Consider the following 1,053,835-nt stretch of genomic DNA (forward strand, 5'->3'; position numbering starts at 1 on the left):
AAAGAGAGAATGAAGTGGGGGAAAATAAAAGTAAGGAAATAAGGGAAGGAATAAAAGGAGAGAGCGAATTCTCGGCTTCTCTAGGAAAGTAGGTACAGTACATGGCCCATAAATGTGACTCCTGTCACGTCAAATTTATCCTACAGGAATTTCCAAATACTGATAAACTGTGAATACGTGCATGCCAGAGAAAATCAGGAGAGATTATTTTTGTCTTTCAATACTAAATATCAATAAATTTTTCTTTTTTTCCCAAATAAGAATTGTGAAAAATATTTAAATGATACAGTCCTCACCTCAAGTCAGTCCATTATCACTTTATTGACTGTCTACTGCGGAAATGCATCTTGTATCCTCAGATTTCTCACCTATAAATTGAGATATTATGTTAAGCACTTTTTTGCACAGTGCCTAGCACAAAGTAAGTGCTCAATAAGTGTAGGCCAGTATTAGTAGATCTAATAGGCTTTTTTCTTTTAATGTTTATTTATTTTTGAAAGAGAGAGAGCACAAGCAGGGGTGGTACAGAGAGAGGGAGACACAGAATCTGAAACAGGCTCCAGGCTCTGAGCTGTCAGCACAGAGCCTGAGGCAGGGCTGGAACCCACAGACGACCTGATCTGAAGTCAGATACTTAATTGACTGAGCCACCCAGCCACCCCAAGACTAATAGTTTTCTAATGCCTACTGTGTTTCAGGCACCTAAGCTAAGCTAGTAAAGGCTTGGTTGTTTCATAGTACCATCTACCAAAACAGGTTCTTATAAAGAAATGTTCAGATATTTATATGGAACCTAAAGGTTCATACTGAGTAAATTATGTGATAGCAAATGCTAAATATATGGATTTTTTAAAGTTTATTTATTTATTAGAGGGGAGCAGAGGGAGAGGGAGAGGATCCAAAGCAGGCCCCATGCTGTCAGCACTCACAAATGGAATGCTGGGATCATGACCTGAGCCAAAATCGAGTCCCACGCTTAACCCACTGAACTACCCAGGTGGCCCTAAAACATATGTTAAGTAGAACACTACAATTGGTTGAAATAGTTAGTGTTCTTGGAATTTCCTGCTCTGTCTTCTAAGCTCTCCTTACTTCCCCAAATCCCACCACACCAAGAAGGCTCCATTGATTCTTTTGCTTTTCTATTCCACATTAATCTTTTCTGTACACCCCGAAGTATTCCAAAAATCACTCTAGAAAATGACCATCCAACCCAAACAATACAATGCTGCTCAGCCTTCCACTGTAAAAGCCAAAAACTTACTAAAGAAGTCTGAGCGAGGAGATCGGTTCATCCACTTCTCATTCCTGGAGGCCACCAATATTGTACCACTTCATTGCTCCCCCTAGTCATGGCAACTCTTTTTTTGTCTCCTTCATAATATCTTCTACTATCTCCCTGTGGGCTGAATCTCTTTGTTTATATCAACGAAATGCCACCTATTGGTTAGGGGTCCAGCAGGAAGGATATAGTTCATTCAAATAGCATAATTGAAAAGAGTTTAATAAAGAGACTATTTTTTAAAGTGTGGACAAAGTTAAAGGAAGCCAAGAAAAAATAATGGAGCAGCTCAGCTCTAGCAAGAATGGGTAGTTATGATTTTCCTGAAGTCTAAAGGGGAATTTAGGGAACAATTACAGAAGCCGGGCAAGAGCTGTAGTGGTAGAAGCATTCCCTCATAGGATTTATGGGCTTTGATGGGGAAAACCGAGGAGCTACTGCAAATTGGGAGGAGGGTGGGAGGTAGTGAACATGATGAATTTCTCCTTAGGATTTATAAAAGACCAATTATTTCCATCCCAATAAGAATGAGCCAGATATGTTACAAATTCACAGTTTAAAACAAAACAACAACAACAACAAAAACTGTCAGAGAATTGAAGACCTAAAGACATCTGAAAGAACGAAAATCCGGGAAGTAATAAGACAGTCTTAGGAAGAAAAGTTCACAGTTGCCATTATCTTCTGTGGGTTGGCTGTAGAAAGAAGACTGCATAGAGAGGGACAAAGAGAAATGAGGTGATCTTTTAACCATGTTTTATTGCCCATGTGTGAACTGGTGTGACAGTGTGTAATCCAGGGGGCTCCAGCTACAGAGTGAGTCTATGATTGCTTGCCAGATTTAACCCATGAACCTTCACTTAGTACAGGGGTTACAAGTTTCAAAGTCTGTGGTCAGAGAAGAGTACTCCTTCCCCAACTATCTCAAGGTTCACAGATCTTCCCCAAATACAAGAAAGTGGTTAACAGCTGGATCAGGATGGGCAAGACAAGAAAGACCCCTATGGAGCAATCTGACTCTTGACCTAATCCAAGGCATTGGCTACTCAAGGCTAAGGGGGTAGAAGAGAGAAATCCCCCTATGATATATTGTAAGAATCCTCCATGCCTGAAATAGAACAGCAGGATAAGGAGAGATCTTACAAAGACATGACTGAAAGCAGAGAACATGACTGGAGAACAAAGACCACTCCACAGCAAACAAAATGGCAGCAGCCAGGTTATAAAACAGAGAACTTCCAAGGTTCAGAAAGCTGGTGACTGAGCACAAAGTACAAAGCGTTCTCCATACAGACCTCCTTCCCGTAGAAAAAAGGTCTTGATCAAAATATTTGAAGCCAATGCTGACTGAATCTAATTAAACCTGTATTTTTTCTTCTATCGAGGTAGGCACCCAGCATAGCAGCCTGATAGAATAAGGCCTGTATCATTTAATACATTCTCAACAGTTCTTTTATATACACTCTGTGACACACAATCAAAAATTATGAAAGGTGTGGATAATCAAAAAAAATTGGCTTATGGTCAAAAGAAAAAATGATCCATAGAATCAGGCCCAGAGATGATCCTGATGTTCAAATTTTCATACAGGTCCTGAAAACTAAACATGATAAATGTGTTAAAGATTCAGTGGAAAACATGCAGGAACATATGGAGAATTTCAGCAGAAAGATCAAGATTATTGGAAGAAATGTAAATGAAATGAGAAATACAATCAGAAAAAAAATTTAATGTGATTTAAGAAAACTGGATAAAACAGAAGAAAAAATTCAGTTGAAAGAGAGATAAATAGAAATTACTCAGACTAAAACACAAAGATTAAAAAAAAAAGTGAAAAAAATGGTTCAGAGCCTCTGATACCTTTAGGACAAAATCGAATAGTGTGTGTGCAGTTCCAGAAGGAGAAAACAAAACAAAACAAAACAAAAAAATGGGACAAAAGACATATATAAAGAGAATAACGGTCAGGAATTTTCCAAAGTTAGTAAGAGATATCAACTCACAGATCCAGGAATGGTCACTTCTACCTACTGGTATGCCCACAGCAGTATGAGCCTACCCATATTAAGGTGAGGGAACACAGACCTATTATGGGAGGGTTGCAAGGTCACATTGCAGAGGAGCACATATATGGGAAATGCTGCAGTGTGTCTTTGGAAAATAAAATCTGCCATAGGTAATGTCCTTTTTCCATATAATGCCTCCATATTGCCCCTTTGTTAACAAACTGCCTTTTTTTTTTTTTAATGTGAAGAAAAGAATAGAACATTGGACTATAGTTCTCAGAGAGTTTCAATGGAGACTAAGCTAAGAGACTATTTTATTAAGTGGAAGAGGAAGTTTTGTATTTGTACAATAAAATTGTCTTTGGCCATAAAATCAATAAAATGGATAATTGAAACTTACTTTCTTTAAAAGTTGGGTCTTCTGGGGCACCTAGGTGGCTCAGTTGGTTAAACATCCGACTTCGGTTCAGCTCATGATCTCGTGGTCTGAGTTTGAGCCCCATGTCAGGCTCTGTGTTGACAGCTCAGAGCCTGGAGCCTGCTCTGAATTCTGTCTCCCTCTCTCTCTGCCCCTCCTCCACTTTCACTCTGTCTCTCTCTCTCTCTCTCAAAAATGAATAAGTATTTAAAATAATTAATTAGTTAATTAATTAATTAAAATTGGGTCTCCTAAGCATATTGTTTTTAATAGTTTTAGATGGAAATAACAAAGATAAACTAAATTAATTAGTTTTACATATAATTTCTTGGTCCTTGAATGTGAAATGAATTTTTAACAATTTAGGAGATTGCTATACTCCTCTCTCCTTTGTTTTAATTTTTTTTTTGCTTGCTTGCTTGCTTTCTTTCTCTCTTTTTTTTTTTTTTTTTTTTAGCCAGGGAAACAGCATTCTTTTTTTTTTTTTTTTTTTAATTTTTTTTTTCAACGTTTATTTATTTTTGGGACAGAGAGAGACAGAGCATGAACGGGGGAGGGGCAGAGAGAGAGGGAGACACAGAATCGGAAACAGGCTCCAGGCTCTGAGCCATCAGCCCAGAGCCTGACGCGGGGCTCGAACTCACGGACCGCGAGATCGTGACCTGGCTGAAGTCGGACGCTTAACCAACTGCGCCACCCAGGCGCCCCCAGGGAAACAGCATTCTTGTGCGTTAGTCCGGATCCTCTGAGAAACAGACACCAAGACTGTACTAGATATGCAAGAGATTTATTGGAAGACACATCTGTGAGGTTTCCCAGGTACTACAGAAGGCTGTGAGCACTAAAAGAATGCAACAGAGGTCTGACTTCTGTGAAAGTAAAGAGGGAAGGAAAGAAGGGAGAGAAGGAGGGAGAGAGGAAGGTGTTAGACTTCAGGGCAGTTTTAAGAAGATTTGGCAAGGCCAGCCAAGAGTCTTTGAGTCAGATGTGCAAAGAATCTAGCACACTCTCCTGCAATGCAGCTGCCTCAGTATCCTTGCCACACTCAGTCACTGGCTAGAAACATCAGCACAAATGCAGTGATGGACATTGGGACTGGCTTCAATTATGCTCTCCACAATAGATCTGAGAGGTCCATTTTCTTGAAAAATAAGTCTAACTACATTTTCCCCTAAAAATATTTCCCTAGTCACATTTCAAACCGTCTTTGAATTTTCCAGTCCTCATCATTTTATCAGAGAAGGAAATTCTCTAACTTCATCTGGGTAATCCACTTCAGGCTGTAACGAACATTTAAAAACTCTTCATGGGGGTGCCTGGCTGGCTCAGTTGGGAAAGCATGTGACTCTTGATCTTGGGGTTGTGAATTTGAGCCCCATGTTGAGTGTAGAGTTCACTTAAAAATAAAAAAGAGTCTATTTAAAAAATTTTAAACAGGGGCGTGCCTGGGTGGCTCAGTCGATTCAGTGTCGGACTTTGGCTCAGATCACGATCTCATGGTTCATGAGTTCGAGCGGCACATTAGGCTCTGTGCTGATAGCTTAGAGCCCGGAGCCTGCTTCTGATCGTGTGTCTCCCTCTCTCTCTGCCCCTTCCCTGCTCATGCTCTGTCTCTCTCTCTCTCTCTCTCAAAAAAACAAACATTTAAAAGACAGATTTAAAAAAAATTAACGAGAATAATTTGTTTTAAAAAATTTTTTTAATATTAAAAAATAAATTTAAATTCTTCATGGTTTAGATTTAGCTTGATATTATCTTAACTTTTTTATTTTAATCTTTTTTTTTTTTTTTTTTTTTAAAGAGAGAAAGAGAGAGAATGTGTGCACACAAGCAGGGCAGAGGGGCAGAGGAAGAGATCAACAGAGAATCTTAAGCAAGTTCCATGCTCAGCACAGAGGCTGACATGGGGCTCCATCCCATGATTCCAAAATCATTACCTGAGCCGAAATCAAGTCAGCCACTCAATTAACTGAGCCACCCAGGTGCCCCTTAATTTTTTATTATTTTTTGCCATTCAAGTTTAAGGTCAATATATATATATATATTTAATTTTTCTTTATTTTTTTTAAGTATTTATTTATTTTTGAGACAGAGAGAGACAGAGTGTGAGCAGGGAAGGGGCAGAGAGAGAGGGAGACACAGAATCGAAAGCAGGCTTCAGGCTCTGAGCTGTCAGCACAAGAGCCTGAGGCAGGGCTTGAACTCACAAACTGTGAGATCATGACCTGAGCTGAAGCCATACACCCAACAGACTGAGCCACCCAAGCGCACCTCCACATTTTCCTCTTAATAATTCAATACAAGGATTTCATTGTTTTCAATAAATCTTAAACAAAACAACTCCTAAGCTTTTGTACAACATTGTTAACTACTCCAGCAAAAAACTTTTTAGACTTCTCAGAAATATGAATATGAAATTGTTCATGCACATTTTATGGCCACATAAATAATATAGCAATTTTAAAACACTTCAACTACAGTACACCTTGTTATAGCTAAACCCCAGTATATTGCTTTAACCAATAAAATACTATTAAATAAATTAAATGCCAATTCCTAAAATGTCTGTCAATGGTTTTAACTAAAATTGATCCAGCTAAATGATTTCTAATGACAAATACATTTTTTATTCCACATTTTTTTTTGTCCATTATTCTCTGATATTCTTCTGTCTCCTGGACAAATAAAACAAAGGACTGTAGAATCTTCCATTTGAGATGATTTGTAATCTTTTGGATCCGGTGAAGCATAAGAAGGGAATTTCTTGGCCAAGAATAAGACAAAGCAGCTGATCAATTGTTACTTCTCTCCTTCCAAATCTCTCTCTTCCGCTATTTTCCCTGTTATCCTTTTTGATGTTTTGCCAGGTTTTAGCAATTGTATGTGACATATTCCTCCATCCTACAATAATATTGTCTCCCTTTTGCTATGCAGAATGTTTCAACATTAATGCCAAAGGACTTCAAATGATAATTCATTTTCAGAGAAAGTTTTTCTTCCAACCACAAATTAAACTTGAAGTTTTTCTTGCTTTTACCGACTTCTTATTTCCTTCTATGTAATGTCAATGGGACTAAAATATATGCATATATGTGACTATCTTGTCATATGCTATGGCATTAAAATCTCAATTCTAAATTTCTGTGACCATTTGTAGTAGCAAATTCAGGCTTTTACAGCATTGCAGAGAATTCCAGGGCCTAACAGGCAAATCCAGCTTGACAGCCAGACAAACCAACCAGACCACTGATCAGCTGCCTGTAATGAGGGGGGACAATCAGCTTTAAGCATGAGATAATCTGCTTACCCTTTACCTCGGTTTTCTCCACATCTTCCCTTCCATTTTTTTTTCATGTGCTATATTAATGATGTACCAATGAGAGTACAATTAGAAGTAAATTGATGATATTTTTAAGGTTCCATCACATGAAAGAAATTTCTGGAAATCTAAGGCTTTCCATTTTGAGTACTGTAGATCAGTATGTATTGCATTTATTTAGTCCAGTGGCTACTTCAGTAAATACATAATTTTTATATCTGAAAGCTAATAATAATACTGCCTTCGTTAAGACACATACATCAGAGAAAAATAGGTAAAAAATGAATAGGAAAAGGTACAATTATGGGGTCAACTGAATTTATTAAAATAAGCTGTCATTATGTTTGAGAAAATGAAAGGAAATCTGACATTTATAAGGGTGACCAAATGTACTTAATTTTTTTTTAAAGTATCTTTCTGACTCTTACCTATAAACAGTTTATGAGTTCTAAAATAAGATTGATATAGTATAATGCAGGTCCTGGCACACTGGAAATCATTCAAGCTGGAAACAACTCAGATATCCATCAGTACCGGAAATAGATAATGAAATCATGGTACACTCACATAATGGAAAAGTATCCCAAACTGAAACTGAACAAAATACAGCTACCTCCATAATATGCATGTGTCTTACAGACACTGGGTTAAAAGAAACCAGAAATACAAGAATGTATAGTGCATCCTTCCATTTATATAAAACTCAAAAACATCAATTCTAATGCAGTATTCAGAGATGAACGCTCAAGAGGCAAACTATAAATAAAAGCAAGGAGTGGGTAACCATAAACGTGAGGATAGTCATGCGTTTGGGGAGGTATGTGTGGAAACAGTGATTGGAAAAGGGTGAAGGGGGTCTCCTGGAGTGTCCTCATGTTCCTCGAGGATCCCTTTCTGATGATTACTCTGATGAAGAGTGGAGGAGGGGAAAAAAACTTACAGCCTTAAGTATGAGTAATCTGAGATTTTATATCATATAAACGATATTATTGTTATTCTAGAAAAAAATACAAAAAAAAATCATCAGTGTATTTTCAAACTTAGTTTCTTGCACAAATTTTTCTTTTGAACAGTAACTGTTTTTTTAGGGAATGTAGCTGATAAGGTGACCTTTGTCATTTCACATCAGGGGTTTTGTATATTAACTGTTGCTACCATAAAGTGCCAATTGTGTCTCCAAGATATTTTTGGTAAAGTCTAGCAGGTACAATTTAGGGCAAAGAGACCTAGTTTTTGGAAATAAATGTGTGCCAGAGTTAAGTCATATCCTATTTACACAAGTTTAAGTATACTGGCACATGTTTAAAACTTTCCTGAAATAGGAAGCATGGTAAATTTTTTGAGACCATACACTAGTCAGAAAATATTTTCATCCTGCTTTCTCATTTTATTAATGGCTCCTAATGTATTGAATTCTAGGTTGGAATTTGTTTCTCTTTATAAGTTTGAAGGTCTTTCTCTAATAAATTTTATCATGCAGTGCTTTTGAAAAATCCAGCCTTTCTGATTCCTGATACTTTGCTTATGACAATTTATATTTTTTGTTCTCTCTTTGGAAGCTTGTAAGACCTTCCCTTTGACTGCAGTGTTCTGAAAACTTGGAGGAGCTCTTTAAGAAAAAGGATACTAGAGTACAAAAAAAAAAAAAAAAAACAAAAAAAAAACTTAGGTGCAAAAAGTAATTGTCTAAAATGGAAAAAGAAAACACAGCAAATTATAAATTTTTAAAATGATAAATTCTACAAACCTCACAAAACTCATATTGTTTTTACTAACCACTTATCTAACTCTAGAATACATTTTCCCTACTCTTTCGTCTTCTTACTCTGATTTCTTCTTTACATGACAACCATTTTGTAGTATTTTCCACAAAAAGGATGGAAACATAATTCAGTGTTTCCTCTAGCATGGTTGATTGAAATCTATTTTTTATTATCAATAATTTAGTTTAACATTTTCTGCTTTACAACTTACAATCACAATGCATTATTGGTAATGCTATATAAATTTGGGGGAAACCCCTAATCATTATCTATTTCTACATAACACATTACCCCTAAATTTAATAGCTTAAAACAATAACCATTTTATTATATCTCACCATTTTATAGGTCAAGAATTTGAGCAGGGCTTGACTGGCCAATTCTTCTGTTCCGTACAGAATTGACAGGGTTGTTTGGTGATATTCAGGTAGCAGCCAAGTTGGTCTGGAGGGTCCATCCTCACGTCCTGGAGTTCACCTGAGACACCCCTTCTCCATGTCATCTCAAGGCCTCTTCATGTAGTGTCTGTGAATTGACTACGTACGTGGCTCAGTGCTCTAAAAGCAAGGAAGACAGTAATAATCTTCTCAAAGATGGGACTCAGAACTGGCACAGTATCACCTCCACAGAACTTGTTGGGCAAAGCCGTCACAGGCCAGGCCACATTCAAGGGGAAAGGAAAATAGACCCACCCTCTTGATGGGAGTGTGGCAAAGATTTTGTGGCTTTAATTATACCACAGTGATTCTATTTCAGTTACCTATCAGCTATAAAACAAACCACCCTCAAACACCAAAGCTTAAAACAATAACTTGTGGGGCACCTGGATGGCTCATTCCGTTAAGCATCCAACTTCGGCTCAGGTGATGATCTCACAGTTCATGAGTTTGAGCCCGGGTCAGGCTCTGTGCTGACAGCTCAGAGCCTGGAGCCTGCTTTGGATTCTGTGTCTCCCTTTCTCTCTGCCCCTCCCCAGCTCGCTCTCACTCTCTCTGTATCAAAAATAAATAAACATTAAAAAAAATTTTTTAAACAACAATTTGTCATCAACTGTTATGATTCTGTGTCTTTTGTGTATTCAGCTCGGCATTTCTCACTTCAGATTTCTCATTCTGTTGCTATCAGTTGGAGACTGTTAAAGTGATCGGAAGGCTCAAAATGGCCAGATATTCAAGATGGCTTCCTCACCACACGTCTGGAGCCTCAGCTGGGATGGCTGAAGCAGGTGGAGGATGCAGGCTTTTCGCATGAGTAGCATGAGCTTCCTCACATGGCAATTTCAGGGTAACTGGACTTCTTACACAATGTATTGCTGCTCCTGGAGTACGTGTTCCAAGAGATCCAGGCAGAAGCTGAAAGACTTCTTGGAACTTAGCTTCAGAACTCCCCTATACTACTTCTACCATATTTTATTTGTCAAAGCCTGATATGGCCAACCCAGATTTAAGGGGAGGAGACTATATACAAGGGCATAGCCGCCAGGAGGCATTTGGGGCTATCTTTGATGCTAGCTGCCACCACTTAACAAATTTCTTCCAATTCAAGGCATTTCATAATCCTAAATACTCTTGAATTGACAACACTCAGTAAGTTTGCATGGATGTCCATGTGCAGTGAAATATTATGAGTTTTATGTAATTCTATCTGCTATGAGAAAACTTCCATTTTGATGAGGTGTGATTGAAATGGAATCTTCCATTTACAATTTTACATATCTAATGATTGAAAAAAAAATTCTACAGACTTCTTTCTGGCCCTATAAATCACAAAACTTTCTTTTTCATATTCTTTTTGTGCTGGGTTCCATAGGATAAATCCATAACACATTATGACTTCTGGCACTGCACCTTGTTTCATAGGGTGAATTGACACAGTGTCAATATGAATTTTCCTGGAAGCCATTCCTACATGGGACTAGCTAAACTATACATGCAATATACATATGGAATAACTAACTACACATGGAAGTGGCTGCAGGCTACATAATTATATCACACTAAGCCCAAACTAAATGTGTTCCCAACTCAACTTCCCCTCACTGAACCCAAGTATGTTCACAGTCTCTACAAAGCCATTCAACAAGATGGAGAAGATTAACAGAGGGCAAGTTGGAGTAGAGAGAGTCACCTGATTAGCATTAAAATATCTTGTGTTTGCAAATTTTACAAAAACATTGAATTATTTGAACACATTGCTAGAATCCCTCCCAAAGCCTGTGAAAGATTTATTTATATTCTTCTCCACCCCACCCCCACCCTTCACCCCGGTCTCGTCATCAATTCAGGATACCTTTCCTGGGGCTTTCTTCGCTAGCCTCTATGAGCCTCCTTACCTCAGATTTTGGCCTACTTAAATCTATTCTCTATCCTGCAACAAGAGTAATCATTCTAAAACATAAATGTGACCTGATTGTCATGCTAGCTTAAACTTTTCTTTTTAGATGTTTATTTCTTTATTTTGAGGGGGAGAGGGGCAGAGAGAGAGAAGGAGAGCGAGCGAATGAATCCAAAGCAGGCTCCATGCTCAGCATGGAGCCCAACATGGGATTCAATCTCATGACTGTGAGCTCAAGACCTGAGCCTAAATCAAGAAATCAGGGCCGTCAAAATGACTCAGCCACCCAGGTGCCCCTAGCTTAAAATTTTCAGTGGTTCTTTGCCATTTGTCCAATTCCTTAACATGGCTTACAAGCCTTTTCAAAGCTTGGACCATAACTACCTTTCATCCTAGTACTTCTTACTGCCCTTCAAGCACTCTTTAATCCAATCACATTAAATTATTTTAATTCCCTGGTATTCTTTCACTCTGGGTCTTCTTCACTCCTAGGTCTGGGTTGGGTACCCTATCAGCCAACTAAGGTAGACTAAGCTGCAATAACAGTTTGACCATTAAATATCATAATCCTAGCATTACAGACATTTATTCCTCCCACATGAAGAAGTCGAAATCAGAAGGGCTGTTCTCCATGCAGTGACCCAAGAGCCTGGAGAACACAGACCTGCTATTAAAGCCTCCATGCACTTTCTGCTTGACTAGAATGTATCAAATTACTGTAGTAATTGGTGAACACCACTAACTTAGTCACATTATTCATCTAAGCTACCCCCATCATAGCTCCTCCCAGACCCATCACCATCTTTATCACAATGTTCCCAGGTCTTTTCACTTCTCTCTCTACCTTTTATTAGTATATAATACATTTTGTGAGAGAACAAATATGTTAGTATGGTTTAATATTTTTTTTCTCTCCTAGTCTCAGCAAATTCTAGGCATTCAATTTGTGTTTACTTAATGAATAAATAAATGCACAAAATATTGATGCTATCATGTATTTACAAGATGTCTAGCCCCTACTTTCCATAATCACCTGAATAAAGTATGTTATAAAACTTACTTACGTCTATTCCTTTACTTGGCTTTTATTATACTCCAGTGAGAGCATTATGATTTTTTATGTTATTTACTCCATTTTAGAGATCACAAAGTTGAGTTTTAGGGATCACAAAGGATTCATTATTGGTCATATGGCAGACTTCCTTTGTTCTAATTTCAAGTCCCATTCTATATCTAGGGAAAAAAAACGTTCACTATTTTGTGCAGGCCTGCATTGCTCAAATCCTGAGCATTCCAAAGAAAAGCCAGTCTTTAGGACTGCCCTGGACCAGTTCCTGAGAGAAGGCCAGAGCCCTTGGAATAGCTTACCTAAGTGTGTTTGTATGCCCAAGGCCTTGGGGTATGCTGTTTTTATAGTGAATGTCTGTTTTGTTCCAGCAGGGGATGGGAGCAGGGGAAGGACAGGAGTCTGAGTTGTGGTCAGTCACTGGGCTGCACACCTACATGACAGACCCCCAACAAAAACCCTGGACATCAAGGCTTAAGTGAGCTTCCATAGTTCACGACACTTTGTATGTGTTGCCATGCATCATTGCTGGGAGAATAAGCGTGTCCCCTTGAGACCCCACTTGGAGGGAATGCCTGAAAACTTGAACCTGATGACTCCTGGGCCTCTCCCCATGCACCTTTTTCCTTTGCTGATTTTAATCTGTATCCTCTCACTGGGTAAATAATAAACTCCAACATGCATATAACAGCCTTTCTGACTCTTTCTAGTGGCTAGGATCCCAGTTGGAAAATAAGTGCTTTTTATAATTAACTCTTGTATAATAAAACGTGCCAATGCTAATTTTCAGAGATACATAGTTTTACACTTGGAGCTTACTTACTAAATAGCGTTAAATAAGAGAATTTTCAATCATTGTTGTGTTAGTTGGCAAGCATAAAGTAAACTTCCAGTTCTAACCAATTAGCTTAAGGCAAAATGCAGTAAATTAGTTTATACTGCTAAAAGTAAGACTAATTATTGCCTCATCTTTTTAGAAAATCATAGGAAATATGACTATTACATTTATTTAGAGAAGCGGTTTTGACATGTGGCATGATATAAATACCACTGATTTGAGAGTCTATAAATCTTGTTTTAGCCATGGATTAGACTTTGGTTAGATCTGACCTTCAGTGTACTCATCTGTAACCTGTAATTATACTCTTCTTGTAATACCTCATTGAATCACAGTGAAGAGAAAAAGAGAGAAACCATACTTAAAAAAATGTTTGAAAACATGAAAGCATTATAATGTAAAACATTATTGTATATTCTCGACTTAGTGGCAACAAAGCAGCATTTTCAATGTAGCTCAATTGTGCTCTTAAGTGGACTCTTGTATAGTAGTTACTTGAATCCTTAACCATGAAATTCATACTTCAAAGCTTAAAATTTTTACTCCTAAAAGTAACATACTTTTGTTGTTAAACTATAGGTTCAATGAGAAGGCTGGGTAAGGAAAACATGTTTTATATACTAATTTATAGCCCTAAAAGAGACAAAGATGGACCATAAGGAGAAAATGTTCCAATAAGCCCATAGTCAACACCTGCTAATATAAATATTACCTTATAAATATGAGATAAAAACATTTGAAAGTTATAATAATGCTCAGATAACCCCATATATGATATAATAATGACATAATATCTAATCAAGATAGACTAGGTTATGTTGTGGTCATATGACCTAGAAATCTCATGGATTAACAGAAGTAAGGTTTATTTCTGGCCTATCCTGTCTCATCAGAGATAGCAGAGTCTTTGGCTCTATATTATCACCCAGTTTGGGTTAATGGAGGCTCTATCACCTAGTGATGTGAATATCTCAACATGAGGCTTCTAAGTTTGTCATAGCGCAGGAAGAGGGAGCATGGCAGGCTTAAACTGGCATAAGGAACTTATGGCCCAGATACTCCGTATAGCTCATTTTCTAAAATAACTACTGCAAAAGACTATGGTGTTGTTCAGAAAGCCAAATGTAGTCAGCACTGTTCATCTTACCCACAGGCATGTCACATGGTAATGACTTATTGCTAGTATGATATTACTTGCATGAAAAGATACACAAAGCAGATACACCCTGAGTCTCCTAGTAAAACAAACTCATATGTTCCTTGGTAGATGGTACATTGTACAATTCGATGTAACAGACACGTGTTGGCCTATACAATACATGATGTGTTGGGTATCTCCCCAGTGTCCATTTATTCCAACTACCTTCTTCCTTGATGAAAGTACACACTAATTTCCCAAGCAGTACATGTAACAGAGGAAGGTAATTTCACTCTATCTAAAGGATGGATCTTACATGGTTTGATGAATGGCCTTCCCTTGTCCAGAAGCTCTCATCCAGATGTAGAGATGTCAATTAAGTGGTCTGATTAAGGAGAATCTCAGTAGTCTTGCTTGAAATAGTTGGTCAACAGTTTCCTTACATGGTAGGCAGATGTAAAGCATGGAACATACCATGATAAAGTCTGAGGATCATGCTAACGCAAAATCACAACTAGTAGAATAAAAAAGAAATGGAGTCTGAAGCCCTGGATTTACTCAATGATGAAGTCCTGCCCTTCCTCTAAACTTGCACTCAGAGGAGTTAGCGTAAATCTTCAAAGGCCATTGAGTCAGGTATTCTCTGTGCAGCCAAAGATATTATAACAGATTTAACACCTAAATTCTGAAAATATCTGCAGGTCTACAATATTTACAATAAGTCCAAATACATGCAGTGAGCTGACCAATAAACTAAGTTTACATGACAGCGCATGTGTTTGGGATCCTAATTGAGTTAAAAATTGATAACTCTACAGGAACACTGTAATGAGTCTCATTGTATTTGTCACAGTTGTCCAGAAATAAACAGAACCAATAGGAGAGAGAGAGGGAGAGAGAAGGAGATTTATTTATAGGAACTGGCTTATCCAATTGTGGAGGCCAAGGAGTCCCATGATTTACTGTCTAAAGGCTGGAAAAGCAGAAAAAGCACTTGTGTAATTCAGTTTCAGTCTGAAGGCCTGAGAACCAAGGGAGCCAACGGTGTAAGTCTGAGTACTAAGGCCCCAATACCGGAAAGGGGACAATGGTATAAGTCTAGGTCTGAGTCTGAAAAATGGAGAATCCAAAGTGCTGCTGTTCAAGGCCCAGAGAAGCTGGATGTCTGACCTCAAGCAAAAGGAGTAAATCTGAGCTTCCTCTGTCTTTTTGTTCTATTCAGGCCCTCAAACAATTGGATGACACCCACTGGCATGGGCGAGGGTAGATCTTCTTTACTTCATCTACTGATCCAAATGCTAATCTCTTCTGAAAACCCCCTCAGGGACACACCAGGAAATGGGGTTTTACCAGATCTCTGGGCATCCCATAGCTCAGTCAAGTTGACACATATAATTAACCCTCACACTCATTGAATAAAATAATCTCTCAGACTAGCTCAGCCCTGATCCTTTTCTCTCTTCTCTTTACCTTTTGTGACAGACTTTAGAAAATTTCCTGATCTTTTCTCTCATTTTACTCAAAAATCATCCCTTTCTCACTGTCCCAGCAGTCTCTGACTTATGCAGCAATATTTAAGAGGTACACATATTACTTTTACAAGTGGTACCTGCCAACTGCCCATACTTTATGCAAGGAGTTAATTTAACATTAACTGATATTTATCATTAATTAGCAAGCAAAAGTTTTGGTAGGAAGGAATTAAAATTAGCTGAACACGATCTTTAAAATGTGGCTACTATACCATGGTATAAATTGTTGGGGAAGTAAAATTAAAAACAAAATCTTCTTCCAACCCAGAAATCCTCTCCACAAAGGTAGTTGAGAAACACTTAAAAAAACTTTTTTTAATGTTTATTTATTTCTGAGAGAGACAGAGTACGAACGGGCAGGTGCAGAGACAGAGGGAGACACAGAGCCTGAAGCAGGCTCCAGGCTCTGAGCTCCAAATTGTCAGCACAGAGCCTGAGGCAGGGCTCCAACCCAAGGACGGGAAGATCATGACCTGAGTCAAAGTCGTACGCCCAACCAACTGAGCCACCCAGGCTCCCCTAGAAAAAAATTTTTTTTAACCAATTAAGCATTAAACCAAGATGTCATACGCATCACAGGCAACACTCTAAGTGACTGCAAAAACAGAAAGGACTCACACCCCTTTAGATAGCCCAGAAGGTACAACCCGTAATATACATGCTTGCAAGATAAATGATAACTACTCCTCAAGTAAGAAGATGTGACAACACCATTTGTCACACATAGTTCATCCTAACTTTACCTGGCAATTGGTTGACCACCTATGTTAGCTAATTGGCTTTATCATGATGAAAAACAAACTTCTCATATCTTTATAACAGAAAGTAATTTTGCAACTTGGAGCAAGGTGCCCACCAAATTAGGCCGCCATTATGTCCCCCTCCCTCGCCCCAGAAACTGGGAAACAAGGGTCCTATCTCCCTTACATTCAAAGAGATGGTTCAAAGAGACGGTTATCAGGTCCTTGAGAAGCACATTCTCTGTCCTATCACTGACCAACTGCCAATCTAGTCCTCAAAAGGATTTATATACATTTCAAAGGGAGGAGAAAGTACTTCCAATTACAACTTTTCTGAAAAAAGGGAGGAAAATCTTTTATTTTTAACAGAGAGATCAAGTCTCTCTTATTTTTAATTTATATTTATCCTTGCATTATGCATGTATTTTTATTTTATTTTAGTGTCCCAGACAATAACATGGATGCAATGCAAATTGAACACATATTTCTAAGGACACCTACTGTGGGCAGGCGTGTGCTAGACAAGTCCAAAATCTTCATCCTTATTCTAAAATCTAAAAGGCTCTGAAAATTATAAAGTTTTTATAAGTTTGGTGCAGAGATTCTTTTTTTGTTTGTTTTTTTTAGCAAAACTTGACCTAAAATGACATGAGACTAAGCACAGTCTTTTATTTATTCCACTTGATGTGAATAATTTTAACACATTTTACTGAGAATTACTAATGTGCTTGAATACCAGATAATATCCCAGACTCCGCTCAGTTAGCTTTAGTGACTGTTTTACTTTAATTTTTGAAGGAAAAAAGCATTAAAACATGGCACAATGAAAAGAAGGGGGATTAGATTCAATATGCATAAATTGCATTTCTAAAAAACTTAATTCCACGTTATAGCCAGTTAATGGAGATGTAAGACGTTAAATAACAGAATTTCAACTGAGTAAATTTTAAATATCTAACTGGCTTTATTAATTGATTCATGAATCAGGCAGGCAGCGTCCCACTTAGTAAGCAGAGGGGAGCTCCAAAGGACTACAGAAAAGGAAAGGTTTCTACAGGTAGAGAGGGAGTGAAAAAAAGGAAATCATTAGCAAAGAATCCATTGTTTTAGGCAAGGTCACCCTTCTGAGGAAAAAAGAAGGGGACTATCGGTAAATTTCCTAGTGCTGACCAGGAAATTCCCATGTCCTCCGGTTAAAGGTTCTATTTCTAGGGGGTTGAAACTGCAGTTAGGTTAGGTATTAAGTCTTGGTTTACTGATTTTGGGGCCTTTAACCTAAATGATGCCATTTGGGGTCTGTGGTTTTCTTCTTAACAAAGTAGAAAGAAAAAGAACGAAGTAGACAAACTGAAGGAAAAGGAAAAGGCAAAGGAAATTTGCATATGTGGGCAAGGATCATATTTGTTTTATTTTTTGTTAACTATCCAGAATTTAGCACAGAGCATAAAACTAACTGAAAACTCAGTAAGTATTTGTGTAATGAAAGATACAGGCGGAAGAAGAGCTGGACAAGCACAGGAAATAGAAAAAGACATTCATAGAAAAACCACAAAGGGAAAAGGAGTGACCAGCACATTCCTGAAACTGGAGGGGGGTGCCACACTCTAGGCCACAGAAGGGCTATAAAGAGACAGGAAGGAAGGAGACAGGAGTGTCTAAACTATTAGCCTAGTGACAGCTCTATAGAGCAGGCAGAGACTTCAAGGTCTATTATCTTTGATCTTTGAAATGCTAATTCACTGATTAAAGACTTTCTGACACTTGTTATTTATACTTAAATTTTCAAGCCACAGCAGCTCACCAGGCAGGAAATTATTCTTTTAGTTGCACTGACAGTGACTGAAGAGCTGAGCTGATGGGGTGAAGTCCTGCCGAGGTCTGAGGGTATCCACCTTTTCTTTAGAAGGAGTAAAAGATACCCCAGCCTCTGAGATGTTTGCATTTGAAAAGAGATGTTACACAGCTTGGCAAGAGCATTGTTGTTTGCCTCTGGATTCTTTGTGTGTGGCAATGTTATCCACAGGCATTCACTCTCTAAGGAGACCTCCAAATATTAATTATTCAGAAGATCCTTAAACCTTCAAATTGTCCCATGGATGATGTCCCCGCTTTTGATTTTGTCCACTGTAAAATTGTGTTGTTCTTGTTAGACCCAGGAGATTTAATCCAGGCAACAGGGAAGAGCAAGAACCCAGGTCCAGGGTGATAGTAGACGCAAAAGAAATGGTGTGTGAGCAAATGAGGTTATCATCAGTTAGGTGATGTTAGCCCTAAGATGCACAAGAATATACGAAAATTTGAACATGAGGTGAGAAGCAACTTAATGTTAGCTTTTCCCTCATCTTAGCCAGTAATTCTTCATTTTGGTGACCTACAAGAATTGCCCGAGGAAGCTTTTAAACATACTGGTTTCTTGGCTTCAGTTCCACGTATTTTGATCCAATTCCTTCAGACTGGGTCTTGGACATCCATACTAAACACACACACACACACACACACACACACACACACACACACACCCCTCCAGGTGATCTTAATGAAAATCCAGAATTGAGTACCTCTGCCCTAGGTGATCTGCTAGCCTCCTGCTATAAGGACTACTATCCATGGGACCACAGTTACACTTGTAACTACACGTGTTGTTTCACTCCAAACTTAACTCTTGATTTTTATACACCTCTCCCCAAAATTCAACTTCATTCTTCTTGTGTCTGCCCTCTCCTCCCAGGTATCTTTATCACTTCAAACAAGCATCATCACCCCTGACTGGTGGGAAAAACTGCCTGTCATCTTGCTGTACCTCACACCCCCCACATTCAGTCATCAAGTCCTGCTGACTTTACTTTTGGAAAATCTACCTATTTCCCCGTGTGTCTCCTGTGTTCAGAGGGCTCCAGTCCCCACTCACATGCACCTGGGTTACTAGGATCGTCTTTGAACCAGCTTCTCTTCTACTCTTGTTTTCCTACAATTCATCCTCCACATACATTTGGTTATGACTCACTCTTGCTGAAGATCATTCAAGATCTTTCTCAGACTGATGGTTACCAGGGTCGAGATTGAGGAAGTAGGGAGGTATTGGTCTAAGGGTACAAATTTGCAGTTATAACATTAGCAAGTTCTGGGGCTCTTTGTGCAGCATTGTGATTATAGCTAACATTACTGTATTATATATTTAAAGTTGCTAAGAGAGTAGAATTTAAATGTCCTCGCCACAAAAACAAAATGGCAATTATGTGATAGGACGGAGGTGTTGACTAATGCTACAGTGGTAATCCTCTTGCGATATATAAATGCGTCATGTCAATAGGTTATACATTGTAAACCTACACAACATTATATGTCAATTATATCTCAATAAACCCAGAATAAAAAAAAGATATTTCTTTTGCTCTAAGAATAAAATTCAACTTGTTTAATTTGACCTACTTGGCCCAGTCCACTTTTACAGGCTAATTTCTCAACCCCCACCCCTAACTCACCCTGTTTCTATGTCTTCACCGACTTTTTTTTCTTTTTTTTATTTCTAGGCCGCATCAAATCTGGTCTCCTGTGCGGCCTTCATACGGGATCATTGTTCATTTTGCCTGAAGCACCCGTCCTCACATCTTTTCTCCCCAGTCCCACATACCTATTCCCCATACCACTTCCCTGTCATGCTGGCCTGACCAAATTCTGGGCACCTTGGGTTTCTCAAGTTAAATGTTACCCTCATTCTAAATCAGGTCCACTTAATAAATGCACTAACACCTTGTATTCTTCCTTCAAAGCATTTCCAATAATCACAATTAAGCATTTATTTTTGTGTTTTTATATTTTCCTTTCCCAGGAAAACTTGTGTTCCACGAAGTCATAGACTAGTTCTGTCTCATTGGTGCTAAGTACCCACGAAGGATCACCGTACGGGTCTCCTAGTCCTCAAACACTAAATATTTGTTAAATGATTAAAATTGGAGCTCCCTCTTTTCGTGGTATCAATATCCATGGGATTCTCTTGACTGGAAGATTGAGAAGTATTCATTATTCCTAGGTTGGCTCTCACAGAGAGGAGCTGAAGATGAGGAAATCAAGATTGTAAGAGACTTTACGATCCTAACTGGGTAGGTATAACACTGAAGCTTCCTCGTAATCTGTGCTCTTTAAAGCCAGTCTATGGTTTGAAAGATCATCTTCCTGGATAAAACCATGTGCCTGTTTGCCCAAAGGGTCTGGTGGATTACTGTTGAGTATTATTTTAAAGCAGAGATCTGTCAGGCAAGATGTGATGTAGCTCATAAAACATGAGCTGTGGGGGAGGTGTGACAGCTAGGAATACCACTCGAATCACCCAGGGACACCAGGGGAACAAGAAATTTCCAACCATTAACATACTTTAGTGATTCCATCCCCTGCTCCAGCGACATTATTAATGTATCTCTTCTTGAGGAGCTATACAGTCTAGAATCATCCTTAACCTTTTACCACATGGACATTTCTAAAGTTCCTCCACTATTATATCAGCTATGTAACTAGAGTTTCTATTCAATAAGATTGGTTGAATCATTTCTATTTCAGAAGCTACTCACAGAAATATAAAATGCTTATGCAAATTTTGTTCTGGCCCAACGGCATTAAAACAATCGAAGAGTAATCTATTCTTTTTTGTCAGTCATCTAATAATTTAATCACCAATGGAAAAACAATCTACTTTTTTACAGAAAATAATAAGTGTAAAAAATAAGTGAGATTGTAGTATCTAGAACTCTGTAAGATATAATTACTTATACATCTGGCAAATAGTAGGTGTAAAGAAAGAAAGACTCTAGTACCTAGAACTATGTAAGAAGATAGCACAGGCATAATTACCTATACATCTGGCTTCAGCTAGTTGACAATGACAGAGTTAACCAGGTTCTGGGACTAAGAAATTGCTGGAACTCCTGAAAGTATTACCCAGCAGAAGAATGCATCGTGCGTAACCTTCATCCTTCCAGATATCTGATATCATGAGCTCAGTCATCTGCATGAGGAGCTACAAATTTCAATATATTGAGCACCTCCTGACAGCAAATAATGGGAAGCAATCTCAGGGCAGTCAACTAATAGAGTCATCCACGGCTTGGAGACCTGTTTTCTGGTCTCAGGGCAGCCCTGGAGAATGAATGAGACAAGTCATAAAACACCTGTAGAGACCAAGTACAACAGCAGTCCAGGCCCCCATGAGCAATCTGGGTCTCTTTGTTCAACTTTCTGGGTCATCCCTACAGATAAACAGGTAAAAGTACAAAGGTGTACAGGTATAAAGAAAAGACAAAAAATTACATAGTTTTAAGTTTATTGAGCATAGGCAAAAGATTTATTTCCCTTTTTCACCATTCTTTTATTATCAGTGTATATGTATACATATAATATAATAATGACCCATTATTGTAACATAAATCTCTTTATCCATTATTAAAAGAATTTTGTTGCTATTAACAGGTGATATGTAGTCAGTGCTTACTGGGGGCCTGACAATGCGCTAAGCATATTATATATATTATTTCACCTAATTGTGACTACAATTAGAGGCTAACTTGAATAACTTTATATATGAGATATATACTCTTTATATATGAGATATTGTGCTGTGAAATAACTTTCATCTCATTCAGCTGTGACCCTATGAGGAGTTAATAAACTTTTTAATAGGGACTATAATAACATTAATAAAGGGAGGCTTGGAGGAACATGTGTGGGAAGGCAAAACTAAGTCAAAGAAAGTAAAATCAGATTTCCATGACTTGTTTTCTGTAAAAATTTGGATGAGTAACTTCGCTTTGCTAAGCTGGTTCATCAACTGTACAGTCAGATTAATACTAGCTTTATCCTACAGTGCTGCTTTGAAGATTAAAAGATAATATAATTATTTGGCCTTAGGAAATGAAGTATAATTACTGAAATGAACATTTTATTTGCCTTAGTCACATTTATGGAAACCGTGTTTGGTTACCATATGTTTTAATTTAGCAAATGTTTAAATTAGCTCTGGGTGATAAAATTCCCAATGTTGAAGACTTTTAGAAAATGGTATTATACTGCATATTTAATGATATTTGTTATATTCATCTGTTTCTAAAAGCAATTTCTGATCGATGTTAGGATGCTTAAAAATGTGGCTTTTGATCATAATTACATGTAATACTTTAGAAGAAATTTTATGTCAGCTTGATTTGAGACAGCCAGCAGACCTACTGGTGCTGCATCTCAGAGTTCTGCACACATCACCTCGTGTGTTAGTTGGTGTCTTGGTCGGCTTCGGCTGCTTGCTCTAACAAACCACCATAGACCGGGTGGCTGACATGACACACATTTATTTTTCACAGTTCTGAGGCTGGGAAGTTCAAGATCAGGATGCCATGGTAGCATGCTTGGATTCTGGTGAGAGCTCTCTTCTTGGCTTGCAGATGGCCACCTTTTCACTGTGTCTTCACAGGGCAGAGAGATACACAGTGCAAGCTCTCCGATGTCTCTTTTTATAAGAACACTAATACAATTATGGAGAACCTACCAGCATGATCTCATCTAAACCTCATTTAACCCCTAAAAACCCTACTTTTAAGTACCATCACATGGGGAGTTAGGATTTCACCGTATGAATTTTGAAGGATGAAAACACTCAGTCCATAACATTTCTAGGGCTGTCATGACAAAGTACGACAAACTGGGTGGTATAAACAGTAGAAACTTATTGTCTTCCAGGTGTGGAGGCTGAGAGTCTAAAATCAATGTCAGTAGGGCTCGTTCCTGCTCAGAGCTATGCAGGAGAACCTCTTCCATGCCACTTTCTTGGCCGCTGCTAGTTTGCTGGCAAGCTCTGGCATTCCTTGGCTTCTGCTGCATCAATCTGATCTCTGCCCTCATCTTCACACAATGTTCTCCCTGAGTGTCTCTGTGTCCAATTCTCCCCAGGTCATAAGGACACCAGTCATTGGGTTAGGAGCCGACCCTGCTCCAGAATAACCTCATCTTAACTAAATACATCTGCGGTGGTCCTACTTCTGGATAGATTCACATTGTAAGGTATTAGGGGCTAGGACACCAACATACGAATGGGGGCCACAATTCAATCCATAACACCTAGTTACCTCTAAAAGTATAAAACTTAGACAAGGATAGGAAACCTTATTTAGTTCCCACGTATTCATAGGCCATATTAGTTTTTCACATTAAGATAAAATATTATTTTATTATGTGGTCTCTGTTTTCTCATTTGATATCTTCTCTTCTTTGAGAAGTATAGGCAATTGAAATAAAATTCTGAGCTTTGTGAATGAAAGGAAACGCTCATTTACAAAAAGAAATTGAATCCTAAGTGTCATCTGAGAACACTTTGCCAAATGAAATTAGTAATTTGCTGAGTTTCCTTGTATGGTACTTCCAGTGTTTAAATGTGATTTCTAAATTAGCTATTAAAAAGCATTTAATTTTGCATAAAGCAGCTTTCACTACAGAGCCTTAATTAAAAGTCACTATTCAATTATTTATGTACCACTCTGGGTTTTCAAATGATTCAGAAGGAACTAGCAAGTCACATTTTACAGATTTGGGCCCAGTGGCACACAATAACCCACAGTAAACTTAAAATACTATTATGACTTTCCTTCTATGTGTTTGTATTTGTTAGCCTTTAGACACAGCCACTACCCAATGCAGTCTCTAACAGAGCCAAAAAGATGCTGCAAGTATTCTGAATACTCAATAGTCTAGAGCAAGTTGGTGCTCAAAAGTGTTCACCAGCTTGCAGAACAATAATACTGATAATACAAACAAATTTTTTAAAGTAGGCTCCACGCCCAAGGTGGGGCTCTAACTCACGATCCCAAGACCAAGAGTTGTGTGCTCTACCAACTGAGTCAGGTGCCCCGATAAAAACAAACAAATTGTTAAGAGTTAAGTAAGAATAACACCAACAGAAAGAAGACTGCTATCTAATGCAACAGGGCATCTGCAGCTCTTTGGTGACCAGGCAGGCTCTGGGGCTGTGGGAGGTCCCAGTCTGCTGACCTCTAGCCCCAGTCAGTTACCTCAGGGCCTCTTGAAGTGAGAGGAGTTTAAGGGCATGTCATGGTCTCCAAAACAATAAGCAAAATGAATGACAGAGGTACTCACCGCTCCTCTGATACCTTGGTGATGCCCAAGAGGTGTTCTGTCATCTGGCTACGGGTGACACTGCCCATCATCGACACAGCCCAGGGAGGAGCCGTAGGTATTATATTCCACATGGAAGAAGGCAAGTAGTCCCAGGTGTGGCTGCTTGGGGGCTCAAAGCCCAGAGGCTCTGTGTGAGCTCTCACCAGGTACAGCTTCAAAATTCTAAAAGTTGAGGGGCACCTGGGTGGCTGAATCAGTTGGATATCCGACTCTTGATTTTGGCTCAGGTCATGATCCTGGGATCGTGGAATCGAGTTCCATGTCAGGCTCCCCACTGAGCCTGCTAAGGATTCTCTCTCTCTCTTTCTCATTCCCTCTCTCTCTCTTTCTCATTCCCTCTCTCTCTCTCTCTCTTTTAACGTTTATTTATTTATTCTAAGAGAGAGAGACAGAGAGAGAGAGTGCACGTATGTGTGCACAAGCAGGGAACGGGCAGAGAGAGGGGAACTCTAAACAGGCTCTTCATTCTTAGCGAGGGGCTCAGTCTTCAAAACTGTGAGATCATGACCTGAGCAGAAATCAAGGCTCAGACACTTAACCAACTCAGCCACCCAGGTGTCCCGAGGATTCTCTCTCTCCCTCTGCTCTTCTCCCCTGCTCACACTCTCCCACTCTAAATAATAATAATAATAATAATAATAATAAAATAAATAAAAGTTTAGGTGTATATTTTAGAATAGGTGTAAAAATTTTTTTTTTTCACTTTGAAATACGAAAAGTTTCAAATGTATAAGGAAGAGAGCTGCTGGGACGCTTGGATATCCACATTTAAGATTCAATTGCATGCTATTGAAGGACTTGTTGGGTCAGAAGACTCATAAAATTACAGTGTCACTGATTTTAAAAAGTTACATTTTTAAAAAAATATTTATATATTTATTTTGAGAGAGAGAGAGAGCAAGCAGGGGAGAGGCAGAGAGAACAAAGAATGGAGAGAATCCCAAGCAGGCTCCTCCCTGACAGGACAGAGCCCGATGAGGGGCTCAATTTCATGAACCGTGAGATCATAACCTGATCCAAAGTCAGACACTTAACCAACTGAGCCACTCAAGTGCCCCTAAAAACAACTGTTTTTAAAATCAACAAAGTATTTATTTACAAAATCAAGTTTTACAAATAAGAAGGCTATGGGACACTCTCCTCATTTAAATGCCTAAACTTTTATTTTCCTATTGGCTGAGTTGCTTCTAACAGGATCAATTAAGTCACAGAAATTATTAGGGCTGGTGAGTCAATTCAACCTCCTAAGACAAACATTGTTTACAACTTTAAGTGAACAAACAATTCTCCAGAACAAGTATTTTCACAAACACTGCTTCCCGTTAAAAAGTAGTTCTAAGGTCAAAGTAGTTCTAAGGTCAAGAGTGCTTAGAGAATACTTAATAAAAACGTATTAAATATCAATACAAAAAAAAACAAATAAAAAATTGAAATGTTAGGGGAAATTTCACTTCTTTTAGTAAACAGGCTAAGGTATTCACTTTAGGATGATAAGGAACAGAATACATGGCAAATAAAGGCCAAATATTCTTTGTTCTTCATAATTTTTCCTTATCTCTCTAAACATATAGTAATGGCTGACCTGGCACTTTGAATCCTTGGAGTTAATTGTTTCAGTACTGTTTTATTTTTCCTTTCAGGTTACATTTTAGGAATCTTTACCTACATTGGCTCTTTTCCTTTAGCTTAATCAAGGTGGAGTTAAAGTATCCTGGGCTAATCGTTTCTTTTTCCTCTTATAATAGTTCATTGTGAATGAGCATTAGGACCAAGTTTCTTTATATCCTGTTGGCATTTTGACAATTGTTGCAGATTATATAATGTGACCCACTCCCTACCAAAGAGACCCATGTCCTAATCTCCAGAACCTGTGAGTATGTTTCTTTATAGGGCAAGAGGACTTTGCAGATAAGGTTAAATTAAGGATTTTTGAGATGGGGAGATTGTCGTGTATTATCCAAGTGTGATGGAATTACCATAGAATCACAAGAGTCCTGTAAGAGGAAGATGCACATAGCCAGAGGCTATGCTGCTGGCTGTGAAGCTGGAGGAAGGGGCCACTAGTGGAGGAAGACAGACAGCTGCTAGAAGCTGACGAAGACCAGGACTCTTCTCTGGAGCCTACACAAGGAACACAGTTCTGATGACCCCTTTTAGACTTCTGACCTCCAGAACAGGAAGATAATAAATTTGTGTGTTTGTAGGCCATTGCATTTGTGGTGATTTGCTACAGGGCTGGGAGGAAATTAGGACAATGGTCTGCAAGCAGCTTTTACTCATCCCTTTATGGGATCTGAATATGTTGCTTGTGGTGTTGCTTTTAGGTGTGTTTATGAGGTCAGTAATGCTCTAAGGAGCACCTCCAGTTAGTGGCCTAAAAAGTGGTTGAAACCCAAGGTGAATGGGGCTGCCTAAACTGCCTTATACTAAATAGCTGGGTTTCTCTTCCGTGTCCCTACCCAAGATACAGATTAGAAAGCTATTCACTATAATAAAAACACTAACAAATTAATTTTAAATAAGATAGACAACTTAGAGGACCATTCAAGGAAATGGCAATACCTGAACCCAATTAGTGACTCTAATCAGTAAGTTTCAACTGCTCTTCATCACTGCTTAATCTGATTTGAGTTTCCTGTAAATTTGAGTAGAATATATTCATCTTGAACCTTTATTGTTCTGAGATAAGTCTGGAACAATCAGACCACACTGATACGAAAAATGTTTCCCAACTGCAATACTTTTATTCTCTTTAATTAAATATCGATCTTTGAGGTTTCCTCTGATTATCTTCTTTCCTATTTGGTTCAGAGCCCAGATTGTCTACGGCTTACTTCTGCTTCCACGTAAAATTAAGAGTGTGAGCCTGTCTCCTTTTATTCTTCTCGGTTTTTATTCTTGCTTTTTCATCTCCTCCCTCATTTACCCTCTGAGATAATAACCTCAGAGATAGCGTGTATGTGAGTGTCTGAGTGTGTGTCTCTGTGTGTGTACGTGTGTGCCCACGTCCGCCAGTTTTGTTGGCTGAAATTCTGCTGAAAGATGGTCTCTAAGAGAAAAGATTTTTAACAAGGCATGGCATGAAGTTATATTTAGTTTACTCTGGGTTTTACTACTCTAGAGGCTAGTACTACCTCTAAACATCCCAATCAAGTTTCAAAAATTAGATCTTTAACACTAGGTCTTTTAATTTAATTTTTTTCCCAGTATTTATAAGGATAAGAGAAACTAAACCAAACAAAACCTAATTTATCCCAAACAGGCACTAGTATGAAGAGTGGTGGTAGACCGGTGAGCACAGCTGCCTTCCAAAATGAACACTCATGGGCCCTACTCCTTAGGTCAGTATTGTTTTGAACAATTCAAGTTTATTACCTGAGTTTTTAAAGTCAGAAATGTACAGCGAGTTGCCTAAACTACTCCATATTTCTTAGAAAATGAGCTAGGACTTTTTCGGAAACAGTACCTTAAAGGGTTCTAGAGCCAACTCCTGAGATGGACAAAAAGAAGTAAGTGAGTCACTACAGCAAGCGCTTCATTACATCAGCCCTAACTTTGCCCCTTCATATCTCTATACCCTGAGATCCCTTTCCAATTCCTTTTTCCCTTTTTTTTTTATTGTTTATTTATTTTTGAGAGAGTGCATTTGGGGGAGGGTAGGGAGGGGAAGAGAGGACCCCAAACGGGCCTGGGCTGACAGGCTGACAGCAGCGATCCTGAGGTGGGCCTTGAACTCACGAGATCATGCCCTGAGCCGAAGTCAGATGCTCAACCGACCGAGCCATCCAGGCGCCCCTGCTCTTCATTTTTCCATTGTGATCATATGTCAGAAGGAAGAAAGAACAGCACCCGGGACAAAAATGTGAAGCTAGCATGGGAGTTGACAATGGCACATACATTTCATGTGGGAGTCAGGCTGTCCAGCTATAACTGCCAGTAGCTAACTTGATACCACTATTTGATAAGCCCTTGCCAGCTGGCTGCTAATTTTTTTTTTTTAAATCCTCATATTCGTGTATGAGTTCTAGGCACTTTTCCTGAATGCACACATCTCTAACATATTTTGCAAGCCCATCTTCAAAGACATCTACTGTATTCATTTAATTATTTACAAATCTTTCGCTATTAGAATTTTTATTTTTTTAATTTTCCGCATGATTTGAAGAACCAACATAGTTTCCCCACATGTGCAAATCATAAAAAGCTCTGGGGAATTAATTTGTTTACTTGAAACTTTGTTGGTCATCGTATATGGAAAATATTTTCTTTATAAATACAAAGGGAAAAGACAAGCAAATCTTTGGACTCCATCTAAAACCACGTTAGGAATTAACATTTGACTTGAATATTTTTAACCACAGGATAGTGGAGGAACTGATCAGTGTTTTTTTATTAATTTTGTTAGCATTTTTAAAAATTGTGATTGTGGTATTAACAAATCCTTAAATCTTTTTATTACAACATTCTTTTATGGTGTCCTGAGAGCACAGATGTAGCGTTCAAAGAGGTCAGAAAGCAGTTTTGGAGTATCTCCAAGTCTCAGGGCCTATGTATGCATGGAATTATGCCATCACACACGTGTAGAAAGATATATGCTGTTAGAGGCCATCATGTCTAATCATCGGAGTTTGCAGGAGAAGTAACTCAAGAGAAGATAAGAATGAAGAACAGAGAGCACATGGCCTCTTTTTTTTAAATAAAAAAAAAAATTGGGGAGGGAGAGACCATAGTCTCTTGAATCCCATATGATGCACTTGTCCCCAAAACCACATTACTCCAGCCTTTGAACATAAACAAACATGATCCTCCAAAGCTATTATAAAAATAAACGAATGATAGACATCTATCTATCTATCTATCTATCTATCTATCTATCTATCTCCTACTGGTTTTATTCTTCTGGTAGAACTCTGACCAATACAGATTTTGGTATTCTTATATCTGGATATCATATTACACTAAAAACACTGAATCATTGAATAAGTTCTGTAACATAATGAAACCCACAGTCTATTTTTAAAGTTGTCATCATTGTCTTTAAGTGCTTTGAATAGGCTGCCAGGAGAGGTGATATTAAAACTACGAGGATCGGGGCGCCTGGGTGGCGCAGTCGGTTAAGCGTCCGACTTCAGCCAGGTCACGATCTCGTGGTCCGGGAGTTCGAGCCCCGCGTCGGGCTCTGGGCTGATGGCTCGGAGCCTGGAGCCTGTTTCCGATTCTGTGTCTCCCTCTCTCTCTGCCCCTCCCCCGTTCATGCTCTGTCTCTCTCTGTCCCAAAAATAAATAAACGTTGAAAAAAAAAAAAAAAAACTACAAGGATACACAGCATTATTTACAATTTTGTGTTTTTCCTATCAACTAGAAAATAACAAGGAATAATAGCTTTTAAAGGTGCCCATCAGAATACAAAAAAATCCTGCCCTTACTCCCACGTGTGATATTGATGCTCATTCACCGAGTTATAATAATTTCGTTACATAAATCATGACCTAAAGGAACTCTCTCTTCTCCACATAAATTCCCAGTCCTTGATCTTTTTAAAAAATGTATTATTATGATTATCATTATTATTATTTTGATAGTGGTGAACATAACTGTCTTCGTGGTTAAGTTTTAATAGAGATTTTTGTCTTATGGAACTTAAGATGATTCCTGCAGAACATCTGCTTTTCTTGCTTCGGCCAGGTAACTAATGGCTGATGGGGATGATATCTAAGGTAAAAGGAGATTTCTAGAACCAGAGCTTTCTCCTTGGAACTGTGAGCAATCGATTTGAACATAAGTTAACCGACTCTCATACCTATCCCCGAGTAGGATCTAGGCGTGGTATAGAATGTGAATTTTGTTTGAGGGTCGTAGAGTCAGATGCTAGTATGAAGAATGCCGGTAGAGTGGTAAGCACAGCTGCCTTCCAAAATGAACAGTCATGGGCCCTACTCCTTAGTTCACTGTTGTTTTGAGCAATTCAAGTCTATTACCTGAGTTTTTAAAGTCACAACTCTATAGTGAGTTCCTGACATAGGCTCTTCTTTGTTATCTCTTCGGTCTCTCTTGACTTTTGGGGTAAGCTGAATCCCACTCTAGGCCATTAACAATAATATGATAAATTGCTTCTAGTGTTAGTTCTCCAGATGTGGAACCCCCAGGTTTTTTTTTTATCCCCCCCAGGTTTTTAAATGAGACAAATGTAACAGAGTTGAAAAAAGCTTACATGTAATAAATGTATACCTGAACAAGGAGAGGTGTGGGCATTGTATGTATATAGCTATAAGCTGGAATGTTGGGCTCGTCCATAAGATTCCTAAAAGAATTCATTGCTCAAGTTTCTGCTTCTGCTAATGACTAAGTAGTGTCTATGAGATCAAACTCTCCATAGGTAACAACTATGAACTCCAAACAAAGTAAGAGAAACAATTATGTGAAGGCACTGGAGAATGACAAGAAATCAGGCAGATGCTACTTGGGGGGCAAACAATGGGAGGAGTTGACACTTAGAAGAAGAGAAGAGCACTGGGTGGGGTATGTCTCCTCCATACTTTTAAAAAAGTGTGTGCGTGTGTAAAAGCTTTGTACGTGGGGGCAGTTCTGGAATACTGATTCGAATCTTCTCCCTGCCAACCTCTCATCCAAAAGAGTGGAGGCCAAAATGCAGTGAAACAGGCTTTTTTAAGCACTGAAAGATAAAAATCATAATACCAGGGGCACCTGGGTGGCTTAGTTGGTAAAGCATCCAATTCTGGTTCAGGTCATAGTCTCATGGTTCGTGGGTTCAAATCCTGTGTCGGGCTCTGTGCTGACAGCTCAGAGCCTGGAGCCTGCTTCAGATTCTGTGTCTACCTCTCTCTCTGCAACCCCCTTTGCACTCTCTCTCTGTGTCTCCTCTCTCTCAAAAATAAACATTAAAAAATAATTACTATTTCAGAACATTATATCCAGTAAAAATATTATTTAATAATAAAAGCAAAATAAAGACATTTTCAAGTAAAAGTAAACTAAGATAATTTGTCAGCAGATCTATACCTTTAGAAATTCTAAAAATGGGGCTTTTTGGTTTTGATTTTATCATTAAGAAATATGATATAAGGTGAAAACTCGGACCGCAGAAAAGAAGCCCCGGAAATGGTACATAAATGGATAGGCATAAAACAAGTTTGTCTTAAATTAAAAAAAAAACACATGGACCTGTTAAAACAAGAGGTTATTGTTTTCTGGAGGGTTTAATTTTTATAGATGCAGTATGTACAACAAGTTTTATAAGAAAGAATGGGGAGAGGGTAAAGAGATCTGTACTGTTACAATATACTTATATTTTATGTAAAGTGTTACAGCATTAACTCTAACTAGACTGAAACTTTTTCATTATAATTTTGAACAATAACATTTGTTCATTATAATCCCTAGGGCAACCACTAAAAGATAACATAAAGTAGTATAGTTAGAAGGCAACAGATTGAAACGGAATTGTAACAAACATTCAATTAATTATAAAAGTAGGCAGGAAACAAAAGACAAAGGAGTAAAAACCAGAGGGGAGAAGTAGGAAAAAAATTGTAAAATTGTGCATTTAAATTTAATGATATCAATAATGGACCAAACACTCCATTTAAAAAGGCAACGATCATCAGGTTGGATTTTTTTTTTTTTTTTTTAAAGCAAGACTCAGTTACCTGCAGTGTACAAGAGTCTACCTTTAAATACAAAGGCACAGATAGCACGGATAAAAAAAAGATATGCTATACAAATGGAAGCCTAAAAAGGGTGGAGGGACTATACTATCAGATAAAGTGGACTTCACAAGACAAAGATTGTCATTGGAGGTAAAGAGGAACATTTCTTAAGGAAAAATTGGCCAATTCATGAGAAAGCCATAGCAATCATAAATGTGTATGCATCTAATAACAGAACTTCTAGGTACATGAAGCAATAATTGATCAAATTAAATAGACAGATAATTTACAATCGAGGTTGATTTTAATACCCCTGTTTCAGCAATTAATATAACTACCAGACAAATAAATCATTGAAGACAGAATCTCTGAACAATTCCATCAACCACCATGATCTTACATATATTCATAGAATATTCCCTCCAACAACTGCAGATTGCACATTATTCTCAAATGCACATGATACATTCACCAAGATAGACCATGTGCTGGGCTGTAAAACAAGTCTCAATAAACATAAAAACTCCGAAATCATATAGAATATGTATCTTTTCTGACCATAATGAAATTACAGTAGAAACCAGTAATGCTAGAAAAACAAATATCTGGAAATTTTATTTATTTATTTATTTATTTATTTAAGAGGTTTTTTTTTTTTTAAGATTTTTTTTTTTTTTTTTTTTTTTTTTTTTAATGAAAGAGAGAGAGATAGGGCCTCCAGTGTGAACAGAGGATGGGCAGAGGAAGAGGGAGAGAGAATCTCAAGCAAGTTCCAGGTTCAACGTGGGCTCGACGTGAGTTCAGTCCCACAACTCATGGGATCTTGACCTGAGTTGAAATCAAGAGTCTGATGTTTAACCAACTGAGCCATCAAGGTGTCCTTTAAGATTTTATTTTTAAGTAATCTCCAGCCAGGCGCCCCAAAATCTGGAAATTTTAAAATGCACTTGTAAACAGTCCATGGGCCATTGCCATTGTTCATAATATTTCAGAAGCCATTGGGTATTCACATTCTATGATGTGAAATGTGTTTTGATATGAACAAATGAGTAGAGACTTTTATGGACAAAGTAAACAGCTTTTCTAAGATCCCTGGAAAACTTTAAGGTTTGGCCAAAAGAAGATAAATGATCACATATTTCATCTGTTATTTTATCCCCAGCATTAATGCAGCATCAGAACTTAACAATCTCTTGTTACAAGCTGAGTTCATAGCTGCCAGCTACTTCCATAGTTTGATCTATGTCATATAGCTACAGGGCGTTGACATCGTCTATCCTCTTATATCACTAAAGTATGCCTGGTCACCTTGTCTCGAGAGATATTTTTCAGTCTCTGATCAACCTTCAAAAAAAGCGTATCTATCACTTCACTAACCTCTGATCTTGTGCGAAATCCTGGTCCAGCTTCTATTGTAACTGTCTTCCTACTCTTATGTCTTTAGGGATGTTTTCCAAGGTGGTCACTTAAAGTTTACATCTGGCCAGTGGCTCTTATAACTAAGCATGCATCAGGATCACTCAGAGTGCTTGTTAAAATAGATTGCAGGGTCTACTCCCTAGAATTTCTGATTTAGCGTATCTGGAGGGGATTCTGACAATATCCATTTCTAGCCTCCAGGTGATGCTGATGCTGTTGGTCTAGGACTTTCCTGTTTAAAGGGAAAGAGGAATGCTAAGAAAGTATTTACTCAACAGATTTTTTTTTTTTCTCTTGTGAGACATCAAGACTGAATTGTGATGCTTCAAATCCTTTCACACGTCTTGAGAATACTTTAGAATTTCAGACGAGACAGGAGTTTGAGAGAGCTAGGGAAGAAATTATAGAACTTCAAAAGCTTTCAAGCTAGTCTAACTCAAGGTTCCAGTTTATGGAATTGGGTTGCTTCCGCATCCCAGTGACTGAGGGATTAGAAACCATCTGGCCCAATGGTTCTCAGTGTGTGGTCACTGGACCAGCAGCAGCAGCATGAGCAAGACCTGGGAACTTGTTAAGAAATGCAAATCCTCAGGCCCCACCTCAGGTGTATGAGTCAGAAACTCTGGGGGGAGGGGGGGGTTATAGTTCAGCAACCTTAATTAACAAGCCCTCCCGGTGATTCAAATGCACTAATGCATTAGTCTGAGAGCTAGGGATCTAGTCCAGGGATATTTTACCTTTCTTAGATCCGTTCTAGGAATGGGGGGGGGGGGGCGTGGGCTGAGGGGCTCACAGTTGTTCAGCACTGTGTTGTCAACACCCACAATGCACACTTACAGAATATGGCTAGACAATACTCAGGAAAGTATTTTTGCTTCTTTCGGAAACAGATAAGGGGAAGTGTCAGGATCATTTTGTAAGTTATGGGCCCACATTTTATTGGCTCTGTTTTAGAGAAGGCACAATCAATAATGATGCATTTCTGTATAGTGCAATAATCCAAACTCTTACTAAGTAGCAGTTAGGCTGTGGTCCTAATGCTGAACTTTTAAAAGAAGGTATAGGGAAACATTAGACTGAATTGATGATCAACCCTTTAAAAGGGAATTAAGAGACTCTTAAAAACTAAGAACAAACTGAGGGTTGAAGGGGGGTGGGAGGGAAGGGAGGGTGGGTGATGGGTATTGAGGAGGGCACCTTTTGGGATGAGCACTGGGTGTTGTATGGAAACCAATTTGACAATAAACTTCATATATTGAAAAAAAAAAAAAAGGAATTCTTAAGGCACATTCGCTCATTTATTCATTCATTCAAACATTCACTGAACAACAACTTCTTGCCAAGCCATGCATTGTGCTGAATGGCAATCAAAGATACACAGTTGAGCAAAATACAACCCACCTCCTTTGTTGGAGACATAATAGACTGCAGAAATCCATACTGGAACAGGCCCTACTAACCATCTGGCCCGGTGTCTGTACGGTCCTGACACCAGGAAGATCAGTGATCACCCAAAACTTGTCCGTAGACCTTGCCCCAGTTGCCCCAGATGACCTACTGAGTCAGAAACTCCCGGGGCAGGGGTAGGGGAGGTGCTGCCAGAAATTGAGGTTAAGCCTTTTGGGTGATCTTGATGCATGCTGAGGTTTGAGAACCATCAACCTAGCCTAACTATATTTGACCTTTCCTAGGTCACAGACCACTCGGATAATCTGCAGAAAACAGAGTCTCGCATAAAACTTTGGGTGGTGTGAACTGTGAAGTCCCAGTTTAAGGGATAATTTTGAACAGACCCTTATTTTACAATTAAACACAGTAAATACTAAGAGTTACGTGACTTGCTAATTGGTTAAACAGCTAATTAACGGCAGGATGCTGCCTCCAAGCTTAAGCCAAACAATTCCAAATGAATTTCTATCCTCCAGTAGCAGGAGCAGCAAGAGCACAGTATGGGAGGCAGTACGTGTCATTGAAGCCACAGTAATCTATGATTTGAGTCTTTAAAAATCGATCTGCCCACATAAAATGGGAATCCTCCTTCAGAGAAGGGAGGGATCATTTTCTTTTTGTAATGGCTACAGGAGGAAATGCACGTGTTCCAAAACTATCTCTGAAAAACAGATACGTGCCTAGGAATTATTCTCTGTGCCAAAATAAAATAGCACAACATTTTGGCTCATGAAAAAATAACGTTCCCACGTTACGCGTGTCCTTGCTGAAAGAGCTGGGTATTACTGTTGGTAGAAGCCTGTGTTCACTTAATTACATACGAGAAAGGAACTAAACGCAAAGGACAACCACAAAAGAGGTAAAGCAAAGTTGAACAAAAGGAGGCATAAACGCAATATCACCGTCCGCATCCACTTTAAAGACAGACAAAGTGAATCTATGCTGTCAGAACACAGGACAATGATTACCTCGAGGAGGACGTGAAGGTGGAGTTTGGGAGAGGCATACGGGACTCTGCTCACGTTCACTGTCTCATCTGACGGCTGATTACACAGGTATGCTGTTTCTGTTTAAGCCATAGATTATGCATTTTTTATTTATTTATCGATATATAATTGAAACACACAAAACCAAGGTATAGAGATTTTAAATGTGTAAAGAATAGCTCTAAAAATGTCTTTTTCATGAAAGAAATGTCTTACTCAAATCTAGTCTCCAAGAAGAGGGCCATGGCAGTGTAGAAGCATCTATCCAGAGGGACCTTGAATCCTACTGTCTTTCAAAAGTGGAAAGGAGTAATTGCCATTAGCTCAGAGAAGGTGATGTCAGAGATGCTGAATCAGCTGAGCTGAGGACACCACATTGGCTCAAATCCGATGATTCTATAGCCAGGCAACACCTGAGGTCTTTCCAGACTACTGGTTTTCTTGTCTTGAAAATGAAATATTTTACTTTCCCATATTCCTATGATTTTACAAATTCAATCTGCTGAATTTCAGAAGTTTAAACTTTCATATTTTTAGAGACAAATAGAAAGTTGTAAATGACATATCTGACAAAGGGCTAGTATCCAAAATCTATAAAGAGCTCACCAAACTCCACACCCGAAAAACAAATAATCCAGGGAAGAAATGGGCAGAAAACATGAATAGACACTTCTCTAAAGAAGACATCCGGATGGCCAACAGGCACATGAAAAGATGCTCAACGTCGCTCCTTATCGGGGAAATACAAATCAAAACTACACTCAGATATCACCTCACGCCAGTCAGAGTGGCCAAAATGAACAAATCAGGAGACTATAGACGCTGGAGAGGATGTGGAGAAACGAGAACCCTCTTGCACTGTTGGTGGGAATGCAAATTGGTGCAGCCACTCTGGAAAAGTGTGGAGATTCCTCAAAAAATTAAAAATAGACCTACCCTAGACCCAGCAATAGCACTGCTAGGAATTTACCCAAGGGATACAGGAGTACTGATGCATAGGGGCACTTGTACCCCAATGTTTATAGCAGCACTTTCAACAATAGCCAAATTATGGAAAGAGCCTAACTGTCCATCAACTGATGAATGGATAAAGAAGATATGGTTTATATACACAATGGAGTACTACATGGCAATGAGAAAGAATGAAATGTGGCCCTTTGTAGCAACGTGGATGGAACTGGAGAGTGTGATGCTAAGTGAAATAAGCCATACAGAGAAAGACAGATACCATATGTTTTCACTCTTACGTGGATCCTGAGAAACTTAACAGGAACCCATGGGGGAGGGGAAGGAAAAAAAAAAAAAAAAGAGAGAGGTTAGAGTGGAGAGCGCCAAAGCATAAGAGACTCTTAAAAATAGTTTTTGAGAACAAACTGAGGGTTGATGGGGGGTGGGAGGGAGGGGAGGGGGGTGATGGGTATTGAAGCGGGCATCTTTTGGGATGAGCACTGGGTGTTGTATGGAAACCAATTTGACAATAAATTTCATATATTTAAAAAAAAAAAAGAAAGTTGTAAAATTTGTGACTAAAATGATACTGCCTTGAACTACTCCCAAAATGGGAGTAAAACGTATTCAAATGTATAAATGCAAATTAAGAAATAAGATCACATTGTGTTAAAAATATTCAAATTCTTTAACCCAAAATCCATTTCTATTTTTCTAAATAACAATGGATAAACAAAGATTTATATAAAAATATTTTAAATGGTTATTTTTAAAGGCAAAATTATAAAATGCTTTGTATTGAACATAGAGTGATAAATATGCTCCTTCCATAGCGAGAACAATTATATATATTTGAAAATCATGGTTTTGAAGAGGAGTTATTGATATGGTAAAATGTTGTAGAATAATATTTAACAGAGAGCAAGGCATAAAATTGTTACACAATGGACTTATTGTTTAATAATTAGGGAAAACCATATTTTTAAAAATATAAAAATATTGGAAGGGCTCATCTCTGTGGCAGAAAACTATGCGGTAGTTTCTTCCAAAAGCTTTTTTACATTTTCCAAAATAAACACGCATTTACCTTTTAAATCATAAAGATAGTGCATGTTTCTGCTGGTGGAAATGCAAACTGGTGCAGCCACTGTGGAAAACGGTATGGAGGTTCCTCAAAAAAGTAAAAATAGAACTACCCTACGACCCAGCAATTGTATTACTAGGTATTTATCCAAAGGATATTAGAGGGCTGTTTCAAAGAGGCACATGCACCCCATGTTTATACAGCACTATCAATAGTAACCAAAGTATGAAAAGAGCCCAAATATCCATCAATGGATGAATGGATAAAGAAGATGTGGTCCATATATACAATGGAGTATTACTTGGCAATCAAAAAGAATGAACTCTTGCCATTTGCAACTACGGGGATGGACCTGGAGGGTATTATGCTAAGTGAAATTAGTCCATCAGAGAAAGACAAGTATCATATGGCTTCACTTATATAAGGAATTTAAGATACAAAACAGATGAACATAAGGGAAGTGAAGCAAAAATAATATAAAAATGGGGAGGGGACAAAGCATGAGACTCTTAAATACAGAGAACAAACAGGTTGCTGGAGGGATATGGAGTGGGGGGATGGGCTAAATGGTCAAGGGACATTGAGGAGGGTACTTGTTGGGATGAGCGGGGTGTTAGATGTAGGGGATGAATCACTGGATTCTACTCCTTAAATCATTATTGTGCTATATGCTAACTAATGTAGTTGTAAATTAATTTTTTTAATTTAAAAAAAGTTAAAAAAAGATAGTGCATGTTCTTTCTAAAGAAATTCAAGTACACAGAGTAAAAAGAGAAAAATTCTCCTTTCCCTTCTCTCCTCCCAGCTCTGCCCAAGACTTACACAGGAATAGCAAATATTAGAAAATATTATTCCCTTTCTATGTACTTATAAAGGTATATTATAGAAACACAGCTTTCCTTAGTGGGAAAAATATTGTTTTTAACTTGCATTTTCCTTTAATGATATATTTTGAACAACTTTTTGAGTCTACCTCATTCTCTGATAAGAATTTCTATTAATTTATTCTGCGAGTCCTCTTCTCAGACATTTTGGACACTGACATTTTAAGAATGTCTCAGTTCGTTCCCGTTTCATTACTAACAGAATGATCACTACATGTAAATCTGGGGGTACACCTATGGAGTGAATTATAGAATGAAAGTGCTGAGTCAAAGAATATGAGTTAATATTTATTTTTAAGTGTTAATATTTATTTCCAAATTATAGCTCTAATGGCTGTGCAAAAGCAAAGAACCCATTTTTCCCATACACACGACCATTTAGTATTGGTTTTAGGAATTTTTTCCAACACCGTGAGTAAATTATTTTATCTTATTATTTTACACATACTGATTAACAATAGGATTGAACATCTTTCCATGTTGCTCATTTTAATTGACTTTTCATACTCATTTTACATTTTCTCAATTTCTTATTGATTTATAGATGCTTTTTATGTCGTATTGTTGTTAATTCATTTGTATCAAAAATTTCTTCTTCTAATCTGTTGAAACTCTACTGATACCTTATACATTTTTAATCACATATGTTTAAATATGGAAAAAAGTATTGACATTTCATAATCAGATTTTTTTTGGCTTTTGTGTTAATGTTTTTTCCATGCCTCAGTTATAAAGGTATTTCCTACACTTTTTTAGTACTTTTATGGTTTTAACATTAAATGAAGAATTTAAATCTATCCAGAAACATTTTAAAACTGCTTTAAATTTTTAAACTTTTTAAACTTAAAATTTTTTTAATATGAATTGACTTTTTATTTTATTTCATTTTTTTAAATTTTTTTGTTTATTTTTGATAGAGCGTGCACGAGAGCATGAGTGAGGGAGTGGCAGAGAGAGAGAGACAGAGAGACAGAATCCTAAACAGCCTTGGCACCGTAAGCACAGAGCCCATTGTGGTGCTGGAGCTCACAAACTGAACCATAAAATCATGACCTGAGCCAAAATCAAGAGTTGAACGCTTAACTGACTGAGACACCTAGGCACTCTAAAACTTTGGAAGAATTCTTCGGATGTTTTTCTTCCTTTTTTTTTTTTTTTTTTTTTTGAGTAGTTGACACACAATATTACATCAGTTTCAGGTGTACAACATAGTGATTCAACTCAATTTGTTATGTTATGCTCACCACAAGTGTGGTTACCATCTACCACCATACATCGCTAGTACAATACCTTTCACTGTATTCCCTATGTTGTACCTTTTATTCCCATGACTTACTCATTCCATAACTGGAAGCCTGTGACTCCTGCTCCCCTTCACCATTTTGCCCATCACCCACCCCCTCTTGCCAACCATGTTTGTTCTTTGTATTTATTGGTCTGTTTTTGCTTTTTGTTCTTTTCTTAGATATTACATATTAGTGAAATCGTATGATATTTGTCTTCTCTGACTTACTTCACTTAGCATAATACTCTCTAGGTCCATCCATGTTGTCACAAATGTCAAGGGTGTATATATATATATATATATATATATATATATATACACACACACACAATATCTTCTCTTTATCCATTTTTCTATTGATGCAGAAACTATTTTAGTATGTGGATATGTACTACTGCGGTAGCCAGCCACCAAGATGGCCTTCAATTAACCCCATTAACTGGTATTCATACCTCATGCAGCAGCATTCTACATTGTACTATGGTCGTCTGTGTGACCAATAGAATGTGGCAGAAGAGATGCTATGTCATTTCCAATATTAGGTTGTTAAAGATGGCTTCCTGGGGCACCTGGATGGCTCAGTTGGTTAAGCACCCAACTCTTGATTTTGGCTCAGGTCATGATCTCACAGCTCTTGAGTTTGAGCCCCGTGTCAGGCTCGGTGGTGACAGTTCAGAGCCTGGAGTGGGCTTCAGATTCTGTGTCTCCGTCATTCTCTGCCCCTCCCCAGCTCATGCTCTCTCTCTCTCTCTCTTTCAAAAAATAATAAACATTAAAAAAAAATGGCTTCCTTCTAGCGCTCCCTTTCTCTCAGATTACTCATTTTGAACAGGGCCAGGGGGCAGCTGTCATGTCATGAAGATTCAGGCAGACTAAGCAGAGACTCAGGCAGACTAAGCAGAGGACCTTGTGGTGAGGAACTAGTCTCTGGCTAATAGGAAAGAACTGAGACCCACCAAGCCCCACTGTCAACTTGGAAGTAGATCCTATAACCTTCAGATGACTGTAGTTCCAGCCAACAGCTTGCCTACAACTTGTGAGAGACCCTGAGTTATGGCCACCTAGCTAAGCTGCTCCTGGGTCCTGATTCACAGAAACCATGATGTAATTGTTATTTAAAGCTGAAAATTTTGGGGACAATCTGTTATGCAGCAATAGATAATTAAAGCAACTACTTTTATAATTAGGACAGGTTTTATTTTTCTAAGAAAAGAGACACCTGTCCTTCAGAAAAAGAAAGGACTTTGGTTTGAGAATTTATTAAATAAGTCCTTGCTATTTGAGCATTTCCCCCCTCCATGCTTGCTTTCTTTAGAGTCACTATCTCAAATTCTGTTTGGGAAAAACATCTGTGCTAGAAAACATGGACTATTTAGTATTCTATAATTGTTACATTTTACAGTTTAGAAAAGTGATTTTCTGGATATCTCCAGATGTTTATTCATTGAAAGTGGTAGTTTAGGGGCAGGCCCCTTGGTGGCTCAGTCGGTTAAGCGTCTAGCTCTTGTTTTCAGCTCAAGTTACCATCTCAGGGTCATGAGACTGAGCTTCCCATGGGGCTTCAGGCTGAGTGAGGAGCCTGCTTAAGATTCTCTCTCCCTCGGTCTTTCCCCTGTCCATGAGTACTCTCTAATAAAAAAAGTGCTTCTTAAAAACAAAAACAAAAACATTTGTTTGAACTGCAGAGACATAAGTCATTATAAATAATTTGCCTGAAGAACGTAGGGGAGAAAAAGTGTAAGTGTGGGACTCAGAAGATGGGACTTCTAGTTCCATCTTGGTCACTAACTCTAAGGCCCTGAATAGCTCTGTGCTTCTGTAGATCCCAGTGTGGCTACCTTTGATATAGTGGGAGAGAAGTCAAATATCCTCTAACACACTTTTTATGTGTGATCCCCTAAAATGAAGGGAAAAGCCTCTTACACATTGACATATAAAATGCAACATGACATATATAGAATAAAAGATAAACATTGACATGAATTTTTTTATTACCAACTGCATCTAATTCTCAAAGTTCTACCTTTCATAGATCTTTTTGTCAAAATATCAGATGCAGATTTAACTTACTCTACTTGTGAAATATGCCATGTATCCCAACTGGCAGTCAGCACTTATCAAATGAGATGGCCAAATTTATTTTCCCATTAAAATTTTTCACTTCTTTTTCAATTCACATAAACACTTTTAGTATGTACTCTAGGATATAACTATCACTTCATAATTCTAATTTTTAGATGGATCTAGGGTAGATAATGGAGACTTGTGATGAATCAATGGCCCAGAAGGTATCAGACACCTCTCATGTCAGGTTCCTTCCTGCTTTTCTCTCAAAGGATTGTCCTATAAGACAATGCATTCTAGAATTGTCCCTTTGTTTATTTCCAGGTGGTTTTCATCTTCAAAGCAGTGTACCATAATGGGATGGATGAGTTCATACTTTCTTCTATAAAATAGAAGGGCAGACTGGGAAACAGGGGCATTTCTCAGCAGAATTTTAAGAAAGAATACATATACATACATTGGGGGTATTCTAATCACTTCAAGGTGCTGTAAGGCTCTTTATTCTGACTTCCATCATTCCTGTCATTATTTCTCATGTTATGAAAATGACATTCTCACATATAGATGATTTTTCAAAAAGATCTATTCAAATCGATATTTCTCTGTTGGGACAGTGAACCTGAGAGTGCTCTATGGGAAGACAGAAAGTTATGAAAGGCTGATTACTTAAAAGACAGGCGGAATCCATCACGTTACAGATTTACGTGTGTGGTCTAGTCCTAGGGAAAAGATTACCTTTTCTTCCTGAGGACAAACAGGAAACTAGAAAACTATCTTTTGATACAGGATGGTGATACGGTAGTGATAAAGCTCTTCATATACTTAACCTGGTGACTGTTGTTTCCAATGGATCCTCTCCATTTCAACTCTTACTTAAAATGTTTGTCTTGAAGATTACCATTACCCTAACAGCAACAGGTGCAGCCCTTAAGTTTTCCAAGAGTTAGGAAAGAACTGTGTCATAAAACAAAGAGCTTGACCCAACAGTAAGATGCCTCCCACTGCTACTACTCAGAACAAGATATTTTAAAGACTAAAATCCCCTAGTTATAAATATAAACAAAGATCTATTTACATATGTACACTAGCTCTCCTCCAAACAGGGAGGAAATTGCGCTGAGGGTAAACACAAGAAGTGTGGAACAATGTATTTACATACCTAAAAACTGTTAATACGATCACTTCCTGGTGTTTGTGCTAACGTGCATGTATTTTGGGTCAATTTCCATTTCAGTATGAAGACAACTGAGATGTGGTACTTATCATGGCAAAAGGAACAGAGTTGTTTTTATAGATGACAAGAGAGGAACCTTTCAAAATTCCGGACGGAGAAAAAAAGCCTAACGCTGAAATGTCGTCTGTGGAAGAAGCCGTGTGCTCTGAAGAAATAAAAGCTCTGAGAATATAAGCCCAGATTTTTAAAAAGCCATTTATTTTAAAAAACTGGTTTGTCAAATCACATACACGAGCAGATACACAACTACCAAAGTGGCCCTGTAATAGACACCAGTGGGGCGTTCACCACACAGTACCTGAAAAATACAGCTAAAAAAGAGGAGTCTGTTGAGTATTGAATTTCAGATACCTACTGGACTCCTTGTTGAATGGCTTTAAGTTAGCATATAGTGAGTGAGAGGTAGAGTCCCAAGTATAATAGCTGATGCCTCAGGGCTCCATTTAAAAACAAAACGAAAACAAAAACCATTTCCCCCTTCGCACAAGGGCAGCCTATCCTAATTTTTTTTTTCCTTTGTGAAAACGGAAGCCAAGTTTTCTCTTCTCAAATGGTTCAGCATTCCCAGTAAAAGTGTTGTGTGGTGGCCTATTGTGCTTCTTGAGCCATCTAATTTTCTTCACCTTCTGACTCAGATTCTAGGAGAGATGAGAGAGAAAAGTCAGGTTTTTTATTCAGAGATTCCTTTTGTAAAATGTCTATTAAGTAAACTTTATGCCCAACATGGGGCTCAAACTTTCAACCCTGAGATGGAGAGTTGAAGACTCTCTCAACTGAGCCAGCCAGGGGCCCCCAAAGACTCCTTTAGAGTCATGAAAGAGTTTCTAATATGCTACCTACCCCAACCCCCAAAAGGCATTGTTTTTTGCCCTGGTCATGCACTGACTAGGAAAAACAGTCAAACATTCATTCCTTTTTTGCTTTTAAATGAACTTTGCCTTTCCATTTTTTAATTTTTATTTTATTTGTTTATTTTTTAAACCATTTTATTGACCTATGACTGATATACAAAAAGCTATATATATTTAACATGTACAACTTGGTGAGTTTAAGATGTGGATTTTTTTTTTTTTTTTTTTTAATTTACATCCAAGTTAGTTAGCCTATAGTGCAATAATTATTTCAGGAGTAGATTCCTTAAGCTCCTTACCCATTTAGCCTATCCCCCCTCCCACAACCCCTCCAGTAACCCTCAGTTTGTTCTCCATATTTATGAGTCTCTTCTGTTTTGTCCCCCTCCCTGTTTTTATATTATTTTTGTTTCCCTTCCTTTATGTTCATCTGTTTTGTCTCTTAAAGTCCTCATGAGTGAATTCATATGATATTTGTCTTTCTCTGACTGACTAATTTCACTTAGCATAATACCCTCCAGTTCCATCCACGTAGTTGCAAATGGGAAGAGTTCATTCTTTTTGATTGCCGATAATAATCCATTGTATATATTTACCACTTCTTTATCCATTCATCCATCAATGGACATTTTGGCTTTTTCCATACTTTGGCTATTGTTGATAATGCTGCTGTAAACATTGGGGTGCGTGTGCCCCTTCGAAACAGCACACCTGTATCTCCTGGATAAATACCTAGTAGTTGAACTTTGCCTTTCTAATAATGCAGCATGCTCATAAATATTATTGAAGACTGTAATTACTTTTATCCTTCTGGGTCATCTAAAATAAACTTCTCAGGCTTAGTGGGACTCACTCTCATCCATTATTATTCTCCCACCTTGTGTTCCCATTTTCAGCACCAGTCAACTGGTTAATAATAATCCCATAATGTGTAATTGAGCCAAATACTTTTTTTCCTCCTTTCACAACTGCTGATGATTTCTTCCCCCTTGTCTCCTATAGGGTGGATAATTGAAAAGGCTGTCTTTTGTTTTTTAACACATAGCACTTTTCATTGCTTTGATTTCAGAAAGGAAGGCTAAGATTATAGGCAAGATGCTTGATATGGAAGACACCCTAAGACCTTCAGTTTTAGAGAAGCAACTACAACAACAAAAATCTGTGCAAGAGGTAGATACCTTAAATTATAATGAGAAAGTATTTGCTAAATGACCACCAAAGTCGTTAAATGGAATCATACCTTCTTCTGCGTTTTGTAGCCACTCAACGAATTTCTTCATCTGGTCAAGAAAAACACTTTTGCCTTTGGCAACATGTGCTTCTTTGTACCATTTCAATATTGCTTCTTCACTCAGTACATCAGCTGCAATTTCAAAGCAAAGATTTCCAAGTTACTACATAAATATGATGTTTTTGTAAAAAAAAGCAACTTTATGTCTCATAATTTAATAGAAAGCAATGACTTTAAATATTAAAAGTGCTGTTATAAAAGAACTCCATATCTGACACTTATCAAGAAACAGGAACCAAGCTCATTTCCAATATAGCACAGTGCTGTATTTTGGGAGTTAGCTTGGCAAATACTTTAGTGATGACGACGATATACATCTCATCAGGTATGATATATTGCAAGCTTATCTGTGAGTCACTACTGGGACTTGGAAGTCTTTCTCAGTGCTAATTTGCTGGTAGGAAACTGGGTTATTTTGTAATTTTGCAAATGAATCAGCAATTCCAGCGATTCAGAACACTATGTGTCCTGCCAACTCCAAACACGTCTTGATTAAATAGCAACCTCAAATGACTGGTCTTTTAAGGCGATTTACTCTTTTAGGAGGAAAAAAATAAAAATGGCAAATAAAAACACATAACTAGAATGTAATAACGCTATTTACAATTAAATATGAAGATCAGCTTTCTGGGTGTATCACAGGACCAATACAGTCAAAATCCTATTTTACTCTCTTTTTTTTTTAAGTTTATATTAAGAGTGTGAGTGGGGGAAGGGGCACAGAGAGAGAGAGAGAGAGAGAGAGAGAGAGAGAGAGAATCTCAAGCTGGCTCCATGCTGTCAGTGCAGAGGTCTTTGTGGAGCTGAATCTCACAAACCATGAGATCATGGACCTGAGCTGAAATCAAGTGTCAGATGCTTAGCTGACCAAGCCACCCAGGTGCCCCTATGATTATTCTACTGCTAAGTCATGAATCTCTTATAGCATAATATCTTAAGTCACAAGAGTAATGTTTTCCTTGTACTCCATTAAGAGAAAAAGAGACATTAGGTGGACTTCTTACAGGTTTCCAGCAAAATGAATTATCTACTAATACTCGTTACCTTAAATTCTAAACTCCAGAAATGTGCCTTGAAACCCTCAAGTTACCATTAATTTAGACCATTTAATGTTTAGGAAGGAAAATATGAAAATGATAGCCTACATATTTTGCCAATGTTCCAATGGGTTGTCTTTTCAGATTTCAGAGTAAGAAACGAGATGGGACGCAGATAAAAAGGGTATTATTGTCCTCAATGCCTGCGCAATCCACCAAAAATGCCGATAAATCATGCTAATGATGTTTGTGCAGTTGAAAGAGAATTTTAACTTACAAAAAATGAGAAAAATAGTGAGATTGTTTTCAATGAAAACACCACTATTGTTTTCATTGAAAACACCACTGATGTTTTCATAACCAAAACCTGAAGTTTTTTTTTTTTTTCTCAAAATTAATAACTGGCTTGGATTCAATGGAAGAGAATGAACTGACGAAAAATGCACAGGACTGGTTTTAGAAAATATCAAGTTTGTTTTGTTTGTTTTTATTAAGAAATACACTACAAAGTGTAAAGGGAGAAAAAAGTCTGGATTTACTCATCTATAAGAATTCGGTGTAAAAATCAGAATCAGTTGTCCTAGAGTATTGTTAGCTTTTAGCTTCCACCTCCAACTCACACCCTGCACTCACAACGATGAAAAACTGCCATCGAATCCCAGTGTTAGCTGAGGAGAGGAGCAAATGCTTCCCAGCCTGAGGAAGTGACTTGTTCTTGTGCAAGGCTGCTTTGCGCAGACTTTGAGAACACTTATTAGCTCTGACATGGATTTTATGTTATTTATTTACTTTAAAGTTTATTTATTTTTGAGAGAGAAAGAGACAGAGAGAGAGAGAGTATGTGTGTGTGGAGTGGGGGAAGAGCGGAGAAATGGGAGACACAGAATCTGAAGCAGGTTCCAGGTCCTGAGCTGTCAGCGCTGAGCCCATGTGGGGCTCGAACTCACAAACCGTGAGATCATGACCTGAGCCGAAGTTGGACTAGTAACTGACTGAGCCATCTAGGTGCCCCTCCAACATGGAGCTTAAAGGTCCTATTTAGGGCTCCTGGGTGGCTCAGTCAGTCAAGTGCCAGGCTTTGCCTCAGGTCACGATCTCATGGTTTGTGGGTTTGATCCCGGCATCGGGCTCTGTGCTGACAGTGTGGAGCCTGCTTGGGATTCTCTCTCCCTCTCTGCTCCTAACCCACTTTTGTGTGCTCTCTCTCTCTCTCTCTCTCTCAAAAATAAATAAACTTTAAATAAATAAATGTCCTTTTTAATATTTTGTCTTTGTAACATTTTTAAGATGTTTGTGATTTAGACAGCTTAAGTTCCAAATTTTTTGATCATGCTCCCCTAATGGGACAATTTTGAGCACATACAACCAACATATGTATGCTTTTCAGCTTATAAATTATATGCAAGTACTACAGAACTATTATTATTATAAAACAAATGGAATTTAAAATGTGACAAACACATAGGGAAATGCTATGTTAACTCCCCACTTTAATGAATTGTGGTGATACCATGCTCATGGTGGAAAGCTGATTGAGGCTGCACTTTAAGGTTATTATTTGTCTCAGGTTTTTCTTCTGAAGATGGAGAACTCATTCATGTGTTTTATTGCCCCACAGAGGCTGAAAGAGGGCATGCAGCTACTAAAATCTTGTCAACCACAGATATTAGATCATTAAGTAAAACTTATCAGATACACTGTTAGCAGAAAAGGAGACCAGGTGCAAAGCTGAGTTCTTAGAAAAGCCTAATTTTGTAATGAATTCTGCCTGCAAGACCGTACTCCTCGTAGAGGGGGGGAATAAATAATAACAAAGGGACAAAAGCAACCACCCAGGGCAACTTAGGGGGCAAAGCACAAACATCGAAAAGCTTAAAAAGACACTCAACTTTTGTTTAGTGAAAAGTCTAATCTAAAGAGGAAAGAACTTCTTGAGAAATAAAGACAGAACTTTTTTTCTCTCCACTAAGGGAAAGTGGGGAGAGTTCTCATTAATAGAGAGAAGCAGCAAAGTGTTTGCTGGGATCTCCCAGAGAAATCCTACTAGGAATACAGAATATCAGTGCAAGTCCCATAAGAAAAGCAGACATCCTACAATTGCATGTAGAACTCCCTCAGATTAAAAAATAATTTTCTCTATCCTGTCTGGCCAACTTCCTCATCACGTCTGGTGGAATGCTGTGTGCCCTTCCTCAGTATCACCCTCTGTGTGAGCCTCATTTTAGAAATGAAACGAGGACTGTAATCCTTGGTTTTCTTTTACACTCTGAAATCCAGGAACTCAGGAACTATTCTGTTCATTAACTCACTTCCAGCATTTAATGGAAGGCCTGCCATCTCCTATGCATTCAATAAATGTATAATGGACAGATTAATTAACTCGATGAGAACAACTACATATTTCTCAATTTGCAGAGTTAGAATTTAAATGTTAGGTTTTTGTGATGATCAAAGAGGAATTACTGTACGAGTGGTTTGAGAATGGCAAAGCTTTCGAGAACATTACTTACATATTTAAGTTAAAAACTATGACTTGGAACTTAGGAAATTCATTATTTTTTAATGAACTAAAAATTTCATTACGGGCATCACACAGGGACATTAAGTGAAAAATAATTTACCCTAAGAATATTGATAATGTATAGCGAGAAGGCCACTCACCTTTTTTTTTTTTTTTTTTTTTTTTTTAGAATGAGAACAGGAAGTTTCTTTCAGAAAAATATCCACAAGGGACAGAAATTAACCTAAGAAGTATCTGCAAACAATAAAACCCATGACACAGATAGTGCCAGTACCTGACAGGTTTATATTTCTCTCAGATGGACATGCTGAGAGTATGGTACTTGGCTTTAGAAAGGAAGAGAAAGAAATTATTTCAAAAATGAATAATGTGATGATTGAAGGTTAGCGATGGATTTATTTTTCCTATTGCACAGAAATACAAAAATCTAGATTTAAATCAGAAAGAGAATCTTTACTAAATGACAAATCACCACTTTTTTAGTTCATTAGTGAAAAGTATTATTATTTACAGTTTATTCACTTTTATTTCCCTGTTATTTATATGTTTAAAAAAAAATCTTTCAATAATGGCATTTGTTAAAAAAAAAATAGGTTTGTCAGAGACATGGGGAATCAAATTCCCAAGTTTCTGTCATCCTCAAGTTCCAGAAATACAGAGAAGATGTGTGCGTACATAATAGATTAAATGGGAAAGAAGAAATTATTTCTATTAAAAAAAAAACACAACCCTGCTATAAAGCAAAGTGTTCCTTATAGTAAATAAAAGGAATCCACATCATTACATAAAAGACACAAACAAGATACTATTTGATATTTGTTGAATGTGTATGTGTACGTGGAATTAATGAGAAGTATAATCTTGAAACATGTTACCATAGTTCACGGAATTTGTCATTTCTGGCATTTAATGACCCATCAGACAAGTGGTCCTGACCAACAGTCATAGCATCACCTGGAAATTTCTCAAAATGCAAATTTGTGGGCCCAACCCTGGACCCACCTTCAGAACCTGAATCCCCAAAGGTTGGCTCAGTCAGTTAAGTGTCTGACTTCGGCTCCGGTCATGATCTCCTGGTTCATGGGTTCGAGCCCTGTATCGGGCTACATGCTGCCAGCTCAGAGCCTGGAGCCTGCTTCAGATTCTGTGTCTCCCTCTCTCTCTGCCTCTCCCCAGCTCATGCTCTCTCTCTCTCTTAAAAATAAACATTAAAAAATTAAAAAGAACCCAAATCCCTGGGGAATCCGTGTTTTAACAATCTCTCCAGGTGATTCATATGTGTTATAGCGCTGGGAAAAGAGAGCTTTAATACATAACACTGTTTATCAAGCCTTTCCAGGTGTATTAAATACAGAACAAGGACATCCAAATCCTTGTAAAAACAAATAACATATGTCTCCTGGTGCCCAGATATTTGTTGGATAAAATTAGGTCAAATAAAAGACCACTATCCAAAAAAGGTAAGAAGGTAAACACCATAACTCTCTTAAAAAATGGGATGGAGGGGCGCCTGGGTGGCTCAGTCGGTTAAGCGGCCGACTTCGGCTCAGGTCACGATCTCGCGGTCCGTGAGTTTGAGCCCCGCGTCGGGCTCTGTGCTGACAGCTCAGAGCCTGGAACCTGTTTCAAATTCTGTGTCACCCTCTCTCTGACCCTCCCCTGTTCATGGTCTGTCTCTCTCTGTCTCAAAAATAAACAAACGTTAAAAAAAAAAAAAAAATTAAAAAAAAAAATGGGATGGAATAATCGCTCCTCGGGGATTCCATGTTTCCAAGAAAAAAAAATATATATATAATTACTTCTTTCAGAAAAAGACTAGATATACAATTTTGTGCGAAATTATGAAATTACCTAGAAAATAACATTTAGTTTTAACTTCTCAATGATTTATTTTCGGTATTCACTTTACAGTTTCCTGATTTCTTTTACAAAAAGAACTAGGCCAGAATAAAATTGACATTGACCCCTTCCTATGTTCCCATGGGTCTGTTCATACTTTCCACAGACCTTACTAACTTTTGGTTATTTAAAAAGTGACCACCTAGTTATCAATGGCCTAAGGAAGAGTTTATTCTTCTCCTTTTTTACTTTTTGGTACCCATTTCTTGGTTATTTTATCATTTCTGGTCACTGTTCCTTGGCATATGGGGCCGAACAAGAGGAGATAACTGAAAGCAACCGGTTTTGTCAGTAGTTTTTAAAAGGAGGTCAACGGGGAAGGATGTTGACACTGATAGTTAAAATGAGAAATTTGGAAAAGTGTTTTAATAGATGCCATTACTGACAAAAAAGTAGGGTTTTTTTGTTTGTTTTGGTGAATAAGTTCAATAATAAAATGAGGTGCTCCTACAGATAAAGTTCCAACACATATGTTTCAGTTACAAAAAGATTTGGTTAGAGACACTGGTTGGGTTAGCTATTAAATGACAAGAAAGCAAATTGTGGGCTTAGGCACTAGTTTATAAACAGTTCACTTTTCTGTAGTGGAAAATACTAGCCACTCACAAAGCAAATGGGAAACAAATTTCAGAGGTCTCTCTACCTGTTTACAGTGGAGTCTGCTAAGGTGCATGTGGACAGAATGGCCATAGGCTAGATGGGCATGGTTTCTCCTTGGCTGCTAAAGAAGGTGGGCTGGCAATATGATCTGCAGATTTGGTTCTGATGGGTAACCATGGAGACCATTTATGCCCTAGTTTTAGGATGTTGACTCTCATGACCATGTCCAAGAGGACCTAACTTGGATCTGGCCGGAGGAAAACCCAAATTACTTCAAATGAGACTTAGCAGTCAGTACTTTCTCCTACTGATATAACAAAGATTGTGCCGAATACCTTAATGCTGAGAAAGTAAATTATCACCCAAACACCTGGGGCAAGATATATATCCATCTGAAGAATCTTGATGGCCAGTTAAGGCTCTGTGAAGTGCCATTAACATCTATAAAGTAGTCATTAATAAATGATGTAAAATTTTTATACTAATTCGCCCAAATGATCATCCAAGATAGACAAATGTAAGAGGTGCCTCAGTGGCTCAGTGGTTGAGCACTGGACTTTGGTTCAGGTCATGATCTCACAGTTCATGAGGTTGAGCCCTGCTGACAGCAGAGAGCCTACTTTGGATCCTCTGCGTCCCTCTCTCTCTCCCGCCCTCCCCAATTTGCTTGTTCGCTCTCTCTCTCTCAAAATACACATTAAAAAAGTAGACAAATTTAAGAACACATCAAAAGGAAAAGAAAGATTTGGCTGATGTTAATTTGTACTTTACTTTTTCTTTCTATATTAAATTGCCATTTAAGATTGCCGTACCTTCTAACAAACATTTTATAATGTTCAAAATGTGTTATTTCCTAAGTGTTCTTCCCTCCTCCCCCATAAAACTACATGAACTCAGACCAAAGAATAGTCCAGGATTATTTTTTATATACTGTAGGTATAGACATGGAGATCAGTTAAAACCCTAATAGCATTCATTTATTGAAGGCAGTGCCAGTTGCCATGACAACCTAATCCTTACAAATATAATGAAAAGACAGTAAAGGGAAATCTAAAAATAGTCATTTCCTTGAAAAACAGGAGAATGGCTGGGCCAAATAATTAAAATACAAAGTAAAAAGCTAATTATTTCAATAATTTTAGTCAGCTTTATGGCATCTGAGAAGATCTCAATATACTATAGGCAGACTTTGGTAATTATAGTTATTAGAGCTAATTCTTACAATTCAAAAATAGACCTAATTACTTTCTGTTATTACAGTCTTTTTCACCAGCCCCCCACCCTCCCGCAAAATAATAACCGGTTTATCAGTAGTCTTCTGGCAATGGGCCCAGGGGCTTCATCAGGCTGGTTCTTGAGACCATGAATATGTGGCATATACACTTTCTCTCTTCTAACATAATACGGCTGTCTCACTAAAACTTACAAAGTTTAGCATGAATCCCATGTCTCCCTCTGCCTTAGCCCTTGCGCTGGCCCTCAAAGACCTTCAACAAAACAGGGAAACAGAGCGGTAGGGCAATATGGATAGATACCTTTATAAAAGAGAACCACGATCTTCTGAAAAGCTTTCATGAAATGGATGTTGTCATAACAGTATTCTTGAACCTTCTGGAGGAGGATCAGCTCTGACTGGCCTTGGGAGCTGAACACAGCCAGGAGTGGAGCGTATTGCTGAAATACAAGTGGGGAGTAAAACCAACCATTAACTTTCTTGGGAGGTACAGAGACAATACTTGAAACACAACAGAAATCTGGAGATTTCTTTAGGAAGCTTTCACTTTAAGGGTTATCTCATTAGAACATTGTGTCCAATCAAAATTAATTTTTTAGCCCAGCATCTTATCAGATTTCTCTCAATGTACCCACTAAAAGAAGAGACCAAATAAAATTCTGACACTATTAAAGGTAGCTTATGCTACTGTTTAAAGGGCACTATGAAAAGGAGGCAGAGTGAGGTCTTGGGGTGGCTACATTTAGTACTGGTGGAGTGTGGAGTTCTTTCCCTAGACATCCCAGACACCCTCACAGGTCATCTTTATGGCTTAATTCCTATTGTTCCCTTTGTCCTAATTGTCCTTGGCTTCTAGTCACTGATGTTGAACCAACGTTTTCTCATTTCAACACAAATCTCCTCCAAGGAGCTTTCCCTGATCAACTTAACCTGCAGATTTCACTCACTCCTCTGTTCTAAACACAGAGGATTATCTTTAATTTGTATGCTACCTAGTTTCCACTAGGCAGTCTTTTTATTTTACATTTATTTGTATCTTGAGAGAAGGAAAGAGTGTGTGCATGTGAGGAGGGGAGGGGCAAAGAGAGGGAGAGAGAGAATCCCAAGCAGACTCTGTGCTGTCAGTGCAGAGCCCAAGGTGGGGCTTGATCCCATGAACCGTGAGATCATGACCTGAGGTGAAATCAAGAGATGGATGCTCAACCGACTGAGCTAACCAGGTGCCCCTCTACTAGGTAGTCTTTAACTTCCCAATTCAAATGTAAACTCTGAAGGAAGATATGTCTTTCACTCATCTTAATATAGTTTTATAGGGAGAAGACAATTAATGAAAGCAAAAACATTTATCCTTGCTCAAAAACATGCTATTTACACAGTTGATCTCTTCCACCACTCAGATACTTTTCAAATGTTTTGGAATTTTTATTTAAATGCTGTTTAGTTAACATACAGTACAATACTGGTTTCAGGAGTAGATACTTTTCAAATTCTAATGCCAATTTGTAGTTTACTTAAACAAAAATATTACCAGGAATTTTTGTCATGTAAAAGGAAACCAATACAGTTAGACCATATTTCTCTTTAACTTTAATTATTCTGTGTGTTTTCTGACACTGTGTTTAGTAAGACTTTACTCTTAGACGGGAAATAATGCCTTTGGCCCAAACCTGGGTGAACGGCAGTTAGAACCCACGTATCATACAGTTAAGAGCTACAATTGGTCTGTGGCCAAGACTGTTTCCTGTTGATCCCGTACCTTCAGATGCTTAAGGGCCTGCTCTGCAACGAGTTCTTCCTTCTTGTTCCATTCAACAGCATTCATTATACAGGTCCACAGAAGTCCAATCACTGCTGTTTCCGGAAGATCATTCCTCTTCATTTCTTCCTTAACATAGAGCACCACCTACATTTCATGGAAAAAGGGGTCAGAGAGTTAACAGGCAGATGGCAGTTTCCCTGTCACCATGCCTGGTCAGTAAAAGGCTTTGGGTGGATAAATATTCTGCTCAGCCCCTCCCTTCCCAGTACATACTCTCAGATTACAAGAGGGAGGAAAAACACAATGATTTGTTCTCAAAGCAGATTTATTTTTAGTTCCAAAATTAATAGGCTTATCTCTGGCCAGGAGCTGCTGGATAATAGGAAGTGAGAGGGAATCTTTGTTTCTTAGAAGTTATTCTTTTACATGCAGCACCCCTTTGGGTCCAGCAGAACAGACGACTTGAGCTGGTTTGACTCTCTGGGTTTGAAATTAGCTCACAGAGCTGTGAATCTTTACCTCCAACTCACGACTTTAAACCTCTAGATGAATAACGTGTTGGGTTTGTACAAGTCGATTTACCAGAATTCATTCTTAATTATTATTTTAGACTCTCATGAGCCATGAAAATAAGCTGCCAAATATAAGTGCCAAAGCCATTTTTTATATGATACATATTAATGCAGCAACACGGGACAGGTTATTTTCCCCTTAAAATTATGTTTGATATGCAAATTTATCCTCAAATCTGACAGTATGGAATAAAAGGTCTGCCTAGCCTAATGTATTTTATATCACACTTGTCAGGAAAAAAACTTTTCCTTTTGAAATACAACCACAAATTGAGGTTACGTCCTCAAAAGTGATAAAACACCATAATCGATACCTCAAGTACACTACGACTTGGTGAATAGCACAACTACCACTCCCCTCATTGCCCCTTTTTAGTGAAAATACATTCTTTTCTTTCCTGTTGGCCTGGGTTGCAGAGGTATCAGGAATGGGTTAAGAAGCTCTGGTTAGGGGCGCCTGGGTGGCGCAGTCGGTTAAGCGTCCGACTTCAGCCAGGTCACGATCTCGCGGTCCGTGAGTTCGAGCCCCGCGTCAGGCTCTGGCTGATGGCTCGGAGCCTGGAGCCTGTTTCCAATTCTGAGTCTCCCTCTCTCTCTGCCCCTCCCCCGTTCATGCTCTGTCTCTCTCTGTCCCAAAAATAAATAAACGTTGAAAAAAAAAAAAAATTAAAAAAAAAAAAAAAGAAGCTCTGGTTAATTCCCAGAGACTGCGCTGGCCAGAGAAAGATGCAAAGACAGGCGACATCTCTGCATCTAGAAGCGTCACAGCATTTTTTGGGTTTGCTTTTGTTTTCCACCTCATGGAAAATCACAAGGTCTTGCTTGGAGAAATGTTACTGACTATAATGCTGACCTTACTGCCATGAGACTTAGAAATATTTTTTGTTCCAACACCTCCATCTGCTGGATGGCATCGGTCTAGAATTCTCTAGTCTTAAGCCATGTAAGGTCCCATGTGGGGCTTAGGGCACATACAGTGGTAAGGGTTTGGGACTCAGAAGTAAATGGCAAAAGGAAAGGACTTCATTTAATTTTTGGATCGTCACATAAAAGTTGTTAAAGTTCACATGGGAAGTTTTCTTCAGGCAGGAATTTTTTAAAAATTTAAAAAGATACAGCGATAGCTACATGAACTATTATTATAAAAAATGTAGTATTTATATTATAGGGATATGCAGTTATTGTGACTATGATCAAACAAGTCATTGGTTCAACTGGTCTTTTCCCATGCTACGAATTCAAAAACCATCAAAAATTTTTGTCTTAAAATTAAAAAAACAAAACAAAACCCTACATATTCATACCCAGTGATGCACGCAATACATAGTGTTGATTTCAAACACTAATCATATACTTAACCATATTATATTATCTGTGATTAAATGGAAAAACCACCATATAATGGTGCATAACTGACAGTAGATGGCAAATCTATTCGACAGATGAAAATATTTTGTTAATCACAGTAGTGTGATAAAATAAATCACTTGTGTGGAAATAACCATTAATTTCTGGAATATGCCAGAGGATTCTGAATCAACACTTTGCAACTGAGATGGTATGAACAGGTACATTAAGTTCCCAGCAGTAAACAAAGGTGGGTCTTCTTAAGGAAGGTCGAGCCTATGCTCTTCGATGTTAATCCTCTCATTCGTGTGTTCTGCAGTGATCTAATAAGTCCAGGTCCCCACCTCCTTGATTGGGCATTCCTGAGAAAGACGCTCCTGGAGCTCCTTCTGCAGTTCCTTCCTGGTGCCCAGGGACTGCTGGACTCGGAGGAAGTCGGAAAGCTCCTTCAGGCCTGCGTCAGTGAAGTATTTAGCAAAATGATCCACGCTCTGCCTGTTAACTGGAAAGAGTTCCTTGAAGACAAAAGGAAAAAGACCGTTACACAACAAACTATTCAAATGTCAGCAAGCAACAAAGGACAAACTTTTCATAGTAGAATGGCACTTAGAATATCTCACACACTGGGAAGAACAGAACAAAGAATGATTTTCAAATGAATGAATCCTGGGTATCTTTCTGGAGCATTTGCTAAGCACCTTCTAAATCGGACAGGTTTACAGAGAAAGAAAAAAATGCTAATCAACTTATATAAACTAGCTTCACCTATTTTGAAGCATTATTTACTTTTTCTTTCACTTTACTCAAAGTATAGCATATATGAATACAGAAGTGAACTTGCTAAATTAAATGCAAATAATGTAACTTACAAGTTAATGGACAAAAGTCAGGTTTTTCTGATATATATACTATACATACATACATATATATATGTAATATGTATGTATGTATAGTATATATACATTTGAGAGAGAGTGCAGGAGTTGGGGGGAGAGAGAGAGAGAAAGAGAGAGAGAGAGAGAGAGAGAGAGAGAGAGAGAGAGAGAGAATCTTAAGCAAACTCCACGTTCAGCGCAGAGCCTGATGCAGGACTGAATCTCATGACCCTAGGATCATGGCCTGAGCCACCCAGGTGCCCCAAAAGTCAGTTTTAATAATGCTGAGATGACGTGAGGTAATATTAGGAAACAGTACTGACTATTATCTCAAGAACTTCTATTCACAATCTGAGAAAATGCTGCTATTAGTCTAATACTAGCTTGGAGCTAAAGAGAATTTTTGTGATATCTGTTAATGATGGTGGCTCTAAATTAAGCAACAGCAAGATCTAATCTAAACCCACCCTCCCAACTCTTCAGTTCATTACATAATTCTGTTGGAAATTTTTAAAGAGCAATACACCATGGCTGCTTGCATATTTTTACCTCATTTCCATTTTACCTTACACAGCTTGGAAAAGTCCCAGTAACACTTAGTCATATTCTAATCCTGTGTGACTTCAACACCCAGCTAAGATATTAAGGCAATTTTCAAAGCTTTCACATTTTTCAGACTGCTGCAGTCTAAAAAGTAGATCCAAATTTTTATGGTGGTTCGATTTGCACATATATGGTCGATGGCTATATGCCTCTAGTAAAAATCTCAGTAGAAAAATCTCTAATAGTTTTGCTACCATGTAGAGGGACATAGCCAAAGGCTTCGATGACACGACTCAAATTTCAACAGTCTCTGTATCATAACTTCCCCTGTTGAGTTAGGAGTTTCAAAATGTCAGAAGAGTTGGTGGGAGCAGCTATTAAACGCATTCATGGTAAAACAAACATTTCACATCAGACTGAAATTTAGTCACTGACATTTGTTCTAGCATTCAAAAGGTCTAACAAATTTGGGATTTGGGGAATGAATTTAATTTTGATTTTCTTCTAGGAATCAAAATGTGGCTATTTTCCTGAAAATTACACAAAGTAAAAACTCTTATAGAGGATAAATTAAGTCTCAACAAGGCTAAACAGCTTGACCCAAATTATGTAGTCAGGTATATTTAAGGACATAGCAGACTATGCCCATAGCCGGTAATTATTCCGTTACTCCGTGCCAACATTGAGTATTCAATTTAGGAAGAATGTGACTGCAAAGTTTGATCTAAAGTTATGTTCAGAGGAATATATCAAACATATTCCTGGGGGTTTATTTATGAACTATATTCAAAGTCCTTATAAATGACACATTTAAGACAGTGAGGATTATTATTCAGATTAAGCTGAAGTAAAGTCAGTCTAAATCCTATCACGATATTTACTGGCTTGGAGCATGGTTTGCATTAGTCAGAAAAACCCTACCCAGGCACAAATCTCCATCACCTCATCCCTAGATTAAGGTCTCCCTGCTTCTGCTCTTGCTTCTGAGTCTATTCAAAGCAAAGCCAGAGTTTTCCAATTTCCACAAAGCTTTCCATTTTACTGAGAATAAAAGCCAAAGTTCCTAGATGATATGGGACCTGCTATGTCTCCAAGCTGATCTATACTTTTGTTCTTACCAAACACTCCCCACTGCTGTCTCCAACATGGCATGCCCCCAAAGTCTTTGCATTCTGTTCCCTTTGCCTGGAAAACTCTTCTGGAGATATCTATAAAGCTCACTCCTCAACTCCTTCAAGTCTTTACACAAATGTCACCTTGGGGCAGCTGGGTGGCTCAGTCAGTTAAGTGTCTGGCTTTGGCTCAGGCCATAATCTCATGGTTCATGAGTTCGAGCCCGCATTGGGGTTGCTGCTGTCAGGGCAGAGCCTGCTTCAGATCATCTGTCCCCCTCTTTCTCTGCCCCTCCCCAGCTTGTGCTCTCCAAAATAAATAAAACAGTTAAAAAAAAGTCACCTTATCAGAGAGATCTTCTTCTGCCACTGAAAACTGCCTCCTACTCTGATATTCCTTAGAGTTTTCCTACTTAATGGTTTCCTAATTAATGGTTGATTTAGTCTGTTGCCTCCCATCCCCTCTTTTCAGAGTTGCTGTTTTTCTTGCTTCTGTATTACAGAAATGGGTAACTGCAAACTTTGAGATATGCTTCTTTTCCCCTAAAATGTACTAGTACGGCCAGAGAGAATTTTGTTGTATGTGTTAAACAAATAAAAATTTCCTCCTTGATGGTGAAATTGACCCTCTAGCTTCTCGTTCATTCACTGAGTTAGCAAATATCAAGCAGGTAGGCTCCACAGAGGATTACCTTGTCCTCATGGAGCTTACAGTGTTTCTGCTAGAAATTTCTACCTGTGCTTCTCATACCCAAAACATATGCAGACATAGAAACCAAGTAGGAACAGTTAAATGATGTATTCCTCAAAAAGGAAAGACACTCTAAGAATAAATCTATGAGGTAATCTAATTAAGTTAACCAACCTCTGCCTACGGGCATCTTTGAGGAACGATGCCTTAAGAGATAATTGTGTCTCGGGCACCTGGGTTGCTTAGTTGGCTAAGTGTCTGACTTTGGCTCAGGTCGTGATCTCGCCGTTCGTGAGTTTGGGCTCTCTGCTATCAGCACGGAGCCTGCTTCAGATCCTCTCTGCCCCTCCCCTCCTTTTCCCTTTCTCTCTTTCAAAATAAACTTAAAAACAAACAAACAAATAAACCTGAGTCTTTTGTGGCAAACCATAACAGACTGTACCTTTATTACCAGTCATGTGCTCCCTCTCTTTAAATGAGTATTAAAGTCCCTCCTTGCTGTGTCTGGCTGCAAGGGTGGAACAGTAAGCTGTGACAGAATGAACTTTCCTACCCCAGTGCCAGGCTTCACTCTGACTTTTGGCCAGCAGAAGGTAAGCTTTGACTGCACTGGAGGGGTTTACTTCAATCTCCCGTGTTTCTGCCCTTTCCCATAAGGACAGAATGGCTTGCATGGGAAGTGTTCCTGCAGGTTAGGTCCCGGAATGAAAAGGTGTATAGATCACGGAGGGATCTAGCCCAGATAGAGTTAATCCACAGACTCAGGGATGAGAATATGTTGCCTTCATACGAACTTCCACCCTGCTTGGCAACCTATTCACTTATCTTTTATGATTCCTCTTTCTGTACACAAGGATGTGCCCTAAGTCCAGGAGAAAGTAAGTTGCTATGAGGGCAGGGAACTTTTCCTTCCTGTTCTCTCTTGGCTCCATAGCTTCTTGGAGAATGTCTGGCACAGAAACATAGGCTGAATGAAAACAATTATCGGCAGAAATCAACTAGATGATCATCTAGTTAATCGTTGGTCTTTATCATAGTCTAAAGACTTGAAATACCCAAAAGGCTATTTGAAGGTAAATTTCAAGAGACAAAGGAACTTGAAGAGATAGAGAATAAAAGCATTTACAGTTAAAATTATTCTCGGATTTTCTGAGGGGAGGAGCCCATTTTACAGTAATCCCTTGGACTGACAGACAGAATTGCACACTAAAACACAGTGGAAGTGAAAACCGAGGAGAGAAAAGGTGAAGAGAAGATGGCAAGGGTGTCTTTCTTTCTTTCTTTTTTTTTAAATTTTTTTAATGTTTATTTATTTTTGAGAGAGAGAGAAACCGAGTGCAAGACAGGGAGGGGCAGAGAGAGAGGGAGACACAGAATCGGAAGTGGGCTCCAGGTTCTGAGCTGTCAGCACAGGACCCAAAGCAGGGCTCAAACCCATAAACTGCGAGATCATGACCTGAGCCGAAGTCGGACGCTCAACCGACTGAGCCACCCAGGCAGGCGCCCCAAGGGGCGTCTTTCAATTTTAGACTTTGTCCTAGACTAGAAGAGCAATGTCACTTGGAGAAATCTCTGTCTTTTGCACATGTGTGACTTCTAGCAGAAAGAAATTGTAGGGAGTGGATAGAAATATTAAGAACAAAATATTTCTCCTCATTTGTTTTCGAAAACCACAAAGAAAGAGAAATAAAAAACATAATCAAGCAACTGTGATAGTGGGAGCTTCAAATCAACCATAACAAATTTGTTTGCTTTCTTAAATAGCTAAGTCATTTCCATGGTGTCTTGGTATAAACAAGGAATTCTGTTTAAACTCTTATTCTGTTAACACATTAATAAGTATGTGAGATTAGTATCACCCATCTCCAAACTAACACATGAGAAATGTTTAATTAGACTGATAGCACTTTATCATATTGCAACGTTAAATCTGCATACTTACTAGTTACAAAAAAAAAAAAGGTTAATTCTGATCAATGTTAACATAATCTCAACAAATATCCAGATCCGAAAATCACAACAGTCCCTTATGACTCTTTAATTTTCTGATTCCATTCATTTATATGATAAATGTTAAAATGGAATTAATTTCCCTCTGCCAGTAATACAGAAATAAAAGGGACCATGCTCTGATTTAACACAGACCCAAGCATTTCAGTCATGCATTGCCAAAGCCATGACAGAAACATCAACCCCTTATCCAGACAACACTTACAAGCAGCCTCTTATCTAAGTTGGCTTTTCTCAAAGAAGAGGTAACAGAGTTGGCATCTTTTTCTGCCATCCATGCTTTAAAAAGCTTGACCGCAAATGAGGCTGCAATGCCTGTTTAAAGAAACAGAAAAAGAAACAGTGAGAGTTGAATTCTTTTAATAAGCAAAAACACCGGTAATTGACAGACAGGGCCAAGCTGCTCACTAGGTTTCCCGAACGGAGTCTGCTGCTCAAAGACATGATTTGGTACAGAGGAAAAATGGATAGCTCTTTAGGCACAGTTCTGTTTCCATTACTCAAAAGAAAAGGAAAAACAGTTAAAACATTTTTCAAAGTGAGACTCCCTAATTCCAACCTGGAGTAACCGTGTCTTTATTTTTACCTTGGTTCAAAACAGATTGAAAACCCAATATTTTCTAGTTTTTTTGTTTGTTTTGTTTTTGCTTCTCTTTCACCTGTGCTTCACCAGTATTTCAGGTCTGTAACAGTGATCCTGAGGTATAACAACTAAATCTTGAGACATAAAAATGAAATGGCAGCACGTTAATTAACGTGCTGATAAATGATACTAGGCAAAATGCATTAATAGTGAAAGATATAAATAAAGCTATAGATGAACAGGCAATATTTACTTTGTAAGTTTATTTCTTGTAAAAAGCATTAAAAAAAAAAAAACTCATGATGGGGTGCCTGGGTAGCTCAGTCGGTTGGGCGTCCGACTTCGGCTCAGGTCATGATCTCACAGTCCGTGAGTTCAAGCCCCGCGTTGGGCTCTGGGCTGACAGCTCAGAGCCTGGAGCCTGCTTCTGATTCTGTGTCTTCCTCTCTCTCTGACCCTCCTCTGCTCATGCTCTGTCTCTCTCACTCTCAAAAATGAATAAATGTTAAAAAAAAAAAAAAAAATTAAAAAAAAAAAACCTCATGAGTCAAGCTATAAAAATACTGATGCTGTTTCAAACTGAAGTCTTTTCTGGATATTTTAAAAGAGATTACTAAAAGAGCTAATGTTAATCAGAAAACCACTCAATTACATATCCATATTGACATTAGGATTTATTTCCAAATATAAGTAATTAGATAGCTAGAAGACAGTTCCTCTGTGAACACTACAAATTTCCAAGTTAATGTTACATTTATTAAATTTCCAAGTTAAAATGCAGCTGAAATATTAAACTGATTTTTTCTGAAGTCTTCACTGTTGCAGCCTCAATCCCTCACACCCCCTTTTTTTCCTAAGAGAATTTCCATTTTGCATAGGCCAGGTGACTTCAAGTCTAAGTCCTGGTACCGTTTCCTTCTGCAATTATTAGTTGAGAGTCCTCGCTTTAAGCCCATCTGCCCAGGGCGCCTCCCTGGCAACTGCTACTGGGCCCAAACTAGTCATGTGGCCTATGGTGGCCAATCAGCTGAAGGCATGATAAATTATTCTATGTTGAGAAGTACTCTCCCACTGAATCTAAACAAGAAAGGATGTCCCATAACTGTACCAGCAGACATCGTATAATGACCAGGGAAACCATACTTGGAATAAAGTTGATAATGCTATGATTGGTAGTGAGAAATAACAGGAGAAAACATCCAAGACGTGAATATTATTGTTTTGGACATAAGAAATAAAGGTTCTTATATGGAACAAAATTTCTTATACAGCGATTTGAGTTCCATCTTCTAGTTAGTTGCAAGTAAGAGCATTCAATCAATATATCATTTATACAAACACAAACTTTGCCCAAATTTCTTCACTCGAATGAGCAGAGGAATGAGTAAAACAAAACAAAACAAAAAAAAAACCACACACACACACAAAACAAACACACACACACACACACCCCACACCCCCCACAAAAAAAAAAAAAACCCAAACCCACTATGGGTAGGACAATAAAACAGGTGTTTCGAACTGTAAACACCGTTAGTTACTTACACCCACTATCTAAATTTTATAACCATTAATATTTTATATTTGCTTCATCATTGTCCATCAAATTATTTGAGGAATTTGTAGAAATCACTTAGGATTTTAATACAACCAGAAAGAAAATTATTTTCTGTTATGAAGGCTAGGGAAATCTAACATAATTAACATTTACTGTTTACATTTTATCTTGTGTTTTTCTGAGGGTAGAATGGCTCACATCATAAATAAGATGTGGAGTATCAAATTCTCTTCAGGAAAACACTTTAAAATGTCACAATATGAACAACACACTAATGAAAATTACAGAATCTGAACTGTCATAAATCTGAGCTATATTAAGCCCAAAACTATAGAAAATCTCTAAGATCACTCGACTCTCAATTTACTGTTCTTTTCTCAGCTACAAGAAGACTACAATCCATTTCACTGCAGGCATGAACGAGGCTGGGACTTCAACATTTGTAGGAGAGAAACTAAGTTCTAAGAAGAAACAGATGTGTTCACAAAAGCTCTTTTATTTTTAAGGAAAAAATACCTCTTTGTTTTGTGTTGCATTATAACTCGAATATCATTATCCTCCTCCAAGAGCCCACTTTTGTTTTATTCCATAACCAAGTGATTGTATATACGCCTATCAAACTCTTACTGCCTTAAAATTAAAGCAAGACTTCGATGCCACCATCTGGACTTCTTTCTAAAACTGAGATAATGAATATCTTAAAAATGGGATCAAAATGAACATCGAACACAAGACTTTGAGAGGTAACGGTTTAGAAGAACGGTCCTAACCAGCGAAATAACAGTCTGGTGGGGGGGCATTTGGGAACATGAAGGGGCCTTTTTTCATTACACTAAATAGAGGTGGGTGCTAGAGCCTGGCAGTTTAAGTGCCCCACAAAGTACAATGAAGCATTCTCCCAACAAAATATGCCAGTGGCAACTACATTGAGAGAAACAGTTTGGACGACATCCACTTCAGGGTATTTGATCCAGGCATTAAGCCTTACACCCTGAAATTCAGTTCATTAATAGTTTTTGTCTTTGTACAAGTGTGCATATTTTTTCTTCCAGTTTCCTCCAGTAAACATGTACAATTCTTATTGTTTAAAGACATACACACATTCGCTCATACGGATGATGGGTGGGTAGGAGAGAACACTAAGAGGAGTTGCCGGGACTTTTCTAATCATCTGTGGCTTTACATGTCTTTTTACACATGACAGGTAAGAAAACGCAAGCGTCATTACCTTCTTTGACTAAGCTGTCGGTGAACAGACTGGTGAGGATGGTGGCGGGAAGGGTGCCGTTGCCCAGCAGGATCCCCGACAGCATTGCCAACTTTGTCTGCTCTGTTTCGGAAAAGGCTTTAAGGAAGAGGAGAAGCTGTGGGTCAAACAAAAGAAACCAGGTCTATAAAGCAAAGGACTAAGGTAGGAAAATAAAAGACAAGGTACATGCATGGCTGAATGGCAGACGAGTCGGTCGTACGCACAGCGTAAGTATTACCCATCAGAAACACATGCGCGTGCTCACTTATAAACTGGATGCTAAGGAAAGTGACTTTCTCAGGCACAGTTCCTTGCTTCCAAGTTCACTTATGCGTAGCTATAGATAACATCCACGGGAACAAAAAGAGACATATGGAGAATGGTGTGAATAGGTTACATAAAAAATTTACATTGGACTTTGTACAGAAGAAAGGGTAAGTTTTACATAATGAGCAGAACATTTACTGAAATATATTATTGTCCTTCATATTTTTCAGTGTTGGGGGTGCCCTTATCCCCATACTATAGCTACCCATTTTCTTGGGGTTTGTTACATCGTACCACACACAAAAAACAGGGACAGTCACTAAGCTTTGACATCAGCATATATTTTTCTGAGTTCAGAGCACATAATACTCTTTAAAACAAGACTGTTGCGTGAGAAAGGGGTTTTCTAAGTTTCTGCTGCTCTTTCTAAAATAACAAGATTCAAACTCGGTATTTCTTAGAGCATGCAGTCTTAGCAGCCCTGGTGATGAGGTAATGGAGGATATGACAAAGCCTCTTAAGAAAGAAAAGCCCTCTGATGTGAGTTGGAAAGAGCAATTTCAAAGGGGGCAATTGAGAAAGTAGCAACCTCAGGATGGTTAAAGGAGAACCAAAGCAAAGGTGATTATACCCTGTTTCCCATTTTTCATTCTATGAGTTCTCAGTCATGTGGAGTACCCTCCTCTTTCTTAAGGCTACCCCCCCCACCCCCCCACCCCCCCGCCGCATTGCTCTGACTCTATTCCAGGCTATTTTCTCTAGTTCATCAGTTCTTAGGCATGTTACTGAGATCCCCGGGGCTCAATATCACTACTGGGGCCTTGCTCACTTTCTCATTACTTTGCACCAATGAAATGCCATTAACTCTGTACAGTGGGTAGGGCAATATTAACTTACTATCCTTGACAGTTAAAGGATTATTACATTACAGAGAAGTTATGTGAGTCTAAATATTTGTATTATGAGTAATGAGTAAGTGGCAGAACTGGAATCAAACTAGTCCATTTCACTCCCAGGTTATGCCTATTAAAGTGTCAGTGAATTAAAAACAAAGCCACCTTCAAAGTTCATAAAAAAAACATGGAGGGAATGAGAGTATCAGTGTGTAAAGCTCCAGGGAATACCAGGAATGGGACACAGTAAAAGAACTGACAAAATCATAGACACTTTGTATCAATCTGGCCTTTCCCTCTGATTGAAAACATGATTCAGATTCAAGTGAATAATGAAAAATGGCTCCCAAAATAAAATATTAAACACTACTTTTTAAGCCCATCAGTATACTCTCATTCATTAAAATAGTGCAAAAGTTACATCTTTTTCTTAAATTCATATTCTCATTGATCACTTATATTAATCAACATTAAAATCAGATGCTGCCTGTACTTCAGAATATTCCTTTTAAAATGGATACACTATGAAAAATAAATCATTCTTGAAGCATACATATACATCACGTGAATAAAATAGTAAGGAAATTTTCAAGTTACAAATGAGCTAAGAAAAGCATAAGTGGTATTAGACAAAAGTGGTAAAATGTCATTTAAAGGCTTTGCATTCTCCCTCCCTGTTATATCCATTCCTCTGTTTAATCAGGTGCTTGTTATTTTCTAGACACCTAGCAATCTAATGGACATTTTTTTCCACTTAAATTTTTTTTCATATTTATAAAAGTAATACATGCTAGTAGAATAATATCTATCACTACAGAATATAAAAATGAGATTTCCTCTCTAATCCCGCTTCCTTAGAATTAATAACTGTTACTGTGTTCATCAATAACTATTTGATGTGTCCTTCCAGATTTTTAAATGTACTTATACACCTCTATATATTATATAAATAACTATATGTGTGAACATGTATTGTTTTTACTGAATTATTCATTGATGACAGCTGAAACTTGCCAAGGGTACCAGCTATTTTTCTGAATACTTTCTGTGTATTGAAATCTACACCAGCCTTGATCTTCACTTTACAGAAAAGTAAACTGAGGCAGATAGAAATGAAGTAATTTGCCTGAAGTTAAACTACCAAATGGCTGCTCCGCACCTTTTTCACGTAACAATTTATCATGGACATTTTCCCCAATCAATTCATGTGGTTATCCTCCATTGTTTACATGACTGTACAGTATTCCATGGTAGGGACAGACCAGAATTTAATTAATCAGTCTCCCATTAATGCACACTTAGCTTATTTCTCCAAACTGTGATAAACATCTTTATACATACAGTTTTATGTATCCATGCTGAACTATTCTTAAGAAACGGGAAAATGGAGTCACAGAGAATGCAAATTGTTTTAAAAAGGGATTTTACTGTCAAATGTTCACGATGTATGGATCTGCGTTGAACATGGGGAAGCGAATAAGTAAGGTAGATGCTATGGTTCCTTTATTCCCTTGGTTTATAATTTAGCAGATTGTCTAAAATTGGAAATAATGATCAAGCAACATGCAAATCTGTAACAAGTTAATGTAGTGAGTGCTACATACACACACACACACAAGAGTTACAAATTTCAAGAGGGAACATGTTGCAATGACAGAAAGGAGGTCTTCTTTAATGAGGTGCTACTATTTATTTTGCTACTTACTAGAGGCCACTTACTCTATTAAGTACCTTATATGTGATCTCATTGATTCCTACAGCAATCCTAAGGTATGGCATCTTACTGCAGCTTTTTACAGTGAGAAACACCACTGAGACTTACACCCACAGATTATCTCCAAAGATGTGCTTTTATCCTCTTTGCCAGACTGTATTTGTGAAAATTAAAGAGTTTTACTGGGTATTAGCTGTTGTGCCATATACTCCTTCACATGCTTTAATTGCTTAAATCACCACATCTAGATTTCCCCCTTGATATATTTATTTTTCTTGCATATTTGGAAACTCTAGTTTTTATTTTTAAGCTCTGCAAGGTCAAGGATCAGATGCTATAAAACCACTCCTATAGAGCAAAGTATGTGGTCTTACATAAAGATGAATGAACAAAATCTAGGCTAATCGTGTATTTTCCCCTATAGCAATTAGCTAATGACCTGTTGTACTCATTCACTCAACAAACATTTTTAAAAAACTTACTATGTCCCTGGCACTTCTGCACTATCGGTGTAAATGAACTATTTTCATCCCCCTCCCTTTCATTACTTTAAACAGTTATGGCATTACATTTGAATTTTTACCTTCTTCATTTCATCCTCAAATGCTTTTTCCAAATACTTATATCTCCTGATGAGTTTATTGAAGACCTAAACATAAAACAGAACCATTCAATATTATGTAAACAAGTTTAAAAGACAATAGGAGGTGTAGAAAGTCACCATAATCACAACATGGCCCTATAGTAAAAAGATAACTGTAAAAGAACTGTAAGCATTTCAAAGGAGTTATAACAAGGGGGGAAATGTGATCAATGTGTACATAACAAAAAAAGAAATTCAACCAAAAGTATAACATGTGAGAAACCAAAAATAACGCTGATAAAAACACAATAATGTTAAACCTGCGAGATGCAGAGAAAGGCAATAGGAAATGAAGGGGGTGACATATAATCACAGAGACCATGGATACGATGGAGAGAGAAGACCTCAGACACATTGTACTCTGGGAGGACACAAAGACGTCTTTAGAAGACAAGCAAAACTTGGTATAACTTCATAGTAATAAAGGATTACTGCCTCCCCCCCACCCCATCTAGTTAGAACCCACAAACAGGGTGGAATTCTGACAGGGTGTGTCAGTGGAATTCTGGGCTGTTTATTTAAGTGAAATGAATGTTTGTATTCCCACTAAATTCATATGTTGAAGACTTAACTTCCAATGTGACTATATGTGCAAGTAGAGACTTTAGGAGGTGGTTAAATGAGGTCATAAGGGTAGGGCCCTAACCTGATAGAACTGATGGCCTTATAAGAGCCATAAGAGAGACTATACCAGGAACCAAATTGGCTGGCACCTTAAATGTATACTTCCCAGCCTTCTGAACTGTGAATAATGAAATTCTATTGTTTTATAGAAATCCCAGTCTATGGTATTTTGTCAAGGTAGCCTGAATAGAATAATAAGTGTTCTTATTTAAATAGAGATTTTCATAAATATTGATTATTTTTATAATTGAAAACGATTTCTGAATCTAATTCCTTTCTCTCTTTTTTTTTTAATGTTTATTTATTGTTGAGAGGGAGAGTGTGTGAGTGGGGGAAGGACTGAGAGACAGGGAGACACAGAATTTGAAGCAGGCTCCAGGCTCTGAGCTGTTAGCACAGAGCCCAACGTGGGGGCTCGAACTCATGAAAGGCGAGATCATGACCTGAGCCAAAGTCAGATGCTTAATTGACTGAGCCACTTAGGTGCCCCTAATTCCTTTTTCTTCTATACACATAATGCACTGTCATCTAAAACTTTTAGTTTAGATTATCCCCTAATGTGATCAAGATGGGGTACAAGAGTAAAGATTACAGTGCTGCCCTTTATGAGGAAATAGTAGCCCAGGCAGGGAAGTAGTATGCAATAAGGAAAAAGAATAAATGGTATTGAGATCCAATAAATTTGATTTCCAGTTTACACCATCACTCGAGTCCTAGTACTTGCCCGTGTAGTCTAGCTGAGAGCAACTGGCTGTTAACACAGGTCCGTGATAGAACAGGAACCAGCTACTCATGATGCATGTACGTTCAGCTCTATAGTGTTAACGTTTACTAGGTTGCTCCATTCTACAGTCCTGCAACGTCCAGACCTTCATTAGGGCCTAAAGACTTCTAATTTTATTTTTTTACCGATCTAATAAATGCAAAACAATATCATGATTTTAGTTCCATTTCCCGAATTACTAGTAGGTTTGATTATGTCTTCATCTGATTTGGGGGAGCCTTGTGTTTCCTCTTCTTTGAAATGCCTACGTCTCTTCCTAATGGGCAGCTTGTCTTCTTCTCTAGTGACTTGCATTTTTTTTTTTATTTAATCCTGATATGAATCCCTCATAGATATTACAAATTACAAATATCTTCTTGTCTCTTTCTTGTTAATAGCTACATGATAGTCTAATATAGCTAATATAGCTATGAATAGCTACATTCATATCTAATATGAATTAGAAAATTTTAATGAGTACTCTACTGATAGACTTCTATGCTGTTTCCAACCTTTGATACTATTACAAGCATGACTGATAATTCCCATCGTATGTGTATGCGTCATTCTACACACATGCAAGCACATCTGAGAGTGAAGTCCTAGACGTGGAGTTGCTAGGTCAAAGGGAATGTGCAGTTTTAGTCTGGAAAGATAGTGCCAAAGTGCTCTCCCTGAAGTTTGGACCAATTTATACTCTCACCAGAATTTATGTGAGCCTCTGATAACTTGTGTTCTGTACAGATGAAGGCAAAAAAGAAAAAAAAAAAAAAAAAAAATATATATATATATATATATATAAATAAATCTACCTTAGCTAAGTTTTAATATCCACTGCTTACTAAGAATGCAACTGAGTATCTTTTCATATGTGCAAGAGTTTTCTAACATTTCTACCGAAAAAGTGGCCTGTAGAATTTCTGAACCTAAGGTTTCCCTAAATCCTGTTCAGATGTCTCCCTCCTCACACAACAATCTCTCAGTGATGGGCTTTACCTGAGCATAATTTCGGATGGTTTCATGATCTTCATTTGCTGAAAACACACAGTGGTTGGTCATCTTGGTCTTGTCTCCGTCATCTATGCGTGTTCCTCCAGGGGCTGAAAAGACAAAGGTAATTACAGTTAAGACAATACTGAAATGAGAGGAACATTTACAGAGCAGATGAATTCCTGCACCTCAAGGAAAACAGTAAAAGTGGGTAAAATCTAAAAATCACATAAAAATTGATAGGATGAGGTGTACATGTAGATACATATGTTGTTATGTTTATGTTTCTAATCTAATGCAAACTAGTTGTTCCATTTCACACTACTACCATAGTGTGTGAGATTATTGTTCTAGATCCTTGACTTCACCAGGCTCCTAACATTCTAAGTCTGGACTCATTATCTGGACTACATTCTCAATGTAGTTCCTGGTGTTTCTGACATCAGGACATGGTTCACTTTTTAGGTGTGATAATATTTTGCCAGACTCCACTTCACCAACACTGAGACCGGCCAGAACCTGGCTCTTGTAGACCTTGTTAGTTTCTTAACTTTTTTTTTAATGTCTGTTTATTTTTGAGAGAGAGAGAGAGAGAGAGAGAGGGAGAGAGAGAGCAAGTGCGGGAGAGACAGAGACACAGAATCCAAAGTGGGCTCCAGGCTCTGAGCTGTCAGCACAGGGCCCAACATGGGGCTCGAACCCATGAACCGCAAGATCATGACCTGAGCCGGAGTCGGATGCTTACCTGACTGAGCTACTCAGGCTTCCTTAGACCTTGTTGGTTTCTACTTGAGTAGGTATTAAAACTGTTCCCTCCTCCACTAGCCCAATTATCCATGCAGGGTTGAACAGTATACACTTTGACTGCTCGCTATTTGCATTTGGTCATCAGGCAGCTGTGTTGGCTAGGAAAGTGTATTTTATTCTCTATCGTCTTTTTCCCCCTTGGTCTATACAATATCATGGAATAAATGGACTAGCATAAAAGAATGCATTTTTTTCCTATGACTCAACTTTCTACATTCAAAGGCTCCTCCTGTAAGTTTCAATCATGGCCATTAGAAAACACTGGCTGATGAGAAGAACAGAATCCATACTAGGTATTTTTGCTTTCTGATTGTACTTCATTTTAATTAGGGTAGGATTCTAGAAGGTTTGAATAAGCCAAGTTAGACTAATGTCTTCCATATACTCAACACATATTTGGAGAATATACACTTGTACCAGCTACTTCCTTTATGCATTTATGTAACTGCCTTTATTTAACTCGTGATTTCAGATCTTTGGATGAAAAGTGCTACACCTAGCCAAACTTTTTCAGATTCCAGCATACCATTTCATAAGCAAATTACTTTTTAGAAAAGTGAGCTCCTTCAGGAATCTATTTTCATGCAATTAATTTATGCATAAGATTTAATTAGCCCTCTGTAATGAAAACAACCACCTGGAACAAAATTTTATTAAGGTGATAATCTTCTAAAAACTCCAGGCTAATGACTCCTATCTGACAGAAGTTAGTTATATAATTGAAATTAAATCTATAGTCTTTTCTTTTAGAGACAAGTTTTAAAAATTGTATTCTTATACAAAACATGTTATACATGAATAATATTGCTACAGCTTGCATTAAATTTTTTTCCCTCTGATATTGGGACAAAGAATTAATTGCCCTTTCTAAAATTTTGGTGAGCCTGCTATTTTCCTCAAAATGTAAGCTAAAAGAAAAGAAAAAGTATTTCTTGTATCTACTCTTCAAAAAACACAACTGAAAAACCAAGATGACTATTGTTTTAAGAACAATGGAAGAAGGTAAATTTTGGGGTAGGTGTTAAGAAGATTCCCATACTCAATAAGTAAACAAAATATTTATATAAAAAGAATGTGCCTGGCTGGGTTTATTCATTATATCAAAGGTCTGGCCTCGGTAGGTACCTGGGGGTTGTACCGGCTGTGCTCCTAAGTCTTACCATACCTTTGGCCTTACCTTCTTAGATGTATGGAGGTAGAGTGAAGGAATGAAATCTGAGCTACAGATATAAATTTGCTGATCATCCTTATATAGATGGTCAATGACGCTTTGAGATCATCAAAGCAAAGTATACAGATAATTTAACAGATATATGGGGGCAGTAATATGGAAACCCAAGAGTCAGGTAAGAGGCATTCAGAGAAACACATGGTCTCATGTAGGGGAAGAAAGTAAACATTTCAAGAATGACAGGAGGGTCAGCAGTACTGCCAGGAGGGCACGAAGAACTGCAAAAGGTCTATAGGATTGACTTATACAGTCACATGTGACTTTGGCAAGTACCAAAACTCACTGAAGACTTGCACAGAATTTAGCAGTGCACCAATGAAAGTATATCGTAATTCATGAAATACAAAAGCCAATCACCGCATCAGAAAATATTCAACTTCACTATTAATTTAAAAATTTTGAATGTAAATATCACTTACCTAATTGGCAAACACCTAAAAAACTGAAAAGCATAAGAGTACCTAATGTTGCTAAAGGTGTAGATAAACAGAACACCATTTTCGATACAATGTTAATTAGAATCTTCTTTTGGAGGGCTGGTGCCTCTCTGATAGACAGGTAGACAAAGATAGACATAGATATCTCTATTCTTCAATTCATTTATCCCTTGCTAAATATATAAAGACGTAATTAGATAAAGGTACAAAGCTATGTGTATAGAGATACTGATTATATATTGTGCTTATAATGAAACTAGGAACAAATTAAATATGATTCAAAATCAGTATGATTTTGGTTCTTTTCAAAATCATTCAAGGTAACACTCATAGGTATGAAAGACAACAACATATTGCAGAATAAATAAAAAACAGTCATACAGAGTATCTTACTTGTATAATATCATCCCATTCTCAAAAATTAGCATATGTAGGTAAAGAGATTTCTAGAATGGAATTAACCAAAATATTAATAACAGTTGTCTCTAGGTAATGGGATTTGAACACAATACAGAGTTCTTTAAAAAAATTTTGTTTTAACATTTATTTATTATTTTTGAGACAGAGAGAGACAGAGCATGAATGGGGGAGGGTCAGAGAGAGAGGGAGACACAGAATCTGAAACAGGCTCCAGGCTCTGAGCAGTCAGCACAGAGCCCGACGCGGGGCTCGAACCCACATACCACGAGATCGTGACCTGAGCCGAAGTCGGACGCTTAACCGACTGAGCCACCCAGGCGCCCCCAATACATATAGTTCTTATGCTTGGATTTGAATGATCCACAGTGATGATGTGAGATCTTTACAAATAGTAACAACAAAAAAATAAAGCAGCAATACAGATCAAAAGGGAGCCTGGTAGTAATTAGAGCCCGCGTACCAAAATGGAAAGATTTCTCAGAAGGAGGAATTAAAATGTGGCTATACCTCAAAATGGATGAAAGTACACACTTTGTCCTAAAGTAGGCTGGCTTACACAGTGTTTCTCAATGAAAGGCACTGATAGCGCACTGGGTAGGGCAAATTTTCATTGTACTGAGTTCCCCTTGCAAAGTAGGTGGCATGCATGCCTCCACTACCAAGTCTTTATAGCAACCCAAACACTTTCACACATTTGCAAATGTCCCCTCAGTAGTTGCATATCACTGGCCTAGAGGATTGGACCACTTCTAGCGATTTATGGTTACCACACAAACTGATTAGACAAACTAAGTTCTAAGAATAAACATGAGAGGAACAATGGGTCATTATGATACCTAATCAACATTTAGATCAATATGCCATGTCACTCAGAAAAGCCTTCTACCTTGACGACTCTGCTCTATTATTTTTATTTTGCTTTTAAACTAACTTTAACTTTTGTAGCAATGTGGATGGAACTGGAGAGTGTGATGCTAAGTGAAATAAGTCATAGAGAGAAAGACAGATACCATATGTTTTCACTCTTATGTGGATCCTGAGAAACTTAGCAGAAGTCCATGGTGGAGGGGAAGGAAAAAAAAAAAGAGGTTAGAGTGGGAGAGAGCCAAAGCATAAGAGACTCTTACAAACTGAGAACAAACTGAGGGTTGATGGGGGGTGGGAGGGCGGGGAGGGTGGGTGATGCGTACTGAGGAGGGCACCTTTTGGGATGAGCACTGGGTGTTGTATGGAAACCAATTTGACAATAAATTTCATATTAAAAAAAACAAGAAAAAAAAAGAAACTAACTTTAATAATTTTCAAACTTCTACCTTTAATCCTTTTAGCTATATACTCACAATTACATATTTTTAAAAACCAGATTTAAACTATATTTCTGACATTTTTTTGGATTAATCAGAATTTAAGGAAAAACGGAGGGTTACATTTCACTGCATGGAAAAAGGGTGGGCTTTAAGGGAAAGGTTGCTAGGGCATTTGGGGGTTAATTAAATATACTGGAAGAAACTAGTGACATACAAAAGCAGACTTTTTTCCAGAAACATTTTGAATTAGGGACACATGGGGAAGCTGTCCTTTAGCTATAAAGCAAAGTAGCTGTGTTGTAACATTAACAGAAACCATCATTTCTGTGCCTCTCTTAACAAATAACTGTTTCTACAGCCACATTACCATCCCAAATGGTAAACAAGGTAAAAATCATAGAGACTCCCATTTGCATTTTTTTTTTTACCAACTCTCATAAATGTAAATTTATAAAGATTTTATCTTGTAAGAAACTATTTCAATGGAATTTAAAGTACTAAAGAAGAAGCTATAATGCATGGCTTACCAAGCATACTGCCAGCCACCAGGATATCAAAGAGTGTGTCTGCATAGCGGCGATAATCTAATCTTGAGCCTGTGGAATCCAGAAACTTGGCTACAGCTTCAAGGTCATCACCAGCTTCATTAAGCCCCTGGACAAGTGTATCCCTGAAGACCGTGGGTTCGAATTTCTCTTTTTCATCTAAAATAAATGTTACAAATTATTTTATTTATTTATTTATTTTTAAACACATTCTATCCCAAAAGCAACTATGCATTTCTTTGGTTCATTGTTCTTTATTTGACAGTGTAATTATTTAAAAGTTTGAAGACAACTAAGTTCTTCTACTAGATTTCGATGTTCTAAACCCCTTGTTTAAACATTTATTAAATCAAGTAATTTACTTTCTATTTAGAGGTGCCAAAAAATACATTAATTCTATCTGATACATAATAGAATTAATAACTGATCATTTATGTCATTCAGAGAATAGGCCAATGTAATCTACTAATCCTAACCATCTGAAAAAAAATAAAGTAGAACAATCAAAACTTAAAATTTTGTTTCATCTGAGATAAAGAAAATGATCCAGGGACAACTGTCTAAGAATAAAGGAGAATATATAAATAAACAAAGGTTAGGAGGGAGGAAATAAAGAAGGACATATCTTTTTAAAATTATTTTTATTATTAACATATAACATTAGTTTCAATCATCAATATATCAATTCTATAATTGACATACTACTTTCAGATATACAACATAATGATTCAATTTTATATATTTTGCAAAATGATTACCACAATAAGTCTAGTTAATATCCACCACCATGCATCGCTAGATCTTTTTTTCTTACGATGAGAACTTGTAAGAAAGATCTACTCTCTTAACAACTTTCTCTTATACCATACTGTATCATTAACTACTGTACATTACATCCCTGGGACTTACTTATTTTATAACTGGAAGTCTGTTCCTTTTGACTACCTTCACTCATTGTGCCCACCCCTCCCTCTCTGCCTCCGGCAACCACCAATCTGTTTTCTACAAGTTTGGGGTTTTTTGTTTTGTTTTGAAAGACTCCACACCTAAGTAAGATCATATGGTATTTGTCTTTTTCTGACTTGTTTCATTTATCATAATGCCGTCAGGTCTATCCATGTTGTTTCCAATGGCAAGATTTCCCTCTCTTTATGGCTCAATAATATTCTATTACATATGTATACACCACATTGTTTAATCCATTCATCCATTAATAAACACTTAGGGTGCTTCCAGATCTTGACTATTGTAAATAATACTGCAATGAACATGGGGGCGCATATATCTTTTTGAATTACTGTTTTCATTTTCTTCAGATAAAATATTTTTAGTTCAGTTTTCTTCAGTTCTAAATTTTTTGAGGAACTCCCGACCTGTTTTCCATAGTGACTGTGCCACTTTATATTCCCACCAACATTTCATGAGGATTTCCTTTTCTCCACATCTACATTAACACTTGTTATTTCTTGGAGAGACGTCTCTTTTTACAAGGTAAGTTATTCCAGGGCACTTAAAATATTTAATATATATCATGAGCTAGATATGTATATTTATAGCTTCAGAGCAGATGCTCTCAGTCTTTTTGGTCTCATGACCTTTTGCCACCCTTTACAAAAGTACTGAGGATTCAGGGGCGCCTGGGTGGCTCAGTCGGTTAAGCATTCGACTTCGGCTCAGGTCATGATCTCTGTTCATAGGTTTGAGCCCCATGTTGGACTCTGTGCTGACAGCTCAGAGCCTGGAGCCTGCTTCAAATTCTGTGTCTCCTTCTCTCTCTGCCCCTTCCCTGTATCACACTCTGTTTGTCTCTGTCTTAAAAATAAACATTAAAAAAAAGCTACAAAATAAAATTACTAAAAAAAAAAAAGTACTGAGGATTCCAAAGAGCATTTTTGTGTAAGGAGGTTATATCTATGGATACTTACTTTATAGAAATTAAACCAGAAAATTAAAAAATATTTATCAAATAAAAAAAATTAGTATGAACCAGGCTTTCTTGAATCTCTTTAACACCTGGCTTAATAGCAGACAGATGGAGTCCCATATCCACCGTAATATCACACATCATGTAGCCTCTGGGAAACCACCATAAACCAGAGTAAACATGTAAAAGAGACAAATAATATCCTAGCATTATAATGACAATATTTTTGAATTTGTAGAAGCCCTGAAAGGGCTTCAGAGGATTTGGGAATAAAAATACATGTAGCTTTCTATCCTCAGCAGACTCTAGAGAGACTTCTTGTGGAAGGTCATTTGGAGTCAGATCTTTTTTTTTTTTTTTTTTTTAATTTTTATTTTTTAGTAATCTCTACACCCACTGCGGTACTCGAACTCATGACCTGCATATCCAGAGTTATCATGAGTTGCTTGAGCCAGTCAAGCACCCCTTAAACAAACCTGATCTTAAACAAAGCAAGGATCATACACTGTTGAAAAGAAGTGAAGATGATAAATTGGAGGAGGTCAGAAGAGGCAGAAAAAAAAAAAGCCAAATTAAAGGTAAAAGTAAGATTCAATTCAAAGGACTTCTTCACCTTTACCTTCCCTTTAGGGAGAATGAGTTGGGTGTGGAAAGGGAGGGGCAAAAGATGAAACAGATACTTCACAAAAATCTTACCATAAATACCTTTAGGGAGATACGTGGATACTGCAACTCTAAGAAGGGAAGAGGGAAAGGAGAGGAAGAAGAATATATTATATAAAGAAAAGAAACATTTCATGAATAAAAGAGTTCTTGGGAATGGAATGCATGATAAAATAAGTTAAAAACTCAATAGTAAGAGCTGAAAGACAAAGCTGAGAATATCTCTTAGAAAGTAGATTTAAAAAGTCAAGAAAAAAAGACTTAGAAAATAAGTGCAAAAAAATAAGAAAAAGAGCAGACAAGTCAAATGTTTAAATAATGCGCATAATGAGAATTTTTTTAAAGCAATCTCTACACCCAAGGCGGGGCTCAAACTCACAACCCCAAGATCAAGAGTTACCCGCTCCACCAAGCGAGCAGCTGGATGCCCTCAAAATTCTTTTTTCAAAAAGGAAAGAAATGATTTAAAAATTTCAAGAAAGTTTTACAGAGTTGAAGGACATGAGTTTCCCAATAAAGAACTGTCTAGACACCAGCACAAGGATTCCAAGTGGGCCCACAACAAGGCTCACACATTATCGAGAAATCTCAACACTGGGAATAAGGCAGCTATTGGAAGTTTCAGGGGTAAAAACCCAAATCACATACAAACTACCAAAAAACCAGAATGTCATTAAATTGCTCCACAGAAATATCAGAAACCAGATGAAATGTCTTCAAAATTCTGAGGGACAACGATTTTGAAACCACAATTCAGTGTTCAGCCAAACTGTTAACTCAGCACAAAACCTGGATAAATGTATTTTGAGACACCTGAGGCCTCAAAAATGATGTTTCTCATACAATCTTTTTTAAAAGAGCTACTGAAGCAGACACTCGGCCAAAAATGGGAGAATAACTCGTGATCTTAAGTCAGGAGATCCCAGGAAAAAGGAGGAGAAAAGAACATGAGCCAGGAAATAGGATTCTCCAGGACACCGGTGAAAAGACATTTCAAACATTTCATGTTGACAGCTGTACTGCAGGCCCAGGGAGCAAACTGACCAGGGGAGCTTTTCACTATAAGTCTAACATGATGAAGGATAAGAATTCCTAAAGTTTTTGTATTGGAAGATTTACATAACAAAGGGAAAGCTTAGTATTGACTAGTGTTAAGGCACAGAAAACTCATCAAAAAAGGGAAGATGAAACATTAACTCCAGAGATAAAATGATGTTCAGATAGATCAAACCAACCGCATAACAGTTGAGCTATGAATAGCAGGTATAAAGTCCCAATAATATAAACCCTAAATAGTGGCCAAGCTAAAACTGTGTCACAGAGAAAGAATTGAGAAGAGGTCTGCACGTGAAAGAGAGCTAAATCTTCATCTTCCAGAGTACAAACAGGAAAGTCAGGAAATAACCATGTAAGGATGGTATTTGGTTACATGAATGTAAAAATTAAAAGAAGCATGTGAAAAGCAGAAGGCATTTCTCTGGGGGATCAGATTTGCTGTCTCTATCATAGGTCTTGCAGAATTCTTTTGACTATTTAAAACGCGTGACTGTGATACAATTAAAAACTACTTGAAAACCAGACAGCACCTGCCTGGTTTGTATAGACTCACTGTTTATCCTGATCTAGTAAAAGGGATGAGTTGTAAGGGGTTAACACCACAGCACAAGAACCAGAGAAGAATGGCATTCCCAGTACCAGTCAGAGTCACACAGCATAAGATGCCATAAAGACAGACGTAAATTGAACACTATTTTTCATGAACAAGAGACAAGAGTCCTTTTGATGCCATAAGCAAAACATTAAGCAGCCCAGAACATGCAAATGTTGAATGCAAAAAAAAAAAAAAAAAAAAATATATATATATATATATATATATACATATATATATATATATATATATATATATATATATACATATACATAATTAAGGTCTTGTTTTGTAGAGGGGGAGGAAGAGAATGGGAACTCCACAGGAATAGATTATGAGAGGCTGTTAGAGGGGGCATCATGACTGCACACGAGGAACTCACTGGCAAGCAAGGGAAACTTCACCCCCCCACTCAGGGTCCAGATTTACCAAAAGGTAATTCTCCTTTCCACTTGGGAGAGAAAGTTTTCTTTCCTTGTAATATGAGAACATGAGAAGAAAAGACTCCACAAGTTGTTTACTGTCTTGTAACCAGCTTTCAAAATCAACTGACGCCATTCCTGCAGTGGCACTACGACACATTTGGATGTTGACTCAGGTGGCAGAACAGACTTTGATGATTTGAAAATTATTAATTTGAAGCAGTGGAAAATGAAAGCTGGTACACAGGTAAAAATCTAGACTATGCTAAGAATTCATGCAGAGGGCTTTGTTTTGAATCTAAGAGACAACTTAAAAACTTGTGTCTGCACAAAGCCCTTCATTTCGGTTTTATTTTCCTAAGAGATTTGCCAAGGAAGAGGAAAGTAAAAGGAGGGAGACAGCAGGTCACGGCCGAAGATACTTCAACAGTGAGCAATAACGCAGTAGGTCAAGATGATCCCTTGTAGCTCGGGAATCTAAAGAAATCGTGATGGCATGAAAGGATTAATCATTCTTTTGTAGGCTGAAAAGCAACTCCCATCTGCTGAGATAAAATGCCCACCCAGTGGAATACAAAATTCCCCAACAAGAAAATGGCCACAACCCTGACGAACGTTTGGGGAAACATGACATTTTACCCAAAGGTTCTTTTTTATCCGAAACAACATTGCGTGTAATTTGTACTTCACATGAGGAAAGTCTAGCAAAAAAACTAACAAAATCCTAATGAAAATATGCTATTACTCCTTGAGTTTCCATTTGACAGGTCAAACCTCCCTAGAAGCGGGAAGTATATAATTAGGGTCTCAAATTTATACTGTGTTGGTGAATCAGAAGTGTGACACTACAGAGTTAGTCATGCTGGCCCTTGTACTGACACCGAGAAACAGGTCTATTTCTGATGCTCAAATATGTCCGTAAGTTATCTAAACACAATGCTTTCACTGGAAACCATGGTAACTGGTTAATATAACACTTTTCCTACCTGTTAATTAAGTGATAAATAGTATAACTTACATCCCTTTTTGAGTGTCACTTAGTTATAATAAATGAGGAAGAACTATCATGGGTTTTCTACCTATGTGCATACACACACACACACAAACACACACACACACAGAGTTCAACATTTGAACATTTACCAGCTTAGTCGCTAACACTTACTGAAAATCTAAGAGTGTTTAAAACTGTCAACACAGATGAAATGGAGTATGTGGTCACTCTGGTTGCCTGTAGTTGGTTATTTTTTTTTCTCTCCTATTTTCAGTAATTTTAATCCAATTTCTCTACAAAATTTATAAAGAGGAGAGTTCAGTCATTAACTATTTCATTTAGCTAAGCATAACAATGGCTCAGGGGAGAAATTCCATCATTTCAAATTCCCACAAGTCATACTAGAAAACATAATCTCTTTGAAGAAAGTATCATAAACAAGATGTGCATATTTTATAAAGGAAAAGAGTCTGAATGGATTTCTAAATGATGTGTTGCATCATAATGTTTAATTTTGATCTTAGACAATAAAAATAGTTTTGTTTCCCTGACTTGGCATGGAAGAGCATTATTAGCTTTGTTAGAAAACAATTTCAAATTGAAGACAGACCTTCAGAAGACAGCCTAGCAAAATGACCTTGAGATAGCCTCACTAGATTTTTTTCCTTACCTCTACAAAACTGCCAGCCATTTATCTGAAGTCAGCCCTATCATAAGAGCAAAAGAAAAGCCAAAGCACGATAAATCATCAGGATGCAATTCACTATTATGAAGAGCAGAAATTGAGGTTGACTCCATTTTTTTTTTTTTTTTTAAAATTTCCAACCAGCAGGCACAAAATAGCTCAAGTGCTTAAATCCCCAATAGATCTGAGTTATATGAATCCACATCAATGGCAAATAATATACATTTCTGGGTAGCTCTGAGTATTCCAGCAGCGGTAAGACACAGGCACAATCTTGCCCACTAAATGAATCAGAGATAAACCAGCTCAGATTTAGAGAAAACCTTTCTGGCTTAAAACTGAAGACTGACTCTAAGGGCCAGTTGACTTGTTGAATCACGCCTGCTGTTGTGCAATACACCCTTGGGCCCTCTCTTGGCTTTTAAGCTCAGTTACCGTGAATCAGCGTCCCACGAATAAAGCTGGAGATCCAGGTCTGAGATTAACATGTTCCCCCAGTGGGCAGGCGATGGCAAACCTTTCTGCACCTCACAGTTGGACATATATTAGCTATTATCACATTACCAGGCCCAACAATACCTTAACTATAATTAGCTTTCTGAACTATATCGTTCCTTACTGATGAAATGCTTCTGAAATCATCCACATCATTTTCCCCTCATTGACTGCTTTAAACAATGAGAGAAGGAAGGCACATTGACTGTAACACCTTGTGTTAATATCAGGGTCCAGATTTCAATGGGGAAATATCATGGAGACACAATTTATATGACAAAGACGGGACTAAGCAGAAGGAGATGGCTGAGGTCATATGTGTATTAGTTTATAGGGATGAGCCAGGGATGGAAAAAAAAAAAAATAGAAAACGGGAAAGCACAAGACAAAAATTACTGTACAAAATAACCACCTTTTGCTTAGTTTACAGTTTCTTAGTTTCATTGTTTCAGTACGAATGTGAATTCCTTGCAAGCAGCATCTACAAAGAAATCCAGCCTCGCGGCTATCTAGCTACTCTCATGAACTCTTCCACTCCATTGATTGCATGGAGACTTCTTTTTCTTCTGCAAGGCTAGACTTGCTACTTATGCAGACACCATCCTTACGCAAGACAGCGGAAGGTTCAGGGGCCACCTCAACACTGGAAATGCCAAAGCCGTAACATATGGGTCATCAATTCAACAATGTAGCACATGATACCATTACATGCCATTATGTTTCATAATCAGTAGTGAGGCCTTCAGAGAGATATCCCACCATCATTTAGCTTTCTACATGATATTTCCTTAAATACGTTTCAGTTACTATCCTAGTGTTAGTCAACATAATAATCTTGTACCATGTTTCCTTTTAAACAGTTTCCTAATCAGGTTATGGCTCAGCTATTTTTTTTTTTTTTTTTTAAGTCCAAGAGGACTTCTGTATAAGAATGCCAAACTGATTAAACACTTAAAATTTAAAACCATTCTTTATGCAGAAAGGGTAGGGAGATGAACGTGACCTAAAAATAAGTCATTCACACAAACAGAAATTTTCCCAGTCATCAAACAGGTTCGACACTACCTTTCCACAATAAAAGACACTTGAAAATACTGAGTTTTCAAGATACTTAGGCAATAAATTTAATGTGACCTATTAAATTCTCAAGAGTAAAAACTCCTCAATATCTCCTTCCCTAGATTACCTCTCTCCTAAGTTTTACCATCTTTACTTTCAACATTTCCTTAAAAACAACAAAGAAAGCAAAACTCAAAAATAAATGCTGATGTCAAAAATAGTAAAGTTTATCTAGTGTCTTCATAGCCTCACAGGAGAGTGAGGAAACCTGAACAGACAGAATCATCCTCATTTTGTAGATAGACACAAAGTTTAGACAAGTTAAATGACTTGTCTGAGGTCAGACACCTAAGTAACCTTTCCGAGGCTTGGAGGCAGAAGAACTTCAGATTCTACATTCAGAGCCCAGGAGAGTAGAACTAGTGAGCTTAGGTGTGAACAAGGATAATTCTAATCCTTCCCCAAACTCCTGTCTTGCTGAGAACTTCACCTACTCTCTCAGCCCCCCAGTCCCACAAATATGCAGCACAACCTACCCCTTTTCCGAGTTTTGAACCGCTGGCCTGTTAGCACTGGCTTCTGATGCTTATTCATAAAATTTCTGAAAACAAAGAAAAAAAGATTATATATTTCAAATAAGCAGTTCATACAAAAATGTATGGCTAATAAGCATATGTTCAACCTCACCTATACTGAATACACTTTTAAAAAGCAAGGTGTAATTAAAAAAAATTTTTAGTGTTTATTTATTTATTTAAAAAAATTTTTTTTTCAACGTTTATTTATTTTTGGGACAGAGAGAGACACAGCATGAACGGGGGAGGGGCAGAGAGAGAGGGAGACACAGAATCGGAAACAGGCTCCAGGCTCTGAGCCATCAGCCAAGAGCCCGACGCGGGGCTCGAACTCACGGAGCGCGAGATCGTGACCTGGCTGAAGTCGGACGCTTAACCGACTGCGCCACCCAGGCGCCCCAAATGTTTATTTATTTTTGAGAGAGAGACAGAATGTGAGCAGGGGTGGGGCAGAGAGAGAGAGGGAGACACACAGAATCTGAAGCAGGCTCCAAGCTCTGAGCTGTCAGTACAGAGCCTGACATGGGGTTTAAACTAGGGAAGCATGAGATCACGACCTGAGCTGAAGTCATATGTTCAACCAACTGAACCACCCAGGCACCCCAAAGCAAGGTATAGTTTTAACTGTTGAACTGGCAAAAATTTTTAAAGTTTAATAATATCCAGTGTTGACAAAAGACATAGGGAAAACCACAGACATAAACTCTGGCATAGGGAATAAATTCCACACAATACTTTTGGGAAGCATTTGGTGAATATAAATATTTACATGTTATAACGTGTGGTCTAGCATTTCTTTTCCTAGAAATTTACCATTTTACCTGCACAAATATGCATATTGTGTGTGTGTGTGTGTGTGTGTGTGTGTGTGTGTGTGTGTGTGTAAAGGTTTAGCTGCAGCATTGTTGAATGCATAAAAACATGCAAAGTTAAATGCTCATAAACAGTCATCTGGTTATATAAGTTATCATAAGCCATTAAGTGGAATGTTATGAAGCTATATAGAAGAATGAGTTAAATCTAAATGTATTGCATTTCTTGCTCTGGCTACCTCTCTGATTATGTTTCCCACACCTGCATCTCTCCCCATCACTCACTGTGCTCCAGCCAGACTGCCCTCTTTCTTCTTCCAATGTGCCAGAGAAGGTTTCCTCTCCTCTGGGAAGATCTCTCCCCAGCCCTTGAGGTGGTTCCCTCACTGACACACTCAAGGGCCTCTTTTTCAGAGAGGCCTTACCTGTACATCCCCACTACTGGTGTCTGTTCTTTCTCCTTTTACCTAGCTTTACTTTGCTTCACAGCCTTTAGCAGCACCTGACATTCCACTGTTATCGGTTTGCCTGCGGTCTACTTCTCCCGTGAGGGTGCAACCTCTAGGTGAGTAGGGACTTTGTCCGTTCTACTAAAAGCAGTATCTTTAGCATCTAACACAATGGTAAGTAAAGAGTGAGCATTTAGTAAATACTTGTTAAATAAGCTGTTGCAGACATGGAAAGATGTTCAAGGCAAAGTGTTAATGGAAAAAAAGCAAGTTAAATAAAAGTGTGAAGCATAACTTTTTGGTTACAAAGAGAGTATATGCAATTTTTGCTTTTCTCTGCAAGGAAAATTTTAAACAGAATCAATTATCTTTTAAAAAAAGTAAAAAAAAAAAAACCCGCTCCATAAGATCTTTTACAACTTAAGAATAACCTTGCTGGCATTAATATTATAACCTGAAGATATATCCAGGTTGCCGAAATTATGAAGACCAAACAATTTAAGAGAATGTCAAGCAAATGATTTAATTACCTTTCAAGGGTCTTCTTTAAATTGTGATTTGAAAATGTTTAGATTTTTTCTGATTAAGTCACTATTAAACAATCAAGAAAATTTGCAGTATTTAAGCGAATTATTTATGTCTCAAAGTTTAAAAAAAATCTTCAATAACATGGAAAAATTATTCACTTTATACACCAAAACCTTCTTTCCACAAACAAAAGAAGAAAATCTCCTATCTTCATATAGAAAGCAATCTGCTTATCACTCAAAACTTTAATCATAATTTAAGTGGAATTGATTAAAAAATAAAGTAACAAACACAAAAATTTCTTCTATAGTTTCAGTACAGATAATTTTTATTAATACTATAGTGTGAACTTAATATATCATGCTTTGTGATATAAAGGTGACTAAGCCAGATTCTGTGCCCTCAAGGAGCACGCCTAGGGGAGATAAAATCCACAAACATTTACAACTCAACAGAAGTACAACCTAGAACAAGCTCAGAGAAAGTGATGGCTCTTGGTGTTTGGGGCAGCTGCTACATACTGAAATAATTACAAATGCAATAAACTCTATTTGATACAAGTCAGAAACAGAGCTTCTCATGCATTATTTACATTCACCACAAAACTCATTCAGAAAGTTCCTCGTTGGCATTTTCAGCAGATTCACTCTGGATTAGCAAACAGGTCACTGGGGGTACATGTGATAAATGGGCGCGCGCTTACATGTTTATAGTTTCTACCCCCCTCCCCAAACGTTACAAACATCACATAAAATGTTTTCTTGTGCCAGCAAAGAAAAACACCTGGTAAAGAGTTTAGGGCTCATACTGATATATAAGAAAAATAGACCCCAGGTAGCCAGAAGCTTTTCCAGCAGATGAACACGCAGGAACGAGTTACTCTTTGCCAAAGATGTCTCTATTTTGTAATCAATAAAAAAATACTTTTGAAGTGTGAGCCTTCACTAAGAGTTTTATTTTAAGGTCCAGAAGATAAACTCACAGAATTCTCTACCTCTACCTTTGCATTTTGTTGCTCTTTTTCTGCTAATGAGGAATCACCACAAAACCCAGCCTACCAACGACAGAGTTACTCTATTTTAAAAATCTTTAGCTCCATTTATATTTATACTTTCTTCAGTTCTAAACACAAAAGTTTGTTTCTTCGTGGTCTAGTTCCCTGGGCTTACCATTCACACTCTCCATATACTATATGTGGAAGATAACATAATAAACATGCAAACAAAAAAGCATACAAAGATCTTGACGAACACAACAGCAAATATTAAAACAAACACAAACAGAAACTCACCTACTGGTATTGAAAGACTAAATGAAGATATTCTGCGCAGCAAGTCTCTATCGCTTAGCTGTTACTATTTAGAGCAGAGGTCTGGCTTCTCTCTAAATTTAGCAATCCACGCTACATTATAATCTGCTCCAGTGAGGGTCAGGCTTTATAAGGCACTCACTGAAGCTGTGGCAAAACAGAAGCAAGGGCACTTTGAATAAGAAACTGTGCTAGTTTAAACCTGGGAAAGTAACAAAAAGTAACAAAGACAGCTCTATTAGGCCAACATCAAAAGCTTATTTTTATTGGGTTGCATTACAATTTACAACTTGACAACAACGAGAAATGCATACTTATGTGTGTATGTGTCTATGTGTAGGTATTTTAAAATCAGTTTTACAGAATCCTCAGAGACAAAACTTATGTGGGGTACAACCTATGCATGCATATATGTATGCATATAAAACTATAAGCCAAACACACAGACAAAATAAAAATAAGCTCATGCTGTCCCCCAAAATGGAAAAGCTCCAGGGTTTAAAATAGTATTATTCAAGAAAACTGTATGCAAAATGATAAAACAAAATGGATTTAAATATTTCACCTGCCATCTAAGAGACTAAATTTGTTGGATATTCCACAAGATAAAAAAGACAGTGAAGTATTAAAATGATTCAATCAACCAAAATTCAAAACTAAGCACCCTATTCATGAAATAAACAGTTTTTGAATACATTCCTATTTAAGTCTAAATGGAAAGAGTTTTAGGTTTAACATAATAGATGAATTTCACCCACCTCCCTCTATTAATATTCTAGCTGTCCTGGGTCCTTCGCAGATTCCATTCCTTGCTCCCAACAGGACTCAGGGCCCAAGTGTGATGATGGGCCAGCACTCAGATGGACTGGCCTCTTGCCAACAGTGCACTAATTCCGCCAGTTGTCCAGCACACCGTGAGTAGACTGCCCTGTTGTATGTGCTCTTGCTGGTGCTCTCCTTCTTTCATTCCCTTCATTTTGGAAAGAATGTGATCTGCCAGAGAAGGACTTCTTACTGTTCCTAAAAGGCGACGATTGTTCTTCTGGTCTGGATACTATTTGGAGTGTGATAATCTGCCTTATGTAATATGTTACACTGCTAATATGCACATATAACTATGCTATCCAAACAACCTCAACTTTAGGAATACGCATACACAGGGGGTGCCTCAGTGGCTCAGTTGGGTGAGCATCTGACTTCGGCTCAGGTCATGATCTCACGATTCGTGGGTTTGAGCCCCACAAGTGGCTCTGTGCTGACAGCTCAGAGCCTGGAACCTGCTTCGGATTCTGTGTCTCCCTCTCTCTCTCAAATATAAACAAATAAACATTAAAAAAAAAAAAAGTCGTTTGGGAAAACAACTTGACCTTTAAGAATCATGAGTATGCACACAGGACAGTGGGGTGGAAATCTTCTGCAAAGGCATAAAAGAAAATTGTTTCGGCTCTGTGAGCTACATGGTCTGTCTCAACTACTCAATTCTGCTGTTATAGCCTGAAAGCAGCCACAGACAATATGTAAACAGGCGGTCGTGACTGTATGGCAATAGAACTTTATTTACAGAAAACAAGTGGTAGATGAGGCTGGGCTCCCGGGTTGCAGTCTGCCATCCCCCATTCTAATGCAGTGCGTCCAACAGGAGTGTCTGCGATGGTGGAAATGTTCTAGATCTGTACTGTCTAATATGGCAACTACTAGACACATGTAGCTGTTGAGCCCTTGAAATGTGGCTGGTGTAACTGAGGAATTAAAATTTAATTTTCATGAATTACAATGAAAATAGCCAATGTGGCCAGTCGTTACGGTGGGCAACCCAGTTCTAAAGCATTCATTATAGCCTAACACACTTCAATTTAATAAAAAGGTGAAAATACATACAAAGAATATGAAGTTTTTAAATAAAGTGGCTTGGAGGAGCATTTTGCCCAAATTTCAAAACCTGGTGGCTATTGTGAGAAAAGAAGAACCCATCAAACTTCAAAGTGAAACTCTCTCTGGGTAGTAAATAACCCTGGAGACAGTATGAAGGAAAAAAAAAAAAAAAAGGCCTTTCCGTTCTAAGATAATAAAAGTTACCAGGCAGCAACATCATCTCCAAAGTATAAAGTGTTTGGGAACGGCACAGTAACACCAGCACACAAAACTGGCAATGTGATTGCCACTTCACAGCAACATTCCCATGAAGCACTTTGTGCTCAGGAGGAACGTTCAAGAACTACCTTTTATTCTATACCCCAAATGAGCGAAATAATGTACCATAAGAAGAATGAACTAAAAATTTCCCCAAAGTTATAAACTCTTCTCCTTTCCATTAAAGCTAAAACTCTAGGAACATACATCATAAAATCCTTCACTGAAAGTTGTGTCCAGGAGTCATTCGGGTTCATAAAAATGATCTCAGAAGAAGCAAAAATAATTAAGTTGCTCTCTAAAAGTGTAAATTACTAACATTCTAAAGCAATAGACCAGATAAATGCCTACAATAACACTACACTTTGTTGCCAAGAACAACATTATCTTTTTAAATGTCCTTATGATTTTGTACCAAACAGCCTCTATACTCAAAATCATCTCCAGCCTCTACAGAATTCTTCATTATATCTCCAGGCACATTCTATGTAAGCTTTAGTTTTTATAATAATTGGAAAAAAGAAAAAAAACGAAATTTCAAATAGTAGCCTATCTATAAAAAAAAAAGTTTCTAAATAAAATCAGATATTCCCTTCTTTAGTACAAAAATACTAGTCACTCAAATGCCACTCTACTTAATACTGGTTCAGGTTACATACATATAAACATGGTACTGAGTCTTCTTACACAGTGAATGGCAAAAACATTTTCCCTCTAAAATCTAAAATAGTACGTTAAAGAAATATAGGCCAAGGTCACCTGGGTGGCTCAGTTGGTTAAGCATCTGATATCGGCTCAGATCATGATCTCGTGGTCTGTGAGTTGGAGCCCATGTCAGGCTCTGTGCTGACAGCTCAGAGCCTGGAGCCTGTTTCATGTTTCAGATTCTGTATCTCCCTCTCTCTCTGCCCCTCCCCCACTCACACCTGTCTGTCTCTCAAAAATGAATAAACAGTAAAAAAAAAAAAATTTAAATATCACTATTATATTCATGTCCCATTTCCTCTTATCCTTAATGGTATGAAAGAACAAAAATAATCTTTCTTAAAGAGTACAAACTTAATAATAGTTCTCCCCTCAAAAACTTACAACCATCTCCAGAGGGACATTAATGGTGGAAATTTAAACTGTGCTAAGCAACCACCTTACAAGGAAAGAGTGACCAAAACCCAAAGGAATTGTGCTGTGGAAAAAAAACCACTAAGAGCTTACTACTCACCTAAATCTTTTTATGATATAGAGGCATCATGATAAAATTTTCATTATCATATTTCCAGAACAATTTCACGCCTTACACTTATTAGCATATCTACCTTGGTTCTGAATGGTGATACTTTGCTTTCCTTTTAGCAAAAATAGAAATATTCTAAAATTCACATTTTAAGTATCAATGTACAACTTCTTCAGAGAAATAAATTAAGACAATGTGTAATGTCTGGGAATGCAAGCTGGTGCAGCCACTCTGGAAAACAGTATGGAGGTTCCTCAAAAAACTAAAAACAGAACTACCCTATAACCCAGCAATTGCACTACTAGGCATTTATCCACAGGATACAGGTGTGCTGTTTCGAAGGGACACATGCACCCCCATATTTATAGCAGTGTCATCAATAACAGCCAAAGTATGGAAAGAGCTGAAATGTCCATCGAGGGATGAATGGGTAAAGAAGATGTGGTATATATACACAATGGAGTATTACTTGGCAATGAAAAAGAATGAAATCTTGCCATTTGCAACTACGTGGATGGAACTGGAGGGTATTATGCTAAGTGAAATGAGTCAGAGAAAGACAAATATTATATGACTTCACTCACATGAGGACTTTAAGAGACAAAACAAATGAACATAAGGGAAGGGAAATAAAAATAACATAAAAACAGGGAGGGGACAAAACAGAAGCGACTCATAAATATGGAGAACAAACTGAGGGTTGCCGGAGGGGTTGTGGGACAGGGGATGGGCTAAATGGGTAAGGGGCACTAAGGAATCTACTCCTGAAATCATTGGTGCACTATATGCTAACTAATTTGGATGTAAATTTAAAAAATTAAAAAAAAAAAAAGACAATGTGCAATGTCACTTATTTCCTCTTAAGTGAAGTTATTTTATAAAACTTTTAGGAAGTTGAATAAAACCCTAAAATGCTTTCACTCTATCAATTCATGTCCTCTGCTTAACGTAGATTGTAAGAAGTAGTTCAGGGCATGCATATTCCCTTCTCTGGGCCCTTCTCCTTTCCCCAGATGGATTCTCTCCCCCAGATCCTTCCCTTCTTCCCTTAACAACTAACCAGGCATATTCATTCAACATCACAGATAGTCTAATCTTACTGATGTGATTCTTAAAGTCTCTCAACACTTTGAAACACAAACACACACACACACACACACACACACACACACACACACACACACACACACACACACCAGACATTTGTAAGAGCACACTTTGGCTTTTAGAAAACCAGGTTCTCAAAAATAATGTTTCAAAGTATTTTAATAGCAAAATGCCCCAAAACCTCTGTTCTAGGTAAGTTAAAACACTTAGAACATTTGTCTACAAGCAAAAGTATTGTGATGACTGCATACCTACAATATTTCAAACCACAAATTCTAAGAATTTAGAGGAAATGGTGGCATAAAATAAGTAAATGCCCAAAGATTGGGCAGCTGTGGTTTAAATATATATTAATTTGTATTTTGGGGGTGCTTATTATGTGTTAAGCATTATTCTAGAGCAGTGATCTCATTCTGGTGTAATTATGTGCTCTGCAAGGGAACATGTGGCAATGTCTGTAGATGTTTTTTTGTCATGCTGGGGAAGTGCGGATGCTACTGAAATCTAGTAGGTAGAGGAAATAGGTGCTGCTAATAATGGACAATGCACAGGAGAGCCCCCCCCCCCCCAACAAAGGGTTATCTGGTCCAAAATTTTAATTGTGCCAAGGTTGGAAAATCCCACACTAAAAAGGAAAAAAAAATTGTGAGCAAAACCAGAGACAGCTTATGCTCTCCAGAGTTAAAAGCTGTGCACATACATCTAAACATACCACAGCAGTAACCAGGCAGATATTTCCTTGAGTGACTTATTTCTGTTTGCCAAACATTGATGTTAATTTTAGAGAAAACACATTTATCACTGAGTAGCTTGTCATAACTAAAATCAAAAGTGCAATCAGTATACAAAATAAATGCTTGCCACAGTCTTTAATACTAATTGCTGTCTTTCCACATGGATAATTGTGCATCCTCTGATGATCAGGCGGAAGACGGAGGGTAGGTAACAATGTGGGATTGAAGAGGGAGGCAGAAAATGAGGAGGGCGAGCGAACAAACTTTCTCTACTTACGGATATCATAGCACTGAGATAAAAAGACCACAAGGAAAAGATAAAAAGTATATGACTGAAAACTACAACTGTTTAATTTTTTGGACTTGGAGAAAACAATGATGTGTTAAGTAGAAACAGAAAAAAACCTAAACGCCCACCAAATTCTATATACATGATACAATCTAAGCCACACAAAACACACGTGGTCAAGAGAGTGCATAGAGTTCAGGGAGCATTTTATTCCTGTTCCGTTATTTGTCTGTATTTTCTATAATGTAAGAATGCATAACCTTTTTAATTAGAAAAATTGCATGTTTAAATGGAAACTCTTTAACCTCTTTTGAAGTTTAAAGCAATCCCCAAAGTGTGGCAATAATATTATCTGTGCATAAGGAGAAATATGACCCAGGCTCTAAATATCATTTCCTACTAAAGAACAAAGGTCTCTTGGATAAATGACTGATTCCAAGGTTAGAGCAGGGAAGATTCAATATGATACTCAGAAGTCATGTGTCAGAAAGTACTGAATGGCTTTTAACAAAGAAAGATAAAAATAGATCAAACTACATAAAAACTATCCTGAGGACAATCTACTGACATCACCTGAGACAATGTGGCCACAAAAATAATTAACAACAGCATGGAGAATAACTCAGTGAGTAAAATAAGAATCTGGAGGTCCAGACTCATTTATTTTAGCTAAAAGAAACAGATCAGTGCACAAGGGAAAGAGAAGTAATTAGACATAAATGTAAGTTTTCTTTTCAGTAGAATGCCAATGGATACATACAGAAGGAAACATGGAGTTAGAAAATCACTGTGCCAAAAACTGATTCTTGCAAGGATCATCAATGGATGCTAAAAGTGCCCTGACACACTGTGTGTGTGTGTGCATGCGCATATGTAGAGGTGCTTGATGATCAACAGGATATTCGAAAAGCCTCAAAGCATCTTCACATCAGTTACAAAAAGAAAATGCTAACTCTGCAGTGCAGCAACAAGATAACACCTTAACCCAGGGACAACAGACATCACATGACTCCAGACAGTTTACAGTTAGAACAGGATATTATCTGCGTGGCATTCCAAACAAAAACGCATGATCTGAATCTAATGATGAGGAAACAAAGGCACATCTAGGGACATTCTCCAAAACAACTGGCCTGTATTCTTCAAAAATGTTAATGTCTCAAAAACAAAAACAAAAACAAAATAAAAACAAAAATCAAAGAACTATAGCAAATTAAAGGAGAACCAAAAGGACATTACTAAATGCAGCATGTAATCCTTGAGTGCATGCTGTACTGTGAGGAATTATATACATAATATGTGTGTGTGTGTGTGTGTGTGTGTGTGTGTGTGTGTGTCTATACACACACACACGTAATGTATTTAGGATAGTACTGGGGTAATTGATGAAACTGGAGTGTAGACTATGGCGGTAAGTATGGTATCTATTATAAATTCATTGAATTTTACTATTGTACTGTGGTTCTTTAAGAGAAATATCTTGTAAAGAAATATGCTCTGATGAAAAAAGGGGCAAAGTGTATACAACCTCCTTTTACATGGATCAGAAATAAAGTGACTATGTAATTATAGAACCAAGGAGCAAAGGCAAACATTGGAAGACATACACGCTTTAGCGAATGAGGGTGGGCAACAAGAGTAATTCAGGGAGCTGAAAAAGCCCAAGAACCTAAAAAACACAGGGATTTTGTATTTTTGGGGACTGCTTAGAAATAAAGCTTGCCATAGAGAGAGTTACTCTAACTTCCCAGATCCTTCAGAATTTGGTCAGCTGTGATATAGGAAATTACCCTGCTGTATTGATTGCACACTCCAGTAAAAAAGCAAACAAACAAACAAAATAAAACCCAACTCTAGATTTGAAGATCCTTAGAATACATTACTCTGGTTAATGTATTTCTTTCTATTTGTCCCATGTACAGTATTACACCCAAACGGTTTTACTGTAACATCATAATGAGGGTTCTTTATACTGCTGCACATACAGACTACACAAAATCTTTGGCATAGCAAGCTATATGACCTGCTTAGCAATGCCCTGCACTACGTATGTTATTCCTGCCATGGAAGTAAATATTCTATATTACAGTCCTAATTGAGGAGATATTCAGAAGGATGATATGAAAGAAACTATTATTAAGGATTACCATCATAGAAAGAGTAAAGTCAGCATTAAAAAAATGTGTATGTATGCAAAATATGTGAGGGTTTTTTTTAAGTGTTTTGTTTAATTTTGAGACACAGAGAGAGACAGAGTGCAAGTGGGGGAGGGGCAAAGAGAGAGGGAGATACAGAATCTGAAGAAGGATCCAGGCTCTGAGTTGTCAGCACAAAGCCCGAGGCGGGGGTTTGAACCCACGAACCGTGAGATCATGACCTGAGCCGAAGTTGGGTGCCTAACCGACTGAGCCACCAGGGTGCCCCAGATGTGAGGTTCTTAAAGCTAAGAAGTTCTAGCTTTGAGTAATTCAAAACAAATACCTAAAGGCAAAATTATGGTTCCTAAACAGAAAAGGCTTCTAAAATTTTTAAATAAAACAGGCCATCATTTTTTCTATATATCGAGAAAATATTTATCTAAGCAAAAACCACCTAAGTACAAAATACTACATAATAACTGATTAAGGGGTGCCTGAGTGGCTCAGTTGGTTAACCATCTGACTCTTGATTTTGGCTCAGGTCATGATCTCACACTTCTTGGAATCCAGTCCCATGTCAGCCTCGTGTTGGAATCTGTGCCGACAGTGTGGAGCCTGCTTGGGATTCTCTCTCCCTCTGTCTCTGCTTCTCCCCTGCTTGTAGGTACATACACTCTATCAAAATAAACAAACATTAAAAAAAAAAAAAACTGATTAAAAAAAGATATATTCCAGAATTTTCCTATCAAATTACTTTTTTCCTTCAATACAGGCAATGAAAATATTTTTCAAAAAGCAATTTAAAACACATATTGAGGGGGTGCCTGGCTGGCTCATTTGGTAGAATGTGTGACTCTTCATATCAGGATTGTGAGTTCAAGTCCCACATTGTGTGTAGAGATTACTTAAATACAAATATTTAAATAAACTTAGAACAATTTATTGAGGGGCACCTGAGTGGCTCAGTTGGTTAAGCATCCAACTTGGGCTCAGGTCATGATCTCATGGTTTGTGAGTTCAAGTCCCGCTTCGGGATCTGTGCTGACCGCTCAGAGCCTGGAGCCTCCTTCAGATTCTGTGTCTCCCTCTCTCTTCCCACCCCCGCCCCCCCCCCCCCCCCACCAGGCTTGTGCTCTCTCTTTCAAAAATAAATATTTTTAAAAAACGTATCAATCAACTGAATTATCAACAGAATAAATATAAAATCTCACAAGTTGATGATTTGGAAGGGCTATATCTATCAAGATATGATTTTATGTTACCCTTTGTTTACCTTATTAACATATGGTCATACCATTTATATTATAATGCATACCACTCGATTACTTGAATAAGGTGTGAAAAAATACTTTTTATAGAGAAAATAATTCCTTAAAAATTGATAATAAGATCAGTTCATCATATACCCATGGTTGCACATTTAGAGAAAATAAGGAAAACAGATGGAGATAAAATATCTATAAATCTAACTTTAAGTAATGGCCACTGTATACATTTTAACATACTGCATAATTCTCTATTAGGTTGGTACCTACATACAGAAAATATTTAAATCCAATTCTATCACCTTTTCTAACGTTACAGCAAAGAATAACCTAAAAAATGTCCTTGCATTAGAACTTGCAGTTACAAGATTTGATTCAATGACATCCTCTAGGATCTTTATTTTATTTTGTTAATTTTTTTAAGTTTATTCACTCATTTTTGAGAGAGAGAGAGAGAGACAGAGAGCAAGCAGGGGAGGGACAGAGAGAGGGAGAGACAGAATTCCAAGCAGGCTCTGCACTTGAACCACCCAGACGCCCCACAGGATCTTTATTTTAAAACCTATGTGTTCTAAGGGGGCTCCGGGGGCTCAGACAGTTAACCATCCAGCTCTTGATTTTGGCTCAAGTCATGATCTTGCAGTTTGTGGGATCCAGCCCCTCATGGAGCTCTGCACTGACAGCGTGGAGCCTGCTTGGGATTCTCTCTCTCAATATAAATAAACTTAAAAAAATTAAAAGCTATGTGTTCCAATGCATCACTTTAGGAAAATCAGAATCATTTTATTTTATTGGACTCTGTTCAACTGTAAAGTACCACTAACACACTGATGGCATAAAAATTAACAGTATAAAAGGGCATAAAAGTGAAAAATAAAGACCACTTTCCAACTTTCACTCATAATCTTAAATCCATGGAGTAACATTCCACTCCATGTAAACAATAACAAATTTAAACCTTTAAGATTGTCTGACTTGTATCCTTTCAAAAAATGTCTATGCATATATGTCAACAAATTCACATACGTGTGTGTATAGAAAATGGGTTGAACATTTACGATGAGCACCCAAGATATGCCAGACCATGTGCTATCAAACGATCCATAAATTCATCAGTTGTACCATGTGTACTACTCCGAGGGGAGATGAGGACGATGGCAAAGGCTAGGTATGTGTGGAAATAGAAGGTATACCAGAAATCTCTGCACCTTCCCCTTAATCTAGTATAAACCCAAAACTGCTCTAAAAAAGTAGTCTTAAAAAAAAAAAAAAAAAAAAAAAGAATCAGCAGGGAGTAGTGCCAAATTCCAGAGAGCAAATCATTTTAATAAAGTTGATTTTGTGTCAGATGCAAAACTGGTAGGAGTCTATATGACTATTTGTTCAAGTGGGAAGTTAGAAGATAAAGTTACAGAAATGGGGATTGAAGTATATTCCATTCTTCTCTTAACCAAGGAAAGGAAAAGAGAATCTTCTAGAAAAAGGATTACACCCCTGACTAGTAACCAGTGGGAGAATTTTGCTTTGGAGCATTTGCTTAAAAAACATGATCATGGATTTTCAGGAAACTCAAAGGTGGTGGTGGGCAGGCATCCAAACATTTCCACATTTACAAGTTCTCTCAACCAAGCCTGCAACCATTCCCCCCACCCCCCTCACCCTGCCCAGAAGGGGACCTGCCCAGGCCTGTCTGGCAGATGAAGCCTTATTTGAAGGGTGGCACAAAAATCACTTACCATCCACACAAGTATTTCACAATTGCCAAAGCACGAACTGAATAGAAATGTCAAAGCCAAGCCCCGGACTTGGTGGTATACAGCACACTGATGATATGGGACTGTATTCCTTGGAATAATTTTATAGCAGTGGACTACATAAATTCAAATGTAAAAAGACAAAATCCCCAAACACTGAACAAAAAGTAGCATAGACCTATAAATTCTCAAGTACATTTTCTTTTTTTTTAAGGTTCAAACATAAAGAGAATAGCTTGTTTGTATTTATTTATCAAACATACGACTGGTATTAGTTGACAGGAATTCAACAGGGGTTCATCAGACAGGTTGCACAGTGCTAGTTTTCTACCAAGTGGAGGTTTAACCCAAGCACTGCACAAAAACCTGGGGAGTGCGAGTTAACAAGAATTAATAGTCTCCAGTATGTTAAAATAATCCCATGATGCATTTGAGCTGTGGTTGTTGTTTATTAATGTTTTAACAATTAAATATGTTTTACTTTTTTTTTTTTTTTTAAGTTTATGGATTTGAGAGAGACAGAGACATCATGAGTAGGAGAGGGGGCAGAGAGAGAGAGAGAGAGAGAGAGAGAGAGAGAGAGAGAAACCCTAAAGCTCCGCGGTGACAGCACAGAGCCCAAGACAGGGCTCAAACTCACAAAACCATGAGATCATGACCTGAGCTGAAACAAAGAGTCGGATGCTTAACCAACTGAGCCACCTAGGTGCCATGTTTTTTTTTTTTTTTTTTACTTTTTAACTTACAAGTGATAGCCATGAAGCATAGAACCCTTTGAAAACCAGGGACCAAAACCCAGATCTTCATCTAACAATCCGATAAAGCTCTAATGTGTCAAACCACTTGCTTGAGGTCATGCATTCCATTCTAACATTGGTGATAAAGCAGAGATAAAAAGCAAAAAATGCCTTCCCATCAGGGGCTTCCATAGTGGGACCAGTCAGGGCCAGAACCTGATCAACCCAGTTTCCATTCAGTGCACTTTCCAAAAAGCCAACCAAAGTTGTAGCATGGGCTAGGGCAATTATTTACATGATACTCGAAGGCAGTTTTTTCATTATTTGCCTCATAGACTTTACGGTTTAGAATTAGCTAGAGTAAAGCATAAATATTAATTTTCAAGGCTAGTTCAGCACTCGGATAAATTGAACTGGCACAGGCTACCTCCCAAATGCCAAGTGGTTTTCCACGGAGTTCCTTTACGGAAACATGTATCTTTAGTGACAGGATTTAACAAAAGTCCTGCTTCTGAGAGACATGTAAATAAGAAATCTATGGCACCATGGTTTCTAGTATCCCAGTAGCTGGTTATCACATTGTTTCCTGCAGAGGCTCACCTCTAACAAAAGCACAATCTTCACACTCCTCAATACCAAAGCCAGACACCTTTCCCCTAGGCAGCAGTTTCCTCTGTCCGTGCAACGTGGGGTTCTCCTTCCTGTTTATAATAACCTCATTCTATTACCTTGCGTACTGAGAAAAACACGTGCCATTTTTTTTTCTTAGAAACGATCACAAAAAAAAAAAAAAAAAAAAAAATCCAGGAAGCTGTCGAAGTTAGTTTGAAAAGAAGTAAGGTCCTCTGTGCAAATGAACAAGAACAGGAGGACAGTAGAATATTCTAAAACTGCTCACCCAACAGTGGCTTAGGATATATTCTCTGCAGTGTGTAACAGTTTGTATTCCTTCTGATTACTCACCTCTGCCTGGTGGTATTCTTGATATTTATTTAAAAGTCCTCAAAGATAATAGTACATCTAACCATTGTTTTTTGAAAGTCCTCATCTGACATAAAATTTGAAATATGAATAGACAAAATATAATTCTACATCTTTCAAACACTTTGCTCAACATAGGCCACATCATTCCACTTGGCATTTAACTGCCCCCAAAACACACTTGCTGAAGAGACCCATGGCATCAGCATCAACATTAGAGTGAGCTAAGAATGAAAAGTACTTTTGCGCATACTCTGCTCACATCAGTACATGTTATATTACAAAATCAGAAATTATTCTAAGTCATGTGTTTTATTCCCTAGTAGATGCAGAGGGAAGATACTGCAGAAACTCCTAATGACAACCACAATCCTGCATTAAAATGGTTCACATTAATCTGATTATTACATCCCTGTTTTATCTCTCAGGTGTAACTGTTTCAGCAACATCTCTAATCCACTGAATAAAAGTAGGAAAAAAATATATCAGAACAGTCCAACTGGAAAGAAGTCAAAGTGAGAGAATAAAAACTCCTAAAATTCCTTTAAGGTATAGATTTTAAGAATTCCATGGATCAGAGATTCAGAAATATTTAAAAACTAAACTTCAGAAAGAATTTCCTGCTTATTTTCTAGGTATTTATATTTTAGTTATTTTGGAAAATTTCAAAGCATATTGTAATCAAGGACAAAATATTCCAATAGGTGGCCTTTTCTCTTCCATTGTTTGTTTTCATGTCTATTATCAGCTTCCTGCTACCACCAATGCTGAAGATAGTGGTTTGTACTTTTGGATGTAGTCTTAAACATGTGATGTCACATTTTATAAACTACTCGAGAGCAAGAACATACGATCAAAGTGTGCTTTAAAATATAATCTACTACTTTCATGATCTTAAAAAGTAGACATATTGAGGAAAACATACCTTTGAATGAAATCATTGCTAGTTCCAGTATAGTTGGCTGAAAAACTGCAGCCAATATTTATTTTATAAATATTTATGATGTTATAATATTTTATGTAGTTGTTTTTCTTGGGGGTTGTCCTCCCTGGAATGCTGTCCATTTTCTGGTTTGCCAAATTCATCAGCCCTTCCAGACTTGGTTCAAAATCTCACTTTCTCCAGGAATTAGCCCTCCCACTGAGCTCCACCCATTCTCGAATTCACCTTTGTGTCTGCACTGCTCTGGTTGGGGACTGGAGAAGGCTGTGGGGAGGTGGAGTCATTTGAGCTGAGAAGGATTTGAGTAAAATCTCATATGCAGAAATGGGTGGAGGAAGGCATTCTAGGAGCAGGAAGCCGGTGGGTGGGTAGAGGAGTAACAACATTGTTCCAAGTAGAGCTGGAAGATTGGCAGGCACCACCAGAGAAGCCACTCGAACCCACAAAGGGCTCTCAAAGGTAAGAGCTGACATAAGCAGAACCTAAGCAAACCTATGAGCTGACATAAGCAGAACAGAGTTTTAGGATAATTTCATCATTCAGTCCCTATTGGTCCAGGGGCTGATCTATCTCCTGGAGGACAAGCCTCTTGAAGATAAAGATCATGTCTTATTCCTTACTTTTTTTTTTTTTTTAAGCTTATTTATTTACTGAGAGACAGAGAGAGAGAGAGAGAGAGAGAGAGAGAGAGAAACACACACACGCAGGGCTTGAACTCACAAACTGTGAGATCATGACCTGAGCTGACACCAAGAGTCCGACATTTGACCAACTGAGCCACCCAGTCACCCCTCATGTCTTAATCTCTATGACTCATTGGTCATACCAGATGCACACCAAGATCTTTCTTATTAATGAGATATAATTATTGGCATATTTTTTGAGTCTCTCTTTAAAAATAATTTTTATCTTCTCAAATCTAGGAAGATGAGCATATAGCAAAACTAATGCCAATACAATTTTACACTGAAATGTTTCTTCAACTAGGCCTGTAATTGTGTTCTTCTCAACTGTAAATAGACAGGATTGACCCTAAAAATAACATTGTTTTTTTATAACATTTTACAGTACAGGGCATCCTCAAAGTCACCCTGCAAGTTTGGTGTATATATATATATATATATATATGAAGAAACTGCAAGCAAGGAAGATTGCCTTGGAAAATACATCTCATCCCGGAAGCTGGAGCCATGGTTTTCTCCAATTCCCAGGGCTATGGTTGTGCTTGGCTGTCTCCCAGAGACCATCCATAATCATTTCCTACCAGATCAGAAGAGGCTACTTAATGGGCCTGCTTTACTCCACAATCAACAGACCAGGAAGAGATTCTTCTGCTCAGAGCGTGATCAATGTAATTTAAAGGGCTGCTTTGTCTTCTGGGTTTAACACAATCCCACAATAGACAAGTGACAAGAGACAAAACTGCCAATTTTCTTCCCTAAATGTATTAATTGGGAAAGTAAATACTAACTTTTTCCTTCTGAGGCTGAAATAGCTTTCTACTTTTCATTCGTGGAGCAGTTTTGTTATACTCTGATAAGAGGCACCGGCCGAGAAGTTTAAATTCCACAGTGATACAGTTCATATAAATATGTGTTGACGATATACTAATGTATGCTTCAACAATATCTGGCAGTGATACTGGATTGGCTACATTGCCCTTAGACAGTGTGAAGACTTGGCTTTGAAGCTTAATTAAAACTTCTTTAAAATCTTCAAAGTCTGGGAAGACGTTTTAAAAATGATACAACAAATTTCCTTGTTGACTTTGGGAACCATCAACATTTAAAAAGTCCATAACATAATAAAAGAAACATAAAGGTCAGGAAACACAAGTTATAAAGTTGCAAATATCCAGGGAAGTGTAAGTATGAAAATAAGCAAATGCTGAGTAGAAGTCTTGCGGGCACACGTTCTGAGTGTGGCCCTTAAAAGCTTACACGAGTACACTTCTCCGAACAATGCCACTCACGACAGTTTGACCCTTCTTTTTCGGAAACGGTTTAAGAGACATAGAAGAAATCAGTGTCTCCGCTTCATTCACAGCTTGCTTTTTTTGGTTAAATTAAATGTATCTGCACCCCTCGTTCAGACTTATCTGCAAATTACTTTGTCATTTTCCAAAAAAGATGAAAATTAGCTTTCGGTACGATATTCATAAGCCTGTGACACAAGCATTGAGTAATGCCACCTACCCTTGAGTTTTGTGGAGAAGTTAAAATGTGAGGTGAATAGTTTATGGAAATGCATTGTTTGCAAGATGGTCCTTTGCAAACTGAGGTGTAACTGTTTGAACATGGAAACGAGTAACTGCATAAGCTGAACTCCAAGTATAGAGAAAGAACATTTGCATTCATATTAGTCTTCTGTTTTGTTCAACAACGACAATTTTTAGAAACTATAATACTTCCAACTTCTCCTTTTAAAAAACTTCATTATGGAAAATTTCAAACATACCCCAAAGTAGACAGAACAGTATAATGAAGTCACTGCATACATCACCCGCTTCAATTGTTAACCAGTCAGTTTTCTCATTAATATTCTTACTCTCAGTCCCTGTCCCCCATGGTCACAGAATTACACTGAAGCAAGTTTCAGACGTCATAACATTCCCTCCTTAAATAATTCAGTACTTATCTCTAAAGATAAGGGATTTTTAAAAAAAATACAACCACAATAGTTCTTTTAATTGGAAAATCCAGGAATGGTATGCAAAATCTGTAACCACGTGCATATCAACATTTTTTTTTTTTTCTCGGTTGACAGCATTCATCAATCAGAATGTCAAGAAGCTCGACACCCAAACATTTAAAGCACTTCTGCCCTTGGTTGTAGCAGGTGTGTTCAGTGCCACATCACCTCATGATGCCAGGAGGGATTAGTCAAGTAGGTAAACATATCCACCTAAAATAACTTAGAGATGCAACTGAACTCAATTCAGCAAGCACTGAGCATATACTAGGTGCCAGACACTGGATTATGGATTTTGAGAAACAAGGGTGAATTAGTCCTCGTTAATTCAAAGTTGAGAAGGAGAAGGGGTCAAACAGATTAATAAGAACTATAATACAACGTCATGAAAAAGGTACCTGCTTCAGGTATTTTCATGGGGATCCAGATGAAGCGGCAATGATGGGGGGTGGGGGAGCACTAGGGCTCACAAGAAGATTGGTGAGAATTCGAGAATGCCAATAATGGTACCAGCAACTCCTGTGTAAAGATTTTACTCATTCCCCTAGCTGAGGGGCACGAAGAAATGTGTTTATTATCATCTCTGATGCCCTCAGTGGATGAGGTGATGACGAAAGCCAGAGAGAAGAATTTACATGTAAGTAGTATTTCGAAAGTTGAGAGGTCCAGCAGACATGAGGAGGAGACAAGAGACTTAGCGGTGAGGGAAGGGAGGGCATTCCAGGAAGAGAAAAGCAGGAACAAAGGGGTGGAAATTACTGGCATGTGAGGGAACCAGCAGTGTGGTGACCTCTGAGTGTGTGGGAGGGGCTGGCTGACTGGAAATGCCGGCTGGGACCAGAAGTTGGAACTAGCAAGCAAGAACTGGGCCTCTGTTCTACGGCCAGTGAAAAGCTATTGACACGTTTTAAGTGGACCAACTGCGTCTTTTACAGAGTATATGTTTCATCCTTGGGTGGATGATGGTGCTCAAGGTTTATTGAACTGGTGGTGCCTTGAACTACTAGCTGGATGGAGTGAGGCGAGAGAGAAGCAGGCTATGTAGCAATCCACTGTGGACAGGCCAGGAGAGGTCTAGGGTGGCACTAAAAGAAAAGAGAGGAGGAGACCCCAAAATATCAGACATTTTAGAAAACATTATTTTTAAAAAGGTGATGAAAGAAACAGAAGAGAGACCAAAGCATCACGCAAACTTTATTATGCAGTGTGGAACAGTGTATTGTATGCTCCAATTTCTGTCAAAAGTAGGAATATATATGTAAGTTACAAACATATAAAATATTTCAGTGAGGATATGAGAGAAACAGATACCAATGGTTATAGGTCATGAAGAAAGGACTAGGAAAAGAGGTAGGAAGGAGACTTCTACTTTGGTATACTGAACTACATGAATCTGTTATCTACTAGCTAGTTGAAAGAATGTATAATTTCCCCCTTCCCCTTACTGCCAGCCACATAGGCAGAAAATAGTAGGAAAAAAAGTTCTGGAGACAGATCTGGGTTCCAGTTCTGGCTCTGGCACTCCCTAACTGTGGGGCCGTGGGCAAATTAATTAAGTTCTTCTAGTTTCTGTCCTCTCATCTGCCGAATACAGATAATACTGGCTAATTCCTGGGTCACTGTAACAATAGTTAAGATAATCCTATACAAAGCATCTGCTAGAATATCTGAAACAAAGTAAATACTCCCTAAGTGGGTGGTCACTGTTTTATTATTAATGAAACTTGTTTGACATGAACACTTTCTTAGTACAAAAAAAGTTCCTAGATCTAGTTTAAGGTGTGCTCATTAGCTAATCTTATTCCTACATTAAATATTTATTCTGTACAAAATGATTAATGTAATCCATCCAATGAACGCTATTCATTACATTATCTGTTTCTAGGAACTTAAACAACATATTATTTATCTGTATTTCTTGGTAGATGTTAGTTTTTGTCTTTAAATGGCATTGACTCTAAATTTACTGAAGTCATGTATTCAGAGGCCTAAATACCAATCAGATGCCATAAAACACCAAGAAAATAGGTAATAAGTTGTTATCCTTGAGGAACTGACAACCTCAGGGAGACAAACAGGTGTGACCTTCAAGTAACCATGGCCCCAATTTGGCATAAGAGATGGAAATACTGGCAATGAAGTACCCAATTCTGGACACACATCCACTGTAAGATGTTGTCACCAGTTGGGGGAGGCTCCTCTGCAAGCATTTTCTTAGGTTTGTGGGTTTCTTCTGCATGATACTATGTTCTAAATAAATTGTAACTGTGGCAGTAACAGCATTTTAAGTGTTACAAAAGATTGGTCACTCTCAAAAGCCTTTCTACTTGTTGTTTGAACAGCCACATCATTATTAAAGCATCATCAAACAACAGTTTCTTTGTTATACACTGAGATGAATAATTTCAAAGTATTTTCATGTGAGATGTTAGGGCTCAGATCTGCCCCAGCATGCAAAGATGAAGCCTTAAAAAGAAAACAGCTGGAGTTTAGAAAAGATTTTGTTAAATGCAAGAAATAATGATGAACATATTCCAGGATTTCAGAAGTGTTAGTGAATGCTTCAAAATAAATAAAATAAAATAAAATAAAATAAAATAAAATAAAATAAAATAAAATAAAATAAAATATAAAAAAAGAAAAAGAAAAAGATCAAAGGCATATGGCCAGAGGAAAATGAATTTCATTTCATATATGGCACTGTGGGGAGAAAGCGCGGTGGTAGGGATGCTTAACAAAAAAGGTGTAGATAATTATTCAAATATTTCTCTTTGAAGCAGATGGGTCTAGGAAGAAACATCATTACTAGTCCGCAGAGAAACAACAGTGACACGTAAACACTAATTTCTAAAAGAAGCTTTCAATGATGCCATAAATATGTTACGGATGCGCGCCCTGGAGGAATGACTGACTTCGAATTAGCAAGCAAGTCTTGCTTCTGAGCCACAGGAGGTGGTACACACTTCTATTTACCCCCTAGCTACCTACGGTGGTAGCTCAAAGCTCGAGGCAACATATTACAGTTGAATGAAGGTTGGATTAAGAGGCTAATCTAAGGCTATATATAGGCAGCAACACCAATTTAATCTCCGCCCCCTTCCCCTCCCCTCCCTATTTCCATAAATCTCAAGATCAGAGTTACAAAGACTGGGAACTCTGGCAGAGCAGAGGCCCTTCCTTCCCCCCTTCCCCCAGGCCGTCTCTCATAAACGAAGTATTAGTTTAAGTGTAAATTGCTTCCAAACATCCTTAACAGGCACCACAGGGCGATCAGATCCGGTTTTCTTCCACAGCTTCCACAGAGGCCAGAGGAGATGACAAGTAGTGTGTGTGTTGGGGGGGGGGGGGGGTAAGGGGGGACGGTGTTAAGGCTTGCCAAAAGAGAACTATCTTCTTCAGACACTATTCTCACGATGCGTTCCCCTCGCGCGTCCTGGGGAGCTCTCCTCGCCATCCCGCCCCTAGCCCAAAGCCCCAGCGCCGGCCTCTGGGGAGCCGCATCTGGCCGTGCCACGCACGAGACCGTAAGCACCCGCCGCTTCTCACCGCGTGGCCCGCCCCCGCCAGCTCCCTGTCCCAGGGTCTCCTGGGGCGGCCAAATGGGGCGAGCGGCGAGTCTTCAGTCCCGGGTGCGGATATGCGATATATGCGATGGCAGTCGGGTGGAGGGCAGGCTTGCCCACCGGGGGGCAGGAAGCCGCCCCAGCAGGCACATGCTTCCTCCCCGCCAGCTCCGGCCCGGATGGAAGCCCCCCGGCGGGGCGGCGCCCGCGGTTCCCGCAGCCCTCCCGGCTTCCCGTGTCCCACCCGGGTTGCTTCTCACCTGTCCGAGGAGGTAGCGGCGACGCGCGAGACTGCAGGCTGCGGCGATCCCGGCAGCGGCGGTGGCACCCGCGGCAGTGGCGGCGGCAGACAATGGAGGAGTGAAGGACAGACACATTGACATCGACCCACGGAGCCCGGCGCAGCCCCGCCTCCCGCGCCGCCCCGCCTCCCAGCCCGCCCCCGGCCCGGGCTGCACCACTCCCGGGGAAATGGTGGGGGCTTACAGAGACAGACAGGGAGGTCTGTACGCCCCGAGCAGCCGCAGCCGGACAAAGATCATCTGGAAAGAGAATTTGAATGTTGCGTATGTCTAAATATGTGAACATAGTGGCAGTATGGGGATGGGAAACGTGGAAGAGGAGTTTCATCTTCCCCTCTGATTTTCTCCGTTGGGTTTTTCCTGGCCCGGCTGCTCCAATGGGAGCCTCTCGCTGCTGCCTCCTGTAGCTCCTCCTCCCGGCCCGGCCAATGACGCGCAGGGGGCGGTGACTGTCGCTGGGCTAGCGGCGACCGACCGCTCGGCTCGCCCGAGCTCGCCCGCTGCTCGCCCGCCGCTCGCCCGCCGGTGGGAGGGAGGAGAGAATTCGAACGCTTCCGTGGTTGGCTATTCGGGGTCCTGGGTTTCGAGCTGCCCCAGTGCGGCTGGCGTTCCTAACGCGCGCACACATATCGTTTCTTCTTAATACTTTCAAAGAAACAGAATCATCTTCAAGCTGGCGGGAGCAATGGTTCATATAACGAAAGGCGAGCTGACCCAGGAGGAAAAGGAGCTGCTGGAAGTCATCGGGAAAGGTATGGGTGCTGGGCTGCGACCGGGCGCTGCCTGCCTGGTCTGGGGGCGTGGCGGAGCCCTGGAGGCTCCCCTGGCCGGACTGACCCTCCGCTGCTTTTCAGCGACGTTGGCTGCCTCGCACCGGGAAATAGCGTTTCTCTCGATGGTCTCGGACCGGTTGCGTGGGCGGAGAGGAGCGGAGCGGGAAGCACTGCTGGGACTCGAGCTGAGGTTGCAGAGGTCCGTCTCCCAAATCAGCTTTTGGAAACATACACGTTTCCAGGCCCCAGCTCACATTGTAATGAGCGACCTCGGTGTGTGGGTCCCTGGATGCACATTCTTCAAAACTCTCAAGGTGATTTTGACCACCGTCAGTCCGGGCAACAGTGGCCTCAGGTTCTTAGAAGGGTGTCTAAAGGGCCGTTTCGACTTCCGGAGGCCGAAAGATCTGGATCCTTTAGCTGTCCCCGCCCCCGCCTGGGGGGTGGAGGGAGCTCCTAAGAAGGGTTCTTTATAAGGGCACAGAAGTAGGTCGGTAAATCGCTTCTTTGAGGGTTCTACATCCTGGCCTCCCCGGCTTCCTTCCAGAAGCTCCTGGCCCCCGCAGGAACCCGCAGGGAAGCGAAGAGGTTGCCTAGGCGTCCACGGCCGTCGGCGCACTTAGCACAGCATGGATCTTCTCAGCGAGTTCTTCTGTGCTTTCCCTTCCACTCCCCCAACGCCTGTCCCACTTCCGCCGCTCCGGGTGCTGGGGCGGGAGATGCAGGCCGCGGGGACGAGCCTGAAGCCCTCATTCCCCGAGTGGACGCCCCAGAGGAGCTCCCTGCTGAGTTCCGTTACCCGGCAGGTGACAAGAGTGTGACTACGTGGCTTCTCCTGCACGGTCACGGCTCCGGGATGGAGATGCATGGGACTGCGGACATAGTTAATGTGGTTGATTGAAGCTCAAGAGTGAGATAGCCACATCTGACCTGGAATGGCAGAGAGGCCACTTACCACAGCATAAAGGCTTCCCAGTGTCCAGTCTTGTTTCTGTTAAGCAGCCAGGGTCAAATCTGGATCCCCCAGAGACCATGGCAGATTTATTTTTCATGCTGACAAGGCAAGTCTAAATGTAAAAGAAAAATCGGATTTGAACCCAACAGGTGCTGATGAACGGATCCCACCTCATCTGATGTCAACAATTTCAAGTCAGTCACATCTACATTCCTCATGCCAAGAGTTCTTTGCCTAGAACTGTGGGTCGTGTAGTTGCTGCTTTTATTGTTTCTTCTGCATGGTACTGGCCGACCTTTTTGACACTGCACTCTTTCTGTTTTTCCTGAGGCTCTGGGATTCCAGTCAGCAAACATGTAAGCCCCAGCTGTGTGCCCGGTACTTTGGTAGGCAAAAGGAAACAGGATCCACTCAAAATCCACCAGGGATGCACATTCTGCTTTTAAACAGAGCTATCAGTTTTTCAAAAGTGTAAACAAATGAACAGTTTTGTAAGGTGGGTTTCTGGAAGGGGCGGGTGGGGGGGGTGGGGAGGGGGTGGAATCCTTGGAACATATTCCTAGGTGTACACCAGTTTTTATTTTAAAGGTGGTATGAAAGAGAACTAATTAAGTTTAGTCTGGTTAGTGCTGTGATGTTTCTGGGCCCAAATGGTGCGTCAAGTTGCATTGGTTCACAGACAATGTGGTTCACCAATTTCATTGGCCCGACCCATGAGAATAACTGAGATGGACTTAGTCTGTGACGCATTCTTATCAAGGGAAGGTCCATGGGACATCTCTGTACTCTCAAAGAAAAATAATGGGAGATATGAGAAAATACCAACTATAGTCAGCCTTTATTGAATGTTGGTATGAGCTAGCGTAATTCTTAGCACTTTACAAGTATCGATCCATTTAATCTTGATGAGCTAGGAACTGTTATTATTTTTGATTTATTTTTGAGACACACACACACACACACACACAGAGTGTGTGAGTTGGGGAGGGGCAGAGAGAGAGGCAGAGACACAGAATCCCAAGCAGGCTCCAGGCGCTGAGCTGTCAGCACAGAGCCAGATCTGGGGCTTGAACTCACAAACTGCGAGATCATGACCTGAGCCGAACGAAGTCCGACGCTTAACTGACTGATCCACCGAGGCATCATGAGCTAGGAATCCTACCACAATCATTTGCTGGTGATGTGGCCTTGGACACATTGCTTTTTCTGAGCTTCTGGTTCTACATGGTACCTACCCCACAACATTGCTAGAAGAATGCAACTAGTTAGCGTCTGTAAAGCATTTAAAATTCTATTTGTGTTGTCTGTTATTACGGTAAATGAATCGACAAGTTGGATAACTTGCCCAGTGTCACACAGGGAATAAGTGACAGAACAGAGAGATCATTTGGCCCGTAGTCCTAGAAATATGCTGGAGTTGAAAACAGACCAAACAAAAAATGATACCAATACCACAGCAGTCCTTACCATATTCACTTCTAGAGGCAATTTAATTTCAACAAAACATTATCATCTGTCAAATTAATTTTAGTTTTAAATGTTACTGATTCCATAGTTTTGTGTGCATTTAATTTGAGAAACAACTTTTGGTTTATAGTTGAATAGAGTTCATAAACAAAGTTTATGTTTGTACTCATAAGAATCATTTTTTTTTTAAGTGGGTTGGTAGCGTTCTTAATGTTTTTGCTTTTGTCTATGTTTTCCCTTTGATACATTTCTCAACCTGGAGAAGACTAGATTAGTCAGCACTAGTACTTGGAACTGACAACAAATTTTCAGCCAAGTGTGACCTGCCATGTTGGCCAATCTCAAATAAACTCAGCACATTTTTGAGTATCCCTTTTAGGCCTGTCACTGCCCTCTAGAAGTTAAGCAGACTGCAAGTGAGACTTAAAATCCAGAGAGTACTGCATGTTGCTTCTGGACACCTTTAGAACAATTTCTTCTTCAAGTGAATTCACTTGGTAGGTCATTTACAGGTTACCTATTTATTAGAACACCCAGAAGAAGTTCCAGATAAAACCGGGAAGCTGTTTGGTATATACCATTTATATATTTCAGTTAATGATGGCATCCATTTTACAACTTTGAAGAAGAGAAAATTGAAATCACAGAAGCACATTTAATGGGCTTATATTAGGTGTAGATTGACCCGTTTTTCTAAGTTCTGATATCTTTTTTGTTAAGCACTGAGGAAGCACTATTTCAAAATAAATAAAATCTTCCTTTAAGGGTATAAACCAGAAGATCTTCAATCACTTATCTTGTTTGGTACTTAACAAGAAAGGAATGTATTTACTACTTTTTTTTTTTTTTTTCCACTGTTTGCATAAAAGGGGTTATGTGATAGTCTTGGACAATAAGGTGTATTTCACCAACGATATTGAAGTATAATGAAAGAACAATCAATGGTGCATATTTAAAGTATATTCCACACCTTCTATATTTTCCTGCTGATGTTATTAAGTAAGGAAGATCAAATTAGAAATCATCACAAGGTTTTCCTCTTGGGGTATTTTGCTCATCTATTTTCCAAAATCTGGAAACCCAAACAGTTTGAAAAAATTTTTTCATCCCATTCCTTGCATTTCAGAAGGCTAACTGGTACTCAGTGATATGTGTGTGTATACCTCATCTTTTATTTACTTATTTTAAATTTCTCACTGACAGGGCAGATATAACTTAGATTGTTGGCCACTGGGCTAAGCATTTTATACAATTATTGACCTGTTCCCTCATGTGAGCCGTAATCCCCAGATTCCCCCTAACATGTAGCATGCTTTGACAGGCTCACAGTCCCTATGGTGCTCTCCATTTACTGAGCAAACATCTCCTGATCAGATGGAAAATAATTTCAGTTATTTTTCACTGGCTAATGGAAATCAATTGAAGCGTCTTTCTTAAGTGAAATTAGGGTGCCGGAGTTTTTGTTCTGGTTTAATTCCTTTCTAAAGATGTGACAGAAAGTCTCTGATGAGAGGCCCAGGTATGGCTAATGTCCCATGTAGAACTTGCTCACGTGCTTGAAGGCCTTCCTCACTCATTCTGTAGCCCCTCATCCAGTAGTACTAACTGTCCTCAGATGGAGTCCAGGGTGGGAAAAATGCACTGTTTATGAGGTAGCTGCTGTTGTAATCCAGAGACTTGTAGATCATTCGCCTGACACATTTCCCCAGCAGAGCTATTTCTCTGTCGATCTAAGAGACATTTCTCTGCCTGTCCCCTGTTGGTGTCAGACAACCAGATGACCTGCCTGCAGAGCAGGTCAGGGAGAAGGAAGCAGGCTGATCTTTATTCTGCATTCCACATTTAACTCTGGAAAACTAGCAGAATTTAGCATCTTCTTGAACTGTAATTTTCAGTTAAAAGACAGAAATAACTCCTCATTGTGGGATTCTCCTTTTATGTCCTTTCTGGAGGAGAGGCTTATCTCAACCTTTCTTCCTGAGAACATTCAATTTCATTTGTCTCGTCCCTGTCAAACCAGAAATTTTTTGGCAGAACGAGTGGCTGACTGTTATTAATGATGATAATAGCAACATTCTCTCTTGCAGCTACTTGCTTCTGTCAGTATGCCTTACAGAAGACTGGAAAAACCTGACAGTTGTGGCCCAATTATGGCTTATTTCCAAATGTACAAAGGACTAACCTTCAGGTTTAAGTTAGAGGACTTTCAGTATGAGAGCCTGATTATTAACCAAAAAGCACTTTTATATGGAACCAGGCTTTAAAGATATGTTTACTTAAGCATTTCTAAACCAAGAATTCTATTATAGGTAGGTTGCCATCAATTCACAGGGCCTAGTGATGACAGAGAATATAAATACTGACTGTATTTTGAACTCCAATTATTACATTGACTGGAATTTAAGCTTTAGATGGTGGGCTGGACTAGATGCCCTTTAAGATTTCAGTATTAAGAGTCTTATTTATGCTTTGTGGTTACTGTATCACTGCCAAAAAGAAAATATGGCCAATTTAATATACTCTAAGGTCAGTGGAAGTAAAAACAAGATGGGGCTATTTTAGTTACTATAACTCTGTTCTGGGTAATTACTTTGTGGGAAAAATACTATGTGTTGATGCTTTGTTTCTTAACAATCTAACCAGACTAGTTTTAGTTTTACATATAACCCTTTAAAATTTGTTTCCGTGGTGTTAGATTTTTTCTGTTATGATGATAAATAACTTTAGTTTACATTTTCTTCTTCAGTCTTTTCTTTTTTTCTTTTTTTAAAGGTACTGTTCAAGAAGCAGGAACACTGTTAGCCAGCAAGAATGTCCGTGTCAACTGTTTGGATGAGGTAAAATGTAAATTTTTTTTAATGTTTATTTATTTTTGAGAGAGAAACAAAGTACGAGTGGAGGAGGTGCAAAGAGAGAGGGAGACACAGAATCCAAAGCAGGCTCCAGGCTCTGAGCTGTCAGCACAGAGCCCGATGCCAGACTCGAACTCACAGACCTGGAGATCATGACTTGAACCAAAGTCAGACGCTTAACCAACTGAGCCACCCAGGCGCCCGAGGTTAGATAAAATTTAAAAAGCTGAATAAAGTGTTTTATTTTCTATGAGAATGGATAATATATAAAATGCAGTAGTAGGAGTTCTTATCTAGCATTTGTGATTAAGTTATACTGATCTCTAAACCAAGTGTAAGCAGGCAGTTTACAAAATACAAATAAGCATGTAAAAACATGTTTAATTTTATTAATAATCAAATAAGTCCAAATGAAACCAAATCATATTATTTCTTGTAAAGTGTGGGAAACATTGGACTTTTTACATACTAATGGATTAGGTATAAATTGGCATCACATTCTGGAGAACATTTTAGAATATGTGCCATTTTTAAATGTACATACTTTTGATACAGCAATTCTACTTCTAGGGAAAGTTAACTGAACCTAACCTCAACTTTCTAGTATAGTTGCTTTCCAAAATAACTTTCTGCAATGAAGGCGATGTCTGTTCTGAGCTGTCTGATACCAGCCATTAGCCATGGGTGGCTCGTGGCTACTTGATTATTCAGTGTGGTTCTAGTGCTGGAAAGTTTACATCACTTGCTCGTGCAGAAGGGGAAGGGGTTTTATTGATCCTTTCCCCAGACATAGGTAGCAAAATTAATGTCAGACGAATTAAAGTTTCAAGCAAAAAATTTTAAAAATTTTTAAAAAGATGAAGACTCTCATAGATTAAATTAGTAATCCACCAAGAACATACTAGCCTTAGGTGTTCACTTAAAAGCTTATGACTTTGAGATTCATAGAGAAAAAGATAGAATTCAAAGGAGCAATTTGTAAAACTGCCGAAACACTTTGACAAACCACTAGGTTAAGTAGGAAAAAAAGTAATACAGGGAACAGAAAATTTGGATAACTAATTGACAGTGTACTAAGATAGAAAAAACAATAGTACATTTTCTTTTACCTGGAACATTGATAAAAATTAGTCCGTGTTATACTATCTTACAAAGGAAATTTTAGCTAATTTCAAAGAAGTTTACCTAATGCAGTAGTAGACATTACAAATAAACAAAAATATGATCTCAATAATAAAGCAACTTGAAAAATTAATTTTAACTGTCAGTAGTTCTTGGTTAAAAGAAGAAATAGAAGTAGGAATTGTCTACTATTTAAAACTGAGAACATTTATCAAAAGCTACTATTTATCAAAAGCTGTGGTATGTGGCCAAAGTGATATTCAGGGAAAATTTGCATTTGTCACATTTATCATCATTGCTATTATTATTATTATTATTATTATTATTATTATTATTATTTTGCAGCATTTATTGTACTTTCAACTTGTGTGGTATTCTGAGCTTTCAACTAAAAATTGTTTTAAAAGATCAGGGTATGCTCAGAGAATAAAAGGAGTGAATGAATGAATTAAAATAGAAATAAACATTTAAAAAAGCCATCAGGCACAAGCAACAAAAGAAAAAAATTAAAATAAAAAGGTTTGTGCTTCAAGGTATACCATTAAACAGTGAGAAGATAATCCCACAGAATGGTTCTACAAATCCTATCTGATAAGGGAATTGTAACTAGAAGCTATTATGAACTCCTACAACTCAACAGTAAAAAAGACAAATAACACTATTAAAAACTGGACAAAGGATCTAAATAGATACTGTTCCAAAAGATACTCAAATGACCAATGTGCACATGAAAAAATGCTCAGTATGAGCTGCCAGGGAACTGCAAATCAAAACTGCAGTGAGATACCATGGGACACCTGCTGGGATGGCTATAATAAAAAAGATAAATAATAATAAGCATTGGTGAGGTTGTGAAGAAATGGGAATCCTCATTGATTGTTGGTGGGTAAATGGCACAGCCAGTCTAGAAAACAGGTTGACCATTCCTCCCTTGATTAAACATAGAGTTTTCATATGGCCCAGCAATCCTAGGTGTATTTTCCTAAGAAAAATAAAGCATATGTCAACACAAAAACTTGCTCATGAACGTTTATAGCAGCATTATTCTTAATAGCCAAAGTTAGAAACAACCCAAATGTCCATCAGCTGATGAGCAGATAAACAAAATGTAGTATATCCGTACAGTGGAAAAGTCCTTCATAAAAAGGAGTGAAGGACTGGTAAATGCTACAACATGGATGAACCTTGAAAACATTTGCCAAGTCAAAGAAGCCCGTCGCAGAATACTAAATATTATGATTCCATTTGTAGGAGCTGTCCAAAATAAGCAAATCCATAGGGACAGAAAGTAAATTAGTGGTTGCCTAGGGCTGGGTAGGAAGGTGGTGGGGCGGGTGGGGGGGGAGGGGGTCCCTGATAATGGATAGGTGGTTCCTTGTGGGGGAAATAAAAATATCCTAAAATTGATTGTGGTGATCCTTGTACAACCCTGCAAATATACTGAAAACTATTTGATTGTATGTATTAAATGGTGAATTTTGTGGTATGTGAATTATGTATCTCAATAAAGCTGTTTAAAAAGGATAGAAAAAAACAAAGTTCTCAGCATAAGACCAAAATATTAGACACAGTCTGGAAAGTATGAGCCAGAAAATGATGTATATAAGTACCAAGAAAGTAAGAGAGAGTATAACTGCAGTTATAAAGGAAATTTTCATAAGTTTTCATTGAAGCCAATATATATGAAAACCCATATAACAGTAACTTTATAGAAAAATAAAAATGAATATATTCATCTCATATAGAAGTAGAAAAACTAGAATAATTAAGGAAAATTTGTGTAAATATATTTAAATGCCAACCACTTCCTAAAGCTGCAAACCTGAGTATGCTTTACAAAATGTTCAAGGACTTCTCATTTTACACAGATTGCAGTTAGTTCATAAAAAGATGGGAAGATACCCAACTCATTTGATAAGACTAGCGTAACACTGATGCCAAAATAGGAAAAAAACCAAGAAAACCTTGGACCCAATTCAGTTTATAACTCAGATACAAAAACTCTAAGATACTAGCAAATTGATCCAGTAGTATGTCAAAATAGTAATTAAATAATAACCAAGTAAGGTTTCTCCAAAAGTGATGGGATGGTTCAATTTAAGAGAATCTTTCAATATTATCCATTATATTACAGAATAAAAGAATCACCTATGTTTATCTCAACGGATGCTATAATACCTTTGATAACATTTAGTGTCCATTGATGGTAAAAGCTCTTAACAGATTAGGATAGAATAGGTTTTTTTGGTAACTTGATAAAAGATTTGTGGAAACCTTCCCCAAACAGTAGCATCCTGCTTAATGTTAAAACATTAGACACACTTTCATATTTAATGGTAAAACCCTAGAAGCATGAGAATCAGGACAAGGAGATTCCTGAAGATTCTGTGAGCAAACTGCAGACAGATTAGGCCTCCTCGGTGTTCCTTGAAGGCAATACCCTTTGCTCTCAAAGTTTCCGACTTGCATTCCCTTTACCTGGAGCAGTCTTCCCCTAGTTATTTAAATTCTTTGTGTCTTCACTCCCTCAGGAAGGTTTTGTTCAAATGCCACCTCCTTAGAGGGACATTTCTTAACTGTCCTTTTATTTAAAAATAATAATCTCTTTCTCTCTGGCATTCTGTTTCCCTCTTACTCAATGTTCTTTCCCTGTAGCGTTTGTATTACCCCTGCCTTATCACCTCAACTAAAATTTAAATGTCAGGGACTTAGACTGGAGGAGCATGGTATTTGTTCATTGCTATCCACAGTGCATACATCTGTGTCTGACATATATTAAGCACTCAGTAAAGATAATACGTAGTAATCATTGCATTCAAAGTTTATAATTTTTTGTTCTAAGTTATTATAACCCTTAGTAAAAAGAAAGAAAAGCTTAGTATAAATTATCACGTAACATGTTTGGCTTCTCTTACCTAGGGTCATCCAGGCCACCACTGAAATTTGATACAGGAAAAGCATACGCTGTATTACAGACATGACAAGGATAACAGGTTCAGAGAATGCACAGCAAATGATATGTTTGGGTTTGCTCATTACCTCTTTGAAAAAAAGCTCTCATTGATTAGTTCTGAAAACCAATCCCTGTTACGAAGACCAATGATAAATAAGAAAGAGCAAAAATAAAGAAAAATTAAAAGGGAGAGAGAGAAAGAGAGAGAGAGTCAGCAGAAAAGGAGTATCAGGAAACAGGAAGGCAGTCAGGTAAATGGACTTCAGAAGTGATCAACAGAGAGGACAGTTAAAACACAAGCAGACATAAAAAAAAAGTGAAGACACTTTGCAATTGCAATGTAAGACTCAAAAACTTTGCACATCTCCTTTGTTCTGAAACATCTTTTCACACTGTGTGGAAAGCTGCTTTAGGGTTATGTATTTATTTATTTTAAATATATAGGACAGTTCTGCGGTGTCAGACTTATAACCTTTACTTATACAATGGGATTGCTGTGTGATAAATCGCCTACCTGCCTGTACTGTGTCCTTCTTTTCCCCCAGGCTGCACCTAGCTTCTTATGTCTAGGTTATAGCATCCTACGGGGCTACCACCCTAGTCTTGCTTTGAATGCATTTTTGTCTTATTCAAAAGGTAATAACCATATAATTCATCCCCACTTTCTTAGAGCTGCCTCTGTGTAGTGAGATCCTGATTACCCATGCCCACTCGAACCACTCCCAACCTTTAAATACCTCGTCCTTGTAGATACTCCCAACAAAGGGAGTCTTAACATTATAATCTTACCAGTTTTTTATTGTTCTCAAGAAACATTGGCTACTCCTACTAAGATGTCTCTTGTACAGCCCCTTGAAAGGTCTCAGCCTTCGTATAATTCTTATATCAGTTAACACTTCTAGAATATTGATGGCTTGTGTTCATAATCATAGTGTGGACTCATAAAGAACAATTCAAATTATGTTGACATTCTAAGATTTACTACAGTAACAGATTCTACTTTTAATGTTTATTTATTTTTGTGTGAGTGGGGGAGGGGCAGAGAGAGAGAAGGAGACACAGAAACTGAAACAGGCTCCAGACTCTGAGCTGTCAGCACAGAGCCCGATGCGGGGCTCAAACCCACGAACCGTGAGATCATGACCTGAGCCGAAGTCAGACACTTAACCGACTGAGCCACCCAGGTGCCCCCAGATTCTACATTTTAGAGAAGTCTTCATCCAAAACAACTTTGAAATTCCAGCACTTAAAGAGTCTTTCCTGGTTTGCTTTGAAAATCCACTTAGAGAACACCTTGCTCATTTATCTACCACGTAGCATCAGATACTCAGAACAAATAAGGTTGGATGTTTCACTGGATATGCACAAAACATGCAGACTAAACAATGTAGTGTGAATATGACCAATCATTTCTTGATATTTATATTGTATATATGATGAAATCATATATATAATCAAAATGTAAATGTGGTTTGGGGTATCATTTTAAAAATGATACTATTATAATATACATTTCCAGTATCTTGTTTTTCTCATTGGCAGTAATTCATGGAAATTTCTCCAATTCGTTAGATACAGATGCATTCAGTCAAGAGGTTCACGATTACTCTTTTCGTGGTTATGATTTACAAGTGGATACAACATGCTTTATTCAACTTTCTCATTGATAGGCATTCTGATTGTTTGAGATGTTTTTGTTTTCATGTTTATGCATTTGTATCCGTTAGTTTGTTTCTCCAGTAGCTAAGTATGTGTGGTAGAGATGCGAACCCTGATGATCTAGGTTCTTGTGCCTCCCTGGCCATTTTACTGGCTATGTGAGGTTGAGCAAATCTTCTTTGAAACTATTTGCTAATGAAAAATTATCAGATAACAAGACTTATTTTTCCTCAGTAGTTTATGAAAGATCCAAGTGAGAAAGTCAACATAAAAGTACTTTATGAGTTTATTAATTCATGTTTCTTTTATGTTTTTAGTTTAATTTCAGGAGTTGTTCATAGGAGAAAAGGTAAATAAATATAATTAATACTTTTTCCCTTTTTGTTACAGAATGGAATGACTCCTCTAATGCACGCTGCATATAAAGGAAAACTTGATATGTGCAGATTACTTCTGCGACACGGAGCTGATGTAAATTGTCATCAGCATGAACATGGATACACAGCCCTCATGTTTGCTGCACTTTCTGGTGACGTTTTAGAATTTATTCTAATGTATCAGTATCAGTCACCTATGCAAAATTTTTATAAGTACATAGATACTTTTAAATTACATGCTTTTTTATTATAGTAATTTTAAGGTCAATTCTTACAGGAAAGGTGGGAATTGGTTCTTGAAAGGTTGTAATGTATAAAGTATGTTATATAGTTAATTTGGTGATATGTTTCTTTGCTTATTTAAATCAGCTGATTGTATGGACAATATATTTTGTGTAGAGTTAAGGAGTTGGATCATTATTCTTTCAAGTGAGTTCCATTAACGTTCTGTATCTTTGTATGTTGAAGTAATATGAAAACTTCTTTGGTCTCTTGAAAAAATAGCTGCTATGTTAGAGCTGTCTGTTTGCTTCACTGACATTTATGTCCTAAATATGCTGATCCAGTTAGAAACTTACTCTGATTTGTGAATAAAGACAATTGGGAAATATTTACAATTAATTGGAGTCATCTGTATTTGTAGGTGTTTTTGTTTTGTTTTTTTTTTGTTTTGTTTTTTTGTTTTTTTTTTTAAGAAAAGGAAGATATAATACTCTCATACCTTAAAAACAGTAATCTATATTTTTATAATCCTGGAAGAGGAAAGCATTTCTGGTGAAGGGGTGGGGATAGCTTAAATAGATAATGGGGATTAAGGAATGCCCTTGATGTGATGAAGAGTGGGTGTTGTATGGAAGTGATGAATCACCAAATTCTATACCTGAAACTAATATTGCACTGTATGTTAACTAGCTTGAATTTAAATAAAAACTTGGAGGGGAAAAAAGGAGGAAAGCCTTTCTAAGTGTGATATATAAAATATACAATATAAAAAGGACAACATTGACCAACTTGGTTATATATAATCTTAACATTTCCAAATATAGAATATACCAATGTATAAAGTACAAATGAAAAACTGAGGAAAATATTCATTATATATCTTAAAGGGTCATATTATTATGTAGCAGGAGCTCTCATAAATCATACAGAAACAAGTACTGCAATAGAAAATTGGACAGAAAATTGAATAGAGAACAAAAGACATAGAGCTGGCCCATAAGGATATAAAATATTTTCACCAATTAGCAAAGAAATGCAGTTGGGAAAATAAATGATCATTTGTCACTCACTGTATTGGCAGAGGTTAAGGAAGAGTGATCATGTCCAGCGTCAGCATAGGGACTTCTCTGCACTGTTTTGGCATATGCACATCTGCCCAACCTGCTAGAAGTCAGCCTGGCAAAATGCCTTTAAAATAGGCATAACTTTGATTCTGCAGTGTTTTCCAGGAACTGTTCCATCCTGCAGAAATTAATGGAAAATGCTGGTCACTAAGTATAGTTCATAATAGCAAAATATCTGTAATGATTACATTAGCAATAGAATGCAAATAGAATAAAAGCAAATGATAGACCGTCACCTGTTGTATCATTATTCCAGGGCCTGTGGATGTGAGGATTGGGATGGATTAGTAGTAGATATTAAGGGGAGATTTTTCATTTTATCACTCTTTGTTGTTGATATTTTTTGTTTCTTTTCACTGTATACATTATCAGTAAAAAAATACATTTTGTTAAAAAAAAAAAGTGATACTCAGTTCCATACCGTCTTTGTATTGCCTGATGTTTTTCCCCCAAAATGAGGTTAATCTCTATATGGGTTTTTGTATTATTTTACTCTTTACTCTGGTTATGATTGACATTTCAGAGAAAATGAAAATATTCACAAGATAGAAACCTAAAACTAAATGAGGAAAAAGGGTACAGATCATTTGAAGGAGGTGTTTTCAGTTGGGCATTTCCTTAATATTAACAGATACGTTCCCTTCTAACGTCAGGTAACAAAGACATCACGTGGGTAATGTTGGAAGCTGGTGCTGAGACAGATGTTGTCAACTCTGTAGGAAGAACAGCAGCTCAGATGGCAGCCTTTGTGGGTGAGTTTTTATGGCATTTTTTAATTAGGTTGTATCCAAAATGTCCTCCGTGAAGAAATAGCACTTCGCTTCTCAGAGTACAAATAGTGTCATGTTCAGTTTTAAAAAAGCAAAATGTTTACACTTTGCTGGGTTTTGTCTAACTTAATGAAACGTCCAGTGACCCTTTGGAGAAAATGAGCAAGCTATCTTGAATTTCCACCTTGTGAGATACAAAGAATAGTGGGGCCATTTTAGTTGTAGTTAAATGCTTTGATGACTGTATCTTATTTCTCTAAGGAAGTAGTTTAACCTAAAGTCAAGAACATGAACTGTGAAGTCAATAGTCCTCAATTGAAATCCTGGCCGTGCCAGTCAGTAGCAGGTTACTTAATTATTCTGACCTTTACTTTATCCATTGCAACATGGTTCCTGGTTATTGAAAGGATTAAATGAGATGTTGACTTCCGGAGCTTTATGGGTAGCACTAAATAGGTGTCATCAGTTACTGTTGCTAATAAAAATTGCAACAATGCAGTTTTTTCATAGAAAGGAGCATTAATAATAGTGTAATATATAGCTGTTTCATTTTCATCCTCATCAAGCACAAACTTTTATTGTGTTGTGCCCAGTGTTTCTTGGTATATTAATCCTGCTACTGGACATAATATGAGGGGTTTGGAAGAGAGTGGCGTGAATATTTGGTCGTTGGTGTTTTAGTCCCACTGAGTTAGCAGTTAAGGAAAGTCCAAAAATAGACAAGCAAATATATAAACCTCTGATTTATTGGGGATGCAGCAAGTGACTTTTTAGGACTGATAAGTCATTAAACAAATAATTATTGTTTGCAACCTATATACCAAGCATCACTGTAGGTGCTTTGGATACAGTGGTGAATGAAACAGAGGCTCTTCATGTGTTCAGGCAGTTGGAGGCTAATAGCAATGACAACCATTGTGAAAATATACTTCAAGGCACAGCTTAAGGGTTTCATAGAAATACATCAAATAGAGGGATCTTGTATCCTCTTCCAAGGAAGTTTTGAGAGAAATTACATTTAAGCCATGGAAATTAGTCTCGTACAGGAGGGCAATAACTGTATGTTTTGTTAAATTTTGTTACTAAATTATCTCAAAACACTAATAGTAGCTACCAGTGATTAAGTCAGATAGTCACTGAGTCAGCTCTGTGAGAGCGAATATCCTTATTTTATCTCAATTTCAGGAGGATTTAAGTATGGTCTTGCAGTACAAACTTCAGAGAAATATTTATCTCCCACAGTTAGAGTCTCCCTGGTTGCCCCCAGCTTACCACTAGGCTCATTTTGAGGGTGTCAGTACAAAGGGGAAATAAGACTCATCCAGGAAGCTTGGTTCTCATATTGTAGTTCACGTCTGCTGCTAATTCATTACAAGATCGTGGGCACATCTCTTCTCTGCGGGACTCAGTTTTCTGATCTGTGCCCTGAGGACTAGCAGTTAGATGAAATGAGGTTCTACTGAACTCCCAGTTTTCATCATGTCCACGATGTAGCAAATGAGAGCGCAGACAGAGGTTCAGTAACTTTCCTCAGGTCACAGGGCTGGAAGTGGAGAGGCCTCTTTTTTCACACGTGAATACGATGCTCTTTTACTTTCCTTTCTCTTAACACCACTAGATCCATAGAAATCTAAGGTAGAAATTGTCCCCAGTCCCATCCTAAAATAAGAGAATTGTTTGCATTCCGTTTGAACCTCACAGACGAGAATTAAACCCTTTTGGTCTACACGATATTTTCCATTACAGGTAGTCTTTTTAAAAATTCATCCACCCCCTCTTACTGCCCTTAAGCGGAATGGTTTGTATCAATATATGCACGCATGTGAATGATTTTTATCTTTTAAAAAAGATTTTTATCTTCTAAAAAAGATTTATCTTACAAATATATTTCTTATAACTTGTTTCCTTCACTTACTAGTATGCCATGGAAGTCCCTCTCATCTCACTGGATATAAATTCAGTTATTTCCACTGAATTTATGTCATATTCCATATGATTCAGACGTACCACAGTGCATTTGGCTCTCCCCTACTGATAGTTTTTAAAAATCATTTCACTACAAATGATGTAATAATGATCCTCGGTCATATATTTTTACACGACAGTGCTATAATACCTATAACACATACTCTCAGAAGTAAAAGGGCTGAGACACAGGGTATGTATTTTTAATTTCAGTGTAAGTCTAGATTGTCTTTTAAAGAAGGGCATAACAGTTCACATTCTTATTTTTTTATTAAAAAACTAAAAAAAATTTAATTATTTTTTTAAAATTTACATTTATTAATTTTTGAGAGACATAGAGTGCATTTGGGGGAGGGGCAGAGAGAGAGAAGGAGACACAGAATCCAAAGTAGACTCCAGGCTCTGAGCAAGCTGTCAGCACAGAGTGGGGCTCGAACAAACTGTGAGATCATGACCTAAGCCAAAATCAAGACTTGTACGCTTAACTGACTGAGCCACCCAGGTGCCCCATGATTCACATTCTTTTTTTTTTTTTTTTCTTTAAAGTTTGTTTATTTTTCAGACAGAGACAGAGTGCGAGCATGGGTGGGGCAGAGAGAGGGAGACACAGAATCTGAAGCCGACTCCAGGCTCAGAGCTGTCAGCCCAGAGCCTGATGCAGGGCTCGAACTCATGAACTGCAAGATCATGACCTGAGCCACAGTTGGATGCTTAACCAACTGAGCCACCCAGATGCACCCGCCCCTCCACGCGCCACACACACACAATTCACATTCTTAGGAACATCATCAGAACTGGGTGCTTTCACTTTTTTGCCAATCTGGTAGTTGAAAAGATGGTATATTGTAAATTTACATTCCCCTCATTATTCACAAAATTAAGTTATTTTCTGCTGTTGGTCATTTCTATTTCTCTTTTTTGTGGACGCTCATACTCATTATTTAACCTTTGGGTTGTCTTTTTCTTACTGTTTTGAGGAGCTTTATGTGTATTATGGTTGCTAACCCTTTTTCTATCAAGTGTATTTCAAATAGTTATATTTCCTTCTTTTGACTTTATGGGAACTTTTGCCATAGAAAATTTATTTTTAAGTAATCATAGTTTTTCTTTTATAGTTTCCGTGGTTCTTGTCTTGTCAGAAGAGTTCTTAAATATGGGTTAGTTGAGGATTCTCCTAATTGCCCTTCAATTTTATTTTTTTTTTTTTGTACTTTCAAAAGTTAATTTTTTAGATTTTATTTCCCCCTGGATATGTAGTTAATTGTGATAGCACCACTTACTAAACCACCCAGCATTTTCCCACTAAATTGTAATACCACTTTTGTGGTAAGTTAATTTCTCTTATATACTGGTATCTATTTTTGGGCCCCATATTCTCTTCTACAGGCCTGCTTGTCACTCTCTGTATCAATACCCTATTGTTTGATCACATTGACTTTAAACCGCATGTTCCCTTCAGGTCTTCCCGTTTGAATACCTTCCTCTGTCCCCCCATTTTTTTTGGTTCTTGTTGGACTTTTATTAAATAGTTATATAATTATTTTCAGAGAATTGACCACTGTATGATAAGACATGCTATTCAATCGCATGGTATGCTGATATATTGATTTTTGTGTATGTGTGCGTGTTTTAGAACTTATTTTTGGTACCTTAATAATATTCATTATATTCCCTCAGATCAGTTCTTTCTTTTAAATGAAACTCCATTCTTTTAAAATTTACTTCTAGGTAATTTGTAGTTATTGCCCATATTGTAAGGAGAATTCCCACTACCACTGACTGCCACACTGTGTCATTTCTAGCTGGTTATGGGTAATAAGGAGAAAGCCATTGATTTCTGTATTTTTCTTGTTATTCTTATTAGAGTCTCCTGGGTTTTATAGCTTTTCAATTGCATTTATTTTCTGTTTGAATTTGCTTCAGGCTTCAAAGTAAGAAGCAACAATAGTAGTGAAAATCGACATGTCTAGGTTTTTTTTCCTGTTTTTAATGGTAATATTTTTAGCTCTTCCCTTTTTATGAAATTGCTAGTGGTTTTATTGGTACAGAATCTACTAATATACTTTTTCATAAATTATAATGATTCTTGATTCCTTTTTGGTTTTTTGCCTTTGTCAATAACCTCTTTGCTGATCTCTTTATTTTCCATCTTTATTATTTCATTTTAGTAGTGTAACTACTTCTATATCTGTATGTTTATAAACCCATTTAGGTGTGCTCTGTTTTCTAACCCAGAATGAGATATTCTTTCTTTTAACAGGTATTCAGCTTATGCATATTTGTGGTTATTGATAAACTTGACTACGTACCTCCTCTTTTACCACATTTTTACACTTTGTTTTACTTGGTGGTTTTGTGTGCATGTGTGTGTGTGTGTGTGTGTGTGTGTGTGTGTGTGTGTGTGCTTAATGTGACTGGCCTGGTCATGTTAGAGTACACTTATTTCTTCTTTTATTAACTCGAAAGATCAAGAATGCTTTCCCATTCCACTAATGCTTACTTTCCTATTCACGACATTCCCAGTCAAACCCATATTTGTTGGTTATTTAAAAACAAGAACATGGGAATGCAAGCTGGTGCAGCCACTCTGGAAAACAGTATGGAGGTTCCTCAAAAAACTAAAAATAGAACTACCCTACGACCCAGCAATTTCACTACTAGGCATTTATCCACAGGATACAGGTGTGCTGTTTCGAAGGGACACATGCACCCCCCATGTTTATAGCAGCACTATCAACAATAGCGAAAGTATGGAAAGAGCCCAAATGTCCATCGACGGATGAATGGATAAAGAAGATGTGGCATATATACACACACACACACACACACACACACACACACACACACACACACAATGGAGTATTACTTGGCAATCAAAAAGAATGAAATCTTGCCATTTGAAACTATGTGGATGGAACTGAAGGGTATTATGCTAAGTGAAATTAGTCAGTCAGAGAAAGACAAAAATCATATGACTTCACTCATATGAGGACTTTAAGAGACAAAACAGATGAACAAAAGGGAAGGGAAACAAAATAATATAAAAACAGGGAGGGGGACAAAATAGAAGAGACTCATAAATATGGAGAACAAACTGAGGGTTACTGGAGGGGTTGTGGGAGGGGAGATGGGCTACATGGATAAGGGGCATTAGGGAATCTACTCCAGAAATCATTGTTGCACTCTATGCTAACTAATTTGGATGCAAATTTTAAAAAAGAAAAAAATAGAATTAAAAGAAAAGAACCAGGCAAGGAACAAAAAACAAAAAAAACAAAAAACAAGAACAAAATTCTCCTCTATGTCCCACCCCCAAGGAACTGTATTTGCCCACTTAGCAATTCGAACATGAGAAAATACTTCTAAACTCATTGATTTCTCTACATTTCTCTGTTTTGCCTTATCAGGCCTGGGACTTTCCTTTCCTCCTCCACCACTGCCACCAGCTGTGGACTTTGCTGAGGGAGTTTAGTATTTTTAGTCCCGATATGTAATTAGAGTGTCATTCAAAGTGTGTTACTTCTCTTCCAGTAATCCTCATAGTCAACTCATGCTGCCTCCACCCACTATTCAGACTAGCCATCTCTGCTATCAGGCGTTCTCCACTCCTCTCCCCTCCCCCCTAGCTCCATCTGGAGCTCTCTGTGTTCTCATTTAGGTTTGGGCTACAGGACCTTCTGGGATGGTTTGTAGGTTGAACCTGGTTTGAAACATATCATAACAGAAATTCTCTTTCTCTCTGAAACGTGAGTCATCCCTGGGTAGTTTCATGGTTCTTGTATCACTGTGCTTTTCCCTCAGTCATTTGTAGAACTTCCTTCACACTTTCCTACGTACTTATAAATGAGAATTTATTTTCCTTAGTAAACTTTCCATATATCATTCTGGAAGTATGTTTTGAAATTTCAGCCTATCCTAGAAAATAAAACATTTTACTAAGATGTGTTTAGTTGTGTGTGTGTGTGTGTGTGTGTGTGTGTGTGTGTTCTCAGTAATCCTTCCTAAGACTGACTCAGTGACCCTATTCAATCAGGAAGACTTAAGTCTAGTGATAGCAATTCTGGCCCCAGATTATACACTGCCCCCCACCCCCCTCCGCCCGCCCCCAGCATATATTTTCTGCAGTGATAGTACTGTTTTATTTGTATTTACTCAGAATTCATAAATTAAATACCAGTAAAACTAAATATTTGTTTTGGTTATAAGTATATACATCAGTCTAATATAAATTATTAGCTGATTATTTAAAATAAAATATCAAAATAATGTAAGCACTACCTAAAATGTAAAAAAGATTAATGCTGAAAATATTATTTTGTCCTTCTTACAAAGATGGAATCTTAAGAAGCCTCTCTCTTCCTGTGACTGTGTCATTGATACATAGCTGTTATTTTTAATGTACCAATATTGCCACTGCTCACAGGGACTGTCCTGACTCTATTAGTTGAGAGGCTGATGAGAACACATAGTAACAAGCTAATTCTCTATTTACCCGACTGTTTTCTCTTCAACTTTTTCTCTGTCAATTTTAAGGTTTTAAGGAGGTAATTTTAGAACTTTTTTTTTGTTTTTTTAAGTAGCAATACCCATCTTTTTATTGAAGCTGGATATAGACTGCATTTTAAGGAAGGATTGTTGTTTGTCTTCATCTTGTCTGGTTTCTTTCTGCACAGTTGTAAATTCCCACATGCGGTGACCAGTGTTAATTTTGATGCCGACATGTTCATGTCCTGCTTGTACATTTGCTTGATTGACTGTTTCTGTCTTTCCCTCCGTGAATATTGTGGTTGTAGAGATGATCATTTGCTAAACAGAGCACCTCATGTTTCTAATATATCCTATTACTGTTTGACATCCCCTCAAGGTACATATATTGGAGCTTTCTGAATAAAAGAAAGAAAGAGGGAGAGAGAGAGAAAGAAACAAACACACAAACAAACAAACAAACCCTGGTGTTTGGGTACTTAAGAACAGCACTGAATACCAAAAAGGAGATTGTGGTCACTACTAAAATTTCCCTTCAAATCAGGGACATGTTCTTCTATCATTTGTTTAATCTTTAAGTCTCGATCCATTTCTCTTTTTCTTTCTGGGACTTGTGTTATTTTTCACTACTATGTTTCTCGATCTGCCCTTCAGCTCTCATCTCTTCCATAATGATTACCATTTCCTAATTTTTCTGTTTGGAGACATTTCATCTACTTCATCTTCTGCATTACCATTTTAGTCGTCACTACTATACTGGGTTACCTGTTTGAGTTTGCGTGTTAATTTTAATTTTTTTTTTTTTTCAACGTTTATTTATTTTTGGGACAGAGAGAGACAGAGCATGAACGGGGGAGGGGCAGAGAGAGAGGGAGACACAGAATCGGAAACAGGCTCCAGGCTCTGAGCCATCAGCCCAGAGCCCGACGCGGGGCTCGAACCCACGGACCGCGAGATCGTGACCTGGCTGAAGTCGGACGCTTAACCGACTGCGCCACCCAGGCGCCCCTGTGTGTTAATTTTAAAGTTTTGAATCTTTCTGCAATCCGCGAAACTTCACATTTTGTACTCGATCTACTTGATTTGAGTGTTCTCGTTTGGTGATTAGGGGTATGGTTTGGTGCTTGTTTGGGTCAGTGGTCGTGGTTGTAAGTGCACTTCCCACGAAAGATGCCATCTGGTGGAGGCAGCACGTAGTCTTCATGTTGCTGGATCCCTGCAGGAACTTTGCTCTGTATCTCCTAGGCAGCGAGGTAAAGCTGGAGGGTTGTGGAGCAGTGAAGAGAAGGGCCACTATCTCTATACCCGTGGGCCCAGGGTCAACAAACTGGAAGATATTTTGTCCTCACTCAAGCAGACACTGCCAGGACCATGCATAAGCTGGGCAGGGGCCACCCAGACCACTCTCCTGGAGCCCTGGTGCCCTGGGCCCACTTCCCAGGACTTTCTGCTGCTGGTCCCTCCCACCTCGGCAGGCAGAGAAGAGGAAGAAGTCTCTCCTCCAGAGATCCCGGAAGAGTCTGCACCTACAGCTGTGCCCTGCGAGGTTCTGGCTGCTTGCCCAGAGTGGCCTCTTCCCCGCCCCAGAGAGTTAGTGGTGAGGGAGCCTGGGAAGGAAAGGCAACAGGAACACACATTCAGGCTACCAACTTCTCCAGGGACAGTTTTGGTTTCACAGAACCAGTTTTACGTCTAGAGATGGCTTAGAGAAGTGGCATAGGGATCTATAAGGAGCTGTAAAGTGGATTCCAGGCTGCGCCGGCAAAAGCTTTTCCTCTAATTATATTCACAAAGAGGCCGAGCTTTTCTCAAATTCAAGGGAAGGGAAGATGACAACAACAACAACAACAACAACGACAACAATAATAATCTATATAGAGTGAATTTACATTCTGTGTGAAGAAAGCCAGATGTGATTAGGGAAGAATGACCATCATTTCTGTAGGGGTGGAAGAAGAGACATTTAAATAGAATAAAAAACAAACAACTTTCAATCTTTTTTTTTTAATGTTTTATTTATTTGTTTTTGAGAGAGAGAGAGCACAAGCAGGGGAGGGATAGAGAGAGAAAGGGAGACACAGAATCTGAACCAGGCTCCAGACTCTGAGTGGTCAGCTCAGAGCCAGATGCAGGGCTTGAACTCACGAATTGCGAGATCATGCAACACCCGGTTGCCCCCAAAACAACTTTTAAAAAATATTTAGGGTCAATTATAAATTGAACTCCCCCCCCCCTTTTTTTTGTAGTCTCCATAATCTTCCTATGTACTGTGCATTGTGTCTTTATAAGGAGATTATGTCTTGACCTCACAAAACATGCTTATAAATGTTGCTCAAAACATTTTACCTCTCCTTCTCCTCTTCTACTCTCTTTTCTTGAAAATGAAAGACGTTAATACATGGTTACTTCACAAGAACGCAGCAACATACTTAATAAAAAATTGGAAAATGTCCTATTTTGAATAATAAAATAACAGATTTCCTATTTTTCTGTTAAAAGGTCAACATGATTGTGTGACTATAATCAACAATTTCTTTCCCCGAGAGAGACTGGATTATTACACGAAACCCCAGGGACTGGATAAAGAGCCAAAACTGCCTCCGAAATTGGCAGGCCCACTGCACAAAATTATTACCACGACAAATCTTCATCCTGTCAAGGTAGCATAGTGTTTTTTTATCTTCGCTTTTCATTTAAATATTGCTTCGGAGTTGAAACTGCTCTTGGTTATGTAAGATCATCTTGGTTGGGCTTTGCCGGTGTAGAGCTTGAGAGGGAGCTCTGTTGTTCAGTTGGTACAGTGAAGGAGTGTTCTTGGTTTAAACCTGAGAGTGAGGGACACAGGCTAGGGCAGGAGGAGAAGCTAGGCAAAGAGGTGGGTTCAGCTGAAGCATACTTTCCACCTCATCTCACGGCAGCTCTGGACTGTTAATGGTTCCAGAGGGACAAGGGAGTCAGGCTTTTGTATCACTCAGTTGCCGGTGCCGGAAACTTGTTCCCAGAGGGAAAGGACAGCCTCCCAGCTACTGCCAAGGACAATGGCTTCCTATGGATGAAGGCAGTTCCCTGGAGAAGGAGGCAGCTCTGAGCCCATTGCAGCCAGCACTCCCAGGAACTGAGGCTTGGTACATAGGCTGCTAAGAAGACCTCAGTGGGGCACCAACAGCATCTATTACAGTAAAGATCCTTCCAGGAAATGTTCTGAAATATAATCATGAGCACATTTTTTAAAAAAATATTTTTATTTTATTTTTTTGAGAGAGAGACAGAGTGTGAGTTGGGGAGGGGCAGAGAGAGAGGGAGACACAGAATCCCAAGCAGGCTCCAGGCTCTGAGCTGTCAGCACAGAGCCTGACACAGGGCTCAAACTTATGGACTGTGAGATCATGACCTGAGCTGAAATCGGACGCTTAACCGACTGAGCCACCCAGGCGCCTCGGTCATGACCACATATTTTAATGCAAGTAGCTGTTTGATGCCTTTAAATAATATAGTTCTTCCAGAATTAGTCAAATCACGATAGATTTTCAGACTCTTTAGAACAACCCAGAAGTTCACATGGCTTACCTGAGAAACTTCAGGAGCCATTCTGAACTACTGTCTCTAATATTTTCTTCATAGTTTACATACAGACTTTTTTATTTGTTTAAAAAATGCATTTTTAAATTTAATTTATTTTTTCATAAATCAATCCACATGAGCATAATTTTCTCAGTGAATCATTATAGAAAACTCTGTGTGTGCCACAGTGATGCTGTCCTTTTTCAAATTTCATTGATCTGTAACTTCATTCATAGTGTATAGATTTGATAGTAATTCAGAACTGTTTGGTGAGCAAGACGACAAATTGGATAAAAAATTAATAACATTAGTACAAAATGTTATTATAAATGCAGTGAATTAGATGTCCTTTAAAGTCTATTTTGGTGAATCTGTGGAACATACTGAACACCATTAAAATAAGCGGGCAGTTTGCATAAAGTAACTCTTTTAAAGACTGACACTTACTTGAAGATATAAGTTCCAAATTATATGTAATATTATTACTTTATTGATGTTTCCCTTTGCATACAGACTTTGAAGCTCAAGAAACAAACTTACAAAACATACCTGCCATCTGCCTTTCCTCTTCAATTGTTGTACTTAATATTCTGAAAGAACCCCAGGAGGTAACACTTGTGATCCTAAGTGGGCAAAAACAGAAATTCAGCCACGAGTCATGTTTGTATTTAGGTGGAGATTAAGTGGAACTTAGAATTTAACTTTTAGAAAATGCGTAGCCCTTCTGTAACGATGGGTGTTTTCCCTCCCAGCATACGCAGGCAAAGAGATAAGTCCCATGTAGGAGCTCCTCCTCGCCCGTGGCACTCTTTTTCTTTGCGGTGGTGCAGGCTAGGGTAGGAAGACAGGATTTTTCCTAGGATATAGCATTTCTCCACATGGAGAATGTGTGCGGTTTTAAAAGGCCCTCCAGCCTGAGCATTATGGGATCTTCTGGTTTAGACTGATTTGAAGAAGTTCCCTGTATTTTTCTGATTCACTGTCTTTTATATCTGTTTCTACCCCTTGAGACTGCAATAATCTCAATAAATGGGAATAATTGAGTCTGTGGAGTAATTTTTTTTTAGTGTTTATTTATTTTTGAGAGAGAGAGAGAGAGACAGAGCATGAGTGGGGATGGGGCAGAGAGAGAGGGAGACACAGAATCTGAAGCAGGCTCCAGGCTCCGAGCTGTCAGCACAGAGCTTGATGCAGGGCTTGAACTCACAAACCGTGAGATCATGACCTGAGCCGAAGTCAGACGCTTAACCGACTGAGCCACCCAGGCGCCCCTGTGGAGTAATTTTTGATATTTATATGTAACCCAGTCTCTTCGGGTTAAATGTTTTAGTAATTACTGTTCTTTAATGATCTTTATTACTTTTTCTTTTTTTTAATTTTTACTTCTTCTTCTTCTTCTTTTTTTTTTTTTGAGAAAGAGAGTGCATGCCCGTGCACACGAGCACGGGAGAGGCAGAGAGAGGGGGAGAGAGAATCTTAAGCAGGCTCCACACTGACAACGTGTGCACTCTCTCTCAAAATAATTTTTTTAAAAACTAAATAAATATAAAAGCACATATTTGAGTAAATTAGAGTAAGGGTATATTTATACAGGCAATAAATTGTAAACATGAACTGCAATAGCCTACATTATATATTTTTTAGTACATTTGGTCTTAAAAGAGATTATTCTGTAATTATAGTACCTTCCTTCAAACCACACCTTGCTTTTTGTAGCTATAAATGATCTATTCACTTGGAAACCTCCCCACCCACTTTGGATAAAAGTTGTGCAGTTGCTATTGTGGTGGCTTATTTTCATTGCTTTCCCCTTTTCAAGTCAGCAGGGGTCTTCTTGAAGCGTATTATAAAAAGGTAACTAACAGCCATTGTACAGAGTCACAGACCTTTTAAAATCACAGAGAGCCTCCTTGATACACAATTCACCCTTTCACTGTGGTGCACTTAACATAGCTGCCTGTGCGTCAAGGTTAAGTGGCTCCGGTAGCGATATGGATGTTTGTTTTCAACAGGGACTTGGAGAATTGTGCTGATGCTCAGAATACAGAGGTATACAGGAGAAAAACAGAATCACAGGAAAAATGACAACAGAATTGAGCCGAGTCTCTAAGTGGTCAGGAGACAGATGTACATAACTTTTTGAGGCCAGAATTGTTGGTTTGGTAATTTTTTTAAAAGAAAAATAAAAAGAATTCAGAATGTCACTGTATAAACATATTCTTACATTCTTTGGGAGATGAGATATATCTGGCTTTTATGCTTAATGGAATATATTTATTCCTCCTCAATAATTAATAATGAGATTTTCTTTATAATGGATTACTTTATAATGCTCAAAAGATTAAAGGAAGGAAACTAGTTCAAATAATATTTTTTTGTGTTTATAAAATGTTTCAGTAAGCTCATAGAGCTATGGTTATATGTCTTTTTTTTTTTTTTTTGAGTACAGTGGTATATATTACAAAGTAAATAAAGCCTAATATTTTCATAAAAGGAAAAAATGAATCTGGGTTCTAAGAATTTTTAAACAAGGTTATATTTATAAGTTTAAGATCCTATGTTTTGATTATAAACGCTTCATGCAAAAATATACAACAGTTTCAAGTGATTGCACTTGACAGTAGAAATACATGTAATTAACAAGCCTTCTCTGCCAAAAGTTAATTTTTGATACATGTTATTATGTAAGTTGTCAGCAAATTTACCAACCGGACTTCTCCTTATACTTATTTCATGAACTTTCTTTTATTATTGAGTGCTATATTGTAAGTAAAATATTATATTATATACCAATCTAGTAGTGTCAAAAATAAGTTCAAATCATATTTTAATTTCACAAGAACACTTAATCTATGTTAAATTTCTAATTAGGCTAGGCATGGGATTTATGTAAGTTAACAAATTATCTTCATATCTGAAGAAAAGATCTAATACATGAAATCTGCTTTCTGTGATTACCTGATATTTATATTACCCAAGATAGGTATTTAGTTGTAACACAAAGGTTAGCAAATACTGACTTTTTGCTATGTGTGTACAATTGTGCCCATGTTACACATGTGTTTGCATTACTGTTATGTCCCCACGGTTGTTTACATCTGTCCTGTGCAGACCTACTTCAGGTAATCTAGCCTATAACAAAGCCAGTAAAAAAAAAAAATAAAAAAAAAAAAACTCCTCATTACACTGATTTTGGACTTAATCTATATACATATATGAGAAGTGTGGGACTCATAATGCATCAAATTTGATAACTCTCTAGTATTCCTCCTTTTAAAGCTATTATTGCTTTGACCTATTCTCATTACCATAGAAGATTAGAAGCATATCATAAAAATTTCCACAGAGAAATGTAGTTAATTGGAAAGTAATACACTTTTTATTTTTAGACTGCTTCTTGTGAAAATCTCATTTCTTTATAATTAATAAGAATTAATGAGAATTATAGTACTCCTAACCATGAAATTCTAAAGCTCAGTAATGTTAGCTAAAAGTAGTGATTACTTGGTGATTTGATTCTGTATATAAAGGATATGTGAATATGCCACTTTTATCTTTGGTAGAAGTGCTTTTAATCGAGAATCTAAAATCTGCGTGGCATACTAACACCCTGGTTTAGCTGGATGGCAGATCACGTGATAACTTAGATATAAAGAGTTCAAGAGATGTCACGATGCTACGGTCCTCTGTATTAGTTTCATAACTTTGATCATTGGCAGTCAGCATTCTAATTTGAATTAACGTAGTAAACATATGACCCTGAGAAAGACATTATTTGGTAATTTATTGAAATCAACCCAAACTGACTGCCTAATTTGTACATGGAAAAATCTCTCATGGAATTTCTTTTTTTTTTCTTTTTTTTCTCATGGAATTTCTAAGCTCACTGTAATTTCTTCTAGATCGTGATGCTTATAAATGAGAATCCTCTACTGGCAGAAGAAACAGCTCTGAATAAATGCTACAAGGTGATGGATTTGATTTGTGAGAAATGTATGAAGCAGAGAGACATGAATGAAGTGTTGGCTATGAAAATGCACTACATCAGCTGTATCTTTCAGAAATGCATTAACTTTTTAAAAGATGGAGAGAATAAACTGGACACTCTCATCAAAAGGTACTGGTTTTTGTTTTTTTTTTTTTTTTTTTTTTTTTACCATGTCATATGTAGAACATGCTCAAATGGATAACGAATTATTATGTGAAGCCTCATTATGGATTAAAACATTAAGCAATTTAGCAGCAGTTGTTACTATTGGGCTCACATTTAGTCTGTAAGAAACGAAAGACGATGTTACGTTTAGACTGAGTGGTTATTCAGTTCTGTACTTTCTACAGTGATGCTTTTGTTATCCCCAGTTTACAGGTGAGGAATCTGAAGTTCGGAGAAGTTAAGTAGTGTGTGTAAGATGTAGAAGGTAGTCCAAGTCCAGCTTTTACGATGGGTACACCGTGCCGTAGGTTCCTGGTCCGGGTTCGTCGTGGCCCTCAGTGTACCTCTGTTACTGAATCTGCGAGATCTGTGTGTTATCCTTGTTCTCTGAACCACCAGGGATCAAATTCCCTTACAGTCACACTGAGAAAAGTGAACTGTGTCAGAAGGGTGTAACTTAATGAGAATTCTCGCTCTTTGTGCAAATAACTGGCATGGTAATGAGTAACTAGCTAATCTGATCATGGCAGTTAGTGTGTTTTATGGCAGGGGTTGCTTTTATAAATACAGCTCGGGGCCCGTAAACCTGATAAGGCCTAGCTTAGCATGCAGCTAGAAGAGCAATTTGAATTAAGTCTGTCATCACGACTTGAAGAGACAATGAAAATCTGAAGTAGGAAAGAAGAAACTACTAAAAGTTCATGGGTTTGGCTGTGAGGAAATGCTTAGGGATCAAACTCCAGTTATTTTTTTTTTTAAATATCTTACAGCTTGCTAAAAGGCCGAGCTTCTGATGGCTTTCCGGTATATCAAGAAAAGATCATAAGAGAAAGTATCCGAAAATTTCCTTACTGTGAAGCGACACTCCTCCAGCAACTGGTGCGAAGTATTGCTCCTGTTGAAATTGTAAGGCTCCTCACGATCACTTAGTTAACTCTACCAGTAAGACCTAATTACTGTATTTTGAGCAATTAAAGGCAAGTTCTCTTTAGCATTAATTTATTTATTTAATAGATAAATAATTACTATGGACAGTTTTCAGGAACAGACATGGTGATCGATTTGCCTGTTAACCTTGTTTCTGTTCATATGCCTCCCCTTCTTGATCCTCTTCTGTCATTTTTATATAACTCGTCGTTTAGTAAATAGTATTCCCCTCTGTCGGAATTGAGACGGCTGTATGGAAACTTAACATTTTAAAGACCTCTGTGAAACCTGTAAAGGTGGGTTCACACCTGTTCTGTAATACAGATACACACATGTGCACTTGCAGCTTGTGAAAAACCAGTACAAAGTCCCACGCTAGATGAAAGGAGGAACTGATTGTCTAGGTTGATGGTTTCTGGTCGTGGGGGATGTGAAGGGATGGTCACGGGGAAGCTTGTTGTATGTCTTCATAAACAATCTCAAAGTGTGTCCCAGCTTCTGAGATTCTACCTTAATGCCTCTGATTATAAATTTTCCATACTTAACAAAATTCTGTTTTTACTTCCCAGCTGTAGGAAGTAAAATTTAACTTCATTGTCTGTTTTTTTATGTATTTATTTTTTAAAGTTTATTTACTTTGAGAGAGAGACAGAGAGAGAGAGAGAGCATGAGGAGGAGAGGGGTAGAGAAAGAGGGAGTGAGAGAGAATCCCAAGCAGGCTCCTCACTGTCAGTGCTGAGCCCGATGCAGGGCTCGATCTCATGAACCGTGAAATCATGACATGAGCTGAAATCAAGAAATGGACGCTCAACCAGTTGAGCCACCCAGATGCCCCACTATCTGTTCTTTAAATTATTTATTGCCCTTTTGTTATATATTTATTTACGTATTTCATAAGACACTCCCTGGCTTCCTTATTGTGAACAGATTTCTGTTCACCATATCTGACTAGTCATGCTTTTATATATTTCAATCAAAGCCTCATCAGCCTTTGTCTACTTTGTAAGAAATTGGTCCTGACACTGGTCACATCCATGGCTTCCTCCCTCCCTCTGGCAATGTTGGTTCTCCCCCGCCTTCTCTAGTCTGTCCCATCCCTCTCAATGTGAAAAATAAGGACAAGTCAAGGTGCTTATTTATAAGGGTACCAGGTGCTCCTTTATACATTAGGAATTCATGTATTCAGAACCATGAGATAGGAAAGATCTGAAGAGACCAGATGATTTCATGAAGTTCATGCATTGATTTATCCCTGATCTCCATGATTTCATGGAGAGAATTTTTACCCTTACTTTTTAATATATGTGGTTATTTGGTATTCAGACTTTTGGAAGATTAAAGTTAGCAAATTATGAGGGTGGTTCATCAATTATGAATGTGCTTTTCTTCACATATTAAACTCCACCTAACCATTTGATAGGGTTTATTTATAGACCTGATATATCACAGTGGCTCAAAAATGGATTCCCATTTTTCAACCCAATATCCTTTAATGTTTTTTAACCTTTATTTTAATTTTTTTGAGAGAGAGAGACAGAGCACAAGCCAGGAAGGGGCAGAGAGAGGGACACACAGAATCCAAAGTAGGCTCCAAGCTCTGAGCTGTCAGCACAGAGCCTGATGAGGGGCTCGAACCTACAAACTGTGAGGTCATGACCTGAGCTGAAGTCAGATGCTTCACCAACTGAGCCACCCAGGTGCCCCTCCACCCAATATTCTTTAGCCATAGAGATTATCGTACACATGCTTATGACCTCAGGGTTGCAAGGCATCAGTTGCTGTTCCGCCAAGCTCACGTTTTTATCCCATTAAGGCAGGAAGAGGAAAGGGGTCTGTAGCTAGAAAACAAGGTCTCCCAGAAACCCACTGCCTGTGCGATGTGACCACTCTTAGGTTCACAGGTTGTCTGGGGAAATGAGTGGTTTTAGCTGATCTAAACCCTGCTGTTCTGAACAAAATTTTGCTTCTCTTAGTGAAGAAGTTGGGGGAATGGATATCAGAGAACCTTCTAGCACTGCCTGCCATGTGGTGTTTTCAACATTAACAAGTGGTAGACGACATTACACGTTCAAAGGGGAAAACGGCCAAACTAACAGGAGCCGAGAGTACTTTAAAAAAAGTCAAAGCAGACCAACGTGGGGTTCAACAATTCATTGTAGTTCTGTATCGTGTAATAATGTTAGAGTTTATGCAGTACAGTTATTAATGTTTATCCTAGTGATCTGAGTTATTGAGAAAAGGTTTATTAATAAAGATAGTGGGGCACCTGGGTGGCTCAGTCGGTTAAGGATCCAACTCTTGACTTCAGCTCAGGTCATGATCTCATGGTTCATGAGTTGGAGCCCTGCGTCAGGCTCTCCACTGACAGCACAGAGCTTGCTTGGGGTTCCTTCTGTCCCTCTCTCTCTGCTCCTCCCCACCTCAAAATAAATAAACAGACTTAAAAAATAAAGATAAGATAGTATGAAATGCATTTTACACTTGATCTTAGCCAAAAGGCCAAGAAGCGATATATGAAATGCATTTTAAAACATTTTTCTCTTTAAAAATTTTTGTTCTTCCAGAATTATATATTCTCTCTGGGAAACTATATTTATCTGGAATGCTGGTAGTTGTGAATGTCCCGCATAGCCACTGTTTACTACCTAAGGGGTTTTGTTAAACTGGCAAGTTTACAAGCCTCTGAAGCAATGCTAATCTTTTCCTGTACAACGGTAACTCTCAGGGTTGCCAGCCACGTCACCTACGGCACTTTCTGCCCACGTGGGTGCCTGGGCCCTCCTGCAGAGGTTTTCATCCCCTCTGCCTCCTGTGGCTCTTGGCTTCTTCCTGTCACAAATCCCAGCAGGAAGTTTGAGGTTTAGCTACATTTAAGAAGTGTTGAGTCCGCATTGTAACAGAGTATACTTTTAAAGAAGTTTGGCTTTTGTAATGGACAAAATATATTTTAACTTCTGGAAGACTAGCTAATGTCTCAGTTCTTCAGGCTGTATTGAGTGTTTGTTTTTAAGTTGAATATCTTTCCATGAGATGAACTCTGGTACCTAAACAAATTTGTACTTAACAAAGTGGATGACAAGGTTGTGTATAACAAGAAAGTTCCTGTCCCCCCAGCAGTGACAAGAAAGGTTCCGTGACGTTGTCTAGCTGTACCATCAATTTTTTTCTCGAGCAATAATTCACGCTAATAGCCGTGCTCTTGTAACATAGGTAAAGTCTGTGTCACGTATAGCCTTATTGACTTTGTCTCTTGTGTGCCTGCTTCTGGACAACATTGTTTATGGAGTATCATCTCCGTAGTCTTCCCATGTTGATTTGATCTGATTTGATTTGATTTATTTAAAGTTGGCAAGGTGCAGCGAGAGAGGGAGAGAAAATCCAAACAGGCTCCACTCCGTCAGCACAGAGCCCAAGGTGGGGCTCGATATCATGAACCGTGAGGTCATGACCTGAGCTGAAACCAAGAGTCAGATGGGTAACCAGCCGAGCTTCCCAGGCACCCCTCCATGGTGATTTTAAAGTGTATTTTTCTCTTCTTCATGCCTACTCTAGGGTTCTGATCCCACTGCATTCTCTGTACTTACCCAAGCCATCACTGGTCAGGTGGGTTTTGTGGATGTTGAATTTTGCACAACCTGTGGAGAAAAGGGAGCAAGTAAAAGATGTTCTGTATGCAAGATGGTAAGAATGAAGTTCTTTGAAGTTCACTGATTTGGTTTAGGTTTCATATCCGAGTTGATAAACTGAGTTTTAATATTCTAAATACAATGATTGACATTAGTTTTCTAATAGACTCTAATATGGTATAAATTCTATGCATGTAATCCTTAAAAGTAGTTCTGGGAGAAAAGTATGGGAGAAACGTAGTTCTGTGCCTTATCTTCTCTCAGACTTCCATATTGCCACAGCTTCAGTGCTGACCACCTCCAAGAAAAAGAATGCAAGAGAGTGAATACAAAAGAGATAATCCATAAGGGATTGAGGCTGGTGCAGACCTGAGAACCTAAAGTAGGACAGTTCATAGATATGCAATCTCGACTCTTCTGATGGTGGCTTAACTGCAATCTCTCCATCATGTCTTCTATGTAAAAGTACAACTCCCTTCTTACTGCCACCGATCTTTAAGCTCTCTGGACTGCATTACCCACTTCTGTCAGAATGAACTTTGAAAGGGCATATCTAATTGGGTTCTTCTCCTCACAGATACTACCTGCAAGCATTCATCTGTGCATTCACTTTACCCTATCCATTAAATCAAGTTCCTATTGTTTTTAAGGTTGAAATTCGTCAGCGTATTAATAACATTCATCACACTTTGCTTTAACCTACTTCTGTGCTTCATCTCTTTTAATTACTTACTTCTTTGAACCTTGGTTTCTTTGTATGTGAAATGGGGTTAGCGTTGTAAGAATTAATTGAGACCATCTATATTGGTTAACTGTTGCTGCATATAAAACCCTCCAAAATTCAGTACTTAAAATGCAGTAATTTGCTAATTTCCCATGTTGGCGGTTGGCTGAGATGGGCTGAGAGGGGCTGGGGCACTTTTTCTCCACGTGTCTCTTATCCTCCTTAGACCAGCAGGCGGCCTGAGCCATCTCATAATGATGGCAGAAGTAAAAGTGGGCCGGTGAAAACACATGAGGTCTCCTGAAGTCTAGCCTTGAAATTGTCATGCTCTCTCTTTCCTTTGGCCAAAGCAAGTCACATGGCCAAATTGTAAACTCAGTTCTTCCCTTCAGTAAAAAGAACTTTGAAGTCTCATGGGAAAATGTAAGCATGCAGGGAAAAATTAAGAATTGGGACCAGTGGGGCGCCTGGGTGGCGCAGTCGGTTAAGCGTCCGACTTCAGCCAGGTCACGATCTCGCGGTCAGTGAGTTCGAGCCCCGCGTCGGGCTCTGGGCTGATGGCTCAGAGCCTGGAGCCTGTTTCCGATTCTGTGTCTCCCTCTCTCTCTGCCCCTCCCCCGTTCATGCTTTGTCTCTCTCTGTCCCAAAAATAAAAAAAAATAAAAAAAAAAGAATTGGGACCAGTGAAACAGTCTCCAGTATGTGTCATCTATTTATAAGGGCCTCGCACAGTGCTTGGCATAGAATCTTACAAAACTCTAAGGTCCATTTGCACAAACTTCTTGCTGTTCCTTGAGCATATAATTTGTTTCCCTTCCTCCATTTTTGTACAAGATAATCTCTGCCTGGAATACTTCTTTCCCATTCCTCTGTTGACTGACTTCCTTCATTTAGAGGGAGTCACTGCTCCCTCTGTGCTCCTGTTGCTATTACTACACTTACTAGGATATAAATCATGTTGTTGAGTGTCTGCCTTCCTCCACGCTGCCCCATCCAGCTCTTTCTCAACCTACCTTCTTCTGAGATCACTATATCTCCCTTGTCATAGTACTGTATCACTTCTGACACGTAGTAGGTTCTTTTTTATTTATTTTTTTTTTTAAATTTTTTTTTCAACGTTTATTTATTTTTGGGACAGAGAGAGACAGAGCATGAACAGGGGAGGGTCAGAGAGAGAGGGAGACACAGAATCGGAAACAGGCTCCAGGCTCTGAGCCATCAGCCCAGAGCCTGACGCGGGGCTCGAACTCACGGACCGCGAGATCGTGACCTGGCTGAAGTCGGCCGCTTAACCGACTGCGCCACCCAGGCGCCCCAGTAGGTTCTTTTTTAAAACAAATTTTTCATTTGTTTATTTATTTTTGAGAGAGAAAGAAGTAGAGAGCAAGCAGGGGAGGGGCAGAGAGAGAGGGAGACAGAGTCCCCAACAGGCTTGAACGCAGGGCTTGAACTCACAAACCGTGAGATCGTGACCTGAGCTGAAACCAGGAGTCGGACGCTTCACTGACTGAGCCACCCAGGTGTCCCCACATAGTAGGTTCTTAGTAAATCACTTGTTGGAGTCTTTGGTAGACTGTTCGTTGTATATCCATTATTGTTATAAAGCATGAGCTAAAAATCACAAATCTAAATTAGTGTACCTTATGGTTTTAAAAGAAAGCATACCAAACAGCATTTTTACAGCATAGTTGTTGGTTTAGTGTTATAGTTGGAATATCATGCAGTCACAGCTCTTGAAATGAAATAAACTTAACAATTGTTTTCAGGTAATATACTGCGATCAAACCTGTCAGAAAACACACTGGTTTGCACATAAGAAAATCTGTAAGAATCTAAAGGACATTTATGAAAAACAACAATTGGAAGCTGCCAAAGAAAAGAGTGAAGAGGAAAACAGTACGTATATAAAAAGCAAGCTCATGGAGAAGAGGAATGATATTATTAATATTAACACAGGGCACCAAGGGACGGAGTATTCTCTGGGGACTGAGGAAACTTGGAGTTGACCAGCATAAGAATCACACTTAAATTTGTCCCTACTTCGGGTTGCTGGGATAATGTCTAGAATATGGTTAGCCTAGAAGTCCCTGGAAAACAAAGAGGTATAGAATTTTAAGGAATAGGGTTTATTCCATATTCTACATTTGGACTCAGGAGAGTACCCTGCAACAACAGGACTTTAAGTGAGTATTCACTTATCCTCTACTCACAAAGGATTTTAAGGTCTTCAACTAAGAAAATAATTACATTTCCCCTAATGGCTACCCACAGATTTTAAGGTTGGGAACCTTTAATTTTTTAAATTAAATTACAAAGCTGTAGGTGAAATTACAGAGCAAATTTATAAATTACAGATTACATTGCAGACCTACTGTACAGATTAGGTTTCTATAAGTGTCTGGGCATAGAGTTCCCTATTATTTTTTCTCTCCCTCCCTCGTGAAGTATATGACTCATTTTCATCAGAAACAGTAAGTTGCTTCAGCAATAGTTCACAGACCGTAGTGGAAAACAATGTCCACTCTATGCCCCACCCCTGAAAATATATCATACGTTCTGGGGAGCGCATCTAGTTTGAAAAAGTGGCCCAGGTGACTCGGATACAAAACACTTCCCCCTCCACCCCTTTAAAAGCTGTACTGCCTTTACCACTTGCTTGAGAAACACTATTAGTAGGATTGAATGATGTGCACAAAATGAAATTTAATTTATATAAATAAATTGTTACGAGAACAGCCAGGCTTTCTGCCATGTCTTCTCGTGTCTTCTGGACCAAACGTCTGTATGCTCTGTGTGGAGGGCGGAGGATAGCAGCTGGTCTTGTACCAGACGAGCGAGAGAGTAAGACTGTCAGGAAGCATGGGAATTCCCAGTTGCGAAGCATCAGCAGGTGCCATATGCTTTTCTAAATGTCTCAGGCACCTCTACTTCCCACCAGGGTAGGATAGCCTTTATTATCCCCCACTTTACAGATGAGGAAACAACCTCGTACAGGCCATCACCTACCCAAAGACATCAAGGTAATTCACGGCAAAGCTGTATTTAAATGCAGATTTTATCAGATGCCAGACAACCATTTAGATTTCAAGGCCCAGCAGCTGTGGAGCCAGAGGCCCGCGTCCAAATTCTGGTTTGCTCCTTCACTCTGAGTGGCCAAACCCTTCTCTTCTCAGTTTCCCCATTTGTAAAAGTCATGATAATAATGATAATAGAGATAATTTACCTCACATGGCTATTGGGAGGATTAAATAATTTAATACACGGAAAGCACTTAGGAGAGTGACTGACATGTGGTAGGAACAACAAAATGACTTTTTTTTTTTTGTTTTGGTCAGATGGCAAACTTGATGTCAATTCTAATTGTGTTAATGAAGAGCAGCCAGAGGCCGAAACGGGAACTTCCCGAGAGGATTGTAACCCCAAAGAGTCTGTAGAAGGGGAGGAAGAACGTCCTCAGAGTGAAGCTGGGTTGGAAGGCTTACAGGATGCTCCTGCAGGTCCACAGGCATCTGAGGAGTAAAAGCCAGAGCCAGCACCAGTGTGGATGGTTCGTACCCTGGCAGGTAGCTGGAAAGCTCATGCGACCATATCCTCACTGCCTCGTGATACCTGCATGGCACCATGGCAGGATTCCATGTTTCCTAGAATAGACGCTTTCAAGCAAAGCTCTGTCTACCATGCCCTAATTTCCTCGTGCTCTCTGTACTGTCATTGGACAAATACCACAAGGGAAAAATTTTTATTTCAAACTATAGAAGAAACATTTTTATTCCCTTTCTGAGGCCAGCTTCTCTGCAATTGTTCTCAAAGCAAAATACATCCCTTAAAGAAGAACTAAAATATAGGCTGTGGGGAACAAAGGACCCGCAGAATAGGTGTAGGAGAGAGATTTTCAGGAAGGAAGGATTTTTCAGCCACTGAGAAGGGTAGTTAAATGAATCATAATTTATATGCGAGTAAGATGAATATAAATAGCATTTACAATAGTGAAGCCCTGCTTATTAAGATGCAATGAAATGAAGAAAAGTTGTATGTTACAGGATCTGTCCCAGTTCAGCCCATTGTAGTTTTATATAGAAATTATCCTGAGCAGTCTGAACTTTATATAGTTCCTGCGGTGACGTTGTATATACAGTATTTGTACCTTCAGAAATGTCAAATCTCCCAGAAGGAACGAAGGCATAGCCACAGTTATCTCAGCATGTGCTTTAAAAAGGATATTTCATGAAATGTTTGATTTAATAATGGCTAAACATAGTGTGTCTACAGTTATGAAACTAACTCACGTGCCATATTCCACTTGAAAGGCTTTTATCTTCCCGTAAGCTTTCATGTGGCTCTTCCTGTCCAGAAATTGATTTGTGACTGTCACTTTTAGAATGTCCCGGCACCAGTTTTTAGCTTACACAGTACCGAAGCAGGCTAAGGTGTGATAGCCAAAGACAGTGCCGTGTTTCAGAGTTTCTTGTGATGATTGTAAAATAAATTGTGCCTACTGTATAACCAACTCTACACCTTGTTTCCTGGTTTATTGCTGTCAAGGGGTGGCAAATATTAAAGAAATAATAGAGGACTTAATTTTAGGAATTTCAGCAAATACTAGAGAACAACGTAGTAAGTATTTTAACGTGCACAAATGCAACTCACAATGACTAAAATTCCCACCTCACTTCACTGATCACATTCTTCGATCTTGCTGGTTCTCCTCTTACACTGAACGACTTTTCTCCCAGTCCCAGTACTACACCTGCACTCCCGCTACCATGCTGTTCCCAGAGGACTTCTTGGGGGCAAATTCAGTGTGAAGGGTTAACTGGTTGGGAATCAGGTAGACTGCACCTAAACTTGTCAGTCATGACAAGCCTCCCTTCTCTTGTCAAGGCACCTCGTCTGCGCACTGAGAAACATTCCGCTTTGACTAGTGCGATAGTCCTCCTAGGCTCTGTTCTCCCACCAATCTGTTTTATACCTGTGTTATCTGATTGTTTTTTCGTGTGTGTTATCGCCATTTTGTGTTACCATTATGATGCCTGTCTTCGGATAACATGGAGGGTTATGAAAAAGCAGGAGGAAATAGGAAAATCGAGAGATGTGGCGTTGTAGAGGTACCTTTTCCCTTCATTGAAGTGAATGCTAACATGAATCAACTCTAACACCGCTACAACCCCCAGTGGACAAAGAAGACTTCAGGTATAAGCCATGTCAACATGAACATTTTCCATAGATGTGATTCAGGGAAGAGGTGGTCAGAAGATGGAGTTTAAGACACAATGGGGTTGGTTCTGATTATAATCCCTTCCTTTGTCGTACTTCAATCTCAGAGTGATGTTTCCATTAAGATAGGTGGTCATCCAGTTCATTTTTTTTAAACCATGTTGAATTACTTTTAATATGCTATCAAGAAACTTCTCAAACAAAAATATGACCTAAAGGATTAAGATAGTCTTATCATTCCAATATGTTTCATACCTAGAGCTGATGTAATAGAATATTGGTCAGTGGGTTTACTAGGAAATTGGATTTTGCTTTTTGATTCAGTAGGTGGTAACAGTAGTTAACACTGAAAGTTACTATATCCCTGAAGTTATCGTTTTTAATCTTTATAACAAGCCTGTAAATTAGACTTTATTTTAAGCCCCATAGCACAGACAAGGAAGAGGTCAATTAACTTATCCAGAACAACAGAGCTGGAACTCATCCAGGTCTCCAGTTCTGACCACTACATTATATACTTTTACTATGTTACCTTTACTGTAGTATCTCTGCAGATATAAGATAATAGAGCTCTGAAGGCAGGCCATTATTTTACAGGATTTAATGAATATTTTCCAGGATCTTTAAAAGATGACTGATTTTAGTCATCTATCGCATACATGGGTTTACTTGAATTTTAATATTACTGGGTACTGAACTTCATAGAAATTCTTCAAGTAGATATTCCTTTTTTTTTTTTTTTTTCTAAATAGGTATTCTTGCAGTGTTTTTATCTTCTCAGGATCCCATCTCACCTGCATCTGAAGCCAATGAGTGCCCTTCTTGAGTGGGAGCTTGTACATCTTCCAATCCAGGTGTTTTTATGGTTGCTACTGGTAGCCGTGACCTGCTTCCTTGACCACACCCAGGCCAACCAGAGCACTTCCTAGAGGTTTTACATTCCTGAAGCTGAAGAGGGGAGGCTTTTTTTTGTATTTTGTTTCTCTCTTACAACAGTGATTAAATACAGGGATTCAATTCCAGAGCTGTGCTGACATGTGGAGGCACCTGAGAGAATACAGCCATTGAACACACCCAAGCAGGCAAGGGATAGAGGGAGGGAATGCTGTTTGAGCTGTTGAATCCACTGAGTTCTGGCAGTCTACACTGGGCTTACATGGTTTGGTGACATGAGCAAATTTCCCATTTGGATATCTATAATTTAAAACCAAAGAATTCTTATTAATACATTTGTGACAAGTGGAAGACAAATGGGACCAAACTTTTAAAGTTAAGTGCATATAAATAGAGCTAAAAGGAAAATGAAGTCATATAACTTAAAATTTTGAAATTTGTATGCTCCTAGAAAGAACCTACAATAGCAGTTCAAGGTTTTTGTTTTTTGTTTTTTGTTTGTTTTCTTAGCAGTTCAAGTTTGGAATTAAATCATGGTTATCATTTTGATTGGAAAGGAAACCACCAATGCAAGGTGTTTTTATGAATGTTTTTTCTAGAAAAACTCATTTTCTTGAAATCGTATAGAAATTAGTGCATATTTATATAAATTGTGATAATACTAAAGCATTATTTACATAGATAAAAAGCAACATCTTAATTTAGTAAAAAGGAAATTTCTTCTTCTCATTTCTTCAGCAGATAAATAGGAGATTTCTTTTCCTCTAAAAGCTAATTCTGGCCTAGTTTATAGGGCTGTTTTTTGGAATCCTTTAAGGACTTTCATGAATACATGAAGGCATCTTTTGAATAAAAGCCAAATCATAATTTGTCTAGAATGAATCAGGTAGCTACATAACTGACCAATTCAAGGCAATGTATCTAGATAATTCATAAACTAATATGGAACCACTTAATTCCAGGATGATTTGACATGGGTAAGATTTAAATGTGAAAAAAATGATCATTCTCTGAAAAAAACCATGAGAAAATTCTTAATGACTTTGCCTGGAAGGAGGCCTTCGTAAATAGGATCCTAAACCCAGAAGCCATAAAAGGAAACAAATACAGCTACACTTAAAAAATAACCTGAACACTTCTGCTTCTGGAGAGGTAGAGTAGACATACTTTTCTCTATTCCTTCTGCTAAGTAAAACTAAAATCCCTAGATATGATACATCAAACATAAATAAGAAGACTTCTCCATAAGGTGGAGAAAGAAGGCAGACTGGCTAGGGACCTCAAGAGCCAGGCAGTGACATTCAGTTTGTTCTCTTGAGATTTTTTTTTTTTTTCTTTTTTTTGCCTCATATATCCCAGTTGTGGTGCTGAAGAAGCTGGCAACATGGAAATACCAACACTAAAAATAAAAAGTCCCTAAAAAGGCCTGCTGGCCTGCCTTGTAGATTTGTTACTCAAGACTGCAACATCAACTCATTCTTGAATTTCTAGTCTACCTAGGCCTGCCCTACAAATTTTGGATTTGTCATCTCCTAAAATGGCATGAACCAAGTCCTTGAATCTCTCTCTCTCTCTCCCCCCTTCTCTCTCTCTCTCTCTCTCTCTCTCTCTCTCTCTCTCTCTCACAATATATATATAGGATATAGATACATATAGGATATATATACATACAGTTTCTGTGGAAAGTTTCTTTGGAGAGCCCTAATGCACCAGGTGTCTTACTTTGGGCAGTTATATAACAAATTACGGTAAACTATGGCAGCTTAAACAATTAACATGTATTTCTCACAGTTCTGGAGGCCAGAAGAGATCAGAGTGCCAGCATGGTCAAGTTTTGGGTGAGTACCCTCTTCCTGGTCTACAGAGGGCCATCTTCTTACTCTGTCCTCACATGGTGGAAATAGGGTAGCCACCTCTCTGTCCTCTTAAAAGGGCACTAGTCCCCTTCATAAGGGCTCTACTCTCATGACCAAACTACCTCCCAAAGGCCCCGTCTCCAGATACCATCATGTTGAGGGGTAGGTTTCAATATACAAATGGGGGGGGGGGGGAAGGTGGGGACACAAACATTCACTCTGACATCAGATAGAGTTCATAAAGGACACAGCTGCTCTGGGGATAAGAATAACCGTTAGATTAAGCACTGACTTTGAGAAAGCTACTCTACCTAACACCTTACATCCATTTATGTAACTTAATCCTTGAGATTTAATGAGTTAACTATGATTACCATTTTAAATAAGAGGAAATGAAAGCTTACAGAAGTTAGCTAACTTGTCCAAATGACGACTAGTAAGTGGAAGAGCTAAACTGGGTCTGATTCCAGAGCTGCAGCTTTTAGCTGCTACCCTATCTACATCTATATAATATTTTCTCTTTCCTGGTCATGAGAGCTCCTGATGGATCCTAATATACTTTTGACCCACATCAGCTTGCATGTTCTCTTTTGCTTAAAACAAAGAATTTAATACCCTCTCAACTATGTGTTCCATTTTGGTAGAGTTTTAGGTTACCTCAGTAAGGATCATGTCTTTTATTTTGTGTTTCTGCCTAAATGGTATTTTATTACAGTCACATCCACTCAGTAGCCCTTCATTACTGAATAAAAAACATTGAGGAGTGCATTTTAAAGCAAATCTTTTTCTTCATACAAATGAGACATCTTTCCATTAGTTCCTTGAAAAGGAGATTAAGTAAAATTTGCTAGCCATATTTTTGTAATTGGAATAATTTTTTCATCCTTTTCAGTTGCTTGCGGGATTAAAAATAAAATATCAGGCTCCATATTTTTTTTTTTTTACAATTCTTTCAGTAGTCAACCTGGAGATTACAATATCTCATCTTAAAGTTACTGCAATCTATTCGAAATTAATACTGCTTATGCAATTTATGGGCCAGCTTAAATTGGATCCCAAATGTACCATTTTCATCATGAAATAGGTTGCTGTTCTGCCTGCTCAACATTATTGCTTAGTGGGTCTGATAGTGCTCCACTTCTGATGAGTAACGTTAGTCAGAGTTGCCTGATGTTCTTTGATCAGATTCTTAGTACTAGGATGGATGCAGTAGCATGCCTAAAACTGCTATTTGAACAATTACTAGCTCTCTGCTGAAGGTGGTATGGCCTTATTCAAGAACCTTTTGAGGCTGCACTGTGCCTTTCTTAGAGTTTGCCAGACTTCACAAATCATCCTTACCTACCATAAATACTTTTAGCACCATGGATTATACCAAGTTATTCTGTTATCTGTTGCTGTATCAAGGACGCTTAAATTACACTGAAATCGGTCAGCTGGAAGCATTAATAATCATTATCTCATATAGTTTCTGTAGGCCGGAAACCCAGGAGCAGCTTAACTGAGTGGTTCTGGCTTGGGGTTTCTCAGGAGGGTGTGGTGCAGCTCTTGGCCTGGGCTGCAGTCATCTGAAGGTTTAATTAGATCTGGAGAATCTGCTCTCATGATGGCTCTTTCTTATGGTTGTTGACAATAGGCCTCAGTCTCTCCCTGGCTTTTTGAAGTTGACCTCAGTTCCTCACCATTGAGCCTCTCCAGAGGATTGTGTAAGTGTCCTCATGACGTGGTAGCTGGCTTCTTGCAGAAGTGATCCAGGAGAGACAACAAGAGAACATTTCAGCTCTTACCGCAACCAAATCTTGTAAGCCATGCACTATAACTTTTGTCTTGCACCACTCGTCTACATCAATGCCCAAATCTCTGGTTTTTCTTTCCCCCAAGTATAATCCTCTGCCAAGGATCATGGCTGAATTTTCAGATTCTGGCTTTGTACAGAATCCTAAGTGCCCACAGGTGAAAGGAGGTTACAGATTCTCAAGGACGGTTCACTATTCCCTCTAGGGCTTTTGTCCCTTGCCTATTTTGATTTCAGCCCCACCTATAGTGCCCACACTGTGGTGGTGTCTCAGCACCACCAGATAGGAGGAAATGTCACTCTGCTCTTTGTAAGCTTTGATCTAGCTCTTTAGCTTAGCTGGGGAAAACCAGCAATGCATTTTGTCTCTCAGTACCAGGCAACTGCTAAAAGCTTTTCTGGTTCCTCTTTCCTCCAGCAGCAGGTTTCAGGATAGGCACAGCTCAGACCACTAGCCCACACGCAGAACTGGCAAATGCCTTCAAAGGTGAGATAAAACAACAATAGACTGGATAAAATAAATTGTGGTATGATCATACAATGGAATACCGTACAGCAATGAGAATGATAGGGCTATTGAGTAAAAGTAATTCAACTTTTGTGATTCCATTTATATGCCTTTCAAAGACACACAATTAATTTATGGTTTAGAAATCATAACAGTGGCTAGGTAATAGGTAATAAGAGTGGTAACAGGAGTGAGGAGGCACTTCACGTGCTGGTGATAGTCTATTTCTTGTTCTAGGACTGCTGTTACCCGCACATGTTCATTTTTTGAAAACTGTTGAGCTGAACATTTAATGATTTGTGTACATTTCCATATACGTGTATTACTTCAGCAAAAATTTAAAATGTGTAGGAATTGTATTATTGGTGTTTCTGTTTACATTTACATATTTCAAATAATATACTAAATATACAATATACTTAATCACAGAGAAGTTTAATGAAGAACTGGAAACCGCTAGGCTTTCTACAGATACCAGGGTTTATCTCAGTGTAATGGTGACCATTTGAGCAGATTCTGTGCCTTTCTCATCAAGGTGTTTTTCCTCTCGTGTTGGAACTGTGTCCCAGTTGAGGGAGGTAATAGCCATAGCTGATCTCTTCATGGACCTTACAAATACAGCATCTTCTGGGTCATCAAACACAGTTCTGCAAAAATGGCAGTCATGTCAGACAAAAAAGTCATTAAGCCAAAGTGAAATTTTGATTTAAACAAATAAATCTTGCCATTTGCAAGAACATGGATGGAACTAGAATGTATTACGCTAAGTGAAATGTTAGCTCAAGAAAGACAAATACAGAATTTCACTCATATGTGGAGTTTAAGAAACAAAACATGAACATAGGGGAAGAGAAGGAAAAATAAGATAAAAACTGACAGGGAGGCAAACCATAAGGGACTCTTAACTATAGAGAACAAACTGAGGGTCGTTGGAGAGAAGTCGGGTGGGGAGATGGGCTAAATGGGCATTAAGGAGGGCATTTGTTGGGATGAGCACTGGGTGTTATATGTAAATGATGAATCAGTAAATTCTACTCTGAAACCATTATTATACTATACGTTAACTAACTTGGATTTAAATTAAAAAATAAATAAGGAAACAACCCCCCCCCCATAAATGCCATATTTTTCTGTGTTATTGGTAGCATAGTACCACTAACAACTCTTCGCTTCTACTGATAAATGACTTTCAGACTAAGGAATGCTATTTTTATTGTTTATATTGTTTATTTTTAAAATACAGTTTTTAAATATATTTGGGATTGGCTATTCCACATTCATATGTTCATGATTTAAAACCAGTGTTAAATGAGATTATTAAACTATTTGTAGATGTCATATGCTTATTAGTATCTTAACTATATTTTATTAGAAAGTTGCTATTTCTCTACATTATGCTATATTTTATTATTTTTTAAATTTTTTGTTAAAAAAATTTTTTTTATTATTTTTGAGAGAGTGAGGGGGAAAGGTGTAGAGGGGAGGGGGGGAAGAAGAGGGTCCAAAGTGGGCTCTGTGCTGACAGCAGAGAGCCCAACATGGGGCTTGAACTCACGTACTGTGAGATCATGACCTGAACCGAAGCTGGATTCTTAACTGACTGAGCCACCCAGCTGCCCGTACATTATGCTATATTTTATAAGTGTTCTTGGCAATAATATTTTTCAATCCTGAATCCAAAGGAAAAAAAATACCTAAGTGTAAAATTTAAAAAGAATTAATGACTTTAAAATTCATCAATGTTCTTGAATTTGAAATGTTTTTCATAGTTTAATGAAGTATTTACTTTTGAAAATATAAATTCCCATGAATATAAAATGTTAATCTACATATCTGCTTTCACTGAACATATTTAGAGGAACATTAAACATTTGTAATTTGCTAATAATTCTTAGGTTTTATTTTTTATGCACCAAATCAGCTTTTCATTTATTTCTGGTTATAATAATAATATTAAAAACCTAAATATGTAAAATATGAATAAATAGCTTGAACTTATTTATCACAGAAAGACAGAAGTTTTTCTCATCTATTGAAGAGTTAGTCGTTTTTTAACTCATTAAAATCTATTTGGGAAATGAAGATAATTTAAAGTCAATACAATTATGAAATAATTTGATAATAAAAGTAAAGTTAAAAAAATCACTTACTTGTCCACATTATTCGCAAATGAAAAACCTATAAAAAAAATACATTTCTAAGTTAGTATTTTCCAAATAATTATTCAGCTTTTTAAAACAGTAAAACTGTGCTATAAAGGAAAAGTCTAGAGCACAACTCTCTGATTTTTGAATGACCATTTAGATAAATAATTCAATCCATCAAAAATGCCTTGACGCTTGAGCTCAAATTGAACTTTTCTTAGTTATAGTGCCTTAGGTTTGCCTTAGGTTTGAAGCAAGTTCTTTAATTCAATACAGTTCTCAAAACTCTGAGAACAGAATGCTTAATCAATTAAGTTACCAGTGGAATCCAAGTGAGGATTTTTGTAATTATGATATTGAGTCTCATGTGCAGAAAGTGATCCTTTTTCTCAGATAGACACATGAATCTATAAATGGACTACCAGACCAAATGAGGAGAACTATTTAGGGCAGTTTAAACCTTTTGAATTCTTGGCATTAACTTCAAAGAAATAGAATAAACAAATCCTAGATCACAAGAATCTCCATCTTCCCTAGCTTTGGAGCTCAAAGGCTAGTCCACAAAGCCGGGATTTCTTATGGTATCTTCCAGAGACTGTCATTGCTTTGTTCATTCCTCTCCAGAGGCCTGGTGCCAGGCCAGACGTGGAATGTACCAGCACCTGTTGGGCCACCAAAGCCCACAATACCACAAGCAGCAGGGAGCACATAGCCCCTGCCTTAGAGGAGTTCATGGAATTGTTCCCTTCACAAATGGCTGATCATTCCATTTCTGATTTCCCCAGTCTCTCTTGCTGCATTTTTTTTAAGAATTTACATTTTACTTACTCACTTATTTATTTATTTATTTATTTATTTATTTATTTATTTATTTATTTATTTATAAGTAATCTCTATACCCATCATGGGGCTCGAACTCACGACCCTGTGATCAAGAGTCCTGTGCTCTTCTGACTGAGCCAGCCAGGCACCCCTTCTATATGTTTTAATTATAAAATGCTCATTTTGCTGATAATGAATATAAACTAGAAAATAGTAGAAAGTGAAATCTTCCTTTGATCTTTCTCATTCCTCTTACCAGAGGGATCACTATTAAGAGTTTTGTATGTAGATTTCCAGCCTCCTATGTGCATACACATGTGTACTCACATATGTGAACTCAGTTCCAATTTTGTCATACTCTGCATTTTATTAGTCCATGATGCATTTTTCTTATACTCAATACCCCATGGAATAATTCTAAAGTGCAATGGTTCATGTTGTAGGAATGTTCCATCACTTAATATTCTTCTATGAAGGACCATTCGGTGTTTTCATTTTTTCTTTTACTTAGAATGTTTCATTGAGCAGCTTTATACATAAATCTTTGTTTTTATGTGCAAATACTTTTGCAAAAGAGGCTTCAAATTTAAATGCTGTTTTGAATGGTTTGCACATTTTATATTTGGTGGATGCTGCCATATGGCCAAGAAGGTTAAACTAATTTACACTCCCACCAATAATTTATAAGTTGTGCTTTTTTCTCCCTTAATCTTTACTAACCTTCTCAACGTTTGCATATCTGCAGGACGAAATTGATATCTCATTGTTTTATTTTCCATTTATTTGCTCACTAGTAAGGCTGATGATGAGACATCACATTTATTTCCTTCTCTAAATGTCTTGTTCATAGCTTTTTTCACTTTTTTTTTAAATTTGGAGTTTACAAATTGATTTATAGGAACCCTTTAATATAATAGGAATTAGCTTTTGCCTATTGTATATATTGCAAAGATTTTCTTTTAATTTTGTTCCTATATCATATAATGGTTGTCATTTTTATGTAGTTTAAATCTGTCAACTTTTCATTTTTATGGCCCTGAGTTTTGTGTAAAGCTTTGATTGTACTTCGTCTCCTTGGGATTATAAAAGTTTTTTTTTCCCCCCATGTAATTTTCAATTCATTTATATTTAGATATTTAATCTCTCTGGAATTTATTTTTCCTTATGATGTCTCCCGAAGAAAGTGGTTTTTGTTTATTTCTTTGGCGCAGGACTGCTCCGTGGCACAACTCCAGTGGCCCCCAGTCATGGCTTCCAAAACCTGCTCTGCTGACTGTTGATTTTTGCCTTCACAAATTCTTCTGACTCTGCAGTTTTCTCAATTGCCAACCAATCTCGAGTTCTCACATTGACCCTTGGTACCTCTCTGAGGCTTCATGCACAAATAGCACTTGGCATTTGCTTTCCTGGATGTGCCTCATGTCGTTGCTACTCAGAGTCAGAGATGTTTTTAAGGCCTGGATTCCCAAGGCTTCGATCGCCCAGCTCAAAAGTTTTAATTTTTACTTTTGTCTGGATTCTGGCCTCCCTGTCTTATATCTGGATTCACCCACTCTGGTGAACTATCCGTTTGCTAAATAGTCTACATGAATTTTGTTGTTGTTGTTGTTGTTTTCTTCTTCTCTCTTCCTGAGTAACACGCCTCAGCTGCTAGGCCTAGGCTCTGGGACATCCTCCTCAGCTTGGTCTTAGCCCTGCAGTTCCATCTTGTTTGGGGCAGAAGAGCAAATACAGAAATCCAGCAGTTTTACTTAGACCACTACTAGTCATTTAAAAATGTTATTGGTATTTTCATTTATTTTAATCTCCCTTAATGTCTGTCCCTATTTAGGTAGTTGGTGGGAAATCCCCCAATGTCTACTTCCTTAAAGCTGTATAAAAGCCCACAGCGTTTTGATTCTGAAGTTATTGGTGATCATGCAATAAGCATGATAGTTAATGGAAATCGGTGCATGTCTTTTACCCATTTTACAAGGATGGATAGGTGGCATTTGAAGAAACTACAAGTTGACTTTACTTCTCAAGCTGTTAGAATATAATTGGTTTCTTTCCCAGTATAAGGTTAAAGATAATGAAATCAAAACGTGGTGTTAAAATTACCTTATGAACAATTTTAAGTATGGTTTCTTCCCAGTTAAAGAATTCAGAGTCCTAAATGTGCATGTCACAGCAAGATGAGATTTATATCAAAACAAATACAGAAACTATAAAACTGTAAGACATATTTTAAAAAACTTACATAGTGGGTTTTATTAGTTTCATTGTACATGTTTAGTTATTAAGATAAGCTAAAGTAAGCCAGGCTAAAGTATTGGGCTAAAAATACTATTGAGTTGCTCTGATATATTGGCATTTTGTAGGAAATGAGTAGATTAGGGTCATCCTAAGTTTTAGGAGGGCTATAGGTAGCATAGCTATGAATTCAGAAGAACAACTCTCAGGTGCAGTGAAACACTCTCCGTATTCTTTCTTCCTCTGATTTCATTTTTGGAGGTTTAAAATGAAAAGTAATAAAGAGAACAAAAGGATAATAGTTTTTTTCTGCAATCTCGTTGCACTAAAGAAAGGTAAAGTGCTAAGGGTAGTGTTCAACCGTCTTCCTCATACTTGTAATAACAGTAGCGCTGAAAAACAGATGGAATGTCTTACATTGTTTTTAAGAGTGTGTTACCTATTTTTAAGAGTGGAGATTTTCTATCCAGAGATTCACTTCCTGCCATAGCATGGCTCACTTGCACTAATCTGATAACATTCAGTTTGGGTATCTTACATGAAGTGAAAGAAAAACCTAGGAGGAGACTAATAGAACAGTTCAGTTTTTATCACGTCCTTCATATGTGTCAGATCAGGTGGTGGCAGTGTGTGTATATAATGAGTGTGTGTATAAGAGTCGTGACAGCCAGAGGAAGATATTGTCTGTTTTAAAATATCTTTAAAATATCCCTAGTTTTAAAAATCAGAAAGCTGAAACAAATTAGGGTCAAGATTAATAAAACTTCTACTTACTAGCACAGCTGGTATTCAAACCTAGGGGGAATCTGATCCCAAAGCTTGTGTTCTTGCCTCTATGCTAGTTGTTCTCTAACTGGGGTGTGTATCAGAGTCACCTGAAAGGCTTGTTAAAACAGCTTTCTGGGTCCCATCTTTGAGTTTCTAATTTAGTCGATCTCTTTTGGGACAAGAATTTGTATTGGTCACAAGTTCTTATGCGATGTTGCTGTTACTGGTTTAGGAACCACACTTTGAGAACCACTGCTCTACACTCTACTGCATCTAGAACATGTCCTATGGACATTTCTTCCATTCTCTGGGACATGCAGTGGGTAAAGGGACAAGTTTAATGACATCTTGTGGAAACAGTCATACAAATTGATGCATTCTACAATTTAACTGGCCTGGTCCCTAAAAGAGTCATGGAAACAAATTGCAAAATTTTTAAATTTAAAAAGAGTAAAGGTCCATAACAACCACATGTTGTTAGGAAATTTAATTGGATTCTAGTTTGAAAGAGCAGCTATAGCAGCCATCTTGGAACAACTGGGAACATTTGAATATGTATTATTATGTATTAAATAGTATGAGTACACTCATAGTTAGTTTTTTAGGTATGATAATGTCATTGGGGCTATATAGAAGAATGCCCTTATTTTTAAACTTAGAGGCTAAATTATTTAGAAGTGAAGAGTTGTGATACCTGTTACTGAAACATCTAAATGGTTCAGTGGTATTTTGAGGCTTTCCAGTTAACATGGAGATTGGGGATGGCCAATCAGATGTAAGTAGAAGCTTCTGAGGAGGTCGTTCTTGAATAAAAAGGCAAAGCCTCATTTATGAAGGGTGGTGAATCTGACAGAATATTAACAATTATTGAATATGTAAGTGACATTCTTTCAACTTTTCCTATGTTTTGAAATTTTCAAGTGACATTCTTTCAACTTTTCCTATGTTTTGAAATTTTCACATTAAAAAGTTGATAGGAAAGTCTTAATTTTGCCATTCTTTTCCTCTTGCTCATTTAAAAAAATGTTTTATTTTTGATAGCATGTGCAAGCATGAGTGGGGGAGGGGGAGAGAGAGAGAGAGAGAGGGAGACAGAGGATCTGAGGCCAGCTCTGTGCTGACAGAAGAGAGATGGATGCAGGGGTCGAACCAGGGAACTGTGAGATCATGACCTGAGTTGAAGTTGGATGCTTAGCTGACTGAGCCATTCAGGTATCCCTCTTGCTCATTTTTGACTAGCTTAGCTAGTTGTAGAATTTTTGGTTGACAATTACTTTTCCTTAGCATTTTAAAAGCATTGGATCTGGGGTACCTGGGTGGCTCAGTCAGTTAAGCATGTGACTTCGGCTCAGGTCATGATCTCGTCGTCCATGAGTTCGAGCCCCGTGTCGGGCTCTGTGCTGACAGCTCAGAGCCTAGAGCCTGCTTGAGATTCTGACTCCCTCGCTCTCAGCCCCTCCCCCGCTCATGCTCTGTCACTCTCTGGCTCTCAAAAATAAATAAACATTAAAAAATTTTTTTCTTTTTTAAAGGCATTGGATCACTGTCTTCTGACTTCCATAATTGCAGTTGGGAAGTTTATTGTGAATCTATAACTTATTATGTTATAGGTAATCTACATTTTCATTCTATTTTTAGATCATTTTGCCTTTGGTGTGGATTTTTGACATTGTTGTATGTTATTTATGTCTTTGGATTAATTTTCTATGGTAAATCTAAAGGTTCATATCATTTGTCAAATTTGGAAAATCCTCAGTTGTTATCACCTCAAACATCAACTTATGCCCAATTTCTCTATTGTTTTCCTTCAGGATTACTAAACTGATGCTGGACCTTCTGTTTCTAATGTCTCCTTGTCTCAACAGCTAATTAATATTTTCTATCTCTTGCTTTCTCTATACTACATTCTGGGTAATTTCTTCAAAATCTTTTTCCATTTTAATATTTTTTTCCTTCATTTCTAGAAATTTTTTTTTCTTTTTTTTTGCTCGTGGTTTTGCAAATCTATGTCATCTCTTTGGCACAGTGTCATGAGTAAAAGGGTTTTGTCTTTGCATCTTTTTTGTACCTCCTTGTGAGGCCTGGCTGTATAGCAGTCACCTTGTAACCATAAATCACACTATGAATAGAACAAAAGATAGATGTATTCTTAAATACTGATGATATCATTGAACTTTGCACTAACCCTAAACACCCTCTCTTTGTACTATTTGCTGTGTGAGAAAAATCTCTATTTGCTTAAGTCAGTGAAGTTGGATTGCTGTTACATGTAAGAAATTAATTTCTAACGAAACATCACTGAAAATATTCAAATTCTACTTGTGTATAATGAGTGTGTGTATATGAATCCAACCTAAATAGTAACAGTGATTATTTCTGGGTGAAGGAATTGTAGATGATCTTTATTTCTTCTTAATATTTTTGCCATATTATCAACAACTTATAGCTTTAATTGGTGAAATTGTCCAGTGATAGTGGTAATAATAATAAACAAAGCTTATTTACTGAGCCTTTTATACTCACTAGATACTAAAGGAAGAATTTCAAGGTAATATCTCATTATTATCACATTACCTCATTTAATATACATAAACAGATAAAATTGCATATCACTTTAATTGGACTAATAAAATTGGAGAATATTTATTCACCATGTAGGGGCTTAGCTTATTGTCAATTGCAGCCATTATTATTATAATCAAAGTAACCAAAAGTCTGAGGAATTTTAATTTCATTTTTCTTCTGTTTTCAAAATACCTGGAGGTATTCTCTGAGCTGGTTTTTGCTTAAATGGTGATCTAGGATTCCAGGAGGCATCTACTTTTCCTCTGAATGCTATTGATTGAACAATATGAGCCTTTTTGTGATTAAAAATGGTGATCATTGATCTTCTTTCCTTCTCTGTAACTTCTGACAAATGCAAATAGTAATGTTACTTCGTAGCATTATAGAGAAGCAGAGAGATTCAGAAGATAATTGAACACTTGGAAAAATGTGTTTATCTGAACTATGTCATATGTGAACATCCTGTCAGAACTGCGAAGGGCTATCACAGTTATTTCCTTGGAGGTAAAAGAGGCCCCCTAAAGGGTAAAATGTAACATGGTGAGGTTATTTTTGTGGTTCATATAAATGGACATACTAGTTCATCTACAATGTCTAAAGGTGTATTCACAAAGAAATTATCATTGATTATATATGTCTTAATATATATATTTACAGGATTTCAAAGAAAACGATTGTTAGAACTTAAATAGGCCTTAAGAGATTTAGTCCATTTCTCTCATTTTTGAGAGAAAACACTAAAATGCTGGGGATAAATGATTTGGCATCCAACACATTTATGTCAAAATCAGGGCAAGGAGACCAATCCTTATGCTCAGTTAGATGGCCTTTTCAATACAGTGATCAAGAGAAATAATTCCTAAGCTAGGGAAAATTTCAGAGCAAGCATTTTGAAAATAAATAATTGAAAGTCCATTTATAAAGAAAATTATTTTCAAAGACTTTCAGCATTTTTAAGCTAGTGAACTAGAAGACTGCCTTTCACTTATTTCTCTGCAAGAGGTGTCCTTACGATTTCGATCAAGCAACTCTACTCCTGGAAGGTGGTAGATTATATATAAACGGTACAGGTTATATTGGCACAAAGGGTTTTGGTAGAGACCTGCAAAGAGAGAATCCAAGTTAAGATGTCAGATTTCAAAACAGGTTTCATGTATCACTTGCTAAAATATGGTAAATTGCAGAATTAATACGAAACATAAGAACATGTAAAACTCTGCTCCATGGACCAAACCAATGGCCCCACTAAAAACTCACTTTTCAGAGCGGCCCTTTTTTTCCCATTTGTTAAATACACTCATCCAACAAATATTTCCTGAGTGCTTACTGTATACTAAGAATGGTCCTAGGTGTTGGGGACATAGCGTCTACCCCATCTACCACAAATGATGAAAATTTTAACATGGCCATAAGTTAATTAGCAAAGAAACGACAAGATATCAGCTCTGCGGAGGCCTTAATGCTGTTGTCTGCTGAAGTATTTGTTCCCTCGGTTCTCTTCTAGTCTCAAAGGTCACAAAGGTAGCTGTGTGGAGACGGGCAGAGATGCAGTACACTGATCTAATATCGTGTTCTTCCTCCACTTTAAACCATTGCACGCAGTTCACATTACATAAATACCAGTGGCGGCTTCAGAGCTCACCAGGAGCAGAGCTGAACAGGTGCTGATCTTGCGTCTTGTTTACCTCTGGCCAGAAGCACGTGCTTCTGATTTCCTTTATGCAGGTGCTGCGATACCTAATGAATCATGCTATCTAGTACAGTGGCCGGAGGTGGGAGGCAAGCGCATGTGGAAGAGCTCCTGGCGTTTCTGACGTCACATACTTTAGACATCAGCGTGCAGGTGCATTTAAAAAATTTTTCAACTAAAGTGAGAGTTTTATTTTCGTGGAAAGAGTGAAGTATCTTCCCTCTTCTTCCCTAGGTGCGTGAAACAGGGTTACTTTAATACAATGTGAAAGAAAGCTTTCATGATTTCCACTTGAATATCTTTAGCTACTGGATTCTGCCAACGTGCAATTTCTAGAAAAACACTTCGGGAAGATACATGTGGTGAGGAGAACCACTAGGTGGCAGTAGTAGAAAGAGTTCCGGCCGTTGTGCGACTACATCGCTATCACAAAATGGTGCTCGTGTACCGTACATGTTAAATTTAGGAGTAGTGCTCTAGCATTGGACTGTAAAATACAGAGACGCTTGATAAAAGCATGAAAACCTTAAGCATCGTAAGCCCAGGAAAGAACAGTTGGCAAACATGAAGAAGGTGGGGGAGTGCTTCAAAGACAATGAACTATTTTGATAAAAACTGAAAAAGTTGATCATCTGGATGTTTTCCCTGTAGGTTATAAAACATTTTGATATTTATCATATAAACACAAACTTTTCTGGCTAATGAAACCATTACATGTAGCTATTCCCTGTGGAAAACTTGAGCTTTACAGGGACTTAAAGTAGGCAATGGAAGACACCTGGTACATAATAAACAGAAGCAATCAGAATGAGGAAGGCATAAAAGAAAATGTAGATCCAGGAGCAACAAAGAATTTAAAAGAAAGGAAATATGTATGCATTGGGGGAAATAAGAGGAAAAAATGAAACGGAAAATTTTCAAGATTTCTTGAGTGACAAAAATGGTTTAAATTGTTAACTTGAAAGGAATTTAAAGTGGTAACAAATAATTATTACTACTGAACAGGGAATAGGACAGATGTACATTAAACCAGTAATAAGGACAGGTTTTAAAAGATCCACAGAGATCATGCATTGGAGCCAGAAAGAGAAAAGAACATCCTTCAAGGATGTAAAAGCAAAACACAATTGTTTTTAATGAGAGTTTAGGAGGAAGAAAAAGTCACAGATGCTTCAGTGCGGAAGCCTATTCTTTGGTTACCGTGTTGGAGAATCACATCTGATGCTTCATAACCCTATCGTACATTAAAGGGGGGGGGGGGGGGGGAGATAGTCTGCCGTCGCCTGTGATGTAAATCGAAAATGTAGCTATAACGTTTCCTCTTGGTACACCTTTCCCATTCTCTTTTCCCTCTGAGAACATTCCTATTTCATTTCTTTTGGCTTTTTTTCCTAGACTTCAGTTAAGTAACTTCTTTATGTAAATTGAAAACCAAGCTTCAGCTCAACAAAACATACAATTTAGATTTACTGCTGTTAGATTACTTATAAAGAAGGTGTCTCAATACTGAAGACTTGATGCGTTCATTGTGGCTCACCATTTATCTCATTCTAAAGTAAAATCTAGGTGACAGCAAGTCAGAACGCTGGGCTCTTAGCCCAGCCTCTGCTTAAATTAACTTTAAAAAATAGAATTAAATCGTTTGAGAGGCATTTCATCTTTACGATTTTTCACTTTGTTTTTCCTTGCTGTTAAGTTTTAGAAAGAAGCAATCTTATTTCCAAACTCTTTTTCCCCCCCTCCATACTATTAAACACTCAACATTTTGGATTTATGAGTTTGGGATTGATGCTGTAAAATTACCATAAATTAAGTTTCTAAGATATGAAATCAGTTTCCTGTGTCTGAAAGTTCTGAAAGCCTTCCATGATGTATGGGTACATTCCTTTAGAAACTATGAAGCAAAATTGCTTACACTTTCACTTTCAATAGGTTAATACTATTTAATCCACTTTCCCTCTAGGCTACTTATAGAGTACACCTCGGTGGCGCCAGCAGTGTCTTGCTTATCTTAATTTGGGATTCTGAGTCTCAGCAATTTACATCTATCCAATAATATATCAAAATGTCTTTACTACCTTACTGCACAGCTTGAATTACATGAGTCACATGTACGAAGCTACTCCTTGAAACAGAAGAGAAAAAAGTTATCTAAATAATTGGCTTCAGTTAATTTTTTAAAACTTTTAAAGCTAAATTGAAAACCGTCATTTAAATGAACATTAAGGGTTTTAAGACCCCCTTTGAAGAAAGTTGATGTGATTAATAATGTACCAACATGTTCACTTAATAGATGGGGAAAATGATACAGGGAAGTTAAAAGCAGTTATGTTCTGTGTCTGTGCAGAACAGCCTGCAGAAGCGAGTTCAGCTGGCAATGGTCACACACTAAGATTCTGAGGTTCTGGCTCAAGGTTACCTAGCAAGGGCAGCATCTCCGTTGTTTACCACCATCTTTAACAAGATCTGTGGGCCACTGCACACCACATGCTCATATTGAATATGGAAATCATCCCTGATTATTAAAAGGCAAACCTGGACTAAAGTAGGGGATGAAGACAGTAGAGGGGTCAGAATATTCTCTTCTTCAAGACAAACAGCAAAGACCCAGTTGGCTCTTGTTATTGGGTGGATTGTTTTGTTTTGTTGTTTGGGAGGGGTGGTCCTGATGGGGTTTGGAGGGGTGGCAGGCGTTCGGAGCTGATGGCCAAGAAAGAATTTTTGAAGACATTTTTGGTGCAAAAAGGTGATTTTTATTAAAGCTCGGGAACAGGACCTGTGGGCAGAAAGAGCTGCACTGGGGTTGTGAAGAATGACTGTTTATAGACTGTGGAGTTGGGAGAGATGAAGTCAGGAGGAAGTTTCTTAAAGGGTTTCCATATGCTAAAGAAGGTTCATTTACTGGAGGCCTAGCTTTTGTCAAGCTGAGGTCGTTTTTTCCTCTAGCAAAGCTTAATCATTGAGACGGTAGGGAGTTCCTGGAGAAGGCTATCGATAAGATTGCTTTTTTTTTTTTTTTTTTAATTTACTAAGATATTTGTAAACTGATGGAGACTGTTAGTGTAACTGTTTGTTTTCTGCCCTTTCCTTTGTTCTTGGGCAGCTGGGAGTGCCTGGGGAATGTCACATCCCACCTGGGGGCCCAGGTGGTGTAGGTGGTGTCAGCTTGCCTTACACTCCCTCATCAATCCCACTTGAGCCATTTCAGATAGAGGCTCGAAGGCAGAGGCCATCAAAATCATAGCCCCACCCTGATCTCAGTGTCCCTCTTCAGCCCCTGTCTGTTTGCCATCTGCAGTGGACAGGGGCCAAGTGGAAAAGGATAGAAAACGTTGAAGATGGAGTCTGAAGAAAATGGAGACCATCTCTTGAAAGGGTCACTCTGTCTCTAATGGTGAATCCATAAAGGGCTTCTGGGAAGCAAATCTTAAAAATTATGCAATGCTGGGGCGCCTGGGTGGCTCAGACGGGTTAAGCGTCTGACTTCAGGTTCATGAGTTCGAGCCCCGCGTTGGGCTCTGTGCTGACAGTTCAGAGCCTGGAGTCTGCTTCTGATTCTGTCTCCCTCTCTCTGCCCTTCCCCTGCTCATGCTCTGTCTCTCTCTATCTCTGTCTCTCTCCCAAAAATAAATAAACATTAATAAAAAAGTATTTAGAAACTTACGCAATGCAGGTGTCTGAATGTACTTCCCAATAGTGGAGCTTAACGAAACAAAAAAATTGAGAGAAATGATGAGAGTGAAAGTTTAGGAACAGCAGAATGTAAGTATTTTGTGGCTGCTGCTGGTGGTGTTTTCTTGCTGTGTGCTGGGAGAGAGGCAGGGGGACTGAAGGTCAGGGAACATCATTAGCCAGAAAATGGGTCTTTGAAACACGTAGCTCCTGATTTAGAAAGAGTTCACAGAAGGGAGGGAAGAGGAACATGGAGCTGGAGAGGGAGGGTGTGGAAAGGTAGACCGCCTGGAGAGAAGAGGTGGGGCCCTCCTGACTCAGCCTGGAAGTCAGGAATTCCAGTTTCCAGGACCTCACACTCGGCAGCTGGGGTAGGCCTCCCTGAAGCTCCGGGCCCTGTGTCTCCTGGGCCATCTCTTGGCAATCCTCCTCTTAAACGCCAAAGGAGGGGAAAATGCCGAAAAGGATTAGAAGTTTCCCCTCCAGGCTATTTTCTCACCCTCTGAAGAACTTGTAACTGGAGTGGAATAATAACAACACTTTAGCATTTTATACGGTTTTACAACTTGAAAAGGCAAAAATGTTAACACTTGAAAATATATGGATCTCTCATTTTAATTAATGAGCTGAATCTAATCTGTGATTGCAAATGAGGCTCAGAGAAACTTAATCTGAGCACATTACTGCACAAATGCAATTAGTAGTCTAGTACGTGTGAGACTTTTTCCCATATAATATCTTCAACCAAAATGGGGCAAGTGTTCAAAGTGTGCATATTTGCTACCAAAGCTTTTCTACAAATGTTTTATTTTTGGGTAATTGGACATAGCATTCTCTCCCTTTCAAGAAATGATCCCACTACAAGATTCTCATTTGGAACAATTGTAGTCGTGTAACTTGAATTAGATGGCCATGACTGTAAGTAGAGGTCTCTTCAACTGTTGTGACAGGAAATGATAAGGACATTATACGACCAGGCTGGCCAACCTAAAGAACTAGAAAAGGCAACCCCACCTCAGGGCTGACACAACTCTATGCTCACATACTTGCTTAACAAGGGAGACGCAGGCTGGATTTCAGACTCCACTCACTTCTGCACCAAGCACTTTGTTCAGGGCATAATCCTGTTGACTCCGATAAGACAACCTTGATTGGTAACTTCCAAATCTTGTCTTGTAAAATAAATCTGCTTAAATTATTGAGTTCTTACATTTAGCAAATTGTCCATTTAGTTGCACATCAAGTTCCTTCCACTCTCTAAGAAATATTTAGGCTGAAAGTTATAAAACCATAAGCTCCAGACGGGGTCTTTTTTGTTTACTTTTGTGTTTCCGTGTAGCAGAGGGTCATATAGTGAATGCATGATAAATATTTATTGAATGAATGAATGAATAAATAAATGGTGTGAATGGATTTATTAAACAAGTGAATTTATTAAACAAGTGAATGGATTGATGCTAAACAAAGAAACAAGGCATGAATTTAAATGTTAACATTTCTTAGGAGTTTGGTTAAGTCTCTGAGACCTGTGTGCCCACCATTAAAGGGGAAATCATTCTAATCAGATCATAGGATTTCTGTGAAGATTTAAATGAGACTATGATAAGAAAGCATATTCTCAACAGGAAAGACATTCAAATATGTTGTGATTATAATGATTATTATTTAAAATGTCATTTTTTTAAAAAGTAGGCTTCCTGTCCAGCACAGAGCCTAAAGCAGGTCTTGAACTCAAGATCCTGAGATTAAGACCTGAGCTGAGATCAAGAAGTCGTGTGCTTAACTGACTGAGCCACCCAGGTGCCCCAAGTTGTTTTTCAAATCTATTTACAACTTAGCAGAATTTTCTAGACTGCATGCATCTCAATTCATTATGTAATTTACATAAACCACATTAATACCATTTTTGTTTTTATTGCTGCTTCAAAATAACATTAATGTCAAGAAATTCTTTTTCAAAACATGTCTGACAGAGTTAGCTTACTATTTCAGACAATCTTAAGGGCTAGCTATTAGCCCATTTTATGGAAAAATGAAGGTAAGTGAGAGTTCCAGATCAGTCGTTTAATCCCAGAAACATTTGTTCCTCACAAAAGGGCCAGATAATTCCAATATGCAGGCCAATCCTGACTATTTCACAGACCTTATCACATTTCATAAATAAGCCTGGAGTTATTTGCATGTTAAAAGATGTCTGAGGGGGCAAGACTGCCATGTTGCCAGCTCCAGGGGACAGCATTCAGTGTGTAGGCAATATCAATGCGCCCCTTGGACCTGTGCTGTGCAAGAGCTCTGAGAAGAACAAGACAGGAAGTAACCAAAGATGATGAAAACCTAAATAGAGGAAGCAGAAAAGAAAGGGTGGTGATAGATATGTACTAACTAGTGAGTGGGTGAGGATAATAAGGGAGGGCAAATGGTCTTGACCAACTGCCCAGTTTGTGGCCCGAGTTGGTGTGCTGAGGGGAGGGATGGGGTGTAGGAGTCAACTTATATTACTGTTTGTTTCCTAAACATCTGTCTTCAACTTCTTTCCAAAGGGAAAATCAACAAGATTTTAGATTAACAATGACAACAACAACAAAACATAGAGCTCACATGAACTTGGTGTCATTTTAACATTGGGGTTTGAACAACCTACCTATGAGCACCTAAGTCATTTTTCCCCAATACAGTAGGTGTAACTGATTAGCACTGAAAATATATGAAAACTTTAATTACTCTATGAATTGATCTGATCAGAATCTCCACCATCAACACCATTGTACACATACTCAAAACACTGTTTCAGGCAAGTCTGAGAAATAAATAGAAAATAAATAGGAAAAAAACACATCAACTTCACGACATTATGTAAACAAGTCTCCAAACTCTAAAGTTTGAAAGCCCACTCATTGGGCTGAGTGTCTTTTCCCTTGGTACACCCAAAATAATTTGTCTTCTGTTCTACCTGTGTACAGGTTATTTACCCTTCAAGAGTATAAGCTTATTAGGAATGCAAGCCGGTGCAGCCACTCTGAAAAACAGTATGGAGGTTCTTCAAAAAACTAAAAATAGAACTACCTACGATCCAGCAACTGCACTACTAGGTATTTATCCAAGGAACACAAGGATGCTGTTTTGAAGGGACACATGCACCCCCATGTTTATAGCAGCACTGTCCACAATAGCCAAAGTATGGAAAGAGCCCAAATGTCCATAGACAGATGAATGGATAAAGAAGATGTGGTATGTATACACACACACACACACACACACACACTGGAGTATTACTCGGCAATCAAAAAGAATGAAATATTGCCATTTCATGGATGGAACTGGAGGGTATTATGCTAAGTGAAATTAGTCAGAGAAAGACAAATATCATATGACTTCACTCATATGAGGACTTTAAGAGACAAAACAGATGAACATAAGGGAAGGGAAACAAAAATAATATATAAACAGGGAGGCGGACAAAACAGAAGAGACTCAAATATGGAGAACAAACTGAGGGTTACTGGAGGGGTTGTGGGAGGGGGTAGGGCTAAATGGATAAGGGGCATTAAGGAATCTACTCCCGAAATCATTGTTGCACTATATGCTAACTAATTTGGATGTAAAGTTAAAAAAATAAAATTAAAAAAAATAGTATGAGCTTATTGAGCAAGAACTATGTATTATTTATTTTTCCAACCCATTTCACACTGTCTTCCACTACGTAGGTCACCTCCTTCCGGGGGGTGATTCAGTATACATGAATGAAATTTTCTGTTCACCCACTGGAAAGCTTTAAAAATTTTTAATTTTTTTGGTGTCAGCTTTATTAATATAATTCGCATGCCACATACCACTCATTGTTAAGTATTCAATTCATGTTTTTTAGTATATTCAAAGAGTTGTGCAACCATCATCACAGTTGATTTTAAAACATTTCATCACACCCAAAAGAACCCCTAATTCTTTAGCTATCACTCCCCAGTCCCCCCTTTCCCTCCCAGCAGTGGACAAACAGAAATCTATTTAAAAATAGTGAAACTGGGGCGCCTGGGTGGCGCAGTCAGTTAAGCGTCAGACTTCAGCCAGGTTACGATCTCGCGGTCCCTGAGTTCGAGCCCCGCGTCGGGCTCTGGGCTGATGGCTCAGAGCCTGGAGCCTGTTTCCGATTCTGTGTCTCCCTCTCTCTCTGCCCCTCCCCCGTTCATGCTCTGTCTCTCTCTGTCCCAAAAATAAATAAACGTTGAAAAAAAAATTAAAAAAAAAATAGTGAAACTCTCAGTGTTGTTATCACAATAGATGTATGTATTCTGGACACATCATATAAATGGAATCACATAATATGTGCAAACATTTATATTTTAAATAAAACCAAACGTACAGGTGTAAACATGTAAATCTTTTGTCACTTTCATCATTTCCCTTTGACATGCCATCTCAATTCTCCAAAAAATGTTTTCCACCTGTTATTCTTTCAAAAACATATTTTTAAAACGAATAAGATTTAGTCTTCTTTTCAGGAATATTTAAGTATTTAGTTATACCACTGATCTAATTGAAACTTAAAAAATGCAACCTTTCCTGTGTTAGTACTATTTCAACTTATGGCCATATAAATATACAAATGAATACTTAGGCTCTTCAGATTGAGCATTCCCTTTAATTCCTTCACTGTTGCGTCAATGTCCGTTAGCTCATTGTGGTGTAGCAGGAGGATATGCAATGAAGGTAGAGAGTGCAGGCCTGAAAAACATTATTTTGTACAAAATTTTAAATGCTTTTAATGCTAATTAAACATGCTAATTAAACAAAAGCAAAGAATACATTTCAGCTGGTAAAAGGAGTCACTACTAATGATGTGAATTGTCATTGAGAATACAACAAAACATAAGAATTTGAATGATTGAGTGTGATGTGGGAATGTAGAGTCAATTTCTTCCCACTGTTATTGTTTTACCTTTTTTCCTGTAGCTATCATTTTTCTGTTTGATTTCAGAGAGGTTATTTTCTTTACTCTTCTTCTTATTGTTTTGTTTTGTCACTGTTACTTAGGTTTATAAGGCCAAACAAGGGAATAATTACTCATTTGAATTGGTACTTTCCCCGAAATTGCGCAGCTAAATATTTTCTTCACACAATAGGAAGAATATTCACATTACTTTTGTTGATTCTAAATTTCACATTTCCCCGCATTTTTAGCATAAATGAAAGTGGGTTGTGTCTTTACTATAGCCACATCATAGTTGAATTGGAAGATTTTCTTTCTTCACAGTACATGAAATCATGGTGGATCTTTTTTTTTTTTTTTAATGTTTATTTATTTATTCTGAGAGTGTCTGTGTGCAAGCAGGGGAGGGGCAGAGAGGGAGATCCCAAGCAGGCTCTGCACTGTCAGTGCAGAGACAGAAGCAGGGCTCCATCGTGCAAACTGTGAGATCATGACCTGAGCAGAAATCAAGAGTCGGATGCCTAATGGACTGAGCCACCCAGGTGCCCCGAACTCACGGTGGATCTTAAAATTTATGGTATTTTGATCCTATGATACATGATATTAAAAAAATGTTTTGTGCTGTACCTTTTGTATTTCATGATCATAGTACATCATGTACTTTTATATCTGACTTGAAACTGTCAGCTTAGATACGTAAAAAATTAATTCAGAGTGAAAGAGGAATTTGTCTGGCAAAAATTATAGCCACTAAAAACATTAAGAGTATTTATAAAATCTTCATAAAGTTTATAAAGTTTGAGTGGCAAAATTTCTATTTAAAAAAAATTTTTTAACGTTTATTTATTTTTGAGACAGGGAGAGACAGGGCATGAACAGGGGAGGGTCAGAGAGAGGGAGACACAGAATCTGAGGCAGGCTCCAGGCTCTGAGCTGTCAGCACAGAGCCCGACGCGGGGCTAGAACTCACGGACTGCGAGATCATGACCTGAGCCGAAGTCGGCCGCCCAACCGAGCCACCCAGGCGCCCCCAAAATTTCTATTTAAAACATTCTTTTACATTTTGAATAAGGTATATGACAATATTTCACTAAAACTGTAGTCTAAAGCACATTTCTTTCTTTTTTTTTTTTTTAACATTTATTTTTTGAGAGACAGAGTACGAGCAGGGGAGGGGCAGAGAGAGAGGGAGACACAGAATCCAAAGCAGGCTCCAGGCTTGTCAGCAAAGAGCCCGACCTGGGACTCAAACCCAGGAACTGTGAGATCATGAGCCAAACTCGGCACTTAATTAACTGAGCCACTCAGGAACCCCTAAAGCACATTTCTTAAAATGAAATGTATATGAGAGCATTTTATTTTTATGTATTTATTTTTTTAATGTTTATTCATTTTTAGAGAGAGAGAAAGAGAGCGCACGCGAGTGGGGAAGGGATGGAAAGAGAAGGAGACACAGAATCCAAAGCAGGCTCCAGGTTCTGACCTGTCAGCACAGAGCCCAATGTGGGTCTTGAACTCACAAACTGTGAGATCATGACTTGACTGGTAATCGGATGCTTAAATGACTGATCCACACGGGCATCCCCATAAGAGCATTAAAAAAAATAGATTTCACTACATATTACCAACAGAAATATTAAAACAGATTATTGCCTGCCATTAGCTATATGATAGTTACCAATTATTACTCAATTGAAAATCTATTCAAACAGCAGAAAAAATGTAAGACATACCTTCTATCTCGAATATGGCATTGTTGTTTAGATATAGTTCTGTCAGACAATAGTTTCTAGTTAGAAATGTTATTCCATTGAGCTGAAAATGAGAGATAATAATATATTTTCTATAGTAATTATATATATAAATGTGTATGTATATACATATATGTATAAAGTTATAATAAGATCATAGAAGTTTGATGTTTGCTGTTATTATTATTTGTCACCTATTGGTTTGGGCCATGCTTTCACATCTGGACTGTCTGAGGACTTTGTGATGAAAAGGATGTGTTCAGATCATTGAAGACAAACCTTTCATAATGTCTTGACCAAACTTCTTTGCATGGTTTTCGAGGCCCCTGTAATCTGGCCTAGCCCCTTTGCTCTATCTAACCTTGTTCCCTCCCAGTTCTGCCTCCTGCAGTCTCATTGGAGGTGGTCCCATGTACCCACTGATTCACCATCACACATTATTTAGTGACTAGTGTGTGCCGCGGGCTCTGTCCTCAACGGTGAAGCCATCTCTGCAGCTGTGTGTGAGTCACGCCTTCTCTTTAGCCTGCTTGACTTTTCTCTCTGGTACATTTCCCATAATTCTTAAGGATCAGCCATTGGCCGGCAGAGCGAATCAAACCATCCTTGAGTGGACCTCCATAGGAGGTGTCCCCTCCTCGGGGGATTTGCTGAACCACCCTTTGATCTCCTGGCATCTCACTACTGTCTTCTTCTCACCCTGTTTTGACCCACTTTTTGTTTCATGAAACTTGCACCTGCTCCAGCTCTTGGAGTCTATGAACCATCTCTGCTCCTCCAGCTCACTGTCCTTCTGTAAGCAGATCTCAGTTTAGCAGAGAATGGTGTAATCTGAATGCACACAGGAGGGCAGGCCCAGTGTTAACAGCCTGACCAGCCACAACTCTTAGGGCAGGAAAGGGCAAGGCACAACATCACCCTGTGGCTTAACAGCCCATCTTTTTAAACAAGGACTTTCTTGACAACCTCCACGCCCATGAACCTCCATTGTCTTGACCATTCCCATACTTCATTTGACTTCTACAATTAATCACTTGCTTGCTAGTTTTATGTCTTCATTAAGGAAAGGAAAACCATATTTCTTCGGTATCTTATTGCCTCCACCCCCTCCCCCATTTTCTTAACAATATGGTGAAGTCACATCTTATTTTTAAGATCAGTTTTGAAATTTAGTTATATGAACTGCAAAGAGTCAAAAGCACTCTTGAAATTCCTCAAATGAACCATTAAGTACTATACCCAGGAAATGGGGTATTCCACTCTAAACTGAATGCCAGAAGTGGCTCTGTTACTCTACCGAAACTCCATTAAAAAAAAAAAAAATTTGACTCTATAACTTGGTAAAATTTAACAATTTGTTTGAGTTGTGAGGACGGATGAGTCAGAGGCAGGGCGGTATCTTCTAAAAGCTGCAGGTAAGTGAAATATAAGGCTATCTGTCTACTTAGTACAGGATTTATCAGGGAGACTATTCCCATTAATAGTTATTGACCAAGTGCTTCGTATTTTATAAATACAAAAGTATATGCTCATGATTATACATTAGTTTTAAGTGTTTATTAAAGCTTATCATAGGAATTATTGTTATCAGTGAAATGTTTTTGGCCTTTGATGGATTGATTCAGATAGATGCCAACCGTGTGATGAAGTGAGGATTCATTGCGAATTTTAGTCACGCCCTCTCATAGCTCAGAAAAGCTATGTTAGATTTCTGTCCCAAGTTGCACAACTGATTTCTTTAATGAATTGTTTTTTTATTTTTCTGTTGTTGTTATATTTGCAACATTTGCAAATTACGAAGCTATAAAAGGCACATGTGCTGTTTATCTCATCATTTCACAGATTCATCTGCACCAAATTATGTCAGCGCCCGTGCAGGAGGACCACCAGTAATTTCACTACAGCTTTTGTTAGGTCATAAGAGGGGCTGTGTTCTTCCCAGGTAGGAGACCTAGCAACACAATGAGGGGCGGATCCCAGTTGGCTTCCTATCCCTTTCTACTCTTCCTTCTGGCCTCCTGACAGCAACTCACTGCCTTCCTTCCCCTTACCGCTCCCTGATCTAATGATAGCCACACCCGACATAAATATAGAAAACAAACCCCATTGGAAAGCATGACTTTGTCTTCTCTTCTTTTCCAGTTGCCTGCCCGACCACACATTGACAGAACATTTCTAATTAGTCAGGGCTTTAATTTCTCTTGCATTACTTATTAACACAGAAAGAAGACTAATAAACTCCATAATTTCATCTTGATTATAGCATCACAGTTTTCACAAGAGCATTAATGTCATTGTACCGTGATTACTGGGATTTTAAGACTGCACTGTTTGTTGGGGTGAGATGCATAGGAGAATGGGGTGGAAAGAGATAAAGCCAGATCATGAGGACCCTGGGAGCTATTACAAGATTTTGTGCACAGGAGTGTTACTGTTCAATTTTATTTTAGAAAGAAAATGGCAGAGAAGAAAATGGTTTAGAAAGGATAGTAAGTATAATGGGAGGAGTTGAAAAAAAAAAAGGGTGTTATGCTAATTCAGAAGAATATATGGTGGCCCAGAGTAAAGTAATGACAGGGAGAAGAGAGGTAGAGGGTACTGAGAGAGAGACAGCTCTAAGGTAGAATTCACAAGGCTGAATAGGCATTGCAATGTAGTAAGTTGTTGAAGGCAAGATCTAGGCATGAGAATTGGACACATGCTGATTGTTCTGACATTCATACTGACAGTGTTAAAGTAAAACGTTATTATAATTATCCATTTAGAAAAGTCTACACTATTAATTCTAAGGATCGCCTTAGGATTTATATTGGATGTGACATTTCACAAATCATTTATTTTAGCTCAAGACTTGGCACATAACAAATGCCCAATAAATCACAGCTATTATTATTTCACCATTATTATTATTATTATTTTTTTTTTTAGAGAGAGAGAGTTGAGAGTACTTAAAGCACTTACAGGTAACCACTGAAGTACTAGTGGAGAAAAAATTATGCCAGCATGAATTTAGAATTGAAGAGGCATTCATTTATTTATTTTTAAATGTTTATTTCTTTTGGGGGGGGGAGAGAGAGAGAGAGAGAGAGAGGAAGCACAAGCTGGGAGAAAGCAGAGAGAGAGGAAGAGAGAGAGAATCGCAAGCAGGCTCCACACTATCAGCACAGAACCAGATGTGGGGCATGATCCCACAAACTGAGATCACGACCTGAGCCAAAATCAAGAGTTGGACACTTAACCGAGTCACCCAGGAGCCCCATGGAGGCATTCTTTTAGAACAGGGCTTCTCCACCTCTACAACTACTGACATTTTGGGCCAGAATATTCTTTGTTGGGGTTGGGAGGGCTGTCCTGTGCATTGTAGTATGTTTAACAGCAAATCTAGTCTCTACCCACTAGATGCCAGTAGCACACACACACTCCACTTGTGACAGTCAAAAATGTCTCCAGAGAGTGCCACATGTCCCCTTGCAGGGAAAAGAATGGGGGTGGGGGGCTGTGTGCAGTCACTGCTGGTTGATAACTGCTGATTTAGAGTCAAGGGGAGAGGGAAGAGTCATATTTATTAAATGCTAACTATTAGTTGGCCCCTGAGCTAAATGTTTTCACAGACATTATCTAGTGTGATGCTTACAATAGCCCTTTGTTATTTGTTTTATCCCTTATTTATCTAGGAGGAAACTGAGGCTCCGTGAAGTTAACCAACTTTCTCAAGGTAACAACAGAGCAAGGATTAAAATCCAAGTCTGTCTGACTCTTGGATCAAAAACTGGCCTATAGTACACCATAATTTGGTTCCTTAAAAAAGAGGAACCTCTATATAAAGTAACCAGAAGACATTAATTTGAACATACATACTTTGAAGTAATAGAAAATATCAGTTTAAGTAATGGAAAATACTCTATAAATTATTTTTCTACTATATCAGCAATGTTTTTCACCAAAAATCATATTTAAAATATACCCCAAAATATTTGGTGTGAAACTGACAAAAAGAAGAGAATTAATCTCTAAACATATATGTCCAGTATATACTGAGCCAACTAAAATTCCATGATGTATATTGTAAAGCTACTTGAAAAAAAGGTAGTAATCCAAAGAATTCTTTACCAATATTTAAAATAGCACATTAAATATTATTATTTCATTTTTCAAATGCTCTAAGCCGTTTTTAGAACAAGGTATGTTTTACATAAATGAATAAATAAATATATTTATACCCAAACCTTATTGAAAGAACCAATTAAAGTTGTATATATTGGCTTATGGAATATTTTTCATCACTCAATCTAAAAGTTTCCATTACTCAAACTAAGAGTATTTTCTATTCAAAATATTTTCAAATTAATGTCTTCTGGGTGATACGTATATCAATTTATTTAATCTTCATGATAAACTCTTAAGGTAAGAGTACTATCATTACCTTATTTTAAGAAGTGAAACTGTTGGGGCGCCTGGGTGGCGCAGTCGGTTAAGCGTCCGACTTCAGCCAGGTCACGATCTCGCGGTCCGTGAGTTCGAGCCCCGCGTCAGGCTCTGGGCTGATGGCTCAGAGCCTGGAGCCTGTTTCCGATTCTGTGTCTCCCTCTCTCTCTGCCCCTCCCCCGTTCATGCTCTGTCTCTCCCTGTCCCAAAAATAAATAAACGTTGAAAAAAAAAAAATTAAAAAAAAAAAGAAGTGAAACTGAGGTACAGAACTGTTGAGTAATTTGTCCAAGATTACACAGCTAGCATATGGCAGAACTGAGGTTGACTCAGGCTCCAGCGTCCTTGCTGGGAACCACTGCACTTCATTACCATCCAGAGTAGGAAGCTGAGCTGTCAGTCAAGCTCATTTCCAGGCTCAGCTTGAGTCAGTGGCTTGACTTGCCCCATTCACTTGATCTAATGTTGATCTCTTGGGTAATATGGGTATCTCTCAAAAATTGCTTGCACCTGGCTGACCTACAACCTACCAAGTTTCAAAACCTAGGGGCAAATCACCGTAGGCCAGTGATTAAAAAACAGATGGGCAGCGGGGGGGCAGCGCCTGGGTGGCTCAGTTGGTTGAGTGTCCAACTTCCGTTCAGGTCACGATCCTGGCCTATGGGTTTGAGCCCCACATCGGGTTCTGTGCTGACAGACAGCTCAGAGCCTGGAGCCTGCTTTGGATTCTGTGTCTCCCTATCTCTCTGCCCCTCCCCTGCTCGTGTTCTGTCTCCCTCTGTCTCTCTCTCTCTGTCTCTCAAAAAATAAAGTGTTAAAAATTTTTAAAAAATGATGAAATTCTATAATTATGTGTTACTTAAAAGGGTATATTGTTGTATGTTTGATGACAGAAATCACAATATCTCCTAAATTTACATAAATGTCTAAGTATTAGTTGGGTAGAATTTTAATAATACATATTGAATTATGTAGGAGAAGAAAAGAAAAAAGTCAATATACTTCCAGGATTCCTAAGTTCATTTTTATGGTGCTATTGTAGAAGAAATGAAAACAATGCATTCATTTGTATCTTAGTTCAATGTACATAGTACTTAGTTCAATTGTACATAGTTTCACATATGTACAATATGTGAAAATAAAATCTATACGTTAAAAATATTCAGGAACAACTATATTTATCCAATACAAAGACTTTTATTCTCATGTTTTCCCCTCTGTATTCCATGTTATTGAAATTTTTGTATATGCCCTTTTACAAAATAGGTTACATTTTTTGGTTAAATCATTTTAAATCATAACTAGATACACAGTGTAGATATCTATGAATTTCATAACCATTCAGTGAAGCCTTATTTAGGTTATTTATGTTGATTTACTTTTTTGAAGAGGTTTTAAATATTTGGCAAAACATAATTCTCTCAACAAAGTTGACATAAAGGATAGAATTAATGTTGACCTGAGGCAACAGAAACATGTAAGAGCCCAAATTATATGGAATGCATGCTAGTTCATTTTATTCCTTAACAGTTTTTATGCTCTGCTATGGGATTTGTGCTGCTCTAAATTTGTTTTTCAGAACAAGGTATGTTATATATAAATGAATATATAAATATATATATCCAAACCTTATTGAAAGAACCAACTAAAATTCCATGATATATGTTGTAAAGCTACTTGAAAAAAAGTAGTAATTCAAGAACTCTTTACAAATATTCTAAACAGCACATTAAAGATAATTATTTCTTTTTTCAAATTGTGAATTGCTAATTTTGAGCATCAATGTCCCTTCCTAAAATAATCAAATTTGTGCTATTTACAAAATTCTCAATATGTGCTGAATGCTTGGGAGATAGGAAAGAGTAACATATCTTAATGGTGTTGAAGAATGAGTCCAGGATCTATCTTTCTTTCTTTTCTTTCTTCTTTCTTTCTTTCTTTCTTTCTTTCTTTCTTTCTTTCTTTCTTTCTTTCTTTCTTTCTTTCTTTTTTAGTGTTTATTTATTTTTGAGAGAGAGAGAGAAAGAGAGAGACAGAACATGAACAGGGGAGGGGCAGAGAGAGAGGGAGACACAGAATCAGAAGCAGGCTCCAGGCTCCACGCTGTCAGCACAGAGCCCATCGTGGGGCTTGAACTCACAAATCTTGATATCATGATCTGAGCCAAAGTTGGATGCGCAACCGAGTGAGCCCACCCAGGTGTCCCAGAGTCCAGCATCTTTCTCAAAGCAATTTTGCTTATTTTAATCTGACCTTTCTCTGGTTAGTTACTATGGAATATGTTATTATAAATAAGTATTTCAATTATTTTTTACATGATGAAGTTTATGAACAATACCTTAGCCAGAAGAGGTACTTTTATTTAGATTTAGTTTGTAAAATGTGTCACCTATTTGGTCTTTGCTACATGGCAGAAACTCAGATTCCATTTTGACAGTTGCTTGGTGAAGCAACATACGGGTTTTCATCAAGTGCTTCTTCTAATCTGAGACAAATGAAATATACCCAAGTACTGGCCATTCTTCCAGAAATAAAAGGATACTAGCATTGTGGCACCAATATTAAGAGTTCATTATTGGGGCACCTGGGTGGCTCAGTCGGTTGTGCGTCCGACTTCGGCTCAGGTCATGATCTCACAGTTCGTGGGTTCGAGCCCTGCATCAGGTTCTGTGCTGACCGCTTGCTCAGAGCCTGGAGCCTGCTTCAGATTCTGTGTCTCCTTCTCTCTCTGCCCCTCCCCCACTCATGCTTTGTCTCACTCTGTTCCTCAAAAATAAATAAATGTAAAAAAATTTTTTTAAAAAAGAGTTCATTATTGAATGAATTAAAAAACAATTTTTGAGGTGATGAGCCCAAACACAAAAAGATCAAAAGTATAGACCACTTGAAATTGTAGTATAAAATGCAAATCACTCAACTTCTCATGGAAGGTTGGAAAGGATTAGCTGTGGACCTAAAATTCCCTCGGTCAGGAATTCTAGAAGATGAGACAAAGAAGGGAGTATTTAAAAGGCCTCGGTTACTGTGCATGTAAGAGCAGTGACCTCCCACTAATTACATGAGGAGAGATGAGAAAAGGTGACCCAGAAATGGAGGTGCTGCAGAATTAGTGAATATCTATGCAGTATGAGGAAGAAATGGGCCCTCAGAGAGTGTAATAAAGGAACCAGAGTTGCCTGAGCAAACCTAGGAAAGCTGGGGAATTGGAAGCAACTTTTACCTATTGAATCTGCAAGTCCAGGGTCAGATTAGATGCTCCAGTTTTATCACCCACTAGAGAATGATGAGGAAACATACACCTGCTTCTAGCCATGTTAGGTTCCAAATACACCAAACTGCATTCATTGCCTCCCAAGAGTATAGCTTTCTCATATTCCATTCCAGGTAGTTTGCAAATGCCATGCCCTTACCATGAGTAGAGAGAGCCACTCCCTCTGCCCTTCTTAATTTTATCGTTAGAGCAGGTACCATCACATTTATTGTTACATTCTGTCAGTAGCCTAACCGTAAGTACAAAACGAGACACATCAGATAGGATGTTTTGGCTTCAGGTAACTTCTGAGCTAAACTCAAACTGGCACATAGATGAGAACATTTATTACCCCACATACCAAGAAGTCCAGAGGCTATGAGAGCCTCAGTCCTAGTATCACAATGAGTCCCTGGGCTGTACTTTTCTCTAAATGTTGCTTACATTCTCATGCTGAGAGGATGGTTCCTGGCTTCATATCTAGGCAAGAAATCATCGAGGAACCAAGGGACCTCTCTTCTCTCTCTTCTAGTGCTCCCTTTAAGACTGAGGAAACGTCTCACAGAAGCCTCCTAGCAGATGCCTCCTCTGTCTCTATTACCATAATTGGGTTATGTGCCCATTCATTGACTAGCCACTCACAAGGAGGATGGGATTATCCCGATTGGCTTAGACAGTATAGGATCCATTCCCTGCAACTGGTGATGGGGTCATCTACCTGATTAAAAAAGAGAAGTATGTACCAAAACCTAAATTCAGATTCTGCTGTTTAGGTAAAAAGAGAGAATGGATATTGGATGGACAACCAATAATATCCAATACACATTCCTCAACAAAATTCTTGAGTATAAAAGAGTAAACAACAAAGATGTGTTCATTTTACTTTACCACTTTGTGCCTTAGTTTTTCCTAAATAGAGGGTAGTTCAAGATACTCTCTAATGTAAGAACAATGCCAGTCACAGATTCTGGTCATTGTTAACAAAATGTTGCAATTCTAAATATTTACATTCCTGTGTCAGTGTTGATGTTTTTCACTGTATTTTTACACATCATTTCAATGCTGGTATATTAACTTCTTTGCGGTCATCCTATTGCTATCTAGATTTTAAAGAAAAGTAATAATCGTGGGGCTCCTGGGTGGCTCAGTCGGTTAAGGGTCTGACTTCGGCTCAGGTCATGATCTCATGGTTAGTGGGTTCGAGCCCGCAGCAGGCTTTATGCTGACAGCCCAGAACCTGGAGCCTGCTTCAGATTCTGTGTCTCCCCCTCTCTCTGCCCCTCCCCCGTTCATGCTCTGTCTCTCTCTCTCTCAGAAATAAATAAACATTAAAAAAATTAAAATTAAATAAAAAATAAAGAAAAGTAATAATCAAAATTTTACATATGGATTTTGTTGAAGTACTATCATAGCTAGTATGTTCATTGGAGTTTGGGATCCTGAATAAGACTTCATTTTTTTAAATTAATTAATTTTTGAGAGAGAGAGAGAGAGAGCACAGGAGTGAACAAGGGGCAGAGAGAGAGGCAATCCCATGAGGTGCAGAGGGAGATAAAGAGAGGGAGAGAGAGTGCAGAGCCCAGAGCAGGGCTTGAGCTCACCCAAAGTGGGGCCTCAACTCACTGTCCTAGAGATCATGACCTAAGCAGAAGCCAGATGTTTAACCAACTGAGTCACCCAGGTGCCCCCTAAATTAAGGCTTTAATTTTTCATGGACTATAAGTATTCAGCAGCTTAGCAGCCAGCCAATTATTGACCAATAGGAAAACTTACAGGAGCTCATTTACTTATCAAATGAACACCGGATTTTTGGATAAGATATATTTTCATTGTTATATGAACTAAGTAAGTCTATTTTTTAAAAGAACAAAGTTAAATGATGATGATTTTGGAAATAATATAGTGAGTTTGTTGAATGTAAATAACCAGGCACATGAAGAGAAATCAGCCTCCTCCATTCCTTCCCCACCCGCTGCCCTTCAGAAACAAAAGAAAGTAACATAGTTGAGCGGGTGTACCATCCTTTCCTATGTATATAATGTGTCTCAAGTCAATTGTGTGAAAATTCAATGACTGGAAATGGGATAGTGTCCACTAACACAAAGCTAAAAGATATTTAAGAATCCCTAATTATATCTTTCCCTGTAGACACATTGCTGATATTTGTACACGTTCTTTCCTTCAGAGCTGAACACCACAAGAGGCACATGTGAGAAACAAAGATTAGTCAGTCTGGCCATGCTTCTAATGATTTCCATCTTTTTCTAATCAGAGGGCGCACACTGTGACCCAGGATCATTTTTGGCAGAGTGTTTAAAAGAGTTTTAAACTTGTGTGCCCTTAAGTGGTGCGTACACTTTCCATTTCAATTGCTAGTCGCCTGGGCCTTGAAGGTGATTTGTTTGTTCTCTCAGAAATCATTTCAAGCTCATGAGACTTATACTTACACTTAATATGAGAAGCACTTTCATTTTCCATTTCCCACTTAGTTAGTTAAGAAAAAAAAAGAGAAGACTGAAAATGCCATGTAATATTGAAATGCTTGTATAAACATGGCTGCTTAGGGATTCTGTGCTTTGAGTCGGGACTACTGTTGACAAGCAGACTACTGCTGAAAACTGAAATTATTTCTTTTTAATCAGCTGGTATTTGAAAGTCGAAATTCAGAAAGTTAAGATTGGATCATCAGTTCATAATGAACAAAACACAAGCTGTTGGAAAGTCAAATTTTTGAAAGTTGAGAATAACCGACTAACTGATGATTGTCTAAGCTCGCATTTTAGTTCAGTTCTGCTCTTTGCCTTGGAAAGAACTTGGAGCCCCAGCCAGGCACCCACTATGGGGGAGGCAGTGGGAGGGCACTGCCTCCTAAACTCTAGCCTCCAAGAGAACCTTTAAGGGCCATACTCAGTGAACTTCCCTGCAGTTGGGGACATGGTGGCTTACTGTCTGCCACTTCCTGAGAAAGTAGATCGGCTTAGGTCACTGGGAGGTGACCACCTGCTTGGCTTCTGACAGGAGGACAAAGGTGTGTGAGTGCTGGGAAGTGCATGCCAGACCACTGAAGGAATATTGATCTGGGGTACTTTACAAGGGATCCTGCCCAAGGGAGTAGTTTGCCACAGCCCAGAAACTGTCAGTTTCAGGTACCACTGGGATAAAAGGGGAGGAGGAGTTGGGAGAGGCCAACAAAGAGGAATTAGACTTGAAAAAACCTACTTTGGAATAATCCATTAAAAGAAAAAAAGTTGACTTTACACACCTGTTAGTACCAGAGGGTACAGATCACGTAAGAATTTTGTTTCTTACTTAAACTAGGAGTATAGAATATTAATACTTTTAAAGATTAGCTTCAACAAAAACATGAAATTAAGATTGTGATTTAATTATAGAGCTATTTAAAGATAACATAGAACTACCTTATTGTGATGTAGCCATAAGTATTTTAATTTTTTAAACCTAGAGAGATCAATGACTTCTGTCAGTTCCCTGGAAAGGAAAGAAAAAAATTAACATTAGCAACAATTAATTTAATTTAATTTAATTTAATTTAATTTAATTTAACAATTAATTAGCAACAATTAATTTATTCATGGGTAAGGTGGGTTATATAGTAGGTCTTTGGAATAACTGTAAAGGCCTCTCTCTTTGTTCTTTCAAAGTTGTTGGCACACCTCTCTACTAATTTCCAAAATACCATCGTTACACTTCATTCATTTGAATTAAGATTTTGTCAGCCAGTTAAAGAAAATACTTAAGGAAAACATTTGATCACATTCCTAGAAATTTACATCTCATTGTGATTACATTTATTGGCACCACAATTAAAAAAGGAGATTTGGGGGCACCTGGGTGGCTCAGTTGGTTGAGTGTCCGACTTCAGTTCAGGTCACGATCTCACATTTTGTCAGTTCGAGCCCTGCTTTGGACTCTGTGCTGAGAGCTCAGAGCCTGGAAGCTGCTTCAGTATCTGTGTTTCCCTTCCTTTCTGTCCCTACCCCACTCACTCGTTTGCACTTTCTCTCTCTCTCTCTTTCAAAAATAAATATTCAAAAAAAAGGTTTTACTGGGTACAGGGCAGAGGGGGAAAAGTGAGTGTGGAAGACCTTGGACTTGCACATAAATGTGGAAAACACCATCAGCTCCTACTTCCACAGTGTCTTTGAGGTTCTTACTTTGGGTTGTCCAGATCTTGGCCACATTGTACTTAAGACATGGAAATGGCAGTATGTCAAAAGACAGAGACTAGGTAGTGTTTTATTCTTCCTTTGTTGTTTATTAAATATGGGATCAAAATATCACCATCCTTTTTGAATCATACAGGTGGTCCTGAGTCCTGTTGCTATGTGGCTCACTCAGCAAAGGGACAGGCCTGGGGTGGAGAGGGGGAATTATCAGTGAAGTGGGCAAAATCCTGAGAATAGTCAGCCCTTGACTGCTATGGGCTCAAATATTCAGATCTCTTTTATTTCTAATGGCAGAAACTGTGTGCCCAGGCTGGGTACGTACACATATATGTCTCTATCAAACATTGGCATAGAGCACACACTCTGTGGCAGGCACTTTTCTAAGCCATTAAAAATTGTTAATGTTAATTAATATTATATACATTAACTCATTTGTGGTAACATCCTTTCACAATTTTTTTTTTTTTGGCTTTGCGACACTGAGGGACTAGTATTTTCCTATTTTTTGTGAAAACGTATTTTCTAAATCATGCAAACAACATTTCTAAACAAAAGAAACTTTCTCACCGACTCTTCATATGGAGAGATTTCAAAATTCAGAAAAGTTGAAGGAATAGTACATTGAAAGCTTGGATAGCCCTCGCAATTTTTAATATTTTGCCACACCTCTGCTCGCTATCTCCAATCTATATAATATATGTCCTTATTGTTTGATAGTTTTCTTGGTGAACCATTTCAACATAAATTGCAGACTTACCATCGTAGGGCTCTCGCTCTTAAACACTTGAGCATGCGTATCCCTCAAATAGGGACATTCTCCTGCAGAGGTACAATACCATTATCACCCCTAAAAATTAAATTGAATTCAATAATATCGTCTACCATGCTTTTCATATTCAAGTCGTCCCTGTTGCTCCTGCACATCTTTGTTTCAATCCAGAATCCCATCAGTATTCATGCACTGCATTTTTAGTTGGTATAATACCTTAGTTTTGTTAAATTTAGAATAGTCACTCCGTCTCCTTTTATGACCTTCACACTGACTATGTGAAGAGCCCAGGACATTTTTCTGAGAGAATGTCTCACATTCCTGATTTGTCTGATGGCTTCCTCATGATTAAATTCAAGGAGGGCCATTTTTCAGTTACAAAGGTAATGATTGCCGCGTCACATTATGAAGCAAGTGATGCCACTTTGCCCCACTCTTGGTGAAGGAAGTTCAGTCATGGGGTTCAGGCTGCATCTGCCAAGTTTCTCCATTGTAAAAGTATATGAATGTTGTCATTGAGCAGTTATGTGTGGGGCAAAACTCTAACGACTGTGTGTATGTCTTGTCCCCCAATAACTTATTCAATGGATTTAGCTTCGGTTGATGATACTTAGTGAATCAGAAGATTTGGGATTATAAAATGCTGATTTTTCTGATGCTCTCATTCTTTTTACACTTATTAGCTGGTATTCTGTTAAGATGGGTATCAAGGAGGGCACTTGTGAGGAGCACCAGATGTTATATGTAAGTGACGAATCACTAAATTCTACACCTGAAACTAATATTACACTGCATGTTAACCAAGTGGAATTTCAGTAAAAACTTGGAAAGAACATCCACCCCTGCCCTTTCTTTCTTTCAGTCATTCTCTTCCACACCTTACTTGTATTTGAAGAGTTTTTTCTTAAACCTTTTCCGTTGTTGTTGTTTTGTTTTGTTTTGTTTTTTAATTCTCAGAGTATCCCAAACAAAAGACTTCAAGCAGAGTACATGTCCTTTAGACATGCACTCTTGGTTGTTGAACACTTCTCTGGTACCCAAAATATTCCAGACTCCTCAAATCAACTCCTAATAGGAGACATATACGCATAATGCATTCTCCTCCACTGTAGATATGCAGCCTATTTCTGGGAAGAAGAATTTGGATCCTGGTACACCTAAATTATTGCACTGGGCAATAATGATAATACATTAACTTCATCCGTTCCCATGAGAAATAAAACAATCATTATGTGGTAGGAGAGAAACTCAAGCCCCACTTAGAGGATTTCCCCAAGGATTTCCCAGAAAAGTTATTTTAATACATTAATACTTTGAAATATCAATTGTGTCAAATTAAGGTCATTAATTTTCTTGTACTAGTTGTATTATATAAGGTAATAAAGTTGATTCCCTTTTAAAAGGACTTTCATTAAGTCAGAAGGGTAAATTCTGCACATAAACCTGTTAGAAATCAATAAAGGGCTGTTGCCCTTTATTTCGGGGGTGATGCCAGTGGAAGACAAAGAGAAGAAATCCTACGACTAATGATGGCAACGACTTATGGCGACAATAACATGTTAGCTCTGTTGTCACAGTATGCATTCTCCATGATTACTCAAGGAAATAATTGATTTTGTTGTTGTTGTTTTATTTTGTTTTGTTTTCCTGTTTGGCAACAGAGACTCCAACAAATAGCCTAGTTTACCCAGTTTAATGGTATCCGGGCAGAGAAATACATATAGTTTTTGTACCCAGATGTATTAAATCATAATTTAGTATTCTTAGGATATAAAATGTATTGTCCTTTAGTTGAGAAGACCAGTAATTACTCACTGTCAGAGGATCAATATTTCTATTTTTTTCTAGTGTTTCAAAGCTTTTCTTATTGTTATCTGCATACCCTTGTACTACACAGATGTTAAAATCATGAAAGGCTTAGAGATGCGATCTTTGGCCACATAAAATATGTATTATTATTATAAAGCTAGTTGATCTCTAGAGAGATTCAAAGCATGACTTTAAGTGTGTCAGAATTATCTACTATATCTGTTCCATTCTAAAATACCCATTTTTAAAAATCTTAAATTGGCCAGCTCTTTTTTTTTGTTACTATCAAGAGATTTAGAAATGTTACCAAGATAAATATTTTTCTCTGCACTTATAATCTAAAAAAAAATACATCACAAAAGAAATATGTTTATTAATAAAGGATTTCCACAAATCACCAGCAATAAAGTGACTGACTTCAATGAGAGATAGAGTGGCACATTTGCTTTAAAAAGTAGCTGAGTTCCAAAGATAACATGAGTCAAAATATGTCTAGCCTATTTTATTTTATTTTTTTTTTTTAATTTTTTTTCAACATTTATTTATTTTTGGGACAGAGAGAGACAGAGCATGAACGGGGGAGGGGCAGAGAGAGAGGGAGACACAGAACTGGAAACAGGCTCCAGGCTCTGAGCCATCAGCCCAGAGCCCGACGCGGGGCTCGAACTCACGGACCGCGAGATCGTGACCTGGCTGAAGTCGGACGCTTAACCGACTGCACCACCCAGGCGCCCCATGTCTAGCCTATTTTAAAATAATACATAGAATTCATAGAGATTGAAAAGCATGAAAGGGGGAAAGGAGAGTAAGGAGTAGGGTCATTGTTACTAAATTCAAAGTATAGCCGCACAGATGTCACTTGTTGGCTAGTAAAAACTGTGGTCCAGTCCAACCCATAACTTCATCTTCCTCCTATACATGGGGTTCTATCTCAGGCATTGTGACTGCTCTGTAGAAGAGCCGACATTGCCTCTCCCACCTTGGGGAGTTGGAGGGGCATGAAAGGGGGTTGTTACAGGAAGAGGTTTTCTTACTCACCTGTAAAATTAGTATAGGGGTTGTTGGCTAGGGGTATAATATAATAGGATTATTATTATAGTACAGAGGTATAATGAGCCGCCATTCTGTAATAACAGTAATAATATTAACTGTATTAATGCTCACTGAGTGCTTACTGTCAACCAGGCCCTTTACTTTCTACTATCACACCTAATCTTCACCCAACAACCCTGTAAAGCAGATAGCATTGTTATACTCAGGCAGGAGCCATGGTAGGTAAAATAGGAGTCCCATTTACATGTGAATTTCAGAGAAACCCAAGGAAGTGTAAGACATACTTAATACTAAAGAAAAATTATATTCATCTGTTTCTCTGAAACTCACATATAACTGGACTTGCTCTATGTTTATTTGCTAAATCTGACAACCCTAAGTTTTATGACATGCCCAAGATTACACAGCTGGAAGAGACAGAGCTGGGATTCACACTCAGCCTGGCTCCATAATCTTTGTTTTTATCCATTTTAATTTTGCCTTTCTAATAGAGACGCCAGTGAATGGTAAAGTAATTAGAGGTTGGTACTTGCCTAGCCAGTCCTTGGGGAAAACAATGGAAAAGAACATGTGAATCTGTGAAACATTATAATATGATGCTCTTCTAATTCTTATATAAAGGACACTTACTTTTGAGAAAGGAACAGCTCAAAGACATCAGCATCCCTCTTGTGGCCACATATCTTTAGCTGATCTTCAACTGCCTGATAACATATAATTAATCTGTCAAGCCACATTCCACTGAGCAAAAATACAGAGACATTTGCAGTCAATAACAATAACATCTACAAGAAGATCAAAAGAAAGGTGAATAAGGAGGCAACCACTCTAAACTAATAAATTTCAACACTACAATTATATATTATTTAATCATTTTTGTGGTTGAATTTCATTATCCTTAATCCTGGGCACAGATGTGTAAATAATTTTTAATAAAAAAGAAAAAAGTTTGTATGTGTACATACTAACCAAAAGCAAGTTTTTTTTTAATTTTTTTATTTATTTTTGAGAGAGAGAGAGAGAGAGAGAATGTGAACAGGGGAGAGCCTGAGAGAGAGGGAGACAGAGAATCTGAAACAGGCTCCAGGCTCTGAGCTATCGGCACAGAGCCCGATGCAGGGCTCAAACCCATGAACCATGAGATCATGACCTGAGACTAAGTTGGACACTTAATCGACTGAGCCACCCACGTGCTCCCAAAAGCAAGTTTTTGATTTTCTATGAGGCAGAATGATTTGGCCTTTAAATATTCTTAAATGTTCTTTCAAACATGAAGAATTCATATTTGGTAGCTTTTTCATAAAGCTTACAGAAGATCCTTGGTATCACCATTGCAGGTAGAGTAGGATACAATACATATTATTGTACAGGTGTTTCACATTGTAATTTCTCAATAAACATCAGACCAATGAAAAAGTGAATAGATATTATTTCCCTTTCTTTGCAAAGGAACAGTATCTTCATTTTTCACGAGTTACTAACATACTTGCACCGTGGGAATTTTTGATGGGAAAGAAGTAATTTTTATTCCCATAGGCTTTGTTTTGAAAATACAAATCCAACAACAGCAATTTAAGTGCTTTGCTTTTTCTTTTTAAGAGCCTTTGCTAAATTACAAAATAACATTTACAAGCCACATGGCCTAAAATGATACGGAAAAATTAAAGCCCATCTATAATTTGCCATGAAGGAATAAAGCTAACAAGACACAACAAAAGTGGAAAGTATAATTGTTGCACTACTGGAATCTTATAAACATTGTAATTATCAGAGTCAAAACAATCACCAAATTTCAGCTGGGATTTGTCGTGGGTGGTGAGGTTGTGTTGTCAGCGATTTATGAAATTTTGACAATAGCTTTGTTATTTAGTAGAGGACGTTAAGAAGAGTTAGATTTAATGGAATGAACAAATATTGAAAGAAGAGAGGAAGATAGATATACCAGGGATTGAGAGTCATTGTTAATGTATTTCCCAAACTTCCTTTGTTACCTTGTTACACAAGGTGGATCTTGGGGCTTAGAGAACTCATTGGCTCAGGTGGAGGCATTTCCATCAGGGCGTTTTGTGACTCTATAAAGAGCAAGCTGAATTGGGGGCTTGGATAAACCCACTGGATCAGGCTTAGGCATCTGGATCTGGATATTTTAACTTAACCATCTAAACTATCAGCTTCTACTATAAACAGCCAATTGCAAGTGTGTTAAAGTGTTTGGGATGTTAAAATCCAGCCAAAGTAGAATTAACAATTTGCAGCTCTCCGTGAAAGTTTTAAACGGGCTTTTAACTCAATTCCACCATTCTACACCTAGCACTCAAAAATATACTAGTCTGCATATGTGTGTGTACCTGCACACACACACACACACACACACAATGTGAAGATGATTGTTCATCTCAGCATACATTTTCTATATTTGTGAAATATGCCCCCTTTATTGGAATATAGGTTACATTAACATGTAACTTCACAAGAATATAGTGTAGTAGCTTAAAAATATATAGAGACAGATATCTAAACATATAAAGATATCCAAAAGTAAAAATGCCATTGGCAGTATAACATGTGCTAATACCATTTTTGTTACCAATGACATGTGTACACATACATGTGTGCATTTGCACACACTCCAAGTCGGTAACAAAAGTTATCATTTGAGATCATGGGGGACTTTCATTTTCTAACCTGTACATTTGAAAATAATTTTTGGATATTTTAAGAAGTACATATTAATTCAGTAATTGGAAACTGACACAAACTTTGAAAATTTAGAATAAATATTGTAAGGATTTGAGTCAAATTTTGAAAATGAAGAGATGAAAAGGGAAATTGAAACAATCAGCATAATATGCAAATCGCTGGTGTAATTATTTACACAGCTTTTAATCATGGTATGTTTCTTTCCAACCAAAAATTTGGTATGAATCTAGTAACAAGTATTAATGTCGAAGTGCCAAAGAACACGAAAACGTGCCAAGAAGTTTCAAGTTTCAGAGCATCCGTGGTGGAGCAGTTCCAGGTCCCAATCAACACACAACTTCACGAGCAGCATATCCCTTTCATCTAAAGAAGCACAACAAGCATTCATTCCCTGAACTCTGTTTCTATTGTGGTAAAATATATATAACATGGAATTTACTATTTTAATGGTATAGTGCTGTGGCATTGAGTGCATTTACATGGTAGTGCAACCGTGGCCACCACCCATCTCCAGAAGTTTTTGTTCTTCCCCAGATGAAACTCTGTACCCGTTAAACACTAACTGCCCACTTTCCCCCTTCCTCCAGCCCTCCGGCAGCCATCCTTCAGTTCTCTCTCTCTATGGATTTGACTACTCCAGGTACCTCACCTAAGCGGAATCAGAGAATATCTGTCCTTTTATGCCTGGTTAATTTCACTTAGCATACTGTCTCCAGGGTCCACCCATGTCGTAGTGTGTGTCAGAATTTCCTTCTTTCTTACGGCTGAATAATATTTTTTCATAGGTATTTACTACATTTTGTTGTTCCATTTCTCAGTCTATGGACACTTGGGTTGCAGCCATCTTTTGGTTTTTGCCAATAACGCCGCTAAGAACGTGGGTGTACAAACATCAATTTGAGTCCCAGTTTTCACTTCCTTGGAGTGTAATATACTCAGAAGTGGGATTGCTGGATCATATGGTAATCCTATGTGCAATTTTTTGAGAAAACACCATACCATTTCCGTAGCAGCTGCAGAAAACAGCATTCTCTAAGATGGACCATTTTTAAAATAGTGGTTCCATCATTTGCTGAACCACAGACCCCCGAGTGCTTAGTTCAGGTGGTGACTAGTTTAGTTTATTAGACTAGCGAATAAATGTAGTGATGAATCAGGTAAGGTGTCCACTGTCTGTGAGCAAAGCTTTTACTCAGCACAGGACACACAGAGCTGTAAAGGAAGGTTACAGGTGTTAAGGGATATGGGACAATGAGGATATGCTCTGATGAATACAGAGGGAGAAGAAATTACTGTCAGCCTAGGAACTCCACGAACATTTCAGGGCATGAGTGACAGTTAGGCTGGACCTGAAAGGGTAATGAGAAATTAAAAACAGAATATTGATGAGCGTGCTTCTAATCAGAAGGGAGCAAATACACAATGGAGAAGAAGCAAGGAAAGAAAGTATGACACATGTATGGTTTGTGGTCTTTGAATGCAGTGAAAGGCCTGTGGAAGGTAATTGTGAGAAATATATACTAAGAAAGGTGGATTGGCGTCGTATTATCTGTGCTCCGAAGTGTGCACTTACTCACTGTGCAAACAAAACTTTTATAGGCCCGAAGAACTCAAACTTAAAATCACATGTTGTACGTAATCTGTAACTTAAAATCAATTTCATTTTATAACATATATATGAAATACATATTTTAGCAACATGATAAAGTCAGCGCAAGAGAGTCCAACAAAGTTCTCTTTTTTTCCCGTCATAACTACATCCATGCTTTTAAACACTCTCCAACATCAAGTTATTTGAAAGACATTTTTCTTCCATCTCTTTTGGTGCCCTTGCTGTGCTGGTACTCTAAAACAAGGGGCTTGAGAACTCTGGAGTGATTAATTCAGCACTAGACTCCATTCTGGGGCAATAGGAATTAAGGGATGTTTAAACTGCAGAAAAGTTGTGACAAAGCAAGGCCTCAGGAAGAAGACTCTAGCAGGCGGAACAGGTACGATCGGCTGAGGCGCAGAGACAACGGCAGGTGGGAGGCACGGCTGCCACTGGCAAATCAGGGCGAGGCCCCAGGAGAGTCGCAAGCGGGAATGAGTGCCAAACAGACAGGACAGAGGGTGTGCGGAGAGAACGGATGGCAACTGGCAAATAAGAAGGTTGAGAACGAGGGCGAGCAAAGTCACAGGTGGTGACGATCATGTGAGGACGTGAAGAGGAGGAGGTGTCTTGGAAGGGAAAGTGAATTCAGCTGGAAATGCTGAAACTGTGGCGCTGGTGGCTGGGACACAGGGTCGAGACATCCACCAGAAAGCTGCAGGTGGAAGTGTGGATCTCACCAGAGATGTCAGGGTGGGTATGCACATCGTGGTGAGTCAGGTCCCTACAGAGGAGGGAGCGGGACCCAAGTTAGATGGTCGGCAGGTGTCTCCATTTATAGAGAGGAGGGAATTGGGCTGGGAGAGCGGAAGGAAGGGGGTTTGGGAGAATGCTCACAAAGTTCGGAGAAACAAGAGCAGAGTGGGAGCCAAGAAAACAAATTTCAAGAAGGTAGAATTTGTTATTTTTTTAAATGTTTTTTAATTTAATTTAATTTAATTTAATTTAATTTAATTTAATTTAATTTTACTTTTGAGAGAGAGAGAGATAGAGAGCAATGGAGGAGTGGGGGGGGGGGGGGACAGAGGATATGAAGCAGGTTCTACACTGTTAGCAGAGAGCCTGATGCAGAGCTTGAACTCAGGAACCGGAAGATCATGACCTAAGTGGAAACCAAGAGTTGGATGCTTAACTGACTGAGCCACCCTGGTGCCCCTCAAGAAAACAGAATCTGAATCTGCAGTGTTATGTAAGGTAGTAGGTAGAGGGTATTACTCAGAAAAGGTGTTGAATCTGGACAACAATGTCAGTTGTCTGATGAGCGGGAACAGTCAGATTTCTAATTAACTGGTTAACCAACCAGGGAAATAAAAGCAATCCAACATGGAATTGCCAATCCAATCTGGCACAGGGAGGATAGCAGCAAGCTTCCTCCACTGCCCTGATGCCTTAGGATCTAGATAAAACAGAAAAAAAAAAAAAAGTTCGATAATTGTGGAACTGTTAAATCCCAGAAGAATGAAGTCTACATCAGAATCTATAGAAGAAAGATTCTCTTTGATGATTTATGTATTCTGATGATAGATAAACTCCTATAGCTACATGCAACTCACATGCACCATAGCTTAGTTAGGACTGTCAGGAGCTTCAGTTCCTTACAGAACCCCAGCCTTGATTTCCATGGTAGCCCCAAGCCTTTCCAGAGAAACCCAAGAACCCTTCAACACTTGACTAGCTCCTATGTCTAACACTTCTGACATTTTTTTCCCCATTCAAACATTCTTTAAGCCTTTATCTTAACTGCCCTCAACTCTGCTTGTACTGTCCATCAAAGAAGAAATGCCATTTCAGGGAATGGCGTTTCCGGGTTATATATATTTGTTGGAGAGCCAAGACTCCAAGATTATGCCTTTCTCGCCTACTCCCTAAACCGCCATTGTTATATATGCGGCAGATGGCAAGCCGGAAAAGGTTCACGTCGGTCCACTAGTGTGGACCAGAGGCACCCCCAAACCCTACCCCGGAGATTACGGACCCCGAGCCCCAGCGCAGGGCCTGGGGTTTGCCGTGGTTGCACCCCCTCCGGCCCGACCCCACCTGGCGGCCTCCAACTGACTGGGGCTTTGGCGCAGGGATCCAAGGGTTCGTGGCCTGGAGAAGAGAGCACCGCTCACCCTGAGGCTGATCTCCAGGGCAGTTCCCGGAACACTGACTACGCGCGTTGAGTGTCTGAAGGTGCGGGCCAGATGGTTAGCGGCCCAGGCCATCCGGGCACCCAGGAGGCCAGCAGCACCTCCTATCCAGCCAGCCCAGCCCGCAGCTCATTGTTCTGTTACCAACAGTTACCACAAACTCGTCAACTAAAAACCAATCCAAACTAGGGAAGATTTGAAGGCAGTCGCTGACTTCTGTGACGTGTGGCCCTGCAGCGTCCATCACGTTACACCCTGGACACACTCCTGTTTCCCCGGGATGCGGGGAAGCGTGCTGTGGATGCCAGAGAGCAGGTGATCAGCTATATATACCAGAGTGCGAGAGAACACCCCAAAGGCAGTCTCCCAGTAATAATAATGTCATTGATTTGAGCTCTAAGTATCAACGCAGCTCTCTGAAAATTAGATGTACCACTGACCACCACGAGGAGGCTGGGGATGAAGGTACACCCCGCAGAACCCTAGTGGAGCTTGTAGGAAAAAGGAAAAAATCAGTACCGCTAATCCTGCCTTTATTTAAAATTTTGACATTCCGCCTCTCATGAATGCTGCTGTATTAATTTTGAATTTCTAAGAAAAAATATTGCCTAAGACATTTATTTTGATTGCTGACTTTGAATACCTTACGTTTTTGAACTAAGGCCAATGTCTAACTTGCTTAATCCTAGACCTAGTCTTAGGATGGGCACGGAGGTGGCATTATGGAGGAGTCCCACGATTCCAGGTGCACAGAAAAATGGAACTCTTGGTGGATCTTATTGTGAAGAGCATGGTGGCTGAGTAGCTGAGAAGTCCTCCCTCTGACAGAAAATGGGTAAGTTGAGTCGCTGTTTTGCAAGTCTCTTCCAATCTCTAAGTCTTTTTTTTTTTTTTTGCTTGTTGGATCCCCTAGTTCCATTGGAACCTCTTGCATGGGCTGTCATGTGATCTTGTTCATGTGAGTTTTGTTTCCCTCTAGCTTGGGATGCTTGAGATCTGTCTGTGCCATCACTATTTTCTGCCAAGGCCGAGTACACTGCATTCAGTAAACGTTGGTTCAATTGTATGAGTTGGTTGCGTGGGTCCAAATTTGAACTTGAAATCTAAAAATTAAATGTAGCTTTTAGAAATAAGTCAGGCTACTTGCATTAAAAAAAAATGCTGGTGTTGGGTTAGAGCGTTCAAAACTGTCTCGGTAGAGAAATCAAACACACACTCTTTTAGTACTTCTTGAAAGTATTTGGGTCTGGTGGAGGTGGGTGGGTAAGCGTCTACCAAGTTATCACAGGAGTAATTATCTGAGAGTGTTTGTTGAAGTGGTTTTTATCCCAGAAGTAAAAATCAGTTGAGAGGAATGATCCACTGAGAAAATGCATAAAATAATTTATTGGTCCCTTTTTGCTGTTAATATGAGTTATATAATTTCAGATTATCATTCATGTAGATGCTACATGAAAAAATGGGAGTATATACTATTTGCTCGCTTTTGTACATCATACACATGCGAGTATTAGAATCATATGCAAAATACTTTTATGGAGCATCTTACATAAGTAAACTAAGCAGATAATTTCTACTAAGATTACATTGAAAAATTTTATCCTTATTTAAAAAATCTTTTTTACTTAATGTTGATTAAGAAGAAAAAAGAAATAAAAAAAAATCTATTTTAGTAAAGGAACTCAGGAACTCATTTATTATAGGGTCTTAATGTGTTCTCTCTTGGAGAAAAATTCACCATTTAACTGATCATGAGGACTAAAATAATGCAAATTTAATTATGGAATGTCAAAGATGGAGGTTAGTGAAGTACTTTTTTGGTAAAGGAACATCATAGAAATCCTCACATGGGTGGTATCACGTTTTTATAAAAAAAAGCATCCTTAACAGAGTGAGCAGAGAGATTTTTTAACCTCCATGAGATGGGAGTCTAGCCTGAGGAATTCAGCTTGAATTTTGAAAAATCCATGTAAAATGTACATTCTGCTTTACAATCAATCTTGTTTTAGTATAAAAATAAAGTTGCTCCCCCTAACTTCCCTCAAATCTTTGAGTAATATTTACATTGAGGCAAGACACCCTGTGTTTATCCTGTGGCTTTACCTCCCTGGCATGCTGTCATTGCCTGCAGGGGTATGCATACCCCAGTTTGAAAGCTCTATCGTATCATGTATGTGGCTTTGGATAAGAAGAAAGAGCCTGTGCTCCAAGTCAGGGCATGTGGGGTTTGGTCTCAGCTCTGACATTAACTAGTTGTTGGCCACTGTCAGGTCGCTTAATGTCTCTGCACATTAAGTGTTCCTTTAATAGTAAAATGAAGAAGTTGAAAGTTTAGCACAAAAATCTATTATTTAATTACATTCTTCTAGACAGGTAATGTGTGTTATTCTCAGAATGAAAGATTCTTGTTGAGTTGTTGACATATAATTGTTTTTTAAGAAACATTTTTCAGTGGAAAATATGTGAGAAAAAATATGCATGTGATGGTTATCTTTAAAGCTAAATAATTTTTTAAAATATTATCTTCCTAATTTTGCCCTGAGTAATTAGGGCAGTAATAAGTCTGGATGCTATTTTTCCAAGTGACTAAAAAATATTTATTATATAAAATCATCATTATCTGTCATTTTCTACTGTAAAGAATGTACAGAGAATGAGCAACATAATCACCCACAATCAAAGCATATTCTTATATGTATAAATATATCTTTTTATGATATTTGATAAGCAGAGTATCAACATTTTCATTGTTTTAAGTTTTGGTAAAATGATATATCATTTTAATTGACAGCTACAATTTTTTTGTTTGTTGACACAAAATGAGAATGAAATAGAATATTGAGAATTCATGGAATTCTCCGTGAGTCTTTCATGTTACTGCAAGTCTTACAGGAAGAGGCACTCAGTGCTTTTATTCAGGACTATATTTAAAATGTTTATAATGAATAGCCTTGGAAGATATAGTGTCTGCCTCCTGAGCAAAGAGTAGGTGTATTTTTGGTTTTTTACTAAGCAGCATAATAAATGTAATGTCTCCCTTATGATAAAGATGAGACCAGGCAGGCTTTTACTGCCTAGTATAAAATATTTGGGTTTTCTAAGTTCAGGGTTCCTCTCCTCCAACACAACCCATTATATGTGACCACATCATCTGGCCTGATTCTCAGGTCTCTGGAAATTGTGGCTGGAGGAATTGGTGCAAATACGCATACTCTGGTTGTGCTTGTTACTGTGAATACTAAACTGTCCCTAGTCTCTGACCCAGAACTCTCATATCATCTTCCAGCCTCTATGAAACTGTGGCTCACTCACTTGCTTCTGCCTATGTAGGTTTTTTCCTTTTAATGAAAAGTGTCCATATAATTTATTCAGCCTTCATATTTCTCTTTACCATCTCATGAACTTCCGTCTTTTAAACTCAACTACTGAATTGAATTTTTGTATTATATTCCATTGTAATTATTCTTATGGTTTATTTATTCATTACTATATTGATGGACAATTATGTTGGGCCATTTTTTTTTCTTTTTTGCTGTGATAATCAATGCTGTAGTAAATGCTTCTGGATGTTACATCAGGTGAAATTCCTTGATGGTATTAATGAGTCATATCTAGGAATGTTCCTATCTCTATAGGATGACATTTTATTGAATTTTGCCAAACTAATTGGAGAAAAATTTTATCTCAGTGCTTTAATTTGTTTAGTGAAGATGAGTAGCTTTGAAATGCCTATTAGTTATCTGTATTTTTTTTCTTTGATTTTTCTTTTTTCTTTTTCTTTTTCTTTTTTAATTTACATCCAAGTAAGTTAGAATATAGTGTAATAATGCTTTCAGGCCTAGAATCTGGTGATTCATCCCCTATGTATAACACCCAGTGCTCATCCCAACAAGTGCCTTCCTTAATGCCCATTGCCCATTTAGCCATCCCACCACCCACAACCCCTCCAGCAACCCTCAGTTTGTTCTCTGTATTTAAGAGTCTCTTATGTTTTGTTCTCCTCCCTGTTTTTATATTATTTTTGCTTCCCTTCCCTTATGTTCATCTGTTTTGTATCTTAAATTCCATCATATGAGAGAAGTCATATGATATTTGTCTTTCTCTAACTGGCTAATTTCACTTAGCATAATAGCCTCTAGTTCCATCCACGTTGTTACAAATGGGAAGATTTCTTTTTGTTTTGTTTTGTTTTTTGATTGCTGAGTAATACTCCATTGTATATATATATACCACATCTCCTTTATCCATTCGTATGTCCATGGACATCTAGGCTCTTTTCATACTTTGGCTATTGTCAACAGCATGGTTATAAACATTGGGGTGCATGTGATCCTTCAAAACAGCATACCTGTATCCTCTGGATAAATACTTAGTAGTACAATTGCTGGGTCATAGAGTAGTTCTATTTTTAGTTTTTTGAGTAACCTCCATACTGTTTTCCAGAGTAGCTGCACCAGTTTGCATTCCCACCAGCAGTGCAAAAGAGTTCCCCTTTCTCTACATCCTCGCCAGTATCTGTTGTTGCCTGAGTTGTTAATTTTAGGCTTTCTGACTGGTGTGAAGTGGTATCTCATGTGGTTTTGATTTGTATTTCACTGACGATGAGTGATGTTGAGCATTTTTTCATGTATCTGTTAGCCATCTGGTTGTCTTCTTTGGAAAAGTGTCTATTCATGTCTTTTGCCTATTTCTTCACTGGATTGTTTGTTTATTGCGTGTTGAGTTTGATAAGTTCTTTATAGATATTGAATACTAACCCTTTATCTGATATGTCATTTGCAAATAACTTCTCCCATTCCTTTGGTTTCCTTTTAGTTTTGCTGATTGTTTCCTTCACTGTGCAGAAGATTTTTATTTTGATGAGGTCCCAATAGTTCATTTTTGGTTTTGTTTCCCTTGCCTCTGCAGATGTGTTAAATAAGAAGTTTCTGTGGCCGAGGCCAAAGACGTTTTGCCCTGCTTTCATCTCTGGGATTTTGATGGCTTTCTTTCTCATGCTTAGGTCTTTCATTTCTGTGAATCTTCATTTCATGTTAGTTGTTTAACTTTTAACATGCAGATGGAAATGACTTAAGCCCTACAAGCTAGATCTATAGAGCTTCCCAGTTCTTTCTTTTTAAAAAAAATTTTTTTTAAACTTTATTTATTTTTAAGAGAGAGACAGAGTGTGAGCAGAGGAGGAGCAGAGAGAGAGGGAAACACAGAATCCGAAGCAGGCCCCAAGCCCTGAGCTGTCAGCACAGAGCCTGACGCGGGGCTCGAACCCACAAACCGCGAGATCATGACCTGAACCGAAGTCAGACACTCAACCGACTGAGCCACCCAGGCCCCTCCGCCCCCCTGCCCGACCCCAGTTATTTCTTAAAGTCACCCAGTGATTCAGGTCATCTTGTAGCATCCTGTACAACTGTTTTCCCTTGCTTTCCTCTTCCTGGCTAATGCCTGCTGCCTAGCAGACTGCTGAGATAAAAACTATTTCTCTGTCCTCAAAGTACCCCTTCACTGATCCCCAGAATCTATGCCCAAGATGCTATCACCTGATGTTCTAAGTGTTGCCATTGTTTAAATTTTCAGAGTGATTGTGGGTTCTGAGCAAATAGAGAAGCATCAGTCTCTTGCCAACCCTGTGACACATTTGTCATCGTGGTTCTCAAGGAACATTGCCCACATGTATTTTTCTTGAAGTCTCTCAGGAAAAGAGTCATTTCTAGTGCTTACTTACATAAACCCATTTTCTCCCAAAATTCACACACAATTCTCCAAATAGCTACTTTAATAGAAACAGGAGGTGGTTCAAGTTTGGAAACATTCCTAGACTACCTGGAGCAGCTAAAAAACCTCTAGACAGAACTCCAGCTTAACCAAATAATATAATTTTCAATTCTAAACCTGTGCTGGCTTCAGTGTGATTTTACATTTTCTCCCAAGATCAGTGGGCCCATGTCTACTCTCTATCTATGCCCTCACAAAGCCACCCTTTGACTATCCCTTGTGAATAGAGGAGAACATGCCCATCAGGGTTCTAGGTATAGAGTGTGGAAAAGATGAGGGGACAAGAACTCCTGGTGAGCTCATCCACTTGTCCCATGGGGTGGGCAGGATCAGGGCGTGGGGAGGCCAGAGGAAGGCCTGAGCAGGGGCTTTTATCTTTTAATTTAATTTAATTTAATTTAGTTGTTTAAGTAGGCCCATGCCTAGCATGAAGCCCAACATGGGGCTTGAACTCACGACCCTGAGATCAAGACCTGAGCTGAGATCAAAAGTAAATTGTTTAACCAACTGAGCCACCCAGGCATCCTGAGAGCAGGGGATTTTAAATCATGGAGCCTGGAACAGAAGACCTCCTACCTGAAATTAGCATGGTAACTGGGTAGAGAAGTCATATGGTTCTTTAAAATGAATTTCCATTATAGGATTTCATTGTGTGATGTCATTAAAATAACTAATCCTTCCCTTACTTTGTTCAGTTTAGACTTCATGAGTTATTGATACAGAGAAATTTATCCTAAATTGGCAGAGAAGTCTTATAAATGCTAGTCAGAATACTGTATTTTGTCACATATATGATTTAACAATCAGACATCTGAAGCATAAGTTCTCTCTCTATACATGTGTCGGAGTATGGACATGCATGCATGTATGTATATATACATATACATTCACACACATACGTGTGCGCGCGCACACACACACACACACACACACACACACACACACACCTTACTAGTAGACAACATTTCAATGCCCCCAACGATCTCTCTCTCCTGGTTTTCATATCCTTGTGTAATCCTCTCCCCTTGCACATGGGCTGGATTTATGGACTCCCTTCTAGTAAATAGAATGTGGCAGGAGGATGGGATATCACTTCTGAAATTAAGTTATAAAAGGACTGTAATTTCTGTCTTGAGCACCCTCTGTCTTGTTCTGTGGCCTGGTCTGAGGTAAACTTGCATGATGTTGTGAGCTGACCTATAGACCCACATGACAAGGTATTGTTGTCTCTGGCCAACAGCTGGAGAGAGGACCTGAAGTCTGCCAATAGCTGTGTGAGTCAGTTTGGGAGTAGATGCCCCTCTCCTGAAGCTTTGAGATAACTATAGCCCTGGCCTGGCTTGCTGCCTTCTGAGAGATTCTGACCCACAGGCACCCAGGTGAGCCACACTCAGAGTCCTGACACTCAAAATGGAAATAATAAATGTTTACTATTTGAAGCTGCTAAATTTTGAAGTAATTTGTTATGCAGCAATAGATAACTAATGCATTTATATGTGTATTATTGTATTATATGCATGTATGAATTTAAATTACAAGCACAAGGAAGGCCAAAAAGTCACATTTCTCTAGTCAATTCAGTTATTTTCAAGAGAACCCTTGTCCCTGTTACCATATGTAGTAAACATTTGACAAAATTTCTCATCCTGACAATTTTCAGATTAATATTTAAATCTGTAAAGATAAATTTACTCTTGGAATGTTAGCTACATGCAACCACATGTTTAGATGTAAAAATAAATTCGACTCTTTTATCATAATGTAATTTAATTGAAGGATAACTTCAAAAATTTTTTTTATTAAACTACAACTTAATCTAAATTGTGTTGTGTTGACTTTAAAAAAAAAATCATTACCCAAATAATACTATTGGCAAGTCAATAAACAATTTTTTAAAATCTTTTTATGAAAACTTTTTAAATGCAATATATATTTTTTAAAAATGGGACAGAATAGAGTACTATTGTTTTGTCAAATTTTGGGTATTATATTGGGGATGTTTTATGTCTCAATACATTGTTTTCTCTGAAACTCTTTTTTAAAGTTTTTTTTTTTTCCCTTTATTTAAGAGAGAAAGAGTTGGGGGAGAGGGGCAGAGGAAGAGAAAGACAGAGAGAGAGAGAGAGAGAGAGAGAGAGAGAGAGAGAATCCTAAGCAGGCTCCACACTCAGAGTGGAGCCCAATGCAGGGCTCAATCCCACGACCCTGGGATCATGACCTGAGAGAAAATCAAGAGTCGAACACTCAACTGAGTGAGGCACTCAGGTGCCCATCTCAGCGGCTCAGGGATCCGAAACTGCTAAGATTTTCTTCTCTATACTCCCATAGATTTTAAAGTAAATTTCAGAATGAAGACTCAGCTTGGAAGTCATTTTCCTTTATGGCTTGGATTAGTTTTGCATAATAAGATCATTGTTAGCAGTGGCATCCAGGATTCTTGGGGACAGATTATTTGTTGCTCTTATTTCCTTCCATACTAAAGTGACAGGGAGAGACTCCCAAACTAGCTCCAGGAAGCCTAGGTTACCATGTGTGGTCAGCTTGGGCCATCAAGCCACTTAAAGGAGTCTTCTTTCTGCATGAGATGACCCAACATCCTTCCTTTATGCACTCATTCATTCAGTCAGGCATTGAAATTGACTGAATCCCTACCATCAATCAGATACTCTGCCAAGGACTGGAGAATGTGAATAAGGCACTCTCCAAAGAAAAGGAGTTATGAAGCAAATAGTATTAGTACCCATAGCTCTAAACATACTTTAATTATGTTTGGTTCTGCTTGATATTGGCTGGTATTCAAATAGATTATTAAAGATGTTACTATTATTTTCTCAGAGCCTGAAGTGTTTCAATTACCCTTGTACATAATTCCAAACTGTCTTATTGACTGTAATAACTGTGTGCTCTTTATTGCCTTTATTCAGCTGTAAGGTTCTTATTAAAGATGCTTTCATTACCAACTTTTCACACAAAGCAAGTAGGAGACAAAGGTTCAATAATCATTTTAATTATAGACACTACATTTTGGAAAGTAGTTCAGAAGAAATCTTTTTCAGAAGAAGTACAAAGACACTGAGAGGTTTTTTGCATTTCAAGTTTAATGCTTCTAAAGTTTTAGAAAATAATTTTTGTTTCATGAATCCTTTTTAGGTTATAACGAAGAAAGAAAATGTGTTTCCACATTGGGGAATGGTTTCCAAGATGCTTGGCAATTTTCCTTATATTCGGATAGAAAAGATAGACAAACAGCTCATTTAGGCTCTGTCCAATTTAGCCTTTCCCTAGTGATCTGGACTATGCAGGAAGAAGCAGAAATCAAGCAAAAGGCCACCAGATCCCTACCATTTGTATAGGTGATGGCTTCATGTCACTTTTGCAGGCATAGATTATTAAAAACAGGTGGGGAAATATGGGAAGGAGAGTGAGCGAATGAAACAAAGGAGAGAGAACAAAAGGGGAGAAAAACATAAGGGAAAGGGAGTGAAGAGAAGAGAGGAGACAGAGTCAAGACAAGAAAAAAGAGAGCAGAAATATAGATAAACAGGAGAGAGAGAAAGGAAAGATGATCAGGAATTATACTGTCTCTTGATCACCCTCACCATTTGAAAAGAGAGGCATTACTTCATCCTGGATCTCATGGCCCAGGGAGGCTGGTAACTACAGCTCTCTAAACTCCTGGCATCAAGAATGGGCACATAATCCAAGATAGGCTAAGTAGAATAATCACTCCTAGATTTTTCAAGTTGTAACTAAGGGGAAAGGGTGGGGGGGGGGGTGTCTATTCTTGGTGGTGAAGCTATGTGGTGTAAGACCTAAAGTTAATATTACACGTACTGCCTTAATATCCAAACCTGGGAGGGCCTAGAATGACCTAAGTGCATGTCCCCCTCCTCACTCTCTTCCCACAGGCAGAGTGAGTGTCCTAGCCAAGCAACCCTCCTTATCCAACAGAATGAATACAATTGCTGCCTGTCCCTAAGTGGCAGGTTTCACTTCCTTGCCAGCCCAAACAATGATTCAAACAATCCAATCACATCCTTGTGTGGGAACGAAGGCATCTCACTCTCTTGTCACTACAGAGTCTGCCTCCCACAGGTCCTGGCTTTTCACTCTGTTCCAGAACACACCCCCTGTGTGGTCTTGCATGTTATGCAGCAGCGTCCTCCCCTGGGCTGTGAGAGTAGGGCACTAATAGACTGCTACCTGTCGTATCTCTCCAGAGTCAGGTGTCATGCATTTGGTCATCCCCATGAGCCTGGGGTGAAGATCCTGCCCTTACCAATAATTTGAAGAGAAGGCAATTAAAACAAGCTGTGATATAAACCGGGGGCTGCTGGGCATGTTTCCGGCCATGGATAGTAGCTGGGCTGAGAATGAAAAGGTAGCTCACGAAGAGTGGCAGACTGGGAGAAAATGGGAGGGGGACACTGGCTGATTTAGAATTCCTGGCTCTAGTCACCACTGAGGTCCTGCCTTTCCAGCAGTTTTCCACCTTTTTTTTTTTTTTTTTAACTTCTTATCGCTTGATGAGGGGTTCTTTCAATGGCGTCCAAGAGTTTAGATGGATGTAGGCAGCCAGGGGAAAGAGGGGAAAGAAGGAAAAGTAAAGAAAGAAAAGTTGTACATGGTGAGTCGGAATCGAGAACCGGCTACAGTCACCTCACTGTGAATCAGTGAAGTCAATATTTGGTTGCCTTCATTTGAATGGAAGTTAATGGCCTTTTATTTACCAAGTACCTAACTGTGTGACCTGTACAGTTCTTGTAGAATGAGAAGATATATAACAGGTGTAGAAGGCTGCTTATAGTCCAATATCATGAACAGGGAAAAATATCTCCAGACACATAAGGTATATTCTATAGTGGGATAAGGAAGATATCACCCCATGTGGAAAGTCAAGTATAAAGAAATTAGAATATTACTTTTCAGGATTTATATTTGAAAGCACTGAAGTTCTTTCTTGAAGGCCCACAGTTTTCTGTCTAGAAAATGAAGGAATCTTAAAGTTTATATGCTGATGAACATTAGAAAAATTTTTTTCTTACTGAGGTGAAAGTCACATAGAAAGCATTGTTTTGATTTTTTTTAAGTTTCTCTATTTAGAGAGTGAGAGAGAGAGAGAGAGAACACAAGCAGGGAAGGGCAGAGACAGAGTGAGAGAGAATCCCAAGCAGGTCCTGGGCTGTCCCTGTGGAGTCTGACACAGGGCTTGAACCCACAAACCACGAGATCATGTCCTGAGCCGAAACCGAGAGTGGGATGGTTGACCAACTGAGCCACCCAGACATCCCATAGAAAACATTTAAAAATCAACAATTCAGTGGCATTTAGTACAGTTACAATGCAACTATCACCTTTATCTGGTTCTAAAACACTTTCATCATGCTCAGAGGAGATCCCATCCCTATCCCCATTTCTCCCTCCACCCAAACCTCCCCCACCCCAACCCTGGCAACCACTTATCTACTCTCTATCTTTATGAACGGCCTTGTTCTGGATGTTCCATATGAATGGAATATATGTCTAGCTTCTTTCACTTAGCAGAATGTTTTGGAGGTTCATCCATGTTTCAGCATGCTTCAGCAATTCATTCTTTTTAAGGCTAAATAGTGAACCTTTGTATCAATGTACCACAGTTTGTTTATTCTTTCATCTGTTGATAGATACTTGGGTTGTTTCTGTCTTTTAGCTGTTGTGAATAGTGCTGCTAGGTAAATTTATTGGAACGCTTTGTTATTTGTTAGAACACTTGTCTTCAGTTTTTTAAGGTATATGCCTAAGAGTGGAATTACTGGGTAATATGCCAATTCTGGTTAACTGTTGGAGGTGCCATCAAATTATTCTCTAAATGTGGCAACCTAAATGTAACTGGATTTCACAACCCTAGCCACAACTATTGGTCAGTCACAGAAGCTAGTACAATCAGTTTTTGCCTAGAATCTTTCCATTGTCTTATCATTAAACTGTTAGTGTATGATCTTAGAAGCTGCTGTTAGCCATGTTTCTACCTAGAAGGTGGACTTAAAATAGAAGAAAATGAAAGTAACATACAGAGCAAGAGCAGGTCAAGTTTAATGGTGTTAGTTCTTCCTTCTAGCTAGTTCTACTCCTGCTTTACTTCACTGCAGTTTGGTTATGGAAGTTAATATAGTTTCCTTTTGGTTCAAGCCACTTGACATTAGATTTCTCTACTTTAAATCAAAAGTCTGACCAAGTTAGTTGATGTGGTAATATTATCTTGAGGTGACCTTCTTAATACCCTGGCATTTTCACATGCATGTGTCGTGTCTTGGGTCTATATCTGGCCCAAACTGACCCTAATTTCTAGTATAATGCTTGCCAGAACTTCTGTCTACTGATATCCCTGCCCCTCCCCTCCACCAAATTAAGAACTAATAAGAAAATGTGAAAATATTTCTGGTAGAATTGTATCTTTTTTCTTTCTCTTTAAAAATTTACATTACTGTAGTTGGATAGCTGCCAAGAGCTTGAAGTACAGCTGCATTTTTGAATTAATTAAATATCATAATCCTGTTTGCAGTTTCTATCAGTAACTAGAATGAATGTTATAGAAAGAGCATTTACTAAAAGGAATGTGTTGTATAATTTAATGTATGCTAAATGTAGGTGGTCTAAAGACTATTTTACTGCGTTCCTAATTTTACCCATAAACTTTAAAAATTCTGTCACTGAAGTGTGAATACCATTCAACAAAAGGAAGTCAACTAAGCCCTTTATATAACATTATTTTAAATAATCTTTTCTATATTTTCGAAGTCAGATTGTATAGTTAGTTAATCCATCTACCTATTGTAATATTAGGTGGTGAAAAATGTCCTGCATCCTGTCTCTATACATTCTTTTTCAATTCCCTTTTGTTGACTTTTCTTATATTTTGTATCATAGCTTTGGTAACTAGGATGTCATTGGGTGAAGAAAATCCCTTATTTCCGATCTTTGTCATTTACAAATTAGTGACTCAAAGTATTACATGTGCACTCCCATAATTGTTTATCTTGGTGTGGCCCATGCTGAAAATTATTTCTGCTATCAAAATTATTTTGTTCTTTGACTTGATCTCTTGGTATTTTTTGGTTATGTTTTCTCTAGAAGTCAGGAATTGCTTGTCGGAAATCCTTTGACAAGAAAATTTACTAAGAACGTTACTGGATTGGTAAACTTGACAGTTTCTTTGCTAACAAATTCTAGCTTCCATAGCTTAACTTCTTACCCTACAGCTATTTTTTCCTCTTGCATGATTTTCTTCATATACTATTGTGGTTTGGATAAACTTTTTTACTAACTTCGTTTTGTTACTTAGATATGGATCATACTTAAACTGTATAGCTATGATAACACTTTGTATTACTTAAGATAATTTAAGACACTTTCTGTAACTGGTAGAATGATCCTGAGGCTCTTGTCTGGAGCTCCATTGGAGGAGACCCATTGGAAAATCACACAGTCTGGCTACGGCTTTTTCCTACAGTGGCTCTTATAACCTGGATCATATTCCGTTTATCTATAAATGATCTCGGTTGTTGTTTCCAACAACCCTGAGTATAAGTCCCTGTGATTTATCATGTACAGAGTCACTAACTGATTCATTGTCAGTGATAGGTGCTAACTTTGGAGTAAAGGGGTTGTCCTAAATTATGGAATTTTCATTATAATATCGGGACACTAAGCTTTACTTGTTTACACAGTAAAGAACAGTAAAGAAGTATCTTGTGTCCATTAATAAGAAATCCAAAGGGCGGTCAGTTCTCAGGGTCAGAGCTCTAGATCTCTGCTAGTTTTATTTTTAATTTTTTTAAGTTTATTTATTTATTTTGAAAGAGAGAGTATGGGGGTGGGGGCAGAGAGAGAGGGGGAGAGAGAGAATCCCATCAAGGCTCTGCACTGTCAGCGCAGAGCCTGATGCAGTGCTCAAATTCATGAACCACGAGATCATGACCAGAGCTGAAATCGAGAATCAGATGCTTAGCCCACTGAGCCACCCAGTTTTCTCTAGATCTCTGCTAACTCTATTTTTTAATTTTTATTTATTTTTACTTGTTGATTTATCTTTTAATTTTTTTAGAGGGAAAGAGAGCACAAACAGGGGAGAGGAGCAGAGGGACAGAGAAAGAGAGGGAGAGACAGTGTATCCTAAGTAGGCTCTATGCTCAGTGCAGACCTGACGACCTGGGATCATGACCCGAGCTGAAATCAAGAGACTGAAGTCAAGAGACCGACTGAGTCACCCAGACACCCCTCTGCTAATTTTAAGTCCTATACTCCTCTAAGTTGATTTTCTTTTCAGGTTTTCAGTTAGCCTTTCCCATCCCAAAACAGTATTAGCAGTTCCAGGTTTTACTTCTGATATGCCACTATTGAGAAGAGTGCTTACTTTCTCTTATCACCTTATGGAAGGGGAAACATTTCCCTAAATGCTCCCCTTCCATGTACCCTTGGCCAGAATGGAGTTACATGCCCACCTAAAATCAGTCACTGGTGGGGTGCCTCGGTGCCTTGGTGGCTTGGTTGAGTGTCTGACTCTTGATTTTGGCTCAGGTCATGATCCCAGAGTCACGGGATTGAGCCCCCCATCAGGCTCTGTGCTAAGCATGGAGCCTGCTTAAGTTTCTCTCTCTCTCTCTCTCTCTCTCTCTCTCTCTCTCTCTCTCTCTCCCCCTTTCCCTGGCTCTCTCTTTCTCTCATTCTCTAAAAAAAATCAAATCAAATCACTGGCAAGGAGAGTGGTATTGCTATGATTGGTAGACAATCAAGATCCTCTCTGATGTGCTATCTGCCAGGGGAACTCACCCTTCACTGAACTGGGAAGATGATAGTTTGCACTCATCCGCCTGGACTCCCACATAGATGCCCTCCTCCACCTGCTAGAGTTCTACACCACCCAATGGAGTGTCCTCCTTCCCCAAGGACATGATCCTCATGTGGCTTGAACTCTGACACTATATCCACTTGTCTATCCATCTATGCTCCCCCTACTCTTGGGGAGCTGCTCTGCCAGTGTGCTGAGGCTGAGTTCCCTGTATGGACCCACTGTGTGCATGGACGCCTTCCTCATCTGCTTGGGCTGTGACGCCTGTGACCTCCTTCATACCAATGAGATTTGACTGCTTGCCCAGCTGTGTTCTGTTCCAGAAAGAGTTAAACTATGCTCAGATGCAATTTTTATAGAAGTCTATTTAAAGAATAACAAATATCTATCTATTTAAAGAATGGCAAATAGCTATGTACAAAGTAAAAATAAAAGAAAGCAATGAGATTTTTCCACTCACAGAAAAAAAAAAAAGGAGTTGTCAGAATAGAAAGCTGTGATAGTGCATGTATACTGTTGCTATAAGACATACAGCTAATACGTATGGTGTTCATAGAATAAGAAAAATATAACTATTCCCCCAACCCATCAGCAGTATCTCATGTTGCAGATGAGATACAGAGAATAGCAATTTAAAATGACATTTGAACTTTTCTTTATTGTTAAAATTTTTTTAAATGTTTATTTTCTTTTGGGGGGGGTGGCGGGGGGACAAGCAGAGTGTGAGTGGGGAAGGGGCAGGGAGATGGAGACACAGAATCCGAAGCAGGCTCCCGGCTCTCAGCTGTCAGCACAGAGCCAGACAGATGCAGGGCTCAAACCCATGAACCGTGAGAACATGACCCAAGCTGAAGTCGGATGCTCTACTGACTAAGCCACCCAGGTGCGCCTCAAATAACATTTTAATGTTTAAAACTGTGTGGTAACCCTTGACAGTTAGAAAAATAAGAATAAGAACCTGGCCCTATTTTTCCCAGAAATGAATTTAAAATAAAATAGTTGCTTTTTAAGAGTTGATGTCATGGTACTTAATAGTCCCCAGCACAGCTGCATTGCAAGAAGGCAACTTTGAGTGGCAATAAAATAAACCTTTTATGTTGCTATCTTAGCTGCAAGATTTCCACAGCATATTCATTTTACAGATGAGAAGCCCGAGGCATGGAGCGTTAAGTACGCAGTCCAGGGTCACACAGCAGGCAAGCGGAACAGGCAGGACCCACTCCCATGCAGCCTGGCTCCTGTGCCCTTCTCTATAGCGACTGCTGACCTGTGGGAAAAATACCCAACTGCGGTATTATCTTTAATAGGAGAAAGCTTGGAAGTAACTATAGAATAGAAAAGGTTAATGAATCATCTGTTCTGTGGAAATTAAACAGCTGTTAAAGAATGATGCAACCAAGTCACATTTATTGACAAGCAAAGGTGTTTAGGTTATCACCCAATGTTTGCTGTAAACACTGAGTAAGACCATCTATAGATTATAGGGAGAGTAGTTGTGTAAACCTATAAATGCCCAAAGCAGGATGGAAAGATTCCAGGCAAATTGTCCTCAGGGTCAGTTGGGAGAAGAGCAGGATCTGGGATGTGAGAAGAGGAATCTCAGGGGGTAGAGGTATATCAACATGATGCAGGAAGGAAAGGTCAAACACATCCCCTGAGGTAGAGGAATGCTCAAGAGGGTTACACTGTCCAGAGGTGGGGGTGGACCCCACAGGCTGGAGGCAAGGGCTTGTCCTCTCTCAGTTTCATGCAGGGACATCACCTGCCCAGACCAGCTCCAGGGTGATGTCAGGCATATGTAGGCCAGGAGTGCTCAACTAGATCCTTCATCTTTTCAGGGCTAACAGGCACCCTGTGCCTACCAGCGTCTCTCAGGTAAATGCTGCAAAGAGCTTGGGTTCATGGAGGGTCCCTCACGAGACAAAAAAAGCTCAGATGGGTCCAGGAGACTCAGGTGTCTCTTTTGGAGCCTCTGTTGGGGACTGAGCAGCCCTTACTCATGAATGGTCTACTCAGAATATCCTGACCTGGCTTCTGTTTAACTCCCTTCACGGGAAGTTCAGGAACCTCCATCATGTTCTGAACACGTGGCTGGTGCAGGGTAGGGGAGCTACACACAGGAATGAGACTCAGTTCTTGGCCTGGGGAGGTGAGTGGCCAGGGTTAATTTGCCAGTCTGTTGCCTGTGAATCTTGTGTCACTCCATTCGAGTGTTTTTTGTTTTTTTTTTTTTTTTTGACAGTGAGTAAGGACCCACTTCCAGAATGTCAGGCCAAATGGGTAAGGCCAGGAGACTTGGAGCCCTTCTGTCATAGTGGCTTCTTCTGTTTTCATACCTGTCACTGCATGATGTTACTTGTCAACATATGAGTAACATTGGGCTTCCCTGCTGGAGTTAAACTCCACAATGGCAGATCTTTCCATGCAGCCCAGATCCTGAACCCAGGATCAGAGAGGGAAGACTCAGCCTGGCGCCTCTGTCTGGCTCCCTCTAACTAGTCATAAGGTCCATTGGGTAATTAGGAGAGTCCTGGGGCCTCATAAAGGGGGAAGGTCCCCATGCTTGATGTCTCCATTGCTACACTCTGAAGGTGGCCCTAGGATGGGAGAGGATAGGGCTCCAAGGCTTCTCCCAAGATGGCATGGTGGTTATCCGCATATGGTTTCATTTCTTACAAATTCACTGCAAAGTTTCAGGGGTATTGGAGCTCTCTGTTTAGCAAATGTCAGAGACATTTTGGGTAACATATGGGGACCTGTGGAAGTTAGGAACTTGATGAAATTAAAATGGAAATAATTTTATGGAGAAAAAAGTCCAACTGGAGTTTCAACTGGGATTTCACTAAATTTATAGATTAATTTAGGGAAAATTCAGATCATTATAAATTATTAAGATTTCCAATACAGGTGCAGGAGCATGAAATCTTACTTGATTTGAGATTGGTATCTGAGAGGGCAAGATCATCTTTTTTTTGCTTTCTTTTCTGTTTTTTTTTTTTTTTTCTTTTTAAGGCTGACTTGGCTATTTCAAAAAAAAAATTTTTTAATGTTTATTTTTGTTTTGTTTTGTTTTTTTAATTTTTTTTTCAACATTTATTTATTTTTGGGACAGAGAGAGACAGAGCATGAACGGGCGAGGGGCAGAGAGAGAGGGAGACACAGAATCGGAAACAGGCTCCAGGCTCTGAGCCATCAGCCCAGAGCCCGACGCGGGGCTCGAACTCACAGACCGCGAGATCGTGACCTGGCTGAAGTCGGACGCTTAACCGACTGCGCCACCCAGGCGCCCCTTTAATGTTTATTTTTGAGACAGAGAGAGAGAGAGAGCACAAGTGGGGGAGGAGCAGAGAGAGGGGAAGACACAGAATCTGAAGCAGACTTCAGGCTCTGAGCTGTCAGCACAGAGCCTGATGTGGGGCTCGAACTCAGAGACCATGGGATTGTGATCTGAGCCGAAGTTGGATGCTTAACTGACTGAGCCACCTAGGTGCCCCCTAACTTGGCTATTTTTGGTTAAATATGTGATATTGGGCATGGTCTGTGACAGAATTTGTACATGATCTTGGAGTAAGCCTTCAGGAGCAGCATGAGGAAGTGGTGACAGCATTATTCCAGTATCTTCGGTGAATCGCTTGACTATGGAAGGTTCTTCCTTAGTGATTTTTGATATAATGAATAGCAAGTTAGCCATAGTGATTCTATTAAATATTTTTAACATTTTTAACATTTAATATTTCATATTTAACATTAAATATTCTTTTTTTTTTAATTTTTTTTTCAACGTTTTATTTATTTTTGGGACAGAGAGAGACAGAGCATGAACGGGGGAGGGGCAGAGAGAGAGAGGGAAACACAGAATCGGAAACAGGCTCCAGGCTCTGAGCCATCAGCCCAGAGCCTGACGCAGGGCTCGAACTCCCGGACCGCGAGATCGTAACCTGGCTGAAGTCGGATGCTTAACCGACTGCGCCACCCAGGCGCCCCTAACATTAAATATTCTAACATTACTATTAGCTCTCTTCTTTCTGTCTGTTCTTACTCCTCACAAGAGTTTTATTTACCCGAATGTATTTGCTTAAAGTCTCCTATTTTATAAGCACTGTTTTAAGCCCTAGGGACTTAACCAGGAAAAATTAAAAATCAAAATCTTTTGCCCTTATTAAGATTACGTTTTAGTGAGTACAACTCAGTTATACAACATGATGTATCTTTGGCCAGAGATGTGTCCATGAAAATAGGAAAAAGTTGACGCTCAATGAAGATGTATTTAATTTGAGCTATGTGTCATATTTCTGGCCTCTCCCACTTCCCAGCACATGGTTAAGTTGCCCTTCCTTGATCTCTTTTGATTGAGTGGGGCCAGATAACTAATTATTACTTATGAGTTGTAAATAAAGATAATTTGGGGCACTTCTGGGTGGGAGCATTGAAATGCCAGTGTAAGATAATCTGGGACACTTCTTTTGCTCTGATCTGAGGGTGGGCAACATAGGAGATGGTGGCTGCTTCATCAGCCTGGGCTCCTGAATGACTGAGACAGCTTGTGATATTGATCCTCTGAGATTTTGTGGGGGACACATTGTTTGTTCCTGCAGGATAGCTCAGCCTGTGCTCACTGATATAACACGTTTAAAGGAAAGCAAAATGAAACATGTTATATTAGGATTTGTGAGCAGTAAGGTGCCAAATTATACTTGTACAGCACAAGTAGGCAGATATAGATCAGGTTTTGTACGATATTCCTTCCACTAGAATCCATGGGAATCCTCTACTAACTGCCTCTCGTTGTCTTTTCCATTTTCCTGTTTCTGGTCACTGGCCCCACATTTCATGCTCGCAGCTCTGGTTCATTCCCTATTTAGTGCCTGGCACCTTCTCTTCATACACTCTCTGATGCTGTTGAATTGGAGCTGGCGTTGACCTTTTATTATGGATACCACATATTTCTGGTTTCAGTCATTCGATACTCTACATTGTGCCAAGTACAAACATGAACATCTTCTTTGCAGCCTAATAGGTCATCGGTCTGGCTGATATGGTAATTTATTTGAGAGGGCCAAGGTAATGATGCAGTGTTCCATTGCATGTTGATACACTTAGGCTGACTTTCTTATTTTCATCATTATTACTTTATTAGTAAATGACATTTTGGTTCTCTTATGTCCATTCCATTTTCCTCCCCAATTTAAATGAATGAGGATTGGTAATATTGGAGAACCACTTAGGCAACTAGAACTGTGGGATATGTTGCTAGGGCAGTATTGTTCAACATTGGTTCTCTGATAGAATTAAGAGCTCTAAAAGACTCCAGACCCAGGCAGCACTCCAGACCCATTGCAATGGAATGACTGTGCCGGGACTTTGGCATCAGTATTTTTTAACCCCCTCTCCCCTCCTGTTGATTCCAATATGCAGTTGAAGTTGAGAGTCACTCTTGTAGACATTAGTGCTGGGTCAGGTGAGGACAGGTAGCCAAGGAAACTAGCTGCAGAAGGACACAGAGGAGAATGAGGACTAGGAGATAAAGTCTTGCAGGGCCTCCCAGTGAATACTGACATGCTATACATCTTATTCCTGACGTGCATCAAAGTTGGGCTTAGACACACTTGATGTCTACCAGGATTCTGTATTTTGTGCCGGCCTTTCCTTCTCTCTTCTCCTCCAGCCAGAGATTGAAAAGCTACTCCTAGGGTAGCAAATATTTAAAAGGCAAATCTAGGCGAATAGAATCATATTGCAAAGTCCATTAAGAGAGAGGCAACGCCTAAAGGAGAAAAAAAAAAAATTGGGAAGACACCAGAATGGAGTTGGGACATTGAGCAAAGGTGAGAAGGAAGGGTGGATTTTTACACGCAATGGTACAATGAGGCTGGGAACCCTAGCTCCATTGTTGGGGCAGCCACCTTCAAAGAGCACGGTGAGCCTGGGCAGGGAAGAAAGAGCAGATGGCATGTGGCATATTTTGAAATAGAAGCCAATCCTTAGCAAGTAATAAAAACTGACTTTAGCAAAATTGTTTCTATATTTATTCTTCTTGAATAATAGAATAGGGCTATATTAACATTTTTTTAGGCAAAGAAAATCATTCATTTATGAGGAAAAACCTCCAGCAGTTGAATGTCTCATATAAATGACACATCTTAGACAGAAAGTAACCTGTGTTCACCTAGATCTTGTACCTCAATATAATTCTACTAGGGTGGGTTAGGGGTAAGTGTTTTACACTTTAAAGGTATAGAAAGATACTCTGTAGGCTGGGTTGGCACCCACTTCCTTGCTTACGTGCTTTTCCCTTCTCCTTCTAACATCCTTTTCCGACATTCTCTCTCTCTCTTTTTCTCATCTTTTTCTAGCCTTCTGCACTTAGGAGATCCCCTGCCTACCACAGTGACTCCACCCATCAGATCAACGCCCTGGGAGGTTCTTGTCCTCCCTTCTGTTCTGGTATTTCCTTTCATCAGTACCATCCTTTCTTGCCACTTGTGTCTGTTCTCGAATCTCAAATTCTTGTCTCTGTCAGGAGGCTTTTTCTAAACTGTGTGACTTCATTTCTCTGCTGCTTCCTTGAGCTCCCTGAGAAGCCTGAAGCTCAGGTAAATCTCTCCAGGACTATGTGCAGTAACATACCCAGTGAAGCTTTGTTTAGCATTCCCGAGAAATGAGTCACCTGAGCCCTCCATGTGTAGAGAAAGCTGAGGAGGCCTACCTGAGTGGCCGAATGCTCCCTGAACCTGAAGTCTGCAACCCTCAGTTGAGAGTGTCATTATGTCCTCTCCTTGATATTCTTGCTTTGGATCTAGTAGAACATCTCCTTGTTCTGTCTGTTCCAACCAAAGGAAGACTGCCAGAAGTCTGTCTGGGCATGATTTCCTGGATGCTTTGTTTCTATATTTTGTAGTGAGAAAAATGATGAGGTTTCGTGTAGAGGATGTTGGTCGTAGTTCCCACATTCATTCTGCCTCTGTGTCTTACTCTTTGATGCCTGGGACCACTTGCCTCTCTGCTCTACTATCTCCCTGACCTCTGCCATTAAATGGAATTTCTTCTTAATAGAGAGTGTATGCACGTACATGCACGCAAGCCAGGGAGGGGCAGAGGCTAACAGGGGGCTCGATCCCATGAACCATGAGATCATGACTTGAGCCAAAATCAAGAGTTGGGCAATTAACCAACTGAGCAACCCAGGCTCCCCTAAATGGAGATTTTTAACTTCATTAAAGGGGGAAAGTGGGGTAGGAGAGAAAAAGTACAGAACATCTCAGAATCTCTGGGGGCGGGAAATAATTTAAAAACTTTTCCACTATTATAAGATTATTGTATATTTTTATAAGAAACAAAAAGTCTTGCTTTTTTAAAAATTATGCTCCAGTGACTTTATATTGGTTAACTGCAAATATTTTTTTTTTTAATTTTTTTCAACGTTTTTATTTATTTTTGGGACAGAGAGAGAGAGAGCGCGCGCGCGCGCGCGCGCGCGCGCATGAACGGGGGAGGGGCAGAGAGAGAGGGAGACACAGAATCGGAAACAGGCTCCAGGCTCTGAGCCATCAGCCCAGAGCCCGACGCGGGGCTCGAACTCCCAGACCGCGAGATGGTGACCTGGCTGAAGTCGGACGCTTAACCGACTGCGCCACCCAGGCGCCCCAACTGCAAATATTTTTAAAGGAATCTTTTTTTTTTTTTTCTCATAATAGGGTCAATTTTTTTACTGCTCAGTGTAAAATTCCTTATTTGGTTCACATTTGTTACAAATTAGATCATTAAATTCTTAATGTCCTATTAAAGAACTTCCACATCTCACATATTCAATATGCCCTTAACATAATTTTCCAGCATATTCCTATGTACTGACTTAAATTTTTTAAAGTATAACATATATTTTTAAACTAATGAATCCTGGCTCTATTCTTTTTCCCTTATGGCATTCCTTTATCATCACTACTGGTGACATTTTTTTTTTCTGTTCTTTCTCAACTTCTTTAAATGTTTTTTTTTGTTTTTTTTTTGTTTGTTTTTTCTTGTGTGTGTGTGTGAGACAGAGAGCATGTGTGTGCATCCATGAGTGGGGAAGGGGCAAAGAGAGAATCTTAAGCAGGCTCAATGCTCAATGCAGAGTCTGATGCAGGGCTCTATCTCATGAACTGAGAGATCATGACCTGAGCTGAAATCAAGAGTCAGTTGCTCAACCAACTGAGCCTCCCCGACATCCCCCCAACTTCTTTTAACAAAACATTTCAAACATACCTGTAGAGAGAATATCTTGCCAATCTTGTTTTATCTATCTCTATATATTTTTAAAGAGTATTTGAAAACAAATCCCAAATATATCATTTTACCTTTGGTAAAATTTGGTAACTGTAAGAGGTAAGGACTTTTAAACGTGAAGTGAATATTAGATGACATTAAGCAAGAATTTAAATTATTTAGGTACAAATGTGGTTCAAACAACTAAATAATTTAAATTCTTGCTTAATGTCATCTAATATTCATGTCATCTTTGGATTTCCTCAGCTCTCTCAAAAACATCCTTTTATGATTGATTTGTTTCAATCAGGATCCAAGTAAAGTCCTCAGTTAGAATTTAGTTAATGTGTTTGTTCGGTCTCTTCAAGCTACCTTCACTTACCACCCTCCCCACTTTTTAATTTAATTTAATTAATTTAATTTAATTTAATTTAATTTAATTTACAATTTATTTATTTTGAGAGAGAAGGAGACAGTATGAATGGAAGAGGAATAGAGAGAGAGAGGAAGACAGAGAATCCCAAGCAGTCTCCATGCTGCCAGTACAGAGTCTGATGAGGGGTCTGAACTCACAAATGCGCAAGATCATGACCTGAACCGAAACCAAGTCAGATGCTTTACCGACTGAGCCCCCCCAGGTGTCCCCCCACTTTAATATTTTCTACTTGTTGGATAAGCTAACTCGCTGGTCCTGGGTAATAGCTCATCTTCTGCATTTGTTTGCTCCCTAAATGATAGTATTTATCTTATGCTTCTGTCAGCTGTTTTTTCCTATAAATAGGAGCTAGAGCTTTTCAGAGGATTGAGTAAATTTTGGTGCTTTTCTTTCTCTCTCTTTTTTTTTTTTTTTAGGGAGAAATACATTATAGATGGCATTTTGTATGTCTTGTTACAATATTGAAGGGACCCACAAGGTCTTCTGTCCTGTTTTTGGTGATACTAAGAGGGATCCACAGATTCAGGAGATACCAGCCAGGTTATCACATTGTAACATTCTTATCCACTTTTTATCTAAAGGTGTAGCAGCCTTTAATATTGTTGAATTCCTTTATTTCACTAGGGGTTGCAAAATGGTGACTTTTCTTGCAGTCTCTCTGTATTTATTAGCTGTCGATTCTCCATAAAGAACTTTCTCTTGTCAGCAATTTATTACCCAGAAATACAGTTTGTACAGGCACAACAGAACAAGTGCTTTATTTTTTTCAGTGTATTGATTCATTTTCAGAATGGTGGATTGGTATTAGAAATGTCCAAGGATGACCAATGAATTTTTGTTAAAGTTTTAATATGAATTCATGGATTTTCATGTGTTTCAATCCACCATAGTCATCATTATTTTTTTCATCTACTGTCATTGTAGTTCAAATAACAGAATATTAAGCTTTTCCAAATTTTCTTATCTGGTGGGCATAGACAGATGACAGAGCAGAAATTCTTAAGGTGACCTGTGTGTCAGACCCTGATGAGTAAGAATTGATAGTTGTTTTATGTTTATGAAAATTGGCGTGCGTATGGTAAAAGACCAATGATAAGGTTTTTTTTTTTTTTTTTTAACGTTTATTTATTTTTGAGACAGAGAGAGACAGAGCATGAACGGGGGAGGGGCAGAGAGAGGGAGACACAGAATCTGAAACAGGCTCCAGGCTCTGAGCTGTCAGCACAGAGCCCGACACGGGGCTCGAACTCACGGACCACGAGATCATGACCTGAGCCGAAGTTGGACGCCCAACTGACTGAGCCACCCAGGCGCCCCCCAATGATAAGGTTTTGATAAAAAGTTGTGGATATATGCGTATTCACCATAAAATTCTTTCAGCTTTGTTGTAAGTTTGAAATTTTTCACAGGTAAAAAAAAAATAAAGAACTTGGATATTAAGTTAAGACTCTCTGAAATAAACAAGTTGGGTAACATCAAGCTAAAAAGCTCTGCACAGGAAAGGAAACCATCAACAAATGAAAAGGCAACCTATAGAATGGGCAAAAATGTTTGCAACTCATATATCTGATAAGGGGTGAATATGAAAAGAATTTAAAGAACTCACACAACTCAATAGCAAGAAAGCCAAATAATCCAATTTAAAAATAGGCTGAGGAGCTGAATAGACACGTTTCCAAAGAAGACAAACAGATGGCCAACAGGTACATCAAAAGGTGCTCAACAGCACTAATCATCAGGGAAATGCAAATCCAAACCACAATGAGGATTCACCTCACACCTGTTAGAATGGCTGTCATCAAAAAGATAAGAGATATCAAGTGTGGGTGAGGATATGAGAAAAAGGTAACTCTTGTACACCGTTGGTGGGAATGTAAATTGGTGCAGCCACTACGGAAAAGCAGTATGGAGGTTCCTCAATAAATTAAAAATAGAACTACGATATGATCCAGCAGTCCCATTTCTGGGTATGTATCCAAAGGAAATAAAAACAGGATTTCGAAGGGATACCTGCACTCCCATGTTCATTGCAGCATTATTCACAATCACAAAGATATATAAACAACCTAAGGGTTTGTCAACGGATAAGTGGATAAAGAAAATGAGGAATATTATCCAGCCACAAGGAAAAAGGAAATGCTGGCATTTGTGACAACATGGATGGACCTTGAGGGCATTATGCTAAGTGAAATAAGCCACACAGAGAGAGACAAATACTTCATGGTATTGCTTATACATGGAATCTCATAGAAACGGAGAGTAGAAAAGTAGTTACCAGGGGCTGGGAGGTGAGGGAAATAGGGAGATGTTGGTAAAAGGTTACCACCTTTCAGCTGTAAGATGAGTAAGGTCTGAGAATCTAATGTATAACATGGTGACTATAGTTGATAATACTGTGTTGTATAACTGAAATTTGCTAAAAGAGTAGAATGCTTAGATTTTCTCTGCCCTTCCACCGCCACAAAATAGGTAAATATGTGAGGTGATGGCTTTGTTAATTAAGTTGATGGGGAGAATCCTTTCAAAATATATATGTATGTCAAATTGTTATGATGTGCACTTTAAATATTGTACAATTGTGTTTATCAACCATACCTCAATAAAGGTGAAAAAAGCATCCTTTAGTGAACACATTGAAAATTATAGCATAACACAAGAAAAAAACGAGTGAAAGCGTTTTTAGATTTTGAGTATAAAGGGAGATGTATGTGTTTCCATTAGTGTATTGAAATTTCGAACAGTGGCACTCAGACATCTACAATGTCTGTTGACCTCTGATATGTGAAATTTTTCTCAAATTAAATCAAGACTATTGAGCTGTGTAGGGATAAAAGAATCTTGATTTGTTTGAGAAACACATTTTGAAAAGTTATGATGAAGTTTAATGGGAAACATACTTGTATAGAAGCCTGGGCATAAGGTTGAAATTGATCATCACATTGTTTGTTTAGAAAAGAAAACATAACATTCAAAGAATATGTTGGAAGCATTGGATTTCTTCACATGAGAACACACACATTGAAAATGATGAGGCTTGGATAAAGCATAAATTACAGACTCTTTTTTTTCTTAGAAGTGTTGAGCTTTAAAAAATATGCATATATTATTGGGAATACTAAAAATCAGAATATTTTTGCATAGGGAATACTTTTGAGGAAAAAAAAAAAAAAGATACAAAATAATGGGAACATTTTGTTAACAATACCAATGACCAGACTCTGACAGTTATTCTACCAATGGAAGAATAAAATGACAGAGAATTTACAGCATGCCAAATACATAGATTTTGGGCAGTAGCCTATCATTGCTTGCCTGGGTGGTCTCCCATTTCCCAGAAGAGAGAATCACTGAGTTTCATGATAGTCATGATGTACTCTGCACCAAAAAGTCCTTTGTGTGGGGGGAAGGTGGAGGGGAAGGGGAATGACTTTTTAAAAAGTCATAGAAGGGGGTAAAAAAAAAAAAAACATAGAAAAAATTTTGTGAGTTATGTAAACCAACCCATTTACCCCTAAGAAAAACCACACCTAACTTCTCCCAGACAGATTAGAATCTTTCTTATTTCCAAAGACCTCCTGAGAAGGAGTTTCCATTTCCTTACTTTAGTATTTGACAGGCTTCACGCTGAAGAATACTGCTCTTTCGCCTGTGTTAAATCTTTCATGGTACTGCCAAGATTTTGTTCGTATAATTTCCTCTAAGGGAAGGCAGGCAGACGACTGTCTTCAGGAGATCTTTGTACCTCTGTTCCCCTTGGCCTCCTTTTTTCTACACTCACAATTTCCATCTTTTAAGGCAAAGATTGCAATGCCTTAGGGGTTAGGTGGATAATACATAACTTACCGGATTTGAGATTGTAGGGAGTGGTGGCAAAGTGGAGAGTCAGTGCTCCTCCGAAGGCATTTAATTGCATCTTCTTTATGTACTGGTGAGGCCAAGCCAATGAAGACTTTGGGGTGAATTCTGCTTATGAGCTGCCCACTGCCATCCTTGCTATAGGCCTTCCTACCAGGGTAGAACATGTTAATAAGGTTGTATTTGCCTGTGCATACAGTGGAATACCCAAGTCTTAGTTTAACTCTGGTGAAAGATGTTTGTCTAGATTTCATATCTTCTGCAGGAGATTTTAATGTATGCATTAGCCCCAAGATGGCCTTCCGTGCCCTTGTCTCCTGGTGTTCATACCCTTATGTGCTAGGCCTGTGTGAGTAGCAGGATACATTGGAGATGAGGATGCATACCTTCCAGTGCTAAGTCATATAAGTCATGAGCAGCTTTCCCTCTGTCTCTTAAATCACTCGCTCTGGAGGAAGCTGCAGCTGTGCAGTGAGGAACCTCAAACAGCCCTGTGCGAAAGACATGAGGCCCCCAACCAACAGCCCAAACTAACCTGCCACTCTGATGAGTGAGCCGTCTTGAAAATGTATCCTCCAGTTCCAACCAACCCTTCAAATGCCTATGGGACCAGCCAACAGCTGAGTAAAACTGAATGAGAGACTTCAGGTAAGCTCTGCCCACAAAAGACCTGAGGTCTTGACCAATGGAAACCTGATGTGTAATAAATGCTTAGTATTGTTTTAAACCACTGAGTTTTAGAGGAGATTCGCTGGGCAGCAATAGATAATTTGACAAGTAAAGCTGGTGGATTTAGAGCTGTAAATCCACAACTGCAGGCATCTATTACTTAAAAGGAGTAGAACAATCAATCCTGGTGACCCATTCCTCTCAGTTTCCCTTTTAAACAACATTTTCTGGAGTGCCAGGTGGCGCAGTCCGTTAAGTGCCTGACTCTTGACCTTGGCTCAGGTCATGATCTCGTGGTTTGTGAGTTCGAGCTCCACATTGGGCTCTGTGCCGACAGCGTGGCGCTTGCTTAGGCTTCGACCTCCTCTTTCTGCCCCTCCCCCACTTGTGCGCACACTTGCTCTCTCTTTCTCTCTCTCTCTCAAAAATAAATAAACTTGGAGCACCTGGGTGGTTCAGTTGGTTAAGCGTCCGAGTTAGGCTCAGGTCATGATCTCACTGTTCGTGGGTTTGAGCCCCAAGTCGGGCTCTGTGCTGACAGTTCAGAGCCTGGAGCCTGCTTCGGATTCTGTGTCTCCCTCTCTGCCCCTCCGCTGCTCGTGCTCTGTTTCTCAAAAATGAATAAAAATGTTAAAAAAAATTTTTAAATTAAAAACAAATTAATTAATTAATTAAAAAAGAGAAATTTCCCCAGCTTTAATGATATATAATTGATATAGTATTATGTAATATTAAGGTGTACAACATGATGATTTGATATATGTACATACTGTGAAACTATGGCCACAGTAAGAGTTAACACATCCATTGACTGATTTACCCTCCCAGTTTCTTTGGCAATGGGGATAAAGATGTTTTGTTCTTCCTCAGGAATGGAAGCTAGAGATCATGTAGAAAGCATGGTGATCTTACATGGATCCATGTCATATTTTTTCCCATGTCACACTGGCTTTTAATTATCATTCTTTAATAGCTAATATTAATTGAACTTTTACTGTGTGGCAGCATTATGCTAAGAGTTCTGCCTGAGTTATCGTCATATAATCCTCCTAATAGCCCTAAGAGGTAGCTATTATTCTTACTTTCCAGTTTACTGCAAGACAGCTCTAAGGAGCTGGTGAAGTAAGCTGATGTCTAAGTAGTTGTGAGTTTTTAAAAAAATGCTCTATGACTTTTCTGCCCCCAAATATCTGTACAAATCACACATCACAGTTACTTCTATTTCATAAATACGAGCCTTAGATGTTTTTCAAAATAATCTCTTAACAGGGTAGTTGGTCACTTCATGGATATATGTTTAGCAGATGTGTTTCGTATCCCTTCTTGGGAAAACGGGTGTGTGGCCCTTGCCCGGGAAAGCGAGGCATACAGGTCTGCGATTCCAGGGAGCCCAGCTGAACGAGGGTGCCAGCTGCTGTGCTCCTCCATCCATCCCTGTCTGCGCTGAATTCCTATTTCCCATGAGCCATTCCTGGCCAGTGATTGAGTTGGCAGGGTCAGCAATACATTCCTGTTCTGCGGGATGCAGGGCTCCTCTGAAGGCTGATGCCAGATGGTCCTGCCAAAATCTCTCACGACTACACTGCAGTCTCATACTCTCCTACCCATCCTGTCTCCTTGCCTCTCTCATTCACCTGAGGTTGGACATGCATAACGGTCTGAAAAGCACCCCTTTCCCCCTTCCGTCTCCTTAGGATTCTCACAGGTGTGGTTGCCTCAAATTTATCTCCTGCATATTTAGTTCTATCTTGGCATCTGCTCCTTAGAAGGCATGGACTGGCTCATAGTGGTAGCACATGAAGCATCTATGGTGACAATGTGCCGAGAAGATGTCATGAGCAAGCCTAAAAGGACTTGGGGAGGATTCAAAAGATAAGTAACACATTGTATAATTTTGGTTAAGCACAACTCATGCTGTGCTTGGAAACAAATCAAAGATTATTTATGGGGAAGTTAAGAGGAACCCTGTTAACAATAGAATTGTTGATCAAAAAAAATGAAGATACGTAAGGATGGGGGTACGTGGTCTGTCTGGTAAAGTTAGGTACATTTAGTCATCTAAAATAAAGAATACTCACATATAGCAGATGTTTTTGGTGCCCTGCTTTATCTTGCCTTCGGCCCATTTCTGATTTTAGCTGTGGCAGGTGTGGACAGTTCTGGACAGACTCAGACTTGTGACGACAGCATCCTACCTCGAGCACGTGCCAGGAGAAGAGTTACCAGATTTAGAAAATAAAGAAGAAGGAGAAGGAGAGGAAGAAGAGGAATACAGGACACTCAATTGAATTTGAATTTCAGATAAATAATGAATAATTTTTAGTGTAAATATGTCTCATGTAACATATGTATTGAAAAAATATTTACTATTTATCTGAAGTCCTAAGGTGCCTGGAATCTTGTATCTTACTGGCGCTCCTAGCCAGAAAGGTCTCCACTTTTCTGTCTTGGAGCTTTTTTTGAGGCCATGGGAGCTCTCTCACCCTGAACCGATGCAGCCTGACCGTGAAATGGATTTAATGTCCCAGGAGTAACCCTCAACTAATGGAGAACTGTAGCTGAGGGATCGATACTCAGCAACCTGTCCTTCCAAAGGAGAAGTGAGCGTTGTGTCTGTTTCTGATGTCCCTGCAATATCGAGTCTCTGTTTCCTACAGCAGCAATCTCAGTAACACAAGCCTATACTGGCATCTCCTTGCCTTCTTATTCCCCCTGCTTCACCTCTCCTGCTTCCTGTGATTGTCCTTCTGATAAATATAATTCCATGTCTTAGGATCTGCATTGGGAGGGATCTAAATTAAGACAACGTAATTATGCATTAGGCAAGTATATGCAATCCCTTTTCCCAAAAATAATTCCAAGCACTCATAAAGCTGAAAAATGAGTTTGCATAAATAGATGGTCACCTAATTATATGAAGATATAATTTTAGATTCTAGTAAATAAAAAATAAGGCAATTTGCCTTTCAGGAAGACCATTTTCCTTATTTGGCTGTAAATAAAATAAACCACACATTAATTTATGGTCAAAAAAAATTCTCATGAAAACAGTAACCCACAAGTATGTAAAAAGGGAGCAAGTGAAGTTAAGCAAATCCATTTTCTAATATATGCACTTTGAAGGCAATATGAGTTTTGTTTAAAGAAGTGATAAAAAACAGTTTGTATGGGTGTCTGTAGAGGGTTTGGGAAGTTTGCGATTATTAGCTCTCAAGTACTTCTGGTCATCAGTATAAATATTGTGTTACTATTGAAGAGTTACATTCATTTTTGGCACTGTTTTGCACTTCATCACAGTTTTCCAGTACTTTTAGACTGTGCGAGGTTGTGCATAAAACAATCAATCATCCCCTGTTGGCTGTTTGGCAGAGACAGCCAATGACTTGTTCTGTCATGAACTGAATTCATATATATTCATGAGGCCCAGAGAAACACTTCATTGTTTCAGATTGTTTTGTTATTTTAGAATAAATCATAAAGACACCATCCCACCCATAGCTGGTAAAGAAATATTTGTCCTATGATCCTCACTTTTGTGGTTTGTAGTGTTTTAACTTGCACAGGTTAGCCCACATTACATGTCTCTTTTTTTTTTTTAACAGTAAGTTACATACCTTTTTAAAAAACGCCATGCCTGTGTTCCCTTGTATCAGCAAAAATTAGAGACATCTAAAAACTGAAATGACTTGTGTCCTAAGGTAGGGTGATTTAATTTTCAGATTGGGGGGGGGGCCCATGGTAGAATGGTAAACTTCATACAGGCAGGTGTTGTGTAAGCTTCCAAATTCTAAACATTTCAACCTTTTTGTCCCTCATTTATTTGTGCAGAACCTTCCAAGAATCAGTTGTAATTGCATAATTTTATATTCTGCCAGGATGTCTGCATGAACCTCAATAAAAGCAAAAATATCACCATCAGCATGAAAACAACTTACTGAGAAAGCTATTTTAACACCTCTGATTAACAGAAGAGGTGAATAGTTCTATTTAAAGCCATCCAAATTCCTCACATTGTCTGTCTTTCCTAATCAGTAATCATATGCTCATAAAATCTTGTAAAATCTAGGGAAATAAAATCCAGAGACAGTGAATCCCAGAAACATAAAAGTCATAGAACATTCTTAATCACCACCAATGTGATTCTCAGAAAAGACAGTTTATTGGATCGTCCCTATGAATTATGAGTTCAGCAATAAGACTTGATTTAAACATTTACTGTCTTTGCTTCTAACAATGGCTATTTGTTTAGGTGGCACAGTGCCTATTTAAAACTTAGTCAACTTCTTGCCATAGGGATCAACAATATTTAAAAGGACAAATGGTAATATAAATGTGGCTCCATACAGGGTTGGGATCAGACTACTTGGGTTTAAATCCTGACCCTGGGTGTATTAGATGGTGAAATTCAGACAACTTACTTGATTTTTAACCCTCAATTTTCTCATCTGTATAATATGGATACTAGTGTTTATCTTATTATTATGCAAAAATATGCTGACCATAAAGAAGCTAGAAATTTTAGCTATTGTTTTCATTCTTATTAACTAGTGTGCTTAGCTGCAAAAAAAAAAAAAAAAAAAAAAAAAAAAAAAAGGAAGAAGAAGAACCCACCCCAGCTAGATTAAACAGAAGATGTATTTATATATTTATTTTTTAGGAAAAAAATGTATTAAAGGAGACCAAATGGCTCATACATTTTGGAAGTGGAAGGTACAGAGAATCTGACTTGGAAGTGATATGAAACGGGCAATGCCTAAGTCATTCTGACGAGGCTGCCAAGGGGCATATATACTGGAGCTCACACAGGAGTTACATAAATCGTGGAGCACAATGCAAAGTGAAAATATGAGGCCGCTTGTTCAAAAATAGGAAAATTTCCATTTAAAGACACTGAAATAGAGAGCTCTCTCCTTTTTCCTGCAGGCTCCCTCACCACCTGTCATGGTGTGGTTTTTTTTTTTTATTTTTTTATTTTTTTTATTTGCTATTTCACGTGGTTCAAAGCAAAGAAAAGTGAAATTAAAAAAAAATTTACTATGAGTTTTATTCATCTTCATGTTGTACCATGTCAATCTTAAATGCAGATACAGGAGCATTTAGCTTATATGCAGAATTACTGAAATCTCAATTCATCTATCATAATCTGTACCTGCATATGTATTTCATTCTTACCAGAGGAGTAGAAACATTGCCCCAAATTAACTTTTTATTTGACTTCTTGATATGTGGGCATTCTACCAAAACTCACTCTGTGAGGCATCCTGATAAACAGGAAGGACTGATAAGAAAAGGAGACTTGGGTTGCCCCATCTGTCCCTTTTCTTCTGTCACAGTTTTGTCAGTTGGCTACTGCAGAGGAATAACATGAGTGAGGAGACCTAGGAGAAGGTTCCTTGGTTGTTTGTGTTTCTTGGAACGACATTGTCTTTTTTCTGTTGCTTCTGGGAAGCAAGATCTGGTTCGAATGGGGAAGTGTGGCTTCTCAGGGCTGTCGGCGCTTCCCACCCCCACACCTGTCACTCTGTAGCAGACATGAACACATTTGTTTTGTCCTTGCTTTGAACCTTGCTGGGCTCCTACACATCGCAGGTCTATGGAATGCTTCTCTTACAGGTCACTAAATGCTATATGCAGATGGGCGGTAAGGAATTAGGTCAGACACAAATACTGTGCAAATTGTTACATTTAGCATAACCTGGTTGGGGTATTCCCTGAAGATTTTATTTTTAATTTAGGAAGGCATATACTTTACTGTCTGAATATTCTTTTCCAAGAAAGTAAATGCTACTTAAAGGAACGCACATCAGGCTACATGAGACTAAGCAGAGGAAATGTGTGTATAAATTCATCATTGTCCTGTTAGGTGCAGAGAACTTAATGACAAATGTCATCTGACAGAGTCAGATTTATGATCCAGAATTTAAAAAAAAACAAATCCCTATTGGAAAAATGTACAGTAGCTTAAGCTACCTGTGTTATCTCATAAAGTCGGTTTGGTACAGAGATATACTCTCACTCAGTTCCCAAGGATCTTCTCTTGTGACCTGTCATCAATATGTACCCTCAATATTGATGAGCTGAACTCAAATAAAAGGAATGCCTTCCCTCTAATAACTGGAGTTGAATGTGTAAAGTCATCATGGTAGGGTGTCCTGAATTCTTGAAATTCATTTTCAAACTCATTTTTCATTCTTTTTTAAACTTCTGTTATCCTTTCAATTAAAACTTGTTGGTTTTTTTTTTTTCATTTTAAGACACGTTAATTTTGATGTGTTGCATATTTCACTCCATCAGATGTATTACTCAGATTTTGTAAAGAATTTCTTGGCTATAAGATTGTTGGACTATTAAATCTTCCTTTTTGTTTTATTTTACTACTCTAAAGACCTTACATTCTGCGTGCTGTACCAAAATGTTAAATTAAGTCAGAAATACACAATTCTTTTTTTCTGTAGATAAACTGGCTTCCATTTCGTGACTAAAATTTATCAATTCTGATGATTTGGATGAAAATATATAATACAGATACACACACACACACGGCACACTGGGAGCCTACTTTGTTACTTTATTTTTGGCGTGTTTTTCAGAACTGACATAACTTATTGCTCAATAAATATTTGTTAGGACAGATGACTCTGTGAGTAACTTACGAGCATTCTCATGAAGATGTTATTTCACCTCAGAATGGATAATAGATTTAGGTGAAGAAACGTCACAAAATTAGGTTTCTCATTTTGCATTACTAGCATTTTCAATTACATTTAAAACAATTTTTTAAAAGGGGTTAGATCAAGAATTTAAAGAAAACAAGTAAGAAACTTTTCTGGCAAAGTGGTTGTGTGGGTGCTTTTCTAAATGGAATCATGAAGTTATTGAGCACAACATTGATACTCCACCAGCTCTACCTTAATCCTCAGTAAAAAAAAAAAAAAAAAAAATTTAGCTGAGCTCATGATGACCCATATTAAATTTCCCAGACACTCTTGATGCTAGATGTGGCCATGTGACTAGATTTTAAGACCAATGAGATATGAGCAGAAGTGACATATACAATTCAGATTGCACTGTTAAAGGTAGAAGATTAAAAATTAATCATAGAAAAGTGCCTGTGATTTGGGATTTATAGTACATACAGCCAGATTTTGGTTCTAAATAATGCAATGCCCAAGATAGAATGTTTTTGGGCAAAAATATGGTAAGAACTCATTAATTTTTCAGTGAACAAATTAATGTAAGATGGGAATCGTTGACCTATATATATACATGCATATGTGTATATGTATGTATATGCTAGTTATAATAATTAAATATTTATCTTCCAAATAATTTGCCACAATTCTCTTGATTTTGGAGCTCCAGTTTTCATCAAATACTTGCTTGGACCATCTCCATCTGGCCTTTCGAGGAGATTGAGTGCCAGTAAGGTGGTCCTGAAGAGCTAAAAAATAAAATAAAGTTGATTTCCTATACTTACATGGAAAGACTTAGAGACAATGTTAAGTGAGAACAGCAAGTTACAAAATAATGCATAAAGTATAAATCCAGTAGAATAACAAGTACAAAATAAATTTATGTATAGCTTGGCATGCATATATGCCAACTCATATGAGTGTATGTATGTGTGGGTGTGTGTATGCATATGAATGTATAAATTAATAGAAACTGTTTTTAACAGTATATGGAGAATTGTTAATAGTAGTTACCTCTGTGGAAGAGCAAGCATTGGGAAGGGAGTTAGGTGAAGGCGATACATAATTTTTTAGTCCCTGTGCTTCGTTTGTTTGCATTTAGAAATTACTCGGGGAGTTTCTATTTATATGTATGTGTATAGTGAAATAAAAATATGTATCATCAAAGTTAAATAAATATCATATTACTTATTAAATATTTATATATTTATATATGATAGAAGTAAAAGCAAACTCAAGAAGGTTTAGTTTAACTATATTGCCTGTGGAAAAAGATTTTAGATTTTTTTACTTCATAGTAAAATAATCCCTGGTTTGACTTCTCATTCAGTAATTTGCTGGAAACAGCTAATGGGTGAGTTAAATGCATTATTTGAAAAGCATAGGTTATAATGTAACCTTGCAGACTGGCTGTTAGTATTATAGGTAATATCACCAGATCATTCATGCACCATCGACTGGTACATTAGAGGCACTCGGTGGATGCTATTATTACTGAGATTATTCTTAAGTGTGAAAACCTGAAATTAAACCTTTTTGATACATCATAGTTATAATTTCATTAAGACAGGAAAAAAATTATGATGTAGGGAAAGACAGAGCTTGACAGGAAAAATGTAGGCAATGTTTTAAATAAGCATACTTTGTAAATGAATTCAGTAAAGTTACAATTAAAAATGTTTTATAACAGGGCACCTGGGTGGCTCAGTCAGTTAAGCATCTGACTTTGGCTGAGGTCATGATCTTGCAGTTTGTGAGTTCGAACCCCTCATTGGGCTCCTTGCTGACAGCTCAGAGCCTGGAGCCTGTTTCAGATTCTGTGTCTCCCTCTCTTTCTCTGCCCCTCTTCCACTCATACTTTCTCTCTCTCTCTCTCTCTCTCTCTCTCTCTGTCTCTCAAAAATAAGGAAACAAAAAATTTTTAAAAATGCTTTATAATATATATGATGCTATTTGTAAATTAATTTAGGGGACACCTGATTGGGTCAGTCAGTTAAGCATCTGACTTCAGCTCAGGTCATGATCTCACGGTTTGTGGGTTCAAGCCCTGCATCTGGCTCTGTGCTGACAGCTCAGAGCCTGGAGCCTGCTTCAGATTCTGTGTCTCCCTCTCTCTCTCTCTGCACCTCCCCCACTTGCACTCTGTTTCTCTCTGTCTCTCAAAAATGTATAAATGTTTAAAAAAATAAAATTAGTTTATAATTTTATGTATCACATAGAAGATAAAATGAAAAAGTTCTTTTCATAATAAAGAAATCAGTAATAGCAGCAAACACAAGGGAACCAAAAAGACTCTAAACCCTGTCAACCCTATCTAAGGAAGATCAAATAAAAAGTAATGTTTAATCATCTTAGATCATATGTATGGGTTAAAATTAATTATTATTAAAATTAATTAATCATTAAAGCTAACAACTAAATTAATTAACAAATAATTACGATTAATTATTAAAATAAATTAAACCAATAACTTAAATAATTTTAAGATTAATTTAAAATAATTAAAATATCACAAATTATATAAAATTCCTAAAAATCTGATGAGTTCTAGTATAACATTATAAGATATAATTTAAGACTATGTCATAAAAATATTTGTCAATTGCCTCATTTTTGTATGTGTGTATAAACTTTCAGCAGATCCCAAGCACAGCTATTTGCCTTTTGCCATTTACAGTTGTTTTACTCTGATGCTTTTGCAAAAGTGCTCCTGAAAAAATGCTTCATCTTCAAAGAGATTCATGGAAAAGACCCTGACATATACTCTAAAATACAGGTTTCTGATAACTTTAAGGTTATAACATTAAACTGAGTAAGAGTTTCTAAAACTCCAGTGGAAAACTGATTGATTCATAAAGCTATTAACCCAAGATGAAGCAAAACAAGAATATATACATAAGATGAATGAACTATAAAAATGATTATAATTTTTATGACTTCATTTATTTATTTTTATGTTTTTAGATATAATTTTTTGTCACATTGGTTTCCATACAACACCCAGTGCTCATCCCAACAAGTGCCCTCCTCATTGCCCATCACCCACTTTCCCCTCTCCCTCAGCCTCCATCAACCCTCAGTTTTTTCTCTAGATTCAAGGGTCTCTTATGGTTTGCCTCCCTCCCTCTCTGTTTGTAACTTTTTTTCCCCTTCCCCTCCCCTGTGGTCTTCTGTTAAGCTTCTCAAGATCCACATATGATTGAAAACATATGGTATCTGACTGACTTATCTCACTTAGCATAATACCCTCCAGTTCCATCCACGTTGCTTCACATGGCATGATTTAATTCTTTCTCATTGCCAAATAGTTTTCCATTGTATACATAAACCACATCTTCTTTATCCATTCATCAGTTGATGGACATTTATGCTCTTTCCATAATCTGGCTATTGTTGAAAGTGCTGATATAAACATTGGGGTACATGTGTCCCTATGCATCACCACCCCTCTATCCCTTGGGTAAATTCCTAGCAGTGCTATTGCTGGGTCCTAGGGTAGTTCTATTTTTAACTTTTTGAGGAACCTCCGCACTGTTTTCCAGAGCGGCTGCACCAGTTTGTATTCCCATCAACAGTGCAAGAGGGTTCCCATTTCTCCACATCCTTGCCAGCATCTATAGTTTCCTGATTTGTTTATTTTATCTACTCTGACCGGCGTGAGGTGGTATCTCAGTGTGGCTTTAATTTGTATTTCCCTGATGATGAGTGACGTTGAAACATTGTTTCATGAGTTTGTTGGCCACCTGGATGTCCTCTTTGGAAAAGTGTCTATTCATGTCTTCTGCCCATTTCTTCACTGGGTTATTTGTTTTTCGGGTGTGGAGTTTGGTGAGTTCTTTTTAGATTTTGGATACTAGCCCTTTATCCATTTGCAAATACCTTTTCCTGTTCTGTCAGTTGCCTTTTAGTTTTGTTGATTGTTTCCTTTGCAGTGCAGAAGCTTTTTATCTTCATGAGGTCCCAATAGTTCATTTTTGCGTTTTATTCCCTTGCCTTTGGAGATGTGTCGAGTAAAAAATTGCTGCGGCTGAGGTCAGAGAGGTTGTTGCCTGCTTTCTCCTTTAGGGTTTTGATGGATTCCTATCTCACATTTAGGTCTTTCATACATTTTGAGTTTATTTTTATGTATGGTGTAAGAAAGTGGTCTAGTTTCATTCTTCTGCATGTTGCGGTCCAGCTCTCCCAGAACCATTTGTTAGAAAGACTGTCTTTTTTCCATTGGATACTCTTTCCTGCTTTGTAGAAAATTAGTTGGCCATACATTTGTGGGTCCAATTCTGGGTTCTCTATTCTATTCCACTGGTCTGTGTGTCTGTTTTTGTTCCAAATACCATACTGTTTTGATGATTACAGCTTTGTAGTAGAGGCTAAAGTCTGGGATTGTGATGCCTCCTGCTTTGGTTTTCTTCTTCAATATTATTTTGGCTATTGGGATCTTTTGTGGTTCCATACAAATTTTAGGATTGTTTGTTCTACCTTTGAGAAGAATGTCGGTGCAATTTTGATTGGGATTGCACTGAAGGTGTAGATCGCTTTGGGTAGTATTGACATTCTAATAATATTTATTCTTCCAATCCATGAGCATGGGATGTTTTTGCCATAAAATAACTAGGAATAAACCTAACCAAAGATGTAAAAGATCTATATGCTGAAAACTATAGAAAGCTTATGAAGGAAATTGAAGAAGACACAAGGAAATATGACTTCATTTAAAACACTGCTGGTTCTTAATGTGTTGTTTTATAGATTTAGAGTACTGCTTTTTCTATTCTCTTTTAAGCTGTCTGCAACTTACTGTAGTTTGGTAAAGTATTTAAATACTTTAAAGCTAAAGTATTTAGGGGTGCCTGGGTGGCTCAGTCAGTTAAACGTCCGACTTCAGCACAGGTCATGATCTTGTGGTTAGTGAATTTGAGCCCCGTGTCAGGCTCTGTGCTGACAGCTCAGAGCTTGGAGCCTGTTTTGGATTCTGTGTCTCCTTTTCTCTCTGCCCCTCCCCTGCTTGTGCTCTCTCTCAAAAATAAAGAAACATAAAAAAAAAGAAAGTATTTATCTTTTTTCCCTACCTGATTCTTCCAGAATTCAGAAACTCTTATTAAATATTCTTATTTATCATGACAATGTATGTATGTTACATATGTTCAATAAGAATCTGTTTTTCTTGTATCAAGACACAATTGAACAAGTCCTTGGCTTGGCTTCCTAGCCTAAAGAGGCTTTTGAAAGTCCCATCTGAGATTCCTTATTAAAAGTTCCAGCAAGAAATATTTAAAAGAACCTATATGAGGGGTGCCTGGGTGGCTCAGTTGGTTAAGCTTCCAACTTCGGCTCAGGTCATGATCTCAGGGTTGGTGAGTTTGAGCCCTACACTGGGCTCTCTGCTGTCAGCACAGAGTCTGCTCCAGATCCTCTGTCCCCCTCTCTCTGCCCCTCCCTGTCCCCTTCTCATGCTCTGTCCTCCTCTCTACGCCCCTCCCAGGCTCCTGTGCGAGAACTCATGTGCATGCTTTCTCTCTCTCTGTCCATCTCTCTCTCTCCTTCCCTGTCTCTCTCAAAAAATGAATAAACATTGGGGTGCCTGTGTGGCTTAATCACTTAAGCGACTGACTCTTGATTTCAGTTCAGGTCATGATCTCACATTTTGTAAGATACAGCCCCCTGTAGGGTTCCTCACTGACAGTGTGGAGCCTACTTAATATTCTCTCTCTCTGTCTCTCTCTCTGTCTCTCTCTCTCTCTCTCTGCCCCTACCCTGTTTTGTTCTGTGTTTGTGCTCAGGCCAAGTGTATTGAAACTAGAAACTAGACTTGATTTGGAAACAAATTAGTTTTACTATGGTTATCTTTGATAGAAAGGAGATGATTACAAAGAGAAAAACATATGTTTTAGCAATACTCCCTTGTGGATACCAGATCTAGGGCTATTAGTTATCTTTGAGGTTTTGTTTTCCATCCATAAAATGGACCGAATCCTAATTCTTCTGATTTCCTCCAGTATCTGCCTAGAACTCTCCAAAATAGCATTTCCAAATTTCTCCTACTCTTTTGACTTGGAATCACTATAAGACTAAAACTGCCATTTCCCTGAATCCAGGCAAGGTAAAGCTAGACAGCTTGATATACACTTTAGGGAAATCACAACAGCTTATGTGTGGACAGTCTCCATGCCTTGTTGCTCTGTGACCACTTAGAAAGAGCACCAGAGACGATGACACCGCAAACTAGGGAAATCTGATTGTTACTGTCTGCCCTCACTCTATCTGAACATGCTTTGAACCGACATCTAGAAATTTTCTCAACTGATTGCTGTCCATACTCAGAAACTGAATGTATAGTTTGTTCAAACTATGAACACTTGTTTTCTTTTTGTTTCCGTAGGAAGGCATCTTATTAAAGTACTTGACTGCTCACATCACATAGAGGCCTAATCTATGCACTACCATCTCCCAAAATAAAATATCCTCTCATTCATTCTGTCCTAAATAATCATGGGGATATATGATTGCTAAAATATCATGTTATGCCAATGTAAAACAAAAACTTTTAAAAATTATAATTCATCTGAGTTGTTTGTTTAAATCTTGGCTCCTGGGAATCTCTACTCTGGGCAGTTTTTAATCCTTGGCTGTTGTTTTTATAGTCCTCATATTAACCTCTCTGGTGTGTTGTATACTCTCGAGGATTTTACATGCCTCTCGTCAGCTGCTCATGCACCAAATGGTGTCCATCAGGATTGAACAACTGGATGAAATCAACAATAACCACATAAATGATGAAGACGGTGACTACATGACCCTCCAGCCTGATGACTCAACTAATGGAAACAGCGAATGTGTGATTCTTCAGTCTGACTACATCAACGGTGCTAACCGAGAAGAACTACTAATGCTCTTCTGGTTGGTCATATTCTCAGCCTGCCAACAGGGGAGAATTGTTAAAATAAAAAACAGAGACTGACTTTGAAAATTCCCTGAGCAGACAAAACCGGTTTAGTCTTTCAAGCAAAGCTTAATTTAACATATTTTGCAAGACTGACTTGACCTGGGCTATTTCTTGCTTATGCCTCTGAAAATCAAAAGCAAAACTTAAACTGTTTCTCAAGGTTGATATGAGGTAACCCCTGACCAGTTCCCTATCATTTAAGAAAATTCTACTATTATGACCAATCACTGTGAAGAATAAAGTCACTGGTTTCTCATTATATAAGCTGCTTTATAACAAAATACCCCTGAGCCTCATTTGACATTTTGGTTTGAGTGCTTCTCACTTGCAAACTGTTTTTTTTGGTGTGTGCACAATAAAATTTCACTAATTACTACTTCGGTGCTTCATCGGTTTCACTGTGACTATTTCTGAACTTCTGACAACTAGTACTTCTCCCAGTTACTCAATGGAAGTGGCCAATGGAAGAGTTGCTGACATCCGGAAGGTGTCTATGCAGTCCCCACAGATGGGCAACAAGCCCTTCCTTGAAAGGGCATCAGGGTGGAGGGTTGCACCTCTGCATCTGCCACATTGTTAAGAGAATTTGACAAAGTAATTTTAAATCTCAACTGGAAGCATAAGGAAACCAGAAGACCCAACAAATTTTGGAAAAAGGAGAATAGTGAGAAAGGATTTGCTCTCTCAGGTATTAAAACATATTTTAAAAGCCTCAGTAATCCTTGTCATAGGAATAGACTGAAACCTCAGTGACACAGGTCTGAAGGCCAAAACAACCACCTGCACCAGAATATTTAGTGAGTGATTGTGGGACAGCAGTTCATTTTTTGTTTGTTTTATTTTTAGCTATATATTTTTTTTTGAGATACTCAGATTAAGGCAATGATGTATATCATGAATATCAGGGTACTGTCCATTTCTTACAGTCGACCTCCATGTTGTAGTGGCCTTGCTGATAATCAGGTTTCTTTAAAAAAAAAAAGAAAACCCCAATAATTTCATGTTCATAAAAATGTCCATAAATGGAGGCAATTAGGTTGTTGATGTAAGATCTTCTTAGTTGAGGATATAAACCCCAAATGTTTAAGACTTACAGAAAGCTGTAGGTCGGCTGTTTACTCTGCTGTGACAAGCGTCTGTGTGGTAGGTCACCAGCAGCTGTGAGTCCAGTGTGGAAACCAAGAAAAAGCACCAAGATATAGTACATCTGCTCCAGTTGTGTGGATCTTTGCATTTATGTATATTTGGCTAATTAAATCATAATTCTAGTATTATGAAGTAGAGTAGGCATGAGAGGCTTAGTTTCTTCTTGTTAATCTGTAACTCTCTGTAAGTCTGAAATGTTAATGGATAAAATCATTGGGAAAGGTTTAGATGTTCAGTAAGACTTTATTTAAAAATTTACTTAAAAATTTGGGGGGGGAAGCATAACAAATAAGCTCGCTACCTTGCACCCTATCAAATAAATGTTATATAATAAAGTCTGTGAATCACAAAGAAGTAAAATGCGCATATATGTATACCTGACCCTGGTGATAGGGAAAGCTTTTGTAAACATGAAGATATAATCAGAAAGTATAAAATAAATGAATTATATATGTCATCATATATACCCATGCCACGCGTAGACATAGACTAAGTCTTATATGTAAAAACCATATATGATTTAGCCTCTAAGCAGTCTAAGACAAAGATTCATGTGTGGGTTTTTTTTAGAAATGTGATCCCAGATGGCAGCAGTGAGTGACAGAAGCAGAAAAAGTCAATACAAGGATGCATTATTCAGTTTGCTCCTCTTCGTGTGTTAAATTACTCTGTACCTAGAGATGTTCTGAGAACACTACAAATATCCTTGTACTTGGAGGCTCAAGGAAGAAGTTCCACTGCCCGTAGACCTTCTTAGTCCACGGTGGCAGTAACCAGAGAGTATTGATTCTGCCATGTTTTCACGTTGCAAAACTGAGCACAAGTGAGTTCCTGGCAGAGCAAAGACAGCCCAGAGCAGGAAGCAAGAGGTTCAGGGACAAGGTCTTCAGGTGAGTGTTCTCAGGCTGCACCCAAAGGAAGCTGGGTGAAGCCAGCAGGGAAATGGACTTCACAACAGTGCTGGGAATAGGAGAGGAGGCTGGAGCCTGAGACGGTGCCCACGAAATGCTCAGTGCTACAAACAAGGAAGACCACCAGCATGATTAAGTTGAAAAAAACAAACAAACAAAACACTGTCTATTCATGATAAAGCATTTGTAATAGCTTCATAGGTAAAGACCTCTTACAAATACATGGAAAGAATAAAGTAATTACAAAGATGAAGAGGCAAGTTATAAAGGAAGAAAAAACCTGATGGCAGACATGAAAAATGGTCCCATTCATGAACAATTTTAGAGATGAAGTGAAATATTCAACATACACAATTTTCACCCATTAAATTGGCAATTCAATAAAAAATTATTCTCAGGTTTAGGGTGGATCGAAAGAAATGGGCCCTTTCACTTATGGCTGATGATTATCCAATAGAATATTTTTGAAGAGCAACTTGGCATTATTCACAAATAGGCTAAAGTGAGCACACAGAATAATCAAGGAATCATTTTTTTTACTATAGTTTTCAGAACTTTAACTACATAAAAATATGGATTAATTTTCAGAGTAGTTAAAATTGCCAATTAATAAATGAAAAAAGAACCAATGCAATAATGAGCAAAGAAATGAAAACTTATAGTGTTTATTACCTATTTAATTTAAAAATATTCTTTATCAATTAAATCACGAGAATATTAAAAATTGGCAATCCTAAATGCTTATAAAGATGGGACGTCTACAGTGTAGGTAAGTTTGTACATGAAGCGTTGGAAACAATTGGGTATCCGGAACCAAACATTATGGAGCCCATTTTAAGGAAATGATAAGAGATACAAATATTGATGCACAAAGATGTTTTCTTCAGTATATTTGAATTGTCAAAGAATTAGAGACAACTAAAAAGTGTCTGTTTGAAATACAGACACTTTGAAATATCTATCCACATGAAACCTAAGGATGAAATATTAGAATCTTTCCATGTTAAGTCAGGAACAATCTAAGATTGCCTACCCATCATCACTGCTTTAAATTAACATCGGTGGAAAGTTTTAACCAGAGGCATAAATAACAACATAGGATGAGAAAAAAAAGCACAAAATAGTGAAAAGACAGGAACAGAGTTATCATTATTGCCAGATGATGTGATTATCAGGAAATACTGAGATAGTTAACTAAAAATGTATTAAACAGCATTAGTACTGTGGTCAGTTACAAGATCAATTATCCAATTCTGTAGCTTTTCAATGAACATTTAGAAAATATGATGTAAGAGACTCTCATTTCAACAGCAGCCTAAAACATAAAATATGCTTCTGATTAAACTTAAAAAATGTATAGACAGATACAAATAAAACTACAAAACCTGAATAAAGGACAGAAATAAACAGAACACGTGGACAAAAACTTAAGAAAAAATAAAGGAAGTGGGAGGAAACCTTTGGAGGTGATTAGATAAGTTTATGGCCTTGATTGGGGTGATAGTTTCACAGTGTGCATCTATCTTCAAATCACCAAGTTGTGTACATTCTGTATGTAAAGCTTTTTATATGTCAATCGTACCTCAATAAAGTGTTTTTTCTAAAAGAAAATAATTTGTGTCTTTTTGAGGACATAGAACACCGTTGGAATATCCTGACTCTGCCCTCCCAGCCCCTTGTCTGTCGCCAGTAGGAGAGCTATGATTTATGCAGCCAGAGTTTGTTCCAAATCACCTCCACTTTCCCTCCCTCTTTTTCTTTTCTCCTCTCTCCAGTTCTTCAGTCCCCTCATTTTCCCTTCCCCCCCTGTCCTTTTCAGTTTTCCCTCTTTAGTTTTTCTTTCTTAATGATACTCCTGACCTACAGAGTTGATGGTTCACCCTCAGCTTTTAGCCCAGCCCTGTTTTCAGGCCTGGATTCTCTCCTCAGTCCTCCATTTGATTAGAGTTATGCTCACCCAATGCTAAATATTTCTGAAATTTAAATTTCTTCTACAACCCCTCAGAGTTATCTGTCCAAAACCCCAAACTACTCATGTCACTTCTTTGCTCAAAATTCTAGGAGTTCACGTTGATTTTAGAGTAAAATTCAAAGGGGGCCTGGGTGGCTCAGTCACTTAAGCATCTGACTTTGGCTCAGGTCATGATCTCACAGTTCGGAGCCCTGCTTCAGGTGAGCCCTGCTTCTCTCTCTCTCTCTCTCTCTCTCTCTCTCTCTTCCTCTGCCCCTTGTGGGATTCTCTCTTTCTCTCCCACTCTGTTTGCCCCTCACTCCCTTGCGCCCTGTCTCTCTGTCTCTCAAACAAAAAATAAACAAAATAAAGAATCAAATTAAAACTCCTTAGGCTGAGATAATGTTGTTCAAATTCTTCCAGTGCTTATTTCTCTGGCCTCTTCTAACTACTCCATGGGAGGCATTTCAAGGCAAGCAAGACGGGTAGTTTCTAAAATTTGCTGTGCTTTCTGTCACTGCCAGATCTTTGAGCACATCCTATTTCTTCTGTCTAGAATACTGCAACTTACTTGCTTTTTAATCTGCCTCCTTCTGTTTATCCTTAATACTGTGCTTGGAATTCACACCCCCTGGAAATCTTTCTGGTCCTCACCAGTGACTTTGAGCTCTAGATCAATTCTTTGATTCTCTCCTGCCCTGACTTCTAGCCCTATACTGTAATTATCTGTTTAACTGACTGTCTTAATCTTGCGCACTGAATTTAGGGGAGGTAGTTTATTCTATCACTGCAGGGCAAGCCACAATCTCTCGTACATACTAAGTACTCAGTATGTGTTAGCTGTAGTGGTAAATAAATGAAGGGCAACAAAGAAAGCATATTATAAATCCCACAGTGAAAAAAATGTATCCCTTTGGCATTGATAAGGAAAAATCAATTTTTAGGTCCAACGTGGAGAGGTTGAGCAATGAAGATGAGGATTTAAGATGTGAATTCTTGAAAGGCTGTAGGCCTTGTTTTGAATCATATGATGATTTCACTGGATCAAAGAGTGGTTTGGCAAGCAGTTGTTAAGGAACACTGAAACAGTGCCAACATTTCTGAGCTGATCTACTCCAGAGTGAATAAATTTTAAGGAACTGTAATTATCATGTGCATTAGCCACCTTTATAATTGGAAAGGGAAAATAGCGTTGAGATCGTGCCGTAAATGACAACATTTATGTGCTTAAGGGTTGTCTTTAAAGGCTCAATCTTATGAAGATTTCATCTGGAGGGACGCAAGCCTTTCAAGTGCTTCAGCCTCGGACTTGTATGGTATTTGGAGACAGTCACCCTAGGGCGTGGCTGTGCACAGTTGTATTTTGTTTTGCTCAACTTCTGAGACTAGCAAGATTCCCAGGACTACCAAGTATGGCAACAAAACCAGCAGAACATTTCGATGGTCACTAAACAGCTTGCAATGTCCTGGCAGGAGCGGACTTTCCCCAGTCTGTTTTAACTTCTTCTTTGGCTGTTTGGCAGAAGAGCCTTGTCTCCCCGACCACCGTCAGGCCAACAGCCCCAACTGCTATATAAACAGGCTGGAGAGTTAGGCCCGAAGGCAATCTAAACTGTTAGTTGACATAATAAAATTCTAAGCCATAAGACGTTTTAAGGATCCTCTCTGTCTTTCCTTGTTGAAAGCAATTTTAATCAATGCTTCTTAATCAGAGAATAATGGTTAAATTGTTTCCATGAGATTTTTAATTGACTTAATCTTTTGCCAACCTTAAACGAAGCTAAAGCCTTCAATAAAGATTGCAAAAGTACCAATTAAAGGTAAAAGCAATGGCAAACAAAAAAAAAAATTAATGATCATAATGCAGACATGGATTTTCCATAAAGAAATTATTTTTTTCTCTTCAAAATAAACTATTAAATCTTTTCTCTTCATATTATGTGTTCCAAGCCATGCTTGATGTCAGTATGAAATCAAAGTGATATAATAAATCCTTAAAGTAGCAAAGGCATGGTTTGTTTTTGTTGGAATTATATTTTAAGAGAGCAAATGGTTGTCAGAAAATTCCACATGTAACTATGTCGAGATAAAGGAACACTATTTTAAGTGGGAATTGTTTTGTTAATCAATGTAAAAGAACTATCTTATGGATAAAAAGTCTCGAAAATTGACCTGCAACTTTAAAATATCAAGATAGATAAAATAACTTGGTATTTTGGAAATTGCAAATGTTTATGAAGATGGTATGAATTCTGGTGTAGAAGCTTAGATATGAAAATACATATATTGTGATATATATGTATGTATATACATATGCATATGTATATAATGCATATATACATGTGCATTTCTTTATATTTTTAAATCAATTTAATTTAAAAACCTGGCCCTCATTTTCCATTCACTCCTTCCCTTGCCCCTCATCAAGGGCTTTGCAGAGTTTTCTCCATAAGGCTAAGGCACTGGGGAGGTTCCTCTAGGCACTGGTGGTCATCAGCAGTCATTCCCTACTGGATACCCATTTCTAGGCTACATGTTCCCTTCAGGTTCAGAGGCTATGGAATTACATTTTTGGGGGAGAAGATGGCGGCATAGGAGGATGCTGGGCTCACTGCGTCCTGCTGATCACTTAGATTCCACCCACATCTGCCTAAATAACCCAGAAAACTGCCAGAAGACTAGCCAAACAGACTCTCGGAGCCAAGCGTAGATGAGAGGCCCACAGAAGAGGGTAGGAAGGGCGGAGAGGCGGTGGGCGCTACAGGGACTGGTGGGAGGGAGCCAGGGTGGTGGAGGGGCAGCCCGCCCAGCAAGGCAGAGCCCCCGAGTCTGACTTGCAAAAGTGGAGAGGCCGGACTGCATGAGTTCTGACAGCCAGTGGGACTTAACATCTGGAATGTTATAAGCCAACAACTCTGCTCAGAGAGCGGGAGGGAGAGAGGACAATGGGAGGGAGAGGGGTTGAGCCCCGGAAGACAGAGCTCAGCTCGGTGGGGAACAAAGGCTCTGGGCAGTGCCATCTCCCTCTCCCATCCCCCAGCTGAAATCCCAAAGGGAACCAGTTCCCCACACGGAACTTGCTTGCACCGCTGAAACACCCAACGCTGTGCTTCTGTGGATCCATCCCTCCGACGGGTCTGACTGCCTCCCTCCTGGTGCTGCAGGACCCCTCCCACAGGGGACCACTGATGGCAAAGGGAGCTAAGCCTGCCCCTCCCGCCCCTGTGCACCTTGCGGATCCACCCCGGCTAATATGCCAGATCCCATCAAAGCAGCACCACAAGCCTGGAAGTGTGCAAGTAGCCCAGACAGAGGCCACACCACTCCACAGTGAGTCCTGCCCCTGGGAGAGGGGAAGATAAGGTACACACCAGTCTGACTGTGGCCCCAGCGGTGGGCTGAGGGCAGACATCAGATCTGACTGCGGCCCCGCCCATCAACACAAGTTACTCCAGACAGCACAGGGGAGTGTCCTACAGTTTGGAGCCACCACAGGGACTACCCAAAATGACAAAACGGAAGAATTCTCCTCAAAAGAAACTCCAGGAAGTAGAGACAGCTAACAAATTGATCAAAAATGTTTTAAGCAATATAACGGAACATGAATTTAGAATAATAGTCATAAAACGAATCACTGGACTTGAAAAAAGTATAGAGGACAGCTGAGAATCTATTGCTACAGAGATCAAGGGACTAAGAAATAGTCAGGAGGAGCTAAAAAATGCTATAAATGAGGTACAAAATAAAATGGAGGCAACCACAGCTTGGATTGAAGAGGCAGAGGAGAGAATAGGTGAATTAGAAGAAAAAATTATGGAAAAAGTGGAAGCTGAGAAAAAGAGAGATAAAAAAATCCAGGAGTTTGAGGGGAGGATTAGAGAACTAGGTGATGCAATGAAATGGAACAATATCCATATAATAGGAATTCCAGAAGAGGAAGAGAGAGAGAAAGGGGCTGAAGGTGTACTTGAACAAATCATAGCTGAGAACTTCCCTGATCTGGGGAAGGAAAAAGGCATTGAAATCCAAGAGGCACAGAGAACTCCCTTCAGACATAACTTGAATTGATCTTATGCATGATATATCATAGTGAAACTGGCAAAATACAAGGATAAAGAGAAAATTCTGAAAGCAGCTAGGGAAAAACATGCTCTAACATATAAAGGGAGACCAATAAGACTAGTGGCAGACCTATCTACTGAAACTTGGGAGGCCAGAAAGGAATGGCAGGAAATCTTCAATGTGATGAACAGAAAAAATATGCAGCTGAGAATCCTTTATCCAGCAAGTCTGTCATTCAGAATAGAAGAAGAGATAAAGGTCTTCCCAAACAAACATAAACTGAAGGAATTCATCACCACTAAACCAGCCCTACAAGAGATCCTAAGGGGGATTCTGTGAGTGAAATGTTGCAAGGACCACAAAGTACCAGAGACATCACTACAAGCATGAAACCTACAGACATCACAATGACTCTAAACCCATATCTTTCTATAATAACACTGAATGCAAATGGCCTAAATGCTCCAACCAAAAGGCATAGGGTATCAAAATGGATAAAAAACAAGACCCATACATTTGCTGTCTACAAGAGACTCATTTTAGACCTGAGAACACCTTCAGATTGAAAGTGAGGGGATGGAGAACTATCTATCATGCTACTGGAACTCACAAGAAAGCTGGAGTAGCCCTACTCATATCAGACAAACTAGACTTTAAATTAAAGGTTGTAGGGGCACCTGGGTGGCTCATTCAGTTGAGTGTCTGACTGCAGCTCAGGGCATGATCTCACACTCCGTGAGTTTGAGCCCCACGTCAGGCCCTGTGCTGACAGCTCAGAGCCTGGAGCCTGCTTCGGATTCTGTGTCTCCCTCTCTCTCTGACCCTCCCCTGTTCATGTTCTGTCTCTCTCTGTTTCAAAAATAAATAGACATTAAAAAAATTTTTTAAATAAATAAATAAATAAATAAGTAAATTAATTAATTAAAGGTTGTAACAAGAGATGAAGAAGGGCATTATATAATAATTACAGGATCTAGCCATCAGGAAGAGCTAACAATTATAAATGTCTATGTGCCAAATATGGGAGCCCCCAAATATATAAAACAATTAATCACAAACATAAGCAACATTATTGATAAGAATATGGTAATTGCAGGGGACTTTAACACTCCACTTACAACAATGGATAGATCATCTAGACACAGGATCAATAAAGAAACAAGGGCCCTGAATGAAACATTGGATCAGATGGAGTTGACAGATATATTTAGAACTCTGCATCCCAAAGCAACAGAATATACTTTCTTCTCGAGTGCACATGGAACTTTCTCCAAGATAGATCACATACTGGGTCACAAAGCAGCCCTTTATATAAGTATAAAAGAATTGAGATCATACCATGCATACTTTCAGACCACAATGCTATGAAGCTTGAAATCAACCACAGGAAAAAGTCTGGAAAACCTCCAAAAGCATGGAGGTTAAAGAACACCCTACTAAAGAATGAGTGGGTCAACCAGGCAATTAGAGAAGAAATTAAGAAATATATGGAAACAAATGAAAATGAAAATACAACAATCCAAACTCTTTGGGATGCAGCGAAGGCAGTCCTGAGAGGAAAATACATTGCAATCCAGGCCTATCTCAAGAAACAAGAAAAATCCCAAATACAAAATCTAACAGCACACCTAAAGGAAATAAACAAAACAGCAAAGACACCCCAAATCCAGCAGAAGAAGAGAAATAATAAAGATCAGAGCAGAAATAAACAATATAGAATCTAAAAAAAACTGTAGAGCAGATCAATGAAACCAAGAGTTGGCTTTTTGAAAAAAATAAACAAAATTGGTAAACCTCTAGCCAGGCTTTCTCAAAAAGAAAATGGAGATGACCCAAATAGATAAAATCATGAATGAAAATGGAATTATTACAACCAATCCCTCAGAAATACAAGCAATTATCAGGGAGTACTATGAAAAATGATATGCCAACAAACTGGACAACCTGGAAGAAATGGACAAATTCCTAAGCACCCACACACTTCTAAAACTGAAACAGGAGGAAATAAAAAACTTGAACAGACCCATAACCAGCAAAGAAATTGAATCAGTTATCAAAAATCTCCCAACAAATAAGAGTCCAGGACCAGATGGCTTCCCAGGGGAATTCTACCAGGCATTTAAAGCAGAGATAATACCTATCCTTCTCAAGCTGTTCCAAAAAATAGAAAGGGAAGGAAAACTTCCAGACTCATTCTATGAAGCCAGCATTACTTTGATTCCTAAACCAGACAGAGACCCAGCAAAAAAAGAGAACTACAGGCTATATCCCTGATGAATATGGATGCAAAAATTCTCACTAAGATACTAGCAAATCGAATTCAACAGCATATAAAAAGAATTATTCACCATGATCAAGTGGGATTCATTCCTGGGATGCAGGGCTGGTTCAACATTCGCAAATCAATCAATGTGATACATGATGTTAATAAAAGAAAAGAACAGAACTATATGATCCTGTCAATCGATGCAGAAAAAGCATTTCACAAAATTCAGCATCCTTTCTTAATAAAAACCCTCGAGAAAGTCGGGATAGAAGGAACATACTTAAACATCATAAAAGCCATTTATGAAAAGCCCACAGCTAACATCATCCTCAATGGGGAAAAACTGAGAGCTTTTTCCCTGAGATCAGGAACATGACAGGGATGTCCACTCTCACCCCTGTTGTTTAACATAGTGTTGGAAGTTCTAGCATCAGCAATCAGACAACAAAAGGAAATCAAAGGCATCAAAATTGGCAAACATGAAGTCAAGCTATCACTTTTTGCAGAAGACATGATATTATACATGGAAAACCCGATAGACTCCACCAAAAGTCTGCTAGAACTGATACATGAATTCAGCAGTCACAGGATACAAAATCAATGTCCAGAAATCAGTTGCATTCTTATACACTAATAATGAAGCAACAGAAAGACAAATAAAGAAACTGATCCCATTCACAATTGCACCAAGAAGCATAAAATACCTAGGATTAAACCTAACCAAAGATGTAAAAGATCTGTATGCTGAAAACTATAGAAAGCTTATGAAGGAAATTGAAGAAGTTATAAAGAAATGGAAAAACATTCCGTGCTCATGGATTGGAAGAATAAATATTGTTAAAATGTCAATACTACCCAAAGCTATCTACACATTCAATGCAATCCCAATCAAAATTGCACCAGCATTCTTCTCGAAGCTAGAACAAGCAATCCTAAAATTCGTATGGAACCACAAAAAGCGCCGAATAGCCAAAGTAATTTTGAAGAAGAAGACCAAAGCAGAAGGCATCACAATCCCAGATTTTAGCCTCTACCACAGAGGCTCTGGAATTACATATCCTACTGGAACTTTAATGAAGGTGGTTATCGTGCCTTTCTGAATATTAGCCACCTGTCTGGGACACTGTCAGGGAGTAGGGCTTGGCCTCTGGTCTTTCATGAAGCATATATACCCAACCCCAGTCCTTCCCTCACAATTCTACCTCCTCCTCAACTTCCTGGATGAAGGCAAAGGAAAAAAATGGACGCTAAGTGATTGTCTAGAACAAATATCCTGCCACATATATAAAGGAGATCATCTAAAAACAATCTAAATATTTTATCAGAAGAGAATTAATGGATAGTTTATATAAGATCCATGTAGCCCATCCAATGCTAAGGTTGAAAAGAATGAGGCAAACCTGTATGTTCTGATACAGGAAAATGTCCAAGATAGGTCATTAAATACTCAATATAATTTGAGAAATCCTATGTATAGCATGTTCCTGTCTTTATGACAAAAGTTAAAAATATATATGTGTATTTATATGCATATCATATTTAAATTAGCTTATAAATGCAGAAAATGTTGGAAAACATCACAAGGCACTCCTAACTGATTATTTCTGGGTAGTGGGGTTGGAGGAGAAATGGGAAGAGGTGACTTTATCCTACTTAATGAACTATTGACACAGTTTATAACATGCATGTATCCTTTTCATAATTTTATAATCCTATTTCTTAAAAAGGTAGAAATCTGATGATGCAACTCTTTTCCATAATACAATAAGCTTAAATATTATGAAGTAATCAGCTTAATTTTCTTGTTAATCGTATGAGAGCATTAAGAAGGACACTTGTTTAGAAAATTTAAAAATATAAAGCAGTATTCTCTTTCAAGGTCATAAATAAAATATTCTGTGCTGAAAATCTGCATATATCCTTTTCTCTATTTTAATAATTATATTTTAAATAATTTTACTGATCTTAAATACATTGTGCTGTGTATTAGGATTGGAAATGTAAATCACCTGATTTTACTGAGATTAAAATAAATGTCTTTGTCATATGAGGACTTTAAGATACAAAACAGATGAACATAAGGGAAAGGAAGCAAAAATAATATAAAAACAGGGAGGGGGACAAAAACATAAGAGACTCTTAAATATGGAGAAGAAACAGAGGGTTACTGGAGGGGTTGTGGGAGGGGGATGGGCTAAATGGGTAAGGGAAATGAGGAATCTACTCCTGAAATCATTGTTGCACTATATGCTAACTTGGATGTAAATTAAAAAAATAAATTAAATAAATATAAAAAAATAAAAAATAAATGTCTTTATATTATTCTAAATTGTAATACCTAATCCTCAGAGACACAGCTCCCAAATATTCTTCCTTTTCTCCCAATTGTCCTTTCCTTTGTATTTCACCATTTGTTAATTTAGTCTATATTTTCAATAAAGGCTTCCAAGAACAGAATTTTGAATAATGAAAAGAGCATTTGCAGGAATGAAAGGCATAAAGGCATTAAATTGAATGGTGAGCATGAAAAACTACTATAGAAACATAAATCTAAGGAATGGAAAGAAAGGAGGATAGCTGGCTCATGAAGATGTTTGTTCTGCAAGTAAAAGGATCTAACTGACTTTTTTTTCTAGGGAGAAAGAGAGAGAGAGAGAGAGAGAGAGAGCACGCAAGCAGGGGAGGGGCCCAGAGAGAGGGAGAGAGAGAATCCCAAGCAGGCTCTGTACTGTGTGCTGTGAGCATGGAGATGATGACCTGAGCTCACATCAAGAATCAGACGCTTAACCCATTGAGCCACCCAGGAGCGCCTCGACTAACATTTTTAAATGAGATGCTCTGATATCCATTTTTAAAAGATCCTGCTGTTGAGCACCTGGGTGGCTTAGTTGGTTAGGCGACCAATTTTGGCTTAGGTCATGGTCTCACAGTTCATGAGTTCAAGCCCCAGGTCAGGCTCTGTGCTGACAGCTCAGAGCCTTGAGCCTACTTCAGATTCTGTGTCTCCCCTCTCTCTACCCCTCCCATGCTCATGCTCTGTGTCTCTCTGTCTCTCAATAATAAATAAACATTAAAAAAATTTTTTAATAAATAAAAGATCCTGCTGTATCTTATTCTGGAGAGTGCATTTTAAGGTGATGAGCCTGTAAGATGAGAGATCAGTTAAGTAGTTAATGACAGTAGCCCAGGCAAATAATGATGAAAACTTGAACTAAGCCAGTTGCTATCTGGGTAATAAAAAAAGAAGGGATGTTGAGAGATGTTTATTATTTATGGTTTTGCAAAAAACACAGGGCATAAGTTTTATAAGCTTATAGTTTATACTACTTGAGAATTCCTGAAAGTAGGGAATTAGGTTTAAAAAATCTAGGGGCAGGATTACATGACAGTAGGTATGTAAATGAAAGTGTTTGTGTTACTTGACAAAAGATTTCTAAACCAAGTTCTAGGGTTGTACTCTAAGAAAGCATCCGAAAAAATTTGCTGCCCGTCGCTGGATAGATTTCTTGAGCTTTGATTCTAGCTGTCTCTTAGACAATTTCTCTTGGATTTCCACCAGCACCGTAACCACATCCTAATGCAGTCTAAACTCATTATTAAACTTTAAACTCTTCCAGCCTGGTTCCCCTGACCCCACCATTTCCCTAGTCACCCAGCTTTACAACTTTATTTTCACCTTTACCTTCATTTCCAATCAACTGCCAACCTATTCTCAGTGTCTCTGATCTTTGTCCTAGCCTTCCCTCTCTCTCAAGTTCAGGATTTTTTTTTTTTTCACCTGAGTTCTCGAAATAATGTGCCTCCTTCCTATGTTGCAGTGTAACTCTGCCTAACCCATATCACACATTGCATCTAGAATCAGTGTTCTGAAACTGTGTGCTCTTGACCTTCCCCTGCTTATAATCTGTCAGGGCGAGTGAATATTTCATTTAATGAGATTGCTTTGGAAAACTTTGTTATTATCTACTAAAGTTGAATATACAAATTCTCTATTTCATCCACTTACAACTAGATTTATATTTAACAAAAATATATTATCTATAGATGCATAAAAGACAGGCACTAGAATGTTTATAACAACTTTATTCATAATAGCCACAAGCTAGAACCAATCCAGTCTAGACTAGATAAATGAATTGTGGATGTCAATGCAATTCAATAGTATACAACAATGAAAAAAGTCATTCTTATATCAAATTCTAAAACAGGCAAAATTAATAACTGGTGTCAGAAATCAGAATAGTAATTTTATTTTAGGGAGGAAGAAGAAAGTGGTTACTAGGAAAGGGGACAGGAGAGAAACTTTGAGGTACTGGAAATTTTCTATCACTTTACCTGTATGTAAGTTACATGGTGTTTTTACTTTGTGAAAATAAAAAACAAACACATATATTCACATTCACATCCTTCAGTGACTCTTCACTGTTTACCAAATTATCTCCAAACTTTTAAACCTGCAAAGCAGGACTGTAGTTAATGATCTGCTCCAATCTGCCTTTCCAATCAATGTAGACACAATTGTTTTCCATGTTCCCTAGCACATATCCTTCATTCCAGCTACATAGTAGCTGTGGGACCCCTACACCACACCTCCCATCTACACAGAACTTGGAAGCAAATTACTTCATTAAAACATACCAGAATTGAAATTAGGAAGTTTCTGCAGCAACTTTATTTCCCAGAAAAGCTGTAGTGGTATTGGGCCAGATTCTCTGCTACATTCTTTTTGTCCTCCAGTTTTCTGACATACCAGGGAACTACAGATTGTTAGGCCTCTACTACTGGTGAGGTAAGGTCCTAATAGGTTTAGGCTTGGCCAGGAAACCCATTGGTACTTGAATAAGAGATTCCTCAGGAAAGAGTGAAACGAGACTGCATGCTGCTGGGGCTAGGAGCCTGACTTGGCTGTGGAATGCTCCTGAGGTTGGTGGACAACAATCAAAACCACAATGATGAAAGTATTTTGCCAAAATCTGGGTCAACATTGATAGCTGTGAGAATCAGATATGGCTGCCAAAATTTCTAGTGAGCAATGGTATCACCGTAGGTGGTAATTTTTGTGTCCCTCTCTGTGGAACAAAGCATTAATCAGTCATTGGAAGACACCAAGAATATCCAGGCCCTAGGGAGAAATAAATACAGGAAAAAGAAATGGGTTCAGGTTTTGGCCAACTGAGCTGAGCTTTAGGGCAGGGCTTCCATCTGACTGTACAAACTGGAAGAGTCTGGAGCAGAGTCCTAGTTAAACAGATGAGGTAACTGCGATGGAGACTATGGGGACAGGGCATGTGCGCAGCCTACTGTCGTGCATCTCACACCTTAGCGCGCAGAACAAGGACTGGGAGAGTTGTTAGAACACAGGTTCCTGGATTCTACCCCAGGGGGTTCTGATTCAAGGTCTGAGGACCTTTTTTAAAGCTTAATTATTTTTGAGAGAGAGAGAGAAAGAGAGAGAGCGTGAGTGGGGAGGGGCAGAGAGAGATGGAGACACAAAATCTGAAGCAGGCTCCAGGCTGAGCTGTCAGCACAGAGCCAGATGTGGGGCTCAAATCCATGGACTGCGAGATCACCACCTGAACCGAGGTCAGCCACTTAACCAACTGAGTTACCAGGTGCCCCTAAAATACGGTTTTAGAAGAACTATCAGGGTTGTGTGGAACAAAACGAATTCTAGCTCCCATTATTGGGGACAGGATATTTAATATGCTACCAACCATGCTTACACTGAGTTCAGGGACTTGTGTGAGCTGAATGTACGGTGAAGAGATCAGTTCTTACTGTGCAAGTTAGCAAACGCCAGTGAGAAGGACAACTTACTAGTCTCCCTAATTTTTACAACCATATGGAAGCCCTCTTCTTACTGTCTTGACATGTTCCCTAGAGCTTGCATATAAGGTTTTCCTTAATAGCAGCTTGCTGGCATTTTTAGGAAGTTTCCTGGAGAATTTGCCTAGGCTGGTGGTTTATAACCCAGGACTGTTTTGCACATCGGGGACATTTGACAATGTCTGAAGAAGATGTTTTTGTTGTTCACAGCTGGGTGAGGGAGGTACAAGTGGCATCTAGCGGAGAAAGCCCAGGGTTGCCACTAAACCCCCTACAATACACAGGACAGGTCCCATAACAATGATCTGGCCCAGAATGTCGCCAGTGCCAAGATTGAGAACTATATCTAGAGATGTATCCACCGGATTTTGAATTTCCACTTGGGTCTTGTGTCAGGCTACACAGCGCCTTATAAACAGCACTATGTAAATTAATATTATCTGTGTTGGGGATGCTTATAACAACAACAAAAACACTTTTATTCTACAAATAAAACCAAAAAACATTTAAACAAAATAAAAGTAAAGAGACAACTAATAACGGTGGTGAGGGAGGAAGAAAATCCTACAGAAGGATCAAGTTAAGGGGAATTCCTTTAGTGGAATTCTAAACAGGAGCTTTAGGGAAAAGGCAAGAGGGTAAGCACTGTGCCTCATTCAGCTTTGCAGACCCTGAACTGCAGCGTCTTTGACAAATACTGGACTCGACACATATTGACATGAAATGAATGAAAGATGTTAATCCATCCTCTTTTAAGGATTTTTATGCATGAAGATTCTATAGTAGTTTTCTTTCTCTTCTAAACTAACAGTGGTCAATGCCATAAGTTCTATTATTAATTGGAACACTCTGAACATAGTTTAAGTCCATAGAGAACGAGATATAGCTCATTATTGCACTCAGTAAACATATTTTGTTTATATTTATTCTGGTTCTTCCCCTGTCAGAGATAAAAAACAATTGGTCAGTCTAATTATTTTTAACGAAAGAACATTTACACATTCTTTAGTGTTTAATCAAACTAAACAATCTCTTTCCTTTTAACTTTTGTTCTCCATCTTAAATTGAATAATTGTGTTTGTTGGAGACTTCTCTAATCTTTGAAAAATCATTTTTAAATTCAAAGACTCTAATGAGAAACAGGACTTTTAAACTCATATTCAATGACTATTTTTTCCATTTCTTCTGGGCCTGGTTTTGTGCTAGACACTTCCATTTTTTTTTTTTTTTTTAATTTCTTATTGAGATAGGTAAGTTTGGTGATGTTTTACACATGAAGCAACTAACTTAGTTTCAGGAAATATAACCAGTTCATACAGATTACAAATGCCAGAAATAAGATTCAAATTCAGATTTTCTGATTCCAGTGCTAGGAGTCACATGATCAACAATACTATTAGAGCATTTAAATTCCAGCTTTTGCACATCAGAGTAATAGTGGTAATTCGATACCATTATTTGATTATTAATAATAGAACAACATCGATGACTCAACGGAGGACCAGAAAATAGATTTCAAAGCCTAAAAACAGAACTTGCCCAACCACCATATTGAATGGTGCCGCATCTAATGCTTTCAAGGTTCTAGCATTATTCACAAAATTAATAGCTTAATTACTGTATCTTCATTTTCAAACAGATAATATTGCCTTAATTATCTATGGATGCACAACAAATTACCCCAAACCTTAGTTAGAACAACATTTACTATCTCATAGCTGCTGAGATGGCTCTGGCTTAAAGTCTTTCATAAGGCCACAAGGTATAAGCTGGGGCTGCAGGCCTCACGTGAAAGATGGGCTGTGAGATTTGCTTTCAGACTTATCCATGTGGTTGTTGATAGAATTCAGGTCCTCATGGTTTGTTTAGTGGAAGGCTCCCCTTCCTTGTTGGCAAGAGACATCCATTCCTTGCCACTTGGGCCAACTCTCCATAGGAAAGCTTATAACATGGCAGCTGGTTTCTAGCAAAGCAAGTGGAGGGAGCTACAGCAGGTAAGGAAGACAGAAGTCACAGTCTTTTGGTATAACCTAAGCATGAAATTCACATCTCATCACGATATTATATTCATTGGAAGTTAGTCTCTAGGTCCAATGTACACTGAAGAGAAGCTGATTGCCTCAGGGGTGTCAATATCATGAGTTGAAGGTTATTAGGGGCCATCTTTCTGATTGCCTACCATAAATATTAACCAATTTTTGAATATGTGAAAGGACAGTTTTTCTGTATTTCTTAAGTAATTTACCCACTTGTTGAACATTATTCGTAAGATAAAAATCATTCTTGTATCACAAGGCTTTCAAAGCCATCAGACAATTGGCCACTCTGATACAATGGATGGGGTGCTGACTCCAGACTTGAGGAGGTAGAGGGCAAGGGACTTTCCTTACTCCTAGTTCTATCTAAAGTGAGTCTTGGAGGAAAGATATGTATTAGCCAATGAGGAAGGGAATGAGGAAAGTGATAGAGGGAGATTTTCCAAATAGAAGGAGAACCATGTGCATACGAAGTTTTGGAGATGAGAAAGAACACAGCTTGTTCAGGGGAATACTTTCTTAATCAATTATGTCAAACATTTATAGCCATAATCTTAGAGTTTGTGGTTATTCTTAATGAAGTACTGTTAAACTGCTCAGAAAAACTCTTAAATAGCCAATTTGTGATTATTTCTATTTTATCAAAGTAGTTTTCTAATTTGATCCTGTATGATGTATTGGATCTAAGAACTCTAAATTTTTCCTGTCCACATGCACCAACCATATTGCCCTCATCCTGGCAATTTTGCTTCTCCCTGAGGTAATATCCTAAGGCTGAGTCTGCAGAATACCAGGTGCAAAACAGAGTTAACAATTATAAATAAATTTGGTCAATCTGATTAATCCCCCGTAATAATTAAACTGCAAGGGGAGCCTGGGTGTCTCCGTTGGTTAAGCATCTGACTTCGGCTCAGGTCATGATCTCATGGTTTGTGAGTTTGAGCCCCGCGTCAGGCTCTGTGCTGACAGTGTGAGCCTCCTTTGTATTCTGTGTCTCCCTCTCTCTGTATCCCTCCCCCACTAGTGCTCTGTCTGTCTGTCTCTCTCTCTCTTTGTCTCAAAATGAATAAATAAACTTTAAAAAATCAGAAAAAAACGGGGCGCCTGGGTGGCGCAGTCGGTTAAGCATCCGACTTCAGCCAGGTCACGATCTCGCGGTCCGTGAGTTTGAGCCCCGCGTCGGGCTCTGGGCTGATGGCTCAGAGCCTGGAGCCTGTTTCCGATTCTGTGTCTCCCTCTCTCTCTGCCCCTCCCCCGTTCATGCTCTGTCTCTCTCTGTCCCAAAAATAAATAAATGTTAAAAAAAAAAATCAGAAAAAAGGAATTAAACTGCAAATTAAAATATCTTATTTTACTGTGACACACAGACACACAACAGAGTAATGGTGAAGAGATGAGATTCTTTTGACCCCCTTGCTTCATTTAGGCATTGGGTCTACTGGTAAATGGTTAATAGTAACATCCTTCATGTAATTAATATCAAGTACTCTGATAGGCAGGATAAAACTTCTTCAGTTAGTATTTTAAGAGGATGCCTAGTATATAATCTCCATGTGCATACAGTAAACTGATGTATTGTTTTTCAGGAAGGATGTTAGAATAAATGACTACATACGACCTTAGGATAGGGATCTGATTGTTATGAAGCAGACATACACATTAAATTGAATTTTTTTACTTTAGTTTTTATAATTTTGATTATGTAGAATTTTGAACATTTGAACCCTTAACCCATGACCAGTCTTGCCCCACCTACACCTCTAACTAACCTCCTCCCAAATTATTTTTGAAGTTTATTCCAGACATCCTATCATTTTGTCTAAGAATATTTCAGCATATACCTCTAACAGAGAAGTAGATGCTGATTCTAAACAAAACCATAATAATACTTTCCTTCTTGAAAAACTCAGTAATTTCTTAGTATTATTAAATAATTAGTCTTTATTCTTAATTTTACTTTCTTTTTATATTGAGAGAGATAGATGGATAGATGATTTTGGCCTGCAGGAGATATTTGGAAAAGTCTGGAGACATTTTTGGTTATAATGGAGGGGGTGGGGTTATAGTACTGGCATCTAGTGTGTAGAAGCCAGCCAGGTATGCTGCTAAATACACAGAACAGCCCTACATAATAAAGAATTATCTATTTCAAAGTGTCAATAGTGCCATTTGGAGAAACATAGATGGATAGATGGATAGATAGCTGAATAGATACGTAGGTAGGTGGGCAGGTAGGTAGGTAGATAGATAGGAATAGCAGCTGTAACAGACCCAAGTTTATAAAGGGGAGAGATACAAAATATCTGTGGTATCAGGTCATGTCAGTAACCGCACAGAAGGCAAAAATAGATCTAAAATTGAAAAGATGATTCAGAGTGTGTAATTATTCCAATCAAAATATCCCATAAACCAGAGGAAATTTTGTGACTTTTTTAAAAAGAATGGAGAATGCTAAGTAATATTAATGGAACATCTGTTGCAGGTGTGGATAAAGAAGGTCAGGAAAGTATGTTTCTTATGTGTGCAGCAGAATCAAAGGCAGCAATGAACAAAATGCTTAGTAAATACAGATAGAACATGTGTTGGGCAGCTAATGAAAAACCTAGAAAAAATTATTTTGAATTTGCTAAACAATGATCTGTCAGGAATGGCTTTTTTTTATGCTAAATGCTATGAATTTTCACAATTGTGACATATTTTTAAGATGAAAATTGATAGTATTTCTTTACTGCAGAAAGAGCTATGCTCATTATTCTCCTCACAGAACCCCTGGCAATAATTTACCTAGCAGAGCAGCAGTTCATGCAGATCAAAGCTGCATTATTTAAGTGTGTCCAGGGGGCAGATTTTAGCTCCATATGCCTTATACTTTAAAGGAAAAAAAATATATCGGTTTGCTTCTTGAGAAACAAAATATGTTTAATAGGTGCTTACTGCAAGTCTAGCAAAACTCACCCGAACAACTTCCTATTATCTGGGAAGAACACGCTCCCTACCCTAAATACTCTAAAATCTGGGGGGAGTGCGGAACAATTGTGGGAATGTAAATCTCTTCAAATGAACAGCAGTGTATTTTCATTTAAATTAAACCCGAATGTGAACTAGATTCAGGAAAGGAAATGGCAGAGAGGGAGATAGTCTGGAGTTGCTATAGAATGTGCCTGGCTGCTTTAGCTCCCAGACAACTGATGAAGCGCAACTCTGAAATTTCAGGCCATTTGTATACCAAGCTCCTCCTTTTCTGTAGTCTTCTCTTCTATTGGTAAAATTCTTTTGCAGGGTCATGTAGGGATCCCACCCCTTCTCTGTGTTTTCACTCTGAAGCTCTATACAACTTTACACCTGAATGAACGCCAAACCTCACTGGATATATAAAGGGAACCTTGAAGAGGAATTTCACAGTTACAGTGCAGAAGCAGAGGGAAAGGAATTAACCAGCTCTCCAGCCAAGCAAATCCTCTCCTCACCATGCTTCCTCCTGCCATTCATTTCTATCTCATTCCCTTTGCATGCATCCTAATGAAAAGCTGTTTGGCTTTTAAAAATGATGCCACAGAAATCCTTTATTCACATGTGGTTAAACCTGTTCCAGCACACCCCAGCAGCAACAGCACGATGAATCAAGCCAGAAATGGAGGCAGGCATTTCAGTAACACTGGACTGGATCGGAACAGTAAGTGTGTTTTACTTGCATGGATTTTGGTTTTTTTTTTTTCTCTTTTGGTAGCATTAGCTCACATTCCTATAGAATCGTTTCATTGCTAACTAACCTGAACCATGTATATTTTGCTAAACAATCTGGGAGTAATCTACTGCATGTGTAGATTGGCATTCTTCCCTACAAAGTTAATGTAACTAAAACAGTGATTTGATAATGCAGGCGAGGACTTAAGTTCTATCAAACATCCAAAAAAGAAAATGTTTCTAGGAATTAAACTGTTGCTTTTTTAAAAATCATGCAAAACGAGAGATTTTAAAAAAGTGTTCTTCTACGTAGTGTACATTCGGGTTGTTTTCTGTGTATTTCAGGACATGTACAATTGTGGTAAAGTGCATAAACGTGACTAACCAAAGTATGTATAGGAAATCACAAGCTTTCCGGGAAAAAAAAATGGCTCACAAGGATTTCTAAAATATGTCTAGTGAAATGGTTGAAAGTTTTGATGATGACCAATGTAAAAGAGAGATGTAACTAAAAATATTGGAGAATCCTATTTTTCCAACATAATTACTTATTAACCAGATCCAAATTGGGCTAATTGTATACTTCTGTGAAAGAGTGGGGAAACTTTTATAACTTTAGAGATTTAAAATAATAGCAGTACAATAATATTTTGTACAGGGAGTATTTGTTTTCTTTTCTGTTTGCTGAATTGACACACTAATCAAACATTACTTAGAGGGATTCAAATTTCTTCTCCTAACTTTTGCTTCACTCCTTTCAAGAAAAGTTCACATGCTAACAAACAGGTTTTCATAGAGACACAGAAAAACAGTGCACGGGAAATTTTACACAAATCTTTTGCTCCACCTCAATTCCATTCAACTGCTAGAAGTAATTTTGACCTTTGAGAAGTCCAAGCAAATAGGGCTACTAATATCTTTCTAAGAAAACCAAGGTGTTTTCACTTTCTTGAGGATAGTTGCTCTTATGTACAAAGGCGGTATCTGATTATTATTAGATTACTGAGCAATGTGGTGGGTATTCATGGTCAACGAACTGTCACTGCAAAAATGCCAAATCGGTATATACTTGGGGAACAAAAAGCTAGGCAAGTCAAATCCATCTCCGGCTCTTTCCAGGTGCATTCCTAAGGCAGATGCAGGAAGGGAAGCTGGAATCAGAATGAGACAGGCAGAGCACACTGACCAGTCAGCTAGTTTACCCTTTCACTTTAATCCCACGCTCTATACGGATGTATGTGTGTCTACATAAATTGTTTTACAGCTACTGCATCCCTTTAGGCTATGTCTCCCACCTCAGAGCTACTGAGGCCGAGAGACAAAGTCCAACTCCTCATTCAGGATCTACTTCAAATTAGCCTTCAGGATTCCACTTCAAGGCAAGACTACTTCACCGGTCCTTAGCATTTTTATTTTTTAAATTTCAGCAGTCTATCCTTATAAACATTTTTTTTTTCTGGTTAACAAACTTTGATTTCTTTTCGAGATTGTTACAGGCAATTTTCCTCAAGTTTGGGTAACAAAGCAATGGAAAGGAACACTCAAACATTTCAAGATTAATTTTTGCTTTAATTGCATAAGGCATGTAACAAGAAACAGCTGATTAGAGAACATACTTAACAGATTCAAATAACTAAACAAAAAGTTTGCCATGACCAGCCTTCAGGAAACGAACACCATGGTTCCTTTTGCAGTTGTAAATCAGACATGTTAGGCATTTTTCTGCCATAAAATTCATGGAAATGTAGCCAAGTTGTTATGGCAACCATACGTTCCTGATTTAGGGGCTTTTATATTCTTCAAATTTTGAGTTGTAGTGACATTTTGCCTTTCAAACATTTTAATATTTGTTTTTAAAAGATAGCTTGGGAATTTAGCTTTAAAACGTAGTTATTAAGGTTGATATGCAAAATGTCAGACTTTGTACACACATGTATGTATGATTCTCTGCAGCTGAATTTTATAATTGAAACAAAATATAGGGAGAGCATACACATTGTACACAATATTTAAATACTTTTCACATTTTCCCAGGAGATTTTTTTTTAAAACCTAATTAAAAGCACTTGCAGATATTAACTGATATGACCTGTGAGAAAAAGAACATTATAGTCTCTTAGCTCACTGAAGAAGGAATATTTACACAAGTGTAAGAACTGTTTAACCCTTACTGGGGAGTAAGACTAAAAAACAATGGGATTTTCAAACACTTCAGTAAGCAATTAATTAATGTTATCCATGAAAACAAAAATCAGGCCTAGTTCATTTTATTTCAAAAATGTACAGCCATGTGAACTGATCATTTTCACGGAAGTTATCTCTACACTCATCCAGGCAGATTTTTGCATTGTGAAAATGAAATAGATGTTCCCTTTCTATTTAACAATTTGCTATCATTTGGATACAGTTTTTGCCATTGCAGATGCCTTTGTTGTTGTTGTTTTTGAAGCGTTCATTTGCTTCTTCTCTTTAATGCACGCTCTTCCGTTTCCTGTAGGTCGAGTTCAAGTGGGTTGCCGGGAGCTGCGTTCCACCAAATACATCTCCGATGGCCAGTGCACCAGCATCAGCCCCCTGAAAGAGCTGGTGTGTGCTGGTGAGTGCTTGCCCCTGCCGGTGCTGCCCAACTGGATAGGGGGAGGCTATGGAACCAAGTACTGGAGCAGGAGGAGCTCCCAGGAATGGAGGTGTGTCAATGACAAAACACGTACCCAGAGAATCCAGCTTCAGTGCCAAGATGGCAGCACGCGCACCTACAAAATCACAGTGGTCACCGCCTGCAAGTGCAAGAGGTACACTCGGCAGCACAATGAGTCCAGTCATAACTTTGAGAGCATGTCGCCTGCCAAGCCAGCCCAGCATCACAGAGAGCGGAAAAGAGCCAGCAAATCCAGCAAGCACAGCCTGAGTTAGAACTCAGAATTTCGACACCAGACTGGCTAGTAACCATCTGCTTTACAGATCTGATTGCTTGGAAGACTCAAGCCTGCCATTGCTATTTTCTTACTTGAAAATAGATGCTTTGTGCTTTGATCAAACCCACCAAGCTGTCCTAAGTATCAGGACCTTCTCTGGGAATAGCTTTTCTTTTTCAAGTTTTTCAAGATGTATGCATATCCTTGAGTGCAATTTGCATTTAAATTCCATGCAACCTGTAGTTTTAATTCCCCATGGTTCTCGAAAGACTGGTGATACTATATACATCACTGAATCATTACTTTTTAAAGCAGAAAAGGGCTTCTTGGTTATCCTCCACTCCCCAGCCCATCCCCCACCCCACACCATCCCCAGCAAAACCCTTTCATAATTAAAGAGTTAAAAAAAAATAGTTGCCATGAATCTTCACAGTAACACTTCAGAAAGGTGCTTTTTTTTTTTTTTTTTGGTAATTTTCATGGGAAGTTTAGCAGCCATGAGTGATCTCCTTTGAAAGAGTGAAAGATATTGTGACATTTCACTTCAAAAATAAGCCCTGTAGCTTTTTACAGTCTCATAGTATGAAATTATACCCTGCATGCTGACCCTTGCTTACAATGGAATGCCAGAAATGCATGGCAGCAGCTAATAAGTAAAACTGATGAACTATTTATTTGTCAATGTTATTATTTAATGAGCTTTCACATGTGATTTTTTTTCAAACTGTTAATTTTTTATGTTTTGAAGCTTTTCCATGTACCTAAATATTTTCCTGTATGATTTGTGGTTGATCTAGAAATATGAGAATACATGTAGATATGTAAAATAAATATTTTAGTCTCCTTTTTACATATATGTTTTATCATGAACTTTATCAATAGTATGGATCCTTTTAAATCAATAAGATGCTTTGTAAAACTGAAATATGTAATACCTTTTTGTTTAATCTGTGCAATCCGAAGGTGATTTAACCTTCAATTCCATCAGTTTCTTTTAACGAAAATAAACACTGCTAAAAGTTGTTGTCCTTGCCTTTAACATGTATGAAAAAGGTGCACGTATACCAAAATTAGAATTTATGTATCAGAATAATTGATTTCTTTGATAAGGCACATTCAAGTTTTGAAAAAAAAAAGTTCTTCAGTAACAGAGGAGAGAAAGAAAGACAATCTTTTCAGTAAAGGGATGATTTAAAAAGTTGGGTGACAATCCAGTTGTAGTGAGTTGTAATAATATCATATGTATATACACCTGGGATGCCAAGTCTGCTGCCCATTATAATCACCTGGAGGAGATAATTTAAGACCCAATGTCCAGGCTGGCATCCAAATTACATCATACTTTCTGGGGGTAGAACTCAGATATCAGCAGATTTTAAGGTTTTCCAGGTGATTCCAGCATGCAGCTAAGTTTGAGAAAGGACTTGTGAAAAAACTATTATCATCTGTTAGGGGAATTTTGAATACTACTGTGTGCCCCTCCCCCACCCCCGAACAACAAATAAAACCAAATAAAAACAACAAAGGAAACAAAAACTAATTTTTCAGTATTTTCGAGTCTGACATGTTGAAACATTAAGCAACCTAGCCCCAGTCTTGAACCAGATTGTACGGTTATATAACTGATGTGCCAATTCAATCAAATGATTGAGCCCATCTCTCCACATGAAAACCAAAGGGGCTTGGTTATGGGCTAAGATCTTCTGGGTTTTCCCTTTTGGATTTTGAACACAAAGGAGTCTTTGGTCCTCTTCTGTAGCAGGTTGTGCTTTTGTAATTGTGAATTTAAACGTCACATGCATATCATACATGGCATTATAAATTAAATAAGGACATTTTGTCCCTTTCCTATGAGAGGTAGGAGAGTCTCAACGTATATGAAGACAGAAAACCTCTCTAGATTTTATAATAATGCTATTATACCATCAGATAATGTAACAATTCATAGTCCACTATTGATTTATCTTCCAGTCTTACTAACTAGATATTAAACTATGTCATATTATATCATATTTTAATACTTGAGACACTTACAATAATTGTATCACAGGTTGAATATACCAAAAATGTATTGTTTCATATGTCTATTTCAGTGGTTTAACATTGCTCAATATGGGATATTTCATATAACAGACATTTAAGACACTGTAGCCATTTCTTCTGTCTCAACAAGAAGGCACTTTTAATAGCCTTAATCTTAAAAATTAGTGTGTTCCAAGATCTGAGGCATAAAAAGGACTTGACCTGACAATGGCTTTTCATAATCAAGAAGATTCTGCTGTTGCCTTGAAAAAAAAAAAAAGTTTATTTATTTACTTTTGAGAGAGAGAGAGACAGAGGAGAGTCCGGAGCAGGTTCCCAGCTGTCAGCTCAGAGCCTGACACAGGACCACAGGGCTTGATCTCACAAACTGTGAGGTCATGACCTGAGCTGAAATCAAGAGTTGGTTGCTTCACCCACTGAGGCACCCAGATGCCCTTGTTGTTTACCTTTTAGTAAGAAAATGTTGAAACATAAGTTTGGGTGATAATAAAATGCTAAAATCATCACTGATTTGATTGCTAATGTGAATTAGTAAACAAATGTACTAGGAAAAATGAAATGGAGTAAAAAGATTATAAGACCTCTCTCGTCTCCGCTAAGTCAAGAATTAGATCGATTTCTCATGGTCACATTTAATTTACTGATCTGTTTCTGGCGGTGTTACATTGATGATACATCCATTGTGTGGTATTTGACATCAAATGAGAGGAAAAGGTCAGCAATCAATAAGAAAGGCCTAGGATACAATCAAGCTCCCAGAGAAGAGTGCAAATTAAAAGTCAACAGAAAGAGTAGCTTTATTTCAGGGTTGTTTTTTTTTTTTTTTTTTCTGATTAAACTATGCGTAATTGTCCTCTCACCTTAGTAGCTATCATTTCAAAATGGTGAATTGTGATAATTTCAGCAGATTCTGACCTCTAGTTCACATTCATAATATCTATCCATTAAGGATTTGTTTGTCAAATTTATTTTTGTTGTTGTGAACAAGGACTTTTTCAAGAGGCTTCGTAGATAGAATATAGATACTAATATTGATATTTATACATACATTAGATATATAGATAGATGTGTATATTAATAACAAAAATGAAAGAAAAGTTAATAGCACATATACAAATAAATAATACAGATAGTGTGCTATACCCTAGTTAAACATGCACATAGAACCTTTGGAAATACCTACTTACAAAAGAATTAACATTTTTCTACAAATTACTTATATTTATTCATTTACATTAATTACAAATAATTGCTAATTGGCAATATTCTATCAGCCATGTTTATTTTACTGTGTATTTTTTTGAAAAGCAATGAAAATTAAGTTGCTTTAAAAAATTTAATTTTGAGAGAGAGAGAGAGAGAGAGGGAGAGTGTGTGAAATTTTGAGAGAGAGAGAGAGAGAGAGAGAGAGGGAGAGTGTGTGAGCAGGAGAAGGACAGAGAGAGAGGGAGACACAGAATCTGAAGCAGGCTCCAGGCTCTGAGCTGTCAGCACAGAGCCCGATGTGGGTCTCGAACCCACAAATGGTGAGATCACGACCTAAGCCAAAGTCGGACTCTTAACTGACTGAGCCATCCAGGTGATCCGCTTTTTTTTTTTTAATATTAAAAAGAAACTTAATCTATTCCAGCTCAATATCAAATTAATAAGGTTTTACTAGAAGGTCTTGCTGTATCATTCTATCTGCTACTAGAATTATTATTTTTTAATTACATAACCTGATATATCTATTTAGCATGATATTTACTTGAATAGGTATTGAATAGAATGGTTAAACTAGGTAGTTATGGTGGAAAGAATAGCACTCTGTCAAAGCAAAACCAGGAAACTTCCTAACAGCTGAATAAAGTCTTTGAACATTTAAATTTGCCATGTGAAATACCCTTTTTTTTGCAATCACTATGAAATTTAGGTATCAAAATCAAATTCATTATAGTTGGATTTAAAACATCATTTGAATTTGATGTAACTCTTGAAAATGTTTTTTAGCACTAAAGTGGCAACTCATTGCATACCTTAAATTCGGCATTTATATACTTCCTGTAGTCATACAGTTCTAATGGAAAGTGAAATGCATGGAAAATCTTTGATGAAATCCTTGGAGACACTCAGAAGGAATTCAGAGGGAAAATGATTTAGGATCCTCAGTGCTAGAGTGCATTCTCTTGTTAGGATGTTTACTTCCCTTAAGTGTAGACCGGTGACTTCCATCTTGGTCCTATTGAAACCTATTAAAATACAGCTCTGTGTTGTGTTAAATGAGTCGAGACTTGTGAACTAAGTCGACATTTGGCCACTATTATTACATTCACAAAGGGAGACCTTCTAGAATAGATACTGCAAAAGGCATTCTCCTTGTCAGTATCATTTTCAATTCCATTGGTTTATCCATTATTCCTGACTCTTTATCTAACGTTGCATTTGGCGCCTTTACCTGCATAGTTTGTAAATTGTCTTGAAGAGCTACAGGATGGCAAGTACCGCAGAAATCCCAATGGAAGGATGTTTTAGCTTCCTGGTTCAAGAATTGTTTAAAATGAATGCCAAACTGACTGCATAATTATTTCCAGTGCAGATTAGACTGAGTGTTCATCCTCCACATTGGCATGCTTGCTTGCTGAAGGATTTGTTTTCTGTCACAAACAAAGAAGAATGAAACAGTTTGGGAGATTTATGAAGAAACCTTAATGTTTTCCTTTGAATTTTAGTAACTACACACTAAGGATTACCTTATATTAGTGATTTCATTTTTTTAGCAATTGGATTAGGCCCTTGAATCTGAGGCAGAGTGTCTAAATTGAATGATATCATCAGTGATGTAAATATATTCAACCCAAATTCATTGTTATTAAAACTGATCAAGGATTTGATAGGCTTAAAGATATTTATTTATTCACTGTTAAAACTATAACTATCACTTTTTTTTTCAGTAGGAATAAATGCCTTTTTTCGGGAATTTGTTATTAAATTCACACAAATTTAAAACTCTTTTACATTGCAATCTTGGTTAATTTTCACACAGTGATCATTTGAGTCCTCTTATTCATTGAGGTGTTGATCTAAATTTGGCACTGAGAGACAGACTAAAACACAGAACCCAGCAGTCTAGTAACCAGAATTTTTTGACAATCCATGCAATCTTTAATTTGCACTCTATGTCTATACCGTTGACCCTTGAACAACATGGGTTGGAAGGTGTCGGTCCAGTAACACATGGATTTGTTATGGTACAGTACTATAAATGTATTTTCTTTTACGATTTTCTTTTTTTGTTGTTGTTTTAATTTTTAATTTTGTAAAAAAATTACATCCAAATTAATTAGCATATAGTGCAACAATGATTTCACAAGTAGATTCCTTAGTGCCCTTTACCCATTTAGCCCATCCCCCACCCACACCCCCTCCAGTAGCCCTCTGTTTGTTCTCCATATTTATGAGTCTCTTCTGTTTTGTTCCCCTCCCTGTTTTTGTATTATTTTTGTTTCCTTTCCCTTATGTTCATCTGTTTTGTCTCTTAAAGTCCTCATATGAGTGAAGTCATAGGATACTTGTCTTTCTCTGACTGACTAATTTCACTTAGCATAATACCCTCCAGTTCCATCCACGTAGTTGCAAATGACAAGATTTCATTCTTTTTGATTGCCAAGTAATACTCCATTGTATATATGTATATATATACCACATCTTCTTATCCATTCATCCATCGATGGACATTTGTGCTCTTTCCATACTTTGGCTATTGTGGATAGTGCTGCTATAAACATTGGGGTGCATGTGTCCCTTTGAAACAGCACACCTGTATTCTGTGGATAAAGTGTACCTAGTAATGCAATTGCTGGGTCATAGGGTAGTTCTATTTTTAGTTTTTTGAGGAAAATCCATACTGTTTTCCAGAGTGGCTGCACCAGCTTGCTTTCCCACCAACAATGCAAAAGAGATCCAATTTCTCCAGATCCTTACCAACATTTGTTGTTGCCTGAGTTGCTCATGTTAGCCATTCTGACAGGTGTAAGGTGATATCTCATTGTGGTTTTGATTTGTATTTCCCTGATGATGAGTGAAGTTGAGCATTTTGTCATGTGTCGGTTGGCCATCTGGATGTCTTCTTTGGAGAAATGTCTATTCATGTCTTTTGCCCATTTCTTCACTGGATTCTTTGTTTTTTGGCTGTTAAGTTTGATAAGTTATTTATAGATTTTGGATACTAACCCTTTATCTGATATGTCATTTGCAAATATCTTCTCCCATTCTGTCAGTTGCCTTTCTCTTATGATTTTCTTAACATTTTTTTCTCTAGCTTACTTTATTTTAAAAATATAGCATATAATATATATAACATAAAAATGTGTGTTAACTATTTTTGTTATTGATAAGGCTTCTGGTCAACAGTAGGCTATCAGTAGTTAAATTTGGGGGGAGTCACAAGTTATACATGACTTTTTGACTGCAAGAGGTTGGTATCACTAGGGGCTCCTGGGTGGCTCAGTCATTTGAGCATCAAACTTCAGCTTAGGTCATAATCTGGCGTCCATGGGTTCAAGCCCCACATCAGGTTCTGTGCTGACAGCTCAGAGCCTCGAGCCTGCTTCGGATTCTGTGTCTCCCTCTCTCTCTGCCCCTCCCCCACTCACTCTCTCTGTCTCTCTCTCTCTCTCAAAAATAAATAATAAAAAAACATTAAAAAAAAAAAAGAGGTTGGTATTCCTAACCTCCATGTTGTTCAAGGGTCAGCTTTGACTGACAATCTTTACCAGCTGGAGCTTTCAATATATTTGTTTGCTTTGTTTCCTCTCTTACTTCTCATATGTAGCTTATATGTTATAAAATATTTCAAGTTTTTTTAATTCCTCAAGTTTAAAGTAAAAAAAAATAACCAACTCTTCCTTGCTACGGATTTCTTTATTGCAATCCAAAGATAAAACGTGCCAGATGCGTTTAATAATCAAATGAAGTTCCATTTTGCTTGTTTAATACTGTCTTTTCTAAGAATTGGTTAATTTTGACAAGTTTGTATACTGATTAAGAAGTGTTTTACATTTAATCTGTGACTTAGTTTGACCTTAATGTTTATTTTAGAGAGAGAGAGAGTGAGAGAGACAGAGCGTGAGTGGGGGAGGGGCCAAGAGAGAGAGGGAGACACAGAATCTGAAGCAGGCTCCAGGCTCCTAGCTGTCAGCACAGAGCCCGACGCAGGGCCCGAACCCACAAACTGTGAGATCATGACCTGAGCCGAAGTTGGACGCTTAACCAACTGAGCCACCCAGGTACCCCTTAATTTGACATTCTAAAAAAGTAATAAACAATGAAGTTTTCAATTTAACTTATTTGCAGCTTAAAAAAAAAAATTTTTTTTACATTTATTTATTTTGAGAGAGACAGAGATAGTGTTAAGGAGGGGCAGAGAGAGAGGGAAACAGAGAATCCCAAGCAGGCTCTGCACTGTCAGTGCGAAGTCTCATGCGGGGCTCGAACTCATGAAACTGTGAGATCATGACCTGAGAGGAAATCAAGAGTTGGACTTTTAACTGAGCCATGCAGGCCCCCCTGCAGCTTTTTTATGTAGTCTTTTTATACAAGTGACTTCAAGACATGCAAACTTGTTTTGTTTCTAAGTTTTTGTTCAAATTTCAGTTAGTTAACATACAGTGTAATATTAGTTTCAAGTGTACAATATAGTGATTCAATACTTCCATACAACACCCGGTGCTCATCACCAGGAGTGCCTACCTAAAACCCCTTCCCTATTTAACCCATTCGCCCCACCCACCTCTCCTCTGGTAAACATCAGTTTGTTCTCTGTAGTTAGGAGTCTGTTTCTTAGTTTACCTCTCTCTCTCTTTTTTTCCCTTTGCTCATATGTTTTGCTTCTTAAATTCTACATCTGAGTGAAATAATATGGTATTTGTAGTTCTCTGATTTATTTTGCTTAGCTTAATACTCTCTAGCTCCATCCATGTCATTGCAAATGGCAAGATTTCATTCTTTTAATGGCTACACACACACACACACACACACACACACACACACACCACACACCACACACCACACACACATATCACATCTTCTTTATTCATTCATTAGTTGGTGGACACGGGCTATTTCCATGATTCGGCTACTGTAAATAATGCTTCTATAAACATTGAGGTGTGTGAGTATTTGAATGGGTATTTTTGTATTCTTTGGGTAAATACCTAGTAGTGGATTGCTGGATCACAGAGTAGTTCTATTTTTAACTTTTTTGAAGAGCCTCCACACTGTTTTCCAGAGTGGCTGTACCATTTGTGTTCCCATCAACAGTGCAGGAGGGTTTCCCTTTCTTCACATCCTCGCCAACACCTCTTGTTTCTTGTGTTGTTGATTTCAGCCATTCTGACAAGTGTGAGGTGATATCTCATTATAATTTTTATTTGCATTTACCTGATGATCATGTCTCTTGGCCATCTATAGTCTTCTTTGGAAAAATGTCTATTGATGTCTTCTGCCCATTTTTAGTTGGATTATTTGTTTTTTGGGTGCTGAGTTTTACAAGTTTTTCTTTTTCTTTAAGTAGGCTTTATGTCCAATGTGGAGATCAATGCAGAGCCCAAAGCAGAGCCTGACATGGGGATTGAACTCATGACCCTGAGATCAAGACCTAAGCTGAGATCAAGAGTCAGATGTTTGTTTAACTAACTGAGTTACCCAGGCACCCATACATACTTAATATATTTGGATACTAGTCTTTTATGAGATATATCATTTGCAAATATTTTCTCTCATTCCATAGGTTGCCTTTTAGTTTTGTTGATTGTTTCCTTTGTTGTGCAGAAGCTTTTTATTTTGATGTAGTCCCAATAGTTTATTTTTGCTTTCGTTTCCCTTACCTCAACAGACATATGTAGAAAAATGTTGCTATGGTCGATGTCAAAGAGGTTAATGCCTATGTTCTCTTCTAGGATTTTTATAGTTGCAGGTTTCACATTTAGATCTTTCATCCATTTTGAATTTATTTTTATGTATCATTTAAGAAAGTGGTCCAGTTTCATTCTTTTGCATGTTGCTGTCCAGTTTTCTCAACACGATTTGCTGCAGATCCTGTCTTTTCCCCATTGGATATCCTTGCTTCCTTTGTCAGGGATTAATGAAGTTGGGAATTGTGATGTCTCCAGCTTTGCTCTTCTTTTTCAAGATTGCTTTGGCTATTTGGGTTCTTTTGTGGTTCCATATAAATTTACGTTTGTTTTTTCTAACTCTGTGAAAAATGCTGACGTGAACTTGTAAACAGAAGATCTGGGATATAGTTTAAACTCTGCTGCTGCTAGTCAGTGGGGTGAAATTATATTTGTGTCTTAATGTTCCTAAGGCTCAATTACTTTATAAAATAAGCGACGTGGACCAGATAATGTCTAATGTGCCTTCTAGCCTAAAATATTCACATTCTGTTATCCTCCAAAATTAGGCCATATTTTCAACCGCACTGACACCCACACAGGCAGAATTGACTAATGCTACTCTCTGGTTCTGATGATGTTTCCAGTTCATTCAATTGTGAAATTTCAGAGTAAGATTTTGGTCAGACTTGTTATGGAATTGACATACTTCATCATAATCAATACCTTGTTAAGGTAGGCAATATAAAACAAAATTGGAGACCCAGCTCCAGGAGGGCTGAAACTATAGCCTGTTACTGGACATCTCTCACATTTTGTCTAAACTTGAGCAAACACCAGGAACATGTTAAAGACCAGGGAAAGATGAGGCAACTTTGCACAAAACAGACTAGAAATTTTCTCTATAAAAAATAGTATTGCTACTCTATTGTCTACTCATTTCTAGAAAAATAATAAGAGAAAGCAGCTATAATCTAATACAGAGAAATGGGTTTTATTGGAAAATAATAACGTTATGTTCTGTTGACAGTTTTCATTTTGAAAACCTTAAATATAAATACATATTATTATGTAAGTGGTCAAAATATTTTGTCATATTTGGAATTCATTCATTAATCTATTCATTTGTTTAATATTTGTTGAAAATCTAGTGTGTGTCTACTAGGTTCTAAGAACATATTGGTAAACAAATGGTAATCCAATTAAGAAGATAAAAAAATGCCCTCCTGCAAAATGCAAAAGTAATTACATATAATCTCGTTTTTGAGCAAGATTCATAGGACATCATTGCTATGATCCATTATCTATATTGCACTATCTGGACTTAGAACAGAAAACAAAATATTTAAAAAGGGAACACTAACATTGTCATAAAAATTTGAGGTAGACTATAACAAACAATAAACGTATACTGGAAAAAAATTTGTTTTTTCCTTATGATTTTTAGGTCGGTCAAATTGAGCTGAAGCCTTTATTTTCAAGCAGACATAATCTTAGCACTAACTTCCTGAAAAGAACCTATCTTTTAGTACAAAGTTGTTATCAATTTTATACAGAATTTTCTCCTTGTTTAGATATCCTAATAAATTGTTTTCTAAAAGACCATCTTTTTCTGAACAATATAAAAATAAAAATTCCTGTTTCCTAATAGCTTCCATCTATTAAATGGAATCATTTTATTTTGCTGATGATAGCATGACTAAAGGCAATAGCTATAGACAAGTTCAGCAAAATATTTATTTATTTATTTATTTATTTATTTATTTATTTATTAAAAAAAATTCACTGTTTATTTTTGAGAGAGAGAGAGACAGAGTGCAAGTGGGGAAGGAGCAGAGAGAGGGGGACACAGAATCCGAAGCTGGCTCCAGGCTTCAGGCTGTCAGCACAGAGCCTGGACTCTGGGCTTGAACTCATGACCCATGAGATCATGACCTGAGCCAAAGTCAGACGCTTAACTGACTGAGCCTCCCAGGCATCTTAGCAAACAAAATATTTAGGTATTTGTTCATCTAGGGCACCAAATATTGCTTGTATCCAACATTTGCATAGATATTTTAAAATAATTGTACACTTTAGAAATAATGTCATGGCAATCAATTTGCTCGGGAGAGGAGTCATGGGGTGATCTGGCTGGCTGAGTAGGGTAAACTCCCAGCAAAGTAATTTCCCCAAATGTGGAGATGTTTATAGATTACAGCAGTAGGTCGCAGTGATACCATGCAAACCATACTGATATTGCATAACTTAAGTTGGTTCTCAGTCATTAACTTATGTTTGAGGGTACTACTTTTTTAAAGACGTGAATTGCATTTATGTAAATTTATATCATATCCCCATTCTTCAATCCATATAATGGGAAAGAAAAGCCAAGAGAATGCCTCTGGCAGATGTTGGAACTGGAAGAAGGCTCTTTTTTGATCATAGTGTTCCTTTGGAGTTAAGACATTTATGATTCAGTAATATTATTAAACTGAAACAGGTGTGCTTTCTGGACCTTCTGGGTTAAGGATTTTCTGTTTTGTTTTATTGTCTCTTTTATTACCAGTAGTCATGATAAGTATATTCAATGGGAGGATGACCACAGTACCAGAAGAGCTGTGTGTTAAGTTGAAATGAAGAGCTGGAAAATGCTGATGACAGGGGAAAAAGGCTTGTAAGGGCACACAATCAACACCATAACACAGCTTTGGAATGAGTTCCGAAAAGCCACAGTCTCTCAGGACTGCTGCCCAGAAGAGGAATTTTCAGATGCTGTTCAATTTCAAGGCCATGAGATGACCTGCTCCTCTCCTTCCCTGGTGAAAACAACAAACAAACAAAACAAATATAAACAAACAAAAATCCTCTCTCCAGCCCTTTTTTAACTACTGAGACCTAGTATCCTACACTAGGTCATTTCCATTTTTTAACATTTTTGATTCCTCTCAAATACAAACATGTCTGGAAGAGAAAGTACACGAAGGGAAGGTTTGCAAAGTCAGTGGCTACTAGCATCAGTAGCTTAGAATTAAGACAAGGGAAAATGATGAGGATGATAGAAAAAAAAACCCTGCATAACAGAGTTCTCTGCCATAGAGTAGCAAAAATTCCACCAAAAGTCCAAATACTTTGTATGAACTTTCCTAATTTTTAAATATTAGCAGTAGACTTAAAAACAACAACAACCGTCCTGTACCTACTGAACTCTGCATACCAATCTACTTATTGGGTTTAAGTTTTTAAAGCTGTTTAAAATTAGGCTAAACTGGTCTGTGGGCCACATGTGGCTACTTAAACGATTTCTCCCTCAGGAGTTAGGAGACCTTAATTCCAATCTCAAGTCTACTGTTTCTGAATGGCTTTAGAAAATTCAGCTAAAGTATAAACCTCTCGAGATCTGAGTTGACATCTCTGTATTAGTTAGCATCCCCAAAAGAAAACAGACAACACACTCAGAATAAGTTAAGGAGGATTTATTTACAGGGGGATTAATTATACAAGTCTGGGGTGGGGGTGGGCATGTCAGGAAAGCACAAGACAATGGTGGAGGAGCAGCAGAGGAGCACAGCAAAGCTGTCACAGCCTGAGACCATAAGAAAAGAGGGAAGGATGAGGTATGGGACTTTGGCAGGCAAGGGCACCCAGGAAGAGGAGCAGAGGGCTATGGTCGATTTGAGGAGTCATTTAGAAGAACCTGCAAATCAAGAGAACCTAGAGAATAATAGCCTCCTCACTTTCCTTTCTCCTTCCTCCTCTGATTGATCCCCTGGCCGGTCTCTCCGTTGGCAGTCCCCACCAGAGGCCGTGGGCTTGGGAGTGGTGGATGTAATCCATATAGATTAATCTTAGGGGAGGGTGAAGAGTAGAGGGTGGATATGGAGAGCAAAACCTAAGTTGTCTGGCACAATCTCCTCTAGCATACTTTTCTTTACAACGTCTGGAACAGTGAGTTACATTAAGTAGGCACTGAGTTGTTATAGAATCTTTCTTTGTTTTTAATTCCTAGAATGTAGATACAGTAAAACCTTGGATTGTGAGGAACTTGTTCTGCCAGTGTTCTGCAAGACGAGCAAACGTTTTAAAAAACTTGACTTGATAAACGAGCAACGTTTTGCCATACAAGTAGCACGTGATGCCGAATGTCACATGATCACAGCTGAGCCAATGGTTCTCTCTCACGTGCTACAGGATTGTGGGTGATCATCTCCCGTGCTCTGATGCTCCGCCTCAGGCCTCAGGCCGAGGTGACCACTGACAAACTGATGGATCTGCATCGGGAGCAACAACAAGAGGTTATGGAGGAAATCTCGTCTGCAGAGGAAGAAGAAAAAAAGGTGGAGGAATCACTCAGTTCAAACAAGATTAGGCAGATGCGTAAAATGTAGGAAACAATGCAAAATTCTGTAGAAAAGCACCACCCAAATAAGGCAGTAGCAGTGAAAGGGGCAAGTCTGTTTAATGACAATGCAATGTCCCATTTCCCCGAAATCCTCAAAAGAAGGCAAAAGTAAGTGTTATTGGGTAGGTTCCTTGTTAAAGTTGCACGAAAAGAAAAAGATTCCATTGAACCCATAGATAGCAGTGATTCTGTTAGTGATGGTGAAAGTCGTCCTACATAATAACCCCCCCTGTATCTCGTCTCCCTCAAACCAGCCACAAAGGGTTTTAAAGGTAAGTGCAGGTTAATTTGTTTATTTTTCTCTATATTTCATATTTTCTTTATTATTTTGTATTAGATTACAGTATTGTAGTCATTTTTATATGAATATTTTTGGATTGTGGAACAAATCATCTGACCTTCCATGATTTCTTATGGGGAAATTTGCTTTGATATACAAGTGATTTGGATTACAAACATGTTTCCGGAATGAATTATGCTCTCAAGCCAAGGTTTTACTGTACTAAGATGCTCTCCAAGTTCCCTTCCCTCATTAGTCTTCCCCACTTCATTATTTTATACTCGAGGCAAAAATCTGAAAGAGACATTTGGGAGAAATTCTGAGAGTTTTAGATGCCCTGCCTTAAGATTAGATATCATGTGATTCAAGAAACCGGCCAAAAAGACAAAATCTGAGATAATATTTTGAGCAATATCTCATGTAGCACTTGAAAAAGTGGGCCATGTACACTGTAGACTCCTATAGCCTCTGAGAAATTTTTATACACTTATATTCTATGTAGGAGGTAGTAGTTGGATGTTTATTTTTGCTATTATTGTTGTTACATATTTTAATAACAACCATGTCATTAGAACATGCAGTCACAGGTGAATGACTAACTACAAATCAATTTCTATTTGAAAGTTTATTTCATGAAGGCCATTCAAGCTCTGAAATAGTCTATTCATTGGAAGAAGAAGGAACCATCTGTTCCATAAATTCCCTGGAAATCAAATGAGAACAATTCACCACATATGATAATGCTCACTAAAAGGCATTATCTAGAATACACATATATACTATGTTAGGGTTGTTCCACAACCTTAGAAAATAAAGCATTTGAATCAGGCAGCATTTAAGCTTGGTAGCTGTCATGATCTATGGTGAGAAGGAAACTTAAGATCTAAAACCACAAGGTTGAAGGTCTCCAGATTAAAAGAAGGGTGGCTACATTACTCCTGCATGATTTCAAAACATGTAACCCTTACCCATTCATGCTATACTCTCCAGCACTCATCAGTGTAACCCACGACCTACACGAAGTTATAGATTATCATCATGGTTCCATATGCAGCTGGCTTCTTCATTTGGGACTGGGACGATCATATCACAGTTTCACAGAGTGGGACGGATCCAGGGAATGATGGCAGAGGAATGCCAAGACACTTTAAATACACATCAAAGCCAATTTTGAAAGTTGGCTTAGGTGTGGAATGATGGGAAATGAAGCACTCGGCTTTCAGAATTTCAAAGACTCACTTTAAGAGGAAGCACTACATAGATAAAAGACGAGGAGAAAGAATGAACAGCTGTGCCAGGCTTTGCTTAGTGGTTACACTGCTGAGCAGAGCCTTTAGATGTACAAAGGATAAGAAGTACTGCCAACTTTGCAATTTCTTCTTTACCTACATCTGAATGCATAGCAATAACATCTGTAAGTGGAATAGTTCCCTGTTCCTCTTCTTCCATTCCCTTATACTTGAAAGGCCATATGTTGGGCTTAATCCACTAATGATAATATTACTTGATCAAACAAAGGTTCTAAAATGTTAAGATCCTAGGAATGGGAAGACAAGGAAAAGATTAAATGTGGAATCTATTCAAACCACTTGTATTTTATGTGGCATACTGTTAGTATTGAACAGTAGTCAAGAGTACAAGTACTGGAGCTATAATACCTGGGTATGAATCCTGGCCTTGTGCTTAGGTACTGTTTGAACAACATGTACCTCAATTTCCTCATCTATAAAATGGGGTAATTATATGTGGCTTAAACGAGTTTCTGAATGTAAGCGCTGACAGTGTTAGTGGTTACTGCTATTGTTATTGTTATTATTGTGTTTCTTTGTTAAGACCAGCTAGCTGAGTGGGGGAGAATGTAGACTTGGGTAGGGATTTCTTCTCCAAGCTCTTGATCCAGAAAGTAGACTAGGAGGAAGAAGGGGAGAAGCACATTAAAGAAGGAAGAGTTAGCAAGATAGGAGAATGCAAGATGGAGGACAGAAATATTTTTGGAAGATATTCTGAACTGATTTTCTTTTATTTTCTTTTATTCTTTTCTTTTCTTTATTTTTTAATGTTTTTTGTTTTTTTTTTTTTTTGAGAGAGAGAGAGAGAGAGAGAGAGAGAGAGAGAGAGAATGAGAAAGAATGCAAATAGAGGAGTGGCAAAGAGAGAGGGAGACAGAGGATCTGGAGCAGGCTCTGTGCTGACAGCTCAAACACACAAACTGTGAGATCATGACCTGAGTCAAAGTCAGATGCTTAGCCAGCTGAGCCACCCAGGCACCCCTGGGCTGATCTTATTTAATTTAAAATAAAAATGAAAAGCTTTGGCATCTTTCAAGGAAGGAGATCTCCTCTCTTTCTCTCTCTCTCTCTCTCTCTCTCTCTCTCTCTCACACACACACACACACACACTGTTAATGCCTTTATCCATTGCCTTTTTGAATCATCCTAAGTTTGTTTTTCTTGGCTATGTTGTCATTTCCTATTTATTTCATGTATCTTGTGACACAAAAATTGAGGTAGGAAGTATTTTCATGCATTTATGCTCCTTTCACCCCTATACTTAATACTATTGTATTTGTTTACTTTACCAATAGGTCACCAAAGGCTCACACTTTATCATTCATTTCTTCAACAACAGAAATAGTAGTTTCTCGCTTCATTTCTGCTTTTTCATAATTCCAATGCAATGTATCAGTCTAATTTTAAATGTTCAGACTATTGCTTTAGTCTATTTTTTCTTTTTATAATCTGTGTTAACTGATGGCTAATAACCCTCTAAAGTCATTCTCTAAATTTTTTGAGCATATCCTCCACAAGAAAAAAAAGCAAACTATGATTACCTTTTTCCAATACACATTTATTTATTTACTTACAAATTATATAGCCATATTAATGTGTTATACACATTATGAAATAAATTTAAAAACAGGAATAGAATAAAATGAGTTAAAATGAATACAAATATTTTTCCTGCATTCCAATGGATCATTAAAGCTTAATAACATTAACAATAATTAATAATGCAAAATAAGATAGTAACACATGAACTTGAGTATATTCTCTGAAAATAGTAAACGTCATATAATTTTGGAAAACTTGTGCAAGATTTTATAGTTTATTTAAACTACACTTCTAAGTATTTCTTGCACATTTCTCAGTCTTCTATTATAACCTCCTTAAAATGCTCTATGCTATCAGTAGTTATGCCTTACAAATAAATTATAGTCTTCTTTGACACCCTGATTAATCTTTCCCTTATTTACTAATTTCTGTGTCATATATATTTTCTTTTATATTCCAAGATGATTTTATGAAGAGAAATCCAGAAGACAATGACATAAATAGAAGTAAAACATTTAACATCATTCTAAAAAGTAATGGCAAAATTCCAGGTTAATATGCCTGCTGTATCTGGAAGTATATCTTATCCTTGGCCTCACAAGAAGATATTTAGAAGGTATCAATAGAGGCTTTGTTACTAAAGATTCTTTCAACATAGTTTATTGGCATAAAGAAAGTGATGCAACTTTTTTATACCAGTATAACCTTAATATACTTGGCAAATTTGTTTTATATCTTTTAGAAACCTTACATTCCTAATTAATGCCTGCATTTAATATGGATATTAACTCTCTATTGGTGTCTTTTTTACATTAGAAGAGGAAGGAACACTAGGAACATTAGAATTTTCATTTCTATAGATGAAAAAACTTCATGTTTTAATTATTCTATACTAGAAATAGGGTATGACTTGGTAATTTTGAAATAGTAGTTGGCTATTAATCCCTTTTTTTTTCCCTCCTGTTTGGTATTTGCTTTCCATAGGGGAAACTAGAAATTACATACAAGGTATAGCAGCTGTGACTAGTAAGCTATTTCGATTACCCTATAACACCTAAACCTTGGAATAACAATCAAATTCTTTTGAAATGGAAACAGAAATAATATTATCAGATGTCTGTCTCATTTGTTGCAACCATGTAATCAACCACTTCCACGCACAGGTTTTGTGTACATCGTTTTTTTACCCTTCAATTAGACTGAAGTCTCTTAGAGAGGTAAGCGATGTTTTGTATCATTTGTGTAGCTCTTACGTAACAAGTTGGTAGCCTCCTGGGGAGGAACAATTTCCTTAGTTTTTCCCAAACCAGAGAATCCCTTAGTGGATGAGGGAGTTGGGACTGACTGTTGCTATGAGACAGGCAGAGGCTGTTGAGACCCTGTTGAGACAGCAAGATGCCCAGAGCTGCCACCTCATATTCTTCCCGCCATGGGAGATGAGGGCTGAGACTCCACCCTCCTGTTGATGGTAGGCCTTGCACAATCCCGGATTCCTGGCTGGTTGGGATCTCATTGAGCAGATGAATGCTACAGACAGCTGTAAATTAACGATAGAAAAAAAACAAAAAACAAAAAGTGCTGGTGAGGCTTGCTGGAAGAGGCGGTTCAATGCTAAGATTGGATCCAGCCTTTGTCAAGGATTGATGGAAAGTCTGTTTCATGTGGATGGTGTTTTCCCCAATGTTTCTTATTTTCTTCCAACTTTTCCCAGGCTTATTACTTCAACTTATTATTCCACACTCCCAGTTCCCTTCTATGTTTCTTGATTCTATAATTCTGTCCTTTTGGGAGGTGAAATCAGCATCTCAAGCAGATTTTTGAAGCCCAGACAGATGACTAATTACAGTGTATATGCACCGCCCTTAACACAAAGAATCATTGTCTAATAAAACAGAAAAATCTTAGCAATGCGGATGAAACAAAGTAGGTTTTTGTGCAAGTCTAACTGATGCATGTTCTCTTTGATATGGTTTTCTATATCAAAATAGGGTTAGTTGAATCAGTCAGTTGTATTTTAATTGTTTGGTTCCTTCTTTCTTAGTCCTAAGCTTCTTTTAGTATATGTGCTGCCGAAGCAAGCACAGTCCTAAGCTTCTTTTAAGGATGTTCATACAAAAATCTGTTTTCAAACCATATCAAATAAAGTGTCAGTACTGACATATTCTTTTAACTTGATGAAGCTTGGGATAGCTTAGACAGTCCTTCACTTTAGCCCTTGCTTTTTGCAATTTGTTATTTCTTGAAAAAGTTGTTTTTTTCTACTACAGTCAAGACCTGAGATTTAATAGGCCTTAGTAATGGCCTAAGGTGAGTCAGTAGTTTACTCTTACACAGCATCTAGTATGTTTCTGGAAAAACAAACATGGCACATAAAATGTGTTAGTAATAAGATTAGATGGGTGGAAAGGATTCAGAGCTATAAGACGTTATAAAAATCACTTTGGGGCTGGTGGTATGCCTCATGATCTCATTTCTCTGAAAGATCTAAGAAGAGTTGTTGATTTTTCAGTTTGTTTAGTGTTTTTACTTGTTGTTAGAACAGAATGTGACCTCTAAACTCTATATGCTGAACTGTAGTCCCGTTTTTAAGATTCTCTCTACTTACGTAAGCCTCTTACTGACAAGTTGCCTTGCTGTGGCACCCGTGCCTTTCACTGTCTTCTGGTAAACATGGTCATAATCAAGCTGTGCTTACCTAATGATACTGTGTCAGTTAACTGTCTTCAATGCCGCTCCTTTACAACAACCACAAAATTCCAATGGCATAAAATAATAAATACTTATTTAGATCATAGGTCTAAGGGTTTCCTGGGGGTCACTTGATCTAGATGGGTTTTGGATTAGCCTGGTTGCTATCAGGGTAATCATTTATAAATCTGGAGGACAGCTGGAGTTCAGGTGATATAGTTTAGGTTCAGCTGGGGCAGTTAAGCTCAGCCTCTTGCTTTCCTGCAAGAACTGGCCTGCTAGCTAGGGTATCTCATGGAGAGGTTTTTTGTTTGTTTGTTTTTTCTTCCCCCCCACCCTCCACCCTCACATGGAGAGGTTTATAGGAGAGGCTCATGAGAGCCTAGTAGCAGAGGTGCTTTTTTAAGAATTTGGTCACTCATGTCCCTTAACATTCCATTTTCTAAAGAAAGTCACATAACTGAATTTAAAGTCAAAGAGTGGGGAAGTATACTCTGTTTCTTTACTGGAAGAAACTGCAGGTAACATGCCAAAGGGTGTTGATACTCTAGAAGGGGTAAAGTTCGGATGCAATTAGTAGAATATACTACGTGTATCTTTATCCACATTCAGTCTTTGTCCCAGAACTTGAAACCCTTCAGACTCCACCCTCCTCAGTGTATTTATAGTTGTTGAGGAAGAGCACAGTAAATGTGGAACTGAGTTTCTCTCCATTTTCATTGCATGTACTATGAAGTGCCGATTCTTTAGATGAAAGACTTAAAACTTTATTATTCTTCACCATGATTTGATTTGTTAGATGCATTTGGCAAAAAGAAATGGACAAATAAAAAGTTCATCCAAAAAACCCCACTAATCCTTAAACTGATTTTGATCAGACCATGTGAAAAAGAGAGCAAACCTCATCCCAAAGGACAATCTAAGCAATTTTACAAAAATAATTTCTTCTATTTAAGTAATGAAAAGAAGAAAAGGGTCTCGGAGGGCAATCACAGTAAAAATATGAATCTTATACTAATGAAATAAAATCTCCAGTCTGTTCTTGGCCAAATACATTTTATACATGTCAAATAATCATTTAACCCAGAGTTTTAAAGAAACAAAACATATGTCCATTTATAAATCCCAAGAATGTTTTCTTAATCTTAGGGAACCTAATTTGGTTTATTTAGGCCTCTGTGTCTTCAACTATAAAGACAAGTTGGAAAAGTTGAGATTGACATGCCTTCTTGTGCTAACGTATCCACATTTTGTTGCATTGTCAGAGCGATATTGTATCAGCTAATTTTGCTGGAGAACAGCATTCAACGAAGAGATCTTTTTTTTCAGGGACAGATTACCTGTGGGTGGCTTTGGGCAAAAGTATAAAGTGGGCTAGTTTTGGCTTCTTACAAACCTTAAAAATGAATGAAAAGTTAATAGTCATTTAGCTACTTCTAATAACCATCAATTGAATTTATTCAGCCAAAACTGACCAGCACCATGACAGGTGTAGGAGATACATTGATAAATGAGCCAGTTACGATTCCTCATTCACATACTGCTGGTAAAGGTGGAAATTGGTGTAACCACTTTGGGAAAGTTGTCTGGCACATCCACTGAAATTGAACATATCTTGTCCAACAATTGCAGTGCTTGGTATAAGTACCACAGAGATATGTACATATGTTCACCAAAAGAACATAGCAGTATTATTTGGAATAGAAATTACCTAAATGCAAATCAGCAGAAGGGATAAATTGTGGTGTCTTCACACAAGTGATAACATACAGCAGTAAGGATGATTTACAACTACACAAAACAAAATGAATCTGATAAAAGTTATGTTGAACAAAAGAAGCCAGACACAAAATAGCACACACCATATAATTTTATTTATATCAAGTCCAAGAAGACGCAAAAGAAATCTTAGCTTTTAAGATGTCAGAAAATGTTTACCTTTGGAGTGTAACAAACTTAGAACATAGTACCCAGAGTTCTGGCATGTTGCTAATCTTCACTGTTTTAATTTGGTACTTGTCATACAATTGTGCTCGATGTGTGAAAATTTGTCCACCTCTACACTAAGGGTGTGTGTACTCTTATGCATGAATATTATAATTCGATAAGCAGATTTTTTCCCTTCCTACAAAAATTGATATGGGTAGTTTACAGTTCACGGTGGCAAATAGGAAATAAGAAAATAGATACTTATCTGTTTTCAGTAAGTGCAGTGAAGGCAGTGAAGAGTGTGTAGCAAATATTAATCAAGTATCTACAATGGGGAAAGCACGCAAAACAAAATAAAACAGAACAAAGCAACTGATCCCTTATTTTGTTGATGACCCGGTGTTTGACAATTGAAGTCAACATAAGCAGAACACTTGGCTGTTCAAAACTGCCATGTGCCTTGCAGGACTGAGAGTCCTCATTAAAAAGGAGGTGCCCTAACTCTGGTGGAGGATGTCATAGACTGGGCAGTTGACTGTTGTGCTTTTTCCGTAATGTGAAGTTATGCAACGCTCCTGGCACATTCTTGCTTAAGAACTCCATTTATTTTGTCCAATATGCTTCTGGCTGGACGTCCCCATTCCACTAGCATCTGTTCTCTTTTATGTCTCCCTTGTCCCAAAGGAGGTACAGTCAGCATTTGAGGACTTATAACGGGATGGGTGACATTAATAAACATCTGGGAAGCTGGTACTTTGCCTTCATTGTAGACAAACATAATTTAGACATATTCATTCATTCATTCATTCATTCATTCATACATTTCTGTTAGCTGAGATCTAGATAGTACATGAATTTTGCTTTCTTCTGTCTTCAAAAGCATTTTTTTTTTTCTTGGCTATATTTTTAGGCATCTGCAAAATCTATTGCATATATTTAATAATGAGAGTAGCATCTGTCACTTAAAAATTAGCTCCACAGTACTGTAATAAATGAATATTTATAGATTAAACTCTAAATTAAGTTCTCTTCCAGCCCAGTTTAATCATCCACCCAAAAGAAGTTCAATTATGCCAATCGGCCTGTGAAAATCCCTGGCATCCTAGGCTATGAACCCGGGTCAATAAGTAAGCCTTCATCATCATTTTTTTTTCGCATAGTTAATGTGTGAGCAGAAAAAATCTATTTTTTTATAATTATAACAATTTTAAAAAGCACAAAATCTGTTTAAAACATGCTGTTAATATGTAACAGGCTAAGCAACCTCTAAGAAATATAATCCTGATTAGAAAAAGATTCATTTCCATTTACCCTGTGCTAACAAATTTCTTGGCTTGGTCACCAGACCCCTACATGTTGCTTGCTGTCAGTTTATATTATCTGTGTGTGAATCAACTGATCTTGACAAATTGAATTCTCCAGACTGGTAAGGAGACAGCAATTTAAAGTCTTCTTTGAAAAGAGCTATTTTAAGTCCATTCTCGACTATACAGGATTTAATTTTCTAGTTCTCTTTATCCAGGACTTTGGCTCTCTTCTCACTCCTTGCTTTTTACCCAATCCACTCCTCATTAATTGATTGACCAAGAGGTGGGCAGGGTGAGAAAAGAGAAAGGAATTTAATTGGTCAGTTGAGTAACTATATACAGCTCTGAACCTTTCAGTAATCTTATTCTATAACACTTGTAGAGATAATGTTAAATGGTTCAGAAAACTGCTATTTAGCAAAGTGAGAAATACTGTATCTGAATTTTGAGTCTTAAAGAAAGCACATTTAAACAGTACTGAGAATTTTCAAGTTCATGATTCAGTTCCTGAAAGTAAAAAAGAATGATATCTTCAGTGGCTGAAACTTATTCATTCTATAACCTCTCTGGTTTGTATATAAAATAATTTCTTGTGTTATATATTTGGGGAAAGGTGTAATTGGTCCGAAGAAATGTATATCCTTGATAATGGATGTTTAAACATAGTGATATTTTTTTTTCTTTTCCTCAAACATAACATTATAGTCCTTAAAAAAACACAGAAGTTTAGATAGAACTGGGTTGTAATTGAAAGGATGCCCATAATTTATGGACATTTAAAACAAATATGCGTGCACATAAATGCAGGAGAGTAATTACAATGTAATTTGAATATGGGAGGGAGTTTAAAACACTGGAAAAAGAATTCAGTGCAAACTCTAGTTGTTGTTGTTTTTGCTCCTAATCTTTTCTGTAAAGACAGAAGTTGGGAGAAACTTTTACTGAATTAAAGCCAATTAATGGTTGGGTAAATACTTCATATTTTTAATTTGAGTACACATATTTCATTTCCATAAGTTGTTGAATTCATCATCCAAAAAGTATTTATTGAGGACCTGGATATTTCCGGCATTGTTCTGGAGATGATGTGGAGATATAGACAAATTCTCTTTCCACAGAGATTTCATTATGGGACAAAACAACAAAGAAGTACCATTATGGAACAGACTCAAAGGGTCATCAACAGAGAATAGAGCACAAAAATTGCCTTGCTGATAGACTGCCAAACTACCAACACTTCTGTGGGTGGCAGGTTGATTGCCTAGGCAGGTATAAATCAAGCATTCTCTTCAGTACATGCTTTGCCTTTTTACTGATAAAAAGTGCTTGGGGGGGGGGGACACAAGTTGGTACCGGTTGGAACCCCTCAAACACCACGGTCTTTTTGCTGAAAAGCACAGGCAGGTTTGAAAACAGAAGGCGACCATTCTTTAACCTCCCCCCACCCCCACCCCCTACTTTTTTTTTTTTTTTTTAAAGAACTCATTATGGGTAAAGCATTGTTAGACCCTAAAGTGAATGCAACAAAGACATAAGGTGGGAGGAACCTTCCCTTCCAGTCTAGTACAATTTAACGGGAAAAGATGATAGAACCACAAGAAATAATCACACGTTAGTATGGAGTTTTCTTTAGGGCTTATGACAAAATTTCGTTTATATGATTCACATAAATTTTGTTCTGAAAACTACCCTGTGAGGTAAGACGGGAAAATGGTATTATTATGGCTAGCTTATGATGGAAGAAACTGAGCTCAGCAAAATTGAATGACTTTTTCAAAAATCAAAGAGCCAGGGGTGGAGCAAGACTTAACTTGTTTGTTCTTTTTTTATGACCATTTATATTTTAAACGACATCTTACTCTTTCCCATAAGAATGTTAATGATACATAGACCCTCATTCATTCATTTGTTCATATATTTATTGAGCATATTCTATTTGCCGGCCACTGTAAAAAGTCTTGGGGATATAAAAATGAACTATTGTCCGCTCTCAAGGTGTTCACCCACATTTGAATAGCACTTTATCTCTTCCAAGACTCTTCATAAAAAGGATACAATCATCACCACATCCTCTGTAATATGTCATTATTTGTTTTATTTTGCACATAGAGGAATTTAGTAACTCACCTAAAGTCAAAAAGTTGGTAAGGGCCCAGGAACTTTCAGTCATTACTTGAGCACTAAAATAAGTACAGAGCTATAGAACATTGGCTCTAAATTTTGTTGGACCTGTATTTCCATCACTAAAAAATTTTGAGAGTATACTAGCAATAGACATTAAAAAAAAGCGTTTTAGTTAGTATACATTTGCTGTTACACTAATGTTAATACAAAATTCTTTTTTAAAAGATGAAAATTAAACAAATACAAATAGAAGCTTTAATATATACTTTCTGTACCCTAATGGATGATCTTGTACACCTTTAAGGGTCCACATACCTTTCTTTGGAGTACACTATTATAGATGATTATACACAAGTGGCAAAGGGGGCGGTCAATGTGGGTTCGTGGTCCAGTGAAAGTGGTATTGTATTGAGTTCTGGGTGTCTTTTAAGCTATGAGTGAATAATCCACATTCTAAAAAAATCTGATCTTCACACTCCCGTCATGAAGGTCTCTGTCAAACGGTAGAGAGTTGCAAGTTTTTCACATTCACTTTTCTTACTTTGTTTCTAGGTTGTGCTTTTCAGCTTTTGACAACGTGACAACAAAACAAGTTTGAGTGCTAATGATTATAAGCAAGGAAATTTTGGGGGCGCCTGGGTGGTCAGTCGGTCAAGTGTTGGAGTCTCGATTTCAGCTCAGGTCATGACTCAAGGATCATGGGATCAAGCCCCATACTGAGCATGGAGCCTGCTTAAGATTCTCTCTCTCTCTCCTTCTGCCCCTCACCCCTGGTCGCTCACTAAAATAAATAAACAGATAAAGAAATAAATTAAAAAAAATTTTGAACAAAGGGATGTCTTCCCCACAAGCACAAAAAGGAGAAATAGTTAGATTTTATTCCATTCATGTGACAATCACATAAAACTTATTTACAAGGGGAAACTTTGAAACAGTAACATTTTATTTCAATCCCCAAACAGCTATTAATATAATTTGTGCTGTTGCAATAACTATACCACTTTGTGAAAACATTTAGCTACTATTCATGAAGAGGAGATCACTTTCTCTCCCACAACAAACTCCTTAGTAGAGCTCCATTTTAATTACTTTTTAATAATTTGAGCAAATTCTTCCTTCACAGAAAGCAATTTTCCACTTCAAGCTTATGGTAAGACTAAAATTCAATTTTTTTAGATATTAGCTCAATGAATAGGTTTTACCAGGAAAAAAATAAGCAAATTTTAATTGATCCTTTGAGGGATCTAAAACATGCCAGTTAGGCATATAAAATCATTTTTGTAAAATCCCAAACCTAATATACACACACAAAAACCCTCACGGTCTTCTAAAATTAGTTAACAACAAGCGATGGAATAATAAATGAAAGTTTTTGTCTGTATCGTTGCATTACCCAAATTTAGGAGGCAAAGTTTGCAGTATATTTTCTGGCTTGGTGTCTCCTGGAGTTCAGTAACAGTGGCCTTGTTCCATTGGTATTATGCTGGGGCAAGTGATTAATCTAAGACAAGCCATATATATATATATATATATATATATATATATATATATATATATATGGGTATTTTTTTGTTTTTTGTTTTTGTTTTTTTGTTTTTTTTTTTTTTGCAAGGGGTAATGATGTCTTTGTGTTTATACCAGGGATCTCTGAAAAAACAAACATGTTTAATTTTTTTTTTTTACATTTATTTATTGTTGAAAGACAGAGAGAGACAGAGCATGAGCAGTGGAAGGGCAGAGAGAGAGGGACACAAAGAATCTGAAGCAGGCCCCAGGCTCTGAGCTGTCAGCACAGAGCCCAACATGGGGCTTGAACCCACGAAACGTGAGATCATGACCCGAGCTAAGTCGGACGCTTAACTGACTGTGCCACCGAGGTGCCCCCAAACATGTTAAACACTTTTAAAAAACTTGTTCAAATTTCGACAACAAAGACCGTTAAAAATGGAGTCCCGGTGAAATTTGGTGGAATAGTTCATCATATGAGGGAGCTCACTTTCAATTTGTTTATATTACACCTCTGTTCAAGGAGAGTTGTGGTGGCTTAGGTCAGAAAATGTTTGACATGAAAATTAAGAAATAATAGAGGGGCGCCTGGGTGGCGCAGTCGGTTAAGCGTCCGACTTCAGCCAGGTCACGATCTTGCAGTCCATGAGTTCGAGCCCCGCGTCGGGCTCTGGGCTGATGGCTCAGAGCCTGGAGCCTGTTTCCGATTCTGTGTCTCCCTCTCTCTGCCCCTCGCCCGTTCATGCTCTGTCTCTCTCTGTCCCAAAAATAAATAAACGTTGAAAAAAAAAATTTAAAAAAAAATAAAAAAAAAAAAAGAAATAATAGAAAATGTTGAAGTCTGGTATCAAAATGAGGAAGTGGTAATATTTGGGAAAAAAAAATGTAATTTGTGCTCTAGAATGACAATGTAAGAGCCATCATTCGTGACGAAAAGAAATCTTGATTTCTAAGGCATATTGTAGTTTTCAGTGCCTTCTTTGCTTAGCTCATCTCATTGTATCCAGGAGTGTTTGCTGTGGGAGATACTGCTCACCGTTCACTGAAGTGAATGTTTATCGTAGCCTTTTGTCAAGATTGGCAGTAAGGAACCGAACCACACTATGAAGAATACTGAACACAAATTGAAAACTTTGGCCTCTCCTTCAGAGGTCAGCAGAGTTTAGACAGACCTGGCCTTATAGCCCACCACTTCTTTTTTTTTATTTATTTTTTATTTTTTTATAGCCCACCACTTCTTTTGTCAAGTCACTAATTTTAGGTTCCGCATCAGTAAAAAGGCAGCACAGCAGTGATAACCTTTGTTTCATAAAAGCAGCTGTGAGGTCTGAAAGCATTATTGATATAAGCGCATAATACTGTGTCTTGCATGTAATCCATATACTTAACTATAATTATTCATCAAGTCTATAGAACCACAGAGGAAAGGTGCACCTATCCCTTGATTCAGTGCTCAATCCATTATGCAAACCAGGCCAGATTTTCGAAAAATTATATACAATTTTCGTTGTATATAGTCGAGTATAGCGACTGCCTACAGAGGGGCTCTTGAGAATAAGAACTTCCAAGCTCTCACCTCAGTATCTGATTCAGCATTTGCACCAGTAAAAACCCTACAGACGATTTTGATGGGTAGCCTGTCTGAGAGCTACTAATCTATATTATGTTCCAAGAAGGCCCTGGACCTGCTTTTAACCTTTCAAGTTTCCAGCTTATCAGCTGCCTTTGCCTTAGTTGCTGTTATTACTATGGGGGTCTCTGCTTCCACTTGCCGTGGGATCAGAAATTCAAATACATAGGCAGAAAAGTTACCTGCCTCTCCCACACCATCTGATTTCCCTATCTGTTGATACTTCCTTCCACTGTTTTCTGGCTGACACATTTACGTATAAACGTGTCACTTACTCTTTGCAAAATTTGGAACTGGAGAGAATACTCCCAAAACTGCTTAATCATGGCATACATGATTTCAAAAGAGAGGCCTGATTCAGACAAACAGGGTAGTTGAAACAGGATCCCATGTCCATATGAAAGAAATTAGGCAACTGCATTATTTTTCTCCAAGTGTTACCACCAAGGTGTTATTTATAAAAAAAAAGAAAATGGGAACCAGAATGTTTCATTCTGTTGAAACAAGTTTGTATCTCTGTAATGGATATTGGAGCTTTGGCTCCCTTTCCAAGATCGTGTACGTTTAGCATTCAGAAATCCCTGGTTGGCTGAGTGTATAACTTGTAGGTGAGGAAAATAAAAGCCCATATAATTTTTGTAGAAATGGCTCTTTTGTAGAATAAATGACCAGCACAAATTGTAACAGAGCTTACAATTTTCAATTTTGGAGTAAGAAAAGTCACTTTTCAAATCGTTTATAGACTTTCAAAGAATTGTGTTTTTCATTGCTGTTATTGCAATTACGTCCTCATGGTTTTAGTTTTATTGAATTCTGAATTAGGAACATCATTTGAAATAGTTTTAAATGATTCAAGTTGAATTTAACACTTGTGATTGAAATTCAAAAATTGAAAGAAAACATAAACAATGAAGAACTGGGACCACTACCATTTTTCCCTGTAATAAAATGCTAGCGCACACAGTGTAGTTCTGAGGAAACCTTCACTTATAAGAGAGACCCAAAGCTTGTCACATCTTGGAAATCAGTTTTTGGACGATCACTTGGTATGTGTAACAATAGGACCTTTCGTAGCAGAAACAATTTCTTAGACATATACACACTTTGCTAATATCAGCCCTAGTTTTGGCTTTTATGAGGGCAAAGAACAGGGTTGTGGACAGTTATTGATAGCTTATAGTATAATCTGTAGAAACAAATTCCAGAGAGAAGATAGGGCCATACACATCACTGTGCATTTCTTTGGCCACTTTCTCTTTTAGAAATTACTCTTTGAATCCTCTGCCCTGGTGTGGCCAGGAATCTATGGGGTCTGTAAATCTGAGTAGATGTTGCTCTAATCTAAAGACATGTGAATCCCTCAAATGGGTGATTGCTGCCTATAGAAGATTGTCTGCAAAGATGGTCATTACTAATTCCCCCATTCCCTGTGTGTGCTATTCTTTGCCTCAGGGTATAGAGCCATTTCCCCTCTTCTTGAATTTGGGCTGGTTTTGTGACTTCTTCTGACCAATAGAATGAGACAGAAGTAATGCTATGCCAGTCCTGGACATAGAGTCAAGAGGCCTAGTGGAGGGGCGCCTGGGTGGCTCAGTCAGTTAAGTGTTTGACTCTTGATTTTAGGTGGCTTAGTCAGTTAAGCGACTGACACTTTTTTTTTTTAATGTTTATTTTAGAGAGAGATAGAGAGTAAGAGAGAGAGACAGAGCATGAGTGGAGGAGGGACACAGAGAGAAAGACACAGGATCCGAAGCAGGCTTCAGGTTCCAAGCTGTCATCATAGAGCTGGATTCAGGGCTTGAACTCATGAATTACAAGATCAAGGCCTGAGCCCTGTGTTGCCTCTGTGCTTACAGCAAGGAGCCTGCTTTGGATACTCTCTCTCCCTTTCTCTTTGCCCCTCCCCTGCTCGCTCTCTCTCTCTCTCTCTCTCTCACACACACACATACACGCACACGTGCTCTCTCTTTCTCTCAAAATAAATAAATATTAAAAAAAAAAAAGAGGCCCAGTGGAATCTACTTTTGATTTTTTAGAACCCATCTGGTATATAAAGAAGGCCAGGGTATCTTGTTGGAGAAAGGTCACGCGAAGAGAAATGAGATGCCCAGCCAATAGCCAGCTCCAAGGCCCTAAACATATGAATGAGTTCATCTTGGATCCCTCTCCAGCCTCAGTTGAACTTCCCCAGTCAACCCTAAAGGAAAGAGAGATGAGCTGCTTTCATTCAGCCCAACCCAAATTCCTGGCTCACAGAATTGAGAGAAATAAAATGGTGTTATTTTAAGACACTAAGTTTTGGAATGGTTTGTTGTAAATCAGTAGACACCTAGAAAAAAAAGTTAAGAAAGTTATAAAACATAATTCTTGTTCTTCAGACTTTAATATGATTTAGCAATAACATAGCACACTTATGTTTGACCATCCATTCAAAATAAGGACTAGAAAGTGTACCTTTTTTTAAGATTAGACTCTCACTGGCTTCATGTGTATGGTTTATTTCTTGACTTGCTATTATTTCCAGGCCTTGGGAATTTCCAGAGATACAATATCATGTTTTTAGATTATGATTCTGATATTTACTGAAATGGAAATATCTCAGCTTTTATTAGTTGCTATTCCCCAGGATAAAAGAGTTGGTTGGATTTTCATCACTTTGAGATACAGGTTTAGTTGGGTAGAAGGGCCTTAGTGTCATAACTCATATAATCTCAGATGTTAGCAGCAGCCAGTGGAAATGGGAAATAAATTAAGGCCAGGTTACAGAATATTCCAGGGAGATCCAGGCATCAGAATTCACAGGCCTAGCACTGTGATTACATCTGTTTTTATGTGATTAATTTTTTCAGAGAAGTTATCCATCCATTAAATGGAGATCAGCCTTCTGGTTACTAAAGCTCTTCCAGTTAAACTGGGGTTCTCTTCCACCTTATGTCAAAGAGATGTGGAATTCTAAGCAGAGGTCAGTCCTAGGACCTAGGTCAATGGGTGTGGAGTTCAAGAAGAAGGTTTCCAGAAGGTAGGTACACCCTGTGAACACTAAGGCAGTTCTAGGCACTGAGACAAGTTCAAAAATGGAACCCACTAACACGATGGAGCTACTTGTTCTGCTCTGGACTAGTAGAGTTAACTCCACAGGTGAAAGCCACAGATGAACTATTGGTCAGCAGAGCTGGTAGTGAGACACCCAATTCAGGAGATGGGAGAAAAAGGGAAAAGAGTCAGGAAGGCAAGATGCCAGGAGGGCCAAAGACAAACAGAAATGTGAACATTTGCCCAGGACCAGTGCTGGTTAGTTTGTGCATATTTTTATTATTGTACCATAGCAGCTAATAATAATCATATATATTTTTGAAGTTAGGATAGAATAATTGCTAAAGAAAGATTTGACAAAAAGGGGAAGTGTTTTTCTTTTTAATCTTTTGTCAAAGTCCTGAGTTCTTTTAAGGAGCAGGATAGGAGAGGTAGAAGAAATATGAAGTTGAGGTGAGGAGGGTTAGTGCAAACTTAAAATTGAAACTTTTTCATTTGGGAGTAGTTTTAAGCATTCAGATGTTTCTGAAGACTAAGTGAAAATTGGTCTTCATGCATTTAAGTTTTTAGCCATTGGCACATTTAACCTTTTTTCATTTATCCATTCTTTCACTTACGTCTTAAACCAATTAGTGGTAGCCATGGTCACAAATGGAAATATTTAATTTTTCTATTTAAGTTATTTCTATTCACATACAGCATAAACAACAGTGACCTAATTTCCACCTCTTTGCGATCTGCCACAAGTTACTTCGACATGAAACATTGTCTTTCTGTTACCACTAAGCACTTCTTGTCCAAGCCTGTCTATTGTTCTCTTAACTAGAATTTCCAGCACTGTCCAAATTCTGTGTTCTTCTTGTCCTCGTCCTCTTTTCCCTCCTCCTCTTCATGTTTCCTTCTCCTCCTCCTTGTCTTTCCTCTTCCTTTTCTTCTTCCTTTTCTCCTTCTCCCCCTTCTTCTCTTCCTCCTCCTCCCTGTCCTGCTTCTTCGCTAGCCCAGTGAATACCCATGCTAGAGAGCAATGAAGCACTTTTTGATTTAATTTTATTTTTTATAAAAATTAGAAACTTTTTTATATCCTCACATCTGTTGGATGTCACTGAAGAGACTGTATTACCTCTCAGTCTTCTCTCTCTCTTCATGCCAGCTATCCCATTGGCCTCTCTGTACCTCTACCCCACCATAGTCCCTTTTGATCCACTAAGGTCAAGATTTGCTATCGTCATGGTTAAAGTATTATTAGGCAACGATGTCCCACATTCAGACTCTATTGGACAGCTCACTTGTATTGATTCTGTGCTTTGCATGGTGATGGTGGTTGTGGTCATAATGTCACATTCAAATATCCACATTCTTCCTTTCTTACTGTGCAGAAGACAGTAATGACTGCATTTTCTGGAAGCATTTCTTTTCTTCTTTAAATCTTGTTTTAGTACTGAGTTGTAGTTAAAATGTATAGGGATAGCTGCTGCCAATATCTGACCTTGCACAAAAGCAAATCTTCCTTTTCTAACTGTTCTTTGATGATTCTGATTATTCTTCCCTTCAACAGATTATGAAAACTAGCCACCACCAATTCTAGACTAGTCATTTGTTTTCTAAACAAACTTTCAAAGACATCACCCCTCCCACATTCCTTCTGCATAGAAGTCATTCCCCTCTTTTAGTTTCTGAAGTTGTGTGGCATCTGACAGTAGAACCGTGCCCTTTAGTTCTATGCACAGAAGCAGAATTCCAGGGAACAATTTCAATTCTGCTTAAGTTGTGGTCCAAGATATGGCTTTTGGGGGCTCTCAGAGGTGATTTGTTTTTAAATGACAGTTCTGTAGAAATACAAGGGGATGATTCATATCTCTATTTCTCTAAAACATCTCTTTTTCCCCGGTACTTAAATATTTTTTCCTTGTGTTTTCCTCCTTTTAAATTAGCAAGGAAATAAGACATAACTGTTTTAATGGATTTCTTATGCAATTTTTATGTGGCATGTTTAATATACTACATGCCTTTTGCTTTAGGTCTTGAAATTAAATGCACTGAATATAAAGTGAATTGGGTGTCATTCTTTTTTTAATTCAATGTTTATTTAAGTCTGCTTCACGCTTAACATTGGAATCATCTAAGGAAGCATATTAAAAAAGGCAGATTTCTGGACATACTGCAGGTCTACTGAATCTAATTTTCTGTCATAAGGTGCCAATAATATGTTTTCTAAGATTATTATATAATATATAATATGCAAATGACATTATATAAAATACATAAGAAACACTATATATGTTCAAAATTGTCCCCAACTGATTCTTATGACAAATTAAACTTTAGTAATATTAATGATGTCAACTTTATCATTCAGTCCTAAGGCTATTCATCATTGTTTCCTTTTTTAGCTGTAATAGGAAAAACAAAGTAGACAGTTGTGACAGTTGATAATTAGCTTTGTAAGATATATTGAGAAAATGAAAGATGATAATCTTGTTGTCATGTGGTGTTTAGTTTGAATTACCCACAGAAAGACCTCATTGTGGAGCATCATTTTTCTTACATATAAAAATGAGGTAAAGGTCAGGGGTTAATAGACTGTAGCATTTTCATAAGACACAATGGCAAAACAGAATTCATAGGCTGACAGAAATGTTGGGGCTGGCCCTTGGTAGAACAATTATATATTTTGTTTGGCTCCTATTCCAACAGAATTAAAGGGTAAACCATTAAGCTGTTCATTAGCATTTGTGAGCAACACCCCAAGTAACCTCTAGAATAGCTATTAAATAGTAAGTGTGTTTGGGGAGGAGGGGAATGACTGGCAGTGACAATTATACTTGAGTTAACAGTAAAAAAATAAACTTCAGCTTGATCTAAAATTCAGTAATAATAATAATATCCCCAAGATAATCTTCCAGGGTACACTGACATGTAGAAACAAACAACAAAAGGTAGTTTTGGGTCTTTCAGATATACAGATGAGAGCCACTTCCATTTAATGGGCACTTCTATAAGCATTAAAAAAAGACATGTCAAAGTGAGTTTATAAAATTGTGGCATACATTTAACAAAGCTATGCTTTGAACAGTCACAGTACAATGAAACACATTTCATTATTCACAGGATAAAGGGTATTTTAAAAATCATAGTGCACTGTGGGTGTAGTTATGGGACATAAGTGAAGTCAAATGAACAGCCTTTTCTTTCGTTAGTCACATGAATATATTTCTAATTATGTGTAACTTCATTTGGAAATTACGGTTAACATGTAAATTTGAAGGTTTTCCTGTGTATGAAATTGTTTTAGTTTCCTATGGTTGTTATAAGAAATCACAAATTTAGTGGCCTAAAACAATACAATTTATTAATTTTTTAAAGTTTGTCTATTTATTTTGAGAGAGAGAGAGAGATTGAGAGAGAGAAACATGCAGGGAAGGGGCAGAGAGGAGAGACAGAATCCCAAGCAGGCTTCGTCAAGCTGTCAGCACAGAGTCCTATGTGTCCTTGAACTCACAACTTGTGAGATCAAGACCAGAGTGGAGATCAAAAGTCGGACGCTTAACCGATTAAGCCACCTGGTGCCCAACGATACAAGTTTATTATCTTAGTGTTGTAGATGTGAGAAATTTCAAAATGGATTGGCTGGGCTATATTCTTCTGGAATCTCTAGTTGAAGACTTTGGTTCCTTCCTTTATCCAGTTTCTAGAAATTCCTGGAATCCTTGACTTATAGCTCTGTATTACTCTCACCTACAATTTCATCCTCGTACTTTTTAAATTCTGATCACTCTCTGATAAGGGCACTTGTGATTACATTGGGCACACCTGCATGATCCCGGCTCCGCTCCCCATCTCAAGATTTTTAAGTTAATCACAGCTGAAATGTTCCTTTTATATAAGGTCAGGTAACATATTCACAGGTTTCAGGGATTAGAACATGGGCAGCTTTGGGAAGCCAGTATTACGTACCACAGAAACCCAGATCAAAAACCACTCCAGAACTTTCCCCTTTGCATGCCCTGCTTTGTAATGCAGTTGGGATTTGTTTTTTCTAAACTTTTCAACTGATATCACAGACTGGTTATTCCCAACGAACGGGTCACAGAGTATCTTACTTTCCAAGGTATGCACTTTTAGCTACTCATTTCAGAGAAAGTATTTTCGTAATGTGGCTGTTACAACTTGGTATAAAATCATATGGAAACTATATCTTTTACCCAAAGTACGCACAATAAGAAACTAATTATACCTATATAAAAAGATACAGAAAAATGTTTCCCATACTGTGATAGACGAATGAACAGTCTGTCCTTTTCTTTCAATACAAGTCTTAAATATTGTTAACATAAAGTATAAAAGATCTAAGGATACATAGTAAACAGCAAAATTAATATATTTGCTCTAAAACAATCAAATCAATAAAACAAGATTATTGTTAAAATTTATTAAGATTTATGTATAATTATATAGCAATTAAGACTTATTACTACGCTTTTTTTGGCTGAAGATTAACAAAATGAAAACTAGCTTTAACTCCACTGTTAGATTAAAAAGGGAAGTTTAAGATCAATATTAATTGGAACAATTATTTGATTTGTTTTCCTGCCTCTGTATACATTCCTTTATTCATTTATCCATCCAGTCAACAGGTATTAATTGAATTCCTAGTACAGGCCAGACACAGGTGTGGTGGTGATGGTACAAAGTCAGGTGTATTATGGTGCTTATTTTTCAGCTAAGAGTCAATGATCTGACAAACTGAAACTGTAACGGAGTTAAACATTAATTATAATAACAGTAATTTTTTGTTACTTTTGTATTGAAAGTACTTCTGCATTGAAACTTGAGTATTGAAAATACAAGTACATTGAATATATTAAAAACATGCTCAATCACTGATAAAAACAGATGGGAAAATCATATTTTAATTATGTATGCTTTAATCTCAATTTGGAAAAATTAGTAAAAATACTGAGTTGGATGGGATATTATAAACTGATAATATTTTCAGCGCTTAAAAGATTCAATTTTTATGAATCTTGTATTAACTATTGTTGGTTGAAGATTGATAAATATGAATTAGAAAATATTTATTAGTATATACTTCAATTATCATTAACTTATGTATTGAATGAACTACTGATTGAATATTTTTTAAGCTTCTATTATATTCCAGGTGCTGGACATAGAACCTACACCAAAAAAGTAAAAACCCGACTCTCCTAGAGCTTACATTCCAGGGACCTAATACGATGGGCTCTGACATTCCAAATACTTAGATACATTTTTATGGTAAACATTGCCAGCAAGAATAGTACTAAGGGCAGTATACCTCCAGGCCTGGAATTCTTCAACTCTGGCTGTGCTTCTGTGCAAGGGCCTTACGGCAGTTCTGCCGTTAGAGGTGTAATTTTACACAGGTTACTTAAACATTACAACCTTTTTTCTTTCTCTGTGTCAAAACAAAAAACCAAAACCAACAAAACCCCAGTAATAGCTGGGTTCTCCTGTAGATTAAATGAGCTAATGTGTGTCGCTTGTTCAGCAATTATTAGTGTTACTGCTTTGGCTCTGTGGGTCCAAAACGTGCCTGCTCATTAGAATTACCTGGGGGTCTTTAAAAACATTCCCAAACTCGGGCCACACACCAGACTAATTAAATCCCAGTCTCTGAGCGTGGGACATAGGTGTCAGCAATTTCTGAGCTCCCCAGGTAGTTCCAATTTGCAGACAAATTTGGGATCCGTGGCAGTTTGGGTTAATATTTCATAATAACACTGCCCGGCCACCTGTCTTTTTCGAGGTGGAACCAGGAAATCTTACGAGCTTAATCAAAGTCAGAAATCGAGGTCTTTCTGTCCCCTCCTGTGACCTGAATCCAAATATCCTTAAGGGGAGAGGGACTGGGGGCGGGGGGGGGGGGGAAGTCCTGACCTCTACAGCCTACGCAAAAACTGTTAAGTTTAATGGGACCCGTAGGTTCCTACGGAGGGCTGACACTTCCACCCGAGGCGACCGCTGGGCCCGCCAGAGAAGCGAGGAGGCGCGAAAACGCAGCCCGGCCGGGGGCGCTGGGCTCGTCGCTGAGGCCGCGGACGCCAAAGGAGGAAGCTCGGCAGCTGGAGCGTCCCCTGGGGACACGCAGCGGCCCGGACTCCGCGGCTCCGGTGGGCGCCGTCAGGCCTCTTCTGCCCTCCCCCCCGATCTTCCCGGTGACCCCAGCCGAGCGCCCGAGCGCAGCGGGGCGCTGTGGCCCGGGGCGAACCAGGCCGGCCGGCCGGCCGCGCCGCCCGCCGCCATGGAGCCCAGGCCCGCCGCGCCGCGGCCTCGCTTGTGCGACTCCCTCGGCGCGGACCAGACACCCTCGGCCTCTACGCTGAACGCGGCCCGGGCCGAGGCTCGGCCAGCTGGGCGCCGCGCTCCCGCAGTGGCTGCGGTGTTGCCGGCGGGGGGTAGTGGGGAGCGCATGGGCGTCCCCACCCCGAAGCAGTTCTGCCCCGTCCTGGAGAGGCCGCTCATCAGCTACACGCTGCAGGCCCTGGAGAGGTAATGCGGCGCAAGGCGCACCCCCGGTCCCCGGCCCGGCCTTCCGCTCCTGGTGCGGCCCGCCTAGGGCGGCCCGCGGCACCTGCCCCTCGTGCTGCTTTCGCGCTGGCGCCTTCTCTCGGCGGACTGCGGGGCCGACTCCGCCCGCTCAATCCCTGGCTTGGGCTGCGTCCTCCCCTGCATTTCAGGGACCGGTGGTTCTGATCCTCTAACAGACCTGCACGCAAGAGGGGGCTGCCCCCCAGACCCCTTTCGGTGCCCGGGCCGTCGACGTGGTGGTGGAGAGCCCGGCTCCTGGAGCTGGACTAAGGAGAGCATGGGTTGGAACTAAAAGGCATTTAGTTTTGACAGTGGCCCCACTGGGGCCTAATGACAAGCTCTTTCAGGAGTCTTCCTGCCCGTCTGCCTCTTTCTCAATCTCTGTTAATGTTTTGTGCTCTCCGTGCATGCGTGGATTGGAGTTTTACTCACACATCTCACTTCACAGGCCTTTGTTCACTTTATCCATTCACGTACATTAACTGAATATCTCTTAAGATCCTATGTTAATTACGAAGTGCTGAAGGTGGACGGAGGGACAAAACTTAATCCGAGGCTTTCACCGGTGGATATAGATTTAAGGGTGCGAAATTGTTAAGGCCAATACGTGGGGAATTGGGGCGAGGACCAGAGGCGCAGTAGTGAGATAGAGAGGGGGTTTGTTAATTGTTTTAGCGCATAGTAGTATGATTGAGCGTGGGGTGAGTCTGGAGGGGTAGGAAGCAGGACAGTTGCACAGGTCCCTAGATGAGTTGCTATGGGTTGAAGCCAGTGTGGTGCTGTGATGGGATGTTAAACCTTGAAGTGAGTCCTTTGTGTCTCAAGAAGGATAACATTATTTTAGTATATCCTTTGCAGGTGGCTTTCATGAAGACCAAGCTAATGAGCTGCTGCTAATTCAAGGCTGTTAGCCTATTACCCAGCAAAGCTCTTCTTCCTGTCCCATCATGCTTGCACACACCACAGAAGCCAAAGGGTCCACGTTGTGTTGGATATGGTTATGGAAGCGTGAAGAGTCATAACCACCCTTGATTAGGGTAATCAGGCCAGTGGTCACATCTGAAACTCAAACAAACATGGAAACAGTTCAGGTGCTTTCCCTACTCTTGTAGCCCACCTTTTCTCTGTGTATGAATCATGTAACTACAGTACTACAGTATGTTAGACCCCGTGACAACATAACTCCTTTATGTAGGTTATATTAAAGGACACAATGGATTTTGGCCAGCAGAACCTAATTGCTTAATAACTGGGCATAAGGGAGTATAGTCTCTTATACGTTCAGTTTTCTTTCCTATGAAGCAAATTAACATCAGCAAGTTTGCATCTTCTGGGGTAGACTGAGATAGGTGGTTACTGAAAAAATCTTTTGAAGTAAAAATGTTCTGGGAATGCCTTTTTTAATGGAAGATGAGGAACATGTGTTTTGTATTGCTAACAGCAGTGATAAAATTCTAATAGTAACTAAAGAAACTTCCATTTTGAAATCCATCGGAGATCATTTTTGTCACTATTGAAATACCTGAAGAACTTAAGGGATGATGGCATTTGGGGTATGTTTCAGGAAATCCTTGGAAATCTTGCATTACAGGGGTTTAGGTATGGGTGCTTCTTAGCCATTTGCTAAAGGAAGGGCATTCTCTTGACTGCTAATAGACTTCCTAGAGCATGGTGTTAAAAAGCCTAGGTTATTTCATCCTCTTGAATTATGCAAGTTCAATTAAGGAAAGGAGATGGAAGCATAAAATGTATGAAATTCTTACGTTTTGCTCTTTGGCAAAATGATGCATGCTTACCACATATTAAAGGGGAAGCATCACTCTCAATGCGTCAGATCAGAAAAGATGTACTTGGGTGTCACCACTGTCAATCATCTAGATTATTTTAGGATAGTGTCAGCTCTCCTTGCCCTCTAATTTGATTTCAAAGTTCATTTGTCTCGCAGAAGTTAAGACTTTATTTTCTCAAGATTTTTCCATCTCACTAATAGAGAGGTTGTTGTGAATAATCTTTATTAGTTGATCTTGACTATGAAATTAAAGATACTCACTGACTGAAAAATGACCCTCATAGTTTGATCTGTCCTTTGGAATTTTGAACCGATAAAAAACTATGGCATACAAGAGACTTCACCTCTGAAGTTTGGTCCACAGCTCTTAAATTGGGATAGGGAAATGTAAAGAAATGTGGCTCGTCTTTGTTTTAGTTAAATACAGGTTTAAATGGCATTATTTTCACTGTTGTATTTATCCACCCAAAGAGACTAAAAACAGTATAGTCACACAAGGGAAAATGAATGTAAGAAGAGCTGGAGTAGATAAAAGATGACAACAAAACATTGGAAGAACAGGATGGTAATCAATCAAACTTAACAGTCCCCAAGAAAATGGGAACAGCTGTGGAGAAGCAAGTTGGTTGAAGTCCCCAGATCTTGGAATGTTTCAGGAATCAGAGGTACAGGATGCTTCGGAAGGTGGGGTAGACAGCTCAAAACAAATCGAAATAAAAACAACTGGTTGTAACCTTAAAAAGAAACAGTTAAACTCCTAGCTCACTATCAAAATACTTGAAGCTTATTCTCTGACTCCGCACAGCCAATGGCTGAGTGAAGGTTCCATGGCCATAGAGGAGTTGAGAGGAAGACTGCACTTTGTGGTGATGAGATCCTTAGCTTCTAAGGTCAACTCACGGGAGTTCCCCCCCCCCCATTTTTTTTTTTTTAATGTTTTAATTTTTATTTTTGAGAGAGCAAACAGGGGAGGGTCAGAGAGAGAGTGGGAGACACAGAATCCGAAGCAAGTTCCAGGCTCTGCGCTGTCAGCATGGAGCCTGACACCAGCTCAAACTCACTGAGTGGTGAGGTTATGAGCTGAGCTGCAGTCAGATGCTTAACTGACTGAGCCACCTAAGCACCCTGAGTTTTTTTTTTTTGTTTTTTTTTGTTTTTTTTTTGTTTTACTTTTTAAACAACATGGTACATATTAAAGCACCTGTTCTTAAATGACTGAAAAGTTAGAGGGGACCTTCAGAGAGTCTGTATTGTGAGTTGACTGAGACTCAGGATTGTTTTCAATTCAGGTGACATTGGGAAAATATTATTTTCTAGTTTAGTCAAGTTCTGGTAAGCCATTGAAATATCTTTGTGTGTGTGTGTGTGTGTGTGTGTGTGTGTGTGTGTGTGTTGGGAGGCGGAGAGTGCCAGCAGTGGAGGGGGAAGAGAGAACCTTAAGCAGGCACCATGCTCAGTGCAGAGCCTAGCACAGACCCCGGGATCATGACCTGAGCTAAAAACAGGAGTCAGATGCTCAACTGACTGGGCCACCCAGGCACCCTGACATTTCTTAATTATTAAATGACATTCAAAAGACTCTCTGAACCTTCCCAAATCTGGGAGACGTTGGCTATGGCTCTATTTGGACAAAGTCTATCAGTCAGTTGTATGTGCATATATTTCCATTAAACATTGCATGTGTATGTATAAACGTATGTATATACATGTTTATATGCCACCTCTATTAAGATGATACAGCTGGTGGTTTGGATCTGTGCATTTGGGTTTAAAACAATCAAAACTACTACTTGGTAGGTTGTATTAGGAACAAGAGTCTTTCAGAAGTTGATTAAAAATGTTTCTAGGATTTTGAAACTTTGCTTTTGGCCTTGTAGAGGGAATAGAAGTTTATTAAACCAAAGATTTATAATTTGAAGAGAGCTTTTTTTTTTGCCCCTCAGCATACTAACAAGGAACTGAGATCAAGGGTACTAGCGCCTTATGTAACTATTGATTTATGTATGACCAGAGTTTTTAAAAGAAATATTGCTCTAAGAAAACTTAGGTGGCCATGGTAGTGGTGGAGGCATAAAGCCCTGGCAGTTAAGTTGTAAAATACACTTTACAGATCAACTCTGCTCTTTTGCTGTCTAAAAAAATGTGTTCCCAGGTCTTATGTACGAAGTAAAAACTCCTGCCGTTAAGCTTACTTCGGGTTCCAAATATCTAAGGAAAGAAACTCATTAAGAATGGTTAATCTGGCTTAGCTGAATAACTAAAATGACAAATACAAGAAAAGTAAGACAAACACTGTCAAATACAAGGCGAACACTGGCCATGCTTCTTCAGATTCATGGTGATGGTGGGCTAGGAGTGGGAGTTCCTCTGCTGATACATTTGAACAAAGTCTGGCACAGCCTTCTGCATAGTTGGAGAAGTTTCTCAAGTTTTCTGCGGTAGAGGACACTGCCTAAAATGACTTGTTCCTCGATAGGGTTCACTGCCCATTGAAACTGTATTATAAACTGGCAGCCAGTATAAATCTCCTCTAGGAAGGAAATGGGTTGTCCCACTAATAAAAAGCATTGCAGAGTTTGGATACTAATATATATCCTTATTAATGTGTTGGCGTTCTAATTCAGGTTTCACTCTTAGTTTGGCTAATGTAAGTTAGTCAACATAAATGTGATAATGTCAGATGAATTTCAAAGAAAGCTGTTTTGTGGATTTGTATGTGTTGATCTTAAGGAGAGTAGATTTTTGTGGTTAAGTTGGGTTGCTTTCTTGCCACTTGGAAAATTAATGGAAGTCCAGTTTTAGAAACTGAGACTCCATGGTGTGTGTGTGTGTGTGTGTGTGTGTGTGTGTGTGTGTTGTCTGCTTTTTTTAAATTGAGGTATAATCGACATATTAGTTTCAGGTGTACAACGTAGTGATTCGGTATTTGTATATATGTTTTTGTGTTCTATTTACTTTTTAAATCCTTCTTTTTCATCATGATGAATCCCCTTCACCTATTTCAGCCATTCTTCCCTCCCAACTCCCCTCAGGTAATAATCAGTTGGTTTTGTAGAATTAAGAGTTGTTTTTTGGTTTGTCTTTTTTCCCTTGTTTTGTTAAATTCCACATATGACTAAAGTCATGTGGTGTTTGCCCTTCTCTGACTAACTTATTTATACTCTCTTGATTTATCCATGTTTTTGCAAATGGAAAGATTACATTCTTCTTTATGGCTAATATTCCACTGCATGTATGTACCACTTCTTTATCCATTTGTCAGTTGATGGACGCTTGGACTGCTTCCATAGTTTGGCTGCTGTAAATAATGCTGCAATAAACATAGGGGTCCGTGCATACCTTTGAATTAGTGTTTTTGTATTTTTAGGGTAGATACCCAGCTGTGTGATTACTGGATCATAGGGTGGTTCTTTTTTAAATTTGAGGAACTTCCATACTGTTTTCTAGAGTGACTGCACCAGTTTGCTTTTCTACCAACAGTGCATGAGGCTTCTTTTTTTCCTGCGTCCTTGTCAACACTTGATGTTTTTTGTGTTTTTGATTTTAGCCATTCTGACAAGTTTGAGGTGATACCTTATTGTAGTTTTGACTTACATTTCCCTGATGATAAGTGGTGTTGAGCATCTTTACATGTGTCTCTTGGCCATCTATGTTTTCCTTGGAGAAATGTGTGTTCATGTCTTGCCATTTTTAAATGCATTATTTATTTTTCGGTTGTTGAGTTTTCTAAGTTCTTTTTATATTTTGGATACTCTTTAACAGATGTCATTTGCAAACACTTTGTCCCATTCTATAGGTTGACTTGTAGTTTTGTTGATTGTTTCCTTCACTGTGCAGAAACTTTTTATTTGGATGTTGTCCAAGTAGTTTATTTTTTGCTCTTCCCTTGCCTCAGAAGATATATCTAGAAAACTGTTGTTATGGTCAGTGTCAGAGAGATTACTGCCTGCCCTCTCTTGAAGTGTTTTTTAGGGTTTCGGGACTCACATTTAGGTCTTTAAACATTTGAATTTACTTTTGTATATTGTGAAAGAAAGTGGTCCGTTTTCATTCTTTTGCATATACTCTGTCCAGTTTTCCCAATACCATTTATCGAAGAGACTGTCTTTTCCCCCTTGTATGTATATTCATTCCTCTTTTGTCAAAGATTAATTGGCCATGTAATTGTGCATTTAATTCTGGGTTTTCTGTTTTATTGATCTATGTGTATTTTTATTCCAGTACTATACTGTGTTATTTTATTTTTAAGATTTTATTTTTTAAAGTCATCTCTATACCCAATATGGGGCTTGAATTTAGAACCCTGTTATCAAGAGTCAGATGCTTTACTGACTGAGCCAGCCAGGTGCCCCTGCACTCTTAATTACTACCACTGTGTAATATAATTTGAACTCTGGAATTTTGATAACTCCAGTTTTGTTTTTCATTTTCAAGATTGCTTTGGCTATTGGAGGTTTTGTGTGTATGTGTGTGTGTATGTGGTTCTATACTATTTTTAGGATTGTTTATTCAAGTTCTGTGAAAAATGCTGTTGGTATGTTGATAGCAATTGAATTAAATTTGTAGATGGCATTGGTAATATAGATGTTTTAATGATTTTTCTTTTCTTGGAACCTGTGAGCAAGGAATGTCTTTGCCTTTTTCTGTGTTGTCTTGAATTTCTTTCATCAGTGTTTTATAGTTTTCCAAGTACAGGTTTTTCACATTGAAATTTATTCCTAGGTACCTTATTGTTATGGTATGATTGTGAATGGGATTTTTGTCTTAATCTCACCTTCTGCTTCGTTATTAGTGTATAGTAATGCAGTAGATTTCTATACATTGATTTTGTGTCCTTGGACTTTACTGAATTCATTGGCCAATTTTAGTAGATTTTTGGTGGGATATTTAGGGTTTTCTATGTGTAGTATGATGTCATCTGCAAATAGTTTTACTCCTTCCTTACCAATTTGAATGCCTCTTATTTCTTTTTGTCTAAAGGCTGTAGCTAGGACTTCTAGTACTACATTGAATAAAAGTGGTGAGTGTGGACATCCCTGTTGCTGATGTTAGGGGGAAGCTCTTAGTTTTGCCTCATTGAGTATGATGTTTGCTCATACAAGACCTTTATTATGTTGAGATGTGTTCCCTCTAGGCCTATTTTGCAGAGATTTTGTTTTTGTTTTTAAATCATGAAGGGATGCTATACTTTGTCAAATGCTTTTTCTATATCTATTGAAATGGTCATACAGTTTTTATACTTTGTCCTACAGATGTGCCATATCATTTTGATTATTTTGTGGATATTGAACCACTTTTGCATTCCAGGAATAAATCCCACTTGATCATGGTGTATGATCTTTTAAATATATTGTTGGATATGGTTTGCTAATATTATGAGGATTTTGCATCTATATTCATGAGAGATACTGGCCTATACTCTTTTTTTTGTGGCGTCTGTATCTGGCTTTGGTATCAGAGTGATAATGGCCTCACAGAATGGATTTGGATGTTTTCCTTCCTCTTGTATTTTTTGAAATAGCTTGAGAAGAATAGATATTAACTCCCCTTTAAATGTTTGGTAGAATTCACCTGTGAAGGCATCTGGTCCTGGAGTTTTATTTTTGGGAAGTTTTTTGATTACTGATTGAATTTCATTGCTGGTGATTGGTCTGTTCAAATTTTCTACTTGATATTAATATTTGATATTGATGAATATTTTCATAATATTCTATTAAAATTGTATTTCTGTGGTATTTCTCCTTTTCCATAAATTTTTGTTACTTGGGTCATCTGTTAATTTTTTAAAATTTTCTTATTTGAGTCTTGCTAGAGGTTTATCTATTTCGTTGAGTTTTTTCAAAGAATCAGCTCCTGGTTTCATTGATCTGTTCTATTGCTTTTTTAGTTTTTATATTATTTATTTAAAACAATTTTTAAACATTTATTTATTTTTGAGACAGAGACCGAGCATGAACGGGGGAGGGTCAGAGGGAGGGAGACACAGAATCCGAAACAGGCTCCAGGCTCTGAGCTGTCAGCACAGAGCCCTATGTGGGGCTCGAACTCACGGACCACGAAATCATGACCTGAGCGGAAGTCGGTCGCTTAACCAACTGAGCCACCCAGGCGCCCCTATATTATTTATTTTTATTCAGCATATAGTTGGGTCTTGATTGTTTGTTTGTTTATTTATTTATTTATCGTGCCACCCTGTGTCTTTTCATTGGAGCACTTAGTCTATTCACATTCAAAGTAAATACTGATAGATACGTGTTTATTGCCATTTTGTCACTTGTTTAGTGGTTGTTTCTGTATATTTTCTCTGATGCTTCCCTGATTGTATTTTATGATTTTTGGGCTTTCTTTGGTGATCTATTTCAAACCTTTTCTCGTTATTCTTTGCATATCTATTACCTGTTTTTGATTGGTAGTTACCATTAGGTTTGTATATAACATCTTCTAGTAAAGCAGTCTATATGACATTGATGGTCACTTTAGTTTAAGTTCATTCTTCTTCCCATTTTTTAGGTGTATAGCATCATAATTTACATCCTTTTCTTTAATGAATCCCTTGACTGGTTTTTACAGAAAAGGTTATTTTTACTGCTTGTTTATTTTCATGTTCTCACTTACGATCTTCCTTTCCACCCAGAGGATTCCCTTTAATATTTCTTATAGGACTGCTTTAGTAGTCATGAGCTCTGTTTTTGTTTGAGAAACTCTTTTATCTCTCCTTCTATTCTGAGTGATAGCCTTCCTGGATAGGGTATTCTTGGTTGCAGATTTTTTCCCTTTGAGCACCTTGAATATATCCTGCCATTCCCTTTGGCCTGCAAAGTTTTGGTAAAAAAAATCCCTTGTTAGTATTATGGAGTTCCTTTGAATGTAACTGTCATCTTTTATTGCTTTACTTTTTTTTTTCCTTTTACTACTTTTTGCCATTTTAATTACTATATGTCTTGGTGTGGACCTCCTTGGGTAGAGATTTTTTTTTGGGGGGGGAGGGAAGGATATCTGTGTCTCCTCAATCTGGATATGTTTCCTTTCTCATATTAGGGAAGTTTCAACTGTTATTTCTCCAAATAAGTTTCCTGCCCCTCATCTGAGATCCTATAGTACAGATATTATGCTTGGAGTCACTGAGTTCTCTAAGAATATTCTCAATTTGCATAATTATCTTTACTTTGCTAAGATTGGTTATGTTCCATTAGTCTGTGTTCCAGGTCATTAAATAATTTGTCTGCTTTATGTAGCCTGCTATTTGTTCCATCAAGTATATTTTTAATTTCACTTACTGTGTTCTTGATCTCTGGTTGTTTTTTGTTTGTTTGTTTGTTTGTTTTTTACTCTCTGTTAAGTGTCTCACTGATGTCCTCCACTCTTAAGTCCAGTGAGTATCTTTATGATACTTATTTTAAATTCTCTATCAGCCATAATACTTACATCTGTTTTGCTTTGGTCAGATGGTGTGATTTCGTCCTGTTCTTTCATTTGGTAAATGTATTTGTCTTCTCATTTTGTTTAACTTAGTGCATCTATTTCTCTCTGTTAAGAGCAAGAGAAGTAGCTGACTTTCCTATGATAATAGCCTTATGAAGAAGAGGTCCTTCAGGGCTCTGTAGTTACCCAGGGCCAGGAGCTTCAGGGAATGTCTTCTATGTGTGTTGTGTCTGCTCTGCTGTTGAGTCTTGCCCTATTGTTTGTTCAGTTCAGCTGTCGGCAGAGTCCCTCTCTGCCTGTTGTGGTCAGCAAGGTGTGCAGTGGTCTGCTTGAGAAATGAGACTAGCCCCCACCACTATGTAAACTGAGGACTTACAAAATGCTCAGGTCAGATGTGGCGTTGGCTGTGTTTGTGCTGGTCTTCTGGGGGAGGGCCCAGAGCAGGGGGATGGAGGCAAGAGTGACTGGAAAGGGGTGGATCCATTGAAGCATTTGGGAGTGGCATGGCCTGGTGGAGCTTTGTGAAAGCAAGTTAAGCTATGAGTGTCAGTACTGTGCTGCTTCCCACAGGTAACCATTGTTTATGCTATGGGGCTGGGGAGGGAAATAGCATTTGCCAGCTTCTTTGTTCCTGGAGGTGTCTCCTAGTGGCATCTGTTTGTCCAGGTGGTGTTCTGAGATGAGCAAACTGCTTATGGGGGGGGGGGGAGGGGGCAGTCTACCCCAGGCATTTTTCAAACTGCTGGTTCTACACTGTATCTGCATGGGCTGTTTATCCTTATCTCTTTAAGGATGGGGATTCTGCTTCCTAAAGCTTTCTGGGCTCTCCTAGAGCCAAGCCTGGGATTTTTAAAATTCCAGGCTTTAAGTCCTGCTTGTTTTAGGAACTCATGAAATTTGGCCTTCACTCAACTCACTCAAAAGAAAATACTAGAGATTCATTCTCCCAGTTCATGGGCTCCTGGTGTGAAAATGTGTTTTCTGCCCTTTACTGTGCTGCCAGCTTGAATGGCATGGTCTGTTTTGCTCTCAGACTACATCTCAGCCCTTTGTACCTTTGATGTGACCTTTTCCCTGCCCTTAGTTGTGGAGTTTGTACTACCAGTGTATTGGTCGTTTCCTGGGTTATTTACACTGACATGGTCATTTAGTTGTAACCATGGGGTGAGGTGAGCTTAAGGTCCTCTACTCCACCATCTTCCCAGCTGATAGGTGTATGTGTTGAAGTGTGTGTATGCACTGAGGGCTTATTAGATTTTCTGAGTTAATAGATTGTCTCTAATTTTTGCTTTCTTGTGTACTTGTTCTATCTTACTCTTTCTGAAAACCCTGGAAATTGTATTGAAACAAGATAGAAATATATATGTACACATATAAATGTTAATTTAAATGAGCAATGTTGATTGCTTGAATTGAACTAAAAGTTGGAGTAGGGAAGACAGGAGCAATATTTAGAAGGAATTGACTGGTTTTAGTGACTAATTGAATTAAGGATTCAGAAAGGAAAAGATATTTAAGTTACTTTCAGTTGAACACGTTCAAATACAGGAATTGAACTTTAAATAATTTTCTTAATGCATCATTAAGGGTCAAATCTGAGTTAAGGGAAACAATAGGCCTACATTATGTATTAAAAATACAATAAGACTGTGTTTGTATGACTATATGTTTGTGTCAAATTGCCAGTGGGAAGGCCCCCATGGGACTCTTTCAAGGAGAGATTAGGACTGGTAGGTTGGACTTCAAGTAGGAAGTCTGGGGTCATGAGACCTGATAAGGAGACCTGACATTGTGGGGGCAATTGGGAGCCATCCCCTTCACACCAGCTCAACAATGGTTTGCTGCTAAAATAGCAGGGTAGGTATGGGGAGATGTAAATCTACCAAATATGGCCACAGTACAATCCACAAGCCTAATCTCTATGAAGACTGTCATGGCAGTCAGCCCTAGCTGCCACTGTCCCTTGGGGCCAAACTGGGGAGGGGCAGAGAGCAAGGGAGAGAAAATCCCAAGGAGACTCTGCGTGGTCAGCACAGAGCCTGACGTGGGGCTCAAACTCACCAACCATGAGATCATGACCTGGGTCGAAATCAAGAGTTGGACACTTAACTGAGTCACCCAGGCACTCCATGTGTCTGTTTGCTTATTATTTATAAAGTTTATTTATTTGGAGAGCCAGCATGAGTTGGGGGGGGGGGGGGCAGAAAGAGGGACTGAGAGAGAATCCCAAGCAGACTCTGCACTGTTAGCACAGAGTCCAATGTGGGGCTGAAACTCACAAACTGAGATCATGATCTGAACCAAAACCAGGAGTCAATGCTTAACCAACTGAGCCTCCCAGGCATCTCCCTCCCTGTCTGTTTATTTAAAAAGCATGTGTTTAAATCTGTCATTTTTAACTGATCATATTAAGCTGCCCAAGCAGAATACTGTAAGTGATTTTTTAGCATTGTGGGAGAAAATATGAGAAATGATAATTTTTCCTCAAAATGTCTATAGGTGATAGCCTTGTAATTTGCCTACGGAATGTGCTAGAAAGGAATTAGTCAAGAGAACTTGATGAAATCTGGGTATAGCAATTCAGTGTGGACATGCTAAGGAGGTCAGCCAGATTCATTTATTCAGCAAATACTTGTTCAGTAGGCACTGTGTGAGGAAGTTAAGGTTTTTCTCAGTCCCATGATTCTACATTATTTAACTTTAATAATGTAAAAGTCTCTTAATTCTACAACTAGAAAAGAATGTGAATAAATCCTTTGAAATATAAATAGTACTTAAAAAGGATTGCAAGTGCTTGGTTGCTGAACAAAATACCATAGTTCCGTTATCTCTTAAGAGTGGTCTAAGACCATGTCTCCTAAATTTTTTTTATTGTAACTTGTTTAAAAAAAATATTTTGGGGCGCCTGGGTGGCGCAGTCGGTTAAGCGTCCTTCAGCCAGGTCACGATCTCGCGGTCCGTGAGTTCGAGCCCCACGTCAGGCTCTGGGCTGATGGCTCGGAGCCTGGAGCCTGTTTCCGATTCTGTGTCTCCCTCTCTCTCTGCCCCTCCCCTGTTCATGCTCTGTCTCTCTCTATCCCAAAAATAAATAAACGTTGAAAAAAAAATATTTTGCATTATGACTCCATCAAACACATAAATACACAATATGTACGTATTTGAATTTCAAGAAAACCTGTCCTATTTGCTATGGATTCTAACTTTACCCTTCTATTAATTTCTATATCATTTATCCAAAAATGTTAACCTAAACTCCCTAAATTGATACACTAATAGGCCTTAATCTATAGTTTGAGAAAGAATAAAAGACTTAAAAGACTTTGCTGCTTAGAGTCTCTTATGACTTTCGGAAATAATCAAAGGACTTGGGTATATCTAATTATTTACATCTATTTTGACTGACTTTCTTTGAAACAATTATAGCTCTTTGAAGGCATTCTAGTAACTGTCTTGGGGAGTTCATTAATTCATTGACTCATTGTGCAGGTATTTGAATGACTATTAAGTCTAGCAATGCCTTGCATTTCTCCCTCTTAATTGTTCAGTATTAACATTTAATTGGAAGTAATTTTTATGAAAAAATAGCAACTTAAGATCTTTAAAAGTTGCTTTTAAGTGACTTTTTTTCTGATAAAATACACTATGAAGAGATAAATAGCTTAGAGTACAAGTTAAATTCTTGATTATAGAGTAGTTTTGCCTACTGATTTAGTTGAGCATGTACTTAAAATGTTTTTAAAAAATAAAACAAAAACCTTAGTGTGATGTTTTATTAATAAACTGAAATATATTTGATCACTGTTAATAATTCTTTCCTATAAACTTGAGCAAATCACAGACCATTATGTGAAAAGTGTTAACTGAATCCATGAACAGAGAAAAGGCTTAAACAATTACAAAAGTAATAATTTATTCCTTTCTAGTTATTTAAATCTTTCCTATTCATGGATTCATTTAACAGATACTGACATATGGTCTATGAGGTCAGGAGTTCTGCCAGTCTTGGTTCATTATTATATAACAAGTGTCTAGCATACTGCCTGGCAAATGTTAGGTGTTTATTTTTGCTTGAATTACGAGAAATAAAGGAAACTTGTCATTTTGATCACAAATGTAGCAGTATTACATGGCTCATCACTAAGAATATAAATGATGTGCTGGAGACACAATGGATACTGACATAATTTTACCACCTCTTTCTCACAGACTGTCAGTGCATTTGTAGAAGTTAACAGTGTGCTCCCAAATCAGACTTGGTTCCACCCAGGTCCCTGCATTTCTTAAGTGTGAGATCATGGGCAGGTCACTGCTTCCATGTCCTCTGTAAAGTGATAATAGTGATTTTCTGCGATCTGATATATTGGATGAGATATTGCAGGCAAGTGCTGTACATAGCACATGTTACTGAGCGAACCATCAATCTTAGTTGCTCTTAATATTACTAATACTCCTTGGTTTAGAATGTGCCAAGCTCTGAAGTGTAGACTTTGCTTTCTGTGAGTTCGCAGCCTAGTGAAGGAGATAGAAAAGGAAACCATAGAGTATGATGGTAAATCTCTCTAGCAGTAAAAGTACTCTGGAAGTGGAGAACAGGGATGCTGCTCCCAAAATGCCTGGGAAAGCTTCCTGGGGGAAGCCATATCTGAACTGACAGCTGAACAGGTGGAACTGAGCTTCCCATCTTGCTCCACCCCAAGATGGGGTAGGTGTGCTGGGTAGCAAAGGAAGTAACATAAGCAAAGACCTGGTTGTGAGAGAAAATGTCCTCCTAAATAAGAGGGGAATGGTACAGATGAAGTGGCATAGGGACAAGTAGGCTGACCTTGAAGGGTCCTGCTCAAGAAGCAGCAGGGGGTAACTTTAGGTTTACACTTGAGAAAAATCCTCTAGAAGTGGTGAGAATGTGTTATGTTGGGATAAAAAGTAGAAGGAGACCAGCTAAGAGGCTGGTGCAATAAATAATGGAGGAGATGAGTGCTTTGGTCACAGCTTGTGTCAGTGAAGACAGAACCATGGGAAGCTTCACATTTAGAGACCACGGACTGTCACTTGTCAGTTGCGGGGGGGGGCGGGGCGTGTGGAGTGGGCGCTTTAAGTACAGTATAAATTCTAAACTGTGTGAGTACACTGTAATCAATCAAGTTTGTAATGAAAGGGATGGGGGATGGATGGGCTACAAAGCAGAGCAGCCAACACTGGAGACTTACTCCCTAATACTTTCTATTGACTGCACATCATAATACATATCTTACTCTTAGGTGCTTTGTGAATATTTCTGCATTGTTTCAGCTTGCTTGTGATTAGAATTCCCCCCAGTGTCTGACAAAACATAAGTAATTCTGGCTTTCTAGGAGCCTAAAGTTATTGAAATGAAGGTAAGGAGTCAAATGCTTGAAACAAAACCACATCACATGGGGAAGGTTATACTGTTTTTTTTTTGTTTGTTTGTTTGTTTTTTTTGAGTTTTTGTAGCTGATAAGCTTAATGAAGAGCTTCTTTTGTTTTTATAACCTCTGAGATGATGCTGTGTTGAGAGATACTACACCGTTGCTGGTAGGTGAGATTGACCAAGGTCATTTATTCAACAAATAAATGAGGGTATACCAGGTATGTGAAAAGCAATGGGCAAAACAGATGTTGTCCTTTCTGTCATGGAAGTTACCTTCTAGAAGATGGAATATGGTATTGTATTTTGGTAAAACGATTTCAAGAACTTTTTGGTACAAGATGGTAGTTTGGGAAAGCTAAGTAGAATGTATATGTCACCTCTTAATTGTTTCCCACTTAAGAGAGACCGTAGAGAATGAGGATTACAGGAGTTAGAACATGACTAAGGCTTAAGCCATAGTAAATGCTTAATGTTAGTTATTTTATGTCATAATGAAACTTTTTTGCCAATTTTGCAAAGGTTACGCTCTCTAATTTATCTCTTAAACCCCATCTACAAGCTCCATCTGGTAGCGAGGCTACAGTCATCGTCTTTCCCAGAATGAAGCAGCAGTCATCTCCTACTTGGTCTGTCTGCTTTCCCTCTTTCTCTACCAGATGTCTTCTCTACTTTGTAGCAAGAGTAAAACTGAGTGTACTAAATTAGCTGCTGTTAAAACAAAACAAAACAAAACAAAAACAAACAATAAAACCATGAAGTGAGTGACTTAAAGCACCATGTTACTACCTTCAACTTCTGGAAGTTAGAAGTTTACAGTAGGTATCACTGGGCTAAAATATAAAGGTGTTGGCAATGCTATGTTTGTTCTGGACACTCAAGGGACATTCCATTTCCTGGCCACTTTCTAGATTCTAGAGGTTGCTTATATTCCTAGACTTGTGGTCCTGTATCACACTGGCCACTATTTCTATTAACTCATCTGCTGCGTTGACTTTTCTGCCTCTTGTTCACGTTTAAGGATTCCTGGGATTATATTAGACATACCTAGATGGTCTAGGAAAATCATTCCATTTCAAGATCCTTACCCACATCTGTAAAGTTCTTTTGGCATGTAGGGTTGTCCCTTCACAGGTTTGGGAAATTAGGAAGTAGTCTTCTCTTAGGGGCTTTTCTGACTACTAGAGTTTTCTAGGCACTGTTTTATGACATGATACACATTTGGGTAAGTGAGCACTTTTTAAATTTTTTTAATTTTTTTATAGAAATGTCCTCTCCTGCATAAAGCTTTGTTTATGGCTTTGTATTATAACATTAAAACTCATCACATGGTCTGTGAGGCTCAGCCTATTCTGGGTCTTGCCTTGACCTCCAGCTTCTTCATAGGCTCTCATCCCATTCCATTGCTGAAACGATTTGACTCCATTTGCTTCCTGGCCCTCAGGACCTTGTAATGGCTTTTACTTAGAGCAGACCTTCATATTCCTTTGCCTATTTTTCCCTGCCACTCACCATGTGGATCCTATAGCAAATTCTGGTTCCTTAGGGAATATCACCTTGGCCTTCTCTGTGCTAGTCAGATGATCTGCTTGCATGTGAGCCTGGATTTCTTCATAACACTTGATCACAGATTGCCGTTGTTCCTTTATAGGCAGTGTGCCTATAAAGTAGCTCTTTGTGTTGCTCATCTGTATATTACTGTTGTAGTGACAGGAAGAATGGGATTGGAAAGGGTTGGTTCAATTACAGAAGGTTGGAGGTTAATAATTAAGTAAATCAACCAAATGTTCACATAAATAAAACTCATTTCACTCAGTAATTTTCAGAACTTTCCATCTTTGTAAAAATGTGTATAAGATTTTCACTGTCTAGCATGAATATAGAGTGTCTCAGAGGCTGAGAGTTCTTTGTATGGAATGAGAAAAGACCCCGAATAGCCAAAGCAATCCTGAAAAAGAAAATGAAAGCTGGGGTTATAACAGTCTGGAGTGCAAGATGTATTACAAAGCTGTAATTATCAAGACGGTATGGTAATGCCACAAAAACAGACACTCAGATCAATGGAACAGAATAGAGAACCCAGAAATGGACCCACAAAAGTATTGCAGACTAATCTTTGACAAAGTAGGAAAGAATATCTGGTGGAATAAAGACAGTCTCTTCAGCAAACCGTGCTGGGAAAACTGGACAGTGACATGTAGAAAAATCAACCTGGACCACTTTCTTACACCATACACAAAAATAAACTCAAAATGAATGAAAGACCTAAATGTAAGACGGGAAGCCATCAAAATCCTCGAGGAGAAAGCAGGCAAAAACCTCTTTGAACTTGGCCGCAGCAACTTCTTACTCAATATGTCTCCAGAGGCAAGGGAAACCAAAGCAAAAATAAACTATTGGGACCTCATCAAAATAAAAACTTCTGCACAGTGAAGGAAACAATCAGCAAAACTAAAAGGCAAGTGACAGAATGGGAGAAGATATTTGCAAATGACATATCAGATAAAGGGTTAGTATCCAAAATCTACAAAGAACTTATCCAACTCAACACCCAAAAAACAAATGATCCAGTGAAGAAATGGGCAAAAGACATGAATAGACACTTCTCCAAAGAAGACATCCAGGTGGCCAACCTACACATGAAAAAATGCTCAACGTCACTCATCATCAGGGAAATACAAATCAAAACCACAATGAGATACTACCTTACACCTGTCAGAATAGCGAACATTAACAACTCAGGCAACAACAGATGCTGGTGAGGATGTGGAGAAAGAGGATCTCTTTTGCATTGTTGGTGGCAATGCAAGCTGGTGTAGCCACTCTGGAAAACAGTATGGAGGTTCTTCAAAAAACTAAAAATAGAACTACCCTACGGCCCAGCAATTGCACTACTAGGCACTATTCATGGGATACAGGTGTGCTGTTTCGAAGGGACACATGCACCCCCGTGTTTATAGCAGCACTATCAACAATAGCCAAAGTATGGAAAGAGCCCAAAAGTCCATCAAGGGATGAATGGATAAAGAAGATGTGGTGTATATATACACAATGGAGTATTACTCAGCAATCAAAAAGAATGAAATCTTGACATTTGCAACTACATGGATGGAACTAGAGGGTGTTATGCTAAGCTAAATTAGTGAAAGACAGGTATCATATGACTTCACTCATATGAGGGCTTTAAGACACAGAACAGATGAACACAAGAGAGGGGAAGCGAAAGCAATACAAAAACAGGGAGGGGGACAAAAAATAAGAGACTCTTGAATATGGAGAACAAACAGGGCATTACTGGAGGGGTTGTGGGAGGGGCAATGGGCTAAATGGGTAAGGGGCATTAAGGAAGACGCTTGTTGGGATGAGCACTGGGTGTTATGCATAGGGAATGAATCACTGGAATCTACTCCTGAAATCATTATTGCACTATATACTAACTAACTTGGATGTAAATTAAAAAAAAAATTAATTTTAAAGTGACCTTTATTCAGAGTTGGTATCGTGGGTCAGAGGCAGTTTACCTGGTCTGAGCCTGTTGGCTCTATGAGGAACATAGAGTCTATAATGACCTCAAGCTCTGTTAGTGCTGGTGTTCAAGAAGTCTGCCAAAATCTAATGCAGTTGCCACTCAATGCTATGGAGTATGCACTGCAAAATGTCAGTAAGTGTTTAAAACAATATTTTACAACAGAAAAATTGTTTAATACTTTGTGTGACTCAATAGGTCAATTCTTTAATTAAATATTTTATTACAAAGTTTATCATTTTGAACTTGATATAATCTTAGTATCCCATTTAAGACATGATGTTTCACTTGGATGTAGGCAAAGTTATGCAGCTGTGTTAGTGATTTGATGGATTTCTTGAGAGAGACAGAAATTCTGGTATTCAAAACTGCTTTGACTTGTTCCTATTTTATTGAACAAATGATTTGGAAAAAAATCAATTTAAAGGACTATTACGGCATTCTTTTATCTCAATGTACTGATAATAGAATCCAAACTTTGGAATCCATATCTATTGTATAGTATTTATATAGATAAAATTTGACTATGGAGTATAAAATATTAACTACATCTGTTACTATCTATAGTGTGAAATATTCACTGATTAACAATCTTTTTACTAGACACAATAAAATGCATAAAACTGATTTAACTTTCAGTTTTTGATAGCCCTATGAAGTTACAGTAGTGCTTACTAATTCAGTTTTGTTACTAGCTTAACTTGTATAAGGCTCTATTTATATTAAATGTATGTACTCTTTCCTTTTAGAGTATGTTGGATAAAGGACATTGTTGTTGCAGTAACTGGAGAGAACATGGAAGCAATGAAGGGTATCATTCAGAAGTACCAGCATCAACGCATCTCACTGGTTGAAGCTGGAGTGACCCGTCACAGGTCAATTTTCAATGGACTCAAAGCACTGGCAGAGGACCAGCCTGACTCTAAACTGTCTAAGCCAGAAGTTGTGATAATCCATGATGCTGTGAGACCATTTGTTGAAGAAGATGTCCTTCTTAAGGTTGTCACAGCTGCTAAGGAATATGGGGTAAGTGTTTATACTTCTGAAGGTGGATAAAAGATGCAAATACAATAGCAAATGTTGAATTGCTGGATTTTGATGAAATCCTATTTAAATGTCTATATGAAACAGGCATGATGACTAAAAAGCATCATGCTAAATTTTTTTTCAGGAAGCTTGAAGTGTTATAGGTCATGAGACTGTACTGGAATTTATTTTTTCTTACAGTCCAGTGCCTCATCATAACATGAGCTTTTTGGAGAAAAATGTAATAAAGTCTTCAGAGTATGGCTATGTATGCACCTTGAATAAATGAGAAACAATGTACACTTACCTGAAAATACCTAAGAGGATTCTCAAGTCTAGGACACACATGATTATCAAAAATTTGGCTGATCACATGCACATTGTGTTTTGACTTTCTGGAACTGGTTTACTTTCCAGCACGAATAACTAGGCAAGATTTTCACACCCTTTAAAATGAAACATTTTAAGATGACACAGAATTCTGTGTGATATTTCACCAAAGAAGACAGGATAGCAAAAGACCTTTGGTAATGTCTAGAACATCTTTGTTTTGTTCTTATATTAGTAGATAAAAATCCTAAAAATAAGGTAATAGCTTTCTAGTCTAAATTTGAGACAGTGCAACGTGTTGTACACAGTTGGTATAGCATAATAGCAATAAGCTATGGAGTCTGGACATGCTTAGGCCCCTCTTAAACATTTTTTAATTAATGGTGTATGTGCAACTTTCTCAACCTCGTTGAGCCCATTTTCTTTACTTTCCTTACTTGTAAAAATACAGACGATGGAGTGCCTGGGTGGCTCAGTTGGTTGAATGGCTGACTTTTGATTTTGGCTCAGGTTATGCATGACCTCACAGTGATGAGTTTGAGCCCTGAGTCAGGCTCTGTGCTGAGTGTGGAGCCTGTTTGGGATGCTCTCTCTCCCTGTCTCTCTGTGCCTCCTCTAGTTGTCTCTTTGTTTCTCTCTCTCTTTAAATAAACATTTAAAACAATGCAGGTGCTAATACCTGTGGGGTTTTTTATTATTGGAAATTAGGTGTTAAGTTTTTTTTTTTTTTTTTAACGTTTATTTATTTTTTTGGGACAGAGAGAGACAGAGCATGAACGGGGGAGGGGCAGAGAGAGAGGGAGACACAGAATCAGAAACAGGCTCCAGGCTCTGAGCCATCAGCCCAGAGCCCGACGCGGGGCTCGAACTCACGGAGCGCGAGATCGTGACCTGGCTGAAGTCGGACGCTTAACCGACTGCGCCACCCAGGCACCCCAGGTGTTAAGTTTTTAAAAATAAAAAAGGTATTAAGATGAATTACAACATGTAGGATTGTAGACCAATGGAAGGAGTCCTCTAAGCCTTCTTAGCCATATGGATGGTGAGTTAAAAAATACCAATCTGGAAAAGATAGTATTTGATTTGTCTTCATTGATCTGTATGTAACTGCAATTTTGTCAGGAAATTGGTGGTAATTTTATCTCATCTCCCTGCAGCATAAATTCCTTTTAAACCTGTATAAGAATTCCATCAATCAAATAAAACATTTTTCTTCAGTGTAACTTAAAAATGGTAGCTTGATGTAGTGTTAATGGAGTGAAAATGATCACAGAGGTACGTTAGTTGACCTCAAAACTTGGTCAGGGCCCTCCTATTTCTTCTGTGACTCCTTCCTTTTCTCCAGGCTCCTTTACTGTAGTAGATGCAAGATGATCAGTTAGAAGTGAAATGAAGAGGAAGAAAAGGGCACAGGATTTATAACACTGAGGAATTAGAGTGAAACTTGACAAATTTGAGCAAGTTCCTAGGGAGCACTGTATAGGTGGGGCAGATAATGAAAAATTTATACTATAAGGCAAATAAAATTAGAGATCTTTGGCTATGTTACCTTTTGGAAAAATATCATTCAAGCTCACAATACAAATTACACATTTGGAATTTTTTGCTGATTATTTTTTTTTGAGATCTTATTTCTAAGATTGTCCATAAAGTGATACTTGTGGTAATAGGTCTGAAAGTTAAGAGGACTCTCCTGCTGCAGTTAATAATAAGCTAAGATATCCTGGTTTAACTGGTGACTTAATAAAACATAAACATGCATAGCATTTACTGTTTTTTTTTTTTGTTGTTGTTGTTGCAGATGTGTTGGAATTCTTTGACTCTTTATAATGAATGTTAATAGAATAACTTTTATGTATTATGCACATGATTAAATCATACATGATATTTTAATGAAATCGGTGAAACTTTGATTGAATTAAGAAGCTAGTTTTAAGCAAAATCTTCACTATTTATTTTGAAGCTTCAGGAACTTGATGTCTTCTAGGAATAATGTCTTGTGGGGCGCTTGAGTGACTCATTTGGTTAAGCGTCTGACTTTGGCTCAATTCACGATATCACGGTTTGTGAGTTTGAGTCCCACATGGGGCTCTCGACTGTAAGCACAGAGCCTGCTTGGGATCTTCTGTCCCCCTCTCTGCTCCTCTCTGGCTCATGCTTGTGTTCTCTCTGTCTCTCTCAAAAATAAACATTTAAAACAATGGAAGTGATGTCTTGTTTGGATGGTGTTAAGGAATAATTTTCAAGAAAGTAGGAAATGAGTTTAATACAGATAGGTGAAATACTTTTTTTTTTTTTTTTGATATTTATTTATGTTGATAGAGCAACCACAGGGGAGGGGCAGAGAGAGAAGGAGAGAGAGAGAATCTTAGGCTCTATGCTATTGTAGAGTCCAACACGGGGCTGGATCCCAAGACTCTGGGATCATGACCTGAGCCAAAATTAAGAGTTGGGTGTTCAGTTGACTGAGCCATGTAGGCACCCCATGAATGATTATTTCAACATCCTGTAGATTCAGTTTGCATATATATATATATATATATATATATATATATATATATTATATTATATTATATTTGAGAATTCTTGCATCCATGTTCATCAGGGATATTGGCCTCTAGTTCTCTTTCTTAGTGGAATCTTTGTCTGGTTTTGGAATCAGGGTAATGCTGCCTCTAAAATGAGTTACGAAGTTTTCTTTCAATTTCTATTTTTTGGAAAAGTTTGAGTAGAATAGGTATTAACTCTGATTTAAATGTTAGGTAGAATTCCCCTGGGAAGCCATCTGGCCCTGGATTTGGTTTGTTGGGGATTTTTGATTACTGATTCAGTTTCTTTGCTGGATATCGGTCTATTCGAATTTGGTATTTTTTCCTGCTGCAGTTTTGATATTTTATGTTTCTAGAAATTTATCTATTTGTTCCACGTAGTCTGATTTGTTAGAATATAATTCTTCATACTATAATCTTGTAATTGTATGTATTTCTATTGTGTTGGATGTTATTTCTCCTCGTATTATTTGTTTATTGGGGTTCTTTCTCTTTTAGGGGGCATATCGGTATTATTTTTTCAAGTAAACAGCTGGTTTCATTGATCTAAATATTTTTTTCACTTTCTATATCATTTATTTCTGTTCTAATCTTTATTACTTCCCTTCTTCTACTGGCTTCAGACTTCATTTGTTCTTTTTATAGCTCCTCCAGGTGTAAGGTTAGGTTTTTTGAGATTTTTCTTGTTTCTTGAGGTAGGCTTGTATTGCTGTATACTTCCCTCTTATGACTGCCTTTGCTGCATCCCAGAAGTTTTGGACCATTGTGTTTTCATTTTCATTTGTTGCCGTGTTTATTTTTTTTAATTTTTTTTTTTTTATTTCTTCATTCATTTCTTGGTTGACCCATTCATTCTTTAGTAGCATTCTTTAGTTGTTTAATCTCCATGTTTTTTTGGTCTTTGCAATTTTTTTCTTGAGATTGACTTCAAGTTTCACAGTGCCATGGCCAGAAAAGATGCATGGTACAATCTTATTTTTTTTTGTATGTGATGAAGCCTGATTTGTGACCTAGTATGTGATCTTTGCTGGAGAATGTCCCATGTGTATTTGGAAAGAAGGTGTATTTTGCTGCTTTAGAATGAAATGTTCTGATATATTTGTTTTGTGCATCTGGTCCAGTGTGTCATTCAAAGCCACTGTTTGCTTGTTGATTTTTTGCTTAGATGATGTGTCCATGGATGTAAATGAGGTGTTAAAGTCCCCTGCTATTACTGTATTATTATCAATGAGTTTCTTTATGTTTGTCATTAACTGTTTTATATATTTTGGTATTCCATGTTGGAATTCAATTTACAGTTGGCAGTAGTTCCGCTTGTTATGATGTAGTGCCCTTCTTCATCTCTGGTTATAGTCTTTGGTTTAAATGTAGTTTGTTTGGGGGCACCTGGTGGCTCAGTTGGTTAGATATCCAACTTTGGCTCAGATCTTTATCTTGTGAGTTAGAGCCCCAAGTCGCCCTCTGTGCTGACAACTCAGAGCCTGGAGCCTGCTTCAGATTCTGTGTCTCCCTCTTTCTCTGCCCCTCCCCTGGTTGTGCTTTGTCTCTGTCTCTCTGTCTCTCTCAAAAATTAAAAAAAAAAAAAAGTTTACTTGTATATATATGGCTAGTCTGGGTTTCTTTTGATGTCCATTTGCATGGTAAATGTTTCTTCAGCCCCTCTCTTGAAATCTTTAGGTATCTTGAGGTCTAAAATGAGTCTCTCATAGGCAGCATATAGATGGGTTCTGTTTTTTTTTTTTTTTTTTTAATCCATTCTGACACACTGTGTCTTTCAACTGGAGTCCCTTTACATTCAGAGTAATTATTGATAGATACGTATTTAGTATCATTTTATTACTTGTTTTGTCATTTCTGAAGTATCTTTGTTACTTTTGGTCTTTACTTTCAACTCAGTATTTCTTACAGGGCTGGTTTAGTGGTCACAAACACCTTTAGTTTGTGTTTGTCTGGGAAATTCTTTATCTTTCCTTGTATTCTGAATGATAGCGTGCTGTGTTGAGTATTCTTGGCTGCAGATTTTTCTCAACCAGCACAATGAATATTTTATGCCACTCCCTCCTGGCTTGCCAAGTTTCTGTGCAGAGTTTCTGCAGCTAGTGCTATGGGTCTCCCTTGGAAGTTAAGGACTTCTTTTGTCTTGATGCGTCTAGGATGTTTTCTTTTTCTCTATATTTAGCAAATTTAACTACAATATGTCTTGGTATTGACCTGCTTTTGTTGATTTTAATGGGAGTTCCCTATGCCTTCTGGATTAGGATATCTATGTGTTTCCTTCCCCAGAATAGGAAAATTTTTACTTCTTACTTCCTGAAATAAACTTGCTGCCCCCTCTTCTCTCTCGTCCTCTGGGACTCCTTTTATACAAATATTACTGTATGTGATGGAGTCACTGAGTTCCCTAAGTCTACTTGCGTGTTGCAGAATTCATTCTCCCTTTTGTTCAACTTCATTATTTTTCATAATTTTCTCTTCTGTATGACTTACTCATTTCTCTGCTTCTTTCATCCTTGTCATTCTATCCAGTCTGTTTCAAATCTCCGTTGTTGGAGTTTTCATTTTTGCCTGATTGGTTTTGAGCTCTTTTATCTCTGTGGTAAGGGTCTTCCTGATGTCCTCCTGTTCTTCTCAGTCTCAGTGAGTGTCCTTGTGGTTGTTACTTTAAATTCTCCATCAGGCACATTACTTGTATCAGCTAGATCTCTGCCTGGATCTTTCCTTGTTCTTTCTTAGGGGATGAGTTCCCCTCCATCTTGGCATTTTGTCGAAGTCTCTGTCGTCCTCTCTGTGTTGGAAAATCCTATTAGGTTTCCTGTTCCTGAGAATAATGGCTTTATGAAGGAGAGGTCATAAAGTGTTCAGGGCCTGGCGCTTCAGGCCCTGTCTGTGGTGTATGCTGCATGTAGTCTGCTACTGTGCTTTGGCTGCTCTATTGCTCAGGCCAGTCATTTGCAAAGGGTTTCCTTGTCTGTAGCATGCAACGTTTGGATCTTGGCCAGAGCGTAGTGAGTTTTAACTAGGTGTGGTCTGGTCTGCTTGTTAAATGAGATTCGATGCTCCTTCCTCTTGACTTGAAGCCTTGCAGAACTCTCTGGTTGGAAGACATGGTGTGAGCGCAGGTTTCTGCTGATCTTCTGGTGAAGGGGTCTGCTGTGCTAGGCCTTAGGCATGCTTGTCTGAGAAAAGGAGGACCAGCAGAGTCCTGGCGTGTCAGGACTTGGTTTAAGCTGGTGAGGCTGCCAGTGGTATGCTGTTGAGTGAATCTGGCTGGCCCTGTGCTCTTTAGTGAAGCTGGTTTATGCTGAGGGGTCATGGAGGGAGATGGCACCAGCCAGTTCCTGTGTCCATGGAGAGGAGTCTCTGTGCTTGCTGCTGTCAGGGAACTACCCACCCCCCCCCCCCCCCAAGAATATCAAGTAACTTCCCCATAAGCGTCCCAGGCATCTTTCAGATTGCTGATGTCACACAGTCTGTCTCCAGGTTGCTTGCCCACCTGGAACAGTACATTGTCCTTTGGGCTCTATCCCAGTCAAGCCTGATGCCTTTTTTTTTTTTTTTTTTTTTTTTAAATATTTGTTTTTAATGATGACTTTTAAACTGCAAACTTTAAGGATGTGCTGTATTAGGGGGCCTGCACTAGTCTTCTGGGGAGGGTCTCGCCACTCTGGGACAGATGTAGGTTTGACTGAGAAGGGCAGGTAAGCCGGAGCACAGGGGCATGGGGTTTGTAGCGACGCAGGCTAAGCAGCCAGTGTCTGGGTTAGCTGCCCTCAGCAGGTGTCTCTGGGCCTATACTGAGGGGCAGGGGAGGGAAGTGCTACCTGCCCGCTCTTCTGTCCCCAGACAGGCGTTTCTGTGAACACCACCTCTAAGAGACAGTGGACGAGTGAACAGTCTTTTCCCAAGTACTTTAGGCAACCCTCAGATCATGCAGTCTTTCCTGGATGGTTCGCCTGCCTTCTTTCCAGGAGCAGGACAGTGTTCTCAGGCCTCTTTCCCAGCCAAGCCCGCCAACCGCTAAAACTCCTGGCTTTGAGACCTGCTGGTGAAACTCAAGAAAATCAGCCTCTCTTGTTTTCCCAGCCAATGGCTTTGGAGAAGACTTCTCCTGAGTGTACCCACGTGCACTCCGATCTCTCTCTTTCTCTTAGCTTTCTTTGTGGCCAGGACTCCTTTCCCTCTGCAGCACCCATGATAGGTTTCTTCCCCAAACCATGTCTCCATACTTCATACCTTCCTCTGTGTGGCCTCTTCTATCCCTCTAATTGTACAGTCTGTTCTGTCAGTACTCAAGTCACTTTCCGGAGTATGATTTGACAATAATGTAGCTGTGTTCAAGGGATAAGTCAAGTCTAGGGTCCTCCTGCTAAGTTGGCATCTTAGCTACATAGTGTCTGCCAGGTTGATTTTAAAGTCACTTATTTTTCAAAGGTATTGTGCATTGTCTCTATGGTGTGACTAGATAAGAATATTTTTTCCTTCCTTGCTTAGGATTTATTCATGTAGTTTGATTAATATCTTATCAATTCTAGAGCCTTCCATATCATTAACTTTTAAATATTGACTTTGCCCCATTTCTGACCCTACAGCTTTTTCTCCCTTCTACTTATGCATCATTGTATGTGTGGTAAACCTTCGCCTGTCCTCATAACATCATTTTTTTTTTTTCTGGCGTGTGTGTGTGTATGTGGGGGGGTGGTGTTTTCTGAGTAGCCTTGGTTTTCATTTATATTAGTCCTAATATAATCTCTTGTTGAAGTATTTTCACAATCAAAATTTGACTTCCTAGGAGTTTGATTTGGTCCTTTTCAGCTGTCAGTGCCCCCCCCCCTTTTTTTCCCCACGATTTTATATTCTTTCAGTACTTAAATATAAATATTTAATTTATTGTAGCTAATGTAATTCTTCGTAGTTCTTAACTTCTTCATTTCTCCACTTTGATTCAAGATTTGTTTCTTCCTCTGTTGAGCAGTTTGTATTGTAGTCCCATGTTTGGCAGGACTTTATCAGTAGGAATCCTTTGGGCATGGGATGAAGATGTGTTTTTGAAGCAGATTTGTGTTCTGCCAGGGATCCTGAGGGCTTTACCATTTTGGATTCACATTATGTTAATTTTTGGCTTGAGGTTTTATCCACCTTATGGTCATGTTAAACCAAACTCTGAACTCGCATTAAGTCTAGAAGACAGTTAGGGCCTCTCAGGGAAGGTTCCCCTCCCCTTCAGAATACAAGCCAGGATAGACAGACAATTTTGTATAATCTTAACGCAGTGGTTATTGTGCTTTATCCGGCTTACCTTTTAAATGGTTACCTGGATCTTAATGTGAGGACCACAGTTCTTGCGGACTAGGTAGCATAGTCTCAGGACAGAATTCCTCATTCTGTCTCATTTGTTTATACTAAATCCTCTTAATAACCCAACGCATCTCCACTGTCTTCCTTGGATTCTGTATGTGATGTTAGTCCTAGGTAGTTATCTCATAAGTCATGGTTCTAAAATAATGATTTTTTAAAGTTTATTTATTTATTTTGAGAGAGAGGGAGAGAGAAGGGGAGGAGCCTAGAGAGAAGAGGAGATGGAATTTCAAGGCAGGCTCCATGCTCAGTATGGAGCCAGATGTGGGGCCCGATCTCATGACTGTGAGTTCATGACCTGAGCTGAAACCAAGAGTTGGCTACTTTGCTGCTTAACCAACTGGACCACCCAGGCACCCCTAAAAAAATTACTAAAAAAAAATAACCTTAAGAGTCACACTGGGGAAAAAAGCTATTAATAACATTTTCTCCTGAACTTTTTTTACATTGCAAGAGGTTTTGCAAGATAATTTGTCAGCCATAGTCCTGAAATTTGGAAGTTTTTTACTGGGGCACCTGGGGGGCTCAGTTGGTTGAGCGTCTGACTTCAGCTCAGGTCATGATCTCAGGGTCCGTGAGTTCGAGCCCCGCGTCAGGCTCTGTGCTGACAGCTCGGCGTCTGGAGCCTGCTTTGGATTCTGTGTCTCCTTCTCTCTGCCCCTCCCCTGCTTGTGCTCTGTCTCTCAGTAATAAATAAACATTAAAAAAAAAAAAAAAGGTTTTTTACTAAGTATAAATTATTTTTATATTTCTGCATAATTAAAAGTCCAGAGATGGAAAAGTAGTAACGAGGACATTGTTATAAGGGAGATGTTGGACAGGGTAAAATAAGTTGGAACATAGAAATGTGAGAGAGTCATTTTAGGACTAATAAGCTAGCTGTTATATACACAAAACTGCCAGTAATAACATGAATTTGAAAATGATAGTGCATCAGAAAGGCAACCTCCTCAAAATGTGTTCCTGAGAGAAGACATTTCCATAGTTACTTGCACATATTAAAGCCCTGTGTTCTTGGATCTCTAATCATGTTTTATCTTCTCCTCCCTTGTCAAGTTCTGACAGTAACAGGTCACATTTATTGCTCCTTCTTTTGCACCTCCTCAGTGCAAAAGTTGACTCCTCAGTGCACAGCGATCTGGCTTCTTCTCCTCTGACTACTCTGTCCAAAATCACCTGTAATTTTTCAGCTCCCAAACTATATGTGCAGTTTTAGTCTGTTATAAAATAAGTAAGATGACTGGCTTTTATACCTGGTTCCTTGAAGGAAGAATTGAAGTATTTAGAATTTCTGAAGTAATAGAGGAGGGTTTTTGTTTTTCATGATCCCCTTCCATCTCCCCTGAGATGATGCTAATGAGATCACTCAGGATCTGGGCTGGTTGTCAGAAATACTAATGGTGTCTCATTACCAATGGCAGTTGGAGGTTTGAGACTTTGAACCAGCCCAACCTCTGGGGGAGAGTAATTGGGCTGGAGACTGAGTTGAACCACATGGTCAATGATTCAGTGACTCACACTGACAAAATGATATCCCAATGAAGACCCTGGATGCTGAAGCTCAGGGGAGCGACCTGGTTGAGCAGCGATGTGCTGATTGCATGGGGAGAGGGCACCGCAGAGGCTGTGTTCTGAACTCGCAAGCCCTCACCCCATGTTTCTCTACGTTTATCTGGTCTGATACATATCCCTGGTCATACACATGTGATCATAAATAATTATTGTCAAAATGTAGTTCTAATCATTTTCCTGAGTTCTAGGAGTTTTGGGTAAACTTCATTGGAGGTTGTGAGAACCTTCTGGGTTTGCAGCCAGTAGGTCAGCAGAGCTGGTGACGTGGGGATCCCACTTGGGTCTGGTGTCTAAAATAAGGGCATTCTGGTTGTGAGCTGTGGGGGTTGTGCTAAGTCCAGGTGGCTGACATTAGAAAGAATCATATTATACCAAAGCAGCCTATACAGAATGTCTTAGCTAAATTGACAACGTTAACCAGACCTTCCTTCTGCAGCTCTCTCTACTTTGTCTTCTGTGACTGCAATCTTTGCTGTTTTTTTTTTTTTTTGACCACTCTTTCCAGATACATCTTCCCATACTCGAAATGTTTCCTTTAACTTCTTTTATAACTGAACAAAGTACTTCTGAGCAATCAAAATCATGCTCACATTACTTAATTGAAAACCTGTTACACAGTAAAATTCACTTTTGGGAGGGTATACAGTCTGAGTGTTTATACCTGTATAGATGATTACAATCACAACAGAACTTTGTAACACACCAAAGAATTCCCTCCTGCTGCTGCCTGGTACTCAGACCCTTGCTCTCTTCCTAATCCAGGTCAATTCTTCATAGGTGCTCTGTCCCTTTGTTTTTGTCTCTTCCAGAGTACTGTATAAAAAGAATCCTACAACATGCAAGTTTGTGAGATGATTATTTGACGTGGTACAAAGCATTTGCATGTACCCGTTTTAACTCCACATTGACATATTTACTCTGAAATCTCTCATGCTATAGCTTCTCTGCTATAATTGCAGACCTTGTATGTTAAGCTTCCAACTGAACAGAACCATTTAAATTTGCCTTTTTTAGCATCTCTGGAATAATCTGTAGGTTTGAACTCATTAATCTTCCTTGATTTCTTTTCTTGAATTAGCTTTTGGAGACCAGGGGGGAACCATTAAATCTCCCCCTCCCTCCATCTAAGGGAAATAACCTAAGACTTGAAGTTTAGAAAGATGGCTGTCTCCCTGGTTTGATAGATGGAATACAGGAGATTGAGGGGACTGAAATTAGTTTGGGATCTATGTAATGATCTAGCGAAGTGGTCAAAGTCTATTTAAGCATACTGAAATAGAGAAAGAAGTAGAGGTTGGGGGCCAGGGGAAGAGTTTAAGGAACTGGATTGGCTGGACCTGATTGGATGATGTGAGCCAAGGGGTAATATGACACATGTACTTGTGAATGCTTTAATTTTTCTTTGCCATTCCCTGACAGTAGACCTCATTGTCTCTTCTAAAATGCTCCTGCCCTCCCAGACCTCAGCATTCTTTTCAGACACTGAATTGCTTTCCAGAATTTGGCAGACCTACCCATGTTAATACTAGTTACCTAAAGAATTTTAACTGCTTGTGATCTTATCAACTCCTGACCCTTAGGTACATCTTACTGCTTACCTAATAAAAAATACCCTACACTTACTATATTGGGTTGTTTCTCCAGTATTTAAGGCAACAGGTATTTTTGTATCTGAGAGTAGACTTCTAGACCTGAGTTTCTTTGTGTATCTGAATACTGAAGTGGCACAGCATTTCTCAAACTTAGCACAATCTTACATGTTTTCGTAAGGTACTTTCTGTTGGTGGGGCTATCCCATGCCCTGTAGGATGGTTAGCATCATTAGTTAGAAAATTTGTTGAGTCCCTTTCTGAAGAGAAATAGTGTAACCTAATAAACAGAAATTCTGACGGGGTCGGGGTGGGAGGGCGGTGTGTGTGTTTGTGGGGGGGGCAATCTTTGTATTTTACAGCAGGACTGTACTCAGTAACGATTAAGGAAAACTTGAGAAGTAAAAGCTAATATGTGTGTATCAGGGAAAATAAACTGTTTGACTATCCAGTATTGGATATTTATGCAAAGTATTTTGGGCTTTTTATTAAAGAGCTAAATGACTCGACAGATGTTATTTTCCAAACAAAGAATCTTAGGTAGAATTGACCATGGCTAACAGTAAATTGTACTGGATCTCTATTGGTTAGTTTTGATCATGATCAAGTGCATTGAAGGTCAGAGTTCATTCAGTGTTGGGTGGGGGGTCAGGTAATAAGCACTCCCGGGCCATTGGATTCTGTATCTTACTGGAGGGAAACATTGGTATTAAGACCTGGGTCTGAAAGAAGCAGTTTGATATGTGAGAAAGCCTGATTTCTGAGTATTTAGTGGCAAAGTTGAGGCTTATTTTAACAAAGTTGAAGTGCCCAGGGCAGGTAGTGAATTATTCCCTGACTATGGAATGAGGTAAAACTTGATGTGTTACTGATGGTGAAAAGGCTACTGTGTGAAAAGCTTTTGTTTTCTTTAGCTAAAACTGTGACTCCTGTATATTTTATGTATTACCTCTAAATCAAGTTGGAGAAGGAGGCAGATCAAGGGGTGGTGGTATACCTAGGGATTAAAATGTAGTAAGGCTTATTAAACACCCAGGACATCCAAGCAGAATACTTTTGATCAAATTAGATGTAAATTAAATGGTACTGCTTTAATTTTCAGGAATTAAAGTTGAGTATATCAAATGGGGGCTTTATTTCTTCATGCTACATATCCTTTTTTTAGGGGTACATGGAGTGATAGAGCAATTTGGATAAGTTTTCTAAAATACTGGTATTTCTGTATTGAATAAATTATTTTTATGAAAGGATATTGGAGTTATTGTATTATCAAAATATGAAATACTCACAATCTCATAATGCCCAATGATTAGCTTTGAAGATGTGATTGTGTAAACATTCATTAAGTAGTCTCAGAATAGAGACAACTCAGCTAAATGAAATTGTAATTATATAGTCAGGATTTCTATAGTATGTTGTCATAATTAGCCTGAATGAAGATAGGCGAGTAGGAATGCATGTCAGCACCTGCTCTGTGTATGGATAAGTATTGTTGAATTTTGCTTCTAAAAGTAAACAGAAGAGGTGGGGTTCATTTTTCCACATTGTGTGATTTGTATCTGTGATTTCCATGCATTGACTTGTGGAAATACTTGGATAGATTAGCGTGAGAGGCAAGTAATCACTGTGGTGCTGAGCTGTTAAGCTTCCATTCAGGGCTTATTAGGCTAATTCCCAATGAGGCAGTGTATTTGATAACTTGGGAATTATGCTTCATGTAACAAACTACCCAAATAGCTCTATTTTAGAGGCACCTAACTGACTTTGTTCATACTTGTGTCTTAATTTTGATACTTTAAATTTCGGAAAAGATTCACGTAAATGAGGAGTTAGGTTTCTGAACAACCATCCCTTTCTATGGAAACAGCTATGGAGTGCATGCCTGTCAGGATTAGCATCTTTGTTTAAACCAGATAGTTGAGTGAGTGGTAGTTTTTTTCCACATGTTATCCTTTTTATGGGTATTTTATTCAGTAAACCAGTAGTCACTTTGTGCTTTAAATGGTCTTCCTATTGTGCTACTATACAGCTGATCTCTAGGCTTCCAGTTAAACCTTACTGAGTCTTGGAGTATACCGGTCCTACCATAATTACATCCCAGATATGGATGTTATTTTTTCTCTTCAGAAGTTTTTAGTAGTCAGAATGAGAGTCCACAGATGTACTGTTAGAAATTAAAAAGGGAGAATTTGAAAAGCACTTTGGACACTTAGGTATCTACCACCCTGAACATTACTGGTCACTTTTAAACCATATCCCTGCCCTGATCTTAGTTATTTCCCCCACATGGATAAACATTATCCTGAAATTTGTTTTTATTTTCTTGTTTTGTTTTTTGTTTTCATTTTTGTTGGATGTATTCCTAAAGGGCATTGTAGGTTTGTACGATTTTTCATATCCCTGTAAAAAAATAATTATTTGTATGATTTAACTTTTGCTTATTTTGACAGCACTTTTTTCCCCCCCAAATACATTTAGGGAATTGTATTTATGTGAATCTGTGCAGCTATCACATGTTCATGATCACTGTTTTATATCACAGTTCATCTATTTGTAGTTGATGAACCTATGTTTTCTTTAATTTTTGCCAATGCAAGCATTGCTAGCATGAACATTACTATTAATGTCTTAAGCACATGACCCAAGGATTTCATTACAGTCAAGATATATGCATGTCATCAGCTTTACCAGATGATGCTCAGTTACTTACCGACCTTGGATAAATTCTACTCACTAGGGTATAAAAAGAGTTTGAGCTAGAGCCATATCCTTACCATTTAATATTGTTGATGGTCTTTTTTTCTAATCCATTTAGTGGCAAATGCTTTCTCTTCGTGGTTTAATTTGGTATTTTGTTAATAGGTTTGGCATTTTTTCCCCAGTATTTACAGGATTTATGTGTTCTCATTGAATTGCCCATGAAAGTCTTTTGTCCCTACTTTTATTTTTTAAGTAAAAAGCAATTTCTAGAAATTACTTATATATTAGGCACACAAATATTCTGCCAATTATATGCCTTGTAATCATTTTCTTCCAGTTTGTTTTAATGTAGTTAAAAATACTAATGTCTTCTGTTATGATCTTCGTTTTCTGTATGAGATCTGAGGGAGGGAGAATGGGTGCTGGGTTCAGATTGTGGTGGTGCAGGAAGTGAAGACTGTGCTGAAATGGTATATTTTGAAGGTGATGGGCTTGCTCATGGATTCAATTCAAATGGAGTATGAGAGGAGATAAATTAATGATGATCAAGGTTTTTGACAATAACTACAAGAATAAAGTTGACTTTTATGAAGATGGGAAGTGTATGGAAAAGCAGACATGGACTGTGTGGTATATGTGAAACCAAAACTGATCTCAGTATGTTAAAGTTGAGGGGTAGCTCTTGATCTGAGAAGTTAAATAGGGTATTCAGATATTGAAAGTGTGGAATTGAAGAGATTGTTTGAGGATGGAGGTATAGTTTTGGAAGTTCTCATGTAGATAGTATGTGAAATGTTGTGACTTGATGAAGTCACTTACGGAATGAGGGTAGCTAGAGAACTTTGAGGTCTCTGCTTGTGAGATGATTGAGAAGGTTTTCTGAAAGCCAGGTGAACAGATGCCCTTGAAGACAGAGATACCCATTGGATTTGGCCACATGGGGGTCATGGGTGATATTTATAAATGTATTTTTGTGGATTGGGGGAGATAAAATCCTCATTGAAGTCGATTGCAGAGAACAGGAGAAGAGACAGACATTGGAGATTCTAAGGAATACAGATAATTAATGGAGTTTTGTTTGAACCTCACTAGGAGTAATTTGGTTATAGCTGGAAGATAGGTGTGATCAAAGAAAGACTTATTGACGGGAGATGTCAAAGATTGCTTGGATGCTACTGAAGATAGTTGACAGTGAAGGACTAAAAATTGATGAAGCAGGATAGAAGGCACACTGTTGGTGAAAGACTTGAGAAAGGGATGGGTGCCAGTGGATAGGTTCAGACACTGGCTTTTACATAGGAGCTTGGGAAATTTTTTTGTAGTTCTCAGAAAATAAATTTTAACTTCCTTTGTTAAACATTAAGTATTTGTTTTTGATGGTTTATTGCTAGTATAGATATAGAAGTGATTATTTAATGTTGATCTTGTCCTCTGCTTTCTTGTCAAATATGTCTATTCCTAGTTTTATAGGGAATTCATCCAGATTTTCTGTAGAATACTGTCTGCAAATAGAGATAGTTTCACTCTTTCTGGATGCTTTTTATTGGATTTTCTTGTCTAATTTTCCTGACGAGAACTTTCAGTACAATGTTTAACAGAAGTGGTGACAGTGGATATATTTTTGTTCCTGATGCTAAAGAGAAAATCCAGAGTTTTTATCAAATACGATGTTACCTATTGGTTTTTCACAGTTGCTGGTTTTTGGCTAGAGGAAGTTCTGTTCCTAATTTGTTGCATGGTTTTTTCACAAAGGAGTGTTGCATTTTGTCAGATACTATTTCTGCATATGTTGACATGTTGGTGTTTATTATTTTTTTTGCCCTTAATTAATATGATATATGACATTGATATTTTGGTATATTGAATCAATTTTTCATTCATGGGATAAATCTCATTTGGTTGCCAAATTTGGTTGCTAGTATTTGGTTGAAGATTTAGGCATCTGAATTCATCAGGGGTTTTGGTCTGTCGTTCTTTTTTGTGATGTCTTTTGTCTAGTTTTGGCAATACTCATCTTACAGAGTGAGTTAGGAAGCATTCTCTCCTATGTCACTTTTTGGAATAATGTGAGGAATGGGTATTCAAGATTTTTTGTATAGCCAGTGAAGCCTCCTGGGCTTTTCTTTGTGAGAAATTAAAATTCTAATTCAGCTTTCTTAATTGTACAGGTCTATTTAAATTGTTTGTTATTAACTGAGGGTTGATGGGGGGTGGGAGGGAGGGGAGAGTGGGTGATGGGTATTGAGGAGGGCACCTTTTGGGATGAGCACTGGGTGTTGTATGGAAACCAATCTGACAATAAATTTCATATATTGAAAAAAAATTCTTATTGAATCTGTTTTTGTAGTTGATGTCTTTCTAGAAAACTGAAATTTCATCTGTTTTGCTGAAATATACTTGTTCATAGTTTTATATTTCTTCTGTAAGGTTGGTAGAATGTCATTGTTTGATTCCTGATTACACTAATTAGCATCTTCCCTCTCCCTTGGTTTGTCTAGCAAAAGATGTGTCAATCCTCTTTACCCTTTCAAAGAACTAACTTTGGATATTGATTTTTTTTTCTATTTTACTACTTTCTATTTCATTTTTTTCTGCCCTAGTCTCTATTTACTACTTATACTTGATTTAGTTTAAGTTTTTTTTTCCCGAAAAAACTTTAGAAGTGTTAAGTCTTCAGGTAGAACATTTTTGACTTGGGAATATCTCTTTATGTATAGACATACACTATAAACTTCCCTCTTTGGATTGCTTCTCCCGCATGCTCTGTTTCATACTGTATCTTTTCATCTCATTGTGTCTTCTGTTTTCCTAATTTCTTCTTGCATTCATTCTTAGTATGTTCACCTTCCACATTTTTGAAATTCTCACATTTAAAATTTATTGACAGATTTTTTTTTTGTTTTTTTGTTTTTTGAGGTATAATTGATGTACAACATAAGTTTCAGGGGTAAACGATAATGTTTCAAATTTGTTAACTTTATTTTGGTGATCATTTCGCAATGTAAACATCTGTCAGCACACATGGTTACAGAATCCTTAGGATTTTTAAGATTTCTCAGCAACTTGATGCTGTAGTCCATGCTGTACATTACACCTCTAGTTCTTATTTTGTCATTGGATATACCTTTTGACTGCCTTCACCTGTTTTGCCCTTCTGTACCCCCACTTGTGGCCACCACTAATCTTACGTGTCTTTGAGGCTTTTTTTTTTTTTTTTAGGTTATATGTGTAGGTGAGATTGGTCTTTTCATATGTATTGGTCTTTTTCCGACTTGCTTCGCTTAGCATATTGCTCTTGAGGGTCCATCCATGTTGTTAGAAATAGAAATTTCCTTTCCTTAAGGCTGAAAAATATTTTCTTGTGGATGTGTATACCACATTTCCTTTATCCAGTCATTGGTTGGTGGACCTTGAGATAATTTATCAGTTCTAGGTGGTGATGGTCTCCCTCCCATTTCCTCAGGGCTTATTGTTGCTGTTGTATGTGACTTTGCTGGTCTATTTCAGTGATGTTCCCCTCCCCCTCCCCGCATACCAGGTGAAGTCTCTGAAATCACTTCACAGAGGGTGCAATCTTGGGCATGGATATAGTCACCCTGGAATGACAGCGGGTTTTAGTAGGATTCTTTTTGTCTTTGTTTTGTAATCTCTTACTGTCTGTCTCTGATATCACACCCAACTGATAAAGTCTATTCATTGCCTGCAAATTGCTTTCTTTTTTCTTTTCTTCCTTATTTCTTCCTCTATTTCTTTGTCTTTCCTTCCCTCTTGACAATGCCTGAGTTATAAAATGTTCTACAGTGTGATTCAGTTACACTTTGCCTCCTCTGCAATGGTAGTTTTTGAGGCCAGTGTTGGAAGTTTGCTGTGATTTCATGCCAGCTGCTGTTACCTGGCTCTTTCCAAGGTGTCCCTGGTAAACTAGCTTGCCAACAGTTTAGCTTTTTGCTCTCTTGTAGCTACCACCCCAGTCTAAATAGCTTAGTGTGATGATAGTCTTTGTTTGTTTGTTTGTTTGTTTGTTTGTTTTTGAGAGTGCACTAAGGTTTAAATTTGCTCACAGTCAGTTCCATATAAGGTGAGTTCCCTTTTGGGAGAGATTGATAGCTCTGCTCTTAAAGCCTGTCTGTCCCATGAAAAATCCCTGTACTGCTACTTGAGTAGGGGGTGGGGGGCATGATGTCTTGTTTCTCTAAGTGAATCTTCTATTTCACAAGTAGGGTGGTGCATGGAGACATTCAAAGACTCTTGTTATTCTTCTGGTGTGAAAACTCTGCCCTAAGTGAGATTGGGGGTTAAGGGTATTCAGGGCCCAATATTCATTGTCTACCTACTGTGCCTGGGGTAGATAATCCATTCACAAGTTGTGGCTATGTGGTTGGAAGGGAGTCGGCAATCTCTTGTCAGCAGTTTCCTTAAATTAGCCTCTATGACCTGGGGCTGAATGGGATGGGAAGTTCTAACACTCTGCCTTCCTTCTGGGAGGTAGTGGGAGAGGGAGCCCCATCTTTTCATCCATACCACTCCGAGTGGAACTTCAGTCACACTAAGCTGGGTGGATTACTAAGGAAGAAATAGATCTTGCCTTGAGTACCAAAAGCTCTCCCTTTTTAGCAAGATTTAGTTGATTTTCTTAAAAAAAATGTTTCATTTGCTGCATGCCCTTCAAAGACTTTAAATGGTTGCAGTAAAATACTTTCACTACTTTGGCTGGAGAGAGAATCTGGTGAGGTCCTCTTGCTCACGCTTTGTGTTTCATGTTGTATATTAAATAGAATTTTTGCTTCATGGCCTGGTATAGAAGATTATTTGTCCATAGTTGGAACGTAAATAGAACTTTTCCTGTAAAAAGTTGTGTGTGTGCTCACACACGTGTATGTGTTTCTCTTGCCTTCTAACCTTTACTGACAGGTGTTGGGCTTGAGGACTTGGGTTTGCTCCTTACTGAACTTGCACCTACTTGGACATTACTGCCTTCCTGTCAGCCCTGGCAATGTGCTCATTTTTGCTTTATTCCAAGGTTCCAAATTTCTACTTAAGTCTCTGGGAATTGTGACAGTTTATAAACTGTCTACTTGGCTCACACATTAGCTTTTATTTTCAGCCAGTCTCTTGGATTTTATAAGCCAATTTACAGACTATTTATCTTGCACAAATACTAGTCTTCTCAAGTCCAAATTTGTTGGTGTATCAATTTGATGGCCTGCAGTATCTGTGTATTAGTCACGTGGAAGATAGGAACTTGCGGAGGAGGTTTGGTTAATGGCCTACCACAGGAACTATATTTTAAAGCAACTCCTCCAAAGCAGTTGTCTGGGAATGACTTTCAAGACTACGATGAAACACTTTTAAAGATAAAGGGGACAAATTGTCAGATATGAAGGTGTCTTTTTGTAATGTTTAAATGCATCTATAAATGAGTTTACAGTTTAATTAGAGCTATTGAAATCAATGGCTACTTTACATGAGGGTGCATTGCACTGAGACAGTTTGAAGGGAATTTTTTTTTTTTTTTTTTACAGGAATTAGAGTATGGCATAAATTCATTGTTACTCAGGTTGAGTCTCATTTTGTCCTTCTTAGGAGATAGGTCTCTTTCCTTAATTATCGTGTTTAAGGTAAATCTTTTGAAAGCCCGCTGAGAAATAATGATGTGTCATCCTTCTCTAGTTTTTCCCCATTAATTCTTCTCCCTCTCTTGTTCATGGAACAGCCACTTGTATCTTACCATTCTGATCTAGTATAAGACTTACACGGCTAGTGATAAAAAACAAATATGAACTTACAATGGAAAAGAGTATCTTTACCTCTTACTTGGAACTGTAATATTAAGAAATAGATTTTTTGATGTGAAATACTGTTTTATTAACCAAATTAACACTTGTTCAAATATTTTCTTGAGGTTGCTTGTTAAAATTAGAAATAGAACCTCTCAAAAATAAGAGAGAAAAGTTGAGAGTTTGATTGAAATATGCTCTAGGTGAAACAAATGTTAATTGGATCTCTGTTTGTTTTTCAGGCAGCAGGAGCAATTCGACCTCTTGTATCTACTGTAATCAGTCCATCTGCTGATGGTTGCTTAGACCATTCACTAGAACGTGCCAGACACAGAGCAAGTGAAATGCCACAGGCTTTTCTATTTGATGTGATCTATGAAGCATATCAGCAGGTAAGAATCAGGGTTTCTGAAAACCGCTGTGTTGGGGGTCTGTAAGAATGCTTGTCTATTTGGAGATTTGCTGGAAGAACTTGGGTGATTCCGTGTATAGCTGGGCTCATGGTTAAAATGGACAACAGTGAAGTACGGACGATTCACAGCTGGGTCATATGAGAAACACATGCAGAGTCTGGAAGTATACATGTGTACTCTGAAGTTCTCACCTTCCCCTGAAGGGTCACACAGAGCACTCCCTTCCTCGCACCAGCAATGAAAATTTAGCAACATGTGTGTGATGGTTCTTCTCAGGGAAGACCATCAGAGACTTAGTGTCCAAGGTATTTATTGGGGTTGGTCATATAGGGATCCTCTGCCTTAGCATGTATAAAAATTCCAGATTCCCAGAAAGAAGGTAGCTGTCCAACCTCAACCATATTGTTTATGCAGATAGTCTGAGCACAGTGAGCCATACTTAGTGGTTAACTGTTCAGTGAGAATACTGCAAGAGCCAATTTCCCATATTGAGGTGGAAAAGTAAGGACAGCCGTTTTAGGCCTGTGTGATAAATTTCCTGCACAGCTATACTGATACCTTGAAAATTTCAATTAACAAAATAACTTGTTTTAGAATCTCACATAATTCATTCATGTTTAGATGATCCAGATTACCTTTTTGTTTTTCATGTTCTAAAAATGTTTTGGGACCCATATAAGTTTTACTGGCTTTTATTGCATATTGATGGATTAAATACTTACTGAATATTAGGTATTATGCTTGTGAGAAAATACCCCATGAAATAAGCTATAACTACAGTAACTCATTGCTTGACTGATGTTAAATAATCTATGAAGAGTAGTTTGAATAGATGGACTTTGAGGAATATGAGGTACTGGTAATAGGGTTATTGACACTTAAAACAGAAGAATGCCTCCTATTTCGGATAGAAGGTGATCACAAACACAATAAATTATGGCTCAATCTCCGTTGGTTAGTTTTAAAATGAGACGATGTAAATGAGAATCCATTTTAGTGATATAAACAGTACGCCATGGTTTGTATTATTTCCCTAAAATGAATTTGGAGTACAGGAATTTACCTATATTTGGCTGTTAATTTTTCCAGGGGTAAGCTGTTATAAATATTTATTCAAATACTCTTTTACATCCTAAATGTTGCAGAGCTAGACCACATCTGCCTTACCACCTGAAATTGTTGATCCTTAAACACTTAGAGCTATCACATGTCATTCTTCCTAGTATATTTTAGAAGATAAAATGAATATAATTTCATTTCCTCACATTAGACAAGGATTTTTTTCCCCCCAGTTTTTGCTGGAGAATTAAGTGCTAATGCACTGAGGTATTGGTTCTCATAGTGTGGTTCCCAGACAGAATCGGTATGCTTTGGAACTTGTCAGAATGCAAATTCAGGGGCTCCACCTCAGATCCACTTAATTACAAACTGTGGGAATGGGGCCCAGCAATTTGTGTCTCAACAAACAACTCTGCCATGTGATCCTAATACACTGAATTTTGGGAACCACCACCCTAAGGCATTCACACCATGTAATGAATCAGACGCTCTTCTGCGTTCTTGAGAGAATTCAGAAAATAGTAACATGACCATAATTACGTGTGTTCTGTTGTTCAGGTGAGGAATTTTGAATTACAGAATCAGTTTGAAGGTTTTGCTATAAGCTTTTGGTTTTTCCTCAATTTTTTTGGTTTAATTATTTATTTAATTAATTTTTTATAAGTACTTTTTATTTTTTATTTTATTATTTATTTTTTTAATATGAAATTTATTGTCCAATTGGTTTCCAGACAACACCCAGTGCTCCTCCCAACAGGTGCCCTCCTCAGTGCCCATCACCAACTTGCCCCTCCCTCCCACCCCCCTTTGTCAAGTTTTGATTAAAATCCAGCTAGTTAACATACAGTGTAATACTAGTTTGAGGAGTAGAATTTAGCGACTCATCATTAACACAACACCTGGTACTCATCACAAGTGCCCTCCTTTATACCCATCACTTATTTAAGACATCCTGTCCAAGTACCTTCCCTGCAGTAACCCTCAGTTTGTTCTGTTTCTTGGTTGGCCTCTTCCACCCCACCCCCTTGTTCATTTGTTTCATTTCTTAAATTTTGTATATGAGTGAAATTGTGGGATATTTGTCTTCTTCTGGCTGACCAAATTTCCTTAGCCTAATAATCTCTAGCTCCTTTCTTGTCATTGCAAAGGACACTGGCAAGGTTTCATTATTTTTCTGTGGCTGGGTAATACTCCATTGCATGTATGTATGTGTACGTATATGTACGTCTATCTACACGTACATACCACATGTTCTTTACCTGTTTGTCAGTCCATGGACATTTGGGCTCTTACCATAACTTGGCTATTGTTGATAATGTTGGGATAAACATCAGGGTAGGTGTATCCTTTCAAATTAGTATTTTGTGTATAATTTGGGTAAACGTGTAGCGGTGCAATTGCTGGATTGTAGGGTAGTTGTGTTTTTAACTTTTTTCAGGAACCTTCATACTTTTCTTCAGAATGGCTGCACCAGTTTGCATTCCCACCAGCACTGTAAGAGAATTGCCCTTCCTCCACATCCTTGCCAACATCTGTTGTTTTCTGTGTTGTTAATTGTAGCCATTCTGACTTGTGTGAGGTGATTTCTCATCGTAGTTTTGATTCATGTTTCCTTGACGATGTCGAGCATCTTTTCATGTATCTGTTAGCCATTGGGATTTCTTCTTTGGAGAAGTGTTTCTTCATGTTTTCTGCCCAGTTTTTAATTGGATTATTTGTTTTTTGGGTGTTGAGTTTGATAAGTTCTTAATAGATTTTGGATACTAACCCTTTATCAGATACGTGATTTGAACATACCTTCTCCCATTCATAGGTTACCTTTTAGTTTTGTTGATTCCTTCACTATGGGGAAGCTTTTTATTATGTTGTAGTCCCAACGTCCCTGTTGCATGTTTAGGTCTTTCATGTATTTTGAGTTTATTTTTTTTTGTGTGTCTGTGGTGTAAGAAAGTGGTCCAGTTTCATTCTTCTGCGTGTTGCTGTCCAGTTTTCCTAGTACCATTTGTTGAAGAGACTGTTTTTTCCACTGGGTATTCTTACCTGCTTTGCCAAAGATGAGTTGACCATATAGTTAGGGGTCCATTTCTGGGTTTTCTATTCTGTTCCAGTGATCTCTGTGTCTGTTTTTTGCCAGTACCATACTGTCTTGATCGCTTCTGCTTTGTAATCCAGTTTGAAGTTAGGAATTGTGATGCCTCCAACTTTGCTTTTCTGTTTCAAGATTACTTTGGCTATTTGGGGTCTTATGTGCTTCCATATGAATTTTAAGGTAGACTGTAGCTCTTTGAATAATGCTGGTGGTATTAAGATAGGAATATGTAGATTGCTTTGAGTAATGAAAACATTTTAACAATATTCTTTGAATGCATGGGCATGAACTGTTTTTCCATTTCTTTGTGTCCTCTTAAATTTATTTAATCAGTGTTTTATAGTTTTCAGAGTACAGATATTTTATCTCATTGGGTACGTTTGTTCCTACATATCTTATGGTATTAGGTGCATTTGTAAATGGGATCAGTTCCTTAATTTCTCCTTCTGCTTCATTATTGCTGTATGCAGCTGATTTCTGTAAATGGATTTTTGCATTCTGTGAGTCTACTGAATTCGTGTTTCACTTCTAGCATTCTTTTAGTGGTGTCCTTTAGGTTTTTTGTATAGAGTATCCTGTCATCTGCAGAGTGAATAACTTCTTCCTTTCTGATTGGGATGCATTGTCTGATGGCTGTGGCTATCACTTAGAGTACCATGTTAAATCATAATGGTAAGAGTGGATGTCCTTCTCTTGTTCCTGCCAGTAGAGGAAAAGCTCCCAGTTTTCCCCCATTGAGGATAATATTAGTTGTGGATCTTTCATACATGGCCTTTATGATGTTGAGGTATACTTCCTTTAACCCTACTTTGTTGAGGGTTTTTATCATGAATGGACATTGGACTTTGTCAAATGCTTTTTCTGCATCTACTGAGAGGATCATATGGTTGCTATCCTTTCTTTTACTAACGTAGTGTATTATGTTGATTGATTTGTGAATATTGAACCATGCTTGCAGCTGAGGCATAAATCCCACTTGTTTGTGGAGAATGTTTCTTTGAACGTACTATTGGATTCAATTTGCTAGTATTTTATTGAGAATTTTTACATCCATGTTCATCAGGGATATTGGCCTCTAGTTCTCTTTCTTAGTGTATTATTTGTCTGCTTTTGAAATCAGGGTAATGTTAGCCTCATAGAATGAGTTTGGAAGTTTTCCTTCCATTTCTATTTTTTGGAATAGTTTGGGAAGAATAGGTATAAACTCTTACTTAAATGTTGGGTAGAATTTGCTTAGGAAGCCATCGGGCCCTACACTTGTGCGTGTTGGGAGGTTTTTGATTACTGATTCAATTTCTTTGCTGGTTATCAGTCTGCAGAAGTTTTCTACTTCTTCTTGTTTCTGTTTTGGTATGGTATGTTTCTAGGAATATATGTCTTTCTTCTAGATTGTTCAATTTGTTGGCACATGATTTTTCAGACTATTTTCTCATAATGGATTATATTTCTGTTGTATTGGTTATTTCTCATGTCTCATTTGTGGTTTTATTTATTGGGGTCCTTTCTCTTTTTGGTAAGTCTGTCTAGGGGGTTATCAATTTTATTAATGTTTTCAAGTAGCTTCTGGTTTCATTGATACGTTCTTTTTTAAGTTTTTTTTTTTAAGTTTCTATATCATTTATTTCTGCTCTAATCTTTATTATTTCCCTTCTTCAGCAGCCTCTATTGCTGTATACTACCCTCTTAGGACTGCTTTTGCTGCATCCCAAAGGTTTTGGATTGTCATGTTTCCATTTTCATTTGTTTCTATATACTTTTTAAATTTCTTCTTTGATATCCTGGTTGACCCATTAATTCTTCAGTAGCATGTTGTTTAACCTCCGTGTTTTTGAGGTCTTCCCCAATTTTTTCTGGACTTTGATTTCAAGTTTCATAGCGTTATGGTCAGAATATACGCATGGTACAATCTCATTCTTGTACTTGATGAGGCTTGATTTTTGACCTAGTATGTGATCTGTTCTGGAGAGTATTTCATGTGTATTTGACAAGAATGTGTATTCTTCTTTAGGATGAAATAATTCTGAATATATTTGTTAAGTGCATCCAGTACAGTGTGTCATTCAAAGCCATTGTTTCCTTGTTGATTTTCTGTCCATTGATGTAAATGGGATGTTAAGTCCTCTATTATTATTATAAGTGAGTTCCTTTATGTTTGTTATCAATTGTTATATACATTTTGGTGTTCCAAGTTGAGGGTACAGATATTTATAGCTGTTAAATCTTATTGTTGGATAGTCTTCTTTATTGTGTTGTAATGCCCTTTTTCATCTGTGGTTACAGTCTTTGGTTTAAAATCTAGTTTGTCTGACATAAGTATTGGTACTCTGGCATTCTTGATGTCCATGTGCATGGTAAATGTCCATCCTAACAGTTTGAATTTGCTCATGTCTTTAGTTCTAAAATGAGTCTCTTGTAGACAGCATCTAGATGGGTCTTATTTTTTTATCCATTCTGATACCCTGTGTCTTTTGATTGGAGATATTAGTCCATTAACATTCAGAGTTATTGATATGTTTTTAGTGCCATTTCATTACCTGTCTTGTCATTGTTTGTAGAGATTTTCTCTGTTCCTTTCTAGTCTTTCTCACTTTTGGTCTTTTCCACTCAGAGTCCCTTTTACTATTTCTTACAGGGCTGGTTTAGTGCTCATGAACTCCTTTAGTTTCTGTTTGGGAAAGTCTTTACCTTTGCTTCTATTCTGAATGATAGCCTGCTGGATAGAATATTTTTGGCTGCAGTTTTTCCCATTCAGCATGTTGGATATATCATGCCACTCCCTTCTGGCTTGCCAAGTTTCCGTGGAGAGATCTGCAGCTAGTCTTACATGTCTCCCTTGTAAGTTAGGGACTTCTTTTGTTTTGATCCCTTTTAGGATTTTTTTCTTTACCACTATATTTTGCAAATTTAACTACAATATGTGTTGCTGGTTGGCCTGCTTTTTAAAATTTTAATGGGAGTCCTCTATGCTTCCTGGATTTGGATGTCTGTTTCCTTCCCCAGATTATGGAAATTTTTGGCTCTTATTTCCTCAAATGTCCTGTCCCCTCTTCTTGCTCTTTTTCTTCTTGGATTTTTGTAATACAAATGTTACCCAATGAGTTACTAAGTCTATTGTGTTCCATAATTTTTTTCTCTATTTTATTCAGCTTCATTATTTATCCTTCTATATCACTTATACATTCTTTTGCTTCTTCCATCCTTGGGGTCATTACATTCAGTCTTTTTTGAATCTTAGTTACTGCATTTCTTTTTTAAAATTTTTAAAAAATTTTTAACTTTCTTAATTTAAAAAAAATTTTTAATGTTTATGTTTATTTTTGAGACAGAGAGAGAGACAGAGCATGAGTAGGGGAGGGGCAGAGAAAGAAGGAGACACAGAATCCAAAGCAGTCTCCAGGCTCTGAGCTGTCAGCACAGAGCCGGTTGTGGGGCTGGAACTCGTCAACAGCGAAACCATGACATGAGCTGAAGTTGGACGCTAAACTGACCCAGCCAACTCAGTTACTACATTTCTTATTTCTGAGTGGTTGCTTTGTAGTTCTTTGATTTCTCTTGTAAAGGCCTTCCTGAAGTCATCCATTCTTTTTTTTTTTTTTTTTTTAGTGTTTATGTATTTTGAGAATGAGAGAGCACACAGGAGTGGGGAGGGGCAGTGAGGGAGGTGAGAGAATCCCAAGCAGGTTATGCGCTCTCAGCACAGTATGTGGGGCTCCATCTCTCAAACTATGAGATCATGACCTGAGCTAAAATCAAGAGCTAGATATGTACCTAACTGAATGACCCAGGCACCCCTAAAGTCTTCATTCTTAAGCCTGGTGAGTATCCCTTTGACTGTTACTTTAAATTCTCCATCAGGCATATTATTTATATCTGTTTTGATTAGATCTGTGGCCGTTACTGTATCTTGTTTTTTTGGGAATGGGTTCTTCTGTCATGGCATTTTGTCTAAGCCTCTGTCTTGTTCTTTGTGTTAGAAAAGGCTGTTAACTTTCCTGCTCCTTAGAGTAATTGCTTTATGATTAAGCAGGAATATAGTGTCCAGAACCTAGCACTTGTGGGAATATCTCTGGTGCGTGTTGCATGCCCTATGCTCTTCTGCTTTGGCTATTCTATTCTTCAGGCCAGTCATCTGCAGCGGCTCTCCTCGCCTGCTGTGAGCATTGTTTGGTCCTTGGCCTAAATGTGGTGAGTTTTAACTAGGGGTGCTCTGGACTGCTTGTTAAATGAGACCTGATGCTACTTCCACTAGAGCTGAAGCCTTGCTGAACTCTGGTCAGGAGGCATGGTTTGTGCCAGGGGTTTCTGCTGGTCTTCTCAGGAAGGGGCCTGCCATGCTGAGACTTAGGTCCACTTGCCTGAGAGAAGCAGCATTGGCAGAGCAGTTTAGCTATAAGTTTTTAAGAAAATTGATCCTAATGACCCACAAATAAACTTAAATACATGAAATAATTTGCTCTTGACTTGATGTAATTTATTTACATGGTTTGATTTTCAAAAGCCAATAAAACAATACTAAACACGAGGGAAGAAAGTGAAAGTAAAAAAAAAAAAAAAAAGGCTTGAAGTTATAAAATAAACAAAAGCAACCCCTTATGCCCCAACCAAAAAAGTGACCTTGTCTTTTTGATGAAAATGAATAGGTTTTAACATGAAAAAACTACTTTGAATGCATAAACTCACCCAGTTATGATTTCTATACAAGTTAGCTTACTAAGGATAAACAATTTGTACTGTTTTTCAACTAAGAACGTGTTTCATGGAAAAGTTTTAGTGAATATTGAATATATATTTGGTACTGGGATACAATAGTGACTAAATAGACTATCTTTTGTGAAGGTTTGTATTTCAAACATACCTTATTAAAGCTGAAATAAAAATAAATTGTCCAATCATTGCTCAGGACCACGATTTTGAAGAGATTCATTCCCCATCGCATATTTTTGGCTCTATATATATACCTGGGTTTATTTATAGACTCTCTGTTGATATGTGTCTGCTTTTATGCCAATAGCATATCATTTTGATGACTATAGCTATGTAATGCAGTGGTAAATCAGGAAATGAATGAACCTGTGGTTTTATTCTTGCTCAAGATTGCTTTGGCTATTTGGGGTCTTTTGTGGTTACATATAAATGTCAGCATTGCTATTTTTCTGTTAAAAATGCCATTGGAATTCTGAAGGATTACATTGAATCTTTTGATCAGCTTAGGTCATATAGACATTTTTAATAATCATATTAACCCATGACCTCAGAATATCTTAACATTTGTGTTCAAATTCTTTCATCAATGTCTTAAGGTTTTCAGTGTACAAATCTTTTACCTTTGCTTAAATATATTTCAGAGCATTTTATATTTGATGCTATTGTAATTTTTTTTTTTATCGAGATACTTTCTAACAGTATATAGAAAAAACTGATTAGTGTGTGCTTTTTGTATCTTAAAGCTTCACCAAATTTATTTACTCACATAGGTGTTTTTTGCTTTCTGTATATAATATGTGCAAATGATAACAGTTTGATTTCTCCAATTTGGATGCCCTATTTCTCTTGCCTGATAACTGGCTAAGACTTCCAAAACTACTATGTTGAGTAAAAGTGCCAAGATTGTGGACACCCTTGTTTTATTCCTCAATTTTGGAGGAAAAACTTTTGAACTGTCACCACTGAGTATGTTGCTAACTGTGCGCTGGTCTTCTATGGCTTATATTATGTTGAGGTATGTTTCCTCTATACCCACTGTGAGAATTGTTACCATGAAAGGATGTTGAATTTGGTCAAATGCTTTTTCTGTATCTATTTAATCCTTAATTTTATTAATGTGTTATACAACATTGTTCCCCCCCACCCCCCTCCACACACACATACACACACACACACACGCATGCACACATACTGAACCATTCTTGCTTTTCTGGGATAAATTACACCAGTTGATCATGGTGTATGATCCTTCAATGTATTGTTGAATTGGTTTGCTAATACTTGGAGGAATTTTGCATTTGTGTTCATCATGGATATTGGTGTGTAATTTTATGCTAGTGTCCTGTTTAGTTTTGGTGGAGGGTAATGCTGGCCTTAGAAAGTAAGATTGGGGGTGCCTGAGTGGCTCAGTCAGTTGAGCATCAGACTTTGGCTTAGATCATGCATGATCTCACAGTTTGTGAGATCAAACCCTGAGTCAGGCTCTGTGCTGGCAGCTCAGAGCCTGGAACCTACTTCGGATTCTGTGTCTCCCTCTCTCTCTGACCCTCCTGCGCTTGCACTCTGTCTCTGTCTCTCTTAGAAATAAACATTAAAAAAATTAAGAGTGTAAGTATTAAATTCTGTTTTTTATAGTTAGAGGAGGACCTTGTTGATTACTGACTGATTCTCCTTACTAGGAGTCTGTTAAGATTGTCTTTTTCTGATTCAGTCATGGTAGGTTATATATTTCTAGAAACTTAACCATTTCTTTTAGGTTGCTCCACTTATTGGTATATAATTTTTCAAGGCAGTGATTCTTGGTAGTTGTGTGTTACCATTTATAGTGTTAGATACTTCATTTAACATTGAGATTTTTTTCTTAATAAGTCTAACAAAAGGTCTGTCTATTGTATTTTTTTTATAAACCATCTCTTTCATTGATCTTAACTATTGTCTCTGTACTCTATTTCCCTTAATTCTACTCTGATCTTTGTTACTTGTTTGTAACTTTAAGCTTATTCTGCTTCTCTGTTTCTTTGTGGTATAAAGTTAAATAGTTCTTTATTCTTTATTCCTTTTTTAAATTTTTTAAATTTTGACTTAGGTTCTTGTTTTGTAATATAGGAACTTGTCACTTCCCTCTTAGAACTGTGTTTTGCTACATCCCATAAGTTTTGCTGTGTTTAATAATTACTGGATTTGCTATAGTCCTGTGGGACTCAAGAATGCCCTGTTGGGTATCAGAGCTCTTAGGTGATTTGGGGTCCTGTCTCAAATAGCAGCTACAAAAGTTCGGGCACCCAAATAGGTGTACAGGCTGCCTCCAAGGAGATACTGGTGACTTGATTTTACTGTTAGAATAGTCCAGAGGAGGGACAAAAGGAAATGTGTCTTGGCTTCCCCAGTCCGCAGAGAAGAGCAGCCACTCTGTAGAGGTGTGCTAAATTAGAACCAGATCCTTAGTCCTTAGGCATAGCTTATAAAGTTTGCAGTGAATTCTTGTCTTCCGTTGTCCTTGAAATGACTTGTTTTCTTCCCTCCTCCATACACTGCCCCCACCCCCCCAACCGCCTCCTGCCCTGCTTTGATTCCTAAAGGGATAGCTGCAGTTCATGTCCACATGTCCACGCCTATGTGAAGAAACTGCTGTTTAGTTTGCTGCAGCCCTCTGGGTCTTGTGACCACAAGCCTAATGGACTTGCAGAGTTAGGTGTCTCAGGATCCTACCTGTAATATGGGAATCTTAAAGTCGGAGTATAGATACGTGGTAAAAACCCTTGCTTATCAGGGAGAAGCTGTTGAGTTGGGAGTTTCCTCCTGATTGTATGAGGCTATTTTGGGTTGGGGATGTTTAGGATGAGTTTTCACCTTTACTTTTTTGATGTAGGCATTTTTCTTGTTTGCCTAGTGTGTAGAAATCACTCAGCTGGGTTCTAGATAGATTTCAAAGGAAAGTGCTTCTGGTGTGGCAGTACATCTGTGAGAAGAGGGAAATTGAGGAGTCTCCCATGTTGCTTTCCTGTTGGACTTCCTCTGTGAAGATTGCATCCTAATAGGGGAGACAGATGTCGACTAAAGGACACTTTTAAAAAGACAAAATTACAACATTCAAATACAAAATGAGCACATGAAAATTTTTTTCAACACATGGAGGAGCCAGTATGATGTTAGTATTCACTCAGAGGACGTTTGAAAAGTTAAATATGTGTAGGCAGCTTAACAAGGTCTGTTAGCATAAGATTACAGGTTTGATGACAAATCGGTTTATGTCTCACCAGGTCACATACTTTTCGTTTTTTTTCCATTGTACTTATTTATATCACTAATAGGAGAAAAATATTGATGTTAACACTAACCTAAGACTGTCTTTTAAAAAAGTGAAATAAGTTCCTGAAAAATAGTCCTTGGGTGGCTTTTGCCGTACTTCCACATTCTGGATTTTTTTTTTTTTTCATAATGAGAGAATAATCAACTACATGATAAATCAAATAGTGATAAATGTTTAAAGAGAAAAGTAGGATAGAGCTCCAGGGGTTGGAAGTTGCTGTTTTCTATTAAGTAATCAGACTGGTACTCTGGGAGAATGCGAAATTCAAGGCAAGATCTGAAGGGAATGAGTCATGCAGATAAATGAGAGTACAACATTTCAGATACAGGACACAGTGTAAGAAAGTCTGGCTATGCAATAGTGATGCTGGTAGGGAGGATTGGGAAGGGATGTGGTTGGAGAGTATTTGGGTCCCATAGCATGTAGACCCCTAAAGGTTATGGCACAGGCTTCAGATTTTACACTGAAAGAGAATAGGACTTACCCTGTCAGTTGAGGCAGAATAGACTGTATAAGGGAAAGAAGGGAGGAGCTTTTGTGATACTGAAGGCAAAAGGTGGTGATGACTAATTGGACAATTGAGATGGTAGACAATGTGATACGAAGTGCTTATGCTCTGAATGCTTGAAGGTAAAATGAAGAGTATTAGCCAATGGATTGTATGTGGGGTTTCAGAATAAGAGGGGTCTTAGATAAAGGCGTGATCTCAATAACTAGAAGGATACAATTGCCTTTATTGAGATGGAGAATGTTAAAGGAAGAGAAGGTTTTGTGGGAGCTGAGGAAGAGTTTAGTTTTGATACACTAAGTCTGCAATTTCCTTTAAGCACCTTAAAAATGTCAAGGAGATAATTGGATACAAATCTAGAATTCATTGGAGAGGTCCAGATAAACAGTTGTCATCATCCAAGGTATTGACTACCTTGGAGTTGATTTGAGATTATAGAATGAGGGGGTATAGACTTCAGTCTGAACCCGGGGGCAGTCCAAGATCATCAGGTTGAGGAAGGATGTAAGTTTTCTATTGCTGCTGTAATAAACTACCACCAACTTAGTGAATTACAAAACCATAAATTTATTCTTTTATTTAGGAGACCAGAAGTCTAAAATAAAAGTATTGTCAGAACTGTTAGAGGTTGTAGAGAAGATGGCTTCCTTCACTTGTCTAGTTTCTAGAGTCCACCTGCATTCTTTGTCTCTTAGTCCTTAAATCTTTCCAAATTCCTGTTTTTACTGTTACATTACTCCCAACTCTTATTCTCCTGCTTTCCTCTTAAAAGAATCATAGTTACTACATCAGGCCCATCATGATCATTAATTGGATCATACCTGAAAAGTCTATTTGTCATATAAGTTAATGTACTCAGATTTGGAGAAAGAGAACACAGACATCTTGGAGGGGCCTCAATTAGCTAAGGGGATAGAAGAAGGGTTGGCCACAGGGTAATGTCATGGAAGCCTAGGGAAGAATGTGTTTCAGAATTGGGCAATTGTAGGAAATGCTACATATTGGTTTAAAAAAATAAAACTGATCGGGGGCGCCTGGGTGGCTCAGTCGGGTAAGCATCCAACTTCAGCTCAGGTTACGATCCCTTTGGTCGTGAGTTCAAGCTCCATTTTGGGCTCTGTGCTGGTGCCTCAGAGCCTGGAGCCTGCTTTGGATTCTGTGTCTCCTTCTCTCTCTGCCCCTCCTCTTCTCATGTTCTGTCTCTCTCAAAAATAAATGTTAAAAAAAAATTTAAAAAACCCTAATTATTAGCCTTGGCAGTGAGAGTCTACTGCTGTTAGAAGAGAGTGGTGAATATGAAAACCCGTATAGAATTTATTTACTAGAGAAAAGGAGGGCTTCCCCTTGGGGAAGTTTCCATGAATATTGAGCAGAAAAATGGAGGCGGTGGCTGAAGGACGTTATGGATTAAGAAATTTAGATGGATGGTACAATAGCATATTGGTATCTAATATGATTTAGTAAAGGGAGACAAAAAGTGATGCCATATTGAAAGGAGATTGGGATATAATGTATTCATGGTTTTGGAGTTGACCTTGCAAGGAGGATGGATAGGTCACCCCTGGGGACAGGAAAAAATACAGAGTGTGTGTGTGCACAGGTATAAGTAAATGTGGTAGGAGGATATAAATTTTGTTTATTCTTGGTTTTTTATTGTCTTACTGTTACAGGAAGCAAATAATCAGCTGACAGGCAGGTGCGTGAGGTGTGAAGTCTTAAAGAAAGTTGGGAATACTAAATACTTAGTTTTATTCTCTTCTATGTAGCCTAAAATACAAAAAATTGTCCTGAAAAAAAAAAGTTATATTTTTCCAGTGCTATTTCTGGGCATTCCTGGAAAAGTGATTAAAAACTTTAAAAAAAAAAATAGTAATAAAAGAGGAGATCAGGTGCATTCACGGTGGAATGGCCATATGCAATGGAATATTACTCAGCCATAAAAAAGAATGAAATCTTGCTATGTGCAATGATATGGAGGAGCTAGAGTATTTTATGCTAAGTGAAATAAGTTAGAGAAATATAAATACCATATGATTTCACTGATAGGTGGAATTTAAGATGAACATAGAAGAAGGAAAAAAAAGAGAGGGAGCAAACCACAAGGGACTTTCAACTATAGAGAACAAACAGGATTGCTGGTGGGGAGATTGATGAGGGGATGGGCTAAATGGGTGATGTGTATTAAGGGGAGGGCACTTGTGGTGAATACTGGGTGTTATAGGTAAGTGATGAATCACTAAATTCTGAAAAAAAGTAAAAGACCTTGAATGGATTAATCATTCATGTGGTTTTGAGATAGGGACTTTTACATTATTATTATTATTTTTTCTCTATCAAGGGTTTAACTTATGTCTTTGGAACTTGTGCAGAAAATAGATACTCTTCCCTATATCTGGAGAGTTGAACAAAAATTGGGATGTTGGTAGTAAGGTCATGTGGGAGAAACACATCTTAATATGACACACACAAAAAAGTAGGAGATGTGAAGGTTGAGGTTATAGATGACATGGCTTATGAAATGGTACTGAGAGATCATAGGTGTCAAGATGGCATTATGTATATTGACTTTGCTGGCCTGTTACTTCCCCTATCCTTTCTGCTGTCTGCTCTCCTTCATACTTAACGTTCTTTATATTGTAGCTAATTCTGACCTTATTTCCTCACAAAGAAGATTTCTCCTTTCAGGAACTTGACTTTCTTCCTATCTTGCTATGTACCCTTTAGATAATGCCTAAATTATCACTTAGGGAAGTCTTTCCTATCTCCCCCACTCCCCTACCCTCAACCAGATTAGGCCAACTCCCTACAAGTTTCCTAGTGCCCTGTTTTGTTTTTCTTGCCCAGAATTAATATCAAAATGCAATAATTGGTAAGTTGTGCATAACATGTCTAACTCCCCTGTTAGACTGAGTTCTGTGTAGGCAGGATGGTATCTGAGTTCATAGCCACCTGACTGATACATTAGTCCCAAGTAAGTATTTGTTGAATGGAAAGAGTATCTAAGAGTGTATGTGCATGTAAGTACATGAAAAAAGGCCTATGTACTGTTTTTTCCAGGCCATTTGTCTAGTTATGAACGTTGTTTCCACTGTTGATTACCTCCCTGTATAGATGTCACCTCCTAGGAATCCTTCACTGATAATGCCAGGTATAATAACCTCCTCTATCATATTTCTTGATTCTGTTTTAGTTTTCCTTATTATATTTCACTAGTTTACATAATTGTATTTCTGGTAAGTATTCGTGGCTCCCTGATGATGCCATGTCTGTTCCATGAGTGCATGGACTTTTTCTTTTAGCACCTGGAAGACTTGATGGTTAACCCTTGATTCTTAATACTGTCAAATGAGTGAATTTCATGCACATAGCTATTTATATGTAGATATTATGTTGACACTAATGTAAATTATGAGTTGAGCATGGGGAAAATGTATATGTACATATTTGTATATTTAAAAATATTTCTGGAAAACTTTAAGAAATTAATATGAAAATATTAGAAATATTGGCAAATATTTGTGTCTAAAGTTGGTGACTGGCACCATTTTTATAAGTGTGTGATTCTCAGTCTATATATCTAGACATCAGATAGTGACATCTTTTAGTAACTTGAAAAGATCACCGAAAGTTATGTTTTTGAAAACTTCATTGGTGCATGAAAATGCTCATGATTGGATATTAATGGAACAGGATATAAAGGTATATTGGCTACATATGGTACATATTTATGCTTATGTGTAAATGTATGAGTGCATAGAATTAAAAAAAAAGCTAGTTTTACCTGTGAATACTGAAATGTGTGTATGGGTTAGTATTAATTTAAAGCTTAATAAAAACTTACAGGTATGAGATAGTTAAATACTTGGGACGCCTGTGTGGCTCAGTTGGTTCAGCACCTGACTTTGGCTCAGGTCATGATATCATGGTTCATGAGTTCTAGCCCTGTGTCAGCTGTGCTGACAGCTCAGATCCTGGAGCCTATTTCAAATTCTGTGTCTCCCTCTTCTCTGGCTCTCCCCCACTTGCTCTCCCTCTCCCTCTCAAAGATAAATAAACATAAAAAAAAAAAGATAAATACTTAAGTATTTCATTATTACTTTTCCATGTAATTAGGTGTTTTCTCTTTGATTCTTATGGTCTAAAATCTATTTCTTAGGAGTATTTAATGATAAATTACGTTGATAAAGGAAAAAAGAAAACCTGGTAACTTGAACAAAGAAATTCAGTAGTAAGTTATGCTAACTTTAGGTATATGATGAAAATCTCAGATTGGTCCAGAGAATTTTTATTGCACTGACAGCTGTGGAGCCCGCTCTGGATTCTCTGTCTCTCTCTGCCCCTCCCCTGCTCTCTGTCTCTCTCTCAAAATAATAAACACTTTTTAAAAAGGGCTTATTTATCTTGAAAAGGTGAAAACACCTTTAAGAAAGTTCAATTTTAAAAATAATTCTTTTCTAGTAGATGCTAAAGTCTGGGATTGTGATGTCAACAATAGCCAAATTGTGGAAAGAGCGTAAATGTCCATCAACTGATGAATGGATAAAGAAATTGTGGTTTATATACACAATGGAATACTACGTGGCAATGAGAAAAAATGAAATATGGACTTTTGTAGCAACGTGGATGGAACTGGAGAGTGTGATGCTAAGTGAAATAAGCCATACAGAGAAAGAGAGATACCATATGGTTTCACTCTTATGTGGATCCTGAGAAACTTAACAGGAACCCATGGGGGAGGGGAAGGAAAAAAAAAAAAAAGAGGTTAGAGTGGGAGACAGCCAAAGCATAAGAGACTGTTAAAAACTGAGAACAAAATGATGGTTGATGGGGCGTGGCAGGGAGGAGAGGGTGGGTGATGGGTATTGAGGAGGGCACCTTTTGGGATGAGCACTGGGTGTTGTATGGAAACCAATTTGACAATAAATTTCATATAAAAAAATAAAAAATAAAAATAATTCTTTTAAGGCTCTAAGTACAGGAATATAATGACCATAAAATTAGAGAATATAGCAGGAGTTACCTTTTTTTTTTAATACATATCTTGTGCATATACCCCATATGCATTAGAGAAAATAAGACCTGTATCTTGTATTAGTTGCTAATAAGTGTGGGCTTTAAATGCTAAATTGACAAGTAGCTTGTCAAGAAGACTGAATTTTACTAAGATTGTCTTTTCTTCATGTCTACAAGCATTGCAGTTCTAAGAAGTTTGACTGCTATTTTCAGAGTAGAGTTTCCCATTCATTCTCCCTCACTTCTAGTGTGCTGAAGGAGGGGGACTTTGGTAGTTGTTGACTTAGGCCTGGATTGAATTAAGAGATGGTCAGGAAGAGCCTCAGAATGAAGAGTCTCAGAAGAAACCTCATATTACATGGGGCTTTGAAAAGGAAAAACCTTTTCCAAAAGGAAAGGGATAAGAAAAGGACATAAATTGTTTAACAAATGGAAAACTGAGGAAGGGATAGAAATTAAAAGATCCTCAAGAGGAGGAGTGTGTGAAAGGTGGAAGAAAATGGAAAGAAAAGGGAGTGAGAGGGAAAGGATCTAAAGATGAAGCGTTCGGAATTGGAAGCAACTGACTTCACTGAAAATTACTGCCATCCATCAGTTTGCCTCATGACTGCTCACTATAAACCACAGTAGCAAGTTGCACATCTCAGTTACTAGTAAAACCACAATCTGTGTGGTATAGTACTCAAGATAAAGTAAATCTACAATCCTGGTGTATTTGGACAGTTAGCAAACATTGCCAGAGTTCTTCTCTTTGTCCTGTTTCTCCTGATTTTTATCTTTGATTGTCTCTTTCTCACGTCTTTTTTTCTTCTACCAATTCTTCTAGATAGGCTCATGTAAGCCTTGTCATTTTACTGGTCCCATTTGGGGAATCTTCGAAAGTGTTGGAAAAATTACTCTGTGACCTTCTCTGGGACCTCCTTTGAGAAGATTAACCTCTTTACCCCCAGAAATTAATTTCTTAGGCATTAGCCTGAAACTAATTTGTCTGCCTTCCTTTATATGTGTGGAGACCAATTTATAAATGCTACATAAACTTGGTCTTTCCTGTATCTTCCTTTTATTTAGAACTGTTGAATGAAATTTTAATTGTTAAATATCTTGACTTAGCTCTTATCATCTTACATGTGGACTTGGGAGGTAGGGGAGAAATTCTTGATGGTTTTCCTCCTGCCTTCTGTGTCCATGTTCATGAACATTTAACATCAGCAAGCACCCCAAGGATCTTTATAATGTGCAACTCTGTCCATGTTGGTCCACAGCCCTCGATGGCCCACAGCATAAAGTACCTGCTCCTTCACATGGCCTGCAATTATCTTTGATGGTTCAGAACTGCCTTCTATGGGTATCATGAGTTGTAGTTTCTCCACTGTATATGTACCTTTTATCTCACCATGTCTATTTTTGGTATAGTCTTTCCAGTTTTCATTAAACAGAGAAAAGACTTCTAACTGGGGCTTCTGCTCAAACATCCTCTGCTCCTCCTTATTTATTGAACCTCCTGAATTCCTGATAGTTTCTGCATGTATTAAAACCATTGAAATTTGTCCCCGTGCACCCCAACACATTTGAACATTTAAAGTAGTATTTAACAGGTATTTAGAGGCACATTAAAGTGCAAGCTTCTTTGTTCCATCTTTTTGTTTGGTTTTGAACCTTGATACATAGAATTGAGTTGATGATCCTTCTTGGTTTATAGTTTGCTGCTGCTGTTTACCTTTGCTAGCCACTGTTTTTTATTGTAAACTACTTTTTCTTTCCGTTTCCAATCTAAAATCTTATTTGAGACTCCAGAAGAAATTCTGTTGAATGATTTTCGTTTTAATAACTATATATATTCTTAAAATGTATCCTGTTATGCTTTTAAAATTGACACAGAAGACGGTGACTTTTTATCAGCATTATTTAGGAAACCATCTATGCTGAAGCATCCAAAACTTTTGTTTGATTATTTGATAACTTTCAGTCATGCACCAACCACATTTTATTTATTGGTGTCTTAGGGTGGACACCTGCGTTGCCTTCTACCAAACAACAGAAATGAATGTTGGCATATGTCACTTTGTGGGCTTGGGTGCAAGAGTTTCTTTGAGGTATGTGTCGAGAAGTACAATTAATTACCAGGTCATAAGGTAAATGCGTCCTTGGCTTCAGTAACCTATTACCATATTGATTTCCAGAACAGCTGTGTGTGTTTGAGAACCTCCTAATAGAAGTGTGAGGACGCGTTTCTAGTTTTAGCTGCATCTTCTGCAGTTTTAACCTTTTGTAACTTTCTAATTACTCTTGATTTGATAGGTATTCATCTCTGTTGCAACTTGATTTTATTTGATTTCTAGTGAGGGTAAACTTTTCTGCATAGTACATTTCTGTGCTTGTTATCTGAATGTTTATTACTACTTGTCAATCTTCATTTGGGTTTCTTAATTCTTAATTTGGTGGAGTTTCTTGTATAGCCTAGCTACTATTCCTTTCCTAGTTGTACACATTACAAACATATTTTGCTCGTCTGTAATCTCTCAGTGTTCTTCATTGCGATGCAGCCAAATCTTGTGCATTTAAAGTTTTAAGAAATTTGTCCCTACGTTGTGGTTCTATTTCATTTTAGTTTGCTGTTTCATACTGAAGTCTTTTTTTTTCTTATTTCTCAAAATAGAAGTCTCTGAGTAGGGTTACAGAGAAACCCTACTCAGAAAAAAAAAATATATATATATATGTATTTTAATTTATTTATTATTTATTTACATGCAAGTTAGTTAGCATATAGTGCAACAACGATTTCAGGAGTAGATTCCTTAATGCCCCTTACCCATTTAGCCCATCCCCCCTCCCACAACCCCTCCAGCAACCCTCTGTTCTCCATATTTAAGAATCTCTTATGTTTTCTCCACCTCTCTGTTTTTATATTATTTTTGCTTCCCTTCCCCTATGTTCATCTGTTTTGTGTCTTAAAGTCCTGATATGAGTGAAGTCCTATATTTGTCTTTCTCGGACTAATTTTGCTTAGCATAATATCTTCTAGTTCCATCCATGTAGTTGCAAATGGCCAGATTTCATTCCTTTGGATCACTGACTAATACTTCATTGTGTACACATGCCACATTTTTTTTTTATCCATTCATCCATCGAAGGACTTTTGGGCTCTTTCCATACTTTGGCTATTATTGATAGTGCTGCTATAAACATTCGGGTGCATGTGCCCCTTCGTAACAGCATACCTCTGTCCCTTGGATAAATACCTAGTAGTGCAATTGCTGGGTCATAGGGTGGTTCTGTTTTTAATTTTTTGAGGATCCTTCACACTCTTTTCAGGAGTGGCTGCACCAGTTTGCATTCCCACCAGCAGTGCAAAAGAGATCCTCTTTCTCTGCATCCTCACCAACATCTGTTGTTGCCTGAGTTGTTAACGTTAGCCATTCTGACAGATGTGAGGTGATATCTCATTGTGGTTTTGATTTGTATTTCCCTGATGATGAGTGATGTGGAGCATTTTTTCATGTGTCGGTTGGCCATCTGGATGTCATCTTTGCAGAAGTGTCTATTCATGTCTTTTGCCCATTTCTTCACTGGATTCTTTGTTTTTTGACTGTTGATTTTGATAAGTTCTTTATAGATTTTGGATTTTAACCCTTTATCTGATACGTTATTTGCAAATATCTTCTCCCATTCCTTCAGTTGCCTTTTAGTTTTGCTGATTGTTTCCTTCACTGTGCAGAAGTTTTTATTTTGATATGGTCCCAATAGTTCACTTTTGCTTTGGTTTCCCTTGCCTCTGGAGATGTGTTGACTAAGAAGTTGGTGCGGCCAAGATCAAAGAGGTTTTTGCCTGCTTTCTCCTTGAGGATTTTGATGGCTTCCTGTCTTACATTTAGGTCTTTCATCCACTTTGAGTTTATTTTTGTGTATGGTGTAAGAAAGTGGTCCAGGTTCATTTTTATGCATGTCACTGTCCAGTTTCCCCAGCACAGTTTGCACACTCTTTATTCCATTGGATATTCTTTCCTGCTTGGTCAAAGATTAGTTTGCCATACATTTGTGGGTCCATTTCTGGGTTCTCTATTCTGTTCCATTGATCTGAGTGTCTGTTTTTGTGCCACATACTTAAGTCTTTGATCTCTTGTGAGGTCATTTAAAAATACTCTGTGATAATGGACTACAGCTTTTGTCATCCTTATAAAGTCAGCTAGTTTGTCCGACCTCACTTAGTAAATAACTTATTTTTCTTTTTTGAACTTGAGAAACTGCCTCTTTTATATTGGAAATTATCTATCTATATATAGATATATTTAGATAGATAGGTATATATACACATACATATATATGTATATATATATATACACACTCATATATATGTGTGTGTGTATTTCTGAGCTCTTTATGTACTAATAAATGCTTTCTTGTGAACTACCATATTGTTTTAAATTTTACTTTTAAACTGGTCTTTTCCTGCATAGGATCTCTAACAGAGCCTTAGACAAGGCTTAACTGCTGTGTAAGGGGATGCATTACTAACCTGGCTGCTGCTTCACAAACATAGCTGACCACGTTATCACATGGGACATGACCTGACATGCTTATACAAAACTGTCGGTGTTCTTCCTGACAGTGGACTATCTAGGAGACAATTTATCTCTCTAGCTTCTTCTGGGTTACAGTTAATCCTACAGGGATTGAACTCCTGGTTGTACCACCTAGTTCATTCATTCAGTTCCAAGGGAAGGCAGATCCCATGACTCATACCATAATACCATAACTCTGTCCAGAGGTAGCTATATGGACAAATCGGAGATTCTGGTTTGTGGCCTCTGATAGAGGACCATGTGGCTCCCTATGTAGTTAGTTACTTTGGTGACCTAGGACTGTGAGACTAAGAGAATCTGAGGCAAGGTGTAGGATGGGACTGATGAATTATCTGTTGACGTTTATTACTTTTATATAACTTTGAAACTTAAAGTTTCCACCAGTTATATGTTTTTATTGGAATTCTTGGAAGTTGTGCATCAGTTTACAGACAAAATTGATGGCTTTAAACAGTAGTCTGTTGCACTCGTGAACATAATGTAGCTCATTCAGATCTTTTATGTTGTTTGAAGGCTTTTTACTTTGCTATATATCATGTATTCCTTATAAGTAATTTCATAGTTTATTACAGCTAATGTATATATAATCCATCTTCTTTTTTACTTTCTAATTTTTATTTGCTATTGGTCATTAAGTTTCCCCATACTCCCTTTTGGTAGATTGAGCTTATAATAGACAGTTTTATTGACCTCTGGTTTTAAATTTGTAAAGTCTTCTAATGTGTTTTACATAAATGATATTATTTGCAAGTGATGACAAATAGGTCTTTCTCCTTTGAATCCTTAATTTTGTTGTCTGTTTTGCCAGGATCACTGGTGTTATGTTGTAGGACAGCAAAGAAAATGGAGTTAAGTTTTTCTGGATTTTATCATTAAATGGACTCTTAAATAAAATCTTTGCTCTACGTTTTTTGTTTGAAAGGCTTTAACAGATTAATTCTTTTCCAAGATGGTTTATTTCTTTAAAAATTTCAGAAAAAGGTTATTTTGCTTTTTGAGAAAATTTTTCTCTATGTAGTGAGATCATCTTGTGACTTCTCTCAGTCTTGCTAATATGGTGAATTTACATAATAGACGTACTGATTTTGAGTTGTCTTTATGATTTGGGGATGAACAATACTTAATAGTATTTTTTATATTATTGGACTTAGCTACTTGGTATTTTATGTGGAATTGTTTTTCTTTTTATAAGTGAAATTGTTGTATGCTTCTTGTGCTGTCATTATTTGATTTTTCAAAGTTTATTTATTTATTTTGAGAGGGGTGGGAGAGGGAGAGAATTCCAGCCTCATGAACCATGAGATCATGACCTGAGCTGAAACCAAGATTGGGCCACTTAACCAACTGAGCCACCCAGCCTGCCCTGTCTTTTATTTTTATTTTATTTTATTTATTAATTTTTTAATATGAAATTTATTGTCAAATTGGTTTCCGTATAACACCCAGTGCTCATCCCAAAAGGTGCCCTCCTCAATGCCCATCACACACTTTCCCCTCCCTCCCAACTGCATCAACCCTCAGTTTAGTCTCAGTTTTTAAGAGTCTCTTATGGTTTGCCTCCCTCCCTCTCTAACATTTTTTTCCCCCTTTCCCTCCCCCATGGGTTTCTCTTAAGTTTCTTAGGATCCACATAAGAGTGAAAACATATGGTATCTGTCTTTCTCTGTATGACTTATTTCACTTAGCGTAATACTCTCCAGTTCCATCCACGTTGCTACAAAAGGGCATATTTCATTCTTTCTCATCGCCAAGTAGTATTCCATTGTATATATAAACCACAATTTCTTTATCCATTCATCAGTTGATGGACATTTAGGCTCTTTCCATAATTTGGCTATTGATGAAAATGCTGCTATAAACATTGGGGTACAAGTGCCCCTATGCATCAGCACTCCTTTATCCCTTGGGTAAATTCCTAGCATTGCTATTGCTGGGTCATAGGGTAGATCTATTTTTAATTTTTTGAGGAACCGCCACACGGTTTTCCAGAACGGCTGCACCAGTTTGCATTCCCACCAACAGTGCAAGAGGGTTCCCGTTTCTCCACATCCTCTCTAGCATCTATAGTCTCCTGATTTGTTTATTTTAGCCACTTTGACTGGCATGAGGTGATGTCCCAGTGTGGTTTTGATTTGTATTTCCCTGATGATGAGTGACGTTGAACATCTTTTCATGTGCCTGTTGGCCATCTGGATGTCTTCTTTAGAGAAGTGTCTATTCATGTCTTCTGCCCATTTCTTCATTGGATTATTTGTTTTTCAGGTGTGGAGTTTGGTGAGTTCTTTATAGATATTGGATTTTAACCCTTTATCTGATATGCCATTTGCAAATGTCTTTTCCCATTCCGTTGGTTGCCTTTTAGTTTTGTTGATTGTTTCCTTTGCAGTGCAGAAGCTTTGTATCTTCATGAGGTCCCAATAGTTCATTTTTGCTTTTAATTCCCTTGCCTTTGGGGATGTGTCAAGTAAGAAATAGCCACGGCTGAGGTCAGAAATGTCTTTTCCTGCTTTCTCCTCTAGGGTTTTGATGGTTTCCTGTCTCACATTCAGGTCCTTTATCCATTTTGAGTTTATTTTTGTGAATGGTGTGAGAAAGTGGTCTAGTTTCAACCTTCTGCATGTTGCTGTCCAGTTCTCCCAGCACCATTTGTTGAAGAGACTGTCTTTTTTCCATTGGATGTTCTTTCCTGCTTTGTCAAAGATGAGTTGGCCGTACGTTTGTGGGTCTAGTTCCGGGGTTTCTATTCTATTCCATTGGTCTATGTGTCTGTTTTGGTGCCAATACCATGCTGTCTTGATGATGACAGCTTTGTAGTAGAGGCTAAAGTCTGGGATTGTGATGCCTCCTGCTTTGGTCTTCTTCTTCAAAATTACTTTGGCTATTCGGGGCCTTTTGTGGTTCCATATGAATTTTAGGATTGCTTGTTCTAGTCTCGAGAAGAATGCTGGTGCAATTTTGATTGGGATTGCATTGAATGTGTAGATAGCTTTGGGTAGTATTGACATTTTGACAATATTTATTCTTCCAATCCATGAGCAGGGAATGTCTTTCCATTTCTTTAAATCTTCTTCAATTACCTTCATAAGCTTTCTATAGTTTTAAGCATACAGATCTTTTACATTTTTGGTTAGGTTTATCCTAGGTATTTTACGCTTCTTGGTGCAATTGTGAATGGGATCAGTTTCTTTATTTGTCTTTCTGTTGCTTCATTATTAGTGTATGGGAATGTAACTATCTCAAGAAACAAGAAAAATCCCAAATATAAAATCTAACAGCACACCTAAAGGATAAACAAGCAGAACAGCAAGGACACCCCAAACCCAGCAGAAAAAGAGAAATAATAAAGATCAGAGGAGAAATAAACTATATAGAATCTAAAAACAAACAAACAAACAAAAAAAAACAGTAGAGCAGATCAATGAAACCAAGAGTTGGTTTTTTGAAAAAATAAACAAAATTGATAAACCTCTAGCCAGGCTTCTCAAAAAAGAAAAGGGAGATGACCCAAATAGATCAAATCATGAATGAAAATGGAATTATTACAACCAATCCATCAGAAATACAAACAATTATCAGGAATACTATGAAAAATTATATGCCAACAAACTGGACAACCTGGAAGAAATGGACAAATTCCTAAGCACCCACACACTTCCAGAACTCAAACAGGAAGAAATAGAAGAAATGAATCAGTGAAGAAATTGAATCAGTTATAAAAAATCTCCCAACAAATAAGAGTCCAGGACCAGATGGCTTCCCTGGGGGAATTCTACCAGACATTTGAAGCAGAGATAATACCTGTCCTTCTCAAGCTGTTCCAAAAAAATAGAAAGGGGAGGAAAACTTCCAGACTCATTCTATGAAGCCAGCATTACTTTGATTCCTAAACCAGACAGAGACCCAGCAAAAAAAAGAGAACTACAGCCAATATCCCTGATGAGTATGGATGCAAAAATTCCCAATAAGATACTAGCAAATCGAATTCAACAGCATATAAAAATAATTCTTCACTATGATCAAGTGGGATTCATTTCTGGGCTGCAGGGCTGGTTCAGTATTCGAAAATCAATCATTGTGATACATGACGTTAATAAAAGAAAAGATAAGAGCCATATGATCCTGTCAATTGATGCAGAAAAAGCATTTGACAAAATTCAGCATCCTTTCTTAATAAAAACCCTCGAGAAAGTCGGGATAGAAGGAACATACTTAAACATCATAAAAGCCATTTATGAAAAGCCCACTGCTAATATCATCCTCAATGATGATAGCATTAGCTATCTATTAGCTAATCAATTAGCAACTGAGAGCTTTCTCCCTGAGATCAGGAACACGACAGGGATGTCCACTTTCACAGCTGTTGATTAACATAGTGTTGGAAGTTCTGGCATCAGCAATCAGACAACAAAAGGAAATCAAAGGCATCAAAATTGGCAAAGATGAAGTCAAGCTTTCACTTTTTGCAGATTGACATGATATTATACATGGAAAACCTGATAGACTCCGCCAAAAGTCTGCTAGAACTGATACATAAATTGAGCAAAGTCACAGGATACAAAATTAATGTCCTTATTTGATTTTAATAGCAGCACTATATTTCATGAGGTAGGTCATTTTTCCTCATTTAATCTCTGGAACAGTGTTTATAAGAAGCATGTTGAATCTTCAAATTCTGTTGGAACTTCCTAGTAAAACTGTCTAAGCCTGGATATTTTCTTAGGGGGTAATAATGGTAGGAAAATAGCTTTTTGGTGGCTGTTGAGTTACCATTGTAATTTCTGTAATGATGATTGAATTACCTAAGTTTTTTCCTTTGAGCTATTTTTGACAAATTTTTAGAAATTAACCAACTTCCTTGGTATGATCACTTGTTGGCATATGAATTAAAAATCTATAGGAGGCCATTTGTTTACAAAGTATATATTTTCTTTGAAGATGTGTTGCTATTCAAGTCCTATGCCCATTAACAAAAATAGGTTGGTTTTTCATTATTAAGTTTTCAGAGTTCTTAATATACCCTGGATATGAACCCCTTACCAGATAAATAACTTGCAAATTCTTTCTTTTATCTCAGGGATTGCCTTTTCACTCTGATATTGTCCTCTCACATATGAAAGTTTAATTTTGATAAGGCCTCATTTATTTCTAATTTTGTTGCCTGTCCTTTTGGTGTTACAGTCAGTAAATCATGGCCAAAGTGAACACCATAAAGCTTTCCTCTACATTTTCTTTTTAAAAAAAATTTTTGTAAAATATTTATTTATTCTTGAGAGAGAGACAGAGACAGAGTGTGAGTGGGGAGGGTCAGAGAGAGAGAGGGAGACACAGAATCTGAAGCAGGCTCCAGGCTCTGAGCTGTCAGCACAGAGCCCGACACGGGCCTCAAACTCACAAACTTTGAGATCATGACCTGAGCTGAAGTCGGATGCTCAACCGACTGAGCCACCCAGGTGCCCCTCTTCTACATTTTCTTTAGAGTTTTATAATTTTTATTCTTAGAGGTAGGTGTTTGTTTCATTTTGAGGTTTTGTATATGATGTTAAATAAAACCCAACTTGATTATTTTGCATCTGGATATCGAGTTTTCTCAGTGTCATTTGTTGAAAGATTGTCCTTTGCCACTGAATGTTTTTTGCATCCTTGTAAAAAACGAACTATATAAGCAGGGGTTTATTTCTGGGCACTCTATTGTATTCCACTGGTATATATGTCTTTATGCCAGGACTGTATGAGTTGGTCACTGTAGTTTCCCAGTAAGCTTTGAAATCAAGAAGTGTGAGATGTCCAACTTTTTTTAAAGATTGTTTTGGTTATTCAGAGTGAGAAAGTGCTCTCTAACATTATAGACATTAACAATTTCTCTTTATTCTTCTGTCTTCATTATTTAGCATGGTGCCTCAAACCCAGTAGATGTTTAATACGTATTAATGTGAGAATTGAAAAAAATTGGGAGAGTTTTTTATAGTATAAGATTCGGAATGTTCTTACAGAATAGTGAATTTCTTTTCCTTCAATATTATGGAGTAGAAAATTGGACTTACTGTAGAAACTTGAAAGAATGATACTAACAAATTTTTTCTTACTCTTCATTAGTTCACAGTTGTTCTTTAAGAAGTGTGTCTGCAGATAAGAACATCTGTTTTTACCTGTGTTGTGGAGTTTTTGAAAAAGTAGCATAGATGGAGTCCACATGCAAGTGTCAGTAAGAATAACAACAACAAAAAAAGAGGCAGAGGACTCAGGTCAGAGGACATCAGAGGATGGCAGAGGACATCCGATAAAAGGATGATTGGTGCATTGTTCCTGTTCAACTAGGTATGGGTTCATCTAGAGTCACATAATGAAAAACATTTCAATCACATTTAGTCCTTCAACCTATTATGTTAACTTGTGTAGTATGAGCATTAACATCCGGATGGTAGCGTAGCAGTTGGTAGCCAAAACAAAACCGACTTCTTAAACAGATCTAAGAACTTTGAGTCCTATTTGAGGCTCTTAAGTAAAAACTTAAGAAAAATTAGGCTTAATAAATTCATTTTTGTGTATATCTGAATTACATAATATTCATCCATGGCAGGTATCCATATGCTGGTTTTGTTAAGTTGGGAATTCTCCTCCTCCTCTTCCTTTAAAAAATTTTTTTTTTATTTTGGTTAAATTTATCAAAGGAGCAAGAGTGAGACTTTGAATGCTGAAGTGAAACAGAAGCCATTTTTCTCCTAAGGTCTTTGTGCTTTCAGACTAGGTGACGGACAGACAAATGGTGCCTTGCGGGTTCCAACCTGTCTTTCCCATCATGTTCCGCCATCTAACTGATCCTAATGATGGCTAGTCATCATTACTGTTTTACCATAACCAGCCTTGGTTCATCACTGGGCTGGGGACCCACTGAGGCAGGAACTATACGAGGGCAACTATTGTTCACAGATCTCAGCATAACTTTGTCCTCAAAGTCCCCCTTAGGTGTCTGGGTAGGTTTGGCTTGTCAGACTGATGAATCAATGATGACTCTTCTGATCCTTCAACGCATCCTTTATTCTGCTCCTTCCCTAGTAATTCTGACAATTGTGTGAGGTCTGATTCCTGTGTGACAAGTGATTAGATCACTTACAGTAGCCCTGCTCCCCAGACCGATAAATCCTGTATAGTCAGCTCTTACTGAGTTGTGAGCACTGCTAAATTTTCTTACTTTGTTTACAAAAGAATACATTTTGGAAGACACACAATTCTTGCATAAAAATATTCTGTGGTGTTTGGTGCCAGTGTTACTTGATTTTGTAATACAGCTTTCTTATTTCACAAAGTATTACCACAAGAACTAGAAGAAAAGTTTTGCTTTTAAGTGGTTCCCACAGGATTGTGGTTTATTGGTCTGCTGCCTAGAACTTTAAAGTCCTATATAATGACATAAAAAAAAATTGCTAACTATATAATATTAAAGCTGGCATGTTTAGGAACAACCTTTGTTGTAGAGAATACCCCGATCCGAGTTAGTTTTGTGTAATCTATCCCTCCAAACTACATGTCTCTTAACATGTATTTAAATACTATGCATTTTAACACATAAAAATATTGACATGTCATTTCCAAGTTTGCTGCATTTTGTGGACAGGATTTTTTTTGAGCCTTGACATCTTGAAAATGTTTCAAATTGTGAGCTATAAATGTGATTTTGGCATTTATCTGGTCCATTTGAGGATACCATTTCATATGCTTTAGAGTAAATTCAATTTTGTTGGAAGTCTAGTGGAAATCTGTTTTTTCCCCTGAGAACATCTTGGATAAGGGTTTGTCAGTGACACTTAGGTGTACCGTTGAATGCCAACATGGCCATGTTTGATAAAACCTCACAGTAAGTAGCCTGAAACATTAAATGAGTGGAAGTTCTCTGCTGAAAGTATTCTCTAGATTCTAAATCAAATCATCATCCACAGCTTTTGACTTCTACTGATGACACAATAGCTCGAATGGCCGACTTTGAAGTAGATAAAAAATAATATGCTACCTATATGTATTGAGACAGAAACAAATACAGAGATGATCTATTTATGTTATATATATCTGTATAATAGATCTATGGTGAAGGCAGTAAAGACCAACTAAAAGTAGGCAGAAAATGAAAGAGATTCAATCCCTGACGGGAATCAACAGTGGATAAAACCCACATTTACATGAGATGCCACCTAATTTGTCTCTCACGTCTAAATCTACTTGTCACTGCTGTCTTGCTAGATCCTGTGGACATCTCTCCGTTGCCAAGAAAATTTTAGTTTGCTCAGTGGAGGGTGCTGAAGGGGTAGTGCGGGAGGAAGGGGTTTTTCCTCCTGGTTGTGGTATGCTTGCATTCCTGCCGGGTCCACAGCTGCTATTATCATGGGTGTGCAGCGCGGAGTGTTGTTTATTCTCTATCAAGTTTTTGAATGCAGTTCTGGCCCCCCATTCCCTGCCAGGCAGCTTTTGTTTGCTGACACCCTAGTGAAGGTTTTCATGTTGGCCAGCCCCAGCCTGCGGTTCTGTGCCTGCTAGCCTTAGTTCCCTGGCACAGTAGAAGGCTCCAGCTTGTTGGTCCCTGTGTGCAGTACCCTGTTCAGCTGCCTTGAGTTCTTGGCCATGTATCGTAGCCCATGGTTTCTGACATCCCAGCCTTGGCCTGCTGATGGTGCACCATCTCTGGCCCAGGTCAGGCTGCTAAACTTCTTGACCATCCAATGGGCTAGAGCCAGGCCTTTGCATTTATTATTATTTAAAAAAATTTTTTTAAAATGTTTATTTTGAGACAGTGAGTGAGTACATGCAGCCACGGGAGGGGCAGAGAGATGGGGAGAGAGAATCCCAAGCAGGTTCAGCGCTGTCAGCTCAGAGCATGTTGCAGGACTCCATCTCACCACCAGAGCCCAAATCAGGAGCTCAGATGCTTAACCAACTGAGCCATCCAGGCACTGCAGCCAGACCTTTTTAAAGGTCTAAGCTCTCAATTTCAGCTGTGGAGAGGGGGGCCTCTTTTTTCTAAGTTTGTTCCTTTCTTGGGTATATTTCCTCAGACTTTTTAGAGTTTTACTCATTGTCAGATAGGCAATAATGGCATTGTCAGAGCCTGTGGGGCCTGGGTAGTCAGCTGGCCAGAGGAGCTGAGAGAAGATGCTGGGACAGTGGCAGCAGGTGTATTGGATATTAAGAAAATTGGAGATGAGTACTTTACATTCATCACTGAGTGTAAAGACCCCAAGGCCTGTACCATTCTCCTCCATGGGGCCAGCAAAGAGAACCTCTCAGAAGTGAAATGCAACCTCCAGAATGCCATGCAAGTATGTCCCCATGTCCTTCTGGACCCCCAGATGATTCCAGGAGGTGGGGCCTCTGAAATAGCTGTGGCCCATGTTTTGACAGAAAAGTCCAAGACTGTGACTGGTGTGCAACAATGGCCATACAGGCCATAAGGCTGCTGTCCAGGCCTTAGAGGTCGTTCTTCGTACCCTTATCCAGAACTATGAGGCCAGCATCTGCTTACTTTCCTTTGGGCCAAGTACACCCAGAAAGCTTTGAAACCAGTACCTTGGTGGACATGAAAGAGGTGGGCATCTGGGCGCCCCTGGCTGTCAAGCTGCAAACATAAAAGACAGCAGTTCTGCTACTGGGGATTGAGGACTTCATCTCCAACCACAAAAAAAAAAAAAAAAAAAAGGGCGATGACCATAGCAAGGCAGGCTTCCACTGCTAGCCAGGAGTGAGTGGTGGGCAAGGCGACCTCAATGTACAGAGCCAGCAGAGGCTCCCTCTTCCTTGAGCTAGACTCTCAGGGACACTGTGGATGTCTTTGTTTGGAAGGGATCAGATTGAGGGGTGGCCCCAGCTCCTTTCTTTCTGAGCTCAGTTTGCAAAAGGCAAACAGGTCTTGAAAGAAAATATATAGTTTGTAAACCAATGGCTTCCTATAGATTTTTAATTAATATGCCAACAAGTGATGATATCAAGGAAATTGGTCAATTTCTAAAAAAAATGTGTCAAAAATAGCTCAAAGGAGAAAACCTAGATAATTCAATAACCATTACAGAAATTATGTTAATTCAACAGCTACCAAAAAGCTATTTTCCTAACCTATTGCCCCCTAAAAAAAATCTCCAGGCTTAGGCAGTTTTAGTAGGAAGTTCTAACAGAATTTGAAGATTCAACATGCTTCTTATACACACTGTTCCAGAGAATAAGTGAGGAAAAATGACCTACCTCATGAAATATAGTGTTGGTATTAAAATCAAATAAGGACAGGGGTACCTGGGTGGCGTCACATGAGAGTTTTCTCTATTGTAAGCTTGCTACTTAGTTTGCTTCTGATGATTAAATCCAAGTCATTAAAAAAAAAAAAAAAAGACCTTTAAAGAGAGGTTTAAACCTTTCTTGTTCAAATTATGTGTAGTGTATAAGTCCTTACTGAAGAGTGAACAATATCATTTTCCTTGTTTATCTTGAGGCCACTTCTCCATTCCTGTAGTGGCAAGGAAGAAAGCTACGATTTTTGTCCTGAGAAGCCACAGTCTAGAACACGGGACTCCCAGGGCAGTTGGGATGGCTACAGAATAGTTGGGGCATATGTGATTATAACATCTTGAAGGCTTTGCTAACTCCTGAACTGTACAGTATGGGGCAGTACTCCAAGGCAGTGTGAAGACATCAGCTGGAAGGCTGAAAGATGACCAGAGACTGAAGCAGGTACTCACCCCCAAGGAAACAGAGTTGAGGGTTGGAATCCTGTCATGTTAAAAGTAGTGAGTAAACACCTTGGGATTTTCATTAATAATCCAGAAGGACCACATCTTAAGAGTAGAGACCACTTACAGGCAACAGTCACCTCTCTTCAGAGAAAGAAGAAAGACTCGTCTGTAACACGTATCTACAGTGTCCACTCAGTTGAAAGTTATTATATGTTCAAAAAAAAAAAAGTAAAGGTGATTTATATTAAGAAAATGAGTTAATAGAAAAAAAAAAAAAACCCAGATGTTGGAAACAGTAGTGTTTCAAAATAAGAATATTGAAAAGTTGAATATACAAGAAAACATTGACTTAATAGATGAGACCTGATGAATTTCAAGACAAATACAGAAAATATAAAAAAAAAAAAAAAGAATACAATGAAAACAGAACTGAGAAAACATCCAGGATAAAAAAAAAATATTGAAATCTGTTGGCTGTGATCAACAGTGAATTGAAGAATGTGGTGAACTTGAAAATAGACTATGTTCTATGAGTCTAAGGTGGAAGTGGCCAGTCTTGTTAGGTTCCAGGTCTGTGCCTAGGCCCTATCTCTTTTCTTTGACTATGTAGGTCGGAGTAGTTAGAAGACAGCCAGTAGAAAACAGATTGCCTTCCTCAAAGAATTTGAGGCTGCTTATCTCTCACAATCATTCTGTTTTAAGAGTAACACATGGAGAAGATAGCTGAATTTCTGCTAGCAACTTACTCTTAGACTTCTTGGAGTCTTTGTTTTCTTGTCCATGAAAGGGGATAATACAGTGTTGGCTGGATTGAGAAAGAAATGTCTCTAAATAGTATACAATTAAAGTTACGTATTATGAACAGTTCTATTGTTCTTCATTTCAATCACTTCAGTCCCTGGTAACATTTATATGTAAATGTGGTTAATTATATGAACTTTTTTCTTTGTTTCATCATTTTGAGATAGATTTGTAAGTAATGTAGAATTGTGTGAAACTTTTTCCTATTTCCAATAATGTTTTATTATTGAGCATAAATAGTGTATATAAGTTGTTGAACCAGCTACGTATTATAACTTAAATCAGGAATTTTGATCTAAGGCTATATGTTATGTAATAAAAAAAATAATAGAGGCAGTCGTAGGGTACTATACTTGATACTGTAGTAATAAATGAACTTCCACTTTGAGCAGGTACTGACATAAAGCCACTGTTCTGGTCAGTATTCCCTTTGAGGGGCTTGCCTGTCTTGACAGGAAGGCCTCCTAATATATACTACCTCTCTTAAGCCTGTTCGCCTTCCCAGTGATGGAAGAAGTTAAGAATATTTTGGGACCCCAAAATACCCTACTTTTATTTCTAGTTCTGTGAACTTGAACAGTAATGAGCACGATCTTAAATATTTCTGGGCCTATATTCACCCCTGTACCCGAAAGTCTAAAATTTTTTTGCCCTTCATTTTATGGTTCAGAAACAGGTAAAGAGTTGGGTATGGCAATGATTACCTCTGAGTAGCGGTTGACAGGATACTCAGTGGTCATTTGGTTGGTGATATAAGCCTAAGTAAGCATGAGATATTAATGCAGCTGAGACTGAGCCGATGGAATGATGCCCTCAAAGCACATAAGAGGTTGCAGTAGTGAAGACATTGGCCAGGTGAATCACGACAAGGGCATTTCAAGTTGGGTTAGAAAATAAACAGTTGGCTCAAAAGAGATTTCATACTTCATTTCAAACTGTTAACTTCAAAAGATTAATTTCAGTCATAGAAATACTGGCCTCAGTTTGCAGCGTTCCAGTAATGACTGATCTTTTAGCTTACACAATTAAAACCGATTTGGCCTCATATTTCTATTCATTGTTAGATTTCTTACTTTAAAATACGTGGTACTTAAATAATAAAATGCAGTATTTATTGAACAAAAGTAAATGCCTATCACTTAATATAGAACCACTTGCCCTTTTGATTTCAGTTGTCTTTTTGGTGTCTGTTGTGCCTAAGTGTCTATTTTAAGCAGCAGGTATTTTCAGCTGCTGTTCACTGCTCGGTTGGTTGGGAGTTTATATAGAGGAGGATTGACCAAGGAGGAGTGTACATGTTTTTTTTAAGATTATTATAGATCGTCAGTTGAAACTGATTGAAAATGTCTTCTTCTGCCTCATCTTAGAATACACTTAATTTGTTAAATTAACATGGAACTACCCATTCATGCAAAGGGAAAGGCAGACTACTAGTTCAGATTATCCACTCTATGGAAGGCAGAATAAATAGTATGTGATAGATTCCTATTTTATAATTAAGAGGTTAAGGTACTTGGACAGTATCTATCTGTTAAATGACAAAAACAAGATCAAAATTGTGGTATCATTACAATACCTGTTAGGTTTCCTGAAATTGATTGTTACAACAATGGCATGCTTTATTCTAGTACATCTTGATGATACTCACTTGTAAAAAGTATAATTACTTATACAAATATTTTTTCAATAAGATTTGGCAACACAGAATGAAAAGACTGGAGTATTTCCTTACCTACTTCATTGGAAGTATATTCAGTACAGTTTTTATTAGCATATTGTCTGTCTTTTTATCTCTGGTTTTCATCTTTTTGGTTTAACTTTGTGGGTTAGTCTTGATGTTGAATATGTTTTTTTATATATATGCCCGAGGGGAATAAGTGTATTTGAAATGGAATAAAATAGGATGACTAACTCCATTATTTACTGATCGAGTTCAGTGAAGGAGGTTCAGGAAACATCCTACTTAATTGTGTTTAATGATTCTAAATTCCTTTCTTGGAAACACACCTTTTTCTTAGTCATAGTAGTCTGTAGGGTAATGAGAAAACTGCCAGGAAAAATGTTTTATCCTGTAATTCTAAAAATAACTAAAACTTGTAAAATGCTTTGGTCAGGCTTTTTTTTTTTTTTTTCTTTTTCTTCTTAAGGTAATCGGAAGTTTCTTTATAAGTTAAATGTCCAAAGCCTTCCTTAATCTGATGAAGATAGGTTACAACATGGGTGCAGTCTGTGTGTTCCCTACCACAAAATACTAAATGGAATTAAGAGTATCAGGAAGTTACACTTTTCCCCTTTCATTAGAAGTAGGTTAGCATACTTACTGCAAACTTGATTTTGATGTATTTTGGAATGCATAAATGCCCTTTGTTTTCAACCCTATTCTAAATCATGTTAGATCCTGTCCTAGTGGGATATAAAGCAGTGTAATATGTGGGGGGGGGGGGGAACCCTTAAAATGCAGCACTGAACATACAGTTAAATTTTATTTTTTTTTTATTTTTACCATGGCTTTATTCATTAAGTTGAAGGAATTTATTAATTTATTAAATTAAGTTTTAATTCTAAAAGGAACATCTTTTCTTTAATAAGTTCTTTTTGAAGAGGGGTTACCACTGTCAAATTGTGTACTTAAAATGTCTTCTTGTTTTCATGAACACATTGTGGTAAAAGTTTAATTTAATTAAAAAAAATTATTCTATGGGAGGGGGGTTGGGCTAAATGGGTAAGGGGCACTAACGAATCTACTCCTGAAATCATTGTTGCACTATATGCTAACTAATTTGGATGTAAATTTTCAAAAATAAAAAATAAATTATTCTAACCAAATGACAATGATCAATAGTATAATTATATATACTTTCTCCCCCTGGTGTAGCTTGCTTCTTGACTCTATTTTTTGGAAGATAAAATAGTGATATTATTTAAAGTGGTATTAAGATTTGGTAGGACTCTGTTTAGTTTGCACCCAGGTAAAGTGAATCCTGAGATTCACTCAACAACAAAAACAAATCAGGAAACCCCAATTAGAGTTCTTAATTTATCTTTTGTAATTCACATCTGAAAATCCTAGACTAGTCACAGGCCAAGAATCTATGTGTTGATTGATACTGTTGTTAGTAGACTGAAGCTAATGATGAGAAAGGTGTCTATCACAGTAATAAAAAGCCACAGAACTTTGAAATTGCATTTGTTGGGTTTGAACATTGGTTCTTAACCTGTCCGTCTGTTTCATGACCTCATTTTCTTTTTTTAAAAATTTTTTTTTTCAACGTTTATTTATTTTTGGGACAGAGAGAGACAGAGCATGAACGGGGGAGGGGCAGAGAGAGAGGGAGACACAGAATCGGAAACAGGCTCCAGGCTCTGAGCCATCAGCCCAGAGCCTGATGCGGGGCTCGAACTCACGGACCGCGAGATCGTGACCTGGCTGAAGTCGGACGCTTAACCGACTGCGCCACCCAGGCGCCCCTGACCTCATTTTCTTAATGGTTACATAGGTATGTCTTTAAGCCCTATCTCAAAGGGTCAGTGAGAACTTTGGATGAAATATGAAATTTTCAGGTTCAGTGCTTGGTATTAGAAGTGTTTGTCAGCTGTTACAGATATCCTCCAAACTCACAGGATGAAACAGTTGTTTACTCTTGTTTGTGGATTGCCTGGGAGTTGGTTGATCCAGGTTGGGCTTGACTGGCTTGTTGTATGTGGTTCCTTGCTTGAGGGCTATGCTCAGGTTTGCTCTCTGTGTGTTTCTTGAGCCCACACTGAAGGGCCAGCAGCTATCTTGGACAACTTCTTACCGTAATGGCAGAAATTAGAAGACAAGTGGAAAACTCTGATTCTTCATAAGTGATATGCATGCGCCTACCACATTGACACATTCGCTCTCATTCCATTGGACAAATCAAGCCATGTGACCAATCCCAACATCACTTTAGTGAGCAGGTACACTTCACATTTGTGATGGTGGCAAGAAAATGCATATATCATTCTACTACAGGGTAATGAAAAAATTATGACCAGTACTCAAATCATCAGTAGTAAACAAATAGTAGATGTTTCTGTTTTGCCTTTAAAAAATATTAACTTTTTTTTCCTTCTTACCATGTACTTTCGGACATGAACAAAGCAGGTATTGAACCTGTAACATTATTGAGGTATTAACAGCTTTACAAACCTGACTGGTCATATATCATTTTCTCTGCTGACACAAGTGCTTTTTCTCATGCTCTGGCTTAATTTCATCCTGTAGATCACAGCTTAAATATCAACTCCCCATGAAGCCTTCCTGTCTGTTTTTCTCCTTCTTTCTAATTCCCGTTTTAATTTCCTTTGTAGTACTTAGTTGGATCTGTAATTATTTGGTTTATTTATGTTTATCCCCTGCAAATATGCAGTCCATGAAGGCAGGGATTTCATCTTCATTGTGTTTGCCTCAGAGATGTTAGCTGATTTTGATAACTGACCATTAGGACCACTTTTCACTTCCTGTGCCTTAAATTCTTCCCTGTACATTTTAAATTCACCAATAAAGACTGAGCCTCCCAACCCGTAGGTCCCCATGCTTGACCCCAGGACAGCAGAACCCTTGACCTGTGCATGTGTGTTCTCTACCTGGGAGCTCATTGTGTATCCCTTGTTATGCTGTGTCATTTCCAAGTTTTGTAAGCGATAAATCTTTATTTTGTTTTTCAAGTTTCCTGATGGTTGTTGTTGAAGGGTATCTGGGAATCACAGTAAGAACAACCAGGGTTAGTTCATTCAAAACATTGTTTTGGAGACAGGAGATGCCTGTTGGGAGGCTGACTGGGGCCCACGTGAGTGCCCCTGGACATTTGCAGCTGATAGCATTCCTATCAGTAGGCTGAGACTGGTACAAAACCGTAAGAATAAAATAAATGGAAGAAAAGCTAGAACACGTTTATGTTTTTAGGTGAAATCAGCTATCTTTACTGTATCTCATTTTGGTATGACAGTTTACTACAAGCATTTATTAAACAACACATTAGAACACTGATCTGATGGGTTTTGAGTCGGCATTTTTATAGGTACTGAATTTAGCAACACCTAAACAAAATCTTTATATCTTGATGCAGAGTATTCAAGGAAGTTGTTTGGATTCTGGAAGGTAATAACCTAAGTAAATGTAGCTCCAGCAGCAGGTTGCTCATACTGTTATAAAGTAAATTTCCAATATATAAAGTGGGCTTATTCTATGCATTTTATACTTCTTACAGGGCTGAGAGTGACACTAAAGTTCCCAAACTGGTGATTTGAAAATTGAGTACTGCCTGCAAAGGTGTGGGTCTCTCCTGCATTTTATTTTAATTATATATATTTTTAGCATTAAAAGCAAAACAAAACAAAAACAAACCTTACCTTTGTCAACAGCATAAGATTCAGCAGTGCTGGGTTCTCCATGTAGTCTTTTGTGCTAAATTGTCAAACAAATGACATCTTCATACACTGTATACTCTTCAGGACTCATTTATAATTATTCTTTTCAATTGCCTTTTAAATCAGATAATGAGGTACAAGATATTTATACTGCCTTTTGTGTTAACTTATGTATGTAGTTACTTTTATTGGCTGTGTCTATTTATGTAGATTCAGGTTGCTGTCTAATGTTACTTCACTTTAGCTTCAAGGCCTCCCTTTGGTGTTTCTAGTAGCGCATGCTGCCTGGCAAAGTATTCTATCACTCTTTGCTTACTTGAGAATGTCATCTTTCATTTCTGAAGGATTGTTTTGCTGGATATAAAATTCTTAGTTCATGGTCTTTTTCCTATCAGTGCTTAGAATATGTTCTCCCACTGCCTTCAGGAGTTCATCAGATATGGTTTCCTTTGGTTCATTAAATATATTTAAAATAACTTGTCTTTATCTAGTAAGTCCAAAGTCTAGTCTTCCTCAGGACAGTTGTATGATTTTCTTGACATATGCTCTTGTTTCTTGGCATATCTGCCAATTTTTGTTGAAAACTAACTTTTTTGGTAATAGAGCAACTTTGGAAATAAGAACCCACACCTCTGTGGTTTGCTGTTGAAAACATTTGTTTCTACTTTCTAAAATTTTTTTAAAATGTTTGTTTATTTTTGAGAGAGAGACAGAGACAGAGCATGAACAGAGGAGAGGCAGAGAGAGAGAAGTCACAGAATCCAAAACAGGCCCTAGGCTCTGAACCGTCAGCACAGAGCCCAACGCGGGGCTTGAACTCATGAACCATGAGATCATGACCCGAGTCGAAGTCAGATGCTTAACCAACTGAGCCACCCAGTTGCCCCCACTTGTTGGTACTTTTGATTTGTTAAATGACTTACCTGAATTCTATAGTATGTGTATTCTTGTCTATTATGTCCTATGTAGCCATTGAGGTCTCTATTAGGATAGTTTAGTGGTCAGTTAATGGTAAGAGATTTCCTTAAGTATCTGGAACAAACCATGTTCCCAGTTTTGCCTGTTGTCTCTGTGTGTAGAGACACACTTGGCTATGCTCAGGAAAGCAGTTTAAAACTCTGGCTTCCTTCTCACTTCCTGTTTGTGAAGCACAAGATTAGTCAGAAGTAAGAGCATGGGACCTTGTCAGGTCTTTCCTGGACATGTGGACAGCTCTATGTATGTTCATGGTCTTTACTGGATACCCAGGAATAGCATTTGGGCTTTTCAAAGCCTTGTTTGGACATCTTACTCTTCAGCTTTTCCTTTTAATGGTTTAGCTTAGCTTATTGTTTCCCTAACATGTACATTTGTGCCTGCCTCTGCTTTTTAATTACCATAAAGTAGATATGATTTACCTGATTTGAGAGGGTGGGATTGTGAGTATATTCTGCAGAAAGAGAGTGAGTGAAAAAGCTGAACTCAGAAATGTTAAATCATAATTTTCTAAACTGGGTATCATGGAATATTCTTGAAGATAGTAAGTTTTGGGAAAAGGCCTCATGGTAAAATATATTTGGGAAATTCTAGGCATAATATTCCTCATTTGAATATTTAAAGTGGATATTAGTAACCAAGGCCTGATGCAAAGTTGCTAAACTTTAAGCTAGCATTTCCCAAACTTATTTGCATGAGGAGCATATTCTGTGGATCATAGCTAGTAATATCGTGAGAAACAAGTACATTTTTGCAGAAGAAACCAGTGGACCTCTAGATAATTTTATCGATTTACTTTAACTTTTTATTTCAGCTAGTTACAGACAAGATACGCAGAGGTGAGTAGTGGGGACAAGTAACGACGAAGGCAATCTTGCATACTTAGCTGGAGAATAGAAATGTACTTAAGTTTTACTAAGCTGTATCATTAGCCATATCTTTTATATATAATGAGGAATAAAGTTGACAAAATTAAATGTTTATTTGTGCTATAGAACTTTAAGAATGCAGTCAATTTGTTCTTAATGCTTTGCACAGTTCTACACATACAGCAGCTGTTGTGTGTGTGTAACGGATTAATGCATTTTATAAACTTTCATAGAGCTTATCACTGGGAAGAAAGAAAGCTATAGGAAACTTAAATAGAGTTTTGAGCTCCTGTGTTTGGTTATGCAACCATTTCTAGGTTGGTAAATTCAGGAAAAGGTATTGAACTCTTTTGAACACTTGAGAAATAAACACGTAGGTATATGGTTACTTTATAACAAATCAAGAACAGATGGGAAAAGGACAGTCTTTCCAATAAATTGTGTTGGTGAAGCTAGACAGCCATGTGTTTATGGAGGAAACTGGACCAGTATCTTACACCATACACAAAAAATAACTTAAAAATGGAATAAATACTTGAACATAAGAACTGAAACCATAAAACTTCAACCATACATAGGTGGTAGGCTCCTTGACATTGATCGGGGCAATGATGGTTTTTTTGGTTTTGTTTTGTTTTTTTTTTGCATCTGACACCAAAAATAAGGACAACAGATAAGTGAGACTACATCAAACTGAAATCTGTATCTACATTCTGAAGGAAAGAAATCAAAATACAAGTTACCGAATGGGAGGACATACTTAAAAATCTTCTTTCTGATAAGGGGTTTATGTCAAAAATATACAAAGAACTCCTACAAGTCAATAGAGAAATAGCTAAAAAACAGGCACATAATCTGAATACATTTTTTCAAGAACACCTGCAGCTGACCAACAGGTACATAAAAACCTGCTCACCTTCACCAGTCAGGGAAATGCATATCAGAACCACAATGAGATCTCCTCTCAACACCTGTCAGAAGGCAGAGTATAAAAAAGCCAAGAAATAACAAGTGTTGGTGAGAATGTGGAATAGAGGGAACCATCCTGCAGTGTTGATGGAGTCTAACTTGGTGCGGCCATCCTGGAAAATCGTGTGGAGGTTTCTCAAAGAACTGCCATGATTCAGCACTTCCACTTCTGGATATCTATTAAAAGAAAAGGAAAACTCTCAAAAAGATATCTGTGCACCTACATTCATTGCAGCATTATTTGCAATAGCCAACATAGGGAAACAACCAAAGTGCCAATAGATGGTGAATAAAGAAAATATCTCTTATGTGGAGTCTTAACAACAAAACTCAAGTTCATGGGTACAGAGAAGAGATTAGTGGTTGCCAGAGGTAGGAAGTGAGGGGTGGGAGGGAGAAATGAGTAAAGGGGGTCAAAAGGTAAAAAGAAAAAAAATTAAAAAACCCCAGTCAACCAAAATAGACATCACCAAATCCATGTACAAGAAGTCCTTAATTTGATTCCATATATCTTTCTAATGTTTTGTTAGCTGATTTCCTAAGCCATGGTAAATTACAATTTTTTAAAAAAAATTACTGCAGAAAAACTGTTGTCAGATAATCCAAAGGGTAAAAATTTTGCATTTCAAAGGCATATGATTTATACTAAATTTTAGTAAGAATATGTTTGATGTTTTTGAAATACACTTTGAAAATAGATTACTTCTTGAAGGTGTTTAGTATTCAAAATTTCTTGCCCCTTTTTTTCAAATTCATAGTAACATAAGGAAGGAAGTAATCTGTAAAAGACTAAAATCATGATCTTACAAGTGTCTAATCACTTCCAGTGCTAAATTCATTATAGCCTGGACCTTGAATAAACCTGACTTGTCTCTTAGATATTAATTGCTGATTAAAATGGTGTGTGTGTATAGATGTATCTATAGATCTATACAGATCTATATATATATCTATATCTAGATATATATAGGTACCCATATATCTAGATATAGATATATCTATACACACTAGTGTGTGTATATACACACATACACACACACTAAATTTTTTACGGTTTTTGGACAAATGATCATTTTCTATTCTGCCAAGTCCACCATATATTACCAATGTATTTTAAAAAGAGTAAGTATTGGGCACCTGGGTGGTTCAGTTGGTTAAGCATCTGTCTTTGTCTCAGATGCTTGAACCCTGCTTGTGAACTTGAGCCCTGCTTCAGGTGAACTCTGCTTCTTTCTCTCTCCCTCTGACTCTTGTGGGATGCTCTTTCTCTCTCTGCCCCTGGCTTGTGCCCCCCCCCCCCAAAAAAAAAGTAGGTACCATTCCTTTGGATGTTGGTTGAATAGTAGATGTATTGTACACATTTATTTACAGTTAAAAATGGACTCTTTTGAACCTCAGATTATATATATTTATATAAAATATAAATACAAAAAATACAAAAATACATAAAAAAATATAAAAACCTGTGTTTTAAAGTTGAACCTTAAGTGATTTTGTGAATGATAATGTTTCTGGCTAGAATTCTAGTTTTTTGAAGTTTGCCATAGTGGGGTTATAGTGTGTCTTAATTATTTTAATGATTGAAGTGCAGGTATTTTATACAAGCTGTCTAGAAAGCTAGTAGGAAAGGATCCACTTGGCCTTCTGTGGCCTGCAGTGTGTACTGTGTTATTGGAGGGTTGGCAGGCTATCATGTTAAAAAGGACCCCAGATTACTGTTTTCTCCTTCAAAACACAGTAGTGAGGATTTCATCAACAAAATTGTAGGTGGAGAGTTACACATGTGTGATTCTTATAAAGAAATCAAGAATTTTTTAATTTGTTTCCAAATTATTATGACATAATCTAGGTGCAGTACTCTATAGTACTTCTAACAGGATTTGAAACAAGATTGGTGGTATTTTGAATGTAGTCTATTTAGATTTTTCTGCATTTGATCAGAGTATTTGCACAATGAAATGTCCAGGATATATAAACTTTCAGTTAGAAATTAAGGCAGGATTCTAGAATCGTTCAGGAGACTCAGTAAAGAAAAAAAACCAAAAAACAAAAAACCAAAACACCCAAACAACAAAAAACAAAACAAAACAAAACCCTCAAGGTATCCTGGACAAATTGGCAGACATTTTCTCCCACTAAGCGTGCAGTGAGTGTGGTTAAAATTACTGTCCTAAGGTACAACATGTATGTAGTTTTTGAAAATAGATGAGAGAAGTTGTATCCTTAGTTGATAAATTATACGTAGATAAGGGTATACACACATTGATATAAATATACTGACATAAAAATTTCAAGACGAATACACCGTTTACCTTAGGAAGTGTTTGAATGAAATGAATGTATGAAAGAAAGAGTATTTTACCCTGTGGAGAGCAATGCTGGTCTCCAGAAGCTATTTCCTTTGAGTTACTTTTTTTTTTTTTTTTTTTTTGTCTGCACAACATGTGCTCTGAGCCACAGTGTTCAAGGTTACTTGACACCTATGTTAGCCACCTTCCCTTATTTTTCTCCAAGGCGTGATCCTTTTGAAGATAGCCAATTTCATGTGGAGTGAATTGGAGCCCTCCCTTGGTAGGGTCCCTTCCCTAAGACAAGAAAACACACACACACACACACACACACACACACACACACACACACACACACACACACACAGAAACTTCAAAGTAACCAGGCTATTCGTGTATGTGACAACATCCCTCACGATTTGTAACATGAGATCACTTAATCAGACTGCATGTTTGTGTGTGTTACCATATATGGGAGACAAAGAACTAGGAAATATATTAAAAACTCTGCCATATGGCGTTCGGGGCTCAGTTTAGGGCTCAGCCCGACTGAGCCGTGCTGGCACGAATAAAATTGCTTCCAAAACCTCGATGTCACAACTCTGTGTGAGAATCTTGCTACATCCCCACTATTGGAAATGAGAAAGGAAGACTATTTCTCTCAGGGAGGTGATTTAAAGGGTGCATAGACATATTTCTACTTTTTGAGGAAAAAAGGGACAAAGTTAAAAACATGAAAATGAATTGGAATGCCCTACTCCTGGCACTTACTTTGACTTTATTTCAACCTAGAAAGACAAAAAGATTCTAACTCTTATTTTTCTCTTGCATTGTGACAAGGCAATCAGAAATGGCACTGGCTGGGGGAAATATAGGGGCTTTTTCATGATTTGGTAGTTTTCAGGCACTAGACAAAATTAGTCCCCAGTTGGTCCAACTTAAAGTTTCATCAGGAAGAAAGTTTTATATCTTTTTGCTGTGCATTTGCATGATCAAGTAAGATAGTTTCTAGTTTTCAGGGAAATCACTCAAATCTTTCACAAGCACACTTTATGGAAAAAGATCACACAACATAAAGTCCTCAAGATTGGGGTAAGAACTCTTCTGGTATGTTTTGAATTTGTTTCTCTCTCTCTCCTAACCTCAAAACATAACACATAAAACAGTTAATATGTAATGAATGAAATGTATAAAAATATATAAATGACATATATTAAGATTGGTAAGTTTATTCTGAGAATATTTTTTCATCTTTTCTGTGATCCTAATGCCTAAAAATTAAGATAATTTTAGCTCATACAGGACTTGATTGGTCTTAAATCTTCCCATGTGAGAATTCCGTAGAGAAATAGTACCTCTGTGATGAGTGATGAGTAGGGCAGATGATTTTTCTTGATTCCATGACATCTACATTTTAAGAGAGATTTCTTTCTTTAGTATCTACATGTATTTCCTCCTCTTGATATTTTCACAATGAAAACGAATTAGTTGTTTTTTTGTTTTTTTACTTTTTTGTATTTAATTTAGGCCTGTGTCTGTTAGATGTCTGTTTAATATGAAAATCCTTTTGGGGGAGAGAGTGTGTTTTTGCTCACATTGAATATCAGAGAATAACTGTCAACACTCGGGAAATAATGATTATTAATCAAGGAGGGAATGCATTTCCTTCAGAAGACTGAGACCTGGCAGTGGGTAGGAGTCCTCTGTTTTGTTCTCAGTATTCTCTCAGCTTTTTTTTTTCCCTTTAGTTTTTCTTAGTTAAAATATATTCCACATCTTTTTTATGAAAGACTACTCTTAGACCATGTTTTTTTTTTTTTTTTTTTTAGCATAAAGACTAAATTTCGAACAGTTTTTGGACAGATGATCATTTTCCATTATGTTTCCTATGCACCATATATTACCAACATAGTGTTCTAAAAAGAGTAAGTACCATTCCTTTTGGTGTTGGTTGTATAGTAGATGTATTGTACACACATATTTATAGTTAAAAATGAAATCCTTGAATCTGAGACTATATAAGGCACTCTAAACCACTTAGCGTGGTAGAAGATTCTAGAAGTTCATGCTGAAGTTAAGCTGATATGGCGGATTTCACATGTATTGTGAAAGAGTTGCCAGAGTTCACTCTTGGAGGGTTTCAGTGTGATATTTGAAATATTGTTGTGGGAAAGATTTTTGGATCGTGACCATATTTACAAACAGCAGTGATGTTGTTACAATTATACAGTCACCAGTTTTGTAGGAGAATTTTGAGGTGAATTGCCTCTATTAACAATTCTTCTTGTTCCTTTAACTTTCCAGTGTTCAGGGTATCTCCTTGACTATCTCTTGGTTTTGCAAAGAAAGGAGACTTAGGTTTTCCAAGACAGACTCTAAGTTTCTGGAAAAATGGAATTGGTAACTGGCAAGTTGTTGACACATTTGTTAGAACTAGGGTTTTTGTTGCTTTATGATTAATCCATTTTTTTCTATTCCTCTGCTTAATTTATGATTTCTGTTTCCTGTAACTTGAGTTTTACTTGCCATATCTCTTCTGGTGTAAGAACAATGTGTGCCATTGTAGGTTTGGCTTCCTTTCACAGCTTGCAGATTGTTTTGTTATGTCGTAGTTCAAATTTCTTGCAGATGGAATGTGATTTACTCCCCTTTATTTATTCATCCAGACCATAAGCCACAGATCATCTGGTAGATTGGCTACTCTGTTGATAGGTCCTGATGCAATAGACCAAATACCAGAATGAGGTTGGAGAGGGAAGAAATGACAGGAAATAAAACATGGTTGATGCCTCTTTACCATGGACTTTAGATTAGGCATTTTCCTTAAAAAAAAAAAAAAAAAAAAAAGGCGGGGGGGGGGTAGGCAGGGTAAGCATCTAATACATGTACTATAAACTTAAAACAGTTTCAAGTAGAGGCACCTGTGTAGCTCAGGTGGTTGAATGTCCATCTCTGGGTTTCAGCTGGGGTCATGATCTCAAGGTCATGGGATAGAGCCCTGCATCAGGCTCTGTGCTAAGTGTGGAGCCTGCTTAAGATACTCTCTTTCTCCACACGGTCACTCTAAGTTAGTACCTGCGCCTGGAATGGGGCCACAACCTTAGCTGCGTCGGCCACCCACCACCGCCTCTGGACCATGGACCCCTGCAAAGTGAACGAGCTTCAGGCCTTCATGAAAATGTGTAAGCAGGATCTGAGTGTTCTGCACACCAAGGAAATGCGCTTCCTGCGGGAGTGGATAGAGAGCATGGAGGGTAAAATACCACCTGTTACTCATAAAACTAAATCAGAAGACAATATCAAGGGAGAAAAAACAGATAGTAAGAAGGCGGAGGAAAACATAAAGACAGATGAACCATCAAGTGAGGAAAGTGATCTAGAAATTGACAATGAAGGTGTGATTGAACCAGATACTGATTCCCATCAAGAAATGGGAGATGAAAATGTAGAGATAACTGAGGAAATGATGGATCAGGCAAATGATAAAAAAGTGGCTGCCATTGATGCCCTAAATGATGGTGAACTACGGGATGCCATTGACTTGTTCATGGATGCCATCAAACTGAATCCTCTCTTGGCCATTCTCTATGCCAAGAGAGCCAGTGTCTTCATCAAATTACAGAAGCCAAATGCTGCCATCTGAGACTGTGACAGAACTATTGAAATAAATCCTGATTCAGCTCAGCCTTACAAGGGGCGAGGGAAAGCACACTGACTTCTGGGCCATTGGGAAGAAGCAGTGCATGATATTGCCCTTGCTTGTAAACTGGATTATGATGAAGATGCTCCTGCAATGTTGGAAGAAGTTCAACCAAGGGCCCAGAAAATTGCTGAACGTTGGAGAAAGTGTGAGCAAAAACGTGAAGAGCGAGAGATCAAAGAAAGAATAGAAAGGGTTAAGAAGGCTCGGAAGAACATGAGAGAGCCCAGAGGGAGGAAAAAGGCAGACAAATCTGGAGCTCAGTATGACTGTTTCCCAGGTGGCTTTCCTGGGGGAATGCCTGGTAATTTTCCTGGAGGCATGCCTGAAATGGGGGTGGGGGAGGGAGGAATGCCTGGAATGGCAGGAATGCCTGGGCTGAATGAAATTCTTAGTGACCCAGAGGTTCTTGCAGCCATGCAGGATCCAGAAGTTATGGTGGCCTTCCAGGATGTGGCCCAGAACCCAGCAAATACGTCAAAATATCAGAGTAGCCCAAAGGTTATGAATCTCATCGTAAATTGTCAGCCAAATTTGGAGGTCAACATAATGCCTTTCTGACAAACAAAGCCCTTGCTGAAGGAAAAGCAACTTCGATCACCTATTGGTTGTCACAGTAATACAAACCAGTGTATCTCTGACGTTCTCATGGAGAAAGCTGGGGTGCTGTGAAGATAATCCCTACCCCTCTGCCCCACATGCAACTGAAACATTTTACAGTGATTTACCATTAGGGTTTTCATTCAGATGATGTTTTCCTACTAGGAATTACAAACTTTAAACACTTTTTAATCCTTAAAAATATTTAAGAACATATTAAAAGGGTGTGTTAATTCCTACATTTTTCTTTATTAATCATTGCGGTTTTTTTCTTCCTTTGGATTAATTGGGCAAGGAAGATACATCAGTATGGAAGATTTATTGCTCAGTTTGAGTGAAATAAAAGCTTATTAGCAAGAGGCAAATATAACATTTAAATAGATGAAGTTTGAGATGGGTATATGGTTACTGAGACATTTTGACTTGTCTTTTTAAATGCTTTATTTTTTAAACATGATTTATTTCAATAAAACCATTGGGGCCACCAGTATTGGAGTAGGACCTGGATAGGGGCCGTAAGTTCTTGGCAGGGCAGCAGCAACCTTTCTCCTTTAATATAGCATGCATACTTGTGCAGATGCATTTAAATCTTACCCTGTGGTGAAGGGATGATTTTTATAATGCTGCAGTAGAGTTGGATTACTTAGCTGTGTTCTTGTGTGATACCGAAAATAAACGTTTCGTATTATTTCCACACACACGCACAAAAGATACTCTTTCTCTGTCTCTCTTTTCCCTCCCTCCCTCCCCCCCCCCCCCCCAGCTGCTGCCCGGCTCCCCTGCTCCTGTGCTCTTTTTCTCCCTAAAATTAAGAATGAAATAAAAATCTTAAAACAATTTCAAGTATACAGTATTTCACTTGATGATGTCCTCAGAAAAATTCAGGCAAAAACTGAAAATCTTCTATTGTTGTAGGTATTTTCACTACTAAGATAAAAATGAGTATGACATTAAAATTGTTGTTTGACAACTCAGTTATTGTATCATGGACAGTTTACTCAAGGAAAATGAGGTTAGAGATTGTGTATTAGTGTACTTTGAGGCTTTGTTACTAGTGGTACAAATTTTATTTGCTCCATCTATGCTAGAGACAAGGGCTAGTGTAGTATATGAAATGCAAGGGTCTCAGTACATCAAAGCCTGGTGGCCAAAGTTAGGTGTAATGGTCTGGAGCAGTTGTTGTTTGCCAGGGGCATACTCTGCTCATCCAGGATGGAGTTCATACAACATACAGAGGACGTGCAGAAAGTGACCTATCTATTGGGCTGTGTTCTCACTCACTTGCTTTATACTTTTTGATTAAAAAACAAAACAAAACACAAAAACAAAAAAAACCCCTCCTTGTAGCTAATGGGATTTATTAAGTTCTTCAGAATAGCTTGTTACCTATTACAGAAGAAATACTGAAATCCAGGTGTTCCTAGATAACTTTCCAGTGTATCCAGATCATCTTGCTATAATGGATCCTCACCAGTCTGTAACTGCACTATGAAGTTCATCCTGTCCAGGGACCACAGTTTTAGCTCTCTGTGGATGAGGGACAGGTGTGCAGGTCTTAATTCTTTCTCTACGCGGCAAGGCTTTTGTGTACGTGTGTGTTAATATGCATGTTTGATAAAATATATTCCTTAGCATGTATTACATATATTTTGATAGACTGTTTTAAAAGAAAATAGGTATTTAATCTTGTCTTTATCATCCAGCTTAAGAAATAAAACATTGCTGGTATTTTACTTGATGTCTTCAGTATTCTCCTTTTTGTTTTCATCCTTGTCCTGCGTTCCCTTTGCTCCTATTTTAATTTTGTGCTAATAATTTTCTTGTCTACCTCTACAGTCTTAACAAATAACTAGAGTTTTCTAAAATTACTTGGTTATGAATATATGTATGAAGAGAGTCTTACCGGTAATATTGCTCCATGACTTTTGGTAGACATTATTGAGACTCCTTCTGCATATATTTGTAGTTTATTACTTAGAGTTGCTTGCTGTATTATAGAATAGTCATTAAAGTCTTCCTAGTTGTCGGTAAATTTCAGAAAACTTTTCCAACAACTTAGTTTGCCATAGCTATATCCATGGTGTGTAATAAACCATCCAAGAACATGGTAGTTCAACATTAATTTATGCTCATGTGCCTGTGGGTTAGCTGAGATTCTGATATGGATTTGGCTAGATCTGTTTTGGGGTAGCTCTGCTCACACTGCAGGTGTATATACGCTGGACAGTTTTCCATGCTTTGCCTTTCTTTGATCAGCAGTTTATTCCAGGTATGTTCTTTTATGGAAGTGACACAGGTATAAGAGTGTGGTAAGCTGCAAGGTTTTTTAAAGGTTAGATTTACAACCTTTGCAACTGCGACACTGTCACTTCTCCTATTGGATAGTACAAATCACGTGGCCAAATGTGTAGTGAATTCATTTTCCCCATTCTCAGGCTTAGCCATCATGGATCTGTTTTCTGCCTGTATAGTTTTTCACCTTGTAGCAGTCTTATAAATGGAATCCTAGAGGTGTAGTCTTCTGTGTGTGGCTTATTAGTTTAAGACATAATGATTTTGAAATTCATTCACATTGTTGAACAGATCATTTTTTTGTTCCATCTCTGTGGCCTACTGTTGAGGCAGATTTCATTCCTACTCTTAGTTATGACTTGTTTCATGATCGAAGGATGCAGATTAGAAAGAACAGAGTTCATGAAAAATGCCACAGGTAGTTTCCTAGATCATGTGTCAGTTGAGAGTTAGTGCTGAGGAAACTAAATTGCAAAGTGTGACTGTAAAGGGGTGAAACTATCATGGGAGATAAGAGCGAACTAGAGAGAAGACTAAAGATAATAAATTACAAGGAGTGTATTTTTTTTTTTTTTTAATGTTTATTCTTGAGAGAGAGGCAGAGTGCGAGTGGGGAAGGAACAGAGAGAGAGGGAGACCCAGAATCCGGAGCAGGGTCCAGGTTCTGAGCTGTCCGTGCAGAGCCTGATGTGGGGCTCAAACTTGTAAACTGTGAGATCATCACCTGAGCTTGTTGGACGCTTAATAGACCGAGACACCCAGGCGCCCCAACGAATGTGTTTTAGAAGGAGGGTACTGGGCAAGTTGTGTAGAAGATGGGTTAATATTAAAACTATACTTCTGGGGTCGCCTGGGTGGCTCAGTCGGTTGAGCGGCCGACTTCGGCTCAGGTCACGATCTCACACTCCGTGAGTTTGAGCCCCGCGTCGGGCTCTGTGCTGACAGCTCAGAGCCTGGAGCCTGTTTCAGATTCTGTGTCTCCCTCTCTCTGACCCTCCCCCATTCATGCTCTGTCTCTCTCTGTCTCAAAAATAAATAAACGTTAAAAAAAATTAAAAATAAATAAATAAATAAATAAATAAATAAATAAATAAATGAATAAATAAATAAAGCTATACTTCTGGTCAATGAAGGACTTCAGATAATGTCTAATTAATTTAGGTTTAAGGCAGATAGTTAAAGTTTGAATTGCCCTGAACTTGGGTTAAATTTTGTAGAACTTACATAATGTGTCAATTAAAAAAAAATAATAACTAATCTTGTGAAAGGATTGGTGCTTCTCTTATTTCCCTCAGCCTGTGAACATACCTCCAATATACCCGTGATCTCCTTGTGTTAAATTTGCCTATATGATTTTCCCCAGCCTTACTCATCCTTCTGAGTGCCTGTAATTTTTATTTTTTTATTTTTTAATGTTTATTTATATTTTAAAGAGACAGAACATGAATGAGGGAGGGGCAGAGAGAGAGGGAGACACAATCTGAAGTAGGCTCCATGCTCTGAGCTGTCAGCACAGAGCCTCATGCAGGGATCGAACCCACAAACCGCGAGATCGTGACCTGAGCTGAAGTTGGATGCTTAACCAACGGAGCTACCCAGGTTCCCCATGAGTATCTATAGTTTTTAATGGTTGGTAAATTATCCTTAAATATTTGCTTAGTAAATACATATGTTCCTCAACTTTCCTGATAATTCTTTTATGTGTTTTCCCCATGAATGTTTGGTATTTATTTACAATTTCCTAAGAGTAATTTTACTAGGTGTCCTACAGGTGACTTAAATCTAAATGATGCCTTGAGCTTAATCAATAGACCTACTCACTTTTCTACATCTTTCAGCCTAGATAATAATGTCACCAGTCCTGTAGCTACTGAAATAACTTGTGACTTTTGATCCTCCTTTCTCAATATTTCCTGGACTTATTTCAGATACTTATCATCTCTTGACATTCTGGCAACAGCCTTTTAATAGATCTCTGTAAATAAACTTGAAGCTGCCTTGTCTCTGGGGTTGGATGGTGATAAAGGGTTTCCATTTCCCCTTAGTTTATATTAGGGCTAGATAATGCATATGTAATATGTCCATTCAGTATATTTCTCGGCAATATTTTACTCTTAATTTTATTGTTAACCTTTGATCAGTTTACTTTTCCAATGATGGCCCAGGAGAGAGTGGAGTAAGATATTCCAGTGAAAGTCTTACTTTTTAATAGTGCTTGACAATATTTGATTGTGAAAGTCAATAGAAGGACTAAAAACACAGTTTTAGAATTACTGGTAAATTCATTTTCCCATGATGACTTTTCTCCCCAATTACCTGGAGACCCAAAAGGACCCTACATTTTCTAGGTAATGGTGAACTGATACACATGGATGGTGTTTTTCTCTAGGTTCATAACAAATTTTGGTTGGGTAAGGTTGGCAAAAATGTGATAAACTGACAATTTTGTTTTCTGTTGATAGGCACTTGAAAACCTTTTCTGGGGGCGCCTGGGTGGCGCAGTCGGTTAAGCGTCCGACTTCAGCCAGGTCACGATCTCGCGGTCCGTGAGTTCGAGCCCCGCATCAGGCTCTGGGCTGATGGCTCAGAGCCTGGAGCCTGTTTCCGATTCTGTGTCTCCCTCTCTCTCTGCTCCTCCCCCGTTCATGCTCTGTCTCTCTCTGTCCCAAAAATAAATAAACGTTGAAAAAAAAAATTTTTTTAAAAAAAAAGAAAACCTTTTCTGAGTACAACTTTATGTAAACACATTAAAAAAACTTGTATACAAAGAAATCCTGTCCTTAGCCAGGTCATTTGTGCTTTGTTTCCTGAAGCATGAGAGATGCTTCTGAATTTTCAGCCTCCTATGGACTTAGTCTGAAATTGTTTATTCATAAAATGATCTGATAAATTTTAAGAACCAAGCTTCTTGGATAACTGTCTCCCGTGCAATTCTAGAATATGTTGCATAATTCAGACAATGTAAATGTATGCAAACTGCTTAAAGTTTGATTTTCAGATGATAAATTGAATGCAGGTGTTCATTGTTTACCTAATTGTAAGATAGTCTATTTTGTTTCTACTTGAAACATTCTGAGCATGGATCTGTAACTACAGAGTGAGAAACCTGTGCATGCATGCCTTTGATTTAGTTTTTCTCTAATGTATATATTGTTCTTTGTTGGGCAAACTTCCCAGGCTGCCTTGCAGAAATAATACTGTGAATGATGTTAAAGCTGAAAGGATAAATAGGTAACTGGATTATCTGTAGCCGTGGACCGTGACACAATTACCATAAAACAATGGATCCTAACTTCGATGTGTGTTATAAAAGTTCAAACTGGTAAAATCCTTTCCCAGAAAAATAACCACATCATACACAAAACGTGTGAGTGGAAGAAGACAACTTGTCCATGTTGAAAAACCTCAGAAGACTCCAAGAATGATTACTTCAGGAATATAAAAGTGGTGAAGTGCCTGTGTGTGAACGTCTTGACAGTAGATGTAAACAAATAGCTAAGTGTTAGCTGTTGAATGAGTCATTAAGTATATAGAAAACTATACACTTGGAAGATAGGTTTTAATTCCAGGGAAGACAAAGGCTTGTGCAAGAAAGGAATTATAATAAATGACTTAGCTCGGAGGAATGTTTACGTAGTCAGTGATGTAAACACTCAATACTGATTTAACCAAAAATTATGACATTGAAGGAGTGGGGAATTGGTAAGTATTAGTGTATATCATGGTGAGGTTAGAAGGAAAGGGACAGAATTCTTCAGTAGATAGACAGTTCAGAAGATAAAGAGGTAGTATCACAGTATGTTCAGAGATCACAATGTGATAAGTTAGTTGACCCCAGATTTTCAGTCCTCTTACACTGTTCTACTTCTGCACTCCTGCCATGGCCTCTTGGTGAGGGAAGGGTTTTCCCTGGTTATCGATTGTGGATTGGACCTCCTAACTTGCTTTGGGATTTTAGTAGATGTGATAGAGATGGAGGCTTAAGTGTGCTTGTACTGTTGGGCTTGCCCTCTTGTGGTTCTAGTATTGCTGCTAGGAAGGCATATACTGGTTGGTTGTAGCCCCTCTGGTTTGTCTTGCAGAGTGTGACCAATGGGTCCTAGCTGCTGCAGCCAACTCAAAGCCCTGTAGCTTGCCGCACAACCATGTAAGCCATCACACAGCTCTGCAAGTGAAAAATAAGCTTATTACTACTGAGCCTGTGTATTTGTTTTCCAGCAATAGTTGACTGCTAAACATGGAAGTGAATAATAGAAGAGATAGTTGAATGAAGGAAAAATAATTGTGTATGGGGAAGACAAATTAGAGTGAAGGGGGTTAGGTAAAATTTTTTGTGACAAATCTTGTAGGGATATTTGGTTCTTCAAAGTATGTACACTTAAAACTGATAAAACACATGAATAGAAAATTAAGGGAATAAAACAACATGATTGATTTGTAGTTGGAGTTCATAATGGAGATTTAGTGGATAGCCAATAGATCAAGGCAGTAATAAAGCTCGAATGCCTTCAACTATAGTCTTCTGATTTTTTAAGTGTTGTTTAATATAGTGTTGGATGCCTCATTGAGCTAAAATGGCAAGATTAATGTAAGGAGAGAGTAAGAGAAATGATGGATTGGAAGTTTTAGTCAGAGACTTGAGTTGTGGAAATTAAAAATGTCTTACGAGGAACAGATAGAGGTAAAATCAAGTTTGAAGGTGATTGCCAAAGTGGAAAGGTTGAGGGATGGGCAGAATGGGTGAAGGGGTAGTGGGAGGCAGAGCCTTCCAGTTATGGAATGTATGTCACCAGGATGAAAGAGCATAGGGAAGATAGTCAAAGATATTATAATAGTACCATATGGTGACAAATAGTAACTACACTTAGGATGAGCACAGCATAACTTATGGACATGTGGAGTCACTGTTGGGTACCTGAAAATAATGTAACTTAGTGTGACAGCTATACTTGAATTAAAACAAAACAAAACAAAACCTCAAAAAACAACTGAAATTATGAAAGGATCCAGAAGGAAAAAGAAAAAAAAAAATCACGTTTCTAGAGTTGGAATGGTGGCAAGAGTGGACAGCAGACCCCAGTCTAGTTACTATCACCCACCCTCCTGGGAGAAGCCACAGCTTTCTGACCATCCCAGTCACCATGACTGCAATCCGGAGCAGCGAGGCCGAGACCCGGCAGCTACTGAAGACACCAAGCATGGCCCCATGGGCAGTGGCACACAGAGTGGTGGCATCTGCCTGTGGGGACAACAAGGTCATCCTGATGAAGGTTTTGGGAACAATGAAATGACTGAGTATAGGAAACTGATATGGTTTCATCAACTGGAATGCCCCAGACTACTGTAAAGAAGAATAATCCCAGGAAGTACCTTCGCAGTATATGAGTTAAAAGAACTGTGGAGTCAGACGTTGAAAGAGAAAAGGGCGTGCAGGCAGCAAATGTGACAGGCTCTGAGTGGAATTTCAGTGACAGGCAGTAGGTAAGCAGCAGATCATAACCATTATCCATGCTATCCCCTTGGCCAGTGTCGTCCCCGCGACTCCCAGCAAATACCCAGTATAGTGAGAGTGGGGGAAAGAGTGGGAACTGAGCTTGCTCCTAAAGGCCTGGCCTCATGCAGGCTATGATTTCCATCTTATTACAGGTTGTTACCAGTGGCTATTGGCCACAGTCTTCTGAGGTAGACTTCAGGGTAGACCTGTGAGATAAAATATGCATCGGGCTTATAGATCACCATTGCACAGGGGTCCTCCTCTCCAAAGACAGCCTAGTTTTTGGAGGATAGCACTGAAGAAGATAGGGAAGATCAAGGAGATGAGACCCAAAGTCAGCAGCCATCTCATTGTCAGTACTGGCACAATTTCACTTATGCATGCAGGTTCCCAGAAAACCCTAAATCATAAGATGGGCAAGAGACAAAAGCAGCCGAACCAGAAGCTGAGAATTCGTTAGCTCCAGAGGTTGAGAAGGGTGGGTCTGAGTACATGTGGGCTTACCATCTCCACCATCATCCAGTTGAGTCATCCAACAGGAAGAAATGAAGATGAAATTCCAGCAATAAGAAATGTAAAAAAAAGATCGGAGCTGAAATTTTTAAGTGCTTGGACCAGATAAATAGAATGATCTGCATTATCTGTGTAGCATGGGGTTTTAATTTTATTATTATTATTATTATTATTATTATTATATATATATATTTTTTTACCTAAAGACATCTCATTTCAGTAGTGACAAACATGTTTTTAAAAAACTGTTTTTTCTCAACACCCCTTTAATTTTTATTGTTGGTTTTCATAATGTTTATTTTGAGACAGAGATAGGCAGAGTGTGAGTGGGGGAGGGGAAGAGAGAGAAGGAGACACACAATCTGAAGCAGGCTCCAGGCCCTGAGCTGTCAGCACAGAGCCAGATGTGGGCTCGAACCACAAACCGTGAGATCATGACCTGAGCTGAAGTCTGACACTCAACCACCTGAGCCACCCAGGCGCCCCCCTCAACACCCTTTTAAAGGTTTTTAAATTGTTTCATACCTGGTCAAGTTGAGATTTTTAAGAACCTCATTTTTAATTTGTAATCAAAGTTTACGGCTTGACTTTTTTCAAAAAAGTCAAATGACAAGCATCTGTTAATAAAGATCTTAAATAATTAAAAAAAAAAGTTTCTAGGAGGATTACAGAAAAGTAGTTGCTCAGGGGAAGACAAAAGGTGAAACAAAGTTGTAGAGGATTTGAAAGTTTTGTATATGGGCTTGGAATTCAGCCAAGGTAGTGTCAGTAGTTCGAGTAAAAAGGAAGACTGATCCATGTGCATAAAACTGCAGAGCCTGTGAAGGAGAGAGACATGACGGTACTATGAAGATGGGAAGATTTTACCAGATGACATGAATTATGGAAGGATAGGATTCCAAAAAAATTCCTTGTTATGGAAGAACAGTGGGGATCTGGAATATTAACTCTGACTTCAAGCCTTTTTAGTAACTGATGGTTGGGAAAGGCAATAGATACCACATGAGAAAGATGTCAAGCAGTTGGTGTACCTTCAGCTGTAGGTGGTGAAGAACCTGTTTATGTAATGAGATTGAGTGTACCACAGCATAACAGAATGGTACAGTAGAAAGGGTAGGGAAGGAGGTTAACTATGGGGTGAAGATCCATGAAGAAGGACCCAAAAGTATGGGAGGGATATTACTTTGATGTTAGTCATATAACTTTACTCCTGCATATGGAAAAAACAGTAAAGCAAGATATACATAACAAAAAGCTTCAACTATGTGTGATTTACAGAGTACTTTAAAATGGGAAGAGAATGGGGCTCCAGTCAGTTAGGCATCCTACTCTTGGTTTTGGCTGGGGTCATGCTCTCATGGCTCATGGGTCTGAGCCCCGCATCAGTCTCTGCACTGACAGAGTGGAGCCTGCTGAGGATTCTTTACCTCTCTCTCTCTTTCTACCCCTCCCTCAATCGTGCTTCTTTTTGTCTCTTAAAAATAGATAAACATTAAAAAAAATCTAATTATAGAATGGGAAGAGAAAATCCAATACTCTAATGGTAACAGTTGAGAATTCGTAATAGTTACATACACCTTTCTTTTCATTTTCTATTTTTATTCTTCCAACTGCAACACTAATTTTTCTCATTTTTTTTTCCTGAAGGAAACTGGCTGTTAGGGAAAGCAGAAGGAAAAGATTCATAAACATGGTCAGAGCTATTCCAATATGGGTACAGAGGAAACAGAAATTTACACAAACATTAGATGTTATCATACAGTTTCTGGCTACTTACCAAACCCCAATTTGTATAGTTAACTATCTAAATGCATAACCAATATCCAGACTTTATCAAGGAATAGCCATAAACTACTCACTACACCAGACACCTCCAGTGTCTGTTTACTTTTTTTTTTTTTAAATAACTCTCATTCTCCATTTCTCAAATGGAAGAAACTGAGGAACAGACTACATAAATATTTTCTGTCCAACTTGTCACGTGGAAAAATTATTTGACTTCAGTGTCCATGCTCTTAAACACTTGGTAACAGGGTCTCAAATTCATGAGAGTATATATATACTGCTATCAGGTGAGCAAACCACATTTAAGGACTTGTGATAAATTTTAACAGATAATTTATAAATTTCTGTAAGTTGTTAAAGAACAAGAACAAATTGAAAATCAATACCTTAAATTTATCACAATGACTAGATTTCATATTTTGTAATAGAGTAACTCACATGGACTGTTATTTCAAATTCATTGTTTAGACTTTTAAATGTTCTTGACCTTAATTATCACCAGAATATCAGATTCATTTGTTTAAAGTATTAAATACATGTGTTTTGAAACAAAATCCTTAATCCAGAAGCATCTATTTCTTGGGGATATAATATTGACATTGCTTCTTACATTACACTATATAAATGTTACATGAATTTTTTTCCACTAGGTAATAGAAGGACAATGTACATGTAGCAAGGGTTAACAAGAGCCTTCATGTCAACTCTGTCCCTTGTTCTTCCTTCTTAGAGGCAGTTTCTCTTGAGACTTTTCAAAGAGATTCTATTCTTTCTTAACTTAGGTCTGTGAATCTCTTCCCATTTATAGGCACCCCTTCCTAAGGAGGCACAACGCCTTCTTTCACTTAGTTTCTCATTCTGTCTGCGTAACGGTCACCTGGAGACTCTACTTCACTACTCTGCTAGCAGTTGCCTTTATTTTTCTACTGTGTGGGGATATCTTGCTTTCCATATCCTTTGTCTGCAGTTTACGCAGTATAGTCCTCAATTGTGTGGAGCACCATGTCCTGAGAAAAGAGGGCATGGGGGATTCTCTGCTTTCCTATGCACGTAAAGAGCATAGAAGGTATCACTCTATTCTAAGAACAGCAAAAATTTGAGCAAAGTGAAAAATTAACTTTTTTTAGATCCATCAGCGGTGAAGTCACAGGGCAAACTACTGTCCTCAATATTGCAGACACAGGTGAAATTTAAAGTATTTTGAACTAAATACAAATGAAAACATTGACCTTTGAATATAGCAGAAGCAGTGCTTAAAGGGAAATATATAGTGTTGAATATACATACTAGAAAAGAAGAAACCTGTAATTGATAATCTAAAATTCTATATTAGGGAATTAGAAAAAGAGCAAATAAATTCCAAAATAGGTAGACGAGAAATAATGAAAACTAGAGCAGAAACAAATGAAATGGGAAACAGTAAGATCAAAAGCAAACCCAAAACTTGGTTCTTTGAAAAGATTAATAAAGTAACTGTGCCACACAAAGAGGAAGGAGGATTCAAATTACTAACCCAGCAAGGAAATAGGGGACATCTTTACAGAACCACCAGAAAGTAAAAGGATAATAAATGAATAGTGTGAACACCTCTACGTCCTCAAAGGGGATGAAAACCTGGATGAAACGGACCAATTCGTTGAGAGAGACTATCTGCCAAAACTCACATAAGACAGTCTGAGTAGTCTAATATCTATTAAAGAAACGAAATCAGTAATTTTCCAAAATAGCACCAATTCTGGGTGCATTCACTTGTAAAGTCTAGTACATGTTGAAAGGAGAAATTATACCAATTCTCCTCTAGAAGACAGAAGCTGAGGGGATGATTTGCTAACTCATTCTGATGCCAGCCTAACACTAAAAACAGACAAAGGTATTACAAGAAAACAACAGACCACTAAGTCATGAACATAAGTGAAAAAAAAAATAGCAAGTAGAATCCGACAATGTATGTGAGGAATTAAAGACTTGAGCTCAGTCGGAATTATCCTAGGTATCCAAAGCTAGCTCCTCTTAAAAAGAAATCAATAACAATATATCAACAGGCTGAAGAAAAAATCAAATAATTCATTACTTACAGGAAAAGAATTTGGCAGAATCCAGCACCCATTAATGATAAAAGTTTAACAAACTGGGGATAGAGGTAGCACTTCCTCAATATGGTAAACGATATGTACAAAAAACCTACAGCTAACATCACACTTAATGATAAACTAGAAACTTTCCCGCTAAGATCAGCAACAAGGGAAAAATGTACCCTTTCACCATTCCTTTTCAACATTGTACTGGAACTCTTAGTAAGAGAAGGAAGTAAGTACTTTGGGAAAGGTAAAATAAAACTCTTGGCAGGTGACAAAATTGTCTTTGTAGAAAATCTGGAAGAATGAACCAACTCTTGGAGGGAAGTGGTTGTAGAAAAGTTGCATAATTCAAAGTTAATATACAACAGTCCATCGCTTTCTTATAGAATAAATCAACAGGTGAAATTTGTAATTAAACACATCATCTGTGATGGATTTTGGGGGTGATGGTGGGGTTTAGAGCCAATGGCCAAGAAAGAATTCTTGAAGATGTCTTTGGTGCAAAAAGATGATGTTATTAAGCACAGGGACAGAGCCCATGGGCAGAAAAAGCTGCAATAGGCTTGTGACGGGTAACTGATTATATACCCTCAGGTTGGGATGGGGTTAGGGTTAGAGGAAGTCTCTCAGTTAGTTTGGAAGCAAGGTTCCCAGGACCTTGAGGAGCTAGGTGGTGTTAGGAAAATGCTATTTATAACCGTTTAGTAAAATCTCAGCCATGAGACCCTTCAGATAGCTATCAGGGGGCCATAAACCTGGAGTATGGTTGCCAGCATATATCTTGGGGGAATTGAGATAAAGGACATTTCCAAGAGAATTTTTTTTTAAGTTTATTTATTTTTGAGACAGAGGGAGACAGAGCATGAATGGGGGAGGGGCAGAGAGAGAGGGAGACACAGAATCGGAAACAGGCTCCAGGCTCTGAGCCATCAGCCCAGAGCCCGATGCGGGGCTCGAACTCACGGACCGCGAGATTGTGACCTGAGCTGAAGTCGGACGCTTAACTGACTGAGCCACCCAGGCGCCCCTCCAAGAGAATTTTTATTTGTTAAAGGAGACTTGCAGGATCCTGGGGGGGGGGGGGTCAGGATAATGTTAAGCCAAGATTCCCTTTTGCTCCTAGAAAAGTGTCATCGTCAAGGCAGCTGAGCTCCTACAGGGAGGTCGCTCTGCTGGTTTCAAGGACTTGTTTAATGGGCTGTAGACAGTAAGGGAATTGAATTTTTCATTTGTCTTAGTTTCCTGCATCACCATGGCAAGCACTTAAACCCCTTTGCTTTGTTCTTTGGTAGCCTGGAGTGTCCAAGGAATATTACACATACTTCACTTGCAGGGAAGGGCGCTAGCCTGTACTTTGCCCTCAGCTTGCATTATGCTCCCTCATCAATTTGTATGTAGTGCCGCCCAAATAAAATACTTGAAAATCTGTCCAAATATGTATTAGATCCATAGGAGAAAAGCTACAAAACTCTAAGCAAAATTAAAGCGCTGAATAAACGAGATCTATCCCATGTTCATGAATAGGAAGACAGTATTACCAAGATGTTAGTTCTTCCTATGTGGTCTGTAGACTCAAAGCAATCCAATTAAAAAGAAAAACAGCATTTTTTTGGTATGCGTAAACTGATTTTAGAGTTTATATACAGAGGCAAAAGATTCAGAACAGCCAGTGCACTATTGAAGAAGGATAGAATTGGAGAACTGACACTACTGAACTTCATGACTTACTATAAAGCTATAGTAATCAAGGCAGTCTGGAACTGGTGGAAGAACAGACAAATCAGTCAGTGGACAGAGTACAGAGCTCTGGAATAGACCATGTAAATGGCTGATTTTCATCAAAACAGGAGAGGAAATACAATGAAACAAAGGTAATCTTTTCAATAAATGGTGTAACAGCTAAACATACACATGGAAAAATGAATCTAGATGTAATTTACACTTTTCACAAAAATTCAGAAGGGATCATAGACCTGTGTGTAAAACACAAAACCATAAAACTCCTGGGAGAGAGAAGAAAACTTAGCTGACCTTGGGTTTGGTGGTACCTTTTTAGATACAGCATCAAAGGCATAATGTACAAAAGAAAAAATTGGTAAATTGGACTTAATTAAAATTAAGGGAGAACATACCTATAAAAGACACATGTGATAAAGGACTCCTATCCAGAACATTAAAAAAAAAAAAAACTATTAAAACTCAACAAGAAGAAAAAGAACAATTCAAAAAATGGTAAGAGACCTCAGTAGTCATCTCACCAAGAAAATATACAAATGGCAAATAAGCATATGAAAAGGTGCTCCACATTCTAAGTTATTAGGTAAATGCAAACTAAAGCATTGAGATATCACTGTACATCTATTAGAGTGGCTAAAATTTAGAATGCCAACACCTAATGCTGGTGAGGATACAGAGCCACAGGAATTCATTCATTCCTGGCGAGAATGAATGTAGGACAGCACATACACTTGGAAAGACCATTTGACAGTTTTCTTATAAAACTAAACATACTCCTACCATATGGTCCAGGCATTGCACTTCTTGTTTACTCACACGAGTACAAAACTTATGTCCCACACAAAAACCTACATGTGAATGTTTATACCAGCTTTTTTTTCATAATTGCCAAAACTTGGAAGCAAGCCAGAAAGGTGAATGCATACATAAACTGGTATATCCAGAAAATGGGATATTACCCAGGGCTAAAAAATGATTGAAGAAGACATGAAAGACATACAAGAAACCTAAATGCATGCTTTTATGTGAAAACAAAACAAAACGATCTGAACAGGCCACGTACTGTGAGTGGAAGTATATGACTTGTGGAAAAGGCAAAACTATGGAGGCAGGAAAAATTCAGTGGTTACCAGGGGTTGGAGGCAAGGAGGAGGATGAATAGAAGGAGTGCAGAGAATTTTTAAGGCAGGGACAATACTCTTTATGGTACCAAAATGATGAAATACATTACACATTTGTGCCAACTCATAAAATGTAAAAACGCTGGGTGAATCCTAGTGTTAACTGTGGACTTGAAGTGATAATGATGTGTTGGTGTAGGCTCACCAATGTTAGCAAATGTTCCACTCTGGTGTAGAATTTTGATAATGGGGGAAGCTGTGAGTATGTGGAGGTAGAGGGTATATAGGAAATACATATACCTTCTATTAACTTTTGCTGCAAACCTAAAATTGCTCTAAAAAGACAAAGCCTATGAAACTCAAAATGAAAGAGAATGCAGAGGAACTAAAATTCTGTTGAGACCCTCAGTGTTTGTAGAAATCCATATCCTTTCCTCACACGTGATGAAAAAGTGTTTTTGAAGTACAGTTTTATGTTGACAATCATTACCTTCAAAATTATCGAGAAACTATCCCTTTGTTTTTCTAATTTTCATTCTTGCTATTATGTCTCAACCAATTTGGGCTCCTGCTTTATAGGAGACCTTTTGCTGCTGCTGTTAATTGAGTTTGGTGTATTTTCATTCATGAGCTTCTACATTCCTTGAAACTTTTTAATTTGGAAACTCATGTTCTTCATTACTGTAATTTTTTTTGAAACACTTGATCTTTCTCCTACTCTTTTGTGTTCTTCCCTTCTGACTTTTATTTTTCTTTTCTTTTTTAACATATTGGACTTTGTGGTCACTGTTTTTTTCTCTGTTTTCTGCTTTTTGAATATTACCCTATTTTATAGTTATAAACACTTTCTCCCTTATCATGCTTTAGTCCTTTTGTTTTTACTGCATAATTTCTGTAAACATTTTAATTTTTGCCTTTTTGACTTTAGATTTCATGTTAGTCTTGGTTTTCACTTAAATCTGTTTTTTCTGGTCATATTTACCTGTTGGGTGACTGTACTTGTTGGCTTTTGTAGGTGGAGTTTGTTGACTTTGAGTTTCATTATAACCATGACTGAGATGGACCGTATTTGGTGATCTCTGACAGTGTCCTCAGGGCTTCTGCCTAGGAAGAATATTGTTTGACATTCTTTTGGGCTGCAGGTTGATGGAGGCAGAGGGTTCTTAGCGTCAGTGTGTGTATGCGTATTTTTTGTGACCAGTGATATCACTATGATTCCCATGCTGAATCATAAAGATCTAAATTTTCAGCAATTACACACTGATTAACTTTCTTAATGTAAAAATCTACCACTGTGGTAGTTGTTTTCTGTTCCATTTGTTGTGTTTCTTTTTCTGCCTGCCTTTATATGAATTGTTTTATTTTAAAGATTCTATCTTATCACTGTTGATTTCTTATTTTTAACTTAAAAATATTTAGTGCATGTCTTGACTTCAGAATGTATGTGTAGTCACGGTCGCCTTCAAATAATAATATAGTATTCATGAGCCCAAAGTAGTAGGTTGCACAAGGGGAGCCTGCAGGGGTGTAAAAGTTCCTGTTGAGTATGTGGCTCCCAGAAGTTCTATATCCTCCTACTCACCTCCACTCGGTACTTAGCAATGTGTTGAAATTTTCTACTTACTTCTTCTTAGCTGCTTGTATGACACCTGATGTCTCTTGTTCTTCTGTTGTACTGTCTGTAAGCTGGTGATGGCATTCTCTCTGTCCTTGGGGGAGGCCTGCCTTTTCTTAGATTTAAGGATGCTTGGTCCTCTTGTGACCTTGGCTCTGGTGGATTCAAGAAAAGTTCTGCTTTGGTAACTTATGTGTTTTTTCTTCAGAAAAGAACATGACTTATTCCAGCTTTCCATATGTTACACAAAAATAGAAATCCTAATCAGTGTTAGCGAGAAATGTAGAAATTCAAAATTTAATTGGTCATTAAGCATGTGTAGTTTTGAATTTACCCCCACAGTAAATTTTATTGCAAAGATTACCAAAAGTCTCATAAATAGTTGTAATATTAGTCTATAATAATGAATGACAAATTCAGGCTGTTCTTTTTGTCAAGATGGCTCAGCCTCTGTTTCTAGTATATATTTCCTATATACCTGACCCAGAATTTTCTGTGTTTCTCATTGGCCCTAGTGGCTGGAATCTTAAAGACTTCATACACTTTGTAGGCTGTTGCCATCTTTCATGGTACAATATGTGGCCAGCAAGAGTCTAGCATCTAGTAATTCTCTTTGTACTACCTAAGACAGGAGGGAACACCTGTTCCTATGGTCTCCTCTCAGTATGCACTGCGTGAGCACTTTGAAGTCTTCCCACAAATGTGGTAAATATCTTGTTTCTGAAAAGAGTCAAGAAAAGGGCTAATACTGGTCATCTTTCAGATTTAACCATGTGTTAAAGAGAACATTCTGTTGACTGTACATACATCTCACGTACTGCTAAATGAGACCAGATGCTGGAATTACAAAGAGGTTTAACAAATTCATTTATTTGCATATAACTAATGTTGGTAATACTTTTCAAAGATTATAATGTCTAAGAAATCGGTCAGGTTAAAGTGTATCAAAATGGAAGATAGAAGCTGAGACCATCCTAGTCAACTTGGGACTATGTATATTTGATGCTTCTATTTTCTTCGCCGTTACCTTCCCAAACCACTGTAGCTAGGATTTTGGAATCGCCAGTACAACAGTACAGCATTGGCAACAAGTGCTGCATTTCATACTGATATTTGTGGCCTTTCTTTGGTCTTCTTTACATGGGTATGTTCATTCTAAAATCCAAATCTATCAGATGTCTGAAACTTTGGTATGTTTTTATGCCACCTTTTCTCTTAAAGGTATCCCTCTCTCCTCCACTTGTATTCAGTCTTTAGAGTGAGATCAGAGACCATTTCCTTTGAAAGGCCTTCTCTGATGCCTTTACACAGAATTAAGTATTTTATTTCCTGGTCTACTTATAGATATACTTCTAGTGTTGCATTTATCACATTCTGTTGCAAAATATTTGTTATAGATCAGCCTCCTTTTTAAAAGGTGAGTTCCTTGAGGACATAATACATGTCTCATTTATCTTTATGTGCTGGTATGTAATACAGAGCTTGGACATGATCGGCACTCAGTATTATTCACCTGAATTGTTAGTCATTTTAATAGTTTTGCCTGAAATGCTTAAAAATGTTGCTTGTATTTTGCTAAGTTTATGAGAGGCTTTTCCATTCCTGTTTAATAATGGAATACTGAAATGTTTTCAAGTTAAAATAAAAATACACATTTTTAAAAATGATATGTTGACAAGTAAAATATTAAAATGAACAAGAGCTGTGACCTGCAAATATGTTGATATAAATATCAGAGTTGAAGTTTGATGGATACGTGTATTTGTTAAATAAAATTCTGATACAGGGATCTTCAGCCATACTCTGAGACATTTTAGAAACATGCTTGGAAAGGTAGCTTATAATCAAAGGAAGCAAAGCATTATGTTTATTTGACCCCTAAAACTATTGAGGAAGTTTAAAACTTAGGATTACAACTTTCCTACACTGTATATATTTTTTGACTTTTAGGGCACAGGTAAAATTATTGTGTATTGTGTATTGTGATTAATAAGTAGCAAATCAATTAATAAGTAGTTAATCAAAGAGTTAATGAGTTCTCTAGGCCCTGTCTTTTCTGTATTGATTATGTAATTTAAAAAAAAGTTGTACTTAAAATATGTTGAAACAACTTCTTCTCCTTTATTTATTTATTTATTTTTCTATCCAGTGTAGTGACTATGACTTGGAATTTGGAACTGAATGTTTACAGTTGGCTCTAAAATATGGTCACATTAAAGCCAAACTTGTGGAAGGATCACCTGACCTCTGGAAGGTAAGGGAGTTGGTGTTTTGCTCTGGGTCTTGGCTATGCTTGTATATCATTCCTAAAACCCATTCTGTAAGTGTAAACACTTTCTGGCTGCTTCAGGAAATGGAGAAGTGGTATAAAAATATGTGGTTTCATACTGAAAGAATATTTTGAGGAAAAAACATATGTATGTATGTGTGTGTATGTATGTATGTATGTATACATTAAAGGCATTCAGAGTTTCACTGGGTTTTCTGAGCCATCAAAGTATGGTATCATTTCTATTTCCTTGTTTTAAGAACATTCACTTGGAGATAATTTATTCAAATAAATTCCATTTTAGCTGATAAGATGGTTTTACTCATTGTTTTTCCTTCTCTCTCCCTATATCCTTCTATTCTGTTGCCTTATACTGCTTTGGGTTAAGGATGCAACTCTGCTTCCCACAGTGGCAACATTTCCTTCTGGTCCCTGGGGTGGTGGCTCCAACTTAACTGGGTCAAAGAAATATCTGCCATAGTCTGACTCTGTGGACTGGATGACTGGATCCACTTGATAGCCCCAGTGAGCAGTTGGACTCTTGAATGTAATAAGGTTTGACTCATAATGACAAATTCTTTGTTTTGGAGGGAATGAAGTGATAACACTCTCATACTAAAGCTTCCTGTGGAGGATGGAGTGTTTCACAGTGTGGCTTTTGTTTGTATAAAGGTGGAAATGTGTCGAACTGAACGATCTATTCTGGAATAGGGTAGGGTTATTTTCTTTTTTCAAGTATTGCTGCTTTTGAAATATGGGATGAAAATTTATAAATGTCATACTGATACTTGTATCTAAATCTGGTTAGGAAAGATTGTTTTTAACTCTAAGATTTTATGAATCCAAAGGCATATTTCCCCATTGACTTGAAAACAAACCAGAAAGCAAACCTACTAAGTTCATTAGGTATTATGTACATTAAACTGAAGGGCCTTGCTGCATTCTAAGATTGTCTCATACACACTTGAAATGTTCTGAAATTACAAAATATTGGCATGTCTGGATTATTGGCTGGTGGAGAAAATCCACGCAATATTATTGTTTTTTTTAAGGGTATCCAAATGTCATCAATCCAGCAGGCAAATATTTTATTCATTCTGTGTATTCTTTTCTATACGTGGCTCTGATGGTGATGAACATATTGTGAGGACTGTGGTGTTTACCAAGTAGATGTTTTGTTCAAGATGCTGACTCCTATCTCTGTAAGGCCCCTTTTGACTGTGTGCTAAATTAATTTGTAGGCAGAGGGAGAAGGGAGTGAAAACTCGCAGACAACATGTTAACATAACACTCCCTGACCTCATTTTTGATGTCTTAGGGGGTGTGGTGATCTATCTCTGTGGGTGTTCAGAGCCTTTTTGAAACTTGTCAAGTGCCCTGAGATTTGCAGATGAAAGTAAAGTAACACATTGCTCTTGAAATTTTCCACTTGTTCCTCACCAATTTATTTCAATTAAAAAAAATAATTGTGAAATCTCATATTTCACTGCTTTCTCCAGCAACACAGTTTTAGCGCTCACATCTTGGTGCTTGGCTTCCCTTTCATGGGCACCAATGTCTGTGCCCAGAGTCAGGGATTGGCCTTGCCAAGTGCTTCTCATCATTCCCCTTGTGAGTCATTTCATGATGCTGTTACTGGTTAATTTGTGTCCCCCACAAACTTATGTCCAAGTTTAACTTAACTCCTGCACTTGAGAAAGAGACCTTATTTGAAAAGTATCTTTACAGGGGACATAGGTGGCTCAGTCACTCGAGCATCCAACTCTTGATTTCAGCTCAGGTCATGATCTCATGGTTGTGAGTTCGATTCCTGCTTTGGGCTCTGCGCTGACCACACAAAGCCTGCTTTTGGGATCCTCTCCCCGCCCCCCGCCCTTCCCCTGCTCTTGCTGTCTCTCTTTCTTTCTAAAAATAAACAAACATTAAAACAAAAAACATCTTTACAGATCTAATGAAGTTAAGATGAGGTCTTACTGTCATCAAGTAGGCCCTGAATTCAACAGAGAAGAATAGCCGAAGGGGGAGAGAGATAAAGGGAGGATGCCAGTGACTAATGATGGAGGCAGAGACTGGAGTGCTGCCTCTACAGGCAAAGGAAAGCCAAGTCGGAAGAGGCCTGGAAGCATTCTTTGACACATCAAGCTTTCAGAGGGGGACATGGCCCTGCTGACACCTTGATTTGAGACTTCCCGCCTCCAGTACTGTGAGAGAATAGTCTCAAAGCCACCCAGTTTGTGGTTGGTTATGGTAACCCTGGGAAACTAATAAACATTCCACAAGCTTAGGCCCAGAGGGATCAGCCTTATAGTATCAGTTTACAAACCTGAAGGGATAGGGGGAAGCCCGTTTCTTTACAATGTTTGAATAATGGGATCTTGGATTCTAAAAGGGTCCTTAACACAATGGATTGGGCAAAAAGTCTTTTAATGGCAGTGAGGATGTCTTTTATAGATACCACATTTCTTCTGTTGAGGTGAAATTATTTTGAGTACAAATACTGTAGTTGTTGCAGCTTCTATGTTTCCTCTTCCTACTGTCTCTCATTGTCTTCCTCCGCAACCCCCACCCGCAGCTTTTTTCTTGTTGCTGATATTTTCCTAGCTGTTGGTATCACCTTGTTGAGCATGTGGATGACATTGTGTGAACTGTCTTCAGTATAAAGGCTTCTCATTTAATTTTGAGGTCCTGGCATTTTGTCTGCGTAAAAGTTTTTCAGTTTCTCTTTAAACCAAAGCAATGGAATCTACACTTAGAACTTAGTGTTCTAATTCTGTACTAGCACTAAAGATGCTACCATTTTTTAAAAATTTAGATCTGAAAGAATATTTAGTACAAGGAGGCTAAAACTGATACTGGAATCAGATGGCTGAGCCAAGTACCAGGCACGTGATTCACAAATCTTGACAGGCTGAAAAATGCATTTCAGGAGGCATTTTACAACCATAAAAAAGTAAGGCAAGGGAGGATTCTGAAACATGGATCCAGGATACATTTCCCTACCCCTCAGAAGTCAGGGAGTTGTCTCCCTCCGTGATGTGAGGAGTGACTAGGCATGTCTCATGCCTGCATGTAGAACTCTTTGAACTGCCACCAGAAATCCCAAGAGGGACGTTTTGTATTTTACATACTTTTTTTGTAAAAGTAAATGCAAGAAGTAAATGCTCAGAGTTAGGCCACCTCTCTTGGAGTAGCTCCTCTGTGGCCTGGAGGAAGCATTTAAATCACCGTGCAGGGTAGAGGATGTCCCCCACTCCCTGGGACAAAGAGAGCGGGACTGATTTCTGGAATAGGAATTGGCTCTCTTCCTTTCCCTTGAGGGGTTGTGCCTTGTGAGGCCTCAGTGAACACATTATTACTTTTACAAAGTTTCATCTAGTAGACATAAGAACTTCTACTCCTTTAGTTTATAATTGTACCATATTTTTGTCCCAATATATTTAAATACATGCTCACTACACTATACAGACTAATTGAATAGGTTTTTTGTTTTTAAATGTTTGAACTATCCTTAAGGCATAAAAGATTTATAACCAGGTATTAAAGAAGTTCAACTGTGTTCCATTGTCTGAAAATTCTTGTTTAGGAGGAGCTTCTGAATTGTTTGAGTCATCACATATTACTGGAATAACTGACTTTTCAGGAATCCTTTTGATGAGAACTACCCCCCCCCTTTTTTTTTAAGATCCAAGTGTTCTGCCATCTTTGTTTAAAACAGAAGAAACGAAATAGTCTCACTTCTTAATTTCAAAAATGCAATGTGGTGACCTTGTTTATTTTCAGAGGTTTTTATCTAGTCATCCAGTGTAGACGAAAGAATATCTTCAGATAGATCCAATTGATGAAATAAATAAAATCAATATATCCCCAAATACAAATTTGTGTCTAATAACACACCATACTCTATTTTTAAAATTTATTGTTTTCAGGCTTCTAATCATTGCAGTGACATATTCATTTTCTTACAAGGTAAAAGATGGGAAAGATAGGGATTACGTGTTCTCTAATTTACCGAAGATGGTGGCCAACTGAACTGGGCACTGAGAAATCTAAATTCCTACATCGAGTGCTGACACCGAGCAACACAAGAAGGTGTGATGGTGGTGGTCTTGGGGATGCACCCTGAGGCAGCTGAGGGAGCCCTGGCCACGGAGCCAGAAGACCACTGCTCTGGCTCTGAGTTTCAAGCTTCTTTTCCATGGAGTAGTTTTCTTCCTGCAGTTACACGCTTAGCTCAGATGAAATACTGCACAGAAGCACAAAGAAAAGAGACAGAATGGATAGCTGTGGGGCACATGCGGGGCCCTGAGCCCCAGGCGCACAGAGAACCTGCCCTGGTCTTCAGGCGGCTCCTGAGCCTCTACTGAGTGGTGTGAAAATGAGTGATGGAAGAGAGCCTCAATCCTCTGATTCGCTTAAGGGTTGATGTTTTAAAGTAACGAATTTTCATAACGCATTGTGCAAGGTCAAAGGAAAACTACAGATCATGCTGACAGAAGGAAATCAACTTCAAAACTGATCTAATAAACTTCAGAAAATTAAAAAAATAAGGCAAGGGCAACCCATATTACGGTAAAAGTTTGACAGAAAAAGTGTAACTCATCAGTTCAGAATTACAGCATTTTCCAGTACTGTTTGTTCCCTTTGAAGTACGTTAACTTTCAATTAGGAAAAAAAAGAAAGCTATTTTTAAATGCAGTATTTTGCGAGTTTGTGAGAAACATTTTGTACTTTATTTTCATTAAATCTGTGTTTGGTGAGAAGTGGAGTTCAAGTAGTAGATGTAAGGCATTATGTAGAAGATATTAGTAAAAAGTAAAAGCTTTAATCTGTGTATAGTCAGTATCCACAGCCTGCAAGAAAGAGCAGACAAAAGGAAATGGAGGAGTCTTTGTTGTTTATATGGTTAATGATTTAATAATAGTGGAGAAAGGGCCTTTAGGTGATAAAAATGTGTGTCTTACTAAGATTGATTGCAATGCAAAACTTTTAAGTGTTGCAAGAATGCTAGAAAAGGGATTTTAGGATTTGAGACCAATTTTTCTGTAAGTTAAAAAATGTGTCAAAATCTCCTTGAAAAAAAAAAAACAGTATAAGGTACTTTCATAGTTCCTCTATTTTAATTTTGAATGCAGTTTTATTCCTTATAGGAGGAAAGAATACGAAATGAATAATGGTAATTAGGCCGTTTTCTAGTTCAGGTCTAAGTTTGCCCTACGCAGCAGAAAATTATTAGAGAAAAACACTAGTGTCTCATTTGAATTACAAATATTGAAGCCTGATTTTAGATACCTAGTTGATTTTGGGTTTTCAAGAACACAGAAGAAGAACTTACTTGATGCATTTCTTCTAAGAAAATTTCTCCACCAAAATGTTGTTTTCATAGGTTAAGGCATTTTGCTCATTCTTTTCATTGCTCTATTCCCAAAACAGAATAGGACCTAGAACATAGTAGTTATTTGATAAACATTTGTTGAATGAATGAATGAGATTAATATAGTGTTTAATTCGGTGAATACATCTGTTTTGTATCCAGATAATGAATTATATTGTGGATCAGGAACTATTGTACTAGTTTTGGTTGGTATATGCTTGTTTTGGCAATAATGTAGCAATGCCATATTTGACTTTAATAGTTTAGTTGAAGGCTCAAGCAGCTTTCTATCTTAGGTTAGTTACTACTTTTTGTTTTTGTTTTTGTTTTTTTTTAAGTGTATTTATTTTGAGAGAGAGCAGGCAAGCCAGTGGGGGAGGGGAAGAGAGAGAGGGGGAGAGAGGGAGAGAGAAGCCCAAGTAGGCTGCTCACTGTCAGTGCAGAGCCTGATTCCTGGCTGAAACCCATGAACCATGAAATCATGACTTGAGCCAAAGTTTGTCACTCAACTGACTGAGCCTCCCAGGCACCCCTGTTAGCTACTACTTTAATTTTGAATTTTAGGGTATAGTTTTGCATCAGGATTTACCTACCAGGATAAAGGCATAGCAGGGGAGTCTATTTTGAGTAGAAGTGCCCTGAGCAACTTGGGCTGAACACAGTTTCTATAGAAGTCTAGTTATGAGATAATCTGAAGGAAAAAAGTATGAGTAACAGGTACAGAAATGCACTAATTTGTTAAGGATTTTTCAAAGTGTGTTTTTAGACCCTTTTCATCAAAATCATCTGGGTACTTTAATGGTAAACTAACTCCTAAGCTTATAGTACTTATCAGTGTAGTACATTAGCTTCTAGGTTTTTCGATTCTGATGTGAGAACTAATTCTGCAGACCCATACACCTGACAGGCTCTATTTGAACTCATGGCTGTGTTCTGGGAAGTATGTGCAATTGGACTAAAGCAGGTTACAGTTAGAAGGAGGATGTATATATGTTCTTAAGGAAAGAATGATTGTTCTTATGTACATGATCGTACCATCTAGTCTCTATCAGATGCATATATCAATAAAAAGCTTGAAAGTGAACCTTGTCTACATAAAGATCTCCATTCAGAATGAAGTCTCTCTTAATGTGAATTAATCTTTTTTTAAAATTTATTTTTGAGAGCGTGTACAAGTGGGGGAGGGGCAGAGAGGTAGAGACACGCAGAAGCAGGCTTCAGGCTCTGAGCTGTCAGCACAGAACCGCATGCGGGTCTCGAGCTTGTGAACCGCGAGATCATGACTCCAGCTGAGTCAGACGTGTAACTGACTGAGCCACCCGGGCACCCCTTAATGTGAATGAATCTTTGAGAATCATCTCATTTGAACTAAAAATGCAATTTTGTGATTTTTTTTGTTACACATACTTTTCTTCCTTCCTTACATCATAAAACTTTACTATGAAACAGTAATAACCTCCAGTGCTGGTGCTTTTATTTAAACACTACTGCATTGTCTTGGAAATAGTATTTGAATTATAGTAATAAGATTTTGGTAACCACTGCCACATAATATCTCAATTTAAAGATCTAAAATCCAATATTAAGCAGTTTGCAGAAATAGAATATATTTTTCTGAACTTGGTAATGTTGTTATAATTTATAAATTGTCCATAATATGTGTTCATAGTTTCTCCATAATAATTTCCTTTGAGGAATAATTTTATTGCTCTCACATTCCTTCCTGGTCTGTTCAGTCTAATGACTTTTTTTTTTTTTTTTTTGGTCCTTTAGGTGACCTACAAACGAGATCTGTATGCAGCTGAATCGATTATTAAGGGTATGTTTGGCCTTGTGACTGTCAGTTCCTGTGTTTCAAAAATGTAAGCCAGTTTAGAATTTCTCATGACATTTTAAATCCCAGAATTCTCAGAAGTATAAATGCCTGTAGGCCACAGAGGTCTGTGATTTGGTGTTTTTGGAAAACAATTACATTTTGTGTTTCCTGCTTGTGAAATATCACTTATTATTTATGTCACATTAGTTTTAATTTTTATAGAGGAAATACTTAGAAAAGGATGGGACCCTGGGGCGCTTGGGTGGCTCAGTAGGTTAAGCATCCAACTTTGGCCCAGGTCATGATCTTGCGGTTTGTGAGTTCGGGCCCCGCGTTGGGCTCTGTGCTGACACCTCAGAGCCTGCAGCCTGCTTCGGATTCTCTGTCTCCCTTTCTCTCTGCCCCTCCCCTGCTCATATTCTGTCTGTCTGTCTCTCAAAAATAAATAAACGTTAAAAAAAATTAAAAGAAAAGGATGGGATCCTTATACTATTAGAAGTAAAAACTGACTTTAATTAACTTAGGATACTTACTTTTACAAAGAGGCCAGCTTCCACTGCGCCCCTTAGAACACTGCCACACTAGTACACTGTATATCATGTTCGTATGAAGCTATTTTTCCCCCAACTAGAGAAGTAAAGCTAGATGATTTGTTAAATTTCTTTTCAGTTTTGACAATAATTGTGATTTTGTTTTGGAATTTAGATACTACACGTGTAATAACCCCTTTATCATTGTTTTTCGTCTCCCATCTACACCAAGGTAGTTTATTTGATTATCAACAAATAATTGTTGTTGTGCTGAACACCGTGCTAGGAATGCAATGATGATGCACCAAGGACGTTGAGTGTGTATCTTGGCAGCCTCTGTCACTTAAATCAGCGTTTCTTAACCCTAGCACCCTTGGTATTTGAGGTCAGGTAATTCTTTGTGGTGGAGACTGTTTGATCCATGGTAGGTTGTTGAACAGCATGTCTGGCCTGTATTCACTAGGCACCTGAGGTACTCTTCCCCTGGATGCAACATCTAAGATGTATCTTGAGAGAATCACTGTTAGAAAACCGTTGTCCTAAGGGGCGCCTGAGTGGCTGGGTCAGTTAGGTGTCCAACCTCAGCTTAGGTTATGATCTCATAGTTCAAGTCCTGCATTGGGCTCTGTACTCACAGCTCAGAGCCTGGAGCCTGCTTCAGATTCTGTGTCTCCCTCTCTGTCTCTGTCTCTCTCTCTGCCTCCTCCCCCCCACACGCTCTATCTCTCAAAAATGAATAAATGTTAAAACAAATTAAAAAATCTGTGGTCCTAGCAAAAATTACACTGCTAATCCTGAAGCAGGTGTGGTGCTTTACAGTCTGTTACTGACTCCTTTGAAATAAAGGATTGACCTGTGTGCTTAGGTTTTGACTGAGAGCTGAATATCTGTATTCATGCTTGGAAGTTGAAAAAAAAAATGCAGAATCTGAATTCTCAATGCATCCGTTATGTTAAGTAGGTTTTCCCCAAATTTTGAATTATCAATTGGCTTCCCATTCACAAAACTGAAATCTTTTCTCTGGTCATGACATTGTATGTTTGTAATTTACCCTTAAGGTTTTTGTCCTTCAAGAATATTGTGTTTCAAACCATTAATGTACCATTATTTATACATCTGTGTATCTGTGTATGCAAACAGATCATCTATAGCTGTAAATCAAAATGTCCACATGTATTTACACAATAAGCAGGCATTATGTAAACATTACTGTGGACAAGTTGGCTAAACCATGATGTGGTTACTTATGCTCTCAGCACGTGGAAATAGAAAACTAGTCTGGTTTCCTTACACAATCATACCTTTGTTACCTAGGTAAAATGGACATGACTTACTTTGTGAGTAGTTGATAAGTGGTCCTACTGAGGATTCTACAAATTATATTTGCCTAGTGTTTATCAGATCAGGATTCTTATAAAAGTCTACATTTGAAGTATAATTGTAGGGATTATACTTTTGGAAATTGTATAGAGATAAATTGCTTTTCTTATTTACACAACATGTTTTAGTGTGCTATTTTTATTTTTATTTTCATTAAAAAATTTAATGTTTATTTTTGAGAGGGACACAGGATGAATGGGGGAGGGGTAGAAAGAGAGGGAGACACAGAATCCAAAGCTGTCAGCACAGAGCTTGATATGGGGCTCAAACCCATGAACTGTCAGATCATGACCTGGGTTGAAGTCGGACACTTAACTGTTGGAGCCACCCAGGTGCCCTTATTTTATTTGTAAAGTATTTTTTAAAAAAGTAGTCTTTTATTCTCAGAGTAACTAATATGACTGGATGGAAAGAGCTCATCAATGATCTCCAAGGTATTCCTTATGCTCTAGGGTTTGCATTTCTATCTTCCCAGGAGATTGTGATATTGTGGATATACTGGGAGGGCCACTGCTCTGGGGCCTCCTCTACTCTCAGTGTGGGCTTCTAGATCAACAGAGTTGAGGTTACCTGAAAACTCGAATGCAGAATGTGTGATCCCACCACATTAAATCAGAATATGAATTTTAACAAAAACTCTGGATCATTAGTTTGTATGTTAAATTCTGGAAACATTCCTCTAGGCTGCTCTTGAGTCTTTCATAGATCATTTCTTTTCAGATAATATTACTGCATTAAGAGCTGAAGTCTTACTGTACTTTATCAGCTCTAAATACTTGTTTGCATACCTGAAATGGCTACGTACCTTTGTGACTTGCACTAATTCTAGTTCTGAGGCCTGATAGGAGAAACAAACATGTGTGACATAGGCCAACGAATACCCTTGGATTTTTTAAAATAAAATATGATATATAGTAGAGTGAGCTACATACTCATCTCTTTGCCTTTTCCTAGTAAATGGTCAAAATATTTTTCTAGACCCTACTATAACATGGCATTTATTGGGTACTAACTTTGTGTCAGACAATGTTTAAAGCATTTCATGGGTATCATCTCTTGGTTCTCCAAGAACTTAATGATGTAAGTTGTGTCACTGTGTCCATATTGGAATAAATAATCAAGGGTTCTAAGCAAGTACTGCTTTAAGACAGAAAATAAATTCTTAAACTATAAGTTTCTATCTTCAGTAGTTTATCTCTTAATGCAGCTGTTGCCTCTTTTTTTGCTTATGCAGAGATTGTTCAAACTGTCTTCTCTGAAATTCTTGGACTGCATGTGTTTTGAAATTTGGAATACTGATTTTTTTTCAGAAGTTCATGCAGCACCCAACAAGTCACATCAGTAGTGGAGATTAAGGACCTTGCCACATAATGGAAATTAGGATGCAAGAATGTTTATATCTAGTACAGGAGTGAAGAGTATGAAGCGTCTAGTCCAAATTCAGGTCTTATTTTACCACCAAATTTATATAAGAAAACCATGATTAAATTTGCTATTTTAAGGAAATCTTGGATTTCAGCATTGACCATTACTTGGTGTCATACGCTTTTAGATTGACTCTGTGAAGATGAGAGGATGTCTCTTCTTTTTTCTTATGTAGCCTGTAACACTGAGTTTAACTGAATGGACTTGTATGTTGTAGGCTATGGCAAGGTTTTGTTCCTTCGAGTCGAAAATATTTAAATGATGGGGACAAGTGGCCTTTTTCTCCAACCATACCACTTTACCTGCTTCTGACAGGTACATACTGAGACCCCCATGTATCAGTCCCTATATTATATATATATTTTCTCAAAGATGATATAAAAGATGATATAAAATCACATGTATTACTTTTATGTCAAAGTTGAAAACCAGGGTTTGGAATAGATGGCACTTATAACATTTAAATACATTACCTCTTTTTTTTTTTTTTTTTTTAACTATAATGCTATAATAGAGATAATATTCCTCCCCTTTTGGAGATGAGTTAAACAGAGGTTTAGATTTAGTACTTTTCTCTTGGTCACACAGTAAGAACAAGATGCACAATTTAAACCCAGTTCTCTTTTTGTCTTTAAGTCTGACTTCGCTCTGGGGCGTGGCCACTTGGCACCTCTGATTCATGAGTTACTCATGCTGAGTACTGTAGTGGATGTTAGCTTCATTAGTGCTCTTTTAGCCAGGATAGCCTAGGGTTTATAAAATTCAGCCTACCCGAATCTGATTGTGGCCTGATGAAGAGTGTCCAACCACACAGTCGAAGGTGGACATGTTCTCTTATAGTGCTGCACTAACCACACAGTGTATTCTTCTAGAGAGTGTGGGAAAAACATAAAACATAATACTAAAATAGTAGATTTCTAGACATGCCCAAAGGATAAGTAAAAATAAAAACTCAAAGCAATAGTTTCAAAATGATTGGTTGGTTACTGTTTAGTTTTGTTCTTTGTTAATTCTGGTAGTTGAATGTTCATCTAGCCATACCAGTTGTCCATTTCCAAGATGAAGGTTGGAAGTTTTCATTCTGTAAATCGTCCTTCCCCAGCTGCTTTTTCACTTGAATTCCAATCATTGCTGCTCAACAAATTACCTTCTGATGAAAGCATTTTCTTGTATAGGTATTTTAAGACTCTATAAAACATTTCTTGTTTTATGGCATGTCTCACAAGTGCATTTTGTACTCCCCAATTTATTTCTCACTAGAATAGCATCCATGTTTTGGTCCATCTGAATGTTTGTTAAAGTCAATTTTTTGTTGCTGTTGTTGTTCAGTGTGGGAATTTTGATGTAACTAACCTTAACCAAGCTTTTGACTAAAATTGTGGCTTGTAGCGTCTAGAAATTTGACTTCTATTTTTGTATTTTTAGATAAGTCGTATTTTGAGGTTTATTTTAGCATCAGTATATTTATATAGATTTGCATCTATAGTGAAGTATTTGATAATAGTAAATGTGTATATAAAGTGTTCTATTTGTTCACACAGTTGTGTGTGTTGAAAATCATATAGTTAATCACAAATTTACTGTGAGGTAAAACAAAGCATCGTTTTTTGTATTTTGTTTTTTATAGTTAAAACAATTTTTTTAAATGTGTATTTAAAGAGAGACAGAGAGCGAGAAAGGGAAGAGCAGAGAGAGAGAGGGAGACACAGAATCTGAAGCAGGCTCCAGGCTGTGAGCTGTCAGCACAGAGCCTGATGTGGGGCTTAAACTCAGTGACCATGAGATTATGACCTGAGCCGAGGTTGGACGCTTCACTGACTGAGCCACTCAGGCGTCCCTTAACGTTTTTTTTTAAGTAGGGGGCATCTGCGTGGCTTACTTGGTTAGGTGTCTGACTTGATTTTAGCTCAGGTCATGATCTCATGATTCCTGAGATCGAGCCCCACATCATACTTCACACTGACAGCACAGACTCTGCTCGGGATTCTCTATCTCTGCACCTCCCCTGCTCGCACATGCACTGTGTCTCTCAAAACAAATAAACATTTAAAAAATGGCACTTAAATTCCATTTAAACAGACAGTGACCATTAGTTTCATGTGTACAATATAGTGATTCAACAATTCCATACAACCCCCGGTGCTCATCACAGCAAGTGCCATCCTTAATCCCCATCACCTATTTAACCTATCCCCCACCCAACTACCTCACCTCTCCTCTCATAACCATCAGTTCTTTATAATAATTAAGGGATTGTTTCTTGGTTTGTCTCTCTCTTGTTTTTCCTTTGCTCATGTGTTAGGGTTTTTAAATTCTACATAAGTGAAATCATGTGGTATTTGTCCTTCTGTGACTTATTTCACTTAGCATAATGGTCTCTAGCTACAACCATGTTGTTGCAAATGGCAAGGTTACATTCATTTTTATGGTTGAATAATATTCTCTTGTATATATACCACATTTTTATCCATCAATTGATGGGTACTTGGACTATTTCATAGTTTGACACTTGTAAATAATGCTGCTATAAACAGAGAGGTGCATGTATCCCTTTGGATTATTGTTTTTGTATTCTTTGGATGAATACCCAGTGGTGCGATTGCTGGACCGTAGGATAATATTATTTTTAACTTTTTGAGGAACCTCCATACTGTTTTCCAGAGTGGCTGCACCAGTTTGCATTCCCACAAACAGTGCAAGAGGGTTCCCCTTTCTCCACACCCTCGGCAACACCTGTTGTTTCTTGTATTGTTGATTTTACTCTTTCTGACAGGTGTGACATAATATCTCATTGCAGTTTTGATTTGTATTTCCCTGAATATAAGTGACATGTGTCTATTGGCCATGTGAATGTCTTCTTTGGAGAAGTGTGTGTTCATGTCTTCTGCCCATTTTTAAATTGGATTATTTGTGTTTTGGGTGTTGAGTTTTATATGTTCTTTCTGTGTTTTGCATACTAGCCCGTCATCTGACATGTCATTTGCAAATACCCTCTCCCATTCCATAGGTTGCCTTTTAGTTCGTTGATTGTTTCCTTAACTGTGCAGTAAGTTTTAATTTTGATGTACTTCCATATTTATTTTTGCTTTTGTTTCCTTTGTCTCAAGAGACCTATCTAGAAAAAAGTTGCTATAGCAAATGTCAAAGAGGTTACTGCCTTTGTTCACTTCTAAGATTTTTATGGTTTCAGGTCTCACATTTAGGTCTTTAATTCATTTTGATTTTACTTTTGTGTGTGGTGTGAGAAAATGGTCCAGTTTCATTCTTTTGCCTCTGTCTTTCCAGTTTTCCCAGCACGATTTGTTGAAGAGACTGTCTTTCCCCCTTGGATATCCTTCCTTTGTCAAACATTAATGACCATACAGTTGTAGGTTTATTTCTGTTTTCTTTTCTTTTGTATTGATGTATGTGTCTCTTTTTGTGCCAGGACCATACTGTTTGGATGGCTACAACTTTGTAATATAACTTGAATTTTAGAATTGTTATACCTCCAGCTTTGCTTTCCTTTTTCAAGACTGATTTGGCTATTAGGGGTCTTTTGTAGTTCCATACATATTTTAGGATTGTTTGTTCCAGTTTTGTGAAAAATGCTGTTGGTATTTTGATAGGGATCGCATTAATTGTGTAGATTACTTTGGGTAGTAGAGACATTTTAACAACTTTTGCTCTTTGAATCCATAAGCATGGAACATATTTCCATTTGTTTGTGTTTTCTTGAATTTCTTTCATCAGTGATTTATAGCTTTCACAGTATGGGTCTTTCACCTCTTTGAGTTTATTCTTAGGTATCTTATTATTTTTATTTATATGTTATATAAATATAACATATAAATATGTTAACATATAAACATATGTTATATGTTATAAACGGGATTTAAAAAAAATTCTCTTTCTGCTGCTTCATTGTTAGTGTATAGAAATACAACAAATTTCTGTATATTGATTTTGTATCCTGTACCTTAACTAAATTTATCAGTTGTAGCAGTTTTTTGGTGGAGTCTTAAGGGTTTTCTATATATATTATGATGTCATGTACAGTCAAAGTTTGGTTTCTTCTTTACCAAAATGGATTCATTTTATTTCTTTTTATTGTCTGATTGCTGAGGCTAGGACTTGAAGTACTATGTTGAATAAAAGTGTTGAGAGTGGATGTCCTTGTCTTGTTCCTGGTGTTAAGGGAAAAACTGTCAGTTTTTTGCCACTAGGGATGATATTAACTCAGTTTTTTTCATAGATGTCCTTTATTATATAGAGGTATGGTCCTTCTAAACCTATTCTTTAAATTTTTATTTATTTATTTTTGAGAGAGTGCAAGCGAGGGAGAGGTCGAGAGAGAGACACAGAATCCAAAGCAAGCTCCAGGCTCTGAACTGTCAGCATAGAGCCCAACACAGGGCTGGAACCCATGAACCGTGAGATCATGACCTGAGCCAAAGTTGGACACTTAACCAACTGAGCCACCCAGGTGCCCCTCTCTAAACCTCTTTTTGAGGGTTTTTTGTCATAAAAAGATGTTGTTCTCTGTCAAGTGTGTTTTTCTGCATCAATTACAATGATCTTATGGCTTTTATCCTTTCTACTATTGATGTAATATATCACATTGATTGATTTGTGAATATTAAACCACCCTTGCAACCCGGGAATAAATACCACTTGATCTTGGTGAATGATTTTTTAAAATCATTGCTAGCATTTTGTTGAGGATTTTTGTTTCTATGTCCATCAGAGATATTAGCGTTAGTTCTCTTTTCTTTGGTTTCTTTATCTGGTTTGGATATCAGGATAATGCTGACTTTGTAGAATTAATTAGGAAATTGTCCTTCTTTTTCTATTTATTTGAATACTTTGAGAAGAGTATTAATTCTTCTTTAAATGTTTGGTAGATTTCTTCTGTAAAACCATCTGGTCTTGGAATTTTGTTTTTTGGCAGTATTTTCATTACTGATTGAATTTATTTGCTGGTTATCAGCCTGTTCAATTTTTTTCAGTTTTTGTACTTTGTGTTTCTAGAAATTTATCAATTTCTTCTAGGTCAACCTATTTGTTGGCATATAGTTTTTCATAATATTTTCTTAAACTTGTTTGTATTTCTGTAGTGTTGGTTGTTATTTGTCTGCTTTTTTGTGATAGTATTTTGGCTTTTTTTTTTTTTTATCTTGATAAGTCTGGTTAGAAGATTATAGATTTTTTTTTTCTTCCACAAACAGCTCCTGGTTCTATTCATCTTGTTTTATTATTGTTTTAGTTTGTATCATTTATTTCTTCTCTAAACTTTATTAAATAATTTCCTTCCTTCTGCAGGTTTTAGGTTTTTTGTTTTTTGTTTTCCTAGCTCCTTTAGATGTAAGGTTAGGTTTTTTGAGACTTTTCTTGCTCCTTGAAGTAGACCTGTATTGCTAAAAACTTCTCTCATAGAACCACTTTGGCTGCATCCCTAAGGTTTTGGACCATTGAGTTTTTATTTTCAGTTGTTGCCATGTACTTTTAAATTTATTATTTTATTTCTTCGTTGACCCATTCATTGTTTAGTAGCATGCTGTTTAACCTCCATGTATTTGTAGTCTTTCCATATATATATATATATATATATATATATATATATATATATATATATATATATATTTGTGTGTGTGTGTGGTTAACTTCTAATGTCCTAACATTGTGGTCAGAAAAGATGCATGGTTGCATGGTATAACTTCAATCTTGAATTTGTTGAGGCTTGATTTGTGGACTAATATGTGATGTATTCTGGAAAATGTTCCATGTGTACTTGGAAATATTTTGTATTATACTGTTGTAGAATACAGTATTCTGAGTATATCTGTTAAATCCATCTATTCGAGTATGTCATTCAAAGCCATTGTTGTTGATTTTCTGTTCGGATGATATGTCCATTGATATCAGTGAGGTGTTAAAGTCCTCTACTATTATTGTATTATTATTGAGTAATTCCTTTATTTTTGTTATTAACTGTTTTACTATTTGGGTGCTTCTATGTTGGGTGCATAAATATTTACAGTTGTTACATCCTTGTGTTGGATTGTTCCCTTTATTATAGAAGGTGTCCTTTTTTGTCTCTTGTTACAGTTATTGTTTTAAAGTCTATTATGTCTGATACAGCGTTGTTACCCTGGCTTTCTTTTGACACCTATTTGCATAATAGATGTTTTTCTACCCCCTCACTTTCAATCTGCAAGTGTCTTTAGCTCTAAAATGAGACTGCCAGACAGCATATAGATGAATATTTGTTTTGTTTTGTTTTGTTTTTAAAAACTCCATTCTCTCACCCTGTATCTTTTTGGTTAGAGAATTTAGTCCAGTTACATTCAAAGTAATTATTGATAGACATGTATTTATTTCCATTTTATTATTTGTGTTTGTGGTTGTTTCTGAAGATTTTCTCTGATCCTTTCTTTCATGGTTTGTTGATTTTCTTTAATGATCCATTGGTATTTCTTTGTCTATATTCTTTACATATTTATTAGTGGTTTTTAAAATATGGTTACCATTAGATTTGTGTATGACTTCTCCTGCATTTGGTGGTCTGTGTTAAGTTGGTGGTCGCTTAAGGTTGAACCTATTTTTACTTTTGTCCTCCCCATATTTTGGGTACACGTTGTCATATTTTACTTTATTTTGTGAGTTTCTTGACTGAATCTTTTAAACAAATATACTCATTTTTACTTCTTTTGTTTCCTACATTCATACTGTCACTTTGGTCTCCTTTCTACTCAAAGAGTCCCCTTCAATATTTCTTGCAGTACTAATTTAATGGTCATGACCTCATTTAGTTTTTGATTGTCTGGGAAACTTTGTGTCTCCTATTCTGAATGATAGCCTTTCTGGATAGAGTATTCTTGACTGCAGATTTTTCCCATTTAGAGCTTTGAATATATCATGCATCTCCCTTCTGGCTTGCAAAGTTTCTGCTCAGAAAGTCCCTGTTAGCCTTATTGGTTTTCCGTTCTATGTTACTGCCTTCTTTTGTTTTGATGTTTTTAATTTTTTGTCTTTATCATTATATTTTGTGAATTTAATGACAGTGTTTCTTGCTGTGGATCTGCTTTTGTTGATTTTGTTGAGGGTTCTCTGTGCATCCTAGATCCAGATAATCTGTTTTCTTCCCCAGAGTATGGAAGTTTTCAACTACTATTTCTTCAAATAATTTTTCTGCCTCCTTTTCTCTCCCTACTTCTTGGACTCTTGTAATATTAATGTCATTACATTTGATTGAATCACTGAGTTCCCTAAGTCAATTCTCATGTGGTATAAGTCTTTTTTGTCTATTTTTTAAAATTTTATTACTTTGCATTACTCTGTTGTCTTTGTCATTCATTTGTTCCTCTGCTTCTTCCATCTTGTTGTTCATTCTATCAATTGTATTTCTCATTTCTAGTATTGAGCCCTTTATATCTCTTTTCTTATTCCTTTGTGTTAAGGGTCTCACTGATATTTTCCACTGTTTTCCTCAAGTCTAGTGAGAATCCTTAGGATCCTTTACACAATCCTTCAGGCATGTTATTTATATCTATTTTGCTTAACTATAAGTCATGGCCTTGTCCTGTTCTTTCACTGGGGATACATTTCCCTGTCTTCTCATTTTGTCTAAGTCTCTGTGCCTGTTTCTCTGCGTTAGGAAAGTCAGCTCCATCTCTTGTTCTTGAAGATAATGGCCTTATGAAGAAGAGGTCCAGGAGTGCCCTTTAGTGCAGTCCCCCTGTTCCGTAGGATCTAGTGTTTCTGGGAGTGTCTCCACTGTATGCTCTGTGCACTCTGCTATTTTGTCCTGGCCACTTTATCCTTCAGGCCAATCATCTGTGGAGGCTTTCTTTGCCTGATGTGGGCAAGATTTGGTCCCTTTCCAGAATGTGGTGCCTTAAGTAGGTGTGTTCTGGTCTGCTTGTGATGAGACCTGTTGCCACTACTGCCAGAAGTGAGGCTCTGCACAACCCTCGAATCAGGAGGTGTGATCTGAGCAGGGATTTGAGCTGCTCTTCTGGGGGATGAGGCCTGCTGTGCTGGGACTCAGGCAAATGAGACTGGGAAGTATAGTTGGATGGGAGTGTGGGGGAGGTAGAGCTTGGTGTAAGCTAGTTAGGTGGAGGTGTTGTGTTAGTTCCTGCAAGTGGCTCTGTGGTTATGCTGAGTGATGTGGTAGGAAGGTGGTGCCTCCCAGTTCCTTTGTTCCTGGAGGAGTCTGTCACTGAATGCTGCCTCTCTAGGTAGTGCTCTGAGATGAGAAATTAACCTCCCCACTGTGTGCCCCAGGCACTCTTCTGGTCCCTCTTTTCAAGATGCCTATCCATGTATTGTTTACTAATCTTCTCTCTAAAAGCAGAGCAAAGCCACACCCTCTGACCTTTAAAACTCCAGGCTTTAAACTGGTTTAAGCTGGTTTGCAGAAGTCAGGAAATTGGACCCTCTTGCTTTCCAGGCCAAATGTTATAGGGATTCCCATCACCATTTTACTGCTCCTTTTTCTGAGGTAAAGAGTGAAATTTAAAACAAACTTTGCTAGAGTAGCGTCATTAAGCTCAACAAGACATTGAACTTACGCGATAAGTTTGTAAACATCTTCTTAGTGAAGAGGTATTATGCTTTACACAAGCTGGTTAAGCCCACCCAAGCCTGCTTTGCTTGCTCAGATGTCCCCAAACTATTAGTGTTAACAGATGCCAGCAGTAACACACTTAATCTAGATTTACATGACATACAGACAATCCCAACCAACACTTAATTTAATAGGCTGACTGACCTTATCTTGGCAAAAGGAGCAATATTGTAAGATTTTCGCAGAAAATAACCCATAGAATATTTATTTATTTATTCATTCATTCATTCATTTATTTATTTACTTAGTTATTTTTATTTAACTTTTTTTTTAATGTTTACTTATTTTTGAGAGAGAGAGAGAGAGAGAGAGAGAGACAGAGAGAGAGAGACAGAGCATGAATAGGGAAGGGTGGGTAGAGACAGAGGGAGACACAGAATCCGAAGCAGGCTCCGGGCTCCTCACTGTCAGCACAGAGCCTGACGTGGGACTCCAATCCATGAACTGGGAGATCATGACCTGAGCTGAAGTCGAATGCTTAACCGATTGAGTGACCCAGGCGCCTCTCCTATAGAACTTTTAAATAAGAGATTGCATTTATTTTGTACCATAATCTTTCTGATCTATCATAACCTATCTAATCTTTGAATATATTTAATTTTGTGGTTAACAACTGTTGAAAAATAGTATTTTATTCTTTCTTGGTTATAATTGTACATGCCTAAGTAAGTTTGTGTTATTAAAAAAAGCCTCATGGTGCCTCTTGTCATAAGATGGTTTATGTAAACATGGAAAAACAAAATAATAAAAAAGGAAAATTTACTTTTTACATGGCTTCAGTTAATATGAATTAAATAGCTAATGTTTACCTAAATTTTCATGTCTTACCAATCATTATCTAGTGTTTTCCATTTGTTAAAGTAAATTGACTTTGATTGCTCGAAAACATCTATTCAGAAACAGACTTTATTCTGAAAATACATTTTTTTCAATGTCACTGATAAAGGCAATTTTTTACTGTTGTGCTTTTTTAACACGTAAGCTATAAAACCCATAAGCCTGCTTTTTTATGTTTCATACAGTGTTTTAGAAAATTATCCCAGTAGGCAAGCAGTTGAATCATCTTGTGCTTACACATTGAAATAGGTTATACATTGAAACTGGATTTGACTGCATGGAACAAGGTAAAATTACATGTGAATAAAATTCAGTGTTACTGAGAATTAGGGAGACTCATTGTGATAATATGTATTTTATGCATATGCAGAAACTCATGTCAATATATTTTTGATTTTTTTAATATTTACCCTTAAAGTCATGGCATCTTAAGTGTAATGTATTTTTAGGTTTTTAAATCAAATTGAAAGAATGAGAAACTTTAAATCAGGTTTTCTACATCTGTAAGAGGACAATGCTCTGCATCTGTAGTATGTCTTCAGCAGGTTTTTCTTGTTAAATACCCAGCAATGGCACCATTTATGTCATTAACCGTGCTTTTGTACAATGCAAAGTGACAGCTAAGATTTACATACAAACTGTAATTTTTGATGTATCTGGCTTTTCACTGTGATTATTCATTTTCCACATTTTCACATTAATACTGTAACTCCTTTATACATAATAGTTTTTGTTCTTCACTGTCTTGTAAGTAGTACTGTGACTGTATCTTACGAGAATCTGTAAGAACATTTGCGTCAAACTTTAATTAGTTAGAACAGGAGGGTTGCAAATGATTTAATAGCAGTTTGGTTTCCTTGGAATCTTACTGTAAAAGAATGTAAATTGGAAAGTTAAATATTTGGGTGAAGATTAGAGAAAGTAGAGTTGACTGTAATTTTATAATTTATTTGTCATTAGTGAGATGCTCACTAAAGCATAGGGAAGTAAATCTGTCCTATTCAAAAACTTCTAAGGTCACAGTGAGTTATCAAGCAATTAGCTAAATAAGACTTGATAAGACAAAAGACAGTTATACTTGACTCTGATGTAGGTAGGATATAAAACAACAAAAATTCTGAGCGTTTATGCTTAAAGCAATAATACATTTTGTAAATATCTTGGTGAGTCATTAGATTTTAAAAAAATGTATTTCACATTTCTGTTAAGTCAGAATATATATACTTTGAAAAGCAATGTAAATAAATATATGGCATCATTTACTTGGAAAACAGTAATATCTTACATGTAAAAACATGTCATGGGACAAGATATCACATATCTGCTCCTTACTTTTAGTTGTAAGTAGGAAAGGCAGGAAACTTCATCCTGTATTCAATGACTAATTCAAAAATGTGGTTAAGATCAGACATAACAAATCTTGGGAAAAAAGTATCTGCCTGTGTATTATTGCCCTTCAGTTGAAACAGGTACAGTCAACAATAGAACTAACTTCTCTGAAGATCAGTTTGACCTATTAAAGTGGGTATGTGTGGTTTTCTTGCAAGACTCTATGTACTATCCCTATTTTCTGCTTGTCCTGGAGACATGACTTGTTGGCTTTTTTTCCTTTATCGATTGTATGCTGCCCTTTTCCTGTTCTAATAGCTTCCTCTATGAAGGTGTTTAGAGAAACCTGAAGCCTCTTCCTGTAGTTTAAAACAGGGATATCAGGGCTCAGCAGTGATGGTTCTGTTTAATACTATTTTAAAATCCTTGCTGTAAGACAGAAAAAAAGATTTGCTGTTGATTCAAGGAACTCAACAGGGGAATGGAAGAGGACTGCCTTCATTTTGAATGGATTAGGGCTAGATACATCTTTTGGAGGTGAGTAGTGTTGGATTTGATAGTTTCTTATATACCTAAGAACACTAACATTTTGGCTGAAGAGGTCAGCAAAGTGAATGATGAGGCTTGATGAAGTCACGGCATTGGATGTTTCTAAGAAAATTGAAGGCTGGCCTGGATTTTTTTGCTCACTTGTGGAACTTACTAATAACTTAGTATTTAGGTTTGTCTCTACTGAAAGATGTTTTGAAACCTTCTTATAAAAATTAATACAATCCTGAGCACTCTTGAGTTCTTACTGGTTATTAGTTGCAGGCACATGTCTAGATACTCCTTGTTCCTCTTTTTTTCTTTTTAATGTTTATTGTTTACTTTGAGAAAGAGAGCCGGGGTGGGAGAAGGGCAGAGAGAGAGAGAGAGAGAGAGAGAGAGAGAGAGAGAGAGAGAGAGAGAGAGGGGGAGAGGGATAGAATTGAAGCAGGCTCTGTGCTGTCACCCAATGCAGGGCTTAACCTTATGAACTGTGAGATCATGACCTGAGCTTAATCAAGAGCTGGCTGCTTACCTGACTGAGTCAGCCAGGTCCCCCCCAAACTTTTTTTCCCGTGCTCCTCTTAATGTGTCATTGGGTTTTCATGTGGTAAAGAGAAGGTTGTGCATGTTAGAAATTTTTCATTTTACTGTTTTCTGAAGTTGAATGCAAAAACCCCAAATTATATGTGTTTTCTAACCCTTGAAGGAAGACCCTATATTTCAGGTCTACCAAGAAGTCCAGTGTTCAAGGATAATAAGATGAACTTTTAAAAGATGAGTATAGTACAAATTAGTGTTTGGCCTCATTCATAAACTTAAGAATGTCTACATAATATTTCCTACGTCCTATGAAGGACTTCAGAATATCATTGGAATAAAACATTTTTTTAAAGTTAATTTACTTATTTTGAGACAGAGAAAGAAAGCATGCCCAAGTTGGAGAGGGGCAGAGAGAGAGAGAAAGAGAATCACAAGTAGGCTGTACACTGTCAGCACAAAGCCTGATGTGGGGCTCCAAATCAGGAACCATGAGATCATGACCTAAACTGCAATCAAGAGTCAGATGCTTAACTCAATGAACCACCCAGGTGCCCCTGGAATTAAACATTTTGGACAACATGTTGTACAAGAATGTATTTTGCTAAACCACATACCCTAAGGAAAGGTGGCTAAGTTTTAGATGGCAAAGCATGTTACACAAGGGGATCAAAAGCCCTGAAGAGTGAGTGGTTCAGTCAGTTAAGTAAGTGCCTGACTCTTGGTTTCAGCTCAGATCATGATAACACGGGTTTGTGAGATGGAGCCCTATCTTGGACTCGTAGCACAGAGGATGCCTGTAGTAAGGAACTTCAGAGGGGGTGAGAACAAAGAGATGATATGAGAGATTGACCCGCTTTGTATCCTGATGTTGTGGTTACACAAACTTATAATGTATTAAAATTAGGGAGATGACATAAAGGTAATTTTAGTGCATACCAATGCAGAGAAAGCTAGAGATCAGTATATCTTCACATGGCCCGGAAGATGCTCTTTCTATTTTAGGAGTGTTACATAGAGGTAGCATTGGAGTTTTAATTTATTAAATAAAGTGTTGGAAGTTTGCTAGTTATGTAATTAAAAACAATGAAAGAAGACTTCCTATTTTCCCTAGTCATTTTCTATTGCAATTTTCTAATTGCTAATGTCATTTTCTATTGCAAAGGTTTGTTGGAAACTGCAGAGAATCTTATTTACTCCATGAATCTGTGAGACTACCGTTTGACATGTGTGGCTTCAATTAGAAAAAAAAAAGTGTTTGTGGGCGGGGGGGGATTCCTGAATTAGGAAATTACATCTTCCTTATGTGTTTTAGCAGCATGTGCAATGGTTGAGGGCTTCAATTCTAGACTAATTTACCTGGTTTGAATCTTGGCTCCTCAGGTCACCAGCCAAATTAAGCCTAGGAAAATCATTTAAATCTTTACCTGTAAGAACGACATAATGGTTTTGCCTGCATCATACGACTTTGGTTAGAATATACATTTATTATATTATACATAATATGATTTGTAAATTACCAAATGAGAAATCATCCAGTGATTTGGCTGAGTTACTCTGTGCCTCAATTGTTTTTACTGAAAGGGTGTTAATATCTTTTATTTATTAGTAACATTGCTTTCATGAATTAGAATTTAAAGGGCTCTCTGTGGTAACTTGAATTTTTAATGCCTAGTGCCTTGTGAATAAAAATAATGCTCCTGGGTCTGGATGTTTTTAGCTTTTCTCTTAAACGTTTCAAAGTTCACACATTGTTTTAACAGTTGGTTAGATTTCCTTATGTGATACACTCCAGACCTTTATCCTGTCCTCTGATCATATATAAAGATACTTTCTGAATGAAAGAAGGATGGATGAAAACAGTAGTATACTTGCATATGTTTTTTAAAACGTTTTATTACCAAACCACAGATACAGAAATCCAAACCAAATTTGTACCTTAAAGAATAATGTGCATATCTGTGTAATAGCACCCAGATCAAGAATAGAACTTTCCCACCCACAGCAGAGACTTTTTCTTGTATTCTTAGGCAATTACAACTTGTTCTATCTCTATCCAGATTTTACAGCAATTTCCCCATATTTCTTCTGAGCTTTATCACTCAAATGTACATTTCTAGACACTTTGTTTTAGTTGTGTGTGTGTTTTTTAATGACCTGTTTAATCTCACTTACCCTACCAGTTCCCCATCCTTTTATTTTGCTTAAACTTTGTTGCCTGATGAACCCAGTTTATGCGAAGTGTAGATTTTTTCCTATTTTGAATTTTGATGAGTGTATATTCTTGCATGGTTCAATTATGCATATTTCTGTATGTGTTTCTGTCTTCTACAAAGTGTTAGCTGGCTCTAGAAACTTAATAAGATTTAGTTTCATCTCTTTGGTAAGATGAGAGGTGGTGTGAGTTTTTTATTACACACCAAATGTTGGTTATCTCTTATTTTCTTGTCTTTTTTTTTTTTTTAATGTTTTATTTATTTTTAAGACAGAGACAGAGCATGACTGGGGATGGGGCAGAGAGAGAGAGGGAGACACAGAACCCGAAGCAGGCTCCAGGCTTTGAGCACAGAGCCTGACGCTGGGCTCAAACTCGCGAACTGTGAGATCACAACCTGAGCCGAAGTCGGATGCTCAACCGACTGGGCCACCCAGGCGCCCCTCTTATTTTCTGATGATAGCAGCCATTGATATCCAGTGACTAGATTTCCTAATATGTGGAGGTGGTGTTAAAAATCATGACATTTTAATTTCTTTAATTCGTTTTCGTCTATTAGTTGAGGTACTTTCATAAACACTTCTCATCTATACTTTATTTACCCAGTGTACAGTTTACATAGAAAGGTAAATGGCTATTTTCTTTTATTAGTATTCAACTGAATAAATTCATTCTCTTCATTCTCTAAACTTACCAATTATTTTGTGTGTGTGTGTTTACATAAAGATGAAATACTTCATAAATTTATATGATACTTCCAGTTCATTATTCTATTTTAATTCTACCCCAATAAGAACCTTGGTTTTCAAAGATACAGGAATTAACAGAATATTGTACAATTATTCAGATACTTTATTCAACAGTGTACTCTCCAGGTCTCAAAGTGTAGGTACTATCAACCAAGACTATTTCTGAAAAAAGTTACATATTTTTTTATATTTTCCATTCATTCTCCTGTTGCATTTTCTTGTTGATACTGTATATTTTCAGATTATATTGCCATTATTACTGTATTCAGTTAATTTTAGACATTATTTAGTCACAGTTCTGCAAGTAACTGTTTTATGCTGTTCCTCAGTCATTGTATATATGTGTCTCTAGACTTTGGTTGTCTGAAGCTTGAGCTCTAGTACATTCCCTAGGAAATATTCACAGGAAAATCATTTTCTTAATTCAAGTTGAAAATTGTGTGCTTTATACTTGAAAGTCATTTTTGCTGAATATAAAATCTTGGCTCATAATTTTTTCCTTGAATAACTTAAATATGTTCCTTTGTTTTTATTGAATACATTCTGATGATTGTTTCATTACCTTTATTATCTCTATTCTTTTGTCTAGGTGACCAAAGGAATGATGTTGTTGTTTTTTTTTAAGTCAAGTAATTTTACTAGAAAATGTCTTGATAATGTTTTTTCTTGGTAAATTTTTGAGGATATTTATATGTGATCTGAGTGTGTGTGTGTAAATAAAAATGTCAGTATTCTTCACGGATTCCTATTACATTTATGTTGGATCATCTTTATCCAACTTCAATATATGTAACTTTGCTGGATCCTTATCTCTTCATTTTTTAATTTAAAACTATTTTTCATTTTTAACTTTTTATCTTAAATTATCTGTTAATTTAGTACCTATGTCATGTTTGTATAGTCTTTGTTTCTGAAATAGTCTTTTACTTTACATTCTTTACTGAGGACTACCACCTAATTTCTGTGTTTATAAATTCTAAATTATATAGTTCTCTAATGTTTGGTTTCATTACCTGTATGTTTTTTTAGCTTGTTGTAAAATAGTAGATTGCAATTTTGATTGGCTTCATAGGCACATATTTCTGGCACACCTTCATTATTTTTAGAAGTGTTCTCTTATAGGGGCGCCTGGGTGGCGCAGTCGGTTAAGCGTCCGACTTCAGCCAGGTCACGATCTCGCGCTCCGTGAGTTCGAGCCCCGCGTCGGGCTCTGGGCTGATGGCTCAGAGCCTGGAGCCTGTTTCCGATTCTGTGTCTCCCTCTCTCTCTGCCCCTCGCCCGTTCATGCTCTGTCTCTCTCTGTCCCCAAAATAAATAAAAACGTTGAAAAAAAAAAAAAAAAAAAAAAAGAAGTGTTCTCTTATAAAAAAAATTATATGGTGCTTGACTTTGATAATTTTTCCATTAATTTGTATTTGTCTTTTTATAAAGAAAACAGTCATGTTGGATTAGGGCTCACTCTAATTGTCCTCATTTTAAACTGATGACCTTTTACAGTCTCTTGTCTCCAAATATGGTCACATTCTGAGGATGCTTAGGGTTAGAGCTCCCACTGTGGAAGCGTCCCCTCCCTAAGGAAAACAAAACACAAAAACAAGGCAACCTAATTATACCCGTACATAACAACATCCTTCACAACCTTGTAACATGGGACCACTTAATCAGACTACATGTTTGTATCTTACCATATATGAGGGACAAAGAAGTAAAAAAAAAAAAAAAAAAATTCAAAAAACTATGCCATGTGGAGTTCAGGGCTCAGTTCTTGGGGTACCAACCCAAGTGAGCAGTGCTGGCAGGAATAAAGTTTGTTCCTGGAAGGAAAAGGCTCAGTGTCATGGCTCTGTGCAAGAATCCTGCTACACCACAATGAATTTGATAGGGACAAAATTCATTCAGCCCATCAAAATCTGTCTTAGTCCTGATCCTAGCACACAGCCTCAAAACAAATGACTGTCAATACCTTCTTGTTGGTGCCCTGTGCCAAAACTTTGGAGTGGTGTTGGGAAATCAGAATTTTCAAAGAAATTAGAGTTTACTGAGTGGCTTATTACAGCCAAAGTGTGTGTAAATTTCTGTTTCTGAAACTTTACACTGCAGGGCCTTGTCTTAGGACCACTTAGATTAGTAACACAGTAATTCATACCTGGGTATAAGGAAAATCCTGGCTGCGTGCTTACACATGTTTGAGAGAGATAGCTTTATGTATCACAAGTGGGAGTTTGGAGATGTGGGTTTACTGTAGTTTCAAAAAAGTCTCTTTGGTGAAGGTTACCTCCCTATTCCTTTTTTTTTTCCTCTCCTCCTGTTCCCACCCCTGACCAAAATGCATCTAAAACACCGACCTGTGGTTATTAAAGCAAATGGTTTGAGGTGGACCTTTCTGGAGAATTAGACAAGGACATGAATGGCATTTGCAGGTAGGGAGAACACATATATTAGTCCAAAGACCAAGATATGTCCAGGGAATTATAGGTGGTATGATTTGGCTGAGGAGTAAGGAGTGTTGCTCAAGGCATGCGTGATTCTATGTTGCCTTTTATAGAATTGCAGGAGATGGGAATTTTGTGATGAAGACTGGGAAATTACTAGTTATCTGTTGAAGAATTAGGCTTATTTGCTAGCATATTTGTCAGGGTTCGCCAAAGAAATAGAACAAACAGGATACACACATGAATTGGCTCGTGTGATTACAGATTATGGAGGTTGGCAGGTCCAAAATCTCCATAGCAAGTGTCACAGTTTAAGTCCTAAGGCCAGCAGGCTGCTGTAGAACCAGGAAAAGCCAGTGTTTCCTATCCAAGGCCATTAAGCGGCAGGTTCCTCTTTTACTCCTGGGAGGTCAAACTTCTGTTATATTCAGGTCTTCTGTTTAGATGGGGGCCCATCCACTTTAGGGAGGGCAATCAGCTTTATTTAGTTTACCAGTTTAAATGTAAACCACATCTAAAAATACCCTCGCACAAACATGCAGATTATGTTTGGCTAAGTATCTGGACACCCCATTGCTCAGTCAAGTTGACATAAAATTATCCATCACAGCCAGGAAAGTAAAATCAAATTGTACATTATTTTTAGCATAATACTTTTGGCAATTGTGCACATACTTTGACCATTTAAAAGTTCTAGCACACAAGGATGAGGTATTAATTGAAAAATTGGTTCTTATTTATTAATGCTTACAGCTTGTAACTAACGTATAGACTACACGTAATGTTCCTTTCGAATTTTTTATGTTTTTAGTCGTGTTGAGCTCTGTGATACCTAGATGCTGTACGTGAATAAAGAGTTTTTCAGTGTAGATCAGAGAATATGTGTTAAAAACGATGTTTGGTGGAGAACATACCCTACAGGTTTAGATATTAAAATACTTCATGTGTCATAATTGTCCTTTTAGGAAGATTAAAAAAATATTTTATAAAAAAGGTAGCGTGACAACTAAAACTAACAAGTTAATATTAGTTGGGGGTGGGTATGTGGTTCATTCACTTTAACAGCTGACTCTTGATTTCGGCTCAGGTCATGATCTCGCAGTGTGTGGGTTCAAGCCCTACATCAGGCTCTGAGCTAACAGTGCGGACCCTGCTTCAGATTCTCTCTTTCCCTCTCTGTCTGCCCCTTTTCCACTTGCACACATGCGTGCACACTGTCTTACAGTAAATGAGTAAACTCAAAAAAATAATATTAGTAATAAAGTTGACAGGTCAGGTGTGAGCTAAATTTAACTGCATTATTTTTCTAATTTATCCTTAGGTCTGTTTAAGGGAGAGAACAAAGACTACATTTTTGTGGTATATTTTTCATGATTCTGGGAAACAAAATGATTTTATGGTTTTCCCTCATTCTATTGTTGTGTTTATTTTAATGTCTAAAATTTCTAAGAATCGCTTTATTAATAGTTAGAACAACAGATTAACAACTCTAAAGGCCCCTGTTTTTGTTGATTTCATTATTAACCTCAGAGAAGTTGTTAAATTGTTTGCTTTGAGAAATAGTAAGTATTAATTATATTATGTTTGGAAAGAATTTTCTCCTTCATGAAAAAATGAATTTTAAATGTACATTTTTTTCTGAGTTGGGGGTACTGGAGTAACTGGCATTGAGGAGGTTCAATCTATTGGAGCCCTGCTTCCATAGCTGCATTCTTCACCATTTTGAGCCTCCAGCTGCATGGCCCGAGTGCAGTCATTGCTATTGTCTTTTTTGGTAAAGATCTTACGTACATTAGTATTCCCAGTTAGGATTGTCAGTGTGTGTGGGATTATCAGTAGAAACCACATGAGATGCTTCAACCTAGATCTAACGGATAAACCAAGATAAGAATGATCAGAATGTATCCACTTTAGTTATAAAGAAGTTCAGGGAGGGACACCTGTGTGGCTCAGTCTGTTAAGTGTTGCACTCTTGATCTCTGCCCAGGTCACTATCTCACAGTTTCATGAGTTTGAGCCCTGTATCAGGCTCTGTTCTGACAGTGTGGAATCTTGTGATTTTTTTTCTCTCCCTCTCTGCCCCTCCCCCACTAGCACTGTCTCTGTCTCAAAAAACAAACAGACAAACAAACAAACAAAAAAACCTTACAAAGTGCAGGGTTGAAAACACAGGACTGTTACTTAAGATGTGGTTTTTATTATTACACATAATTACTGCTTTTTTGGGTGTAACTTTGAAATTTGAAAAGGATTAGTGGGACAAAATTGAAATGGATTTTTTTTAACCAAACTGAAATAATTAAGACCATAGAGACCAGGGGCCATTTGTAGTTACAGATGGGTCGTATCTTGAGTAGACAAAACTAATTTTAATTTATATTTTTGTTGGATCCATGTAACCATGGAAGTGACAATTATTATGTGAACAATTATTAGGGATTTACTTGGACCAGACACTCTATGTGACTTTAGGTATATTAAATCCTCATTTAATCCTCATTAAAATGTCATAATGTTAGATCTTTTATCCCATGTTTCCTTCATTTCTCGTATATTTATAAATTCTGTGTAGAAAGTTTGTCATTTCTACATAAAAACTGATTTTTAGTCTTTGCATATTTCAGACATGTAAAATATTGATAAAGCATGAATATACTATTTATAGAAATTTTTGGATATTGGATTCCTGTAGCATTTAAAAAAATTGCACATTGCTCATTAACTTAACAAACATTATTAAATGCCCAAGAAGTGCCTTATATCTATAATTTATGAACTATTGTGTGGTTTTTTTTTTCTTAGATTGCCTTTATAATACTGGCCAAGAAACGGCTAAACTGTAAACTCTAGTGAGCCATGAAGATCAGAGTAGGTGGATGGATTTGGGTTTTTTTAAACAGTTTGACGCTAGCAATCTCAAAGGGAATTGAATAACAATTCTCAGCATGCTCCAATTGCTACAATATGGAGTAGATTAGAGAAAACTGCAGAATTATCCCAAAAGGATTATATTCAAAAAGAGTTATACCATTTTGGGGGAATTAATCAGCTATCATAGACAATTAGTTTTTTGTTTTTTTTCAAAGTGAAAACTTGTATAAACTCCACATTATAGAAAATCAAGGCAATGAACAAGCAGAGGTTTTCAACGTGACTAAACATCTGAATCAGTTTTGGAGCTTCAAAAAAAATACAGGCAAGAATCTTGTTGGGTGGGTTTTAAAAGTATGTATTTGAAAACTACAAAAGCCAAACAAACCTACTCAGAATTGATTCTGATGTGCAACCAAAGTTGAGAACCATTGAATTGGGGGAACTGATGAAGATTTAACCTGGTCTAGACTGTGAATGCCACTGAACAGGTAGAGAATTTTATATGACTAGGAAAAGGACATATTGGTATGGACAATTGACAGTATAAAGAAAATGGTCAATCTGGCACAGATTACTCTGGAGTATAAATCCCTGGGAATTACAAGGCGTAAACAGTATAGAAATCGACATGATACAAGATTCACCTTATTTATTGTTATATTGCCTTGAATCTAGGTTCTCGTATTTTTTTTTTCGTTGATCTTCGGTAAATAGGTGATTTTTTTAAATCCAGCTTTATTGAGATATAAAAGACATATAACATCATGCAAGTTTTGGGTGTGCAATGTAATGATTTGATGTATGTATATATTGTGCAGTGATTACCACAATAAGGTTAATATATTTGTTACATCCAATAGTTAAAATTTTTTTTAAAGATGAATTTTAAGATCTACTATATACATACATATGCAACACACACATATTCATGTATTTTTTTTTATTGTATCTTATGTGTTTTTGGGGGGCAGAATATTTTTTATTTCAAACAAAAGATGAAAGAATAGTACATATAACTTCCATTCTGTCTTTTGCCTAGGTATACCATTTGCCCATTTTTTTACATTATCTCCCCTTTGTAAAGCCTCAGCAAGAGTGATCATGAAAAAGTTAGTTCATTTCTGTGAATTCAGGTTTCTGGTGTCTATTATATAGATTAATAATAATAATGTTTGCAGGGCCATCATGAACATTGGTAATAATAGAACATAGAGCTCTTGCACCATACAATATTCTTTTTTTTTTTTTAATTTTTTTTTTCCAACGTTTATTTATTTTTGGGACAGAGAGAGACAGAGCATGAACGGGCGAGGGGCAGAGAGAGAGGGAGACACAGAATCGGAAACAGGCTCCAGGCTCTGAGCCATCAGCCCAGAGCCCGACGCGGGGCTCAAACTCACGGAGCGCGAGATCGTGACCTGGCTGAAGTCGGACGCTTAACCGACTGTGCCACCCAGGCGCCCCAACACCATACAATATTCTTGATAGATGTGAGGTAGTTAGTAAAGGGAGTACTATTAATTGGTGCTTTTCTTAATATTTTAAATGTCTGTTGTCCCCAGCTGTGCTTGGAAAAATGATTAACTATTACTAGATTGACGTTTATATATATCATGTTATATAAAGTTGTTCCTTGAAGAAGCAGCTGAGTTAAATGTTAAACTAATTTGATTTAGGATTCTTATTTAAAATTAAGCCTTTGTAAAAGTTTTTGACATAATACCATGCATTGTCTTCTTAATTGGCAGCAATAAAGCTATTTCTTAGTATTATAGACCTAGCTAGTGTAGAGTAGGATTATGTATCTTTTGAGAGAGTGCATCCAAGGTTTACAAAGGTGAGCGTGATTATGTCATATGAATTGTGTTTTTAAAATGGATCATGTCGAAGACACTTAACAAATTTGAAGAAAATAGTTTGGCTATTATATTCACTTGTAACAGTTAAACAGGCAAGAACTTAATTGTATTGAATTGACTGAATTAAGACGAATGCCAAGGACACTTCTGTGCTCATCCAGGACACTAGGTGGCACAGTGAGTTGCACACAGAAGGTACTTTCTAGCCTGAAGTGGGGGATCTGCATGAGATGGGATTTTATCAGATTCTAGGGGACTCTTTATAAACAGAGAAGGAATCAACTGTCAGGCAAATAGCTGTCACCTTCAGTTAGTCCTTTTAGATATATCCTATGATGTCTTATTTCTGTTGATTATACAATGTCCTGGTTAGCCACTTACACAGCACTGAATCCCTATCTTTATTGACTTGGGTGGTAAAGAGTGGAGGACTTATCAGTGTGGATTCCAAGTGACTTCACTGGCCTGCAGGTAAAAGTTTTGTAGTTTGACAGTTACAAACAACAGGTTAATCCAGGTTTTAGCATTGTAGGGCTTTGTTCCATTTTCTCTTAGAAACTTACTTTTTTTTCTTTCTTTCTTTCTTTTTTTTTTTTTTTATCTCAGAAAGAATTTCACAGCACATTTGCCTGGTTATGGACACAAAAGATGAGAATCATGTAGGTCATCGTCTTGAAGAAGTACTAAAAGACGAATTAAATGTAAGTATTCAAAGATTGAGTTTCATGATCTCAAAGAGTTCATTTTATACTTCTTTTTTTGAGCTGATGAACTTGCTAGTTAAATTCATATCTAATTGGGCTAAGGAAATGAAAGTAGTAATTAAATGTGAGGTCCACAGAAATTATTTGTAAGTTTTACCACTAATGACTTCAATTATTTATTTCTATGACAACTTTGTGTCTTGAAATGTTTTGACAGAATGATTTTATTTAACTGTAAGTAACTTCCCTGTTTCTGTTAAAACGCATACCACCTATCAGAGTTTATGGTGAACATGTGATAACTTGTTAACAATATACATGATCAAATTCTATTTAAAAGCTGAAGGAAAAAGTTGATTTTAGGTAGCTAATTTTATTACAATAGCATAGTTAGAAGAGGAATGAGCTCTGTTAGGACTGTCTGTACTCAGATGGCAGCTTTATTGCTTAATTTCCTTATTTTATTTTTTTTATTTATTTATTTTTTTTTCAACGTTTTTATTTATTTTTGGGACAGAGAGAGACAGAGCATGAACGGGGGAGGGGCAGAGAGAGAGGGAGACACAGAATCGGAAACAGGCTCCAGGCTCCGAGCCATCAGCCCAGAGCCTGACGCGGGGCTCGAACTCACGGACCGCGAGATCGTGACCTGGCTGAAGTCGGACGCTTAACCGACTGCGCCACCCAGGCGCCCCTAATTTCCTTATTTTAATTGAAAATGTCAATAATATCCACTTTGTGAAATTATTAAGAGGGTTGAATAAAATAACTTAAAAGTTTGAATTTAAAGTTTAAATAAATTTAAAGTACTTAGAAAAGCATCTGGCTTGTAATAAGTTTTTGGTGAAAATGAGCTATAATAATTAAACTTTCAATGATGAGACAGATACGTATTAAGTAGTAAATACTACTGGTTTCCCAAAATTTAGTCCTGAATTAGGTACACGAACTGTTAAGAACATAGATTCCTGGAATATGTAAAAACTGAGTGAACCGTACGCTGGGATTAGTTCTGGAATCCAAATTTTTAACAAGCTCCCCCAGGTGGTATTAATGACAATCAGTGACAAATTCTACCAGTAGTGTTTGCAGCAATGACCCAAAGCTGGAAAAAAAAAAAAAAAAAATGATTACCATTTCCGCTGTTTCTTAGGTGGAAAGGTTATACTATAATCCAGTCTTCTTTATTGCTTCTATCCATTGACTTTCTGGGGATTTTCCCCCCACCTTTGAAAATTTTAGCACTTTGCTCTCTGCTTTCTGTCTCAAGTTCACTTGTTAAGAATCTGTTCCTGGGGAGACTTGGTGGCTCAGTGAGTTGAGGCTGACTCTTGATTTCAGCACAGGTCATGATCTCACTGTCCTGGGATGGAGCTCCAAGTTGGGCTCTCCATTGGTGTGGAGCCTGCTTGAGATTCTCTCTCTCCCTCTTCCTTTGCCCCTTCCCAGCTTGAGTTTGTGCACGCGCTCGCTCTCTCACACTCTTTGTCTTAAAAAAAAAAAAATCCTAAACTATAGATAACTTTCCACTGTCTAACCCACTGAAGCACCCTTTTGCCTCAAAAATAGTCTTTTACTCTTGGGTAATCTCATTTATTCTTTTTCCAATCAATGCAGAAGCCACTGAGGTGGGACCTTGAGATAATTTTTTTTTTCAACATAATACTTAATTTTTTAAAATTTACGTCCAAATTAGCACATAGTGCAACAATGATTTCAGGGGTAGATTCCTTAATGCCCATTACCCATTTAGCCCATCCCCCCACAACCCCTTCAGTAACCCTCTGTTTGTTCTCCATATTTATGAGTCTTTTATGCTTTGTCCCCCTCCCTGTTTTTATATTATTTTTGTTTCCCCTCCCTTATGTTCATCTGTTTTGTCTCTTAAAGTCCTCATATGAGTGAAGTCATATGATATTTGTCTTTTTCTGACTAATTTCACTTAGCATGATACCCTCCTGTTCCATCCATGTAGTTGCAAATGGCAAGATTTATTCTTTTTTGATTGCTGAGTAATACTCCATTGTATATATATATACCACATCTTCTTTATCCATTCATCTGTCAGTGAAAATACAGGCTCTTTCCATACTTTGGCTATTGTAGATAGTGCTGCTATAAACATTTGGGTGCATGTGTCCCTTCAAAACAGCATACCTATATCCCTTGGATAAATACCTAGTAGTGCAATTGCTGGGTCATAGGGTAGTTCTATTTTTATTTTTTGAGGAGCCTCCACACTGTTTTCCAGAGTGGCTATACCAGCTAGCATTCCCACCAGCAGTGCAAAAGAGATCCTCTTTCTCTGCATCCTCACCAACATCTGTTGTTGCCTGAGTTGTTCACGCAACCATTCTGATAGGTGTCAGGTGGTATCTCATGGTGGTTTTGATTTGTATTACCCTGATGATGAGTGATGTTGAGCATTTTGTCATGTGTTGGTTGGCCATCTGGATGTCTTCTTTGCAGAAGTGTCTATTCATGTCTTTTGCCCATTTCTTCACTGGATTATTTGTGTTTTTGGTTGAGTTTGATAAGTTCCTCATAGATTTTGGATACTAACCCTTTATCTGATATGTCATTTGCAAATGTCTTCTCCCATTCCTTCGGTTGCCTTTTAGTTTTGCTGATTGTTTTCTTCTCTGTGCAGAAGCTTTTTATTTTGATGAGGTCCCAATAGTTCATTTTTGGTTTTGTTTCCCTGGCCTCTGGAGATGTGGTGAGTAAAAAGTTGCTGTGGCCAAGATCAAAGAGGTTTTTGCCTGCTTTCTCCTCGAGGGTTTTGATGGCTTCCTGTCTTACGTTTAGGTCTTTTATCCATTTTGAGTTTATTTTTGTGTATGGTGTAAGAAAGTGGTCCAGGTTTATTCTTCTGCATGTCGCTGTCCAGTTTTCCCAGCACCACGTGCTGAAGAGACTGTCTTTATTCCATTGGATATTCCTTCCTGTTTTGTCAAAGATTAGTTTGCCATACATTTGTGGGTCCCTTTCTGGGTTCTCTATTCTTTTCCATCGATCTGAGAGTCTGTTCTTGTACCAGTACCATACTGTCTTGATGATTACAGCTTTGTAGTATAGCTTGAAGTCCAGGATTGTGATGCCTCCAGCTTCGGTTTTCTTTTTCAAGATTGCTTTGGCTATTCAGGGTCTTCTCTGGTTCCATACAAATTGTAGGATTATTTGTTCTAGCTCCGTGAAGAATGCTGGTGTTATTTTGATAGGGATTGCATTGAATATGTAGATCGCTTTGGGTAGTATCAACATTTTAACAATATTGTTCTTCCTATCCAGGAGCATGGAATCTTTTTCCATTTTTTTGTGTCTTCTTCAATTTTTGTCATAAGCTTTCTATAGTTATCACGTATAATTCACCTCTTTGGTTAGATTTATTCCTAGGTGTTTTATGGTTTTTGGTGCAACTGTAAATGGGACCGATTCCTTGATTTCTCTCTCTGTTGCTTCATTGTTGGTGTGACCCTGAGAGGATATTGTTGGAACTCTGGCTATTCTTCAAGTCTCAGTTGACAGAGCTGGGTTTTTATACTCTTGTTGAGTACCCAGCTGTTATATTCTGTGTCACTAATTCCTTTTTTGGTCTTGACCAAATATAACACAGAATATAGCAGCTGGGTACTCAACAAGAGTATAAAAACCCAGCTCTGTCAACTGAGACTTGAAGAATAGCCAGAGTTCCAACAATATCCTCTCAGGGTCACACCAACAATGAAGCAACAGAGAGAGAAATCAAGGAATCGGTCCCATTTATTTATTTATTACAGTTTATTTATTACAGTTGCACCAAAAACCATAAAACACCTAGGAATAAATCTAAGCAAGTCACAGTTAATGCAGGATTCTGTTAATAGAGTATTTTTTGGTTGCTTCTTTTTCTGTTCATGTTTAGTGATAAAACGGCATGAGATGTGGGGATACACACATTGGTTCATTACTGGTCTTGTGTGATTGATTCATCACTGTGGCCTCTCAAGACCTTACCCCTCTCATTTTCAGTGACCTTCATTTACCTATCTGTTGGACCCTGTCTGGATATTGTTGTCATCTTCACTGGGCTGAAAAATAAGTACTAAGGCTATTTCTTAACCTCTGATCACAGATTTTGTCATTCCATAACTTCTACAAAATGCGTTCCTGTGCATTTTTGAATTTTATAGGGAGCTCTAGGTCCCCTATGTTGTCCCTTTTGGCTACATTTTATCTTATACCCTTCTTTGCCTCGTTCACATACCGTGTTCTATCAATTCAGTGGATCATGGATCTTCTACTGATAGCCTCAATTCCCTGTTCTTTGGAATTCACCCCCTTGGTTAAAGCTGTATCCATGTATTAGTCTAACTTTCACCTTTCTTAGTCTTGACTCAAACAATACTGCTGGAGGAAATTATACAGTAGTTCAGATTGTTGCCATTAAAAAAAAAAATACTGGTCTCCATCTGCAGTGGACACAGAATGTTTTAGAGCAAGCATATCATGATTGCATAGTGAGCTTCCATCCTCCTCAGTGAATATTTTAGACCTCCAGCACTTGTCTCAAATGCCAAACCTGGAGTTTCTTAACCTCAGCAATGTTGGCATTTTGAGCTGGATAAGTCTTTATTAGAGCTGTCTTATGAATTGTACACTATTTAGAAGCATCCTTGGTCTGTACCACTGGATGTCCCTAGTTATCTCCAGATATTACTATCATTCCCAGCTCCTGATTGTACCAACCAAAATATCTGCATTTATTAGTAAATGTTGCCTGGATGGGGACAAAATCCCCCTTTAGTTGAGAAATGTTGGTCTAATTCTACTATATTGACCCCTATTCTTAGTTATATTGAAATGATCTCCAGCTTCAGAGCATAATTTTATACTCTCTTACATGGGAACATCCGTATCGTCCTGGCACCAAACTTCCACAGAGTCTTCAATCTGTAGTCATGCTCTTACTAAGACTGTATTCTCTTCTGAGCTCTGGTTCCCCTCCCTCCACTCTCCCCACTGCCATCAACATTCCACCATATTCAAGTTCCTTCCATTAATGGAAACAAAGCAAAAAAAAAAAAAAAAAAAAAAAAGCTCAACTCAGATTACCTGAAGCTGTCCTTATTTAGAGTAATGTAACTTCTCATTCCTTCATATATTATAGCCTCATTTCCAGTCCCACCTTTTGAAGGAACTACTCTCAGTGAGGTCCTCGATGACCCTTTGAGCAATCCACAATACCTCATCAGTCCTTAACCCTGATTTACTGCAGCATTTGACCCTCTTGTCTAATACTTTCTCCTACAAGGAATCTCATCCCATTTTGTAAAATCTTGTTTTTTTGAACATCCTTTTGTTTTGTTTTGTTTTGTCTGTGGCTTCCTCTTAATTTTGTTTACAGAATACTGTTTATAATTTCTGGTTCCTGTACATAGGTGAGTAGTTTTCTCTGGAAAAACTATGCCGATGCTTCATATATCCTCTACTTGTTAGGGACAAAATCAGTCTCTGACCCTGTGTTTAATTGATCACTATCCTGTGTTTTAGAGAGATAAATTCAATTAGAAGTCTCTCAGACTCTCAAGTTTGAATATTAGTAATATTTCACATTTCACAAATTGTTGTTCCAATTTTCCTTCATCTGACCTGTGTGTATTTTTCCTAGATCCCTAAACCTGGTATAATCTTTCACCCATTCTCTATCTCATCCCTGAAGCAAATAAAATTCTGAAACACTTTGATTTTACCTCATTATCTCTCAACTGTATTGTATTTGTCAACCCTGTCGCTATCCTATGTACCCCAGCTCTTGTCTGGATTATCACACAGTCTACTAACTGATATCCTGCCTCCAGTCTTGATTCTGTCACATCTATTCATGGTATGGCTGTTAGATGCATTTTTAGAACTGCTACGCCTTACCATGTTACTCTCCACTCATAACTGTTGCTTGATTTTCCATTGTTCCTAAATTAATGTAAAAATTCCTTGCCAATCTTATAAGATCTCTCATGTTACTAATGATGCTATTAAAGATGAAAGACACAGCAACAATAATAATAAACATTTTTCAGCACCTATTTTATGTTAGGTACCATAGCATATTTTGTTAATAACCTTCTGAAATAGGTAGTATTATTTTTGTTTTCCAGATGAGAGAATTGAGGCACAGGGGCATGCCTAAATTGTCCTTATTAACATTGCCATGAAGTAGCAAAGCAGGAACATGGAGATAAATATGGATTCATGTGATACCAAAGTCTATCCTCTTAAAGTGGTACCCTTGCTTCTCCATATTGCTCACTATTCAGGCTAGCTCTACTTCTTTGAGTTTCTCAAATTGGATAGCACTTTCCTACCTCTTCACTCTTTGTCCCCAATAGTGTTTCCCCAGGGAGCTTTTCCTGCTCACTATTTTTTTATAGTCTGGTTTACATACTCTTTTGTTGTATTCTCCAGGTTGCTATCTTAACTAATTTGAAGTCTTCCCAGAGCTTAGTGTAGTCTTGATTCTAGGAGGAGATTTATTGAATGTTAAATAAACAAATGGATAAATGATCATGACTTGTTATCACTAAGCTGAACATTGTATTACGTATTCTACTGTGCTTTCTGCATAACTGATTACCCCCAATTTAGTGACTTAAAATAATGAGCATTTATTATCTCACAGTTTCTGCGAGACCTGAGTGTAGGCACAGCACAGCCAGTAGACTTTGGTTCAGGGTTTCAATTTGGTTGTAGTCAAGCTGTTTTCTGTAGGCTGAGGCCATGGAAATGGATCTGCTCCCAAGCTTACTCAAGTAGTTGCTGGTGGGCCTTAATCCTTTGCCATGTGGACTTCTCCACAGAGCTGCCTCACAACATGCTATTCAGAATTGAAGGCACAGTCTTTTTGTAAATTGGTCTTACAAGAATATCCCCTCACTTCCATCTTCTTGCCTTCTTTTGAAGGAAGTAAGTATATCCAACCGACACTCCAGAGGAGGTGAATATACAAGATGGTGAATATTGAGAGGTAGGGTGATTGTTAGTGGGCCTCTCTTATTTTTTTAAGATGCTTATTTTGAGAGAGAGTGAGTATGCAAGTAGATACACGCTTGAGTGGGGGATGGGCACAGAGAGGGAGAGAACGAATCCCAAGCAGGCTTTTTTGCTGTCACTGTGGAGCCTGTCATGAGGCTCAGTCTCATGACTGAGATCATGACTTGATCCAAAATCGAGTCAGATGCTCAACCAACTAAACTACCCAGATGCCCCAGTGGACCTCTCTTAGAAGTTGCTTGCTACAAACATATATTCATCATGCAGTTGAAAAAAAAATACCCAGTAACATGTCTCACCTAGCTTCTTGTGGTATGTGAAGCAGTACTGTATATAAGTCTGAGTCTTCTCTACTAGAAATTTGCCTTATGTGACCTAAAATTTCCTCATTGAAATCATTATCCAGCCAAACTATAATTCCTTGGTTAAATAAATGGAGGCACAATCTATTTGACATGAAAACTAGGGATTAGTACTTGAGTTCATCAGATACTCTATATGACTCACACCAGAGTTAATCAGAAACATCTGAATAGTTGTCAAATCAACGACAGACAAAAGGAGCTAACTAGCCTAAACCAAAAGCCTCAGGATGTACTCTGAGCAGGAATGACTATAATCTCCTGAATTAAATGCAGTTCTTTCCATATAAACCAGTCTAACAAATTTTCAAACTCCAACAGAGAAAAGAGTCAATGACTAATTTGTTGAGAATTTTATGTTGAATAGTCCATAGTATAACCCTAGGTAACCTATTGTATAATCTGATAAAACATACTAAATATTGAATTTATCTTAGAAGAAATGAGCCTTCAAAAGATAGACATAATGGTCTTAACATATTGTTCACAGCTTCAGAAATAGTTCCTGAGCTTCTACTCGTCTTCTTTTCTATATATTTTTTTCTTTTCCTGTGCTCCTCCCTCTCTCTGTCACTTTTGTTGATAGAAATTTTCAATCACATACCTAAAAAGAGACAATACTATTAAGAATTCTCACGTACCTATTACCTAGCTTCACAATGACCAACTCATGGCCAGTATTGTTTTCTCTATACTCATTTATCCCCAGATTATTTTAAAGAAGATCTCAGCTATCCTGTCATTTCATCTGTAAATATCTCAGTATGTACCTGTATAAAAAAAGTTTATTTTTTAAGCTATTATTATAATACAATAACCACACTCCAAAATATCCTTAATTGTGCCATAATATCATCAAATGTCCATCAGTTATTAACTTTCTCCAATTCTCTTATGTATTTTATTCTTTTGTTTTCCATTTATTTGAATCATTGTCTCTTTCAGTGAGCCTTCCATTCTCTTTCACGAATGTCCACAAACAACCATCAGTTAATATGTTTCTGAAATTTATTTTTATCTACAGTTTTTAATTGTTTTTTTTTTTTTCAACGTTTATTTTTGGGACAGAGAGAGACAGAGCATGAAGGGGGGAGGGGCAGAGAGAGAGGGAGACACAGAATTGGAAACAGGCTCCAGGCTCTGAGCCATCAGCCCAGAGCCTGACGCGGGGCTCGAACTCACGGACTGCGAGATCGTGACCTGGCTGAAGTCGGACGCTTAACCGACTGCGCCACCCAGGCGCCCCTCTACAGTTTTTATCTTCATATTTTTTTAGAGTAAATTGTCCTTTAGAAATGCCCATAGTGTGGCTTTTATTGTTTGTGACTCTGTGGTGTCAGTTAACAAGTCTCTCTGTCCCCTGTATATCCTAGAAATTGTTAATAAGATCTAGAGGTTTGTTCAGATTTTGACTAAAGTTTTTCTTTGGCAAAAATAAATTACTTTTTTCATGGCGATGTATACTTCTCCCAAGAAGTACATAAGTCTAGTCTTGTGTATTTTTGTGGTATAGACAGACACTACTGTCTAGAACCATTATTACGTGAAGGTTGCAAAATGATAAAAAGTGCATTGCAAGAAAGGTGGAAATTGTGGCTCTCCTCTGGAGAGTATCAGCGGGTTTTTTTTTTTTCCTTAAAGATTATAGATAGAGTCATGATTTTAAAGTATATTTAATGGGATTCAATCCATAGCAGTTATTTTTTACTGATGCTCAATTGGTCCAGGTTTGGCCATGAGAAGCATTTTCAAGTTAGCTTGAATCCTTTTTGCATTAGTCTAATAGTCTTTGATAACTCCTGCTTTCTGGTGTGACAAGATGTTCTAGATTCATCTTGTGCATTTCCTGACCAAAACTGGAATCAACTAGTTCTCTAGCTGACTGCTGCTAGACTGGTCATTGTTTTCACTTTTTATTTTGTTAACAGAGGTAGAAAACACTATTTCCCTTATTTGTTAAACATAAAACACATCTTGAATTCTCAATGATATTTCCAAATGAAATTAGAATTGGAGTTGCAGAATTTTTTTTTAATGTATTTTAGCTCTACTTTCTCCAATAGTGAAACTTACTGTTTTACATAATTCCAGCATAACAAACACATTTACTTTCTCTCATGATACACATACAGTGGTCTTGACCTTTCAATTTCACTGTGTCATCAGTCCATTCCTGTGAACAATGTAAGGTATTTTCTAAAATAGGTAAGGTATTTTCTAAATAGGCTATATCCTATTTAGGAAGAACAATCAAATTAATTTTTCTCTAGTCATTTGGAATTGTAATTGATTATGACGCTATCTGGATACACAAAATCATTCGGCTTATCTTATTTTTAGATGTTGATTTTTTAAAAGAAACATGTTTTATAAATTTGTATGAAACTCTACTGTACCAAAATAAAATCTACAAAGCAAATTACACTCAAAGAAGTCCAACTTTTGTCTCTGCTTTCTGTGCCTATTGCCTTCCTCTTCGAGTAACCAGTTTTTTGAGGTTTTATGGTTTATTCCTTATCCTCCTTACCAGTTTCTGTATAGTAAGTATTGTTTTGCATTTATAAAGTTTTCCTCTTGTCCCCCTTTGATGACTACCTTTCTATTAAAATTCTTAGGAAATACCTTTGTCTGTTACTAATATTAAATTCTTTTGGCTGTTGTCTAATGGATCTCTTTTCTGGGCAACATTGAAATTAACTAGTGCCTTCTTCCTCCTACCTAATCTGAATTAATGTCTTTAACTACCACTTTAACACCTTTTTTATATTCTCTCCCATTAATATGTGATTACATATTACATTATCTCCCTCAAAACCGTTATTTATACTTAGTTCTATAATAAATGCTGGTCTTATTTTAAGAAGACTTACATTGATATTTTGCAGATATTTTGGTTCTCTGAAAATAATGCTCCCATAGATTCACCAGGGAGGGTTCCTCGACAGACACAGTATTCCATGTTCTTGCATCTGAATAAAATTAGTCTTTGGCTAAAAATCTGCAAGTTGGTTTTGGCTCAAAAAAATGTTGGTTCAAAACTTTCTCTTTGGACACCTTAAATGTGGCTTGGTGTTTTCTTCTATCATAGAGTTTTTGGATCAAGTGTGGTTAAAATCTGATTGTCTTATAAATGACTTGGCATATTTGCTTGGATGCCCACTGAATTTTTTTTTATTTATTTAAAGTCCAGTTGTACTAGAATTTTCTCAGTGTTGGTCCTTTTAGGTTAATATTGCTCTGTACACAATGTGTCTATTATTGTGTAATTTCACATCTTTTTATTTCCTGAAATTTTTATAGCATTGTTGTTTTTAGTATATTTGCATTCCATCACTTTAGTTTTCTCTTGCTATTGAATTACTATTGCATGAAAGCTACATATTGTTTACCCATCTTCGTAGCTATTAATTTCTTTTGGATTTTTTTTTTTAATTTTAAACAATTCATGCTTTCAATTTTATATTTCTCTTCAGGAGTTGTCTGTCATATTTATTTTCTTTGGTATTCTTCATAATTTACCCTTCATTTCTGAAACAAATTATTTTCTCAAATTAATTTTCCCAATTTCTTGTTCTAGTCACCTTGTTTCTGATTTATTCCAGTTCTCACTTTTGTAGTTTTTCATTTTGTTTTAGCTTATTATTAAATGCTGTGTTGCAGCTTTCACCTGCTTTGTGAATATCTTTCTGATGTATGTGTATTGTCTGTAGGGACATTGTTTTGGTCTTTATTCTTTTATTTCTTATATGAGATTTGAGGTCCTTTCTTGTTGCTACTGTTTAAGTAAAAGGGTTTTTTTTTTTAATCTATTTTTAGGAGGAAAGGGTGGGTCATAATAAGTTTTATAGGTAAGTGGCATATGCTTCTTATTCACTTGTTCAGGAAAAGATGGAAGCGATGGCCTGCTCTTTCTCAGCTTCTGTCTCTGTTACCTTTCTCCTTTGCCTGGATGTTCCCTGCCACTCTTAGCACACCTCTGACAATTTAGATTTCTCTGCCTGATGCTTTGACTTCGAAGGTGCTTTCTTAATTTGGGTCCAGACTCCTAATAATCCCCAGCAGAGTGAGAACCTTTATGTAGCTTCTTTGTTTTCATCTCAGAGACTAGAAAAACCTCTTTTAGTTTTTGCTGCTCTTTCCAGAATGGCTTGCTAAGCTGTCAAGAGAGTACCCGATGATGGTTTTGAGTTACTTTCTTTGGGCTCTTTTTCCCCCCTCTGCTTTCTTCTGTACAGTGTCTTAAATGGTGGGGGTCTTTATAGATGCTGGCAGTTTGTCTCTACCCACTGACAATTGGTTTTGTGGTAGATACTATCTATAGATTTTTGGTTTTCAAGTCTTTCTTGTACTGTCTGTTTTTATGGAGAGATCAACAGACACTAGAAGACTAAAAGAACTATCTTTCCAGAATCCTCTTCCCCTTTATTTATGTGTACTCGCCTAGTATTTGTAATTTTAAGCACTTGAATTTCTCTGTGAATTTCAAGTATCTAATTGATCTATAAACATATATGGCATTTTTGGAACCTTAAAAAATTAGTCTTGACTTGAAGTTAAGGATTTCATAAGGATTTTATAAAGCCAAGAAGTACACGGATGTTCAAAAGAAAGAAGAACCACTGTTTATCAAACATCTCTTAACTTTAATATACTCCTTTGAGGACAATATATTGGATTTTTTAACACTAGGAGTTAATGTAGAACTTAGAAAAATGAACTTTGTGTGTGCTGTGAACTTAGAGAATCTTGGTTTATCTTGGAAGGAGATGTCATTCATAGCTGCAAAATCTGTCCTGGTTTCTAAATTTACCTAAAAACTCTTAAACCAAAGAAGGAATTAACGAAATGTTTTCTCTCAAACGGCAACAACACTAAAAATTAGAGTGTTTTCTATGTGCCAGAGGGACTATGCTATATACCTTAATCCTCTAAAATAATCCTACAACTTCCCCCTCAGTTTACAAATAGAAATAGGAAAACTGTGGTTTAATGATTTGCCTGCGATTGCATAAGTAATGAGTATAGGCGCTAATTGATTCATGGTGACTTTACTAAATATTCCTTTAAGAAAAGGTAAAGTAAAAGAAAATTAAAAACAACAACAGATGTTTAGTAGGGTTTATACCTAAAGTCAGGATGAAGGTCCCCTTGGGAAAAGAATTACAGTAAAACTTTGGTTTGTGAGCATAATTTGTTCTGGAAACATGCTTGTAACCCAAAGTACTTGTATATCAAAGCAAAATTTCCCCCTAAAAAATAATGGAAACCCAGATAATTCGTTCCAAAACCCAAGAAATATTCATATACAAATGATTACTGTAATATAACACAAAATAATAAAGAAAATACAAAATATAAAGAAAGCTAAATTAGCTTGCACTTTCCTTTGAAAACCCTTGTGGCTGTTGTGAGGGAGACAAGAGAGAGGAGAGTTAGTGTGTAGGATGACTTTCACTATCACTAACTGAATCACGGCTATTAGCTCAGTGGAATCTTTTAATTTTTTTGCAACTTTAATAACAAGGAACCTATCTAATAAAATAGAATGAAGCAAAGCATTCCTAAGCTTACTGTTAAATGGAAAAGCAAAGGACTGTAGATGCTTTGAAGTGACAAAAAATACACTAGTGCCAGTGGTGGGCACCTTCCAACATTCTGAAAAAACCACTGATTTCTGCCAAACATTGTGGCCTGAGACCCAGCATCCTAGCATGGGAGACAATCACCCACAATTATGCAGTGAGAGAGAGACGTAGAGCTAGAGAGAGAAGAAACATTGGCTCAGTTGTAGTCATTTGACATTTGGCATCATGTACTAATATTGCAAGACATTGCTTGTTTATCATGTTAAAATTTATTAGAGGGGCGCCTGGGTGGCTCAGTCGGTTAAGCGTCTGACTTCGGCTCAGGTCATGATCTCGCGGTCCGTGAATTCGAGCCCCGCGTCGGGCTCTGTGCTGACAGCTCAGAGCCTGGAGTCTACTTCAGATTCTGTGTCTCCCTCTCTCTGACCCTCCCCCGTTCATGCTCTGTCTCTCTCTGTCTCAAAAATAAATAAACATTAAAAAAATAAAAAATAAATAAAAAGAAAATAAAATTTATTAGAAATGTCTCCTTGTGTTTCAGAACACTCATAGCACAAGTTACTCATAATCCAAGGTTTTACTGTACTTAGTTTTGTAATGTCTTTCTCCATCATATGGGCAAATTTACCTTGTGTCATTTTTCAGCTCATAACTGAAGACAAACACAAAATGTCACACTTTCTGACATTTTTACCTCTCAGAGCTTTTGTCTTACTCTGAAAAGAACATCTAAAAACACTGAAGTCACCACGGTTGAAATCCAGGCACCTGCTGGGCAGATAGGTGTGGGTGTGGAGCTGCTCAGTACGCAATGGGAGGATTGTCTTGTTGGCATGAAAAGAAAAAGTTGGCATGAAAAGAAAAAGTGTTTCTCATTGAAACTCAAGGAAGAGATTGGGTATTTTGTTGTCATTATCCGTGCTAGATTTTGAAACATACCTTAGGGTGTGAACTGAATATCTAAACTCCAGTGATGAACACACCATATCCATGAAGGAAGTTGGTTAAAAAAAAAAAAAATAAACTAAGTAAGGGATACCCTTCCCACTTTTCATACACATGAACATTTCTCTCAGACTTGAATTTCAAGGCTTTATTATTAGGGTTGTTACATTCCTTCCTTGATTTCTTAAGGAGTTTGAGGTATTTCATGCACCACAATTACTTTGGAGATAGAGCTCTCTCAAGGTACAAGAGACAGTGATGGAAGAGTCTGCTCTCATTTCTTGCTAACTTAATAGCTTATGCTATATGCTGGGCTGAGTAGTTAGGGATTTGTAAGGAGGAAGATGTGATCAGTCTTCATTAGTTCCTTAATTTCCTAATTTACTTGCCAAACAATACTTGGCTATCAAGATTTAGTCACTGGATATATGGAGTTGAACTAAACAAGTATGGTTCCTTCAGGGCTTATCTGGAACATACTCCCAGTTGGGGATGACACAGTAAATGAATACAAAAACATGTTGAGTTACAAATGACGATGACTATTCTAAGCCAAAAGTAAAGTATGCTAATGCAAGAGAGCCCTGGAAAATGATTTAAATTGCGGAAGGAAGGCACATAGGACATTTAATTACACCGAAACGAGTAATCAGGAATTAGCTATTTAAGGAGAAATCCAGGAGAAAAGAGCACATGCAAGGCATTCAAAAAGCTTTGTTGAGTGGACTGAAATAAGACATGTGGTGTAAGGTGCAGGTGTGGGGACACTGTGTGAAGGTGACTAACACCACCACTGCTGCTGCTGCTACTGTTACTAATAATTTGTCCTAAGAGGAAAGCGAACTGATAGAAAAGTTGAGCTGGAAATGGCATAAACCAGTTATATCTATAAAGAGATTATGTTGACTATTGGTTCTTAAGGTAAAATTCTATGGAAGACGCATAGTATTTAATGTTTTCTTATGTCACATGTACTCCTAAAAGCACAGGTCTTTTCAATCCATTTTTCACTCATATAATAGAAGAAACAAAGTTCTTAAATAATGCTTATTTTGTATTTTGAACAAATAGGGACTCTAGGAGATTTTCACGTATTTGCTTATCAACGCCTTCCTGTTTCCTGGAGCCTTTAATTATCATTTTGTGTAACCACCATTTTGTGATGGGCAGGATATAACTGAAGCGTGTTTGTTTTCTTGGGTGTATAGCAAGCTTTGGTTTTGTGGAGGCTGTCTGAGATACCTAGTTCATTTTGCCTGCTGCCCTCAAGTTTGTTTCCAGTGAGTGTATGGATCTGTTCCTTTCCTTACAGACCTAACTAGATCCAGTGTATGACATACTAGTTAAACAAAACATCACAAATAGCAAATGAAATAAGAGCAGATAGGAAAGAGAACAAATTAAGCCATTGCAGCACTGTTAGGCTCATGCAAAGTGGGGTTATTTTATGCTTATTTTGACACATAGCATAATATTTTAGCTTAAAGATAAAAGATTGGTTCATTTTTTGAAGCTGACTGCAGTGCAATACAGTGAAATAACACTGTAAACACTACAATGGGACCTCTGAACAATACCAGCATAATTGTTTCACTTAGAGTATGTGGTTTTAGTGTGTATATAGGACTACAGAAACTAGCTGAAGACCATCCAATTAAATTCTTTTAGTTTGTTTGGGATGTTGGCCGGATTTCCTGATCAGTTTTCCAGAGGTAAAAAAGAAAAAAAAAAATCAAAATTATTGGACCACCTAGTTGCTTGGGATGGTATTAATTATATTCATGCTGTATTTAGTAAAATTAACAGTTTACAATTATAACTACTTGTCATAGTTTTAGGATGATTATTAATGAGGGGTTAAGTACAATCCTCCTCACATACCACTTTGTTTACTTTATATACATATCTTCATTTTTTGTATCCGTTTATGCTTTTGAGTGGCAGGGACATAATGAAATATTACTCTTTCTCAAGGAACCAGATGGTTAATTTGGAACAATGCTTTCTGCATCCTTGCCCGCTTAGGAATGAGGTCATTCTTCACAAATTCTAGACAACTGTTATGCTGAGTTCAAAACAAACCAAAAGAATACCCAACATTTAGCTTTGGGCATATATTTGTAAAGATCAAGACTTCTAATTCAGGAAATTAATTAATTTTACACACATACCTGGTGAGTATGTTTAGGAGGGGAGTCTTCATAAAAAGCTGAAAAAAATGCTGTATGGAGTGTATGTTAGTTTCCATCCTTCATCAGTTGATTTTGATGAATTCACTAGTTATCTTAATGCTATTTAAAGTGTGGTATCATTTTAGAGCTTATTTATTGTGATTTCATTTCATTTTATTGACTTTCTTTGGTTCCAAATAGAGCATACATGTTCTAAAAATACAATTTTATATTTTTAATTATTGTGTTTCCCCTAATGATTTGAGAGATGCATTCCATTTCAATTATTTGCATGCATTATAATTCTATTTTGTAACATCATAAAGGCATTTATATATTGTTCTCATGACTTTTGCTACATAATGGCTCTAGGGTTTTTGTTTTTCCAGGGAAACTGAACAAAATATATCCATTTGAGCTTGTGGTCATAATAAATTATCCACAGCATCTTGTTTCCAAAGCCTAGAAGTACTTACCTGCTTAAATTAAAGTCTCTTTTTCTCTTGCATTGATATCACATACTTTGAATGACTGTTCACTGCGTGTGAGTCCAAGTCTCTACAGCTTGACCAGTTATTTGATCTCTTTTGCAGTCTATATTGAACTTTTCACTTATCTCTATGGTAGTCCAAAATGTTGTCTTGCTCATGCCTTGAAATTATGTAGTTTTCTCTCTGTTTTACTCAGCATTGTGTTTAATTATATGCCATCCCTGCTTGTCACTTGCAGATTTCATTTGGGGCTCAGTTTAATATTACTCGTTTCATGAAGTTGTCTTCATTTTTCCAGTTCTTGGACTTCCTAAACTACTTAACAGCAGTGGTGTTATTATGCATGATCTGCTTTATATTGTTATTTGTGTTATTTGTTCTTACATCTATCTCTTTGACCATATCTTTTATCACTGATCCTTGCACAAGACTGTATACACAGTGAGAGCTAGATATATAGTTGCAGTTAATGGTGATAGGATGATGAACAAGCAAGCTTACGGAAAACCTCTCCATCTGGACATTAGCCAAATATATTTTTGGAGATAAAGAGGTGGCCGCCAGGCATCCATCAATCACGGGAATCGCTGAGAGGAGTTTAGAACACAAAGTACGCCCAAAAAGCTCTAATTGATTTCCCAGCCAGAAGACAACTATTTTCACAAAATGAGGGAAGGGAAGGGCAAAGAGCAGATGTTGCAAAGATGAGATGAACTGGAGTCAGCTAGAGTGATGAGGTTGTAGTTGGTGTCCAGCAGCCTCTGTCAGGAAAGGAGAAGGAGGGAGTGATGAAGAAATGAGCTTTGCAGAGGGGGAATTGAAGTGGGGTGAAGAAATAGATCCATAAGCAACACTTTTAAGATTTGTTCTTGAGAATGTGTAATATGATTCTGATGCTACATCAAGATATGAATCTATCTTTCTTCATTATCTGGACATATACAGCTTAAAAATATCCTGAAGTAAACACGTGTTCACACACTTTTGAAATAAGTCACATGAGCATGTTTTAGTTACTTTTGCTTAAAATGTAAATTATCTTTAATATTAAAATTTTCATTGTAGCTCTGCTTTTGCCTTCCGTGTGTGTGTGTGCGTGTGTGTGTGTGTGTGTGTATGTGTGTGTGTATTTTTTCTTTTTTTTTTTTTTTAATTCTGGAGGTTGACCTGTGTGTGCATCATAGAATATTTGACAGCATTCCTGTCCTCTGTCCACTAGGTGCCACTAGTAATTTCCTATCCCACATGTGACAACTGAAAATGTCTCCTGACATTGCTGACTTTCCTCTGAGGACAAGGTTGCCTAAAGTTAAAAACTGCTAATACAACTTGTTATGTTTCATGAATGCTCAGGTTTTACAGTGGGTTGGGAGTAAAGCCATATATGTATTTGTAATTTCCAGGGAATGCACAGCTAAACGTAATAAACTATAGTCTTCAGTATACTATTTAAATCATCTCTAAAACTGATTAGGAACTTTTTGTTTGTGTTGATTCTAATTAAATCAATGACATTTTGACTAGAATATAACTTGTATGTACTTTATTAGTGTATACTTATATAGAGAATGGGCTCTAATTATACTTCTGTAACACTTCTGGCAATGTCTCTGTACTTAGAAAAAGTTAAAATTTTGTGAAAATAATTAGATGATGCTATAAATCTGGTAAGAAATTGGATAAAACAGTTGAAATAATTCTTCAGTTTTACTCATGTATATTTGCTATAGTGTGATAGATTTAATCAAGATACAGGTAATGTTTTTTTAAGTTTATTTATTTTGAAAGAACACACACACACACACACACACACACACACACACACGTGGGGGAGGGGCACATAGAGAGGGAGAGACAGAATTCCAAGTAGGCTCTGTACTGACAGAACCCATGGGGGCTCCAATTCACAAACCATGAGGTCTTGATCTGAGTCGAAATCAAGAATCAGACCCTTAACCGACTGAGCCATCAGGTGTCCCAAGATATGGGTAATTTATTTTAGATGACACAGAAAGGCAGTGGCTTCAGTAAAGTCAAAGCTAAGTGATCTTCTGATTGCTAGATGGAGGCACACTCTTAAGTAAAAATGAGAGTAGGCTTTTAGATTAAATGGTATTCAAATTATTTAACCTCTTTTTGCCTCAGAGTGTGATCCATGAACCAGTTAAGGCAACATCAGCTGGAAGCTTGTTAGAAATGGAGATTCTTAAATCCCACTACGCATCTAATGGAATAAAAATCTGTATTTTTAATAAATTGGAGAAATACAAGTCTAAACTTGATTTCATCTTCCCAATATGATTTAAGCTCCATAAGGACAGAAACTTTGTGTAGTTCATTGCTATGATCTTAATGTACAATCTAGGGTCTGGCTCAGAGCCCTCAATAAATACTGGTTGAGTGAATGAAATGCAAATCCATCAGTGGAAAGGCTACTCTATTCTTGTTTGTTAAATATTTTATTAAGCAGAAGATTTGTTGATGTCAGCATTCCAATTCTCACCTTCCAAATATTTTATGCATTACTAGGAAGAAGAAAGAGGTCAAATGACTGTACATACTTTAAAAAAATTTTTTTAAATATTTGTTTATTTTTGAGAGAGAGACTGCACTCAAGCAGAGGAGGGGCGGAGAGAGAGAGGGAGACACAGAATCCAAAGCAGGCTCCAGGCTCTGAGCTGTCAGCAAAGAGCCTGACGTGGGGCCTGAACTCACGACCCCCAAGTTCATGACCTGAGCTGAAGTCGGACATTCAACTGACTGAGCTCCCTAGGTGCCCCCACTGTACATACTTTTTAACATATTTTTTTATCATTTATAAAATGACAAAATGGGTAATACTTACAGGATATACCTGCCAAAAAATAGTTAGGAGCTAAAGCCAATAATTTCTCATTTATTACAAAGTTGTCTATTAGTTACAAATAGTATAAATTTTTTTTTAAGTTTGTTCATTTTAAGAGAGAGAGACACTGAGTGGGCAAGAAGGAGAGAGAGAATCTCAAGCAGGCTCCCAGCTGCCAGCGCAGAGCCAAATGTGGGGCTTGAGCTCATGAAACCCCGAGATCATGACCTGACCTGAAACCAAGAGTCAGACATTTAACCGACTGAGCCACCCAGGCACCCCTAGTTGTATGTAGTATAACATTATGCAGTAAAACTCAATAGGAAGATAAACCTGAGCAGATGTGTATTTGATAGCTTTCTCTTCTTCGTAGACACAGTATCCAGCTTTGGATATATAATTTGATAAAATGGGAGCCTTTCTCTTTAACAAATGGTGCTGGGAGAACTGGACAGCAACTTGCAGAAGAATGAAACTAGATTACTTTCTCACACCATTCACAAAAATAAACTCAAAATGGATAAAGGACCTGAATGTGAGACAGGAAACCATCAAAACCCTAGAGGAGATTGCAGGAAAAGACCTCTCTGACCTCAGCCGCAGCAATTTCTTACTTGACACATCCCCAAAGGCAAGGGAATTAAAAGCAAAAATGAACTATTGGGACCTCATGAAGATAAAAAGCTTCTGCACTGCAAAGGAAACAGTCAACAAAACTAAAAGACAACCAACAGAATGGGAAAAGATATTTGCAAATGACATATCGGACAAAGGGCTAGTATCCAAAATCTATAAAGAGCTCACCAAACTCCACACCCGAAAAACAAATAACCCAGTGAAGAAATGGGCAGAAAACATGAATAGACACTTCTCTAAAGAAGACATCCGGATGGCCAACAGGCACATGAAAAGATGCTCAACATCGCTCCTCATCAGGGAGATACAAATCAAAACCACACTCAGGTATCACCTCACGCCAGTCAGAGTGGCCAAAATGAACAAACCAGGAGACTATAGATGCTGGCGAGGATGTGGAGAAACGGGAACCCTCTTGCACTGTTGGTGGGAATGCAAACTGGTGCAGCTACTCTGGAAAACAGTGTGGAGGTTCCTCAAAAAATTAAAAATAGACCTACCCTATGACCCAGCAGTAGCACTGCTAGGATTTTACCCAAGGGATACAGGAGTACTGATGCATAGGGGCACTTGTACCCCACTGTTAATAGCAGAACTCTCAACAATAGCCAAATTGTGGAAAAAGCCTAAATATCTGTCAACTGATGAATGGATAAAGAAATTGTGGTTTATATACACAATGGAGTACTATGTGGCAATGAGAAAGAATGAAATATGGCCCTTTGTAGCAAGGTGGATGGAACTGGAGAATGTGATGCTAAGTGAAATAAGCCATACAGAGAAAGACAGATACCATATGTTTTTACTCTTATGTGGATCCTGAGAAACTTAACAGAAGACCATGGGGGAGGGGAAGGAAAAAAAAAAAAAAAAGAGGCTAGAGTGGGAGAGAGCCAAAGCGTAAGAGACTCTTAAAAAGTGAGAACAAACTGAGGGTTGTTGGGGGGGTGGGAGGGATGGGAGGGTAGGTGATGGGTATTGAAGAGGGCATCTTTTGGGATGAGCACTGGGTGTTGTATGGAAACAAATTGGACAATAAATTTCATTAAAAAAAATGGGAGCCTTGAATTTGTTGTGATAGTGCTCAGGTTTGTTGAGATGAGGGTCTGTATATTCTGTCCTTCAGTCTTTGTAGTTTTGAATCAGAACAGTAATAGCCTTTGAAGAGTATTTTAATAGAGGGGATGTATAATGGTAGACTTTTATTAAGGGAGTGCTACCACAATAATTCCTTCTGCTACCATCACCAACTACTCAGCATGTGTTGAATGCAGTGGTCCAGAGTTACTTGACTCTTTTCCAGGATAAAAGCTAAGAACCTCCATTGGAGGACCTTTCTTAGATACTTAGTTCGCTGTGCAGGACCCAGAAAAATGATCTAAGTTAGGAGATTGTGTGTGGCAACAATTAAACTTCTTAGTACTCAGATTATTTTCTCCAGATGAAGCATTTCTCTTGGTTTGACTTTGGAATCTATAGTATCATTTTCTCTGAAGAAAGGCCTTGTGACTTTCATGATAAGGTAATAGTCACTTGGAGTAAACTGATACCCAATGTATTGTGGATGTTAAGTAAATGGGCCTGGAAATCCAGTAGATCTTAGTCTGAGTACTACTATGTACTGGTTTTATGATCTCAGGTTATTTAAATAGACTTCTGTACCTCAGTTTTCTTAACGTAAGGATCATGATAGTATATGCACAGGTGTACTTGGTGACTTCAATAAGATAATTTCTCAAAGTATTTAGTGTAGATTCTTACAAATGGTAACACTTTAAATGTAAAGCATAAAATGTCAAGGGGTAATGGAGGTGTGGTGATGTGTTAAAGTGCTCTTTAAATATGTAAGTTAAATCTGGAGTGGAATAATCATAGCAAACATTTAATAAAGCCCTAGGTGCAGGGATAGTTATTAATGCTTTAAATATATACCAGCGAACAAAGATGAATGACGTGACAACACTCATGCTAGACTTGAGATTTTCTAGAACAGTGATTAGTGGGGAAAGTTCATGGACTCAGGAACAGAGGCACTGTCCATTGTATTATGTAGCATTGCAAATGGATCTTAAGGCTCATGTTAGACGCCAGTCTTTGCATAGTGTGGCTTTTAAGCTGCATAATTAAGGGAGTACCAGCCCTTCCCCTGGTGTGATAAAGTACTGGGGTCCAACATCATTGTGGCATTGTAGAACCATGGTTCTAGTGCTATCCTGCCTGCCCAGCACTTAAGGCTAACAGAAGGTCAAGACTCTCTTTGGTATATCTAACAGGCTAGAGTTTGAGGCTTATGGTTGCAGCTTGTGAAGTACAAGCAGTCTAGTATGATGTACCAGCTCACTGTTCATGTTGGGAGGTCCATAGCATATGTAACATGGGAGAACGGTAACCTGGATCATTTATCACCTCAAAGGTGCGTTAAGATTTATTGGTTTAAAGCTCTGGCCAATAGCTTTTTTCCTCTGAAGCTTTCCAGGAACCCCAACCATAGGGGAGAAGTTCTGGAAAAGTTAAACCTTAACTCTCATATACTAATTTAATCAACTTTCTTATCAATTCAATGAACGAAGTGTTTATTTTACTGATGATTCGTCTGAGCCATGAAGCTTAAATCATTTACGCAAAGTCATACGGAAAGCCAGTGACACAGCTAGATTTACAGGCAGGGATCTTGGCTCCAGAGGCCATGCTGTTAACTACAAAAACGGGCTTTAAAGCTGATTCTTAAAAAATTAAAAAATAGTAAATGCTCAGTGGACAAAACCTCCACAAAAGAATAAAATAACCATGAAGTAAAGTTGAATTGGCAATTGAAAATTAGAAAATAATAAATCCTTAATAAAGCAGTTACTGAGGTGAAGATTACTAAATATGAAGGAGAGGCTCTGGGCTGTTAACCTCTGACTGAAGGTCCAGACACAGCACTCACAGACCAGAGGTGACTCCACTGATAAACACAGTGACGGATGAACTGAGGGACCAGTCATAGCCTTCATTTGGCAGGAGTCATAGTTACAGAAGATGCCTTTCAAAAATGAGGATTTGCAGTATACAAAGATACTTTTTCCTAAGCTTTATTGAGGTATAATTGATGAATAAAAATTATTTTTACATATATAAAATTATATCTATTGATGATAAGATGCACATATACACCATGGCCACCATGTTTAATTAACATATCCATTATTTTACATAATTACCACTTTGTTGTATGTTTTTTTGTTTGTTTTTTTCTAAAGGTCTACCCTCTTAGTAAATTATATCAAGTATATAATACGATATTGTTAATTACGGTCACTGTGCTGTACATTAGATCTCTGACTTATTCATCTTGTAGACCTGAAACTTTGTACCCTTACACCAGTATCTCCCCACTCCCCCCACCCCCGCCATAGCCCTTGGCAAACACAAGACTTTTAATTGTAAGTATTGTCTACAGAGTGAAAAAGTGCATCTTGCTCTGATTTCTTGTTTATGACCACATGAGTACCATGTTTGAACAGGAGGGAGGTGAGAATTTAATGGAATCAGATTCAGACATGATCCAGCCAACATGTTCTGTAAAAAGAAGGTTGGCTTTTCAGAAACACATTTTTGAACCTCTGACTCATGGGACTTGAACCAAAGTCTTTGAGCCTTAGTTAATCCTTAACTCTTCCTGAGATGGAAAACATTTTTTGACAAAGCATCTCCCTTCCTAATAGCCATGCTTTAAATAGTATTTTTAGTATCCAGATGGTTGCATTTAGTTAATGGTAAATCTTTTCTAAATTCTTATTTGTCATGATGTAAGGAAAGTACTTCATGGTTTTTTGTTTTGTTTTTTTGGTATACCTCTTTAATTTTACTGAACATAATGGAAGGTTGTTTTAAATTTTGTTTAAATGTTCTTTGAACCAAAATATTTACAGAACAAGGAGTTCTTCTAGTCAGGAGATTGTTGAGTGTGGAAACATTAGGAATGACAGCATAAGATGATACTGTAGAGCATTTTCATAAACAACTTAATAGCATTGTCTAATGTGGTCTTTGTTTATTAAAGGTGTCCAAGACTCCTTTGCTATATTTAGGTAAATCTAAGGTTTTTTGTTTTTTTGTTTTTTGTTTTTTTTACTCAAGCATGGAAAATACTTTCTGGTTGGGAAAAGGAGTGTGACAAAAAAAAAAAAAAAAAAAAGAAGAGGGAAGAAAAAGAAAAAAGACACTTAACTAGAAACAGTTCTTAAGAATGTCACTTTCAGGAAGGAATAAGTGGCAGTGTTGTTTTGCTTTGTTTTAAAAGTATTTAAAAAATGCTACTATTTAATACTTTGCGTAAGAATATTGTGTGTCCATTTCTTAGTTTGTAGGCCCTAGTTAATGAATGACTATCTTTTAATTGGAATTTTAATTCACTAAGTAATAGTAGAACAAATATATTTTAATAATAACAACAATAATTAACATTGGCTGGGTACTATGCTTCCCATATATCTATATCCTGTATTTGAGCAGCTTTTGTTGTATTTATTAACTGTTAAGAAATTAATAAGGAAACAAGTATATATTGAAATCATTATCAGCTAAAACCCTCACAGGCAAGAATGAACCCAGTATTTGTGGCAATAGTAGCAAATGGCCTTGGAGTTTAAGAATACCTGTGTTGATGAGAAGAGTTGATAAGTCGAGTTGGATGGTTAATAACATTTGAGTAGTGGGGTGCCTGGGTGACTCGGTTAAGCATCAGACTTAGGTTCAGGTCATGATCTCAGGGCTTCTGAGGTTGAACCCACGTTGGGTTCTGTGCCGACAGCTCAGAGCCTGGTGTCTGCTTCAGATGCTGTGTCTCCCTCGCTCTCTCTGCCCCACCTCCACTCTCTCTCTCTCTCACACACACACTGTCTGTCTCTCTTAGTCTCTCTCTCTCAAAAATTAACATTACAAAAGACAATAGTTGAATATAATTAGAGTATGGAGTACTTTAAAGACAATTTCACAATTGGAGATTCAATCTAAACACGTACATGTTGGGGCGCCTGGGTGGCTCAGTCGGTTAAGCGGCGAACTTCGGCGGGTCATGATCTCGTGGTCTGTGAGTTTGAGCCCCGTGTCGGACTCTGTGCTGACAGCTCAGAGGCTGGATCCCGTTTCAGATTCTGTGTCTCCCTCTCTTTGACCCTCCCCCATTCATGCTCTGTCTCTCTCTGTCTCAAAAATAAATAAACGTTAAAAAAAAATAAACACATACATGTTCTATATATAACTATATGTTCTTAAATATTCTGAATTGAAAAAATGAAACTCAGTTTTAGGAATATTAATCTTCAAATACTCTTGACACTTAGTGAGTACTTTTTTTTTTTTTTAAAGAATGTATGATGCATAAGTGCTATAGACTGAATGTGTTCTCTCTCAGAATTTATATTTTGAAATCCTAACCTCAGTGTGGTGGTATTAAGAGGTGAGGCTTGTGGGAGATGATTAGGTCATGAGGATGGGGACTTGAGGAAGGGGTCAGTTGTCTTACAAAAGAGACTCCTGAGAGCTCCCTTGCTTTTGCCATCATGTGATGATGCAGTAGAAAGACTTGTTTTTGAACCACAAAGGGGTCTCTTATCAGTGAATCTACCTGCACCTTCATCTGGTTTGTCATGTCTTTTAAACCCCACCCATGGATCTGTAAGACACTGTGAAAGGGCAAATGGTGATTATCCAGAAAATTCTTAAATTTAAAAAAAAAAAAAATTAACATTTATTTATTTTTGAGACAGAGACAGAGAATGAACAGGGGAGGAGCAGAGAGAGAGGGAGACACAGAATCTGAAACGGGCTCCAGGCTCTGAGCTATCAGCACAGAGTCTGACGCGGGGTTTGAACTCACGGACCGTGAGATCATGACCTGAGCAGAAGTCGGACGCTTAACCGACCAAGCCACCCAGGCGCCCTGAAAATTCTTAAATTTTAATTGAGGGAGAAACTGATGGATGTGCTGAAATGAAGGCCAGGGAAAAGTCAGAGAAAACCTTTTAAATCTTTGTAGTACAGCGGCAGAGGCAGGGAAATTTTTCAATGCCTACTGATTCTTAACTCTACAACTTGTGAGAAAAAATAATTAGGGAACTCTGCAATTCATACCAAAAAAATCATACTCCATGCAAATCAGATTTTAAAAATAGGAAAGAAACCCCACAGCTCACCCCTTAAAATGTTATCATACCTTTTCTTTGGTACAATTCAGTAAAAATTTGTCTTCAAGGGGCACTTGGATGGCTCAGTAGGTTACACATCTGACTCTTGATTTCAGCTCAGGTCATGATCTCACAATTCCTGAGTTTGGGCCCCACATTGGTCTCTGCACTAACAGTGTGGAACCCGGTCAGCATTCTCTCTTTCCCCTCTCTCTCTGCCCCTATGCCACTTGAATTCTGTCTCAAAATAAATAAACATAAAAAGATGAAAAAAATGAATTCACAAAGGTTAAAGACAAACTTCAAAGATGGCATGCCAAAAGATGAATACAGTTATTAACTATCAGAGGAAACAAAATTCAGACTAAAGCAGCACTGTTTTAGAACTGCTTAACAGATCAGAGTGGCACCTTAGTGGCTCAGTTGGTTGGCAGTCCAACTTTGCCTCAGGTCATGATCTTGGGGTCCATGGGGTTGAGCCCTGTGTGGGTCTCTGTACTAACACGTCAGAGACTAGACCCTGCTTCAGTTTCTGTGTCTCCCTCTCTTTTTGCCCCTCCCCCGCTCATGCTCTGTGTGTGTGTCTCTCTCTCTCTCTCTCAAAGAATCAATATTAAAACAAAAATAATGGATTAAAAATAGACTACAGCTGATGTCAGGTTATTATAATAGTGGGAAACTTGAGATAATTAGAGTGTGTTCTAAGTAAAAGATAACTAAAAGAGAATAGATGTGAATGATGATAAAGGCATTCAGCATAGGATAATGCTTCTTGGGGAAGCTTGAAGAGAATTTTCTTGAAATGACTAACTGATGCTGTAAGACCTAACAGGCATACTTGGGAAAAACTGAGGTATAAAAATTGACAATTAAACACATGTTGATTCTGATTAGGATTTTGAATTTCCTCATAAAGAATTCTTCACATAGGGACCTAGGTGTAAGAAAATAAAATCAAAAGTTAAAGGAAAAAAGGATACTCTGCCTGACCTCTTGCGTCTCCACAATATTCACTATCCAAATAAAAAGAAACAGTGTCTGTGAACTTCAGAGGGGATGCATATAGAATCCAAGAATGGGACCACCAGCCAAATTTTCAGTTAAAATCGAGGAGGAAAACCAAATAGAATGTCTACTGTATTTCGTAATAGAACTACTGATGTTGAATCTACCTGGTGACATAATGAATGGAGAGTAAGTGACTGACAGATGGATTATAAGCTTTAGGATAAGTATATAATTCTTGGAGATGGTGGAACAATGACTACAAATCTGTGAGAGAAGAGCGAACCCAACTTTGATTCCCGGGTAATAGGTTCTTTGAATGTAAAAGCAAAACTCAAGGAACATAAAGATGTTGAGGCTTTTGTAAAAAAAAAAAAAAAAAAAAAAAAGGAACACCAACTAAAGAAACTACTTGCAGATAAAGTTTATCAAATAAAGAAGGGAATTAAAATGAAGAGCTTAAAAATGGAGAAATTTTGTTTAAAAGGTCAATGATTTGGGGGGCACCTGAGTGGCTCACTCAGTTGGGCCTCTGACTTTGGCTCAGGTCATGATCTCATGGTTTGTGGGTTCGAACCCCACTGTCGGGCTCTGTGCTGCCAGCCCGGAGCCTGCTTCAGATTCTGTGTCTCCCTCTCTGCCCCTCCCCCACTTGCACTGTGTGTCTCAAAAATAAATAAATATTAAACAAAATTTAAAAAGTCAATGCTTTTGAGTGTAGATAAGTCTAGATTGTGGGTTTTATGGTGTTAGAATAGGATGTGAATTTAATCTTATTAAATGGGTAAAAATCACATGATTACCAGAACTAGGCTCTAGGTGGAAGCTAAAATGTGCTATTTCTTTCATAGAAGGAGGACAGCTAATGCTGACAAATAAAATGCATTGCCATTAAAAATCCAGTATTTTAATCCTATCCATACTACCTCTTCCTAACGTTTAGAAGTTTAGGGCTCTGAAAGTGAAAAATTACCTGAGATTTAGCAGCATTTGCTTCAGTTTCACTCTACTGAATTTTCTTTCCTCACTAGCTAAAAAAAGACCTCCATGTTATCTGATTTGAATACCATATTGCTTTTGTTTCTTCATCCTTTTGTCCTACAATCTTACTGCATATATTAATAGAGTTAATAGAGTATTGTTGGAATGATGTTTAGCTAATGTTCGGGGTAATTGTTACTAGGTAGTGGTATTTTTGGATCTTTTTTTTTTTTTTTTTACCTTTTTCAAGTAGTTGGTTTAAGAACAATACACCATTTTTCTTGAAACAAGACTTTTTTTAAACTATTTTTTTTTTTTTAATTTATATCAGAGTTAGGTAGCATATAGTGCCCCAATGATTTCAGGGGTAGATTTCCTTAATGCCCCTTACCCATTTAGCCCATCCCCCCCTCCCACAACCCTTTCAGTAATCCTGTTTGTTCTTCATATTTAAGAGTCTCTTATGTTTTGTCCCCCTCCCTGTCTTGAAACTGTTTTAAATTTAAAATACCTATATATCAAGTATTTGCTAGTGGGAAGAACATTCTTGTTTCTGTGCACAAGGACCCCATATCCTTTCCTTAAGAATTTTATCCATTTCAGTACTTCAGAAGTTAAATCAGTCTCTCATGTTCTCATCCTAGACCTCATTTATGTATATGCAAAATAAAATTTTAAATGAAATCATTTTGTAAAATTCACATTTCACATTTGTTGAAGTTACTATCTCATGATGTGATTGTTTTATTACATATCTGTTAAGTCAAACTTGGCAGGATCTAAGGAATTTTATAGTACTTGTATGCAGACATTCACACTAATACCTTTTTTTAAAAATTTTTTTTAACGTTTATTTATTTTTGAGACAGAGGCAGAGCATGAACAGGGGAGGGTCAGAGAGAGAGGGAGACACAGAATCCGAAACAGGCTCCAGGCTCTGAGCTGTCAGCACAGAGCCCAATGCGGGTCTCGAACTCACGGACCGTGACATCATGACCTGAGCCGAAGTCGGATGCTTAACTGACTGAGCCACCCAGGCGCCCCTGTTCACACTAATATCTTAAATACTGGCATAAGACCTTAACTCTGTGGTCAGATGAAAGACTATTTGTTAACAGCAGTAGCATTAAGGAGAATATAGCGTTGCACTGATGGTCTACATTGCAATTCCTACAGGGGAATGCTGTTACCACTAGGTGCTGTTCTAGTTAAGGTAAATTAAAGATGTTGATGTTGGGAAGCACTTAATTTGTTCAGGGACCATGGGCAAAAAAAAAGAGACGTTGTCTTTATTCCTCTGGAATGTCAAGCGGATCTGCCCCAGGGAGAGAGAGGAGGCTACCTTTATTTTTTGGAATATGCACAAATATACTCCAGGAAGAGACATCCCTATCTTTGCAAATCTGCCTGTTATGCCGACATCTTTGAAAAGTCCATCTGGAGTGCGTTAGCTATTAATGTCTTTGAAAATGTTTGGGTATATAAGACATCCCTGGAAACTTATCTCCTTGTAATATCTAGAAGATGTGATTCCTTGAACAAACTTAATGTTGCACAGTGAAAGCCAATAATTTCTTCTCTGTTTAACTATCAGTATATGGCGGGTGCAAATGGAACTATTTTGTTAATTTTTTTAATGTTGTCTCGAACTTGGTACTCAATAAGAATTTTGAAATGAAAAAAGTCTTGAAATTTGCAAGCCAATGAATTCGTAGCAGTGCTAAGACTTCAAAACACTTACTTCCCCTTCTCTAATATTCTGTCAAAATTACATAGAACTAAGATGAATCCTACTTACTATGTAATGTTCTTGGAAGTACACAGTTTAATGTTTTACTAAGGGACTGGCCTACTGTTTTAGAATCGTAAATTGTAAAGCATTGTAAATGTAATGCCAGTATTAACCATCGAAATGTGGCTTTCTGGGGAATTAACATACATAAAAGACCTCCTGTTTAATAATTAAGTTTTTGTTCTTATTGCTATTAGAGGGAAACAATGGAAGTTAATTAGAATATTGAGTTTATGGAATAAAAGTCTCATTAGGAGAATTTTTGTATTATATGTGCTATTCTAAATCTAGTCTGGGACCACCTCTAGTAATAATCTCTTCATCTCTTGTTTTATTATCATTGTCCTAGTTCAAGTCTTATTTCTCTCTCAGATTATTATAATAATTTTTTAAATATAATTTATTGTCAAGTTACCTAACATACGGTGTATACAGGGTGCTCTTGGCTTCAGGATAGATTGCCATGATTCATTGCTTACATACAACACCCAGTGCTCATCCCAACGAGTGTCCTCCTCAGTGCCTGTCACCCATTTCCCCTCTCCCCCACCCCATCAACCCTCAGTTTGTTCTCTGTATTTAAGAGTTATGGTTTGTTTTGTTTAAAACTATTTTTCCCCCATGGTCTTCTGTTAAGTTTCACAAATTCTTATCAGTGAAAACATACAATATCTGTCTTTCTCTGACTGACTTACTTCACTTAGCATAATACCGTCCAATTCCATCCATGTTGCTGCAAATGGCAAGATTTCATTCTTTCTCATTGCCAAGTAGTATTGCATTGTGTATACGTATGTATGTGTTTCAGCTTTTTTATCCATTTATCAATTGATGGACATTTGGGCTCTTTCCATACTGTGGCTATTGATAGTGCTGTGTCCACCATGTTGACTCCTCCCTCACTAATAATTTCTTAATGCTTTTCCTGCTTCTAGTCATTCCAGGTTTGGCAGAATCTGTCTAACTGTAGAATTTAACATGTTTGCAGAATCATCCAACAACTCCCATCTAACCAACCATTTGATTATAATCCACAATTTTCTGAAATACATCCTTTGTATAAGAAAAAAACAGGTACTGCCTGTCCCTGCATATATCCTGTACCTTTACTTATTTGAAACTATTTCCTTTATCTGCATCTCTGTTCACCAAAATAATATTCATCAGTCATGGAGTAGTTCAGATGTCTTTTTCTTGGAAGCTTCATAAACTTTAGCCTGAATTATTTTGACTTTTTATGGTCTTTGGCTTTTTGTGTCTGTTGAAATTTTATGCTCATTTGTAACATTAATTTAGGTTCTGATTTGGTCTTTCTATCTAGTTTATAAACTGCTCTTTCTTAATTATTTATTCTCCTAGCATGTAAAAGTCACGTCTCGACTTCCATGTCACACTGGCAGAGATCTTGATCAAATCATGTCAGAGCAGTGCTACAGTTACGTTTGCGTGAATGTAAGTAGTGACCTTAAATGGTTCAAAGCCTTTGATGATCTTTGTAAATGTAATGTGCAAGATAATTATTTCTTGATTTTTCATTGTTTGAATTTAAGTTTTTGTGATGAGCTGTGTTATTCAGTAAGTATTTGGAAGTTGTTTTTTTTTTTTTTAATTTTTGAAATAAAAAAAAATATTTTCTCACAAGTTAATTCCCATAATGAGAAGAAGGTGATATTTCTGTAGATGCCATTTTCAGTTATTTGGTATGAAGCAGATAAGATGACGCAGGTTTGAATTAATGAAGAATTCAAATTTTAATAGATGTGACCGTATGGGTATCCTTGAAAGTTGTTCAAAAAGTGAAAATTAAGCGGGGCGCCTGGGTGGCACAGTCGGTTAAGCGTCCGACTTCAGCCAGGTCACGATCTCGCGGTCCGTGAGTTCGAGCCCCACGTCGGGCTCTGGGCTGATGGCTCAGAGCCTGGAGCCTGTTTCCGATTCTGTGTCTCCCTCTCTCTCTGCCCCTCCCCCGTTCATGCTCTGTCTCTCTCTGTCCCAAAAATAAAAAAAAATAAAAAAAAAAAAAAAAACACGTTGGAAAAAAAAAAGTGAAAATTAAGCTTGATAAAGATTTTGGATGTGTATGTAAAAGCTCCATATTTTTTCCTTCATTAACTTTTAATTCTTGAATTAACTTTTAAATCATTTAAGAACTTCTTTTCACTTCCTTTTATTTTCTGTTCTTTCAGGTTATGACCTCTGATTTTGAGGAAATCCGGAAGTTAGTGAATATGCTGGAAGAGAGTAATCTTTCCATTTTATATCCTGTTGTTGTTATTTCAGTAAGTGATTTAATTCAGATTTAACTCCTCATCCTTAGGCTTCCTTCCTTGGGATTCAGTTTTTCTTTTTAACAAAATTTCATCCAATTGAGGAAATCTACCCAAGCCCAGAAGAAACTCCTTTTACGGATTCCTGCGCTTTCTCTCTTGTTATGACTTCTATGACTTTGTTCCCTTATTACTATAGTTATTTGTTTGAATTGACAAGTTTAGGGAAAAAAATGAATCTAGCAACCAGTTTTATTTCTTTTTCTTCATTAAAATTGCAAAGTATACTGCTGAATTCACTAGCTGTTTGGAGAATATGAAAGAGCTTATTAGCATGTTAGCAAAACACCATTGGAGAAAAAATACCGAGGTTAAAAAAGAAAGAGGGAAAATAGCATGTGGAAGTAAATTGTCTCTTAGGTTGTATCATCTTCTCTGTCACTTGGACAGCAAAGTAGAAGGAGAAACAGATGAAAGAGAATTCCTTGGAGATAGCCCATGAAAATTTTGGGAAGGTCTTTCCTGTGAAAGACTAAAAGTATATGTTTAATACAGCGTTTTTTTGATTGGTCTATTAAACTGTACAAAAGAGGGAGATCTCAGCACAACCAGGAAGGAATAAAATCAGAGACTAGCTGAGTAGAGTGTAGTCTGTGACATTTTACTGTGGGAAGGGGTTCTAAATGTGACATTCTCCAATCATTTGCTTAACAATTGCCAAATTTCTAATCTTGGGCCCATCCCAATAGTGTGGGAATTTAGAATTTAGTTCATGGTAGGTAAGATCATTAATACAAAAAGAAAATTTGTAATACAAATGAATTTAACTCTAGCATGGCAAATACATCCAAATTAGCAACTGGGGAAGAATGGTTTTACTGTCCTATTGTATGTGGGCATATATTCTAATGGTAAGTTCCATGGATCCTGCTGATTATGGAAAATCAAGTTCCACAAGCGACTGATTTTAACAGAAGTATCAGTGACTTTCATTGGGGGTGTTGTGGGAAACATGAAATTTACTTAATGCTGGACGGCTCTAAGGCTCTGTAGGGTACAGTTAGGTTAAAAGTCCTATGTATAGCCCTCTATTCCTCCCTTTGTGTTAAGTTACTTAGAAAATCTCCTTCTCTCCATGTCCCCAGATAATACTCTAAAGTGTATACAGCATTATGAAGGGAGCAACGGCTTTAAACTCGGAATTTCTCAGTTCCTTGGTCACCTTGGTTAAGTTTCCTGACATTTGGTTTCCTCATTTTAGAAATGAGGCTAATAACCCTACTTCTCAAATCATTGTAAGGATTAAGAAGAATGAATGAATACATAAATGCAAACTGAAGTTGGTATCTCTTTGGGAGGCGTGTAGTGTTTCATTTAATAAATAAATTAAAAAACTTTAATAGCTTAGCTCCTCTTCTTTCCCATTTAGATTAGATGACTCAAAGTTCACTTCCACTGCTCTCTAATCTGAATGCTGAGTTTGAATCATACATTTTTCAGCATTCTATTAGGTACTTCAGTTTGAGTACTTCGTTATCATCTTACATGTGCTGTATCATATCTATCACAAAAACATGTTTCCTACAAGCTGATTTCTCTTAGCAGCAGTAGTTGTGGCTGGGACTCACGCGGGAATCTGCCTTAGCTCTGAATTTTCTTTCTACCTTTTTCCTCTGCCTCTCACCATCAAACACACGTGTGTGCGTGGACATACACACACACACACACACACACAGTTTTTAACTGTTCTCTTTCATTGCACGTCAACCTGGTTTTTTGTATTTTTCCATAAATATTTGAATTTAGTTTTCTGTTTATTTCTGTTGAGTTCTATTTTATGTAACCCAGTAAGTGCTAGAATTTTATGTATTTATTTATTTTTGATTCCCTGGTGTTCTGTATCAAACCAAGGAAAAAGATGGATAGTCCTCTAATTAGAGAGTAAATGTCTCCTAGAACTAGTTTGAGTATAGTATTATTATAAATCTGTATACTATAAACATTGGAAAATGTTTAAATTGGAGAGTTGTTATTACTGCATGATTAATGTTTGTTCACCCATTATTTTCTCAGTGAATAGGTAGACTCAGTGTAGGGATATGAAAGTTATTATTAAACTTAATAGTAAAATGTCAATAGAACATATCTAGAGTCTGTATCCTTAGGATGGACCAAATCACTGGAAAGGTAAAATAAAGAATGCTGTGTTCTTGGATTGAGAGGCTAATGAATTTTTCTGGGTTTTTGAATTGTCCTGTAAATGATTCAATAAAGGCTTCCTCCCATTTCTTTCTGATAGTACTTTTTCCCAAATGGCCAAAAGGCCATTTCAGTTTTCCTATGACTTAATCTTTGGCAGATTCATTCAAATATTCCCCAAATGAGTAGTTGTGTAGAAAATATCATTCTAGTTGCAAAATGAATAAGATAAAAACTTAAATTTGAGACTAAATATCTGGGGACATAAGTTATACATGAGTAAGTAGAAAAAAAAACAATGCATGCAGTGTCTGGAGATAGAAGTATGAGTACACATGATGATATAGATCCATATGTATGTAACTGGAAAGATGTTACTATAGGCAGGTCATACCAGTCTAGAATGGTATGTGTATTTTACTTTTATCTGAATTACTTTGCTAGAAGATTAAATTATATCTTTTTTTTTTTTTAAATAAGGCTTTTAAACATTTCTAAAATCTCAGAAGAGTTGCCAAAGAATTTGCTTATTTCCTTCCCTGAACAGGCAGGTTTTATTCACCAGAAAATAAATCTAAAATGACTTCAAGGTCATAGAAAAATAAATCCATTATTGTTTTGGAATTATGTGATTCAGTAGTTATTGAATGCATGTATTGTAAATGTTTAAAACCCTATTTTGTCTAGGCTGAGATGTAGTACAGTGGTCCTTTTTTTCCTATGTGAGGGTTTATCAACTTCCAATTTCAGTCCATCTGAAGAGAGGAAGACTTGGGAATCACCCAGTGGCAAAGTAAAATTGTGGTTGATGAGGTGTTAGGATTTTTTTCAACTGAGAGACTAGTTAAGGTGGTCATTTGCAATGTTACCATGATTCACTCTACAAGGACAAACTGTCAGAGGAAATGGGGCTGACGTTAAGCTGGGGCATTTTGTTTGGCAAAAGTAATACTTGGTCAGTTTTTGTTTGTTTGTGTTTTAAATTTTTTTTTAACTTTATTTTTGAGAGAGAGCGCGAGAGGATGGGGAAGGGCGCAGAGGGAGAGAGAGAGAATCCCAGCAGGCTCAGACTGTCAACACAGAGCCCCATGTGGGGCTTGAACTCAGGAACCATGAGATCATGACCTGAGCTGAAAATAAGATGAGATGCTTAACTGTCTGAGCCACCCAGGTGCCCCAACACTTGATCAGGTTTTAAGTGTTGGAAACTGGTGTCTGGTCTGCCATGCTGGTGAAACTCACATTGTCTTAAATTTTCAAGGAGATGTAGAAAAATATTTTGGAATTTGCTATTAAATGTCATTTTGTAGTCATTTAAGTGGTACATCGGACCTTCAACCTCATCTGAAACTTTAATCCCTTGGAGGGAGCTAAGCACTGAAGGAATGACTGGTTAATGGTGTTAGATTCTTGGTACACAGTTGTTGTAGACTCTGGGTCTGGAATTTTTTCTTGTCCAGCAAGAAAGTGGGACGTGGGATTAAAATGCGAGAGATGGCTAATGTTCTGGAGAAGACAAGAGCCCCTATTAGAGGTCCTTGCACCATTTTAATTAGGATCAGAAGGCTTATAAACATGGTGATGGATGGGCACAAAGAGACAGTGAAACTGTGAACATTAACTCATGGATGTGAGGGAAAGGGGTTTTTGAAGATATGCAGTGTTAGGGGTCTGGGTTAAAACAAAATCCTGGCGGTGAGTGGAAGGTTGTTTACAGCAGACATGAGGCACCAACTGTGTTTACCTAAACTGGTCTAGGGGACAAGAAAGACAGAGCAAGACACCTCAGGGTCAACATGGCACCTTTCTTTTGCTAATCAACTCCACTCTGGGCAACTTCCCCCTGCACTGGGCTACTTGGCCCTGCAGCTGTCTATAGCCCTATTTACCTGTTTACCTAACTTGGTCCTTCCTTCCTTTTTTTTGAAAGCAGCTTTCTGTTGTTGTGCTAAGTTGGGGGGCGTTTCTGCCCTGAATACCTAATATGGTTTACCTCATATACCTTTATCCTATACTGGGGCCTTTCCCTGCCCTATCTATACCTATTTCCCTAATCTTTACCCAAACTTGGGTGTGAGCATCCTATGGCTTTCTAATTCTTTATGCCTTGTTAACCCATCATTGCAAGCTCAGGGAATTCCTAAGCTTATTCACCACACACAGGTATTTAGCTAAAGTAAATTTTATTTCAGGGTGTTGATTGTCTGAAGATCAACTTCTCTCTGCCTTTATGAAGCTGAAATGGGTTAGGAAATACTGACTGTAGGAGGTTTTTGTGATCTCAGGTAAACTGACAGGAAAGATGCTACTGCCTTAAGATCTGCTTAGAAGAAGAAATAAAAATTCACCATGAAAAGTAGAAAAAATAATTAGGACTTTATCTTAAAATAACTAAGATGATGATCAAAATAATTTTATCTGTTTAAAAAATTAGAGTGTTTGGAAGAGGCATCTTTGCTTAGTCTTGTGAACATTGCATGATAATATGCTATGACATGCTTCATTTCAAGTGGTCATTTTTATAAAAATATTTTTGGACATTTTTTAATTTTGTAAAAATATCTTAATACCTTGTTCAAAATTCTCTTTGGGGTCATAATGCTTATTTTATTTCTTTTTAAGGGTTTAATTTAGCCAAGTTCTCATTTGTCAATGGTGTTGAGTAGGATTTATGGAGTTTACCAATGTTAATTTGTTCAACTTAATAAAATCCCAAATTTTGATAGTTGTAACTTAATTTTGTTGTAATCATATTAAACCATTAGAATTTTTAAAATTGGTTTGACCAGATGGAGACTGATACTATTGACTGTTAGGCCTACATAGATGCAGCATTAAAGTAGGCAGAGGTAGTTGAGTGGGCTCAATTTATAAGCGTTTTGTTTTTCATTGAGTCTGCATCTATGTTAGGATGACATTTGTTAGTCTATGTAGCCTTTTAACTGTGAGCCTTTAGAAACAGGTAATCAGATAAGAAGCATGTCTTGTATTAGGAAAATTCTCCTAACTGAAAGAAAAAAATACGTATTTAAAGAAATTTTAATGTTTGTTTATTTTTTGAGACAGAGGGATAAAGTGCAAGTGGGGAAGGTGCAGAGAGAGAGGGAGACAAAGAATCTGAAACAGGCTCCAGGCTCTGAGCTGTCAGCACAGAGCCTGACGCAGGGTTCGAACTCAAGAACTGCGAGATCATGACCTGAGCTGAAGTCTGACGCTTAACCAACTGAGCCACCCAGATGCCGCTATATATATATATATATATATATATAAACACACACACACACACACACACACACACATATATATATATATATATATTTTAGAGACTGATTGGCACAAAGGAATTTTTAAAATGTAGGTTCTTTCGTATGTCTTTTATCAAGAAAAACCTTATAAGCATAAAAGCCCATGTTTTCTTTTGTTAAATTGTGTAGGAGTTATGTTTTGAGAGCCCTTTTCAGATGAGATTTCTGATGCTGTTTAATGTATCATAAATTATCCAGGAACCAAGTTTTTATCTTGAGTTGACTAAAATTACTGTTAGCCTTCTCTTCTTTGTAGTTACCAGTGTGGGTGGGGGTGGGGGGTACACAGCTAGCAACTTTTTCAGATTGCAACTCTCAAGAGGACTAACTGAAAACTTTCTTTGGAATCACCTGATATTATAGCTAGCAACATGGGGCATGTTCATTTCTTTACTTTCTACTTTGATTGTGTTTTTTTCCCACTATTTAAATTATGAAAAAATATTTAGAAAAATAAAGTAATATATTAAATATATTCAAATAGTAAAAGGTGAACTCATAAAATTTGTTATGAAAATCATTCCCCCACCCCCCAAAAAATAGGCTTTTACTTAAATAAAATGCAAAAGTGCTAAGAATCTCAATTACAGGCTGAGTTCTTTGCTTGGTAATTAATGATCAGGGAGCTGTTTTTTTCCAACAATGGAGAATAAGAGTTTTGGGAAGCAAAACTAAGTATAGTTGTTTTCCAGCCAAGGTTATGTAAAACTAATTGGAAAACTTTAAAAAATTCCTTCCCAGGTGCAAAAAGTAAAAGAGAGGTTCTCATTTATTCGGATCTGGCAAGTTTTGTGCAAAACATCCGTTCCTACTATTATCAGATGATATAATGAACAATTTATTCTTGTTTAAAGCTTACTTTTTCAATGAGTAAAGCTGTTTCATATAATAGACGCCAATGAAATGTTTAATTTTTAAAAGCAGAATAAAATTGGCAAAAAACATAAGTTCAAAACTGAGAAATGAAGCAAACTCTTTTACTTGAGAAAATTTTTATCACTTCCCCACTACAAAATAAATTCACAGTATTCATCTGGATAAGAGCACAAAAGCTCTAATTTTTGACTATGTAGACTATAATTTTATTGGTGCTTTATGAGTGTTAGGAATCTTTTCCTGAATTTAGCAAAAAACAAATTACCATATGGAATTTTAATGCTTTGAAAAATAAAAATAAACCTTCAAAAGTACCTAATTTAGTTCTAGTTACCTGGAAGTAGTTTATTGACATAACAGATCAGAATATATGGTCTGTAAAATACTTCAAAATGTTTAATATTTGAACATGTTAGCAAATAAAAAAAATAGAAAACCACCATCCATTGACACTTGATACTGTGACATCTGGGGAAACTCAGCAATGTAAATTGTTTCCAGAAGGTTCCACAGCTCACCAATGGCAGAGCTAGGAACAGAATCAATCCACTGTGTACTGTATCATATAAACTTGTTACTTTTATGCATTCATGGATGTGTTAAATAATATTGAAAAAGGTTAAAAGTATACATACACACATATATGTATTTAATATTCTTTCCTAATAAAGAACAAATGACAATTGGAAGAACATACTGATGCCTTCTTTTAAGTGCTAATGGTTTCTTTCTTTGCTCACAAGGTATTGACTTGAGGCTTATTGAATTTAAGTTATAAAAATCTGTGGTCCTGTTAAGTTTCTTACCAGATTCTAAACATGTATCTTTGTCATGTTTTACTGAACTACTTCTTCTATACATTTCCTTCTGTTAACCCTATTACTAATAGACTGACAAAATATGTGTTTAGGTCACAAGTTCTTAAAAAACAAAAGAGAGCTGGCTGTTGTAATTCCCACTGCCATCATACTGGGTTTACTTTTTACAATGTGTATATTTCACGCCCTTTATCTGTCTTTATTTTTGAATGGATATTCTCTATGTGCGCATGTGTGTGTATGTGGTTAATAGTCAAAGAAGGACCAATGGGGTTAGCACAAATCATTCTTCTATTCCAGTCTCAACCATGTTGCTTCTGTAGCCTTTTGTTTTTCCTTCAAAAAATTATGATCTTATTGTATACTGAATGTTTTCATGTTTTACTTTAGGTACACTAACGTGTTCTCTTTCATGGCTGTATATGGCCATTGTAGAAATGTGGCAGAAATGTAATCATTTCTACAAATTCTACAAATGTTTTCATTTGTTTTCTGGTAATAAACTAAGTCTGAAGTATTTCCTGCCTAAAATAATAATAAAATCTCAATCCTGGTTTTAAATTCCTTGAGAACCTTTTGAAATTTTAGTCATGAAGGGATTCATATCTAACACAAAAGTGAGGAATGATGAAGTCATTCTTGTAGGAGGTGGTGAATAGAAAGAATTGTCTGTTATTTTAAGTTTTAGAAGATCTTTGCTTATGGCTAAATAGTTACTGGAAGGTTTTTGTTGTGGGATATTAAAATTCCCTAGGATTAATTGTGATGGGCACATAACTGACGCTGTGGAGAGAAATTATTCTTATAGGACATACCTTTCTAGTTTCAATTCATTCTGGTAATGAATTATGGTTATTTTCAGACAGAGTGATGTTATAATGGAATATGCAAATATAATAAATTCCGGAATACTTTTTATAAGTTTAATGAATGAATTTTTCTTGATTAAGCACAGGGTTTTAAATTGCTATTTATTTTCCTAATTTAAGCAGTTCACTGAATTTGGTCAGATGCACAAAATTGTTTATGATTTTATTTGCTAGTGCTTTCCATGTAAATCAGTTTATAAAATTTAACATGAAATGCACAGGAGGCAAATAATGAAGCTAGCCTTTTTTGTTAGGCAGCTTACATTAATTTTAGGCTTAGAAAAGGCATTGAGCAATGGATTTGATCATTTACTGTCATATCAGAAAATGTGCCTGAGGATTTCTTTTACTAGTTTTTTTTTTTTTTTTGAATACAGGACTCTATTTTAAATAATGGCCTTTAGCTCAATTGTGTTGTGCTATTTCTTTATAAAGATGGAACCAAATATATTTTCAGTACCATTTATTTGACAATTACATGTTATATGTGTTATATACATTGATTAAAGTTGATTTCTTATATAGGTTAAAGTCAGGCTTGGTATATTTTTATTTTACTATTCAGAAGGTTTTACACCTTGGAGAAAATAAATTACGTTGTCATAAAGGTGGTGTTAAACAGAAGAATTGAGTGTTCTTTTAAGTTTTAGGAACTCTTTGGTATGGTTAGGATGATATCCCAACACTGAGGTTCAAGGTACAAGGGATAGATAGGTGCACAAATAACAAGTGTTTACTAACTTTTATGTCTCTCAGTTGTATTTCAGAGTCTTTTTTTTTTTTAAGTTTATTTATTTATTTTGAGAGAGAGAGCAGAGGAGGGGCAGAGAAGGGGGGAGAGAGAGAATGCCACACTGTCAGTTTGGAGCCTGATGTGGGGCTTGAACTCAGAAAACATGAGGTCATGATCTGGGCCCAAGTCAAGAGTTGGATTAACAGCAGACTAACATCAGATTAACATCAGACTGAGCCACCCTGGTGCCTCTACTTCAGAGTCTTTATCTGGCCACAGAGTGGGATGCTCGTGAAGGAATTTAAGTGACGTCTCTTTCTAAAGATATTTTTCATACCAGATACATAGTGTCAAGGCATTTTGCTGTTGCATGACCCACTGTGAATGTGCTTTATGTACAGGTATAATAGAGCAATTCAGATTATAACAATCATGTTAATTTTGAATCAGGTGGTATAGTATTCCTGTTAGGAACCATTTTTGAGAATTGTGTATACTTCAATCCTCATTCAAGATTTCTGCGTTATTGTTTGATTCTTCCTCTTGCATGTATCCATTATCTTTCTCTTTTTGTGGTAGAATTTTTATTAGGTTAAGTCTAAATCTTTTTTCAATCATTCCTTTTTTTTTGGTCTCTTTAAAACCATTGTAATATTGCATGATGAGTCTCCTTCCTATCCCACCCCTTCAAAGAATCTATCCATTCATGTCTATCCGAGGCCCTACCTTCTGAGAATGATTAAAGTACCAGTGCATCTTTTTACCTACACATTTTATTAAAGTTTATTTTCAGAAAGAAAGCAGCATGTCCACGCTCAAACAAGCAGGGGAGGGGCAGAGAGAGAGAGAATTCCAAGCAGGCCCTGAGCTGTCAGAGCAGAGTCGGATAGGGGGCTTGATCCCACGAACCATGAGATCATGACCAGAGCTGAAATAAAGGGCTGAATGCTTAACTAACTGAGCTACCCAGGCACCCCTACCTATTCATTTTTAACTCATTTTAGGCGCCATGTACTTTGCTCTTCACAGTGAACTATCCTATTCTCTTTATTACCTAACTGATGACTTAATGTCAATAAATAGAACATATGTTGAACATCTGCGTGACAAGCATTTTGACATACACATATGGTATTTAATAATTTAGTTTTTTTTTAAACTGCATCTTTAGAAGAGTATTTCAGATGATTTTATCTTGTTAAGTAAGGAAATAATTTTATTTATATATTTTCTTTTGAAGATGAAGATTTTTTAGTAACATATGCTTAAGTGAGTGGCCAGAGTTAGCTTGGGAAGTGATCCAGTGGCTGGGAGTTCATAGCATTTTGGTTACTCTTCTATTTACCATTCCAAGGTTAAGTCGTAACTAGTTCTCTTTGAAAAAGGGGTAAATAAGCCTGGAATAGAAGATCAGGAGATATCTTAAGAATATGAGAGGAACCTGAAATTTGGAAGACTGAACAGGTCCACATCTTTGAGGAGCAGGGAGAATAGCATTTCTTCATGGCCACTAGAAAGAGCCAGTGGATCTGAGACTGACTGAACCACACACTGGGGAATGTTGAGGATTAGGCAGGAAAAGGTCAAGGTGGGCCTTTTTTCTTAGTTTGAACTCTATGAAGCAGCACTGCTCAGTAGAAATGGATGGGATGATCAGATTTGCATTTTACATTATAATTCTGGATACAGTATGGAGAACAGATTAAAATGATCAGAGAGTTTCCTTGATGCATTTCTTGTAGTTAGGAGGCTATCACAGTTGTCTCAGAAATAATGGTGGTGGCTGCTACTAGGGTCATTTTGGAGTGAATGGGCAGAAATTGCTGGAGTCAAGGCATATTTAAGAAGTAGAAGCACTAAGAATTTGTGCTCATTTTAATTTTTTTAAATGTTTGTTTTGTTTTTGAGAGAGAGAGTCCAGCAGATTGCATGTGGGGAAGGTTCAGAGAGAGGGAGACACAGAATCTGAAGCAGGCTCTAGGCTCTGAGCTGTCAGCACAAAGCCCATCGTGGGGCTTGAACCCATGAACTGTGAGATCATGACCTGAGCTGAAGTCAGATGCTTAACTGACCGAACCACCCAGGTGCCCCAGATTTGTGCTTCTTTAATGAGAGAGAAGAGGTAAAATCTCAAGTTTTGTATCTTGTGAAACTGAGTGAATAATATTAAGATAGGGGACGTTAGAGAACAGTCTTTTTGGTTCATGAAGTTTGAGTCAGCAGATGATTACCACACATTTGTTCTCAGAGATACTTACAGAGATTTCACCCATAGTCAAAAGCTTTCTATTCATTTTTGTGTGTGTGTTTATGTGCAGAATCTCTTATCCTAAAAACAACTTGGAGAGAGAAATTCCATTCCTCCACAGCTTCCTTAGTATTTGAGGTTTGTTTACTATTATTTTTTTAATGTTTATTTTTGAGAGAGTGCACAAGCAGCAGAGGGGCAGACAGAGGGAGACACAGAATCTGAAGCAGGCTCCAGGCTCTGAGCTGTCAGCACAGAGCCTGATGTGGGGCTTGAACCCACGGACTGCGAGATCATGACCCAAGCTGAAATTAGACACTTAACTCACTGAGCCACCCAGGTGTCCCAGACTCTTACATAGAGTTTGTCTGATGAATTGTGTTGTTTCACGAAATATTTTCTGTAGCAACATTTCATATTCAAAGAAAAATGCAACTGAAAACAAAAAAAATCAAAATCTTGTTTATGGGTTGAATCATTAACAGGCAGCAAGATGGTAAGAATATTATCATGCCTAAGTAGTGTTCCTTTAGGATAAAAATTTTTTGCCACCTAAAAATAGATTACTTCTGCAGTTTCCTGGAAAGCCTGAACTGTTGTTTTATTGAAAGTGTAGAAGGGTGATGGAATCAGTGCAAAAAACTTCTTTATCCAAACATGCTTTGGCTTGAACCCTATTTGCAATAGGTTTGTATGTGATACTTTTGTAAAGTGTGATTAAATTTTCAGGCAACAGAGGTTTTGTTTTACGGGATTTTAAACTTTATACTTAAATGCTGGAAAATTGTTATTTGGGAATGACTGGACTAGTTAAAGTTACCTCCATGTTTCTTCTAAGTATTTGGAGTATTGTACCTGAGTATTACATCTTTGGAGAGAGAACTGCAGATTTAAGTTTTTTAATTTAATATGTTCAGGGTAATGACTGATGTCTAGTTTTTTGCTAGACCAGTGATAACTATGATCTTGTGTTTTTTGCTTTTCCCATTTCTAAGAAATGGAGCTCCCTCTACATATATAATCCTCAGGCCCCCTTCTCCCCCTGCAAATGTGGCCTACTAACACTTATTATTAGTATAATTATGTTACTGGTATTAATTACAGACACTGTTTTGAAATAATGAATCACCATTCATTTCTTTTAATATAAAGGATCCCATTTAATCCTCACAGGGGTCCCAAGAGTTGAAGATCATAGATGCCATTATGCTCATTTCAAGAATAACACTTGTGGTTCAAATGATGTTCTTTTTTTTTTTTTTTTTTTTAAGGGATGTCAATACTTGACCCTCTTTGAGTAAGAGAGAAATAGATTGTTGAAGGAGAAATGGATCTTAAAAACCACTCAATAGGATGCTCTTAATTTATAATAGATAATTCAGGTCATTTTCTGTGCCTGGACTGAGATAGATTTTTTATATTAGGGGTTGACCAATTTTTCTTGTAACGATCGTAAATACTTTAGGCTTTGTGGGCCAATACGGTCTTTGTTACAACTGTTCGGCTGTGCTGTTCTGGTGCAAAAGTACCCATAGACCAGTGTAAAAGAATGGGTGTGGCCATATTTCAGTAACATTTCACTTACAGAAACAGGCATGTGTCTGGATTAGACACATAGACTATAGTCTCCTGGATTTTGGCTCAGATTTTAAAACCTGTATGACCTTTCTGCCACCATTACTTGGTACCTTTACCTAAAATACCTCTTAGACATTTCTGTAATAGGCATACACTCTCTGGGTCATCAAGTCTCACTATTCAAAGTGGCATTCATGTGCCAGTTCCTACATTTTTATCTCTAGTCTTTATCATTCTTCTCAGTTTTGGCAGGAATGTTCAAGCTCATGAAGTTAGGAAAAAAAAAAAAAAAGAAAGAAAGAATTTATCATCTTGTCTCCAAGAGCTGTTCCAACAGTCTCTTATTTCAGTTTGACCTCACCATTGCTTCTGTGACAGATTTTGCTAATTGCTAATAAGGAGCTAGTCTATTAAAACCTTCTAGAGGCTCTTCATCCCCTACTGGACAAAGCTTAGTCATATGATAAAGCCTTGGCCTGGTCTGGTTCTTGCTAAATTTTACTGTCCTGACTCTTATTTCCTCACCAAACAATTTGCCCTCTGGTAATACTGAACTTTTTAGCCCGTTGACCCTATTGCTTGGTATATATGTGTCTCCTCTGAGTTTTTTGACCTTGGACACCGTTTTTCTTCCCCGATTCTTACTGTTATTTGTGAGTGATAATATTTCTTCTTGGAGTCGTTCTTCAATCCCTCCATGCTCCGAGTTTTTCCCCCTTTCCCACCAAAGCATGTGTAGGCATTCAGAAATGTTTATTGACTTATTGACTTGAACTTGCCTTGGGATTCCTAGTCATGATGTCTCTTATTCCATCCTGTTTCAGTGCTGCCTACCACAAATGGACGCTTTGTAGTGATTTGCAGAAATTAAGGTGGCGAGGTACGAGGAAATACATAGAAATTGCACCTCTAGTAATAGCTATGTTCGACTGAGAATAATATTACTTCTACCTGAGGGTATTATTTACTATATAAATTTAAACTTAATAAATTATACTATTTTGACTGATGTTATCCTTCTTAGTACAGTTAAATTTTTTCCATTATTCCTTTTAGAAGAAGAAATTTTGTTTCCCTTCAACTATAATTGTCTAATTAACATATTTATCTTTTCAGATTTTGTGAATCATATCCTTATGCTTCATGTTAGGAAGAATACCTTATTGTGCCTATAAATGACCACTTATGTCTTAAATTACTTTATGTATTTACCCTAAATAATAGCATTAACCTTTGAAGTGTTTCTCATTCCTAAGAGGAAATCTATTTTTCTCTTACAAATTGAATTTAGGAGTAATATTCCAACATTTTTGGAGGAGGCTTACTTTTTTTGTTTCAAAATAAATTCTATTTGTGAACATTCTATTCTATATTTGTGAACATTCATTTTATCTTTTAATTCACATGTACAGCATTTACTTATATATTTAATAAGAAATATTAGGTTATTTGATGAAGACTAAAGTTTGAAAGCAATGATTATGGATTATATTTGGAGGTTTCATTTCCTAGTCTATTTCTGCATTTTATTTGGATTGTGTAATACACTGATTGATCTACTAGAGAATTATAATATTAACAATTGAAGAAGGATTTTTTCTTAAAAAAGTCTTCCTAAATTAAATGAATCCAGAAGCCTGAAAGTGAATAGCTTATGTCCTTTTCACAAATATAAAATTGAACAAAAGTTACCTTCACACCTGTAATACACGTTAAGATGACAACATATGAGCAGAATGTGATATTTCACTCATTAATGTGTGTTGCTCAGTTTGTTCTTACACCACGATGAGAGCATGTGCCACGCAGATGTTTCTTACCTCTGGTCGGCCGTTTTGTTGAACTGAGCACACATATGCTGTGAGAATGTACCTCATTGCACCATTCTATGTATGTAGACTTGCAGAGGCCTGAATTTTTAAAAAATACAGTGTGTCTTTCATCTTAGGCACTGCTGTTTTTATTTCTGCAAGTTTGGTGTGTGTCCTTTTTATCTCTTCTACTTTTCTACTTTTGAATATATGAGAAACAGTTATGGTAACTTTTAATATCCTAGTCTGCTACTTGGTACTTTGATATTAGTTTGATTCCATTTCAAGTGATGTATTTATTTCCTTCTTAAGGGTATTTTCCTGCTGCTTTTTATGCCTGGAAAGTTGTGTGTGTGTGTGTGTGTGTGTGTGTGTGTGTGTGTGTGTGTGTGTGTGTGTGTGTATTTAAAGTGTGCTATGTGGATTTTTAATTTTCATCTAACTTGGAAAATTTTCAGCCATAATTTTTTCTGTTCATTACCATACTTCTCTGGGAATACCCAATTATCTGTATAGCAGATTATTTGAAATTGATCCATTATCTCACTACTGCTCTGTTTTTCCTTTTTTTTTTTTTCCTTTGAGTCTTTTTTTCTGTTTGATTTTAAGTAGTTGCTATTGCTATAATTTTAAATTCACGAATCTTTTGCAGTGTCTAATCTGCTGTTAATATTTCCCAGTGTATATTTTTTAAATCTCAGATGATGATATTTTCATCTTTATAATTTAGGTTCAGGTCTCTTTTACATCTTTTTTTCTACTTAACCCATGCATTTTCTTCTAGAGCTTTGTGAACAAATGGAACATAATCGTAAAATTGTTTTAATGTCCTTTTTTATTCTAATAAATGTGTCACTTCTGAGTTGGTTTTGATTGATTTTTCACCTTATGGACCACGTTTTTCTGCTTTTTTGGACATTTGATACATTTTGATTGGCTGTTAGATTTTGTGCATTTTACCTTGCTCTGGTTACTGAATTTTTTTTTTTAATTGCTAGAATATTTTTGAACTTTTTTTTCCTGGGATATAGTTAGAAACAGTTTGATCCTTTTAAGCGTTGCTTTTATGATTTTTAGGCCAAGCTAGTATGTTTAATGTAGGTCTAAACATTGTTTGTAACTGAGGCAAGATTCTTTTTCAGTACTCTACCTAATGCCCTATATTATGAAGTTTTCTTTTTTTTTTTTTTTTTAATTTTTTTTTTTTTCAACGTTTATTTATTTTTGGGACAGAGAGAGAGCATGAACGGGGGAGGGGCAGAGAGAGAGGGAGACACAGAATCGGAAACAGGCTCCAGGCTCTGAGCCATCAGCCCAGAGCCTGACGCGGGGCTCGAACTCACGGACCGCGAGATCGTGACCTGGCTGAAGTCGGACGCTTAACCGACTGCGCCACCCAGGCGCCCCTATTATGAAGTTTTCTACTCTGGCTAATGGTTACCACCATTATTCCTGACCTTGGAGGTTCATCAGGCAATGTTCTTATCTTCTCCAATAGGTTTTTGCCCAGCATCACCTTTTTTATTTTATTTTTTTTTTAATTCTCAAATGCGTGCAGGGATCAATACTCTGCTGTATATGTGAGTTAGTCTGATAGTCACCAGCCTCCTTGTACCTCTTTGCTCTTCAGTACTTTGCCCTGTGAACTCTACCCACATTTGTCTCCCCATGCTGTGAAACCCAAATATCTGCCTCTCCCTTCAGTGTGCCAGAGCCTGGAAGCTGTTTTAAGGAAGAGTAGGTTGGTGCAAATCTAAGGCTCATTTCATTTTTTCTCATTTCTAAGAGGTGTCCCTTGTTGTAGGTGCCTCATGTCTTCAATTTCTTTGTTTGGTTTGCATACTTTTGTCTGTTTCAACTGGTAAGCTAAATTTGACCCATATTATTCTTTTGTAGGCAGAAACAGAAGCTGGAATTTTCTCAATTTAAGAATTTTATTTTCATACATTCATATTCATCGACATTTTCAGAAATATATTTTATATGTAAGTAAGAAAATCTCAGGCTGTTTTAGGTCAGACTCTATTGTTTTGCATATTCCAGATGCAATTTGTTCAGAGGAGGATTTTAACTAGTAACATAACATTTAGTCAGGAAAGAACATTCTTTTTATAACTCAAACACATAAATTAATGACCCCCCCAAAATTAATAGGATTTATGATGAACAAATAAAATGTATTTATATCACACAGGCTTCTTTTGTCCTCGGCATATGTACAGCCCGTTAGTACATTGTACAAAGGTGAAATGTTTGCTATACTCTTGTATATGTATGTAATGCTTCAGGAAGTTGTGCCATAATGCAACAGTGGCCGAGTCTGTTCTTCTAGGAGAATACCGTGTGAAATCTGAAAAGAAAAAAAATATATATTTTCAAGATACATTAGGTTTTCCCATTGATTGTTTAATGTGAAGTTCCTGTGCACCTAGCTGTCTCACTTTCTCATTTGGTTAAGCGTTCAGCTCTTGATTTTGGCTCAAGTCATGGTTTCACGGTTCGTGAGTTCAAACCCTGCATCAGTCTCTGCAGTGGCAATGCAGAGCCTCCTTGGCATTCTCTGTCTCCCTCTTCCTCTGCCCCTCCCCTGATCACACTCTCTCTCAAAAATAAATCGTTTAAAAAGTGAAGTTCTGTTTTCATTACTTCCTTGATTGTTTACATAAGGATCTAAACAAAATGGGTATACAAGTATAACATTTGTCTTGACATTATAAAACTCCTTTATTTTTTACTTCTTTGAATCAATAGAAAAATTTAAACCTTTTGTATGGCTAATATTTTAACGCAAAATGCTGTTTACTACTTTGGTTACATGGCATAATTTCTCAACCTAATAGTTTAGCTGGTATTTTAAGATTTATAGATGAGTTGTTAAACATTTGCTCTGAATTTTTATGATAGCTTATAACTTTTAATTAGCTTCTATTCATCATAATTATCCATTGAATTTTTTGGTAGCATTGATTTAAACTTGTTCCAGAATGAACTGGTTCAACAGTAAAAGCTTGTTCCTTTTTCTTTTTAGAAGTATAGTTAAAAAAAATAAGGTATAGTTTATTCATTTTCATTAATAGAATCCATGTAGTTCATAAATAGTTGACGTGAGATGAAACTTTCCCTAACTTTTTTTTTAATCCTTAAGATAAACTCTTACTCTGATCTGCTTAGTATTAGTTTCATCTGTTATTAGATCTCCCCATGATTATTTTGAAAGTAATGTTGTCTAGATACTGGGCCTAATTCCCACAATTTACTTTTCTGTACCTATAGGTAGATAATTGCACAGTATCTGTTGTGTGGTTTCAGAGAGCCTCTGGTCCACCTACCAGTTCTTTGTAACTTGATTGATAATTACCAGAATTTTGATTTTGATTGACCTTCCTTCTACTTAGGTGGGCATTAAGAAGTGTATATTTAGATATATACTTGAACTTCAAAAATTGACTTCCTAATCAAATAAACAAAGACCCTATTTCTCTTCGTACCACAATTCCTGACTCCCTTCTCAGGCCTTCCTGTTAACATGGGGTCTGGAATGAGACAGAAGTGTTAAATGTGGGGTTATGGAACATTCCTGATGTTGTAAAGAATATTATACTTGATATTAATTATTGTCCTTTAATTAATGTACCTGTCCTCAGAGACAAATGAAATATTACACATTAAAATATAAAAAAAAATGATTGGAATTCATCTGGGGCCAGGGATATATTAAATGGTTACCAGACAAATATAAAGCATGTGTAGAACTGAATGTAGAAGACATGAGGCACAGAGGAGCATTTTCCAAACTCTGCCAGAAACCTTGCCCACCCACAAAGCCATGAAGCTACCCATATGTTAAATATTTAAGCAGTTTACTAGTTTATTGGAGTGAATTTGCTATGTCAAAAGAAAATGAAATGAGATGTTCCTTTGCATGTGGGAGTGGAGGGTAGGAAGATATCCTTATCTTTTTTTTATATATGCATGAAAAACAGTTGTTAGAAATGGCATCCTAAAGGAGAAATACTGTTACTATAATTTATATGTAGCAAATGAGTCAATAGTTCAAAAAGAGATCAAAGAATATCTACCTAATGTAGCTTATAAGCAAATCTGCAGAACTCAACCTAAATGAAATGTTTTGCTACATTTCCATGGATGCAAGACTGTCCACCCTGTAAGTTTGTTTTATTAAGGCAAAAACATTTACATTTCTCTTGAGCTATCATGATCATTTTGTAGCCCTCGCTGTATTTGTATAAACCTGCTCTGTCTTTAAAATTAAACTTGATTGCATTATTGTACCAACTGAATTTTTTCCTGGAACTCATACTAACTGGTGGATTTTAAAAGTTCAAAATTAGTAGCACAATGTAAAGTATATGCTTAGGTTTCACGGTATTCGTATTAGGAAATCCATATGCTAGAGATTTTCTTCTGTTTCTCATGATGTCATCAGGCCTTCCCATCTGGTCAAGGAGAATTTTGAGATGCATTGTACTTCTTTACATTTCATAAGTCCATATCCATATCTGTTTCTTTAAAAGCTGATTATGTCAACTATTACAAAATTAAGCACATTCACGAAAATGACCTTTATTATGCTCTTAGGTTTTACTACATTTTTGAGTTTACCTATAGTTTAAATAACTGGTTACTTAATGGGTAGTATAGTTTGGTGGTTTGATGTGATAACATAGGCAATTTGTAGATGTATCAATAGCTTGCCTGGAATTCATTTCTATGAATGGTTTTGTTAATTCATGGAATGTTTGGTGAATAGCATTGGCTGACTGGTTTCTTGGCGTTCCGTTTCTTTTTTCTTTCCAAGGAACTAGGGTGTCTTGTGTCTAATAGATCTTTAGCTGGAGTGAAAATCCTCCAGTCCTTGACTGACATTTCATGTCTTGGTGAGAACTGAAACTATTGTGCTTTGTTTTTTAGTTCACTATGCAGTTTTGCTATAATACATGTTTCTGTAAAAAAAAAAAAATAGCTTCTGTGTAAGTGGTAGATAAGGGAGTTAGGTCCATATAATTTGGAAGTGGCATCAACTCATATACAACTTTTTCTAGATAAGAACAGCCAGAAAGACGGGAATAAAATAATAAGGAGAGGAAGGAGAGGAAAAACCTCTTAATTTAGCTGCTGCACTGGAAGCAGAAGGTATTACAACTTTGTTTTGCTTTTTAATATGCTTCACTGATACACTAGTTTCTAAGAGAAGTGCAGTAAAACATATACATTTGTGGATTTGGAAACTGTGTTCTCATAATTGGGTCAGGATTTTTTTTTTCCTTTGTGTATTCAAATAATTGTTCTTAGTAATAAGGTTATGATTATAATTTTCTTTCTTTCTTTCTTTTTTTTTTTTTTTTACTATACTCTATTCCTCTGAATTAAGGTTTTTGTCTTAAGCTAAAATGAATCATATTGCTACATCCTTCTTTTTTGGTAGTATTTGCATGGCATATCTTGTTCATACTTTAACATGTGCTTGTCAGGATAGTTTGCCTTAGATATTTGTCTTACAACTAGCATATTGTTAGATTTTCCTTAAAAAATTCAATCTGATACTATGAAAGAGTTAAATGTTTTTAATTTATGTATATTACCTTTATATTTGAGTTCTTTTGACAAGCTTGTTTTGTTACTGCTGTTGGCCAATTGTTTTATTTTTATTTTTGCTACTTTTAATTTACTCCTATAATCTACTCCTATAATTGGTACACATTATCCTTTTCTCCCTCTTCTTAGTTCTAAAACCTATAAAATGTAGTTGTATATAGCTTTAATTAAATACCATTACTTTTTTTAAATATACATAATTAAGTGTAAGTTAACTCAGTGTAAGGTCTCTAATTTCTGTCCTTGGTTTAAAACAAAACACACATTCAGCACACTTTACCTATTGAACCTTTTCATTTCAGTATAATTTATTCTTGTCTACAGTTTAGTTCTACAGCTTTTAAGCTCCCAAAGTTATTACCCTTAGGCTCTCTTTTAGGATACTCTTTTAGGAAAATTGAAAAATGAACACCCACTCCCGGCTCTGACTTCACATGGAGGTTCCACGGGCAGGTGCACTTCCTCCTGGGCCAAGTTCAATGACAGCTTTGCAGTGCAGAGCTCCTTTCCCAGTTGTATCTATCATTCCTTCTCCAATTAGTGCATTCCCAGCATTTCCGCTCTTTAATTTCTATGCATTTTAAAATCTCTATGGAGGCTGTAATTATGAAGTAGAATGGTCTTGTCTTTTCTGCTCCTTGTGCTATTTTTTCCAGAAACCCTTTCTGCACTTCCCCCGCCCCCGGCCCCCTTAGTTAATTTAAGATTTTTCAGAACTGAAAATTTGTTAGGAAGACTTATATTAAATGAGAAGTGTCTGTCTGCCTCATTCACTATCTAGGCTAACAGTAAGGTTTCCTGGGTTGTGCATTGCATAACTCAAGGACATTTCATTGACATAAAGTTTGTTGGGTAAGGTGGTTGCTAGTATTTCATGGTATCTGAATAGTAAGAATAATTACACAGTTAAAAGAGTTAAATAGTACTATGAGGCTTGTGACCCCAAACAACAGCATTGTTCGTCATTCCAGATGGTATGGGGCTATGTAATGATCTGGCAGTCTGGGCCCAGGAGAGAGTCTTAGCCTTGGCCTTGGCCAGTCTCCTAGCTTTAGATTCATAATATGACTGCAATTTCATAAATGCCTTTTGAGTTTGGGGAATTACCCTGCATTTTTTTTTTTTTGGCAAGTCCACAACCAGTAATTTTAGCTTCAGATAGATATCATAAACTCAGAAAACTAGAAGATGCCTGTGGCACTAGTTTGTGCAACATTGTAAAAGACTACAGGACAGGAAAAAAGACGGTGATGGTCATGTCTCTTCCGCTTTAGCTCTTGAGCTCACAATGTCATATTAGTTATAAGGACTGCCTTCCCCCGCCCCCCCCCCCCCTTTTTCTCCCCTACCTTGGCTTTTAAAGGGTGAGGGAAGGAGGTCAGAGAAGGTCGTGGGTGAGCTATCCTTCTAAAAGTCTCAAACTATAAATAGGAACTAGTATCTTTAGTAACAACTGATGTTAGCTTCCTAGGTTTCAGCTAGGGCAACACCTAGTTTCAAGTTAAATTTCACTGAAGGAAAGGTCTAGCATTTATAGTTCATTAACACTTATTCCAGCCTGGCTGTAGTTCACCAGTCTCAAATTATATTTGCTATAAGCAATGTTGCCTGGTAAAAAAAAAAAAAAAAAATCTGAAATTTCATCTTTGTAAGTTTTCAGGGAATCACTGCTAGGGGAGGGTAAGCTCAAGATCACAGGGTAACATTGTCTTTTCTTCAGCTATTCAGCGTATAGTAAGGCCTGAGACCCTTTTCTTCCTGCTTTTCATCTTCATTGTTTTTTGTTTTGTTTTGTTTTTGCTTTTTCTTCTTTTTCTATTATTTTTGTTTCTTTTCTTTTTTTTTTTAATTTTTTTTTCAACGTTTATTTATTTTTGAGACACAGAGAGACAGAGCATGAACAGGGGAGGGGCCAAGAGAGAGGGAGACACAGAATCTGAAACAGGCTGCAGGCTTTGAGCGGTCAGCACAGAGCCCGACGCGGGGCTCGAACTCACGGGCCGTGAGATCATGATCTGAGCCGAAGTCGGACGCTCAACCGACCAAGCCACCCAGGCGCCCCTCTTTTTGTTTCTTAATAGTAGAGCATTTTTAAGGAAAAAAGCCTTTATTGTCACTTTAGATTTTAGGAAGAAGCAGCGACATATGTATGTCTTTTTTTTTTTAAATATACGAAATTTATTGTCAAATTGGTTTCCATACAACACTCAGTGCTCATCCCAACAGGTGCCCTCCTCAATACCCATCACCCACCCTCCCCTCCGTCCCACCCCCCATCAGCCCTCAGTTTGTTCTCAGTTTTATTTAAGAATCTCTTATGCTTTGGCTGTCTCCCACTCTAACCTCTTTTTATTTCTTCCCCTCCCCCATGGGTTCCTGTTAAGTTTCTCAGGATCCACATAAGAGTGGACACATATGGTATCTGTCTTTCTCTGTATGGCTTATTTCACTTACCTTACCTACTGAATTAATATACATAAATGTCCTAACATAATTCTCTTTTAAAATTGATATTTTAAAAGTACTTTTCCCTGGACAAGCAAAATGCAATATGTTGGGTGAAAACTCAGTCCCTTGTGTTACTTAAAGAACATAATAAAATTTTATTGTGTATTTTCTATAGAGTGTATTTCTATATCGAAGAACGAGGAAGGGAAGAGATTAGTATAAGAGTTTTTGAGTGGGGTAGATTTTAAAATGCTTCTAGATAATAAATACGTGTAATTGAACAAATTGTAAATTTTAAGAGTTACAATTCTTGATACTGTGAAAAAAATACAAATATTTCTTAATGTTTATTCTGTGTTTGCATTTGCATTTTATTTTGATATTATTGTGATTTAGATAGTTTATGTCCCACAAAAGACAAACATTACCCTAAAACTTCAAATTTGAAGAAAGGAGGAAATCTTATCCTGAGCTCCTTAAAATTTAAATGAAAAATAATGCTTAAAAAATAGTCATTGGAATAATTTCATGAAAAAATATTATTTAACACTGCAAAAAATGTAATTCTGGATTTACTCTAAGACATAGATGATTTATTAGAATTTGAATTATCAGTTTGAAAGGGAGTCTAAAAAACTATGAATGTAATAGAGCACTTCCTTTAATTTTATTAATATTAGTAATTGCTTAATTTATCATATTTCTACCTAGCCTAGTTGCAATTTATAAATTAATCTAGGTGAATGGTGGAAATCATGTTTTTTTATACATTTGACTCTGACACAAGTGGAAATAGAATATTGGCATTTTATATTTTTCAACATCGTGTTCTCAGTGACTGTTTATTGTCTTTGTATTTGTAAAGGATACAGTAATCTTACTGAGCATTTATGGCTTGATATGCTTATCTAGAAATTAACACAAACTTTTAAATATTATTATATTTGTATTTTGAGCTTTTTTAATATTATATTTTTCAAAGCAAAGAGAAAGGATTATATTCTAATGTGACCTTTTGTATTATTTTGCAGGTGTATTTTCTTGATTATAAATCAGTACCTTTTGATCAGAAAATGGAAAACCTAATACAGATTAGGGAATATGCAAAGGAAGTGAAAAAAAGAAATATTTTATTATGTGGTCTTCTTATATATTATCCACAGGTAGGTAAAATTTTTGTCTCAGATTTATGTTCTGTACACTACAGTTGTAAGGGTGAGAACGTGAGTTGTTAAAAGCAAAGATACAATAATGATGAGAAGAATTGTGGCTGGAAAGTTACCCATCTATTCATGTTCTGTAGTAGGTGGAACTCTCTTGACTCTAACGGAAAAACTTATTTATTTATTTATTTATTTATTTATATATTTATATATTTATTTATTTAAAAAATTTTTTTTTAACGTTTATTTATTTTTGAGACAGAGAGAGACAGAGCGTGAACAGGGGAGGGGCAGAGAGAGAGGGAGACACCGAATCCAAAACAGGCTCTAGGCTCTGAGCTGTCAGCACAGATCCCGACACGGGGCTTGAACTCACAGACCGTGAGATCATGACCTGAGCTGAAGTCGGACGCTTAACCAACCGAGCCACCCAGGCGCCCCAAAATTAAAAAAAAATGTTTTGATTAACAAAAAAAGTGAAATTGGTGAATATCTTACACAAGGTGGCCCTCATGGATTGTCCAAATTTAGCAAATAAAAAATACAGAATATCTGAATACATTTGAATTTCAAATAAACAATAAATTATTTTTTTTAATTAAAAAAATTTTTTTAAGTTTATTTATTTTTGACAGAGACAGAGTGCAAGCATGAGCTGGGGAGGGCAGAGAGAGAAAGGGAGACACAGAATCTGAAGCAGGCTCCAGGCTCTAAGCTGTCAGCACAGAGCCTGACGCGGGGCTCAAACTTACGAACTGTGAGATGGTGACCTGGGCCGAAGTGAGACGATTAACCAACTGAGCCACCCAGGCACCCCTAAACAATAAATTAAATATGCCCCAAATTTGGAATTCAAAATTTGAAATTCAAATTGAAATAGACTTTTGTATTTAACTGAGTTCACAACTCAGCCATTTGTATAGTTTGAAATGGCTTGTTTCTTTTATGTTGTGCTAAAAATGTTGGTGATCAGGTTTTTAATTACTTGAAAGCAGTGCCTGGCATTCATATTATAAGAGGGCATGGTATTTAATCAGGGAAAAATTCTTACTGTCCCTGTATTCAAAACAGAAAGTTAGGTAAGCTGAAGGCAAAATGAATTAGCATTATAGATTCTGAGTGCAGAGAAATGCTATTTAAATCAGACTCTTTGGAGAATCTGTTAGGGAAGATGGATTTGCCCTTTGTGCATAGATTGCTTTCTCTGAAATGCAAGAATGCTTTGTAGCTTGTTACAGGTACCCCACAGGAATCAAGAAAGTGAAATAGTCCATGGGGTTTTTAATGGTGTAGAATAAAAGTGATTTGGTATTGACTATGTAAGGAATGACATTTAAAGTTATATAGTTGATGAATAACAGTTATTGTTTGTGAGATTTTTAAGGTACCTTGTTAGCCTGAAGGTAACAATATTTATTTTGAAACAATGGATTTTAATTAAATATAAGGACCATCGTTTAGCCAGTTCGTTGGTTTCCTTTGAGATGGTTTTCTCTGCTTCTAAAATATGTAAGCATTACTTCCAGTTGATCATCAAGTACGAGGCAAAGCTGAATTTACTTAGGATCTTGTAAGTGCAATATGTTAGCGTTATAAGGGCTGTTCAAGTCAGAACAGCCAAGGACTAAAGATACACACTTGCGGGACAGCGCATAACTGGTAGAATAAGAATAAAAACTTGGGTCTGTATCTTTGTTCAAGAATATTTCCTCTTCACCAGAGTGTCTTTGGCTGTACTCCAGATTATTGTGGTAGGAATGATCAGTTCTTTCTCTTGGGCCATGCAAAGGAGTCATGGATACACAGTAGTAACACTATACTATCCAGATATAAAATATAGTTCTTTGAAAAAAATCTCAAAAGCTGAGAACTGGTAGAGCACACACACTCTCTGGGACTCTGTTTTTCTATGATTTAGGCTAAGCACAAAAAGTCTGTATGCATTGTAGTTGACATGCCAGTGGACAGTATGGTCTGAATGAACTATAGCCTGCCTAGTGAAATTTGAATTTCAGATAAACACTAATTTTTCGTATGTCAAATTATTGCATGAAGCGTACTTAACACTAAAATTCTTTGTTATCCCGCCTGAAATTCAAATGTAAGTAGGCATCTTGTGTTGTTATTTACTAAACCTGGTAACCCTTGTAGAGTTGATATTCACAATAAAATGCTTCATTTCCTCCCAACTGGCATGCTCTACACATTAGTGGAATGCAGTTGCATATCTATGTGACTCTGTACCTGGGAAGGCTTCCTGGTCGGAAAAGTGGCCTTGTTGAAAAGGAGCCACCTTTCCGGCCTACAACTTTGTATCTGACCATTATTATTTTGAGCAAATTTGGACCTTTCAATCGAGCTATCTACTTAGCTATCAGGAGTGGGGAAAAGATGACCTTGCAAAGCCTTCAAGATATGTCTCTCATCTTTTTAGGAAGCAAAGATAGCTTAAGTAGATGTTGCTTTTGTTTTCCTAAAAATAGAATAGTAAAGATGTTTCAAATATGTGAGGACATTTAAAATACAGTGTTTAATTTTGTCCTTAAAGACACAGGTGCCAGTTGGCTGTTAGCTCAACACATGTCCAGTGCATAATTCTACCTTAAAGAGCATTTACCAAAGGACCCTGGAATGTTCATCAGATACCCCATTAAAAAGGGCTATGGTTAAAAAATTGGGGAGACATCAGTGAATAGAGTTAAACAGATGTCTTCTATGAAGGGCTTTTCACAAATGCTTAATATACTAATGAACATTTTATATCTCCAAATTGGGGACAAACTGGATGCTGTTTTCCATTTTCTACTATACCTGATTAAACATGGACAACTCATGAGGCTATTCTCTAAATGAAACTTCAGGGAATAGCGCTCATAAATAGTCCACGTGTAAAGAAAGCAGTACCTCTGGACAGTCTTTTTACTTTTTTTTTTTTTTTTTAACTTTGACTTTTTAATTCAGTACTAATTTTTCCACTTAGTTAAATCAGTATCTTTAATTTTGAGTGCCTACTTGACAAGTATTATATCAACACTAAGAATACCAAGTTTCGTAAGGTGGAACTTCTGTCATTGTTTAGTGAGAAGAGTGTTGGTTTGTACTTTCCGTGGTGCCGGGAGACATAGCTTTTTGTAGTGTTCATACGTTGAACTTTGTTTCCTAAACAAATCCATCTCTATGATAAGCATTAGGGTGTTTTCATAGATTGTTATTATGTGTCCTTTTCAGTCTCTGATCTGTGAAACCTAGATCAGTGAAATATAGAAAGATTTTTAACCATTTTTCATAAGACATAACATTAAGAGTTTGTTTGGGTAGGCTTTCAGTTTACTGGTAATTCCTCCTTGGAAGATAAAATGGATTGGCTTCAGTATCTGTGCTTGTACGTGTGGTCTTTCTAGCTTTAAGAAGACCTGCATTGTTATGTATATAGTATCTCTGGTTATGTGCATGGTCTGGACTGCTTGGCTGCTCCTTCACAGTGTTGACATACAGGATAATTATAATTAAATAGAATTATGCAAGCTTTTTTTTTTTCTTTTTAAACATACGATGCTGTAAAGCCTCTATTTGTGTTTGTATAGAGTTCCCCATAAATATATAGGGCTTTCTGTGTTTGGTGAATTTAAACTTGTTAATTGTATTTCAATCGTTTATCTTTTTGGATCTGTAATATAACCTATGATCAATTAGCCATAGTTTCTTCATAATTAGACATTTGCAGTCTCTGTGCATCTTTAGGGAAGAAACTGATTTGGAAAAGGTTAAGGATTGATTCCTTCTTGAGTATAAATGTTCTACAATGTTATCCATGATCAGTTACTGATAATTCCTTGATAATTCACTTACTCACAAGTGCCATCTAATTATATAATGTTTCAACTCAACTCAATTTATCCATATTTTTTATTGATATAAGAAATGTTAACAAATGCTTTGCTTAGCTCTAGATATACTTCATAACTTTGCATATTTTTCTGATCATAGAGATAACATTTGGTAAATTACTGAATATGTTCCTTATCTATATCAATGTAGTAAAGAATAAATTAACTTTTTCCAAAATTGACTTTAAAATATTCTGCTAGCTTCAAAAAATTAGTCCTTTAAAATAAATACCTTATGATTTCATTCATATGTGGAATTTATAAATAAAACAGGTGAACATAGGGGAAGGGAAGGAAAAATAAGATAAACAGAGAGGCAAACCATAAGAGACTCTTTTTTTAATTTATTTAAAGTTTTTTTCAAGTTTTTTTTTTTTTTTTTAATGTTTATTTTTGATAGGGAGAGATTGAGACTGAGTCTGAGCGGGGGAGAGGCAGAGAAAGAGGGAGACACAGAATCTGAAGCAGGCTCCAGGCTCGGAGCTGTTAGCACAGAGCCCAACGCTGGGTTTGAACTCAGGAACCACGAGTTTGTGACCTGAGCCAAAGTTGGACACTTAACTGGCTGAGCCATCCAGGTGCCCCAAGAGACTCTTAAATACAGAAAACAAACTAAGGGTTTCTGGAGAGGAGGTTGGTGGGGGAATGAGCTAAATGGGTGATGGTCATTAAAGAGGGTACCTCTTAGGATGAACACTGAGTGTTGTATGTAAGTGATGAAGCCCTAAATTCTACTCCTGAAACCATTTTTACACCATATGTTAACTAACTTGGATTTAATTAAAATTTTAAAAAAAGGAAAAAAGAAAATAGATTCTTTGTAGATACCTTCAACTTAGACTTATGGATCAAGTGGCTGGCTTGACCATTTATGTATTAAGTTTTCTGACTTTATCATCGAGTGCTCAGTTCCTCAAGTTGTAAATAAATAAGGAAAGATTTGAAATTTATGTTCTAGGCTAGAAACGTAGCATAAAGTTAGCCCTTAAAATTTGTTGGATGAATTTAAATCAAGTCCTATTCCTCTTTCTAAAATAACCTTACAAGCATAACTGTGAATAATTAAAACCAGGTTTTATAGCTTAATCTACATAAAGGATCTTAATCCCCCTTTTAAGTATTCTTTTAAATTTATATGTAAAATATTACTCTTCATCTTATTATTCTAAGTTTATGATGCAAGTTGTCATGAGGTAGGTCCATGATATAAATTATGTATTTTGGGAACCTGTGCTAATTATTTCAAATCTGTATGTGATGATAAAATAGTGAAGTTATAGACACTTAGTATTTCTGGCATGAACTGTTCAAGACCATAGTTCAGAGCTTTCAGTCTTTGTTGAAGTCTAAAATATTTTTTTCATGTCACAACTCTGATTTTCAAGGCAAACATTTGCAAGTATATTTTTAAAAAATGTTTCTTGTAATTAACTGGTGATAATATGTAAACTGTTTTCCTGAGTTCTGTGAGCCAATTCTAGCAAATTATCAAACACAAGGGTTGGGGGGGGGGTGTTTGTTATGGGAACCCCTGATCTATATATAGCCTGTTGGTAAGGAGTACAGATGACCCTGACTTGGATTGCCATCTGAACCAGAAGGTAGTCTTGTGGGACTGAACCATTAACCTTTATGGTCTGTGCTCATTCTGGGTAGTTAGTGTCAGAATTGTTTAGTGTGGGAAAAATAAAATAATGAACATTTGGTATCAGAAGTGTTGAGAATAGAAAAACAGTTATCCATTTGTTGAATATAAAACTTGATATATGTTTTATGTACCCAGTACCACTAGAAATGTTCCAAACTGTGGGCATTCTTTCGGTAATGAAAATGCTGTGACTTAGAGCCTCCAGCAAGTTGACAGTAGAGTTGTAGCATGAAAAAGAAACTTTGTTGTTACTGTAATACAACTTAAACCATACTCACCATTTCACAGATGGGGCTTCTAGGTTCAAAAGATATTATTCCAATGATAAGTATCTTTTTTGATGTCATTGTATAGACAGTGCACCATTGAATAATGTGCCCATTGCTTTTTGCATTCAGCTTTATCCCTCTTCTTCACAAAGATAGCATGAAAAATCTTAGTAGGTATTTTTCTCAAGTCCAGACCTAACATTAGTACACTTTTCTCTTGTTTGAGTGTTCTACTGGTATTCTGGGAGGAAGAAATAAGTTTAAGTTGTTGTTTTGATGAAGTTACATTAGGCCCAGCTGATGAATGATTTTCTGTGCCAGTGGCTTCTAAATACTGGTTCTTGTAAAAGTCCTTAGCTGGCAGTATTATATTCACCTGACGAATTTAATAAATATATATTTCTAGCCTGTACCTTAGGGAATCTATTTCAATCGATCAGGCATATACCTGGGGCTCTATATATTTCACAAGCTCAAGCCCTGATGAAAGTGTAATGTGAACCAGATTTGGATGATTGACTTAGGTGAGTGGTTCTTCAGTATATTGACATACTGGAATGAACTGTTGACCCTCTTTAGGTTATTTATGACTGTCACCTCTGTGGAGGTTCTGGAATACCAGATGACATGATGGAATGTGGAGATGAACTTGAGTAAGGGAATGAAGAATGACCATTTGAAAAAGTTTCTCCGCTAACTCTGAGATCATCTCTTCTTGTTCATTAAGAGCAAACATTCTAAACACTCATAAACTATCTGGTTAAGTTTCTTAGTTGTAAACAAAATGTATCAGTGGTTGTGTAAAAGAAAGTTTTATTTTAGTACATTTTGTATCTTAAAGAATTTCTGAAGAGTCATGAAGCCAAGATTGGATACCACCTAGTCAAGAACAGTGCAGGGGGCAGAAATGCTCTGCTCCTCTGTGACTGTGCTAGTAAAAGTGCCTTCCATCACTGACTCTGGGTACATACGATGCTAGGAAACTACAGGTAGAAACTGTACCACAGATCATACAGAAAATTCAAAGTCTTTGCCTTAGACCTACTTTCCCTGTTTCTGAAACCAAGCCAACCTGCTCACTGCTACTTTCTAAGTCTCCTGTATGTGCATAGCAGAATCCATAGAATTTTGATAAAACAGAATCTGAAGAAATGTAGTTTTTTTTTTTTTTCCTCTGTAGTCTCTCTAGCATATTAACGAAAACTGGGGTATGGTTGGAGAAGGTATTGGTTGAACCACTTGGCAGTGTTAGCCCCATCAACCTAGGTGAAAGAATTTTGTCCTAGGTTGAAATCACAGTACCTTTAACATGTTATATTGACTGTCAAGGGCTTGTCATTTACCTGAATCCAGGCCTCCATGTGGTATTTTAATGTCACAATTTACACATTTTTTTAAATAATATTTTACACCTGAATTTTTATGACAATAGAATCTGTAAACTCTGTAAAATTTATAAGTCCTGTACCAGTTTTTTTATTTAATCTATACATCTTACATGCTCAAGGATTTAGAAATAGAAGCACACAGGCTTATGGCTAAAGATTTTTCCAAAACTATTATTTAACTGATTATTTCTTGGTCTGAATTAGCATCATCCCATTTAATTGAAACAACTAGCTATATGAGCTTGAGCAAGTGATATAATTTGTGTAGGTCTATTCATTTGTAAAATGCAGAATCAGAAATTCTTGAAGCCTCCACTGGATGAGAAGATGGAGACACAGGAGGTGGGCACATGACAGTATGACATGACCCCAATGTCACATGACCCCATCAACCGTTATTCACTCTGACAGGGAAATTCTGAACCTGAGCCTAGATATTCTTCCCTCTTCTTATGTGACCATAAACTTTACCCATAATATTATTTCATTTATTTTCTTGAGAAATTATTTGTTGTAGTTGATATATTTCATTATAATTGAGAGAGGGAACTGTTTTCTTTTTTTGTTTGTTTTTTGTGGGTTTTTTTTTTTTTTTTTTTTTTTTACGTCAATAAAGTAAAAGTCAATGAGGAGAATGTCCAAGTCTATTCTGCTAAAACAATACCGTTGATTGGGTAACTTATAAACAACAGAAATTTATTTCTCATATTTCTGGAGGTTGAAATTCTAAGATCCCAGTGCTTGCTTGGTCAAGTTCTGGTGAAGACCCTGTTCCCTGTTGCAGGCCACCATTTTCTCATAGCGTCCTCACATGTCAGGGAGAGGGGGAGGCCTCTCTGGGGTCTGTTTTAATGATAGCACTAATCTGTTCATGAGGATTTCACTCTCATGACTTAATCACCAACCAAAGCCTTCACTTTTTAATACTAACACATTCTGGGAGTTAGAATTTCAACAGGAATTTTGACAGGAGACACACACATCCAGTCTGTGACAGGAAACAAATTAGCATCCATCAGTGAAATGTTAAAATAGTAAACAAGTTAGCATGGTAGGGACTGTGTACCATTTTAGTCTATGCATTTTCCTCTGTCTCCTTTCTTCTCAGAGCTGTCATTCCACTGGGTTTGATGAAGTGGGAAATAGGTCTTTGGAAACAAAGTTTGGCTTTTTGAGTATTTTTCACAAGGTGAGGCCATTGGGAAGGACTGCACCAATTGGCAGAAATAGAAAATCCAAGTCTTGGGAGAGGTCAGAAGGTAACGTGATGAGCTTAGTTACTTTCTCACTGCTCGTCAGTGTCACTCGTTCTTCAACTACAGCTCTGGAAAGCATATAAAAAATGAAGAAATTTACCAAAGCAGGTTTCTAATTCTGTGTTTTTTTTAAAAAAAAATTATTTGTAAAAGATTAGAGATTTTTCTATAAACCTCCACAATAAGATATGGAATGGTGAAATGAAGTGTTTTAACAACAACATTAACTTAAATAAAGCTGTGTAAATTGATTTTCTGTCACAAAGTGTAAGCCAGATCTCTCTACTCGATGAGTTAAATACTATTGTCCTTTTGTACTGCCTGGGTTTTCAAAGTCTTGTATGTACGGTAAAGGACATTCAGTAATCATTCTTGTTGATGGATCTCTTTGTCATTTACTCCGGGTAAATTCATAATGAAACACTGAGAACTGTATGAACAGGTCAAACTGCTGTAGCATACTTTTGTGGCAAAAGACCTGAATTTGTAAGCTAGAGTTGATACCAGTCTTTCCCTCTTAACTGCATCCCGTTTGCTCTCTGTCCTCTAACATGAGTCATCCTTTAAGTATGATCATTTAGAGAATAGGTATATGCTATCAAATACCAGAACACTGATTTTTAATGATAATCTTGGAGGAGGTTAGACTTAAAACTCCACTTCCCGCAGCAAGCAATTACTTGTAGTTTAACTGGGAATTATTTACTTAGCACACAATTCTTTCCATGGCACTGAATCATGTGGCATGCACACCAAACATGCTGTACCAAATCTGTTTACAGAAACCCATAATACCCTGTTCAGAGTAATCAAACTGTTTTGATGTGGGAATGTTTATGAGACTAAATATTTTTCACTTCCAATATTGTTTTGGCTTTTAATGTTTAAACTTAGTCATTCTTTGGGAAAATAGGAAGATCATAAAATATAATGTATCTTCCAAATTGTGTGAGATTAAAAAACAAAACACTTTTTAGGGAGTTTGGATAGCTTACTTAGCCTCATTAGAGTGGCAATAAGCTATTACATTTAGATATACGTAAATGAAATGGTGTATTAGGTACAAACTTCTACAGATCTCGACTTAATTTTTTGGAATAAATGAAGCAACATTATGAATGAAAATGGCCTTGGAAAACTAATGCACTTATGTTTTCGAATAATGTATTAGTTAGCTATTACTGCATAACAAATTACTCTCAAACTTAGTGGCTTAAAAAAATGTTTATAATCTCACAGTCTCTGTGGGTTCAGCTGTTCTGGGCCTTTCTCAAGACTCAAGTCATCTCAAGGCTCCACTGGTAGTGATCTGCTTCCTAGCTCACTTATCTGGCTATTGGAAGGATTTGGTTCTTCTGGGCCCTTTTGCACTGAGGCCTCAGATCTTTACAAGCTTGTGGTTGGGGCCTGTTCATAGAGTATCTCACGGTGTTAGACCATGCAAGAGAGAGGACCAAGAAAAAAGTCAGTCTTCTAGAACATAATCACCAAGTGACATCCCATCATCTTTCTTGTGTTCTGTCCATCAGAAGTAAATTACTAGGCTCTATGCACCCTCTGGGGAGATGATTACACAAGGGCATATGTAGTTGGAGGTGGTGATGATTAGGAGTCATATCAGACACTGTCTTCCACAATAATACCTGAGTGCAAATATTAAGGTTAAATATTTCTTGATACCTGCCCCATGCAGAGTAAGGGGTTGGTACCCTTAAATAGGGCTAGAAATGTTTTAATGAAAAACCTAGGTTGTATATATATAATAAGTAATATATATGCATGTACATATCATACACATTTTTTTTTGATATGTGAATAGAATAATAACAGCTGAAGATGTCGTAGCAGAGAGATGAAGAGCAAAGAAATAGCAACTTACCTTGATGTAATCTATATAATTTTTTTTTTTCAAGAGCTTGATTTAGGTCAAATTCATATCAAGTCCGTATCAAATATCCATACATCAAAAAGATAAACATATGTTTGTAGATAGGCTATCTTATTTGAGTTCTAGTGAGTGAACCTTGAATTACAAAATAATAGCTATAAAGTGGTAGTATTCAATAAGTTGGGACCTATTACATTAAGAGTATATAACCCAGAAGTGTTTTGTCGTAGAGGCTTGGAGAAGAGTTTCCGGAAAAGATAGGTATCGTAGGAAGTCTAAATGACTAGGAATAAAAGGAATCCAATGAATCTGACATTGTATTGGTAATTTTCAGGGAAGACAGCTTTGTAGACTTACAGAAAATATTGAGAAACTTTATCGGGAGTCATGATTTTCTATAAACCTTCCCCGCAGCAAAACTGCTATAATACTAATATCAAAGCAAAGTCAAAAATAGGATTTAATTTTAGTTGCCATGAGTCTGATATTTTGTTTGACTCATGAAATAGAAAAAAAAAATAGACATGGCAAATAGGGTGAAAGAGTAAACTAAATAATTAGTTCCTGGAAAATTGAGAGTTTTCTAATGTATATGGCATTATGTCAGCCCTTTGAAATAAAGTGTGTTGTATATATACTCTGAGTTTAATGTGGATTTTCCTTAAATAACATTGGAAGGAGATACCTTTCTCTGTTTATTTTCATTCTATGGAAGACTAATTATCCAAACTTCAGAAGCAGCTGTACAAAGAACTCTAAAATTGCAACATTTAACTGAATCAAGTGGAGAACTTCACGTGCATGCTAGAGGACTTGAAGACATCAAGTAGAGTGGGAAATGAAATTAAGAGAAATGTGAAGTCAAGATAATTATTTTAAGATTTGACATTCTAAGCCAATGACGGCATCTCTGAATACTTTGAAATATTTGGGTCTTATTGACTATTAGATATTTCATGTCCTTGAGATTAAGAGTAATATTTGTAAGACCAGAGGCTATGTGAGGACTCTTTTCCAGAAATGAGATATCTAACCAGGTATGAATCCCTTACTTTCTATCCCAGTCACTATTTAGGAAGAAGGGTAGTTTTGTAAAATTAGAATATGTCTTTATTGTCTCTGAAAATTCTATCAGCATTTCTGATTATGATCGTAATGGAAATACAGAGGTACCTTCTCCACTGAGAATCAGGGAGATATGAGTAATGTTTGGCAAATAGATTCGTGTATAGAAAAGGGTAGGTTTATTAGTTTTCCTTCTATCTCATTACTCACCTTTGACAACTGCTAAGGAAATGTATTTTAATTAACCTTCAACTTCCTCTAACTGAATGCATAATGGCATTTATATACTAACGCTATTAGGAAATGAGTTGGTAGCAAACAGATCTACAGTTAACTTGTAGAATCTGAATTTTAATGGAAAGAAAAACATATTTTACAAACACTATGCATGATGAGTATTACCCTTCTGTCATTATTTATGTTTTGTTTCTTATCACAATATCATGCTGAAAACCTGTATTAGGAAAATTTGTAAGGAAATAGTGTTCAAAGAATACCACAGATAATTTACCACCTTTTCAACTAAAATTACATAGTTTAATTGCATTTTTACCGTATTATATTTTTAAAAATGATTCTCATTGTGTATTTATGGCCTTTAAAAGGTCTAAATCAAAATACCTTTTTTAACTAGGCCACGGATCTGCTACATGAGCAATTTTTTTTTTTTTTTTTTGCAAAGATCATTCAGGAGAAAAGGAAGTTAATTATTATTAGTAGGACACGTTTTACTTTTGTTTACCACAAAAACATTTTCCGTTAAAATTATTCAAAGAAAATATAGGGTTTTTTTTGTTTTTGTTTTTGTTTTTGTTTTTACATACCTTGCAAGCTGAAATTGGAGCAATGTGAAGTGTATTACAATAAGGACCATGAGACAAATCTGTGCCACCTACTGGTGTGGTCTTCTTATATCAGGCTTGCAAGTGGGAGCCAACTTTGTGCTCTCTTCTTACTATAAAGATAGAAAACAAAACAAAACAAAAAAACATTTTGATGCTCGAGTGAAGATCTGTGTTTGTGAAAAGATATATACTATTAAATAACAAGCTACATATAATAGGAATGTATGCATTTATGTTTTTTTTTTTTTTCAACGTTTATTTATTTTTGGGACAGAGAGAGACAGAGCATGAACGGGCGAGGGGCAGAGAGAGAGGGAGACACAGAATCGGAAACAGGCTCCAGGCTCTGAGCCATCAGCCCAGAGCCCGACGCGGGGCTAGAATTCACGGACCGTGAGATCGTGACCTGGTTGAAGTCAGACGCTTAACCGACTGTGCCACCCAGGCGCCCCGCATTTATGTTTTTTTAATGCTTCTGCATTATAGTATATGTTTCTAGTTCCTTTGCAGTGAGAAGCCAGGTCATTTCTTGTTTGCCTACTGGACATAGGTCTGATTGTGACGTGATGTGTTTAGTTTTGAATTTTAAAAAGGATTAATAACACACTGAAACGGGTATCAAATGTGCCATCTTCATCACCATCTTAATCACCATCTTATTCCTCTTATCTCTTGATTACATTTCTGTCCTGATATTTTTAAATGTTTTGTTGCAATTAAAGGATTTATGCTCTTCAGGGAGGGTGGTCGGTTTCTTTTTCTCTTATATTAAGAAAGTCAAGGGGCTCTTGGTTGCCCACCTGGTTAAGGAACTGGACTCATGGTTTTGTCTCAGGTTATGATCTCATAATTCATGAATTCGAGCCCCAAATTGGGCTCCACAGCGTGGATTCTCTCTCTCCCTCTCTCTCAGCCCCTGCCCTGGTTATGTGCGTTTTCTCTCTCTCTCTCTCTCTTTCTCTCTCTCTCTCTCTCTCTCTCTCTCTCACAATAATGTAAACTCAGCATTGATGTAGACCTAGTATTTTTCTGATCTTTTTGAGAATAGTATAAAAACATACATTAGAAATTATGAAAAATCTAGCTAGTGAATTATCAGTTCTGGTTCATGGAGAATGAGCATGTTCCCTACGTTTAATTTTTTTGGTTTGGATGTTAAATATAATTTTCCCAAAATGTGCTGATCAAGAAGCACAAGCATTCAAGAAGAAACACAACTGGGAAGAGTCTTAATGATATTCAACAAAGATATGGCCAATATAAATTTTAAGAAGCCTCTACTCGTATTTTATAAAGTTGGGCCTCCTGTTTTGTGTTTTCTTTACTCGTAAAGATTACCAGTCTTTGCCAGCAACATAACAAGAACGTGGATTTTCTTCATAAATACACTCTCCTAAGTCAAGTAAATCACAACTGAATGCTTCCTACCGTTCCTCAAATTTTTGCAGATTTTTTAAAAAAATATTTATTTATTTTTGAGAGAGAGAAACAGAGTGTGAACAGGGGAGGGGCAGAGAGAGAGGGAGACACAGAATCAGAAGCAGGCTCCAGGCTTTAAGTGTCAGCACAGAGCCCAACATGGGGCTCAAACTCACAAACTGAGATCCTGACCTGAGCTGAGCTCAAGTTTGATGCTTAACCACCTGAGCCACCCAGGCGCCCCATGCAGATTGTTTTAAGACCTTGAAAAGAAGGACAAGTTGTGTTTTTAAATATGTGTAAGTCCCTTTGTAGGGGACACTGAGAAAGTCAAACTTTGGCTGAGACCCTTGCCCTCAGGGAGTGGTTTCAATGAAGGAACTATAGCAGGTTAACTGGGTGTTAAAAATGCGTAACATTTGCTTTTCAGAGCTTAATTATTTCCAAAGGTAGCTACTTCCAAGAGACTAGTTAAGCAAGAGCCTTATGACCCTTGTGATGAATTCATGAAAATCAGTGATGGGGAAATAGCTATTTTGCCTTCTGTCAGCCTGGCTAGCTCTCTGGAAAGCTCTACCTTCTAAAACCCTGTATATTGCACTTGGAATTACACATCTTTTCAGCTCTCATATTTTTGGGGCTTTATTTAGTAAGAAAGCATATGTGCTAAGACAAAATAGTAGACCGTGATATCATCTAGGCATTGGAGAATAGTAAATTTCCTGACTAAAATGTACAATAAAGGAAAATAATGAGTAAAAATCCCAAAAGGTTAACAAGTTATGCTTTTTGTAAAGTCTTAGAAAAGTTTAAGAACTAAATTTGCTTATTCTGTAGTTTCCTTACTTTAACAAGGATTATAAAGGAAGGGGAATTTTTCTTACCATGACATTTAAGTGCTAAATTTAAATGAAATTTTAGAATAATTCTATAATTATCTCCTCAAGCATCCAAAGTTGGGCTTAGATATGCTGGCTAAATTACTGCTAACTTAAAGCCTTCTCAATCAGAATTTTAATTGGTGTTTGTATCATTTGGATATTTATTCAGGCTCACCTTTGACTAATTTCAAATGTCATGAATTTTTCAGATGCTTAAGATGTTTTAGATGGGAAACAAGGGTTTTTAGTCAAAATACCAAGTTCCTTAAAATTTTTATTTGAAAACACAAGTGTAGACTGTTAGCAATTTGCAGAATTATCACTTCGGTAAACAGGCTGATAATTTTTAATGAGCTATAAAATAAACGTACACTTGCCACAGTTTGTTATACAATAGAAATGTGAATTTAAATTTCATCTTTAAATGTTCCACCAGTTACCTTGAAATTTTGACAAATGATACATATTTATTTATATCTGGAACATTATCTTAATAAATGGATGTGAAGCTGCTAGCTTTGTTAATGTACAGATTTCAGTATTATACATCCTGAACAAAATTTTATGATTATTTCAAAACTTAAAGAAAATGTAGCATGTATGTCAGTTTCAAGGAAATTTACTTGGGGAAAATCACAGCAGAAAGGAGTTTTAAGCCTGTTGAATTAATTGACGAACTACTTGGTTTATCATTTGGAAAATTTTAATTGTGAATATCAGAAACAAAATATATATTGATTTAATGTAACTGGCCAATCCAAGATTCATAACTTTAGGGTTTATTAGACCCAGATACTCAAAGGGAGATGACCGCTTTTTCTCTGTTGTCTCTCTTCCACCCCTGCCTACACCCAATAACTTCATTCTTTATTCTCATGTAATTAAAAAAATAATTCTAGCATACTTAACATAGTGTTACATGAATTTCATGTTTATAATAAGTGACTCAACAATTAGATCTATTATCTAGTGCTCATCATGGTAAGTGTACTCTTTAATCTCCATCAGGTATTTCACCTATCTCTGCTCCTCTGCTCCCCCAACCTCCCTTCAATTTGTTCTTTATAGTTAAAAGTCTGTAGGGTGCATGGTTGCCTCAGTCAGTTAATTGACCAACTCTTGGTTTCCACTCAGGTTGTGATCTAATGGTTTTGTGGGTTCAAGCCCTGCATCAGGTTCTGCCCTGGCAGTGCAGAGACTGTTTGGGATTCTTTCTCTCCCTCTGTCTCTGTCCCTCCCCTACTAGCACTGTCTCTGTCTCTCTCAAAATAGATAAACTTAAAAAAAATTTTTTTTAAAGTATCTTTCTTGGTTTCTTTCTCTTTTTCTTTTGGTCATTTGTTTCTTCCACATATTAGTGAAATCTTACAGTATTTGTCTTTATCTGACTGACTTATTTCACTTAACATTATACTCTCTAGCTCTATCCATGTTGTTGCAGATGGCAAGATTTCATTCTTTTTATGGCTCATGTAATATTCCTGTGTGTGTGTGTGTGTGTGTGTGTGTGTGTGTGTGTGTGTGTCTACGCACACGCCCATGCTCACCACATCTTCTTTATCCATTCATCTATCAATAGACATTGGGCTGCTTCCATAATTTGGCTATTGTAAATAATGCTGCAATAAACAGGGGTACATATATCCCTCTGAATTAGTGTTGTTTTTTTTTTTTTATTTTTTGAGTGAATACTACTTGTGCAATTGCAGGGTTGTGGGATATTTCTATTTTTAACCTTTTGGTGAACCTCCATACTGCTTTCCACAGTGGCTGCACCAGTTTGCATTCCCACCAGCAGTGCAAGAGTGTTCCTTTTTCTCTACATCCTTGACGACATGTCATTTCTTGTGTTTTTGATTTTAGCCTGACAGGTGTCTCATGTAATTTTTAAGTAATATCAACCATAACCATCAACTGTTATAAGTTTATCTATTTTTTTAGTGTAGTAAATTCCATGGAAAAGATTGTCTTTATCCCAATATTTTTGCCACAACTGTTGGTTCTTGCTTTCAGTAAGCTTGTTTATTTTCTGATTGAATTACTGTGGCCCATGTGGATGTTCATTCTCTTAACAGGCTTAGTTAATATGCCCATCTCTGAAGCCAGGTCAGCTTATCCAAAAACATGGATGACTGTAAGGACTGGATACATTCACAAAAGAAAATTCTGGAGCCATTGTCAACAGCATGGGGAATAGTTGCTGGACAGACCCAAATTACATAGCTGTTAATGTTATGGACTGAGTGTGTTTCCCCCACATTTCTATGTTGAAATACAACCCCCCATGTGATGGTATTAGGCATTGAGGTCTTTGGGAGACAATTACATTATCAGGGTAGATCCCTCCTAAATTGGGTTAGTGCCCTTCTCCTCTGCCATATGAGGACACAAGAAGCCAGCAATGTGCAACATAGGACATGGTGCTCAACAGATACTGATCTGCATGCATCTCAGTCTTAGACTTGCCAGCCTCCAGAGCTGTGATAAATAGGTAGTTGTTTAACCCACCCAGCATATGATAATTTATTATAGCAGCCTGAACTAAGCTGTTTTATTATTTGGGGTGTTTTGTATCTTAGTAATTCTGTAAGAAAAAGACATTGCTAAAAATAGTTTCACAGTTTGGAAAATAGTGACTCAAATTAATAAAAACAATTAGCCACTAGAATCGTAACACCCATTCATCTTATCTTCATTCCAGCTTGTTCCTGGAAGAAGGTGGGAGGAGGGAGAAGAGTCTCCCTCCTAGAAAAGGGAGAGGGCAAGCAGGTCACACTCTGAGCATGATTCTTTATTTTTGTTACAGTAGAAGGAAATGGGTTGGAAATTACTCTTCTATTTATCTATCAATCTTGCCATACTTGGCTTTTTTTCCAGAAAGAAATAGTTTTCATAGATTTGTACTGTTTATTGTAATACTTAATTTTGACTGCCTTTCTCCTAATGATTTCTTTCCAGATGGGATTTGTAGTAAAAATGTATTGACCTTGTCCTTCCACCACTCAAGTACTGTGCATCACCTATCATACTTTTTCTTCAGAGCAATGTAACACAATCTGGTGCACAGTGTTCTTTACTTACATATATTTATTATCCTTTTCCCTTACCTGAAATGGGAACCCTTTTCCGGCAGGGTATGTGTGTGTATTTTTTTTCTGGCTTACTGATTTATTTCTGCCATCCGGAATGGAGCCTCTTACAAAGTAGGCCCTCGATGCCCATATGCTGATTTACTAACATGTAGTGTGCAGAATTGTACATATACTTGTAAGTATTATCAGAACATAACAAATTTGAGTAGTATCCTTACCTTTCTTGTTTACTAGATTTCTCTGGTTTTTGTTCATGTCACACTGTGTTCCTGAAAGTATACAAAATATTAACAGAAAGGTGTTTAAACCGTGTATTGATGCTATCAGTTAAATTTATAGAAAGGTGAAAGTGAATAAATGCTGAAATGTAGGTCACTATCATTCATAAATGAGTGCCAGTTGGCTTATCCCAGAAACTTAGAAATAGTTTATTAATAAGCCCACTGCAACAATTTGCCATTTATTCACACTACAGAAGAAAAATATCTCAAGGTGGAGCAAAAAGCTGATAAAATTTATCACCCAGTACAGTCATGATTAGCTGTTAACTAACTAGAAATAGAAATAGTTTCTTGATAAAGTGATTTCCTAAAAAAATTAAACATCCAACTGGTGGTGTGTTAGGTCTGCTGCCTCTTAATAAAGAAAAGGAAACAATGACCATAATCACCATTCTGGTCAACTTTGCTCTGGATGTTCTACTGGAGCAGTAAGGCAAAAGAGAGAAAAAAGGTCAACGGATTGGAAAGTGAGAAAGAAATGTATTAATATTTGTAAATAACATGATTATCTTGGTAGAAATGTCAAGAATCTGTACATTTTCAAATTTGAGAACTCAAGAATATATGCTGTATAATCAACATACCAGTACATTTTTACTTCAACACAAAAGCAACAAATTGTTACTAATTTTAAATGCTGTCTTTTATAAAATAGAATTATGCCAAGTGGAGGGTACGTGTGTTCTCTTGATCTTTCTTACAGGATCTGTAATTACTATTTTATTTACAGTGAGTGAATTTGATTTTTTAGTGTATTTATATTTCCGTTCAAATGACTGTCATTCTTAGCTCAAAAATAACAAGAGAAAGATAATTACAAAAATATAAAAGCAGTAATTAAAAACAGAACATAACTTTTTGATTGGGAAGTGTTCAGTATTACCCTTTTCCTGGTAAACTGTTAAGCAAGAACAATTTTTGATATCTAGGTAGTAGATGTTTTTGTTTCAGGTTTCTGCATGCTTTCTTAACACATTACCATGTGAACATTCATTGTCAGGTAGCTGTTTTGTCCCTTAAGGGAATTGGTCATGTGCCAATTTATTAATCTTTGACAGTATTAGGAATTTGAATGTACACACTACTTACATTTTGGAAAAAGCCTTGTGATACCATTTTTTTCAAAAATTTTTGTAAGAAAAATTTTAACTGACTTATAAAACATCTTAGGATACCATAAGGTAAATCACTGGATTAATTATATGGTTTTTAGAAATCAAGTTCGGTAGTAGCTTCACTTTTTTAGTTGAAACTTTATACCTTGAATCATTCTAGCACTTCATAGGCTTTTTCAATTTGTAGGAATGTGAATGCCATACAGAAAATATTTAAGGTAGGTCTTGTTTATCGTATTTCCAGATGCTCATTGTAATGTAGCTAATATTGAGATTAAATATGACTCTTGGTGTAAAAAATGTTTTTAAATAATGCGTAGATTTGAGGTTTGTAGATGAACATTACCAATTTCTACTATGAGACAGTACTTTTCAACATCTATGAGATTGAACAATTTATAGTCACACTGAGGCATGAATTTAAATTACTGCAAATCACTGTAATGATGAAGAATGTGTTCTTAGTATTTAAGCATAACCATGATGCATTTTGCACAAGAACTCATGTGAAGTAATAGAAATTCATTTATTTATAGAAAAAATATTCATGTCCATCGAATAAAATCAATTTCTTTTGGACATTTACACATCTTAAGATGATGGTTTTAGAATAAATTACAGTTATAATAGAATGTCTGATTGATTTGGGTCCATGAAAATAACAAATCTGGAAACTAGAAACACCATTCATTAATGAATCTGTTGTAATGAATTCTCTAGTCAGTACAATAATACAAGTGAAAGAAAGATCTTTACTGAAACTTTAAAAAAAAAAATTTATGCTTTGAACATTCACTCAGAAAACATACAAGTTCTACATGGAATTATGATTAAGGAGAACTTTATTTTGATGGTAATATGAAAATAATTTTAGTTTGTGTTTAAAGAATTTTTCTTTTCCTTTTCTGGACTCATTCTACAGAATTAGGATCCTACTAAATGGCCTGAGTGTGTTAATAGAATTGTTAGATTTATGGCCATCAATTAAATATGTTAGTTTTTTGATTAGTTCTAATCTATTTTATTAGGAAATTTTGTCTTGGGATGCTGAATTTTAAAAATTAGGGTCTTTGGACATAATCTTTACACATACCAAAGTCATTACTGTCAAAGATAAGCAAAGCCAGATGTTAGTGAAAGTCATGAAGCCAGATTTATTCAGTAACTCATGATAGCAGGGGAAACAGCTGAGCTCCATTCTGATTTGTGAAGAGGTGACAATGAAAGAGTAGGGAGGAGCAGAGTGAGTTTCAAGTAAAAAGTTACAAAGGGATGTCAACATAAACGTGATAAGGCCAGATGTGTCTGCTAGCTGGCTCTTGCTGAAGTTGGGATGCTGTCCTCTCACAGAGTCAGGGAGACCAAGGTTCTATCCTTCCTGATGATTACATAAAGGAAGGAACTTGAGAAATACACTCTTGACTTGTAGGAGATAAACGTACATCCCAAACGTACAGAGAAAGGATTTATTTTTGTAAGCCCTTTTTAGTAAATGTTCTTAAGGAAACTCAAGGGGCCTATCCTCTTGTATTGGTTAAAACAAACAGTAAATTGGACTGGCCATGTTGTTTCCTTAAGCATTTTAATAGGGGACTGGTGTCATTCTAGGGACCTGGTCTTGTTGCTAGAAGGCATGCCAGGGTTTTGTCATCTCAGTACAGAGTTGTGGGCAGAGTCTTTATGTGCAGTTCTTGTTACTTTATATTACATAAAATTGAAGTGAAAAAATATTTCAAATTTTCCAATAGAAAATAGAGAATTTTCAAATTTTCCAATGGAAAATAGAATTTATTAATAGAATTAAATTAATTTAATTTAGCTCTCAAGTTACTTTATAACCTAAAGGAATGAAGGAAATAAGTTTTCCTGAATTGAAACTTCATTTTTTTTCAAATGAGGCAATGCTAAGGGTTACAGATGTATCCCCCCGCCCCTTTTTTTTGAGAGAAAGTGAATTCACATGTTTTTAAACTTAAACCATGTACAATTTTACCATGCACACAGCAGAAAGTAGACCCTAGTCTCCTCCCCTAACAGGAGCATCTGTCCTTCACAGGTGTGTGATTAGATTTCATAACTAGGTTTTCCTTTCTGTGCCCTCAAGCCTGCTTCGTATTCACAATGGTATATTCATGATGTAGGTGTGTCACATTTATCATGTTTTCCTTACTCTGTTCCACCTGGGTTTGGGTAGGTGTTTGTCTTTTTATTAAAGGGTTTTCCCAGCTATGTTGTCAGACCACTAGACTGGCTTTTGTATTGCAATGAAACATGATTGCCAGCATTTGAGTAATCAACAGGGTTGGCCTACTTTGCATACTAAAATAATTTATATCATTAGGTCATAGGGAGACATTATTATGGAAACAGCAAAATTGTGAGAGTAATTTAGTGTTTGCTGTCTTTGCTGTTCAAGGAAAATGTACCCTAGAGTGATAGCTAATTTTATGTGACCAGTCGGATGTAAAGGGAACAGACCTCATCCTGATCAGAGAAGGTGGCTCTTGACCTTGACTTCTGGAATTCTGGAGTCTCACACCTGAGTGTTTGCAAAGACACTCTACATCTTTGAAGTTTAATGAGCCACATTATTTGGAAAACACCCCTGCATTTCTCTTGAATGAACTTGATCATGGTATCTATAGTGTTAGTTCTCTTAACTTAAGATAACTCCATTAATTTTGATTGTTTATTTTATGTTCTACTTGTGCCCATGTCTAGTTGAGTGACCTGCTAAGTGAAGGGCATTCATAGAGGGTAGGAAGAAGACTAACACTTTGTTTTTAAGTGCAGTTTTATTAAAGCAGAGACAGGACCCGTGGGCTGAAAGACCCGCCAGAAGACTAACATTTTGGAGCACTGGGTGCACTAGGTACTTTGTATACACTTCATTGAAATTTCAGAATAGTCCTATGATGGGTTAATACCTCAAATATATATTGGTGAGGAATCTCTAATTCAGAAACTTTAGTAACTCTTCACACCATAAGCTCGTAAGTAGTTGAATTGGGTTTGGACCTAAAATGTACCACAATGTGTAGCTGCTCAGTGAGGCTTGAGTAGAAGAGCTTCTTTAAAAAATTACTCTAAAATGGAAGCCATGTTATATTATTAACATTTAGCAGACTCCTGATTTATCCTAAAAATAAAACTTAATTTCTCTTTAGATTGTTATATGATCCATTCTTTTCTTCTTGGCTGTTGAGCGTGGGATGCTGCTGGGTATGGAGTTTGGCAGCATCTTTCCTTGATGATTGAGTGTGGAACTTAGAGGAACAAAAGGAATCCTGGCCTTGATGGACTTGTAATCCCAGAACCAGTCTTTGTCATCAGTTTTTACAGAGGAGTGAACAGCAAGAAATGGATCTGAAGCAAATTGTCTGTTCCCATGGAGTGGCAAGACTGGGCGTGCAGCGTGGGAGGAGTCTTGGAGAACAGAGCCCAAAGATGGCCCCTGAGAACAAGTCCTTTCAAGGGGAGGAGCCTTTTATGTTGAAGTACCCATAACCAAGCCCCGATATTGAGGAGGAAGATAGTAGAGTTGCCTGACCATCTCAGGTATCCCTGAACTTTGTCAGTCTCTCACTCTTGGGCACAGTGAAGCTGAGGGCTCCACAGGAATTGTTCTGGTTCATTCCAGAGGTGGGAGGCTGAGGCCCTTCTCTGCTCTTGTAGCAAATGCCTATTTCAGTGCATTTGGATCTGACACTTGTTGTGGTATCATCAAGACCCAGATAGATTGTTTCCTGGTCTATACTACCTTGATGTGTGCAGGTGAGGCTATATTGGGGGGTGACGGGGAAATTTTGATTTTTCAAAGAACTAGAGTAAACGTTTAAATTGTAAAAAGCAACCCCGTTAAAGAGACAAAACCTCTGTGACATATTTGGTTCCAGGAAGAATAGTTCTTAGGTAGTTTAGTTTCACTGCCAGAATTGGCTTGGTGGGATACATTCCAGAGAGTACTAGGGAGCCATAACACTGTTTTTCTAATATTGCTCACCTTAATTATCTGCTTATCTTAATTATCGTTGCTTCCAGGGATCATTGTGTAGCTTACTTTGTTTTGGGTTGGGCTCCTAATTGTATATTACAAAGAACATTGTAAACAGTGTTTTTCATGCTTTTTTTTTTTTTTTTTTTGCTTCTATGGTTCTTGGTGGGGTGGGGCAATAATTGGTGGTGGTGTAGGAACCTATCAGAATGACGTGGGGAAATTTCAAACTGCAAAAATCTCTACTCTTTAGGTCAGATGCTATATTATTTAGTTAAGACTGCCCCCCACCCCTTAAAAAAAAAAAGGAAAACAAAAGGAAAGGAAAACCAAGTGTTTAAACTCACATAATTTTCAAAACTGTACAAGTTTTACAGTGCTAAGATAGATCAGACTACTCTTCAATCTGGTCATGTTTGCCTTTGGTACTCTTTATCTTCACCATTAAGAGAATGTATAAATATACCTTATATTCATAAAACTTGAGTAGAAAAATAAAAGAGAAAAAATCTCATGAAAACAGTTTAGCAAAATAAAACAGGATATAAGAAGTGAATGCAAAATTAGGTTTTTTTTTGTTACCTAGAATAGGGGAGAGGAATATTTTCAATAGATCTTTGCTTTTTCTGATAGATTTTTCTTAGGTTTGTGTTGACAGAAATTTCAGCTCCATGATGTACTGCCATGTTAAAAGTCTTGTAATCAAATTGAGAAAAAGGTTAAAAGGCAAAGGAATGTGGACAGACATGGTAAGGGACTTGAGACTGAAAAATAAGTACTACAAAAAATGTGTGTGGATATATAACATGTCCTTGAGGGGAAGAGTAGGAATGGTCTGTAAAGGGAAGCCCTCCAAGGAGCCCTCTGTAAGATAAAAGTGCCCTGTCTTACTCACTTGTAGAAGGCTTCGACAATGTGTATCTCAGGATAGTGGTGGTGTATGTGGGAATAAAGGCCCATGTTCATAGTCCTTTCTGCTTACAACATAGCTTTAAAGGCCTAACTTAGGTTTCCTCAAAGGCGAACAAAAGAATCCTCATGTGATTTCAAGTCCTCTTTGTTCCCTTCTGTCATTCTGGCTCTCTTCTTGCTTGTGAAAATTTTTGTCACAGGTCAACAGGTATTTAATTTTATCATTAAGGATTAAACTTTCTGCTCCTGGTCAGTTTTTTTGTTTTTTTTTTTTGTTTTCCATTGAGTATTTTAGTTTTAATGAAATCAACCAATTAGCCACAACATGTAAAAAGTCAAATTCAGTCTATTTGGTTGGAACAGACTGGTGTGGGTGGCGAAGAGGTCAAGAGAGTTCTAAATTCTTGAAGAGTTGGGGGAGAGAATCTTACACAAGTGAAGACAGTGCAAAGTGAATTGTCCCTGTTCATACATAAGAGGATAAGCAAGGAGGACATGTGCCTTGAGATACTTTTGTCCTAGCTCTGCAAAAGCAGTGCTACTTTACTGATTTCTGAAGATTTTTTAAAACAAGATTTATATTTAACCCCTTTTACATTTATGGTATTAATGCTAGAGTGTTGATTCAGTTCCTTCCTAAGCTTATATGAGCAGCAATTTAAATATAGTGGAATTATTATCTTAAAGTTTATATCTTTTAATTAACAGGCAGCTCTGTGGTTGAGAACATTAAGTATATCACAAATTACAAATAGAGTTGTTTATTGAAGCAAATTTACATTAGAAGTAAAACAAATTATTCTATATTGTGCTGTATAAAATACTCCGCAAGTTTTTAGTAAGTATTTCATGAAAAAGTGCCATAGTTAACTAACTTTAGAGGAATATTAAATTTCCTTAACTATAAGATCAAACCAGAAAACTCTATTTTCATATTCTAGCAACAAACAATTAGAAACTAAAGTTAAAAAAGTAATTAAACAGTAGCATGATAAGATATGAAAAATTTAGAAATAGAAAAATGTTGGGGCGCTTGGGTTGCTTGGTTAAGTGTCCAACTCTTCATCTCAGCTCAGATGTTGATCTCAAGGTCATGAGTTCAAGCCCCACGTTGGACTCCACACTGGGCATGGAGCCTACTTAATAAATAAATAAATAGGAAAATGTTGAAGATTTCTATACTTAAAATTACAAAATATTGAGAGAAATTCATGCCTAAATAAGTGGAGATATATATTATGTTCATGGTTTGTCAAGATAATGATTTGATACCAAATTCAGTGCATTTCCACTCACAATACCAAGAGTATTGAAAATAACAACCTGATTCTCAAATTTATATACAAATGCAAACAGCTTGGAATAGCTGTAATTATTTTTTTTATGAGAACAAAGTGGGATGACTCACTCTAACTGATGTAAAGACTTGTGAGTCTACAGAAGAAGCAAAACTGTGTGGAATTGGTGTAAGAAATAGGAACTGGACAGAACAGTCTAGAAATAGATTGCCTCATATTTAATAAATTGTGTTTTTACAAAGGCATCAAGGTGATTTGATAGGGAAAGGAAAATCTTTTCAGCAACTATTTCTAAAATAGTTGTAAAGAGTTATCAGAGAACATTGAACTTCAACCTCTCTCTTTAGCTTGGTACAAAAGGAAAATCAAGATGACCAGAAACCTAAATATAAAGTTTAAAACTGAATCTATAGGTATACACACAAAATAATACATAGTTTAACCTCAAAAACAACATGTGGAGTTTATGAAAGAGTACATTTATGGGGATGGTGGATAGACAGTTGTATTTGTCAGAGCTCATTAAACTTTACACTTAACATTTGTGCATTTTGGATTGCCTGAATTATGTCTCAAAAGTAGACTTCTTAAGCAATAATTTATCAAATTGTGCATGTTGTCTTTGCCTCTCTAAGCAGGCATGTTACTACTATTGTTCCTAAAATTTGAGTTGCATCAATTCTATTATATTAATGAAGGTTTTCCAGAGAAACAGAAAATATATGGGGAGAGAGAGAGATTGTCACTTGATTGCGGGATTTCAGCAAGTCTGAAATCTGTAGGGGAGGCTGGCAACCTGGAAAATTAGGCAAGATTTCTTTGTCTCAGTTTTGAGGCAGAACTTTGATCCTCTGTGAAATCTCAGTCATGGCTCTTAAAGCTTTGGTTGAGTTGAAGAGTCCCACCCTCATTATGGAGGATAATCTGCTTTGCTTAATGTCAACTGATTGTAAATGTTAAGCCTATCTAACAAAATGTCTTCGCAGCTAATCTAGTGTTTGTCCAAACAACTGGGCAGATAAGAGAGTTTTAATTCCTTCTTCATAGATGAAGGGTTAGGATCTATAAGATGCCATCATTTGTCAAAGATTTGATCATTAAAAAAACTGCACTATGCCAGGTTTTTGTAGAAGCTTGGAATGCACCAAGGAATAGATGACAGGAAAATCTCTGAACTTGTGGACCTGTATTGTAGTGGATATGAAATAGTAAAAGTACCAGAAAATTTCATAGTAATTTAGGGAATAGTAGTAATAAGTGCTTGGGGGAAAAAATAGGTAGAATACGTTAGGGGGCACTGAGAATTTCATATGAGGTTTGCCTCATTAAGAAGGTGGCATGTTTCACCAGGGACTTGAAGGATCCCTGTGGATATCTTGGGAGAGCCTATCCACTAGAGGAAGCCAGTAGTGTGAAACCTCAAAGCCTGGGAACTAAGGCTAGAACCTTGGTCTTAAGTTGTTCACTGTTTAAGTCTAGATATTGAGTACATTCTTGCTGTAAGCATAGTGCTAGGCTTTGGAGCTATGATAGTAAAAACACATAATGTGCCAAGGGAATTTCTAATTCTTTGTTTTCGTTATAGGAGTGGTTCCTCACCCATGAGCAGGAAAGTCATTACAAAGGTCTTCAAATATATTTTGCCCTGAAAATTTTCTGTAGATAATAATAATAATTATACATATTACATATATGTGTTTGTGTATGTGTGTATATATATGTATATGTATATGTATTCTATTTTTTTTTAAGTTTATTTTGAAAGAGAGTGAGAGCACACAAGCATGGGGAGGGGCAGAGAGAGGGGGGGAGAAAGAATCCCAAACAGGCTCCACGCCTTCAGCACAAAGCCCTTTGTGGGGTACGGACCCACGAATCATGAGATCATGACATGAGTTGAAATCAAGAGTCATATGCTAAACCAACTGAGTCATCCAGGTGCTCCATATGTGTTCTTGATAAAAAGACAATTTAGACATTACTCAACTCATAATTATGCATTTTTTATTCAACTGATAAATACCAAAAGTTCCATTATGGTCATGCTGGGTGGTACATTATCTTTGAGCAATTGTGAAGTTGAAAAGAGTCCTCCTTCTTGAAAATGTTTGAAAACCTTTGCTCCATGCTATAAGTTTGCCAGATTGAATTGGCTCTGAAAGCCACACCAAAGATTTGCTATTTCTAAAGACAAGGAAGGTCTTTGAAATTTTCAACTGGAGGAAGAACGTGATTAGACCTGTGTTTTTTGGAAAATATCTTTTCATTTTGAGTTATCCAGAGGAAGTCAAATGGAATAAATCTATTGAGGAATGCTTACAGTTTAATTATAGTTTCTTGATGCATAACATAGTGACGCAGACTTCACTGTACTTAAATCTCTGTTCCTCATGCTTAAAAGGACTTCAAATCCTAATTTCTCTGCAGTATCCATTATTTGAGGCAGTATTTCCAAGGCACAGGTATCCTCTATTAAAAGTTAGCAATTAAAAATAGCTTTCTAGCTTAGCCCTGCCTGGGATACTTGAAGGGAAACATTAGCAACAGTTAAAACAGACCCTTTTGAGGGTGTATGTACATGCTAGCAGATACATGTCTAGTTTATGTGTCTGCAGGATAATTTGACATTTTGATGTTTTGATGAACTTTCATTTCGGCCTCCTGTTTGAAAGTCTAGCTTTCAGAGTTTGAACTTTAATTTGATCTTAGTGGTGAGCCAAATAATTATTGTATGAGATATTTGGAAATATATATTGATAATCAGTAAAATTCCCTCCACTGAGACTTAACGTTGAAGGTTTTAAAGTAGCAATAAATACTTCTTAAGAGAATTGAGAAAGCTGGAAATCAACATATTCAGATTTGACCAGCTCAAGCAATATCTCTGTAAAGGATTTCCAAAGATTGCAGTTTACCTTGCTTACTTTTTCTTGGGATTTTCCATGTGTTCTGTATTTTATTCCTCTCCAGTATGCCTTCCCACTCAGAAGGGCCATTCCTTTGTGATTACTACTCTGATTCATTTCTTCACACTGACTGCATATCCACTCTTGATGAATTACCCTATATTATTCTATATTTTGGTCTTTGATGTTGCTGTCAGGCAGAATATCAATATGAAATTGTAACACTTGTTTGCATTTGTGTTTAATTCAACCTGTGTGGTACTGGCAACACTATGGATATTCATTCTTTGGCAGGATGTATGCTTCTGGCTTTGCTGCTGATTCAGATTTTCCATGCATGTGGGTATGTGGTGGTTCTTGCTTATACATCTAGATGCTCGATTGCTAATGCTTCCCACTTGCCAGATGGTAAATATGCAGCCACAGTTTTCCAGACAGTTGTTGTCTGGGTACAAATCATTGTACATTCTGAGCTTTCTTGTGTACTTTTTTTTTTTTTAATCACTGTGAATATTCAATGATCCACAACAAAAATGGATCTCCTATGCCTGATGCAGTTCTGTGAGTCCTCAGGTTTCTACATTTACAGCGGTTTTATTCACCATTAGGAAATCTCTTGCATTGTTAATACACCAGTTATTAGTGAGACTAGTGAGATAGGCTCAGCAGTGCACTGCTGGGATGTGCTTTTGTACTGATGCCTACGTTAGGCAAAGAGAAGAAATCGCCATAAGTGAAATCTACATGAGATTATTGATGTGTGGCTATCCATCAAGGGCCAGGAGATAGTGAATGATATTACAACTTGCTAAATGTATGCCTGGGAATCAGTCATTTAGTCTGCATTTCAATTGTCTTTTTTTTTCTTTTGTTTTTCTTTTTTCATTCTGATTAGAGAAGGTGAAATAATGGTCTTTTGTATATTGGACCTTGTTAAGGGACTTGTAAAGGAGCTAAAAGATGTGCTGTATATTGGTTGCTTATTTATAAATCATTAAGATTGGGAAAATGGTAGAGTTACAATCTTCAGGTTGTCTTTTTTTTAAATTTTTTTTAAACATTTATTTATTTTTAAGAGACATAGTGTGAGCAGGGGAGGGTCAGAGAGAGAGAGGGAGACACAGAGTCCAAAGCGGGCTCTAGGCTCTGAGCAGTTAGCACAGTTACCGATACGGGGCTTGAGCTCATGACATCATGACCTGAGCCGAAATCGGGTGCCCCTACAATCTTCAGATTATCTTTGATTTTGGAAGAAATGTGTGTAAAAGTAAAGATTATACTGTTGTTGAGAAACTGGGTAGATGATAATAAAGAATTGCATTATTATTTACTGAGGGACTACTATGGTCTGATACTGAATTTAGCTTGTAAATTCATTATCTAATGTTATGCTTACAATGACCCTACTAGGGGAATTATCCCATAGGTATGCAAACTCCCTGAAGCTCAGAAAGGTTCTGTATCTTGCCCAAGGTTATGCAACTAATAGTGGCAGATGGAATAGAATTACAACTTAGTCTGATATCTAAGTCTGTAATATTAATAACTACAATACTGTATGTTCCATTTGGGCATATATGTGTATACATATGTGTGCCTGTATATATGCAAAATAATGTTTCAGTCTGTGAATATGGCTTTGAAATCTTACTGGTATTTCTATCACTGAATATGTCCTTTAATAGATGAGCATTTATAGTACACCACTCCCTCTTATTGTCCTCTCTTTACGTCACCACGTCATCGTTTGTTCTCGTTGTCCTGGTTGTGAAATAGTACAAAACAAAATTACTGAGGCATTGAAATAATGACTTCATCTAATTCCTTCCATCTTGTCCCAGCTTTGAGGTAGATCCTCATTTATCTAAGACCATGAACTAGATAACAGTGCAGCCCGAAATGCTAAACCTGTGCATTTGCATTTGCCAACTTCTAAAAATTGTTTGTTAGTGTCCAATATAACTGTTTCACCTATATGATCCCCAGGCTGTCTCTTTCCCTACCTATGCTTCTACGAAGCTTCTTCTCTCCATCCCCTTACCCAGTTCATGTATGTTAATCATCACCTCCCCACTCTAAAAACAATTTTTTTAAAAATATTTATTCATTTTTGAGAGACAGGGAACGACGGAGCATGAGTCGGGGAGGAGCAGAGAGAGAGGGAGCCCCAGAATCCAAAGCAGGCTCCAGGCTCTGAGCTGTCAGCACAGAGCCTGACACAGGGCTTGAACCCGTGGACCACAAGATCATGACCTGAGCTGAAGTCGGATGCTTAATCGACTAAGTCACCCAGGCACCACTGCCACCTCCCCATTTCTAAAGAATTAATTCCTATTCATCCCATATGTCCCCTCCAGACTGCTGAATTGTGTCTATTAAGTTGTAGTCATATTTCTCTTTATATGGAGGCTTTAGTGTTTTTCTGATGTTTTAGGTATCTGTATTTTGTTGGTGGTATCTATAATTGTATTGAAAACTGAAGAATCTTGCTTATTGTTGAATGAGTTTCTCTGGATCTTATAAGGTTCACAGAAAAATGAAGCAGAATATTTTTTAAAAATGATAAGCAGAAGCTAGAATTGAAAAGAATTCAGGAAAATGCCTCATTTTATATGTGTGGGGCTTTTTTTGTTACATTCCTTGTGCAGGCTTGGACTATTAAAATGCTAATAAAATGTCTTTCTGTCTTAATGAAACAAAAAGTTACATATGGGCTTATTGGGCCATAATCCAGAAATATTAACATGAGGTTCAAGTTTTAGGAACAGAAAATCCCCTAAAAAATTGTGTAGAGGCAGGGTGTGTGTTTTTACTCTATCGTGACTAATTAGACACATATGAATGGAACACAAAGGAAACTACATGGTACGTACACTTGATGGGCCTAAAGTAATGAGCTAGGCACCAAGAAGGCAATACCTAGGGAAAGAAAATCTTATTTTCATGGTTTAGTCTGTAAATCTGAATATTATTCGATAATATATGCTATGATTATTTGATATTTTGTTTTTAACTTCGGCATTATAAAATTGAAAGGGGAAAGATTCTCTTTTTATTGATTGATTATAGCATCCCCTCTAAATTACATCTCACAAACCTTTTCTGCAAAGTGGAAATTACAAAAAGAGGAGCTTTCTTGCGCTTAAATATTTGCAACTTTTTGGACATGAAAAACAGTTATAAAATTTTAGACTAAGATTAGAATATTAAAAATCTTTCGTCGGTCTTTTCTGATGAGTACTCTCAGCATACTTACCATCTAAGTTAACTAATATTGCTGAATACATTGCATCCCTTGGTAATGGCACCGTATCTTTGGTATTGCCCTTCTTTGAGTCTGTTACTTGAGTGACAGTTCCTCTGTGTCCAAAAATGTCCTCCAAGTGTATATAGGAACCTCAGGAGCACATTTTGTTCTTGTTTTTATTATTATTAGAAAACCAGGCCTCAAAATGTTTGAGGAAACATCGATTGTATTGAATGATATCCTAAGGCTAAGACTTTTTTGATAGTCATTACCACTTTTATTTGACTTAGTAAGCTATCATTTTTAACATATTTGCCGAAAAATAATAAACACATCATACATCAACCAATAAATTCATTTTAATCCCACCACTCCCATTCCAAAGAAAACGGCAGATAACATTTTAGTGGGTGTGTACCGGGATAAATTCCTTTGCATTATCGAGTCTGTCTATATTTATGTATGTGTACATGTGGAGTTTTACATCCTGCAGGACTTCCCATGCTAATGTATTTGAGTCTATCATTTGTGTTCACTGCTATAAGCTATTTCATGGCCTATTGATTCTGTAGAGAGGATTAAGGCATATGAGCATGTGCTATCATGCTCATGTGTGTTTATTTTTGTGAAAGAGAAATAGTGTATTCTTAGGAGTGGAATTCTTAAAGTAAATAATATGTGCATTCTTTCACAGACACCTTCTTACTGCTTCCACAGCTAGCTCGTTCTTGTGACTGCCCTTTCTTGTGCTTGTGCACTTTTCCAATGCCTTGGAGCTGTGCCAGTAGCCATTAATGGTATTTCGTATATAACTTGTCACCTGAAGGATTTATTTTTGTCTGAGTTTTCAACCCCCAGTGGAATATAAAATAAGTGTTTTGAATCATTCTCATATCACAATTAGTGTTACTCTCCTAATCGTCAACTGACCTTGAGACCAAACTAAATAAATTATCATTTAGAGTGTAAGCTTTACATATTCCTATCAGGGGGGCCCACACACAAAAGCACTGAGCTTTATATTTCTACTGACACTTCCTTTGTTATGCCACAATTAGGCAACTCTAAGAGAGAATGTGTGAGGTAGTAAAATGAGCTTTGGAATTACGTATCAGTCTCAAACCGACTATGTAATCTATACGCAGTTACTTTCCTTTTGACAGTCTATCCTATTTTAGTTATCACAAGTGTAGGAAATTATATGCACAAAAATGTCCCAAATGTTAGAAATCATGTGAAAGACTCCACAGAAATGGTTCAGTAAAATGATATATAACCTCACTGGTAGATGATGGATTTATTAAACATTGCTAGTTAGAAATATGAGACACATGGGAAGTATTTGTTATATAAAGTAGTCAACAATCAGAGTTGTATGGAAAGATAAGATTCTAGCTATACAAACTCAGCCATCTCAAATAAAGGAATAGGTAATTTTTTTTAAGTTAAAAAAAAAAACAAAACACTTAACCCACCTAAGCATTGAGGAAAAGGTAAATACAATTACTACTAGTTACTGTAGTATGATCTTTGTGTTTAGTTAATGTTACTTGAAACTATATTTGTTTTACTGAAAATCTATAATAACTAGCATGCATATTTTAATTTTATCTGCCAGAGTATCTCTGCCATTGAGAAGCCATCAAAAAATTATTTTCTAGACAAAATCTTCTGACTTTCTACTAAAACCAATATGGTGGTTGTATTCATATTATGTTTTTAGTTCTTAATTTTTTGTCAAATTTGATACTTATTAAGTAGGTGGGATAACAAGAAAATGTTAAGAGAAAAGAAAAATTGTTCTACAAATTAAATATGAGATGAATATGAGATGAAACTACAAGAGTGTATATTTGATGTGTTACCTGCTAAGTTGCAATACTGTACATTGCTTTCGTGAGCCATATATAATATTTCACTGGATAAACAGGTAATGTTTGGTACTGGGTGGCAAACCACTATTAAGCATTTAGGAAAACTTGAGTTTATTTTTTTTCTGTTGCTTGAGTTGTTTTAATAATCAAGTGTTGATATTATGTAATGTGGATTTGTGCATTAGTCACTACTAATTTTTGCAAAACTGGGGAACTACATAATAGGGTTTTTATAATATTTTTTACTGACTAGATTGATAATTTTAGATTTTTTTTTTGGCTTTCTACCATTTGGCTTACTATACTTATAGAAAAATTGTGCATATTTTTAGCTACATATATATATCTTTATATAATAGTACTTTTTTGATGAAGAAGTACACTTCAGTAAGACAGTAAGATGCTGTAAACAACAATATTAGTAATGAATTTCTAAATAATTCAGTAATGATTGGGACCTACCCTCCTAATAGAATAACCTAGTATCTTATTGAATAACTTAATATATGTGGGTAATTATGCTGGGTGAAAGGGATTGATTTAAAATGAAGGAATTCATGAGAATAAGTCATGTTTAGCAAAGGAAAACAAGTAAAAGTACATTATCTTGTACGTACAAGGTACTGTGCAGATGCTTTATGCACATTATTTTGCTTGAGACTCTAAATAGACCTGTGACATGAGTTAGTGTTAGTATCTTTATTTAACTGGTGAGGAAACTGAGCCTCAGGGAATTGCAGCAGCGTGTCCTGGATCAAACAGTAAGTAACTGCAAGAATTGAAATTTAGGCTGAAGTCTATTTGTTGTCAAGTCCCATGTGTTCTTGGAGCCTCCCATGGCTTTGTACTGCAAGAAGAGGAATATCCAGTACTAAGTAACAGCAGTAAACCATCACTGTAATTGTTTATTATATTACTCCAATTCATACTTCTTAGGGATGCTTGGGAGATTCTATTGAAAAGACTACTGATCGAGGCAAATCATGTTTATTTTGCAGATAAGCCCTGCTATTTAAGGACTTTTGCTTCACAATTGTTCTCCTAATGTTCATTAGGTCTAAAATTGAATAGTGAGCAAAGTATTTGTTATGGTCATGGTGGTTTGCTCTCTACATCAAATATATTCTAAGTTGTTAGTCTAATCTAATCATGGCAATCCTGTTTTCCGTGCTGATAATTAGCCTACCAATGGACATTGAAACTAATCCTAGGCATTGAGACATAAAGAGAGTTCTACTACAGACTTACGGGAAAGTTTTCCTTGATCACAAGAAAGAATGACATAGAATGAAGGTCTTCCTTCTTGCTCTATACACCATTGTGTCAAGATGTGGTTTCTAAAACCATTATAGTCATCTTGCAGTCTGTCAATAGAGCCAACATTAAAGGTCTCAAAGCAGAGAGAGAGAACATTGGACCTTGATGACATAGTCACATGAAACAAATGAACCAGCAACCACCCATGGTTGCAATATGAACCAACTCTTCAGAATGTTTTACATTTAATTTCTTTTAGGTGACCTAATAGCTTTCTTGTATAATCTGATTTGGATAAAGAATATTTGTTCTTTGCAGCAAATAATTTTTGTGGCAGATGGGGGGAGTGGTGGTACAGTATTTGGTTTATGGAGCTGGGCACTGCCAGTCAAAAATTCTAAAATGTACTTGAACAAATGGAGGATCGAGGGAGTAGAACGTTGACTGTGTGCCTAAAGATGCTGCAAAATTCGAGGAAATGGTAGGAAAAATTAAAAATACTAGATCACATTGGCTATTTTTGTAATCCAAAATAAAGAAATAAATATAGGGTAAAGGTAGCCTATCTGAAAATAGAAAGAAAAAAACATGACTTGAGTCAGGCAATACTTTTCTGCATGTGACTTTAAAATTAATTTGAAGGAGAAGGGCGCATGGGTGCCTCAGCCGGTTGGGAGTCTGACTTTAGCTCAGGTCATGATCTCGCGGTTTGTGGGTTTGAGCCCCATGTCCGGCTCTGTGCTGACAGCGCAGAGCCTGGAGCCTGCTTCAGATTCTTTGTCTCTCTCTCTGCCTCTCCCCTGCTTGTGTTCTTTCTCTGTCTCTCTCAAAAATAATAAATAAACATTAAAAAATTAAGTTGAAAGAGAATTTTTAAATTTGAATCTTTTGGGATTAGAACATTTGAATTCTGTGCCTTAGGCTAAAGTGCTGGCAGTAGTTATGATGTTGGAGACTTAGCACGAGAGAAGTTTGGAATAAAGGCAAACCTATTTCTCTTGCTTGTTACAAGAGATTTTTCTTGTTCCACCACATTATTTTCTGTTCCACCACAGACAGGATTATACATGACAAACAATATGAGGCCATTTTTTTTTTAGTTAAGAATGTCATGGTAGGGACTCTTAAATAGGACTGTCAAATAGAGCCCGGTGCCAGTGGAAGAACAGAGTTTCCAGACTTCTGGATTAGGGCTAAAGAAACTCATTGATTGTAGTTAGAAATCCACAGGTTTAATTAGAGGCAGGTACACTAGGAGCTTCATTTTTAAATGAGAAATCTGTAACCAGAGAAATGCCAGGCCTGATAAGAGCTTGGTGCTGTTCAACCATAAAGCAAGTTCATACCTAGGCTCCCCAGTCCTCCGAGGAGATGTGCTAGTAAGTAAGTATACAGGCCCCTGAAAAGACATTCTCCATAAGACTTTGCTCATTGTGGCCATGGAGGAAAATGGATGAGGGTAAGCTTTTCAGAAAGCAGAAACATAGGCTATCCAGGAGCATATTCCCTTCTCAGACCTGGAAATAGGGACTTTCTCTGTTGGAGAATGTAGGCTATGAGGATGCTATAGAGCAATGATTACTCGGAGTTGTTTTTTATTGGCCCCCTTTCTGACATTTTAGGGTTGCCACTGTTTTTTCTTTTTCTTTTTTTTTTTTTTTTAATTCCACTGTTGATTGGTGTGTAAAAGTGAGAGAGTAGATACTTCATCCTAAATGATGAGTTCACTAAGCAGTTTGGACCTACTGAAGATAATGGCTCTTACCTGGAAATCTTGGACTTGGAGCTTGATGCAGTGATTGGTTGAGACTTTGGTTCTAGTCCTTTAGGGAAGGTATAGAAATAGGTAGGGCTGGGCACCTTTGAAAATAAGGTAGTGAGGGGTGTGTGGATATTTTATAGCTAAAAGAGTAGTTAACACTGATGGCTGAATACTCCGCAACCATGATTCTCTTCTTTTTCCGCAGAACCTAAATTTTGTTCAGTATCTATTCTGATTGCATTATGTCATGTGTCTGAGAGAAAACCAACTCATTTTTTGTCTCAGAGATATCCTGGTTAGTCTAAAGATAATCTCATATGCTTTGCTGATTATTGCTTCAGGACATAAGTGAACTCTGGCCATTGAGATGCAAACAGAAGTTTTCTGGAGGCTGCTGGGAAATTTTTTTTCACACTCTTAAGAGAAGTCTTTGGGAAACCATTCTCTCCTCCATTAGGTATAAATAGAGAAATCTCCATTTTTTACATTAATAGCAAAAAAGTAAACTCAAGATGAAATGGATACTGTTGACAACAGAACAAAATGGCGGAGATCATTCTTTAGACATACAACTGGTGCTCTGAATGTAAAGTTCTTGAAGCTTGATATAATAACGTCCTCATTCTGTGAAAGTTGAGCCAGCTCCTGTGGTTTAGGATTTTCTGTTACTTGAAATACAAATGGTAAAGCCTGCCTTTGGACATTTCTGAAGACCTCTAAATGAACCTAAAGGCAGTTTTTTATACCCTGTTGACTGCAATGTCATGAGGGCAGTCACTGAGCGTACACTTAATGAAGGTAAAGGTGGATTTGTTGACTTGAGGTTGAGCAACATGTTGAAAATGGAGGGACAGAGTGTAGGTAGGAGAAACCCAACAGGGTAAGAGCAGTAAAAGCTTGGCACAAGTCACAATTAAACTTTGGGTGAGTTCAAAGTGATTATAAATTTTGAGGCTCCGCATGGTCTTGAAGTAGAAATTGGGGAGCAAGGATTGATGCTTCGCTAATAATGACCTAGCTTTGAAAGCAATAATTTTTTGAGCGTCTGTTTTCTCTTCTTAAAATGGGAGGATTGGAGTTGATGCTCTCTAAAGTCCAATCCCCCCAAATTATTTTGGTCAAGTTAACACTGGCGTTTTCCCTGGGATAATTTATGACATACTTAATTTATTTAGCAGTTTGTTACAGAGGGCTTTGTTCTCAGTATTGATGTTCTCAATATCTTTATTATGATATAGTTGAAATGATGTTTACAAACCATAATGACAATCTATACTTTTGTAATTCTTAAATCATTTCTGTCTGAACAAGGAATTTTACTGTGGCTCGTTTACCAACAACCCCACTCTACCCTCCCCACCTCAAAAATTTTTAATGAACCTCTCTGTATTTCATAATATTTTTAAAGTTGTAAACTTAAAAAAATAATGCTAATTAAAATGTCAAGTATACAATAGTTGATAAAATTTTACCGAGAAAAAATATTTTTCCTGTTACCCCTTTTATGATTGCCTAACAGCAAGTAGTTGGCCAATTATAGAATTTGAAATAATGTATTTCAGCCAGATGCCAAGAGACATTTTATGAAACAAATTCAGAGTATAAATTATGTATGTTTTTACTCACTGTTAAGTGGCAAATGTTTACTATTCTTTATAGCAATTGAACATTAGGTTTATAGATTGAGAAATAAATATTGATAATCAAAATTACACTAGTTCTGTTGTTCATTAGGTATTTATTGCATTGCGTATGTATATGAATTGTATATGGAAGAGTTAAAAAATCTGCATAAATTATTTACTGTAAATATAATTATTTGAGAAACAATTTATATTGTTAAAATATATAGTCAGTGCTTTTTTTTCTTTGCCAATATTTAACATTTGTATTTCTAAGTATTTTGAAGTATAAAAGTGTTTTAAAAGCTGTTGTATATCTGGAGAAATATAATTAACACACAGGTTGTGGAATACCAAGTTGCACATCTTTGCATTCACTTAATAATTTATACTTTAATTCTGAAAAGGGTTCCTTTCTTTTCAAAGGGAATGTCATTTTGAAAAATAAAATATACTCTGACAGTAAAATTTGGATTTTGGCAGTGAAAATTGTCATTAAGTTTGTGTTTTTTATTATTTTGGTGCTTTGGTACCACATATGTGTTTTGTTTATATCTTAAAGCTAGAGATTTGGTACATAAGCCACATAGAGAGTAATAAAATTCAGTAATTCGAATTGTTCAGAATCATATGTATATTCTTCCACTCTAAAAGTGATTGTGATGGTAACTAATGAATGATAGGACAGATTCTATTATTTTACTAGAACATCTTAATGGATATTCATACATTTTAAATTCATTTGGAAAGTATGTTGTTAAAGGTATGTAATTAGGATTTGCTATTTTTTCTCTTCTAAGAAAAAGTTAGTATTAAGTTTAAATGTAGTGTTCTCTTAAAAATACTTCCCATAGCCTCAACCAATAAAACTTGTTCAATAATCTCATTTGGTTTTTTCAACTTTCCATAGTATTAGAATTAATTAGAATTTCTGTATCTTGACTTTAGTGAAGATCAAAACACTGCAGAAACATTATCAGAGGCTTTAAATTAATATCATAAATTTTCTACACAATGGAAATAAGACAGTATGGCAGTTTGTAGACATAGGTACAGCCTTCTAAGTCACTTAGAGCTTTTTAAATTTTTAAATGTTCACTTATTTTGAGATAGAGCATGCATATACAGGAGGGGCAAATAGAGAGAGGGAGAGAGAGAATCCCTAGCAGGCTCTAAGCTGTTAGAGCCCAATGCAGGGCTTGATCCCATGAACTGTGAGATCATGATCTGAGCCGAAGTCAACAGTTGGATGTTCAACCGACTGAAACACCCTGGCATTCCTAAGTCACATAGAGTTTTTATATTTTCCAGGAAATTATACTTTAGAAATAATCTGCTTTTTTATTTTCATGAGATATCATGTGTAGGCATAATTCCCATAAGCTACATCACCAGTTTAGGAAGGAGAGCTTTTCTTAAATACTTACTATAGAATTTGCAGCTATCAGTTTTTCTTGAGAAAAAAAAAAAGTTGACTGTAACAATTACAGAATTGCCATTGTGCAGTAAAACTTCAGTCAGTTTAAGAATAAGTTATAGAAAATATTGTTAGAAAAATATATACAAGTATATGGTTTTGAAATACATGCATATCATAATGGTTGGCACATAAATACCCAATGGGGTTAGAGAAATTAGGCAACCTTGTATGGCTTGATCAATACACCTGCCATTATCATCATCTTTGAAGGAAGAATGGCACCGTCCTATGTAGTGTATTTGTTGCCTTCTTATATTGTTAAATGCCTGTGAACATTCTACTTCCCTAATTTGTTACTAATTAAGGGGTATAGAATATAGTATTTTAGGAAGGAAAAAGATATCTGTATTGCTGGTTCCCAGCTGTGGTTGTGTATTAGAATCACCTGAAGGGCTTTTAACAAATATTAATATTTGGGTCCTACTCCAAACGAATGAAATCAGAATCAGGTTAGAGTCAGGCAGTGGAATCCCCCAGTTGATTCTAATGTGTAATGTGTAGTGTGGTTTGAAGACATGTCAATACAGTGTGAGATACTCCTCAAACTATTATCATAACATTTCATTTGACCTATTCAAACATTTCATAGGTTTGATTTGATGTAATTTAAACTATGAGTTATGTATTTCTTAAAAAACCAAAAAAAAATAAAAAACTTTTGACTTGTTATGGTTTCATTGCTGATGTTCAGCAAGCATAACCTTTGTCATATAAATATATGCTAAAATGAATATAATCTAACAAAATGTAAGGGGTATCGCTACTATTGCTGCTCAATCTTTGGAAGTGTTTCTGTTGATATAAATTAATATCAAGAATGGTTTGTGGCTAAAAAAAAAAAAAAAGACATGGACAAATAGCCATAGATGCTATTTACTGCCCAAATGTAGGCTACACTGTATTAGTTTCCTATTGCTGCTATTAACAAATAACCACAAACCTAGTGTAGTGGCTTTAAAACAACAGACTTATTTTCTTACTGTTCTGAATGTCATAAGTCCTAAATCATTGTGTCATCAAGGTTTTATTCTTTTTCAAGGCTCAAGGAGAAGATCCCTTTCCTTTCCTTTCTAGCTTCTAGAGGCTGTTTGCTTTCCTTGACTCGTGGCCCCTTCGTCCATGTTCAGAGAGCATTACTACAATTTTTGCTTCCATGGTCACATCTGTTTCAATTTCTCATCTTCCTACTTCCCTCTTAGAATTATGTTTATGATGTTTTTGGCTTCACCCATATAAAGATAACCCAGAATAATCTTCCCATTTTGAGATCCTTAATTTAATGACACTTGAAAAGCTCCTTTGGCCATATAAAGTAACACATTCATAGGTTCTGGAATTTGGACAAGGGTATTTTTAGGGAAACATTATTTTGTCTACCACAAACAACTTTGGCCTAGTATATTTTTTTCTAAAATGTGGAATTTTTTGTTTGTTGTTTTTTGCCTTGAATAAAGTGTCTGCAAAGAAATTAATGAAAAGAAAGTAGAGTTTCAAAAGCAAGCAGGACAGTGAAAAGAATACTTTAACAAATGAAAAGTTGTTTAAGGAACTCTTGAACATGAGTTTTAAGACTTTGAATCAAATAGAAATATTTTAATTAATTATTCCATATCACTTCTCTCATTGATTTATTATGTAACTAGAGTTTGAGTTTCCAAGAATGTATAAATTGAGATAAGATTTGTGTGTACATAAGACATTTTCAAGATACACACTGTGGTTATATTTCCTTATCTCTTCATGTCTTCATATTCATCGATAAATGGATACTAAACAAACTTTATGGAGGTGTTGATGCCTAAAAGGTGCAATTAATGTTCTTCACATAGCAAGAGCAACATAGTAAGTGAACAATAAATTAGTTATTAGTAGTAGTATTGCTTATCAGTAAAAAAAAAATGGCTATGTATACATTCTGCCAACATTTAATTATTGTTATCTTGGTAGATTTGTGTATCTATTTGGCAAGGAACGTATGTTCGTTGGATGCTTTTATGTGTCATGTGCTCTTATTAATGTCCTGAGGTAGATAGATGATACAAACATAAATCATTGACATTCTGCCCTCAACTGAATATATAATATCCTGTTTAGGAAAGAAATTTAAAAGCACTCTAAGAGAGGTACAGAAAAATGATTTTAGTGTGGAGGATAAAAGGTTTTTGATAAGAGGTATGTATGCTCCATTTGTTTCTTGAAGCTAACATAAAATTATTTACCCTGCTACTTCCCAGTAATTCACGTAAGAATTTGTGTGTGTATGCATGAAGGTTTTTTTAGTCTTCATATTCCACCAATTACGTCTTTATTTAAAATTCTAAAGCATTACAGAAATCAGTATGAATCTTTAGAAGTTCTGCTCGACAACTGTACTTCATATGGTTTGGGAATCATTAGTAAACCATTTTCGGTTCCTCCCTAAATATCCTTGGCTATTCCCAGATGCCAGCAGACAAAAATCATTTACAAGTGTCATACTATTCTTTGTGTATGTCACTTCCGTCTTTTACTGTCCTGAAATACATCCCACTTTCTTTCCTAGGTGCCAAAATCTTCCAAATAAACATTCTCTCCCTAAAGTTAGCAGCCAGACATCTTTAAGAGCAGCCAAGGGAAAGGCCTTAAAGCTGTCTTCAAAAACATCCAGATGTCTTAAACAAGTTCCAGTCGGGCCTGCCATTTGTCCCTTTTCCCCCCTATCCAAGGCAACAGCCAGAAACCTCACTTAATCTCTTTACGTACTATTTACACTTTAGTGAAATTATCTTCTGGCTCTTGATTTGATGGAAAAAGTTGGTATAGTGGGTTTACAGAAAGATAAAAAAAAAATGTACTTAGTAGTTATAGTGCTTCGACAGACTGCAATTGCTATGGGTAAGCCTTCAAAAATTCCATAGGGAAAGTAGCCCTTCAGTTGATGGCCCATCTAAAATGATGCCCAGCTTTAAAAAACTGTCATGTACTACTGCTATTTAAGCTCCTGTATTTCTATTTGAACAGAAAAGATAAGTTATGTGAAGAATACATTTAAAGTGGGAGAATGTGTTTTCAAAATGAAGTGCTCTGGATTTGTTAATTACCTGCCTTGAAACTTGTTAGTGTTGAAGAGTAGTGGGTAGAAATATATACATTTATTATCTTCTCTGAGTTAGCACCTTGATACCTTTCATTCACCTGAAGATGACCTCCAACTGATTATTTCCAGATCTCACTAATCATCTGACCTCTGCAATTTTAGTTCTAACTGCCTCATAGAATTACGATTCTGTATGTTGCACAGAGGCTGTTGAACAGAAAATTCTCCGTGACTGCTTTAAAAAAAAAAGTGAATTATTACCACTTTCTTTAAAAAGTAAGTTAATGAATGAAGTTGACCCCAACAGAACATAATACATACTTCTTCTTGTTTTGGATATTTAACTTTGTTTTAAAACTTAAGTTCAATAGCTTCATGTTTGTCTGTAGTATACAGTTCCATTCGTTTTAACAAATGTATCCAGTAACCAGCAGCACAATTAGGATAGCAAAACACTTCCCTTACTTAAAAGAAATTCCTCACCCTGTCCCTTTTTAGTGATGCACCTCTTCACCCCTTGGCAACAACAGATTTGTGTACCTAAAGTTTCAGCTTTTTAACAATGTCATGTAAATGGGATCAAACAATATGTAACCTTTTGAGTCTCTCTTCTTTCACTTCGCATAATGCATTTGAGAATAATTTGTTTTGCTGATTATATTAAGTTTTCATTGCTGAGTAATACTGTTTTGGTGGATGTACGATGTTTGCATGAACCTGTAGGAGTATATTTGGTTTGTTTAAAGATTTTGCTGGTAACAAGTAATGCTGTCACAAATGTTCCTATACAGGTTCCTTTTTTTTTTTTTAGAAGCTTTTTTTTTTTTTTATGTTTATTTATTTATTTTTGAGAGAGAGAAGTAGAGAGCAAGCAGGGTAGGGGCAGAGAGAGAGGCATTCTCCACGCCATCAGTGCAGAGCCCAATGCGGGGCTTGATCCCATGAACCATGAGATCATGACCTGAACCAAAACCAAGAGTTGGATGCTTAACTGACTAAGCCACCCAGGCACCCCTCCTGTAAAGGTTCTTATGTGGTGAGATGTTTTAATGTTTTTAGAGTAAATACTTGGGAGTGTGATTGCTGGGTCATATGCAAAAATGACATTTAACTTTATAAGACTTTATAAGGGGAGGGGCAGAGAGAGGGAAAGAGACTCCCAAGCAGGCTCTGCACTGTCCCTGCAGAGCCTGATACAGGGCTTGAACTCATGAACTGTGAGGTCATGACCTGAGTTGAAATCGAGAGTGAGATGCTTAACCAGGCACCCCGACTTTTTTTAAAACTGTTTTTCAGAGTAGGTCTACCACTTAGCGTTACTACCAGAAGTGTGTGATTTCCAGTTGCTTCACTTACATACTAGCACTGGCTATTTGCTTTATTTTTATTCCAACCTTTGCAATAGATGTGTAATCTATGAGATGTGCATCTCATGTGGGTTTAGTTGATGTTTCCCCAGTGGCTAATGATACTGAACATCTTTTTATGTCCTTATTTCCTATCCATATATCTTCTTTGCTGAATGGTGTGTTCAAATCTTTTGCCCACCTTTAGTGGTCTTGGTATTTGTGTCTTGAGCGTTCTTTATTTGTTCTTCATTAAAGTCCTTTGTCTCATATGTGATTTACAGTTGTTTGTATCCCAGTCTGTTTGTGTCTTTTTATTCTTAGAGTGACATCTTTTACAGAACAAATATACTGATTTTTATGAAATCTGAATGTATTAATTTTTTTTTCTTTTATGGAGTGTTTTAAATAAGAAATCCTTGTTTAATCCAAGCTCACAAAGATTTTCTTTTATATTTTCTTCTAAAAATTACATGGTTTGGGGTTTTACATTTAGATATATGAACCATTTTGAATAATTTTTATTTAAGACATGAAGTATCGGTTTGTTTTTAACAGGTAACAAATTCTACCATTATTCGTTGAAAAGATTATCCTTTTGCGGTGGCGCTGCCTCTGCTATTTTCACATATAAACTGACACTAGTCATGTAGGTATTTCTGAACTAATAATATGCTGTCTTGATTACTGTGGCTTTATAGTAAGTCTTAAAATCTTGTTCATACAGGATTCCCAGCTTTATCCCTCATTTTCAAAGTTATTCTGAATGCTCTATTTCCTTTCATTTGTTGTATAAATTTAAAATGAGCTTGTCAGTATCTATAAAAATTCATGCTTGAGTTTTGCTTTCTGTAGATCAATTTGAGGAGATTTGATATCTTAACAACATTTATTCCAATCCATGAACATAGTTTATCTATACATATACTTAGGACTTAAAAACCACTTTTTTTTTTTTTTTTTTTTTAGTGGCTTGTAGTTTTCAGCATACAGATCATTTGAAGTTATTCCTAAGAATTTCATTTCTCTTGGTGGGAGAGGAGTGGTTAGGAGAGCTATAGCGAGTAGTACTTTTTTTAAAAAATGTTTTCTCCAGTCATTCTCTGTTATTACATAGAAATATCATTGATATTTTATATATTCACTTTGTGTCTTGTGATACTACTAAACTCACTTATTAATTTTATCTCTTTTATACATTCTTTGAGATTTTCCACAAAGACAAAGCATGTTTTATGCAAATAAAATGTTATTTTTTTTTCTGTCATCTTTCCATATTTTATTGCTTTTTCTTTCCTTGCTGCATTGACTAGGACTTTCAGTACACTGTTAGAAAAAAAGTTGTCAGCGGGGCGCCTGGGTGGCTCAGTGAGTTAAGCTTCTGACTTGGGTTTAGGTCATGATCTCACAGTTTGTGCTTTGAGCCCCGCATCCAGCTTTGTGCTGACAGCTCAGAGCCTGGAACTTGCTTCAGATGCTGTGTCTCCCTCGCTCTCTCTGCCCCTCACCCACTCATGCTCTGTCTGTCTTCAAGAATGAATAAACATTAAGAAAAATTAGAAAAAGAAAAAAGTTGTCAGCAATGATATCCTTTGACTTATGGTCTTAGGTGAAGGGACTCATAAATTGATTATTAAGTATGATGTTAGCTGTAGGGTTTTCATAGAAGATTTTATCAAGTTGAGGAAGTTGAGAATTATCAATTTATTCTTTTCAAGGAACCAGTTTTGGGTTTCATTATTTTCTACTCATTTCTTCCTCTTAATTTTATTGTTTCAGTTTTTTACTATTTACTTTCTCTTTCCTTTCGGTTAGTTCACTTCTTTTTTTTGAAGTGGAAGCTTAGATGGTTAACTTAAGACCATTCTTCTTTTCTAATAAAAGCATTACTGCTATAGATTTAACTCTTGTCAGCCTTAGCTGTGTTTCAAAAATTTTGGTGTTAATTTTTTTTTAGTTCAAAATACTTTCTGATCCTTGTAAGACTTCTTTTTTGATTCATTCCATATTTGTAAATATGTTGTTTCATTCCATATTTATAAATATGGGGGATTTTCAGGGTATATGTCAGTAGTTCCTTTCTTACATAATTCTTTTAGGGTCATTGAATATACTTTGTATGATTTCAACTTTTTTAAATAGTTAAGGTTTGTTTGGGGACACAGGATATGGTCCATTTATGTGCACTTAAAAGAATGCCTATTCTGCTCTTGTTAGGCAGAGTGTTTGGGTTGGTTGAATTTGTCTTTTCAGGGCTTCTATGTATTTACAGATTCTGTGTTTACTTGTTCTGTCAATCTCTTAGTAATTTTAACATTCTCAGGTGTAATTGTGCATTTGTTTAAGTCTGAATTCAATTCTATCAATTTCTGCTTCATGGGTTGTGAAGTGCTCATATGTATAGTTTTGTCTTCTTGGTGAATTGAGTTTTACCACTAGGTAATGCTGTTTTTATCCCTGAAAATTTTCCTTAACCTGAAATCTTCATTAACTTGAAATTAAAATATTCATTGCAGCTTTCTTTTGATTGGTCTTTTTTGTTTTTTTTTCTCTATTACTAGGATATTACTTTTATCCTAGGAATATCATTGTGTTTAAAATTGGTTTCTTGTGTATATTTTAGTTCTTTAATCCAATTTGATTTTTTTCTTTTATTTTTTTGTTCAGATCATTTGCATTTAATGTTGTAACTGACATGGGCAAATTTAGGTCTCCCACTTATAATAGTTTTATGTTTGTTCCCTGTCTTTTCAATCTTCTAGCTTCCCTTTCCTTATTTGGATTGTTTGAATATTTGTTAGTACCCCTATTTAATTTTTTATTGGTTTTTAGCTGTCTCTTTAAATATTTTTGACTGGTTGGTTTATCATAACACACGTACTCCTAGTCTACTTAGAGTTAACATTTTATCACTTAAAGTGAAATTTAGAAACCTACAACCATGTTGTTTCCGTAAGCCTGTATGTTACAGTTGTCACATGCATTGCATCCACACAAGGAAACCCTTCCAACAATGTTGTAATTCTTACTTTATATAGTCTTTCGTACTTGACAAGCTTAAGAAGAGAAAATATAGTTTGTTATATATACCCAGATATTTACTGATTCTTTTGATCTTCCTTTGGTCCGGAGTTCCAGATTTGCTTCTAGTTTCATTTTTGTTTTGCCTGAAGAACTTACATTAGCATTTCCTTTACAGCAGAAATGCTGGTAATGAATTCTCCTACTTTCACTCATTTGAGAATGTGTTTTCTTTTGCCTTGAATTTTGAATAGTAAAAATACTATTCTGTGTTGTTAGTTATTTTCTTGGAACACTTATAAAATAATGTTGCACTGTCATCTGGCTTCTATGTTTTCTATAGTAATTCTGAAAGCATTAAGTTCATTGTTCTCCTGCATATAATGTGCCGTTTTTTTCTCTGCATGCTTCCAAGACATGTTCTTTGCTTTTTTAATTGTATTTTTTATTTTTATTTTTTTAAATTTTTTTTTTCAACGTTTATTTATTTTTGGGACAGAGAGAGACAGAGCATGAACGGGGGAGGGGCAGAGAGAGAGGGAGACACAGAATCGGAAACAGGCTCCAGGCTCTGAGCCATCAGCCCAGAGCCCGACGCGGGGCTCGAACTCACGGACCGCGAGATCGTGACCTGGCTGAAGTCGGAGGCTTAACCGACTGCACCACCCAGGCGCCCCTTAATTGTATTTTTTAATTTACATCCAAGTTAGTTAGCATATAGTGCAACAGTGATTTCAGGAGTAGATTCCTTAATGCCCCTTACCCATTTAGCCCATCCCCCCTCCCACAACCCCTCCAGTAACCCTCTGTTTGTTCTCCATATTTAAGAGTCTCTTATGTTTTGTCCCCCTTCCTGTTTTTATATCACTTTTGCTTCCCTTCCCTTATGTTAACCTGTTCTGTGTCTTAAATCCCTCATATGAGTGAAGTCATATAGTATTTGTCTTTCTCTGCCTGACTAATTTCGCTTAGCATACTACCCTCCAGTTCCATCCACATAGTTGCAAATGGCAAGATTTCATTCTTTTTGATTGCCGAGTAATACTCCATTGGGTGTATGTATGTATGTATGTATGTATGTATGTATGTATGTATATATAGTATGAATTGCTGGGTTGTAGGGTAGTTCTATTTTGAATTTTTTTGAGGCACCTTCATACTGTTTTCCAGAGTGGCTACAACAGTTTGCGTTCCCACCAGCAGTGCAAAAGAGATCCTCTTTCTCCGCATCCTTGCTAACATCTCTTGTTACCTGAGTTGTTAATGTTAGCCATTCTGACGGGTGTAAGGTGTGGTATCTCAGGGTGATTTTGATTTGTATTTCCCTGATGAGTGATGTTGAGCATTTTGTCATATGTTGGTTGGCTATCTGGATGTCTTCTTTGCAGAAGTGTCTGTTCATGTCTTTTGCCCATTTCTTCACTTGGTTATTTGTTTTTTGGATGTTGAGTTTGATAAATTCCTCATAGATTTTGGATACTAACCTTTTATCTGATATGTCGTTTGAAAATATCTTCTCCCATTCAGTCGGTTGCCTTTTAGTTTTGCTGATTGTTTCCTTCACTGTGCAGAAGTTTTTATTTTGATGAGGCCCCAATAGTTCATTTTTGCTTTGGTTTCCCTTGCCTCTGGAGACCTGTTGAGTAAGAAGTTGCTGCGGCCAAGTTCAAAGAGGTTTTTGCCTGCTTTCTCCTTGAGGATTTTGATGGCGCTCTGTCTTATGTTTAGGTCCTTTCATCCATTTTGAGTTTATTTTTGTGTATGGTGTAAGAAAGTAGTCCAGGTTCATTCTTTTGCATGTCGCTGTCCAGTTTTCCCAGCACCACTTGCTGAAGAGACTGTCTTTATTCCATTGGATATTCTTTCCTGCTTTGTCAAAGATGAGTTGGCCATATGTTTGTGGGTCCATTTCTGGGTTCCCTGTTAAGTTCCATTGAGCTGAGTGTCTTTTTTTATGCCACCAAAACATTTTCTTAATCTTTAGTTTTCATCTGTGAGATTGATATGCATCTGCCTCTGGTCTTTTTTTTTTTTTTATCCTTTTTTGGGGTTGGCAGTCTTTTTCAATCTGTAAATATAGAAATATTTATATATGTGTATTTTGGGGATATTTATTTATTGAAGTATAATTAATGTATAATGTTATATTAGTTTCAGGTGTACAATATTATGATTCATCAAATTTATATATTACTTGCTGCTCATCAAGATAATTGTACTTTTAATGCCTTCATCTATATCACCCATCCTCTACCCACCTTCCCTCTGGCAACAAATAGTTTTCTATATTTAAGAGTCTATTTCTTGCTTGCTTGTTTGTCTATTCTTTTTTCCCTTAGTTCATTTGTTTCTTAAATTCCATGTATAAGTATGGTATTTGTTTTTCTTTGATTTATTTTCCTTAGCATTATACTCTCTAGCTCCATCCCTATCGTTGCATGTGGCAAGATCTCATTCCTTTTAATGGCTAAGTAGTATTCTATTACACACACATACACGCACGCACACACACACACACACACACAAATGCCACTTGTTTATCCATTCATTTATGGATGGACACTTGAATTGCTTCCATCAGTTGGCTATTGTAGATAATGCTGCAGTAAATATCAGAGTGAACAGATCTTTTCAAATTAGTGTTTATGTTCTTATTTGATAAATACCCCATAGTGAAATTACTAGATCATATGGTAATTCTATTTTTAATATTTTGAGGAACCTCCCTAGTGTTTTTTACAGTGGCTGTGCCAATTTGCATTCCAACTGACAGTGCAGAAGGGTTCCTTTCTCCCCATGCCCTTGGCAACACTTCTTCTCTCTTGTGTTTTTGATTTTAGCTATTCTGACAGATGTGAGGTGATATTTCATTGTGGTTTTGATTTGCATTTCATGATTAGTCATGTTGAGTGTATTACCATGTATCTGTTGGCTATTTGTATGTCTTTGGTGGAATATGTCTATTTAGGTACTCTGCCGATTTTTAATTGGATCATTTGTGGAGTTTTTTGGTGGTATTTAAGTTTTTTATATATTTTGGATATTAACCCTTTATTTGATAAATTATTTGCAAATATTTTCTCTAATTTGGTAGATTGCCTTGTTGATAGTTTCCTTCACTGTGGAAAACTCTTTTTTTTTTTTTTTTTTTTTTTTTTTTTTGGTGCAGTCCAATAGTTTAATTTTGCTTTTGTTTCCCTTGGCTGAGGAGTTGTCATATCTAGAAAAGTGTTTATTTGGGTTATATCAAAGAAATGACTGCCTGTGTTTTCTTCTACGAGTTTTATACTTTCAGGTCTCACATTTGGGTCTCACATTAGTCATTATTTCCTAATTTTTTTTTTCTGCCTTAATCTTTCCTCCTGAAACTTTAAGGATACTCATGTCAGACCTCATACTTATATTGTTTTACTGATTTCTGAGTTTCTGATGAACTGTTTTAAACAATTTACTCTTTTTCAGATGTGACAATTTTTAATGGTCTGTTTTGACAGTAACTCTTTCTTCTCTACAATCTGTAATTGAGCTCATCCAGCCCAAATTTCAGTATTTTGTTTTTAAATTACAAAATTTCATTTTATTTATTTTTTATAATTTTTAAAGTATGTTTTAAAATTGTGGTAAATATAATACAAAATTTACCATTTAAATCATTTTTTAAAATTTCTTTTAAGTTTATTTATTTTTGAGAGAGAGAGAGAGACAGAGAGAGCGAGCGAGCATGGGCTAAGGAGGGGCACAGAGAGAGGGAGACACAGAATCTGATGCAGTCTCCAGGCTGTGAGCTGTCAGCACAGAGCCCGACGTGGGGCTTGAACCCACAAACTGTGAGATCATGACCTAAGCCAAAGTCGGACAATTAACAGACTGAGCCACCCAGGTGCCCCCATTTAAATCCTTTTTAATGTGCAGTTTGGTGACGTAATTACATTCACATTGTTGTCCAACCATACCTGCCATTCATCCAGAGCACATTTTTCATCTTGCAAGACTGAATCTCTGCACCCATTAAACAATAACTCCATGCTCCTCTTGTCCCCAATCCTTGGAAACTACCATTCTGCTTTCAATTTCTATGAATTTGATTATTCTAAATACCTCAGTTTAGTGGGATCATACAGTATCGTTTTTATGACTGACTTATTTCTGTTAGCATAATGTCTCAAGGTTCACCCATGTTGGAATTCTTTATTTTATTTTTTCATTATATGTAATTTATTGTCAAACAGGTTTCCATTCAATACCCAGTGCTCATCCCAAAAGGTGCCCTCCTTAATACCCATCACCCACCCTCCCTCCCCTCCCTCCCACCCCGCATCAACCCTGTTTGTTCTCAATTTTTTTTTTTTTTAATTTTTTTTTTCAACGTTTATTTATTTTTGGGACAGAGAGAGACAGAACATGAACGGGGGAGGGTCAGAGAGAGAGGGAGACACAGAATCGGAAACAGGCTCCAGGCTCTGAGCCATCAGCCCAGAGCCCGACGCGGGGCTCGAACTCACGGACCGCGAGATTGTGACCTGGCTGAAGTCGGACGCTTAACCGACTGCGCCACCCAGGCGCCCCTGTTCTCAATTTTTAACAGTCTCTTATGCTTTGGCTCTCTCCCACTCTAACCTCTTTTTTTCTTTTTTTTCCTCCCCCTCCTCCATGGGTTTCTGTTAAGTTTCTCAAGGATCCACATAAGAGTGGACACATATGGTATCTGTCTTTCTCTGTATGGCTTATTTCACTTAGCATCACACTCTCCAGTTCCATCCACGTTGATACAAAGGGCCATATTTCATTCTTTCTCATTACCATGTAGTACTCCATTGTGTATATAAACCACAATTTCTTTATCCATTCATCAGTTGATGGACATTTAGGCTCTTTCCATAATTTGGCTACTTTTGAGAGTGCTGCTATAAACATTGGGGTACAAATGCCCCTATGCATCAGTACTCCTGTATCCCTTGGGTAAATTCCTAGCAGTGTTATTGCTGGGTCATAGGGTAGGTCTATTTTTAATTTTCTGAGGAACCTCCACTCTGTTTTCCAGAGTGGCTGCACCAATTTGCATTCCCACCAACAGTGCAAGAGGGTTCCCGTTTTTCCACATCCTCTCCAGCATCTATAGTCTCCTGATTTGTTCATTTTGGCCACTCTGACTGGCATGAGGTGATACCTGAGTGTGGTTTTGATTTGTATTTCCCTGATGAGGAGCGACGTTGAGCATCTTTTCATGTGCCTGTTGGCCATCCGGATGTCTTCTTTAGAGAAGTGTCTATTCATGTTTTCTGCCCATTTCCTCACTGGGTTGTTTGTTTTTCGGGTGTGGAGTTTGGTGAGCTCTTTATAGGTTTTGGATACTAGCCCTTTGTCCAATATGTCATTTGCAAATATCTTTTCCCATTCCGTTGGTTGCCTTTTAGTTTTGTTGGTTGTTTCCTTTGCCGTGCAGAAGCTTTTTATCTTCATAAGGTCCCAGTAATTCAATTTTGCTTTTAATTCCCTTGCCTTTGGGGGATGTGTCGAGGAAGAGATTGCTACGGCTGAGGTCAGAGAGGTCTTTTCCTGCTTTCTCCTCTAAGGTTTTGATGGTTTCCTGTCTCACATTCAGGTCCTTTATCCATTTTGAGTTTATTTTTGTGAATGGTGTGAGAAAGTGGTCTAGTTTCAACCTTCTGCGTGTTGCTGTCCAGTTCTCCCAGCACCATTTGTTAAAGAGACTGTCTTTTTTCCATTGGCTGTTCTTTCCTGCTTTGTCAAAGATGAGTTGGCCATACGTTTGTGGGTCTACTTCTGGGGTTTCTATTCTATTCCATTGGTCTATGTGTCTGTTTTTGTGCCAATACCATACTGTCTTGATGATGACAGCTTTGTAGTAGAGGCTAAAGTCTGGGATTGTGATGCCTCCTGCTTTGGTCTTCTTCTTCTTCAAAATTACTTTGGCTATTCGGGGCCTTTTGTGGTTCCATATGAATTTTAGGATTGCTTGTTCTAGCTTCGAGAAGAATTCTGGTGCAATTTTGATTGGGATTGCATTGAATGTGTAGATAGCTTTGGGTAGTATTGACATTTTGACAATATTTATTCTTCCAATCCATGAGCAGGGAATGTCTTTCCATTTCTTTATATCTTCTTCAATTACCTTCAAAAGCTTTCTATAGTTTTCAGCATATAGATCTTTTATATCTTTGGTTAGATTTATTCCTAGGTATTTTATGCTTATTGGTGCAATTGTGAATGGGATCAGTTTCTTTATTTGTCTTTCTGTTGCTTCATTGTTAGTGTATAAGAATGCAACTGATTTCTGTATCTTGATTTTGTATCCTGCAACTTTGCTGAATTCATGTATCAGTTCTAGCAGACTTTTGGTGGAGTCTATCGGATTTTCCATGTATAGTATCATGTCATCTGCAAAAAGTGAAAGCTTGACTTCATCTTTGCCAATTTTGATGCCTTTGATTTCCTTTTGTTGTCTGATTGCTGATGATAGAACTTCCAACACTATGTTAAACAACAGCGGTGAGAGTGGGCATCCCTGTCGTGTTCCTGATCTCAGGGAGAAAGCTCTCAGTTTTTCCCCATTGAGGGTGATGTTAGATGTGGCTTTTCATAAATGGCTTTTATGATGTTTAAGTATGTTCCTTCTATCCCGACTTTCTCAAGGGTTTTTATTAAGAAAGGGTGCTGGATTTTGTCAAAGGCCTTTTCTGCATCGATTGACAGGATCATATGGTTCTTTTCTTTTATTAATGTGATGTATCACGTTGATTGATTTGCGAATGTTGAACCAGCCCTGCATCCCAGGAATGAATCCCACTTGATCATGGTGAATAATTCTTTTTATATGCCGTTGAATTTGATTTGCTAGTATCTTATTGAGAATTTTTGCATCCATATTCATCGGGGATATTGGCCTGTAGTTCTCTTTTTTTACTGGGTCTCTGTCTGGTTTAGGAATCAAAGTAATACTGGCTTCATAGAATGAGTCTAGAAGTTCTCCTTCCCTTTCAATTTCTTGGAACAGCTTGAGAAGGATAGGTATTATCTCCGCTTTAAACGTCTGGTAGAACTCCCCTGGGAAGCCATCTGGTCCTGGACTCTTATTTGTTGGGAGATTTTTTTTTTAATTTTTTTTTCAACGTTTATTTATTTTTGGGACAGAGAGACACAGAGCATGAACGGGCGAGGGGCAGAGAGAGAGGGAGACACAGAATCGGAAACAGGTTCCAAGCTCTGGGCCATCAGCCCAGAGCCTGACGCGGGGCTCGAACTCACGGACCGCGAGATCGTGACCTGGCTGAAGTCGGACGCTTAACCGACTGCGCCACCCAGGCGCCCCGAGAGATTTTTGATAACCAATTCAATTTCTTCGCTGGTTATGGGTCTGTTCAAGCTTTCTATTTCCTCCTGATTGAGTTTTGGAAGAGTGTGGGTGTTTAGGAATTTGTCCATTTCTTCCAGGTTGTCCAGTTTGTTGGCATATAATTTTTCATAGTATTCCGTGCTAATTGTTTGTATCTCTGAGGGATTGCTTGTAATAATTCCATTTTCATTCATGATTTTATCTATTTGGGTCATCTCCCTTTTCTTTTTGAGAAGCCTGGCTAGAGGTTTCTCAATTTTGTTTATTTTTTCAAAAAACCAACTCTTGGTTTCGTTTATCTGCTCTACAGTTTTTTTAGATTCTATATTGTTTATTTCTGCTCTGATCTTTATTATTTCTCTTCTTCTGCTGGGTTTAGGCTGCCTTTGCTGTTCTGCTTCTAGTTCCTTTAGGTGTGCTGTTAGATTTTGTATTTGGGATTTTTCTTGTTTCTTGAGATAGGCCTGGATTGCAATGTATTTTCCTCTCAGGACTGCCTTCGCTGCATCCCAAAGCGTTTGGATTGTTGTATTTTCATTTTTGTTTGTTTCCATATATTTTTTAATTTCTTCTCTAATTGCCTGGTTGACCCACTCATTCGTTAGTAGGGAGTTCTTTAACTTCCATGCTTTTGGAGGTTTTCCAGACTTTTTCCTGTGGTTGATTTCAAGCTTCATAGTATTGTGGTCTGAAAGTATGCATGGTATAATTTCAATTCTTGTATACTTATGAAGGGCTGTTTTGTGACCCAGTATATCATCTATCTTGGAGAATGTTCCATGTGCACTCGAGAAGAAAGTATATTCTGTTGCTTTGGGATGCAGAGTTCTAAATATATCTGTCAAGTCCATCTGATCCAATGTCTCATTCAGGGCCCTTGTTTCTTTATTGACCGTGTGTCTAGATGATCTATCCATTTCTGTAAGTGGGGTGTTAAAGTCCCCTGCAATTACCATATTCTTATCAATAAGGTTGCTTATGTTTATGAGTAATTGCTTTATATATTTGGGGGCTCCGGTATTCGGCACATAGACATTTATAATTGTTAGCTCTTCCTGATGGATAGACCCTGTCACTATTATACAATGTCCTTCTTCATCTCTTGTTACAGCCTTTAATTTAAAGTCTTGCTTGTCTGATATAAGTATGGCTACTCCAGCTTTCTTTTGACTTCCAGTGACATGATAAATAGTTCTCCATCCCCTCACTCTCAATCTAAAGGTGTCCTTGGGTCTAAAATGAGTCTCTTGTAGACAGCAAATAGGTGGGTCTTGTTTTTTTATCCATTCTGATACCCTATGTCTTTTGGTTGGCGCATTTAATCCATTTACATTCAGTGTTATTATAGAAAGATACGGGTTTAGAGTCATTGTGATGTCTGTATGTTTTATGCTTGTAGCGATGTCTCTGGTACTTTGTCTCACAGGATCCCCCTTAGGATCTCTTGTAGGGCTGGTTTAGTGGTGACAAATTCCTTCAGTTTTTGTTTGTTTGGGAAGACCTTTATCTCTCCTTCTATTGTAAATGACAGACTTGCTGGATAAAGGATTCTCGGCTGCATATTTTTTCTGTTCAACACATTGAAGATCTTGTGCCAATACTTTCTGGCCTGCCAAGTTTCAAAAGAGAGATCAGTTACGAGTCTTATAGGTCTCCCTTTATATGTGAGGGCACGTTTATCCCTTGCTGCTTTCAGAATTTTCTCTTTATCCTTGTATTTTGCCAGTTTCACTATGATATGTCGTGCAGAAGATCGATTCAAGTTACGTCTGAAGGGAGTTCTCTGTGCCTCTTGGATTTCAGTGCCTTTTTCCTTCCCCAGTTCAGGGAATTTCTCAGCTATTATTTCTTCAAGTACCCCTTCAGCACCTTTCCCTCTCTCTTCCTCCTCTGGGATACCAATTATGCGTATATTATTTCTTTTTAGTGTATCACTTAGTTCTCTAATTTTCCCCTCATACTCCTGGATTTTTTTATCTCTCTTTTTCTCAGCTTCCTCTTTTTCCATAATTTTATCTTCTAGTTCACCTATTCTCTCCTCTGCCTCTTCAATCCGAGCCGTGTTCATTTCCATTTTATTTTGCATCTCGTTTAAAGCGTTTTTCAGCTCCTCGTGACTGTTCCTTAGTCCCTTGATCTCTGTAGCAATAGATTCTCTGCTGTCCTCTACACTGTTTTCAAGCCCAGCGATTAATTTTATGACTATTATTCTAAATTCACTGTCTGTTATATTAATTAAATCCTTTTTGGTCAGTTCATTAGCTGTTGTTATTTCCTGGAGATTCTTTTGAGGGGAATTCTTTCGTTTGGCCATTTTGGATAGTCCCTGGAGTGGTGGGGACCTGCAGGGCACTTCCCCTGTGCTGTGGTGTATAACTGGAGTTGGTGGGTGGAGCCGCAGTCAGACCTGATGTCTGCCCCCAGCCCACTGCTGGGGCCACAGTCAGACTGGTGTGTGCCTTCTCTTCCCCTCTCCTAGGGGCGGGATTCACTGTGGGGTGGCGTGGCCCGTCTGGGCTACTTGTGGTGCTGGGGATCTGGCCTATTAGCTGAGGTGGGTAGGCAAGGTGCACGGGGGCAGGAGGGGGAGGCTTAGCTCCCTTCTCCTTCAGTGATCTGCTTCAGCAAGGGCCCTGTGGCAGCGGGAGGGAGTCAGACCCGCTGCCGGAGGGGTGGCTCAGCAGAAGCACAGTGTTGGGTGTTTGGGCGGAGCAAGCAAGTTCCCTGGCAGGGATTGGTTCCCTTTGGGATTTTGGCTGGGGGATGGGCGAGGGAGATGGCGCTGGCGAGCGCCTTTGTTCCCCGCTAAACTGAGCTCTGTCGTCCACGGGCTCAGCAACTCTCCCTCCCTTTGTCCTCCAGCCTTCCTGCTTTCCAAGCAGAGCTGTTAACTTATGACCTCCCAGATGCTAAGTCCTGCTTGCTGTAGGAACACACTATGTCTGGCCCCTCCGCTTTTGCAAGCCAGAGTCAGGGGCTCTGCTTGGCCGGCAGGCTGCCCCTCCGCCCCGGCTCCCTCCCGCCAGTCCCTGGAGCGCGCACTGCCTCTCTGCCCTTCCTACCCTCTTCCATGGGCCTCTCGTCTGGGCTTGGCTCCGGAGCCTCCGTTCTCCTAGTCTTCTGGCGGTTTTCTGGGTTATTTAGGCAGTGTATGTGGAATCTAAGTGATCAGCAGATGCGAGGTGAGCCCAGCGTCCTCCTACGCCGCCATCTTCCGAGAACTCTGGAATTCTTTATTTTTAAAGGCTGTTTAAAAATCCACTGTGTGAAAAAAATGAAAAATAAATAAAAAAATAAAAATCCACTGTGTGTATATGTGATGTTTTATCTATCCATTCATTCATTGATGGACATTGGCTTGCTTCTACCTTTTGGCTGTTGTGAATAATGCTGCTGTGAACATTGTCACATAAGTAACTCATTAAGACTTTGCTTTCATTTTTTGGGCATATACCCAGAATTAACATTGGTGGATCATATGTTTAATTATATGTTTAATTTTTTGGCAAACTACCACACCATTTTTCCCTAACAGCTGCAGCACTTTATATTTCCACCAACAGTGCACAGGTGTTCCAATTTCTCTACATTTTTGCCTACACTTGTTTTTTTTGTTGTTGTTGTTATTTATTTATGTTTTTTTTTTAATTAGATTGGTTGCAATTTATATATATTTTTGCCAAGACTACCCTAAGAGCTTTTGTTTTCATTTCATGGGGCATGGTTATTGCATCCATTTAAAAGTCTGATAATTTCCCCCCCGGGTGATTTTGAGGATGATGTCTTTTGGTTATCTTTTTACCTTGAGAACTGAGATTTTTCCAGTTCTTTGTGCCCTGAGTAAAATTTTTATTCTGTACATTTTGTATATTGCATTATGAAGTTAGATATTCTGTTGAAATCCCATCATTAATGTTGATTTATTTTGTTTTAATATTCAACTCATCTAATTATTTTCAGATTACACATTCTCTTCTGCCTCTTGAGTGCTGTGGTTTCAATTTTCAGTTTAATTTTTCAAACCTAATGTTATCAGGTCATCCCACATGTTCCCAACCATGGCCAAGTCTGGGAGTTGGGTAATGTTCTGTGTGATAAATAGTTCAGTTTTTGAATACTTTGCAATATTGCTCTGATTCAGTCCAAACACATGCAGTTCAGAATTTACTAGGAATTCATGCATTGATTTAGGGGGCCTTGTTTTTGCACCCCATCATATCCTTTCTTCCTCTGTACTCCTTTGGATAAAAGAAAGTCATTATGAAAAACATGAGATTTGTATATATTATGAAACAAATTCCTGATGATACATCTGTTAAATAAAGCCTACATAAGAATTTTGTCTCAGAATTTTAAGGTAAAAAATATTCCTCCCCACAAATTCGTGAGTTCATGTTTCCAGTAATTAAAGTAATGGAAAAATTTTAAACTGCCTGTATTAAAGAAGAATCTGGTTTTGTACTAAATTTTAGATTTGAGACAGAGTGTTGATTTGGACGGTGTTAGGCTCAGAGGCATTGTGATTGATAAAAAAAAAATCAACAACTTTAAGTCCAGAATGACTCATAGTTACAGGAAAAACAATTTCTTCTAGTAGTTCAACTGGCATTCCATCTTTTCTATCTGATATTTTATTATTTTAATTGTTACTTTTGCATTTTCCCATTGTTTGAGGTTATTGTATAACTCAGTTGCATCAGGATGGTGTTTTCAGGCTACCACTTAAATTTACTGGAAGCATATTTTCAGTGTTCCATTCAGTGAACCTGCACTTAAGTATTTAAGCCATTGTCAAGGTTGTTGTTGCTATTTCAGAGGTGTATGTTCAGTTCATCTGAGTTTTCATTTTCACCTTTAAAAAACTTTCTACCTCAGATGTATGTGGATTAGAATACCTGTGTAACACATAGACTTACTGAGTCACAGTATCTCCATTCAATGAAACCCCATTAATTTTGTCTTTCCTTATGTACAAAAAGCAAAAAATAAAACAAAAATTGTTTTATATAACCTAAACCTCATGAAGCTAAGAATAGAGGTGGGTTAAATATGTAATTGAATAAATGAATATTCAAGCTGGCTGTTAGGACAAAGTCAATGGAGTCAACAAAGATAATAAGACAGCCCTGTCTACCCTTTGTTGGGTGTAACTGTTGGGTGTAACTGATGTTTTGCTTCACCTTTTTTTTTTTTTTTAAGTTTATTTATTTATTTTGAGAGAGAGAGCTTGAGCAGAGGAGGGGCAGAGAGGGAGAGAGAGAGAGAATCCCAAGCAGGCTCTGCCCTGACAGAGCAGAGCCTGTTGAGGCACTCGGACCCACGAGCTGTGAAATCATGGTCTGAGCTGAAACCAAGAGTGTGACACTTAACTGAGTCCCTCAGGCACCCCTTTCTTCACTTTTTATATATTTTTCCATGTTCCACTAATGAGCAACTGTTTTCAAATCCTTATTATCATTACAGAGTTCCATTTTATGATTGATCTGATTTTATCCTTGGTCGTAATTTTATTGAGGTGTCTGTTGTCTTCTTTATTTGCAGAGATTGCTTATGTATTTGTTCTTTGTTGTTTTTCAGACATTGCAAGTCTCTTTTCTCCAAATGTTTCTGTGCTACCCTTCCTTGAATATAAATCTTAATATTTATGTAGTAAGTTAATCAGTTTTCAACTTTGTAATTTATGGTTTAAAGGGAATTTTGTTAGGATTATTGAGGTATAATTTGCATTCAATATTATACATTTTAAAATTTACAGTTTATTGAGTTTCAACAAATGTATATAATTGTGCAATTGCCATCCAAATTAGGATATCAAATGTTTCTATCACCCCAGAAACTTTTCTTGTATTTCTTTGCATTCCTTATGCCCCCTCACCTCTAATCCATGGCAACTACTGATCTATTACCTTCTGACCCAGTATTTTTGCCTTTTCTAGACTGTTTTGTAAATAGACACATAAAGTATATAGGTTTTTTTTTTTTTGGGAGTTTTATTTTTTACTTTTTTAATGGTTTTTAATTTTATTTTTGAGAAAGAGACAGCATATAAGCAGGGGAGAGGCAGAGAGAGAGGGAGAGAGAGGGAGGAAGGCAGGTTCCGAAGCAGGCTCGAAGCTCTGAGCTGTCAACACGGAGCCCAAAGTGGGGCGCGAACCCATGAACTGTGAGATCTTGACCTGAGTGGAAGTCGGATGCTCAACTGACTGAGCCACTCAGGCACCCCTACTTTTTTGGAGTTTTAAAGAAGTCTTTCCTCACCCTTATGTAGTAAATGTTATATATTCTCCTACATTATTTTTATTAACTTACTGATTTACTTTCCATCCTTAGAAATTTAATCTGTCAGGACTCTAACTTTCATGTTAAGACTTGAATTTTTTTCTCAATATAACGATCAACTTGTTTCAGTGTCAGCTACCATTGAGTATTCCTAAAGAAATGCAGCTGGAATTTTTATTGAGACTGCACTGAATATATAGTTTAACTTGGAATGCATGGCTATATTAAATCATCTCCTCCAATAACAGGAAATAGCTCTTCATTCAGTCCTTTATGCCTTTTAAAAGGCCTTTAATGTTTGTTTGTTTGTTTCCCTATAGGGATCTTTATTTTATTTTATTTTTATTTGTTTTTCTATAGGAATCTTTAAATAGTTTGTTAACAAATTCCTTCATACTGAGTAGTTTTTCTTAGTATTGTGACTGGCTTCCTGTATTCAATACGTATCAGTGGCAAATTAGAGGAATGCTCTTGATTCTTATAAATCAGTCTTATATCTGGTCTTAGTGCTAAACTTTCTGATTACTTTTAAGAGTTTATATGTTGATTTTATTAGTTTTTGTAAGCAGATCATGTAGTCTTCAAATATTACCATTCTCATTCTTCCTTTAAGGCTATTACATATGTTATTTCTTCTTTCCAGAAAGTATTAATCACAACTTGCTCAATTACATTAACTGTAGTTATGAGAATAGAAATACCTTATTTTCTATCATTAAAAGAATGCTTCAGACATCCATTAAATATAATGATTATCCTTGGTTACTTCACAAATATTTGACAGTGGGAAAGTTTTTCTTAGAACACCAATTTATGTTTTCCACAGAAGATTTAGATGCAAGGGCAGAACAATGATTTTTCTCCCAGCCTGCCTTGAAATCATCTGAGGAAGCCTAGTTACTTATTTCTGTTTAGGTTATACTCCCTGAGCTTTTCACTGAATTGGTCTGGGATAGGAATTAGGCCTCTGTAAGCTTCCCAGGTGATTCCTTTTTTTTTTTTTGAGACAGAGAGCACAGGGCAGAGAGAGGAAACACAGAATCCCAAGCAGGCTCCTTACTACCACCTCAGAGCCCAAAGTGGGGCTTGAACCCAAGAATGGCAACATCATGACCTGAGTGGAAGTCAAGTGTCACATACTTAACCAACTGAGCTACCCAGGAGACTTCCATGTGATACTGTCTTTGCAACTTGTTTGAGAATCATTGGAGTGGCCCATTGAACTAACAAATCTCTAAAAAATATTTATCTAAACTAGTTGAAAATTCTAAATATTGACTCCATAATTTAAAACATATTGACAAAACTCTAGAATATTATGGATTTCTTTGGTTAAGAACAAAAATACATCAGTGTTTTATTCATGGATATCATGAATTTTAGTATGTTAGAAGGTAGTTTTAGTTGTGGAGAAAAGTGTTCCTATTCTGTGTTGTAACGGCTGACTTTCTGATACTTAAATTATTTTTGATCAAAAGGTCTTCTGCCCGCCCCAGGATCCCTCATGTCTTACTTAAAAGTTTGCAAAATGAATATGGATTAAGATTAACATGGTAAGTATCTTTTATCCAATACCTGCACACCTATTCTAGACCTGTATGATGGTCATGTAGGATAGATAATATGCTCCGCAGTTTTAAATATTTATAATCACATGTATAATTCATAAAAGAAAAGCTATTTAGTAGTCTTCATTTTTCTGCATTATCAGAATGTGAGTTGACTCACCATTTACATACTAGCAACCTCCTCTTTAAAAAACCCTTACCTGGAAATGATTCATATAACCACGTGGCATTTTAAAGCTCAAGTTTTTGGACAGCAGGGCTATCTCTACAGGAAGAGATATCCTTCCATTTGCCTGTGTTATGGGACAAACCTGTCTTCAACTGTCTTCCCCTTTTTGTTCCTGACTACCCATTTCTCATGTTGTGTGCCACATTTCTTCTGTTTCCACTGTGTGAGGAAGGAGCTCACCTCGGCAGCTGCCCGGTGACCATTCTTTACCTCTAGCTGCAGCTGCATTTCCAGAACAATGAGTGCCAAGCTCTTTAGGGTCTATTCTGCCTCCTTCTCTTTATATGGTTGCAGAGAAGAGGTTCTTCAATGTCTCTGCTGCCTTACTTATGGTGGAAGAGGAATTGGGTAAGAATCCCTTCTAATTAACAAATTAAAAGTTTGTAATAGGTGGAATAGCAGCCATACTCTGCCAGTTTGGGAGGAAGTTGAAGAAAGCATGTGAGACTAAAATGGCAATTTCAGTAGGTAAGGAAAAAAATTATAGTAGTATTTGTAACATAGTTTATATTTATATTTATATTTATATTTATATTTATATTTATATTTATATTTATATTTATATTTATATTTATATTTATATTTATATTTATATTTATATTTATAATCTACTTAAATATTGTTATTTATTTATATTTATATTTATATTTATATTTATAATCTATTTAAACTCCTTGAAAAAATTTTACTGTGATTATCAAGAGGGTTGATGCAAGGAAGAGGCCAATGAGTTAGTATACCTGCTAAGAATAGATAATATATCTTATTTGTGGCAAGAGGGAAATACAGAGAACCAAAGCAATTATCTATAAGGGAAAATTCATCCTTTGTTCAAAACAGCTTGACATCAAGTGTTCTTTTTGATTACACTCAAATAGTTGAGGCTGAAGCTTTGAGTTTAAAAATCAGCCAGATACATTTTAAACAAAAATTATATGAAAGAAACAGGTAATATAAAAATACACACAACATATTTCACTGTTTAAGTTTCAGTGTAAATTAGTGTTTTTAATTATAAAAGGCTGTGCAATCAGTTCTGAGTTACAGAAAAAGTAGAAGGAACATTTTAAATGTTTGCTGATACTGTACAGGTGCCTTTTGATATTCAATAATGAGAGATTTTAAGATAATGTCTTTGAGCTAAAAATCTGTTCTGTAAAAATTTTCTAAAGATCTTGGGTTGAAAGATATGTTTTCTGGTTTTCTGTTTCTTAGCTGTTTGCTAATTAAATATATACAATTTTAATTGCTTTCTGTTACTGCAAAGGAAATAGGAGAATATGGGTGAATAGCTCTCTCAAAGAAATTATATAAAGAATCAGTTCTATAAATTCACAGAAATAATCATATTCTACTTTATGCTTGTGAATTGTACTTCCATATTTTATTTGGTTATGACAGTTTATATAAATTTATTTAGGGCCTAAACATTCTCTTTAATATATGGACTAATTAGAAATGTTGGCCACTGGTCACAGAAATTTAGAACTTCCTAAAACTAGTATATTATCATGTCTACCAAGAAAACCTAAATTATTTTTTTATAATTTAATTATTAGCATTTGTCCTTATTTTTTTTTTTTAAATTCTTTTTTTTTTTTTTTTTTTTCCCAACGTTTATTTATTTTTGGGACAGAGAGAGACGGAGCATGAACGGGGGAGGGGCAGAGAGAGAGGGAGACACAGAATCGGAAACAGGCTCCAGGCTCTGAGCCATCAGCCCAGAGCCCGACGCGGGGCTTGAACTCACGGACCGCGAGATCGTGACCTGGCTGAAGTCGGACGCTTAACCGACTGCGCCACCCAGGCGCCCCACATTTGTCCTTATTTTATCTTAGTACAGGAGTTTCATTTTTCTGGATCTAAGGAGGGTTTTTTTTTTCCTATTATCTAAGTAGTCAAAAGGACTGTTGGAAATTGCCTCATTTTGCCAATCATTCAGAAGAAGCATTTGAATTTTATAACTTCCTTTCCTGATCTAATCCTTCAGACACACACTAGTGAAATTGTGATGCACCATGAGGTGGAAAGATCTCTGGTTCAGGAGTGGTAATTCCTAGGCAACTGTTTCACATTGTGAGTTAGCTGGACGTTAAACATCATTGAATTTGTTTTTCTTTCTTGAATTTTAAAGCCTTACTATTTCTTCCTTAAACTGCCCACATTCTTGTTGTCTAAGTAAGCATGCTCCTCTTGGAATGCTTAGTACACTGTAAAAGGCAGTCATTCTCTCCCTTTATGAGAAATAGTTTACTTAGGTAAATTCACTTTCCTGGCCCTCAATTTTAGATTATGATTAGCAATGTTTAGTTACGTAAATATATTAGACAAAAGTAGGATTAGAAGTGTACAGTTAAAGCTTGTTTTCTTTCAAAAAACTTTTATTTCTTGGAGAATAGATTGAAGTATTTCTGCTTTATGAGTTCCTGTCCTTCATTTCTTTATTGTTAATGTAATGCAGGTGCTTTTCAATGTGCCCCAGCAGTATTTTTATCCATTTGAATGATATCTTGCCTTTTATAAGTTAGGGAATATATAAACCAGGTATTAAAGTGGAAATAAGATAACATTTCCATGGTCTTTTTTTATCTGTATAAGACAGGCATGATGGTACTGTTCTGCCAGCTAAGAAGTAGTACAAAATGTTTCTGGAGTTGGATTTCAATTTTTTAAATCTTAGGTGCCTTAAATTTCCCTAACAAAATTTGGCACATATATGAGCATTGATTACAAGTCTTCAGCTGTGTGTGGTTGTGATTTTTATTTGAGAAGCCCCCTCAGGGACCATTGGTTGGCCAAGTAATGTCAGCCTAGTCTTACTGTAACTGCTTGGGTAGTCATCATTACCTGTTTGTCAAGAAAGTTGATTTTCATTAACAGTTTTGTAAATAAAGTCACATAGGATATATTCCTTTTTTCCCCTTTAGAATGTACTGATTAACCTTAACCTTCAGTCTTACTAAATTGAACTGGTGAATTTATTTGTATAGACTGAGATTTCTTTTTTTTAGACTTTTAATAAACTATTTCTGAGTCATTGAAGTTTGAACTCTCTTGTGTTAATAATAACTGTCATCTCTTTTCATTGATAATGTCAGTGTCACTTCTGATTTTGGTGCTGTCAGTCATGTGTGTTTGTGTGTGTTTCATGTCAGTCTTAATAACTTGTAACAGTCTGGATTCCTATTTATGCAGGTTGAATGAGAGTGAAAAAACTGACGTTATGTACGAAAATACTAATGCCTGTCAATTTACAATTTTCATGTTGTTGGTCATGGGAATTTATTCCAGTATAGTACCTGTTAATAATGGTTTGTGTCCAAGGAAGCATCTCTGATTTACATTTCATTCCCCATCATAGAATGCGTTTTCTCTGTTCACTTAATTCTAAATAGCTTCACAGTAAGTCATTAAAACTAAGCCATATTGTCTATCATGATTCAGGTTGTAAGAAGTATTTATGGCTATCAGAATGAGCAGCTAACTTAGCATTGACTGCAAATCCTCTGTTTTTCCAGTTCACTCAAAGAGGATGTGGACTCATGTTTGAACTGTTTGGCCTGATCTTATTTTACCTATATAAATAACATAATTTTATATTTTACCACTTCAAATTATTGCATGGTGCTTGGTGACTATCATCCAATGCCAAGAAACACATCAAGGAATAAGAAAAATAACTATGATATTTTAAGTACAAATCAAAACAAGATAAAAACAAGATCAAAGAAGAAAAAAGCAAATATTCAATAACAAATATTCACATATTTACACAGTGCACTGAATACACAGTGTGGAATAACACTATGCAATCCATGCTTTCTAGCAGGATACAGTTTACCAGGGAGGATGGTCATTGAATAAATAAAGTGATAGGAGGAAGGGGTAAGAAGGAAAGCTTTTGTAAGAATGTTATATTTAAGGATAGAGAGGAAGTAACTAGATAAACAGATGGAAAAGAAATATTGAGGCACAATGAAGAGCCCGAGGCAAGATATGCATAGTATATTCAAAGAAATCAAAGAAGTCAGTGAAAACTGAGTATTCTTATACTTATTTTAAACAAAGGTGTCAATGGCTCAGAGATGAACTTGCTTATCCCAGTAAGATAGCTAATAAGTAGAAATCTTTCTTACTTCTTGGAAAATCTGGGGCAGAAAATATTTTAATCTCTTAATATATTTGGGATATTGATCACCCTCCATATAGGTAGTATCTGTTAATAGATGTCCAAAATAAATTACAAGATTTATTTCCTGTGCTTACAGAGTGTATCAATTAGATGATGAAATTGAACTGAGTCAATGCGATCACCTAGGAGCAACAAATAGATATCAGTTTGTCTTATGACCTAATGAATTTTCCACGAATTCATAGAAATTGGTGATGACAGTGGTTGGAAAAGACGGAGAAAGCTTTCTTGAAGAGATTATGAACAATATTAGGGTTGTATTGTTATGTTGAAAAGAAAAGCAAATAGAAAGGAATCGACAAAGATGAAGCGATGGGAAGGAGCGGATCTTAACAGCATAGAGTGTTGGGTTCATGCCAGTGGAGAGCAGAGAACAAATTAGGCCATGCTCTGAGTCTTGTGAAATAGTCCAAAGAATTTAAAGTTAGCACTGTAGATAGTAAGGAGATACTGGAGGTACTAGAGGCCAGTGCATTTCTAACTAACTGATAACTAACAAACATTGTGGAAATTCCCTACCTTATGGTCTATTAAAAATAATTTAGGCAATAACAACAGTATTGGAAACATTCATTAAAAAGAACCATTTAAACAGAGAAATATGTATCACTTACATCTCCTTTCTTTTAAGGGTCTGCAAATGAAAACAGGCAAAACTGATATAATTACCAAAGCCTCTTGAACAGAAACATAGGTTTAATTTTGGATATTTGGATAAATAAGTATAACATTTAAAAAATAGTGAAAGAAGGGGGAGCCACAAAATGTTCTTGTTTAGATAGAATGTGATCAAGGGAGTTTTGCAGTTTCTTTTAACTGGGAAAAATTTAATGTGGGATTTTGGAGATTTTAAATGAAGGAGGAATGATGACAATGTAGATACAACCTCCTGGCCTTGTTCAATCTGAAGATTTTACAATATGAAGATAGACTGGCATCTATATCTCTCAGTCTCCAGAAGGTTCTGCCAGTACACCTGGCAGAACCACTACAGAAGTGTTTCTGACCAAGCTCACCCACATGAGCTATGCATTTTTGTGTTTGGGTTCTGTTGATCTTCATAGCAGTCAGACTGGAGTGGGTGGGGAGAAATGAGAGAGAGAGGTGGAAGAAAGCAATTTTGGCATTTTCAAAACCTCATCCTAAGTATTTTCTAGGGAAAGGGCTATTTTTGATTTTACATTTACATGTGGGTTCCATCTGACGAAACGAACATAGGAAGTTAGTTAATTGTTGATGTCTCATGTGTGGTGCTTATATATGTAGATTGCTGCTATAGCACATGCAGTCTGATGTTGCTGTTCGATCACTGGAATATGTTTATGGCATTGATCTGGTTCCTGGAACTGATGATGACTGAACATATTTTAGAAATATGGCTCTTTTTCCCATATGTCATAAATAAAGTATCTGGCTTTAATTTATACAACGGATTTAAACACACTGTGCTCCTCGTACTATTGCTAGTTCATTTGTATAACTCAGATCATTTAATCTCTGAGTGTTTCTCTTTTGTCATGTGTAATCATAAATAAAACTTGCAGGCTTTATTAATTAAAAATATACAGATGGTTGCATTTTTCTGGGAGAGAGGGTTGGGGAAGATGGCTAGAGAAGAATCATGAATCTTAGTTTTAGGTAAGAAAACAAATGGTGAGAAAATAGACTTATGAAATCGTTCTACAGAAAAGTAGCTTTCAGAGTCTTCTCTGTTTTTGTTCTATTCTGTTTTCTATAAGTAAAACTCTGCCACTGTTACAGAAAATCGTTTTTAATATTGACACATTGGAAATGCATTATACATTTCTTAATCACTAAAATATAAGCTCTGTTTAACAGACTGTGCAAAAGTGAGAATGTTTTTTGAGAAAAAGGCTTAAAGTAAAAGTGTTTTTATAAAGCTTTTAGTGCCAAATTAAGGTGAATGTCCCATCAATAGGATATCCGGTCAGGTGAATGCTTGCCTACTTGGAAAATAGATTGGATTTAGATCTTAGATCCCTACTCAGTAATTCACTAAGAGCAGGAATAATTAAGTGGAGATTTTAAGGCTGACGTATTCAAATCCTCAAATGATGGGCTCAATCTCTCCATGTACTTATTTGAGAAAAAAGGACTGAAAGCACATAAATGTTTTAATGATTCAGTAAGATAGTGTGCATGAATATATTAACTAAATGAACCACCAGAAAATAAGCATCATGACTATTCTGTGCCTTTGGGCAGAGCACCTAAACTCTGAACATAATAAATATCATCATTTATAAGATAAAGATAATACACCCTCACAGGACTGCTACAATCAGAATATAGAGATTATAGTACAAAAGCATTTTGGAAATTGTCAAGAGGGAGGAAGCAAAGATGATACCCATGTTTCTGGCTGGACTTCTAGTTTATGATGGGGTCTTTAACTACAAACCTGACATGAGGCAGGAAGCAGATTCGAGGGAACAGGTGATGAGTTCCATTCTGGCCATGATGATTTGGATGCTGAAACAACTTTAGTGCAGCAACCCTCAACTTAAAGTCACACACAAGGCACAAACTGTCACTGGTTTTGCTGTCAAATGTTCTACCCCTGAGCTATGCCCCCTTGTCACTGGTTTTGTTAAAAATAAAATAAGAATTTTGCCTTTATCACGTGCATACCTGTTATGGGTAAAATGTCATTTTGTCGGCTACTTTGACTAAATCACTTTTTCATATTATATATTTTATATATATATATATATATATATATATATATATATATGGTACCTAAAATAGACATTTTTTTAAAAAAAGTTTATAGATTTTGAGAAAGAGAGAGAGAGAGAGTGCAAGGGTGGGAGGGGCAGAGAGAGAGGGGAGAGAGAGAATTCCAAGCAGGCTCTGTACCATCAGTGTAGAGCCTGATGCTGGGCTCCATCTCATGAACCGTGAGATCAGGACTTGAGCCAAAACTACAAGTCAGACATCTATCTGAGCCACCCACATGCCCCAAGGACATTTTTATCACTACTCTTTCTTCCTGAGTTGGAGCAAATACATATATTCCTTCGTGGATGATCTTTGGGCATTTCTGTGCTGTGATTGGTTAATTGGTGTGTGGACTTAATGATACAAACAGCTCTGAGTGAATCACATTCTTAAAAGTGAATATATTTAATCTGCATTTTCATGAAATTTATTTCTTCTAAATAAGTGAGCTGATGTCTAGCATCATAAATTTATAAAATTTTCCAAAGCATTATTTTCACCTTGGAAGAGCCAGAATTAAATTTATATTTACATTGTGTATTTAAACCATATTTATGTGGATGAAGTCGGAACATATTTCCTGGTAACTTAATCAGCTTTAATCTTAATTATGTTTAGGCATGAGCTTGTTGAGTTGATTTCACTTGAGGCTCTCTGTTGACCAAAGGCTTTACATAGGCAGATCCAACCATAATGCAGGAAAGAAGAAACCTTGACAAGAGATGTCACTTTGTAATTAAGGGGAAGTCCAATGGCAATCAATTGAAGTCTGATTTTGGGAAATTTGAAGACAATAGTAATACCTATGAAGAGGCAGGGAGGAAAGTATGGGCTTGAGAGAGAGTGGTGGGTTTATGATATTTTCATTTTTCTAAGATGGGAAAACATGATGGTGTTAAGGCCAACATAAGTAGGTGGCAATATGATGAGAGGAGATATTCCATAGCATAAGGATGTCGAAGTAGCAGGATAAAGAGCATGCTTAAGCAGCGGGGCTTCAAGGGGTAAGGATGACTGTAATGGAATCCAGGGAGAAAGGATGTTCCCTCTGCAGCTACATTGCAACTTGATCTCAGGTTCATGAAACTCCTGTCTGATAGCTAGCAGTTTCTCTTTGAAAAAGAGAGGCAAATTTTAAGAAGAATGACATGAACAGTAATATCCACCTGGAAAACATCGTACCCCTCAGTACTTGAGTAAATTGTGAGAGTAATAGAGCCAGTACTACTCCATTTAATGGGGGCTACTTATTTAAGAAACTACTAGAAGTCATAGTTTAGCCCTCAAACAGAATTCTGTGGGTCCCAGGGCACAGCAGGCAAGCCTCAGAGAGGTGGTGTTGATAAGCATCCACAGGAGGCAAGGTCGGCTTTACAATAGGTGGCCAAATTACTTAAAGCCATGAAAACACCGCCAGAAATGAGGTCTTTTTTTAAAAAAATGTTTACTTATTATGGAAACAGAGCACGAGTGGGGGAGGGCAGAGAGAGAGAGAGGAAGACAGAATCCGAAGCAGGCTCCAGGCTCTGAGCTGTCAGCACAGAGCCCGATGCAGAGCTCGAACCCACAAACCGTGAGATCATGAGCTGAGCCAAAGTCAGACACTTAATTGACTGAGCCATGCAGGTGCACCTGTTATGTCTTTCTCATTGAATTTAAAATGCTAGGAAAAAAGCATTCAAAAATTGCTTATCTACCCACCTGTTTATTTGTAATACTAAAAATTCCCTTTTTGAGCACTTATCTACAGAAAATCAATTTATCTTGTAGCACCCCCCCCACCTTTTTTTAATGAGCAACCTTTGGCCATAAAAATAGAAGAGAAACTTTACCACAGAGTTCATTTCTAAAATGAATTATAAAATATGTATGATTGGTGCAAAACAGAAGTTTTTATTCTGAATGGAGTCGACTTGAAAACTAGCAGAAACTAGACTGTAAAGCTTCTTTGGAGTTGTGTCTACCACGAAGCTGGGATCCCATTAATAATATTTCATGTATAACAAAAGAAACTGGCAGTCTTCTTAGTTTTGTTAATGATTGAGAAGTCATACTCAAACTACAAAAATTTGAAATGTGACCTAACCATTTTTGGAAAACATATGGTTCTTTTTTTGTATCTTTGCATTTCTCTTTTTATAGGGTTTGACACAGGAAACATTGTCACATCCATTCTACATAAAAGTTTGCTTACCTTTGTCAGCAAATTATTTTTATATGTAGATACAAAGATAACTTTTTTAATATCAAGTTTTATAAAATTTGCTATCCAAAGGCTTTACACTTCAGAAAATGAGTTTGTCATTATAAGTATTAATATTGCTAGTTTTAAAAGTTCTATTTTGAGGATTATTTAAATTGGATTAAAATATGTATAGGAATAAAGGAATACTGGTAGTTTTTTTTTTTTTTTTAATGTTTATTTATTTTTGACGGAGAGAGAGAGACCGAGCATGAGCAGGGGAGGGGCAGAGAGAGAGAGGGAGACACAGAATCCAAAGCAGGCTCTAGGCCCTGAGCTGTCAGCACAGATCCCGACACGGGGCTTGAACTCACAGACTGAGAGATCCTGACCTGAGCCGAAGTCGGACGCTCAACCAAATGAGTCACCCAGGCACCCCAAGATTGTTAGTGTTCTAATTTCTGATACAGTATGTATCAGAGTAAAGGACTAAGCTGCTCTAACAAAGACATCCCAAAGCAGTGGCTCAAATAAGATAGATATTTATTTATGTTTTGGCTAACAATCCAGATATATCATCTAGGTTTTTCAGCAGCTCTGTCTCATGCACATGGCACCCCTGCTACTTTTAATGCGTAACTTCCAAAGTCATTGTTTGCCATTGCTGTCAATAGAAATGGAAAGAAAAGAACATAAGCTTTGGGCCAAAGATTTCCTCTGAAGCAAGTCAAATAAAAGTTGCTCACATCATTCTTGATTGCCCTCCGTTAGCAATGAGGCATCAATCACATGGTCACATACGTAGCTAAACGAAGCTAGGAAATATACCTATCCAGCAGCCGTGTCTCAGCCACATTTGACTATTCTGGGCAAGGGAGGAGAAAGTCTTTAGTGGACAGCTAACAAGATCTAACACAGGTACAAGTACAGTAAAGGAGAAATGCACAGTTTTAGGAGCATCATTGCACTCCTAGAAATAATTTGGAAAGTGAGGTTTGGGGTTGTCTCATTAATATTATTCCAGATGACTGTGCTATTGTAGATTCAGTCGTAATGCATGAAGTTCATGTAACCGATTTTCTGTAAAACCAACAAACCTTCTTAAAGGAGAGGATAACAATATAGAAGGAGATAAAAAGCCATGTTGTAGTTAGATTTTCACGTATACTTGTTTGACCTATACCTGTTTTCCAATTGCTTGAATTATTTTCCTGAATTAACTGTTTATTTTTAAATGTATTAATAAATATGCATTTCCACGTACTATGTTTGGTATTGGGTTTCTTCCTGCCTAGAACTTTAGAGTTCAGAAGGGGGAAGTGTATCTGGTGACAATCATGTGTAATACATGAAATAGAGAGGTGGCAAAGAGGAGGTGTTTCAGAGAAGGACTCAGGGAATAGATGATCCTAATGTGCGGTATGAAGAATGGAATAGACTGTCAACATTTACAAAAAGGAAAATAACAAAGCAGTGACATTAAAGGAAGAAAAAAAAATGTATGTTCAAGTACATGGGGTCTGGGGAACGTCAAATTAGGCGATAAAAGTAGAGTGAAGGGCCCAGAAATGGGGCAGAGTATTCAAAAGGACCGTGGATGCCACACTGATATGTCAGTGAGACCCATGTGGTGATTCAAAACCCCTGGTGTGTGTGAATGCATTTCTGGGATTCATGTCACTGTGGAGAAGTTCTTTCAAATGGTATTCTAGAATATTTTCTCTTTTTTCTTAGCTTTTAATCATAAAACATATCACCATAAAAAATAAACCAGCTGATTTATTAAGCTCTAAATATGAAATTCAAATTTCAGGGTATAATAGTATTTTTTAAATCTGTTTTTTGTTATGTAACAGAATAAAAGTTCAGTCTACATTTTATTTATTTATTTTTTTTTTTTAAATTTTTTTTTCAACGTTTATTTATTTTGGGGACAGAGAGAGACAGAGCATGAACGGGGGAGGGGCAGAGAGAGAGGGAGACACAGAATGGGAAACAGGCTCCAGGCTCCGAGCCATCAGCCCAGAGCCTGACGCGGGGCTCGAACTCACGGACCGCGAGATCGTGACCTGGCTGAAGTCGGACGCTTAACCGACTGCGCCACCCAGGCGCCCCCAGTCTACATTTTAATATGCAATAAGGTTTAAATCTTTTTTTCTTAAATAGTAAGTATACAACAATACAATTGTATCCATCATTTTTCAATGAGAAGAGCACTTTCTTTTTTTACATATAAAATGAGTTTAAAGACTGAGATAACTTTTGTTACACAGTCTCTGCTAATATAATGATCTAAAATGAGCATTCTTTTTTGTCTTCAACCTTACTAAATGATGAAGCATTTCTCATATAACATGTTGAGAAGATTTCAAAACTTCATAAAACTTTCCAAGGAAGGTTGTGGGTAACGGGTAGCTACTGAAGGTGTTCTAGCCAGAGAGTAATGTATTACATTACTTCATGGTAAGATTCCTTTCAAAGCAGCTTACAGGATGAATTGAAATAAAGACAGGTAGAAAGAGAAGTGACTACAGAAAAGTAAGGTCAGGTGAGAGGTGAGCGCAGGAAGGGTGGGGAGGAGCTCAGAAGGTGCAGTCAAGAGACTCATTAGGGGCAGAATGGAGACATCTTAGAGAATGAGAGGGCAAGGTGGGTTGGGGACCCAGAATGGTGCATGGTTCAATGGTTCAGGCTTGCAGCCAGTGCAGGTGGAAGCCAAGCAGAGGAAGAGGGAACATTTTAAAGGGGAGCTAACACATGTGTTCAGTTTTAGAAATTTAATTAATATTATCTTATTAGTATATTGACAAAGATGTTCATATGACTCAGTTTTATGCTAATGCCGACTTGTAAGCAGAACATATTGTTTCCATGTGAGAACCTTCTCCCAACTCTTAGATGTCCTTCCAAGTACTTCCTCCAATTCTAGTTGCTTATCTTCCTCATGTCTGTGTCTCCCAATCAGAATGACAAGAACACGCTTATGAATTTCACTTCTTGGCTCTCTAGGGAAAATACATGCGCTTGCGCGTGCGCGCGCGCGCGCACGCACACACACACACACACACACACACACACACCACATTTGTGCTCTGAAAGATTTCCCTGTGCCTCACAAAGCACTAGAAGTATTTCTTCTCTTTCTCTTCCTGTGACTTGCTTCCTGTGACTTGCTTTGAAGTCTTTGTTGTCAGGAGAATTAATTTGAGTCTCTCAGAGCATTGGAGCTAGAGTGAAAAAACTTGTCTTTGCTGTTAACTTGTGTTAGGCAGAAGATGTCACTCTTTTGGAGCCTTATTTCGCTATTTATAAAATTAAAGGATTGGATTAGATAAGAGTTTCTTAACTCTTTTGGCTCTTGACCTCATTTAGGGGATCCCTAATATTACATGGAAAATTGTATGTCTATTTATTGAAGCACTTGTCTCCAACAAGATCCACAGCTCTCATCAGATTCTTAGGGTTCTGGGCCCCCCGAAATAAAAACAAAAAACACTAGTATGATCATTGACATAGCCACTGGATTTGTTGCCATAAAGCTGCTATTTTTTGATGGTAGCAAAAATATTCGGCATGGCATAATAGTTTTCTTAGATGTAGCCCTATTCTAGGAATTCATTCTTAAGTTATTCTGTTCCTTTTAGTGCCTCTATGATCATCTAAGATGCCACCTTAATCACAGCATCAGGTCTCTGAGGGGGAGGATGGAGTGGGGAAAATCACAGAGGCCAGTGGGGGGAGGATTCTGTGTGGTCAAAACCTCTGCCACCTGATTCTTGAGACTAGGGGCATGTTTAGATTTTCTTCCCTTCACTTATGCAAGCCGCAAGAAAGGATGTGAAACCCTTGGCACTGCTAAAAGAGTTGCCGATGTCTGTCCTGGACAGAAATTGGCTGCAAAGTACAAGCATGAACAAAACTGGCCAAAAGCTTGTCTAACTCAGAGCAGTGACAGTTACAGAGATAAAGTGAGTGAGATAAAGCGAGAATGAGTGTTGACCTTAGAGCTATTTTTAAGTCTGAATGTTGGCCAGTGCTCTAATAAACTAACCCAAACAGACTTTGTAAGTTCCAGATAGCATAATTATATACTGATGACTTTTTGTTTCTCCATAACTCCATAAGAATATATAGAGTTTAGCTTCATTTCTGTTTGCTTAATTTATAAACAATGGTTTAGTCTTCTAAGAAATTTTCACAGGATCTATATTGACCTTAATCATATTTATCTCTGCTGCCCCTTGTCCTTGATTTCCCTTTTTGTCTCTCCCATATCCTAGAGACTATGGATTCTCAAAGTAACTGAGGTTAAATGATCCAGTTTTGTTCATTTGTTTGTTTATGAAATTGTGATTTTACCCAATCTATGTGTTTTTACCACACATACTTATTTATTAAATTGTAATTTTCCTCAACCTGTCATTTTGTTTTTACTGTATATACCCACTGAGCAACTTGTCACGATGACTCACTGGATTAAATCCAACAATATTTGAACTGGTCTGTTCAGTGACCTGTTGAGTCAACTGGCCTGTTGAGTGAGTCCAGTGACAACTTGCTTGGAAATTGCAGGAATGCTATTTGCAGGAATTTCTGCAGCCCTAAAATGACAGGGCACTTGATAAATGTAGAATATGTATGATCATGATAGCTGGCCTCTGGTTTGGTATGAGACATCCATAGGCAAGTAGACACAGTGCAGCAATGCATTAGTATTCAAATGTAATAACAGTTTACACATTTTTAAAGAATCACTGATAAAATATTAATATAGAAAAGCAGTGATCAAAAACAACTACATTAAAAAACTTTTTTTTTTTTGCTCTAAAGTCTTGAGAACAAGAAAATCTCAAATGTTGTCTCCAGTTGTAATCTGGTTGACAAGTCTAAGAAATTAATTTATCAGTGATTATGTAATTAATACTCAGGCACACTTTTTTACTCTTTTGTGGCAAAAGTTTAATCTTGTTACTGTATTTAGACATGATATACATAAGCATTCCTTCCCATTCAACATGTAATTTTGGAAACATATAATTCCTAATGGGGAATCAAGTCTCTAAAACTTAACCAGAGCCCGACAAATGTATTTACATTTGATTCCTGGAAATGAAAACCTTGAGTTCTGTTTTTGTTTGATTCTGGCTCACTGTGTTAAAATTAGGAGGAGGCAGGCCATGACCCCAGTTAGCATCAAGTCATAGTATTTAATGTGAGATGGAAAGAGCAATTTCAAAGCAACTTAACATTTTAAAACTTTCAAGGTGTGACAGGGGTTCAGTCCTAACATTTAGTATCTTCACCATGGTGATTTGTCAGTAGAATCCCTTCTGTGTATTCCCATGAATAGCCATTCTATGAATCTTTATATAGCCTCCTTAAGAAGACAGGTGTTGGTCTTAATAGTTAAAATGAGTTGTAAAGATTCTAAAGTAAAAAGGAAGTTGCTGATTATTTCCAAACGAGGGGAAATTATTAAGTAGATTCCCATTCCCTAAATATTCTGTGGAGATTGTACAGCACAAGGTTTTGATAAACCTGTCATTAAAAAGTCATTTGCTCATTTGAAGTCTTAATTTGAGTGTATGAGTAAAAGGTTTTAAGTAATTATGGCTCAAAAGCACTGTGACTATATGAAATAGCACCAGTTTTTATTGTATGTAGAATGTCCCAATAAGATGAAATGAGCTTCTATTAATACTTGATGTTTCTATTTAAAAAGCTAAATGATTATACGGATGTAGTTATAACTTTAACTTTTATGAATACATTTGGTGGTATCTTCAAGAACTATTTCAGTGAATAGGATACCACATACTACTTTTTAATAAAAATGTTAAGCTTGAATCCTAAATTTTGAAGAAACCGAGAATACTAGATAAAGGCCTTAATGTTCTCCACACTAAACGCACTGCCTTTACATGACCAGTCATGTCATATTTATTACCACGTAATTAGAAATCACTGGCACTGGCCTGTAAAAGATACCTGCATGTTTCCTGGACATCCCATATAGAATGCTCTTCTACATAGGGCATTCAATAACACCACCATAAACTTGGTCTGTCTTTCCATGCTGTGGCAAGATAAAATGCCGATGTTCTAACTTCACTACCTAATAGCTTCTCTGGAAAGCATTTAAAAGTAGAGATTTTTTTTTTTAAAGTATTTTTTTAACGTTTATTTATTTTTGAGACAGAGAGAGACAGAGCATGAACAGGGGAGGGGCAGAGAGAGAGGGAGAAACAGAATCTGAAACAGGCTCCAGGCTCTGAGGGGTCAGCACAGAGCCCGACGTGGGGCTTGAACTCACGGACCGTGAGATCATGACCTGAGCCGAAGTCAGACGCTCAACTGACCAAGCCACCCAGGCGCCCCTAAAAGTAAAGATTTTTAGCGGTAGATGACAGAGGCTCAAGTGAATGTTAAAAGGTCTAATTGGCTTTATTAATTGATGCATGAATCAACAGCATCCAGTCTAGGAAAATGTAGCTCCTAGGAATTGTGGAAATGGAAGGATTTTATGGGCAGAATTGGATGGGACAGTTAGCAAAACAACGATTGTTTCAGGCAAGGTCACCTTCCCTGAGAGGAAGAGAAAAGGGTCTTACTAGATGGATTGCCTCATCATCCTTTAGGGAACGGAGAGGGCCCCTGTGACAGATTACCTCATCGGTGCTGACCAGAAAAATCCTGACTGACCAGGACTAGTTTCTCAGGAAGGCTGAGATTACAAATAGGTTAGGTATTAAGCCCTGGTTTGGGGACTTGACCTAGCACAGGTGATGCCATTTGAGGCCTGTGTGTTTTTTTTAACCCTGGAATTCATCCCAGGTGAATCTGAGTCAACTCAGTTACTTCCACATCACCAATGGCTTTGTTCGTGGCTACGTGGTGAAACAAACCATATGTAGACCTGACTTTTTTTAAAGCCCATGTTTGTTCTAAAATCCAATTTTGTTGTGCATAGATGAAATTCTGGTTTGTGTTTGCTATGGATTTCTCTTTATTTAATATCACACTTATAATGATGCTTACAAAATACTGTTTATGATAATAGGCTGCTTAGAGGTTACTTTTCTTTCTTTCTGAAGATAAAGTAAAAAACAAAACAGAAGATATTTTCAAACTTGGAAATAGTTAACTTTAAAATTAAACTTGAGGCTTTACTGATCCTTAACACGCAATATTCATTTTTCTGGATATAAATTGTTTCAAGCCCAAATGGTGCATTAAGATGTTTCAGAAACTTTACCGAAACACCTTATTTTTGTTTACCACTTAAAATTGTTTTCTCCTGCATGAACTGAAACCTTGTGGTTATAGTCGTTGCTTATCCACTTGTTTCACTGTAGCATATCAGGTAGGTTTTTATTGTATTTGGCAGACTTGTTTATTTAAGAAAGCCTTAACAAACATTTTTGAAATACTAGTTGGCAAGAAAATTGAGAAAAACAAAACAAAACAAAACAACTTGTTCATACACACAGGTTTGCATGATTGCCCTCTCCTGAGGCAACAGTGTCATTACTTTTTACAAAGGGTTAGAAATGAGAGCTGACAGTCATTTGCAGATCAAATCCTACTTCGTTTGGCAAGTAGCCACATTCTCTGGGACACAGTCTACTTAATTGGGCCACACGTCTATTGTCTTCTAATTTAAGTTTTTTTAGATTCAAACACTCTCGAAGAAAGGCCACCCCCTACTATCACGTACATACCAAATTTTTATGCTGTTTTTATATTAATACCATAGAATATTCCAGAATACGCCTTCATAAGCTTTACAGAAAGACTTAGAGATTTGCATATGAGATGCATATCTTGCAGTTGATTTTGAATTCTATTTACAACTATTTTCTGCCTTTGCTCTTTTCCCTTATGATGGAAAGTGTGATGGGATTAAATTATTGTTAATACAGTTCACCCTTGAACAGCATGGGTTTGAACTGTGTGGATCCACTTATATGCAGATTTTTTCAATAGATACAGTACCATACTGTAAATGTATTTCTTTCTAAAGTTTTCTTAATATTTTTTCTACCTTTATTGTACGAATATAGTATATAATATGACCTACAAAGTATGTTAATCGACTGTTAATGTTATAGGTCAGTCTTCTGGTCAACAGTAGGCTATTGAAGTTTTGGGGGAGTCCAAAGTTATGCACAGATTTTCAAGTACATGAGAGATAAGCGCTCATAACCCCCATATTGTCCAAGGATCAACTGTATAATGATTGCTGCATATGACTGTCATCACTAATATCATTAGGAAAAACATTATAATAATGCCCCTTGTAGGGGAACTTTTTGTTTTATAATTTTTGTTAGTATAATAACAGAGATAATTGAAATGAATATTATTTATTTGCAGGATAATAATTTCTGTATATTTATCCTTTGTGCCCTGGTTTTACTTTGTAATCACACTCTAAATATTTTGTATTAGCCAGGAATTCATAAATATTTCATTGTTGATAAAGAGAAAAGAATTACTTTTAATGAAAATGAGAATTACAGTTTCAGAGTGGAAAACATATCCTTCCCAAGTTTTCTGGAGAATATATTTTGAAGAGAAAAAAGCATGTATGTCCAACTCTGCTGAAAGTGTTGTGTATGTGTAAAGATAACTTCAAAGGAGTTATATAAGAAATTGCACTGGGGGAGATGCAATGTGTGTATAAATAAGTGCCACATGAGATAGTGCAAGTAGCAGGTGGAATAGATAGTTTAAGGGCTAGAAGAGACAGATCATTCTGCTCAAGGGGATTGAGAAATGCTTTATGGAATAGATATCAATATCAAATGCCTAACATTGAAAATCTAAGGGGTGCCTGGATAGCTCAGTCGCTTGAGATTTGGTCTTTGGCTCGGGTCTTGATCTTGTGGTTCACAAGTTCGAGCCCCACGTTGGGCTCTGTGCTGACAGCTCAGAGGCTGGAGCCTACTTCAGATTCTGTGCCTCTATCTCTCTCTGCCCCTTCCCTGCTCATGCTCTGTCTCTCTTTCTCTCTCAAATAAAATAAAAACATTAAAAAAAAATCTGAAAGACCACAGTTACAAGAATGAGGGCAGGAGCTAAATAATCATTGTGTTAATTAAGGGTATGACAAGCCTTGCAGATAATTGGCAAGCCTTGCAGATAATTAAGGGTATGGCAAGCCTTGCAGATAATACATAATTGTAGCACAGATTTTACTGTTGGATTTTTAACTAAAGCAAAACTTATACTGAGAGTAATAGATTTTGTTAGACAAGTAATGACAAAAAAAATGGTAGAAAGCTTGAGATACTTGTACTGTGCCTTCATTTATTCTTTGAACGATACTTTTTGGAACTGTATTATGTGCTGGGATAGGTAAAAGGCACTAAAATAAGGCAGATGTGTTCCGACCATCAAAGAGCTTAGAGTATAACTGGGTTTAGGTAGGGAAATTCATGTTTTACTGTTTTTGGATGGCAAGTTCTGTTGTTTAATTCTTGAACATAGATAAGTAGGCAACTACTACGTAAATAGCATCAGTCATATGAAAGCCATGCTTGGCAGAAGACACGCATGCACAGAAGAATGGAAGCATGTGTGGTTACAAAGTTAGGGCATGTTGTAGTCGCACATACTTACATCATGCTACTGATGGAAGGTTTGATTTAAAAGATAACTCCTTGGAGGTTGATAAGGAGGTGGATGAGAGGCATGTGGCATGTGTCAGGTGAGTGCTTTTCCAAAAGCTAGGGGCTTGCCTCTTGATGTGAGAGGGTGAGTCTGTCACTTGTGACATCATCCCAGTTTTATGATTTCAAAAGTGATGAATGTAAAGTTGATTAGGTTCTATTAAAAATTCAAAAATGATAAGTTATGTACGAGATACTCTGTTGCTTAAGGCTTTTGTCCTCAATTTTTTAGTATAAAGTATGTGCTATTTTACTTGTTATTTGAGGCGTTTATCTACTAAATATTCTTTAGAGAGGAATGCATTTGATGATAAGCATAGATACTGATCGACAGCATATAAAATATAAGCTTTAGCCAACTTAGTAAGAATAGTGGCACCCCCCCAAAATGCCCATGCCCTAACTCCTGGAACCTGCAAATATGTTACCTTACATGGCAAAAGAAAAGTAAGGTTGCAGATGTAAATAAGGTTGCTAATCAGTTGACTTTAAATAGGCAGATGATCCTGCATCATCTGAGTTGGCCCAATGTATTCATAAGGGTACTTAAAAGTGGAAGACGAAGGCAAAAGGCTCAGTGATGTGAAGCGAGAAAGATGTGACCAGCTATTGCTGGCTTTGAAGATGGAAGGGGGCTACAAGCCAAAGAATATGGGTAATTTCTAGAAGATACCTAAGATAATAAATTTATATTGTTCTAAGGTACTGAATTTGTGGTAATTTATTACGGCAACAAACAGAAAACTAATACATAAATATTTAATAGTGGTGAGGAACATTTACAAGTTACTGTTAGAAAATGCTTGTAACAAAATATATATTAGTGACAACAAGAAGTTGGAGAATAAAATGTCAAAATTAATAGAATTTAAGAGGTTCCTGGGTGGCTCATTTGGTTAAGTGTTCGACTTTTGATTTTGGCTCAGGTCATGATCTCAAGCTCCAAGTTGAACTCTGTGCTGACAGCATGGAGCCTGCTTGGGATTCTTTCTCTTCCTCTCTCTACCCTCTCCCTGCTTGTGTGCTCATGCTCGTTCTCTCTTTCTCTCTCTCTCTCTAAATAAATAAATAAATAAAAATTAATTATATTAGAATTTAATATCATAGTTTAAAATCATGATTTGTTGTTTAGAATAAGTGTGAGCCTTAGAGTACTTTTTTTTTTTTTTTTAATATTTGCTGGTGAAGCAACAGTTTGAATCTAACCACATGAAGCTCATTGGCATGATTTAGGGATTTTTAAAAGGGGATGTACATATTTTTAAATATAATGCAGAATTATAAAAATATGCTGGCACCCATATTATTTGGATATTGACAGTATAATAAAGTACCTCAAATCTGAGGAATCATGTTTTCTATGTCATGACATTGGTGAAAAGATTTCCTTAATCCTTATTTTCTTAAAGTTTCTAATATTCAAAATGAAGTATGTGTATCTTTGTGTACATGTCTGTGTGTGGGAATGTGTGCTTTAACAAAATAAGAATCATTTTCTCTGGGTTACAAATGGTACCATAATGAGCTTTCCCAGGAAAAGTTTTGGTATTGGGGCCAGGTCTCCTGTATAAGGGATTGAATAGAGGACTATATATGTTTCTGCAACTTAAAATGAACCACGTGCAAAATACATTTGGACTCTTAAAGCAAATGTGCAGTTAGTAATTTCTCAAGAATTTTAAAGAGCGCCTCATGAAGGTTGTCAGTGAAGAGCTAGCAGCTGATTGTCCTTTCAGAAATATTCCTTATCTTTGAAAAACTTCTTTTTGCCTTGGTTTTCCAGCCATTAGTCTCTCCCAAGAGAACTTTGAACTTAGGTATCACAGAAAGTTCCAGGGATATCAAACACTTCACTTGGTACGTGCTTCCATAACACCGAGGGCCTTCCCATTTAGGTTTAAGTTATAAAGTGTGTTTCCAAAAGCTTAAATCTTTCAAAGTTAGCCAGTAAACTGCACTGTGGCTGTTGTATACAGTGGAATAGAATATCTTATTTGGGAGAGACATTAGTTTCTCCCACTTCGAGGTTGATACTCTTCCTGAGATCAGAAATTTTGTCTCTGTTAATAAAACAATATTGCTGGACTGAGATTTAGTACAGGTAAAGATAAATCTCACTACTTGCTGCTTGCTTTATCTCTTTGAATTTAAATTTCCTTTTCTCTCTCTTTGGACCCTTTTGTGGCCTACTTTCTGGTTGTGAGGCTCAAATGACATAATATATTAGAGACTCATGTGAAATAATCTAAGGCATGGGTTTTCAGTATTTTCTCCTCTGCACCACCCACCCCCCCCCCCCCCCGCCCGCCAAAGTTAATGACTGCATGGTGAAATTTATTGGCAAAATTATGTTACTGTATAATACTCATGGAAACTGATGATTTATATTGACTTATAAGATGCTCTCAGTAGTCAGGCAGCAAAGAAGCCAGTTTAACCCAGCAGTTCCCAAACTTAGCAGACTATGATGCCCTTTTATCACAGAACATACAGTACATGTTGTTTAACGTTGTTTGGAAACTGCCTTCATGCAGAAACTTACATGTAAGGAAACTAAGGCCTCAGGAGTTTATGGTTGGAACACGGCAGTGGAGGGAGGTACTGCACCTTTACAATCAATTGAAATTCCTTTATTTTCTTCTTTCATTTTGCAGGTAGAGAACCACAGAGGTTTATAAAGGTTTCTATGGGACTAGGGATTTCAGAAATAATTCTTAGTATCTTTAATTGCATAACTTTAAAAAATTTACTTATTGTTAGTACTATTATCGTCGTCATTATATCCCGTTTGATCTTAACTCGCCTCTTTTCAAAGTGTTTGTGGTGACTCTAGTAAAAATTGTGCGTGACATCATTTATTTTATGAATGCATGCTAATAATTATATTTAGGTCTAAAATCATGTCATAGTTTTGTGGAAGACTTAGATAAGAAATTGTAAAGTTTACTGTGACCATAAATCAGCTGCATGAATCAGCTTCCCCTTGGTTGCAAACTTTATCATAGTTGTGTTTTCCAAGGTCCATCAGTTCTATTTAGACAATAGAGGCCAACGTGTTGAAGGCCTGATATTGTGTGCTCCAGTGGTTAGCAGTCAGGCTTTATCTCTTTAATTGCCAAGGCATGTCCCTGAGGTAGTATTTATTCCAATTTTATAGGTAAGGAATCCGAAATATATTTTCTTGACTCCCCTGTTTGTTAGGAGAGCCATTGTTCTTCTTGTTACTTGAATGCCACCAAGAATCCTAATTATTCCTCCATGTTCTAGAGTCAGTAGCTAAGTGCTCTGAATTCTAGTTCTCTATTTCTGGCATTTCCCACTTCCATTTTTTATTCCTAATGTGACCACTATAATTTAGGTATTCATTGCCTCTTAGGAGTTGCTGGGATAGTTTCATAGGTGGTTCATCCAGTAATGTCTTTTCTGAAAACTGTCCTACATCCCACAGCTAAAATACCTGACTACATCTGTAGATTCCATTGTTCATACCATTGTTACTGTGTTGGGCTGCTATTAAGAGACAATGATGAGGGGACCTGGGTGGCTCAGTCGGTTAAGCATCCGACTTCGGCTCAGGTCATGATCTCATGGTCCGTGAGTTCAAGCCCCGTGTCAGGCTCTGTGCTGACAGCTCAGAGCCTGGAGCCCGTTTTAGATTCTGTGTCTCCCTCTCTCTCTGCCCCTTCCCTGTTCATGCTCTGTCTCTCTCTGTCTCAAAAATAGATAAACATTAAAAAAAAATTTAAAAAAAAGAGACGATGATAGGTACATTAGTGCTTTGCGCATGACTAAGGAAACCATAGTTTTTCAGTCATTCCTCTGTCAGAGAGAAATAGACTTTATGTAAATATGACTTCAACCAGAATTAAATGTTCATCATTCAAGGATTTCTTTTGGAGGTAAGTTGCACATCCAGTGACCTTATTTGTACTTTTCTCTTCAGTTAGGAACTTGCTTCTGTGAACACTTAACATCCTACTTAACCCCTAGCTTAAATGGATATCATGCATGTTCATAGCTTTCTGTGCTACACTTTTCTGGGACTTGTGTTTTTATTGACTTGTGTCTCAAAATTGTTACATAAGAGAAGTCTTTAATTCTCTGGATGTCTTTGATAAAATCTTTCCTGAATAATGGAAAGTTTTACCCTCTAAATACCCTGAAGCATGCATTTCAAATCACTTTGGCCTTCAAGTACTTTACTCCCAGAGAAGATTACATATGGGTTAATTTTTTTTGTTTGTGTTTTCATTTCTACGATGGAAATGCAATCATGGTTCTGATGGTCGTGGTGTGGAGTTTGTAAACTGCTTGACATAGATGGCACATGCTGTTCTCGGTGCTTTGTATTTAGTAACTCAGCCAATTAGAACATAAAGAATATCTGATATTCTTCCCAACTTAATTTTTTAACCATGAGGTTCAAGTAGATTATAAAACTGCCAAGCCTACCTGATGACAAATACTTACTATAGTTTTTCTTGGTCTATTTCAAGCAATTGTTACTCATTTTTAAATCATCTTGGTGGAACCTTACAACAATTCTTGTCTGAGGAGGAAGAAACTAAGTTATAGGTGAACTAGGGTTGAGATTGATTACTCTTTGCTCTGGTGATTTTATAATGCATTAATGTGCTAAAATCGAAAAGTACTTAAAACCTCATTAGAATTTAACACAGGACAGGGTTTTGAATTATGCATTATTCTCAAGAGATTTATTACAGACCTATACTTATAATGTAGGTGGTAAATTTTGAGTAGGTTAGGAAGATAGCCAAAGAAATTTAAAATATAGTGTATGAATATAAACGTGGAAAACTCTTATCACAGAGTACTTTCCTTAAGATATGGGGACTATTTTCGAACAATTGTTTTTCCATGCCTACCTCAAAATCAATAGTTTTATTATAATTTATATTTAAATTACCAGCATATCAATGAATAAAGTCTTTTTTGTACTATATAATTTCTTTAATGCAATATAGAACTTTATTCTTGAAATTAGAAACCTTTTCATAATAAGCATGGTCCTGTATTTAAATTGACTATGTGCATATTTTGTACTCAGCGGAAGATCCAGGCTTGTCTAAAATTATGCATACAAATGCTTTGGGGTTTTTCTCATCAAGGAATTTGAAATGTAGTTAAATAAATAATCTTTCTAGCACTCTGATAATTACTAGCCTGGGAAAGATAAGAATTATAGTGAATGGTTGAATATATGATGCCTTTTTGCTATGCCCTTTAAAATGAAATATTTTAATATTCATATTTACATAGCTCACTTAAATCTCTTATGTTTAATATTTTAGATTTGTTAGTCTTTGTAAGAAAGTAAATCAAAATTTCTGTACAGCTTTTTGCTCATTTAGGGTCCATTTTTTTTTACTCATTTACATAAATTAGAGAAGAAAAATATATAAAAGCTGGTTCTTGGTGTTTTGAATAAATTCAAGTGGTGAGTATTGGTTAAATATTTAAGAAATTGTATAATTAAAGCCTTGGTGTCAAAATATTTTATTTTATAAATTGTTATACAATATTTTTCTTAAAAAAGAAAAAAGAAGATATGGGGGTTTGTGGATGCTCATCTCCACCATTCTAACAAAAGTAGCCATGTAAATGAATGATTGGCCATGTATCAGTGACACATAGTAAAGACTGAAGGAACCTTGATTTGTTGTGAGGGCCATAGTTTGCTGACCCCTGACATGGAAGGAGGAAAGTGAAGCAAAGTGTTTGTTTGTTTGTTTGTTTAAGTTTATTTATTTTGAGGGAGGGAAAGGGGCAGAGAGCAAGAGAGAGAGGGAGAGAGAATCCTAAGCAGGCTCCGTGCTGTCAATGCAGAACCCTAGGTGGGTCTCAAACTTACTGATCATTAGATCATGACCTGAGCCTAAGTCTGGTGCTTAACTGACTGAGCCACCCAGGCACACCAACCAAGAGAAGGTTCTTAATATTTGGTCCATTGATCACTTTTAGACATTAGCATGCAGAATGTTGTGCACTGGTTTCTTTTTCTTGTGAAATGTTTCATGCCTGTCTTCACTGCCTGAGTGATTATGCCCCCCAAATATTAAAAAGCATTCTATGTATTAAAAATGGCAGGGGCGCCTGGGTGGCACAGTCGGTTAAGCGTCCGACTTCAGCCAGGTCACGATCTCGTGGTCCGGGAGTTCGAGCCCCACGATGGGCTCTGGGCTGATGGCTCAGAGCCTGGAGCCTGTTTCCGATTCTGTGTCTCCCTCTCTCTCTGCCCCTCCCCCGTTCATGCTCTGTCTCTCTCTGTCCCAAAAATAAATAAACGTTGGAAAAAAAATTAAAAAAAATAAATAAAAATGGCAAAAGTTTATAAATAAATGTGTCCTGGATTATTCAAACAGATCTCTAGGAGATGCTGAGAAATAGTTAAACCTCATCAAAGTTGCCCATCAATTAGAAAGCCAGTTCCTACAAGACTGAGTAAAAAGGATTGTAAAAGGTGATGGTTTTGAAACTATGCTCTACAGAAAAATCCAACAGATTGCTCACGGGCTTCTGTGGGTGATGAGGGAGTCAGAAAGGAAAGTGTCACTGCTGCTCCTGATTCTTCAATGGAGGCAATTCACCTTTGTGTTTTATTTCTTTAAGTCTCTGCATATTAATTAATATAAATATAAGAAATGAGATCATACTTCTTGAAAACTAGTTGTGTAATAGTAAGTTAATGAACAATTTACTGTTGTTGTTTTCTCCCTAGCCTGTACAGTATTTCTTTGGATATACTTTATCATGGGCAATAGTTCTACTTGACACTTTTTTTTTTAACAGAGAATTTAATAATGGCAAAGTAATATCAGTCTTAAATTTAGTCATGTCTGTGGGAAATATGGCTGACCAGACTATGAGTCTGTTAGCCATAATGGTACTTTTTTGTATTTTGGAGCAGGTTTTCTTTCCCTGGAAAAACACTACACCTATTGAAGGTTAGAATTGTAATTCCAATGTAGAAAATTCTTCCAAGTATCTACTTTGGGAATATTTAAGTAATATTATTAATTCTTAAGCTGTATAGCAGATTTTAGTCTAGGTAACACAAGAGATGCATTTGTACATTCCTTCATTTATTGATTAATTTTTTTTAAGTGCCTACTATATCCTAAGCACCTGGGGTCTGTAGTAAATATAGTCTAGTTGCAAGAGAAAGAAAAAAAGCATTTGATTTTGGTATCACATTTCTCTTTTGAATTAGTATTAATACTATTTACTTGGGGGAAAAGCTCATGATAAATAAAGCAATTTAATTTCTTAAAATGTTATATTTGATGAGGGCATTTTTGGATCTGCCATTTAAACCTTAGAAAATTTCTGGTGTGGATAGGGTGGGTTCAGGGGTGGACACATCGGGTTTTGTTGTCTCTGTTTCGGTGATGTAAAAGAAAATGAGAATGAAGAAGCTTAATGATACCCAAGGGCACTGTTCTTACATCAGAGATCTGTTAGACTGCCTGTTTCCTCCTCTCTCTCTTCTTTACCATGCTGCACTCTGCCTCTTCCTCACTTACTACCCCTTAGGGCTTTCTCATGCAAAGTGAGCTACTCACACAGAGAATAAATAGATCCTTTAAAATGTTTAGTTAATATTTTAACTTATGATTCTTACCGTCTACCATTCACCAAAGTACAGCATAATTTTAAAAAAGAAAATAGATTTTTAAATATTTTCATAATATGTAGACAATTTTATGGAACTAAAAAGTATATTAGGGTCATCAACTTACTTTTTTTTCCTTGTGCTTATGTTTTGGTGCTCAAGTTATAATTAGCTCATACCCCTCATTGCTAAAGCCTGAAACACAGGTTAATACCGGTAAATACACACTGAAGGCATAATTTGGATACCCTCTGATCTCTTAAAAGCTCTTGAATGATTCTAAAATATTCTTGGTTAATTGTTTTTGCCAGTACTTCAAATTTAGTTTTTGTATTTCTCAGGGTATACTCAAGAATGGCTTAACTTTTTCCTTTCACCCCAAGATACCATACCATTGCCAATTGTACCCTCGCATAGCCAAATCCTTTTCCTGAGAAATTAGAGATATTTAAGCCGACAGTGATTTGTTCTATCTGGAAAATTATTGTAGGTGGTAAGTAAGCAGCAGACGTCTAGAAATGATGATCTTGTTTCACATAAATATCTTCAGCTGTAAAGAGTTCAGTTAGAGAAATATATCAGATATATATGTGAATAGTTGACATAGTTTATGTTCTGTTAACCTTGTTTATTTTTACAGCATGTTGGTTTTATTGTTGTCTTAATATTTATGTTATATCTATTTTTGGTCACTTCAAAAATGAATAAAGCTTATGTTGTAAAATATTTTTCCTACATGGTATTTTCCTGAAGTTTTAATAAAACATCACTAGTTTAATCAGCACTCAGTGCTCATATTTTGTGCAAGATTATAATTGCAAGCATGAATCTTTGATTCTTCATGGTTGTTTGTATATATCATATCATACAGTATGATAATGAGAAAGCAAAATTCATAACTATCTGTACATCTGGCTCAGGATTTTCATTATTAGGTTTATTCTTATTATTTTTGTGTACAAAATGCTTATAGAAAAAAAAAAGAACCACTACAGCAGTGGATATTCTATTGAAAAACTGAAGAATAGTGTCAGTGGAAGTTGAAGGAAAAAATGAACCTCTTTTATGAAATAAGATGATTAAAAATTAAATTTTATGTAGTGTTCTTTTTTTTTTTTTTTTTTTTTTTTCCCATATCAGGTAAAGTGCCAAGGTCATAATAAGGTTTGAGGGAGGCACATATCACACAAAGGTGTGAACACGCAGTCAAGCTTAGGACTACAAAAGGATCTAATATTCATAATCATATGCTAATAAAAGGAGATTTTCTGTAGCTATCTGTAAACCTCAGTCCTCCTTTGAATAATTTTGAATACCATGTGTCTTCAGTATTGTTACCGTTAAAAAGTATAAAGTTAATACCCATACTTTTTATAAAATAATTCTTAAAGTATAAAAGTATAATTAAGAGCAAAGTCTTTTCCTCTACCTATTCCCCTCCCCTCCCATACTTAATCACATCAAAAAGGTTAAAGTACAGATCATTAGAGTTGAGTATTTCAGTTTTCCTTTCTAAAGTAGTATCTCAATCTTGTTTTCTATAATACAGTACTTCAAGAAATTATCTTAAAGAATTCAAATGGTGCAAATTAGCAATCTCAGAGCTCTCAGATGTAGGGAATACTTTTAGAGAGATTAATCTAGACAGAAGTCTTAAGATGTATACATACATACATTAATATATAGGTGGGGCACCTGGGTAGCTCACTTGGTTAAGCAACCAACTCTTAATTTTGGCTCAGGACATGATGTCACAGAAGGGAGATTGAGCCCACTGTCAGGCTCATGCTGAGTGTGGAGCCTGTTTGAGATTCTCTCTCTCCCTCTTTCTCTCTCACCCACTCTTGTGCATGCTTGCTCTCTCTCTTTCAAAAAGAAATAGATATAAGTAATGTGCAGATACACACACACACACACAAACACACACGTGTGTATATGTGTGTCAGAGATACATGGTACATCACTTCACAGAGTAATTTTATGGAAGAAAGTAGATATCCTTGTTTATTGAGGTGGAATGAGAGGAGGGTAGTGGAAAGACATACCTGATATATATGTATTGGGTATTATATATATGTGTGTGTGTGTGTGTATGTATATGTGTGTATATGTGTATATAATATAAACATGTATAATTAATACTTTAATATATGTTTTTGTCTATATACATTAATACAATCCTATAACTTTATATGATATACAGCATTAATAAAATGTATGTTTAATATCTTCCCATTACCCTCATTCTCATTCCATTACAATAGACAATGGATACCTACTTTCTTGTATGTAATCTCTGTGAGGTGCTGATGTTTTATGCATTTGATGCAGTGAAGACACCCTGGAAATAAAATGTTAGTGTCCAATACTAAACTATGAGTTCCTTAAAAATAAAGACCATGTGGGTGTCCGAGAGGGGAGGGAAGAAGATGGCGGCGTAGGAGGACGCTGGGCTCACCTGATCACTTAGATTCCACCTACACCTGCCTAAATAACCCAGAAAACCGCCAGAGGATTAGCAGAACGGAGTCGCCGGAGCCAAGCCAAGGGCAGACGAGAGGCCCACGGAAGAGGGTAGGAAGGGCGGCGAGGCGGTGCGCGCTCCACGGACTGGCGGGAGGGAGCCGGGGCGGAGGAGCGGCCCGCCAGCCAAGCAGAGCCCCCGAGTCTGGCTTGCAAAAGCGGAGGGGCCGGACGGTGTGTGTTCTGACAGCAAGTGGGACTTAACATCTGGAAGGTTATAAGCTAACAGCTCTGCTCAGAGAACGGGAGGGCTGGAGGACAACGGGAGGGAGAGTTGGTGAGCCTCGGACGACAGAGCGCAGCTTGGCGGGGAACAAAGGCGCTCGCCAGCGCCATCTCCCTCACCCATCCCCCAGCCAAAATCCCAAAGGGAACCAGTTCCTGCCAGGGAACTTGCTTGCTCCGTGCAAACACCCAACGCTGTGCTTCTGCGGATCCATCCCTCCGGCGGGTCTGACTCCCTCCCGGTGCCGCAGGGCCCCTCCCGAAGCGGATCACCGAAGGAAAAGCGAGCTGAGCCTGCCCCTCCCGCCCCTGTGCACCTTGCCTACCCACCCCAGCTAAGACGCCAGATCCCCAGCATCACAAGCCTGGCAGTGTGCAAGTAGCCCAGACAGGCCACCCCACCCCACAGTGAATCCCGCCCCTAGGAGAGGGGAAGAGAAGGCACACACCAGTCTGACTGTGGCCCCAGCGGTGGGCTGGGGGCAGACATCAGGACTGACTGTGGCCCCGCCCACCAACTCCAGTTATACACCACAGCACAGGGGAAGTGCCCCGCAGTCCCCCACCACTCCAGGGACTATCCAAAATGACCAAACGAAAGAATTCCGCTCAGAAGAATCTCCAGGAAATTACAACAGCTAATGAACTAATCAAAAAGGATTTAAATAATATAACAGAAAGTGAATTTAGAATAATAGTCATAAAATTCATCGCTGGGCTTGAAAACAGTGTAGAAGACAGCAGAGAATCTCTTGCTACAGAGATCAAGGGACTAAGGAACAGTCACGAGGAGCTGAAAAGCGCTTTAAATGAAATGCAAAACAAAATGGAAACGACGACAGCTCGGATTGAAGAGGCAGAGGAGAGAATAGGTGAACTAGAAGATAAAGTTATGGAAAAAGAGGAAGCTGAGAAAAAGAGAGAGAAAAAAATCCAGGAGTATGAGGGGAAAATTAGAGAACTAAGTGATACACTAAAAAGAAATAATATACGCATAATTAGTATCCCAGAGGAGGAAGAGAGAGGGAAAGGTGCTGAAGGGATACTTGAAGAAATAATAGCTGAGAACTTCCCTGAAGTGGGGAAGGACAAAGGCATTGAAATCCAAGAGGCACAGAGAACTCCCTTCAGACGTAACTTGAATCGATCTTCTGCACGACATATCATAGTGAAACTGGCAAAATACAAGGATAAAGAGAAAATTCTGAAAGCAGCAAGGGGTAAACGTGCCCTCACATATAAAGGGAGACCTATAAGACTCGTGACTGATCTCTCTTTTGAAACTTGGCAGGCCAGAAAGAATTGGTATGATATTTTCAGTGTGCTAAACAGGAAAAATATGCAGCCGAGAATCCTTTATCCAGCAAGTCTGTCATTTACAATAGAAGGAGAGATAAAGGTCTTCCCAAACAAACAAAAACTGAAGGAATTTGTCACCACTAAACCAGCCCTACAAGAGATCCTAAGGGGGATCCTGTGAGACAAAGTACCAGAGACATCACTACAAGCATAAAACATACAAGACATCACAATGACTCTAAACCCGAATCTTTCTATAATAACACTGAATGTAAATGGATTAAATGCGCCAACCAAAAGACATAGGGTATCAGAATGGATAAAAAAACAAGACCCATCTATTTGCTGTCTACAAGAGACTCATTTTAGACCTGAGGACACCTTTAGATTGAGAGTGAGGGATGTAGAACTATTTATCATGCTACTGGAACCCAAAAGAAAGCTGGAGTAGCCATACTTATATCAGACAAACTAGACTTTAAATTAAAGGCTGTAACAAGAGATGAAGAAGGGCATTATATAATAATTACAGGGTCTATTCATCAGGAAGAGCTAACAATTATAAATGTCTATGCGCCGAATACCGGAGCCCCCAAATATAAAAAACAATTACAAACATAAGCAACCTTATTGATAAGAATGTGGTAATTGCAGGGGACTTTAACACCCCACTTACAGAAATGGATACATCATCTAGACACACGGTCAATAAAGAAACAAGGGCCCTGAATGAGATATTGGATCAGATGGACTTGACAGATATATTTAGAACTCTGCATCCCAAAGCAACAGAATATACTTTCTTCTCGAGTGCACATGGAACATTCTCCAAGTTAGATCATATACTGGGTCACAAAACAGCCCTTCATAAGTTTACAAGAATTGAAATTATACCATGCATACTTTCAGACCACAATGCTATGAAGCTTGAAATCAACCACAGGAAAAAGTCTGGAAAACCTCCAAAAGCATGGAGGTTAATGAACACCCTACTAACGAATGAGTGGGTCAACCAGGCAATTAGAGAAGAAATTAAAAAATATATGGAAACAAACGAAAATGAAAATACAACAATCCAAACGCTTTGGGACGCAGCGAAGGCAGTCCTGAGAGGAAAATACATTGCAATCCAGGCCTATCTCAAGAAACAAGAAAAATCCCAAATACAAAATCTAACAGCACACCTAAAGGAACTAGAAGCAGAACAGCAAAGGCAGCCTAAACCCAGCAGAAGAAGAGAAAGAATAAAGATCAGAGCAGAAATAAACAATATAGAATCTAAAAAAACTGTAGAGCAGATCAACGAAACCAAGAGTTGGTTTTTTGAAAAAATAAACAAAATTGACAAACCTCTAGCCAGACTTCTCAAAAAGAAAAGGGAGATGATCCAAATATATAAAATCATGAATGAAAATGGAATTATTACAAGCAATCCCTCAGAGATACAAACAATTAGCACGGAATACTATGAAAAATTATATGCCAACAAACTGGACAACCTGGAAGAAATGGACAAATTCCTAAACACCCACACTCTTCCAAAACTCAATCAGGAGGAAATAGAAAGCTTGAACAGACCCATAACCAGCGAAGAAATTGAATCGGTTATCAAAAATCTCCCAACAAATAAGAGTCCAGGACCAGATGGCTTCCCAGGGGAGTTCTACCAGACGTTTAAAGCGGAGATAATACCTATCCTTTTCAAGCTATTCCAAGAAATAGAAAGGGAAGGAAAACTTCCAGACTCATTCTATGAAGCCAGTATTACTTTGATTCCTAAACCAGACAGAGACCCAGTAAAAAAAAGAGAACTACAGGCCAATATCCCTGATGAATATGGATGCAAAAATTCTCAATAAGATACTAGCAAATCGAATTCAACGGCATATAAAAAGAATTATTCACCATGATCAAGTGGGATTCATTCCTGGGATGCAGGGCTGGTTCAACATTCGCAAATCAATCAATGTGATACATAACATTAATAAAAGAAAATTTAAGAACCATATGATCCTGTCAATCGATGCAGAAAAGGCCTTTGACAAAATCCAGCACGCTTTCTTAATAAAAACCCTTGAGAAAGTCGGGATAGAAGGAACATACTTAAAGATCATAAAAGCCATTTATGAAAAGCCCACAGCTCACATCATGCTCAGTGGGGAAAAACTGAGAGCTTTTTCCCTGAGATCAGGAACACGACAGGGATGCCCACTCTCACCGCTATTGTTTAACATAGTGCTGGAAGTTCTAGCATCAGCAATCAGACAACAAAAGGAAATCAAAGGCATCAAAATTGGCAAAGATGAAGTCAAGCTTTCGCTTTTTGCAGATGACATGATATTATACATGGAAAATCCGATAGACTCCACCAAAAGTCTGCTAGAACTGCTACATGAATTCAGCAAAGTTGCAGTGTACAAAATCAGTTGCATTCTTATATACTAACAATGAAGCAACAGAAAGACAAAGAAACTGATCCCATTCATAATTGCACCAAGAAGCATAAAATACCTAGGAATAAATCTAACCAAAGATGTAAAAGATCTGTATGCTGAAAACTATAGAAAGCTTATGAAGGTAATTGAAGAAGATATAAAGAAATGGAAAGACATTCCCTGCTCATGGATTGGAAGAATAAATATTGTCAAAATGTCAATACTACCCAAAGCTATCTACACATTCAATGCAATCCCAATCAAAATTGCACCAGCATTCTTCTCTAAACTAGAAGAAGCAATCCTGAAATTCATATGGAACCACAAAAGGCCCCGAATAGCCATAGTAATTTTGAAGAAGAAGACCAAAGCAGGAGGCATCACAATCCCAGACTTTAGCCTCTACTACAAAGCTGTCATCATCAAGACAGTATGGTATTGGCACAAAAACAGACACATAGACAAATGGAATAGAATAGAAACGCCAGAAGTAGACCCACAAACATATGGCCAACTCATCTTTGACAAAGCAGGAAAGAACATCCAATGGAAAAAAGACAGTCTCTTTAACAAATGGTGCTGGGAGAACTGGACAGCAACACGCAGAAGGTTGAAACTAGACCACTTTTTCACACCATTCACAAAAATAAACTCAAAATGGATAAAGGACCTGAATGTCAGACAGGAAACCATCAAAACCTTAGAGGAGAAAGCAGGAAAAGACCTCTCTGACCTCAGCGGTAGCAATCTCTTACTCGACACATCCCCAAAGGCAAGGGAATTAAAAGCAAAAGTGAATTACTGGGACCTTATGAAGATAAAAAGCTTCTGCACAGCAAAGGAAACAACCAACAAACCTAAAAGGCAACCAACGGAATGGGAAAAGATATTTGCAAATGACATATCGGACAAAGGGCTAGTATCCAAAATCTATAAAGAGCTCACCAAACTCCACACCCGAAAAACAAATAACCCAGTGAAGAAATGGGCAGAAAACATGAATAGACACTTCTCTAAAGAAGACATCCGGATGGCCAACAGGCACATGAAAAGATGCTCAACGTCGCTCCTCATCAGGGAAATACAAATCAAAACCACACTCAGGTATCACCTCAGGCCAGTCAGAGTGGCCAAAATGAACAAATCAGGAGACTATAGATGCTGGAGAGGATGTGGAGAAACGGGAACCCTCTTGCACTGTTGGTGGGAATGCAAATTGGTGCAGCCGCTCTGGAAAGCAGTGTGGAGGTTCCTCAGAAAATTAAAAATAGACCTACCCTATGACCCAGCAATAGCACCACTAGGAATTTATCCAAGGGATCCAGGAGTGCTGATGCATAGGGGCACTTGTACCCCAATGTTTATAGCAGCACTCTCAACAATAGCCAAATTATGGAAAGAACCTAAATGTCCATCCACTGATGAATGGATAAAGAAATTGTGGTTTATATACACAATGGAATACTACGTGGCAATGAAAAAAAATGAAATATGGCCTTTTGTAGCAACGTGGATGGAACTGGAGAGTGTGATGCTAAGTGAAATAAGCCATACAGAGAAAGACAGATACCATATGGTTTCACTCTTATGTTGATCCTAAGAAACTTAACAGAAACCCATGGGGGAAGGGAAGGAAAAAAAAAAAAAAGAGGTTAGAGTGGGAGAGAGCCAAAACATAAGAGACTGTTAAAAACTGAGAACAAACTCAGCGTTGATGGGGGGTGGGAGGGAGGGGAGGGTGGGTCATGGGTATTGAGGAGGGCACCTTTTGGGATGAGCACTGGGTGTTGTATGGAAACCAATTTGACAATAAATTTCATATAAAAAAAAAGAATAAAGACCATGTGTTGGTTAGCAATTGTTAGCATTAATTTGTAACCCTGTTTAAGGTTTTACGTATTTGAAGTCAGTCTAGTTGGTAATTGGGTCCTTTTTGAACTTCAGAAAGGATGGAGCATACATAGAATCAAAGAAATAAAGTTATTTTGGAAATTCAGATGGAACTGGACTTAATACTCAGGAACCTCACTTATTTTCTGTCTAAACTTGGATGAGATACTTAATTTTTTTTTTAGATTAATTTTCCTCTATAAAGATAAAAGAATATTCATATCATATGGTTATTCAGTGTATTAAATGAGTTTAAAACAGTTGTTAAAAGGCGTGTAAGATATTTTAGTTCACATCTCTATAGTTAAATATCTTGAAATGATTCCTTTGCTTTTTAAATAAACTTTCCAATTTATAGTCGAATATTTAATACTTAAATTTTATATGTACGTGGTCAAGGTAAATTATGAATTTTATTTGCCATTTAATGGATTTTTCCATATTAATTGGCTTTAGGTATCACACGGTTGCATTTTTTTTTTTTATCTAAGAAAATAAAATTGAAAGGTTATTGAGAAGTAGGCCCAAAAATGTGCGAGTTTAGGACACACAAAAGGAGCCAATTGAAAAGAAAGCAGTGTGTTTCTCAGCTTTTGTTCCTGGAAGGAAGATAGGAATACTTCCATCTGCCAAGGACATGGCAGGGATAACGGTCCACAAATGCATTAAAAAGGGTACTGTAAGAGTTTTCATGCTTCAGAGATAAACATATAATTATTACCATATACAAGTTAAAAATAGTATGGAAATAGTTTTTCATGGAAGATTAACAACTGAAGCCAGAAATGTTTCTGTTGCTCGTATGGAAATTGCTTTGTTAGATGATTGTACTCACTGGGTAAGAAGTAGTTAGTAATTTGTGTGACTTGTTACTGTCAAAATCCTGCATGGAGTGACTCTGATTTTAGATAAAGTTGTATATGCTGGTAGAATTATGATTTCGCTTTTGGCTTTTGAATCACAAGCAGATTTTTAGTAGCAAAGAAAAACCTTCCCTCTGGCCTTGTTGTCAGAGTGTAATGTTCATGCACGCTTGCATAAGTGTTCATAACAAGCTTGTAGATCCCAAAAGGAGCTGAAGAATAATTTCTGGTGGTCTTTGTGTAATTGCTGCCAGCTGAGGAAGCAAAATTCCAAATCAGTTTAAGTAACTTTCACAAATAACACTTACCATAATTATAAGGTAAAGCTCAATATATAGTTTATATAATAGAGTCTTACCTCACCACAAAGTAGTCAAAGAACAGTCAAGCAGAGGTCTTCACAGAGGTATATTTTAACCTTTTGCTTGACACTCTACTTCTTTAGGTTTATTAAAACCTTCTGGCTGTGCATTTGAAATTGTGCCTGTTTAAAACATCCTTGTATGAATTTTCTGTTTTGCTGTGAGCATTTCCAAGAGCACCTCACAATAACGCTAAGAAGGTGATCCTCAAAAGGCAGAAAATGCTACATCTTTGCTTAGGTATATTGGAATAAAGTGGTTTTGAGATCTTGGCCAAGGACAGTTAGTGTTATTTATTTACTTTTCAAATAGTGTGTTCAACTTTGGGGGAAATAAAACTTAAAAACCAGACCCTAAGATGGGATATTAGTAAGTAATCATACTATAAAATTGTTAATTTTCAGAAAAGTTTAGCATAGTATTCACTTAAATATGGAACTTCTCATGATACCTTTGTTTTATGGTTAGATTTAATTTTGGGCAGCTTCTTTTTATTGTTTTCAACATTTATTTATTTTTGAGACAGAAGAAGTGGGAGAGGGGCCGAGAGAGAGGGAGACACAGAATCCAAAGCAGGCTCCAGGCTCTGAGCTGTCAGCACAGAGCCCGACACGGGGTTCAAACTCACAAAATGTGAGCTCATGACGTGAGCCAAAGTCAGACGCTTAACAACGAGCCACCCAGGCACCCCAATTTTGTGCAACTTCTTAGAAACATTTCTAGTATTTGCAAAGGGTAAATTTGTATGTTTGTGGCTAAAATTCAATCAGAATTTTTAAAAGCAAGTTGAGAAACGTCAGTATTATGCATATCCTGCCATATACATTTCTGTATCATTTAATCCTATGTTCATTTTTACTTATCTGTTAAAATTATAGAAAGTGTTCTTTAAGATGTTATGCTATACAGACAGGTTTCATATATAAGAAATTATTTAACTTGATATCCCTATTTCCACACCTTCCTTTCCCTCATTAAAACATGCTTTCTTCTCTACTTTCCCTTTTTTGAGTGCTACTTTCCCATTAAAATGTCTAGAAACTTAGGGGTTCCTGGGTGACTCAGTTAGTTAAGCAACCCACTTTGACTCAGGTCATGATCTCATGGTTTGTGAGTCCTAGCCCTGCGTTGGGCTCTTTGCTGACAGCTCAGAACCTGGAGCCTGCTTCAGATTCTGTGTCTGCCTCTCTCTTTGCCCCTCCCCACTCACACTGTCTGTCTGTCTCTCTCTCTCAGAAACAAACATTAAAAAAAAATTTTTAAGAAGTCTCCAAAGTTGAATCATTGAGGGAATTCTGAATATGCTTTCTTTGCTATGTATGTAAGACCTGTATAGGTCATGTGCTCATCCTTGTAGTCAAGGTCTCCCTTCATATCTAAAAATAATTACTTTCCTTACCTTTCATCCTGTGGCACATTAGCAATAATATCTGGAGACATTTTGACTTGTCATAACCGAGGGTGTGGTGCTACGGGCAGATAATGAGCCGAGGTTGTGGATGATGATAAACATCATACAAAGCACAGGACAGTCTCCAGTGATCATTACTCAAGCCTAGAGTGACCATCACGTTCAGGTTGAAAACCCCTGCTCTAATTTCTGTTTGATCATTTGTTCTCCAGATGATTCTTTTTAAAATACTACTTATGCTGTGTAAATCACCTGATGAAGCATCTTCAAGGGTGTTGTTATGAGTACATGATCTAAGTTCTGTACCCTGGTTTCAAACTTACTCAATTAATACATCCCATCCCTGCTGCTGTGAGGTCTTCTGTTGCCTTTGTTAGTGAGGGAGTTGACTTAACAGTCCTACTCTGGCATGTATTTGGGCCCCATATCTTCACAACAGCCACCTGCCCTTACCCTGGTGGTGCTGGGGAATTCTTCTACCTGTACTTCTGAACCAGTCAAGTCCCGGAAGATATAGTTAACCATTGTACAAAATCATTTCAGTGAGTTTATGTCATTGTCTGTATACTACTTATTCACCATTCATTTTCTCATTTCTGTGATTATCTTCAGTTTAAAACATTATTTCTATCAATGAAATCCATTGTGCAAAAATAATATGGAGCTGGGAATGCAAGCTGGTGCAGCCACTGGAAACCAGTATGGAGGTGCCTCAAAAAACTAAAAATAGAACTACTCTACGACCCAGTAATTGCACAACTAGGTATTTATCCAAGGGATACAGGTGTGCTGTTTCAAAGGGACACATGCACCCAAATGTTTATAGTAGCATTTTCAACAATAGCCAAAGTATGAAAAGAGCCTAAATATCCATTGAGGAATGAATGGATAAAGAAGATGTGGTATACATATACAATGGAGTATTACTCGGCAACCAAAAAGAATGAAATCTTGCCATTTGCAACTATGTGGATAGAACTGGAGGGTATTATGCTAAGTGAAATTATTCAGAGAAAGACTAATACCATATGACTTCACTCACATGAGGACTTTAAGAGACAAAACATATGAACATAAGGGAAGGGAAACAAAAATAATATAAAAACAGGGAGGGGGACAAAACAGAAGAGACTCATAAATATGGAGAACAAACAGGATTACTGGAGGCGTTGTGGGAGGGGGGATGGGCTAAATGGGTAAGGGGCATTAAGGAATCTACTCCTGAAATCATTGTTGTACTTTATGCAAACTTATTTGGATGTAAATTTAAGAAAATAATAATATTGAGCATATTCCTTTTGGAAACCAGAAATCTTATCTATTTGAGCAGAATGAGAAGTTTCAGTCTCCTTGATTTCTTGATAGATTCTTAAGCAGCCTTTGAGGCATTATCAGATAATATTAAGATACAAACCCTTGTATTACTCTTTAACTTTTTGGTATATGTTTCACTATAAAATTCCTTATAGATTATAAATCTTTTTATGACAGAACCTACCTGATAATACATTGCTATGTAACTCACACTTGGATATATAGCACTATGTATATACATAATAGATAGTTATTAAGTGTGTGAACAGAGTAACATGGCCAAGTCATCAAAAGTCATACTGGAAACAAAGTAAACAGAAAGCAGAATCTTAGCCTGGGCAGATTTATAGATTATAAGGACTAAATAGATACATTCATCTTTTTTGCTGAAATTTTCCTAAAAATGAACTAAAACAACAAAAAACAGGACATATATTCCATTCTGAAAATAGGGAACAACCTCATCCTTAAATCGTAAACTTCTAGGAATATCTTCCAGATGTTATTCAATTTGGACCTAATTTTTAAAACAGGATACAGAGATTCATTACTTATGTCCGATAAATAAAAGTGTTCCTTGGCAGTATACAAAGGAAGAAACTTAGTTCAAGGGAGTTTCCCAATTAATGCAATTTGGCAGAATGAGGCTGGGTCAGTGTTAGGGAGTTGATATCTGCCCTTTGCAAATCCGTTTTCCAATTTAGGAATGGGCAGTAGAGGATAGAAGGACTTGCAGTCATGGTGTTTTTTGTTTTGTTTTTGTTTTTAATTTGTTTATTTAATTCTGTTTTAAGGATTAAATAAAACATGTAAGACAGATTCTGCTAGGTGCCCATCTTCTCACTTCAGAACTCAATTTTTGCTGACACAGCAGCATCATTTCTCAACGATGCAGCTTCAGATGGTCTCTGACATAACCAACGATTTCCTAGAGTCTGTATTTAAAAAGACCCCTTTTGGGGCGCCTGGGTGGCGCAGTCGGTTAAGCGTCCGACTTCAGCCAGGTCACGATCTCGCGGTCCGTGAGTTCGAGCCCCGCGTCGGGCTCTGGGCTGATGGCTCAGAGCCTGGAGCCTGTTTCCGATTCTGTGTCTCCCTCTCTCTCTGCCCCTCGCCCGTTCATGCTCTGTCTCTCTGTGTCCCAAAAATAAATAAACAATGAAAAAAAAAATTAAAAAAAAAAAAAATAGACCCCTTTCTCTCTTGCTTCCTTCTATCTGGAAAATATCTAATATGCATCATTAAAGGAACATAAGTATTTCTTCTGATTTCAAAAAAAGAATATTCTCTCTATCCAATAATCAAAATATTATAGCACATCTATTATTTTTTTTTTAATTTTTTTTTCAACGTTTATTTATTTTTGGGACAGAGAGAGACAGAGCATGAACGGGGGAGGGGCAGAGAGAGAGGGAGACACAGAATCGGAAACAGGCTCCAGGCTCTGAGCCATCAGCCCAGAGCCCGACGCGGGGCTCGAACTCACGGACCGCGAGATCGTGACCTGGCTGAAGTCGGACGCTTAACCGACTGCGCCACCCAGGCGCCCCGCACATCTATTATTTTAACCTTCATTACTATAATTTTTTTTATTGCACATAAGTCCTTTCAAGAGTTTTATCAGGGCAACTGATCTGGGGGGAGTATGATTGTCATGCGGTGGGTGCAGTCTCAGATGATCTTGGGTAGAATGTGGACCAGCCTTTTTTTTTTTTTTTTTTTTAAGTTCAATAGTTACTTGTTCGATTACATTCCCATTCTTGTCTCAGGTCTTGTGTGAAAGTAGGGCCTCAATAGGGAAACAATGAGTCCTGTGAGTTGGAATGGCAATCTGTCAGAAATGGTGAAACACTGAAAGAGAAATATACTTTCTGGTCCCTGAGATTACATATCAAAGAGGAATGAGAGACACTGGGAGGGAGATGAAATGGACATGTAGAATAGGAAAAGAGACTAAGTTACATCTGGCTTGCAGAGATTTATCAACAAATAAAGCCAGAAACCTAAATTTCATTTCTTAGACATTTTTTTTTTCATTCAAAATATGTGCTTCCCTGTACAAATATGTACTAGCACTCACTCTGGGGTAGGCATCATAAGGAAACTGGGAGTGCAGTGCTGAGCCTGGACAGACAAGATTACATGTATCTGGTATCAGCCTAGAGCTTCAGGCCAGGAAAGAATCACATTAGTAAATACAAAATTGGAACAGAGACAAGAGCTAAAAAGGAGAGGTCCCATGAGAGCCACGATGGATGAATTTGACCTAAGCAGGCATGTCCAGAAGGACTTTTTTGAGGAAGAGGAACAAAAATGAAAAGGAACTTTTTCACCCACTCTGAGATCTGAAGGAAAGTAATGATGGAAGAGAAAGAATTCTGAAGAAAGGATAAGAATGCCTTATGACCGAAGAGAACTTCAACTCAAAAGGCTTAAGAATAGGCTAATGAGGTTAGACTGGAGAGATAAAGGAGGAGCATAATTATAGAGGAGCACCATGTGTGATGTGGCGAGAGGGCTCAAATCATTTTTTCCTAAAAAAAATAATGGGTTTGATTGTACTGATTAAAATTGGATGTATTTCTCAAACTTTGAATCTTTTTCTTTTATGCTTCTATTCTCATGGTTAAGCTACAGTAATTAAAGCAATATATACCAATGTTTATTTATAACCATCCTGTAAGACTGAAAATAATTTGTATATTATGCATTTAGTCATGAAGTAAAACTAATTATTTTCGGATGTCTATGGATTGCTCCTTACTATACTTTCTCTTTTTTTTTTATTCATCTTATCCCTAGTCATAGTGACTTTATTTCTAGGACTATCATAATGTTTTGTAAATATACCCTGTGTGGCATATTCTTAATTCTGTCCCTTATGGGCTCCTACTAACGTGGTGTGTTATTTGGGTCTAATTTGTCTTTCTGCCTTATGACTTTGAATTGGTGTGGATTCTTCTTGATTTTCACTGACTTTTTTTTTTTTTAGTTTTCCATTCTATCATTAAGAATTTCCATGTCCTTGATCTTGTGTTCAGGGAATCGAGCCCCATGTTGGGCTCTGCATTGACAGCATGGAGCCTGCTTGGGTATCTCTCTCTCTCTCTTTCTCTCTCTCTCTCTTTCTCTCTCTCTCTTTCTCTCTTTCTTTCTCTCTCTCTCTCTCTCAAAATAAATAAATAAACTTAAAAAAGTATTTCCATGTCTTATGTTCTAGCCTAAATCTAGCTTTCTTACCAAGTTACTCTCTTGGCTTTGTTATTTGTCATCTGGTTTTTCTTCTTTATGTTAGAAACCCTTTCTCCCTGATTTATAACTCATGTGAAAAAGTCACAGATTAGCTCTAACCCAAATAAGGGGACTTCTCATTTAAACAATTTAATTTCCCCTAGCCATAGGTTTGCTTCCTTAAAGTTCTCTATATCACTTTGGGAAAAGAACAGAAAATGGCTTTCCTGGTCACTGGTACTGTTTGGGGAGGTTGAGATGAATTTTAGCAAATTTATAAGAATATGTCTGTGTTCTTTTTCCACATAACACCTGAAAGAAAAACTGATTTCCTTTGTAGCTATGGTTGGAAGAGTTAGGGCAGCCTCAAAAATTGCATAAATTATTTCTGTAACCTAAATCTTGACCAAAATTAACATGGTATTTATTGTTTATCAGTGTAAAAAATGAATCCATTTGCTATAAAATGGCGTAAGTAAAATTTAAATTAGTTTTTTTGTGATTTATTCTTTTTGAACATCCTACAAATGTAGACTCAAGTTACTTGGTGTGAGTTGCAGTTACTAAAAGTTATTGTTGATAATTCTGTTTTAATTTAGAAATGTCGGTACTCCATCTGACACTTTTCAAGACTTAATTATGACCATTTTATGGGTTTTAATTTATTTTGCTTTGTTTTTGCCAATGTGATAATTATCTTTTTTATTACATTTCATAATTGGTTATTGCCAATGTTTTGAGAGCTACCAAATTTTGTGGTTAGGGTCTTTGAAAGTATTAAATTATTTTAAAGTTTTTAAAGGTGGTTATTATTATTATTACTATTATTATTATTAATTTTGAGAGACAGAGAGAGGAATAGAGGATGTAAAGCTGGCTTTGTGCTGACAGCAGTGAGCCCGATGTGGGGCTTGAACTCACAAACTGTGAGATCATGACCTGAGCTGAAGTCGGTTGCTAACCCAAGTGAGCCACCTGGGCGCCCTTGAAAATATTAAATTTTATAACTTTTTTTTTTTTTACTATTTTACAGGAAAGTGCATATTATTCTGTGGATTGTTCTTAAACCTAACCACTTACTGAACTCTGTTCACAGTTCTTTTATATTTTCAAATGATTACTTTTTTATGTTTAAAAGAAGGATAGATTGTATTTTACTTTCCAGTATTTAACCCTTATATTTCTTATTTTCCCTGTTACATTAGCTAAGAAATCCAGTGCAATGAGGTATATTAGAAGTGATGTCACTTATCCTTGTGTCTCTTTTAAGGGAAATTCGTATGAAAGAGATTCTTCTCCCCACTTGACTTCTTTTTGTTTTCTTTCTCAGGAATAGATGTTGAACAGTACAAATACTAAATGTAATTAAAAGTTCTTCCTGTGTTATTCCCTTCATTTTATAATGTGTTAAATAACAGATTTTTATATGTTGAAACCAAACTAGAAATCTTAGTGTAAACTCTTCTTTTTCAGTGTATTGTGGTGAGAGAACATTGTATGCATATTATCACAACTTTTAGTTAACACAATGTATTCACATTATTATTACCGTATAAATGTCATTTACTTCTTTTTTTTTTTCTTTTTTTTTTTTTTTTAATTTTTTTTTTCAGCGTTTATTTTTATTTTTGGGACAGAGAGAGACAGAGCATGAACGGGGGAGGGGCAGAGAGAGAGGGAGACACAGAATCGGAAACAGGCTCCAGGCTCTGAGCCATCAGCCCAGAGCCTGACGCGGGGCTCGAACTCACGGACCGCGAGATCGTGACCTGGCTGAAGTCGGACGCTTAACCGACTGCGCCACCCAGACGCCCCAAATGTCATTTACTTCTAATAGCTTGCTTCCCTTATAGAAGATTATTTTTCTTTCGAAATTCCCTGACAACTTAAGACATTGTCACTTTTTTCCAGATTAAGTGCTCGTATGATCTGCTTTAGGCTGTGAGTAAACATCTGTATTGCCAATTCTTTAATGCAGGTAGGGAGTGATGGATCTGTCAGCCTAATGACTCCTTAGAATATAGTTAATGAATACTTACCTTTAAGATTGGGCCAGGATCTTTTTCTGCTCCGTGAATTTGTTCAATCCCAAATTGTATCAACACAGAATTGTCTTCTCTAGAGCTCTACCTTGGGTCTGTAGTTTTTGTTTCTGGCCTAGTCCTCTCTCTTTCTCTTTCTCAAGAGTTCTCCAAAATTTCTAGTCACATTATAGCATGACCTGTTATTTTCCAGTATTATCATATGTGTATCTGTGTGTGCATGTATGAGGTTCCAAGTGCATTTAACCCCACCATAACCACCAGTACACATTTGCAGGGATTTAAAATGAGGAAGACATGTGCCCTTAGGCTACCACCTTGATCAAGCTTCTCAATGATTTATTAAAAAGGAACCCTTTCACAAATTAGAGTTTTGTTCTTCTGATACATTATTAAGTTATCCATTAGGCAATCTACTTCATAAAATTAAAAAGTAATTGAATTCTTCTTGAAAGGTACACTTAGAATTTATAACACTTTCTTTGGGGGGGGGTCCCCAAAGAGGTCCACCATTATAATTCTTACTGCTTATAACGTAAGCATAATTACAAGTAATTACTTATAATGAATAATTAGTAACTCTCATTACTTATAATCCCCTCATTGAAAGGTCATCCTGTCTTGGCTGTTATCTTTCTCATATTATCTTCAAGTTTGTGGTGATTACTCTCTAGTTGATTCATTGAATTTATTCTTAATGAACGTAAAAATGATTCTATGGGGCTGCATAAGAGAAAGGAGCTATTTTTAAATGAATTGTATGTTATAGAGATGGCCCCAGAGTAAATGGAAGATAGCCTTGTCTGTTTTGTAACTGGAAGCAAGACACTGAATAATTACTATATAACAAAACTGTTTTATGTAACAAAACTGTTAGAAAGTTTATGTAACAAAACTGTTTTATGTTTATTCACAGTTTTAAAAGATGAAGTTTTAGTTATAGTTTGGAAGAAAGAAACCACTCTTTTGTGGCTTCCTTCCTTTCCCTTTAGTGAAATAAATTGTATTTTTCATGCCACGTGATATATTCAATGTTTCAGTGGCTCTTGAAAAGAGGTGATTAGCAATTTAATATCATGATAACTGTTAAGTCAAATTAAATTTACAATTTTTATTTTGTTTGTATTAATTAAAATACTTTGTTAATTTTTGGGTGCTGAAGAAAACCTTTACATGTTTGTCCTTCATTTACCAGCTATTTTTTTTTTTAAGTTTGTTTATTTATTTTAAGTGAGAGAGAGAACATGAAGAGGGAAGGGGCAGAGACAGAAAGGGAGGGAGAGAATCCCAAGCAGGTTCTGCTCTGTGGGGACTGATGCCAGGCTTGATCCCATGAAGCGTGAGATCATGACCTGCGCTGAAGTCAAGTGTTGGACCCTAAACTGACTGAGGCACCCAGGTGCCCCTCAAGCTATTTTTATAAAATATAGAGAATTGTAGGTAAAGCAGGTAAAAGCCCCACAAATTCAGTATCCCTTTTAAATCCCTGACCCATGGATTTCTGTAGTTTAGTGTGGTATGGTGACTACTTCTTGTCATGCCCCTTAAGCACCATACAGTTTGGCATACAGTGCACATTTTAGAGTTCATTATCACCATCACATGATATTTATTGGGTGGCCCTGTAAGTTGGATGAGCTTCTGCTATGCGCGTTAAAACAGTTATTTTTTAAAAATATCTTCGGCTCCTGGTGATTGATATGCAGGTGGATGTTGCTGGACAGAGCTCTGAGTTACTAGGGCTTTTGAATCTTGTTTCCTGGCAAACAAGATAGATCTGCATGAATCTAACAGAGTTTGCCTTTGGACTTCCCTAAAATTTGACTCCCTTGTGGCTTATCTATAGTCACTATTCCTCTTCCGTAACTTAACTTGTTGTTTTGTTGCTTTATACACCCTAGCAATAAGCTATACATCAGGCTGCAGGAAATGGCAACTGATTCTTTTCTTTTGAAGGGAAGAAGAATAAGTACTTAGAATCTTAGGATGTTTAAATCTCAAGCATATTAAAATATAGCACTTATTGGGTCACTTGCGTGGCTAAACTTGTTAAGCGTACGACTTTGGCGCAGGTCATGATCTCACTGTATATGAGGTTGAACCCCATGTTGGGCTTTTCTGCACTGACAGCTCAGAGCCTGGAGCCTGCTTCTGATTCTGTGTCTCCCTCTCTCTGCTCCTCCCCTGCTCATACTCTGTCTCTCGAAAAAAAAAATTTAATAATATCTAGCATTTATCAATTATATTTGTATTCTTCTTATAACTTCTTGTTTTGGATTCATAAGCCTACTGTAAATAACCAAACTAATGTTATAAGATACTAAAGACTCTTTGCACTCTGTTGTATTCCATTAAATTCTTATGTGAAAAATGTTCCTGGTTGAAAACAAGGAATGTTTTACTGTTCAATTTAATCTATCTTGTTTCCCTCTTAAAACATTCACTTTATTCCTTCTATTCAGCATATATAATTAGTTTGAAGGCAGAAAGTTAACATGCTATAAAGGGATGTACAAGAAATGGTTACCTCAGACTGAAAATGATTGTTATAAATCAGGCTGTTACTCTAGCATTTATTATTGAGAATATAAAGAACAATGCCAAAGGCATCTCCAATAATAATGAGACCAACTTCCCCTACCCTTCTTTTCCTAAACTTCACAATACTTATTATTTAAAAAAATCAGTGATATAATATATGGAAGAATGCCATTGTAAGCTACAGTTTTCATAGGGGAGCTGTGCGAGTGTGTGTTTTTGTTTTTGTTCCGCAATGCTGAGAGCTTATTTCCAAGTAAATAAAGTGCTCAGATCTAAAACAAAACAAATCTAAGCAGGCTAGAAATCCTCATGCGAGCTTTTGTTTCATTTTTTAAGTCAGGAGATATTTCATTCTGTGAGAGGATTATATTTTTATAAGAACGTATATAATAAGAACTTCCTATCATTGAACTTGACACTTACTTTTTAAATGCCTTTTAATATATCCCTATAAAGATTATCAATCATTTTTGCTTTCATGATTTAGTGCTCACTGTTCAGTAGTGTCTCTCACTCCTTTAGTGGACGTGTGTATAATCCAGACAGACATTTTCTTTCTTGTAATTATTACTCCTCTTTACTGGTATTTTAATTATTTATAGCCGCAAGCATTTATTTGTCTTTTAAAGGCCTTCCAATCCCAATCAGAATGAATAAACAATTAAAAGGAAGAAAGGTTTTGTAGCTTTTCTTTTCCTTTTGATTGTGTGTGTTCTATATAACACTTAAATTATTCTTTATGAAATTAGTATATCCAGGAAACTGGAGAATTAGGCTTTAGGCTGAGGGAATGGAAAACATGTTAGCATTTCCTTTGTGAGGTTTCCAGGGCGTCACAGGAGATTTCCAATGTGCTGCTTGTTTCTGCTGTCCCCAGATCTTTTTCAGTTTATTAAAATACTGGAGCAGTAATTAAAATGTTGCTTAGCCTTTCCTATGTTCTACACCTCACTGAAAACATGTCGGCAGAGAAAGCAAATGTTCATCATTTCTCTACACAAAACAGATCCCGCCAGGGATCATGCCAAACCCAACCAACCATGACAGTCAAATCAATGTATGTTTTGTTTTAGATTTTTATTTTTGCCTTTGCTTTAGCAACTTGACTCTGTTATTTGTTGTTCCCATTGGCTTATCATTTTATGGCATGACAGGTCCTGAAATTGACAAGGCTTCCTGCGTATCTTTCCAATGTGTATGTGTGACGCTATAAACTATAAGAGAAAATGGCATTTTGACTCAGTAAATATTTGCTTTATGTCCCCTACATCTGTTTTACAGAACTTTTTTTTTATTCCTCCATCAATATTCTTTGAAAAGTACTTGGTTCTACCTTTTGTCTGGATGTTAAAAATTCTGGAATCAATGTCCCAATTTACAAGTTAGAGTATTTATTATTATTAACCAAAGAGATGTAATTCTCTCATCAGTTTGTATTCATGACATAAAACATGAATTACCCTGGTGATTTTTTTGCAGTGGTGAAACCAGGATATGCATCCCATGGGGGTGTGAATATGTGTTGGACCACACAGCAAACTTATTGCTGCTGAGTCATTTAAAAATCTCAAGATGGATTGTATTTTTTAATTTGGTATTAAATTAGGCCATCTAAAAATAATGGATCTGAACTTGTAATAGTCATGTAGGAGCAAGTTTTCTTGGATAATAATGTCCCTAAGGTTAAATGCTTTAGACTCTATAAATTCTGATTCTGGTTTCAAATGTGGGTTTTTCAGTTATTATCTTTGTGACTCTAGACATGTTATTCAACCTTTGTTGTTATAAGTTTTCTAAATAATGGAATTTGCTTCACGAGGTTTCTTCCATTTTCTTTAATTTTGTCTCTAGTGATTCTGTAAGATATCTGGGTTCATACTACGTTTTGAGTTTTATGTACATCAATGATGATTTAATATATATTGTCTTGACCTTGTGTAAAATGAGGAATTCAATGTAATTTTCAACCTTGTTAATTACCTTTTCGCATTGTTTTATGATGCACTTTAACCTATTTTTTGAACATTATCTTTGCAGAATAATAATTATTAAAGCAGTGCTTTGATTCATAACCTATTAAAAACAATATCCTTATCCTTATCCTTATCTCTGTATAACTGACTCTTTTTTTCCTGTAACAATCTGTAAATACAGATGGATAACTAGGTACCATTTTCTTCTTCATGGCTTCTTTTTTTTTTTTTTTTTTTTTTAGTGTTTATTTTTGACACAGAGAGAGAGAGAGAGAGAGAGAGACAGACAAAGTACAAATGGGGCATGGGGGTGCAGAGAGAAAGACACACACACACAGAATCTGAAGCGGGCTCCAGGCTCTGAGCTGTCAGCACAGAGCCCGATGAGGGGCTTGAACTAATGAACCACAAGATCATGACCTCAGCTGAAGTTGGACTCAATCTACTGAGCCACCCAGGCATCCCATCTTTGTGGATTTTTTAAATTTCAAGTTCTATAATCTTACACTCCTCTGATTTCTTTCTATAAAGTATTTCTGCTCCTTCTCAGACTCCTTGCCATCCTCTTTGTTTTTGTTCTGTCCCTAACTGATGGAGATTCTTAGGGCACTGTCTGGTGAGATTCTGAAGAATTCTCATTTACTCTGTGATGTTAAATACCCTTCTTGTGCAGGTGAGTCATTTCCAAGCTCCAGATTCACATGCACAACTGCATATTTGATGTTTTGTCTTGGATGTCTCCCTAGCATTTCATATTTTTCCAAAATGGATTTCATAACTCACAGTATGGAAAACCTGCCTCCGGTGAATTTAACATTTTGTAACTTTTGTAGTGACTCTCTATAATAATTGCTTTTTGTCTTATAGGCAGTATTTGTTTGTTTGTTTTTGTTTTGTTTTTGTTTTTTAGTGCATATACTGAACATAGTGAACAAAACTTCCCTTTGATTAGTGCCCATCTGGTAGACCTTTTTCAGTTACTTGATTTTCAGCTTTTCATGTCCTTGTGTTTTAGGTATGACTGTATAGCTGTGTTTTGTTTGTAATTCAATCTGAGAATTTTTGTGTTTCTATCTATGAGTTTCGTCATTTACATTTGTTGAAATTAGAAAAATACTGGGAACAGTTTCTCCCACCTTATTTTTTGACTTCTGTCTCTTCTGCATTTCTTGTGTTTTTTTTTCTAACTCTCTAATTGAGATTTTTTTTGTTGCTTTTAATTTTTTCTATTCTTTTTAACTTTCATCCTGAATTAATTTCAGACTTAAAATTTTTTCAAATAGAGTACAAAGCATTCCTATGCACCTTTGACTCCAATATCAACATTTTATATCACTCCATTTTCAAAATCAAGAAGTTAAAATTGATGTAACACTGTAATCTACAAATCTTACTAAAATTTGTTATTGTTGCCAAGGCTATCCTTTTTCTGGTCCAGCATCCAATTTTTATATATTGTTGTCACCTCTTACTGGTCTCATGTAATCTGGGATACATCATCAGTCATTGTGTTTCATGACCTTGCCTTTTTGATAAATACTGGCCTGTTAATGTCCTACAGTGTCTCTCAGTAGAAGTTTGTCTGATGGCCTTTCATGATTAAAGTCAGGCTTTGCATTTTTGGCAAGACTACCAAGAGAAGTAGTGTATTCTTTTCAGTACATCGTATCAGGGGTCACCTGACGTCTCAGAGTCTGTTAACTGTTGATGTTAATCGTGATCGTTTGGTTCAGGGAGTGCCTGCTAGATCTCTCCACTGAAAATTATTTTCCTGTTTATAATTGGCAGGTATCTTGTGGAAAAATACCTTAAGACTTGGTAAATATCACAGTTTCTATGATAGCTGTGCAGACTTATTTTAGTATACATGCATGATTCTTTCTGGCAATAAATGATAGTGCTCATCAAATGGAGGTTTTCTATTTCTGTCGTTCTTTCCAAATTTATCAATTTGTATTCTATCATAAAGAAGAGCTTTCTCTTGTAAACTGTTCATCTATCTTTCCATCTGTCTATCTGTCTATCAGAACTCATGAATATTAGTTTTACATTATGGGTTCTGTTTCATTATATTATTATTCTAGTAGTGCCAGATTTGGTTTTTAGAAACCTCTTCATGTTACCTTCTATTGTGTTTCAAAATATCTTTTTCAGATTTTGAGCATCCTCTTACGCTTTTGCGCCAAGAGATGTTGTAGGCTCATCTTGTTCTTTTCCTCTTGCAGTTTTGGAATCAACAGTTTCTCCAAGTAATTCTTATTTCTTTTAGTAGGTGATGGTATTTAGAAACCAGAATCTGGGCACTAAGGGTGTTCATTGCTCCAGAGTGTCATTATTTGTATTCTCTTACAGTGGACTTTGCTAGGAAATATATATATTTTCATACACCTATTTCTATAACTATGTGTGTGTTTGTATATAATCTATAACCTATCTCAAATCAACTGAGTTCATACTGACATCTGTTTCCAGTCTAACATTAGAGGGTGTTTCTAACCTCTTCCTTTTTTTTTTTTAAGTTTTTTTTTTAGTGTTTATTCATTTTTGAGAGAGAGACAGAGAGAAAGAGACAGAGCGTGAGCAGGGGAGGGTCAGAGAGCGAGGGAGACACAGAATCCAAAGCAGGCTTCAGGCTCTGAGCTGTCAGAACAGAGCCCAACATGGGGTCAAACCCATGAACCATGAGATCATGACCTGAGCTGAAGTCAGACGCTTAACAGACTGAGCCACCCAGGTGCCCATAGCCTCTCCCTTTTCTTATATGTAAATACTTTCTCCAACAGTGAGGAATCTTTCATTATCAGCAGTATGTTTACTTCTTTGTTGAATCCTGGAATACACCCTAGTATAATTTCAGAAATGCCACTCTGGGAAAATAAGTTTACTAATTAGGATATGATAGTCATATACAGTTCTTTATCTTAAAGTATAGAATCAAAATAATATTGTTCAAAATTACTGAGGTTAGTTCTTTTCCTAGCCATCCTTTTAATGCTCTTTATTTATTTATAATATGTTGGAGTTCATTTGATGTTGTTAATAATCCACTTTGGATAGCTCCCTGCTGACCTTGTTGATTCTAATTGGGTTTTTTTGGGTTGTTTTTTTGTTTTTTTGTTTTTTGGTTTTTTTGAGTGTGTGAAACATTAGTGTGATTCTTAGTTTCCCAATTCTGAAAAAATTCTATTCCGTTTGGAGTGTTACTTTACTGTCTTCTGCTTAACTCTTTCTTCTTATGGAGGGTGGTTCATTAATTAGGGTGGTTAAATCTTTCTGTTGTGTAATAACTCTGTATGGCTGTATTAAGTTCTCTCCTGTGCATCTATTGGGGATTTGACTAGTTTACCTAGTACCTAATTCAGTGCCACCCTCTCTTGTCAATATAGCAAAATACAGTTTAGTTAATTTATCTCATTTAATGGTGGAAAGAGGAATTGTGTGTCCTTTAATTTTTTTTTTCTCTTTTGTATTTCAGGACCCTAAAATTTTTCCTTTTTGTTTCTTTTCCCCTTTACCACTCAGTTGACAAAGATCGCTTCTCTCTTCCTTTTGTGGTTTTCACCACCAGAATAAGGCTCCCACTTCAAATCCAGCATAATTTTAAGTCTTTTAAAAATGGTCATGCTGGTCACATGTACACTCTTTTTACTGTTTTACCAAACTTAAGGCAGGCTTACTCTTTGTGGCGATTATTTTAGATCAGCTTTTTACTCATCAGTAGGTCCCTTCTTCCTTCTTTCTACGTTTTTCCCAGATTGCCTTTCATTGCTATAAGGCTTGTGTTAGGGCAGAAGAATATGAGAAATTGCTTATTTTAATTTGGTGATTTTCTCTTTTTTTTCTTTTGACTTAAAGTTATTTTGGAAGTTCTCTCTCTTCAAATTATACTCAAGTTGTTGTTGTGTGTAAATTTTCTTTGATCTTTTCATTGTTAAGTTTTGTTTATGTTTTTTGTTTTGTTTTTCCTTTTCTTTTTCTTGTTTTTCCTTTTTCTTGTTTTTTTTTCCTAAAATATTGTGAGAACCATCTTTGGTTTTAGGTACCTGGAAGCCCCAATGGTTTTTCACTCTGTTTTCTCTTAACTAATAAATGGGTTTCACATTCTGTTTTGTTTTTTTAAGTTCATTTATTTATTTTGAGAGAGAGAGAGAGCGCGAGAGCAAGGGAGGGGCAGACAGAGAGAGGGAGAAAGAATCCAAAGCAGACTCCTACTGTTAGTGTGGAGCCCAATGCAGGGCTTGAACTCATGAACCATGAGCTCATGACCTGAGCCAAAATCAAGAGTCTGATGCTTAACTGACTGAGCCACCCAGGCACCCCCACATTCTATTATTAGACATTTAGGAGGCCTTCTGAAATTTACTTTGCGTATTTATGTGAAAGTCTAGTTAGAATTTTAATCACTCTCCCTACAATTTCATTGATCTTAGAACATTTTGTTTGATTGCCCACCTTCTACTTTTTATGCTGCTGTTCTTAGCCAGTATTTTTTTTTTGTTCTTTTAAATACCGTCTGTATTTAAATGTTACTTTTTTGAAAAATGTTTATTTATTTTTGAGAGAGAGCATGAGTGGGGAGGTGCAGAAAGAAATGTGGACAGAGGATCCAAAGCAGGCTCTGCACTGACAGCAGCAATCCCATTGTGGGACTCAAACTCCTGAACTGTGAGATCATGACCTGAGCTGAAGTCAGCTGCTCAACCACCAGAGCCACCCATGCACCCCTTAAATGCTATTTTTTTAATTAATTTTTAATTTTTTTTTTTTTTGAAAGAGAGCTGGGAGGAGGGGCAGAGATAGAGGAGACAGAGGATCATACGCAGGTTCTGTGCTGAGAGCAGAGAGTCCCATGTGGGCTTGAACTCATAAACCATGAGCTCATGATCTTAGCCAAAGTTGGACACTTACTCACCTGAGCCACCCAGGCACCCCTTAAACGTTATTTTCATTAATTTTCTGGAGACATTGTTTTCAGATTTATTTACTTATTTTATTGTTAATTTATTTTTAAAAGTTTATTTATTTATTTTGAGAGAGAGAGCATGAGTGAGGGAGAGGCAGAGAGGGAGAGCCTCCTTGGGATTCTCTCTCTCCCTCTCTGCCTCTCCCCCACTCATGTTCTCTCTCTCTCAAAATAAATAAGTAAACTTTTAAAAATAAATAAATTAACAATAAAATAAGTAAATAAATAAAGAAAAGAAAAAGAAAAAAATAAAATGAATAAACTTAGGTTTTGTTTAAGTGAGTGAGCCCATATTCTATCTTCATTGTTGATACATAGTGTTTGTGATAGGAAGTAATAAGTGTTCTAGGTTAACAGTTTTTTGTTTTGTTCTGTTTTGTTTTGGAGGGAGTTAGTGTTTGCTTTTTGTCTTTAGCACTCTTTACAAATACATTATCATGTTCTTGCTTCCTTGTTGCTGTGAGGAAGACTGTTGTAAGTCTATTGTTAATCCTCTCTTGGTCTGTTCTCTCTAGTGGCTTTTTGATTGTCTCTTTATATTTGGTGTTTCACAGTTCCCTTGTTATTGGTCTGTGTTCCTTTTTATCAACCTTGGAATTTAGTGGGTTTCCCTTATGAATGAATTCATGTAGTCCATAACTTCTGGAAGTTTTTTTAGCAATAATTATTTTTTATTTCCCCCCATTGTCTCTGTTCTCCCTTTCTGGGGTTCTGATTAAATATATATTGGACATTTTTGTCCTATTTGCCAAATTCCATAAACTTCTATTATATTTTCTATTCTTTATCATCTCTGATATGAGTTTTGAGTAATTTCTTCAACTCTGTGTTCAGTTTCAGTAATACTCTTTTCAGTTAGGTCTAATCTCTATTCTGACCCATACTCTGAAATTGTTTTGTTTGTTTAAATTCAGCAATTTTTTCATTTGTATGAGTTCTGTTTTTTTTTTTTTATTTTTCAAATCTACATATTTGAGAATGTTGTTTTGCTTGCGCATTTTTGTGTTCCTGTGTTGATTTATTTGGATTTTTTAATATGGTTTTACAAATGTTTTGTGCCTGATAATTCTAATGCTGATTTTATTTTGCTAATAAATGGGTCTGTTGTTTCCTTCATAACTTGTTATTAGAATATGTTTATGTGTTTGTTTGACTTAACTGACCACATATTCCATAGAGGTAAAGAACTATGTGTCTGTTACTTCTTGATATATAGCTTACTGTCTGGTATTAGTTAAATTCCTTAAATAGTTGTTAAAAGGAGTCCCTATTCTTTTTTTCTCATTTAATCATTGAATAAGTTAAGTTTTTAAATAGTTCTTTTTAAAGAAACATTCCACTAACTGGCCTTTTAGAGCCCTTGCATATTGCACAATGCCTCCTTTTTTGTTCTTCTAACACAGTCAGGATTCTATGGTAACAATGTTTTCCTTAAACCCCATTTTCTTTTAATACTTAGCATTTCACAAAAGTTACACATGAACCATTCTTGCTTATTGGAAATAATCTGTATTGTCTGCTGAAGGCTGTTGAATTTTTATATTTAAATTTGAAGGTAACATCTGAATATGGCTTCTTTGACGGTTGTCACTAATTTTTCAAGGCATTAAATGATACCTTTCTGCAATTCCTTATCTTATTTAATTAAGGGATTTTTTTTCCTGCATCGTGATAACTTCTGCATAATCTGTTGTGTTTTCTCCCCCAATTTTCTTATATAATTTAGTTTTTAATATAATGCCTTGACTTTTTACTATTTTTTGTCCTTTATTCTTCTGAGTTGTAAACATTTTCAAATTTGACTTCCACTTATTGAATTCAGTTTTATATAGAAAAAGTAGGTTATCTGTCACCTCCAATGAGATTTTTAATTCAAAATACATTTATTTAATACCTACATGAAATCCCTTATGACATAAAATTATTCCTTCTTTGTTCCCAATCCTATGATTGAATCATCTTCTTTAATCTTACTGTTGTCTTCACTTAGTAGTGTCATTTCAGAAAGCGATTGAATTCTGATAATTCCAGTAAGTTATTTCCACCTAGAATGCTGCTTTGCATATCTGGTTTTTTGTTTCTCCTCCCTGGGAAGAAGCTTTAGAGGCACAATTCTACTATCTGTGAGCTTCTTCCTGAGAAATAATTCTGCTCTGATTCTTGGAGGGAGCTTGGCCAATCTACTTTTTGCTGGTTAATACTGACAAAAATTAGCACCAGTCTGGTCTGGATGCAACTCTTTTTGTAAGTTGTAATTGAAAGCATGCTTCTTGGAAGAAAATAGAGTTTTTAATGCAATGTTAAACACTTTTCTGTGGAACCTGGGGATTAAGATTTTGGATACTATTTACCCATTTAACCAATAGTCAAGAATCTAATGATCATTAACTATGCATCCTTTTCTTTTTAACTGCTGAAAACTATTCCAACAATAATTCCCCCCCTTTCCCTCTCTCTCTCTCTCTCTCTCTCTCACACACACACACACACGCACACACACAGCTACCAACAAAATATGTTTGCATTGATCCATTTAAGTTTTTCCCTTGTATTAAGTTTGTAATTAAAAATTTGAATCTAAAATTTACAGGAAAAACGTAAAGTTTTTCTGCTCTGAGAGAATCATCAACATTTTCCCACTAATTGTGTTTCTACCTAGACCTCCACTCAAGATGAAACTCTCGTGCATAATCTTTCTGTCCCCCTTGTCATTTCTCATGCGTTCTGGAAACAGTACCCATTGCCCTCCAATGTCTAGTATATATTGCTTTTCTGCTTATGTACCTACCCTATCTGAGAATGTTTGCCTCATCATCTGGCTTTATCCCCTTGACTTAGGTATATCAATGTCAATTTATCAATGTCCCTTAGATTTAACTCCCAAACTAGGCACTCTTTCATAGGAGGAGGAATCATGTAACACAAAATTCTAGCCTTTGACATCTTTCCAATTTTCAAGTACAGAAAGCAGGGTTTGTTTTTTTTTTCTTACTTTATTGTTAATAGGTTATTTCTATAAAGATGTATCCTTTATCTAAATACTTTGATGTTTCAGAGATGTCTTAATAGTCATATATAGGACCAGATCTTTATAGAATTAGCAAATTGATCTAGTAAGTATTGAGTATCTACTATGAATATAGTACTTTATTTGATGTTATAGCTTAATTTAGGAGACTTTTCTTTTACTATCTACAATTTAGCTAAGAAAATAAGACTTATATGTGTGAAACCTAATAAAAATACTAATAAGAGAATGATAATGTAAATTACTGATGTTCACTAAAATAGATAATTTCATTAGAGCATGTCATCACAGCCAGGTTTTTGAAAATTGATGTGAAGTAGAAAAACAATTATGAGGAAACCATTTTACTAAAGAAGGAATAGCTGATTATACCAGTATGGCCACAAAAGTGGATTCTGTATAGTAAAGAAGTGAGAACCACGGTTAGAAGGGTTAATTAGGGGGGTGCCTGGGTGGCGCAGTCGGTTAAGCGTCCGACTTCAGCCAGGTCACGATCTCGTGGTCCGTGAGTTCGAGCCCCGCGTCAGGCTCTGGGCTGATGGCTCGGAGCCTGGAGCCTGTTTCCGATTCTGTGTCTCCCTCTCTCTCTGACCCTCCCCCATTCATGCTCTGTCTCTCTCTGTCCCCAAAATAAATAAAAACGTTGAAGGGGAAAAAAAAAAAAAAAAAAGAAGGGTTAATTAGGTTGTTTGTGGAGAGATTTAGATTGTAATGTCAAGTACGTGCTGAAAGTAAGGTGGGTTTGATAATGAAAATGGTGTCCTAGTGAGATGAGAGCTGTAGCCAAAAGCAAAGAAGAGTAGCCAGCTGGGACATCCTAGACCACTCCAGTTAAGACATCCTAGGTAGCATCCAGCATCCCTGTAGCATCCAGCCAAAGGATGGTGCGGATGCAGACTTTGAGCAGTTGGAGTGTGACTGGCGAGGGATGTCACAGTAGAAAGCTAGCAGGGCTGCTGGGCAAGTTGTGTAGGATCAAAACATTCTGCTAATTAAAAAGGACATTGTGTATGAGAACACTTTATTTCAACTTTATTAAGTTGTGGAATTGATAGTAAGAATGATGTTAAAAGAAAATAAAGGATGACAGTGTGACAAATCCCAGATCTAGAAATAATTGACATAACAATGAACTGCTTGTTTCTCAGAGTAGACATCTGCTTTTTGGTTGCCCATGTTTTACCCCCCTGTGCTATGGCGCTAAACACTGCAAAGTTTGGGTCTTTCCTATCTTTATCTGTTAAGTAAGCAACAGTGGTGGACCCCAGAGTTTTGTTAACTGATTATTTTTCTTAGTTAACTCTTTGTACGGATACTTATTGAATACCTACAGTATGGGTAAGGCATTAAGAAAAAAGGAGACTGAAACTGCTATGTGATGATTATGTTAATAAGTAACTCCAAGTGCATATCATACTGTTTTATTACCGAGGTTTTCAGGAGCCAGCTGTTTAACTCAAATTATCAAGAGACAAATGCTTTTCATTTGGGTAGGCCTGTTTTGTTTTTCTCAAACTCTCATCAATAAGTGACTGCTTTTTCCTGAAGTTTTGGAAAAGTATACACAGCAAACTTTTATCTTCATATCCACTAGGGGGCAGTGTGTTACCGTTAGATTTTTTTTTTCCTTCCATATCAGGAAAATATATACAATTTTTTTGATATTATCTTATAAATGTAACAAAAGTGTTAAAAGATTTTTAAGTCAACAATGTAGCATTTTATGTATTGTTTATGATATATTTTTGTATATTGTATACGCTCTCTGTAAATGTATGTTATAGTGAGCTTTTAATTGGAGTGCTTGACAGTTTTGACATTTTGATATTATTTTGCATAAGTTCACCAAAACAAGGATAGCTGGAAGAAGGATATTAATATCAAAATAAGAGCAACCTGAATTTCAGGATGGTTTTGTAACTCATAGAAATTGAATTAGGGTTTAGGTATGGAATTTGCTGAGGCAACATAATGCTTACGCTTCAAAAAGAGCTGTGTAATCTAGTGACATATCTAAAGCCTAAATTAATATATACATATATTTTAACTTTATAGTCTTCCTTTTAACACAGTACATTGTTTTCTTTAGGAGTGATGTGTAGGGAGGATGAGTATCTCTAAAAGATTTCCTTTCAGGTTGTCTATAAAGATTTGGACAACAATGATGTCATAGCTTTTCCTGCTATTCTTTGACAACATATTCTGCAAAATAGACATAAATTTGGTTCTAACAGCATACTATAAATTTGTTTATGCCTCTTTAATTCAAAGACTCAGAGCAGTGTAGTACAGTGATAGAATTTAATGTTTAAAAAAAAATCTTTTAAAAAGTTTTTAGAGTTCATGTACACTGGGAATAGTTCTGCCATAAGTTGTCCTTGAGAAAATGGAAGGGCACATTCATAGAGTAAGGAATTTCGAAGACATAGGCTTTATATGAAAATGGCACTACTGGTAGCTGGTACGGAGGAGGGAAAAGAGGAGCTGCTATAAATTATGAAACCATTCCTGTCATTCCCAGTCTTCTATGAAAATAACACCTCCTACTTTCCCCGAGTTCCCAAATTTTGCCAACTGCTTCAAAGTCCCGTGAGAATTTTTGCATCAAAACTTTACTCCTTTATGGAAGTTGATAGATACACACAACCATCATATGGACACCTATGTATCAACTGGAAAAGAAACCAACTACATACAGACAGACTAAAGACCAGGATTCCATTGACATTCCATTGATTTAATTGCTGTGGAGTAAATTTAGAATTACCTTCTGTGTTTAAGACAAAAATTGCAACTTCTGTGCATCTTTCATCTCAACATAGGGCATTTCATCTTAATCTTGAAATGACAAAGGATAAAGAAATAGCTAAATGTGATGTTTCTAGATGAAGTCATATGAAATCCATATGAATTTTAATCCCAAATAATTCAGTTTGAGAGTATATGAAATTAAAAATAGCTATTATATGTTGATATTTCATCTAATGTTCTTCCTAATATGAAAAAGCATGGTAAACTATCCAGGATCTCAGTGAACAATTGTTAATGTATTGAATAAAATTAAGGACAAAATTTTTGTTGTTTCCTTTCGTGTGATGTCCAAGATATTTTTCTTAAGCTCTAAGTCAGTGGAAAGCTAAGGCCTTGTGATTTATTAACATAATTCTTTCTTGGACTGTCTAATGAAGACAAAAATATTCAAACAAGAAGTGTTCATATAGATTTTTAAGATTTTTTATGAAGATAAATATTTCCTGGAAATTTGGACAGTGTTCTATATTATTGACTTTATGTGATAACAAATCAAATTTAGTTACCAGGATTTAAACAGTCTTGAAACTAAATATTAGAACAACTTACTCTACTTACTAGAAGAGTAAGTTGTGTTCTGTTTGGAAATTTTGAAAATAAAACACACTGAAGAAATAAGAATAGCCATAAATCCATCATCCAAAAAGAACTCTTGTTAATTTTTTGCTATTTTCCCCTCTAGTATTTCAAGAAATCAGACCACTGTATTCTTTATTTCCTTTCTTGCTGGCTTCCAATTTTTTGTTTAAATACACTTGTAACCAAAGAAAGTAAATGCTGTATTTTTGAGCTAAAAGTTATGTTTTTATTGTTTTATGACAGGTTAGAATTGGCAATTTTTATGATTTTTCTCAAAAATTTTACATTGCTATGAAGTGAGCAAGATAAAAGAAGTAATTACGATTATGACAATAATTTAGATTTAACACAAACTTTAACACATTTTGTATCATTAAATACTCTCCTGTTTTTCTTTAAACTCACGAAATGTATGCTTTTGATTTTTATGTGTGAGAATGTAAAAATTGGTGTGCCATGTTTACAGTTTATGCTCTTTATGACTTGTGAGTAGAAATTAAGGTAAACCTAAAGCCTGGAAATTACTAGAATTACAGATAGTATATGAACTGTTGATAAATGTAATTTTGGTAAATTTATTTATGTATGTGTGTGTGTAGGGGGGAGTTTGGGTACTCACTTTTCTTGCAATATCTTTGCAAGGTCTAGCCTCTCACAGTGATATGCCACCATGAAAATTAGTCATGATTTCTTGTTCCCTCGGTATTTCTTGTCCATCCTGGGCTCTGCAGTTTTTGCCTTTTTCTCACCCTTTGCTTGTACCTCCTTCAGGCATTTTTCCAGCCTTAAGTGGTCTTACCACACTCTGAATTCTCTCATCCCTTTAGGGCCAGCTGTAACAATACTACCTTCAGCCTCATCTTTTGCACATTTAGGTACATGACATTGCACTGCTTGTCTAGAAATGGGGTTGAGTGTTTTTTTGCTTGTTAGTTTCATGTAGTGAATATTCCCAGGTGACATGGCTGCTGAGATAACCCATAGGTGATTTTCTAAATGTCCCAAACAAATTTTCTGGTGGTGCGCTGGGGTGTAACAGTAGATAAGGAAGCGGTAGGGAAGTGAAATAGTAGTTGGTCACAGGTATTAAGATGATTATAGCAACAATTCACCATTTCTCTCTCTGTGCTTTGGTTTGGATATGTATGTATTTATTTTAATCTGCCCTCAGGATCATCAGCCCTGCCCATCTCATATTAAACCACTACAATTAGTTATTAATTTCAAGTGTTACATCTTATAGTTGTAAAACATTCTTTATTATAGGTCCCATTCTCTGTTGAAAATGTCCATTTTTCATCAATGTTGCCATCTCTTCCCTATCTTTATTTAACATATTAATTATAGTTATTTTGAAATTCTTTCAGGCCAATTCTAACATATGGACTATGTCTGAAAATGGTGCAATATATGGATCCAATATATGGATCATTTTCTCTCCTTTATGGTTTTTTTTCCTGCTTTTTTTGCTTTCTGCCTCTTTACTCATCTAGTAAGATTTTATTATATGCCATACTTGAGTTATAAAACGTTTTAAACGCTCTAGCTTATTTTATCTTCCTCCAAAGAATATTAAAATTTGTTCTGGAAAGCATTTGTATTATTGGGAGATCAACCTGATCTTCTGGAGACTGTTTAACCTTTGTTAGGGCCGGTCCAATTCAATTTTGTCTTTATTCCCAGGCTTCACGCATAGCCTTTTAGAGCTCTGAACTGCAAGCCATGGGTATTCACCAAGGTCTCTTCATTCTAGCCGAACTCAGATCTAACCTTCTTGTCCTCAGTATGGTGTAGCCTCTGAAACTTTTGCTCAGCTCCCCAGCTTTCCAGCAGTTATTCTCTGCTAGACCCCATTGAGTTTCTTCCTGTGTAAGCCCAGTTTAAAAGCTGGCCAAGGAATCAAGGAATTTTTAGCAGATTTTTAGAACTTCTCTCAAGTCCCCACTCCCAGGGACTTTGCCTGCAGAAGTCCAACGACCTTAACAACTCTAAATTGCAATCTGTGTCTTTTCTGCCTGAGAAATTATCATTCTTCTCTTCTTGGGCTCTGTATCACTTTATACTTTGGAAAAAATCTCTCAACACGATAGCAGGGGTGAATCTTAGCTAATAGGCTTGTCTTTCAAGGGTTGTAGACATAGAGAGGTGACTGTCCAAGACCTGCAACAGTATTTTTACATATGGTAGATGATCAGATTAAACTGTCACATATGATCAGAGGGTGATATCAGCCCCTCTGTCATGTGTGAAATTAGCGCACACCATAAAATAATTCTGATAGTTATTATGAATGGATATTTACCTAAGTCTGTGGTTTACGGGTGTCTGATGTAGTCCCCACAGACAAGCCGTGATGTAGCTAATATTGTTATCTCTGTTTTAGATGAAAAAAAAAAAAGAACTATGAAACTACATAATTTGCTAAAAATCACTTGAATATTGTCAAAGCCTGTATTTTAGTACCAGCGGACTCATGATAGAGTTGGTGCCCTTATCAGTTGCATAATTTATTAAAAGAATAGTGTATTTTATTTAAGGAATATACAAATGGGCTGGTGTGCACAAGTTACCTTTGTAATTCAAATTTTGTAATTCTGGCACATAAATCGAGAAATATTTTTAAATTGAACATACATGCCCTGCACCCAGGTTCCCCTATTTTTAACTACTAAAATCCATAGTTCATTCACATATCCTTAGTTTTACTTAGTGTATTTTCTTATTACAGGATATTTTATTACTTTTTGTTGTCATGTCTCTTTAGGCTCCTCTTGGCGATGACAGTTTCTCAGACTTGTTTTTTGATAAACTTCACAATTTTGAGGAGGACTGGTCAGATATATTGTAGGATGCCCTCTTTTGTTTGTATGTAATGTTTTCCTCATGATTAGACTGGGCTTATGGGTTTTGGGGAGGAAGACCACAGCAGTAAATGCCATTTCGTTATATCATACCAAGAATGTGCACTATCAACAGGAGTTTTCAGTATTTATGTTGAATTTGCTTAGTTTTAACATTAAACATTTTTATTATATAATACCTGGTATACACAAGGGAATGCACATATGTATACATATACGTGTGTGTGTGTGTGTGTGTGTGTGTGTGTGTGTGTGTGTGTGAGAGAGAGAGAGAGAGAGAGAGAGAGAATGATAATAAAATGACCACCTGTAAGGCCCCTGTGTTCCCACCCTCCTCAAGGGTTAAAAACACTGGTTTGCATATCCCCTGGCAGCAAGAAATGCTTTTTTAAAGATCTCAGCCAGGGCACCTGGGTGACTCAGCCATTAATCATCTGACTTCGGCTCGGGTCATGATGTCATAGTTTATGGGTTCAAGGAGCTCGAGCCCCACTTTGGATAAAACACAAACCCCTGGTGAGTGCCACTTTCCTCTCTCCCCCTCTGCCCCTCACTATTTACACCCTCTCTCTCTCTCACTCTCAAAAAAAAATATCTATGTGAATTTGCATTTTTTCAAAACTACATTAGCAATACTTTTATAGAGGTAAGAAATTTTGAGATGAGTTTGAAATCCACACATTATTTGAATATCTGCTTTTGTACATACTAGAATTTTCTGATTGTAGGTGTGTCTCAGCATCTTGTTTAATCACTTTTTAAATTTCTCTATTTTTCAGGAATAAAGTAAGCTTAGGAGGGAAAACAGTAGAATAATATAGTTTCTTCTCACTGAATTAAAATCGTTCTAAATGATGCCTATAAAGATTGCACAAATAAATTAACCTTTAAAAGAGCATTCTTACTTAAATTCATTGTTTAAAAATGTGTAAGTTATGGGACTATAAAATGAGGATAGAAGCCTTATTCTAAGATAAAGAAATGTGATTTTTGTAGCCCTAGGATCTTAAATAGATTTCTTCCCCTTGTTCATTTGTTACTTGGTGGCTTTCATTATCACAAGTATAAACTGGTTTCATAGAAGCTATTCAGATAGTCTTTTTCTGTTTATTTTTAGAGGAGGAAACTTAATTTTCATCATCTTTTGTATGTCTCAATAAATGAGACAGGTGTGGGTGTGTATTATAAACTGTGCAGTATTGTAATTAATTAATCATAAGGAGTGACAAATACGTATTTATAGTTAATTTGTATTTTGTTCAGTTTTAGAGTATTCTGTGTATTTATGAATGAATAACATTTTAAGCATAAACATATATGGCTTTAGAATGATTTCTTAATATGTGATTTTCAGGAAACCTGTACAGCATTTGAAATCCAATATTGAAATGTCATTAAACTCACTTGAGGGGCGCCTGGGTGGCTCAGTCGGTTAAGCGTCCGACTTCAGCTCAGGTCAGGATCTCACGGTCTATGAGTTCGAGTCCCGTGTCGGGCTCTGGGCTGACAGCTCAGAGCCTGGAGCCTGTTTCAGATTCTGTGTCTTCCTCTCTCTCTGCCCCTCCCCCATTCATGCTCTCTCTCTGTCTCAAAAATAAACGTTAAAAAAATAAAAATAAAAAAAAAAAACTCACTTGAGGGTCACCTGGGTGACTCACTGGGTTAAACGTCTGACTTCAGCTCAGGTTGTGATCTAACTGTTCACGAGTTCAAGCACCACATCAGGCCCTGTGCTGACAGTGCAGAGCCTGCCTGAGGTTCTCTCTTTCTCACTCTGTCTCTGTCTCTCTGCCCCTACCCCACTTGTGTGCTCCCTCTCTAAGAAATAATAATTAATTTTAAAAATCTTTAAAAAAAAACCTCACTTGCAAGATGCAAAGTACTGACCATTTAGCCCCTTTGTGGGTTTTCCCCAGCTCCCCCCTTTCGAACACAATCAGGCAAATTGATGGAAAAGAGGAGCTTATGCAGAGGTGGTCTCTCACCAACATCCTCATAAGTGAGGAACCTTGGATCTCTGAGCGGTGAAGGTGTGATAGTAGAAAGGTTTTGATTATATTCTTTGTGTCATTGCCAGGCTTCCTGCTAAATGTGAAAATAGAAGTCAACAAAGTAACCCAAAAGTGGTCACTGTTATTAACAAATGAGTTAAACTGAGAGGGTGATGGTTTCTCTATCATATAGCCTCCTGTGATTTGAATTCATTATAATTTGTGGAGTGCTACCATGTGTTAGGCATTGAACTAAGTGTTCCGTATTCAGAAAGAAAATGAAAAATTCTTTATATCAAGAAACTCATCATCTGGTAGAAGAGATAGATGGTTAACTCAAAAGGCTATTGCAAACTCAGTGTACCAGAGGAATTCATAGCTGTGGAAACAGATTCACCTCACCCAACTGGGCTGGAGGGCAGGAGTTAGGGTAGATTGTAACCATTGAAAACTGGGTCGAACTATAAAGAGTAACTACGGTCAGCCAAACTTGAAAGGGAGTGGGATAGCTTTTCTGGCAAAGGCATTAACTGGTGCAAAGGGGGGAAACGCTAGAAAAAGAGCTTGTTTGGGCAATCGTAAGCAGTTCTGTGTGGCTGGGAGAATTTAGTGATCATAAGGGAAAGGCAGGAAGACGATGGAAGGGTAAAGAGGTAAAGGGTTCTGACTTGATCCTGAAGTTCAAAAGGTGGCCTTGAAAGGATTTTAGGCAGTGTAGTGAGGTGAGCAGATCTGTACTTTACATTAAGTGTTTTGATTCCTGTGTGGGAAACAGGGTAGAAGAGGACAAGACTTGAAAGAGACTGTTGGTGAAATTGCTGCAGTAATTCAGGACAGAGATGTTTTGCTGGCAGCAGGGCTTTGAATGGCTTGTATGGATTGAAAAAAACACCAAGGAGGTAGAAGCAGGAGGTACTTTGCTACACTGAACATTAGGAAAAGGCATTAAAGGGATGCCTGGGTGGCTCATTTGGTTAAGTGTTGGACTCTTGGTTTCGGCTCAGGTCATGATCTTATGGTTCCTGAGTTTGAGCCCCACGTTGGGCTCTGTGCTGACAGCATGTAGTGTGCTTGGGATTCTTTCTCCCTCTCTCTCTTCCCCTCCTCTGCTCACTCCTCTCTCTCAAAAACAAATAAATAAACATGGGGGGGGGGAAGGAAAAGGCGTTAAGGATGATGCCCACATTTAGAGGTTGGTTACCAGGTCCTTCTTTTTGAACCTAGTGCAATTAATAACACAAAAATCTTTTTAAAGATATTATCTCTCTTTTGACTTTCTTTTCCCCTTCATACTATCAACCCTTCATCCCCTCAAGAAGAGTAAATCATTAGAGTAAACATATATTCATAGGCAGTATGATTTCAAAGGCAAAACCACATTTTAGCAACTTGTGAGAAAGTCATTTCACTAATTTGCCTGATCCTTACTTCACAAACAACAAGCCGTTTTTATTTTTCCTCCCAACCAGCATTCACAGTTTATAACAAAGTCTGTTGTTGGAGAACACTCAGAAACAAGATGAAGGAAAGGTTTGCATCATTGATGAACTATTCACACTTGAGTGATGAGCCAAAGTTGGTCAGATATTGGATTAAGGGAAAATCTTTTGTTTCATACTGTTAGCATTTGAAACTGTGGCAGAGTTTTCTTGGTATCTTCAGCGGATACTTTTTGCATATAATGAAAAGTGCTTGCAAAAGCATTTCTCCTTGGGGGCACCGGGTGGCTCAGTCAGTTAACCCTCTGATTTGGGCTCAGAACATGATTTCATGGTTCATGGGTTCAAGCCCTGTGTCAGGCTCTGACACTGACATCTCAGATCCTGGAGCCTGCTTCAGATTCTGTGTCTCCTTCTCTCTCTGCCCCTCCTGGCTTATGCTCTGTCTCTCTCTCTCAAAAATATATATACCTTAAATTTTTTTTTTTTTAATTTCTTCTTTATTTGAGGGACCAAGTATATACCAGTGGCTGTGGCCTGAGTTCCATAAATGCCTACTCTAGAGAGCAGCATACCTTGAAGAGAGGCTCATAAAAACAGTAGAATAGTGGTTACCAGCAGCTGAGTGGGGAGGAGATGGGGAGATGTTGATCAAACAGTACAAACTTTACTTATAAGTAAATAGGTTCTGGGGATTTAATGTATAACATGGTGCCTATAGGTAACAATATTTTATGCTTGAAAGTTGCTAAGAGAGTAGATCTTAAATGTTTCACTACCCTTGTAGTTAGTGGTAGCTGTATGAGGTGATGGATTAAGTTTCTTGTAGTAATCATTTCATAATTTATATGTATATTATATCATTACATTGTACACCTTAAACTTATACAATGTTATCTGTCAGTTATGTCTCTATAAAGCTGATGGAAAAAGTAAAAATGAAGAAATATTAAAAAAAAACTTGAAGTAACTATTAAATTTAATGTGTGACATCTTTTTAAAAATTATTATTATCTTCTTTTTTATTTTTTTTTATTTTTTTAGGACGAGCAGAAGCTACAGGAAAGCTTAAGGCAAGGTGCTACGATTATTGCCACCTTAATCAAAGAAAGAAATTCTGGACTTGTTGGTCAGCTCCTGGTAGCATGAAGAACACAGAGATAATTACTTATTGGGTTTTAGAAACATTTATCTAGGTATCTCTGCTGTGCTCCCTCCCTATTATATGTAGTGGCATGTTTATATTGTCTTTTATGTCTCATAATTGATGGGATGTGATGTTTGGGTTAAAAAAGTGGATCATTGTTTATATCTGTGAAATAAAAATATACTTTTGTGCATGTCAAATATAAATCGAATCAGAAAATAGATAAATGGAAAGTAATTGCTTTCACATAATCTTTGCACAAAAGCATAAAAGATTGAATAGACATAATGATGGCTGAGCTAATCATCCTCGAAATGAGAATTCAGAAAACAACCATGATCTTATCTCTGTGTTAATTAGCAAATCACATTGTCTTGATACTAAAAGATACGACTTAGAATTATTCTTAATACTAAAATTGTCCTCTTTCCTTGTGATATTTTGACCTGTATTCTAATTTTCCACACCTTAAAAAATAAATAAAAGAGGAGATAACAGGGAACTCTGGTTGAGATATTTTCACTGTTGGGCCCACATTACTCTAGGTCCATAAAGAAGATGTAATCCTCTCCTACTTTCCGTTTTAAAATTGTATGTTTTCCTTGGTTTATGAAAAATAATTTTGACTTACTTTGAATGGTCTCTGATTTTTCTGGATACATTTAAAAGAAGACTGGAAATCCCCATGAAAGTGAAATTATTTTGGTCAATCCCAAATTAGTCTTTTTTGAAAAGGAGGGAGTCATTGCATCTTCAAGAATTAAATTATTTTTTGATACAGATACTGCTGTTGTTTAAAATCAAGTTTTCAATCTTTCAAATTTCCCGTGGTATATACACCTTAAATGTGTAAATGATTTTCCCTAAAACTAAATTTTACAATTATGAACATCCAATCATTAGAGATAACTTTTATTCTATATTTACATTTACTTTATAAAACACATTAGATCAGATTCCAAGACTTAGGTTACATGTGGAAACTATAAAAGCTGCAGGAGATGTTATCAGTTGAAGATCGACTGTGAAATACCTACCTTAAGGAATTTCTTCTTAACAAGTTGGATGATTTTCTCTATTTTTCTCAAGGATCTATTTTGGTGGGAGAGTTGATGTTTTACATTTCAGTAATAGTAGAATATAATGGACCTGGAGTTAATACTATAATTCATTCTCTTAAATGAAATGTATTGTTTCAGTGTAGCTTGGATGTAAATTTCTGGGCTTGCCACTTTTTTCCTCTCTCTCTAGGGATGTTAAGAAATATAAAATAAATGATATAATTCAAATTCTTGAGGATGAAAATATATGGATAATGTGTAGATTTTTGGTTAGAATGCCTGTGTCATTGTTAAGGTGGTGGGTTGGCTGTGTTGCGAAAGGTTCACACCTGCACCTTTTTAAGTCTTCAGGTGAAAATGTTTTAAGAATTTGGAAGTGCTTATAAAGGCAAATAGGGAAATGTTATCAGGGTTTTAAAGAGAAAGTGCCTTTGAGTAAAAGGCAAGAATCGGCCTATCTATGACACAGCAAAACTATTCTATCGATTGAGTGCTAGTTAAGTTACCTTAGATTCCAACTTATTTATGGACTGTTATGCAAGATGAAAATTTATCTAGGAGCAATGACTGTGAGTTTACCCTAGGCAATTGGAATAGTGTAATGAAGTTTTAGTTAATATTAAATTGTGCATGAAATAATTACCATCATCATCATCACCTTATCATAGCATTCAATCTTTTTCTTTACAGTTTATAAAGTGATTCACAGCTTTGAAAATAATTTAAAGAAGTCTTCTCACATCCTTGACTGCTTAGATGGAACTGGAGGTTCAGGGATCTTTAACTGCCTTGTCCACAGCCATGGGGCTGCGTAGTGACAAAAAGTAGGGATTAAACTCAGGACCACTCATAGTAAGTTTCAAGCTCATCTCCCTGTTTAATCATATTGCTGGCAAAGGACATCCAGCCGAAAAGCTATGGGAAGTAAGCCAGAGGCTCCAAATGTGCATTGGAGGAATGGATAAGGAGGGACAGATCATCCCAATGACCAGAGGAAAGTCCTGAAGCTTTAGGCTTTTTAGCCATCTTTCCAACATAGACTAATTGGTAATTATACCTAGAGGTGAAGGGAATGGAGAGAAGTATTAGCCAAGAGAGAAAGATAAACTGATTGTTTTTATTGTTTAAGAGATCCAGAGGCAAACTTTATAGTTACATTTTCATCACTGCTTCTGTAAACTTAATTACTTTCATGGGAACTGTCTTTTTTTCACTTTATTTTCCCAAATATCGTTAAAAATAATAGTAATTTATGCTTCAGGGGTGTGCATTGTCCTCTACCTGTGGAAAGTTCTGTGGAAAGACTCTTTTTTCTAAATGTTTGCTAATTGAGTGCAATTTAATTAGCTTTTTAAAGAATTTAACAGTGTGTTCAATGGTTTGGTTAATGACATACTGGTAAGAGGAATAAATTTTTTAAAACCGCTCAGTTTGAGAGATAACTCGTTGCAAGTATATGAATTTACAGGTAAGAATTAGACTTCTGTATTCCACTCAGAGCCATTCTTTCTGTGGTCACTTTAAGCGATTTGCATTGGCTCAACAGGTAAACTTTCACTTTCATACTGGATCTTTAGCACTATAAAACTTTACTATGTATAAATACAATGATCATTTTATAAAAATTACAATGCAGTAAAACATTTTCTTATATTAAATCTTCACATTTTATTTCCTTTTAATATTGAAACTACTTAGGCCAAGGAAAAATAAGTAATAGTTTAAGTGTTAAAGCCATTTTGATGAAGAAAGATTGAATTTTAAAAGTTTAATTCAAAAATAAACAGAATAAATGAAAAATACTTATCATGTTGGGCTTTATTAGTATGGTTTAAAATAAGTCAGAACTGGCTATGTGAGGTGCCTGGGGTACTGTACCATTTTATATGTTCTTGTACATTTTTAGTTTCAAAATTGTGAAAAATGTACATATTTTTTTAAATGACAGCAACACACTATTCAAGATTTTCAATATATTCTCTTTATAAAGCAAAATATGTGTTTGATAAATAACTAAGTGGTTGGTATTTTAATATCCAATGGCAGTTATCATTGATATTTAGTGTATATATACATATTTTTAAAACTAACTCAATTACAATTGAATAAATATAACATTTACTCTCAGAAAATAACAGTGATGTTTTATTTTATAGAATTTGAGATCCAGATTTATTATTCTGTAAAATATATTAAAAATGTGCAAAATCTGAAGTCTCAGGTTTTTTTTTTCTTCTTTCCCTCATATTTAGCAGGTTTCCTAGCAATTAAAATGGCTGCTGAGAATATAAATGCTATATTCAGTCACAGTGGAACGGAGTACTGTGATTACTTAACAGTGTCTGCATGGGGGTAGTGAATTGAATTTGGTTCAGAAATATTCTTTCTTTCCACTTAGCTTCCATAGGAGGAATATATGTGCACACCTTGACTTTGGGATTCACCGTGTAAGCTGCTCTGACCAGCAGAGTGAGGCACAAGTGGCTTGTGTATGCTTGAGACTAGACTTAAGAGACTTTGCATGTTGCCACTTGCTCCGTTCCGCTCTTGCTCCCACCATGAGATGAACATGTCCTACCTGGCCTGGTGTCTCCAAAGGAAAACAAAAGCCCAGATCAGCTGATGTCCAGATAATCAACAAATGGATGAAGAGGCCCGGCTGAGAGCAGCAGGGTTCCCCAGGCCAGTTCAGGTGACCTCCACCAGACAGGTGAGCTAAAGCAATGCTCAGTGTTGTTTGCTAATACTATGTTTTGAAACTTTTTATTGCACCCCAAGTGGTAACCAAGGAAAGAACATCTGTGGCAGTGCATCAGTATGTTTGTCCTCACAAATCTAGGATGTATCTACAGACACACATTTTGCTAAGTAGAATGCTTGTGAGGAGAAATGTTGGTCCCAAAGTACTAGAAGGTCCTGAGGGTTTCTTCCTCCCTATTTAATAGTTACTAAAAGAAAAACAGACCTGCAAGTTTTAGAAAAGTTTACAAAGGAAGTTAAACTTTCTTGGGCCTAAAATGATATTGAATTGAAATATAGGCATTTAAAATAATAATAAAAATAACTAACATTTATTGAATGAGTGCTATGTTCTAGAAATTGTTCTTAGTGCTTTGCATGTATCTTTTTTTTTCTTCATAATAACTTTATGTGCCAGGTTGTGTACCAATCTCTGTTTTAAAACAGGCATATACATTTAAAACAGGCATATACATTTAAAACAGGCATATACATTTCAAATACATGTACATATACATTTCAAATAACTTCTTGAGAGTAAGAGTCACCCAAGCAGCATGTGGGAGAAATGAGGTTCACAAAGGGCTTTCTCACTTTAGAGCTCATATTCCTAAACACAATGGCATGCAATATTACAAAAACATAATACTTTAAGATCTGTTTGGGGCGCCTGGGTGGCGCAGTCGGTTAGGCGTCCGACTTCAGCCAGGTCACGATCTCGCGGTCCGTGAGTTCGAGCCCCGCGTCGGGCTCTGGGCTGACAGCTCAGAGCCTGGAGCCTGTTTCGGATTCTGTGTCTCCCTCTCTCTGCCCCTCCCCCGTTCATGCTCTGTCTCTCTCTGTCCCAAAAATAAATAAATGTTGAAAAAAAAAATTAAAAAAAAAAAAGATCTGTTAAAGAATGACTCTCAAAAGAGTCTTCTTTAATAAGAGGTGAAAAAGCTAAGTCCCATTGTCTTTCGGTATTTCTATACTCTTCCTTTCCTTTGCCCATCATCACCCCCAACACATGAACATGCTTTGGAACATCACTGTGTCTGCCTGTGCCATTAAAATTTACAAAGACTAATACTGATGTACAATTACTATCAATGCCATCTCTGAGGGCTCTAAAGTTGTAGGAATTTCCTAGTGGATGTCAGATACACTTGAATAACGAAAAAGCAGAAGTACTTTCCTGATGACCCAGAGGTGAATATAGCCATTTGTGCCTCAGCAACATGAGAAGACATAAAAAGAGAAGTAGAAATCCATTCATCATGTTTATAGGAGAAAGGAAAGTCTAGAGAAATGCCAAGGCATGACGAAGTATGAAGTCTTCCCTGGCCATTAGACAGTCCTAAGCACATATGTCAGTATTTGCTTGATGGGCAGTTTTTGGGGTGAATGGTGCTCTGTATAATGAGGTAGACCTGAGCAGAGCCAGATTGTTTTCTCTTACCATCTGAAATACTGGAATCTTTGATTTTTAAAAATGGCTTCACAGATGAAATGCATTATGTAAATATATTCTCTGCTTAGTTGAAGATACTACCAAATACTCTGAGCAGTTCTTAAAAACATATGGGTCTATTTAGCAGCATGGATAAAGCTTGACTTGTCAAATGCATTATTATTTTTTTTTTTTTTTGGCCAGTTTAACCTTAATTAATCTTTGCAGGGTCTCTTTGAGGTAGGTCTGTATCAGCCTTGTGTTGTGACAGTTGCAAAAAGGCATATGCAGAGATTAAGGCCTCCTGATCACTCCACACACTGAAAGCCAAACTGAGTTTGGGAATCCAGAATTTCTGAGTCTACTTCGGACAGTTTTTCGGGGAATTAGATTACAACTAGGAGGGGGCTGTTCTGTACTTAAGGTTTTAACAAAATCTAAACCTGCATCCAGAATTTTACCTGGAGGCATTCCCTCACTTTTCATTTTGCAAAATTGCAGTTGAGCCCAGGGGCAAAAACTTCAACAAGGCACTCTTAGTGATCTTTCTGACCCGAGTGGAGACATGATTTGAGATTCCAGAAGGAAGCCAATTTTGTAAGAATTTCCACTAGTCTGTAGACTATAATAATTGAGTTATTTGGATAAGGTTTGGCAAAGCATCTAGAAGATTAACTGAATGAGGTTTCTGGAGGTTTGCCATTCTGGAGCTATCCATTTTGTTCTTTGTTCTACCTCATTATAAAATGCGCTATTGAAATTGGTTGGTTTGTTGGTATGTGAGGTTTTGCTTTCTCCCCTCCCCCCTTCTTATTCTTTGCATCTGAGCCCTTAATTTGGTTGAAAGCAAGCTCTTCAGTCTAAGTGGATAACAAAACATCCCTTTGAGGAGAAGGAAATAGATGATAAAATCTGCATGTTACTAACTTTTTCAATAGTTTGAAGGAATTTCTCTTCCATCCTGTGTGTGTTTTTAAGACCCTGTTAAGTTCATAGTTCCTTTTTTCTTTTCTTGTTTGAATGGAAGATCATTCTCTTGAGTTTTAAAAATGTATTATTGAACTGCCCAGTTCAGGAATTTCGTTGCCTGTTTTACTGAATGGAGGTATGTATGACCTGATAGTAAAAGAATGCTATTCAAAGACATTTCCGCCTGTTTGTTTCTTGGATCAGTGACTGTTCACATAAAATCTGGAAAGAAGCCAAAATGTGTAAACAAATTAAGAATTTTGAGTATCCCAGTGGGAATATCCATAAATTTTACCATGAATCAGGAATTTAAGATAAGTGTAATATGCTTTAATAAGATAGCAGGGCGAAACAACTATAGACCAAATATCCTTGGCTTTAGTTCGAGAATCTTACTGGATATTAAAAGATCTGGTTTAATTGTGCAGTTATACATAACACTATTTTTCCCCAAACTTATATATGTTGCCTAAATTGAATTTCATTTTTATTTAACTAACTTTTAGTTGTTTACTATCAGACAAACTTTCAACTCTGAAGCCACTGCTTTAAATTATTTTGGCCCACCAAATATATAAGATATGTAAATTATTTATCTTTACCCTTGATAGTGAATCACCCTCTACACATCTGCATAAATCTGTGACTACAGTAAATGACACTTTGGTAGACTGGGGGTTTTTCCACTAGTATTTTTTTGATATATATACTCTTCTTCCAACTGTCTCTCTAGCATATGAATTGAAAATTGTGGTTTCTCTAGTTCCTTTCACTTAGAATTAAAACCTAAATGTGAAACTTCCCCTTAAGAAAGATTACCCTAAGTTTAATTCCTCTTAAACTTTGAAAAGGTTTATCACCATTAGGATATCTCTATTAATTTCATCTTGAAATTTCATCTCTCTCTCTCTCTCTCTCTCTCTCTCTCTCTCTCTCTCTCTGTGTGTGTGTGTGTGTGTGTGTGCGCGCGCACGCATGTGCATGTAGGGAGAGAAGGTAGACAAAGAAAAAAATGTATATATTTTTTCATGTCAACATTTTTTTGAAAGAATTATTCTCAAACAATTGCAGCATGAGCTTGGCCTCTGCACATATAAGAAGAACTTCTAGAGATTAGCATATTAGCTCTCACTGATTTAGCAAAGTTTATCTTAAATAAATTGGGAAAATAGAGAAAATATATTGTACCTACTCATATATAACAAATACAAATTTGTATATAGTAATTATGCATAATTAACAATACTGATTGGCAAAGCAGCTACACAATTTTTAAGTAATTGTATAGTTTTAGTAATAGAGACCTCACTAGCCCCTGATGTAAAATGATTTTACATTATTGTTTTTTAAACCCATGTTATTAAAACATGAACTCATATGGTTTCTGCCAGTGGCTACACTGACTCAAAGTCATACTCCCTACAATTTCATGAATGCTCTAGAACAAGTCCCTCAGTTTCTCTTACTCTTTTCATTGTGTTGCCGTGTTGTAACTTCTCCTAATGATGGTCATGAGAAAACCACTCTGGGTCCTGCTGGTTCTAGTCTTAACTGTTCCTGTGTGTCCTCCTGTAGCCCCAGAGGAGGGACTGTCCTTGTATCCAGGGTATCAGTCTTGGATGCTCTTCCAGCTCACTCAGAGAGCTTAACCAAGGAGCAATTCTAGGAGGTAGAGGCTGGATGCTCCCTAACATTGCATCATCTCTCTGTTGCTGCAGGGATATGTGCTGCTACCAGCGAAAAGCCAAGGTAGGTTTTGCCAGTCACATCGGGCCTGTCTCCACTGGCTCACTATCAGAAACACTCGATTCCTGGGTGTCTGGTCCCAGTTATTCCTAGACCAGAGAGCAAGCCGTGCCTACCCTCAGCTACATCTTCATTTGAAGGACTGATTTATGTCTTATCTCCCGATGAGACCCTCTTCAGAGTGGGTGATAGCACTATCATCCCTTCTCTTCAAGAGAAATGCTCAATGTGTCCAACAAGTTCAACATAAAGGAGTGTGAATGTCAGATTTCCTAAAGTCTGGATTTTTTAGTGTTAGCCATGGTTAACTTGCAACACTAAGAAAATGGTCTTTTCTTCCCCCAAATACCGTATCTAACAGGGAGAAATATTTTACGAGACTTGAATAAATTAGACAGTTTTACAAAGTAACACAAATGAAGGGTAAAGTATGTAAAATAAAGACTCTGCTTTTTTTTTTTCTTTTTAAAATTGCTGTGATCTTTATTATAGTAGAAGAGGATCTTAGAGACAGTTATTCAGTTATAATTACCATTGAGTCGCATTTTAGTCTTCTCCTAATAATTTTTACATATCTGATATAACTTTTATGAGAACTCAGTTATCCATACTTTATAGAAAAGCCTGAGGCTCACAGAGAACACGTGATGTTCCTAAGATCACACAACTCATAAGTGGCACTGCCAGTTCCCAAATCCTGTATTTTTTTTAATTCCCCCTATGCTTCTTGTCATCAATAGGGTCTAAAAGTTATCAGTAAGAAATGTTATAAGTTAGAATAAGAAATGACAAAGGATAAATGTGGTTATCAGTGCAGCTTTTGAGAGTCTACTTGATCAGTCGGGTTTAAGTTTTTGTTTCTATCCTCATTACTTTGTGGGCTTCAGGCCAGCTGTCAGAGGTAGTCGTTAACAACAGAGGTGTATTTCCTGGTCAGTAAAGTGAGAACGCCAGAGCAGACCAAATGCTGGTCCCTTAATTATTGAGTGTCTCTTATGTTCAAGACCTCTAGGTGCTGTGGAAATTGTACAAAGAGATGAAAGGCAGGATTCCTATTCTCCTTGAAATGTTTTTTTTTTTTTTTCTGGAAAAGTGAGAAAAACAAATGAAAATTATGACTATGGAAAGTGATACAGTAAAAGTGAAATAAGTGGTAGCATTAGGTATTGACGGGTTCAGAGGAGAGAAATTCGAGCATTTGAGGTAGAGGCTTCTCTGTCTTATTGTGGCCCTAGTCTTGATGATTTCACTTAGGCTCTTACTAAATTCTTTCCCTGGGCTTTCACATAAGGCACATCCTCCTTTGCCAGTATTCGTGTAGCACCGGTGGATACCTTCACTTTCTGATTACATATTTTATTGAAATGTTCTTTTTGTACATCTCTGTCCACTTTGAAGATGTAATCTCCTTGAGGCTAAGCATGAAAGTTTTACCTATCTGGCTAATTTCAGTTTTCATTAAATGTAACAGTAACCTATAAAGTAAGGTCCCTTTCAGGCATGAAATTTAATTTCAGACTTTCAACAGTATCAACACCCTTTAATTAAGCCTTTATCTGCTGGGATATAAACCCTTGAGAAATGTACAGTCTTGTTTAGCAAGAGAGATGGAATACATAGATGAAGTGATATCTAGGAATCCATTGGAGCCTATGTAACGTGTTGGAATCTTCAATTCATAAATTCATGTGTCTACAAAACCTATTTTTAAAAAATCAGTTTCTCTGTGATTTCAAGCCCCAGTCCTAGGGGGTTAGGCTAGAAGTCAACCTCAGGCATCGTTCAGGCTCTTCTCTCATAGATGTTGGAAGACCCTGGGTGTCAAGCATCAGAGCATCATAACTGTCCCTCTCATCCTCAGCGGTTAGTCCTCACTGTTCTCACAGGGTCATCACCCCCTTCTCCATCTCCAGATCTCTCTTTTTCTCTTCTGGCCTCGAAGGTCCTTCCTCTCTTCCCCTTACCCAAGGATCATTAGTAATTCTAATGGAGTTTGACTTTTACACCAGAACCAGCTGCACCAGTAATTTTAGGTTCTTCCTGCTTTCCCCCTTTCCGAAATCCCCGCAGTAAGGAACCATAAAGCCAGGCTACTATCTGTAAGTGCAAGTATGAGGAAAAAGTACACAGAGCAAAAGACACACGAATTACTCAAGTAATCCTGGCTACCGTATATTAAGCATTAAATGAGGGATGCCGATGACGAATGCCACGCTTTGCAGCGCATTTTTCTGATGTCTCGCAAACCCCTCCCACACCCAACGGATATCACGTGAACCGCCAACTGCTTACTGAAAAACACTTTTATCCTTGGACTTATTATTATTTAGTTAAACTTGAAACAAAAACAAAAACCTGAAGTTCTCTTGTCCTCCTTAGGAACATTACTCTTTGGGAGGTTTGGGTCCTTTGGTATCACCTTATCCCACAGTTGTTCCTTATGCAACTTGCTTATCTTTCTTTGAATTATCCATCAAATCTAGGCTCTCTCTTTTATCTCTGTTGTCCTTTTGGCTTGTGTCCTCATCGTTATAAGCTACTCGTGCCTTATATGCCACACATGGCAGGAAACCACTTACCATTTCCTGATCACACTGTTCTTTTGCCTTGCACCTTTGAACGCACTCTTACTGCCTGGCATGCTCTATTCTTAGATCTTTTTATACACATTTGAATCACTCTTCTGCATCTATACTTATGTAGTACTGACCCACCACTACAAAACTTACAGTATTTTAACACTAGACAACTTAAAAATAGAGGACACGTTTTATACGTCTCTCTTTTCTTTGAAATTAGACTAGTAAATGTTGGTTGCAGGTATAAAGAAGTTCGGCAGGCAGACATACTTAATACTGAGTAAGCCTTCCAGATTTTCTTTCCCTTCAATAAGCCACATAGATGATGCTGTCCTCATTCTCAATTACTGACCCACCATCCTCAGTAACGCTCTACCTACTTTTTCTAGCAAGTAAATCCACCATTTGTCTTTCACTAGGACCCATCATCTTAGTCCACCTGTCTATTTCCTGTCTGGTTCTATCCTTTAGGCCAAAACGTACCTGCAGTGGAATTAGACATCTTGCCTTCCTGAGCGCACGCCGGCTGTGCACTTCGACTCTTGCTCTTATCAGAAACATGTCACCTGTCCACTGTTGATTCGATCCCCATTCTTCCTACCAGATTAATTCCTGTTTCTGTTCTGTTAGCATACCTTCCCTGACCTCTCCATTCTTATGGTACTTACAAGTGCAAATTCATGACGATTCACATGCCGAGTCAGGTATGCTTATTTGTATAGCATTTTTTTTTCTCCTCAGTTTGAGGACAAACACCATATCTCAATTTGTAATTGGCTGCTCTACAGACCCTAGATATCATTGCTTTGAATATGCAATGAGCATTTCATAGACATGTAGAACACTGACTTGCTAGGGATTAATCATGGAATGATCATTTCATTTGCAACTGTGGCAGAAGTAACTTTTATTACCAGCTATTTCAGGTACCGCATTAGATACTCTACGTGCTGAAATTTCGCCTAATGGAGAATACATGTTCTGGTGTGTAAAATAAACAGTCCAGCTTTTGCGTAATATAAGCTATTTCTTTTTATAATTTTACTTCTTAGGTCCTATTATGGTGGTGTCTATGATTTTTAAAAGAGAGTGCTTCAATGTTGAGGAATTTAACAACATTCTCATACAAGGAAAAGGAAAAGAGCAGGAAGGAAGTCAGTTGTCAAAATCATTTATGAGTGGCCCCTGAACACCTGATCAGTTGTGCACTCTCATGAAAAATGCTTAAAGTCCTCGATACCTGGCATTTGTAACAGGCTTTTAAAGCCCAGTCTCCTTTGAAGTTTACTTTTTACTTCACTCTTTTCTGAAGGTATACGAATAATTTAAACAAGCTCTTGAAATCCTTTTATATACGTGCTGCTTTAATGGAAGCTAAGCTCCACCTGGTGGTAGAATTTGCTATTGTTTTGAACTCAATGTACACCGATCATTTCATTAGTAATAACAAATTCAATATACATCTTTCTGTCTCTATATATGCATGCATGCATACATACAGTAGTGTGTGCATGTGTGTGTGTTTTGCAGTCTTTCCTCTGTCACAAAAGTTGTGAAATGCTCTTGTTACTTATTTTCCTGACACTGACATTTAAAACAGGGCATTTAGCACTATCTGATTTTAAATGTTTTATGATGCCCAGGCTCTCGGAATTGACCATAGTGATTTTATTGTGAAAGTCACAGACCAAATCTTTTCTCCCAACCATGTCTCATATTGTTCTTTCAAAGGACTTGATTTATGCTTTGATATAAAGACTCTTATAGTTCATATGATATCATACAAACAACATGGAGAAGTGTTTGAAGATATTAAGTCATATTTTCATGCTGGAATAGCTCAACCCTTTACTCAGTACACAACTGTGTTCTCTCTCACAAGCATGAGAGAGCATTATTATGTATACCTCATATATTGAGTGACGTTGGGTAGTATTTAGATTTATAAGGACTAGAAAATTCTCCAGAGTTTATGAACTGGAAGCCCTCTGGCTGGATTTAACCCATGGGTATGGGTTTGTTTTTTGGTTTTTTTTTTTCATATTTGTATTAAAATTTAAAAGAGTTACCCATGTTTGAAAGTTGGAAAATGTCATTATAAAAATGTAGCTATCTAACAATAAGGGACTTTTTAATTAATTAATTAATTTATTTTTTGCAAGGCAAGTAAACTCAATGTGAGCAACAGTTACTCCTTTTTAGTTGGGGTACATGTTCTAATTTTCCATAAGCCCACTACTCCTTAATGCTCATACTCTGTATCCTCATCATTATTGGCTGGCTTCTATAGGTATTAGTATTTGTGAGCATTGTTGTTCTTCTGTGATGCTTCTCTGAGAAATTTATAGTCTAGTCGAAGGAGAAAATAAAGAAAGAAAGGTGGGTCAGTAAATATCAAAACCATGAAGGAAGCAATTCATATGAAAGTAAAGAATTGCTTTCTCTCAGATTTAACACATAGCCTCAGCAGTGGAATGGGTGTGCTTCATATGTACAAGATTTGAAAAAAAGAAGTACTTTGCCTAGTGACTAGCTGACACAAATTTTAAAGGTTTCATTTTCTTTAAAGCACAAACTCCTGGGCTGGGAAGTATCCAAAGCTATATTATTTATTTTCATATTGAGATTATTTTAGTTGTTTTAGGCCCCCTCAGATCCAAATGTTTATTTCACAAAGGAAACTGGACTCCAGACAGAGTGGCTTTGACAAAGGCACACGAGTCCTCTGTTGAAGATTTAAGGCTAAAATCTAAGGTCCCACATAAATATATGTACCTTTTCCACCCAATCAAATCATGTCCTGAACAGTTATTTTTATTACTAAGCCAGTTGCCCAGCCTTCCAAACCTGGTCCCCCTCTGAGGATGTTAAATACTTGATGCCCCACCACTTTTTTGATTTTCATTTTGCATCTCCCTTTAAAGGGAGCACCTCTTCTGTGGTTAATAATTACCATGTTACAACCATCCTCACTAGTTGTGGCCAGAAAACCAATGGTCACCAAAGATGTTTACATTGTAAACCATATAACTCGTGTATGCATTATGTCACATGGCAGAAGAAAATTAGGATTGAAGATGAAATTAAGGTTTTTAAAGGTTTTTATTTAAAGTCGACTTTAAATATGTTACACTACATGAAATGGATGGGCCCAATAATCATGATGCGACACTGCTGGCTACTGAAGTGTTCTTCTTAGGGAATGAGGAGCCACAGAACAAGGCAGGCAGATGTCCTTTAGAAGCTAGATTAAGGCAAGGAAACAGATTGGCCCCTTGAGCCTCGAGAAACATAGCCCTCTAACACCTTCATTTAAGCTCTTGGAGATTCATGTTGGAATTCAGGCCTACAGGACTGGAGGGTAATAAATTTGTGTCATTTTAATGCACCAAGTTCGTGGTAATTTATGACAGCAACAATGAGAAACTAATATACCAGCAAAGAAATTTTGGCTGAAGTTTGCTCTCTGAAATTTTTGTTATGAAAAGAAAATATTTTCAAAGGTAGTCATGACTTTTATTTTTATTTTATTATTTTTTTTAACTCATAATTTTTAGAACAACGCAAAATTCTTACCATCTCTTGTTCTCCTCTTCCCTACCTTGTCTCGAGAATCACTGTTCTAAGCCATTCCTACCCCTATGTAGCAGAGAGAGAAGGTTTGATTAAAGACTTATGTTACTCCACTGTGGCAGGGCAATGGGACTTTGCAAGTAGGAGACATATGGTAAAAAAGAACTAGCAATAGGTAGAAGGTATCAAAAGATAAACTTTCTTTTTATTTTCCCCAAGAGTCCCATCGTCTGTTCATAGATTACTTCAATTTAAAAATGACATATGGACAAATTCTCAAAATAATACTGGTGATTTGGCCACGGTTTAGTTTATCTAATGTTGGAAAGGCCACAGCCAAGTAGTGCTATAGACACGAGGGACTCTTTGATTCAAGTTCATGGCACACAGATTTTGGGGAAAGTAAATGGAAAGGGTTGAGAGGGAAGTGTAGTTGCTCTTGCGTGCAGAATTAGGAATTCAATGTGAAAGCTTAGACATCAGAATACTGAGAGTCTGTCAATAGAAATGGATTTAAGCACACATGAAGTATTTCTATGTAAATCAATTGCAGAATGTTCTCTCTCATTTGAAAATGCACTTAGAGCAAAAAGGAAATTTGTATCAATACTCTTTGGGGTTTATGATTGAAATAGTGCTTAGAAAATAAAAAACATAAATTCGTGTAGCTCTCTGAATGCTCCTGCAGCTGACTTCCTTGAGAATAGAGAATGTGTTTTTAATTATGATCACTCTGGCCACTCTGTCACTGTTTCTCCTGAGATGCATGATGTTTGTTAGGAACTTTTTTTTAATTTTTTCTATTGCCTTTAAACCAGAGAACTGCTGACATTTTGCAGTGCACTAAAACAGCGATGGTTTATATTTTTTTCCACGGTAGTATGGCACAGTAAGAACATTTTGTGGCTTATATGATATTATTGATGGATACATTGGCTGCCAAGTATATTTTGGGCAATGATGCATTTACATGTAATCAAGGAACATAGAAGACAGTCAAGCCCCCAGACCCAATATTCATGCAAGTAGTCCTCGTAGTAGACCACTTCTTAGAATCATATGCCAGATTTACAAGAAAGTGGGTGATAACTATAAAACATTTAAATAACTAATAACATCAACTAAATAGGCCAGAAAGCCATGACACCTTAAAATAAATAAATCACTTCTATAGAACAATAGGCTTACTTCCTTCTTTATCACCTGTGAATGATGAAAACTCCTCTCTTTATCTCCACTTAGTTGTCCCTATGGTTTTCTTTCACGTAATTAGAATTCTTAATACGTATTACAGTATCAATTCACAGATAAAATATCTGTTAAGAGGTTTCTCAGCTTTATAACTTTTCATAGTGTATTTTCTGGAAGTACAACAAACTTGCATTACTTAGGATCACACTAATTTCACTCACGATCTTGATATTCCTGTCATTAAGCATAACACCGAATATAGAGTTGCTGCCCAATATGAGTAAATGAACTAATCAATAAATCTGTCTTTTCATTTTATTGGCACTTTCTCTGATTTATCCAATATATCCCAGCTAGTCTCTGTTTTGCCCAGGGATTCCGGGTACAATTTCTGCAAGCCCAAGGTAGTTCTAGATTTTAAAGATAAATGTTTTCAGTATGGTATTCAAATGTTAGACAATTTTGTAATCTAGTGCTTAGTCAAAAAAATAAATTCTTTTGCCACATAGCAGGGAAATCTCATTGAGACAGCAAGTTTGTCTCCAAAAGGCAATTTCTAAGGGATTTGTAAAGGTTTATGTATGATTTTCCCCATAGTAGTTGATATTTGAGAGCCTACTTGTCCCAATTCCCATTCCTTGCATATTCATCCTTATGTAAGGGCCTGTGTAGAGGTTTTTAAAATCCCTGGTGCTAAGATTCTTACCTTTGAGTATCTGTACAGAAATCAGCAGTGATCTTGTTAAATATATTGTTTATCAGGCAACATTCCTAGAGTTCATACTGAATAGGTCTTGGATTTCATCTTGGAAATTGTGTTTGTAAAAACTGCAGGTGGATGTTGTAGTGGATATCCCAGGCCATACTTGGAGAAACTGTTATGCCCAGAATTCGTGATCCCCAAAGATGGCCAGGGAGCCGAGTCCAATGTAAAAGCAAAAGAGCCTTTATTAGAGCTAGCTCGAGCTCAGTCCCCTACCTGCACTGACGCAGCGGTGAGATGCTGGGGAGAGAGAGCAAGTTTCAAAAGGACAAAGGTTTTATTGGGGCCTAGGGGCAGTTGGTGAGGTAATGGCTGTGGCCTCAGCCGATTGGCTGGGGAAGGGTCCGAGTCCTGTTAGGCAGGTGGGGGGGAGGGGTTACTCAAGGGGAGGAGGTGTGGTCAAGGTGAAGGACACAGAACTAGATGGAGTGGCCTGCGTAGGCCCGCCCTTTCAAAACATTGCCTTAGATTACTCGGTGCCCTTGTGTGGTTGTACAAACATCAGTGTGTGCCCACAATATCCAGTCTACCAAGTCGTTCCCTACCATCTAGTTGTCCATATCCCAGCACCTCTCCTCTGCCTCACCTGCTCCCTCACCCTTGCGATTATGTAAGTCATGTAACAACCTGCCTGCGAAGGTTTTCCCCACCATGACACACCCTAAGACCTGTCCTAATTCTCATTGTTCTCCCTAGTTGTCATAGACTCTGAGTCTGGAGTTCTTTCTTGTCCAGCAAGAGAGAACGCAAGATTAAAATGCAAAAGAGGCTAATGTCCCGGAGGAGACAACAACCTCAAGTAAGGATCCTTTTTATTATGGAGCAGAAGGCTTGCAGGCCTGAGGGCGGGCACAAAGAGACAATGAAACGGTGAACACAGTAACTCCTGTCAGTGGGGAAAAGGGTGTTTTGAAGATATGCGGTGTTAGGGGTTTGGGTCAGTACAAAACAAAATCCTGGCCCTGGGCAGAAGGTTCTTTACAACAGACATGAGCCCCACCTCTGTTAACCTAAACTGGCCTAGGTAATAAGAAAGACAGAGCAGGCTACCTCAGGGTCACCAAGGCACTTTTCTTTTGCTAATTTGCTCTGGGCACCTTCTCCCTGCTTCCTTTACACCTCTGTTTACCTATTTTGGTCCTTGCTTCCTGTAAAAGCAGCTTTCTGCTATTGTACTAAATTGGTGGGAGAGCGTTTCTGCTCTGAATACCTAATCCTGTTAACCCCATTTTTGATGCTTTCATCCTGAGGCTTTTGTATTCCCATATCTTTGACCTTTGCACTGATTACCTAATCTTGGATGCATACATTCTGTGGCTTTCTATTTTGTATGCCTTGTTAACCCATAGGTGCAAACTCAGGGAATTCCTAAGCTTATTCCTGACACCTAGTTTCCTAAAACAGTTCCATGAGCAGCAGCTTCCCTGAAAAGCAGGTTAATCTATAATGTGGTATAAATGGGAATTAGAACCTATTGGTGACCCCAAGCATTGAACCTGGGGATACATTTTCATCAACAGAAAGCCTGACGTAAGCATTTATTCAGTTGTAGGTTCTGTGTCAGCTCAGAGGGGCAAAGGGGCAGGGGGATTTTCCTGCTCAAGGGGCGTACAACATAATGGTGGGAATTTCCATGTGAAATGTTTGAAACTGGGGAATTGAATTTGAGTAAATGTAGGATAGGTATGGCTTAAGTTCCTTTACTGTGTGACTAAATCCTGTTATTTCCCACAGACATTTTTACTCTCCCTTTGGACTATAAGTCCCTCGAGGTCTTTTAGGTTCTACACACACCCCTTCTACTACTGTGGATTAATAAAAATAATAAGGCGCACTAGCTTTTCCACCTAATAGAAATTAATCTTGTAGTTTCATATAAAGTGAAAGGAATATTTTTTAAAAACTTAAAGATTTATTGGACATATTTGTCCTCATAAACTATTTGGTCTTGGGTATAATACTCAGTTTGGAGTATTACGGGCAACAGTATTATATAGTGGCAAGTAAAATAACCCTGTTAAGGTTGTGATTTTACAGATTATTAATAGGGCATTCTTACTTTGTTACTCCTGCCTGAGACGACGTATTTTTTAAATGACTTCTTAACTCTACTGTTTTGCACTTGTTTAGTATCTGCTGTGACAGTGAGCCACTTTCTAAATATACTTGAAGATGGGAAAAATGGAAAAGAGGGTATACTTTTCCCAGTTTCTTCAAGAGGTCCAAAAAGACCTCTTGTTAACCCCTTGTTACAAAGACTGGAATTTGGACTCAAACATAACTTGCTGACAGTAGTTCCTCTAAAATAGAAACAGTAGCTTTCTTGAGGGGGTGAAACAGAACCGACACGAAGCAGTTCCTGCTTCCCAGGAGCTGTTGACTAGACAATCTGCAAAGACCCTCCCCGTTCAGGATCATGAGAATCCTGGAGCTCACAGTGTATTGCAGTGTGCAGGGAGGGTGCTGAACTTTCTATTTAAAAAATGCCCACTAGAGGGAGTATAACATCATAAATACTTCCTTTCAGTTGCCTTGTTTCTGGTAAGCAGTAGAAAAGCAAGATTGAAGTTCAAATTCCTAGAATTTACTTCATACTCTCTTAATATTTTTCTCATTGAAATCTTAAGGAATATTCTGATAAGCAAAGACATTTTGTCCTAAGAAAATTTAGTGTAGTATACACTAGTAGAACATTAGTATTTTCACTATATACATGAAAAGTTCAGAATTTAAAATCATTGTGTGGACAGAGAATCCACACAATTACATTGCCTATCACCATAAAACATCTTGGTTCTATACTGAGTATGTATCACCAAATTTTGCTACGTTCGTTGTTGCCTTTTTTATTCGCCATGGATATGATTCCAGTGTTTACCTGTAAGCCTGCTACCGCTTTCTATGAGCTCTTTCCTAGACATTTAAGATAAACTTTTCCACTGGAGAACTGGTTTGATTATGCAGTTAAAAAATCAAATGTTGAATTCTTAAAAAACATCTTCCTGTCTTAGGAAAATTAAAAATGGAAATTGCTCAAGGATTAAAAAGTACTACTCATTCCCATATGGATGATTCTACATTTACCTCTTATTTTCTCATATTTCCGTTAAAATTTCTTACATTTTTCCAAGTTCTTGTAAGTAATTTGAAATACCGTTTAAATTTTGACATAAGTTGCCAAGTTCTGTTTTGAACTTTTAATTTTTGAGTATTTGGAGAAAAACTCAAAATAACTTATAATCTGTTTTGAAGCACTGAACATTAAAACATGATTTTAAAAGTTAAAGGTAAATTATTTCTCAAAAACTAAGATGATATTAGCTTTTTATTGCTTACCTACATTTTAAACTGGAATTTACATCATTCTTATCAAAGGAAAAAAAGCACATGTATATTATTTCAAATGTCTTTTAATGCAAGACGTTAATTTCTTAGGATGTTAACTATTTGAAAAACATGTTCAACTGATTTTCTTTATCAGTTACCTTCCTGTCAGCATCAGTAGTCAAAAAAGAATTTTCCCCTAACCTCTCAGTTCACTGAAAATTATTACTTTATTTAGACCGAATTAAAAAATGTTTCTTTTCCATTGCAATAAAAAAAAAATACCACCACTTTGCAAATGATGCGTCAGTGTGGAAATAGCTAAGTTATTTTGACTTTATATTGCCTTTTAATAAGTTATTTGGGGCAAGGGTGACTTCTTAATCTCTTAATCTGCTCTTTTGTTCCTTTCTTAAATTTGCTTCTGCCTGCCTCAGTGATTCTGTCTCTGGGTGGACTCCTTCATTACTTCATTTGTAAATAAAATCAGTCTCCAACCTTCTTCACAAGTCACTTTTATTTACTTTTATTTATGTTTAGAAAAGGCTAGTATGGAATTAATATATGTTGTAAACAATCAAACATACGTAAATGGTACTGAAGGACAAAAGTTAAAAGGTAATTTTTTTCTCTGTCTCTAAGGTTTTGCTATCTTTCTGTGCAGTTTGTATCTTCCCAGATACGTTCTAGCACATGCTCTTCTGCATATGTACACATTATTATACATGTATGTTCCCTTTTCTTACCAAAAAGGAGTCATATTTAAAAAAAAACCTTTTCTGTGACCCTTTTTTTCACTAACAATGTATTTTTAAGATGTTTCTGTGTCAGTGCTTACAGAATTACTTCATTTTTTACAGTTCCATAGAATTCCATATTTTATTTAGACTCCAGTTTCCTGATAGACATTTAAATTGTTTCTAGTATCACATTATAGCAAAGTCCTGCAATATAGGAATTTGAACGTTTTTGAAATCTTGTGCATTTCCTATCTTTTTATAATTTAAATGCTATAGATGGCTCAAAAATGGCTGCCTTATTAATTACGTTTTATTCATGGCCTTTTCCCACAAAGTTTGTCTATGTTTTATATCGTTCTGTGTCTCTGAACAGTATTTACTTTTATCAACAAAGCATGTTGGGTCCCAACAGTTAGATTTCAAAATAAAAAGTGCTTTTTCTTTAAGTGTATCTTTACTAGAAACTGAAAGAATCATTTGTCTTACTAATTCAGGTGGAAACTCTTATGTAAAAGATTGGAGGAAAAATACCCTGTGAATTACCAGAATCACTGTGACTTTAGATCAGGTTGATCAAATATGAGATTAACAACACGATATTAATTTTTTTTTAATTAAATGGCAGGCATCAGGTGGTTAGTAAAATTCTTATGACGACACACTCTGGAGTACTCTATAGTAATTAAAAGCAACAAATTATTGTATATAAAACAACACGAATATATTGTAAGAACACTAATGAATGCTTCATGTAATAGAATGAATCAAAATCTTTTTAAATCAATAACCTTTCCTTTAATGATTACGAGGTCCTAAATGAATGCACTTTACATTAAAATATACACAAAACATTGTGTATTAAACCAGAAGCCCTAGGAATTCAAGGATACCCAATATGTTAACATGGTTCTAGAAAGAAGAGCGAAATGGGACTGGAGAATAAACCAAATACAATCAGAAACTAAAACAGAATAAGCATTTTTAACAATGTCTTCATGCTTTTTTGGGATACTGATGTGTCTTATTATAGAAATCACTGGTTTATTCCCCATGAACTTCTAAGTTGATCTTTGAATTCTGTTTTTCTTTTAAGTGAACAGTTGCAGAAATCAACAGGAAAAATGCAATACTCACATTCCTCAGATGCAGTGACGGTAATTCTTACCTAACTCCCCTCTGTGGCTGTGAATGATGGTATATTTTGGAGATGACTACAGTTGAGGGTTATCTGTATTTTCGGTCTATCTGGGATTGTTCAAGGTGGTTAAATTGGTAGAAAGATGAGAGATAGATGATCGTTTTAAAGCTTTGTTATAATCCCAAAGTCAAGATACAAAAATAGCCCAGGTAGCTAGCTGTTTGAACTCTTCTTCCAGGCTAAATGATGAGATGTTCCAAGAGCTGGGAACTGGGCCTGAGGCAGATAGAACTGTCCAACAGTTGAGGTTCAGAGCCAAAGGGAACTAAAGACTATATCCTGAGTGAATGCTAAAAACAAACAGCTAAAATTCTCATAGCAGTTCCAATGTGCCACACCTGGTTCTAACCACTCAACACAGAACTGTTCAATCTTCACAACAAAGCCATGAGGTTATAGATGAGAAAACTGAGCAACGGAGAAATAATTTGCTCAAGATTATTCTATTAGTGAATGGTAGAGCTGACAGTGAAATCCGGGACAATTGCTGAAGGGTCTATATTCTTACCAAATATTGCCTCTTTGTAAAGGGTGAAATAATCAACCCGACCTATTTCATGTGGAAGGTTCCCTTGGACTTGAAGGAGCAGTGGGGGAGATGGAATGCAAAGATCTGTAGGGAAGTCCTGGTAGGAGTGTCAGGAAGAAGTGGGAGGAATCCCAAGGCCATTCCGTGGGGGCAAGAAGGGTTACATTGCGTGCCCTGGTTCTGCTGAACAAGGCGGGAGCTCTGAGGGCTGTTCAGCCCATTTGTGTAATATGAACATTTCATTTCCCTTCATCTCTCTGGAGCCTCAGAGCAGATTTCCAAATAAGTTCGGCGGTGTGGAGGCAGCCAAATCAGGATCCTGGAAACGTGATAGTCTTTGTTTTGGTGAAGTTGGCAGCCCTCTCTGTGTCTTCTTTCTGGATGAATAAAAACTCCAAACATCATGAGCCGGATGTTTGAATGTTTTTAAACCTTGTAATTTTGTGGATTGTTCCTGGCCCCCTTCCCCACACTCCCACCCCAGTGATGTCACGAAGATTTGCACTCAGTTTCTTCATTTCTATTGACTTTCCAATGGAGAAAGTGTGATTTGAATTTGTTTTCTCAGCAAGGTGATGGCACAAGGGTATTTATAGTGTTGAATAATTTTTATATTCTCTCCGACAGCTAGGATGAGTAGTATATTGTAAATCCTACTCTCCAGGATATCTCCCTTCTGCTGAGATAATAAAATTGATCAGATGTTTTGAGGTTAAATAAACTGTTGTAATAATCTGGCAGCTGCCTGCTGGTTGTGGTTTTCAAAAGCAATTACTCACTCTGGAGTCAACTTTGAACTCTACATTTTAATTGAAAAAAGCTAATTGTAGGCTGTTGCTCCTGACTTACCATTTGACTTGGCAGATTAGGAAGTAAAAGGATGTTGAGAAGGGAGGAGAGTGGAAGAGAAAGTAAGAAGTGTTGTCGGGCTCAAATTCCTGTTTATGTATGATTGTTTTCACATACAACACATCGTGTGCAACTGGAGAAATGGCAGTTGGACTCTAGTCTCTGAGGCATCCATCTGAGAAGGGTCTGCAAAAATCCTTATTTTTCGTTTATTTGCTTATTTCTCAATCTCTCCTCTGTGTGTGTGTATGTGTGTGTGCGTGTGCGCACATGCTTGTGGTGAGAGAGCTGCTGTGTTAATTTCTTAAATTTAATTCAAATGTGAAATTTCAGGGAGAATTTTCAAGATTATTATCGGACCATGCTCATATGCCTAATCAGGAGCCTTTTTCTTAGTTTTGCAGATGCTAATGGGGAGAGACTGCTATTTGCTTTCACCAAAACATACCTAACAGTTGTACTTAAATTCAGTAAGAGGTGGGGATTAATGACATGAGGGTCCAGCAGGACAAATCAAGCTACTGTGGAATCTTAAGAATCTACATTAGTACAAGAAAGACACAAAACATCCCAAAAGAAATACAGCGACTCTGAAATTTGCATCCATGACAATCAGTAGCATTATTAAAACGGCTAGAAAATAGCTGTTACAATAAAGCTAAAAAATGCGAGATTTTGTATTTCTGCAGTCTTGTCCCTATCTAAAGGCAAATTTGGTACTTTTAGGTTTATTTAGCACATATGATCCTGTGCATTTCATAGATATACACCCTGTAAATTAAAAAGGAAATACATATATACAATAAATAAAAAAGAAATACATATAAAAATCATATACATAAAAGTCATATATATATATATATATATATATATATATATATATATATATATGTTTGGATTTTATGTTCTAATATCATTTGGCAAACTTGTGCTGGTAATCTCCTGTGAATCTAATAAAATATAGATAGCCTAAATTAAAGCTGAAATGAAAGGCATGACTATAAGAATACTTTATACAATGTTTTAAAATGCTAGTTACATGTCACTTAGAAATATAATTTATTTTTAGACTTTTTGTGGAATGCAGATTTGGCTCATCACAGTTCTGTTGATATTTTCATTGACCTCATAAATATAATTTAATCTCTATGCATCAGCTTTCTGATCTGTAAAAATAAGATAAATATTCTTCCCACACACTTTGTGCTCAGAATTCCTCTGTTGAAACAATAAACAGGGTTGTAATATATGAATTTGAGTACCGCCTCAGAATCCAATGTTCTCTTTATCAACAACAAAGAGGAGCTGACATTTATTTGGTGTTTCAGTATCAAATTTGAAGATATTATGGTTAATGAAAAAGAGAAACATCTGTGTTGATATTATGAGGATTATTCTGAATTATGGATATGACTGGAAATGTCAGTTGCTTGCTACATGATTTCCAAGAGCCATTTTTGTGATCTCGATATTCATAGAGATCCTCAAGTAAAAATCACCCAACAAGGCAAGCCCTTACAGAGATGAAGACTTCAATCAAACACACTTAGTTCTCTCAAAATATTTTAAAACAAAATCTATGTATGTATTTGTACTCCTAGACCTCTACTTTTAGCAAAATACTTTCTTGGTTTAGAAATTTGTGGAAAAAAGATAATTCTGATAACAGTAGGGGAAATTGTCTCCTTATGAAGAAAAAATTGAAGAGAAAGTTAAACTGTTTATATAATCATATTAGAGGCAGAATTTAAAGGCAGTAGATTATTACTTCCGTGATGGGAAAGATTGATATTTGAAGAAGTAAAAATATTGAGTTACACATTTTTTTTTTTTTTAAACAACTATGAATGTATTGCGGTAAATAGAATTTTCTCCTTTGATGGTCCTAAAATGTAGAGAAGACATGTTTGAAATGACAATTCTAGAGTCTGGATTTCAAAAACCATACAAAACCAAACACTCTTCCAGCATGATGGTGTAATAGACATTTTAGAATTCTGGCTCTGGAAACAGAAAATGGGATTACACCTCAACTCTACCACCTACGTTTGGCCTAGGGCATGTTTCAGAATTCCACTAAATCTTAATTCCACATCTGTATAATACAGGGATAATGCCTACGGTACTAGATTATGGTTAAGATTAAATGAGTTACTACAACCTAAGATAAAACTGCTTAAAATGTCCTAGCTACTATTATCCTGTTACACACTGTGCTTTGTAAATAATAACATAGTTTCCTCAAACTAATCACAAAGAAATTGTAGAAATCAAAAACAAAGTTACATTTGATAGGAAAAATAAAACTTAAATTTTCAGAAAAGTCCCAAGGAAGTCTATAAAGCCAGTACTTAAATTTGGGTATATGGATGGACTTTAGTTGTCAAAACTTCTAGAAAAAGAATAGTGAGAATTAAGAAGTTACTTTCACGAATTCTTTTACCCCATTAATAGATATACCCATTATGATCAAATTATTAGAATAGAAAAAGTGTTTAAAAAAGGAATAGGAAAAATTCAAACAGGAATAGCTTCATGTGTTTAGGAAATTTCTTATATTATTTCTATAAGTATATTTGATTATGAACCAAATTAGTGGAATATGTGTTCCTTTTCAAGAAAAATGAAAGAACAGACCAGAATTGAGCTGTTGACATAAATGGAAATTTTTAAGGCACCAATGGCTATTGAAGTTTTATTGTAGCTAAGTCCCATTCTTTTAATTTCTATAAGCAGTACCTTACTGCTCTAGGGGACAAAATATGCTATTCTTTTCTATTTCTTCTCATACAGACTTTACAGCATCTCGCCCCCAATGTTACCTCAGTTTCTCGTCACCAGAAAAGACTGTGGTGTGTGTGTGTCCCTCAAGAGACTTCTGAGGATGGTGTGCAGGTCACTAGCTACTACCTGCGGCAGGATCAGGTTCACTGAGAGTGCTAGCCAAAGCAGAGGCACGCCGCAGCGTCTCCGGTTACTTGGTCCATCTGCTCTCAGCTCTGGTGGAGGTTTGATTATGAAGACTGCATTTTGTTTTGCAGACATACACTTGAGTCTTATTGAGATAATTTGCTGCAAAGAAACTCTGGCTACTGCTCAGGTGCAACAGCTTTCTTGCCATACGGTTTCACTTTACTGGAGGTGAGATCCAAGAACGGCTTTTTAATGGGAGAAGAAGGATTTCTCCAAGATGACTGCTAGGATTTCTTTGTTTAATCTACTTTCTTTTCGTTTCGAGTTGATTGGGGAGACATCAGATAGGATTCTTGTTTTACTCGACATGCTTCTTGTCAACTATCTTGCCTTTCACAGTCTGACTACACAGGGACATTTACAGCCTTCCAGTGGAGTCTGCCAGACTTAGGTGTTATGCGCCATACCTCCAGGGATCATTACCATATGGTATTTTAGGAGAGGACACAGTTCATTTCAATGCAATTCAAATGAGCAGATTTCTTTTCTTTATTGCACCACTGCATTTGGAGGCAATCCACCAGAGGCAGAGTCTAACTCTCAAAGGAATGCTCTGCCCACTCTGTCCATTTAACAGGACATTTGGCTCAAAAATCTAGTCGGTTGATCACACATGTGCAACAGATGTGTGAGCATGCGTAGCGAAAATAAAAAATAAAAAATCCCAGCAGTGTACTGTGGGAAATGTAGCAGAACTACTGGAAAACAGGACACAAAGAAGTCTGGTACTAAAACTTTGATTTTTGCTGTTGGAAGGGCAATGTTTCTTATTAATCTTTCCCTCCTTTCCTAGGAGGAGAAGGTGTAGGTTTCCACTATTATTTTGCAGTGATTATTCATGTAACACTGGTGAGGAAACTTTGTTCATTTTCACAGACCTCATCTTATAAAGATATAATTCTAAATATTTTGACCAGACTTTCTTGGGCCTCTGCTTCTCAGGAACTGAGTGTTGGCACACTTCCACCAAAAAAACCACCCATTTACAAGAGAGGATATCAGAAATATACATCCTTTCATCCATGCCCCACAGGCTTACATGGAAAGAGAGAGCACCAGCTGTTTTTCTCATGGTGAATAAGGGTTACTTGGGGAAATCTCTCTTCCTGTTTTTATATGGACAACTAAATTGTTGCATAGCCAGTTAATTTTGGTTAGGTCAACAGCACAAGGTTAATTATTGGAACCTTCCTCTTTTGCCTGTGTGAGAGTAAAAGATTAATAGGAACCAAAAGAAGAAAATGAAATATAGTGATTTATTCTAGAAGAGATGTTTATTTGGGAAATACTTGTTTTGTTTTTATTACATTTGAAAAGACTGCACTTATTCATCTTGGTCTTCTAGGAAATAGTAGAAATTGGAAAACCTGAGAGATAAAAAATTAATCAAGTCCAGACAAGATTTAGTAATATGTTAAACTACATCACTTTTATAATAGCAACATAAAAAAAAAAAAAAAAAAACTAGAACAATTGGCTAACTTATGACATAAGTTAACTAACTTTGAAATAGTGTTTTCCTGCTGTCTGTTACACCTCAATTTGACTTAGATAATTCTACACTTTTTTTTAAAGCTCTGTTAGGATTTTACATTCTCTTTTTTATCATTGGATTTAATTAATGCATCAAAGGACACTTAGACTGATTTCTTTCACTGTAATATATTTTGATCCAGCTGCATGTTATTATATAACCTCAGAATAAAGCATCCATATCACTGTTGATATATTCTTCTTACATCCTTTGGATTTGGTCAGCATTACATATGGAAGCAGAAACCCACCCTGTATTGTTATAAGGATGGTTTTTCATTCATATCCTTGTTACTCTTAATAAACGTCCCAAAGAAAAATATTCTCCAGCAGCTACTCATAAAGAAGCAGAAAATGGCAAAACCACAGCATAGAAGGAAACCTATGTGAAAACACTGGTTGTGTCTTCCTGGATACAGAAAACAAATAGAGCTTTTGAAAGAGCTTGCCAATATATGCCTGCCAAATAAAATATTGTTTTATGAAGTCAGGAAAAAACTAATTTTAAAGGTTATTGTAGGTTATTTGTGGTCACTTCTGGTGTGCATACAACATGATGTCATCCTGAACTCTTCTCTATTTTTATTTCAGTCTTAGAGGTCTTTTGTCTAAGACTCGATCTCAGCTACTAGAGACATCGAAAATACTCTTATTATTCAATACTCATAAAAATCTAGACTGAAAAAAAATTAGAATAGGTGGAAAAAAAGTCCCAGCCAAGTCTAGGCAAGAAATCATTCAGGCAGATCTATCTTCTGAAATCATACCTACACTGTAGACATCTTCTCAGGACACGTTTTCTGGAGAGCTTTTCAAATGACTGGAAAGTAGCCATATGTCTAAAGGGTTCTGCTGGAAAATTATTGCCCTTTGAGGGGGTAAATGGGACCCTTGCCAGAGACCTCTCATCTGAGGAAGGGGAGCAAGGGATCCCTTGGATAGTCCAATTTCTTTCTCTTTCTGAGTGGAGCAATGCCTATAATTCCCATGTTTACATGATCTCCCACAACAGATTGTCTTCTTCCCTGCATCAAAGTTGATTTCTTTGTGGGAATTTTTTTGCTTGGAAAACCCCTCTTTGTTGAGGTGGTCCTTGGTGAACTAGGAAATGTCAAATAAACACCGGGTGAAGACAGAGTGGAAGGCCAGAGAGATGTTACCAATTGAAAATGCTAACCTGAGATGTCTCTTGGGGAAAAAAAATAAAACAACATTTGTGTATTAAAAGGGGATATAATTTTACTAAAATGTAAAAGAAAATGCATGTTTCCAGTGGAAAACTGACACCGTAAAAAAATTGTCAGAAAACCAAGCTGACATCATTTACATTGTCTTTATAAATTCATTTATTTGTTCAAAAAGTTATTTTAGAACATCTTGATGTTCCAGGCATATTGTGTTAGAGAACAAATGTAATAAAGCAGTTATAGTTGGAGATAAATAATACTATGGAGAAAAATGAAAAAGAAAAGAAATATGTGGAGTGCTGGGGTGGAGGAATTATAATTTTAAGTTGGTGATCAGAAGACACCTCCCTAAGAAAGTGACATTTGAGCAAAGCATCAAGTTGTGGAAGGGGTAAACCATTTGTCTGTCTTCCTTCAGAAAGCGTGGTAGACAGGAAGAGTATGTAAAAAGCCCCAAGACAAGGGGACAGGATGTATTGGAAGAATGGCATGAAGGCCAATATTTATGGCATGTATGTCTGTGGTTATACTAACTTCATCTGCACCCATGTGCAAGTGCACCCCTGACCTCTGTACATGCAGGCATTTTATTTTATTTATTTTTTAATTTTTTTAATGTTTATTTATTTTTGAGAGAGAGAGAGAGAGAGAGAGAGAATGTGAGCATGAGCAGGGGAGGGGCAGAGAGAGAAGGGAGACATAGAATCTGAAGCAGGCTCCAGGCTCTGAGCTGTCAGCACAGAGCCTGACACGGGGCTTGAACTCAGAAACCATGAGATCATGACCTGAGCTGAAGTCAGATGCTTAACCGACTGAGCCATCCAGGTGCCCCCCCCCCTTTTTTTTAAATACATGCAGGCATTTTTAAATGGCTGAGGGGTGCTTGGGTGACTCGGTTAGTTGAACGTCCCACTCTTGACTTTGGCCCAGGTCATTTGGTGGAATTGAGCCCTGCGTTAGACTCTGTGTTGAATGTGGAGCCTGATTAAGATTCTCTCTCTCCCTCTACTCCTTCCCCAATTGCACCCACACACATGTGAGTGCTCTCTCTCTCAAAATAAAATAAAATAAAATAAAATAAAATAAAATAAAATAAAATAAAATAAAATAAAATAAAATAAAATAAAATAAAATAATAAAATAAAATACCTGAGACAGTTGGAGCAAATACATATTTCATTAACATAATTTTGTCATTGAATGTTAAGGTATACTACTCACAATTCAGGTTTAGGTAAACGGCTCTTTGAAAAATCTGCTTTTTACATGGAAATGGGAAACAGCAAATACAGGGAGGTGAAAGATGATTCTGATGTGTTTGTGATTTTATAATCACAATGATTATATTGTGCTAATATTATACAGTATATTAAGTGCATCAAACCTATAAATAAATTTCATCATAAGATTAACAATGATTTCTTACTGATCCTTTCTTTTTGGGAGACCTAGTCTGTGAAATGATTTTCTCGTCTCTCTGCATAGTTTTAAAGGTGATATGAAACACAAGACTCATTCAGTTGATAAAGTTTTAGAGAACATATAGTAAAGAATATAAAGTAAATATATAGTATAATATAGGGATATGTGATGAGTTAGTAAACAAGATTTTTAGAAGTCAAAATTGGGACATTAATCATTCCTTTAATGTAAGTCCCTACTTTATGCTTGTTCACTAAATGGGGACAGTTTTAGAAAAGTGTGATTTGGGGTTTCCATATTCCTGGTTTGGGATATATTGGGAGTAGTTTCATGGAATGAAAACTGGAGGGAACACTGAATTAAAACTCGCAGTAGTAAGACAAGATTGGAACTTTCTTTTTTTTTTTTTTCTCTTTCTCTCTCAGTAGTAGAAGAAAGAGAATATATTTGGCCCCTTTATGAGATTATGTGCTTTCTTTAACGATGTTTAGAGAGCTGTGTCCTTTTGATGGTATGGTGGCAAACCACCCAGTCAGGCATCAGCTATTTCACTGGAGGACAGGTTTGCAACTTGTCATTCCTGCTTCTACATGGAGATGAGAAAAACAAGGTTCTATCCTGTAATATTTTCTTCAATTATGAAGCCTGAAAAATAAAATAAAAAGACCAAGAGAACTTCGTATAGGGTTACCTAGGGACATAATGGGACTGACTCAGAGGTGAGTCACATTGTCCACTAGCTGGTCCTGGGTCACTTCAGGATTCACTGAGTGAACCTCAGACCTAGAGCATCATTGTCTGTCTTTGGGCGTGTTCCAATTAAGGGGCGGGGCTGTTTAGATGGCTGAGCTGTCAACTCTATATCCTTGAGGATCTCTAAATTCCAATTGTATTCTGGCTATAAATTAGCTGAAATGATTCCAGGAACTCTCACTTGCATCTTCCTCTTCCTCTTCTATGATTGATAAGGCAACTCAACTCCCTTACGATGATGTCTATAAAATATTTTATAAGCTACTGAAAACATGTCCTGCATTTCGCCCTGGGGTTTATTCAGGTTCTCTTCTTGCAAAGAAAAGTAGATATCATTATATCTCATGATATGGGATAGTATATCTTAACAAAGAAGTAAAAGTAGTATCAAGTGGAAAATGTCAGGCTGGGGCAACCATTAGTTATATGAATAAGTATTCTGAACAAGAATCATTGTATTTTGTTTTTTGTGTTATTTATCATTCATTATTTAGATGGAAGTGGTTCTTTTTTTAATGTTTATTTTTGAGAGAGAGAGAGAGAGAGAGAGAGAGAGAGAGAGAGAGGTCGCACATGTGCAGGGGGAGGGGCAGAGAGAGAGAGGGAGACACAGAATTCAAAAGGGGCTTCAGGCTCCAAGCTGTCAGCACAGAGCCTGATGTAGGACTCGAACGCATGAATCGCAAGATCATGACCTGAGCTGAAGTCAGATGCTCAACCGACTGAGCCACCCAGGTGCTCTGGAAGCAGTTCATTTTAATAGGAAAAAGATCACCTAGTACAGGACAGCTTTTAATGAGAAATAGGAATTCTCTATAACCCACAGTCCTGTTCCAAAGAGGTAGCTGCTTGTAATTTTTGATTTTGTGTTCTGCTACGTTTATTTTTTTAATTGAAAACATTCATTTTCTTCAGCCTTATCATAGTATCTATTTTATAGAATATATTCAGTACCCTAAAAGTCCTTTGTGTTCTATTCACCCTTTCCCCTCCCTCAACCATGGCAACCACTGATCTTTTCTCTGTCTCCAAAATTTTGTCTTTTTCAGAATGCCGTATAATTGGAATCATACTGTATGTAACCTTTTCAGATTGGCTTCTTTGACTTAGTAATATGAGTTTAAAGTTTCTCCAAGTCTTTATGTGACTTGATAGCTCATTTCTCTTTAGTGCTGAATAATATGCATTGTTTGGATGTACCACAGTTTAGGTATCCATTGACCTACTGAAGTACACCTTGGTTGCTTCCAAGTTTTGAAAAACAGTTATGACAGGCTCCAGGCTGTCAGCACAGAGCCTGACACGGGGCTTGAACTCACGAACCGAGATCATGACCTGAGCCGAAGTCGGACGCTCAACCGACTGAGCCACCCAGGCGCCCCTGTCTCCACTTTTTTAGACTATTCTCAACTTTACTTAGATGATTTCTTACTCATTCTTTTAACACCAGATTCCAGTGTGTAATAGATTTGATATCTGAGTAAGTTCAGAGACAGGTGGTAGGAAAAATCTCCAGATGAAAAGGAAATATTATTACATATTTACTCAGGTTGCATGTAATATATTCTCCTGATATTAAATAAAACAGATTGAAGAAAACAAAAAAGAAAAAAGGAAAGAAAAACAGTTATGAATAAGCTTCTGTGCAATGTGTGTGCAGGTTGTTGTGTAGATAAAAGTTTTCAGCTCCTTTTGGGTAAATATCAGGGAGAGTGATGGCTTGATTATATGGTAAAAATATGTTTAGTTTCTTTCGTAAGAAACTGTCAGATGGTCTTCCAAAGTAGCTGAACCATTTTACATTCCCAACAACAATATGTGAGAGTTCCTGTTGTTCCACATCCCTACATTCATTTGGTGTTGTGGGAATTCTGACCATTCTAATAGGTGTGCAGCAGTATCTCTATATTGTTTTAATTTATATTTCCCTGATGACACATGATATGGAGCATCTCTTCATATGCTTATTGGACATCTGTGCATCTTTTTTGGTGAGGTGTCTCTAAGGTTCTGCCTACTTTTTAATTGGGTTTTTTATTTCTTATTGAGTTTTAGAAGTTCTTTGAATTTTTTTTTTTTCTTTAGAGAGCATGCAAGTCAGGGAGAGGGGCAGAGGGAGACAAAGAGAAAATCTTAAGCAAGCTCTTCCCTCAGGACGGAGCCCAGTGTGAGGCTCAGTCCCATGATGTTGAGATCATGACCTGAGTGGAAATCGCGAGTTGGGCACTCAACCAACTGAGCCACTCAAGTGCCCCAAAAGTTCCTTGTATTTTTTAGATAACATTTGCTTATCATATTTGTCTTTTAGAAATATTTTTTCCAAGTCTTTGGCTTGTCTTTTCATTCTCTTGACATAGCAGATGTGTTTTGTTTTGTTTTTGTTTTTGATTTTTTTTTTTTATTTCCTTTTAATGAAGTCTAGTTCATCAATTCTTTCTTTCATGGATTGTGCCTTTGGTGTTGTATCTGTTCTTGCCAACCCAAAGTCATCTAGGTTTTCTTCTGTTACCTTCTGGGAGTCTGATAGTTTTGGGTTTTGCAATTAGATAAGTGATCCATTTTTAGTTACTTTGTGTGAAAGGTGTAAGGTCTGTGTTTAGATTCAATTTTTTTTTCGGTGTGGATATCAAGTAATTCCAGTACCATTTGTTGAAGAGACCATCTTTTTTTCTTGTACTGCCTTTACTCTTTTGTCAAAGACAAGTTATGTATATTCGTGTGGGTCTGTTTCTGAGCCCTATAGTCTATTCCATTGATCTATTTGTCTATTCTTTAGGCACAGTGTCTTGAAAACTGTGGCTTTATAATAAGTCTTATATTGAGTAGTGTCAGTCCTTCAACTTTGTTCTCCTTCAATATTGTGTTGGTTATTATGGGTCTTTTACCTTTTTATATAACCTTTAGAATCAGTTTGTTGATAATTCACAAAATAACTCCCTGAATTTTGGGTGGAATTGCATTGAATCTATGGTTTAAGTTGGGAAGAACTGATATCATAATAATATTGAGTCTTTCTATCCATCATGAGTATAGGATCTCTCTTTATGTGATTTTTTATTTCATTCATCTGAGCTTTTATTTTCTTTCCTTCCTTCCTTCCTTCCTTCCTTCCTTCCTTCCTTCCTTCCTTCCTTCCTTCCTTCCTTCCTTCCTTCCTTCCTTTTTTGAGTTGGCTCCATGCCCAATGTGGGGCTTGAACTCACAACCCTGAGATTAAGAGTCACATCCTCTACTGACTGAGCCAGCCAGGTGCCCCTCATTCATTAGAGCTTTATAGTTTTCCTCATGTAGGTGTTGTACATTTCTTCTTAGATTTGTACCTAAGGATTTCAATTTTGTGGTGCTAATGTGACTGGTACTGTGTTTTTAAGTTTAGATTCCACTTATTCATTTTTAGTGTATATGAAAGTGATTAACTCTTGTATATTAACCTCATATCCTGCAACCTTGCTGTAATTGCTTATTATTCCCAGAAGTTTTTTGTTGTTTCTTTGAGATTTTATACATACCTGATTATGTTATCCACAAAGTTTTATTTCTTATTTTCTAATCTCTTTACTTTTATTTCTATACCTTTTTTTTATCTTATACATTAGCTAGAACTCCCAGTGTGATGTTGACAAGGAGTGGTGAGAGGGGATATCATCGCCTTGTATCTGATCTTAATGGGGAAGCTTTGAGTTTCTCATCATTAAGTTTATTAGCTGTAGGTTTTTGTAGGTATTTATCAACTTGAGGATCCTCCTCTTTTATTGCTAGTTTACTAAGAGTTTTCATCATGAATTGGTGTTGGATTTTATGAAGTGCTTTTTATATATCTATTGATGTGATTTATGTATCTATTTATGTGATTTATTGTTGTGGTTTTTCCTCTTTCATTTGTTGATGAGTGATGCATTATTTTTTTTTCATATTGAACAAGACTTGCCACCTGGAATAAATTCTACCTGGTTGTGGTATATAATTCATTCTATACATTCTTGGATTTTATTTGCTGATATTTTGTTCAGGATTTTTGCATGTATATTCATGAGAAAAATTGGTCTGTAGTTTTCTTTTAATGTCTTTGTCTGCTTTTGGTATTAGGGTAATTCTGCCCTCATAAAATGAGTAAGGAAATATTCTCTCTCCTTTTATCTTCGAAAGAGATAGTGGTGAATTGGTATAGTTTCTTCCTTAAAGTTTTGATAGAATTCACCAGTGAACACATTAGGGCCTTCTGTGTTTGAAGGTTAATTACTGGTTCAATTTTTTTAAAAATATAATTTGGCTTATTCAGGTTGTCTGTTTATTCTTGTGTTAATTTTGGCAAATTGTGTCTTTCAAGGCACTGGTCCATTTTATCCAGGTTTTCAAATTTGTTGGCATAGAATTGACCATAATATTAATTTATCCTTTTAATGTCCGTGGAATCTGTGATGATATGCTTCCTTTTTCATTTCTGACAATAGTAATTTGTGTCTTCTCTCTTTTATTCCTAGTCTGGCTAGAGGCTTAGCAATTTTATTGAGATTTTCAAAGAACCAGCTTTTGCTTTCATTGATTTTTTTCTATTGACTTCTTATTTACAATTTCATTGATTTCTGCTCTAATTCTTACTATTTATTTTCTTCTGCATATTTTGGACTTCGTTTGCTCTTTCTTTTCTAGTTTGTTAAGTTGGAAACTTAGATGATTAATTTTAGATCTTCTTTCTAATGTATGCATTCATTGTTATACATTTTTATCTAAGCATTTTTTTTGTTGTATCCCACACATTTTGATAAGTTGAGTCTTCATTTTTATGTTTTCAAAATATTTTTATGATTCCTCTCGAGGTTTCTTCTTTGATCCAAGTATTACAGGTGTATTATTTAAGCTTTTATTTCTAGTTTAATTCCATTGTGGTCTAAGAGAATCATGGTATGATTTCTATCCTTCTAAATTTGCTAATGTGTGCTTCATGGCCCAGAACATGGTCTTTTTTGGTGAATGTTTTTTATGAGCTTGAGAAGAATGTGGATTCAGGTTTTGGATGAAGTAGCCTATAGATGTCAATTATGTCCAGTTGAATGATGGTACTATTGAGTTCAACTATGTCTTTACTGATTTTCTTCCTGCTGGATCTGTCCATTTCTGTTAGAGAAATGTTGCAGTCTCTATTAGTGACTTTATCTGTTTCTCTTTGGATTTCTATTAGTTTTTACCTTACATAGTTTAATGCTCTGTTGTTAGGTACATATATGTTAATGATTGTCATGTCTTCCTGAAGAATCATTATATAGTGTCATTCTTTACTCCTGAGAACTTTCTTTCCTTTGAAGTCTCCTGTCTGAAATATAACTACTTTTACTTTCTTTTAATTAGTGTTACAGTGGTTTATTTTTGTCTATCCATTTACTTTAATCCATATTCATTGTTATCTTAAAAGTAGTTTTCTTGTACATAGCATATAGTTGGGTCTTGGTGGTGTGTGTTTGTTTGTTTGTTTTGATCCACTCTGACAGTCCCTGTCTTTTAATGGGTGCATTTAGACCTTTGACATTCAAGGTGATTATTGATGTGGTTGGATTAATATCTACTGTGTCCATTACTGTTTTCTTTTTATTGCCCTTGATATTTGTTTCTATTTTTGTCTGATTCTGCTATTTCTTAATTCTGCTGGTTCTTCTTCATGGTGTTGTATTTCCTACATATTTGGTGACTTTTGACTATGACTTCATATTTCTTAGAAGTTTATCTGTCATTTCCTTAAGTCCTTGGTCTAAGTTTGGTATCCCTCAGGAAATAAATGAAATTGTTTCTGCCAGTGTCTATAATTACTACTAAGTAAGTAAGAACCTATTTATATTTATGAAATCTTAAGAAAGTTAACTTTTTTCCTCTTCCAGTACCAGGTTTCAAGGCACATTTTTTTTCCCTTTTACCATTAGCAGAAAAGGTGTGGTTGGTGGTAAGAAATGGAGAGTTGGGGTGAGGGTAGGAATGTAAGAGATTGTAGGAAACAGGGTACACCTGTATATTAACCAAGAATATGACACTATGTCCTTTCCAGTTCATGTAGGAAAATCATATAAAGGTTTCCATGTTGGCTTGGCTCTAGGGTTTATTCATGTTTCTCATGATCTATGAAACTTTGAAAATGGAAGCTCCAGATTACCTAGGTTTGTCAGATATCTTCCAGGTAAAAGCATTTTTCTTTTGCTTAGTTTCTTTCACTTTATTTTTAAGCCTCGAATAGTCCTTACCTTTTTTTATAGCACACCCACAAATTTAACTGAGGCTATGTACATTGCATTTTTAGTTACTTTTAGGGCAGGTTATGTTAAGGTATCTAGGCTTCCCAGCTGCCAGAAAAAGAATTTGGCTCATCTACTTTTTGTTATTTTTGGCAAATTCTCTAGTATACTACTCATTCTCCTTCCATTTCTTTAACTGTTATGAATGTATTCTTTATTTTTGTTGTTGTTATTGTTACTGTCATTTTAAGTCATTGCAACAGGAAAGGAAAGCAAATATGTGTAGTCAAATTCCTTAAGTTACAAATTAGAAAAAGCCAAATTTAGTTACTTTGAAAATGTAAATTTTCAAAATAAAAGGCAGCAAGTAGTTTTTAAAAATTCCTATGAATATTTATTTTTCATTATTTTTAAAGTGAATTTTTAAAGTGGATTAGTGAAAAAGTGTTGTATATTGGACTGAATATAAGAAAGTTTAGTATATCACAGTTCTTATGGTAATGTGGTTAGAGATTTTTTTTAAATTACGTACTTAATTTGTTCTATAAGTAAATTTAATAATCTTTTTTGAGCATGAACTAATTGCCAAATCCCAGATAAAAATATTCACAAAAAGTACATTACTTAATTCTAGAAAGAGAATGTTTTCTTTTGAAATGTATTTAAAATAATAATAATATTCTTCTATTTTTTAATATTACGCATATTTTGGATATTATTTGAAGCTACTTATATAACTAAATTTTTAAAATGCATTAAATCATAATATCTGGATATAATATGGAACTTTTTATTTTGCTTTTCTTTTAAAAACACTCGCATGGCAGAAATTTCCGGTCTCTGATCAGGACACATATATTAACATTTCATGAAGGAAGGGAAATTTGGATCATATTTAGGATATGCCAAATAGTAAAATAAATATACACTAGATAAGAATATTTCCCTGTGGTTTGGCCCACATAGACACATTCCCTGGCCAGTTGACAACTACTCTCTTGGGAATTGTAAACATGAAAAAAATTGTATATGTATATATTTGGTATTATCTGCTCTAGAGCAGGCTTGGCTATAGTTGTAGTAATAGCAGCTGTCAGAATTGGTAGTCTTCTAGGAGATAAGACTAGATGGAGAAATTAGGAAGTATTTATTTGGGACTGATATAAACCTGAGTTTGGCAAACATTTGCATGGATTCTATGGTTTTGGGGTACCGTAATCCCTGTCAGTTTCATGGATCTCTATAGTTAAATTTGCAGTATTTGTCAAGTAGATGTGTATTATATTAGAGAGACAAGGAAGAAATAAGTATTCAACAAAGTATTCCTCTATTAAATTAGTACTACAATAACTCTTGTCTGACCCCAGACTAAAATTCAGTAGACATGACTCTAACTATTGAAATGTATAGGCATTTCAAATTCTAAAAAACCTTGAAAATCCAGCTGGCTAATCTTTGAACATCTATTATCATCTGTTTCAGTTGTTGGCTATCTTAATGATGAGAATGAAGTTCCTGTGGAAAATTTTTCTAAACTAGCTGATAGCAGTAAAGATCCCTGAACAGAAATAAATGTTCCTGTTCGTTCATTTTGATTGTTGTTGTTTTTCAAGATATGAACTCAAAGTTAGGATTTTTGTAGTTGGAGGTTTAAGGATCCTATCACAGGTTTTTTCTCTGGAAGGACATTATAAGATCAGTGTGGAATCATGAGAAGGGTTTCTTAGTTATTTCTCATAGAAACACTCAGTATATTTAGTGAGTTATAGAAAGTAATTTGTAACATACTCTGCTTCATTATTACTTTTTGAGTATTAACATCAGTTGTGGGCCATCACAATTAGCTTCTTAACAATAAATTTAGTTGAGCAATTTGAAAATGTGGTATCTTTTCAGTGCTACAGCACTGACAATATTATAGAATAATAAAATTTATTTATTACATTTAATATAGATGAACATTAGCTGTTGCTGTCTCCTACCATTAAATTTTGGTTGGCTTTATTTGGTTGGTAGGGTATTTGAAATTATACCCTAAGTGCATTCAATTTAACACATGGAACAATGAAGGTAAAGTTGTACTGTTATAAACATTTATTAGCATGAAAGATGATGTCTTTTGATTTTAGTTTAAGCTAATGTTTAAAATCTCTTTATATGTTAGGATGACATCAGAAGCATAGTATTACAACACACAAAACTGTAATTAATAAAATTTTAAAAAGTAATGTATTTAAGAATAGTCTAAATTTTTCTCTACACTTTAACAAGCTCAAGGTTATCCTTATAATATTATCAGTCTTATTTTTTTTCCTACATCCTTTAAGAGCAAAAGAAAGTTAGAGTTGTGTTAAACCTGTTGTACAGTGAGTCATATTTAATCTTAGTCATGCCCACGGGAATGTTTTGGGTCAAATTATCTTAGAGAGTCTCATATGTCTGCTGTTGTAGCAGTTATGTTTAATTTTATTTTTACTTTGTACATTTCCATCAGACTGTAAGCTTCATGATGGCAAGACCATACTCATCTGGTTCACATTATATCACAGGAATTCCATACTTTCTCTCAGAATAAACTTTGAATAGATATTCACTGAACCAGTAATTGATGTAACAAATTACTTCTTTGTTTAAGAAAAGGTTTAATATTTTTTTCTTTCATGTATAAACTCAGAATACTTCTTTCCCATAAAGATGGCTAAGAAAAACAGAAAAGTAATCAAGAGAAATCACTAGTATACCTTATTCTTAAGCTAGTAGCCACTTACACCCTCACATACAAAGTTTGTATTTCTTTGGGCTCTGGGTGTGCTTACTCAACCTTATTTTTGTAGTTATAGTAGGCTGATTCTCATGGCTGTGGATGGAGCTAAAATTAAGTAGCAATTGGAAGAACAGAGAGAAGAACTGGATTTTTGCCACCAATCTTCATTCTTCGCTAACCCTGTAGATCATTTTCCAAGACTGTGGCAATATAGGTCTCCTTAGAAATAACTGATGAGACAGAGGAACAAAGAATACAAGCCAAATGTCCTGTAAATCTAGAAGCAAAAGCCCTCTGATCCAAGCAAACGTTATGACATCCTGTACCTGGCTTCATAAAATTCCCTAAGGTAAACACATAATTCAGGCAAAAGATACCTCTGAAAACATTTGCCATTTGGTCAGCTTTTAAGAATGGCCTTTGTGTTCCATTTGCAATGAATGGCATTGAATATTGTAGTTTTGTAAATGACCTAATTGTAGAGGGTAATATAATACAAATTGCTTATTTCAAACAGACATTTTTCTTTACCTTATTTAGGACCTTCACAAACTTTTGCCAACAATAATAATTAAATTTGGAGACATGTCTAGCTGGGAGAGAATTCTATCTCTCATGAGTCACTTCAATCACCGTCCTGTTGATGGGGCAAAAATACCCATTTCACAAGTGAGAGTAGAAGTGAAGTACACTACAGTGAATGAAGTAGAAAGCTGAAGAATGGATTCTAGTCTTGGCTCCATCACTTAGTGTATATGTGATCCTAGCTGAGTGATAAATACTTATACTGGCCCTCACTGTCCAACTTTGTATTTATGAGTCCCCCTACCTGTCCTACCTCATCAGAAATAAGATAATGCATACGAAATCTCATTTTGCTCAAAGGTGCCATAAACATTTGAAATATTACACTTATATGTCAAGGTTAAGCTTCAAAGAGCTCAAGAATGTTGTCATTTCAGAACAGGTTTTGGAAGGATAACAGTGATGGAAATAAAAAGAAAGGAATGGTTGGAAGTGGGGGAAAGCACTTAGAATAATAGCAGAATCAAAAGTCTTAAAATGAAAATCTTTAGATGGAGGAAGAGATGGAAGAGAATGGTAGAAACACTTAAGACTTTTGTTTCTTTGGCCAAGAATTATAGTTCTTAAATGAAGTCTGGTGTAGTTTAAGATTGTCATTCACTGACTGACAGTCCTGGAATGTTCTATCCCAAAAAGTTTTGGTGGCTAACTTTTCTAGAATGGTAATAAATTGAAAATATTTTTTTTTTCTTATGCCCCTGACACAGTTTTGCTAAGTTTGGTTGTAGCCAAAAAGAAAAACCAAACCATTTGGAGCATGTCATATACTTGCTCATCATCGGCAACTTGTTTTTTCATGTGGAAAATGATACCCATGAAGAAACAATACCAAGTAATTGAACTAATTGAATTGGACTGACTTCTTAAGTGAAATAATACAATTTGTAGGGAAACTGCTGAAAAAAGTACAGGTTTTTAATAAGGCCTTTTAACTAGGAAAGCATGGGGAAATTACTTAAAATATCACCTTGTTTTTTTTTAAGAGACATTTTGACCATGCACTTCTAATTTTATGATATTAAAGATGATATATACTTAATCTTAGGCAATGTTTTAGCCTCAGTTTATAAGAAATTTTGAGGATAGTCTCCTTTTTCCCTGTCTATTTCCTTCCATTTTTCTTTGAATGGAGGAAGGAAACAGAAATTATTAAAAGCAAAGAGTAGCTTGTATTTATTCTCTTGTCTATAAAATTATGGGGGAAAAATTTTTCCTGGTAGATCCCCAGTTAAGTGGTTCTGTGGTATATCTTAAAGTGTTTTCCATATGTATATTTTTAAGGAGAGCATGTGCACACGTGCATGTGAGCCAGGGTGGGGCAGAGAGAGAGGAAGAGAGAGAATTCCAAGCAGGCTTCACACCATCAGCACAGAGTCCAATGTGGGGCTTGAACTCACAAAACCATGAGATTATAACCTGAGCTGAAAGCAAGAGTTGGATGCTTAAAAAACTGAGCCACCTAGGCACCCCAGTTAAAGTGTTTTCCATAGTAAAACTACCTAACCTCTCAGAATTTTGCCCTAGGCATTCATTGTATTTCGAAGGAGTAGCTAATATATCCATGGAGTAAAGGGTCTCTCAAGTGCTTCCTTTTTAAGTTTCCACTTTCTCCACTCCTGGACTAGTGAAACTATTTGGAGAAGTCTTAATGAATCAGTGCTTAACCTTGCCAGCCTTCATCTGTTTTAGCAACCTATAAAATTTAAAACTCTCAAGCTCATAATAAACAAAGGAACAAACTCTCAAGCTCGCGTCACATAATTAGGTCTTATCCATTTTGTAGCTGTTGAAAAATGATTACTCTTCTGGCTAATGAAAAACTGAAAGTGAGTCAAATGGTTTTGTTTTGGTTTTGTTTTTAATTTCTGAACTAGTTGCCTGATAAAATAAGAATAGATCACAAAATAAAACCATGTTTATTGTGGCTTTCTTAGAACTATATTTCTTAAAATGGACATTAATGCCCTCACAGTCAAATATTTATTTCAGTTTCAAAAATGAGGAATGTTAGTGTGTTGATCTGCATTGTAAAATATGACAAAGTTGGATTAAGCTACATAGAGACTTTTAAACCAAAGGTGTGTCTGCTGAATGGATAGGTGTTTACATCAGTTAAGAATTGTATTTGGCTACCAATGAGAGACTGCTAAATAATTTAAATATATATGGTTTTATTTTTGTCAGTCAATAAAAAAGTATGTAGACAGGCAGTTACTGATATCTATTCAATAGCATGGGAATGTCAGGGAAACTTGGACGAATTTGTAAGCCATCCACTCATGGTCCCCAAATGGCTGCTGGACCTCAATTTACAACTAGGTTTTGGGAAAGAAAAGAAAGAAGGGGGAAATGTAAAGTAAAGTAGAACCTACCTGTCAGCTTAATAAAAATTTTCCAGACATATCATCCAGTGCTTTATTACAACTATGTAATAATATAAAGGAAGGAATAGAAACATGGAGGTCTTACTGCTACATACGTTGAATTTCAGTACCCAGTTAGACTCCTCTTCTGAGTTAATCATGCAAAGCCAAAGTTAGAAAACTTCATCCACTGACCACCTTTGTTATAGAAACCTGAGTTTTCATCTCCCATTATCGATGGACCAATAATTAGACTAAACTCTCCTGGGGGTTGGGGGGCAGTATGGACAGGATTGTACCCGGAAGCTCTACCCCTTGGCATTCAACATATGAAAGAAATTTTCATTGTCGAAGAGCAACCTTGAAGTTTCATCACATATATTCTGTCCTATCTATTTTAGCCTTCTTCACACATGAGTTGTAAAATTTTCTTATACCAAAAGGTATTTTAGTTTTCTAGGCCTGCTGTGGCAAAATACCACAGATGAGGTAGCTTAAACAATAGAAATTTATTGTCTCACATATCTGGAGGCTAGAAATCCAAGATCAGGGCAGGTCTCTCACAACCAAACTGTGAGAGAAAATGTGTTCCTTGCCTTTCTTCTAGTTTCTAGTGGTTTTCTGGCAGTCTTTGGTTTTCTTGGATTGTAGAAGCATCATCCTGATCTCAGCCCTTATCTCTACATGGTGTTCTGTCATCATCTTCATGCAGTATTTGTATCTATCCAAATTTCCTCTTTTTATGAGGACACGCATCATACAGGATTAGTGCTCTAATGACACCTTAACTTGACTACATCTGCAAAGACCCTATTTCCAAATAAGATTTCATTCTGAGGTACTAGGGGTTAGAACATGAACATATCTTTTTGAGAGAACATAACTCATAATACATATTATATGCAAATTACTTATCAAATGATCCTGTGGCATCCACATTATGACATTTTTTTTCTCTACCTCCATTTTATGGGGAAATTTTAGGCTGTAGGGGTATTAAGATTTTTAAAAAATTTATAGTACTTTTTAAAATCTTGAATTTATTACTTGTTTTTTTTTAACTTAATTTGATTTTAATTCCAGTATAGTTAACATGAAGTGTTAAATTAGTTTAGGTGTACAATATAGTGATTCAACAATTCTATGTATTACTCAGTGCTGTTCAAGATACGTATACTTGTAATAAGGATATTTAAGACTTCTTAAGGGCTTCCTCAATAGCATACATTGGAAATAGTGCTAGTACATTTTCGTGAAAATATATAATGTATCTAGGTCACAGTTGGATTTTTCTTGAATCTGAAATACTTCAGATTATGTCTCTGTAACCATTATGTCTGTGTCTTTTCACCACAACAGTTCATCTTTCTCAACACTTTTTTTGGGGAATAAAACAACTTTTTTTTAATCTTAAATTTCTGAAAACAATACATTAAATCAGTATAGCTTCAGGAAAAGACACACCTCTTACTTAACACAGTAGTTTCTTTATTTTGTCACAGTCTTAAGGAAAAGGAAGTGCATATCCAGGGGGTTGCATTGTGTCCACCAAAAAGATAGGTTCAAGTTCTAAACCCTGGTACCTGTAAATAGGAGCTGATTTGGAATTAGAGTCTTTGCCGGTATAATCAAGTTATGAGGGGAATCATAATGGAGAGTGAATGCTTATCCAATGATTAATATCCTCATAAGAAGAGGGAAATTTGGATACAGAGACACAGAGAGAGACCATGTGAAGACAAATAGAGACTGGAATGAAGCATCTATGAGCCAAAGAATGCCAAACCTTGCCAGTAATCACCAGAAACTATGAGAGAGGCATGGAACAGACTCTCCCTCAGAGACTGCAGACAGCTTGCCAAGCCTTTTGGACTTGATTTTGGACTTTGAGCTTTCAGAGCTATGAGAGAATAAATTTGTGTCAAGCCACCCAGCTTGTGATAATTTGTTATGGCAGCCCTAGGAAATTAATATATCCAGCATATCCCATTTTGATAGCAAATGCCTGTCTAAAGATAAGCACCAACCGCCACCCCTTATCCAATTTTTTCCTTTCTTGGTGAGTAAAATAAACTTCATTACGATTTATATTCAAACTTTACATTCACACTATTGTTTATTATCTCTATAAACTTGTTTTTATTGTTTTATATATATGGACATATACATAGTTATTTTGGTTTGAGATAATATACTTCATAATTACCATTTAAAATTAATTTTGTTTTCAGTTGATGGATTTTTACTTGAGGGCAAAATTTTCAGGAGCAAAATGAAAATTATTAAATGAGACGTAGACTTTGCTTTCATTTTCATGGTCACAACATGAGCAAAGAGTTTCCAGCAAGAATAAAGTAAGTGGATATATTGGTTTCCTGGGAAATAATACAGTATACTCCCCTTATTCATGGTTTTGTTTTCTGCGCTTTCAGTTACCCAAGGTCAACTGCAGTCCAAAACACACGATCCTCCTTCTGAGGATACATAGCCTGACAAACGTCACTTAGCACTATATCACAGTGTGCACATCATTGACCTCATTTGTCTCATCACATAGGCATTTTATTATCTCACATAATCACAAGAAGAAGGGTGAGAACAGCACAAGATATTCTGAGAGGAAGCACATTTGCATAACTTTTATTACAGTATATTATAATTACTCTCGTGTATTACTGTTAATCTCTTACTGTGCCTAGTTAATAAATTAAATTTTATCATATGTATGTATGTATGAAAAAGACAGTATGGGGAGCCTGGGTGGCTCAGTCAGTTGAGCGTCTGATTTCAACTCAGGTCATGATCTCACGGTTTGTGGGTTTGAGCCCTGCGTTGAGCTGTGTGTTGACATCTCAGAGCCTTGGTGCCTGCTGCGGATTCTGTGCCTCCTTCTCTCTCTGCCCCTCCCCCACTCATCCTCGCTCTCTCTCTCTCTCTCTCTCTCTCAAAAGTAAATGAAACATTTAAAGATTAAAAAGAAAAAGACAGTATATGTGGGGTTCAGTATTATCCATGGTTTCAGGTATCCTCGGGGGTCTTGGAATGTATCCCCCATGGATAAGGGGGGACAAGTACTGTATTATTGGAAAAAATATATAGTTATTCATATAGTTTTTACTAATACATATAAAGAGGGAGAGGAAGTACATGAATTATTGAGGGGAAGAAAAGGGGAGCAAAGCAGGAAATGAGGGAAAAGGGAGTTAGGCAAAACTGGTGGGAAGATCAAAGTGAGAAGTACCTGAGTAGAGTGTTTTTTTTCCATCACTCTTACTTTTTGATACTGTACTACTAGTCTTCAGCTCTGTTTATCAGATTTGTGTGCAGTTTTTCAGATTAATTCTTTAGACTTCCATTTTTAATAATTTATCATTAAAATATAATTTCTTTTCCCCAACTATCCTTCAGCTGTTTGTTCACATATTGCTTTGTCAGCCAGTATCCTGACTAGCCAAATTCTGTCACCTGATAGTCACTGTACTTTGGAGCTTCCTTATACTGCTCCACCTGTTCATCTTTTTACTGAACTTTTCACCTTTTACCAAAATTTGTAACTTACTTATTTATTAATCTTTGTTTTAGTATGCTTTTGCCACTCCCCCCCCCCCCATCCCCAGTAACAGAAGCTTCTTGAAGTCAGGCACCTTAGTCATTGACGAATCCCATGAATCTAAGGCAGTCCTTGACATACTATAGGTGCTCAATGGTTATTCATTTAAAAAAAATGAGTATATTTTCTTCAAAATAATGATCTGTTGTGACATTTTCAGGACTTTTTTGGTAATCACTCACCCTTTATTATGTGTACATTTGTGAAAGTTGGATATTGGACAAGGCTCGTGTGTTCTCATTTTATCATTGGACGTGGAATTATATATGTATGAAGGGGAGTTGTTGCTTGACTAATTGTTTGCCTCCTAAAATATGTCTATAACATAGTGTAGTAAGATGTTAACAAATCTCAATGAAACACATCTGCTCTACTGTTGTCTCCAATTCCTGGTCTCTTCAAACTTTTAAAACTGTCATAGATTACTGGAAACAAGACTGCATTTGAAATTAGTTCAATAAAACAGTAGTTGCAGATGCTCCATTAAGAGTTTAAAAACAAAATTGTCAGCCAAAGAAAATGGCTTGTAAATGTCTGGCCATCACTTCAGTGCTGCAGGAGTAAGTTGTCTGGCAAAGAGGGAAGTGGGGCTCCCTGCTTGCTGACACATAAATGACTAAATTGGAGAGGTTTCTTAGTCTGTCTGCTAACCAGTGGTGTGGATATGTAACTGGATGCTGGCATTACAGTGCAGTTGTAGGTAAAAATCCAGAAGGTGATGAAAGACAATCTACGGTAATAGAATTGGAAGAACTCAGGGGATTGGACTAACCAGGTACAGTCTTGCTGCTCCTTCTTTCTCAGTTGTATGAGCATTTTTCTACGATCTAGAAAGTACAGGGCGATGCTTTCCAATTTAATTGATGGCTTAGTCTGGCATAAGTGATTCCACATGGTGGTTGATGAATGGCTCTTGGGTTAACCCCTCCTCTTTTTTAAGAAATAGACAAATCCAGCAGAACTTTTCCTTTTCTTGCTAGAACTATCACCCACATATCAATTTATCTATTTTAGATGAATTTTAAAATATTTCAAAAGCTGATGAAACCTCTTGTTCTTGGCTTTGCGAGAAATTGGAACGTCATAAACAGAATTTTCTTATATTCTCAGCCATTGGGTTGATGAATGGTTGAAGGAAAAGCAGCATCCTGAGTTTTTCAAAGGCATGTCTATGCTTAGGTCAGATTATATGGTGACTTGTAGTGTTACTATACTAGTATCCCTTTACACAAGAAAAATTTCTTTTAAATAACAATATCAATTTGGGCTTGCTCAGGGATTTAACAGAAAGGTTTGGAATATGGCAATGGTAATATATACTCAAAAGGTCAAAAATTCTCAGCTAGAGACTAGTTCAATATGCTCATTCATCACATTCCATTTTTGCTCATGTGAAACAAAGACATAGAACTAATGTAAGTTAAACCATGGAACTGAATAATCAGGCTTTAAAATAAAAGTACCAAATCTCAACCTACTAGTGTCATTTCACAGGATTAATCTTGATATAGTCTTTGTTTAATAGATATTTTGGATTGTTGGATTTGTTGCTTCCAAAATTCACAGCTAGAAATAAACTGAATGACAGACTATGTCAATAGCCTTCATGTATATGACACATTTCATCTAAAAAATGCAAGGTACTACATATTTAATGTGTTAATAATTTTATATAAAATCTTGATTAAAATATTCTGAATTTACCAAGAATAAAACAAAGACAATTGAGCAGTAACAAAGGTTGAGGTTTCTTTAATCTTTTGAGTAAGCTATATTGGAGAGATGGCTTTTACCATAATTTTGGGATAATGCAGTTTAGAATTTACATGTTGTGATCTTCAGATGAAGACAGCTGATGCTTATACACATCACTGAAGCCAAGTGGTGGCTTAATACACTGCATCCAAGCTGCTTCCATGAGTAAGTGGGCTCTAGACTTTCTCTCTTGTTTACTCAGTATTGGAGGAGACATTGCAACAAGGGTGGAAGTTGGTTTCAAACCAGAACTCCACAAGATATCCTGTTCTGCCTCTGTGTGGTCCTTTGGTGACCTCGTTTCGCTTGTAGAAACTCTGGGAATTAGATGTGGCTATTAGATACTAATAATATCCATAGATACTAATAATAGATATGGCTAATAGATACTTCTGGGTGGTCCTTAGCAGTTAATAGAGATGAATTCTGGGGCCATCATAAGAGATTCACAAAAGTCCAAGAAACTAGACCTGGACAAGACCCAGTCTATTAAGATTGGTGATTACTCCTGAGTATCTCAGTATATAAATTGAAAGGACTAGGGTATAAATTGAAAGGACTAGAGATCCCATCAAACACACATCACCAACTCTGCTGCCAACCTTGGTTGGCATTTTTTAAGGCCAAACTCAAGGCACCATGTTTTCAGATTGAGCAATAACTGGTTGTACCACAGTAGGTGGTCAGAACTTTCTAGGAATTTCCCTATGGCCAGGAATATACAAGGAAATTTGCTTTAATATACTTAAGTCCAATTACTTCTCTAAATAACATCAATATTAATTGTATATGCATAAATAGGGGAGCTGAGGTATGGTTAATATAAAAATACACTGTAGTACAGTGGAAGGAGCATGTGCTTTGGAGACCGCCAGTTCTGGGTTTTAGTACCCACTCTGCCATTTCAATCTCTGACACTTGAGTGGCTGAGGGACTTGAAACATTATCATCCCAAGAGATAGTATATACAGAAAGTATCAAGAAATATTCAAAAAGTATTCAGACATGTTTGCATATATTGATCTTTTCAGAAAAGTTAACAATAGTTCAAAGGTAAAAAGAGTTCAGTAGCAAAATCATGGGGTTTGGGTCAGAAAGTTTTGGATTGACACTGAGTGACTATGAGCAATTTCTTACCTGAACCTGAAATAGAGGTCTTCATATATAAACGTGGTCAATATTATCTACTTTGTAGAATAGTTAACAAGGACTAGATGTTAAGTACCTAGCAGGGTGTGTGACACATTTTAGGTACTAAATCAGTGCTAGCTTATATTTCCTCCATTTTCCACTTTATAGCCTCCCATAGCTACTTGGGGCTTCTATTGGCAATAAAATATTGAGCATATAAAGTGTGGGTCTGGACAATTTTGACAATTTTTTTCCATTTTATTTAACTCTAATTTAGTTGACATGCAGCGTAATAATGGTTTCAGGAGTAGAATTTAATGATTTGTCACAAATAACATGCAGTGCTCATCCCAACAAGTTCCCTTAATGCTCTTTACCCATTTAGCCTGTCCTCCACCCAACACCCCCCGGCAACCCTCACTTTTTCTCTGAATTTAAGAGTCTCTTATGGTTTGCCTCTCTCTCTGTTTTTATCTTACTTTTCCTTCCCTTCCCCTTTGTTCATTTGATTTGTTTTTTAAATCCCACATATGAGTGACATAACAGATTTGCCTTTCTCTGACTGACTTATTTCACTTAGCATTATTAATACATTCAAGTTCCACCCACGTTATTGTAAATGGCAAGATTTCATTCTTTTTGATCACCAAGTAATGTGGTATACACATACCACATCTTCTTTTCCATTCATCAGTCAATGGGCATTTGGGCTCTTTTCATAATTTGGCTATTATCATATGGTCATATGGTATTTCTATTTTTGATTTTTTGAGAAACCTCCATACTGGGTTCTCTATTCTGTTCCATTGATCTATGTGCCTGTTTTTGTGCCAGTCCCTTACTGTCTTCATGATTACGGCTTTGTAATACAAATTGCAGTCTGGAATTGTGATGCCTCCAGCTTTAGTTTTCTTTTTCAACATTACTTTGGTGTTTGTATTTACAAAAGGACATTAGGACGTGTGGTGATGGAATTGTTCTTTTTTAAAAATTTTATTTAAATCCAAGTGATTTCACATATAGTGTAATAATGGTTTCAGGAATAGAATTTAGTGATTCATCACTTACATATAACACCCAGTGCTCATCCCAACAGGTGCCCTCCTTAATGCCATCACCCATTTAGTTCATTCCCCCACCCAACACTCCTCCAGCAACCCTCAGTTTGTTCTCTGTGTTTGTCTCTTATGGTTTGTCTCCCTCTCTGTTTTTATCTTATATTTCCTTCCCTTCCCTTTGTTCATCTGTTTTCTTTCTTAAATTCTGCATAAGAATAAAATCGTATGATATTTATCTTTCTCTGACTGACTTATTTCACTTAGCATAATAAATTCTAGTACCATCCATGTTGCTGCAAAAGGCAAGATTTTATTCTTTTTGATCACTGAGTAATATTCCATTGTATATGTATACCATGTCTTCTTTATTCATCAGTCGATGGACATTTGGGCTCTTTCTATAGTTTGACTATTGTTGACAGTGCTGCTGTAAACGTTGGGGTGCCTGTGTCCCTTCAAATCAACATTCCTATATCCTTTTGATAAGTACCTAGTAGTGCAATTGCTGAGTCCTAGGGTAGTTCTATGTTTAATTTCTTGAGAAACCTCCATACTGTTTTCCAGGGTGAGTGCTGCACCAGTTTGCATTCCCACCAGCAGTACAAAAGGATTTCCCTTTCTCAGCATCCTCACCAACATCTGTTGTTTTCTGCGCTGTTAATTTTAGTTTTATAAGTTCTTTATAGATTTTGGATACTAACCCTTTATCCAATATGTCCTTTGCAAATATCTTCTCCCATTCCATCATTGCCTTTTAGTTTTGTTGATTGTTTCCTTCACTCTGCAGAAGCTTTTTCTCTTGATGAGATCCCAATAGTTCATTTTTGCTTTTGTTTCTCTTGCCTCTGGAGACATGCCTAGTAAGAAGTTGCTGCAGCTGAAGTCAAAGAGTTTGCTGTGTGTTTTCTCCTCCAGGATTTTGATGGTTTCCTGTCTTATATTTAGGTCTTTCATCCATTTTGAGCTTATTTTTATGTATGGTGTAAGAACGTGGTCCAGGTTCATTCTTCTGCATGTCACTGTCCAGTTTTCCCAGCACCATATGCTAAAGAGACTATCTTCTTTCCATTGGATATTTTTTCTGCTTTGTTGAAGATTAGTTGGTCATACATTGGGTCCATTTCTGAGTTCTCTATTCTGTTCCATTGATCTATGTGCCTGTTTTTATGCCAGTACCATACTGTCTTGATGATTACAGTTTTGTAATACAGCTTGAAGTCTGGAATTGTGATGCCTCCAGCTTTGATTTTCTTTTTCAGGATTGCTTTGGCTATGCAGGATCTTTTCTGGTTCCATACAAATTTCAGAATTGTTTGTTCTATCTCTGGAAACAATGCTGGTGTTATTTTGATAGGGGTTGCCTTAAATGCATAGATTGATTTAGGTAGTATAGACATTTAACAACATTTGTTCTTCCAATCCATGAGCATAGAACATTTTTAATTTTCTTTGCGTATTCTTGAGGTTCTTTCATAAGCTCTCTTTAGTTTTCAGCATACAGATCTTTTACTTCTTTGGTTATGTTTATTCCTAGGTATCTTATGGTGTTTGGTGCAGTTGTGAATGGAATTAATTCCTTGATTTCTTTTTCTACTGCCTCATTTTTGGTGTATGAAAATGTAATCAATTTCTGTACATTGATTTTATATCCTGCAACTTTGCTGAATTCATGTATCAGTTCTAGCAGTTTTTTTGTGTGGAGTTTTGGGTTTTCCATGTAAAATATCATGTCATCTGCAAGGAGTGAAAGTTTGACTTCTTCCTTGTTGATTTGTATGACTTTTATTTCTTTTGTTATCTGATTGCTAAGGCTAGGACTCCCAACACTGTTAAATAACAGTGGTGAGAGGGGACATCCCTGTCTTGTTCCTGATAGTAGGAGGAACGCTCTTAGCTTTTCTCCATTAATGATGATCTTAGTGGTGGGTCTTTCATATATGACCTTTATGGTATTGAGGTATGTTCCTTCTATTCCTACTTTCTTGAAGGTTTTGTTTTTTTTTTTTTTTTTAACAAAAAAAAGATGCTGTATTTTGTCACATGGTTTTTCTGCATCTTTTGAGAGGATCATGTGGGTCTTACTCTCTTTTATTATGTGATGTATTACATCAATAGATTTTAGGCTATTGAGCCACCCCTGCAGCCCAGGAATAAATCCCACTTCATTGTGGTGAATAATCCTTTTACTGTATTGCTGGATTCAATTTGCTAGTATCTTGTTGAGAATTTTTGCATCCCTGTTCATCATGGAAATTGGTCTGTAATTTTTCTTTTTAGTGGGGTCTTTGTGTGGTTTTGGAATTAAGGTAATGCTCATTCATAGAATGAGTTTGGAAGTTTTCCTTCCATTTCTAGTTTTTGGAACACATTCAAAAGAATAGGTATTAACTCTTACATATAAACTACCAAAACTGAAACATGTTTCAAATAGAAAATTTGGACAAAGCCGTAACTAGTAAAGAAATTGAATCAGTAATGAAAAATCTCCCAACAAACAAGAGTCCAGGGTGGTTTTCCAGGGGAATTCTCCTGACATTTTTTTTTTTTACATCAAAAAAGAGCAAATGGAAACTTTATGCTCTTGGTATGGCATCCAGAATATAGAAGTCCAAGACAGGAATCAGGAAACAGAGGATTCCAAGAAGATACTGCATTTCTTGTGACACTGGCAATATCGGCTCCAGTGAAGGTGCTTGGTTTTTACAACCCCCATGGACTGAGTCCTCAGAATAGGTCTGGGGGCAGGCACTCTTTTTTCTGGTACCTTTATAATAATGTCTTCCAGAGGCCTCTTTCCTGGTCCCAGAGCCCAAACCACTTGAGCTTTTCCCTATTCAGGAGTATGACACGATAGGAAGTATATCCCAAGGTGGTACTCGAGCTTCAGTTAGTACGAGGAACAATATGACTTCTTTAGGCAGGTAAAGAGTAGAGATCCTGTAGGAGAAGGGACCATTTAAATTAACACAGTAAGAATAATAAGAACATATTGGGGCATTCATGATACAGTGTCTGTGTGCATATATATACACTTTTTTCTTGAATTACAGACATGATTTTAAATTAAAGATCAATTGAAACAAGGTCGAGGATAAGCCTTACTAAGATATGAAGATCAAGTGGAAGAAATACCTGAAAGCTTAGAGCAAACATAGGTGAAAATATGAAAGAAAAAAAGACTTCAAGGAAAGTGTAGGAAATGATTGAAGGGATAAAAGGTTTTCGTAGGAAAACTAGGTGGCATCTTGTTTCCACATCTCAGCAGAAAAATCTGTGTTTGGGCTGTCCATAAAATTCCAGACTCATATTTTTGTTTGACACTCAACTTGAATGGGTAGCAATCATTTCAAATTTAACAGGTCCAAAACTGAACTTCTGATCTGCCCCCACCAAATTTTACTTTCATAGCCTTCTACATCTTTGTTAATGGAAACTCCATCCTTGAAGTTGCTCATAAAAAATCTTGGGTTACCTTTGACTCCCCACTTTGTTTCACACCAAGTATCTGATTGATCAACACATTTTGTTATCTGTACCTGTGCTGAATTTGCTCCTGTCTAACACATCTACTGATGGCATCATGATGGGAACCATCATTGTCTCTCACTCAGCTGACTTCAGTAGTCTTCCAATAAGCCTCCCTTTCCCTTTTCTCAACCCAGGGGAATCCTCTTAAAAAATAGGTTAGATCATGTCATTCCAACAATAAACCATTCAATAGCTCTCCACCTCACTGAGTAAGAACCAAAATCCTGGTCACGACCCATAGGACCTTATGTACACTGCCCCTTATGCCTATCCCCAACTTCTCATCTTACCTATAACCTTGTGGTCACAACATATTATGATTCAACTCTTTGCTCACTCAGTTTTAACCCCATTTGTCTCCTTGGTCCTTAAAAATGCCAGCTATTCTCCCTCCTGGAACTTTTTTCCATCAGTTATCAACATGCCTTCCTCCCTCCCCTCATTAACCTATTTAAAATTTCAGACCTCCTTTGCTTTGTGTGTCTCCATACCAATTATCAGCATCTAACATAATATCTATTTTACATATTTACCTTGCTTGCTTTCCTATCTTGCCTCTCTCATCCCTACCTTGCCCCCAGAAGGGAGACTTTATTACTGCAGGAATTTATTGTCTGATTTGTTCACTGTTATATCCTCAGGAACTATAGTACAGCCTGTTACATAGTGTTGGTTGAAGTTTACTGGTTGTGATAGGAGGAGTCAGTGCTGACGGATCTTTTCTTCAGTGGTGTTCTGGAAGTCAGTCATGCAGGCCCACTTGAAGGCTGCACTACTGTGTTGCCAAAATTTGGTAAGCACTAACAGTTGTCCTTACCCACTTTGCTATTTTCTTTGCCTTCTTTCCTCTCTTACCCATAGTAGGCCCTAAATAGGGCATTGAGTTTTGATTACTGAATGGGATCTTCTGATTGAGCTGTATTTCGAGACTCAAGCTATTAGAAGAATTTCTTATTCATAAGTGTCAATTGTTTTGTAATAACAAACTAGAAATGTCATGTAAAAATTTGACCTAAAACTGTACCCATTTGGTCTTTAGAGATTACACTTTTGATAATTATTGAACCATACTGAAAGTCAAGTGAGATTTGAGAAGCTAGACAAATAAGCCTGTTTAAGACAAAAGAAAGGAGCAAAATACACAAGAATCGGCATGAGATATGAGACATTACTGGAGGTGTGATTAAATTAGTAATAAAAAAATAAAGTATCTCTACAGACAATTTTGTGGCAACAAACCTGAAAACCTTAGAGATAACAGACATGCCTCTGTAACATAATTTAAATTTCTAAAATTATCTCAAGAGAAAGTAAAAAACTTAATTCAATATTAACAAAAGTGATGGAGAAGTTTAAAAATCTGCCATTAATAAAATCCACCGAGACCACAGATTTTCACAACTGAATTCTGTCAAACCTTTGGAAAACAAAACAGATAATCTCCACGTTATTTAAAATAGTAAAATCCACTATAAAAAATCCTTAATATAAAACTTCATGAATTTAGCATAAAAAACAAAACTGTAGCCTAATCTCATATACAAATGCAGATGTAAAAATCTTCCCTTACCCCCTAGTCTTCTGTTAAGTTTCTCAAATAGTTACAGAGAGGGAGGCAAACCATAAGAGACTCTTAAATACAGAAAACAAACTGAGTGTTGATGGGGTGAGGGGGGTCGGTGGGTGATGGACATTGAGGAGGGCACTTGGGATGAGTACTGGGTGTTGTATGTAAGTGATGAATCATGGGAATCTACTCCCTAAGCCAAGAGTACACTGTATACACTGTTTGTTAGCTAACTTGACAATAAATTATATATATATATATATATATACACACATATATGTGTGTGTATATATATATAACTTTCATATAAAACTAAAAAAACTTTATAAAATATTTTTATTTTTAATATCTACAAACCAAGTAGTATAATTATTTATGTCAGTCTATAAAAGATCACAATCTTTGGTAATATCAATACATCCTAAAAAATATTTATGTTAAATAGGAATAAAAGTAAACTACACAATATGACAAAATAACTTCCCTCAAACCAAAACTAATTATAGTTCTAAATTATAAAATTCTCATTGTGATTAATATAAAAAATGAGAGGGGTGCCTGGGTGGCTCAGTCAGTTAAGCATCTGACTCTTGATTTCCACTCAGGTCATGATCTCACAGTTTGTGAGTTTGAGCCCTGCATCAGGTTCTGCACTGACAGTGCAGAGCCTGCTTGGGATTCTCTCTCTCCCCTCTCTCTACCCCCACCCTGCTCTCATACACTCTCTTTCTCAAAATAAATAAACTTAAATATTAAAAATGAGATGGAAATTTCTACTGCTATCATTGTTGTGGGTAGCGAGTTAAAAAAAATTGAAGTCAGTATAAACACTGGAAAAAAAGATTTTTTTTCTAATGAAAATATTGTATGCCTAGAAATCTCAAGATTCTAATTAAAATCAAAATCCAGGGGCGCCTGGGTGGCGCAGTCGGTTAAGCGTCCGACTTCAGCCAGGTCATGATCTCGTGGTCCGTGAGTTCGAGCCCCGCGTCGGGCTCTGGGCTGATGGCTCAGAGCCTGGAGCCTGTTTCTGATTCTGTGTCTCCCTCTCTCTCTGCCCCTCCCCCGTTCATGCTCTGTCTCTCTTTGTCCCAAAAAAATAAATAAACATTAAAAAAAATTTTTAAAATAAAATCAAAATCCAGGAAAAAAATTGAATAAGAATTTGTTAAGGTAGAAATAAGGTAATATGTAAGGTAAATAAGGTAAATATGTAAAGATCAACAGCTTTGTCCATGTTATCTGTAAGCAAATGTCAATAAAAATTGAATATCTATTTACAATAAACAATAATACTACAGATAATTTTAAGATGAAAATATCAGATCTATGTAAAAAATATCTATAAATCTTACTGAAGGACATAAACTAATATTTTTGGAAAATATGCACTTACATGGAAAGAATTAATACAGTAAAAATGTCAATTCTTTGAAATATTCTATAAATTTGAGCCACTTCTAAATAGAACTTCATCAAGGTTGATTTTAGAATGGATACAGTGACCTAAAAGTCTGCTTGAAAGAATATATGTCTGAGAACAGCCAAAAAAAGTTTCATATAGAAGAATGAAAAGCTGGGAAATTTGCTTTACACATTATTCATCGGACTATAAAGTCACTATAATCACATCAATATGGTATTAGCCATATGGAGCCATAAAAAAATAGAGAATCTATAAAATAGATGTCTGTGTGTGAAAATTTCATATATGGTATATTCAGTGGGAAAATAATTATTTAGCAAATGGGGCTACCAATTAGCTATTTATGCAGAAGGAAGCTGTTGTGCCCATTTTCACTACATTTGCTGATCAATACTGTAGCCACAAGCTACAAGTGCCATTTAAATATAAATTAATTAAAAATAAATATTGAAATTGTGTTCTTCAGCTGCATTAATCATGTTTTAAAGCATGGCCCATGTTCACTTTATTGGCAAGTGTAGATTATTGGAAGATTTCCATCTTTGTAAAATGTTATATTGGACGGTACTGATCTTCCCTTCCTCCGTTTCCTTATACATATAAGGAAACTTACATATGAAACACTTAGAAGAAAATCATCAAGGCTACGTATGCAATGTAGGATTTCGGGGGAAACGATAACGTTACCAGAAACCCAGAAAAAAATAAAAAGAGATATATTTGACATAAGAAATTATAACTTTTGTACATGCCTAGAAACCAATATCCATTGGAGTTCTTGACTGAAAGCAACAGCATCTATTTTAGATATATGTTGCGGAAAACAGTTAGGCAGGCAGCTGTGATCACTGGTATACCAACAATACTGCATAGCCAGAAAAACAATTTGGAAGAGAAAACAGCTAAGTGTCACTGAGAGACTACTTTGGGAATATACCACTACTACCTCTGTAGGGCATCAGTATTAGAGCTACTGTCCTGCCTTGATCATTTCCTAGCTGAAGTTACGTGCAGGAGAATCTGATAGGAAGAGACTGGGGCATATTCTTGTGTCTTAGCTGCAAGATAGCATGTGAAATCACATTTCTAGTTTAGAGGGACAGGACTCATAAGTGGTAAATTCTCACATATAGAAAAGATAGATATTCATTATTTCCTCTAGCAACCACAAGTATGACAAATGTCCACTACATTAACATAAAGTCAGCAAATGATAGAATGGCCGGGGGGAGTATTGCAACCCAGATGAAGATGAATGTTTAATGTTTCTCTGATAGAGAACATGTCCTTACAAATTGTAAAGAAAAAGACAAACTACCTAATAGAAAAATAGATCAAGGATATGAAGAGGGAGTTCACAGAAGAGTAAATTCAAATTTCTTATACTTAAAATCACAAGGAGATAGCACTGACTGAACAGACTGACAAAATTTAAAAGTTTTAATAAATTTGCCAGCAGGCTGTGAAGGAAATGGTATAGAAACTATCCCCACCTTTTGTTACGGGAACAGAAACTATCCCCACCTTTTTAGAAAGCAATTTAATAATGTCCGTATAATTTAAAATAACCATAGTCTTGAAAGCAACCCCATTCCTTTGAAGTAAAAGAACCACTATATAAAAATATATATACAAGGATGCTTATGTTCTTTTTTATTTTTTGTAGTGGCAAAGACTGAAAGTGTGAATGGACTTCAGTTGAAAAAAAATATACACTCACATTATGAGGTATTAAAAAAGCAATTGTAAGGAATGAGTAAGATCTATGTTGTTTGTCTTGGATTTATTTTGACAATGAGCTTTGAATGAGAAAAGTAAGATGCAGAGAAGCAAATAGAATAGCATACAAAACACACTGTGAGAAAGGAAAGACACTGAGTTGTTAACAAGAATCACATTGGGTTGTGAACATGAAAGAGGTAAGGTGATGCAGGTGGAGAAGAAGAACAGAGACGTTGGGAAACAGAAAAACAAAACAAGAGTTGAAAGTTAAAAACATATTCAAAACTCTCATTAATATAAAACTATTCACATGAGTTATATGTATACCTATTTCAAGAGAAATTATAAAAGCATTTAGGGTTCTACACTTTAGACATGTCTAAAACATTAGGTGAATTTTTTTTTTAATATTCCAAAATAATATGTAAATAATTCCATTAAAAAGCAAGTAAACAAGTTTGTGTGTGTGTGTGTGTGTGTGTGTGTGTGTGTGTGTGTGTGTGTGTGTGTGTGTTGTACCAGCAAGATGACAGGATACACATCGATTGATATTCTGGTTTCCTCAGGATAGAATTGGAGAGCAAAGGGTAATTTTACTTAATATAGTAATACTAACAAATCTTAAAATTCACAAATATATATTTTAATTAAAAATATATGTTACTACACAAAAATGTATTATAAAGGGAATAAACTATATGAGTCACGGAATAATTGGAGAACATCAAGTCAGAGAGAGTGGTTTGAGATAGCCTCTCTGAGGAGAGTAAGCTGAGACTTGAAGGATAACAATAAGTTTTATTGATGGGAGCTGGACAAAGAATCTTTTCAGCTGAGTCCATGGACCTGATATCTCATTTGAAGGGCAGAAAGGAAGCCAGGGCACCTGCTGTGTTGGGAGAAACTGGCTGGATTGTGTGGGTTAAGGTCAGAGAGCCAGGGCCTTGTAGACCACTGCTAATAAACGTTTGGGTTTATAGACTGCTTGTGGTCAGTAAACAAGGTCAGCACTTAAACTTCAAAATCTTTGCAGCAGCTTCACATTGCTGAGACTCCAGCACGCGATCACTGGATCATCTCAGTTCACATATTTTCAGACTTTCATCATGCATCTCATGTTGCAGATTGCTTCTGGTCATGTGCAGTAGGACCATGTGTCAGTCCATAATGGATTAGAAAAAAGCAAAAGCAAAAATGAAAACAAACTCATCCTCTCCACAGGTTGGTAGAGAAGCACTGTTGTAAACCCTGGAGAAATGTTTTGTTGCTATTCTTAGAGTAGTGGGCAACCACTGAAATGTTTTTAAAAGAAATGAGTGTATATGTTTTATGAAAAAGAAGTTCCCTAGTTTAGAAATAGAGTTATCCCAGCTTTCATTGTGCAGAACGTATTGGAAAGGATCGAGGATTAAAAGAAGGAGAGTACTTAGGAGAAAATTATGGTGGTGCAGGTGGGGGATGATGCTGCCTGGACCCAGTAGTGGCAGCTGTACATGGGAATGGAAAAGGAAAAGTCATGAGGAACCTTAAATGATTTCTGATTTCTTCTGCCTTAGGAACTGGTATGTTATGATAACATGTATGGAGATAAGGGATAATTAGAGAAGAAGAATGTGAAGGTAAAACTCTATAGTTCCGTTTCATATAGATTTAAGTTTGAAGCGTATTTTACAAGCCAAGTGAAAATACAGCTTATCAGAGAGATCTGGACTTACATGGCTTGAGGCGTTATAACATATACAGAGTGAACAACCATCTTGGTTTGCCCAAGACTGTCCCCATTATATTACTGAAAATCCCAAGAGCTGGGAATCCTCTTAGTCCTTGGCAGACAGGGGCAGTGGCTTACCCTATGCAGATGATATTTACACCATGGGATCAGATAAAAGCAACCAAGGAGATCACATTCAAGGATTTAATCAGGTAAATATTAAGAGAGAAAGTAAATTTAGAAGGTTATAACCACTGAGATGGATAAGAGGAAGACAGAAAAGTGTCAGATATTTGGTACCAAGGGAAAAGAGGATGTCAACCAAAGAATGCTGGTGAATGTCAAGAATAGGATAGAAGAGTAGACTTGGCAAGATGGTGGTGACAAGTGACCTTAACAAGAAAATATTTTTGAGAATGATGGGGGAAAAAAACTACAGTGTTGTAAGTTGAAGACTGAATGGCAGCAAATATGATTAGCAAGTGCTAGAAAATCATCCCAGCAGCTTTGCATTGAAGGGAAACAGAGAAACAGGTAGTTCTTAGAAGAGGCTGGAGAGACTATAAAGTGTCATTTATGATTCACTTTTAGGAAGTTAAACTGCTACAGGAGTGCAGGAAGTCTGGTAGTCAGTGTTGGGTATCCATAAAAAAATGTTAGCCTTAATTTGAAGTGGTTTTCTTCTTCTTCATTCGTGATCTTTTACAATTATAGTCAGCAAATATGTCAGAAGTTGGCATGAGAAAGTTTTAAAATGGATTCAACTAGTGTATGCATTTTTCCACTGGAGGAGGCTAGAGAAAGGGGAAAGCAAGTTAAAATAATTAAAACGGGAATAATTTCAAGTAGAAAACATAGACTCAAGGCCAGGTGAAAGAGGGAACAGGACACAGAAGTAGATAGAAAGAGGGCAAAAAGTGGAGTCATTGTCATAGATATTTCCCTGAAGTTGAAGAGTGAAAGCTGAAAGAGCAGCAGGTGGCAAGCAGAGGAAAGAGTGATTGATATTAAAATTTCAGGTTTAATGAGTTGCTGCTGGTGCAAGGTCAGTATCACTGGCTGGGAAGGGGTGGGAAAACAGGTGATTAGAGGTGAAGAAGGGAAGGATCTGACAGGCAAAATGGTTCATCTGCATGAATTCTGAAGCCACCAAATATGATGGAATGAATAGGAATGGAGAAGAAGAGGAAGAGAATGAGTCCAGAGTAAATTTGAAGGAGTAACTGAGTCAGTACATGAGTCTAAGAAGATATAGTAGGTGATTATAGTCTGATAGTGCAAGCTTCAAACAGGAGGGAGTGATACACACTAACTCCTTACCTTCTAGTGCTATTGGGTATATGGTGCATGATAGAAAAAAATCCTTTGCTTCAGACCGTTGCAAGGAAAATGATGTCCTCAGGACTTAAGAAGTTGAAGATAATACTCATAGGAGAGTTTGAAGTGTTAAGGGAATCTCAGGATGACATATTGACTGCATAATTTGCAGGATCCAGTACAATGTAGACATGTAGGAAATCATGTCCCCAAATCAGTAAGAATGTCAACATGGCAACACTACACTTCTAAATGTGGAGCCCTTTATGACTGTACCCGTTGCACGTCTATGAAGCCTCCCCTACCTATTCTGGATTTTCACAGGGCTAGGAAAAAGATTTGAGAGGGAGGGCAGCATTTGTTTAGATTAGGGGATATACTGTATTTCTTAGTTTGGAACTGCTATGTGCCTAAATGCTCAAACACTATTATCATTTAATCTTTCTAAAAGATGAGATAAGTATCATTTCCTCATTTTACAGATAAAGAATATGAAGCACTGGAAATTTAAGTGATTTGCCCAAGGTCCCAGTACATATTGAAATATGAATTGATTAATGTTCTCTGTCTAAACTTTGCTTTTGTTTTAACCGACCAATTATACATACAAGTTTTGGTTAGTTTGATATAATCCAAGGTAGCAAACAAAGAACAACTAAAGAGTAGTCCTCCTATTGTTTTTAAGGCATTTCCTGAAGTCTACCATTTCCTTTCAAATCTGCATTTGAGACGAATGTGCCTTTTTAGTACAGGTATATATGTGACACCTTGCAATGGCACAGCTAGGTTAAAAATGAAGGGATGGCATTCAGCCTTTTCCATTTTCAGCATTAGTGAAAGAAGGAATTTTCAATTAATTATGTTTCTTAGTTAATAAAGTTATGGATAAGTTTAATTCTATTTTAACGTACAAAGTATGTTTTAGTGGATGTTTGGACTCATTTGTGCTCCCTAAAAAATTCATATGTTGAAGCCCTAACCCCAGTGTGACCATATTTGTAGATAGGGCCTTTGAAGAGGTAATTAAGGTTAAGAGGTCACAAGGGTGAGGTCCTAATGCAATAGGACTGGTGTGCTTACAAGGTGAGGAAGGGTCACCAGGGCTGTCTGTGCACAGAGGAAAGGCCGTGTGAGAACACAGTGAGAAAACCAAGCAGCTCTACCAGCACTTTGACCATGAACTTTGAGTCTTCAGAATGATGAGAAAATTAATTTGTGTTTTGTCTCCAAGTCTGGTATTTTTTATGGCCACCCTAGCAAACTAATACAGTTGGAAATGGTTTTATTTTTTAGAATTTAGTATAAAAAATAATTCATATTCATCTTTTTTTAGAACTGGAATGCATGATTTTGCATAAATGTCAATTGGAGACTTAAAAAAATTCTGTTGGGATGAAATTAGATATGATTTCCTTACTCTGAACTTAACATATTACTTCACATGAAAGCAGGAAAGATTTTCACCTTTAAAAATAATTTAATTTTATTCTTATCACAAATGTTTATTACAAAATATTTAGAAAACATGGAAGGATAAGAACAAAAGTAAAACATAATTTTTATCCTACTATGTAAGGGTAATTACTAAAAATATTCTGATTGTGGTATGACGATATATCCATTTAAAAAAAGTGTAGGGATTAATGATACACTCTAATTTGTTTCTTGAATTTAAAACTTAATACATCTATGTATAATATAATATCTATATTTCTGTGTTATGAAATATACTTCATATGTACACACACTTTTTTTTAAACCGTGGCATCAAATTTCACTGCATGAATTTAACATAATTAATTTAATCAATCTATTGTTTTTGGATATTCAGATTTTTAAGTGTTTATGATAAATGACAAGTATGATAATTATGACAGATATTTTCAAAAATTAACATAATTCTCAGCTGGCTCTTTTTCTAAAGCGTCTCTTCTACCTTTTAAAGAGGAAGAAAACCTTATTGCTTAGGCAGTTTCAGGCATTGGTTTTTGCTGTGTTGGTCCAGGAAATTGATGAATTAGAGCGCTGTATGTATCTAAGAGGCTATATTAACTCATGTGAGGACACATTTGAGAGAAGGAAAAAGATTGAGCTGAAAAGATGGAGAAAAGAGGTTAGAGAGAGGAAATGGCCAGCACTCAGTTGTAGAAGAAAGTTTTGGAGGGGCGCCTGGGTGGCTCAGTCGGTTAAGCGTCCGACTTCAGCTCAGGTCAGGATCTCGCGGTCAGTGAGTTCGAGCCCCGCCTCGGGCTCTGGGCTGATGGCTCAGAGCCTGGAGCCTGTTTCAGATTCTGTGTCTCCCTCTCTCTGCCCCTCCCCCATTCATGTTCTGTCTCTCTCTGTCTCAAAAATAAATAAACGTTAAAAAAAAATTAAAAAAAAAAAAAAAGAAAGTTTTGGAGAGTTTTAATAGAGAATCAGAGATATTGGGACCAGCTGCCGAATTGTGATGAGTACGATTTTAGGAAAGATAAATGGGAGAAGAGGATTTTTGGAACTTCTGCAATGTAGTATGCCTAGAATTAGTCAGAAGTCCCTTTGAGAAATACTAAAAATTACTATGTACTACATTGTACACCTGAAACTAATATAACTTTGTATGTCAAATGATACTTCAAAAATAAATATTTTTAAAAGTCCTTTTGAGAAATAGTAAAAATTTGATTTTAAATAGTTTTTGATTACTTGTATATTTTGAATATGACTTCTTCTTTAAAATGAAAACCAATGGTAAAAACGACTTAATTTGCAGTACATAAATAATAGAGATTAATATATTTGCAGCCCAATTCTTGAATACATCATAAGTTATTATAACATGCTTGATAAAAAGAATGAGAAAATTTTTAAGGTTTTAATCTATATTTTCAAATTCCAACTAAGAAACTATCTTTTTATCTCTACAAGCACTATTTAAAATATTTCTTCAACTTTGCCAATCTGATAGTGATATCAAATTATTTTAATTTGTATTTTTATTAAATGTATATGGATATTTTCTCATTTTATCTCTCACAGTATTGTGAATGGTGGGCCTATAAATATCTTTTTTTATTAAAGATTGGATAATATCTTATAAATTGTATATTTTCCATGATTTACTTCATAAGATCTAGAGAACAATATTTTCACTTTAAAGTGAAATGCAAAGCTTATATGTTAAATAAAAAATGTATTTCAGATAATGGTGCACATCTAACACTTTCTAAAACTACAAAAAATTATAGTTAGACCTCCTATGGAATATTTTTCTTCTTACATTTTTTCTGTGAATATGGATTATTTCTTCAGGAGGACTGACTTTCAGATTCATTCTTAAATTTTTTTCTTAACATTTATTCATTTTTGAGAGTGAGAGAGACAGCATGAGCAGGGGAGGGGCAGAGAGAGAGGGAGACACAGAGTCGGAAGCAGGCTCCAGGCTCTGAGCTGTCTGCACAGAACCCAACGTGGGGCTGGAACTCACGGAGTGTGAGATCATGACGTGAGCTGAAGTCCGACGCTCAACAAACTGAGCCACCCAGATGCCCCTAGATTCATTCTTATTAGGTGCAATCTTTGTAAGAAAAAAATCTTTCTTTTAGATAGATTTTGCCAGCCAGATTCTAAAATTCTATCTAGTTTAAGAGAAAATTGATGAATACAAATTCATTGGTATTTTACTTTTTCTTACCTACTCTGTAATTTCAGATATACAATTTCCTACCTTCAGTTTAAGCCTTGATCTAATTACTTTTTCTGTGCTGCTTATTACAGGTAATAAAATCTATCAACCAATAACTCACTCAAGATAGGAACTTCAGCCTCATATCTGACACAAGGTTTTCTCTGTCTTTCCCACGTGAAGTCCTATTGACTTTATTTCTGAATATTTTCAGTATATTTATTTTTCCTGTTCATGACAAATAGTACTTAGCATAAGTCCTCATTATCTCATCATGAGATACTTTTTCACAAAATTTTTAAATGTATCTTCATTATCTCATAACTTCCAAACTCTGTAATCTGGTATATAAAGCCCTCCTTCCCAGACTACTCTTCCACCTTTTCTTTCATCTCTCTATCCCTTGAATTTTGTTTTTGTTCTTTAAATTTCTAAATGTTTATTTATTTTTGAGAGAGGAAGAGGGAGAGCATGAGTTGGAGAGGGGCAGAGAGAGAGCGGGAGACACAGAATACAAGGCAGGCTCCAGGCTCTGAGCTGTCAGCACAGAGCTTGACATGGGACTTGAACCCACAAACGTTAAGATCATGCCCTGAACCGAAGTCGAACACTCAACCAACCGAGCCACCCAGGTGCCCCTATCCATTGAATTTTGCATTTTTCCCTAAAATTTAACATATTTTATATCTCTGTTCCTTTTAGAAGGTGTTTCCTTGGAAGTAAAGTCTGTTTCATTCCTGTTTCTTCGATTTCCTTAACTTTGGTTTTCTTTTAAGAATTAGTATGCCTTCTGTTTGAGATCTTACCTGTTATGTGTCAGGTATTCAACCTGTATATTTTTTATGATGTTTTTGATTCTTACAATCTAGCTATATCATGATTAAGGTCTTGGCTTGTTTTATACTTTGCCAGTGATGAGAGGTAACTTGACATATAAGACTGTCTTATTTTGTTTTCATAATATCTCATTTAAAGGACATAGATAGATGATAGAAGATAGATACATATGCTCAGTAACAGATTTTTGAACTGAATTGAATATCAACATCTCTATTTCTCATCTGTGATAAGATATCTAAGACCTGGGTTGCTCTAATTAAAAAACAAAAACCAAAACCAAAAAAAAAAAAAAAAAAAAAAAAACAACAACAACTTTAAACTATAATTTCAAGAAATTTTTATTATTTTTTTAAAATTAGAATAAAGAACAGGAAATATTTAATTCTTAGCTCCAGGTATGTATGTATGTATGTATGTATGTATGTGTGTGTGTATATATATATATATATATATATATATATATATATATATATATAGCAAAAAGGGATCTGTCTTGTGGGTCTGCTTGGTCAGATAGAAGTTCACATTTAAATCCAGATTTAAAAAAAAATTTTGAGGGGCGCCTGGGTGGCGCAGTCGGTTAAGCGTCCGACTTCAGCCAGGTCACGATCTCGCGGTCCGTGAGTTCGAGCCCCACGTCAGGCTCTGGGCTGATGGCTCAGAGCCTGGAGCCTGTTTCCGATTCTGTGTCTCCCTCTCTCTCTGCCCCTCCCCCGTTCATGCTCTGTCTCTCTCTGTCCCAAAAATAAATAAACGTTGAAAAAAAAATTTTTTTTTAAATTAAAAAAAAATAAATAAATAAAAATAAAAAAAATTTTGATTTTAATCTTTGTTAACTTTATAAAAAAAACAAACAAACCCTATTTTATAGACCATGACCTGCCTTCAAATAGTAGCACAGAATTAACCAATGGAGAAGAGAAAAAAGAAAAAAAGGCCTAAAATATAGGAAGAAAAATTAGGACTCCAGTAGGCTTAGGACTTAGCCTAATAGTTAGGAGCCCAGTGGAATTCACTGTTCTTGACCAAACTTGTAACAAGGTTACCGGCTCCATGTAGCAGAGTGAATTTGCACTCCACCTCTGGATTCCACACAGTCCTTTCAATGCTTTATCTTGTGGATAGTGAGGACCCTTCTCAAAAAACCATAAAGTAGAACCATATCATGTGAGATGAGGAGGATCTAAACTAATTAAACCTTCCTTGACAGTTCTAAACTAAGAGCTCTCTTATATCTAAAACTCATCATTCTTATTTTTTATGTCAATTGTGTAAATGTATATACACATACATACTGCAATTCATTGCATTCTGGTTTTTTTAATTGTCATAATATTGTCTCCCTGACTTAGTTGTAAATTCCTGGAAGATAATATGTATAATTTATACTATGTTGTTGTTGTTTTTTTTTTTAATTTCACGCATGTAGTACATTGGTAATACTCTGGATATCTACCTGATAACTTGTAATTAATTTTTTTCTCACTGAACATTAGGAAGAAGTTAATAAGTCACCAGCATACTGGTAATATACATATCTCAGGAGTTTGCACTTATCTCACCCAGTTGGTAAAACAGTTAGAAAGAAATAATGGCACTTTTTCTCTCACTTGTTTGATTCATGACACCACAGGACTGGAGGATGAATGGAAGGAAAAGAAAAAAAAAAAGAAGCTTTCCTCTTACTTTTGGCAGATTCTATGCCTTTGAAACCTAACTTGCTTGCATGCAGCGACTGCAACTCGTTAATATCTTATCCCTTGTGCCTTGCACATAGTAGGTGCTTAAGATATATTTGAATGAGTTAATGAAGTAGAAAAATCTAGGTCACTGTAAGGAACATCTGAACAATTTAATAAAACAAGCAGAATCTGGGGTAGGTATTCAAATCAGTCAACACAGGCAGGGACAAACCAAATTTTAGATTAGTTAGAAATAGAAACAATTCCCCATGGGTGGGGTCAAGTTTGGTTAGATCTAAGGAGGTTTCAGATCACATCTGCCTTTTGATTTTGGATTTTGACAAAGTGACAAAGAAGTGACATTCACTGATATAATACAGAAAAGGATTTCTTCACTATTTATTTTTGGTATAGTTGTTTATTTCCTCATCTTCTTCCTGTTTATAAATAGTTCCAGGTAGCAAGAAGGAGCATAATCAGCATAATGTCTCATTGTCATAACTGGACATAGGGTTGATCATTATAATACCAACCAAAATACTTTTAGGGCATTTTCAAAGCCCTCTGTGAGATGAACTCGACCTGGCAGCTTTGGCTGTTGCAAACAGTTGTGGTATGATGTATTTGCACATACATAACCACTGAGTTAAGCCTCTTGGCTGGGAGAAATTCAGACAATGGTACGGTGTTTAAGTTCAGGCACATTGTGAATAAATACCTAATGCTGACATTAATGCTATGCCAAAATCAGGAATTTGTTTGAATTATTGAACAAGACTCTTATTCTCTTACTGCTGAGTGAAAGAAGTTGTGAAGAAATACTTTCCTGAGCTGGACCTATTATTTTGAAATTTAGCCCCACTCATCCCATGCAGGAAAAGGAGAATGCTGGAATCTTACAAAGACTATTCCCTAAAATAAAGGAAATGTAGTTTATAATGTTCAGAAGCCAGAGAATTCAGTGAGGCCCCTCATTTGTTTTTCAAGTTTTGCTTAAATCGGCTTACAGATTTATCTACAATGCATTGCACATGGATATTTTTGTCACCGCATATTTTACAACAGCTGTGATCCTGATGGGGATTTAGTTAACCAAACGCCCCTCTGCATGCAAGCGGTCACCAGGCAGCTAATGGATTGAGGGCTGAAACGACAATAAAGTGAGCAGAACCATGCAGCTGTGGACCAAATGTAGGATAATAACTAGCAGTTGGCCATTACGGGGTTAACTGCTGGGGTTCTGTTAAGTGTAAAAAAGGGTTGATGCCCTGCTTAAAAACACAGCCCAAATCTGAACATTTCCATTGGGTCAAAGTAAAAAATGCTTCTGCTTCCTTTTAAACTGGTGATTATTTTTAGGACACCAATCTTGTTGGAGTGTCTAACGTATATATTATTATAATTATATATTTTTGATAATTGTGTTGTACTTTTCCAATATGCTTTTAATCTAAATAAGGATCCTTGCAGAATATCAGCTTCTTCGTCTCTGGGGCTTCAGCCACTAGTGCCTGTGACTTTATAATTTCCAGACTTGTTCAATTTACTCTGGGAAGAATTTTTACCTACATTTGTTGAATTAAAGAGCCATCCATTCTGTTGTTTTAAACAAATGAAATTGTATCACTGCAGTGTCAGTCCAAACATGTGTAATTAACATGGAAAATATGTCTAAGCCATATTGGTCAAGATAGATGACTTCCTTACATGACTTATAAACAGTAAGAGGCATAAAGCCAGGATGTCAAAACCAAGTTGTATATCGCAAAGGTTTATCTGGGAGGACTTTGAGATTACAAAGGAAAAAGAAAGAATCAGCCTGCCATACTTTCTTAACAAGGAGAGCAGCTTTCTGTTATCTGTATAAAAATAAGCCTCCTGTCCTTCTTTTCGACATATGTTACTCACACTGCAAAGGTCAAAACAGACATTTCATTCTTCTGCAAATGCTCATCAAACAATCTAATGGTACATGTCAGAGCTTTCAAATTATTCTGGCTGGAAGTGGGTCTCTAATCTCCTTTTAAATTTTAACAGCGACAGTGCATAGATTTCTCTTTGGAATTCTTTGATTAGTGACATAGGCTCTAAAAGAAAGAGTTTCTGCTGTGTCTCCTATGTGTTTTTCTGAGTATGAAGAAAGCCACCAACTCTGACCCTTTTTCCTATTATGTTTTACCAGGTAATGATTCAGTGACACTACCAGCTAGGTAGTAGACGTATAGCCCATAGGAACTTATGTGTTTCTTTCCTGTATAATAGTGTACCTGAGCATACCTGAAGATGCTTTGTATCTTCAAGTACATCCCATTCCTGGTTTTATGTCAGCAGAGGCATCAGTTAAAAAGTTAAAATTAGGGGCACCTGGGTGGCTCATTTGGTTAAGCATCTGACTTTGGCTCAGGTCATGATCTCGTGGTTTGGGAGTTCAAGCCCCACATCAGGTTCACTGCTGTCGGTGCAGAGCCTGCTTCAGATCCTCTGCCCCTTCCCCACTTGCACTATCTCTCTCTCAAAAATAAATAAACATTTTTGAAAAAGTTAAAATTAGGTATGCCAAGAACCTCTGAGAAAATCTATCTGTGACTGAATCATATCCAAGGAGGTTTAGTTACTGAGGCACAGTAAGTAGCTCAGGACAAGGAAAAACCAGTTAGCTATAGCCCTACAGCAAGACCTCTTATTCCGGAAAGTATAATGAATTGCCAGTGTAGAGGTTAGTGGACTTATTAAAAATAATGTCATTAGAAGTTTTTCCTTTGAGAAAAATCCCCTGGTTCCATTCTGACACTACCCTGAGAAAGCTCTTGACCACTTGGTTCATGAAAGCTTGCAGTTAATGAATTAAACCCATCTCTCTTCTAATTGTGAAGGTCTGAAGATATGTAATTCATTCCTTAGTTATCAAACAGCCTGGGCTCATGTGGTGTTTGCACCCATGAGAGGGAAGGAGAGGGAGATGGAAAGAGATATCTAGGAATGTGTTGCACTGTTATAAAGGAAAACTAACTGTCCAGTCTCCTGAGGGTACTCACAAAACTGCTGTAGAGGTCAATTTCACTGTGGATTGCAGGAGAGTTTGGATGGAATTTTATCTGTCAAGGAATAGGAGTTAAAGTTGTGCCACCTTGATCAACTCATGGATAGGAAAGATAGACATACTGATATGTGCATGGGCTTGACAGGAATTCACCAACACCAGGAAGGCTTCACGTGTCCTTGGGAATGTAGTAAAACAATGAAAGCAGAAACATATCTCCATTGCTCTTTCTTCACTTTAGTCACATGTCAACCTTCTAGAAAACCTTAACTATACTTCTTACCTTCCATTCTACACTTCCGATGAGATCTGACAAGATTGGTAGGATAGAGTTGAAAAAAATCATTGAAAAGGGATATATTCTTTTCTGCCATTATCTTTCTGGTTACCTCAGTAGGATTCAAGGAAAGACAGTATTATGCTAAGCCCCATTTCTCAATTACATCCAAGGGAAAGCCTATCTTTAGGATGCTGATTGTTGTGCCTTACATGAAAACTGTCTAGTGTCCCTTGAGTCTTAGAGTCAACTGGCCGAACCCCAGCAGCTGGGTAGTTTCACCCTATTTTTCTAAGCTTAGCTCAACTCTGAATACCATAGCTTACCAATACTTACTTTCATCTGGATTGAAGACCTAACAGAAGAGTGGGAAATGCAACAGGAATCCTTAGGGAAAGTAAAGAAGTTAACAAAGCAAGAAGAAGGATCCTATCTTACAGCCATAAACCCTATTTTGTTTTGTTTTTGTTTTTGTTTTTTCGGCACAGCCTGATGCCATCTTTCATGTAAGCAGTGCCAACAAATCAATAAGTGTCAAGAGATTTATTATTGACTTTTAAAAGTTGAGGATGTAAGGTAGTAAATTACTGAAAGATATATTCTCAGCCAACACTAACTCCAGGGATGTGGTATATAAACAGGGTGTATACTCAGGGGCATATGGTCTCATATGCATATATCAAGGGATGAATCTGTCATCCCAACTATATTCAATCTCTTATGAAATACCAGGCATTGGAAGTTGGTAGCTGCAGCAACTGCAGCATATGCTATAAGCATTTCAACTATTAAAGTATTTGCCTCTTGGCAGGTGTATGTAAGAATGACATCCCTTGGCAAGTTCATCTTATCCTTGCACACAAAAAATAAAGAGAAAGGAATACTTTCAATCTGGCAGAAATAAGCAACAGGTGCTGAAGGCCCTGTGATGTAGTTTAACAGGACGGAGTATATTAAACAGTGTGAAATAAGCAAACATAATTATAACATACTTATAATGAAAATGATGGCTCCTAGTTAATTCTGGTCTAGACTGGTTCAAAGACCCCAGGGCCAACACACCTTAGGAGGGATTACACCCTTTAAAAATAACAGAATGCATAAAATATTTAATAGTGTACCCTTCAATAGTAAAAATCCTTTAGGGATTCTTAAGTTTAAGGGCTATTTTTTTCAGACGTGGAGCTTTAAGGGTTATCCCATATGTTGAGGACTATAGAGCCTCCAGTCCCTATCTAGAATCTGTTCTTTCTTTAATCTAAAGAACTCAATCCAGTAAGAATTTTAGTCCCATCCTTTATTTATTCTGACTCTTGACAGTGATTATATTTGGTGTATCTAAACTGCTAGTCACCATTCATTTAAGATTTCTAATGTCAGGAGCAGTTATTCTTGAATAAATCCTGTTCTAGAAGCTAATGATGATACACCCCAAAATTTATACAAAATTGTATCCCTATCCTTTGTAACATTACCAATAATGCAATAGAACAGTCTTGATCATTGCAGTAACATTGATGAAAATATTTAGGCTCTGGAGTCAGGGCTACCATATTCAGAATTCTGTTTCTGAATCCTGCTTGTATGGGCTTGACTTGATTAATTAAATTCCCCAAGCCTGTTTCTTTTTAGTGTAAAGTGAAGATAACAAAAGTATTTGCCTCATAGACTCTTTTGAGGGTTAAATTAAATAATTCATTTATTTACCTTAATATAAAAATGTCACATTGTGATTAAAAGCATTAGCCACTTGTATTTCTATTTCCTGGAATGGATTCCATTGAAAATAAGAGTGGTGGCACGAGTTGGTGAGACAGATAACTTGATATTCAAACTTCTCTAGGTGCAATTTCTAAGATAAGCCCTAAACTTTCTTTGTCATGATCAGGGCTTTGCTACTCAGAGTATGATCCTTAGACTAACAGCCTCAGCATGGCCTGGGGGCTTGCAAGAAATGCAGAATCTTGGGTCCCATCCCAAATCTACTGATTCACAAATCTGCTTTTTATACTCTAAAATTTGACGAGCCTTGGTCTATACCTCAAAGTCCCTTACATATGCTTTCATGTATTCCTGATCTATTAATTTAATAATGTCTGTCATCATATCTGTGTATTTTTGTTAGCCCAAATACTTGCTTTTTTAATTCTTGGGTCGCTACATAAGTCCTTCAAAGTAAGTGATACTTCACTAATGCACATTATTTTAATATTTTTTGATACACACTAGGACCCAAGTAGCCAATATTAATACCACATCCTCCTTCTCCTACCCTGAAACACCTTACTATTCTCACCATCTGATCCCTAGATTTTGATTTGCATTTTTCTAGAGAAACTACCAAGATAGATTTCTCATCTCCTGTTTCTGATGTTGAGGCTGAAATAATATCGACGTCAGTTTTTATTAGAGACATGTAAAAGAGGTATGGATCGCTGCATGCTTCTATAAATTATTTTCTTTTATCTTTCTTAATCATTGATAAATTTAATTGTACCTTGAATAGAATGTTTAGTTAAAAAAACCTTCAAGACAAAGATTGATCATGCTCAGTAGGAAACAAATACATTCAAATAAGTTGGAATTAATTCAAGTTAATAATTTAAAAGATTCGTTAGGAAAATATTTGTGAAAAACAAGATGATGGCAAGTTTCTCCCAAATTTGTACTTTTTTCTATTAAATACGCTTTAGATTTACATATTGTCCTTTTTTTCATACTTAAAGACTATCCTGATTTCAAATGATAGTGGTATTGTCCATACTGATTTTTTTCACTTGTGGTATAAACGCTATCTCAGACAAAGACAGCTTGAGAGTGCGTGTTAACAAATTCAAACACTACAAATGAGTGTTACAGTACTCTGCACTGTTCATTCTCACCTCATGAATCCGGAAGTGTCTGTGAATTTGAAAGATTGCTGTTGGTGGATGATCTCATCTTCCACACTCACATAGTCTCTGGTTACGTTTTTTTCTCCTGTAAAGAGCTCCCTATACTTGAAGCTACGGTGCCAAACTTCCTAGACAGGCGTAAATTATTGCAACCTCTTGCTTACTTTTCTTTCTTTACTTTTTATACTGGATGACAAACTAAAATGCAGAGTGATAGTGCTAAGGGACAGTGACTATTGTGTTTCTTCATCCTTGGGGTATTTTATATGTCTCAATAACAAATTGGATGATATTAGAAATCAAACATAAGGACTTTGAAATTTTCATTTGTAGGAGAGAAGTGTTGGTTTTGTAAAAGCAGCTGCAAATTTGACTTTAATTGCTAACCGAAAGGAATGGTTGCAATATGTAGCCAGACAAAATATGAAAAATATAGAAAGGTCAAAGTAGTAAAGTATCCATTTCCTTTTACATAGAGCATAGACTCATTCACTGAGCTGACATTCCTGCAATAAATTCTCACTTTCATGAAAAATAAATTTTCCGTTTTGAGAGAAAGGAAGATGACTATGTTATGCCAGCCATAGTACCTAACCCATCTTAATCAGGAGGGCAACACAGCAAATACCTCTCTCCTACTTGGTTTATTTTTAATTTATAGACTCTAAAACTGTGTATCAACTAAATTCTTTCCGCCTTTCTTTCTTTCTAGTTTTCCCCTCAATATTCTTGAAACTTCTCTCAAGGGGAACATTTTTTTTTCTTCACCGTTTATGTGGTACATGCTCTCTGTAAGTTCTTTATTTTTACTCTAAAGATAGAAGTTGTCTTTTAACTCTGAGATAGACCGGATGCCAATTAAAAAAAAAAATGTTTAAAAATAGCCGCTAGTGGTAAAACTCTATAATTACTTTCCTAAACTTTTTTTTTTTCTAGAATTAAGTCTTAACATTATATTGGAACTGAATTGCTCAAGTAAAAAGCAGGAAGGAAATGAACATTCATTGAGTGTCCACTATATGCCAGAAATTTTCTGTACATGGCTTTTTTTTTATCTTTGTGGCAACATTGTGTGAGCCCTGTTATTCTAATTTGCTGTTTAACAACTGAAATTCAGACATTCAGTAACTTGCCTAATATCATATAGCTTCTAAGTCTGTATGACTCCAAAGTGTTCTTTCCCACTTTACACCACTGTCCTCTCTCTTAATTTTGCAAATGAGACGCATGAGATGTAAAGACACAGAGGGGATCAACTGGTGTCTCAGTTTAGATTGGGAAATAGGTCCTCTGACTCAGTTCATCCCACTATGTCATTGAGAATACAAAGGTGGGAAAAATACCTATGAAGAATTGACCCTAAAATTAAAACTCACGTTAACAAATTTTTAAGGAAATTTACCACGTTCCTCTTTGGGGAATGGAGTATAGTAAGTTTTTCTGTTACTAAAAATAAAGTCTTGTGTGATTCCTTGTGATTCTCTTTTCCTTTATTCAATGCCATGAGTTGTTCTGACCCGAGAAGTGATGACTGTTATCCTTAAAGAATTTTGTATGTGATTGTAGGCAAAATAGCTTTCTCGTCTCCATGGAACTGGAGCATAGGTCAGATTATGCTGGGCCAAACTCCAAATCTATGGCATGGATTTTCTATTTTCCAACTGTTAAGGCAGACTATCCTAATAAATTTATACAACTGTTCAGAGAATGAGTCTTATCGTATTCATATTTCTCTACTTTCTCCCTCCTCGTTCCACAAGGCCCAATTCCGTGCATTGCAATGAATATTTTTGCATGTTTATGTTAGTCCTTCGTTCCTTCCACCAGAGTTTACATGGAGCAGGCACTCCATAGATGTTAAACAGATAGAGATAGATGTTTTACTTAGCTATTAGTATATTTACAGATAAAAAGACAAAATCTGATAGCTGAGAGATTGGCGGGGGGTGGGGATGGGATGGCAAATAAAGTAAGTTTCATTATTATGTTCTTAGACCCATTGTTTCTGGAGATTTGATACACACACACACACACACACACACACACACACACACACATACGTGCACATACAGCAAAATCTGAATATCTTTTGGCACAGGAAACCTGCCTCAGACATTTATAAAAAACATCTTGTACTCCCAGCTACCTTGGACTACTCACTATTCCTCAAATATACGTTGTGCTCCCTTCTCAGGACTCCTTTTTAAGAGATTCCCTCTAATATAAATGTCTTCTCTTCCTCTTTCTGTGAGTCAGGTTTCTATCCATCTCTCAACATTGGGTTTAAAATCTTTTGCAGCATTTACCACTTTGTATGCTAAATTTTGAATATTTTTTATATCCTTTTATCTTCATTATAAGCTAGAAAATTATTTGTATTTATCACAAGGTAAATGTTATTTATTTACTTTTTTTTTCCAGTAGGTTTCTAGGACATCATGCTTTCTCAATTTTCTCCCTCCCTCAATGGCCATTTATTTTTACTGTTTTGTTTTGTTTTGTTTTGTTTTGTTTTGTTTTGTTTTGTTTTGTTTGTTTTGAGTCACTGGTCTGGACTCTTAACAGAACACAAGCAGTTAACCTTGTAATGGCTAACTGCTAGTAATTATCTTACATTTGGTTCACAGCTGCATGCCTCTGCTCACTTCATTGTCATTTCAGCCTTGAATCCCTTAGTTGCTGATGGTCCTGTATATATGTATGAATCATCTGATGACTCACAAATATATACACATATATCCATCTACCCTCAACTCCTGATGGTTATCTCCACCTTCATGTGGAATCATCTTCACTTGTATCTTTACCTGGTATCTCAAATGTAATGTGTCCCAGACAGAAATCCCCATTTGCTGCCCCTCAAATCTGCTTTACCTCCCATCTTAGCAAATGGCAACCACTATCTTAGAATCATCATTGATTCATCTTTCTCACTTCATTCATGCAACCTTTCTTTTTTTTTATGTTTATTTATTTTTGAGAGAGACAGAGAGAACGTGAGTGGGGCAGAGAGAGAGGGAGACAGAATCTGAAACAGGCTCCAGGCTCTTAGCTGTCAGCACAGAGCCCAATGCAGGGCTTCAACTCACAGACTGTGAGATCATGACCTGAGCTGAAGTCGAACGCTTGACCGACTGAGCCACCCAGGTGCCTCTCATGCAACCTTTCAATGAATTCTGCTCATTTTATCTGCCAAACATATGGAGAATTTGACCACTTCTCACCATTCCATATCTATGACCTTGATCAAAGCTATAATCATCTCTTGTCTGAGGTACCCAGTGGCTTGCTAACTGGCTTCTCTTCTTCTGCACTTGCATCGTGTAGTGTACACATATTCAATAGAACAGCCATATTGATTGAGGTATTATATAAAATCGGATACTGTGTCCCTTCACTCAACTCTTCTAAAATATCCCATCCCACCATGGTAAAACCCCAAGTCTTACAAGACCCTGAATAATTTGGTGCCCTGTCCTTCCAGGCTCTAATCTCTTACTGCCTCCCACCTCAGGTGTTTACTTGTGATGTCATTGGCCTCCTTTCTTTTTTTAGAGTGTTCGGTATTCTACCTCGAGGCCCTTGGTGCTCCCTCTGTTGGGAAAGGTCCTCCCCCCAAAACCAACATTGCTTAAACCTTTGCTTCCTTCAATCTTCAGATTTCCCCATTATAATATTATTTTCCCCCATAAAGAGGACCCTGGTCATCCTATTTAAAAGTCCTCCTATCCCCAGAAGTCTCTACTCACTTTCTTCCTGCTTATTGTTGTTTTTGTTTCTGTTTTTGTTTGTTTTCATAGCCCACCTTTTAGATTGTGCGAGACAGCATGACCCAGATTGGGTGCTCAATAAGCATTTTCAGATTTGTTGAATTCTATGGCAGCCTCCTTGCACACAGTAGGTGTTTGCTATTTTTTTTCTTTTAATCGACAATGTGAAGCTCCAAATTTATATTTTACACCAGCAAGGAGAACACAGATTTTTTCCATTTCATGAATTTTTCACAGCTAACAAGAATTGAAAGTGGTTGTATATCAGAAACAGGTGTGTTTCATCTGTGTATAGTAAAAACACTAGGTTTCAAAGAATGGAAAATTTTGGTCGTCCATAGCAAAAGAAACTATTGAACCAACAACAGGGACATTGAGCCAATGGCCATGTTTAAAGAATATGGACAGTGCCACATAACTAGGAAAGTGCTCGTTCAAATGTTTTAAACGCACCTTTGATCATGTTTAATTAAAGAAATTATAAAATACACTTTTTACTTAAAGTCTTGCCACGCTATTATTAGGCATTTTTTTTTCTTTTCAAGAATAGGAGCCAGGAAAAGATAAGGCATGGTGGCTTTCTGCTCTAAGCCCCATAAACAATTTTATACCCCCAAAATGAAACAGTTAACAATAAAACTTTTTTTTTTTTTTTTTTTTTTTTTTTTTTTTTTTTTTTAGTGAAAGGAAAAGAGTTTTAAGAGCCATTCATACCATAAAAGGTGTTCTGTCTTGCATTGGCTTTATTCTTTATTTTTTTTTTTCCTGTAATCTTTCCTCTCATTGAGAACCCTATGGCATGAAATTTCATTTCACAGATTTAAAATAGGACATAGAATCCTAAGCAGACTTAAGAGCAATTGCACAGAACAATCTATCATGGATTCTGTGACTGTTACACACCATGCATAATTTCCCTGGGACCAGGATATTTTTGCTCTCAAGCTGGCCCAATGCTCCTGCACAAGATCATATCCTTGCCTGGGGAGTAATGGTATAATTGAAATGGATACCGCTCAAATCAGAAGAGTCCGTCAATTCTAATCCAGTAAAAACCATTAGCAATTCTCAGAGGTTGTTGACTACAGGATCTAGAGGTAGAAATTTTCAACTTCACTTGTCAGAACACTGATCTGCCAAAAGCTCCAGATACAATTTTGAACTATCCAAGCAATTTTCAGCACCTCCAGTATAAGCACATGGAGGATTTATTGACAAAAGCATGCTGTGCATGTATTTTTTTAAGTAGATTGGCAAAAATACCCAGGATATTTGAGCATAGACTTCTTTGTCTCTTTCCCTTAACCCTGCCAGACCTCCCTAAGATATATGCCAAAGAGAAGCTCCCATCCTTCCCTGTCCCTGATGAATGATTTGGGAATAGTCCAAGCAGTAAGGGAGGGATTTAGCCCAGTTTCCTTGACTCTAGCCCCATTTATTTATGAGAAGGTTGTGAGAAGATTTGCAGGGAAAGTAAAATATTCCATAGTGTGGCTTTTCATTCAAATATATACTTAGGAATAATCATTGCTGTCACCGCTTCAGTGTTCAAAGAGGAAAAAAAAAAACAAAAAACAAAAAAACCCAAAAATCTCCAAACCACACAGTGAAAAAAAAAAAAAGCAAGGAAGGAAAAACTAGGAATTGTGTAGTTCAATACTTTCTAGCTCCTTATTTTATCATTAGATCCTTTGTTCAAAAACTTTTCTTTAAATTCCATCAAAGTTAATTTCTTTTCCATTCTCTCTTCTCCATGTGTGAGTGTGTGTGTGATAATAATTGTTAGTACCCATAGTACTTTATTATTCCTTAGAATGACCCTCAATGGTACATGCCCCTGAAATTTTATTTCAGGAGCAATAAAAATGAAGAAAGAAAGGAAAAATGATCTACCTTATTTTTTTCTAGTATTATGATGATTTCTAAACATAAAGGAAGCTGAAGTTTTACATGGGGAATACCATTATCACATTCTATAATTTTGCCGTCTTCAGTTTTCACCTATCTATCCATCAATATCTCTGTCCATCCATTCTTCTAATTTTTTTACGCATTTTAAAATTGATTGAAGATAATCAGTATTCTTCACCTCAAAACACTTAATACACATCTCATCAGCTAGAGTTCATTATTCATTAACTATTTTGATGAGGTACATTTTATATGAGGTAAAATGCACAGATCGTGTGTATTGTTTGATGATTTTTTAAAACTGAAATATAGAGTTCATTATTCATTAACTATTTTGATGAGGTAAATTTTATATGAGGTAAAATGCACAAATCGTGTGTATTGTTTGATGATTTTTTAAAACTGAAATATAGTTGACATGTAATATTAAAGGTATAAAACATAGTGATATAAGAATTAGAAAAATTATGAAATGCTCATCATGATAAGAGTATTACAAAATTATTGGCTATATTCTCTATACTGTACTTTTCATCCCTGTGGCTTATTTATTTTATAACTGGAAGGAAGTTTGCACCTCTTAATCTCCACTCATTTTGTGCCCCTGTCTCCTTTGGAGCCCAGTCCTCTATATTTATGAGCCTGTTTCTTTGTTATTGTTGTTTATTTGTTCATTTGTTTGTTTTTTTTTTATATTTCACATATAAGTGAAATCATGTGGTATTTGTCTTTGGCTAAATTTACTTGGCAAAATACCTTATAGGTCCATCCATGTTGTCTTGAATTGAAAGATTTCATTCTTTTCACGGCTGAGTGTTATTCCATTGTGTATATCTAGCATATCTTCTTTATCCATTCATCTATCAATAGACACATAGGTAACTGCCACATCTTGGTTATTATAAATAATACTGTGTTAATATAGAGGTGCATATATCTTTTTGAATTAGTGTTTTTTTCTGATAATATGCAGAAGTGGGATTATTGTATGATACGGTACTTCTTTTTCTCTATTTTTTTCAGATTGTCTATTTATTTATTTATTTATTTATTTATTTATTTATTTATTTATTTATTTATTTATTTATTTATTTATTTATTTATTTATCTTGAGAGAGACAGAGACAGTGTGAGCAGGGCAGCATCAGAGAGAGAGGGAGACAGAGGATCCCAAGCAGGCTCCATGCTGTCAGCACAGAGCCTGACAATGAGATCATGACCTGAGCCAAAAACAAGAGTCTGATGTTTAAGTGACTGAGCCACTTGGGAACCCCTATCATATGGTACTTCTATTTTCAGTTTTTTGAGGAACCTCTATCCTGTTTTCAACAGTGGCTGTATCATTTTACATCCCCACCAACAGTGCACAGTCATTATGATACTAGCCATTCTAATTCTGGTAAAGTGATAACTCATTGTTTTCTTGATTTGCATTTCCCTGATGGTAAGTGATGATGAACATGTTTTCATGTGTCTGTCTGTTGGCCATCTGTATGTCTTCTTTAAAAAACAAAACAAAACAAAACCTGTTTAGGTCTTCTCATTTTTTATTTTTTTATGTTTCAAGTTTGTATTTAAATTCTAGTTAATTGGGGCGCCTGGGTGGCTCAGTCGGTTAAGGGTCCGACTTCGGCTCAGGTCATGATCTCCTGGTCCGTGAGTTTGAGCCCCGCGTCGGGCTCTGTGCTGACAGCTCAGAGCCTGGAGCCTGCTTCCGATTCTGTGTCTCCCTCTCTCTCTGACCCTCCCCTGTTCATGCTCTGTCTCTCTCTGTCTCAAAAATAAATAAACATTAAAAAAAATAAAAAAAATAAATTCTAGTTAATTAACATATAGGGTAATATTAGTTTCAGGTTAAATTTAGTGATTCATCACTTACATACAACACTCAATGCTCATCACAACAAGTGCCCTCCTTTAAACCCATCACCCATTTAGCCCAACCCCCTGCCCACCTCCCCTCCAGCAACCCTCAGTTTGTTCTGTGTAGTTAAGAGTCTTATTTTTAATTGGGTTATTTGCATGTGTGTGTGTGTGTGGGGGGGGGGAGTTGTTTGTTTTGCTGTTTAGTTGTATGGGTTCTTTACATGTTTTGGATATTAACTCTTCATCAGATTTATCATTTGCAAATATTTTCTCCTATTCACTAGATTGCCTTTTCATCTTACTGATGGGTTGTTGCTGTGCAATTATTTTGGTGTAGTCCCAATTGTTTTTTTGTTTTTGTTTCTCTTGCCTGAGGAGACAGATTAAGAAAAAAATATTACTAAGGTTGCTGTATAAGTGATTACTGTCTATCTTTTCTTTTAGTTTTAAGGTTTCAGGTCTTAGATTTAGGTGTTTAATCCCCTTTGAGTTTATTTTTGTATATGATGTAACAAAATGGTCTGGTTTCATTCTTTAGCATGTAGCTGCCCAATTTTTTCAGCATCATTTATTGAAGAGTTTCCCATTATATCTTCTTGCCTTCTTTGTCATAGATTAATTGACCATGTATGGGTTTATTTCTGGGCTCTCAATTTTTTCCATGGATCTGTGTATCTGTTTTTGTGTCAGTACTATAGTGGGACTGTGACACTTCCAGCTTTATTATTCTTTTTCAAGTTTGCTTTGGCTCTTTGGGGACTTTTGTGCTTACATATGAATTTTAGAATTTTTTGTTGGATCTCTGTGAAACTCAACTCAAAAACTGGGTATTTTTTGAGAGACTGCATTAAATCTGTAGATAGCTTTGGGTAGTATGGACATTTTAACATTAATTTAGTCTGTGAGCATTGTGTATTTTTGCATCTTTCAATTTATTTGTGTCATCTTTGTTTTTTGGGTTTTGTTTTGTTTTGTTTTTCGTTGGTGTTTTTAGAGTCCAGTTTTTTTTTACCTCTTTGGTTAAATTTATTCCAGGTACTTTATTCTCTTTCATACAATTGTAAATAAGATTGTTTATTTTCCTTTCTGCTATTTTATTATTAGTGTATAGAAATGCAACAGATTTCTATATATTCATTTCGTGTCTCCCAACTTTACTGAATTCATTTATTAGATCTATTAGGTTTGATTTTCATGTGGTCTTTAGGGTTTTCTATATATAGTATAAGTAATCTGCAAATATTGACAGTTTTACATCTTCCTTACTAATTTGGATGCCTTTTATTTCTTTCTGTTGTCTAATAGCTAGCTAGGACTTCCAGTACCATGTTAAATAAAAAGATGAGAATGGATATCCTTGCCTTGTTCCTGATGTTAGGGGAAAAGCTTTCAGTTTTTCACTATTAAGTATGATGCTAGCTATGTGTTTGTCATGTATGTTTGTCTTTATTAAGTTGACATGTGTTTCCTCTAAACCCACTTTATTGGGAGTTTCTAATTATGAATGCATATTGAAAATTGTCAGATGTTTTTTCTGTACCAATTGAGATGATCGTATGGTTTTGATCCTTTATCTTGTTAATGTGATGTACCACACATTTATTGATTTGTATGTACTGAACCATCCTTGAATCCATGGAATAAATCTGATTCGATTGTGGTGAACAATCATTTTAGAGTATTTTTGAATTCAGTTTGATAATATTTTGTTGAGAATTTTTCCATCTGTGTTCAGGAGAAATGTTGGTCTATTAATTTTGTTTTTGTGGTGTCTTTGTCTGGTTTTAGTATCCGAGTAATGCTCACCTCATAGAATATATTTAGAAGCATTCTTTCTGTTTTTTGGAAGCCATCTGATACTTGACTTTTGTTTGTTGGAAGTTTTCTGATAAACAATTCAATTTTGTTACTAGTTATTGATCTATTCAGATTCTCTATTTCTTCCTGATTCAGTCTAGGAAAATTGTATGTTTCTAAGAATGTACCCATTTCTTATAGATTGTCGATTGTTAGCATATAATTTTTTTTATGAATTTTTAAAAATCCTTTGTATTTCTTTTTTAAAGTTTATTTGCATCAGAGAAAGGGATCTTTTTTTTTTTTTTGATTGATCTGGCTAAAGGTTTACCAATTTTGTTTATCGTTTTAAAGAACCAACTCTTAGTCTCATTGATCTTTTCTATTGTTTTTGTTTGTTTCTGTTTCATATCATTCTGTGTCTTTTTTATTATTTTGTTCTTTCTACTGACTTTGGGCTCTGCTTGTTCTTTTTCTAGTTTTTTGGGGGGTTTAGGTGAAATTGTTGGATATTTTTCTTATTTCTTCAAGTGGACCTGTGTTGCTATGAAGTTCCCTCTTAGAACTTCTTTTGCTGGATCCCAAAGATTTTGGACCATTGTGTTTTCATTTCCATTTGTCTTCAGGTATTTCTTGATTTTTCTCTGATTTTTTTGTTGACCCATGTGTTGTTTAGTAATATATTGTCTCCATATTTTGTGTTTTGTTTTTTTTTTTTGTTTTGTTTTTAACCCCTTATAATTAAATCCTAATTTCACTCTGTTGCAGTAGAAAAAGATAAATAATATAATTTCATTCTTTTTAAATTTATTGAGACTTGCTTTGTGTCCTATCATGTTATCTACCCTGGAGAATATTTTGTGTGCACTTAAAAAAAATGTGTATTCTGCTGTTTTAGAAGGAAATGTTATATATACATCTGTTAGGTTTATCTAGTCTAATGTGACATTCAGACCACTGTTTCCCTATTAATTTTCTGTCTGGATGATCTGTCCATTAATGTAGTGGGGTGTTAAAGCCTCCTACTCTTATTGTATTGCTGTCAGTTTCTCCTTTTATGTGTGTTGATATAAGCGTTATATATTTAAGTGCCTCTACATTGGGTTCATAGATATTTACAATTATTATACCCTCTTATTTGATTGATCCCTTTATTATATAATGACCTTTCTTTTTTTGTCTCTTGTTCATGTCTTTGTTTTAATGTCTATTTTGTCTGATATGATTATTGCTACCCCTGCTTTTTTATTCTTCCATTTGTATGGATTATTTTTTTTCCATACCTTCCCTATTAGTCTATATGTGTCTTTATGTTTGAAGTGAGTCTCTTGTAGACAGCATATAGATAGGTCTTACTTTTTCATCCATTAAGTCATCCTATATCTTTTGACTGGAGCATTTAGTCCTTTTACATTTAAAGTAATTACTGATAAGTATGTACTTATTTCCATTTTGCTAATTATTTTCTGGTTGTTTTATAGTTCTTCTCTGTTCCTTATTTTTCCTCATAGCTCTCTTCTCTGTGGTTAAAAGGTCTTCTTTAGTGCTAAGATTGGATTTCTTTCTCTTCATATTTTGTTTTTCTATTATAGATTTTTGGTTTGTGGTTACCATGGGGTTCATATACAACATCATACGCATATAACACTCTAATTTAAGTTGATGGTCACTTAAGTTCAAGCACACTATAAAAGCCTTAAATTTTTACTCCTTCCTCTCTCCACGTTTTATATATATATCATATTTTACATCTTTTCATTTTTATATCACTTGACTAATTTTTGTAGATATTTTTGATTTTCCTACTTCTGAGTTTTAACTTCATACTGGCTTTCTTAGTGATCACTCTACTACCTTTACCATATGTTTGTTGTTTCTTGTGAAATTCTTGTATTTCATAATTTTCTTCTAGTTGTGACCTTTTCTTTCTACTTGAAGATGTCCTTGTAACATTTCTTGTAAACCTGGTTTGCTAGTGATGAGTTCTTTTAGCTTTTGATTGTCTGGGAAATTTTTTATTTCTCCTTAAATTCTGAATGACAACCTTGTTGGGTAGAATATTCTTGGTTGTAGGTTTTTCCCTTTCAGCATTTTGAATACATCATGTTAGTTCCTTCTGACTTGAAATATTTCTGCTGAAAAATCAACCGATAGTCTTCTGGGGTTTCCCTTTTGTGTAATTTTATTTGCTCTTGGTGCTTTTAAGACTCTCTATGTTTAATCTTTGTTATTTAACTTATTATCTTGGTGAGAACCTCCTTGGGTTAATCTTGTTTGGGGCTCTCTGTGATTCCTGGACCTGAATGTCTGTTTCCTTCTCCAGATTAGTGAAATTTTCAGCTATTATTTCTTTCAATAAGTTTCCGGCCCCTTTGTTTCTGTCTTCTGTTTCTGGGGTCCCCATAATATAAATGTTATTATGCTTATGTTATAGAGCTCTCTTAACCTGTCCTGATTTTTTAATACATTTTTTTTTTCTTTTTGTTGCTTAGATTAGTTGTTTTCCATGACCCTGTCTACCAGGTTGCTGATCTATTCTTCTGCATCCTCTAATCTGCTGTTTATTCCCTGTAGTGTATTTTTCATTTCAGTTATTGTTCTTCAGTTCTGTTTTTTAATACTTTCTCTTTGTTGAAATTCTCACTGAGTTCATTCACTCTTTTATCAAGTCCAGTGAGTGTCTTTATGCAATTACTTTGAACTCTTTATCCATATCCACCCTATTGCTTATCTACATTCCTTTTAGCTCTTTTTCTCTGGCTTTTTCTTGTTCTTTCATTTGAGACATATTCCTCTGCCTCCTCATGTTTTCTAACTCTCTGTTTCTTAGTATTAGGTAGGTCACCTTCATCTGCTGATCTTAAACGAGGTGGCCTTGTGTAGAAGGTGTCCTGTGGTGCCCTGTACCACAATCCTCACTGGTAACCAGGACCAGGCTTCCAAGAGTGTCCTCTGTGTGGGATGCATGCACTTGGTCCCTTTTTTGCCAACTAAGAAGCTCAACTCCAGCACCTGTGGGCACAGTGGTATGTGGAGTTAACTTCCTCCCTCCTCAGGGTAGGGTTGATTTGGAGGATATGGGTCCCAGCTGGGGCTGCCTCCCAGGTATAGAGGGGGTGGGAGTTGCTTTGGAGTGGTGTCTGCCAGTGTGAGCAGGTCAGGTGTGGCACGTCTACAGAAGATGCTGGGATGGATCACACAGTGCTAGCCCCGTAGATGGAGAATGTTAGTACAGACTCCCACAAGTGTCTGGCTATTTAGGCTGGGGAAGGGCAAGAAAAATGGTGCTTACCTGCTCCTTCATTGCCAGAGAAAATTTCTGTAGATATCTGTTACACTGGTACATGTCTTAAAATTAGTCAATAAATCTCCTTTATGTATGCCCCAGGCACTTTCAAACTGCTGCTTCTGTGCTGGGTCTTGGGCTCAGTTATTTGGTATGTAGGCTCTTTAAGTGTGGGGACTTAGTTTTACATTGCCCTTCAGTTCTCCTGGAGTAAAGCACACTGGTTTTTAAAGACTCTGGAATGAAGCCCCACTGATTTTCAAAGACTGACACTATGGGTACCCATCTTCCTAGTGTGAGTCCCCAGGGCCAAGGGTGCCTAGTAAGGAGTCGGATGTCCTTGCTCCTCCATGCTTATTATACCTCTCCCATTTGTGGTTAGTCACACTGGAGGCTTGGGTCCTAATCACATCTCCATCCCACCTATTATTTCCAAAGTGGTCTTCTCTCTATGACTAGCTCTGGAAGATTTATTCTGCCAGTCTTTAGATTGTTTTCAGGGAGTGTTGTAATGCATGTACTTGTTGTCTCAGTGTGTCCATGGGAGGAGGTGAGCTCAGGATCTTCCTTCTCCACAATATTCCTTCCTAGCAACCATTCATTTCTGATTTTCAATGAGTATGTACATCTATGGAACTAAAATCTCTTTAAAGGTGTAGACTATTACTATGTCAAATCCAACATACTCCTCACCTTTTAGCCCTTGGCTAAGAGAGTCATTGTTCCAGTTTTTATAGCATAGATTAATCTACTGATATTAGACTTCATGGTCATTCCAATGAATTGTATAATAGCTACTCATTTGTGCAATGGTTCTTTTATTCAGCATAATGATTTTGAGATTTATCCATGTTGTTGTAATGAATGGTTTATTCCTCTCTGTTTCTGGGTAATATCCCAGTGCATGAACATACTATATTTTATTTATTCATTCATTCTTCCCTTGATGGAAGCTTAGAGTAGTTTTCACTTCAAGCTTTTAGTGATATAGCTGCTGTGAATATTCTCGTGCAAGTCTTTTTGGTATACACATGTTTTCATTTTTCTTAGGTAAATACTTAAGAGTAGCATTGCTGGATTATAGGATAGACATTTGTTTTGTTTTATAAAGGAATATTTTCCCAAAGTGGTTGTACCATTTTACATTCTCATTGACAATGTATGAATATTCTGGTGACTCTATAAGCTCGCCAACATCTGGTATTTTCAGTCTTTTAAATTTTAGATTTTCTTTAGAGGTATCTCATTGTGGTTTTAAATTACATTTTCCTGATGATTCATGATATTGAACACTTTTTCATGTGTTTTTCAATCATTTGACTATCTTCCTGTATAAACTATTCATTATTTTTTCCCATTAAAAAAATTGATTGTTTTTCTTTCTCCTTGCTCCATTTTGAAAACTGAGAGTATTGAATCCAAGTGAAATCATTGTGTTATTTAATCAGATTTTTTTAAACCTCAGTTATATGAAACTATCCAAATTGTAAAGCAAATGTAGATAAATCAAGTAAAGGAATATTAGGCACAGTCTCCAATTTTAAAGAAGAAAATAATTTATGTTTTCATTGTAGTTATCCCAGTGCTGATAATGGCTTATCTTATCTGGAGCAGAATATGACAGCACAAACTAGCCTAAGATCTCTCAAGCTATCTTTAATTTTCATTTTAACTCTCAGAAGTTATAAGATAACCATCTGATTTAGTTAATACTTTTCTGAACTTGTCCCTCAAACTTGGAAATCTCTCTCCACCATTTATTATTTCCTTGTGAAACTCAAGTGGCCATCTCACTCATTACCCTCCATATTATTTAATAATTCTATATTATCGATAGCCAACTGCTAAACTTAACAGTGGGGGATCAACTTGAGAAGGAGCAGAGGGGTGATAAATGCATTCCCCTTATTATCATAAAGTTGGAAAATTATGACCATATGCATGGACTGAGCCAGAAGGGCAGAAAATTCCCTTTGACTCCTTATTATTCACCCATTGTGCTGTTCTAAGTTCCTTTAGTGGTCAAAGGGTGACAGAAGCAATACATCAGGCTTTTGCTGTAAAATGTTATCTAAAGGCAAAAAGTGGACCTGTAGGACAGATAGAATTCTACACTGAGCCATGGGATTTATGACAAAATTCTATAACCATATAAAAAATATCTGTGACTACATTTATGTGAAGCAATGGTGCCATTCTTTGGCTGGTTTAGGTAATCACAGGTGCACATTCTTAGTCATACTAGAGATATATCCCAGTAGACATTTTGGGATCTGTTTTGAATTTAAAGTGGAAGTTCCAAGACAGATTTGGCAATTATTTTCAAATTCTCTTTTTCAGAGGAAAATACACGTTATGGGAAAACACTGGAAAAATTTAGAATGTGGTTAAAAAATAGTATGCTACATGTATATATGCAAAAACACACTCTTTTGGTTTGATATATTATTTTTTTTTGACACCTCTGGATGTGCTTTTGGTCATGTGAAAGGAAACATGTAAATAAATAAATTTCCATGAATATGAGAGAGGAAGCTTAGCAATGAGCACAAACAGCAAGCAAAGCAAGGACTGAAGGCCAGAGGGATCCAAATTCTAATTCGATATTGGATCAGTTACTCTATGATAAAATGTTTGCAATATTATTTTTAAATATGCAAGGTGATCATCTGGGGAACATCAGCTATTATGTTTCAAATAGAAGTATTAAGGTTTTTTGAGAAAAATTGAGAAATACTAATTTTTCTTTCTGTATCACTTCAGTTAATAAACTTGCTTCTCTGTCATTATAAATTAAATATTATTACCTAAGGCAAACAATGAACCTGTGCTGCCTTATTTTTTCCACGTCTAAAAGGTAGGGAAGAAATAAATAATCTGGAGCATTTTTGTGTGTTTTTTTTTTTTTTTTTTTTTTCAGAAAGAGGCCAGCATATGCTATGTTGTAAATATTAGCCAGAAATATATATTAATGAGAAAATGCAACAGTCCTCTTTTATTCTTTGTCCTTCATTCCACTTCTCCCCCCTTTCCCTTTGGCTTATTGGGATGAGTGTTTCAAAGAGAAATTTCAGTTTATGCCTCTTTTGGGGCATGACTGGGCCTATTTGTTCTACAGGGTGGTGTGTATGTAGTGAGGTAGCTTCCTAGTCCAGTGACTGTTTTGTAAAGTATAACTTTCCAGCACATAGCCTAAACAATGAATTGCAGATGTATAGCAAGTTATTCTCTCAGGCCTAGAAAGTCCAGATAGGGCCAGAGGTGGCTGACATCCTTGTTTAGTAGCCTCCAACTATGAGCAACATTGAAATGATCCCTGGCTAATAGCTACAAAACAGTATGTTTGAAGGAAAGTCCAATAATATCTGCAGCGATCTGACAATCTGAATAGTCTTCACTCATGCTAATAATTGTTCTATCCATGGGTATCTATCTATTCAGGACTCGGGTTCAGGTTGTACTAGCTGTGGGATCCTACCAGTTTATAGCTGAGTTCAGGTCTCACATACCTAAAGACCATGATATACAGCCTGTAGTGGCAGCAGAGTTTTACAAGGATTCTTAATAGGCTTAATTAAAAAAAAAAAAATAATTGTGAGTGGCAGTCTCAATCCCTGTATTCACATATATGGGATACTTATATAATTTTTTCACATTTGTGTTCTCTTAGTGACATTTGAGCTTGTCCATGCTCTATCAATGCATACACTTTGAGTCTTAGTTTGAGATAACTTATGTGAAAAAGTTTAATTGGATTAACAATCTCTTTGCCCTCAGAAATGCCAACTTCAATTACATTTGTCAGTGAAAGACCTGATTGAGTTTTCCAAATGCAAGTAGTTTAAAGATGAAAGGGGTAGCTGGCTGGCTCAGTTGGAAAAGCATGTTCCTTTTAATCTGGGGTTTGTGAGTTCGAGCCTCATGTTGGGGATAGGGTTTACTTAAAAAACAAAATAATAAACATGAAAGTTAACCAGTTTTTCAAAGAAAATTTGAAAAGATTTTATTTGTAAGTATGGTGCAAATTCAACATTTAATATTTTCCATAATGCTTTGTGTCTTTGTAATTATTTAATGTCAAGAAAATGTAATGCTTTTTTTCATCTCCAAAAAGATATTTATAGACACTCTTAAATCCCTTCTAGTTTCCTCAAGTGAACTATACAAATATCATCCTTTTTTTCTGTATGCCAAGAAAGGACTGAGGAATCCCCGCTGCAAGACATACTGATTATTGGTCTTCCTTTTAGTGGTATCAGCTATTGATAACTTATGGACCATTGTTGCTTATACTAATGAATTAAGTCTGGTTATAAAACACACAAGAGTTCATAAACACTGATCTGTACCCTATGGTAAACTATATGTGGTTCACAAAACAATTATATATCACCAGCAATTATAAATGAAATACAGGCATGACTATCTAGTAGTATCTACCAACTGCTCCTCTCATGACCCTGGCCCTGGGCTTGACTAGGAGAGCAGACTTTTGAATTTCTGTTACAGATAGTCCCTTAAACAGCCTCTGATCTTTTTGGTCTGCTCTTTTCCTTGCTCATACCTTCCGTCTTTGATCTGATACTGATTGCAGAAAGGCTCCAGACACTGTTTCCAAACGTTTTAAACTAAGGGGCGCCTGGGTGGCTTTGTCAGTTAAGTGTCCGACTTCGGCTCAGGTCAGGATCTCATGGTTCATGGGATCGAGCCCCACATTGGGCTCTGTGTTGAATGCTTGCTTAGAGCCTGGTGTCTGCTTCAGATTCTTTGTCTCCTTCTCTCTCTGCCCCTCCTCCCCTTGAACTCTGTCTCACTCTGTCTCTCAAAAATAAATAAATGTAAAAAAAAGTTTTAAACTAATTTTAAAATAAAGTTTTTTCAAGGTGTCTGGGTGGCTCAGTCGGTTAAGCGACTGACTTCAGCTCAGGTCATGATCTCACAGTTTGTGAGTTTGAGCCCCGAATTGGGCTCTGTGCTGTTAGCCTGTTTCGGATTCTGTGTCTCCCTCTCTCTCTCTGCCCTACCACCCTTGCTCACTCTTTGTTTGTTTCTCTCCAAAAATAAATAAACGTTAAAAATTTTTTTTAAATAAGCTTTTTTCATTTATGCAAAATAGCCATTGATGCATGCTATTTTTAAAAATAATACACAAAAATGTGTAGAAGAGAACGGAGTCATTTTTTTCTAAACCCCTCCCCAATCTCACACCCATTTCTCTAATAACCAGCCAACTTCCCATTCTTCCTACCTCCCCCACAAAAATAAGAACTTCACCTCAGTGACTCAGATTTAATCAGCTGCAATTTATTGACCAATGGGTATATAACCCTACCTCATGCCACAGAGATTTGAAACCACTTTTAAAACAGACATTGCAGAAGTGATTTGTATGTGTCACTGAGTTCTGTAGTTTGCTCATTAAACAGGTAGAAACACACACACACACACACACACACAATACTTCACCAATTTATGTACTTTTCCCACCAAGGAAATGTTAGGGGGAGAACCAAAATTTCTGATTGAGGGTAGAGAGTCGTTCATTGAAACACTGGAACCAGAAGGTTCGGCTGCTATATCACATGCACTGGAAGGCTGAGAGCCTTTCAGGATTTCTCTGGGGACTTGATGGGTATGAGTCATGTTTCTTTCATTTCTGTTCACTTCCACTGCCACCATTCTAACCTGAACCACTATCATCCTTCACTTGGGCAACTCTGTGCTGACCTAGTTGGTCTTCTTGATTCAGTTCTTTCTCACAGATCCGGTGTTCTCCCCAGAATAGCCAGTTCTAATGTGTTGCTTCTTACTCTGACTCACAGCCTTACATTATCTGATCTCGTCATTTTCTGTTTTCTTCCCTGCTTACTATGGTTCAGCCACATTGTGTTTCTTGCTCTTTATCAACACTTTTGGCCCTTCACATACTTTGGGTCTTTATGCTTGTTTCTCTTTCCATGTGTCGTATCTTGTCCATCTAGCCAATTCTTCACTAGCCTAGCTTTTTCATATTATCATATCCCAACTTTTAGATTACTTCATCAGAGAGTCTTTCCTGATCATTCTACCTCAAATAGCAGTCTTATTCAAAAGCCCTCTCAGGCTTATGCTTATATTCTTTATAGAATATAAAGAATGTTATATAGAATATAAAGAATGTTATAATCTGTACTTTCTTTATTCATGTGAATGTCTCTATATATTTCCATTTCCCATAAAGATAGGCATGGTATCTCTCTTATCTCTATTTTCAACATGAGAGGAAGTAACACTAATTGATGGTTAATTGTTACAAAAGCAAACTAAACTCTTCTTAAAAAGAATCACAGTGGTTTATGTAAGAACCCTCATCTAGCACACACAGTTGAAATGATTTTCAATTTCAAGCATATCGGCCATTATCAAATATAAAGGATCCAAGTTTTTTGCAACTATCTCTCTCTTCCAACTGTCAACCTTGTCTGCCTCTATCCCTTTACCCACCCAGGCACCAGAGGTATTTTTGCATCATTGCAAAATCTAGCTTGGCAATACTTCAGCCAAATCTGTATTATAAAATGTCTCATCATCCAAAGTTCCTCCACCCCCAGGCTATTTACCTAGAATTAAACAGTCCATTTATTTGGTACATACTATCTCCTGCAAGGAGGCAAGCGGAAAGTCTGATTAAAGTGACCAGGAGACTTCACCCTTCCTGGGCATTACATATCTTTTTGAAAGAAACTTATTGATACAGATATTTTCCCTAATAGGAACAATATTTGGCGGTGTAATATTTGGAGGGACTTCCACATGCCTGAGTCTTGATCTAGAAGAAAAGGATTTAGGAACTTGACCTCTTGCATCTGAAAGATTGCCAAGATCTTGCTTAAAGCATACCAACCTATAGAGTGGGAGAGAGCCAAAGCATAAGAGACTGTTGAGAACTGAGAACAAACTAAGGGTTGATGGGGGGTGGGAGGGAGGAGAGGGTGGGTGATGGGTATTGAGGAGGGCACCTTTTGGGATGAGCACTGGGTGTTGTATGGAAACCAATTTGACAATAAATTTCATATATAAATAAAAAAAAATTAAAAATAGAAAAAAAAAAGCATACCAACCTATATTAATCCCTGCTGAAAGTATCATGCAAGATTTAATCTTCCTTTTAAATTAAGCATATCTTACCAGTCATCTCTTTCTGTAAGTATGATATTAGTGGGTTTGGTTTGTAAAATGCATATACTATATTAAATAATGGACTAGATGCAATATTGGATGCATATTAACGTTTTATTCATATGCATTATACTTGTACAACCTTGGTGTATTTGTATCAAAATTCCACTGGCAGTGTTTTGCTTTTGATCTGTGAGCTATTAGAAAGCCTGTTACTACAGATGAAAGGAGTTAGAAAGTTCTATATCATAATGCAGTGCGATCAGTAATTCACAGAGCAGGTAATTTGCAATGACTTGCCAAGCCTTTGATTGCACCGGGTTTATGGCTATTAGCAGTTTCCCCTTTCAAATTTGTATGGTTCCATACTTCCTTTTTGACCTCTTTTTCATCATTTATGGTCCAATTTGGTAGTGAAAAAACATAACCGCTTGCTTAGTGCATGGCTGTCATTCAAACCCCAGTGACTTACCAAGCACTTTGACATTTGTGATGATGAAAAAAACATTAAGCAGGTGTACAGAACACTAACCAGGTTCCTGCAACAATGCTTTATGGGATTCACAATGTACCTCTGGGCTGTAAACTGATTCAGACTTGATTTTCTCTATCAATTTAATCTCAGTGTTCAAACTCCCATTCAAAGAAGGAGGCATAGTTTTCACTAAAATTGAAGTTAAATAAAATCTCCAATAATGACGTTAATATAGGACCTCATAGGAACAATTGGAAGGGCAATGACTGCTTGCCACTAAAATAATATGAAAGTAGGGCTCACATGTCTACTTTGAAGTCATGCAATTAGGAGTACTACTTGATACTGGACTATATAAAATTTAAGCCCTATAAAATGTCTTTAGCAATGAAAACTTACAGCTAAATGGCATGCTTTAGCCCCTTAGCTGTCTGAATTGTATGTACACCACGTGAAGGAAACATCGTATTATTTTGTGGAGGTTTTTCTTTGCACATTTCAAATTGGTCATCTGTTGTACAGGTGTGCCGCCCATCTTGGTGAGGGTTAGTCTGCCCTCATGTGCAGTGTGTCTGGGGGACATGGAAACCTGCAAGACTCAAAATAGTCCAGGTCTCCAATTAGTGTGTTTGGGGAAGCATTCAAAGTCAGGACCACTGAGCACACGGGACAAGTGGTCAGTGATTTCCCAACTGAGGACTGGTTAGGCGTCGCAGAATCTCTCATTCAGGCCCAGAATAATTTTCAGTTTAAAGATGCTAAAATGTCACACACAGACTCGAACACACCTGACAACAAAAGAAAGACTGTCGTCAAGATCATGCATTTCCTGTCATCATTCTGACATGAAAAGAAATTATTTTTTTCAGTAATATGGAACAGACAGGCATTGCACTTTGACTTTCTGGGTGTTTAACTTATTCGGAAAAATCATTTGAAAAAATTTAAATCTAGAATAGGAAGTTTTCAATTGTTTTCTATTTGTGACTGGTGTTTTCTAGTAGAAAACATAAAAGTTGCGTCCATTTATATACAATGCAGAAATACCTTATTGCCGCGGAAGCCCCGGGAACAGTAATTATAAGTAAATTGGGAAGATACGACTGCAGATTCATGCTTACTTGAGGATTCTGAAAATTTTTCACATAGAATATATGCAACTGAAGCTCGAAAGTCAATGCAAGCAGTCAGTGCATGGAAGTGACTCATAATCCTCCAAGCATTTTGTATAGAAAGTTATGTGTTTCTTTTAGCCACAATCAAGCACATGGAAGGCAGCAACATTAGTTGCTTCTTTGAATGTTAAATAGCCATAGCCATGATATTGTAGTAAAATACAACGATATGATATCCACAGCTTCATTTGCCCTTACCATCTTGATATTATATTGCAACATTTTTATCTTGTTTCTGTACCTAACTTCTTCATAGGCCATGCAATGACTATGTACTCCTATTTGAGACCTTCCTCCTGACTGAATGTGTGAGTTAGATAGCAATGATATGAATGGGCCTAAGACGGGAAGTTCAATTAAAACACAAGGTGGTGGTGATGCTTTATGAGTTTTACAGAGATGGCAAGAAATTTTATATCTGCTGTGTCCTTCAAGTTGGCTGTATTTTCAGTGTAGAGTGGAAATGTTCCTGCGAAATTATTGATCTTGACTTTTACCAGGCCTGCAGTAAAGTAAAGGTAACAAATAATGTCATGCTTGAAGTTGGTGAAAAAATATTTGCAGTCATGGTTGTAAGTTGGGGTCAAACTCAGGAGCACTGAACCCAAATCCAAGAGCACCATGACTTTTTCCAGCCTCACATAATATTTTTATTTGTTTAGTTTTACTGAAGAGATTTTTAGGTTAGTTAACTAGTACTTCCTGCTAACCTGTCTTGATGTTTTACCAGGTCTAATCTAAAAACACATGCTTGTTTTGAGAACATGTGCTGACAACTGCTTAAATGCATCAGCCCTTATTTATTGCAAGCTTTGCCTGTGCTTTCATCTTTTCAAAGATTTTGCATGATCCTTTGGTGTAGTTTACTTAAAAAAAAAGAATAAATTGATGAGGTATAACCTTCCAGGGAAAAAAAAAGTATAAGAATCCCATTTAAAAAGTGCAAAATATAAACCAAACCGAGAATAGTCAGAAACAGTTTACTCACATATAGAAAACTAGTACAGTTTATTTCCCTAAGAGTGCATTCAACTGTGGCTACAGTTATGTATTTGCATTATAATGTTAAATCTTAATGAATTCCTTCCTAAATTGGAAATACCAAGGAAAATTGTCTCAGTTTATGAAATTACACTTAGCAGGTTTATTTGTTCTCTCTCAACTTGAAACCCACAAGTTTTTATTAAGGCTATGGTTCATATTTCAAATAGCAAGAAATCTTCAGGTGTCTCCCTTTTCTTTCCCCTCAAAATAAATCTACAAAGCACCTGGATTTAGAAGAACAACATAGATATATTGCCCATTAACTCTGAAAACTAGCAAGCACTTCCATGATAAAAATAAACAGTGCGTACCATAATCGATGAGGAGGCAACATCCCACATTGTTTATTGATTCATAAGGTTAAGATTAAAGTGGGATTCTTGCCTGTGTTTATCAACAGATTTTTTTAAGCAGTGAGTGAACCTGGAATCCCACAAACCAATCAATAAAGTTTAAAAGCTTCAGTGAATCTAACCCATAACAGGTCCTTGTTTGGAGAACACGCTCAAGAAACACATGTGTCTTTAAGAGGTCTTGAAAGACTTTACACCCATGGACCATTACCATTTCCAAACACCCTGCAGCATTACCAGCCCAACATATGCTGACTGTATATCACCGTGACCCTCTCACTAAAGCTCTTTTGACTGGAGTGCTTTTAATACCCACTTTCTCAGCTGAGCTCAGGAGTGATTTGTTTTACATGCCACATTAATCCTTTCCACATTTTCTGGATGAGGCAACCACAATTCCACTTGTGAGGTGTTTCTAAAACACAGTTATAGGAATAAAGCAGCAGGGTCCCAGACTTGACAACGTCCCTCTAGGCAGCTGACAAAGTGGGCTATCGTGCCTCGGTTTAACTCTTCAAATGAGCATTTGTGCCCAGCCACTAGGGTGGGCCAGTTTTTTAGGCCAGTAGGAGGCCCCATTTATTGAAGGCAATTTACTCTCAATTAAAACGCTGTAGGAATCTTTGTAGACGTGATGCCTGATTGATACTAATGCATATTAGTAAAATTAAAATTAAGAATAAATGGAAAAGAGCCGTAGAACTGAAAATATATAAAACACACCTCAGTAAAACCAAAGAAAGTTTATACATCACACCATAATTATAGGAAAAGAGATTTAAAAAAATAAGTAAATGGGCAATTAGTGTTCAAAGCACAACCTTTTATTATGTGGTAATTTTATAGTTTTAACTTTAAAGGCAAGTTCCCCACCCCCCAAATGTATTCCAAGACCAATGAACTTCTGTTGCATACATCCATGAACTTTTCTACATTTTTAATGTTCATCGAATATAAGTAACGTAGGTTTTCAAAATTTCAAGTTGTCAACAAGGCTAACTGATTGGACCAACCAATTGTTAAAAAAAATTGTTTTTACATGTCAGCACTTGGCTGATTTTATTAACTTGTTAGTATTATGCTCCCAATTTTATGTGCTAAAATCTAACTGTACAAGCAACTTGAGGCCTAAAATTGTGCCTTTATCCAATCCTAATTTATTGTTCTTCCCTCATAAATTTTATTTGTAGCTTCAATGGTCTGAAAAAGCAATAAATCAGAGTGAGGTGAGTTTTACATAGTTTAGATTGAGTTCCTTATTTTCACTTGAAATTAATCCAATCCGTTCCTTCTGGTCTCATTGTCATGTCGCTCATAGTGTGCCTCCAAGCAGCAGATGACTGGCGTCAAAGGCATCCCTTCTAAGTTGGTGGATATCAGTTACACATGCATAGATGATAAATCATTTACATAAATCATCAGATTGGGGCACTCTCCATAAAACAGAGTTCTGTGAATAAAAAAAAAATAGTCTCCTACTTTTTTCTAATCTCAAATTGTTTTCCTTAGATGATCAGGAATGTGCTTCTAAGTTTTCGTAAGAAGCATTCTAGAGGAAGGTTTTACTGAAATTTCATTGCCACTGTTGAAATCTTGGTTGCCACAATGTGGCTGGCATAATATAGGAGCTCATTAAATATTTGAAAAATGGATGATGGATTCAAACACACCTCTTCACATTCTAAACAGCAACCCGGTTATTAACAATAACAATCTTATCCAACATTTACTTTAACACTAGAATGCCTACCAAAAAAAGTTAGATATTCCCCATTGACTTTTAAAACAAAATATGATCAAGTAGAAGAAAAAGACACTGATTATAATCTCACTGTCTTTTTCTCTCTACACATACTCACATAGACATGCACATATACCACACTTACCACAGACTCTATTTAAAAAAAAGTAATGTATATTCAGATGTAAAAAGCAGAATTAATACTTAACAGAGTATTAATGCTCTGTATTAAGTACTCTGCTGCAGACAGTTAAGTACTCTACATTTAGAATATGTGTATTTCTTTAAATTTTAAAATAATATATATTTTTAGAACTTTGAAAAGTTGAGTTTAAATTAATTGACCGACAATTGAAAAAGAACTGTGAATTTCCTCTATCTGTGTTTTAAAATTGATTGTTAAAAATGACATTTAGCTTTTGGGCCTCTTGTCTCAATGTCTAGAATAAATTCAAACTGAGAGACTTTCAAAAGAAAAAAATGCCTGAGTAAAAAATGAACTTGCTTACACTTTATTGCACAGGCTCTGCTTCCAGTATTTTTAAAGGAAACCTTCTAGATTGAGTTCTTTCTCTAAATTTATGTTTAACAGGATCTAGAAATCCTTGGCCAGCTTAGAAACATAAAAACATTGTTTTTTACTCTGCTTGGACATTTGCTCATTTGAATTTGGGTTCATATTTAGTTATATCCACTGGAATTGCCCATTCCTCTTTTGCCATTGGGCATTTTTTCAATCTTAACAAAACCAAGTCCATATTATAGGCCTGCTGGCCAACATTCCAGGTAAATGAATGGTTTTAAAGAAAAATGGTGCTATTTTTCAAAAGCCTGACATTTAAAAAATACAAGTCCAGAATTGAAGCCTTCAATAATTTTTCCATGCCTATATGCTACAAGAAGCAAATGGTTACACAAATGAATACATCTGGGATTATTTTCAAGCTGTTATTCCCCACCAGGGAAAATATTTAGAAATAAGTCTCAGTCTTTGTGCTGGAACTACAAAGAGGCCAGCCATCTTGATGCTTTTCCAGATCGTTTAATGATTTTCCTCATATTGTGTGGTGGCTTTACTGCCCTGTTTCGTATGCCTTCCCATTCACTGTTGGTAACCATTTATGTTGGGTGTGTTCCAATTTCCAAATCTGTTTTGTGGCATTTATAGCTTGCAGCTAATAAGGCTATTCAGTATTTTTTATATGAAATATTAAAAAATATACTTTACCATGGAAAGCTAGAGGAAATGATTCAAAATTAAAAAACAGCCCTAAAGTATAGAGTAGCCATGCCTTTAAACTGCTCAGTGAGCATGGGTGTGGTTGAGAGGTGGCATTCTGCTTCTAGAGTCCAGGAGATGCAGTATTAGGTGTGTGTGTTGTGTATATGTATTATATACGTATGTGTGTGTCTGCATACGTATGTGTAGTTCAGTAAATGTGTGTACATAAGATATGTGCAGAAGGAAGGGTATCTGTTTATCTCACCCTGCAATCTCTGACTTTATAACTTAGAGCCTACAACAGATATCTATATGTATGTGTTTATCTATCTGTCTACCTATCTTTCCATCTATTTGTTTATTTCCTGGTGTTATTTCCATTATCAGCTTGAATTTTAGAGGTTTTTTATTTTTTTGAGTTTTGCCCTCCTGTGACTTTACGTAAAATGAAAATTATTTAGAGTTTCTAAGATGCATAAATACTATATGTGTAGGAAACTAAAATCTACATACTTAACTCCAAATTGAATGGTAAGGAATTATTATTATTAAAATAGTCTTTTGGTCAATATATGTTTAAGAAAATCATGTTACTCATGCTTTTATTGCCTCTTTCAATCCAATCTAAATGAGATATTTAACATAGACTTCCTTACTTGTATATATTTGATTCAGTTCATAAGTTACTTTGAGTTCCTATACCATACCAAATTTTATACTTAATTTTTTCTTCAACTCACAAAGTAAAAGTGATTAAAGGTTTTAATTATGACCAAAGTCTGAAAGAAGATAAAATCTTCTGAAAACGTAATTAACTCTTTTAATATTATCTCTGTGAATTTCAGCTTCAATGTCATAATATCATATGGGAATAAGTTTTTCATAAGACAATACAAGCTCTCAGTGTTTAAGAGTGCACAAATAATGCATAAGGTGGAAGTGGGTTGCTTAGTGATGATGTGGCTCATCTATTTCTATAGTTCTGCAAAAGAAAAAAATTCTCAACTGTAACCACAGAGATGAGGATGAAAAATCTTGTCCTTAAGAACTATTTTTAGGTTATTGAATGAGGGAAAACCGCCACTTACAGGATATGGGCACTGATGAAAGTGTTTGTATTTCTTAGGCCTACAGAGAGATAAGCTAATTTCTGTAAAAATCATGTGGAGTGTTCCTACCCTTTAATATCACCTGTATGGGAGAGGGAAGATGGCGGCGTAGGAGGACGCTGGGCTCACCGCGCTTCCTGCTGATCACTTAGATTCCACCTACACCTGCCTAAATAACCCAGAAAACCACCAGAGGATTAGCAGAACGGAGTCGCCGGAGCCAAGCGCAGACGAGAGGCCCACGGAAGAGGGTAGGAAGGGCGGCGAGGCGGTGCGCGCTCCACGGACTGGCGGGAGGGAGCCGGGGCGGAGGGGTGGCTCGCCGGCCAAGCAGAGCCCCCGAGTCTGGCTTGCAAAAAGCGGAGGGGCCTGACGGACTGTGTTCCAACAGCAAGCGCGACTTAGCGTCTGGGAGGTCATAAGTTAACAGCTCTGCTCAGAAAGCGGGAAGGCTGGAGGACAAAGGGAAGGAGAGCTGCTGAGCCCCCGGACGACAGAGCTCAGTTTGGTGGGGAACAAAGGCGCTCGCCAGCGCCATCTCCCCCACCCATCCCCCAGCCAAAATCCCAAAGAGCACCAGTTCCTGCCAGGGAACTTGCTCGCTCCGCGCACAAACACCCAACTCTGCGCTTCTGCAGAGCCAAACCTCCGGCAGCGGATCTGACTCCCTCCTGCTGCCACAGGGCCCCTCCTGAAGAGGATCACCTAAGGAGAAGCAAGCTAAGCCTGCCCCTCCTGCCCCTGTGCACCTTGCCTACCCACCCCAGCTAAGACGCCAGATCCCCAGCATCACAAGCCTGGCAGTCTGCAAGTAGCCCAGACAGGCCACCCCACCCCACAGTGAATCCCGCCCATAGGAGAGGGGAAGAGAAGGCACGCACCAGTCTGACTGTGGACACAGCGGTGGGCTGGGGGCAGACATCAGGTCTGACTGCGGCTCCGCCCACGAACTCCAGTTATACACCACAGCACAGGGGAAGTGCCCTGCAGGTCCTCATCACGCCAGGGACTATCCAAAATGACCAAGCGGAAGAATTCCCCTCAGAAGAATCTCCAGGAAATAACAACAGCTAATGAGCTGATCAAAAAGGATTTAAATAATATAACAGAAAGTGAATTTAGAATAATAGTCATAAAATTAATCGCTGGGCTTGAAAACAGTATAGCTGACAGCAGAGAATCTCTTGCTACAGAGATCAAGGGCCTAAGGAACAGTCACGAGGAGCTGAAAAACGCTTTAAACGAAATGCATAACAAAATGGAAATCACCACAGCTCGGATTGAAGAGGCAGAGGAGAGAATAGGTGAACTAGAAGATAAAGTTATGGAAAAAGAGGAAGCTGAGAAAAAGAGAGATAAAAAAATCCAGGAGTACGAGGGGAAAATTAGAGAACTAAGTGATACACTAAAAAGAAATAATATACGCATTATTGGTATCCCAGAGGAGGAAGAGAGAGGAAAAGGTGCTGAAGGGGTACTTGAAGAAATAATAGCTGAGAACTTCCCTGAACTGGGGAAGGAAAAAGGCATTGAAATCCAAGAGGCACAGAGAACTCCCTTCAGACGTAACTTGAATCGATCTTCTGCACGACATATCATAGTGAAACTGGCAAAATACAAGGATAAAGAGAAAATTCTGAAAGCAGCAAGGGGTAAACGTGCCCTCACATATAAAGGGAGACCTATAAGACTCGTGACTGATCTCTCTTTTGAAACTTGGCAGGCCAGAAAGAATTGGCACGAGATTTTCAGTGTGCTAGACAGAAAAAATATGCAGCCGAGAATCCTTTATCCAGCAAGTCTGTCATTTAGAATCGAAGGAGAGATAAAGGTCTTCCCAAACAAACAAAAACTGAAGGAATTTGTCACCACTAAACCAGCCCTACAAGAGATCCTAAGGGGGACCCTGTGAGACAAAGTACCAGAGACATCACTACAAGCATAAAACATACAGACATCACAATGACTCTAAACCCATACCTTTCTATAATAACACTGAATGTAAATGGATTAAATGCGCCAACCAAAAGACTTAGGGTATCAGAATGGATAAAAAAACAAGACCCATCTATTTGCTATCTACAAGAGACTCATTTTAGACCTGAGGACACCTTTAGATTGAGAGTGAGGGGATGGAGATCTATTTATCATGCTACTGGAAGCCAAAAGAAAGCTGGAGTAGCCATCCTTATATCAGACAAACTAGACTTTAAATTAAAGGCTGTAACAAGAGATGAAGAAGGACATTATATAATAGTGACAGGGTCTATCCATCAGGAAGAGCTAACAATTATAAATGTCTATGCACCGAATACCGGAGCACCCAAATATATAAAACAATTACTCATAAACATAAGCAACCTTATTGATAAGAATGTGGTAATTGCAGGGGACTTTAACACCCCACTTACAGAAATGGATAGATCAACTAGACACACGGTCAATAAAGAAACAAGGGCCCTGAATGAGACATTGGATCAGATGGACTTGACAGATATATTTAGAACTCTGCATCCCAAAGCAAGAGAATATACTTTCTTCTCGAGTGCACATGGAACATTCTCCAAGATAGATCATATACTGGGTCACAAAACAGCCCTTCATAAGTTTACAAGAATTGAAATCATTCCATGCATACTTTCAGACCACAATGCTATGAAGCTTGAAATCAACCACAGAAAAAAGTCTGGAAAACCTCCAAAAGCATGGAGGTTAAAGAACACCCTACTAACGAATGAGTGGGTCAACCAGGCAATTAGAGAAGAAATTAAAAAATATATGGAAACAAACGAAAATGAAAATACAACAATCCAAACGCTTTGGGATGCAGCGAAGGCAGTCCTGAGAGGAAAATACATTGCAATCCAGGCCTATCTCAAGAAACAAGAAAAATCCCAAATACAAAATCTAACAGCACACCTAAAGGAAATAGAAGCAGAACAGCAAAGGCAGCCTAAACCCAGCAGAAGAAGAGAAATAATAAAGATCAGAGCAGAAATAAACAATATAGAATCTAAAAAAACTGTAGAGCAGATCAACGAAACCAAGAGTTGGTTTTTTGAAAAAATAAACAAAATTGACAAACCTCTAGCCAGGCTTCTCAAAAAGAAAAGGGAGATGACCCAAATAGATAAAATCATGAATGAAAATGGAATTATTACAACCAATCCCTCAGAGATACAAACAATTATCAGGGAATACTATGAAAAATTATATGCCAACAAATTGGACAACCTGGAAGAAATGGACAAATTCCTGAACACCCACACTCTTCCAAAACTCAATCAGGAGGAAATAGAAAGCTTGAACAGACCCATCACCAGCGAAGAAATTGAATCGGTTATCAAAAATCTCCCAACAAATAAGAGTCCAGGACCAGATGGCTTCCCAGGGGAGTTCTACCAGACGTTTAAAGCAGAGATAATACCTATCCTTCTCAAGCTATTCCAAGAAATAGAAAGGGAAGGAAAACTTCCAGACTCATTCTATGAAGCCAGTATTACTTTGATTCCTAAACCAGACAGAGACCCAGTAAAAAAAAGAGAACTACAGGCCAATATCCCTGATGAATATGGATGCAAAAATTCTCAATAAGATACTAGCAAATCGAATTCAACGGCATATAAAAAGAATTATTCACCATGATCAAGTGGGATTCATTCCTGGGATGCAGGGCTGGTTCAACATTCGCAAATCAATCAACGTGATACATCACATTAACAAAAAAAAGGAGAAAAACCATATGATCCTGTCAATCGATGCAGAAAAGGCCTTCGACAAAATCCAGCACCCTTTCTTAATAAAAACTCTTGAGAAAGTCGGGATAGAAGGAACATACTTAAAGATCATAAAAGCCATTTATGAAAAGCCCACAGCTAACATCATCCTCAACGGGGAAAAACTGAGAGCTTTTTCCCTGAGATCAGGAACACGACAGGGATGCCCACTCTCACCGCTGTTATTTAACATAGTGCTGGAAGTTCTAGCAACAGCAATCAGACAACAAAAGGAAATCAAAGGCGTCAAAATTGGCAAAGATGAAGTCAAGCTTTCGCTCTTTGCAGATGACATGATATTATACATGGAAAATCCGATAGACTCCACCAAAAGTCTGCTAGAACTGATACATGAATTCAGCAAAGTTGCAGGATACAAAATCAATGTACAGAAATCAGTTGCATTCTTATACACTAACAATGAACCAACAGAAAGACAAATAAAGAAACTGATCCCATTCACAATTGCACCAAGAAGCATAAAATACCTAGGAATAAATCTAACCAAAGATGTAAAGGATCTGTATGCTGAAAACTATAGAAAGCTTATGAAGGTAATTGAAGAAGATTTAAAGAAATGGAAAGACATTCCCTGCTCATGGATTGGAAGAATAAATATTATCAAAATGTCAATACTACCCAAAGCTATCTACACATTCAATGCAATCCCAATCAAAATTGCACCAGCATTCTTCTCGAAACTAGAACAAGCAATCCTAAAATTCATATGGAACCACAAAAGGCCCCGAATAGCCAAAGTAATTTTGAAGAAGAAGACCAAAGCAGGAGGCATCACAATCCCAGACTTTAGCCTCTACTACAAAGCTGTCATCATCAAGACAGCATGGTATTGGCACAAAAACAGACACATAGACCAATGGAATAGAATAGAAACCCCAGAACTAGACCCACAAACGTATGGCCAACTCATCTTTGACAAAGCAGGAAAGAACATCCAATGGAAAAAAGACTGTCTCTTTAACAAATGGTGCTGGGAGAACTGGACAGCAACATGCAGAAGGTTGAAACTAGACCACTTTCTCACACCATTCACAAAAATAAACTCCAAATGGATAAAGGACCTGAATGTGAGACAGGAAACCATCAAAACCTTAGAGGAGAAAGCAGGAAAAGACCTCTCTGACCTCAGCCGTAGCAATCTCTTACTCGACACATCCCCAAAGGCAAGGGAATTAAAAGCAAAAGTGAATTGCTGGGACCTTATGAAGATAAAAAGCTTCTGCACAGCAAAGGAAACAACCAACAAAACTAAAAGGCAACCAACGGAATGGGAAAAGATATTTGCAAATGACATATCGGACAAAGGGCTAGTATCCAAAATCTATAAAGAGCTCACCAAACTCCACACCCGAAAAGCAAATAACCCAGTGAAGAAATGGGCAGAAAACATGAATAGACACTTCTCTAAAGAAGACATCCGGATGGCCAACAGGCACATGAAAAGATGTTCAGCGTCACTCCTTATCAGGGAAATACAAATCAAAACCACACTCAGGTATCACCTCACGCCAGTCAGAGTGGCCAAAATGAACAAATCAGGAGACTATAGATGCTGGAGAGGATGTGGAGAAACGGGAACCCTCTTGCACTGTTGGTGGGAATGCAAATTGGTGCAGCCGCTCTGGAAAGCAGTGTGGAGGTTCCTCAGAAAATTAAAAATAGACCTACCCTATGACCCAGCAATAGCACTGCTAGGAATTTATCCAAGGGACACAGGAGCACTGATGCATAGGGGCACTTGTACCCCAATGTTCATAGCAGCACTCTCAACAATAGCCAAATTATGGAAAGAGCCTCAATGTCCATCAACTGATGAATGGATAAAGAAATTGTGGTTTATATACACAATGGAGTACTACGTGGCAATGAGAAAAAATGAAATATGGCCTTTTGTAGCAACGTGGATGGAACTGGAGAGTGTGATGCTAAGTGAAATAAGCCATACAGAGAAAGACAGATACCATATGGTTTCACTCTTATGTGGATCCTGAGAAACTTAAGAGAAACCCATGGGGGAGGGGAAGGAAAAAAAAAAAAAAGCGGTTAGAGTGGGAGAGAGCCAAAGCATAAGAGACTGTTGAGAACTGAGAACAAACTAAGGGTTGATGGGGGGTGGGAGGGAGGAGAGGGTGGGTGATGGGTACTGAGGAGGGCACCTTTTGGGATGAGCACTGGGTGTTGTATGGAAACCAATTTGACAATAAATTTCATATATAAAAAAAAAAAATATCACCTGTATGAGTGGTGTCATTTGTGCAAAAAGGCAATATTTGAACTCTTGGGTATTTATATTTTTACAAGAATGACATTGAATTAATATATTTACATATAGATTAAGTTTCATTTGCCTTTTTGCGAAGAAGACAGTATATTTAATTTCACCAAGACATGCTTCATATTAACAATTCGTGTAGACATCTAAAAACTTAGGTAGTTTTGAATTATCAATAATATATTCTTATTTTATAATTTTAAGAGTACTAAGTGATCGTTTGAAAGGATTTATCAATAGGAGAGCAGAAATTTAGAGAACTTCCTTAATCTTACCCTTAAAATATATCCAAGTTTATATCAATATTTTTATATGCAGCATATATGTGTTAACGGATTCATGTTATTTCTGATTTTTTACATGTGTACACCGATAGGCTATACACTAATAGTTCATATTATTGTTATGTAAATGGTATTATTAATTTACAAAAACTGATGGAATTTTAGGTCCTGTCCTACAACCTCTTCGTTTTGCTTAATAATTCATGGATCACTTTCTCTGCCAGTACACAGAGATATGCACCAATATTTTTAATATTGTACTGTACTCTCTTAAATAATAAATCATAATTCATTTAACTAATTCATTATTGATAAAATAATTAGATTGTTTTTAGATTTTAACTGTTAGGGACAGTTCTTCAATAGGCATCCCCTCATAAACAGTTAAGCGTAATTGGGCTTATATATAATATAATACTGTGTGCATGTATATGTATACACACACACACACATACAGAAAGAGATTGTATGTATGTAATTAAACTTATGATGGTTCCAAAAAATTCTCATAATTTACATTGCCAAAAAATTGTCCAGAGGATGCACGTTTTAACCCTTCTATACGAACATGAATATTAGCACGATTTCTTTCTTCTTTCTTTTCCTTAAAAAAAATAATACAAATAGTATGTGCTAATGTACAAATCTCTTAGCCATACGGGACTATATAAAATATTAAAAAGCAATTTTTACTGTCTTCTCCACTGGTCTTTACGTCCTCTCTCCTCCTGGTCACACACCAATCTCCCTCCCCTATCTATTGCTATAGTCTCTCCGTATTTCTAAAAAATCTCAGTGTGGGCATGTGTTCTTAACATAAATACTACTTGTTGGTCACAAGTAGGATCTTACTTTATATTTGACTCTACAATACCCTTTTCTGCACCTGAAAATATATCATGCATGTCTATTTTTTTTAATGACTTCATATTATGTAGTTTGTATGCTAATTTATTCTTCCCCTTTTGAAAATATCTATGCTGTTTTCAGGTTTTCCCTACTACAAAAACTACTCATATCAACCTCACACAGAAATCTTTGCCACTTGTGTATTTGTGAAGAATTGATATGTAGAATTGGAATTATGGAATCAAAAATAGGCAAAACTAAAATTTTGATAAATACTGCCAATTGCCTTATTCATCATTTAAAAATACTTGTCAGCCATATGGTAATAATATTTCACTGTTTCTAGTCATAATTTTCTTGTATTATTGAGGTGAAGAAACTGATTGTATGTTTTTAGGGCATTGGATACCTTTGACTCTAAAATGTCAGTTGGGGAAATTTGCTAAATTTTCTTTTGTGTTGATCTTTGCTTACTTTATGATTCATAGGACTTTATTTTATATATTGGAATTATCACTCATTTGACTTTCATATTTTTGTCTTTCTGTTCTGTTAAGGGTTTTTCTTTTTTTCCTTACAGTTTTTGATTTTATGTTTTAAAACTTACTAAATTTTTCCTTTTGTGACTTTTGAATTTTGCAACATACTTAGAAAAGCTTCCCTACCTCAAAATGAAAGATATTTATAAATGATTTCTTACAATATGTTGGTTGTTTTTTACATGCATAACACTTTGAAGTCCATTTGGAATTTATTTTAGTGCAAGTAAAGTAGCTGTCCAGGTTTATTTTCCACGTGTTTTTTTTTTTTTTCCAAATTATAAGCTATTTGGCCCAATACTACTTGATGAATGATCTAGACTATGTAGATATGCCAACTTTTACATATATTATTTTCCCATGCACATTCGCATCTATTTTTAGATTCTCTCTTTTGTGCCATTGATATGTTTGTTTCCACATCAATATCAAATGTTTCTAATCACTTTAACTTTGTAATAAAATTTAATGCTGTGTAGGACTAGGTCACTCGCATTATTTGTATTTCAAAGAATTTTCTTAGCTTTATTCATGTTTGATTTGAGACCAAAGAAAAAGAAATGTTGCTTTCATTGGTAATGTGCTGAGTTTTCACATTAATTTAGGAAGTGTTACTATTTTAAAATAGTTTGAAAATTACTATCCAGTAATATGATATATACTCCATTAATTTTTTTTTAAGTTTTTTTTTCTTTTAAGTTTAGAGAGAGCAAAAGTGTGAGTAATGAAGGGACAGAGACAGAGAGAATCCCAAGGAGGCTCTGAGCTGTCAGCACAGAGCTCCATGCCGGGCTTGATCCCATAAGCCCCAAGATCAGGACGTGAGCTGAAATCAAGAGTTAGAGGCTTAACCGACTGAGCCACTTAGGCACCCTAATGCCCCTTAGTAAGTTTTATAATCATATTCATCTTGATATTAACCATTACTTTTAAAGTTTTCTTACAGACATGTTATGTTCCTATTGATTTGTAAATGGGATATACATTTTATATGTGATACTTTTGGTAAAGAAAAATAATTTATTTGCAAATAAATATGTTAAAATTTCTAATAATTTATGCAGTAGTTATTTTGCTTTTCTGAAGAAATGTCATATAATCTACAAAAAATTAAAATTTTGTTTCTTATATACGTATATGTGTGTGTGTGTGTGTGTGTATATATATATATATATATATATATATATTTACTAATGTGTTGACTACTTATGGAATAATTAAATAATAGTGGTGATAACTGATACCCTTATCTTAATTCTAACTATGATGTTTACTTTTGTGTGTCAGCGTAACTATGATAATGGATACCCAGATAGCTGGCAAAACATTATTTCTTGGAGGGTCTCTGACGGTATTTCTGGAAAAAAAGTAGCATTTGAATTGTTGACTTAGTAAAGAAGATCTGCCCTCAACAATATAGGCAGCAGCATCCAATGCATTGAAGGCTTGAATAGAACAAAAAGTCAGAGGAAAGGTGAATTCTCTTTCTCTTATTGACCTGGGATGTTCATCTTCTTGTGCTGTTGGGCATTTTTGTTCCTGGTTCTTAGGCTTTTGGACTCTGGGACTTACACTGTTTGTTTATACCCGACTTTCAGGCCTTCAGCCTTGGCCTGAATTATATCTTTGGCTTTCCTGGTTCTCCAGTTTGCAGACAGCAGATTGTGAGACTTGACCTCCATAACCTCGTGAGTTAATTCTTATAATAAATCTTCTCTTATATACCTATATATATTCTATTGGTTCTGTTTATCTAGAGAACCCTATGAAAACACTAATTTTAATACAAATTAAATAATGTTTTTTTCTAAAGTATATTCTTCTTATCGGTTTATCATAGAAAAAAATTTAATATTATTACAGAACTATCCATATATTCCTGACATATTCGTGAATATTGAATTTTATTAGGTGATTACCCATTTATATTGAGATAGATGTGCCATTTTCATCATTTAATCTATTAATTGGTGAGTTTAATTTCCTAATACTAAATATAATTGTTCAGATTAGATTTCCTAATACTAAATATAATTGTTTTTCATTAAAGAAAAGTAAGTATAAATTAAAAGTTTTAAGTTGTTGGATTTTTATATGCATTACTTTATTGTCCTCATATTGCAAATTAGATTGGAATGTGATATTTTTGTCATACACTGTTAGCTTGAATAGCCTAAGTTAGATTAGAATGAAATTTTCTTTTTTTATGCTATTTTTTAAAATGACAATATATACTTATTTTGTGTTTTGATATGTTTTCTTGGCAAAGTATTTTGTTTTATTGTTTTTCCTGAGAATTTCTACAAATTTACCAATGATATAGTACCTGGCCTCCTTGTGAAATAATTCTTGACATGGGATCAAGAGCAAGAAGATTCAACTCAAAGAGGTATTACTGAGAAGTGAAAGAAAGAAAGAAAGAAAGAAAGAAAGAAAGAAAGAAAGAAAGAAAGAAAATGATGTTGGATTATACACAGTATTGCTTGAATAGCAGATGGAGAGCAAATTATGGAAATTTATGCCACACTAATAGTTTTGAACATCTTACAAATAGCGTAGAGTCATTTAAAAGTTTTAACATTAGCAGGGTGCCTGGGTGGCTCAGTTGATTGAGCGACCAAATTCAGCTTAGGTCATGATCTTGCAGTTTGTGAGTTCAAGCCCCACGTCGGGCTCTGTGCTAACAGCTCAGAGCCTGGAGCCTACTTCAGGTTCTGTGTCTTCCCCTCTCTCTACCCCTCCCCTGCTCACTCTCTGTGTTTCTCTGTCTCTCAATAATAAATGTTATAAAAAATAAAAAAAAAAATTAATATTAGCATTTAACAATTAAAGCATTCATTTAGATTGATAATGGACTATATAGAAAGTGACTTGACAGAGAAACAGTGGACGGTATCTCAGGACATTGGGTGGCTTCATGAGGGCACATAGTAGTGGCATGAAGGATAGAGGTGAGAAGATGGATTCAAAAGGCATGATTGATAGGTACAGAGGTTAAAGAGAAAGATGAGAGGGAGAATAAAGGAACTCAGCTTAACTGACAGACACAATAGACAACACAAAGCCAGGCACTGTGTTGGGTTATGGGAAAATGACATGCCTCCCTCACTTATGGAGCTCCTCATCTAGTAGTGAGAGAAACACTAGAAGGTACATTTCTGTAATTTAATATGGTTAGGATTTCAGCAATAATTGTTCAGCCATAAGTGTCCCAGATGGTATTTATGAATCCTGCTTTGTTACTGTCCAGGGCCAGAGGTGTGGAACAGTAAGGTGCATGCAGGAACCTGGTCAGACATGGTCAAACACTGGATGTCCTTAGGGAGATGAGTGGCAATGTGACTGGCATATAGGAGAGGAAGGAAATTGTGTTGAGTTTGGGGGATGTTCAGAAGACAGTTGAATCCTTCTCTAAATATGGGCTAGCAATATGAATATCATCTCTTGGTCTCTTTTCAGTTTCACAGTTTTTCAGACTTTAAAAGTAAAAGGTTACAGAATGGGAGAAGATATTTATAACAACATATTTGATAAAGGGTTGGTATCCAAAATCTCTTAAGAACTTATTAAATGCAACACCCAAAAAACAAATAACCCAGTGAAGAAATGGGCAAAAGACATGAATAGACACTTTTACAAAGAAGATATCCAGATGGCTAACAGACGCATGAAAAGATGCTCAACTTCAGTTATCATCAGGGAAATACAAATCAAAACCACAGTGAGATACACCTGTCAGAATGGCTAAAATTAACAACTCAGGAAACAACAGGTATTAGCAAGGATGTGGAGAAAGGCGAATCCTCTTGTACTATTGGTGAGAATGTAAACTAGTGTAGCCCCTCTGGAGAACAGTATGGAAGTTCCTCAAAAACTAAAAATAGAACTGCCCTACCTTACAGCAATTGCATTATTAGATATTTACCCAAAGATTACAAAAATACAGATTTGAAGGGGTACATGCACCCCAGTGTTTATAGAAGCATTATCAACAATAGCCAAACTGTGGGGAGAGCCCAAATTGTCCATCAACTGATAAATGGATAAATAAAGTTTGGTGTATACACACACACACACACACACACACACACACACACATGCACACATATATATACACACACACATACATACATGCATACAAACAATGACTATTACTCAGCCATCCAAAAGAATGAAATCTTGCTGTTTGCAATGACATGGATACAGTTAGAATGTGTTATGCTAAGCAAAATAAGTCAATCAGAGAAAGACAAATAGCATGTGATCTCACTCATTTGTGGAATTTAAGAAACAAAACAGATGAATATATGGAAAGTTGGGTGGGGGGAAGAGAAAAAAGGAAACATACCACCAGAGACCCTTATTTTTTTTTTAATTTTTGTAATGTTTATTTATTTTTGAGAGAGACAGAGCGTGAGTGGGAAAGGGACAGAGAGAGGGGGAGACACAGAATCCGAAGCAGACTCCAGACTCTGAGCTGTCAGCACAGAGCCCTACGTGGGGCCCAAACTCACGGACAGGGAGATCATGACCTGAGCCAAAGTCAGACGCTCAACCGACTGAGGCACCCAGGTGCCCCGAGAGACTCTTAATGATAGAGAACAAACTCTGATTTGACATAGGGAGGTAGGTGAGAGATGGACTAGGTGAACGATGGGTCCTAAGGAGGGCACTTGTGGTTGAGCACTGGGTGTTGTATGTGAGTGATGAATCACTGAATTTTACTCTTAAAACCAAAATTGCCCTGTATGTTAACTCAATTTTTTTTTTCAATTTTTTAAAGTTTATTTCTTTTTGAGAGAGAGAGAGAGAGTATGTGTGTGAATGAGTGGGGGAAGGGCAGAGAAAGAGAGAGAGAGAATCTCAAGCAGGCTCCATGCTGTTAGCACAGAACCCATTCAAGGCTTGATCTCAGGGACTGTGAGATCACGATCTGATCAGAAACCAAGAGTTGGATGTTTAAATGACGAGACACCCAAGCACCCCAACTAACTATAATTTAAATGAAAAAAGGTCATCGTTTACTCCCATCCTTTGAAAGGTAGTATTCTTAGCAGGATCCTGGCTGCACCATGTAATAAACCATAGTACAAATTCTATTGGTGAAATGTATGAATATTCATACGACATGAGGTAAGTATAGGCTATTTTGTAATTTCAGGTAATGTTTTGCTACCAGTGACTTTTGTAGAGAAAAAGGAGGTTTAGGGATTTCAGGATGACACATAAGGGATTATGGACTTGTATATCCCCTTGGGAATAATACATTTTAATGATGTTTGGACTAGTGTCAATGGATGAAGTTATCCACATAGGAAAATGAATTAGAGAATAAAGAAGTGTTAGTGGACAAAAACTAAGGAAAATTATCTTTCAAAGGAAGTTTATCCATTGAAGAAAGTCTAGAGGGATAAGCCTGACATGTTAAAGTGGGACATTTTAAGAAGGAAATGTCAACCAGATCAAGTGTGAGCCAACAACAGCCAGCCATATGAACGAGGAAATATAGGCATTTATAAACATGGTGATGAAAAGAAATCTAAAAAACAGGATGTTGTAAAAAGCACCCCGGAGGCTGCTTTAGGGTGGATGACCTGAATGTCATAGAGGCGTACTCACCAGAGAGAGAGGCTTGTTCTAGGTAGGGGTTCTAGATGTTTTTATGTTATAAACTGGACTTCTGTGGCATTCTGTAGAAGTTTACAGAGTAAAAATATTTGTAAATAAATGAAAAAATTTATAGAATTGTAAGTTAAATCTATTATATTGAAATATTATGTCAAATATGTTGAACATGCATTTTTAATGTAATATATACATTAATTAAATTATTAAATATTAAGAGATAGAGGCAGGTCTAATACCTCAAAATATTAAAATCATGTATAAAAATACTAGTTCAAGATATATATAATAACTATAACATAATATGAAAATATCTATGATTTCTATTCATGACACAGTAATAGGTATTGCCTAATACAACTGTGGAACATAATTGATGGAAATGGTAAATAGAGAGGTAAAAATGTTCCTATCCAAGTTCATATACTACCAGTCCAAAGAAAAATTTGGTGATTGTGGAGATTTAAATAGGTTTTCTAGAAAGAAGCACAAAGCTCGCTATTCTGTAACAAAACTCTGAATTCTCTAGCTAGCATCTTCAGCACTTAAGACTGATGTTCTAATACATCTTCTAGGTGACATGGAAGGCTATCGTGATTTTTAGAGGGGCTCAAAGCAGGAAAGGGAATAATATAGTGTAATCACAGTGTCTCTTGAGCCATATTCTACTGTGATACCAGGATTATGTGCATTGGGAGAATGAAAACATAGCCCCTGTGGTAATATGAGACCAGAGGCATCACTGGTGGAAATATTAAAACATAGACCCCCAGGTTTCTGGAACAAGGCCGCATTATTTATTGTAATGAACTGCATACCTACTGAAAGCCAGCTCCTGGTATGCAGCTGGGTCCTGGCAGGAATTGAGCTTCTGACCTGGTGACATTCAGTGATTAAATAGCCAGAGATGGCCACCATGTACTGAGTCCTCTAAGATTATTTAAGTAATACGGTCAGATGGAACCCAACAGTTGTAAGATGGAAATGATACATCCAGGGTCAGGAGTAAGCAGAGATAATAAATTGCATAAGATAGTAGCCCAGACAATCCCTTCCACCACACCATGTTATCTACCACTCCTGTAGCAGCACATCTCCCCCAAGTCACACCTACTGCAGTGTTGAAGTTCGCTTATAAACAGGTGATGGAAGAGAATGCCCCTCAGTCATGAGTTCACTAAAGGGTTGGTATGTTATCATGATGTTAGGTGAAAACATGGATGAATCACAACTCCAAGCAGAGGTTTCCCTGGAAGGCAGTGGTGTAGGAAAACTCTTCAATAAGTAAAGCTGGAAGTATTGTATTTGGCATTCACTTTGTGTGGAAAGAGAAATACCTCATGGTCACATGAACTCATCAATAGTGGCAATAGCTGGTTAGTCAGGGACATAGAAAAGGAAGAATGTAAAATTGGGGACCAAGAGGTCTGGAGAAGTGACCTGTATTTGGACCTATGAAACAAACACAAAATGTGAAGATCTTTGATTGGTATGTCAATATCTCTGAGAGAAAACACACATTGTCCACAGAAGGGAGCAACCAAATTGATACAGTGACTTGGCCAGTAGACATCATCCAACCTCCATGATAATCCACCCTAGTGCTGGCACTATGGACAATGAAGAATGTAGTCATGGGGGCTCTGCATGGGCACTGACTTACCAGTGCTAATCTAGTGACTTTCCCTGTTGAATATGCAAATTGTCAGCAAAGAAATCAATCCTGGACCCTAGTACATGGCTGTTTCTTGAAGAGAACAGTCAGCTTTTTGGTGGACTACATTGGACCCTTTCACTCTGAAAGAATCGCAATTCATATTCTCTGTAATTGACACTTATTCTTGCTATGGGATTGACTTACATGCCAACAGAGCTTTCTCTAGACCCACTATCTGAGGGCTTGAAGAGTGTTTTTATTCACAAATAAAACTAATATTGGTAAGTATATCAAAGGAAATGTGGCAGTGGAAAAATGACCAAGAGATCCCACGGTTCTTTTCCAGTCACTAGCCTCAGAACACAGTATCTTGACTTCTTAAAGATGTGGCTGAGGCACAAGTTTGAAATTATGTCCTGCAAGTATCCTCCTCCAGGACTACATTATTCTCAGGGTTGGGTGTATACTGTAAATGAAACACGATTATCTGAGGTTTTGTCTTCAAAGAGAATACATGAACCTGGGAACCAAGTAGTTGAAGTACAAATATTCCCACTTACCATCACTCCCAGTGACAGACTTGGGGTCCTTGTACTTCTCATTGCCACAAATTTAGGGTCTGTGAATTGAGAGGTTATGGTTCTCAAAGGAGAATTCTTCCATCAGTGTACACAGTAATAGTCCCTCGGAATTCTATGATATAACTATCAGTCACGTACTTCAGGCTCCTTATGCCAAAGACCATGAAGAAAGCAAATGAGTCACAGTACTGGTAGGAATAATTGACATCAATCTTTAAGAAAAGATAGAACATCTGCTACATGAAGATTCAGAAAATGTTTGGTTTATTCTGGGTTTATTTAGTGAGTCATCTTTTGGAGAGTAATTAATACTCTTGTCCCCTCCTCTACCACCTGTTTTAGACGCCCTCATGATCAACTAGTAGTTGTCACACTCTAGGTTACTTTCCTCATGGAATGATCCAGAACTTTATCCCTGTGGGATTTGAGGGGAGGAAATTTTGCCCTGTGATTTCCAAAGATAGATCTTTTGCAGAACGTGAATCATATAGGTATGAGAAGAACATAACAATCTCTGGGTAAAATAAGAATCACTATGAGAATAGCTCCAGCTAATATCATGTTTGTAATGGCATTTATTAATATAATTAAGCCATTTTATTTTTTTCTGGTAATCGCTGGTAGCCAGGAAAAATAACAAAGTAACTAGTTAGAATGAATCAGAGATAGAAATTGACATTCTAAAGAGTACAACACAAAGATAGTCAAGGGGCAAGGAATTTGAGGGTAGTATTAGGACAAATCATGGAACCCATTTTAAGTAGGGAAGAAATTAAGTATGGATTGGAAAAGAAAGTTAAGAGAAAGAGATCAAGGAACTGAAAATCTAAGAAATGGGTTGAGTTATGTAAGAGACTGGACTGAGAAGCGAATTAAAAGTTGTCACTGGAAAATATAAAGAGAGGCAAGATAGAATACTTGCACAGCAAATAATGGACAAAATTGATGACAGAAAAATATTCTTAGGCATCTTAATAAATATGTAATGTGACTTATCTATGTTCGTCTTCAGTGGTAAGATAAAGAAGGTAAATTGCCTTGTGTTATTGATATTAGAAGTAATTTTGGTTTAAACTACTTTTACATATGTAAGTCTAAGTTAGATAAATTCATTGTGAAAAATAATGTATTTTTGGTCTTTCATTTTTTTTTTAAATTCAAGACAAGATGGGAAGCTCTTAAAAATAAATCATGTCTTAGAGTTTTACTGAAAACACCAAAATTCGTTTATGACATCAGGTTCCCTCATACTAGAGTAGGTCAGGTTTGGTATCCTTAATTTAAAATAGATTCTCAGCATTAATCAAAGGACATCAGGTACTTTCCCTAGAGTTTGTTTCTACATATAATGGATACACTTACTGAAATTACATCATGTAATATTCTCCAAAACTGTCAAATGACAGCTTAAAAAACTAGTTGTTCGTGGGGTGCTTGGGTTGTTCAGTTGGTTAAGTGTCTGACTTTGGCTCAGATCATGATCTCACAGTTCGTAAGTTTGAATCCTGAGTCCAGTCTGAGTTCACAGCTTGGATCTTAGAACCTGCTTTAGATTCTGTCTCCCTCTCTCTCTTCCTTCCCTGCTTTCCTGCTCTCTCTCTCCCAAAAATAGATAAGTAAACATTAAAAGAAATAGTTGTTTATTATGTTCCCAACTAAACATGAGATAAATTGATACAATCTTTATTTCATGTCATTAAATGGAGGTTATTATGGAGAGTATCCTAAAGAAGTGTTTTTTTTTTTTTTCCAGGTCATAAGTAAACATCATAGTTTTATATGCTGATTTATGTTTTTTTATAGCAAAGTCTTGATCTTTTTAAAATTCAAATATAATTGATGTACATTATATTCGTTTCAGGTGTATATAATGATTTCATATTTGTATATCTTTTTAAATGATGACAATAAGTTTAGTTCACATCCATCACCACATATATTTACAAAAAGCACTTTTTCTTGTGATGAGAACTTTTAAGGTTTACTCTCTTACCAGCTTTCAAACATGCACTACAGTGTTATTAACTTTAGTTCCAGTGCTGTACATCACATCGCCATGATTTACTTGTTTTATAATTGGAATTTTCTACCTTTTGACTCCTTTCATCCATTTTATCCACCCCCAGCCCACCTCTGGCAACCACCAGTCTGTTTTCAGTATCTAGGGCAAAGTCTCTACTTTCATAGATTTTTAACTAGCAGTACCTATCCATTTGTGATGACTTTTATTTTAAATATATTATTTATTTTTAAGTGTTTACTTATTTTTGAAGAGAGAGAGAGAGAGAGAGAGAGAGAGAGAGAGAGAGAGACAGAACATGAGCCGGGGAGGGGCAGAGAGAGAGAGGGAGACAGAATCTGAATCGGGCTCCAGGCTCTGAGCTGTCAGCACAGAGACTGAGGGGGGCTTTAACTCACCAACTACTAGATCATGACCTGAACTGACACTTAAGTGACTGAGCCACCCAGGAGCCCCAAATATTTTATTTTTAAGTAATCTAAACACCTAAGGTGGGGCTTGAATTTACAATCCTGAGATCAAGAGTGTCATGTTCTACTTAACTAAGCCAGACTTTTTATCTGATGACCTTATCTCTTAACTGTGTCAATCTAAGCACATCCTTACCACCAGGGAAATTTAATAGGCCAGTCTACACATCCCCTTGGTATATAATCCCAAGAATGTATTATAGGCTTTGAGGTTTGTGCTTCCTATCCTTAAATATGTTGGCACTCAAAGCTGCTTAAACAAGCATCAACAAAGGTGCCTGTCTTCTTTGAAGTTATTTTCTGCGGAAATCACAGTCACTGACCAAATGATTTGGGAAGATTAAATTGTGCTTATTTTATGGCATTCTAAAACAGCAGGGTTAAATACTGGGCCAGCTGCCAGCCACTCAACACCCACACTTTCATGTTTGGCTGCCAGATATAGCCACACGAATTATTCTGGAGCAGAAATGTGCAATGGCGCCATTCTGGAGAGCAGAAATTCGTTTTTAAGTTTAATGCTTTGATGAATGGATAATTCAAATAGTATTCATTTTTACATTCATAAAAAGGACCTTTTAAAATTAGATTGGGTCTTGGTTGCTGGAGGAAGTTTTCCGCTTTCTTTTGGAAGAAAGATACCTCCTGCACTAGTTGAATTTCCTCTTTCTCTATTCCAGAAAATGTGGGGTTCCTTTCTCCAACTCTCTCAAAAATCAGGATGTATACTAAGCCATTTTATTGATAAGGAAAGTGTATATATAAATAGATAAGTACACATATATGTATATGGAACACATTTAAAATATTAATGTAATGTGTGAGAAATATAAAGGCATCAAATGCCTTTGCTTACCTAATTTATTCTATGTTAATTTACACTGGAAACATGTTTTTCTCTAAATTCTGCCAGAATCACCAGGCTGAGGTATGGCTGTACATTCCTCTCAGACATCTTGAAGGCAGGATACAACAGTTTCACAGGGGGCCTCTCACTGGGGGCCTATGGAGATCTCTGTATGGAGAACTTATGGAGAAGAATCATAGCCTCACACTCAAAGCTCACAGTCTAGAGACACATAGGCAAAGTCTTATAAATAATATAAATGATTTAAAAATATCATAAGTGCAAAAAAGTAAATAAAAATATAAGCACAACCATAAGATGCCTAAGCCAAGTATATACTCCAGGAAATAGTGAAATGTTGCAGAGAAGCAAATCTGAGAGTTTTCAGACAAAAGGAACGACTAGAAAAAAAAAAGAGGTTGAGGAGCACTTTTTTTGGAGAAGGTAGGTCTTGACCTGGACTTAGAGAATCCTGGAGGTTGCTCCAGATGTAGAAGAGCCATACCTTATCATAGAGAAGTACTTTCTGTAAAAACAGAGAGATGGGTGTCCATAGCTTGTGTAGGAGCTACCATAACGGATTGCCTAAATGGGTTGAGTTATTTTGGTTTCTTGCTTCTTTTCTTTAAGAGATATCACAGGACTTACCTTGACAGTGCAATCACCAACACAGACAAGAGAAAAGAAATCAGTGGATTGGGGAGAGTTTGGAGAGGAGAGTCAGATGAGTGATGAAGTCAATTTTAGTTTGAATTCAAAGAAACCGAACAAAAATGAATGGGAAAAAAATTACATCATGTGCTTCATGACCTCTTAAAATGGGTTGCATTGAAAAGGTAAGATACAATACCTTGCACATTTTGGTTCAGTTAGTATTAAAGTTAAAACGTTCTGACAAACTTTTTATCATTTTTAAGTCACTCTGGTGGCAATATTTGGTTTCAAGATTAAATAGCATTCGTGCTCTGTACAATTTTTCTCTTCCCTTCATTCTAGGCAGACAGCTGATCTTTGTTATTCTTCTCCTTGGAGGTCTTTGCAGGGAAGCAAATAGAAACTTCATGATGTAGACTTCTCCTAGGATCAGTGAAAGTACATTGTTGGGGTCTTGTGGAGGCAGAAGAGAGGGGTGTGCTTTTGAGAAGCAGAAAAATATGGGGGTATTAGTATGACTCAAGAGAGAGGTTAAAGATCCATTGGTCACACAAGTCCCTGGAGCTTCCCTGAGAAGAATATTTTCAGCTTTTTCAAACATGTCTAAAAAGGGGCATCACGGCTCCTGAAGGCAGAGGACATCAGTCCTCTGGAGGGCAGCAATGTCAACTGTGACATGTGACTCAGAACGATTTCCCATTTTGTTAACATTGGGACTTTTGTACTACTCTGGGTAGGGAGACCCCCAGGAAAACTGAAATGGAGTCTTCCTCAACGTCCTTACAGGATGGGAACTCAGTTGTGAGATTAGTTTGATTACATAAAAAACAGAAACCTAATATTGTTGCATTAGGATTTTTTTAAGGTTTGTCAATGAAAATTGGAAAGTTGGAGAATGAAAGATCCAAGGTTCTAGATTTATTTCCAGTTCTTTCTTCCACCTGTACACAGACATAGTATAACCTCTCCAAATTTCTTTGGGTTTTGGAATTTGTGTTCTAATACTCTGCTATATCAAGGATTGAGTGGTGGCATAGTTCAAAGTCTTACCTATTGGCCTATAGTTTTTAAATCCTGATTTACTTTGAGAGAGAAAGAGAGTGTGGTTGACTGGGGTAGGGTCAGAGGGAGAGGGAAAGAGAGAATCCCAAGCAGGCTTTCCGCTGTCAGTGCAGAGCCTGTTGCCTGGGCTTGATCTTATAAACTGTGAGATCATGACCCGAGCCAAAATCAAGAGTTAGATACTCAACCTACTGATTCACCCAGGTGCTACAGGTGGGCAATTTCTGATGTTATGTTAGTTCCCAGCATTTTTCCACATTGTCAATGAGGTAGATGCACAACAATTTACCAGAGGAGGGGCACCTGGCTGGCTCAGTTGGAGGAGCGTGTGGCTCTTGATCTAGGGGTCTTGGGTTAGAGCCCCACATGAGGTGTAGAGATTAGTTAAAATAAATTTTAAAAACTTAAAAAAAAAAAAAAGAACACCTTCCCAGAGGAAATTCAGTTCTTGCTCAAGTTCTGAGTAGCATCATCTTGCAGAATGGTTGAACATTTCTCATATTGGATCTGATGTCACATGAGATGCTGGCAACAACAAATTCTCTTTCTGAGCAGAAAACACTTGGTGAGATACCACTTTTACCCTTTGGCCAAAGTACTCAGATTCTCCTTTCCCAAATGACTCCTATCATTCACATTTAAAGCTATTTTTAATTGGGGTGCCTTGGTGGCTCAGGCAGCTAAGCCTCAGATTTCACTCAGGTCATGATCACACGGCTCACGAGTATGAGCCCCACTTCAGGCTCTGTGCTGACAGCTCACAGCCTGGAGCCTGCTTCGTATTCTGTGTCTCCCTCTCTCTCTGCCCCTCCCCTGCTCATGTTCTGTCTCTCTCTTTCTCAAAAGTAAATAAATATTTAAAATATATATTTTTTAAAGTAACATGGGTTGCATTATGTTTATGCTAGGCCATCTCAAATCATTTTTAAAGACAACTGAAATATGAGCTATAAATTCAACAAAAATAAAGCCATGGAAGATGGTGTTTTCCTTCTATAAAAAAAGTTGTATTATTTTCTTGCTTAAATTGAAGAAAGTCTCTTGGAATCACTGTTCTCATTTTATAAATCATTCACTGCGTTTTTCAATTATTCTACAGTATTACTAAATGACTAATAAAATATGTATTACATTAATAATTGAAATCTTAACTGCATTGGGAAAATGTAAATGTGTCATATTATGTGAAGAAATGTTGAAATCTTGCCATAAATAGTTCCAGTCAAGCCTGAAGAACTGTTATTAGTATTTCATTTATTAATGTCTAAGTAATCTGCATTTTTGATAATTTGAGTAAGCCTTAAGCCTGTCAAAATTTGCCATTTACTTTTCATTTCCCCTCAATTACTTTTGACATTTTGTTTTCCATTTAGCAAGTAAGCAAGCTTCCATTCTTGGGGATGTTACTTAATAGATACCACATGTACAAGGCCATAAGTAAACACCATTTACTGCAAAACAGGTTAATAACAGTGCAAATATTGTTGCTATAGTTCTATATAATGCAAATAAGAACAAACTGTTGTAGCAATTATTTGAATTCACCAAAAAACGACGAGACATCTTGCCTCAGGTGGGGAGTAACACAAACTTAAATTTGTACTTCTCTCCCTTTGAGGAAGGAAGCATTAACAATTGTGGGAGCTGCTCATTTTACTATACAGCCAAATGCCACCAACAGGAGGGAATACTTAGGAGACCAGTTTGAATTAACACGTTTGCAAAGTTAGGGAAAGTATAAACACATCTGATGTTAGAGAAGAAAAAAGAAAAGAGAAGAGAGGAAAAGAGAAAGGAAGAAAGGAAGGAAAGGAAAGGAGACAAAAGAAGACAAAAGAAAGGAGAAAGAAAAACCTGTGTATACAGTGCTTGCTTGCAACCACTCTTTTTAAAATTTCCTCGATAGCTCCATTTGTAGAAATAGCATCCAGGTCCACACTCTAGATGTGGTTCTCTACAATGATAGCTTATTTATATATCAATAAAAAAAATCTGAGCGTTGTCTGATGCAGGTTAATAAACAAAATGTGATCATTTTTCCTGAAAAAGTTGCAGTATGTGTCTTGGGGCTGACAGAAAATAAAAATGATAATAGTTTCTTAGGTACTATTAGTTCAAAAGAAGACAAATAAGGAAGCTATCACATGCCCCTATTTAGTATGAAAGGATCTAACTTTGGACCAGAAAAGGAAGGCTAGGGAAGGGAAATTGAAAAGAGTTATAAAGACAGCAGGGAAAATCAGAGTTGCTAATTTGTATAAAGAAGATATTAGAAGATTGTTTTTATCAGACCAAGAGGTCCATGTTACTTATAGTAACTTTAAAAGTTAAGAAACATGTTACATAATAATAAGCCGCTCAAAGAAATATTTAGTTGTTATTGATGTAGCTTTATGTCTTTATGGAATTTCAGAAAACATTGGTTGTAAAGTTTGTTTCTTTGGGTAGTTTTAGAAGTTGTTTAACTTATGTACTCTTTATATACAACAGACATTAAGCACTGGTATATGGCAAGTATTGCACTAGGCACTGGGGATATTCATATAATTCCTGCCTTCAAGGATTTTACAATACCTGCTATTTGTGTAGTAATTTAAATTTGAAGAATGCCTTCACTTGCTTTTAATTGAAGAATGCCTTCACTTATTTTTAATTGTTGCTGTATTCCATGTTTCCATGCATTCTTTGGGCAACATGACCTTGCTATTTATGGTGATGAAATTTTTTTTAAAGGGGGGTCATTTTTTAAATGTGAGGAGTTATAATACAAATAGCATAATGATGACTCTCTCAGCTTGTGGGCCCATAGCAAAATACCATGAATTGGGTGGATTCAACAACAGAAGTTTATTTTCTCACAGTATGGGAGGCTCAAAGTCTGAGATGAGGGTGCCAGTGGGTAGGGTTCTGGTGAGAGCTCTCTTCCTGGTCTCCAGATGGCTGCCTCCTGGGTGTATTCACACATAGTGGAGAGACAGGGAGCAAGTTTTCTGAAGCCTCTTCTTATGAGGGCACTAAGCCCACTATGAGGGTCCCACCCTCACGACCTCATCTGGACCTAATTACCAGCTAACAGCCCCATCTCCAAATATCATCGTAATGAGTTTAGGACTTCAAAATATGAATTTTAGGAGGACACAGTTCAGTCCATACCATTGACTCACATGCCCCATTTGAAAAATTCAGTGTTTTTTTTTTTTTTTGGCCATATTTGCTTCAGAAAAAAAAAATTTTTAATAACAAGTTCATAATTGAAGTTCTCTTTATACGTCTCTCCAATCATGCCACTTTGCTTATACAAATGTTACCCTGTCTTTATATTTTGTGTGTTTTTTCTGTCTAAGTTTTAATACTTTATATATCTGTCAATAATATTTAATATTGTGATGTATGCTTTCATACATTATATAAAAAGGTATGATTTATAACTCATCCTCTATATATTAGAATATATAGTATGTATATACAGATATAAATAATATAATATGATATAATATATAATTAATATATAAGGGACTCTTGAGAATCAGTGCTCAACATATGCTATTTATTTCATATCCAGGACTCATGGGTCCAAGAAGCTAGGGGTGGGAATGGAAGTGGCTCCACTCACTATTACCCTTAGTGGTCCACCAGCAAAAATTTTCCTTCCTGTCCTCACCATTTTCTGTTTTGCTGGTCTAGAGATCTTAGTTTCAAAGGAAGAAAGGCTTCCAGCAGGGGACACTGAATGATTCCATTGAACTGGAAGTTAAGACTGACTCTAAATCAATAGTCAAAGTAGGGAGTTATTATACTGGTGGGGGAATGGTTCCAATTTCCAGGAGGAAATTGAGCTGGTACTATAAAATGAACGTAAGGAAGAGAATGTCTGAAATACAGAAGCTCTGTTAGGCATCTCCTACTACTACCATGCTCTGTGGTTAGAGTCAGTGGAAAATTACAACAACCCAATTCAGGCAGGACTACTAATAGCCTAGACTCTTCGTGAATGACTATTTGGGTCTCTGTAGCAGGTAAAGAGCCATGTTCTGCTGACATGCTTCCTGAGGGCTAAGACAATATGGAATGGATAGAGGTGGTTATTAATACCGTCCACAACCAGGTGATCAGTTTCAGAAACTAGAACTATAATCGTTATGACTATTTCTTCCTTATTCTACTATGAATATATTTGTGTGTGTCTCTGTACATGTAGACATACTGTTTTTCTTCTTATATAAGATGTATTAACTTTGCATCATGGTATTTAAGTTTTGTTAACTTTACATCATAGTATTTAAGTTACAGGATATGAGGGAAAAGGGATTATCACCCAAGGAGTTTGCATCATCTTCTGGTAAAAGAATTAGTGGATTTTGGGTTGCACACGGGATAGTTGTATCATATTAGGCAGAAGTATATTTGGATTGTGTCATTAGAGATTAAATATGGTTTAAGGAGACGTGTAGGGGTGCCAAGTTCACAACAAGTGCTAGACTGTGATGGGTAGTTTTATGTGTGAACTTGACTAGGCTATGTTGCCCATTTATTTATTTAATACCAATCAAGATGTTATGAAGCTATTTTTAAAATGTGATTAATATTTACTCATTAGACTTTGAGTAAAGCAGAGTATTTCCCATAACATGGGAGAATCACATTCAATAAGTTGAATGCCTTTGGACCAAAGACTGAAGTTTCCTCAAAAAGAAGCAATTGTCTGAGAATTGCAGTATAAAAACTCTGCCTGCTGGGGCGCCTGAGTGGTTCAGTCAGTTAAGCATCCACCTCCGGGTTTCAGCTCAGGTTGGTATCTCAAGATACTTGGGATCAAGACTTGTATCAGGCTCTGTGGTGACAGCTCAGGACCTACTTGAGATTCTTTCTTTCTCTGCCCCTCCCTTTCTTGTGCATGCTAACTCTCTCTGTCAGAATAAAGAAGGAAGAAAGAAGAAGGACGAAGGAAGAAAAAGGAATAAGGGGGAAGGGGAAAAGGGGGAGGGGAAGTAGGGAGAAGAGGGAGAAGAAGGAGGAGGAGGAGGAGGAGGAGGAGGAGGGGAAGAAGGAGGAGGGAAAGAAGGAGGAGGGGAAAGGGGTGGAGGAGGAGGGGAAGGAGGAGGAGGAGGAGGAGGAAGAGGAGGAGGAGGAGGAGGAGGAGAAACAACTCTGCCTGTTGGCTTGCCCTGAAGATTTCAACCTCAAGAATGCAATATCAATTCCAGCCTGAATTTCCAGCCTGTCACTCTACAGATTTCATAATTGCCTGTCCTTACAATTGCATAAGCCATTTTCTGAAAATACATCTGTCTATCCTATTCATTCTTTTTTTTCCTCAGGAGCACTCTTACAACCTTATATTCAGTAGCCCTGATGTACTTACTTGTTTTAATAATTTACATGTAGAATTTTTTGGATTTTCTCACTGTGAAGAGCAAAACAGTTTTGTTTCTTTCAATGCCGTAGACATTTTATTTTCTTTTCTGTCTTGCTGTAATTGCTTGGGAATCCAATAAAATGTTGGACATATTGTTGATAATAGAATATTTATTAGTGAGAAAGACTGAAAATTTATAATTTTATATTTTGCTATGCATTTTTGTAGATATGTTTAGCATAGAAGAAAGTTTTTTGGGTTTTTTTGTTTTAAAATGTTTTTAAATTCAGTTTTATGAAAACTTTGCTAAAAAAAATAAAAGTTTTTCTAAGTAATGAATATTAAAGTTTGGCTAATTCTTTTTCTGAATAATAACATTTCTAATTTATTTGTTGATGTGATTAAATACACTGATTGGTTTTCAAAGGTTGACTCATTCTAGAATTACTGGGATAACACCTTCCTCAATGGAATATTATTTTTATTTTTTTCTAGATTTGGTTTTGGCATCTTTAACCACATTGTGGTTAATATTATTTTTAGTCATTGCTTTATAGCTCAGTGTTTAATCATAATTTTTAGAATATTCTGTATTTATTTTGTATTTTTCCTTGAATTTCTGTTAATTTTTGTCTCATAAAATTGAAGCTATAAAACTAGGTATTTAGAATTGTTATATCTTTCTGGCCAATTGAACCTCTTATTACCCATGAATATTTTCTTTTCATCTCTTTAGTAATGCTTTATACCTTGTAATATACTTTGTGATAAATCACTATAGTTGCTTTGTTTGCTGTTTCTGCTTTTCATATTTTTCTATTTGTTACTTTCAATTATTTTCTTAACTTTGTTTTTAGATATATTTCTTCCAACACACATAGAGTTGTTGCTGTTGATAAATACAGTATGAAAATCTTTGACTTTAATAAGGAATTTAATTTAACATATTAACATTTACTGTAATTACTGACATATTTGTGTTTAAATCTACATTTTACTATTTTCTTATATTTTCCATATTTTATATAAACATATTTCCTCAACTTTGTACCTTCTTCTGGTGTGACTTTTTATCATTTAATCTCAGTCCATGAGCTTAAAATTATGACTGATCACATGGAAGTCAGAATTAACCCTATGCATAACTTTTTACCACTACTCAAGACTTGAGCATCAAACTCTCCTTGACTCGAAACTCAATAAATAGCTGTCTTTTCAGAAAGACCCAAATGACAAATGCCAGTGAATAAAGAATGCCAGTACATGAGGGTATAATTGAAATAATCAACCATAAAAATAATATTTTCTGGGGCAGCTGGATGGCTCAGTCAGTAAAGCATCTAACTCTTGATTGCGGCTCAGGTCATGATCTCATGGTTCATGAGTTCAAGCCCCGCTCCAGACTCTGCACTGACAGCATGGAGCTTGCTTGGAATTCTCTCTCTTCCTCTCTTTCCTCCTCCCCTGCTCATGCTCTCTCTCTCTCTCAAATCAAATAAATAAAATTTTCAAATAATTAAAAAAAATATTTTCCAGAAACTTGAAATTTTACCTTAAAAATACATATGAATGTCCTCACAGTATACCTGTTTGCTTTAACATTTAAAAGTATGTTAGATAACCATTAAGAAAAAAATAATTTAAAAAATAAATGCAAACAACTCCTCTTTGTTACTTAGAGTAATCCTGTATCATCCACTCCTTTGAGTCCCCCAAAGTAAGATGGATGGAAAGATTGATCTGACATTTTGAGATCATCACTTTCAATGTTCTACTTTTCAGACTCAATATCACAGTACTTAAAAAAGCTAAGTTTGTAGAAGTGGAAGTTTACCAATGTGTACTTTTTGTTCACTGTTTTTTAGGCTCTCAGACTAATCATGAAACACTAACAGAAATATGCTGGCTTTGGCAGAGATAAAAGTTGTATAATTCTGGAGTTGGACAGGCTTCTATCTCAGTCACTTCCTATCTAAGTAGCCAACCACATTGTTTGGCACAGCCTTGGCACTCAGGAAATGGACATTGTTGTGATGGTGTTTTTTATATGATTTTCTTTAGTTTTGAATTTTGCGTATCTTAATGATACCTAATATCTTAGTCCCAGAAAGAATGTGATGCAATTTTCAGGACAGCTCCTTCCTTTAGAAAAACTAATATCTAACTTTCAGTGTCATTTGCCTAATATTTTTCATTTCTTTCATTTACTCTTCCAAAAATACAGTTAAGAAAATGAAAAGCAAATGACAGCCTGGTAGAAACTATCCAAAACACATCTGTCAGACAAAAGATTTGAATCAAGAACATGTAGAGTTCCTACAAATCAATTCCAAAAAAAAAAAGAAAGAAAGAAAGAAAAAGAGAAAAAAAGCAGACAATCCAATCAAAGAAGAAACAAAAGACATCAACAGATACCTCAAAAAATAGTTTAAATGGTGAATAAAAACGTACTCATTGTTAGAAAAATTCAAATTAAATACACAACGAGATATTACTGCACACCTGTTAGAATGCCTAAAATTAAAAAGGCTGGCTATACCAAGTGTTTGAGAAAATGGAACATTTGGAACTCTCATACAATGCTCAAGGGAAAGGAAAATTGAATAATCACTTTGGAACAGAGTTTGGCAATTTCTTAAAAAGTTAAAATCACACTTTTCTATGGCTAGTCATTCTATTCCTAGGTTCATGATCTATAGAAATGAATGCTTATGTCTATACAAAGACTTGCACCTAAATGTCCAAAGCACCTTTATTTGTAATACCAAAGACTGGAAATGACTCAAATGTTCCTCAACAGATGAATTGATACACAATTGCAGTGTGTCATACAATAAAAAGTACTTAACTGTTAAGGGACTGTTGAGTGATCTAGCACCGATGGGTAGCTTCATGGTTAGAGAGAGTGGCTATAAAAAATGTAATTAGTTATGAAAATATTGTCATCTAAGTATGAAGCAGACAAATTGAAATGTGGCTGCCACTTATAGTTCTCAAAAGAAAACTGATTTCCTGGCAAGTAGTTATTCATTTTAGTGAATCCTGAGGAGACTTATAATAAACTCTCTCTCTCTCTCTCAAAGTAAATAAATAAAGACATTTAAAAAACCTTAGCATATGTCCATATCATGTTTTGGCTATTTTCTTTCAATGCTAATTTGAAGCAAATAATGAATGACCTGGCTTTGTTATTTGTAGTATTACACAAATATAAGTGTGTTTAACATTTTTGTGATAATCTTGTCAAATAGTATATATATTTTTAATTTTTTTAACGTTTATTCATTTTGAGAGACAGATCGTGAGTGGGGAGGGGCAGAGAGAGAGGATGACACAGAATTGGAAGCAGGCTCCGGGCTTTGAGCTGTCAGCACAGAGCCCAATGCGGGACTTGAACTCAGCGGACTGCAAGATCATGACCTGAGCCAAAGTCAGACGCTTAACTGACTGAGCCACCCAGGTGCCCCTCACATATAATATTACTTTGTGTGATTTTTAAAGTATAAATGCTATACTTACATTTTTAAAAATTTGACACTAATTACAATGTAGTTTTAAGCACAACTGATATGAACAAAGTTGCATAATAAATTGATCTGCCTCTTATTTTTGTTTAACATCTGTTTTGTTTGTTTGTTTGTTTGTTTGTTTGTTTGTTTCCAAACAAACAGGTTCCTCTCCCTTGGGCTTATGTCCCGAGAAGCCTCTGAACCCAATTAGCCTTGCTTTCCTTCACCTCTGCTTCTTCAGGACTTTTCAGAATTTCTCAAGCATTAAGGTAAAGGCTGTTTCCAAATTCAGAATTCCTTAAAGAAGGAGTCATTTAGTGCTCCTACTAAATGCTTTCCCACTGCTTCAGGTGCATATTGGATGTACTTGCTGACCCGTTTGTGGTTGTAGAGACCATGTTACAAGTGCTGGCTGGTGAGTTGTGAGTAGAACTGATCAGTATCAGGGTAGGGATCTGGGCACCTCCTTGTGACTTTCAGACCCATTTAGGATTTTTTTTTCTTTAGGAATGATGATAAGAGAAGTCTCTGAATGACTGATGAACAGAAGCCCTCTGCCCCACTGATAGACCTGTCACATAAGTAAGAAAATAATGAAAACTTTTATGATTTTAAATCACTATGACTTGGAGGTCATTTGCTACCACAGCATGAAGAGCCTGTCTTGAATTGATGATATGGCATCGTAATATTACATTGTTACAGTGGCATTGCTTTAATATTCTTAGGAATGACTCTAATGACTCTAATGGTAGAATTTTTGCCATCGGAAAGGGAGCAAGAGATCCCATGCTGGGGAGTAATACACCTGAAAGCATGTTATATAAACAGCTACATTTTCAGCCTATCTGCAGGGTTGGTGGCTGATGATGAATATTCTGTGTTTTCATTTTTTGCTTGAGACCAAAAATGCAGGGTGTCAACTGAAGACTATATCTCCTTCAAATATTTTTCTTTTCACGGCAATTTCTTAACATTCTGATTCTCAGACATTAAAAACAAAGGCAGCTGGTGGAAGCCATTGGACTGCAGGACCTGCTACTTGAAGCACAACACCACAGGAGGCTTTTTTTCTGTCTCTGACAATCGGGATTAGTGCAAAAAGAGGTAAGTGGAAGCTACTTCACAATTATCACAAGGCTTAGAAATAAAATGCCCAAGTATACATTGATAACATTGCCCAAGCTTCTCTGAAAAGAATTTCTGAAGGTTAAGTAGGAAAACTAAATCGTTAGAGTGATGACAGCACCTCACCAATAATTCTGTAAAATATGACTAATAGTATTGGAACAAGAATAAAGATTTTAGATTTTTTGGTGGGAAGGGAACACACACAAACACAATGACTAGTCTTCGGTTATAGGCAAATCAGATCTAAGTGCTTAATATGAAAATCAGTTACCTGCCAGAGACTCAAAAACTTTTTACGAATAATTTTTCAAAGGCACTGTCAAATCTTTCCGTAAATAAAGCGAGATGTCAAATCAGCAAAGAATTAAATGTATTTATTAAAAAAAAAAAAAAAGCTCAAGCAGAAGGGCATCTGATGTTTTACAGACATTCCAACACCTTCAGGAAATTTGAACTCACACCAAAGGGTCTGATAGTCATTTGAGTCTCCATCTGTAACTGGAACATGTGTGCACACAATGTACATTGAATCACTCCAGTGGAAAAAAAAACACCCTGGTTTTAAATTATAGAAGGCTTCAACCATTCTTCTTAACCACAAAGTCTTTGGCAGCTTGACACAGAGTGACTTAGAGTGATCTGGTCAGAAAGCTTCCTTTGGTGCTAGAAGCCACAGTGCTGAGCTACAAGCAACTGCTCCTCCAGGGACAGTGACTGCAAAGTAACCCAGAAGAAGTCTGAGACTGAGGGACAGTTTTGGAAGCAAACGAAGAGAGGCATTACTTGTTCTGATGTGTGGCACATAGTCACTTCTCAGTCTAATAATTTGCTTCATGTTGTCAGCTAGATGCCCGGATTTGGATGTGCTGAAGTTAATTTTCACATTTGTTTTTTTGTAGCCAAACGTATCCGTGCCATATCCAAGTTCTTGAAATATATAAAACAGTCCTCTAATTTATATTGTGGGCGTAAAATAATTGGAAAGCTTAGATTTCACTGGAATAAATTCACTATCAGATTGTTTATGAGAAATCTATGTTAAAGGCATTAAGTTTTTGGCTACAGTTTATTATAATTTTCTTGTACCGGATAGGTGCTACCTAACATGCATCATCTCATTTACTCTTTATGGCAAACCTGCTATTATTATCCCCATCCTACGGGTGAGAAAACTGAGTTTTAACAACATTGCCCCTTGCTCAGTGTCACGTAGCTTGGAAACAGGCAAAAGGCAGCCTCCAAACTCAGTCCTAATTCTTAACTCCTGTTCTTTGTTGCTGTCTTAGATACTTCCTCCTTTTGTACTTTTATAAAGTACTAGTTTCTCTTAAAAGGAGCACCTGGGCATCTTTGAACATGATAATTAGTACTCATATCAGGGTTTTCCTTGAATGGAGATGCAAATGGTTGAGTGCTCGAAAGCACAGACTCTGAAGCAAGGACCACCATTTCCTCGCTGTGAGATGGTGAGTCGATGGCGTACATCCCTGTAATTCCATTTCTGTGCCATATAGCCTTCTTGGGGAGATTCATTTACTTTATATTTATAAAGCCCTAACGCTGTTCAGCAGATAGTATGCAAATGTAGGTGTTACTACTAGCATTAATGTGTCTGTGAATATCATAGTCACATATCTGAATAAATCATAACTCACAGACGAGTTATCCCAGCTCAGCCATCTAAATGACACCAAAAGCCTTTTTCAGGTTAAGTAGAAAGCCTCACTGCAGCTGTGACTCCAAGAAGTCCCAGCCCTGAGCAGGACACAATGAAAAAGTGATAGTGTCCCACACACTGACTCCTAAGCTTTTAACTCAAACTCTGCTCCCTGCCCCCCTCAAAAAGAAACATGACATAGTAATCCCTTTCTGAACTTTATCTTACATTTCAACAACTCTTTGGGCCATCTCAGTTGCTACAGTTCAAATTTCCTGCTGGTCAGGTAGCACCAATATCTGCATTTCCCTTTTATTCCCGGCACATCATCTCAGGGCTTTCTTCACTGAGGACGCACTTCCAGATTTGGGGTGAAAATTGAAACTGTAGAGCAGCAGAGGGACAGCAGAGCGGGGAACATGGAAGGACTCATTAATCAGGATCCAGAACTGCCACTGATTACAACTCTGGGAAGTGGGGCACATTCTTCCCTGAGGGTGAATGTGCTAGTGCTGGCCTTCTTTCTTCTTTTCTCTTTTCCTGTGGTGCCTCAAAAAATGTGCATGCTCTGGCTCCTAGCCAGTGGGGTGATTTCTTTGTTTAAGAGAAAGTGTAAAGTATTTTCACATTAAATGAAGAACTTCAGACATCTCCAGGAATCTTTCCTTCAAGGGCTTGTTAAAATCCAACAAAGACCCATTTGTACTTTAAGAGAAGCTCTTCTCCCTTCTCTGGGTTGCCTTGGGGATTTTCATTTCTTTCTGCAACATTACTCCATTTTGTTCCTCTTCTCAGAAGAATTATGGTCAAATGCATTTAAAAAATTTTTTCTTCAACCCTTGTATCTCTGTTTATTCTTATTTAATCTGTGTTATTAGTATTCATGTTAAAAAACAAAACCCAAAGACATCTGAGTTGATTTTAACTGCTTCCACCCTCACTGGGGGTGACAGAAATGTTTATTCTTGATTTTTAAAGTCACAAAAATCATGAGAGATTTACTAAGAATACTAGTTTTTTCTGAGTTTGTGGCTCCTCATTCCAAATTTTGTAAGACTCCTAGGTATCTCGAGTCTTCACAAGAGGTATCAGGAAATAAATTTAGGAGTAAATATCTAAATGAAAGGTAATTGCTGTAATTATAATTATCAGGGCATACACATATACCTTGCCTTTTTGAGTGGTGAGTAAAAAATATTCTTCACAAGCATGAAGAAGATTGTAAATTGTGCAAATATCTTCTCCCATTCTGTGGGCTGCCCTTTACTTTTGTTGATTATTTCCTTCACTGTGCAGAAGCCACATTATAAACTTTGGGAAGTTAAGAGTTCGTTTGTTGCTGTGTCCTCTTTAGCCAGCAGAGTGCCTCCCATATATTAGACCCTCAAAACATGCTGTCTGGAGGAATAAATGAATAAACTTAAAAATGATAAAATATCCAGTCTTAAAAATCGATTTGACTTTGTTATTTTCTCTCTTATTATTAAGCACTTGAACTTGTTCCCACCACCATTTGTATGTTAATTCACCATAGACTGTACACCATGACACCTTTAGTAAGGAAATGAATGCGGCATTTCCCCCTAATGTGGTGGACTCACATTGTATTTCCCGGTCTTCTTGAGTATCATGTCCGAAGGATCGATGCTGCGTAGACATTTAGGTCTACATGGCTGCATGGCCTATCTGTAGTTGTTGTCAGTAGCCTTCTCAGAATTGTACCCCGTGGCACATTCAATCCTATCCCTTTAGTGTAACATGAAGAAGTAGACTTTATTATTGTTGGAAAATTCCCTCTTGATACTAAAAAAAAAATGTTTAAATGAGGTCATTTCCTGCTTAAATACATTTCAGTAATTCCTCTGAGGTAATATCAGCTAATTAAGGTGCAAGACGGTGGTTTGTTTTCTCACTGCATAAAGAAGATGAAAATAATGCCATTCATATGATTTAAGTAACTGAAAAATTACTTGTTTGGAACATGTTGTAGACCGTCTGTTCGAACTTGGGGGGAACATTTAAACAGGGAAACTGGAAACTATTTATCTTAAATAAATCTATCATCTGTCAGTCAATTGATCCTCTGTCTAAACTATTTATGAGATGAGCAGCCAAGGTTGAGAACCACTCCCATTACAAACTGATTCTTCCTTAAGGAGGCTCTTTTTCAAAAGTCCTCTCAATGAGTGGCTTTTTCTCTTGCACATTCTAATACCACAGGGCCTGGAGATGGGGAAAATGCACTTTGCCACTTCCAGGCAATCTTTCCTCCTTCTTTCATCAATCCTTCCAGTTTTAAAGTTCATGCTGTGAGCTCCTATTACCCTTCCTTATTGCACTCCTTTATGTATCTCCAGGTCATTCTCTCTTTTCCTTTCAAGAGATAAAAATCACTGTGTCCTGGGGCGCCTGGGTGGCGCAGTCGGTTAAGCTAAGCATCTGACTTCAGCCAGGTCACGATCTCGCGGTCCGTGAGTTCGAGCCCCGCGTCAGGCTCTGGGCTGACGGCTCGGAGCCTGGAGCCTGTTTCCGATTCTGTGTCTCCCTTTCTCTCTGCCCCTCCCCCGTTCATGCTCTGTCTCTCTCTGTCCCCAAAATAAATAAACGTTAAAAAAAAAAAAATCACTGTGTCCTAAACTACTCCCGTTTTATCCTTGGTCATATAATGCTTCCGTCTAGCTTCTCAGTGCCTTGACCTTACGTCCCCTAAAAGGGCCATCTTCTATCAACACAGGACATCAATACTCAGGTTATAGCATATAATTTCTTTGTACTAACAACTCTTAATTTCCAAAGCTTTCCATTTCAGGAATCTGTCTCCGTGACCATTACCTTTTGTCTTTCTAATTCACACATATTTGTATTCTACTGGGACCAAAGTCAATTGCTCACACCACTTTTTCACTGTCACCCAGTTGTCATTGTCCCTTTCTTATTCACCCAATTTACATCTTGTGACCCATCCTTATAATTACTCCCTCTTCCCTTGCATTGTGTCTGTCTTACAGAATTTCATCCATGGCTAATCCATGGTTAAATCCATCTCTCTGCCTACTCCACATCTGCTCCCATACAGCTGAATACGGCTGCAGAAAATCACAACCATAATGACTGTCTTCCTTTAAATTTATGATCTCTAATCTCAAGTGGGCTCTTAATGCTGCCTGGCAATCATATTATATTTCCCTAGTACATTCATTCTCCCACTCTCCCTGAAAAATACTTCCTACTTTTTCTTCTTTCCTCAAACTTCTAATACTTCCTTTTAAATCCTAAGTCCCAGCTGATGACTGCTTCCCGAGAAAATAGAAACAAGCAGAAAAGAGCTTCCACAGCCCCTCCTTTCATCTGTTGCTTTGACAGTGTTTGACTTAAGCGTGTTCCTATCTAAAGACAATTCCTCCACTTGGCTTTCTCTTCTATTTATAGACGTTGTTCTCCTTCCTGTGTCATTTCCCTCCACTTTCTACTGCGTCATTTATATCAGTGTACAAACATGCTCTTATTTCTCCCATCTTAAAAAATGACTTTATTGACCCTGTCCCCAATTAGCTTCCACTGTTTCTTATTTATTTTTGTATAAAAACTTTCAAAATGTTGTCTGAATTAACAGTCCCCAATTCTTCTCCTACCTTTGTCTTTTAAACCCTTTCCAGTCAAGTTTTGAAGTCACCACTCTAATGAAATAGCTTTTATTAAATCACCAGGGCCCTCCATAGTGCTAAATCCTAATCAGGTTTTGTGTACTATCTCACTTGACCCAACATCAAAATTTGATATAGTGGATCACTCCCTTTTCCTTGAAAGTTTCCCTGTGTGGATTCCAGGATATTACACTCTTTAGGTTTTCCTTTTTTTTTTTTTTTTTTTTTTAACGTTTATTATTTTTGGGACAGAGAGAGACAGAGCATGAACGGGGCAGGGGCAGAGAGAGAGGGAGACACAGAATCGGAAACAGGCTCCAGGCTCTGAGCCATCAGCCCAGAGCCCGACGCGGGGCTCGAACTCACGGACCGCGAGATCGTGACCTGGCTGAAGTCGGACGCTTAACCGACTGCGCCACCCAGGCGCCCCCAGGTTTTCCTTTTTTACCCTCTCTCTCTATCCTCCCTCTACGGCTCTTTGTAGATTGCTCTTAATTTTCCTGACCACGAATTATTCGAGTACACCAGAGCTAAGACTTCAAATTCTTCCCTTCTATCCTTATACTATCTTTACAGTTTTATCTTTTTCATGATTTCAGAAATAATTTTTCTACTGACAACTCTTCAGTGGATATCTCCATCCTGGACTTCTCTCAGCTTAAGTTCTCTCCACTTAGATACCTAATAGGCTCCTCAAACTTAGCAATTCCTAAATCACACTCTTACCCTTCCCACCGACCTGCTCCTCACAGAACCTTCTCCGTATCAGGAGTTGTAACTCCACACTTCCATTTGCTCAAGGCCCAAATCTCTGGAGTCAATTTCTCTCTCTTTCTTTTATAAGCTGCTTTCAGTCCATCACAAACTACTGCTCACTCTATCTCTAAAATACATGTACAATGCAAACATTTTGCATTCCCTTTACTTCTAACAATTTAGTCTAAGTCATTGTTTCTTTTTTTTTAAAATTTTTTTTTTTTTTTCAACATTTATTTATTTTTGGGACAGAGAGAGACAGAGCATGAACAGGGGAGGGGCAGAGAGAGAGGGAGACACAGAATCAGAAACAGGCTCCAGGCTCCGAGCCATCAGCCCAGAGCCTGACGCGGGGCTCGAACTCCCGGACCGCGAGATCATGACCTGGCTGAAGCCGGACGCTTAACCGACTGCGCCACCCAGGCGCCCCTAAGTCATTGTTTCTTGAATGAATAATTATAATATCCTTCTAGCTCGTAATCTCTGTGTTACCCTAATAGTTTATTATCAATATAGCTGACTTACACAGCATACATTCAAACATGTCACTCTTCCACATAAATAGTCCAATGGCTTCTCATCTCACCTGGAGTAAAATCCACAGTGTTTACACTGATCTGCATAATCTGGTCCTGTCTCTATCTCTTTGGTCATCTTTGCTGGTTGCTCCATTCTGGTGATACTGGCTACTCTGCTCTTCTTCTCACACTCTGATGCATAATCTGCCTTCAAAACTCTTGTGCTCATTTCCTCTCCAGAATCCTCTCCAGTTTCTAGCGTAAATATACAGGACTAGCTTCCTTTCTTGATTGTAGTGCAAATAGCCTCAGTGAAGCATTTCCTGGCCACCATAATTAAAATTCCGTTCTCTTTTTATTTTTGTCTGTAATACCTTTCAATATCTAGCTTACTATATATTTTACTTTTTTATTTCATCTATTACCTATTTCCTTTTTATAGAGTATAGACTTCATTCTCTTGTGTTAACTGCTATAGTTCTGGGCATTCAGTAAATATTTGTTGAATGCATACGAACGAATAAATGCATATAATGATGTTTCTGATTACCAACCATGCCAAAGGCAGTATTGAGATATTTGTGTGTGGGGCGGGGTGGGGTAGTGGGGGGTGGGGGAAGGGAAGAATGACAACAAGATACAAAAAGGAAAAAACTGATTTTATTTTATTTTATGAAATTTATTGTCAAATTAGTTTCCATACAACACCCAGTGCTCATCCCAAAAGATGCCCTCTTCAATGCCCATCACCTCCCCTCCCCTCCCTCCCACCCCCCATCAACCCTCAGGTTGTTCTCAGTTTTTAAGAGTCTCTTATGCTTTGGCTCTCTCTCCCACTCTAACCTCTTTTTTGGAAAAAAAATGATTTTAAATGTTTCAAAAAGATTGCAGTGAAATAGAAGACTCTACCTGAGAATTCTGTTAGTATATTCAAGGAGCTAAAACACGAGTACTAATTGTGAAGGAGTCTTTCCTATATTTAAGCTATACAGCTTACATGATACTAATTTTTAAGAATATTCATTCTTTATAAATGTTTAATGAAATGTTAAGGTGAAATTCAATGCATTTTCAAATACTCAATAGCTAAACACCCAGTTTAAATAAAATAGAAAACTAACAGGGCTCTACTAGCAAAGACAGAAATAGAATAATGATTTGGAACTTCTTGCTTAGTGATATTTATTAATTTTATGGTGTTATTCCCTTATGGACTAAAATGGATAATGTAACATTTAGGGCCACAATTAAGTACTACTGTATGAAGTGAAGAAACCTGTCATACATGATGTAAATTCTGCACTTGGAATTTATGTAGAATACTGTACAATTCCATTAGCCCTTACAAGTTCCTTTTTACTCTAATCAGTTATTGGTACTTTATATGCTTGCAGGATTTTTGTACCACATTGTTAATCAGTCTCTGCTGTCTCTCCTGCCAGTAAGTATAGAGTTACTTCTGAAGACTAGATCTTCTTTCTTCAGTGAGTGAAAAGCAACCAGAGACAGCTTGAAGAATTCCAAATGCTGTCAGCACAAAAAAAAAAAAAAAAACAAAAAAACCCCAGATGGAATTAACCCAGCGAGGAGAAAGGAAGTGGAAAAGAGCAGTCACATGAGTTCGTGGGCCTGGCTTTTTATCATGCCTACTCTTGGGGCCACATCAGTGGCCTTGTTTTTGTGCCAGAAGCAGTGCAAGTCATAATTAGAATATGGAATATTGCAAAGAAAGGGGAAAAGGCCCCATCTGTGCAGCCACTTTAACTACAAGCCCAGAACCTGTTTTACAGCTGAGGCACAAAGACTGTATTAATACGTGTGGTTAGTTCTTCTCCATACATACTGTAGATTCATTGTGTCTGCTTTTCCTAGGTGGAGCCAACACAGACGTAAAATATTGTGTTCTCTTTTTGCTGTTACACTTCCTTTCTCACCAGATGCAGCAAACTCCTTCCTAAGCCTTTCTGTCTGTACTGCTCAGCATGTTGACACCAATCAGCTTGCAAGTGAGTCGGCTGTCAGCGCTGGATATTTTCTCCTCCATTGTCACTGGTCTAATGACATCCTCTGGTTTATGCACTTTTCTCTCCAACACCACCATAAGCTAGAATAACTCACTCAGTCTGGGTGTTAGGCACCTCTCCTATAATTCATGCCAAGGAAAGGAAATCCCTAGACTTAAGGACAAATAGTGTAGCATATGTACAGGGTACTGTGCAGTCTCCATGTGTAAACTTTCCATTTTAATATAATGAAATAAAGCATTTCAATGTGTACGGTGATTTTTTTTTTTTTTTTTTTTTTTTTTTTTTTTTTTTTTTTTTTTTTTGCAGATAAGTAGTTAGAGATGAGAGATCCAAGTACAATAGGACCATTATTTCTGAAATCACCATGAGAGTGAGAGTCTTATATATTTAGGTGGATTTTGGAGTCTAGAATGCTATTAGAGTTGAACAAATGATTGTTAATTATTAGTTAAACACAAATGTTTATTGAGTCATAAATCTAACGGATATCTGTGGGAATATTCTTAAGATAACAATAATTTATTGGTACCAGATTTATGAAGATAATTGAGATCCCAGAAGTAAGTCCATGAATATACTCTAAACTATTCTTTGATAAAGGCAGCTAGAACAGACAATAAGAAAAGGATAGTCTCTTCAAGAAATGGTGTTTGAAAAATTCAATATGCATATGCACAAGGAGGATATTGGACCTTTATCTTACATAATACACAAAACTATAAACTCACAATGTGTTACAAAAGGTAAATGTAAGAACTGAAATTGTAGAACACCTGCAAGAAAATATAGAGGAAAAGCTCTTGACATTGGTACTGGCAATGATTTTTTTGGATATTTTACCAAAACACAGGGAACAAATGCAAAAATAAATGAGGCTACATCAATAAAAAACTCTGTTCAGCCTAGGAAATGATAAACAAAATGAAAAGACAACCTATGGAGTGGGAGAAAATATCTTCATTCCACATATCTAACAAGGGGTTAGTATCTAAAATATATAAGAAGCTCATAAAACTCAATAGCAAAAACACAAATAACATGATTAAAAATTGGGCGAAGGACCTGAATAGATATTTTTCCCAAAGAAGACATACATGTATATGAAAAAGTGCTCAATACCACTAGTTATTCAGGAATTGCAAACCAAAACCACAATGAGATATCACTTCACACCTGTTAGGATGTCTTTTATCAAAAAGTGAGAAGATATTAAGTTTTGGTGAGAGTGTGGAGAAAAGAGAACTCTTTTACCTTGTTGGTGGAATGTAAATCTGCATAGCTATTGTGAAGGTTCTTCAACAGTATGAAGGTTCTGAAAAAGCAATCCCACTTCTGAGTATATATCTAAAAGGAATGAAATGAGTATGTTGAAAATATGTCTGCCCACTAATGTTTATTGGATCATTATTTGCAGTAGCCATGGTATGGCATTAACCTGCGTATCCATTAAGAGATGAAAGTGTGGTGTATATATACAGTGGAATATTATTCACCCATAAAAGAGAAACATATTCTGCCATTTGTGACAACATGGATGAAGCTGGAAAACATTATGCTAAGTGAAATAAGGCAGACACAGGAATATAAATACTACATAATCTCACTTACATGTGGAGCCTAAAAAGTTGAACTCATAAAGCCAGAAAGTGGAAAGGTCGTTGCCAGGAGTTAAGAGTAGGGGAAATGGAGAGGGTTGGTGAAAGGGTACACATGTTCAGTTGTAAATTGAGTAAGTTTTGGGAACCTAATATTCAATGTGATGACTGGAGTTAATAATACTCTATACTTGAAATTTGTTAGGAGAGTAGATATTCACATACATGAAGGTGAGTATGTGAGGTTATAGATGTATTAATGTACTTGATAGTGGTAATCATTTCACAATGTATGTGTAATTAAATCATCACATTGTACACCTTAAGTATCCGTTTATTCTTGGGTCAATAATCATCAATCTCAGTGGCTAGAAAGATAATAAGAGCCAACCGTCCATTGTCAGGCTCATTGCAACCAAGTTATCATAGGATTCCTCTCTGTTTATATGACACATCTTAAATATTATGACAAAATCCATGCATGTGTTTACCATGAAATTTCCTCTTCATTGGTACACAGGAATACAATATTTTCTGGCTTTCCTTGAGTTTTGTTGCAACCTGAAGTAGACACTGTTTTTGCCCTGCTCATTCCCTCGGCTCTCTTTAACTAGTCTGTGTGTGCATGCTGCAGCTTTGACATACCTTGCTGCTAACGGCTGACACTTTGAACTTCAGACATTTGCTTTGGGCACTAGTGCTTCCTCACCTGCAAGATGTGGAATGCCCATGACTTTCACATCTCTTTTTATGTTACCACATCCAGTGGCACAGCCCATCATAAATGACTCAAGTGCACTCATACTTGGCTTTCTTCTTCCTCTCATCCGTTACTGATTTGGGGGGAGATCGAATCCTAAATAAATAACTTGGATTTAAATCGTTGGCTTAGGATCTGCTTCTCAGAGAAACCAACCTAAAAATAGTTACTGAGTTCTGATGAATGAAACTGTAAAAGGCAATACATCACTTCTAATCCGAGATACCTAAAAGTGAATGTGCCTCTTCTATTTTTCTCCTTTGACAAGTTTGGAGGCCATGTTTTGAAAGCATCCTGTATTCTTGAGTCATGGTTTGGTGGAGCTTTGTTTCTGAGAACTTCTTTCTCTCTTAGACTTTTATGACTGATAAATAAACCTTGATTATGCAGCTACTGAACCATCAAGGTGGTTCTTTTAAGTTAATGCAACATAGCCTATCGTATCCTGACTAATAAAGCCCTTTTGTTGCTTTTATATATTAATATCTTCCTCCTTCCACTTCCATTTAGATATAAATGTATACATTTATATATTTAGATATATATATTTATATATAATAAATATATATAGAATGTATACATTTATATATTTAGATAATCTGTATATATAGAACAGTGGCTGAATAGCTGGATGGGTTAATGCTCAAATGAATTAATGAAAAGTAAGTAGCAGGAATATTCCCACAATCCAGGTAGATTGACTCCAGTGTCAGAAGTAATAGCTCATATACCTTAGCAAAGTCTGTTACCATGTAAAAATAACCTCATAAAGTCTCATAGTTTTAGGATAAAATCAATACTTAGATCCTTAGAAATATACTGCCAATTCAAAATAGTTGAGTTAGAAAGTCTTATGAGAAGCTGACCAGATTTGTTTTTCAGATATTATACTATTTTCTTGGCCTCTGATCTTGGGGAAGTGTTGGCACATGGCTCCAGTTCCTGCTTCTTAGATTTGCTTCCTGAATGGAGAAACCCTGGGCACTGTTTTCCTTTGTTCGGGTGGTTAATTATGTTTCAGGGTGGTACTCACAGGGCAGAACACTTTTATAGCTACTTGCTTCAATCTGGCCTCTCTGCCAATCCTTGTTCCACTTGTGGTCAGTGAACCCAAACTCTAGAGAGGTTACTTTCCCACCCAAACTGCCCACCCAGGCTGGGAGCTTGCATTTAGCATTCACTTTCCCTGTCAATTTCATCTTTTTCCATTTGCTTTTACTCTCCTCTGGTTCTCATCGAGTTGAACCCAGCATGGTTTTCCCTTAGTTAACTGCTGTGTTGTTCTAGGCATTAATATCATTGTCAGCACAGTTGTGTGAACAAGTTTTATTGGTTATTTTGGGCTTTTTCTGCCAGTAGGAAGACTAAGTCTATAATAGCAATCAAATGCCTCAGAGAACTATTTATTCCATATTTGTCACTTGCCAATTCCATGGAAGAGGATTTCTACTTCCTATTTGGAATAGTACTATTTCTGATTTTACAAATTAGTAGAACATGAATGAAAAGTATAGAAGAGAAAATAAATTCCACCTATAATCCCATAACTCAAAAATAAACACAACTCAAATTTTGATATAATTTTCAGTCTTTTTTATTCCTTAGCATTTATGAATTATTAATATACATATAAACAGATGTACACATACCCATACTTTTTTCTTCAAAATTGAGATTGTAGCACATAAGCAATTTTAATTTAACATCATTGCTTGAATTTCCAAAGTCCTTAATTTATTATTACATGATATGATTTCTAATGACTACAGCAATTTCTTATATGAATGATTCACCTTATATGTAAACCATTCACTTTCTCATGCACATACAGAATGTTTCTCACTTTTTGCTCTTATGGATATTTTCAGATTAACTGTTTATATATATGTCAACATGTGCATGTAAAATTATTTACTTAAGATCATTTTCTAGAATTGTGTTCTCTGGGCAAACATGTACAAAAGCTTTTAGATCTCTTTACTAAAGCAGATTTCTTTCCTACATTGTTTTGACAATATATTTCATACCTTAAATAGCAGGAATCATTATTGTTCATAACCTTCATAAAACATATTAAAATTATATGTCTTTGTGGATGTAATTTGCATTTCTTTGAATAATATATTATTTGTATACTCAGGTCTCAGATTCAGTATCTCCTGTAGATTACTCATATGTTCTTTTTCTTTCTCTTTTCTTCCAAATTGTTGTTGTTTTCTCTTTGTTTGATCTCTTATTTTTCATATTAGAGGCTTTCCTAAAATGCTTGAGAATTCTGGTTTCTTTACTGTTTTTAAGAGTGAAGAGCCTGCAAATCTTGTTATAAGCTCTGTGTGCGTATGATGCCTATTGATCCCGAGATTCATAGAAAGATTGCTAGACCAGGCCATTTGCTGGGACACCCTTTGTGTCAGTCTCTTTACTCTTCTCTTGGTGTGATTAGATTTTCCATGAAAGTTCTCACTGGGCAGGTTGCAGGTGTTCCTCTGGTCTCCCTGGGTTGTTGTTGCTGTTGTTGTTGTTGTTGTTGTTGTCGTTGTTGTTGTTGTTATAGCACACCTGCCCTAAATTTTCTTGATGTCCCTCAGTCCAGAGATCCTCTCTTTCAAGTTTCCAGAGAGTGGGCCCTTAGACATCCCATAGGGCAAGGGACAGGCAGACACAGGGCAGAGTGGGAGAGGGAATCTAGACAGACGTCTGTTCTCATCCAACCTTCAATTTCCCAACCACCTCCCTCTCTCCAAAAGCTACCTGTGGACATTAATTCCTGAGTCTTTTGAAGATTCTATACTGAACTCTAGGACAAAGCACTCACTTATATGCTTTCCAGGCCGTAAAGTCCTGTTTCTATTATTTCTATTCCTATTTTCTCCATCCTTTGGACTTACGTCTACTAAAATCGTGTCTTTTTTTTAAATGTTTTTATTTATTTTTGAAGGAGAGAGAGAGCAAGCAAGCAAGTGAGGGGCAGAGAGAGAGGGAGACACAGAGTCCGAAGCAGGCCCTAGGCTCTAAGTTGTCAGCACTGAGCCCCATGCAGGGTTCGAACTCATGAACCACGGGCATGACCTGAGCTGAAATTGGATGCTCAACCAACTGAGCCACCCAGGTGCCCCTAAAATACTGTCTTTATGATGCAACAGTGGGGTTTCAGGAGACAGAAGTATTGGATGTCCAAAGCCATCTTTGTAGTTAGGCATCTGTCTTATCTATAACACATATGATAAATTATTTTTTAAACTGCAAATGGGAAATTTCATAATTTAAATGGTTGAACTTATTAACATTAATCATCATAAGCAATATGACTAGACCTACTTTAGTAATTGTTTTATACATTCTCTTTATACTACCTTCCTATGTCTGTTATTTTGTCCTTTGCTTTCTTTTTCTTTCATTTAAAAAATCTATGAAAATCTCTAGACACTTTATTCTACATATTATTATAAAATCAAACACATTAACAACTCAATTTAACCTTTTTTAGGTAAATTTAAAAGTGGAGAATGTTTTAATTTTTATTCCCTGTCTTTGAATATGCAATTTGTAAGTACATTAAAAACTGGGATTGTGAGTAACTTGTTCTGTGAGTTTTCCGCAAGACAAGCAAATGTTTCTAATCAATTTTAATTTGATAAATGAGTGATGTCTTGCAGTACAGGTAGTACATGATGCCGAATGTCACATGATCACAACTCAGTCAATAGTTCTTAAAATCCTCTTTGATATACAAGTGCTTTGGATTGCAAATGTGTTTCCAGAATGAATTACGCTTGCAAACCAAGGTTTTACTGTATAGACATAAATGATGAAGATTGTTTGAAGTATAAAAATTACTGAAGCATAGTTGACTTACAGTGTTACATTACTTTCAAGTGTACTATATGGTGATTGGACAACTCTCTATATTATGCTCTGCTCATCACAAATGTAGCTACTATTTGTCACCAACAACACTATTACAATACCATTGACTTCATTCTGTGTGCTGTACCTTTTATCCCCATGAATTATTCATTCCATAATTGGGATCCCATATTTCCCACTCGTCTTCACCCATTTTTCCCATTCTCCTACCACCCCCGCCCCTCTCCTCAGCAACCATTAGTTGTCTGTATTTAGGAGTCTGTGTTTTTGTTAGTTGGTTGTTTTTTGTTTTGTTTTTAAGATTACACATATAAGTAAAATCATATGGCATTTGTCTCTCCCTGTCTGATTTATTTCACTTAGCATAATACCTGCTAGGTCCATTCATATTGTCACATATAGCAAGATCCTGTTCTTTTTATGACTAATATTACTCTGTGTGTGTGTGTGTGTGTGTGTGTGAGACTTTTAACAATTAACTGTACTAATATTTTTACAAACATTGTTTAGATTTAATTTTAATTGTTTTTTTGGGCTTACATGTGATTTCTTATTATACAGTTTTCGACTTCTTGAGTTTTCCCTTTGATTCACCTCTAGATCAACTAATAATCCTTTAAGCACCTCTTTCAAGAATGCTGTTGTGTTTTCTGAATTTTGCAAAAGTGTAACTGTTTGGTGGTTGTACCCAATGATTTAGCTCAGTGTAGGATTTGAGGCTACTAATTTTTACCTGGAAAATTCTGTTGATGTTCTTTAGTTTTATGATGGTATTCAAATATTATAGATGTCCCTTTATTTCATAAGCTTTGATGTAAAAATAAAACTTTATTTTCTATATCTCTTTTTGAATTCTGACTCTCAATTCCCATTCCTTAGAACAAGTGGAAAGTTTAGTTCTCCTTGAAATACCCATTTTATACTTGTTCCATATACTTACACATTGTGTGTAGCAGGGAGGGAGGCTTAGGGCATTACACATGTCTTGGTTTGCCAAGAACTGAGAGTTTTCCTAGACAGAACTTTATGTGCTAAAACTGCAGAAGTCCTAGGTAACCTGGGACATGTTGGTCATTCTAGATATAGACCATGGTCTTTGATTCCTGTGGTTTACTTTTCTGATGACTATTGTAGAAAGTTGATAGGCTCTTCAAGTTCACTTGTTCTCTTTTGCTTACCATATATGCTTGGCAGACTCTTCTGCAAACCTTCCAGGTGTGTGTGCTTAAATGAATAACACAGCTCTTCATTCATTCATTCATTCATTCATCCATTCATCCATATTATTTTTTTTAAGATTTGGTCAGCTTCACAGAGGAACTGCTCAAGAACAAATTGTGGTTCCCTCTATCTCTTATTCATACTCTTGGGGCATATCTTCCCAGTGTAGGATAATCCTTTTCCCTTTGTGGTTAGAAATTTATGTCCATGAAACTCAGGAAACTTTGGTTTTATCATGAAATCCTCTAGGTTCTCCTAAGAGCTTAAAAATTGGGGGAAAATGCCCACAAAGACTTCTGGTTCCTTCCTCTTTTCCATCCTTTCTCATGTCTTTCCTGTAAGGACTCCATGTAGAGCTGTTTGCCTGTTTGACAGAGAAAGAAGAAAAGAAATTAGAATCTTGAAATGGCATCCAGCCCTGTAGCTTTGAAAACACCAGTTCTCTACCAAATTTTATGCTCCATGAGAAACCTGTTCTATTTATCTTCAAAACATTGGGATTTTTTTTTTTCTTTAGATTTTAAAAATATTTTTAATCAGAATATTAGAAACCCTTTTGAGTTCTAATTTTAGATTTCTTGTCAACTCAGCAAAAAAATTACCAATTAATCAGCTGACCAAGCTATGATTTAGCATATGTTCCAAAGCACAAGGGGCCCATGTAAGTGTCATCCCTGATCTTTACGATCCTTTGGTCATAATAGATTATCTTTTTGGAACTTATTGGAACACCATGTGATTGATTTTGGTATTTTCAAACACTGTATACAATGAATAGAGAAGTAACATGGAATTTATTTTTCTGTAATCACTAGTCGGATACCCTTCTCTGCCTTATGGTATGCCCTTACTGTACACAGAACTTCAGACTATTCTGTATCTCTAGAAAAAGTCAAGCAGCTTGACTGTTTCTCAGGAATAGTTAAACTGAAGTTAATGATAGAGACTTTTCTTTCTTTCTTTTTTTCAAATTTTCTTTAACAATAGAAAATCGGCCCCCTCTAAGCAGTCCTAGAAAGTTTCCCTCAACTGCTCTTCCTCACAAATCTGCCTATATGCCTGTTCTAGTGCCCACCAGGGGAAACAGTCCTGTTAAGAAAGAATAACAAACGTTCCTTGGCAGAGTTGAAGATGCTGGTCACATAATGTTGCCTTTCCTCCTTTATACTTCATCTGGGAGGATTGATGGGTACTGTTTAGGTGAGGAATAAATACTAAAAGTTTGCATAGAAGACCTATCTAAGTTGCTTCTGAGTCTAATTGAATAACCCACAGTCTTCACCATTCTCACAGAATTTATTGATCTCTACCCCAAAGCACCAGGAATATTGTGACCAATAAGAGTGTTAAGGGGCGCCTGGGTGGCTCAGTCGGTTAAGCGTCCGACTTCGGCTCAGGTCATGATCTCACGGTCCGTGGGTTCGAGCCCCGCGTCGGGCTCTGTGCTGACAGCTCAGAGCCTGGAGCCTGTTTCGGATTCTGTGTCTCCCTCTCTCTGTGACCCTCCCCCGTTCATGCTCTGTCTCTCTCTGTCTCAAAAATAAATAAACGTTAAAAAAAAAAAAAGAGTGTTAATGTTTTGGTGATAGATTTTGACTGCATCTGTCAGCCCATCCAGTTTCCTGAGTGACAATATCTAATATAACCATGCCAATATTGTGACTTTAGCTCTATTATTTTCAGTTTTGCAACTACATTCAATGTACATTTGTATCTAAGTTTATATTCATCAATACCTGCTAAGTGGGGTTTTTTGTTGTTGTTGTTTCTCATCATCCCTGTGGTTTCATGTTGAGTATTAAAGTATTTTGCTAATCACAATGTGAGATATGTATCTAGGAATTAATTTGTATGCCTTCCCTTTTGCAAATGATGTGTTATTTGCCTTTCATTCACTTTTTTTTTTTTTTTTGGCTTTGACTGGTTCCATTAGATTTTATTTACATTTATCTTAACAGACTTCTGCAGTTAATCAAATAAATTCACCAATAAACCCTGGATGACTGTTAAAACGATTAAATAAGCTTTTTCAGCCACGTTGCAGCTCTCCAGTCATTATACTCTTTGCCTGAATGTATTTATAAATAAATGCCTGCATCACAGCTAGCCAATTGTCAGTGGGTATTCAGGGAGAAAATGATTAAAGGAGAACTGTTTCATGTCATGTGTTTTTACTGGAAATTGTTTAGCATGGCTTCTGTTTGGTAGCTCCTTTCTGAATCCAGAATTATAGTATTAAGACTAAAGGAATCATTAAAAATTCACATAGATACAACTCATATCACCAACCTTCTACAGTATATAATTCTTCATTTTTCTCTTTGTTTATAACGGATTGATAATAGGGACATTATCACCCTTTTTACTTTTGGTAAAATAGATCCAATGGGGCTACTTAAATTGTCTAAAGTACTTTAAGAGTAAATTATTCTGACTCAAGTTTCAGTGTTCTTTCACTTTACTATAAGCTCCCAAACTATTTTGATGATAATACATTCAGGTGTTCAAAGTCCTCTTAAGCCTCCCATTTACACTTTCCATATTGGTGGGGGAAAGAGGAACATTTGTGATAAAAACAAAATTTCAGTGTCTAAACAAAATTTTTTCAGGGTAGTTTAAAAACAGAATTTGTTAAAAAGCAAGAAAAGCAACTGTAAAATATATCCAACCCAAGACTAACACAGATAAGATGCTCTGCTTTCTTAAAAACTGCAAAATTTCCAATGATGTATGTGAGTATTGCTCAATAGCAGCTCAGTGATACTGCTAAATATTGTCTGGGATCCAGACTTCAGAGCAGAAAAAAAAAAAAAAAAACAAAAACAACACTGTAAGTACCCGGGATGCATCAATTTTGTTTATAAATATTACATTTAGTTAAGCACAGTAACTTACTTAAAAAGTGATCCTCAGTTATACATAGATATATACTTGTTTGGAATTGACTACCACTGAGTCATAATAACAGAAGAAGAAACTTGCATTTTGGACCATTTCCATCCATCGAGGTTAGTTCTTTCTGCCCAACAGGAAGTCACAGCTGATACCATGAAAGATCACTACAAGATGGTTTTCACACAATTTTAAAACTATGAATTTCCTTTGAAGGAAGGTATCCAAACTTATGTCACTTGGCCTAATGCCAATTTATATATTGGGATTTAATGAAGGATTTTAAAAAAATAAAACGATTTAAAAAGAGCATTGAATCTAGTACCTCTAATATATTTTAACATCATGAGACATGTAGAAAATCATTATCTTTAATCAGCACACATTATCTGGAAGTGATGTTGGGGTCTTCGTGAAGCTTGATGACAAACACTATGATATTATCTGTATTTTATTGAATAGTAATAAAAACATGGAGGCGCAATGTCTTTTAGACATGTTTTCATGTTTTCAAAAGTTGTAATGAGTAACTTAAACTTAACAAGTGAATGTAACTTTTTTGTATCAGTTTTAATGCTTGAAATGGCCACATGCAATAATTTCAACTGATCGGCTTGTTAAGTGTCTGTGAAACTGATTTAAACTGACAAATGCAGTCATAGCCCATGAATACGCCATGGCACGTTGGTTGTACCATGGTACACTACTTCATGTTTCCTGGCTTCTGATTTGTATACTTTTAGAGCATTGTCTACCCTGTAATACTTTGCCCTTGAATAAAGATAATAGGGAGAGCAGACCATAGAGAGTCTTAAAGGGAACTTGCAGGTCTGTTACAACACTCAGTGCAGTTTTTCAGTCCTGTGTATGTTTGGGGTTTTTTTTGTTTTGTTTTGTTTTCTTCCCCATTTGCACCATATTTTTCCTCGGTTCTGGCATTTCAAAAGTATTTATAAACATTTGTTGAACATTTAGTTTGTGCTACAAATTCATCTCAGTGTTTCGTGTATAAAGTAATTATCATAAACCTATGTAAGATACGTGGTATTATTATTCCATTGACACTGAAAGGAAACTAAAGAACAGTGGGTCCGAGATTGCAAACTCAGGCACAGTGGCTCAGCATGTACTCTCAACCACAGTCTCTCAGACTGCTGCTCTCCTGCTTGAAGCTTTCCAAGGGACGAGAAACTAGTTCACTTGGAGTGCTACCCCTTCTTTTTTTTTTTTTTTTTTACCCACTTCTTATGTTTAAACCTAATTTTCCTCATGTTGAGCTGCTACCTGATTCCTAATAATCACCAAAATGTGGTTCTCCCTATTACACAATGCAAAATGATGCCTCACTAAGATTGCTGAATTTAGTGCTGCCCTTGAGATATTTGGAGATAACTCTTCAAATGCCAGTTTTCTCTTATCCAGCGTTAGCATGCCCCCTTGTTATTTCTCTTGGAATGTCATTGAGGCCCTTCACCTCTCCAGCAGTTCTCCAGGCAGAAATAGTCCTCTTAAGGTATGATACCAAGACTTTAGGCTAGAGTTTCTGGGATGCTTTTACTATTGTAGAACAAAGGCATACATGAGTTCTACTATTCATAAACCTAAACTTCCACCGGTGAAAAATCAGATCAGTGTTTTGGCAGCCTTGTTACAGGGTGACACAAATTTTATATGGATAGGAAGGAAGGACCACAATACTTACTTAGGGTCTTGTGATGTGCAGGGGTTTTATGTTATCACTCCACATTAAGGGAGTCAGTAATGGAATGTCAGGATTGCGGAGTTACTCCTTGTGAGTTCTGTCCTTTAGCCCTGCTCCCTTACAAATGAACCTACCCTTTCAAGTATTCCCTTGCAAACAGCAGTGACATATGGCATCAACTGTGCAAGTGAGAGAAATAGTGTGGTCACAGTGGGAGGCGATCAGCCAAAACAAATTGGAGGAGAGATGAGAGATTGTGAGACTGAAGGCTCTTGTTTGAACTTGGAGTTGAATGAGACCTGCCTGGGACAAAACTAGCACATGAGACAAATTAAGGAAATAAAATATTTGGAAATGTACTCTTGGAATAATAGGAGACTTCGAGGTCTGGATTTTACCCAGGGCCTGGAATTGGTGGTTCTTTGGTCTAAATGAAACATTCAGTCATTAAAAACTGAACAAATATAGTTAAGTCATGTTTAGAAGGAGAGTTTGACTCACTCTTCAACTCCTAATTCTCTGAAAACAGTATACAATTTTCTAACAATGTGATTTTAATGGTATTGAAGTGAGATTTTATTTTCCAAGTTTTAAGCCATTCTTGACAATTAAACTGAGGGTAGCCATAAACAATCTATGAAGAAAATGCCCATGTTGGGTCAGAAAATCTTAAATTGTGCCCTTGCACTGACATTAGATATTTTATCTCTCTGTTTTAATTTCTTACTGTGTAAATTGGAATTAATCTACTTATTTCACAGAATTAAATGTGATGTTCAACGGGAAAATCTTTTGTGAAGCACAACCTACTATTTAAATGTCATTTATTATCATCAATATTTATAACACTATCCATATTTCTTAAATATTCTTTCTGATGTATGAAGTTCTTCAATTTTGTAAAGCAGCCGTTAAATTGGAAATCTCTTAAAAACACTCATTATTCTTATGCTAAAGATTGGTGGCCAACCACCAAGTCCTTGCTTCTCTTCTTCCACAGCAATAGAATCCGTAGTTGGTAAAGCTCCCAGACTTCCTTAGGGTTAGATGTGGCCAGATGTCTTAGTTTATGTGAGTGAAAGTGACATGTGCCACCTCAGGACAATTTCTTAATACTAGGCAGTGCTTCCTGAGTTTTTCTTTTTTACTGCTAACAAGTTCTAACCTGGAAATACTGACATATCACACATGAAATAGACACCTTAGAGGATGGTGGGAAAAATATACATATGAAACCTGGCTTTCTGGGTCACCCTTTGGACCATACCTGCCTGATACCCTGGAAGTCCCACCTTTAACTATTTTGGTTAGAGAAATAAACTATAGTTTTTAAGCTACTGAATTTTTGATGTCTGTTTGATACAAGAGTTTACTGCCAGTGAAAGAACTATTAAAAATTATATCCATGGTGTTTAGAGATATTTTCATGTTTTCTCTATGATCCCAAGGCTGCCAAATGCTAGGGGGGAAATGAGGAAATGTTCTAAATAATAAAGACTCTCAAATGGGCAGCATGGAATGAATAGCATTGATAACCTACCACTGAATAAATGATAAGAAGTTTGATTTTTTTAATATTGAGATAATTTTATACTTGTAAAATAATTGCAGACGCAGTGCATAGGGTTCCATTTACTTTCACCCAGCTTCCTCTTATATTAACATTTTATGTGACTACAAAACATTTATCAAAAACTAGACATGAACGTTGGTACAATATTATTAACCAAAGTGCAAGTCTGATTCACATTTTACCAGTTCTTTCATCACTGTTCTTTCTCTGTTCCACATCTAATCCAGAATTCCATGTTGCACTGACATGCCAATGTAGTCTCCTCTCATCTCTGAGTCCTCTGTCTTTTCTTGTCTTTTATGACCTTGACACATTTGAGGTGTGCTGTTCAACTATTTTGTACAAGGTCCTTCAACTTGGGTTTGTCCACTGTTTTCTCATGATTAGATTGAAGTCATAAATTAATGAAAAGAATATCACAGAAGTGATGTGTCCTTCTCAGTACATAGTATCAGGGGGTCCATGGAGTCAATATATATGACTGGTAATGTTAACCATAATTCCTTGACTGTGGTAGTGTCTGCTAAAGTTTTTCATTCTAAATTTACTTTTTTTTCCCTACTGTAATTACTAAATTCTGTGGAGGCATAATATCCAAATATCCTCTTTCAGCTAAAACTTTCACCCACCCATTTTAGTATCCATCTGTGGATTTTGTCTGTGGCAAGTTTTACTATAGCATTCTAATGGTAGTTTTCTATTTTCTCTTAGTACTTTCAAATTGGTTCATTAACATCCTCTATTTATTTTAGGCAGATATCTAGGACTGGGATTGCTTGGCCGTAGAGGTATATGCTGAATTTCAAAGAAACTGTCAAACTCTTTTCCTGTTTGGAAATGGCTGCGGCATTTTGTGATCTTGACAGCAGTGTCTGAGAGTTCAGCAGCATGCTGACCAATTTTTGGTATTGCTAATTGTTTGAATGTTAGACATTCTCATAGATGTGTAATGGTGTCTATCTGTGGCTTTAATTTGTGTGTCCCTGATGACTAATGATCTTGAACATTTTTTTCCTTTTATTAGAGAGAGAGGTGGGGGTGCTGGGGTGCGGCAGAGAGAGGGAGAGCACTCTGTAAGGGGCTGGAACTTGTGAATCCTGGGATCATGACCTGAGCTAAAGTAAGAGTCTGAGGCTTAACTGACTGAGCCATCCAGGTGCTCTGAACATCTTTTCATATGCTTATTCCTACTCTAGCTTCAAAATCTGTTCCTTAAAAATAAGTTAGTAAAGGGGTGCCTGGGTGGCTCAGTCAGCTAAGCAACTGACTCTTGATTTTAGCTCAGGTTCATGAGTTTGAGCCCTGCTTTTGGCTCTGAGCTGATATTGCGGAGCCTGCTTGGAATTCTCTCTCTCCTCTTTTTCTGTCTCTCCCCCCACTCACACACTTTCTCTCTCTCTTAAAATAAATAAATAAATTTTTAAAAATTAAACTTAAAAAAATGAGTTAGAGACTTAAAAAAAAAATCATACCCTGCAGAAACTGAACTAATGGAGAATTCACAAAGACATTGTTAAACTAAACTTGAAATAAGTATTACTTACACAAGAGAAAGAAATGTCAAAATCAGAACTAAGGAAGATGGTAGGACCCTTCACTTTTTACATTCCTCAGTGACCTGAGAGAGTTCCTAACAAATCCCATCTAGGCTTGCTTACTATTAGTACAAGAACAATGTATGAATATAAGTATATAAGTAAACTTAGTGTGTGTTGTGGACACAATGGTCATATAATGATAGAATATGGAATCTGAAAGAGATCTAGATACTTGGACCATCTTTTTCTGTTTAACCAGATGCTAGTGATAATCTGGACCATAATAATACGTCTCTTGCCTAGTTCTTAGTGTTGTGTGTTTTTTGTTTCCCTCCTAATTTTTACATAGCTTTTATCTCCATATTTGGTGTTTCCCCCATACCTATCTAGGCAATTCTTTTTTTTTTTTTTTTTTTTTTAGTGTTTATTTAGTTTTGAGAGACAGAGACAGAGAGCGAGGGGCAGAAAGAATGGGAGACAGAGAATCCCAAGCAGGTTCCACACCACCAGCTCTGAGCCAATGTGAGGTTCAAACTAAAGAACTGTGAGATCATGTCCTGAGCCAAAACCAAGAGTCAAGATGCTAAGCCAACTGGCTGTCCCTTTCTAGGCAATTCTTAAGCCTTATCACCTGGAAGAGTAACTGATCCTGAAATGTCCTTGGGGCCTTTATTACTATGGGGAGGATGCAATAATCCAGGAGAGAGCACAGGGTCCTTTGACTTACTCAGAGAGTGCCAGTCAGCATCTGAGACCATAAACAGCTTTCATTCATTCATCTAGTAAATATCTACCAAGCATCTGTGTCAGGCCCTAAACTAGGCACTCAGATGACCATAGTAAATAAAATAAAGGTCTTTTCCTTCTCCTAGTGACCTTTACATTTAATTTATTAATGTGTGTGTGTGTGTGTGTGTATGGAGGTATATATATATATATATATATATATATATATATATATATATATATATATATATACATACACATACAGAGAGAGAGAGAGAGGGAAAAAGATATTTCTTTTTAAGAATGTGTTAGTGTTTCTCAGCCCCGGTACATACCCGTGGCAAAGGTGCATGTTGGATGACACAACTATGACAGGTTTCTTTAAGGGAAAAGAGGTAATAATCATTTTAGATACTTACTTCCTGAGTGAACAGATGCGCATATTTTCAGCAAATTGTTGAGATACTTCCTGTTGTAAAGCAGTTCTTAAAGACTTGGAAGAGTTATTTGCTTACATCAGATTTTAGGAAGTAATTCATAGAAGAACAATTCAAATACAAGGCTTAATATTGTTCCTCAAGCTACACCCTCTCTCCCTTCTTGCAGAAAAACACTGCCCAGACTTCCTATTAAATACAATCTTTTCCTAAAAGAAGGTGAGTGGTATCAATTTTGAAACAATGGAATGCCATCTGGGATGGTCGTTTATAGAAGAGAAGCTAAAAATGAAAATTATCATTAGGGAAACTGAACATACAGAAAATGAAGAGTATTTCGTTAGATTCTAACAAACTACTTATAATCTTATTCAAAACATAAAATCTTATTCAAAACTTTTGAAATGAAAATCCAAGCAGAACAGAGTAATACACAGATAAATATTCTCTAAAGTATATATGCATATATACCTATACATGTATATATGTATATTATACATATTTATCACACATATCATTATATAACATATAAATGAAGTATATGTATTTTTATATATACATACCATATATATATTTATATCATATATATAAACAGGATATATTTATGGAATGTTTCTGAATCTTCAAACATGATTTTGTATAAGGGACATAGAAATCTACAAATAAAGAAGAAAATAATTTTAAACACTTTAAAATAATTCAACATTAATTTTGAAAAGGTTATTCAACTATCTTTTTGTGAACTTTTAATAAAATATAGTTTTCAACTTGCTGAAATTTCTGGTCACTATTGTGAATGCTTATGACTTACATTTTTTATATTTCCTTCAAAGTTCTATGCTTAAATCATAAAAATATTTTTAAATTACTCATGGAAAATAATTTACTGGAAATATGTTAGCTGAAAGACATGGAAGTCTGGATGAATCTCACATACACTACAAACAACTGTGTGGCCATGTGTATTCAAACTCTGGCAGTCATCTTTGTATGCACTGAAATATGAATATTCATCCTTTGTGTTTCACTGTGATGTGTGTGACAGTATTATATGCCACCTTGACCTCTGACCATCACCAGAGATTAGAAGGATGTTATGTTGAGTGGCAATAGATTGAATTTCATAGCACACCTTCTTGTGACAAGAAACCATGACCCCCCTGAGATGTAATGAGTGAGAGAGTTTTGTGTTTGGAAGTGTCAGGAAATAGGGAGAACTACCTCAGGACATGCAGGTCAAAGTTTGAGGGAAAATATGTCTAAAAAATAAGAAGAGTAGAAGTATGGGTAAAATAAATATGAAAAAAGAAATCATGTGAATAACACCCATTTTAGAAGTTGCTTCACACATACACTCTGATGTAGCCACTTTTTAATCTCTATGGAAACTTCAAATAAAATGATTCAGTGAAAAGTTGGAGATTTTAGGCGAAGTTAAAAGTATAGGTACAACTGAGATTCCATGAAAACATTTTGCTAAGAAATTTACTGCTATTAACCACTTTCTGCTGTATTCTGGAGGAATGCTTTCCATTCTATATTAGTTATTTACATACCTTTTCTAAAATATTCTTTTTTTCTAGTTTTATAATCGCTCTAATTACTGGCTTGTACTTTTAATAGTCTTACAAAAATCCAATAAATAATCATTGAGTTCCAAGAATATTTCTTCAAGAAAAGTAAATGTAATGCTGAGCTCTCTAAGGTGTAAGAATTTTTTTTACATCATCATAAAAATTATCACTTAGAAATGATTTTATGGATCTTCTATGTATTAATTTATCAGATTTTGGTATATCCCCCAAATAATTCATGTTGCATCTGCTACAGGATCATTGTATTTGGTTGCTGGGAGGACATACTTTCCATTATCCAAGTGGACTAAATGCAGTCTCTAAAAAAGTACAGAAAGCTTTCTCTTGCCTAATTATTTTCTTCTGTATTACTTCAGTGACTTGTTCTCATGGATAATTCACATTTTTTGTTCAAATTTTACTTGTTTAGCAGGATAGAGATTAACCTTTATATTTGGTTAATATTCATTCCATATTTTATTTCATAAAGTTTATTAATAATGCTTAATTTTTGCTTAGACATTTGCTACAGAGAAGAGTGGATGTGCCACATTTGTCAATTTTTGTAAGTTTATAAATGTTTAAATTTTACTTTAAGCAGAAATTACAGAAAGATCAAGGTAATCTGAATTATGTTGTCCTCACTTCTCTGCTTCCTTGACTATGGGGGAGAAAAATTCTCCATTTGATGGACATGGGTATGACCAGGCAACATCAGCCATGGAAACATCAACTGCCATGGGAACAGATGTGGAGAAAATCTGTAATTTAAGATATTAAGTAAACTTGGAGAAGATAATTCAAGTCATACAGGTTTTCCCTAAAATATCAGTTTTTTAAACTATTCTTTATCAGCTGTGATTCTTTGAGCTATCACTAAGTCACCTTGATTTATTTCCTGTACATAATACCTTTGAAGGTAGTAAGAGTCATGCCTTGTTTCTTCTCCCTTTCCATCAATTTCCTTATTAATTGTTTTCTCTTTTCTGGCACCAATTTTTGCAACTGCTAATCTCATTTAAACTTTTCTTCTTTAAGTGCTTCTAAGGCTCTAAAAAGAAGCTCTCAGATGCTAGAATGAAGTTCAGGAAAGGACTAGAATTCAGCAACTAGATTTGCCTGTTCAAGGTAGGCCAAAGACATCTAGGCCAAGTCCCAGTTTGATTGCAGGGGATACAAAATGAAAAGAGCTCTCTGGCTTTGAGAATTTTACACACACTCAGAAAAAAATAATAAATTATATTTCCATATTACCTTAATAATTCCAAAAATTAGTAATTTTCAACTTTTTTGGAAGTGGGACGTAGAATAGATGATGTTAAAATGCATCACACTGCTATGGGAATATACAGAGTCACAAGTATTTCTATTCCACTAGTTACTAGTTGTAATTCCAAGGCGTTGGTTGTTACCAGAGAGGCTCTAACAGATTGGTGACTAGATACTGTGGAAGTCAACAATTCTTGCTGATACATTTCAAGTATTAGGACTAGAGTCTGGTCTGTGAAGAAACACGGTTAATGTAGATAGGACCAAACATTCTTGGCGGAACTGAAGTATCAGGCCAGTATTGAGAAAGGAGGAGGACTGAAACACAGCCAAATAAACCATGCACCCACCTACCAAAAAGTGCTATAGAGGTCAAGGACTTGGTCTTAAACCTAAGACAGGAATTTTGAATTTAGAACTATAATTTATGGTCAGAAAGGATCTAGTAAACCCCAGTGATATGAAAACAAGTCATGGTTTAGACTTCCTCTTAACTAAAGGCTGGACTTGCTGAGGACTTCAGGGACAATCGACACTGTGTGTGTGTGTGTGTGTGTGTGTGTGTGTGTGTGTGTGTGTATACACACACACACACACACACTGTATTCTTAAATGCCATCCAGGAAATGCTCAGATCATCCAAAAAAAATTCCAGGATAGCCCTGTAAAGGAGTGATTAATATTATTCTGTCCTAAATCATGGGTAATTTAACATAGAGAAGAAAAAATGCATTATTTGTCATGCTTTATCCTGTGTTTGAGCAACACTGAGCAACTACATCAACCCCCTCTCAAATTAATTGATTTCTTGTTTACTGATATATTGATGGAGAAATTAAAAGAAGTATTATTTACATGTTATTAAGCTAACAAATATGGCCAAATTAATTGTGGGTAACACTTGAGAAATTCTCTCCATCCCATTCCTGCTATAGAAATATAAGCTATAGGGGCACCTGGTGGTTTAGTGAGTTAAACATCCTACTGTTGATTTCAGCTCAAGTTATGATGTTACAGTTCATGAGTTCAAGCCCCACATTGGACTCCAAGCTGGGAGTGGGGAGCCTGCTTGGAATTCAATCTCTCTCTCTCTCTCTCTCTCTCTCTCTCTCTCTCTCTCTCTCTCTCCCTCCCTCCCTCTCTCCCTCTCTCCCTCCCCTGCCCCTCTCTCTCTCAAATAAATAAATAAACTTCACAAAAAGAACTATAAGCTATGAGGAATAAGGAAAGGAAGGGTATTTTCAACTTGACGCCTACAGGGAAGCCAGCATATCATGAAACTGAATCATGGCGCAAGGAGACAATCTGCACATCGCTTTTCTCTACTTAATTTCAAATGTTTGTCACAAAACAACGCCCAACCAGCACCATATAACTCCCTGTTAACTGTCAGTAAGATAAGGCTAAAAGGTTTCTACCTCTGATTTCTCCCCCAGAAAGAGTACCATTCTAATTTCATGACTCCTGGTTTACATTCAGTATATAAGCATTTGAATATCATTCTTGTTTTATGTGTATATTTGAATAACTCTTTATATTGACATACTTTCAAGAAAAATCTTCTTTAGAAATCTGAACAAGATGTTCAAAAATGCAAAACTGGTTTTTAGTAAACCAAGTTAAACTTAAAAGTGATGCTGTGTGGAAAAGAGCAACAAAATGTTTCCTAGTGGTTATGTACGATTGTTTTATTAGGTTTGATAAGACTAAACAGTCCAAAGATTTGACAGTCCTGACACCTGGCATATGAAAGATGGAATTCCTGAATGGAAATTATTCTTATTGAACTTCTCTGAAGAGTTTGGCTGGAAAGAAGTATCTTTTCCAACGCCAGTACATTCTCGGCGCTCCTTCAACTGGCTGAAAAATGAGGTACTGAATTCTTTGCTTAATAGGAAATCTACTGTTGTTTTAATACATTTTTTTGGAAACCTTTTTTTTTTTAAATTTCTGTCATCACATTTCCTTTGTGGAAATAAATATGACACCATATGGGAAAAAATGTTATAGCTCCATATGTATAGAATAATATTCTGAATTTAAAGATGAACTAGCTCTAACCTCCATTTAATGATCAGAAAAATGTTGAAAATAAATACCCATACAGTTTATATGCTTCATGATTGCTATGCAAAACACCAAGGTAATATGGCTACTCTGTACTTGGCTGTGTTTAGGTAAAATCGGAAGTGTTTATAACATGAATAATAAGGTATTTTTATGCGGCTACATTATTTATCTTACTGGTTCTACTGTGTGATGCACAACAGACTCGTACAGACTTGTACTGTAGTTCATATAGTCATATACAATATAGCTCAAAGAAGTGATTCCTATTCTTTCACCTATGACTTAAAAAAATGTAAGACAGAAAACCAAATAAAAAGAGGTTCATAAATCACAACAGTATAGATGTTGAAAAGGAAAAGTGGGTGTTTTTTGTTTTTGGCCTGTCAGTTTATCACATGAATTTTTAAGTTATGAAACATATAAAGAATAGCTTCATAATTGAAAACAAAAAAGGAGAACATGGATTAATTGAACAAAAAAAAATAAAGGATTCTGCAGAATTTAGAGCTCATTAGAGGAAGCTATCCATTTTGGAAGGTCTAAGACACAAAAGTATTTTGTCATTCTGGAATACTTTCTCTTTTCGGCCCAAGGCTCAATCATAGGAGGCACTATAGAACCAATACTTGGGGTAGAGAGCTAACAGGTATATTGAAACATTTGCCTCTTTAACCCATGAAGTATGTTCCATGAGTCCAATATGGTAGTAGGTGATGGATCAGAATTCATGAGTCCCCAAAACAATGAGCTGAGGGAAATTCTAACCTAAAGGTGACTAACATGTCATATCAAAACAACTCTACTGGCAGAGAATGCTCTTCCTCCTGAAATACCCATTTTATCTTTTACCCAAACATGATCTTCCTCTATGTTTTGCTCATTTTTCTCTGATCATAGAGAAGCATTTATCTCCTATTTGTCTCATGTCTCCTGTTTCATATGGTAGTTTCAAATAGGTGAAGATAGTCAAGTTCCTCAGCCTATGAGTCCAATGGAACCCTGTATTCTCCAGAGAAAACATTCTCAGCTCTTGACTTCATTTTTTAAATGTGAATTCTTGTCATGTTTGTTCCCCATCTTATTCCACATTTTTAAATGAGTTCATAAGTTGTCCGCACCAATACATTTTAAAATGTGTCAATCAAGATACTCCAAATGCACTCCAATTTCTATAGAGGATCAGAACACTATCACTATCTCACTTATATTAGCTGTTATTGGAAACTAACATTTGTCCTCCAAATTTACAGTGAAACACTTTCCTCCCATATTGCCAGTCTCATCAACAGAATTACCTTCTTGCCATTAATGAACTCTCTCTGTATATATATATATATAGGGGCAAATTCTATGACAACCTAAACCAATAAAACATGAGAAAAATAATTTTGAATTGGACTAGATGAATGTTCCTCATGTTTGAGGGAGGTTAGTGCCATGATTAGTTATCCATTTGGCAGTTGAAATATTTCTTTCCTTTTCCTTGCCATGATTTATGTATAAGACAGCAAAAATAATACTCTCATCTATGATAGAGTTCTTTCTCCACATGAGCTTTTCTGCTTGCCAGCTTTCAACTTTACATTTTATCTGAAGTCTCAAGTAACTGACAGCATAGTCATTTTTTATATGCTTTTCCATTCCAATACTTGTTTCAATTCCACACTTCTGTTAAGAGGCAGGTATCACGCTTCAGTTCTGAGCCCCCAGGCAAGTGTTTCAGAATTGTCCTTACCTTCCTCTTTTGTGAATTGAGAAATAAATGGCTCACTAGTGGTAAAGAGGTTCTTCTTTTGTGATTCTTCATTGCATTATTTATACTTTGGCACATAAATAAGGCTCAGATATAATCACTTGATATCAGATATTAGAGAAAGAAGAGGAAAAGAAAGGGGAAAAAAACCCAAAACCTTAAGGATGATGATGTCAGAGTATCTCTGGGAATAGCCACAGATTGGTAATTGTGATTATTGGTTTTGTTATATTCATCCTCAATAAGTTTTTAAATTTCCTTTTGAATGAACACAGTATGTCCAAGGAATGTCACTGTAGTGCCAAAGATTTACCATTCTTTGAAGATGCTGTCAGAGCTTTCGGATACGTTGAATATTAGGATAGGATGTTTTTAAACTCTCACTCTCCTGGCTCCTTTTGTAGGCTCCAGACTACAGCTGATCTAGGCTAGAGATTTATGTTTAAGCAAGTGAAGAGTTCTAATTAAAATCTTGTTCTGGACATGTTAATAACTGAAATAAGACAGTGTTTGTGATAAAATGATCAATTACATACAGATGAGCAGAAAATCAAGGGGCCTGTTGAAGTTTTGTCCAAAAATGGGGAAGAGGTGTTCTATTGAATAACATTTGAAGGGGCTGTAGGAAACAAAAGTAAAGTTGCATTTTGCTGAGTTACTAATTCATGATTCTTGCTACTTTGGAGGGTTGGCAAGACCTCAAAAGGTAATAGTTTTAAGACACTCCTAAGAAGACCAGATTGTGGGCAAATTTGGGCAAAATGCCCTCTAGCAAGCCTGGTGAGATCTTACCCTCAGGAGACCGTTCCCACATGATCAATGTGTATTGACCAATGGAAAACAAAATCCAAAAACTCAGGAGGCCCTCTTCAAATGTTCTTGATTATAAACAGTCCTTGGGACTTGGGGAGCTATAATATGAGAGATCAAATTACTCACCAGAGGCTCCAAGTCAGATGTATTTTGATTTAGAAATATGTTTTGATACCTAAAGTTTATGATTTTATTAAAAAGAAATTATACTTGCTTCATTCTAAAAGGTTTGTGGAGGGATTCCGGGGTGTCTCAGTCTGTTAAGTCTCCAACTCTTGATTTCAGCCCAGGTTATGATCTCACAGTTCGTGAGTTCGAGCCCTGCATCAGGTTCTGTGCTGACCATGTAGAGCCGTGCAGAGCCTGCTCTGTACCTCTGGCTCTGTTCCTCCCCCACTTATGTGCATTCTCTCTCTCTCTCTCTCTCTCTCTCTCTCTCTCTCTCTCCAAATAAATAAACTCTAAAAAAAAAAAAAAAACTTGTGGAATAGAAGGAAATGCATGGCAGTAGTTGAGTCAGGACACACTGGGTCAAAAGGTCTTTGGATGGGCATGTGTCAGCTGTGGGGAAGTTCTGTCAGTGATGTCTAAAGACAAGTCATAAACAGCCTGGGCTTTCTGTGCATTGCTCTATCTCCATGGCTGCTAAGATGCATGGCCCTGTCTGCTGTGTAGTTATACAGAGCACAAATGCTGCACGGGCATTTTAGATTTCTGATCTTGATTCACTTTCCTCTCTGGCCAATTCTCTGTGAGCAGTTATTTTTTTATCCTTAATAGTCAGAGTTTTGTGCCTCTAGAAATATACTACAATTTTATGGCTCTTTCCGATGAGTGAATTTTTCAGCAACCATATGGTGTGGCTGGCTCTGACTCTGTCCAACTCTAATGACCTTCAGAATCTGTGCAGCAGCTTGTTCATTCCGATCTTTCTTAAGCCTTGCTGTATGGATTGCAGTCTTTGATAAGTCAAGTTGTTGAGTTATCATTCTCTTCCAGAAGGTTTAAATACGAGAGTTTGAAAGTCATCCTTGGGTTGAGCTTTATTTTTGCACAGTTTGCTCTCTCCTTTGCCATAGGCATAATAAATCTAAGGCATGCCTTGTCATTTTCTTTTTGAATATTTTAGAAAATACTTATTTCTCAAGCCCTTTCATGAGAAGTGCCTAAGATAGTATTACTGTCCCTTCTCACTTGTATGTATTAGAATATTTTCTACCATGATCTCGGTTTATACTTATTGAACCTCATTGAAATGCACTTTTTTCCTTTTTTTCTTTATTTTTAACATAATTTATTGTCAAATTGGCTTACCTGCAACACCCAGTGTTCATCCCAGCATGTGCCCTCCTCAATGTCCATCACCCACTTTCCTCTCTTCCTCATGCCCCCATCACTTCTTGCTTACTCTTGCAATTATTTCAGAGTTTAAAACAGTAAAATATTAGGTAGTGTCATCAGTTTCTTTTCTAAAGTAAAACTCTTATTTTTATCCACGTAATAATCACTTTAATTAATATTTACTGTATTATTAGCATAGCATATAGGATGAAGAAATTTAATGTGTAGAATGAAACACTACTGTTAGTAATAATAATATTAAATATATTCAAAAAAGGTAAAATTTGTTGAGTGGGTCCTACTTGCAAGGCACCATGGAAGAATTTTACATGTCAGATATCAATTAATTCTCATGCATATATGAATGGATTATAGAAAAATGAGATGTGGGAAAATTTGTTCTCTTCACACAGGGCAATAATAAATGTCATGTGGACAATACACAACAAATTCAAAGTTAGGCAGCTTGATTTCTTGAAATTATCCTGACTTTCTGGACAAGATAGAGAAAGATGATTAAAATAAAATATTTCTGGGATACTTGGCTGGCTCAGTTGGTACAGCATGTGACTCTTGATCTTGGGGTTGTAAGTTCAAGCCTCATGTTGGGTTTAGAGATTACTTAAAAACAAAATCTTTAAAAAAAAGAATAAAATAAATATTTTTGATGAGAATAGAGTTTAGCTCATGAAAGGCCTAGTGAGTCTGTCAAATAAAACGGGACTTTATCTTAGGGTAATGTAGATCAGGAAGGGCAGTTAAGTAAGGGGTGACATAATTGGCTGCAGTTTGAGAAAGCTCTATCTGGTAATTGGTGAACTGGAGGCAGGAAAGGTGAGAAATAGTTAAACCTCATTCCCAAGTTTCTGACTTGTGTTGCTTGAGTGAATGGGATATTTATATGACAGTGCAGGAGGAGTGAGGAAGATAATGTACTCAGGTTTGAAAACGTGGAGTGGCACTGAGGGGAATAGGGGATAGAGTAGAGTTTGACCCTCAGATAGAGATTTGTGCTAGTTCTGGATGGAGTAGAACTGAATGGGGTTCTCCTTTGAGCATTATAAAGCACTGAAATGAGAGAGGCAGGGACTCAGGAGAATTCCAACACAGGCATCCCAGAAGACAGGGAGTTGATAGAGTTGCCTGACAACCATTTTGAACAGTGATGGGAGGAATACCAAAACAAGCAGGTGTTGTGAAAGCCAAGAAAGGCATTTCAGGAGATAGGACGACTGTCGTACATTTTTGCAAAAAAGCTTTGTAATCTGATGATTGAAAAGATTCTGTTGGTTTTATTACCAATGAGATTGTTGGCAGTGTTGGCATGAGTGACTTCAGTGGAATGATGGATTCCACAAAGCAAGCTGAGTTTGACTGGGGAAACAACTGGGAGGTGAAGAAGCAGAAATAGTAATGTAACAAGTCTTTAAGAAGGTTGTCTGTGAAGCGCAGGAGAAAGGATACGTGCTGGCCTAAAGAGACATGTAAAAACAGTCCCAATATGGGGCGCCTGAGTGGCGCAGTCGGTTAAGCGTCCGACTTCAGCCAGGTCACGATCTCGCGGTCCGTGAGTTCGAGCCCCGCGTCAGGCTCTGGGCTGATGGCTCAGAGCCTGGAGCCTGTTTCCGATTCTGTGTCTTCCTCTTTCTCTGCCCCTCCTCCGTTCATGCTCTGTCTCTCTCTGTCCCAAAAATAAATAAACGTTGAAAAAAAAAATTTAAAAAAAAAAAATAAAAAAAAAAAAACAAAACAGTCCCAATAAACTTAGACAAAAAGTACTCATAGTTGATTTGGCACCAAGAGAGAAGGCATAGAAAGAAGCATAGGTGTATATATTTTGCAAATGCATGTAGTGCAAAGAAGCTTAAGTCCTCTGTAATCATACAGCAGATTAGAGAGGGGGGAGGTGCTTACGGAGTTTAGAGAAGTCTCAATTAGCTGTTTGGGGAAAAGGGAAAGCAATGGATTAGGGTGATGTGAAAGGTAAGCTATGTTGAGGAACAAGTTGGGGCTACAGATCGTGGCAGGGATCTACAAGTTGCTGCCGTTTTCTCCAGAAGAATTTCGCATCCTGGAGAAGGCAAATAACTGCATTTCTTCATGCTTGAGGTTTTTCTATATGGCTGACTGCAGAACTCATATGAGTGGAGAGTGTATTACTAAGAAAAGAGTTGAAAAAACAGATCTTGTTATCTGGTTTGAGTAGCAATAAAAAGCAAGAACTATTTAATAAGCATGAGTTATGTGCCACATGTAAAGGGATAAAGCAATCAGCAAAACAGCTATGGGTCCTGTTCTCCGTCATGTTAGTAGTCATACAAATGTATAATTACTAGTGATATTAATTGCTCTGAAAGAAAATTAAAATATGTGGTGAGAGGCTGAAGGACACATGGTCAAATATTTTAGATCAGATATACTGGAAACAAAATCTGAGAATGGGAGCATCACAAAGAAGTCTTACTGCTGAATGTTCTCAGGAGATTTGAGGAGACCTAGGGAAGCAGTAAGGGGTTCTGAGAATAGCATGGGAAGCGAGGATCCTTCTCAGTAATACTGAGAAGGTGGGCCGCCATGTGGTTGCACCTGACGTCTTCGCTGATCCTGTGGGAAGTCTTGCTGCTGTCATTGCCACTCAAATCTGTCCCAAATTGAGGCCAGGGGACAACGATTTGCATCTTCACATTACACACTCATTGGCTGAAGGTTGTCCCACCGAAAAAGTTTGTAATCATGAGCAAATCACTCACTGCTACAGCTGAGGGAAATTCATAGTGAGGGTCATAGCAGAGAGCTTCTTAGCAGCCCATATTTCCAACAGTTGGGGGTGTTGTGTTAGCCCTAAATATGGTATTGAAGTGGAGTGCCATTTAATTCTTTATAGTCTACTGCTAAGTGATACAGATCCAGTAGGATCTTCTAGGAAGTGTTCTGTATCTGGGAACAGCTCCTCCAGGATCCCTGTTGACTTAGTTTCCTGGGAAACTTCTAAGGAAAGGGTTATCGGATCAGTTGTAATCCCTGTTGCTGCATGTGATCTCTTAGCAGTAGCTGATATTCATCACCCTCTTGCATGACATCTCCCAGATTTTGTTTTCTTATTTTTTTTTTAATTTTTTTTTCAACATTTATTTATTTTTGGGACAGAGAGAGACAGAGCATGAATGGGGGAGGGGCAGAGAGAGAGGGAGACACAGAATTGGAAACAGGCTCCAGGCTCTGAGCCATCAGCCCAGAGCCCGACGCGGGGCTTGAACTCACGGAGCGCGAGATCGTGACCTGGCTGAAGTCGGACGCTTAACCGACTGCGCCACCCAGGCGCCCCTTGTTTTCTTATTTTTAACTGTTTTGCTTGCTAGGTAGATTTCCTGGTGGAGTGACTGAGATTGTTATCCCCGGAGGATCCCTGGTTACCATGCTATTCTCAGACATTGGCTGCTGTACTTGTTCATTATTTTAAAAACCAGTTATGGAAGCAAGGGAATACCCCATTGCAGCTTCTGAGCACAAAATGTATTCATCCTTATTTTGCAGCTTTAAGGTCAGGGTGGGTCTCTTGGAAAGATGCCTGCTGAAATGGTGATTACTTATTTTTCCTGATGTTTTCTTGGCACACAGAACAACTTTGAAAACCAACTGATGAATATAATTAGGTGTATATTGAAGAGACCCATTCTGCCACTCAGCAGGTAAGTAATTTCTGGGTGGTTTTATACATGTCCTATGGTCATGAGCCCATTGCCACGGTTCATTCGCTATAAAGTTGGTCCTTTTGAGTCATAGTCATGTGGAATTCTGTGTCAATAGATAATACATTTTACTATATGTTTTTAGATATACAGGAAAGCCAAGCATAGGAAAGACATTTCTAATCAGTATATGGATCTGACATGCTGATCTTTCCATGTGGGAGGAGTCCAATGCATAATCAGCTTTCTACCAAGTGGTTGAGTGGTCTTCAGGAGGCTGGAATCACATCAGAAGCTCATCATTTGTATCTGTTGTTGGCTAGTTAGACATTCAGCAGGAATAGTGTCCAGAACAGTCTTGGTGAGTGATTGCCCATGAATAACCTCCATCCCTGCCATCATGGAAGCTACAGTTATTATCCCTTTGACCCAGCACTGGTTGACCAGTGACAGTGACTGACTGACTTTATATCTTAGTCATTCTCTCTACTTTGTTACTTAAGTTTCTCTCTGGGGTTTATGCTCACTAGTGGCATTAGCATGCAATACAAAATCTTCACGCTCTATGCCCTCTCCCAGAAGTCCATCCACATGTTTCTTCCCTCAGTTTTCATTGTATTGTTAAGAAATATACCTCTTGACTGCCTATCTCTTTTATCTACAATAATAATGTGTTTTATTAATCCTCTCCACAACTTCGTTGGTGGAGTTGTCCTCTTCTACAACGTCACTGTGTTGCTCATTGTGAAAACTGCACCAGTTTTGTTTCTAACAGTTAAGAGTTGCTACCTGGATTCCTATTCTATCATCCCATCATCCCCATCACTTTCATGAGTCCTAGCTTTCCCCCCACCTCCATCAGCCACCGTCTACAGAGGACATGTTGTACTGAACTTAATGATGACGGTGCTCCTCCCACTGGGCATTCCTTATTCATTTAGTAAATGAAATTTTCCCCAGGCCATCCCATGGAACATATTAAACTGGTAGGTTTTCCAGCCTTAGCTAGTACATGCATTCTAGAATGTTTACATCTCTGAGTCTTTGGAACCTTTCCTCCCTTACCTGTTGCAGCAATTCTGGCATTTGTACTTCATTAAGGCAGACTATCAATTTTCGTAAGTTTCCAAGAGTCATCTTAGCCATGTATTAGTAATGCCTCCTGGGGTCCTTGCCAGAATTTGAAATATAGTACAGATAAGTATTCCATATCAGTAAACTTTTCTTTATCAGATTTATGTCTGCTTCCCTCAGTGCATCTGAGAATATAGTTCCATGCATTTTTTCCTTGCTCCTGCTGGTATATATCAGCCAGCAGGAACTTCTTCAGTCAAGAGTCCCTCTTTTTCCTTGGCAGACTACTCTCATTCCTCTTCAGGCTGTGATAGGATTTGACAGATTTTTAGTGGTAGGGTTTTAAAATGGTTGCCAGGATGGTAGAAGGGAGTAGATCGTTGAAGAGGTAAGCATTGTCTTGTAAGGCACCTGCCTTACTTGAGGCCTCTGCATAAACTTCTTGCAAGGAGAGCTATTAAGTTCTAATAAAGAGGGTATAGGGTCAATTTTACAGGCCCAACAGGTTCAGGGAGTTTGAGAATTCAAAGTTCTCAACCTAGAAATCCTTGTTCCATATCTTAGGGTCTTTCTCTTTTCCACTTTGGGCTGTGACCTTGGCACAGAAGACCTCAATTACCAATGCAGCCTTGTCAGAAGCTCTGTTATTCTTAAGATAAAGTCATGTATCTGATCCTCTGTTCTGACTTCCCCCTACTGCATGAGATTAGGGTTTCTTTAAATGCAGCCAATGAAGACCTGTAGTTTTGTGTTTTGCATTAAATTGGGAATCAGTGACTGAGCCTGACATTGTCTTTCTTCAGTGAATCAATGGAACTAATTAAGAGCCACCTATTTCCATAGGCATTATAGCTACCAATTTGCTCATTCTGCCCATGTGCTGGAAATATTGTTGTCAATATTGTTCCCTCCTACTGGTATCCCATCTTAGTGCATCAACAGTGAATGTTTAAATTAGAGCATGCCAGAGGCTCTCCACACCCCTCCTAACCTCAGTGATGGTGTCTTTATTGTCACTCAGACACTGGGAAATCCAGCTCTAATGTTTCACTTTACACTTGCTTCCTAGTACCATCCTTGATACTATCATAGGCTGGATTCCCTGGAAGTAGACTCTGAGAAAAAAATGTATTCTAAAAGTTCATTGGAAAGATGTTAAGGAGATATTCCTGTAAATAAGTAGGGAAGACAGGAATGGAAAGAAAGAGATGTTCATCCATCATAACTGGTAATCAATAACTGTAATCAATAACTGGTAATCAACTGTAATCAACTGTAATCAATAACTGGTGAACATTTGTAATTCAGTTGAAGCAAAGGGACAGATATTTAGACATGGTATAGCCTTCATTGGATGGTCATTTCCAGTGTAATCTGCAATGGTGAGCAGTTGATAGCTGATATCAATTGATAGTCAATAGCAGTTTATCTCACTGCTGAAAAACAGATCTGGATAAAGCATGCAGTATTTACTATGGGAGGATTCAAGGTAGGCTTTGTGCTTTGTGAAGAAATATATAGATTAAGATCATTAACAGGCAATGTAAAGGCAAATGGTGGGAGAAGAACATTGCAGACAAAAGGAAGACCATGTGTGAAAATTCCAGAGTTAGGAAAGAAGCTGTCCTTCCAAAGGTCTTGAAGACATCAATTGTGAAGAGGAGTAAGCAAGAGAGATTGGCTCAAGGCATGTATAGAGAGATAAACAACAGTTAGATCATGTAGGATCCTTTAGAGCATATTAAAGATTTTGAATTTTAATATGATGGGAGCCATTGAAGAATCAAAAGTCAGAAAGTTTAAGAAATCGAAGTAACATTATCAGCTCTGACTGAAAAAAAGATCTCTTTGGATGGCAGTATGGAGAATTGTTTGGAAAGTCATCAGAATCCAACCAGAAAACCCACATAGTGATTGTGGACATGAAGAACAATGGGAAAATATACAAAAATTTCAAGAGAATCAATATCCATAGGACTAATCCAGTGGATTAGATGTGAATATTGAAGGACAGCGAAGTGTTGAGAAACAGAAACAAAAACAGCATTCTGCCTTGAACACCAGATGTATAGGTAAATAGCATTGTGATCTAGAGACACTGGAGGTTGAAACTGAAAATCTGAATGGACCTCAGTTGAGTCAGCACTTATAAGATGGTTGGTGGTGACATCAAGGCAGTTGGATATATGTATGAAACACCAGTGAGAATACTAGGCCAGGAAAATAAATTTAGGAGCTATAGACTATACTTAAACCCAAGGAAAAGAATGAGCTTAAATATGAATGCGGTGTAAAGTGGGAACATAAAAGCTAAGACATGAAAAATATTGTCAAGTTGGATAGAGATCCCAGTTTTTAGATATTCAAAGGTTCACTCCCTTTCTATTTTTTAATTTCCCTCATTCTCTTTCCACCCCAACTCCCTGCACCTCTACTTGGTGAGCTCCAGACATTATCAGTATACAGAATGTGGCTGCAGACTATTGCAAGGATTTCACCGGAAACCCTTGTCATTCAACTTGAGTGGATTCTAGAAGGCCCTGTGCTTAAATCCAAATATTTGCTCTCAATCTGAAGTATTTCAGAAGGTTCCTTTTCTTTCCAAAGTTGTATATATTACAGTTTTATTTTTTCAGTCATGTTTATGTCAGAGAAAGATGCCATTACTACCATTTTTCTGGTCTTTAACATCACTGTCTTCTTTTTGAACAAGGATGTGCCTCAGGATATATGTGAGCTACTTGAATGTGGTGACTATGTCTTATTCATATTATGGCTCCAATGTTTTTCCTAGAATATGACAAATAAGCAGTGATCAACAAATGCTGATTGAACAAATAAATGAAAGAAACCTGAATAAATGACTAGGAAGGTACTAAGGGAGAGGGAGAAAATTATGAGAGCAGAAAGGAAAGGAAAGGAAAGGAAAGGAAAGGAAAGGAAAGGAAAGGAAAGGAAAGGAAAGAAAAGAAAAGAAAAGAAAAGGAAAGAAAAGGAAAGAAAAGAGAATAAAAGAAAAGAAAAGAAAAAAGAAAGAAAAAGAAGTGGGGGAAACAGTGACTACTTACAATCCAAGTCATTAGAAAATCATTGTAGCAAGACACATCTTTCATGTAGCCTGGTCTAATTTCTGGGACAGGCAATAGATTCAGAGATGTTTTTTATGTATTCTACATACCTTAAAGTATTAATTAAATGTTTTTAAATAGATATGTTTCATCACACTGTAAAAAGTGCACATGCTAAGTTTCTGGTGGGGATTTTTTTTTTTTTTTTCTTAACAGCTGCGTGATATATTTAGAGGCACCATGAAGAATGCCTGAGGTTACAAAAAAAAGGGGGGGGGGCAGAGAAGAAATGAATCACTTGACATAATATGACTAAGAAAAGAAGCAAAAAATTTTTCTATTAGTCAAATGTCAAAATATGTAGCAAAAATCAAAGAAGCTTAAAAACAAGCAAATCCAAAACAACATTGCTGCAGGCAGAAAAGAAATATTAACCAAATGATGAAAGGCCATTCCTAAACACAGACTTCAGCTTTTTTCTATGTTTACCAGCAAGCTGGTGGCAACTCAGATTTCAACAATTTACTTAACCACAGAAGATAAAGTTGCTAGAAATTTTTATCATAAGCAGTGGTGGAGGAAAAGAATGGAAAGACAGAGGACCACTGTTAGAGGGTATCAGGAGGGGGCTGGCTGGCACTGAATGAGCAGCAAAGAGTCTATGTTTCAGCAGTCTGTGTTTTCTGAAAAGCAAAGGCTGGGATTTTTCCTTTTGCATTTTTCCTAATTAAGTTTTCTTATGTAACAAAAATGGATTTATTAATAAATGAATTTAAGTAATATTAGCTTGATCACAGCTAGCTTATGTTGTAAGATTTCATATACTACCATCTGAAATTATAAACAAAATATTAGGGTGTTTTCCTGTCCAATATTTTTGGGGCATTTTGAAGTGGACTTTTTCGTTATTCAAAAAGGAAATGATTATTCTGCTTCTGTTTATTGCCAGATGGTAATATAAATTTGTAGTTTATTTAAGAATAGGCTTAAATGTGGGCCTTTGTATTTGGAATGTATCTATAATTTGATTGAATCCTTCTTATTTGTGATGTATAATTTGATTGAATATGAGTTATGTACTATGAAGTTGCATGTTAATTTCCTTTTTCTTCCCTGAAGACACCACAAATAAACTGCACCCAAAATCATGTGCTGACAATTTTGTGAGGCTATTCAAATATGTTTCCTTGAAACTTTTTTTTAATAATAAAGGAATTTTTTATATTTGGCTTTTTAGACCTTAAATGGCATCCAAAATACTTTTATTTGACTATGTACTATCTGTTGCTAATACATAAGTAATTCATTTTATGGAAAATATTTCTTCTAGCATTATTTTCTAGCATTTTAATAAATATAACTTAAACATTTATTTGGAAAAGAGTCAGAATTTTGGAATATATGATTCTCTAAAAATACATTCAATTATAGATGATTCAGCACACACTCCCCCCATATATATCTGGATTCAGATCCTTTAGTTGTTTAAATAATAAAAAATTATAAGTCTCTTAAAATTTTTAGGCACATAAAAATTCTTCTTTGAAATGAATAAGAAAGTACCTTTAATTCACATTTCTAATATAGTTATCTTAAAATATGTTGAAATTCTTTTTATCATTAACTATTTTAACTATAGGAAAATCCAAATGCATACAGATTTTGAGACAACAATAAAACAAAGCCCCATATCTTCATTAAATTTTAGTAACTATTATCTCAGGACCAATCTTCCTTCACATGTGCCTCTCCTCACAAGACTTCTCAAAGCTACTGAAAGGTACTCTTTTCTAAAATAAAAAAGGATGGGGCGCCTGGGTGGCTCAGTCTGTTGGGTGTCTGACTTCAGCTCAGGTCATGATCTCGTGGTTCACGGGTTCGAGCCCTGCGTGACAGCTCAGAGCCTGGAGTCTGCTTTGTGGATTCTTTCTCCCTCTCTCTCTGCCCCTGCCCAGCTCTTACCCTGTCTCTCTCTCTCTCTCTCTCTTAAAAATAAATAAAACATTAAAAAAAAATAAAATAAAAGAGGATCAAACTAAAGGATAATTGTTTCAAATATCTCTGATCCCAGCCATTCAGCTGTGGGGCTCAGCGAGGGCAATATTCAACCTGAAATCTGGCCCTGGTGGAGATTCTTAAATGTTACTTAGTTACCTGTTAACCATTTTTAAAATCAGTGACCAAAGTTACCAGTAATGAAAGTCTAAGTGTATTCCACCTATGCATATAAATCATATGCCTTTTGGTGGTTTAGGCTGCTTTTTGAAAAACGTTTATTTATTTATTTTGAGAGAGAGAACACACATGTGAGCGGGGGAGGAGCAGACAGAAAATGCCAAGCAGGTTCTGCTCTGTCAGCGCAAAACCTGAAGCAGGGCTCAAACTCATGAACTGTGAAATCGTGACATGAGCCCAACCTGACTGAGCCACCCAGGTGCCTGCAGGCTAATTTTTCTCCTGTAACAAGGAGCTGTTTAGGTGTCCTATCATCCTCAATTTGTGTTTAGTCCTTTGGTTTGGGATATAACACAAATTACTTCAGTGCAAGGCAAAACCCAGAACCCAGAACCCATGAATAACAGCCGTTGGGTGCTTTCACTGGTGTCAAGAAAATAACACAACCACTTCGGTCATTGTGTAGAGTTTAAAGCTTTCATTTTATAAAATCGGTAAATCATCAAAACTCAATTAGTATTCATTCAACAGTTCCATCTATTATGTACCTACTCATTGTAGCCACTCATTTAATGAACATATGTTGTGTGTCATACACTGGACTAGGCACTAAGGCTACAAAGGTCAAGTAAAATTCTATGATCTCTTACCTCCAGATAATGAAGTATTAGTCAGCAATAAGAAGAAATGATCTGTCATGCCACATAAGGACATGAAGACGTACTGCTGACGGGGCGCCTGGGTGGCGCAGTCGGTTAAGCGTCCGACTTCAGCCAGGTCACGATCTCGCGGTCTGTGAGTTCGAGCCCCGCGTCAGGCTCTGGGCTGATGGCTCGGAGCCTGGAGCCTGTTTCCGATTCTGTGTCTCCCTCTCTCTCTGCCCCTCCCCCATTCATGCTCTGTCTCTCTCTGTCCCAAAAATAAATAAACGTTGAAAAAAAAAAATTTAAAAAAAAAAAAAAAAAAAAAAAAGACGTACTGCTGAGTGACAGGAGCCAATCTGACAAGGCTAGACACTGTATGATTCCAAGTATACGGCAATTGGGAAAAGGCAGATGGAGGCAGCAAAAAACATTAGTGGTTACCAGAATTTGGGAGGAGTGAAGGATGGGTAGGTGGAGCATCAGAGCCTTTTGGAGCAGTGAAACCATTCTGCATGACACGGTAGTGGCAGACACAGGTTATTATACATTTATCAAAACTTATAGATCGTAAGTTACAAAGAGCCAACCCTCAGGTAAACTCTGAACTTTAGTCAATAAGTACATGTCTTTGCTGGCTCATTCATTGTAACAAACGTGTCACTGATGCATCACCTTAATACCTAATAGGCGTAACTAGAGGAGAGGGGTATGTGAGAACACTCTGTCCTTGCTGCTCAACTTCTCTGTAAACCTAAAACTCCTCAAAATATAAAGTCTATTCATTAAAATCAAATTTGTGATCTTTTTCCTCTTAGATTTCAAGATCTAGTTTGTGGCAGATGTATAAATAACTATCCTTCTTAGTTTCCTAGGTTTACATTAACAAATTATCACACGCTTAGTGGCTATCAACAACAAAAATTTATTCTCTCACAGTTGTGAAGGCCAGAAGTTCAAAATTAAGGTGTGGATGGTGTCATGCTCCCTCCGAAGGCTCTAGGGGAAAGTCTTCCAGCCTCTGGTGGCTCCACAAATTCTTTGGCTTGTGGTCAATCCAATCTCCCCACCTTCACATAGTCTCCTTTTTTTCCCTGTGTGTCTTTCCTCTGAGTCTTAAGAGGACACTTACATTGGATTTAAAGCCCACCCATATAATCCAGGATGATCTCATTTCCAGAACCTTAATTTAATTTATATCTGCAATGAGCCTTTTTCCAAACAAAGGCATAGTCAGTGGTTTAGGGTCTTAGCGTGTGGATGTACCTTTCGGGAGGCCACCATGCAACTCATTGCACTACCCATAACAATATTTGCACTATCGAATATAGAATATAGTACAAATACAGTGCTCTGAGAGGGAGGTCTGAGAGCATCATAGGAAATGAGACGTGAGATGGATATTGAAGGTCGAACTGGATTGGCACATCGGGGCAGTGGTATAGTGATATGAGAGGTAGGAGACTGCTGTCCCCAGGGACGTATTGCAGGACACAAGACATATTTAGAGAGTGGTAATAAGGTCTGTGTCTCTAGAAAGGAGGGTGGATGAGGGCTAAAGGAAACAATAGCATAGGAGTCTGAGATGTCAGACTATGCCAGGTTATAAAGGAACTGACAATCCTAAGAGAAAAGTACTTATTCTACTTCCTATTCACAAAGTTTCTAAAGATCAGATTTGTACTTTAGAAATAAGTAACTGCTTGGAACGGTGAGAACTTTAGGAAGCAGAGGTTAGTGGCAGGGAGATTAAGAGGCTATGCTCAAATGAGATACTACTCTGAGGTCTCGCAGTGGGGAGAGAGCCAAGAGATGAGAAATAGATATTTTGGAGGTAGATTAGACAGCATGTGGTGAATAACTGGATGTGATGAGCAGGGAAGGATGTGAGGATGAATCCTCAGTTTATGGCTTCAAGACTCTGTTTGATGCCATTTTCCAAAGTAAGGACTTTGGAGGAAGGGAGTGGTTTTATGTGGGGTGTAGAAAGTTATGAGCTAACTTTTGGATATATTTAATTTTCTTTTATCTTGTACCCAAGTTCTAAAATTGGTGTATCGAAATGTTTTGTTTTGGAGCAGTAAAGGGCTCTGAAAAAAGAAGCTTAAGCTTTTGGGGAAATCTTCAAAATTATCTTTAGAATTGCCCACATGGGCCCTTCCAGTCAGTTTCTGTCACACATGACAAGCTCAAACAAACCACATGGCCCTGAAAACAAAAAGAATGAATCACCAAATATTGAGAGGCTTTACTAGTTCATGAAGGTAAGAGAATGTTTTCCCTTTTTGAGGGGCTAAAAGAGGTCTGAAATGACCACGACAAATAGCAGCCCAGTCTTATTATAAAGAGATTGTAAAAAGAATTAGAGCATAAGCTCTCGCCAGGGAGGAGATCTTAAAATTTGATGAATGCTGCTTTATTACCTTTTATTTTTATCTTTTCAGAGCTGGTGCAATGAAAGAAGAAATCTCTGTTCCAACATAAAAAATAAACATAATATCACTATGACAGGGACTGATTCAGTATGGAAACATTGACTGTAGAGGCATTCTGGCTTACTTCAAAAGACTTTCAATAACTGCCAAAAGAGTTTATTTGGATAGTTTCAGTTTCATGTGTTTAATCAACTAAAAACTCAATCCAGAGTTGAGAGCGTGACACAGCATGTGTGCAGAAGAGGGTGTGCATGTGTTCATATTCGTGGGGCCATGAGCGTGTTTGCATGTGTGGATGTTGGAGCATGAGCAAAGGTGTGTGTGTGCATGCATGTGTGTTATAACATCTTATGCTCTTTTATATCATTCATTTTTTTTTATAAATAGGGCCTGTGCTCATCTTCACAGCTGTGATTGTATTGGACCTAAATTTCTCGGATTTCTCTAACACTTCATCATGCTCTAGATCTTACAATAGTATGTCACAAAGGGATTCCATAACTATAGATAAGACAGGAAAGTAGAAGAGCAAAACTGCTTTCCCTCTGGTTAAGAGAGGTCCTGCAGCTTGAGGTGATAAGCCTTTCTTTTAAGGACTCCTGTGTTCTTTCTGTTGGGATCCACGGACTAGTATGTACTAGTACATGTATATTGTGCCATTCAGTTTTGTGGTAAAAACAAAATAATGTGTCCTAAAGGAATTGATCTCTTAGATTTTTCTGTTATTATAATAGGTAAATTCATTTTAGCCATTCACACCTGAGCTTGTTAATAACAACGTGATGACTACCATCTCCTCTACCACTGACTTTTTGAGGTTAGCGGTGGGGAGGTCAGCACCTCGTCGGGTGTTTCTCCAGTTCTTCTTGTCCTATGTTGTTTGGAGAGTTTGATAAAATCATGGATTCACAGGCTCTATCCCTGCTGAGTAGCAGTGTTCATGAATGAAGAACTGTGATTTTAGCTAGCTCATTGTGAGCTCATTAAGATTCCGTAAGTTGAAGAAACAACAACTAGTCCAATCCTTTGTTTTTTCAGATTTTCAGAAGATTGAGACCAGGGAAAATTATTAACCCATTTAGACCATGTCTCTTTTTCCTAAACCATTGTGCTGGCCCACCAACCTCTAAGGTGCACGATACACATAGAAATTCTGACTTGGGTTTTTCAAGATAAATGAGTTGAAAATGATTCTAGTATGCCACAGTGAATTTGGTCCCAGGTCAAATACATGTGTCAGCATGCAGCTTAATGGTTGTATACAATACACTGTTAATGAGGCTGGAGTTGTGATATTTATCTCTTTAGTATCATATATAAAATAAAAACAGTAATATTCTGCCCATCCAGCATCTCACTGTGATTCCATTCAGTTGTCTTGCAAGTATTCCCTGCTGGTCAAAAAAGGGATCAGATGATGGAGTGTGGGTGACTTGTGACTGCTGCCCATGCTGGAGGGATATAACTCTGAGGGTATGTGTTGATGACAATGCCTCAGCAGTAACTGTTCTGCAGATGAAGAACAATTTCTTTTTAAAACCAGTGTCATTTGTCATTAACTTTTTTTGGCAGAAGGATGAGACGTGGCTCCTGTACCTAATGAACTTACAATGTGGGTGGAAAAACAAAGATTGGCACAGAAACAAGAGATTACAGGTCAGGTGGTGAGTGTAGACCTGCCGTTTCAAACCAAGGACATAACGCGTTGTTTCCTCTCACTCTTCGTTCCATATACATATATAATAAGGTATTATGTCAATTGTTTGAGAAAGTATTGGGATAATTTTTTGACATTGACAGTCACTTACTTTACACTGGGCTCACCCATCTGAATTCTATATATTATTTCCTGAAGAAAACAATTCAGTAAATATAAATGCAGTTAATTATCCTTCTTTTGCAGTTCCTCTACAATCATGAGCAAAAGATTATAGATACTGTGTTTTATTTTTATAGAAAACATAGGCAAGCCTTGCGCCTTCTTAGAAATTTTGTGACTTCCCATAAACTACTACATTCTCCACATTCCAATTTTTTCAGTCGTTAATTGTGACCAAGAGTGAATGGCTTGACAGGATTTCGCTCGGGGCACTCTAAGCCACATGTTCATCTGCCCATTCATTAAACTTCTTAGTATTAAGAGTGAAGGAAGACACTGGGCTAGCACTTGTCACCATTCCCTAGCTTGCCACGGTCTTTGGTCAGCTCATATTGCCTCTTCACTTCTGAGTTTGTTAGAGTTGCCAACTGAGGCAACTGACTTGCTAAGAGAGATGGGGAGATCAGGATGAATGCATATTAAATTTCATCAAACTCTTCCTGGTGTCATAAAGTTAGCAAATGGAATTATTTATGACATTAATCAGTGCATTTGTCCCTGCTCCCTCCTTTCATACTCATCTCCTGGAAAATGATTGAACAAATCTTACCATGTATAAGGGTCAAAGATGAATAGTTTATTTGCATCCACCTCATTGGTCCTCCCAATTATCCATTATGTAGGGTGAAGTTCATTCAAGTTTTCCAGGCTCAGAGACAAATAATTCCCCCAAATGCATGTGACCATCAAGTGTCAAACCTGGGTATTTGAACACTTCGAGTATGATTCTGGAGCCATAGCTTTTGCCACTTGACTATTCTTTCTTCCAAGGAAGAGCTATGGGATTAGAGACAGTTGGGAACACCGACCCAAATGAGGCAATATGGCCTGTCTCAGAGACGTGTAGCACATACTCACACTCAGCATTTGGTAGCCCCTCTTTTTTTCCTCCTCATTCTCTAGGTCTGGACTTTTCCTAAGTTGTTATTTGGAAGACCAACACAGGGAAATTATAAAGGAAGGTGTAATTTTAAGTAATTTATGGAAAATGGCCACTACTCAGGGAAGGAAAGTAAATGGCATCCATTGAATGCTGGCATCCGTTGTTACCACATGTACCTACTGCTACAGGCATTGGCCCACTTTACAGATGAGGCATTAGCGTTCTTTAGGTTTACCCCCTTGCATTGTTTCTGATGCTTAAATACAGATATTGTCCCTCCTTTCCAGATGCCCTCTGCCTAGTGAGAATTCAGATATGAACATATGAATTACCATAGACGGGAATGAAAGTGATGAAAGAAATATATACTGAAAAATCTATTTACTGAAACTTTTGGTTCATTCATTCAAAAGCTTCCAGTAAAAATAATAGAAATAGTTTCATGAGATTCTTCTGAGTTCTAGAATTTTCCTTTGGAGAATAGGCCAGTTATGTTTTTGTTTGGAATTTAATTTATGGTAAGGTATTCAAAAGTCATTATTAATTTGAAGCTTATTCAAACAGTCGAAGAATGCCATAAAAATGATACTTTCTGTGGTCCTGGATAACTTCCTCCATAAAACCTCCATGGATGGCGCTGAACGCCTGACCATTTGCAGGATTAAGCAGGTATATCTTGAACAATTGTCTGTAGTCAGAGGCAGTAAAATCAAAGCTATGACGTTTTTATCCCATCAGGCTGTTCCAGATACTAGTTCCACCTTTTGACAGGATGCCAAGCAGTTGACCATTAAAACAACGTATCTGGCACCACGATATCTGGTTTTTGAAAAACTCATTCCAATAAAACAAAATAACATTGCACTTCAGTTTTCAATTGCTTTTCTTTTTTGATTGGCTTTGAACAGACACGTATTTGATTCACAGGATGCACTTAAGTTTAATGTTCCCATAACCACAGACAAAATTTTGTGCTATTTTAAATAAGTTTTAATAGAAAGCATGGATGATAGTAAGAAACATAGTAAAACCTAGTGACTTCCTGATACATCTATAAACTGTGAGCTATTTTGGGAAAATGTAAAAACAATGCACAAAGAGACCCCACCCCCAAATCAAGTCCCAAATAATCTTGAATCAAATATAATTAGAAGGAGGAGTTGAAACAAACAACAAAAAAAGCAAATTCTGTGACCAAAGAAATATTGATACTATTCTCAAATGTTAATGAAATGCAAATCTGTGAAGATGAACAATGTCCCTTTGAAATGACACTATCAATTTTAGCAGACAGTGCAAGTAGTAATCTAATTGATGACCATAAGGAAGATTTCACAGTATTATGAAACTAAATGTATGCATTTTACAAGGAAGAAAATGAGTACAAGAGAAGCTAATTCTACTCATAAATAATATTACAAAGTTCCTTTTTAAATAAAGAAATGTTTTGTTGTATCTGCTATGTCTTAGAAAGACATGTTATAATGCTTTTTTCCTCAGTTTCCACAGAGTAGAAACTCATGCTTTCCCTTGCTCCCAAAGCAAGAAAACAAGCCCATTCTTTCCATTGGCATTCCAATTCACTATTCCCCCCCACAACATATCACCTCTTTTACTATATCCAGATTGAGGGTTTTGAAAATGTAAACCAGTCCTCCTGTCTTAGAAACATACATAAGAAGTCTTTCTTTAAAAAAAAAAATAATAAAAAAAAATAAGTAAACTTTTTTCATATTGGGATCTAGGGCACTGTAAGAAAGGTATTCCAATTGATGGCAGAAAGCCATTATGAGGAAACAAACTGTATATAAGCATGGGGACACAGCCTTTGTAGCTCTGAAATAACTTACACAAAGAACTCATATATAAATTTGGCTCACCTCAGCAATGCTTTTTCTTTAAATTACACAGAAATCTGAAATGCATTGGGTGTATGTAAGGGCAAACTGTGGCCCTGAGTAAAAATGTGTATTTAAAAGGGGAAATGTGGAAGTAATTATTACCTTGATGTATTTACCAGAATGCACAGAATGTATTCAGCATGTCTCGCTTGGGCATTGAGGGTTTCGCAGAACACCTATGACTCTAAAACTCCAGCATTTGGCATCATGTGATCCGGGAGTTAGTGATAAACTACCTTTACCCAGGCACTGTTGTCTTGGAAAGCCTCAAGGAGCCAGGCTGCTGAGAAGAACTGAAATCATTATTTGAAATGAATGAGTCAGTCTTCTCTGGTTCAAAATGAACAGTGTTGCAGGCAGGCACTTTCGAGAAATAAACAGGAACTTTTGTTTCCTTCCACATGGAGACTAAAAAAGCCAGGCGAAGCAAAGTGTGCTAAGTAATGGCAAAAAATTCTAGTTGGATTTCATGATTACTGTTGGGTCTTTAAATTGTACCTCTAAACCAAACATTCATATTTCCTGCAAACCAGACTTAAAAGGAGGCTCTGGCCAGTATTAAGAAGTGTCCATATGCCCAAGAGTGGGGAGTATGTGTATGTACCCATGGGTTCCAATGCGCTGGCTACGGTAGATATGCTGTGCAGAGTAACCTGAAGTGGGGAAAGTGTACAGTGGGAATCCAAGCCAAAGACCTTGAGGAAATGTCCAAAGTAGAAAGCTGATGAAACCATAGGAAAGTCCCTAATTTAGAGATGCAGAGACAGCTACAAGTGGGGCCCTGGGAAAGAAGCCACACTGAAGTAGACAGACCATAAACAACATGGAGTGTCCCCTCTGATTTCAGCACAAACCAGTGAGCATTTAGGGTTTATTTTAATGGGACTACAAGTGCCTGATCCATGAATATATAGAGCCAGCCAAATAGAACAGGATCATGAGATCTAAATGTTTGCATTTGTCTTGGCTTCTGGAATGGTAGATAATAACAATTGCCTTTTTACAGCAAAGTTCCAGGACACATTGCTACTCCTCCTGTTCCTCTGTGATCACACCTCACAGACTCTGTAAGTGAATTTGAGATTAACGGATACAAATAAAATGCTGAGCTTCTGAAGTGAGGGAGTTTTCAGGTTATATAGAACCTTCAAATACCATACCTAGCAGAAGGGAGCAAGACTTAGTTCAGTCTAGGAAAGTACATAGCCGTTTTCTGCTGAGGACAAATGTTGGAAAGGCCATCCTAGGTAAAGAAGAAACACCATGTGTAAACAAACCAGTGTACCTAAGGAACTAGAGTGATTTATTATGGATGGACCACAGATTATTGGCAGGGAGTGGCAAAAGGCATGGTTAGAAATGTTCAGGCTAAGGCCAGATTCTAAAGGAACTAGCTAACCCATGTTATGGAATTTTAGCTTTATCTTGTAGGCCATGATGAGTGATTAATACTACTAATGGGATGATGGGGATGGGGTCAGGGATCACATGTTTCAGTGTATACTCCAGAAATCTACCTCTGGCAACAAGATGAATAGTTTGGAATGAGCAAACCTAGTGGTAAGGGAAATCAGTTAGAAAGTGTTGCAATCGTTCAGTGAACAAAATAATGGATATTATGGAATAAGCAGCAACAGAACAACTGAGATAGTGGACTCAAGAATATTCAGGAGAAAATGTGGCAGTACTTATAGAAATGGACCATCAGGGCCAGTGGGGTTGTTTGGTAGTATGGAATACAGGAGAAAAAGCAGATGTGTCATGGAGGAGGGAACAAAAGAGACAAGTTTCATTTTGAAAATGACGTGTCTGTGTGGCACATCTGGGTGCATTTGCTTGGGATCAGATGGAATTACTGCTTTTAGAATTAAATTCTATTATTCAGTTCACTTTTTGTTGCAAGTGACACAAGCCCAACTCTAACTAGTTTAAACCAAATGAACGGATTTATTAGCTTTTTCAAGGGACACAGCTGGATTCAGAGATCTAAACATTATTCTTAGGACTTTGTCTCTTATTTCTCCTTGCTTCTGTTTGGCTTCAATTTCAGTGGCTCCTTTCAGGAGGCAGTAAGATGAATACGGACAGCTCTACCCTTACGCACTCTCGATTCCTGAGGAAAAGAACATGCTCTTCCTATTGTCTATGTCAGAATTTCTGGATTCTGATTAGCCTGATTTGTCTTGCACCAATCCCGTTCCCAGGGCATGAAATACTTGGATTGTCCAAGCCAGGGTCACGTTCCCAACCTGGAGGCCAGGTTCCAGGTAAGGCACCCTGTCTGACCATCCCCAAAGAACCGCATGCGATTGAGAGAGGTGCATCTGAGTGGCAAATAATACACCTCTAGTGGAATGGCAATGAGACAACTAGACGTTTCTCCTGCAGTTGACTGTCAAGACTCTGGCAAGCAGTGAAGGTGACTTTAAAACATGTGAACAAGATAAATCTCTTCCAAGTTAGCCCTGCCTTAAAAGGCTCCAGAGCTTGGCCCGCACTATAAGGAGAACCAAAACAGATCTCTAACACTAAAATTCAAGGACTTTTTAAGTTTCTTTTTGACCTTCCTAGGAAGGTTTTTAAAAGTTTGGTAACCAATTGGACAAACAAACAGAATTCCTTGGGAAGAATGTTTGGAACCAAACCACACCCCACACCCACTAAAACCCCCTCCCTCTGTCACCACACACACACGCACACACACACACGATGCAAGGCTGAGAGAAACCAGTGTAAGTGTTTGGGGAGTGGGGGTGGACACAGGAGAGAAGAAGATCACAGTTCCTGGCCTGGAAGCCTGGGAAAGGAGCTGCTTTTGTTTAAGGCAGCTGCCTCCAATCACCCCAAAAGGTGTTTAGTCAGATTGGATTCTCCAAATAACTGAATTCCATCCCTCCCCCTGCTGGGGCTGTGTAGCTTTTGGAAGTGATTAGAACTGCCTGGAAACCCTGAGTTGGAAAGGTAAGCAGAATGGGGAGCTTGACTCAGTCAGTCCCATTCTGGGCTTGGGCAGATCCAGTGACTGCCCTGGCATCCTGGGCGCCAGACCGTCCTCTGCCTTGCTCTGTGCCAGCAGATCCAGGTGGTTTCTTGGGTTCACAGGGAGCTTTGCAGCCTGGGGAGAGCAATACCCCTTGAATCTCAGCTGCAGTGTGAGTGCAGGACTAGGCTTCAAACAGTATAGTGCATGGCCATGACTATAGCCTGAAGGACAATTTTAAAATATTCAGACCTGTAGGATGTGGGCCTTGGCCTTGGACCCTGCAAATTTTAGGGGCAAACGTGTCTCTAGCACTGTCAATTCAAGGCCTTTTATAGTGTAAGAAACACATACTTAAAATAAATCTAATTTCGATCATGGTGCAAAGAGAAATGTCTCTTTCCCAAAAGATGGTTTACTATTACTGAAGAAACATACTTTCAATTTCACTGGATTTGCCTTTTAATTAAGTAGGTTTGCCATTAAGAGTCATATAGGATAGGGGCACCTGGATGGCTCATTCAGTTAAGTGTTTGACTCTTGGTTTCAGCTCAGGTAATGAGATTGAGCCCTGCATCAGGCTCCACACTGGGCATGAGGCCTGCTTAAGATTCTCTCTCTGTCTCTCTCTCTCTCTCTCAGAAAGAAAGAAAGAAAGAAAGAAAGAAAGAAAGAAAGAAAGAAAGAAAGAAAAGAAAAGAAAAGAAAAGAAAAGAAAAGAAAAGAAAAGAAAAGAATCACATAGGATAATCCACCATGAGGAATACTTACAAATTGACTTATATTCTATTTGGTTTGACTTAAAAAGTATTTTATTAATTAATTATTTAATTTTACTCACTAGATTACTGGGTTATTAAAAAAGGATAAAAAAAAAAAAAAAAAAAAAAACCCAGTGAAGAATTATACAGGGCCAGGCCCCCAACAAAGGAGCTTCTGTCCACACGGAGTTTGGGGCCTGGCCAGTGGCACATGGCAGCGTTCTGGTTCGCCAACCTGGAAACTCCCAAATCCCATACTACTGGGATTTTTACAGAGGTCTTCTCAGGTAGGAATGATCAAGTTTTAACTCTGTTTTCAACTCCCGTCTCCTCTCTGGAGAATGGAAGGTGGAGGGCTGAGAATTCCAAGCTTCAAATTATGACTTGTCTTTCTGGTGACCGGCTCCCATCCAGGAGGCATCCAGAAGCCCACGCGGGGTCACCTCAAGAGAACAACAGATACTCCTTGTGCTCTTATTGCTGAGGACCTTAATGAGTATGTTAAAGGTATATATTTATGTTTTATTTTTATAATTTCTTTTGATATTTTTATGGGTTGAAATGGAGTTTTCAAGAATTTGTGTGAGATTTGGAATATTTCATTTACAGGGAAATTTGTCAGATTTCACCTATAGGTCAATCCTATGAACGATGATCGAGTAGGAACAAATTACATTCTTGCTGGGGTCACCTTCCAGTCACTTTTGAGAGTCACCTGTCAGAGTGCTTTTTGTAAGTGGTCACTTGCCTGCTCTGCCCATTAGCCAATTTGTGGCCCAGCGCAGAGCAGCCAGGAACTTTGCTACCTCACGAAGCTGATTTCCTGACACATTCCCCTCTGTTGCAGGATTCTGGACCATCTTCAAAGGCCTTTGCCTGGTTTTTGTCAAAGCTTGAAAATGTGAAGGGACAATAAATATGCAATCTGCTTTAATTTATAATGTTATTTTAATTCTAAAAAGTGTCCCCAGATACAGTAAATACAGTTGGTGCTAGACTGATGGATAATAGAATAATTCTGCAAATAAAATACAGAAGAATAGGTTCCTTTAAGATAATGTATTTTGACTGGTGTTAGCTTCTAATATGGCAGATTGTGTTAGAGTTTTCAAAGCTGTTTGAAGTCTGTAGATGTTTTCAGTTTTAGTAACCTCAAAAACAGATGTTTAAAAAGTCTTATTGTGCGTTTGTACAAATGGTGTATAGGAAGAGTGTTTGCAGAACACAGATTACCTCAGCCCTGTCCTGTGAGTCTCTGTCTTCGGTTGTGTTTTTTATGGTCTGTGGTACATAAACTTTTTAGACAGTGGGAGGAGATAGTAGCTGAAATAAAATTAAATTTCTTACCATGGGAGAACTTTTATTACAACTTCCTCTGTGACTGAGCAGAACCCAGAAAGAATAGACAGTCTTTAGCCACAGAATGCTCTTGAGGCATTTCTGAGAAGTATATTTAATTTGTATAATCACTGGGTAAAAAAAAACTATTTCTGGTAAGTAGTCCACACATCTAAGTGCTGTCAAAACCACATAAAATTTGGGTTCAGATCAAACTATATTCTTACTAACTATGTATGCTCAAAGGAATTAGAACACCATCTATGAATTAGGGAATAATTACTGACCCAATAAGGATATTCTGAGGAAGAAGTAAAGTAAACGAGTCACGAAATCCACATATAATAGGTGATCAGCACTAATATGAACGTATGTCTGGCCATGACTTTTCACACTATTCCAGTTAATAGTACTTGACATCTGACACATGTACCCACTTCAAAAAAGCAACAGTTCATCTGAAGCTTTGCAGAGATGAAACATAATAAATGCAGTACAAATTTAATGCCATATAAATGTATTTTAACTCGTGTAAGCACTGGAAGTAATGACTATAAATACAGTATTTTCCCATTTTATTAAAATTTTTGTCTTTACCTCATGTTAATAAAATGTACATATTCATATATTAAAATCTGAATAGCTTTATTTCACTTGTTTGGAATTAAGATGCGGTTTTTCATTACTTTACCCCAATTACTTTATGCTGTATTATTAATCTTTCACAGCTTGTTTTTTGAATGTTTGTTTATTTTTGAGAGAGAGAGAGAGAAAGAGTGTCCATTTGGGGGGAAGGGGCAGAGAGAGGGAGACAGAGAATCCCAAGCAGGTGCCGCATTGTGAGTGCAGAGCCTGACAAAGGGCTCAATCCCACGAAACATGAGATCATGACCTGAGATGAAATCAAGAGTCAGAGGCTTAACTTGACTGAGCGCCCAGGCACACGGCACTTCTGACCACCTAAACATTTTCTTCCTTGGCTCTCCTTTAGCATCAAATCTAAAATGTTCCAAGATGAACCTCAAGTTTATTATCCGTCTTCAACTTCTACCCCCAAACAGCCATTCCTTTTGCTATTTCTGTTAATGGTGCCTTTTGTCCACGTCACCTAAACTTGAAATTTCCTCCCTTTCTTTTAACTTCTTATCCAAACCGCTAAATTATTAAAATATTAACTTGAAATCATTTTGCCATGTAATTTATATATATTATATATGTACATATATATAATAGCACATATATGTGTCTACATGTTAGAGCTTGCGTATATGTGTATATACACACACACTAGCTCTCTGTGTCCTATCATTTATATGTATGTACATATATACCTAACTAAATATATATATATATATACACATATATATCTGTATATGTAAAGAGCAAGTATTTTGTTGTTACTATATGAGATACAGAGAACCTTACATTACAGAAGTAATGTTTCATTTATTCTACTCTTCCAGTCATGAAGTTGATATTATGATTAGTTCCATTTTTCAGATAAGGAAAGAGTTTCTGGAACTTACTTAAGCTCAAACAAATAAGAAAGAAAAGGGTTGGGGTTTCAAATCCAGATCAGTATGACCCCAAAGCTTACATGGTCTTCTATATATTCCATCCCTCTGAATCACAATGTCACTTCTGTTCTTGAACCCGTATTAACCTCTATTACATTCTCTCCTTTCTGTACCGTGTGTTTTGCCCTCAATGCAATTTACAATTCATCACACAATTCATTCTCTTAAAACACAGTTCTATCTAGTCTTTCTTCTACTAAAAAATTGTGAATGGCTTCTTACTGCAAATTGCCTCTTTTACCTTTATGCCATCCCTCTATTAAGGTTCTCCAGAGAAACTGAACTAATAGGTGTGTATATCTAGAAACAAACTTATTTTAGGAAAGTGGCTCACGTAATTGTAGAGTTTGACAGATTCAATATCTGCCAAGTAGGCTGGCAGACTAGACACCCAGGGCTTAGCCAGTTTTACAGTTTAAGTGCAAAGGCTGTCAAGGTTGAAGACACATGAAAGAAGAATTGTTGCAGATGAAGTCCAAAGGCAGTCTGTTGCAGAACTCCCTCTTGCTGAGGGAGGTCAGCCTTTTGTTTAATTCATACCTTCAACTGACTGGATGAGGCCCACCCACATTATGGAGGACAGCCTACTTTACTCAAAATCAATCAATTTAAATGTAAATCTCTTTCAGAGTAATGTTTGACCAAATATCCAGGCACCTTGGCCCAGTCAAGTTGATACATAAGAGTAACCAATATGGAAACTATTCAACAGGTTCCTTATAATTTAGCAAAACTGGGCACTTATGGGTATCTCAAACCACCCTATTGTATCCTATCTTCTCCCTTTAATGGCACTATTACCTTCACTTGAACAGCTCACTCCTCTTGCAACTTACCACTCAATAAAAAAACAGGCTTAATGAATGAAGAGATAAATATAAGAAGAAAATGAAAAATGGCACTCGATATATTAAAGCTAGTATTTCCTGAAGTCATAAAAATAAGGCTTTCCATAAATGCTAACCCAGCCACCAGAGTTATTTGTTATACAAACAGTAACTCTGGAATTTTGCTTTTTCATCTGAAATGTAAAGTGATGAGGAACACAGCATCACTGGTCAGTAAAACTTTCTGTGATGATAAAGATACTGTGGCCTGTACTATCCAACATGGTAACCACTAGCCACATGTGGCTATTAAGCACTTGAAATGTAGTTAATTAAAATAGTTAATTAAATAGTTAATTAGTTTTACTAATGAATGCAATTTTCTCATTTCATTTAATTTTTGTTAATTCAAATTAATGTGGCTATATGTGGCCAGTGACTACTGCGAGCTGTGCATGACTCAACAATCTAGAGAGTCTCCTAATTTAATTCTTTTTAAAAATTCTGTCATAAGACTCATTCTATGAAGCCAGTATTACTTTGATTCCTAAACCAGACAGAGACCCAGTAAAAAAAGAGAACTACAGGCCAATATCCCTGATGAATATGGATGCCAAAATTCTCAATAAGATACTAGCAAATCGAATTCAACAGCATATAAAAAGAATTATTCACCATGATCAAGTGGGATTCATTCCTGGGATGCAGGGCTGGTTCAACATTCGCAAATCAATCAACGTGATACATCACATTAACAAAAAAAAAGAGAAAAACCATATGATCCTGTCAATCGATGCAGAAAAGGCCTTTGACAAAATCCAGCACCCTTTCTTAATAAAAACCCTTGAGAAAGTCGGGATAGAAGGAACATGCTTAAACATCATAAAAGCCATTTATGAAAAGCCCACAGCTAACATCATCCTCAACGGGGAAAAACTGAGAGCTTTTTCCCTGAGATCAGGAACACAACAGGGATGCCCACTCTCACCGCTATTGTTTAACATAGTGCTGGAAGTTCTAGCATCAGCAATCAGACAACAAAAGGAAATCAAAGGCATCCAAATTGGCAAAGATGAAGTCAAGCTTTCGCTTTTTGCAGATGACATGATATTATACATGGAAAATCCGATAGACTCCACCAAAAGTCTGCTAGAACTGATACATGAATTCAGCAAGGTTGCAGGATACAAAATCAATGTACAGAAATCAGTTGCATTCTTATACACTAACAATGAAGCAACAGAAAGACAAATAAAGAAACTGATCCCATTCATAATTGCACCAAGAAGCATAAAATACCTAGGAATCAATCTAACCAAAGATGTAAAGGATCTGTATGCTGAAAACTATAGAAAGCTTATGAAGGTAATTGAAGAAGATTTAAAGAAATGGAAAGACATTCCCTGCTCATGGATTGGAAGAATAAATATTGTCAAAATGTCAATACTACCCAAAGCTATCTACACATTCAATGCAATCCCAATCAAAATTGCACCAGCATTCTTCTCGAAACTAGAACAAGCAATCCTAAAATTCATATGGAACCACAAAAGGCCCCGAATAGCCAAAGTAATTTTGAAGAAGAAGACCAAAGCAGGAGGCATCACAATCCCAGACTTTAGCCTCTACTACAAAGCTGTCATCATCAAGACAGCATGGTATTGGCACAAAAACAGACACATAGACCAATGGAATAGAATAGAAACCCCAGAACTAGACCCACAAACGTATGGCCAACTCATCTTTGACAAAGCAGGAAAGAACATCCAATGGAAAAAAGACAGTCTCTTTAACAAATGGTGCTGGGAGAACTGGACAGCAACATGCAGAAGGTTGAAACTAGACCACTTTCTCACACCATTCACAAAAATAAACTCCAAATGGATAAAGGACCTGAATGTGAGACAGGAAACCATCAAAACCTTAGAGGAGAAAGCAGGAAAAGACCTCTCTGACCTCAGCCGTAGCAATCTCTTACTCGACACATCCCCAAAGGCAAGGGAATTAAAAGCAAAAGTGAATTCCTGGGACCTTATGAAGATAAAAAGCTTCTGCACAGCAAAGGAAACAACCAACAAAACTAAAAGGCAACCAACGGAATGGGAAAAGATATTTGCAAATGACATATCGGACAAAGGGCTAGTATCCAAAATCTGTAAAGAGCTCACCAAACTCCACACCTGAAAAGCAAATAACCCAGTGAAGAAATGGGCAGAAAACATGAATAGACACTTCTCTAAAGAAGACATCCGGATGGCCAACAGGCACATGAAAAGATGTTCAGCGTCGCTCCTTATCAGGGAAATACAAATCAAAACCACACTCAGGTATCACCTCACGCCAGTCAGAGTGGCCAAAATGAACAAATCAGGAGACTAGATGCTGGAGAGGATGTGGAGAAACGGGAACCCTCTTGCACTGTTGGTGGGAATGCAAATTGGTGCAGCCGCTCTGGAAAGCAGTGTGGAGGTTCCTCAGAAAATTAAAAATAGACCTACCCTATGACCCAGCAATAGCACTGCTAGGAATTTATCCAAGGGACACAGGAGTACTGATGCATAGGGGCACTTGTACCCCAATGTTCATAGCAGCACTCTCAACAATAGCCAAATTATGGCAAGAGCCTAAATGTCCATCAACTGATGAATGGATAAAGAAATTGTGGTTTATATACACAATGGAATACTACGTGGCAATGAGAAAAAATGAAATATGGCCTTTTGTAGCAACGTGGATGGAACTGGAGAGTGTGATGCTAAGTGAAATAAGCCATACAGAGAAAGACAGATACCATATGGTTTCACTTTTATGTGGATCCTGAGAAACTTAACAGGAACCCATGGGGGAGGGGAAGGAAAAAAAAAAAAAAAGAGGTTAGAGTGGGAGAGAGCCAAAGCATAAGAGACTGTTGAGAACTGAGAACAAACTAAGGGTTGATGGGGGGTGGGAGGGAGGAGAGGGTGGGTGATGGGTATTGAGGAGGGCACCTGTTGGGATGAGCACTGGGTGTTGTATGGAAACCAATTTGACGATAAATTTCATATATAAATAAAAAAAAATTTGATTGGCATGTTAAAAAAAATAAAAAAAATAAAAAAAAATAAAAATTCTGTCATAGTATTTAATTCTAACTGTGTAATCAGATAGGTTGGAAACTTAAATCTCCATAGAAATACTGTTAAATACAGATTATGAAACTGGCAATGGAATTTTCTGGAAAATAGCTCAATCTGTATTTGGTGTAAGATATTCCTATATGACAAAACTATTTAATAATAATGAGGAAAAATGCACACATTTCACTTTACAGTGTAAAGTGCTTCATACCTTAATTTCTATATTAGCAAAACAGAGCTAAAAATAAATATTTTATTGGTGTAATCATGAGCACCAAATGGAATAATACATGTTTTAATAGTTTTTAAGCATGTAGCAGATCCTCAATGTAGTGTTTTTCTCCCCGATAAATTTTTTAAGTTAATTTCAAAAATGTTTCCTATATAACCGTATGATAGTCTGAAGGGTAATCTTTGTTTTTATTTCTTGTTGACTTTGGTTTTGTTTCTTAAAAAAAAAAAAAATTAAGCCACAAAGAACAACAATAAAAAAACCACAGTGCCATATAAATCACAAGTCAAAGCAGGGCAGAGTTCAAACACTAAACAAAAGAAAAACATTCTTCACCTTGAAGGCCCTTTTTTTCCCAAGCCAGCAAGCTAAAGGATTTCTCCATCCCTGTTGGTGCTGGCAAGGACGCCACAGCCTATTTGTTTTCCTTCTCATCTCCCTTTGCTTTAAGTGCTCATTTCTAAGCCTTGCCACCGGAGATCCTGGCCCCCATCCTTTGAAAGAGACCCTATCATTTAGGAAAGGACTTGGGGAGGCCAGGTTGCCTAGCGGCTCCATGCCCCCTCAGGACTGCCAAATATGTGGGAGTAACTTCCTGCTCCTTAGGGGCTGTGCCCTGGCACCTTCATTGCCAACAGCTGTGTGGGGTCTATTCTCGCCAGGGGCCTCCCATGCATTGCTGAAACATTCTTGGAAAGCCGAGTTCCAAAGCTAAACAAACAGCACAGATAAAGTTTGCAACAATATGCATTGGCATTTTACAGCATGGTTATGAGGACCATTTAGGGAAAGTATAACACACCTACTAACATTCACGCTCTACAACAATATCGTCCCCAAGGATAGGAAACCTACATGTGTACTGGTACAGAATTCTCATTTGAAGCGGTCCTCCACAGAGATCCTTCTTTTAAAGGAGCCATCGAGTTTCCTGTTATTGTCTTTGCTTTTCTTTTTCGAATCTCCAGACTCAGAATATTACTGATGCCCCCCATTGGTGGAAGGACTCTCTCTTCACACCTCCTAGTATTCACAAGGCTTGTGAAAAATGAATTTTAGTGTAAAACTTGAAAAACATAATTTAACCATAATAATTAGTCAATAAATATTGCTTCAAGTAAGACTCATTGTCATAAAAGTGGTGCATTGAGGAGCAAGGTCATAAGCTGTTGGATAGGTCTCAGTTTACGCTTACATGTGCAAATATCTCTCTGTCAAGGGATAGAAAGTACGCCGCTTCCTTTAAGAATCTTTTCTAGTTTTCTAAGCCCTCTTACATTCAAGAAGCACATGCTCAATTCAGTGGCAACTTGAAAACGTGTGACAGATGTATAATAAAATACCGCACCTATGCTCACACTAAGGGCTCAGAAGGAAAATTAAATCTTTCTAAGTAGGAGAGTTCAGGCAGTCATTTTTTCCACACTTTCCTGTATGTGCTCCAAGCTCTGGAATGTACTGAGGAATGCATATTGAATGATTTGGTACAGATATTTTTCTTCAGTTTTTCTTCAGATTTTATTGCGTTCACAGGGAAATATGAAATCACTAGGTTATCTTATCCATAGGTTTATATAGAAATGAAATAATGTGTTTAATACTTAATGGATGTGTAAGAAGGAAAATGTTTTTCTCCCTGAAAAAAAATCAAATACAGTTAATACCAGTTATAATGCACCTTCCAAAACCTTACGTTTGGTTTAGGCTGCAGAGCTGAAAATCAAATCAAATCACATCTTCCTTCCCTATGGCAAGATACAGCAATGGTTCATTTATCAGGCATTGTTAAAAGATGAAGTGCTCCATGTAAAAGAAGTGCCCAGACATGAATTTTATTCCTTTATGTGTAAATTGAAAAGGAAACACACACACAAAAACACACTAAATATATATATTATATGTTGCCCTCCTATGCCATATGCCCAGAAAATAATTCAATCAATTTTGAAACTAAGCTCAGGCACTTATTAAATAACTTTGGTAAGTTAGTAAAACCCAGTTCAGCCATTTACTAGTTTTATAATTTTGGCAAATTAGTTAGCCTCTATTTTCTCATCTGTCAAGCAGAGATCATTATACCTATGTCACAGTTTGAATTAGCTAATCTATATAAAACACCTCATAAAATGTCCAACACATAGACCTACCCAGCATAACCTCTTGGCCAACCCTGTGGATTCTACACAGACTGTCTGGATTTGAATCTGTGTTTGTTACTGCCTAGCGAGCAAACTGGAGCCATGCTTTTAACTTACCCTCGCTGTACCTCAGTTTCCACATCTATAAAATGGAGATGATAATAATACATAAGGATATATAAGTAATACACATAAAGCCTTTAGAGCAGTGACTTACATATATAAGCAGGGTTCAATCACATTAACTATGATTAATGTTTTCTGAAGCATTTCTAAATGATCCAACTGTATATAATTTTGGCAGATGTGTGTGCGTGTGCATGTGTGCGGTGGGTGGTGTATTATTTTTCTCTGTTTACTTACTTTGATTCTCTCACTAATCTCTCCCTAAATATCAGCCATAAAATGTCCTCGGAAGTAGATCCATATCCATTTCCAAGCTTTGGCATTTTCTGTGTTTGTCAATTTGTTTTGTTTTTCCTTCCTGTTTTCATTGGAAAACATCATTCTCAGTCAAATACTGGGGGAAGACTAGGGTGGCTGAGGAAATGATAGGTCCCTTCAGAATCTGCCAACAGAATCTGTAGCAAAAGTGGTGACTTAGTAAGAAGTTGTTGTCACTCAAGCAAATAGTAAAAAGAAACTGTAGTAGCAAATAAAATGGGTGTTGTCAGTATATTAAATTCAGATTTTTACAAGAAGGGTCTCTGCCTCTGTGTACTCTTCTCCAAAAGCAAGGCTTTGAGGGGGAGAAGGGTCAGAGGATATGCCCACCTAATGTCCACATTCTCCCTTTCTGACTCATTCTTCTGGTGCCTGCCCATCGTTCCTCAGCCTACTTGCAGATTACTGTACTGAGATATACTTCTCTAGACCCAAGGGGTGGCAGTGGAGAAGCTCTGTGTTGAAATAAGAATAAAACTCGGATGCCTGTCCTGTCCACATTTATGTGCTTGGGGAAACCTCATGGTGGGTGGGAGACAGCCAGGCCTGAGATACATTGGAGGCCAGAGGGCAGCAGACTGGCTTCCCTACATTTCCACCTTTAAGTGTGAACTTTGAATCTGCATCCCTGCGTCATTGTAAAGTAGGTATATCAAGGTAGGAAGATATAACATGTTTAAATAATAGCTTACATGTTTGATTTAGAAGTTTAAAATATTAGACTATGGTATGTTGATCTCCATTTATACTCCTGTTTCAGTCTTCATAAATAAGAGGAGGCCTGTCTAAATTTTCCAACTGGGATGCTTCTTAATATTTGAAGATTTGAAACTTGGAGACACAGGGCATAGTTTCACTATGGCTTATAGTTGAAATTAAAAATATGGAAAGACACAGATATGTGAGGCAAGATAGACCTCAAACCATAATGAAATCCTACTAAATACTTAACAGAATGGTTAATACTAAAAGGACTGACGACATCAAATGTTGATGGAGATGTGGATAAACTCATTTTTAGTGAGAACGCGAAACAGTATGAGCCCTTTCTATAAAGGTCTAATGGTTTCTTATAACACTAAACATGTATCTACCTATGACCTAGCAATTCTACTCCAATATATTTAGCCAAGAAAAAATTTTTAAATATGTTCACAACACGCTTTTTGTAGTAGTTAAGAACTGGAGATGATCCAAATGTTCGTAAATAGAAGACTGAATGAAACTCTGATATATCCATATAATGAAATATTACTACACCAGAATAGAATACAAAATAATGAATTTCTGATTAAAAAATATGGAAGAATTATAAAAAAAAAACATGCTGCTAAGTGAAAGAAGCTTTAGACACACCCAAAAAAGAATATATATTGTATAATTCAATTTATACAAATTTGAGAGCAGATAAAACTAATCTGTGTTTAAAAGGATCTGAAAATTAACTGCCTCTGGGGGGATGGTGGTGGAGAACAAGAGGGAAGGAAATGATAAAACGTTGTCGATGAAGGTAAAGGGCATGTACAGGCTTGTGTAGAAGGATAGACTTCTTGGAGAACAGGGAGCAGAAATTCCTGGAGCTAGGGATGTTTCTCATAGTGAGAAGCTGGCCAAGATTTGGAATTCTATCAGTAGCAAGAATTCCCAAGATACTTTTTTTCCAGGGAAGTGGCAGAATATCAGAGTAGAATTGTTTGGTGCAACTAGAAAGGTCCTACCTTAAGCACCAGGTCTGGGGACCATGGCAAGTATCCTAGGGTCCCCACCTTGCACAGGAGCAGCCTTCTTCAAGCAATCAGTTGGCCTTAAATAATGAGTAAATCAGAAGGGACACATATGGATTAAAGACCAGAAAGGACTCCCCGAATGGGCTAACTTTTGTGAGGTCCTGGGGTTTTCACGTGATTCGGAAAGGGTAAACAAATTGTCTGTGACTGAATTTTATACGGTACTGGAAAGTGAGGTCTCAGTCAGAATAGAAAAATTAAGTCATGTTCTGGGTCTTCTACTTCAAGTTTATGTTTAAAAGTTTAGCTCTCTTTCAGAGGGATTAGGCTTATGTGTGTGGCCCGGAAGGCGAAAACCATGATAAATGCATGGAAGTTTTACAGAAGTCAGTGTCAGCTCAATATAAAGAATATTTCCTTTGGGAGCTATAAAACCAGAAGGGGTAATGTGTTCATCAGCTAATAATACATGTTCTGGTTCACTTAAAATTTGATATTCTCTTTGCAAATTAATAAATGCTATTCTAAGACATTAACACAAAAATAAAAAACAGAGTAGGCTGCTGTTGTAAACTTATCTAAACTGATTTAGTCTTTCAGAATTATTGGGTTCCTCTATTGTGAAAATAATTTAGCAATATATACACGTGTCAAATCATCACATTGTGTACCTTAAACTTACACAATTTTATATGTCAATTATATCCCAATAAAGCTGGAAAAAAATAATTATTGGATTCCTTTTGTGTCTGTAGCCTCCAGTACCTTGCCACTATTTGCTGTTTTATGACACAAGCAAGTCTCAGGCTAAATGCCACCAACATATATTTATTAGCAAGTATATACAGGTCAGGAATTCCACTTGCAAACTGGATAGAGTTTCTTTGTTCTTTTGGGTACTCCTACAATTAAACAAAAGAGTCCTGTGAGGCAAATGTGACAATATTCCAGTAGCAAAATTGTGTTTGTCTGCTAATCAAAATGAGGGGTGTAACCCTAGGCACAGGAAACAATTTTGAGAAGTTGAACTAACCAAGATTTTTATACCTCAGTCAACCCAAAGCAGAAGTGATCAGTCCATATTATCTTTTTTTAATTTATTTTTTTAATATGAAATTTATTGTCAAATTGGTTTCCATACAACACCCAGTGCTCATCCCAACAGGTGCCCTCCTCAATACCCATCACCCACCCTCCCCTCCCTCCCACCCTCCATCAACCCTCAGTTTGTTCTCAGTTTTTAAGGATCTCTGATGGTTTGGCTCCCTCCCTCTCTTTTTTTTTTTCTCCTTCCCCTCCCTCATGGTCTTCGGTTAAGTTTCTCAGGATCCACATAGGAGTGAAAACATATGGTATCTGTCTTTCTTTCTATGACTTATTTCACTTAGCATAACACTCTCCAGTTCCATCCACGTTGCTGCAAAAGGCCATATTTCATTCTTTCTCATTGCCAAGTAGTATTCCATTGTGTATATAAACCACAATTTCTTTATCCATTCATCAGTGGATGGACATTTAGGCTCTTGCCATAATTTGGCTATTGTTGAGGGTGCTGCTATAAACATTGGGGTACAAGTGCCCCTATGCATCAGTACTCCTGTATCCCTTGGGTAAATTCCTAGCAGTGCTATTGCTGGGTCATAGGATAGGTCTATTTTTAATTTTCTGAGGAACCTCTACACTGTTTTCCAGAGATGCTGCACCAATTTGCATTCCCACCAACAGTGCAAGAGGGTTCCCATTTCTCCACATCCTCTCCAGCATCTATAGTCTCCTGATTTGTTCATTTTAGCCACTCTGACTGGCGTGAGGTGGTATCTGAGTGTGGTTTTGATTTGTATTTCCCTGATGAGGAGCGACGGAGACCATATTATCTTATACAGTGCTCATTTTGTCCCAGAAAAATATTCTAATTTTCTTAATGATAATTACAATACTATCCGATACTAAGCAGGGATCAAGACTCAGGATGATTGAATTGATTATGATCATCATTCTGCAATGGAGAATTCTGATGAGGACTTTCCAAGCAGTAGTTACCCATCCTTGGGGTGTGTAATTTTCAGTAAAATTCTTTACCTTAACTCATCATCCCTTGGGCACAGATTAAAACTAATATGCACATTTATATCACTTTATTTAAACTGAAGTATTCTCAGATAATTTATAGAAAATGTAACATCTCTTTCATAAAGCCATGAGTTCTCATTAATATAAGTGATCAGATGGAGGCTGTAAGATCAATTGTTAGGGTCTTTACTGTCGGAGAAAATTCCTTCAGTGATCCTTTGGATCCTCCTCTCATTTAAAATTATCATCATTATTATTTTTTTTTTTACCTCAGATATCTAATTAGTGATGAAACTTGGAATGGAAACTGTTTCTCCTTTTGATCACCATCTCCTTTAGTCTGGCTGCTAGATTTAACAGGTTATTCAATATATTCATATTTCTAATCATTTCGATTAAGTCTTGTAATTCCCACACCCACTGATTTTCTTACTGAATATTATTTAAATCTTTCTTTATTATCATTTTCATTTTTGTTATTTTTATGATAACATTTAGAGTTTAAGTGTTTTACTCTGCAGACTAATTGCAAACCACATTTTAGATGAAAAATGAATAATAAATATGGTATTAACCTCCTCTAAAATGTTAAATAAAAATTACTCTCGACATTCATTAAACTTACAAGTGAAGCTTTCAGTTACTCCACAGCTCACTATTTATACAGTAATTTGGTATATTTGTAATCTGTCAGAAAGGCCATATAAAATATCAACATTTTCTTTTTCTACAGATTAAAAGCTATGAATTTTAATATGTTGAAATAAATTAAAAGGTTACAGTAGGTATATTCTGTTCTGTGAAGTTCAAAATGCAAACTTAAGCATAATTCTAAATATTAGGACATAATATAAAATAAACGTTAGGACTGAATGATATCTTTGGTGAAGTCACTATTTAAAAGCAATTAAGATTGCTCTAATTTTCACAGCGAAATTGAACCTATTTTATTAGATAAAAATATTATGCAGGAGAATCAGTCTTCTGATTATTCTAAGATAACTTTCCCGTTTCTTTACTGATAAACCTTTCTTCTTCCTGTCATCACTTCCAAGTTTCAAGGAATGTGAAAACCAACAAAAGGAACATACTGTTCTGTCGTGTCAGGCTTGGTGGTTTTATGGAAACTTGACAGGATCCCTCCTTCTCCTAGCTGTCCATATACTCTCAACAAGGACAGCTTAAAAAAAGGCCAAAACAAATGTTTCCTTTCTGGGGTTTTGAGGCCATTACTTCCAGTTGAGAAATAAAGGCACACATTTAGTGGCTTGGTCTGTTGCAATAAATACTATTCAATATTGGAAAATTTGAACAAGTGATGAATTACAAGTCTAAAAGTGTGGTGTTTTTTTTTTTTAATGAACATGCTGGTAGATTATTGATCAAGATGTCACCTTTAATTTTAGCATACCAAGTACTATGGAAAATGCATCCACATCACAATGTCATAAAGGGTTTCCAAAACAGTTGGCCTCCTACATTGTACTGCAGCAGTGAGTATAAACTAAAATTTCCTGGAGGACAGAGGCCTTGTGTTATTGATCATTATAACCTAGCCTCCCAGGGGCTGATTACTGAATGGGGAAAACCAACAGTGCCTTAAGATGGCAACTGTTTTGTATAGATATAGTGAAATAAGAACGGGAATGATTAGTGGTCAGAAACCTGAGACTCTCCTTCTAATCCTATGTCCATGAGCAAGCCTCATTCTCCTCATTTTTTCTTAATTTAATTTTTTTTAATTTATTTTGAGAAAGAGAGAGAGAGAGAGAGCACAAGCAGAGGAGGGTCAGAGAGAAGTAGAGGCAGAATCCCAAGCAGGTTCTGCAACATCAGTACAGAGCCCCATGTGGGGCTTAAACTTACGAACTGTGATCTCATGACCTGAGCTGAGATCAAGAGTCAGATGCTTAACTGACCGTGCCACCCAGGTGCCCCCTCATTCTCCTCATTTATGATATGAATAATAACATCTGTCTACCTACCTCAAAGCTATATTTTAAGGCAAAAAAAGGAGGTTGTTTGTTTTAAAATCCTATATACTGCATTGCTATAAAGGGTTGTTGTCTCTACATCCTATGGGTAGAGTTATCTCTAAAATACCTCGGTCACAGGAGATACTGTGTTGCTTAATATCTCTGAATCTAGTAGGTGAACCTCTGCAGCTAGAGCTCCATAATATCACATTTTAAATGTTCATTTATTTGTTTTGAGACACAGGGAAAGAGAGAGAGAGAGAGAGAGAGAGAGAGAGAGAGCAGGGGAGTGGCAGAGAGAGAGGAAGAGAGAGAATCCCAAGCAGACTCCACGCCGTTGTGCAGAGCTTGGCACAGGGCTCCATGTCAGTAACTGTGAGATCATGACCTGAGCCTAAACCAGGAGGTGGATGCTTAACTGACTGGGCCACCCAGGCACCCCAATAATATTACATTTTAAAAACTGAAGTATAACTAAAATACAGTTAAGATTGCACATATTTCATGTTTACAATTTGATGATTCTTACAAATGTATACACCCGCATAACCAGTAGATTAATTGAGACACAAAACATTTCCACCGATCTCAAAAGTTCCCTCCTGTTCCTTTACCAGGCTATTTCTACCCCTGCACCACCAGGCAGCTGCTATTCTTATCTCCATTCTTATAGTTTAGTTTTGATATTCCGTAATTTTATATAAATGGAAAATGCAGTATGCACACTTTTGTGGTTATTTTGCGCAATGTAAAATCTTGGAGATTCATCTTGTATCAGTTTTCTTTTTTCATTGATGAATAAATATATCATTATTTATTTACCCATTCATCTGTTGATAGACATTGATTGTTTCTAGTTTTAGGCTATTATAAATAAAGTTTCTGTAGATATTCTTGTACAAATCCTTTTGTAGAAACATGCTTTAATTTCTCTTGGGTAAATATGCAGAAGAGAAATTACTGGGCCATTAGGTTGGCTTCTTTTGATAAGAAACTGACAATTTCTTAGCAGTTGTAATATTTTAAATACTCACCAGCAATGAATGTATGAGAATTCCAATTAGTCTGTATCTTGTCCAACGTTTGGAATTAGTGTGTGTGTGTGTGTGTGTGTGTGTGTGTTTGTGTGTGTGTGTGTGTGTGTGTGTGTGTGTGTGTGTATGTAGCTTAGCAATTTCAGTGGTGTTTGTAATGTAGCACCTCATTGTGGTATTAATTTGCATCTCCTGATGCTAAAAGTATATACAGGGTTTTTGAAGTTTCTTACCCATTTTTAATTGTTCTTTTGTCTTTATATTATTATTTTTAGGAGTTCTTTCTATATTGTTGATACAAATTCTTTGTGAGATACTGTGAATATTTTTTTCATTCTATGGCTTGACTTTAATGTTGTGATACCTTTTTGTAACAGAATTTTAAGAATTTTGATTTAGTCTAGCTTATCAATTATTTGTTTTAAAGTTAATTTATTTTATTTCTAAAAATTCTTTGTCTACCTACATTTGCAAATATATTTCTCTTATTTCTTTTACTTCTGGGCACTTGGTCATTTCAATTTTTACATTATACTAATAGTTTCACTTCATGTGTATATGCTTTGAGGTTTGGGTCACATTTTATTTTTATTTTTTATACGTTTATCCAGTTTTCCTTTTACACATGTTGAAAAGACTTTCTTTTCTTCCAGTAAGTAGCTTCAGCATATTTTCAAAAATATGCTGACTGTATATATTTAGTCCACTTATGGGTCTATTTCTGGGTCTATTTCTGGACTCTGTTCTGATCCATTGCACTTAAGCCAATACCAAATCAGATAGCCTCTTATAAACTGTATCTTTATAACATGCCTTAAAGTCAGATAGTTAAGTACTCTAACTTTGTTATACTTTATCAACATGAGCAGGGTATAGTTTGATATTTTTGAAAATTTTCTCTAAAAATCTCTGCCTTCAAATAGGGGGGTTTAGTCCATTTACACTTAATATAATTGTTGCCACTGTTAAATTTAAGTCTATCACCTTCCACTTTATTTGTTCTATTTTTTTTGTTCTTTTGTTCTTTCCTTCCTGCGCTCCTTTTGAACAATGAAATTTATTCACATATTTCATATTATCCCTTTTAATGATTTTTTATCTATTAATCCAATGCTTTATATTTGTAGACACTATTTTATAGACTAGAATGTACATTTCATATGATTGCTTTTCAAATTTGAACTTTTCCTCTACAGAAGAAAGGTAAAAATGATATATAGTTATTTGCCACTAATATTTTTCTGTGCTCAGATAATGGGAATATCAGAGCACAGGTTATTTTCAGAGTGACTACAAGAGAAGAGGAAAAGGTAGTTGTTACGAGAGGAAACAAGAAGTACAAGAGTAAGACTGAAGCTCCATTTGTATTATTTGGACTGAAGAGTAAACATAAAAATATTTTCTTTGAATTTGTCCTATATTAGTTTTTATACAGGTGATACAGCACAGTGATACTTGATCTAAATGTAGTAGCACATGTCTGTAGCTTTGAAAAGAAATGATCTTGCATGAAAGACAAATATGTTTGACTGCAAGCCTTTACATTTACAAGAAAGCCTTTATATTGTGTTAAGATAAATAACTGTCTTCCTTTGATTTCATCTCTTCATTCATTCATTCATTCATTCATTCATTCACAAAGTAACTCTGTTGGCTATGAACATCACTGTGACCACTGAGGAAATCTTGAGTCAATTCCTAAGAAGGCCAGGAACAGTTAATGTTTCTTTTTTGTTCCTTCAAAGCAAAAGGAGGCCTGGCCTAAATTAAGCTGGGAGTGCTTTTTGCAAAGCATACCAAGCTTTATGGGACTTCAAGCTCAGCATTTTAGGCACAGTATTTCAAACTAAATCACAAGAAAAAAATTCACCACTATATTACTTCTTTTAAACAATTCAGCATGATGTATTTTTTTTTTCCTCCTTTGGAAATGGGATACAGCTGCTTCCTGGGTTGTGATTATGTTTGAGAATTTTTTGGTAAACTGAGGCATTCCTGAAGTATCACTATGAAAATGTATAAAATATAAGTCTTATATCTTAAACACTTACTGAGCTATGGGAAAAATAAAGAAGAATGAATTTGTAAGGAAAAAGAATAAAATTACAACTTTCTAATGAATATTCTTATGAGTTTTTTAAATGCGGCATCTTTTTAGACCATTAAGAGCAATTGAAATCAGATTTTTATTTTTAAGTAAAAGAACACTCTTTACTAAATAATAATTAACTGTGTAAGAATAAAGAGTTCTATGAACTTACTTTAAGTGTTTAAATACAAATGTATTTTACAACCAAACATTTTCCAAAAAATTTCCTTGTTTAAAAGGAAGCAAAAATCATTTTAGCTCATTCTTTATCTTACAGATATTTTTAACATAATGCAGATTATCTTATTATTTCAGGGTGCATTTTATTTTTAGGAAATTGCTTAGGCTTTTTCCACCCCCTTGACTGCAAGAGTAATAGATACTTACTAGAAAAAAAAAGCTACAGAGAAAACAGAATAAAGAATTTAATATATCACTTGATGAAGAATAGTCCTTTTAAATCTTTGTGGATTTTATTTTATACTTTTCCTGTATATGCATTTTAATACCACACATACAACATATGTTTACACACACACACACATATATGTGTGTGTGTGTGTGTGTGTGTGTGTGTGTATATATATATATATATATATGTTTAAGGAGTTTATACTGTACTTTTCACATATGTACTGTTTTAAACCCCAGTTTTCCCTTAAATGGGCTTTAAAAATGTTACATATCAATAAATATAGATTCAGTTAGATTTTTATATCCATTCTATTATAACTGTTCTATGACAAGATCACTACTAACTTCTAATTCAGTGTGCAGTCCTTATTCCTCATTTTACTTGACCTTTACTTGACATTGTAGATCCTTATTTCTCTCGAGCCTCTGTCTTCATTTGGCTTCCAGAGCTACTTCTGGTTTTATTTTTCTCCCTGCTCCTTCTTGCTCTCCTTTATTAATTTCTCTTCAATCCCACAGTCTCTAAACCTCAGAGTTTTATTGGGCTCAGTCCTTATACCTCTTCTCCTGTCTCTCTATAACCATTCCCTTGGTGCTCATATATAGTCCAATGACTTTAAATACCATTTACAAGATAGCATCTCCCAAATGTAACTCTCCAGGCTGGCCTCTACCTCTGATTTCCTGAGTAATACATACAACTGACTACTTGACATCTCTATTTGGAGATTTTATAGGCATCTCAAACCTAAGATTCAAAACTTCAAAGTGGACGTTCGAATCTGATTGATATTATCTGGCAGACCCACTCATCTTCCCTTTCTCAGTAAGTGGTAACTCTATCTTTCCTGTTATTCCAGAAATAAATTTTCAAGTCATCTTTGAATTCTTTTACTGATATCCTACATCTGATTTGATAAAAATGCTATTGCTTTTTCAAATAAGCCCTGAATCTTACCACTTACCACCTCCCAGGCTATATCCAGGCCCAAGCATCTTTATCTCTTGCTTAGATTATCACATAATATTTATAATTGTTCTCCTTCCTTCTAACTTTAGCTCATTCTAATTTATTTTTAACACAGCAGAGTAATCTTATAACATTTAGAGAGAGCCCATTACTTCTCTGTTTTATCTTCTCCAATGGCTAAACTTCTTCACTAGCACCTCTTTTCCTGTCTGAGCTCATCTCCTAAGGAGTCACCTTTTGCTAACACCTCTGTGCCCATACTGACCCCTTGTTGTTCTTTAGGGACATCAGTTTTAGCTGTTCCCTCTGTGTAATAGCATACTCTTTCAGATATCCTTGTAATTTTTTCTCTGACCTACATCTTGATGCAAATTGCACTCTCTTTATGGGTCCTTCAGCCACCCTATCATGAATCCCACCATCCCATTTCCCTGCTTTATTTTTCTTTTTAGTACTAATATACTATGTATATTATGTATGTGTGTGTGTGTGTGTGTGTGTGTGTGTGTGTATATATACATACATATATATATATATAATATACTATGTATATGCTATGTATATTTACTTAACTGTTGTGTTTTTCTTCTGTCTCTTCAGCTGGAATGTAAGCTCCAGAAAGGCAGGGTTTTTTTTTTTTTTTCTGTTTTATTATTTATGTATGCCCAGTTTATAGAACAGTGTCTAGAATATTATAAGCACTTAAATGTTTGTTTGGTGAATGGAGAAATAAATGAAATTTCATCATTATTTGTACCTACTAACAGTATTTCATTACATGGATGATCTATTACTTTTTTCAACCATTTCTGAATTAATGCATGCTTAGTTTGTTTAACTTAATTTGTTTAATTAACACACTATATTAACACCCTTTGACAACATCTGAATGTTTCTGTAAGATACGTTTCTGGAAATGGACTTACTGTATTAAAGGTCCAGCACAGGGGCGCTTGGGTGGCTCAGTCACTTAAGTGTCTGACTCTTGATTTTGGCTCAGTTAATGGTCTCATGGTTGGTCAAGAGATTGAGCCCAACTATCAGCATGGAGCCTGCTTGGGATTCTCTCTCTCTCTCTCTCTCTCTGCCTCTCCCCTACTAGTTCTAAACAAACAAACAAACAAACAAACAAACATTTAAAAACAAAAGGTCTAGCACAGCTTTAAGGCTTTAATTATGTGGCTGGGAAGTCCTCCACAAAAGAGGTGAGGTCACACTCCTGAACAAGGTGTGTGATTTTCTCTAGTATGGTGCATTGGCTATAGTGAATATAACCATTCTCTCTAATACTTCTTAATATGATATTGAAAATTTGGTATCTCAGTGTTTTACATTCATGTAACTTAAATAAATAACTATCAATACTAAAAAAACTATACTTGCAGTTTCTCATAAACCTAGACAGTAGAATCTCTCTCAGCCAATCAGCACATGAACAGCTTTTGTTAGTAGTAGTGTGGCACCTCCTCAGACTGGACAGGACAGTTCCTATAAAATCCTCAAGTGGAACTGACTTTTCACATCCATATGTACTCTCTTCCCCTTCACCAGGCTGATTATATTCTGCTGTTTTGCCACTGTTTCCTACTAAGATCCAATAACAGCGCTGATATTAGTGTCTTTGCAGAGAAAGCCACAAACAAAACGCATCCTAGCTGAATTAATCTTCTTTACAAAGAAAATCACTTGGAGCTCCTCTCTGTCATTAGATCTTCTGTGAACTTCTAGGTAGGTGCGAGTTTCCCCCGTCCCTTTAGGGAGGTGTAAGATGGTGGGGAGTGTGTAGCTATTCAGTCAGTCTACCACCAGCCTAACTAAAGCTTATTTGTTTTGGCTGTTATTCTGACAGGCCTCCTTCCTGCGCTCTTGTTAGATTTTTCTGGCTATATTCATAAAATAGGGAGCCTGTTTCTTGGTGAATATTGAATTCCTGTATGTGATAACTAGCAATTTTAATGAAATTTTGTTAATCTCTGAAGCATGGACTCCTTTGTGTCCAGTCCCCCTAATCTTCCTGAGCTATTTTTTGTTGTTGTTACCTAGATGTTAGTATTTTGTCTGTGAGTATAGTTCAGACTTCTGTTTATCCTATTAAAAATTGCCTATATTAAAATTGCATTTTAAGAAATGCATTTCTTTGCATGACTTTAGAAGTAGAAGTTGGTTACTCTGGTTAAAAGTTGTAATTAATATGGTGGTTAAGACTATACAGTGAAAAATAGTGACAGAGAAATAACAACTCTGCATGTGCTTTTGCTTTTTAAGGAAAAGGAGTCAATTTTTCCTAATTCAGCTTTTCCCAAACCTTTTGGTTCTGCATACCTTTAAACCATTAGAAATTGTTTTTGAGGCCAAAGACCATTATTTTGTGGGCTATAATATCAATATTTGTCACATTAAAACTTAAAACTGTGACATTTTAAAACACTGGTTGATTGGTTTTTTTTTTAAGATAGAAGTGGTAAACCAATTTCTTGTTAGTAGAAATAGTTATTTAAGAAAATAACTTTTTTGTAAAGTTGTAGTTAGGAGGGTAACATTGTTTTACATTTCTGTAAATGTCTTTCATATATGAATTAATCGATGGCAGCTGGATTCTCAGCCTGCTTCTGCATCCAATCTGTTGCAGTATCACACATCATGCAGCTTCTGGAAAATTCCAGTGCACACTTGTGAGAGAATGAAAATGAAAAAGACAAATAACATCTTAATATTATGGTGAAAATAGTTTTGACCTTATTGACCTCCTAAGTGTTCCCCAGGGGTCCTCAGATCAGATGTTGTCTTACAGTTAAGGGTCAGTGTGATCCAGAATATGAAAGGGCCTAGTACAGGACAAAACTTGGAGTTGGAATGTATTAGTTTTGGTTGATATTACTTACATATGAAAAGAAGCTATGAAGTATGTTAAATTTTTGTGAATATTTGGTCACTTTTGATGGGCTTACTCCTTTGGTTCACTGATCCATGCCTTCATCTACATGATGAAAGAATTTTCTTCACTTCCTCGCTAACCTGCTTAGATAGCGCAAACTGTCTCACCAGAACAATTTTCTGTGCTTTCTGTTGACTTTATGATGTCCTTGATTATTTAATAAAAAATTAAAACAACAAAGAAAGAACATAGCCTCCTCATTATGAAGGAGCTAAAGTTCTTACAATGATAATATCTTGTAGATTTTTTTTAAACCTTTTATTGCCAATTTGATTAAATAGATAACTAGGAATTGTTTCTCAGATACCCATTATTCGATTTTATTAAAGTGCCCAAATTGTCTCTAACAACTTAGTTTTGCCTTCCTGAAATTTGTCCCTCAATTTAGAAAAGAATGAGAACATCTTCAGGATATATATGTTATACCTAAAACTATTTTTCGAGAGGTCCCAGAGGTCGCCTGAGAAATCACAAAGATTTGTTCTATCACCTTATAAATAAAGAGAAGTGAGACAACTTTATGTTCATTTGATCTGTTATTATTGCAGGAGCTTCATGGGGAAAGTTGTCCATTCAGAAAAGACAGCCTTTCCTAGATAATGCATGTTTAGGTAAAATGTTGTCAATTTTATGACATATGGGCAGTCCCCAGAAATTTGCCAATGCCTTCTCTGTCTGTAATATATTTTTACTCCCAGGAGGAAAATTAATCAAAATTTCTATAAAATAGTTACCTGCTATACTCCAATAGAGAATTTTACTTTCCTTTGTTTTGATATTATGATGGCACTATTATTGATTATGGTAATAAGTTGACAACAACCATTAAGTCTGTAGATAGTTTTGTTTTACTCTGATGCTCGCCTGAAGTGTCTGCCATAAGCCAAAGGCCTGAACTATATCATTGACAAAGGTCTCTGACAGTTTGAATGACAGACATTTCAAAGAATAGACCCTTGAGTGCAGGCTTCAGAGCTGACATCACACAGACAGCTTTGAAAACCATCCTTTGTGAACTTAGACCACTAACCCAAGAAATAAAAATTCATTTCCTAGAACTGAATAAGAAAACATAGGAAGAAAATTTATTGTGACTCTTTGCTTGGTATAGTTTTAAGTTTCTACTTTCTAGAGATATGAGGAAGTCCTTGCTTTTTCTTCTTAAACTATCTATAATGCATCAGTTTAGTAAAATCTGGTGTTTTAAGCTGAAATACAGCATTTTAAAATCATATTTTGTTCTTACCAACCACCTGTATTAGTTTCCTAAGTTTTCCATAACAAATTATCACAAACTTGGTGGGTTAAAATGACTGAAGTTTGTTCTCTCACAGTTCTGGGGTCCAGAAGTCCAAAAAGCAAACTGCCTGCAAGATTGATTCTTTCTCAACGCTCTGAGGGGAGAATCTGTCCCATATCTGTCCTAGTTTATGATGGTGGCTGGCAATCTTTGGCACTTCTTGGCTTGTAGACATATCACTTCAGTTTCTGTCTCTGTCTTCACGTGGCCAATGTGTCCCTAAATCCAGGATGATTCTCATCCAAATTCTTACCTTAATTACATCTACAGAGAACTTATTTCCAAGGAAGGGAGCATTCACAGATGTTAAGACTTGGAGCTATCTCTTGGGAGGGTACAATTCAACCCACTCTACCACCTGTCCAGAATTCAGAAACTTAGTATGTTTTCTTACTTGTCATGGAACTATTTGCAAAAGCATAATAAGAATCTATGCTACAAAGTCTTGCCTGAGGTGTTATATTTGAAACTGAAACTTCTAAATCAGGTGTGACAAGCTGCCTTTAAGGAAAAACAAAACCAAACAAAACCTTTACTTATGTAGCTAATGCTTCCACACTTCTCCCAAGAAAATTGGCCTGATACCTGGCTTACAGGGTCCTGATCTTACCCTTGAAGGTAGTAAGGAAAATTCTTGGAAGACTAGGAATCCTTAAAAATTTGGGGAACTTCCAAGAGATAGGAATTCACTTGGATATATAGTACTGCCAGTAAAAAATGCCTGGCCTTGTGATACAAAAAATAGAGGCTTTAAAAAGTAAAATCTGAGATTCCTTATGAAAATATCCAGGCAGAGGTTAATTTGTGGACTTTTTAGCTATTCAGTATGGTATGTATGACTTGGGAATTGCAAAGCAAACTCAAGGAGCCTATGTGATAAATTAACACTGTTGCTGTGTTCGGGTAAATAATCAGATCAACCTTAATGGCCCATTTTTAGGGTCAAGAATAATCTCTGAGATAATTATGATCACAGGAGGGATAGACTGTCAGGAAAAAATATGAGAGACCTTGAACAGGCCAAAGATTACTTGGTTTCCTTTTTAGCACTCCCTTTCAGGTTATCTGTGCATTTTGTTATCTTTGGGTTATTTTATAACTCCGTAATTTGTAGAAACCAGTAGCAACAAAAATGATTGTTGTCCATAAAAAGTGAATTTGTGTACAGCACCTCCAAGAAGTCAGTTTTGTATCTATTAACCAGCCACTTTATCACCTCCAACTTCCGACATCTGTGTTCTCTGGATTCTCTTTTGAGCATGTTCTAATATCTTACAGGTTTCCTCATTTATTAATAAGTTAAATAATATGTGTCTTTATTTAAAAAGTGAGCAATATATAAAATTGTGTTTGTTATATCTGTTCGCAATTCTGGAAAAATACACTTTCCAGAAACTTTAGGCTGTCCATGTGGGAAATTGCATATGTTGATTGGCTCATTTCTCTCCTTCTCTAGAATGGAAGCTCCTTAAAGGCAATGGCTTGGTCTTATTCAATATTATTATCTCCAGAAATGAGAATAATTCCAGGTGTCTCTGAGCTCAATAAATGCTTTCTGAATGAAGAAATGATTAAATGAATGCATTTAGAAAAAGGGATTATAATTTTCCTTACCTGATTATATTGAGCAAACATTTCAAGTGATATTTGTAGAAGGAATTAAGAAATTAATCAGTACTGTAGGTTTAGCAATTACTTAATGAAATTAATAATTTGAATAAGTATATAATAAAATTTGAACCTGGATTATTATAATTTACACATATGTGTTATAAAATTAAATATAAGCTAAAAAATATATACTATTTTTATGCCCAAAATACTAATCAAATTAAAACAAAATAGTGTGTAAAAACCAATCACCTCGTTATCAGCATTGTACAACCTAAAATAGTAAAATAGTACATGGTAAATTTAAATTGTTTATTTTATTCCATTTGCCTCATTTCTCTTTTCAATATCCTTTTTGTCAGTCTTTTGTCTCTGTCTCTCTGTCTCTCTTTTTCCCTACCACATAGCGTCATCAGGCTCGTTGACATCCAGGGTCAACTTCTCAAGCATCCCTGCCTCTTCCCTAGGGGAGTACCAGAGGTACCAAAGAGTTTACAAGGGGTTCTCATCACAGGTGGTATTCAGGGTACAGCTAGTTCTACGGAAATTCACTGCAATATCCTTGTATTCTATATGTACTCTTTCCTAAAGCTGATCTGCCTGGGAATATGTCTGTGGTCAAGAGACAAGTTAAATCTTCTTTTCCACCTCCTTTATGCCAATCATCATACTTTCACTTTTGAAATAAGAGGTATGGCTCTTTCCCATTCCAAATCTTACTATATTATCTCAAAGTAAAACCTTAGACCATGAAATGAATAAACTTTAATATCCACTTCATTAAGAGATGTATTTAGAGAATAATTTTTATGTTTTTATGACTAATTATCAAAATTTTAAATATAATAATTTTGTCATTTATATATTAATAATTATAATAATAAAGTTAAATCCAGAATAAAATTTTTAACTTTTAAGAACATATATCAAAAATTTTTTTAATTTCAATTTCAATGTACAGATATAAATGTATAAATATGTATACAATGTACAAATATATGCATTATTGTCACAGTTAAGGATACAAAGAAAAGATGGTTAACTAAAGACTTTTAAGGGATGCCTTGGTGTCTCAGTCAGTTAAGTGTCTGACTTCAGCTCAGGTCATGATCTCACGGTTTGTGCGTTCAAACCCTGCATTGGGCTCTGTGCTGACAGTTCAGAGACTAGAGCCTGCTTCTGATTCTGTGTCTCCTTTTCTCTCTCTGTCCCTCCCCTGCTCCTGGTCTGTGTGTCTCACACTCCACAGACAATCTTTCAGTAATTTCTAGAATGTATTCAGAATCTGGCGACTTCTCACTACTTCATGTTGCCTTCCAAATTTAAGCCATTATTTTCTTTCACTGGGACTATTGGATTTGTCTCCTAACACATTCCCTGTCTAACCGTGCCTCCCTGTAGTCTATGTTCTCACCTCAGCAAGAATGTCATAACTCTGCCCAAAGCTTGTGAAAAGAGGAAAGTGCAAAGTTGTTATTATGGCCTGTGAAGCCTTAGATAGACTGTGTCTCTGAGTCTGCCTGCAAGGCATGCATCCCCTCTCTCTATTTTCATCATCTGCCACTTCTCTTACTCTGTCTGTTGCAGCATGCTGGTCTGGTGGTTTTCTTCTCACACGCCAGACATGGTCCCACTTCTGAGGCCTTTGCACTTGCTGTTCCAGATGCTGAAGACTTTTCCTCCAGATAATTTCAGGACTGCTTCTCTCCGTTCTTTTGGACTTCTGTTTATATGTTCTTTCTTTGAAAGACATTCTCTTATCACTTTCAATAAAATCGCACCCCCACTGCCATTGTCTATGCCTTGATTCCTTTTTACTCCTGTTCTTCCTCACAGCACTTTTTAATATTTACTTAAAATACTCTTCTGCCCTTGCATGAAAACATTCATGCCACCTGACATTATGTACTTATGTGTTTACCTGTTAATTGCTCTTCTCCTCCTTTTTAAACAGTTGACCACTTGTTATTGGAGATTTCATTTTGCTTTCCTGTTGTACCTTCATGACCCAGAGAGTGACTGGCATGGTGTAGATGCTCAACTAACTTCCTGTTGTGTGATTCCACTCCTGGGACAGGTTCACAGAAAGTGCCTTCCTTTGTGCTCTTTCACTTCAATATACCACCTTCTGGAAGGCAAAAGTAGAATAGTGGGGCTTCTACCCAGTGTTCCTGGATAAATGCCAGAGCCACCATAGGGGCAAGGGTCCTCTAGAGCCTTTTCTTCTCTAAAGCTTCTGTAGCAGGTAGCAAACTTTTGAAGCCGTGTGTGCAATAGAAATTCAACTCAACCTGTTTTAAACAGTGAGAGGACACCCCGAGGGACAATCGTTGAACCCCCAGCCCCACAATGCCTTTAGTTTCTAAGTTCTATCTGCTCTTTCCTGTGGTCTGCTAGCTTCATCCTGAGAATGATTCCCCTTAGGCTTATGGATGGGTGCCCAAGGCCTTAAGGTCACATGTGTTTTAGTTCACATCCAATATGAGAGAGAGAAGCCCCATGAATCCTTCTCAGCAAAACTATGAAGAGCTTCTCTGGATCTCTACAGAAGTTTTTACATCATTTTGGCCAAAATAGAGTCACATGTTCATACTTGACTCAGTTACTAATAAAGGGCAGTCAGTTATCACTACCCAATTCAGGCTCACTCATGAACAGAGGATAATGTGATCACCTTTCTCTTGAGTTGTTTGGGCTATACCAAGGAAGTCGGAACAAACCAGAACAAACTCTGACACTCTGAGAGATAGTAGGGAAAATGTGTACTAATCAGGTAGTCCAGAATATTGATATATTTTCAAACCAAATTCCTGAAGGTATAATGACTTGAAGACTAAGAGACAGCAATAACCATGGCATGTGAGACAGGCAGTCCAGTGTGTTGTAATATGCTTTTCATTTTCTATGTACTGTGTTTGACATCTTAGAAAACCTTTCTACCTGGAGAGAGGTTGCCCCTTTAGGGGCCAGCCAATTCTTAGACATAGCAAAGGGTCCAGCCTGAGGCATGCCTTTGAAATGCAAACTAACCAAACCAAAGTCATGCCTCCTCTATCTGACATACACTCCAGGAGAAAATATTCCTCTCCTTTAACCATCCCAGGACCAAACTCCAGGCTACCAGGGACCACCCCTACAGCTATTTAAAGCCCACCAAAATTGTCAAAGCAGCCAGTTCTAAACTGTGCCCTCTGCCCTACTTGTCTTTCCCATGAAAACCCCAGAAAAGGCTCTGCCCTAATGCTTTCGCCTCCTGTCTTATACCTCTTGACCACACTGGTGTCTTTCCCATGGGACTCTGCCTGGCCTGCCCTGCCTCCTGTCTTGGACCTGTGAGTATAATAATCTTTGTTCTCATGAGTTCCTCCCATGTCTCCTTTTGTGGTTGCACCTGACTGGCCATCACTTTAAAAAAAAATATAAAACACTGGACTGGCCATCACTTTAAAAAAAATATAAAACACTGGGCTTTTCCAGAAAGTGAGAAGACATGGAGAAGGCTACAGGTGCTTTTATTGTTTATTTTCTTGGGCCTTGGTTAGTTCACTGCTCCAAACTAGTCTTAATGAATGAATGAAGTGTGAATGAAGCAGACTTTTTTTTTTTTTATTCCTGTGGTGCTAAGGCTAAAAGTACAGATTTTTATTTTATCTTTATTTTTTAAAAGCTTATTTATTTATTTTGAGAGAGAGAGAGCGTGAGTAGGGGAGGCGCAAGAAAGAAGGAGACACAGAATCCCATGCAGACTCCGTACGTGTCAGCATGGAGCCTGTTGCAGGGCTCGAACTCACAAAACCTTTGAAAGCTTGAGATCACGACTTGAGCAAAAACCAGAGTTGGATGTTTAACTGACTGAGCCACCCAAGTGCCCCAAAGTACAGGTTTTTAAAAATCTGATTTGGGGTGCCTGGGTGGCTCAGTTGGTTAAGTGTCCAACTCTTGATCTTTGCTGAGGTGAGATTGAGCCCCACCTTGGCTCTGCACTGGCAGTACAGAGCCTGCTTGGGATTCTCTCTCTCCCTTTCTCTCTGTCTGCCTCTCCCCCACCATTGTCTGTCTGTCTGTCTCTCTCTCTCTCTCTCTCTCCTCCCTCCCACCCCCCAAAATAAATAAATAAACTTAAAAAAATATGTTTATTTGTTTTCTACTTCTAGCTTATTGGTGAAGTAAATCAAATACGGATTTGTGCTTCAGAATTATTTAGTTTAAAATCCAGACTTCACTTCTTATTAACAATATGCCATTGGTGGCATTATTTTCTCCCTTTGAGGTTCATGTTTTTATCCACTAAAAAAGATTGCCATAAGGCTTTCCTCACTGACATTTAATCTAGATTGTGTGAGATAGTTTGTGTAAAACACCTGACCTAAAGTAGACAATGTGTAAACGCTGCTGTCTCCTCCCTGTACAGCAAGGCACACAGCTGCAAGGACATGTCCAGTGTTTCTAAAAGTCTACAGCTTTCCACAGAGAATGGTAAAGGCATAGATAGATAACCTTTCTTTGTTATTAGATTATAAACCATAGGACTTGTTTAACTCCTAAATTTCTATCAATAAAGTATTACTCAGTAAATAATTGTTTTCAGTTGACTGGTTTTATTCCTTTCCTTGACTCTATTGAAAATAAGATAACCCACTCAGTATATGGTAACAATTCAGCCTTTAATTATAAGTTCCTAATATACTAATAGCCTTCTTGTTAGTATAAAGATATTTGAATACTTGAAATAATATGATAAATATGTTAATTTTCATAGTTTACTTTCATATTCTCATTCTTTGTTTAAGGGCCGGACTACCTTGTAACTATATTGATTGGAAAAAGTTAGGGCATGGGGTGCCTTGTGACATTTAAAATCGCCCTTTAACAGAATGTCTTTTCTTTTTAACATATTATCTGTGTCCATTGCCTCTTCCCAGATTCTTGCTGCTCATTCAGTGTGGACCCAGTCTCCTGATGACAATGATGGCCCACGGATGTAAACTCACCTGTCAGCAGTATTTTCATGACCATTTTGTAAAATTAGAGCACTGTCCAGAATAATAAATGAAATTCAGGGAAATGGGAAAACCAAAACTTGACATGATCCATCCAGGTAAGAGCTAAGTTTCCTATGCCTTTCCACATCATTCATTTTCCTTCCTGTTAGCAAAGCAAAAGCCAATAATGCCAGGAATCCCACACTCCCCTGTGGTAGTGCCTAATTGCTTTCGTTGTCAAGACGAGAAGGGATATGTTCCCACTTGTTTTTAGGCACTCAAACTCTGGTACTAGCTTTGACCTTCTGCCAGTATAAATGATTTGCTTTAAGATAGTAGCTATTTCACAAAAATAATTAATTAAAATTCCCAGGCCAGATGACATTAGTGCCAGAGATTCCAAATAACTTGAACCTAATTGTAGGTCAACCACTGACCATGACAGGGAGGAGGAAAAGGAAAAGGAACACAAACAAAAAAGCAGGTCCAAAGACTAAAGACAGCACTTTTTATTAGTTCCTCATCTTTCAGAATCCCATATAATGTCGGATGATTTCACTTTCCGTGTCTTCATCTGTCTTAGCAGCACCAATGATGCTTTTCTTGGCATCCTTTTCAAACTATTCTAATCTCAGCAAAAATTTCCTAGTGGAATTCTGTCTAGCACCCAGTTGTACTTAGTGGAGCCAAAGTTCTCAATTCCTCAATCACTTGCACCAGCCAGGGACTCCTCTGACGGGCACACATGTTTTTCCCACCAGAACCACGATTCTCTACTGATTTGTGCTGATTCTACACACGCTGCTGGTTGCAAATTTATATTTGGATCCCACCAGTGAGATCTGTTCAGACTCCAGGGCCCATTAAACTTCATCATCTTGAAGTTCACTGGCATGGCTATTATTTTTAAGAACACTTAAAGTATGAAGCACACATTCCACATTTACTAAGTATAACTTTCATCACCAAGAGAATTTCCATATTCAAAATATGAGCTTAGATTTGATCTATGCTTTCTGAAAGGAATTCTTCTAAGGAAAGTCTCCAATTCAGTGAGCAAATGCTTTTCAATTTTTATTTTCTCAAAAGATTAATTATTTCCAAAAAGGAGAAACATAAAAAAATGGGAAATTGGAAGGTACATTTACAGAAGTAAGTTTAAAAAGAAATACCATCTTTTGTTATCCTGGCCTCATACCAATTCCTGCTCATGCTCTGGAGAAGTGAGGTCACCGTAAAAATGCTTTTCATAAGGGCTCTTGTTATCATTTTTGTTTTTTAACACATCAAGAGGAATCAAGTGAATAAAGGCAACTAGCAGTGTTTACATTTGAGGCATTACCTCCTTGGGGATTTGCGATTTTGAGAACTCTAATATTGCTTTCATTACAGATATGAATCTTATGTTTACACCTTCAGAGTTGACATATTCAAAGAAAAAGAAAAGTTTCTATCTATCCTTTTTTTATATGCAATTCACTGAAGAATGCTGAAGTGATCAAACAACAAGTAGGATGACCAATTTTGCAAAGTAATTTCTTAAATATGATTTATTTCAATTATAACGAGTTTTTTTTTTTCTTTTGGAGATTGGTCCATGACACATCTCCACTGTCAAATCTATATTCAGAGTTCTGACAAATGTCCTAAGTAGAGTGTAATGGGAGAAAGGGAAAGAATGGTTGTAACAACTGCAACAGCAGCAACAAGGTATGGTAATAAATAAGGGTCAAAATATGTCTTGGGTGGTAGCAACACAAAGGCCTTTGGTTAGAATAGTTAGATGGATAGACAGATGATAGGTAGATAGATAGGCATAGAAACATTTACCATTAGACCACACTAGTCTATTTTTAAATTTCTCAGCTACTTCATATTATTATTATTTATTTGAGTCCTCTAGAAGTATATATAAGAAAGACCCAAGAAACAATGGCTTACTTCAGGCCAAGCACATATCACGGCTCTGAGGTGCTGATCTATGTTTGTCAAAAAGCCTTTCTTAATATCCTAATGCATTCTTTATTCTTAAAAGGATATTTGGTGTATTTCAGGCAAACTTCAGATAAATCTGATATTATGAAGATAGGTATATAGGTAGGTATATTGATACATAGATATAGTATGAGAGAATCTCCTTATCTTATCCCTGTATTCTTGGCAGTATTTCCAAAGGATTGTAAATAGAAGCATGTACACAAGTCATGGCCATTTTATCATAATCCACAAAGTCAAAGGACTCTGCTGCATGCTCTCCTCACCCTCTTTTTCTCCCTCCCCCCCACCCCAAAACCACTAGAGATGACATCTACACTATTTCAATGTATTTTATAGTCAGTTACAAAGGACAAAGGGTCCTGATGTTTTGCTGAATTTCTCTGGGGTCTTTTATATAGTCTTCCAATAGATTCCAGAGGAAGAAATATCTGGGGCATATGGTTTAAGGTCTTTTATTCACACCAATTTTGAGAAGTGACTGTTTTGCACGACTACTGAAATCAAAAACTATCTAGGGAACGCCAGGTGAATGCTAGTTTTAAATGTACTGAGAAAAAAGGAAAAAGAAAGAAAACCTTGCCATGACTGTCAGACCATGCCACAAAGCTGTTTCTACATAGGCAAAGAGATTCTTATTCTTATTCTCCACCAAGATGAATAATTTTATGCCAGAGCTACTGCTGTTTTTTCAATCTGAAAATCTTTAGTAACAACTCAGATATTCTATTTTGAGCTAAAAATCACTTTACCAGCTAGTATGGTTCTGTGTCATCCAATAATATATTCACAGTGAGGAGATATTTTAGATATAGACATTACAAATGCATTTGTAATTGTTATACTACCTTTATATGATCTAGTGTTTTTTTTGTAGATCCTAATCTGATTAAAACAAAATAAATTATATGTTAGTATTATAAGGGTCAACATGTTAAATATTAACTCCCTTTAATGTTTTAAGATATGTTTGCAAGTGTTAAGCCAATTTGGAACACTTATATTTTACTCAAAATTATTAGAATTTTTGATGAGTAGTAATCTAACTGAAAAAATAAATTTTTAGTGAGTTCCTTGTTTTGTTGGTTTCAAAATTAATCCTGGGTATAATCAGAGAAAAGTCACACATCTCAAACTATAGTACACCCTGTCTGGGACAGTGGGGAGCAACAAACACTCTGGCTACGGACAGTAACAAAATAGGGGCACCTGGGAGGCTCAGTCAGTTGAGCATCTGACTCTTGGTTTTGGCTCAGGTCATGATCCCGGGGTCGTGGGACCAAGCCCTGCTTTGGTTTCTGCGCTGATAGTGCGGAGCCTGCTTGTGAGTCTCTCTCTGTTCCTCCCTCACATGCATGCTCTTTCTCCCTCTTTCTCTCTCAAAATAAATAAACTTACAAAAAAAATCAGTAACGGAATAAATGCACATTCTGATTGGTAAATCATATAAATAGTCCAAAGGAATCCTTTTATCCTAGGTAAAGAGAGGGGTTGGCTCTGAATGGAAACACCTGCATTGTTAAAGATAAAATTTAGAAACGTATGTCCAAGAATTCATTGCATAAAGTGTGGCTGGAGACTATCCCTTTTATTAAAACTAGGAGGCCAGTGACTTTTGTGACTTCCAGTTCTTTTATCATCTTACATCTTCCTACCGATCGCCCGTTTAAATGCTTCTCCCCTGCCCCTTATTTTTGGTTTTCCCCCCAGAGAAGGCAACTTCATTTCTCTTGGAAAAAGTTCCATTTCCTGTTCTGTGGTAGGGGTCCTGAATCACAGACCTTCTTAGGCTTCCATCATTCCATCAAAAGATGTCATTAATTCTAGGGTACTTGACAACCGTGTTCTCTTTCAAAGACACTGAGAAAGCAGAGGGAGATTACTGGTCTCCTCCCTGGTGGTGCAAGATTTTTCTATGTCATCTCTGGATAAAAGCTTCTGCAGCATAAATTTATTATGCACCTTTTCAGTCTAGAGTTTATGACAACTTTTCCTTTATAAAAGTGGCACAGTTAGGTGCAAACAAGCGTGGGTATCAGAAACAGACATAGCTGAATCAAATTCCAGCTCTATCTCAATGAGCTGTGTGACTGTGCAGTCTCCTTAACTTCTCTAGGCCTTATTTCCTTTTTTTAAACTTTTTTTAAAATTTTTTTAATTTATTCTTGAGACAGAAAGAGCACGAGTGGGGGAGGGGCAGAAAGAGAGGGAGACACAGAATTCGAAACGGGCTCTAGGCTCTGAGCTGTCAGCACAGAGCCCAACTCGGGGCTCAAGCCCACGAACCATGAGATCATGACCTGAGCCGAAGTCCGAGGTTTAACCACCTGAGCCACCCAGTGCCTCTCTAGGCCTTATTTTCAATAAAATGTGGAAAACAATTTGTTTCCTTTGAGATTATTGGAATAATTATAGGAGGTAATGTTTTAAGTACCTAGCTAATTGAACAGCACTTATTAGGAACTTAGTATAAATATTGCATCCCTTCCCCCTTTCTGTTCGCATGGTCTAAGTGCTAATATTATTTCTCCTAGAAAGTAAATCCTAATTTTAAGGAGATCAATAGTTAGGAGAATAGAATGGCTTCTGCTTCCATAAAGACCTGGACATTCTTACCACTTAGGTGACTTTGGGCACATTGATTTAATTCTCTGAAACTATTTCTTCATTTGCTAATGCAAGTAGCATCTACTAAGCCTGGTAGTTATTAAATTAAATGCTATGGTGCACAGTGTTTCCTGCAGTGTCTGGAGTAATGTCAGAAAGTATGCATTTAAAAAATGGGTTTTTTTTTTCCTACTGTATCCTGCTCTTCATATAACTACTTACATAGCAGTAAATTGCCAATCAGAATGATTACACAATTTAGTGTTATGGCCAGTGTGACAATATGTTTTAAAAGTTCTTCTTCCATCTTTCATTCCTTTTACACGCTAGAAAGTAGAATAAAAGCAATAGCATAAGTAATGGAAGACACAATGTAGTAGGAAAGTTCAAGGGGTGAAAAAGATGCCAAAGAGGGGTGTCGGGCTGGCTCAGTTAGTAGAACATGTGACTCTTGATCTTGAGGTAGTGAGTTTGAGCCCATGTTGGGTGTAAAGATTTCTTAATTTAAAAAAATGTTAAAAAGAATACCCTAAAAATTATTGTGGATGAGACCAGAAAGCCTGAAATAGGGGTTGTAGGCCAGTGGAAAGTGTAGGATCAGACAGATGGAGATGGACGGAAAATGTGGTGTAAATCAGATCATATTCTTCTTCTCCATAGAGCATTCCAACGGCTTCCTTACATTGGACATAAAGTCAAAGTTTATTTCATGCAAGATCAGATCTCACCTGCTTGTCTAACCTTTTTTCACGTCATTCTTATCTGCTTTTTCAACTAAGCCAGCTATACAGACTGGTTTTCAGTCCCCCATACCTGCCAGCCTCCGTCCCACCTCAGAAATGGTGCAGTTTATGCACTCGGGGTTGGGGGGAGTGAACTATTATTCTGTATTTTGATTGAATGGATCGCTACATGGATATGTATACTTGGAAAAACCGATCACACTGTACACTTAATTTAAGTGCATTCTGTTGTATATAGAATATGCCTCAACAAAGTTGATTAAAGAAAAAACAACCTGTATTCAGGTACAGAAGCCAACAATAAAGTAGAATTGATCTCAAAATATTTGTTTTAAGAAGAATTTTGCAGGCATTTGAGAGTTCTTTAAGGTAAATTGGTAAAATTCAAATTTTTTTGTATTTAGAAGCTGATTTTCCCAGACTTCAAACATAAATAAATGAATGTGGGTTATAGTCTAAAGGAAGTGGAATTTGGCGAAGAGCAGATAGCATGAACTAAAACTGGGTGGTGGCCTGAAAATTCAATAGGGAGCTATCACAGACCTCATCTACGATTTCCATCCAGGAACAGATCCAGACAGCTGGAGACTGTGTAGGGGGCCTTTAAAATACAGTTACCAAACTCTATTTTTTTTTAAACCTGATTTGAGTTAAATTTCTTAGGTTAGATCCCAGTTCATCACAGGAAAACAAAACAAAAGAAAAAACCCTGGCTTTGCTTGTCTGATTTGGGGAGGTACACTTTAGACTGTTTCCAGGATACTAGCGAAGGAAATCTCTGATAACCCACCTTGTGTACAACTAAAAGATATCCTCAAGGAAATAAGCTAAGATGTGACAAGAAAAATCTATACTTCTGAGAAGATACCAAAGTGTAAGAAAATCAAAATTACCAGTGATGGTTTTTTTTTTCTTTTGTTGTGGCCTTGATGAAAAGGAAAGGGAAGAATTTGTGCAGTTTGTTCACTCCCCCTCAGATTTTTAGAATTATGTAAGGATAATAGTATTTCCCCACCCGTCCCCTGAGGAGCTTTTAAGACTAGCATCTGTGAGGTGCATTTCCTAGATAAATGCAAACTGCCCTTTGACTCTTTTCAAGATAAGAAAACAGTGACCCTTTCAACCAAGTTATTTATGACATTCACATAATGTGAAACAGTGTTTAGACCTGATGGGAACGCCCAGAAGTACATGTACTGGAGGCAGTTAAGATTCCCCTCTGCTACTATCCAGGAGAGACCGCCACACAAGTCGAACAATGCCCAAGGCTCATTAAGAAGTTTGATGAATTTAATACAATTCAAATTAAAGAAAATCTCAGGGGAACATGTTTCGAAAAGAAAACCAGATGGGGCTCCAGTGTAGAGCATCCAGGGAGCAAGTGTGGGATGCCCTACAATCCTGGGGATTCTGGAAACATGAGAAAATGTGATTTATCTTCTTGGCGAATTAACATGCAAAATGTGTTGGTGGCATAATATTGAGTTTCAGGTTTCATGATGAAATTTTCCAGATTGTGGAAGAAAAAAGTCCACTGGATACTGGAAGAAGTCATCTCCCCTTCCTACAAGACTTGCCACAGTAAAGGGGAATCAAATAAAAGGAAAGAAAAATGCACATAATATATCAGCACTAGTTATCAAGTACAAAATGTCAGGATGTGTACCACCAAGAAAATAAGAACAGATCTGAATGTCATCTTGCCCAGTCACTGTCCTTTCCTTTTCTAAGTATGGAGTAATAATATTAAATGGTGCTCTTGTACACTGGACTGGAAAGTGGGGAGCTGGGATTCTTTTAACAAAGAATGTAGTGACAGAAAACAATAACAACCCAGTTTATGATTTTAAAAAAAGACATGTTTTTTTTAAATATGAAATTTATTGCCAAATTGTTTTCCATACAACACCCAGTGCTCATCCCAAAAGGTGCCCTCCTCAGTACCCATCACCCACCCATCCCTCCCTCCCACCCCCATCAACCCTCAGTTTGTTCTCAGTTTTTAAGAGAAAAAGACATAAGGTTTAACTGCAAACTCAGAAATAGTAAATCTGGAGTTGTCAGTTGATTTAGTCATTTTGGTGTAACCATTTGCACAATGAACCCCAACTGGACTTCAGTACAGGTGAGGACCAGTGTTTCTCTCTCATCAGACAATGGCTGCTAACTCAGAGAAAATGATTGAAGGTTTTTTGTTTATTTTGTTTGGTTTTTCAACACCATATGAAAATATTTTTTTTAAAATATAGCGTTGATCATTCACCTTACTAATAGCTGATTCTGAAAATTTTAGCAAAATTCAAAACCAGGAGAGCTATTACCAAATAAGAAGAGAAGTGTTCTGAATGTTCAATGTGCTCCCTTTGCCAGAAAATAAAAAATAGTGGAAAATTAAAGTCATCTGAAATTCTGTCACTCAAACTCATATAAAGAGAAAGCTATCACAAAGTGAGGTCATACTCCACATCTAATTGTGCATTGTTTTTTCCCTATTATGTATAATGAATAGGTTTTCATGTCAAAATATGCAGACTGAAATAATAATTTTCAACAGCTGCTTAGTACTTTATCTAAATACACTATAACGGAATCACTATAAATGCCATCTTAGTACATTTATGTTTCCAATTTTTTTTCTGTGCTTAAAAACAATACTAGGATGAATATATGGAATGACTGGAACAATTAGTATGCACTTGAATTATAATTCTAGAATTTGAGGAAAATAAAACAAAATTAATGAATTAAGGGTAGATCCAACAGTTTTAATTTCACAGTATGTAATATGTAATGTATCAGAATTCCATTCTGTCTCATATTTCTTTGTCCTCCCTTATTGGTGTGAGCCAGTAACAGAAATAGGAATCGTTTAGAGAGAAATTAGAACACAGGGAGCCTGGAGTCACCTGTAACAACCTTATTAAAAACCTAAGGAAAAATGTGCATCACATAAAAAAAGAGTAACTCAACTATAGCTCAAGGGTGAGCTAAATTAGAAGTTAGGGAAGAGCAGAGATTGTTGAGGAGAAGATAAAATTTTAAAGGAAAGCAAAGGATAGACAAACTACAGCAGGTTAATATCTAAAAACAAAGTTGTACCAAGTAAGTAAAGATTATGTTCTATATTTAATTGAAAGACTAGATATAAGTAAGTCCTCAGGGACCCTGGTGAAACTTTTGACTACGATGTGCAAACTGTCATGCTAAGCTGACTTGTGGTAGCAAAGACTAATGGTTTCCAGGACATAGTGTCCATTGGGAGGAAATTGGAAGCAAACCTGGGAACTTCAGAGTGGTGATTCGTATCCCCATTCTTGTCAGGATGGCAGCACCTGGAAAGAATGATAGAATCTCAGATTCCTAGAAAAATGTAACTTTGGGAGAGATATGAAACATGGCTTCTATAAGGGGAAAATAATGTTCTAATTAACTCAACCACAAGTCTATATTCCTATTGATTAAACTCCCAAAGCAGTATATCCTGTCCTGTCCTTTCCTTATTGTTGCTGCTTTAACAGCTTAGAGCATCGAACTAGATTTTTCAAATAACCTGCACACCTTACCTTCCATAGGGTATTGTTTATTCCGTCATCAGAGTAATGTCTTTAGGATATGTAATATTAGTCCTTTTGTCTGCTTCCAAATGTTTAATTGCTTAGACTATCATATAAAATAGTTTGAAGGCCTCTGCACTAGGGCCTCTTCTGTTTGTATCTTGCTCCATGGCTCCTTTCCAAAAATGCCACACAGCCTGCACGTAGTTCACCACCCTGGGGAAGCTGGTGCGTGCCTCCATGCCTTCTCACTTGCTATTCCTTCATTTTTTTTTCCAGAATGTACTTCCTGCCTTTTGAACACCAAGTAAATTTTCTTTGGAGACTCTTCTTAAGTGTCCATCTCAATTAAACCTTCATGGCCCTCCTTCAAGACAGAGTTAGAGATGTGTCCCTCTGTACTCTCATTTGAGCACTGAGCCAATTACAAAGGTAAAGGTTTTTGAGCACCAAATGGGCTCTTCTTCTCCGACCCTTATAGTTTCTTACAGTGCCTAGCTCTTAGTAGCTTTCCCATAAAGATTTGTTGAATAAATGAATCTCTTAGATTTCTCCAAGGTGATATTGACAAAATAGAATGTAATTTTATTTCTCCTTTCAGAAAGACTTTAAAAGTGCTGCATCCTATAGGTGGTCAAATAATTTAAAAAAATGGTTTCCTTGTTATTATGGAAAATGTTTTGTCTTAAGTACGGAAATGGTTTAATGACAGGAAGCAATGTGTAGGAATAAATGATCATTTCTCTACTTAGAAAAGTGTTAGTGTCAAGATTCCCTAGAGACCTGATGCTGGAACACAATCTCAACCACCATGTTAAATATATTACCTAGAAAAAAATACAGAGAGAATCCTTGAAGTTTTCTTTTTCATAATTGCCAGGGTCTCTGTCTAGTGAAATACTGAGCTGACAGGTATAACATACAAGAATATCATGAAAACAGTAAAAATAACAGAATAATAATACTTGACTTTGATGCAGGAAAATAAAGATAATAGAATTAAGGAAAAATCCACTCATCCAATTTATTTCGAGTACCTATTATATACAAAGTCCAACAGAGTTGCAGAGGCTGCAAAACTGAACAATACTGAGTCATGGTATCTACTTTGATACATGAATACAAATAGTAATCAAAGTGAAATGTATTGAGCTTTAAATTAATAAGGTTATATAGGTATTTAGAAGAGTAAGAGATAGTTTTTAGTTGGAAGAATTGGAACTTCATGAGAAACATGTTATTTGAGCAGCTCATGATGTCTAGATGTGATTTTTAAAAGTAGAGATTAACAAAGAAGGTGATTTAAAATGAATAATTGAAGGATCAAATATGACTTCATAAATGCAGTTGGAGGTGACTGAAAGGAGGTACTTGACAACAAAAAGAAGGTATGCAGAAAGTTGATTGGAAGACAGAAAAAGGCTAAGATGAGTTAGGTGGCAGGGAAAATAATGTATAAGGTACTATAATGTAAATTATAAATTACAACCTAAGGAAAAATCAGAGTCTGGAGAACATTTCAGAATATCACTGCAGTGTCAGCAGCAACATACAATTATGTGTTCTAAATTTTATTGGAAATAAAAAAAAAATTATTGGCAGTAAAGCATTTTATTAGAAATAAAGCATTCGGTGGGATTTAACTGTCATATAAAGTGATGGTGTTACTATACTCAGGTAAGTCGTACATTTTCAGCACTTTATAGTTTACAGATTCTTTCATGTGCATGGCCTCACATCAGGTGAAAAGAATCAGGTGCTGTCATTCTCATTTTAAGGGTGGAAGAGATCTAAGTAGTTGAGATCACTCCATTCAAGTTTGCATAGCCAGTAAGAGGTAGACAAATCCAGAGATAGAAACTAGATTTCCTATGTGCAAATCCAATATTCTCTCACCTGTTCTACTTAGCACTCAAGGGAGATGGAGATAGAAAAGGTCCTAATGGGCATTACTAAAATAATCAAGGGAATAAAGGGGATTCTTGAGAAGGAAAAACTTTAAAACTATGTTTTCTACAAATCTAGTTTGGAAAGCACCAAGTTTTGTTAGTAATTTTGTAAGCATTACAAATAAAGTGAAGATGGCTTAGATCATAAAATTTAGATAACTAGAATGGTAAGATTCTCTAGTCCAGAAGTTACAAACACCTGGCCTGTTGGCCACCTCTGTCCTCTACAGATGTTTTGCACTACCTTCACAGTCTATTTTAATGCAATATTTTAAATTTCACAATTTTGAAATTAGAAAATTGTATAGAAAGATACCTATTTATAGCTTCTTTTGAAAATCAGAAGCTTTAAGAAAAGTGGGCATTGGCCCAATAGAACATCAACAAGACTGAATAAGGGGTTCATTCACCCTTTACAAGTGGAATTTGTTCATTGCTTCAGCACGCTATTCCCTACTATACACTACTAGGGTAGACTACGCCACAGTGAATCATACCCAGTCTGCTTCACACCTTTGTATCACTTGGTAAGTGTTTGAGTGTTGGCCACTGTTCCCACATCTAAGCAGAAATGTTTGAGGTGCCATTTGGTGCTAATGGCAGGCAAGTCAGTTACACCCTCTTTCAAACAAATACTTTTGAGTATGTTGACAAAGAATGAACTTTGAGACTTCAGAAAACAAATTCTACCCATAAAAATGGACTTCCATGTCAATGGAAGAGCTCCAGGGGAAAACTCTAAATAATCCTAAGGAACCTGACCTTGGCTCTTTCTGAAGCCAAGTTTTTTTTTTTCTTCCTCAGATTCCATGAGATTCAGATTCATTCATTTATTCACTAAGCAGTTACTGAGTTCCAACTGTATGCCAGATTCTATGTTAGTTGCTAAGGCAAAAATCAATGAATAAAATGGTCTAGAATCCTTGCCCTAATGAACCTTACATATTGTAAGAGTAAGTAGAAAATCAATAATATAAATAATATAAATATAAATATAAATATAATATAAATATAAATATGTGTGTATAAATATATATATATATGTGTGTGTGTGTATATATATATATATATATATATATATATATATATAGTTCAGAGAGGGAATTGGGAATAGGGGATTGTAAGTGTCCTAAGGGAGATCATAGAAGGCCTCAGTGAGAAAGTGACATTTAAATTACAATTTGTGGGAAAAAAGGGATAAACTTGAAGTATTAGAGGGAAGAGTATTTAAAGAAAAGATGCTTCCCAAATCGTTCCTATAAAGTGCCCTTTGTGTTTATTAGTTCAAATTGTTTCCTGCTACTGGCAACCACGAGACTTAACCATTTCAACCCATAAGTAAGGCATGTCTGACCATTCCAATGTTATTAAACATTTTAAAATATATTTTAATGTGTCAGGGCAAGGGCCTCATGGAGTACTATAGGATTTAATAGGCTTAATATCTAAAGTCCTTTTAATTGTTTTTGTTAACTCTACACTGGATGCAAGATTTTCTTAAAAAAAAAAAAGACAAGAATCTCTGCAAGCAGGAACAAACTGTTATTACCAAAATAATGTAAAATTAATTTGGGCTTTTTCTTAAATTGAGGCAAGAGGAAAATATTTTTACATTTATTTTTTTTATTTTTGGGATTCTTCCAAAGCTCCTAGACTAATTACAATTAATAAGGGGACAGTGAAGAAACTATTATTTATTTTGTTTTGAACCTGGGCCAGACATTTTAATATTTATTTTGCCTTATGAAAAATCACAAATGAGTAGATTGGAAGGCTAACTCATGTATGCAAATTTATACAGCTAGGGAAGAAAGCAAGCCAGGATTCGACCATACCTGATTTTATTAATTATTATTATTATTATTATTTAAAGTTTATTTATTTATTTTGAGAGAGAGACAGCACACAGGAAGGGCAGAGATGGCAAGAGAGAGAGAGAGAGAATGCCAAACAGGCTCTGCACTGTGAGTGAAGAGCCCAATGCAGGGCTCGAACTCACAAACCGTGAGATCATGACCTGATCTGAAACCAAGAGTCAGACACTCAACCGAGTGCGCTACCCAGGCATTCTGCCACACCTGATTTAAAAAAAAAAAAATCAGAAGATTGTTCTAAAAGAATAAAAATAGGGTTGTTCTAGACCACAATGTGATCATAATAATCTAACCACAGTGACACCTACCTAAAGAAGCTCTCTAATATAATTACTAAGAATGAAATTCAAGCTATTTGTTGGCAGCATTGTGTGATGCTGATATAAATATAAGAAGGGGAGATTCATAAATGAATTGCTAGTGGAAGAGGTGTCTGTTACTGAACTGACATCCTCCTGCAGACTTACCTATGTACCATTGGACATCACTCCTCTCTTCCAGGAGAGTTCTGGAAGAATCCCCCAAATAGCAGTTTCTCTATGTAGAAAACTAGAGCAACAAGAAAGAAATTCGGGGGTGGGGGAGAAAAAAACCTGAGTTCCCAATGGGTTCTATTGTGCTCAGGACACAGCAACCAAACACTACTCTCTGCAAAAGAAATGTCAGCCCATGGTGCTTAGAGGACCATACAACACTCTCACATAGCCGTGCTGATGAGGTGTCACCTACTTCCATCCAAAAGTTGTTGTAATATGATAACACCTTTGGGATAAGGCACTTTTCTGTCTATGAAATTATTGAATGCAGGCCTTATTCACCTCTCCACATTAGGCTTGGATGCTCAAAATCTGACTTTAGGCCCTGCAGAAATGAGAGGAGGCATCCAGCATATGAAAATCTTCCATCTGGAAAACTCCTTAATGGGAAATAGATGAACTAGATGATCCAATGAGGTCCTCCACATCTTTAATTTCCATGATTCTGCCTAGGAAGTATTTTGGAAATTTTCTAACCCAAGGCAGATTCCACTGATTTCTGAAAATGAGGGTTGGGGAGGCGATTGGCATTGAAAGAGGGAAAGGAACTGTCCTTGACTGCTAGAAAAAGATGGAAAGCCCAGGGTACAGACAGACAGTGGGGATAATTGATCCCCCACCACCTTATCTTGCTGAAATACCAGAAAAGAGGAATGGAAGGGCCAGACTGCCAATTTGTGGACTCTTCTGGCAATGGAATGGTCACTGAAACCATCCTCCCAGTAATTATCTCTTAGGAAACAGACTTACTTTCCTCTTTAGGGCCCAAGGCTCTTTTCACATAAAATAAGAGATTAAGTAAATCCTTTTTGGTTCTCAGTCACTTCTGTAACTTCAGCTTCTACTCTGCTGCTTGTTAATTTTCCATGCCCTTAAGAGATAGAAATAACAACTGGCTCTGGAAGATCTCAACGTGGGGAAACCAGAAAAGGATTTGTAGTATTTGGTGAATAATGTATCTCACTGGAATGAAGCAAATATAGGAAGTGATCTGTATCATTTCTGAAATGCTGCTTAAAATATTAAATGAAAATTTTGCCTTTTCAACTGTGTTCGAATTTAGGAATATAAAGCATAAGCTTTCACTACTTCATCTTCATAGTTGCCAGCGTTATTGAATCTTATTGGAATGACTCTGAAAAAACCAGTATTTCAAACCAGATCTGTCTTCCCCAGGGTCAACCACCACGCTGTGCCATTTAGAATTAGAAATTAGAGCCTCTTCATTTTCTTTGCTTAGTGAAATGGTTGTAGAATGAGTGAAGCAGTTTTCTATTTGAAAGTAATCATATTTTCTATTAGCTTTTATCTGTAGGATTGTTGAATACTTCCTGAGATTTGTTAAAAGTCTCTGAGCTTTACTACATTTTAGTGAGCGTTTATAACCTGAATGTACAATGACTTTCTAGGCACTGTCCCTGCCTTCTAGGAATTTATTTTTGATTTTTACTTTTTATGTAATCCTGTTACAGACATGTATTCATTCATACATGTTTCTATTTCTTTAAAAAAACCATTTAGTGATATAAAAATATGATGTATTTCCTGAGATAGAATTTTTAGCTGAAAGTAACACTGACTTTTATCTAGCCTAGCATTCTTTTTTTGTAAAGTTTATTTATTTATTTTGAGAGAGGGAGAGAAAGAGTACATGAGCAGAAGAGGGGCAGAGAGAGAGAATCCCAAGCTCCACAGTGAACATGGAGCCCAACTTGGGGCTCGATCCCACCACCATGAGATATGACTTGAGCTGAAATTAAGAGTCATCATCCAACTGAGCCACCCAGGTGTCCATAGCCTGGCATTCTTAAAGAAGTGTCAGTTAATACTTTGTTCTCATTCTCTTTTTTTCTTTTCTTCTTCTTCTTCTTTTTTTTTTTTTAGCTCTTTGAGAATATCTACCTAAAAGAACCCTCCAATCTATTGACCTGTGACCCAGAGCTTAAAAGAATTAAAAACCAAAACAAAAACAACCTACCAGGAATAGTTTTAGACAGTAGGAAACCTGAGAAAGACTGCATTCAAGAATCAGTGAAGTATGTGAATCAGGGTCCTGGCTCTATTTTTGCTACTCAAGTGTTGTCTTTCATGACAACAGAAAGTGGCAACTGTGACTGATTTTGAAAATATTAATGGGGCATCTGGGTGGCTCGGTCGGTTAAGCATCCAACTTCGGCTCAGGTCATGATCTCACGGTTTGTGGGTTTGAGCCCGGCATCGGGCTCTGTGCTGACAGCTCAGAGCCTGGAGCCTGCTTTGGATTCTGTGTCCCCCTCTCTCTCTGTCCCTCCCCCACTCGTGCTCTGTCTCCATCTGTCTCAAAAATAAACATTACGAAATATTTAAAAAAAAAAGAAAATATTAATGTACAATTCTTTGAATGTTCTTACTCCATGTAGCAGGAGCTGTTATCTCGATCCACTACTCATGTGCTATGAAGAGTTCTCATTGGCCTTTGCTTGTTAAGAACCAACTCATTCTGATAGGTGCCTATGGAAACAGGGAGCTGCTGTTGCCTGTTGGGACCTCGTTTGATAATGTTCAGCTGTGAACGCTCAACATTTAACCTGCTGGAAGTCTCAATAAATGTATATTAACTGTTGACTGACTATACTAAATGAATAAATGAAGTTTGTTCGTGTATCAACAGTGCTGTGTTTTCTTCCGTGTCACAGCCACCAGCAGTTTGGAGAACGGGGAAGGCTGAACTGTATTAATATCAACAAACGTGGTTTGCCCCTGATTATACTTGTGACCTTGTGCAGGGGACTTCCCTCTCTAGACCCTGCTTTTCTCCTCTGTAGAGTGAGGGAATTAAACCAGGTAATCTCCAGAGTCCCTTCCTACTACTCCATCCAGTGATTTGTGTGTGATGTAGCACGTGTTCTGATATTTCTTACAATATTCGGGGCAAGCCGACTAACCACTCACTCCTTAAAGACTACACGAGCTGAGAGTTTAATAGGTAAGTAGAAAAGAATGCAAAAGTAAGGGTTTTCTCCTATTCACAGCCTGAGCGGCTTTTTAGTTTATATTTCCCGTGGCTAAGAGAGTAAAGAGCGGAACTAAGAGCATCAGAAAATATTTTTTGTGAGCACAGGACAATATTTTATTTAGATCGGTTAATGGGATAATGGTTGGTTTTAGTCACAGGAAGGAATATGCTTTTCATATTCATAAGGTATTAGTGACTCCAGACCCATTTAATTTCTACACATCTGTTAAGTACAGAAAAAGGAAACCTAATGATCTAACAGAAAAACACACTTAAGGCTAACATTTGGTTCCCAGACCTATCATTCTCTTTGCCAAAATGAAGTTACTGAAGCTTTCATAGTAATTGTTGTGACTGAGCAGAGCAAAGGGACTCATGTACATTCATGCTGGTATGTATACACATGTATTTGCACCTCACAAGCCCATATTAGAACTTGCTATTTATTTCCTGAATGAAGCCTAAATTAGATAGTGATACTCGGCATTGTTGCTGAGAAATGGATTCACAATGTGTTCTTGTTTAAAACAGAGACAATGAGTAGACAGCGACACAAGCGCATTAAATTACTCTGCCCCAATTTATTTTTTAGAGCAGTTCTTGCTGAAAGGTCTTTCAGGAAGACAAGGACATTCAGGAAGTAACCCTTAGTCTCTGTGGACGAATGTGTTTATTGAGAGCATGCTTGGTGAGAGGTGTACAGACTCTGGTCTTAAAGCCCCTGTTCCAGCTTTATTTCCTTCTTGGTGAAGCTTCCTCAGTTTCCTCATCTGGAACATAGGGTTCATATAGTATGGCTGTGAGGATCAGATGGGAAAACAATGTGGCTGCAGAAAGAAACAGTGGAAAAGAGCACAGAGAGGTCACTGTTAAGTCGAAACCAAAAACAGTTACTCCATTACTGTTTTTATTTTTCACAAATTGCATAATCGCCTTGGCTGTCAGTAGCAAATGTGAAAATTACCTTGTCATAGAGGCTCACAGTGTTCCTTTCTCCACACTATAACATAATTGTCATTATAATTTTACCACCACCAACAGCCAGGGTAGCTGTCCCTATCCTCACCTCCGTGACACCACCGTGTGACAGCATACACCTGTGTGGCTTATGCATGAAATTAGCTACACAAATTGTGGAATACATGTACAGCTTAACTTGTTTTGCAATAATCTAAACATTGCAAATGTTAAGTGAAAATCAAACCAAAGATGAAATATGGGTGCCATTTTTTGGTGACATGTATCACATTTCTGATTAGTCTTCCAATTTTAACATCTCTACTTCTGACTTAGTAAAAACTTGGTAACGTGTGCATTGTAGGAGAAAGTGGTCATTCGCTCCCATCCACCTTTGTACTACTGCTCCACGATGATGCTACCTAGCCAGGATAAACCCACTGTGGGATGACAAAAGCAATATGGACCACCAAGAAAGGAAATCACCATATTCCAGGTAAGTCCCTTTCTTCTCTATGTTCCCCATCAATACACGATTTGTTTTTCTGCAAAGCTCTTTCCAGAACTGGCAGTTAGGAAATAACAATTGCTTATCTGTTCTTGAAAGCTTTTTTTTTTTTAAGTTTTTTTTTTTTTCAACGTTTATTTATTTTTGAGACAGAGAGAGACAGAGCATGAACGGGGGAGGGGCAGAGAGAGAGGGAGACACAGAATTGGAAGCAGGCTCCAGGCTCTGAGCCATCAGCCCAGAGCCTGACGCGAGGGTCGAACTCACGGAGTGAGAGATCATGACCCGGGCTGAAGTCGGACGCTTAACCGACTGAGCCACCCAGGAGCCCCTGTTCTTGAAAGCTTTTAATGACTGCTTTCATTAATAACTCGTCACAGCTGAGAAACTACCCATGTATACTTCCCAGTGCCGATCCATCTCTTTTTTCTCCACAGACTCTTTGCTGGTACCCTTTACCAGACATACACCATCAGCAGCCAGTTCTGTGAATCTCGCGGTTGGTGAATCCTGCTGGTGAGGATCCCCGCCTCCTCTGCCTATGCTTCCTTGGTATCAAAAGTGCCTTCTGCGGCTTTACCTGTTGAACTTCTCTGAAGAAAAAAGTTCTTCCTCATACCATTAACACGTTTGTGGTTCCAGAGAAACGAAATCTAAGCATACAGCAATGTAAGAATCCAAAGTGGTAGAAGATAAATACCAGGTAAAATGTACAGATGGAAGTTGTCTTCGGTGAATGTCCCCAGCCTGGCTAGTTTGGGGACGGAGGGGAAAGGAAAAAAGGGCTCACTCTGGCTGAAACTCACATTTGGAAGGTTTCACCTTCACATGAATGTCGACAAAAACTTACCTCATCCTTCAAAAAAAACTACCTGGTTGTTTCTAGGAGTTTCTGGAGGCTACCTGATTTGTGTGTGAAATTATAGCTGTTCAGGTTCTGTCAGCTCATTTTTCTCTTTGAAAGTCAAATGTCCTTGTGACACCTAAGGAAGGCTGCTGACTTTGCCACCAGGACTCACCTGAACAATCAAGGCAATGTACCACACAGCCTTCTTTTGAATAACTGCCTTAATAACATGTAAAAATGTATCCCATGGCTAAGAGCATGTGTAATCCCTACAATGCGTAATATTGAGAGTCCCTTCTGTGTATCTCTACCTCCTTACTGGCCCCTTTTATTAAAATCTTAAATATGGAAGCTTATATAATTAGAATAGATACAATTTGAAGTAAGAAAAATTTACTTGACCTCACGAAATGGTTTAAAACAAAAATCATGAAAGATCTTTTGAGCATAAATGTGTGATTTTGACCACTGCCACTGCTAAACTCTGATAGAAGAATACAACATTTAACATTTTGGCAGTCAGTTTTAAAAGAAAAACCACTTACATGCGTATGTAATAACTTTAGATTTAGGAAGTGTTACTTTATAAAAATATGTATTGTTTGTCATACTTGTATGCTTCCTACTTACTCGGTGATATGATAGTCTATGATCAATAATATTTACTAATTAAATTTTAAAAAATAGATATTTTAATCATCTCCTGTCTAAATAAGCTATCATATGGCCCCTGGAAACTTCATTGCTTAGAGGCTAGTACTCCAAAATCAGTTTCTAGAATCCATATAATGTAAGACAAGAGACAAAGCTCATTAACTGCTGTTGTCTCTTTATGCCCAGGCCTTAGTCAATAATTTAAATCTTGGTGCTAATAAATAATTGATACTACAGTGGTATTTCTTTAAAGACCTGAATTTTCTTATAGCTTAGTTTTCTTAACACGCCTCAGTGATATTTTCCTGTGAATATCTAAGCATTGGCTTCTTAGGAGTCCCAGGGAACAAAAGAGATTATTTTAGTGTGAAAGATGCCAGATTTGCTTAAATAATTAACCAAGGTCCACATATGTTCACCTCCTCCCTCTTAGTAAAAATACAATTAAATAATGAGACTCAGCTACATTAAACTAATAAACCAAATAATGGGGAAGGGCTAATGCTCAATAAAGCCCAAACTGACTTGTGTATTTGGACCCATGTCTTTCTCTGATTATAGGTTTTTCCAGAATTTTTATTTTGGTAATATCCACATAGCATAAAATTTGCTATCTTAATCAACTGTATGTATAAGTTCAGCAGTACAACACAGTCATCATCGCCAACCATCTTCGAAACTCTTTCCATCTTGCAAAACTGAAACTCTATACCATTAAATAATAGCTCCACATTCCTCCTTACTCTAGCCCCTGGCAACTACCATTCCACTTTCTGTCATTAGGACTTTGATTATCCTGCGTGTGTTTCATGTAAGTGGAATCAGACAGTGTTCGTCTTTTGGTGACTGGCTTATTTCATTTAGCAGAATGCCCTTAAGGTTCATGTCTGTTGTTGCATGTGTCGGAATTTCCTTCCTGTTTAAGGCTGAATAATACTCCATTGTATGTATCTACCCACCTTTTGCTTACCCATTTATCTATCAGTAGACACTAGGGTTGCTAACATGTTTGATCTATTATGAATAACGTTGCAATGAACATTGGTGTACACATATCTTCTCAAGGCCCTGCTTTCAATCCTTAAGTATATACCCAGGTTTAGGATTGCTGCCTCATATGGTAACTTTATTTTTAACTTTTGACAAACCATCATATGTTTTCCATAGCTGCTATGCCATTTTATATTCCCTACAATAGCGTATAAGGGCTCCAGTTTCTCCACACACTTGCCAACACTTGTTATTTTCCTCTTTCTTTTTTTTTAAAGTAACCATCCTAATGCACGTGAGGTGGTATCTCACTGTAGTTTTGATTTGCATTTTCTTAATTATTTGTGATGTTGAGCTATGACTATACTTTTAAATTGTGTGGATATGAAACTCTTTTTCCTTCCATTTGATAATTCTAAGAAAAACAGCTAGATAAAAAGGAAATTCCAAAACTGTGGGAATAATTTTAGCACTATTCTTATCCTTAAAGGATTATTATATATTTGAAGGAAACAGCTTACTAAAATACAAATCGCTTTATCTTATATTCAGTCTACAGCTTTCCACACTGGCAATTCAACCCTACTGAGTTCACCCTATTCATTCATTCATTGATTCATTGATTCATTCAGCAAATGATTCATTCATTGATTCATTCAGCAAATACTAAGAAAGGCTCTCAGTTGCTTTTACTGTACTGGTTTCTGGGAATGTATAAATCAAACCTTACTTTTCCTGTCCTCTAGTAACCTATCTCTAGTTGATGGGGCATTGTCTCCCTTTAGCTAAGTATAGGTCAAAATAGAGGAGGTCTATGTCATCCTACTAAGATGTCAGAGAGATCTAATTCAAAAACTTTGCTGCCTTTACCAGAGGAGTGACTAGAAAATGTTATTTAAAGTGAATTTCCTCATCTGAAAGGGAGGAGTAATTATTCTTACTTAGGGGTTTTGTTGATTAACCCCATGGGCATCGTAAAGTGGTTAACCGGGTGTAGACATCCCCATAATGACTTTCAGTCTTTTATTGGCACATACATAGCTAAGAGTTCACGAGTATCTTACTCTAGCCCAGAAATATCGAGGCTTCCATGAGTTTAGAGATCTGTCACAATAACCATTTCTCTTGAGTGGTCCTTGAAAAAAAAAATCAGTAAATGTAAGTGATCTCTGCTGTCAGTGCTTAGAAGTTATATAAAACAAAAACTGTCTGGAAAAATATAGGCATGAGGGAGATAAAATCATTTGCTGAGACTTGTACTTTAGAATTGCACCTCATCCAACATTTACTTTTTCTTAAAGAGACAAAATGGATCCCAGGACCTCCTATCTGGACTGTAGCATTATTTTGTGTATTCCTTTATTTGAAGAAGGGAAATCTGCCTTCATGAAGAAAATGTACTGGTCGCAAGGAGTTGGACTGTTTTGATCTTGCACGGCAAAGTTCTCACTACAAATTCATTAACTGAGTGGATTCCTAAGTGGCTTGAGTACAGGTAAGTAGCACTAATCGTGTGGATCAAAGCAGTATCCTTTTTACAATAATTATTTCTCATTGTGAAATTTTAAACTAATAGTCTGTTTTTCTGGTATTATATGGCAGTCTCATGATCCCGGTGATAGTATTGGCCCTTTGCTTTGCAATATTAAATAGAAATTAAGTTTGCCTTGTTAAAACTCAGAGCTCCATCCTGGACATTGACAGCAAGATGATTGGACACAGGGAGGGAATTACTGCAACCTGAGGAAGTGCCTCCCCTGCTCCCCATCAAGGGTACTCTAACCCTATAACCACTAGCCCCACACACCTGGAAGCAATCCACTTATTTTCGAAAGCTTTAAAATTTTCTACAAACCCCATCTTGCAGTTTTGTTATTCTGTTGATACATTTTTTGCCCCAAATACAGATTTTGAATTTTTTTTCTCACCTGGACACTGGGTAATTCTGGGAAAAAAGAAACTATTATATTTGATTCATTGTGTTTTCAAATTTTGATGCAGTGCCTTTATAAATTAGCCTATACTGATATAAAATTATGATTCAGGGTCAAAACTAAAAACTTAGACCAGATGGGAATATTTACCAATGCTTACTTTAAGATATAAAAATGTGAAAAAATTGAAGTAGAAAACCGTGCTGAAATGTAGCCACTGTTCTTTTGTTAATACAGTAGTATATATTCATTATAATTTATTTTCCCTTGAACCGTATTTTGTCTTTAAGTAATTTTGGTGTGTAAGAACAGAGTACTTTCACATTTGTACATTTTTTCCTCAATAAAACTACGACTGCATTATTTGTCTGAGTATTTATCTCTGCCCTGGAATGTTTCTTGAAGTTTTCTTTCTGATTTTTAGGTTTCATTTCTACAGTATAATTTGCTTGTTTCTTTAGTCTGCTGCCAGGAAGTTAAATATAATAGTAAAGCTTTACCAAAAAGTGGAAAGTAAGAAAATGTGAAAATTGGAATCCCTACGCCTTTCATCTTTGTTGAGAAATTTTTTTGTACCTATGTGCTTTGGGGATTTGATATTAGTCATTTGATTGACTCTACAAAAAGATGTGAACTGAGTCTTCTTAAATAAGATCATTCTCATTGTTCAATTTTTATTGTATAAAAAGTGATTTTAAAAATTCTGTCTAGGTTGTTTTTACCTCTATAAGGAAGGATATATATAGTTATATTTTTAACTTTATCAATCCCTGTACCTATTTGTTAACATTTCCTTAAATGTGTTTTCTCCAGATGTTAAAAGTAAAAAGCCCTTGTTATTTTTTCCATTGTCACTCTTTACTACTTTCCATAGGCGGTATATTATGCACGCCAAGGACTGGAGGAAATAACAGACGTGTGAGCCCCAAATTATAGGCACAAAAATAACTTTCATAAAATAAGTTTTAAATGACACCACTTTCCAAAAAAGCCGACTCTAATTGACTCAAGCCTAGAAAGCAGTAACATTAGGGAACATCAGACACACGTCCACTGATCCCAGAAAGCGTTCCACAGTGTGACATTAGCTGAAATGATGACATTCCCAGCTTGCTGCCAGCACATTCCAGGAGGCAGGCTGGGTATTTTGGTACTGGTCAAGCCGGTGTCCCCAACAGTATTGCTCTGACATCGTTGAGATACTATTTTATTTAATCAAGCAACTCCTGAGAACCCAGCTCCATTGCTCACCTGCAACAGATAAAAGAAAATATTCCAGGCAGAGAGATTGCAAGAAATAAGAGGGGAAACTCCTTTTTGAATGCAGACAGAATCCTCACCCGGGCTTACTGACTGGAGCAGTCCAGGTTCCTGCTGTTTGCAGAATGTTACAGATGGCTGCCTGGGCAGGAAGCCCTCCCCCTTCCCTAACGGTGCTCTGGGGAATGCTGGGGGCCTGGAACCAGCCCTCTCCTTCCCTTCCAAACCTCTTCTCCAAACCCCTACTGAGAAAAAAAAAAAAAAAAAAAAAAGAAAGAGAGAGAGAGAGAAAGAGAGAGAGAGAGAGGATGAAGAAAAAAAAGTACGCCCTGGAAACATTTCTGCCAGTCTGTTTTTTAGTGGAATCTTGAATTAACCTCTTCACTCCCGATTAGAATAGCAATTTATAACTTCGCCGGCATCTCTTTAATGTCCAGAATCAATTCCACCAGCTCATTGAAGTACCCTACCATTTGGGTTGAATTATAATGGCACTTTTGAGTTATGCAACAATTTCAAGTAAGCGAAAGCAGGTTTGAATTCAGAAATAATTAAAAGTATTTTAGCACATCAAATATTGTATTAATAGTGTCCTCTGGTTAGATTCGTTCTTAAATCCCGTTGGAAAGTTTTGTTTTTCCCAGCTTTTTCCTTTGGTGCAGTTACTTTTTTTTAAAGTACAAATTTGTTTTGGACCTCTTAAAGAGAGGTTAATTTCATAATCAGTCTTTTGTTTATAATTTGAAGGCAATTTCATTATCATAACCCTATTTGTGTCCTATTTAGTCTGTATTTTAAGGCTTACTGTATTTGTGTTTCTTAAAGATGGCTTTTATTTTGTACTTTTTAAAGTTAGGAAATTTAGCTAATATATGTCTGTATCCAAAGAGCAAGCAGAAACTTTATGCTGAAGTGTAAAATTCAATTTTATTTCTAACTTCATCATTGCCATCATAGTAGAAACAAAATATGCCTGGGAAGAATATAGTTATTTTGAAACATATTACATTTATTTGAGTCAAAAATAAAGTGTAGGGAAGGAAAAAATAATTTTTCCCTCTACCCTTCTAGGTTCTTGGCTGAGACACCCACTGTAATAAAAGATTAACAGGAGAAAAACAACTAAGTTTATTAACTGTATGCCTCCTGTATACATGGGAAATACCCAGGAAAACTGAGTCACTTCCTGAGATGGCCTTAGCTATCATCTCCAGCTAAGGACAAAAGATGTTGGGGGTGGGGGGTGAGAGGGAGAGTGAGCCACTTAAGGGAGGCTATCAGGAAAAGCACAGAAAACAAGGGTGTGATTGTTATGCAGATTTTGGTTGTGACCTTCTCTATTGATAAAAGCTTTGAGAGCCATCCTTCTCTTCCTAATGCTGAAAGGTACTTTTACAAATGGAGATTTCCCTTATAAATTTGTCTCTTACAAAAAGGAGACTTCTACTCAGTTTGCAGAGCAATTCCTATATATGTTGTTTCTTAAAAATACTTCGCCTAGGTGCGCTGGGTGGCTCAGTTGGTTAAGCATGCAACTCTGGCTCAGGTCATGATCTCATGATTCCTGAATGTGAGCCCTGCATCACGCTCTGCACTGGCAGAGCCACTCTCTCTCTCTCTCCCAAAAATAAAAAAATAAAAAAAAAAGAACTTAAAAAAACTCAGACTAAAATAATTCTTATGCCAAAGAAAAATATTTTACAGTATCAAATTCTGCTTCCTGAAAGTTACAAACTAAACTTGATATTCCTGATGATAAGCTGGTTAGATATATCATCATCTCTATGATAAAATATTGTAACCATCTATAATTTTACTCCATGAAAAGACAAGTAAAAGCTTAAAAATGGGAAACTATTGAAAATGTAGTTAAAAAATGTAACAGATGTAAGTTAAAAAGGAAAAGAACTTCTTTATTTCATATGGAGCAAATCCAGATATTCTGTGATTGACTACATTTATCTATTGATTAATTCACCAAATATTGAGTACCCTCTGAGTTTCAGGCCCCATGCTGGATATTAGGGATGCAATCATCAGTGAAACACACTATTTGCCCCAAATAAACTATAGCCTGGTGGAGTGATGATGTTCTTGGGTCCAGAAAGAATTCTTGACATGTCTTTGGTGCAAAAAGGTGATTTTATTACAGCACGGGGACAGGACCTATGGGCAGAAAGAACTGCACTGGGGTTGTGATGGGTGACAGATTACATACCTTCAGGTTGAGAGGGAGTTAGGGATAGTGTAAATCTCCAAGGAATTTTGAAAGCGACGAATTTTGGGACCTTGAAGAGGCTAGTTATTTTTAGGAAAAGCTTATTTACTACTATTTAGTAAAAACTCAGTCATGAGGCCTTCAGTTGTATATAAGTGGGCCATAAGCTTGGAATATGATTGCCAACATGTATCTTAGGGGGTTAGAGATAAAGGAAGTCTCCAAAGGAATTTTTGTATGTTAAAGTAGACTTACAGGATCCTGGGGAGTCAGGCTAAGAGTGCCTTTTGCCCTTAGCAAAGTGTTATCAGTGAGACATCTGAGTTCCTAGAGGAAGGTTACTCTGCCTGTTTTAAGGATTTGTCAATGGGATGTAGACAGTAAGGAAATTTAATTTTTCATTTACTTTTTTTTAAAAATTTTTTAATGTCTATTTTTAAGAGAGAGAGAGACGAGCACCAACAGGTGAGGGGCAGAGAGAGAAGGAGACAGAATATGAAGCAGGCTCAGGCTGAGTTGTCATCACTGAGCCCAAAGCAGGGCTTGAACCCATGAACCGTGGGGTCATGACCTGAACCAAAGTCCGACACTTAACTGACTGAGTCACCCAGGAGACCCTCATTTTTCATTTACTTTTGTTTCCTACATCAGAGGACAAGACAATCTGGGGTTCCATCACCTGCTATCTTAAGCCCTTGTTTATGAGGGGATTTTTTTAATGTTTATTTATTTTTGAGAGAGATAGAATGTGTGAGTGGGGGAGGAGCAGAGAGAGAGGGAGAGAGAGGATCTGAAGCAGGCTCTGTGCTGACAGCAGCTAGCCCCATGCAGGACTTGAACTCACAAACTGTGAGATCATGACCTGAGTTGAAGTTGGACTCTCAACTGAATGAGCCACCCAGGCACCTCATGAGCCTATCTTAAGACCTTTTATCTAAACACTTAGAAAGGCTAACTAAAGATAAGTCAGTTTGGCCGGCTCTCAACTGAACAAGCTCCAGTCATGATACCTGGCATCTATTCTGATTGATCACTGCACCTGTTCCCATTAACCCCAAGCTGTACGCTATTTTTAATAGCATGCTTGTTTGGACACATTAGAAATTCATCATTCAAGATTCTTTCCAACAATTTTTTAAAATTGTATTTACCTATCTGTGTTTCATTTCTAGCTAAAAACAAATATATAAATTAAATAAAAGGGGTGAAATTAATGAGTTTTTAAGCAATGTTTTTTCTTTGAGAAAAAGAACGATAAATGTAAACAGAAAGTCTCAACTCTTTTTGCCCTTGCCTTGCTTGTTGTGTGAGGGAGTGATGTTTGGAGCTGCCACAGTCCCATACCTATGAGGGAAAGCTGATGGCATAGGTGCTGGCCTTGGCCTAGCAAACTTGAGCTACTCAGTGTCCCACTTGGGATGGGCTACCTCTGGATTTCTTATGTGAGTTATGTTGATAGCTTTCCTTCTTTAATCCACTTTGGTTTTGGAAATGTTACTGGCAGGCAAAAACACCTGAGCTGAAATAATATGTTTAGAGGAAGTAGAACTATTTTTGTTTCCTAGGAATGAAAACTGAATGGGTATACTTACATTCCAAATAAAGGATTTTGTAATATGTCTTTAATGAGTGCAGTTTTCCAAATCATAAAACTTCTTGGGAGGCATATTAAACTCTATAAACTCCATAAAATCTAGGTTCTAGAATTAAATATTATTTGCTGGATAAATAGTCTTCTCCCATGCATTCTTGGATTCCAAAAGTTTATCTGACTTTGATAGCTAACTTCAGGTGACTCTCAGCTTGCTGGTTTCAGAGTCAGTAGTGTGGTGTACGGTCATACCTTACAATTTGATCAACCACATCATGAAACACTCGATAGAGATATAGGCCAACACTTTCGAGTGAGAAGCCAAGCCAAAAGCCAAATTTTCCTTCTCTGTGTGTAATTGTCATTGACTCTAAAGATCTATTTGAGAGAAATGAAAGATTATTGGGCAAATTAGAGTCTGTCAGCATCAGCCTACTAGCTGCATCATATCTTTTGTACGTTACATATTTTAAAACTCTGTCAAATGGAAGTGCCCACGCAAAGGACACATTCTATTTGCATGGCACCTTTTGTCATCTAGCCTCCAGGCTTCCTTTCTTATAGTACAGTTGTCACTCATTCACATTAACACAATGATATACAAGAATATATATATATACACACACACACACGTGTGTGTGTATATATATATACACCTATGTGTGTGTGTGTGTGTGTGTGTGTGTGTGTGTGTATATATATATACATGCACACATATGTATGGACATTCTAAACTACTGATGTCATGTAGTTTATTGCAAAATTACTGGGGCTTAGGGTTTTTTAAAAGATGCATTGATTCCCTAAGCATAGAAGAAAATCCTGCAGATAGATATCCTCAATAAAAAATACAAAGCAAACAAAACTGTGTGTGTGTGTGCATGTGTGCAGGAATGATCTCATTTATTATAGTTTTACTGGATAGTCAAGTAGAAAGAATCATAATAAAGATACATGAAAGTGGGAGGAAAAATCTATGTTGCTTTAGCATAAGATAAAACATGAAGTGTGCTTCAAGGAAAACATCAAGTCACACTGGAAATGCCTTAAATGTCTACATGTGTAATGATTCAGCAAGGCCCAACGCGCTAATGACGAGCCCTTGCTGCATGCCGCAGTGCTGCAAAGCAAAGCCATTCTTTTACGTTGCCCTTATCCAAGTCCATTAAGAAATAATGGTTCTAAGATGAAAGTCTTGTTAGGGTTTCAATGAAAATGTTTGGCACACCATGATGAAAAGTCAACAATCTGCTTTTAACAAGAGACACTGGAAAAACGTTGGTTAACATACCACTGAAAATATTAATTCTCCTTAATGGCAGGATGCAACATAGCTTTTTATAGTTTTTGATCCATGTCATAAATTTGGCTATGACAAAGGGGATACTCCAGCTTTAACTCACTGGCAAGAACATTAGTTATTTTCCAGCCCTAAAAGGTTTGGCCCTTAGTATTCTCTGTAATGTACCAAAGGACCAGATTATTCTCAGAAGGATAGATAGCCTGTTTCTGTGTGTGTGTGTGTGTGTGTGTGCACATGAGTGTGCACGCACACACATATTTGCACGTGGATACATAAGTGTAGTCAATGTATGTGTGTCACTAGCATGAGTAGTTTCCTTTAAGCTTTTGGAGAGAGAGAATAAGGAAAAATGCTACAAGTCTCAAGTACTGGCCATAATTGCACAATTTGCAAAGTTGAATCAATGAGAAAGATAACAGCCTTGTGGACCATAATAACTTGATCACTATATGCCTGGATATGCTGCCCACTTCAACTGAATGTGGTTAGAAAAAGTATTATTTTTTCCTGTCCTTTTTCCCTCAGCATAAATATAAATTTTCAGGTTTTAAAGATGTAGGAATAACAGGGGGGAAAGGACTCCTCTCATTTGCTCAAGACAATGAGTCTTGGCTTCAGAACTTACATTTCAGAACAGAGGTATTCTTGTCCAAATCCTAGTATTCTGTCTTAGTAAAATAGATATACATATGTGATAAATATAACTTCAGTGCCAGACCTTAACATTTTATCCCCACTGGCTTCTTTCTGCTTTGTCAGTGAGTGGACTGTTCGTTCCTTTTTTTTTTTTTTTTTTTTTTTTCAGAAGCATTGACAGAGGATTTTTTTTTTCATTGTATAAGTAAAGGAATATTTGCTAATGCAATAATTCTTTTTGCTATGATTGAGGGACATAATTGTAATAACGTTTTAAATTTATTCCTGATGGTTGGATTTGTTTTTCAAACAACAAAAACCCATACATTTAAAATATGCTAATAGGTTTTTTCCTCTATTTTAAATTTAATTGTGAATCCAATGTCTTAGAACAATAAATGAGAAAAAAGATGAAGTGTGAACTTCATCTGTAGGAAAAATATAAAATAGCTTACCAACAGAACATCTTAAATGTTTTTTTAATGAATAGGAACATGCATAGAATGAATTATACTTTAATGTTGTTTCCTTATACAAGTAGTTCTTAAACTTTCATAAGGATAGGAATCACTAAGCCGATATGGGGGTGAAGACTTGTTAAAAATCAAAAGTTCTAGACTCAGAGATTCGAATTCACTAGATCTGGAGTAGAGTCCAGGAATCTGCATTTTATTTTATTATTATTATTTTTAATGTTTACTTTTGAGAGAGAGAAAGAGAGAGAGACTGCATGTGTGCATGCATAGTGAGGGAGGGGAAGAGAGAAAAGGAGTCACAGAATGCAAAGCAGGCTCCAGGTTCTGAGCTGTCAGCACAGAGCCTGACCTGCAGGGCTGGAACTCAGGAATTGCAAGATCATGACCTGAGTCAAAGTGGGCCACTTAACTGACTGAGCCACTCAGGCACCCCCAGGAATCTGCATTTCAAACACTTTCCCTCTACCATTTGGTATTAATGGTACTAATCTTCCTATGAAGAATTAAATCTGGGACAAAGGATTTGTTCTCATTCATATTCCTACAGGTTTTGCTGTTAAAGGATAAACTTTGTACACTCCAAAAAAAGTGTGCTCCTTCAAAAGGCACAGAGCCTTACCCAGTGCAAGTTTTCTGTTTCTTTTCTTTGTATTCCTTTTTTTTTTAAGTTTATTTATTTATTTAGAGAGAGAGAGATGGTGGGAGGGACAGCAGGGGAGGGTCAGAGAAAGGGGGAGAGAGAAAGAATCCCAAGCTGTCTCCATACTGTCAGTGCAGAGCCGATGTAGTGAGGTGGGGCTCCAACTCAGGGACTATGAGATCACGACCTGAGCCAAGATAAAAATCACAGTCTTAACCCACTGAGCCACATAGGCACCCTCTTTGTATTTCTTAAACAACATATGGTAGAGAGCTAACATCATACTTTTATGTATGTATGTATGTATGTATGTATGTATGTATTTAGTGGCCTGTGATTGCACAGGATTGAAATAATCTTACTTTTCAGTCAATGTATTTCTATTGGTTTATATATACTTACCCTTGCAAAATATGTATTATTTTTTTAAGGTGCACATATGCTTAGTTTACATACATAGTACTGTGTTATAGATCACATTCTTTTCTATATTTTTCATTGACCTGTCTTTAAAGTCAATTTATGTTGTGTAATCTAACCCATATCTCAAACTGCCCCACTGTTCTCTAGCTTATGTACCATCCATGTTTTACCCTTCCATTCTGCCAGGATGGAGTCCGACATTGCCTCCAAATCCCCACCCTTAAAAAATGCTATAATAGATATCCTCTTACATATACATTGATGAGCCTGCACATATCAATTTCAAGGTGAGTATAATCAATTTATGTTTTAAAACAAACTTTAGCCAAGGGGAATAGGGGCTTCAAAATTTCTGTCATTTGTTTGGTGACCTTAGGAACACAGAAGAAATCTATTTATGATACCCTTATGAAATACATAGTCTATTCTATGGAATATTTGTTATAATTCATCTGTTCCTCACCTAGTGCTTTCTAGAGTGATGAGCTTATTTAAGAAGAAGAAAAAAATGCAGAGAAATAAAAATTATTCTCTCATGATTGCTTTTAATGGAAGAGAAATAAATCATATTTTTCCCCAAAACTACTTAGATTAACTTGACTAAAAACATATTCTTTTTTACCTGTGATTATCAATCCAAATATAAAATCAGTCCAAATATGTATACTGGTCTGAATCAAATTTACTGAATAATTGAATTATTTTGAAAAATCTTTTATGGCATTAGCAGTTTTTGAATTTTATATGTAAGTAGTGGTATTTGAGATTCATATCTTTAATAAGGCACATGCTTAATAAATCAGTCTGTTGATTTCATATTTATTGGATGACCTTTCACATCCTTGCATTTAATGAAGTGTTACTGTAATTTGATTTGTTTATGTGGTGCCTCTCTCTTTATACTTGGAATTATCTTGCCAGAGAATATACAAAAGCTGCTATGCAAAGATCAGCAAATATCTTTAAAACCTTAACAGCAGTTTAAAGGCAACTTCAGAGCACATATTAGAGACCCTTTGCACAGCCCCTGAAAACATAGCCATGTGGCCATTTCTGTTCTTGATTTGATTTCTGCACACTTTTAACTGTTGAATGTCCAGAATGATGGCTTGAGTAGCATGTTCCAATTCAATGAGATTTCATATAATATATTTTAACCAAATTAGCAAGGGCAGTTGTATTGGTTAAGCATTTCAATGAGATAAGAGGGGGGAAAAACACTTTTTGGTGGAATAAAGATCTGAAAGCACATTAAGTCAGTGTGGAAATGAAATTTAACACACAAGTTGCTACTTAACAACACACCATTTCAAAGAAATATTAATGGAGTTGATAGGAAAATAGGAGGTCATGTCTTCATTTATTACTTTGTTGATTGGGGAACGAGATAGGTTCAAGTTGTAGGCAGTGCTCCGTCTCCTGAAATTCCCCTGTAGCGTGAGGTGATCACATTTATTTCAGCTGAAGTAAGCTTTCCCTCCTAGAAGTCTTATTGGACAGAAGGCATTATAAGCAAGTAGAAGTAAAGATGGGAAGAGGAAGCACCTGTCTGAGACCATGCTCGTTCCTCCTCCATCCAGGTCCAGTACTTCTGCAGAAGTGTTCAGGCTCCGTAAGAACAAGTTTAGGAAGCACCAACTGTAAAAAGCAAAGGCCAAAAAGGAGCTGTAAATGCCACCACCGTTTGGGCCTGTTTACAATGATTAAAAGCAAAATGAATCACAGTGGGTTTGAGAGTACAGGAAGCTGAAAGGGTATCCCTGCCTGTGAATTTGGTGCCGACTGCAGAAGTGCCCTGGGTTAACCCTAAATGCACGGACACATACGTTTTTCACTCTACTGTAATCTCCACTGCTGGGTCATGCATAAACTCCATGTAGGACAGCACAGACCTAATTTGAGTTTGTTGTGCTCCAGGCAGCTAACCATTAACAGAAGAAAGCTTTACAACTTATTGAATACAGTGCATATTTTCTCACTTAACCTTCATTATCCTCTAAAGTAGGAATAATTTAGTAGTAGGAAGAGGGGGGAAATGCTTCATGGTAATATCATGATACTGAGTATGCCTTTTCGTGTTTGCACTCTCATTCATGGGCAAAGCACTAAATGTTTTTCAAATCTTGGGAACCTTCAAAAGTAGGTTTTAATGGTGGACTGTGTATAAAAACCATGTCAGGAATCACAAAGAAAAACAATATTTTATTGGCTTATTCAAAAAACACAATAGTTATTTTCAAAAGGAAATAACAGATAAACATTGTTTATATAAGGGTAATTCAGAATTACTTGGCCGCACTCATGTTTGTTGATAAAACTGAAATGAACTTTCACTTAGATATACTTTGAAGCCTAGCTTCTGGCTTGGTTCCAAGGGTGGAGTGAAGGAGAAATGTGTCAGCAGTCTGTCCTGATTGTATTCAGAGTCCTATGCTGAGTACGGGACACCACTTCTCTTCCCTTGCACAGACCCAAGGAAAAGCAAGGTCTGGCCCTACTATTTGTAACACTTTTAAAATTTTCTCTTCCTTTCTGATAGGCAGGTGGGAGGCTGAGAGCTGTGATAGTACCATTTAAACACTGTATCATTAATGTGTTATACGTCAGTACTAGCTTGATACCCATATCCTTTAATTAGTCCAGAGAGATTCTGTCACCCATGTTATTCTCAGTGTTGTTTCGAGACTGGTTGGTTATTGATAGGACGAGTTTTAAACACACCAGATAGATATGTCAAGCCTACACAAATGTCTGCCCAAAGTCCATTTTCCATCAGCCACATAGTTCAAGTATTCCGTGCATATTCAACAAAAATTCTGATGATCTACATAGCTTTCATATATGCATAGTGAATCTGTAACAAAGGGATAAGAGATACACAGCATTTTTAAACATTTTATTTCAGAATCCTAGAGGCTAGTGGCTACTTACTTTGTTTTGCTTCAGAATTTAGCACCACTTGGGTGATGTGAGAAAGCTAACCAACAAATAAGTTTGAGTGGAAAGACATTAATTAAGGTGATGTCACTTCCATAGTGGTTCTCAATCTCGATTGCATGATGGAGCCATCTGACAAGCTTTCAAAAAATACTAATTCTCAGGCCTGCACCAGACCAACCAAATAAAAATTTCTGCAGATTATACAGGGGCAATTTGTGAATGTTCCTCTGATACTGCCGTGGTTCAGAATTATTGAGCTCAGCAATAATTTCTATCAAAAAAGAAGCGATGGCACGTACGTTCTTTTGAGTTTCGCTAGTTTATTTTCCTGGTGATAGACACACTGCTGGTCCCTAATTGAGTTCAAACTTCATGTGCAGACACCTAAGTTTAACCATTCATAACTTTACTCACCAAAATCCAGTTCAAAGGTCTAAAAGCTTATTAGAAATGCAGATCTCAGATTCTAAGATTCATCTGAGAATCACTGAATTATAATGTCTTTTAACAAGGCCTCCTGGGAGGTTTGCATACACATCCAAGATTGGGAAACACTGATACAATTTCAGTGATAGGAAAATCTTTTCAAGTTAAGTGTTCCCTGTTTTTGAGATTTAATTTTGCACGAGAAAATAAAACGAGCACTATGCTAAAAAGGGAACAGGGGGATGTTGTGCCTCAAGTTTTTAATGTGCCGGAAGTCAACCAAGTGGTGAGTTTTCTCAAGATGATTCACAGATACTCACTCTGGTCATGAATTCCTTTCATCTGACACCTACTTTCATTTACTAATAGAAGTGCTATCTTTTCACATATGCTTTCTTTCTTTGGCTCTACAGTGAATTTTTCATCCTATGTACAAAAAAAAAAAAAAAATTGCAACAGAAGGCAATACAGCCAAGTATTGAGGAATGAGGGAATTTGGTGATTGGCCACTAGTGACTGGCAAACTGGGACAGCAGGATCTTGAGTTTCCAACAGTGAGTCTCATAGTTCAGACATTCAGAGCCACACTAAACCTTCAGGTAAATAACCTTAACTTGAATGTGGAATTAACTGCTTCTCTTCAGTGCTTCATTGAATTCCTCTTCTTGTGTTTTCTCTTTAGTCTCACCCTGAACTTGTAACAGGGAACAAGTTGGAGAAAAGCAGGCAAGTAAACTCATCTCAGAAAATCTAGAGATACTTGCCGATTTTAGAAATCATATCCCTGATAAGACCTTTGTGAAACAAATTCTTGGTGCACAGGAAGGCAGGAACCCTGCCTTGAATGTGATTACTGGTTCTTTGCATACTTTGAGTAGATTTCCAATAGTAAAAGTTTCCTTCTCTGCCCAAACCTCTCCCTTTCCTAAGAATGCCCACAATAGCTGACATTTATTTACATATTGATATTTACCAGGAGCTAAGTACTGTATATGTATTAATTCATCAAATTTTCCTAAGAAAATCATGAGGACGATAAAGCACAGTATTTTTTTTAATGTTTATTTATTTTTGAGAGACAGCGAGTGTGAGTGGGGGAGGGCAGAGAGAGAGGGACAGAGGATCTGAAGTGGGCTATATGCTCACAGGAAGCCCGGTGAAGCACAGTATTTTTTAAGTAATCTCTGTACCCAACATGGGGCTCAGACTTACAACCCTAAGATCCACAGCCACTTGCTCTACCAACTGAACTAGGCAGGTGACACAAGCACAGTATTTTTTTTTTAATGTTTTATTTATTTTTGAGACAGAGAGGGACAGAGCATGAGCAGGGGAGGGGCAGAGAGAGAAGGAGACACAGAATCAGAAGTAGGCTCCGGGCTCTGAGCTGTCAGCACAGAGCCCGACGCAGGGCTTGAACCCACAAACTGTGAGATCATGACCTGAGCCAAAGTCGGACGCTTAACCAACTGAGCCACCCAGGCGCCCCACAAGCACAGTATTTTTTAACAAAACTTAATTTTTAGAAGAGTTTTAACTTTACATAAAAATTGGAAAGATAGTACAGAGAGTTCCTATATATCCCACACCCAGAGGTATTAACATTATAATTAACGTCTTACATTAATATAATTAAGGAACCAATCTCAGTACATTATGTTTAACTGAAGTCCACACTTTATTCAGGTCTTGTTAGTTCTGAGTGTCCTTTTACTGTTCTGAGCACAAGATTGTTAAAGAAACTTCCAAGATTACACAATAGTAGTTGACAGCTTGTCTTTAAATCCAGATTTACTCCAGGAGTCCAAACTTTCAAGCACTCATTATAATGCATCGTGAGAGTAAGGTATGTCTATTAAATCATACATCTTGAGAAGAAACTACACCAAATATACAGGAAAAAAGCATCTTTTCTATAGTTGTGGCAAAGCCAGTACAATCTGAGGAATATCTGATTCCATGGAAAGCTTACATGTGACATTTGTGGTCAAACAACCAAGTCCCTCTCCATCAGTTATAAGTAAGTAGTTAGGCTTTAGTTTCCTTTGTGGAAAATGGTCATAATACCATATGCAAGAGCTATTGAGAGGATTTTTGTAAAGACTAAGGGATATCTGCCTGATTCCAACCTACTTAAGCAATACATATTTTTTCACTTCTTTCCTCTTTTTTATGTCCCATACCCATATGTGTCTATGCTCAGTATTTGTAAAGAAAAATGTCATTACTGAAAGGTGATAAAATGTAGGAATGACCTCACAAGTGAAAATTCTGATATTTCTCTTTGCATTGAAGAAGTTGACTGGCCACCATCCTGCATGATTTTCTTATCATTGGCTCTATGACAAAATCACAAGGCTTGATCCAAATGACGATTTAAGGCCACTGCAGTTGTATTTTTACAATGTCCTATCTCCTTACCTCAGTTTCTTTATATTTAAATAACTGGTATGCAAATCTCATAAGAATGATTTTCCGCACACATATCAACTCAATATTTTGAGGCTTCTTTTCAACAATTGGTCTGGTTTTCCAAAAGAAAGTTGGATTCCAGCGTGTTCCTACTGCTTCCTGGTGCCTGTAACAGCACCAGGAACAGGGAGTTCATCTTTCATACACACAACATGGCTTTGGCAACAGGGCGAAAGTGTCTGTCCAGCCAGGAAAAAACATTCACACACTCCCACATGTTCACACCACCCACATCCAAAAGGCTGAGTCTGGGAGCTGCCTTTAGAATTGTCATCATGTTCCGATACGGATTCTGAGGCTGAGATATATCCATATTCTGCAGTGTCTCAAACCTACTCAGCGACTCTTCCATTGCTATCCTCTCACTTCCCTCTTGTTTCCTTCCCTGCTCCTGCTTCTATGTCTCTCAATACATCTATGCTATTAATGTTGTAAGAATGTCATTTAATTACTTTAACTAAAATGTGCAGAATGTGTTAAAGCCACAAAAAAGGCTTTGAAAATTAGATGTTTTAAACTTTGTGGACTATATTTCCCTCATTAACTGTAAAAAAAAGTATGGTCTCATTTAAATTTACATGTAATAAAAAATTTTTAATTTTTGAAAAAATATAAGTACAAACAGAAACCTAGTTTAGAAATGCCAACTCTTACCAACTTAGGATGCTAGTTAATTTGTTTCTACATGAAGGGAAACATCTTTATCATACATCAATAGATCTAGGAAATCGAATTATATGAATAATGGGCTCAAAGGAGACTGTGAAATGTTGTAAGTTTCCTCCAGAAATTCCTTAACCGTTCCGAATAATATTATTGAAAATCTCCAGAAAAGATATTTGATGACTTTCTGTAGTAATATGATATTTTTAAAATCTCTCCTCTCCTATATTCATATTTCATGAGAAATAGAGGATTATCATTTCCCATTAATATCCCAACAAGCTTATACTAGATCTGCAAAGAGGGCATGTATCTTACATGAGATCTGACTGGCATTGTGAATCAATGAATAAGGATAGAGATGAACACTCTCTGTGCATCTGGGTGGCAGCGTAGCCTAGTAGTCAAGAGTGTGGGCTCTGGACATACACAACATAAATTGTCTGGTGCCGCCACATTTTCTGTTTTTTGTTTTGTTCTGTTGTTGTTGTTTGTTTTGTTTTGTTTTGTTTTGTTTTGTTTTGTTTTTAGCTAAATGATCTTGGAAAATTAATTATCTATTTCCTTATCTGTAATTGAGGTAATAATACTACTCAACTCATCAAGTTATGGTTAATGAATTAATGTATTTTGAGGAGATACAAACACATTCGATAAATAGGATTTTTTATTTCCTGTGTAATAGACACTGTACCTCTAGAGATATTTTAAATATTTAGTCTCCATTTAATATCCTCATATTAATGATATAATTGGACATTATTATTTCCATTTTGTGAATGAAGAAAGGGTAAAGGGGAATTAGAAACCTATTCAAGAGGAGTCCATTAGACAGTGGCAGAATAGAGAGTTGAATTCAGAATTATTTTACTTCAAAGCCCATCATGAGGAGGCAATTATCTCTCCCTAAAAATGATACCATAGAATGTGCTCTAATTTTATTTTACAATAATTTTAACTTTATTAAAAACTATTGATTAAAATCACTTTAGTTCACTTTAACTTTCCAATGAGACTTTAGTCTTTTCTCCAAGAATGTGTAATGTACCTTACAGTGAAAGCAAATTGCTAGGTCTTTTTGTTTTGTTTTATCCCTTTGCTCATATATTTAAACAGCAACCATTTGTTGGCTACTTCAGTATAAATAATGTTGGAAGCAAAATGAAGATCAAAAGTATTAATGCCAAGTGCCACTTATCTAGGTATTATCAAAGTGGAAGAAATGAGACAACTCTTCACTCAACGTACGATAAAATATTCAACATCATCTAATTACTAACATGAGTCACACAGGAAAGGAAATGCTATATAAGCTGTAAAGGGTTTTAGATAGCTCAATAAAAGAAGTAATTCTTGAGCTAGGAATAAAATAGTGGGGAGAATTTACCTACAACATGCAAGGCATTCCAGACCAATGATATAGTGTGAGGGAAAGTGTGCAGGTAGAATTGAGTATGGCTTATTTGGAAAAAATGAGGAAATAATCTCATTGGAGCAAAAACTGAGTTGAGGAGATATATGAGCTGAGACTGGAAAAACTATTTAAAAAGCATACTATGACCAACCTTGGATGAGAATTTGCAATGTTTCCATTTTATCCCATAGGCATTTGGGGTCCACTGACAATTTTTGAGCCAGGATAGTTATGTGATGAAATCAATATTTAGAGAGATTTCAAAATAATTTTGCATTTAATACTGAATTATTTTAATTCCTTTTCTTCCATCTAAACTTGGTGGAAGAGGGAAAATGGGGATAGGATTATGCAACTACCACCAGTCTCAGTGAAATAAGACCATCTCCATGTCCAGTCTGAAATTTCTGTACACTATGGTTTAGAGGAAGAGGTAATGGAGACCACTAAAATATTCCTGGTGACAGGTGATGGAAGACTAATGCATTGTGGGGGGATGGATAAAGATATCCTGAAGGAATAGCAAGAACTTTGGAAGAAAATGTCAAAAACAGTCATACAAATGTCACGAAAAGTTTACCTTCCCTATGGATGAGATTATTAGAATACTACAGCTAGCTCATAGAAGGAGGATTGAAAAGAAGCATGAAAACAGAGAAACACCTTTGCCTGTGCTAAAAACTGGAGAATGGCAAGGCCCTCCTAAAAGAAACTGAAGAAATCCTTCTAAATTGTTCAAACTATGACAAGCCGGTTTCAGGAGCACCTGAGTGGCTGAGTCAGTTAAGCATCTGACTTCGTCTCAGGTCATGATCTCAGGTTTGGTGGGTTCAAGTCCTACATCGGGCTCTCTGCTGTCAGTGCAGACACTGCTTTGGATCCTCTGTCCCCCTGCTCTCTGCCCATCCCCTGCTTCTACACAGTCACTCTCCCCAAAAAAATATATGAAAGAAAATCTAATGTCAGAGAAAGATGTGTGGAAGTGAAAAACATGTTTGCTGAATTTGACACTGTAAACATGATGGCAAAAAACATCTGACCTTAGAATATAGAATATATGAAACAGAAACCAAGCTCCAAAAAGACTCTTACACAAAGAAGAAAATGAGTAAAATGAGGAAAATTAAGATAGATGTATGACAGACTAAAGGATTTGGTCTGTTTTATATATTTCCATATATAAAATAGAAATTAAGAAAAGGTAACAGAATGGATAAATCAGAAGCAAGTGTTAAAGAGACAATTAAAAAGAAAGTTTTTTGAGTTGTAAAAAAATATACTCAGAGTATAAGAGATTGTCAAGTTTCAGGGAAAGTAGAACAAGTAAGTTGTTATCTATACTTAACCTCATGCGTTTTGAATTATAAGATAAACTTTAAAAAATACTATAAGCATCCAGATGCAAAAATAGTTTAACTGCCAGAAAGTGATGAAGTCATGTTTTCAATGTTTGGCAAAATTCTATGGTCAGCCAAATTCATTTATGCGAAAGACAAGCTGGTGGACATTATCAGACATGCAAAAGCTTAGGAAGGATGCTACCCTCATACTTTTCTGGTAAAGAAGACTCGAATACATGCTGTGATAGATTGGAGAATAATACAAAAGAGAATGGAGAATAATAGAATGAAAGAAAATTGTGGGAAAAAAACCCAGAAAACATAGAATAAGTCTAAATCATTGCTTTTGCAGATTAACAATAATGTATGTGTCCAAATATTCTTACTTTTTGTATGTAAATATAAAAATTAGTCATTTAACATTGATATGTGCGTATCAACAAAAACTTGGAAAAATAAGAGGGAGATTAGAAAGTGAAAATTATGATTTTTACAGACGATATTACATGGGTTAGTTTTCATTATTGACACTTAGAAAAACATTGGTTTAAATATTTTTAAGTGAAAAGGGATAGATTCAAGCAGTCTTACTTGAATCTGGATGATGTGTATATGGAGCTTCACTGAGTTCTTTTAATTTTGGTTCTGTTTCAATATTGTCATTCTAACCTAATATAAAAATGATCACCAAAAACCCACCCAAAGAGTTTTTTCCTTATGGAATGCAACAACTGAATTGGTAATGCAACAGAGAAAGAATTCAAATGTTATTACTGTAAGAAACAGATGCAAAGTAGATTATTTTTGCTGTGATTAAAATGTTATTTTACTAACTAAAGAATAACCACTGCTTCCATAAGAAGTAGATCTAAAGTATCCAATTTATAAAACCACAAAAGACCTCAAATAATCAAAACAATCTCCAGAAAGAAGAACCAAGCTGGAAGAATTACAGCTTCCTGATTTCAAACTGTATTACAAAGTTATAGTAATAAAAACAGTATGGTATTAGCATAAAAACAGACACCTACAGCAATGGAACAGAATAATGGGTCCAGAAGTAAGTCCATATATGTATGTTCAATTATTTTTGACAAAGGAATCAAGAATATACAATGAAAAAAGGATAATCTTTTCATTAAATGGTAATGGGAAAGCTTGACAGCCACAATCAAAAGAATGAAACCAGACCCCTATCTTCCACCATACACAAAAATCAACTCAAAATACATTAAAGACTTTAAGTCCTGAAACCATAAAACTTCTGGAGGAAAAAAGGAGTAAAATCCTTGACATTGGTCTTGGCATAGGTTTTTTTTTTTTTTTTTTGATTTGTCACCAAAAGCAAAATCAACAAAAGCAAAAACAAACAATTAGGAACACAGCAAATCAAAAGTTTTCTGCAACAGCAAAGGGAACCATCAATAAAATGAAAAAGCAACCTATGAAATGGGAGAAAATATTTGGAAACCATATATCTGATAAGGAGTTAATACCCAAAATATACAAATGACACGTACAACCCAATAGCACAAAAAATCCAAATAACCCAATTAAAAATTGGGCAAACGATAAGGAGGACCCTCATTCTAATGAGCACCTGGTGTTGTATGTAAGTGATGAATCACCAACTTCTACACCTGGAACTAATATTACACTGTATGTTAACTAACTGTAATTTACATAAAAACTTGAGAAAAATATTGGGCAAAGGACCTGAATAGACATTTTTCCAATGATGACATGCAGATGGCCAACAGGTACATGAAAAAAATGTTCAATATCACTAATCGTCAGGGAAATTCAAATCAAAACTACCATGATATGTTACCTCATGCTCATTAAGGTAGCTATTTTCAAAAAGACAAGAGATAACAAACACTGGAGAGGATGTGGCGAAAAAGAAACCTCTGTACACTTTTGGTGTGAATGTAAATTGGTAGAATCACTGTGGAAAACGGTATGGAGGTTCCTCAAGAAATTAAAAATAAAGCTGCCACATGATCCAGCAATCCCATGATATAGCAATCCCAAAGGAAACAAAATCATGAGCTCAAAAAGATATCTGTAGCACCATGTTCATTGCAGCATTGTTCACAATAGCCAATTTATGGAATTCATCTAAGTATACAACAGTGGAGGAATGGATCAAGAAAACGAGGTGAATATATACAATGGAATATTATTCAGTCTTTAAAAAGAAGGAAATTCTGTCATTTGAGACAACAAAGATGAACCCCAGAGGGCTTTTATGTGAAGTGAAATAAGCCAAAGAAAGATAATACTGTATTAAATCACTTGTATTTGGAATCGTACCAATAAAATAAAATAAAATAAAATAAAATAAAATAAAATAAAAATAAAAAGATAAAAGCCTAACTTATAGACACAGAATAGAAAAGTGGGTGCCCAGAGCTGGGGGCTGGAGGAGATAGGGAGATGTCTACTGAAAGGGCACAAGTTTCAGTTATGAAATGAATAAATTCTAACGATCTAATGTAGAACGTAGCGACTACAGTTGATACCCACTGTATTGTATAATTGAAATTCGTTAAGAGTAGAATGTAACTAAGAAAAAGAAAAGGTAAATAAGTGAGGTGATGGATTCGTTAGTTAACTCAATGGGAGAAATCCTTTCACAGTGTGTGTACATAGATCAGGTCATTAGATGGTACACTTTAATAGCTTTCAATTCTATTTGTCAATTAAACCTCAATACCGCGGAGAAAAATAAAGTATCCATAATACTAAAGAAAAGTGCAAAGAAAACATGGTCTAAACAGCAAAAGACAGGAAGGGGGATAGCTTATTAAGATAAATTAAAAGCAGAAAGCAAAGAGGATACTTGTGAAGAAAAAACAAGCAACAACTAGATACTAGTTGTAAAAATATGTGAATAAGTTAAATTTCTCTATTGAAATTTGACAAAATATAAAAATCTGGCATCTGCTGTTTTAAAAAGACAGTCATAAAAGAATCATAAAGTTTAAAAATATAATGATGGACAATTAAATGCAACCAAAAGAAAGAACAGGTAGGCATTATTAACATCACCAAGTTATAGTACAAATAATTAAAACAATAACAAAAAGCCTAAGATGCAAATAATAAAATGGGCAGTAAATGTATATAGGATATTTACAAAAGATATCTAAATGACCATTTCACACATGAAATAATATTCACTCCTACAGTTCTTGGCAGAATGTAAATTTGCACAATAGCCTAGGGAATAATTTTGGGGAAAAAATCCCAAGACTTCAAAAATATAGTCTTTAAGTCAAGAATTCCCTTATAAGTAATTTGTCCTAAGGAAATAATCATGAATGAATACAAACATTTGGGTGAACAGGTGAAAAGATGTTCACTTATTGTTTATAACAACAATAAATTGGACACTTAAGTGTTTAACAACAGACTTCTTAAATCAATTATAATATGTCCTCAGGATGAAATGTGATAAAATGTATTCAAAGTTTAAATATTATAATTTAGAGGAATATTTTGATGACATGAGAACATGTCTCTAGTATATTAAGTTTATAAAACAGATGTAAGGAAACAAGTAGATGGGAAGTATATACATAAAACAATGTGGTGATGATAATATTTCAAAATTCTAATGCATATGCTTTTCATCTCTCTTTTCCTGTCGTATTATGGTTTCCCAGCAACCACCATGCACCTTTAAGGGAAGCTCAAGTCCCAGCTATGCAGAACATCAGATGACACAGTACTGCATATGTGGTACAGGAAGTGGCCTAGGCCTGAGGTCAAGGTTGAGAAGTTAATAAGAAGTGGCCTAGGCCCCTGAGAATTGCATTAGTTGCACAGCCCAGCTCCACTCTCTTTTCGCCAAATTTAGATGCGAAGAAAGGGATTGAAATAATGTATATTGGAGCTATAATCATAAAGAAATCCTTGAATTTAAATGAGATTATCAAGAATATAATTTTTTTTTCATCAGGCAAATACTTTACTTGGATTCAGAAAATGAGTTTAGTTAAAATTTGTAAAGTGACACTCACATTTTTCATGGAGGAATTTATACTTGCTACATCAAAACATACTTACTGGCAGTTATTCTGAAAACTAACCATATATTCAAAAATTTGGTGACAAGGGTGTCACTGTTTTACTCTTGGAAATCTTTTTGATGTCTTAATTGAAGACACTTGAATTCTTACATTTTTCTTCTGGCAATCTGTAGCATTATTTTGTTGTTGTTGTTGTTGAAGTGCATAAAGAAAATCTGTTTTCCAACAGATACGTAATTGGAAAGAGAAGGAGAATTTTCAGATAATTGTAAATATTTTTTGATCCTACACCAAAACGTGGGAAAAAGTAGTTAAAGTTAGTTGAAATGTAAGATCTGAAATCATATTAATCAACTTTCTTTATCCTGTTTTGTTAAAATCTGCTAGTTTTTCTTACACTTTAAATGGCTGTTTTACTCATATGTAATTTTGTAACTTCATACAGTCATCGTTTGGAAAACAGATCACTGATTTATGTAACTCTTCCAAACATTGACATATTTCATTATACATTATCAAAGTCACAATCATTAATGTCCTCACCAATTTCATCAGAAGTGTTTAAAGTATCATGAAACTACAAAACCCATGGTAGATAAAAATTTTTCCAAAATTCTCATTTTCTTTTGACAGCTCAGATTTTGTCACAATTACTGTCAGTTGCTTTTCCCAAAGTGCCAAGCTCATTTTATTCCTTTTTGAAGAAATGTCTGCCCAATACCCAAGTCCGAAGAATCATGGTTCATCTGTTGATTTTTATTTCAAGTTAAAGTAATATTCCATGGTGGCATATGAGGTCATTCTAAAAGGAATAATAGGATGCTAATCAGTCTTAAAGAATGAAAAGAGCATTCTAAGTAGCAGGCTGAGAAAAAACACAAATGCATTGAAGTGTATGTCATCCTGGAGACCTTGTAATTATATTTTAATCAGAGCATAAAACAGATAATAAGAGCAAATCTAGTAGGAACAGAAGCCAGAGGAGATTTTGTGAACAATTGTAGAATCTTGAAATGTTAAAAATTTGATCTGCAAATTAATTTAGTTATTGCATCACATATACTCTATTAAGATCTCAGTAGTGTATTTCACTAGATCTTTATTTAGGATTACAACTTATTTTCTTGAAAAACTTTGCACAGAAACATAAAACAAAGCACTATAACAGTATGTGTGATCTGTAAGCCTAAAAGTCTTTTCAGTAATTAGAAACATTTTTTTTTTTTCATTTTTGACTAAGTTGTTAGATTCTCTAGAGATAAGTAAATCAGCACACATTTCGCCCAAAGTCTGAAAAGGCAGTTCTTGGAAATAGCTAGAATCAACTTCTTTTAGTTACTTAAATGGAGCCCTGAGTTTGAGACTTTTCTACCGATGCGTTGTTCTGGAAATCAATGCCTATGTTTTCACTTAGATTCTATGGAGCTTATTCAACATTAATGCTCAGCCCTGACATTGTCTTAACAAGATGAGTTAAAGATAAAGAAAATATCAAAGTTTGCAAAAAATTCTTTGCTGTTTAAAGTATTTCTAACTCAATTTAACCTTCACCAATAGCTAAATGTTTTCTTTTTGTGATTGTTGGATCAGATAGAAGTTTTATCCAAACTATTTATCCTAATCAGCAGTTGGAGGAGAAGAATGTTAAATAAACGATCTTATTTTGATTCTTTCTTTGGATGTTTACCAGGCTGTTGACAAAACCCAGAGAATGTTTAATGACTTGGTGGGGAAACTTGAAACAGAAGTGGGAACTGCTCTCAAGGAGACTCATTTGCTATCTTTTTTTCAGCTCAACAAAAGGAAAATGATGACAGGCCACCTCTTGGTACCCAGTTTGAATTAGAAAATTCATCATGCTCCTTGTCCAGAGTTCAATTCTCTCACATTGAATTAAATAAACATTCTCAATGAAAGCCAGAAAGACACAGATAAAGTTCAGATGTCTTTAAAAAGAGATATTACACAGGGGATCGAAGGGGATAGGCTCTCCAAAGTCTCACACATAGACTTATGCAAGGTTGCTTGTGTTGTGCCAAGAAATAAGGCGTGTGGCCTCAGCGCCTCATGATGACTGAAAGCTTGTGGTTACAAACTTAAGAGAGTTATCTCTTAGGAATGTGGTGATAAATAAGCCATTATAATATTAACCAAGGAAACAGTTTGTATGCACATCCATTAACGGAATTACTGGAGTTATTCAATTTTAAATCCTTATTAATCTTTTTATATCTTGGGTAATACCAATTCCCTAAAGTATGCTATTTAAAGCTAAGGGAAAAATGCATCCTCAAGGACCTATTGCCAGCAAAGAAGCTGTTTTCAACATCTGGGAATAAAAATCACCACCAAATATAGATCATTGGGTCAACTCGCTTTGGGAAATGGTGAAATTCAAAAACGTGAGTTACAACATTTGCATGAACTTGCTAGCTTCATGGTAACTAATTTAGAGTCTATTCCCAGATCTGTATGCTGACTGAGAAAGTACAGATGTGATTGGAGCATCATTATCCTAACTGCCAGCAGAATTCTGGTAAGGTATTGCTAGGCCAATCATTTGCCTCCCTGTCTTCTTGATTTAATTCATTATTCTTCGATCGATAGCAAAATACAGCGAAAGAAACTTATTTATTATTTCCTATCTAATAACCTCACCCATTTCTGCAAAGAACTGGAAATTTGTATTAAATTACTGCTCTCTGTTTAGAACAATTAAAGCCAACATAAAATTTCTCAGGACCTAGAATGGGGTGTCATCATTTTGATGCAGGTGTTACTCCAAAATTCTTAGTCAATCATTTGATAATGACACTTTAGTCTTATTTTTTTTATCAGCTGTCATTTAATCATTTTCTAATCTATATTTTGTTCTCACTATTACTGAATGTTTCCTTTTACTTTCCATCTAAACTTCTCTGAAGAATGGTCAACTATCCTCATTTACCATTCACTCTTAACTTTCTGTAGATTTTTCTTCATCTAGCAGCTCAGCTGACACTGTTCCCATTTACAGTAACATCTTCCTCATTGTCTGTCCCAGTGGTAATCTGTTGCACTGAGCATATTATAGTATTCACTCCTTCTTCAAATGACATTTCTTGGAATGACTCTTGGATATCTCTATTCCTCACTCCCTTTTTCTTACCTTTCTCCTTTGGATACCTGTTTTCTTCCACCAACCTTAAATTTTGAAGTTCCCCAGGATTTTATTATCTTTTCACTAATTTCTCTACTATGTCCTTTCTCTGGTTGATAATTTTCATTCACACACACACACACACACACACACACACACACACACACACACACATCAGCCAGAATTCCTCTGGTAAGGAACAGCAACAATCTTTTTATCCAGCTGCATCCTGCACATATCCATTTGGCTTTCACATAAATAACTCAAGCTCAACATGTGCAAAGTTGAACTTTCCCACTGACGTTTCTACTCTCAGTGTTCACTAACTCTTATGGTTGTACCACCAGTTTTAGAAACAAGAGTTTGTAGTACTTGCACATTCTCTCCCCATCATCCTACTTCCAATCAATCTTATAGTCTTGACATTTTTATATCTGAAGTATTTACTCAATGTCTTCATTTCTCCCCCATCCCAACCACAACTTTCCTAGATTGACTTAAATCATATTTTTCTTAGATGGCTAAAACTACCTCCAATATGGTTTTCTGCCTCCAATATATTTTTTTAATTCATCCCCTCTATTGTAGTCAGCATAATCTAAAACTAAAAAAACCTGATCCTAATATACCCTATTTAATAGCCATTAATGTATCTGTGGAGCTTATGGTCAAACAAGGTACAAGCACCTACATATATAGCATATTTAAGTACTTAAAATTTGGAGCTTGGTTTAATTTCTGTGTAAGAGAAAAACTAAAAATGATATTAAAGTGGCTTCTATAAGGGAGAGTTGTATTTCTATCTCACATAAAAGAAGTCTTAAGGTAGGACAGATCCAGGCTGATACAGAAGTTTCACAATGTCCTCAAGGACCAAGGATCCTTTTTTTCTTGCCCTGCCATGTTTAACACAAAATTGCCATTCTCAAGATCACTTTATGATTCAAGATGATTGCTGGAACCATACTACCTGTTCTAGGCAGCAGAAAGAGAAGATAGAAAGTGGAGAACAAAAAGCATCTCAAACAACTTCTAAGGATTTTTTTCTTCAAAGTGACACACAATAGTAATAGGGGAAAAAATGAGTATTTTATAAGATGGGCTCCAAATAGAGAGTTATTCTTATTTTCTTATTTATTATTTTATATTATTTATATTCTATTATCTTATTATGTTTTATATTCTAGTCTCATATTCTAATCCCTAAATTCTTATTTATATTCTAGTCATGGAGTTTTGAATAACATTCTTTTATTGATTATTGATTACATTGCTCCTTAGAGGATGATTTTAAAGATTAAATTACATTTTGTATAAAATAACAGAGCAGTACATGGTACATAGAAGGTACTAAATTAACCTTTTTTTTTTTTTTTTTTTTTTTTTTTTTACTGTTAATGATACTTAGAGAGGAGAAAAGAACTGGAAGAACTTAGCATAAAAATGGTTTACCCTGGGCTATTTCAAAGATCTAATAATTTTGTAGCTGTTTGACCCTCTGTTGTTCTTTCTTCTCCTATGGGTGCTAGACCCAAAGTCCTCCACAGGCCTTCCCGACTAGGAAAAGAAAAAGGACAGAAGAGAGGAGTGAAAAGGAACAGTGGGCCATCAGGAGAGAAGTGAACAAGTAGTCAGCTCTAAGGTTCATGAATAATGAACTACTATGCTACCCCCTGAAGAAGTATAGGATAAAGTAAAGGTAATATAAAATCAAAGCAACCCAAATTCCCTGCTCACAGTTTACATTTTCAATAAGAGCTTTAAGGTCTCTTTTGTATAGTCTTCTAGAATTGGTGCATATTCTTAGCACTTGATATTTTGTCTTAATAGGATATAACATTCAGCCTTTCTGCTATAAAGGGATATACTTTAATAATTAATTAAATATTAACTAATGAAATGTCTGGATATCCTTAGTGAGCTAATATTTTGTGGCCATTTTGAACAAATAGAGCCTCCATTATAAATTTACTGTGAAGAGTAACATTGTGTAAAAGTTATGATGAAAAAAATGAACTATATATAAAATGACTAATACTTTGCTAAGTGTATTTTGAAATCCTAGTAAGTAGTTGTTATTATATAATGATGATGAATCTGTGTCCTATTAGTATTTATCAGTTTGCTTTCTAGGAAAATATGTTTCAAAGAATATTTTTATAATAGGATATTGAGTGGAACTTTTTTAGTTGCTCTGGATTTTGTCACTAGCATGGAAAATTAGGGACAAATTGCTTGTCCTGGCATACTCTAAAAAGAACCAGATGTCTCAGAAAAAGCCTACTGCAGTATTTATGGGTAAAGGGATTCACTGTCTCCAGCTTTCAGATGACAGGGTAGAGATAGATAGATAGATAGATAGATAGATAGATAGATAACATAGAATGATAAAATAAAATGTAAAGTTTAATAGTGAATATAAACAGATGGGAGTTTTCTTTTGATAGTCTTTAAAATTTTCAGGACGTTTGAAATTAAATCTAAATCAAAAGTCACCAAAAAAACTTAAAAAAAGAAAAGCATTACAATTTTAGGGGATCATATCTCTTTACACTCTCCTTAGGGGGATAATCAAATTAGCTCCTCTACCAAATTAGCTCTGCTACCCCCAAACATCTTTCATCGCTGCCTCCCCCACAAGTCTTTATAAACAGAAAGAGGAAAGAACCAATGAAATAATGATTTCGTTGGGTCAGTGGGGAATTTTCAACAGTTCCTTCCTCTAGCTAGGGTGTAGGAGGTGAATAACATAGCCCCTGCCTTCACTTTTGTGAGGAGACTACTATCCCATTTACCAGTTAGATATCTGTTTTTGGAGGAGTTCAGCCAATATGAAGGCTGTGCTTTTTAGTTGGGGGAAAAGGAACTTGAGAATGAAAATAAATGAGAGAGACAGAGAGAGAGAGAGAGAGAGAGAGAGAGAGAGAGAGAGAAGGAGAGGGAGAGGGAGAGAGAGAATGAGGGACAGAAGGGGGCAGAGAAAGGGGGAGAGAAGGAAAAGGAAAGCAGCTCACACACTTAGCATGACTTTTCTAAATTAAATGGACATCAAAGAAGACAGCCAGTCTTAAGCAGTCTTGCCAGGACCACCATTCCTTCAAATTCTGATTCCCTCATGAGACTTACAGATAAATTCTTTCCAAATCCTGCTGAACTCTTGTACTTTCCATGACCTCAGAGATATACTTCAAATTATCTTCCAATACTCCTTTTTTTTTATATATTGTATGATTTTATTAATATAAAGCTAAAAATGGACTGCTTATTTATGATTGAAGGTTTTTTAAAATGATTTATTGTCAAATTGGTTTCCATGCAACACCCAGTGCTCATCCCAACAGGTGCCCTCCTCAGTGCCCATCACCCACTTTCCCTTCTCCCCCCAACCCCTATCAACCCTCAGTTTTTCTCAATATTTAAGAGTGTCTTATGGTTTGCCTCCTTCCCTCTCTGTAACTCTTTTTTCCCCCCTTCTCCAGGGGGGACCCTGGTCTTCTGTTAAGTTTCTCAGGATCCACATAGGAGTGAAAACATATGGTATCTGTCTTTCTCTGCGTGACTTATTTCACTTAGCATAACACTCTCCAGTTCCATCCACATCGCTACAAATGACCAGATTTCATTCTTTCTTATTGCCAAATAGTATTCCATTGTATATATAAACCACATCTTCTTTATCCATTTGTCAGTTGATGGACATTTAGGGTCTTTCCATAATTTGGCTATTGTTGAAACTGCTGCTATAAACATTGGGGTATAAGTGCCCCTATGCATCAGCACTCCTGTATCCCTTGGGTAAAATCCTAGCAGTGCTACTACTGGGTCATAGGGTAGATCTACTTTTAATTTTTTGAGGAACCTCCACACAATTTTCCAGAGCGGCTGCACCAGTTTGCATTCCCACCAACAGTGCAAGAGAGTTCCCATTTCTCCACATCCTCTCCAGCATCTATAGTCTCCTGATTTGTTCATTTTAGTCACTCTGACTGGCATGAGGTGGAATCTCAGTGTGGTTTTGATCTGTATTTCCCTGATGAGGAGTGACGTTGAGCATCTCCTATCAGCCTCTGCTACTGGTAGTATGGACTATCACCAGCAGCCAGTCCTCCTAGGCATAGTGTGTGGTGATAGCTGGGAATAGCAGCTCTTCCTTAAACAAGCCTTTTACTTAAACACCTTCCTTAAACATCTTCCTGTGTTTCCTTAAACTTTTCCTTAAACTTTTTCCTTAAACACCTTCCTGTCTGGAGGAGGTGTCTCTGCCCATATTGTGTACATACTCTTTGTCTCCTGATAGAAATCATTTCCAGAGCAATCCAAAAGTCTCACTTAATTTCTGTTAAGTTTTCTTTTAAACATTATAAAGTGGGAACAAGCCAGTCTGACTGTAATCTAATATGACAAAGAAGTAACTTCACATTACCCTTTGAGGAACTGAATTCATAATTTATGGAATTGAGACTTTAGGTCCTTAGGTTTTTATAATTATATCCTAATGTTTTTGCTTTAGAATGAGATAAAATATTCATTTCACTATTAATATTCTCTAAACATTTTTATTCTCATGCTCAAAAACATGTTTTGCCTTCCACTTGACTATAATATCCAGGGCCCTGAGCTTGCATTAAAGGCTCTTTGTAATCCAAGCCAATCGTTCTTGCCTAATATTTCACTATTCCTCACATGAATTATCTATCCTAACCCCTAGCCTGTGATTTCCTTCTTCATACTGTCTCTGGTATTTGTCTTCTCCTTTACATTCCCGCAGCTAACACTCTAGTCTATTTCATTATAAACTTACATCTGGATTATTACAGCAGCCTACTTAGGTAGTCTTGTCAACGCCATTTTCAAACTATGCTGCAGGCTGCTACTGGGTAACTCTTCCTAAAACATGACTTTTACCATGTGCCCTGTTCAAAACTCACCAATGACTCCTAATTTTCAAGAATAGAATCATCATTTTAAGATTTTTCCATGCCTGACTCCGTAGCAAGTTGTAACTTTATCTGCTTTCCAAGTAGACTCCCTATCTAGTTGTTTTTGTTTCCTCTTTCCTTTGCAATGTACCTGACACCTTCCCCCACTGCTTTGTACCCTTCCCCAGCTTACCTAGGCCTTCGTTTTTACCTATAAAATACTCCTCATTTTTCCAGCCCATTTTTTCACCTCTTTCTTTAAGTAGATTTCAATAGAATACATATTCAACCAGTAGCTTCCATCTATGACGTTTGTTAAATTTTATTGTTTTTCTGGTCATTTGGAAGGCAGTACTTGTAAAAGGAACATGGACTTTGGAATACCAAGATTGCAGATTTGGGTTCCATGTCCACCACCTTACTACTACCTGTGAAACTTGGCATATTGCCTCACCTTTCTGAGGTTCATTTACCTCATATGTAAAAATAGATTAGCACATTTATATACAGGTTAAGTGTGTGATTTTGCATTTCCAATAAAGTGTAGTCTTATAGAAAGCAGAATTGTACATCTTATAGTCTATATCACACAATGTAGAACTAGTCATGGCAGATGCCCACAACCAGTCATCTAGGACTGTCATCTTCCAACTTGGATCTGTGACCCCAGCAGGTACACAAGGATTTTCCCAGAAATACATGGACATGAATAGCTTAAAAACCTGGGGCAAACTTCTAGATCTTTAACTTCCATCTGTGTTCTTTCTTGAAGAGTCAGCTACCTAAGAAAGTGCCTATAGCCAAGGAATTAATAGCTATTTTTCTGCTTTATAAAGAAAGTTTGAGTCTTCCTTTCATTCATAACCCATGGTATTCACACATTTAGAGAGCTGGAAAAAGGTACAATTCAAAATATTCTAAATACAGGTATTATGACACTAATTAAAAGGAATGACACTACTGTTTGACAGACTTTTTTTTTTAACACATCAGATAGCTTTAGATTCTTTGCAAGAACTAAAATGGAGTAGACTGTAATCAACTATGGATCATCAAAAATAACTTTTAATGATAAATCACCACGTTATTTTTGGCATGTAACCCAGAGAGTTTACAAGGAATTGTATGACATGATGAAAATAAAACTCCCTCCATTCCATTTTTCTTATTTATGAGTACATGGTTCCTCAGGGCCTAGATCTATAAAAATGAAAAGTGGGTAGCTAATAGGTGTTGAAATGTATCTTATTCTAGCAATAAAATATATTCATCTTAGGATATAAGGACGCACTAGCTAAAAGAAAAGAAAAGAAAAGAAAAAGTCCTTATCCATAAGAAATGCATTTCATAAAAACCTTCACTTTAAAATTTAATAATTACCTAACAATATGTGTAATATATGCTGGTAGGGTTGATATTTAAATTAATAGCAATAATCACAATAATATGTAGAATAAAACACTTTTTGAAATATTGGACATCATATTCCAGGAAATAAAGAAAAGCAACCTGTGATTTCAATGCCTATTATTGTGGCAGAGAGGCATAATACAGAAGCTAATAAAATAATTTAAGGCTAAAAATACAGAACATTATGACAAAGTAGTCCTTGGTGGAAATTAAGTTTAAAAAAGGAACTAGTACGTACATTTTAAAAACAGATTATAGAGGACATTAAATTGCTGTGACATTTATTAAGGTATTAAACGTTTAAAATAGTGCAAGATTGTCTTACTGTCAATTTTTGTAATATACTAGATATCTTATCTTGATGTTTTACAGAAAGTATTTCAACATCTGATAACATATTTAAATGTTAACTTAAAAGTGTGCAAATATATATGTGGGTGTATACATATATGTATATATACATACATAATACATATATATATATATATATATATATATATATACTTTCACAAAATTACTTTAGAAGGTATTAAAGCGAAGATGGTTAAGCAGCACCATTTAATCAAACATTTTTTCCACATATTAATCCTTGCAATTAAATGAGAATCTAGTAATACTAAAAGAATACACAAAATAAGACAACAACCTGTTGTTTTTTTTTTGGTGAGCCATACAATTAACCTTTCAAAATAGAAATTATCGCTAAAAACTAAAGAAAACAATTATGCTTCCCAGGGAAATCAAGATGAGACTTATTTTCCTACCATAAATAATCAGGACAATGCCAAAATATTTGAAACTTTTTTTTTCAGATATTGGACAACCATCATCATTCCAGGACTATTATCCTGATATTCAGAGAAGGTAAACAAAAGTGGTGAGCTAGGTTATGTTTGTGGCTTTCTCTTTAGAGGCTTTCTAACCCATGGTGCAGGGAGGGAAACCCCAACTATAGAATGGCATTCTACATAAAGAGGCAGAGATCACGGGGCACCTGGGTGGCTCAGTTGGTTGAGCATCTGGATAGGCTCAGGTCATGATCTTTCAGTTCAGCTTGTGAGTTTGAACACCACATGGGGCTCTGTGCTGACAGCTCAGTCTGCAGCCTGCTTTGGATTCTGTGTCTTCCTCCCTCTCTGGCCCTCTCCTGCTTGCTCTCTCTCTCTCTCTCTCTTTCTCTTTCTGTCTCTCTCAAAAATAAACATTAAAAACATTTAAAAAATAAAGAGGCAAAGATCAAATTTCAGGGAGGTAAAGGAAGCTGGAGGCTGAGGAGCAGAGTATAAGAAAAGAAGAAGGTATACAGGGAAAGAGTTCCAAAAGTCTATATAGAATACCCTGGGATCTGTTGCTGAATTCTAAGTTCCACATGCATAGAAAAATATCCACTTGTCCAAGAAAAGAAATACCAGAGATATATAACTAAAAATATGTAGAGTTTGCACAGTTCTGGAATACTTTTGTGTTTTAGCCAGCCAGAATAGAGAGATTACGTTGAACACTCAGGACAATCAGGAGAGATGGCCAGACATAATAGGAAAAAAAAATTTTTTTTCTAGAGTAAAACTACCATGGACTTGCTAATAAAACTCAAAAGGCAAGCCTCAAGATAAATAACTTAACTATATGGCAGACCAAAGTCCAACAGCCTTTGAAAGAATTTTTAAAGAACTATGCTACTCAACAATATAAAATTAACAAATGTCCAACACCCAATAAAAACGAGTAGACATATGAAGAAACAGGAAAATGTTACCTATAACCAGTAATATAATAATAATTATTATTGATTTTACCATTAATAACCATCAATTTAATTCAGCACATTCACAAATTAAGACAATACCACATGACCACCTTCATAGACCATACAATTGAACACCAATTTATAGCAAAACTTATAGAATTTCCCTCATTACTTCTATATTTATTATTGAGAAATTTTCTGAATAGAAGAGGTACTCTTTCGCCCCCATATATTTACTTTTTTAATTTTTTATTTATGTTAGTATAAATATATAAATATTCTATTTTGTGGATTAAAATTCAATACTATAATTATTTAATTTTTTTCTTAAATTTTTTCTTCTTGGTCATTGAACACAACGTCAGGTTTGCTCCTGTGTATTTTTTATCTTTTTAAAAAGCCAAAATAATTTTGAAAAAGAGCAAAGGTGAGGACTTATTTTATATGACTTCAAATATAAATATATGTATAAATCAAGGGAGAAAAAAATAGAGTGCCCCAAATGAACACACACGCATATATGGTTAATCATCGTTAACAAATATGCCAAGATAGGTGGGAAAATATTTTCTTTCCAACAAATGGTGCTGGTACAACTAGATATCCAGTTGAAAAAATATATGCCTCAACCCTTAGTTGACACTATTCATGCAAAATTAATTTCAGATGGATCCTAGACATATTGTAGAACTTAAAACTACAAAAGTTTTAGAAAAATGAGATAGGAAAAAATCTCTGTACATCGGGTAGAAAAAGGTCAAAAAGTATGAATCATAAAAGGAAACAAATCAATAACTGGACTTCATTGAAACTAAAAATTTATGCCCTACAAAAGACATGTTTAAGAAAGACAAAGACCTGGAGAAAATATTCCCAATGCACATTTCTGATAGAAGACTGGTTTCTAGAATTTATAATAATTCCTACAACTTAGGGGTGCATAAGTGGCTCAGTTGGTTAAGCATCTGGCTTGGGCTCAGGTCATATCTCACAGTTCGTGGGTTTGAACCCCGCATTGGGCTCTGTGCTGACAGCTCAGAGCCTAGAACCTGCTTCAGATTCTGTGTCTCCCTCTCTCTGCCCCTCCCCCGGCTTGTGCTCTGTTTATTTCTCTCTCTCAAAAATAAATAAGCATTAAAAAATGGTTTTAATAATTCCTACAAGAAAACAACTTCATTTAAATGAATAAAATAAGATAAACAACTTCATTTAAATGAATAAAATATTTGATAAGCTTTTCATAAGAGAAGCTATATGGAAGACCAAGAAGCCCATGACAACTTGCTCAAAATCAGGAGTCCTATAAGGCCACCGTAAGATATTACTACACATCAACTAGAAAGGCTACAATTAAAATGACTGTCAGGAATTCTGCTTCTGTCCAGGAAGGATTAACTGCTACAACCATTGCCTTCTGAATGTAAACATCTAACTGGACAAAATATTTGCAACAACTCTTTCCAGACATTGAACAACAAAGGCAGAGTCCTGGGATCACAGAGAGAAGGGAAACAAACAAGGTCAGCCCTATAAATGCTCCAGTGTGCTTCCTGGAAGCAGTTTCCAGGCCGCAGGGTAGGAGGATGAGCCCAAAGGAAGCCTGGTAGCCTCATGGATTTGTGGATTTAAAAAGATAGAAATTAGAGTTTGAGGAGGCCAAGGTCTCTGGACAAGAAAGAAAAGGGAACTGTGAAAAGGGAGAGCCTTTTCTTTAGAAAGATTGCACAAGCCGCTCTAAAACTTATATGACGATTCAAAGGACATAGAGTACGCTAGTCAATTTTGAACTAGGTGTAAAGCTCAAGTTAACATATTACCAGAATTCAAGAATTTAATAAAGCTATAATAATCAAGACATTGTAATATTGGTGTTAAGGATATCCAAATAGACCAGTGAAACAGAATAGGGAGTCTAGACATGCATGTATGACCAATAAATGTTTGTCAGACTGTGAAAATAAGACAATGGGTGAAGGACAGACTTTTCAACAATGGATGGTGGAACAATTGAATATCCATGCAGAAAAAAACAGACAAACCTGAACCCTCAAGTCAACCTTCAGAACGATTAGAGACCTAAATTTAAGACCTAAAAGTATACATCTGCTAAAAGAAAACATAGTAGAAAATCATAACCTTGGGTTAAACAAAGATGTCTTAGGGTATATAAAGCTAATACATAAAAAAGATCACCCCATGAACATCAAATTAAAAACTTTTATTTTTAGAAGAAAACTATTTTTAAAAAAGGAAGAAGCAAGCCACAAGCTAGGAAAAATATTTACAAAACAATGATCTGATAATTTTTTTGGTTATTATTAATTTGCTATTAAGAGAGAGAGAGAGAACTTGCGCAGGGGAGAGGCAGAGACAGAGGGAGACGGAGAATCCCCACCAGGCTCTGTACTGTCAGCCCAGAGCCTGATGTGGGGCTCAAAGTCACTAACCATGAGATCATGACGAGCCAAAATCAAGAGTCTGATGCTTAGCTGACTGAGCCACCCAGGCTCCCCTGACAAATGTCTTGAAGTTAGAATAGATAAATAACATAATAATTCAATGAGACAAAACATTAATAATGGGCTGAGGATTTGAACAGTTTACTGAAGAAGACATAAAAACAACAAGCCCAAGAAATGATACTGAACATCACATCATTAGGGAAATGAAAATTAAAATCACAATGAAATACTATCAGCCATCCACTCTATTAGTGTCATATCTACAAAATCTTTGGTTAACCCTTTTCTTCTATGTATTCTTCTCATAGTTCTATATTTTTGGGTCCACATTCAGGTCTATGATCCATTTAGTGTTAATTCATATATATGAGGCAAGGTATGGAACAACATCTCCATTTTGCATAATGATAGCCCATTGTTCCACACCATTTGTGTTTGCTTTTTACATTGAATTCTCATTGCACGTTTGCCAAAATCAATTGTTCTTATATGTGTGGTTCTATTTCTGGAGTCTTTATTGTATTTAATTAATCGATTTGTTTATTTGATGCCAGTGCCATACTGTCTTGATCAGTATAACTTTAATAAGTCTTGAAATCAAGTGTTAATCTTCCAACTATTTCATTGTTTTTAAAAGTTGTGTTGACTATTCTGTGTCATTTCTGTATAAAGTTTGTAATCAGTTTGACACTTTCTACAAAAAAAGCCTCCTGAGATTTTGGTTATAATTTTTTTGAATATATAAATTAATGTGAAAAGAATTTACATATTTAAAATATGAGTTCTCCAACCCCTGTTCAATGTATATCTCTTCTTTTATTTAGGTGTATTCTTTGATTTATTCCAGTAATGTTTTATAGTTTTTGTATAGGTATAGTACAACTGATTTATCCTTTATTTTTTATTTCCTCTTGGTGTGTATGAGGCATCATCAATCTAAACATCCTTACTAAATTTTGTTGAGGTTAATCCTGTTTTGGTGGGGGGCAACAACTATAAGGAATGTGATCACTTTTTCAGATAAAACATTAAAAAGAATATCACTCTTCTTGCTCAAATAAAAAAGAAAAAACCTTGAGAAAAGGTTTTAATTGACTTGGCTGGTTTACCTAAGTGAATCTGACTTTGTCTGTCACGAGTGCTTTGTCAGTAAAACAGAAGATAACTTCATAATACTGGCTCAAACAAGTGGAAAATTATTTTTCCTCCATTATCAAAACTAAGGGAAACAGCCTATAGCCAGAAAAGTGGCTCAAAACCCAAGCTCTTTCCATTTTTCTGGTCCAGTATCTTTGATGTTGGCTTAGGTGTTCATGCTTATTGCATTGTGGTTACAGAAAGGGCGCTGCATCTCAGGTACTACATCTGAATTTAGGCTGGTAAGAGAACAAACTGGCAAAAGGACAAGCCAACTGTTTCTGCTTATTCTTATGGGGGAAGCAAAATCTATCCCCAAGTACTATTCAGCAAACTTGTACCTCATTGGCCAGAAAGCACCACATGGCCACTCTTAGTCACATGGGATTCTGGGAAATTGATTATTTTATCTTTCCAACCTCTTTGATAAAATTGGGAAGAGGAGAAATGGATTATATTCAAGTATTTGGGAAATCAAGCTCTAATGTCTGCCACACTGACAAATACTATGTGTGGCAGATAGAAATGTGTTTTTAATCCAGCCTCAGTTATGAGCCTGTCTCTGAAGGTAGGGGAGGACACACTCGATTTTTACAAGAGAAATTCAGGGCATGACTAGGTTGACAGAGATGATGTTTATCAATCACACACAGAGTGAAGGCAAATCTCTGCAATTTCTCTCTTGGGATAATGCAATTGGATTGAATTCTCAGCAGCATTCTCCTTTATTTATTTATTTATTTATTTATTTATTTATTTATTTATTTTTTTAATTTATATATGAAATTTATTGTCAAATTGGTTTCCATACAACACCCAGTGCTCATCCCAAAAGGTGCCCTCCTCAATACCCATCACCCACCCTCTCCTCCCTCCCACCCCCCATCAACCCTCAGTTTGCTCTCAGTTCTCAACAGTCTCTTATGCTTTGGCTCTCTCCCACTCTAACCTCTTTTTTTTCCTTCCCCTCCCCCATGGGTTCCTGTTAAGTTTCTCAGGATCCACATAAGAGTGAAACCATATGGTATCTGTCTTTCTCTGTATGGCTTATTTCACTTAGCATCACACTCTCCAGTTCCATCCACGTTGCTACAAAAGGCCATATTTCATTTTTTCTCATTGCCACGTAGTATTCCATAGTGTATATAAACCACAATTTCTTTATCCATTCATCAGTTGATGGACATTTAGGCTCTTTCCATAATTTGGCTATTGTTGAGAGTGCTGCTATGAACATTGGGGTACAAGTGCCCCTATGCATCAGTACTCCTGTGTCCCTTGGATAAATTCCTAACAGTGCTATTGCTGGGTCATAGGGTAGGTCTATTTTTAATTTTCTGAGGAACCTCCACACTGCTTTCCAGAGCGGCTGCACCAATTTGCATTCCCACCAACAGTGCAAGAGGGTTCCCGTTTCTCCACATCCTCTCCAGCATCTATAGTCTCCTGATTTGTTCATTTTGGCCACTCTGACTGGCGTGAGGTGATACCTGAGTGTGGTTTTGATTTGTATTTCCCTGATAAGGACATTCTCCTTTATTTAAATTGGATTAGCAACAGAGTTTATATTAACACATATTATCCACTCCTAAGACCTACAAAGATTTCTCTAGAGAGGAAATATTGTACATGAAAAAAAAATAAGAGCATGGGTCTGAAGTCAGAGTCCTGTGTTCAAATCCTAGAATATTATCTAGATTTGTCATAGTCCATAAATAACCCAACTCTTGGAAGCTCAATTTCCACATCTATAAAATGGAGATAACTACACTGAATGGCCATAGTACTGGGGGAAGATCAAAGGAGATAACTTACATCCAGCGTCTAGTTTCTACCTGGCACTTAAAAATGTCCGTTTCTTTGCTATGACTTCTTTCTTCTACTTTTCCCTTTTATTTCTTCTGACTAGATTTAAAGCATCTCTGAAGCTCCTATTTGTTCTATTCCCCAAAGGACTCCTTAAATGCCACAAGACATCCAAATTTTCAGAAGTTTGCATAACATTTTTGAAAGAGCCATGGAAACATATATGTCTGGCCAAATGACCCTAACCTTCCCAGATCTAACCAAACGATAGTGTTGTGAAGCCTTGTCATCCTGGCTGTGTTCAGGATACAAACTTCCCTCATGATGCTGAGACTGATTTGCACACAGTAGAGGTCAACTCTGTCATATTTCTTTAGGAAAGCCTCCCCTGTTTTTCTAGTCAATTCATACATTTTTAGTATGACCCCACATTAACATGTATGTCTCTGTTCCAGTGCTCACAGAAATTCTAATCTTGTGTCTGCCTCTGTGTGGCCGTTTTTAAATTTAGATTTGTATTTCTGAAGAAAGGGATAGTATTTTCTTCTGTTCACAACTGTATCCTAAGTGCCTATGCTCGAGATAAGAGATGGAGAACATTCCAGAATCAAGTACCTTTTCTGAGTTGTCCCTAAAACACATCTTCACCCCTCCCCTTCCCACAATTTATCAACACTTACTTAGATTGTAAAACTTAGGATGCTGCTTTGTGCCAAAGATAGCAGAAGTTACGTTTCTCTGTCAAGAGCAACTTAAGGTCTTCTTTTTAATGATTTGTTTCTTAATTTATTCATTCACTTGCTGAAGTAGTTTTATTTTGGAAGAAAATATTCCATGCAGCTCTCATTTTTTAGTTTCATAAATGAAAGGATCCATTTACAAAAAGTGGGGACTGAGATAAAAGGCTCTAAAAATGCATTTCCCCTCAAGCAGATGGACTAGTACAATGTGCCGTGGAATGGACGTTTCCTGTCCTACATCCACAGAAGCATGGGAATGCAAGTTCATGATTGCATGTTGGGGCCTCAGATTCAGAGTTCAGCCCTTGTAAGAGCTGTGCTAAGAGGTTTCTGCACTGTCTACCACCTCCAATTTGGAAACCCATTTGACTTTTTCCATTAGTGTTTTTCTTCTTTTTGAAGTGTTGTAATTCAGCCTCAGTGTGTGGTCTGGCTTCATTCTCACAAGAGCAGAGACTGGAAGACTTGAGCCAAACTGTGGTGGGCCAATGATACAAATTGCCTCTATTTTCCGTTTTAACAACAATTGTTTTTACTTTAACAACTCTGAGGCTGGAACTTTCTTGGGCGGCAGGGAGGAGGAGAGTGGAATTTTGAATATCCATGAATAAAAAAATAAATAAAAATAAAGGATAAATCTATGTGAAGTGGCCCACAAGAAGAAAAATGATTATATATCACTAATAGTATTTATATTTTATATAAGTATATACAAAACATATATTATATTTTCAATTAAAAAATGCTTCTATGTGATTCGTCAGGAGTCACCAAATTGGTACATGCTATGACTTTGCCACCACAAACCAACTTACTCTGTTTCATAGTGTATTATACTTCCTTTAGGATTCTAATTTGGGCTTGAATCCATGTGTTTCCATAAGTCAGCCACTCTTGAACCTGAACCAGCTCCTAACCTCACTTTTTGAATAAGTTAATGGGGGATATGTCCACATTTAATATCCAGTGCTGTATTCATTGCCTTTCTGGTTACCCATAATTGGATGATTACAGAAGGGAAATCTATTGTAGAGTGCGGAGTGCGATGCACCTCTCACTATGTTGAAATTTATGTTCATAATGTAAATTATGTAATAAATTATATGGTAAATGCAGGAACAAACATGTGGCTCTGAACTGAAATTCAACATGACACTCTCAAATAAATGTTGAAATGTTAGACAAACCATTTGTTTTTACTACCTCAACTTTTAAAGTCTGCTAAATGGGATAATGATTCCTGTCTCCACCTATATTGAAGAATTAAAGAGTTATTGTCTATAATGTGATTCTAAAGTCATCTGGCTCCCAGATGCACTGCTTTTTATAATAAAATCAGACATAGATAATCAACTTTATTCATTACTTACTATATAGCTCAATATTCAACTCAGGCTGAATTGAGAAGTTTTAAAATACTATCACTTCTCCGATCATTTTGTAAGAACGATTTGCCCACAACTCACATTCACCTCATTTTTATTTATTATAACCACAAATTCTGTGGTTGTATCTTCTTCTCATATAGTTGATATATTTCTTTGTCCCTCAGGATCTGAACCTATGTTTTCAATTCAGTCTGAACCTATTACTTTGGATTAGACTCTTTTCAATCAGTGTTGTCAGTGTTTACTCCACTTGTTCATTTCTGTATATATTTACTCAGTTCATATTTATTGACCACATTATATTTGCAAGGTATAGAGATAATACAAAAAATAAGAAACTCAAAGTTCCTGCCTTCAAGTAGTTTACATTTGGGGTTGGACTAGGTTAAGTTACAGAGAAAAACAAAAGAAAATATTGCATAGGGCATGTTAGGATGAATAATGATTTCTCGAAGAAGGTAACATTTGAAGAAAGATTTAAAATATGTAAAAAGTTAGGCATTCTGTTATGGGCAGAGGGAAGAGGAAGGATGAAGGCTGAGAAGGTGCAGAGGAGGTGGGGAATGCCAGAAAATTAGGCAAGGGCAAGGTTCCGCAGGGGTCGTGGTCCATAATAAGTTCTTCCAATTTTATGTAGAGAGTGTGATACCATGAAAGCATTTGAGTACAGGAAACATTCATGGTATTAGTTTCTAATACTATAATGGCCTGTTTCTTTGAAAGAACCAGGAAAAAAATCAGTAAGTATATACTGAAGGTTTTCTTTGTGCAGGACATTAGGCTCAAATTGTGAGTAAATAAATAACACAATTAGAAGACTAGCCTTCAGAATCTGACAGTGTATTAGAGCAGATGGATCAAAAACAGATAAGAAGATAGGGATAGTGGAATTGGATGAAGGTGATTAAAAGGCACAAACTTCCAGAGTGCCTGGGTGGATCAGTCCGTTAAGTGTCCGACTTCAGCTCAGGTCATGAACTCAGGGTTCACAATTTTGAGCATTGCTCTTGGCTCTGTGCTGACAGCTCACAGCCTGGAGCCTGCTTCAGATTCTCTCTCTGTCTCTCTGTCTCTGTCTCTGTCTCTCTCTCTGCCCATCCCCCACTTGTGCTCTGTCTCTCTCTCTCAAAAATAAATAAAAATATTTTTTTAAAGGCACAAATTTCCAGTTATAAGTACTAGGGATGTAATATATATATATATATATATATATATATATATATATATATATATAAAATGTCATATATATATGTACATATATATGTGTGTGTGTGTGTGTGTGTGTGTGTGTGTATAGTTTTGTTTCTTGGAATTTTTTTGCACTTGTATGAAGTGGTAGGTATAAACTAAACTTATTGTGATAGTCATTTCACATTATATGTAAGTCAAATTATTATGCTGTACACTCTAAACTTATACAGTGCTGTATGTCAAGTATATCTTAATAAAACTGGCAAACATACTTGTACATCAGGAGACTGCACATGACAAATTAGTGGGATGGCCTTCTTCTCCTTAAAGAGCTGATTCTTCCTTGGGAAAACAGAGCAGTCACAGGTAAGGCAAATGGATGACAACAGAAGATTACTCCACACTATGTGCAAAGTGTTTGAAAATAGGCATATCAAGGAGGGCTAGAATAGTAAGATGATGTTGGTTGGAGAAAGAAGGCTTGAATGGGGACTTGAACAACTAGCAGACATCAAAGAGAGAGGAAGAAAAAGAAGATACAACAGAATATAATATATAGGACTCATGGGGCATTAAGGATTTTGGACAAGTGAGATAAGAGAGAGGAATGGACAGGCCAAAATTTTGCCTTCCAAGCCAAGCAGAAATTTTTAAATTTATTGATGAAGATACTGTCAGAAATTGTTCAGGGGAGTAATGAAAACTATATGTGAGGAAGACTAGAGTGAAAGGGATATAAAGGGAGGTCCAATAAAATGAAAGAAAGTTTGAAGTAATGTAACCCAATCTTTATATTTTACATATGTAAAAACAGGAGCCCAAGAAGTGAACTTATTTTTTTCAGGTTTTTATGGCCTGTGAGGATCAAGGAAGGGGAGAGAGAGAGATGTGAGTAGGTGGCTGAAACCCAAGACAGGACACCCTTATACAGCTTAGTTTGGAGTGATGGCAGTACAATCACCAAAAGGTTTTAATGGATGTATAATAAAATATATAAAGGACATTTATAATTTGCATAAAGATATTTTTACTTTTTATTGAAATATAATGTGCATAAAGTATACACATTTGAAATGCAGAGTTTAATACATTTTTGCACAGGGAACATAGTTTTATGTAACTAAAAAACAGATGAAAAAATAGAACATATAGAAGATATAGAACATTCAAAAGCCTCTCTACTAACAGTTGACCAGTTAAAATGCCCTCAGATATTAACCAATATCCTCTTTTATCAACTAGATTCATTTTGCCAGTTTTAAACTTTAAACAAATGAAGTTATAAAATATAGGTATTCTTTTTTTATTGCTTTTGTTTATTTAATTTTAAATTCCGGTGTGGTTAACATACAATGTTACATTTGTTTCAGGTGTACAACATAGTGATTCAACACTTCCACACAACAGCCGTTGCTCATCACAAGTGCACTTCCTCACCCCCATCACCAAATACAGGTATTCTTTCATGTCTGGTTTCTCTGAATCATCCAACAGGGAGGTTTACCTAGTTGTTAAATACAGCAGTAGAGTTTTTCTTTATTATTTCTGTATATCATCACATCGTACAGATGTACAAATATTATTGATGGAGTTTTGTTTCCTGTTTTCTATTGTGACTAATACTGCTGTGAATATTCTCACATCTGCTTTTAGTGTACAATGATATGTGTTTCCCTTGATTACATAGCTAGAAGTGGAATTGCTGGGTTATAAGGTATGCATGCACAAAGTAGATACTGTCAGTTTACCAAAATAGTTATAAAAATGTATATTCCCACTAAGTGGTTTATAAGGGTTCTGCATCCCTCAAGGTCATTTAAAAAAAAAGTTGAGAGTTTAACTGAAATTGTATTGAAACTATAGATAAATTTAGAGAGAATTGGCATTTTAAGAATACAGAATACTCCAATCTCTGGCCATAGTGGTTTTTTTTTCCCATTTATTAAGGTTTTCTTTGATTTCTTTTGTAACAATTTATAGATTACTGTGTTGAGGTATTACAGTTTTCATTATATTTATTCCTAGGTATTTCGTGACTTTCAAGCTATATTATTATTGATTTTTCTTTCAACTTTTTATTTTCTGAATGTCTATAGCTAGTATATAAATGTAATTCATCCATATAGAGCGTAAATTCAACAATATTGCAAAAATTTAATTATAATTGTTTATCAGTATACTTCTTAGATTTGTGTGTTTTCCATCCTTATATTTATGCTTCATTATGAATTATTTTCTACTAATCTATAATCTAATCACTGATACTGTCTTCTGCAATTCTTAAGTTGCCATTAAACCCATCTTTTAATACTCAATTTCAATTATCTAAGCTTTATATTTGATTTCTCTTTTAAATACTGTTGCTGTTTGGTGAGGTTTTTCAAATTGTAATCTATTTTACTAAATATATTAATCTCCATTATTTAAGAATCTATATGTCTTTTCTTTGTTCTGGTTACTTGATTGCTGTTTTGGACATATTTTGTAAGTTTTGGAAAATACGTAGAAAAAAAGGATAAAGGCTTTAGACATCTTCCTCCAGAGAAGATTTAGTGTGTTTGTTTTTCCAATCCAATTTGAGTATAGGCAGATCACTTCCATCTAGGCAAAACTGGTCTATTTTTAGTTGGTTCTTACCCCTTGTATGCAACCCTTGCAGGAATCTCAATGTAAAAAAGTCTTAAGTGTTTAAATGGGATCGTTCTTATTTGGGGGAGCTGAACGCTGCTTTTTGTCTCTCCAGCATCAGGAGATTTTCACAATCTCAGCTAAACTAGTTAGCTTCTGAGCAGCATCTCAGAGTTTCTCTGTAACAGAATCGCTGAGTCCTTGGGGTAGAAATTATATGTAGACTGTCAGAGTCACTTTCCTAAAGTCCCTTGTTATGGGTTTCTTCAAATTACACCTCTTCTAATAATGCTAAGTCCAATTGTTTTGTCTTCCAAGAGTTTCTAGGCTGCTGTTTTGTGATCATTTTCTATGTTCAGGGCTAGGAATTGGCAGTCAAGGTGAAAATGTAGAGACAAATGGAGGGTTCATTTTAATGCATTAGCTTTCTTTTCAGGAATTTGGTTCCTCGATTTCTGGTTGCCTTAGTTATTGGAAAATAATTTTAAACAGTTCTTTTTTTAGTTTGTTTCATTTCACTCAGCTTTAATAGTTGATCTCTGAGAGACGTTTTGTCTAATACACTTACTGAATCACAGCAAGAATCTCTGAGTTATAAATACAGTTTCAAATATGTAAAATGATATTTAAGAAAAAAATTAAAACAGGAGAATCCTTTTTTCCATTATTGTACTATTTTAGGTTTGGGACTTTTGGGGTTCTGTTTGTTTTGCATATTTATTATAACTTTGCAATCCCAGTACATGACATTTAAGAAACTTTATAACCTGACTCTTGAACAACTTCTCCAATACCATCTTCTGTCTTATCTCCTAAACCAGGCTGAACTTCTCAAGACTTCAAAAATATTTCATGCATTTTCTCATATCTATATTTTTGCATGCAATTTTTATATTCCCAGAACTAAGCTTCTCAACTGATAAATCTGGAATATTTGCATGCAGCCAGTGGATTAAAGGTGTGGTAAGATATAGATCCTTTCAACTCACAGGGTGGCTGGTCAGAGTCAGGACTGGCCAGAGCACTCAGGGAAGTTGCCTCCAACTGAGAATTACTTCCTCGTTTCCCACAGTGTGCTGTAAAAATAGTATATGTGCTATGAAATGAACAAATTTGGAAGCAGTGGCCAAGAATATTTCCCTCCACTCTCTTCCACATTCCTATACACAATTAATTTTCATTCCATGAAAGATTTTGCTCACTTTTTAAGACCTTGCACAATTGTAATCTCCTTTCCACTCACTTTATTCATTTCTATAACAACATAATGTTGTAATTTTGTGGCTTTTGATATTGTACCAAATATATGGGTTTTGAAGTTAGAAAAACTAAATTTGAATCCTACATGAGGTCTTGCGGTCATTGGTAAGTTTTCTTGGAGTGTCAGTTGTCACATCTGTAAAATGAGGGAAATACTACCTACCTCGTTATTTTAAAAATACTTTTTGAATGCATATTTTATGCTAACCACTGAGTTAGTCATTAGATTAAGAGAATTTTTGTGAATGTGTATAGCAATAGCATAGGAAACATCTTTTAATCCCTTAATTTGAAATTTTACTTTACATAATTTTAAGATCAGTAAATTAGATGGACAGCAGTTGGCAAAGGACTAGCACCACTTCATTGAGGTTCCAAATTTTAGAGCCTGAGTAAATATGAAAATTGTACCTTGTATCAGTTGGTCCCTTAAATTCTTATCGTTCTATAGATAAATTCTAAACAGTCTTCTTTGGAAGTCTGCTTGAAAGACTTCTCTTACTTGTGAGATTCATTAATCTGAGTAGAGAATCATACAAATTATATGGATATTGGGTTTGCTTCCTAACTCATGGCATCTTCCTTACAGCGGCTCATTTTTTGAACGCAATTGGTTATCAAGAATGCAGACCCTAAGCCAGTCAAACCTGGGTTTAATTCCTGTCTCTCCCATTTACTAGGTGTTCATCTCATGTAAATAGTGCATTCATTGATTAAATAGCCAGTCTAGGCTCCAGCTTCCTCATCTGTAGAGACTGAAGTAATAATTGCATATGACTTGTAGGAATTTTGTGAGGATAGGAGGGGATTCTACATGTAAAACTATTATGGCATAGTGGTGCCTGGGTGGCTCAGTCAGTTAAGCAGCCAACTCTTGATTTCGGCTCAGGTCATGATTTCAGGGTTCATGGGATCAAGCCCTGCACCAGGCTCTGCACTGTCAGTGCAGCTTGGGACTCTCTCTCTCTCTCTCTCTCTCTGCCTCTCTTTTTCTCAAAACAAACAAACAAACAAACAAACATTTAAAACAAACAAACAAAAAAACAAACAAAAAACTATTCTGGCATGGCACACAATAAGTGCTTAATAGCCACTGGCTATTGTTATTTTCCCAGCCTTAGGCTCTCTTCCAAGAATCTCAGTGCATTGGCCAAAGAGCAATTTAATCTATTTCCTTCTTCCACCACCATTTTCCAGAGCCCTCAATCCCAGGTGAGAGTGTTGGAAAAAGTTTTAATTCTGAAATGTATTTGGGCAGGCCAGTTATTCCACATAAATCAAGCACCCCCTTGAGGTTCCCCATTTTTTAAAAGCATGGGAATGTGGGTTGTCTTGGCTTCACTGCTTTTGTCCGGTGTGTAGGATGTCCTGGCAGTCCATCCGCTTGAGCCTGAAATTTGGCCTTGGGGCTGGGTTCTGTTCACTTCCTCCTAAGTGGGCTTTCAGGCCAGGAAAATGTTGTAATAGAGTTTCTTCTCTCCAAAAAATCCCTAGAGATTCCTCCTCTTGGACTTGAGGGTAGACATTCAAATACTGCCTTCCTTGGATGTTTTTTAGTTTAGCCAAGGATTAAGTTTTTCAAATTGTCTGCCTTAATAAATATGTCCAACCATTCTATTCATTCTATATTTGAACCCAAGGTCAAGGGCTGTTTATATTTAAGCCCTTTCCAGAAACTCATATTCTTTTCCTTTGTGACCTTTTAACCCACCTGCTGTGTGTGTATGTGTGTGTGTATATGTGTGTCTATGCGTGTGTGTGTGTGTGTGTGTGTGTGTGTGTGTGTGTGTGTTAGGCTCTTGATTGCTGACTTTTCCTTTTATACATTTAATCTTCTCTTATTTTCTATTTTAATATATGTACTAGAGAACAATGAGGTATTTTTAAAATATATGTATATACTAACATGAGAGGCAGAAAAAAATACTTTGGAACAACAAAAAAAATATGCAGGAAATGGACATGGAAAATACCCATTTTAAGTTTGGTGGGTAAAAGCACAAGCACATTAGGGATGGAAAAAGTGCTTCCAGAGGACAGCCCTAGTTAAAAAGAGAGAGAGAGAGGGAGACCCCATGGCCCTGATTCTGATTCACACACAGTCTTTTATTTTAGGCTGTGATCCTGAGCCAACGTATTGAAACCCATTCGTCAAGGAGTACAAATCTTTATACCGACAGATGTAGGCAATGACACAAATGATCTCACTGTCTTCCAAAAGGTAATCTATACAAAGCACCATGGCTTATCAGCCCTTCACTTATCTGTACACAGGATTTGTTATTTTCTCATTGAAAACACAGAGAAAAGTGAGGGCTATACAAACAATTATCCCAGGTACACAGAGATGATCTTGGAAGTTATAGCTACTTTATCTAGAAGAGTTCAAAAAAGCCTTAAACCTAATGACTACAAAGGAGAATGTTTCTGTCTTTTGCTAAGTGAGGCATGCATTTCTTATGGGAAAAGAAAAATTCCATCTATATAATCCAGGGTTGTTTTTCCTTCTCCTGTTTATAGGGAATATTCTAATATACTATTTCAATCACCTTTAAAGATGCTGATTCTAAAGTATAATGCGGTGAGAACTGAATTCTCTAAAGAATAGTCAGCACCTTCTAGAATAAGGCCTTTGAAGAGTCATGGATACACATCCACATCATCTTAGACGATGAAGTTGGCAAGTTTCACTCTTCCTTCCTCTGTCTGTGCCTCCATACACCTTTCCAGTCACATCTTACAAGAGATATACCATATATTACATTCTTAAAGAACATGTGAGAATGATTAGTTCATTAAATGATCCATGTCTAGGGGCAGTGGAAGATCAAAATACATCTGCCAAAATCTTTCGATCCAGCTTTGCCTACTGTCCCTATCTTAAACTTCTTCTTTTTCTTCTTCCTCTAATGTGTATAAAGAAATGCCTTGTTTGTCCCTTTGCAAGGTTACTGGATCCTTTTAAAATGTTCTTATGTGAGATTTTATATTCCCCAAAGTTTGACATTTCCTGAATTTTCATTAATTCTCATGGCTGGGAAATTATCACCTAGTGAAATTTACAAAATCAAAGTAGCCATGGGCCTCTCTTAAATACCAGCTTTAAAATGCTTATGGAGACTGGCAAGCTAATTGCCTTTTCTAGATGTTCTTGCTTACAGAACAGTTGCAAGGTAATTCTGGGAAGATTTCCAGGAGAACTTGATCCAGTAATCAGATTATTCAGAGATCCATAATGATATCATCAGCCTCGAGTACAGAGACACTTTCTTGGAATGATTGCAGTGGAAAAGAGATTCAAAACTGACAATAAATATTTTCATAATTTTCAATAACAGTATCATGAACATTATGTTGACTAGTGAATGGTGTTTCATTGTTTTCAATATTTTGACTAATAAAATTTATGAATGCCTCATTTAAACATTGTATAAGCTCTATTACTATTGGAATATTTTTGTTAACCACAACTTTGACAGATAACATTGTTTTGATTTTTCCTTCAAGCTAAGCCAACTTGGTGCTGAGTGAAATCTATTGTGTATCGTGACTTTGTCAATGCAAATCGAAGGCTATTCCTGGAACAACAGTATACAATGTTTAATCACTACTTATGGTGCCCTATATTTTTCTCTTGAATAGGCTTGTGTTCATTTCTTTCAATGAAAGTTTGGTTTCTAGACTATGTTGTTGCCAAGGTATTCCATAGGAACCAGAAAGAGCTTCTCCAGAGAGTTCTAAGTAATTATTATACCACATTGACAAAAGATTCATATTGTCAGTTATTAGAATCATAGAGGAAACTTAAGCAGAAAAGTCAAACTTAAGTCCTCTGAGGAAAGAATCTGAAAGCAAAGAAGATCTAAATAAAATTCAGGCAAAGAAAGTATACAGAAAGATGTTCCTGTGGTTATATGGAGCTTGTAAAAACTAGGGTGAGACAAAGAACTGAGAGCTAGACAAAGTCCTGTTACAGGTATGTCTCCTGGTTCAACAAGCTGGGCTTTGTCTTTAAAAAGATCTCATTGACCAGGTCAGACAAGAGGCCCTTAAAGACAGGTTTTCCTAGTTTATGCCTTCTCTGAGATATCTCTCTTACCAAAGAGCCTGGAAGCTGTAATCATAAAACCAAACTATGACATCAGTTGTTTTCAAGTAACTAAAGACGTTAATGCAATTTTTATAGTGCAAAGGCTCTCAAAAGTTAGCACAGGCTAATGTTTCCTATTAAAAGCCATAATTGATCTCTGAAATTAATAAATATGTAATCTGGAAGTATTTTGTATCTTTTGAAATATATACAACAAATTATTTTACTAGACTTCCTATTTTACATATTCTGGTGATCAAATAGAACAGAAAGAAAATATTTCCTTGAAATCAGTATTTTAAGAACCATGAACCCCTATGTATCTTCTCACCTTTTTAAAACTAGAGTGGGAGTCTTAGTTTTTCTAATTACTTTTTGTCAATTCATGCCCCAGTGAAATTTAACAAATAATTATTGAATGCATTAATGCCCTCAGCATTCTGATCATAGGAATATTATCAAAAATAACAACAGTCATGGTTTCCATTAGGGACACAAGGTTTTGTTAGAAAATACAAACATAAGTTCAGTATATAGCAGTACAAAACCATACACCAAACAGGGTCAAAGAAGCATATATGGTACAATATTACTACAGGTAATATTAGGAAAATTTTGCAGAACCCTTGAGTTACCAGAGGATAGCAGAGAGAAAAAAGCCGGATTTTAAAAGGAATAATTAAAAAATTCAGTTTAGTAAACTTGACAACAATCACTGAACTCATTCTTGTACAGATTGTTAAATAATTTTTTGGTTACTAAAAAAAAAGTTTTAATTGCAAAAGCATTGGCAAGAGTTTATTTAAAAAGTAATGTGGGGCACCTGGGTGGCTCATTCGGTTCAGCCTCCGACTTCAGCTCAGGTCATGATCTTGCGGTTTGTGGGTTTGAGCCCCACATCAGACACTGTGCTGACAGCTCCAAGCCTGAGTCCTGCTTCCGATTCTGTGTGTGTGTGTGTGTGTGTCTCTCTCTGCCCCTCATCCTCTCTCTCTCTCTCTCTCCCTCTGTCTCTCTCTCAAAAATAAATAAACTTAACAAAATTTAAAAAAAAAGTAATGGAACATCTCTACTCTCTGCTCAATGAGGAGTAGCTTTGAGCAGAAGCAGACAAAAATTGATAGTTGTAACTTGTATTTGTGCTTCACAAGTACCAGGTTCTATGCTTAACACATTGCCTACAACACTCTTAGACTTTCTCATCACAAGTCTATGAAGTAGGAAATCTGTAATGTCCATTTTGCATATGAAGAAACTGAGGCCAAGAGTGAGTAATAACTTGCTTGTAGTCAAGTGTCAGAGAAGTAGTAAAGTTGGCCTCAACATGATAATATGACTCATATACCTGTAATCTAACTTCTAAATTATAACATATAAAAATAATGTTTGATAGATGTCTCCTTCTAACTATAACAAAGTAGATTGCATGACAGTAATACTGCTGCTTAGGTTAACTACAGAAAAAAAAAACTAAACTGCAAAACACAAAAACCAAAACAGCCAATTGGAGGGATGGGAGAACAGTCAAGGAGACCTGGGAGAGAAGAAAAATGAATTAAAATATGTCATACATTTGCCACTGATATTTTTTCCTTGGGACATTTGGTAACTCAAAGAAATTAGCATAAAGGCTTAGCAAAAATATCAGGTTAAAGGTTTTAGCAAGCAAACTGGGTTCAAGAGATAAAAAGTTGGAATTCAAGACCACCAAGACAGCAAAAATTTGAGATTCCAATATCCCAGTGAATAAAGGCAATCACAGAGAAATGAGACCAACATTCTCTGTACAATTTCCCCTTAAGGGATTTCCTAATTCCTAAGCTACTCTTGTGTGGGCCAGATTTAATAGAAAAAAAAATTTGGAAAACATCTGATAAGGAGTTAAAAAGTGAAACACATTTTATCAGTATTATGTTACAGCAAAGGAAAAAAAAATGGAATTTAGTCTTCACCAAGGATAAAGGGCCCTCATAAAGACCTAGGTTTATTTATTTTTTAAAGATTATTTATTTATTGTGAGGGAGAGAAACTGTAAGAGAAGGGCAGAGAGAAGGGGAGAGAGAAAGAATCCCAAGCAGGCTCTCCACTCTGAACGCACAGCCTGATGCGGGGTTCAGACTCATGAACCATGAGATCATGACCTGAGCCAAAACCAAGAGTCAGATGCTTAACCAACTAAGCCACCCAGGGACCCTGAACTTTACTAGGTTTAAAAGCACACCAGAAATAAGCCAGCCTTCAAAAACATATATAAACAAAATGAATATAAAGAAACATGATTTCAATTTTTAATTGAAACAACTTAACCCACCCATATTTTAATTTATTTTTAGATAAAAATTAAATCCCTGGTAAAAAAGAAAGACTCTATAAATTTTTATATAAAGGGTTTAGAATACAATAAAAAAAATTACTAGGCATGCCAGAAGATATAACCAAATGATTGAAAATCAGGAGAAAAAGCTCCCAGATTATAGAAACAGACACATAGATGACTCAGCTATAGGACTTTCCAGATAAGAATATTAAAAGAATTATCACTATATTCAAGAAATTCAATGGGGATTTCACTATAGAAGGGAGTCTATAAAATAGAAACTAATGGAAATTCTATAACTAAATAAATGCAATGATTGAAATTAGTAATTAAATATTTTTAACTCTGAGCAAGATATATGCAATAAAAACCACATCTCATGATGGGATTAGAAAATGCAAAGATTATTTTAAAAGCATCCAGGAAAAATGACTCCATTACTTGTATAGGTGCAATTGTAGACTGAGAATCAACTTTTCAGCAAAGGATAATGGAATGACATCTTTAGAGTTCTAACAGCAGCAGTAGCAAGTTACAACTCTATAATCAGCAAAAGTAAGCTTCACAAATTAAGAAAATGTACATATACTTTTCATCCCAAGAAAAATGCTTTCGGAAGAAATTATCATTAAAATTAATATTAAGTGGGATTTTTCTGGCTGACAGAAAATGACTTATGATTGAACATAGTAATGCAAGCAGGAATGAAAAACAGTAGAAAGATTACTTCTTCCAAGTGGTGCCTTGGAGGCAGCAGGCTGCTGTAGGATGAAGCTGAATATCTCTTCTGAGCTACTGGCTGCCAGAAATTCATTGAAGTGGGTTATGAACATAAACTTCATACCTTCCTTGAGAAGTGTGTGGCCACAGAAATTGCTGCTGCTGATCTGGGTGAAAAATGGAAGGGTTATATGGTGTGAATCAGTGGTGATGGTGACAAACAAGGCTTCCCAAGAAGCAAGTTGTCTTACCCATGGCCGTGTCCACCTGTTGTTGAGTACGAGGATGCATGATGTAGATGAAGGAGGACTGGAGAAAGAAAGCAGCTCTCTGTTCGGGGTTGCATTGTGTAGGCCAATCTCAGGGTTCTCAACTTGGCCATTTTAAAATAAAGGGGAGAAGGGTATTCTTTGACTCATTGATACTACTGTGCATCATCACCGGGGACCCAAAAGGGCTAGCAGAATCCACAAACTTTTCGGTCTTTCTAAAGAGGATGATGTCTGACACTATTTTGTAAAAAGCACCTGAACAAAGAAGGTAAGAAACCGGGAACGAAAACGCTCAAGGTTCACTTTCTTGTTATTCCACATATCTCCCAACGTATACATCAAGAAGTTTGCTCTGGAGAAACAGCATATTAAGAAAAATAAAGAAGAGGCTGAAGAATATGCTGAGCTTTTGTCCAGGAGAATGAAGGAGGCCAAAGAAAAACTCCAGGAACAGATTGCCAAAAGATGGGGGCTGTTCTCTCTGAGAGTTTCTACCTCTATGTCTGAGTCCAGTCAAAAATGAAATTTTCTAAGAGTAACAAATAAATAATATCATACATGAAAAATAAAAACAATAGAAACATGAAACATAAGAGTAAATATAAGTAAATGTTGATCCTTTTAAAAGCAATAGTAACAATACTTTATAAGGTATAAACTATATGTAGACTTAAAATAAGTTATCAAAACAAACAAACTGAAAGATGGAGATAGTTAAATGGAGTTAAAATAAATAAGATCTTTGGATTTCTAGAAAGTGGTAAATTTACTAATTTGAAATACAGTCTAATAAATCAAAGATGAATCTTGTAATCTCTAGGGTAAGAACAAAAAATAATTAAGGGATACATAACAAACTAAGAGAAGGAAAATAAAATAATAAAACATATAGGTTAAAAAATAAGAGGGAAGAATGAAATTATTAGGAAAACATAAAACATAATAAAATGCTGAATTAATATACAAATAGAGCAGTAAAACTTGAAATGTAACAAATTAACGAATTCATCTAGTTAGAATACAAAATTGTTGGACCAGATAAAAAACTAAATGGGGCACCTGGGTGACTCAGTTAGTTGAGTGTTGGACTTTGGCTCAGGTCATGATCTCACAGTTTGTGAGTTGAGCCCCACGTCGGGCCCTGTGCTGACAGGGTGAGCCTACTTTGTATTCTGTGTCTCCCTCTCTCTGTATCCCTCCCCCGCTAGTGCTCTGTCTCTCTCTCTCTCTCAAAAACAAATAAAAATTTAAAAAATTGTAATATCAATCAATCAATAAAAGTCAACTATAAACTATAATAGTCACAGCCCTTGAATGTTTAAAAGTAAAAATGTTGGACACGTACCCTGAACACTCTAAACACAAAGAAGGCGATATTGTTATATTGATATCTGAGAAAACAGATTTTATTTTTTTTATTAAAAAAATTTTAATGTTTATTTCTGAGACAGAGAAAGACAGAGCATGAGTGGGGAGGGGCAAAGAGAGAGGCAGACCCAGAATTCAAAGCAGGCTCCAGATTCTGAGCTGTCAGCACAGAGTCCAACACAGGGCTCCAACTCACAAACCGTGAGATCATGACCTGAGCTGAAGTTGGTCGCTCAACTGACTGAGCCACCCAGGTACCCCTGAGAAAACAGATTTAAAAAATTTTTTTTTTCAACGTTTTATTTTATTTTTGGGACAGAGAGAGACAGAGCATGAACGGGGGAGGGGCAGAGAGAGAGGGAGACACAGAATCGGAAACAGGCTCCAGGCTCTGAGCCATCAGCCCAGAGCCCGACGTGGGGCTCGAACTCACGGACCGCAAGATCGTGACCTGGCTGAAGTAGGACGCTTAACCGACTTTGCCACCCAGGCGCCCCTTTTTTTTTTTTTTTTCAACGAAAACAGATTTTAAAGCAGGAGGTATTTCTAGACACAGGGAGAGGCATTTCATAATGATGAAGTTATCAATCCAATAGGAAAATATGACAATTCTAAATTCTTCTGCACTATCAATTTTAGTACTGGCCTCCAGAAACTGATAGGAAAAAAAATAGTCAAATTATCTTAAAGATGAAGCTGACTAAGAATATGACTATTAATTCACATTAGCAAGAATTTAAATTTTAGAGCATACACAAGCTTTCATGATAGAAACTTTTCAAGTGTGACATGAATGAGCTTCTCTCTGAGTATGGCTTTCTCTCCGTTCCTCAACTTCCATATCAGATCCATCAGAATCCTATTGCTGTTACCTTCAAAATATAACTAGCAACCATTTCCTCACCATAGTGCCTGTTACCACCCTGTTCCGAGCCACCACCGACAGAGCTCTGAACAAACCTTCCTGCTTCTATTCTTTCTCTTTTACAGTTTAGTTGTGGAATGGTAGTGATTCCCTATCTCACTGAAATTATAACATGGAATCCTTACAGTGGTTTACATAAGGCCTTTCTCTATTTGCCCAGAGGAATTAGGTCCCTTCTGCTTTGCTCCGTTTTCAATGGCCTCATTGATATTCTTCCAACACCCCAGGCACACTGTCAACTTGAAGTCATTTTTCCAGTCTTTCTGCCTAGATTTCCCTATACCATACACCCACGTTAGATTTCTCAATAAAATTAGTAGTCTCGATAAAGACTACTGTAGTAAATTTTGTCATCAGCATCCATTTCCTCTCCCTAGTGTAAGGTTAGACTTGGCCATCTGACTTGTTCTGGCCAATGAGAAAGGCCAAGGGAGAAGGAAGCTTTGGTAGGTCATGCTTTGCTATGTTCTCTCTTTCAATCAAAATTATTACTAAGAAAGTACTGTCCTTGCTCCATTAATCTTTGTACAGGAAAAAGATGATGGTCATAAACAAGGGCTGCTGCCACCCGTTATTGGTTGTTGACATGTATAGTGAGTGAAACAAAAATATCCGTCACTGTAAATCACTGAGATTTGGAATTATTACCACAGCATAATCTATATTATCTACATTCACCAACCTCTTCAACTCTGCAAATGACCCACTCCTTTTCTTGTCTCCTCTGTTGTTATGGCTTGATCTACTTGATTCTCTATTCCATAATAGTTATCACTTCTCATCTTTTTGGAAATCATCTCCAAGGGTCACTTGTGCTTCTATACACCTTGGTGGGTATACCAAGAATGAAAAGTCCTGATAGCTCCTTAACTGGGACATTCATCAGTTGTGTTGATAGAGAAGAGAGAAGTCTCTCTCTTGAGAGAGAAGTTAATGTCTCTCTCAGACAAAGACAAGACTTGCTTACTGCTTGTTATGAAATATCCCATTTTGATGTGAGGTTGTGATGCAACTCTACTGTGTGCACAGCATCCATCTGGTCCCATCGGCATAATTCCCATGCCAAATATGCTAATGTTCTTGCTGTGCCTGCTATGCTGTGCATAAAAGAGTACCTTGTCTCTGACCTAGAAATCTCAGGTCTTCAGCCAGCAACCATGAACCAGTAACAGGGTATCTATCTAATTAACTTGCAAATAGGTAAAATCCTAGATTATACATTCACATTATATTATTGACTTAATTATTATGTTTATCACTTATTTATCTCTTCCCATTAAAATGTAATTTCCTTGAAAGTGCAGATAATTATCTTTTGTCCAGCCAATAGATTAGTCTTGGGACACAGTAAAACAATAAGTATTTCTTGATTAAATGAATGAACAATGAACAAACTTTATCACAAAATAGTAACCACCTAAAATTACATGTATTTTAGCGTTCATACTGGGAGTTGGAAGCTATATTAGATAATTTATATGTTCCCTTATATAGTTAAGATTATATAATTCTATGAATGTTGAAAGCAACCAATACTATAAGAAATTATAAAAAGGAGAGTTAAAATATAAGGTATGTATGAGAAAATCTGAGAGATTCTGCTTCCAAATAATTTAGAGACATGATAGTATGATTTTCCCCTATAAGTTAATATATAGAAAAGGGCAAGTTGGATACAATTTATCAGGATATGCTGTGTGTTTGCTCATGTCTGTGTGTGCCCTGAAGGAATTGTAAGAATGGTTGAGACTAAAACAAAATAATCTCTGCATCCAAATTGATATATTTGGTAGGTGGTGATAAGTTTGAAAAAGGCATATAATTTTTTCCAGTTGAAAATGGGTTCTTTTGACACTTGAAATGGAGATATGAAAATTCATTTTTTACCTTGGTGAATGGTTGGCCGTGAAGCAAGATTGTTGCACATATTTTATCTCAGGGGAGTAGGTGGGCTTGACATCTGGAAGTAAGAGGTTAGAGCTCATCACTTGGGTAGAGTGGGAGGAAATGAAAACTCAGAGGTGGGTCAGAACATCTTTAAGAAGGAGAAGGATTTTGGCAAGTGACTAGATAAAGTTCCAGATGGATTGGCTAGTAGGTAAAGTACTGCAGAATAATGGACTGTGTAAGGGAGGAAGTTCAGTTCAGTAACTCAATGTGTGGAGTCACATTATGTAAAATGAAAAAAAATTCTAAAAGCTTTTCTTTTTCTATGTCAAAGGAAGTGTACGGGATAGGAAGGAACACATCTTATTTCCTGAAGTTCTTTCTAATTACCTAGAAAGCCATGTTTATGTTTCCTAAAACACTGTAGTAAGGATCAAACTTTCTTTAGTACATAAGCCAGGTAAAACCTTTGATGTCAAACCAACCGTTTCAGACATTAAAGTTTGACAAGCTCCAGCTCTCTGAAAAGAGTAAGAAAGTATAAATTAGTTTCCTTTATTGCTTCTCATGAATAATTAACTCTGTTAATATTCTTCTAATCCTAAATTTTTAGAAGGAGCAAAAAGAACGCAATCATTTACTTGGAATCAACATATTCCAAATTTCCCCAGGAACTGTGGCCTGGAAAATACAGAAAGGAAAAAAAAAAGAGAGTAGAGGGAAAATGATATGTCCTGATTTCTTGCAATAATAATCTTATAGTCATGACAGGTCATGATCTTCCTATAATACTCAAAAAAAGAAAAAGAAAAGAATTTTAGGTTACGGTGCACAGATGACAGCAACAGATAATTGGTAATGTAAATAAAGAGATGTTAGATGTCTGACTAATAAAATACTTCTGGCTTGCTTCCTGAGTAAACCCTTTTAAAGAGAAGAAAAACTATTTTAAATGGATAATTAATCTCAACAGCACTGGAAAATGAAAACAATGCTTGTCTGGCCCAACACACAAAAGCAGGCTGTGCAGGCTATGACTCGCAAGGTACTATGCATATATACAGCAATCCTCCACTGGCAGGTTAGAAATAAGGAGGGATTTCTGTAAAACAGAAAGCAGGTAGAAACAGACTGACAGGAAGGCTGCAGGGGAACATTGGTACAGAACACTTACAAAAAAACTATCATGAAATATAGATCAAAGTAATTAAATGTGAGGAAGAGAATGATATCCAGGGGATCTGTGTGGGTGCCTATAAACTTCACAAGAACTGGACCTTCCTCTGTCTCTTGGTTTGACTAATCAAGAGGATTAGCAAAGGTATTTGAACAGTATCCCAGGCAACTAGCCACTCTTTGAGAGGAGAGGGAGCCTAGTATCCAGAAGACAAACTACAATTACACCTCCCGCAGGGATGTTCTATCCATTTCTCACAACTAATCATGCAGACAGTTCTATCAAAATTTGAACAGCTGTTATTACCTGAGACCGTGAGCAGGCAGTAATGAACCACCAGATACATGAAGAAAATCCAATAATCAGAGTAGCATAGAAGACAATTTTCCTCATAAAAATTTGCATCTTCAAAGTAAATATGCATACAACAAAATCCTAACATGAATGAAGAAAGAACTATATGTGGAGATACATGGTAAAAATGTAGAACTCTGAGGATAAAAAGAAAAGGTGAAAGCTTTTTAAGAGCTGAAAAAAAAACTTTCTTACAAAAGAGTAAGAATCAAATTAGAATCAGACTTCTTCCTCAACAGCAGATGCTATAGCACAAGAAGGAGTTTTTCAAGTTCAGAGAACATGATGGTGAATTTAAGCCTTAATCTTATATCCAGCGAAACCATTTATTGATAGAGCAAAATAAAGACATTATAAAATATCAGCACTCATAAATTTCCCTAATCACAGTCCTTCCAAAAGAGAACTATTGGAAGATTGTTTCCACCAAAATTAACAATAAATCCAATAAATACGACTAAATATGGTGACAGATAAACGGTAAGAAAAATCTTAAGTAGGTGTAATAGCTGGTTCCTAATGTAAAATACATTAGCAAAACATGGACCTAAAATACACATGCACTGAAACTTGGAGTAAAGGAAGATTTAGAAATGGAGGAATAAAAATATGCAGTTTCTATAAAGAGGAAATTGGCTTGATGTTGTTTAATCCTGGATTTTGATAGAATAAGTTATTAATTTCACTAACATCACTAGCCAAAATTAACATGAGCAGACTCAAATCATTATAAATATCAAGACTTACAGATTACCTTAACATTATTCCAATAATGTGGATTTACACAACAGATATCTATTGTTACACTCAGAGCTAATTTTGAAATGAGAAGTAATTTAACTACTAAAAACAAAAGAAAATAGGCAAAACAATAAAAATAAATAAATAGATTTCAGTGTGAAAACAAAGAAATGGAACAAACAGAAGTAATTCTTTTGCCAAAAGATGCACTCCATCAATATGTCCTAGGCATTAATGTATCTAATAGATTTAAAAATTGCAAGAGGCATTAACAAAAAAATTGTCTAAAGAAATTTTAAGATAAATGAAATTTTTGAGATAAAATGAAAAAAATTTTAAGATAAATTTAAGATAAATGAAATTTTAAGATAAATGATTATATGAATGTATATATCTATATATCTATCTAACTTTGTACTCATATATATAAAATCTACAAATGAAACAATATAACACTTCTTTTTCAAAAAGTGGGGGAATTCACAAGTTAGCTAGGCACCAAGCTATAGAGGAGAGTAAATCTCTACAGATGCCAAAAAGCAGAGGCCATACAGCCCACATTATTCTTTTTTTTAAACATCACAATAAAGATATCTACTTAATAATTTTAAAATAAATTATTTTATATCATGGAATAATATAGAAATCAAGAAGAAAATGAGAATTTCCTCAAAAATTAGCCAAGATAGAAAAAGTGTTACTAAAACCTCTGGGAGGTGACCAAAGTCAGGCTCAAAATAAAATGTTCACCCATAAATTAATTTAATAAAATACAAGAAAATTTAAAATTGAATTATGTATGCTTCATATCAAGAAAATACATAAAAATAATATAAAGCAGAAGAAAGGAATAAATAGATAAGAACACAATTTTTAAGAAAAAGTAGTAATGATAAGAATACCAAAAGCTATCATTTATCTTTTATTATTTTTTAAATAGTAATTTCAGGAATAGAATTTAGTGATTCATCAGTTATGTATGACACACAGTGTTCATCCCAACAAAGGTCCTTCTGAATGCCACTGTCCCATGTAGCCCAACCCCCACCCAACACCCCCTCCAGGAACCCTCTGTTCTCTGTACTTAAGTCTCTTATGGTTTGTCCCACTCTCTGTTTTTATATTATTTTTGCTTCCATCCCTTATGTTCATTTGTTTTGTATCTTAAATTCCACATGTGAGTGAAATAATATGATAATTGTGTATCTCTGAATGACTTATTTTGCTTAGCATAATATGCCCTAGTTTCATCCACATTGTTGCACATGCCAAGATTGCATTCTTTTTGATCGCCGAGTAATAGTCTACCGTGTGTGTGTGTGTGTGTGTGTGTGTGTGTGTGTGTGTGTGGCTGTGGGTATATATTCATATATACCATATATATATATATCCATATATATATATATATACACATATATATCCATATATATATCCATATATATGGATATATACCACATCTTTATTCATCAGTCAATGGACATTTGGGCTCTTTCCATACTTTGGCTATTTGATAGCACTGCTATAAACATTGGGGTGCATGAGCCCCTTTGAATCAGAACTCCTGTATCCTTTGGTTAAATACCTAGTAGTACAATTGCTGAGTCATATGGTAGTTCTATTTTTAATTTTTTGAAGAACCTCCATACTGTTTTCCAAAGTGGCTGCACGAGTTTGCATTTCCACCAGCAGTGCAAAAGAGATCCTCTTTCCTCACATCCTCATCAACATCTGTTGTTGCCTAAGTTGTTAATTTTAGTCATTCTGATAGGTTTGAGGTGGTATCTCATTGTGGTTTTGATTTGTATTTCCCTGATGATGAGTGATGTTGAGCATTTTTTCAGGTGTCAGGTGGCCATCTGGATGTCTTCTTTGGAGAAGTGTCTATTCATGTCTTTGGCCCATTTCTTCACTGAATTATTTGGTTTTTGGGTGTTGAGCTTGGCTAAGTTCTTTGTAGATTTTGGACACTAACCCTTTATCAGATATGTCATTTGCAAATATTTTCTCCCATTCCGTCAGTTGCCTTTTAGTTTACCTGATTGTTTCCTTCACTGTGCAGAACCTTTTTATTTTGATGAGGTCCCAATAGTTCATTTTTGCTTTTGTTTCCCTTGCCTCTGGAGACATGTGGAGTAAGAAGCTGCTGCAGCCAAGGTCAAAAAGGTGTTACCTGTTTTCTCCTCAGGATTTTGATGGCTTCCTGTCTCACACTTAGGTCTTTCATCCATTTTGAGTTTATTTTTGTGTATGGTGAAAGAAAGTGGTTCAGGTTTATTCTTCTGCATGTCATTGTCCAGTTTTCCCAAAACCATTTGCTAAAGAGACTATCTTTTTTCCACTGTATATTCTTTCCTGCTTTGTCAAAGATTAGTTGGCCATACATTTGTGGGTCCATTTCTGGATTATCTATTCTGTTCCATTGATCTGAGTGTCTGTTTTGTGCCAGTACCATACCACCTTGATGATTACAGCTTTGTAATCCATGATTGTGATACCTTCAGCTTTGGTTTTCTGTTTCAGGATTACTTTGGCTATCCGGGGTCTTTTCTGCTCCCATAAAATTTTTAGGATTGTTTGTTGTAACTCCATGAAGAATGCTGATATTATTTTCGTAGGGATTGCATTGAATATGTAAATTGCTTTCAGTATTATTGACATTTTAACAATATTTTTTCTTACAATCCATGAGCTTGGAATGTTTTTCATTTTTTTTGTCTTCTTCAATTTCTCTCATAAACTTTCTGTAGTTTTCAGTGTATAGATTTTTCACCTCTTTGGTTAGGTTTATTCCTAGTTATTTTATGGTATCGGTGCAATTATAAGTGGGATAGATTCCTTGATTTCTCTTATTGCTGCTTCATTATTGGTGTATAGAAATGGAACTGATTTTGTACATTGATTTTATATCCCATGACTTTGCTGAATTCGAGGATCAGTTCTACCAGTTATTTGGTGGAGTCTTGGATTTTCCACAGAGTATCATATTATCTGTGAAGAGTGAAAATTTGACTTCCTCCTTGATGATTTGGATACCTTTTATTCCTTTGTGTTGTCTGATTGCTGAGGCTAGGACTTCTAACCCTATCTTAAATAACAGTGGTGAGAGTGGACATCCTTGTTATGTTCCTGATCTTAGGTGGAAAGCTCTCAGTTTTTTCCCCATTGAGGATGATATTAACAGTGGTTCTTTTGTATATGGCCTTTATGATCCTGAGTTGTGATCCTTCTATCCCTACTTTCTGAGGGTTTTATTAAGAAAGGGTATAGTATTTTGTCGAACATTTTCACTGCATCTATTGAGAGGATCATGTGGTTCTTATTCTTTCTTTTATTAATATGATGTATCATACTGATTTATTTGTGGATATTGAACCAAACCTGCAGCCCAGGAATAAATCCCACTTCATTGTGGTAAATAATTCTTATAATGAATTGTTGGATCTGGTTGACTAGTATCGTATTGAGGATTTTTGTCTTCATGTTCATCAGGGCAGTTGGTCTGTAGTTCTCCTCTAGAGTGGGGTCTTTGTCTGGTTTTGGAATCATGGTAATGCTGGGCTCGTAGAATGATTTTGAAAGCATTTTTTTTTTAATTTTTTTTCAACGTTTATTTATTTTGGGGACAGAGAGAGACAGAGCATGAACGGGGGAGGGGCAGAGAGAGAGGGAGACACAGAATCGGAAACAGGCTCCAGGCTCTGAGCCATCAGCCCAGAGCCTGACGCGGGGCTCGAACTCACGGACCGCGAGATCGTGACCTGGCTGAAGTCGGACGCTTAACCGACTGCGCCACCCAGGCGCCCCATGATTTTGGAAGTTTTCCTTCCATTTCTATTTTTTGGAACAGCTTCAAAAGAATAAGTGTTAAGTCTTCTTTAAATGTTTGGTCGAATTCCCCTGGAAAGCCATCCATCCCTGGACTCTTGTTTGTGTTGGGAGTTTTTTGATTACTGATTCAATTTCTTTACTGGTTATGGGTCTGTTCAAATTTTCTATTTCTTCTTGTTTCAGTTTTGGTAGTTTATATGTTTCTAGGAATTTGTCCATTTCTTCCAGACTTCCCAATGTATTAGCATATAATTGCTCATAATATTCTCTTATTATTGTTTGTATTTCTGCAGTGATGGTTCTGATCTCTCCTCTTTTGATTTTATTTATTTGGGTCCTTTCCTTTTTCTTTTTTGATCAGTCTGGCTAGGGGTTTATCAGTTTTGTTAATTCTTTCAAAGAACCAGCTCCTGGTTTCATTAATCTGTTGTACTTTTTTTTTTCAATATCATTGCTTTCTGGTCTAATCTTTTTATTTCCCTTCTTCTGCTGGTTTTGGGCTTTATTTGCTATTCTTTTCCCAGCTCTTTTAGGTGTAAAATTAGGTTGTATATCTGAGACCTTTCTTTGATCTTTAGGAAGGCATGGATTGCTATTTACTTCCCTCTTATGACCGCCTTTGCTGCATCCCAGAGGTTTTGGGCTGTCATGTTTTCATTTTCATTGGCTTCCGTGTACTTTTTAATTTCCTCTTTAATTTCTTGGTTAACCCATTCATTCTTTAGTAGGATGTTCTTTAATTTCCACATACTCATGGTCTTTACAAATTTTTTTGTGTGGTTGATTTCAAGTTTTATAGTACTGTGGTGTGAAAATATGCAAGGTATGATCTGGATCTTTTGTACTTGTTGAGGGCTGATTTGTGACCCAGTATGTGATCTATTCCAGATAATGTTCCATGTGCACTTGAGAAGAATGTGTATTCTGCTGCTTTAGGATGAAATGTTCTGAATGTATCCGTTAAGTCCACCTAGTCCAGTGTGTCATTGAGAGCCATTGTTTCCTTGTTGATTTTCTGCTTAGATGATCTGTCCATTGTTGTAAGTGGGGTGCTGAAGTCCCCTACTAATATGGTATTGTTATCAATAAGTTTCTTTATTTTTGCTATTAATTGATTTATATATTTGGTTTTTTCCACATTGGGGCATAAACATTTACAATTGTTAGATCTTCTTGGTGGATAGACCCCTTATTTATGATATAATGCCCTTCTTCATCTCTCGTTACAATCTTTAATTTAAAATCCTGTTTGTCTGATATGAGTATGGCTACACCAGCTTTCTTTTGACAACCATTAGCATGATAGATAGTTCTCTATCCCCTTACTTTAGGTCTAAAATGAGTCTCTTGTAAGAAGTATATAAATTGGTCTTGTTTTCTTATCCATTCTGATACCCAATGTCTTTTCATGGAGCATTTAGCCCATTGACATTTAGAATGAATAATGAATGATAGGAGTTTAGCACCATTGTGTTGCCTGTTGAGGTGGTGTTTCTGGTGATGTTCTCTGGTCCTTTCTAGTCTTTGTTGCTTTGTCTTTTTTGTTGTGTTTTTTCTTTTCTCCAGTTAAAAGGTCCCCCTTAACATTTCTTGCAGGGCTGGTTTAGTGATCACAAATTCCTTTAGTTTTTGTTTGTCTGGGAAACTCTATCTCTCCTTCTGTTTTGAATGACAGTCTTGCTGGATAAAGAGTTCTTGACTGATATTTTTCCAGTTCAGCATGTTAAATATAACCTGCCACTCCTTTCTGGTCTGCAAAGTTTCTGTGAATAGATATGCTGTAAATTTGATCTGTCTTCCCTTATAGGTTAAGGACTTATTTTCCTTTGCTGTTTTCATAATTCCTTCTTTGTGTATGTATTTTGTGAATTTGACTATGATATGCTTTGTTGATGATTGGGTTTTGTTGAATATAATGAAAGTTCTCTGTGCTTCTTGGATTTTGGTGTTTGTGTCCCTCCCTAGATTTGGAAAGATTTCTAGTATAATTTGCTCACATAAACCTTCTGCCCCTTTTCCTGTCTCTTTGTCTGGGACTCCTATGATTCAGATGTTATTCCTTTTTTAATAAGTCACTGAGTTTTCCAAGCCTTGTATCACGATTTTTTGTCTTTGTTTCTTTTTTTTTTTTTTTGCTTCATTTTTCTCCATAATTTTATCTTCTAAATCGCTGATTCACTGTTCTGCATTGTCCATCCTTGCCATTGTGACATCAATTTGAGATTGCATCCAAGTTATAACATTTTTAATTTCATTCGACTAGATTTTATTTCTTTTATGTCTGCAGAAAGGGATTTTATGCTTTTTGAACCCCAGCTAGTATTCTTATTATCGTGATTGTAAATTCTAGTTCAGACATCTTGCTTATACTCCTTCCTTTATCATTTTGGAGGAAGAAAAAAATTAATAAAATAAAAATTAAAGTTAAAAAATTAAAAACAAAACAAAAATCCAATAAAGGAAACTATATCCTAGGTGTGTTTTGATCTGCTTGTTGAGAGAAGCTTGATAGAATAGAGAAGAAAGGGAAAGAAAGGAAAAGAAAAATAAAGGTAAGGAAAAATTAAGAAATTAAAAACATTTATATAAATAAAATAGAATAAAATGAAATAAAGAAAATGAAATACAATAAAAAATTTTTAAATAAAGATAAAGTAAAATAAATAATAATAATAAAATTTTCTCCTATATCCAAGAATGAAAAAGAAAATAAAGAATAAAAAAAGAAAGAAAAAACAATTTAAGCAAAAGCAGAAGCAAAGAAAACAAACAACTGAACTAGCAAACAGAATGAAACCTGAATGCAGTTACTTCCAGTTTCCCCTAGAACCAAAACTATGAAGACTCCCATAGTTCCTACACTAAGTAGGTGGAGTGACTTGTTTTGGTCTTCTAGGAGATGTGCTTGGAGAGTGCATTTGGCAGGGCTTGGTGTAATGGCCCCATTCTCCACTAGGTGGTGCTTCTTGGCTTACCGGGGTAGATCAATGTAGAACACATGTGCATCTGCACAAATGCATGCACAGGAGAGGTGGAAATGGCTTCTCCCAACTCCCTAGTCTCTGGCACAGGAACCTCACAATCTCACCTACCTGTAAACACCCCTCCTTTGCCTCAGGACTCCATCCACTCCTGCCTCTACCCTGTCTGTCTTCAAGCTGTCCACCTGCCAGGCAGCCCCTCCTTCCAGAGTTTTATCTCAGATGGGGTTGTATTTCAAAACCCCACACTTCAGAAACCCTCTGTGGCTTGGACCCATGCTGATTCTCTGGGGGAGGGTTTCACTGAGCAATGGCTCAGTGCTGGCTTGCCCCAGAAAAGGTTCGTGTGATAGCACAGTGACAGAGGTTCAGAGATTAAGGCAAGCCATAACACACAGCTGGCACCAGATTTCACTGCATTCTGGCATTTTTGTCCCAATACCCGCAAATGTGACTGCTCTCTGGGGTCTGCTGGGACCTTTGCCTGCAGGGAGGCTGTATGGCCTCTACCAAATGGATTCCAAGCAGGGGAACTCCTTCTCCCTGCGTGGCACTTGGACTCCTCAGATCCCGCTGCCTGCTCCTGGGGATTTGTCCAATTTCCTCACCAGAGCACCACCAGGCACTGAGTTCTGCAACTCCAGACTCTGTGCTCCACTGTTCACAGAATCCTGGTGATAGTGAAACCCTCTCTTTTCTCCCCATCAATGGTTTTGGGAAACAGATTTCTTGTTTAGTTCCCTGCAAGTGTTTTCACTGTTTTTCTCTCTTTCTCTCCAGCTACTTTTGGGGGAGTACTTTTCCTTCACAATTCCAGTGCACCATACTTTCCCTGTTTCCCATTCTCTGGCCTCTTCCCACAAAAACATCTCCCTCCTCCCATGACTTTTCTCTCCCCCAATTCACCTCTCTGCACTGTGTACCTGTCAAGTTCTTTGGTTCAAATTATGCAGATTTTTGTGTTAATCCCCAGATCAAAGTCCTAGGTATGCAAAATGGTTTGCTGCTGATCTGGTGCATTTCAAGGGTGAGACAAGTTCAGGGTCTCCATGCTGCTCTGCCATTTTCAAAAGCTATCATTTAAAGAGAATGTTAAATAGAGTTTGGCATGCCAATGATTTTTTTAGAAGAGCAAAAACACCACTGGTATAAGAAATAAAGCATAATTACAGATACAGACTGTTATTAAATATATAAGAGAAAATGTATGAAGAACTGGTTGTGGGTTGAAGTGTGGTCCCCTTAAAAACCACATGTTGAAGCGTTTAACTCCCAGTACTTCAGAATGTAACGTTATTTGGAGATAAGGTCTTAGGTAATCAGGTTAAAATAAGGTCTTAGGTAATCAGGTTAAAATAAGGTCATTTAGATGAGTCCTAATCCAGGGACAGCTGGGTGGCTCAGTGGGTTAAGCACCCCATTCTTGATTTTGGCTCAGGTCGTGATCTCACAGTTGTGGGATTGAGCTCTGCATCAGGGTGCTGGCCCTGATGCCTGCTTAAGATGCTCTCTCTCCCTCTTCCTCTGCCCCTCTCCTTCTCATGCATGTTCTCTCTCTCTCTCTTTCAAAAGAAAGAAAGAGAAAGAAGAAAGAAAGAAAGAAAGAAAGAAAGAAAGAAAGAGAAAGAGAAAGGAAAGGAAGAAATCCATTATGACTGGTGTCCAAGGGAAATTAGAAAATGGAGACAGACACAGAGGAAAGATGGTATAGAAGACATGAGGAGAAGACAGCCGTCTATAATCAGACAGACAGGCCTGAGCCACATCCTTCCCTCACAGCCCTCACAAAAATTCAATCCTGTCAACATCTTGATTTTGGACTTCCAGACTCTAGAACTCTGAGATAATAAATATCTGTTGTTTTAGCCACCAAGTATGTGATACTTTTTACTGCAACTATACAAACTAATGTGAGCTGTAAACCAGTATATTTGAAAAGGTAGACAAAATAGATGCTTTTCTATGAGTACTTAAATTATCATCTAAATAAGAAAAAAGAATTAAAGTATAAATATTGAAAGGAAAGGATAATACTCTAATCATTTACAGGTCAGACGTCTTCAGAATAAGTGGATTTGTTTTCTAGAACTTTCATAAAAAGTACCATAAGCCAGATAGTATAACACAAGAATTTACTTTCTCACAGTACTGTATACTAGAAATGTAAAATCAAGGTATTGTCAGGGATAGCCTCCTTCTTAGGGGCTTTAGGGAGGATACCTTTCTTCTGTCTTCCTAGCTTCTCCTGGTGACTTTTGATCTTTGATTTCCTTCTCTGCATAATTTCCAATATTCTCCAAACTCCAATATTTTCCCTTGTAGTTACATAGCTTTATCCCTGTGTGTCTCTGTCTTCACATAATGTTTTGCTATTCTTTTAAGGATACAGTCATATTGGATTAGAGCCCACGTGAATACCTTCATCTCAATTTGATTACATCTGCAAAGACCCTATTTCTAAATAAGGGCACATTATGAAGTATTGGGGTTAAGACTTCAAAATCTTTGGAGATAGATATTATATCTATCTCTAAAATATCAATACACAGAATCAGCTGAAAAACTAGAAGTAATAAGCAAGTTGAAAAGGTAACCTTGCATAATACCAGCACCAATTATTTCTTTTCCCTTAGACCAAAAACAGAAAATTGAAAACTGTAATGAGATAGAGAAAGAGAATGTTTGGGACTCCCATGTTGGGGTTATTACTGAGGATGACGAGATTATACACAATGCTTGGCTAGCTAAAATGTAACATGAGATTTCTGGTGGGCTGCTGTTAAGCTTGGGAGGGGCATGGGCCTCTTGGAATTCCCGAGGCCTGTGGTAACAGCTCTATACTGCAGAATGCCTAGGTCTACCCTCCCAGGTGTTCTGCAGTCCTTGGGGAACTCCATTATCTATATATTGTATGCAAAGTTTGGCAAATCAATAGGACACATAGACCCTTGCTGTATATCTTTGATTTGATTAGTTTCTTGTGATTGTTGACCTTTATGTCATGCACCTTTGTTTTGCTTGCCTGAAATGTTATACTCCCTCTGAACACAATAAGCCAATGAGATTTGTGATTGGCCTGACACTGCAATAAATGAGAGTGAAGCAAACAGGGTCTTCATCTGTGAGCATTGGCCCCCATGCCTTCTCCTCTCTTTCTTAGCGAAGTGTGGAGTTATTTTTCATCTGTAGGTACAGGGTTTCCTGGCCATTCCCAGCTCTCCCATAAGTAAGAGAAACAACAAAACAAAAATACTAAACTAAGCGTAAGAAAAGTCATCACTATGTAAAGAAAAAGTCACCAATGGGCATAAAAATCTGAATAATAGGGAAGACATTCGATATTCCAGGGTGGAAAGACACAATATAGTAACAACACTCATTCAATATTAATTTAAAATAATTCCTTCAATACAATTTATTATATACATTTAGTAGCAACAGAAATCAAGGCAGCAAATTTTCTTTTTTGAAAAAAATGTTTATTTGTGAGAGGGTGCAAGCATGTGTGAGGGGGAGGGGCAGAGAGAGAGGGAGAGACAGAATCCCAAGCAGGATCCACACTCAGCATGGAGCTCAATGCAGGGCTTGATCCTATGACCTTGAGATCATCACCTGAGCCAAAATCAAGAGTTGGATATTTAACTGACTAGCCACCCAGGCTCCCCAGTTCTAATGGTTTTCAGTTGATCCTGTGTGTTGATATTTTAGAGGTGGAATTACGTACCCACTCAAAAGATATTTTGAAGTCTCAACCCTAATACCTCATAATGTGCCCTTATTTAGAAATAGGGTCTTTGCAGATGTAATCAAACTGAGATGAAGGTATTCATGTGGGCCCTAATCAATATGACTGTGTTCTTAAAAGAAGAGCAAAACACCACATGAAGATAGAGACACACAGGGAGAATGCCATGTAACTACAAGGGAGAATATTGGAGTTTGGAAAATATTGGAAGATATGCAGAGAAGGAAATCAAAGATCAAAAGTCACCAGCATAAACTAGGTTTATGATTTGCAACAACTTTATTTTCAAGATCATATGAAAGACAAAACTACAAAATGAAATGAAAGATCAAGAGTTTATTGAAAAATAAAAACACTGAAGCAGTGTATTTGGTGACCATGTTATAGTAACAATCATAGAATTAGTAAACACGGTAATAGATATGATTTGATGCGTGAGGCATTTTTCTAAAAGCCTTACATGTCATAGACTCTGGGTCTAGAGTTATTTCTTGTCTAGCAAGAAAGCGGGATGCAGGAGTAAAATGCAAGGGATAGCTAATGTCCGGGAGAAGACAAGAGCCCCAATTAAGGGTCCTTGCTCCGTTTTTATTAGGATCAGAAGGCTTACAAATATGGTGATGGACGTGCTCAAAGTTATAACGAAAGCATCAACTTTAACTCATGGACGTAAGGTAAAGGGGGTTTTGAAGATATGTGGAGCTAGGGTCAATACAAAAATTCTTGCGCTGAGTGGAAGGTTGTTTAGAGCAGACGTGAGGCACCACCTCTATTTATCTAAACTGGTCTAGAAGACAAGAAAGACAGAGCATGCTACCTCAGGGTCAACAAGGCACCTTTCTTTTGTTAATTATCTCCTCTCAGGGCAACTTTGGCCCTGCAGAGGTCTATAGCCCTATTTACCTGTTTACCTAAATTTAGTCCGTCCTTCCTGTGAAAGCAGCTTTCTGCTATACTACTAACTTGGGTGGCACTTCTGCCCTGAATACCTAATCTTGTTTATTTCATATACCTTTGTTGTTTATTGGGGACTTTGTCCCGCCCTCTCTATACCTATTCACCTAATCTTGTTTGCCCATACTTGGGTGTGAGCATCCTATGGGTTTGTAATTCCTTATGCCTTGATAACCCATCAGTGCAGGCTCCGGGAATTCCTAAACTTATTCCCTACAGTTTACATATATTATTTTACTTAACATAGCTAAAAACTCTTCTTAATTTGACAGGTGAGGCACTAGATGACTATACTGTCTAAGGTCAAACCATTAGTAACTATGTGGTCTCATTCTAGAGCCTCCATCCTTGAACAGGACTATATGCAGCCTGATAATGAATTATAAAGTCAAAGTGATTAGAATTATTTGGTATTGTCATAAATATAGACATATAAGTAATGGAATAGTACAGAATCCAGATGCCGACCCACTGATGTGGGAGTTTAAAGGTTTTTGAGGTGATTATGAAAATCAACATACAGGGGCGCCTGGGTGGCGCAGTCGGTTAAGCGTCCGACTTCAGCCAGGTCACGATCTCGCGGTCCGTGAGTTCCAGCCCCGCGTCGGGCTCTGGGCTGATGGCTCAGAGCCTGGAGCCTGTTTCCGATTCTGTGTCTCCCTCTCTCTCTGCCCCTCCCCCGTTCATGCTCTGTCTCTCTCTGCTCCAAAAATAAATAAAAACCGTTTGGAAAAAAAAAAATTAAAAAAAAAAAAAATCAACATACAGAAATTCTTTATCAATGTAGCAAAATTTGTTAGCTCTTGCCTCATACTATTCAGTGCATATAAGAATGCAAACCTATAAATAAGAAGAAATATGAGAATTTATTTTATAATTTACTTTTTATAAAATATGCTTTATTTTTTAGATCAGTTTTTGGTTCACAGCAAAATTGAGCTGAAGGAGTTCCCATATACCACCTATCCCCACACTGGCACAGCCTCCTCCACAATCAGTATCGCACCCGTGGGTGGTGGCACATTTGTTACAATGGATAAACCTAGCTGTTGACACATCAGTCAAAGTCTAGACTGGACGTTAATGTTTGCTTTTTCTGTTGTACATTCTATGGGTTTTGACAAATGTATAATGACATGTATCCACTACTATAGTGTAATGTAGAATAGTTTCACTGCCCTAGAAATACTCTTTGTTCTTCCCAGTTATTCCTCCTCTTCTCAACCGCTCTCACCATAGTTTTGCCTTTTCGAGTATGTCATATAGTTGGAATCATACAGTATGTAGACTTTTCAGATTGACTTCTTTTATTTAATGATGAACATTTATTAGACACCTGGGTGGCTCAGTTGGTTAAGCGTCTGACTTCAGCTCAGGTCATGATCTCACAGCTTGTGAATTCAAGCCCAGCATCAGGCTCTGTGCTGACAGCTCAGCGCCTGGAGCCTGCTTTGGATTTTGTGTCTCCCTCTGCCCCTCCCCGACTCACACTGTCCCTCTCTCTCTCAAAAATAAATAAACAACTAAAACAAAATTTTTAAAATAATGACCATTTAATTTTTCTCCATGTCTTTTCATGGCTTGATAACTTATTTCTGTTTAGCACTGAATAATATTCCTCTGTTTGGATATGCTGGAGTTTATATATCTATTCACCAATGAAAGACATCTTGGTTGCCTCCAAGTTTTGGTAATTATGAATAGAGCTGCTATAAACATCTATGTGCAGGTTTACACCTCATTTCTGTGTAAATAACCATGATTACCGAATAATATGTTTAGTTTTGCATGTTTAGTTTTATTAAAAAAACAAAACAGCTGCCAGACTGTCCTGTACCATTTTTGTATTCCCAGCAGCAATGAAAGAGAGTTCCTGTTGTAATTTTCCTTTATAATCTACTTTCTTCACAGTAGTAGTAATTATCTTATATATTCTTTGTTTATTCATTCTTAGTCTGTCTTTCCTTACTGGAATATCTTGTTTATTATTGTTTTCTTTGTACATAAAATAATGATGAAGTTTCAATAAGTTTCCTTAGTAAATATACATTGGATAAATAAATCATTCAGTTTAACTATCCCAAGTTGCGACTATATAGAGAACTCTGATAAAACCAAATAGAAAAATAAAAACAACAAAAAAGATACAAAGAAAACATATAAAAAAGAAATTAAAATAGTATGTAGTCAATAAGGGTGTTTTAAAATGCTCAAATTCACTTTTAATAAGAGAAAGAAAAATAAAAAAATATTACCTATAATATTCAAAACAATTTAATAAATGATATTGCTTCCTGGTATAGTTATGGAAAAACACTGTCACATATTCTTGGTGACATTGTGGATTTGTGGTCTGTAGTATATTATAAAATAAATGTTTGTACAACAAATAAGGGGATAAAAAATATAGCTGTTTTTCCAAAAACTCTACTACTGGTAATATATGTTACAAAACTGGTTGTCCAGTTATGTTATATTGAATGTGAATCTTTTATAAGGTATATATCTTTGTGACTCATTTCTGTAATTTTAAAAAAGATCAAAAATCTAAATGAATAGTTAATTTTCTTATCTTGTATCCAATTATGTATATTTTACCAATTGGCCCAATAAGTGTCTTAATTCCAGGGGCTTGCTGAAAAAACGTTAAGTATAAGACACTATTTTTCCATTGGAGATTTTATATATATATACACACACACACATATATATATATGTATGTATACATATATGCATATATATGTATTATGTATATATGTATATATACATATATGTATATATATGTATTGTGTATATATGTATATATATGTGCGTGTATATATATACCTATATATATGTAAAACGTTTTATAGACATACCTATAGTGTGTGTATGAGAATTGGAAAGTTCTTCATATTGAATTAATATAAAATGAATATGTTAAATGAAAAAGTTATTCCTGGACCAAATTATTTTCTTGAAGAGTATGTTCCCTTGTGAAGATCAATTACAGATTTTAGGTGCCTAAATCTTGTTCTTTTCAGGAATTATCTAATGTTATTTGACAAAAGGCTTAATTAACCATTAGAGCCCCCTCCCCCTTCTCTCTCTTCACTTATGTAAGGAAATAGGCAATGACAAAGAACACAGAGGATTTCCCTATCATTCTTCCAAACCAAGCTTCCTTAACTTACCATGCCAGTGTACATTTTGAAAGTTCCTAGAAAGTCTGTATTCCTTACAGTCTCCAGAATGTAAAGCATTATTTCAAACAGTGTGGGAAGATGTTCCCTAGTGATAACAATATATATTTGTTAGTCTTTTTTATTAATGAAGACAATATTTAAATTACATTGTTGCAAAAGGGTGCAACGGGTTTTTTTATTCACAATTGAATTATGCAATTTAGAGGAAAGTGCAAAAGGTCTAGCAAAAGTCTACAATTCATTCAGACATTTCTGTTTCTTTTTCCAATGGGTCCAATAAAAGAAAATAACCCAGTGGATTAACAAAAATGCACATACTTAAATAATGAAATGGCATTTTTCTGAACATATGGTATCTTTACTATATAGAAGGTAAGGTTATGTCTTTTCAGCTACCCAAACAATTCACAACTGCTCAGCTTTGTTATCCTGAGCTAGCTTCATAGTTAAAATAATTTCTGAAATCTGCTTTCTGAGATTAGAAGTGCCCTCTCCCCTAATTTGCACAAAAATAATTGGAAAGGCACATGTACCAGCTTCCAGTTTATACAAGTTCATTTATTTGAAATCCCTTGAGCTCCTCCAATTAAAAAACAAGTTTTTGAGTTAATATCCTTCAATTGTTAAAAACTTGCGTCACTGTGAGAGCACAGTGAAACGTAAAGGTCCCAGCACACTGGCAGTTGATTGTGAGGGGATGTGATTGTTCCACATTTAGACTGGAAAGGGTTAGGAACTCTACTTCCCAATGTGGTTAATGAATGAAAGGAAAATTGGACCCCTGAGCCAGAGTAAATGACCTAAGGGAGTGAAAAATGTTCACAGGTTAACAAGGGCAACTGTTCTTTGCCATAATTCCCAGAGGAGCCAAATGACAAAGGGGCCAATGAACTTCTGTCCTTGTATTATTTATTAATCCATTTTCTTCCTAGAAAAAATAACTTGGCATAACTCTGGAAGACACTAATGTTGAACATCTTAAACTCCCTACTTGTTTCTCCTTGCTCTGATTCATTCATTAACATACTTTGTGTTAATAATTCATTTGGACATATTCAGTTCAGATGTACTAAGAGATTAATCCATCGTCCTATACTATTTTAAATATTAAGAATATAATATGCCTTAACATAATAGGCGGAGTTGGAATCCAAGCTACTAACTTTAAAGTGACATAGTAATAAATTCTTGGTTATCGAATTGGTGCAAGTGATTATGGAGATTTTTTTTCCCCTTAGAGTGGGAATTATTTCAAACATTTGTTTAAAAATATTGTTTTCTCTGAACTGAAGGGAGTTTTCATAACCATAGCCAAGCCACCACCCCTGGTCATGTTCACAGATACAAAACCCCTGATTGGCTGTTGATGAGTCATTCCTCTTGAGGAATCTTATCTTAACACCTGCCTTATCTTTAACATCCTTTTCAACTTCTTCTAGAAAAACAATAACCAAAAAGGAAAAAAAATATTTGGGATCAGTCCAGTTTTGAAACACCTGCCTTAGAGATAAAGACTGCAATTCTAGGCATTTGTAATGTCTTTACTTTGGGTCTGGAATTTGTTCACCCCTGTTGTGAGCGTCTGCTGACTTTCTCATACATGTGCTTTGCCTGGGAATTACTTCAGTCTAGTAAATTATAAAATGACAAGATCATCTCTGCTACCATGGAAAAATCTGTATATCAGAAAATGTCTGAAGCTCTGGCTTCATAGTAAATGCAGTTTATGAGTTGAAGAAACATTACAACACCAACTCTAATGAATCAGCCAGTAATATTTTATGACATAATTCCAGTCTGATATTGATAATCTTTAACTTGCGGTTCAAGAGGATATCCCAGGTTTATGTGACCATGGTGAACCAAAATAGAACCACTTAAAAAAAATTACAGACAGGAACTACACAGCTGGAAACCAGAAGCACCAGTTTTACTTGGGCTATTAAGAAAATTCACAGTTAACTAAATAAAAAATATTTATTCTACCTCATTTATTTTCCCCTTGGTATTCAGATGTGCCCCATATTAGTGCCTATGAAGAGGTTATTATAAGGGCATAAATTTGTTTTAAAACCATGAGTTAATTTGCTATGTAAACAGCAAAAATTACTGAGCAATTACATAATTTATACTGTTATATTAATTAGTTATATTGATTTTTAAAGAATGTAATTTTCTCCTTATGAATAAATGCTCTGACATTAGGAAGTCTTTGCCTAAGGCTCACTTAGCTAAATTCTACGCAATCAGAAACTATCTGGAAGGAAACAGTAGGGAGAATGTCTCAGCAAAATTAACCAGCATCAAAGAGCTTGCCTTGCAAAACCAAGTTAACCACGTGATGGCAAATGCCATAAAGGGTTTTTTTAATAAATAAAAACTCTAGATAACTTCACAAGGTCCCTTTTATATTTGCTTTCAGGGAATCAGCTGGCCCTACTTGATGAGAAGAAATGATAGAGAAAAGCACACAAGTCAGTAAATGGCTGAGGAAGGAATGTGAGAGATTGTGGTTAAAATTATGATGGCAGTGAGTATGCTCAAGAGTTCCTTTAAAGTGACAAGCCTTAGGGCACCTGGGTGGCTCAGTTTGTTGAGCGTTTCACTCTTGATTCTGCTCAGGTCATGATCCCAGTGTTGTGTGATCAAGCTCCTAGTCGGACTCTATGCTGAATGTGGAGTCTGCTTAAGATTCTCTCCCCACCCCATCTCCCATCTCCTCCCTTCTCTCCCCTTCCTCTACTTGCTCCTCTCCCCACTCCCCCACTCCTCTCCTCCTTGCACCTCTCCCCTGTGGTGTGCTCTCTCTCTAAAAAATGAAATAAATCTTTAAAAAAAAATGACAAGCCTCAACAGTAACAAGTATTGCTGGAGACGGAAAGAAACTGAATCCCTTATTCATAGCTAATCTTAGTTCACCATTTTAATTTTATTCATTATTATTATTTATTTTTGTTGTTGCAAAACGTTTCATTGTTTTCTCTTGGTCCACAGCTTGGGAGAGGGTTCCAGAATGGTTAAGAAGCTGTCTTGTGGCTGAAGGCAGAGGCTCGAGCAGAAGCCCCAACACCAAGAGGAGGTGGTGGCGGCGGGGGGCGGGGGCCGCTCATGGGGAAGGGTAGGTGTGCCTCAAATGCTATATTTGAGCCTCCTAGTCATACTTGAAGGTGAGCCTTTCAAAGAGATACTTATCCAGCCCGGGTGCCACTGGCCTGAGGAGATAGTAAGGTAGTTGCTTTCTTCCTAAAGAGTTCCACCTGCTCATTTAGTTAGTAGTTCTCTGGGAAGTCCCAGAACTGCATGGGCAGATCCAGAATGCCCAGATCTCAAAGGTCCCTGGTCAGTTTCTCCAGAATCATAGTGACTCCCATGGCATTCAGGTTTTACCCCCACTCATCTTGGAATGGCTTCTGCATGTTCTGGAAGAAGGCACAGCTCTGGCACTGGTTTTGCATCTTTGAGAGATACTTGGCTCTTTCTTGCTTTCTCTTAGCTAACTTTGGAAGAAGTGACTCTCCAGGGCCACATCTCATGGTCAAAATAGAAGCGCAGATAAAGGTAGGTGTAGGAGGCCCACAGATCCATTTTGATGATGCAGTTGACAGGAACCTTCACCTCAGTGGAATAATTCTGTTGAATCTGGGAAGTCATGGGTAATAGGCAGTAAGGAGTTAAACTCAAAATATGGTGTTCACTGGTCCCAGAGACAGAGGATGGCAGAGAAGACGGTTCTGAAAAGATGGTGGTTGGAGGCTAGAAGAAAGGACAAATCCAGGTCTCTTCTACACAAACACTGTTGAAACAAGAGATCTCCAGGACCTCCTGAATGCTAGTTCAGCCATTTTCGAAAAGACTCTGGCAGTTCTTCAAAAGTTTAAACATAGAATTACCATAAGACCCAGTAATTTCCCTCCTACCTACATACCTGTTATGAACTTAGCTGCAATGAATTCACTGCCACCACAGGCCCAGAAGAGATAGGCCTGAGGAGCAAGGCCTTCTACTCCTCAGTTACAGAAAGTGGAGCCACCTTCTTGGTTTCAGTAGGCCAGGCTGTTCCTGACCAGGGTTTCCAGGGCAAGGCCTAGCCCATGGCTGAGAGGGTATGGCCAACACCCAGAGCCAAAGGGATGGCTATGCTTTCCAGAAAAGCCTCACTAGTGGGCCTGGAAGGAGTGGCCACCATCCTGGTGGAACCCACAGGACAGAACATCTAGTCAGAGAAGATTTTGGAGCCATAACTTCTAATGGAATTTTCCATGGTAGGTTTTAGATTTTCTCATGACCTGTCACTTCTTTCTTTGTTACAAGGTCTCCCTTTTGGAAAAGAATCTCTAGCCTCTGCCTGTCCCACCATCTTATTTTGGAAGAACTTATCTGGTTTCATAGGTTCACAGGTGGAGAGGAATTTTTCCTCAAGGTCATAACTTAAGTTTCATTTATGCTTGATCTAGATAATATTTAGATGAGACTTTGTACTTGGTGTTGATGCTGAAGTAGGTTAAGGCTTTTGGGGCTGAAGAGATGAGGTGAATGTATTTTGCATGTAAGATGGGTGTGAGTTTAATGAGAGGATGACATAATGTGGAATGTTATGGATTGAATTGTCCCCCTTTCTAATACATAGATTGAAACCCTAACCCCCATTGTGACTAAAATTGGAGAATAGGACTTTATTAATAAGGTAATTGAGATTAGATGAGGTAATAAAAATAAGATCCTAATCTAGTTCAACTGGGATCCTTATAAGAAGAGTAAGAGAGGGGTCCCTCGGTTGCTTAGTTGTTTAGGCGTCTAACTCCTGGTTTCAGCTGACGTCATGATCTCACTATTTGTGAGATTGAGCCTAGAGTCGGGCTCCATCCTGACAGCACAAGATTTTCTTGCAATTCTCTCTCTCCCTCTCTCTCTGTGCCTTTCCCCTACTCATGTTCTCTTTCTCTCTCTCTCTCTCTCTCTCTCAAAATAAATAAATAAACTTAAAAAAATAAGGTGAAGAGGCACCAGAAGTGTGCCCAGAAAGAAGGCCAGGTGAGGAAGAGGAAAAAGGCAGTTTTCTACAAGCCAGGAGAGAATTCACCAGACCCAACCCTGCCAGCACCTTGATCTTGTAATTCTGGCATCCCAAACTGAGAAAATATATTGCTTTTGTTTAAGTGACCCAGTCTGTGGTGTTGTGATGTTGCAGCTTGAGCAGACTAACACAGTCCTCAGAGTGTGAAAAAGAGATGTGCACACACAAACAGTTGCACATGAATTTTCAAGAAACATTATTCCTAGTAGTCAGAATGTGAAAACAACCAAAATGTCCACTAACTGATGAATAGATAAACCAAATGTGACATACTCCTACAATGGAATATTGCTTGTCAATAAAAAGGCATAAGGTACTGATGCCCACTATGGCATGGATGAGCCTTGTTAACATTGAGCTAAATAAAATAAATTGGTTTTCAAAACACCATATTTAGTGTGGTCCCAATTATACGACCTCTCCAGACAAGGCAAATCCTTAGAGAAAGAAATTAAATTAGTTTCCTACATCTGGGTGATGGGTAAATCGAGTACCTGTTTAATGGACACAGATTTTCTTTGTGGGATGATGAAATTATTCTAAATTTAGATTGTTGTGATGGTTGCATAAGTCTGTGAATATACTGCAAATTATTGACTTGTTCATTTTAAATTGGTGAATTTTATGTTATATGAATTTTATCCAATACAGGGTGGTTGTTGTTGTTGTTTTTAATTGGCATCCTCCAAGATCACATTTATTAATGCTGATAGGTCTGGTTCACAGTATATCCATTAATGGTTTATTCAAGAGTGAATCTATCTGAATGGAAAGAGCATCTCTGACTTCTCCTTCTACTCCTAAAGTGTTATGGCAAATGCTTCAGTTTGCTCTTTATTTACCAATTCCACTCTTCCTTCCTTTACCTTCTCTTCCTTTTACTTCTTGTATTGAATAATTTAGTCCTGAAAGCATTGGGTGAGGCAGAGCAAGGTAAGTGTCTATGTCATGGGAGACATGAGGCTCACAGAGAAGTGTCAGAGCCGAAGTAAGCTAAGAATTGTGCCTACATAACAGGGATGCCTTGGAAAGATTGTCCAATTTCTGCTTGGTTAAGAAGAGTTTTTCCTTGATGGTCAGCCTTGCATGAAGTGCCAGAGTCTAAGCAAGCTAGGAAGGCATCCCTGTAGATGGGCTACCCTACACAGAATGTCAGGGCCTGAGTAGGATGAGGAGGAATGCCCACAGGGCAAGTTTGGACGTGAAGATTCAGGGAAAGAGCAAAGTGAGAAGTGTGTTCCTGAAGAAGACAGCCTGGTTTGAGATCTCAGAGGCTGAGAAAGTCAAGAAGAATATCCAAGTAAGTGGGACAGTCCACCGTGGGCAATTAGAATCCAAGCAAGATGGGGCGTCTGGGTGGCTCAGTCAGTTCAGTGTCCACCTTCAGCTCAGGTCATGATGTGGCAGTTCATGAGTTTGAGCCCTGCGTCGGGCTCTGTGCTCACAGCTCACAGCCTGGAGCCTGCTTCAGATTCTGTATCTTCCTCTCTTTCTGCTTCTCTCCCACTCATGCTCTGTCTCTCTCTGTCTCTCAAAAATAAATTTAAAAAGTGTTAAAAAAAAAAGATCCAAGCAAAGTAAGAAGGGCATTCATCTAAAAGGACAGCCAAGCATGAGTTGATGGTGACCAAGTGAAGTAAACAGGGTTTCTATGTGAGAAGGTGGATGTCCCTGAGTAGAGAGTCAGAGCATGACTAAGGTAAGGTAGGTGTCTAAATGGAAGAGCTGTGAAGTCTTAAAGTCCAAGAAAGTTGAGAAGAACATCTGTGTGGAGGAGGATGGTACAGGCATTAGGAGTCAAAGCTCAAGGGTAAGGGAGTGTCCAGAAGGATGACGTGTTGGCAGCAAGGCTGAAAAATTATTTATATCCAGGGAAATTAACAAATAAAGAAATATATATATTAAAGGTCATAGGATCCATGTTCGTCAGTGTAAGAGAAAGGATTTACAGATACCAGAAGGGAAAAAGATATCATAAACTATTTGTTGTTACATAGGAATTGGAGGCTTGGGTGTGAATTTTCAGTTTTATCTATATATGGTATGACTATAATAAAGGTTATGCAATGTGTAAATATGGATTATATTGGTTCTCAAATTTTAAGGTCCTTAAGAATCACCTGTCATGATTTTTTAAATGAGATTCTCAAGCATCATTTCAGGAAATTCAGAAAGTAGATCATAATCAAATAGATTTACCTCAGAAATGTAAGATTTGTTTAACATTTGAAAATCAATGCATTTCACTACAATAACAGAACTAAAGACAACAAAACTATGTGATTATCTTAGTAGACACATGACAACATACAACTAATACAATTTAATTTCCCTCATAAATTAAAAAAAAGCAAACAATAAAAAAGAAACACCACTAATTTGATTAATGACATTTATAATTACCCTGTGTTAGCTTGGCCAGAACTTTCTTAGAATTGCAAGTAGCTTGCTATCTTTCTATTTTTCCTTAGAAATCTTTCTTCCTCTTTTTCTTTGAAGTATCAGATTTGCCTTGTGATCTGAAAACTATTATTCCATCTTCTCTGATTCTTCCCTTCTTTTCATTCACTTTCAGCAATGAAACTTCAGCACCTCATTTCTTCTTAATGTTTGGTTTCCAGATGACTTGGATTATGAACATTTAATTTCACAAAACCCTGTACAAATGTTCATGGCAGCTGTATTCATAATAACTTCTTAATTGAATCAACACTGATTTCTATTAAAAGGAGAACTGATAAAGAAATTATGATATATGTGATGGTAGGCAGGATTATTAATATCCCTTATCCTGAGTTTCTTTATCTGTAAAATGGAGGTATGATAATAATATTTCCTATGTCGTGGGCTTTAAAGAAAGATCACATGTGTTCATGAGTGTGAGGTGCTTAGTGTAACTTACATTTGATCATTCCTATATGGTCATATAAATTACCAATTATCATTATGAGTATAATTTCACAGTGTTTTTTTTCTGGCTCTTAAACTTTTTGAATTAGTTTTCCTTAAAAAGACATGTTGGGGCGCCTGGGTGGCGCAGTCGGTTAAGCGTCTGACTTCAGCCAGGTCACGATCTCGCGGTCCGGGAGTTCGAGCCCCGCGTCGGGCTCTGGGCTGATGGCTCAGAGCCTGGAGCCTGTTTCCGATTCTGTGTCTCCCTCTCTCTCTGCCCCTCCCCCGTTCATGTTCTGTCTCTCTCTGTCCCAAAAATAAAATAAATAAACGTTGAAAAAAAAAATTTTAAGAAAAAGACATGTTCATAATTTCTCTCTATGCTTAAAAACTTATGTTGACTTCGGATTTTGATCACGTCAGGTTTGAGTTCATCATTCTGTTACTGAAAAGTTATGTGTGGTTAAAGAAAATATTTGCATGCTTTTGATCCTTTTAAATTTTTTGAAAAAATTTAAGGGCCTAACTAACATCTTATCTGTCCTGGAGAATGTTCCACATGCACTAGAGGGCAATGTGTATTCTGCTGTTGTTGGACTGTGATCAGTAGATGTTTTTTAAGGCCAGTTTATTTATGCTGTTATTCATCTTTATAATATTCTTTGTAGTTATTCTACCCATTATTGAAAGCAGGGTATTGAAATCCCCAAATATTATTGCTGAATTATCTGTCTCTCCCTTTATTTCTGTTAGTTTTTGTTTCATTTATTTAGGATATATGTTCATAATTGTTTTATCATCTAGATGAATTGAGTCTTTTCTCAATGCAAAATGTTCTTTGTCTTTAGTGACGATTTTTGTCTTAAAGTATGTTTTGTCTAATTGTAGTATACCATTCAAGCTGTCTTCTGGTTACTATTTGAATATTATATACTTTTCCTTCATTTTCCTTCCAACCCATTTTTGTTTTTGAATTTAATGTGTGCATCTGTAGAGAACAGAGAGTCAGCTTGTTTTAAATCCATTCTGCCAGTCACTGCTTTTGATTGGAGAGTTTAGCCTATTTACATTTGAGATAGGTACCAATAAATTTGCAAGGGCCATTTTCCTGGGGTATTTTTCTATATATCTCATATATCTATATATCTCATTTTCTATGTATCTCATTTTTCTATATATCTATATATATTGTTATTTACCTTTTTGTTGCTGTTATTTCTCTATTCTTCCATATGTGCTTTCTTTTATGTTACATATTTTCTAATATACTATTTTAAAATTTTATTATTATTTTACCATTTTTTAATTTATTCTCAGAATGATTACCTTAAGGATTATAATTAACAACTCAAACAGCCTAGTTCAGATACATATGTACTTAATTTTAACATTACAAAAGTTTTACTCCAATACAGCTTCATACTTTTCCCCCACTTTGTGCTATTATGATCCTATAAATGACATATTTATACATTATAATTCATCAACATAGTTTTATAATTATTTATTTATGCATTTGTCATTTATATTAAATATAAGAAAAGATTTACAAAGAAAATGATGTATATACTTTAATTTTTATCAGTTTATGTTGTCACTTATACCAGTGCATTTATTTCTTCATGTTGAAGTAAGTTATCTAATGCCCTTCCATTTCAATCCAAAGGACTCCCTTTATATTTCTTGTAGGGCATGTCTGATAATAATAAAGTCTTAGTTTTAATATCTGAGAATGAATCAATTCATCTTTTATTTTTGGGAATGTTTTTTGTGAGATATAGAATTCTTGGTTGTTTTTTTTCAGCCCTTAGAAAATTGTCATCCATTGCTTTCTAATCTCCATGGTTTCTGGTAAAAAGTCAGTCATTTATCTTACTGAGGTTTGCCAAGAGTTGTGCTAAAGTTCAAGTCTATGTTTGTTTGTTTGTTTTTTCCTAGCCCACAGATTGAGACCAGTTTTCTGCACATGCTCACTAGTCCCCTACCAAAATTTACTCTCACCATCATAAGGAGCATGTAAAAGGAGGTGGCAACAGGGTGTGTGGTTGAGCTGCCCAGAACCCTGGAGGTGCCCATCAGCCAGTTGGGGTGATCTGCAGGTGAGGCATCCTCTCTGGTTTACGGGAAGCTTCTTCAGGAAGTCCACATACCTTTAATACACTCCAAGAGTCCTATATGCCACTCTCTCAGCCTTTTTGCATCCCCAACTAGTGCACCTCAAAACTCAATACTGTGGATGGGGAAAGAAAGAACTGGGCTTTGATGGCAGCATCTCACCCAGCTGGGTATGCAAAAAATACTGACTTACATGTTCTTACTTTCTCCCTTGTTAGAAATCTTGGACCAAAAAGATTTCTCTTGGAACTAGCTGTGGCACCTTGGGTGAGCAGTGATGTGGATAAAGTAAAATTATTCCTCTAATCTCTCCAGTGCATCCAAATTTGTATTTTTGTGTTTCAAATATACACTGAAAGCTCTCCACTGGACTTCTGGACTTCCACAAAGTCACTTGACCATGAGTGATTATCTTGAGAAAAGGAACTGAGAATAGCTAGAGCCAAGTCATTAGCCACTGCCGGGTCCACAAACAAGAATGAGGCCTGTATGCATATTACCTGATGACAGGTGGGCAAAACTCTTCTCAGATTTTTTGAAATATAGCTCCCACAAAGGTACTTCTGTCTGTGGATAGATACCAAATTGTTGTTGTTAAAGTGGGAATATATTGAGTAACATCTTAATCAGACATCTTGCTGACATCAGTCCCACATCATCCTTTTTTTTCCCCCTTGAATAAATGCTCCTACTATTGTTGTTGGCCTTTGGTCAATTTCCAGAGTTCTGAAAAAGTTTCTTTTATGGAAGCAAGGATTTTCAGAAGTCCTTACCTCACTATACCAAAAGTACTTTTCCTGTCTTTGTCTTAATATAGTTTATGATCATCCATCATCTAGACTTAAACATTTTAAACTTAAAATATTTTTGCAGATGACCTACACCAATAAGATGAATAAACTTAAAAAAGTTTTGTTTAATGTTTATTTATTTTTGGGAGAGACAGAGACAGCATGTGAGTGGGTTGGGACAGAGAGAAAGGGAGGCACAGAATCTGAAGCAGGCTCCAGGCTCCGAGATGTCAGCACAGAGCCTGACGTGGGGCTCGAACTCACAAACCGTGAGATCATGACCTGAGCCAAAGTCAGACACTCAAACGACTGAGCCACCCAGGCGCCCCAAGATGAATAAACTTTTAGAAATGTTAACTTGATATAGGTATCCCTTGTTATTTAAACTCTTTCAATTCTCAGACCAGATCTTTCTGAATAACGATAAAGATCTTACAATATCTAGTTCCAAATTCACTCGTTACTTGCACGTATTCCATGACTCAGAACTGTTTGCCAAGCATGCTGTACTCACTCACAGCTTCTAGTTTTTACATACTCTGTTCCCTTTGCTTGGCCAGCTCACTTGATGAGTTCATTCTAGTCATTTTTAAAGTCAGAACCTAAGCACTCCTTCTCTGAGACCTTTCTGTACCCTTAGAGATAATGTCTTTTTATACCTCCATTGTACTGTGTGCATTCCTCTTTAAACCACTTTTTACATAGTATGTGCTTGTTGTTTGCCATCTTTTCCCCCACCACCTTGAAGGCTGTGATTACAGAATTTCATTTTTTTAAACCCTATTGTTAGAAAAATGCCTGCCCCATAGTATGAACTACTTGAATACAGACTTAGTAAATAATTGAGTGAGACACTTAAGAATCATAGACCAGGAAGTTTGGAGGAGGAAGATATTAATGAGAGGATCATGGTCCTAGCTGTTTTTAATCAGAAAAAAATATGTTTGGATGATTTTCCTTTCTTTCTTCTCCAGAAAATGATAAATAGCTCTTTTTTCCTTTTTCTTCCCTGGTAAAGAAAATCCCCTTAGCTTAGTAATGCCTCCAAGTGCACTAAGAGTTAATGGTTCAGAGCTCAAAGGAAAAGACTTGGCATGGGCAGGGATGGGAGGAGAATTATGCAGCCAAAATATTTCTCTTCATTTTTTCCTCCAACTCCGGGGAAGGAGAAAACATAAAACTGAATATTATATTAAGCATTAAACAAGCATAATATTCTCACTCTATGATTAAAGGATAATGGTGGTATTATGGTGATGTCAAGTATGATAAAATAAAATAAATAAATTATAAGAAGTCATCCTGTTTGTAGGAAGTTATATTGGTTGACATGTCATATCTTTTGCATTTGTAGTTTCCCTAAGTTTCTGATTTGTTTCCAACAAAAATCGGTGTTGGTAAGATGAATAAAAACCTAAGCATGGGAAGAAGCTGATGGATAGTTTTGTGTGGTGTGCATGGAAAATCCTTTTCAGGAAAGAATCCAAATTATTAACTGGAAAAGGGTGGGAAGAATAACTCATGTCAGTAAAAAAAAATTTATGAAAAATCAAAAGGTCAGAACTTTGGATATTTGAAAGTTAAGGTGTATTTTGACTTATCCTGGGGAGATTCAAAAACTACAACTGAACTGAATTACCTCCAGTGAAATTACTTGGCTCAAATAATTTCCTATTTCATTACCTTGCTTGCCATGAGGACAAGTGAAATAGACCAGTGCAACTAGTGAGCCAAATTACACAATATTTTTGGGAGACCTTGAATCATTACAGTGTAAACTATATTGCATGCATATTTCTCTCATGTACAATTATTATTATCAACAATTAGCTATTCAAAGTTACCAAAACTTATCTTAAACTTTTTTATACTCTTTCTTGTATATTTAGAAATTAATCATTTTCTTGTACAAGAAAAGGAATTTGTGTGTGGCAGACAGAAATTCTATTGATTAGTTTAAAATCTAGAATTAAAAAAAATAAAGATAATAAAAGCTGGCTTTTCTATCATTTTATTTAAAATATTATTAATTGATTGAAGTAACCTTAATACTACCACATAACTTTGGGCAAGTTATTATCAATCAGTTATCTTTTATTTAGGAAAACAAATGTGCTAAAAACATTAATCTGAAACATGAAATTCCTCTTTCCTTTCATCTCCTAGTTATTATCTATGATATATAATTATATATGATCTGATATAAATCTTTTTAATTGTTTATCTACTTCAGATGTTATATATATATATATACACACATGTATTCATACATACATTTTCAATTTTCAAATGTAATATTCATTGTTAAATATAAATGCTCAATGAAGAAAGTATGATAATGCTGCAACATAGAGGTAATTATGGATTGCTCTTTTTTTGATGTTTATTTATTTTGAGAGAGAGAGCATATGCACGTGTGCACAAGCAGGGAAGGGACAGAGAAAGAAGGAGAGAGAATTCCAAGCAGGATCCATGCTGTCAGAGCAGAGCCCAATGCAGGGTTCGAACTCAGAAACTGAGATCATGATCTGAGCTGACATGAAGAGTCGGTTGCTTAACTAACTCAGCCACTCAGGCACCCCTGGTAGCTCTTTAACAAAAATAGACTTTTATACTTGTTCCTTTGTGTAGATTATCATACCAAAATAATGTTATATGAACTCTTTATAACCTTTAAGTAACTTTAAGTATTAATAGCATTTTTCTAAGTCACTACATCTTTATGTTACTTTTTTATGCTATTATAATAATTATATTATTTTTATGTTATTTTTGGTACAATAATTTTTAAAATTTTTTAATGTTTTATTTATTATTGAGAGACAGGGAGAGACAGAGGGAGAATGAGTGGGGGAGGGGCAGAGAGAGAGGGAGACACAGAATCTGAAACAGGCTCCAGCCTCTGAGCTGTCTGCATAGAGCCTGATGCAGTCATCAAACTCATGAACCACAAGATCATGACCTGAGCCAAAGTTGGATGCTTAACCAACTGAGCCACCCAGGTGTCCCTGTTATAATATTTAAAATATTATACCTTGTCCCCAGAGGCAAAATTGCTAACCCTTCCCAATCTATATGAAAAGTACTACTAGTCCCCGTTTATAGTGAGGACCTTAATTTACTTTCCAAGTTCACACAGCTAGCAAGAAGTTAAACTGAAGTTGAAATGCAAGAATGTTTGACTTCATGTTCAGTCCACCTCTTTTCTCCCATTCCTATGTATATTTTTGAGTGTCTACAGTGTGCCAGGTAATGTACTGTTCATGAGGGATTTAACAATGAGAAGGTCATATCCTAAAGAAAAAGAAATGAGTGTCTCTGACCCCTTGGAAGTTAATGGTTATTCATCTTTAAATTAGGCATCAAACAGTATGCCATGGTTGACTAAAAATAGAGTTGTATTTCTCATAGTGCTATAGAGAAACGTAAAGATAAGGACTCTCAGAAAAGAAAGTAGCTGTCCTAAGGTGGACTCTTGGCCTGGGGACAGGACAGATAACAAACCAAGTTATGGGTCAGAAGAACTCCCATAGAGAAAGATTATGGATTAAAAATAAATACATAAATCATAATAGAAGCAAGTAGCAATTGAAATAACAGCATCAGGGTATTCTGGGTTTAGAAAGTTTTTCTAGGAGGGGCGTCCGGGTGGCTCAGTCGGTTAAGCGTCCGACTTCAGCTCAGGTCACGATCTCGCGGTACGTGAGTTCGAGCCCCGCATCGGGCTCTGGGTTGATGGCTCAGAGCCTGGAGCCTGTTTCCGATTCTGTGTCTCCCTCTCTCTCTGCCCCTTCCCCGTTCATGCTCTGTCTCTCTCTGTCCCAAAAATAAATAAAACGTTAAAAAAAAAAAGAGAATTTTTCTAGGACAGATTAGTGTTTGTAATAGGCAGGAGTTTAAATCCTTACATTACAAGAACTAGACTAAAAAGATAGAACTTGAGTTGGTTTTAGTTTTAGGAAGGGAGCAATCAAAGAAAAGCCATATTATTGCACTGCATGATGGCTACAGTAGTGGCTAAGCTTATAAAAACAACATTAAGACTTAGGGGCATGTATCTAGGGTATTGTTAGAATGCAAGGAGAGAGAAGCCCCATGTTATAGCAGGACTGAGTTAATTTCTCTGGTTTATGTCTCCTTATATCATTACTGACCAACCTCAGGATTGGTTCTATACCCAGGAAATGCCAGAACATACAGATGTCCCCTGAGTCACCTTAGCTATATGAAGGGAGGATGATGTATCCAAAAATTAGTTCCTACAATAAACAGGAACAAGAGAAAAAAAGAAGAAAATTAAGATTTTGAGAAACACTCATGGGGCTTTTCTTCCTTTCTTAAATTTCTGAATGACTAATTTGTCCCTGGATACCATGAACATCAATTACTCATTCCAAAGCTGCTCAGAACATTTTTGACTTTTTTTTAAACAGTTTTCAATCATTAGTCTCAGTTTATATAAGCAGATTTTAGATATAGCTCCTCTGAGCTTTCTTATTTTATGATATACGGGTGCTGGATTTTTGAATTAGGTAAATTTCCACACACTTTATGTTTAGGCCTCCCAGGATCTTGTTCTGTAACTGAGGAAAAGCAACTTGATTCCATAGAGGTTTCATGCAAGTTATGGGAAGTTATGGTATTCTCATGAATGTTGGCTTGGGCTACCCCCAAGAAGAAGCAAAAAGAGATACTCCCCAAAATAGTTAGCAATAGCGGATAAGAAATCTCCAGTTAGATCCAAGAATAGTGCAGCATGTATTACAGCAAAGTGGTTTCAATGTAGCGGTCATAGTCTATATAGTATGTTGTTGTGGTTAAGCGCATAGACTCTCACAGGTAGGATAACTGAGTTTCATTCTTTGCTCTACTACTTACCAGCTGTGTGGGATCTAGTGAAGCAACTTAACCTCTCTGCATCTCTGCTTATGTATTAGCAAAATGAATACATAACTAAAGGCCCTATTTCAAGGGCTGTTATAACACTTATAGGAATGAATATATGTAAAGTGCTTTGAGCAGAACATTGCAATAATAATAATTATCATAATTATAAATTACACTGTACATTATAAATATCATATTTTTATTATTATTGTTATTTGTGGTCAGTGACTCACAACACAGGTTTTGGCAGTAAGTAATCCTAGCATGGCCAAACTAGAAGTGTGCCCATTTTCTGTTCAAGTAACTAGAATTTTATAGAACCTAAACTGAGACTCATAAAACTTATTGACTGCTCTGTACTAGAAGTTAGTTATAGATGAGCACAGGTAGAAGTTATATAACTGACATTTTGGTGAACCTAATAATGGTCTAATTACTAACAGCCTTGAATAAGAAGGGCTGTAGCTATGCCTTCTGTAATGTAAATATTCTCCTGAGGTATCCTGTTTTGCCACGATATACAAAGTATAGATCACAGATCCTAAAATATCAGGACTTAGGTTTTGGCTCTTCTTTTCTCGACATCACATTTGATACTAGTTTTTCTCATAGTTGTATCATACTTCGACTCCTACTGTTTGAATTTAGGGAGAAGTAAACCCTTGGCTGCTCCAATACTTTGCAAGTTTTTAAGTTGGTAGGCAAGATGAGTACTTCTCTTGCTTAGTAAACTACCTATTTTAGTTCTCTTGCTTCCAGTTAAAAAATGACCTCATGCTTGCTGACACATGCTCAGTGATTATACAAGAAATGTTGATATTTTGTCTTTCGTGCATTGTCAGTTTCCTTTTCTCACTCCCTCACACTTCCACCCTCTAATTTCTTTGAAGCCACTGTCCATTTGACATGAAAAATGTACTTATAGTCTTGTGGCTAATTATTTCAAGGAGAGGTGAAAAAAAAATCTTGAATATGGCATGATGAACTCCATCTGCTTCAGCTAAAGCAATTGCACACTCCAGAATTTCTTTGCAATGGCAGCTTTTCAACAATTTACTTTTGTTAAGCATTGCATTCTGTTCCTCAAAAGCTGGACTGATTTTTGTCTATACCTTCAAAGAATTAACCCTACCCCAAAGCACCTTTTTAAAAATCATAAACTTTTTCTGTGAAATCTTATGGAACTGAATTGTCTTTGTCAGTTTTACCAAATTATTATCACCTCTCATGTCATTACTCAGGTCTTTCACTTCTGGCTTTCTCACTTTCCATCGCAAAAGTGAATAATCCCACCGTCGTTGACTGTCTCATTCAAGATTTGAGGTCAAGAGCTGTAGTTGGGGCTTGAGGCCAGTCTGAGGAGAACTACTCATATCATTGATATTTGATTATAAGCTCTGCTACTCTGTTTCATATCAGAAATATTTCTCCTTTTGCCATCAGACACGATTATTTGCAGTAAACCTCTTAAGAGTTTTGCAGCTAACTCCAAGGCTGAGACTGGATCCTATATATGCTACTTGGTACTTATATAATCTCAGATAGGTTATGTAGACTCCTTAACCCTCAGATTTCTCATACATGAGTAAAGATGATTAATATTGGAATATTCCTGGTAGGGTTGATATAAGAATTGATTGAGAAAATTTAAACAGTTCCATATAATGTCTGACACATAGAAATAAGTCAATAAATAATAGATATTGTTATTTCTGAAAATATGCACTCTTCAAAAATGTTTATGAAACTAGTGATTTAGATTAAATTGTCTTTATTAGGATATGATTAAACATTAAAGAACTGGAATTAGATAATGTCTTCAAGTAAACAGAACTTTAAGAATACATATATGACTTTATGATATTTTTGCTGAACCCCTAAAGATAAAGCACTTGAGAAAAAGAAAAGACAAAAAGCAATAATACTATTTAATTTTTTGCTAGGTCTAAGAAATAAAAATATGGCAACTGCCCATGTCAGAATACTTTCATTTCTTGGTGATTTGTTCTACTACATTATTGTTGCATTTTCTAAATTTTGAAGCATATTCCATACCTAATAATTTAACAGTAAAGTATTATACACATAGATTTTTAAATAATTGTTCCATATATGTTATTTTTACCTATGTTAGGTAATATAGCCGTAACAACTTGGTTAAGGTCCTTCAGAAGATAAGTGTGTGTCTTAAGCTTTAAAACAAGACACCCTCACTTTCTCATCTGGTTTGACTATAGTAGGACCTAAATACCTATATGTGGAGATTATGTAAACCACCACTGAATAACTCATTCTGGTCATTCCATAGTTTGAGAATATTGATTGACTACATGGTGGACTTTGATCTCTTTTCAGGGAAGGACTTGTTGCCAAGTCCTGGGCTGGGAGTGCTGTTGGTGAACAGTATTGAGCTCTCAACCACTGTAGGGATTGCCTCAGATACAAAGAATTGCCTTATCCAAAGTCATGACCCTTCCTGGAGTGGCCTACTTCCCTTTGAGGAATGAATTGCAACGTTTTCTCCATAGCACAACCCAGCCCTTCCATGTTTATTTCTCTCTACAGCACTGCTAATATGACATCCTTGATATTTTAATTTATGTATGTTATTGTTTCTCTTTCCCCTTTGAAATATAAGCTCAATGAAGGCAACATTTGTGGGCTCTTTTGTATTCCAAGTACTTAGAAAAGTACTTGTAACACAATACTTGCTCCATAATTGTTTATTAAATAGTAATGAACTCTAGATTAAATGTACCGCCCTGTGTTGAAAAGGATGAAATAGGCAATATTCAATAAAATAAACAAAAGCTGTGTTTGTAATTTGAATTTTCTCCAAGTGCAGCTTCAGTAATAAAAGATGCTTGTGAAGCTCTACTTTGTTTTCTGCTTGGTTATTGATCCATGAATGTTTACTTAGTCAAAATCTAAGAGGAAACAAAATATGTGTGGCAGTCAATATAGCTCCTTTTTTTATATGGAGCTGTCCAAGGCCACTTTCCTATCTTTTTGTCATTTAAAAAATGGATCCAGTTTATGCTTCCAAAATAGTCTTCACATCTTCTTCTTCTTTTTTTTTTTTTTTTGCACGTCTTTATTTTTGCCCAGAGTGAGTACTTCGTTTCTCATTTGCTATGTTTGTTGTGTTTTTATCACAAATTCACCCCCTTCCTCTGCCTACTGTGATCTCTTGATATTCAGCCAGGGCAGGTATTAACAACTTCTCCTTCCAGGACAGGGCTGGGAAGGAGACCTCAGAGTGCCTGCCTGGCCACCAGAGATCTTCTTCTGCCTGAGAAAGTCTCAAAATGTTTGGATTCCTTATCTTTCATCTGTGATATGTAGCCTCCCCCTGCCTCCAGCCCGCAAGTGTGTGAGATCTTGTTGCTCCCCCTATTCCTTCTGACTTGTTTTTATCTGTTGTGCCATCATTGGGCTCTCATTTTCAAATTCACATCTTTCAGTACTGGAGAATTTTTCTTTTTTTAATTATTTCATTTTCCCTCTTCTCTCTTTTGGCCCTTCTACTATTCAAGTGGCCAATCACCTACCTGCATGTCCTCTAATTTTCTTATCCTTTTTCTCTTGTTTTTCAACCGTTTGTCTTCTTGCTCTACTTACTGAAAGTTTCCTGTGTTTTAACCTTTCTGGCTTTATTTATTTATTTATTTATTATTTTTTATTTTTTATTTACATCCAAGTTAGTTAGCATAAGTGCAACTATCATTTCAGGAGTAGATTCCTTAATGCCCCTTATCCATTTAGCCCTATCCCCCTCCTACAACCCCTCCAGCAACCCTTTGTTTTCTATATTTAAGAGTCTCTTACGCTGCGTCCCCCTCCCTGTTTTTATATTATTTTTGCTTCCCTTCCTTATGTGCGTTTGTTTTGTATCTTAAATTGCTCATATAAGTGAAGTCATATGATATTTGTCTTTCTCTGACTAATTTCACTTAGCATAATACCCTCCAGTTCCACCCACATAGTTGCAAATGGCAAGATTTAATTGTTTTTGATTGCTGAGTAATACTCCATTGTGTGTGTGTGTGTGTGTGTGTGTGTGTGTGTGTGCATGTGTATACCGCATCTTCTTTATTCATCCATTGATGGACATTTGGGCTCTTTCCATACTTTGGCTATACTACTATAAACATTGAGGTTGCATGTGCCCGTTTGAAACAGTACACCTGTATCCCTTGGATAAATACTTAGTAGTGCAACTGCTGGGTCGTAGGATAGTTCTATTTTTTAGTTTTTTGAGGAAACTCCATACTGTTTTCCAGAGTGGTTGTACCAGTTTGCATTCCCACTAGCAGTGCAAAAGAGATCCTCTTTCTCTGCATCCTTGCCAACATCTGCTGTTGCCTGAGTTGTTAATGTTTAGCCATTCTGATAGGTGTAAGGTGGTATCTCATGGTGGTTTTGATTTGTATTTCACTGATGACAAGTGATGTTGAAAATTTTCTCTGTGTCGGTTGGCCATCTGGATGTCTTCTTTGGAGAAGTGTCTATTCATGTCTTTTGGCCATTTCTTCACTGGATTATTACTTTTTTTGGGTGTTGAGTTTGATAAGTTCTTTATAGATTTTAGATACTCTTTATCTGCAAATATCTTCTCCCATTCTGTCAGTTGCCTTTAAATTTTGCTGATTGTTTCCTTCACTGTGCAGAAGCTTTTTATTTTGATGAGGTCCCAATAGTTCATTTTTTCTTTGGTTTCTCTCACCTCCAGAGATGTGTTGAGTAAAAGGTTGCTAAAGGTTTTTTTCCTGCTTTCTCCTCGAGGATTTTGATGGCTTCCTGTCTTACATTTAAGTCTTTCATCCATTTTGAGTTTATTTTTGTGTCTGGTGTAAGAAAGTGGTCCAGGTTCATTCTTCTGCATGTCGCTGTCCAGTTTTCCAAAAACCATTCGCTGAAGAGACTGGCTTTATTCCATTGGATATTCTTTCCTGCTTTGTCAAAGATTAGTTGGCCATATGTCTGTGGGTCCATTTCTGGGTTCTCTATTCTGTTCTATTGATCTATGAGTCTGTTTTTGTGCCAGTACCATACTGTCTTGATGATTACAGCTTAGTAATTCATCTTGAAATCCAGGATTATGATGCCTCCAGCTTTGGTTTTCCTTTTAAGGATTGCTTTGGCTATCCGGGGTCTTTTTTTGGTTCCATACAAATTTTAATATTGTTTGTTCTAGCCTCGTGAAGAATACTGATGTTATTTTGATAGGGATTGCATTGAATATGTAGATTGCTGTGGGTAGCATTGACATTTTAACAATATTTGTTCTTCCAATCCAAGAGCATGGAATATTTTTCCATTTGTGTGTGTCTATCTTCTTCCATTATTTCATAAGCTTTCAATAGTTTTCAGTGTATAGATTTTTCACCTCTTTGGTTAGGTTTATTCCTAGATATTTTATGGGTTTGGGTGCAATTGCAAATGGGTTTGATTCTTTGATTTCTCTTTCTAATTTTTTTTTGTTTATTTTTAAGAGAGGGAGGTAGACAGAATGTGAGCGGGGGTGGGGGGCAGAGAGAGAGGGAGATATAATCTTAAGCAGACTCCAGGCTCTGAGCTGTCAGCATAAAGCCCAACGTGGGGCTTAAGCTCACTGAGCTGAAGTCAGATGCTCAAATGACTGAGCCACCCAGATGCTCCATTGATTTTCTGTTGCTTCATTATTGGTGTATAGGAATATGACTGATTTCTGTGCATTGATTTTATATCCTGTGACTTTGCTGAATTCATGGATCAGTTCTAGCAGTTTTTTGGTGGAGTCTTTTAGGTTTTCCACATAGAGTATCATGTCGTCTGTGAAGAGTGAAAGTTTGAATTCCTCCTTGGCGATTTGGATGCCTTTTATTTCTTTGTGTTGTCTGATTACTGAGGCTAAGACTTCCAATGTTATGCTGAATAACAGTGGCAAGAGTGGACATCCCTGTCATGTTTCTGACCTTAGGAGGAAAGCTCTCAGTTTTTTCCCATTGAAGATGATGTTAGCAGTGGGTATTTCATATATGGCCTTAAGGTATGATCCTTCTATCCCTACTTTATTGAGGGTTTTTATCAATAAAGGATGTTGTATTTTATCAAATGCTTTCTGTGAATCTATTGAGAGAATTGTGTGGTTCTTGTCCTTTCTTTTATTGATGTGATGTATCACATTGATTGTTTTGCAGATATTGAACCAGCCCTACATCCCAGGTATAAATCCCTTGGTCGTGGTGAATAATTCTTTTAATGTGTTGTTGGATCCATTTGACTAGTATCTTATTGAGGATTTTTGCCTCCATGTTCATCAGGGAAATTGGTCTGTAGTTCTTTTTAGTGGGGTCTTTGGTTTTGGAATCAAGGTGATGCTGGCTTCATAGAATGAGTTTGGAAGTTTTCCTTCCATTCTATTTTTTGAAACAACTTCAAAAGAATAGGTGTTTAGTCTTCTTTAATGTTTGGTAGAATTCCCCTGGAAAGCCATCCAGCTCTGGAATCTTGGTTTGTTTTTTTGTTTGTTTGTTTGTTTGTTTTTGTTGTTGTTGTTGTTGTTTTATTTTTGGTTACTAATTCAGTTTCTTTACTGGTTATGGGTCTGTTCAAATTTTCTATTTTTTCTTGTTTCAGTTTTGATAGTTTATGTGTTTCTAGGAATTTGTCCATTTCTTCCAGATTGCCCATTTCATTGGCATATAATTGCTCATAATATTCTCTTATTATCGTTTGTATTTCTGCTGTGTTATTTGTGATATCTCCTCTTTCAGTCTTGATTTTATTTATTTGGGTCCTTCTCTTTTTCTTTTTGATCACACTGGCTAGGGCTTTATCAATTTTGTTAATTCTTTCAAAGGACTAGCCCCTGGTTTCATTGATCTGTTCTACTGGGTTTTTTTTTTTTTTTTTTTTTTTTTTTTTTTTTTTGGTTTCAATAGCATTGATTTCTGCTCTAATCTTTATTATTTCCTATTTTATGCTGGTTTGGGGTTTTATTTCCTGTTCTTTTTCTATCTTTTTGAGGTGTAAGTTTAAATTGTGTATCTGAGACCTCTCTTCACTCTTTAGGAAGGCCTGGGTTGCTATGTACTTCATTCGTATAACCACATTTGCTGTATCCCAGAGGTTTGGGGCTGTGGTGTTATCATTTTCATTAGCTTCCATTTACTTTTTAATTTCCTCTTTAACTTCTTGGTTAGCCCATTCATTCTTTAGTAGGATGTTCTTCAGTCTCCAAGTATTTGTTATCTTTCCAAATTTTTTCTTGTGGTTGATTTTGAGTTTCATAGTGTTATGGTCTGAAAAGATGCACAGTATGATCTTGATGGTTTTGTACTTGCTGAGGGCTGATTTGTGTCCCAGTATGTGATCTATTCTGGAGAATGTTCCATGTGTACTCAACAAGAATGTGTATTCTGCTCCTCTGGGATGAAATGTTCTGAATATATGTTAAGTCCATCCAGTCCAGTGTGTCATTCAAAGCCATTGTTCCCTTGTTGTTTGTCTGTTTAGATGATCTATCCATTGTTGTAAGTGGGGTGTTCAAATCCCTTACTATTATGGTATTATTATCAATGAGTTTCTTTATGTTTGTGATTAATTGATTTATATATTTGGGTTCTCCTACATTTGAACATAATTGTTTACAATTGTTAGATCTTTTTGGTGGATATACCACTTAATTATGATATAATGCCCTTTTTCATCTCTTGTTATAGTCTTTATTTTAAAATCTAGATTGTCTGATATAAGTATGGCTACTCTGGCTTTCTTTTTGTGACCATTAGCATGATAAATTGTTCTCCATCCCCTTATTTTCAGTCTGAAGGTGACTTTAGGTCTGAAATGGGTCTCCTGTAAACAGCATATAGATGGATCTTGTTTTCTTATCCATTCTGTTAACCTTTGTCTTTTGATTGGAGCATTTAGTCCATTGACGTTTAAAGTGAGTACTGAAAGATATTATTGCCATTATGTTGCATGTGGAGTTGGAGTTTCTCGTGGCCTTCTCTAGTCCTTTCTAGTCTTTGTTGCTTTTGGTCTTTTTTTTTTTTTTTTTGTCTTTTCTCCCCTCAAAGAGTACCCCTTAAAATTTCTTATAGGGCTGGTTTAATGGTCATGAACTCCTTTAATTTTTGTTTGTCTGGAAAACTTTTTATCTCTCCTTCTATTTTGAATGACAGCCTTGCTGGATAAATAATTCTTGGCTGCATATTTTTGCAATTCACCACACTGAATATATCCTGCCACTCCTCTCTGGCCTGCCAAGTTTCTGTGGACAGGTTTGTTTCAAACCTGATCTGTCTTCCCTTATAGGTTAAGAACCATTTTTCCCTTGTGGCTTTCATGATTCTTTTCTAGCCTGAGTATTCTGTGAATTTGACTATCATATGCCTTACTGATGGTTGGTTTTTGTTGAATCTAATGAGAATCCTCTGTGCTTCCTGGATTTTTACGTCTGTGTCTACCCCCGTGTTAGGAAAGTTTTCTGCCATGATTTGCTCACATAAACCTTCTACCTCTTTTTCTCTCTCTTCCTCTTCTGGGACCCCTGTGATTCTGATGTTATTCCTTTTTAATGAGTCACTAAGTTCTCTAATTCTTATGCTCTTTTGTCTTAGTTTCCTTTTTATTTTCTGTTTCCTTATTCTCCATATGTTTGTCCTCTATATTGCTGATTCGCTGCTCTGCTTCATACATACTTACCTCCATGGCAACTATTCGAGATTCCAGCTCAGTTATAGCATTTTTTATTTCATCCTGACTAGCTTTTACTTCTTTTATCTCCACAGAAAGGGATTCTAATCTATTTTCAACCCCAGTCAGTATTCATATTATTGTGATTCTAAATTCTGGTTCAGACATCCTACTGTGTCTGTGTTAAGTCCCTGGCTGTTCGTCATTTCTTCTTGTTCTTTCTTTTGAGGTCGACTCCTTCATTTCATCTCTTTTAAGGAAGAACAGAAATTAATAAAGTAAAAAAAAAAAATTAAAAACAAAAAAAATCAAATAAAGGATGCTATATCCTAGGTGTGTTTTCGTCTGCTTATTGAAAAAAAAAATTGATAGATTAGAGAAAAAAGGGAAAGATAAGAAAAGAAAAAAAAGAAAAAAGAAAAGAAAAAAAGGAAAACCTTTGAAATTTTGTAAAATGGATACAACAAAATATAATAAAAGGAAATGATGTAAGTAAAATAGAATTTAAAAAAATTATAAAAAAGTAAAAAATATAGTAGAAAAAATTGAAGAAAAATATTTCTAATAAAAATGGAAAATAAAAACAAATTTTTTCTCCTTCTATATTCAAGAATAAGAAAAGAAAAAAAGAAAAATTTAATAGATGAACCAGCAGAGTGAAATACGATTGAAATTACACCCATTTTCTACTAGAAGTTAAACTATGAAGCACTTTACAGTCTGTTAGCTAAGCAGGTAGAGAGATTTGTGTTCTTCAAGAGTGTGGTTGGCCCAGTTGGGTGGGGCTTAGTGTAATGGCTCCATTCTCCACTAGGTGGCGCTGCTTAGTTTACTGGAGTGGATTGCTTTGGTGCATCTAGGCATGTATGCACATGCACGGGAGGGGTGAAAATGGAGTCACCCAGCTACCCAGTCTCTAATATCAGTACTCTATGCTCTCCCAAACTGGCAATCAAGCACCCTTCCTTTGTCTCCACCTTCAGTCCACTCCTCACTTCTCCACTGTCCATGACCAAACCATCAGGCTGTGAGGCGGCACCTCCCTCCTGATTTTTATCTTATATGGGGCTGTGTTTCCCAACCCCTCACTTCTGAGGGACTTTGTCTTTGACCCATTCTGACCCTCTAGGGGAGTGGCTCACTGAGCAATGGCCGGATGCTGGCCCACCCCCAGGGAACATTGGTAAGACCATGCTGCTGCAAATGCCCAGAGACTGTGGCCAGACACCAACCTGACCCAGAAAAAGTTTGCACGATTGTGTAGCATTTCAGGAATTAGGGCAAATCATGTATCTGGCACCAGGCTTCCCCCTTAACGTCCTTGCTCCAACATCAGTGAGTGTGGCTGTTCTCCAGGGTCCACTGGGGCCTTTGTCTGTGGGGAGGCTGTACCACCTCTACCAAATGTCCTCCCAGCAGGGGCACTGCCTCTCTCCTTATAGCCCTCAGACCCCTTGGACCTCATTCTCTGCTCCTGGGGATTCGCCCTTCCCACCAGAACACCACCAGTTATTGCTGTGGAATTTCAGACTCTGAATTCCCACTGTTTATAGAATCTTTATGAAATTTAAACCCTCTACTTTTTCCCTTTTTTTTCAGTCCCTCATGGATGTTTCCACTCAGACTTTTTTCTCCAGCTGCTTTTGGTGGGGGTGCTTTTCCGGTACTCTCACCCCTCTCTATCTTCTCTCCTCAAACAAAAACAGCTCTCTGCCCTCCGCAGTGCAGTTCCCTGACCTCCTCTCTCTCCCCCAGTTCACCGCTCTGTGCAGCATACCTGCCAAGTTCTGTGGCTCAGTTTGTGCAGATTTTTGTATTAATCCTCAAATCAGTTTTTTAGGTATGCAAGTTGGTTTGCTGTTGATCTGGCTGCATTTCAGGGACAAGAGATGCAAAGCAAACTTCCATGCTCTTCCGCCATCTTGGCCCCTGACTAGCTTCAAATTTTCTTATACATATTTGACTCACTGTCATCCCACAATTAGTCTTCACACCAAGAATTTCCTGTTTAATAAAGGTCCTTTTTTTTTCGAAAGGTTTTCATTCAAATGCTCCCCGTGATACAACTTTATAAATTCTCCTCTCTATTCTTGCTCTCACTACTGGATATGGCAAATTATTAGCAAATGAAACTCTGCCCCTCTGTCCAATCAGGTTTCCAAGCCAGTGATCCCAGAATGTGCCCAGGAAAGTGTTCCCTGATTGCTGGGGGTGGGGATTATTTTAAAATATTCTTGTAAAAATTTTTATTGGGTATATATTTTAACATATAAAATACACCCATTTAAAGTGTATTACAATTTAATGATTACTAATGTTATTGAATGGTGTATCCATCACCATAAATCAGTTTTAGAACATTTTTATTCCTCCAGTAAGATTGCTTTTGCCCATTTATAATTAATCCCTGTTCTTAGTTGCAGCTTCAGGCAATTGTTAATCTGTTTTCTGTAAATATTTGCCTTTTTCTGGAAATCTCATAAACATAGAACCATACAGTATGTGGTGTCTTGTTCCTGGCTTCTTTTACTTAGCATAATGTTTTGAAATTCATCCATGACAAGGCCTATGTCAACAGTTTTTACTGCTGAATGGTATTTCATTGTGTGAATATGAAGCATTTTGTCTATCTATTTTGTCTTTACAGTTGATGGGCAGTTTTTCAGTTTTCAGATATGATGAATAAGAGAACTGTGAATGTGTCCTTGTGAGGATATGTCCTCTCAGTTCTCTTGTGCAGATATTTAGGAGTGAAATTGCTCATTCATATGGTAGGTTAATGTTAAACTTCTTGAGAAACTTCCAAACATTGTCCAAAATGGCTGCACCAGTTTCATCCTGACCAGTGTGTTTCCTCATATTCCCATCAGCATTTGTTATTATCTGTCTTATAGACATCCTTGTAGATGTGAAATGGTATCTTACTGTGGTTTTAAATTACACTGTTGTGGACAGGGAACTGGGAATAGGCCAAGTTCAGCATCAAATACCCTGCTGTTTTTACTAAGGTTCAGTAGTTTTTTTCTTGAATTATCACTCTTTAGATTTCTGTAAGCCTTTGGTTAATTTCTAGAGTTTTGGGTTTTTTTTGTTTTTTGTTTTTTTTTTGGGGGGGGGCAGGTGGAAAGGGGCGAGAGAATCCTTTCTTATTTTTTAAATGTTTATTTATTTATTTTGAGAGAGAGAGAGAGAGAGAGAAGAGAAAATCCTGAAAAGGTTCCATGCTGTCATCACAGAGCCCACTGTGGGGCTCAATCTCACTAACTGGAAGATCATGACTTGAGCTGAAATCAAGAGTTGGACACTTAACTGACTGAGCCACCCAGGTGCCCCAATTTCTAGAGTCCTGAAAGAATTGATTTTGCTGATACCATGTTGCTTTTGTGGAAATATACCAAGGTGTTCACTCCACTGTACCAAAAATCCTGTCTCATCTCTATTGTTGTGATGTGTTTTAACCTTATAAAATCTATTCTTATTTAGAGATTTCTTAATTCTCCCATGTATTTTCTCTTTTTATCATTGAACTTCTCAAAATTTAAATTTCTCTTCATTAGAAATTTATTTTGATAGAAGCATTTCATAGCCAATTTTCTAGCCACCATATGTTAAATAATAGTTCTCTTCTCCACATGCTCGTCATGGCTCTTTATCAGGTATAATTATTTTTGTAGTTTAAATTTTTGTTGAAAATGATATATTTATCTATACATTTTTTTTAAAACACAGAAAAGTTAGAATGGAAAACCACAGCCCCCTGAAATGTTGAAATGCTACTGAAATACTGCTATCTATATAGTATATTACTTAACTATTTCTCTACTTACATTTCTAAAGTTGCATGTAGGTGTAATTTTTATGTGATTTCACTGGCTATTGAATGCAGAAACATTCAATTATCACATGCAAACGTTTCCAACTTTCTATTATTAAAAAAACGCCATGATGATAATAGTATAAAGATAGTATCAAAAACTTATATGGCATCTGTTATGTACCAGATTCTCTTCTAAGTACTTATATATATATTAACTCATTTGTTTTTTTATATCTAGTCTCTGAAGTAAGAACTACCATGATTTCCATTTTGCAGGTGAAGAAATTGAAGTAAAGAATGGTTAAAAAACTCATCCACAGTCACTCAGCTAGAAAATATTGGAGCTGGGTTTTAGCTCCAGAATCTTTATTGTCAAATTCTATTGCTTCCTTGATTACAGGAGTTAACTAGGGCCCAGAGGAATTAAAAGTTTTTCAACCAGTTACTGGTAAAAATGAGACATTGGTTCACTCAGATTCTGAAGGTGACAGAGGGCAACTGTTGGGCAACCCACATACCCCTGGGTTTTTACTGGGAACAGAGTTTGGGGAAGAAGAGATTCCTACTGTCCTGATTATCTGGACTTAAGCTATGTTCCAGAGATCGTTTTTCTTCCTGCTTGCCTGTAGGGGAGAATAATAGACATTTCAGACATGCTCAGCCAGAATATTGCTGTAGCAACAGAAATTTGAATTCCAAGATGAGGTCTTAAAACATCTCACTTCAGTGGCAATCTGCCTATGGCAACACCCTACCTATAGAGGCAGGACCACTCCCAGCCTACAAAGAGATGTTAGAAAAAGGGAATCTCTGCCTTTCTGGATAAACTGGAAGCCCAGTCAGATTTATATGATACTCTAGAGTCTAGATACATTGATCACTTTTACATCCTGACAAGTCCATGCATGATGGCAGCACATTAATTATGTCACACATATTGCCTACTTCAGATACACAAACTTTTCTAGATTATCCTAAGATGACTACACCAGGTAGAACACCCCTTCTCCCTCCTCAGAAGTCAAGAAGTTTCCTGGCCATCTATTCCAGGCAACATGCAGAGTGGGAAGAGGCCCAGCTGTGATCTCTCCAAATGTTCTCTTTTATTGTCTTTGATCTGCAAGAAACTTTTATGTTCATTTCCCTAAACTTTGTCTGGGCATAGTTCTTAGGTGATCACTCCAGCCAGTGAATACATCCCTATTAGTTTTAAAATGTTAACATTGACAGGTGACAGGTAGTGACAGTTTATAAGAATTTTCTGTGTTTCTAAGCATTTGCTTACTTTAGTGAATGTAAACTTGGCATTTCCTCACCAGGTAATGTTAAACATATGTCACTGATTTTTGAACTCAATATAATGAATAAAAATAGGAAAATTCTATGCTCCTCAGAGTGTCATAGGGAAATACTTTGGAAGAATCTGCTTATGCCTACTGTAAAATGTGTTTAACTGGAGAACATTATATATTACTATTTTAAGAGCTTTATTATTGTGCTTATTTAGTGGTAACTACGGGATAAATGTTCCATTATATTTACCATAATATGTATGACTAAGTAAATTAGGCATGATTAACATCGTGTTACATCATATCACTATTAGAATGATATGTATTATTTATAAGCTACCTTTGTTATAGGACACTTAAGTGATGTTATTTCTTTTTTTTTTAAATTTTTTGAATGTTTATTTATTTTTGAGAGAGAAAGAGAGAGAGAGAGAGAGAGAGCATGAGCGGGGGAGGGGCAGAGAGACAGGGAGACACAGAATCTGAAGCAGGCTCCAGGCTCTGAGCTGTCAGCACAGAGCCCGACATGGGGCTCGAACTCAGGGACTAGGACTTACTGCACGTGAGATCATGACCTGAGTGGAAGTGGCAAGAGTGAATGGAGAAGGAAATCTAAACACCAATGTTCCAAATATTTTTCAAGGGTCAAATAGTAATGCTTTAAAGTCATTCAAAAATAATCCTGTAAACTAAATTAAGGTTTCCTATTCTCCTCAATACAGTTATGAGCTACTGTTTCCACATGAGACCCAAAACAAAATCCCCACTCTTAATTTAGGGTATCTTACAGATCAATAAATTGCAAGAGTTCTTTTAAAAAAAATTTTAATGTTTATTTATTTTTGAGAGAGAGAGAGAGAAAGAAAGAGAGAGAAAGAGAGAGAGTGTGTGAGGAGGAGCGGGGCAGACAGAGAGGGAGACACAGAATCTGAAGCAGGCTCCAGGCTCCGAGCTATCAGCACAGAGCCTGACGTGGGGCTCGAACTCACGAACTGTGAGATCATGACTTGAGCCAAAGTCGAACACTCAACCGACTGAGCCACCCAGGCGCCCCAGTGATGTTATTTCTTACCCAGTTATAATGTCACTGGACTTTAGAATTTGGTAGCAAACTTTAGTAAAAGACTTAGAAACAACAAGTTAAGGAAATTGTTTCCCTTGGTTCATCAGCCAAATTACACTGTAAAAGTATACTACACCTTGCACATACATGTAGATTCAATAATGTGGCCATTCCTTCCATGAGGCTTGTTTCCAGTGACAATTCTTGACAGAGACTTTAGGATGAATTGCATTTTGCCCTATTGTTTATATTGGAAGGTCCAACAGAACATAGTTTGAGTATTCAGTTGTGATTCCTATCCAGTAACATAATCAAGTCAGTTTGTTTTTTTTTTTAAAGTCAGTTTTTTAGAAAGGATTCAGGTAATGTTTTTCTTTATCTTTTGAAAGAACATTAAATAGCTCATCCCACATATGTCCTCTGTTTTCTATAGATTATTATAATAAATCATTTTCAGCTATTTGTTTTCCTAAATCTTCAAAAAAGAACATTCTTTCTCTTGTGTTATGGAGTTGTCGATAAGCCTTGTGCTGAGTTTTGGCATATAGATGGATTTCCTCATGCATGATGGGGCAGATTCATATCCCAGAGTGAAGATTTACCAACAAATAACTGAGAGAGAAAAAAAAAAAGGATGCATAAGCGGCTATCTAGTTATAGGTGTTTGCTTTTGTTGTTGTTTTAAGATGGAAGAGAAGTGGCAAATGGCAGTTCAATGTTAAAAAAAAAGACGTTATAAAAAATGACAGAAACATTTAAAAATCATGGTGGTCTAAGTTCACTTAAAACAATGGTTTTTAAAATGTGGTCCCAATGACAGCAGGACGTTTCAAGGAATTGTTCCACTTCACCTAAGTTATCAAATCTGTGGATATAGAGTTAGTCATCATATCCTTTATTACTCCTTTAACATCCATAGAATCAGTAGTAATGGACCCTCTTTCATTTCTTACACTAGTAATTTGTATCTTTTGTCTTTTTTTGTTGGTTTGCCTGGGTAGAGGTTTATATATTTTATTGATCTTTTAAAAGAACCAGTTATTTATTTCATTGGTTTTATATAATAGCCTGCTTTTAATTTGTTTCTGTTATTTTTATCACTTCTTATTTTCTGCTTACTTTGGATTTAATTTGTCCTTCGTCCTCTAGTTTCCTAACTTGGAAGTTTACGTTTTTGACCTCGGAGACTTCTTTTCTTCTAATACATGCATTCTATGTCATAAATTTCTTTCTGGGCATTGTTATTACTGTGTCCTATAAATATTGATGTGTTGTATTTTTATTTTCATTTAGTTCAAAATATATTTTAATTTCTCTTGAGATTTCTTATTTGAATAATGTGTTATTTATAAGCATGTTATCTAATCTCCAAATATTTGGGGGAATTTCCAGCTCTCATTCTGTTATTTATATTTATTTTTAGTTCATTCCATTGGGAACTGAAAGCATACTTTATTTGATTTCTCTTCTTTTAAATTTGTTAAGGTGTGTTACATGGTCCAGAATATGGTCCACATGGGTGAATGTTCCATATGAGCTTCAGAAGAATGTGTGTTCTGACGTTGGATGAAATATTTTATAAATGTCAATTAGACCCTATTGATCGATGGTGCTGTTCAGTTCAACTATGTGCCTACTGATTTTTCTGCCCACTGGAGCAATCAGTTATCGATAGAGTGATGTTGAAGTTTGTAGCAATAGTAGTGGATGTGTCTACTTGATGTTCAATCAGGTTTTGTCTTGAGTGTTTTGACATCCTGTTGCTGGGTGTATAAACATTAAAGATTGTTACCTCTTCTTGGAGATTGTGTGCTTCTTGGAGAACTTTATGCTTGTGTAATGTCCTCTTTATCCTTGATGATCTTCCTTGCTCTCAAGTATGCTTTATCTGGAATGAATATCATTACTCTGACTTTATTTTGATTGGTGCTAGCATGTTATGTTTTTTTCAATATGCCCTTATTTTTTAATGTATTTAAGTCTTAAATTCTATGATATTTGTTAGTTTTCTTTCATTGGTCTCATTCTGGTTTTGTTTTGTCCTTTACTGTCCCCACCCTCCTTTTCTGGTTTAGTTCAGCATTTAATATGACTCCCATTTTTTCATTTCTCTTAGCAAAACAATTATATTCCTTTGAAAACATTTTTAGAGGATGCCCTAGAGTTTTAGCGCACATTCATAAGTAACTGACGTACATTTACACACAACACTGGAATGGTTTCACTGAAGGTACAGATTTCTTATAACAGCAGCCCCAAGTCACCTGTATCATCCCTAGTAACATGACTGTTACTCATTTCACTTATCCACAAGCTGTGATCAACAAATATACTGTTGCTATTATTAAGTAAACTGGTGTCTGTTAGATTAATTAGGAATAATACAAATAAATGTTTATTTTACCCTCATTTATTTCCTTTTCTCATGCTCTTCCTTTCTTTTCACAAATCTGGGTTTCTGACCTATATAATTTCTCTTCTTTCTGAAGAATGTTTAACATTTTTTTGCAAAGCAGGTCTACTGGCAACACATTTCCTCAATTTTTGTTTGTCTAAGAGACTCTTTATTTCTTCCTCACTTGTGAGTGACATTATTTCTGGTAAAGTAGTTTTCTTTGAGGCCAGACCGTTGTTATAAAGGACAGAATACTATAAGCATATCTCCAGTTGGTTAATGCCCGTCTCATGCCTCCCTGCCAGAAGCATGACAAAATTTTCCTCTGATTTTCATCTTGAGGAATTTGACTCCTGGAGGTGAAACTCAGAATGTACAGCAGCCCCTTTCAGGCTGAGCCCAGGAGTTTTTAATCTCACAAGGTAGTCCAAGATCAGTCACTAGCAATTAGTCACTTACACTTGTGTTTTTTTTTTTTTTTTTTTTTTTTTTGGTAATATTTTATTGTGGAAAGAGCATTGACTATGAGATTTACCTCTTTAAGAAATTAAGTGTATAATATATCATTGTTAACTTGTAGGTAAGATGTTGTACACTTAAATATTTCAACCTGTTGCTGTTGCCTGTGCCTGCTTCTATTCTTGGTAAACTGTGCACTGTGTATCCCCTTGTCTCTAATTTTCAGGGCAGTGGTTTGCCCTGTGACTTCAATTCTCTTATGATTCTGAGTTGCGGTGGTTGTTTTCCCTGAAGTATAGTTGTCACACAATGTGACATTAGTTTCAGGTGTGCAACGTACGGATTCAACAGGTCTGTACATTATGCTGTGCTCAGCAAGCACAGCTACCTTCTGCCACCCCAGGACACTGTTACACTATTGCTACTGACTGTATTCCCTATGTTGTGCCTTGTGTCCTTGTAACTTACTCATTCCATAACTGGAAGCCTTCACCTCCCGCTCCCCTTTACCTACCCTCTTCTGTCTGGCCTAAGTATAGAGGTGTTGTTTTTTTTTTTTTTTTTTTTTTTCAGTTAGTTCAGCTTTTTTCTTGTTGTGAGAATGGGATTGATGAATTCCAATCTCTCTATGTGTTAGGCAGGAAGTTGAGACAATTTGTTTATTTGTAACACACCAATGCCATCATTTAAAAAAATTACAGAAAGAAATATTTGCTAATTTAACCTTCTAGTAGCTTCCCAGAAGTAACTGTGACATTGCTGACCTTAACGTGAACTTTTTGCCCCCAGAAAAAAAGTGGTGGTTAGGAAATCTTCAACACGACTTTATTTCCTAGAATCTTCCAAACTTTTGTGTCCCAGGAAATGGCTTACAGCAAAGAGCCGCTCTTCCCCACATGACTTGGATAAAATACACAGTTCACTCTTTTTTTATGACTCCCCTAAGACTTGCAGATAACCCCTTCCTTTATTATAAGGTCAGATATGGACTCTGAAATTCCCATTTTTTGTCTCACAAATGCTTAGCAGAAATGTTTATTTCCTCACACCAGCTAGACACAAAGATAAATAGGTCTTATTTAGCTGACTGACTGAGACTCCCTGATTTTAAAAACAATCTTTATTATATAAGTATCCTACCAATAAATCATTTATTCTTGCTTATATATGTCCAAAGCAAAACCATCCAGCTAATAAACTCTGATATTGAGATCTTGGGTGCTCTCCTTATTGGAATGCCTGAATAGCATCATTTTCCTTACTTGTCTGGATTTTTGTCTTTGACAGACCTCCTAGCAAGTTTATACCTATTTCCCCCTGCTTTATAAACTAGTTTTAAAGATTTTATCATTTTAATTTGTTATGAAATTTTCAACCTCAAACTCTAACTGATAACTTCAGGACATAATAAAACTATTTGGCATTTGCTCATATTATCCCAGGCCCCAAACAATCAATCATGCATTATTAGTTGCAAGAACCAAGTCATGATTTTAATGTCAATTTAGATAAATCTGTGATATTATAAGGAACAACTATTTTTCAAAATGTAATTTTTATTTTGATAGCTTCCATGGAAAATTGTTATATTAATAAGGTTGTTTTCCAACATTTTGACATTTTTAGAGTTCTACATAATCTTGTTTTGTTATCCAAATCAAATCCTAATTCCATATTGACACAGAGTCTGAAATAAATGCAAATAAATTATATATATGTGTATATATATATATATATATATCCTAACTCTAGTCACACATATTTTCAAGATGCTATTAAATGATGTCTCTTGAAATCTTATGTCCTGAGAACCACAGATTTTGATAGTCAAATTCAATTACATCCTATCCTTGGCAATATACATTCTTCTAACAGGATGTTAAAAATGAAAACCTTTCTGTTTTAGTTCTGGCTAAGACTTCAAATTCCAAGAAGAAAACAATAGCAAACAAGTGCTTCCACATTCCACACTGATGCATACACTGCGTATGTTGGACTAGCAAAGAAAACAGCAAGGAAAGAAAAATGAAAACTTTTTTCAAGCGCTAGTTAAATATTCATCAGAGTATAAAAGTTTTGAGGTTGAAGAAGCTAAGAGATATTTTTTTTTGTCTTTGCATAAAGTTGTTGAACTGCTAGGTCATTCCACCCCTCCCTCTGCCCATCTGCCTCCCTCTACTCAAAAAGTGAGAAAAGCAAGGATGGTACTTTATTCTTAACTGAAGTCACTCTGAAAAGTATTAATCTAACCATTTGGAGACATCAATATATATGCTCTGGAATGAGGGAAGAGCATGCAAGTGCCTGAGGCATCTCTGAGACACAGAGAGATGAGGTAGCCATCACACATGTCCTACAATGATAAGTGAATGTTTTCTGGAATCTACACTGTGCCAAATGAGAAAGAACTGGCTAGGAATTGATTTAAAGAGGACCATTTGCAGGTTTGAGATTACCCCAACCAAATGGGTACACCTTCAGAAATCCAAGGATGAGGGAGGAATCTTGAGTTGGCGAGCAAAGGACAAACAAAAAGATGTTATCATTCAAGTAACTGGAAGTACAATAGAATCTTCCATGAGAGAAGAGTCAAATTTAAACATTTGCTAAAGCAAAATCATAATTGTACTAGATAAGTAAAACCATTCCTTCCCCTACCTCTTTTTTCTTCCAACTTTTCTCACCCTGAAAAGGAAAGAAATGTGAGTTAGCAAGCTAAGGATAAGGAATAGAGAGAAAAAGGTAAGGTGAAGGCACATTCTCTTTTTTACTGCAGACTCCATACCTGAACAGGTACAACAAAGGAGAGGTAGAGAGATCACTGATTCTAAATGAAATTAGGTTTTGACAATTACATGGGTCTGGATATTTTAACTACTAAATAAGACCAGATAAAGACATGAGAGATCCCTCAGATGTCACCAAAGAAGTAGACATAACTAGACACATGGAAGAGTTTTGGACAGGCAAAGGGGAAAGAGAAGACAGTTGTCTTTGCCTGTACCATATGGAAACGTCCTTTTAGTGTAAAGTTAGAGGAAGTTGCTGGTGTTTAGCACTATCCAAAATCAGGGGTCATTTTAACCATAAAACTCCCTTCATCAACATATCTGTATACACCAAAACACAGTTTTTTGGTTTTTTTTAAATTTTTAAGTTTTTTTTTTTTTTTTTTTTTTTTTTTTTAATTTATTTTGAGAGAGAGAACACAAGCAGGGGAGGGGCAGAGAGAAGAAGAGACAGAATCCCAAGCAGGCTCTGCAACATCAGCACAGAGTCCAATGTGGGACTCGAACTCATGAACCAGGAGATCATGACCTGAGTGGAGATCAAGACTCAGGCACTTGCTTAACTAATTGTGTCACCCAGGCACCATATAAAGATACAGTTTAAGTTTCATATTTCCTATAGCTGCCCCAGTACTCGGTGATCATCAAATTCTTGGAATTCTTATAACAGAGATTTCCTCTACTTTCTACTTGAATTTAGTGTAAAATATCTTACATTTTTTTTTTTTTTACTGCTTTAATGAGATGTAGTTGACCTACAATATTTAGTGTTTAATATTTATCTATTTATTGTTTAATAACTATATCTATATATCTCTGGGTCCATTATCATCAGTAAGATAATGAACATATTCATTAATCCTAAATGTTTTCCCATTAGCCTTTGTAATTCTTTCTTCTCATTTCCTTGCACCATCCCCCATCCCCAGGCAAACAGTGATCTACTTCTGTCACTATAGATTAGTTTGCATTTTTTTAGAATGTTATAAAAATGGAAAGACAGAGAGAGAGATTGAGATTGAGAGCTAGAGACCTACTGGTGTAGATTCCAGTCCAGGTCTAAAGACCTGAGTAACAGGAGCACTTAGGGCAGGAGATCAATGTCCTAGCTCCAATAGGCATATTTTTGGTTCTATTCAAGCCTTCAGGGGATTGGATGATATCTACATTGTGCGAGGACTTCTGCTTTACTCAGTCCACCAATTTAAATGCTAATTTCTTCTAGGAACACCCTTACAAACACACCCATAAATAATGTTTAGTTAGCTTCCTGGGCATCCCATGGCCTAATCAAGTTGACACATAAAATTAACCATCACAGGAATTGTTCAGTATGAGCCCCTTTTTATCTGGCATCTTATACTCCACATAATTATTTTGGTATTCATCCATGTTGCAGAGTAGAATTCCACTGCATAGATATTCTACAATTTATTCACTCATCTTTTGATGGACATTTGAGTTGTTTTCAAGTTACTACTATGAATAAAGATGCTGTGAACATTTGTGTGCAGTCTTTATGTGGACATATGCTTTTTTTCTCTTGGATCAATATATAATTATTACATAGCTAGATTATAACATAAGTATGGATTTAACTTTCTAAGAAGCTTCCACACAGTTTTATAAAGTGGCTGTACATCTTTTATATTCCCTCCTGCAGTACATGAGAATTCTAGTTATTTCACTTCCTTACCAATATTTGTTGTTATCTGACTTTTTAATTTTACCCATTCTGTGGGTATATGGTGCTATCTCATTGTAATGTTAATTTGAATTTCCTTAATGACTCAAGATGTGCATCTTTTCATATGCTTATTTGTCACCATTTAGAATTACAACTAATAACCCAAAAAGGTTATAAAATGGAATCATAAAAATACTCAACCTGAAAGAAACAAAAAAAAAAAAAAAAAGGAAAGAGAAAAAAATGGACAGATAGAAAACAAATAACCAGGAGGTCGTTTAATATCAATAATCACATGCAATATAAATGGTCTAAACATTCAAAAGAGATTGTTAGATTGGATAAAATAAGATCCAACTATCATTGCCTAAAAGAAACCCACTTCAAATATAAATACAGCAATGGTAAAAAATTAATGGGATGGGAGTTGATACCATACTAACTTTAGTGAAAACAATGCTGAAATAGTTGTAGTAATTTCAGACATAATAGATTTCAAAACTAAGAATATTACAGGGGGTAAAGAGGGTCATTTCATAATGATAAAGGGGATCATTTCATCAGCCCTAGTATATAACAGTCTTACATGTGTGTGCATCAAATAACAGAGTTTCAAAATACATGAAATACAAATTGATGATACAAGAAAAAATATAGAGAAATCCACATCCATAGGGCCAGATTACATCCTTTTCTCAATAACTGATAAAATAAATATGTTGTCATCAAGGTTAATAAAAACAGGAACAGAAGTACTAGCCAACATGAACAAATTGATAATTATAGAATACTCCATTTAATGACAGAATACACATTCATTTCAAGTACACACACACAGCATTACCAAGAAAGGCTATATTCTGAGCCAGAAAAGAAGTCTCAAGTTGAAAGTTCTCAAATTAAACAAAGGATGTTCTCTGACCAAAATGGAATTAAATTAGTAACCACTAACAATGAAATACTGGGAAAATCCCCACATATTTGGAAACTTTCGGACAAATTTTTAAATAATCCATGGATGAAACAACACAGGAAAAATAAATTAGCAAATGTTCTAAACTGAATAAAAATGAAACAACATATCAAAATTTTTGAGATGCAGTTAAAACTATACTTAAAAACAAAATTATAGCACTAAAAAACTATAAAAAAGAAGAAAATTATCAAATGAGTAATCTTCTATGTTATGAAATGCAAAATCTGAAAAAAAATAATCCCAAAGGAAACAGAAGAACTGACATAATAAATGTGGAAACTAGAAATGGGAATAGAAAAATTAAAAGTGAAAGCTGCTTCTTTGAGAGTACCAATAAAATTGATAAATCTCTAACCAGACTGATAAAGAAAATAAGGGAGAAGAAGACACAAATGACCAAATTAGGAATGAGAACAGTGATATCACTACAAACTGTATTCCCATTCAAAGGACAATAAAGAAATATAATGAGTTTTATGCCAATAAATTTGACAATTTAGATGAATTAGAAAACGTCCTTGAAAGACACAAACCAACAAACTTTACGCAAAAAATAGGATATTTGGACAGCCTAGATCTATTTAAAAAGTTGAATTATTAGTTAAAGCCCTCCCTTGCAGAAAAATCTAAGATGAGGTACCTTCATTGGAAAATTCTACAAAACATTTAAGGAGAAAATAATACCAAGTTCTACCAGAAGTCATCCAGAAAGTTGAGGAGAAAGGAACACCTCCCAACTCTAAAAGCTCATTATGATCCTGATGCCAAACCAAATATAAATAAAAACCAAAAATAAAAAAATCTTTATTTTAAGATTTAAAAATTGACCAATGTGATTCTCCTTAATCACAGCTCACAAAGGTAAAACCATGCGATCATCTGAACTGATGCAGAAAAAATGTTTAGCAAAATACATCATCCATTTCTGCTAAACACTTTTAGCAAAGTAAGCACAGAAGTGAACTTCAAACTGTAAGGAGATAAAGAGTTGGTTTACTACTAGAATAGAAAAGCTCTTTATCTCTAGGAATGCCTGGATGTCTGGTTTGTGACTTTTAGACCACATAATGACATTTGAGTTTATTGCATATTGTTTTAAGGTCTGAAACTCTCCGATGAGCCTAATGATCACTTTCTTTACTGATGCTTGCATTATAGCCTAACTACTTTGACAAGCCTGCTTGACCAATTAGATGGCCAATGGAAGCTTGAAGCCAACATTCCTTGCACAGATCAGCTTGTTCAAGATGGAGACATAGGATGATACATGTGTGATACATACATATGAATAATGGCCCTGGGAAATCTGTTATGGAATGTCTGGCGCCTGTTGCTTGCTTGCAATCTCTTTTTGCTTTTGTACCTTATTCTTTGCCTCTAAGTAATAGTCTCACATTTGTGTTCTCTGTAGAGTCTGATTAAATGCTTTCAAATATCCACATTGTGAAAAAATCTTTGCAACATGACAAAGGGCATATATGAAAAACTAACAGTTTATACTTAATGGTGAAAGACTGAATGCTTTACCTCTAAGATTAGGAGCAAAGCAAGGTGGTACATTTTCATTATTTCTATTCAATATTATACTGGAGATTCTAGCCTGTGCATTCAGGTAGAAAAAGAAATAAAAGGCAGTGATCTTTGTAAAAAACCCTAGAAAATCTATGAAGAAAGCTATCAGAACTAGTAAATGAATTTAATGAAATTGCAAGGATATAAGATCAATTTACAAAATTAATTATATTTCTATTGCATTAGTAGTGAACAACTGGAAATTGATATTATGAAAATAATGCCACTTTTAATGATATCAAATATATGAAATATTTAGGTAGAAATTTGACAAAAGACATGTGAGTTCTATACACTGAAAATTGGGAAACCTACCTGGGATAAAATAAAGATCTGAAAAATGGAGAAATTTCTTATATTCATAATTTGAATGACTCTGTATTGTTAAGACATCATTTCTCTCCAAATTCTTATTTAGATTCAATGCAATCTCAATCAAAATCTCAGTAGACTTTATTTTGGAAATTAAAAATTTGTTTCTAAAATTTATATGAAATTACAAGACATGTAATTTTCAAAAGACACTGTTACCAAAAAAGAAAAAAAAAAAAAGCAAGCAAAGGCCTGGGGAAAATACTTGCATGACCTATATCTGAGAACGAAATTTTGTCTTGAATATATAAATAATTAACCTAATTCGATAATCAGATAATTAGACTATAACACAATTTAAAATGGGTGAAAGATTTTAACACTTTTGTTTTGATTTTTACCTTTTTATGGATAAGTCCTGCATAGCCTACATTTCTTTGAGCTACCAGCACCCATCACAGTTAGTAAAGATGTTTTACATGTGTCTAAACCTATTGAGGAAAATTTAAATGAAATCTGCTGCCATAAAATTTGAATTTTTTTCTATAGTCTTTATGAAAGTTATTAATGGAATAAACTAATGTGAATATTCAGACTACTGACTACAGTAGTTAAGCAATAGTATAACACTCTTCCTGTTCAATTTTGGTGTCTTTTGTGTTTGGTAGTCTAGACATAGCCTGTGTTTCTTAGACATGTTTATAAATGGATTGGAAAGGTGGTCTAAATAAAGGCATTACTGAAATACAAAGCATCTTTTTGTTATACATTGTTGTTATTAAGAAAGGATTCCAAAAGAGGGCTTCTGGCAGTGAGTCATATATTCTGACAGATGTTTTCTACAGATGAGAGTTCAGCTCCACCTTTTCCAAAAATGTAAGTTTTAGGAGAGGTCTTTCTTACAGAGCCCTTGGGAAATAAGTTGTAGTGTGTAGACTGTGTTTCTTAAAACAACTCCTATCGTGTTTGAAATCTAATGGCAAAGTTTTTTTTGTTTCCAGTAAATAAGTGATTTTGAAACTTTAAAACATTCAACATATTTTGCTCCTTAATTCCAATATATAGCCTTGCAAGAGAACTTAAGAATAAAGGAATGAGCGAGCACTAAGAAACCTAATTTTACCTTGTGAATGGGAAACTGAGTGTGAAGACAAAGATTCTTTGTGTCCTAAAATATGGAAGAGGCTTAAGAAATTTCCTGATCAAATCTCCTTTTTTCATAGATGAGGAAACTGAAGCTTCACTGAAGTGAGTAGGTATAAGAAGCAAGGAGTTGAAACCAAGCCACAGTGCTACTTCTAGTTTGGTGTTCTTATTATACTTTCTGGAAAGATGGAAGGAAATAATCCCTGACAACATAATTAAGAGGTCAAATAAATCACCCAAGGTCATATAGCTACTAAGTGCAATGATGGGACAAGAATCTGGATATCTGAGAACCCAAAGCCCATTATTTATACAATCATATTCTTTATTGTTATAAACTGAATTGTGTTTTTGCTAAAATATATTTGGGTTTCATGAAAGAAACTTTCATGGTTTGGCTCATCGTATTTCGTATATCATTAATATGCAATAAATGTTGGATATTCATTCATTAATTCAACATATTGATTGATTCTAATATACATAATGTTTAACCTGATTGCATACCAACTATTCACCTAGAAGACAAGGGACATTTGTGTTGGTTATAATTCTCTGACAGTAAGAACTATCTCCTCTGAAACTCTTTTAGAGATGTCTTTTTCATTACCCAAGATGCTCTGGAGTCATGAAAGAAATATCTAGCTGATTTAATTTACTCATAGGAAAAAAATAATAATAAAAGAATGGTATAGATTTCTATTAAAATATGGGGATAGACCTATTCAACTCTACTCATTGATTTTATTTCTGTAGAGGAATGAAGAGAGATTGGGCTGAAAGAAAGATGAGAAAATGAGTCAAGGAAATTTTCCCTTGTAGAAATACATTTATCCTGATTCCTTTTGTGATTTGGGCTTTGCTTCCTGGGCATCTCTCTCCAATTATAATTTCTCATTTCCTATTTATTTTTTAACTCCTCAGTTCTCATTTTTAAAAATATATTCACTGCAGTCTAATTATTACCATAAATCTAGTTCCTAAGCTCCAATTATCACTATATTTATAATCAGTATAAAGTTTGGAAACTATTTTGTAGTAAGACAACATAGTAGGTATACTTGTTTATACGTGCCTCCCATATATTGCTAAAAATCAGCCATGCCTTAAAAATATAGCACATGAAGAACTGTATAAAACAGTACTTCTGGCAAGCACAATCTCAAGTTTTAAATTATTTGTAAGTACTTCAATTATGTCTGCTAAGCACTTTCAAAATTTCCCTTAACATACTGCAGTGATTAAGAGCAGACACTGTAAGGCTGACATATTTTACATGTTTTTAAAGTCTAGTATGTGTGTGTTGTGAGTTTGTTGCAATTGTGTGTGCATTTGGATAAATGAAGTCTATGTCTTCATGTAGTCTTCACTTACTTGTAGTCCAAAAAAGAAAACTGTGGCTGTTTTAATACATTTTTAATCATTCCAATAACAATTGTTTAAATCATAAAGTTTAAAATATATTCAAACAGAAGAATAAATTTAATTAATCTTAACAAATTACACCAAAGCAAGATGTCAGTAACATATTAATAAATAATAACACATGAAATATTTAGTAAAATCTGTGAAATAAAACTTAGTAAATAATTTTGAAAAGAATTCAGCAAAATTCCTTTACTAAAAATGAATAAAGGAAATGAAGTTGCAAATTAATGTTAAAAGAAATGTAAATAGTAAACACAAAAAGAACCTCACCTTCATTAATTTAACATAAGCTTTTTTTTTTTTTTTTTTTTGATACAGAGAAACCACAAGCATGGTTTGTAGGCAGAGGAGGGGCAAAGCGAGAGGGAGAGAGGTTGAATCTTAAGCAGGTTTCACACCGAGGGAGGAGCCTGATAAGGGGCTCAATCTCAGAACTATGAATTCATGACCTGAGCCAAAATCAAGAGTCAGACACTTAACAGACTGAGCCAGTCAGGTGCCCTCAGAATTAAACTTTTAAAACATAGCTACTTAATTACATTAAAAAATGGATAACATTCAGTGGTGGGAAAGATGTATTAAAGAGGTCACTCATAAATATTTGAGTAGATATGGGTTTTTTTTTTTTTTTTTCAACATTTATTTATTTTTGGGACAGAGAGAGACAGAGCATGAACAGGGGAGGGGCAGAGAGAGAGGGAGACACAGAATCGGAAACAGGCTCCAGGCTCTGAGCCATCAGCCCAGAGCCTGACGCGGGGCTCGAACTCACGGACCGCGAGATCGTGACCTGGCCGAAGTCGGACGCTTAACCGACTGCGCCACCCAGGCGCCCCTTGAGTAGATATGGGTTTTGAAGAGTAATCTGGGAATATGTATATAATTTTAAAATTTGCCTATTCCTTGCCCCAATAATTCAACTTCTCAGAGTCTATTATTCACTTATACTAGCCTGAGAGCACACATATACAAAAACACACACCCCTATACCCTCATGCAGAGCAATACTTGTTGCAAACATTACTTGCAGCTTCAGTGTCAGTAAACAATAAAATGAGAAAAAAGATAATAGTACCTCCATTCAAAGTTTAATAAAACTACTAAATAGTATGATGTATTGATCTTTAAAGCTACACATTATAGTTTATTAAGTGGTTAAAAAAAACCCCAAACCAATGTCTGCAGCATGATTCCAATTTGTAAACAAAGAGACTAATAAATGAATATAATAAATGTATCAAAGTGCATATGTGCACATGATAAACATATGGAAGTCAGAAAAGCATATTTAGCAAATTCAGTAGTGATTACTTATGGGGGATAAATTTGACCAAGTCAAACATAAGAATGACTTTCATGAGTAAATTAGAAAAATGTTGAAGTTATTGGTGACTTTCCCTTTTTTCTGAACCCATGTTTAAAAAGTAAGAGAGGGGCGCCTGGGTGGCGCAGTCGGTTAAGCGGCCGACTTCAGCCAGGTCACAATCTCGCGGTCCGTGAGTTCGAGCCCCACGTCGGGCTCTGGGCTGATGGCTCGGAGCCTGGAGCCTGTTTCCGATTCTGTGTCTCCCTCTCTCTCTGCCCCTCCCCCGTTCATGCTCTGTCTCTCTCTGTCCCAAAAATAAATAAACGTTGAAAAAAAAATTAAAAAAAAAAAAAGTAAGAGAAAGAAGAGGTGCCTGGGTGGCTCAGTTGGTTAAGCATCCGACTTCAGCTCAGGTCATGATCTCACAGTTTGTGAGTTCAAGCCCCTCAAGAGGCATCATGGTCTAGCTCTGTGCTGACAGCTCAGAGCCTGAAATCCGCTTCAGATTTTGTATCTACCTCTCTCTGCTCTTCTCCCGCTTGTACTGTCTCTCTCTCAAAAATAAATAAACATTAAAAAAAAAAAGTAAAATAAAGGAAACATGATGGTATACTGGTTATTCGTGTATAGATTTATAGTAATACATTTCATCCACTATATTAAATAAAATTAAGGAATTCTGCATATCCGGGGGAACCAAAGAAAATATGTATTTGGACTATAGCCCAGTAGAATGAGCCCTACTGGAAATTGTTAGTCTCTGGAAACTAGTTAGATACTTATGATGATATTTCTTTGGAATCAAGTTTAGCTAGGAAATGTTATCAAGGTGATATATTGGGTGATAGGCAAAATATGGCCCCATGAGAATTAGGCATATCTGTCAATAAGCAAAGATCCAAGTATATATAAAGCACCAAAGAACTACTGCTAGTTAGAAACTGTAATCACTGGGTTAAGTTACAGGTTTCCATGACCTTGGATACATGTGGGAAACAAGACAGAATATCAGGGCATAACAGTGTAGTATCCAGCTATTGAAATAAGCATAAGAAATGAGAAGACACAATCCCCAAAGAACAAGACAAAGACCATAAAATATAAATTTGATGTTGACATTCTCAGCTACATACCCAGAAGATCTGTCTAGAACAGGCAGACAATGCAGTTGAATAAGAAAAGATCTATCTTACATCTTTGCTTACAATTTGATTTTATCACCAGTAAAATGTGAATTATTTTTTTTTTCTGTCATCAAATAATGGACACTTCTGAATTTTCCTATTGCTCCCAATGGCACCATAATTCTTTAGTCCACTAGTCTGAAAATTTAGAGTTGTCTGTAACTTCTTCTCCTTTACCAACTTCCACAAATCTTGACAACCATAAATGAAGTCCACATGTCTTTATTTCATTTTAATTATTAAAATAGTGTTCTGACTTATCTTTCTTTTTCTAATCAACCCTCCACAGAAGTATCAACAAAATCTTTTTCATGTTAAATCTTTTTCACAGAGTCTCTACTAGGGTTCCCAAGAATACCAGCTGTGATGAAATACTGTCTCTCAGAAAGCCACACTCCCTGTCCCTGACTCTCCCTTCTCAGATGGTTTGCATTGCCACTAGTCTGGATAATTTTCCACTTCTTTAACTCCAGAAATTGGGAAAAGTTTTGCTCTAAGTATCACAAAACAGAGTGGTTAAGATCACAGACTCTAAAACAAGACTAATTTGGTTTTGCATTTTGCATGTATCACATTTCAGCTACAGGACTTTAGACATGTGATTTAATCATTTAAGCCTAGGTTTACTTGTCCATATGAAAAGCACAATAATATTTCATGAAATTTTTACAATTCAATGTTATCTTCCATATAACATTTGTTGTTATTGCTTTGGCACATAAATACTAACAATCATCATCATAATTCCTCAAAACGACAGCATTTTTTTCTCTTTTGTTTTTTTTTTAAAAGGCATGAAGCCTTTTAAAAGTACACAAAATATTTTTGTTACTGTAAAGAATATTCTGATATACACTATATAAAAACAACTTATTGCTATGAAGTATCAGTAACGTTTAAAATGCTTTCCTTCTCTTTTCTTCTTGCTCTTCCTGCCTCACACAAGTCTGTGGTTCTTTCCACAGTCTGATCTTTTTGGTGAAAAGCCTTCCTTGGAAACTTTCCCATCCAAGGGTACATTTCTTTTTACCAAAAGAATATCACAGTGCATAGATATCTACATTCTGGAACTCTTTATTATTCTTATTACTTAAGGAAAGTGTTATTTTAAAGAACCCATTGCAGCTCAGGTTATGATCTCTGGGCTCTGGGCTAAGCATGGAGCCTGCTTAAGATTCCATCTCGCTTTCCCTCTCCCAGACTCACACACTCTCTCTCCAAAAATAAAAAATAAATAAATACGATGAATGTTTCAGATAAACAGAGGAGACTCTCCGAAGTAATTCTAATGGAATTTAGGTGCTCCTTCAACTCCAGGCTATTGAGGCTGTGCTCATCAAACTGAACTTTAAGTGCCAAGGGTCCAGGCGGGGGTGGCAATGGACAGCACGGCAGGTGGGAAAGCTGGCCTTTGTTCCTGGATAGAGAAGTTGGGGGGGGGGTGCATGGAAAGTGGCCCCCAGTCCATTCTGTGTTGGGTGACTCACTTCACATATTCACTGGCCTTCGAGGAACAGCAACACTTCTTGGGGACTATGAAGATGAACACACAGAAGTACCTGTGAACTTGACGACCTCGATGTTGCACAGATGGCAGTACCTGTGGTTCCCTTGGCCGGGGGGTGGGGTGGGGTGGGTGCTCTACATGCCTTTGTCCGAGTGGAAAGAGGGCGGCAGCGAGGACAGCAACAGCTTGGGGCTCTGGGAAGATGCTGTGGGCGGAGGAGTGGCGGGAGACGGGTTGGCAGGACTGGGGCTGCTATCGGCCAGGCCCAGGGGTTGCAACTTCAGCAATTGGCTGAAGGTGTCGGAGGGGGCAAGAGGACCTGCAGGCGAGTGTGGGCCTCGTAGTCAGACTTCCGGCCTGGGGCTTCCCCCAGAAGGCAGTGCGCCAGGTGGAAGTGATCCCTGAGGTGTCTGAGGACCACGCCTATGGCCGGGGAAGGGGCTGTAGGAGCACTCAACAGCCGCCAAGATGTGGGCGAAGGTGCGCAGATCCCGTGGCACGGCGGAGCATGAGAACTTTTGTGCGCCAGGTACGTCTCTGGGCCGTGTCGATTCGTGCAGTTGTGGTAGTTGGCCGGGACAAGCAGTCCGCACGCGGTCGCGGAGGAGAGGCCGGCGCGCCGCTGTTTCCTGCTAGATGGGTCCGCGTCCGTCTCGGGCTGCGGCGACCGGGATTCTCTCTATTCTTAGTCGCTCATTCTAGGGTATGGTCATTAAGCCAAATACGCAATGCATTTTATTTGCAATCAGATCTCTCTGTTTATCAGTTTACACGTTGGTGAAATTGGCCACCAGCCCTCGGTATATATAAACTTGAGGTTTCAGTGTCCAGAACCCTCAGAATATCACTGGCACTTTAGCTGCAACCTCCTTTCCCTTAACCTCCACTGACACCAAAATTAATGTCTCAGGAGAAGCACCACTAATTAGGCAGGCCTAAAGCACTAAAGTGTTATTATCTCTTCTGTCGTGAAGTGAAATGCTATTATCTCTTCTATTGCTGTTCTTTTATTTTGTTTAAAATACTAACATTATCTTTTTAACTTTTAACATGGATGTAGGACCTATTTCACATCACCTATTCCATGGAAGGGAGAGTTAATATAGGAGAAGGGGAGTTCAGTAAGAAAATAACAGAAATTAAAGATAAATTAGGGGAGTTGGTTCCCTGTTCCTTACTCATATTCTTTGACCACATGCCTAAGGCTCCAGAGGAGAGGAGGGGGGGGGGAGGGGCAGGGGTTTCCAAAATCAAGTCTGAATTAGATTCCAGGATATTCATTTCAAGACACAGTCACATATTGATGGTAAAGAATAAATGATTTCTTCTCTTCCAGTTGGTCCTCACAGGCATTATTGACTAGTCACATTCCCAACCTAAAACAGAAGAAAGGAATAATCTTTTCAAATGCATCATTCTTTCCACATTTGACTAGTCAGTATATATTGAGTATGCAACATCCCCTGCCCTGGAAGTAGTGTGCAGAAATGATGTGCAGACTGAATAAAAGGTCATGCCATTCTGGTATTTCTCCTGAAAAATTGAAAAGTAGAGATGGTCAGGTCTAGCCACACATCAGAGTCAGATGGAAGGTTTTATAACCTACTGTTGCCCAGGATCCACCCCTGATCAATTTAATCAGAATCTTTGGTTATGGGTTCACACGTTGGTATTTTTTTTTTTTTTCTTTTAAGTTACCCTGGTGATTCTCATGTGTAGCCAGGTTTGAGAAGCATAGGCTAGCCCTTAGGGAAATAAAAGTTATTAAGAACACATGGGAAGCAGATTCTAGCCAGCTGGCTGTACTTCTCCAACCTTAGAAAAAGAAAAAAAGAAAAAAAAAGTCAGGAAAACCCAACTATTTAAGAAACCGTGGAAAAGAGGGCTAAGTGGGCAGCCTGGTTACTTACTTCATAGGTAGGGCTGTCACTCAATCATAGTTCCCAAAGCTGTGCTGTCTCCCTCAGGCATGGGGCAGAGGCTACTGTGTTCAAATTGCACTGTTCTAGATTTCATAGGTTGTTTAAATAAAAAAAAAAACAAAAAACATAGCATCTTATTCTTACCAGGACGTTGTATGTAATTAAGATTTAGTCATAAATTAATGCTATTGACACTAAGAAGTTTTTGGAAAGACTATCAAGATGTAAGAAGGGGAGGAACACTAAATGAAATTGGCATCTGAGTTATAGTGCTATTTTTTTTCAATCAAAGAGTGGACTTAGACAAGTCTCTTAAACTACCTCTCAGTTTCCTTGTTTCTAAAGCTACTGAGTTGATTTGTTTATTCTGTCATCCATTCATTTATTCAGTGAACTTAAACTGATCAACAGTCTCTAGTCAGGCATTATCCAGTGCTAGGGTTACCAAATGAATCAGGCATGCATTCTGATAGAGGGGTTCAAGAGGTCAATAAAGATTCTCATAAACTCGTTTTAGTAGGTACTAAAATATGAGTGAGGATGCTCTAAACATACGAGATTTTGGATAGGACTGCGTGGGGGAAAGAGTGTGTGTATGCAAACTCAAGATCTTTAAAACAACTGTTGGGGTGCTTGGGTGGCTCAGTTGGTTGAGCGTCTGGCTCTTGATTTCAGCTCAGCTCATGATCCCAGATTTGTGGGATTGGGATTCAAGTCGGGCTCCATGCTGAGCATGGAGCCTGCTTGAGATTCTCTCTCTCCCTCCCTCTCCCTCTCTCTCCCTCCCTTCCCCCATCTCTCTCCCCCACCTGCTCTCTCCCGCTCACACTCTCTCTTTAAAATAAAATAAAATAATAAAATAAGATAATATAACAGTCATTGATCAGTGTAGCTGAGTTCGGGTTTGAGATAGAGAAGTAAGGATATGAAATGTCATCATGAGAGACCATTGTTGAGGACCAGCTTGTATTTTTATGCAGTGATGGTGTAGTAAACACCTTAGAAAGATCAATCTAATAACTGTGGAAAGGATAAATGGAAGAATGGTGAGACTGAGGTTAGCAACATAGATAAGAAGGGGAACCATACTCCAGAGGATAAATTACGATGGCCTGAACTGAGATCCTTTCTGGTAATGAAAATCTAATTCTATGTTAGAGAATGAAAAAATGATCTGAGAACCTCTAGAAAAATAATACCTATGAAATGTTTTTTAATTGTGTATTCAAGTACAATTAATATATACATATATAAATATTTAGAACTTTGAAGCCAAATTTTCATTATCTCTTTTAATTACCAATTAAAAGATGATATTTATGTGAGAATGAATAAATCTTTAGGGAAGTTGACTAATAGTACTGGGTTTGAAGATACCCACAAATTTTTAAACCACTCTTTACATCTTTACTTATCTCATCTCTAACATAGCCCTGGGGATTTTCAGAAAATAGCTTGCAATGTCAACTCTGTACTTAAACTGTAAGAATCAAACCCTTGGGAACTATCAAGTTATCAGTCTTTACTACTGAAAACATAACACGGTTTAAGTAGAGCTACTCTAAATGGTTCAGATTACATTTAGGTAATATTTTGAGTGAGATGAAGACAGAGAGATTTTCACCCATATGACTAGTTTAAATTGCCTACATTTGCGTCCCAGATTGTTTTTTGTGAAGTCAACCAAGGGTATAAAAAGCTTCCTTTTCAAAAAGGAAAAGGCCTTTATATGGCTGAGGTCTGGACAAGTGCAAACTGAATACTCCTTTTTTTCTAAAAGGAAAACAATTGGAACATTATTTGTGGGCCTTTAAACTTCTTTATAAAGTTTTTAAAGAAGAAGTCAACCAAATACAGCTTTATGATCCAACATGTATTCTTTTCATTCATTTCATTTGTAATACATAATGGACATTATATATGAAAGAAGAAATACCTTGAGGCAAGTAACTCATGTGTACAACTTTTTATTGTTTATGCTTATAAGAAAATTATCTTTTTCAATCTTTCAAGTATATTCAAGAGCCAAAGCCAATTCGATTACCCATGGGGAAGCATTTGTGGTTCATCTTGGAAACTTGCTTACCCTTCGACCTCACAGTTTGGAGTGGTTCTCGAGTTTGTATAGCCTCTTCTGCTTTTCTAATTGTGTAGTGAAAAGAGAGACATGTTGGGCCCCAAAAGGACATTTATTTCAAAACGTTCCAATAATTTCTCTGCTTCTGTCAGAAGAGGAGGAGAAAGAGGAAGAAGAAGACAAGGAGAGAAGGAAATGAGAAAGGAGCCAATTGACTCTTAGTTTTGGAAAGAAAATCCTATGTATACCACATGCCCATGACCGAGTTTAATGTGTTTTAACTAAAGCAAGGGCTTCAAGGCACAATTTACCATATTGTGCTTCCCATTCCACAGGCTCAAAACCAAGTAACTGTATGAAAACATCTTGTAATAATGCTTTAATGATTTAGTAATAAGTTTCATTTCACTTATTTTCAAGTACCACAAGAGAAAAATAAAGACTAACCTTTTGTGTCTTTAAATGTCGGGCTCATATCTGTACTAGCATAGCAGATAGGATTTATTTGGACCCTAGAGAAAGCCAATGATACATAGAATATTCACTGCATGACAAACCAACACGGTTAGAAAGATGTGATCAAACTGTGATTGTCCTGGAGAAAATGTTGGTTGTGATGAAAATAATTGAATTTTTGAATAGTAATTAGTCTAGGAAACTATTTTTGTGTGACATGTGACTCTATATATTCATGGATTATGTGACTACATACTTTTGACTAACTGGAAACTACCTACATCATTTATTATGAAGCCATAGAAAAAATATAAAATGATGAGTTCAAAAGAAAATGTTTCATATTACACACAACTACATATTACATGGTTTAAGAAATTATTTTGGTAGTTTTCAGTCAGAGGCATTTAGTCTTTTTCCATTGTAGTTTAAATTGCAACTGATAGATGGCGCTGACAGGGTGTGTTTTAGTGTCACAGATGAATACATCATTGCAGCCCTCTCAGAATTTCAAAAGCCAATTTCATATTAAGCTGAATCTGTTGGAGGAATGTTCTTAGGTATTAAACATACCAAGAATTGATTTTTCCAGGTAATTATCAGAAATGTCATTGTATTTTGTCAAGTACTTTTGTTGGAATGTTACTCCTGGTAATTAAGATATCTAAGTCTGGTCAGTTCCTGACAGACTCTAACTTCTCCAACACTTAAGCACATTTTCCAGTTTTTCTTTTTTAAGTTGTTTTTTGTTTTTGTATTTTTCCCTACTTCTGGGTTTCAGTGGTAGATCATACAAGTGTGGGAAGTAGAGTCTTTTTAGGAAACATGGCCTTTCTTGTCTGTACATCTAAGTATATTTTGTTCCCAGTGCAACTTTTCCTTTCTAGAACATCTAAACTTTTAAAATCATGCAGGGCTAAGTAATAATAATAATAATAATAATAATAAATAATGGCGCAGCATTCTTTTTTTATCACTTTTCAGCCACATAACTGATTAGACTATCTTGTTCACATACTTGAGAGGTTAATACATAATTTTGTAGTATAAGAGAAAGGATTCTGAAGTTTGTAGCAAAAGCAAGTAATTCAGAGGAAAAAAACGAGAGGAACAAAACAAGGAAATATATCTTTCAGGTTTAATTTCCTTAGTGGTAGAGTCAGCCATTTTTATGGTTCAGTCAACACAGGTTCAAAACATCTGGCCACTGGAAAAATAGGGGTTTTCCACATCTCCATATTATGGATCATTTCATAACAACAACAACAATAATAAAACACTTCTTAGAAGTTTTTTTTTTTTTCCTAGATATACTGTTATTATATTTTAACATGTAATTATCTTGAAAAATTACAGCCTATTGGTTTGTATTCTGTGTTTAAAATATAAATTTTAAAATAATGTGCACATACAATAATTAGCAAAATGTCTTTGTTCAAAGGATTACACAGTTAGTAGGGCTCATCTGTCACCTAAGAATGTCCATTTATGGGTCTTTTAAAGCTAATTTGTTTTTCTAGACACACTATTTAAAACAATAAATATTCTACTTATGGAAAAGAAAATTGGAAATAAGTATCTGAATAAATTAAATTATATGGGAAAATGCAATTGTTTAGAAACTGGTTCTCAAAGTAAATATCATTTTCAAGAAAAGAGCCTTTTTTTACTAAATGAGAGTAGTTAAGATTATATGATAGCCAGGTTATTACTTTGTAAACGATAGGCTAGGCTCGTATCACACTGTTAAATACCTCCAATTTTGATGATAATTTTGTGGATAGAAGTTGTCAAAATGAAAGCCTTTTATGCTCACCTTAATGAGTTCAAGAAAATATTTTTCTGCAGTTCAGTGTATCAAGTACATATTACAGATATAAATGTTATATTTTAAGGTGTTATGAGAAATGCAAAACATTTTTAAACTAAACTCTTTCATGTTAAAATATTGTGTATTCAGATATCTAAAGTCAAAACAATTGATTAGAAATTGATGAGAAGTCAGAAATTCAGCTTATTGCTTCCAACGCCCACTGTAGTTCTTCAACTATCTCAATATTATTTTTCCTTAATTCATTCCTTTCTTCTTAAAAGTGTTTTCAATTAAAAAATGCATTGACAAAAAATAAATCTTAATGCTAAATAACATTAAATATTATAACGTTCTATTTCTTTGGTAGTGTAGAGATTTTTAAATATCATGTGGTACTTATTATAGATGTGAAAGTTAATTTTGTGTGATTAGCAGTAAAATTTTTCTTAATATTTCCCTGTATCTGAAGCTGGACTCAGAAATAAATTTTTTGGTGTTGTGTCTTTCTCAAAAACGGTATTACTTTCTTCAAATTAGGAAGGTATTTTATGAATTTAAAATCTTATGAAAATTGTATAGGGAGAAAGTACCTTTCAGATCATGTCATTTTCTATTTATTATTTTTTTTGGCAGAAATCTTTAGTACTCTCCCTGTTTGTATTCCTTTTTGAGGTGATAGATGTGTACACACACACACACACACACACACACACACACACACACCCCTATACCCCTATTGCTAAGGGTGTGTGTGTGTGTGTGTGTGTGTCCTAATTCTTAAGAAAAATGAAAGGTTCTCTATCTCTAGAAAGATAGATATCTTTAGATATAAGGTATAAGACATATATTAGATATAAGATATGTATTAGTTACAAGATAGAGATATCTCTGTTTCTGCCTATTCTCTATGTGTAAGCTTAGATCTATAGAGAGATCTGGTCTGTGTATATCTATCTATCTATCTACATAGATAGAGACAAAGAGGGAATCTGTTGTCTTAGTAATTAGGGTATAGGGGCACCTGAGTGGCTCATTTTGTTAAGTGTCTGACTCTTAGGTCAGATCTTGATCTCCAGGTTGTGAGTTCAAGCCCTGCCCTGGGCTCCATGCTGGGAATGAAGCCTACTTAAAAAAAATAATAATAATTAGGATATAAATTATATATGCTTTACAAGTAAGAAGACTTCAACCAACACATCTAATTGGAGAAGTCATAGTAAATAAATTATGGTGATTAAAATAATTGAAATTCATTCTTTGTGGAAGTGAACATTAAGCCTTTATCTAAGTTGAAAAGTTAATAAATTTGAAATACACATTTTAATCCCACCCATATTCAGATAATCACCAATTTAAGAAACGTGTGGTCCTTTAAGAAACCTTTTATTCTCTTTTGCTGGCAAGTTGGAATACATCCTTACAATGCTTTAATGAATATTTATTGAGCAAATGAATAAAACAGTGTTGTCAGTGATGGTTGTATTTCCATTAAGACCCACAGTGTTCTGTTTAGCCTAGGTATCGTTCATAAAGAACACTGTAAAAAAATCAAACAAACAAACAAACAAAACAAATATTCAGTCAAAATTCTGTTCTCAGTGACCACACTCACACCCCAGCCCTGACACTGGAATATGAACACATTGCCTGGTTGCAGTGTTTGGCATATCATGAGTTCTAAGCTATTGCTGGTAGCACTACATCTGGGATAAGGGGTCTGCACGGGCTGGGGAAGAAGTGGAAATGTGGACTGGGAAAAAGGCTCTACTAGGAGCACAGTTCGTTGTCCAGGAATCTTACTTTTATCCTTTTTGTGTTCCTTTGAGGCATGAATTTGGCCTCATGATTACCCTATCTCCTGGCTTTGCCTGCTCTCACCAGACTCTAATTCTGTTTCCTTCCGTGAACAGAATGAAGTCAACTACATCTTTTTGCTGTCCTGTCTTTGAAGGAGAACGCAGAAACCCACAGAAGACCACTGATATTCAAAAAAATCTTCATACTTATTAACAAATGGAGAGAAAGGGATGTGTAGGGGGAGTTCCATTTTTATCTTCTTCTGATCTTCTTTTTTTTAATTTGTCTTACCCAGTAAGAATATAGAGACATACAGGAGTGCCAGGCATGGGTATGTTCTCTTCACCTTCATTCTGCCCTTTTTCACACTCAGTCCGCACATGATAAATCCTGCCTCTTGCCCAGAATTAGGAGAAAAAAAAAAATCTAACCATCTGTAAATTAGATGAAGTAAGAAATGTGACTGGGACAAAAGAGAACACAATGTAGATATAGTAGTTAGTGTGTTTGTGTTTAAGTGTGTAGATATGCTAGGAAACATCGGAATTTGAGGTGATAAGATAGAAAGCTGTCAAGTGTAATAGGGAATAAAGGTCTGGAAATTCCCTCCAATATCATTTTGGAAGGGGAAAAGATTTTCCAAATCCCTGCACTAGAATACTGTTACTTCTTAATGACATTTTCTTTTAAGGGACATACTTAAATTGGATTGATGCAAATGGAGAATGTGTCCCCATTTTTAATTGTGTACTGATTTCCTTCATAAAAATCACCTTTCTTTGTTTTCAGGGACAGTAGATCCAAGTCCGTTCATAGAAAGTTTCAAAAGCGTGTGAATGCCTAAAAATAACACAAAAATTAGAACACAACATGCCAGCATAAAACCATGAATCTTCACGTTGGCAGAACCATGATATAACAATAGTCAAACATTCTTACTTGAAAAGTTAATGATTTTTCCCATGTGACAAATAGAGTTTTATTTCTAAAAATTTCATTTTCATCTTCATTTTTCATACCTTTAGTGTTAACCCTGCCACCAAATTCCAAAGTGACTTTAGTAAAAGAAATTTGTCAGATTAATGTTTATAGTTAATATCAGAAATACAGAATCCTGTATGCACTGAAAGTGTGAGATTTTTCTTCCCCTGAAATAAATTCTGGGATGAAGTTTAAGAGACACACATCCATTATTACCAATTTTCCATATTATTCCATGTTATCCATATAACAACTTTCCAATGCATGTCAATTTATGTGTAAGAGTTCATTCTCCTTTTAGAATACTGCAATCCAGTTCATTGTCATTGTTACAACTGCAGTAAATGGATGTCAGATGTTACCACCATGATACAGTGTAGATGAAAAGAATATTAAGATAACATTATGTGACTTCATATGAAAACTTTTCACAGATCAATAGTCTGACTTATTCTTACCAGAGTTTATACCAAACACAGTACTGTGTGTGTGTGTGTGTGTGTGTGTGTGTGTGTGTGCGCGCGCGCGCGCAAAATGAAGGCTGGTTGTCTACCAGATTTTTCTAATAGTACGATGGCTCCCCTAAGAGGGTTATACTATTCCATTGACTGCTTTGTGGATTCATTTTCTGTGAGTTATTTCTGGCCAATGGAAAGCACACAGTTAAATTTTGGGTATTATTCAAGCAGACCCTCTACGATTTTACCAGAGATTGTTTCTGTAGGAATAAATCTGTGTACTATTTGTCTAGTTAAAAACAGCATGCTGACATGGAATCACTGGGGGACTGGAAAATGGATCAGGGGTTGAAAGGAAAGAGAAAAGGGAAATCTGCTTATTTTAATAATATACCTAGGATAGAAAAGAGAAAATATGGGCAAATTATTGAAATAATGTGTGCATGGAGCTCGAAAACTTTAATCAGTTTAACTTCTCCGGGGCCCCTGGATGGCTCAGTCGGTTGAGCGTCTGACTTTGGCTCAGGTCATGATCTCATGGTTGGTGAGTTTGAGCCCCACATCAGGCTCTGTGCTGACAGCTCAGAGCCTGGAGCCTGCTTCGGATGCTGTCTATCTGTCTGTCTGTCTCTCTCTCTCTCTCTCTCTCTCTCTCTCCCACTCACTCACTCACTCTCTGACCCTTCCTTGCTCACACTCTGTCTCTGACTCTCAAAAATAAACATTAAAAAAATCCTTTAATCAATGTAACTTTTCCACACATATACTTAACTCTCTTCTATATCATGTTTTTTTTTTTTTTTTTTTTTTTTTTTGCCACTGATTTTTGTTCCTCTCATTTCTGGGTGTATTTCTTATTTTTTAAAAAAATTAATGTTTATTTATTTTTGAGAGACAGAGAGAGAGTGAGCATGAGTGGGAGAGGGTCAGAGAGAGAGAAGGAGACAGAATATGAAACAGGCTTTAGGCTCTGAGCTGTCAGCACAGAGCCCAGTGCAGGGCTGTAACTCACAAACTGTGATATCCTCACCTGGGCTGAAGTCAGATGCTTAACTGAGCCCTCCAAGTGCCCCATGGATTTCATCATGTGCTTGATTTGGGAAGATGTATAAATAGGCATTTCTCAAAGTCTTGGAAAAAAATTCTGTATTTGCCTCATCACATACATGGAAAAAGAGCATGTGTATGCACATGGGAGCATGTGAGTGCACACACACACACTCACCACAGCTTTTGACTTTTCATCCTAAGAATGGTGAAAAGGATATTACTTGCTTATTGAGGAAAAGACATTTAATGTATCACAATATCAGACAATAACTCTTAACCCTTCACACTGAAAGGGCGGGCCTACGCCGGCCGACTCCATCTTGTTCTGTGTCCTTCACCTTGACCACACCTCCTCCCCTTGAGTAACCCCCCCCCCCCACCTGCCTAACAGGACTCGGACCCTTCCCCAGCCAATCGGCTGAGGCCACAGCCATTACCTCACCAACTGCCCCTAGGCCCCAATAAAACCTTTGTCCTTTTGAAACTCGCTCTCTCTCCCCGGTATCTCACCGCTGCGTTGGTGCAGGTAGGGGATTGAGCTCGAGCTAGCTCGAATAAAGGCTCTTTTGCTTTTGCATCGGACTCGGCTCCCTAGTGGTCTTTGGGGATCATGAATTCTGGGCATAACACACACCACATATCTTTTTATGATAAAGGTGCATTTTTCACATTTAAAGGATAGATGTTTACCTTCTAAGATATATAAATTATTAAATTAGAGGCTGAATGAGCATGCTGGATATTTCATTTCCTTACTTTCCTTTCTCTCAGTATTTCTGTAAAGCAGTGGCTTGGGTTTTACTGTAGGAACCTTGCCATCCTATTTACAGATAGCATTTTGTCGGTTTAGGTGTAGGTGTAAATTTGTCTGATTAATAATTACTAATACTACCCAAGTTAATAGTGAAATCACTATTCACTATTTTTCTAGTAATATGTAATTTAAAATGTAATAGGGAAATGTTTCTTCTGGTTCCTATAAAAGTGTTCTGTCGTATATTTGTCTGATGCTTTTATAAAGCATGTTCTTTTTTTTTTAAGTTTATTTTCAGAGAGAGAGGGTGCACATGTATGCATGCATATGTGCTAGTGAACAGGGGAGGGGCAAAGAGAGAGGGAGAGAGAATCCCAACCATACACCACGCTGTCAGCATAGAGCCCCACGTCGGGCTCGATCTCACAAAACCATGAGATCATGGCCTGAGCCAAAATCAAGAGTCAGACACTTAACTAATTTAGCAACCCTGGAAACCTGAAAGGGTATTCTTTTCATAAATGTTGAAGTTATGATTTTTGATGATCTGGCCTTGATGGCTGTTGCTATTGTTAACTTTGCAATGCATTTTAAAAATAAATGTGGGACTCCTGGGTGGTTCAGTCTGTTAAGCATCCAAGTTTTGATTTTGGCTCGGTGGTGATCTCATGGTTCGTGACTTCAAGCCCCATGCTAACAGCATGGGGAGCCTGCTTGGTATTCTGTTTCCCCCTTTCTTTGCCCCTCCCCACTTGCTCTCTATATATCTCTCAAAATAAATTTTAAAAACTTAAAAAAATAAAAATAAATGCAATGAAACTTTAACAAGTTTTTATTTTATTTTATTTATTTATTTTTTGGAGGAGAGGAGTAGAGATAGAGAATCCCAAAAAAGCTCCACACTGTCAGTGCAGAGCCCAATGCGGGGCTTGAACTCACAAACCATGGGATCATGACCTCAGCCAAATCAAGTGTTGGTTGCCATCCAGACACTCACAAACATTCACAGTTTTTATCACAAAAGGCATAAGTCACAATAAATAAATAAATAAATAAATAAATAAATAAATAAATAATAAAATCTTAATATAACTGAATATCCACATACACAAAATTGATTCTAGACACAGACCTTACATTCTTCAAAATTAACTCAAAATGAATCACATGCCTAAATATAAAATGCAAAATTATAAAGCTCCTGGCAGATAATGTAAGAGAATATCTAGATGACCTTGGATATGGTGATGGCTTTTGAGGTATAACACCAAAGACCTAGTCCAGGAAAGGAAGATTTGATAAGCTGGACCTCACTGAAATAAAACAGAACCTCCTGCTCTGTGAACAACAATGTCAAGAGAATGAGAAGACAAGCCACAGCCTGGGAGAAAGTATTTGTACAAGGCATATCTGGTAAAGCACTATTGTCCAAAGTATACAAAGAATTTTTAAAACTCAGCAATAAGAAAATAAATTAGTTAAAAGATGAGCCAAAGACCTAAACAGACACCTCACCAGAGAAGATATAAAGATGGCAAATACACATATAACAAGACACTCCACATCATAAATCATTAAGGAATTGGAAAAACAACAGCAAGATACTACTACATACTTAATAGAGTGGCCAAAGTACAAAACACTGCCAACACCCATTGCTGGCAAGAATGGGAAGCAGCAGATACTGTCATTGATCACAAAATGGATCTTTGGAAGGCAGTCTGGCAGCTTCTTGCAAAACTAAACATATTCTTACTATATGATCCAGCAATCACACTCCTTGGTATTTACTGAGAGAAGTTGAAAATTTATGTCCACACAGAAACCTGCACGCAGAAGGTTATATCATTTTTATTCGTAAGTTCCAAAACTTGGAAGCAACCAAGATGTCCTTCAGTAAATGAATGGTCAAACTGTGGTACATCCAGACAATGGGGTATTATTTTATTCAGTGGCAAAAATAAATGAGCTATCAAGCCATGAAAAGATCTGGAGGAACTTTAAATACATATTACTAAGTCAAAGAGACTCAATCTGGAAAGGTTATGTACTGTATAATTCCACCTGCATGACATTCTAGAAAGGGAAGAAGTGTGGAGACTGTAAAACCATCAGTGGTTACCAGGGGTTGTGGAGAAGGAGGAGTGAACAGGCAAAGCACAAATGATTTTTAGGGCAGTGAAACTGTTCTGTATGATATCATAATGGCAGATGCATGTCATTGTACAATTGTCAAAACCTACGGAATATACAAACCAAGACAGAGCACTAAGTAAGGTAAACTGTGGACTTTGGGTGATGGTGTGTCAATGTAGGTTCTTCATTGTATCACTCTGGTCAGGGGTGTTGATAGTGGGGGAGGCTGTGTGTATGGAGGCAGGGATTAAATGGGAACTCTATCATTGCTGCTCAGTCTTTCTCTGAACCTAAAAAATAAGGTCTGTTTAAAAAACAGGACAAAACAGGGGTGCCTGGGTGGCTCATTAGGTTAAGCATCCAACTCTCAGTTTTAATTCAGGTCATGATCTCAAGGTTTCATGAGTTCAAGCCTTGTGTCTGGCTCTTTGCTCACAATGGCGAGCCTGCTTGGGATTCCCTCCCTCTCTCCCTCTCTCCCTCTCTCCCTCTCTCCCTCTCTCCCTCTCTCCCTCTCTCCCTCTCTCCCTCTCTCCCTCTCTCTCTCTCTCTCTCTCTCTCTCTCTGCCTCTCCCCTGCTCACACTGTCTCTGTCTCTCTCAAAATAAATAAATAAACTGAAAGAAAAAAAAAACAGAACAAAACAAAACCTTAGTATTGCGTTTTATTTAAGAAACCAAGCAAAACTATTAAATCGTGTTTCAAAGCCAATAACCAAGATAGGGCCAATTGTGTTTGATTTGTAATGCTTTCTTTCCCTGTCCCTGCCCTTTTCATTTTGGAAACTGCTAATCAACAAGGAAAAAACCCCAAGGTAGACAGGAAAATAAGCATAAAAGAAAATTGCTGGTGGAGGAGGGCACCTGGGTGGCTCAGTATTTAGGAGTCCCACTGTTGATTTTGGCTCAGGTCATGATCTCATGGTTCTTGAGTTCAAGCCCCGTGGTGGGCTGAGCAGTGGCAGTGCTGAGCCTGCTTGGGATTCTCCCTCTCTGTCCATCTCCGTCTCTCTCCGTCTCTCTCTGTCTGTCTCTCTCTCTCTCTCTCTCTCTCTCTCTGTGCCTGTCCCTTGCTTGTGCTGTCTCTGTCTCTCTCAAAATAAATAAACTTAAAAACAAAAAAAGAGAATCAATGGGTTTGGATTTTTCAAAATTATTTAATTGACATCTATTTGAAATTAACACAAATTTAAAAGTTAAAAGTTTACAGGCCCCAAAACTGTCTAATATTTAAATATGGGAGATATTTCTGATTTCTAAATATGGTTGAAGTCCATTTATCTTTTCATAATAATTTTCTGTAACAGGTTTTGAATTTTAAAAATTGACCAGTTGATTTATTTTTTTTTTAATTTTTATTTATTTATTTATTTATTTATTTATTTATTTATTTATTTATTTATTTCTGCATGGTAGAGACAGCTATTCAACATATAAAGCCTTCTATCTCGGGTAATCTGTAATTCTGCAACACATAATCAGTAATATCCACTCATAGGCTTCCTAAAAAGACTTTAAATCTATGAGTAATATAGGTGAAAGTTGAACAGATGACTATGCAGACCACTTTCACTCTGAGAAACAAGAATAGCAAGTATTCAATACATTTTAGTTAAATTAATGTGTGAATGTTCTGGAGGAATTATGAATGGATATTCCCAAAAGTTTCCCATAAATTAATATGAGACTCTTCATTTAACATATAAAGTTTTTTTAACCTATAGAACGAAAACATAATAACATATTTTCTTATTAATGGTTAATTTTATGATGGTAAAATTCATATTAATAATACTCAACATGCAATATTCTAGGAACGATTCCACTTGTAATTCTTTAAGAATTCTGTTGCTGAATGAAATCGGAACTCTTATAACCACAATTTTCCTGCAGCACTGCAGTATGAATGGTCTTTTTCTAAGTGGCGTTTCCATCACATGGATTGAATTTTAAGCTATTTTTTTTCAGTTGACCAATCAGACATTATAAAATAGTTATGCTACTGACTTGGTATGTGTTCAATGTCAAGCCACTTTTTTCCATTGACAGCTTGAGAAGATTGTAAAACCATTAAAAAATTTAAGCTTGTGGCTCAAAGGGACTTTCTACAGTTAGACTGCTTTTAATTTTCTCATTCTATTTGGTGAACACCTGCCTTTCCTTGGATATTGGACTAAAGTAAAACTTGCTGGATTCTTTTAGCATTTTTATTTTGAAGCTCAGATAAAATAGAAACTCTTTTATATTTTACATATTTGTATAAAGACAAAAAAGGGGGAGAATTATTTATAGTTAGACTTTATGTATTAATAAATATATATTCACAAGACCCTATTTTAAAAAGTTATGCATTCAATTACATATGGTAAAGGAGCATTATTTAAGGAACAAAATGACTTGCTGTATTCAATTGAAAATATTGGAATAGTAATTTAAGATGTAAGAGTAAATTAAGATGTGGTACTCTGATGCTACTATCAGTAGGTTCTTTTTTGAGCCCTGCATTGAATAAACTTCCTTTAAAGGCTGACACTATTTTATTTATCTTTGTATAACAACACATCCTATAAAGTTCAGCACACAGTAGGCAATTAATGGCTATTGAATTGAAATACCCATTCAGTTTCTTTTGAAACTCATTCATCGACTAATTTTGAGTACTGACTTTGTATCAGACATGCTTTTCAGGTGCTTAGCATTCAAAGGTTGAAAATGTAGTCCCATCTTCAAAAACTCACAACTTAGTAGGAGAGAACAATAAATATTGTAATAGATGTGGCAAGTAATATGCTAGAGGATTCTCAGCCTTGACTTCACATTGGAATCACCTGAGAAGTTAAAGAAAGAAAAATTGCCTTGTCCTGACTCCAACCCAAACCAAGTGAATCAGAATATTTGGGAGTGGTTTCAGGCCCTTAGTATTTTGAAATGCTGTAGCAAGTAATCTAATGTTCAGGAAGTTGAGAAATATTTGTGCTTGAAGTAAGCAAGGTCATAAGAAAGGGGTTCCTAACTCAGTCTGATGGAATCAGGAACATTTATTCAGAAAAGCTGGTACTTAGTTTAACCTTTAAAGAATGCTTAAGATGAGTCAATGGAGACATGGTGACGGACATTATTGGCAAAGGGGGAAAATGGCTAATGGGGAAAAAGAGCATGACACATTTAGGAAACAAGAGGTAGTTTGTCATGATTAGCATTTAGAGTATGTGTAGGCAAATCTAGGGCTATAACATGCAAAAAATTAGCCATGTTACATGAAGGGACTATGTGATTGACTCTTCAGTATTCATTATGTTCCAGATGATTTTTCCCCATATATCAATAAACCTATTATAGTAATTTCTTTCCTTCTCTAATAATTGGCTAAGGAGTAAGTGGATATAAACAGGTTGAGATCAGTGAGAAACTTAACACTAGCTCCATGGAAGAGAAAAACAGTTTTTCTCCAACTAGATGCATGATGGGAATTATGTTCCACAGTTCCTGTTAGAAGCCTCTTGTAACCATGAAAGGAGCCAGAATGAGAGTAATTAGCTAATACAAGGCAGTCAAAAACCTGAAAAGCAGAGCTGGAACCCTAGCAAGAGCCCACCATATCTCTAAATTGGCATGTGAAATTTAAAATTTTCTTCTTGGGGCACCTGGGTGGCTCACTCAGTTAAGTGTCCAACTCCTAATTTTGGCTCAGGTCATGATCTTGTGGTTTGTGAGACTGAGTCCCACTTTGGGCTCTGTGCTGACAGCCAGAGCCTGCTTGAGATTCTCTTTCTCCCTCTCTCTCTCTGCCCCTGCCCAGCTCATGTTCATGTTCTCTCTCTCTCAAAATAAATAAACATTAAAAAAAAATAAAATGTTCTTCTTCATTGGGTGTCATATGTAAGAGATAAATCACTGTGTTCTCCTGAAGCCAAGATTATAACTGTACATTAACTAATTTGAATTTAAATTTTACAAAAGTAAAAAGTAAAAAAAATAAAATAAATAAAATATTACCAGCTTTAAATTGGGGGAAAAATAAATAAATTAGTAAGTAAATAAATAAATAAGACATTCATTTTGTTAAGCTACTTTGAGTCTGGATTTCTTGTGCCAAGTTTATCCAACTAATTTATAAAGGCACAAGATTTTCATTTTCAAAACAAAGAGATGCCAATTTAGGAAGGGGATTTTTATTTTTTTATTTATTTTTTAAATATTCATTTATTTATTTTGAGAGAGAGAGAGAGAGCATGCCCACATGCCCACAAGTGGGGGATGGGCAGAGAAAGGAGAGAGAGAGAATCCCAAGCAGGCTCCACAGTGTCAGTGCACAGCCCGATGCAGGACTTGAACTGTGAGTTCATGACCTAATCTGAAATCAAGAATTGGCCACTTAATTGACTGAGCCACCCAGGTGCCCCAGGAATGGAATTTTTAAAGGGGAGGAAGACAACATTGTTCTACTTTAAAATGTTACCTCTCTATATATGTCAGGCATTGTATGTGTGCCTTATACATGTATAAAAAAAGAGTTGGGTTTTATTCTGCTGACAACAGTAGGTAGGTTGGATTTTTTCTTTTTCTTAATGTTTATTTTTGAGAGGGAGAGAGAGGCTGGGCGTGTGAACAGGGGAGGGGCAGAGATAAAGGGGGACAGAGGATCTCAAGTGGGCTTTGTGCTGACAGTGGAGAGTCTGATGTGGGGCTTGAACTCCCAACCTGTGAGATCATGACCTGAGCCGAAGTCAGACACTTAACAGACTGAGCCACCTGGTACCTCTGTAGGTTGGATCTGATGTCTCACACTGGAAACAAAAGAACTTAGAAGTTATTTTACAAATTATGCAATATAGGTGATTTTGAAGGGAAAGGAACAGAGTTCAAACATATTTAGGAGATAGTAAGATTTGACAACTGCTAGAGTTTTATGGCTAAGAAAAATGGACAATTCTAGAATAAACTATTTCCTAGAAATATTTGACTATGTCTAAGTAGGAATGGATTGAACTACGTATGAAACACTGATTTGCCCTGATTTTTGTGATGAAATTAAGTTAGACAAAGCAAATGCTATAGGAATAAAATTACTCAAATTTTCTCCTTATTCTGTTATATTAAGTGAGGGTTAACAATTATGTATTGTAATTCAGAAGATTTCATTTAACAAAGAAAATGCATTTTACACAGATTTCATTGGAATTCCAGGGAAAGTAGATCCAGAAATTTTCCTGTTGAGTAGGTGTAGTAAACTAAAATGAAATGCCTTGTATCTATTTTACTTACTTTACATATATGAACTCTGATAGCCTTGTTATATCATGTAGTATAGTTAGAATTTTATTGTTTATATTTTTCAGTAACCTCAGTCCTCCAGCTTTCATTTTTCATGCAGTTTTTGTTTAAATGGGAATTCTCCTTCCATAGGAATTTTTATTACCTTCAGTTAGTGAAGTACAAATAATATTCTTCATTGGTATATATTTCTTCTCATATGTTAGTTTCCATGGCTATAATTCTATACTTTCATATTATACATATTACACATGGCCAAATATTGAATTATTTAGCATTAACAACACAGTGCCATTAGTATTTTTACCATTATTTTCTATTCGGAAATCTGTTGATATTACAGAATGGCATTTTTGAAATCCAGTTCAGGATCGTGTATCTATCACATTACTACAACTTTAATTTTTTTTTTCAACGTTTTTTTATTTATTTTTGGGACAGAGAGAGACAGAGCATGAACAGGGGAGGGGCAGAGAGAGAGGGAGACACAGAATCGGAAACAGGCTCCAGGCTCTGAGCCATCAGCCCAGAGCCTGATGCGGGGCTGGAACTCCCGGACCGCGAGATCGTGACCTGGCTGAAGTCGGACGCTCAACCGACTGCGCCACCCAGGAGCCCCTCATTACTACAACTTTAAAGTTAAAACAATTTAAGTAGCAGAGCTAAAGCTGAGAGATGGTGCCTAAGAGCCAAATTATTATTTTTAATATTTTAAATTGTATGTATTTTCATCTCTTCCGAAGCTAGAAATCAGGGAGTCCTTAAATTCACTAAAGTAACATTTGGAATATACAATTTTCAATTAATTTTCAAGTTAAATTATACTATGACTCAACACTAAGCAGCTTTTAAATCAAATCAGATATTTTAAAGAATTGTTAAAGTGAGAAAGTATGCAAATGATGCTTATTGTTTGCTTAATGCTTATGGGACTACAGGAGGTACAGAACAATGGCTAACAATTATTGAGCACTTACTCTGTGCCCAGAACTGTTCCATTTACCTGATATGGAATGATATATTGAATCCTCACTCCAATAATACTTCAGGTATTATTATTTTCACTATGGAGATGAGGATGTTGAAGTACAAAGAGATGGAATAGTTGGCCCAAGGTCATTGAGCTAGAATGCAGCAAGACCATGCTACAAATCTAGACTCTTAAGTCCTTCACCCCCCAATGTATTAATCTGTTGCTTCCCATAGGAATCTAGGGAGATAAAACATGCTTAACCTAAACAACTAGGGTGAAATACTTTCCAATTCCATAATATCAATCATAAAGGCTGTAAATGCATAGAAAAGTGAAAATCACTGAAGGCTTTATGTAAGGCATGGATTGCAATTTGAAAGTATCTGACATTAATATGTGGCCCTCACCTCCAAGAGATATGCAAACTTGGATGCACTATTAAAATCTCATAGGCATGATGATTGAGAAATAACTATACTCTGTGCTATAAGTTTTGTTTTTATTTGTTTTTCTTGAGAAGCAGTGAATGATACATGTAGAAGACTAAGTAAATAACATATGATTTAAGTTTCCTGGCAAAAGTGTGTATTGGACTGGGCCTTTAAAGATTTAGAGAAGAAAAAAAAAAGAAGGAGATGATAGAGTGAAAAGAAATGGATACATGACTGTATCTCCAAGCTGTATCCATCTGGGATGAGAGATGCACTCTTGTCTTTAAATGAGGTAGACACAAAAGCTGTGCTGAAATTCCATTTATGGAGATTAAAGTGTATGAAATTAGATTTGAACTCTCATTTTGAAATTGCAAACCATGCCTGATATAATTATCTACTTAAAGATTAAGAACATCCTGGTTGCAATGATGTAAAAAAGGGGGGGAGGAGTGTTTACTAGGTCAAGTAAACCTTTCTGAGGGGACAAATAATCAGTAAGAAACCATTTGACTCATCAGACTACCATTTGTGCCTGAATATAAGATCATTTCTCCTATAGAAAGATGCAAAATAAAGATTTTGGCCATTTTAGATATATATAAACTTTGTGGGATATAAGCAACTACTTAGTCATATGTCTACTTATATTATTTAAAGTATCAATTTTCCAAAACATTAAATTATGCACTATATACAATAATATATGGTTTAGAAATGTTGCTGTTTTTTACTTTTCTGGAATACTTTTCATTCACTGTTATTGGATTGGCTATTGTCCCTCTAGAATTCATGTCTACCCAGAACCTCAGAATATGACATTATTTGAAAATTGGGTTTTTACAGATATTATTGGTTAAAAGGAGGTCATATTAGAGTAGAGTGGGCTCTAAATCCTGTATAACTGGTATCCTTATAAGAAAAAAAAAAGACACAGCGAACAAGGTCAGGTAATGATGCAGGCAAGGATAATGCACCTGCAGTGAAAGAACGCCAAGGATCGCTGGCAAGCACCAGTGGGTAGGAAGAAGCAATAAAGGATCCTTCCCTAGTACTTGCAGAAGGATCATGGCCCTGCCATACCTTGATTTTGGACTCTTAGTCTCCAGAACTGGAAGAAAAGAAATTCCTATTGTTTTAAACTACTCCATTTTTGGGAATTTGTTATGGCAGCCTACGAATGCATTTACACTGGTACATTTATGCTCTTAATATACACTTCACCATCATGCATTGGTAAATGCGGAGTCATGTTTTGAATTTTCCAAGACAGTTTCAAGAGTACATAATCCCCCTTACCTTCAACACTGTTTGAGATGCAGAGTATTTTAAACCTGTGTGTTAATACGTGAAATTGTCTTCTTTTTTTTTTTTTAATTTTTTTTTCAACGTTTATTTATTTTTGGGACAGAGAGAGACAGAGCATGAATGGGGGAGGGGCAGAGAGAGAGGGAGACACAGAATCGGAAACAGGCTCCAGGCTCTGAGCCATCAGCCCAGAGCCTGACGTGGGGCTCGAACTCCCGGACCGCGAGATCGTGACCTGGCTGAAGTCGGACGCTTAACCGACTGCGCCACCCAGGCGCCCCTAGTCTTACTTCTTATATAAGTGTTCACATAATACAAGACAGAAAGACAAATTAGTTTATTTTTCCTAAACGTGTATATGCTTGATCTCACTGTTTAATTAATATTTTAAAATAAACTTTAAAAGATTTCTTTATGGTACACTAAATTAATTAGACATATAACACATAATTCTGAGGTCATTTCCTAGGAAAAAAAATTTAAATCTGTGTTTAATTAGTTTCCTCTTTTTTCCTTTTTTTAAATACTCAGTTTTGGAGTAAATTGTATAAGCATCAACATTTATTACATATTAAAGTCCTTTCAGATTAATATATTTTTGCAAATAGTGATTTGTAGTTCAAAATAATTGAAGGAGTGACCCACATGAGACCATGCAGGGATTCAAGATTTCAAAATGTGACTTCCTATTTCCTGTGAGATAATATTGGAAAAATGTGCTTTCTTATATTTAAGCAAACAGGAAAGTTGCTTGATGGAACTGGTCAATTCCTAATCAATTTATTCCCAATCAATTTATCCTAGTCCCAAAGATGAAGTATGATTTAAGGTTGATAAAACATGTTGTGTATTTGTATGAAAGAGAGAATCTTTTAAAAATTCATTACCTGAAGTGCAAAACACTTTCTTCTGATAGGTGTCTAAAAGTTGCATACTTAATAACTTCTGGAGGTATTAACGAGTTATTCAGTTGATTTTCTTTACCAAGCTCTTATGGGTCGAATCTTTATGTCCATATTTTGATTACACTATTACATATTATAAAATTTAGTAATTGTATTATTTATTACTTGTTATAGTGTTTATTATAGAACTTATTGTAGATACTTAGGGGAATGTTGTATATCAAGTAAAAGCGTCTTACAGTAGTAAGTTTGAGAAAGAAATATACCTGGAAAAGAGAAACTAAGTCCTTCAAGTAATATTCCTTATTTTCATTAATAAATTATTATTAATTTTAATACCAAAGTGATACTTGGGGCGCCTGGGTGGCGCAGTCGGTTAAGCGTCCGACTTCAGCCAGGTCACGATCTCGCGGTCCGTGAGTTCGAGCCCCGCGTCGGGCTTTGGGCTGATGGCTCAGAGCCTGGAGCCTGTTTCCGATTCTGTGTCTCCCTCTCTCTCTGCCCCTCCCCCGTTCATGCTCTGTCTCTCTCTGTCCCAAAAATAAATAAAAAAACGTTGAAAAAAAAATTTAAAGACAAAGTGATACTTTATTAAAACTCTATAATCCCATCTTGTTGTATAGAAAAGATATGGTGACTTAAAATTTGTTTTATAAGTGGCACACTTCTCTTTCCTCATTTAAAGTAAACTCACCAGGGCGCCTGGGTGGCGCAGTCGGTTAAGCGTCCGACTTCAGCCAGGTCACGATCTCGCGGTCCGTGAGTTCGAGCCCCGCGTCAGGCTCTGGGCTGATGGCTCAGAGCCTGGAGCCTGTTTCCGATTCTGTGTCTCCCTCTCTCTCTGCCCCTCCCCCGTTCATGCTCTGTCTCTCTCTTTCCCAAAAATAAAAATAAAAACGTTGAAAAAAAAAAAAATTTAAAAAATAAAAAAAAAATTAATTACTATAAAAAAAAAAAAAAAAAAAAATAAAGTAAACTCACCAGCTATTGTCACCTTCTCTAACTTCCAAAAATACTCTTGTTTCCATAACTTTTGCCTTTTCCAACTAGTTCTCAATTATCCACCCAATAAATATTGGATGTGCAAAGTGATGGCGACATAACCACTTTTCTTTAACTTCTTGAAAGTTGCTTCTTTCCAAAAATTTACTCATCAAGATAAAAACCTTCTGCACAGTGAAGGAAACAATCAGCTAAATTAAAAGGCAGCTGACAGAATGGGAGAAGATATTTGCAAATGACATATCGGATAAAGGGTTAGTATCCAAAATCTATAAAGAACTTACCAAACTCAACACCCAAAAAGCAAATAATCCAGTGAAGAAATGGTCTAAAGACATGAATAGACACTTCTCCAAAGAAGACATCCAGATGGCCAACTGACACATGAGAAAATGCTCAACATCACTCATCATCAGGGAGGTACAGATCAAAACCACGATGAGATACCACATCACACCTGTCAGAATGGCTAACATTAACAACTCAGGCAACAGCAGGAGTTGGTGAGGATGCAGAGAAAGACGATCTCTTTTGCACTGCTGGTGGGAATGCAAGCTGGTGTAGCCACTCTGGAAAACAGTATGGAGGTTCCTCAAAAAATTAAAAATAGATCTACCCTATGACCCAGCAATTGTACTACTAGGTATTTATCCAAGGGATACATAAATGCTGTTTCAAAGGGTCACATGTACCCCAATGTTTATAGCAGCACTACTGTCGATAGCCAAAGTATGGATAGAGCCTAAATATCCATCAATGGATGAATGGATAAAGAAGATGTGGTCTATATATATAATGGAGTATTACTTGGCAATCAAAAAGAATGAAATCTTGTCATTTGCAACTATGTGGATGGAACTAGAGGGTATTATGATAAGCAAAATTAGAGAAAGACAAACATCCTATGACTTCACTCATATGAGGAATTTAAGATACAAAACAGATGAACATAAGGGAAGAGAAGCAAAAATAATATAAAAAACAGGAGAACAAAACATAAGAGACAAAACAAGGAGTTGCTGGAGGGTTGTGAGAAGGGTGGGGGATGAGCTAAATGGGTAAGGGGCATTAAGGAATCTACTCCTGAAATCACTGTTGCACTATATGCTAACTAACTTGGATGTAAATTAAAAAATAAATAATTTTTATAAAGTTGCTTCTTAGGGAAAAGCAAGCAAACAAACACAAACACTTCTATCTTTGCTTGTCCTTTAGATAACTGCACTTTTTTTTTCTGCCTCATGTACAGATTTTTGAAAAGTAGTGCATCCATTTCCTTCTTTTCTATTGCATTCTGGATCCCCTGCTACTCTAATTAAGCATTCTCTATGCAGTTAACCCTATCTTTCTCCGAGTCTTTTTTTCAAATAGTATCTTGCACAATAGCTCTGCTCTACTTGAAACTATTCGTCATCCACTTGTAGAATTTTTCTCTCCTCTTGGCTCTCAGGATGATGTGTTTATTTGCCACTTGCTCTCTAATAATTCCTCTGACAAGCCTTCATTATGGTTTTTAATCCTTTTCTAAGTACGTGGCTACCACAAGGCTGAGCTGTTATTTTTATATTGTTACCTTTTAAACTATCTTAGGGCATCCATAATCATTGTTTCATTGATCACTTGGCAGCCAAGCATTACTTTTATCCTTACTTCTTTTTTTTCAATATATGAAATTTATGGTCAAATTGATTTCCATACAACACCCATCCCATGAGGAACACCCATGAGGAAGGTGATGAGCACCCTCCTCAATACCCATCACCCATCCTCCCCTCCCTCCCACCCCCCATCAACCCTCAGTTTGTTCTCAGTTTTTAAGAGTTTCTTATGCTTTGGCTCTCTCCCACTCTAACCTCTTTTTTTTTTTTTCCTTCCCCTTCCCCATGGGTTTCTGTTAAGTTTCTCAGGATCCACATAAGAGACAGATACCATATGTTTTATCCTTACTTCTGATGCAAGTTCTAATACATCTAATAAAGGAATCTTTTCAGTAATTAGCCATTAGTTCAAGTTCCATGTATTTAATGCAAAACTCCCCACCTTCCTGTCTAGATAAAATCTTTTTTTGATGTTTCTGATTCTGTCAACTGCGATAGTCTCTTGGTCCCCAAAGGATGGACACCATGGCCATCAATAACAACTCCTTTGGTACTAAAATGTAATCAGTTGAAAATTCCTGCCTGTCTAACTTGCTGCCCCAAACAATGTACAAACATTCCCTCTAAAGGAAATTCCAAACTCCCTTCAAATTTATGCTACGTTATCTTCCTACCAGGAGGTCTTTGCATAATGTAATACATAAAGTCTTGTTTCTTTACATTCATAAATTACACAAGAATATATGTTTTTATATATCTTCATATTATTACCTAACTGCTTCACATGTATAAATCTTTTCCTATTAAAAATATAACACAATTTCTCAGGACAGAAAACCTTCTAGAGTTTTTAAATATTACCTTTATGACTGAGCACTTCTTTGGAGCCATTTGGTATTTTATTATGTTACACACACTTGAATTTACTGTTAACAATTTTCTGGCAAAGCTAGATAGGTATTTAGTAATTAAAACTGAAATGTTTTAGTATAGAATGAACAATTATTTATATATATTTATTTAAAATAGAAGAGTGAATTCCACTGAAAAAAATGTGAAGCACAGAATATATCTGTAAGTTTTTTTTTTTTTTTAACCTAACTGGTTTTCATTTATTGCAAACAAGAGTTAATAACCAAATGCTGGCAAATCTAAGAATGTGTGTGTCCTTTAGTGGCTACTGAAGCAAGTATTGAATACTATTTTTAAATGTATGGAAATATATTTTTATTTCAAGATATGTTTATTTTTAAGACAAAGAGACCGTGAGTGGGGGGCGGACAGAAAAAGAGGGGGATAGAGGATTGGAAGTGGGCTTCTCTCTGTCACCAGAGAGCCTCTTGAACCATGAGATCATGACCTGAGCCAAAGTTGGATGCACAACCGAGTCACCCAGGAGCCCCTTTTTCTTTTCTTTTTTTAAAGTGTTTATTTAAATTCCAGTTAGCTAACATATAATGTAATATTAGTTTCAGGTATACAGTACAGAGATTCAACACTTTGACATTTTTAATCTGTAGGTTTTTTTTTTTTACTGTAGAAGCAAATTATTATAATTCACTTGATAATTTTCATTTGCACTAAACATAATAATAGAATATATGTGCTTTATATGTACATTATCTCTCAGATGAACCAGTAATACTTGTGCTTATAAATTTAGAAAAATGGTTTTTATTTTAATTTAGTTAACGATTTCAGCTCAATATTGACATTTTGATTAAAAGTATAATTTGCTTTAATGACACATAGTATTATTTTGCAGATTATATAATTTCCAAAATGCTTGATGTTAAGTAAACTACAATTGTGGACATTTATAATAAACATATGCTCTTAAAAATGCAAGCATCACTTCAGTCTAATCTGAATTTTGTAAATTGTTCATATTTAACATACCTGAAACAGGAAAATTATTCTTAATAAGAAATGCTTTTGAAATATTGTAACAAATGCTATGCAACTCTTTTGCATGCTCAATCTCATTTAATGGTAACAAAATTCTTCTATTTACAGAAAAGAAACTGAGGCTCAAAGAAGTTGTTACTTTTCCAAGGTCATTTGATACTAAATAGTGGAGCAGAAATTCAGTCCTTGGTTTATTTTATTCTACAGCCCGTGTAGAGCATGTACTTAAAAGGCACACTTATTCAAGTTTTCCATGAAGACTTCTTATCAACATAGTGTTCATGTTTAAAAATAAATAAATGGTGTATATTCATATTCTTGACATCACCTTTAGGATTGCTGAACTGATGGCAAATTTTTTCGTGTAAATGTTTCACAGTCACCTTTTGGGCCTAAGCCATATCTGACCTATTTTAATTTTTTTTTTAACGTTTATTTATTTTTGAGAGAGAGAGACAGACCATGAGTTGGGGGAGGGGCAGAGAAAGAGGGAGATACAGAATCTGAAGTAGGCTCCAGACTCTGAGCTGTCAGTGCAGAGCCTGACGTGGGGCTCGAACCCACAAACCATGAGAGCAAGCTCATGACTTGAGCTGAAGTCTGTCACTTAACTGACTTAGATGCTCCTTATCTGACCTATTAAAATTGAAATATATGGCCTATTTTAGAACCAAATATCCCCATCATTGTGTCAGGTGTATTAAAAACAAACCGGGGTGCCTGGGTGGCTCAGTCGGTTAAGCGTCCGACTTCAGCCCGGGTCACGTTCTCGCGGTCTGTGAGTTCGAGCCCCGCGTCGGGCTCTGTGTTGACTGCTCAGAGCCTGGAGCCTGCTTCCGATTCTGTGTCTCCCTCTCTCTCTGCCCCTCCCCCGTTCATGCTCTGTCTCTCTCTGTCTCAAAAATAAATAAACGTTGAAAAAATAAATAAATAAATAAATAAACGTTAAAAAAAAAAAAAAAACAAAACAACTATTGCCACAGCTGCAATTTGCCTATTATAGTAATTTTCTTTGAATGGGAACAAAATAAGTCAAGATAAAGAGAGGGACACTCTGATGTATATCACATAAATAAAATGATGTTTTTCTCCATCTAACGCACATTTTGTAGCTCTGGAGTCTTGAAACTCTTCATCTTTTAACCACAGTTTTTCCCATAAACCTTTCAGTTTTATCATTTGTATAATAAAAAGAACATATATTCACTAGATATCATGGACCAAACTCTTCCTAATGTATACGTTAATTGTGTGTATAAGAAAATGCTTGCTTATCTATGACTTATTTTGGCATGAATTAAAATGTTCTTTTAAAGTATAAGAATGTTGATGCTCTAATAGATGGTAGAAGTTTGAGGTAATATTACAACTTATAGCCAATGGAAAATATTTGCTATTAACCTTCCTGAAGTGTAATCATAAGAGTGCCTCACTAACATATATTTGCAAGGAGACTTTTGCGGACAGTTCATTTTAGTTAGCCTTGGTTATACAAAATAAAAGAACAATTTTTTAAAAATTTAAGGGCAGAATAAAATATTAACATCTGGCATGTACTTTTTTTAACTTTATTTTTTAGTGTTTAAAATTTACATCCAAATTAGTTAGTATATAGTGAAGCAATGAATTCAGTAGATTCCTTAGTGCCCCTTACCCATTTAGCCCATCCTAAATGGGCAACCCCTCCAGCAACCCTCAGTTTGTTCTCCATATTTATGAGTCTCTTTTGTTTTGACATGTACATTTTGATATGAATTAGGGCAGGCCACTCTTCTCAATCTTCAGATTAGTTCTTTCAAGATTTAACATGTATTAACTAAGACTACTTAGAAATTCTGCATCAAATTATTAATAGCAGAATTAGGTTTGTAATTGAATTAAAAATAAAATAAATTTTGCTTTAAAATTTTTCTTCAACTGAAAAACATGCGTATTAAAAATGAGCATTTTAAAAGTAAAATGTGTATGGAGTATTAGCAGTGGGGTAGAAGACAATTTGGGGTGTTTGTATCAATGATAATTGATATGTTACAAGTGCTTCAATAAATTACACTTTTCTTATTCCCAGATACAATTCCTGTATACACACATCTTATGGCTCATGTTGTACACATGTGCCCTTGTATGTGAATGAGCTTGACTATGGTGTCCATATTAAGTGACATCACAGTTTTGGGGGGACCATAGCTATGTTAAAGTCCTCAGCAAAAGCAAGCACCAGACAGGGAGTTAATGTTGCTTTGACTGCCAGTTGTGGCCCAGCTGGACACAGATCTGTTGGGATTTGGAGGAAAAAGTCATGATGGGTAATGAACAATTCAGTTGGTAAATTTTTTTGTTTTCCATCTGTACAGTAGAGGCTGGAGGACTATATTGGGTCTGCTATCTTAAAGAAATTCTTGGAATAGTTTTCTCATCAAAATATAACCATGCTCACTTATTAAAATACAGTAAGGAATTTGGGAACATTTCCTTAAAAGTAAGGAATTTGGGAAAATAAAGAACTGTGTTAACTTTTTTGAGGGACATTCATATACATTTTGTGAATTCCTATATTTGTGAATATCATTTATATTCATAGTTTCTCCCTGAAGCTAAGCATTATTTGTAACTAATATTAAGAGAGACTGTTTAGGTCCTTAATGAGAGTCTGAGATAGATGCTAATGAAACAGTAGCAAACATCAATGTTGCTTTGAAATATAATATCAGATTTGTTGGCTGAGATTTAAATTTTATAACAGTCCTTTAACAAATTACCAATATAATTTAGAACTTTATGAGTCATTCATACATTGTTAATAGCCTTTGTATCCTTTTTTTTTTAAAGAGGATTGAACTACATGAGCTCTAAAGTCTCTTCCAGCTCTAAGATTTGTTTTTAATTTTACATTTCAATGAATTTCCACCATGGCTTAAACTCTGATGTTGCCAAGGGTATTTTGATATTAAAGATTCCAATAATAGTATCTAAAGTCATGTGCTACAGAGAGAAGAAAATAAGGAAGAGGGTGAGGGAGAGAGAGGATGTTCCTTTATTACCAATGGATATTTAACTGTATTTTCTTGTTCAACATACTCAGTAATCAAGTAAGGAAAGAAAACTTTGGTTATGTTTTGGATATTTGAATATGCTTTTTTTGCATTGTTAGTTAACATATTTCCCAAAATCATATCAATTGGGAGAAAAAGTAACAGTTTGAACTCTAGTTTGTGTGAAAATCTCAAAACACTGAAACTCTGTAAGACTCTGCTTTAACCCTGTAGCAACTCATGCTTCTTAAGACAATAGAAAGTGTCATGTGATACTCTGAACTTATTCTTGTCATACCTTAATATGAGAATACCTTCTACTGTTCTGACCCTCACTAAAGATTAAATCTTGCCATTGCCAAAAAGGAAGAAAAAAATTCCCTCACCCAATCTCTGTTTTCACACATGGGAGAAAACCAGGTTTCAAATTTACTATAACTCAAGCTATTAAGGACTTTATTTGTCCAAGACAACACCTTTCACATTTGAATTGGTTCAGAATAGTTGCAAATTGCAACAGGACAGTATTATAGTTTTAGAGGAACAGATATTACTTAGAGAAGAACCGTAGTTTCTAAGGCAAAGATATAGCAAAGATAGTCAATCCATTTGACACAAGCTAATCAATAATTATATGATGATTATATCATAATTCATAATGGAATTATTTAACATATATAAAGTTTATTCAAACCACAAAGGCTTTTTCTCCTTTGTAGGATACCTTTTAATTGTATAGAAATAAAAATGTCTTTTTATTGATTATAAAATTGATATCCAGTTTATAAGACAGCCTTAAGACCAGCCAGAGATAACATGAAACAGTTATCATTCTGAGTATATTTTTTGATATCAAATATATACATATCTATAATATACATCATAAATATATAAAACATGCATAACAAAAGATGTATGATGTGTTTGTATTTGGATCATCTTTTACATATATTTGTAACCTGTTTTTTTCTTGGCATTATATCATAACTCATTTTCTGTATTGTTATTATTTTAGAACATAATTTTTAATACTTATGTTATATTTATCATAATGATTTGTCATAAAGCATTTAATCAATGTTTATTATTTGATACGTATTTTCAGTACAATAAATATTACTTCAGAGACTTCATTATACACAAAGATTTTGATATATCTGGTTATATATATATTAATTTTGAATTAACTTTGAATGTACTAATTCATCTAAAATTGGGGAGTCAACACTTAGCCTTTTATTTATTGCTAGTTTTGTCTTAGTGATCTGTTTTAATTATAGTCTTACCAGTAGTGTATGAGATCTATTATTTTCCTAAATTCTTGTCACTATAACCAATTTGTTTTTAAACTTTGTCATTTTGGCAGTTGGACAATGCTATCTTCTTTAGCTTGTATTTTCATTACAAATAAACATACAGTATTTTATTTTTCTTGATCATCTCATCTGGATTTCTTCCTTGATAATTGAGGAATATGTGTCCTTTTTGTCCTTTTCCTATCTGGTAATCTGTTTTTCTAGCACTGAATTCTATAGGGATTAGATCCTTTTTATTTTATTTATTTTTAAAGTTTATTTATTCTTTTGTTTCAAGTTTTTATTTAAGTTATAGTTAGGTAACACATAGTGTAATGTTGGTTTCAGGAATAGAATTTATTGATTCATCACTCACATCTAACTCCCAGTGCTCATCACAACAAGATCCTTTTTCAATTCTATTAAATAGCATTGTGCCTTTCAGACCTTATGGAGATGTTTCTCGGCTAATTTTTTCTAATTTGGATTCGTGATAAATGCAGGATTATTATATTAAAATATTATCTACTAAAAATATTTCTACACTCATAGTTTTTGGCAATATAACTTTATACATTTTTTTTTTTAAATTAGAAAATCTGAAAGAATTGATAGCTAGACACTTGAAGGTCAAAATAAAAGAAAATAATGTGGCTCAAATATATGCCCCTGAAGTGTGCCTATCAAGTAAATTAATGGGCCAAGAAAACACAGGTTTGGCATTTCAGGGGCCATTTTATTGGACTGATTGTATCTTTTAAAGATTAGTGGATTTCAGGTTGTGTCTCTAGAACCATTTGTTTCTTTGTAGGTGCCACACACAAACCTGTGATAGGTGAGGAGAAGAGAGCACACTCAGCAGACGGTGTACCAGGTCCCCTTTACCTGTATTTGTCATAACTGTGGTACTTCTCACTGTTCGTTTTACATAGTTGCATTTCTGTAATGAATTTCCTTTGTTTGCTTGTTAATTTTTTTAACATTTATTTATTTTTGAGAGACAGAGACAGAGCATGAGCCGGGGAGGGGCAGAGAGAGAGGGAGCCAGAATCTGAAGCAGGCTCCGGGCTCTGAGCTGTCAGCACAGGGCCTGATGTGGGGCTTAAACTCATGAACTGTAAGATCATGACCTGAGCTGAAGTCAGGCACTTAACCGCTTAACCAACTGAGCCACCCAGGCGCCCCTCCTTTTTTTTTTTTTTTTTTTATAGAAAATTCATCAGATAGTTAAGATTTATTGCTGTAGAAAATTTTCATATTTTATGTGAAATTATCGTGTTATATCAGATTTCACTATAAATCAACACAAAACCTTTCTGGAACTAGGAAGAGATTCAGTACTAAAATAATATAGATTTTAAGCAGCATAATAAGAAAGTATCCATATTTATCTAACATAGCTGTCTCAGATTATTGAGGTATCGATGATATAGCTGTGTCTGGACATTACCTACATAACAATTAGTGTTAAGCATAATTTACATATACCAACTATTTGAATCAAGTATAAATTATGTACATAGATATTAAATGTTAAGTTTTAAGATGTTAATTGTTTCAGGGATATTTTGTTTCATTGCTATTATGTCTTACTGTTTGGAGTTGAGGGAATTATGTATTCTCATCACATATGGACACAAATGTTCTAATTCCAATGAAAATTAGGGATGAATCTATGTTGTAGAGCAAAAATCAAAGCACAAAATACAGAAAACAAAACTGAATCTGGGCTGATCATCTTAAATTTTCTTTGCAGTTATATTGTAGATACACTTTAGTGATAGCTGCTCCGTGGGTACCAAAGCCTAATGATAAAGTGAAACTTGCAGATCCGAGCGCTCTGTTGAATATAATTATTGAGTGTTTACTCTGTGCCTGACACTTGCTAGAAAACACTCACATAAGATGCCAAGAAGTCTCCAGGAATATATTGCTCAGTGGTGTGAATTAAGTCTATTAGGAGCAAATTTGAAGTTTGCTAAAGCCTGATGTGGCAGAAACATTTACTGCTCACCAAATAGTCATGTGCTTTAGAATATTTTCCAGACCCCTTAGAGGTATATCAGGTTTTATTCTGGCCTGCAAGTTATTGACATGTATCATTTCTGCATCGAAGTATGTAAAACCAGGTATGTAACCCTCCACCTCTGTGTTTCCCTGCTGTGATATTTTGGAGAAACATGTTGAGATGACGAATTCATGAGATCAGTTGCTGTGTGGAGAGCCAGCCATCTTGTATCAGAATTTGTAGGAATAAGAACTAAACTTTTGTGAAGGCTTAGGATATAGAGGTCAACCCATTGTGACAGTATTGTCTAGTCCATCATGGATAATACACGACTCTTCTTTCTTTGCAAAGACTGTTGCTAAATGAACTTTTCCAAGTATATCAACAATTAGTTAATAATGATGCTCCTGATGTACAAAGGAGTAACTGAATGTCTTCAAATAGGATGTTTTGCCGCTCCAGGAATTTCCTGTGTTTCCTTGAGATTTTGTGCTGGAGGTTTCCTTGTGTGGTACCACATTGTGAAGCTCCTATTCATGAGGTCAAGAGGATCAACTTACAGAGATATTTCGGGTCCTACATCATTTTGACAGATATATATGTCATTTGGTACCTTTTTGCAAGGTGGTGGGGCATGAGAGAGAGAAAAAGTTAAATGGCATCTTCTATTCTTTTGGATCAGTGCTATCGAAGAGAAATACAATGCAAGCCACCTTTGTGATTTTAAATATTTGAGTAGCTACTTTAAAAAGTAGAAAGGAAGAAAATTAACCTCAATAACATACTTTATTCAGTACAGTGTATCCAACAATTACCATTTTAAATTGCAATCCATATAAAAGGCTATTAATTTCACATGAAGTCTTTGAAATCATGTGAATTTCTCATGAAGTCTTTTTTTTTTTAAACTTTTTTTTTTTTTTTCTCATGAAGTCTTTTAAAGCACATGTTAATTTGGATAAGTTACATTTCAAATGCTCAACAGTCACATGTTGCTGTTTCCAACCGTGCAGCTCTAGATACACCTTAAATTTATTACACATTATGTTTAGCATCTTGTTAGGTTCACTCAAAACCTTACCATATTTAATTCCTCATAGTATTCTTTTTCATTAGCAAATGAATGCACTCAGAATTAGAAAGTGATAGAGTTAAGGGTCAAACCAGTGCTCCCTCTTGCCTCTGGAAATGGAGCAACGCTCTAGGCAAGTAGAGTACCATTGGGAATCCTCTGTAATGGAAACAAGAGGGATAAGAGCCCCAATTAAAGTAATGGCATTAGTGATTAACTAAGGGGCGCCTGGGTGGCTCAGTTGGTTAAGCTTTGGACTTCTGGTTTTCGCTCAGGTCATGATCTCAAGGTTCATGAGTTTAAGCCTTGTATCAGGCTCTTCACTAGCAATGTGAAGTCTGCTTGGGATCCTCTCTCCCATCTCTCTCTGCCCCTCCCCCACTTGCTTGCTCGTGCTCACTCTATCTCTCTCTCTCAAAAATAAACATTAAAAAAATAAAGTAATGGCATTGGTAATTAACTTATTTTAGTTAATATTAAAGTAGAATTGTTACTATTCTACTTGAGGATAGATTGCATAATTGGGAGGCGTAAGAAGGGAAGGGCTTGTTGTGGGTGGGATCTTACTTCTGATTTGAGCAACTGAGTTTGCAGTGATGCTGTTTACAAAGAGACTGACATGGGCCTTGTTAATCTGAAGTCGGATTTAGTAATTTTTGAACAGTGGAATTGCCAGTACAGTGCAAGGAATCTTACCCACTTTTTTGTTTTAATCATATCTGTGTTACATTTGGTCACAAATACCAGATGGTAATGGCATCTGCTATTAAAAAAAAAAAAATGAGTCTACAGGAAGAAATACACATGGATTGGCAAGTCTTTAATATTATTACAGAAAGAAGAACACCAACAGCTAATTCAGATTTATAGAGTGTAACATTTACTAGCTTCTGTGTGCTTCTTCTTGTCTTTTTTAAAGGTACTTTCAACTTTGTCACCACACATACAAGAGTGGAGATTTTTACAGCATTTTCTAATTATGTGTTTATTTTTGGACCTGAAAAAACAATTCTAAGTGTTGCCACCTGGGCATCTGCCTTGGCAAAGTCTGTCAGATGAGGATATGCCATATACTTTGGAAAATCTGATCTTAAAAATCCAAAGGGCTTCTGATTTTTACCCTGATCAAATCATATTTTTAACTGAACAAAATAGGATATAAGATTTGACTAAGAACAAAACTTGGAATAATCAAGGCATTTCATTAGCTATTGATTGACAGGTAATACTGGTCCACAAATGAGAGCTGTCATGAAACAAAATGTAGGAATTATCCTGGAAAGTCATAATTGTGCCATTTTTATCTCTCTGTATTTAACATATCAGGGAAATATTAAAGTTGTTTGTGGTAAGTAGAGGTTTTACTGTATTTGATTATGGGTGAAATTTATTTAAATTGACTTTGATTATGTCTCCATAGGAACACTAACTTCACTGTCGCCAGCACATATAATCATCCTTAATAAGTTATTTGCAGAAATGCTGTTGCATTTGTGCAACATATCACTACAGTTGCTCTAGATTAGAGGAAGAAACTCTCAGGTTTCCCATTACCATGTAGTCTACTTTCAAGATCAGTAGTAAGTTTTACTGTATTTTATCATAAAGTATTCTAACATTGTTTTGACCATTTTAGTCACATCCCTCTTTCCCTGTTCATTATTTATGCCTCAAGAATTAGTCATTAGAAACATGGAGTTGGAACAAGGTGGTTCCTGCCACTCAAGTCATTAGGCAAGGGTCATGCAAAATGAATAAGCCAAATAGGGGGAAAGACTTTTCTGTGTTATTCTGTGTTGAAGAAGTTTCATCTCATATTTATGTGTTCTCACCTAATGTAGAGAAAACTTCACTTTGATCGCAGGTCTCCGTACTTGGTGGAAATGAGTGTTAGCTGATGGTATGAGTAATTGCCTTATGCTGGGCCCTGGGCTCAGAACTGATACTCCTTCAGGGTTCTGGTTAGTGTTTGATTCTGTTGGAATCCCTTGTACTTTGAAGTGCTCTAAGATGCAGTTGGCCCAGTAGGTTTCTTGTTTTTCTTTTTTCTCAGCCACTGAAAGCTTTTGAAAACCAGTTTATTCCCTTCCCATATACTGTTACCCCAACTTAGCAGAAATCATTCTCTAAAAATAAATAAAATTTAGAAAAACAATTGACTACAATGAGTTTCAGGTTACAGATTTGTAAGTCAAGAAAGCACCAATTACTCAGAATTTCAGATACTCAGTAGCTTGCACATGTCTGGGCATTGGCCCCCTCTGTACCTAAGTTTTACATTATATGTACCTGATTACTTGAAACTGTTTCTCAGCACAGTATTTTGTTAAGTATCTCTTTTATCAAAAATATAAATGCCATGCATATGTTTAAACATAAACCTTTCTGATTACTTTTTTAAAATTCCAATTAAACTAAAACATGCACCTGGGACCTTTTTACCATTATTGTAAATGTATGTGGCTTATGAATTACATATTTGTATTATCAAATATATAATTATTTTTCATATATTTAAGATTATCTTATTTTTCTGTCTTTTCACCTGCTAAACACCTTCTTCTGGTTTTCCCTTGGCCTATTTTGTGCTCCTGTCATCTTTCTAATTCCTTACAAGTGAGACAGAAGCAAATAGTTGTCATTTAATCATTTGCATTCTTGTTTTGATCCATTTTCATATGGCTATTACCTTGTGTAAAAATACTCTATATTCTTAAAATCTTTTACACATCTGAGCTTATCAAGGTACTAATACTAACTCTTCAAAATATTTTATAATACCTCATGTGTTTTGCTTTAACTAAACTATTTTGTATAGTACACAGATACACATTTTTTTATTCCTACACACAAAAGTGTTGATATCAAAGGCAGCTGGTGTTTCTTTGCTGAGTTGGAATCATATAAAACTAGAGTGTGCAATTAAATATTTTGGGAGAGCCATACCAACACAGCTAAAACACAGAGTTTTAGTGATTCAAGCTCAAAATGAAAGAACCACTTTAAGAATAAAACATGCTACAAATTGATGAAGCATGAAAAATAAAAACACAGAAGAATAACTTACCATTGTGCCAGAATTACATTAGTCATGTTAAACTCTTCAAGTTGGAAAATTTAAAACAGAAGACTAAGGTTTTACCTATAATTCCCGTGTTTAGTTTCGAATGATTTTTTTCTCCGAGATTTATGAACTTGCTCTAAATTCAGTCCACTTAAAAGTATAATGTTGCTTTTTATGACATGGGAGAAATAAATGGTTTATTTCCCTTAAATTGTGGATAGAAACTTAATGCTTATGAGTTTGATGGTATAGAATATATAATGCAATATACAGCATTTCATTATGGAACTGTCTTGCATTAGTATGCCTATACTTCTTACAGCTAGGTATATAAGGGAGCCAACGTGAGATACATTTATCAACAAAAATAACATACAAGGTGAATGCAAATGAAAATGTAGGAACTGAATGTAATTATCTCCCATGTGCATTATAAGAAAACTGTTGAATAATTCTGGATTTAAAACAGGTGGACAAAAGGAAGTTCATTTAGACGTTTTTGAAATTTGAGAGGTGGTCGGTGTCTCTTCATTTTGACACTCCTTACATACACACCAAAGGATGATTAAAATGTCATAAAATGTATGTGGAAGGGAACTGGAATAATGAAAGATTGCAAATATTTTTAATTTTTAATTAAATCTTATAAATTTAAAATTATCACTCATAATCTGTATTTCATGATAGTGTTCTGAACATTATTTACTAGATGATACTTGAAATGAAGAAAACCACCAATTTATGAAAGAAAGAAAACTAAATGTAGGAAGAAGACAGAAATTAGGAAAACAAAGTATATTGGGTATTATTTCACACTTTTTTGAAATTAAGGGTTAAGTATTCATTTAGTAATATAGAAACATAACAAATTTATCGTGAAAGCACCAACCAGTGTTATGTAAAAATAGCAACTTATTTTAAAAATCAGTAAAGGTATACTGAATCACCTAATAATATGCATTAGCCATAGCAAAATTGTTCCTGAAATACTACATTGCATAATTCCTGGAGAAGGGCAGTTCCTTAGTTCTTAAATATGGAGTGCATCATAAATCACATAAATTACCATTGAGTATTTAGCATATTTTAATATATTTAAAAATTTTTTTACTTCAGAAGAATGAACTGAAGGACAGAATTGTTCATTTCTTGGAGAAATATAGTAGAAAAGATATTTTTATGTACAGCACAAGTTTCATAGACAAATTCCATTGTGATTTAATTTTCCATACATAAATTCGTATATCATGGCTATATGCTACCGAAGTAAATTTGTCTGGCAGATAAAATGCAAGACAAAGTTTATAATATCTTTAGCTAAAGATTATGCTTAATTTTAAATATTTTTCCCATCATACCTCATGACACAAATGTGCAGAAGAATGGCAACTCTTAAAAGAAGCATCATGATTCTTAAAATTTAAACAAACTTTTCAGGTTGCTTAATTTAAGTTCTAGTCTCTTTGAAATAAAATATCTTAATTAAAAAAAAATCTGCCTTTACTATTGAATATTGTTTTGTTAAGCAAAAGGAATAATACATGTACATATTTGTCAAATTTAAAGAGCCTAGCACATGCTTAAATAGTTTTGATTACTTTTTCTGGAAAAGACTAGCAGCTTACATTATTCATATATTCAAGCTCTTGTTATAATGCACTGCTTGATATTAAAACTTTGCATGAAATACTGGTATTAATAGAATATTTTTCAGGAAAATTCAAATATATTGTAAATACAGGATAAACACCAGACTATTTATAGTTTAAAATGAAAGCTACAAAAATTCTATAATACATTTTGTAATTTTTACCATTCTTCATAATATAATTAGCCATTAAATGTAAAAAGTCATCTTTCAGTATTGGGATATAGATGTGGACACTGAAGTAGTTGTTATAGGGAATGTTAGGAATCTTTCCTGTTGTTAGGACATTTAAATTTTTTTCCTGTGGCTTAGAAAATAAAAATCAATATTTTTTCTTATTCCAAATGTTCTAGGAAGTGAAAATTTTGAAAAAAAAAACACTTTATGGAATAATTAATATATATTTGGAAATTCCGAGAAAATAAAAAATGTAATATTTAATACTGGACTGCATCAAGACCTTCTTTCTTTCTTCTTTGAGCCACACTTTTTCAAGTGACATGTTTCTTATATTATGTTTTCTGTTGGAAATCTAGACTTCATCATTTTTACTGATACTGTGTTTTGGGTCTCCAATTAAAAAGACCTTTCCTGCTAGCTTTGTTTTAATTGTGTGCTTTTCAAAGAGACTCCTTTTTCTAATCTTTTCTAACTTTTCTTTCCGAGTCTTCTAGCCCCACAGTTCCAGAGGCTGACTGACTGAGGCAGGTTGTAGAGAAATTTCTGGGCATGTTGTTAACATCTGACACAGTAAGTGAGAAAAAACCAGCACAATCACTGGACAGGTTCAAGGAGAATTGGCAGCTCCTGGAGATGAAAAGTTTGTGTTTGCTACTTACTAGTTACCTGAAGCACACTGGTTAAATTCAAACCCATTCATTTCTCAATTGCTTTGCTCCCTCTAAACCACTGTAATGGAAACCAAAAGGGGACCTTTATGGATGTTTTTTTGTTGATCTGTGTAGATCCAGTGTATCTTTATTTAGTCCGCCTTGTCTGACATTTTCCATAATGCTTTTAGTAGACACCATTATATTACGTAAATATTTCTGGTTACTGTTTATGGAGATGGTTGCCTAAATTTCTCCTTGGATAAAGCCTTTAATGCATTCACCCATAATCCCTATAGAGGAGCTACTCAAGTTTGGGAACTTTAGTGTTGCTCTTTGTACTTCAACTTTTAATATCAGAGCACATATTGAAACCATAAACACAATGAAAATTCAAAAAATATTCAGACCATATTAGAAGAATATACCCCCTCCTTTTTTTTTTATCCTTAAAGAGCCAAGGGCGTGGGGAGTGGCAGGAAGAAACATTCTTAAGATCTAAGCCCTGGACGCCATCCTGGGAGTGCTTAAACCCCTTAGAAACGTGCAACCTGAAGAACACCCCCTTTCGAAGTCTAAAACAATATTAGATTCCCAAAATGTATCGGCAAAGAAAGTCTTACCGTCAAACGCTTGCAGCAGGTTCCAGCTCAAACCCAGACTGAAAAGCTGAGCAGCTGGTGAACAAAAGTTTTAGCTTTTTTTTTTTTTTTTTTAACGAAGTCTGCAAAACTAATTTCCCTCAAAATAGGGCTCAATTTCCGTTAAAGAAAGCAGCGCTTACAAATCTCAGAATTCCTGATCACCCCCACCACATCCCACCTCTAAGCAATGGAAAACAATTCGAACTTTCACACGGATGTAAAGGTTTATTGAGAGGCCACTATTCTGCAGTAGGGCTTAAAAGACAAGAGAGGTAGGCTGAAACCTGAGGGACCGGTGGAGGGAAAGGTTCTGCCTTGGGGACACTTCTCAAAGATTCATCAATACTTTTTCCTAATCCAAACCAGATGGCTGGCTTGGTTTGCTGTCCTCATTAATCCCATTAACAACTTCAAAGACCTAGTAGCCATCCTCAGGACACCTGAGACAATGAAAATAACGGGGTTACACTGCTGGTGGCATCTTGAGGGTCCTGGGCAGTATAGGTGCGCGCGGATCTTCTGATGCCACAAGTCCCAGGCAGGACTTGACTGTTCCTGTAGCTCATTAAGTGCGGCTTGCTTGCTTGCTTTGTGTAAACGACTCTGCCCCCAGCAGACAGTGTCACCCCTCAAGCAAGTGGCAGTATTAAAGACCAGCCGTCGCTCATACTAATTAACTGGGGGCAAGTTTTCTAACTCATTTTGTATGATGCAAGATTGTAACCTGGGAGACCTGAAGCAGCACCCAGGTTTAGTGAGCTTTGGTGGATATCAAAGCATAAAATGTCCCAGTAAGTGGAACCATGGCGGTTTGCGGGGGTAGAAGCTGTACCATTAGCTGATTTAGTTTTGAGGGGAAGAGGGTGAATTTCTGGAGGGAGGTGAGGAGACCTGGGCTGGCTCCTGAGGGGAAAGACTGAAAATGTGCGTGCCCTATACACATCACATGTTACCAGGACGGTATCACTTCGGATTTTCCTGGCCGAAGTTTTGGGTGGACAAATGGCTAGGAGATTGACTCGGACCAGGAAAGCAGGGCGAAGGACATTGTGCAAAGCAAGGAGGACATATTCGGAAAGCCCAGGAAGAAAGACCCCACCTGGCACCGCAGGTGAGGATGCCCGCGTCTCTAGATAACTGCAACTCTCGCCGCTCCTCGGTTTTCACCTAACCCACCAGGTTTCTCTCTTTTCGCGCTGTGAATAGCGCTTTTCTGCCGAGAAGAATTTCCCAGAAACCTCGGGCGCCAGATACGAGCCCATTAACAACCCACCCAGGGACGACAGCTGCGAAAAGCTAGGCGCGCCGCTGCGCCCAGGGCACGCGTTGATGTAGAGTTTGAGACACTTCTGAGCGCGCGCCAGGCTAGCTCTGATCTTTTTCCTTAACCCTACTTCCCCTTTCGTGCTCCTCAAGAGCTAGCCGTACCCCTAGCAATCCTGCAGGTGCCAGTGCCCAAGTGGCACTGACAAGACATCTTTCTCAAGAGAAGGGAGAGGGCCGGACACTGAGTGCAGAGTTAGGGTGACGTGCGCCGCGGAGCACCTTGGCCGCCGGGCCCGGGAGGGGAGAACAGCTGTACGCCCGGGCTCGGGTTTAGGCGCCAGGCGCGCCGCTTGCAGCCTTGGCGGCTGGCAAGGGCGGGCGGGCGTGGACGCACTGTGTGCGTCCAGCGGGAGATAGGAAGTGGAACAGGGAGCGCGTGGCGCAGACTGAGCGGGAGTTTTGGAGGGAGTTTGCATGTGGTCAGCGCCGGGCTCCTAAGCCAGCCCCCAGCTCACATTACACTCTATTTATAACCTCTCAGAGCCGTTTCCCCCTGAAAGCAGTTCTCTGGGACCACCTTCTTTTGGCTTCAACCTCTCCTACTCTTGACATCTGAGTAGCTCGAAGGGAAGCTTCTCCAGGTCCGAGTGTTTATATGTAAAGGAGTCTGGCCGCTAGGGCTCAGGACCGGGATTATCCGAGCTCTGCAGAAACGGCTATTTATTTGGGAGGGGGAAAACACGATTTCTAGTGAAAAGTGACAGGGTGGTAGCGTTTGGAACCATCGTGAAGTCTTCTGCCTGGAACCTGAGACTTGCATGCTATGGAACACCCGCTCTTTGGCTGCCTGCGCAGCCCTCACGCCACGGCGCAAGGCTTGCACCCGTTTTCCCAGTCCTCTCTCGCCCTCCATGGAAGATCTGACCATATGTCCTACCCCGAGCTCTCCACTTCTTCCTCGTCTTGCATAATCGCGGGATACCCCAACGAGGAGGGCATGTTTGCCAGCCAGCATCACAGGGGGCACCACCATCACCACCATCATCACCACCACCACCACCAGCAGCAGCAGCACCAAGCTCTGCAAACCAACTGGCACCTCCCGCAGATGTCCTCCCCCCCGAGTGCGGCTCGTCACAGCCTCTGCCTCCAGCCGGATTCGGGAGGGCCCCCGGAGCTGGGGAGCAGCCCGCCGGTCCTGTGTTCCAATTCTTCCAGCTTGGGTTCCAGCACCCCGACCGGGGCTGCGTGCGCGCCAGGGGACTACGGCCGCCAGGCGCTGTCACCCGCGGAGGCGGAGAAGAGAAGTGGCGGCAAAAGGAAAAGCGATAGTTCAGGTAAGGGCGCGCCGGGCACTGTCGGCGAAAGGGGGCGGGGAGATGACTGGGAAGATTCTCACACTACTGTGAGGAAGCAGGGAATATGGTATACGTCTTGCCCTCGCTGGCTCCCCGCCGCCAGATTCGGTGGGGCTGCTTTCGTCCTGTTACTTGGGGGCACGTGTTTCTCCAAGCGCAACCCTGCAGCCAACGGCGTTAAGCTCTCCAAGGTTCCAACTAGTTTACCAGAGGGTTAAGAAAAAAAGGACAAGTGACAGTATGTGAAATCGATTGCGAAGCGTGACCTTCCATCTGAGAGGTGGGGAGGGGAGTGCACCCTGGGATGCAGCGTCCGCTGGGCGTGCGTGCGGCCGCCGCTCCTTGACTTTTCCCTTGCAAGTTCCCGACTCCGAGTGGCTCGATTTTTCCCATCGTTAACTGGATTTCCAAATTATTGCACAATATTTGGAACTTGCAGTGGAACTTGGCAGCACGTATGAGAAAAAAAAAGTTTTAGTTTTTTTTTTTTTTTATTATTCTGATTTCAGAGTTCTTTAAATAGCACCCTATTCCAAATGGTAAAAATTTCCCTTTCTTGGGGAAGAAGACAATCTAGGAATTCAGATGATTTTAAGGAATGTGTCAGAGATTGGTAAATAAATACATGATCAAACTCTTGAGGAAAAAAACGATTTTTTAATCGTAGTTGCGTTCGTGTGGTGCTAATCTAAATAGAATCTCTGAGTTGCCAATGTGGAAAGTAAGCTCTCCTCCAGCTGAGTATTAGGGGAGGCAAGTTTTTGGAAACACACAGCAACCGGGGTAATGTTGGTTCTCTACGTGCTTGAGGCTGGTGTGCGGGGGTGCGCGCCGGAGGCGCTGATCTACGTGGGCATAACTTGAGTAGCCACGCAAAAGGGGACTTTACTAAACGCAGATGCTTGAAAGCATAGACTGCCAAGTAAACTGTAGCAGTCCCGACGAACTGAAGTTTTTCGGGCAAATCCTTAAGGCCCTTAACAATCTGTACGTTGTGAAATTGTTAAAAGATACTTTACAATTAAGGGAGTTGTGAATTTTCTTCTGTAGCTATCGCAACCTGCGTTCCAGCTTTCTGGAAAGTGTCATTGGGTCAGTATAATATTTACGTAGTGTTCTTCCTTTGCGGGATTGGTTTAACAAGTCCTAGAAGGTAACTGCAGATATTAATGTGAAGGATTGGAACGTGTTTGGTTTTTGTTTTTGTTTTTGTTTTTTATAACGCTTTAGGTAAGATCCCACGTAAATGGCAATTTGAGGCGCATACTTCATGTGCCTTTGCAGCTGAGCTATCACTGGTTCTTCAGCGTTAGCCTGAGATACATTCTTCTATCACAAACTTAAAATCCAGCTTCTACTTTTCAAGGTCAGGGGTGAACTTTTAATGCTCCATCACAAATTAGTTTGTATGTTAGAAACTTACCAGCAGTATCATTCATTTCTAATGGTTTTTACTAACTGTAAGTGAAACTCTCTTAAGACAGAGTTGAGAGGTTAACCATGAAGGTTTCCATCTTCATTTTTTTTTTTTAAGTCAGTTTTAAAATAGTGTTCATGTCTTACGCTCAGCATTTGATATCAATGTAACTTTTTTGGAAGCAGATCCCAGTTCAAGTTAGTTCATTTTTGCAATTCACAGAATCTCTTACTGTTCATTTAACTTCATGCAGTGAAAAACCTATGATGGGCTGTTCCTTATGTTTCCTGAACTGAATCAATGCACCTACGCTTCTTCGGGTAAACCGAATTTTCGTATAGGCACATATTATTTTGGTCAGAGGGAAATAGAGAAAGTGGGATTCAAGAACAGGTTCCCTTGAATTATTGTGATAAGTTTCTTAAGAAAACTAATAGTGCTATCCTCTTTTGGTGGGAAATAACCATATAACAAACTAAGTTTATATTTATATGTTGAAACTAATTAGCGTGCTGGAAAAACAAGCACAAAATCCTGCATCAGCTACATAAAGTATTAATAGATGAGATCTTGAGTGGGAAATACAGTTAGTCATCACCCAGGGTAGAATCACTGGGGAGTTAGGATGAGCGTTTTCCATTCATGCTGGGACATTTTGAAAGAACTTTTTGACTAACTAAAAGGAAAGATGGTAATGGTTTTCAGTTAAATATATGCATACTCATTAAAAATAAAATTTGATTTGGCAGTTTCATTATTTGTGTTAATATTTGTTAGATCTTTAGATAGATTTAGATTCAAGATATCTTTCTCCTGTGATATTTCAGTTGGTCTTCCATATTAATGTTTACAGTTACTTCATATCATAGTATTATAAGGGCATCCTGATCCAGTGGAAACTAAAGCAATGTAGAAAAACACTATAATTTTGACATGTTATTAACATGTATATCTCATATTGCTTGTAGCACAGTTTTAATATTTCAATATTTTTAAAAATTAGATTAATTTCTGAACTCTTGAAACTTTAAAATTGTATCATGAATAGTAGAGACCACTTATATTTTGTTAGAAAGTTTATAATTACTATATGTTTATAATTGAAAGTAAATGTAGTACACAAATCCAAGGCAAAGTCAGAACCAAAATTCTGTATCCTTACTTGTAATATCCAGATTGTATGTGTATGTATATGTGTGCATGACCCTGTGAAATTCGAATAGAATTTTAAGCAGCATAAAATATTGAAAAATGACCTAAATTTTTATTCATGGTAACGATGCAAAAACTATAATATGTAACATTTTCCAGTGTGCATTTACTTGCATCCCCCCCTCCCAAACACACACATATGCAAACTCAAGAAGCTTAAGTGTCTAGAAACAACTATTTATGGACTTTGGGCTTTCATTATAGTTTATTGACAATTGAAAATAGCCAAGTTTAATGGAGAAGCACATTGTTATTTTTTATATGTGTTAAACATTTTTGCAACTTTGAACCTCCTATGCTTTCCAGCATTATTAGCAAAGCCAACATCTGTGATGTCTTCAAAGGAACTCTTAAAAATCAAAACTTTACAACTGCACTTAAAACAATCTATACAAAGCAGGTGATTCTGAAAAAATGTCTATAAATAGTGTGAATTACTTGGCTTCAATTACATTTGATTGTTCTCCAAGCAATGTAGTAATAGGTATAAACTGTCCACTTTTAGTTAAAATAATGAAAACAGGTTAGTCAATTTAACTTTACTTTTTATGCAGGCAATATACAGTGTAAATATGTAAATATTTCTTATTCAAATTAGTTGAATAACTACATATTTTATTAAAAAAATCAAAATTATATTTAAAAAGAAGGGAGGTTTGGGGATGTGGATTTTATAAGGTTTGGAATAATATTAGATTCTTGTAAAATTAGAAATATTTATAGTTACAATCATCATAAAATATTTGTTATCAAATTATATCTGCCTATATGCTTGGCTATGCAGAATGACAAGCAAGTATTACTTTAATAAGCTGGAACTTAAATACAGAGCAAGGTCTTACCCACTCTAACTCTGGTACCGTATTGTGATTTTTTCCAGATAATTCAATCATGTTTTATGAAAGGAAGAATAATTACTTTAATATTATTATCTCTATGTTACTGGACTATGGCTTTTCAGCATTTGTTTTAGAATTAAAAAAAAGTTTATTGGATCTTGATAATTATAGAAGAATATTGAACAAATTAAGTGTCTCAAATCTATGGAATAAAAAAAAAATGTCATTTAAGTCTTTTTCTTAGAGTGGTAGATTAATTTTAGGTGTGAACATTTTAAAATGGTGACCTGACATAAAAAATTCTAAGTACCATTGACCTCCATGAGTGTCTCAAATGATTACACTCAAAAGTCAAGACCAGCATTCCCTTTAGAATTAAGGTGCCTTATTGTTGAAAGTTAGCAATGAGTGGAAGGAATAATGCAAATAAAAATGGAAATGGTTTTGAAATCTTTGTAACTATCTTTATTTATAGTTCATTTGAAAAAGAAAAACATTAAATACTTGCCATGGTACTGCTAAAACTTTCATTTGGGTTAAAAACCCAGCGCTGAATATTTAAAATTTTAATATTTACTTATAGTAACTTTCAATGGAAACCATTAAGTTGGCACCCTGTAAGGTGATCTCTACTAATAAACTGAAAAAAGAAAAAAAAAAAAACGTTTTAAGTATATTACCCTGTTTTCCCTCTGTGTGATTTGGAAACATGGACCCTTCATCAAAGCATTGGCATTTATAATAACATAATGTTTACTATAGGTTCTAAATGCTCTAAGAAAGTAATTTTATACAAAAAGTGAAATCGCGAAAGCAGATAAAGTTTTCCCCTTAGATCCAGGGAAATTTGAGAGACTAATTCCATATTTAATATAAAAATTAACTTTTTTTTTTCAATTTGAGAAATAACTTGTATATGAATTAATAGCTGAATAATGTAAAAAGTCCCACATATAAATCTATTACATGTACCTGGCCTGGTAATGGTGCCATTTTTATTCATTTACTATATTAAGACATATATATGCTGTGCAATTTTATTAACTGTATTAAAAATGGCAGCCAGAAACAAAGATGTGAGGACTTTTTAGGTTTTCATTTCAAATGAGAACTTAAATATAGTAGAATAATGTATTTTAGTTTTTACACTGTGTTCACTTAAATAGTTATTTCTAAAATTTCAGAGCGTGTCTCTCTTCTAAGCATTGCTATAATGATTATAAACATCTATGAATGATGCATGCTAAGAATGGGAAAATATTAGAGAATAAAATACATTTAGGAATTCTTAATATTTGTTGAGTTAATAGTGGTGGATGATTTATCTCTCTCAAATTTTCTATATTTTTACCATAATGTTTTTTTATAATAGTAAAATATTTTCTGGGAAAATATATTAGCACATGAAGTGAGCCTATCAAGAGTAGCATTTTCCCCCCTTGATTGAAATCATAAAATAAGAAGGATTAATTCTTGAGTGGCCAGTTAAATTATATTTCCTGCATTATGGTACTTGTGACTGATTCTAGTGGTTAAAATAAAAATTAAATTAAATTAAATATTAAAAAAAAAGTGAAATACTAACCAAGACCAAAGTCCGCAAATTAGAAATTGAGGTAGATATGATGTATTTCCTACTTAATGTATTTAACCAATAAAACACATTTTATTGTCACAACTTATTTCTCCGTATTCTGTGCTTTAGTCATTAGTATGGGTTAGTTATCAATAATAAGCTTTCTGTAAAGGTTGTAAAGAAAAGGAAGCACTAACAATTTTCCTGTTTTTGTTATGATGCTCTTATGACTATCTGGAATAGTTGTATTAAACTAAAACCCGCACGCAGGGATGGAGGAACACCGTAAAGAAAAGTCAGTGGCAACATTCCGCGCTACTCCTAAATCTTAGTCATCGGTGAGGTTCAAAATCCAACTGGAGAAAACCTTGCAGAATATTTTATTGCTCTCATGGAGCAAAACTTACAATGGTAAAGGTCATTTAGGTCTCAGCCTTCAATTTGCATTACCTATGTGGAAGCAGAATTAATTTAAATCTAATGCCCCTTTCTCTAATGGTTTCCACTTATGTTATAAAAGCGTAGGGAATTTATTTTCCCTTTCGGTAAGTTGTGTTTGATAGTATTTTAAGATACAAAATAACCAAAAATATGTCTGTTGATCCATCTGTATAAATTTGAGACATAGCTTTTAAATTTAGAGTATTTCTATTTGAAACCTTTTGATATATTTGTTACTAAATTAACAGAAAGTTACTTGGTAAGAGTATGCATTCATATGTGGTCGAATGGGTCAATTATTAATTTCTCTGTTTAGAATTTTAAATATGTAAAAAAAGTTTCTGATTATTCACAAAACTTTCATTTATGATGTTACATTTTCCACAGCAATATAATATTTCTGAATTTACACATTACTCTGTAAATTTGGTATCGTGTATTAGAGTACTGGTTTTCATAGGGTTTGAAAATAATTCATGATACACTTTTTTTTATTTCTTACGTGTGCATATGAACGAGAATCATCAAGTAAAATCTGTATTATATGAATACATTCTTGGGAAGACTTTGTATGAAAGAGAGGAAAAATACTTTCAGAAATAATCAGCTCTCTTAGGTCTAAAAATTAATAAATCTGATCTTAACCTACATGATATTATTGCTGTGCTTCTTTAAAAAGTTAGCATTTCCTAAAAGTTTAATCATTCTAAGCTATTTGTGTATTTTGGTGACTTAATTCTTATATCCTTAGAATTTTACTTTTACTGTAAAAGTTTACAAGGGAATAAGTGATAGTGGTAAAACCGTTAGGGTTTTGATTACAGATTTAAATTAAAAAATCATTGCTCTTCAAAATTTCATAGAATCAACTCAATTTGAATGTTTCAAATGTATTTAAATGTCCTCTTTGTTTTCATAAGCTTTCTTTCTAATATGTTTTAGGTATGTTTCTTGAAGCTTGGGTGAATTAGATTGGCTGGAATTATGAATATAAGGAGTTATTTTTTCATAGTTATTAGTTTCTACTGTGTTTTAGCAGAAAGGTTAGTGGTGAAGAGAAAACAGGGAGGGTGCTAAATTAACTAGGACATGGCAGCTATTCTTCAAGCACGCTTTTAAAAAATCTGTTTATGTGAAGACATATATGTGTAAACGCACAATAATAAATTGGTAGCATTCCAAACTTAATTTCTTGATAAGAGATCATCTGAAGTGGAGCATCCACATTAGAGACCTCAACATGATGTTAAATGTTCCAGTTAGAAAGTAAAATATTAGGTTTGAAACATATACAGCTGTGTGGAGAGTCCAACGGGCCGAAGCTGGTAATCAATGATAGTCATTAAAGTCAAATCTGCCAACCCCCCTGCAGTTTTTGTTTTCTTTTGTTTTTCTCTTCCTCTAGCTCATTATTCTCCACACACTTCAAGAGATCCCATAATGCTCTAAGAAAAGAAAACCCCTCAGTTATCTTACATGACTGTGGGCAAGAAAATGATTAAGATGAAGTCATCTCTCTCTCAGGCTCTGCGGAAACGTAGAGGAGGGTCCAGCTTAGGCGGGTGGATGCCAGTAGAATTTTAAAGGCCTGGAATTTTGCTCTTTGAAAATGTAGCCTTAAAGCTTTGCCAGAAACGACACCCAAATAAAAACTTAGTTTTTTGCAAAGTGATAGCTATTTGCAAACGTAGTGGTGAAGTGTAGTCAAATGTCTATAGAGGCGGCTTCTTATATTGTCTGGACTGTTCAGTAAACTTTTAGATTATCATTCTTAGCCTCCTGAAAAACTATCAAATTAAACTGACGTATATTCTTATTAGTTAAAAGAAAAAGTACAATGGGTAGTGACTCTTACCAAATGAACAGTGAATACCAAGTAAATTTCAGAAATGACTGATTTTATTTTGATAGCTAAAATGTGAAGTTTAGGAAAATAGAATTGTGTGATCAGAAACTTAGTCGGAACTAAGTAGATAAAATGTAGCCTTGATTTTTTAGGACACCGATAATTTAGCAAATGGCTTCCACATTTTAAGAACCATGTAAAGAGAGCTTTACTAGTAACTGGATAGATTAAAATTAAGTGATGTCTCTCTTTATTTAATATTTTTCAAAAGTAAAATGAGTTCTCAGTATGTTTACTGTCTTCAGCAATTAATATCTCTCCGACTACAGGGTATGTTTACTTTGGGAATTTTTAAATATGAAATGCAAATGGGTCTGCATGCATTAAACTAGACAGCATCTAGATGTAAGTCGTTGCGATAGATTGAAATGACAGGAAAGCCAGAGGTTAGGCATCCAAATGTGGGGTCCTGCTGCTGTGCACATTTCCAGGATTATCACCTTTTGGATGTCCGCTTTCAAAATTCAGGGAATTACAGATATCTTTTCTCTTAAACTATTCTTTGTTCTTGGAAGATGACCGTTCTTATTCTTAAGAAACTTATTCTTGCATTCTCAGATGTTTGGGGGAATAAAAAGTAACAGAGACATTGTGTGTGTGTGTGTGTGTGTGTGTGTGTGTGTGTGTGATTGTTTTTGCTTAATTAGCCAATAGTTGATAAATCTTGAAGGATTTATCTTATTTCTTAGTTATCCTGTCAGACAAGAAAATAGATGGTACACTCAAAGGGATAACTGAAGATGAAGAGAGTTTGATGATGACTCTTTGATGGTGAGCAGTATGTTGGAAAGCAACAGGAAATGGTCAATCATCCAGGGTCTGACCACATTTGGAAACCATTAGCTTCTCTAAACCTGAGGTGGCAAATAGAGGGAGCTATTGAAAGAATCCAGAATCTGGGGAGAGCAGCAGGACAGAAGGCTTCTGGCAAAGTGGGGACCTCAGGTGGAAGATTGCAGCCAGTATCAAATATCATCCAGTAAACGATCTTTATGCCTTCCAATCTCCTTTTGTTGTCTTCCATTGGCCAAATATAATCAGAAGACAATGAAGCAGACCACACTAGTCTTGGTAATGAAATCCATAGGAGTCATAGAGGAATGCAGGCTGCCGAGGAGAAATGTCAGTGTAAATCTGGGAGAACCCCAATGTCTTGCTAATTCTCTTGTTAGCTGTGATTTAACTTCTCTGTTATGTAGTTTCCTAAACATTAAAGTGAGTTAATGAATATAAAGCACTTAGAACAAGGTCTGGGTCAGTAAGTGTTGTTATTTTTATATCAGGGTAGATGCAGTTATGTCATGGGTGTGCCCCACCTGAAAACAAGCTCTATCTTATGTTGCCTGTTTATTTGTGTTTTACTACTACTATTGCTATAGGGAATGTTACTTGCCTAAAAGATAGCTCCAGATTTAAAATAATCTGCCACTGTCGCTAGAACTGTAAGTCCCATGCCATTTTCCGGAAATGGAGACTAAGTTGTAGACCAAGTTGTGTAAGAGATGCAACCTTCCTTCACTTAATCACCCTTAAGATTCCCATTCCACAGCCTTTTGTGCTTGGGCATCGCCTAACCTTCTTTCTCCGGTGTCTCCTGCCACTTTTCCATCAAACACTTGTTTTCAAGAGGAACATTACAGAGGGGTATTTATTTAGTCAAAAGGGAGCAGAAGTTAAAGGGATTTGAATATGACAATGAAATTTCAGGTCTCTGTTTTCAGTAACTAGGAGGATAGGCATGACATTCTTTCTGCCATATTATAAAGTTTCCTGCAGAGATAATTTACATATTGTAGTTCCTTTTAATTTTGGTGGTCTCATTTGGAGACCCTCATGAAAGGTAAATATGCAGATAGCACGACAAGCTAAAAATATATCCCTCATAAAATGACTAGAAGCAGTTTTATTTGATAATTTTGTTTTTCTTGGAAAAAAAGCAACAATATTTTACTCATTTGTGTGTTTACTTATATTTAATAAATTTTTGAGATTTTGTTTATATTACTCACCTGAGTTGCAAGTCCTAGGTGATTGGCTGATTTCACTCTGGTAAGCTTAGTCACCTCTCCTACACCCACAGTTCAGTGTGAGGAATTCAGAAAAGTACTTTAGGGAAATTTTATTATATCTGATGGTCTGAGGCAGTTACTTTCAAATAAGTAAAAATCAAATACTGTACTAAAATTCTAAATGCCAGAGTTAACACTTCAAAGTTTCTGGATTCATAGCAATATAATCGTTAAAGTTAGAGAATTCAAATGACTAGTGATTGCTTCTCTGTTGGATAATGGAAGGGCTGAGAGGATGTAGGGAGAGGGGTCCAGGAAGACAAACAGAACATTAAATGTTCCATAATACACAGCAGTGATAAGAAAGGGCCGATGACATTATCTAGTTCATTATTCTTAGATTTCAAGGTAGGGTTGGTTGGTCCGTTCTCTTAATGAGTTGCAATCTTTAATGTTTAAATAGGTTATTAAAATCTGAATTATCAAGATACCAGAAGACTCCCAAGGCATCACCCAGTTCAATGAATGTATTTCCTAGATGAGAGAATGTGCCCAGAGAAATTAAGTAATGTCTGTCCACTCAGCCAAGTAGTGGAAGCTGAACTTCCATATCCTGACTTCAGCCTAGTGCCCTTAAAAGGAAAATCTCATAAAATATTGTGAAACCTTAAGTTTTTAGTCTTCCCAATAAAAATAAATTTCAGCATCATTTAAAATGTTGGCTACTGCTTTTGAGTGAATAAAATGGAATTTGACAAAGTGCTTTACTTGGGTGTAAACTACCTCTCTCTAAATCTGATTTTATGGTTACCTCAGTCAGTTTTCATTCTGTTTTTATGAATATAAACACTGTTATACTTTCCGAGCTTTAGTTTTGTAATGACATACTTCTTGTTATCAATTACCAATTAGCCTGTATATTAAAAAAAAAATTTTTTTTTTTACTTTTATTTATTTTTTGAGAGACATAGAGAGACAGAGCACAAGTTGGGGAGGGTCAGAGAGAGAAGGAGACACAGAATCCAAAGCAGGCTCCAGGCTCTGAACTGTCAGCACAAGCCTGACGTGGGGCTCAAACTCACAAACCGTGACATTATGACCTGAGCCAAAGTCGGACGCTTAACCGACTGAGCCACCCAGGCGCCCCAACCTGTATATTTTTAACACCTCATACAATAAATCATAGCATTTTTAAAGTTGAATATCTGGTAATGTGCAGCTGGACTTTGTTGTATTATATCTATAATAGATATTTATGTAAACAGAATAGTATTTTGGGTAACCATTTGTGAATTGAAGAATCTGTTTCCTGTTTTAAAATTTTTAGCTCAAGTGAATTTTGCTAAATTGGGCTTTACCTATAAAGTATTACTAGTTTTTTTGTGTTCAAAATAATGAATAGCTCTAAGTAGACACTTAGAAACTCTCCCTTGTCACAAGTCATCAACTTTATCACTGTTCTTGGATAAGTATTGATCTTAGTTTTTATTTGAATGCAGTCTTCTTGCATAGAAAATACTCAGAAATATTAGTGGTTGGCCATTTTGCCTTTGCTAGCCAGCCCTACCTTCCTTATTTCTCCTCCTTTCCTGCCCACACCCATCTTCTTCACAATCTGTAAACACCAAACCCATCTGCTCCTCTCCAATACATTGAACCATACAACTTCTGAAACACTGTAACAATGACCTTTCATAATGATTTCCAGATCCTTGGTTTTTACTAGAACCTCAAAACACAAAAGTAAATATCAAAAATACAGTTGGGGGTGCCTGGGTGGCTCAGTACTTAAGCATCCTACTTAGGCTCAGGGCATGATCTCCTGGTTCCTGAGCCACTCTTAGGTCCACTCTTGGACCTAAGTCTCCTTCTCTCTCTGCCCCTTCCCCCCCCCCCCCCCCCAGGAACATGCTGGTGCTCTCTCTTTCTCAAAAATAAAACATTAAAAAAAAAAAAAAAAACTTCAGTTGGTTCATTCAAGAAATTTTCTTTTCCTTTTTTTCTCTAAACACAACACCATTTCCAAAATAATAAAACATAATTCCTCTTTTGTGTAGTTAATTTTAATTTACATTCAGACTGCTTTCACATTAATGGTCTCAAATGATAATTTCTCCTTTTCTGCTAGACTTATATTTAGGATTCAGCCATGTAGCCTCTTCCTACACAGCTTGGCCCAAATCCATTCTATTCCACATTCTCCTTTATTTTTTTTCTTATTTGTACTTTGATGTCTCTTACACTTAATTTAGTTTTCTCTCCAGGATTTCTGATATAGTTATCTTCTTAGTATCTTTATCTCTTTTCATTCTTCCCTAATGGAATCCTATATTCAATATATCGTAATATTTTGACTCTCATTCCTCTTGTTGGAATTCTACATTAAATTGAAATTATTTCACACAGTATGAATGTTTAATTATGGGCTTTGATGCAAATGCTACTTGGAGTGGCTAATGCCCATCAATGATTTACTACTAGATTTTCTACTTATGTGCAACCAGGTTTTGTTTGTGTACTATCATATGTACACAACATGTAATTAGATATAATGTAACATATAATAATGTGTCTTATAATCTCATATTTATATAACTGATAGAAATTTAAAGAAGTGTTTTCCTAGCAAAGTGATCTTTTCTTTTCTTTTCTTTTTTAAATAAGCATTTTATTTATTTATTTATTTATTTATTTATTTATTTATTTATTTATTTAATGTTTATTTTATTTTTGAGACAAAGGGAGTAAGAGTGGGGGAGGAGCAGTGAGAGAGGGAGAGAGAATCTCTGTGCTGTCAGCACAGAGCCTGATGTAGGAACCATGAGATCATGATCTGAGCGGAAACTAAGAATCTGACACTTAACTCACTGAGCCACCCAGGCACTCCAAAAGTGATCTTTTCATGTAGTCTTCGGAACACAATGTTTAGCATTTGTGTTACTTTGAAACAGTGTTCTAATATTTCTTATGTGGGTACCTAAATACAGGTTGTCATAGCTGCAGTCAAGAAGTTTTCTGCAAGATTTTTTGCATCTCCCATTTAGTCAAGAACTTGTGATATTACTTACTTACTATTTAGCCTCCTTTGGTGGGAATTTAGGGCTGTATATTAATGGGCTTCCAGCTAAAGTCCCCCAACTCAATCATTAAAGGCTTTATTGATCAGCTTGGTCAGTTTTGCTGACAGTGGGTTTTCTTTTATTTTAACCAATATTTCTTCAATAAACTTCTTTATGCCTACCCCTTTAATTTTTGTTTTGTTTTGTTTTGAGAAAACTATAAATTAACATGAAGTTGTAAGAAATAGTACAGAGATCCTATATGCCCTTTACCTGGTTCCCCCCAGGGGTAATATTTTGCATAATTATAATACAATAGCATAACCAGAAAACTGATATTGATACATCCATTAATTTTATTCACATTTCACTAGTTTTACATGTACTTATGTGTGTGTGTGTGTGTGTGTGTGTGTGTGTGTGTGTGTGTATTTATCTCTATGCTGCCTGCCAGATTTATCTTTTATTTTGATCCCATAGCCTATAATACCTTTATTTAATATATATTCATTATTGTCATTAAAAGCTTGTTTATGACACTTCTCAGGAGAGTTTAATGAATATCCACCCTAAATAATGATCTGTGTTTGTTTCTGATTGATTTTTATGGATGCTTTCTAAGGTCACATACCTGTGATTATGTGGTTTATAGTTACCACTTATGAGTAAATCAGGACAAAAGTAAATATGCATTTATTAAAAACTACCATAAGTCAGCAAAAAAAAAATCCTACATTTTAGAAGTTAAAGTGTCTATATTTTCAACAGTTCAGTGATTGTTAAGCCTAACTTCCTGTTAATTAATGTATAGGAATGCCTCATTCCATTATTTTTGGGTGAAACATGAGATTCTATAAATATTCTGTGAAGTTATGCCATGCATTGTTGAGCACATTGCATACAGCCAAGTAATTATAGTATTTAAAATGTCTGTCCAACAAAGCCAAAAAAGTAAATTAAACTAGAAGTCATGGGGCAATTGGGGAAAATATAGAATATTAATTGATCTGCAGTGTTGTGTTGGATAGTGGCACAAATATTTGGTGATGTGGAAAAGAAAAAAAGGGTTATTTTCAAATAGGCTGAATTATTAAAAAGAAAGGAAAAAATCCCTTTTATGAGAAAAGTAATGCAATGATGCTAGTTCAATCCACAATGCCTTGGGTTCTGCTTTGAGTATGACTGGTTAACCATATTTAAAGAATGCTACATGATGAGAAAATGTGGATCTAAGACACTGACAAGTGGCCACATGTGAGGGAGCCTGGCCTGTAAGGAAAGAGCACTGATAGTGAGGGTTGAGCAAGCTAAAGAAATCATCTCACTTGTGGGTCTGAGGTTAGTCACAAATCATAGAAACTAATGAAAGGAAAGTTTGCAGTAAGCCTACCTGTGCATGTGAGTTGGTTGGGTTATTATTTCTGTAAGAGTTAAAATTTATCTGTATTGCAATACATTTTGACAAGTTTCAGAAGTTATGTTATCCATGACTGATACTGATTCTACTTCAACAATTCCTTCATTTCATAAAGAAAAATAACTTGGAGATTCTTCATACTTCTGGCCTTTTTTGTTAACATGGTATCATAAGATTACATTATTCAGACCAGTAATTCAACACTGACATTACATTGGAGTGAGTAGGGCACTCTTAAAAAACACTGATGCGGGGCGCCTGGGTGGCGCAGTCGGTTGAGCGTCCCACTTCAGCCAGGTCACGATCTCGCGGCCCGTGAGTTCGAGCCCAGGCTCTGGGCTGATGGCTCAGAACCTGGAGCCTGTTTCCGATTCTGTGTCTCCCTCTCTCTCTGCCCCTCCCCCGTTCATGCTCTGTCTCTCTCTGTCCCAAAAATAAATAAATGTTGAAAAAAAAAATTTAAAAAAAAAACAAAAAAACACTGATGCTTCAGATTATGATTAAATTAATCTGGAATTGTTTTGAATTTTATAATATGAAATTATAGCATTTAAAGAATAGAGAACATAGGGGCGCCTGGGTGGCGCAGTCGGTTAAGCGTCCGACTTCAGCCAGGTCACGATCTCGCGGTCCGGGAGTTCGAGCCCCGCGTCAGGCTCTGGGCTGATGGCTCGGAGCCTGGAGCCTGTTTCCGATTCTGTGTCTCCCTCTCTCTCTGCCCCTCCCCCGTTCATGCTCTGTCTCTCTCTGTCCAAAAATAAATAAAATGTTGAAAAAAAAAATTTAAAAAAAAAAAAAAAAAAAAAAAAGAATAGAGAACATCATATAACACTCACGTGCCCATTGTGTTCAATATTTATCAACACATGGCATATGTTATTTATACCATCCTACTCCTCCTTCACCTTGTCTTAATTATTTTGAAACAAATCTCAGATATCTAATTTCATCTGGACATTGGTATTTTTCAAAACTCTCAAGTGATTCTAGATTGAGATTGAGAATTACTGGTTTAGAATATTGTTTCTAGGTTGAAAAGTTCTGAGAAGCAGGGACTTTATATTCTGAATTTTATCCTTTTCTGCACGTGGAGGGCAATGTCAGACCTGGTTGGTTGCTCATTTCCTAAAAATGGCCGTTTGTGTAACTGTAACTGTGTATATCACCAATAATCATAATACTCTTCTATGCTGTAGTATGGTAATCACTAGCCACATATGGCTATTTAAATTTTAATTAATTAAAATTAAATAAAATTTAAAAATCAGTTCTCAACATCATTAACCACATTCCACATACTTACCAGCCATATGTGCCTGCTGGCTAATGTATTAACCAGTAAAATACACATTTCCGTTTGTCAGAAAGTACCACTGAACAGTGCCTCTAGACAAAGACAAACTTCCTTACTTTTCAGCTACTGAAAGAATCCCCAAAGATGGGAATCTCCTCAAGTGGAGAAAGAGATTATGCAAATTTAAATACCACACTAAGCTAAATACAGTTAAATGTGTAACTGTAAAAGTTGAAGCTTATCTGAAAAGTGAAATGTAAAGAGCATTATTTGGATAAATAAGACTGTTTGGATAAATGCTTGCTTGCTTGGTCAACCAAATGTTCACTAAAATAAAATACATTCTTCATTTTAAAGAAGCCAAAATGTATCCTAAATGATTATTAATTAAATATAATATATAATCCTGGGATTGGGACAGTTAACAACATAAAAGCAAAGTCAGAGGTATTAAATGGTTGAATTATAAATACAGAATTAAAATAAAGTAAAACACAACATAATAATGGATGTAAATGTAAAAAAACAAAAAACCCAGAATATTGGAAGTACAGAGGGCAAACAAAGCATATTTAAAAATGTAAGGTCAACTAGGGAGATTCTTCCAGGCCTCTTGAGGAATAGGGAGGAGAACATTTTTCTGGGAAAGGGTGGGGAACATGCCAGGAATTAGACTAGATTTTCCAGGGGGAAAGTATGAAAACTTAATAGAATCAGACAGTGGCAATTAATGACAAAGAATTATTAACTTTTACAGCCTCTCAAAAGATTTGGTCTTTCACAGTCCCTGGTGTGATTTCCAGAATTGCAAGTCAGGTAGCTGACAGAGAGGACTATTAAAGGAGATTTTTAACATTTGGGGGAAGAATGAGGATAACGCATTCACTTTGGCATGAGAAGAGAGCGAATGCAATGAAGAGTGGAGTATAGGGAGCATCACATCTGTGCTGTGAAACATCTGTGCATGTTTGGCTGGGGCCATACATCACACAACTAGGTTGCCACAACTGAGGGTTTTGAATATGTGGGAAGCAGGAAGGCTGTTCATCAGTGGACTCATTGTTAATAAAGATTAATTGATAATTAATTGGTTGAAGTGCTAGCAATTTGTGGCAGAAAAGACAGTACTAGCACTACATGTGAAGCAAAGATATCACTGGATACATTCATGTTAGAATTTTATGAGTGGAGAGTGTACATTCGAGTATGGCCTGCTATGTGCCAGGGTCTTGATTCTGTGTGGTGGGTACACTAAGATGAATACAACACCTTGAGGTTTCTGGAAGGGTCCAGAGCATAGTAGTGAAGACAAAGATGGAAATGACTGAACGTAATACAATGATAGAACATATAATAATGTAGCAAAGGTGATGAAAATACCCAGAGAAGTCCAGGAAGGTTTTAGAAAACGCCTCAGTTCCTCTCACTCCATACTTTCTACTTTTGAAGTAGAAAAAGATAAAGAAGATATGAAATGGTGAGTAGGTTTTTGGGTTCTTGGACTCAGGCATAAATGCGTTTCTAGGGCATTCTCATTCATATCCTCAGTGTTAAGATTTAAGCTTTCCATTGTCTTAAGCACCAAGTTTTGTGCGATAGTAATTGATCATAGGTAGCTAAACTTTTCAGTTCAAAACTATTATTTCCAGGATGTCATTTGATAAAATCAGAGTGAAAGGTAAGAGATCTTGCTAGGTGATTAAATATATAGGTTGCATTATTTTTGGCATGAAATTCTCCCTTTATAAGGCAAGGGAGAATTAGGCCCACAGAAGACAGTGTGGAGTCAATTTACTGATGTGACTGTGATGTCATTAGCTCTCCCATATTTCAAGGGCTGAGTAGAGATGAATATCATGAAATAAGCGAAATGACTTTTAATCCTTCCTAGCTTTCCTTTCTTCAGTCTTGTTGGCATTTCTCTCCATCTTTATCTTGAGAGTTGTTAGGACTTTCCCACAGGCCGTGTTAGGACTGGAAGGGGTTCCAGAATTCATCAAAACGATCCCTTTAATCTTGAAGATGAGAAAATTGAGGCTTAGAGAGTGACATCCCTAAAATAATGTATGCAGTGCTGGGACTGATAACTTCCAATTTGGTATCTTTCTCTTAGTTATAAAATCTGAAAATTTCATCCCATTTATTTATTAAGATGTCAGATAGCTGAAAGTTTCCTTTTGAAGATTGCTCAACTGGTTACTTTCTACAATAGGAGTAATGATAGCATGAAAATCTACTTTTTTTTAGACTACCAATATTATCATTGAATTACCATTGTCCATTTAATTTTAATGAATAGTGAACATTAGCTGGCTGATTTTTATTTAGTTATTTATTAATGTTTATTTATTTTTGAGAGACAGAGAGTCAGTGCATGAGCAGGGGAGATGCAGAGAGAGAGGGAGACACAGAATCCGAAGCAGGCTTCAGGCTCTGAGCTGTCAGCACAGAGCCCGACGCGGGGCTCGAACTCACGGACCACAAAATCATGACCTGAGCCAAAGTTGGACGATTAATCAGTTGAGCAACCCAGGTGCCCCATACTTAGCTTATTTTAAAAAAAATGAATCTGGAAGGGATCAAATTTCCATTGGTGATATCCCAGTGTATTCCTTGCATGACATTTATTTCCTGGTGAAAGTGGTCATTCATTAAGCAGCAATAATTTGGGCCATTCTGGAGTTGGTGTCTGTTCTTTAAATTTACTCTGAAAATTTAAACATTAAGAAATATTTTATCAGTGATTAATATAACAAATCTGTAATGTTGTTATACTTGAAATTACTTCATGATAAGAGTTTGAGGGTTTTGCTTTGTTGTAAGTGCTCTTTCTGAATCCCAAGCATCTTACTTGAATCCTTGCAATTCATGAGTTTTTGTTTCAGTATTCCTTCAGTGATTTCACAAAACATATTCAGTGTCACCAATTCATCAGGATGTCTTCTTTTTCTTTTAATTTAGGATAATATTTGTTTTCTTTGCTCATTTTCTCTTCTCTGAGTTATCATGGAAGTGTATGTGAAGGAGGAGTTCATATCAATTCACAAATTTGACTATATTGAATCACATGGGTTTGATTTGGCAAATACATGACATCGTCTTGAACATTTAGAGTGTGGTTAGAAGGAATCCTGAATTGTAAGAAAAGGTTTTTGTGTGTGTGATGTCCACTTAACTAATAAATCTGTCATCACTGACTGGTCTCCATTTCCTCTGAAATAAACAAATCACTATTAAGTCCTTTGAAGCAAGAGACTGCCAGGAAACATGAAAGTCACTTTTGCTTCATCCTCCAAGATAAAGTATTTAATAAGTGGAAATGAGATGCAACAGAAGGAGCCGTGGGGTCTTCACACCTGCTAGAAAGTCCAGCAGATATCCACAGAGCAGGAATTCAAACAAACCTCAAACCTTGACATTCAGCACAAGTGCAGAGACGAAGCCAAGAATGAACTTTTGTAGGGCCCTTGGAAACGTCTCAAGTAGAAAGCCTGAATTGTGGGAACATAGGAAACTTGAAGAGGAAAGGCTAGAAATCTGGAAGTCTGTGGCCCTCAAATGAATTAGCCCTCTAGTTTTTTTTTTTTTTATCTTTAGTTTATTTCACATTCAACTTTAAATCAAATGGTAATTGATCCTTTTATAAGAAATTTTATTAGTAAGGCAGGAATTTGATTAAGGAGTAAATATCAAGCATCAGATGTTAAGGGCATTTTTTGTTCGCTTGCTTATTTAATCTCAGAATTACAGACTTATCTTTTATTTTTATTTATGTCAACTGAAATAAATTAATTCCTTTTTTTTTTTTCAATTTTTTTTTCAACGTTTATTTATTTTTGGGACAGAGAGAGACAGAGCATGAACGGGGGAGGGGCAGAGAGAGAGGGAGACACAGAATCGGAAACAGGCTCCAGGCTCTGAGCCATCAGCCCAGAGCCTGACGCCGGGCTCGAACTCACGGACCGCGAGATCGTGACCTGGCTGAAGTCGGACGCTTAACCGACTGCGCCACCCAGGCGCCCCTGAAATAAATTAATTCCTTTAAAATAAATGCACATTCATGCTAGCCATCAATCCACTAGGGAAATACAAGTTCACATAAGAAGCAGGACAAAAAGAGAAGACAAATGCTAAAACTCCTAGAAAGACCAAAACACAAGTAAGATTCTAAAGAAATAAACAGCCATTAAAAAGGAAACTGAAAATGTACGTCAAAATTAAATTTAAAAAGGGGTACATTGCTATTTTTTTCAATATTTTGTCTGCATCCTTAATTTTTGATTAAAGAATTTATTTCTCAATAAAAGAATTAGTCTCTCAACCTGTGTCTTTTCTATGTAGTTATTAGCTTTTTGAGCACATGTAACTGTAATTGATACTCATTTCAATAATCATAATACTAAAAACAAAAATCAATTGACACAAAGTAGAATTTTCATTAGAACTAAAACATTTTTTCATCTCAAGTTTTGATAAACTTCTTAATTCAGGTATTCAGGGGTGTGTGTGTGTGTGTGTGTGTGTGTGTGTGTGTTTATTTGATTTTTTTCCCAAATACATGACATTGAAAGGTCTAGGAGTGTAACTGGGGAGATCAAAACTGCAAGTTGTTTTGAGTCTGCCAGTAGCTCAGTGACTGGAATGATGCTACTATTACACCTATGCTTCTCACCGTCTGACTCACACTAATCTGTCCTTACTTTAAGGATGCCTGCACTGTGCAATTATTTATAATAGTTCTGCCCTCAAAATGTTTGCACCTTCCTTTGTTGTTTTAAAAATGAATTCAGTTCAGGGAGCCTTGCTGGCTTAGTCAGTGGAGCATGAGACTCTTGGTCTTTGGGTGGTAAGTTTGAGCCACACACTGCGTGTTGAGATTCCTTAAAAAAGCATAAAATCTTTTAAAAAATACATGGAGTGCTATGTCATTCAAACATGTTAGGTATTATTTTCTTAGTAGCTCTTAAATTTGCAATACAGTATTATTTATGGTAGTCACCTTGCTGTGTATCACATCCTCATGATTTACTTATTTTGTAATTGGAACCTATACCTCTTGATCTCTATCACCCATTTTGCCCACCCTGCACTTCCCTCCCCTTTGTATCTATGAGTTGTATTTTGTTTTGTTTGTTCATTTGTTTTGTTTTTTAGATTCCACATACAAGTGAAATCATATGGTATTTATTTCACTTAGCATAATACACTCAAGGTCCATCCATGTTGTCACAAACGTCAGTATTTCATTCCTTTTTATGGCTGAGTAATATTCCATTGTATATGTTTGTACCACATCTTCTTTATCCATTCATCCATTTGTGGACACTTAAGTTGTTTCCATGTTTTGGTTATTGTAAATAATAATGCAGTGAACATGGGGGTGCAGATGTCTTTCCAAGTTAGCGTTTTTCTTCCCCAATAAATACCCTGTAGAGGAATTGCTAGGTTATATGGTAGTTTTATTTTTAAGTTTTTGAGAAACTTCCATACGGTTTTCCTTAATGACTGTATCAGTTTACATTTCCACCAACCGTGCACAAGTGTTTTCTTTTCTCTGCAAATCTGCCAGCTTTTGTCATATTTTCTTTGTTATAATAGCCATCCTAATAGATATGAGATAGTATCTTATTGTGATTTTGATTTGCATTTCCCTGATAGTTAGTGATCATCATTATATGGGGTTATAATGTACAGTATGGTGACTATACTCAATAACATTGTATTACAAATATGAAAGTTGCTAAGGAAATAAATTTTAAAAGTTCCCATCACAAGAAAAAAAGTTTTGTAGTTTTGTATAGTGACATATGGTAAATAGACTTACTGTGGTGATCATTTCACAGTGTATACAAATGTCGAGTCATTATGTGGGACACCTGAAGCTAATACAATGTATGTCAATTATGTTTCAATAAAAATATTTTAAAAATAGGATTTTTGTAGATATTTCTCTTGCTGGATAGTAACAGATTTGGCCACAGTATGAGAGTTCTTATTTCATTATGTCTTTTTGATAATTGAATCATTCCTCTCATCACCTATTCATCAACAGATTTATAATTATATTGGTTTTTAGAGTTCTCGATACTTTAAAGCAAAATGCAGTTTGTGGCTATGAAAGAATGTTATACCAGGATGCTCTGTGCGGCCATAGTCATTGGGAGCTACAATGAGAAGTTGATTTTCTATCCACAGATAGAGCTTTGGTTATTTGCAGATGTCGGAATGACCATGATGTTAGTATATTTGTGGATGGAGTAATGTACATCTGTGTGTTATTTAATAAAAAGGTATAGAGAGCTTTTAATTCTAGGGCCTCCATTCCCACACCATTGATAATCTAGAACATGAAAAATACATTGTATTTTAGGTTATTGATTTCTAATTATGGGAGATATTTAGTGAGTTAATATAACTGTACTTTTAAATTTTCATATGCACTGCATGCAGTCATAAATCCTTTGGAGTGGCTTCATTCTTTATAAATATCAAGATGAAATACAAATAAATTACCCAAAATATCAGTCACTGCTCTGTGTGGATATTAAAGAAGAGGTGGAAAATTTTTAAGGAATGGGGGGTTGCTCCATTGTTCTAAGCCAAAAATATCAAAATTTGGCTTATAAGACTATGGAAACTAAAAGTCTGCATATTCCTATACAGGATTAATGCATTACTCAGCCTTGAAAATATTATTGCCTGGCAACTACAAGGTATGTTTAATTTTCTCAGTTTTATCTTTATTTCTTTATTTTGAATCCAGTATCATTCAAAATTTCTGATATACTGACACTTAAAACCTCATTAGAGGGTACTTGGGTGCCTCCGTTAGTTTAGGATTTGACTTTGGCTCAGGTCATGATCTCACAGTTCTTGAATTTGAGTCTTGCGTTGGGTAAGCTCAAGCCCCGCTTTGGGTGAACTCCACTTGTCTCCCTCTCTCTCCTTCTGTCTCTCTTTCTCTCTCTCTCTCTCTTTCTTCCTCTCTTTCCCTCTCCTTCCTCTTTTTCCATGCCTCTCATGGGGTTCTCTCTCTCTCCTTCTTTCTCTATCTCTTGCTCATTGAACCCTCTCTCTCAAAAAAAAAAAAAAACCCACCTCATTAGAATATTGTACAGCTAATATTCTCCTCATGCTATAAGCGCCATTTGATATATAGACTGTTTTGTTGATTATAAGTAGAGTTGATTCAAGATTTTTTCCACATATACTTAATTGTTTTTAGTTTAGGAAAATGGAGAACTAAAAAACACTCAAACTCAAACACTTCCCTAAAGAAAAAGTATGTGTTACATAAAGATAGTACCCTTCTTTGAAGACCTCAAAGTTGCTGAATATAGAGTTCTCTAATAGTCTGGCTGATTTTATTTTTTCCTCCAAAACTAATCCAGAAGGAAAATAGCAGTAGTGGTGTTGACTTTCTGTTCTAGAATTCCTTAGTCAACCCCAGAAGAGAGCACAAACAGTAATGTGAGGGAGCAGTGATCTTGTCCTTGTTAGTTCCAGGGCATAATGATGATCTTTCCTAAAATAAAGATAATTAAGTTTGCTAAGGCCTAAGTATAAATTATTTCTATCTTAGCTTATTTAACTCAACTCTTTCCATTTCATAACGCTATCTAATGTGATTAAATATAACTGTGATGGTAGTAGAACCTGTATTTGGTAGCTTAGCCAGTCATTACCTGTGACTGGAAAATTTGTCAATTAGCTTAAGCAGGCAGAGTGGTGCTAATAATGCCAAAATCACAGGCTTAGGTTTTGTGACATTAGCGTCTTTCAGAGAATGTCTTTCTTTCGTGGCTATACAGAGAACTGCCCTAATCATTGCCAGCCGTATAATAAATGCATTCTGTGTTACACAGGGAACAGTGTGTGTTTGCCCAGCCATAAATGGAAAACCCATTTAAGAATGCCAGTTTGAAATGGTTGATCATATTTTTAGAATGATTGATTCATCTCCATACTCCTTCAGTCATTCAGTCATTTATAATGTGCATATTGAATGCCTCTTATTGGCAAAGTGCTCTACTTAAATAAGAAATCTGTGGTGGATTTAAAAAGCAAAAGTGTCTAAAAGCTCAGGCCCCATATATTATGAAGGTGCCCACCAAATCAATTTAATGGATGTTAATATATTCATCAATTAAGAGAAAATTGAAATAATTTGAATTTTACTCCTCAAACCATGCTGAATGAGCTTAGCTCTAAGTACTCAGCTACAGATCATGACACTTTTGATAAGGAAAGAAGAAAGCCACTTACCAGTAGCAGAGCTATTCATCTATTTAGTTACCAAAGACTATTGATTTTACATTCTGAATCACTTTTTAATATTTTCCTTACTGTAATTTTTTAGCTTAGAATAAAGTTTTTCACCTGTATAATGACAAGAGTCTTTCTCCAGTTTATCCTAATGCTTCTTCCTTTCTCATTTTTTTTAAATGCAAGTGTAACCACTGGTATAAATATCTTTCATTTACCACTGACTATGTGTCAAGCTCAGTGCTGGAACTTTAAGGTGACATCACTTGTTCTCGAACCAGGGTGATTTTGTTCCCCAGGAGACATTTGGCAGTATTGAAGGACATATCATCTTCATGTGTGGAATGCTGTTAGCCACTAGTGGTTAGGGGCTGAGGATGCTGCTAAATATCTTCCAATGCACAGGACAGTCCTCATGAGAAATGATTATTGCATCTAAAATGTCAATAATACATGAATTCAGAAATTTCCGTGGGGAGGTGTGGAGAGGATCTAAAGAATAAGGTCAGGTTTCTGCTATTCAGGCGCACCCATCTAATCCTGCCCTGATTAAAATCCTCCAATTAATACATTCCATGTTGCTCATAGCCCACACTCTCTTGCCAATTTTTTTCTCTCCCAACTCTCCAGCATTTTTCAACCCCAGAAGAGTGTTGCTTTCCAAAGGGTAGGGCACTCTAGGCTCTTGTGTTTGTAAGATTTTGTACTTGCTTTTCTTTGTCTGGAATACTTTTCTTTCTGCATCTACAGAAATTCCGTTCATTCTTTAAATCTCACTTCAGATGTCACTTCCTCCTTGAAGCCATCTTTAACTCACCCTAGAAAAGGTATTCACTGAAACAAAACAAAAAGAAAAGATATTCCCTGCCTCCTTCACATTAGTCTTGTAGCTTAATGTATATCCTTTTACTTTTGAATGAGCCATTTTGCATTAAAATTATTTATTAACCCATATCTCCTAAACTTGACTGCAGGGATTGAGTCTTTAGTTACAAGAACATATGAAAATGTCTGGGGAAAAGTTTCTGTTCAAATATTTGATAAAAGAATAAAATAAGTACCTGAATAATTGTAGAAGGGGAATGACGGCTCTAAATTGCATGCAACTTTAAAAAATAAGTGTTCAGGGGCGCCTGGGTGGCGCAGTCGGTTAAGCCTCCGACTTCAGCCAGGTCACGATCTCGCGGTCCGTGAGTTCGAGCCCCGCGTCAGGCTCTGGGCTGATGGCTCAGAGCCTGGAGCCTGTTTCCGATTCTGTGTCTCCCTCTCTCTCTGACCCTCCCCCGTTCATGCTCTGTCTCTCTCTGTCCCAAAAATAAATAAACGTTGAAAAAAAAATTAAAAAAAAAAAAATAAGTGTTCAGTGTACTTTATTCCCAGGTGTTTAAAATTCTGGGTATATGCATTAGGCATCATTTGACATTAAACAGACATAGATATGAAATCTGCATTCTGTATACACACATGAGAGTGTAACATTATTTCCTTTTCTCCTAATAATCCCCATACTTGCAAATAAACACACAGAGATTGCTTATTAAAAAAAAAAGATGCAACATTATGGCTTTTATACTCGTATTTTAAAATACCATTGCATAGTTTATAAGTAGGTTTATATATTAAAAGTAGTTTTGGGGGCTTCTGCTTCCAGAAAGATAGGATAAATATTCTTTTCTTGATTCTTTTCACTGAGTACAAATGAAAACACTGGACGTTATATATAAAACAAACCTAAAAAGATTCTCAAAGGTAGACATTATATATATATTTATATATACATATATATATAATTATATATAAATTGGACATTATATATAAAACAAAGCTAAAAAGATTTTGAAAGGTAGAGACAGGAAGGCAAAATGGGTAATGACTTTGAGACCCAAGAAATGACATGGTGGTGAGTTCCTGGGGTTTACTTTTGCCTTATATGTCCCAGACTTGGAGCTGAAGAAGCCAGCAACCACAAAACACCAACAATCACAAACGTAAAAAGCTCCAGCAGAAGTTTGCTGTCTTTAGGCAAAGGTCCAAGAAAGGGGTAAGCTTCACAAAACAAGATACTTTAAGACAATAACTGTTCTACTCAAGCAAAACAACTTCTCCTCTGTGAAAGACCCTGTGAAGGGGGGCAGAATTTAAAGAGGAGGGAAGTGTCAATGAATCTCAACAACTTAAATGAATCTCCAGAGAATTATAGTGAGTGACAAGAGTTAATCCCCAAGGTTATACACTATATCGTTCCATTTATAAAGCATTCTTGAAAGGACAAGACTGATAAAAATAGAGATCAGAGTAGTGGTTGCTAGGAGTTAAAGAAGTGATGGAGCCCAGAGGGAATTGGGAATGGCTATAAAAGAGTAGCATGAGGCATCTTTATGGTGATGGAAATGTTCTGTATCCTGACTGTTTCAATGCCAGTATCCTGAGAGTGATATTGTGCTCTCATTTAGCAAGATTACGACTGGCAAAACTGAGTAAAGGGTACATGGAATCTCCTTGCGTTATTTGTGGATTGCAAATGAACCAACAATTATCTCAAAAAAGGTTAATTTAATTCAAAATATGGCTTAGTAGCTCTTTAGAATATCTTTATATATACTATACTATAATAAAGTTTATTTAATGTTTTGTATGGGCCATGATACTATTCATGCTCAAGGTAAATATTTTCTCTTCCCATGTGGAGACATTAGTGCTGCTTTATTTGAAAGCACTAATATCTAATAATAAGAAGGAACAATTTCTTTAGGCTGAGAGTAGAAGATCTGCTTACATGACCATTGTTTACAAATGTCATAAGATATGGTCCATGTGTTATGTCATATATGTTTTGTTGAAAATGTTATAAATTAATTAAGTGTGCGTATTCAGGAAACATGGGTAATTACATAGTTTTATACTCTGTGACAGTATTCTAAAAAGACATCCATTGAATATCCTACTCACAGCTAGTTCACCTAACATAGTTTTTTCTAAGCAGAATGATAATAAAATAATTGCACTTGAAAACAAATTTTCAGAAAAGTCAAAAGAAAATTAATTTATTGCTGAGATGCCCATAGGTTCAAAGCAGTTGACATCTGATGCCCTATCATTATATACAATAGTAATATCACACTATTATAGATGGTACTTTGCAAACTGTTTAGATTCCTTGTTGGTAGAATCTAGGGCTGAGAAGAAGAAGATGTGTTAATCACTGGGTGGGTTTTAGATTATTCCTTCTTCCCAAGATATATTTGCTAATGTCCAGCGATCTTACGTTGGGGGAGCAAAATTACCAAGTAATCATGTAGGTCTATTAATGATGTAGTTACCTGTGTAATTGAAGACCTTGAGAATTTTGAAATCATGTATGGCTTTAAAGTTTTTAGATTGGGAAGGTACAAGCCATTAAATGTTACTCACCATGGTCTTTTCTCCTTATTTTGCATTTCTTTAGTAGGGTGTCTTTTGATATGGGTTAAAAATAGAATACTTGGGCAATATTGTCTTGTGCAATGATTAAGAGCACAGCTTTTGAAGACTTCTAAGGATTAAAGCCTAGCTCTGTTCCTTGCTGACCTTATGACTTTGCATGTGTTAGTGAATATCTCTCTGCCTTAGTTTCCTTACTATTGAAATGAGATATTACTTGAGTCATTAAATGCAGGTGCTTAGAATAAAGCCTGGCATATAATAAGCACTTACTCAGGAATTAGCTATTATTATTATTATACCAACATTAAGAACACTGTAGAATTATTATATTCTTTAAAAAGTTCCCTGTTTTTAGAGATTAGAAATGATACTGAATTGGAACTTTACCAGAAACAGTAGCTTATCATCTTTGACTATCAAGATTATGCTAGAATTAATTGGTTGGTTTTTGTTCAGTGCCTATTGTACACTGTTACTGGTGATGATGTATTGAATGATCCCTGCCTTTAACTACCCTGGATAGTAACATGAAGATTTTTATAATAAAAAATTAGACATTAAATAATCAATCCTTTACTCCCTGTTTTGAAACCATCAGTGGCTTCCTATTATCAAGAGAAAACACTCAACATAAAAATCAAACGTTCTCATAGGCTTGTCCTGGCCTCCTCTCCCCTCTTTCCCCACATCCTTGTTTCTAGCACTTTGAGATACGCAATTTTCCCAGTACATCCCAGGTGCTCTATCAAGTCCTCTGTTCACTCTGATCTTAATGCAATTCCCAGTTTCTCTTATGGGAGAACTCTTCTCCATTTCCATATTCTGGCTTACATTTGCCTTATGTGGTATTTCTTCTTAGCTAAAATCAGGCAGTGAGAGCTT

General features: G+C 36.9%; 6 protein-coding genes, 4 long non-coding RNA genes and 3 pseudogenes across 19 annotated transcripts in view; 8 read left to right on the plus strand and 5 right to left on the minus strand.

The window, feature by feature from the left end:
• Positions 1-43,804: 43,804 nt before the first annotated feature.
• BZW2 (basic leucine zipper and W2 domains 2) lies at positions 43,805-107,540 on the minus strand. 3 transcript variants are annotated; one of them, XM_086694906.1, is made up of 12 exons: positions 107,388-107,540; positions 84,428-84,492; positions 75,984-76,160; positions 71,261-71,364; positions 68,818-68,883; positions 65,340-65,475; positions 62,176-62,285; positions 57,084-57,254; positions 54,818-54,964; positions 53,363-53,501; positions 45,720-45,842; positions 43,805-44,266 (listed from the first exon to the last, which is right to left on the minus strand). In XM_086694906.1, the coding sequence occupies exons 2-12, from the start codon at positions 84,483-84,485 to the stop codon at positions 44,238-44,240; spliced, it is 1,260 nt and encodes a 419-aa protein (XP_086551032.1). In that variant the 5' UTR covers positions 84,486-84,492; positions 107,388-107,540; the 3' UTR covers positions 43,805-44,237. The 3 variants fall into 3 exon arrangements, with proteins under 3 accessions (XP_086551032.1, XP_025785241.1, XP_086551031.1); XM_025929456.2 differs by lacking the exon at positions 107,388-107,540 and adding an exon at positions 87,547-87,633; XM_086694905.1 differs by lacking the exon at positions 84,428-84,492 and having other exon boundaries at positions 107,388-107,513.
• Positions 107,541-107,874: 334 nt separating this feature from the next.
• On the plus strand, positions 107,875-145,656 carry ANKMY2 (ankyrin repeat and MYND domain containing 2). Of its 3 annotated transcripts, none has more exons than XM_025929517.2 (10): positions 107,877-108,181; positions 113,397-113,461; positions 119,601-119,739; positions 121,587-121,685; positions 130,653-130,813; positions 135,617-135,831; positions 136,638-136,773; positions 140,347-140,475; positions 142,911-143,040; positions 144,480-145,656. In XM_025929517.2, exons 1-10 carry the CDS (start codon positions 108,115-108,117, stop codon positions 144,662-144,664), a joined length of 1,326 nt encoding a protein of 441 aa, XP_025785302.1. In that variant the 5' UTR covers positions 107,877-108,114; the 3' UTR covers positions 144,665-145,656. The 3 variants fall into 3 exon arrangements, with proteins under 3 accessions (XP_086551039.1, XP_025785302.1, XP_025785303.1); XM_025929518.2 differs by lacking the exon at positions 107,877-108,181 and adding an exon at positions 109,591-109,653; XM_086694913.1 differs by lacking the exon at positions 140,347-140,475 and having other exon boundaries at positions 107,875-108,181.
• LOC112867111 (U2 spliceosomal RNA) lies at positions 139,129-139,305 on the minus strand (annotated as a pseudogene).
• A 6,171-nt stretch (positions 145,657-151,827) lies between the features above and the next one.
• On the minus strand, positions 151,828-194,088 carry LRRC72 (leucine rich repeat containing 72). Of its 2 annotated transcripts, XM_025929930.2 has the most exons (9): positions 193,938-194,088; positions 188,103-188,176; positions 183,074-183,143; positions 171,962-172,043; positions 169,913-170,023; positions 160,955-161,044; positions 160,135-160,287; positions 153,562-153,589; positions 151,828-152,058 (listed from the first exon to the last, which is right to left on the minus strand). In XM_025929930.2, the coding sequence occupies exons 1-9, from the start codon at positions 194,028-194,030 to the stop codon at positions 151,893-151,895; spliced, it is 867 nt and encodes a 288-aa protein (XP_025785715.2). In that variant the 5' UTR covers positions 194,031-194,088; the 3' UTR covers positions 151,828-151,892. The 2 variants fall into 2 exon arrangements, with proteins under 2 accessions (XP_025785715.2, XP_086551057.1); XM_086694931.1 differs by lacking the exons at positions 160,135-160,287; positions 160,955-161,044.
• Positions 194,089-256,894: 62,806 nt separating this feature from the next.
• SOSTDC1 (sclerostin domain containing 1) lies at positions 256,895-261,209 on the plus strand. The gene is made up of 2 exons (XM_025929910.2): positions 256,895-257,261; positions 259,770-261,209. The coding sequence occupies exons 1-2, from the start codon at positions 257,057-257,059 to the stop codon at positions 260,183-260,185; spliced, it is 621 nt and encodes a 206-aa protein (XP_025785695.1). The 5' UTR covers positions 256,895-257,056; the 3' UTR covers positions 260,186-261,209.
• A 35,483-nt stretch (positions 261,210-296,692) lies between these two features.
• On the plus strand, positions 296,693-622,536 carry CRPPA (CDP-L-ribitol pyrophosphorylase A). 3 transcript variants are annotated; one of them, XR_015246505.1, is made up of 12 exons: positions 296,693-297,339; positions 316,251-316,527; positions 336,642-336,791; positions 403,162-403,266; positions 410,426-410,471; positions 436,384-436,478; positions 467,853-467,945; positions 468,680-468,772; positions 492,293-492,424; positions 554,365-554,439; positions 555,064-555,151; positions 621,932-622,020. XR_015246505.1 is itself a non-coding variant. In XM_086694960.1 (11 exons), the coding sequence occupies exons 1-10, from the start codon at positions 297,092-297,094 to the stop codon at positions 554,401-554,403; spliced, it is 1,278 nt and encodes a 425-aa protein (XP_086551086.1). In that variant the 5' UTR covers positions 296,693-297,091; the 3' UTR covers positions 554,404-554,439; positions 621,932-622,536. The 3 variants fall into 3 exon arrangements, 2 of the variants coding, with proteins under 2 accessions (XP_086551086.1, XP_025785075.2); XM_086694960.1 differs by lacking the exon at positions 555,064-555,151 and having other exon boundaries at positions 621,932-622,536; XM_025929290.2 differs by lacking the exons at positions 554,365-554,439; positions 555,064-555,151 and having other exon boundaries at positions 621,932-622,536.
• LOC112866794 (hsc70-interacting protein pseudogene) lies at positions 382,984-385,711 on the plus strand (annotated as a pseudogene).
• On the minus strand, positions 582,241-582,336 carry LOC112867104 (small nucleolar RNA U13; annotated as a pseudogene).
• A 919-nt stretch (positions 622,537-623,455) lies between the features above and the next one.
• LOC147583228 (uncharacterized) lies at positions 623,456-887,793 on the plus strand. 3 transcript variants are annotated; one of them, XR_015246514.1, is made up of 19 exons: positions 715,473-715,559; positions 731,994-732,083; positions 732,665-732,784; positions 742,226-742,431; positions 752,339-752,445; positions 752,527-752,591; positions 752,684-752,758; positions 753,166-753,283; positions 782,759-782,935; positions 790,575-790,729; positions 806,836-807,052; positions 808,610-808,813; positions 839,247-839,422; positions 848,485-848,637; positions 854,964-857,012; positions 857,462-857,727; positions 860,817-861,010; positions 873,776-873,961; positions 885,755-887,793. It is a non-coding gene; the product is annotated as an uncharacterized LOC147583228 (long non-coding RNA). The 3 variants fall into 3 exon arrangements; XR_015246516.1 differs by lacking the exon at positions 732,665-732,784; XR_015246510.1 differs by lacking the exons at positions 715,473-715,559; positions 732,665-732,784; positions 857,462-857,727; ... (1 more) ...; positions 873,776-873,961; positions 885,755-887,793 and adding exons at positions 623,456-623,947; positions 625,494-625,805 and having other exon boundaries at positions 854,964-855,166.
• Positions 638,360-715,263, plus strand: LOC147583229 (uncharacterized). Its single transcript, XR_015246517.1, has 3 exons — positions 638,360-644,911; positions 696,460-696,538; positions 715,130-715,263. It is a non-coding gene; the product is annotated as an uncharacterized LOC147583229 (long non-coding RNA).
• Positions 887,794-887,862: 69 nt separating the features above from the next.
• LOC147583230 (uncharacterized) lies at positions 887,863-941,383 on the plus strand. The gene is made up of 4 exons (XR_015246518.1): positions 887,863-888,126; positions 893,569-893,620; positions 904,598-904,682; positions 938,082-941,383. It is a non-coding gene; the product is annotated as an uncharacterized LOC147583230 (long non-coding RNA).
• Positions 941,384-981,735: 40,352 nt separating this feature from the next.
• LOC147583231 (uncharacterized) lies at positions 981,736-1,023,552 on the minus strand. The gene is made up of 4 exons (XR_015246526.1): positions 1,023,451-1,023,552; positions 991,875-991,941; positions 984,947-985,041; positions 981,736-984,412 (listed from the first exon to the last, which is right to left on the minus strand). It is a non-coding gene; the product is annotated as an uncharacterized LOC147583231 (long non-coding RNA).
• A 1,513-nt stretch (positions 1,023,553-1,025,065) lies between these two features.
• Positions 1,025,066-1,053,835, plus strand: part of MEOX2 (mesenchyme homeobox 2) — a 67,020-nt gene continuing 38,250 nt past the window's right edge. The window contains exon 1 of the mRNA XM_025929904.2: positions 1,025,066-1,026,074. Coding sequence (XP_025785689.1) covers positions 1,025,561-1,026,074 — 514 coding nt within the window. The 5' untranslated portion in view covers positions 1,025,066-1,025,560. The remainder of the gene's footprint in view (positions 1,026,075-1,053,835) is intronic.

The sequence above is a fragment of the Puma concolor genome, chromosome A2, assembly GCF_028749965.1.
Source record: "Puma concolor isolate L17-30 chromosome A2, mPumCon1.1.hap2, whole genome shotgun sequence".
Lineage (NCBI taxonomy): Eukaryota > Metazoa > Chordata > Mammalia > Carnivora > Felidae > Puma > Puma concolor.

What these genes read in the sequence shown, in the direction of transcription:
- BZW2 (XM_086694906.1), bottom strand. Translation starts at nt 84,485, where the DNA reads ATGAATAAGCATCAGAAGCCAGTGCTAACAGGCCAGCGGTTCAAAACT. An exon ending in GGTGGCTGGCAGTATGCTTG is followed by an intron (nt 71,365 to 75,983) that starts GTAAGCCATGCA and finishes TTGTCTTTTCAG; the next exon opens with CCCCTGGAGGAACACGCATA. An exon ending in CGTGGTTCTCTTTTATAAAG is followed by an intron (nt 45,843 to 53,362) that starts GTATCTATCCAT and finishes TTGAAATTGCAG; the next exon opens with CTGATGTACTGAGTGAAGAA.
- ANKMY2 (XM_025929517.2), top strand. Translation starts at nt 108,115, where the DNA reads ATGGTTCATATAACGAAAGGCGAGCTGACCCAGGAGGAAAAGGAGCTG. An exon ending in GTGTCAACTGTTTGGATGAG is followed by an intron (nt 113,462 to 119,600) that starts GTAAAATGTAAA and finishes TTTTTGTTACAG; the next exon opens with AATGGAATGACTCCTCTAAT. An exon ending in CTGGACACTCTCATCAAAAG is followed by an intron (nt 135,832 to 136,637) that starts GTACTGGTTTTT and finishes AATATCTTACAG; the next exon opens with CTTGCTAAAAGGCCGAGCTT.
- LRRC72 (XM_025929930.2), bottom strand. Translation starts at nt 194,030, where the DNA reads ATGGCCTGGGCCGCTAACCATCTGGCCCGCACCTTCAGACACTCAACG. An exon ending in CCCTGGAGATCAGCCTCAGG is followed by an intron (nt 188,177 to 193,937) that starts GTGAGCGGTGCT and finishes ATATGTTATCAG; the next exon opens with GCAGTTGAAGATCAGCTAAA. An exon ending in GAGCTGTTCCTTTCTCAAAA is followed by an intron (nt 183,144 to 188,102) that starts GTAAGTGTCCTT and finishes TTTCCTTTCCAG; the next exon opens with GGAACTGACAGAAGTCATTG.
- SOSTDC1 (XM_025929910.2), top strand. Translation starts at nt 257,057, where the DNA reads ATGCTTCCTCCTGCCATTCATTTCTATCTCATTCCCTTTGCATGCATC. An exon ending in CACTGGACTGGATCGGAACA is followed by an intron (nt 257,262 to 259,769) that starts GTAAGTGTGTTT and finishes CGTTTCCTGTAG; the next exon opens with GTCGAGTTCAAGTGGGTTGC.
- CRPPA (XM_025929290.2), top strand. Translation starts at nt 297,092, where the DNA reads ATGGAGCCCAGGCCCGCCGCGCCGCGGCCTCGCTTGTGCGACTCCCTC. An exon ending in AGCTGAATCGATTATTAAGG is followed by an intron (nt 410,472 to 436,383) that starts GTATGTTTGGCC and finishes TTTTTATCTCAG; the next exon opens with AAAGAATTTCACAGCACATT. An exon ending in TACTAAAAGACGAATTAAAT is followed by an intron (nt 436,479 to 467,852) that starts GTAAGTATTCAA and finishes TTATTCTCCTAG; the next exon opens with CATGTAAAAGTCACGTCTCG.